The sequence below is a fragment of the Helicoverpa armigera genome, chromosome 6 (genome assembly GCF_030705265.1).
Source record: "Helicoverpa armigera isolate CAAS_96S chromosome 6, ASM3070526v1, whole genome shotgun sequence".
Lineage (NCBI taxonomy): Eukaryota > Metazoa > Arthropoda > Insecta > Lepidoptera > Noctuidae > Helicoverpa > Helicoverpa armigera.
The window spans coordinates 2,068,260-3,020,245 of NC_087125.1; the positions used below are offsets into that span (position 1 = coordinate 2,068,260).

The following is a 951,986-nucleotide window of genomic DNA, read 5'->3' on the forward strand; positions in this document are numbered from 1 at the left end:
CAGGCAATAAGTGGATATGTATTTGTGTAAATGGTGTTTTCATTTGTTATGAAATAAGTAGTTTGTCTGAATTTGTATCTAGTTTTTTAACAATATGTTATCTCTTCAGACCTATTCTGACCTTGGTGCAATTGTAAAAATTCTATAATGTTACTACCTAACGTAGGTACCTATACCAAAAATATGGCTTTGTTAAGAAACCAAACGTTGGATGTTCGCATTGTTTTCTCAATAAGCAGTAGGTATAATGAAATAACGCTAAGTGGCTATTGAGTGGTTCAGGTGAGACGACCGCTGTCATACGAATTTATTCTTGTTTCATACACCAACTCATCATAAACAAAAAGACGACGCATCAGAGTGAGACCGCGGCGCAGAACGCGCGCAACCAATTTGCATTGTACGCCCGGCTAGTAAACGTTTAAAATTCTTATTTCGAACTGTTGGTCTCGTTCTGCATAATAACATCCGTAAGGCAATGGTAGTTGCTTGGCCAATGGGGAGGCGCGGCGCGCACTCGTGGGCGTAGTGGAGCGCGCCCATTGGCCCGCGCGCTCGGGTTTATCACTCGATTTGTCGGTAGCGGCGTCACCGCAGTCGCGGCGCGCGATTGTCGATTGTCGCCATTGTGTCGAGCGAGCGACGGACGCGCGGAGCTCGCGCTCGTTTGATTTGCAACACGCGATACGATAACGCAAACCGAGTAAATCGATCGTGTAATAACAGTTACTTACACAATGACAACAGTTGTTCGTAATTATTGAGAATTTGTTTATTTTTGCGATTAAGATTTGTGTGTGCAGTGCCGGCGGGACTTTGTTTTTTACACGTGATTGAAAGGCTTCATCGTGGATCTGGAACTGCACCAACGTGCCAGCGGCCACTTCATGAGGTAAACACTACTCGTAATACCTTATTTAGTAAAAAACCTCTTTTGATTTTAATGATGGCGGCAGAGCACAGGTCGAAACACCGGCGATGGTCGATGAACTTGTGACAAATCGATTTGTTTTGCTGTTTGTTCCACGATTGTAGTTTCCTGTTTTTTTAGTTTAGCTAGTAGAAATAGCTTCAATGAGTTTTCTTGGTAAAGAATGTCAAGGGCAGCTAAGAGTTCACGAGGAGGGTAAGTAGTTACGTAGATAGTGACTAAAGTTCATTATAAGTGATTGTCTTTTTCTTGTAACTAACCTAAACGTTTCGTAGGTAGGTAGGTAAGTATTTATAGTCCATTGTCTTCTATTTTATGACTCGCTGTCTGTCATAATTTGTCTAGAGATGAATAAGCTCCTCGGTACCTATGTACTTACCTACCACCCCTCTACACCCCTACATATTGACATAATAGGGCGTGTCTTATCCTATGTCTTATCTTTTTAGGATTACCTACTTACTTTATTCTTATACCTAATTAAATATAAAACAAGTAAATACCTACCTACGTAAGTAGGTAAACATGTCAAACCATAGATTCACTGAAGTTAGAATCTACCTACAAGTAGAATAAAAATTACAAATGAGCAAGATAATTCATAACAAAAATAAACCATATCCCAGTACCTACCTATGATGGTAGTACCTACTTAACTATCTGTCTCCTGTTTATAAATAAGTAGGTACGTAACTACCTACTAGGTATTTTATCACGGTATAAAGAACATGTGATTTTATCATGTCAAAAAAGTTAATCATCCACTCAAACAATCCCGCAATCCCGTGAAGGGGTCAGGGATCACCAGCCTTTGCTTTTAAGGTGACCCTTTGCCCTGTAAGGTCATATCAAGTTGAGGGAGGCCCTATTATTATTGATCCTATACTTAGTCCACCTACTTAGACTAGTACAATGAGTAAACGTAACTATAACGTAATAGTTAACTGTTAGTTCTTATTAGAGAAGTAGCTAGGTCGACCTAATACAATTTTACTGGCTTCTGATATAGGTCTACCTACACCTGCAGTAAGACACATATTGCATAAGGACGGCAACTTTTAGCCGGCCAATAGTTTGTTTGAAGAAGATGAATGGTACCTAGTAGGTACCTACGCAGATTACAACTAAACTTGATGGAAACCAGATTTTGGTCAGTGAGCAGTCTTAGGTCTCTTAAAAGAAAAAAAAATGCTAACTGTCGACCGACTGTTAAGTCTACACTGCGCGGGTTCTACCTAGGTACCTTATCAGTGGATTAAGAGTGGTTAAAGAAGTCCTATAAGAATGTGCCTACTTAGTTTTAGGTACCTATCTAGTACGTAGTAGTAGTTACGATAGCTTTTACATGGGGCTGATGTGTATGTTTGAAGGGGGCTGCGGAATTGTTCGAAAGAGTTACCGTGGCCCTGTTAGGTACGTAAAGGGCTGAAGAAGGAACATTTTGGGTTTTAGTCAGTAAGAGTCTGACACTCTCTTACGCACCCACAGCGGGTGGAGGAGTCATTAGATAATTTCTTTTCCAAAATATAAAAATGAACCTTCACCGTATCATGCCTTGTGTCACCAACGTCGGATGCCGCGCCGGCCGTCGCTACTTCTTATAAGACGGGCTCCAAGGTAGAAATGTACCAATAATGTAGGTATCAATTTAGGTTGGTGGTTTCTTATAAGAAACCTTTCTAATTGACGTTTGCAACATTTCAAAAACGTTAGAAAGATTATACCTAAACAGAAACGATGAAGAAGATGTAATAGGTAGGTATAATACCTATCGGGCTCATACTCATAGGTTGCCTAGTACATAAGCCATTAAGAATAAGGTTAAAAGTAGGTCCATCATATCATGTACTTCTCATATTATGTTATGATGGAGTAGGTACCTACTAATAAATAGCCTTTGCATAAGAATACCTTTGCGTATGCGGTTCACCTACGAAGATCTACCTTGTAGGTAGATAGGTAGGTATATTCATTATTGTTCAATAACTTAGTTACAAGTAAAAACAATGGAGACAATAAAATAATACTATTGATGTCATTCTTCCATGAACATGTTATGGTATTTTTATTGATCATTGTGAACAAGTGTAGGTAACTTACCTAACTTTAGTTAAGTAGTACCTAATACGTAATATGTTGTTGTGGTTTGATAGGCGCATTAAAAAATAAAAATCCTATAGTTATCTATATAATAATGAACAATAGCTTATTACATAGGTACTTTAAATTACTTAACTACAAGATTTTTGTAATTTTTGACTACTTACATTCTCACAAACATTTTAAGTCTTACCTACCTACATATTTTTTTCTAATTAGTTTAAAAATATGTTCTACAATAAATTCTCGACCATCTGTATAAGATGGAATGGAATATAGAAGGTGAGATATTTTTGTGCAGAACTTTTGTAGGGCGTCCATCATTGAGTATTTTTCCTCAGGACATAGGTACGAAAGAACTGGATCGATCCAGAGCTTTGCAGTTCCATGTCTTTAATGATATTATGATACGGCAGAATTTACATTTAGTTCACTTAAAAAAATATATGAAAGTAGGTAATTTGAAAAAAAAACATTTCAATTCCGCAGACAAAAATACCCATGACACATTTAAGACCCTTTCGAATCGGCAATGTTTTATAAGACCAATTAGTGCTTGAGATTATGGTTCTAATGAGCCCACAATCGCTTCTCCTTTACAACAGGGCTCGTAAAACCTCCGTATTTACACGTTTACAATGGTGATTAGCCTTTGTAGTGAGCCGACAAGTCTTTTTATTCTGATATGAGTTATTCGGATTAATATGTTCGTTGTTCGTGTCTGCTGTGAAGAATGTGGAGTAGATGTTTTATTTGTTTTATAGTGAAGATGTCGGAGTAGTATTAATAATACTAGCTGTCGTGAGGCTTAAGACACTAGAACGACATTTCTAAAGAATCTCAATGGAGGCTTAAAAATCTGCGACGAGTTGAGTTCCGATAAACAATTGATTGTTCACATCATCACCACACCGGAAAACATCAAGCTTTTTATCTCTTATTAGCACCCAAAATTACTTAGAACCTTATTAGTGACACAAAGACCATCATTTGAATCAATAGCCAGTACCCACCAATTCTGATTACCACTTCATTACATTCAACCTCTTCGGAATCGGTTACATTTTAACACTGGCTTGTGTTCTCGCCGCCAGCAAACAGTAGATCATGCGTGCGTTTGCGCATCGAATTAGAACCTCTCAACGAGCGCCGATTTCACTTAGGTACCCACTGACAGACGGCTGTTTCTTTTTTGGGAGACAAAAGGTCGTTTTTCTTTTAAGGTTGCCTTTGTTATGGATGAACATCGCGGACCTTACATTTCATACGGCATCGAGGTATTCGTCAAAATCTGGCATTGTCCAAATTGTAATAGACGGAGTCGCTTCATGTGGACACAGATGTTTTCCGATCCTCAATTAATCGTCTCTAAGGATCGATAAAGTTTTTGCATATGTTATCTGCCTGGTTATAAACTTTCATGTATGGAAATATCCTCTTTTCTCTTTTAAAGTACACAATAATATGTGACTTTTCATCTTCAATATCAATCTTGAACACTGCCCAACAATAACTCACTCTCAGAACATTCCAAAAAACCGACGGAACCATCTCACAAGGAATGTAAGCGCATTTTTCGATACCTCAAGCGAAATCTCAAAGGTTCAACGTCAGGTCGTTAATTGTTAAGACAAATTCTCCCGTTGTTTGCATCGGCGATGTCTTACGAGTCGTAAGTAGTTTACAGTAGCTTATTTGTTCACTACCGTGGTTTAGTTTGGTCTCCGCAGACAGAAGTTCTGAATATTTGTTTAAAAACTATCGCATAACGAGCGTCTTTTCAATTCGAGCCTTCAATAATAACCTTTTCGATCTTCGACCGCATATACTAGGTGAAATAGTGGTCGAATCCAAGTCTATCACATCATAAAATACTAAGGACGCCTACATGTAGATGGAAGTCAAGCCCAGATGCTACTTATTCTAGGTTTTATTGCATGAAAAACATTTAATGACCCTTCTTAAGTTGTAAGACGTCAAAAAGAATCTCCTACGCTTGCTAATGAGCCGTAATGACAGGTTGGGTGTCAGAATCACACCTCATTTGGCCCTCAATTTGCATTCGAAAGCAAGCAAATGAAAAATAATAAACTTTTTTAAGCTGAAAATCATTTTATGGTAAAGAAGTCTTTTGGAGTGAAACCCTGAAGATGTTATAGATCTTATAATGTTTTTAACCGACGTGCCCCAGACACAAACAGTAGCAACCCATATCCATTGTCAATGTTTGGTGACAAATTCACGTGGACCTGTCAAATAGTCTACCTTGCTGGCAAGTAGAATAAAAATAGCGTTTTGTTTTGTTAAATGAACCATGGTGACCATGGAGCTTACGGCTCACTCCGTTGAAACATAAAATGTGAAACCAATAAGTATGTTAAGATAATTGAAAGTTGGGGATTTTCTGTAAGTATAAGTAAATCACTCAAACAGCAATACGTAACAGTTTTTACGTCTTCTGTGGTAATATGAAGTAATTGTTAGCTAATATTACTAAAGTGTCACAGGATTCATGGTTCACTGGCTGTACCTTTCTCAACTTGGTACAAGCTTTTGTCATTGACGATGATAAAACACTGTAAAGGTCAAGATTATTCATTGAGTTCTACTATTTAGGAAGTATATTTTATTGTTAAAAAATCTTTGCTGATCGGCCATTGAAATAAAGCGAAATATCTCACGATATACCTAGATCCTGAAAACATACTTGAAATCAACAATACTTTGATTGACACAATGCACCTTTAAAACTCGTAATCACCACAAGAAGCAGTTTTTAAACTAGAAAAACAATTCAGCTTACGTTAATTGCTGTTAAAACCTCATAAAGCCTTCTAACAGAGCGTCCGGATTTAAGAATAACATAAACCAAATAGCAGCAGCTAGCTCGGTTGCGGTGACAAATATTGACACATTCCGAGGACAAACACGCCCTTTTTGACCCAAATACGTCCTTCCAAGAACATGAACCTCCGTGTTTTAAAATAAAAACGTTCCATTTTTAAATATGTTCGATTTGTAATCCGTTTTAAAATAAAAACGTTCCATTTTTAAATATGTTCGATTTGTAATCCGTTTTAAAATAAAAACGTTCCATTTTTAAATGCGTTCGATTTGTAATCCGGGATTTAAATTTCATTAGGTCACCCTAGTTACGCACACACGTGTATTTACACACACATTAATTAGGGAGTTGTTAATAGTGTTTTCCTGAGTGTGACACTGTTTTGATACAGTGTCAATGTCTTACTAACGGAAACGTGTGTCAGTTTTGTGTCATATTTTTACTGCCTTCATTTTTAATGATGTTAGAAGTCGTACCGGTTAGGTTGAATGGTAAATACGGCAAATGCAGTTAGGCTGAATTCATTAATTTAAGAAAGTTTTGAAATTATTGTTTTATCACGTGGGTTTTTTTTCTTCAATATTTGTACCTAGATAAGATTAAATGTCAAAATTATTTCACTACTAGATATAGTATACTAGTAGATAGAGTATTGTCTATAAATACACCCCATACACTAGCCAGCTAAAACAACGACAACAAACATATCAATGTCCCCAACAACCCTACTAGGGTGACCATCAATAATGTCGGACATATGCTTCCAAACATTTTGTCTTGTACGCTCGTTATTATCAGAACACCACCCTCTCGTAGTTTGCGGTTCAAAGTTCTGCACAGTTCACTGATTTAATATCGTTTTGTTTTGTCTGTCATTGTTATTAAGCATGTTTTGCAGATGGTTGACTAATATTTAATATTTGGGGATATACCTACTGTTTTTCATATTATATTGATTAAAAGCAAGAAAGAATTTTGGAACACACTCATACGTGGTACATCAACTTCTTGACTATCACATTACTGTACTCAACGAACAAAAATGGATGTACCTACTACTTATACTAAAGACACTTGAATTAAAATCTGAAATGAAACCTTCAAATCCCTTTCTTCCCTCTAACGGCAGCTTTTCATTACTTCCACTGCGCATTTCACTTCTTACCGTCTTACTTAAGGAAACACCGCTCCGAGGGGAGAGCCAATCAGGATCGAGCTCTTTAAAACCATCCCCGCGTCATAAGCTATTATAGCACCCTCCATATTAATATTTTCCACATTTTTGGGCACGATAATTGTCATCCATATTAAAAGTTACAATCTGCACGTGGTTCGTGTATTGGGGTACTAATGCTCTTGTTACTGGATGCGTTTATTAATTTTTTAAGGGTGTCGCTTTTTAGGATATTAATAAATAGATGATTTTGCAGTTTTATTGATTGGTTGCTATAGAGTTAAGTGTCACTTTAAATTGATACACGCAAATTCTGGGAAGTAGGTAGTTAAGTTGATAACTAGTGTCTATGCGTTAGTTGAATTAGCATGCAAAGGTTAAAGCTGACGTAAAACTTTTAGTTCAAGAAAGAAACGTGTAATTAAAGAAATATGTTTTCCCATTTCCCACTACCACTGTTGTGTGTGGTGTGCTCCAGTACCACTTCGATCAGTGAAAGTCTTTAAATTCTGCGATAATTTCCACCAAACATGGAAATATTTAACAAATTAACCAACAATCTTTATCTTTCCAGTGCCGCTGGTGCGATGTGTGACCGGACCGGCTTCGGGAGCTCCATGGGGCACTTCCCAATGGGCCCCATGTCTGCCATGGGAGCCATCGGGACCATGGGCTCCATGTCCGCCATGAACGGGCCCCAACAGAAGAAAGTCCAGGAGGAACACATTAAAAGACCCATGAACGCCTTCATGGTGTGGTCCAGGCTACAGAGGCGGAAGATAGCCCAGGACAACCCTAAGATGCATAACTCTGAGATTTCTAAGAGATTAGGTAAGTTTTTTTATACCTATATTTGTTTTAATATCAAGCAGTTGGACAAGGTTACCTGAGAAACATAATAAGCAGGTGGAATTTTTAGATCTTTGATTAAGATAATCTTAATCAAAGATCTAAAAATTTGCCACAATTAACATTTATGCTACAAGAAGCTGTCAACAAGTCAAACATTACACTTAATTATACCTTGATTTGTACACTCAATTTGTAAGTTTCTGGTTTAAGCATCAAGTTGTGTTGTTATGACTGCTAGTCTGTCTACTTACTTCAAAAATCTTCCAAAAGTGCTATCACTTCTCAATTCTCATTGATGGAGAACGATTCAGTGCCTATTTCTTTGTTACATAGACTTACTAAGTAGGTATTTTTGCTAAACATTGTGTGATAAAATGGTAAATCAATATGGCCGTGTTTCAATGCGCGCGAAACAGTCATTGTGTACTAATCTGATTTGAATGTGGATCGTAATGGATGACGGTTATTTCAGAAGGCTTATTTAAATTATATGTACATATAAACACTTAAACAACGGTAGCTGAGGCAAAAGAAGGAACTTTTTATGTAGTCTGATGAATCTAAACATCTCTCCTTCATTTAGAACATCATCAGACATCTTTGTCTAAATCAACACTGTCAAGCTTTGTGCCGCTTACTGTAAAGTACAGGCCTCCCCTTTGTGGCAAGATTACCAGTCTAGTAGTCTCATCCTTTGTAACCTCACACCATCTATCTTCTAAATTGTATCATACTTGAAGAAAATTCAATCAAAGCAAACAAAACCGTACACTAAGTACTATTTACTGTTTCTAAATTAACGTTGTGAGTAACAAAACACCTTTGTGCTATAACTATAGTAATATACGATTACGTCACTACTCTAAGACGGCTTTGTTTCGCACAATCCATTGAATTCGGCACAAGTAAATTACTATTATGGTAAGCGATGGATCCCACTCTCCAGTTTCTAAAGGGCTCATTTTGATTGCAAATTGATCATTCGAATCTCGTCTGAATTATGATTTATTGAATCAATTTATATTAATTTATGAAGTGAGAAGCGGTTTTGTAGGTGGATTGTTTGACAGCATTGTCTAGATCATTTTCGCTATTGTGGGCTTTGAGCTATGTTAAGATGACAAGCGCTTGACGGCTGTTCAATGTAACCAACACCAAGGACTATAAAAAATGAACGTGCAAAACGCGCACCAATTTAAACCCACACTATCGCTGTAATGATAAAGTTCGGAGCACATAAAAAACATAAACAGCTCGAAAACAAGTTAATCCCAAAAACCACTCGCGAACAGTCCATCGCCCTTCCACAGAAATGAGCCCAAAACTCTGCGCAAATTAAAAATAAACCGCAACCTAAAGACGGAAGAAAAAAATCGCCGCAATCAGCCAACAGAAGCTAACACAGCGGGGGTATTCTCGAAAATAATCAACAGCTCAAATGTAAGCACAGTTTCGTATTCGAAATTTAAAAACGCCCAGAAATAGGGATGGGAGGACACGAGCGGAAGAGTATGGAAATACGAGCAAAACCGGCCACGGCCATTCTGGCGGTGACGGCGAGAGGAAACGACATTTTCTATTTTTTCCCCCCTCGGCTTTTTTCAACTCGGCCCGTGCGATGCGGTGTGTACTCGGTTTTAGACACCTATTTGTAAATATTGAAGATGGGGTTTTTATACGAAACGGTGTTCGGGTTTTCAATTGAATATATTTTTAATAGAAGAATGGAGTTTTCGTGTGATTAAGATGCAACAATACAATTTGTTGACAAAGAATCCACAGATTTCAATCAAATGAACGGTATTGAACTAGCAATTAAGAAGAAGCATCATCAAGGCTAAGTGTGACAATAAGTACCTAGTCAATTCAATAACTTTAGTACCAGACCGTGTAACTATGTATACTTAATCAGGTAAATATGCAAAACATTACAGAATAATAAACATGTACGGCACTATGTAATCTTACTGCAATTCACTCAGTAAACCAGCCATGACAAATGTAACATCTTCATTCGTAAATTAGTATTACCGTCGCCCCCACAAAATTCACCGAACAACCAACGCCATCTATTGTCGAAGGAAAACAACACGTTCAATATTAGTTTTTCCTTTTGCAAGTGAAGCGAGGGCGACAAGGCTTCACGTAAAACTGGTATTGTCCTGTTCAAATACAGGCCATGCATTATTCATAGTGGCACGTTTTCGTCTTGCATTTAGTCGTCTGTTTGGATTATTGGGGGAAAGTGGGGATTAAAAGTGTGCTTATATTTTCTTTATGCATATTTGGGATCCTTCCTAAGCCTGAGTGGAAAAAATGTAGCAAATATTTTTGAGGTTGCAATAATTTTTAATGAACAACGGAATATGTAATTAATTATTTATTTAATATTTCGTGCATTGATAAATTAAGTTTTAAATAATATAATAATTCCTATTCCACAATATGACATCCTTGAATTTTTTATTGATTAACAATATTAAAATAAATAATTAAGGCCAAATCGACATCCAATCAAAGATCCCTCTATTTAGACAAAAACAAGCAACCAGATATCATATTCCCTAAACATCTGCGCAACCTGTCGACAAACGCACAACCTGTCGACAAAACGCATTGTTTAACGATCGCACAAATAAATGCGCGTTTTGTGCGTCAAATCAATCGTAATGTCGATCGGCACAAAGGTATGGTGCACAATGGCGCGAAAGTTTTGCGTGATTCACTGGTCGAGAGGATGGCGAACTTGTGTGGGATAACTGATTGCTCTGTTGGATAGTTTGATTACCTGTAGCTGGAATTTGCTTTTGGTCAGTTTGTATCAGAACACTACAAGTGTTCAGTTGTACAGTGGGCTTTAATTGAAGCTATTTAAATATGTAATTCAATTTCTTGCTCGGTCGTGAAGGGATTGACATTAAAACAGTTCACTTCATGGCGATTTATATTCATCAAATTAATTTGCAACTACGATGCAGTCAAAGATGATACAACAAAACACAGATGTTTTTATTACATAAAAGCTACTGTAGTTGATAATCATGCTTGATGATTTAAGTAAGTTGAAACTACTTACCATGTGCAAGTGAACGACCGCTTTATGCTTCGGTGAACTTACTAAGATACTACTTTTTAGATAACAATCATCTCATGATGGACTTTGAACATCATCTTGCCTGCTATTTTAAGTACCTAGGTGTTTAAAAATATTGTTGATAGGTACCTTCTTTGTAGCGTCAAGAATAAAGGATGCAATAGATATCTAAGACATTAACGGAGTCTAAGAGATTATGACTGATGACAGACCTACCTGCCTTTGCAGTGACCGGTATTATTTTTTTAATTTTCATTGAACCTTACAACACCTTACAACATGTCCGATGAATAGATCACCATCCCACACCCCCGTACATCACATATGTTTGTTTTCATCAGTGTCTGATGCATACCCTTAATAGTTTACACGTAGGGGCGTTGCAACCCAGTTAATATTAATTAAGCTAGGGAGTGGGCCATTGTGTGATGTGTAATGGGGGACCAACTATCGTTGGGTGTCGTGTACAACCTGATGACTATGTAATGCATATTAATTGTAAGTTTAAGTCACTTGTGTTGGTTTGTTCGGTAGCGTGTTAAAAAGACAGCAGTAGAACTTGATTACCTACAGCATAGAGGTAGCCTGTAACGATCTTGCCTAGGTACGGTTTAAATGTATTACAGCTACGCTTATGAGTTAATGAAGTACCTAAATGAGGCTTAGGGAAAATGTCTAGATTCCATAATTAGGATAAAAATAAATAGGAGTGATAGCGTATAAAGCTGTCCATATCGAATTACTGTTTAATTAATTAATTTGGACTTCCAACGTCTCCTCAGAATCAGCGTATCAAAACAGCCGTTGCCTAAATTTTCTAATATCACTTCATCTGCTGCATGGCCACAAGCTCATGTCAAATTAAAAACCTTCCGTTACACCTCAAGATAATTAAAGAAACAATTTGCCACCCTATTCCCCCATCGTTTAAGAATTAATACAACGACAGATGTACCATTGTATTACATAACAACAACACATAGCTAATACCTAATTTACGTCGATTTTCCTCGCTTCAGCTATCGTAGGCGTATCGGCAGTTTTTTCCAAGCTTTTTTGTTTTCTAACCGTTTTTTGTTAGATGCAAGTAATTACTGGCGTACAAAACGCTATTGGATATTTTGGAGCGACTACAACGGGCCCGGCCAATAGTAGGACCGTGACCAATCTCCACAAAGAATTCTCTTCTCATATAAAACTTGGAGTTTTTTACCAACAAAATAGTGTATAGTCCGCACAAATAACCTATACTCTTTGTAAGGAATCTATTAAAGCGATACTATAGTAAATTTTGTGAGAATGACTCTTCCGTTTGTAGTCCGGGAGCTCGTCTATTATAAGTAACTGATACAAATTGCATAATACTTTTTTATTCTGTCCAAAAGGATGAGTTATTCATGTCTCGACTGGTTTTGTGTTTAAATTGATTTAAAAGGTTATTGTACTTTTGATGTCCGGTATTGATGCCGTCTTTACATCTGATAGGAGATGCCATGTTTTTTACTAATTAACTACGAGCTTTTTTGTTGGAATCGAGATTTGGATGTTAATCTAGCTTTATGACGTCTCGAGTGTATTGAGGATGCATTCGATTCTTTGACGTTTTGGTATAATATCACGATAAACGATGTATTTGGTAGTTCAATGAAGACTTTAAAATATCTTATTTATCGGAGCATGTATACTGTTCACACTAAGAGGAACTTAATTTAGGAAATAAGCTGGTTAGTTTTAAAGTTCTTTTTCGCTTTTTTCCTTAATAGTGCCAGCTAATAGTTCAGATTCAAGAAGCAATATCATTGCATTTAATGTAGAGGAAAACAGTTATCTTAACTAGTGTTTATTGATTTCTGTCAGCACTAGTCATGTAATAAGTGAAGTAATATACAAGCTAAAGTCGATTCCGCAATCAATATAGCAATAGGTTTTAAGACTTGTTTAGACAAAGGAAAATAACAACACTGCAACAATATTAATTAATTATATTGCTTAGACACAGTTGGAATAACTGCTTTAAGAAATTGTAAACCTTTAAGAAATCCCTTGTGAATCTACGAATGATGAAATAGACAGAAAAGCTGAGGTTTAAAAATACATATGTCGGTAACCAGAGATTGATGTTAGTTTAAAAACGCTGTCTAGTACACACGTAATACATAGTTATGTACTTGAAACGGGGCCCGCTTATCGCTCCGTCGCAGGCCCGACGCCCTACCGGGGGTGTTCGCAACAAAAATACTGTTGTTTCCTTATTGTTGCAGTCTGTTGTCGCTTGTTGCTGACTGTTGCCGTTGTTGCCGGCAAGGGCCCCCGTTGTTTGCCGTTGTTTAATTACTAGCGTTTTTGTGACGCTGTGTAAACGATGTCATATTTTTGTTGTCGAGCTCCCGGTCTAGTGGGTTATTCTTTTTGATGGCTTAATTTTATATGCAAAGCTTCAGTGTCTGGTTTTTAGAATCCTGTGTCTGATGATCCTATATATGAAGGACTCTTGAAACTCGTGTAACTTACCACGCTTGCTTCTATAAATACGATTTGTAAGGACCAAGTTACATGCAGGATCATGATGCAACCTTTGCCAACTGCATCAACTTGCGTCATTATATTCCACACAAAGCACTGAAACTAACAAGAACTAAAGCAATATCTTACACAGCTATCAGTTTCAACTGTAATCCCCCACAAAAGTACAACTATCAAACCAAGCCCAAAACGACACCCCTCGAAAAAAAAATCTATTAACATTTAATAAAATCATGACCTAAATAACGTTTCTTACCATTTCAATTTTACGGACGAAAGGGTGGTGGGTGCTCCTTCGCCATGCGTCTTTGTAAACCACCCCCTACTCCTGGGCCCTCGCCCCCCTCTCCCCTTTCCTCCCCGTTTCACCATTGTCGCATGGCACACAAGCTTTCAGAGTAATGAAGAGCATTTTCGTCCGATTCTGAACACAATAGCCTCTTTAATACTAGGTAGAGAGGAAACTTCTTTGTTGACGGGAGTATTGTACCTACCGTGTGTGTTTGGTGTATGCTTTGTTTTTTGTTATGTTTGTTCGCGTGATTGTTGCTGACAATGCTGTTATGTACGTCTAATGTAGGTGTTTGATGTTTTGTCAGTGGCCGAAATATAGCTGTTTTGTTATTGTATGTAGGATCTTGATAAGACTGTATCAATATGAGCTAAGGTTCTGAATAATTCAAGCAAAGCAATTTTTTCTCCTCCTGGAAAATCCTTGCCTTTATCTTACGTTACAGGATCAATATGAGAAAACAAACTATAACAATGGGTACGTATAATAACCCCAATGACAATACGAGCTACCTTGATGTCTTAATAGAATATTCTAGGAATATCCTTCACATACTTCGATTCGATTTCAGAAAAGCTCATATTTTCCGTACAATGAAGAGAGTCGCACACAATCGTGTTTCTTTCAATAGAAATGAAAATATCGGAAAGGAAATCAATATATCTGTCACATGATGAAATGACAATGTATTGTACATGGAATAAGAATAATTTTATTACAACAAAATAAGAAAGTACTACAATAATGTCTTATAAGAAAAAAATAAATTTTCTTTCTGAACAGTGTGTATAGTTTACACAGGCTTTTACTTCAAACTATTGTTCACATAACACTAAAACACACGTAACACAAAACATTAGAAATTGTTGATTTAAAACAAAATGAATGTGCACAATAAATAATTTTCAATTAAATTGCAAATCACTAGTGAAATCCTACATGCAAGTTTTCCGTTTGCTAAACTAATTATTGTCTAATGAGTTATGAATTGAATAACCATAAAGCTTTTTAATTAAACTCATTTTCAATTTCTCTATTCCAATTAAAGGCAACTAATAACCATTTATACCTAATTCCACAACTGAATACCGGACAATCATTGTTCAGTGTTGCCATCCCATTGCCATTGTCTCCCCGTAACGAACGAGCGCTGTAGGAAATAATTATTGTGTAGTGGCAACACTTTAGTAGTATCGACACGTGCGTATTGTGTTACAATTGTTAGTGTTGCCGTTAATTAAGAATAAATAAATACCTTTAGGGTTGGTAGAGCGAAAAATGTTGGGGATCGAATATCTGAGGATGTTGAAATTGACATAAAATGTTAACCGTTCTTTTGTGTAAATTTTTATTAAAATAGCTTATGTATATTTTCTGAAAATTACGAGTGCAAACATTATTCAACTAGTTTTATTCAAATGTCATTCGCCAACACTAAAATAACATTGTAAGCTCGTCAAGAAAACTTTCACGAATCCAGAATTACGTGTCGAACAACATAAACATGCACTAGCCATTTAAATTATAATTTGCATTGTCTCACAAACAATAACTGAGAAAAAAAATATCTTCACTTCTCAGCTTGAAACACAATAATGCACTGTGTTACACTTGTAAAGAAATTGTGACACTTGTGCGTTCAAAATGGCGGTGACAGCCGTGCACACTGGCTTGTTGGAAAGCTACTATATTCACAAAAGTATTTGTTCTACAGTGTTGAATGGTTTGTTTTTCGCTTTGTCGTATGTAAATGAATGATGCAGTTGTAATTAGCTAATATTGAATGTGTGGCTTGCGTTCAGTTTGTAGGCAATTGTATAAATATAACGTGGAATTTTAGTCGCTGTTCAAAGCTTGGTCGACCGAATTTGGGGTTACCTCAGTGAACAGTGGTTTCGTTATTATGCTTTTGGCCAAAAAAACGACTAATACAATGACTGAAATTGTAACTAAATTACACAAAAAAAAGTATTTTTATATTTACACGCTTCTGAAAGCATATCAATTTAAAACAACAAACAATACGCCATTCATAAACGAATGGTCAATTCATTAATTAATTAAATTACATAACAGGTCGCGTAATTACAAACGCCCACCAGACGAACTTTCCAACTATGTATTGAACTTGTGAAAACCTATTCGATTCGAACGTGAACAAAAGCTGCAATGCCCAGTCACAATCGAATAGTATCAATCATTGTTCTCGATGCTTTGTTTCAAAGCCAGTTAATCTACCTTTGCGAATTAAATTTATATTTAGATTAGCGATCTGAAATAGCATAGGCTGGTTGTATGAAGGTTATTTTGTTTCGTCCTACGGGTAATTTTAGTGGGCTGAAAACATTGTATTACGTCAAATAAGTCATATAACTTATTTAATGTAATGCATGTTACATTTAACATTATCAACATCTAAAACGTTTCATTTTCATTAAAGCTTGCCTCATCAAACTAATGTCTCTTCCTCCTTTTTTCCAAGAGAAAAAATAAAGCGGATTTTTCCCGAACAATCGCAAAACCGTCAACGTAATTTTAATAGAACATTAGTCTTTATAGCATTGTCGTTACTAAGCACACGATCCTATCATCCGCGCCGACAAAAGATACGAACCCACCCCAAAGTATCGACATAATAATGAGGAACCGGGAAAAACTTCTGTTGTGGAATGAAAAGCGCAAATTCGTCATTAGGCGGCGCTTTCCGCCATTGTTGTTCCTGTCTCTTTCCCTCTTAGAGACATTTACCAGTGTGCGAGCGAGACTACCGCTGGTCCTCGGAGCCGGATTGTTCCTTTCTATGTTAGCGACATTGTTTTCGCTTTTATACCCGCCTGAATTGGGATTGTCTTGTCTGTTTGAATGGACGATGGCGCCCCTCCACGGTGGATGAATACAACCTTCTATAAATGGGGGGAGACAAAGGGTTGGTCTCTTGAATCGCGCTGGGAGACAGGTCGTTGGTGCCTTCGATTATATTGTATCGATTCAATGCCATTGTTTCAGCAATGAAGGATGGTTAGGGCAAATTACTTTTCTGTTTTTGTTCTCTTTTTATAGTTTATGGCTGTTATTAGCGATTATAAAGATATAATAGATTCTATTAATAATACCAAGATAAGCAGCAGTTTCTTTGTTAATTAGATGTGGTCACGTTTTTAGATTTTGTAATACGCCAATTCTGAAATGCAGAGATAAACGATTGGGACTACGTTCGACACGGTTAAAATATTGGCATGAAACATCGATGTGACATGGCTGAAGCCTTTGACGTTTAATACAATATCAATACGATGTTAATTCACTCGATTTTATACCCATAAAATATAATAGACTTGTTAAAATGTCGTAAAATGTAAGTTTTGTGTCTTGTATTCAGAAATAATAGAAAATAAGTGCTAATAGCAATATTAAACATGGTGTTGTGAATTGGGCAATAAAAAATAAAACCAAGTTTCAGGCGTTTGGAGAGCTGTTAGCGTGTGTGTCAGTTATGTCAGTGCGAAAAGTTACAAAATTTCAAATTCAGAAGTTCACAATTTTTACGTGGGTGTGAAACTTTTTGTTAGCGCAGTGTGAATAGTTTCAGTTTAGCTGTAGGCTGAATAATGATGTTAGGTATTTCTTCTTTTGAATATTGCAATAGGATTTCGATATTTTTCTTTAGATTTTAAACCTGTTAAATACGTTTTCTTTCGGTTCTTTCCTTTGGGCTCCAGAAGGAACAGGTTTTAGTCAGTGGGGGTCCAATTTCCTTAACGCTGCTTCCACAGCGGGTCATTTAAAGATTTCGCACCAAAAGATTTGGGAATATTTTCATGTACCTAGGTATATTTTCAATTAACCTTATACCATTATAGAAATATCCCCTTGATTCCTTATTCTTTCGTTTCTCAGGTGCGGAATGGAAGCTCCTCTCAGAAGACGAAAAGCGTCCCTTCATAGACGAAGCGAAGCGCATCCGAGCGATGCACATGAAGGAGCACCCGGACTACAAGTACAGGCCTCGGAGGAAGCCCAAGACCTTGAGGAAGGAGGGGTACCCCTACTCCATACCGTATCCCAGCGTGCCTATGGATGCGTTGAGAGCTGGTGAGTTTTTGAAAATGATTTTTAGATACAGATAGTCTACATTCTCCTATGGGTTTGATAGTGTTATATGGGAACTTTATCAAACCCCTTCTAAGTAAGTCTTTTTCGATAAATGGGTTATGTATCACATTTTTTTAGATCGGTCCTGTCGTTTCTGATATTGGCAAGCAATGTCAGTTCAAGCAATCAAGGAATAAATTCTTACTAGATTTATAATACATCTTCAGACAATGAGCGTACCTGAAAATAATCGAATTCTGATGCATTTTTATAGTTATAGGGATGTTATAGTTTTATATCATCATGACTGATAATTACATATGTATATGGAAAATAACATTACTTACCTATAATTTGATGATAGCAAACAGATGCAAACTTTGACCCTTTAAATAAAAAATTCTTCGCTTTAAGAATCCACATCTCTTAAATTAAACTGTTATCCAAAGCTTAAGCTACAAAAACAAAAAAGTACAATTCAAAAAAGTTCTCCACAAACATTGTCGCTAATTACGCGTAATCATCATTGTGTTACAAAGAGTAATATATTGTTGTAAGCTGTCATTATGCGTTGTAAAACCATTGTTTATGTCTTTATAACCTGTGGTGTTGTAGCTGATGCACGGATAACGCGATTGTGGTGGCAATTCCAGGTTTTATTGAAAAAGGTTGTGCTTAAAATGTTTTAAAACTTTTTTAGTTCTGTTGTAATGAAAAGTAAAGATGTTTGAATGTTTGTGAAGGTAATTTTTGGTGACAGAAAAGATTTTCAAAAAATTTAGAATTTCTGTTTTTTTACATCACAAGATTCAGAAATTAGTCAAGTAGGTACAATGACGATGATGATGATGGCAAAATTTCTGAAAAACTGTCGATTTGAGAACCATCCAATTTGTGAAGTTTTTTTTTATCAAACTGAAAAACCAACTTCAACGTGCTATCATACCAGTTTTTAGGGTTCCGTAGCCAAAATGGCAAAAACGGAACCCTTATAGTTTCGTCATGTCCGTCTGTCCGTCTGTCCGTCTGTCACAGCCGATTTACTCGGAAACTATAAGTACTACAGTGATGAAATTTGATGGGAATATGTGTTGTATGAACCGCTACAAAAATATGACACTAAATAGTAAAAAAAAGAATTGGGGGTGGGGCCCCCCATACATGTAACAGAGGGATGAATTTTTTTTTTTCGATGTACATACCCGTCTGGGGTATCAATGGAAAGGTCTTTTAAAATGATATAAAGTTTTCTAAAAAACATTTTTCTTAAAGTGAACGGTTTTTGAGATATCAGCTCTCAAAGTCGTAAAAAGTATGTCCCCCCCCTCTATTTTTATAACTACGGGGTATAAAATTCTAAAAAAAATAGAGGTGATGCATGCTAATTAACTCTTTCAACGATTTTTGGTTTGATCAAAGTATCTCTTATAGTTTTTGAGATAGGTTGATTTAACTGTAATTTACGGAACCCTTCGTGCACGAGTCCGACTCGCACTTGGCCGGTTTTTCCTAATTACATCTCCAAAAGGCCTAAACACGACAACAAAACAAAATCAGTCAAAACAGTCGTTCCGCGCGACTCAACATTCCAATATCGTATTCCAATACATTTTTTCAAACCGAAACAATTCCGTTATGTATAGTGAATGTTATAAAACTTTCTGTACAAATAGCTACATAGAAGGCTGAACACAAAAGGGTCGGTTGTACTGACGTTATCAGCCTATTCAGTGGACGTCATCGAATCCGCTAGTCGAATTGGGATTACACAATTGCTGTGCCTCGTTTTGACGCACTCGACTAGATAGTAGATTGTGCTCGCTTTTTGTTGTAAATGGTTAGTGTAAAGATTGCTGGAACTATGTCTTATCTGTAACAGGTTTTTTTGTGTGATGAGGAAAATGATGGGTAGGTTTGATAGCCTTAATTATATTGCAAGTTTAAGATTGCCTTCCAGGCCTAGTATCGCGGTCTAGGTCAGAAATATGCTGTTAACAAATTATTGGATCATCAAAAAACCTAACTACCATAATAAACTTTACTATCTTCCAGTAGTCAGCAATCAACTGATTCCAGTAAAACTGCCTACTAAACGCAGCAAACGGGTCAGTCGCCTACTCCTAACAAAAAACTACGCCTACGGTCACGATCATATCTCGTGACTCCTAAAATAAAACGAATAGACGTAAAAATTTTACACGTATACTATATAAAAAGCTTTTTATATCAAAACCGTATATATTTGATGCGCTATTTACTGAAATAATGTCGATACCGACACATAAATATCGTTATTTATGATACTCGCGATAGTTTTTGATTCGACTTCGCTTCAAAGTTGTGTCGTTTAGAAAGTTTGGGGACGTCCTTTTAAAATACGTTTTGGGAGTTTATTTTGTTGTCATGAAAATGTCCACATATCAAATCTGTAAAGTTGTTACTGTATGTGAGGTTTGATTACTTTGAAGTTTCGCGGCTTATAGCCTTATATTATTTTTATATTTATATGACTAATAAATTGTATTGTAAATGTAAATTGATTTAAAAATGCATATCTCGTTCATTTGATACTAAAATTACGAATACTTACTTACTTAAAATAGTAAACCAAATTCTGCCCTCAATGCTTTTCCATTGAAGCGTTACCCTGAATCATTACAATAGACCGCAAGAAAAACTATTTCGCGACGCAAAACATTTAAATATACGCCACACTTAAATAAAGCTCAGTACACATAATCGAAAAAGCGCTTACATCGTCACATAAGAGCGCCCGCCGCGCGCCCAACAAAAGATTTCCAAATATGAAAAGCGAAAATGGAACGCATAGTTTAAACCGTCTTGGCTGCTTTTGACAGTTGACAGTTTTCACTGTCAATGTGAAAGTGACAATAGGGTTAGTTGGGGTGTGTCAAGCTTCGTCCGTTTGGGGTTACCCCATTGACATGCGATTAAAATTATTGAAAGATTTCGCTTTTTAAGCGATATGCGTGGGTTGTTATTGAATTTTAAAGGGTTGTTTGTGGCTTACTCTTAGAGAATTGTACGGTTTCTTGTGTTCAAAATTAGAAATGAAAACTCAAAAGTGTACGACTGTTACAGACGGATGCAGGTCACAAAAGGATTTTATTTTTGTTTGTTAAGCAAGTTGTAATAATGGTTAGTGGTATAAAATATTAAGCACTCAGAAGTTGGAAAAACTAAGTTTAAAAAGGTTGCTTTGTTAACTTACATTGCAAAGTTAAAAAGCTGAAAAACTAGTATTTTAATTGGCTAGCTGGTCGCAAAATGTTGCTCATTAGGTATATTACCAGCCATGTAGCCTGTCAACATATTAGCAGCTTATTAACGGCCTCACACGTACATACATTTTGACATAAACAAACAGCAGTTTTTTCAACCATTCGTAAATTATCCAATTCAAACAATTTTTCACTTGCCGGCAACGTTGCGGTCGCCGAACTAAACGTGGGCGGAGTCGGCACGTGTGTCGTGACCCTTATTTAAGGGTCGCGCCATACTTTGCACTAACATGGCTTTTAAGTTAATTGCAGCAGTGAATTTATGTTCAGAAATAAAACTGGGGATGAATAATTACTTCGCGAGTTCGAAATCATTTTTAATATGGCCGCGGATGTTTTAATTAGTAATATTTTTTGTTGTCGTATGAGTACTTACTACGGTGATATTTTTTTTCTTTTTGTTAGTTAAACTTATTAAATATTTAGTTTGATAAATTATATAATATGTCATAAGAGTATTAGTACAGGGCGGCGATTATTCAACTTTTGTTCAAAGAAATACAAACAAGTAAAAATTTTACAAATACGGTTTACACACGATAATGTGACAGTTACAAATTGGCACACATTCTTCACTAAATTAATACAATAGTGTTTGTGAAACTTATCAACGTCCCTTTACGTTAAAGAGGCCAAAGGTGTGTCTTACAATAAAAACTAATATTTATCTACAAGGTGTATAAAACAAAGCCTACTTTCCAAAAACCCCAGTGCACACTAGCTATAAACAAAAAAAAAAAGAAACAAAACAAAATCGATAAATCAATAAATAAAAATAAAAACTATTGGCAAACTAAAAGCCCTTAAACTTGTGCGCCACGTGGCCATCACGTGACGTCACAGCTACACTTCGTACTTAGGACTTACGCACGTGCCGGCCCGCCCATTACGGGTAATTTGACCAAAACTTGTTATGCCAATGTTGGTCACAAATTGTGGCAATTGGCCTAAACTTTGATTTGGTCAAATGCCGGATTAACAATCAATGTCATATTTGATAATTTCCACGAGTGGCAAAACATGGCCAGACCGATTTCTATTTAGCCAGCTTCCACCAGCTTAGATTTTCCTAACTATGTATGTTGGGGTAACAGTATTTTACATGGAGATACTGCCTATCTTACCTTCTCAACCCAGTTATCCGGGCAACCCTTTGATAAGACTGCTAACCAGATACCTTTCTAGGATCTCCAAGCATTATAGTGACAAGAAAATACTGAATATGATCGGGATCATAATCAAGCATTGTGTATTACCGAAGCACATGGAATGATTCCATCGGTCATTGTTGATCCAACAATGTTGAGCCGGCACTAATTATGTTCAACACAACAGCAGAATCTCTTCAAAAATACTGGCTGAATGTGTGTATTATAGATAGACTAGTTTTCTCTGCGGTTGTACCCCTTTTGGGGGATGTGAAGAAGGGTACAAAGACATAGGGTGCTAATTGTTTTGGGCATGGTAACTGCAACAGATTGTGAATGTGGTAGGCTTAAGAAAGTTGGCCTGCGTGCTAGGAGTGGGCAAAAAGAAACTGCTGGTTAGTCGGATCTTAGTAGGCAGATCATCGTCAAACGTTTTTGCTGTCCCACTTCAGGGCACAAGCCTCTTTTCACACAGAGAACTTTCAAAGAATCTGACACATTTCTGAAGGAATAAATGACGAATAAACTACAATCAGTTTAAAAACGTCTTAGCGTGGCTAATTGCTTCCAAGTGTATAAACTTACACATTATAATGCTTGGATTGACACAGTTGCATTTAATTACCCATATGGAATGGAATAATGTCTATTGACAATAGTGCTATTATATCCAGTTTGTTATTGCTGTAGGCATATGCAAAATAAAGATTAGTAGACATTATAGTAGCAGTAGTCGCCGTAATAATTATTAAAGTAACATAGGCCGTATCGTGCATAGTATTCAAAATAATATTCCATGTATGGATTTAAATAGCGTATTTCCATTATAATAAAAATATTTGTTTAAAAATAATAAAGAAACAGTTTTATTACCAGACAGGATTGATGGTATTTTTTTGTCTAACCGTTGCTAAATTAGGATCAAATAAAAATTCTGAACAAAATACTTGACCAAACAATTGAATGACGAAATAGAATAGAAAATAATTTGTGACAAGCATATCTTTATTTTAACAACTGTGTGTAATAAGCTTATTGTCACATACGTGTTTCATAAAATTAGCCTTTTATGTCGCAACGATTAGTAACGTTTTATGTAGTAACGTTTATATAATATGACGTTTATAATATCTGCAAACTAAACTAAATATATGTAGAACACACTGCACCCGTAACCCGATGGTTGGCAAAATTAGCAAGAAAATATTGATTACAATCGGAGTTTTCAGTCGGTCGGATACCGGCTAAATACCTCATCATCCTCCAAGACTTTTCCCAACTATGTTGGGGTCGGCTTCCAGTCTAACGGGATTCAGCTGAGTACGGGTGCTTTCAACTTATGCCTTACCAGTGTTTTACATGGAGCGACTGCCTATCTAACCTCCTCAACCCAGTTACCCGGGCAACCCAATACCCCTTGGTTAGACTGGTGTCAGACTTGACTTTGTAATGTGAGTACCATTAATTTAAGCCCGAACAAACTATCGGCCGACTAATAGTGTGCAGTGTGTGGGATATTATTGTATCTACAAGTTAAACTATATTTAATTGTAATGCAAATTACGATATACAATGCCACCTTTTCATACAATTTAGTTTACATGTTAGCTATATGTGTTTTCCATTTTATTGTATCAGGCAGATATTAATAATGCTAATAATAATTGACGCAGATATCCAATTGTCTTGTTATTTGTTTTAAATGTCTTTTGTTTTTCTTTGAGGTGAATAGTATTAATATAAAACGTAAGTAAACGTGTTTTTGCTTTAGTTAGTAGTAGTAAGTTAGTGTATGTTGAAGAAATCTGTATCTATAGGATTGGGTGATTTAATTTAAACTTAACCTCATCCTCAGTCGATGTAATTGCCCTTTATAAATATTTTTACATATAACCTAAAGACAAACTGGTAGAATTTATGTTAATCTTCAGAAGTAAAAAAGACTTACTACTACTGGCTCTTTTTGAAAGCATTAATTCAGAAAATATACAATCACAATAATAATGCAGACACTAAGTTTTCTTGGAAAATAGAAATAAAATGCTTTTGTTAAAACCTAGAATTTGAAACTTAGAAAAGAGTACGCTATCCTCAAATATCTTGTCTCTGGATTCTTTACCCAATGTTTCTAATTAAAAACCATGGCGAGTTTCCTTAACAAATGATGGGCTCCAATTTTTTGTTCACCGGTCTATTTTAGCAAACTTTGTTTATTCAGCTAATGATGTCGTATTTTCCTCAACTTTGTACCAAAGAATGTAATCGATTTGTCCCCTTTTTTGTCGCAAAAATGTCCACGCGATTTCTTAATCGACCGTTCAAAAACACCTTAAAAATCTGAAAGAAAAGAAACTGGCTTTAACTAGTTTGTTTGGAGTCCGTACTTAATTGCTATGGAACTGTCAAAGTGCAAAAAAATGCTATACTAGTGTTACGGTAAATTAATTACTTAAATGACAAAAGTTCTCAGAATAGATCACAAAAAAACTGGAACCAATATTTTTTTCTGTACATTTCTTAAAGTACCTATTATTACTACTCTAAGGTGTTTGCGGAACTTCCTCTTGTTAGATCATAGAAAAACTATTTTGTATAGTTACTTTACAGTTATAAAATACCACACAATGCATCATTATGATGTAATTAATATTTTTAATTGGATATTAGAGAGAAAGTAGAGAACAAAAAACACAAAGCGTGCGTAACATAATAGCAAGAAACTGTCAAATGTAATACACGAATGTTTTGGAACATTACTTTCGTGTATTGAACAAAAAATCCTTTTTATACCAGTCTAATCCTCACTTAAAGGCAGAACAGGCAACGCTAATCCATACAATAATCCAATAAATTGCTTATTCATGATTAGCATATTATATACCAGCAGTTTGTTACCGAACGGAAGTGTCCAATCGCGTGCGTCGCCGGAAGACCCTCCCCCCGCCAAACTGCTTCCGGTCACGTGACGTCATTTACATGACAGTTGAGCGCGGGACGTTGGGGAGAAAGGACGTGTGGAGCGAGAAATTTTTGTTTATGGCTCTAGGAAATGACTTAGCTTTTTGTTTATATTTTTGCTGTGATTTTTTTTGGGGTTTTCGACACATGGTCGTTAATGTGTGAGAATGTTGTTTTGTATTCTTTTACGAGTAAATTACAATTAAAGTATATGCAATCTAAACTTAGAGTAAGCGTTTTATTATTTGAAACGTACATTAATATTGCATTTGTAAACTTCATAACAAAATAGCTCTGAGATAGCCCTAGAAGTAAATCTAAAATGTAACAAACAGAATTTGCATAAAACCGATACCAAGCATTACAAAACTAACCAGTCTCAAAACGATTCTATCTAGATAATTGGTATCACTCAACCAAAATCCATATCACTTAATATCCAAGTACAAACAAGCAAAAACGATGATTTGCACAAATTGTGGCTAATCTATCAATTTAACCACGGTTTGTTAAGTACGTCTGCGGACAACCCTCCCCGTGCTATGAAACGGCGAAAATATACCCCTTGTCATTTGTTCCGATCGTTTTTGAACGATAAATGGAACTGGTAAAGGTTGTTTTAGGGTCCTATCGGATTATGTTGTGATCTGATTTGATCGTGGATTTTGTGTTTTAGACGTTACAGTGAAGCATTTTGTCGCAAATGTTTCTGTTACTCGATTATGATAGTTAATGATGGATGGATAGTTCGCATAACATTGAAAATATGTACAGTGTTCAATTCGGATATTATTTCAATTTCACCCCCGGCCCGGCCACTCGTCCCAAAAAATAGTCCCGAACAATTCGGCAACCCAAAACTCATTTCCAAACTGAAACTCTGAAATAAGCCACACATTCAACTATTGATACCATCTAAGGTCACTCTATAAATCACCTTACCCACCTGACGGGACAGAAAATAAGCATTTTTCCGAGAAATTTAACACATTCAAATATAAAGAGTGGAAAGAAAAAAACGGGGGCATTGAAAAGGAAACCCGTACGAAAATCCCATTAAGCCCGGTGTCCGACCTTTCTGTCGATCCTCACAATGCTGGGGCTATATTTACATATTCAGGGGCCGGTCGGAAGATGGTCATTATGAATGATATGGATTGTGATGGAGGTGGAGGTGAATCGTGTCTGAAATTACATCCATTGTGCCCGCGCTTTTAATTTATACAAGTCCAGCTATGACTGATGCGAAAGAATGGTTGAGAAAAGCTTGCTTATTTGCTCGGTTTTAATAGCAAAATGATTCATGAAAATCTCCCCCTTCTGCGATTTGCAACTTATAAGCTGATTGATGCATTCCTATGTTTTCCACGTGGAAGTTTTTTTGGAATGTCCCGAAAATTATTCAAAATGTTTTTTTTTCCCTCTCAAATGAAATTCGTAAACATTAATAACCAAGGTAGCTTGCTTTTCTTTTACTTTCCAAACTTCCACAAAGTAACAAAAATCGCCTATTTTAATAACCCTTTTGAACCCTTTCAAGGACTTTTTCAACTTCTAAACCAAGTTCTGAGTCGAAAAAGTCCCGCATAACGACTCTTAAGGAAATTTTCATTTGTTTTATTAATTAAAATTAGTCATTTACAGTTTTGATGTTGCATTTAAGCGGTTTCTGTGTAAACCGTTGGTAGTAATTAATTGGGTTTTTGTTGTCGGTCTGTTGGACCAACAGTGAGTTAATTTAGGGTTATGTGTGCAGCCTTTGATGAAGTCGTACGGGTTCGTTTCGAGAAAATCTCATGAAGTTGCCACGTGAGCTAAGAGATTAATGTATCCGAGCGTTGTAGTTTTTCTCCTTTTCATCTTACGAGGCAGGAGGGAATATACTGATGTTTTATTTCGTCATTCCAATTAATCAATTCTCCAGTTGATATTCCATGTTTCTTTGGCCATGTAGTCAACACAACACCACTAAACAATGGTTCGTTTTCTACGACCGACGCGTGCATCGTAATATATAGCTTTTGTTTCATACTCGGATAAGCGTGTAAATAGCAACTAAGCAATAATTTATAGGCAGGTGAATGCTGCAATCACTGCATAGCCACCTTGTATGTCAGTCAGACGTAACTAATAATTTCCTCTAGACGCACCGACATTTATACTTCAAAGCATCTGACATTTACGGAATAATAAATTAATGATAGCCGTTACGTCAATCCCTGTCTGTCGTTATAAGCAGTCTGAATTCATTCATATTTTATACGAATTAAATGAAAACTTGGGAAAAATTCCAAAAATAAAAATCCATCGGCGAACGCCAATACCAGGAGGCCAGATACCCAAAAGAGATGACAGGGAATTTAATTATAAATATAATAAAAAAATCTCGATCGTCCCTTTCTAAAAACCTTGACGTACCTATTTGCGTTCGTGAAAATCAACTCCCAAGCGATATCGCACCTTATTGCTTTGACGGAGAACTCATTGTCCTTTTAATAAACTGCTTTATAATTTTGCTGCGGTTTATAATATATTGTAGATTCGGCTGACGTCACAACAATAGGGGTGTCTCATATATTTTTATTTAAATTCTGTATTCGAATATTTCACGCGGGACATGAAGTGTATTTCGATTTTCACGTAATAGCATTACGAGTGGTTAGATTGTCGTGACATCCTAATTTGGTTGTATTATAAATATTTTTTGCCGCGAAATTTGACAGTTCTCTTTTACATTTCTGACGTGGATTGCCGTCGTAATTTATAGGTTTTAATTTAATCAAATATTATTTATGTTGATCCCTTTAACAATGCCAAAAATGATGAGATTAATATTCAAACAAAATTGAATTTTGTAATTATCTCTTACAACAATAATTAAACGATCTATAATTTTACAATAAACCAAATTTATGTCCATATATAGATCAGTAAGAAAAAATAGAATCTCAATAAAACCAGATTAAGAACTAATAAATCAGTCGTTCTAAATTAAATTCCTAATCCGAATTCATTAGTTATCAATAAGCGAGTAAACTAGCCCCGTTGAGGCGTATTTAATAAACACGTCTAAGGAACTGACCGTTAGTTAATAGCACTCGAGGGCGGGATTATTCGTGGCACAATGAAATAATTAATTGGTGCTCGAATCAGAGTTCCCGGAGCGCCATTATGAATGTGCGTCGGTCTATAGAGCACTGTCCATTACGGTGGCCACTTGCCGACTGGTGTGAACTGTGAATTAGACATTCCGCTCTAGCGTCTGGATGTTTTGAATTTAGAACTCTTGTGGAATTTGTTTTGAATGGCTAAGCTTGATTGGTTGTTTTGAACAGATGTTGGCTGTCATCTGGGTAACTGATATGCTTTGTTTGCAAATCTACCCTTTTTGTTAGGCTCAGTTCTCGGAAGTAGTTTACATAAATCATACATATGATTAGGCTTATGATTAGGAGCCTGCAAAGGTCTATTTGAAATAAAAACATTTGACTTTGAATTCAGAACACCAAATTGCGGTCTAAGACCCATATTTGAAGTAAAACAGAACACTTTAAGATCCTCATACTTTCCCAAAAAGTCGTTAATCAGTATCCACTATAAAACCACTATTTTTCCTCAGGTATGGCCGGCGGAGGCATGGGACAAGCCATGGGCGGGTACTACGGAGCTGCGTACGGGCCGCTCGGAGCCAGCATGGCGGCGGCGGCCGCTGCCGCTGCTCAGCAAAACGCTATCAATGCTGCGTTGACGCCTAATCCACAGGTGAGGAGTGTTCTACATTTCAATTTTGTGTAATGAATGGGTGGTACAAGGGGTATTGGGTTGCCCGGGTAACTGGGTTGAGGGGGTCAGATATGGCAGTTGCTCCTTGCAAAGCTAAGTACTCAGCTACATCTGGTTAGACTGGAAGCCGACCCCAACATAGTTGGGAAAAAGGCTCGGAGGATGAGGGTGGTTGGCTAGGAAGAGGGTTGTAGATAGGTACAGAAAGGTAAGGATGTCGTTAGGTAAAAACCATGTCCAGGTAAGAAATTTACATTTATATGTTTGTTGATGACGATGGATGCCGTTTATGTATCTAGAGTAGGTAAATTCATACACATGTTGTCATAGCTATTTATTTCGTAATGTTCACCAGTTTAAGTTACCTTATATTCTCAAGTGTCCGGCCTATCATAGGCATTGTCATGGTTCTGCAAAAAATGGATTCCGATTTGAACCAGAATTATGCAATAAATCAAACTTATGTAACAGCAAAAAATACAAAAAAAAATCCTTACAAGTTTCTAAAAAAGTACCGACGATGATTTGCGAAAATTGCCGAGAAATACCGAATCAGTAATTTGGGCGCTAATTATACTATCATCCAGTTAGTACCGAACCATGAAATCTTCAACGTTTTGGTTAAACCTATTAGCACCATGAAATAGGAATATCGTGCGGGAGAAATTCCCAAAAAAAAAAATCTCAAAAATATGCTGACACCACGTAATAAGGGAGCATCTTAATAATTTTATCTAATTTTCTTGAAAATTATCTTCGTACGTAAAAAGCGTGTAAAATCCTTGGGATTGATAAACCATATGTTATGGAGAAATTGATGGGTAATGGTGTGATGAAGTATGGAAAATTGAATTTGTGAGGGACGCATTTTTAACACGTTGCAATCAATTTCGTATCTAATTTTAACGCTATGTTAGTTAAGATCATAATTTTTTCTCAATCAATAGGGTATTTTAGTCTAGATGAGAAAAAAATTAAAAGTGTATTACAATGATTGTTTAGAGGAAAAGCAATCGGGAAATGTTAGTTTCACTTCGTAAGGTAAATAAATACCTATATTTTTTATTGCAGTTTAAAGTTTTTAGGTTTTTTTATCTGTCTTTGAACACTACGAAATGTCGCCGCCATGCTAATGACGTCATTACGGTAGTAAACAACTTTTAACCAAGTGTTTCTCATATTTATATCCACTGGTAGTTGAATCCATAATTTGTCTGGTGTTTTTACACTAGTGTTCTCACATTCAGAAACAACACACCAACGATACGGAGCATAATTACTCATTATTACAATTTTCAATACATATCAAAATATGTATTACTGACAGCTGTAGTTTGTTTACTAACGTAATGGCGTCATGACCAAAAAACAATCATGGCGTCCGTTGTGTGCCGCGTTTTCGCGAAATACGCGCGAAATTTGAAATTATGATAAAACAATTAATTTATTTATATTCGTACATAACGTGAGAAAAAAAAATATTTTTAATTTTTTAGAGATATATTAAGACTAAAGAATTTATTTAAGATATATTTCAAAAATGCATGTAATACCCTATTCATCTGCTACCTGGTTATATGCTTTGAGTGGTGAGTTTGTCATTTTTAAAAGGTTTTCAGTAGGTATGCAAGAAAACTTTGTTAACAGAAAAACTAATTTCGTGACAAAACATCACACGAATTTCAGACGCACTCCTCTCATAACTAATGTATCCAATCATCCTCCGAGCCTTTTTCCCAATCATGTTGGGGTCGGCTTCCAGTCTAACCGGATTCAGCTGAGTACCAGTGCTTTACAAGAAGCGACTGCCTATCTGACCTCCTCAACCCAGTTACCCGGGCAACCCGATACCCCTTGGTTAGACTGGTGTCAGACTTACTGGCTTCTGACTACCCGTAACGACTGCCAAGGATGTTCAATGACAGTCGGGACCTACAGTTTAACGTGCCATCCGAAACACAGCCAATGGTGTCTAAGATATACTTAGAAAGTACATACAAACTTAGAAAAGTTGCATTGGTACTTGCCTGACCTGGGATCGAACCCGCGCCCGCATACTCGAGAGGTTGGTCCTTTACCCACTAGGCCACCACGACTTCGTGCGACTAATGTATCCAATGCTAGCAATATATTCAAATATCAAAAAAACTCTGAAACAAACAGAGCTCAACTTAGGTGCAACATAACGGTTTTTTTAAGTTAAATTCTTGAAACTGAAATATTTATATGCATTTATGACATTACTAGAATACACTATATCTTAATATCCAAATTGTCTTACCAGAAACATAGATTAATATCTCACAATTGAATCAGATTCCTCGTGTCACCGTGGCAGGGGTGCGTAACTGCGGGTAGTCGCGAAATAATTAGCGGTCGAGGGGTTGTTTCTTGTTATGATGTTTTAATACATGCTGTATTTGTGATTTGTGGTCTTAATATGTTACAGGGAGCATTTGTGAATCTCTTAAAAGACAAGCAGTGAAGGTTATAATTTGAGTATAAGTAATTATAATTTGAAGGCTTCTCTTGTTATAAAAACTTCATTTCTGATACGAAATCTATTTCTAGTTTCACTACCATTATTTAGTGGTCGCATGGTAATTTGTTCTCCGTAAAGTTCTGTTTACGGAATAAAACTTAAGAAGTAACAGAACAGTGTAAGAAACAGAACTTTACGGATATAACCTACACTAGGTTTAATTTAATTCATCTCAATTATATCTCCTATCTGAATATCTGACATTTGTTGACACAACAACCACGTTACACATCATTATCTAACATATCCAGATGTTAAAAATCAATCTCAAACATCTCCATCTCTACCCAAACAACGAACCCTTTTTCAATCACACGTCAGGAAAATAAAAGATTATGTTCAAACGCCTACTTATTTAGCACATCTCATTGAATCCCGATCTCTTCCCCCAATCTTCACGGGATCCGGACCCCGGTTCATCCACTCACTAGAACAAATTCTGGCGAATTAATACAATACTTGACGTGTAAACACCCTTTGTAAGGATGAGGACACATTATGTTTTTAATAGGCGATTTAGAAAGCTATATTTATACCATTTATGTTTTTTTATATATATTATAGGCAGACATTAAAGCACTATCATCGGATGGTAATTGATAATTTAGTCACACTTATCCTGACTCCACAAGGTTTTGATTTAAAATAGAAGTATAAATCGCGCATTTTTTTAGGGACTAAAACAGTTACCTACATGCCCAGCTTAACTTAGTCTTTTAAATAAGTTCTTCTAAACACACTAAAAATATGGAGTTTTCCACTTACTACAATTGCTGTTATTTATTTTTTATTAATTTCACCAAAATACACGTCATAATCATTATCACGTTGTCCCGTACCAAAAAACAGCTATAACATCCACAATCTTTTTACAATATGGCAACACCCTAATAACACTTGCCCCTGGGACTTAGCCCTCCGATTTTAAAACCTCCTTCCCTCTATTTGACGTTTAATCTTGTGAAAGTGACGTCAGTACGGGGGCGGCCATTGTTTCGACTTTATTGCATAATGGTGGGATTAGAAAATTATTTGTTAAATAGTTAATAGAATAGTCCAAATATGGGAGGAGTGTAGGTGTAAGATTATTGTTTGATTAGAATGTTGATAATAGGTCCATTCAACAGTCTAAGTTCAAAACAACTCGAGCTTTTCGTACTATATGTGCTACATAAGATCAAAAGTATTTATGTAACCTCGTTCATAATTACAGACAGTGTCACTAATTAATTGTATGGTCAAGTTATAAAGTCCTGAAAACCTGAATGCCACGCTACGATTTTCAAATCTGCAATAAGAACACTAGCTAAAGCTCGCGTCCCATGGGGACTTCTTCGCGCACTAGGTAAATCGAGCAGCCTTCCTTCGTAAATGGATCATCTTTCACTGAAGTTTTCAAAATCGGATCAGTGTGTCCTCATATTAACTTTTATAAAAGTAACAAACAGCCTCAGCTCTCTTGTTTTATAATATTCTGCATTATTTTATAACCTACATCAACATTTTACTCTCGAACAATTATCTTCTTGCATACTACATTGAGAATCCATTCACAATAATGATCTTAATAATAGTATATTTTAATTGACCACTATATAGCACGGTCAAGTGAAAGTACAGATGGCTAAGATAACGAATTCAATTAGTTGATTACATTAACTGATAACCTGTGTTTGGGTAAATGCTTTTAACTGCAACTTTAACTTTCTCTGATTGATAGTACCTTATGTTCTGATAGTTCTTTTGTTTTTATAAGGTCAAGGTATTGGTTGCAAACAAATGATGTTCTATTTAAAGACTGAAGCGTCTCTTTTAATACTTCATATTTGGATCTTCACAAGTATTAATAAATAATAACTTATAGGTAGGTACACTAGTTTATTTATTCCTTTGAAGAGATGAAGATTCATGTGTATTTCTTGTACCACTTAGAATTAATTGAATTAAGTACAAGAATATAAAATGTATTATTTACATAAGAGTCCGCAAAGTATGGTGAAATTTTCCTTCAAATTCATACAAAAATAACAAATGAAATATTATTAACAAAGGTGTCATAAAAAAGATTGGCAGAGTGACTAGCTGTCATTGCAAAATGACAAGTTTCCGTAATAATGGAAGACAATAGAGAATCAGCACTGATTGTGAGCCGGCATTGACACGAATTCTTAACAAAAATAAATTAAATGAAGCATTCAATGTAATCAAAACAATTTTATTTGCAAACAATCTTTTGTTTGTTGATGCTTTTGTTATTTTTTTTGCCAACAAAATTATTTTGATAATCGAGGTTTTTTGTAATTTTACTTGGAATTACGCAAATTGTATATTTCTGAGCAAGGTTTTATGTCCCAATATAATGAAACATTAAAATCATGTATAGAAAAAATTATAATGTCAATCAATTTTAGGCAGACGAAATACTTCAAAGGTTTGTATCACCGATCAGCTTCTACATAAAATAATAACAAAAAATACTTATAAAAAAATCCAACATCATAACTCACTCCAAATAAAAAAGGCCCAACTTAAACTTTCGAGGTGTGACCAAAACATTTAATTATTAACCCTGCAACCGCCGGCATCGGTCTTTCGCACCCCCAACGCTAATAGACCGACTATTGGATGATACCGCGGTTTCCCGATTACCGTGACGAAAGCAGTACCGGTATACGGTAGGAAACAATATAATCAGTCACTATTCATATCAACAACTGCAAGTTTACCTGTGTTGTATTAAAAATAGTGATTGGGCGTTTTTGGGTTTGTAGGGTTGGCAGTTTTATTTCGACATGAACAGATTGGTAGCCTAACTTTTAGGTGATATTATTGCATTTATCTATAAGAGTGATAGCAAGCTTGGAATGAGTCGATTATGTCACGTAATATTGGAACTACTATTTTTGAACGGTGTCGGCTACCGATCTAGGATATAGGGTTATCAATAAATGAAAAGAACTCGCAAAAAACGATCTAAAAAGGGTGAGATTATCCTTTCTTTAATATTTATTAAAACATGATATAAATATTTATTTCTAACAAAATGAGGTAGTCCAAAAAAGCGGTTCGGTAGCAGCCCTACTTTTTACAATCTACCGCCAAATGTGTAGTTCTTTAACGAACCATTGTGATTCGGATATTCGATTATGTTGATAGATGATTTATCCACGGTTATCGGCGGGTGATATGGGTTACTTTCCCGGTTGCTGCCGGTTGCCCTTGGACTCATTAGCGATCTTTATTCGGTGTGAAATCGGTTTTGGTTATTTGGTAGATCGAAAGTTTTTTGGAAAAATATTCGTATAGAGTAGCTACGTAAGAATCTTTCTCGTAATGTTTCTGGATAAAAATATTTTGAGACTAAAACTCATCTGCCTAGCCTATTTCCAACTTTATTGAGGTTGACCGGTCTAACTGACTGCACTAAGTACTTGCGTCTTACATGAAGTGGGCAATCCAATACCCCGTGGTCACGTGGTCAGACTTTCTAGCTTTTGACTATGCGAAACGACTACCAAAGATGTTCAAATAAACATTCCTAAAAAAAAAGTATTTGTACCTTAAACGTTCCCTATGTAACAAAATATTGTTATCTATCCTCAAGCCATTCCGAACAAATTCCTTCAAGAACCACAAACACACCCACACAAAGACACCCTATTTGAACATTGATAAACGCCGAATAGTTTTCCAAAACAAAAAGTCTTTGCTCGTATATAACTGGCTTGCAATAAAATATCCGTAAGGGCGGGCAGTAAACTCGGTACATGATGCCTGGGCGTCGGACTAATCCTGATTTAGCGCTCTAGCTGTGACCGGCCGTCGTATGTTATGCGCAAACGCACGATACACACGGCCGTTGAGTTAGGCTAGCTGGGAATTTGAGAGGGATTCTTTTCCGTCTGTGTTTGGCGAAGGGTTCAATAGTTTTCGGTCAAATTACGTTTTTTATGGTCATTCAATTTTAACCTATTTTTAACCTACTACGTAAAAATAGTTTCAGTTCAGTCAAAAAAAGTATTTTCTTGGTTACTTTATTTAGTCACTGTATTAAAATGTTGAGCTTGACTTGCAGTCCTTTCCGGGTGTGCGTGCATGCCAATATATCAAAGCTTAATATATTTCAGCAATACGTTAAAGCTTCAAAAAGCATTAACACTACAAAATATATCACCATCCGTAAATTATAGTCCACGCAACTTCAACCTGCATACAGGCATTGTTCGCCGAACAAAGTGCTCGTATGTGTTATGTCCAAACGATATTTTCCTCACAATATTGTGTAGGGCTCACTTCATTAAAAAATTTAAAATTCGAAGCTTTATTCGATTCCATTGTTACACATGATTTGTGTGTCTGAGCGTGTAAAATACAGTACTACATTACCTTTAAATACATTTCTCAACAAATTCAAACCTTATCTTCTATACACAAAGTAGAATGTCGACTGTCAATAAATAACATGTAAATTGTTAACGAAAAATCGTATTTAATTTTCAGTTGAATTATGTTATATGTGAGTAATTCTTGTTAAGATAGATTATAGTTTTCTTACAAAGAGATTGTGTGAAATAATCTTTATGCCGTTGACTTGTAAATGTTGGGCAATGCGTCGATTTATGATTTGTTTGCAGCATCCATTCCGTATTCAGAAGTCACACAGTATTTATGATAAACTTATTGAAATGAAGACTTTATTCATTAAGATGCGTTTCCCTTGAATTCTTGACTCGTTGAAAGGTCACTGATTTACCTTATTTATTTTGTTAATGTTATTCGTTTATCGAATAAATAAGATTGATTTTTATTTAATTGGCAATGACAGTTGCAGTTGCCAATTATTTTCAATTTAAACATGACAACCTTTTTGTACATATTGAAACTTTAATATTGAACTTAAATATCAGTGTTAACAATTCTCTCTGTTTGTTCAAGGTCGGTTCTTCAATGGACATGTCAAAATACTCCATAGAGGCTGAGAAGTACCGCAGCTACGGTATGTACCCCGACCCATCGCGCGGCTACCTGGTGGACTCAGCAGCCCTCTCCAAGGCGTACATGTACATGGACCAGCAGCAACAGCGGTCCTACCCCGTCGACATCGGCAAGATGTACTCAGAAGCATCAGCAGCCGCCATGGCAGGCCTCAGCTCCGTCAACTCAGCCCCCTCTAGCCTGTCACCCCGCTCCCCGGCCGAGTCCCCAGACATGACCCCCAAAGCACAAGACAGGACTGAAGGCTCGTCATCCTCAGGCTCAAACCCCTCCCCGTCCCTTCCCTACTACCAAGGATCCTCAAGTATCCACATGCCGCAATACCCAGGGCAATATCCCCAGAGTACTCAAGGAGGACCAGAGTTCCGACGACCCCTCACCGTCATATTTTGACCTGAAACCTAGTTTGTTGTTGTTGAGTTTTATTTATTCGTTTATTTTTATAGTTTTTCGACTGCGAATTATTTGGAGGTTAGTTTTAGTTCCAGTTCTTGGAACGCAGATATTATTGTGGTGACGAAATTCGATATTATTATTCGATGAGAATTTAAAATTATAAATTGATTCTATTATTATATTAATAAAAAGACTATTATTCAATTCAAAAGATAAATGTTTTTATTTTTTATATTTCAATGCGAGTTTTCACGGACTATTGATTTCACTCGATTTTTTAGTCTTTTTAAACGAGTGTTAGACTATATTTTATTTTTATTTTGTGCTCCAAAGTTCCTTCTTGATTTCTTCGGAAATAAATTAAAGTTATTAGATATTATTATGTGTATAGGAATACGTACTTATCTGTACATTGTGAATATAGTTAGTTGTTAATAAATAGGAGCTGATTCTTTATCGATAAAGAAGTTTTGAACAAAATCTTCGCTGGCAAAAAGCTCATTATTTTTATTCTGTCAAACTGGTCCAAAATTAAAATTTATAGTCTCATGAATAGTCGGAAGGCTGTGCTGGTATTTGGCAGTTCTAAAAATAAACATACTAATGAATAGCAGTTGTCTCGTCTAAAATCACGTATTTCGTAGCCAGACGAGAAAACACGTCATCATCATCATCAGCCTATCGCAGTCCACTGCTGGACATAGGCCTCTCCAAGTGCACGCCACTGAGATCGATTTTCGGCTAAACACGTAGAATTGTCTAAATTGCACCAAAAACTTGTTTATCGATAAAAAATGTTTTTAACCAAAATTATTGCGATAATAATACAAGTTGCAATTCTATTATTATCACAATAATTTATTGGATTTAAAAGTCCGAAAATTAATTACAACGACTTTTGATATTATTTGTAAATATAGTTAAATAATTAATAATTGTTATATTTTTGTCTTTAGATTCGTACGTGTCATTTTTGTAAAATAAAAATGTTTAAATGTCAAAACTGCTTTAGAATATTGTGGATTTTAACTGTCATTTTTGAAAACGAGCTTTTTCTGCTTTTTATTATTCTCAATAATTATTGGATCTGATTGTTTGATTGGATATGATTGAATTGAAATATTATAATTTTTTGCTAATATTTTTATCCTTTTTTTAAAATAATAATTGTTGTTAAAAACTTAAACTTTAATAGATGTTGTTAACCCGTAGTTTTTAGGGCAGATTATTTTAAATGGTTCCTTGTTTAAATAATATTTATGTGTAACATTCCTTGATAATTATAATTTAAAATTAATCTGTCATTTGTAACCATGGGGTCCAAAGCTTAAATTTCAAAGTTTTTACTCCAATTATTGTTGAAGTTTGATTGACCATTATAATCCATTAATTACCTATATATTTTTGATTATTTCATTATGCTCGAATTAAAAAAGTAATGTATAATTTGATACAATTTCTTATTGAGAAAACTGTTGGCCATTTAACTTCAATTTGCATTTATAAGTTGCCATATAAAATATTAATTTTCATTTTGTATTATTGCAACCCAGTTTCGAATATATCCTGTAAGCTAAATACAAATTAACGTTTTAATCTTTATATTTAGGAATATAAATTGTAATTTATGGAAAAATAAGCGTATTTGTAAAAATATGTTGTAAATTATAGTCGATTGTAATGATGGGACTATTATCTCGAATAAAAAATATTATACGTAATTAAAATAATTAGAAATTTTATTATTGTTTTTAATTTTTTATTTCGTTAGTAACCCTTCTTATGAAGAAGCCACAGAAAATATTTTTTACAAGTGAGGTCCAAGTATCATTTTATGCCCCCTATTCTACTTTCACATACAAAACCAATGATGGTCACTATCATCAACTAATATTCATTGAAAAGTGCCTTCAACAAAAAAACTTTCGCACACAAAATCAACATATCCATTTTTATATCAAAACAGACTATTTATTCAGTCATTATCACCTCTCAGTGAACAATTAAGAAAAAATATTAAAATAATAAACCGACCCTCCGAGCTACGAAATTGGTTTACAATCACCAAATTATTATGAACCTTATTTCTTTTACATAAAGTATATTTTTGTTTGCATGAAAGCAGTTTCAAGTAGCAATGAAGTATGAAATTCGTTAAGGCGTACTTCCCCTCATCATCCTCCGAGCCTTTTCCCAATCACGTTGGGGTCGGCTTCCAGTCTAACCGGATTCAGCTGAGTACCAGTGCTTTACAAGAAGCGACTGCCTATCTGACCTCCTCAACCCAGTAACCCGGGCAACCCGATACCCCTTGGTTAGACTGGTGTCAGACTTTCTGGCTTCTGACTACCCGTAACGACTGCCAAGGATGTTCACTGACAGCCGGGACCTACAGTTTAACGTGCCATCCGAAACACAGTCAATGGTGTCTAAGATATACTTAGAAAGTACATACAAACTTAGAAAAGTTGCATTGGTACTTGCCTGACCTGGGATCGACCCCGCGCCCTCATACTTGAGGTTGGTCCTTTACCCCCCCCCTATGTTTAACTTCCCCCCTTTAACTTCCCCTATGTTTTTTAATAAAATATGCGCTCTTGATAGATATCATTGCAAGTAAGGGTAGTGATTTGGCATAAAATAAACAACTGCTGTCTTTTGTGCGCCAAATACGATGGAATAACATAAACAATGGGAACCCCCTTAATATGAAGGTAGGAAATATACAGGACGGTGTAAAACAGACGAGCTAAGAAAAATGCATTAAACGGTTCACTCGGCGACCAGTAAATATGTGGCAGAGTTAATCATACACACACATATAAAATTAATATATATTTATATACAATAACGGCGAACGTATCGCTTCCTTAGGCGTTCTCTACCAGTATACCCTAGGGTCGTCGAGATATCCTGCATACGAGACGCATACAAACAAACAATGGTGACCTGACGTCATCGGGTGCGTTTCTAATGCCCGTGAATCTGACACAGCACGAAAATCAGTGTTTTTACAGACTTCAAAATTTCAATCCAGTAAAAAGAATAGATACTAAAAGGCCTTGTAAATATATTTTCCGCTAATAAAATCTTTGAATAGTTGCAATGGAGTCATTACAGTAATGTCCTTATCGTTATGATATGTAAACTCTACGACCAGATTGCGAATATAGCTACATGTGTGGTACAGTCAGCAACACAAGTTGCTTAGTGCTTACCTATCTATAATATAAAAATGAATCGCAAAATGTGTTGGTAAGCGCATAACTCAACAACGCCTGAACCAATTTGGCTAATTCTTTTTTTGTTGTGTTTGTTATTGTCAGGAGAAGGTTCTTATGAAAAAAAAAATAGGGTAAAGTAGAGAAGTCAGTTGACGGGAGCAAAGCCGCGGGCAAAAGCTAGTTGTTTATAAAAAGCCATCTTGAAATACGTAAGTATTATATATAATTCGCAGTTTCTACAGTTTGTCATGAACATAGACTGGATATGCACCTAACCCTGTTTTACAAATACTGAGCATACTTATAATGTGGCGAAATTTTATCTTGTAGGTATATGGTAAAAAAATACAAAAATTTAACTACCAACATGCATTTTTAAAAGAGTTCTTAAAAAGGAGGAGGTTTAATTGAGTTCAATTTGCTTTCATGTGTTCAACGATCACGTAGAAAACTTTAATTATTTTACGCATTTTTTTTAAATTTCCATTGGTAGGTACCTAATATTCTTCTATCTATGTGAACGGTACTACTCCATTGCAGCAGAATAGTTGTGTAAGTATATTACCTCGCCCATTCCCCCGGGTGCTACGTGGGAAGTTGTCTATAAATGTGTTTTCTACTAGCTATGCCATTGGTAGACCTTACGTTATCATTTTTATATTATTTGTACTGTATTACGACTAGTTTTTATTAGTATATATGTAGAAAAGAATTTATTCGATTTAGTTTGCTTGGTAATTATTTTAATACCAATTACCAAGTGGAAAATTATACTATGCTCATACATACTATTATACCTATGTAAGCATGTTTTATTTGATAAATATTGATATTATATTATATTGCAAACTACTGATTTATAAGTACGTAGGTAATTATTGAACTAACTACTAACTAGAAAAATATTTTACTGGTATCAAATACTCTTAAAAACCTTTTAATTAAAATACTTTAATGACGCACCCTGTACACAAAAGCGTACACCCCTACCTACACAATTACGACAAAACGAACGAAAATAAACAATCAACGCGTCGGATGCAGTTCAACAATTGTTTTCAATATAAACAAAATCAGTTCTAATATAAATATAAATTATTATTTTGTCATAAGTATAAAATATAACCCTGTCTTTATTTAGTGCTGCTGTGCTACTTCAAATGTGTAAGAGAGGATGAAAAGGTAGCTTTAAAGTGTCCACAAAAACACTGTTTTGTCATATCAGCACAATGTTTATATTTCGAAATTCTGTCTTTAAATGTTTATATTCTATCTTTGTCCACATACGACCTATGCTTCGACAAAAATACCCATGTAATCGCAACTCGGGCTTCCAAGACACAGGCCTAGCCCAGTTTGTTGACCGCCGATCCAAGAAAACAATGTCTGCTACTAAATACCTACAATAGTTACCTACACCAATTCAATGTACCTAACTCCATATCAAGGCAAACAAGTATTATGTTACTGTGGATAAATAAAAAAATATTATATTTATTATTAATTGTAAAGTAAAGAATGTTACTTGTGAGATGACGGCAGATAGAAGAGTATGGATGGAAGGAGAAAACAGGCTGCGGCGACCACACAAATGTAATTGAGACAAGGCTAGGAGGATGTTGATGATGATCAAATGAACACATCGTTCTGTGAAACCCTGGTCGGTATTGAAAACTTATTTTCCAACTGTGATTTGAACAATAATATCTTCATAACGAGTTAATTGATTTCTCTATTAACAAGACTTTTCCATAAGACAATTAAATACCTAATTGATTTGCTGTGTCTTAATATTTCACGCTTACAGATTGAAAATAACTATTGGTGGGAATGGAAAATATAAAAGCTTTCAAATTGACTTGTCTTCTAAACTATAATAGATTCTTGATGCACGTCTTTAACCAGTTGTATGGAGCGCAGATTAACGCGAGACACGATTGATTTTCTATTGTTTTGTAATTAGCGACAAACAAACAGTTATGGTCTACACGATAGAGACTTTAAGTTTGTACAAATGTCTGAAGTCTAAGTGAAAATATGATGACAGGACGTTTGTGCAGACTTATTATTGGCTCCGACTTTTGTTTGCATTGATTGGTTGCTCAGACAAAATTCTATGAAAGTCCGTGTGAAGTCTGTATCGGACCCTCCACCGTGTGGCCTAGTAGAAACGCGCCTTTATAATTCCTTAGCAAACATACCTTTTCATAAATTCAATAATTTTCTGTAAACAATACCACACCTTCTCACATTTTCCATCAAGCAGTACAAAAGCACTATAATTTTCAGTTATTATGTTATTATACACTGCAATTAAAATGGTTACAACCATTGAAACGAAAACAGTTATTATTTCTAATAACCGTTATTGAGTAACCGTTACTTACATTCTTGAAACTGTTTTCTAATGCGTGGAAACTTACAGGTGGTAGAACACCCACGCATTTGTTTTGAAATTTTCTTGTCTTAGAAAAGCTTGTATATATTTCATTTGTTACTTATTTTATTTGACTTAGAAAATTCTATAAATAAATTGATGTTCGACAGATATGAAATTGATATTTAATTAATTTGTAACTATTAAATGAATGAATGAAGTCTAATATAATAGGTAAAGATGACAGATTTGAAAAATCCTTTCACTGTTGGAAAGCTACATGCTTCCCGTGTAAAATTGGCTATATTATATCCCGGTGAGGGCTTAGTGCCCACAGGAAGCGGGTGAAATCGCGGGAAATCGGCTAGTACCCATTTAAAAGAGAACCAGAAATAGTCCTTTAAACCTACGAATTATTAACGGGAAATAAAAGTCCCACCTCGGTATGAAAGTAACAATTTTCTTGTCACCACTAACCCCTGTGGTCAAAAGTCAATTTAAAGAACAATAACTTGACCGTTCGCGCGCTTTTATCCATTTTGACAGTTCCCGACATGTCAAATGTCAAAATGACACGTGCTGGCGCGTGCGCTTTAAACTTTTATCGGATTTTGACAGCATCCTGTCAAAGCGTGGTCGTATTTTGAATTGAAAATAATAGTAGGGGAGGCCTAGAAGGGATTTCGGGATTTACTCAAGCGCGGCAGATTAGTATATAGGGAGGTACCTATTACCCCATTTAACACCTCCACCAAATATAAGCCCTGTATATGCAGCCGCGCGTCTAGAATAAAGGATCAGATTAGTAAAAAAAAAATTATCATCTGACATTCTCCAGCGCGTCAGATTAAGATAGGGTAGGTTAGTTATATGCTAACAAGTGTATATTCCACTAATCTGACAATTTGCGATTGACGATAAGAAGTAGGAAGGTTACAAACATGTAAAAAAAAAACGTCATCTTGACTTTCTCGAGCGCGGCTATTTTTTTTTTTATTTTGAAGGGAGTAATTCAACGTTCACGAAAAATATAAAATCTGACGATTCCCGTAAGCCGAAGTAAGGAAAATTAATCGATAAAGTTTAAAGCGTGCAGCTACGTGATGCCGGTATTCTCCTCCCAAGTTTCTATTCCTCTCTCTCTTTTTTCAATTCAATTCATTTGCAATAAGTGTTAGTACATTCTGGGTCTTAAATAATCTACACTAATATTATAAAGCTGAAGAGTTTTTTTGTTTGAACTCGCTAATCTCAGGAAGTTACTGGTCATGGTATGCAGATATATTGTTTTTAACGAAGACGATTCATTTTATTGGATACTTTTGTTAAATACGTGTGCCTTCCAGTTGCATTGTTTGTCTATCGTGATACCGAGAAATGCCGTTTCGTATACTTCGCCTTTTTTATACAGGTCGTGGTGGCCTAGTCATCCGGTTAACATTGGCTCTACTCTGCATAACGTGGTTCACAAATTACGCGCGTAGTGTCGCTTCATCAACGAAAGCAACTGCTATCTCTTTCTATCTGTTCTGCAAGAGTGGCAACGCGCAACTCTACTGGATGGTTTTAAACTAATAAATTAAGTCAAATTTATACGTATTTTTTTTTGTATGAAATAGCTGGGAAAAAGGCTAGGCAGATTATTTAGATTTTAGATTTATCTATGTGTATTAAATTGAATAAAATTTGTTTTTGTAAGATTTACGCGTAGATTATTTCCGTCAAGCCATGTTATTATAGATTCTATTGTATTGTTTATGACACATGTATATTTATCAATGTCATTATAATTAAATGTAATTATTATAGAAATGTATGTAATGTATGAGCAGATTGGTACACTCCGCTAATAGCAATGTCATATATATCATTGTATGTGCCTTCTTATCGAGAACAACCTTTATTATAACAGCTTTTATGAAATGTTTGTCCGTTCTGAGATATAGATCAAAAAGTGTGTAAAAGTTGATAATACTTAGAAGACATACTCGTAGTAGCACTTAGATATTCCTTTAAAAACTTGAGATATCAATGGATTATTTAGTTTTAACTTTTACACACTTTTTGATCTATATCTCAGGACGGGCAAACGTCAACAAAGCTGTCATATTAAAGGTTGTTCTAGATAAAAAGGCCTATACAATGATATGTATGACATTGCTATTGGTGGAGTGTACGAGGTTCCGTATATTTGTGTCCATTGTCCTTTATGTTTTTCATACTTATTTGCTTATAAATAAAAGTTTTGTACTTCAAAGAATAGGTACATACTGGTTTATTTACTTGCAATTTTTTCAGTTCTTCAATTTGTTAAAAGGTTTGCAAAAAAACTTTCCATCGTCAGATTAAGCGAGTTCCTCCAGATAATCGTCAGATTATAAGATGATTACGTTAAGAGTACATAAATGAACCATATATATCTTAATCTGACGCGCTCGAGTATTTCAAAATGGCGATTTTTTTTTGCAATTTCAAGTAATGGCCACGAGTTTAGGTCACGTCTAAATCGTCAGATTATTGCATAAGAGCCTTCGTTTTGGTTCACTTAACACCCCTTTTGATAATCTGACGCGCTCGATAAAATTATTTTTTTTCCCATTTTTAACCCTTACCTACTGCCACCCCCACCATGGAAACAGTCAGATTAATATACGTATGTTTTCAAAATGACGTAGGACGTGCATGCTATTAATATCTGACGCGCTCGAGTATGTCCATGCAACTGTTTTTTTTTACATTTTTGAAAGTTTATAGCCGCTCCACCCACCGATGAAAGTGTGTGTATGTCAGGAAATTTTTTTCTTCTTATCATCTAAGCTTCGCAATCTAATAGGTCTCATTGACGCTCGAGTCACTCCCGATTTAGCACTCTCGCCTCCCCTACTATAAGGGAGTGCTATAATTATTTTGGTTTCTTATTGTAATGGTGTGAATTAGGATTTGTAGAGGAAGTGAAGCATATTTGGAATACCAGTTTGTTTTTTGAAAATAAATTGAAGGAGAAACGGGATAGCTCAATAAAAAATACATTAAATTGTTGTCAAAATATTAAACTTTAATAATGAGAACAATCAAATATAAAAAATGCCAGATATATTATCAAAATGCCTATCAAACTAAAAATACTCCAAAAACGTGATTTGACTTAGGGTGCAGATAATTTGGAATATAGTATTCCAAATTATATTCATTATTTTTTTCTTTGAAAATTGCTAACACTTTTTCTTAGAAACTAATAGAATTCAAATATTTTTATAGTCATTGGCTCTTAAAAAAAAAGAAACTTTTACAAAAAAATAAAACCGACTCCCAAAAAAACTGAAAAGTAAAAAAAACACGGTATTCCAAATTAACAACACACCAACCTAACTTAAAATTGCATGTCAAATTTTTATTTCTAGTGATATTCACAAAATCATAGTAATATCTTAAACTAACAAGGTCACTCCGCAATTAAAATAATTACAATAAAGATTTAGAGTATTACAGCAAATGATTACCACTGATTGCATTCTTACCGAAAAAGTTTTCAAATCAGGCGTTTCGTTCGCGGGGGGCTGGTAGCCGAAATGTCAAGATGGCGTCCTGTTTTTAATGCTGTATGGCTTTGTGTATCGTTTGACGTTATGTTTACGGCATAAAAACTCAGATGGCGTTTATATATATTTAGATATCGAAGTATTCCAAGTTACCTGCAGTATTCCAAATATGCTGCAGTTCCTCTATGCAAAAATATATCGTTCCTTTGGTGTCATTTGATAGGTTTTTATTAGAGGTGGCTTGTGTTTATCGTGTGACGCTAGACTAGAATAAGTAGTACCTATATTTCGTCAATAAGAAAATGTATCGGTTTGTTGCATGGTGGGTGTGTGTGTTAGTAAAATGTTCCAGTGACATAAATAACTACCCACAACCACCAAGAAACCTTTGCTTGACACGTGATCAAAAAAAATATTTTGGCTGGCTATATCTCTTCTAACCACATTGCATCAAAAACCACGTTATTCCGCGAACCATCCTTCCCGCATATTTTAAACAAGAAACACAATAAATCTATGAAGCCAGGACTTTTGTACAAGTTTTCGTACAAACACATAATTTAGGTGCTGTCTGACATGTATTGTGGACGCCCCTCTGTCACTCTGAAAAACATCTTTTGTACGTACCCTCTGAGGAGTTTAAAAAACCCTCGCATTGTACCTTAAAGATTGCCCCTCTAAGATCGTTATTGATTATGAGTGATATCAAGTATTGACGTGCGTCTATTGTTCTTTGTACTTTTTTTTTATTTCAATCTTCTCGGGGGAAATTGCGTTTTTCATTTTGGTGGAAAATCTTTTTTTTTTGTGAGTGGTATGTGACTTTTATTGACTGCTTGGTTGATAGATTGAGTTAAAATCATATTTGAATTGAAACTAGTGCTTTTTACCTAGCAATGGAGCGGTCGTGAGTTCTATTCCCACTTTTTGCTGGTTAGGTCAACCCTGTCAGTAGTGCGTTGACCTTATCTTGACCTAATGTATATTTAGCTCACTACTACCAGTGATGTGCATCCCACATTGGTACCTACTGATCCAAAATATTATGCAAAATACAAATTAAATTCGCTATCAACGCATCATCATCATTGTCGCCATAACACCCCCTTGATTTATTCCCACAGCACACAAAAGCCACACTTTTAAGTAGGCACATCCATGCTATCTCCCACAAACAGACAGACAGACATTATCTGTCCCACAAAAGTATTTTAATTATGACGCTTTTTATCATGCATCGCGCCTTCTGGGGTGGGTACAGAGCAAATATCGCGGTTTGTGAACGTACTTTTTGAATGGAGTAGCCTCCCGTTTGTGAATGCGAATGTGAGTATGGATGAGTATCAAATGTAATGCTTTCTGGGTAAAATGGCTGAAACGAAGGAAGCGACAATGTGGTGTAAGGATGGATGAAGATCTGGAGATACCTATGTGCTTACTTTTATACTCGAAAGTACGAATACCTACACCCCACTCTCCCCAAGGGAGGCATATCCATCCATTTTGAAAATTACCTCATTACCCAACCGCGATCAGACCACAAACCAAAAACAATTCAATTATACACGACGAACTAAAACAAAACAAAATTTAATTAAAAATCGAAATCTCTCGAACGAAGAAGCCGATCTCGTCGATTTTAATTATTGGCCTATTGAACCCTGGTCTGCCTCTGACGCCGGGTTCAGTATAGCACAATAAAACTTGGTAGCGTTGAATTGGTCTCTATGGAACATAATTGGACTGTACTGGTTCGAAGTGGAGCCAATCAAAGTTCTGCGGCGACAATTGTGCTGCCTCCATCTAATTGGCTGGCGGATTGATTAAAAATAATACTATATAGGTGGCCTGTATTCAGTGTTTTTCTTGCTGAAAATCGGGACGCTTGGGAGTTTAGGGTTCGATTTCAGAGACGACTAAAGCCATGCTAAGTAGGTATATGTGTAGGTACAGCCTGAAAACGTGGTAACCAGTTGTACAAAATGACCTTTCGTTTAGTGCCTTTTCTGAATTTGAATACGGAAAGTCAAGGCATTTATCCAGTTGGCAAAGCTACCAGTGGCGAAAATATGCATTTTGCTTATATGAGGGTGTGCATTTCCATTCAATTTCGTTGTTCTCTCGTTACGCACAAGTATGCTTGCTTTCAGGAAAAGAGTTGTGACTAGATTGTACAGTTTACATGAACTGATGTTAGTAACACTATTGTCCTGTGAGCTTTGAATATTTTACCACCGACACAAGATCACGTTCATTGATTCAATACTTACGTATAACTTTTGGGCTGACAGGCGTACCTAACCGTATACGGATGTAACCTTGGGGCTGACACGTGGAAAATGTAAGGCACCTACCTAATTCAGGAAAATTACACCATATTACAAAAGTTCTTGTTCAGTATTTTCAATTCCTTATTCCTTAACTTAGAAAACTCATAAGGAAAATGCTTTGTTGTACTACTTACTTTTTAAAGTTTTTTGACTAATCGATCTTACTAAAGATTCGGAAGGCAGAACTATGGCGGTTGTCAATAAAAAAAGGGTCATTGATAGGATGGTGGCAAGGAATTCCCGGCTCCCATGGAGTTTTTATGGTGTTCTAAGCCGTAACTAAATGTCCTTGTGCGTCTGTGACTCAGCAAAATAGGTGCTATGTATTTTTTTTTTCGATAATTAAGTACTTGTTGAAATATTGTGTCGTTAGGTCTAAAGAAAAAAAATTACTGTATTAGTCAACTTTTTACATTATTCGAAAATAAATAAATATTTCATGTTTTCTTTGACATTTTATAAATCACATCTCAGTATTTTTATCAGTTAAAATCTAGAAAGTAATTTCTCTCATAAAATTATTGCATAGGTAACTTTTGCACGACCAATCAAAATCTGCGCTTATGTTCCTAACCTACCAATAAAAAAAAACACAAACAACCTTCGTCCAGAATCCCAAATTCAAAATATCGAACGCGAATTCCAAACCGGCCAGAACTTTATGAATGAAAATTAAAAAAAAAATAAAGTCAAGTCCAAGGAGTTTTATAGTGTCAGTTTCAAAGGTTTTTTATCACTTCCTTTCTTTTGAAAAGAGGGTGTTTTTTCTTGATATTTATAGTGGGTATAAAGACGCAGGTGCTAAGTTATAAAGTTGCACCCTTACACCCAATGATTAGCCAAACGGTTGGCTGTTTGTCAATGCACCTCTTTAGGTTAGCCGCCATGTTTTTTTCTAACCTATAAACTAAGCCATTGATGTAAATGATCGGTTGTATTTTTTTATTTTTTATTCAAGATTGATTATAGAACTTTTGTGGGAGTCGTACAAGATTTGGTTTTTATTCTATTTATTCTAAAAGTATGTGTGTAGGTGAAGTGCGTGAATAATGGTAACTTTCGATTAATTTAATAAAAATATATATATTTTTGTATGCGAAACATGGCCAAGGGTCGTAGTTTAGACGCTTCAACAGTGACAAATTAAGTAGTATGTATGTAAATGAAAAATATCCGTGTGTAAAGGTGTGAATATTGTGTTTTGGGGTCACAAAGGTTCAATATGAAGACGTAAACTTACATACAACTTTTGAAAGTAAATAAGATGTAGAAGCACTTACTCAACATCATACAACCTCGTTGGTGTATTGATCCAAAGAACATTTGAGTGTTCGAGCGTTCTGAGACAATTCCAACCGAATAGATAACAACATAGTATCCTAATTCATGAGATTTAAATGTAACTGGACAATCCCTACTAATATTTTAAATGCGAAAGTAACTCTGTCTGTCTGTCTGTTATGCTTTCACGTTTTAACCACTGAACTGATTTTAATAAAATTTGGTACAGAGATAGAGTTGATCTTGAGAAAGAACATAGGATAGTTTTTATCACGCACTTTTGAAGAATTCTCTTGGAAACGCAATATAACCGAACTCTACGCGGGCGGAAGCTAAGTAGTATGAAATATGCCAATCTCCAATATCATGTCATGTCGCATTGCCATCTCATCGGGCTATGATAGTTAGAGAATAGACACTGCACTTGTGCAGCTGACTGATCTTCTTAGAGAGAACAGCCACCATGGCCTACAATAGGTCTAGTCAATTATAGTAATCCATTATAGTTTTAATAACAAAGCTCAATAAATAACAATATCTAGGTATAACAAAGCGAAATCCATTCATTATAACAAAACATAGATCACATTCTCACAAACAGCTAAGACTGGGTAAAGACGCTGAAACAGCGATGGCGTAGCAATGAAAATTTTAAATTTAATTAATGGCAAGTGGCGACAGACGATTATATTATTACGCGCAGCCATTGTGTGCCAGACGGGCCCGGTCTCCCCGATAGAGTGACAGTGGAACTGCAGTTTGGTAGGACAGTCTATGTACTTACTGGTGTGATGTGGGAGCGACGATAGAACAGAAAAGAACCTTTTAAACACCTTTGCGGTAGGTGAAGTAAAATGTTAGCGTCCACAGCTTGCTTGCAAGCATTGTGAATGTTAATATCAGCTAGGTTCATATTTACAGTAATAATATGTACAACGTTATATTAAACAAAACTACGACAATTAACAAAAAATAGGCCAGGTAAGTTTTTATGGCGTAGACGTACCACGAAAGGGTGAGACTTTTGCAGGTAATATGGAGTCAATCAACAAAGAGCAGGATTTCAATCTTTCAGACAGAAATTATACATGTAACAAGTCCGGGTGACACTCTAAAGAAGACTTAGGACTTAGGGTCTAACTGTGAACTAGAATTTTATAAACCGATGATGATAAACTGTTTATGCTTTACGGTTACCTGCTATTTTACTATAATTTGTTAGATTTAATTTTAAAAGGAAAATTCTCACGTTCCTACAAAATCATAGTTACATTACTCGCCCCCACCCGAGACGCGTTAGGCGTCGCATTGTTGAGCAAATCCGAGCCAAGCTTGTAGGTACCAGCTCGGCTAAATTAATACCGCTGATAAGTGATATCACGCAGTAATACTGCATCTGTATTAATGGAGAATATTCTAGATAATGTACATACGTAGCTATTTGCTTACTATATAGCTATACTAGTAATAATGAAGAGGAAACGTTATTGTCTAAGGGACCCCTAAGGCTCCGAAACTACTTGAACAATTTGAAAAATTATTGCACTGTTGGAAAGTTACACTAACCTCGAGTAACATACCGAGTAAACAAAACCTTATCCAGCACGTCTGGCCGTCTATACTACACGAATTAGTAGTTTGGGTAAATATATTAACCACGGGCTACCCGGGGGTGTTTGCTAGTACCAATATGTATGTTGTTCTTGATATAATGTCTTCAACCACAGCTTTTTTGGAGATAATGTAGTTATATAGTTACATAATGTACAGTACTGGGAGTGTTCAGATATTTTCAATCGACTTTTCAAAAAGGAGATGGTTTACAATTCGGATGTCTTTTTGTAAGGTTGTGTCTATGGACAGTAGTGGCCGACTCTACATGTTACTAAATACAGCATGTGAAGACTTGTAAAATTTAACTTCATAATTGATGGTAATGTTGACCCATGACTTTTCTCACGGTTAAATTCTACATAGTTGTGTTAACGCTCACCAAACAGCTCTGACTATCGATCAAGTTAGAGATTTTATTTACGTTCCTACTAACATGTTAAAGATTCAGGTACCCCTAGCATAGTATATAGCATGCATCATATCATCAACCACTGATTGCAAAAGTACCTAATTGGTTTAATTTGGAGAAAGGGCATTGGCTTCTCCTTTACCTAGTTTGGGCAAGTGTTTTCGGTGTCTATTATACTTTAGCCATCAGATTTTGATAGAAGCATACCTAAATACTCAAATGCATTCATCACAACCAATAGGTACAGCAGTTTTGCAGTGAGAAGTATACAAACTCTCTTACACAGTACCTACACTCATGTAACTCGCCGCACACAATATTGTTCATTAGTAGATACTTTTATAAAGTAGATCTGCAGCAACTCTTTTTTTTCAATTAAACATAATTTTCTCTTAGATCACAACCATTTTTTTTCTCGTATTTCACAAAAAGACAAGCTGAGCAGATATAATAACATGTGTATTGACATTGGAAAGTAATCCGGTCGCAGCCGGCCATTCAATGCTCCCGGGAGGCTGTGGATCACAACTGGACATTATAAGTAGATAGTGGGATAAGCAGGACTGTAGTCTGTAGGTTATGTTGACTTCAGGAAGAAATTAGGAATGATGTGGCTTTATTTTAAAGAGTTTTAGTAACTTGCTGCTCTTGATTTTTCGGTGTATTTATTTTAAAGAGCGTGTTAGTAAGTGTCCTTGAATTTTTATTGTCTTCTAAGGTGTAGATGTGTTAACTTGCGTGTGCAATTGTACAAGCACATTGTCTTTGTATGACTCGGCTAGTCGTCCATTACTGAGCGCTCTCGAGGTGACGCTACAAGATCGATCTTGAAAGGCATTTCAAAATTTTTGGAACTACATAACGTGAGAGGTCGTTAAACATGTTTGGTAAAACTCTGACACTACTGTCTTACTGCTTAGCTTACTGAGATATTATTATCTATCTAGCTATGATTGTCTCCGTAACATCAGTCGTTGAGTCAGTCAGTTGATATCTCAATAAGTACATATGTAGGTGGGTAAAAGAAAAATGAATAATCAACAAGCAAACAAGATTTCCAAAATTACAACACTTTTGCCACCAAAAACAGACCAACACCTTAACAGACAACGAAAAATTCAAAATAATCAATACGTACCCAACACAGGTGTAGTGTCGTGGGGTATTACCCATTGAACGTGTCACAATACCCCATAATGCCGTGGAGCCCCCATAGAGCCCCATAGAGCCCTATAGAGCCCCGTTACCCCATAAACGGCGAAGCGTGTGTGCATTATTAATATTTTGTACCTCTACACTTCAGTAAGTGTGAATACAGCGATTGATTTAAAAAGGATTAGTTCCTATAGAGGAAAGTTTTTGGGAAATGTTAGGCAAGATTTCGTCGTATCTCGTATTATAATTTTTGAATGGTGTCAGTAATATGTCCAACTGACTTTTTCAGGCCACAAGTGTTGTAACCAAAAGCAAAAGCACTTTAAGAACGTGGATTATTTTTAAACCATTAGGTACCTATCTAGCAAGTTTTTAGAATTCGGTACAATCCAATTTACCAAATTATCCAAATTGCCGAAGAGTCCTAGCATGGTTGTTCTAAAACAAAACCACATAGGTATTATCTACCTCTTCAGATTTATTTACGCCCATTTAAAGCACACAGTCTCTCAAACCTCCTGGGCTACTCATACAAAACTAGTCTCCCTCAGCTTCTTCGATAACTAAGCTATTTCAAAGTGGAAGAACTTTTCAAATGGTACCAGTATGTCCTGAGATTAGCGCGTTCAAGTAAACTAACTCATAGCACACACAAGAGTCGATGATGTAACCCCCGCACTCAGAGACATTTAATGATTACTTAAGTCACTCCTTAGTGACAGATTCTCATAGAAATTCTGCACTAAGGAACGGCTTAAGTAACCATTAAATGTCTCTGAGTGTTTCCATAAGTGTTGTAACCCATTGTATGTCGGAGCGCAGATATAGGTACGCGAGAGACAATTGATTTTCTTTTGTTTTATTCTTAGCTAGATAGAAGCAGTTAAACAAACTTATAGATGACACATACATCATTAAAATTACTTCCTATAACCACCCCTATTAATATATAAAACTTAAAACAAAAACAATTCAGCTTTGTAAGCTACTGAAGTACTGAAACGCGTACATGCGTGGGGTCTCGCGACTCGTTGTCGCGCGCGATCGATAACATTGTCTGGCTGACACCCCTACTGTTACGTCACTGTTTCTACTGCTAGCCTGAGGAGTGAGGAGTAGCCTGAGGAGTGAGGAGTAGCTTGAGGATACTGAATACAGGAATTATTGTTGTACTCACTTTAAGAAAAAAAAACTTGTCAGCCTGTATTTTAGGTTTTGAAATTGCAACATGTGAGCTAGCTGGTCGAATATTTTCATCTATTGGGGACTTAATTTCTAGAGTCGAGGAGTGATGAGTAAACAGAGTATCGTAGATAGTAAAATTCTTGAAGACTTTCAAAAAGGATACTATAAGTTGGTATTAGGGTTTGGAGTTGTGCCTGACAGTCTATGGTGCAGTCGATCATTTTAAACATTTGGGGACTTTAGATTGCTTTCTAGCTGTGAAGAGTGAGAGGAACCTAGATCGAAATAAGGCACATTTTTAATCCTATCTAATAGAGGTTTTTGTAACCAGCACCAGTCTATCATTGCTAGTTGCAATTGAGAGACCGTTCGTTTGACACATATCTTAAAGTTGGTGAATACTTGGGACAAAGGTGAAACACTGATTTCTCAAAGATAAATACAGCTGATGTAATGATGCAATGGCATACTCTATAATTTTATTGATAACAAGCAATTCTATACCGAGCTGTTTTACGTTCATCTGTAAACTAAACTGCAAAGCTAGAAGAGAAACCTATTTTTTTTTTGCCGACACCTCCCAAGATACCAAGACACTTTCACCACCAATCAAAACAATCGGCCTTTAGGTAAAAATGAAATTTCAGCACATACACGACTCGCCCCGCCCCCGACTTCGCCTGCCAACCACACAATAGGTTAACAATACCCCACACAATGAACACAAAGGGACTAACTGTCATCCCATTGTGGGGAACAAAGAAAGCCACGCCCACAACAAAGGCGGCTTTGTTTCATCTCAAATACAAAGATTCTGATTGGAGGAGAAATCTCCCGTGTGTAGGCCACCCGCGGTCAAGAATGTTTTGGAAAAAATATCATGCTACACACTTGGTAGCTCAAACTATTAATAGTCCACCTTATGGGTATAAAAATAGAGTTGATATCCGCGTGGGGTGAAAGAACAGATGCTTTTAATCGACCAGAATTTGATCCGAATTAAATTGACAGCTCTCTATAAATAGTGTTTTTTTAATGCATTATTCTTTTCGTTGGGGGAATTTCAACCTTAAGCTCCACAATACAGGGTGGTTTTTCGTTTGTAGAAGTGTGGCTTATTTTTTTCAGTTTACGACTTAGTGTATTGGTAGTTTGGAAGGCAGTTGTTAGATTTTGACGGCAGATACACGACGGTTATAATTTATTAACTTCTGAATAGTTTGGGCTTAATTAGTTCGTTGTATAATTAGGTCATTTATCAATTTTGTAAGTATATTATGTATATGTAGGTATGTGATATGTGGATAACGAACGTGTTTCTAAAACCGTACTATAAACCGCTGTTTTTACTCCAGGGAGGAAGCTAAGAAACTGATGCAACATAGGTACTTAAGGTTTAGTGATCCGTTAACGCGACCGAAGACTATGGTGTCTATTCTGAGTTCTGATGATAGGTTTTTAGGTATGGTATAGTAGTTAAGCTCACCAGACGGTGCTTACAATAAGTTTTTCAGTAGAGGAAGGTACTTATAAGTACACGTTTTAATTCCTCACACATGTTTTTTTCATTAAGTTGCTTAGAAATACTATTACGAATCTAACAATTAACAATCTAACAAACAATCTTATACAAGACTTTTAAAAACATCCTTCTCAAAATTCAAATCACTTTTTTGTAGGTGAATACTAATTAAATACCTACAGCATATAAAACACATTTAAATACTCCTAACGAAGTATCGCATTGTTGCCAATTTATTCCCAAAATAACCTCAATACGGTACACTTCAAGCCAAATAAACGGACGCCACTCGAGAATGGCAAAATTGCCAAGTTGTCGTTAAACGTCGAGGGCACGTACTAAGGGGCAAACACATTCGTCTAAGTGTTCCAGGGACTGGCAAATTGCCACTCAAGACGGACGATGGTGCCAAGTCAATGGCTCGAGCTGCCTAATGATTTTGGCCAGAAGTGTATTTAGGTTTATTTAAGACGTGTAGTAGTAGCTAAATGATACAGTCGTTTAATTCTATCAACAATTGTACGAATAGAGGGTCGTGTATTACCTACCTATCTATAGAGCTTTAGAAGGCCAGCAACTTACAAGTACCAAAAATTATATTGCCTACATAGCGACTGTAATGCCAAATCGTTACTGCAGAAATTATTCAAACTCACTTTTCCATAATAAACTATCTGTGGTGGAAGAATAATAAAGATTTCGACAACTCTGTCCCAATCACATAGCGCTACCTGGCGGAAAACATTAAGACTAATTTACAGCGCCATCTGTTTTCCAATGTTAGAACTTGCAGAGCTACATGACAACGCAAGTAGGATTCAAACCGACTGTTCACAGCGACGCATTGTGTTAAGTAGTTCGCAAAAAGTTTGTTAGATGGCGCTGAACTCAAATTTCTCACTTTTGCAGATTATGTGTTTGCTTCTTTCGCTTTTTTTCAATAAATTGATCGTTTCTGTTGTTCATAAGCATATATGAAGACTGGATCATTAATCAATTATATATCGATTATTGTTTATCGTCATATCACTCTGACCATGCTTCCAGCAGGGTCTTCCTAGTTTTCGACGACATTTTTGTCATAAACAAGGATAACAATGCGTTAATTTATTTGTAAACTATAAGTTTTAGCGATTGTTCGACCATGTACTTGTTCATGGTCATGGCTATCTATTTACGAAGTAACTATTATAGTAATCGGTGCTACTGGTTACGTCATTACCTACTTTAAGTATGCGCCGATAAAAAGTACAAAGATTAAACGAGTTACTTAGTAACAACGTTGACCAATAATGTTTATTAGGCGTATTTTCTAGTTCCTTTATTAATTAAACTTTAGGTTAGCACGATACACATAAACATTCTTGAGATTCGTCACGATCATAAATCACGATAAGTAGGTAAATTGATACATTACAAAAAGTAGTAAGTATCCACTAATCTAAACAAATTATACACTAACTAACAAAAAAAGACAATAATTGATATCAATTAGCATCACCTATTCAATTTGTACACAAAAGTGATAAAAAATATACGGATCGATTAAAACGCGAATGCTATGTATAATTTTGACCGAGATATGCAAGGACCGTGTGGCCTAATGGATAAGGCGTCGGACTTCGGATCCGAAGATTGCAGGTTCGAGTCCTGTCACGGTCGAAATCATGTTTTGTATTTTTAACTACACAATGCAAAGGAGAGTATTATTTTTATTGCTAGTTAAGTTTATAACGAAGATTAGAATGAGGGTTTTCTAAAATGGCGTCCACCAGGTGGCAGCACCGAGTCGTCAGGTCCAGATAACTGTCAAAGTGCTTATCTTTACTATGAATAGTGAACGATTTTAGTGTTTTTTTTATTTTATAATTAAAGCACTGCATTATTGTTTTACTATTGAGGTTGAGTAAATAAAAAAAACTAAATCATATTGTGTTAACAAATTTTTCAACAAGCTTTTCCTTAGTACCAGTGATTTTTGCACCCTCTCTCTTAGCTCAATTTTTAGTTCGGAAACCTTATTCTGACCGTAGTCCATAATAAAATCAATAACACTTCCAATATAACAGAATTTCAATAAACAATAAGTTCGGACCCTACAATTCCATACTATTTGACAGCTGTTTGGACCTGACGCATACGAAGCGCCGCCTGGCGGCAGAAAAAATATCAAAAACCCTCATTGTATATGCTTTCACTTTTACTGTAATAATGTATACTTACTGTATACAGTATGAGAGAATGATTAGGGGTATATTATAAAGACTACTTATTAATTACATAGGTACAATGCATTTGCAACAATACAATTACGAAAAATGTTATCTTAATAATTCAATATTTTAAAGGCTAATATTTAAGGTGAAAGGTCCAAACAGTCTTGGAAAAAGGAAATCAAAGAAATCTTAAGGGTATGATTTAAGCTGTCACCAATTTAATTCATTTTGTGTTTCTTAAATAATAGGGTTTGCCCTCAAAATAGTAGATTTGTCACCAAAATGTATCACCAAACAGTATAAAATCAATTCCACAATAAATTACCGAAAATCATGGAGATATGGGGTCAAGTACCAAATAAATGGTTTTGTATGTATTATAATAGGTTTGTCCTAATAGTATTTAAGCAAACTAATTTAAAGAGATCACCAATAAATCATATATTATTTCACTAGAAAATTTCATGAAGGTCTAAAAATGTAGGGTAGTCGTCTTCATCCTTTGAACCAAAAGAGCCTACTACTTAAGTGGCCATGTGCCTCCCCCAAGGGTCTTAATTTCCACAGGTAGTATAAATATATTTAAATTAAATTTCTAGCTGAATAGTAAATAAAACACTTAATTAAAGTCAAACCTGCTCGCGGGAGGACTTAATGAGCGCATCCGGCCGTGGTCTCGCTGTGGCGGCATATTGGGCTGACATAGTGTAGTCTCAACATATGACATGTCATCGACTCGAAAGAAGAAGAAGAAGAAGAAGAAGAAGAAGAAGAAGAAGAAGTCAAAATAATCAATATTTATTGTTAGAAATATCAATCACTGAATAATCAGCGCTGGTTTGGATTTTGAAGGGCGCCCCCTTTTTCTTTTCTGGCCGATAAGTAAATGTTTTGCTTCCGGTGGGGAGCTAATAAAATGCACCCACAACAATGAACGTAATCTTGCATCTCGCTGCCTCCTACAACCCATTCTTTGAGGCCCGAAACGCGCCAATTTGTCTCCCTTCCCTTGCTCTTCCCTTTGAACATATTTTCATTAAAATTATAAACTGATGTATTAAATTGGTAACGAATACATGATTTTCATAACTGAACGAAATAAAATGTAACTACTGTATTGGTGACAAAATAACAAATAAAAAGGAGTCGCAGTCAGGGATCGATTAATCGATTTATTTGGTGACAGATCTACCATTCTGAGCACCAAGCTATTATTTAAGTAATAAAACTATTATTATAAGAACGAAGTTTATATTCATGTAATGCACTTCAATTTTATTGGTAATCCATCTCATATTTTACACATTATATTAACAATAATTTGGTAATTCATACCTGGGAACACTCTTTGTTTATCTGAGAACGAAAATATTTCGTGGCGATAGATCTATTTATTAGGTGATACAACTTGATGACAAATATAAATTTTGGTGACAAAAAATGTAGTTCCCAAATCTTAACACGACCCTACTTAACTGCCATCTACCGAATAATTTGGGAACTAGTCAAAATGGATTGCCCGCCGCAAGCACCATTTGTATTCGTCGCTTCAGTTTTCTATTAGTTCCAATATTTCGCACTAGTTGGTGCATCTTTTTAGATGACTTAAAAAAAAAACTACTGTAAGAAAAATCTAATCGCATAATGTTCAAATCAAATTAAAAGTTTTAGTTTAAATGTTACTATTTAACATTATTAATTAATATCATTCCATTGTAATAAAACCTCAACTATTTTCAGTGATAGACGATAGTTGCATCATTGTGCCACAGATGGCGCTAATCAGTTAATCAGTTTTTAGGTCCGCAGAGAGAATGTTAAAGAAAAATTCAAATTCGATTGTATTGTGCAGAAATATTTTATTACAAAACAATAAGTTGAAGAAGATGTACTTACTGGCTAAAGTTGCAAGCAGTACTTAGTAGTTTAGTTAGCAGTATGTTTGGTTATATTCAGAAAAATAGGGAGATTTTTTCTTTTATAGAAAAGTAATATGAAAGTCACGAAAATATGACACAAAAAACTTGGAGACATGGTAACTACATAGGTATCAGACCAAAATAAACACAGCTCACTGCTTCGTGGGTAGTTGTACTTTTGTCAGGCAGGATATAAGTTGGCCGGTCAAAGGGCGACTCATATCCGGGTCTTTATATCCGCGCCAGACGGTAGGCAGGGCTGCATTCTACTTATGTTACTTTGCTTTATACTTACTGGGTTTTATCTTTTTTTAGATAGGATAGGCTTTATTCATGAAGAGATTTTTAAAAGTAAAAAAATACTGGGTAAATACTGCTGATTTCCTTAGGTTGCCTACTGTTGAGTATCCAAATACCAAATGTTTTCAACCCAGACGCTCGCTTTGGTATGTCAGGAAGCTAAAATTATAAGTTACAACACTTACAACTTGAAAATATACACACCAGGATAACGATTTTTCTTAGAAATGTAATCTATGTGCATTAAATGGAACACAATGTACTGATCTTTTTAAAAACTCATGGTTTGGTTAAATATCGGCTGCAGGCTCTACTATCAACACTGTTTAAAATTTCCTTCTAAACAACCCCATATTAAAATTTCCTCTTTATTCCTCTCAGTTTCTATTAAACAGACACTTTATAAACTTCTTAAGAAAATTCTATCACTTCACTTCGTATAAGAAAACTACATATAATCCATAAAAATGACGTCATATCATATAAAACGAAGGCACATTATGCAAACACTGAACTACCGAACGGGGCGGTGATACTAAAATTTTATCACCGAAAATATTCCTAACACAACCTAAGAAAGTCTCAGTGTGTCAATAAAAATGTATGAAACTATTCTATTCTGTGGTCCTAAAGCAATTTTTTTCACATCGACGTACAGTTGAGAAATGGGACGATTACAAAATTGATGGCCCCGTCTTCAAGACGTTTATTACTGAAACGATAACCGGGGAGCTTTTTAGAAATATATTGACATGATTTTTTACGTAAAATGTAGCGATTTAGGGAGTTTATAGGATAGCGCCATCTATTGGTGATGATGGGAACTGATTTTATTATTTATGAGATTTATTTGTTGCGCTATTATAACAACAAGTAAAAGAAACTTGTACCGATTTATCTATTCGTCAGATTTAATATTTAATTGACTTTCATTCGAATTTTTCCTTCAATTTGCAAATGTTCTACGTAAATTATGTAAAATCTGTACCTACATTACTGAAGTCCTAATACCTACCAGAATAAAAATAGATTAACATGCTAACAACTTAGCCCAACAACAGCGCAAACGCAAAATCCGAAACGCGACACTGAAAATTCAGAAAATTAGGATCGAAAGTTTTGCTACATAAAAATGAAGGTTTCACATTAGGCCGGTCCCTTAGGCGATCGCACCCTAATAATAAACTTTAAGGTACAAAGAATATTTACTGAAAAAATCCCCGGTATTATTTACCCAAAAAGGTTTGAAACATAAAGAAATTTCGCACCATTTGTAAACAAACGATGCTTGTGTACAACATTTTTGGGCGAAGCCGTAAAGTATATGAAATGTAGTTTCGCCCTTTTTCTTGTTGGTGAGGAAGAATTGAGATGTTATATTTAAATTTCCATTGTCTTGTATCTTAGGTAAAGAAAGGGCAGAGTTTTGAATAAGTTTCCTCATAGCAGCACAGCACCATCAGACATGCAGGCCCGCCGTAAGCGGGCGTGCAGCGCGTGCACCGCACGCGGGCGGCACGTCCTAGGGAGCGGCAAATCGAGCGACTTATCACGTTATATTAAAAAAAAAACAATATCTTTTTACCAATTATTTGATTTCAATATTTCCGAACACAGCAATAGCGCTAAGAATATTACTTACACTGCCGGTTTCAGTTACATCTGTTGATCATTTTCAAAATTAAAAATTATTACATACGATTTAAGATCAACAATTGGCGTAGCGTGGGGGGAGAGAGCAGGGGGGGCAAATACCCTGGGCGGCAATAGTGCACGGGGGCGGCAAAATTAACCCATACGGCAAAATTAAACCATAATTACGTAATAAAAATATTTTTACTAAAAATAGATGAGTAGATTAGCAATAAAATTTCAGAAAAACCGCCCTCGCTTTGGTCGTCCCCTATCAATTTTGATGGGTTCATCCTTTGCATCCCCAAAAAAATTCGCGCTAGCTGCGCTCGCGCCTTCATGTCAGATATCGCAGACAGTAGCGGTTTTGTAGGGCGCGGTTGGGTGACGGCCCAGGACGCCGGATATAAGGGGCGCCGCAGGCGCCCCCAACCAGGCCTTGATCAGAATGTTACTCCTATATTTGTTTTAAATTTCATCAAAGATTGCAACTTACAAGAACTGTATCCAAATGAATGGATAGCATCAGGGCCATCTTAACCTATGGCGCAGCGTGTGCGAATAACCCGGGCGCCGCGGGCTCAGGGGCGCCCAAGGCGAATTTGTGTTTAATTCGGCGTTAAATTTGAGAAATTCTCGAAGAAACACTACTTTTATGTCCCAAAACTCAAAAATTTTCGCGCTCGCTTTCCTCGCGGTTTCCTTACTTTACGCTTCAATTTTTTTATCACATATAGCTACTTTTCATGTCCCAATACTCAAAAAAATTCGCGCTCCCTTCGGTCGCGGCTTCTTCAGTTCACAGTCGCTTTTTACTATATATGTTTAGGACTTTTAGTGATCCAAAACTCAAAAATTTTCGGGCTTGCTTCACTTTACAGTTGTTTTTATTTTTCAAGATTTTTTTAGTCTACCCTAGCAAAAAGGGAGCGTCGTTTTTAAGTTCTTTTATTAATAAGAAAGTAACTTCTAGTTTCCATATGAACTTTCTTATTTACGGTACTACTTTAAAGGCTCGAGCAGACCGGATGCGTATGCGTAACCACGCGCGTAGTCACGCGCGTATTTACGGCGTAACCATGAGTTGTAATGTATGGAAATGTATGAGACAGGCCACACCGCTTGCGTAACGTAGACACGCGCGTCGTAACAAAAAATTTATAGCCAAAAATGTATTCTTAATTTTCAGTAGTTTTAGTATGGTATCATTATAATTTTTTATTTTATTCCACTTCCATTTAAGCACTTTATCTAAAACTAAGATGAGTAAGACACATTTGCATATAAACAACCCATATTTTTGCCCGATGGATGTACGAATCACTAACCAATTGAGGCGCCAGAAGTGCTTGAATATACTCAGCGGTTCCTGGTTCCAGCGGTAACTGGTGGTGTCTTCTCTTTAATAATGAACAATTCTATTTTGTCAGAAGTTACAGAAAGTACGAAAATCGAATATCACGAAAAGTAATTCGCTGTCCCCAACGAATAATATCGTAATCAAAAACTTAAAATTTTACAGGAAAAATAAAAAACCGTTTTTTGCTTATAACTTCATAACAGATTTACATAGTAACATCGTTGGTATATCAAAAAATGGCTTTTTTTTCTTAAATATTTATTTGTCATATAAATAAATATTGGATTTATTCTCATTGAGTTATAGCTAAAAATGTATATTACCAGAAATGGAACACAATTTTGAACCATAATGCACAATTCGATTTTATTCATGTAAATTGTTGACAATGACCTACACCACAGCAATAGTCCATTGCGATTGTCTTGACTGTAAAGTACCGATGTTCATTATAATGGTAACTTATTATTGCCATAGTATTCACTGCTCAAAACAATTTATTGTGGTAACAGTAAACGCGAATAATATGGTAACATACTTTACCGAAATCAGTTTTATTTTTTCTACTTGAATAAGTTTGTAATAACGGTTTACTGAAATATTTAAAGTATATATATACATTTGGACCGGAATCGCCCATTGTCCTTTCGCGCTCGCTTCGCTCGCGCTTCCTTACATATGAAATATGTCTCATGCGTTGATTTTTTCAACGGGAAACTCACCAAAAACCATTAGTAACATATTTTACTGAAATTAAACATTGCTGTAGATAATTTAAGTTCGTTAGTTTAAGTTACCCATAATCTGTTCTAAGCACTTTGATATACATTATGTTGGTACCTACCCATTAATCACAATCTTTCAATACATAGGGGCCACTTGATTGCACTGCATTGATGCCCTAAGCAATTGCTTAGTCTGCTTATGGGCTAACCCAGGACTTCTTAGGTTACTCTAAGACTTGAGCATTTCAAGTAAATAAAAAGTTATGTGTAATATATGTTATGTACCTATTGCAATATTTATGTATCCAAAAGGAAGTGCGTTTTCTGCAATCAGAGCGGTGCATGTACATATTTTTTTCTGTTGGACAAGTAAAATGGATATGAATGGGCGGGTGGGTCCGGACCCCCTAGACCCCCGCCCCCTTATACATTTTTTGACAAAACCCAGTATAATATGTAGTCGTAGGGCGGCATAATCGGTTTTGCACGCGGGCGAACAAACAGCTAGCGGCGGGCCTGCAGTCATGCATATTCATGCACATGGAAGCTTTCAGCATGACTTAAGATCAACGTCTTGTGAAAGATTATTGCCATCAATTTTTACTATGAAGTTCTAGTTTCGCTAGGTCTAGGAAATAAGCCCATGTTGAGAATATTTGGCCAAGATCAGAAGATAGGAACAAATTAAGCAAAAACTGACCTTATAGATGTTATAAATAATTACAGAGCAGCTTCGATCATTTATTTAAAAATCTCCTTATTAAACTTCCTAAAACATTTTAGAAAAAAAAGTTTTGAACTAAAAAACCTTATTTTAAAATAAGAAACTGGCCCAACATTTGATTTACGTAATATTTCCCGCGCCGCCATAATATGCTCGACCGGGCCGGGCCGGATATGAGAGCCTTTTGACCGGACCACGGATCACCGGGCAAGTTCGCGTTAACCGGCCGCCGATGATAAATACGGATAGATTACCTTATTTTAAATATTGACGTGGTTTTAATAGAAAGGAGGAACCTATTTAATTTTATAGGCATTTTAATACATTCATCATATCCCAACTAAGTATGTTAGGATCGGCTGCACTCCATCCAGATAAAGATGAGGTAGGTACCTGTTCCATTCGCGTCCCGTGGGAAATACTCTGCACACCTGGATAAAATGTAGCCTATAGGTAACATTCCTCGATAAATGGGCTATCAAACATTGAAAAGATTTTTCAATTCAGATGAGCAGTTCCTGAGATATACGCATTCAAACAATCTCTTGAGCATCCAACTCTCCTTATGAAGTCGTGAAGTTAGCTAGCTCCTCAGTGCGTACTTATAAAACATAGCCATACGTAGCCATTCGGTAACAGATTGACACTTGCCACCGGGTTATTAATTTCCCCATCAGGTTCCAGCTGGTAGGGAAATACGTTAGCACATGTAATTGATAAATTACTAACATTCGTTACGTCACATCAACATCCTGTTGACTGATGGGGTTTTTATTTGATTACCAGTTCATTTTGTTACGTTGGTAAAACTGTGGGAGGTCTTCGAGTATCTTTGTGACTACATTATTATGGACAAATCCTTTGCCAGTGCCATGTTAATTTGGGATAATCTCAAAAACCCACTTAGAAGTAGGCACACAAATAGATAAAGTGATATGACGAAAGTACAGCAAGTCACGAATTAAATATAAATAAGCCAGTTAGAGAATACAATAAATACAGGCCTACCTACACTGGCTCAATACAGTCCAATCATCAGCTCTTGAAAGAGAATCGAACCTGTAACGTTTGCGACGACAACTCTTGCAGGCTTACTTTGATGACAAGATTCCTGGATGACGATAAATAATAATCCAGGGATATCATCTCTTCCATGGTCAGGTCACCCATCTGTGTACTTACCTCGATGCCCACTTCTTAACCTAACCATTCTTCGAAGCATAACTTACAAGACCAACCCTCATTAAAACCAGCATTAACAACCATTCAGCACAAAAAAATACTCCGCCATCATCACAGCATGAAAATAGCATCAAAAATACTTGAAATGAGAGCAAGTGCTTGAATTCAGAAGCCAATACTTGAAACCCTACATAAAATCAGTTGATCCGTGATGCGGTTGGCATGATCAGGCCATTTGGACCGTGAGGAAATATCAGTGCTTCGAATAACCGTAGAAAGATTTGTATGTTTATTGAACGAGTGGGGAAAATATATTTTTTTATTGGATTCCTGATTGGGTGATGTTTTTTTTTTGGAATTCTGAGCTTAAAGCCTTGGTTTTGCGGTTACTAGAATGCGTGGTGGTAATGCGGGCTAAGGAGTTTTGTGTTTGATTCCCAGGTTAGGTAAAAAGCTTTGGTTAAAGATATTTATTTCTCCTGCAAAGAATGAAAGGCACTTAAATAAGTTGATTATAGTTATAATTAGAAAATGAGAATGAGGGCGAATTTTTTTTTCATTGAGTCTTTTTTTTATTCTATTATTTACTTTTTGCAAAATTTCACTTAGTAGGTAGAATATTAGGTAGATATGTAGTTGTTTTCGCTCTTGCAAACCTTCATCTCTACTCTCACCTGATTGAAACTGCACCCATATACCTCAAAATAATCGTTTCGCCATAAAACATTTATGTTATGAAGGGAGACAGATAATTTTATTCATAAGAAGCAGGGCTGTGTGGCTGGCTCCATGTTATTATAGAAATTTTGGCGATACACGACTTTACATCGCGGTGACTAGGTACTACTGGAATTAGTTCTTATAACTTCAAGTTGCATTAAAAAGAATCAAAAGTCAAAAAAAGATCAGAAGAGTTAATCTTTTCCAGAGAATCGTGTCATCTATCTGTTATTGGGTTATTAGATTCTGGTTATGTAAGGTATGATATCATTAGCAAAGGCAATTAGATACATTAGCTACGGACTTATATTTATAATCTATTATTTTGGTCTGCATGTTAAATGAGACGCTGGATGAGGTCTTGAGTTTCTAGGTCGCCCCCGTTTCCATGACTTTTTTTCATTGAAGTCGACTGCTAGATTCGTGTTTGCGTGGTACCTCCATACATCCAAGAGCCCCCTAGCGGCCATTGCGTGAACCTCGCGCTTCCACCATTATGACTTTATGTCACCTGCTATACGATTATCATGCGAGAACTAGAACATGCTTTCATGAGAGATTTCAGGATCATAGATTTTTTAACCCCCGACGCAAAAACGACGGGGTGTTATAAGTTTGACGTGTCTGTGTGTGTGTGTGTGTGTGTGTGTGTGTGTGTGTGTGTGTGTGTGTATGTGGCATCGTAGCTCCCAAACGGATGATCCGATTGTAATGCGGTTTTTTTTGTTTAAAAGGTATGTCAGTCGGGAGTGTTCTTAGCTATGTTTGGTGGAAATCGGTTCAGGTCTTCAAGGTCATCAGCTCGTTTGCTAGATGTGATAGGAATGTTACACGCTCAGTTTACTTGCAAGTATATGTGGGATCTGAAATTTGAAACACTAATGTCTTTTGGAACCACTGAGCTGGTCTGCTGTTAGGGCACGAAGGTAGGAGACGTAACCCTGAACTGCCTTTTAGTAAACCCATCGAGTTTGGGCTCGTTGAATTTGTCTTGACGAGTTCTCTTCATGTTTCTGATTGACGAGAACCTGATGCTGGAAATGGGATGTGACGGATGAAACCCTGGAATGCCGGAATGAAACGGATAAACCGATTTATATTTTTGCTGAAAATCTAGTGTCCAAAGGTTAATCTTTATTGTTTCAATCTGTGCAATTCTCCCAGAGCCAGTTTGTCATGAGGATTGTTAAACAGCTTCCTTTGGCCGAGATCGCATATAGCGACCCCATCTTAAGATAAAATAAATTAAATGAAAGAAGTAAAAATTAAAGAGCTCCTTTAAAAAGTATGAAATAAAATTAAATTATAAATTTAAAAAACCCCCGACCCAAAAAAAGTACGCAATAATTATGCCAAAAGGTTAAAAACGCAAAACCCTATAAAAAGCAAAAAAAAATAACTTTTAACACTACGTGAACTAAATTTTGACGTGTCGGGGGACCGCTTTTTACCTTCACAAATACTTACATAAATCAAATGTTACCTACCTAATTACAACATTCGTGTAAAAAAAAACACGTATCTAAAGTAATGAATTAGAGCGGTCCCCCGATACGACAAAATTTAGTTCACGTAGTGTTAAAAGTTATTTTTTTTTGCTTTTTATAGGGTTTTGCGTTTTTAACCTTTTGGCATAATTATTGCGTACTTTTTTTGGGTCGGGGGTTTTTTAAATTTTTAATTAAATTGGGCAAGTTTTTGGCAATTTTATGAGTATGCATGTTCTATTTCAAGCTGTTTTATAACTTAAACGTGGAGTACAAAGTATTACAAACAAACACACAATCTCTCAGTTATTTTTAAAATAAACAATTATTTTTCTAGACATATTTGAGAACGTGTACGACGTGGAAAATAACCAAAGCTCTATTATATTTTTATAAAAGACAATATAATTATTTGTCCTGTAATATCAAGTCATTTAATTCGGTCGCAAAATAAAAACAAGAAAACTAACGAATACATTGTATCGCTTTAAGCTATTTACTTTACAAGCTAAAAAGCCCACAAATAAATAGCCACAAGCAAACACAGAAAACTAAATTCTGAATCAAATAAATAAAAAAATATTTTCTACTATTTACTTCTAAAATCTGGTACACTCGAGTGCAAAAAACCTGACACGCACTTTCAGTAACGAATCCTAAATAAATAAAATCTGAAAACTTAGGGTTACAGGCATCGAGTCCATAGGCTGTAGAAACGCGTTTTACACAAAATATTTCAGAATTCGTTCACGTATCGGCGAAAAATTCGCCTTTCTTGGATCAACAAGAGATCTGGCTTGAAATCATCAGAGCGGAAAAACTCACAGGATTCTGTGGTTAGTGTATGGTGTAGGGCTTAAGCGGAGCGGGTAGCTGTTAAATCAAATTAATGCGGTGTGAATGCGAGCTTTAATATTATGCGTCTAGGAGAATATAGAAAAGATAACTATAGAGACCAATTTGTACTATATTTTCTATATTTTTGTTACGTATACAATAATGGAAAGTGAATTATCGCAGACAGATACAAGTTTGAAGACTCAGCTATACCCGGTTAGATTGGAAGTCGACCCCAACATAGTTGGGAAAAAGGCTCGGAGGATGAGATACAAGTTTGAATAAATGTTTGCAAATATAGCACTTTCAACGATCGATAGAAATGTAGTTATGAGCAATCTTTTAACTATTTATTCTACTATAATTTACTAAATCGCTTTTAACAACATACCGCCCACACAAATTTCCCAATACTGAGTTTCACAAATCATCGCTTGTCGCTTTCAACTTGGGTCACATTTCTATGATTCTTATCACGTCGGCAAAGGTATCCCTGTCAAAAAGTTAACTCGTGCGTTGTCGGCGCAGCCCCTGCAAACATTCCTTTGAGAAATCATGAGTCCTTTACTTACATACCTTCTGTTCACGAGTTGGGGAAAAAATACCTTTTTTTTCATGTTTACCCCCCTTGGATGGGGGTGAGGCGTGAATTTTAATAGGTAAAGGTTTTGATGGTGTAATTAAAAATGGTAAGGGTTTATCTAGGAGTAGAGGTATATTAGTTCTGGTTATGTTAAAGAGAAATAATGTAGACATGTTCAAACTATAGAAATGACTTAGATCTTTGGGAATTGGGATATCGAATAAGGCTGAAGATAAAGTAGATAAAAATTTTCTGTTAGATCTTAGCAAACTAATATTATTAATAGGAATGTTTGTGATACTGTGAGGATCTAGGGCTAATCACTGAGTAATCAGAACTTTTTTTGAAAGTTCTAAAGCAAAGTTAATTTTTCGATCCCTTAGGACGGCTTGGTTTTGCTTAAACCAACTAGGGAACAAACTAGTGCAAAAAAAAAGCAACAACCATGCACTCATAACATTAACGTTAAAGCATTTAAAAACACATTAAGAGCAAGCATATTTCACTTCACAGCACAAAAAGGAGAAATCTTGTAAAAGCCCAACCCGGATTGTACAGCAAATTCTTTTTATGCGCATTCCAATGCTGGGTTAGCTCCGAAGTATTTTGACGTTGATTAATGATCTCACAGCGATGGCGCAATGGACCGTTAAACGATATACCCAACTTGTGGGTCGGTATTTCGTAACTAGTTTTAGACTTAGTTTAGGAAATAAATGTGCTGAGGAACTTGGAGTGAATTGTTTTAGATGGCTGAAAGAGTTAGTAGAGCTAATATTTCAACAATTGTTAAGATCTTTGTAGCTCTTGGAGGTTGCTTTTTTTGTTCAAAATGTTTTTAACTCAGTCTATGTGATGTCACTATGCATAGCTTAAGTAGTGTAGCGAAAACATTTTTGGACAATCCTCTCAAACCACCAGTTCATCTCATTGTGTTCTAGAAACTATGATGATCAGAATCAGGAAAAGCCAGATATTGTTCCTATAATTTCCTTAAAATAAACAGAAGCACTTCTACCCTCCAATCTACTTAAACACTAAAAAGCAAAAACAATGACCCAAACAAGGTTAATACCTAACCTAACTCAGGTAAATTACCCCGAAGCACCCAAAAGCATAAAAGAAAACATCTTCTCGGACATCTAATTTAAAACGAGCAAGTCAACAAATGACGGTAGTCGGATAACTAAGCTGTGCGGTCACCCCCACCACCGAAAACCATCAGTCTCTCATCGACCCTCCGCGAGGTAAGACCTGTGGACTGTCGAATTAAAAATTAACTACCGTAAGGCGCTAGAATTTATCGGTCAGTCTACTTTGTTTATGGACGGACGGACCTTTTAGGTGATTAGTTTTAGCTTTAAAGTGATTTAGTGAGGGTATGTTAGTTTAAAATTTTGCGTTTATTTTGAGTTAGGTTGATTGAGAGTTATCGGCTTAGGTCGTATGCGAAATAATGTTAGGCATTACATAACCTTTGTTGATAAATGAACTTCCCTCTGCAGATATTCCTCTACTTTTATGATTGAATTGTAAATCATTATGCCTACAATAAAAAAATATAAAAAGTATTTCCTCAAATACTATTCCCGTTAGTTTATCTATCACATCAGACATCATCTAAATCTGTTATCAGAAGTCAAAGAACCCGTTTCGCCCCCTAATTTTAGTATATTCAATGTAGTGGCAAAGAAAATTGGAGCTAATCTGTAACGCGCCAATTTCACTTGAAATACGACCCTGAAGTATCGTAAGCGCGGCAATCGACGCCCGCCGTACTTTGTTATACTGTTTTTGGCCAAAGATTATATGGGAACAGATGGAACACTGCAGGCCTTTTTACCTACTTAAATCGTGACGGCCTTTGAAGAATACCTGGTTATTGGCTCAACAGATATTTAGAAGATAAAGATAAAAAGTCATTTATTCAAAGAAGGCTGAAAATCAGCGCGGTCAAATTTACAAAAGACAGCCCCCAAAACGCCCGCCCTTCGCACGCACACATTGAAGAAACCACATCAGTTTTGGTCATGGCCATAACTTTACTTAACGTGTCAACTTCTGAATCGTATTTTAAGAAACCGTACGCCCAATGGATGATAAAAAAGCATGCTTTTATTAAATACATTAAGAAGTTCTTAAAAATACAATAATAAATACACTCTTTTGCAAAAAAAACGGGCACCTATGCGAAATCTTAGTTTTAAGGACTTTACGTGTATTTCAAAGGGTTTTAATGATTGTAATATGTTTCTAGCATCAAAAGGGTTAGCCAAGCATGCGTGAGAGTGTATTCTAAATTTGAATTTTGTACAATTGCTAAGAAATTGGTTAAACCTTGTTTTGGACTAATTGCTGGCAGAAAGTTCGTCGGTGTTTTGAAAAGTTTTTGAAGTGATTTCCAGAAAACTGATAATGCAGTTTTAATTAATGATTAATGTACCTTTTTGTTAAATCAAAACATTTTTGAAAAACTATGCGTATTTGATAAAATTTTCACCTGCTCTAAATGGGCTATACTGATGATTGATGGCAATGTTAAAAGTTTCGGTATTTTAGTGTAAAGCGTTCTACTGTTTAGATATTGTACCCACGTGTTTTAAAATATCGCTTTTTCATAATTAAACACTATTTAGAGGAGTATCAGTAGATTGGGCTGCGACAAAACCAATTTAAAGTAAGCAGTGCCGATCACAACTCGTCTCCTTTCGGACTTTGACATTTAAAAAATAAAAATTTTGTGATAAATGTTAAAATTAATCACATGAAAAATGATGAAGAGGGTTTAAGCTATCTAAAAAGTCAAATTATTGCCGCGTTGAAGCTCTCGATAACTCCATAAGTATCGGATTACTAAACGATGAGTTAGCTGAAAGGGAGTCAAGAATTCAAAACTATTGACCAAACGTATGTTTCTTAAGAAATGAGCAGATAGCCAATTATTGGTTTGATTTAAGCAGGAAAGTGTTGTAGATGCTAGAAAATCTCGGTGCAGGCAAGTTTATTTAATAAAATGTCAGTGGAATGAAAACACGCTATTTGAACGCTCAGACTCATAGATCTTCGGAGGTCTACGGAGTTTCCCAAGAGACGAGATTGTTTGAAAATCAGTGATTACGAGACCTTAAGACGTCGTGCTCACAGTCTATGCGCTATTTTTTGTATTTTGTAGAATTTCAATACTTATTAAAATGTCAAAGTCCGAAAGGAGACGAGTTGTGATCGGCACTGCTTACTTTAAATTGGTTTTGTCGCAGCCCAATGTACTGATACTCCTCTAAATAGTGTTTAATTATAAAAAAGCGATATTTTAAAACACGTGGGTACAATATCTAAACAGTAGAACGCTTTACACTAAAATACCGAAACTCTTAACATTGCCATCAATCATCAGTATAGCCCATTTAGAGCAGGTGAAAATTTTATCAAATACGCATAGTTTTTCAAAAATGTTTTGATCTAACAAAAAGGTACATTAATCATTAATTAAAACTGCATTATCAGTTTTCTGGAAATCACTTCAAAAACTTTTCAAAACACCGACGAACTTTCTGCCAGCAATTAGTCCAAAACAAGGTTTAACCAATTTCTTAGCAATTGTACAAAATTCAAATTTAGAATACACTCTCACGCATGCTTGGCTAACCCTTTTGATGCTAAAAACATATTACAATCATTAAAACCCTTTGAAATACACGTAAAGTCCTTAAAACTAAGATTTCGCATAGGTGCCCGTTTTTTTTGCAAAAGAGTTTATATTGCAACAATACTAACTTATTGACTAAAGATGGGTGTTATCCTGAAGACAAGTTTTATCCGGATGCAGGACTCAGACGAAGCAGCAGTATAAATAAAATGATTCTATATAAAACCTTAGACTATCCTAACATAGGCATCTTAACTCTATGCCTACAGTGTCCTATCGTTTCTAAATATTCTAATCTACGGTAGATGGCGCAAAATGGTTAATATTCATGACAGTCTGCGGGCGGCGAGTGAAATTGCTTCACATTTTTTATGTCTGCTCTTGCTACAGTCAAACAAAAGTCTCGGGCTAAACTTTACGGGTTCCGTAGTGGTATTGTCCATTCCTGCAATAATTTTTGCGGGTACAATATCCTTACTTATAAAGATTTGTTGTTATTTATGCGAACCTTAATCTTCCCCATAATCGACTATGGTGATGTGTGCTACTATGACCTGAATGCAGATCTGCTCAACAAACTTGACCGGCTTCTCAATAATTGCATTCGATTCGTTTTTAATCTTCGCAAGTACGATCATGTGTCAGTGTATCGAACGCAGCTCAGATGGCTACCTATTAGGCAGCGTCGTGAGGTGAGGGCATTGACTACTCTTTTCTCTATTCTTCACACTCCTACTTCACCTTCTTATTTAACTTCTCATTTCAAATATCTTGGCTCACATCATGACAAAAATTTACGCTCTTTCAACAATCGCCTTCTACAATGTCCTACACATCGTTCTGATATCATACACTCTTCCTTCTTCGTAAAATCTATTCTTCTCTGGAATGAGTTACCTCTGGAGATCAGGATGGTAAATACCCGTCACACCTTCAAACTCAAAGTTCGTGACCACTATCTTGGGAAATTGGCAGAAACATAAATAGTCAGTTTCAAATTAACTTTCTTAATATGTTATTAGTATTGTTTGTAGTGTACATATTTATATAGTTATATATATACATATATATTATTATTAATTTATTTGTGTATTGTAATATATGTAGGTATATGTTTCACACTAGTTTTTCGGGTTTGTTTGCACCTACCAACGCTTTCTCTCCGCCACCCAAGGTAGACTGGTAGAGAACGCCTAAGGCGTTAAGTCCGCCATTGTACTATTTGTGCAAGAAGTATTTTAAATAAAATAAATAAATAAAAATATTTACAGTGGAAGTTTTAAGGAATCGATTTTGTATGGAGTTTCTGAAGTGTTATTTTTTAAATTCATGAGCTGGGATAGCAATATTTAAATCACATTATTCATTTACTCAAGGTCAACTACCACTAATCTACCAGTCTTGCTAATTGGTATCGGGTCGAGGTCAGAAAGGCAGTCAACAGCGTCTATCAGACTGGAAGTCGATTCCAACATACAAGTATTTGAGAAAATACTAGCCAGATGTTAGAGGCTGCTATGGTACAAACCTCAAATCCAGCCCAACACTCTAGCAAAGTTAGCGAAAGTCCACTTGCAATTTCATCAAAAAAACTCAAGTGAAAGTATACAAACATTAGTTCCCGATAACTTATCAATCGTATGACAGATTTGATGAAATTTCCGGAACGTTCTGGAAGCATCGCCGGATATTACGACTGCCGTCGAATGTGGGTCACAGACCATTCAAATACGACCAATGGACGCCCATCGATCTGTTGTGTTGGGAAAAAAAATTGGTATGGGAAAAAGTACTGGGAAATGTTGGCCGAATGATCCGCTGTTTGTGTTGTTGATGGGAAAAAGCTGGCGGAAAGTTTTTTTTTGTTATTTGGGTTATGTTTCTAATTCTGTTTGAATTTAGATGTCTCATGTAGGTATTTTGGGAAAATTATTTTTTTAAGCATGATCTTTATTTTTCTAATATCAATGTCACAAAATCGTATACTTACACAATATTTTTTGACCCATGGATCTTATCAGGGATCAATTCAAGAATACATCCTTATTTCTATAGTTTTTTTAATAGAACTTATTAGCTCTACGTCGAAAACCTAAATCTACCATTATTTTTAAGATTTGCAATTATAGAAAAAGGACTAATGCTGAACAGCATTTCTGCCATCAATGCGACATGAACTTAATATTACCTAATATATTTTTTTTTTATATTTCCTTTGCTTTATGCAGTTTTTTGATACATCAATAGGAATTCCCATCAACCATCAAATGTGACCGACGTGACTGACACAAAAACATAGATCACATCGGTGTCACGTCAAAAAATCACCTTTAGATAACATACAAACATAGTATGTATGTCAAGTATTGAAACGCAGGACATTTCAATCAATGAAATCGCACTAACGTCCGTTCAAACGTGTGGTGACCACGCTGTGTGAGTTTGAGAGACTTTTCAACTAATTGGGACTTTTTTGCACGCATAGCACCTGTCAATAGTGTTGATTGGTTTAGAATTTTAGGAATTCTGTGGTTGGAACTAGATAATTGCACGTGTTCAATTTTATTTTGTACATGATAAGATCAGCTTTATCAAAATCTATATTGGGGTAACGCAACAATTTCCCATTCCATTGTTTTAAAGGTCATCTTAGAAAATGCATAACTAACGATTATTTACTTAGATTTATTATTTAGAACTATACCTAAAATTAAAATGTTTCATATTTACATTTTGAATTGTAATGATATTTAACTCCAAAAGTCATTCTTCAGTTGAAAACGACATTATACCTATTATTTTCGCCCGTATTAGTATAGTCAAGTTCGCATTCAAAATACATAAATTCAAACCACACCAAATAAAATATGTTTTCCATAAATCTTAACCACCGATATATAATTTATTCTTATTTAAAGAATCCTCAAGTCAAAGTTCTAGACGACTTTTAGTGAGATTTTACGTGCATAGGGTTTAGAGATGGCAGTTTATTTTGCATTCCATTATAAAGTACAGATCTTGGATAAATAACAAGCTTGTAAATCGATAAATCACGTGGGTAGTTCAAAGATAGAATGGTAGAGGTAATTTTATAGATATTACTGCTGTTTCATATCATGCAAGGTTTATTTTTACATTTGGATGTAAGTATTAGATCTAGCTTTCTGCTGAATCCAGCACTGAATTTTGAGCAGCTGGTGTGAAACGTTTAGCAAACTGTACATTATAATTCCGGCACCTCGATTATAAGTAGCTTATATACTAATCTGATATATAAGCTATATTACTAACAAGTCTTTTCAAAATCCATCCAGTAGTTTTTTCATGACCAGAATCTAACTTACAAATGTTGCTTGTGAGATGACGGCAGATAGAAGAGTATGGAAGACGAAATCATGCTGCGCTGACCACAAATAAAATTGTTATAAGAGTAGGAGGATTATGATGAGGACCGAATCGAAACATCCATATAAACTTGTGCGTTTATCAAATTAGAAGATTTCTATAGCCTATCCGTTATCTAGATTTTTTACATTAGCTACGTACAAATGTGCAATCTTTAATCGCAAAACAAGAGATAGACAGGTTATAGAAGCCCGAAAGTCCGTCAAAGCAAGTCGGTAGCGGTGTCAGTACATTATAGCGATTCACGTATGCAAATTGTTCATCAGCTATTCAGTGTTTGGACATTCGTTATGCGCGTCCCACGTACGGCCTGTGTTACGCGCACGCTGCGTAACTGTGTGGTACAAGGTGTGGGATGTAGCGAGCTGTTTGGTTAATTAAATTATAGCATGATATTGAAAATTGTAGAAAATATTAATATAGGTAGGTATTTCTGAGTATAGAAGAAATTAGAAAGTTGGTAGCAGAATTGGTTAAAGAAAATTGTTACTAGTCAAAAAATTGGTGATTCGAAATTATGGCTAATAGACTCAACACATTTGAATGCCTATCGATTCGACAAAAAATATTTCAAAAAGTGCCAAAATACCTTCTTAGAAAATAAACAAGAGAAAATCTTTTGGAAAAATAGGCGTTTGCTGGTTCATTAGGCAGTCACTTATTTACTTATTTCAGGGTTTCCTTTTGAGATTTGGAACCCTTAAAACTATTCAAAACACAAAATTACAATCAATGCGTGAAACCTATTGCTTGTAAAGAGCTCAGCAAGTTACATAGCGGTGTTATCTCTTCTCTTTCGTCTAAAAACGTTTGAAAAATATTTCCAATCTTGTAACTCGCACCACACACTATCGGAACCACTCAAAACGGAATGTTTTATGTCGTGTACGTCCAAATCGCCTGCGGAACCGTTTGATTGACAGATTTTATTTAGGCTGCAGCCATGTCAAGCTGCAGTCACTTTTTGATAAAATAGCGCCAAAAAAAGCGCCCCGATTTAATGCTGGTCGGTTTTGTTTGCGGCATATATTTATTTATTTCTTTGTTTGTGTTCGAATTTTAAATGTTAGTGGTTGTTTTTTTTTTGTTTTTGGTGATCAAATGTTTAAGTTATGATTTGATGGTTGAACGCGAGGAATTTAAGTTTGATTGGGTGGAATCAGTATACCAAATAACATTCAACGATCTTCATTTGAAAAAAAAAAAAGAAATGATTCTTTTTATTTCAAGATATACATACATATAAGCCTAGATATTTAGGTGTCCAAGTTATAATTTGGCTTTCAGTCCTTACAACATTACCTACTGCGCGCATCTATGAAAGATCACTGAAAATTTTACCTAAATCAATTGATTTCACTCGCACAAAAATGTAGTAATTGGTGCTAATATAATCTCTAAACCTCATTTGAAATAACAAACTTGTATTATCCAAGAAACTATAGCTATTCAGTAGTCGTGTCATCAGCCACTCCCATTTCGTGTTCATAGAAACGATCCCATGAGAGCAGTTACTGCTCACTGCATGTTATTATGTAAGATTTGTATAATTATAATAATTATGAAGGATCCCTATGGTTATCAGGAATATTAATAATTTTGAAATCCGTTCTTGAAATATGCGACTGTTTTTTTGGAGACATATTCATCTTCATCATCATTATCAGGATTTTTTATTGTCCAAATGCAGGGCACAGGCCACTTCTCATACAGAAAAGGACAGCATTAATCACCACGTTTGCTCAAAGCTGAATGGTGATTTCAGACTTCATTTACTTAGTCATTGGTATCTAAGGTATATCGAAAAAAGCATACAGGCATACATACCTTTTTGTATACACCAGTGCAGACTTATTTACAAGATTATAAAAATAAAATTATTAACGGATGGTGTCTACATTATAACTTAGAAACGTTTTCCAAAAATGTTGTCCAGTTCCAATTCAAACTTGATGCAGACGAGTACCACTGTTTTTTCACGCACTACTCATCAGACCTGTAACATAAAAGTACCAACATAAACCACAAATACAACCCTATCACACTCACCCAAAATCCCATAAACCAACACTATCAAAAGCTTACAGCTAAATTTTCATATCACGTTAACATTCCCAGGGTCGGTAGACGGGAGTACAATAATCTTTTATCACCTCCCATTAAGCGCAATGGTTTCAGGTGATCCCAGGCTGTTATAAAGGTACAATTTGTGTGCCAGTAAATACATCAGCTCAGCATGTATTTATGGGGACGAGCATTAAAGTTGGGAGCGACTAATGTTGCTTCTAATACTGGGATCTTACGAAGGTAACTCGATTGGAAGTCACATGTAGGGTCCTTTTTTGTGGGATAGTGGACGTACCGATGACTGCGGTGCTTTCGGGTTCTAAAAAATACAAAAAAACTACCGAGAAAAAAAAATGGAATTGAAGTCAACAACCGCAGGTTGTAGTTGTTACAATAAATATGATGCACTTGCAAACGGTTTTATGAGATTCTTCACCTGTAGTTATTACCTTCCTTAAACTTTAATACCTTTTTATTTTATTTTTTTAATTTAAATCTTACCAATTTTCTCAGTCCAGTACCAATTTAATGTCCTAACTTAATACATAAGCAAAGGTCGTCATATAGCGTCATATATTGGCATTTTTCTAGAGTTTCTGAGATGACTCGCATGTCTTTTATTGAGTATATGAGTGCCGAATAGAAGACACAGAACGTAGGCTTTCCATTACCAGATAAAACTCTCTTGTTTATAACAACCGATGGTAGTGGTGAGTACCTTCGTGGTCAAATGCACATGCAGCACAACTATTCGGGAGAAGAGTTGGCTGTTTCGCTTAAATGCTTTTGTATATTGTTGCGCGGCCAGCGCTGCAGCGCTGCGGGATTGCGTCAACAAATGGCTGATTATTTGCGATTGCGAGTGCGCAGTGAGTTGGGTCGTGTTGAGAAGGGATTGGTTGGTCTTTATTTAGTTTCAAGTGGTAAGTGATCAAAACTATTGGTTATTAAATGTTGTAATTTAAATTATGGATTTGTAGAAATAAAAGTAAAATGGCAGCAATGGATTTTGTAAGATCTTTCTTTGGTCATCAGATATCATGCGTTTAGTTCTGAGTAATCTGAGTCATCCTAGGTATATGAAAAGTATGCAAAAATAGAAAGTCTATAATTTTATTATGGACCCTACTCCCATTTCACCTTGAAATTAAATAATTATCCAGAAAACAGATCTTATTCCACTAAAAACAATGCATAAAAAATATGCACAATTTTCTCGCAAGTCCTAAGAACATAAGGCTACGTCCACATTAGTCTCGCTCAGTCGCCGGCGTGTCGTCGTCGAGTCGTCACGTGTGCGTCTCGCTCCGTTGACTTCAGAGCATCTCACCAGGTGTGAGGGAAACAAATACTTTAAGCGTGACATTTTCTAGCTTGAGAAGAAGGTGTATTATAGAAGGGATATTTTGATGAAGTCATATTTAAATTATAGACTTAAGCTTTTTTTAAAACGAATAAGAAAATGACAATGTTTTCTATGTAATTACCCACAATGGTCTTCAATGGTTCATGGCAAGCCATCTCCTTTGGTTCGGCAGTTTTCCCTCTGAAATATGTATAACAACACACATTTTAATGGAACTGCAAAACAGGTGCCTGGCTGACTATAAATGTTATATCATTAATTCCATTACTAAATTACAAAACTTTGTCCACTATTAATAAAAGATTTAAAAAGGACCGTTAACACCAACGTACAATTAATAAAAACTCTTTCATCAACAACTACGAAGGTCTTATACCACAAGAAGAAAAGAGCGCCAAAGCATGTGTGTGGCCATAAAACCTTTGTTTTATACTCATCCCGGTACCAACACATTCATTCTCTCGACAGCGTAGTTCCTTCGTAAAAGCGAATTTTCCGTAACATTAAGCTGACCTCACGCTTGTTTTATGGCCCAACAGCTAAAGTATTGCAATACACAAATATAAAGAACGCCAGTTGTATATTTATGTAGAGAATGGAATTTAGTTTTGAGTTCAGGAAATTGAGGAAATATTGATTTTTGCTAGTTGCATTGCATAAGTATAAATTTTGATTGTACACTGCATCCATACAACGCGGATCCAGAAGAAAAACCAACCTGACCTCATTTTTTTTAATGTACAAGCATTGAAAAGTGAATTTCATAGTGCAGTAAGAATGTGTACCATTTATAATCTGCACTTACGACCCATCAGTCCTGATGATAACCGTATGTGACGATAATAAACGGATAAAGGAAAAAATAAATAACTTTAATAAATAAATACTTTGATGAATTACACTAAAACCCATTGGAAGCAAAATTCATTGCAAACCAAAATTCCTGACATCTCATCCACATACAAACATAATTCTTTGAAACCAACATATGAGCAATTCCATCCACCTTTTTTTCAATTTAAATATTCATAGTAATAAAGTTTCTACCAGATATTCGTAACTACCCCGTCTAGACGCTGCAAGTCAAATTATAAACAATAGGTTATGTTAGTCGTATGCAAATGTACTGTTTCTGTATCATCGCATTTCAAGTTTTTAACTTCACGCTAGAGAAATGCGGGGTTCACAATCAGGATTATACGTGGTAGATAATGATGGTTGCATACTAGGACACTTTTTAACCTACTTCCCAAAAATACTTTTTTATGTTTGGTTGCCCATATCTCGGCCGTTTGCGAACTGATTGGACCATTTTGTTGTTTTTGAATCTACATTCGTAGTAATGTGCATATAAAGAAAATCTTATAGGTACATTTAATTTACTGCTATTGTATTGCGTTTATCTTGTAATTATAGTAAGTAAATATATTTTGTTAACAGACATCAAAATAGGAGGAGGTTCTCAGTTCTGATATGGCTAGTTTTTTTACCACTCATGCACACTACTCTTACTATCTATTAGCATGAATGTGTAAACAAATACTAATATCGGTAAAAGACACGGATCGTCTTTGAGTTATTAACTTTCAACTACCTATATTTCCATGACTAATAACCACAGCCAAAACAAACGAAAAATTACAAAACCAAACTGAAAATCACTCCACACAATAGGTCCGCCGTACACGCCACTACAAGGCAGCTCACGTAATCCATATAATGTTGTTCGCAGTTGCACCGTGTGTAGCCGGCTTAATATCGTGATGTACGAAATATGGCCGCCGGTAACTGTGCAACTTTCCTACTCTCGTGTGCAGTGGTTATTTGCACAGTTTTAGAAATGGCATTGGGTTTTAGATATGGAGTTTTGGTGTTGAAAAATTCTGGTTAGAAGGGATTAGGTGAAAATTTTTGAAATAGCTCATGGAAAAATAACAGCCGTAGCGATCCATAGATCATAAGGTCATGTAATGCTTGGCGCATTTGGACTGTGGACCATCTTGACACGACGAATTCCAATAAATTGGTAGTAACTGTCACTCCAATATTATTGGCTGTTTTCAGGGATAGTTAAACGCTCGAAAGTACCAAGAGGAATTGGGATGCCCAGGCAAAGTTTAGGAGGTCAGATAGCCATTTTGCCGCAATGGATTCATCTCTATAGGAACTGACTAAACATAAAAAGTACAGAAGAGAACCTTGTTTTTTGTTCTCCACCATCCAAATAATGTAAAAAAAACAAAGCAACAGATTAATAGCCACAATATTTCCCAAAAAAAATCTCCAACTAAATTGTCTCACTCTGTATTACAAAGTGAAGTAACGGGGATTTTTTAAAACAACCCCCTTTGGGGAGCCTTCATTAGCTATTAATTAAGGGTAGCCGCGCGCGAGCGATCTGTTCATTAATTCAAAGCAACGTCTGCGGCCAGTCTTAACAATGATTTTGGGGGACACTCACATTGGGTACCCGGACGTTATTTATTGTTACAAAATAATTAAAACCCATGAAAAAGTACAAAAAAGTAAATTAGAGTGGTGAAAATGATGTAATATATCACCAGGAATTTCCTTCAAATGTAGTTGCAAACATACAATAGATACAGAAATGTGCTCATTACATATAACTTCAGAATGAAAACTTATCCTTGTTTAACACTATCAGACATTCACGTTAAAAGACGAAAAAAACTTGGACACGAATAACATAAAAAGTGCACAGCTTAGTTTACAACAGAAACTCTTGAATAACACATATTTTATTCTAAACTGATAAAAGTAAAGTCCAAAGGACTTCTAAAGTGCATCCTGACACAAACTTCCCACAATTTCTAAACTTAAGCTCCGACAAACTGGTGTGAACTGGTTGAATCCGGTAAAAACCGGTAAAATCCAGTGTCCGCTGCCCCTATAAGATAAAACGGAGCTCTCACTTAATCTTAAGATTTCATGACTTGTTCCTTCAGGCTTCTACGGCGACTTGTTCAGAGCCAAGCATTAAAACAGACTTTAAACCAAGGATTACGTAAATACCTCAGGGTTTTGATCTTGGGAAACAAGGGAGAACCTGTTCTTTTTCAGAAAAATAGTAAAAAATCAAAAGGATATTAGTAATTTTTTGCTGCCACGGTGGTTAATACATGAACCTAAAAATGGTGTAGAAGAGCTTTCATTCTGCAAAAACAATTAAGAAATCACAAGGAATCACTTAGGTGTATGTACATAAATATACATATTTACGACAGACAGAATGGTCTTAATGGTATACGTACCAGATTATTTTCCAAAAATCTGTGACACCATTAACTTGTCATTGAACATTAGACGATGGAGATGTGAATAATCCCATTAGAAATGGCTGAGGTGCTGTTTTTATGGGTAATTGAAGATTTTATAGCAGATTATGGGGTTATTTCACATTGGTGATATGAGGGAGAAGATAGATTTATGGCGTCATAAACTTGGAATATATTTCGGGATCATTTTAGATTTTAAAGAGGAAAATGGGCGAGTTATTAAAGACTAGCTGTTTTCCGCGGCTTCGCCTGTACCCCATGGAAATTACTTCCCGTACCCGACCCAAGTTTCCCTAAACGTGATATATTTTTTGAAATCGGTTTAGTAAATTGGCGTAGATGATCATCATATATTTTTGACTACAAAATAGTCATTAATTTCTAAGTTCACCAACACATTTTGAGAATGCGTTAATCAGTTTAATTTTCAAATGCAAATGGTAAATGTTTTAAGTTTAAATTGACATTTTGCAGTTTAATAACTGATGCTATTGAAAGTAGGTATTTTATCAAATAAAAAAAACACATGGCAGTTTTATTCAAGCCAGGATCGTGACAAATATATTTGATAGCGGCCATTCTAAGGCTAGAACTATTAATATCAGTCCTTTTCTATTCCTTAGAGTCTACAGCAATAGTAGATCGTTCTTCTGTGAGAATAATTCACCCAAACTCAGCTCTGAAAAGGGAATACCTTAGAAGTGACGTTTCGTGAATTTTAGTTCTGACTAAAAAGAGGTGGGTTTCACTGTTGCGATTTTTGTGGTTGCGTTGGGAGATTAATGGATTGCAACGCATAGATCATACTACGTATAATTCTAAAAATGAGTTTATGACTCTTAATGCATATAGGAAACCAACCCGTATTAAACAAACGTGGTGACACTCAATCCGTTTCTTTATGAGAGAAGGCATGTGCCAGTAGTGGGACGATAAAAAAGGGCAATGGTGATGATATAGGAAAAGGTGTTTTCTGTCTCCATGTAATTTAAGATTATTGTGACCAGTAAACATGACAACAAAACTAAACCTTTTCACTTTCATATACTGAAAACAGTTGAAAATTATTTCGAACTGTTTTAATATTTGGTATATTTTAATCAAAAACATCGCGCATCGCAGAAATTATCTGTGTTAATCGACAACGCAATAGTAAAACCCAACCTAAAATAAGGGTACTTTTGTATTCTCTCGCCGTTCTAGCCGCAAGTGGTTAATGGTGGCGGTCGTCACAAGTATGTGACCTTATCTTCACTCCTAGCCCCGAGAGGTCTTCCAGGGTGGACTGGTTCCGAATTCTGAAATGGAAAGACAAAAAAGTTTTAAATAGTGTTTAAAAAATTCAGTAAATTCATGTAAAATAAAATCCATATCAATAATATACTTAGATAATTTTTTTAATATACTTAATAAGACAAATTGTACCATGCTGAAATCGCACCAAAACCAGTTCAGCCAAAATTGAGATATGTCGTTTCAAATTGGAGTTTATGTTTTTCACAAGGTTGTGTGACTACGAATCTAAATCAGTTGAAATACATAGTAAACACAATTAATAAAAGGTCTACTTAGAAGACTAAATAACAATATACACAGATAATTAACATCGACCCATCAACGACTATACACCTAACAAAAAATAAGTTAGCGATCAAACCAATTCAAGTAATTAATTTATAACAACCAAAACCAACCAAAACAGTACAATGAAAGTTCCCAAATACTCTACCACACATATCAACAATTAGACTAGACAATGATTTAGCTCTAAATACAGGCCGGTAGAAAATGATTTTTGCTAAAAGCCTCTTGCTAAAAGCTAGCACAGTATATTAGCTTGTGGTAACACCGCCCTGGTAATAGGCAGATAGAAATACAGAAGATTCATACGGCACTTCAGAAAAATACAATAAGTACATTATATTCCAAGTTACTCATTATAATAAGCAGGTATGCTGGAAGAGATTTCTTAAGAAATAAGCATTACCTTTGTAAATTCTTTCTTTCCTGTCATCTTTCTCTATTATGTGTGTGTACAAAAATTTTTAAATAAATAAATAACTTTATCTGCAGTTATTTTTAAATTATGTCCAATAAAATGTGTCAAAGTACTAGGCTACTATAGCAACTTCACGAGAGAATTGCTACGCATGCACTTGGCGTCAATTAGCTGTCATCAGAGAGGCAAAGTTATTTGATAAGTATTGTAAGCATACGAGCTCATGACTAAACACCAGAAGAAATTGGTGGGTGAATGGGAAATAGTGACCATCGATCCCCGTAGAATAGATCTGATACCCGAAGAACCGTAGGTCCTGACCCTCGCGTTTTGTTTGTGTCAACTGGACCTTCTGTATTACTTTTCCTTGCGATATTAGAGCACTTACTTTTAGCTTAAAATGATGCTATAATTTTTAGTTTGGGATATTAAAATTTTTAGTAGATGATATTAAGAATTGTTTTTATTATTTACTGTGCATTAAGTACCTACGTATTTTTGTTGCATGATGCCTGAAAGAGACTGTTTGTGGGGTAAGCGATTTCAGAATCTTTTTTCTTAACTACGGAAACGTAGTTTATCATTCGTTATCTCTTTTATAACATCAATTTGCTAGAAGATGTAAAATCTTTCGAGTACTCATGGGCTATATTCGTTTTTTGAAGGATTACAAAAACCCGAAGTAAGTTCTTTATTGCTTAATTTATTGTTTACCCAACAAAACGCAGTTACATCAATCCCGTGGCCCAGAAGTTGAACAAAAAAGCGCTTGAGTCGCTTTCAAAGCGTAATGCAATGTGCATAATTGTAGTGTTGTACCAACACACGTCCGCTGTCACCGTAACCCATTTGCACCGTTCCATAAATCATAGCCCAACACTACGGATGTTGGGGACTTGGGGAAATATGGAAAGGGGGAATTGGGGAATATGTGAAAGGGGTGACTTGGCCTGAGATTGATATATTTGTGTGTGTGGGATGAGGTCTCGATGGGCAGTCCGTTCGTGTCTGGGCTGTTGTATTTTTCGATTCGAAATTCTGTTTGCGGTAGGTAGGTATGTATTTGTGTTTTTCGTATTTATTTTTAACTCCAGATAAATAATGTGGTTGAAATTGACGCGTGAATCCGTATGTATGTGGCATCGTAACGCAATAATAGATTGAATTAAGTTTGTTTCATGCAAATTATTCTGAACTGTTATATTAATTAAACTTAGAAGTAATGATAATTACTTACTTTGACTATATTTTTCTTTTCTTAAAATTGGTAAAGGTTCGCACACATCGCGGCCACATCAACTGGCGACAGATTTTAAAATGGATGACAACCATCGTTTTGCTTTGTCCCCTCAGTGAGTGACTATGCAATTTGGCGGCGCTCTCCTTCCCTGTCATTCATTTGTGGATCTGTGCCGGTCGTAGAGGAAGGAAATATATCGGAGATGCCGTAAGGAAGGTAGGTCAGGCGCCTTCTTGTAGGTCAAGCAACGAACGGGCGCAATGAGTTACTAGAACTAACGACATGGGTTCTTTGTCAAATCAAAACCAATTTCACCGATTGGGCTTGATTTAGGTAATATTCGATTATTTTGACAATAATGGGTGGATTCAGCTGTCATCGGACATCCTTGGCAGTCGTTACGAGTAGTCAGAAGACAATTAGTCTGACACTAGTTTGATTGTGTAAAAAAGACACCATGACCAAAAAAGGGTATTTGGTTGCCCGGGTAACTGGGTCGAGAAGGTCACATAGCAGTCGCTCCTTTTAAAAGTGGAGCTGGTAACGTCCCTTGTCCCTTCGTACTTTCTTAGGAGACTTTGCGTTATGACATCTCCGCTAGTTATTTCATTATCCATGGACGGCGCCCTCTTTCCCTGTCATTCATTTGTGGATCTGTGTCGTTACTTATGTGTCGGCGCATACGTAAGCGATCGCGATTTTTTTGGAGTTTTTGCACTTTGATGGCAAAAGAGTGAGTTGCGGGTCTATTTTTGATACTGCATTACGTTGTAGTTTTTTTTTATTGGATTGAAGTAAAGCTGTCAATACGAGAGGCTGTAAAGATTTGGCGATTTAGACACATGAAATTATGTTTATTTGTTTGTGGAAGCTGTTCCCAAAAAAAACGAAAAAAAGCGGCATAATATACCCACTCGACGAAGAAAAATCCTAGACCAAGAAATAATGACAATTTATAACCGACGAAAAACCACCTAGGTGTTGAAACTAAATAAATCAGAACAAGTATGTTTTAGTAGGTATATAAAATACAAAAAAAAATATTATTTAAGACATAGCACTAAAAAACAGTTCCCATAACACAAGTACAAACACTCAGTATAAACAGATTATCTAGACAAAGGGCTGCGCGATATAGCATGCATGGGCCGGCACTGCGCTCTATAGCTGTATACATACCCCGGGTGTGAATTGACTTGTGCATCATATAACAGCCTCGGCCACCAGTCTCACTGGGGAGGGTTAGACAACAGTTTTTTTATTGTTTTTGTATGTATTTTTGGAGATGTTGAAAGGGTGTTTTGAATTAACAGAACTGAATGTAAGTGGGGTGGGGCATTTTAGAAAGAAAATACATAAATTCAATATTAAAAAAATTACTCAGAAAGTATTTTTCTTTGACTAGCAGCTGCACTGTTTGAAAAAAAAAAAAATAAGAAAAATAAATCATGTCACCAAAAACGTATCCTGCATTTATCGACTGATTTCTAAGAAATGTCTTTACGCGAGACACAAATGATTTTCTACTGTTTTATAATTATTTTAGCGGCGCACGAGTAGTTGAAAGTCAACTTTTCGGATCATATTAAAAACGATTCAGCACTTTTTAACATAATGCAATAACAAACGTATAAAATACAGTTTCTTCCGCATTTAAACCGTCAGCCACAAATTCTCCAAGCTACCTCAAAAGATTAACACACCAGAATATTCTATCTTTCCTCTCTGGACAAGAAGCGTTTGTGCAAATAGACGAACATACAGAAAGTCACACAGACATACATACAGACAGACATACAGACGGTTTTATATTGAGACTCGCATGATATTACCGCTGCAGGCGAGCTTGTGGACTGACTCACGAATATTGAGTGGAGTTATTAAAATATGGTGGCTACGTTTTCAGGAAGAAAACTCGCTGGTTTCGTGGTGTTTGGAGGTATTTTTTTTGAGTGGCAAAGAAATGTGCTTGGTTTTATTTTTTTATTTCTGTTGAGTATTTTCTTTATTTTTGCATTTTGTACAAATTTGTTAAATATTAGATTAAACTCCTGAAAATAGTTCAGATAGATTTGTTCAATAAAAAGTCAGAACAAATCCCTTACGTAAGTAAACAATCCACAAACAGTTAGGTAAGTAATCAAATAGTTGTAATCGTTAATATCACACCCGAGTTGAGATTTGTTTCAATCCAATTTTTTTTCACATCCGACACATTTTCAAACTAAATATAATAATAAAAAATGCAATAAACGAAACTATATATAACTACTGTTTTACTATATAAACAACTTCTTAATCATTTCCCATTTTTTAAACCTATTAATAAATCAACCCACAAAACAAAAGCCGAACTAACCCAAAGGTTGCGCACCCCCGCACGTGGAAGTCACTTGACCATTCAAATTTATGGGTTGTCGCAACCATCGGCACGGCTTACAGGCCGCGGGAACCACCATTATTGATTAACATATTATTTGTTCATGAATATTCATGGGTCTACGGTTCGAGATTAATTCAATTTCAAGGTTTTTTGTAGTTGGTATTTTTAATAGATGTAGCGGAGTTTTGAGAGAACAGTTTTTTGTACATGGATAAAATGTAACGTAGCCATCGAAACTTTTATGTTTATAATTTATTTTAAATTACATTACGTTAGTATCCGTTCTTTTTGTATTTCATTGTAATAAGAAAGTAAAAATAAATCATATTCTCCCACAACTACATATTATGCTTTCTACTTTTTTTTATATATTTCCGTAAATATAACTATTCGCGATACGTAAATAAAGTGTAAAATATAATGTAGGTAACTAGTTAGGGTTGCCAGTCCCGAGGCATCGAACTTTTAATTAGCTCTACTTTCAGCTCTGTATTATTCAGGGTTGCCATAAAAAAATGGGCAAAGTTAGAATTTTTTTATCGATATAATTAAAGTGTGGCTAAGTTTTGTAAAGTGAGTTTGGAGATTTTTTCCGTGTGTTGTAATTTTGATGTGATATTTTGACTTTGGGGCCTGTATGCATATTCCATCAATTAATTCCTAATAAATAAAATGTTGAATGCAGAACTATAGAATGATAAAGTTCTATTTATGTATTTTTCAAACAAAACAATTCAAGTAATTCAATTTTTTACTTAAATAAGAAATACTGGGTTTTAATTTTATATTTTGTGCGCTACGCCAATTCCACACTCGTTTACGAGACTGACTACGCTGCTACGAGACCGCTACGAACCCATCTACGCCGACGCTACGAATGCTACAATTCTTTATGTTGCTCCTTTCTGCAGCAAAACACAACTAATAAAACTGAAATTTTACTAACCGACTTCCAAAAAAGATATATATATTTTTATTTATCATATTTTTTCCATCATCTCCAAAAAATATCTTGTACATTACTAGAAGTTTCTAATCCGGCGATGTTTTTGAATTAAAAATAACAGTAGCAGGAAAACGAAATTCCAGGTGAAAAAGAAAATACGTAGGCTTGAATCTAAAAACTAGCAAACAAAGTCTTAAGCTGAAAAAGCTAATGCATCCATTACGGAATCCAGTTGAGATAAGAACTCAAAAAATATTTCGAAATATGCAGCTTGAATTGCCAACAGGTTGTTTATGGTGGTATATTTTATTTTAGTAGAGAGTTTTTACTATTTAACCTAGTAGTAAAGAAATTATCTGTGATGTGGTATTTAAGTTAATTGTACAAAATATTATTGCACTACATTCAAAACAGAATTGAAGTCATCATTTCATACTTATTGCTGAACATAGGCTTTCTCCAGTGACATCGAAAAGGACCACTTGTATGTGGCCTGCATATCTCTCGACAAAATCAAATTGTGATCTTCAAAATCTATGAAACAAACCACACTATACAGAACCAAAGAATTTTACTCTATCACAGCAAAAGCCTACATTCCCATACCTTCTTTGCACCAACAAAAAAAACTTAAAAGCAGCCTCTTTATAAGCCAGTGTTGCATACAAAAATGTACATACACATATGTGCTCTAAACTCATGATATTAAAACCTGCATTCTGCTTTGCCGAAACATTGCATGGTAAATGCACTTAACTATATTAAAAATGTAATGTTAAGAGCAAAGTATTATGAACTTGTTTTGTTCTAGTGAGTTTTAGATAAAAGAGATTTTAAGGTTTTAAAAGGTTTTTATATTTTGTTGGTTTTTATGTTGTACTAGCTGTTGCCCGCAACTTCGTCTGCGTGGGCAATATAGAATAGTCAAAATACTACTTATCCCGTAGGTGCATTCTTTCACGTGACAGTATAATTAGGATTAGCACTTAGCAGTCACATAGATTCATTGATCAAGGTTTTGTTGTGGAAGTGACCATTTATCTAAACAAAAGAAGTAAAGTTTGTGACGTTGTGAATATCTCTGGATCTAGTCAGCCAATTTGGAAAATTATTACGTATGGTGCGTAAGTAATTTTCACAGGAAACAGCTATAATCTATGTCTATATGCGTTGAGTCTGACAAAGCTGTCATTTGTACATTTTCTGCAGCTGCTGCGATTCAGAAATGAGACGAAAATGCACAGCGCCATCTAATAGCGGTAGGCAGAACTTCTCAACATTTAGAACTAAACATTATTTTGTTCGTTCCATTACGTACTGATAGGTTCAAACTAATACATTTTACATCCTTCATCATCCCTTATTTTATCACCCGTGGGGGTTGAATGGGGGTTGAATTAATCAAAATCGTATTTAAGCGAACGTCATCATAAAATTCTGATTCGTCATCAGGACTTCTTCATAAAATCTAAGAAGATGTATACAAACTTTCATCCCCTATTTTATCCCCTTAGGGATGGAATTTATCAAAATCCTTTCTTAAGGGTTGCCTACGCCATAGTAGCTTTATGCATGCAAAGTCTCAGTCCGATCGGTTTAAAATTGACAAAGTTTCATACAAACTTTCATCCCCTATTTTATCCCCTTGGGGGTAGAATTGATCAAAATCCTTTCTTAGCGGATGCCTACGTCATAACATCTACCTGCATGCCAAATTTCAGCCCGATCCGTCCAGTGGTTTCAGTTGTGCGTTGATAGATCACTATGTCAGTCAGTCAGTCAGTCACCTTTGAGTTTTATATATTTAGATTTTATAATAAGGCTGGGTTTTTGTTAATGAATAGGTATTTGCTAGCTATCCACTATTTCTGCAAGGTTTTTACCCACCCTTTCCCCTATTCCGGGCACCTGGGTAAAAAGTAGTCTTCCTCGATAATGAATATTTCTAAACTGAAAGTTTTGAATTTATTTGATACAGATTAACATTTGATAAGTTTTACAAAACTAAATAAATCGAGTTAATATTATTTCCTAACTAAAGTAATAATCAAAGCAAATAATATTATTGTAACCTTATTTAACTTCCTACTATACAGTCTTCTAGTTGTAACTTCGCACATAATGTCATTGCCCTCAGACGCCGATGTAGCGTCGATGTCATTAGCAATTAGCGCAGTTCCCGATGTGCAGGAAATTAGTACCTTACTGATACACAGTGCTGTGAGGTGTGTTAAGTAAGTATATGGGGGTATAAGTAAGTATTAGGCTACGTCCACCGTGTCGGGGTTTGCCCGTCGACGCAGTGTCGCGCCAGTCACACGCTATCACTCTTTGGTAGTGTATTGCCATGGCCTCGGACTTGTGGAAGGCCACCTTCAGCCCCAGCAGCTGGATCCTCTCGATGACTGCCACAACCCCGCGCGTATCGGAGTTTCTAGTATTCTAGTTGGAATTCTCAGTATTCTAATTGGGGCTGTGTGAAAGCCTGAGAAACAGAATATGCTACATACTTTATGCCGAGAAAGTACATAGGTTACTTTATTATCGGGAAGTAATTATTAGTTATATACATACGTACAACATTTTACCTATATTTTATGAAGTAGCTTACATATAACTTGGCTTGGAAAACCCTTAACCAAGAGGGAACTACCTGTATAAAAAGTAGACCATTTGTCATTTGGATGTACAAGCTATGTTATTGCCATCTTTCATAGAATGCAGAACAAACAAATAATTGAAGTTCCTGGTCATTATATAAGTCATAGATATTTAGATAACCGTGCAAAACCGGGTCAGTTCCCTAGTTATACACAAACATACATCATCAAAACACCCTCGTATCGTAAACAAAATGTTTAACATTTGGTATCTGCTCAAATTTTCAGTTTAGTTCAGCAGTATATCATAGTAAGTGACATCGTGGTTTTGCCCCCAAAACTATAAGAGTACCTCCACACTGCAAACTTTAAGTCGTCCGATAGTTTGTTTGGACTTTAGCTCAATATGAAGATGACTGGTAGTACGCAAATTACAAAGATCAGGTATTTAGCCGTTATCAGGCCAACTGTAAACTTTGATTTGAATCAAGATTTTATTAAAAAAAAATGGCCAATTATCGGGTCAACTGTCGGCCGACTGTTTAGTCTTCAGTGTGCGGGTACTATAAAGGGTACTTCAGATTGGGGGAGAAATCGCTGCGACTGTTAACGTAAACAAGAATTGTGGGCGAGTGGGGTGAACTGGAAAGTTGTGATGGATAGTTTAGACCTTCGCAGTTACAATTATTTAAGATGTTCCGGGATTGAGTTGATATTGGGATCATTTGTGAATGTGTTTGACGTTTCTTGGAAGTAGCTTCTTATTAGGTATATGCACATGTATATTATCGGCGTAATAAATAGCTTTTCTCGCTGAATCTAAAACTTTATTTTTAAAAGAGTTATCTCTGACAATAAAAGTCAGCTTAGCTGATAAAATATTTCAGTACCTAGGTACTTAATCTCAATTAAAATGTAGGTCACGTATTATCTAAAATACACTTTAAAAACCAGTCTGTCCTACCAACTACACATAATATTTCAGAGATAATAATATCATTGCAAAACAAACTTCTAAACCGCCATTTATACACGAGTTCTAATTTCAAAAACGACTGTTTAGTTTTAAAACTACACCACAAAAGTTTTAGTGCATTAGTTTACGCGCACAAAAAGACCGCTGCGTTTTGTATGTTAATGTGGAGTCCCCTTTATAGTCTGTGTGTTAACAATACTTTAAGTACTAAATAAAGTTTTTTACCGTATGAAAATATGGAGGTTATGTTTTGTATAATATTTTCATGGAAGCTGAGTGGTTTTATATCACACGGGGTTTTCTAAAACCTTTTTCTAGATTAGGGTGTGTTTTAAGCCATTTATGTTCAAGCTACGAGTTTTGCAGTGTTTGCTAGTAAAATCTTCGTATCATTCGGAATTTTATTTCGTCTATTCTATCTTTGCGAATATATTTTTGTTATATTGGCATTTTAAATAGAGCATAGCCCGGGTAAATATGAACCTCATTTAGTGAAGTCAAGAAGAAATAGTTAAATACTTCTACGATATTTTTAGACATTGGAAATGTGACTAAAGTAGTTAAGAACCCAATAATTATTTTGATTCAATACTTACGATATAAGTTCGTTGAGAAAAGAGTTCTTTTACGCTTAGTACAATGTATTGTTCCATGCTTTGTTTTATTTGGATGCGAGTGAAACCAGCGGCTTTACTTAGTATAGAATAAGGTAACAATATTGCAGATCAGACAACAAAGTCGTTTACCAGTAGCAGGAATCGCGACGATTATTATGTAAAGGAGCCTATTTGTCTTTATATGTGACACAGGGGCGAAGAGTACCAACAACTTTTATGAGTGAGATTTTTTTAACATGAAATGCATCCAAATGGCAGATATCACAATGAAGTTAGGGGTAGCAATAAACCTCAAGGAAAAGTCAGTATAATAAGCCCTGCGGAGACCATTGGGGCCGAAGCCTATCAAGGCTGCAGGTTTGTTCGAAAGAGTTACCGTGTTCCTGGTGCTCAATGGGCTTCAAAAGGAACAAAGATTAGTTTAAGTCAGTAACATTCTGACACTACCTCCCGTTGCCCTCAGAAGGGATGTCATCTGACGAATTATCATTTTCTTCCTAAAACCACACTAGTTACTCAGCTACATCCAATTACACTGAAGGCGACTCCAAAATAGTTGTCAAAACACTACATACAAGTTCGCGAACATGCTTACCATCCTTCCATGCTGTATATCTTCCATACCTGTACCAAACCACTGGGATCCTACTTCTGGGAGGCTGCGCTTACAACGCCGTTCATTTGTTATCATTACCTCTGATGCTAAGGATTTAAGGGTACGTAATACCCGCTATTTCTCTCATGTATTTCTAAGCTTTGACAGAACATATAGTTGTGTTGGTTTTGTTCGGTTGTTTAGGTTGATGTGGACTTGGGTGGTTGGGTGCTGGGTGATTGGTTAAATGGTAGATTGTTGTAACAATCTAGAATAGGTTCGCGATGATAATAGGTACAGTCAACTTCAGGTCAGTGGTAACAGTTTTATAGGAACATCGTACTTATTACTATTAAGTTAAGCTGCATGACAGTTACCACTAATGTGCAGTTTACTGTACCTATATACCCACTAGCAAAATTGATTGGTTGATCTTACCTATGGGGATTTTAGAGCTTGATAAAGAAATTATTACCCTATAAAACTTTTCAGCGTAATAGATTTGTATGTTATTCCGAGGTTATCAATCAGTTTTTCGGTTCTGAAATTCCTTATTGCATTTGTGGCAGTATTAACCATAAATTTTGGAGTGCAGGCTATCATATTCGAAAGCTTCTTTTTCTAATATATATGTTTTTCTTCATATTTTTGCTGGGTCACAAAACCAGAAATGTTATAAAAGGGAACTATATTTTTTGTCACCAAAATTTATATTTGTCATCAAGTTGTATCACCTAATAAATAGATCTATCGCCACGAAATATTTTCGTTCTCAGATAAACAAAGAGTGTTCCCAGGTATGAATTACCAAATTATTGTTAATATAATGTGTAAAATATGAGATGGATTACCAATAAAACTGTAGTGCATTACATGAATATAAACTTCGTTCTTATAATAATAGTTTTATTACTGAAATAATAGCTTGGTGCTCAAAATGGTAGATCTGTCACCAAATAAATCGATTAATCGATCCCTGACTGCGACTCCTTTTTATTTGTTATTTTGTCACCAATACAGTAGTTACATTTTATTTCGTTCAGTTATTAAAATAATGTATTCGTTACCAATTTAATACATCAGTTTATAATTTTAATGAAAATATGTTCAAAGGGAAGAGGAAGGGAAGGGAGACAAATTGGCGCGCTTTCGGGCCTCAACGAATGGGTTTTAGGTTGGTTGTAGGTACGATCATACGATGCAAGCATATTATCGGATTAGCCATAGGCGTAAAGGTGGCCAACCCCCCACCAGAAGCAAAAAAATTACTTATCGGCCAGAAAAAAAAAGAGGGCGCCCTTGAAAATCCAAACCAGCGCTGATTATTCAGTGATTGTTATTTTTAACAATAAATATTGATTATTTTGACCTTAATTAAGTGTTTTATTTACTATTCAGCTAGAAATTTAATTTAAATATATTTATACTACCTGTGGAAATTAAGACCCTTGGGGGAGGCACATGACCAGTTAAGTAGTAGACTCTTTTGGTTGAAAGGATGATGACGACCACCCTACATTTTTAGACCTTCATGAAATTTTCTAGTGATATAATATATGATTTATTGGTGATCTCTTTACATTAGTTTGCTTAAAAACTATTAGGACAAACCTATTATAATACATACAAAACCATTTATTTGGTACTTGACCCCATATCTCCATGATTTTCGGTAATTTACTGTGGAATTGATTTTATATTGTTTGGTGACTACATTTGGTGACAAACCTACTATTTTGAGGGCAAACCCTATTATTTAAGAAACACAAAATGAATTAAATTGGTGACAGCTTAAATCATACCCGTTATAAAAACATTCAATTTCAATAAAGAATTCAATGCATTGCTGTGCCCGAATGAAGGGCGTCACAAACATTTTGTTTTATTATATTTGTAACATACAGGATTATTGTGCAAGGTGATTTAGACTGATTGATTTTTTTTATGTTATGGTGTTTTCTTTATTAGTTCTGGTTTGAATGGAAATGCTTATGGTATTTTTACTATAAAAACTGACTGATTCATTCATCGTTGTAAAGATACCAGTACAATTCGAGTTTCTAAGATTCTTTTTTGTTTCAGTTTTCGAATCGCAAAAGTGTGTACAAATCTTTAGATGTCTTTTTTTCATATTTACTTAGACCTATATATTTTTCTCCAATGAATGTGCCAACAATCAGAAGCCATTAAGTCTGAAAACCAGTCTTACCTAGGAGTATTGGATTGCCCGTGTAACAGGGTTGAGGAAGTCAGATTGGCAGTCGTTCTTTGTAAAACACTGGCACTCAGCTGTATCCGCGTAGACTGGAAGCCGACCCCAACATAGTTGGGAAAAAGGCTAGGTAGATGATGATGACTAATATTTTATGCAACCTATTTGCTAATCATTTCAGTTGAAAGCAACCAATTTACTTCTCTATGCTTACCATTATATGATCTATACCTATCACCAATTGGGTCGATAAGTATGCAGCTAACGAATTTGCATAGTCGTCTGTTTATGTATTCCGTCAGTGAATGTTTGTTATGCTATAGAATGGTAACGGTGTTTTGTGGGAGACATTATTGCTGAAATTGCTGTTCAAATTTGGTAGAAATATCTTACTTCTTTGAGGTACGCTACTCCCTGATTTTTTTTTACGTATTATTATCAATACCCTTTGTATTGATAAAAATACAAACATACAACATATGAATTCAGATCCTCCTCTTTGGAAAGTCGGTTATAAAATACATTTAGGAAAAGAAAAAATATTTGAATTTTCAGTTTTACTGTTGCACAGTACACAAATTTTTAAGATTGTCTTGTTATCGAAGTGAAATAACACTTTAGAAAGGTAACAATCTTCATAAGTGCAGTTTTCGCTGTCTTTTAAAAAGAATCCTACTAATATTATAAACGCGAAAGTTTGTATGTATGGATGTATGGATGTTTGTTACTCTTTCACGCAAAAACTACTGAATGGATTTTAATGAAACTTTACAATAATATAGCTTATACATCAGAATAACACATAGGCTACAATTTGTAAACATATTGTTCGAAATACTAAACCTGCGCAGACGAAGTCGCGGGCACCAGCTAGTATAGATATGTATATGTTAACTTTTATAACACTCTTCTTAACTCTCAAGTCATGAGATATCCACAAAGAAAATCCAGCTGACCATTGCACAACACACTTACAAACACAGCCCCTACAGACACACACATAAACAAACACACAGACGCATCCTGAGCCTCCAACACATTGTTTGCACGAAGTTCGTTAATCTATCCCGTTTGCACAGCAGCCTGATCATCTTCTAATTGTATGCGAATGCCTAATTCGAACTTATGCGAAATTATGCGAATTGGTGCGAAACTACACATTCAGCGCTTATATTAGACGCTGCCTACGTTTCATTGAACTGCAGTGTAAAGTCTGGCCTTAGACAGATGTAGAGTGGAGTATGAATTTTGAAGTCATCGTATGTCTAGCCTTTTCCCAACTATATATATTTCGGTGGACTTCCAGTGTTTTAAGTATAAATTTTGATGTATCTGGGAATAATTAAATGGTCATCAACACTGGTCTAGCCTTTTCAAAATTGTTTTGAGGTAAGCTTTTATAGACGCTATTTATTGTACAAAATGTGGTTACAAGGAACTAATGAGTATGTAACTCTTAATTCGTTTAATTTATAAAATTCTTTGTGTCCTAAAGCATGAAGGTTTTTGACTTCAAACTGTAAACATCTGTTAGACACATTATTGATAAAGCACTCACTTTATCGCCGTCTACAGACTAAAATAAAATGTCTAGATCAATGTCCAATAAAAGAGCTGTTAAATTCACAATAAAAATTATATCTAGTCCCGTACTCGTAAATGAAGGACCTTAAAAATTGCAAAAGCCCCCTAGACGTTACCCTATAATTTCGATTTCTTATCAAATACTTCTTTAATGTCGAAAATAAACTTTAATGTCTTTTTAATAAGGTGGAGTTTTCTTTAAAAATAGTGTAGAAGCTTGAAGCTAACTTTACACTGTGTTGCAATTGAAAGTGCCAAGTTTACGAGCTGGGTGTAATCGATCGGTGACGTGACGAGTGTACAAATGTTTGGCACTAAGTGTAAATTTGATGGGTGGTTTAAAATTTCATGAAGGGCTGTAAAATTTATTGTTGTAGTGATTAATGGGTAGGGTGTTACTTAGTACTAGGACTTACACTTTTCTATGTGCGGTTGAGTGATGGACACTCTATAAAGGTCATTGACCTCACGCAAAAAGGCCATGTTTTCTGTAAGACAGCCAAAATTTCTTCTGATATGATTATTTTCACATATCCCACATAATGTCAAAAGAAAATAATTTTGAATGTAAATAATTAAATCTGATTGTGATAGATTTCAATGTTAGTTAAGTAAATGTCGGTGATAGAAAGATATATAACCTCTCTGAATTGAATTTATATGTGCATTTTCTAGTCTGACAATTGATGATTCCCTAACTAAGCAAAGAACATAATTGACCAATCAAATTCCTCCATGAAACCAATAGTATCATCAAACCTAAATCAAGTCCTAATTAAAATCTCCGTAACACCGTTGATTTCTAAAACAAACACATCAACAGCAAACATCCGATTACATGAGAATTAAACAGCAAATTCTGACAAACGAGCCATCCAACTATGTTTGTCCGACACGTCAAAAGCATGACAGCCCTGTATATAGGTATTTACAACAACCTCTATATACGACTCGTAATTGTTACACGAAATTAGACTCTATTTTCTAAGAAATAAGGTGGGGTTTTGGATGTGTTGTGGACAGATTTATGTTGGCCCAAGTTAGCATATCTGTTGGAAGTTTGCAATGCAGATTGGCCAGTTGTGTGAGAATGCAAATAATATGCGCCAATTTCGTCATACAACGGGTCGAGTGAAGTGATATCAATTCAATTTCTGAATCGATTTTGGGATGCCTATTTCGTGTTTTCTGTTGTTTTTTTTTATAAGTAGTGTAGTGGATTTTTATCGCATTTTTTAATAATTGTTTTTTGTAAAGTAACTCTTTTATGTAAATACCTATGTGTGTCAAAGAGATATCACTTAAGAAAAATGAAATTGACAAACCTTACCGTGCACGCAAAAGTTAACTTCTGTCATAGATTCAAGTGAAAAAAAAAGTTCTTGGTGTGTAAGAAGTCAACGTCACGCGGTGTTCCCAGGCGGTCACCCATCCAAGTACTGACCGCGCCCGATGTTGCTTAACTTCGGTGATCGGACGAGAACCGGTGCTTTCAACGTGGTATGGACGTTGACGAATTCTACCGCACAATATGAGTACCAAAGATTCAGGCGCTTTGAATGCATTCTAGGTTTATTATTTTTAGTTTCAAAGATATATTTAAGTACAACAATCTGCTATTCATCTTTGCCAACTCAGAAAGCAGGAAGTCCTCAATTTGTATGCGTACATGTTTTCTCGCAAGGACTTCATTTCGCCCTAAGCAGACCCCATATTTTCCCAAAATCAGTATTTTACCAACAGACGGTTCTATATTTACTCGCCATAACATACAACCCCATCACAAATTCTATAACTCAAACACATTTTCCATGAATTCACTTAGTCATAACTTTACAATAATTAAGCTTACCCGCAGGGAGTCTGGCAGAGAGGGTGTGCCATGGAGAACAAAATGACTAGCGGAGATGTCATATCGCAAAATCTCCTAAGAAAGTAACGCGCCAATTATTTTCAAAATCAAATCACCAATCACCATAACCAATCTATACTAATATTATAAAGAGGAAAACTTTGTTTGTTTGTTTGGTTGTAATTAATAGGCTCAAAAACTACTGGACAGTTTTTAAAAAATCTTTCACCATTCGAAAGCTAAATTATTCACGACTAACATAGGCTATATTTTATCCCGGTACGGGCAGTAGTTACCACGGGACGCGGGTAAAACCGCGGGAAAACGGCTAGTTTTTGATAAAAAGAAATTTGGTTTTGACAAGAAACCCTAACCCCTCGTTAGTTCTAATAACTTATCTTTTTGTTCTAGTAACTTTTTACCGTACGTTACGTTGTTTTACAAGAGCCTTCTTGTAAACCAGCCATCTTAGTATTTAAGATAATTGATGAAGTGTTAAAGTCATCATAGTGTTAAGTAGCATTACTTGTGTTAAGTAAACATGGGTATTATTGTGCCCATAAATTAATGAAAGATAACAATAATAAAAAAAAAGGGGTCTGCCCTACCCTCCTTACGGCATATCCGCTATCTTTCGCTCCTCCGTGGGGTGTGCAAACAAAACTGTACCGGCCAATTATTTGCAATATTAATCATATTTGGCCTGAAAGGGTTATCATGGGATACCTTGCAGTTATTGCATACTTAATGTACTTATTTTTGATTTATGAGAAGTTTTCCTTCTTTAGATGAGTGGATGATCTTGTCTGTAAGATATGAGATGAGATTTCCTTACTAATGTTATAAATGCGAAAGTTACTAACTCTGTCTGTCCAGCTTTCATGCCAAAACTATTGAATCAGTTTTGATGAAATTGAATAATGATGATATCCAATGAAATAAAGTTGTAGGTGCACCAAAACAAATAAACAGCCTTTACCCTTATATCTATAAAACATGATAAGCGATCAAAGTAAAAAAATATTAGTTTTGTGATTGTATTTTTGATAGATAAACTACACTACTAACTGTAACTAACTTTTTACTTTCATTACAGCCATTTTCCCATGTAACAAAGCTAGATATTACACTGGCCACCAATTTAACAGAAACCATATTGTAAACCATTCATTATATAAGCCAGTTTGCATTGCAGATCCCCGTTAGTGCAATGCAAATACTAATAGATGCTGGCTTAGAGCATTCAACCAACTGCAACCGCCGTGAACATAAATTGTTCCTAGGAAGTTTCCTTCAACACTGTTTCTTCTTCACAGTTTCTCAGCCATAATACTAGTCAGCAGTAGAAGAAATGTTTTTGATTTGAAAAGATGTTAATCGTAATAGACTACTCTCAATAAATAGATTTAATATTGACTTGAATCTCAATGCGAAAAAGTTGGTTAATTCGTGGAAGGATGGCGTTGGCTCACCGATCACTTATGCATTTTCGATCACATATCGATACGCATTAAAAAATATCAATTCGGAAAATTGACAAACACAAATGTAAGCTTGACACTGAAAAATACATGGGGTTGTAATTATCATATGCGGTCTTGTACCATCGGTAGAGGATAACACACAGCTATGTCGTCTCCGGTTGGTTAAGTACTCTAAGAACACCGACCATTGTACACTAGGGGACAAAAACACGTCGTCCATGGAAAATTGAATTTCCATAGATACGCCTCTGAAAGTGAGCCGGGATGGGTTTACAATGGGTTCCTAATTGTCTTTGTGTTTACTAAATGATATTGTTGGTACATGGAACATCACTATGTTTGTGGTGCGTCGATTTTGGTGGTGTGTAGTGTAATCTGGTGGGTTTTCTTTTGTTTTTGAGTAGTGCTTGTGAGGTCTATTTTTAATCAAAATGGTATCACCAGTAACCATTACTTACTGATATTACTACTTTACTTTCCTTTTACTTTACTTTTGGATTAGCTACTTTCAAGTAGCTGTCTGTTGCGTTTTCACGCTCAAACTACTGAACCGATTTGTTTCATATAGGCATTTTGATCAGATGCGGGAAGTAGTCCCGTCTTTATGCGGGGAACGGCTTGTCTACACTTATATTATCAAAAGGAAAGATTTGATTGTTTGACATGAATAGGTTTCAAAACTACTTGACCGATTTGAAAAATCTTTTCACTGTTGGGAAGGTACACTATTCTCGGTGATTTAACATAGACTATATTTTACCCAGGTGTGATATACAGGAATCAGCTTGCTCATTGTACCTACCTCACTACTGTGTTTTCTAATTCATAAAACAAAGCTCTATTCTTACATAACAATTAAGTCCGTTTATAACAGTAATAAACAGTGGGTACGCACTGCGTTACGGTAACGCAGTCGCGCTGTAATGACATCGTTACCTTGCATGCGATGCGACGGTGTTAGACGCGGGTGAATAGTGACGCTAGTGAGTTTGTAGGCACATAATTAAATAGCACAAAATAGTTCTAATGTATAATCATCGGCAAGGATATTCAGCCCTGACCTTCACCTGCGCAGAAGTGATTTATTGGTTAATTGCCATAAGTGTATATTGCGCAAAGCGATCCCCAATCTTCCGCCGTGAGCTCATTATATACCTACCTAAAGGACAATGCCTAAAAACGTCCCCACTCACCAACAGACTTGAAAGTAGTGTCATTGGATGCGCCTCATTTAATAGATCATTTCTTACTATGGAGACATATTCCAAAAGTATGGGGTTTAGGAACTATAAGACAATTTAGTATCCTTAATAATCAATTAACTTCAAGTTTGTTAACCAATTACTCGGAATTGCGTGGACCGATTTTGAAATCTATTTTTTGTATATAGAGAAACTATCTCAAAGCTAGTCCGATTTAATTTTCATCAAGATCTTTTAAGCAGTTTTTGAGTTATCATCAGTTAAATTAATCGGTTTGACACTTAGTTGAACTCTGTTGGAGGTGGTTAAGGTGTGCTTACGAAGTACTACACTGTCTCTTCAAACCGATTATTTTAACCGATGATAACTAAAAAACTGCTTAAAAGATCTTGATGAAAATTACATTAGACTAACTTTGAGATAGATTCTTTAAAATAAAAATAAAAACATCAAAATCGGTCCACGCAACTCCGAGTAATTGGTTAACAAACTTGACGTTTATTGATTATTAAGGATATTAAAATGTCGTGTCTTTCCAAAACCCCATACATTTGGAGTAAATCGTTTTGATAATCATGATCTATCGAAGGATGCGCTTCCGATGACACTAGTTTCAAGTCTGTTGGTGGGTGGGGACAGGGTCCATACAAAATCCGGCATTGTCCTTTGAAAACTCAAAAACGTTTATTCAAATTAGGCTGATAAATCAGCACTTTTCGAACGTCGAAAACAAAAGACAGCCCCTAAAACGCCCGCCCGTCACCATTTCGTATGTGTTTGTACTGGGAAGAAGAAGTGGCGCAACAAACTCCCCTGCAACACATGTCTGTCTATTAGGTTGGAATAAGTAAAATCAAACCTACCTACATTAAGAAATCTATACTTATAATAAATCTGTAGAGAGGTCAATTCTGTACATTGAATATATTTCCAAAATAACTATTAGGGGGTGATTAGTGATCGATACTGATGCCAAAAATGCAATCAGAAAATTTTTTGTCTGTCTGTCTGTCTGTCTGTCTGTCTGTCAGTCTGTATGTTCGTTATGGAAACAAAAACTACTTGACGGATTTCAATGAAACTTGGTACAATGATTCTTCATACTCCTGGGCAGGTTATAGGATACTTTGCTTCACGCTACGATCAATAGGAGCAGAGCAGTGAAGGTAAATGTTGGGAAAACGGGAGAAGTTACTCCATTTTTTAAGATTCCGTCGCGTGTGCAACCCTAATGGTTACAGCTACACAGAAACCATGTATGACGGAAATGTTCTTCATAAAATTATGTAAAAAATATCCCATGACAGTATATATCTATCTTTTATGGTTGACTCACAATAACACGTAAAACTCTCTCGGTAGCTTAGCAGTTCGGAGTTTTCTGATTATATTTGTCTACTATTACGTTTATAACACTCTCACTCACACAAATTAAAAATAGTTAATAGTATTACCTATTCATTAAAAAAAGATTCATATAAATCGGTGAAGAAACACCAAAGTTATACACGAAAAACGGATAAGCCATCGCGCGTGAATACTGAATCACGCTATAAGGATCATTTTTGGGCATCTGTCGCCGCGCTCGACGCGGCTGCGGCGCGGTGGCTGCGCGAGTTTCATACAATATTTGGCTCTTGGTGCGATTGATGCGAATAGGCGTTCAGAGTGTTCAACCTTATTGCGCGACTTTTAGGTTTTAAATAATTTATTTTTAACTTTCTTTTGTTGTTATTTTATAAACCTGTACCTATTAGTTATTTTGGTAGTGTTTAAATATTCGTTCAAATTACAAATTATCAATAGTTTACATTTTATTTCTTAAAGTGGTAGTAGGTACGCATAGATTTAGATAATTGGAGGGGCTGGTGTTTATTATTTCTTTCTCTCTTTGCACGAAGTCCGACTCTAACGCGGACGAAGTCGCTGGCAGAAGCTAGTCTAGAATATTTGTCATATATTCAAGAGATGGGAAACGATAAGATTATTTTTTTTTATGATAGCAGGCTCTCGTTTGACCATTTCTCATTTGATGCAGGCCATGATGTAGTCTGAGATGGAGCACACTTGCCTATATGCAACTTTTATCGGTTTTTTGACTTGAAGACCCCTAGTTTAAGCCACCAGGAAACACAGTCTCTGTGTTGGTTTTAGGTCAATAATATTTCAGGCCAGTAAGTCTGACACCAGTCTAACCAAGGGGTATTGGGTTCTCTGGGTAACCGGGTTGAGGAGGTCAGATAGGGCAGTCACTCCTTGTAAAGCACTGGTACTCAGCTACATCCGGTTAGACGGGAAGCCGACCCCAACATAGTTGGGAAAAGGGCTCAGAGGATGATGATGAATATTTCAGGCAAGATGTTTGCTGTAAAGTCTTTATTTTTATAACTTTCTATTAGTGTATTATTGAGGAGTACCTAAATATTGATACATTTCCTATTTCCTTCAAAAAAGAAGTAGAAAATGTGCATATCCCCCACTATGAAGCTACCCCCCCACTAAAAGGGGTCTTGCGTTCCTAACTACGGAGCACCATCAGGCTCGTTGTGTTATTAACATGTAAATGTGACGTCACTGTATGTTTGTCTGTCACGCCGTGTGTTTACTGCTAAGTGTGTTTAGGCAGATGTTATGATGGTCCGTATGTATGGGAAATGAGGCAGCTAAAAGTATAAATTATTTTTTACATGTAAGGTAAATCCTGTAAGTATGAATTATTTTAATTTTTGGCACCTATGTCAAAAATACAAGTATTATGTTTATTTAAACCTTAAGTATAGTATTATTGAAAGCTAAATTAATAGTGTCGAGATACTACCGATTTGTCTGTATTCACCCAGTATATAGAGAACAAAATACAAATTTATGGTAGAACCAAATATTGCTCATGAAATTTTTTCAGTCACTAAAGTCTGTGTGTAATAACAATTGAAAACCGTTCAGTAGTTTAGGCGTGAAAGCGCGACTGCGAGACAGAGTTCACTTTTGCTTTATCGAAATATAAGTAAGAATTTTTCATTGCTGTCCTAAATTACACCATATCCCTAGCATAACACTTGAGAATACTTAAAGTCCAACATCCACCATAAGAGCATCATTACACCATATTCTACGGCAGCTATAAGCAGCTATGGGATTAGCCAGAAAGATGTCACCCATAGCCACCTGTGTTTACTAATAACCCTTCATTTAGTACTGTAAGCCTGTGTCACGTGTATGGGCAATTTGCACATAAGGCTATGGTTATGTTATGTTATGGGGATTTACGTTTATTATAAAGTGTAAGGATTATTGTTGTAATGTAGCTTTGACTATGTGTAGAAAATATAGCTTATAAAAAATGCATAATTAGTGTACCACTTCATCTTGGGAAGGCAGTTCAAAATTTCGGTTCGGTTGTTTCAAAAGTATGTTAAACTAGCTTCAACCCGCGGTTTTATCAGCGTCCAAAGGAGCTACTGTAAACTCGGATAAAAAGTAGCCAATATTTCGATAAATTGACAATCGACCACTGAAATGTTTTTTTTCATATGCGACTTGTAGATACCTAGTTCCTGAAAAAGCACGTGCAATCAAACAAGAACACTTTGTATACGATTTACAGAAATACTTAGTTTAGTGTTTAGTTATATTTCAAAGAGAAGCAAAGAAAATATTATATTCGGTTGTACGAACAATTTACATCTGTACTTACCTAAGCTATAATATAAAGAAGTCGTGGTGGCCTAGTGGGTAAAGGACCGACCTCTCAAGTGTGAGGGCGCGGGTTCGATCCCAGGTCAGGCAAGTACCAATGCAACTTTTCTAAGTTTGTATGTACTTTCTAAGTATATATTAGACATCATTGGCTGTGTTTCGGATGGCACGTTAAACTGTAGGTCCCGGCTGTCATTGAACATCCTTGGCAGTCGTTACGGGTAGTCAGAAGCCAGTAAATCTGACACCAGTCTAACCAAGGGTTATCGGGTTGCCCGGGTAACTGGGTTGAGGAGGTCAGATAGGCAGTCGCTTCTTGTAAAGCACTGGTACTCAGCTGAATCCGGTTAGACTGGAAGCCGACCCCAACATGATTGGGAAAAAGGCTCGGAAGATGATGATGACTTACCTAAGCTATAATAAGATCCTTGAAACAATCAAGGTCAAAATATAGCCACTAGGTAATTTATAACCTCAAGTTCTCAAGTTATGACCACTGTAATGACGTGTAATATTCGGCACGCGTCGGTAATACCCGGTAATAACCGGTAATACCGGGTAATATTTTAACGGGACACTTGCGGTTGGCCGGGCAATAAACTGATACCTAACAGATGCCTGCTTGAGGGTTGGCAAAGAGTATGTTTGTGAACAGAAGGGATCATTCTTTGGTGGTCATTGTTTTAGAAAAGCCTTTGCAGCTCGGTCTTCCCAGATAGGATCATCTTTAGTACCTTTCAAGATAAAACACTGTTTTCGGTCTATATTTTTTAGGTAGGTACGTTAAAAGTCACAGGATTTAGAAAACTGCTGGTAGGTGCTTATGATAACCTAACGATAAGTATGATTCAATTTTGAATTAAGAATACAGCTGCCATTACTAATACTTACTTCACTACTTCAATCGTATAAAATCGTAGAGAAAATACTACTAAAAATTAGCGTAAAGTTGCACTTTTAGGCATAAAACTCCAAACAAAAACATCGCATCTACGCCCCAACACTCTATGCCATAACCGATGTAGTCAAGAGCGTATGACGGATGGCAACGGCTGCGGTTGAGTTGCGTGACAAATGCGGCCGCAGTGCGACCACGCAGCGTGACCGTGGCGTGAGCCGAACGTGTAGAAGTATTGTGACGGCTATTGGATGGTTGAATCGATGGAAAATTGGTTTTTATTTTCCGGGTGGCCTAGGGTTAGGTTTGGTGTTTTGTTTTTAAAATGTTTTAGTTAATTTCGTTATGTGATCTTTGTGTCTAGGATTGAAATAATTAGGATTATTTGAACTTGAATGATGTCATTCGAACGAACGCAAAACTACAAGAGATACATGAATTTGTTATCATTATTATTTAATAAGTAATTTAATAGGTAGTTTAATAGGTTTTTACCTAGCTGAAAAGTTGCATGTAAAGCTACAGCTAATTGGATTATCTATTTCATGATGTTATCGGCGTCTTTACCTATTTAAGATTATGTTTTCATTCAGAGAGTCTACTTTGATGAAACTTGCCTGTCAAGATTATTTGAAAATACATATTTTAATTTATCCTTTTTGAAGGACATGACCATGAACCCTGAAAATAAGCATTTCAGAAACTTCAAAATAGTTTCTACTGTATATAAAATGGATAAACTTTTGCAAATAACTACTTATAAGATCTTAATGTTTGTGTGTATGCAAAGCCAAGTCATTTATTTGAATGAGACCATTTTATTGGCGTTTGAAAGTGAAAAGTAACATACAAAGAAAATTGCCTTTTCTGAAAATGTGAACTAAATATCTAAATGGGCAATTCTTATATTTAAGACCATTGTACTTTTGAAAGTCTGTTTTAACTTTCCGAAGCGGCTTTATAATAAATCGGCTTGTATTTAATTGGCAACACAACTATTAACTAAGAATTACTATTAAGCAATCGAGATCATTTTTTTCGTTTGTTTAAAACCTTAACTTTAACCTAATCAATCTCATTTTAAGAAATCTTTATTCTTACTATTCGGATACATTGAACTGAACCAACTTTGGGGTACTACAAGACTTTGCTAATATCATACCCAACAATTTTAGTCGGCTTTAGCAAACCTTCGACTTCTTACGTACCTACACCACACACCACCACTACACGACCCGTTCTCAAATCATCACAAAACCGTCCTTAAATACATTTTTCCAAACCCATTAATATCACATACACGCACCATTTATAAGAAAACTACAAGTACCACCACATTACGACACGTAATTACTTGGTCTCCCTTCTGGAACTGCCTGCGTCTCCCATAATTGAATGGGAAAGAAAATTTATGGTTTTTGCACAATTTTTATAGGCTCCTGTGTTTAACGTGTCTGCTGGCAACGATTATGAACGGTGGCTGTGTTGTCACCCTATGTAACGTGAGGGCATCTGGTAAGAGTATGTGTAAAGAGTTGGTGTAGGTGTGATTGGGTGTCGTTTTGGTGTGACTGTCTGGATGTCAAAAACCGCTTTTCACATCCAGACAGTCACACCAAATTATTTGATATTTACAGAAAAAAAAAAGGTAATAATGATTAACCGTCCTCCATGTACATATGGTAGAGGACAGAGGACACCTATTGACTCGTAGTATCGTTTACTTTGTTTTGACTACGACTTAAACAAGCAATGAAAAGAAATGAAAAGCTCTTTCGCTAAAATTTTTTGCACGGATACAGCTTGGCATTGAAAATTTAAAATTCATAAGAGCGCTATCATACTTAAGCCTATTTTTGTTTGTACAAGCAGATGAAGCAGAATGTAATTAATTTGTTTTAACGAAGTCTTACACTCTGAAATCTACATACGAAAGTAAACCTATCATAAAAATACACATAATTATCAAAACTATCACACTTAACAAAAGCAACAGCTCTATATAAATCGAAAAATAGCCGTCCACCCTCGTTGCATCGCATAGCGCACATTATAAAAATGGCGCGACAAACTCAACGTTATTTATATTAAATTATAAGGGGAAACGCCCTTACAGTGGTGAGTATGTTGGCATGTTTGGGGATGTCAATTATTTCTTTGATGATCAAATTCAAGGTGGAATTTTCAATTGGATTTTTTAAATGAGATTTTGCACGTAACTTTGTATGGTTGTGCCTACCTATTTGTAAAGTTAAATTAATAGAACTATCCATCAGTAACAATAGCTAAATTAATATACTTCATAGTTCGCAAAACGTACCTCGGTAGGGCCGAAATTAGTTGTTTGGCTGTACAGTCAACTAAAATAATAAGGACCACCACACCGGAGCATATCGTGATCTTCAGTCTATGTACTTTCTATTCTAAACTATCCGCGTACCTTTCATTTGCATTGATTCAACAGTTTTGACATAAAATTGCGACAGACACACAGAAAGATTTGCAAGCCAGACTTTCTTTCAAAAAACAATCAGTAAACATGAATTCAACTTGTTGTTTACACTTTCCCTTCTTACCATAGTGTCAGCCATCTTTATCACTCAACCCATGACCAAAAGGGCTATAAAGGGGCCCAGACATTGTAAAATTTCCATAGAACTTCCCATTACATTGTCACCATTTTCTGAAGACTAACAACTTAGGGATACGGGGCATGGAAGAGGCATATTGAATTTTGAATTGACCGACTAATGTCGATTAATAACTAAAAATGGTCGAACCGATTGTAAAGCCCGAGAAAGAACATAGGCTACTTCTTAATCCGGGTGCGGGATGTAGTTACCTCCGGATGCGGGTATAACCACGAGGCAGAGCTAGCAAAAGTATCATTGCACCTGTGCACTATCCCAAAGTTACAACTTCTACTATCAATACTTTCAGTACAAAAAGCGAAGCAAGCACTCAAAAAACAAAAAGCAACCAAACTTCAAAATACACGTTATCTGTCCCCGAAACAACAATTTAAACAGAACACGGAACGTCGAACAAAACATTCAACAATTTGAATAATAACATTACAAAATGCCAAACAGAAACTTCTGCTAACTTTATTACTACAAAAGTATGATTTTATCTCGATCGACGTCCCGAACGAATCGTCTCCTTAAGTGACCAAGTTTCGTTAAGTTTTCGCATAAATTATGCTAGATAAGCGAAAATATTGTCTTCGGCGGCATATTTTCGGTATCTGAGATAAGTTTCGCAAACAATTCGTAAGTTGTCAGTCTCAATATGTCATGACGGTTCAGTTGTTTTGTTCAGTGTGTTATAAATGCCTGTTTTTACTTCTCGTGTAGGTTCTTTTTCAAATGGATGCTTGCGATAGCTGTTACTGTAACTGCAAAGTACGAAACATACCTACCACGAAAATAAAATTTGGTCGTACGAATACTATCACTTTCTTCATATCAGTGCATTTCTTAAATCATCTTACCAATATGTTATGTGGATTTTTCTCTTATGATTTACTAATTCTAATCAAATACCTAATATGTAGGTATCAGCGAAATCCCTGGTTTGGCCGTGGCTGAGATTTACCGCTGGTATCCAAAATATAACTGTTTAAGTGGCTACTTCAACTATTTAAACCACTCTTTGTGACTTCACTCATAATAACACTATTTAAGCTACTTTCAATAACCCAAAATACACCTAACTAAACCCTCGCGTCACGCTTAAAAATAAAAATATTTCGACAACATAAATTGCATAGGGTTATGCATCTAACAGAGGCGCCATGACAGCCCGTCATCACGGCCCGTGCATAAATCCAGATGCGCTCAGACTATTTGCGCGTGAAATAGAAACTCCACGGAGCCTGTCACTTTCATAATATATTTTATTATTTACCGCTGCAGTTTTATTTTATAAAAGTTTTCAATAAACTATAATCCTGGATCGATTTTATGCCACACCATTTTAGTTGTTAAATCTCTTACTATTAAATTCTTGCAGCAGTCCCAAGTTATACGCAGCATGTGTATATGAAAAACAATAGAACAAAGTATTTGATTTTTGTGTTGACTGCTACCGTCTAGTACCGATTTCAGTGTATTTACTTTACAAGAAATGGTATTATTCGAATGAAAAACATCACAACTCCATACGAAAACGACATTCTCATCCCCGACCCAACTAAAAACGATCATCAATCTACAAAACACAAAATTACTTCATTCTCGCGAACCACAAAATCCACATTGAAAATAAAGCAGTCTCTAGTGCGAGACAAGTGAAAAACTACAACATTTCCCTTGTTAAAATACACTATAACTCCAACGGGTTGGGTCTGCATTTCCTAGTAAAGATGAGACCGCCGCGTCTAAGAGATTTATATGCCGCTTACGGAAATTGACTGGGAAGCTAATACTCGAGACGTCGTCATGTGTTTTACTGTTAATTCTTGTTTAAATTGTTTTATGTGCGCATTTTGTATATTACAGTACTTCCATTCTGTATCGAGATGATTTTGTATAAATCTGGTTTCTCACGCGTGAAATCAACTGTCAATCAATCATATGACTTTTATTTGCGCCAGTTAAGACGTTCAACGTCACTTCAAAATCTTGGACTTCGATAAAAGTATGTGTTAACACCACCAATTTGTTCTTGAAGAACCTATAATTTAACAGTTGAAAAAGGGAACAACTGTATGAACTTTATAGGTCAAAAGTCACTGACTTAATTCACCTCAATAGCAAGACGCACGTTCTCATTGAGCAGAAAAATTCCACACTTAATAATTCTTCAAAAGGCAGACACAGGTGTCAAGCAATCTCATCGATAAAGTTATCAGATTTCATGCAATGATTAGCTCAATAATAAATCAAGATAATATCAAACCAACTTAATAATCTACACCAAAACCGATCAGAATCTCATACAAAAAAAATTGACCTTATTAACCTGACAAATATACAGAATTACGTATTAAATCGCTTTAGGGTTCCGTACCAAAACGGGACCCTATTGTTTTCGCTCCTCTGTCCGTCCGTCCGTCTGTCACCAGGCTGTATTTCATTAACCGTGATAGTTAGAGAGCTGAAATTTTCACAGATAGCGTATTTCTCTTGCCGCTATAATAACAAATACTGAGAAATAGAATCAAATAAATATTTTGGGGGCTCCCATACAACAAACGTGATATAAGTAATTTTAAATTTTATAAATATTTATATTCTTTTTAAATAATGGTACGGAACCCTTCGTGCGCGAGTCCGACTCGCACTTGGCCGGTTTTTTTTTATATTGAAGGACGAAATCACCTTAGTGTGGTTCGAAGTTAAATTTATAGTCACCCGTCACCCCGAATTTTATCTTGGAAAAATACATCTTTTTCACCCTGAGCGGTTTGTCAACGTCTCACGGCGATTCAGTGGGAATGGGTGCCATTTTATATAAACTCTAACGTTTTAGTGGGTGAAGTTTTTTTTAGACTAAGTGCTTATTGTGAGGTTTCTGGGCTGGTGGATTTTTGGTTGTTGTGTGTGCTACTGTGGAAGGTAGGCTAGACTTTATCTCATGGGAAAAGGCCATCTGGCGTTAGGAACTTGCAACAAGCACAGCGTGTTAATAGATTAGTAATTAAAAATAGATGGATTCAGGACGATTGTGTGTTAAACTAAAACTGCAATAATTATCTTAATTAACATAAAATAAATATCGAAGGTTACCTAATACTCAAAAGTTAAAAATTCAGTTCAAACATTTTGAAATCAGTAGCCGAAAAAAATTCACAAATAAAAGTCAGAAACTAATTAAAAAGTTTGTAAATATAATTAGCGATGTAACTAAACACAATATAGGTAAATAATGTACACTACAATTAAAACCACACTACAACACCCGATCCCATAAGGGTGCAAACACACACAACAGCCGTTTCCCCTGAAGAAACTTAACGGGGAATTAAACCACCGTTTGGCGTCCAGGGTGAATAAATTTGTGCCAATATGCTGCGGTTCTAAGCTCTAAACGATATTAGTTTAAATTGTTTTTAAACACTAGTTCAGTTAACCGTATGTTGGGGAGATGTGGGGAGTTTTGGTACACGTGTCGTTGTGGACGGTTTTTATAATTATTGAATTGTTATCAATGTTAAATGATTACAGAGTATAATATAAATCTGGTATAACTTACAGTATGGAAACATTTTTTTTGCCAATTCTTCGTCCCAGGATTGCTTAGTGTATAATTAACAGTGTGCCGATATTATGATTTTTTCACAATAGCTTGCAAACCTTTTTTGTCTACATAAAAAAAAATCTTGATCATTGGGTTTATGTCTCATGTAGATAGGTTAAGGACTTGTGCGTGTCTGTAGTTACAATAATTATGGTAACAGTATCATGTCTTGATCAGATTTTTCCATACGACAAAAATATTGATATCTGTATGGTTAAGGCAATTGAAGTTAACTTAAATAATTTTCCTCCAGTTTTTCACTTCCTGCAGCTGACGGAAAACCTAGTTGAAGGTAACCATGCGTATTAATAAAACGACATGTGTGTAATGTCTCGAAGCAGGCGAATGTTCCCGTCACCTGCAAGCCCGACGCTACTCTGCGTGCCGTGACATTTTCATACTTACAGTTTTTTCGCTTGAATGAGAAACTTTCAATTTTATGCTAAAGTTGTGTTTTTTACAGCAATAAACATACAGTATTGACACAGTTTTTTTTGCAAATTCTTGTATCTAGGATTGCATTGCTCAGTACCTACCTACTTAATTGACATCGTGCAGATATTATGAATTTTTACAAAGCCTGCAAATTGGATTCTTGGATAGATTTTTCCTTACGCCAAAAATATTTGCTTCAGGTAACTTAAGCTAACTTAAAACATTCTCCTTCAGTTTTTCACACACTGCAGCTGACGGAAAACCTAGTTGAAGGTAACCATGCGTTCTTAATAAAACGACATGTGTGTAATGTCTCGAAGCAGGCGAATGTTCCCGTCACCTGCAAGCCCGACGCTACTCTGTGTGACGTGACATTTTCATACAGTTTTTTTCCGCTTGAACGAGAAACTTTCAATTTTAATGCTAAAATAGAAATAAACTGGGAACATAGATTTTGTAATAGTTGTTATTTTAATTGCAAACCTTACGAGGCTGGCATAACGCAGCAGCGTTTAAGCCTCTAAAAATAAAAGATTTAAAAAAAAAAAAAAAAACGAATACATAGTTTTTATCTAATGCTACATATATCTATGACAACCAGTCTTACTACGAGGTATTTGGTTGCCCGGGTAACTGGGTTGATTAGGTCAGATAGGCAGTCGCTTCTTGTAAAGCGCTGATACTCAGCTGTTACACTGGAAGCCGACCCCAACGTGGTTGGGAAAAGGCTAGGCAGATGTTTACTATAACTAAATCTATATTTATATCTGAAAGACACGATTTTGTCCTTGATGATACCAGGTGCATTCTACTCAGATTTTATAAAAAGATTTAGAAAAAAGATATACTATTTTTATCTTAAGATCTGTCTAATTTCAGACGATTTTTCAAAAAGAAAATTATAGTTAATACTCGACTTGCGTGAGTGTAAATTATATATAACAGAAGTGTTAAAACGGTACAAATAAATCGCATAGTTCTTTATTATATTTTGCTTTATAGCAATCAGCACGCGAATTTTATTTCGAGCAGTTATTTTTCATTTTTGGGTGTTCATCATAAACTTTTTTCCAAATTTTTGGACAGAGTAGGCTCAATTTTTAATAACTACTGCTTTTATTTATGACTTTCAATAATAAACAATCAATAGCCCAAAAAAATCCTAACAACTTAACACTCAGAACACAAACAACACGGAAGCCAAACGTACACTGCTGGCCGAAAAATTCGGGACACTACATCAGCAACAATGTCCGTACTGTCGAGAGAACGGGCCGCAATTTCAATTTACGAGTGGCGATGCTATAAAATTGGCACGTGATCGCGTCGAGACAAATAAGTGGATATCGCTTATATGTGTATTAGTAATATTGCCTGCAAGTGTAGGGCTGTGGGTGGGGAGAAGGGAATATTAGAAATGTGGTTGATTTATTTGACAATTAGTGTAATAGTTGTTATAAATTGGTGCACTGTTTTTGGCAATAGGTTTGTAATAATATGGTTTATCATGACTTTTCAAGAAAAATAAATAAATGACATTTGTATCACCAAAAAGCTTCATCAATAAAAAATATTATGAAAACACAGTTTATTTTAAGACTTTTGTAAATCATGAAATAATGAATTTTTCAGTGTTTGATAGCCCTAACATACAATGCAGTACGAAATTGGGTAACATATCCTAAAAATATATAACAATATATTGTATTGGTACATTTGGCCAAATTGTGTCCAATAATTTGTTATATAAATAAAAGAGTATGATAAAATAATAAAAGTCTTATATTTTCTGGTCATAGTGTATTTATAGAATATTATTTTCTTTTTCATTAAATTCAATTCAATGCTTTCATATTCAATTGAGTTGGTCCTCATATAATAATAATGGGGTATATATAATACTTGATTATTATCTCTCTGATTAAAGAGCAATAGGAGAACTCCATCTAATCAGTTTTTCGAATAAGGTAGGTTATAATGTATTTTCATTTATTGTTTTTTTTTCAGTATATATTTTAAGTACTGTTTTGCTTTACAAAGAGTATGTTATATACGGATTTGCATAAAATGAGAGTCGTAGAAAAAAAGAACATATTTTTGTCCCCATTTATCCGAATACATTTCGACAGTCTAGATAAATGACGTCAAAGTAGCCATTGCAATAATACAAACTACAATATATACTAACAGCACCATACAATACATTATAACAGCCATAAAATTGCATCTCAAACACATAACACTTGTGACCTCTACCGATACCGACACCCTTTAGTAAACGCACACTGCAAACTTTTAGTCGGCCGATAGTTTGTTTGGGCTCTTAAATTAGTATGAAGTTGAATGATAGTACGCACATTACAAAGATCAGGTATTTAGCCGAAGACCGACTGATTTTTATTGGAATCAAGATTTTCTTTAATGCCGCGGCCACACATTGGATTCAAAGCGTCCAATATTGGTTACTTATAATTTGAAATGATCAAACTACTGCTCTATAAATTGGCTTTAATCTCAAATTTGGGACCAAACAACGAAACAGACTAGCTCATTGGGCCATCCTCAGCTGCAGAGGCAGAGGAGCGAAGACGAGGCGAAAAAAAATTGCTAACCTAGGTCAGCTGCGGGATTGTTCGAAAGAGTTACCGCGGCCCTGGTAAATAAAAGGCCTACGACGGAACACGACAGCGGGAGGGGTCATATGATGATTTTTGAAGTCGTTAAAAAAAAAGTTCAGGTCAACTGTCGGCTGACTGTTTAGTACGTACGGTAGTCTGTAGTGTGCATCTACTCTTAGAACCAATAACTTTCGTGTCGTGGGGTTCAAGTAACCCTGTGGGGTTCACGCCCCCCACTTGAACAATACACAAATTGCAGTTCTAATGCTTTGCACAATTTACTGCGAGCTCCTTGTCTAATGCCATAGAGTAAGTAAGGTACAGAGGCGTAAGGAACCGGTTTAATGGTGCCCAAGAGACTACAGAATTGTTTTCGATTGATAATTGGATTGTTTTCTGATTATTTTTTTTGTGTTTCTTCTTTTTGGGAAAGGGGAAAAGTGGATGTTTAATGAATAGGGAAGAGCATTAGAAATTGTTACCCACGGTCATCAATATCGTAAGTGGGTAATCGCAATTGGATTCAGAGTACATAGGTACTTACATAATAAATTAATTGATTGGTAAGTTTACTTTTCAGTCAAAACTCAGTATAACTACCACTCAAAAAAAACTTGTAAAAAATACTTTGAGATGCAAAAACTATTTTTAGTTAGTTGATCAAATACTTTGCTAATCTGCCATTTTTTTCATCCTGAAATACTTGTTGCTTTGTGAGAACTTTTAAAAGACAGCATACATAATAACTTTAAAATTATGCAGTATTAATTTCATCAAAACAAACTACTCTATGCGACCTTGAGATAGGCCAAGAGCCGGGTGCGAAAAGTAGCAGATGCTGTTAACGCAATTTAGATAATCGTTTGCGTAAATAAATAGCTGTCGAAACTCAATTAGGGTTCTGTAGTGAATGGGCAAGCCACTCGTTCCGTGGGAAGGCGAGTTCTCTAAACATCTGTTGTAATTTATACGTAATTTTACACCAAGATTATGTCTTCTGTTTGCCTGATTGAAGTCTAAATGCGTCTCGGTTTTGTAGAAACATTGCAAAATTTTCTTATTTTATTTTTGTTTAAATGAACAGCTAAGCTACCACTACATCTATGTACTGTAATAAATAATGCTTGGTAAAATTATTGCTCAGCAAAATATTATCAATGGAAATGTGCTTTCACCAATCCGCATTGAGCAAGCGTGGTGATTAATTCTCAATCCTTCTCTGTGTGAGAGGAGGCCTGTGCCCAGCAGTGGAATAGTAAAAAGCCTGATGATGATGATAATTCATGACAAAACGGATGAAGTTAAGATACGTTTTTAATGGGGTTAGGTAGTTTTATGGTTATCTTTCTATCGGAGTGGGAGGAGTAGTATCACCTTGTAAGATGCAGTGTTTTTCATAAAATTAGCAAAAGAAAGACATATGATGTTGAGATCTTCGAGATTATTACATAATACATATACGATATCTCATACACAAACCAGCTGATATCATATACCGAACTTGGACACGTTTCGAATTAATTCCAAGTTGATTTATTAGAACATATCGTTTCATTGCCAGTGACCTTGACCTTGAATGTCGACGAGTAACACATGAAAAATGACATAATATGTTTACTCGAAAGACTGTTTATCAAGTTTTCAGAGTATTTGATTATATTATACTAGCTGTTTCCCCGCGGTTTTACCTGCGTCCTAAAGAACTCTTTCCCGTATTGGGAAAAATTGTACCCTATGCTACTAGGGAATAGAGAGCTTCCTAACAGTGAAAGAATTTTCGATTTTTTTCAGTAATTTTGGAACCTTTTAGGCTGCAAACAAACGAAACATGTTTCTTTTTAATTATGTCAGTACATATGGATGAGAAACAGGACATGTATGTATGATTGATATTACACAATGAGAGTTAGAACTTCATCAAGATATGATTTATTTGATTGTGATTTTTTTTGGCGAGCTCCCAGACTATATTTTATTTATTTGAGTAATTGCTGAAGTATGAGATGTTTCTCGAATAAACTATAAATATTGAAATGTGGTTTAGAATTATTTGAATACAATTTAGAAAACAGGCGAAAGATTAAACTTGGTAAATTATTGGCATAAAGTATTTTTTGGATCGCTGACTCAGTGTTCATTCCTTCTCTATATGAGAAGAGGCTGATGTTGATAATTAGACATTGTAGCAAGCATTTGATTGAGTCTAACGTATTCTCTTAGATTAGTTTAACAACAATAAACTTCCTTAAACATGTCATTTTAACACACAGCAGTAAATCAAATCATCGCTAAACCATTTAACATCTTATAAAACGTTCTCGAAATTTCTCGTTAAAACAAAGTCAACATACACGCGAAAAACTGGTAACAAGGACAAGTACTTATATGGAGTTGAATTCATTTATTTTTTCCAAACAGCAATCTATTAAGGGCACGATAAGCGGGGGCTGCGTTGAAATAAATTGATTTTATTCAAATTTCTATTAAGGCTCGCCCGCTATGTTTCTGGAGATTGCTACGGAGTCTTGTAAGTTCGGATGGGAGAATGTTTGTGGTGAGTGGATGCGGTATTTGGAAATGGAGTTTGCTCTGAACGGCGTTTATATGTCTTGTTTTATTTCTAATTATGGCACACAGAAAGCGTTACTTTTGAAGTAAGTAGTATACAATTTAAATTAAAAGTAATAGCGTTTACATGTTTTTCTTTATTGTATTCCAAAAAAGTACATAAGAAAATTAAAATTCTACTGCTCAAATTAGAAGACACTTTAGTTTATTAATTTATTTGTGAACCTACTCAAGCTGGCTCAGAACACTTTTCAGATCATCATCATCTGCCCATCTTTTTGGTCCAACTGTGTTGGTCCCACCAGTCTACTCAGACGCAGCCAAGTACCAGTGTTTTACAAAGAGCGACTGCCTCCACTTTTCAGACACTTGACATACTCAAAAATGCCGCATCTCCCCCCACTCACTTCCACGACAGATTCCCGCTCAAAGCTTGTAATTGAAAAGTTTGCAAGGAGAGATGTAACGTGATTTATAAGACAGACGAAGTGTCCGTCCAGCGACCTTTTTATTTAACGGAATCTTGTTACAATACTAATGTTATGTACTATGAATTTAGTGGATTAACATTTTTTTTCTTTGAATGTAAAAATCTCCATGTAATGGTAAAGATTTAAATATTTATTTCAAGGGCTTTTTTGGTTCAAGTACTTTATTTTACGTGCAAAGCGACTGTGCTTATTGTTACTTAGCTATCGTATCTAATACTTATCAAAATTGGTCCAGCAAAAATCAAGTGTTGAACTCGCAATACTCGCATTCATTCGTGTGAGTCTTGAAATCTTAAAACTATTATAAAAATATATATAATGTAATCAAATTAAATAAAAATTCCATAACAGTTTCCAAAACTTTCCCACATTTTCAATTCATCTCTTTCATACAATTAAACATATTTCGAACACCCTGAATATTTAAACATGAACTCATAAAGCATTTAAAATTCACTTTGCAGGTTTATATGAAAACAAGTTTATTTGAAGTATATTAAAATTTAAAAGTTGTGGTGTAAATCATTGCCATCGACTTTATTAAAATAATTTTCATCATAAATTGTGCTGAAAAGGGCAATTTTCGCCATTTCGGGACATCCATGGGGATATACAGGATGACCGTTCATTAAAATGGGGATTCATGGGAAAAACGTACCCAAGTGATTTGGGAAAGTTCACTTAATTTTGTGCGTCTCTGTGGAATTAAGATCAGAAACATCTTTGATAAAGTTTAATCAGATAATGGACACTAGTATCTTCCTGAAGTAATTATTGGTAGAAAAGAAAATCCTAGATGCTTGTTTAGCATTTTTCTTCATTTTGGAAAAAGCTTCGATTTATTCAAGGTCAAGGACAAATTTCAAGGTCAATATTAATTATTATTGCCTTCGTTTATACCCATCTTTTTCACTTTAAACAAAAAGTACCTATAGTATTAAATTGTGTATATTACTAAGTGTTTCTTTCTCCCAAAATTCATTGTACATCCAAAAACAGCCAACATCCGACCTGTTGCGTTCCATTAATTAATTCTTAGTTAAACTTGCTCAAGAGAGAACTGGAGACAAAACGCCGTGATGAAGAAATTACTTTTTTACGGGCCGCCGGGTCCGTAGGCTGGACCCGTAATGATTTATTGTGGACCCGGACCTCTGGGCTGGGAATGTAGCTATCCATCATCGGTTGTAGTGTGACCATGTGGTTGGGGTACTCAGAAATTGTAGTGGTGTTAGGTACCTTTTTTTAGTTTTAGACATCGGACCAGAGTTACCAGGGACTCGGCAAATCTTCGAACAATCCTGTGGTCCCAGTGTGGTGGAATCTAGGTTTTTGTTTAGGTATATAACATATTGTTAAATGTATTGGTTTCATTGAATGCATTTAGAATGGCGTTGGCTGATTCCTTATTAGGAAATATATATTGATATGTAAAAGACGATGCGATTTAACATCAGTTAATATTAGTAGTTGGTAAGTTGTTATTTGAGGTTAATCTAAATCGATACACTATCTTTTACTTATTTTTATGTCAAAGAATCACAACTTTAGTTCGTAGTAAATACAAGTAAGAAAACTTGTCTCAGGATAATCTCAATTATTCCCAAAACCATGGTACCCCTACTCACACTGTTTCCTTAATTAATATAAATTACATCATTGTGCAATGATTAATCGTATTAACAATTAATTTATTGTTATTGCAAACAATTGTTTCGTTACGCGATAATTAAGCCGTGAATAATGGAAGATAAGTCGAGTATAAAGAAACAAAAGGAATATTTGATCAAACAACATTTTTGCATAGTATAATAGTATATAATTAATATATGAACTGACTAACTGTGTTTAAAATATTGTGAAAAAATATACAATATGGATGTTCTCTTGTTTTTTTAAACCGGTTAAGTTTCAGGTAGCTGATTTTCATCAATGCATTTTTTATTCACATGGATAAAAGAAAAACAAAACAAAACTTTTTTTCGTCTTTTTATCTCGTTTGTGAATATTGCATAATAATAATTTAACGCTTATTTCTGGTTATTAAAAGCAATCCGAAGCTTTCTCAGAAATAGTTATTATTTATTGTGCCCAAACCATAGCAAAAGGTTTATTATCGTAAAGAAATTATTATTTTTACAAAAGCTTTTCAATATGTTTATACTAATATAATAAAGAGCATTTTCTTGTTTGTTTATTTGTACTCTGAAGGCTATGAACCTACCGAACCGATTTAAAAAAAATCTTTCACTGCTTGAAAGCTACACTCTTCCCGAGTAACATAGGCTACATTTTATCCCGGTACGGGCAGTAGTTACCATGGGACATGAGTGAAACCACGGGAAAACGCTAGTTAATAATAATTTTGTTTTTTCCTTTTCGAATGAGATAAACGTGACGAAATATTACCTACATAATTTATTTATTTTCCTCAAACGTTAATGTTTCTTTGTTCAAAGTGAAAATGTTATTGCGTGTCAGAAATAATTGCTTTGATGTACTAAAGAGTAACTAATTAATAAATTGGCACGCAATGCGCCTTCATGAAGATATTTGTGGAAATGGATTGAAAAATGTTGATGACTGTGTTTCGGATCCTTGGTAGTCGTTACGGGTAGTCAGAAGCCAGTAAGTCTGACACTAGTTTAACCACCCCTTGCTAAAACTAGTGTCTGGTTAGACTGGTAGCCGAACCCAACATAGTTGGGAAAAACGCTCAGAGGATTCTGGATTGAAAAATGTTGATTTGAACGTGTTGCTTTTAAAAGGAGATGCACGTTAAATCTGGGCCTTTACAAACTTAAAGGGGTTTTATCTCTACTGAAATATTTGTCATAATTTACGTACTCCACATGGTAAACTCTTTACGGAAATGCATGATAAATAAAGCACATACAAACAAACATACATCCAAACATATAAATATTAAGCAAATAACATAAATCCTTGCTATTTGTTCAGAATCGCGACTCCATCCCATGTCAAACAACAAAATACTTTAAACCATCATACGCATACCTTTTGCTTAGGCCCATGAACCTTACTCCACCGACATAAGGTTGAATTTCGCTTGATTTTTATGTATTTGTAAAGTGGTTGTTTAAATAAGAGACGTTTACAATTTGTCGTATCACGGTGCCTTGTTAGTGTGACATGGGTTGTGACGTCATCATCGTATGTAACAACAAACATATTGGTTGTATTCAAAATATTCAAATCCTGTGGGCTTATGTGTGAGACGGGAATCGCGACGGTTGCGCGATTGGTGTGTGAAGGTTGCAATGTCAGGAAAATCGGGTTTTATAAACATAAAGTGTATGGGATCGTTTATTTTGAAAAGATAATTTTCATCAGAATTTACGTATAAATTACCAGCTGTGCTTCACGGATTCACCCGTCCTGAAGAAACTACATATTTCCCGCATGCAGTTAAAAAGAAACTTATACTACGCGACGGATAGGCAGTCAGACATATCTACTTTTATATTATCAAAAGCATTAAACACATTTTGTAACATTATTCAAAATACAAAAAGAATAATAAATGTTACCTTCATTTTGAATAGGTAACCTAATTTTCCTCATGCAATTATCGCAAAAAATTTACATAGAGCAACCAGTAGCAATTTCTATTTACATGATAATGTCAAGCATAGGTAAGCTGCGTCGCATTTTGTGAGGTTTTCGGCTAATGATATATCATGATATATCGCGATATATCATGGCATGGTGTTTATAATAGGGTTGACTAACAAGAGGACGAGTGGCAGATACTCGGAAAATGTCAGATTTAACAGAGAAAATTATTATCGCGGTGAGCCGTGTCGGCTTAGCTAAATAGATGTTTCGGAGATAGTCTCGTGAGTTAGGTAAATAAATAAGGTAGGGAAATACAGATGTTACTTTTCGGAGAATTTTATTTTAGCAAGAATTTTAGTGGTATGATTTTCATATAATAATATAACAAGTCGCGTTACATTATTTATATAATATATAACGTATAATGTAACATTCCGTAAGGACTACCTACTGAGCACATAAATTGGCTATCTGTGAGAATTTTTGAAATCGGTCGGAAGTTCCTAAGATTATCGTGTTCAAGCAAACAAACTCTTCTGATTTATAACATTAGTATGATGATCTTTCTTCTAAATCATTCCCCCACTCTCATTTATTGTAATATCAAAGATCATTTCGAGAGACAACTAAAAATATTCAATTTTTGACTACGCTAGTAGTTTGAAACCAGAATTTATTTTTTAATTTTTTTCATTCAACTATGTGAAGTAGAAGTACTGTAGAAAATAAAAAGTTCTACATGAAACTCTTAACTATAAAGTAAGTCTCAGGTGAAGTTTGTTCTAACAATATACTTAGCGTACATTACTACTTTTCTTTAGAATCACCTGAGTAACGCATGATATATGGCCCTCTATGTGTAGTGTAGGTACAAGTATATCAACGAGTAGTTATGTGTACCTAGTAATTTTGATAAGAAAGAAGGTTAATTGGGACATCTTCCTTCTACTTATAACTAGAAAGAGAAAATGAATTGCTGTTCGTTAGTCTCTTTGATCTGGTTTGACTTATTTTGGTTCTAAGCTGTTTGTAGAGGTACAGTTTGCCGGGTCAGATAGTATTTTAGGAAGTTAACTTTTTTCTTTATATCATGGTCAATATAAAGGACATAGCAGATCAAGGCAGATAGTAATTCGTAAGTTAGAACAGCCTGTTTTCATAACCTCTATTTATTGTTTTGAATATAACAGAACCAAAAAAAAAACACTAACCCAAATTCTAAATTCAAAAAACACGAAATAGAGAAAACCTTTTCGAGCTGTAATGAAGATTCAATTAGAACGAGATTCTTTATATACTCCGAAGCGTGAATGGACCGCGTTGAAAGGACGAGGCTCGTGTAAAAATAACGTAAAACATAAATAAAAAAAAATCCTGCTAACAAACTTTAGTTTCGACAACGTCTTCAACGGCCTATACTCTTATAGCAGTAACTATAGAGTTGAAATTCGAATGCGTGGAGGTTCTAAAGGTGCATGAATAAGTTTGCAGATTTGCTAGGAAGGAGGGATATATACAAAGGCGTCCGAGTCCATATTCATGCAAGTCCGGATGAAAAAGTTGGTACAATACGGAGTCGCGTCATTAGGGAGTGCGCGCTTGAGTGTGGCTAAGTGGCAAGTTCGTGTGCCTACCGGGTACTTTCGCGTTCGAGTTTCGACAAGGAAGGCGAAACGGCTTGGAGTTTTCGAATGCAGGGAATGTAGGCTGCTTGTTGTTGAGTTTAAATGTTTAATTAAAAGAAACTTTTGGTAATAATGAGATAGGAATTACAGTAGGGTCAAAAACTTACGCTAACTACTGTTAATTTATAAATTCAGTTATTGAAAAAATAAAAGTAGGTAATTAAGTTTGTTTTCCAAAATAATCCACCACGGCATAGCACCCAGTAAAATTTATTTCTTATTACCAGGGCTATCAATTGACACCCTTTTCACGACCGGCCACCGCTCCGGTGTGCCCATACTCTTTAGAAAAAATAAGAATAAGTATCTAAAATCTTTTCAAATTCTCTCAAGCTAATACTAATTAAAAACTTTCTTGTATGCATGAATACCTATTGAATTAATCCACTATAGAAACTCAACAACCATAACAACGATGCTTCTAAACAAAAATATCCGAAAATATCCGCCCATACCTACTACAAAATGCAAAAATGTAAAAAAAAAACGCTCTTTTTTATTCCGTCTTCCGCGAAAATAATTTTCGCCAAGCACCTTTCGCGTGACAGTGAATCTAACAGGGGTACTAAGTACCATTGACAGGTCGTCTCGTTTTAAAAATGTGCTCGAACAGTTGAAGAGCGTCGATCTTGCCTGTTTCGCTTGGTCCTTGCGTTTCGAACGATTTTTGGGCTAGTGCTGGGATGTGATATCCGAAAATGTGCGGATACTTTTCTTGTGACGTGTGAGATTTCAGTTGTCAAATGTTGGAAAAATTGGCATGTAAAATATGAAGGAAAGTAAACATTAAACAACATTTGGTAAATGTTATTGCTGCTACTTTTATGTATATTACTGTAATCCTATGCTGAAACATTCAATTAAAAAGTTGCACAAAAATACTTTAGTTTAAACCTACATATTTCAATATCCAGCTTTTCAGAATGCATTTATTAATTTTGGTACATGTACCTATATTTCTATTTTTGGCATTACTCCAGTAAGCAACATCAACTTACTTTTATGTAAGTACACAATATCCACGGTAATTTGACATAATATCCGCCAATAAATTTCTCCGAGTCACATCACTAGCGCCATTTTTAACCGAAACACCTTTCCGAGAAGATCGTTTGATGTGTCGCCGGATCGATTTCTATTTGACTTGTGTCGATATCAAGTTTATTATAGAAATGCGGTTCAAAGATATTCCGCGGGTTTCAAGTGTACACGATGAAAAGATTTGTGCGAAATCTTGTAAATGAACAAGTATTTGGTTTTGTGTTTTTTTATGTTTGAATGTTAAATCCTCCGAGCCTTTTTCCCAAACTATGTTGAGGTCGGCTTATGTTTGAATGTATGTATAAATATTTCATCAGTGTCGAACTTTGCCCAGGTCGGATCATGGATGGGTGAAAAACTATGAAATTCTGTTGTTTTAGTCAAGAATCTGAAAGAAAACTATTGTGCCTGCAAAAAAAGCTGGTTGTTTAGGTACTTAATACCACTTAGTGAAAGTTTCTGAAATACCGCATACTTTGTGTTTTTGGCAACTTAGCCTTCCGCCTACTAAACCAAAGGACAGTTATCTAAATATATTGTTATGTCCATTTACTTCGCATTTGAAAATAAGTATTCTTTAGTATCGATAAAAAAAATAAACGAATTATTTGAGAATCAACCACAGCAATCAAAAACCATATTGTCGAAAAAAGAACAGGAAGACACAAAATTCAAACAAAAAATCCCCTCACGACTATACATATGTAGATATGACAAAACCGTCTTAAGCTTTTCAAGCATTTTCATCTCGGAAAAACTTTATATGGTCCCCTTGAGATGACGGCAGAAAATCTAAATTTTATGCAAGGGAACCCGCGGGCGTGTACTAGCGAAACTAATTTACAGGGGTTACCGAAAAATCATGGAGAGAATTTTTGATATTATTAGATTTTTTCGAATATAAAGGAGTTTTTTGGCTGTTGGAAAGTTAGAGCGAGTGTTCAATTTTGGTTTTCCATAAGAAGGTAATATAAGTACAATGTAAGATTTCCTTGTCGAGAAAAGAGAAAGGTCTTCCAAGGACACAATTGACTAAATTTACTGTAGGTAAGCATGTAAACAAACCGTGACTATAATTCGACTTTTTTATATAACCAATTAGGTAAAAAGGTGATATAAAGCCCAAGAATAAGGACATAAAATCAGTATTAGATCCACAATATCTTATTTAATATTCACAATACAACCATATCCAATTTAGCACTATCACAAAACAACTCACACAAACAGAATCATGCCACCGCAAAACATTCGTAACTAAACATCCACACGAAACCATTTGAAACAGAAATCGCACATCGGTCAGCGAAAATGGCGCCAAACCACAAACAAAATTAAGTTTCCCTTTAGACGGGGAAATTACGAAAACTCCAACATACTGGCGTACTGCAGCAAAATATCAAAACAGTGCAAACGTTCCGAAGTGACGTCACTCTTGTCCATGACGTCATGTGCCTGCCGGCCATATTATGACGCCGGATTTCAGCCAAATACTTATGAAGAACTGTTAACCACACAATCACTGCGAAATTCAACCCTATTCTTTACGTACACGGTTCATTTTCAATCAACAAGCGTCCACTGCACAAATTATATTCAAATAGGAAAAATCTAGGGTTGCCATCTGCGAAATTACTGAGAATATGAGTTTGAAGCTCTAATATTTTAATTTAAAATCGCACGGTTTTTTTCGACTTGGATGAGGGGTTTTCGTTGGATTTTCAAAGTTGATTACGCGTCACAAAGTAGTGAGATTTTATCAATCGTGCAAGCTTTAATCATAGTAATGACAATCTTTTGATTGAAGTATTCAGTACATTTTAGCTAGAATATTAAAAACACCTGAGAACCTATTCGTTATACAGACTTTATGGGATAATAATGTTATCTTGACGTTTTATATCCATACGCTTTTTACGGGTAAGAGGATTTTTAAGGATTTGAAATTAATGTGTTAGAAAGGTTATTGATACGCCGAAAGAGGATTGTAAAGCCTTGTCTTTTCACTGAATGTGGTAGTTAGGTTTTCCGAGTAAATTTGTTTTCAATGATTCGACACCGACCTCGCATCGGGCGATACTTATGCATAATCAACATGTGTATTACTAACTTTTACATTTCATTCTAAATTTTTTGACGTCTCAAGCTAATCAATTTTGATTCCATACATTTCACAAGTATTTATGAGTATCTCCAACCATTACTTATTTACTTAATATGAAAAAAAAACTATCCAAAACATTTAAAATAAAAGCTGTTAACCCTACTAACTCCAAAAGTAGGTTACCCCGACAGGTACCAACTATTTTCAGTTAATTAGTACGATTTGCAAAAAAAAAAAAATTTTGCTGCCACTCAAAAAAATCTAGCAGTCTTTGACGGGTAAAACACGGCTTATTTACTTTTAAATTCAGTATATTTACCAGTTTTTCAAGTAAGTTTTACGTTTCATGAAAACTGTTAAACATTTGGGGCGTAATGAGGACTATATGCGTTTGTAGTTCATACATTCTGGGTTTGTTTCAGTGGCTTGGAGTGTAAAGAGGTAATCGATGGAAACGTGGATTAAATGGCATTTTTCATTTTTCAATTCTCTGCAGACTGCAAACTTTGGAGTTAGTATGATCGTTCTCAGGCCTGGCGAGTGCTAGTTAGATCGGGGCCTTCATCAGTAGGTAGACTGATGTATGATAGTGTGCACATTACACCAATCAGGTATCGGCTGACTTTACGCCTTCAACATAAACTGTCTCGACTAACTATCTGCCAAACTACATACATATGTTGGGGTCAGCTACATGTCATTTTTTTTATTTTACCTTTGGCTGATATTTTCTTATGTCTTTTTATGTAAATACTATTTCCTACTGTTGTCAGTGATCTTTTAGAAAGAAAAATAAATCTTGCACTAGCATTAACTAATTAATTTACAAGAAACAGTCCTTTAGGATCTGAGTGTTATTCTAAGTAAAGAAAAACCCTTCCCCAGGGCAATAAGGAGGTCTAATGAATTAATGTAATGTACCAGGTAGTTACTCAGAGTAATATTATGTACGCAGAGAGATCATACGTAGGACCAACAGCTTATCATGGTCTTCTAGAAGCCACCGACTTGCAAACTACAGGCTACTTTATAAACATTTCTTAAAATGTACCCAAACACGCCAGTCAAGCTTATGGCCACTATACCAACGAAGGCAATCATGCATCCTCACTGCCTTATATAAACTAATTTCCACTTTATAGAATGCACTTTAAAACCCACTAGCGGCCATACTGGCCAGTTATAACAAAGTAGACTTAGTATAAAATCTAAATGAGCTGAAAACTTGCGGAATATTAAAAAGTAAGTGAAGAATAAGACCGCTGAGCAGCCGAGTTAAAGAACACTGTACTGCCTGGTCAAGAGTTAGGGCTACTAGAAGTGGCATAACTTAGGAGGTAGAAAGAAATCATGTTTGTTGGAGAAGTTTTGACAGACTTGAAACTGTATTATAGATAATATATGAGTCAATATTATGATAACAAAAAAATATAGTAACTTCATTCCCTATCACTCGCTTATCTATACTAATATTATAAAGCTGAAGAGTTTGTTTGTTTGAACGCGCTAATCTCAGGAACTACTGGTCCGATTGGAACAATTCTTTCGGTGTTAGATAGCCCATTTATCGAGGAAGGCTACTTTTTATCCGGGTTCGTGCAGAGGTTCCCACGGGATGCGGGTGAAACCGCTGGCAGAAGCTAGTTTAATAAATAAGTGTCATACATTTTAGATTGCATGTAAACAAAGTTTTTTATGTTCCTGATAGATTGTGTACAGGGCCATGTATAACAATTTGTTTTAGTGCCTACCTAACTAGTCGTATCGCTTTTCTCTACATCTATGTTCTCTCTCAAACTTTAAAGGGGAGTAGTTAAAAATTTTCTCAAAAAATAAAAAATACTTTTCCACCAACTCAAAACCCTCTAATGGAGGGAACCATTAAGCATTCATCGATTCCTAATTTATCTTACTTCTTTAATTGTTCTTTCTTTCCAAATCGATAAGTTACTCGAGAACTTTTTACTCGATTACAATCGATTCGGACCTCGCGAAATGTCGTAATTCTTTGCGATAATAACGTCTTTTGAAATTTTTCAAGTTAGATTATCGTATTGATGGTGTGCCCTAATGACTTTTTGGGGAAAACTTCGATTTATAATTTTCAAAGGCGCTTGAATTGCTAAGAATTTTTAAAGGGTTACGATTAATGAGAAGAAGAGAGCAACTTTTTGTTCCAAATCATTTTGTGAATTTTGTCGTCTTCATTTATAATGATTTTCCTACATTTTGAACATTTCAAAATCATTTAAAAGCAACACATAGCAGTGAATCCGTGACACATCGTGAACATTCCATCAAGAGTTTATTCAAAGAAGATCTAGTTCAACACAAAACAGGCCGCCATACTCCATTTACAAACAAAGAACACCAACCTCCAACAGGTACCATCACCCAAAAAGAAACAAAATTTGACAGTGACAGCGTCCAAATCAAAATTACTAATAAATTATTTGTGAATTTTTGTATTGCATGGTGTTGAGCTGTAGATGGAAGGCTATGGGTACCCATACCCCCCGCCGTTCCCGCCTATGCGACCCCCGGAGGGGGAATACCCTGATCATGGAGATGGTTTTGGCGAGTATTATGGACTCGGCAGTTTGACTGAGGATCGGGAAAGAGGAAGGTACGACGATAGGTCTTCTTTAAGAACTTAGTTCTTTGTAAGTGTAGATATGTGGTCTATTGGCACATTGAAGGTTGTAGTTACTGTAGGCTCAAAATCATGTGGTTCGATGATGACGGTGCTACTGACTTTTCACCTTGTTAGTACGTAATTGGTTTATGAGCAACGTCTTGCGATTTGTGGCAAGTAGGCGTAGATATCGGAATCGAAAGCTGGAGGCTGTTGGCAAGGCATCGAGGTGTCAGGTGGTGTGACATTTTCTTAGCATAAAACTGTATATAGATATCAGTCGCTGCAACGACGGATACAGAAGGAGGAGTGTAAATAAATTACAGAATGAGATATCTGCCCAGCAGCAGGATAGTAGTTGATTTAAAAAACAATGGCTACCATTAATGGATATTCGTTTCAGAAGGAGTAGATCAAAACAACGAAAGCGCAAAAGCAGAGATTCAAAACGTTCTCGAAGTCTCAATGTACGGACGAAATCGCGGTCGAGGTCAAACTCGCGTTCTAGGACGCGATCGAAGTCGCGGTCCAGATCCAGGTCCAGATCCAGATCGCGGACCAGAACACGGTCCCGATCTCGATCCCGTACAAGAACTAGAAGTCGAAGTCGAAGCCGAAGTCGCACGCACTCTGGAACAAGGACACGAGAACTGAACTATAAGGAACCTGGGTTTCTGGATGCTTTCAGAGTTTTGTATCTTTCTCGTGAGTTCTTTATTACCTTTTTTTTTTCATTCCTTAATTAATTATTGTTAAGAAGACTGGCTTGCGCGCGTCGATAGACATGTTTAGCTAACTTTCTATTCATTAGAATCTTATCGGTCAACCCTTCAGTAAGCTATGTATAAGTGCTAGTTTTTGTACTATTTCCCCAATAAAATTATAACGCCTTGGTTAAGTAAGTTTATCGGTATGTTGGCTATTCAACTTATTTCAAGACTCTTATAAAACCGAAGATTGATAGACCAATCCGTCGAGTTTTTCGAGATTCCATTCAAAAAGTTGTAGCAAAATATGAAAGCTGACCTTCATTTCACTATAATTGGATTTCTGTAAATAAAAAGTTTGAAGACGAAGCTTTTGTAAAACATCATTAAAAGGCTATCTAATCCATCAAACTGTCAGCTGGATACAACTATATTTTTTGATAAATTAAACAAAAAATATCCTTATTTACAAACATTTTTGTACAGCAAGCAAACACAAGAAGAACCCATCCAAATACTTGGCAACGAAAAAGCGACAGGACCGCATACAGGAGATCCTCAAGAGTGACGGTTTGGGGTCGAAAAGGTGGCTGTTCTACCCCCGGGTCAAAAATAGAAGCGAGGCCGCTGCTAGCACGGTAACTGGGACCAGGGATACTGTGGATCAGAGAGTCAAGGTGGGAATTGAATCTTACCTTGTGAACGGTTTTTTACTAGGCAGTAGATGTAGATACATTCTGTTAGAGTTTTGAATTTGCGATTGTTTTTTTGGATAGAGAGATACCAAATTGGTTCTTAATAAATTATAGCATGTCAATAGAAAGGGATGATAAAGAGAAAGATGGAACATAATTTAGCTGTGTGAGGCAAGGTGTGTGCATTTGTTTTTACATAGCTGTTGTCTCATTTCCCAAATAAAAATCGTTTATGTAAATGAGGCTGCTAAAACGCAGGTACGTTGTCTGATGACGACGACGACGATGATGATGATGATGATGATGACGATGATGATGATGATAATGATAATGGTGATGACGATGATGATAATGACAATGATGATGATGATTCTTGTTCACCAGGTCGATGCGGATTTCTTCAGGAAATACAAGAGGAGCAAGAAGGTTGACAGCGATGCGCCCATAGCGAAGCTGAAGCGATGGGAGCTGATATTCTATAAGAAGCTGGGCTTTATACAGGCCGCGTGACTTTGTTTTGTTAGTGCTTTTAGTTCAATATACTTACTTAGTTTTTGGTTTGTAGATTTTGTTTTATTTTACTTCATGCAATTCACTGCTGCATCGGTCTTCCTCATTGTAACACACGCATGAAAATAGTAACGAGTCTACTGGATCAGACTAAAGTTAAATAATACATGTAAAAGACAGAAAGAATTACCTACTAAACTGATATAGGCCCTTTAAAAAAAATCGCCGTCATGGTCCTAAAGGCCAGTATAGAAGAGTTTTAAGGCAACGCTTTAGCTTGCTACAGATACCTATATAAACATAACTACCTGTTCAAAACTAGCTACATTTCTTAAACCCCTCACAAATTCACCATCAAGAAACTACGTCTATAAACAGGGCGATTTTTTTCCGTGGGCACGTCAATTTTCCGCGCGATAAGGCCACGATTCGGTACTAATTTAAAACTTTGGCTGTGTTTTAGACGAGCCATTAGTCCCCCCACTCAGCTTGTATCCAGTCGGATTATGGATAAATTTATGGCTGCCTCCGATTCTTATTAATGTGGATTTTTCTTCTTAATTTAGTAGTGTTGAGGGAATGGGAATTGATTCTAAAGTGTCCATTTTAAGAGAGATATTTCGTTACACTCGTATTTTATTGTATTTTTATATAAATGAGACATATTGCCGGGTCCTATAGAATTCGAGCACCGAGAAAACTGTTTCCGATGGATTATTATTAAAATCATTTAATTAGCACCAAAGATATAATACCCCTTCAAACCACATGTAATCAAAATTCGCTTCTTTCGATAACTTTTAAGGTAAAGTCAAAACATAAAAGTTTATCTACGTTTTTATAAATTTGGGTACAAAATGTCTTATCAATTAAGATACCTAAAGTATGGATAGATGAGTCATCAGAGTAAACCTTTTTATTACGCATGATTAATCGACCAAAATTATATTGTCAGCATTTCAAACGTTATTTGCTTGTTGCTAAACCCCTCCTGTTTTATCAAAAATAATAGTTTCCGCTTAGAACGCCCTTTCCGGTTAATTCCCTATTAACTTTCAATACATTTGTGTCACGCGAACTTTTTATGTTTCCTCTATAAATGTTTGAAAAAAGGGAGTGTTGACAATTCCTGGTAATTTATAAATTTAATACGTACTAATTACGGCTATTTGTTTGTGTGAGCAAGTCCATTTCTGTAAAAAATAATAATAGACCGTGTCGTAGAAATAGGTTAAAAGAGCATCATACCGTTGGATTACATGATATTATGAACCTTAATTTTGAAGCGACAATTGTCAACGTCCATACCACGTTGAAAGCACCGGTTCTCGTCCGATCACCGAAGTTAAGCAACATCGGGCGCGGTCAGTACTTGGATGGGTGACCGCCTGGGAACACCGCGTGACGTTGACTTTTTATTAACTTTTTCTCAATATGAATATTAAATTTTCATTGTATGTAGATACGGAGCTTCTTATAGGTACATCTAATATTTTGCCTTGTCATAGTGTTCATATACTCAAAAATCGCATTCAATCAATCAATAAATCTACGAAAAATTCACAGATAAAAGTGTTACAAAACATTTTCCGAATCTCACCCCTTCACAAAAAATAGTGAGGGGAAATACGCGTTTACACATGTGTTTTTTTCCCACTCTCTTGGGACGACACATGCAAGATAGGCCTGCAAATATGGTACATGTCGATAAAATATGAATAGTTAATACACTGCTTTAAATTCTACCACAGTAATCTTTGGATGTCTTAGTAGATGGTTCTAGAAATTTACGCAATATGGTATATGCATCTTGAGTGTGGCGCGTTTTTGCGTGGAAAGAAAAAAAGGGAAATTGAAATAGAATTGTGGGGGCTGATGTCTCGTAGTACCTACCTATAAATAAATAAATAATAAACTAGGGATCGAAAAGATCGTAAGACAATAGGATATTTGGTCAAAATCAATTAGATTTTTAATTGCTCTAGATTTTGCAGGCAAGACTGATTATGATACTTAGATACATTCCGGTGAAATATAAAAAAAATAGTTATTTGTTATACAAGAGTGCAAAGTTGCTTTTTAACCGCGTGCTCCATTTTGATGACCGAGCAAGCAAAGGATTCTAAAATTGAAGCACGAGCGTAGCGAGTGTTTCAAAATTAGAATCCTGAGCGATAGCGAGGGAATCAAAAGAGCACAAGGTGAAAAGTACCTATTAAAGTTCATTTATTTGAAAACTCATTTTAAAAATGAAACGAGGTTAAAAATCTATGTAAAAACAATAATAAAAATTACTTAATTAATTGAATAATTACTTTAAGCAGTATTTTATTTGTTTAATATGTATTTGTTTGGAAAGTCTTATCAAGTTTGTCACAAATGGAGTATTGCACACGATGTTCTAAATTCAAATCACTTTGCCGCTCTAGAGGTTAAAAACGGTTTTTGCACTCAGATATCAAAGGGTAAAACAACACTTTCCGAGATGGTGGGATGAAAAAATCTATTAACTGTTTTTAAAATGCCAAGTATTTCTTGGAAGTCCCAATCCTCCAAAAAAGGTACCTAAGTCCTATATATATCCTATATAAGGTCTATACTTAACCCCGAAAAGCGCTGACTGCCCCATAATTTAAAATTCCGCTCCATCACTATATTTCATAAGAAACCAAATACTTTACATGCATAAATAAGTGGAGGTACTCGTTATAATTTTAATTCATCCCCGATGTTTACCCACGAGACGGGGGGTTCACGTGGGTTCACGGGGGTCCGCGGGTGCAAGAGGGCTCGGGGGCTCGGGGGTTCCTTTTTATATTTGCATTCAACTCCAGAGCCCGACTTTCGTTTTAATGTAATTGGTTGCATTTTATTTTGATATAAATACAGTACAGTCGGAGTTGAATCATTCTTATCTAATGTTAGCGTTTTCATCTGACATGTTTTTCTAGATGTTAAGGTTTATTTAATTATGGTAAGTGTGTGGATTTTGTTGGGTAAACGAGATGGAGTGTAATTAGTGAATTTTGTATTATAAGTTGGTTTTATATTAATATTTATTTATTTGCTCAATGATACACGAGAGATTATGGAGTCCCTTACTTAGGGCATTGAACGTGGGGCCGAAGCCAACACACTGATGCATTTTTGAGACAACTTTAATGAAATATAAAAACAGTGGTGTATGTCTTAAAGATTAAAGCGCCTACAGATTTTTCGATATGCGTACATTTTTAGGTGTCTTGAACATCAATTTCTTTGTAATTTATTAAATAGGTAGAAGCGTATATGCAAAATGATAGGTACCAAGCATCATTTGCATCTGTCCCTATTTACTTTGACTATAAACCATTCAAAGATCGCATACCATTTATCTTGTACCAATACGATTAAGTCAGACGGGTACCGCCTAAGCCATTAGCCAAACTGATCCAGTCATGATTTAGACAAAAAAATAAAAATAAAAAAGTGCAAATCTCGGTCCAATCAATTACGATGGCGATTTAAAGCTAACATCTGCCAAAATGTCGTGAAATGTCGCTCGATTTTGCCAAATTAATGCCGCCCAGCTTTAAAGCCCTGCTGTGAGCTTGGATTTGAAAATTTGGATACGGAACGAATAATTTCTACTTTGAAATTAAAGTCTATTTTACGGAGGCTTTGCTCTATATTAACCTTGATAGAAATCTGATAATACTGCACCGATAAGACACACAGATTTTCATTTTCAATAGCATGCGCTTTCTAAATAAAATGCCGCAGAATTAAAATACCAAAATGGTTTGTATTTTTCTGCTCGACATACGTCAACGTCCATACCACGTTGAAAGCACCGGTTCTCGTCCGATCACCGAAGTTAAACAACATCGGGCGCGGTCAGTACTTGGATGGGTGACCGCCTGGGAACACCGCGTGACGTTGACTTTTTGTCATTTATTAAAAATTATTTTACGTTTTTTAAATAATTGTTGAAGATATACTTAAATGTTCTTTTCCAGTGTTTTATATTCCATAATATGACCCTCCAAATGGCGCAAATAAAAACATTAGATATTTACACTTGATCAGTTGCGCCCTTTCGCCTAATGCGTTTAGTTTAATGACCCTCAAAATGGTTAAAAAGGTCCGCGGGCCAGACACAAAGTGTTCGGGATATTAATGTTACAATTGAAGGAAATGTTGCGTTAATTGAAAGAACCAAAAAAAATGCTGATTACTTACCTATCGAAATACAGTTTTTGAAAAAATTAAATGGGTTTGTAGAATTTGCAAAAGTCAACGTCACGCGGTGTTCCCAGGCGGTCACCCATATCCAAGTACTGACCGCGCCCGATGCTGCTTAACTTCGGTGATCGGACGAGAACCGGTACTTTCAACGTGGTATGGACGTTGACGACGGTAATATCAAAATTATGGAACATGCTAAATATACTACGCACAATATTGCACACTGAATCTTGCAGTTTTTTTGGCAACCTACTTTTAAAATTATGATCTTCGTAGATTAGAAATATTGATTAGGAAGACATTTTATACCGCTCTTAAGTTACATTAAAAATACGAACTTTATTCATTACAATACCTAACAAAATTGGGTAAACAAAAATAATCCACTTTGGAAGAAAGAGGTATGACAGCGCAACAGAACGCCTATCAATATACGCACAGCAATGCACTACTACTGGTATTGCTCCATACTTCCCTTGAGACGCTTAGGTACTACTGAAATTCTACATTATTTGGGGTTTCTCATTATTCATGATCAAAGAAATTAGTTTCATTTGAAACAATACTAAATTAGATAATGCTGTATGGGGCTTTTGTGTTCCTTTTAGAATTATGGTCACAGATATAAAGGAGACTGGAAGCGTTTCGTAGTTTTCATGGGTTCGAAATAAATGAGCCAAACTATTCATTTAGGTACAAAATTCATAACGAAATTGTGTTAATGTACTACTCTTTAGAATTTGTGATTGCTTTTTTTTAATAAGCCGTTGGTTTTTTTTTTGGTTTTTGCTCAGCTCGCTCGGCTCTTTGAATGACCACAGCCTACAATTTATAAGTAACGTTTAATCTTTCAAAATCAAAACGAAATCTAAACTATTACAAAGAAAAAGCCCGCGAATCTATGTAGCTCAGTTCATATTTGAACTTGAACATATTAAACTTCAGATACCATTACGTAGGTATTAGATACCTAGGTACCTAATTCTTTCGGCCAAAGCAGGCCACTTCCATCTCCTAACCATCTTGGACCGTAGCCTACTGGATATTCGGATATTCCCTCAGGTAATTCGAATGCAGAAACAAGAACAAGTTCGGTGCAAGCTAGGGGAACTATTTCAAATGTTTTGTACGCCACTTGTGTTTCCGAACGCATCGTGGGTGTACAACCTTTTTGGAACGTGCGTTTGAAAGGTTTAGACGGCCAGTAATCAAATATTAAAATGGTAACTCTTTGGTGGTGTGCATCGGAATTCAAACGAGGTTCTTTTTTCAATATATCTGGACGATTTGCCATTTCAATAACGCAGTCGCAAAAAATATTTTATCGTCTCCTTTTCCTCACTCTGCTATGGAAAAATTTGTTGCAAATGTTAAAAAAAAACCTTGGATTTGTTAGGATTTGTACTTGTTTCCAGTGTAAGATCTATTATATTCTCTCCTGTATTTTTATGAGACAGAAAATATCATTTATTAAGCTAACGATTTAAATTCACAATTTTCCTCACTTCTTGATTACCAGATTCTCGCAACATTTGTCCTTTTAAAATACTTACAGCATAATAGTTACCAAATTACGTCTGCTTAGGTTCAACCGTTTTTACTTGGACGCATAATAAACATAGTCATTTTTGCATTTATAATATTAGGTTTAATCCCTCAGGTTTACCTCCCCTGTCAATATGAGAGAAAGAGTAAATTCTAAACCGAGGGGTGAAACAGGAATTAAAGATTTACTCGAATTAGGGTTCCGTGGGGGTTGGATTTGAATTCAAAGACTTTGGATGTCTTTGTGTTTTAATTAACCGTGTTATTTATATTTCCTTTGATTACTTTGTTTTGGATCGAGAGGGTTGTTAAGTGAGGTACCTATGCAGAATTTACAACATAATGGTAATAATAACTTTATATTAAAGTTAGCTATACCTATGACTTTTTCTAGTTAAATACACCTGCATGTTTTGCACCTGTGTTGAAATATTGTGTAATCGTGTTAATGAAAACTATGGATAAACATGGAACTTCATCATAATTTATGCAATCATTTCTCAGATCTTAAAATACCTACATACCTACCTACCTAAATCTGCTAGATGCTTAATTACACCAGCAACTTATCCCCATGGAATAGATACTTTGAGCTTGTCTGGTGGAAACCAATTTTATCTAAAAACAATAACTAGGCAAAATAATAAATGCAGAAATAGAAGTTCTTGCCTGGCCTAGTGTTAAATCATGTAATTGGTCTTTCTACATAGAAAAATATGTAAAAAGAAACAGCATAAATAACACAAATTAATTCAGATAAAACGAATTTCATAGAATAAAATATTAGGCACCTGTTTGAGATTTAGAATTATCTCAGACTTTGTAGTGATCAAAGAATTTTTTAAGCTTTATCTTTGAGGACTTATTTTGCTTTAATGCAAAATAATCCGATTCATTTGAAAATCTTCAAAATCATCTTTTAAGATAATACCTGCGATTGCGCAAGTCATTTATAAGAATTAACTGCTTAATCTAATTTGGGTTCGATGTAAAACTATTTGTGAAAACTGATTAAAATGTGGGCTTTGGGCCAGGTGTTTAATTAGTGAGCATAAATACGTCTGATGATTTCAAAAATAATCACAAAAATAGTTCAATAAGAACGGAGAATATCATTAATTTCAAGAACATTTTTCTAGTTTTATTTCATTGCATAAGCTAAGGGATTGTTCAAAAGAGTTTTACCGTGGCCCTGGTACACAAAGGGCTCCAGAAGGAACTTGGTGGGTTTTAGTCAGTAAGAGTCTGACACACCCTCACCGCTGCTAACTCACAGCGGGAGGGGTCATTTGACGATTTCCTATAAAAAAAGATGTAGGTTTATAAAAATCCTAGTATCTATTCAAAGATAACCTAACTATACAAACTGTCGTATATATTTAATTAATTTTTAATTTGTCGTATTTGTGAATTTAATACCTATTAAACCTACACGAAAACACCCCTTACATACCTCTCACACACAAACATTCCAAAATGTCTGCTCACATTAACAATTTTAATTCCGAATACCGCAGAGCAGTATCAAAACGCGCCCTACCCATTTATCATCACGCAAACTTAGTATTATACGCATCACAACAATTTCGACCAATTTAGGGGTACCCATGTCTTGCAAGCCGAGGGTCCAAATTTTGCACCCATTATTAAGATATCAACTAAATATTTATGGGCATTTGCAAATCATGAATATTGATCATTTTCATCTTTTGGTTGGAATTAATTTTGGTGAAAATTGTGTTATTGGAGTATTGGTATACTGACTCACTATTTATGATATGTGCTTGTTGCTATATATTGTTGTCATTTCGTCACCCCTCATATTTTGAGAGTACATAGCATAGTTACCTTTGCCAATCTTTTATGGTATGCTGTATGCTTAAAAACTCCATTGTTATTTATTTTCTGGCAAAGCAGAGAAACATTATTATTATTTTTTATTCATTTATTGAAATTTTAATAATTACATCGATATGTATCTTAAGTCTAAACTCGCCAAACTTTTACGTTTGATGGCGATTTGAAAGACTGCTTGGAGAAATTAACAATTTAGTAAATAATTATTCTATCAGACAACTTGAACAGCCCTCACCCCATTAATGACCATGAAAATCTCACCCCAAACACGAGAACCCAACAACTACCAAGAAATAACAGAAAAAACGCCGACGCATTCAATCACAAAGTACTCAATTTACCCCATATTGGATTATATGGATAAAAAATCTATTTGTAAGCCTCTCAATTGGTCCTTAAAGTGACCAGTGCAACTTATAGGGGCCATTCTGGACAGATAACTCAATGGTAGAATGGTAGAATTAGATACAGAGATGTACTTGAGTGATGGGAAAAAAGTTCAGTTGATTCTACGAGCGTGAGTTTGGGGACGGGCGGGAGAAATGGTGAGGATACCGAAGTTTTTTTTTTGTGTGTGTTGTGGGTGTATTCTACACATTAGTTATTGTTGTTTATTTTTAAGATTTCGTAATGTATAATTAAACATGTTATAATCTCAGAAGAAGTGACATTTTTATATTACGTAAATACACAGGTTATTGATACCTTCATTGATTTTTGCAAGAAGTAAATTAGATAAAAGTTTTCAAAAATATTTTAGTGGGCATTTTTTGTGGTTTTAATTTGTCCAAAACAATTTTAGAAACTGTTTTCCATTTTCAAATCTAAGTGCTTGTTGTTATTTTATTTAAATATCAAAATAATTATAATTTTAAAGTCGCAGCTTGAGATCTCGCTGAATTTGAATGTAAGATTTAAGATGGCGGGATTAATTTGTTTTGAAATGTAATATTACAAGAATGTATTAATTTACATGACATTAAAATATTCCGATTTAATATAATAGGTATAGCAAATTGTTAGACGCAAATGAATAATGGATTTTTTGTATGCACCTCAGTGAGAGTAATATCTGAAATATTAAGGTAAAGTATTATTTAAAAGCAAATATTAAAATATTGTCAAAAAGTCAACGTCACGCGGTGTTCCCAGGCGGTCACCCATCCAAGTACTGACCGCGCCCGATGTTGCTTAACTTCGGTGATCGGACGAGAACCGGTGCTCTCAACGTGGTATGGACGTTGACGATAGCTAACGTAAAATTTACGGGAACATTTTAGTTATGGAACTGAATACACAAAGCCTGTATTTCGTATTTTTATTCAGTTTTTATTAATCTCTTAAGTTAGCTAAATTTTAATTAAAGTAAGTCTTTTCAGAAAATATTCAGTTTTACTTCAAAAACAAACACATGTTCCGTTTGAGTCCGGCCTCCTCTACAAAGGACTTATCATCGCTAAGTTTTAAGTAAACGATCAATAAACGCCCCTATTATGGATTGATCTCAATTGACAAAGGGACATTAATGTAGGTACTTAACCGTATAATCCATACGAATCAATTGGCTTACACTTTTCTTAGAAAAAACTTTTAACCAGCATTGCAGTTATTATAGGAGGTATGGGATTAAAAGAAATAATATACTAATTTGATATTGAAATATTTATTCTATACTTTAAATGGTACTTGGAAGCAATACGTCCGTCTAACAAGATCCCGTGACGCAGTGTGTGTAGAGTTAAATAAACAGTAGATTGTTCAGATAGAACAAAGAACAATGTTATCGAAAGTTAGGGTATTAGTTTTGCTTTATATAATCCAACACGCCCCTCAAAAATTAATCCCTAACTTTTAGTCATTCGTTAGTTTACTATACAGTATCTAGTCTACAATTCAACATTACAAAGTGAATACCAACTTATAAATACGACGTAACATATTATACTTCCAAGTAAGGTCTGGGACAACTGTACAATAATGGTCCAACATTTGCTGCACAGGATCAGGGAAACCCAGAAAACCTGATCAGACCATTTCATAATGAAATTGTACTTAAATTAAAACTTATTCTATACCCAATCCTTTTCTCAGTCTTATAAAAGACACGACTGGTAAAGGTTTTGTCAACAAGTCTGCCAACTGGTTACCTGTGGAAATATAATTTAATTTTATTACATTTTTCTCAACTTGTTCTCTAGAGAAATGATATTTTATATCTATGTGTTTGGACCTTTTATGACTTGTTGGATTATTAGCTATGCTAATACATCCGTTATTATCTTCATATAAAATAATGGGCTTATTAATTTTAAGTTTATGCTTTCTGCCAGAGACTTAAGCCATAATGCTTCTTTAACAGCTTCATATAAAGCCATATATTCGATTCAGTAGACGAGACCGCTACTGATGTTTGTCTCTTTGTACACCATGTAATTGTATTTTGATCAAATAATTTAAACACATATCCAGTAGTGCTTTTCCTATCATTACAATCGTGGCCACCCCAATCTGAGTCGACATATCCACTTAGGATGTTATTGTAATTATTTCTTGTATATGTTAACTTCAAATCAATTGTGCCTTTGATATATCTTAAAACTCGCTTTAAGCATAACCACAATTCTTTATTGTTCTTATTTGTGTACCGACTTAAAATATTTACGCATGTACTTAAGTCCGGACGCGTACAAAGCATAATGTACATTAAACAACCGATCAGGTGACGGCATGGTGCGTCACACTTCTTATCAGCGTTAAGAGCTTCATAGTTTAATTTAAGCTCCATCGGTGTGTTTATAGGATTGCAATCACTCATATTAAATTTATTCAAAACGGTTTTAATGTAAGCACTTTGGTCTAAAGTAATTTTATCATGGTGTCTCTCTATTTTAATGCCCAAAATAATTTGATATCGTGTAAGTCGGTCATTTCGAATTTAGTCATTAAATATGCTTTGAAATTATTCATTGTTTGCAAATCTGCACATGCTATAACTAAATCATCGACGTACAAGATTACGTAAATATTTTAGAAATGTCTCCTTTACCTTTCATATATATACACCTATCTACTGGGAGTTCTGAAAACCTATTTCTTTGAGACATTGTTCAAATGTTTCGTACCAACATCTAGCTGATTGTTTTAAGCCATAAAGAGCTTTGTTTAATTTGCATACGTAATTATCTTTACATTTTACACCTTCAGGAACTTTCATGTAGATTTCTTCCTTTAGTGTACCATTTAGAAATGCTGTTTTACATCCATATGATGAATCAGTAAATTATATTGATTTGCGTAGCTAATTAAGAATCTAAAGCTTGCTATTCTAGCAACTGGTGCAAATGTTTCATTATAATCACTAAGATATTCTTGACTGAAACCTCTAGCGACAAGACGTGCCTTATATCTTGAAGGTTGACCTGAAACGTCATTTTTAATAGTGAATATCCATTTACAGTCTACAATATTTTTATTTAATGGTTTTGGTACTAATGTCCATGTATTATTTTTCTTAAGAGAATTGAGTTCTTCTCTGACTGCTTTTTCCCACTGATTCCTATCGTTCAGAGATTTAATTTCATTTAATGATTTTGGTATATTACTTGTGATGGATAACGCACTATAGACATCATAGTCATTTTCATTATATGATTTACGCGAACATGTTTTCAGTCTTTCACTTCTTCGTAAATTTAAAAATTCATCAGGTTTATCCTGATTTTTGTGTTTCAAACTACTCTCAGATTCATTTTCAGGTTCATTCGGTATTTCATGACTACCGATTTTTCGAATTTTACTTGTACTGCATTCATCAGATTGAGAGCTATCTGATTTAGGGCCAGAACTATGAGACTTATAAGACACTGATTTTGTTACGGAGTCATTATCAGTTTCGTCTTGGGAATATGTATTATTACTCCGTTCAGGTCGTAATGAAGGCCTAGATTCGATAAAATTAGTCTCATCAATTACAACGTCCCTTACAGTTTCATATTTTTCGAATTCTGTATTCCAAACTTTATAACCATTGGGTTCATAACCTACCAGTATTCCTTTCCACGACCTATTGTCAAATTTGTTTTTACTGGTTTTATTATGAACATATACAGTTGAACCGAAAACTCTGAGATTTTTAACGCTTGGTTTCCTATCATGCCACATCTCGTATGGTGTCTTTGATTGACTTAAAGCTTTCGTAGGCGTAATATTTATTAAATAAACTGCAGTTAAAACTGCATTTCCCCAAAAACGTTTTGATGCTTTAGTGCCATTTAACATAGCACGAGCTTTTTCTGTTATTGTGCGAACCATACGTTCTGCAACACCATTTAACTGTGGGGTCCTAGGAACTGTTAAATGATAGCTTATGCCTCTTTCTCTACAGTAGTTTTTCATTTCGGTGGATAAGTATTCACCACCGTTATCACTATAAAGATTTACTACTTTGAAATTGAATTTAGCCTCACTTTTAGCGACATAGTCTTTAAAAGCTGTAAACACTTCTGATTTGTAAGTTAACATATACACCACACAATAATGTGTGTATTCATCAACAAATAAAACAAAATAATTTCTGTTATCTATTGTTGGAGGTGTTATAGGACCACAAACATCTGAATGCACAATAAACAGAGGGCGTTTAATGTAACTTTTGTCTTTAACTTTATTAAAAGGCAGGCGAGTCTGCTTCCCATTTATGCATGCTTCACACAACTTATCATTTGGAGTTACGGTATTTATTTCATCTAAGTCATCAATCATATTATGACATTTTAACTGCAGGAATTTAGTTTTACTTATATGTCCTAGGCGTTGATGCCATAATTCATATTTATTTTCATTAACATAACATGCTTGGGAAGCGGATTCCCTTTTATTACTGGTATTTTAAACTCTAGAACTATAAGATTATTCAATGTCTTACCTTTCATGATGATTTTACCTTCCTTTGTAATTTGTGTGCCTTTGTCATCAAATATTATGGTGAATCCTGCTTGCTGCATCTTTGATACCGATATTAAATTATATGGTACTTTGGCACAGAACAATACATTTGTAAGTATTCCTTGCACTCCTGTTTGACTGATAAGATTTATGTTTCCCCTTTTAGTTGCTGAAATAAATGTATTGTTTTTAGCTACTGAAATTTTTAAAGGAGGATTTAAACATTCAAACGATGTGAAGAGATCATCTCTATTTGTGATGTGATCAGACGCTCCTGAATCTAATAGGAATTTAATTGTCGTGGTCTTTTTCATAATGGTATGCGCTTGTCATGAACGCAAATCCTGAAAAAGAAGAATTCGAGGTCGTTCCCTCTTGCAGGGCAATAGTTTGGACTTGTCTTGTCCTTTCTGGGGCATTGTTTTGTATATTTGTCTGTCTTTTGAAATAGAAACAATCCTGTTTCTTGTGTCCTTTGCGTCCACAGTAATGACATTTCACAAATTTTTGTTTGTTTGTTTTCTTGAATGTTGTATTCTTCAAATAGTTTTGTTTTGTGCGATTGTATCTGTTTTATTATATTTTTCTTCAACATGGAGTATCTTTAAACTGGTATCACGACTCTCGTTTTTTAATTTTACTTCGTGATCTAATAGTCTAGTTTTTACAAAACCGAGAGTGATATTTTCTTCAGATAGTGTCTCAATTGCAGTGATAACGCCATCATATGTATTCGGGAGAGTAAGTAATAAATGAGCTACTTTGTCCGTTTCCTCTAATTTAGCTCCAGCAGCTGATAATTCTGTCAGCAGATCGTCAAATGTTGAGAAGTGTTTGATCAAGGGTATATCGGCTTTTAATTTTAATCCCAATAATTGTTTTCTCAGCGCTAATTGAGTTGCTACACTTTTCCTTTCATAGATCGCGTCAAAATGTTTAAAAACTGCTTGAGCAGTCCCATTTTCATTAATATAATTAAGATATGAGTCCGCCAAATATTCGACTATAATACTTTTGGCTGCCTTATTATTCTTTTCCCACTCAGCGGATCGCGTTCCAGGAATTTCTTCGTCAATAACACTGAGCAAGTTTAACTCTGAAAGCAGTGTACGAATTCTAAATTTCCATACACTGTACTTTTCTCCATTAAAAGGCTTAATGTTTCTTTTCACTTTTTCCATTGTCACAACTTTATTTTTATTTACAACTATGCACTTTACTGTCACTACGCACTACTGAATGTTCTCACTACTAAATGTCCTTTTTCGCACTGGGCCCATAACCTATAGGAGGTATGGGATTAAAAGAAATAATATACTAATTTGATATTGAAATATTTATTCTATACTTTAAATGGTACTTGGAAGCAATACGTCCGTCTAACAAGATCCCGTGACGCAGTGTGTGTAGAGTTAAATAAACAGTAGATTGTTCAGATAGAACAAAGAACAATGTTATCGAAAGTTAGGGGTATTAGTTTTTGCTTTATATAATCCAACAGTTATCTCCTTCAGATTTTATGAAAAACAGCTTAAAACTTTTTGGATAGGGAATTGATTTTGGACTAGCAGTTTTTTGCAGCAAGTAATTGAATTACTAAACGGTTTCAAGACTGCCGTACCGTACTACGTATTGATATTATTTATTTATTATTGTATTTATAAATCAAACTTATTTATATTTTGACATTCGTAAGTGCTTGTAAAGTCCTAAATTAAATTATTTAACTTGGGCTATTGACATTGACTTTGAAAGATACACAAGAAACACTGCACTAGTCTCCTTTACTGTACCTATCAATATCGCTTCTGTAGTCAATTGTAGATACACATTTAAGGCCCAAACAAAAACTTCCCCCTGTCGAAGACAAACACAGACGCTGCGAGACACAAGTTGCATACACCATGACTCCCATGGGACCACATAAAGAGCTTCCCTTCAGACAGAATTCGGGAGGAATTTCCTCACTGTACCAACTTACCCTACCATCCCCTCACAAGTATACACATGCAGTTTCTAAAGACTCTTATATAAGGTAGTAAGGTTGATTTTTATGTGTGCTAGGGAAGAGGTATGTTGGTTAAAAGAGTCCATGTTTTGTTCGTCACAATAGGGGTAAAGTAATTTAATTGATGACGCGTTCGATTTAGGAAAATGGATGGCGCGTCGTTTTTGAATTAAAATACGATGCCCCCTTTGCTAGTTGAAGTTTTTTGGCTAAATTATCAAGAGTGCTTCTTTTTGTTTGATAATAATGTCTTTACATTCAATCTCTGAAGAAATATACTTTGACAGAAGTCTAAATCTTAGTATATTTTATGGAACTGGTACTACCTTTTACGAAGGTGGGTAAGTGTATGGAGAAATTTATCAAAATAAACGCATTTACCATAGCGTTGTTCGTTTACCTACTGGTAAATTGGTTTATTTAATTTAATACATACGAGTACATCGCGGCTGCGATGTTGACGAACGCTCAATCCTTCTCCGTGAAAGAGGAAACCTGTGCCCAGCAGTGGGACGTTAAAAAGGCTGTATCGAACATTGCGGCTAATTTATACCAATGTTATTTTATTTTGTCTAGAGTCTAAGAAAGGACAGGGTAACAGGTCTTTAGGCAAATCCGCGGGAAATAGGTAGTTTAATATAAAGTAGGAATTTGTGGTAAATAGCCGCATATTAAAACCAGTTTAACCTTTGTAATTATAATGAAAATGATTGGGTAATTTAATAATTATCCTCGAAATAAACCGGTTCCGATTACAAGGTTATTCTATACCGTAATTGCAGTGAAAAGTGTGTAATTTAATTATAATTACATATTACAAATTGATAGTATTTTTAGCAGTGGCTTAAAATACTTCAAAGTGAAATCAATATAAATAATGTGATCTTTTTGAGTTCAAGGCTAGAATAACCATTGAAAACGAATAAAAAAGCCTATCAACTTATATTATTTTGAGATGATGATTTGTAAAGATTAAACTGTTGGTTGCTATTCTAAATTCACCTCTTTGTTTACGTTTTACGTGTTATGCGTTAATTTAACGTTTCAAACTATCACCTAATTTATGCAAAAAAATATATCACAAAACTTAAGAATACCTACTTAGTTACTAACCGATTTCCCAAAAAGGAGGAGTTTCTCAATTAGGATGTTTGTATTTTGTAATATTTCGTAATGGCAGATAATTCCATGTTCTTGTCCAAATATTTTTGGGCAGATATCTCCATTTAATTTTCTTCTTTAATATGAGTGATATTAAAAACAAAGAAATAATATATCAATAAAAGGTAATCAACGGGTCCCTAACATCATATAGCACGCACATTTGAAGCTGCAATAAACCTGCTCTATTTATCGGCCCCTCGGGCTTAAGGTCCCCTCAGACATCAGACACGCAACTGTTTTACTACTGCTAGTAAACTTATGAGTCATCGGGAATTTTAAACAGATTGGGTTATGTAAACGTTTTATATCTAATTTACTGATTGGTTCATTCAAGATATACATAGCTAGGTAAAGTTTTATTCTAGTCAATCATTTATCAACCCACTGTGGGGTACAGGCCTCTACTCACACTCAGAGTTAATCACCACGCTTGGTCAATGGTCGGTGATGTCAGACATAATAGTCTAGCTAGGATTCCTCAAAATGATTTTCCTTCACCTTTAAGTTATTTGTGTCCAAGATATACTTAAAAAGTAGGTACATGTATAATCTTAGTAAAGTTGTATTGGTATTTGCTTGATCTGGAATCGATTCTACAAACATGCTTGACCGGTTAGTATTTTACTCACTAGGCCACTATTACTGCCTCCTACAACACTACGGTTTGCAGCTGAACTTTCATGAACCAGATTTCCTACGTTTAAACTGTAACATTTTACCTACAGCCAAAAAATACGTATTTTAACGTCAATACCGAACAATCAATCATTACGAACAAATAGCAGAACCCGATAAAAACTGACGAAACACAAATTTAGGGTATTCGGTCCAAAATGCCATCCGTCATGCGACCCAACCCGTTAGCTTTCGCATTATAAAGGGTTAAAAATCACTTCGCATAAATCTGCGCTATCGGTCTAAATGACCCGCGGTGGTTCTGTGGGTTAAGCCATTTAGTAGATCAAACAGAAGGCTTAGTAAATATTTACTATGAATTACGATTTGTATGACTTTGCTCACCACGATCCATATCTTTCCTAGAGTCATTGATATCTAGGGCTGTCATAACTCTTACGAAAAATCCTGCAGCACCATAGATTTCCGTCAAAATTCCTGATGAAATCATAAAGGAGTCTCCTAAACACATTGCTATACATTCGTTGCATAATTCATGCTTCGTTTAGACAATCATGTGTGTCTCGACAAATAAGCTCTTCTATTAGTTACCCACCTGATGTCCCACTGATTGGTGTGTCGTCCCAACGGGGCATACAAGTATTGGGGAAAAGAACTGCCACCTGAGACTCGAGATATCGATACGTTCCTGCGATTGTCTGGGTAAAGATTGAGTGCCGCGACCGAAATCAGGGATCTGTAAATAATCCTTCTGGATTTACCTTCCACATGGCACAACCTTATCTCAACTGTCAACTCTAGTTTTTCATTGCCGCTAATAGATGGCGTTGTTTACAACTCAGTTGGTCTGAATTTTGGCGTTTAATCACATTTGACGGCCAATAGATGCGACGTTGTGGCTCGTTACGTTCGCCGATAGGAATTCCCGATAGATTACAACTTTGATCGATCGCAGATACCTGACAAGAGTGGAGGAACCTCACTAAATGATAAATGCACCGATTAATCCGGCGAGTGTTCGAATTTAGTATGAAATAGTTTATGCCTGGAGCGTCGCTTGCGTTCAATTGATGTTGTACTAAACGCTCAGGTGTTGGATTTCTTCATGGAGGTACTGTTACAGATGACTGGTAATAAATTGATAATTAAATCAATTGAGTAGCAAAAGTCATGATATTTTTTATCATGGCATATAAAAGGGAAGATGCGGCAATTAGGTTTATATTGCGAGGATTACCTCAAACATATAAGCTTTTAAAAAATCTTCCTAAATAGATTGTCTGGATAATAAAGTCATTAAAACAGTTTAGTATGTATGTAGTTGGTGTCAAAATAATCTTCAGTACCTAGTCTTGGGTCGCATTACTTACAGTTATAATTATATTTTATTTGCATTGTCGCTTCTATGTTACCACATATATATTTTATCTCTTTCAAAATCTGCATACCGGTATAATTGATTCAATTTGAAAGGTTCTATTTTAAAGATCACTAGTAAATGAAAACGTAAACGAACACCATCCAATATTTAATAGGCTTTTTACCCAATCTATTCAAACAAGACCTTTTACAGCAATCGAGAAAAGCCTTCTCCTTACGAAATGTCCAATTTAAAAAGACAAATGACTCAAATAGTTTTGCCTTTCAAGTGTAGTGATCCGCTTAGGACAGCGCCCTCTGTCGAGCAAATGAAAAAGTAATCTTCATTTGCATCTATTAAGTTTTCATTTAAAATCACAATGCTCCAATCTCAGCGGCCATCTTCGTTTTCTGAAACAAATCGAGCCTTTCTCCCGACGGAAGTCGGCGGCTTTAATTTCCGACTTCGACTTCATTTTTTGCAGCCGCTTTAAAGAGATTAGACTTTTGTTGTGTCTCGTTGAGATTTAATAGGAATTGAAAAAGGTTTGTTGCCAATACAGCAATTAGAAGTTTAAAGGCTTTGATTGTATTTGTTTTATAACAGAGAACAGTTTTTCAAAGGTTTTTTGTCGTAATTTAATGTATGACAAAAAATAATAAAAATGTTTCAGGTATAAACATGTTATTTAGTAAAATCAATTGATGTAGGTATCACAAGTAATCATAACCACTTTTAGGGCGCCCACACAAAACTGCGATGGGATGCATGGATGCAGTTTTGTGTGGGAGCCCTTATTATATGCAATTTTACTTGTACTTTGTGTAAATAAATAAAAATAAGTACACCTACATTAAATAATTTTTAACCTAACTATGCATAAACTAGGACGCACATTAAAAAAAAAAAACTACACTGACGTCATAAAAAAACTTGATAGTTAAAACAATCAGAAGCCGTGCCATTAAATCGGCCAAATAGTTAGACCCTTGCCTTCTCCTTACTTAGGGGAAAGTGGTATAAGATGGGGCCTTTAAGGAAAAGTTGCTGAAATACAGACAAAAAATTATTATACAACATAGAAACTTTAATTAAGAAACAATCAGTCTTAGTACTCTTATATTCTAATCAACAATAACTCAAAAATTTAGATCTTCTTATGAAAATATTTTTTTTTCAAAACTGTGTTTTGCCCCATCTTGCCCCCGTCAATGGGGCAAGATGGGGTATGATTGTGGGGTACATTAAATCAATCACTGTCGCCACAATTTGGACAAATATGTAACGTCATCTCTTCATCATCGTCTTCAGCTCCTGCACATGGACAATGCGCCCATCTTCCACACAACTGACAAGAGTGATCCATCCTTCAGTAGATTGAGAATACAAACCCTGACAGTGTTAATATTCAGTATCCTCAGTGTCACTCTCAGATTCATCATTTTTTTTGGCTGGCTTTTTATTTTTTTTATTTGGTTTCTTTTGTGTCTTCTTATTTTGTGTTTTCGGTTTCTTACGTCTTTGTCTTTCTTCTGGCTAAGCTTTATATGGAGATTCCGTAAGGATGGCAGTTTGTACCCCATCATGCTCCAAACGACAATTTACCAAAATTTATTTTTTTGAGATTAGAAAACCAAAGCTAATCGATTGAAAAATTGCTCATAAATTGGCAAAATATGTCAGTTTTACGAAAAAAATACTTCGTCTGTCTTATTGTCACATATTTCACACAGTACCGTAGATCACTTAATCGAAATATTAGATTAAAAGCGTCAAAATCAATAAATTACTTACGAAATCTCAATGCACGCACTTTCTGCCATGACACTTGCGGCACTGAATAAGTTACTCAAAAGGCCATTAGATGACGTTAGTAGTAATTTCAAAGCATGTTTGGAACATTCTTTTTTTCGCAATTCCCATCTTACCCCACGACCCCATCTTATACCACTTTCCCCTACCCCCTCTTACCCCTTATTCTGTAGCACAGAGGGGAGGGGAGAGAGGTCTTCTTAAAGTGGTAAGTTGACTATAACTTTCGTCGCTCGAAGCCATCAAGATAATTGATTAATTAAAAGCGCTGCAGCGTCCTCTAGCGGGTTTTTTTTTTCTTTACTGTAAAATGCCATTTTTATGGGAGACTCTTTAGAGGTTTGATGGTTGCTGCTAGTTTTGGTGTAGTTTGCTTGATAGGTGGTTGCAAAAGTCGGTAGTGTCATTTACAGTCCCTAAATCGTTTGCTTTACAAAACACTTACTGACTAGAGGTAGCTGCCAGCTGCGGGAGAACAGCTCGGAGAAAAAGTAGCCTATCTGAGACTTTAAATTGTAGTAGTGCCTATGTATATCGGTAGTGTAGTAGTAACAATAGTAGTAATATGATGTTAACAATTATGTAAAATCAACCTTTTTGCTTCGTTTTCACGGTTAAGCAGCTGAATTGTTAGAGTGGCCCTCAAGGCACGAGAAAACACGATAAAAAACTGGTACATTCATAACTTGTTTGCTGAAAGTTTTACAGCAATTGAACATCGAACCGGGAACTACTGGTAAGTCATAAGGAACCCAAATTTACTGAGTCATGTGTCACATACACTAGCATGGCAAAACCATAAAATTTTTGCCATGTCATTGGTTATTCCTAATTTCAGTTCAATGTTTGGCGCAAGTGAAAGGCGAAGAGTAATTTTTATTGACAAAAAATTGCTGATACGGGTGAAACCGGGGGACACAGCTATCATTGCGTACATAAATAAAAAGCAGCCTTAAACCTTCCTCGATAAATGGGTTAACCTAATAGGTACTGTAAGAATGTCAATTTCAAAGCAGTTTCTTAAATATGCGCATCTTTGAAGCATGAAAATATATTTTTTTCTGCCGTCAGAAACAGGCTAATTTACACCTTCCCGGATGCAGGACGTTCTTCCCTCGGGACGAGACTAAAATAGCAGGCAAAGTCTAGTCCAATAAATCGACTACAAAAATTAAATAGGTATCATATTACTGCACACAAGAACAGGACAAACAAATTGAGGAGAACGAGTTTTTAATGTCAGTTTTTCCGTTAATTTACTTTTCTCAACCCGCTACCGCTCACGCCTTATGCCTCAGCCGTCCTCACAAGCTCACACCGTCCATAACTCAGTGTTCCGAACGATTAACGAACTCAAATGTACTGCGAGAAGGTTAATGAAGTACGTGCGATCGCTCCCAGTACCAGCTCCTAGGTCCGACTTGATTGAACTATCAACAGTGATTTAGGGTTGAAGGATTTTTTAGGGAGTGATGAAAAGATGTGGTCTGTTTTGAAACTTGTAATTCGTTTGAAAAGTAAAAGTGAAAAATAATCGCAAATTCGCTCACTAATTCAATTCAACTCGATCCAATCCATTAACAATCTAAAATAGCGAAACAAATAGATATTATAATGAAACAATTAAAATCCTCATAATCCCTTGTATCGAATTAAAATCGCAAATGTAAGCGCGATGTCAATTAAAACAAAAGCAGTGCGGGACATCGCTTATTCGCCGAAAGCCGACTGCCGACGGCCGAAAGCCGGCGATCCGATTAGCTCGTCCAATAAACAGCGAGCACGGGCCATTATTAATTTTCGATTGGTGCAGACGTCGCGAACGTTCCGCGATTTAAATTTGAATTCGGAATCGGGGATTATGATTGTTTGGAAGCAGAGGTGTGAAGATTATCCGGCGCGGTTGTTTGTTAAAGGGGTGAAATAATGGTTTCGTATCTATACATATAATAAATCTGTAGAAAAGTAATTTTTGTACATTGAAGAAATTGACAAAAAAAATAGCCAGCATGTTAAAGGATAACTAACAGAACCCATTTCCATCATTTTTGTCATTTTTGTCTGTTTGTCTGTTTGTCTGTTTGTCTGTTTATCTGTTTATCTGTTTGTTCGTTCGGGATTCACGTAAAATCTGCGAATTCAATGCAGACAATGCTTATATACAAATATTCTACGTAACTTGGGGTATTACTTAGTTTTTGTTTCATCGAAATCGATTCACTCTATCCAAAGATATGATTAATTTTGTGAATTCAAGATGTAAAATATTACGACACGCAATCTGTTTGTCAAAACTGTACATTTGAATGTTGTACTTATATTAGTTGATCGGCCTATTATTAATCTTTACACAGAAAATCACACCTTTATAAGTAACTTCGGAAGAAAAAAAATATGAAAATTTTGTTTAGCCAAGGTTAAAGTAGCTCCATCTGTGGTAATCTGTGTTAAATAAAATACATAAAATTTGTCAAAGGAGCGAGGTGGTAAATGACAATAAATTACCATACATTCTTTATAGAGGATTATTATTTCAACAGATGGAGTTGTGTATTTTCCGTAATTCACCATATTTTAACACGTAGTGTAATTTTTTGATAGACATTTCAATAGTGTTTGTCAGTTTGCCGTGCCACATCAAAATCCAATTATAATTATTACCTTGATGAAAGGAAAATTAATAGTTCTCAGCCAAATTTAAAACGGTGCCATCTAAATTATTTTTGAACATTATGTCAAAAATGACGACTTTAGTATAACAATTAATTATCATTTAAAGTTACAGATGGAGTTCATATCAGGATTTTTTCATAAACATAGTTTAGCTTATCTTCCACTAATGTGGTGGCCTTAAAACAAATTACTTTGAGTGAGTAGTATTAAGTAGACCTTAATTATTTTTTCTGATGCAAAATATGTAAACTTAATCCTAGAAGAAAGGAGGATCTGTCTCGCAAGCGCTGCTAAGCGTGAGGTAGGTAGGTAATGTAGGATTCTGTAGCTTTAAGAACAAGCCCAGATACAAAGTGCAGATAAGAAATGGGAGCTTTCTCGATTTAATACCATACACACGTAAAATGCTTTATGCGTCTGAAAACGTACAAATTGCGCGTCGCATACCAGAGACATGCTTACTTTCAACTTCTGATCGCAAATACACTGGTCACGATTACGAACAGTCTCAGTAAGACCCGAGCCAAGTTTAAAAACACCTTTATATAAAACTACGTTTGATGTCATTCAATCACAAAGACAGAATTGTTTTCTGTTGCAAATCCTATCCACCTGTATCCTATCCTAATCCAGCATGCATTGCAGGTGTGCATTGCACAAAAACCAATGCTATCCTATTCGAGAAGTCAAAAGAGTCGACCTGCCAACGTCAGCTTCTGCGCTAAGCAAGTGTTCTTAATAGTACCATCAGAATTACATTCATCGTTGAATGAGGTGAATAAATTTTCAGAAACCACAATAACAGTAGGAGCCAAAGCATATGATCGCTTCATAGAGCTCTGATTGGCCCCAGGTGACCAAGTCAGGTCTGATTTGTTCGTTCATCAGATCTTTGAAAGTGTTTCGGTGGATACTTACTGTCGTCCTGTGTGACACAAAATATGGTATATAAACGTCCTCCGCAAGAGCGAAATTTTCCCGGTGTGCGGTAGTGACGCACAGTATACAACACAAGTATGTTTCTTTCGATTTGCTGGCTCCACCAAGAAATTACAAATTGCAAGCGTACATTTTGAAAATCTTGGCAAAACTGCAGGTTTCAAGTACGAACACATGAAGTGGACTCTCACAGATACGTACATTTTGCCTATTCGTGAACTAATGCAAACATTTCGGTGGAGTCCCGGCTTAGGCCTCCCCCACATTAGGCGTGCGCGATCTTCGGGCGAGTGAGTAGCACGGGCGCCGCGCGTGCGTCGCGAGCGCGCTGCGTGAGCGTCGCGTTTTGCTGCCCTGCGGCATTTACCTACAGCGTTTAACTGCTAAGGCGTTTAGCGGGCGGCGGGGATAGCGGGCGAAGGGGTAAGAACGCAACTCGAGCGCCGCGTGCTCGCCGCGAGCGCGTCGCTTGCACTCTTCACACATGCCGCAGGGCAGCAAAACGCGACGTTCATGCAGCGTGCTCGCGACGCCCGCGCTACTCACACGCCCGAGGATCGCGCACGCCTAATGTGGGGTCAGCCTTACCATAGTGAGTAAGTGCACAGAAAATTCCCGTCATACAAGTGTTTCTCCGCAGTAGTGAAACTATCCTACCCTATGCGCCTGCTGATGATGATGACTCATTTTATCATCCATCCAGCTATTCCCCAACTATGTTGGTGTTGCCTTCCAGTCACCGAATCTGTTTGAGTACCAATATTTTGCTTGGACGACTACCTATCTACCTATCTTCAATCCAGTCTCACTACACAAGACGATATCCATGGTGAAACTGACAGACTTTCTGGCTTCTGATTAGTCCCAGCAGCTGCAGAAAATGTACAAATGACAGCTTTGTCAGACTCAAAGCATATAGACATAGATTATAACTGTTTCCTGTGAAAATTACTTACGCACCATACGTAATAATTTTCCAATTTGGCTGACTAGATCCAGAGATATTCACAACGTCACAAACTTTACTTCTTTTGTTTAGATAAATGGTCACATCCACAACACAACCTTGATCAATGAATCTATGCGATTGCTAAGTGCTGATCCTAATTATACTGTCACGTGAAAGAATGCACCTACGGGATAAGTAGTATTTTGACTATTCTATATTGCCTACGCAGACGAAGTTGCGGGCAACAGCTAGTTGATAATAAGATAGGATCTTGATCGGCCGGTTTTTGTATTGAGGATGTTTATTCCAAACCCGGAGGAGTTGTGAAAACTTACTTGGGATATTGTTTTTAATTGTGACGTAAAAGACGTCTGGTTTACGAACTTTGTAATTAATTATGTGGTCATAAACTCTTTTGCAAAAAAAGCGGGCACCAATGCGAAATCTTAGTTTTATGGACTTTACGTGTATTTCAAAGGGTTTTAATGATTGTAGTATGTTTCTAGCATCAAAAGAGTTAGCCGAGCATGCGTGAGACTGTATTCTAAATTTGAATTTTGTACAATTGCTAAGAAATTGGTTGAACCTTGTTTTGTACTAATTGCTGGCAGAAAGTTCGTCGGTGTTTTGAAAAGTTTTTGAAGTGATTTTCAGGAAAATGATAATGCAGTTTTAATTAATGATTAATGTACTTTTTTGTTACAGCAAAACATTTTTGAAAAACTATGCGTATTTGATAAAATTTTCACCTGCTCTAAATGGGCTATACTGATGATTGATGGCAATGTTAAGAGGTTCGGTATTTTAGTGTAAAGCGTTCTATTGTTTAGATATTGTACCCACGTGTTTTAAAATATGGCTTTTTCACAAATAAACACTATTTAGAAGAGTATCAGTACCGTTGGCTGCGATAAAACCAATTTAAAGTAAGCAGTGCCCATCACAACTCGTCTCCTATAGGACTTTGACATTTTTAAAAGTCTTGAAATTCTTTAAAATACAGAAAATAGCGCATAGACTGTGAGCACGAGGTCTTAAGGTCTCGTAATTACTGATTTTTAAACAACCCCGTCTCTTGGGAAACTCCGTAGACCTCTGAAGATCTATGAGTCTGAGCGTTCAAATAGCGTGTTTTCATCCCACGGATATTTTATTAAATAAACTTGCCTACACCGAGATTTTCTGGCATCTGCAGCACTTTCCTGCTCAAATCATAACAATAATTGGCTAGCTGCTCATTTCTTAAGAAACATACGTTTGGCCAATAATTTTGAATTCTTGACTCCCTTTCAGCTAAATCGTTGTTTAGTAACCCGATACCTATGGAGTTATCGAGAGCTTCAAAGAGGCAATAATTTGACTTTTTAGATAGCTTTAACCCTCCTCATCATTTTTCATGTGGTTAATTTTAACATTTATCACAAAATTTGGTATTTTTTAAATGTCAAAGTCCGATAGGAGACGGGTTGTGATCGGCACTGCTTACTTAATTTTGTTTTGTCGCAGCCAAAGGTACTGATACTCTTCTAAATAGTGTTTATTTATGAAAAAGCCATATTTTAAAACACGTGGGTACAATATCTAAACAATAGAACGCTTTACACTAAAATACCGAAACTCTTTACATTGCCATCAATCATCAGTATAGCCCATTTAGAGCAGGTGAAAATTTTATCAAATACGCATAGTTTTTCAAAAATGTTTTGATCTAACAAAAAAGTACATTAATCATTAATTAAAACTGCATTATCATTTTCCTGAAAATCACTTCAAAAACTTTTCAAAACACCGACGAACTTTCTGCCAGCAATTAGTCCAAAACAAGGTTTAACCAATTTCTTAGCAATTGTACAAAATTCAAATTTAGAATACACTCTCATGCATGCTCGGCTAACTCTTTTGATGCTAGATACATACAACAATCATTAAAACCCTTTGAAATACACGTAAAGTCCTTAAAACTAAGATTTCGCATAGGTGCCCGTTTTTTTTGCAAAAGAGTGTATTAGCGTATTAAGTTTACAATTAAATCGTTATAGTTCCACTACATCCTACTTATCTGATCTGCGCTCATAGATAATTCTGAGGGGTGGTGCTTACCGCGATCTGCTTTCAGAAGGTCGAATACTTTTTTGGAGTAAGTAATAATTTTATACGTTTGTATCCACAAATGTAGGTGTTACAAAAAAGTACAAAAATATATAATTCTGTTTTACAGAACGGGTATATCTACATACCATTTTTTTCTTTGTTGTGTAAACAAAAAAAATAAATACATGGCTACATGTAGCTGTACAATATTTTCAGCATTTTCGACTATTTTTATTTTGTAAACCGCAGCGTTCCCCGATTCAAATTTTCTTTCTAGAAATAAAATTCTGTTTGAAAATTACAAAATTTAGCTTTAGCTAGGATACGTTGGTGACCAAGCTTCCTGGTGACCCCTATGACGTAATTTCGTCCTTTATGTTTCGGTGTCACGTTTCGTTCGTTTCACCTTTATAACCGGGACATACGGGGTTCAAATTTCTACACTCTACACAACCTTAGATAAGTTCATTACGTGTATCTAGAAGTTGGCTGTACTAATATTTTAAAGGATCACGTCAATTTTCAGTTACTTGATAAATTATGGTGTATTGTTAAGGAAACAAAATGACCCTGTTCAAATTAAAATTCGGAATAAGTAATTTTTAAAATAATCTGCATGCTATGTAAAATTGTACACCCAGCGTTCTTAAAGATGACCTTAAAACTAAACACTAAATAGAAAACAGTATCAAAATATGTAGTTTTGTGTGTTAGGTACTATTTATCTTTCTATTATTATTTTATCCTTGTCCATACCGCAACTATTTCCCATCACTATTTACCCAAATACCTTACCGTCAACATACTCACTCTCAACATACTCATAGGTACGTATATTTTATCAAAACACCAATGTCCCAGTAGACGGCACAACCAACATGATTCGCTTTATCTAACGAACGCCGGGGGCTGTTCCTCTTTCATAATTAAATAATATGACACAAGACAGAACATGCCTGAGGAAAGAAAAAGATTAGGAAAGAAAGAACGTTGTATGTAGAGGAAAAGTTGTTCGGGAGGCGCGTTTGAACTGTGTTTGTGGTCGAATATGAGTCGAGTGTGAACGGTAAACGAGTTATTTTGGTGTTAGTATGCATTTTGATTTTAAATCTTCGACTTCATGAATTTGTAGATAAATAAATATAGCGCACAAAGAAAAAAATATATAAAGGGTAAGAAATGCTGTTTATAGGGGTACAGCTGGCTGACTACAAAATTAATTTTTCCAAGTAAGGTCGGTTACATCAATTATGAGCAAGCAGAGGAGATGGATAGCGCGTCGCTTGTGGAAATTACTAATTTTGACTGTAATTACAATTTGCCACTAAAATACTTACTTAACAAGGACTTTTTCTTAATTTGTTTCCTTCAAAAAACATGTGTAAACGAACCATTCCATGTACATTTAGTTCTAAATACAGAAACAGTTTCTGCTCTCAATTAGAAAAATGTGTCAGCTGCAAGTCGCTGGCAGTTATAAAAATCAACAGACGAGGAAATGGGTTAATGCTGTTGCAAGCTGCCGTCGTTGTTACCGTTTACTCAGTAATTTTCAACGAACTACACACTTACTTGATGTATATATAGGTAGTTAGATAGTATTTTCAGCAAACGGTTTTACTCGCGTCACATGAGGACTATTTGCTATCCTTGGATAAACATTTCTTATAGCGCTCCTCGTAGAATTTTAATTGGCTATCTAATACTAAAAGATTTTTCAAATTAGTCCAGTTGCTCCTGAGGTTAGCAAGCTTTATACAAGCAGAGAGAGGATAGTTTTAGATACTGTGCTTAAAGTATCTACCTATCAAAATCTAATATCACCAGTTCAGCCGTTTTACATTGAAAGCGTGACAAAAGTCAAACAAGTTCGCGTTTGCATTTTAGAGTTAAGATAGGAATGTAACCTTCACACCAGATAAGTCGTATACACCTAACAACAGTATTTGCTTACAGAAGTAGGTGTTAAAGTAAAATTAATAATAATACAACAAAGTATGGCAACACTGGCATGTTGGTGCTCAGCGTTTCTGGCAACACTGTAGTTTTATTATCTGATGCAAGTTTATGTAGTCCGAATAAATTAAGTCATGTACATAGAAACATCATACTATATTATTTAACTTTGTAGATATTTCAAGTAGGTAGGAACTGTGTGTACTAAATATTATAGCATACATTCTAAGTCACGTACTTCAATCTTGTGTATTTTGAACTTCGAGATTCTGTAGTATACAGTAATTTTTGGGTAATTTATTTCGGTTCAGTAGTATTGTTCGCAAAAGCCCGACAGACAGAGTTACTTTTCCATTAATAGTAAAAAATAACATCCATTGAGAAACATCGAATTTCATCTGAAAAAGTGGATTCAAAACCTATAGACCGGCAAACGCAAAGACGCATCCACTCAACCACCCATAAATTGAATTTTCACAAACTGAAAACAAAGAACGAACTCACAAACTCCAAAAAGGATTCGTAATCAAATTCCTAGTTGGTATAATTGAAAATAGAGACGTCTCTCCGATGTGGTGGGGATGTTTTAAAGCCACTCAACAAATATATCAAAAGGCAAAGTCTTTAATAGTCTTACTTTCGACACCCTAGTGGTGACTTGCCTTGCTTTGGTTTGACCACATCAGAAGGGACAATCGTTCAAAGTCTTACTTTCAACGCTCTGTTTGTTATTTTGCCAAGCGTTAGCTTGACTGCATTAATGATTAAGAAAAGCTTGATAGACGGTTTAACTGAAGAATTGTTTCAAATAATTACAGTGCCCTTGTAAAAGAAGGAATCCGCAAAAAACATGGATAGAATTGAGTGGATGTGAAAGTGATGGGTAGTGACCCAAAAACGCTCCACGGTTTAAAATTATTCGTTCACAAAATTATTTACAGTCGCTTTCTGCAGTGGCCCCATCTTTTGCAGAAATATATGTAGGCAACACCTTATAGACAATTGTTTAGAATATTAAAGAATTCTTAATTCATATCCTATTGGATATCAACTGTTTCTAATGAAGCTCCACTTCTTAGCTTCGTTTAACCATTATTTATGTCATGTCATCTTACAATAAAATTCAAAGTGGGACTTCTCCATCCATTTTATTTTATTGCAAGGCTCTCACATGTCTAATGTTAGTATCGGAACTTAAAACGGAGTTTTAGAGATATGTACTCGTAGTGCAACTTCGTCGATAGGCTTGTGTTCACTGACGGATTACGTGTTGATAGCAATCGAGATTATTAGATCATGTGAACTGGTATCATCAGTTGTAAGATTTTAGTATTTAAAAGGAATTTTAAGTTATGTAGATATTATAAGAGTATGATATTGTTGGTAATAAACATAAAAGGCTGATTAGTGTCGCATGTGGTACCTATATTAAAAAGGTTGAGAATGGTGCTACCGATAGAAAAGATGAGAAGGTAGCCTTTGTCATGTTATAGATGTGTAATGAGGAGGGATAAAGTATACGCTTATATGCTACAAAGAGTATGTTAAGTATGAATGTGGATGGATAGTAAGGGAGAGGCAAACCGAAGGAAAAATAAATAGGTAAATTGCCTTTTTTTTTTTTTTTTTTTATCGACGTAAAATCATCAAATGACCCCTCCCGCTGTGGGTTAGCAGCGGTGAGGGAGTGTCAGACTCTTACTGACTAAAATCGTCGTGTTCCGTCATAGGCCTTTTATGTACCAGGGCCGCGGTATCTCTTTCGAACAACCCGCAGCCCCGGCAGGCCTTGGCCCTGCTGGGCCCCGCTGGGGGTTGCTGACGTCTCTTGTGTCGACGGCGCGCGTGGAACAACGCGCGCCGTCGACACGGGTCTGTCGTCTAGGAAGACAGAGGGACGATGAGCCACCCGAACTCACCGCCCACAGACCCACGCCTACGGTGGCCGGGAGTCATCTCGCGACACCCGGGGCCCATGGTGTCTACCTGGTCCAGCGCGGCGGCCGGGATGAGAGGTGCGGACTCTCTGGCGTTCCGCCTCCTCCTTCTCGAGCATGACCGCTTCGCAGAAGGAGGCGACGGCATCCCATTCCCTCGCCCCGGACCATGGCCTGAACCAGGGCCGGACGCGAGGTCGCCGCCGCCCAAAGCCTCGACGAGGACCCGGCGGTGCCTCCCATGCGGGGCACACCTGGACTGTGTGGTCCACCGTGTCCTCGGGGCTGTCCGCACAATGGTGACACCGGGCGCCTCCTCACGACCGATGCGGTGCAGGTACCTCCCGAAACAACCGTGTCCGGTGAGGACCTGCGTCATGCGGTACGTGAGGGCGCCGTGACTCCTCCCGAGCCACTCCTCAAAGAGGGGACTTACCGCCACGATGGTGGCGTGCCCTGCACTGGGTTGCGATAGTCGCCCCTCCAGGCCACCATGAGATCGCGCCGGAGCTCCGCCCGCTGCGCGACAACTTGCCGCGGCAACGGGTTTCTCCCCGGCGCTGAGCCTCCTCGCGCCATTCGTACAGGCGCAAGAAGACCCTCGCCTCCAGATCCCACGGTGGCAGTCCAGCGAGTAGGCCAGCTGCTTCGCGGGAGATCGTGCGGTACCCCCGGATTAGCCTAATGGCTATCACCCTTTGGGGCACGTTCAGGTAGTGCACAGCCCGCGGCCGTGCCGAACGTGCCCATACCGGGGCCCCGTAAAGGGCCATGGACCGCATGACCCCCGCGTAGAGTTTACGGCAGGGGCGTTTGGGCCTCCCAGGTTGGGCAGGAGCCGCTTGAATGCAGCACCTGCCTTCTCCAGTTTGGGGCCCAAACGTCGGAAGTGCTCGACGAAGCTCCACCGGCCGTCGAGGACGAGTCCCAGGTACTTCATCGCCCTCTCGACGCCGATGGTAGCCCCCACCGTGACTTGGGAGCCTGAAGGTGGCGCGTTCCGAAGCCCATGAAAGCACATGGCCTCGGATTTGTGCAAGGCCACCTCCAGTCCCAGCAGCTGGATCCTCTCGATGACTATCGCAACCCCGCGCGTCATTATGTCGGCCGCCTCCTGGTGCGACCTCCCTTGTGCCAGAACCAGCGTGTCGTCAGCGTAGCAGACCACGCTGACGCCGCTAGGGAGGTCGGCGCGCAGCACCCAGTCGTAGCCGATGTTCCACAAGAGCGGCCCCAGTACCGACCCCTGCGGAACACCGCACGACATCTCTCGCCGGTTCCATTCCCCGTTGTGACCAGGGTAAATGATGGACCTATCCGACAGATAGGCCTCGACCACGCGACGAAGGTAGGTCGGCACCCGGTGATACCGGAGTGCCTCCCTGATGCAACTCCAGGGAAGGGTGTTGAAGGCGTTGGCGATGTCAAGAGACACCGCCAAGACGACCCCCCCCCGGGACACAGCATCCCCCGTCGTGAGAGCTCTCACGCGCATGATGGCGTCCACCGTTGAGCGCCCCTTGCGGAAACCGAACTGGTGGTCCGCAAGGTCCGGCCCTATCCCCCCAAGGTGCGCGACGAGGCGGTGTGCGACAACTCGCTCAAAGAGCTTGCCCACCTCGTCGAGCAACACGATAGGCCGGTATGCGGACGGAGAGTCCGCAGGGCGCCCCGGCTTCCGTATGAGGACCAGTTTCCCTGTCTTCCAACGAAGTGGGAACTGGCCCCTTTCCAAACATGCGCTGAGAAGCCCCCTAAGTCGAGGCCCGAGAGCCTCAAGGGCCAGGACCCAGGCCTTGCCAGGCAGGCCGTCAGGCCCTGGGGCGGTGTTTTTGGCTTTCAGCCTAGCCACCGCCACTCTCAGGTCCACCCCAGTCACCTCGGGGACATCGTCGTCGTCGGAAGTGTGGTCCGTCGTTGACACCGCGGGTTGCAGAGCCATGGGCGGGGGAGAGTGTTCCCCGCGCGTAGGGAACAGAGCGCTCACCACCTCCTCCACCAGCTGAGGCCGGAGACTCTGGGTCAGCGGGGGGGCCCATGGGCGGAGCTTGCCCCGCACCATTTTGTACGGGCGCCCCCACGGGTCCCTGTCCAGAGACCCATAGGTAAATTGCCTGAAGAGGAGATTAATGAAAACAAAGTGAATATTAGTATGACGGCTGACAGAGAGGAAGGAAGCGTGAGCAAAAGCGAAAAAGAAAGTGCGCCAACCCCAAATAATATAGGTCTGGCCGAGAAGAAAAAGATCAGGCACTACGTTTATTCTACGTATCTGAAAAAGTTAAACCGATAACAGTCAACATCAAGGTACCAATTTTAAAATCTGTTTTCCCCAAATGATCCCCATCACAGCCATTATCAATCAGTACACCTAATACAGCCGCCGTACGTTCGTTAGTAAGACACGACTCGGGCAGGCTTTTAATTCAGTTAAACAGGAAGTTGTTCCGAACGCAACCGGATGTGACGCCTTCGTTATTTATTCGCCATTCGGTAGATACTGTGTCACTGTTACGTAAACGAGATTTGGAATTCCAAATTTGATTTTTGGGATTTATCTTGCGCTTTTGAGATTTTAAGAAGACATGGATGTTGGTGTGATGACTGACAGAGAAGAATGAAAATGGAAAACATATTGCGCTGATCCTAGTTAGAAGAGTCTGTTAGCTAGTTTTAACTGTTATTATCATAAGCTTCCCCAAATATGTGTCGTCTAGGTATATTAACCAGTCCTAATATGAAGCATCCAATTCCTTTCTTTCTTTTCGCAGATTTTGCCTACACTTTCTATAGTTTAGCAAAATAGTGGAGATTCTCCCATGGTTCACGGGTGCCAGTAGATGTAGACAGCAGGGATGATTACATTATTAAGGATTTCATTATCCATAGATCATGGCAATAATACTAACGAATTTGCCAAAGTGTGTAATACGAGTTACCAAGTTTTAGGTCCTGCAAAAGCTATTTCGGAAAATATGTCTTTGCGACCCCTACAATCAAGTACGCTCAAAGGGGTGATTTCCATAATTACTAGCTCTTTGTATGTGCATCGGCTACTGACATAATTGCGAAAGGAACACAGTTTAGTTCCCGGAATGCCAAAACCACTCTTAGCAATAATTTTGAAGGCAAATTGTGTGTACTCAATATCAATTATTGTAACTTCATCTGCTTGGAAAGTTTTATTTAGAACAAAAATAGGCATAATATAGACCTATTTACAAGAATATGAAGAAATATTTGGTATAGGTATTAACTACATATCAAAACTATGAAATACTATTTTATAAACATCAAAAAATTCCTCCCCATCGCTGTCAACTGGGACATACTCCCAGTTGGATAGCAGCATAGTAACACTGGGTGGCAATGCTAATCGTTTGTAAAAAGTAGTAGCCAGCTTTTTGGTCGCAAAGGTCTTTCAACTCATCTGATTTTGATGAATTTTATGCAGTTATAATATTTATACAAAGATCATGGAATTGTTAATAACCCTGAAGAATATTCATATTTCTTCTAATTGCAGAAATGTCTTCAAATAATGACCTAACGTGACAATCTACGAAGAACATTTCTATATTAAAACGTCATCCTTAATCTTAGCCAAATTCCTTCCCCACTATAGTTGTCATTTATCATAGCCCAAGTAGTGGGTATCTCGGATAGCCGACGTGTCGTCGGTGGCCTGTGAAAAATGACGTGTAAATATTAACAGTTCTCGTGGGTTATAGCTACGATATAGCTTAGTTTAACCTAGATATTATGTGAAGTCTAGTTTTCTTTAGCATTTTGTAGTTGAATGGAATGCATTTTGGTATAACTTTTGATCTAAAAATTATATTATATAGTATTTTGCATATCTAACTGAAACAATGATGAAGAAAGAAGAGTAAATTAGGGCCAAAGGTATTTGTCATTAATGTAGTTTCTCTTCATCACCGTGCTTTCCCAGGTGGTACATTTCAAAATCGCTCCCTGTCAAACACTGGTACTCAGCTGCATCCAGATCAGCTGGAAGCCGACCCGAACTTGGTTGGGAAAAGGCTCCGCAGATGATGTTGATGGTGCATTTTACAATATTGGAATTAACATCGATTCAGTCCTAAACTTTCCAAACCATCTTTACACCACTAGCTTTCTTTCCAAGAAACACCCACAATAATACAAGCAAATACACCACGAGCAACTTAACAATTTTAAAATGCCCATGTACACACGAGCGATTGTGAACGCTCTGTAATGTGATAAAGCCTGTCCGCGGTTGCATGCAATTGGCAATTTGCCACAATTTGCCACGATTCCGCCACCTGCACGCTCGCAGCTTGAGTGTGCAAACACCCTTATTTGAGACCTTTATGACCCATTTGCATTATGATGTCGGGATGTGATGATTGAATGGTTAGTGTTGATTTTTGGGATTGATTGGGGCAGATGAATTTGAAAGGTGGAAATTTTAAATATTTTTTAATTCACTTACATTGAAAAAAAAAAATATGATGCGCTAAATAAACCCCAAATAAAATTGGCAGAATTGGCAGGGCCTCATGCCCTGATAATGACGATGATGATGAAATAGTTTTATAAACTGTTAAAAACACCCTTGTGCTTTTGTACATGTCTTCTCTGTGTTGTGTGTGTCTTTTAAATGTTTTTGTGTACAATAAAGAATAATAATAAAAAACATAACTCTAAGACTGATTTTTGCGCTTAACTTTTGCGCGATGAAAAAAAATCCGATTGAAGTATTTGGTCATCGTCAATTTTTACCTATTTTATTTGTGAAATGTCTTAATGATTTACAACGTATGTACATACATAGTGCGTTTTTTCATGCGCCTAACTTTTAAACTAACTTTAGATTGACAATCAACATATGACCTACCAACAACCCCACTTAACCTACTTATATAAACACTAGTATACTTGTCAAGATAAGAAATAACTGCATACTTGGCATCAAGTGTTTCGGTATTACATTGGCAATTCGCCACACTACACCTGCATTTAATTTGAGTTACTGCGCTCTGATCGCGTGTAAACATCTTTATTTTTAAGTGTTGCCACAAAAGAATAAATAAAGGAATTGTATGAAAGTAGGTTTCATCTATTTACGGTTGTAGATCACGGTTATATTTGTAGATACCCTTAGTAATCATCATCTCCCCATCTCTCGAACCTTTTCCTAACTATGTTGGGGTCAGCTTCCAGTTTCACCGTATGCAGCTAAATAACAGTGTTTTTTCAAGGAGCGACTGCCTACCTGACCTGACCTCTTCAACCCAGTTGCCCAGGCAACTACCCTTTGACCAGACTGGTGTTTGTACCCTTAGTAATAATACTTATCATTATAATCTTACAAATACTAATAGGTAGCAGATTGTGAGTGACAGTCCAACGGCCGATGTTGATCAAACTTGTCAATACATAGCTTAGTAAATATTTTCATCCATATACGGGAAGTAGTTTCCAGCATACGCAGGTGAAACCGCTTTCGGAAGTTAGTTTGATAATATCCTAAGAGACATAGTATTTGTGATATACGCTGGCATCTGTCGCATCCGTCATTTAATTGCAATCATGTATTTAGTTGCATTATTGTCGTCTGGTTCCGTACGAAGATGCAACTGTTGCCAGTCGTTGATGCAACGTTGTTATTGTGTATTGCTGTAGTATTCAAGAATTTGTGGTAGAGTTGTTTTCACCATCTGGGTGAGATCTTGTAAATGGTTGTATGTGTGAAATAGAGATTCATTTTACTATGCATCTGAATCTACTTAGATAAAGTCACGTCAAACTATAGTTTCTATGAGAATTTAATCTCAGGCATTACATTCTTACTAATATTCTACATGTATATATATTTACTTCTTTAGACACGAACTACCCTATATTATGTAGACACAAAAGAAAACTCTGTCTGTCTACCTATAGGTATGTTACATCCATAACTGGTTTTCCTCCATGCCAAACCTTTCAGTGGTTCAGCGGCTTCGTCGTGAAAGCTTAAAAAACTAACTTATTTGACTTTTATTAAGATAAGTAAGGAATTTCAAGATTTCATACACTAACATATATCTTGTAGTTACGTACACGGCCAAACGAATCAACTTACTGAGTTAGTTAATAAAGATCGCGAAACAGTTGCCGTCACTTTAATTGCGAAAACTCCCGAACGGAGCTCGGCAAACTTCGCCCGTTTACCAATGCAGTTTATTTGTGTTTTACGTTTTACGTCGCAGGTTATTTAATTTCGTGATGTTAGTTTTTTATAGATAGTTTCTTATTTATGGTATACCTATTGTGCGTGAGAAATTAGTAGGTCCGGGCTGTCGTTTGAACATCTTTGGCAGCAAGGGTAGTCAGAAGCTAGAAAGACTGAAAATCAGTCCTAGCAATCGGGTTGCCCGGATTTCGGGATTAAGGAGGTCATATAGACCATAGCTCTACATAAAACACTGGCACTCCACTGCATCCATTGATTCATTGGAAGTCGACCATATAGTTGGGAATAGGCTAGGCAGACGATGATGCGAAGATAAGGAATGGTTCGAATTTTCCGAAGTCTATACTTCAGTCTTAAACGAAATACCTTCTCGTATGAAAAATTACCTCAAATTCATACAACTATTAAAAATCATAAAAATACTAAAATTTCATACAAAAACCATATCATAGTCGCACTTTACAACAAATATGACATATTACGAGCTATTATTTCAAACATTTTTATTGTTATGTTTCCGAATATACATAAAAGCTTAGGGTTGTATGAACGCCGTAAAACTCCAGTATTATTGTCTTATTCGTCCACGGAATTATAAACCACAGGAAGAGAAATATCGTCGCGGTCGCCTTTACAAATCTCATCGCATAATGCCGTCTATATTTGTTCTAGACCGTTTTGGCATGGAGCGGGGACCATGTTTAGATTAGAACAAGGCTTCAGACAGGTGGAGGGAGGACTATAATGAAATTTGGAACTGATTCGGAATTCGATACTTTACATTTTTTAAAATATTTTTTTTTTTAATCTAATGAATACGGTGGAAAAAGCCATAGCTGCATGATTATTCCACTAAAACTTCTCATTACGTCTCAATTTAGTCCTCGCTACGCCTATCGCCCAATGCGCTTAAGAAGTCAATGTTATAGAAGATTTCAAACAATATTCTGACGAGCCGTATCCTGTGATTTATAAATCTAAGTGTCGCATAAAATTATGTGATGGGTTACAATACCGTTTTAGTGATAGTAAATATTTTAAAGGGCTCGTTACAAAGACGTTATAGATTAATTTCGTAAATATGATTTGACAACTATCAGAAAAAATATACATAGGTCGACAAAAATAAATAAGTAGCAGCTATTTAATTATCACACCTCAAGCTTTAAGCTGAGTAATACCCATACAAAAATTAAAAACAATTGAAAACAGTTATAGAAAACAGCAAATGTGAGATGGTCATTATTAGGTCCCTAAAAAATTGTCACAATAATATTCCTAAACATTCAAATTAAAACAAAAAGTTACAAAGTAAACATAATAAAATTAATTTTATTCACAAAATTACGTTCAAAAACGACATAATGAAAACGTTAAAACATATTTTATCATTTAAGTTCTAATCCTATAATACGGTTATAATGCTTTTATTACTTAATTTAAATTCATTTCTCTGCGGCTTTTAATAAGTACAAGTTATTTCAATTTTATTTAATTAAGTGTTAATGTAAGAAATATTACGGGCGCACTGTGAAACATTAACTCTATGGAAAAAAATCCATAGGTTTTGTTTATTTGTTTGTGCCTTAAAGACTCAGAAACTTCTAAACCGATTTGAAACTTATTTTACTGATATAAAGCTACACTCTTCCCGAGTACCACAGGACGCGAGTGAAACCGCGGGAAAACTAGTAGTCAAAAGATATTGGCGCCCAACAAATATGCCAGTGCAAAAAAAAAAATCTACTACATTTTTCGACCATCAATTTGTAAACACAAAAACCAACAATTGAATGTAGTAGTGAAATAGTTTCATGTCCACATTTAGTTTGCGGTCGTATTTATAATGCAAAGCACAAAGTTTTTATCGCCGCTCCCGCTAGTTTCCTACTGAGGAAACAGGGATTGCGGAGATGTCCGAAGGTTGACGAAGATTGCCGAACGATCATCTGTCAATTTGTGGACGTTGAAATGTGTGTGTATATGGATTATGGTGAAATTCTAGTGTTTTTATGTTTTGATAATGTGGTGTTTTTGAAAAATAAAAACACCATATTAATGAGTTAATTAATGATAACACATTAATGATAAAAAATGAGTAGGAAATAATGATCTCTGTTTAGCTGCGAGTAGTTATGATGTATCAATTTGTAACCTTTGGACATACATTTTTACTATTTTATATTTACCTACATGAATCATTTTAAACAATTTCCCGGGTATAAAACCGAAACTTCACCGACAATAGTTCTTTAACTAAAGAAAAAACAAAAGACAATCTATCAAGTCGTTGAGATTTTCAAAAAAAGAACTCATCGTGACAATCCTCGGAAACGTAACCGCGTCATCACGGTTCCAAGTACAAACACAACTTTTATTTATTCCCAAACTTGTTTCATTTTTCTTTGCGCATTCGGAAGAATACGGCCAGATACACCGCAGAAACATAAATAACACCGCATAAAAAATGTATGAAGACAAGCCCACTTCTAGAATTATTTACAAGTGGCCGGCTGGCTAGAAACCTCCTTCGATTTTTTTTTCTACCTTTTTAAACAATTCCGTATGTCGTGCAGGATTAGGAAGCTAACTTTAAGCCTTTTAAAGGTTCCAGGAAAATTTACTTCGCCGAACTGAGTTGTTAAAAAGTTGTAGCTGCTCGTAAAATTTTAGAGCTGCTTATTTCCGTAGTTTGAGGAGTTTCAGTCCATATTTTGTGTAATTACTTCTTCTGTTATGATGCAATTTTCATGAAAATTTTCGACTAGAATTTACTTTCCTATAAGGATTTAAAAAATCGTTGACCTAATGTCGAATTATCGATTACCAGCTCCGATTTAAAGTAAGACGTTGATTTAATAAGATGGCCGCGGATTACGAAAGATTGATCAAGTTAACGCGAAATCCATTAATCTTTTTAGCACAAACTAAAGTTTCTAAGCCCGGCCAATAAAAAACAAATCTACATTGGAATTTAGAACAGTTACTTGAAAAGTTGTGAGAGAAAAAAAATCACACAAAAGTCCCAGAAATCTTTGTGCGAAAAATTCAACTATTTCAATTAAGAGTCTCGTAGCGTTCCATTTTCGAAACTTTGTTTTAAATTGCAACGCCAGAAGTCGAGTTCTGAAGTCATTCCGAACGGTCCCATTCGACGTTCCGCCGGTAATAAGGTTCCGACACGTCCCGACCTTTTACGATCTTTAACGAAGTAATCGCTCCTGATCGCCGATAGGAAAAAGTGTGCAATTATCTTATAATGCCTTCCGTGAAAAGAGTTTTTTTTAGATAGAAATTCATTTAAGATTAATCATTTCAGATTTTCAATTGGAAAGGAGTAACGTGAAATTCTATTGGCTGTGAAAAGAGCGCTCGAGAAATGTGGATAAATACTTCTCTAATATCTAAGTAGATAACGTCTAGATATCGGTATAATTCACTGTCAAAATGAATATTTTACAATAGTACGACTAAACATGGATTTCAACAGATTCGCCGGGTTCTGGAACACATGAAATAGTATATGTATGTGGCATAATTTCCTTCAGAGCTAAACTGCCCACGCGAAAAAGTAAAGTGCTGATCAATTCCGGGACTTTTAATAAGTTTTTTTTCTACCCACACATTTGCCACATATAACCCTAAGTTGGCTCACTTTATAATGATAGTAGCTACTTTTTCTGTACCGCAGAACTTTGAATAAGAAATATGAAATAAGTTTTTGCATAAAATATAAGTTGTGCGAAAGCTGTCGGCCGTCAAAAAGAATGGCTATTTAGATATGTATAGGGTTCTTATGGTTGTGTTGTCTGTTTGTTGTTGAAGAACAATCTTTTAGTTTAAGAAAGGTACTACCTATACTATGTTATTTAACTACTACAGTTAGAAAAGAGAAAGAATAGAACATAATCCTAATCATATTTGTATGTGTCCAAGTCTTTAATCAAATATTGGCTTACAAGTTAAAAATTTAACCAATTAATAGCCAATAGATGAGCTTCATAGACTTATATATCGTTAGATTTCAACAAAGGTTGTAAGCAAGTTTTTTTCTGACCTTATTCAGAGAAAACATCACTTAATTATCACTTTACTGGGATTAAAAAAAACTCGAAATGTCTGAAAAATTAGTATGCCATTTCCGTACGTATTTGTAACTTTAGAAGTTATCTATCGAGCTCACTCTTACTCGGAATCGAGCCAAAGTACTTTTGTACTTATTTTCCGTAACAAAGTATTGATATTTTTCCAATAGTTGCTTTTTTCTTCCCAAGCCTTTACTTAAAGTTCTGCTTACTTTACTAACTAAGAAATAAGAGGGGTTATGTCTGTTAATGTTTCGGATTTGACCTTGAGACTAAAGAGGTTCTAGGGTCAATGTATTTGGAAGTTTTTTCAACGTTTATATAATTAAGCAGACAGTCTCTTAGGGCGCTTTTGCGTAGTACTTAGTTAGAAAATTCAAAATACAGGTGGAAATAGCTTCTTTTTTCACTAGATGCTTTTCACCAGTAGCATCCATAAATACTACGTACCTAGGTAAAATAAATTCTTAAAACTGTTGCAGGCAGGTATCAATCTTCGTGACAGCCAGAGATGTATTTATTTTTATACAAAATAATAAGGATTCTCATCGTAATCAACGTATTCCACGGAATAGAGAAAATATACAAAATGGCGATCTTCGATTTTTAGGTCTTCTCCCGATTTTTTCCTTCGTCATTAGAATTATCAGTCACTGAAGCCTAGAAAATTTACATTATATTCGCAATATTGCGTAACTTGGAACGTAACTTGGAATCGAACTTATACACCCATACTTAACTGGGCTGTACTTAGCCATCACACCACAATTGTAAAAGGCTAGACGAGAGTTTTATTCTTCTATCGTAATCTCTTTTAATTTTTTCTCAGCTTACGAAACACTTCAGACTGCATTGCATTTGAACAAATATTTAATGTCGGTGACTAAACATACCGCGGCTTCGGAAGTATTGTCAATGAGATCGAATTACCTACTACCTATTTACCTTTTCTCATGTAACAAATATAACACCTGTTAGCATTCGTAGATAGGTTATCGACCTTTCATCTAATAAAAACTATTTTAATACCATTAATTCAATAGCATTCAAAAATATATAGGCATATTTGATTATGTTGTCTTCAGAATTTACTGAACTTACTTTCAACTGTAAAGATGTTGTAGTCTTAAGTTTTTCTTGTATTTTTGTTATCATTTATTGGGTACCTACAATTTGTCCTAAAAATTTTAGTTTGGCAGATACAAGAGGTGGGCGGAATTAAGTCTATATGTATAAAAAATACTTTTTGTAGTAAACATTGCTACTTAATAATTAATACGGATAAAGCCGGGTTAAATAGCTTGTATTAATAATGACACGTGGTCGTTGCATACCTCAAACAGGAAGTGCACCGGTGTACGAGTTTAAACTAAAGTAAACAAATGCTGTGTGTATGTGTGAGTACTATCGAAACTTTGATATCAAATATTTATGTAAGTCTCTTAAAGAGGGATCTGATTGATCTTATTAATTTTATAATCTTTCTGAAATTTATTCGAGAAAAAAAAAACATAATATTAAATGTACAATTAAATAGTCGCTTTAAACTATTTAAAACATCGCTATAATATGCACTGAAGACTGGTCGCATTGTCACGTTGTATTTCAATTCCCATTCTTGGGCCAAACAATTGGCCAAACCTCTGGTCAGCACCTATTTATTGGATTATAGATATGATGCTAGAATAGAATAGAAGCCTCTTATTTATATTACTACAAGTAAAAGGCACCAGGATTCTTCTTCCATTCTCCTCTGTCTGACATCATCACACAAGGAATACTACCCCCAAAACCAATACCAAATTACCCACACTAAAATCCACCGTAACCAAAAACATACCCCACCTTTAAAACTTCAAGCACACGAAACTACAACATGAATAGAAAATTCGACAGCATTATTAATATGTAGGTAGTTGTACCGCCTTCACATCCTCGAGTAGGGTGGCAAAGCAAGTGTCTAATTTAACTGAGACTCTCTAAGTTTGTTCATTAAGTTTAACAAGATTCTTGCGTCACCCTTTGAGACTGCGCACTACGGTGAAATATTAAGAGTAATTTTTTAAAGGTATATTTTTTTTGAAAGAGTAATTGCTTTTGTAGGGTATTTTTAAGGCGCATTTTGTGGTGGTTTTCGCTTTGTTGCTTGTTGTGTGTTGCATTTGTTTTTTGCTATGATGATAGGCTTTGATATTGTAGGGATTTAGTAAAAGTGTAATTTATTTTTTTTGAGTGGTTTTAGTAGCAAAAAAGTTGAATAATAATTTAAACCTTCCATTAGTAAACCTATTCTCGTTACTTGTTTGCGTATCTAATCTTAAAAAATAAAAAAGCAAAGTCATGCAAAACTTTGTTTAGATACAATTTAAAATTCAAAATCGTATCTCTCTTTTAATCAAAAGTTGAGCAAACAAGTTTTTTGTAAAAAAACAAAATCGCATCACTAATTTGTACGAAGCAAAAATGTTTAATCTATTTATAAAATTTACAAAAGGTGTAGATGCAAACTTTTTCTTAGTTGCAAAGAAATCTGACAAAGGAAACTCCAAACTATCGGCCGAACAATATCTTTGCGATGGAACTCTTAAAAAATATTGAGAGCGGAAATATTTAATTGCATTATTTTACTAGGAAACTTGCTCGGGAAATGTCCTGCAGCCGACGTTCTTTGTGGACGCCGTAACCGGTCGGAGTTTTGTGAAAAAAATAGTTTAAATTGTTAGAACTTTAAGAGTCACCGTAATTGGTGTTGTATTTATAATGAACACGGTTTAATGTTGTTCTACAAAGTGAAACTGTGGTGAAACTTTAAATACACATGAGATGCTAGGACCAATTTTCGAACATGTTATGAAAATTTTATACCAAAAGTAATACTTTAGCTACTGTGAATCTTTTTCATGGACTCTAAATTTAACCATTAGGAAACTATAAGGTAAGTAATTATTAAAACCGATGTGTAATGAGTGCATAGTTTTCCAATATAAAACAACTTCAAGGGTCAAGGTTAAAGGTTAAGATAACGAATAAAGGTCAAAAACTGCAATCCTCAGATCGCAATAAGGTTTGCATTCTCCCATTCAAACGCGATATATCTTGAACAGCTTAGGTTTGCATTGGTTCCGTCAAGCTGACGGTATAGTACTCCCCCGAGATACAGTACCTATATAGGTCAAGAACCCCACATTGGTAGTATGCTTAGTTTAAACCTAGAAGATTGTGTTTTTAAAGTGATCAGAGAGGCACATCAGTTTTGATGCGTACGTACAATAATGCATATGGTTTATCCGTACAAATATTATTGCCGTTGCCTGGGTAACTGGGTTGAGGAGACCAGATAGGCAGTCGCTCCTTGTGAAACACTGGTACTCAGCTGCATCTGGTAAGAATGGAAGTCGACGATATCCGTACCTACTAATATAGGAAATACGGAAGTAGGTGGTTTGGTTACATTTCGGAGACCACATTAGAAACACGTTTTATTTGATCACTTACAGGACGGTTTAACACTATAGTTATAACAAAACGCAAACATGATTTGAACTTATATTTAACTGCACACATATACATATAACTAACTACACATGTACAAAACTACAAACTATCAAAGATTAACTTGTGGGAAACTCAATTATCAAGTAAAGTTACATCTGAGGAGCTTTGCAATTAAATCTGTCAAAATATACTTACACTATAATTGCCATTTATATATAAACCTTCTCAATAGAGAGAAATAAACACTATAATTTCAATGTATGTTTATCGAAAATTAATTAAAAAAATTGATAAGAAAAATTGCTAGTCTTGAAACAAGACAGAAACGTAGGATTTATGATATTATGAAAAACGATGCACTTCAAAATATAAAATCTACTCGTCATGTTTCTTTGTATATGAAACTATTTATGAAAGATGTATTACAATACAGATGACAGGCCATTTCACTTGTCCACACTTTATCTTAGTCTCAGTATTGACGTGTGCAAAAAAACTAAAACAAAACAAAATATTGTTTATTTAAGAACGAAATTTTTATTTTATTTTAGTTGTCAAGTTGCAGAAACCAATGTTTTTTAGAGTTTTTAAAAATGAAACAATACTTATCTATGATCGTTAGCTAATGACCATTAACGTTGCGAACCAAAATTAAAGCTAAATTATAATAAAATAAATTGTAAAATCACCGATTCAAACATAGCGTTTCATCAAAACCACATAGATTATCGCATCTGTCGGATGCACAAAACCGCATTATGACCACTTCAAATCACAACGCATCATAATTTTACTGTTTACACCCCACTTTCATAACAAATAAAATTCAAAAAAGAATTCCGCAAGTGCATAACGCCAAAACGGTTTAAAAATCTCTTTATTGAAAATTCTATCCCATCTTATGATATTGGTTGATCAACCATGAAATATTGGTATATGGCATCCCTGTAATTATTCTCAACCATCCACATGTCTGGATTCTGAATGAAGGGCTGTGCTTTAAAATTTCCAGCTAAACAATTTTCAACTTTATAGCCTAAGAGTTAAGGTTTGATATGACTTGTTGGTGGGTTTCAACCAAAAATTGGTCTCGGTAAATGGACAATACATCGAGGCTGCGAATTGTTCGAATATTAAAAATCATTGGAGCATTATTGAATTGCTCTTTGCTATTAATTCGATGTTGGTTTGTGGTGTGAGCGGTTTGTGATAAGCGGAGCTGGCTAGCAGAATGGAGCCAGTAGTTGCAGTTACAGACACTTCATAATTACGTTCGGATCCAGTGTCACCCACAGCGGTTGTTCTCACTAAGTAGATCAGCCATCTGCGCAGAACATATAATAGTGCACAAGCAATTGCGCTGAAATTGGTGCACTATCTATTACCGACCATACAGCTGGATATACATTTACTTTTGCCCTCAAACTAAGTTGACATAGCGTTTCAAGGCCAAACTTTAACACTATGGCATTCAAGTATCTGCGCGCTTCACTTGAATGCGTTTTTTTTTTGCTTTAGGTTCTTAGTTACTACCTTATTCGAAATGTTTGATTTATATGAAAAGTTTTATTACCCTATATATACAGTTCTATCCAGGAACAACAAATAAAGTACCTGATATTATAATCTATTGAGGCAACTAGGTGTACCCGCTGTCACAACCACCCCACCTCATAGCATACCTCTAGTGTTTCTCCCAAAGTGGCTCCGTTTGAACGATAATGGTTTTTAAAAGGGACTGCCAGTTTGTTCTGGCAAAGTTTTGGCTCGCTTTGTTCCCTATAGAAATATAGGTTTTGTTCCCATCCACATCTGTTGGCTTGGTATTGATTGCGATATTGGCATTGAAAGAGAGTTATTGATTAGTTCGTGCCATGTTTTGAAGTGTGATAGCATTTGTTTTTTAACAGCCTTATGTTAGATCGGCGTGTTCGGCTGTTACTGAACATCTATGGCAGTCGTTACGGGTAGTCAGAAGCCAGTAAGTCTGACAACCAGTCTTACGTAAGGGTATTGGGTTGCCCGCGTAATTGGGTTGAGGAGATCAGATAGGCAGCTCCTTGTAAAACACTGATAGGTACTGAGCTGCATCTACGATGATCTATGAATACAGGGTTGACTACTATTATCATTTCAGCAGGTCAAGGGCCCCGAAATTACACCTTTCACATATTTTTCTAAAGATTTACTTAAGAGCCTAAAATAACTGTCGACATCCAAACTATGAATTATTCCACGCACAATTTTATACTCCGCTCAAAATTCAAAAACTTAATTTGCATACTAACCAAAGGCAATATAATTACAAGTATATTTACATAATTAAACGAACTTACCTGAAGTGAAGTTCTATTGTAATTATACGAAGAGCTTAGTCCGAGATATCTTCTATATTCACTGTGTAGTTCCACAATCCTCGCATTGTGTGTGCCGCGACATTTAGAGAAAGCGAAAAGCTTCGTATCCAAACCGAAAAGGCAGCCCGCTGTCAACACTATATCTGTAAGTCATTCTTTTCAGAGCATTAGTAGTATCATTATGATTTCCAACCTTCCAGGGGCATATAATCTATGATTATGAAAAAGGGTGGGTGGGAGCTTGATATCTCGGACTAAGCTCTTCGTATAATTACAATAGAACTTCACTTCAGGTAAGTTCGTTTAATTATGTAATTATACTCAAGCTTAGTCCGAGATATCTTCTATATTCACTGTGTAGATGTTTAGAGAATTGTTGGGAATCATAAGGTTGTTTATTACGCAATCAAAACACAGAGTTTAATCAGTCTTCTTAATTCAGTATTTAATAATCAGTCTTATGTAATATTAGGTATCACATCATTAATCAACATCAATTAAATGTTTCACTACTCAATTAAAATTAAACTTTAACGTTACATATAGCTTTAGAAAAATTATAATCATCCTTATCTATACATAACGGTCTATTATAGTGATTAGCAAAAACACTTGAACCTGCGGACCAACCAGCAGCCTTAAATATGCAGTCCAAAGTTACGCCTTCTCTACGCGCCAAAGACGTGGACGCGTGACGCGTGGAGTGAGGGGTAAACTTTTTTACATCAATCCCACACTCGGCCATAACTTGCCTGATCCAGCGACTTATGGTTTGATTGCTGGCACAGTTATGTGGTTTTCTATAAGAAATAAGTAGTTTGTCAGAGTCTCCTTCTCTAAGTGCACTAGTGTAGTCTATATAATATCGCAGTGTCGATACGGGGCAAATTTCTGGATTTGCTTCTAAGGAAGGAAGCTTTATTATGACTTGGTCCTTACACGGCGTCGTTGTTTTTAATAAGTCGGTTATTGCTATTTTGACACCGTTGTCCGTGAACTCAATGTTACTCAATCGAATAACGGACAATGTCTGAATACGTTGAGCCGTTGTAAGGGCTAATAACATAACTAATTTCTTGGTTATTTTTTCTAAGTTAAGGCTGCTGTTTGGTGACCAATTCTGGATATAATTCAACACAACGGATGGATCCCATGTATCGTTATACTTAGGTCTAGAGGGTTTTAGTTTGAAAACTCCCTTAAAAAATCTCTTAATTTGTATATCAGATCCTACTATTGTATCTATAATAAGCGAGAGCGCTGAACGGCATGTATTTAGAGTAGCGTACGAAGCGCCTTGCGATAACATTTCTGTGAAAAATTTTAAGATTTTAGGTATTGACAACTCGTATACGTTTTCTCCGTTACAAAATGACCACCATTTTTTAAGCGCTGTTGTGTATTGTTTTATAGTGTTTTTTGATAAGGACGCTACCATAACTTCTATTGTTTCGTCAGGAGTTAGTTTTCTCCGGAACGCTTCCCTGATAAGATGCAGGCTCCCAGGGAAAGACTGTTGTACAGGGGGTGTAGAGTTCTGAAAGGTGATAGTAACAAATCTTTTGATGGTTCAAATTTTAACACTTCTGAGGCTGCTAGATCAGCTATGAAGGGATACCAGGGTTGGGAGGTCCATAGAGGGAAAACCATGATACCTGTTGCCTTATCACAAATAATTTTTTGTACACATTTAGAAATTAAAGAGAATGGAGGAAAAGCATAAAATAGGTTAAATTTTGACCAGTCTACAGTAAAAGCATCAATATTCTCTGCATATGGATCTCTATGCCAAGATATGTATCTCTGGCATTTTGTATTTGCTCTGGTGGCAAACAAGTCTATATTGGGTTCTCCCAGCGACATAGTAATTTTTTGAAAAGAATTTTTGGCCAATTCCCATTCTGAGTCGATATTTTTTATTCTGGATTCTTGGTCAGCTTCTTTATTTTCTTTTGACTTTATATAAGAGGCAAATAACCATATTCTACGGACCTCACACCACTGCCATATGTCCCTAGCCAAAGAATTTAATTTTGGAAATTGTATACCTCCCATTCTATTTATGTATGAAATTGCTGTGGTATTATCTATTCTCAGCAATATTTGACAAGATTGTAAATCTTTTGCAAAACATTGTAAGCCCAAAAAAGCAGCTAATAGTTCCAAAAAATTAATATGGTTTTCCTTATCACTCAGAGTCCAAAACCCATTGGCAACCTGACCATTACAGTATGCTCCCCAGCCTGTTCTTGATGCATCAGAATTTATTTCTAGGGAAAAATTGTACTGTCTTATTGGATTTTTTGACATATTAATTTGATTATGCCACCATTTCAAATCCTTTCTACAATTATCATTAATGTTCATAATTGCATCAAAATTATTGTTATTTGCATTTAAGGCCTGATATTTTTGCTGTTCAATTATTTTAGTGTATAAAAAACCATAAGACACAGCTGGGCAACATGCTACTAAGGTGCCAATCAGTTTGGCAAATTCTCTTATGGGACATTGCTCCATCTTTATAAATTTCTTGATTAATAAGGAAATAGATTGTCTTTTCTTTGAAGTCACTGACAATGTCATATCCTTTGTGTTAACTATGAAACCTAAAAATTCTACAATCTTGGTTGGAACAATGACACTTTTTTCCTTATTTATGATAAAACCTAGACATTCTAATAAACTTATGGTCATCTGACAGTTCTCTAAGCACTCTTGGTAAGAATTACCAATACATATAATGTCATCAAGATAATTAACCGATTTATAGCCTTTACTTCGGAGAAAATTTATAACTGGCTTCAGTAACTTAGTGAATGTGAAAGGAGCAGTACTTAGACCGAATGGTAAACAGTTGAATTCATACATTCTATTTTGGAACCAAAACCGTAGATATTTTTTATCTGTACCCATTGGGACCAAGAAATATGATTCTTTTAGGTCAATGGTACACATAAAATTATTTTTTGAAATTAATTTACAAAGAGTTCTCATATCCTCAATTTTGAAATGTTCTGGTGCAATAAATCTATTTAAACATTTTAAATTTAAAATAAATCTAACTTCCCCATTTGACTTTGGTACGGTGAAAATCTTTGAGAAGTATTGACCTTCCACAGCTTTTTTACATTTTGAAAGTACACCAAGTTTTAAAAGTCTATTTATTTCTTTTAATATTATAGTATTTTCTTTAGCAGTAAAATTTGAATTTTTGGGAGCAAAATCTTGGTGAGGGACCTCTAAAAACGGTATTTTATAGCCATTTAGCCATGACAAGACAACTTTATCCTGAGTTATTTTTAACCAACATGAGTAGAAAAGCTTAAGTCTACCAGCAAAAGTATTTACCTCTAAGACTGTCGGACAGGAGCCTTGACTGGAGGACGTGGTGGGGGTCTCGGCTTGTAGCTCTGTGTCTGCTGGTATCTGCCGCCCCCTCCCTGTTTGAACTGTGTCATACTCGCTCGGGGACGGCCCTTGTAGTTTCCCTGCTTTTTAGGGAAACTCTTTTGGGACTGAGTCGGCCTGTAGTTGGTTTTCCGATTGGAGTTTTGTTTTAAAATGGTCCCAGCAGATTTTTTAATGGCTGTGGCCGACTTCACGTTCTCATTGAATTTTTCTCCAAAGAGAAATTCATCGCGTTCTTGGTTCTCCACCGTCTTCCCGACATTTTGGTCCAAACTAGGAATCACCAGCTTCTTCCTAGTGATTGTATCCTGGTAATGCAGATCTGTCAATAGTCGTGTTACATCACTGATTGTTGAGATCAGACTTATCTTGTCGACCTCCCCTTTAATTAATTTGTCTGTCGCACACAACAAAGCCGCTGTTGCAATGCCTATTTGTTGTTGGCGATCTTGAACCCGCTTGTCACGGGCCTTCATAGCGTCATTTAGTAGCCCTTCTAGCTCTTTATTAAGTTTTGGTGCATCTAAAAGCTTGAGGTTGGAAGGTACTAGGTACTTTTTCACAAGTTCATCCTTAGTTTCTTGTTTAAGGCCATTTATAATTATACCTTCGACCCTCTTTTTTAACTCCAAGTGAATATCAGGCCCATATTCTTTTTCACTGGATAAGGTCTGCCCTAAGGCTTTTATTATAGTGTCATCCAACACTTCTGTTGAAGGGTCTTTATCTTGTGTGTTGATCACACATTCAGCACCTAAAAATATACCAAACCCTGTTTGATTTTGTTAGTACTTAGCTACCAGCTGTACATAACCTAATCATAATGCCAAAAGCTACCAGCTGTGTGAAATTGGTTGCTATGAGTATGTTTAATGCCACCCCGTGGCTGTTTAGTAAAGAGAACTTTACTGAAAACTACTTGACACATAGCCACCGGCTAATGAGTCAAGAAATAATAACTTTATAGTGCTGTCCACGGTAGGATATCCACGTGTTGATCTCACTCCACCGGAGTGCCCGTATAACATGTACCACATGTCATAGAAAGCAGGGGCGATCGCTGGACATGCTATTTCTTGTAGAAAAAACGTACCTGCGGGGTCCGTGTCGAGTATTTCGACATCAGCGTCACTTTCTGCCTCGTCGCACGATGATACCGGTGATGGCGGCGAAGACTCGACTGGTGACGGTGATCGATTTTCGTTCGATCTGGCCTTATTTTTCTTCAATTTCCTTTTCAACCTCTTAATCTTCCTTTGGTACCTTTCTTCCTTACACTCACACTTTCTTTTCGGCATATTTGAACTTAAAAACTTCGAAAACAAAATAAAGTTTTTTATTTTAGCGAACACACGCGGCGCGAAAATAATGAATGACTTACAGATATAGTGTTGACAGCGGGCTGCCTTTTCGGTTTGGATACGAAGCTTTTCGCTTTCTCTAAATGTCGCGGCACACACAATGCGAGGATTGTGGAACTACACAGTGAATATAGAAGATATCTCGGACTAAGCTTGAGTATAATAACTTTGTAAAAGATTTACAACTTTATAAAGATATTTTTTTGAATATAATAATCTTTATGAAGTTCAGATGTCATGTTGTGAGCATTTTAATAAAACTGCTTGAATTATATTTAAGCCCTCAGGTGTGCGACGCGCTTTAATTGCAACGCGCATTATTAACTTTATGGCAGTGTGCGCTGCGCCTTTACGAGATTTAGTAAATTGCTTTACGGGGTGTAATGTGACTTTACGGGATGAGTAGACAGAAATGTTGTATTACAAGCTTCTATTTTTTTTCGTATTTTACATTTTATGTAAAAGCTTCGCATGTGTAAGTGTACTTACTTTAATAAAACGACTATACTTATGAAAAATCATTCTTAAAAAACGATTTACTTTTGGTGAAAACGGCACAAAAAAAATATATATTCATATATATTAAAATATATATATATATGGTGTTATGAGGCTTACTTACTGAGTGCATACTTACTTCTCTCATTTCTCAAGATTTTGAAACTCCAATTAAGTAAAAAAAAGATATGATAACATAGATCCCAAAACAATCCATCAAAATGTCCAAAAAACAGTTGAAAATAATTGAACAAATTAGTGCGTGGAGATAATTGAGAGGTATTATCGGTATACCCTCAAATTGATCCTGCCTCCAGGCTGCCACTCATTACACTGGCATTCGTTAAATATGACTCAAAACTATGGAATTTTGGAAATAGTATTTTTTGTGGTATCCTGTTTTTTGGCTATGGTTTTTAAAATGTACGATATGTTCGTTATTTTATAATATTTTCTGTAAATGGACTTTAAAAACAGAGGATTATTTTCAGTTACTTATAGTGTAAGTGCATTTGGTAAAATAAGTCATTAGAGCTCTCCAAAATTCGCACAAAGCGCTACTGTTCGAAAAAAAAATGGCGCGCCGCTGCGCCAGATGGCCGAGTTCACAAGATGTTTTTTTTTATGACTCATTGGTAACATAAGCAATCTCAAGTGTTGTTTTTGTTCAAGCTAATGAATGACTCTTTCAAGTGGTATCAGGTTTTTGTTAACATTGAGCTTCGAATGTTTATATTTTTAGATGTAAACAATGACTAGTCAAAAAAAAAACATTGTTTGACCTTGTACAAAAGAATGTTTTTAAAAGCTGAATTATTAAACCCTTAGGTTAAAACTCGCTTGCACACACAAAGACTATATTCTTATTGTATAATAACACCGTAATTAATACAATAATACGTACAAATAACCGAAATAATGATTAAATTACAAGGACAATCTTCCGCCTAACGCGCGAAAACCAACGAACGACTGACTTTGACATTATTTTTTCAATCCGAATGAACTATTGTGGAACTATTGTCGTATTCTTAGCATGAAGAAATGTATTAAGAATCGTGTAGAAAAGAGAAAAGGTATTAAAACACCGTGTAATAGAAAGAAACAAATATATTGTGATGTGTGTACTGGAACGCAAAAAGGGACAAAAGTCACTTGGGTGCGCTTTACTGTCAAAACGAAAAAGGGACAAAAGTCACTTGGTAGCGTTTGAGCGGGTAGTTGACATACACGGTAAACTAAGAGGTATTAACTAGTATTATACCTAGGTGTATAGCGCTCAGATATATTATGTTTTGTGAGAAGACTTCATTGGTACATGCTGCGGATTTTAATCTGCAAGACAGCTGTAAGGGTTTGGTACAAGTATCAAGAGTTTACAATTATACAGTAGGCATTCAACCAGTGTTATGTTTAGGCAGATTTGGAAACCTTTTCATTTTGGAAAACTTCGCTTGAAAAACAATGAAAGGTCAATGAGGGTAATTTTTGACATAAAAGATTACGGCGTACCTTATTTACTTCATAAACGTTAAACTTATGTTTCAAAGTTTGACTGAAACTTCTGTAGATAATTTCGTAGTTATTATCATCTTTACATAGAATCCTGTTTATAACTTACCTTTTAAAGTTAAGAGGACGAATTGGAATTTTTGGCGCCAAGGATGTCAATTTTTCTCAGTAAATACAAAACGGATCAAAATACAACTTGGTTACCTGAAAGTTCATGATATAAACCTTATTTTGTTAGTTGTAGAAACATGATTAGGTAACTTTTATAACAGAGAAAAATATATCAAACATACCTCTTTTTAAAAAGAGATTCACATATTATGGGCAAACGGGACCGATTAAAGCCTCTTAACTTTTTTAGTAGTTGAGTATATACATACTCTTTAAAATTGTAGTAGGATTTTTTATCAAATTATCATTTCTAAATAATAAAATTACAAAACCATTTTGTCGCTTACGACTTTTAGTTATAAGCTAGCGCGCGTATTGTTATCCTCGCCCCGCTCAGACGCTCCGACCCCTTTTGGCGCCTTAGATGCGCGTGCCGGTTATGGAATTATTGTTGACCACTTCCTCGCCTTAACATGAAACATTGACCAACCCCAAAAACACTATTTTCAAAATCCCGTATCCTATTCCCGCTACCTCCCCTCCCCCAACCCACATCCCCCGAGAACCTTCCATGGCGCAAGTAGACGATAAATCTCCGCATTGTCACCGGCAGATGGCGCTCCTGTCCAGGTTTTTACCGCTATAACTTGGTAACAAAGAGCGCTGGTTTTTGTACCACCTGTCTTTATGGTATGGCTGCTGATTTTAGATTTTAGTTTTAGTTTAGTGGTGTTGGGTTTTAGTTATACTATTGTGGTTGTTAGTGTTAATTTAACAGGCTGTTGAATTTTTGTGTTCTTTCCTTTTTACCTCAATCTCTTCAAAAGTGTGTTTCCTCATACATAATATTGTATGTATCATCATTGCCATTTTCTATATATTTCGGACATGCAGTTCTTAATTGTTAAATCAGTTTGTATTGATGGATGTTTGTTTCTCTTTCACGCAAAAAACTAGTTACAGTAATGTAGCTTATACATCAGAATAACATTATCAGTTAATTTTATTTGGGTTCGGAAGGTATTACTCAAAGAAGGCGGTTGAACAATGGTAACTAAAGAATCAGTTTAAATGCAAACAGAAAGATTACTATTTTAACTTCTTTCCCAAGGCATAAAAACTATTTCTCAAACAATCATTCAGATTTATGTACATTCATTTAAATTAATCAGTAAAATGTCTTATCCAGATTTCAAAATAAGATAGTAATTAAGTTCTGTACCAACGGGTGGTCCAATTAGTAACTCCATAAACTATTGCTATCCTTGTCTATTTAATAACAAAAGAAAGAGATAGACATATGGTCCTGGACTAAAATGCCGGTAGCTTAAGTAATTGGTATTCATTGTAAACGCCATATTGGTTTTAAGAGTGTAATAAATTAATTGCTTTATCTTTGTCAGATTGGAAAAGAAATTAAAAATGTGTGTTATCTTTAGTGCCACATTTTGTTACGAGTACCAACATAATTTCACATTTGAACGATTCCCCAAAATTATTTTATTAAGTTTTTTCCTTGATGTGGCTCTATTGATTCGAAATATTTAAAACTCTTGATATTGTATCAGATTTCCTTATTCTTCAACTGCTTTAAAAATAACCTGTTTTGTTTGTTTTTATTTTTATATGGTAATTTTTTTGGTACTATATTTGTTGTAATTATTTATCATATTATGTTCTATGTCATATTATTTTTGGTTCTTTTGACACCTTATTTATCTTCTACTATTCATGTGCGAAGCCGTCAAAGTTATGTAACAAAATAAATGTTCCATATTTATCAAACAAACCAACCTAAAAATAAAATAACCAAGAAAATACCTCACACAATATACCTCTGATCAAAAGGCTCCGAAATATTATTTCGAAAATCATTTCAAGCCTGAACTCTTGAAGGCAGTGGTGAGCAACATTTTTACAAAATGTACCAACATAAGGCCGGGACCTAGTTCCTGGGTAAGCTTTAATGAACCCATTCAAAAGGTTTGCGACCCCACCTAGTTCTGTCGTTTATATGAATGAAATAAGTATTTTGTCGTGGTTTTAATTCTGGAGTTAAAGGTTAGTGAAGATTTAGGTTACTGTAACTATTTTTATTATGATTTTTATTCGGAAGTGGTTATTCTGGTTCACATTTAACGTAAAAACTAACGGACTATGTCATATGTAAGACCTTAAGTTGATGATACTCCTAGATCTTCTAAATACAGCGTGGCATTTTATAATTTCAAAATTTTTTAGATAATTTTGTTGAGTCACACTTTTGGTGGAAACAGTTTTTCCTACAAAAGGTGATAAAAATATAATGACGTACCGAATGAGTGAAGTTTTAAAAAGAGACGGACATATACAACCTGTATAGCGCTATCTCTTTCACCCGTAGAACACTGGGTTACAATGTCAAAATGGAAACTTGACTGTGAGCCAGATTATACACGAGTATATAAGTAGGTATATTATATCTATTACTGGTTAAAACTTAACTTTACAAAGAAAAAGAATAAGTTTATATTTATCCCCTTAGAGACTGCCCCGATTTGCTTACACGTGTATTTTCTTGAACCTTTGGCCTTATTGAAAACAAGCAGTTATTTTTCCTTAATTCATTCAGCGATTTATATAAAGCTTTAATGAGAATAGCTTAATTAGGGACTTAAATAATATTGATTTTCACGAAATAAACTGTGAAAATTAGTTGGAAAAAAAATGTTTGGTTTCTTAGAATAGTACAAAAAGAAACGCCCCCGGGTGGGCTCGAACCACCAACCTTTCGGTTAACAGCCGAACGCGCTAGCCAATTGCGCCACGGAGGCGATGACTGAGCACCCGAAATAGTCGTGTGATATCTATAGCGAGCATAGATGATTAGTCATGATGACGTCATTGTCGCGAGTCGTGAGGTTATCAATAGAAATGTTTAATTTTTGATAAGAGTTTAAAATTTTGATACAAGGAGCGTACGAATGAAAATGTGTTAAAACAAACACTTGTCGAAATAAAACACTTTTTAATCAGTTTTAGTTATAACCTATTTCTTTAAACGCCATAGTTTTATCTAGGTGCGTAATATTCATATGTCACCCATTTAACAAGTCATTATTTTAGGACTAACTTTTGAAGATAATCGTTTGCGTATGCGCAGTTGAAAGTAAATGGAAAGAGCTATGTACCTATGTTACCCAGTTTTATTTATTAAAAACTCAGCTGCTCTCTGGACCGGGTCTAGAAAAGTCTAGGTAGATAATTACACATTTTGTAAGAGTTGTATTGTATTGGATTGGTCCGGAGAGCGAAGGAAATTATGGAATGCTTCTACTGTCGCAAAAAAGGATCATATTTATTACAAGCTTCCGCCCGACTTCGCCCGCTTAGTGTTCGGTTATATCGCGTTTCCAAGAGAATTCTTCAAAAGTCTGTTCTTTCTCAAGGTCAACCCTATCTCTGTACCAAATTTTATTAAAATCAGTTTAGTGGTTTAGACGTGAAAGCGCAACAGACAGACAGACAGAGTTACTTTCGCATTTATAATAATAGTAGGGATTTATCTAGTTATCATATGACACAACAGCTGGTAACTACATATAATTAATTACTATAATATTAGTGTCGTGGCAGCAGTTAATTATAAACTTTTAATGTGGGCAGTAAAATTTAATACCCGTGCAGTCATTATTCACATAATGTGCATTGTATTTAGATGTTTCATGATTAAAATTAATTTAATTAATTTTAGGTTAAAAATATCACGAAAAATATAGTAAAAAAAAAACATATTAAAATGTCTCGTATCCGGATAAATAGAAACCTATGTCATTTATCAGGCTGTAGATAAAATAAGTCATATACCCAACTATGTGTTAACAAACGTATCATGAATCGTTGCTGGGGAGTTTGTTGCGCCACTTCTTCCCAGCAAAAACACATAGGAAGTGGTGACGGGCGGACGTTTTGGGGGATGTCTTTTGTAAATTTCATACGTTCGAAAAGTGCTGTTTTGGAGCCTAATTTGAATAAATGACTTTTGATTTTAAAACACTGAAATCAGTTCAAGAGTTTTGTAGTATAAGCCGGACAGACAGACAGACTTACTTTCGCATTTAGACTGGAAGCCGACTTTGGCCGACTCTAACATGGTTGGGAAAAGGCTCGCAGGATGATCGACTATAAAAATACACTATTTTAAAAATACAGTCTAGAAAAATATTATGAAAATAAATAGGCCTTTAGAAATATGCCTAAAGCCAATATTTGGCTTTTCGTCCATAGTGGCTCTTGTCCTTCTGCGAAACAATAATGGTTTTATTGTGTTAATAAAATAGACCTAAAATATATTTTCTACTGGGTAACTATTGTAGATAGTTTGGCTTTTAAAGAGCATAAAGAATGAGCGTGCTTTGTAGGTACAACTCCGCGCACCAGGTTAAAAACCTAAAGTCTATCTAAAATATGTAGAGGCTAGCTGCAACTGAAATATTTTTTCAGATCGGTTCAGTAGTTCCTGACATTAGCGTGCTCAAACAAACAAAGAAAGTCTTTAGCTTAATATTAGTGCAGATCAAGGATAGTTTCCTATAAAATAATTATAGTGTGAATCATCTATAGCTATTTTCACATAGTCTATATTCGTAGAACTATAAACGGCCAATGACTGTCCAATTTATTTATTGCTCCGAGAATGAGTCCTAAATCATCTGTGAGTAAGCACCTTGTAAAATGTCTTGGATTTTTTGCACTGGACTGTCTGTAATTAAAATGCAATTTTTATTATAGGCTATTAATTAGAGTTATGTTAACTTCCGTTGGCGAATGGTTTGGTGATCACGTCAGTCTTAAATCTGGAACAAACTTGGGTAAATAATAACTGATAAAAAGGTACTTATTTCTTCGAGTCGATGTAGTTAACGCTATCTGAAAAAAAAACACAAAATTAGACTCAACAAATGAATCATCTTAGAAACCAAAAGCAAACCAATATATCTAGAAATTTCTTGCTGATAGTACCAGAAAACTAAAACTTTTCAAAGAAATGCAATCGTAACCTATAAATGTCCTTCTTCTGGCTCAGTTGGATAAACATAGTCACTTCTTTTGCTTGTCAAGTCGCTTAATTGAATTGAGTTAGTATTGTCCCGTATTTTTGCTTGTTTGTACCACATAAAAAATACGACGCAGAAATAATAATAACACTCCCTCACTTCCTTATCCACACCGCAAGGAATCTTAGTAGATCCTTACCTGTGATTTGCGCAAATCATGCTCACTTGATTTATCTGAGACACCCACGTTGATGGCTGATTCATATTTGTGTTTATTCAAGATCTTGGAGCTCTCTGACTAGACCGAAGAGTATTGCGTTCTTTCTTTCTTATGTGTATTAATTTTTAAAGAATAAGAAAGAAAGTGCTTGGTGTGATTGGTTGAATGAATTAAGTAGGTATATGGATAGTAATCGCCATTTATGTTAACCATGGACTTTTTTCAGTGATTTCAATAGATATGTACCTACAAAGAGCCCTGCAATTAAAGCTGATGTCATTTAAGTTAAAACCTTACCTTACTTACCTTAATTTCAGTAGGTAAACAAAAAAAAAATGAGTCTATCCATCCTAAGGTTGTCTGGAAGAGATCGCTCTTAGGGTCGGTTCATATCTAACGGAATATGCGTCGCGTATTATCGGTCGCGTAACGCCAGAACTGACAAATATACGGTAAAACATTCAATCATTCACACATAACCGATGATGCGTTAGTGCGTCGATCATACATTTACGATACGCTCGACGCATTTTCCGTCAGATATGAACCGACCCTTAGCGATAAGACCGCCCATTATGTCACCTACTTTAAATACCTAGTTTAAGATCAAAAATGTAACATTGGTGTACCTAATAAAGAATATCTATCTATCTATCTATGGAGTTTCATGCTGATTCTTCTCCCTCTTGTTTCAAAAGAGCTTTCATAGGCCTATTTGCAATAAAAAATTACTTCGAAACGTATTTTACTTCGACATTTCATACATTACGCACATTTCATATTCATATCACTGGGATACCTACAAAAATATTTGCTCCACATTCATAGGTATAATTGTGTTTTGTAAGCAAATAACTCACATTTCTATTCTCATTTATTTACTAAACATTTTAGAAACCTTCATTTCATCTCAGTTCTAATTCATTAATTTTCTCAATTAGAATCATATAATTTAAATCATGCCAGCAACATATCAAAACTTTTAAGCCGGTTCGACGATCACATTAAATCTCAATTTAGAGTTCTAGCTTTATCTTAAACTAAATCAAAATCAAATTATCGTATAACCCACCCGAGTCTACTTAACCCATTAGTTAAGGCTCATTACACTAACGCATTTTTAAAACCTCATAACTAAGTTGTGAGTTGGTTATTAAAACCTAAAAGCAAACGAGAGTTATCCATCAGCGACTTTAGGGTTAAATATAAAGCTGAAGAGTTAATAGTTTGAACGCGCTACTTTTAGGAACTATTGGACCGATTTGAAAAATTCAGTGTTAGATAGCCTATTTATCGAGGAAAACAATAGTCTACTTTTTATCCGGGTGTACGATGTAGTTTCGACGCAAGACGGGTGAAACTGCAGACGGAATCTAGTAAAAATACATGCTCAAACAAATATTGCAAATTGAGCAAGAAGGTTCGCAATCAAAACGGCTCCAAACTTGGATTGGACCCAACTTGTCTGAGTTATACCGGCTTCACTTGGTCCCCAATAAAGTAGTTGGAATCCCTCTGAAATCCGTTCACTCCAGACCTCTATGATTTTCTAGTTTTTGACGTTTCTATACAAGTTTATGGGGCTCTAACGTGGGTTATGCATGAGTTGGATTCCAATCCGACTTGCAGTTTGGTCCTAGTTAAACTTTACTAGACGGTTCAAAGTTCTGTTTTGATTACCATTTTAGATTTTGTGACACGAGTAGGGGTTAACCTGTAAATGCTCTGGTATTTTTGGAGAATTTAGGATAATAAGTCAACGGATCTGTGTCAAATTACAAACACCTCATTTTCTTGCACGTCACGAAACTTATGACGTTGCGTGAATAGATTTCAAAGACACATTCTAACTAAGCCTGTAGGCAACTAAATAAAATAAAAAATACTTTCTAACTATACTTTTAAAAAATAACCAAAGCATTCACGCTTTCATAATAATTTATAACTAGCATTTTATTTAGCAACTTTTTTTTTGTAAACCATTTATTACATTCTAAAAAGCACATATTCATTACTTTAGTATGTCAGATATTTTTCAGTATAACAATGTTTTCATGATACATTAAAATTTCCATCTGTCGCTTTAGGAATCATTTGTTATTTCTTTTTATTGCGTTACAAAAGAAAAACATCCATTTTACTTTAAATAAGGTTTGAATATTTACAACACATTTCGTTTGAGGCTTCGTGTCGTTTTTGTTATTTGATAAATTTCGTTCAGTAAACTCAGATGGTTTTGTTAGGAAAATATTCCAATTCATGCTTGATGTCTGGGAATAATACTGTTTTCAGGTATTTTATTATTAAATACCCAAAGCTAAATTGTGATATTTTTTATTTAAATATTTTATACAGTGAAGTCACACTTGACTTCACGTTTTTTTTTTAATCCAATCACAAATAAACGTACTATTCGATACATCACAGAGGTCCACTATAACAACAAAGTATCCTTCACTCGATTACGGCCATTCTTTCCTCAGACGTCCGATAAAATAAATATGAACAATAATAAAAAAGGGGAAATATATTACGGCCTCGTTTGAGGCCAATCGCGTTATGACAGGTGACGGGCTCCAAAGACGAGAAACGGCCAGTCATCGCCAAATGATTATCGGCCTCTTTGGATGTCAGATCACTTTTCGTTATTGGCCCCGATTGAAAAAAGAATTTCTTTTTAACTTTTTTTTTCTTGTATGTACATCTTTTTGGCCTGTATTTTTTTAGAATCAAATCTGCAAATCATTTGTGGTTTTGATGCAATTTGGCTGTCAACACAATACTTAACTATAATTTTATAATTATTGTGAAAGAGATATTATATTGATTTTTACGCATTTTAGGTGTAATAGGACTATAAATAGATTTGTGTATAAATAACACGAAGCTAATTATTGCACAATACCGTTTAGTCTTTTAGTTAGTACGTAATATCCGCTAAACAGCACAACTTCAAAGCAAAACAATTTATTTAATGATCATAACTGATTAAAACGTAATGATTAAGCTTAATTAAAATCCGGTAGCCTTTCAAAATTTTCCTTTGTACGTCCTTATTTACACCTTGAGAGAACGTTATTAAGGCACCTCGGCTGCGATAAACCTTTGTACAAACCCCCTATTGTACTGTCAACCCCCTAAATCTTTTAGGCGTAATAGAAAATATTGTTCGCAAAATTAAGTTATCCTCAGCTAAGGATAATTTTGAGAAACTTTTTGGCACGATATTAAAATTAATGATTTTTGTCGTCGTAAAATTAAAAATTTTTTGGCCCGTCGGAATTGATAGGGTTAAAATTTTTACTTTTTTTTTGTTAAAAGAACTTAATTATGTTATCAGTTTTATTTTAGAAATTTAATCTTTAGGTCAAAATGGTTTTATTTTTTTATGCAAATTTTATTCATTTTAGTTCTGTTTGAGTTTAACTTTGGTACTTTTAGCTGCTACATAGCTTTTCACTATTTATGACTTCAAATTACAAATACTTAAGTCTCATTTACATGCTGCAACTTTTTAATGTGCGATTTACAAAAATAACTTTTTTTATATAATCAGTACCTATTCTTTAAGGCCTAAACGAAATTACCTACAAAAAGAACTACGATTAAAAATTTTTGCCCATTTAAAAAATACTACTAAAATTTCAATAAAACCTCCTTAAAACTAAAATAATCAGAAGACAATGAAAGAACAAATAGCTAAAGGATTTTCTTCGATGTAAAGTCCAGAGTTACATTCGGAATTTTGAAGTATGCCACTGAACTTGGTTCGGACGTTTCCGAGCGATTCGGTCCGAAGTCGCAGGATGCTTATTGGAAAACTTTCCGCCTTCCGATGTTATCCGAACGAATCTGATATAATAGTAATCGTTTCTCTTGAACGTAGTTTGATTTCCATTCAATTTCGTCTCTTTAAAGTTGACTGTGCTCTGGTTTTGTTCTTAGTCCGAAGTTTTATGCAGATCTTTTAATAATTTTTTGAATGTTGGTCTATAGGTTACCGTAGCGAGGTTAAGCCACTTATTACCTAAGTATGATATGCAATTGTCGAGGTTCAGTCTGTAAAATTGAACACCAAACTCCATAACTTTATTTTGCACGAGAACTTGAACTCGCTGGACAATATAGCCAGCACTGGGGGCTCCTCGCAATCCTCGCTGACAGTCTTTAATTTTTTTTTATAATTATTTGTAAATAAAAATATTTTTTGTTAATGTTGTTATTTCTATATTAATTGAATAAATATTACTACAGATCAAATCAAAATCAAAAACTAAACACAGTTTTATCTACCTCTCGATCCAAAATCGGTCTTTTGTCTTCTATTTAATCGTGATTTCAATCCGATGCTCGATAGAACAGGTGCATTTAATGTAGGTACTCAGTCTGAAGCAAATTCAACATTATTTGATCAATAAGACAAAGGAATTATTATTCTGACCTCTACATTTTGAATTATTACATTTCGATGACGGAGCATTTTTGCAGGCAGCGGTTAAGTTGGACCTGTCAAATTATTTTGATGTTATAATAAAATATTGTTTTTATTTTTCTTTAAATTAACTCGACATGTTGGAGGTTTTGTTTTCATTTGTAATTAGATTGTAATTAGATTTTTTTTATATCAGATGTTAAGAATTGCTATTTTACACAAATTCCACAGTAAAGAACTGAAACTGAAACTTATTTATTGCAAACATTTGTAATAAGTAGGTACATAAGACATGATGAAGTATACATAATATAGGTCCGCTATGTTTCGCCTGTCGGCATGCAACTTATAAAAAATTAAAATAACATTCTGATCTATAAGAATAACGTTCTTCTCTACATGAGTAGAGTTAGGAGGGAGTAGGAGAGAGTTCCTTAAGTACCAACAAATAATATAATAATTTAAACAAATGACAAAACTTTTGCTTCACAATATTACAGAGAAAAATGTACTTTCACTGCTCAGTAAGGAGAAGAATGTACGTTCGTACAATTTCAGCCCGGTACGTAATCTGCCAACCCCCCAGTTAAGCAGGGTAATGATAAATTATATTAAAATGATGAAAGTCATTGTCGTTGCGCCGACATCTTGATGCTACGAGACGGCGAGGGGTGACAGTCCGTTTTAATAGGGTTCCGTATGATTAATTTATTCTGCACGCTTAGATAAATGATCGTGTGTTGCCACTTGATTATAATATTAGGTTATAGAGTGTATTTTGTTTGTGGATATAAGCAAGTTAAAGATTAAACTAAACCGTTCATTCGGAATAAAATGATTACATTGATACGATAACTGAAAATATCATTTAATTTGATAATGTTATGCAAATTCCATTCCATTTAACAAAATCTTTAGACAACTCAACCCTTCTAAAACCTAATTAAAAAATTCTAAAAAAAGTCATACAAAATGAGTTGTATTAGATCCCCTCCGAGATAGAAACTTGATACAGCTACTGATAAGCCTACATTCCCTACTGAACCCAGTTAATTTTACAACATTAAATGTAAAAAAAGCCAATCCTCTACGCAGTTCCTCCACCGTAAAAAGTTTTGAGATCGCATAGAAGCCAAGTCCTGTTCAACTTTAATTGTAATAATAAATCAACATTTTGTGACTATATCAATTAAATAGTTTTGTTCATATTACAATAATATTGTCTTGGCCATGAGCACAAGTTAAAAGTCGCTCCTTGTAATAATGTGTAAATACCATTGAATTGATAAATTCTATATGGACATGATTTTACGATTGGACTGATTATGCACTGAAGAACTTAGACAAGGACTTAAAAGACTTAGAATTTGAGATCACCATGGACTAAACATCCGCCATAGTACATGTGCAGTTCAGTGATGGATGATACTGACTGTCATTTAGTAACGATTGAATAAACTAAATGTATTTAATTCTGTGATATTAAACTCCATGTTTGACTTTCACCTCTCCAAGATATGCCGTATTATATTTATAGTTTATTGTGGTCATGGCCAAGTCAATATTATTGTAATGTGAACAAAACTATTTAATTGATATAGTCACAAAATGTTGATTTATTATTACAATTAAAGTTGAACAGGACTTGGCTTCTATGCGATCTCAAAACTTTTTACGGTGGAGGAACTGCGTAGAGGATTGGCTTTTTTTACATTTAATGTTTTTGATGGGATTAGAGCCTTACTTCCTAAGAAAGAGTAAACGAACTACGAAATGTTATTTGTAAATTGAGAAAATAAAATAAGTTTGAATATATTATTTACGAAACTGTAGGTACGTATCTGATATTTATGAAGGATTACGATGTACTTATAAAAAAGAGAAATCTTTCTAAATATTAGTAATAGCCTGAGTTGCTTTCCCGTATCATAGAAACATTGGAAAGAAATGACACGTGAGATTTTTGTTCAGGTGCACAAAGTAGTTTCTAACGCAAATTATAGTTCTTATAACTTTCAAAATAAATGCGACATCATCACTCAAATTGAGAACTGGGGCTTCACGGCACTGCCAGAAATGTAATACAAAAAAGGGTATTAGTTACAAAAAAGGGTTAAGAGCTTAATAAGTTGTGAAACTTGATTTTCAAAAAGCGACGAACCTCTGCTTAACAGTACTGTAAATTGCCAATGTTACAACAATAACAACACTTGAAAACCGCTTTACCCCCCTAACTACGCCTTAATCTTGCACCCTTCTGCAATAAATCACTATAAATTATTCCCAATATTAATGCCTGTTATAATCGCAGTTCCCAATGGCACGTGCTGAGCAAAACGTGTTTGTTTTGTTCAGTAAGTTAGTAGGTAAGCTTACTGTTACATGGGGTTTTATCATCTTTACCACGCTTTACCCCCTGGGGACTGCAAACTTTTAGTCGGTTGAGAGTTTTAGAGTCGGCTCTTTAATTAGTATGGAGATGTGCACATGATGATAACGTGCACGTGATAACAAACAGGTACAGTTTTTGCAAAATTGAATGCCCAAGGATTGCGTGTGTGGCTCATAGGTAAGTACTTTCCTGCATTTCTGTCACCCGCTAGAAGTCTCAAATGATTCGTGCCTAAAAAAACTCTCAAACAGAACCGTGTTATAAATAGAATTCTCTATTTTACTATTGATACTGTTTGCCTTGATTAATATAATATTTCAATTCAAAATTAGTCGATCGTATTACAATCAAAAATACGCTGACAGAATATCCCAGCTTTTACTCATAGGAGAACTCAATAACGCACTGCTAGATGCTTTAAACACTAAGGCTCAAGTGTGCCGGTAACATAAACGGCAGTTTTCCTCAGTAAATTTTCATACAAAACAGCTATGTTCAGAAAAACGCACGTTTATGTTTTCAGTGAACTCAATCCTTAACATATAAACATAAATGATTAATTACTAACAATGACTGCGGATCATCCTTCATTACTGCTCACCCCTAGACGAGGGGCGTGATGATTGGCGTCTATGAATATTAATATAAGGGATTATTTCAAACCTGATCGCAGATTCAATGAAAACAGGCGTGCCTTATCTGTGCTGTCTGGTTTGTTAATGCAGCTGAATAAGTGTGCTTATGTTTATGGAAAATGTGCTAGGTGTTTTCTTGTGATTTTTGTTTAAATGCGAGAAATATATACATAGTATTAAAGATTTCTATATACTTACATAAGCTTTTTCTGAAATCAATAACTATCAATTTATTTATCCTTAGCTACTTTTATACTAGCTTCGGCCAGCGATTTCACCCGTTACTCGAGGAACTACTTCCATTTATATGGATATAAATGATTAGTTACTCTGATATATTTATAAGCTATATTACCTACTGCTAAGTTTCCTCAAATTTTTTCTAGAGGAACAATCATCCATGCCTAAGTACTTTCGCGTTTATAGTATCACATTAGTATTACATATCACACAGCTTATTTTATATTTTGCCCTTCAACAAAATTACTCAATAAAAAAACTCAGACACAACAGCAATCAAAACTTACTAACAATACTAATCCATTCCGATAAATCGACCCCAAAACTAAAGGCCATAATTACCGCACTTGCAAAAGCCATAGATCAAAAAGCGGGTATTGTAGTACTATCAAATGATAGAGCAGCCATTGTGCCGAAATGTCCGCGCACTACACAGTTATTGCTCGTCAAAACCCACAATAGCGCTTGTGTAGTTACAGCCTTATTCTGATTGGTATAAGTACGGGACTTTTGTTTTATTCGCGTAGATTTTTTATTTCATAGTGATGGATAATTGAAGGAGAAGCAACTTTATACTTTAGGTGAATATCTTGTCCTGACTAGTTCCACTGTTTGGAAAGCATGTTAAATTGGTCCCGCCCACCTTCCTCCTGCCATTTATTTTACATCTTTGTCAGTCGTTATGTGTAAAATCCAAAAATTAAGACATTAGTCTGACCTAGGGGAATCGGGATGCCCGGGTTTCTGGGTTGAGGAGGTCAGATAGGCAGTCGATTAATGTAAACCGCTGGATCTGGTGGATAAAAATGGATGGACTGGAAACCGACTCTGATATAATAGGGAAAAGGCTGTACGGATGATTCACATTTGCACATTCCCTTGAAACAAAGACTTACTTGAGAGGCAGTTTCTTACTTCTTACTGAGCCAGACTTATAAGCAACCTACCAACCAAAAGTATTTTTATCGACTCCAAAATCATTCCAAGCCTTATCTCCCAGAATAGGGGTTTAGGTTTCTGTTTAGGATCAGGCCCATGTCCGCCGTGTTAGCCCGGGGCATCGCTTTTGCGGACAACACGCCTATGTCCCTAGCAGATAATACAATACAGCTTAAAGGAATTTGTGCCGTCGATAACGATCGATAAAACATGGGACATCACGTTGTTAGGATTTATAATATTTGATTTATTAGCTGTGGTGTGGTTCGTGCCTCTTTGGTTGGTGTTTATGGTGACAGTTTGACTTTTAAGGAGTCTGGAATCTGTAATGTTTCTGTGTAAGGTTCAATAGAAGCAATCTAACTCGATGCTATAGCTGTACATTGCGATAAATTAAATCAAATTATAAATAACAGCTATGGCAATTATTGTTCTTACTATGTCAGCTGCAAGATTTTCAAACTTCTTAATATGGTTTCCTGATTGCAAACTTAGGTAGCATATTGTTTGCTGTCTAACACTTTTGTTCTACATATTAATTACTCGACCTATTTAATCTCAGTATGAGCTTTTGTTTAACGAAAAAAGAATTATTCTGTTTTAACATTTCATTTCGTTCAAGTACATAATTATTTTTAACTTCACAAAACAGGGGAACCAATTCATCAAAAACAAAATCCGGTGAAGAGTGTTCCAAACTTGAAATTGGAGTTACCGTCAAGAAAAAAACGGGAACTCAATAATTCCCGCTAAATGACTTTGTACAACACTGGAAGATTTTTTGTTTGTCCGTTTGTGTGTAGCGGAAAATAGATTAAAATGGCCCGGAGCTGAAAGGAGCTGCGTTGTGAAGGCACGCAGATTAAAAACAGTGGAAAAACTTGTATTTTTTTAACAGAACAAAAGTATACAATCTGCTAGAGCGCCTTTTAGGTCTGAATCATAGGCTTCGTTTATCCTTTGAAACGTATAATGAGAATGCAGTTTTTGTTATTCAACCAAAAGAGGTTTTGTATGAACGTTAGAATGAGTAAAACAGGAGCTTTTTAAATAAAAAAACAACCTTTAAAATATTTAATACAAAAAATATTTTTGCTTTAGAAACTACTCGTTTTGTCAGAAAAGGCTCCTACTATGTCAAAACAGTTTTCTTTCTACACGGCCATAGCACATTTTTACTCCTTTAATCACGCTTTGAGTCACGATCGACATCACCATAAAAACCATTTAAAATTCTAACCCATTGAGCATCGTACCAAAGCTACCAAATTGTCCACTAAGGTCACATAGGCCATAGATTTCGCACCATCGTAGGGTTAACAGGAGGTTAACCGAATCGCTACGTGGGAAAAGGCGAACCGCTCTTATTCTCACGACACTAAGGCAAAGCATTCATTTGCATGAACAACAATAATATCGGCCGATCTTCGTGCACTGTTTTAAGAGAGCTATTCAAATTAAGCAACTGTTTTTGGTTTTACTCTAAAAGGATGGCCTGGATCTGAGGGTTTAATGAATTCGTGAGAGGACAATGCTCTTGGATCGCTCATGCAGTGTTACTGTATGACTCATAAGGGTATCTGAAAGAGGTGCAATGCTACCGTTCCGCACGTATATATTAAGTGCTAGTTTCTTTTTAATTCTTAACCTTTAACATTTTAAGCAAAATAAGCTTAGAAATTGGGCACTCTGCTTTGGAGTTGCAACGGCTTTATCAATATCGAGTGCAATCCTTGCATTGAACTAGTTTCTATTTAGCTCAATGTGAATGGCCTAGCTAGGTAATCCATCCTATTTGTGATAGTTTATCAATACATATTTATAAATCTAATCAATGCACAAAATAACTACCTACACAAAAAATAAGGTTAGTCAACATTTCAAAGCAACTTTTAAGTTTAACTTGAACCAAAAATAAGTACCTGCCTAATAAAAACTCACAAAACCTAGATCCCTTTCAAATAAAAGCATCCATTACTTTCCATTCTTAGCGTTAAAAAATCAAACGAAGCAACTTTTCACCATAATCCAAAAGGTCATAAGTGATCTTGACCGACGTAGACGATACGCCATTTTTATTACCAACAGCTCAACTGTCATCGGCTAGTAACCCAAGTCTGGGTGACATTAGGTATTCATCCCGCAGGCTCGGCTGTGTCACCTCGGCCAATGGGAAGGGACAAAGAAAAGATTTATTGAGTACTGCTGTAGATAGGACAGCGATATCATGTGGGACTTTTAATTGGCTTGGTAAAAATTATGTGAATTATTGTAGAGGAGATTAGAGAAGATTTGTTTTTGGGATGATGAATTGTGATTTCATTTTTTTTTTTAATAATTGGGTTAAGTATGTTTCTATGCAGTTTTGCTTTCTAACGTGGTGCTTTCTCGTTCTAACTTTATGTAGAATATTGTCTAAAGTTGTGTCTTAAGCTTCATTACATGACGGAACCCTCAAAATCTTGTTAATAAATATAAAAATCTAAATATTAAACAAGAAGCTATTTAAAGATTACAAAATAAAATTAGAACCTAAACTCAAAGGAAGTTTTTACCCAACGCCACATCTTTTCCTTGAAATCTGTTTTCATCGGGACACTCGATAAGTTTTCGCCCTCAGGGCGTCGAAAGCCCTTCCCCGAAGTTCTTACGAAATTATTTGAACAAGACTTCCTATCCGACCTCCTAAAGCGACCAAACTATAAGAGACCCGCACACAAAACTGGACCCTAGGGACGGAGAGTTAACATTTCCTCGTATGATGAATTACATATGACTGATAAGGTTGAGATTCGCGTGCACAAGACGGGTGTAAAAAATATACACAAAATTGGCACTGCTCACCGTGACAGTGAAAAAAGTGAGACGGGTGAAAAGTGGAGGTTGAAACTATTTATTTTAAGAAAGTAATGATAGAAGTGTGATTGTCGCTCAAGTTTAAGATTTTAGCATCAAATGTTTACTGCTTTAACGTATCAAAAATGTGAAAACACGTCTGCAAATGTCTTTTTAGAATTAGATTATATAGAATTTTAATCAGCCATATGCAATAACTTGGAAGATGTTAGAAAAATAATTGAACTTTTGCCATTCAATTCTGAAAATCTGTAAAAAAAATGAATTTGCAAAACTAGTTAAAAACATTATTACTATGCAGCAACCGAAAATTCCAAAAAACAAACCGAAAAACAGTCTTCAATTACGGCGAAAATTCAGAGAACGAAATTCTATCGTTTAACACCAAAAATATGAGTTAAATTTTAAATTATTTCACGTACACCTCGTTTATAAAATACATTTGATTCAAGATTAAACTGAAGTGAGGTACGACATGTACTTTTACCTCATATTATATTACGTGAAACGTGTTGCTGTGGAAGATTGTCAAAAGTAAGCTTTTTTGGGTGCCGACGGTATGAGAAATCTTGATTAACTAGAAGTTGTAGAATCGCTCCTACATGCATATGTTACGCGTGGGTGTTTTGTTATGCATTCAAAAAACGAAATTGTTGACTTGAGATTACCAGGACTTCATAAAAAATAAACGAACTGTTGACATTTGCATCTACACAAACACAACTCTCTGAGATAGGTATTTTAGGTACCTAATAATAATATGCAAGACAACTATCTAACATGAAACTGCACTAAATGTAAGTTTAATTTTATACTACACAAACTGCGTTTGTATTTGAATCAAAGACGTTTAATTTTCTCAAAGAACATTACAAATCACTTAAGCAGAAACTTAAAACTAAATTCTCAATAGGTATAAGTTTTGATGTCATTGATTTGCAGTTGATTGAACTATTAATGAAATTGTACTTAAATACTCAGGTTATATGTAAAAGCATGTATAACGTAACATAGTCATTGAAATGTTATCGATAAAAAGTATAAAATTACGTTACGTGTAATGGAGCCGCATTTGAAACAACATTCCAATTTACACCAACTTTTAATCCATACAATCTATGAATAATAAATACCGATATATTTAATAGTAAAGCGTAAACAACTCTCATTATTACGCATTTATACATTCAACGTAAACATTCAATAGTCATTGAGACAAAATTCCCAATTTACATGCCTCTATTACAAACTAAAAATATATCATAACACCAATTACAAACGCCCAAACATGCTTAACTAAATATCCGATTATCGCTTAGGCTTTCGATAACGTGGCGCATAAACAAAAAAGGACATACAAAAAACCTCAGTAACAAATTCATTACGACGCAACACGATACCAATTCCATTCACAGCTGGGCTATAACGAGGCTATTTACGTGCGTATATGTAAAAAGTCCCACACCGTACGGTCCGGTGTCCCGCAGGGCTCTCTTCTCGGTCCCCTCTTTTTTAATGTGAAAATATGGAGTAATGACACATAATAAAATTCCTTTTAGACCGGACACGGGCTGGAAGGTTTTATAAATTAGTCTAAAATTTTAAGCGTGCACTCCATTCTTTTTTATCGTATGTAATTTGTACGTTTTATTTAAGTAGGTTCTTGAATGAGTTGGAAATAAGTTTTTCTTTATTTGGAGAAATGAATGGTTGTAATTAATGTTTTGCGATTTTAAAGTCGTTCTTTTAAAAAGCATTGAAATATTACTTGGCCATCCTTTTTGACCTTTAATAAACGAGGTTTTTGTGAAGTTTAAAATGTAAATGTAAACAGTTAAGTGGCAATATATTGTGTTATATACGAATTAAGTAATAACTGGGTTTTATGACTCCATTACTATGAAATCTGAAATATTACATTGTTGAACTTGATATTTATTAAAATAGATATAACAATATACGTAGAACTAATCACGCAAATAGATAAAGAATTATGAATGATGTTCCCTCCTTTGTCGTGTATGTTCACATGTGGCGTTAATTAGGCGTTAGCCATAAAAACACCGGTAGTATGTGTGTGCATACGAATACTAGGAATGTTCATTTTTGTAGAAGCTAAATTGTTTTAACATGTTTTTGCATTTTCCAAAAGATCTTTATCAGTAACTGTTCATATCACTACTTATAGGTTTTTCGCTTTAAATGCATTTCACTTTACTTGAATGAAACCGTCAATCCTCCATATTTTAAACGCATACAATTTTATAAATGAAATGGTATTTCTTTGAGCAAAAAGATTTTTATTATTGGTTTTAATATTCGTGGGTATAACGTTCGGGACAAAGGAATGGATGTCCAAAAGATTTATCGTTTTTACAATAAATATAATGTACTGAAATAAATGTTTTATGAAAAGAAAATATTTTTAAGGCAATACAATTGTTTCAGGCAATTATTTATCTAAATAAATAAAATGGCTGACGTTTTCATGAATGCACAGGAAAGGTTGTTTATGAATAAAATAATTAATGTAATTCTGTTAAGTATGTGAAAGACAATATTTTGTGAAAACGCTGACCTATGTCTAGACTGTAAGCAAGTTTAAATTGTTAAGAATAAGTATCTATTAAACCTTCCGTTAGCGTGCTCACACGTAAACTGGAGGAACTACTTCGGCTAGAACTACAAGGCTAGATAATAGTAGTCTATCCTTCATCAAGAAATTGTCTATCCAATAATACATTGAAAATAATAATAATAAAAAAACAAATATCCAATTTCAATAATTTTCGAACCGTCTGGCAGTTCTTGAGATTAGCACGTCCAAGCAACAAGTGGACTCTTCAGCATTTAAAAAAATCTAAAGTAGATCAAATATAAAAAGCACACGACTACAATAGAAAAATAGCTAAGACATTAACAAAAATTGTCTCAACTCCCCACATTTACCAGCCACCCATAGTTGTCAACATCTCAAATTAGATACCGACAAATAGTCGAGATACCCCGTCTTACTAATTAGCGCTGCAGTGTTGATTAACACGAATAATATAATATTTAATGTACACACTGTAGTTTTTGACAAAGGATTTTCGTGTCTTTGTAATTTGTTAATACAAAATATTTCTCTTTTGGAAAATTCTGAATGAAGAGCGTGATTTATTTACGATCTTTCGATACAACATATTTTGAATGCCTCTCAAATATAAATGTGATTTTGTTTTGGTGTCAACTAATCTGAAAGCCAAATATGAATGAGATGACTTGGTGTATTTTACATGTTGCTTCATGTGTGTTTTATTTATTTAGCTTGAAATTATTATGAAGTTTAAGAGTTTGTTTGAGCGCGCTAATCTCAGTAACCAAACAGGAATGATTTGAAAAAATCTTTCATTACAAGAAAGAGTCACTATCCTCGGGTGACGTGCTATCACTGGTAGGTTCGAGAAGCAGCTATTTCTTTTAAACCAAGAAAATCAGCAAAAAATCCCTATTGTAAAATAATTTTACCAGTCAATAAGATTAGTCTAACTAGCAAAATCCCACACCTAGTTAATTTAGTTTCACATTTAACTCAATACATAACACCCACTTGGAATAAATCAGAGCTGTCACAGGAACTGGCTGTCAACCAAGATATCTGTACGAATGGTTTTAATTAGCTGCCAAAGGGTTTATGTGACGTTTCAAAAAGACTGGACTTGCGTCTGGTTTTAACTGTATGATTGATGAGGTGCTTGAAGTACATAGTTTAATTTTGGTGCTATGTTTTAGAAGTTTTACCCACGTTTTTGTTAGTGTCCATGCCTCTTCCGATTCCTGAATGGCGTGTTTTTTAATTGTTGCTCTCTACTTCACTTCAGTTCCTTCTTTCATCTCGCCTACCCAGCATTTGCCGGAAATATATTGCGTTCAGCTTCCAGTCCTTACGAGATGCAACTGAGTGCCAGTATTGTGTTTGGAGCGATTATCTATCTGACTTAGTCAACCCAGTTAACCGGGCAACCTGATATTTCCGAATATTATTTTTCCCTTCTGTTCTTCAGGCATTGTTGGATCTTAGAAATCAGTAAATTCAGGACATAAAATAGTCTAAATCCCTCAAAGTATGTTTCCATTATGACCAGACCGTTTAAAAATAATTAGTAAGCTTCCTAAAATTATTTTTAAAAAGTCACGTTACCGCCTATATGAGGAAAAGGAGTGACCAGTCTTACGATGACAGATTAACTGAGTAACGCCCATAATGACTTCCAGTTAATCTAAATATAATACGTTGAATTCATTGCCAGAAGTTCATTTTATTTTTAATTGAATCGTTCATTACAAGACGCAATACGGATCTACTTATTATGATTTTTTTGTTTTAACAATAGCACGTTATATATTTCATTTATTTGCAAAAGTTATATGAACTGTTGAAAGTCGAAATAAAACAGACAGGAATTTAGACATGATGATAACTTTTTTGATCGATGGTACAATAGCGTTGTGTTTAGTGTGAAATCTAAGGAATCCATATTATTCTCAATGTCTTAAGTAAACTGTATTGTATATTGAAGTCCAATTCCGAGTCTAAAGGTTTATTATTAAGCTAATTTACATTTCAGGACAGCTGATAGTAATTTTGGTAACAACAGTTTGTCAAAAGAGTTAAATATAAATGTACTTATCCTTGACCCTTAGCTTCACTATCAAAAATGTCCCTCAAATTCTCCCTTAAAACTCCCCCATTTTAAAATTCTGAAGGTCACATTACCCATAATATCCCCTCCTCCTTTTATCCCTTTCGAAAAATCCAACATTCCTAATTTTAGGAGGGGCACAGTCGGTCCTGGCGCCCCTGTTGTGCACCTAGCTTATTTACGGCGCATCACTCGACTACCAGATGTATATCTGTGAATAAATTAAGCGGCGGACACATCGGCGGGATGACTTTTTAATGTGGAACTGATTGGTGGAATTGGTAGAGGAGTTAGATACCTCTTTGATAACTAGTCATAAATAAACGTAGGGAAAGTTAGACTATGAATGGAAAGGTAAGACTAAAGAAATGTGAAGTGTGAAGGCAAAATTAAATGTTATCTAAGAATTTCAAAAAAATCGACATTGTCTGTATAGAGGATACAAATGGTCTTAGGTCCCACCGGACAAAAGCCTTTTTTTAAAGAGTAATAAGCTTAAGAGGGATATAAAATAATCCTGCTTATTTGATACTCATAACACAGAAATAAGACAGTAAATTTTAATTGTGTATTATCTTACGTCAGATTCTCAAATAACTTTTTAGAAAGTTCAACAGTATTTACCGTCTTAAATATGGTTTCAACAGCTCTATACAACTCTTAGTATCCTTCACCATAGTTAGTCATAGGCTATCAATATCAACTTATCCGAAGAGGTATGATAATACACCATGTATTAACAGACACCATCATTTGTAACCCATAATACTTAGTAACAAAAAAACAACGAAAGATATCGATGCAGGACTCGATTCAAAATCGAGTCGGATTAATTTTTTGTTGAACACCAAATTGATATGGGATACAAGGAGTACGGTAATGGAAAATAGTTATTTTTGTTTATTTGTTTATAGTGCTAACGATACATTGATTTATGTGAGATCAATCGATTAGGGGTTTTTAGGTCTTAAAAATAATGGTGTTTAAAAAAAATCGAAATCTTAACAAGGTGTCGATTGTGTATTTTTATTAAGATTTCTATGGATCCATCCATAATGTCTTATATTAATGTTACCATTTTACACGTCATCTTGAATACCGAATTGAAAGTAACACAACAATACACGGATAAGTTGCCAGACGTGGTGCATCAAATCTCCCCAGAATATTTATTTCATTTATGGGGAAATTAAATAACATAAATTAAATCCCCATGAATTACCTACATAAAATGTGTTTGATTTAATTTTGGCTCAATATAAAATGGTTATTTCTAGAATTAGACAAAGTTAAGAGTAATTATTTTCTCCATACACCTTGTTGTTTTTCTCCCTCATTTTCGAATAGGCACTTCTTTGGTGATTTTTTCTCAACATCTCTATAAAACCCAATATTTACCCCAAAACCGAGGAATAACCTCAACCAGGTAACTCTACATGCAACACACTTAGTCGTTAGGTTTTTATGACCCCCATAAAGCAGTGAGGACGGTTTCCAACACAACATAGACGGTAACACTGTACTTTGTAACATTGTTACTTGTTACCTCAGACCTTTCAATCAACTGGAAACGCCACAGTGCTTTCAATTCTGCTAATAATACAAGAGCATCGCTGTAAAGCCTAAATAACGTTGTACAATGTTATGAAATAAAAATTGTGCAATAAAATTTTGGTCGCTAAAATTATTGTGCAATCGTGCTCTTATTACATCCTGCAATTCGTAATATTGCGCAACTAAATTGACCATCTACGAAGCACCTTATTTGTAACTCTATGTTATAGTATGTGCGTCAAGTTCATGTTTGTATTTTTTAAATTTTCTTTGTATGCGTGTGTTGTAATGCGATCGAAAATTCCTGAATGAGCTACATATGTATGTGCTAAGAACTATTTGTTACGTTTCTTTGCCTTGCGAAACTTATGTTTTGACATAAGTTTCTTAAATAGATTTATGCTGACGGTAGTTCCAGTTGGTTTAACGCTCTAAGCTAACACATAAAGTTACATTGTGACCATGATAATGACTTTACGCTCCTTAAAGACGTTATGAAAAGATTGTTGTACAACATTTTATTAGGGATTATGGTTTGAAGATCTTTTCAGTGACTTTATGGTGCTCAGTCTCGGGTGCTTGTTATTTCGCTATACTTAAATTAGTTTTGATTTTATTTGAGTTTTATTGAGTATAGAGAGGAATTTGGAACATGTTCAAAATTAAATGATCATTATAAATGCTCTGAATTGGTATTTTTATTTCGGTTCGGAAGAAGAACACTGTTTTTTTTTGTTCTTCTTCTTTTGACTAACAGTTCTATTTAGAAAGAAATCTCTATGTTGTATGCACGTTCCTGCTGGAATGCAAATATAGCCATCACTCTATATTCCATGTTCCACACTGCTATCCATTAAACTAGTCCAAAAAGTTTCAACTACCCTCAAACCTGCACCATGTACACACATCGTATCGTTGCGATTCGTTACCGTTCGCCCAGCACACTTGATAGCAATTAAATTTTTACTCGATTCCCAGTTTCCAAAGGCTTTTTCACTAGTATCGAATGCGTGGACAAATATAAAGCAATTCGATAAAAAGCCAGTCCGATATAAAACAAGGCATGGGAAGAGTGTGCCGCATGGAGAACAAAATGACGACCGGAGATGTCATAACGCCAAATCTCATAAGAAAGTAGCGCGCCAAAATGGTGTTTGGAGGACGAGGAACGTTACTAGGTCCCTCTTAACATATGGCTATGAAACCCACCCATTATTTTCAAAATAAAATCACCAATCAATCATGACCAATTTTTGAAAGATTGGTTTTGATTTAACAAGGAACCCGACCGATTCGTTAGTTCTATTACCTGATTACGCTTACCGGACGTTACTTGACCTACAAGAAGGCGCCTGACCTACCTTCCATATAGCATCTCCACTATCTTTCCTTCCTCTATGTTGTTCCGAATCGCATAAAGCATTCGATTTTGCTCAGCAAATGTGATTTTTAGCAAAAATTGCATGCGCATTGTATAATGGTATTATTTTTAAATTGATTTTGTGTTGTTACGTTCTTTTTAATTGTGTGTGTTTCTCGTTTTGTTGATTGTAGCGGAATAAATTTTGGATGAGAGATGATGGCTTTATCACAATTTATACTGCTGTATTTTTAACGTTTGATTCGATTAGTTAGTGCTTTGCTTCATTAGGCTTTTAGTTGAATATTTTTTAGCTTTTACAATCGTATTTTAGAAGCATCATTTTATAAAATGATAGCGGTGAGGTCAATAATAACTAACTAAATAATTGTAAATTAGTAGATGAAATAGGCACCAAAAGAACAATTTGATGGACTTCAAGAACAGAAACATTGGTTAGAAAATAATAGTGAATACTGAATATATGGTTAACAGATGTGTCGATTAGGGCGATACTAAAATTGTAAAGATAAAAAAATATCATCATTACTTATGTGAGCACCGTAACAATAATAAGCGAGATACTTATGTATTATAAAGATTAATATTTAAAAATTCTTCTAAAACCCTACAAACTAAATTCAAACTACCAAAATTGAATACCAAAATCCACAAACATAATATATTCAAAACACAATATAAACTAAAGTCGTGGCGTACGACTCAATTAAACACAGTTGTCCCGTGCGCGCTCGCCCTAACCGCTGCCATTCGGTCGAAACGGATGGCTCCCTTGGGCCGGGATCTATTTGCGCAGTGTGCGCTGCCCTTGTCGTGAGACGTTCTGACGTAAACCCGTAAACCCGTAAGCCCGAAATATAGTTGTTATATTATATGTAGTAATATTTCGTTGTTGGGTATGCATGCGATGTGTTGTTTGTTTTTTTTTTTTTGGTGTAATTAATGGTAGTTTTGACATGCTTGTTTTGGGTATACACACCGTATTTGGTTATCAAATATTAGTTAAAATAAATTGGAGGAAGTGACTGTCCTCGCCATTTGCAAGTTTTCCGTTTCAATTTAGGGGTGTTCATTATGGATTGTAGGCATTATTTAGTAATATGGATTAGAATTGCGATCGGGCTTTAATGCTTTTGAAAAATCTAATTTACTTTACCCAAATAAGTTTCAGAAATTCATACCAGTTACCAGTCCATACATTTGTTTCTTTATCTCTCTTGATCAAATCTTTCATTTATCTTACACATAGACCTAAAAAATAACATACCTTTTACTCCTGCTGCGTCCTCTTACTTTCATAGGCGACCTCTAAAAAGTCACCAACACCAAAACTTTCAATTTGACTCCCCAAAGTAATAAAACAACATGAATCAGTAACAATCCCTTTATGCTATAACATCATAACCTGGTTTCGTTTAGGTCGCGAAGTATTGCTCCCTTGAGTACGAGTCTATTTACGCAGGGTCGCTTGGTCGCATGGTCGCTTGTAGCCGTGAGAAAACATGAGCTCAAATAGTTAGTTGTATTTAGTTGTGGATTAGAAGTTGTGTTTATTTTGGATTATTAAATGCGTTTGAGTATTTATAAATTGATAAATAAGATCTTGACTATAATATCATAACCTGGTTTCGTTTAGGTCGCGAAGTATTGCTCCCTGGAGTACGAGTCTATTTACGCAGGGTCGCTTGGTCGCATGGTCGCTTGTAGCCGTGAGAAAACATGAGCTCAAATAGTTAGTTGAATTTAGTTGTGGATGTAGAAGTTACGTTTGGTTTGGATTATTAAATGTGTTTTAGTCCTAATTGATTAATAGGTTGATGACAATTGATGTCTTGATACACTCTAACTTCTTGCTTGTCATTTACTTTAAAAAAAATGTGTGTCTTCCGTGCTACACAAAAGATTAAAAGATGTAATTGGGAAAAAAGCTGTTCAGAAATTAAGCAACAATTTCTTCTAAATGGTTTTGTATGTAGATATCTACAAGTACTTCACACAATACAGATGAAGCTTCGAAAAACATATGTGTAATTACGAAAATTACTTTTAATTAACAGACACGATTAAACATTAACTTAATTACAAACAAACCGCAAACAATCAGAAACCGAACTTATTCAATTAACTTACAAAACGTTATTACAAACACCTGAAATTCCTTCAGCACAAGTATTATTTTAACGAACAAAAACTATGTTAATACTGTTTGCAATTAATTATTATTACAAATTGCATTAATTTGGTAAATCCCCAATGTGAATTGGCTGGCCTGTGCAGCGATTGTCATTTCATTACCAACCAATTATAAGTATGAAAATGTATGAAAATTAATTAATTCCGAAATTCGTTGCCATTTTGGTTGGACAATTGATGGGTTTCAGTTTTGTGTCGTGAACGCTCTTAATCAGTGGGACCAATTCAATTCGTGTATTATAATTTATTGATGATTTGGTTGCCAGTCTTCAGTTGTCAAAGGATGGAAAAGCATTGATAATGTTTTCATGTAACTGGATAAATAATTATATTATCATCACCCATTTCTTCCACAGAGAATGAATGTGCATTAATCACCACACTTGCTCAAGGCAAGTTAGCATTTCGGAAAATAAATAGTAACATTCGAATTATAAATTTTCATAAAAATATAAATGCGTAAGAAAATGTGTCTATCAGTACGTTTTTTACGCCAACTTTTTAATGAAACGTGCATAGATATTCTACAGCCTAAGAAAGGGTAAAGGCTTCATTTTGAACAGTTATATTTGTTTAATAAACAATGGTAAGTCTTCACAAAAACCTTCAGCAGACGAACACTACAATAACGTACTAAAAACACGTAAAAACCGTCACAGAAAATAATTTGTAATTTTATAGCGACAATAATTTACAGTAAATTACTTCGTACAGCGGCACGTAAGTACAGTACTAGGAATATGAACGTACACTTATCTTCAAAGCGACTTCTGAATTTTAAATAGAACATTTTCACCTTCTTTCTAGAGTTTTCTGAGGTCGTAAAGTATGTGGTCGTGTCTCGGTTACCGTATAAAATCTGCAAGACACGGTTTCTTGGTGTATGGTTGACCTAGGTAGGAAATGTATGAGGATATAAAAGTTTTGGAGTGACTCGAAACTTTTATTGAGACCTATATCTGAGACTATTTTTGCTGGTATTTTTCAAGTAGGTATAAATACATGCAAACTGCGAACTGTATGTCTATTGCCCTTTTACGCCACTACTAATATTACTGGATCGATTTTTAAACGAAATGTACGCGGGGAGTCTAGGGCCTGAGAAAGGACATAGGCTACTTTATATCCAATTGTGCTAAGTTGTTGCTTTGGGACATAGACAGAACTACGGGGAACAGCTAGTTCTTAGGTAATACACACATAATAATTTATGTCTAAAATAAAACTGAATTTAAAGGACATTATCGCGACAGACACCACAATACACGTTTCAAAATTTCGGACCCTCCTCATTTCTTTGTATAACAGTCTGGCTAATAAAAATTTTATACTAATTTAAACATACACCCTTATGAACAATGACCAACCCTTTCAATGAACTTAGGGGTTGGTATCATGTAGGCAGCCGATTTAAATTTTATATCAACCCCTGATTAGATTTGCTTGGCAATGTGTTAGAATTAATTGTCAAGGGAAGGGTTTAGCGTTGATATTAATGCTTATTGATTGGGATGACTTTCAAATGCTTTTGAATTATGACAAGTTTATTTATTGACTTAACTTGGTTCCGAGATAAGTCATTGTTTTAAGATGGAAGTGCATTGAGAGAGAGTGTAAGAGTTTTCCTTGCCACCTTTGTTCGTTTTGTAGCCATTCATGTACCAGGACCGCAGTCATTCTGATCTGTTAAGACATAAGTCTGGTAAAAGTGAATTAAAACATACAGTGAATTAAACAAATAGTGATCGTAAAGTGAAACCTATTTTCTCTACCTGGACCAATGAATGATAAGATAAAAAGAACAGGAAGCCTCACGATGATGGCTCCACAAGAGTAATGATTGTGGAGGTTCTTGAGAGAGCTTTGTTTAAGAGTGCATATGAACGTTACATTTTAATTCTGTCTCAATTTCAATTGAAACGAACATGGTACAAGTAACATTTGAAGTGTGTATTTTACATAAGTGGACATACTTACCACAACCTAACATCACACTACCAATTACCACAACAATTCTTCTGTCCAAAAAGTCTAGAACACTCCTGTCTTCTAAATAGCAACTGAAACAAAGCGACCAATGAGCAAAAACCATGTAATCGTGTCGGCTCCTTGCAATTAAACTTTTTGCGTCCCCCGCAGCGACAATTGTCGCCCATCTTCACTTGAATGATTAAAAAAGTTTAAAACGAAAGAAAGTGTGGAACTGTGTTTATGTTCAGTGTTTTTAAAAGTGGGCTCTGGTGTTGCCAGTTGGGGAATTAACTGGTTTTTGTGGTAGGTTTGGTAAATGTAGAGTGCCTTATGGTTAAAGGTCCTATCGTCTTTATAGTCATAATGTAGGTTGGTACTCCTAATCCGAATCAAAACTTCCTAGCATAGAGTCTGCGTCCAAAGATTTAAAATTTCTTAACAAAAGCTGTTGTAAACTAGGTATACCTACCTATCTTAGACACCACTGGCCGGTAGAAGGTGAAGGAAACCATCTTGAAACCTGGTCTGTTAAGTCTGATATCACCAACCCGCATTGAGCAAGCGTTGCGATTAACGCTCAATTTTTCTCTGTGTGATAGGAGGCCTGTGCCCAGCAGTGAGACGATAAAAAGGCTAGACAAACAAATAACTTGTCTAAAAATAAGCTCCCAAGTTAGACAATCAAATAAATCCGACAATGGTAGGTTTTTTTTTTAACTTACTTTGAATGTTGGTCGTGAGCTAGTTATGACCTGGAGTTTTTGAATCTATTCATATAAAATGCGCAAAACGCCGAGAAGTCATATAATATTCTATTAATTTTGGCTTGTATATTATGCAAAGTGTATCTTATTCGTTACTTAAAATTGGTTATAGCACTGTGGAAAACTATTTAGCTACATTGATATTAAAATCATGACTTGTGCAATAACAGCCTTACTTATAAAAATCAACTAATCATCTTCTAATCATCGTTTTAACTAATTACTACTTAAAGCCCTAAGTAGTGATTAAATTATTTTGACCTATAAACGTTGCTTAAGCATGTCTTAAGTAATGAACAGATAATGACATAAAAACATACTAATTTCTCAACACTACCGGAATGTTGGTAGCTTAAAAAAATATTTGTCATGAAAACGTTGTGCAATGGCAACAATGGCATCCGTAAAATATAAAATTAAAAAGTTGAGCTGTCAATAAACCGGAAATGAAAAATCAGCTGGTAAGAATCCAGCCATTTTGCTAATTAGCGGGTTAAACAAGGGTGTGAGGCTACTTAATTTGACAGCTCATTTAAGACATTGCTAAGAAAATGATTTATTTCAGCCACGTATATAAGTAAGATTTTTTCTTAAACACCCCTTAAGTATAACTTATTAGTTTATAAGTAAGACTGTAAAAGTCTAGGGTTTTCAATTAAACTTTAATTTCACTCAAATATACGATATCCAGATAAAACTAATAATAAAATCGCCATTTGAACAAAAACCTACCATTATTTAAATGCTCTATGTTATCGTCCATTGAACTTTAACCCTAAACTGCGTCATTCTAAAATTTTTAAAAAAATGTTGAAGATAGGTAATTTTCTAAAAATAAAAATCCTATCTCTACTTATACACGTGGGGACTTGACGTAATTCAATTTTATCATAGTGATATTAAGTGTCACGACACCTCGACACTAGTTTCATTCACATCACGTCCTCCGTATCTAAAAGTTTTCTTTTTAACCATTTTTTTAAAGTTAAAAGTAGAGGTTTTTGATAAAAAAGTCGCTATTTTTAAACTTACACGTTTTAGAAACAATGTTGTATTATTAATGCAATACATATTGCCTGCACATTTTTTTGGTCCAGAAATAGATTTACTGACTGAATTATATACAGTTTGTTAGCCAAGCAACATTGATTGAAATACATAAAACAATAACATGTTATTTCTCTAAATGCGATTATTTTACTGTTATCTAAATGTGTGTAATAAGTGTAAGTTAAATATAAGTGTTTTATATTTAACTTTTTATATATAAAAAAAACAAAACGAATGAATATGAAACTTTTCCATAACACAGAAAAATAAACTCAATTTTTCTGTAACAGGATTTCAATATTTTAAAACCATTCACAGTCGAAATTCAACTTCCAAGAATTACTTTAAAATACAGCTTAAATAAAAACGGGCAAACATTAACCCTGCCGCTGCCGTCTCGCTTTTTAATTTGTACTACGAATGTTAAAACCTAGTTACGTTTCCCTCGCAAACGATACAAATAAAAGAGTACTGAGAAGAGCAATATACGACTACGAGTAATTAAATTAATTAAAGTCGACGCGACTGACGGACGCACCGTGTGTCCTTTTCTTGTTTTAAGATGTCATTTTATTTAATTGGTGGGGACTTTTTGACCCACGACCGCGGGGGAGGGTTTTATGTGTAATTGGTTGTCAGGAAGATTTTATCTCCTAATGTAATTAGATTCTATGTTTTGTACTATTTTCATCACGTGCTTGCTGGCAATGCAGTGTAATATTTTTAATTTACAAGAACATTATACAATTTCTTCTGTCTGTCTGTTTAAATCCTACTAATATTATAAATGTGAAAGTTTGCGAGAATGTTTGTTATCCTTTCACGCAAAAATGGCTGGCCGATTTGGTTTGTATGTAGATAGGTGATACCCTGGATTAACACATAGGCTTCTTTTTATCAACACATCACGCGGGCGAAGCCACGAGCGGAAGCTAGTAACACCATAAAACTGTCAGTCATATAAAGGTATTAATAATACTTACCACTTTAATTACCTTTAGAAAAAAACAACAAAACAGACATATAATTTAATCACACTGAACTACTTTAAATAAATCCCATTTTTCTTAAATCTGCGACACCACGGCAGATTGTCTCCCAAAACTTTTATAAAGCAATTTGCTAAAATAAAACACTTCGAACAAAATGTTGGTACAATGGCATATAATTTACCATTCTTGCTGTCCCTTTATAATATTTCACGCTTTTCAAATAGGGTACAATTTGCGGTTTTAAATCATTGGTAACTGAACAGATGCGCCTGCGCACCTGTTGTAGCGAGAGGGTTAAAGCGAATGGCAGATGACTTCGTTTATTGTACCAATGTACTTATTAGAGTGTTTGAATGAGGGTTGTGTATTTAGGTACTTATTAAATTGGTAAATTATAATAAAAGGGATAAAAGGAAAAAATATGTCAAAATAAGCAATATTTATAATTTTTCAGAGAGTATGTAACTAAGATAAATTATGGAATCAGGCGTTACTTTGCGGATATCAATGACATATTTTTTTTGAGAAAATATGTACTTTTAAATGAATATTCACGGAAAACGTAAAAATACTGGAGTAAAAAATCTGTCAATTAAATTTCCAAGCAAGCATGGTGAATAATTCTGAAGGTAACCTTCATTCCATGAAAAAGCCCGTGCCTTATCACTCCGATTGCTAGCAAGTCTACAAAACTAAAGCCTGCTAAATTGTTCGAATAAATTATCGGTGGCAGACAAATGTGGCACCACCCTAACGTTTATCGTACACCATCTGTCAGAAAAAAAGGTCACAAACTCTTTCGATTTGCACCATCTAATTTGCTGTCTCCTTTATAATCAGGCCTCCTTTTGAAGCTTATTTGCGATTTTATTGGTCCAAATTGTCACTTATGTGGTTTTTAAACTGTCAGTAATGTCATGTTTAAATGATTGGGAGCTATTTTCTTTGCAACTTTAAATGTTTTGACTTTATGTGTCCGTGCAAAAGAGTTGCAGGAAGTCTTGTAATAATAAGGCCGTCGTCTGCTGATGATGTTTTAAAATGAAGGAAAAACTACTTTGTGTAAATGTATGTAAAGAAAGGTTTTTGTATTCAAAGGTTTCTTTAAAAAGAGTTGATATTATGATTACTAACACGACTGTATCGAAGACCAAATGAGATTGAGGTGTATCGAATCATTCTGTGACTAGAAAGAAGTACCTATTTATCAATCTTGGTGAAACAAAAGTAAATTGTGGTACACACATACATATTACATGACTTATATATCGACAATACGAGTAAAGAAGCAAGGAAATAAATAAGTCAGCCATTGCATGTCTCCACCCTTTCAAACCGAGTCGTAAAACTAAGCAATAAAAATCGATTAGTGAGATATAACACCACGAAATCTGGCCAATATAAACATAAAACAATAAATAACGTTTAGTGCACACTAAACGTTTGAACTATAAAACTGCGCTTTGGGAAATTTTAGGGTATGAGAGACTGGTATTAATTGTAGGTAATTTGGACGAATGCTGGGGTTTGAGCTCCGTTGATAGTAACTTTCTATTTTTAATATTATTTATTTAACATAAACCAGCTGATTCACCCACGTGTAACTACTGGGAACTATTTCACTCACCCTCATAAAAAGTTACTTATATCCTTTCTCAGGCCCCGGACTATATACTTCTCATTTAAATTGGTTCAATCGTTTTCGCGTGATGGCGCAGCATTTTGTCCCCGCTTGTTAGTTCTTCTGAGGAGACTGAAATTTCGTCTTATGCTTAGCTTTTCCCACTATGTTGTGTTCGGCGTCCAATCTAACCAAATCCAGCTGATTACCAGTCTTTTACATGGAGCCACTACCTATCTGACCTACTGAAAATGATCGATGCTTGAATCCAGCACTGTAGGTACCAATTCCTTTCAAACTTGAACTGAGGTGAGTTTTACAAGCACAGCTAGATCCAGTTTATGCCAAAAACAGACATTTCCGAACACTACTTAAATCCACAGCTCCTAAAACACTACTGACACACTTTTTATCTCCACCACGCAATAAATAGCCAGCTTCAAATCCCAAAACCCACCAGTACTTTATGGTCATCCGAAGTCCTGGGAGACTCGTCCCAACCTTAGGTATCTTGGATAAGTTAACCAACTGGACACGCCGCCGCTGTTGCCGTGTCAATGCCACTCTCAGCCGAGTGTACGAGAGCTGTGTTCGTGCGTCAAGCTTAGACTTGTGTTTGTATTTTTTTTTGTGTAAGGACATATCGATGTAATCGAAAAGCATGAAGCATGTGGGCAGCCTGCCCACTTCCGATTATTGGTGACCAACATTTTGTAGGCGATAAATAGAACACTCTGATGTCAATAGTGCAACGCACACGTCCTACAGAAAATTCTATTCTGAACGTCCTACAAAAAATCGGCCCGACAATCTGACCTACACAAAGTCTGACGTGGGCGGGCAGCTCACTGAGTGAGCTAAACACCATTTTGTTGCATTGCCTCGTCTTTCGCATATAGATTGGTTCCCGTTAGTTGTATGCTCTAAGCTAGGCGTACATTATAGTGCCCTAGTGCACCGTTAGTGTAGTGAATAAAATGTGATTTCCCTGGATCTAAGGGTATTTCGTAAGTGGGGGGATTTCTGTCACGAGCTACTGAGGTACTGCTGTCGTATTTTTGAAGTGTGCTTAGAGACTTTTTTGTAGTATTTGATTTTGTATTATTTGTAATCGCATTAATTTATAAAATATAAGAGGCTATTTAGTTACTCTGAGAAGCACTTCTTTGAAAGACTTCTATTGTTGGGCAAAGGCCTCCCTCAATGTTCGCCACTTTGCTTGATCGTCAGCAACCCGCATCCATTGCTTCCAATGTGTCCTGCCCATAGCTACTACAGCTTTTCAGATCCCCTCATTTTTTTCCTCCAGATTCGATCTCGCATAAGCACTTAAAAAGTAAAAAAAAAGACATAGACATAATTTCTTAAAAGGCACAAAAAAACTAGACTAAAGGCACCAACCAGTTCTCACATGAGACTAATTTGTACTAAATTAACCAGTTCCCACTTTAGTACAGTTTGTACGACAAAATTTACACACTACTTCTAACCTAAACACACCCTTTCGCTACAAATCAATCGGTGTACAGAAATAGACTCAGGCGCAGTAGAACATCTATTTAAAAACGCAAACATTAATCAATGGCTAATAATAACTGGTTTGTACTGGTTAGTACTGGTTACTACGTTGTGTAGTGCAGTCAAGACGCCTAAGGGTATTTTGCCTTTAAGGACTGCCGCAGGGCTTAAGGGGGAGATAGTGCAAAAAAAATAATGAGGGTCATATCAAATTCATGATTATAATTTCAAGTTAAATATGTAAAGGTGTACATTAAACTAATATCATAACAGGCTTTCTTTCGGCAGTATCCAAACATTTTTATAATGTACTGAAAATAAAATGTGACTGAAAACACAATGAGTTCCTCATTCTACAGCTTTTATCAAGTTTTATTGTTTGAATCCTCATCATCAGCAGCAGATAAATACCTTGTTATTGAAAATTGTATTTTTCTAACATATTCCATATAGGTCGATCTTCAGTTTGACGTATTCAACTTCCACCATCAATTCGTCAAAAGGTTTTTCTCCACCTGAAACAATAAAAAAATATTTCAATAATTCTTCCTACCTTACCCTTAACCACCAACTTTGTTCCACAATCATCCTGTAACCATTTATTTACGGCACAAGAATTAGGGTAATTATACCTATAATTGTCCTCCAACCCAGTGGGAACAACCAACCGACCGCAGTTGACGGTTCTTTTGTTTTTTTGCAAATTTCTGATAATTGCACAGATACACTGTAATTGGTCAAATGATATGTTTGAAATATTGTTGCAATTTTTTTTTTATGTGATTACTTTTTGTTCGTGTTCTAGGAAGCGTGTAGGTAGTAACTAATCGTTGGTTGAACCTATTTGTTGAACCTGTTTTGCAATATCTTAATAACAGCAGCGTTTAACTGGCCATCTTTATCCGCGTATGTTTTCCCATTTTAAATTACTGTCCCAAAACTATTTATCAATAACACCTACTTAATAACGGATAAAAAGATAAAAATCAAAAAACAAAACACCATTTATCTCAAACTAGACCACACAACCCGCAATCGATCAAAAATTAAAAACTCCCGCTTATCGTCCATAATTCGAATTTCGAACGCCGATAAACAAAATGGCCGCTCGCAACGAGCATTTATTAACCCTACAGAGCCCGTGTCCACAGTGATAAATATAGGGTGCTTCCCTTAACTTTTACCCGTGACTCATTATGGCATTTAAATAATTCCAGAGTTCGTTTTGATTTATGATACGGCTCATGACACGGGTTTAATCTGTGCGTTCAACTTCTACGTCAGTTGTGGGTTTATCTTGATCGCAAATGCGCTTGAAGGGTTGGTTTTTGTTAAGGAGTATGTATAGGTATGGTGGATACTGTTTGTATTTGCTGTTGCTGGTTGGCAAAATAACGAAAGTATGAAGATATTTTTGATCATTCTAAAGTAATTTTTTTTGTAGACATTCTCGAAATTAATCTTCCCCTAATAGTTGAACATCTAATGCATACTTTAAAACAAAAAATACTGTAAAAAGATACAAAGAAGAACAAAAGAGCTCATAAGTAAAGTGAATGCACATAATTGTATGAAATTAAAGCTGATTAATTTTAAATACTTAAAGCGTTATTAATATTAATTACCTTAGATTAAAGATATCGCTGACACTTATCTAAATATTAGGCGATGACAAAGGCACAATAGCTTTTCAGACAGTTCACGAATTTACATACATTTCTAACCTCAAACCCTCGAACTTGCTCGAACGAAAGCAGTCTCAATTGAAAAAAAAAACAATTGACATCTATCGCTGCATACTCAATATCGAAGATCAGAAGCCTGAACTCCCTAAACCATTCACCAACCTCCTAAAACGTTCGTAAGCAAAGAGGTTCTGACCAAAGCACCTTTCTACCGAAGAATTACAGCCAACACCTGGTTCCATTGGAGTTGCTTAAGACCACGGAGTAAGGATAGAAAGATGAGTGGAGATGCCATAATGCAGGTAGGTCAGGTGTCTTCTTCTAGGTCAAATACATACGGTGAACTAAAGAGGAGTTCGGGTTCTTTGAGACATCTGTCAACGATTTTTGGTATTATAAAAAATGCTCTTGTCCTAAGCGAATTAGAGCGAAAACAGTAACGTTCCTCGTCCCCTTTTCACCCACATTTTGGCACGCTTCTTTCTTAGGCAATTTTCCGTTGTGGCACCTTTTTTCTGATGGTAAAAATCATCAAATGACCCCTTCCGCTGCGGGTTAGCACCAGTGAGTGTCAGCGGCTCTTACTGACAAAAAATCCATCGTGTTCTAGGCCTTTTATGTACCAGGGCCGCGGTAACTCTTTCGAACAGACCCTCCGTTGTGGCACCTCCTAGTGATTTTGTTCTCCATGCTTAAGACCCTGGTCACGTGCCTCTAGATGTGTGGTGTAGCACCTCACCCTAGCGACACTATTTTTACCTAACAGTCGGTATACACGGCGGTATGTCCTGAATCTATTCGCAACGGGGATGCGATCGTGCGCCTTGGGTAAGGAGTTGGGTGCAGTGGATGCGGTATATTATGTAGAAATAATTTGTTGTAGTTTGGTTCGAAATAAAATTGGTAAGAATATGCTTTTTGCAGGGAAATAAGCAGTTTTGAAGCGTATGTTATTATAAAATATAGCATGCACTAAATGAAATTACTATTGAGAATCATTTTTTTTTTTTGTTCAAGAAATGATTTCTGCCTAGACCTGTATACTATGCAATGAATGCTAAAAAGATATTGCTTGTTCATCATCGACCCTGTGATCTCGTCTATTGCACCCACACAACCTGTGTCAGATTTACATAAAATAAAATACACGCAAGGCCTTTCTGTAATTCTGGGACAGCTATAATTATTTCATACCATCCGTGTATTCACTACCTGTATCAGATTTTTACTAATTAAAACACTTGCAAGGTCCTTCTGTAATTCTGAGACACATATAATTATTTCAGTCCATCCTACAATCCAAAAAAGCCGTCCTCTTCATACCTCCTGCAACAACAACACATTGTCACCTCCACGGTTTCAGCGCACTCGGTTGCACTGCAAAGGACTGCGGCGGGACGTGACCGACATGTCTATTGCACTTATTTACTCGATACCTCTCGATTCCGGTTCTCGATTATCGATGTTCGGCGAAAGTGGGCGTGGTGCTGCACTAGGGTCAGGTTGCAAGATGGTTTTTGGGTGTTTATTGAAATAGGTGCGTACCTATGTGATATAATAGGAAAAGTGACACAAACTTAGATATATAGGTAATTAATAGAAAAAGTGAAATGCAATTTTAAAATTGAAGATTTTGTGCTGTTTTTATGTGGTTAGTACTTTACTAAAATTTCATAAAATTAACATAAAACAGAGTATTACTTTTTTATGTTAAGTCAATAAAATAGAAAACATAAAAATTGCGAGCAATTAATACCATTGCATTAATTAAGCCATTATCAAAAGTTACTAATGTAATGTGCAAAAATCACAGTTTTAATTGATCGTATAGTTTTAAGCTAATCGCACTTCTAAAAGTAATAATATCCAATAGATTTTATTGTCATAGTGCGTAATTCCCAAAGTTTTCCACATAAAAGCAAGGTGGCACAGGGATAATGCACAAAGTTTATGTGTTTAAAAAAAATTGTCCACAAGCTGTGAACAGATAAATTTGCCTGACACACACACAAAACTTTGGGGCATTTAAAAATTTTATTCTACCATAAACTTTAGACGTGGCCTAACCAAACAGGGTTCTAAATAAATTTATAAATCAAACAACCGACAATCGAACGGGTTAAAGAAAAAAAAGTAAAAAAAAAATATTCGTGGCTCCGACTGGTTTGTAACCCTCAAACGCTGGCCTTATTGAGATATCAAATAAAAAATCAGCGGTCTCGCGGCTAACAAGGCCCCCTTCAACAATGCTCCTTGATTTAGCTCAAGTTTATTGTGCAACTTTATTTATACGTCTGTGTTACCCACTAGACGGTATCCGATATTACCCTTCTTACACCAAAACATCGTATCTCCACACACGACTCATTAGAAACCCAACCTTATTGTGTACCTCATAAGGTTCAAATTCCTTTACAGTATTTTTCAAAGTTAAGTTAGAAAGTTACTTAACAAAAATTTACCAACGCATTTTATTAAGAATCGTATATGTAGGTTTGCCTGCGGTTTGATTGGAAATATGCTTATGGTTGTTTCGGCTCGGCCATTGGATTACGTTGCAGACTGATTGCAACTGAACATTTAAGGAGATGCTTTGAGGAATTGCAATCGTTTGAGGGAGTTACGATGTGGGTAGTTCCGCTGATTGTTTTGTTTATTTTATTAATATTTTTTGATCGGATTATTTGGGATTGAAAATTTTTATGCTGGTTTGTAGAATGAAGCTGGTGGAATTAGATTTCAAGTCGTTTAGATTTTTGATCGGAAGATAGCTTCACTAATTATATAGTTTTTTTGTTAACAATAAAAGGAAAGAATTCGTAACAATAGCAGAAAAGTTTAATATGTTATGACACATGTGAAATTATTTGGTGAAAAAATCATTAGGGTACTTAATTAATTAATTCTGTAAACATTTTATAACTACAAAAAATCTTTAAAAAATAAATATAAACCCCATTTGCTATTACTTCTTCACCACATATGGATAGACACACTCTTGAAAATCCGCCATATTTATGGTCCTCCTTAATTTATTTATAAAACATGTTTTTTCCTTTCGACGGTAGCTCAATTTCATCTCACCATTCATCAATGGTGTCCATCGATCAAAGTGAAACAGTGGACAGCAGAACGAAATCAAATTAACTACCTTTATGACGTTTAAAAGCAACGACGCGACAAGGGTTACCATTTCACAAATTTTCGCAGGACCTTTTTTACCGAATAAAATTAAAAGAAAATACTTACCCAATTTTGATAAGCTTCGGCTACGTTTTAATATATTCTAATTCCTAGAAATTCCAGAATAATATTTGGTTCCATTATTTCATACACATGTTGAAATCTTATGATGTCGTATTTTGAGAAATTCATACCGCATTTACCAAAACAAAAGAATCCAGTACCTACAAACATTCGATATTGTTTTAGGCAGACCATCCATTCCATTTGCACTAGGCGATTTTACGCTCAAATATTTTATTTAAAGCAATCGCACCCCTAAGCTCGTACAACTTTTTGGAAACAACTCTGTTCCTATCTGTACGTGTATTGTCACTAACAAAAGTGCTCACTGGCTCTGTGTCTATTATTAATTAAAAACCAAAAACGTTCCAGTTAAGCCCGCGAGTGTACCAAAATCGAATCAAAGGAGTAATTCGAATGGAATCGCTGAATGAATTGATCGAATCGGCGGTAGTGCAACTACCTGCACACAAACTATTTTAAACCTTATTACCTTAGTCTTAAAGTTTAATATTGATGTATAGGGCTACAACCTATATTTGGGACAGGTGACAAAGTATTTTGAGCTTTATGTTCAAGGTAAATAGTTTCGTTTATGTTTGTTTTGAAATGTTGTAAATTTTGATGTAGCAAACGCAGTTACGTGTGTAAAAGAGTCGTGTTCGCAGGATTGTCGTTCGATATAATTCGGTTAAGAGATGTTTTAGAGATGTCGATGTATTTTTTATTGGCGAATATCCGTTCACTTTTGTTTTGTTGTTCCATTTTGTTTTCATAGTGAATTGACGTAACTACAAACGTTATTCTTTGTCGACTGTTTCACAAATTGTATGTTAGCACAGTTAATTGGATGATTTAACAAAGTGATCAGAAAAATCGATTCTTGAAAGAGCTTTTTAAGGGTTATCAAATAAATAGCCGGAGATAAAATGGTTTGACATGTCTTACTTTCAAATTAGGGTTTACTACAAGAAAACTATAGATACAAACTAGTGCCTCAATCATAACAAATACTTTGTCCTTTTCCTTTGTTTCCCCAAACAAATGTTATCATGCTATATGCCGAGTTTCCGATTGGTATTCATGAACAGCAAATCTGTGAAGATACGTTCAGAATCTTATTTCGGCGTCGGATCTTTGTATAAAAATCCGAGAGACTAGAGAAAATATTATGCACATCTCTATAGTTTTGTCTTTTTATTGTTTTTTGGGGAGATTGGTGTTACCCACAAAGTGGATACACTCGCGTGTAAATGTGATAGAAAAAATTGCGACGAACAAATTGTGTTTTCCTCGTATGTGGGTGAGAATGAAGTTTTTTTGATGATCTCGTTACAAGAATATTGTTTCTAGAGTCTTAAAATAATATTGAAAGTGGAGAATGATACATAATCACTAGTAACGTTTCTTTACTTTTATCATTTGTCAACACAATATAAGAGAAGGCACTGGTTGTATAAGGTAGTCAACTAGGCTTTTCTGAATCAGTCAGACAATCATTTCAGACCTTGAAGCAATTTGTAAAAGTTTCCCAAAACCCACAAACTATTTTGCCACGCTCCGGGAATCGAACCCAAGACCCCCGCTCAACCATTGCCCTCGCGACCACAAGACCAACGGGGCAGTGAATTTCGAGCTTAACCTAAGTGATTACTCAAAGTTATGTTTGGTAGAAAATTCACGACACACTTGGTCCTGCGATAAACACGGATCGCATTTTGAAACTAAGTTGGTATCTGGCACAAGTTGGCACAAGTTGTCAGCAGCATCCCACTGGCAAGTTGTTTCGGTAACCACTTCGTACAATTAACGTTTAACAGATTAATTATATTGGATAGATGTTATATGAGAGGCTTAATAAAGTTCCAATTGATCAGTAGATTAGCATGAATAGCCCGTCTATGGCTTATTGGCCAATTTTTTTCTGAATATAGGTAATATGGCATCTCTTTGCCTCTAAAAATAGTTAAAACGCAGTTTTTGGTCTAATCCATCCAGTCATGTTAGATAAAACAGCTGTGAGAGAGTAAAAAGTAAATCCATGTTTTGAATGAATGCACTCACGCTTCATAATATGTCATACAAGTCTGGTAGACTCCCCGTACACGGCAAACTTTTGGTCGGTTGAATTTTTTTCAATGTTTAGTAGAGTCTGGAGAATATTTTTTATTAATTCACTTCAAAATACCATGTAAAGCTGGATATATACAGACATAATAGCAAAATATCTCAAAAAAAATGCACACATAACTTTTTCTTTCACCAATTTTCTTCTCAGTCAATTCACGACTGCCATACAAAAGTGTTTCTAAACATCGGTCTATAACCATAAAGCAGCTAAATCTGAGGGAGGTCCAAAGGTTTTTTCCTCAACATATTTAGGCTATAACATCGGTTAGACGTATAAATAGCGAAGATGTATTTCATGGTGCAGGAAACGAGCCATGTTCCTGCCATACCGAGCCGCCCACTGGATTTGGTGGGTTCCGTTTTGGACTTGAATACAATTTTAATTTGTTCTATATTTTCTGGGAAGACATGAGTGAGGTAGCTGCTATGTATGTTAGAAAACCAAAACAAGGATAAGATTTTTTTTATTTGTCTAGCTATTGTCTTCTGTTGACTTTCACTATTTAAAGAGGTGATCAAACTATCAGTCTGTTCAACCTATCAATCTGTAGATAAACCAAGACATCGTCGATAAATTATTTTACTATTTGTTAACTGCTGTAACTATATCCAATTATGCAGACAAATGACTTTACTCACTCTAGACGTGACATATATGTATAAGCAAATGTGTAAAATACATACACAATACTTTTTACAGTACATTTTAATTCTAAGCCCTTTTAAAAATCTAACCAACACCCAAACACTTTCACTACTATCAACAAAAATGCATCAGGACCAAATATCCAAGTCGTAAACGGACCCCACCTAAGAATCTTGGTGCGGCAAGCTTTTAAATATTTCCCCGTCCTTGATTTATCGCTCGCCTTATAAAAGCCTCCCGCAGGGCGCTATAGCCTTCCACGGCAAGCTTTTCGGCATTTTTTGCTTTAATAAAAATCGCGTCTTCAGTTTGCTACAGGGAAATTTTAATTTTTCCGTCTAATATTCTTGTTAGAACATTCTCATTCGGAAGATCGGCCAGTGTGAAATTAAGGCGGAGGAACGACTGTGATGGTTGTAAGTGGAATGTAACAGAATTTTTGCAATGATTTATTGAAAGTGTTCTTTTTAGAAAATATTTTCAATTTAGTTAGCAATTTTTAACTACCTATGTTCCTAAATTATTTGCAACAGCCAATATCATCATCATTATTATCCTGACCTTATCCCAATTTTATTTGAAGTCGGCGCATCATACTTTCTCCTTCCACACTCTTCTAACTGCCTTCATCTCAGAAATAACATAAATCCAAATACAAACACACACAAAAAAAAAACAGTACTAACCTACCTCACTACATTTTTACCTCCCAAAACTCAAAATATCTTCATTCACAATAATGAGTGCCATTAAAATAGAGTTAAAGAGACCAGAGACAAGCAGAGACAAAGAGTTGTCGCAATATAGCTGTCGCCCATGAACGACCCTCGTCTTATCCTACACTATTAATCACAGTCAGTATTAGGATTACTGGGAGGGAAGAAGTTTTGGATGTGGCTTAGTGTAAAATGGAGTACTTATTTAAAAAGCTACGCACCACATCTTTGCCAAGAAACTAAGTTAATTCAAATTCTATGATGGGTTCACTTGAGTGTGAAATGGTGCTAATTTTTATGCTCTAACGTCTATAAAAACAACATTTTTGTGTAACTTACAATAACATTAAATGTCATGCTGTTCTGGTACCTGTAGTTACGGATGTGGATGTGAGAGTTTTAAATTAATTATGTATTTAAATAATAATGTTGTCCAAATTCTCAGCGTTTTATGAGCTCTCTTTTCATATTATGAATAGCTTGGCAAGCCAGAAAAAAAGTTGTTGCATTTCAGCGCGTCTATCATGAAAAACAAACTAGCCCACTAATGCCGCCTCCAACCCATCGTACCTCCAAGTAAAACACAAACTTAAGGGCACTTAAACACTTATTTAACTTACTTAACACTCAGTGAATTACGATTCGACTACACATTTATAGGAATCGAGACGTTTGTGTCGAGCCTAATCCTATTTTGGTTTCCGAGTAAATAATCGTTTGAAGTTCGTATGTGTAAATTGTACGTATATTAATTTGTAGCTAGAAATGTTTGGGAGTTTAAATGGAGAATAGATAAATGTTGTTTATGATTCAAAGTGTTTTGTCAAATTGATGTAATTTATTATAAGCATAGATACCTATTTTGCATTCAGAAGTGAATGTTAGATAGCATATCTCTTTGCAAGGGAATAAAAACGATAGTTAATTTTAACGTGTTACCTATGTAATTACGGAGTGTATAATGTACATTATGGAATGCAATAAACGATTTGATATGAGTTTCATATCATCATCAGCCTTTTGTCATCCCACTGCTGGGCACTGCTGGCTCCTCTCACATAGAGAAAGATTCATCGTTAATCACCACACGCTTCCTCAATGCGGGCTATACCGCCAAATTGACGAAAAACTAATATGCTAATACTAGTTGCTTTATTAAAACAGTGACAAGCAAACAAGATCATCAAAATAAATAAACATATCACTATTTCTATTTGTCCTATCAGTCCAGCATTCACCAACAGAGCAATACCTACAGGTTCACTATACCAAATAACGTTGTCCTAAGCCTGTTTACGGCATTGTTAAGGCGAGCCATTCACGTGGCGACCGTGCCGTGTCTTGTGGTCTAAGATCGACCGCATAATGGCACCGCAAGACACCAGGTCTTGGCTTGCACAATTATGTATTATAATATGTGTTTGGTTTGGATTTGTGTAGGTAACAAGGCTTATGTACCTATTTTGTTATGGTTTGTAGGGGTAGGTGAATCAATAGGCAAGATAATTGTCACGCATTTTATATGAGCAAAAGTGTTGGCAGTCACAGGCAGTTGATAAATTAATTTAACACATGGTTTGAAACAAGACAAGCAAAGTCGTTTCAACTTCTATTAGAAAGTATTATCTGTGTAGATCACTAAGGTCTAAGTTTACCGGTAATAGAAACGTCAGTTTTCTTCATACAACTGTTAACTATGAATTTTCACAAACATTTTTAAAGTAAACCGTTCCGTGTTCCTATTAACGACTTACAGTCCTCTTAAACACAGTCGCATCACGCGTAGGCACACCAAACTGAATATTTCAGTACCTCCTGAATTTCTAAAAGGAAACTTTGATAGTTGCTTTGTATTTATGAAGGGTATTATTAGGCTTTCATTAAAATTTCGTCCACCATGGAACTTTGTGCGTAATTGAGACTTCGAGTGTAGCTAAGCCATAGAGGAAGGAAAAATTTGCGGAGATGCCGTAAGGCGGGTAGGTCTGGTGCCTTCTTGTAGGTCTAATACAAACGGTAGGCATGACCAAAACGATTAGTTACTAGTGAACTACCGAGGCGTTTGTGTTCCTTGTGATATCTGTCAAAAATTGGCATTGATTGATTGGTGATTTTGTTTTAAAAACATAAGCGCGTTACAAAGAAAGCATAGCTGGTAACCTTAATCTTCCCCTGAACAACCGCATTTTGGCGCGCTACTTTCATCAACATCTCCCGAGCCTTGTCCCAACTCTGTTAGAGTTAGCTTCCAGTCCGGTTTGGCGCGCTACTTCCTTAGCAGATTTAGCGTTATGACATCTCTGCTCGTCATTAGTTCTCCATGAGTCAGGCTACGTGCCTCTCTGTGCATAGTTAATGCTAATGCTCATGTTCACACTATGACTAGTTACCCTTTTGAGAGCGAAGCCAATTACACTGGTAATTAACATCTGCTGTATCGTGTTCAGCTTACATTTTGGACAATGTAGGCCGTGTTTGGGTGTTATGTGGATGATATTGATATTAGCTTTGGACTAAAAGATTCATCCACCTACCTCATCTCTCGAGAAAATTACTTCTGAAAGTATATAAGTATCTGAAAAATTATTACATACATATTATCCTTGTTTTTAGTATGTGAAAATAACTCTGTGTGTCGGTCACACTTTCTTGCTAAAACTATTGAACTGATTATAATTGTTTGGTACCCAGAGAGTCTACACCAGTCTGAGAGTATATAGCTTTATTCACAGGAGCATAGCAGTAAATATGTATATCAATGATGACAATACTTAAAAACAAACTTATCAAAAAAACTTCGAAACAATCAACGACCTTATTTTCCAATAACGATCTCATTCTAAACATTAATTAATCCAAATTACCTCTAAAACCACTAAACGAAGAAAAAGAAAAAAGAAAATTAATGGCGGCCATAAAACTCACAGACTATGACGTCATAACCGCCTTAACATTCGGAAGTCGCGCCCAAACAATTAAAACCGATATTGGATCATAAATAACTTCTTAAAGTCCATAATAATATCGTTTTTTTAGGGTGCATCTACACGGTGCAAGTCGCTTGCGCATGTTGAGGCATGCGAAGGTTATATGCATTTTGAAAACGTGTGGGTCCAGCGACTCGCGCATGTACCAAAGCAAAATACCCACCCACGTACTCTTGTCGCTTGCGTATGTTAACTTGCTCCAGCTACATGCACCGTGTAGACGTACCCTTACATCACAAAAATGTTTGAAGTCGTGAAAAATTAAAATTCTCGTCGAATTGAATGATCTATGAGTTAATTAGTGGGCGGAGTTTATTTATGGTCACCTTTGAAGATGCCGAAGATGGTAGTGGGGCAGATTGTCCTGGGACAAAAGAGAGATGTATAAACTATGACTGGGGTGCTCAAAGTTGTAAGAAGTCCTGATGGTCATGTCTGTATTGCGTTGTGAAGTCAACTTGAAACTCACTCCCGATTTTGTAAATGATCACCTTTTTATTAAACTGTTAATTGTTGATTTAATCATAAATAACGTAATTCATTAATATTTTAAACAGTATTGTTTTTATTCGTAAGTAGTTTGAATCGTTTTAAATGTAACCTTCCAATAAAAAAATCGTATCCTCTTTCAATTTTTAAAATCAAAAATATGTCGTTCCTTCTCAAAAACACTAACTTGAGAACCACAGCCTTCCTAGACAAGGATAAATTGACGTCAAACCACTATGATGGAAAGGGACAGATGATAGTGCTGTCCTACTGTTTATCGGCTCTGACACGTAGATTAGGCCTAAGGCAGACACGCGGAGGAAGGAAAGATAACGGAGATGCCATAAGGAAAGTAGGTCAGGCGCCTTCTTGTAGGTCAAGTAACTTACGACGGTTACTAGAACTAATGAGGCTTTCGGGTTCCTTGTCAAATCAAAATCAATATGTTAAAGGTTGGTCTTGATTGATTTGAAAATATTGGGCGTTTTGTAAAGAAGGCGTATGAGGGTGGCATTTTCAGGGCTTCGGGCTGTTTCAAAGAGTTACCGCAGCCATGGTACATACATAAAGGGCTTAAGAAAGAACATGATAGGTTTTAGTCGGTAAGAAGTCTGACATTCCCTTACTTGGCTAACATACAGAGGAATGGGTCATTTGATGATTTCCCAAAAAATAAAGTGGGAGGCCACATTTTGGCGACCCTGTCTTATGAGATTTTGCCTTATGACATCTCCGTCAGTTTGTTCTCCATGATCAGACAGGAGCATGGTTTAAATTACATCACGTTTTCAGCTATATGTAAACTGGGGTTAGTAACGATAAAATATTACATTATTTTTTGTTAGAAAAAAATATGTTATGAGATTCTGAAATGTTTACGTGTGGTATAAAGTGTTTATTTTTTTATGGTGTAAGATTTAAGGATTTTGGCTGGCTTTGCTGATGTTCGTAGGTGGATAAGCCTATGTGTTTTTTTAATATTGTTTATGAAAGATTTTTTTTTATTTGTTTGCATAGTTTCAGATGTTGGTTGAATTTGGCAATTCTTTGCATGGTGCTATAAATTAACTTTAACTGAGCCTAAAATTAATTCTTTATAATTAGCCGCTTGTATAGTGGGAAAGTAATTAGACTGATGATGAATAAATGACAATACTTAGTCACTTTTACTTACTTAAAAATATTTCTATGCTTTGCTTCTGATAGAAAATCTCAAAATCAAAAAGAAGTATTTTCGACACGATTAGTTATTTTCCTAACATAAAAATCTTCAATTAATTTCATAAAATCAACTCGGAGAAAGCTTCTGTTTTTCCCACAACAGGTTTCAAGACACACCGAGTTCTAAACTAAATGGCACTTTCTTCATAAATCCAAACACCGCAAAGGGAACTATTCTTCATCTTTCATGGGAACTGAGAGGTTTCCCCAATACTCGTGCATATCAATATTTTACTGGGACCTCACAAGTCAATATACGGAACCCAGTATCTAATAGTTAGATGGGCCGTTAGACTTTCCACTACCTGAACCCGTAAGCTATGGTATAGATATTCGTGTGGGTACCGTTGATTTAATATTCTATTGATTTAAGTTATGCTTGGGGTTGCGGATTTAAATGTTTATTATATAGGTTTATATAGTACCTACCTATGTAAGTCAGAGTTGTATATTTCTATAATATAAAAATGAATCGCAAAATGTGTTGCTAAGCGCATAACTCAACAACGCCTGGACCAATTTGGCTAATTTATTTTTGTTGTGTTTGTTATTGTCAGGAGAAGGTTCATATGAAAAAAAAATTGGGTAAAGTAGAGAAGTCAGTTGACGGGAGCGAAGCCGCGGGCAAAAGCTAGTTTTATATAAATCTGTGCCTCCAGTTTGGCTCGCATCCTTTCAAGACTATTTTATCAGCGAAAATATTCTATATTTTTCCTGAGTTGAATATGAATTTCTTAAGTTATACGTCAATTAGAGTTCCAACTCGATAAACCTTATTCATCTATCAAACTACCCAAAATACAATCTAGAGACAATAAATAACAGACAGTAATACTTCAGCAATTAAATTTAACAATCCAAAACTTTAGTCAAGGTTTAAAGGGACGAGGAAACCTAAGATATGATTTACCAACGACCATACAATTTACATAGACTTAGAACTTCCTAACTGAATAAAAGTAACTTTTGCCAACACCTACCTAACTAAATAACACAATATTGGTATCTGCCCACAAATGAATAACTTGATTAATACAATCATTTTCGCAATATATTGATATCAACCATGGAGGAAGGAAAGACGAACAGAGATAGATGCCATAGGGCAGACACGTAAACTGGACGTGGCCAAAACGATCCGTACCGAGAAAACTAACGAGACGTTTCTGATACACCGGTCAAAGATTTTTGATTTCTCAAAAAATAGGCAGGTTCCAAATAAGGCGTATAAGGGCCAGTAACGTTCTTCGTCCCCCGAATCTCCAATTACGGCGATCATACTTAAGAGAATTTCTATTATGTCATCTCCGATTGTCATTTGTTCTCCATGATATCAACTCACGTATGGGTTCGATTCTAGTATCGAGTACAAATTGACGAGACATTGCTCGGATTACAATCGAGTAAATAAACTTGTGTCTCCCCCTTGCTTTAAAGTTTCTCACTTCACCCTCTCTTGGTTTGGACGTGAGCAGAAGACTAAGTAGTGTTAACCTTAAGGGATATCTATAGACTTGTTTGAGATGATTTGTCTGGGGTATATTGAGTGTGACAATGCCCTTATGTCATTTGAAAAGATAGCAGTTTGTTTGAAAATTCAAAAGTAAAAAATATTAGACAGTTTTGGGGAGAGTGTGTTACCTGATAGCTGCTGAATTTAAAAGATTGTGCTGTGACAGACTCAGCTTTTTACGACTGTGCCAAAAGTGTATGGTGTTGATGGTTAATATCCAAGATACAATTAAACTATTGTCACTCATGCTCATGCGCTCTAAGACCAAGACATATCACGAATGTCACAAAAATTATCTAAAAAAAAAAAATGATAATTCTAGTCGTTGAAAATGCGTAGATACTTTGAACAGCTTTTTTTAGATATTAAAAGGCTTTCTCTCATCATTGCGTTTAAAAAGTAGCCTTTTTCACTACTAGGCTACCTTGATCTTCTTAGGTGAAGTCTAAATTATGAATCCTAAACGAATAAGCAAGATGCATACATTGCAGGTGCACTCGACGTTACTCCAATCTAAATAACAAAGGTAATCAGTCACACTAAATTAGCTTCAAGATGGCTACCGAGAAAAATAATATATAACATAAATTAAAGACGCTTTGTAGCTTAAATTCCCGACTTACCTTATCTCAGCAGCCTCTGGCAGTTTGTACTGTACTAAGTTATTATACTTAATATAATATTTTACGGTCTTCTGTTTTATAGTAAGTACTTGTACTTTAGTAGGTAGTTAGATAATATTGCTTTAGGACTACAGTTGATCTTGGGGAATCTTAATTTTTTGATCATAAACGTTTCGTCTGTACCTAGATGTGCATAAAGTTCGTCTTGAGAACAAGTTGTTAAGTATGGCATGCTGAAATCGGAGCTAAATAAAAACATTACATCGAATGAAGACACCAGTTACGTTCCGTATCACTAATGAATTGTTATTTCATCGTCATCACAGCCTAAAGACGTCCACTGCTAGACTGAGGCCTCCAAGCAAGCTGTGGTATTTGTCCATACTCACCGCGCTGGTCATACGTGTAATGTTGTAATGTGACCGCTGTGTGGGAATATTCTTATTTCGGCGATGCTGCTGCCCATGCCCATTTCTCCAAGCAAGGCATTTAATATATCTTCTACCAATTTCTACTTCAAAAGCTTCATATTAAGCACCTCTTGCATATTGCTAAAAGTCATAATATAATGACATGCAAATTAGTTATCCACACACATAAACATGCAAGTGATAAAGGTTAGGTACCTATTTATATTTTGGAATTTTATATTGTAAAAATTCTTTTATTAAGGAAAAACGATTATCAATTAGCCATCTCCGTAGTGCCCTTTTGCTAATTTATAAAACAAAGGAAAATCAATTGCATCTCGCCTATATCTACGCTCCGACGTTTATAACAGGTTAATATTAGCTCTCACAATTATTACGTCATAACACAACAATTATAATATTTTACAAGTCCAAATCAACGTAAAGTTCTTACATTTACGATAACACTTGGCACCACCGTGACAGATGACAGATTATTCAGACGAACCCTCTGGCTACTGTCGGCCGTCACTTGTTTTGCTGGCGTGAAGATAATGATATAGCTGTGATATTTTGTTTGTTTTGAGTTCAGACCTTATAATATTTAACAACGATAAATATGAAGATCAAGTTAAAGTAAATGTCAATTTATTGTTATTAACAAGTCAAATTGTGGATTAATATTTAACCAATCTATAAAAAGACGTGTTGAAATGTTTTGATATAACTACTAACGGAATCAAAAGATCATTATCAGTGCCGAGATTTTAGGAAGAGATCCAAATAAATTAGGAACAGGGTAGGAAAATGTGAAGAGCTTTTTTAAGCTCAAAGTAAGTTCTGAACTCCAGCAAAAAGCCCAAAAGACAAACACAAACAGAAAAAAGAAGGAAAATCATTACCAAAACAAAACACAACCTAATATTTGTACAAACCACTTCCACCATCAATTTCAGTTCTAAATAATACGTGAACCAATACACCGTCTCCTTATTTATTTCGTATCATTTTTCGTCACAAACGCAATAGACAGAAATGTAAGAAATATTGCTTGTACTTCATACAATATCTTATTCACATTCGAGTGTCATACAGGCTATTTCTCTATGTCCCAAACAGATTTATGTGTATTCTTACATGAAAACGTCTGTAATGCTTTCAGGGTATTTGTTTGTTGTATTTACTTGTAAATTGGTTTATGAGGTGGGGACTGAATTTGTGGTAGAATGGGTTAAATAGGTTTTTAGGAGTTGACTAGAAATTGCACCTAGAAATTGTGCCTTGTAACTTTCGCCTAGGTGGGTAAGCAACGCTTGATGCGGTCAATCCATGGATGGATGACATGTCTATGAACTTAAGCCAGCTCCATATAAAACACGGGTACTGAGATGCATTAAGTTAGACTAGCTTCCTTCATCATAGGAAAAGGCTAAGAAGATACTATGAAGCAAGAACGTTGATAGTAGAAAATTAACACAATTTTAATTGCAATTTGTAGGCCCTGACAATATTTTAAGTTTTTCAGTCATTCTTATTTTTCATCCTTAAAAATCACACAAGCAAAACCAGGATTTCTTTTCCTACCGTGTCTGTAGCAAGACCGAATGCAGGAGCCGAACGCTCGCTTATGAGCCCCGACGAAGACATATGAGACCCTGTCTACGAAGAATTTAATATCTAACGTTAGCCGTACATACCAGGTATCGATTCTATGTACACGTGAATTTTTGGACTTTCAACCAGGTTTTTGTGGGAAGACTTCAAGTAATTGCGATGTTGTACTTCGTTAGAAATTTTGGGAATTTATTATGTCTGTTGGAGATACTAATAGTGGAATAAGGCCTTTAAAAAATAAGAACAAATAATATTTTCGAACTCTCAAGATGTTACTTAGTATATGGTGTGGAGCTTACAGCTGACTTTGTTAAACATAATTATCAATGCAAGCGTGTGGGGGTCTTAGTCACCTGGTGGCGTTTGCCAGTTAGACAAACCTCTAAACATATTTGTCTGCTGTCCTTTGATCTATTATTAACCGATTTCAAAAAAGGAGGAGGTTTTCCAGTAGATTGTTTTTTTTAATAAAATAGGCTTTTATGACCATAAAGACTTTTATGGCTATTAACAAAAGTAAAAGCAGAAACCGAAAAAAGCACTTCCCCGAATCTCACGAGCTTCCAAATCACCACCCACTTTTTCCCCAACGATTATTTCGAAGATCTAAACACTGGCGACATGCAAATCCTCTGTACGTAATAAATCGTTGGTTGTATTTTATTCGAGAGGAAACCTCGTAAATCTGTAAGGCCCTGATTGGAGCCACGAGCCACGGGTGCATTAGGATAAAGATACCCGCACATTTGTTAGCCACTGACAACGACGACTGATTAGAATCACCTGTTTTGTGGGCCGCGGAAAAATGTATTGAAAGTGCGAAGGTTGTATCACGATTTATTTGTCGTAACAAACAACATATAAAATTACAACTTTTTTGTTTCCATTTGACACACTCACTTGTCCTTTCCTTGATCAGAATCAAGAATATAAGTATTGTACTAGCTTCTACAAAAAGTTCCACCTGTGTCCTAAAGAAATAACTTCGCGCACCCGGATATAAAGTAGCCTTTCTCAGTACATGGGCTATCTAACATTAAAAGGTTTTTTCAACTCTTCCAATCCATCAAACAAAGACATTCTTCACCTTTATAAAATTAGTAAGAATAACAGCCAACATATATACTTAACAGTTTATTTACGTCATCTCATCATCATCCTCCTGCCCTTATCCCAATTTTATTTGGGGTCGGCGCAGCATATTTTCTCCTTCCATACTCTTCTATCATCATCCAAGTCGTCATGTCACAAGTGACATTCTTTCTTACCATATCTACTTTCACACAATCCATCCATCGTTTATTTACGTCATCTATTTTACTCAAAAAATACCGCATAAATACTCCACAGTTTCTCACAAAATACCCATAAACTCGACCAATAATTTCCCATTAAAATACAATTCAAGCCCAAACGCCATTATCTAGTCTAAGAGCCAACCTGATATGTATCAGAGAACTTTTTTCGGCGCGATTCTTTCCGCAGTTCTTTCTTTCTTTCCTTCTTTCTTTCTTTCCTTTGAACGGCTGGTGACAGCCCGCTAATGGAACGATACAGTGGATCCGTACTTACGTTTCGAAATGAAATAGTGGGCGCTTTATTTAGTATTTTTTTGTACTGGTCCTTAAGTAGTTTTTGTTTATTGAGATACAATATTAGTCGGTTTTTATTGGGGAATAAAGGAAGTAATGGTTTGGCGTAAGTGTTTGTGTTGCTGTAAGTAGTGTTTTGTTTGTAAGTACTTAGGTATGTTTGTTCTGCAATTACGTGTTACAAATAATCGGAATTTGCCTTGTGGCCACAAGCTGACTGCTGTGGAAGAGGTTTCTCGTTCGATTCCAGGGTTAAAAATATAAGTATCCTCCGGTAAAATGCCAACCTTAAAAAAAATATCCCACAAAAAAAGGAACATATTTTAACAGAATAAAAAGATGGTACCGTAATATGTTAACTGTGAAATGTAGATTATTTCAATTTATTTAATTTGAAAATGAGATTAGTCAAGTGTACGTTTCGTTTTCAAAGATTTCATTACATTTAAATTCTCTTTGACGAGAGCACTTCTTACTCATGAAGTCAAGCTATTATTTTTTAATTCAAAATTAGATTTATTCCCTCAAATAGTGTTGAAGTGACTGCGGATTTCCATTACGTACACCAAAATGCTCACAAACAGATCTAAATATGCTACAGACATATATATAAAATCCAGCATTGTTGCCACATTATTAGCCGTGAACATAATACTTAAAGGCCCAACAACCAATACATAGCTTCTTCCCAAATCTTATCGAAGAGAACGCCAAATAATCACATTATTTTTATCAACAAAATAATCACTTATTCGAACTCACAAACAACACAACTAGTATAAAACCTCCTTACAACAACCAACAACCAAAAAAAAAACAAAAGCCAGCACTTTTCATTTCTGCAATTTGCAACTGCAAGTCCAGCCGTCAGTCGATGCCCGCCCGCCCTACAGTGCGCACGTTGGGCGGGAACGTAGTCTACGTAAATTGTAACGTAAACGTTTACGTATTACGTAGTTCGTATGTTTCAGTGTTGTGATGTGAATGGACTGTTTTTGGGGAGAAGTTGAATGTATGTACTGTAGTTTGTAGCTTATTTTTTTGAGTTTTAGGGTTTGCTGAAAATTTTGTTTATATGAATTGTTGATGTTAGCTGAAAGGTTGAGGTATAATAAAATGCTGCTACTAAAAGTAGTATATAAACGCCAATAGTAAAGATAGCATGTAAAGGAAATATACAATTTGGTGGGAAATTTCATTTCAGCAGTCATTTTCCGAGACTTTATAATACCTACCAAAAAATAATAATTCACAATATATAGAAGTAAACACTGATCATAAAATCGTAAATAACTTTGAGTAGTAAATTATTGGTTTTTGTTTTTTTCTATATGACTTTTTTTGAGACGATAAAAACAATATTTGAGACATTACAATTCATATTATAAATATGTCTTTGAAAATTTTTCACAGAATTTCGAGTATATTTTCAGGCTTCCAGTTTAAATGGTTACTCAGTAGTTATGACATTTTTTCACAAAAACAAATAGGATATAGTATCGTATGCTTAAAATATAGTACCTATGGAAGAAATATTTCTCATAAAGGAAATAACTTTCAAAGTAAAGTTATCGAGTTCGGAAGATAAATTAATATTCATCTCAGATTTCTTCCCACGCAGGTCAATGACCTTGGTAGTGGTGTGTAATATATTATGTACTAGAAACTGAAGGATTAAATCTTTTGATGAAGTTTTAGCTACTCATTATTCTTCCTTATATAGAAATATGTAAGCTAAGTCTGTATGTTGTGATGTCACTAGAAATTTTCTGAAAACATTAAGCTTAAGTACAAGTATAGAAATAACTCTATACTAATATATTATTATCTATATCTATACATATAATAAAATGATAGGAAAGTCAAAACTGTACATTGAATATTTTTTTAAAAGAATACTTGGGGGGTGATCCATAATCGATTCTGAACCCAAATATGTAGTTTTTAGAATTTTTGTCTGTTTGTCTGTATGTATGTTTGTCCAAATGATAAACTCAAAAAGTACTGCATGGATTTAAATCAAATTTTGCATGACTACACTGACTTTTACTGACTGACCTGGGGGCCGGTTCAACACATAGGCTATATATTATCACGCTATCACCTACAGGGGTTGAGCAATGAACGATTAAATAAACGAAAATTCTATATTGGCCACGCAGACGAAGTCGCGGGCAACAGCTAGTAAAATATACAAAAGTAGTTCTATCTGTAGCGCAACAGCGCTGCCAATATAACAATATTAACAGTATAACAATACAAAATTAATTTTAATGAAAAGTTACAGTCGTCTAGTACTAGTGATTGTCGTGAAGTGTGACCTGAAATCGCAATTTACAGACACAGAGTTTATTTCTCATTGATAATTTATAATTATAATTGTTAGTAAGGATTCTTTCTTCTTTGACTGTTATTGAAAATCTTACATATTATCAGAACAACAATTGAATTCTCTAGAATTTCATCATTTTGTTGTATTTGTATTTTTTACCTCAAAGGTTTGTGTTTTCACACTACAGGGCTTTTACACGAAATTATTCAAAAGTTTCTGAATAATTCAAAGATCAATACACTGTAAGTTTTGGATTCTCTTATGAATTATGAAAACAACTGATGTAATGTGGATGTGTAGACTTATAACATTGTTTTACATCAAAATTACCTTTATTTATTATTGTTTTGAGGATATCAAATCTCTCATCTAGACGTCAAATATTTAAGTAAACCTAGTTGGCACTAATAGGTCATAGGTCATGCCATTTTTCACCTTAAAGAATTCAGAGATTGTACCTTGAAATAAAGTTTTTACTGTCTGAAATAGGGGTGTTTTTGAGGGTGCTGTCCAACATAATGTTATGTGAAAAAGTGCTAATTTAATTTACCTAGTTTCAATAAAATACCTTAACATCGTGTTTTAGCTGCATATAAATGCGTTTTACCTAACATTTTATTGAAATAAGTTATATTATTATACCAAATCAAAATTCAAAGACAGAACCTATCAAAAACAATAAAGTAATAACACAACATCAAAATTGGCACTCCAATCAATATAACTCGTCAAAACTGTTTGATGTCTCTCAAACTGTGTGTACTAATCAAAACGTAATTATCGTTGATTAGCAATATTAATTGAGAGCGTTAACACAATTTGACGGCAGATGGCAGCACCGGTGGTATTTAATTAAAAATGTTTTAATATTTTGTTTACTTGTTTTTATTGTGGAAATGCATGGTTTGGTTTTTTCTGTTTGAATGGAACTATTTGTACAATGCATTTTCATACAAGATAATTTTTATTTTATTCTTGGTTTAATTTATTACATTTATATACCTAAATCCTAAGTATACACCTGAGTATATACCTAAGTCCTAAGCATGGTCATCAGACACGCAAACAAAGTATAGTCAGACTTTAGTATGGTGTCTACAAAGTATGCCAAGACCTTAATTGTTGTCTTCCATACTTACGTATATAGGCCCTCGCCTTGTGGAGATGCTCCAGCAACCCTTGTTGGTTTGGTTTGAACTCGCATGTAATGGCAGGTTATTATTTTAGAAATGTTCACATCTATACATATAATAAATCTGTAAAAAAACTGTGTCTGTACATTGAATATATTAAAAAAATAATAATTGGGTGGGGTTTAGAAACAGTAATGGAGCACAAATCCAAAAAAAAAAATCTGTCTGTATGTCTGTATGTCTGTATGTCTGTATGTCTGTATGTCTGTATGTCTGTATGTCTGTATGTCTGTTTGTTTGTACACGCTAATCTTCGGAACTACTGAACCGATTTCAATGATTTTTTCTTTGTTGTGTCAGTATTAATCCTGGTCAACATATAGGCTATAATTTATCTTCGAAACTTGAAGATCTGATGCAGAACACCAACAGACCAACAAAACTATAAGAGATACAAAAATGGTGCCATGGCAAAAATTGTTTCATATGATGAGCATTTTCAGCTGAGATAATAAATTTGAAGATCTGGAACACCTGATGTGGAACCCCAAGAGCCCAGCTTCTCTATACCATATACAGGTATGACGTTTTAGCAAAAGTTGTTCAATTTGATAAGCACTTTCTATTGACTTATACAAATTGAAGATCTAAAACACCTGATGTGGAACTCCAGGGCCCAGCTAGACTATAGCATATAGAGGTATGACGTTTTAGCAAAAGTTGTTCAATCTGATAAGCACTCTCTGTTGACGTATAAACATCGAAGATCTGGAACACCTGATGTGGAACTTCAAGAGCAATACTACACTTGAAATGTATAGAAATGAATGATATGAAATAGGTATGGTGAATCAAAAAGTAATTAGTCCGTCTTTAGATAACCCTAAAATAATGGACACGTATTTTGTCATTTCTCTCTCACACAAACAAGACAATAACGAAGATATAACACGCTTGAATTTTGTGTTAAGTCACTCCTTAGTACAAATTTTACATACCTAGACGTGGCGTCACGAGCCCCACTCCGAATTTGTTGCATTATATATATATCATTATTATTTTGTATGTCTCTTCCAGACCTCGGGACTACAGAATTCCGAATTTTCGGGAGGCAAACGTGACGCCGAAGCCAACATGCTGAAGCCCTTTCGAGACAACTTTAATGAAATGGTGACACAAAAGCGACGATTATCCCTTTATACACTATAGAAATGAACCCAAGGACAATCCCCGGTGGACGTCGTTAAAAAAAAAAGTCAATCCCCGGTTCTGTGCTATACCATTGCTAACTGTGGATGAATACTACTGGGGCTATTGTGATGGGATGCTAATGGACTAGGAATGGGAAACTACGGGAACTATGGCACCTGCCGATGACAATGTATTAGATACATGTAAAATGGCAGGTGGAGACTAGGAGGGCAACAGGGACATGAGCGGCTGAAGTGTGAGGATACCTCGGCGGATTTCAAACGCAGATTACGCGCTCCCTGTGGGTCACTTACCACGAGGCACCTATCCTCCGAGCAGGGCTACTAACCCTGCTCTAGCGATTCCACTCTGGACGGTCAAGCCAAGCCAGAGGCGTGAGACCTACCCCCGTCATGGTTCACTCCGACAGGCCAGAGATGGGGGACAGTATACTCTCCCTGGAGAATTCAGTATATATTCCTCGCGGGGTCGCTACTCCCCGTCATCAGCCTCAAATGCCCTGCGGTGCTTATATCTCATTATTATTGTCGTTATTATCTCAAGTGCCTTTGTCCCAATTATGTTAGGGTCGACTTCCAGTCACGATGCAACTGAGTACCAGTGTTTTACAAGGAGCGACTGCCTATCTGACCTCCACAAACCGGTTAACCGCTCAACCCTACGCCCCTTGGTAAAACTGGTCAGATTTACTGGCTTCTGACTACCCATAATGACTGCCAAGAATGTTCAATGACAGCCGGAACCTACAGTTTAACATCCCCTCCAAATAACGGTCATTGGTATCCAAAATATACATACATAGAAAGTACATACGAACTTAGAAAAGTTGCATTGGCAGGTACTTGCCAGACCTGGAATCAAAGACGCACGCTCATACTTGAGAGATTGGTTCTCTACCCACTAAACCACCACAACTTCCACTAAGTCATCACGACTTTGTCGTCTCAGTAACATTTAATGTTTTTTTACGTAATAATACGTGTAATATTTTTGCCACACACAACATAAATGCGGACTAATTAGAATCACTACTTTTATCCCTATGGTCACGCCTATTGCGCTTCAGTTCTCAGCGTTTTGTTTAGTCTGCTGTGCTTTTGCCGTTGAAGTACAAAAATTAAATATATGGAACGTTTCTAATGGCTATGCGTATTCCGTTGTTTACAAGTCACCGGCCCTTAAAATTCAATATCAGACGATTCAGATCTTTGATTTTGCTAACCCCGTCGCTGGCATAAGAGACAGGATCCGCGTACGAAGTCGCGGGCAGAAGCTAGTTAATAATACGTAAGTGAATAGACCATAAGAAACATTTATGTGAGACACAGTGCTTCACACCAGTAGAATATTTCCTTAAGACAACTATTTGACCCATATACTTGATATAAAGTTAATAGTGCGATAATCCTGCGCTGAGCCACTCTAACCTAATTAAGTGAAGCCTTTTAATTGCCTTAATTAAGGAAATTATGGCAACACTAGCCTTGATAGGAAGTCAGCGAAGGATTTAGTTACTATAGGTGTAAGAACTCTGTTTATTATTATCTGAGGGCACGGCAGTGCCCCAGCCAAGACTCGAGCAAAACGGGCACGGCCGTACTATCTTTTCTCGAAGCGTTTCGCGGCTATTTCAGCCCCCTGTATCTTCCATGTGAACAAAGCTAAGAGTTTAAGTTTTCGATGACCAAGAGTAAGTATTAGAACAAGCTCAGTCTCAAAATTACAAGACATTTGAATAAACAGTTTACGAGTTATGAGCGATCAAAGTTACACCATTTTGTCACTGACTCACTCACTGACCGATCATCAAAAGTCTAAGGTACTTCTAGCAAACTTAGAACCTTCAAATTTGGCACCAAGATAGGTTATTAGCTACATATAAAGGGAAAATTATAAAAACCTTAAAACTTAAAAAAAAATAGGAAACAAATTTATATTTGCGGTTTTTCAAGAACATTGTGTATGTATTTTGACTGCATTGATAACTTTGTTATTTATTTATGTACAAAATGTCACTATTTGTTTTATTGTTACGTAATAAAATATACCACTATTGTTATTATGTATTAAATATACATACATATGAATAAAAAAGCTAGGTTAAAATGAAATGAATAATCATAAAATCCAGATAAAATCTTTCATATTAATGCAGTGCAATAAATACTGCATGCTCGCTCGATAGATGGCGTTGTTCTGGTCTAAATCGCGCTATGGTTTCGTTACATAGCTTAGTATAAGTAGTACTAAAAAAAAACGAATAATTACAAAGTCCGGTTAAGCAGTACACGGCCTCCTAGGCTGAACTGCGAGATGCCATACCAAAAAAAAAAACGAATAATTTCATGTGATAGCGCCATTTACCTCTGAAATAGATCTCTTTTATTCTAAAAGATATTCGATTCAAGAATTCGAAATGTTTTAGTTAAAAAAAATGTTGTTTACGTGCTACGTTAGGTGTTAATATTTAGTTTGTTATATATTTAGTTACTTGCATGTAAGTTAATTTAATTTGTTATATACTTAGAGAAGAAAGAGACCTACAAAAAATAAATTAGATCCCACCAAAAACATTGAATGTAAAAAAAAAGCCAATCGTCTACGCAATTCCTCCACCGTAAAAAGTTTTGAGATCGCATAGAAGCCAAGTCCTGTTCAACATTATTTGTAATAATAAATCAATATTTTGTGACTATATCAATAGTTTTGTTCACATTACAATAATATTGTCTTGGCCATGAGCACAAGTTAAAAGTCGCTCCTTGAAATAATGTGTTGAATTGATAAATATATATTATGGACATGATTTTACGATTGGACTGATTGGAATTTGAGATCACCATGGACTAAACATGCGCCATAGTACATGTGCAGTTCATTGATGTTGGATGATACTGATTGTCGGTCATTTAGTAACAATCGAATAAACTAAAAGTATTTAATTATTTGATTTTAAACTTCATGTTTGACTTTCACCTCTCCAAGATATGCTGTATTATATTTGTAGTTTATTGTGCTCATGGCCAAGTCAATATTATTGTAAAGTGAACGAAACTATTGATATAGTCACAAAATATTGATTTATTATTACAAATAATGTTGAACAGGACTTGGCTTCTATGCGATCTCAAAACTTTTTACGGTGGAGGAATTGCGTAGAGGATTGGCTTTTTTTTTACATTCAATGTTTTTGGTGGGATTAATTATCTCTTGCGCTTTATCTAATTGGTTTAGCAGGTAGCTGAAGGATACGCCTTCATACTCAATTTTACATTAGATTTACCAAAGGGTAACTCTAACTGGGTTGAGGAGGCCAAATAGGAAGTCGCTTCATGTAAACCACTGGTACTCTGCAGCGTCTGGACTGGAAGCTGAACCCAAGTTGCAAGTTGTGCAAATAATGGCTTAGCAATAATAATTAGCCATGAAAGGAAATCATCATCCTCTTTCTGCCCTGACCCCAATTTAATTTGGTTCCAGCGCAGCAAGTCTTCTCCTTCCATACCCTTCAATCTCCCATCATCATATAAATCAACAAGTTCCCACATTTCACCTTCCTTTACGACCTCATAAATAACCCCTTGACACTCAAACCAAGTCAGATTGGCAGCAGAAGTTAACGCCAGGGTTTATGAGATAACCTGCTTGTCTGTCTGTCCCGTAACCCAATTACCATAGCCAATGTCCAACGCCAATGTCCAATGATTGGCCCCAAGAGTCTCGTTGGGTCTGGCCATCAGAATTTCCGACTCAAGCGAGTGTTATGAGAAATTCATGGAAATTTTTATTTACATGTGTTGAAATTATTTTTGCGGTTAAAAATGTGGTTGTTTGTGTTGCAGAGTTATTTTGGAAAAAATATGGGGATTTTTTTGTTGTTGAAGAATTTTGATTTGGTTTTTTTGAATGGGGTCAATTGTTTATTTCATAGTGTAAAATAAAATACAAGTAAGTTTTACAGCGCTTTCTCACGAGCAGATTTTCCAATCGATTTTATAACCGCAAAACATTTCGAGTGACAAAATACATAGGTACCTCTCGCTCATTTACCGGACATCGACAGTTTGATTCAAAGCACAGCAAAGACAGTAAAGAAAGCACAGTTAGGCCTAGTAAGAAATACCACAATTAAATTGTACGCAGATTTGATTCCCTTTTTTGACATTCGTTCATTTTATTTTCAGAGTGACATAAACGGCCAGAAAAGAAGCAGAAGACAAGTTGGTATGTATTGTTCAGCCATTTAGATATATACAAGCTAAATAATTACCTACATTCTTAAAAATTACGGAAAAGATTATGAAAAACAAACGTTTATAATGTTACAAAATGTACTCCCAAAATCAAAATAATAAATAATTTTAAACTGTTGTTATGAAAAACCAAATCCTCGGCCAGCTTATAGAGTTTCATCATTATTGATGTAAATAATATTCTTTGATTGACCTAAATAGAAGTTCCCTCTTATAGGATTGTTGTCCACTCTACAGCTATAAGATAGCTGCTAGTTGCTACTTTTTTGTAAATGGACATATTGGCTATTTGTTGTTCTCTGTGGTTCCAAGGGAATGACTTCCCGCAGTCGTGCAGAACATATGCATATTTTTTAGAGAAAATCCTAGGCAGATGGGTTACTTTAAAAAGCTTGCTAAAATAAAAAGTAGTCCGTGTCCGTAATATTCCATTTTTGTATTGTTTATCTTTTTTAAGCATTTGTTCATATGAATCTCGATAGTTGAATTTTAATCTTATACAGTTTATAGGAACACTGAAAGATACCTTCCTCTTTTGATGCTGATTACATATTTACATTATAGCTTTGGAAGTTTACAAGGTTTACTTAGATACTCGTACATAACTAAATGTAAGTACCTATTTATTTTCGTAGAAATTCTCCATGTACATAATTCGTATTATTTTGTACCCAAAAAAGATGTCCACAAAATGATTTTTCTGCCTAAACTTTCACTATAAAAAAATCCTTCACAATTATTTCCTGAAAATTTATTTTTGAAAATTCAAACCATTTGATTTCCCGAAAATGTCACACCATCGAAAAAAATATTGAAGGACTGACCACAGCGTATTGAGTACCATGTCACAGGGATAGGGTAAATGCACCAGTTGTTGCCTTGTACCGCCGAATTGGCAGACCGCGCCACCCGTCAAACGTGATGTACGAGCCGAATAAAATATACGCGGAGGCCGTGACGGAAAAGGTGACGTCATTCGTCAATGAACTGTCACTTTTTGCGGCCGATACCCTAGTTGTTCCATTTTCGAAATTGTTTTTTAAACTGAATTCTTTTTTTTCGTTTTATTTTATTTTCGTGTCGGTGGCGTGTTATTGGTTGGTGTGTTTTTCTTTTTTTTTATTTATTGTAATGTGACAAATTGGCACTTTGACATTGACGGTCAGGTGTTTTTTTTCTGAATTAAATAAATACGAGCAATAGTTAGTTATGTATGACAGTATACTGTTCGAAGGCCTTTTCTCATGCAGCAAAGACTATAAGTAATCATTAAGCACTGATCTCTACGCTTATGTTATGTATACAAAGCACTTGACAAAAGATTTGCGTCCAAAATAAACTTCCAAGCACCTGGCATTGCTTACATAGTTCACATTGATATTTTCAGATATCGGAATAACCCTCCTTTCTACAGAGCAAAATAAAATTCAAAAATTCATATCAACCATTTATCATACTAAAACCATATTGCAGATAAAATAGAAATCATACTAAAACTTTAATAGCTTCGTGTAATTAAATACACATAGGAAAAGAAAATTTTTGGCGCACACTGTCCATTAACCCGTCCATGCAGCATGGGGTATAAATAACCCCAACCATAATAAAACGCTAAGCCGCCGAGTTTAATCACGACGATAAAATTTTTACAGATATATTTACAGGCGTACTTTACGCGTTCCGTCGTCAAAACGGCCGTATGAAAAATTATTGTACCTCATTAATAAGGGGGGGAGCGTTTTTATTATATAATTTTAGCCTATTATAAATTAGCTCCCAGGTTAATTAAGTTTGGGTTATCGTATTCGTGAGTGAGTTTGGTATTTTTTTTTAATGTAATAGAAAAATCTTTGTCAAAAACTGGTTTTAATCACATATGTTTGAAATCAACTTTAGTTCCATGAAAGGATAAGTCAAGAAAGTTATCATTAAACAGTGAAACAATGGTGGAATACTAACATAATTACATTTTATTACACCCTCTGAAACAATAAAACACCTTATGGGCAACAATATTTATGAAACCCTTTAAATAAACACCATAAAGTTTCACAAGATACAGCTCATGAAATGACGGACTTACCCCATCTTCTCCAACGGAGAAGTACTACTGCATTGCAAGGGTTAATTTTATTACTTATCACATTTCCCTAACTATAACTCTGTTACCTTGTTAGTTAAACTTAATCCAATGTTTGTAATTGCTTTATCCTATATCTGAGGTTTGTTATTATGAGTATCGATTTCTTGATACAAACAATATTATGTTCCAGAATCTTACAAAATTTCTCGGGTAATAAACTAGGTAAAAAATCTGCACTTTTTGAACATCAAAAATACAAAGACAGCTTCTAAATCGACCGCCCTTCACCACAACCTATGTTTTTGCTGGAAAGAAGAAGTGGCGCAACGAATTCCCCAACAATAAACTTTTAGTTACCGGTGTTTCATTTCAAGGGTATTAATCTGCGTATCGTCTTAAGAGTAATAAAGTGTCATTTTGTAATAGATAAGTTCACGTACAAGATCACGCATGGCCCCAGTTTCTCCATTTTCCTAATTTTTCTGTTAAAGCATGTATGACGTAAATAATAAATTACACGTGTATCTTAAGAAAGTAAACAGGTACTGAACGAGGAAAATTACATTGATTTATTTGCAAAATAATTTTCCCACTCAAGAAATAACCAAAACATTACCTTATTGTTATGGGAAAACAATCGTTTCGGCGAACACGTGCGTAAATACTTAATTAATATTTTTACCGCGACCGTAGTAAAATTCATCCAAATTAGTACAGCTTAATCCGCAAAGTTAATCCAAACACAAGTTTACACAGGCACGTTAATCAAGTCGTCGGCTCTATGCGAAAAAATAATCTAAAAATAACTCTATTAAAACGTTATGAAAGCACGCTTCAATTACCGTTCTAGTATTCCATAGGGTTATCGGAAACACACTCGAAATTCAACTTAATGAAGTACAGATTAAGGTGCAATTTTCCACGGGTTTGAGCGCGTAAAAAGGGGTAAATAATGAGTCACTTTAGTTTCAAATTGACTCGGTGGGGAGCGCACTGCTAAAGTTCCCCATTTGTTATAAAAAATGAACGAAAATTTTGATTGGATTTTTTGATTAATTAGCGAATGGCGATGTTTTAATATGACGATGCAGCGGTTGCAGTGTTAATTCATAATTTATAATGCACTTCCATTTCTCAGGTGTACTTATTTGCAAATGCATTATTAATGGATCAATATTTTTGTGTGCATAACAGCGTGAGTTCTTGAGCAAAGTATCAGAAATGTAATTATTTATGTTAATATGTAGTAAAAGAGTAGGATCGTTACTATATAGCCTCATATCATATTTTTGTAAGATTACTGTTATGAACTAGACTACTATACTAAAAACTCAACCTAATTGTCTTATTACATATCTTCTCAGTAGTCTGCTTCATAAATAAAACATTCACCATATTATTATCTTAGCTTTCATCTCGCCAATTCCACTACACAAACAAAGTACTCCGACAACACCTGAAACAAATTAACACTTATTATTCATGAAACACACATAAACATAATTAGATTTTTCCCCGACCCCTCAATTACTTTCAAGTTACAAGCACCATGCACTCGACACAAAACGGGTCTAATTTCAAATTCAATCCATATATAACCCGACATATTTACAAAGAGCAACCAAAACAATAAAGGTCCACTTAAACAGACCTCAACTTGTCGATTTAAAGGGTCCAGAATAATTTTCGGAAATCTACATAAGATAAAACAAAGGCCGATGTGAATGATAACGGAAAATGTCTATTTCCTATTAGGGGGGAGTGGGCCGCAAAATTTTGAAACGGACCAATTTGCATGTTAACACGGGCCGACAATGCCATAATTGAATGTTGGGGGTACTCCTCTTTTCAATGTAATCTGTTCGTTTCGATCCTTGGTTTTAAATTTGTACTGGATCTGTATGAATATATGGATCCTTCACGTGCCCGAGGCGGAGGTCATGAGTATATAGCTGGTAATAGTTCCCATTCAGATTTTGAGGCAAGAAAAATATAGCGGCTATTTTACTTGTTCATTTTTATGTCTTGGATAAATATTGGCCTGTTTTAGTGTATTTTGTATAATGTCTGATTGGGTGATCGTGTTTTGTTTCATAGAATCGGTAGTTACACTTATTTATGTTTGAATGGAATATAGCAAAAAATAATACTGCTGAACGTTATTGGATTGCTCTGGTAGGCAACTGAGTTAAAGAGGTCACACAGTCAGTCGGTCCGTATAAAACACTGTTTCTCAGCTGTATCCGACCTACCAAAATGGTAAGTTGGAAAAGCTGGGCAAATGATGATGATGACATACAGGCATTTTCATTATAATGCACCATAATAATGATCTTAATTTAGATGACCACTTTAAATGCTAATAGAACAAATAATCATCGTTGATCGTATTACAGAAATGTAGCCTAAACCATACGCGAATAATTATTGTTGTGCCAATGGAATATTTTGGGCTAATGCAGGGTTTAGTACCGGTAATGCTAATCAGCTTTTATATTTGCCTATTGTTCAAGAATTATAACGGCTTTGCACCTGTAATGTGGCTCCTAACATCTGATTTTGTGTTTGCAAATTATAATCTGGCGTTGCTTTGTTTTTGAGAATTATTATCTGGCTTCTATATAGAGGTTGCAAGCTATCCTAATAAGTGCTCCACCTGCTTTTTGATTATCAGATCCTATCTATCTCATCAGACATCATTAATGTCTCAGATTTTCATAAATAATTTGGTCTTAGATCCTCCGAAATTCCAATGTATGTATATGACAGTATTTAAAGCTGATATAAAGACTGTTTTGTTCCACCGTCGTTTTAAGAACATGAAATTCAAGATTCTGTTGAGTAAAAATGTCGTATACCGCTTTAGGGGGTGAGATCCATTTACGATACTCATAGAGACACACTGGTCGTACACTTTCTAAGCTGGCTGTACATACATCAAATGGTAAACCTTTTTCTCCTTCAACCTTTTTGAAAATTCAAAAACCTGGATTTTGAAAATCCAAAACCCTTTAACACACGTTAATTCACTCCCAAAAATCAACACTCCCATCTCATATAATCTGCCATAATCAAAGTGAAAACACGTAAACTCAAAATATACTTCTCGAAGTTTCGACGTGTCGAGGAATGTTCACAAGCTGTGCTCTGATTTATTGGCGTTCGCAGACGTTGGGGTGAGCTGGTCGAAGTTGTAGGAGAAGTAGTGTAGCCGGAATTCATTATAAGAAAGTATTTCGGACTTGCGGATGTGTTTGAAGGAACTTCGATTGTTTTAAGACCAAGGTTAGGTTTTAGTTTTGATCCTTGGTCAAGAATTTACGTAAGTGTTGTAGAGGCTTACGGTGAAAACCATGAAATTATGGATTTGTTTGCGCAGGTTACTTACCTTAACCAAGCTTTATAGTTTTTGACAGCGTTTTCCACACTGTTATACACATATCTGACAACTTTTAAACAGGTACAAAATATAAAGCTAAAGGCAAGAAATGCCTACCAAACTGTCAAAATATAACTGTAGTTAGGTTAGACAATGGTAAAACCATATAATAACCAATACAAGTCTACTGTAGTAAGACATCACATAATAATAACGCGTCTGTCTTCAGGTCTTCAGACTAGTAAAAGGAATAATGGTTACAGATAACTCCAAAAGAAAATGTCTGCCTAACATGCTTGTTAAAACTTTACAAGACTTTTTGTAGTCGGTCGTTTGTATTAAATGTGATATTACTTATATGTAATGCCTATTATGTCAGTTTTTTTTTTAAGTTTAAATCTGACTATTTTTAATAGGTATCTATGTATATACTCTTCCACCAATTAACTACCTTAAGATCTGATGAATCTCTACAGTAATACAGCTTGTATATCAGCATCACACACAGGTTCTTTTTATCCTGGTGCAGGAAACAGATCCCTCAAGCCGCATGCAAAGTGCGATAAAGCTAATCTGGATAGCATTCGCCACTTATTAACTCAACTAGCTTCTGCCTGCGGCTTAGCCCGCGTAGAGTTCAGATAGATTAGAGTTAATATCGCGTTTCCAAGAGAATTCTTCAAAAGTCCGGGATAAAAACTATGCTATGTTTTTTCTCAAGGTCAACTCTATCTCTGTACCAAATTTTGTTCAATTCAGTTCAGTGGTTTACGTAACGAAAGCGTAACAGACAGACAGACAGAGTTACTTTCGCATTTATAATATTAGTAGGGATAACACACACATATAAAAGTCCCACTAACCCATTTACAGCAAACCGAGACAAACAAATAATAAATAAACATAGCGTCCACATTCATATCGACTTTACTTAGTAAAGTGTATTCAAATGTTTCTCAGCAAACAGAGTGTTTGTCTGTATATCTTCGCAAACCGAGGAAAAGTATACTAGAACTTACGTCTAGAAGATTTGTTTTGCTACCTTTTGTTTGCGACTGTACCTCTGTATTGTAGTTTAAATAGATTCAATGTTGATGAGAGCTTTTCTTTGTAATTGTACCTGACAGATTTTGCGTAATATATGTGCGCTTCGTGTTTTTGTTTTAGCTTGAATGTACTTGTTTGTACCTATGGTTAAAATGACTAACCACAAGAGGAATAACATAGACTTTGCAGATTACCTAGTTGCTAGTACTGCCAATTACCTATTAAACTTAGGTACCCTATTTATTCATCTTCAACATGGGCACAACCCTCAACAAAGTGGAACAATGATAAGAGAGAAGGAAAGTTGATTTTTTTTTCAAAATTACGATAATACTGTTGTATCACTTTAGTGTTACTCGTAAATAGACCATTTATCGAAGCATGGCTTATATTTCTTCCTTTTTCTCCTATCATAAAACACATGAAACCAATCGCTCAATCGTCTCACAAATCGCATAGCAATATCTCCCCATCCATAAACTAGAGGTAGATAGAGGTGAGAAATCCTGGCACGTACTCTACCTGCTCTATGGTACAGTATAAAAGTCACTACGTAGGGGTCGACGCGCATAATTCTCTTTGGAAGACAAACTACCCCCGTTTAAGGGGAAGCTGCTGTTGGTTATGGGAAAATTGTTTTAAGGTATTTTTTTTATTGTTTTGAAGTTGAGATAAGTTTTTTTTTATATTGTAGTGTCAATGTAGATAGTATTTATCAGCATTCCATATATTTATTTAGTTTATGTCTTATTTCTTCATGTTTAAAAAATTGACTGTCATTTTAGTTAGTCCTAAAGATAATAATAATTGTAATGCGTGGGATGATATTGTAAAAGCCATAGTTTGAGTGTAATTGTATATAATCGATGTGTTTTCCAAAAAAAACCTTGCACCACCTTGAAATTGTAACAAAAGGGTACTTAAATCATTCAAAATACGTTCCTCTTGTGATAATCCGGATTTACCTGGACAACCACACTTGGCCTTAACTTAAGAATTTCAGCACTTCTAAACTATCCATGATAAGGGCCTGTGTAGGTTAATTTCATTACACACACTCTAAGCCCGTCAACAAATAGCTCCGTACAAAATTAATCGAAATTCTCCAAGGTTCTCCACAGTTGCCCGGTTTTCTTCACCGTAGTCCAGATTTCTCCACGGTTCCTAAAAATGGTGTCAGAATTTTCTATGAAAAATTTAAGAACATTAATTTGCAAGTTTTTTTGTTAGATAATTAAAACATAAGTTTATAGGTAGTTCTTTGTGTAGACATTAATAAGTACACTGTCCAGTGCCTGATTTTACCATATTCGATAAAAAAACAGAAAATATTTCAGTGTAGATAGCCCATTTATGCAATAGTGCTAGTTATAGTTAATTCCTTAAAAATGTACACTAAAAACAAAGAAATACCAAGTCTTTAAAAAATAATATTTAAAAACCAGTAACACCAAATCTAAAACATTAACCTACGTCTTCATAATACAATGATTTCATTCGGCTTTCCTCGTCAGTATTCGGTAGACGTTGGCTCTCGTCCCGAGGGCACACTAGATCACTAGGAACCCTGCGGAACCCACTCATTAACATTTAAATTAATTTTATTTCATTTTAATATCTCCGTTGTTTGCAACTTTCATATTGCTTGTTAGAATTTTTAAGTTTTAATTAAGATTTCCTTGTATTTGTTATTTATTAGACGATTTTGATTTATATTTTTATTTTATGCTTTGCTTGTTTGACCTAATTAAACTATACATGAAACAGTAAAGTATACACATTTCTAAATCTGGACCTCTATTTTATGTATCCTTAAGACCTACTTCTATCTGAATTCAATTTACCATTAACTTGCAAATCTGACCTCATCTTAATAAAATAAAGATACGACTGACGCAAAAACCGCGCGATCCGTAAAATTATTGGCAAAAATAAGAAGTTTATCTCATACAATTTAAGGGCACATGCTAATTCCGAGGAAGATCCCCAAACTTTTGCGAATAAAATGTATGAAATAATATTTAAGCTTCATTCGACAGTAAAGTACGAAAGATAGGGCAATGGGACTTTGTTTTATTTCTTAAATTTTAATGGAAATTTTAAGGGTAATTTTGTAGATGGACTTAATCTCAAAGCTACCGTAGAGCGTAACAATGTTGTACAAGCTTTTAACCGTAATAACGGGACGCTAGATAATCCTTAACCAAATATTAATATAGAAGATGACGGTAACTGAAATATTGTGGACGACAGTGAAATATTAAAGGCTTAGGGAGTCGTGTATGACGAAATATTCGAGGAAGCAGTGTGTAAAGCTTCACGTAATTCCTTTGGACTAGTTGCCGATGGATTATGTCGGACGATTAGCGTTTCTTCGAAATATTAGTGAAGAAATTACGGATTAGTTCCATATTAAGATGTGGACATAACACTTCGAAGAATTCTCATAAAAAAATCTCGATTTCTTACAATACATTATGCAATACAGTGCAATACAGTCTTTAACATAAAAGTGAAATAACACTTTACATTTCAAAACATGCTAAAAATATATTAGCTACTCCACTCAGTTCATAAACGGTATTTCTTATTTCAGTAAAGTTGAACTTTAAAACACAATGCACTTTTCTAAAATAGACACAGCAAATACAGGACCAGTTAATTAGATCTCCCAACTTACTATTATAAAACGCACAGAAATCAGAAATGGGGATCTAATAATACTGGTGCCAACGAACTTTAAGATACCATCGCCTTTAGAATATGCAAACAATGAGTACTTGAGAGACCCGTTCGATAAACTGAAACCCGTCTTGTTTTGAATACATTGCTGATTAAACAGCATGGCTTGAAATATGTGCGTAATAAAACAGGCGATGTATTTAAAGTAGGTTGAATGAATAAAGGAGATAATGATCAGTGATTATGCATGGTAGAGGGCGCAATTGTAAATTTTAAATAATTGGACAATAGTGTGAAATGGCGTGTCGCAGCCACTAAAGGAAATCACGCGGTGATTTTATTATAGCTAAAGTGTTATTTGGTTCATCTACTAGTATTGTTAAATGGTTTGAATGGTTAGTTAAAGGGGCACGAGAGTTCTAGAATAAAGGTTTATTTTCTTGTTTTGAAGTTACTATCCTGAATTTATCCAAATTTTCGTCCTCTGAAGAATTTGTCGAATGTAACAAAATTACTGAAATTATTTGACAATAGACAAAATAATTCCGAGCTAATTGACTAAAATAGAGGTTTTTATTTGGTCCAAAAAAATATTTTAACTTAATTGGATTATGGTTTTGTCACACTATAACTCAAGGTTTTTTAGCTTTCAGCTTTTATTTGAATTCTTTACTTCAGACATAATCTGAATAGCAACCTCATTTCAGGATTTCAGTCTCATTTTTTGTCGGCATTATTTAAGATTTTAAGGTCAAAACCCTGTACTTTTTTGGGTTTTCTAACTTTTAATTAGATGAAAATCTTTGATAGTTGTTATCAACATTTTAACTTTGAACTAAACATAAGTACTTACTTAAAAAAATTCGCAAATTTGCGTTAATTTTATCCCAATACCTTGACATCTCATAACACTTTCAGTCTACCCATAGTTTGTTTAGGCTCATAAATCAGAAAGAAGATGAATGGTAGTACGCACATTACAATTATCATATATTAAGCCGATATCACACCGTCTGAAAACTTTAATTACAAACAAGATTTTCTTAAAAAAAAATTGTTTGCCAACCATCGGTCAACTGTCGGCCGACTATTTAGTCTACATCACTAATCTACGCGATGACATTAACGACCATCGAGCGTACCAACCGTGTCTTCTTATGCGACGTGTGACATGCATTGACATGCGAAACCGGCTCTTCAATAGCCTAGGGAGTTAGGACATAAGGTCGATAATTGCGTGAGGTGATCCGTCTTGTTAGTTGCTTGTTTTCACTTAGAGCGGTACTGCCTTTGTTAAGGATGTTAAAAACTGTAACTGCATAAAATAGGTAGCTATTGGAAAAAAAACTAGAAAATGTATTAAAAGAAAAGCACGAATTGTCTGACTTTGCATGGTAATAAGATACTAACATAGGAAAAGATTTTTTTTGCGATTTCACGGAAGTTTTAGAAACTTAAGTAAGCAATTTGTTACTGTTAGTCAAAGCGAGTATACCAGAAGAAACATTTGAATGTTCACTGCCGAACACCGGTACAATCCCGCCTTACCAATCTTACCTCCCACTTATCGACCGGCCCACAAAATCTTCGAACTAAGTATGTCACTGGCCACAATTTTCCCCGTTACCGCAATTTTCCCCTATAGACTATTTCTTAAACCACCATAGCCTATAGCTATTGTGAGGCTCGTAGTTCAAACAGACAAGGTGCAATCATGGCGGACCGTAAATTATGGGTGTGGGTTCGAAGCCGGAGCAATTTGTTTCAGAGGTCAGTCGTGGATTTTTTATGTTAACAAGATGTGTGGTATGGTGTTTTCATGGTGTTCGTGAATACTTAAGTGTTTTGGGTCTACTGTTGTTGGGAAAGTGTAAAATTGTTTGTTGATGTTACCGAATTAAATTAGATTGATTCGTGAGTCATCCTCCGAGCCTTTTACCAATCATGTTGGGGTCGGCTTCCACTCTAACCGTATTCGGCTGAGTACCAGTGCTTTACAAGAAGCGACTGCCTATCTGACCTCCTCAACCCAGTTACCCGGGAAACCCGATACCCCTTGGTTAGACTGGTGTCAGGCTTGATTGACAGATTGATTCGTGAGTCAGAAGTAAATAAGTCTGACAACCAGTCGTATCTAGGGTATTTGGTTGCCCAGGTAACTGGGTTGAGGAGATCATATAGGCATTCGCTCCTTGTAAAACGCTGGTACTTAGCTTAATCCGGTTAGACTGGAAGCCGACCCCAACATAGTAAGGAAAAGGCTAGGCAGATGATGGTTCGTGATAAAGTATATTTTTCACGGTGTACAAGAATATGTACTAGAATATAGTATTATAGACAAATAAATAGGTACGTGTTTTTAGGAAGCAGTTGAATAATGGCACCGTTTTTAGGGTTCCCTACCCAAACGGGTAAAACGGGACCTTATTGTTTTCGCTCCTCTGTCCGTCCGTCCGTCCGTTTGTCACCAGGATGTATCTCATGAACCGTGATAGTTAGAGAGTTGAGATTTTCACAGATGATGTATTTCTGTTGCCGCTTCAACAACAAATACTGAAAACTAGAATTAAATACATATTTTGGGGATCCCATACAACAAACGTGATTTTTTTGCTCATTTTTACTCTGGTACGGCCCTTCGGATTCGCACTTGGCCGGTTTTTTTTATGACAAGGGTCTAGACCTTTATCTAGATCAGACATTACCTCTTCTCTTTTCATTTAGATCTATTATTCCTCTGAAGCGTGATCGATTAACAAACATCCAAACTCATTAGCGAGATTAGTTTTAATCCCAACGTTCGTTAGAGCCTGTAGCTAGTAACTATCTCTTTAGGTACTAGCTGTTTCTCTCATTTTCACTCGCGTCCTGTGAGGACAACTTGCCGCACATGGACAAAAAAACAGATAACTGTAATTAGGGATAAGGCGGTGTATTTTTGATATCCGTTCTGCCATTTTACTTACAACGAATAACAACCACCTTATATTCCTATTCAGGATGCTTTTTAACTAAAGGAGTGAATACTTACTCATTTCCCCCACCACCACCACTTTTCGCCCCCCCCCAAACTATTATAGAACGAAAGTATGCATATTGCATTGAATAGGATATGGAAAGCAGCCTAAAACCGATATAACTTCTTATTCCTGCTGTAATTCTAAAATACGTAACATAAAAAGCTATTTCGCAAACAGACCAGTGATTTGATTAATACGCGAACACTGTCAAACTTAGGCTGCCTATCCACTACACGAGGTACCAACAATGTAAGAACATACGTCAGGCCACAAAAGCGATAAATCGTCACTGTATGAAATACGACACCGCCGGCGTAATCTCTCATGTTAGCGCCTGCTTCGCCATTCTTGTTATGTACAACATGCCTTAATGCCGTGACGTCACTGTGTGGCAAATATTGGTGTAACGTGAGGTATCTTGTGAGCGATTTTCTCTGGGACAACTTAAGAATACATAGTTTGATCATCTTCGTCATCATCATGGTGATGATGCCATTTGCACAATTACTTGAAAATGCTGCATTGGTGTTGAGATAAAGATATGAGAGTAAATAATCGAATCTAAAAGAAAGTTGAACTATACATATTCAAAAGTCTTTGGATTATTCTTCCCTTCGCTTCATTCATGTTATGTGATAAAAAGAGCCTTCCTCGATAACTATACTATCTAACATTGCAAAACCCGTATTCTCAGAACTTTATATAAATAAGCTGTATAAAATTACTACATACATATTAAAACCAGAGACAACAGTCCCAGAAACGACAGTCCAACCCACTCTCAAACACTATTATAATGCAATAAATCAACTTGTGTTCATCCTATATGGATAAACTTAACACAGATCTGCTCCAAAGCAAAGACAGGGAAACTACGAACTACCTAAGTTTAAATAACTAAATACAGGGGTTGTGCCCCCGCTTTCAAAAGCAGCCGACGATGTTAGGCCAAAGTCTTTGGACCTATATCTTGGCAGAACTGTAGTACGGAAACGGTTGTGAGATTTTGAATTTGCTGTGGTAGTTAGCGGGTGGAATAATGTAAGAGATGGACTGGTTTTAGAAGTTTTAGTTGTAGACTGAAAATATGTAAGGTTATTGGTGATTTTTTTTGTGTTAGTAATGGCGCCTTTTTTTAGTATCGATGTATGATCTGAATCTTGCATTTTGTGTGCTTGGTAAATAAGTGTATATGGCAAACATTATATTCAAAGTCGGTTTTCAAGACGGTTTTTTGGTATACTGTCCAAAATAAATGACGTGCAAAAGTCCTAATTTATTGACCTAATAAATGGGTTTGAATTTGACAAAGGTTTTTGGTTGATATATTATAACACCTAATAAATGTTCTTATAAAAGATCAGAAGCCAAGTTAAAAAAGAACAAGATACCTTTTCGAACATTGGTTCAATACACCAACTCCTAAGCAGTCTTGTCCATTTTATTTGATCAAAGCTTTATCTAACCACTCCGCACTTCACAGTTCAGGACTGAGTACGATAGGTGCTGGAAACTTCGATATATTCCTGTGGTTAGCCTAACTTGGAACATAGATCTCCAACAAACTCGCAATGATGCTGTCCATAAATTGTTTAGAGTCTAGAATGGATCGAAGAATCAATGTGTCTTAAAAATGCTGAATTTGGGATGAGAAGAATTAATTTTGAATTTGGAAGCAATGACAAATATCTTTCATATGTTTCTAGAAGCAAAATACCAGCCAAATAAAGTCGAGAGCAGAAAATACACACAACTTCATCATGTCATATAGTACTTAGTTTAAAACCAACTTTAATGAGTAAATAAATATTTTAAACAAACTGTTAAAATTACCAGTAAAACGGTTGTAACGGTCTTACGGCCAGTTTCTTCATTAAAAGTAAAAGTCAAAGTAATGTCTAAAGTAAAAGTAACGGTCAAATTCGTTTTTTCAAGGCTAAAGTGACAGCTCAATCCTTCTCCGTGTGAGAGGAGGCCTGTGCCCAGCAGTGGGACGATAAATAGGCTGTAACTAAAAAGTGATAGCAAAACTAATAGAAAAATTAAATTTGACCGTTACTTTTACTTTAGACATTACTTTGACTTTAACTTTTGATGAAGAAACTGGCTGTTAATCTTCCATATTTTTGGAACCCGAACACAAAACAGTTACTATGCTCTCTAGATTAGAATCCGCGTTACCACAATTGGTTGCAATACCCCATTATCGGCAACAAAAGCGAAAACATCACGAGTACTTGGCTAATAAATCGTTTTACGAACTAGAACAGTGAGCTTGTTCAGTACCAGTCGATGCAGGCTTTGTGAGCTGAGCAAGTTGGGGATAGTTCTCGACTTCCAGCCGAGCTATTGACTTCAATTGTGCCTGCGTTACGATGCCCTGTTTAGAATTATGTTCGGCTTTGCAAAGTTTCGTACTCGTTTGAATAGATGGGTTAACAGTTTTTTTATTGAATGATTTTGCTTGAGAACTTATAGAAGAAGCTAGACTAACGTCTATTTTTATACCGTTATTTTTTTATAAAAAGCCTGATCAATGACAATCTCACAATACAATAGTTCGGCCCGTTCGTTCGTCCGTTCGAATCGTTCGACGACCTCTATGGCGCAATGGTCACCAAGCCGGACTGCCGAATCTGAGGTCCCGGGTTCGATTCCCGGTTCGGTCGACATTTATGTGATGAGCATGCTTGTTGGCCGTGGTCTGGGTGTTACAATATGTATTTATAAATATTTATATGTGTAGCTATATGTAGTTTATCAGTTGTATTAGCACCCATAACACAAGTTAATTAATAACTTACCATGGGGCTAACCAACCGTGTGTGAAAAAGGTGTCCCGACATTATTTAATAGTTAACGCAGAATAATTAACAATGTTATTAAACAAACAATTTTGTACTAAAAAGTCCTCAGCCTCACTTCTGCTAAACAAAACGATATTTCAAAGAGAACCTTGTCTTAATTCATAATACGTTTCGCATTTCATTTTTTAAGCTTGAAGCATGCGCAAGCAGCTTTTACCCGGTTATTATTTTAGTGAGAAAACAATGGAGAGGCTAGAGGCGTAATAGGCAGGTTTGTTGCAACTGCTAAATGGTTATCTTGGCCTCCGGAGGCTACTTTAATGTTTGCTCCATGTGATAAGAGGCCAGTATTATTCACAATTTTCATTTTAATATTATATTATTATTATAACGAGATGCAATTACTTGAAGCAGCGAAGATAGTTGACATCAGTTAATGCTGTTTGCACTTTATTTGGAAACTCCACTGATTTATTTTCAATTTTTCCACATTACACGGAGTGTGTAGAATATAAAAATGTTTTTTCAAACATAATGAATAGAATAAAAATTGCGAGAATTAGAACACCATATAAGAGTCAGTCATTGCAAACAAAAGAAATTCTCCCTTGAAAACTGACAGTTGGTCAAAACATTCGATACTCCAACTTTATCTCTGCTTTACACATAATGTTGTAAATTATGAAAACGAAAAATGATTCCTGTGGCTAAACCACTGAATGGATTAGGCAATTTTTGTAAAATACGCCATAGAATATCATAAAGGGTTTGTGATAGGATTTAATGTGATTAGCTACGACACACCCGATATACATACATCAATATTTTATTTTGTACCGTGAAAGCTCCTAATCTACAGAATCGATCTGAAAAATTATTTCACTGTTGGAAAACGGCTCGTAAATTTTTTTGTTGTTAGTTTATTTTAAACTGCTTTAAGTTTGTAACTTAAACCACAACTGCATTCACCTCTGGTCGGCTACTTTCAGCTTCTATTGTCGATTTATGTCGAAGCCTTCCTATGTACGCTCTACGCTGTACTACATTGGTGTAACTTTGGTACGTACTTTTTACTTAAGAACACATTTTTTTACATACTCAATCAAAATTATTCAAAATCAATGGGATATTGTCTTTTTATGTGTGTCTATCTTTGCTATCGTAGCTTCACAACGGATGAACTAATTTTGTGCACCGATTGCTCTTATGTTTATGGTATTTTATTTATATTATTTTATCCTTCTCTTATGAGATTATCTCCTCTAAATAAAATATATGATCGAAAGCATCATTGCCGGGATACCCTGGTCAAAGGTAATAATCAATTTGGATGTCGTTGTTTGCTTGTAATTCGAGAAATACATCATATTAAGACGCTGAATGCCCAAATTGGCTTGTCTCAAACAATATTTTGGACAAATCTATACAGTTTTTGACGGCGAAAAAAATACCAAACTTGAACATATTTCTGAGAACCCTGTTAATTTCAAAACACGTTCTCGAAAAGTTTTCTCGATACAAAAATTTAAACTTACCTCTTATAATGATTTTCCAACAAAAATATCTGTATCACTTATTAACGTAAATTGATAAAATTTGTAACTTTAGCGAGTCCATATGTAAATACAGAAGAACATTTTGAAGCTTTTAATTTATGTATGTATGTTACGAACTTCGCGTCACTCCTTTCTACGTAAATACGTACAAGAGAGAAAGAGAGTGTTTTGGGTGCATTCAGCCTCATAAGTTCGTCTCCTAGCTCGTGAAGTAGTTCGCGACATGAACAATAGTAAAATTGTGTTTGTTTTTAAATAATGTAATCGGTCATTCTATATTTGTTTTCGCAGTCTCGTCTCGAACTACATTATGAACTATTTTTATACATTGCCTAATATATACACACAATTCAAAAATATAAATTTGACCAACAAATTATTTTAATTCATTAACCAGTGTTTTTTTTTCGAAAAGTTATGATCGCTCAAATATTATAACTTGTGCCGAAGACCGCGAATGGCCGGTGACTTTCTGCCTGCATTGTCGGCCGTACAATGTAGTCTGGCCGTTGGAGGAATACGCTAGCTAGGTACTTATACAAGAGTGGCTCATGGCTAAGTCAGCCCCACTGGCCGATCGATCGTAAGGTTAAGCAACGCTTGACAACATCGGTCCGTGGATGGATGACAAGAAGTAAGAAAAAGCTTTCTATGGTCTGACCGTTTCTTGGTCCCGTCAGCATGGCACCAAATATGCAATTTTCTCTTGACTTATTGCTGTCAACTGCACAAAAGATTTAGTACCCCTTTCATATATAAAATCAATTGTCAAAAATCAGACAGCCAACGTGATTGAAGTTTTTTCGATTAAAAATGATAAAGTTTTTAAAAATCTCGACAAAGCAAGTGTCGCGTTTATTAAGTACCTATGTAAACGTAAATTAAGATAGCGTTCCACTATTGACTCCAATTTCATTCATTTAATTTCGTACACACAAAGAATACAGATAAAGTATCTGCTTTATACTATTGCCAGCCAGACCATTTGTATCGGAATACTGGTGTTTCACATGACACGACTTCCAATAAGTCCTACTCAACTCATTGAACAACCAGGATATCACTTGCCGACTGTCAAAGATTTACTTGTCTTGATCCAAAAAGTGAGCCCCTAAAACGTGTAGGAATTCATAAAATAGATGGTTACCCATCCACGGACTGATCGCGCCAGGTGCTGATTAACTTTGATCGTTCATATCATGCTACTGTGAGGTTGCCATCAGCTTAACTGAGCTGGTAAAAATAAATCTAATTCAAATTACTTCAAAACAGTAGGATCTAGCACTGAAAACAAAAGCCGATGCCGATAAAGGGCAGTGATGTCATAGTGACAAAGGCTATGCTTACAAATACAGGGACCACTGCTGCCACTGTTACAACGAATTTACTCCGATAAAAACCTTCAGCCTATAGTATTTCCGTCATTACAACAAAATTATTTAGACAAAAATTAATGCCACTATTATTTGTAGTTTTATAACTCAAGAACGGTCTCGCCTATCCAAGCCGAATTAATGTTTAGGCTTAGCTTGGACTATTTAGGTGAAATTTGCACAAAATCGGTCGATTGGTTTTTTATTTAACACAGTTTTTGTAAAAAAATTATGGACTTTATACGCAGTGAAGCACGTACCGCGGGCCACTAGTAATGTTTAGTTTCCAAGAAATGTTTTTCCTAGGTTTTCTATAATAATTACATTTTTTTCAGTAAAGAATGTAGTCGAAAAAATGCAATTATAGAATTCTTTAAAATTCAAATGTCGGCGCGCTGAATAATAAATCCCACCAAAAACATTAAATGTAAAAAAAAGCCAATCCTCTACGCAATTCATCCACCGTAAAAAGTTTTGAGATCGCATAGAAGCCAAGTCCTGTTCAACTTTATTTGTAATAATAAATCAATATTTTGTGACAATATCAATAGTTTCGTTCACTTTACAATAATATTGACTTGGCCATGAGCACAATACACTACAAATATAAAACAGCATATCTTGGAGAGGTGAAAGTCAAACATGAAGTTTAATATCGCAGAATTAAATACTTTTAATTTATTCAATTGTTACTAAATGACCGACAGTCAGTATCATCCAACATCAATGAACTGCATGTGCTATGGCGCATGTTTAGTCTATAGTGATCTCAAATTCCAATCAGTCCATAATCAGTCCAATCGTAAAATTATGTCCAAATAGAATTTATCAATTCAATGGTATTTACACATTATTTCAAGGAGCGACTTTTAACTTGTGCTCATGACCAAGACAATATTATTGTAATGTGAACAAAACTATTGATATAGTCACAAAATATTGATTTATTATTACAAATAAAGTTGAACAGGACTTGGCTTCTATGCGATCTCAAAACTTTTTACGGTGGAGGAATTGCGTAGAGGATTGGCTTTTTTTTACATTTAATGTTTTTGGTGGGATCTAATTTATTTTTTGTAGGTCTCTTTCTTCTCTAAGTATATAACAAACTAAATATGTAGACCTAAAGTAGCACGTAAACAACATTTTTTTTAAAATAAATTAAACAATTTCGAAATTGTCGAATTTTTTAATCGAATATCTTTTAGAATAAAAGAGATTTATTTCAGAGGTAGATGGCGCTATCACATGAAATTATTTTTTATTTTTTTAAGTCCTACTTATACCAAGCTATTTAACGAAACCATAGCGCGATTTAGACCAGGACAACGCCATCTATCGAGCGAGCATGCAGTATTTATCGCACTGCATTAATATGAAAGATTTTATCATTTCATTTAAACCTAGCTTTTTTATTCATACGTATGTATATTTAATCTATACTAATATTATAAAGAGGAAAACTTTGTTTGTTTGTTTGTTTGTTTGGTTGTAATGAATAGGCTCAAAAACTACTGGACCGTTTTTAAAAATTCTTTCACCATTCGAAAGCTACATTATCCACGAGTAACATAGGCTATATTTTATCCCGGTACGGGCAGTAGTTACCACGGGATGCGGGTGAAACCGCGTGAAAACGGCTAGTACATAATAACAATACACCACACTACGTAACAATAAAACAAATAGTAACATTTTGTACATAAATAAATAACAAAGTTATCAATGCAGTCAAAATTCATACACAATGTTCTTGAAAAACCGCAAATATAAATTTGTTACCAATTTTTTTATTAAGTTTTAAGGTTTTTATAATTTTCCCTTTATATGTAGCTAATAACCTATCTTGGTGCCAAATTTGAAGGTTCTAAGTTTGCTAGAAGTACCTTAGACTTTTGATGATCGGTCAGTGAGTGAGTCAGTGACAAAATGGTGTAACTTTGATCGCTCATAACTCGTAAACTATTTATTCAAATGTCTTGTAATTTTGAGACTGAGCTTGTTCTAATACTTACTCTTGGTCGTCGAAAACTTAAACTCCTAGCTTTGTTCATATGGAAGATACAGAGGGCTGAAATAGCCGCGAAACGCTTCGAGAAAAGATGGTACGGCCGTGCCCGCTTTGCTCGAGTCTTGGCTGGGGCACTGCTGTGCCCTCAGAACTAACCAACAATCATCCTATAAAGCAAATTTTAATAGAAACGTATATTCGTTTTGAAGTCTGCGAAAAACGAAACCTATATTTGATCTATTTTTTGCATTGTCAAACCAGAATGTTATCCGTGCAATACCGGGTTCGTTTTATTTATGGGCGGGTTACACGTCAGTGACATGCTTATCTGTGTGAGACCGCAGCCCGAGTGTTTTTCTACATTTTATTATTATATTTCTTCTCTTAGCACAAAATCCAACGCGGACGAAGTTGCCGGCAGAAGTTTATTGTAAATAAATAGGCGGTGTTTTATTTTGTATTTTAAATCGCAGATACAAAGGAGCGCAGATATAAAACTGCTTTATGAAGCCGCTGCAGTAGTCTCGGCAGCACCCTCAGTACCGGCAGCAGTTTCGCCTGTTGTGTCATCCTCTTTTGCTACAGTGTCGTTCTGGCCACCTCCACCTTCTTCAACCTCCGTGTTGTTCAGTCCGTCTGTGCCATTGACAATGGTATCATTGCCCGTCTCAACCGTTACATTAAGATCCACCTCAGTAGTAGGCAGCTCGGTCTCAGGTTCTTCTTCCTCATTGATCATGTTGAAATGGTCGGCGTGAGCCCGCATGGAGAAGATGCATGTTGATACGCATTCGTACTCGTCTCTGAACATGTTGATGTTGGGAAGACAGCCTCGCCAGATACCAACTTCACATCTTGACCCTGGCTTCCAGTAGTACATGACCGGTTTAGGCTCTCGGCCGCAGTCATCCCATCTAAAATTGGCAAAGCATTGTTCTGGTGGTACTGTAATAGAAAAATACGACGATTAGAAAATAAGAATTATAATCTTTGGTTGCAGAGATCGTATCTACTGCTACCATGATACATACTCGACATTCTAACTAATATTATAAATGTGAAAGTAACTCTGTCTGTCTTTCTGTCTGTCTTTTCTTGACCCCTAAACCACTGAACCGATTTATGTGAAAGTTGGTACAAACATAGTTTGGAACTTGAGAAAGGACATAAATAAAAAATAAAATGTATTCCGGATTTAAAGCGCCATCTATTGGTCAAACCAAAAATCTGCCGGAAGTGACTATTCCACGCGAACGAAGTCGCGGGCAAAAGCTATTATATATATGTATAAACCAGCTATTGTTTTTTTTTTTATATTATTATATACTAGCTACCAGCGGTTTCACCCGCTTTCTAATAGAAGTAATTCCCGCACTCAGATAAAGAGTCGCCTATATTTTATTATGATGTAGGTATAAGCTGTATTACAGCCAAGTTCTATCAAAACCGTTAAGCCGTTTGAAGAATGAACAAACATATAAAGTTAGTGTGATTTATCATTCCATTTATTTATTTTATAATAACATAATTTTTAACATGAATAAATATTAAAAATTTATAAAAATCATGTAAAAATATTTTAAATAGGTGGCCAATAACGGGCTCAAGGTCCACCGTACCGGCCGTTAGGACCTTAGAAACAAGAAATACTAAGCCTTCTGAATCATTCCCTTAAATATTCCCACTTCTGAGCAGTCGGTTCAAAAAGGATTGTACTTACTTGAATCGGTTATTATAACATAAGATATTATACTTATGAACGCCAAATATGCTTCCATGGCCAAGCCTCGCAACAAAATGGCAAAATTAATGAAGAAACTACATTCTTATTGATTATGATTAACTGTTAATTATTTTGCGCTCGAGTGAAAAATAATTTGAATTTACTTCCGTTATTTTCTATTGCGTCATATTCGGTTAATCTATACCCTATACTTAATTTATTTCTAAAGATAAAGATAAAAAATTTCTTCTTGAGCAAGCATATATTTTCATTCCTGTCGATTTAAATATCCTTACTTTCTTCGTATCAATTTACACTTTTTAATATTTACGTGTTTTTATTGAAAACTATCCTCTTAACTAACTAAAATTAAAATATCAATACTTGCTAGCGTAATATGATATGAAAAAATTAAATAGCCGTTGATCCGATTTTTCGTGAAAGAGTAAAAAACATCTATATATATCATACAAACTTTCGTTCCTAGTAGAATTTTGAAATGTTAGTTTGCCATTTTTTGACAAAAAAAAATGCAAGTAGGTGACACCACGTAGAAACCACGGGATGTTGTTGGTATCTCGGTAGATTAAAATTTCCATGTACCTACTTTGTTTCTTGAGTAAGAGAACGCAACATCTGTGTTCTGACAAGGGTAAAGGGTCATAGCTGACGGATGACGGTTCCATTTTTGTAATATGTAAATAGTATAATATACCTTTGTATTGGATTCGCTTTTCCTTCTCTCTCACCTGTCGTGTTTTGTTCGGGTATGAAGTAGGTATTTAATAAAAGAAATGCAGCTGTTTTGATGGGACGTCTATTTCCGTCTAGTTCTCTCTTTTCCGCTTTATAATGATATTATGAAGCGGAAAAGTTCGTTTATTTGAATGTGTTTGCCTCAGGAACTAACCAGATCGATTAGACAGTTTTCACCGTTAGTTAACCCATTCATTGCGGAAGGCTTTATGCTACTTTTTATGCAATTTTATGATTTTTGACACAGTTTCAAAGCTTGCCATCTGATCCCACTCCATATTTTACGTTCCAAAAACCTGTATTTAGAAGGATGGGCTTCATAAAAACGCTTTTATATCTTTTTGTCGTTTCGGGCGCAAAGTTGCGAACGAGTTAACCCTTCTAACAGCTAATGGTTAGTGGCCAGCCCGAAGTGTTTCCGTCGTCCTTTTAGGGACGAAAAGTTGAGGGAATGCGAAGGGTTAGAAATTGTGACTCTTTTTGTCGCGTGACGTTTGAGCGTTTGGTATATACTTACCTAATTTGTGCGTAAGATTATTTTTGAGTAGCCCATTTATTTATATTTCCGGTATTTAACATAAAGATAAATTACAAGAAAAGAGTCTGAGAAACAGTACTTTTATTATTGGATAAAGTTAATTTGGATTTCACTTTTCCAGTTATCTTATAAATTACTTGTTATAAATCAAATATGTACAACATGAAGTCTGCAAGATTGATCCGCCACCGCCTGGTGACTTAAACGTTGGATTAATGCCATCATGGCGCCTGCCCATTGTAGGCTACAATACGCATGCATTCACCGGCGCGGACTTAGCTATGGCGGGAGTGTGTGACCCAAGATACGAGCTCGAGCTATAATAATTAACTTTATTGATATACAGCGGTCTTAGAGCACACTGCAAACTTTAAGTCGACCGACAGTTTGTTCGGGCTCATAACTCAGTAGGTATGGAAATGAACGGCAATAGGCTCATAACAAGGATTAGGTATTTGGCCGGTATAAGACGGGCTAAAAACTTTCATTGAATTTTTAATTTTCTTTAAAAAAAGTATAGAAAAAAAAGGTCAGGCAAGTGCCAATGCAACTTTTCTATGTTTGTATGTACTTTCTAAGTACCTATACCTTGAGTACCAATGACAGATTTAAGGGGAAAGAAAACTTTGAGAAAACCTGGACTTTAATATTTGAAATCATCAACCCACATTGAGTAAGCGTGGTGATTAACGCTAAATCCTTCTCTATGTGAGAGAGGGCTTGTGCCCAGCAGTGGACGATTAAAAATACGATGGTAATTTATATTTTATATGTTACCGGAAATGTATGAAGTCTATGAATTGTACAGCTCCTAGGAAATGTAAACATTTCAACCGTTTAAGCTGAAAATTAGACGTAAGATAGCTTAGACGCGGGAGAAGGACATAGGATTTTTGTCACCATCCGTCTACGGCAAGCAGTTATCTCGAGACGCGGGTGAAACCGCGGACGGAAAGCTAGTGAATAAATAAATGAAACTAATAAGTAACACGCTAATATCTCATGGCTTGCACCATGCCAAGCCTAATGGTCTAGTGTCCACACTTTCCAGTTTCCATGGTTCTCACTGTTCAATAAACACATTGAGATAAATCTTCGTTAGATAATATTATCAGTGGGTAGGTACTCTGCGTGGTTGCAAATTAATTGCATTTGCACACATTGCTTTTGTGCATGTGTTAGTGTTTATGTAATCGATATGTACGTATGTATTTAACGGTTCGGAAAATTATAATAGTTACGAGTATTTTTATAACTTCGCTTTTCCTATTTTTGTGAGTGATTGTATGGCAGGACTTATATATACTTTTACATTAAAAAGGATTTTTTTTGTTTATTTGTACCTTAAAGGCTGGGAAACGTCTGAATTATTACTATTGGAAAGCTATAGTTTTCCCGAGTCAGGCTATATATATTTTATCCAGGTACCGGGCAGATTGGTGTTAGGTGAAACCGCGGCAAAACGGCTAGCTTCTAATAAAAAATCGAAATACTTTTTTCACAAGCTGAAAAAATTATATTGAAACTAACCAGTTTTTACGAGAAGATTGTGCATTAAAAACCCCAAAATTCGAAGATTTATGAATAGGTAAACACGTGCTGTACCTTTTAGCCTAATTTGCATCACAATAGATAAGAAATAATTAATTGCATCTCACTAATATAGTCGCCTCCCCTTTTATTGCTTTTAACCCTAAAAATTAACGTTCATACATTGTTATGCTCTTGAGTATGCACTATAACAATATTTGCACTCCGTCCTATGACTTGAATACCTCTACGGGAGGTCCTCTATTTGAGTGGTTCTAATTTTCGAGGGTTATGGGTCATTCCGACCAACTGTACGGTATAAATAGTAATAAAAGTTATTTCAATTTACATATTTCGTAGTCTTAAGAATTCCTTAAAATGTGACTAGTCATAAAACCCCGATTAAACGATGAGGCATACCTGTATATATCAAATATCAATTATTCCGCCCCGATAAAAACTGCACTTTCCACCTCTAAGACTGCAAAGAAAAGGCCTTTCTCTAAGATCATAAACAAGGACTTGTCATAGAAATTATATGAAACTATATCCCCTAGCAAGGAAGAGGTCCCGCGGGCTCTGTACACAAAGTAACTAGTTTATCAATAAATAATGTTACACGATAGACAAGTACGAACATCGATGTCGATACGGCCGTTTAGACCACACGATTTTTTGTCGAATTTGAGTCGTGAGGTAAAAAAATATGGCCCAGTTTCTTAAGGTGTCTACACACCAAAGCTGCTGATGCCGGCGGCACAGCCCGGCGGCCCAACCCGCCGGCCGTATTTTGTACAATCATGCCGCCGGCTTTCATAGAGTATTTGACAATTACTAGAACACCACATGCCGCGGCAGTCGTGCCGCCGGGCTGTGCCGCCGGGTCAGCGGCTTTGGTGTGTAGACCCCTTTAGTCTGCCAAACATGACTTTTTTATGAAATCATTTGACTCTTTGCGCATTTGTTCATACAGATATTATCAAGAAGCTAAGTTGGTCTGAAAATTGCTAACATGATTTCACAACTGTCTAAAAAATACAAAATAATACTGCAGCGCATACGTGTTGCGTTCAATAGCTAACTTTAGAAGTGTAGTGTTATATGATGCGAGTTTGGACAGTTTTTTATACAAGATGTAAAAATTAATTGTCTATTGACCAAGTGGATGACGTGCATTTATGGTGACTGATAGCATAGCTAAATAACTATAGGATAGGAACAACCCCAGTTCCAATCCGTGGTAGTATGGATTTTATTGCCGGCTCTTCTCCATGAGACAAACTTTTTGGAACCATACAAATAGTGTGATGTTACTTAGAAGCCTGCAAAGGCCTATTTGAAATAAAAACATTTTGATTTTGATTGTGGTCAAAATTTAGATTTATTTATTCACTCGGTCACGATCTCTTAAAAATCGTCTCATATAAAAACGAGTTCCGCGTCCGTCCATACCCTTTATGCTAATTCTCATACATTTTATGTGTTCCCGATCGGTTTATTAGCATTACACCAATATATGTATATTATGTACCGACTAGTGTGATAACCGCATCCGTTTTAGCGAAATGCAGTAACAGGCCACATCTTGTTTATTAGAAAATTTTATGTTAGTACAATTTTGGATGGTGTAAATTTTGGTTATGAAAAGTTGGCATGATAATAATAACCATTTATTTCAAGTATCTCTAGACTCTAGACACATATCGGGTTAGTAGCAAACGTACTTACGAACTATGTTAATAATTCTAATGAAGGAGATGGTCTTGAAACCGTTTCAATACTAGGCATCTTGATTTTTTTACCAGAGTGTTTAAAGAGGAATTATACTAACTTCGCAACATCGTCATCTTCCTGACCTTACTTAAATTTTTATTTCATACTTCTCTGTCTGACGTCATCTCATAAATGAAATTACCCGCTATTAGTGGACTTCTATAACTTATCTATCCATGACTTGCGACCAGAGATTCAATTTGGACATTAGTCCCGTATGAAAATGTTCAGTCTTTAATCGCAAAATAACTATAACCTACTACTGATTTGCAGCATAACTATTCAAAAGTCGGTCTTAAGGAAAACGTGCAATATAAAGAAATAGAGGTGAAAGTCTATGAGATATACTACTAAACTCTATAGATAAGACTGCAAAGATGAATGTGGAATTAGTCATCCCTACACTATAATTCGTCGATATCGACATTCTTCGGCTTCTCAGCTCTTAAGACGATATTTATGGCTAAACCTGACCACATTTTACGGTATTAAATAAAAAGATTTATTGGATAATAATCAGTGGGTTTTAGCATAGGAATACTGGGAATTTACTTTTATAAACTGAGTTGGTTTGATAAATCATATCTTAGTTATTGTAACAGTAGTTAAATCCTGCACATTGCAGACCGACAGCTGAACCGATGAAAGACAATTATTTTAAAGAAAATCTTGATTCCAAATAAATACCTGGTCTTTGTAATGTCGTACTACTATTCATCTTTGTGCTTACTGCTTATAATGATCCCAAACTAACTATCGGCAACTCTTAGTCTCCTGGTTCCTCACTAAGTCTCTAAAAGAGCAATTGTAACCCAGAATTATAAGGTTACGAAAAACGTATAAATAACAAATAATCACTCGATCAATTCGAAAATAAAATGCCAGTATACGGGAAGTCAAACACGATGTTATTAAATTTTCATACACCGTCCATATTTCTACTGCACAGTGGGCCGAAGTTCGTCGAAATGGAAAAAGTAAAATAGAAAATTATAGTTTGTGAAATGGAAACGCCTCGGGCCCAATAATTATAGTTTGATGTCTGTTGTTGTGTGTCACAGTCTGAAATGTCCTGTTTTGTTTTAATGGTCTTACTTCCAGTTTTAAGGTATGGTCACAGTGCATCAACGAAGCTTTCTGTTATTTACTTTTTCAGACTTTCTAAGGAAAAAGATTATTGCGAAAAACTAAGAAAACAGTCTCCTTGCTCACCTCTTATACCATCTAGGTTTGGTACCTAAATTCAAAAAATCAATCAAAATCAAAAGTCATTTATTCAAAGTAGGCTGAAAATCAGCACTTTTTGAACGTCAAATTTACAAAAGACAGCCCCCAAAACGCCCGCCCACCACTTCCGATGTGTTTTTGCTGAGAAGAAGAAGTGGTGTAACAAACTCCCCAGAAATATTGCGATGATGAGTTCTATGCCATTGTGTAGTGTATTATTGTAAATTTTAAGATATCTCATTGCTTTAATGGCGGCAGGATGCAACAGAAAGTTGAATCATGACCACTAAAACCAAAAAGTGTTACGAAATGTTTTTCTAGAAATAAAAAATCAAAATAATTAAAACATGTGTCTAAAACCTTTCAGTGTGGACCAACCTTTTGTGATTCGAAGTTGACTTTGTGATTAAGTTGTCCTGTTCAATGTGTCAGTTAATCACAGGTACAGTCACTTCAAAAATATGTTGTCTTTCATGTAGTTTATTTTCTTGCTAAGCTCTAAACTAAGTTTAAAAATAGGTAACATTAGTATTGCGAAGCATTATTCTTTTACTCAAAGAGAGAAAGAACATTTACTAAATATACAATGTGTCCCGGGGATAAGTGACCGCCCGAAATTTTTTGAATATTTGTACAAAATTAAGGATAATTTCCTTTATATTTGGGACTTACCGCCTTTGGTTTTTTTTTAATGATTTTTAGTAAATACTGTGACGTGCTGCAGTTTTTTTAAGATATTTCCTAAGTTTTACATCTTTTAAATTCTTTTTCTTTATTGACTAGCCGACATCATAGTTTATCAATTAAAATTATCAAACATAACAAAAATGTAATAAAACATTTATTAGAAAAAAAAGAAAATAAAAATTCAAAGAAAATAACGCCTTTTTTTCAGTTTTTTCAAAATAAGTCCAATAAATGCCCCCTTAATATCACTTTCTTTTAATTTATTAATAAACTACATGATATTTCCTACAAAAACTCACAGCAATGTTTGCTGCTATTTCAAACAAATGCAAAAATACAGTCAGTTGAAATTTGAAAAAAAAAGAGCAAAGCCTGTTATTAACAGGCCTGACAATAAAAAATTTTTAATGATTTTTTTCAAAAATATAAATGAAATTATCCTTAACTTTGTACAAATATTCAAAAAAATTCGGGCGGTCACTTATCCCCGGGACACATTGTATAATTAAATATTTATTTGCGAAATGCTGTTATTATTTTGACAGTGAAAATAACACATTGATTACTTAATAAAAGTTTCAGTCAGTTTTAATATTCATTGTGAAACCGAAATTAGGGGGCAAACTTAAGTAAAGAAATAAAGTTAACTGCTTAACTTACACAAAAGATACCAAAGAAATTATCACTTACAAAACCGGGTATTGTTCCTTATATGTGAGTAGAAAGGTAGTGTCACTTTCTTTCGACCATTATTAGAATATACTACAGTTTCTAGAATATTCTCCAACTCAGATACAACAAAACAATGGCGCTAGAGATTGTCTGCCCCTTAGCTTCCGAGAGCAACACTTTTACAGGTATCTCCGTGGAGAACAAAATAACTAGCGGAGGTGCCATAACGGAAAATCGCTTAAGAAAGTAGCGCGCCAAAATGCGGGTGAGCTAGTGACGAGGAATGTTACTGTTTTAGCCCATGAACGCCTTCTTTGAACCATTTTTTGTATTACCTATTGATCGTCGACAGATTTCTCAAAGAACCCGAATGCCTCGTTATTTCACTCGTAAGGAATCGTTTTGGTCATGCCCACCGTACGAGTTTGACCCAGAAGAAGGCGCCTGACCTACCTGCATTATGACATCTCCACTCTTTCCTTACCCCGTGGGTATCTCTGAAAACTTGGGTTCCGTATCCTTTTGTTATATTTCGTGTAGTATTGCAATAGTTCGGATGTTTTAACAGTCATTGCTGGTGGAAGTTTCGCGGCATTCTTTTGTCCTAAGCTGGAGATATCTTGAACAAATAGGTTGCTATTTGCATTGGAGATTTGTACAGCAGCTATTTTGCGGGTATTTGTGTTTTTTTTTGTTATTTCATTTGTTTTTTGTTAACATTTGGTGTTTAGGTGAAACCTGTGTGTTTTTATGCGAATTTTCATGTAACAATTCGTTCGCTTTGTTTTTTATAGTATACTTAAGTTGTGCAGTTTGAGATAGGTGAGGTTGTAAAACATTTATTCCACTACTTTATGTTCTTCTATTATTTCATAAAAAATACAAATCGCTTAAATAAATAATAGCAACACTCTAAGTGTAACATCATTCCATTGCGAAACCTTAATGGATACGAAGCCTTTCTTCATATACTGAAAAGATTTGAAAACGAAAATAAAAAGAATTGTTGAACAAACAAAACGATTTTCGATAAAAGCATACTATTGCTTTTGACTAAACCGATTTGAAAACGGTTTATACCGTAACAGATTTGAGCGATATGCAAATGCTCTGTCGATGATATAACACATAAATGAAAAAAATACGATTATTTTTCCATTTATTCCGAGGTTATTTTATACAACAATTTAATTTAAAATAACACTGTGCAAAATTTTTTGTTTCAACATTTTGAATTTTTTAATCATGACTTAGCTTGTAATCTTTTACCTGTATTATACAATAATAACCTTCTGATAGCTAGAAGAAATTTTCAGTGAACCTTAACTGAAATAAAAAAATAATAAAAAAAATATTTTTACAATGATTCATAACCAAAACATTAACAAGCTAAACGGAATAAATCGAAACATTAAAAAACGCAATGACTAAAAAACGCCAAGTTTTTCTCTTTGAGATTCCGGTAATTGTCATTTAATTACCAACTGAGGGGTAGGGGATAAAAAAATAAAGCTTAGAGCCTCTTAATGGCCACCAATTTTCCGGTCTGTGATTCCGAAACCGTTTTAGCCTGAAACATTGTTTTAGCATCCGTATAAAAAGTGAAAATAAAAATATTTTTTTTTTTGACTACGCGAAAATTATTTCATTACCACTGTGCGGTGGAAAGTGTGATGTATTTTATGTTGTTTATTGAATTTTGTTAGCGAAATAGTTTTTTTTTCTTGCAAGTAATTTAGCAAACTGATGTATCCAACAAAATGTCTTAACTATTGATTTAATTGAAAATTTCAGTCTCAAAATATCTTATTATGTTCTTTTAAACCTCAGCAAGTAAATTTACATACTGCTGCAAATTACTCAATCTCCCAGTCCAGTCCATTACATTTAAATATAATAATTACTATACTATAACAATAAAAACGCTAATAAAACTAGGTATTGAAGCATTTAAAACTTAATTATTTCAATATAGTTTTATGGCTTATTTTAATGACTCTAAGCTTGAATTGAGCTATAAAATAAATCCTAGGTTTCTGAAAAACTAGCTGCTCTTGGAGGTTCCGTAGAGTATTTAATTAACTTTTTCAAAGGAATAAAAACGTTATAAATTATATATTCATTTCAATCAGTTTCTTCGCTCTTGAGTTAAGATAAAATGCATAATTTCGGTTTTTCATTTCTGAGGTGTCTAAAAAAATATATGAAAATTAGTTTTAAAATTAGTATCTATACTATACTAATATTAATAAAGCTGAAGAGTTTGTTTGTTTGAACGCGCTAATCTCATTAACTACTGGTCCCATTTGAACAATTCTTTCGGTGTTAGATAGCCTATTTATCGAAGAAGGCTATAGGCTACTATCTATCCGGGTTCGTGCAGAGGTTCCCACGGGATGCGGGTGAAACCGCTGGCAGAAGCTAGTTTAAAATAATTTAGGTGTCGGGCGCAGAATGAAAATCTATTTAGACAACTCCGCTGCTCAGTTTCACTGATTACCGATATGGTGTCAGTTAGTTATCTAACAGTTAATACTATCTATCAGATAAAGGCTGATTATAGTTTCTAATAAATATAGCTATCCGAGATCTGTCAAACCAAAAGTTATAGTTAAGGCGCTACCTCGGAATTCAACAATTTTTTTAAGTTAATTTTAATTTAAGAATACTTATTTGAATAATTAACTTTTTTTATATGTGTTTGTTGACTATATTACCTAGATTAATCCGAAGACAAAAACATAAAACAAGTAACTTTTCTCGATAGAAAAAAAATCAGAACTTACCTCTAAAAATAACATTTTATGAATTCTATGTCGTAGTCATGTACTTTCTGTCACATTAAAATAATAAAGAATGTAGATAATATCTTATTAAACATTAATTAGAAAACAGTTTTTAAAGAAACATAAAATTTAATTTTTAATAAATTTTTATTTAGTATGGCGCTTACGTTATTTTTTTTCGAGCAGGTTGCATGTTTCCTCTCTCTATCTATTTGCTATCGCATAGTTCTATCCCTCTCATCCATTTACCCAGTTCGCCCGTGAACATCGCAACGAGGTCTTAAGAGACTTCGCCAGTAACCGGTGCAACTGGCCTCGAAAATGTTAAAAAGAACCAAAGATAATACCTAGTTCTCTTATGGTCTCAATAACTTAACTAAAACCCAAAATTACTTCAAAGCTTAGTTCTTATTCACAATTCCTGTAGTTGAATACAAAAAAATATAAACCAGTAAGCCATACCTCCGATTTAACCCTACGACTGCAGATGATGGGTTGAAACGCGAATTAAATACGAAATAATAAGTTGGAAGTGTAAACCAGTGGACGGGTGTTTGTGGCAGTTGCCGGGTTGATTTTTAAGCTTTCTGCATTGAGAGAATTGTTTTATTTTTGTCAAGTAATTATGACCCTGTCTGTAGAATTGGGTTTTGAGAGTTGATGAATTTAGGCCAGTATTTTACAAGATCCTAGCAGTTTTTCCCGTACCGGGATAAAATGTAATCTATGTTACTCGTAAATAATGTAGCTTTCTAGTGGTGACAATTTGACATTAAAACATTTTACAAACAAACAAACAAACAAACAAAAATACTAATTATTCCTCTCTATAATATTAGTAAGATAAAAACTAATAATTGTGTAAAGTGTAAAAACTTTTTCGTTTATCATGCAACTCGCGTTTGAACACTATCTCACTTGGTTATCGATGACGAAGTCGAAGGTGGAACATATTTGCCAAAAAAATAATTTACATTAAAGAAATAACTTCTCAGTATTCTATATAGACTCATATTCTGTATTTACTCAGAATTTTAACACTGAAAACAATTTACTTCCCTCAGCAGAAATTACAAGCAAAAAAAAAACAGCAAAAACACGCAAGTCACAACGCATCCTTCAAGCACCAGCATCTACTTGCGAAACAATATGGCGGCGCTGTGACGTCACACTTCAGTTACACGAGCGCTTGAGCTAATGAGGAGTAAGCAGACAAAAGCGTAACATAAAACTCCGCGAATGTTTACATATAAGTCATTTTTAAAACTGTTTTTTTTTTAAACGTAAATTGAGGTACATTGAGGAAGCTAGTAAGTCTGACACCAGTCTAACCAAGTGGTATTGGGTTGCCCGGGTAACTGGTTCGAGGGGGTCAGATAGGGCAGTCGCTCCTTGTAAAGCACTGGTACTCAGCTGAATCCGGTTAGACTGGAAGCCGACCCCAACATAGTTTGGGAAAAAGGCTCGGAGCATGATGATGTAAATTGAGGTTTTTTCAGGTTCGATAACCTGACATTAGGTAACTTGTATGTAATGTGTGAAAATGTAAATATTTTACAAAACCTTAATGGTTGATTTCCATATTGAAATGGGTTTAAATGCATTAGCTTTTTGCTTCTAAATATCGTAGTTGCTTCTTAGAAGTGAGCAATTATTATTTAGATTTTGTTTTAAGGGTCCATTACCCTAAATTACGATAAACAATGTATGTTTGGTATTCAGTAATATATACTGAAACTCATAGAAGATTCGAAATTACTTATCTGCGTGTATAAAGTTTGTCTTAGCTGCAATTTAGCTAATCTATCATCATCATCATCATCATCATCATCAGCCTGTAGCAGGCCACTGCTAGACATAGGCCTCTCCAAGTGCACGCCTCTGAGATCGAGCTAATCTATCAAGCATAAAGTATTCTGGAGGCCACCAAATAACCGCTGACATTGAAGGTTTAACCATACGAGATGGTTAGATTTACTGTTAAAGAAATATAAGTGAGTTTTCATTAGTAAAATTCTGATTCCCATCTCCAAAGTACAAGGAAGCGAAGAGTCATTTGATGATTTCCCATCTAAAGCAGTTTTAGTTAGTTCCACAAGGAACTACCTACACGGTACTACAGGTAACTAGAAAAGTGATTTCCAATGACGTGCCCATCATAACATACATCAGGCTTCCTCATTACAAGAGGGTGGGCCAAGGAGCTATGAATTTGCACAGATCTGATATGCCAGCCCACAATGCTAGCTTAGGCGGCCGTGACCAACTCCAAACGATAGTATTAACAATATGCAATAAACTGTTCGAAGAATTGATTCAAATTATAGATTGTGGCATCTATTTTAACTCGGTGTACGTGGTAGGATTTATTTGGTATTCTGTTTTGAGTGTTTTGAGGCCTTTCGTATCTCAAATTGGTTAATGATTTTGACTTCTCTTCTTCATGTATTCATTCTTTAATCCATCAAACTGGCTTTTAAAGGCTTCAAACTGTTTAGACGGTTGATATCTAATCGTTGCAGTCAACAAACATCTCAAAGTGCACTACCATTTTGATTAAGAGCCGATCATACAATCGATCGAGCAAAACTTTGCAGCCCAAGCAAAGTCTTAGTCTAATCTATTAAATATTATATCAGTCTAGCACTCATTAACTACATTATCGTAGTTATTAACAGAAATCAACAGTAGAAACCTTTGGTGTATAAATGATCCTGACATTCTCATAGATTGACTACTTATGAGTTGTGAGACTATAAACATAGCATGGTTAGACTAAATTAGCAAAGACTTTTTCAAATATTTTTACCAACCATCAATACTTATGAAAACACTGGTACTCACTGTATCCGGTTACACTGGAAGCCGACCCCAACATAGTTGGAAAAAGTCTAGGCAGATGATGATCAAAATTTATGACTTACGCTATAATTTACGGGACACCACGAAGAAGAAGACCACTGATCAAGATGTATAATTATAGCAATATCCTTACACGTATTAAATACCAGTCAATTAGCTAGTAGGCACATTAGTAACCGTCTGATTCTAGACTAAGAAAAATTATGTATCTATTAACCAATCCATTCACGACATGATTGGAGTTAAACAATCTATCGTCGGCAATCAACTGAGATGCAAATGCGTCACCGTTACACCACGACATATTGTACACCTATCAAAATTGCATTACAACCTTAATCCTTCAAAAATAAGGTTGAAAATAGAATAATAGGCTCGTAAACAGATGCAATCATAATTTGGTTGTAGAATTATACAAAAACAAATGACACACACTCAAGCAAATGATGTTCTATTCCTATTTGAAATGAAATAGAGACTAAATTCGTTTGTTTTTCCATTTCACGAATGTTTTCATAAGTTGGTATGTTCGTTTGTCCCTAGGGAGAATTAGTAGTCGAGTGTTCATAGTGCATGCTTTGAAATAAGACTATCTGGATAGAAAATGTAAATTTCCGTAAGTTTATGCACCGCTGCGTAGGAACTGCCGCGGGCGAATGCTAGCTTGATTACGCTGTGAATTTTCTGAAGGCATCAAGTATTCTGTAAGAAATAAATTAACTTTATTACTTAGAATCCATTCATTTTAATGTAATAGCTTGTGGAATAGAGATATGATATAAATTTTATTATAATAACTAGCTTTCGCCCGCGGTTTCACCCGTGTCCCGTAGCCGGATGGTGACAAAAACTATCCTTAAACCTTCTCCCGGGTCTAAGTTACTTCTCCTCTAATTTCCAGCCAAATCGGTCAAGCCGTTTTCATGTTATGTCGTGATAACGGAAACCGGGTTTCATTTATATACTAAAAAAGATACTAGGATTTGCCTTCATTATGTTAAGAGCATAATAATAGTTTATGTAGGAGAAACACGGAAATTGAGCCTGATTTAAAACTGCATCTCGAACTTGACCTAAAAAACTGAAATAAACCTTAATGTTAATTTTTCACAATCCAAATCTAACGACCGATTTATTGACCCCTCATAAAACAGCTTTTCCAGATGCGGCAAGTAGTTCCCTGAGGACGTGCATAACAGCAAGCAATAATTATATATCATAGTAATATATCAATATTAACATAAAACATCTATATTATTGCACTGCGACTTGATAAACCAGTACCCGACCGCAGGAAAGTGCAGATCGATGCATATCCTCTACTTATAAGACAACTTGATACGTTTAAAGACTAGTTGTGTATTGCACTTGCATATCTACGCCTGAGGGCGAATATGACTGGTTATTAACCCTGGTTGGTCTTGGTAGTACAGCGGCCTGTAATTTTTATTCATTCCGAAAGAAAAGGTAAAAGAAAAAAGTTTTATAATGTTGTAGTTGTACTAAGTATTTTAATTTTTCGATGAACTGTTGTTTGTAATTATTGGATATGGGTGCAGGTGAGACAAAGAAAAGATGTGTATCCTTGACGACTGTTATATTTCGAATGATAAAATGTTCGATTGAAATGAACATTGAATGATTGAATGTTTAACGAATGATTGAAGTAGTTATGCTTTATATACTTAAACTTGCATATTTGTATAGGTAGGTATATACGTACATAATGCGTATATTCCAACAGTAATTGACAAACTATTGTAAACTAACTTTTCCTCGTGGTTTCAACTGCAATCTGAGGGTCTACTACAGGTGTGGGAACCTGGATAAAGAGTAGTCTGGATAAAGTGACCTCTCAAAACTGCATGTGTAACTTAGAGTGATGGGTACAGTTACTTTCGCATTTATATTATTTCTAAGGAATTAAGGATTTAAAGTACTTTCCTTCTTAAGCTTTAATTTGTAAAAAATCTCATTAAAATACAGCATGTATCCAAGTAAAACTACAGTGTTTATTTTTTTATACTACAGTATGTGTTCCTATGTATATTTTTTTAACAAAAAAAGCCTTTTGTTAACAATAAGCTCTCTTTTAATAAAAAAGTACCTTTTTTGTTAACAATAAGTTTCCTTCCCGTGACGTGACATTTTCCTTAACCCTTCCCGACTCATGTACGATACAAGTTTTATTTTAACTATAAAATTCACTGAGAGAACGCTGGCTCTTGCCTAAGGTATTAAAGCGTGACAGCCGAGAAACGGTGGAGCCCTACTATGGAAGAGGATTTTTGTACTAGTGAGAATTTTGTGAGAATGAAATGACTCAATAGAAAACGAATAACGAAAATACCTACAGATAAACTAACTTCGGTTTTATCGGTGTACCTACCATGTGCAGTATTTCACATACGCAAATGTAAAGTAACTTGTAGCTCCCTCAATAAATGGGCTATCTACCTAACACTATATCATGTTTTAAAATCGAAACCTTGAACCTCTTTATTAGTGTGTTCAAGCAAATCAAGTCTCCATATTTATAATGTTAAGTAAAAGTACTTATTTTAAAAATAATAACTCAAAAAGCAGGTTATAAAACCCACCTGCCAGAAACAAATTCCAACAATTGGCCACAAATTATGTATAGTAGTAGTAAGACACCAAGACGATCTTGAGAAAATGCAATGGTCACCAGAACACAACGACCCCAGATACTCCAACCAACACTTGAACTCCTCTCCAAAAACTCGATCTATTTAAAAGTGACTTTCAACCGAAATTTCATAGTAACACCAGCAATACGTTAGAAATATCATCATTTCGTCTCCAAACTAGCTGTTAAGAACTCCCCACGCCTGCAGTAGCGGCTCCTTCGAGAACACCGTTTGTACAACTAAATTTAACATCTACTGTACTTATATAAGTACATTTTATAACACGCCTTCGAAGTATATTTTGTACCGAAACATGCGGTAGTCTTTGTGGTGGCCTGGTATTGTGTTTCTTGTAGAAACTACCGATATGTTTGTTGAAGTTTACGTTTTGAAATTTCAGTTTTGATTAGGTTGGTCAGTGTGGGGATTTTCTAGGCTCGATAATAATATCACAAACCAATCATCTTTTGAATCTAGACCAAGAAAAAAATTGGTGTCGTCATCACAGTCTTCCAAGCTGGGGGGATTATACATACTTCCATATACACTTTGTACATAACTTATCTGTATTGATTGTATTTCAATATTTTTGTGTACAATGAAGAATTAGAATTATACTTCCATACTATCGGGAATATTTCATGCTTACCAGCTGGACATGCAACTGATCAACTAATCAAGTCTTATCAACGTCATCTTGAAACTCATAATCTCGTCGAAAAATCTTGATCGATAAATTGTATCTTTTAAAAAATAATTACAGAACGTTATTGTACTCAATTTCTATTATTTTCTTATTAATTTATTCATCGAAAATGCAACAACCAGAAACCTACATAAGCAATGAACCTGCATTCTACTGCATCCAACACAGGTCGTTCCAACCCTTCGCCGTCCTTTGATTGCATTGATTGCTCACTCCAGTAGCCAGGAGACCGCTCCACTGATTCCACCTGCCTCAGTCATCTCACCATGACATTTATTATAAAGGGATGGACAATGATATGCATGGCTGGTAACTTATTTAAGTATTGGTGACTAGGTTTTGAAGGCTAGATAAATTCAGTGTGTTTCTTTATGTATCTATCACGTCTAATGCAAAATTTTAGAGCTGCTGATTCAAATAAAATAATATTTTTGGCAAATAAAAAAACGGGTATTCTGTTCGACGAATAGATCAAATCAAAATCATTGCTTAGTCAATTGCGTCAGTTATAATATCTTAATAACTTCCCTGTCCCATTTTGTGTGCATTATGTCTGCATCGTGGACAGTGTAGTGCTTAAGAATAAAACTGAAACATAAATATATTACTTTTCAGTGTAAACCCTTTTCAATCCGTCAAACACACACGCTATTTCTACAACTCTATCTAAAATACTTGAGCACAACATCGACAATAACATACCAATCTAGAGTCGATGTACATTGTACATTGCCAACTTTCAAATGTACAAAAAGTGTAATTTGCGACCTGCCAAACCGCAGTAACCATTGCCACCAGCTGCCGCACGCCAATTCTTTTGTGGAGTGTACCAGTGTATTAAAGTTCTGTATCAACTTCTGTAGAACTTTCTAGAGTAATTGAGACGCGGGAAGTATGGATAAAGCCTATACAAGGAATTGGTAAGAGGTTTTTAAAGAATATGTGCGCGATATACCTGTTAGTAGGTGTACTGGTATTTTTCAGACTTTTTTAGTATTGTCTGTTTTATTTGTAGTTTTTTCTCTATAGATGAAGTACCTACCTACAACTTTTAGCACTTCTTCTTCTTCGCAAAATTACTTGGAATCGACGTTATCATCATCAGCTGATTTCCGTGCAAGGCGGAACGTAGGGCTCCCCCAATGAACGCCAACCAACCCGGTCATGGTCAGCCCGCTTCCATCCACTGCTCGCCACCTTCTTCAAATCATCGGTCCACCGTGCAGCAAGACATCTTACGCTACGTTTACCCAAACGCAGTCTCCTCTATAATGTGTTTTATGTTTTCCTTAAACTCGTACTTCTAAGAACGTAACCAATTAAAATGATAACTCAAAAGACAGTTTCAGAAACTATCGCTCAAAGTTCTTGTGACAATTAAATTCAGTTGATTTCTCTTTCTCAGTAATTTGTACAAGCTGTTTGCAAGAGTGAGATGGTGCAGAATACACAGGTAATGGTATTAAACCCAGGCTCTTGAAATCCGCTTAGCCAGGCATCTCTCCCGCGCCGGCCAGTCGTTAAACACTAAATTCCTTCCGAACTATTGTGGCCATCGTTTTGGGGAAATCGTGTTTTCATAGAAGTCCTGAAAATTATTTTAGTTAGTTATACTTCAGGGCAAACGCTAATTCTGTATAATCTTTAGTAATGTAAATAGATAAAATGTGACGAAGACTATGATAAGCAACACCACTTCAATGATATTTTTAATAGTTTTAATTTATGATGATAATCCAAAAGCAAAATCCCAAGAATTATTCATAAAAAAAAAATTAAAATACATTACCAACATTCTGAACTCACAGTAACATAGTTAACGTATTTTAATTTGAAACACTTTATACAGTTTCTAAACTTCAGCACTTGTCCCGCTTACCCATAACTTATAGTCCCCATACAAGGCCTTCGTACCTCAGAGAGGCCCTTTGAGCCGGTCTCTCAGATGCACTGAATACCCACTACCCACCTCGAGACTCCTTAAAACGCTCTCATAGCTCTAAGTAATAAACTTTAAGTAAAAGCATTTCTGTACTTCTGTTTTCTCAACGAAAACTTGGGGTTACTAAAATGTAGCTGCATTTAAACTGCGGATTTTTGAATATTTTATGAGAAACAATCGCTCGTTTGAGCGTTTGAGTGGCAAAGTTTGAGCGGCCATGTTTTTTTGGACGTCTGTTAATTTTACTTTGATTAGTTTAGCTCCCGTTTGTGATTCGTTTGAGCGAGTTCCTGCTTATTTTGAAGCTTTCGGTACAAGTGGTAAAGGTATGTTTGCATAACTTTGATGCTTGGTTTTAACAAAAACAAATGGGGAAACCTACATTGGTCCCTGAATTGGGACTCTTGAAGTCTTGAATAGATAGGATATTCTATGTAAGAGAGAAGGTTGCATCACCTTCGACATCTTCAACGCTTGAAGATGTGGTCATCATCAATTGAGATAGGGTTCAAAGAGTACCTATCGAAAAGATTATTTAAAAATTAAGTCCGCAAAATAACCAAATAACAATGCACACAGGTGACAATCATGTAATATTTTATGATAACCAGCTATATGATACAAAATACCTTCAAATACATCATTGGTTGCCCAATTCTGAAGTAACCGGTTTAAGAACAATAGACAATAACTCTGTGACATATCATATTCTTTGTCATGCATTCTGAAAATGGCTTGATAAGTAATTTAACGTTTTGATATTAGATACTTTGGAGATCCGCGGGAATTGTTAAAAACGATTTTGTAATTTATTGTTGGCTAAGTGGCTTTTGAGCGGTACGATTTTTATTTTATTATAAAAAAAAAAAACAGTCGTACACAAAATGTATTCTAATTCAAAGTATAAATATGATAGACTCAAACCAAATTCTATATGAAGACCTCATAAATGCAAGATTCATACTAAAAAAAAATAACATTTTTCAGTGATCAATATTAAAAACAAAGCAGAAAGTTTTAAGAAAGAGACCAAAGATCATTTAAATAATCACTATCTTACACTAAAACCAGTGCAGCTTAACTTCAATAATAATCTGTTCGTACAACAAAGTAAGTAATAAACTATTCACTTGAGGAAATTAACAAGGAATAGCCAAGAAACGGGCGGAAGCCTTGCCTTAAGTCTCACAAAAGCACCTGGACTTTGTCTTACTAAAGTACTGGAGAATTTTAAATAAGGAGACATGTTCCGAGTTCCAGCATAGGTACAGAATTTAGGACATCTTATTTTGAAAATTCGAAATAGAGAGATAGGTGACGTCATAATTTTAAGTATAGGTAATCAATTGACTTTATACTGATTGACTTTATGAATCATTGCGTGACTGACCAACATCGCACAATACCAAAATTACAAAATAATTTAGATCGGATCCTAACTCCATATAAGACCAATTTGAGGGAACAAAATCCTGGTACGAGGAAAAGGTGACGAAAGAATAAAACAAAAAATATAAGTATTTTTTAGATTGTTTAAAGCTTAAACTTAGACGTGTATACAATACAATACTTTTACTTAATTATTATTTTTTACATGACATGATAAAAACTATTGCCAATAAAAATAATTTCCCAAAAAAATCATCTAAATACAAAACAAAAGAAACATTAAAAAACTACACACACAAAACATACTGAACCCTCCACGAGGCTCAGCAAACAATATATATCTCAAGAAACACAATATAATTCATTGTCACAGCTTCGACATGACGTATCACCGCGATAAACAGAGTATAGGGAATTTTATGGTAACCGTTTCAACCCATAACACCGTTATATACTGTTCTTACAGTAGCTTAGAGCATTTGAATCACAGGAGAAGCCTTCGCCCTTTGCTAAAAGTACGAGACCACTAGCGACAATCATACTTTTGATCACGTTGCCGCAATGATCATCGTGCCGGACTACCGGACTGAGGGTCACGGGTTTCATTCCGGGTAGGTACAGTCAGTGTTTAGTTTTGTGTGATGAGCGTGTTTGTTGGCGGTGGTCTGTCTGGGTGTTATAATATGTGTGTAGCAGTTTATCACTTGTTTTAGCACCCACAACGCAAGTTAATAGCTTACAATAACCATGTGTGTAAAAAGGTGGCCTGATATTTATTCATAGTGCAATGTATATCTATATAATAATCAGTCAGTGATCTGTCACTTTTTCTTGCGTCAGGCTTTTTCGCATGAAGATTGGTGCTCTTATCGATTCCGGTTGGTACAATGCTCTAAGTACAGTAGCATTGACAAATGATTGAGTGGAGTAATTTTTTACTAGATTCTGCCACCGGGTTTGACTGCGGTTTCGAATGGCAACCGTTTTAAAACATTAACCTGACATTTTGGTCATCGGTCTTCTATATTTGGTAACACTACTGAATATAATAAAACAAAATTTTCATCCAGTCGGTCTTTCTACTCGTGACGAAACTGTACGCACTTTCATGTAGTTTTCTTGAAGTTTTCTTCTTCTTGGTGAGTCGATGGCAATCAGACTTATATCTTAGTAGCCCAGTGTTTCTCCACACACACGGCATTGTCAGTTAATATATTATACTAGCAGATCCCGCGAACTTAGTTCAAACCTTCCCTGGACCTCTACAAACATTTTAAAACCAAAATCAGCTCAATCGGCCCAGCCGTTCTCGAGTTTTAATCAGACTAATGAACAACAATTCATTTTTATTTATATAGATATAAACAACTGGAGATTCTCACTCAAACGAACTTATATGAATTTTGTTGTATAATAATTAATAAAGTATAATATGCCAGATAGAAATTAATTTACATTTATATCCAAAATAATCCATTGATGTAATCAAAACTCGAACTGAAAAAAAATTGTTGAGCTATTAAATATCGGTCATTCTGATACCTACTGTTTAAAATTATTAATAGAATCAAATATCAAAGCTCAAACATTAATTATTAAAAAGCAATGTTATTGCATTCAAAACAAAATTCATAGATATAAAACAGGAAAGCATTTCAACAACTGTCGTAAATAAATTAGCAGGCCCGTGAAACTTTTTGAAAATAAATGCAAACAGCACTACGCAGGTAGTGTGAGTATACTTTTTCTAGTTTATAAACAAGTCCTGGTAAACAAAAACGTTTTTTTTTAAATACAACATTATGTTCTGAAAAGTAATCAAATATTTTTGCGGCTTGCTCACTGAATAGTGTATTTAAATGTTACCAGATTTTTAAGTTTGAACTGGACTTATTATAGTGCATAGTGAGATAACGGTTATGAGTTAGGTGCTAGGTGAGATAATGGTTGCAACTTCTTACACATGAACTTGAACAAAAACACACCTAGACTCATTAAAGTATCTAGGTTCATTAGGTATCTAGGTTTTTTTTTCATATTTACTGATTTTTAAATATACTCGTGCAACTTACACAATTTTTAACCATCATTTTGCGCGTGTCAGTCAAAACGCATGTCTCATTTTAGTATCTCAGCATGGTCACCCTACCACAACCCCATCTTAAAGACAAAAAGGAGTAAGATAAACTTGCTAATTTATAGTCAAGAAACAAGTTGATGAAAAAAACTTGCCACAATGGACTGACGTTCCTTTTCTTTACAAAATTATTCATAACAATATCTAATAAAATATAGGACATTATTGTTGTCCGTTTAGTATGAAATCTAATTTTGTTTGTTATTTATGTTAATGGTTGAGACGGGGGTAAGTTTCATATTATTTTAAGCGCAATGTGAAGTGATCACGCGATGACAATTAATTGAACAACACTTTTTTGAGAGATAAGAAAGATTTTTTTTTTGGAAAATGTTGATGAGTTATACAGCATTTTGTTTAAGACTGAGTTCAAAATTATCTAGAAAAGGGGAGTCATTTCATGTACTCGTATTAATACATTATTATACTCCTACTAACATCTTACCTACACCGAAATTTTCAAATGTGACATATTAATTTTCATTCAAAAAGTTGCTGTAATCTTTATTTTAGTTCATAAGTTCAGTGTCTTTCTAATTATCACGTCAGTTATCAAGCTACTGTCTTTGGACTACTTCAACCAAAGTTACCATTTCTAAACAAAAATACAAAAGTCAGCAAGCAAAACCAATAAAATACACATGTTTATCTCCATATTTATCTAAGTCCGATAAAAAATGCTTGTTTTTGTAATTTTTTGGGTTAAAAAACACCGTGTTTTTTGTTCAGCCACCCTTACGCGGTGCTCAGGTAACGGTCGAGCCATTTTGAATTAAAGGCACGTTAATTTGCTTAACCATTTGTTTCGACCCGTGTTTAACTTAGAGTATTTAACTCGCTGGAGACGATATTTCCGTGCCTTCGCTTCTACCAAAACGGATGTGTGAGCTGTCAGTCATAGTAGCGTTGCCACCGTGTATAACAAAATGACCAGTGGATATATCATTACGTAATATCTTCTAGGAAACTAAAGTCGCCAAAATGCGGATGTTCGGGGAACGAGGAATGCTACAGGTTACGCCCTCTTATGCCTTCTTTGGAACCCGCATATTTTTTGTTAAACCAAAAATCGACGACAGATAGCAAAAAGGAACCCGAACGCCTCATTAGTTCACTCATAAATGAGCGTTTTGGTCACGCCCAACGTACGTATTTGACTTAAAAGAAAGCGCCGGACTTACCTGGCTTATGGCATCTAAACTCATCTTTATTTCCTCCGTGCTTTTTTTTAACGACGTCAAAAACATCAAATGACCCCTCCCGCTGTGGGTTAGCAGCGGTGAGGGAGTGTCAGACTCTTACTGACTAAAAACCGTCGTATTCCGTCGTAGGCCTTTTATTTACCAGGGCCGCGGAAACTCTTTTGAACAATCCTGCAGCCCCTTTCCTAATTGCTCGAGTCGCTGTCGACACAGAAATTGGCAGTTCCAGTTGGTTGACTGCTCTAAGATTGTTACCTACATATTGTTAAGGGTCGGTTAATATAAAGATCCTAATTGCTATGATTAGACGTGATTAATGTTTAAATCGTCTGTATTTTTATTTATGAGAGTTTTATTGATAGGTTTTTTATCAGTGTTGGTTCAGTAGCCTTTTTTGCGTTTTTAATTCGAAATTATACTTTTGCTTGGAAGTATTTGGTTAAATAAGTATAATATTTATTTTTACCTTTGGAAGAAATAAAATTTACTGTAACGAATATTATGTTTAACTTAGCATTTTCATCCGACCATTTGATTGAAAAGTCTTCAATTACTATAATGGTTACTTTCGCAGGTGTAGGTACTCCTTCCATCTTCGTACAAAATACCTGTACGGTTGGGCCACAAAAGTAGAGACTTTATGACAAGACGTGAATTTTAACATTTGTTAGGCCCAAATTCACTGATAACACAAGCGCCAGTTTTTTTAAATAGGTAATATTTTATGGAGAACAGTTTTTTATGTTGGTGTCACAAAATAAAAGAGAAATAACATCTGTTGGCTTTGAAACAATACTCTGTTCTGAGCAACAGATAAGTTGTAGGTACCCGATGAAACAAATTGGCACATACACAAGCTAAAAGTAGAAGAAATAAAAATACGGCAAATAAACATGCTTTAGTCTTGGCGATATAAATAAAATAAACTGCAGTGCATATTGTATAAAGAAGCAATGAATTACATTTAAAATCCAGACACTAATAAATGAGAGTGAAGAATGGTGGCGAAATCATACCTTTTTAACCGACTTCTCATACATTAGCTTCTCTATCTGACCCGTCTGTATGAATGTAATGTTTGTGCGCAATTATCTCATGATTGGCAGGACCGATTTTTATACTCTCTGAGTTCTTACTTAAAATAAATAAAAGTAATACATATTACAAATACACACTTGATACTTATCATTTTCAAAAGAACAAAACTCGTGCACCAAAAAACCCCCACATGTTTTTAAAGAGCCCAAATTGACCAATAAATTTTTAAGACAGATACGATAGCTGTTTTTATGGCCGCAACCGAAAAGTGTGTCACTCAGAGACGCAAAGCCTTTCTGCAAGATTACTTTCAGCGATATCTTGATACTGCGTACAAACAGCAACGCAGGGTTGCCAGGGCAACGCAATACATTAAAATAATGGCAAAGAAAAAAAAAACATTTTCTATGGAGTTTTACAGAGAAAACATGAGGTATTTTCTCTTGGAGAAAAAAAATGGTTGAGATGCAATGTATTTGAATCTTTACTGATCTGATATCTCTTTTCTGCTTGCATGGTCACTGATACTCACCAATAACAATCAACATTATAAGATTTAACAAATTGTAATGAAACTTTGTCGAAATCTAATGGGGTAAATGTCAATAAAAATAATTATTTACAAATAAAAATACGATTGAAGAAAATAAGGGTGTTAAAGTGGGTGCAAAAATAATTAATCTTCTTCTTCTTAATAATTGGCTACCATCTTACTTGATAACCCTACCTCCAAGGCATATGATGAGGAATAGCCTTTAAGCAACCTAAGGGAAAAATGTAAGCGACGTACCTCATAAAGGTTTTAGTGATAAAAGACAAAACGTGGGCGAACATTTTATACCTGATTGAATCCTATAGGCTGACAGGGACAAAAAAATACAGTCAATATTTCAGAATTTCCAAAAATCACTACCGAATTATAGGTAAAACGAATAAAGTATACATGTATAAGTAATTTTGACGATGCCAAGCGATGCAATTTTGCGCGTAATTTAAATATAGGTAGGTATTAATGGCAAAGGCTAAGAAGGAAGCCTGTTAGAGTTCATCTTTTTTAGTCAAAGGTATAAAAGACAGAAAGTTACTCACTATCACAAAAATCCTCATTTCGCAGACTTCAGTAGCCAGAAGCAAAAGTGTGTCCTCATGTCCTTATTCCACTATCTCTTCAAAATAACCATCGCTTAATCCCAGGGTTGCCATAAACACTAGTATAATCCTTCCCGATGAATAGTAGGGTTGCCACAAGCAAAAACATGTTGGGATATTGTTACTGCTAATAGAGACTCAAGGGCGCCTCGTTAGAGGAAAAGTGAAGGGTATGGCAACACCTGATCCCCTTAAGTGGATGTATTGAAAAAACAATGATCGGAGAGGTTTGGTTGGTAAAGGAAAAATTATAAGTGCACTGTTTTGTCGATGAAAGAAGATGAATTTTTTTTTTAGAAAACTGGGTATTTGGACTGCTTTACTCATGTCTATAAAGTGAATGGAGTTTTATTTACAAACTGGATTAGACAAGGTTCGAAGCATAAGTTAGATAGGTCGTATGGGTATATTTCACTATCTCCTACCATTTTCACCCACATCCCATGAAAACTGCTTCACGCAACCCGAAAAAAAATATCTGTCTTTAATTGGGCTATCTTACACTAAAAGAGTTGTCAAAATAGCTCAAATGCAAATTATCGCGTTTAGGCAAACATAAAAAACAAACGAACAAACTGTTCAGCTTTATAAACTTAGTATAGATGTCCTAGAACACAAACCTAATATAGCCATCTGAAGCAGAAACCAGGAGTAAAGGAAAGCAACCTGTTAAGACCAGTAACTGAAGACGGTCGATCAGGTAATCCGTTAGCCGTGCCAGTTTGATTGGTTTCAGGGTGACGCAGCCTGACGGGACATGTAACCACAAATCCAAGGTATGTCATCCGTAACTTGTACCTGAATAAATATTGTTACTGGTAGATGTAGCGATTTTCCTGAATCCTGAACATAGGTAGACGCGTAGGCGTGTAAGCTTGTTGAATTATTTTGGTTTAAGGGTCAATTTGAGGCCGAAATAGTTATTTGCACACTGCAAAATTTTATTGGGCCTATAGTTTGTTTTGACTCATAAGTTAGTATGAAGATGAATGGTAGTACGCACATTAAAAAGATCAGGCATTTAGCCGGCATCGGACTGAGTGAAAACTTTGATTGTTTTTTTTTTTATATATCAACCATCGGATCAACTGTCTGCCGACTGTTAAGTAGAAGGTCTGCATAGTGCGGAAACTCTCAGTGAAACAAACTCGCAAAATTGATATAGGTCTCCAAGATTTTTTTTTCAAAATTGCCTTCCAATAATTACGAAACAGCAGCTCATAAAAAATACTGCTGACTTACCTCTAGATTACATTCTAAGGCGAAAATTTAGAAGTTTAATGATGTCATTTTTCGTCACCCGGGAGCCTGGTTTATCGGCTTATTAAAGCAAAACGCGGCTATTAAATAAATATCGCGCGCCATCTTAGAACGGCCGCGAAGAGGTGTGGGTGCGCCTTAATATTGTACCTACAGTATGATTATCATGGGGATGGTATTGTTGGCAAAAATTCGCATTTTTATGGTGTTTTCTTTTAAGGTGTATGGTGTTATGAACAATGGTAAGGAGGGAGAACAGGGAAAGTAATTTTCCTATTAATTTGAAATTGGAAAGTAATGAAACTGGTGAACATAGCAAGCGATGGATGTGAAGAATGTGAGATAACTTCAGACACAGCAAAATATAAAGCTCCAACCCCCATAAGGATTACGATGAACTAAAACGAACAATTTGATGTCAAAAGCTACGTTAAAAAAAACAAATGACAATCTACAGACGCCATTTTTAAAATCAAATCAATTCCTGACACAACTCTCAACAAACAACCTCTTTACTACAACAGACAGTAAACAGCCAAACCACACACAGCAACACAAAACCACATACCCACTAATATAATATAATTGACGACACTTACAAAACTAAGTTAAATTAGCCAATTAAGCATTCAAGCGAGCGTTGACGGAGGTCGACTTACTTGCGCATGAGAGCGCGCCGATTGTAAGGAAATTACCTATAAATCATTGCCTGGATTCAGGACACGGCTAGATCGTGTCGCTGTTTCAAGTTAATGAAGTACATAAAGGTCTCTCTTTTTATCCCCTATTTTACGTACGAGAAAAAAGAAATAAGCGATTTTTTTTATGAATCCGACTATTTACTCTCCCTACATAGGTATTCCGTTACGTATTAGCATATCTACTCAGTATATACTCATATCCTCCTTAATGTCCTATGGTACCTGAATTTTATTTATTTATGCTTTAAGTACGTACAAAATGGTTCGAACTTAATGTCACAAAGCATTCTCTACCAGTCAACCATCTCGGGTTAAGGGTGAACAATAACATAAAAAAGTTAATGAAATAAAAAAATGAGAGTGTGAATCTGCTAAGTAACAATATTTTTTGTGGACTGGGTCCAACCCTGCATGCTGGCTTGGATATAATCATCATCATCAGCCTTTTTATCGTCCATCCACAGGCCTCCTCTCATACAGAAAGATTGAGCATGAGTCACAGTGCTTGCTCAATCCAGATTAGATATAATACTAATTTAAATATTAATTTAAATATTTATACACTACGATACTGTCTACATAAACATAGCTTATAAAGTCATTATATATTAACAATGTACCTCCCAGTCCAGGTCATAAGGTTAAAAGCATCGTTAGACCTCCCCGACCCCTTTATTACAAGCAAGTTATTTACATAATCATCAAGTAGTGGTTTAATTAGTAAAGCCTACATAGTTGGTAAATATTTTTAGTTTTTATTACTGAAAATATAATCTCACGCTCAATAATACTAATAAACAGTTTTGTTCAAAATATTTTCGCTAGCCTAATTATAAGTCTGAGTAATAACTATGAAGACGAGATTTTAGAACTATGTAATAAAAGGATTTATTTTTCACATTGGCAATTTAAGCATCACCTCTGTGTCACCTCTAAGCATACCTAATAGTCGTAATAACATATGCCATGAACGTAAATATGAGTTTGTTTCTTACAATTTTATTTCATTTACAAGGCCTGATGCCGCAAGGCCTTAGATGCTGCATACAATTTCTAGAACATAGCTTGGTAGCATAGGTTTTGAGACCTCATACCATGAAAACATTTTGTAGCGAAAGAGTTTGTTTGTACTTGCTAATCTTTGAAACTATTGGACAGATTTGGAAAAACTGTGTTAGTTTATCCGTTTATTGAGGAAGGCAAACTTTTCATCCAAGTACCACGGGGCGCATCCAAAACCGCGGGCGGAACCTAATTTATAATATCACCAACAATTTAACCCTACATAAACTATCACCATCACTATTCCGAATCGCCATTAACCAAATAGTAGTAACCCTAAAATGTGACGATGCATAATCAACGCTAGGTCGATCTGACCCCTATAACCGTAACATGGTTAATGACGGGTACAAATGTCCAGCCACGTATAAAACATTGAACTAATCTAAGGTCACTTCTGACCTTTCTATGGGGAATAACTTAGCTGGCAAAATGACTGCGTAGTTGTTCGGACGGGGGTTTCTAAAGTATTTTTTGAGATGTCGAATGCAATGCAGGAGTTTTCAGAGGATTTTAGCTCCTGTTAATAAGTTTAAGTACTAACTTCAAACTTCAAATATTTATTGCAATCATGAGTGTTACAAGGTGTTATAAAATGTAGAGGTACATACATGATACCCTGTTAGGGCGCAGCAATTTTAATATACAATTACTTACAAACTATTTAGTTAATCTTATATATTTAGGCACAACTTATATATTTACTTATATATATATTATATTCATATATACCTTTATTATTATATACTATCATTATATTTATACTACCTCTATTTACTCTAACATATTATATTTAAATTGTTTTATATTGCACACTATCTTACTGTTTAGTTCTGTCCTATGTACTATGTTAAATAACCCTCCAACAACAAACTTAACATGCTAAAAATCCAGAAAAGCAATCAAGTAATTAGTTTATCTAAGGAGATCAGCCAGCAACGCAGGACAAATTTAGTGCACAAGCATTTCCTCAGTAGCAGGTTCATTCACTTTTACTTCACTCTTATAGTTGCGACGGCAATCACACATGACCGGAGAGAGATCACTAAAGAGTCATCACCAACTTCCGGACTCCGAGCTGCTCATGAAAGTTTCTTAAACTACACAATTTATTCGAACTGGTAATCAAACCCTAGACGTCATGCGTAGCAGTCACCCTTTAACAACCACGGTACAGGCCCAAAGCTACAGATGTATAAAAACATAATTGTCTTAAGGCCCCTTGCCTATAGGTACACCACAGTTTTGCCCTTTCTTGTAATTTTTTACATCCAGCTACTTACAATACACCATACGTAGCATTGAGGAAGTTTGAGTCTCTAACCCAAAAAAATGAAGGTCACTCTATAATTTTGTATTCAGAGATTCCGATATCATTGAATGATGTCATACAGTCAAAATTAATGTCATTGTTCGATTTCCTTTGTCTACTAATTAGCATAATATTATAGATACGGCTAGATCGAATGATAGTTGCTATTAGACAGACAGACGAATAGATTTCTGTTAATAGATAAGTTTGCGGTTTTGTTATTTTTAAAACATTATTTATTGATGATTGCCGATTTGTTTTGTGTGTGTGGAATATTTAATTAAATAGCTGGTACTCGCTTCCGCCTGCTTCTCGGAGGAACTAAAAGTGGCCTGCAATTTCACCTGCATCTCAGAGGAACTAAAAGTAGCCGACTATAGTCTCCAGATTACTTACCTATTTCTTTGCTAGATTCCATCTCAATCAGCAAAGCAATTTTAGTGTAATTGTGTAACATTCTGACACAGATACTTTTGCATTTATAATATTAGTAAGGTTTATTTAAAAACTGTAGGTTATTCGTCATTACGATTGCGAAATTAATCTAAGTAGGTATGTGATTCTAAGGATTGGCCTTCAAGTACAAAAAAATAATAATTCCTTTTCAGCATAAAACAATGTTGAAGCAAACCATTCATAGTAATATCAGATTTCAATTTATACAATGCTAGTAAACAGCCCACTTGCACAATCAAAATAGAACCTTTTAACATTGCAATTAAGAATCAAAACTGAATCTAAGCCGCATTAAACGGACGTTGTTATACCAAAAATGTTAAAGCAGTTGGAAAAATGACATCAGATAAAATTAGGGTCTTATTACGCAAGTCATAGAGGATATTTTCGTGACGCCTTTTTGTTTTACATCAGAAAATGGGATTGGTAATTTACAACAGGTGCGTTCAGGACAATAAGTAATGCGATCTTTTTTTTCGCGCTAAGCAAAGGTATTTGTGAGGTCTTATTAACATCGAGAAAGTTCTGTGACGAAGTTTTGCTGCTATGCAAATAAAAATATAATCTTTTGGATTTTGCCTCTTAGATGTTGAGGAAAAGTAGAACAAAGATTTTTTCGAAGACTAAATAAAGGTAATTAAGTACCTACAATATTTATTTTATAACTACACAGCTGCGTCCTATTGGATTAGAAGCCAATCTGATGAAAGCTCTGAAGCAGATGATGATAATGAAAAATTGATATAGGTAACAACTAGCTAAAATTCTACTTACCAGTACATTATATATCTATAGATGTTAAAGAATCAGCTGCAATTAAGAATAGACTTCAACACCTGGTAAAATACGTCTAACATCCCTACCACAACTTATAACCCTTACATCATACACGAATGAGTCTACAGAGACCCGTGACGTATATACCTCAAACTAAAAACTGAACCTCGAAGCTGTACTCCCTCGAGGACGCCTGTACCCTATCAAAAGTGTACGTGTGCCCATACGAGGCCAGACAGCCCGTAACAAATAGCGACTGTGTGACTTGCCCGTTGTAAAATATTATGGCGGATGACGGCAAAAGTAATGCTGATCTGGGAGGAAACGTGATAACTGTAGGGTTATGTTTTCTATGTAGAAGTGTACTTATAAATTTGGTCTGTAGTGTTAATTGTTAGGTCTGTTTGATCGTGTTTAAGTTCAGGTTTAGGTAAGGATTATTTTGATAGATGATATTTTTTTTTACCTTGACTAAAAATGACCCCCACTTTCGCATTGACGGATTAAGTTCTTTGAAAAATTTAAAGTTGTCAATCGTCACCCAAAAGTAGCTTGTACCTAGAGATACCTAGAGAGACCTATGTCCAGTTTCAAGAATTTTGTCATAGGTAATACAACCTGGTTTAGTCTAGACATCTTTTTGTTTCATTCAGTAGAAGAACAAAAAAAACACACTGAGACAACAGAGCACCTTCATCCTACATATCTATGTGTTTTAGAATTAAAGTGAAAATAGAAAAACTAGGCGGGTTTTAACTGGTAGAGTACTTTAGAGCCTGCATTGTGGAGATCTGGCTAAGTCAGATTAGAAACCGAAGCTCGAATCCCCGAGCTTTCGAAAATCAAAGAGTTTGTCTTCAAGGAAACAGTTAAAAGGAGTAGTGTATGAGGAGATAATGATTGTTTCACTAACGTGTCTACATCGTAAATTACCTGTATATTTTTCCTCATAAAGGTAGTTATAATTATCTTGGAAAAGTAAGTGTGCATCGCATGCTGGGCATGCTATCCTATTAAATTATGAGTACTGGAACCCTCTTGGCATAAAATAACAATTTCATGTTATTTAAAAACCCAGTCAAATGACAGGCGGACGCATACGCAAGCCAAACATAGTAACCAATTTATCATTACACTTATACAATATATAGGCGTATCTCAAAGCAAATATGCATTTACCTTGTTAGGTTTAACAAGCAGCACATCAAAATTTAATGAAAAATGCTCTCTGCATTTCGCGCACCCATCTATCAGGCTGCATATTATCTAATTCCAATATGAAAGCATAGCACGCCATGCAACATAGCCGATGCAATATATTGGCAACGTAAACACGCTGCAAATTAAATTCCAAAATATATAACTTTCAATCAACGTCTCACGAGCAGCTCACACGAACTTTAAAAATTTTGAAATATTACTCAAATGTGAATGTGAAGCTGCCGCGAGGTGTAGAGGATCGCGAAAGAATGAGGTTTTAAGTGTTACTTCGTATTTTTACCCGACTGCCAAAGAAGGAGGGTAATGTTTTTCGAGTGTATGTAAGTATGTAAGTATGTATGTATGTCTGTTCCTTTGTGACCTCCTGTAGCCTAAACGGCTTGATGGATTTTGATGTATGAGGTATCGTTAGATTTGTCTTGATTACGGGAGTGTCATAGGATACATTTTATCCTAAAAGTCCCACGGGATATTTTTTCTAAATTTCCCTTTAAAAAAATATGTATGCGGTATCATTAGATTCATTTCAATCACGGGAGTAATTAATATAGGATACGTTTTTTCTCAAAATTCCCACGGGAACATGTTAATTCTGCGTCAACGCAAAGCAACTCATGCGTTAGCAAGCAAAAAGCGATTCTTTTGGCGATACAATCACGTCGTCTTGATCAAATGCATGAACGTCGTCTTGATCGTCTTGAACGTCGCATTGGCGGTAAATTTATGTTGCGGAGTAACATCACTCGTAATCTAAAGCCAAATGTCGTCGAAATAATTTAAAATGGTACTTACATATACATAGTCTTCTACATCTACAACATTTTCGTTAAATAAAACAGCTAAAAGTTATAAATAAAAGAATTATTATTAAAAACAAAATACCGACTGACTGAGTAAAACAAGCCCCACAATAATATTGATCAATACAACTTTACTGAATATAATTTATAAATATTGATGGAAAGCATCGCAGGCGGGGACCACCTTGACCGCCACCAACGAAAATTCTGCTAAATGGTGCACAACCGAAATGACTATAAATAAGCCTCTGTTGGTCCCCGCCTGCGATGCTTTCCATCAATATTTATAAATTATATTCAGTAAAGTTGTATTGATCAATATTATTGTGGGGCTTGTTTTACTCTTTTTTAGTGTGCAGTCGGGTATTTTGTTCTCCCCTGGTTTATCTCCAAAGAAACCATGCGCTGAACAGAATCCTGGGTTCTGTAACTCTTCCTCAGCTTATGCCAGTATAAGACCCTATCCTACTGTCTCCTACCTAGATAAGTAATTGGTCCATAGAACAGCTCTCTAACTGCGATTGTTCAGCTCGTTTCTGCCTGTCAGTTTTCTAATTGGGGTTTTTCATCCAAAGAGACTTTTTAATTAATACTTTTTACTACAGTTCTACAGTTTTACCCCTAACCCAAATACCTAACATCTATCCTAAAACAAGCGCAGATCTAATACTACGCTCTTTAGCCTACATCTTCCACCTTTAAAAAGCCGTTGCAGAATCTCAAATCGCAGCAAAGCATTGATGGACCGAGATCATCCCGCTTTTTACGAGCGGCCGCAGTGGGATATAGAACGAAAAACCCCGAAAAAAAAACGAAAATAGCCGAAGTAATATCTGGAAATACGAGGTATAACCGATGAATTAAGCTGGCGGTCGCAAAACTGTATGTTTTTATTTGGCACCGCTTGTTTGAGGTGAATCTGAAAATAAACGTGCTTTAACATAATATTTTGCTTAGTTCACGGAACGATTTATTTGTGTTGCGTAATGGGAATAATATTTATGGTTAGAGCTAGTATGGGAAAATGGGTTTGTAAGTTAGAGATCGGTCTTAAAATACCGTCGACCAAAATTCTGGTGAGAAGTTGGTATAAATTAAGCTAAATATAGGAAGATTCTTTTGGGATCGAAAATACTGCCAGCCGAAATCAAACTATTGTCAGCCAAAATCAAAATTCTTAAACAATTTCTGTAGGTATTATATGGGCAAATGAACACAAAAGTTATGATTCAAAATAATTTTTAAAGTCACATTGTCAATACAAACGTGACGAATATCTCTTTTCAACATCTTTTTGAAAGTACAGTCGCACTAAAAAGTTTTACTTCTTTTCCAGGTACAGTCGGCACAGTCATCCGTTCCACATTGAGGTAAGCAAAAAGATCAAAAATGCAAATTCTTGTCTTTCAAAAGGTTTAAGAATCATAAAGATTTTGCATACGATTTCGCTCAAGTTTATGTGTTCCATATAGCGTGAACTTAAATGTCACTGACAAAGTAATATCTCGGTAATTTGATACAGTGTCTGATTTTAAATTGCTTAAAAGTTAACATTTATTTTTGGGTTGCACTCTTGCTTAACCGACATTTTTGAGTGACGTTGATCAAAAAGTGATTTGAGTTATGAATTTTTATTTTCATGTGCGTTGAATAACTTTTGTTGCGAATATTTTTTTATTTAATTATTATTTAACAATAGTCGAAAAGTTTGAACATAGGTGAAGTTTGAACACATAAATAAAATAAATAAACTTGCTGTATTGATTTTCCCCAAAATCAATGCAGCATTAACCTCACACATCCTGTTTTCCTCAAAAATACTTTAACAACTTCCCAGAACTAGTCAAAACAAAAAAAAAACTATTCCCAATCCCAACACACAACATGTAGTTGAGATAAACAATTTCATTGTGAAATGTTCAGTTTTTCCAGTGGAGCCTCGTTTTTTCAGAGCCTACAATATTCGCTCTTTTTTCATACAATCGTAATGGCAATTCAATTCGGCTCGAAAAAACTTCGCTTTAAGTTGCATAAAAAACCAGTTTTGGCTTTTATGTCGGGCCTGTGTAATTGGGCCAATGTTGTGTTGTTTCGGTGTTTTTTTCGATATACGGAATCGATTAAATGTGTCTTTTTATGCTTGTGTGGTTTGTGTTAGGAAATATGGGAATTGTGGTGGTTTCTAGTTAGAATTCATCTTGGGTTCTGAGATAGTGTAGCTCATAAGATAAAATTATTCGTCCTGTATTTGCAAGATGCACTCAAGAAAGACATGTACATTTGTTTTTTCTAACATTAGTAACCCTGGAAGAATACTTACTTTGTCCTTCCTAACATCGGTAGAAATACATAGGTAAATCTCTCAGGAGACAATGGAATACTTACAAGAAACAGACTGACTTATATCTTTATTCATTGTATTTATTCTTGAATGAATAAATCTGTGGGTGTTTTAAACAATACCCAATCATTTTATAACGACCATGAGAAAATAAACAAATCTCCACAATAATATTTTGTTACCGAAGAATCCTCCAAATCTACGAGACTACGTCAAGATAATATTTGTCAACCTGTATTAAAAATAAGACAGACCACCCTTATTGCGTGTTAATAAGGTATAAATTACAATGAATTATCAAATAACAACACTGCAACTGTGTCGAGCAATTGACACCTCAAAAGCCCATGGGATTCGGCCATGCACGAGACCTGCTTAACTTTGCGGCCGGCAAACTGATCAATGACACTTATGTCAACGTAACAAGGTTGATTTCTCGGTGGGTTTCGAATTAGCGATGTCGTGTGTACGTTGGGTGGTATCTGCATGAATTTAACTTTGACAAGTTAAACCTCCTGAGTTGATACATGGAGTGGGTTCGTAAGTAGAAGCGTCTGACCCACTTTCCTTGGAATGCCGGTGGGAAATTTTAGTGTTTAAAGTAAATGCAAGATTTCAGTACTGTGACAACTGTTTGTACTGTTTTTGGTTTGTTAGTTAGCTAGGAAGACAACTCTCGGAAATTATGTAGCTCTATTTATCTCAGTCAAAATACCTTACATAAATTCATTGTGACTTCTCCATTTATATATTTCTCGTCATATTTCTGCAAGCGACAGTTTCACAAGGTTTTATTTTCAGCCCTACAAAACAAAGAAAGATTATTCATCCGGAATCATACACTACTACTACATAATTTTGTATCACTATTCAATTTAACAATCTTCAAAGAATATTAAAATAAATTAAAATAACACTACACCCATTTCAGACAAGCGGCTGACCTACAACGCGATCGGACGGTAGTTTGCTTGAAAAACTTAAATTGCCTGTTAGTTGGCTATCTTTGGAAGTTAAAGCTCTAAGCTCGTGATCAGCAATGCACTTGCTAAACTTATACGAAGGTATTATTTGCGAATTGGGTAAGCTTGTTTGTTACTATTGTGTCTATTCTTTGAATATAGTATTTTAATTTTAAAGATAATAATTAGTTTAAGTTTGTATATATAGTGTATAATACTTTTGATACAAGAGACTGCTATTGAATTGACCAATAGTCTTTTTTGGGCTATCAAAATGCAGTCGAACCTAATGTTAGAAACCTTTTTTTTTAAGTCTAGGCAGATGATGGATAGCTCTCCAGTCTAGATTTAAATGTAGGCTAGGTAGTAATTATTTTTGTAATATCTACATTACAACGCATCATAAAATAGAGTTCCCTGTCCCATCTGTCTTCCTTTTGGTTCGCGATAAGCTCAAAAACAACTGCGCGGATTTTAAGGAATCCAAAAATCAGTAGATGCCAGTGACTTACACATACTTTGTGTCTCGAAAAAAACTGTTTCGTTTTTGATGTAATGAGAGCATAATTAATCATTTTAATGCAAACTATTATGAATTTTATTAATAACCTGATCCAGACAATTGTTTTATTTATTTTATTGCTCAGAACATTTTATACTGAAGCTTCAGCCATATTCGATTTAATCTGAAACAGACATGAAAAATGTTGACGTAACGTATTGTAAAGTAACCGAATTTCGGACATGAATTTAATTTATACCATTGCAATCATACAATACCTCAAATTAAAACCATTTAAGAGATGCGTTTTAATTGTATACGGTTATAAAAGCACGTTTTTGTAATTCTATCGATAGGTATTTTATCGACTTTTTCACATCACTGATAGGTTTTAACATACTTGTTATGAGAAACAATTCATTTTTCTTACGGACGGTAACGTACTATGACGCTTATTCTATGAGCCCCATGACAAAAACCCCCATTCCTAGGCAAGCCTTTTATATTTTTAAGAACCGAGTATTTAAGGGAATTAACAAAAATTGCTTCTTTGCAAAAAATGCATGTAGGTTGCACTAGACACGTCAACAATATTTGTCTGTTAAGTCAACTCACAATACGCGTTTCTATATCCTATCTATTGATTCTAGAGCTCAGAATTTGATATAACTAATGAGGCTGATGTCAAAACTCAATCTCTAGTTAGCATATTAAGATCGGTCTTTAATCGATAAAGATAACAAGGGGCACCAGCATATTCAAATCGATTAATTCACAATATATCCCACAGAACCCGTTTTCATTAACGCACAAAACAATTAAAACATTACTATACGAGACAACACACAAAATTAATGAAATATGAATTCGGCGATTGCGGTCGAAACATATTTAAATCGATTCCCCATAATAATTCCCGTTGCTGATATAAATCCTCTTTGCCATTTAACTATAGACCGCACTTGTTTGAGATTGCAATTAATATTGTTTACCCGTGCTGTACGTACATAGAAATTGTGTGTTTATCCTTCTGTATATTTTCTACTTCTGTAGGTATAAACATGTTGTTTCATAAGGTTTTAATTGTGTCAAAACGGTGCTCTAGTGATGATTTCCAAAATGAGTATTAGCATTAACATGAAAGTAAGAATGTTTAATCCACGGTAGATTTTTCTCACACCACGCTGAACATCAAGAGCCTTACGTGTCACATAGTGGCGTAATTTACACATATTTATGCCAATATAATAAAGAGAAGCTTGCAAGAGTTGCAGGCTCAGAAACTACAGAACCGATTTGAAAAATCTTTCACAGCAGGGAAGCTACACTAGGTATTCCCAAGTAAAGAAGTTCCCCTGGATGACGGGTGATACCGCGGGGAATGATTATAATTTCAGTTTCCCATAACAAAATACAAATAGCAGAATCCTTCCGAACAATGACAATAAACATATACCCAACCAACTACCAGAGGTACACAGGTTCATTGCCTAAGTCGTACACGTACTAGCTCCGTATAACGCCAGTATATCTAGCGAAACTTGGCAGTGCTCGGTTATGACAACCGAATTTATATCCTCGACGATTTTATATGGACTTATTTCGAGTTTAAAATAGTCTTCAAGTTTGTTGAGATAGTGAATTATTGGTGCTACGTATTTTGGTAACAGGTTTTCGGGAAAATATTTATTTTTGAACTAGTTGGTTGTTATGGTTTGAAAGTAAACTTGTAATTACTTAGTGGTTCAAATAGGGATAAACGAGTCCTAGAGTGGAGACCACGCCTCGGCAAAGGTAGCGTAGGACGTCCTCAGGCACGGTGGAGTGATGACTTGCGCAAGAAGGCTGGCAGGAGCTGGATGCGAGAAGCCGAAAATCGATCTCAGTGGCGTGCACTTGGAGAGGCCTATGTCCAGCAGTGGACTGCGATAGGCTGATGATGATGATGATGAGTGGTTAAAATTATATCATCATCTGCCTAGCTATCCTTTACCCAACTATGTTGGGGTCGGCTTCCAGTCTAACCAGATGCAGCTGAGCACCAGTGTTTTACATAGAGCAACTGCCTGTCTGACCTCCTCAACCTAGTTACCCAGGCAACAAAAAAATTACATAATGTATCTATGAAATAATACTAAGCCTTTTTTGAATACTGAAATTGATAAAGCTTATCATAATTGCTCAAACAGTAATGTTACGCAACTTCCGTTACATTCAAAATAATATTTTTATTTCATATTTCCGTTAAACTGAAGATAATGAGAGATAATTTTTGGACATCAAACGGCAAAAATGGTTGTACGTTTTATTTTGAATGACAATCAAATTGAATTAGTTACACTATCGGCTTTTATTTTTTTCTCCTTTTAAATAAAACACAAATTGCGGGAGTTTATTCGGACATTTTCATAAAACGTTTAAATAATTCGATTTTTATTTTTGTTAGAAGTCAAAACGGTATTCAATATTTTTGGCACTTATTACAATTCATCATCATTATCTGCCTATTCTTTTCCAAACCTAGTTGGAGTCGGCTTGTGCTGATATTGATCCATCATCATTTGCATCCTTAGATCACTAAAGTTTTTGTAATGCCTTCTCCAATTCTTGTCTAAACAGATTTAACTAAAATCCCAAACTTCAAAACCCACATTTCGAACTCGCAACCGAATATCGCAAACGCACTCGATTCCCAATCGATTGAAAAAAGGTGAACCCACCTTCCAAGTATATAAATTCAATCGCACCCAAAGCCAGACGATCATACAAGGTGCTTCAGGAAATGAAAAGCAAACTGCGGTGCCTCCACAGCTCATTATCAGCACCTAATCCACCAGACGAGAGTGTAAAATATTCATTTATTCGAGGCACAGATAGCACAGAAATAGATACGTCAGAATTGAATTTGAGGTTGATCGATTTTGAAGTTTGCAATCGAATGGGAATCTTGGGTTATCGATTTGATGTGATGCTAATTGGGACGTATGAGTGAGCTCAAAAAATATCCAAAATTAGAGTTATCATTATATTCAGTTTTTTTTTTCTAGCCTGATCTGTCCCACTGTTGGGCAAACGCCTTCCCCATTTTGTCTCCACACCTCTCGGTCTTTCGTGTGTTCACATACCCAGTCTTATATTTTTAACTTTGCTTTATTTTCGATCTTATTAAAAAGCATTTCCTTTATTCAAGACCCGCAGTGCAAGTTCATAAAACTCCATCTATAATCCATTAAATAATGTAGCAAAAGAGAAACAGACTCGCAACTATAACAGTATCACTTTAGAATCCCCAACAAAGACTTGCAGACTGCAACGGTCGATAGCGCATAAAGTTTAATTACAATTTCACCGCAATTAATACCAGTACGATTCAATAATAGAAACTTCCCATGTTGCCTGCAAACTCCCTCTGCAATTTATAAATCTTTGGTGAATTCAACTTCTTGGGAATGGGAAATTCCCATTCGCCCCAACCCGATTGTATTGCTAATGAAGATGTGATTCCATCGACGTTTTATGCACAAATTGAAAATGTTCAGAATCGCTTACTCGGAACTCGATTAGTTAGATTAATTGAACTGGATTATTCGATTTGTCTGAACCTTTTTATTTAATTTTCAAGATTTTATGATTCGATTTTACTTTTGCTTTAATTATGATTTCTAGATTCTTTATAGACTTAATGTTAAGATTTGTGATAATGAGTACTTGAGTATTTATAGCTGAGTAGTAGTTCATTATTATTGCGCCTATTTAGGAAACAAAACATAAGGCCAAACATTACATTTTAATACAAAATGCACTTTCTAAAACCAGGAACACAATAACAATACCGTTTGCATAGACAATACGGAAAATATAAACAGTTTCATAACAGCACTATCAATCTATGTTTAAAACAAGAAATCTGCGCTCACGACTATCAAGTATTCCCCGAGGCGACCAACGGAATTAGTTTCGATGTTGCATAAATCTCATAGTTTTGTGTCTAGCAGTTTTCGAGATGTGGTGTCGTGATGAACGAATGCGCGACTTCAAGGGACGATGCAGGGCGTTATTGGGGCTACACGATCGCCTCCGGCTCGAACGAGAGATGGGAATCCGTTCCCATTGAATATCTATATAAAGTGCCGAGTGAAAATAGACGGTTCTTTCATGTTGCACTTTTTTATTTTACTTGTAAAAAATATTGAGGACTTGTAATGCATTGTTAACATAATCTTAATCTACCTATATTAATGTGAGAACTAGACTAGTTCTCAGGTTAGTAATGTAAAATCAACAGTACCTATTAACGTTGGTTGTTAGACGCTTTCTATTGCTATGGAAAAAAAGGTCTATGTCCATTTGTCAGACCTGCTTCTGGATTCAAACAATGACACAAAAAATATTTATTACTAATTTTGCTTTGATTATGACATCATCATTAAGAGTCTGCTTTTAGCGTAGAACTGTAGTGAAGCAGCAAGACATCTTATTAAAGAAGGAATAGGAAAAACACAAAACAAACTAACAACAAAATCTCGTCCGTCATTCGCCACAATGGACACAAACCCAGCCCATACCGGGTAGCGCCACATTGGACTGTCGCCGGCGGCATCCCGCGTCCCGGGCACGCCTGCCCTATGCAAATATGCGACCCCTAAATTGATGATAATCCGGCCCTGCTATATTGTGACCTTTACGCTCGCGTGTGGAAAAACCTATGTTTCAGTGGTGACTAGGTAATGATGACAAAAGATATGTGTCTCTTAGAAAATCATAGCATCAATCTTAAGAGTAGATGAGACTGGTGTATCCTATTTGAGTACCTTGAAAAATAGCATTGAAAGAATACAAAGATAAAAGTTTATTTGAAAGTTTAGAAGGAATTGTATAGTATGACAGAAAAATGAATCGAGTGTTTATTATAGTATGGACTGGACACTGAGCTGAAAAAGGATGATAAAATCATGATTAGAGACAGAGGCAGACTGAAGAAAAAATGTCAATGAATAACTATGCCGAATATCAAAATAATTCCTTATTGGAATGGCCCTAAAATAGGCATAAAAATAGCTTTTTCAGTACCTTGAAAAGGCTAGGAAAATATTCAAAAAGGAGTTATAATAAAAAGACGCCTATTCAACGTAATGAAAAATCCGTGAGCATAACTTTCTAAGAGCCTTTTCAATGCTGACAATGTAAATAAAATCTTAGACATATAGCCATAAAGTCTAAAATGTAGTTTATGTAGTCATAAGTCAACTATGTAAGTGTTGTAAAACTTGAGGCTTGAAATTCTTGACGACTTTGCTTTCATGGGAAAATGGGAGGTTGTAAATATGATTATTACATAGGCTATATAACGTTATTTTTAGTTTTCTACAAGCATGCCTTATTGTCGTCTGCGGTATTTTTAATTTCTGGCATAGGTTAACATAAATAACATATTTATAATTTATTATTGTTATTTAGTGGTGTCATTATATACATTTACAAATATATGTATGTAGTTTATCAGTTGTGTTACCACTCATAACACAAGCTAATAAATAGCTTACTATGGGGCTAACCGACCGTGTGTAAAAGTGAAAATATAAATTGCAAATATAATGCATATTTAAGTTTCTGTAGTTAAATATATTATTGTGTATTTTTAACAAAAAAAAACTAAACAGAAAAATATAAGAATAACTTAGTTTTATTCTCAAACAATAGTTTCTAAGTAGAAAAATAAAACCGGTTTCCCTGTAACTTGCGTTTGAAATTCCAGTGTAAGCTCACGTTAAAACGATTACTTCACGATTATAAGTTCAAATAATTTGCACTGAAGTGTACAAAGAAACTTCTGGAAACAGATTGATTAACAATGGCCTCTTCATTTCCCGGTGTTGGCTTTAAGTGTATTGGTTTAAGTCTCTCACTGTTATGTTCGAAGTTGTAAAACTCTCGTGTGTATGCTTTTCTTAGTTTCATTTATTGAATTGAGGTATTCAATTGATGGCATTTGGCTGATTTTGTGTGGAATTGCGTAGATTTCTTCTTCCGATAATGTGAGGGATAAGAAATATAGATGAAAGTTCATATGATTTTAAAAGCGTCCAAGAATGACAGACACAGCATTTGACGACCAAAGAAACGATGGATGTATTGTGTGAAAGATGATAATTATTTTTCTATTTAATTCCTATTCGAATGTTATCAGTCCATATGTTGTAATCCTTGATTATGGATGTATTTATGCATGTACTGCTGGATGCATTTTGGTGAAACTTGGCAATAATATGCTTATACATGAGAATAATACATAGGCTACTTTTTATCAGAGTGCGAGATGTCGTTTCCTTGAGAAACAGGTGATTTTAAAAAAGCCAACGCATTTCCTAACCTTTCATAGCTTACCCGAAGCCGTATAACTAATATAACAAGTAATGTAAATGTCCTCCCCTGCAATCTGTTCCAAGCTATACCGTTTTAGACCAGAAAGATGTTCAATGATTCATACAAAATGTATGAAGGGAATTCGCGCGATTTTTCCGTTTCAATCCGACCCGGTTACGAACCGTAGTGGCCAAGTGTGAAACTTGTATTAGGTCTCGGATTTTGGGTGCTGGTATTTTTTTTGAGTGATTTTGCAGTGGTTAAAATGAGGTGTAGAAAAAAAATAATTTGGTTAGGTCCATCCTGTCCCCATTTCATATTAATTAGAAATGATACTGTACTAGTCGTTATCCCGCGGTTTCACCCGCGTCCCATGGAAACTACTACTCGTATCCGGCTTGTTACTCATGAAGTATGCAGCTTTCCAAGAATTTTTAAAATCGGTCTGATAGTTTTTGAGTTTATTCATTACAAACTACTTAACAATCAAAACATGTTTTTTCCTCTTTATATCACTAGTATTGATAGAACTATAGGCTGATATACACTAGGTATGTATATATTATGCTCACCGACAGTAACTTTGACATTTATCCTTCGAACCTTATGTCAAAAAACTACCATCCGTTAGCATCTTATACAGCAACGAAGCATAAATCGGCAAACCAATAGCATACCATTCATTTTCTCAGGTAACCATTTTTTTGTTCGACTACAATTCTATCTTTTGTTGAACCATCTTACTTTAATAGCACGCTTTGAATTAGTTAAAAGAGTATCTGTAGATCTTATCTGGATGGGGTGGCTTTCACACCGTCCGTTTTAATGATAAGGAAGTAAAGTGTGAACGTCTATACAAGATTTTCTTTTGTTAGAGCTGAGAGTGATGATTTCAATTATATTTAGATTCGTCATTTGTATATAATTTTACAAGCTTCATCCAGCGGGTTTGTGATGGACCGAGGAAACTACGTCTTATAATTGGCCTTTTATCCTTTTTTGGGCTCTAAACGATCTGATCTGATGAGTACCAACAATTTAAATCGGCTGAGTAGTTTTGGCTTGAAAGCCGAACAGACAACTTCTTTTGCATTTATAATTTTAAGTATGGATAACATGCTGGGTGTGTTTATTTGTATAGTGTACTTATTATTAAAAACTAATACCATATATTTCAACATTTTAATCTCAAACTTTTGCCCACAGATACACGTGTTAATAGATAAGTGAAACTAATTAAACATGAGCGAGGTAACGTGTACAAACTTCCGTATACCACATCCTTATCGAAAGCCAAGTTTTGTTAAATTAAAGTGTAGATATATTGGTTGGGAAAAGACTAGATAATAATATAAACTTTGAATGGAGTAAAAATGTTTTAATTTGAGGAATATTTGATTGTCCGCGTGTCTGCTGTTTAGTAGCTCCTAAATTAATTATAATTTTTAAGTGTGGCGTCATATAACCGATAGAAAGTGTCATAGCAGTGTTTAAATGCCATTGCAAAATGAGATGTGTTATAAGTTTGACCGCTGAGTATCTGTCTGTTTGTGGTTTTCTAGCTCTTACATGCATTCTTCTTTATCCAAATCATTACAAAGTCAAAGATTATCTTAAAACAAAAAGTCGCCGATTTATTTTCAAATCAAACTTAAAAAACCGGTGTCGAACTAATTAAACATAAACGAGGTAACTCTACAAACTTCCTACACTACATCCTTATCGATAGGCAATCTTAAATTAAAGTGTATATTGTACACGTGCGCCTTTGTTCAGTCGGGCTAAAAGACGCCATTGTTTCCCTCAGGTAGACAGGTAACGTCTGTTTGTTCGTAGCTCTGTAGCTTTTTTGTTGTTCGGGATGGTGTTGGTAGAATTGGTCTATGGGAATTCCCGAGTTGTTGATTTTGATTTGGGAGATGATTGAATGAAAATAAACTAAAATTATTTAATGTTTATATTTTTAACAAACAGTGTCTTAAATGTTTTCGCAACCACTATTGTTTGGTAGATTGTTAAGGGAACCATTATAGGAAACTGTAGATGTTATTATTACTAGCTGTTGCCCGCGACTTCGTCTACGTGGGCAATGTAGAATTTCCAATTTTCCAATTTCGTTCATTTAATCGTTCATTGCTCGTCCCTCTTAGATGATAGCGTAATAATATATAGCCTATGTGTTGAACCGGCCCCCAGGTAATAGTCATGCAAAATTTTATTTAAATCCATGCAGAACTTTTTGAGTTTATCCGGGACAAACATACAGACAAACAGATAAACAGACATACAGACAAAAATTCTAAAAACTACATATTTGGGTTCAGAATCGATTATGGATCACCCCCCAAGTATTCTTAAAAAAAAATATTCCATGTACAGTTTTGACTTTCCTATCATTTTATTATATGTATGTATAGATTACTTACGTTACCTTGTTAAAGACTGGTACTCACCGGCATCTGGTTAGACTGAATGCCGACCCCAACATAGCTCGGAATAAGGCTGGGAAGATGATGATCAGTATAAAATGTCTTATCTCTAGTCTAGAAGATAGTTGTAGTAAGGATGTTAAAAATGGTATTAAAACATACCTCATTTTTACAAGTCATAAAACAATTCTATCTTTGCAGGTAACTGCATTTATTTTGGGCCAGATGACTGCAATACGTTTCTTCACAGATTTTGTAACTTCCTTATCTTAAAGAAATTATCGTGGTTTTTACTGTAAGTTGTAAATTTTTTTTTTCCCACAAACGTAAACTTTTTTTGTACCCATTCATTGTTTTAAGGTATGAGCAAGGATTAGCATTGTTTGGAAACACAGTTTTGAGATAGTCTCCTAGCTTATCGATATTGCAAAAACAAAAATCGTACTTAATATATGATGATATGCGCACTGTTTTCCGTGAATTGTCATCTATGATCTATTACATTAAAAGTTTTATGAAATAAACAGTGTCGTAATTCAGTAAATTAATTCGAAAAAAATATGTGTACTTACCTATATTTTGAACAAAATTATAAATATTTTGTATTTAACATTAATTTCTGTAAACGAAAACTAATACTTTTACTTCTTAAAATCATACGTCCAATTATTTATTTTATGGGAATATTCTGATGCTACCATAATTTCGTTGCTTCGGACTATGAGGGTGAAGGAATAGCGTATGCTCCTGTGCAAATGCTTGTACACTATAGTATATCCTGCGCAGCTGGCTGATCTTCTTTTTTCTTGAGAACAGCCGCCGTGACCGACAGTCAGCTTTGACTGGACACCATTATTTTTTCAGAAAACACAGTTCAGCATACGGCTGAGACTATTCAACTTTGTAGTGTTAAAAAGACAGTTTAATTAACCACGCATAATACTGCGTAACCATAAGAAATAGCTTGACATTACCCTCATATAAACTGAAGTGGGTATGACGTAATCTCGCAAGAAGGCGCCCTACATACGGATAATGAGACCATTCAAGTACCCACTACGTTAATGTCACTTGCTTTCAAAGAAAACTTTTTACTTATGCAGTTTTATTTCTTTCTATTGAGTAAGAGGATTTTAATGCTGATAATAGTGTATTTAATAAATGCTTTGGATGATACTTTGCACCCATTATTGTCATTTTAAAAGATTCTAAAACATTTGTACTAGCCGTTTCGCACAGTTTCACCCGTGTCCAATTGGAACTATTGCCCGCACCGGGATAAATACACCCGATGTTACTCGGTAAGAGTGTAGCTTTCCAACAGTCAACGAATTTTTCAAATCGGTTAAGTAGTTTTAGAGCCTTCAGGGTTCAAACAAAAAAATGATATGAATAATATAATATACATATGAATGATATAAATAATAAGACTACCTATTAGAATTTGGCCAATAATTTACCTTTTGACCAAAATAGCTATCAGTTTATAATTGCTAATTAACTATCAATAGCAGACGACGATTCACAGACTAAACTACAAGCGGATAAGACACATAAACATAGCAATCCCATCAACAGAAAGTCACATTATAACCTTTTTGGACAACATCAACTGTTAAATTATGTATGTTAAGATACCACAGCGCATGAATAACCTAAACATGTGTATTTGCATACTAATACATACATACATATGTACGTTTGTACACACGCTCATTACTCATACATAATTATTATCTCTGTGTCAGTTTGTGTATCTATGTGTGTAGGTATGTTAATGGCTATGTGGTCTATCAATTCCTGCTATTATAAATATCATCATCATCATTTACTTCACCTTTCCCCTAAGTATATTGTGATCATCTTGCGTGCTTCGAAAGGATGCAGCTGAGTACCAGTATTTTACAAGGAGCGACTGCCAATCTAACCTCCTTAATCCAGTTACCCGGGCAACAGAATGCCTCTAGGTAAGACTGATTGTCAGACGACCCGACTGACTACCCGTAACGACTGCATAAGATATTGACTGACCATAATAACAGGCATATTTTCTCAAATTGTAAGAGTATGTTAAAGCAGATGAAGATAGCTGTTGCATTTTGCTAAGTATAATATGCTATGGCTTTAGCCCGAAGTGCGTAGGTTTAACCGGCAAAAGATACCTATGTGTTTTGTTTTGTTATATTTTGTAGATAGTAAAGCGGAAGCTAGTTATTAACTAATGAGATACTGAATCTCATTAAAACTTATTTGTACCTAAAATAAAAGTCAAATTAAATCTTTCATACTAACCAAACATCACAAAACAAAATAGCTATGACACAATTTACACGGCGAAGTGACGGAATAATTGTTGCAATACTAAGCCCGGCTTACACAGCTATCTGCATATATGTGTGTGTGTGTATGTGCAACTAATATTTGTCCGGTCAACAAATGTTGGTTGCCATTCCAGGTATTTGTGTTTGAACGTGGAACATTTTGTTTCTGTAAACCCAGGGTAACGTGAGATAGCAAAATATTTTCGAAAGTAAAATTTTAATAGAGTTAAAATTTTGTGGAGCTAGAATTTAAAATGGTCATGTTGGATGAGTTCTGCAGTAACCATCAAAAGCTTAAATAACCTACATCTGAATTCAGAACCTCCTGTTTTGAAAGTACAATAGTTAGAAACCTTTAGTCGGCCGATAGTTCAAAAGAGGTCTATATCAGTCGCCTGTCTTAAAAGTGTGATGAGATTCCCGATTATCTTCAAACTCAACCATTGGCATAACCGGTAGTTAGGTTAGTTACAGTTACTTCTTAGTTCATCTTCATAGCTAATTCTGCAGTATAGGTACAGAAAAACTAAGTAGAGTTAAAACGAATACTACTAAAACAAAAATCAGACAAAGAGCAAAGGCTTAAGCTAGTAGCTTTTACTCTTTTGATTCTACAGTGCACTACTAGGTATTGATACAACTGTACCACCAGTATCACAGAGTTCATAAAAAATAAACAGCTACCATACCTGCCGAAACTCCGATCAAACTTCACCGTACCACAGTTTGCTGCAAAGAAAAACAATATAAATCATAGTCCGTAGTGCCACTACAAGTAGCTCAGACTGTGTAACCTACAGGATACGCGATCACCTTAACTTACCCTCTGCCAAAGGTAAAATGCCGGTGTTACTGGTTTGTGCGGTTAGGCACTACTTAATCATGTAATTTAGAGTGTCAATCAATATTGTCTCCTAAAACACAGGCTCCTAGGTTAGGAGGCAAAAGTTCGGCGTAAGTTTCTTTCTTTTTGTACAGATAGGTACATTGTTACTTAACAAATGTGTGCATCAAGTTTACAATTTGTGTTTGTCAATTTTGTCATGTGTGTTCATAACTAAAGATGTTATCTTACGATAATGCATGACTGTACTACCGTCACTATTTGTTACTTTGCCTCACCTTGTCATCTTTTTCGCATAGACATTGGTGTCCATGTTGTATCCAGCTGGTTAACTGCTCCAAGACAAGTACCGATAACTAGTTTAATGAACAATTCCGCATTGTTCTGTTAGTTTGTTTGTTTGTGCTTTGTGCTGTAACTCGATGCTTTATTATCAGATGATAGAATATCAACGTTTATGAACGTTTTCTTTGAGGTTGTGGCTTCTAACATGTTAACCGACACCGCTGTGTGTAGTATCGAAGCTATAAAAGTTTTTGATTGACCAAGAATATTCGCCTTAATAAGTATTTAGTGAGTTTTTATAACTTAAACACTAACTGAAGAATGTTGGTAAATGCAGTTTCTACCTAATAAGCTGACATGAGATGTCAAATATGTGTGTTTTCTGACACCCCAAAAAAATAAAACAAAAAGACCTCTCAATTTAATTTAACAATTTAGCGTATCACTTCAACATAAAAATACTCCGTAATTACTCCTACCGTTTTAGATGATTCCAATTCAAGGTGGTAGTAGTAGTAGTACCTAATTAAACTGCCGCAAATGAAGAAACACAGACGTCACTTACTTTTAATTTACTAGAAACTTTAGCAACAACACCTTGAAATGAAACAATATCAATACAAAATCTTGTCCTAACAGAACATTATTCACACAATTCCCATCAAATAAAACAGACAAGTAAACAACAACAGAAGGAGTTTCAGACATATAATCGCAGTAAGAGATCAACGAGCAATTCATCATTCCAGCATCCTTCATAATAAGAGAAACGAACCTTACTTCCTACCATAGCTCCTACACACTGGCAACTTTTAGCCGGCCGACAGTTTGTTTCGGCCCTTGATAAGTACGGAAATGTATGGGAGTCGCTGCGGGATTGTTCGAAAGGGATACCGCGACGCTGGTACGTAAAAGGCTTAAGAATTAACATGATGGGTTTTAGTCAGTAAGAGTCTGACACTACCTCACGCTTCTAACCCACAGCGGCAACCGGCAACATTTGATGATTTCCCTTCAAAAAGATATTGTAATAATGATGTTTGGGAGTGCGCAAACAGCAAAGATCATGTATTTGACCGGTATGATATACATGTACTGAAAACTGTAATTGAATACACGATTTCCTAAAAAATACTTTTTTTCTACCATCACCCCAACAGTCGGCCGACTGTTTAATCTCCAGTGTGCGGCTAAAGATACTTAAAAAAAATACACAAATAATAGACGCCAAAATTGCGGTTACCTAATGGATTCTGTTGGCGGATTTTTTGAGGTTCATTTTCGTTTTGGTAATCCGAAGTACAATGGGTTTCGTGTAGAAGATGGTGTTTTGGATATTTTTGGACGCAATCCGATGGTAAGCCTATTGCGAGATGCAGTGCGTTGTTTAGCTTTTTTTTAACCCCGAGGATTTTTGAGGTATACTTCATAACCATACCTTGGTTTGATAGGATCAAAATGTTCTAGCCGGACTTAAAATTCGTTCAGAACAAAAAGTCTTCTCAAGAGATATGTTTCAATTCTACAATCTTGAAAGAATATAATATACAGGTATTCTAATTACCCCGCAATCCTAGCTCTCGCTATGAGCAGAAATAAAATAAAAATAAGGAGCCTTAAGAATTAAAAATAAATTGAATTTAAACACAATCTGCGTTGAAGAAAGTGTAAGCATTTAAACCTGCAGCAATATGCAATAAATCTTGTATTTTTATAGCTTCCGCTTTTATCCACGTAATATTAACAGCTCTTTGCCACACAATATGGAAAACGAACGATAACGTATTAGCTTTCAAATTAATTGTTTATTCCAGAAACACTATTAGCTTTAAAATATTCATCCTACTTACTTAAAAATATCTGGAATTATTTTAGATACCGAAATAACGAAGGTAACAACTTAGTAACAAAATAAAACAAATCGAAATTCCACGATAAATCCATTTCGCACGCAAAAGAATTCGAGAGAGCTTTAAAATGTAAAAGAAGCTAACAACGTTCAGTCAGATCGAATAAAATGAAATCTATAAAACTTTAGGAAATCCTCTCAATGGTAATTGTCTTGAAGGCTTCTCGCTGGCGTCTCTGGCACGTCCTTGAAGTTGAGTGTCCTGTACAAAGGACAAATTAATAGCACGCTAAAGATGCACTGGAACTTACTCGAATCCTTTCTTAAACTCCGAATGAGCGAAATGTACTATTGAAATAAATTTTCGCAAGGGAACCAAGAACAGAATGAAATTGTGCGATCCTCTTTTTTGAGAATAAAACTGGTGTCTCGCTGTTCTTTTGTGGCTACACACGGGTTTTTTAGTATGGCGAGCATAAAGTGTTTAGTGGTCATTGAAAAGTTTATCGCTTGCCAAGATGTCTTTTTAGGGTAGTCGAAACATAAAACATGGATGGAAATGACATTTCAAATCGATAAGGTCATGTGATTTGACACGTTATGTCTTACATTTCCACTATCACTATCCTGCCTACCCTGGTCATCCATTTCCCTAGCCTATCAAATTACTCCAAGCTGTTAGCGATTCCTAAAATGGACGTAATAGCTGCAGCTACTCTGCCTGACAATTCACTAAACGTCTTCAAACGTTGTCTTTCAATATTGCCGATGCTTAGGAACTTGAGGTATTTGAACTAGAATCTTGAATGACCATTCCGCTAACAACCGAATTTTGAAGGAACTTCGATTGAAGAGCTCTTCAGACAAGTTATGATAACTTTGCATTTTGTGGTCTAATAATATAAGCTGTTCTTTATATAGTAATATTAATATAAAGCTGAAACTTTTGATTGTTTAAACGCGCTAATCTCAGGAAAAACTAAAAATATCTTTCATTGTTTGATAAATATCAAGCAAGGCTAAGGCTTCTTTTTATTTCGTTAGATGGAGTAGTTCATCAAACTCCAATCAAACACACTGACAAAACAAAGCATTGTTCAATGATCACATTTCCGGATTAACAGATACCGATGATGAATAGAACCACATTTATAGCTTACCGGTATAATATTTTGCCCACATTAGTCACACAGTTTATAAATACATTTTCTCGTTACGCGGCATACACTAACAATTGTAGCTGGAACACTGGCTCTGTGCCACGGAAATTATTGAGTAGTTTGTGTTTAAAATTAATTTATTGTATTCTCTCTACCTTCGCTTTAAATAGGAACAAGAAATATGAGGAGTGGACTTGACTATTTTGATTCTGAACTGAAAGTAATACCAGATTTAGATAAGGTTGGTTATGTGACATCATATCCTTGAATGGACAAGTATATTCTTGTTTTGATAGCACCTATCGATGAAGCTATTCCTGAAATCGATAAGACTATGAGTCCGATAAAAATTGATATCGAAATTCCGATCAGTTTCAAAGCACTATCAGTGTAGCTTATTCTTTTGGAATACATACATTTTAATGGATAGTACGCTCAGGAGATCGTTAAATGTTCATCTTTCTGGTTCACCGAACATTCGGCCGGTGTATCTCATGCATAATAGCGGTTTTCTCATCTCGATATTCATCTGCCTTTCCTTTTATATCAGCGTTCTGTTTCGATTTTACGAGTTCCGTCCGAGAGCCGCGGCGTCAATGAGCGGGATGTAAACCGTTCGCGTATCCCTAAAAAATTAGTGCCATACAATATTCAACCTTATTACGAAGCACTAAAGATTGTTATGAGAAGCCGGTGTGTAATCGTAAGTTGGTCGATCGACAATAAGTCTTGTTTTGGCATTAAACCGCGATTTTGACTCAAAAGGGTCGGTGAATGGCTGGTTCCCTTTGATTTTGACATCCGGTGCACGTGAACGATTATTTCTTCGTAGACTTCAAATAGCAATAAAAATATTGAATTTTCAAATGCAGGGAGCGAGATTAATATCGTCTGGCCCATTGTCTTGAGAGGCTTTTGATTTTATAGAACGTTTTTTCGATATGAATATGTTTTGTTTGCTTCAAAAAGATTAATCGTCTTCCGAATGAGGAAACTTGTTCGGTTTTCGAACTGTTCATTTACATCCCAAGTCTGTTTAAGCGAGGTATAAACCGTGTAATGGGAATGCAAATTGATTTACATATAAGTTCTCCTATTACAATATAGTGTGTGAATGTGAAGTTAACGATAATTTTCATACGGTAAATCAACGGTAAATGGCACAAAATTGATGCGTTGAATATCAATCATTTCACGAGCGGCCAATTATAAATACATAGTAATCAATGATTTATAATAGCAGAAAGAGTGGCCATTTACACATCAATAATGTAATACCAACGACAGTTTGATTGGTAAGTAACGCTGTTAAAGTAGATGTTTTCAATGGCGAACACATAAATAATAAAAACAAGGAATCCCATGATTTCAACTATCCAGTTGCTAAGGATAAACATTAGTTTACAAAATAAAATAGTTTTGCAAATATCAATAAGGAAAATTCATTTATAAGAACTAAGAGTTATCAACACGATTATTCCACGAAGTTCAGAAGCTTTTGGTATAGCTAATCAATTACAATTACTTCACGGAGTCAATGATTTAACTGCAATAAATAGACTTGTTGTTGCATTTCTATGAACAAAGCTTAAAAATACAAAGCAAATTGAGGTCCAAACGGTAATAATTTTCAGATATATAAACAATAAAATCACTCCTAAAATACCTGGACTCCTAAGAGTATGACGTATAGAGTTCTCACAGTTTGCCGGTAAAAATATAACGTTGGAAAATGATACAAGTATGCTACCATTTATCAGGTCCAGATCTACTTCTGGATCGAGAATTTCGAACTCAAATAAATCAAGCTTTTGACCTACTGCCATCGGTCGAATTTGGTGTGAAAAGACTCTTTCTATGTATGTGTAAATGTTTGGAAATAGAAATGGAAGCTGGCTATATCCAACATCATTTTTGTGGTTTTGCCCAAATTCTCGAAATTGCAAACTCATAATCCAAGAATGTATCCCTTTCACTTGATGAGTAAAACAACAAAATAATTAGCATAGCAAATCGATCACCGTTTCGTTTCAAGACATTTTTTGCTGCGTCAAAATGATTTAGGAGTAATCGAAAAAGTAAAAACAATACAAACTTCTTTAGCTCGGAGCAAAAGTAAAAGCAATCGAACTAGCCTCGAAAGAAATTGAAAGAGAAAGTACATTACACGAACGAACAGAAATTGTTCGCTTTGATTAAAATACTTTTGCAGTAACAGTGAACGAAGACTCCTTATCAATCGGAACGAGTATGTAAAAAAAGATGGCTGAAACCGGTCGAGTGCTATTGGATGTCGGTTCAAATGAAACTATTGCGTAAAAAGTGTGTACTGAAGTCGATTAGATGTTTAAGTTTTGGAAGAATATATAGATATTAAGGATATTCAAACGTGTAAAGTTGTACATGATAGATAGATGTTTAAAGTAATTACATCAAATTTTCCTGAGCACATTAATGTTTACCTTCTAAAATAACTCCAGTTTAAATCAAACATCCCGTTAACATAACTCGAACATACTCATTACCGTACATTAACTTTGCAAGGCTATAATTAGCAATCCGATATTTCGTAAGTAATTCATGCCACGAGATCAACCCACTTGTAATTTAAAGAGCAACATTAAAAGATTAATTTCCTTTAATTCGTACGAAATCAATCAAGTTGCATTAACCGATAAAGTTTAACAAGTAACACGGAGTAACGCTTAATGATAATCAAAACCACTGTCCTAGATACGTCACTGGCTCTCTGAATCAACTTATTTATTACAAACAGTCGCTTGGTCAATCGGCAAGTGGTTATTGTAAAAAATGTATGAGCAAATATCATTTTTATATTTTAAAGGTTAGAGTTCATATTCCGGTGAGTTTACGTTGACGACATCATGATCTGTGGGATACACAAAAGCATCTTTCAGATGTAGCATTATTATTGATCTTTATCTCGGTATACGGGGCCCAACAATTCGACATGCATTATTTATGCTCGAAGGGAGACCGTTTATTGAAATCATACGACACAAATGTAAGTATGACGCTTTCCTCGCTATCGCCACTGATCTAAACATTTCCGTAATGCCCCATTAAAATGTTATACGATGCGGGCCATGGATATGTAGGCAAATTGTTCTTTGTTTGGGAATTTTGTTTAAATCTCTTTTCGAGCTGCTCTGTGGTTTTTATAGGTTTGACGCAACTATTTAGTAATCTGAGGTTTGACAAGTCATTTTATTCTGTTGTTTGTTTTTCGCCTCATTAATGTTTTTACTTACTGAGTAATTCAGTATTAATTCCTTTATTGCCTAAATAAAAAGTAGGACCACGTCCAGGAAGGAAAAACTGCTTGGGGCACTCAAAAATAAATTCATTAATGTTACAAAAGTTTATCAAAAACATCTACATTAAAACCGATCAAATGGAATGGAACCATTGAGCCGTATTTTATCTATTCAACGTCGAGTTCTCTTTAGGGTAGGAAGCTGCTGAAAATTAAAGATCAAACCAGTAAGGAAAATATTATATCACGGAACGATGTAGATATGGCAAAGTCAGTGGTCAGTATTACGTTGGCACCATCCCAAAATATTATTGATGATACAATGTCTGTTGTTCGAGTATTTGATTGAAATACACATGTCATGTTACGACTTCTTCATTGAGATTCCTCAGTACGAGAAAATTGCGGAATGATCGATACATATATGACGGACTACATCAGTTGCATAACATCTTACATGAAATGTTAGGTCAGCTCAGAAAAATGGGTCAGCCTTGTCATCTTCACATGCGATAAACGAGCACTGGCAAATTTATATACCATCGCTCTCCTGGAATTTAATACCGTAACTTGATAAGACTTCTCATTGGTAATGCTAAGCTGTTAGTGAAATATGGGGAAGTTATGGCAAAGAGGTACTATGAGCAAAATTGTAAAAATTAAAACCACATTTTTGCATTCGCCAAATCTTGTGAAAGAGATCCAAAAATCAAACATTTCCCGCCAGAATTTCAAGCAGAAACTGTTGTAAAAGAACAAATCGCTCCAAGTTGTGTGTTTGGCATAATAATTCCATCGAATGATAACCTGGGGATTCGTAGTGCCGCGAAAAATGAACGTTTTTATGGTGAACAAGAATTAACTTGTTACGAATATAGGGCATGTGAGATCTGATATGGATTGTTATGATATATTTTTGATGGTACGTATAAAAGTTAACATAAACGCGTATGTTGATATCATTTGTTTTTATCGCGTCTTCTGTTTGATGACGTTGTTAGTTTGAATGTTTTGCCATTTACTGTTATTGTTTTGGTGAACAAGCTTTGTATCTGGTTCTTTTAAATTGATCTTCATCATTTTATTCATATCTTAATATAAATCAGATGGAAGAAGATAGCGGTTTGTATGTTTCGTTAATATGGTTTTTATACCCTGCAGTGGATTAGATTGCAGTCCATGAATTGGACGTCTTACTCATAGTTGAGAACTCAAAATATGCCAGCACTACCTTCATCTCGGCTTCACTGAATATTCATATCAAAATTACTAGTTCTATAGCTATTAAAGCTTGCACTCGCGCAGTTTCAGATTAACTCTAGATAGTGAACCGAAGTAGCAAAAACCTGATTCGGTCGTTATTATGTGAATCTTGTTCGTGTTCTTAGTGAAATCCGTTTTATACTGTAGTAAGTATGATGAAAATGTATGTAGGTTTTTGAAAATATTCAAGGAGGAAGCTCTCATTCTTTTGTAGTGCCAAATTGAATGCCAAAATCTTTTCTCAGAAACACTTTAATTCAGTTTTAATGGCAAATTGCACTAACAGAGCCCAAAAGTGTAAACTGTTTTTAAATTTTGAGTGATTCTGGAAATATTTTCGCGAAGCATTAGTGACTCACCACGCACATCAATTCCAAAAATGTTGAAAAAAGTGCATTAACAAATAATTGCAAAGCTCTTCCAAAAACTGGCAGTTCCCCTTTTCATAATTGTTTTTAAATTACCAAACAAAAAACAGCCGGGAGAAGGAACAGCGTTAATTTCAAAACGTTTCGACTTGATTATCGTCAATCTTTTTCATATAAGCAGGAGCGAGTTAGTTGAAATAATTTGTTTTTTCTTAAGCTTCCCCGAGCTGGTTTTTGTTGACACAGTCAGCAAATATAAATGTGTACACAGTCACAAAGCCGGAGTCGTATTTAATTTGTCCGAACGCCAATCCTCGATACAGGGATTTGTAGTGCGAACCGATTACTGACCAAACGATGCCTATCAACAAAAAAAATAACGAAAAGATTTCATCAAAAAATCCAGCCACAATTTCTGATATATCGAAAAGCAAATGTGTTGTGTTTGTAAATATAATATGACGTGAACAACAATGGACGCCAATAAATCACTCACGGTGCTGTGGACACAATCGCGATCGGAAGATGCCGGAACTACACTGATGAATTCCAAACCTCACCACCGCCATGCCTTTGTTGGGAGTTGGGGAAAATATAATAGTCTGAACACGAGGTGTCTGGTTCATACAAATTATACCCGAGCGTCTGGTGCTTATATTCGGCAGAACTTTAACAAGATAGATAGATGTATAACTATCAAGATTTATTGCAAAATTATGCAATACGGTACGTGCTAATAATATTTATTTCAAAATTAAATAAATGGATAGATAGATACTATTACTTTTAGGACGGTCCGAGAGTACATAAAGGAAGACGAATAAATGAGTTGACAGTTTTTTCAATATAATAAATGGAAGAATGCCACGATAAACAGACAAAAAAAATTCATTGAACAGGATCATCAGAACATTTGCATAATAAAGCTGCATTGAAAACAATGCACATAATGCGACTGAATACTGAACTGAAATCGCATATCGATGTCATTCAAACTATTATTTTAGTTTTGCGGTTCAATAACGATGAACCTGAAATCCATTTCACGGTCGACGACAAACAAAGCGATACCTAAGTTGACCTGACCTAACGTAATCTAAATGTAACTAACCTAACTAAATTTACACAAGTCATTTATGAATTTGAATTCGAGTCTGGCCGGTGTCAATAGCGGTAACGATATCAACTGAACTCTAATTGATGAAGCTGTAGATGCCTACCTATTGATTCTGAATTCATCTAAGTTAATTAGTGGGGTGATATTGATTGGGGTTTAATCTTCTATCTATCAAACTCAAGCCATCATCACATATTGCTTTGGCTTACAAATTGTTTTTGCGTTACTTTGGTTTGCTTTTCATATACTCAACAAAAGGATTCTAGGATCTCTAATGTTGACCGGACTAGCTGTGAAAACTCAAATTCAGATAAACCTACTTCCACATTTATTAGTACGGCTACGTAGTTTGTAATTCCAACGCTGTGGTCCAACAAAGATGAATCTGTAAGCCATTTCACGGTCGGTGACAAATTGCCAGTGTGCCTTTTATTGAAGCGTGCATAATAAAATTGGTTGAGTGCGCTCGCAATCTTGATGTGAACGTATCCGGTGAACAAAAAAGTTTTGAGGACAATAGAGGAAGGATGGAGATAATAAATTAATCATAAAATGGACAAAACTTTATTGATGGGGGCTATTGTTGAGGATTAAAATAGTGTTGATGATTGTAAATGCTTTGAATTTTATAATATTTGAAGGTTTAATTATAGAGCAATGTGTAAATGTAAACTAAGTAACTATTTACAAGTTGAAAACACGATTCAAAGCATTTCAAATAAAATCACATTTGAAATTGCCTCAAAAGTAACATAAAAGAATATCCAGAAAATAAAAGCCTGTATTCGATAGCTAAAAAAGGTGAGCAAGAATAACAGCGACCATTTCTCACACGTATCATGATACTACTTTATACGGCCATATATCAAAACGACGTACTTACAAATATTGATAAATGAATCGTGAAAAATAAATAACAGCTCACTTGGTCAAGTCAAGTCAAGACCACAGTTTCACTCATATTTTATTGACGTGTTTATGATGTCTGCTTGCTAATTGCTGTTAATGTATCCACATTTGTTTCTTTCAAGTGCAGCTTATTTATTCTTGCAAAGTCAAAGGTCTTCGGAAATCGCAAAAACATCAACCTTCATTATTTTAATATTTTCATCTTCATCAACTTCAATTCCTGATTATTCTGTTGCTAAGCCAAATCCCGTTATTCCATTCTTCCTTTGTCTTTTAACAGTTAGGTAATTGGAATTTTCGATTTATCCAAAGCTGTAGCAATGTTGGGGTTAAAAACTCATTGTGTCAGTTTAACTCGAAATAGTTCGGATATCCTAAATATTAATTGTGTTTGTTCTCGTGACTGTAATGTTTTTGATAGCATTGTTTATATTGTACTTATTTAAATTAGCATTTTCATATCAGGAAGTCACTAGATTCTCTTTGTCTTGTTTATGTTATCGCAAAATAACGTAGAATCGTTAGCGCCGATGCTTACCCCATAATCTTATGAAGCTTGTGATCATAAAGTCAGGCCGACCGTAAAATATAACTCCAGGCAAATATCGATTCCGAGCCTTTTGTTAAAAATTGCATCAGGACAAAATTCATTGACTGACTTTCAAATATTGTCAGCGTAGTAAATTACATCAAAGAGTAAGACTAATGATAAACTCTGTCGAATATATGTACATGCGTTAGGTTCATAATAATTGTGAACATAATGATTGTGAATAAGGTTTAAGGATATTGGTGTTCTCACTGTGGCGTCTCAATATATTTATGCCAATATAATATATGTAAGGCAAAACATAGAGTTATTTAGTAAAAAGAGTGACGTGCACAATTTCAACACCAGAAATAAACATAAATTAACCGCATCCAACTATCGATTGCATAAAGTGCACGGTTCGTTTGTGGGCCTTTGTATACGCATTTATAATAGAATCCCAGTTCATTTGCTAGAACTAACGGACAGTTCTTTTAAAATCAAAATTAAGGATATTCTGATTAAAAAGGCTTATTATAACATTAATGATTATTTCACAGATACACGCAGATGGCAGCTCTGAAGTGGACAACAAGTGTTTTTTATATATATTTTTTTGTGACTATAATTTGAAAAGATATTGAATTATATAATTGTAATTTAATTATATTTAATTGTAATAGACAGCTGTGTTGCTGGGAAGTTTGTTCTTCACCACTTCTTCTTCCCAGCCATAACACTAGGAAGTGGTGAAAGGGGGGCGTTTTGGGGGTGCTGTCCTTATGTATTACTTGACGTGAAAAAGTGCTAGAAACTAGCCTATTTTCAATAAACGTTTTTGACTTTGACTTTGACTTTGACTTTGAACACAGCCAAATATTCTTGAATGTCATCCGTCAGCTGTAGTTCCCAGTTAAACAATACTTTGATGTCACCCCGCTCTATAATACATAACAATACCCGGCCTGTCAAAGACCTTGCCGACAGCAGGTAGACACAAAAATCAACAAACCAATTCAATTTAAACCTTTCCAATGAAGCACCGTTGCCTCTACAAACTCTAAAGAAACAGGACCAATTTTAATGCGAAATAAAACCAAAAACAGCAGCAGTGTGATTAATAACACTTATTTCGGGCCACGAGAGGGTTTGCCAGGATCACGCCGGTCTGACTCGGATGCGCCCTATGGATGCGTTCGCTAGCTAGACGGCCATTCGTTCATCGTACGTCTCCCATTCCCTCAGTCGGTCGACCGCTTGCGTCGCGTGTGGACGTATTGCGCGCCGCGAATTCTTCTCCGCACGTAATCGTCGTAATAACCAACAAAAAATAAAATAAACTGTGACTGGTCTGTGTTCACGTAACGTTCTCTCGTAAAGGGAAATACGGCTTTAGCTAACTGGATACATGTCGGTTTTACAACGTTTATTGTTTTTAGTTGGCAAGTGCAAAATGTGATGTTATGTGTGCTCAACGAGCGTACCGTCCTGTGTAACGTTGCCTCAAAGTGAACTACATGGATGTAATGTGCTTTTAAAATTGGAAACACATAATCTCCCTACTTCGGAACCGGATTTTTTAATTGAGGTTGGTAAAAACAGTCTTGCTAAATTATTAGGTATACTTGCGTTCCGCTATACTCAGATAAGGTTAGTGTAGGTGTTTGTGCTAAGAGTGACTAATCAAGTCAAGGTGAGGTACACAAACACGAATTTATTCGAATATCTTATGTACATTTTGATAGACATTAGTGAATCAATGAAACCGTAGGTATACAGTGACAATAAAATTAGACCGGTTCCGAGAAACTTAAACTCAGAGCAAATAGCAATTGCTGGTAGAGCAGATTTCATGGAAATGGCTAAATATTCAAATTGCTTTGAGGATACTGAATGCAATGATGCCGAGAGACAACAAAGAAAAAAATATCGCCAAGAATTTCATATCGCTCCCTATTTCGCAAATGAAGGTCAATTGCATAGTGGACGTTTCATCGAAATGGTCAATAAGAATTGGAATACTAAATAAACAACGATACACATTCCCATTCCCAGTTGCTTGATTATTTTGGCACAAATCCAACCATTATTGGTGGTATTCGAAGTATACTTTGCTTACCGCTCGTTGTTGAAGGATCTGCTAATATTATGAGCATTTATAACACAGTCAAGAATTCAGAATTGTTTCAAGTTCCTCTCTTTTGTATACCCGTATTAATTACATTCTCTTTTATCTGAAGTAATTTAAATTGTTAGCCATTTCACTTTACGAAGGAAATAAGATTTTGGACTAAGATAAACTTTGTCGGAATTTATTTTTGTTGTCTCTTTTTCAAGAGCTATATCGTTAGCGTCGTGATTGCTTTCATCAATGCTTGGTAGAGTAGCATTTATATCTTCATTTTTATTGTTATATTCAACAAGCTTGGTTATGGCTTCATTTTCTGCTTATTTCATCTCTCAACAACTAGTGTTTATAAAACATTAAGTCAATCAAAGACTAATATTTCATTCGTCGTATTGATGCGTGGAGCGTATTTATAAAATAAACATTTAGCTGGAACCTACGTTTCTCTAAATGAGTTTATCTGTGGACGTTAGTAGAAAATATTGTGTAAACACAAATGTAATTGTACACGGTTGGTCTGTGTGTTTGTTTATCACAGTGTTTCTGAGAACACAGTGTCAATTAGGGCATGCAATACCGGTTAACCGGTTTTGTTTTTACCGGTAAATCGCCCATTTTTGCGAGTTTTAAATTACCGGTAAAAATAATATGAAACCGGTAATTTACCGGTTTTTACTTTTTTCTGATAAAATATAGCAATTGTTCATTTAACGTCAAATCTTTGTTATGTAGCCTGAATATAATGTAATGTTGCATACATTACGTATTGTAAGAGTGTTAAAGTTGCTGTTTTTTAGGAAAGTAAACTTGTGTGTCCTTAACTATCTCTAGGTTAGATACAAATCTTCTTTCTCATCTTAATTTATACAATCTAAATTAATCTGTTTTTCCTCTTAGCTTTGCCTCATAGCTGTCAGCTCATACTAGGTACAAATGTAGCTAATGCTTATTTTACCTACTCAATGACCTTACTGAGCAAGGGCTTTTACTTCACCACCATGCGGACAGCTCTGAGGACACGGTGGAGCACACAGTCCAGGTGTGCACTGCCTGGGAAGGGTACCGCCGTGTTGTCGTCGAGGCAATAGGCAGCGGCGACCTTCCGGAGCTAGAGGGAATGGGAAGCCGTCGCCTCCTTCTGCGAAGCAGTCATGCTCGAGAAGGAGACGGCGGAGCGACTGCGAGTAGCACCTCTTATCCCAGCCGCTTTAGTGGACTAGGAAGACACCACGGGCGCCAAGGGTCGAGAGACGACTCCCGGCCACCGTAGGCGTCGGTCTGTGGGCGGTGAGTTCGGGTGGCTCATCGTTCCACCGTCTGCATAGACAACAGACCCGTGTCAGCGGCGCGCGTTGTTGCACGGGCTCCTCAGGGAGATAGATGTCAGCAAACCCAGTGGGGCCCAGCAGGGCCAAGGCCTGCCGGGGCCGCGGGATTGTTCGAAAGAGTTACCGCGACCCTGGTCCATAAAACGCCTACTAAAAAACATGGGTTTTAGACAGAAAGAGTCCAGGCTGTCATTTGATAATTGACCATAAAAAAGGGCTTTCACTTTAATGAAAAATATATTTTTTTACGGTAATTCTTTACGTTTATCCCTTCTTGTGACGGGGTCGGCTTTCCGTATCTTCCTTCTTCCACTTCGCTCTATCCTCCTGAATAGACATCTTCCTCTTCGAGTTGCAGAGTTTCATGTCATTCATTACGACACTCAACCTCCACGGTTTCGGCCTGCCTTTGCGCCTTTGACCGAGTATATTGAGATTGAGTATCACATTCACACTGCCGATGTCCCCAGGTGTCACTCCTTTTTACATGTCCGTACCATCGCAGCCGTTTCTCTTGCATTTTGTCGGCGACATCGCGTACGGATGGTACTGACATGTTTTTTTTACGTCCCACGTCACAAAAAACGTTTACCACCTTATACTTTGCATATTTATTTAGTTTTTGCTTTAAGACTACCCAATCTTATTGTTATAATATCACATTAAAAAAAAAATACAAAAATTACCGTTTTACCGGTTTACCGGTAAAAATATTTTTATTACCGAATTTTTACCGGTAATTTTTGTTTTACCGAAATTGCATGCCCTAGTGTCAATGCGACCGGTCGGCGTATTTATGAAACGCGATAAATGTAAACAAACCACATTGCGTAATAACGATCCTAGGCTTTTTGAGACGGATTACAAATATGAACACTGAAGTAGGTACCTACATAGGTTTGATAATAATTTGTTAAGAGTGGAAACAAAAATATTCAACCATAGAAATACTTGCTTATTTAATGAATTACTAGTAGCAGTTGTTATTGTAAGTCTGGCGTAGCCCCTTCGTGGAATTAGAAATATAGCTGTATATTTTTCTCACTTGGCTTTTATTTTATTTTCTATCAAATATTAAGGCATACGTTTTTTGTTAGATTTTCGCTAAAAGTTGTGGGCTTCTTCTCAAAACAAGACGAATATTTCATTTGAATTTTGAAATTATAAATGTAAGTTATGCGTTCATAGGCAATAGGTTAAAAAATATTTAAGACTCATCTCTGCATTAACTACCTGTAAATACCTGCATACTAGGTATTTAACAGAGATTTTAATAAAAAAATGCTACCTACGTTCTTTAAAATTTTATTTAGAATTATAAAACCATTTTTTGATCCAAAAAACTTTTCATCTCTACAGGGATTAAAAGGGTTTGTGAATTAATAGAAAAATTCTTTGATATTTCTAAATCTCTTTGTGATTAACGTTAGAACTGATTTATTTAGTTAGGTACGTTTTTGTTTATTCATCACCATCGAAATTAACTTTTGACTTTGATTTAAAAAAAAGGTCCTTCATAATACTAGTCAAAATATTAAGAAGCATTACAAATAGAAGATCCCTTATGAATCTGCAAAGAAAATTAGACCTTATTATCTCCGTTGTAATTATCAATTTGTATGGCAATAAACGGGAACACAAAAGCAATATAGCTGGATGGTCTAGTCTAGATTCTCCCCTCAGTCTAGTCTACGGTGACCTAAATACAATTACACAATTACCTCGTTTGTGCATTTGCAGATTCCATTCAATTTCTAGTTGTTAGAAAACAAACGGATGATAAGTTTCTTGCAGTTAACATGTTCCATTTAAGTTTAATAAATAATTTAGTTCCTACTGGAACTAGAACTTAGGTATTGTGTGTGGTAAACATAAACTTGTCCATATCTATGTGTTTTTTTGTTTTTATAATACTTATGTATTAGCGTAGTCTCATACTTCTCCAAATATTTTATGCACTAAATATATATCGAGGATAAAGTAGGTAATAATATTTTTAAACATAATGTAGACTATCTCTATTTGATGAAAAACAAATCCTTATAAGAACGGACGTTGGTCTTATTTTTAGCTTTAAGCAAATGGCTGTCTGATTTATTATATTATTCCTAGAAAGGCAAAAAGCCATTAATGGTTTCGTGGTTTCATCTACATCTGTTAATGAATAACCAATTGGATTTATAACAGTAGTCATTCTATTTTAGGCAAATCCTTTCCTGTTTATAGACGAATGAGTCATCGATATAAAACAGTTCATAAAACCTATGTATCGAGAAGACGCCTTACAAAGAATCGAGTCTGCGCTACTTAGCACTATATTTTGGGCAAAAGTTCATTCAATGAGGTCGATTAACGCTAATTTGAGATTTCCTTAGAAATCATGATTCGATACGGTAATACAAAAATCGTTAATCTCGATGTGGTAGAATCCCCACTGGCTATCCGTTTTAGAAAAAAAAATTAAGTTTAGAATAAAATATAAGTTTGCGATAAAGAAAAACTATTTTAATTACCGATATTTTTCCTTTTCTTATGTTTAATTTAGATTTTTTAACGCGATTAAACCGATTTTTACCATGATTTAAATTTTGTTAATAAATCCTTGTTTCACCAAAAAAAAATTCTGATTCAAACGAAGTTAGTTAGTTAGTTAAAAATGTTAAAGTTTAAAATAAGTTAAAAGTTGGTGGTTATTCAAGGTTGTAAAATCTCATATAATATGCGAGACACGCACCCAGAGATACCTACTGATTACCCAACAGTTTCATTACTGTTATTACTGCTTATGCTTTTATTTTCTACTGAGAAACTGTTGACAGTCATGTCGTAATCGTGCAATGACATTTACCCAATCAACATTGTTATTTTCATCTGTCATTGTTTTATAAACAGACATATACCTATTTTCTTGTAGAATCTTTATACCGTATTCAAATAAAGATTAAGTACTAACTTATCTCATATTCTTCTCTATAGCCGATATAATATACCCTTTATTCTTAAAAATCTAAATAACTCAAAGTAGATATTGTAATCCTTGTACCACTAAATCTACCATTATCGAACGCTTTTCAAATACGTCTATAAAGTTCTTTGAATCCCAAGATTAGTTATTCAGTTGTTTTATATTTAGTTTTAAAATAAGCTAATCCTTATTCCTTAGTTTTACGTTCCACAGATATTAAACCTATTATCATAATATTAGAAATAATCCGGTATCTTCTAATCCGACTAAATATGCATGAGCTGTTTTATATTTAATAAGCCCATTTTTGCAAAAACTTTTAATCTGAAATAGTTAGCCGTCCAAACTGAATTTGTGATTCGAATATTAGGTATGTATTCACAAATTCTAGGAGCTTAACTAGATGATGCTGATTTTAGCAACAATTAGAGGTTGAAGAACTTTTGTCATGACAAAACCGGTGATTATTTTTATTCAAATGTTCGCCTATTTCAAATATTTACGGTTAAAACTAGTACAATTATTATAAAAGATAAGTTGCTTGATAAGATTATGGAATTGCCGCTCTCCTCATTACTAAGACAATGACTCAAGTCTTTGAGTGCACTTCACATTAATTTCAGTCGTATCAAACTTACTAAAATGTTTATGTTAGTTTTAAGTTTAAAGTTGACGTTTTAAACAGACGTTGACTTAATAAGATTTGAGAGAATCTCGAGTTTTTATTAGATACATTTACAGTTTTCGCTCATCTACTCTCTAAAGTTTTGCTTCTAACTAACCACATTTTTGACTTCAAACAAGATCAATTAAGTAGAAACTGTTGTTTAGTCTAACTTATCTAACTTAGTCAATTATTTGAAAAAATACTAAAATGTTGAAAAAACGTTGCGAGATGATAACCTATTGACCGATACGTCGAAACAGGTCATGATCTCAAGTAATCACTTGTTTTTTCATCAACCGACGGCACGGTGTCAAATCTTCATACAGGCGGTGAATTCTTTGAAATCCAAAAAAATGGGTAGGTACTAATTACTTCTACAAGACTCAATTTTATATTTGCTATGTGAAGGAGTTAGGATAGTTTTGTGTAAAATATTTAAGATTTTACTCATCTGTTTCGAAGTTAATTTTCAAATAAAGGTTTGTCCTAACTTTATCTAGATAAACTCAGCTAAATTCACAGTTTAAACATTCACGTATGAAGCCAAGGTTATGCCTAGTTAAGTTTTAATGTCGCAAGCCGTATAGGCCTTTCGTGTGGCTTAATTTGTATCTCAACGACTAAGCTTATATGTAGTATTCTTAATTAATGCGTAATTTTATTCAGTACTAAGTACTTTAGTAACAATATTCCTTCTTCTTCTCAGAAAAGTTGAGAAGCCATTTATTTTGCACGCGCGTGTAGCGCGAGGCCTTATTTTTTTAATCTAGATTTGAAAAAAAAATAGCTCCTAGAGGTCAAATCTAAGTTTATCCTTATAATGACTAAGTTATCTTAGCAGGCACCAATTAAAACGATGTTTACAAAAAACGAAGTTTCCAAAAATAAAGTCAAAGTGCTTTAGGCTATCTGAAACACGTGTTTCTTGATAGCCTAATACAGATTTTGCTCACGTGCTTAAAATGTACTTGTCATCATTTTTAATTAGTTCATATGTTCCAAAAATCTAAATAACTTTTGCTTTTGAAAATTAACAGAGAAAAAAACTTTGAGGCCTACCAACAACCGTTAAGAAGTACTAGGATAACAGTAACGGAAAGAGATGCGTTGTACAGTCAACTTCAGGTCAGTGGCAACAGTTTTAAATGAAAATCGTACTTATTACTATTGATTTAAGGTGCATGACAGTTACCACTAATGTGTAGTCTACCGTACACATGTAAATGTATCTTCCATAGATACAAAATAGATTATCAGATTAACCAAAAACGTTGATGTTGAACAGCAGTACCGTGAAAGGAGACGTAAGGGACTTCCCAAATCTTTCTCCTCTCTAGGGATGCTGGATGAATCAGCAGTTGAACGTAAGGGGCTCATGAAAACGATGGTGAGATACTGAATAATATGTTTGCACGAATCAGGTAATATTAGGTAAGATTTTGAAAATGTAGATCTAAATGGAAAATAAATGCTAGTGTTTAAGATGTAGGTATATTCAAATTAGATCCACGCACAACTACATTGCTAAGTAAAGATTAATTTTTAAATGAATCCAGCTATTCTTGAATACGAATTGCAATTGATTTTCTAACCGTTTAAGTTCAAACTTAAATACAAGATCTTAATAAAGCTGAAAATAATCTTGACCATTTGATTTCATACCTCCATGGATATCAATGATTTGTTTTCAAACAGTCTTGCCATCTATCTAATACTAGGCGTGGTTCCATTTAAAATTCCATTCGCCTAGTCAAATACGATGAACATACAGACAGAATACAAAGCGAATCACGAGCCATTAGTTCAAAGGTTAGTCTGGCAACTTTGACTGGAGATTTAAGTTTTAAATAAATTTTAAGTCTGTCAGAAAGAGTATTATCGTTGAAGCATCATTTGTTATTGGTACTATAGAATTTTGAATCATTGTTTAATGTAAGATTTATTTTGATTCAGTTGCGCATGTTTTGTTTTAACGAAACACCATAAAATCATCATTATAATCCGGCTGTTCACTGTTTCATTCATGGACAAATTAGATTAGAATGCTTACTCCATATAAGATTCTTCTATGTAATTACTAATTGATGTCCCAATATACTTTTACCGTATTTTCTTCATCAATAAAATCAATAGCATCTAAAATAAACTGTCCTACGTCACCAAGGCCAAGTTGCTTATCCATAATTTTTACGCCATTTCATTCTCATTGATTATTATTAAACTAAAGTGTAGGCTTACAGACCCATATTTATTCCCCCTACTTATTACAATGGTCGGTTTCTCTTGAAGCTATTATTAGCTTCATTACAGCAATAGCGAGGCTATAAAAAATTAACGAGTGAAATACGCGCATGTTTCTCACAGTGTGTTAGGTTAGGGCTCACACGGGTGACCTTTTTGATCGATATTTTATTTTATGATTACTAATTCAAATCATAAAAACGTTATTTTCAATTAAAACTGCTCCGGTTACAATGAAAAGAAGATATATTTTTTATTTTCTGACACAAGCCTTATAGCTTAAACGACAAAAGTTATCGTCGGTATGCAAAACGAATGAAGGAATTGAGCATTAATATTGACGTGAAAATTCCTTACAAGTAATGCGGTTGAATTACAAGGAAAACTGAATCAGTACTGGAAACACTCATAAACTCAGTCATCCATTTTGGATAGCTTATGAATCATGTCATTCATGAACTACTTACGGCCAATCCCAATATTTTATCCATCTCTTGTTTAGCATACCTGAGATAGAAAGCTGTCATTACTTGTATGGGGCTAATTCTATCTTTAGTAATCAAATAAATAGATAGATAGAATATGGGAGCGGCGATTATTAGATGAAGTACAAAGTACTTTGATATCAAATAAATATGACATTGATTATAAGTAGTTACTTTGTTAATATTGAGTTCATACTAAGGTCAGCTCTTGAGCAACCTCGAGGGAATTTATTTGTTCAAAACACATTAATTGAGATCTGTTATAGATTGCTATAATGACTTTTTAATCATATTTGTTTGAATTTGAATTATTGGTTATTCATAAGTTTTGTTTAACCGTTTTTTATTGATCTCACAAAACAATTTATCAATTTCAAGTGGAACATTAATTTATCTAGTAAAAATCTCATATTTTGTCAAAACAAATATCTTCAAGGCCAACTTAAGTGGCTTTCATTATCTGTTTCAAGTGGCTACCATAAGCTTTAGAAGAAAATACGAGATAGAAGCAGTAACTCGAAGTTCTTTTATACTATCCGGTGATAAAATTTACAGTAGGTATGCATTTTTAGGTAGAAAATCATAATGACCCCTTCGCTAATTATGCAGTAGGAGGGAGTGTTCGAATTTTTACTGACTAAAAATCATCTTTGTTCCTTTTGAAGCCGTTTGTGTACCAGGACCTCTCAGAACTATCCCAACAATCCCACAGCCACGGAATACAGCAAGCCTAGTAAATATATTTTGACGATATAGCTAACATGACTTCACCTATTTAATATTACATTTTATTTCAGTAGCCTAGAAAGTAATAAACACATTTTTTACATAATTGCTTCAATTAAATCTTAATAGCTTAATTCTCAACTCATAAAAGCAATTCAAAATTAAGCAACTATAATTACTCTACATAATGAAGTCGTGTTCATAGAATTTGACCGTCAAACGTGATCAATTAAATAGTAACAGTAAGTTATAAAATTTCCGTATGTTGGACATAATACAGAAGTAACATTATTTTTAGGGTTCCACATTTCATTACGTCCAGATAAAAGTGTAGTAAAAAACCTCACTGGATCCAAAACAAAATAAGAGAAAAAATTACTCTGATTTGCAAAAAGTAATCCATTATACTCAAATGTGAAAATAAAACCATAAAATTCAAATTATATCCGTGCTGAAGTGTGATGCAACACGATTGCCAAACCCCATGCTTTCATGATTGCAATCTCGAAACTTAATACTATGTTTGATAAGCAGAACCCTAAGTGCTATTAGCGCGTTGGGTGTCAATTTCAACTGTTTGCCCTGAGAATGGAAAACAGCGTGAACCATGTGCACGAAATATGTGACAGCGACGAAAAATGCGGAAAATAATAGACGGAATACTGTATTTGGAAAAGCACTTAATATGGAGGAAAAGCTTGCAGGATTCTTGTACTTGGAGTGAATGGAAAGAGAGATATTTTATGCTTTTCACTGTCGCTTTATAAAGTCCAAGCTATGTACTGTTAAGCAGATCTCGTCAGATAACTTTGCTACTCTGAATGTGGCTACAAGTGTATTGAATATAGGCGGGAGGCATCGAATTTTAATTTCAGAGCGGCCTACTTGTTGTAAATTTTATAGTGCCAGTCATTTAAATAAGCGACAAGTTACTCCATACTTTAAAAAATTTTAACGTCAATGCAAACAAAACAACTAACAAATGTTTTATACTCTATTGTACATCTGTAATCAATAAAAACATTGTACCCTCTATAAATTAAATACAGGAAACAGTTAAAAAACGACTTATGGGTACGGAACCGTTTACTAATGTTTTTATAATTGACTCTAACATAATATAGTGATGTACTAAAAAAATATTTTATTAGAATTTTTATCGATGTTAACTGTCTAACGGCAGGTGGTGAAAAAACTTTGGAAGCCACAACACAGACTTCAAATTGAGCATCACGAGATCATGACTTTTAAGTTTTAGGTTTTTTCCTTGGCTTTTTTATAGGTTTTTTGTATTAACACGTGCTAGTGAGGGTAAACACGGCGGCATGGAGTTTAAAAGGTGTTCCCAAACACAGCTGACGCTTACGGCACGTCTTGAAATATACGAGCGACTGTTTGAAATAATGTGAATGCTCTTAGCGTGTTTAACTTGCTTTAAGGGTTTTTGAACGAAAAATTAGACGGGAGTGGCGTTGGCGGCTTTGGTGAAAGAAAACCATTTCTGAAGACGAATGTGTTTGCTTAGAGTATCTGTTAAAATTTTCGGTTTATTTTACACTACATTAATGTCCACAAAATATATCAGATTTTCTTATTGTAACGTAGTTCTAATGCACGGTAAAGGATGAATTTATGAACAATTTCCAATCACGAAATGTCTCTTCGAACCCCGGCCCGGTGCTTACGTCATTCATTACCTCCGAACACACCCTAATCTATTTCATGCTCAATTTATTAGTTACCGATACACGACGGTAGTCTAACAAACAAATTAACAGTCCGTAACTAAACATACGTAACATAATTGTTATAAAAACACGATATTACATTGTAAAACATGGTTAAATTGTTATTCTCAACGCTTCATTTGCTGTTCCGCGCGCTTTTTCAACAGTAATGGCCGCCCGACAGCTGTCATGGCGGTGTCAGTTCTAAATTTAAAATAAACATTTCATTTTTTATTATAAGTTCTTATGAGTCGGTTGGGTTAGGTTAGTTTTATGGTTTAATTTTGGAAGTTCCCTCCGGATCCATTTTATATTTGAATCATAAAATACTTTATGGAGTCCCAGTAACATTTAAGACGCATCAAATGCTCTATTTATTTTCCTGGTATATTTATTCCTCAGTACGTAGGCGTTAGTTTTTGCTACTCCGTCAAAATTTTCGCAAATCCCTCTAGAGAATACGTCAAACTGTATCCTGCAAAAACTCAAATGATTTGCACGACAAAAGCTGTCGAAATTCCCTTAGCATTTAAGCGACATACTTTTTACACATCACTCAAACTAAAGTGCGTATTTTAGGTTGTACCTTCAAATTCTTTATCCCTTGGGCCGTTCGAAGCCTATCTCTGGATTTCAGAGCTTCAGCTGTCGACTTGCAGAGGATAAGTCTTTGGAAACCACGTAAGTCTAGACTAAGTAAGACTGATGTTTTATTTTTCAAATAATGGATAGCAATTGTATTGTGTTTTGGTTGGATTGCGTCTTTGTGAGTATTATTTTATCGTGGAGATTGCATTTAACTTAGAGCTTAATTACTTACTATTGTGAGAGAATATCAGTTATAAGTATGTTTTCACCTACTTATGATGTATAAGTTCTTTCATGATAAAGTTTCCAATGCCGACATCAGTATTCATCTTTGCATCATTGCTCAAAACAATTATAGTGTGTCTAACTAGACATCATTTAAGTTTTATAGCAGCCGATGACATCTCATCTTACTTTGATGTTAATATGTATATTGTGTACATAAGTATACAATCATCTCTAGCAACTTTCTAAATACATTTACCGACTTAACGATTCTCATCCTTGCTTCCAATCAATAGCACAAAGAGACCCGTTAAATGTCACACCTCAATCATGTCTTCATGCCAAACACACCTGCACGATATACCTATCCCTTTCATTACCGTAGTGTCAGACAGAGAGGTGTGAAGTGTAATGTCACAAGAACACGCTAATTCATAGAACTGATTGATGTAAACATTGGTTATGTAATGTAGTGTTAAATTCTAAATGCATTCTGTATTGATTCTCGATGATAAGTAGTTAAAGTAATAATGAATATTCAATGTCGATAGTTTGTAATCAATATCGATATGTTATGCTGTCATCACTATTTGATTCTGTTAACGTCATTTTTCAAACTATAGTTTTGATTTCAAAACCTCGAAACAGAATTTGCATAAAATACATTAATTTAAACTATGATTTAGTTAATACCTAGTTTCAGTATTCAAATAACAATTAAATAAAACAATGTATTTCTCTAGTCCCTAAACGATGAAAATATAGACTCAATTCAAGACAACTGAAAATTACTTTAAAACCAAAGTTCAGATTCCAATTTCAAACACAAGGCACACACTTACATAAAAAGGTTTTACCAAACTTATTCAAAAAAAGAACGTACCTACCTACACTTCAAGTCACAATACGCGCTTCACCCTTCATTCTCACGCTAAAATTCACAGACAAAAAAAAACTTGGAGCAAACTCTTGAACTCCATATATGAAACAAGGAGCCAAAGTAGGTTCTAATCGAAGTCGGGAACATGCAAATATCGGGAGCACGTTGCGACAACTTATCAATATGGTGCACGTGACCTGGATTGTGAAGAAAATGGCGGAAAAAATGGCGCGAAAACTGTGACCTTGTTTGAAATGAAAGGAGTTTCCGAACTAAATGGGTTTTGGTAAAAGACAATGGTATGCGAATGGAGCAGTGTTATGATAGTATTTTGCCAGTGTTTGGAGAATTCCTTTCAATATTAAAGCTCGATAACCAAAATACTACTAACAACATTCGTAGTTTTTTAAGTCAAAAATACATCCTTTTAGAGTAACCAATGCAGCATGATTAAAACTGATAAAACTTCAACAATAAAAACAATCTACAAGGCAATTCCACCACAATGATATCACGAGCTAAAATATGCAACGAAACAAATTAACTGTATTATTCATTGGCTAATAATCTTAGAATTAAAAGACGCCGAGTAGAATGAGGCCGATATTTGCATAAGGAACGCATGACATTAAAATTCATTACAATAAGTTCTCTTAAGTTCATTCACTAGGACGACCCGTAATTACATTCATGGAAGAAGTATTTCTTCCAGGGTTATTCTTCCATTGTTTTTCTAGCATTTTTTATGAACGAAAAGCTGAGAAAGTTGTTTCATCCATACAGTAGAGGATAAAGACAATAAAATGATGTTTTATGTAGAAGGATTTAGTGAGCCCCATCTTGGAAATTGTTTCTTTTTGTTGTACTGTTATTTTGGGATTTTTTGTTGAAACAAAATGTGGGCGGTAGGTATATCTAGCTTGTCAGGATTTTGGTTGATTTGTTACCTGCTATTTTATTGACGCGTCAGGTCTTAAAACCATCGTAAACCTGCTTTATAAAACGTCGAAAATACTTATTTTGGCACAGCACTTTTGCTATCATCAAAACGCCAAAATTTTTTAACTTGCCCTACCAATAAAAAAGGGAAAAATAAACACACAAATTCGATCATACATAAAATCTATATCACCCCAAATAGATATAACTTACGTAAGTCGTTGGCTTCGAATCCTCATATCTCGACAATGACGGATAAAAATATCTATTGGCCCGAGAGTGTCGAATCTCTCCCTTCACGAGCTTATAATTTCAATCGAGTATTGGGAAGAGATACGCTCGGCTCAGGGCGTATTTACTCGCCTATTTCTCGATATTCAAGTAATGTTGACAGTAAAAGGATTAAACGCCCCTTTTGTAATGGTGAAGTTACCTTTTTTATTGTAAATATTGAGCCTAGTTTTACTGCCTTTATAAGACAGTGAAATTAGCGTAAGAGATGGATGATATGATATGTGTGGCTGGAAAGACGAACTGAGATTATGTCGGAATCTTAATAAAAATTGGGATAGCGACGAAGATTTAGATACAATACCGGCGGTTGATGATAAACTCAATTAATTAAAAACCGTCATTGAAAAAGACAAGGAAAAGAACATAACAGATAAAACTCCGATCAAAGGCGAAGACCAAATAAATCTTGGACTTACAATTAACATATCTACACCAAAACGGTATCCACGGACGTCCGTCAGTATAATTAATAAGTGCGATAACTGTCGAATAATAATCAGTTTCCTAATTACTTTTAATAAAACAGCTCTTAATTAATATTCCATTTGTATAATTAGCTCGCATATAATCTATGGTAGAGAGAAATGTTAGTAGTGTCAAAAGCTTATCATTTCTCCTTTCTTTAGACTTGTTTGATAGATTTGGGTTGTGGTAGGTAGTTCTAATCTTTTAGTCATATTTCTAGTTGTAAATTAAGTTGGTTATTTGAAACGAAGTTCTGGAAGCAGGATTTTGGCTGTTTAATTTAAATGGATTAAAATTGTGGAAATCAATTTATTTTATGAACGTGCACGCTTGGGTGGTTCTTATTCTTTCGCGCAAAACTACTGAATAGATTCAATGAAAGTTGGCAGTAAAATTATTTATATTTTCGGTGTTTCTCGGTGAGGGAACTTCCTACAGGATAAATGCAAAATGTTAAACTTCGATTTTATCTGGTTTTAGTAAACAAACTGGTCCTAGTCTACACAACAGACACAACAAAAACTTCAGACACAATATGCATAAAAGGTAGTTTGACGGCTCATTTCTTTAGACATTTCCTCCTCAATAATTCAACTAACACTACCAACTAATAGAAATAAAAAATCAATTAATTACCACAGGTCTTCTTCAAAGATTTATTTAAACAAACCTCCATTTTGACTGTCATCCCGTACGGACACAAACTGACAGCATGATGAATGCATACGATAGCTCCCAAAACGTAATTAACATAATTATTTCTATAGTTTTATTACCTGCGCAGTTAAATTTTAATTATAACTGGTTTTATCTTAGAGTTGGGTAATAAGTAATAAGGCCCTTTCCGGTGGGAGATTACGACTGTTATATTTTGAGGTGTTATTTTAACTGAGTAACCTGTTCGGAGTTTAAGAATTTAGTTAAGAGTGAGTTGTAATTATTGGAACAAAAACTTTTTAATATGAGACATGCTCTTATAAAAAAATAATATTGAATAGAAGCTCAATTTTTTCCGCTATTTATGTGATATGAGTTTTTTCAAGAATTGTTTTATGTATTTTAAATATTTTTGTTCATAAAATATTCCCGAGAACTCTGACAATACGTACCTATTTCATTGGCACATACGTAAAAATGAAAAACAGATGACTACACCCGATTGTTTTATTAAAAGTCCCTCACTTATGAAACACATTCCCACATATACAGTACCCACCTATGAAATATAGGTGACTCCTTATTATAAGTAGGTAAAACTTACTGTTTTTAAACCGATAATCTAAGTATAATATATATAAGTCTCAATATGAGACATGTCATCGACTCGAAAGAAGAATCATAATATAATAGCTAGTTCCGTAATCTATCACACTTTAGTATTACCACAAGAACGGAACCCTACGAAAAATTAATTTGAAAGTATCCAACTATCTTTTAATCACAAAGTTGAAAGTCATTTCCAATAAAACGGCGGTTGTTATGAAGATTAATTACTAAAGAAAATTTTAGCATCGATTTTGGTAGCTTTAATTATTACGGATTTAATAAAATTAAGGATCTCGTGGACTTTAGCTCAGTCGAGATTTTGACGCGGATTTTGGTAATATTCCCTGTTCCCCGTAATCTTTGGCAATGTTTCATTTAGAAATAAGATTTTGAATAAATATTTTATGGCTTAATTTTGCTTATGATGTTCAATAAGACAATGGATCTGATTTGTGGAATTTTGAAATGGATAATATGGATTTTCTTAGCTAGACAAAATTACTTACCTAGATCAATTTGAGTCAGATTTTGAAAACTTACATTAATCATTGCTGTGTTTTCTACAAAAGCAAGTATAAAACAAATAAACCCTGTACATTTTTTTTTAATAAAACAGATAAGTCTATTAATTAAAAATCGTAGTCAAAAGTCATTCCCACCGGTTGAAATCTTAATCATCCACATTGACTGTTCCTGATTGTCCAATGATACAATTATAAAGCTGGTCGTCGCTACGGTAAAGGTTGATTATGATACACCGGCCGATAACTTTTAATCAAGTTTACACCCAGTACCCGAGTAATGTTTATTCATTAAAACAATTAATTATTACGTAACGTTGAAAGCTTTTAAGGCTTCTGTTGTAATATTAGTGTTAATTTTTGATAGCGAACGCTCTTTATCGTTTTTGATTTGAATTATTTTACAATTACAAGTTTATGCCTGTGAAAGAATTTAATTACTGTTAGATCTTATAACGTAAGTAATTTAACGTTTAGAAATGTAATAAGGTTTATATACAAGTTCTAATTAACATTAAAGTACTCGTATTCTCCTTAATTGCATTCCTTTTTAGGCAAAGTACAGATTTACCAAGTCGTATAAATTATATAGGGAAAGTGCGCGATCATCCAATCGTTCCATATTTGAATACGAATTTCACTTAACCAAATCCTAATCGGTAAAAAAACATGGCCGCCATAAGCGGTCGATTAAAAAAAACCTTCGAAATCCGTTAAGAAAACAAAACATTCCATTCGAATTTCAAAAAGAGATAACAAAGAGCTGTCACTCAAACGCAGAATGGTCACGCCCATGGAAGGTTCAATCAGAGGCCTCTTAGATCGTAATTACTCATGATTCTTGGTCAGTTCCGGCGTAATGACGGGGTACGATTTGATGATGCATTCTCTAAAGCCATAGAATAAAAAGAGATGACGTAAGTATATGATTAGGATGATAGTATTCATTACTTTTTAATTTAGTCCGGTCATCGTCGGCCGCCTCAATGACGTAAGAAAAGGCATTCCGAGCTTAATGCACTTTAGATAGTTTATTTATAATATTCTCTTTAAGCACGCTTTTCTCATAATGAAACTCGCTTCCTAGAAGCTAATTATTTTTTCAAAAACCTTCTTTAAGTATTAAATGAGTTACTTCAACTAACATTAAATCTCGAGAAATGCTGCCTTGTTTTCGCAGTAGCAAGTTCTTTTAGTATTTACTGTTGCCTTAATAGATTTCACAGATGTATCTAAACCAATAGTCAATGGCATAACAGTAATTGGATTACTCCAGTTAGACTACTACAACCGTTAGGCATAAATGGCCATGATTCAGTGCTAAAGGACAATGGGCACAAATATATGGGACCTGGTATACCCCACCAATAGGAATGTCATATATATCATTGGATAGGCCTTTTTATGTAGAACAATATTTACTATGACAGCTTTGCTGAAATGTTTGTCCGTTCTGAGATATAGATCAAAAACTGTGCAAAAGTTAGAACTAAGTAATCTATTGATACCTCAAGTTTTTAAAGGAAAATCTAAGCACTAATAACTTTAAGTCTTGTAAGTACTACTGTGCCCGTTAGGATCCATAATTGTTACTATTATGTAGCATTTCAACCTTTTATTGTACCAACTGGATATTGGGCGTAGTGAGAAACCGCACCAATAGGAAAGTCATACATATCATTGGACAGGTATTTTTAACTGGAACAACATTTACTATGACAGCTTTGTTCTATTGTTTGTCTGTTCTGAGATATAGATAACAAACAATCTTAAAACGGATGCTAATCAATACTGTAATCTGATTTTCTTTCATACAAGACTTACACTTAGTAGTTCTTAGATTTTCCTTTAAAAACTTGAGTTATCAATAGATTACTTAGTTCTAACTTTTGCACAGTTTTTGATCTATATCTCAGAACGGACAAACATTTCAGCAAAGCTGTCATAGTAAATATTGTTCTACATAAAAAGGCCTATCCAATGATATATATGACATTGCTATTGGTGGGGTATACCAATCTGCCCATTGTCCTTTAGCACCTCTGCGTTCCTTAATCTATGAGTCAACTGAGGAAGCGATAATTCGTAGGTAGTATGAATCTGTTCTAATCGCGTTGTTCGTAGTACAATGCTGGCCGCGGCGGGGAGTGCCGCGTTGCAATTGAATATTTAATTGAATGTAGAGCGCATATGGCGAGGTCAACGACCGGCTCACTTGACCGATGGTCGCTGATAAGATAGGTATTACTTTTGAAACACCCCCAATGGTGTTAACTTTAACGGTTCTCACAGCGTTGCAGATTAAACATTGATAACGGTTTTTTATTAAAAGTTATCACTAACCGCGTGGTTAAATTATACGATTGATAGATATACGTTTATTTAGGTCAATTAATTTCTCTCGTTGCGGTTTTATCTGCTAAATTACTTCATGGAACTGGCTGTATACAAATAAATATTGCAAATTATTTACCTTGATAATTACGTTCCTAATCACTCTGAATAAATTATTGTTCATCAGAAATTTTACAATAACTTTTAAACGAATAAAAATACCAAAAAAAAATATTTTTAGACATTATGAAATATTTTAAATTCTATAAACGTATTCACATTACAGTCCATTACCTGCGTATCAAGATCGTTATGTAAATTATCGTAATTTGTACGCCATTATTAACCCGTCGCGTGCGGACGGTCGGTCTCGGGGACCCATTGCAATATTCGACGGAGATTTTGACACAGTGAGATAGACGCGTCAGCTGCTTCGACACAACGCTGTGATCCAATTTTAACGTACATCTGCCGCAAATGTCAAGCTTATAGAATAATCGAAATTGCTGACTTGCTATTTGATTGTGTTTTGATTTTTAATAAAGGTTTCTGTAGTTGGTGTTGGGATTATTAAATTGCAAAGAGAAAACTGTTAGAGGTTGATAAAATGACAAATAAATGTAAATAAAGTTTTAGTTTTAGCAAAAAAAAGCAAAGAGACATGTTCTTTTTATTAATACTACAGTGAAAATTTAAAAAAATCCTTTTGTCCAATGTTCAATAACAAAAAATATAACAAGGTATTTCTGTATAACATTGGCAAAATAAAGGTACCGTTAATTGCGAGACCGTGTTTTTCTAAATAAACATGTAAGGCTTAGTGCGGAGGGTTGGCAAAACGGATTTTAATTTAGTCCAAATAAAAAGCGATGGAACAGTATCGAACGAAAATCTAAACGAGTTAAGGGTAGCACTTTGAATACACAGAGAGAAGAGAAAATTTAAATTCTGTGTCAAACAGAAAACGACACACTGCATTACTATTAATTTGATGCCATTAAGACGGTCTATATTAAAGCATTCTCACTTTAAATAGGTACAACCCCTTTTGAAAGCAAGAAACAGCACGAGAAAATCTTCTCATTAATATAAAAAAATCTTTCATCAATTATGGATTTCTATTATATTCCACACCACTATGGGTCCCCCTGGCTACGTCCTATCACGCCGGGTGTCCCAAAATGGCGACAAAATCTAACGCGCGTGAATAATTCTAGTGACACAAATGCAACCGTTGTTGACTTTACGCTCCCCATTATTACTTTTTACGGTTTAACAAGCTCGTATTTTTACTTATCTCGTTGTGTGAATTGTTATTATACATCTTTTTATAAAGGGTGACAACCCTAGTTCCCGATCGGTAGGGCTGATGCTATTGTGGTCGCTATATCTCTAACGCGACATACAGCCACTCCGACGCTTTTTAAAATGCGAAACTTTTTTATTAGATCTCTTTTTTACAACTTCGCGTAGTTTTTATGAGTTTGATGAGTGATGCCGCCCCGAATATTTAGAGGCGATCATCACGATTTTTATCTACGAGAAAGTTTTGACGGCCCCTGAAAAGATGTGCACAATTTGAATATTAATCACGAAGTTAATTAACGTTTTTATTTCCAGCTCGCAAAAAACACACTTCATTAAATAATTATTCCGATTCCGCACTATTTGAACTTGCTGCCAAACTAAATTACGAAATACAAATTAATTGCAACTACGCATTTTACAATCCATTACCGCCATAATGAAATATTTGCATTTAAAATTAGAACGACGCATATTTACTTAACCGTTGGAAGCTAAACATAACAAAATCCCATTATCGTATTAAAAATAAATCAACATTAATTATTGGGTTTGACCGATCGGTTATGTAGGAAAACAATTATATGAAAACACGATAGAGGCAGCTGACAACACAGCCGCGATGCGATCAACCCGTGCGGTGCAGCCTAAACAGAAAACAATACCCGACCTTTCAATAATAGAACATCGGATACGAACACGATACCAATTATGTTACATCGATACTACAAATTTCAAATTGATATCGAATTATATTAAAAGTTTATTAGCTCGTGTGTTCCGCGTTTGATTTCGATTTTTGTTTGAGCTTTGTCGAATAATTGGTATCGATTTATGTGTTATTGCCGACATTGAGGCAAATTAGATAAATGGCCATTTGTTGATACTATCGGAAACTATGATTGCAAGTAATTATTTGTTTACTTATAACAGTATTAGTAAAAACTCTACTGAAAAGGAAATTGAAATAAGTGTATGGGTGAAGGCTTTACCCTAATTATACTTAATTATTTGATTGGGTAACTAATTGAAGGTATACATTCAACCTTCAATTGATTTCAGTTTATACCATGTTACAAACTGTTACTGTATTATACATGTATTATTAATTAACAGGCGAAACCAGTGGGCGTAGCTTCAATATGTAATTATAGCAGTTTCAATATTTGAGAAAAGGCACTATTTCCTGTTACCAAATTCGAAAACGACGCCCCACTTTTCAATACAAGCGGTAGTCACGAAACGTTCGCCGTACGACGAAATGTCAGAATTTCTAACGAAAAAGCAATATTCGTTCAGTTTTTTTAAGCACTGTAACGGAACTATTAACCTGTGTCAAGCAGAACACAAAGCGTCGGTCCGAGTGACCACGTTTTAACAACAATTTCACCGTACAAAGACCAATTACGATACCTCGGGTCGATCAAACGGGTATCGTTGAAAAATGGGTATCGTTTCGGAGCGCAGCGGCGGAAGGGTTGGGGACCGTTTGAGAGAAATTTGCCGCGTGATCGATGTTTTCGCGGACATTTTCCGGATAAACCTGCGGATATAAATAGAGGATTATTGGCAATTCCCTTTGATATGGTCAACTGTGTTTAGTTATGAGATTTATGTTGCGATATGAAATGCCTTTGTTGGTTTTGTGTACTATAAATAAAATCATATTTTTTGTATAAAAAGTTTTCTAAGTACTAATTCATTCTTTTTTGCTTACAGGTACGTATCTACAATCCAATAAATTGCAGCTAGAATCAGCCATCAGACGTCTTTCCAGTAAGTCTTTCAGTAAAAATCATAATCCGATATAAAATTGAGGCCAAAAATCTGTGCTAACAAAATACGTAACCTGAAAAGCTGAAATCAAAGACATTTACCAGCTTCTTGAGAGTACTTCGAACTTATTATTAAACATACTTGCGAAATATTCCGATCACGAATCTGTTCTCTCCAGGAGAATAAATTTAATTTATGCTACTCCACCCGTTACCGTTTTTCATAACTTTATATACTTATGTGTATAGGTGAGGAATTCCAATTTTATCGTCGAAATTGTTATTTTCTACACATTAGCTGTGTTATTTTATCGTTTTTTTTCTCTGTATATTTAGTACTTGTAATAACACTTAGGTAGGTACTTGTGAAGTATCGAGTGCCAATATTGTTGTACCAAAAAATTTTGAATGCGGAAATCTGACTTTGCTCTAACATACTTAATATTTTTTTGGTAATTTGGTAGTTATGTAAGTATTCAAACATTTTCGTTATAATAAAAATATAAGGACAAATGTTATTTAACAAAAAAACAATAAATATTTAAAACTAGCGGTGGTCAGATACTGCTTGTTGGTTATCGATACCATTTACGTTTTATCATATCGATTTTCCATAATCAAACACAAAAAATCCGCACACACTTATTTAAAATCTTACTCTCTTACCTGCTGCTACTTTATCACAAGTAAAAAAAATACAAAAAAAGCAACAATTGAAGTGGAAATTCCATTCAGAGAGGAAATAAAACTAAAAGCAAAAGAAGCGACGCCTGTTTATCATCTGGCATAAGTTGCAACATTTTACGGAACGAGCGCTTTCTTCGAGATGTTTGCAATCTCTCACAACTTTTGCTGTGGTGCTATTTTTAAATCCAACGTGTTTGATGCTTTGTGTAGGTGCGAAATATTGTATTTTTGTCTTTTAGATACCTACGTTAAGTATTAAGTAAGTTTAATTTTATTCGTCTTGAAACACAAACGAAAATAGATTCGGTAAGGATAACCAAAATCATTAGTAAATAATAACTTCTTAACCTGTGATTTTATTTTTCCTCCTTGTATCAATTTTTAAAATTATACAAACTTAAGTACCTAAGTTACTGCAATTCTAAGAAGGATAGACACAAAGCACCAATTCATTATAAAATGAATCGATAAGTCAGACCAAGCAATTAAAATAAAACAGGAAAGATTCACAGCCCGCGATAACGTTTTGATATTTATAGGAGACACGCCACAATCTTGAACTTGCTGCCCTCAATTTCCTCTTACAATACAAATTAATGAAGTAATACATATTACATTATATATAAAACACTGATTGCAATTGACACATATTCCACGTCCTATATAATTTCTTATCATTTGTCACTCGACTCTCGATATGTCGTTAAATATAAGATTCACATCACTAATTGGTGCGGCCATCTGTCGATTGTTGAATGATCGATATTAAGGGTGCCGATTGTGAATTGTAATCGAGTTTAGTTTGATTAACGAGTGATTTTTGTGTAGTTCATTGTTGCGTGTGAAGGGTAAGCTGAGCGTTAAATGGGATTTTGGAGTGTATTGAGTATTTTTCATTCGCAATAAAAGTATTATACTAATTGAAAATTTTATTTTTTGCAGGTTACCAAGCCTATGACTTTCAAAATGAACCATTTCTGTAAAAACACCCATAAATTAACACAGACTACACCTCCAAAAATTCCCTGAGGACTAAGTAATATCAAAGCAAATTCCGAATAAAACTCGACAATAATCCAGATACGAGCGGATAACCACTTATAACCGGCTCTAACCAGTTATTGGCGGGAGTCGTAAATTTTACGTGTACCAATAACGTGTTGCGATGTGCATATGACATAAGCCATGTTCGCCTAAATTGAACACTATGGCGGCTTCCAGCTTCGTATTGGTGATAAAAATTATGGTTTATGTAGTTCCTTTATGCAATTTTTGGACCAAATGGCTTTATATTTACTTGGAGACATTATTTCTGGTAAAAAAGCAGTTTATATATCTTATATTTTGATTATTGTTTCTTCGTTCACTTTCGGTCATCCTGTATGTGTATTTCTGGCAAGCATAAATTGTCAATCGTCGATGAAAGTCTGTGAAAAAAACAAGCTTCCAAAAATAAGCTCTACCAACCGGTTTCAAAAGTATTGCACTTGCCCTGCACTTTCTTAAAATATTCATCAACCAAAATTGGCAGCGTAATAACAGGCCACTTGCAAAGGTTAACGTGATTGACCATACATGTTTAATATCTTCCAGTCAAAGCCTTTCAGCTTACATGTTTGATCTAACAAATTTCGCCAAACATGCAAACACATCTATGAAAAATGAAATAAACAGGTTCCCTTTAGAAAAGATTTATGCACAATACATTCTGCGCGCGTTGCATGCATGTGTGTACTTGCATACAAGGCTGCTTGCAAAGCTGTATTATCGGCATTTTATAGAGAATGCATTGCCTTTGAACGCGAATAGAAAGCAGGTTTTATTTAAAGTTACTTAGTTGTTAAAATTGTCGCTTTTTGACGCCAAAACTGGGGAGTTTTGTTCCGTTTTGTTAGCTTGTAATGGAGTTGTAGTAGGGTTATTTGATACGAGTTTGTACGTTGAGGAGTACACTTTTATTTTGTAGCCTTTGTTTTGAGATTTAAAGGCTACCTGTTTTGCTATACAAAGCGGTTTATAAAAAAGTTTGTGTAAAACAACCTGAGTATTCTACAAAAAGTTTATAGTGTCCGTAGCAGGAAAATCAAAAAAGCCTTAATTGTAATTAAAAAAAAATAGCTACATCGGTCTTCATCGTCCTTTTTTTGAAATCGGACAAAACAAAACAGTACTCAATGTATCCGAAATACGTTTATGTGTAACAGTATTTAGACTGTTACACATTACGTCATCAAACCGATATTCAAATAAAAACATTATTTATTAATGAAGACGCTATCGGACCATCGTGCAAGCATGTCGGACAATATTTAATGGTCGTATCTATGTGGCACAAATCGGAGACGTCGACGACCGATATGTTGCCGATAACAGCCGATAGCGGCCGATAGTGGCCGATAGTTGGACACACAATGAGTGTCAGTGTTGCGAAAGTTTACTTTATTTAGTACTGAGTGTATGTGTTGCTTGTTATGCTTGAAGAGGTACTAGGAATGGTTTAAATGAGTCATTGAATGGTTTGATCAAGGTTTTAGGTACACCTTATTTAAAAAATGCTGACTTACTGACCTAATGCTAACTACAATAAATGACCGTTATCTTGCGATTACAGATTTAATTTTATCTCATTTAGATTATCTAAATCAACGCCTAGATAGGGTATGGAAATCCAGTTAGTAACAGTAAGAGAAGTAGTGAATCAAACTTAGCCTTAATTGACTACTAGAAGTGATAAGTGTGATTAGTAAAGTTTGCCCTTGACCTATCAACTTCCTTAATTGATAATTTGAATGAGAAAATAACTCTACAATGAGAATAATTTTAGTTTTCATTAAAAAAACGTTTATAGGTTAAAAGCTTATGATAAAATGATTCTACACTACAATATATTGTGTATGAAGATCATCAAAAACCAAAACAAAGCAAGTACTATAAGACTTGTCTGTCTGTTTGTGCATCCGTTTCACACGGCTCTGTAACCGGAGTTACGCTAAGCTAGTGTAAACGCGACTTATCTCTTCTGTCAATAACATTGACATTACTTATGAATATAGTAAACACTGGATATGGAAATGAACTGAATCTAGCATAATAGTCGGCACTGGGTCTTCAAAAATTGAAATAAAAATGTTGTAAAGAATATAAAATTGACATGTGTAGATTGTGTATTTTTTCACATATCGAGTACTTTTTATAATACATACTTACGTATTCAAAATTCATACTTACAAAACACTATCAAGCCATTCATTACATATTAATAAGGAATGTAATGTTGTAACTAATACGTAGAAAGTGTAAAATATTCAATCCCATTAAACGCCTACAATTTTCAAACCATCATTATTATCAAATTATCATAGTTTATATGAAATAAACACCACAACGCATTACCCCCCTCGGTTAGCTTCGGCAATGTTCGGCTAAACTCGGCTATCTTCGTAATCAAAACCTGATACGTTTCATAAGATGGCCGTTAAATATGGCGTCAAATAAAAATGTGCGTTATTATAGATAATAAGTTGTAATTTATAACTTAAACGTGTGTATGGAGAAATTATAGAAAGGTATTAGTAGCTTCTATGCATATTGTATGTATGGTTGTCACATCAAACGTTTTTTTTTTTTAATTCTTACTTTAGAAGCAAATGCTTTTGTATTTTACCACTGAAAGCTTAACTATGACTATACAACATTTTTGAAGTGGAAAAGCTTTGAAGAGGGATGTCATAATAACATTATCAGCACTATAATACTGAATTTTTCCCATCGGTCCAGTATTTCCAGAGATTAGTGCATTCAAACAAACAAACAGACAAACTCTTCAGCATTATAATATCATAGGTATTGCATGAATTATAACGGACTATAGGTATTGTTATTTAACTTAATATACGAGTATAATGTGATGCGACACTATCACTTACTGACGTCACGTTCCTGAAAATTCAGTCATTTTAACAATAACACTGAAACACAATTCCTCTTAATACAGTAACAGTATTCACGTGTTTTCGTCGAAAATCTGTTCTCACCTGCAATTCCGCTGAAATTCTGTAAAAATATTTTCACTAAAATGCTGTTAACACATCGCGCATTTCATTTCACGATATCACTTTTTTTTCTGAAAATTGCTATGTTTAACTTATAAAATGGCATAAACATTATAAAAGATGGATTGCACCATTTAATTATGATGATTTGACAACTGAAAATGGTTCGGTAATATTATTCCTAGTTCAATGGTGCAACTCAACGTAAGAGTTAAAAAATGCGCCAGTTTCAATCATGTATTGAACTTACTTTTTACGTTTCTTATATACTTACTACTTCCCTTTATCAATCCCATACGCAGTGACAATATTTAAAAAAGTTTTTGTTAATATATTTTTTTCACAGAGTATTAAAAAATAAATTAAATTAATAAAACCTTTGTCAAATTCGGCAGCCCTAAAAATAGAGAGGTGACAGTTATAGTCTTAACGCAGTGTTTCTCCAATTAGTGAGTTTCCTATCAAACTAATAGCCCATAGACACAATGAATGTACGGTGTCCGGTTCCAAGCAATAAATTAGATTTTACCGCGAGTTGTTATATGGTCACTAATTCTACCTTTGTATGAGAAGATTTGTCAAGATAAGCTGAGCGTACTGTAGTGACATGGCGTGTGTGAAAGTGAAATTAATGTTGTGGTAAATATTTTAGTTTGGTAACGCAGAGGTCACTGTTTGAACTCTGCATTGGTAGGTTCTGTTTTCTGAAAATTATGAACCAAAAATTTGAGAATTTGAACTATCTTCATTAATAATTGTAATTGTAACTAATACGCAATACAATAAGTCCCATCCTATTAAAATAAAGTTAACCAGTTTTTCTACTTAAAAATAAAAACATTTAACGTCATATCATTCTAATATCACCTTAACCTATAAAGAAAGATAACACCCCACATTTATTCCGTATACATTACAATAAAAAAATCTGTATGTTAATCCTATCACAAAAGCAGATAACAACTCATTCATTTAAACATTTATAAACCTATACAGTTTAAATTGCATAAGCCTCTACTGACTTCCAAAAATGTTGTAATTTATATTCAAGTTTTACTTGATTGAGGGAAAAGCAGATATGTACGCACACAGCAAACTTTTAGTCGGCCGATAGTTTGTTCGGGCTCAAAAATCAGCATGAAAATGAATGGTACGCACGTAATTCAGATTCAGGTCAGATATTTAGCCGGTATCTGATCGACTGAAAACTTTGATTGGAATCAAGATTTTCTTAAAAAAAAAACAATTGCCAACCATCGGGTCAACTCTCGGCCGACTGTTTAGTCTGTAGTTTGAAGGTACTCTTAGCATTGATGTCAGGTATGTCAATAATATAGAGTCAATCATGATCAAATTGACGGCAAGATCAGGGATTATGTGTGATAAAAACGGCTCATCGTTACGGACTTTTGAGAGAGTTGGTAGCTTCGAAGTAAGGGCGTCAAAGTATAAGTTTTACTGCAACATAAATGTCAATGACACAAAAACTTTTTAATAAAACTTGCTGATAAAATAAGTTTCATGCATTAGATACCTTGTAAAAGATCTAACTCTATGGAATATGGTCGAAAGTCCGCAGCAATAAAAGGCGTTCGACACGTCTTTTTTCACGTCGTGTTAAAGCACTGTACCTAATTAAATTAACACCAGTTCAGCGGCTCAATCACAAAAAAGATAAGTCTCTCATTTAAAACATTTCTCAGGACACGACGTATGCAAAGACTGAACAAAAATCTGGATACGAAATCCCGTCTCAAGAACTCATTAAGACAAGCACACACTGGAGTCTTGAAAACCAATATACGGACAAACAGACGGGAATTCTACGAGCTTATGACGTAACAGTAAATAGTTGAAAGAAATAAGTTGAAAGCAGAATTGAAATTTCTTGGATGATGCTGGGGGAGCGGTTAAGTAACACATCACGAAATATTCATACAAGGAAGGAACATCTTAAGATTCCGAGTATGCAAATGTTACTTTGCCAACGTTTGTGGTGTGGTAGAAGAGGAAGGAGATAGCGATTTGAAGTCGAAAAAAACTGCATTTTCAGAACGTAACATTTTGATGTAGTAGGTAAACGAATACACAAATAATGTAGTAGTAGTAACTGACTAGTATGATTTCTATTTACTTATGATGTGAATTAAGTATGTAGTCCTAACTACCCTCTCACTAATCTTTGATTATGTTTTACTCTAGCAAAAAGTATTTACATTAATTGAAAAAAAAAAACTTATATATATATACAACTTAAAACTAATACAGTGCATCAAAAAATTGCTCGTCATCGCTGTCACTGGGTAATATACCCAAAAGACTGGCAGCATTGCCACGTTGGATGGCAATGCTCAACCTCTGTGCGAAATAAAAGCCATAGCAAAAAGTAATTTAAACAATTTGGCAAAAAATTACAAAAGCTATACCAATTAGAAGTGATTTTTTGTGAAATAATTTATTTAAGATAGAGATTAAGTATTTTTTTCGTTTATATAAATCGCTGACTCAACTGCCCCGCTCACGAATCTAGACTATAAAAGTTTTCAAACCTCTCCCGCTTCAGCTTATGTCACAGCCCCTACAAAGCGAGCCAGCCCAACCAGTATATCTGCAAGAACTCCTTCTGCGTTTAGTGCGGCGACAATGCCAAGTCGTTATAACGAATTATTGCACTTTTTACTTATGTTTCCATACGTTTTCATATTTTTAAGTTCACGATTTTCATTGCTTGGTAGAACGTGGGTATTTGCAGCTGTAGAATTTTCTTATATGTGGCGTTTTCTTACTTTTAGGTACTGGTTTAGGGTTCATACTTTTAATTTTTCGATTAGTTTTCTTAGTAGCATGTATTATATAAACATGTTAAGCTTGAAAATTAATTGACACCAAATCTTGCTGTTCAAGGTTTCATTAGAGCCAGAAATTATAAATTCAAGTCCCCGGTCCCGCAAAGCCCTTGAGAGCCTTTTCTCCAAAAAATCTCAGAAGGGACCCAGTTTTTTAACAAGATGAAAAATAAATAAACACAAACTAAGCATGTATACTATAAGACACCTTCTTTAATGAAATACTTGCGATCTCACTCCGTATAAGTACTCACAAAGTGTCCAAACCCGAACGTTAGAAGCGTCGACCGAAAATCAATAGGATGGGGTCTTGAGCTGAAACTCAACACGTTTGAACTGTACTGAACTCACTGACTTCTCGACGTATATTCAGCTGAGTTCAAGTGGATAACAAGAGTACCCATCTACCTCGGTTCACACAATACATAAACAAACCAGTCTTTGGTATAAAGTTGCCTTAAGGCATTTGAGGCGAATCAAAGTTAGCTTTCAGGTTATAGAAGTTTTGTAAGATTGTTTCCGCGTTTGCTGGAGGTTTTTTTCTTGATATTTCATTTTGGTTATATTTTTGCTTTGGATAAGCAATGAAAATTTAAACGTGAGATTTTGTTGTTTTTTTTTTGGCTACAATTACTTAAAATAACACTACGAGTAATGTCCAAAAAATACACAGAATCAATTTCCTTAATCAAAACATTACCACATTTACCGAAGAACGACCAGGCTTACCATACAAAAAAAACTCAAACAAACACCCTTCCTTACGAAACACGATAGATATTCAAAAAAATTACAAAAAGAAGCCCAACATCGAATTACCATAACGTTCGCTCGGATACAGTGCAAAAACAAAACGAATAGGTGTTTAATACTCCTTCCATAACCCATAGGGTATGGTGTGATGAAGCTATAAAGGACTTGGTAGCGAAACGGCAGATGCATGCGTTTTATGATGATTGCACGTCAGAAAACAATAGGCTCTTATTGTTTATAGAGGCGTTTGGGAGTTAGGAATACTGGATGTGGTTGTGTTTGATCTTAAATATAGTTGTGTCTGCTCTATGTATAATCTACACTAATATTATTTTTTTTTATTACAGATGCACTCTAAAACTAATGGACCGATTAAAAAAAATCTTTCATTGTTCGTTTGTTGGAAAGCTACACTCTGCAAGAGTAACAGACTACATTTTATATCCTTACGGGCAGTAGTTTCCATCGGACGGTAGTGAAACCGGGGAAAAACGACTAGTTATAGTTAAAATTATGCTCAGTTCCGCGGATTGCAAAATTTGCGTTTCAAAGAGCCAATCTTTTATGATCACTGTTTAAGAAATAAAAGCTAGATATCTCAGTCCCTAGACCACAAAAACGATTTAGCAAAAATTCTAGCATTATACCGACACATACATCAAGACCAATACAGTTTCACCATAATAGTAACTTGAGAGTAATCTCCGGCCATTATCTGAATCCCTTTTTGATAAAACGTGAAGATACATAGTCTTCGCCATTTAAGAAATGCTCCACAAATGCTAGTGAAAGTTTTATTTCTAAAGGATAAGATCTGCTGAGAAACGTTACGAATTGGACGCAGTTTTTTATTATTATGTTTTAGATAAGTGATCTTTTTGGTATATAGTTGTAGAAAGTGTACATATTAAGTTGAAATTTCGGTCGTTTTATTTAGATTATTAAAGAATAAAAATAGTTGGTAATACCTTTTTTATACGTAGAGGGTTTTCAGAGAAAAATCTCTATCGGGATTTTTTTTATCTTGTATTGGGTCTATAGGTACCTAAACTATTTCTCTATCTATCTTCATACAACTATAATATTTTAAATCAAAACTAACCAATACCTCTAAAATGAACAAAAGATATCGGTCCTTCGAACCAGGACCCACTTTTAAACCCTTCATTTATATCGTTCGTAATTTAATTTTCCCTTTCGGCCGCCATTTCCATTCTGCCTGTATCTCGGGCGATACTTTCTGTTATACTCGTGGAGAACAAAATGAAAAGCGGAGGTGACATAACGGAAATTCTCCTAGTAAAGAAGCACGCCAAAATAATAAAAAATTGAGGATGTTCGAGGGACGAGGAGCGTTACTGTCTCCGCCGTCCTCTTTGGAACTGCCCATTTTTTTAAATAACAAAAATCGTTGACAGATGAACCAGATTTCTTAGTTAATTCGCTCGTAACTGATCATTTCGGTCATGTCCACCGTACCTATTTGACCTATATGAAAGCGCCTGGCCTACCTGCATCATGTCATCTCCGCTCAGCTTTCATTACTCCGCGGTTATACTCGATATCATTGGGCCATCGGCATGTACGTCACGTCTTAACCCTCGCTCGCTAACGACGCAGGTTTATCAACTGCGCTGGACACAGTTGAAAGAGTTACTGGAGGGTTAATTTGGAGGTAAAATGTTTGGAACTGTTTTCTCGTTCTGTTTTTTTGGTATTGAGAGATATTTTGTTCGATGATAATTATTGTATGTTCTTTAATGAGTGTTTTGGTATTAGTTAGAACATATATTTTAAGTATTAAATAAGTTTCAAATAAATGACACAGCATAGCTAAAAACATATGCATTTATCTAAGCCAAAGCATCCCTCTTCCACCATAAACAGACTCTCGTAAAAAATCGCAAAATACTTGGCATTTTTTCATTCGCAACACGAACCTCGAAGGATCTTTTATTGACTAGTGACGTAACCCGACGCCGCACGTCTACGCGAATCTCCGCGGAGCGTATGAAATCTGCGGCGGGAATGTAATATAACACTTTGGCAATGATGTGAATTATGGAGACTCGAAACCCCAGCGGTGTCAATTCTGCCTACGTATAAAAATGACGCACAGAGGGGAGCTCGTTTATCTATCGCATTGCAAAATGAAATGTGGTTTATTGACGTTAGATAAAGCGCGACACAAATCTACTTTCTCCTTTGATGTTTATTTGCTTACAAAATATGTCTCAATATTTGACATTACATAATGTAAAGTACCAATGCAACTTTTCTAAGTTTGTATGTACTTTCTAAGTATATCTTAGACACCAATGGCTGATAAAAAGGTGAAGGAAAACATCTTGAGGAAACCTGGACTATATAGTCTGAAATCACCAACCCGCATTGAGCAAGCGTGGTGATTAATGCTCAATCCTTCTCCGTGTGAGAAGAGGCCTGTGCCCAGCAGTGGGACGATAAATAGGCTGTAACTAATGTAAAGTAAGCATTGCAAACAATGTATTTTAGCGGAATAGAAACAAGAACAGGTCATAGATAAACGTGTCATATCTAATCTTTGTTTGATTAACACGAAAATAGAAGTGTGTTAGAAGTTAGAAGTTAACAAAACCTAGATTCTTTATGCAACCGACATCTATTAAATTACTGCAATCATATCTGAATTTCCAAATCTTAAAGTAGCTATGATCTTTATAAAATTATTTAATGAACATCTTAAGAAACTGCAGAACTCATACCAGCATTGTCAACGAAGTTTTCATATGACCAATCATTTTAGCATAATTAAATTAGTTTCGTCGCGTCTGCTCTCAACTAATCTATGTGCAGTCAGGACCACATGAAAGCGGTCCGCGGTTCGCTTCTCTCGTCCCTTCTGACATTCTGAACTATCTCCGTATTATATACAACTAGGAAGTACAACTATTCCGTGTTATCCTAGCGACATCTTGCTTCTACTTAGTTAAAATAATACAGACGTGTCTTCAAGCCAAGATATTCGGAGATGTTATTATGTTCTACAAAGTAGTTTCGCAATATAGGGAAAATATCTTTAGTGAAATACCTGTTGTTTATTGGGAGCAAAAATATTTTGTTTAGGTTATATTATGAATATTTCATGGGCCTTTATTTTGCTTCTTTACAAAGGCAAGGTACCTATTTATGTAGGTTATTATGAAAACTAGTACCTAATGGATATAATGTACTTTCCAAGAAAACAGCGTTAGGTATTTGCTTAGTTCCTATTACATTTTATCATTTGATTACGTCTACTATTTATAGTACAAAGCACTTGACAGCAACTTCTTTAGAAATAAGCAATAAGTACCTTGTTACTCATTTGTACTCCATATGCTGTTTCTGATTATTTTGTACAGTGTAAGTATAAATTAAAAAATAATGTAATAAAAAACATACTAGGTACATATCGCTATAGCGATTTCGTCACCATTTCCGTTCCTTTTTGTCCACTAAACAAAATCAAAGTGCACTTCTGCAATACATACACAATATTCTATGCAAACAATGAAAGTGTAGTGTGACCGACTATTGGCGCCGGCATGTCCCCTGCCCCGTATCGCGTTACTAGAGGTGACGGCTACATCTGCGATGGTTGGTAAACCAATGTGTAACACGATATTTGGTTGCCGATAACAATTGGTTTAAACGTGGTTTAACTCTTGGTGTATGTGTGGAAGGACCGTTTGATCGGGGCTAGTAAATTGGTAGGAAATATTAACGACTTCCCTGTCCTATGAGTCATATGTGATATACACCGATTGTTTAAATGTTGTGTCTGCATCGTGGACAACGAAGTGTTTAAGTGAAGATTAAAACTGCAAATCCTCCTAAAATTGGACCGTATGATAAACACACCAAATCCGCGAACATTCCAATATTAATCCCAAAATTACAATTAAACAAAGCCGTGTCAACAAAACTGCATTGTACCAACAAATCATGAATTACACGATTCATTTCAATATATCAGAGTCCAAAAGCGATTCCAATTTCGCTACCAATCACCAGTAACAATTTACCTATCTCGTGTCGCGGGCCAAACGGTTCCCCAATAAAACATAGCCACATAGCCGGTACTAAATCTGCCACAAAGTACCACTGTTTATTCCCTCAAACTGAATAGAATACTGTACCATTTCAAAAGTTCAGTGGGGCTCTTCAAGTCTTGTAAATGGAGGCCTATTTTTAGTTGCAACCCACTTTGTGAGTGGTTCGTCTTATGATGCGGACCTTAAGGTCAAATGCGGATTTTAAGCTCTGGAAAAGTTCAGGGATTTGTCTTTTGGAAAAATATTGTTTTTTTGCAAAGGTGAAGGGGTTTCGTGGCCCAATAATAAAATACTTGTAACATAAAAAATTGACACTTTTTTGCTGTTTTATTTCATGTAGGCGTCTCTCTAGATATTACTAGAATCTAATATCAGTTTTGATGGATTGTATTTGTGCAGTACGTCTGCCTACCCCCTTGGGAGTCGCTGGCGAGACCGTCATGCGATGAATGAATTGTTATGACACAAGTTTTGAGCGTGTCTGTGCTGTGTCTCAAAACATAACTTTATGTAATTGCATAGATTTTTTGTGTTTTCGGTGAAAAATGGAATTTGGAAATCCAATGTAGAACATTATATTTTACACACGAAAAAATATACAAAAAAATGTTACTGACTTACAGATATCGGAAATATTTGTCTTTAATTTAACTGTCTATTGTCTGGAATGTATAGGTATGTAAAGGCCTTGTACTTACCTCATCATCATCATCATCATCAGCCTATCGCAGTCAACTGCTGGACATAGGCCTCTCCAAGTGCACGCCACTGAGATCGATTTTCGATTTTCGTACTGACCTACGTTTCCGGTATCCATCAGTATATAAATACATAAATGGAATCATCAGATCAGTATATAAATGGAATATAAGCTTTAAAAGTAAGAAATAAATATAAAAAAATACTTTCCGCTTCCTCCTAAGACTTATACCACCCAATATTCTGACCTCGCGTGCGGCAGTGACTGAAAGCCGCTCTCTACACGAACGAGGGCTTTACAACTTTTTTTATAAAGAAATGGGTTTGAATAGCAAACCCACTTATTTTGCCCTAAGCAAAGTCTGAATATTGACTAATGTATGTATGTCTGTCGTTTGCAGGTACGTCCCTTTCCTGAATTGTTGTGAGTGCGAGTTATTTTTAAAATTTGGTAAGTTTATATTTTTATAGTGGACTTTTTAAAGTGCGCTTCTTTATTGAAAAGCTTCGGTAACTATGGCGTCTATGAGCTAGAGTCCAGCTGCTCGAGACAATCCCTTCATAATGTATCTATTTGAACTTCATTAATATGATTGTGCGTACATATTGCCTAAACCAAGACAAAACTTTTTGGTCCTGCATTTTATCAGCTTCCTATGATACACAACTCTTAAGTACTTCATTTAAATCCATCCACATTTAAATAGACCATAACATACTGTATTTTACTTCCAAGAATATACAAATCCACCCAGTTTATTAACAAAATCCTAAATATTATTCTAAGTGCACGTATGCGGGCTACATACAATATTGCAACGGTTGGTTTTCTAATCAGTACCGTTAGATCGTTAGGCAGATACTGTACTTGTTGGTTACGTCTGTTTGTTTTGCTGTTACTACAGTCAACAGTATTAACGTCCTTTTGGGATTTATCTGACTGTAGAATATGGAACTTATAACAAGAAAAAAAATTGTATCATGTCATGATTTATGTCTGCGTTAATTCATTCCACGATATTTAAATATTAAAATATTTGACACAAAAACAAAACATAAAATTAGTCAAAATAATTTTGGTATTAACAGCGTACGAAAACATCTACCTCAGTCTATAGATGAAACACAGTCTTCATCATCCTGCTCTTATCTCAATTTGTGGGCGGCGCAGCATGTTTTCTCTTTCCATACTCTTATATGTGCCATCATTTCGCAATTAACATTATTTCTATATGAAACACAGCATCATGAAATAAAGATGTGATGATATATATTTTTGATGATCACTAACTTATAACACTGACTGTACTCGTCCCCCAGCCACCTGTTATAATCCCTTGATCCACTTGGCCCACAGAAAGGGACGGATACAGAAACTAGGCCTTTCTTAGCCAGGACTTACGTAAGTAATTGACTTTCCCAACTATTAAATTCGTAACTACTCGTATTTAACTTTTGAACCCAAACCAACTGAATTAATACAATTCAAATTAAACATAATCGCTTCGAAATCCAATTTCTCTGAACAACCAAAAAGGGATTAGTGTAAGGTTTGTTATAACACAATTTATTATAAAACTCCCTATTGTGTGCTAGAAATAATCTCTTACACGCGAGATTACATGAATTTACGATGGAGGGACCAAAATCTGGAACGTTCGTCCTTTGATCTTCCTTGAACTAAATATCATATTCTAGACAAATTCTTTTTGGAAAATAGCTCATATTCAGACCTTGTAAATTCAGTTCATTTCAAACTAAATTCATGTCATTAGGTAACAGTAGCAAGCCTGAAAGGACAGACAGGTGTCTTGTATTTCAAAGAAAGATAATTGTGGGATTAAACTATGTAGTATTATAGTTGTTCTAATTTAAACTATCTGAGTTAAAGCACGGAAGCGTCTTTGTATAAAGGATATAAGACGTTAGTTTGTGAACACGGACTGCTAACAGACATTCTCTAATTAGAATGTTCTGGAATACTGGACTAGATAGCATTCCTCCTTATACAAAATCTATAATATTATTTGTAAAAGTTTCGATGACCAATTCTTGAAGTACTTTTACTTCCGTGGACAAAAGGACCTCATGATATTTCCAAGTTTAATTTGTAAGTGTGTAAGTAAGAATATATATTCTCTAGAGAATCTATCGGACCCTTCAAGTAATGATCAAAAGACCAGGAAACTACTCCAAAACTCTTCAAAAAGTTACTTAACTTAACCATACATTCAAACACAAATCAAACTTGTTCCGATAAAGTACCGATTCCCAAAATCTGGATATTAGGATTATGGATCCTCCATTATAAAAAGTGACGTAGAACAGACTTTCATCACTGTCACCCTTGCGACGTAACCTCGCAAGTGCTGTCATCATTCACCATCCATCAATCTAAGGAAATTATACTGAAGATTAATAAGCCATTTAAGACGACCTCTCTAGTCGTGGCCGATTTAGGGAAAGCAGTCAGTGAAATATGGTGTTTTGATAGACGAGCTTATGGTGCCTTTTTTACTTACAGACGGGTCTTCTTCATTTTATGTATTAATGTCTAAAATGGTGATGCTTGACAGTAATTTGCCGATCGAACTGAAGCTGTGTACATTTTCTTTTTCTTAAGAAAAATCGATACCAATACTACCTTAAAACATTACCCAACCAGTTAAACCAGAATAAAACGAAACGTAATATAATTTCGAACCAAAAAAAAATCCACACACTAATTGCCGGATTTGCTTTTAAACTTTAAACAAATCCTACGCAACGTAAACCGAACTTTCACAATTCAACTTTGGCATTAAATATACAAAACTCCCGTTCGATTTGTGCACAGGAAATTGTACCTTAAAATAGGGGTGGTAAGATTGATTTGTGCTGTGAAAGGTAAGTTTGTTTAATGGAACCCTTGTTTTGACAACTCATTATTGGTATGTTCCTAATTGGGCAGTTCGTTTCGTTCTATAGGTTTGATACGACCGAATTCGGTACGCACTCCCGGCTTGATGTTTGCCGAAGATATTTTCGCGTTTGCACAGCTGATTGCGTGCGATGAGGTCACCCCGCGAATCCAAATTGGATGATGTTGAATTCGATTTTAAATCCAGCTTTATCGAACTTGAGGAGGAAGGAAAATAAAGTAAATTGTAAATGGTGAAACGTCTTATTCAAGAGGAAGTTTTACATTTTCAAATCATTTAACTGTAAACACTGAAATCGCTCATTGAATATCTTACGAAAATATCAACAGGCAAACCACGAGTTGCATAAATATGTAGCATTGGTAACAACACACAACATTAATGAATCCTTACCAAAAAGATGGAGTAAGCAAATACATTCCTGTTCTCAGAACACGTTCGTCCCAATCTCGAATTCCATCCGGGGTACCATTTATTTACTTGCGCGTTACGTGTATTAAAATTTTACCCAAAAACAACAATGGTTGGTAAAATAAATCGCGTACCCTTGACTGCGTTACGCTGGAGTCGCTTAATTTTGTCAAACAGACCTCTACATTTTGACGTATACGTTGGATACGCGAACAGAATAACGAATTGTGACGTTTACAGAATAACTGATTAGGAACAACCGCACCTGTTGGTACTTTTATTGTACGCAATGTTTTTTGTTCATTAAATGTTTGTTTTGAACATGTGCTGGGATTGTACGTGAGTTATGAGTTTATCAACAGGGATGATGGTAATTTGTGTTTTCTTTAAAGCTGTTTTTTAGTCAGTGAGTTTAATTAACTGGTAGAAAATAACAATACAATCTATTGAATAAAGAACTATGTAATGAAAGGCACACAGTAAGCCAACAAGGCAAAACGTCATTCAAACGAATACTGAAAAAGCTAACACAAAAATAACAATCAGCCAATTCCAAAACAAGCTCAACTTGCAGCCAAAACGACAAATGAATTGTAATCAAATAAAACTAGTATTTTTCACATCATCAAAACTGTATCAAGCATATCACAGGCCAAGCACGGATCGCACAAAAACAATGGGAAGCCATGCCAACCAAGTTTTGCAAACAATTTATTCCACACATTCCGAAAATTATGTAAATCTGCACGACTAACAAATGGATGTAAACATTGAAAATGTTGACGGCAATAATTGCGACACGATTATTCAATTTGACGTTTTGCAATCAGCGGGCACAAACGAGCAAACACTCGTAATCAAACATGCCCGAATCGATTATCAACTCGATTCAATTCCGCCGATAATGCGAATGTCCGTTTCGATACGAATTTATATCGTTCAGTCATGTAATGATTGAATTTTATGATCGATTCTGCATGTATCGATATGTGATGTTTAGGCCTGATGATGCCAATCTGTGGCTTAAATGAATTGATGGCAAGCAAACAACATATCAGCTATTTGATACTGAATCACAGAAGTCGTCAACATAACATTGAACAGACAATTTTACAATTTCAACTTCATCTAAACTTTCGGAAATTTGTTTATTCCGCGTAGATTAGCCATTTCCTTACCCAAAATACTTTCAACAGCCAACAAGAGAATCAAACTTCCAAAGCGAAATTAATGTCGAACATTATAGTAATAAATGCGACTCGTAGGATTTAGAGCAACGAAAAGCATATAATAGAACTATATAAAGCAGATAGTAAAACAAGTTCCACTATTAATCCCGGGAGTGTGGCTGTAGTGATGTGCAACGGAACGCGATATGCAAGACCAAGTTTTGAAGTGTTCCGAGATGTTCCAGCTTGAATATAGCCGTGAATAAGAATAATTGAGGCAACTGCTTTTAATGTTTGACAACTGTTTCTGGTAATGCTTTATTTAAAGCTTGTTAAATATCACTTGTTCCAAAGTGTACTAGTTGATGAAATAAGTTTGCCTTTATGTTTTATATAGTTTTTACTTCTTTTTCTAGCGTCCGTCTTAGCTGCGATTTGAATAAAACAATTTACTGCTCGACTTGAATTTTGCTGCGAATAAAAATTCTCGCGACGACATTCAAGAAAGAAATATATTCGAAGACATTTTAGTGATTGTAATATTAAGTATTCATATCGTAACATAGTTTAATATAGTCTAACGGCAGCTACATCACTAAAACAGAACTCTGTTCCCTTGAGCCTCGTAACTTACTCTCCTTTTATGACACTATAGAATATTTTAACTGCATTAAAGCGTCCGAAACGTAACGGGGGTTTAAAGGGAGGTACAAGTCACAAAATTGATGATATAGATTAAACGTTGACTGCTTTATACAATGCTGATTCTCTTAAAACAAGAAAATGGAAATTGAATCATATATTTGGTCTGTAATCGCTTGTAAACGGCAATTCTGACAGGCGAGTTTTATTTGATCTTTGCTTCGATTGATAGACATTGGTGAATTGTGCTTTGTATTTGATTAAAGTTATCAGATCGCTTTGTTGTCTCATTTCAAAGAGACTTCAGTTTCAGTAATTATTTGAGTATTAAATGTAGTATTAGATCATAATTCTCAGAAAAAAATACAAAAAGCAATGATTTGAGAAAGCAACACTTTAATAATTCGTAGCACCAGAAAATATGGTTGAGATATTTCACGCCAAAGAAACAGCTCCCTACACATTAAAATTCAAACGCTAACGCCAAACATTTAGCGTTCCACGTTATACCAAAATACATTTCTAAGGAAGCAAGGAGAACCTAAATGATCCCCCTATTGTGCGGAACACAAATCGACGATGCAGATTACAAAGGGCCCTAGGGAGTGAACAGTCGCTGCGAGGAAAGCCCTCCGATCCCATTGTGATGAGCTCTTTGTCTTATTGGATAAGGTTCAAGTGATGAATAACAGCGAAGGTATCACAGTAAACGATCCTTTTATTGAGGAAAAAGATACGTTAGAATTTGTTGATGACAAACATAAAGACGTTCAATTACTTTAAAAGGTTGAGGATAGATTAGCTGTCGGAGACGTACGAATTAAGCTACTCCTTCGTTTTTTGGACAAATGATACGAAATTGCTGTCGACTGTCTGGTTTCATCCCACTTGCATTACTTTTACTCGTCTCTTCATTCAGATCCTTTCTTATCCGTAGAACTTCACTATTTTTATTAACAAATATTTCAAATCGTAATCTGAAAATCTCGGATTAGAAGCGCAATTAACCCCGTCAAAATAGCAGTTTCAAAGTAAATCCAACTCAAAGTAAAGCTACTGGAAAATTTAGAAAAACTTCGTAATCTTCAGAATCCCGACACGAAAGTTTCGAGCTTAGGCTAACATTATCCTAAACCGCTTTATCTCATTGTTTGATTTATAGTTAGTAACTTTACAGAGCATTTCAGTTGCTGAACAAATTGAATCTGCGAGTTTTGAGAACATTAACTATTACCTCTACTGCATCCCTTTTTTCTGCTTTCAAGAATATTGGCTCCCGAGGGATCTCTTGTAACTGTGCAACTACTTTCTAAACAAAATGTTTATTTTCCACTGTATTTATGGGGGAAAGTTTTAGGTTTTTTTTATTACTTCGCTTTACGGCTTTAGCTGAAGTTGCCGTAATGCCGAAAAGCCATTTCATTCTGTTATTCTGCCAAATCTTTGTTTTGTACTGTGTAAATAAATCAGTCAAGTTAAGGGTCTATTTGCAGACCTTTAACGAGGCAAGAATGAAAGATTCACTAATTTGGGAAAAGATAAATCTTTACATTTTATTTAGGTACACGAATTATGCCATGTTAATGAAGAGCTATTTTTATTTTACAATACCAATTACGTGGGTACATAGTTGTCTTTTGCTACGTCAAATAGCTTGTATTCATATAAATAACGGTAATGGTTTGGATAAAAATAGGTCTTATTATTTGTAAGTAACTTTTCCTACACATTTTTATAGAACTGCCAATATCTTAGTTGTTTCTGTTTGGAAACTCCTCAAGTTTATGAAAATGGTCTGTGACCCAGAAAGGTAAGCTTTATGCAACTACTTCGATAATGTTCAGAGATGCAGATGACGTGATAATAATGTTGTGTAGAAGAAACTCTTTAAGAATGGTCTTAACGGAATATACTTAAGAAACACGATAATGAAGGAAAAATAAACGGAGATAGCCAAGATACAAGGACTAATCAGCGTGCCAATGAAGGTCCCTTCTAAAAGGAATCTAAACAGTATATTAATGATCGTAATGTAAAAGCATTTGGCTGGTATAAGGGTGACTAAAAACTTTGAGCGTTGTGACCATCGGGTCAACTGTCGTTCGACTGCTTAGTCTGCATGTTAGTACTCTAAACTGGACATGAATGCATTAAGTATTTCTCAGAAGACAAAATTGCAGTTACCTAGCAGTTTCCTTTGCAAGACGGATGGGGCTCATTCTCGGGAACAAATTAAATAACACGGCTGTTTTAATAGGATAATATCATGGTTCATACAGTTTCAGCTTTATTGAGTGACTGACCACTTAATTGCGGACTTGCTTTGTCACTCTTGTGTTAAGATCTTTATCGGGATACGGGGTATTTATGTATTTAAATAGTTAATTATATGGTGGTTTGGTGAGAACTTTGAAACAGGCGCGGGTGTCAAATATTTAAGTAGGATTTTTTAAGTAGGTTCTTTCTTCACGGAAGATATAAATGGATAGTCTAATTGATCTCAAAAGTTGGACTAAAAAACTATTAACATAAATTCGTAATATTATTTCTGAAATTATATCTATACAATAAGCATAAGCGTGTCACTACTAAAAATATACGCGATTACCTACCTAAGAACGAAATGAAACCTTACAGTTGAAAAATATGATTTTAATCCTTCACAATTTCCATGGTACTTAGGTCTAAATAAAACCGTATAAAGTACCGAAGACCAATTTATTTTCGCCAGACATAGGTACACTTCTGCGGGAAAGCTTTTCTGCTCAGAAAAATGTTGAAAAATTTCTCATCGTTGTATTCTTACTTTAGCCAGTCTTTGTAAATAATTCATAGGTATTGCTCAACCGACCACAATGGGCTATATTGTGGAATTAATAGTATGTATAGTATTTTCAGTTTGAATAGCTTGTTCCGTGTATTAATAAAACATTTTATATAAAGGTTGAATGACAATAACGTTTGTGTGAAAAAAGTGTGTTTGATTGATCAATGGGTTATCAAACAATTATGAATAGTGCATTAGGTACTGTAGACAAAAATATTACGATGAGGATATTTCTACCAATTCCAGAATTCGAGAAATAATTTTACACACTTCCTTACATGCAAGTAAAAGCAGGTACTTACCATTTCTCCTATCAATAAAATCAACATAAACCTGTCTATAAATCGACTCTCAACAGACGACTTGTTCAATTAAACAGATTTCATAAACATTTACAGCTCCATAAACAACTGCTTCGTTGAATATAAACCTACAAGATTAGCCGCGAGTAAAGCCGTAAAAGGCACTAGTGTTAAATGTAAGTTACTAATAAAACTTGACGTGTCTAACCGACTGAAAGATCATCACGTGTGCGACAAATGAGCGCCCATTTTTTATACACTTACAGAGCAATGAACTGGGAACAGAACTTAGAGTATTTAACCAACAGGAACCGCTACATAAGCACAAATCTCCAAGCGACAAAATCTGTTAGATTATTCCCAGAATAGAATATGACGAACTAGCCATAGCTTACTCATGAGATTTCGATGATATCGTTACACATGTTATCGACAAAAATTTCATAAATAAGAATAAACTTCACGCACAACATGTACAGATGCCAGCAGGTCAACCTACCCGAATCTGTCAAAGTTCTTCAATTGAACGTTATCCTTCCTCTATTATGAGAAGCTGTTCTATTGTAGAAGTTTGACAAATCGAGATAGGTTGATGAGCTGTCGTCTGTACTTACACACGAATATGAGAAGTGCTTTAGACCTCCAATGGCATCTCCAGTTAGTTAAACACTCTAAGCAACAGAAAGAAGATTGTTCCCCAATGAAAATGCTTGTCTTAGTTTTTTATTCTGAATAGGCAATCAATTAGAAGGCACTAGCATATGTATTAATTGGAGATATTAATCATTAGTGTTAACGCCTCATTGGTTAAGTGACCGCAATTTGTGATCCGATCTCTTCGGGTTTTTGTATGCAGATGATATTTTGAGAGTGTGGAAAATATAAAGACAACTACTAGGTATTAATTACTACTACTACCGCTATACTAGTCAATTACTGCTACTTAACTACACAATTACTACCACTATACTATCAATTACTACTATTACACCGTTTCAATAGGTTGTGTTCAATAAAGGCTAACTTTAGTAAAGTATGACGATCTATCAAATATTTCTGCTCAATCAATCTAGTTAGATTCTCATAACAAACTTCATAAAACATTATATCATAATTCTATCTTGTTACAAACGTAACACTTTAGAAAAATTCTCTCATTTCATTCTCTTGCGTAGTTCTCACCAGATTACCATCTCCTTGATCTCGAATGTCGTAATAAGGTAATTTCGAGATGTGACCGTTAAAAAAGGAATAAATGTCTAATGTGCTGTGAACACGATTTCGAGGTTTTCGAAATGACGATGTCACAATGACGAAATGTCAAAGATGACGGTTTTGTTCAATCTGAGGGCACGGCAGTGCCCCAGCCAAGACTCGAGCAAAGCGGGCACGGCCGTACCATCTTTTCTCGAAGCGTTTCGCGGCTATTTCAGCCCCCTGTATCTTCCATGTGAACAAAGCTAGGAGTTTAGGTTTTCGATGACCAAGAGTAAGTATTAGAACAAGCTCAGTCCCAAAATTACAAGAAATTTGAATAAATAGTTTACGAGTTATGAGCGATCAAAGTTACACCATTTTGTCACTGACTCACTCACTGACCGATCATCAAAAGTCTAAGGTACTTCTAGCAAACTTAGAACCTTCAAATTTGGCACCAAGATAGGTTATTGGCTACATATAAAGGGAAAATTATAAAAACCTTAAAACTTAATAAAAAAATAGGAAACAAATTTATATTTGCGGTTTTTCAAGAACATTGTGTATGAATTTTGACTGCATTGATAACTTTGTTATTTATTTATGTACAAAATGTTACTATTTGTTTTATTGTTACGTAGTGTGGTATATTGTTATTATGTATTAAATATACATACATATGAATAAAAAAGCTAGGTTAAAATAAAATTAATAATGATAAAATCTTTCATATTAATGTAGTGCGATAAATACTGCATGCTCGCTCGATAGATGGCGTTGTCCTGGTCTAAATCGCGCTACGGTTTTTAGTCAAAAAAAAAAAACAAATAATTTCATGTGATAGCGCCATCTACCTCTGAAATAAATCTCTTTTATTCTAAAAGATATTCGATTAAAAAATTCGTCAATTTCGAAATTGTTTAATTTATTTAAGAAAAATGTTGTTTACGTGCTAGTTTAGGTCTACATATTTAGTTTGTTATATATTTAGTTAGTTGCATGTAAGTTAATTTAATTTGTTATATACTTAGAGAAGAAGGAGACCTACAAAAAATAAATTAGATCCCACCAAAAACATTAAATGTAAAAAAAGCCAATCCTCTACGCAATTCCTCCACCGTAAAAAGTTTTGAGATCGCATAGAAGCCAAGTCCTGTTCAACTTTATTTGTAATAATAAATCATATTTTGTGACTATATCAATAGTTTTGTTCACATTACAATAATATTGTCTTGGCCATGAGCACAAGTTAATAGTCGCTCCCTGAAATAATGTGTAAATACCATTGAATTGATACATTCTATATGGACATGATTTTACGATTGGACTGATTGGAATTTGAGATCACCATGGACCAAACATGCGCCATAGTAAATGTGCAGTTCATGATTTTGGATGATACTGACTGTCGGTCATTTAGTAACAATTGAAAAAACTAAAAGTATTTAATTCTGTAATATTAAACTTCATGATTGACTTTCACCTCTCCAAGATATGCTGTATTATATTTGTAGTTTATTGTGCTCATGGCCAAGTCAATATTATTGTAAAGTGAACGAAACTATTGATATGGTCACAAAATATGATTTATTATTACAAATAAAGTTGAACAGGACTTGGCTTCTATGCGATCTCAAAACTTTTTACGGTGGAGGAATTGCGTAGAGGATTGGCTTTTTTTACATTTAATGTTTTTGGTGGGATTAGAAAGTTACCACAGCTTTTTATGTCTCTTAATGATATTAAGTTTTCTTTTTGTGATTGTCAATTGAACGTATGCTTTCATTATTGCGTTTAACTTACGTGTGTTACTTTAACTTTTCCCTAATTATGTGTCCTTAAAGCATCTTCAAGCATTGTCTTGTACATTTTCAAAATCAAATCTTGCTTTGTCTGTAGCTTCAATTAAGTTATATCTATCACCTATTCCATCACTCTTGGCATCAATAAAGTCATTCCCATCACTTCTTTCATAAGCCCCATTAGATTTATCATCTTTATCTAATTTTCTGTCTTCTACCACCACATCTCCACATTTCACCGGACCTAACTCAAATTTACTATCCACTAGAATACCAATCACCGTCGTTTCCTTTGTCTTCCTACCGTCAATTCAAACGTTTAGCTCCGTGAAGCATGTAAACGCCTTATAACGACGTGGCGAACAAAAGCGTTATTTAATGCCATTATAATACTATTTGTTAGGGATAGTGGGAGTAAGCCGATGATGGCATTACATGGTGATAAGTGGACGAATCGTCACACTCACGCCTTTCCTTGTTATAGTGGTGTCATTATCTGGACAGCTGGCTAAGGGGGCATTTAGGTTGTAGTCGCTTCGGAAAGTAATGCTGTTGATGCTGCTATTAGTATTTTTGGAAAACTTCAACAATGTGCTAAACCAAAACCGCGTTTCAAAATTTACTTCACTGTAAACTGGGTTTGGCACGTCAAATAATTTCATTAATATTATTCTGATTGACGGATAAGTTAAAGAGATTACTTATCTATAAAAGTCGCATTAACTGATTACTCACCAAACCGCGTTCCCCTTCAAATTAAATCTAAAACTCAATGCCTATAACAAATTCCCAGAATTAAATTTTATCCGACCGAAATACATCCGATTTTTCGGTCAAAAATCACGAGGTGGGCCGATAAACCCCTTTAAAGCATTCGGAAAGCGAAAATCGTAGTTGAAACCAAATATTCAGTGTAAAATCTTTAAAGGTTTTAATTATACTAAGTGGTCGGAGCGAGGGGAAACCGACATCAATCTAAACTACTCAAAACAAAATAGGGCCCACTACATGTTTAGGCTGTGGTTACAAAGTAGTCATACTTATTTGTTATTTTAGGATAGATGCGCTTTGGCTAGGTATAAATAAACTGTTTTAGCATAATCATTAATCAAAATTGTTTATTTTCTTAAAAAATACACACAAAAATCACTTTTTAGGGAAATTGCAATAAAATAATGAGCACAGTAAACTCAACCTAACATTTTTTTTTGCAAATAATGCTTGAGCAATGTTTTTGTTAGTAACGAGTAGGGCCTCCTCTACTCCGAATGCACTCTCTGAGCCTATCTGGTACACTTTCGATCAGGTGGGTAACATTTTGCTCTGGTATTCGTTCCCAACAGAGTTTCAGCGCGTTTATGAGCTCCTGTTGACTATTCAACTGGCTATGGTTCTCCTTGAGGCTTCTTTTCAGTTGATCCCATAAATGTTCAATGGGATTGAGGTCGGGGCTCATTGCAGGCCATGGCAAAACAGAAATGTTGGCTTCAGAAAGTGCTCTTTGTGTGATGCGAGCCGTATGGGGACGAGCATTATCCTGCATTAACACAAAACCAGCACCCACTCTTTGTGAAAATGGGATGACGTGAGGTTGGATGACTCGCTCAACGTACCTGGAGGCTGTTACAGAACCTTCCTCCAGAATTACAAGCTCTGTTTTGCCCATCATGCTAATCCCACCCCACACCATAACACTTGGACCCCCAAAACGATCTGTTCCATGGATGCAAGGTTCTGAAAATCGTTCGCCTTGTTTTCTCCACACGCGTATTCGTTTGTCGTCACTGTAAAACTTGACCTTACATTCGTCTGTAAAAAGAACCGAGCTCCAATTCTCCATGGTCCAGACCAAATGTTTCCGAGCGAACCTTAAACGTGCTGCACGATGAGCCCTAGTCAGTTTGAGTCAAACTGCTCGTACTCTGGAACGTTGACCATCTTCGTGGAGTCGATTTCGGATAGTTTGGTCACTGACTTGGGTACCTGTCGATTGCCGCAGTCGGGTTTGTACGGCCCGGGCGGTCAAAGTTCGCTCCCGACGTGCAGTTAACCGTATATACCGGTCTTCATGTGCAGTTGTGGCTCTAGTTCTTCCCGTTCCAGGTCTCCTAGCTACACTCCCGGTCTCCTGGTAGCGCTCCCACACGTTTCTGATGGCTCTTCGCGACACTCCGATATGTATTGCTACTGATCTCTGGGACTGTCCCTCCTGAAGCAGTGCAATTGCTCTTGCAGCAGTTTCCAGGTCCATATGACGTCGAGAACTAGCCATAGTGACCACGATTATGACAGAAATCAAACAAAACAGTTTAAGAAAGCAACGTCTAACCACAAAACTTAGAGTCACACTGAGAACATAAGTGACAAAATGAGTGCATTTTGTGTTTTTTCAAGCACTTCACTTTTTCTGCCTGACCACTTGAATCAAACGCATAAATTGTTGCTCGAATCATAAATAATGACTCGTAAACATGTCTACTTCACAAATCAATACTTAATTTTACTAATCATTGCCCATTGAGTAATTTTTAAACAAAAAAGTAACATAAATTAAGGTGGGCCCTATTTTGTTTTGAGTAGTTTATTTAATGCGAGAGATACTACCTGGTTGCAAAAACGATGTATCCGTCTACCGCGCCATTCATTACGGGGCTAACGAGAGTTTGGGAACGATATTTGGAGTTTGGTCGTCGATAAAATGCGAACTAGTTGCAATTGTCGGTTTGCACTTTGGCACCGTAATGAGTTCGCTGTTATGCCAGCGGTGAGCGTCAACAATTGCCATGCCGAGTTTTGATGCTTATAAACAGTTTTATTTGTGGTTGATAAAATATTTATGTTACAGGTTATAAACCTGCCAGTGAGTTTAGGTCGAGCATTTCTAATAGCGTTAAACTTGAGCCAAACTCACAAAATGCTTAATTAAACACCAATGATTGCATGAACAACGAACATCACAAACTTATTTCAGACAAAGAGCGAAAATTATGCAAAACGAAAATATGAACAAGCGCCAAAGCATTAAGTGCTTCATAATATTAATGAATTCGTTCGCGCAACTCTTACTTATGATTAGCATGTACTTGCATATTAATTGCATTGACCAGACCGCTGCGAGCTCGAGCAAGACAGACTTTCCCGACAGTTACGCTAATGACGTTACCCATTGCCGCTTTAATCATCACTTCGTCGAATTAAACATAACATGCACGGCAACGTAGTATAAATAAATTCAAAGAGGTAACCCCCTAAATAGGGCGGTCAATGCGCCCTCACGCGCTCTCAAGACGCTACCCGACAGATTTGAAAAGTGTCTCCTCCGGTCTCACCCGTCAAATTAAGTAGACTTTTTAAGTCGGCCGGATGAATTTTAAATTAGATTAAGCCCCAGGCCGATCGTGACGGCGCAAAGAGTATGAATGATGACTTAAAATATACGTACATTGTATGAAATGTATATCAAATACCGACCAAATTAGGTTGAGCTGTCAAGGCTTTGATTGTTATTGTAGCTTTGGTTTGGTTATTCTGGTGGTTAGATAGTTACACAATCATTATGGAATTGAAGCAATGTATATTTTCCGGTGATATAATTGTATGTTTGTGTGTGGGGTCCCGTTAGGCGCATCGCTGCAACGGTACGTCCATTACAAACGGATTTCCTGGGCTCAATTCTCAGGCAAGATAGGAATTTTTAGCGATGGTAGAATGGCGACCGCTTTTTGTTACGTAGATGGGAATTGAATTTGAGATAATATCGTATTGCAATGCCGAGCTATTTCTATTAATGTTTTGATTTCTTGTTGGTGAATGGGCGTCTCTTTGATGTTGGCTTAGTAACTTTTTCTTGTGAATGCTCTACGTGAGAACGTTGCTTTGTAAACACTTGCCGTCTGACATTTTATTTCTAGATAAGTTTCCGTGAAACTATACCAATCAGAGATAAAACAATTCTCTCAAAATAAAAAGTCCATTTAAATTTTATACTTATGTCCATAATAATAGCTACGCATATCCTTTATAACTTACTTTTAACCCCCACAAACTTCACCAATGAAATGGAATAGGAGCTAAAAATTCGCTCTAGTGGCTCCAGTTCAGTTTGGATAAGTTCCAAATTGTGTGACAATGATGCAGTTAGAACGCTGTCAAAAATGGCTCGACTTTAATAAAAATGTCGCCAAAAGCCAAAGCTCTGGGGTTAGTTATGACGAACATTGATGTTATTGTTTGAAATATCTATTGAGTTTTCAGTGGTTTCCGATAGTGCTTTTTTTAATCGTTCGTCGAAATTATTATTTTTTACATTGGGTACTTCTATGATATTGCCATCATTGATCCTGACTGCCATAAGACAAAAAACGAGATTGGTAGGTATACCTACTATCAATCCATTATTTACTTTAGTATACTCTACAAGGTTATAAGTTGACAAACTCTTAAACACTTTCGAAGGACCATTAAAATCCCATCGTCCCTAATTTAAATCAAACCAATTACTTAACACATGGCTCACAAGTACCCAGCACCGCGCCTAAACAAAGAATCGCTACATTTGGTACTCCTAGCCACGTGTTCCACAAAGTATTGGGGTCAAAATATGCACTAGCAGTAACAGGTTAGTGCCCTACAAATGCCAGGCTGACCCGTTTTACCCCTGTTGACATTTATACCGCGAAGGGACCCCGTCAGGTGCCAAGCTCTATAATTAAATGAGGGGTTAGCATGAATATTAATATTTTTACTATAGCTGCAGTCACATGGGACAAGAGTTTTTTTGTTTAATTTAACTTCATTGTTTTTTAACGGTATTTTAAGTAACTTATTCAACATGGATCTCAACAGTATCAGGAAAACCGGTGACTTTTCCTCAACCCCTTCACATGCAGACAGCCTTGTTTTGAAAAAAGGATTCACCTTTCTCTCCCCTGTCAGTCCAATTAAGCCAGATTTCAAAGAATCACCACCCCTAATTGTTTGCTACGTGATAATAATTGAATATTTTTTATTCTTTGAAGCGAATACTGTATGATCTTTTACCTCGTTTTAAAGGTTCAATTGTAACAGACAACAAAGGAAGCAAGCATAGCACAGATGAAACAAAAAAATAAAAGCTACCGCAAATCAAAGGAAACGATCCAAAATTACGTTTCAAAGACTTCCTACTACTGATGAGAATAATCATAGCTATGATAACATAATCGTCTCCAATGATACATGAAACAAACCACGATACTGCTCATATCGCTAATTCGCTCCATTTAAGCCCGTATCACACAGATTAAGAACATCCGCACCGATGTCTTTGTGAAGCGATTGCAGGAATACAGATGCTCATCGCTCATGGAAGGAAACAATTAACTGTTTTGTTGATAGCGAAGAAAATAACAATGATAGATGAAGATAAAAATGGGGGATGTAATGAAAAGTTCGTTCTAAGCTTTGTCTTAGAATAAAGTCTAAATGAGAAATTCTAAAACATCGTCAACAAAGAACAAATTAAACATGTTGAAAAAACACATTTTGGGAAAACTATTCCAAGTCAATTGAGCTTTTTAGCTGTCCCATCTTCCTAAAAGGCTAATGACAACACAAAGTAACGTGAAGGTGCATAGTTATGTATTAGATCATTAAAGCATAAGTCCAAACAAGTATTTCTAAGTACGACTTAAAGCATGAATTACCACCACAACTGTGCCTACATAATAAGCAAAGCATGAAGATGAACCGAGGCCTCACACATAAACTTCGTCCATTCAAAGTTCAGCCTGTAGTTGAATTAAAACATAACGGAACAAACTTGAGGATTAGTGCTGTAGTGTAATTAAAACTAGCTGGGTTAACGCATGAAGTTAAGGAAAAAAGTGGCCGATTTTGTCAAAATGAATGTAGATGTCATGCGTGGTGGATGAGGAGTTGAAACGGTTAAATGGGAAAATTTTATGCCAAAGATAAAAATCCATTTTGAAGTTACAGATAACCAAATATCAATCAAATATTTGATATACCTGCACACAACCTGCACATAGATAACAAGTATATTTTGTCCTTTCTAAGGCCCTAAATTATCTGTGGACTTTCATCTATAGTTATATATATTTAGACAGAGTATAATAACATGTAGTCATCATCCTCCGAGCCTTTTCCCAATCATGTTGGGGTCGGCTTCCAGCCTAACCGGATTCAGCTGAGTACCAGGGCTTTACAAGAAGCGACTGCCTATCTGACCTCCTCAACCCAGTAACCCGGGCAACCCGATACCCCTTGGTTAGACTGGTGTCAGACTTACTGGCTTCTGACTACCCGTAACGACTGCCAAGGATGTTCAATGACAGCCGGGACCTACAGTTTAACGTGCATATCTTGGATCATTAAAGCATAAGTCCAACCAAGTATTCCTAAGTACGACTTAAAGCATGAATTACCACCACAACTGTGCCTACATAATAAGCAAAGCATGAAGATGAACCGAGGCCTCACACATAAACTTCGTCCATTCAAAGTTCACCCTGTAGTTGAATTAAAACATAACTGAACTGACTTGTGGATTAGTGCTGTAGTGTAATTAAAACTAGTTGGGTTAACGCATGAAGTTATAGTAAAAATTGTGAGTTTTTTTGTTTAAATGAATGTAGATGTCAAGCCAGTTAGAAATGGGGAGTTGAAACAGTTAGATGGCAGGCTTTACACGAAAGACAAAAGTCCATTTTGATGTTAAAGATAACTCTTAGAAATACACAGTTTACCTGCACCTGGATAAAAAGTAGCCTATGTTATTTCTCAGGCCCTAGATTATCTGTGGACTTTAATTTTACATAATGTTAGTACTTTATGACAAATCAAAGTAGTTGACATACATATGAGTACAAAATCTGAACATGCATTTACTGCTTCATACAACCTTGGTACACAGATGGCAACCATTAAAAATAACTAAATAAAGAGAACAAAATCCCTAGTTCTTTAAAATGCGAATAAAAAATGTCTCGACTGGGATATCTAACATCACGCTCCAATTGTAACAAGGGTAAGCAGAGGAGATTAAACAAAATGGTTACGACAGCGTTAAGAACATTTTCAGCTCGTAAATAATTTAGACTAAGTCCTAGATTCTCTTAGAAAACACTCTGGAACAAATTGTTGATATCAATGAAGTTATTAATAGCCAAGAGTATGATTAACAGGATGACTAAATAAACATACTGTGTACATACAAAGAAATATAGATCTAAATGACCTGGAATAAGACTGAAAATTGATCAGCAATGTCTTGATCATTTCAATAAGGGAACTTCCACACCATATGTGATGTATGTTCTTATTTTCTACACGTGTCCACTACGCGTTGGTTCGACCTTGAGACTACCCAACTTTTGCAACTTATATTACATTTTTTATGAAGACTTATGGCCCGTTTCACCATCTCCTGATAAATACCGATGAAACTTTCTTGCTAGAGAATTTATTCCGATAGGTCTTGAATGTCTAACTTATACCAAAGTAATACCTATACAGGCCAAGAAAAAGAAGAGTATCAAGTGTCAGTGACATAAATGACCAAGAATAATGGAATTAACAGGATTATAATAAACTGCCTAAGATTTTCTCCAAATTAGGCTAAGCTTAGCCAAGGATAAAGATTAAAATTTAAAAGCTCAATTCCTCAGTCCTACTAAAAATCTTAAAATGTTAACTCCAAATTGCCAATCAAGCGTCCTGTACAAAATTTGTTCGGGATCCCGAATAAATACCCAAATCCCGGCGGCCCCGGGATTGGACACGGGACTAATGTCGCGGCCAGCCGGACAAATAGAGCGCTGGATTAGCAACGCCCTGATTAACTAAGCCTGATGTCAGCCTGTTTTGTTATGCACCCCTAGTACTTTCAAGAGATTGGACAATATTTTCCTACTGCGTGTGACCGCTTTTGTGTCATTACCACGTCACGTCAGCGTAATGGAACCCGCATGCAAGGTGAATAATGTAACTGTTTTAGTAGTACAAATCACAACTCGTCCGTTGACCTCTGTAAAATATTCCTGGGAATGTTAATCCCGCAAACCTCGTCACAACAAAGTTGGCGATCCCGGATGGATCCCGGATCCCGGGGGGCAAGCCGGACACGGGAGTAATGTCGCGGGCTGCCCGGACAAATACGATGTTGGATTAGCAACGCCTTGATTAACTAAGCTATGTCAGCCTGTTATGTTATGCACCCCTGGTATTTCGCGAGATTGCATGTTTTTCTATATCTCTATAATTGAGGCTCTTGTTGTCATCCATGAGGGCCAATAGACCACCCCTATGGGGGAGAAGAAGGGGAGAGATTCATTAAGGCAAAGGCTGATTGATATTTCTTTCTTCTATTGCCCTCATGTAGAGGGCAATAGCATTTTACCATGAGATGACTGACTCCTAAATAGTACCTTTGACGGACTCTAGATTAATGAGGACACTAAATAAGTACATAAAAGCTTGCTGCTCTTAACCTACAAGACCTAAACAACATAAACCAAAACAGAACCACGAACATTATCACTTTCATCAACAAAGTAGAATCTGGCTTGCTCACCTGGAGCTTTATTGCATAATATAAGTGGTGGCGCGCGACTCCGCATAATGCCGTCCGCGTTGCATTAACATTTGCGAAGCAAGTAATGACATGCGGTGCTTCTAATTAACGCGTGCTCGCTATGCGTGTGGTCTTAAGGTTTTGTTGGAAAATTCTGGAAAAATAAAGGAGAAAAATAGGATAAAAAAGGCCTGTAAACAATGTCTCGTTTTGGGTGTTGGTTGGTGGTGTTGTGTCGATCAATTTGCATTGTCTTCAGAAAGTTTGCGCAACTAAATATAGGTAAATACTTGGGTCCTACCACAGATCTTCTTCTTCTTCTTAACGTTTATCCCGTCTTGTGACGGGGTCCGCTTTCCGTATCTTCTTCTTTCACTTTGCTCTATCCAGGTTGGGCACTACCACAGATGTAAAGTTTAAAATGAGGCAAATTGGAGACCTGCAGTTTCAACTCATATTTTCCGTTGAAATATGAGATTTGAATCGTTGTGGTCCAACATCATACGTTCTATATTTTTAAACATCGTCTGTTGGACCAAAGTTACCTATACTGAGATTTATCTAAGCCACAAAGATGTATGTAGCTAATTACAAAATCGTGTGCAATATAAACTTCAAATCATGATACATACACAACTCCTCTATTAAACTAACTCAAATGATCTCATAATTATGATATCATTACTAGTCTTTGTCACCTTTTTAAGTATTGCAAAACGATCAATTTATACCTTTGTTGGTTAGTAATAAAACGCATTAAGTGATAATGCAAGCATTAAAATGTCGATGCACGCAATGAAAAACTTAATGCTTGTTGCATCGTGGATATATTGATGATAAATTATTAATAGCTTGTATTTACCTACATATTTTTATCGAATTAGGTATATGTGCTTTTTAATGATACTGAATTCATATTATATTTGGTTCATTGAAGTATGCGTGTGTATATTTTAATTTTGCACAATTTTTTGTATCAATACATTTTTTATGGCGGCAACGACTGATGAAAAATTAAATATACATATAAATATGGTTATAATTTTTTTTTCATTTATATGTATTATATACAAAAATACACTATTATTTTCCTAGAATATTTTATCTCAAATCTTTCTTGGCTGGTTTTCTCTCTACAAATCAAACCACCTTACCACTTAGTAATTCGATCGACATTTGTTTACCCAAACTCCTTTTTAGCTGGCTACCTACTTTTGTAAACGTAGAACACAATAAGGTGATTAATAGCAGTCTTTTGTCTTCGGAGCGTGGGTCTGTCTCACATACTTAGGAAACCCATTAAATAGGAACTACAGAAGTCCCACTACATAGCTACAAAGATTTTAAATGTACGGAAACAGATGAAACCGGGATGGTTACTCTCTTTAGGGGAAACCTAAGTTTTTATCATATTTATGTAGATCTCACATAGTTGCTGCCAGCGGTTTCACCCGCTCCCTATATGATTATATGATTGCTATGTTTCATAAATATCCATTATGTAGTTTGCGCGTAAAAAGTTACAGACATACAAACGTGCTTACAAACTTTTGTCTTTATAATATAATTTGTGTGATATGATGATGCGATTAGCTGTATTTATAAAAGTTGACCTGATGCAGAACAAATTAAAATCGAAATAATAGCGGGGTTGTCAGTTTAACCTGTTTGTTTGCATGTCTATGTACGATTACCTCACGTGTAGCTGAACCGATTTTGATGCGATTTTTAGCATGGTGTTTCTCGAACTTGGGAGAATGTTTCAGGTACTATTATTTTGTAAGAAGCTTTTTTTAACACTAGTCCTTCTGCAACAATATTTTGGTGCACTCTAAGCTTTAAAGACAGGCTGAACCTACGTAGGTACTGTATTGTTTACATCGAAGGTGGTGATGTCATCAAGTACATACTGACAATATTACACAATTATACCTATATACAAGTATACTTTAACTAAGATTTATGTGGTAATGGATGAATGCAATATTATCTAGTGAATTGCATATAAATGGTTTGATTTAAATTATAGAGTAGTGGAAAATTTCTTGCTTTGGCTAAGCGTGATGCATCTAACCACTATGACTAAACGTGAGATTTAAAGTGTACCTAAACTTATTCATTAAGTAATGAAAATAATACTTAAGTATTGTGTTGTCTTAATTGATTTATTTGAATTTTTATTAATGTTTTAATTTCTTTGTTACAGATTTAGCGGGGATGATCGTTGTTCTACTTAGAGAATTTTCCTGGTGAGTATTTTTTTCACTAGAAAAATATTTTTAATACACAATTATCCGTGAAAAGTTAGGGCCCTTAAATACAAACGTCAGACCAGCAAATTCATTAGTTTATCAAACCCTCTGAAATCGTTACAACACTTAGTTCCAACTTCAGAAGTTCCCTAACTAAACAAGCAAGTAGGTCGCACGATAAAGAACTCTATCGTAGAACGAAACGTTCCACTTTCAAAACAGCCCCTATTTAAAACTAGAACGCCTATAATAGGGTAATAGGGTGCATAATCTTTACAAAATCTCGTACGGTGCACATAAAGCGATAGTCGAGACATTTCTCGTTATCTCGCGTTCGTTCGGCGGGCGTTCGGCGCAAACGATTCGGAAAATCGAACGGAGCCGGCCCGTGTCGACTTCCATTACCGGTATTAGAGTGTCGAACGTTCGTCGCGATCGCTATCGACTTGCGCCCGATAGCCCCCGTTTCGATCGCGGTTCCCAGATATTTATGCGAAGATTGACGCGTCTCTGATGTGATTTGAATGTTCAAATCCTGTGGAGATATTTTTTATTATAATTTTTTGAATTATATTTTTACTAAACGATTTTTTTTTAGTAGGTAACTATTGCGCTCGCGTCATATTGTTAACCACATACAAATTACGCAGGTATTGCAATGAATCAGCATTTTCTATGTAGATGTTCTTGTTCATTACATGAAATAGGTACTACACTGAATTAATTAGTTGCCAATGTGACCTTCAATTGCATCATTATATGCAATACTTGTAAATGTAATGTGTAAGTACAATGACGACATTTTTTGACAAAATATAATACATATTAGTGATTAAATTTTAGCCATTAAATAAAAACACAACAGATAAACTTAATCATTTCCGAATATAATATAAATAAATAAAAAAACACCTACCCGGAAATATTTGCCCGATGCACAGCGAATCATCCCTCTAGGGTGACAATAGAAGAGATACAGGGTGTTTACCCTAAACTTGTTATACAGGGGGATGCATATCGAAGACAATAGGAAATACTGAATTTGATATAACTTCCTGTCCTGGGAATGGGAATAGAGATTCGATTTTGCAATGTCCAAAAAGTTTCCTCAATTATTTTGGTTGAGTAGCTCTGTTTTTTTAGGGGAGTTTTTTTTTTAATTTTATATAGAGAACATCAAAATTAAGTATCTGACTCACTTTTGGAAATTGATAAGCAATTTCAAAATTGCAAAATTTCAGGATAAAAGTTATGAATTTGCTGCCGAAGTTAAAAAAAATAAAAATTAAGAAAAACAAACATCATAATTTAAGACCTGCTTTTTGGGAAGCCCGCATTAAAAAAAATCATATTCTTCTACCTAAAAAAGATTCACAGCTCTCAAGCATTTAAACACTTGGATAATTCCACCAACTCCATTATATTACATTATATTACGCAGATGCATTGCATCTATTACCTACAGTTTGTATAACTAGGCAACGTAACGAGACATTATTAAGCCTGCACGCCGCAAATTCCTTAATATTGAGGTCGTTTGATAAATGCACGGAATAAAACAGACAAACACTCTATATGTATAAACAGTTCGTCTATTTGGAGAATCAGTCAGATGCATTCACTTGTTTTCAATTTATGTAACTGCAAGGAATGTTACTCTTAATGATGGAAACTCTCTCTATCTCTCTTCTTTTCTCTCTACTCTTTCTTTCAAAATAATGATAGTAAGTTACACTACACTATAACATGTCTAAGTTTTAAATCCTGCCCTTTGCCCCAGTTTTGGAACTATTGTTCTAAGGATTAAAATCAAGCTTCATCCCAAAACTCGACTTTAAACTAAAAAGTTTTGATAATCTTGTCACTGGCCGAATAAATGCATTGACTTGCTAGATACCCAATCTGCTTTTAACATTTGAATTTAGAACATCACAGCTTCATTTGTCTCTAATTTCTATCACCACATGCCATCGATAAATTGAAGACACAAAGGTTGACTATCCCTTTCAATCAAAACCAAACAATTCCAGGAGTAGTCAACCTTACCTCAGCTAGTTATAAAACAATAATGACATTGTATCAGAGCTGCTGCACATTTGAATTTAGAATATCGCAGCTTCATTTGTCTCTAATTTCTGTCACCACATTCCATCGATAAATTGACGACACAAAGGTTGGCTATCCCTCCAAACCAGGGGTACTCAACCATTCCAGGAGTAGTGAACCTTTCCTCAGCTAGTTATAAAACAATAGTGGCATTGTCTTGTCTATCCGATTCAATCATGGCGGCTTTGTTCAGGCACTCGATGACAAATTCGGCTGGCTAATGTTCGAGCTTTTTAATATTTATGGCCAAGGATTGTTTACCTGGTCGCTTTTGTTTTGGGCCTGATTTGGGACACTTTTGAACTGTTGGCTGTGTTGTTTAAATTGAGTTCACCTTGAAGTCTTATTTTGTTTAAACCTGTTTGATGAATCAAAATACGTAAAAAATTGAAAATACATCGCTTTTTGATCCGTAAAGATGTAAAGTGTGCGGTCAATTTTCAATATCAATAAAAACATTTTTGATTTTTGCGATCGCATATTTATTTTTCACGTGACAAAATATTTTTCATGTCAGTTCTTGTTCGCCAATTAAACTGTTGGTATAAATAAACCAATTTTGTTAAAATAAAAACGTTTTTATTCACTCAAGTCGGGGTTTATTCGAGTAAAAAACAAGACGGCTTAATAAGCTGGGTATGTTGCAATGGAACGCCATTTTTTTTATAAACGTCAACTTGACGTTTGACACTCCGAATCCAGAACTCGATTGTACAAAAACGAGACATCGAGTCTCGTTACGTGTTAAAGAGAATTTATTACGCAATCCCTGTCCATTGATCGCGAGTTCCTTCGCGCGATGTTTACATGAATTAAATGGCATTTCGCGTTGCGAAAAAAACATCGATCATTATTCGATTCTCGATTCACTCGCGGATGTTTTACGTTAAATGTGACAGCTGTCATTAAGAATCGAATGCGCCACTTGAGGGGTTTGTGTGTAATCGTTAATTATTTTGGGTAAGTACTGAACACGTTACGTTAATTGAATTAATATATGTTGTCGAAACGTATCACGCAATATGTCGTCATCGAGTAAAGTATGATGACAGAGTACCCACTGTTTCCCAGTAATATTGGCGAGGTTAATTGTTATGGAACCAAAATGTGCATATAATTCAAGCTGTCGTAGCAAGATAACCCCATAATTTCTCCTTCCGGGTGGGGTAAAATTAACGTAATAATAACAGGGTTGCCGAATGATTTTGTCTGTTAGTAACACTACACTTTAATTGTTTTGAAGTACCTATTACTCAGAGAAGTTTCATTAAATAGCATTTAATATAACTTCCTTGTTGAGGAGTAGAACAAAACAATAGCAGCCATCTTGGACATAAATTAAAGTAATCTGACAGTGGGCTGATCAGTCAAAGTGTCAGCTACGTCGCGAGTGCGCAGGCGCCTCGCGTGCGAACTATCGTCGGTCGCGATCAACGGCCTATCGCACGCAAACCTCCCCTGTGAAATGTTCCTTTTATATTTTATTTTATATCCTTACAAACAGGTCACGCGGCCTTTTTTTATATATCAAAGGAAACTATGGACTGTATTTTTTGGTACTTGGACAAAAATTTGTACTTGTGAGTGAGTAATCAAATTAGTCGGTTGTAAATATGGCGTGTATACCTAGTATACACGCAAACTAGGGTGAAAAATACTATGATTCATCGTTTTTCATGTCATAGTACAATCATAGTACTACGTTTTAGTTGTAGCCGTTTTCCCGCGTTTTCGCGGTGGGAACTACTGACCGTATCGTGATTAAATAAAGCTTATGTTACTCGGGAAGAGTGTAGCTTTCCAACTGTGAAATATTTTTTTAATCGGTTCAGTAGTTTAGAGGCCTTTAGGATACAAACAGCAAAGAAACATATTTCCTCATATATATTGGTAGAAAAATCTTGTATACAGCCTTATTTAGCGAAAGAACCTAAACTACTAAGAACAGAGCCCCATAAAGTGCTCCAACGAACATTTTACTGGAAATACTTTGAACTTTTTATTTCGCAAATTCCCTAGAAGTTCAAACAAGTGAATTACTTTAGTAAAATAGTACGTTTCAGTCACCCCACTTTACGCTTGCATTGTCGCGTACCCGCCAATTTTTGTTGGAGCCCCGTACTTTGGGAAGTCGAAGGATAAAACTTTTTTTTGTGAGGGTAATATAAATCGTGTGTGTAGAGGAAAACTGTTCAGAAGGAAACTTCAGATAAAATTAGTGGTAAATTCAATCAGTCTGTGAATAAGTATTGAGTATAATGTACGGATTGTCCAATTTAATTGATTAATTTATTAGCTTCCTATGTATATTATGGTTAATATACTCTCACCAGAATTTTCCAAAAAGTCTACAATTTGACTGATAATAATAAGAACCCTATTCATGATAAATAACAATACAAAATACAGATATTGAATATAACGCTATTATATCGACTATATATTGACACAACACATTCCTTTTTGCCTCATAAATAAAAAAAACGCCCCATTTTTTCCGCAATAAAACTCCAATACCCCAAAAAACCCATAGTAGGGGTGAATTAAGAAGTCAAGTCACGCGCTACCAACTTCTTTCGGTGTTCGTATCACCCTCGCCTAGTTACTTCTGAAGGGGCACTGTTGCTAACATCGATAAATGCCTAATACATTGTTGCTTGCAAGTGAAAACTTTTACCCATCGTGAAAAAAAAACGGTAACAGATATTGAAAATTGCGTTTCGGTTTCATGGTTGGGCTGGCTTAATCTACGTGTGGAGTGAAAATAGTATGTCAGTTGTTCGTCACCCTGTATAGTGGAAGTTTAGTGGGTCAAGTGAGTGAGTTGGGTTTGTTTGGGTTTCGCGGCTTGACACTATGTGGTTCAGTTGGGTTCAACCCATAAATAGTCGCGTTTGCGATTTTTTCCCAAGTACTGATAGGATGTATTTTAATATTTTCGGTAGGAAAAAATGTTTTTTTTAATTAAGTCTAAGTTAAGTTTCAACTTATTACTAAAAGAAAGTAATAACACCTCTATGTTTTCTTCCAACGAAACTTTGCGCTAAATTGCCATAAAATACTATAATGAAGCCAAAAAACTGAAAAAGAGTAATAAATAAAGCCTAAAAACTACGCCTAAGTTAGAATAAAAAGCCTAGAAAATACCTGTAATTTATTTGAACAGTATATTTCAAGCGTAATAATATTATTTTGGGTAGCATTTGGAAACCAATAACCGCAAAGCGACCCGCCCACCAATCAGGGACAAATACAATCCTTTATAGAAAGATATTTTATACCCGGTGATGATTTATCATACTTTTGGTTTCATACCTCAAAGTTAATTGAATAAGCCTTCCGAACAAAGGGAAGAAAGCTTTAAATCAACTGCTATCGATGACGTGAAATGAAATTATTCTATTTAAAAGAACTTACTGGGTTGTATATAATGTAGGACTAAGGTATTTATATTGTAGTTATGTCACACTTTAATGGAGAATTTTAGTAGCCTGGGAGTAGTAATTATAAATGGGCTTTGCTGTAATAAACGTCAGAATAGTAAGTGGAATCTGACAGCTATCTAGAACTTTTGTAGTCCAAAATCTAGTCGTTTTGATAACCTCTGTAGGTTTAATATATAATTAATATTTAATGGACCGACTACAAATAAATTCGTAACTATGAATCGCAAAATCATCATTCACACATATGTTATACGAAAAAATATTTCAATAAACAGCTAACTACCATAGAATAATCTTACAGAGCTTTTTCAATCGTTGATATTACGATAGTTCACAAAGTAAACCGAATATACTTTATTACAATATCTCAGATTAATGTCAATCGACTTTTCGAGGACTCATTACTGAACCAATGAGAAGAAAACGCCGAGAGTAATATGGCTGAAGACCTATTATGATTAATATGTTAGCGTCGGCTCTCGGCGAATCACTAATGAAGAATGCCCCCGCACGGCAATGTCGCTTGCTTAGGCCGTGTCTTCAGTAGGCAAAATGTTAGCGACCGACTGTTAGTCGCAAAGAAGTGGCAGACCATTAAGTAAAGAAAGATGATCACGTACGGTGAGCATGAGCACACTGATTGATTAAGGTTGAACTAAAGAGATGTTTAGGTTCTTTTAGACCCCTGTCAACGATTTTTGGTATTACAGAAAAAAGTCGGGTTCCAAAGAAGGCGTGTAGGGCGGAATCAGTAACGTACCGCGTCCCCCGAACAACCGCTTTTCAGCCCGCTACTTTTATTGTTCTCCATATGGAGCAAACTGTAATGAATTTGTGTCAGAATTGCACAAAGTGAGCGCAGAACTTTGGAACCTCCATTTCAAAGGGCGTACCAAAGCTACGCCGCAAACTTAGTCGGCTGCTAAAAGTTTGCCTACCGAGGACACAGCCTTATATCCTTCCCCCCCCCCTCCACCCGTGTGATTGATGACGTAGCCACAACGTCACAGCTATCCTACTAGCTGCACGAGTGATGTGGGTGCGATCATTTATTTAATAACAACATGCTGTGTAAATGTATAAAAGATGATCGTTTTTGGGTCAGCAAGGGAAATATTAATAAATCCCTTTTGTTTCCTTCTATATTTGTGATATTAAATGTAGCGTAACAGAAGTATTTATAGCTACAAATGAAAGAAAAACTTAATTAAAAATTGATAAGTTTTCCTTCCTTCATTTAGAGAATTATTTTTTCCTAATCCCCCTTACATCCGTTTTTCGGAAATGAGACTTCGGAGAGTCGAATGGGAAATGAAAAATAATTGTTTTTCTCCCCTTGTAAATTGCTTTAGACGCAAATCAGGTAATAGCTACCAATCAAACGTAAGGTAATTAAAAGCTAAAGAAGTTAATCTTGGAGAAATCCTATTTATTAGCGAAATAGGTAGATATGTCTATATTTAACTTTTTCGATGAGTTTATATGCAGTAAAATACCTGTTATTTCGCTATTTTTACCACCATTATTTATGTAGAGCCAACTATCTGTTAGAAATAAATAAACCTAACACGTAACAAACTCAATTCTGAAAACAGGTGTTGTAAACCAAGTCGCACTGCCAAAAACACTAGCCATTGAAAACCATGCCAATTTCCAAGGCATTCCAAATTCAAACAAAGCGGACCGTTCCATACATCACTACCAACCTAACAAACATGAAACTTCAACACTAAATTCAATGCTACCAACGTAAGCAACAAAAGGACGCGCCTAAACCGTCCGAACGACTGTCGTTTTGATTAATAAGTGCCGTTGACATTTTAATTAACCCTGCTAAAAGTCGAGCCATGCTTTGTTTCAGCTGAATGGGGACGAAATGCCCCGAGGATGTACTAGGTGTGTGAAAAGCCTTTTATGCTACGCAGTGCTCGATGACTTTGCTCGATAATTTAGAAGCGTTTCGGAAACGTCAAAGTAGGATAGAGATGCGACTGGCATCTAACATTTTTATCGATGATCGATATGATACAAATGGCGATAAAATTATTCGTTAATCTAAATCGATTGTCTATGCAGGATGTAGCATAATATCGCAAAGCCGCATACATTAGAAACGTGCGAAGTCTCGTTGCAATCTGTGGTCAGTTGGTCACCTCATTAGAATAGAAACTAGAAATCTTTTGATTTCTAGCCCTTTGTTCATTTACCATTCAAACCACTCCCAGTGTTTTACTACGCTATAATATTTATCTAGTTTTTATTACAAGAAAGAAAATGGTTTTGCATTTTGCGATCGTCGACTATTAAATGTTGCGTTATTTCACTTAAAAGCATTTTCACTTTGCCTTTACCAACACAGCTGAAGTTAGTTAAAACAGTATTTTTTACCTAACGAGCATTCTAGAAAAGTTAATTTAAACTCTTACTTCATAATAAAGCCACAATTGAAACAAAAAGGGTCTATTTTTAATAACGCACGACCAACAATGTAAGGAAAGAAGAAAGTTAATTTTGTGAGGAGAAAATATCGCGGGACAAACATGGCCGCGGTGCAGCGGCTGCATACTGCACACTGCAGCACGCACGATTTTACAGTAATTTACATTTTTACGAGCAAAGCACTTGTTTTTTCTTTTTTGTGTCGAAACAAAAGAATCGCTGACCACACTTCGCAGGGCAGACTTAACAGACTTTATTAAATAACGATTGAATACGGTTGTTTTTTTGAAGGTTGTGTTTTCCATTTCTGTGCCCGAATTTTTGGTTGTTTCTGCTCCCTTTCCTTAAAATAACTTTTTAAATATTTGATTTTATTTCCTATGGTATATTGCAGAAAAAGCTGAAAGATAACATTGCTTTTTTGTTCTGCGTAGTGGTAAAATACTGTTGAAAAAATAGAAGCCAGTATGTAGGTAAAAAATGTTGAAAACTATTACCTACTATTGGCCATTAAATATCCAGACGAAGGCACAAATTTAAAATAATATTTCCATAGTTTAAAGAATTTTCAATTTCAATTTTACTTTACGTAATACGAAACTATTTCAATCGCCATTTTTATCAAGGCTCTAATTCCCGTCTGATTTGTCACACTAACTAGCTTTATGATTTTGCAATGAGAATCAAACACGAAATTTGAACTTTATCGTTCTAAAAATAGAGTTGTAACTTCAATAGTAGCGGTTCTATAAATCTTGCCAGTCGCATTGCAATTTAATGACTAACGCAGATCGAGTCTGATGGCAAAAAATTGTCGCGTTCGCGTTGCAGTGATGTCATATTAGATTTATACGTCACATAGACGTTTAAAAATAGAATTGAAAACAAAGATATATTGCTAAATGCTTGAATTGATTCATTTTATCTGTCAATTAAATCATAATTATACGCTTAACCCATTAACGCCAAAAACATAATCTACCAAAAATATGATATCGTAAATATGACGCCTTTTTATTACAATAAAACAACACGAATGCCTATAAACAAAACTAAACGAGACAAAGTCACATAATTCAATATGAATTGTGGTCATTTAACACGCGAACGGGTCGCAAACTATTCGAATAAAGCAATAACGAATACCAAGATCGAATCGATGTTCAATTCGATCGCAATCACTGGGGACAGCACTAATCCAATGACATCATCGCCAGGTGGGCGGCTCTAGACAATTTAAATTTGAAAATGGAAGCGTTTGTTCGAATGATATTTTTTTAATTCGATTGTCTGGCTTCCTTTTTCGAATAGGCAATAAAAAGTTTATATTGTAAACGTTTCAAGAATGTTTAAATTGAATGTGATTATGTTAAAACGTTTTAATTTCGATACAGTTGTCCGAGTTATATTAAAATTCTTTAACATGGGAATGACAATAAAATTTTGAGCGTTACAATTAAGTACGAAATTGATGGCAATTACAAATTCAACTACTTTAATGTGAGATTTAACATTCATACATACCAATGTTCTTGAAGTTATGGATAACAATGTCGTTATTGTGCTTGACATTGCTCTTAATTTCTAGCGGGTGGGAAAATTCTGTTTAAGACCAAGTGCTTGTCCGCACACAAATAAATAATGATACAACCTCTTTCTAAAAAAAAAACACCGGCGCAAAATAAAACATTTGACATTCAAATCATTCTAAAATCGAACGAAACTCGCGCCAAAAATGCTTCCAACATGATTCACAGCTCACTCCAGCAGTCCAGTAAATCCCATTGCAATTGACTTAAAACTTACTACCAGTACATTAAAATTCCCAGTTTATGCGTTATATTTCTGAGAAGTACGTGTGCAGTTCGCGTAATGGCACAAACAAAGGTGCATTGCCTATCGGGTCACGTTGCATTGCACTCAGAGTAAACGCTAAGAGTATGACGTCACTATGCTCTATGGATTTATACATGTATGTAGGTATCTACAGTTGTTGAAGAATGTTGGTTTTTATTTGTGTTATGCAAGGGTTATTTTGTTGTTCCGCGTTCTGGAAGTTTATAAAAATGCAAATTGAAAGTTGCGTCTTTGTTCTTATAAATCGTCTTTAATTCGATACTAGATGTTCCACGCGGTTTCATCCGCATCACGGGAAAACTTATTCCCGTCTGCGGATAAAACATAGCCTACGTTGAGCACAGTTAGAGTGGCTTCCTAATAGTGAAAGAATGATTATAATCGGTTCAGTAGTTCTAGAGCATATTAGAATCAAACAATCAATCGAACGCACTATCTTACACTGAAGGAAATTATTCTATAGTTCCTGAGATTATCGCGTTTAAACAAACCAATTAATCCTTCGTGTGTGTAAAGTAAAAGTTCCTTTTAAGACCGCGATAATTCTCTTTAAATTTCACAAATTAAAAAAAACATCCGAATTGAGACAAGCCTCCTCCTTTTTGAGAAGTCGGATAAAAAGCCACCCCTCTAAAAACAAACAAAGTCCAATAGCCATCTCTTCATTAAATCCTTTATGTTTTATTCCGCGATCAGCATGTAAATTAAAACATGTATACCTTCTTAATCAGTTACATATTCATGAGTGTTCCGTATACATTTGTGTAGGCATGCCCGACATTTTTCCCTAACAAGGCAAAACTTTGAACAATGTTACAAGACTTGAAGAATGTTTACGTACAAAATCACAGCTAATGTACAATAAGCAACATCATCATCATCAGCCTTTGTATTGTCCCACTGCTGGGCACAGGCCTCCTCTCACACGGAGAAGGATTGAGCGTTAATCACCACGCTTGCTCAATGCGGATTAGTGATTTCAGACTTTATAGTCCAGATTTCCTAAGGGCATGGTGAATGAAAACACGTTAGTACGTCTTTTAGATGACCTTTATTTAATTGAGACGTATTTTTTCTTAGCTTTCACAAACAAATAATGACGAAGATTTGAACCAATTATGTGTGCCCACGATTTTTCCCTCACAAGGCAAAATTTCGAAGTTACTTGTACAATGTTTACGCTGTATTGAATAGTACAAAATTACACAATTATTTATACTGTTCGTGAACGAAAGTTATTTCTGTGTAATAAATAGCTATTCTGGTATGTCAAGAAAATTGAAAATACTTTCCTTTGTGTGGAACGTATTTTGGTTCTGATGGCAGCTGGATCATTCGTGAAGCCTAAATTATAATGATAGTCGTCTTTGTTAGACTTTGCGAATGAAGAACTGACAGACTAGGGAATATTACGAGAAGTTATATTTAGAACAGTCTCATCAAAATTCCCGAAGAATTCATTTTGGATTCTTGGATCTCAGTGTATCAACTACTTTATTTTCCTTCGCACAGGTATCGAGAGAATTGTATCCCTTCTTCTTTCTCCTGCCCTGTTCCCAAATTGAATTGTATCCCAAACCTAAATAAAAAAACATATCTCCGTTCCTAGTGATCACCTATCCTTGGCAAATATAATCTTAATTGGTTCAGCAGGTTTTTGGTAAAAAAGCGTAACAGACAAACATTCTGAAACAACAATATTGGTGAGAAAAGAAAGAGAAAACTTAAAATGACCATAAATGATTTCTATTACCCAAATACATTCCAATATTTCTCTCACAAAACGATAAATCTGAACCATTTTACTGGTCAGCCCCATTTTATTAGCCGCAATATAATGTTATATGAAATCAATAGTAAATTATCTATATTCAGTTTCCTCTGCAACTATCTTGTTGCGTCGTCTTTTGCTTGTTTCCTTCCTTCCATGGTCCATATAACCTGTGGTCTAAGTTATAAGCAGAAAGGTAAATTTCAAATTATCGTTCTACATGTGTGATTTTCGATCTTAGTGACTCGTGATAAGATTCATTTTCCTGTAACGTGATGTCTTGGTAAATATTCTAGTCACGTTGGACAATCTCAATTAGAACAAACTGAACTGTGCTAAACTTTGAAAGGAGACAGGTGCATCCTCGTAATCCCAGTCTGACTATCTGAGTCATCTGGTAAGACGTCAAAGTCAGAGCCGTTTCTGACGTGAGAGCCGATGAATCGCACGGCTATAAGAACATGATCTATTAACGAGATTAGCGAAGAAATATATATTTAATACGCATGATTTTAGTTGCTTAATCAATGTGTCTACTGTTTTAAACGCCATAAATATTTACAAGGCTTTATAAGTTTTCCATTTTCCAAAGAAATGATCAGAGCGATATGAATTATTCTCTAGAAACTCCGCCACACATTATATATTCATACTCCGCTTAAAGACACTCCATTCTCCGTGCAATTACTGCTATAATGTGCGCCATAAAACGTTTCATATACTCATTAAAACTATGTTCTCATCTTGGCATCATGGCCGACGCAGCACATGACCTTAATTCACAAATGTTTGCAAAAGAGGATACACAAAAATCCGGATTACGCCGCTACGGCGTCGACAGCCAAAATATCTGTCCACATTGCAACATAAACACAATAAAGGGTGGTATTATCAAAATAACAATGAGTAAAATTCCCCACATTTTTAATTATCCAGAACGCATAGCTGTATAAATCTCCGAAAGCGCCCGCTAACGCAACCGCTCGTAAATTAAACGCTCACAAAGATTGTTCTAGAAAAGTCCGAAATAACGCGATTAAGCGAATGAAAGGGCCGAAATGAACAAAGCAAATGTGATTACCGCGTTGCCAGCTAAAAGAAATAGGTAATATTTCTTTTGTGGATTTGCTGGTAGCTGTATTTTTTTTAATTCGCCCTCTGGCTATCCGTTTTCCTTTATCCTATTCCTTTATTCATTGATAGCCGCAGACAATGGCGGTTTTGATCAAAATGGCCGATGGTTTAGAAATACAGTTTTTGGTAACTAACATATCTGTTTCAATTTCATTTCGTTATTAGAATGTGAGATCTCTTTGAAACTTAATTGAAAAACCGAAGCGAGGATTTCATAGTTTCATTTAACACAACAGAGCATACTCAGCTTTATTACCCAGTTGCACTAATAGCATCATAAATTGACCAGCAATCTCCGTAACAAGATTATTACAAACGGTTGTATCCGCCAGACTATTGTAACAATACGAGTACTCTATAATAGTTCAACGTTCTATAATAGACACGACAAACAGACGAGAAAAGACACTAGACAAGAACTCACTTCGTACTAAAAACTTCGCAGCATTTAATGTTCTAGGTCCTAGCCGTATAAGAGAAAAAGCTTTTTCTAAAGAATGGCTGAAGTAATACGCACGTTGGGGCAATAAAACTTCTTTACTACTAAACAATTGACAATCCAACGAACCTCTGTAAAAGCTTCAATGAAAAAGGGTTCGAAACTAAGTTCACGAAAATTCAATTTTAGATTGCGTGGGAGATGAACGAAATAAAAATTCCCTTCGTGTTAAAAATTGTTCACTTCAATGATGGTTGATTACTTTAGAGTGATCCTGAGGGGCTTAGGAATCAGTTAGATTATATTTCATTGAAAAGTGAAAATTGTGATATTGAAAACGAATTCAAAACCGATGAAAGGGTTATCGTATTCTTTGACGAGCTATTGTTTTATATTCTTAAAGAGACGAGTAGTTCAGAATTTACGAGTACGTGGTCGTATTCTAGCGTTTAATTTTATTACTATAACTACCTCCTATCGCAAAAGTGCAGTTTAACGAGAAATCCATTACCAGCTTTTACAGTTATTCTACTTCCTATTATTCTAGCAGAATCATCATAACACAACTTAACGTTTTCTCCATTCAGTCAACCAATCTAAACCAACCATGAACTAATATGACAAAGCCTCAAACATAACTGCGTTTACAGTCGACGACACGACGACGCGACGGCGACGTGCCACGACGGGAACTGACAAATTGTCGTCTGCCAAGTTGACGGCCTGTGCGGATATTGCCGTAACTGAAGCAAACATGGGGGGAAAGTTTATATTTAATCTGAGACTTGGGAGTGTCACAAAAAGCGCAATCCAACTTCGGCTTGCCTCGTCGCTTTTGTTTTTAGAATGGCGCTTGTCTCGGATTGGCATCGGAAAAATAAGCGTTTGCTTTCGAAAAAGGGAGAGTTTTGTGGAACACGTATTTTCAATTTTGTTTCGGATGTATCGAAAAGTCTAACACTGCTGAGTCTAGAAGTCTGACACAACTTTTTAGTACTTTAATTCAGGTCAGGTATTATTATTTGTGCAATAAAGAGCAATTGGTCGAAATTACTAAATCTCATCCGAGGCTATCATTCCGCTTTGTGTTAAGTTTACCGTAGTCAGAATGAGGCGTGACCAATGTGACCATATTTACACATTGAAAATATTCCATGCTTCAGATAGTACGGTCAACAGTCGGTACCTATCATGTGCATACCCATGATGTTCTACGAGTAATAGTAATACCGTAGGTCTGACTACCACTTCATCCTAGTAATTGGAATTGAGGTCAGACGGCAGTCAGTCCATCTGAAATTCAACAACATCTAGTTCAACTAGATGAGGATACCAACCTAGTTGGGAACAGGCTATGCGAATGATGGCTCTCAATCCATTATTCATAACTAACGCCAGTGTAATTAACGCCCCTAACTTTCCAAGAGCGATACCCCGAACTGCAGAAGCAACTAAAATGAAGAACTGACTCGAGCCATGTCGAAGGCTTCCACGGGCAGGCTAATTATTTTTAATCGCTTCCAACTTTGCATATCTCCAGCGTTTTTGTCCCAGATAGGGTTGAACGTTAATCGCCGTACTAAGCCAGTGGCCCGAGCCTTATCGCAAAACTCCGAATTGTCTTCTAAGGGCCCAAACGACAGCAGAAGTGGGCATGACGTCAGATAGCACAGCCCTAGCTGACGAGATATCGAGATTTGCATAAAATGAGGAGTACGCGGTAGGTAGAAAATGTAAAGTAAATAAGACGAGTTTTATTAAGAGCTTCGGAGATGAGTTATTGTATGACAGCCTGCGAGGTTGTTAGCCGAACTTAGTTCAGGCATAAATTCTGAATTTTCCAGAATATATGGAATGTGTTACTTAAATGTCAATATTGAAAGTCTGGTGGTTACAAGCGCGTCTGCTATATTTTATTTTAAAGGATTTATGTTCTTCAAAATTCTGGGTATTTCGTTTTACAAAGCTAAAATAAAATAGTGTAACTATTTTAACATTACGCTACAATTTGATATCAGATTTATTAACCACTAAAATAAATATTGAAACCATCTAGAAATACAATAATAAGATAAAAAAATACTTCACGTTATTTTTCGAGATCTTCAAAAACAATCTCGTAATGTAATAAACGAGACTGGGAGCACGATAAATTCATTACAGCACTCTTCGCAAAAATATTATTCCCAGCCACATCTGGACACGCTAATGTTAATATAATTGTATGTATAACTATAATAATATGTGCCGTAATTGCATGTATAACTTAGGGAGATAAGGCCTTTCGGAGTTACGGCAGTCGTGAGTTATGTTAGTTGTTATAACTACTGCTAGCATGAAATGTTGCTACATTTTCCCTAATATTGTTATTGTCAGCCTGAGTTTCATTAGGTCTTTGATAGTCCTCCATAATTTGTTGTATCAAACTGCTATTTGTATAACTTCTAGATATTATTCGTATTATCCAAAATAACTATTTTGTTTACGTGTTTACGCTAGAAGCTATTTATGGATGTCAGCATTACATTGCGAAAACCGTTGGTGTAGCCCATTTCAGAACAGACAACTTTTGGTTCTTCAGAAGAAAAGCAAAAACAAAGATTCACCATCCACCCCAAAAAACAAGAATTCATCAGACGAAACTCGAGCAAAGAACGTGACTGACGTAACGCCGGCCAATCAGCATGCGAGTAATTAAAACTTCAGCCGAACTAGTGGAGGGGGACTAGCGCCACCTCCGAATGCATAAACTTATACTAATTAGTGAGGAATTCTTTCGCAGTAACGCCCCGCCAAGATTTGGAACTTTGTACCAACTTCCACGGCCCGAGTGTCTCAGCTTTTAATTGGGAATCTTCAGGAATTCGCTTTGTCAAGGAATTCTCTGAACAAACTGTGACTTTGTTGATAATTCGTAAGTTTTCCTTCTCGTTGAACAATGGTAAATACTTCTAATTCCTTATAACGGAAACTCGTAAAACGCTAAGTTAACGTTCGACTGCGGATACTCTCGGCCTAAGCTCCGCAAATAACATGACACGTGCCAAAAAAGTCTTCCACTTTACGACCTGGGCCCGGACCCACCAGCAAAATAACAGAAAATTGGCACATACACAATGTCTGTCTGTTTATTATACTCCCGAATATGGCGTAACGAACGTGTATTCGGAACTATGTGTTCAAGAAGAACCTATAATTGGGTACGGCAACGCGTTTACGTGGAAATAATACGCAAAGGAAAGGCACACAAGATGAAGTTATGGCACGGAACCGGCGCGAGCGGCAGGCGCGTTAATTAAGCAAGAATTTACTGTATTCAAACGCAAACTTTCAAAAGTCAAACCCACCGAACTTGGGCACCGAATTTGTTTTCGCGTCTACGTATCTTCATTAACTTTACGAGTTGAAACTTATTACGTATGTTTGACTGGGGACGCATTAGTGCTGCGGTGGCGGTACACACTCCTAATCCGGCCAATGTTCGAATTTCAACTAATTTCCAGACGCATAAGGCACCCGAATTCGACCCAATTATAAAGCCGGGTCGACTCAAATTTGGACCAATTAGATGAACCAACGAGCTGTGTCGCACTCGGGAGCAGTTTTGTCGGCAATATAATTTATTAGGGCGGCTCAAAGTCGAAGGCTTTAACCCTTAAAGACTCGAGTCAAATTTGATTACGTAACGTTTTAAACGTGTCCCCTCGGCCGCACTCGAAGTTTTAAACGAATAGTCTGAGTTACCGGCCCGGTGGACACAATGATTGAGATAAAATGCACGACGCCTGGACTGGGTACAAAAATGGTCCTTTTGGTACGGGTCCTCCCAGGGCACAATGCTGTTAATCTCGTATTGAGAGTGAGACAAATGAGTTCAATATAAACGGAGCGGGTGTTGATCTGAATTATCAAATCATTTGTAACAATCCCCTAACTTTTATTATTGTCATTTCCGTTTCCTGAAGGGTCACCAAAATAGTATCATCACTGGCTGTATTAAAATTAAAACTCGGGCTCGCAAATGAAGTTCAATGAATCAAAATCAAGGATCCTTCTTAAAGCCTAACGACTAGTAACGACCTCCTAAACGAATATTAAAAAAGTAAATCTTCTTAAAATAATATACTTTTACATTTACATTTTTATTTACGTTTGTAACGGATACGAAAAAAAGGTATTGCTTTAAAAACTCTCCCTAAAAGACATTCTTTGTTATCAATTAAATTCTTTGGCTGTACTTTTTGTCTTGATTATTTTCCTTGGGGCTCGTTGTAACAAGACAGTAACTTGAACAATGAAGCTTGATCGTTAATTCAAATTTAACTAGATTAAACATTTGTTTTTTAGAATTTAAACTGTTTTAAAACTTGTCCTAAATAGAGTTTTGATGTAGACTAAACATGAACATGGTAATGAGGTGCTTTTGCAAAAGTTTTTCCATAACGGTTAATTTAAAAGTCGAAAATTTCGCTACTATTTTCTGTTGGCTCGCTATACTTTTATGATTTTGAATGTAATACTCCTTTCATTTTCTCTGTGTATTTATTCTTTACTAACATCTACAAGTGCTCTTTCCCTATAGTGGTCATCGGTATTTTAAACGCACCACTAGTTTGCATAACCCTTAAAAGGTTGACTCATTAAATTCAAGATGCAACAACTAAGTCCACAACTTAAAGCACAAAATGGACTATGAACCCTAAACCTCAAAGATAGAAGGACATCAAAAAGGCCAAAAAAGCCTCAATAGTCTTACCTCCCCGAAGTTGCCGAGGGCCAATTAACCGTTTCGAAATTGATTCAACGAAACTCACGGGTCTTTGTAATCTTTCTATTGACATTAGGCATCGCTCAATCGCCGTTTGATGTCACGTCTTGAGTTCAGAGCGCCGTATTATTTTGGTGTTTTTCCTCGTGATTTTCGATCTTCGGAGTCATTATTAAAGGCAACAAACAAATGAGTGTATAAACAGTCGCTGTTAAATCAGTTGTTTTTATCTGGAGTCGGGTAAATTTTCTTTGGTATCGTGGTTTGAGGTTGAGAAAGATTTTAAAAATGTATACCTTTTAAATATTTATGAATGCTTATGTGGTGTTACATATGATAAATACTAAACTTACGTTAGATTTAATTTTATTCACATTGTAATAAGTAAGATAAAATCTGTACAGCCTGAAAAGGTATAATACCAACCTTACCTTCAATGAACATTTAATAACCTAAATCCACACAAACCTAAAAAGCTCTACTCTACTTTTCTGCCACATCACTTCTAAACTACGATTAATTAAAGAACTGTATGTAACACTGAAGTAATAAATCATTAAAATTACTCAGAAAGCGTCTGATTAATCAATTAATCACTTGGGATTGGTCGTTCGTAGACTCACCGATAGGGCCTGAAAGACCCGCCGTACGCAGCGGAAGGGTTGATTTATGAGAAAATAATGTTCCACTGGGAAATTTAAAGTGTTAACTAAAACTTAAATTGTTTCGCGAATTTCATATTAATTTGATTCGTAGCAGCCGTTAACTTCGAGTGGCTTGTATGAGTTAAGTTCCGACCAAGTTGGCGTTAGTTTACATAGCAATTAGGTAAGAGCTTCAAAAGAAATTTTAATAAGGTACGGAGTTTTGTTTGCATGTTTTGGAAAATAAACAAGACGAACTTGAGTGGATGGTGAAGTTTAAGCAATTAATGATGAGGTCAAAGATATTGGTAAATATGAAAAGCGCTCTATTGATCTTCTGAAGATTGTCAAAGAAGAATGTGGTTCAAGGACATATATATATTAACAAACATAAAAAGCCCCACCACAAAATACATAGGTACAGAAGTCAATCTCATGTATGTACTTCACTTTTCATGCCTAAACTCGGCGGTCGCGCTAGGGTTGTCAACTTTTTTATGCGCATAAAACTAACGTGGTAGTGGTACTCGTATCTAATTATTTGATGTATTGTTGAGAATAAAACAGGAAAAATGAAATATAAACCAATAATAATAAAAAAAATAATGTGGCATACAAGAGGTTAATAAACACTTTCAACGGAAATTCGTTTGAACGAGATACCGAACTTTTTCAGAAACCGCAATTTATAATTTTGTTATTCATACATATATAGTTACCCTACTCTTTACTTGTGAAAAAAATATTTTTCTATGTAATGGGCTGGTACAGTCCCCGATCTAAGCTTGCTTCTACCTACAGAAACCTTGATGTGCGAGTTTTATTTCGTCTACCTTACAACATACTCTCGCCATGATCACAAAAATTATCAACTCCTACTAGTAATCATCTTTGAGGATAGGTTGGGAGGTTCGCCTGGGTCGACACTAGCAAAACTTATTACGACATTGAGCCAGAGGCCGCCGGGGCGCTTACCTACCCACCTAACTGTACCTACCTACTGCGTTTATTAAACGAACCATCGAAATATGAGAAAATAAGTAGGTACATACTATAGGTAATACGGCAGGTTAAAAAAACGACAATTCACTGTTTATTGTTGTATAAAAACAACCGTCCACTGAACAATTATAATACGACTTTTTTGTTGCTCCATTATTACTTTTTCTTTTGTTATTAAAATTAAAAATATTACAGTCAAATTACAGTTAGGTAGGTATCACAACGCTTGCACATTTATCTACCTTGTGTGTGACGCGCTTATCTCAAGAAAGCGGCAGCCGCGCTCGCACTGTTTTGAGTTGTTTTGAGACAGCGCGTCTGTGAACACGCACACATAGACACCTATGTCTGCGAGACTCGAACGCGCTTTGTATGTAGATTGACTTCTGTACCTATGTATTTTGTGGCCCCACGAATACGATGTCTTGAAACTTTGACATTTATGAAACTTAGAATAACTTAAATATTTAAGACCATCATTATTTTGTCATTTTATTTTCTCATCCACTACTACCCCCAAACAATCACTCAGCTGTTATATTTCCTAGAAAATACATGACATCTAAAATTTCTACTTCAGCTGATCATAAAATAGCTCAAGGCCACATTTGATGTCTCGGCAGCCGTAACAGTTTCATTGCACATAAAGCTAATACACTGAACAACTATAAAGAAAGCTATCGTTAATCCTCTGGGAACGAATAATTCATAACTGCTGGGTACAAGGAAAATATTAATGTTCCGGACAGTATCAAGTTCAAGGATTTCATTACAAGCAAAAATATTAGGTACTTCAAAATCAAGATTGAGAAATTAGAGGCTTTTTTTATATTTTCAAGTTTAAATGCTCTTGCCAAATGGCAGATATAAAATAAAAGAAACATAGATGAACTACCTTCCGCACCAAAGACCACAGTGCACATTACCCAAAATAAACCATTAAGACCTGACACACATTTCTTTGGCATACATCAAAAGGCTTGTTCAAATGTAGGTCAGTATCATAAACTCGATGATCGTCTCTTACTCAACAGAACGAAGTTGGTCCATTCAAGAGACGCTGCACATAAAACAAGCAATGTTCTCGAAGAATTGCTACAAATCACAATAACTGCTGTACTATTGTTGATGCCTTTTATGAGTCGTGACACTATATGAAAGGGGTATTGTGGGGTATGTCCTAGTTCTGATGGGGTTTTTTGTTAAAGATATGGTTTTGCAGAATTGCAGTTGCTAAGTTGATGCTCATGTTAATTAAACTCGTATTTTATCCTATTGTCTTAGGCAGAAGATCTATGTTTAAAGATAATTTAATTGATGAGTCGTCGTCAAGTCAGCATCATGCTCTTGAGAGTTAGGTACTTACTCACTCATGTTTTTTTTGTCTATCATAGTCATAAGTAACTCAGTTTTTACAATCATCTTTATAATGGTAGTCGCATAGTTCCAAACAAACTCTAACTTGCAAATAACGTTGTGAACATTAGCATTTAAATTGAAATAGGACTTGAATACAATAGCATTAAGAACCCAATTTCAAAAGTTTACGAAATCTTAACAACAAGTTCTATAAATTTTAGCATTTGCAATATCCACCATGTTTACAAACAAGATACCAGAAGCGGTAACGCTAAATCGAGTAAAAGTTATTTCGAGAACACTCCATCACGACGCGGATATCCTGCAGAACCGTACGAGCACCATAAAGGTCCTGCCTCACAACGCAGCTTGTTTAATACCCATAATTTATCAATATTGCCTATTACCCCATACTTTCGCAGTGACTCGCAAAATATGGACAGTTAACCCCTTCGTGGAAGATATGGGTCAAAACACCGTCGCAAGATCCATAAGTCCATTGTTATCTCGTATTTTTCTTCCCTTTAAATTCGCTGAGACGTCCATTTAATTATTCCTAGCATGACTCGGATAGCGTCTAAATATTTGATGTTGAAGTATTTTCTTTTGTATCAATATTTGGTTCTCGTCCAAGAATTAAGATATTTTCCTTTCGCTGGAATATTTTTTTGGAATAACAATAAGGTTATAATGAGATTTCAGGCGGAAAAATTAATAAATACTGTACTGTTATTTTGCTAGCACTATGAGTCTTCAAATTGTTTTTTGAATAAAAATCTTTAGACATATTTTCAATAGATTCACGTTATCTACAATTCATAAGAGATCGTTCATTGAATTTCGCCATTATCTCTCTAAACAGGTCGTTCGCTGTTTCAGTTTTGAGAGCTAAAAAGGAAACCCGTGTACATCGTTATTGTCTTGTTGTTTCTGTTTCTGAAGTCTTACGCACTGTTATTGTTATAATATCTTCTATTTTAAAAGCAATTGGCTTTGAAAAAACTCTGAGAGCTTAGTAACACAAAGATATTTTGGTACTACGTCTATACCATAGGCAGGTATCTATCTAATACCTCGCTATAGTCTTGTATACTAAAATGGTTTTCCTAGACGAGTTTCGTCATAATTGGATGTCGGCAGAAACCGATCCCGTTTTCGACACGATTCCAAAACCTTCGTGCCTCTCAATATTTTTATGTTTTTTTGCTTCTTCGCCAATTGCTCCATATATAACGAGATAGTACGGAGCGACATGTTTTTTGCCAAAACTTTTTCCTTATATTCTTTATTTATGGGGGAATCTAATAATACAAGCGCTTTTGACGTTACACCTTAGATAAGATTATCGCCTTCTCAGCGTGCCTATTTGGTCCTATTTTCTTTAACTGCTCGGTACAAATTGGGTACGTGGTAGCTCCGACTAGATGTACTACAGTCCAATTACTCGATACACTAGGTTTCCTACAAAAGGTAACAGTTGTTTTACCTGTCTACCTCTGTAGATTCTATTGACGTAAGCACAATATTTTTCTTATCTTAAAATATCGATACTAATTTCGGGAACAAAGAACTTTGAAAGCACGTGTAAACAAAAGTTTAGCAACAGATACCGATACAAAGTTATTGTAACCCGTTAATAATAACGGCAATAAATAAACGTAAATATAGTATCTGTATCGAGCACGAGTTTATGGTTCTCGTAAACGAGCTAGGAACTTGTCCTTGCGATATTGTGTCTATCAACTCGATACATTGTTCATGTAATCGGTTCTATCGATTCTATCGCGTTGTGTCGTGTTTGCCGGCTATGTATCGATATAAGGCGTGTTGGAACAATAACTTTAGCGTTGCTACGAGTACCGGGATCGTTTCTAATACGTTTTTGCTGTTCTCTATTAAAGGTCTTCGTAATTCTTTGTTCTACTTGACTTGAATTGAAGTGCGTTTCATCAGACATATTTTGATAAAAATCATGAGTTATAATTTTTTTTTGTAATCATTATAAAATCTTTTTTTTAGGCTAATTAGAATTTGTTCATAAGCCGATGTCCCCTCATTTTTTCCTAATTGCATTTCCCAAAATCCTATAAATTCATCAATTATGGTGTAATACCCCATAATCCAGCATAATGCTCGCCAGCTTATCGCTGTTTAAACCTCAATAATTTGCATTAAAACCATTTCAAACATTTTTATCAAATTATATTTGGCCAAAATTATTTTACGGGCGGTGTTTGCAAGTGTCAAATCATATAAATTTATGTTGGATTTGTTCCCCGCAGCACCTGCGTGTAGGGTGTCCCGCTTAATCCTTATCATTGGGATAATTCCCTTTGTGAGCGCGATTATGGCACGTTGTGTAATTCACATAATTCATACGTCTAGCTTATTATAAAAGGAAAATTAGACTGTAGATAATGTTCTAAATTGGGCATATTATATTTCACGTTTGGTGTTAAATATTAAGTGTTGTGAGGAAATTGTAAAAGACACGGGAAATGGGTTGTAATGTCGATGTTATGCTTACAAGCCGCTACCGTTTGTGCAATATCGCATCTTTTATGTCGCCTGTCGTTATATTTGATGTCACTGTATCCTGCATGTATCAGTTTGGAAATTTATTTTGCGCTCCCTAACGTTTTTGCAAACATCGTTTGACATTTTGCAATGTGTTTTTGAGGAGATCAAAAGTGTCAATTCTATTACTACCTCCATTAGTATAGTCACCAATCCGACTTGGTATAGTAGTGCTGGACATAATCTAATTAGGTACAACGTCACTGATAGTACCTTTTCAGTTTCCTTCACTATCCTTCTTTCTATATAACTTTCTTAGTTAATATTTTTGTGCCTAAACATAATAACAGACTTAGTACGACCAATAACCGTAACCAGCAAACTAACTCACAACTCACACCAATATGAAAGTTAATCTTTTTATCTTTCCCCACCTATCTGTATCTAAACGCCAACTTATAAATATCAAGCGGTCCTCATATAGCCAGCGCAAGTGGCTCGAGACTATCAGTGGTAAGCAGGTCTCAATTATTGTTGCCCCTTCCAGCAACAAGCGCTGTAATCCGCTTACAGCGGCTGACGGGAACATTAAGCGTTAATTATTAATCGCCATGTTATAACTGGACGACCTTGTGAGGTTTTTTCGTGTGGTAAGATTGAGAAAACCTTTAATTATGAGCACGGTTACTGGGGTTGGGTAATCATGTTGTATGGCTATTTGGAAGACCTCTGATTTTTTCCCTAAATATTGCGAAAGAAGCTCTTAGAATATCCAAAAAAAAAAATAACAAAATGTCCAGAGTACCTATAGTTTTATTTATCACATCAAAAAATATTATTCATCTTTATCTTTGCAAGGTTTCTTCAACACCTTCACAAAGTATTTAAATCCAGGTATTCAATTATGATAAAAATTGTTAAAAAGAAAAAAAAAGAGTGTAAAAGTAATAAAATGGCCGCTTCTAGGTGCGTCGTTAACATTCACGAGCTAACGACATTATATTAACGAAGATAGAATATTTTGCTTTCGCAGTCCCCAGGTACTATTTTAAGGGATGATAAATTGAATAAAATCTCCTAGCTAATGAAATAACACAATTATGTCGACTTGGCAATAATACGCGAACATTTATCAAGGCTATTAAAGTACATAGTATTAGTTAAGTATTACTTACCTTCTTAATTAGTTTTTGCTGTAATTTTGGTGGGTTTATTTACTGACTATTGGTTTTAATTTATTTATTTATTTTGATTAATTTTTTATTACAAAAAGGTTAGTAATATTTTACCACATATTTATTCATGTATTTTATCTGCTCCCATATTTAGTTTATTAATTTTAAAAAATCCTTCTCTACCCAGGCAAATACATTCAAAGAATTTCCAATTTTAATACAAATAAAACAAAAATAGAATAGAAGCAATGTCTAAAAAATGTAGACTGTAATAAAAGCACCCTCTAATGAAATGAGGAGAAAAATCCCGCCAAAATTCCTTGTCACCCGTTGAGGCGTCAACATAGATTAGTTAGCGACAGGGCTCTGATGTTCACGTTTGCAGCCTTTTGTAATAAGATTTTATTTTTTTCTTAACTTGAGTATAAATTAATTATTGTTGTTATTAGATATCAATGTAGCAAATGTCAAGAAAATCAGTTTAATTGGAATGAAAATGATTTAAAAAGCTTGGTTTGAAAATTATTTTGGTTTTGACGATTTCGAAATTTTTTTTTGCATCAAATATTTTTGCTACGTTACACCATTTTTGTTTAGATTTCCCAGTACCTTCTATTGATCTGTAATAAAGTTATTTGAGTACCTAATTTACATAGTAACAATATAACTTATTTATCAATATTTAGCCAAACTTACCAACTCAAGCCTGGCCTATAAATAGTATCACCAACTGAGGTAACTATCAAAACTTTCTCAAGGTAGATACAATCCTCTTTAGTTGTTGTTTACTTAGTTACAAGTTTCGATTCGTTCCATGATCTATTTATGTTTTTTGTCAATATTCGGAGGGTCCAATTAAAATGTTCACGGCTCCTGGAAATTCTAAAACTGTTACGGGAATCAACGGGACTGTGGGAACTCCTGAACTGATCACATTTTTAGTGTTTCTTCTTTATAAAGCTTTGTATCCTTCTTTGAATTTTAATGGTTTAGGTGGCTTAGTTAATATTAATACGTGAGTCTGTCGTCGCAAAAACAGTACATATAAAAACATTACTGTTACAACATCTATAAATCAAATATTTATAACATTACGATTCACATTTCATATGCCAAAGCCTCTTGTATATCTGATTTATTTCTACAGCTATCGAATAAAGATCTAGACTACCTCCGATTGCTTCTGAATATTCCATAATAAAAGAGACGTCTATATTCTGTTTACGGCCACTCGGACTAGGCAAACAAATATTCGTCTGTATTAAGGCTCCCAATTCGCAAATCAGTTCCGTGACCGATTCGATTCGCACACAGCCTTAACATGCAAAACGAACGAGATCTTTACTGAATACTATATTTGCTGCCTTTGCTCGATTCCAACTTTTATTCCTGCCAACTTGTTTCCCGGGCTTGTTTTTAGATAAAATTCGAAATAGATGCAATCTCTCGCTTGTCTGGGACACAGAATCGAAAAATCTTTCAAATACCTGCGATACGAGGGAGAATGATTGCTATCTGTACACAGTTTTAGTGAGGGCTTATTTTCGATTGTCTCGCCAAACGGAGGAGTATTTTGAAATGTCGCTTTAAGAATGTCAATAAAGAATTGGAGTTTGCGTTGTTATGTTTATTGAAGATGTCTTGGATGTCGGGACGGTCGGAGGTGGGAGTTTTATTAATTTTATGATTCTCTGATTAGAGTCTCATTCAATATTCGTTGGAGGGCCGGAGCTGTGCTCTCTCCGAGGAAATTCTTAACGTTGTTACAGGTTGAGATCTTATAACCTTCGACATTTACCTACTTTTTGTGTTCAATGGCAATGAAATGGAGATCAATAAGCAGAACAATACCACCACAGTTATGTCGCTTTCTCATTCCGTGGCCTTTACCCTCAATTGCCATCAAACACCTAATCAAACGGTATTCAAGCAAACTGCAAGCCGTTATCACAAGTACTTTCCATAATCACAGCACACCATGCATTTCCATGGGTTATAATGAGCCTATCACTCGCTCATTACCACATCATAGAAAATAATTGCAGTGCTGCGTTCCCGTTAGGCGACCTGCGCGTGCGACGCGATCTAACGCTAATTATAGACCGAGGCTGTCACTGCGCCGGCGATAAATAGACAGGCCTTATTAGCGTGGAGACAGGAAGGTCGCAGATTTGTTGTCGAACCTGTGGCAAGTTATAAATCAGAAGGATTTATTTTGCAATGCTTTTTTCTGCAACGTTAATGGTGCTGACCAAATTGTTCGCCACAGTTGCAATGCCGATTACGAAACAGTAGACACAAATGTCACCGTTAAAAAGTAATAAAAATGTCACCTACAGAGAGGAGACTCCGCGCTATAACTGATTAACACTTGCATGTAGGTACTTGCCTTTCTCAATACAACAAAACAAAATAACCAATAATAACAACGTACAAAAAACTCAGAACTGTTCAGGTCAATCCAGTTTAACACCCATTCAACAGAATCCATTAATACAAATTAACATTTAATTTATTTTTAACTCTATTGATAACAAAATAATTTTAATTAGGTACGCTCAATCCAACATGGCGGCATCTGTCATCTGCATTCGATTTCTACGGAAATGTCAGTCGAAGCTCAGACGTGTTCGTCAATGGACGCGCTGGCTTTTATACGGAACGTTGTAGAATTCCGTTTTATGTGGACACCCTATTCTGTTGATTAGTTTGCGGAGCTAGCTCGAGGAAACGAATAAGGTTTCTGTAAAGTGATGTATTTTCTGTAGATTTTACGGATTGCAGACACGGAAAGGCTATTTTTATTTTGGATGTAGAAAACAGGAAAGTTGTGGAAAAGGCATAGTAATTCTGAATGGCCCATAATTTCGTAATGCTTTTTATTACGATACAAAAATCCGTACACCTGTTGCCGCACGTAAATAATTTTGTACAACGATAATGTCAATTAGTTCGTAAGCTTGATGACCATAAAAATTAACATCAACATGTTCATAATGAGAATACATCAATAAAACCTCTCAAGACAAAATTAAAATCAGTTTATTAAAATAAAATCTTGTAACTGGTTCCGTAGCATGCCAGTTCGCATGAATGGAGTTATATATAACCGTGCAATGTAGGAAAAAGAAAAAAATATGTAGAAACCAGTATGGCGGCATAATTTAGTGGTAATGCAATGAGTTGCCGCCAGGTGGCCGCGTCGGTGCGTCTGCGCATACAACCGGTTCACTGGTGAAACAAGTTGTGAAAAAACGGCGGCTGAGAGATTTTTTTGTTTTTCTCTTTTTTTGTTTCGCCAGTTTTTATTCTGCAAGTAAAATTCAGGCAAATCTTTGTCTCAGGCCTATATTTTAAAAGGCTTGTGTTTAAACACCACCCAAAAAAGTACCTATTTTACTACCAAAAAAATTCTAAACGGTTACCAAAATGGATAAATGGTCACCAAATAACGTTTCCAAAAATATTATTAGATAAAACCATTTTTTCGTATTATCGACTACTAAAAAAATATATGGACGCCTTTAAAATACACTTTAGACCAAATATTATATATTGTCACTACTTAGATGTTACCAATTATGTAATAGCATGACTCCTAATTTGGACATTTTTGTTAGACTAAAAAAGCTAACGATCGCTAGAATATTTTCCAAATACCAATTAATATACTGGGGTTCCCAAACGTACGTCGCTTATTCATTTTTATATGAATTTGTGTGTAACTCAGTACGTTTAAAATGTAAGCACGCAACATGCAGCAAGCATGGCTTCTGTCACGGCTCCGGCGCTGCGGGGCTCCGGCGGTCCCATGCGAGCTTATCGTCGCAGATGGTTTTCACGCTCACCACCGCAGCTTCGGCTTGATGGCCGGCCGAGCCGGCCAGCCTCAGCCGCAGCGGCGAGCATTAAAACTACCTGCGCCTCAGCTCGCAGGCCGCCTCGCCCCTCCGCGCCTACGCGGTTTTGAATTGCACTCTAGGGGTAGGGCAGACAAGACTACGTGGAGTCGGTTTTGCAGCGATTCGTTTTCGTCTCTAACTTTGTTTTTTGGTAGTAATATTAATCTTTTAGTTGGATAGAATTTGGTAAACATTAATCCATTTTGGGAACCAAAAATAATATTTGTGCGAGATTTGCGATTTTTCTGATGTTATTTTATTTTTTTTGGATCATAATATTATATACTTTAGTGCCCTTTTAATAAGGTCAATTTATTTTTTTTGGAGTTGTTTATTTTATTTGGTGCCTCAGCTTAGAGCCTAAAAAATATTTTTGGTGACCGCCTAAATTATACCCATTTTAAAATATCATGTAGTTCTAAATTATTTGAAGTTTGTCTCTAACGAGATGGTATTTGTAACTGAATACAATACGCTAACAAAGTTAAAATGTCAACAGAGTTAGTATTGAATTTGAACTAACCTTTCAACTTTAGTAAAGTTCCTGGATTTAATGATCGGAAACAAACACCTACACCTAGTATTAGGAGCCTTCCTGACCTTTAGGTGGTTTAATAAATGACTTCATAATGACTGTCAAAAGATTACAAACGATCAACTTAAGTGTAAATAGGGATATTTTAACTTAAAGCATAAAAAACATCTTGAATTTCTAAGAAGAGTACTTAATGAGAAAATATTGATAAAAAAATTAGATGATAGGTACTACACGGAATCGTATAATTATAAAGGAATACCCTTGCAGATATATCTTATGTCTCACTATGACTCACAGTCTTACAGGTATAGATAGAGGAAGGTGGTAGAATAGTTATAATTGCTCATCCTCCGTTTACCACCCACAGCTATCATTATCCATTTACTATCACGTTCCTAGTTCCCAGTTCCCAGTTCCCGCTTATAACTTGTACCACGCAGTATTGTCAACTTGTCAACGAGTAAAGATCGAGATAAAAGGAAATGATTTGTGGATCTTAGTCTAAGCTACGTGTATCTTTAGATTAACGCACACGGCGATCTGTTCAGCCATTCATATTTTAATTTTTAATATTTATTGTTTATTCAGCTACGATAATTAATGGTAATTTCGTTTTGTTTATGATTGTATTTTAAATTGTTATGTAAGCAGATGTGGAATTTGTTTGAGGTTTAAGCAAGGGTTAGAGGTTAAGGTTAAATGTTTTTACTTGATTGTAGATGCAACAGTTTTCTTCGCAGTCCTATCATGATTAATTATACTACCTTAGTATTTATGAATAGTCAGAGCGAGGGTTAAACTTAGACTTCTTGCAGCGCTTTCTAAATGGCTCATCTTTACTTTCATTTAACGGAAAATACACGCTGGTGTGGAAACGCTGTCATAGTATATCATTTATTTTCCCTATAAAAGAGCACTGAAAATGTGAGATACCTATCAATCCTAATATTCCTAAATGGCATGACTCAAAATAATTTTCCGCGAAATCTTGTTCGACACACACCTGGAATATGTGGAAAACGCCATAAATCTTTATTTACGGAGAACGTGCCTCTAAAAAGCATAAAGAATATTAAATCCAATAACTTTCTAAAGAAAATATGTGTACTTAAAGAACTGTGTAATATAAGGCTTCTGATCGCTCTACCGTTGGAAAATTACTTGTAAGGAATTTTCTTAACCTATTTGTGACTCAGTAGTTTTTTTCTATAGTTAATATTGCTTTAGATATTTTAAGAGTATCTTTGATTTTATGAATTTCGGAGAAAATTAAGAGGTTTATTCTCGGTCTTTCTTAATATGCATAGTTGTCTTGCAACACAGCTCCAAGCATTCTTTAATAACACGCTTCACCTTCAACTACTTAACACATAAAATATTAATATCTAAACCACATCCATTATTCATGTCCACCATAAAACTTAAATTCATTAAAAAGCCATAAAATAACTCAGTATTTTTAAGCCGTCAATATTCCGACTTAGCATCGTAAAATGATTCAATCAATTATATACAAAATGGCCGCCGCGTCAATAAATAAATACTTAGAGTACTCGCAAACTGCAAACTAAACAGTCGGCCGATAGTTGACCCGATGGTTGGCAATTTTTTTTTTTTAAATCGGGATTCTTATCTAAGTTTTCAGTCGGTCTGATTCAAGCTAAATACCTGATCTTTGTAATGTGCGTACTACCATTCATCTTCATACTGATTTTGGCACCGGAACAAACTATCGGCCGACAAAAAGTTGGGAGTTTGCGGGTATACTTGGTGATGCAACTTGTGTCAAAAACTGTGGAAAATCGTGTCGATGGCTTTCTCATGTTGTGAATCCCCTTTTAAGGTTACGTATTGTTTTTAATTTATGGTTATTTTATGCGGATTGTTTTTCATAGAGTCTATGGAAATAAAAACTTGCATCATTCATTAGATATGTTATTGTGAAAAATTGAGATTTCACTTCCTCTTGACAAAGAAGTTGATGTTCATAGGGTCTTCGGTTTCCAGGTCAAGTAAACCGATACTGGGTTTTCCCTTGTGGTCTTGCTCAGTACTACCTAGAAGGTTGGACATGTGCCCAGTGGAGGTTACAAACTTGCTTTTTAAACAAAACAAAAGACAACAGAAAACAAAGAATTTATCAAAAACCGTTAGGCACGACATGTCACCGATAAAGGGAAGGGTTCCTACCCAACATAACCGCAGCACTCTTAACCGCATTATCCTCAATTCCGGAATATTTCCTCAAACGAGAGCTCCTCGACTATTTTGTGCGTAAACTCACGCAACTTACTAATTACGGTCCATCATTTGTAGCCTAAACTCTTGGAGCACGACAAACTTCCACTAAATACAGCGAAAGGTTGGGTTGAGGGCGCACTGTGAAATGAGCGAGTCATAATGAGCGGATGAGGGGTTGCAAATGGCTTGTTTTGTGGGACTATGCATGGCCTAGTTTCATGTTTAACTGTCATTATATTTCTCACTGCAGGTCTCACAATAAACATGTCATCTATGAAGATAGAGTAACACTTTTTCTGGATAAGTAGACGTAAGCCTACATCCAAAAACACAATTAAGAATTAATGTATTTTTAAACGACTGGGTTTGCCAAATAATAGTCCTTGACAAGAGGGGAGATATTCCAATTTATCAGCCTATCAGCTTTTAATACTTTCCATTCACTGCACTAAATTCCACTCAGCATAACGATACATTAACTACCCCTTTTCAATTAAAACTAAGCGGAGCGAGAAATAAGTCCGCTCCGCTGACGGTGGGACCTCGGTCGGTGGCTGGCCCTTTGTTGCGTGAGAAACGAGACTTGGTACTCTTGGCAGTCACAAGAATGTGCGGTTCAACCGACACGGTAAATGTTCTGGGCCCTGGTTGGGACAGTTTTCGAGGAAGATCATTTTATGTACTTAGTACAGTACATTATATCGCGTGGTTGATGGTCATTGAGTATCTATTCTTCATGAGTACTGTTGACTGTGACATATATTCCCGATAGCAGTATTGGTTATTATTTGAAACACACTTATTTCATAAGCTTTTGATTCAATCAAAAACACAACCAATTTCATAAAATAATGGAAGTTCAAAAATTGCTCAATCGCATGTAAAATTGAACTACTGATCTAAGAAAACTGATTATTTTCGATTGTTTTCAAACGTGTTGAAGGTTGCCGATCACGATGGTGCTGTAACCCCATTGCTGAATCCATTGGTTCCGCACGTACGCAGTACTACGATACGGTGTCTGGGAGTGACCTTTAAATGTGCTATTTAATGGTACTAAGTGCAGTTTTTGAAATAATATCATTATGACCAGATTATTTTAATGAGGACCTAATGTGTATCATATCGACCGAGTTATGTTATCTTCTCCGGAAAACCTACTCCTTGAAAGCGTGTACCTAAGTTATGAGGTGTCATAAGAACCTGCAAAAGTTCTATTTGTGAAACGATTATACGATGAAGTTTGAATCATCAGCTTAATAAAGTAGCTCCATTGTCAACGACTTATTTAGTTTTCCACTACGAGAAAAGGCATGTTATGTTTCGTATGTCAGGTTTTCTCTGTTTGGGTAGATAGAGAGGACATAACTAGGTTATCAAAGTATTTTGATCTAAAACATATAGAGAAATTCTTGTAAAGGTTCTCTTCCTCAGAATTATGTTGTGCCAGTGAGATTCTCGGTAGCAGCCCAAAGTGCCTATAGATTCATGCCTTAAAGACAATAACATCATAAGACCAATACATGGAACTAACACACGGACGGAGAGAGACCTTTGGCAGCTTTCGAAGAAGACTAATATGATATTTAAATGTGCTGTGATTATTGAGGGTGGAACATGTAAGATAGGCTGAAGTATATGACGATTAGAGGTTTGAAGACCTAAAATAATTTCGTCATTAATGGTGGTAAACAGGTGATGATTTCAGGTACTTGGATACCATCATAACGTCAGTTTTATGTCATCTTACAAGCAAGGTTCTTTATAAAATGCTCCGACGCAGAATTTTAATTAATTTACTTAAAATTCGTAAATAAATATATAAATTCTTCTTTTACCATATTAGAACTTCTCATACATTATTATTATCCCCGTTTCGAAGTTAAGAGTCTAGAGTCTAACCAGAGGGAACCAAACCACAAAATATTTGCCAGAAAATTATACTTAGGGTACCGATTACTAATGAAACCGTAGTTGCATTCTAAATACCCCAAACCAAAACAATGTTCCAGAAGACTTATTCCTTATACAACTAGCTATATACAAGAATAATGAGATTAACGAATGCAATCCCCGGATTAAATTTATTATGCGTGAAAGAACGGGGGAAGAATACTAATCTCCCTGGCAGGGCTGGCAAACCTTATGGCACGCATAGAAATCTACACGGAATTGGCAGGGGTCGTAAATCACGCCTTTTGTGGTGTGCTGTGACGTAGGAATCTTATATCGCGGTTGCCTGTGGTTTGGAGTTGGCTGGTAGTGCGTGGTGCAGTTTTGACTCTCAATATGTGCGTGTTTATAATGGTTGTCCGAGTTTTGAAAAAATGCAACCTTACCATTTGCAAAATCTGACTCTTCTGAAAAAAGTCCAATAATATGATGAGCAATATGTACCCATGCACTCGTTTCAGTTATGTTATTAAAAAAACAATCAAACATCGATACTAAAATATGGAAGACAAACGAGCATCGCATCTAGATTCGAACCTCCAAAGTTTAGAATCTCGAACCTCTTGTCTTTTGTTTTCCTGCTCAAAAAATATTCATGTACTTATTAAACTTAGGTACCCTTTTATTTGAACAATAAAACATGCTTACAATGGTTTGGCATCCCTGTCTTAAGGCGACGAACCCAACGAAAGCTGGTAGCGGCTCTTTGTACAGAATTCCGCTTGAATAACGAGTACCCTCTTGAAAGTATTACTTACTGTTCACGCTATTTCTTGTTAGGGGGTGAGTTGGACATCAAACAGAAGATACAGCATCGATTCTTTCAAAGAAACAATCAAAATTACTTGCAGTTTTGACACTGTTCGGAATTTGTCATTTTCAAAGTGGACCCTTCAACAAAATTCGTTATTTTGATGTTCCTGCTTATACTATAAAACATTGTCTTCTGCGCTACTGCATTAATTTGTTCAAGATGAGCATAGTAGATTGAGTTTTAATCACTAATCATCAAATATGGGTCTAAGCTTTTAACACACTGAGCCTACATTAAAATATTTTCCCGAAACTGAATCCATCTACTACACCTGTATGAAGTAGCTATTAATTCAGGCGCTATTACCTACAAAACCTTCGAAACATCTACTAAAAATACAAACAGTCCTAACAACGTAACACTCGTTACACAGTCTGACCAAAACCATCTCCAAAATGACATGGCGCCGATACTAGACCAACTGACCGCATTTTAGTTCTCCTAGCCTACATTCCTTTGCGCTAAGTAACTACGGCCTTTCGTCGACCATTGCTTTTACTGATTGGCCTTCACACAATAGACTACTGACTTTTTGGCACTAAATCTTTGCTGGACTAAAAATTGCAAAAGTATTTCTGTGATATATTGAACTCTTTGAGTGCGATGGCGTCATCTCATGACACCAGTGACTACATCGTCTAGTTAAAGTGCTATAACTCCATTTTGAAAGCCTCCAATATTTTTGCACCGCGATTTAATCTGTGTAACTTAATCCTACAAGGGTACCCAAAAAACGCTTTATCCTTAATTAACCCAACAAAATGTACGCTCACCACCAGCACCCATGGTGCCGTGTCACACATAATTACATGACTTGCATCTCCCATTCACTTGTAACCGTTCATCCCAAAGGGTTGCCATTAACGGGGAGCTCATTAGCGAAAACCAAAAATAAAGCGTGCAATATAAAAGAATGAGTTGGCAACTTTGACAGGCCTATTCATCACGTTGAAATAGGCGGGGAAGCTTGGAAATATACGCAAATTGAACTTTTTGCACTTAACTAGGCCTGAATGGAATTTCGTCGATACTGGGAAAGTGGGGGTGGTTGGTAATAGGTGTTTGAGTGGCTGGTAGATATTGCTCTATTGTAGGTATTTGTAGGACGAAGGGTGAATATGTAATGCTCGTGGAGAAACAATCTATGCATGCAAATGATGGTGTTGTTTTTTGTTTATGATGCAAATTATTTTGAGTGGTCATTTTAATGACATAAAAATATACACCCGCGGTCGAATTGGAACCCTCCTTTTGGGAACCGGATTAAAAATAGTCTGAGATACAAAAGAGAGTATGATTGATTAATTAAAACAAAATCTAATGATTATTTTTCTTTATTTTCAGATCTTTGTGGATTGAAATGAGACGAAGAACAGACCAACGGATATGTGAGGTAAGATTCATTTTTATAGCATTGACTACGCATATGTTTATAAAATACATGTTAAATTCATCTCCACAATATTTACATTCATTTTAACTGACCCAGTGTCCATAAAGAAAAGTTCAATATCAAAAAACGTGCCTATATATGCCATATTCCATGAACAAAGAAATTCTTTTCTACATCTTCATGTAAAATAGTCCAATTCCACTACAACTCAAACCGTTGGACATAAATGTACGAACCATAGAGAAAAATACCCCAGAAACTATATCTATGAATAAAAACCTGTCGGCCAGTCCGTTCATTGATACAAAATCCTTTCTTAGAACACTTGGCATAATGTTATTCCTAATATATTCCGTGGCTTCGCCTTGCATTGAATAGAATCACCATTTTTATACTTCAAGGTGTATTTAAAGTGACCCTCTCGAAATAAAACGTTTCTTCTATAAAAATGTTGCCAACGTAAATATTCGTATGAATTATAGACTATAAATATAAATTGTTTTGTTTATGGATAGTTTTCTCTTTTTTTTTGTATATGTATTTACTTTTGAAGCCATATTTTTTCAATTGAAACATTCGATCGCGTTTTGTTTGGAAATTGCTTGTTCAAATGTAGTTTGTTTTATAAATGGTTGGTACCAATATTTTTTGATAGTTTGACTTTGTTCTCTTCTCTAGTAAATAATAATATTTTGATATTGAACACGTATATATTTTTATTTATCTTTCATAATCTCAACAAGAGTTTTACGAAATACGGTCACCCATCCATGAATTGGCCTCAACTAGCGTAGCTTAACTTTGCAGTTTGATCAATCATTAATCAGTATGAGCCACGAGCCACTTAAATCGTTGTATTACAAATAAAATCTAAACACGCACGACTTTTTCCAAAACCGATGGAGAATCTACATGCAAGTTGAAAGGTCGCTATGGAATACATTAGCAGTTACTCCCATTATAGAAAAGTCCAGAAGTTTCATTCAGATTTACTGCCATTCCCTATACTCTATCTGCTGTTTTGCTATTTAGCATGTGAAGGTTTATTGAATTTCAATATTCGGGTAAATACCTCATGGTGTCTTGCGCCATTTGGTATTTTTTTCAGAATTAGATATGTGCCTCAACGTATTAAACATTATTTAACTGCACGTGTAACTAATACGAAACGTAACAAATAAAAACGTAAAAAATACGAAAAAAATAAGTATGTTTAATCAAAAATTTCATTATGAATTGACCTTTTCAACTTTCTTCTCACAAAGTAAAGTATTAGCATAGAAGTTGGGGCTGCTTCGTGCGTGCGCGCAGCCGGGCGCATTGGACGCGGGCACGCGCGCTTAGGGGCTGCATGACGGCATAGATTTATAGGACACGCGTGGAAAATTGTGGTTTTATGTGTTGGTAGTTTATGGCGGGCAAATTTGTGTGTTTTGATTGGGTTTATGCATTTATATCATATATTTTGAGGTTAGTTTGTTTGTGATACGAAAATATATAGCAAGATTTGAAGATAAATAGCTGGTGTCGATACATAAAACATAAACGTAGCTGTACGTGAAAATCTTCAGCGCATGAATGAAAAAAAGTTTATCAAATCAATTTTAACCTCAAAAAGTATCAATCAAATACCAGATACTACCAAAACATATTTATTCTCTTAAACTGACTTCAAAAGAACGAGAGCTTCTCAATAAATATGCGGCTACCAGAATCAAAATACATAATATTTATATTAAACACAGACACACATATACATACTTTGTATATACCCATACACTTTTCATTACCAAATTCTCAGTTCTCAAAATTCCCTCACAACTGGTCACATGACACGCGGCGCTAATCTGCGCAGCGCTCGCGCAGTATGCAAGCCGCGTCTCGCAGCCGCACGGAATGCAAGATGACCGATTAAGTTTTTTGCACGCTACCTTTTATGCAGGAAGAATTGTTTAGTCGTATTGTTAATTTAATATTGACCTTATGTCAGAGTGGTTAGAGTATTAATTTGAATAGCGTAGCAGTAAATAGAGGTTTGGATGTGATTTTTGGGCGTTAATTTACTAATGGCATATGCATATATTTCATTGTTCAAAAATCAGCTTGTAAAGTATACATTTTAAAATAGCTCAGCTAAAAATATAAATCTAAATAGCAGAAAAACTGATTATTTGCAGTCTTACCCTGAGAATATTGAGACATACCTTCAAGCAATAAAATTTTTGGCATTATAGTATTTACCCATTCAAACTTTATAACGACAATAAAGAAATATTCTTTATATCTCTAAACTCCATTTCTAAAGAACATTTTTATATTAAAGGAATATAAGTAAAGCCACGAAATAAAATAAAATTTTATTTTCTTCACATAAATATAATACGTCTGAAACTTATTGCCTGTAAAGGTCAGAAAGAAAGGAGAAACTATTTTCTCTTAGTAAGCTAGAATTAATCGTAAGCTTCATAATCTTATTTTCTTAATGTTTTGTTATTTATTAGCTATTTTATTTATTGCGACTTGAGATTGTATGAAACCTTTTAATGAATTAGTTTCTGGCCTAAAATGAATGGAATTATCCAAAACATTAGACTTATATTATATCAACAAAGGCTTTAAAATATTTTTTATTTTTAATCTTTGCTGAGTTCAGTTTAAAGTTTTTCACCACATAATATTGTGAGACAGCCTCCTCCGTTCGCTTTAGTCTGTCTGTCACACTGTCCAAACGGAGTTTCACGTGATTTTCTCCAATATATTACGTATAGGTAGAGTTATTCTTAACCACTTCACTATCCAAGAAACAGACACAATAGTTGAACTATCAGTGTGTAGGTATCACATATGACTCATGGGACAGAGAAGTTATTATGTAAGGTTTAGGTTAATTATATACCTACCGACTAGCTTCTGCCAGCGGTTTCATCCGCATCCAGTGGAAACATCTGCACGAACCCGGATAAAAAGCCTATAGCCTTCCTCGATAAATGGGCTATCTAACACTGAAAGAATTTTTCAAATCGGACCAGTAGTTCCTGAGATTAGCGCGTTCAAACAAACAAACAAACAAACTCTTCAGCTTTATGATATTAGTATAGATTCTGACTACCCGTAACGACTGCTAAAGATGTTCAAATGACAGCTAGGCAAATAAGCTAGGTTCAAATGAGTCCTACCTTAATCGTGGCATCCGAAACACGGAAGTACGAAAGAATATTCATTCAAAGAATTCTAGCAGCCCTCTTAAGCAAGATAGCTTGAAGGTAAACAATAGTGGGCAAGCGCGAACCGCATACGAGTCGTGTACGGCACAGCGAACAGTCGATACACCTGTGTAAAGTTGCATTTATTTATGCGCCACGATGCGTCCATTCTTGTGGGGAGAGCTGTGGTCTAAGGGGAAGAGGTGAGCGATTTGCAGTGTTTAAAAAATAGAATGGGGAGTTACATACTGTTGATTTTTCTAGAATGTTGCTTGAGAATACATTATTTAATTAGTGTAATGCATCTTAGTGAATTTTGAGTAGATTTTTACATTTAAATAATTAGCTAATAACTAAAAAATAGTTCCGGAAAGTTGTTCAAAGATACACGTATTTAATTACATATTTTATAAGTTTTGCCAAATTATTATATTATAATTCTCAATTTTTTTGCTTCTATGATATTTTGGTTATTGAATCAAGGTTAGGTATAAATAAAACATAGGTTTTCCCATTATATCATTGGAAATTACCAAAGAAAAGTAAAATTCACATCAATACTTCAATATCGCTTATCTTTCATCACTCACGCAGTCGGCACTCCATCTACAGAGGAGTATCTCAGCATTGCTTAGCATAACACAGAGTGCACACTAGCGACCTTTCACGCGGTGGGAACCGGCGCAAGCGCATATTTGAATATTTGCGCACGACAGTGCGGACCCAGCTTTATTCCGGTGTTAATATTTCATGAACTGAAAATTTTAATTTAAAATTCAACAGTGTGTGGTCGCCGGTTCCTTTGTTCCCCATTGTATCTATGTTTGTTTATGGCGCAACACGATTCCTGAATTATCATACTCGACTAATGCGCGAACAGAAAGTACCAGCCATAAATCCTGCATAATTACTCTTAAACAAAGAAAATATCTAAAGTTCTAGTCACGCTCAATTTATTTTATCTCTAATCGGCAATTTAAAGTTTCAACTACATTAACAAAGGCAAACAAAGTCTCAATCAATCAGTTAGCTAAATGAAATTCGAATGCACGCCATTAATACTGACTAAACAGTCAAACAGCCGTGAGATTGGCGTCCATTTTTAATTTATTACCCGACACACGAACGCATATATCGAATAGTTTTCTATAATTGAGATCCAAATTGAGTTTCCCACGACTAGCGAGCGAATCGATCGACAAATATATCGAGAGGTTGATTAATCGAATCAATATTTAGGCAGCACTATGCGAGTTAGTGGTGTGCAATGCGCAACTTCGTGACTGTATCGAAGTGGAGTAATTATCAAATTAATTGAAAATAACTATGCTCTCTGAGGAGTGAAATTAAAAATAATATTTCATGTGCATAAACAACTGAATTGAATGTTATAGTTAATTAAGCATACATTTTCATTGATAATTTTGTAGCTTTAAAACAACTTCGGTGTATCTAGGCTTATGGAAAAAAGAACACTCTAAAAACAGTTATACTAAAAACTTTTGAAAACTACTCCGTGCAAAGTAGGTTGTTGATATTCTCACGACCTGTTTACGAATTAAAACAAACTTTTAATGAACCCTTGCTCTACAAAATTAAATAGATAATTCATAAAACAAGTTATCTCAAGAAAAAGTTTGATATTCGAACTAGTTTTAAAGTCACATTACTAATGATAGGTACCAATCTTCTTTGTCAAACGCTTTTCTTATTCATCACTAACTTATAAATTGCTAAAACTATCATCATTATTTATTGCAACTTAGTTAAACTAAACATAAAGAAACTTTGATTAACGTTCAAATAACAACTCTCAATTTAAAAACACAAAAGAAATCGAAAAAACAATTCTAAGCATAAATATAAAGAAAATAATTCAAACATTTACATCGATAGATTTGTACAACACAATTTAACATCGATAAGTCGAAGTTACAACACTAATGCTCAATAATGTGATAACACAAATAGTGCGGCGCCATTAATCTTGTGTGGCGTATAAGAATTTACTGTGTTGGCACTTAGGCAGATGTAGGCTACAATTTATAGCCTAGCTTCAAACTAGTTGGTTTAATCAAACACCGCTGCAGAAACTGCTAAATTAACTCTTGAATATGTAATTAGAAATTAATTAGGTATAAAGTAAACTGAGCGAAACTTTATCGCCTTAGTTAAGTTTTTGTTATTTATGAAGAAGATTTTGATTGGATGGAATTAATAAATACCTATGGTAACTTATGTAGATATTTGGCTAGGATTTATCATAATCAGCTTATTACCGTCCCACTGCTTGTCATCAGCTTATTACCGTCCCACTGCTTGTCACAGGCCTCCTCTTATACAGAGAAGGGTTGAGCGGTAATCAGTCTGCCCGTGACCATGGATGCTGTAAAGGATCCGAAACGTCGTGATTAAATAATATTAATATAACCGCGATAAAATCCGTAAAAGTAGTTTTATTTCAATGTCTAACATTCGCGTAAGTTTCAGAAATCAAAGCATAAAAAAGTCACAAGATTGCTCCAAAAATCCCATACCAAGAAAACCGAACTTCGGTACTCATATTTCCTTTTGCTTGTATTTACCATCGCATTAGAATAATTCTACATCATGCAAGCTGTCAGAAAATGCACCTCATTTACAGATGTTTATCAGATTATATGCCAAAACATCACCAGTTCGACCACCCATGCAATTTTGAACCCACTCAGAAATCCCACGCGAACAATCAAGAGCTCTCATTTAAAACTAATGTTATACAATGAAGCCAGTGTTTGAATTTATTTGCAACGAAATAGATCTTCATTCTTGCATAACTGTAAAGGTGCGCGTGTATTGTCGATAAGTTTGTTTATCGATATCGGTTTTATGTTTTCGATGTTGTCGGACGTCACTAGTATGTTTGATTTTGGTTAGATTTAGTTTGAATGTTATTGAAAACATATTGGAAATGTAGTTACATACCAAAAATACCACAACTATGTTGTTTAGCACCAAAATTTACTTTACAATCCTCTATGTATTTCAGTGCAATATTTTTTTATTTATTTTTCAAGATTTTTCACTGAATCAATTCTTAATAGGTTTATTTCTAATCTGAATTTTGACAAGTAATAGTTTCAATTGCAACTAATTTGCAAAATATACTTTCGCTAAACTTAAACATGTTATCACTCTTTAGTCATTCGTATACCTAAAAGCCACTCTCAAAGATAATTTCTTCCTTTAACATTTCCCTATAAATAGATACTGAAAACACGTGTCCAACCCCTTACACTGCATTGCACGAAACAATGCATCAATAGCGACAAATTGACACATACTGCAATGCATATTCACTCCGTAGGCGTTAAGGTCGCATCGACTCCCACGCATCTCTGTTCTACGGAACAGTGGAAATTACATTCCGAATGCATTAATATAGAACTTATATAGAACTGGTTTCAAACTATTGTTTGTAGGTTAAACTTTCGTTGTTTTATTGAGGTGAAAATATTTTTGGAGAATTTTTGTGGAGTGATAGTTTTATGAATTTTGTGTTAGTAGGAAAAATAACTTAATAAAAATATTGACAATTATATTTCGCGGCCGATTTAGTCCATATCCCATTATTAAAAAGCTCTGTGGATCGATTTTACCATAAGTTAAAATTTGAATCATAAACCTAAGACATCATAATCCTTTACATCAATCGGCTAACCTTTTTTTGCTTATACAATTTCACTGCTAACCTAACATTAACCCTGCATTCGGCACATCTGAACAGCAATTATTCAAAAACAATTGGTACTCAAGATATGCTTAGAAATCGCATACACACTTAGAAAAGTTGCATCGGTACTTGCCTAACCTGGAATCGAACACACACACTCATACTTGAGAGCTCAAAAGCTCAAGCTTGATTCTTTATCCACTCTTTGGAACCACGCAACTAGCTTGACGTTTCTTAAGTCTTTGGGCACCTGTCATCATCATCATCATCTCAGCCATAGGACGTCCACTGCTGAACATAGGCCTCCCCCTTAGATCTCCACAGATACCTGTTGGAGGCGACCTGCATCCAGCGTCTGTAATGTAAATGAAAACGACATTAAGCACCTGTAATAGATCTATATGAAATACAAACTTTTGACTTGAATAGGCCACATTTAAATAAGAACAATTCCAAAACCGATACACAAAACTTCAACCGTAGTGCATAATCGTGCTTTTAAAGTACATACCTCTTAATTAAAGACGGAATGTACGAATGTACGGTAACAATACTGTGCGCGAATGTACCCGCGACCTACTTTCAGCGAATCGATTGAGCACTCGATAACGCGCAGTTTAATCACAATGTGGAAAATTACTTGATAACTGTACATTGTAGGTATTTGTATGGGTACGACATAAGAGTTTTCTTTGTGACTGTACTGTTGAGCTTTTAATGTTGTGTGTATTTTTGGTAGAAGGTGTGGGTTGAAATAAAAATAGATCTAAGGTACGATTAAATATGGATTTCGAAAGTAACTAAGTATAATTGTTAAGGAAAAAAATATAAATTCAGCTAAACAATATACCTACTCGATTATGAGGTTGATAAATAGCAATAAGTAGCTTCATGCATTTATTTGTGTAACCGATTCATGGAACCCCAGCAAAACTGCCTTTCTTTATAATAATTGACGAAATAACCAATTTTAAAACACGAACCATAAAACAGATAACAAACATAAGCAAACAAATAAATTGCTATACATTGCTCCAAGTATATTTACGACGTAGGAAGTAAACATTGTTATTCCTTCGCTATTCACGTTAGAAATACATACATTAACTATATTAGTGCTACATCGAGGAAACGGGTAAAAATCACGTACACATACAGAGAATAATAGTACGTGCTTGCTCTGGTGGAACATGACCTTTATTTTACGTCACAAGTAGGTTGATTTAACATCGGTAAATATGTCGGTCTTTTGAGGTACGTTTGTAAATAAAAGTATATTTAATGATGTGCTCCTACCTGATTATCGATCACGGTGGCTGTTCTCGTGTAAGGATCAGCCAACTGCGCAGGACGTGTTATAGTGCACAAGCATTTGTGCAGACACAGGTGCACTCACTATTCCTTCACTCTCATAGCCCGATGGGATCAATCACCAACTTCCACAAAGCAACTTCTGCAATTCCCAGTAATCGAACCCGAGACCCCGACAGCTAGGCAGTTGTAAAAAGTTTATTTCTAAAACAAGCAAGGAGAATTTTGTTAACGTGCAAAATACAGGCCAATTACACCCCAAAGAAAAGTTTCAGCAACATCTTAAAATGTTATTCACACATTTAAAAACACGAGTTCCAATTTCAAAAACAAAGCCTGCGATTTCCGTACGACCGTTTACACAGCGAGTGCAACAGACAGCACTACACGAAAATAAGCGCTCCATGTAAAACGGAACGGCGAGCGTTGAGTCGCGCGGCAAAACGCTGCGCGGAACAGAACGCGATTACTGCAGCTCCAATGGCGCGATTAACCCTCCGCTAGCGTGCTTTTGTCGTCTAAAACGTAGTTTTTATACCAACTTAATAGCATCGACAACGTTCTCAACGCTCGTGCCCCACTTTACAACATTATAAAAGTCTTTATTTCAAAGTTTTTACAGAAAAACCCGGGTAATAGATATAAGTAAAAAGTCACCGAGCCACGGCTCGTTGCGGTTTCGTTCAACTGTTCCAAATCCAATTGCACCATTAACCCGTAACTGCCGCGGCAAAACACGGGCACCGCAATAAAATCAATGGGACACTTACACCGCCTATTTTCATTCAAATAAATTCCGTCTATGGGCTCAAGTTCGCGAATAAACTAGATATAACCGGTATGAATTGAGTTGGGGGACGGTCGATACTTACGAAGATAGATATATCGATAATTCCTAGATCTGTTTTAGTAAAAAAACTTACTGTTTGGTCTTATTGTCGATATTAAATTACTCGGGATAGTGCTTTAGAGAACTATAAAGACTTCGTCCCGTGTAATACATCGCGTCTTGTATCTAGTAAGGCTAGACCTTAACTGGCTTGCCGCCAATTTTTTCATGTTTAGTGGAGAATGTGGAGATCCATTGTGTGTTATCGAAAACCCTGTTGCTTTTATTGGCATGGAATACTAAAATTAATAAATTATTGTTTTTTTCTGTATATTGTTCATTATCTATTTAATTAACATTATTAAGACCACATATTAGGCATGGACAAAATATCTAATCATCAAACATCACATTATATTAACAAATGATTTCCTTCCATGATATTAATTGCTGTTATCTTAAAATAAACAGTTTATATGTACTGCAAACAATATAAATACTTTTCTCTCTACAAAAAAAGGCATATAAAATATCTACGGAACCTACGTCACACGCATTTACAAGAACATTCGAGACTCTCGAGCCAGGATACAACTACCCACTTTATTGGTACATGCTGTCTCAAGCACAGCTTGTTTATAGTAAGACTAGGCGCGCCCCGCGGCGTCGCCTGGATCCCTTTACAACTCATTGTAGAACTGCTAAGAGGAGATTTGTGTTTGTAGCTGGGGAATCAAATAAAATATACACTTGAGTCGGAATGTAGTTAAATGAGAGGAATTATTGTAGCTCAGGTTAAGTATTTAGTGGGAAAGGTATATAATGTAGAAAAGGTTAATTCTTAATGGGTTCTTTGTTTGAGTATAAGGAAGAAAAGATTTTATTCAATAAAGTGAGAAAGTTTGCAGTCATGAGAGGCTTGGTAGAATTTTCATGAGCGTCATCAATCAAAAACATGAAATGAACGATTCTGTCAAAAAAGTTAGTCTCAAACTCATTTTTTTTTTCAAGGTGTCCCAAAACCTAAGTATTTCTTTAAGTACCTAAATAAATTTCTACTATCCACTGCCTAAAATGCCAACATATCGACGGTAAACAAACAGACATAACCAGGAAAAGATTTCAAACGAAGATAACATTTTAATGGTTCATTAAACAGCTCCGTAGGGCTCTTAAACAGAGAAAGTCGATATTTGCCTATAGGTCATATTATTTATGGGGAATACTATGGAAGTAGGTATGTGTGATGGACACCTGCTGAGTTCTGAGAAAATATTTACCTACTTTATAGGTACAGGTAGGTGTATTGCGGATTGTGTTACTGTGTTCCGATAAACCATATATACCCAATATGGTTTATCGGAAACCTGTGCCAATATGCTGCAATCTATGAAATACAAGCTGTTTTTTGCAGTTTCACTCGTATCCCGGTCTCCTGAGGATAGTGTAAGTAGCTTCGTAACGCAAGAATTTTCCATGTCAGTTGAGTAGTTACAGAGACTTCAGAATACAAAAAAATCCTCTTTATAAAACTAGTGTAGTAATTAAACCATATAGGATTGTAAATACAGTCCTATATAACCCTAAAATGCATCTCCAACCAAACAAGCAATTACGTCGGCGACTCTTGCGCACTTTGCACGACACTACGTGCATTTACATAATCAGATGTTTTCATCGCAGCGGTAGGGTTAACTCAACTATTATGACTACTGCAAATGACATGTTCGCTTTTGTTCCGCGTTTGTATACTATTGTCTCGTGGGTCTGTCTGTTGAGTACTTAGGTATATGAAGTTGGGAGGTATTTTATTAAAACTAAAAAGATCTGTCTTTTATAAATGAAATCTCAACGGCTCATCTTCTATTTTAGGTGACGCTGAAAAAATGATTACGGCCTCCCAATATAATACTTACCTTACCTAAGCCCCAAAAAGCTACTACAATTCCCTTTAGTGCTTGTCAGCGGTTCTCCATTCGTCCGATAAATCCGATTATTTTCCTAATCAGGCCTCCGGGTGGCACCGAACAAAATCACGGGCCATCTACGTCGATGCAAATGTGGCCGTACCACGAATACTCCAAAGCGAATGGAACCATGCCAACTGTTATAAATATTTGATTTTATCTTACAGACTATTTGATTTCATTTGATTTGAGATTCAGTCAAAGACTACGAATTTTGCTAGTTAAGATTGTCTTTTGTGTTAGTGCCAAATTAGTTGGAAGCTGGACTTGACTGTCGCGTTACGCTTCATCGAGCAACTCTTATGCAATTTGTTTCACGTGCTGCAATATCAGTTCAGTTGTTCTACATTCAATATCTGTAAGATTGAAACAGGCATCGTTGTCGCTTTTATCGTCCATTTGCAATACAGTAAATACACTATTACTGTTAGGAATATTATACGAGTTATCGCTGGCTAGCCTGTCGCCTACGGTCTAGTAGCGATTTGTCTGGTTTCTACAACTAAATGTTGTTCAATAAGACTTGATTTACTAGTTAGTACTGATATTGGTCCGTTATCGTTAATCTCTTGAAAGTGGAGCTATCAAACATTTCTCAATTACAGTATACAATGAACAATCTTCATTTTGATTATGTTCTAAACTTAGAATAAATTACAAGAAAAAAGTATCGGATTAAAAAAAAGAAACACGATACTGGTGTTGTATAGAAACCACTTAATCGAGAACCATTACACTCGACGAACAACTATTTATGGAAAACGATGATGATGATTCCTTTCAATATATCGACGATAAAGTTCGGTGCGTTCTCGTTTGAGTCCAACACTCGTTGTCCCAACGACTGTCGCACGCCGTTTGGACCCAAATGAGTTTAGAAATCGGCCAAATTCTGCGGGTTGATTATTTCGGAACGGTATAAAATGACCCAAATAAAAATTTATGTTATTGCAAATATGGAAAGAGGTTGGGTTTGTGTTTGAAATGTTTTTGCTTCTGCCAATCGATTTTAGGTTAAGCGAATTCGGTTAGTTTATTCAACTGTGGGTTATCTGTAAAGTCTAGCAAATCGTCCTATTATATTAGATCTAAGTTTAGACAGTTATTAACACTTGCTCGTCAATGTTATTTTATATTAATAGCTTAACAATTATTTGAGTGGCTTACCAACGTTACAGTAGAACATTATGAACTGAAAATAATATTTCATGTAGCGTCTATATAACGATGTTACATAAATAACTGAAGGTACAACTACGAAAAAGGCAGAAAATTGAAAGGAAGAAATTCAAAGCACACTAACGATGCTAAATATCTAGACAACTTTTTAGCATATTCAGAGGGCTACATACATCATACGTTTTTTCTGCTGTCGTCTTTTTAGGCAACTGAAACGAAATATTGGTCCCAATTACGAAAACATGTCCAATAAAGATCGAATGATGAAAATAGTCGAAATCGTGCGCTTTTTCGTCACAAAAAGAATCGGAAACTTTTATCTACAAACACTCAGACTCGATAGTTTTATATCCAGTGTCGCGATGACATCTCGGCAGTTTGAAAAATTGCAAAATTCCTAACAATGTATTGGAAATAGGGAGGTGATACGATAAACAAAAACATCGATATGTCAGTTATGTTCTGACGCAAATTCTATTTTCGTCTGTAAAAAGGAATCCTTACATCGCTAAATAATATAAATCTGAAATTTCCTTCGAAGAAGATAGACCTTAAGGTATTTTACGACGGCTCGTATTATCTTTCTCAATTTTACTATGTCTGACGAGAATCCCAATAACTTTCTAAACGTAAAATGCGAGGGAGACGTTGCTTTAAGTCACAGGTTTCGCAAACGAACCGTGCAAGAATTGTGAATTTATCGACTAAGTTTATCGACTAGTTAGTACGTGGGCATCACTATCGGTGAAGGTCGCGTTGATTTATAGTGACGTGCAACATGAGTTATCGATACCGGTGTCTCGATTCGATCGGCTGACAGGTTTTGTTTGAATCTTTGAATATTTTATCGTTTTATTTACTGTCGTTTTAAATTCTGAATATAATTTTGCTATGTGGTCCTGCCACACGTGGTTTCGTTGAATATTTATAAATTATAAATATGTTTCGAAAAGGGAATTAGTATTGACTCGCAAAGATTTATGAGACGAAATAATTTTATTTCGAATATAAATTGAGTCTATAGCGTTAGGGTTTCCTTGTCAAACAACAGTATACTATTTCTGTCCATTCGCTGTTCTCGATCTTTGAACCACAATAGCAGTCACAACAAAACAAACAACTAAGACCGCCAAATAAAAAGCGTCTTAGCCACACCAACTAAGTGGCTACTATCCTCAAACGTCGGTACACCAAGTCAAGACGGGATTTATGGATTAGTTTGGTAACCAACCATTATACCCCACTTAGCCGGGGGCCGGCAGAGCAGGGGCTTATTCCACGTCTTGCACAATAGCTTCGAGAACCCAGCTTTTGAGATTAGTTGCGAAGCACAGACTTTATCATCAGTAGCCGTGTTTTGAGATGCCTTGGCTCCTGACTTTCGCTAGCCGTTATATTATGTTCTTAATTAAATTTTACTAAGCTAAGGATCGCTGTTTGTGCCGCGAGGGAGATACGGTTCAAGTGTCGTGGTTTGTTATAGTGGCGAATCTATCGATAGTTCTGTCTTAATATGGGACATCACTAGGCGCAATTTATACCGTAGCAAGTTGTACGTGAATCCCGCCATATATTGTGCACTATCAAACAGCTGTGCCCTTACAAACATGACGTATCACATAATACAAAGGTTGACTAAACACAGGTGTGAATTACTCGCATAACTCAGGGCTACGTGATCTTTGTAGTTTCTGCTTTAGAACACCCTGTAATGTTAGTAATAATTCGCCCTGTATAAATAGCAGTCGTACCATGTTATCTGTGGGACGTGTTTAGCTGAAAGAGTTGCACTATAATGTACGAGAAGGATGTTCTTGTCCCGGGGTGACATCGGGAAAAACGGAACGTAATTATTTAAACTTGTTTTTATGAGTCCGGGATTTTATGCGGGAATAGTGAGGTGAAATGTGTTTTAATGTAACTGAAAAATGTTTGTGCTGTATGAATTTTGCTTTTGAATATAAACTGTGATTTCAGAGTAGTTTTGTAAGCGCATTTATTAAAATATGGGATTGTACTTTTTTCATATAACGTACCCGTTATTGCGCTCGCTGTTATTAAATTCAAGAAGATTCTAGCATATAATAACACTTGAACAAGGCCTTTCATTTTGAGATATTACTAACTACATGACTTTTATAAGATAGAAAAAATCTTTTGGATACAAACTTAGAAAGGAGACTTAATTTAAGTAAAAATGGTTAATTCAGTTTTTATAAAAATCAAAAAAATTACACAGTTACATGATAAGTGAAGATTTTCAGAAAATGCCAACAACAAATACTGCAAATTGCCTCAGAATTTCATACAATCGTTCATTCCTCAGTGACATGTGAATGAATGACGTGAACGAACGAATGAACTTATCGACAGCTTATCTGCTCCCGAGAGTTGTGTAAATAATATACCGAAGTAATAGTTCAGTAAATAGTTCTACCAAAATAGCTTTTTAATACAAAGAGTATTAGAAATTTTCTTTTTCATTTACTTTTTCGTTTTGAGCTTTATTTTCTTGCAATATTTTAGACCGTTTTCTATTTAAAGACGCCTAAATCTAAGTGTTATTGGGGTTTAGTTTAACGAAATAGATTTTTCTGATGAAGTAAATAGCTTTAGTTTTAAGTAAAACATAACTGTTCTATTTTCGCACTCTTGTAATGGAAAAGGCTCTTGAAATAGCAAGAAAAAAGATAGCAAACAAACAACAACACAAAAGATTTTTCAACCTAGTCGATGATAATTTTTAGAAGCAATTCATTAACATACACAATTTCTAAATAGCCATTTAACATTTACACAAAGTTCAATTCTTATAAAAGAAATCGTGATGAATTATGAAGATTTTTCTAACGAATTAAAGTATTAAGTCTTCGTATGTCGGCGACATCTCGTCCGCCCACTATACTCATAAATGCCATTGCTATGCACGTTCAACAATCGTAATATATTCCTCAACTACGAATATATTATATCTTCATTAGGTTTTATTGTGTTACCGACTCATTAGTATAATTTATTGTGAACAACGTTTAGTCAACCACACGCTACTCTTGCTGTTAACTCATCATCTCTATACATTTATTATTTTATTCTCCCTAGCTTTATCTCCGCGTTATTACGACAATGTTTAGCGAATATATTAAAATAGCCTGCGATACAGGATTATGAAAATGAACAAGTAATATTTATGTCTGAGCTTGACCAAACAAACTGCTTTTCTGTTACGTTTTTCTAGCGTTAGTAAAACATTACTGTTTTCATTTCCAATTATATTAGGTCGACCGTGACATGAATTTATTGCTTTTTCGTTCACTATAAACTACTTAAAGCCGTGTTCTATTTAACATGCAATCACGGTGATACAGCAAGTCAACACACATATTAAGCTCACAGTGAAAGAATCATCGAAAACGGTCGAACGCTTTTCGAGATTTCCACAAACAAACTCTCGGCGCGTACATACGGAAATATTTGACTAAAAGGTTCTTGTCATCTATGAAAATAATCTGTGTATTTTCTTATAATAAAACAAGCTCAAGCGCGGGAGAACCGAAAAAACACATTAAGAACATTCTAGCGATTGAATAGATCAATAAAAAGAAAACGGAGAAAGGAAAATATTATGCAAAGGAAAAACTCGGTGAAATAAAGTGAAGTGAGGCGCGCGACTGAATACACCCGTACGAAACGTTCAGTTATTTTGATTTATATTTGGCGTGCACTTGCGATTAGGAACGCGGAATATATTTCGTGCTCGAATTAGGATCCCGATTTCCACGAAGCCAATATTACTATGAAATGCTCGCAAAATAAACACACCACGAGGATTATCTACCAACGTTATACGTATCCCAGAAAGTTATTATTACACGTGTTTCCTCTGATGATTTAATCTCGAACTAATCCCGTTATTACTTTATGAAACATGCAAATTTTTAACCATTAACGTAATAGCTTTATGTTTGAGAATGGTACAGCTGAGCGCTGAATATTTAACGAGTAAAAATTCTTGCGACTTAAAGTCGCGGTACATGCGAGTGTGCCTGGTATCAGATCGCCCGGTCCCGGGTGAGTTTTCACCTGCCTGACAATTTTAATATAATAATATTTTCCTTGCGCCATCTCACTCGCAATATTAAAGTGGAGCCCGCCATCCCGCGGCACGGTTTTTATTCAAATTACGATAATGCTTTGTGGCTTTTATAATGAGTTCCCTCTAGTTCGTTATTTTTATGAATTACAACGTCTTTCGGAGGTAAATTGTGGTTTGACATTTCCAGCTTAAACATATTTGTTGGTGAATGAGGCTTCTTTGATTTATAATGAATGTCTTTTTTAATATTGGGTTTCCTTTTAGTAAGTTTCGTTTGAATTTTCAACAAATACCAAGTAAATCCAATTTTGAAATCAAATTCTGATAGCACAACAAAGCCGGTACGTACATATTGCTCCAAAACACGATGTTTATTTTGCAGTGCAATTCGTATTATTACACTGTGCGCTAAAACTGAGCAAATAGGATGAGATAATACTGCTGCTTCCGTTTCCGGAATTTTTAATTTACGCGCCGATACGATGTACCAATATCCGGGTATCGTTCACCGAATCGATTGAACCTAGATTTTTATTACGCGAACAAAAAACATCGCAACACTTTTTACGATATTCATAAATTAAAGCGTTGGTTATTTTTCGCCCATTCTCCTTCACAAAATGGCGAACTCTTTGAGTAGCGATAAACATTAATGTACAATGAAAATTTAATTCCACCAAACCATTTAACGGTTTAAATAAAACCGCAATGTAGATATAATTATGAGTAGGAACCACTACAACCGAGGAAAATCACATTGTGTCATTCATTATTGTGTGTTTATTGCGATATTTCTGAATGAACTTAATGTTCAGGTCGTAAAACAGTTACTCACGAAAGTAGTAAAGTTCCTGGAGAAATCATGTACAATGTGGTGAGACGATGAAGTGTGGGCACGTCTTTAGAATAAACTATGTAACTACAACAAAGTTAAGTATTCTGAATGGGTCTTAAACGAGAAAATCTCTTCAACAAAGAGGTGAGGCGTTGACTAGGAAGGCTTGTTTTGTAGTAAATATTTCATATTTCTACAATGTAGAAAATGAAAGTACATACTTACTTAAGTATAAAGATTTTAAAATATCTAACAATGCTGTAAGGCGTGATGGTAACGCCTCAATCCTTCTCTTTGTGAGAAGAGGCCTGTTCTAGTTACCGCGGGTCTGGTACATAAAGGGCTTAAGAAGGAACATAGTGGATTTTAGTCAGTAAGAGTCTTACACTCCCTCACGCTGCACCCACAGTGGGATCATTTAATCATTTTCCATCAAAAAAAGAGGAGGCCTGTGTCTAGCAGTGGGACGTTAAAAAGGCTGATGATGATGATTATATATTGCTATCATCTAGTTACCTTTGCAGAAGAAAAAGTAACTAAATAATTCAATTCAGCATTTACTTTTCCTTAACCATACTTTATGAACAAGCGAAAAACCCTTCGTTTTGCAATAACAACTCCTGTAAGGCTTCAAAGGAGATCGCACTGTGATATCCTGATCTTATCATTACAATGGATGCTGCCCACAAGATCCTTTAGCCCTCGCAGACTGCAAACTTTTAGTCGGCCGATAGTTCGTTGGGCTTATTAATCAATCAGTATGAAGATGAATAGTAGTACGAATATTACAAAGATCAGGTGTTTAGTCAGTATCAGATCGACTGAGAACTTTGATAAGATGAATAGTTGTACGCACATTACAAAGATCAGGTATCTAGCCAGTATCAGATCGACTGAGAACTTTGATTGGTGTCAAGATTTTGTTTAAAAAAATCATCGGGCCAACTGTCGGCCAACTGTTTAGTCTGCAGTTTGCATACTCTTAAGATATCTACATCCATGTATAACTATATTTTATAGTAACATGCAATACTGATGACAGCTATCAAAGGTAGCCATTACTCGAGTAGGAGTAGGAAGAAAAAGAATGAACAATAGAGCTTGATGTAGTGGGCGCAGACACGGTACTGTTTTGAATTCTTCGTTGTTTTACTATAGAATACAATATTTAATAGTTTAAGATGAGCTCGGTAAATCTGTTTTTTGGACGTGTCCATTTTAATGATTATGTTAATCGTTATGTACTGATTACCTACACCTACAACTACCATCTTTAGCTGAGTAATTAAATGACCTATTACGAGTGACAGAATTTGGCCTTACAAATAATGTCAGATTACGATCTCTAGTAAGAAAATCTACGGATAGGTTATCGAAATCCACAGTTAGTTTACTATACTATTACACGCTACCTAAAAATACATTTCAACAACTTACCATACTGATTTTCGATCCACTATCACCCATAGAAACGGAACCAATAACGTTGTCGTTCGATGTTATGCATAGTACACATCAGCTGCGATGTCGAACGCAGATCGAACGCTCTCGAACATTCCCGAATATTCGCACTTGACGGGTTGTGTGCGAAATAGCATAATGGAGGAATCAGTCGGGATGACGTGCTAGGATAAACTGGAACAGGTAAGAGGAATATTCGTGGGCGAATGCATTTTCAAAAAGGAATGTAGAATGTAGAATTCGGTTGCAGGAGATGAGTGAAAGATTTACGTGGAAAAACAATAGCTTGTTTTGTGATGTTTCGAGAAAAGTCGGTTAGTGTGTTTACTAAACAAACTTTTTGCAGCAATAGGGTAGTTTCCTAAAAAATAATAATTAGTCCGTCTTGTAGATTGTCCAAAATTAAGCGATACATATTTTTTCTTTTTTAAATTGGATCAGAACTTGTTAAGATATAGCGTGTTAAAGTTGAGTGTGACGTCACAAGTTGCTACAATTTTCAGGACACTGTGACGTAAAAGGCCCCCACTCCTAATTTTTGAAGTGTATTATCTTTGTCATTTTATGTTTAATTAAAAAAAGAAAAAATACGTATCCAATATTTTTTGATTATCTAAAAAGCGGACTAAATATTATTTCATTATTTCGACCCTGGACACTACCCTAATTCACGGAAAACTTTCAGCCCGGTACGTGCTATTCTACGTGATAAATGAAAAACCACTCGACGGATGTTGTGTGAACTTCACATAAACCACTAAATAGTCCCAACAAAGAGTTATAAAATTACAACGAAATGTGACATAATTTTTTTTATACAATGTGTCCCGGGGATAAGTGACCGCCCGAAATTTTTTGAATATTTGTACAAAATTAAGGATAATTTCCTTTATATTTGGGACTTACCGCCTTTGGTTTTTTTTTAATGATTTTTAGTAAATACTGTGACGTGCTGCAGTTTTTTTAAGATATTTCCTAAGTTTTTACATCTTTTTAAATTCTTTTTTCTTTATTGACTAGCCGACATCATAGTTTATCAATAAAAATTATCAAACATAACAAAAATGTAATAAAACCTTGATTAGAAAAAAAAGAAAATAAAAATTCAAAGAAAATAACGCCTTTTTTTCAGTTTTTTCAAAATAAGTCCAATAAATGCCCCGATAATATCACTTTCTTTTAATCTATACTTATAATAAATCTGTAGAGAGGTCAATTCTGTACATTGAATATATTTCCAAAATAACTATTAGGTGATTAGTGATCGATACTGATGCCAAAAATGCAATCAGAAAATTTTTTGTCTGTCTGTCTGTCTGTCTGTCTGTCTGTCTGTCTGTCTGTCTGTCTGTCAGTCTGTATGTTCGTTATGGAAACAAAAACTACTTGACGGATTTCAATGAAACTTGGTACAATGATTCTTCATACTCCTGGGCAGGATATAGGATACTTTGCATCACGCTACGATCAATAGGAGCAGAGCAGTGAAGGTAAATGTTGGGAAAACGGGAGAAGTTACTCCATTTTTTAAGATTCCGTCGCGTGTGCAACCCTAATGGTTACAGCTACACAGAAACCATGTAAAAAATATAGTAAAAATTATGTAAAAAATATCCCATGACAGTATATATCTATCTTTTATGGTTGACTAACATAATAACACGTAAAACTCTCTCGGTAGCTTAGCAGTTCGGAGTTTTCTGATTATATTTGTCTACTATTACGTTTATAACACTCTCACTCACACGAATCAAAAATAGTTAATAGTATTACCTATTCATTAAAAAAAGATTCATATAAATCGGTGAAGAAACACCAAAGTTATACACGAAAAACGGATAAGCCATCGCGCGTGAATACTGAATCACGCTATAAGGATCATTTTTGGGCATCTGTCGCCGCGGTGGCTGCGCGAGTTTCATACAATATTTGGCTCTTGGTGCGATTGATGCGAATAGGCGTTCAGAGTGTTCAACCTTATTGCGCGACTTTTAGGTTTTAAATAATTTATTTTTAACTTTCTTTTGTTGTTATTTTATAAAATAGGTTGGTACCTATTAGTTATTTTGGTAGTGTTTAAATATTCGTTCAAATTACAAATTATTAATAGTTTACATTTTATTTCTTAACACTAGAAAGACCAGAGTGGTCAAATGACCCCAATGAAGTTTTTGATCAATCATATTTTCAAAACCAAAGCATTGAAATCACTGTGGTTTTATGACTTTTAATATTTCGTCATTCTTTACACTATTCTGATGTGTCGATACCGATAGCAAGATAAATACGAATGAAAAATTATCATCTACCTAGAAAGACCGCAGTGGTCATTTGACAGCACTACGTGCGTGCTTTGTAAATTCGTTGAATATACTCGTATTGTGGGTAGTTAAATTAAAATATTTGCATTGACAATAATTCAAAGTGCTTGTGTAATGGTTTCCCATATTTAGGACATTTTAGGAAGAGATGAAGGCCATCCACAAAATCAAAGTTTAGGCTAGTGCGTTGTATTGCGACTAATGAACTCATACTTGAATAGTGGTCGAAATATAACAACTGATTTTTTTTTACCAGTGTAAGTTTATCAAAAAGCTGATTGAAAAACGTACATCAATAGTTGGTACGGTAAACAAAACACGAAGAGATATTCTAGCTACTATAAAAAAATGCAACCCTCAGTTTATATGAAACACATATTCACAACTCTGAAACCTGCGCACTTACAGTTTATCAAGGGAAACCTTCAAAATCAGTTATGATTCTTAGTTTACTTCACTCTTATGTATTTGTTGATCCAGAAGAAGCAAAAAAGAAGCCGAACACGGTGAAGTTTTACAATGCTACGAAATTTGGAGTACCTGGACGTTATTGATCAAATGACCAAGAAATATAGTGTCAAAGCACCTTCTGCTCGTTGGCCCTTACAAGTGTTTCATGATATTATGAATTTGGCAGCAATTAATTCCTGGATTTTGTACAAAAATCAGAGAAAAAAGGTCATTCTTGACTTGGCAAGGGAGTTTATCTCCCGAGATACCCACTCCCTGATGACACCGTCTAGGTACTTCACAGCCCGATAATAGCATACTCCAGAGCCTGAAGAAGACCGTAGCAAAAACAGAAAACAGTGTCACGTCATTGTTACGTGCGGACGTGTGCGAGAGCAGGCTCTCCACAGTACCTGGCGTGTCCGCTGGAGGGCGCCACAGTGTCGTGCACAGTGCCGAGCACGGCGGCGAGTGCAGTCAGTAGCGCGGCGGCTACCGTCGGCGCCGGCGCTTGGTAACAACATCTCCCAAGCCTGATCGGAAATCCCCCGAAATTGTGTCTTGGCTAAATAGCAGACCACCACTGGTGGCAAGACACCGAGGCATCGCAGGAAGGCCTAGAGGCAGCGATAGGGATCGTGTTATCGTATGTCAAACTGCTGCATCTAACATCTCTCTGATCGTAGCGGTTCACCGTTCCATCGGATAAAGGGATGTTTGACGAGAGAGTGCTCTTGCGTTTGCGCGTATGTTTGAGCACTATAATATATCCTGCGCATCTAACTGCTTCCGTATAATGGACCCCGATTTGGCGAAGACTAGTGGCGATAGGTTGAGGTAGAGAGGTTCGGGCTGATGCAACCTGAGCTTTGTCTGAGACCTGCACACTAGCGGCTCTGGGGGTGTGAGTACATGCCGTGGTCGTTTTCTCTTTGAGCTGGGGGGACAGAGGGAATCCGGCAGCACCCAGAGAGACAAAGCAGCCCTTTTTAGGGGAGCACTGCTTTCCTTGCTCAGCCTGGGAGGGGGCTAGAAAAGGTGCCCTAAAAAAATGCTCACCCCAAACACTCTTTGGATAGCAGTAACCACGGCTGCTTCCGCATCTTTTTATTCGTGGTCGACGCAATAGTAATAAACGTAAAACACCTTTACTGACTTTTGGTGCATGGAATGTTCGCACCCTTCTCGACCGGGAGACAAACGCCTGCCCAGAACGAAAAACGGCCATAGTTGCTCGAGAACTCCGCCGCTACAACATTGATATAGCTGCTGTAAGCGAAACCCACCTTGCCGATGAGGGCGAGCTAGTCGAGCATGGCGGTGGCTACACTTTCTACTGGAAGGGCACTGCTGCAACAGAACCAAGAAGGTCGGGAGTTGGTTTTGTGATCAAGAATAATCTTGTGAAGACACTTCAAGAATGTCCAATCCACATCTCGGACCGTATAACCACATTGCGCCTTCACTTAGACGGTGACAATTTCCTTAATGTCATCAGTGTCTATGCACCGACGCTAGGTAGTTCTGACGACATCAAGGATAAATTTTATGAAGAACTTACACAATGTCTCCATAAAATACCGAACAGAAAAGATTCTCTTGTTAGGGGACTTCAATGCTAGAGTTGGTCGAGATTATGAAGCGTGGCCTAAAGTTTTGGGTAGACATGGGGTAGGCAACATCAACTCTAATGGCCAGTTGCTGCTTAGTTTATGTGCTCAATTCCAACTTGCAATCACAAACACCATGTTTCGCCTTGCTGCTAAGCACAAAACTACGTGGATGCATCCACGATCTAAGCACTGGCACCTCATTGACTATGCCATCACGAGGCAGCGAGACATCTCTCAGGTCCTAGTCACTCGTGTTATGCGCGGTGCTCATTGCTGGACGGACCATAGACTAATTGTCACCAAACTGCGTCTTTGCCTTCGGCGACCATTCAGGGCTAGCAGGAAAAAGCCTCAGAACATAAACATTGAGAAACTCAAACATCCGGGACCCCGAAGCAAATACGCTGAAACGCTGGCATGTGATATACACTCTTATCAAAGTACCGGTGATATTGATGCAGACTGGAACGCTTTATCGTCGTCCATTCTTGACGTAGCCATCAACACCATAGGTCTAAAAAGTAAACGCAAGCAAGACTGGTTTGATGAGAACGACGAAGTTCTTTCTAAAGCTATTGCCAAACACCGAGAACTTCTCAAGCGCAGTAATAACAGCGCACTTATAAGAGAGAGTGACCGTGAGTTGCGTAAACTCACGAGACACACTAAAGATAAATGGTGGCAAGACAAGGCTCAATACATCCAGTCGCTTGCTGATAGTAATCAGCTCGGTGATTTCTATAGCGAAATTCGCAATCTCCTGGGTACCACCAACTTCATAAAGGTACCACTGAAGTCGCTAGATGGTAAAAGTCTGCTGAAAAGCAAAAATGAAGTGTTAGATCGTTGGGCAGAACACTTCAATAAGCTACTTAATGTAGATCGAACAGCTGATCTACACTACATAGACAGTTTGCCTCAACTTCAAATAGCAGAAGAATTGGATGATGCCTTGTCTAAACATGAGGTGCTTTGTGCCATCAAACAACAGCAAAATCAGCGTGCGGTTGGCCTAGACCTTATACCAGGTGAACTTCTGAAGTACGGCGGCGAGGAACTGCATTCGCGCGTCTGGGAAATGTTTGTGCTTATGTGGGAGAAAGAACAAGTTCCTGAAACTTTTAAGTTATCACGCGTCAGGGCTCTCTATAAGAACAAAGGCGACCGGTCGGAATGTGGTTCTTACCGCGGTATTTCACTGCTCTCTGTCTCAGGAAAAGTCTTCGCCAGAGTACTTCTAAACCGCCTCAGGAACCTCTCTGAAAAGATTCTGCCGGAAACCCAATTTGGTTTCAGACCAGACAGAGGAACTTGTGAGGCAATATTCGCAGTCCGTCAACTCCAGGAAAAAAGTAGAGAGCAGGGACAGCACTTGTATCTCTGCTTTATTGATCTGGAAAAAGCCTTTGACTGCGTCCTCGCGAGGCCCTCTGGAAGGTACTGAGAAAGTTGGGGTGTACAGAGAAGTTCATAAGACTCCTGCGACTCCTGCACGATGACATGCAATGTTGTGTAGCGGTTGAAGATGACCAATCGAGCTTCTTCTCCGTCACCTGTGGAGTGAAGCAAGGTTGTGTCCTGGCTCCACATTGTTTGCATTATATTTCGCAGTTGTAGTCCGGGAAGTATTGACTTCTTCTCCTGAAGGAGTTCGTATTCGTTATCGGACTGACGGCAAACTTTTCAATCTGAATAGACTCAAGGCGACCACAAAGGTGTCCTATGCACATATACAGGACATTATGTATGCAGATGACCTCTGTTTCGTGGCTGAATCCCCTGAAGTCCTGCAACAGCTAGTCACGAACCTTCACAAGCAGTGCTGTACATTTGGTCTAAAATCAGCATCAAAAGACAGAAGTGATGTCTTTAGACAATCACGGACGCCAAGAACTGACCATAATGCTTGGTGAAGATGTGCTGAAGCAGGTCGATAAATTTCGATATTTGGGGAGCATTATAACATCAAAGTGCGACCTTGACGCCGAAATCAATAGCAGAATTGGTGCTGCAGCCGCTGCTTTCGGCAAATTCGACAAGAAGGTCTTCAGCTCCCATGACCTAAAGATATCCACAAAGGTCTCTGTGTATATGGCAGTTGTGTTGCCTTGTATACTCTACGCAGCGGAAACATGGACACCGTACCGACGCCACATCAAGCAACTAGACCGCTTCCACCTCAAATGTCTGCGCAAAATATTAAATATCCGTTGGTTTGATCGTGTGCGTAACACAGAAGTGTTGAGGAAAGCCAATGTAGGTGGCATTGAAGCATACCTCATGAGGAGACAGCTTCGTTGGTGCGGGCATGTACTGCGCATGCCGGATACTAGAGTGGCCAAGCGCATCCTCTACTCCGAGTTGCAGGAGGGCAAGCGGAAACGTGGCGGACAGCTGCTGCGATACAAGGATGTGCTGAAGCGCCACATGAAAAGCTGTTCCATTGAACCGTCTCAGTGGGAGAATCTGGCATCCAACCGCAGAGACTGGAGAAGCCGCGTTAAAGCCAGAGTCTTTGACTTTGAAGCACGCCGGCTTTCTGAGTTGGATGCCAAGCGAGATGAGCTGAAAGCTCGACCACCTGTAGCTATCAACTACAACTTTGTGGCTGGTACCCTGACATGTCCGCAGTGTGCGCGGACTTTCACGCACAAAATTGGATACTCCAGCCACATGAGAGCACACGCACGCCATTAGGGTCGAAGTGGTCGCCGTTGCCGAAATCGGCGTGGAAGATTATTATTATTACGTGCAAAAATGCAGACAAAACCAACAAATCTTGTATTAGTTGTAAAGAGCCTTTGTGTGGTTCTTGTAATGTAAACAAGGAGCTAAAACATCGAAAATGGGCCTAATTTTTTCATTTTTATATCACGTAATGGATGTTTAATTACTATTATGTTCTTTTATTTTCTATTAGATGTTAATCAATAAAAATTAAAACCATAATACACGAATAAAACATTACAACCCATGAATGAGTCATTTGACCCCACTTGGTCTTTGTAGGTAGTTCAAAATTTCGGTCTTTCTAGTGTTAAAGTAGTAGTAGGTACGCATAGATTTAGATAATTGGAGGGGCTGGTGTTTATTATTTCTTTCTCTCTTTGCACGAAGTCCGACTCTAACGCGGACGAAGTCGCTGGCAGAAGCTAGTTTATTAATAAACTACATGATATTTCCTACAATAGCTCACAACAATGTTTGCTGCTATTTCAAACGAATGCAAAAATACAGTCAGTTGAAATTTGAAAAAAAAGAGCAAAGCCTGTTATTAACAGGCCTGACAATAAAATTTTTTTAATGATTTTTTTCAAAAATATAAATGAAATTATCCTTAATTTTGTACAAATATTCAAAAAATTTCGGGCGGTCACTTATCCCCGGGACACATTGTATATTTAGAAGAGGAGACGAAGAATAGATGAGCAGGATACCTACTAAAATTAAACAAAAATAAACCACTTTTGCATAGTTCAAGAGAATTTAAATACAGACAAAACCAACTGTTTGTGAAGTCGTAAACACATGGAACTTGCAATACGTCTTAGAATATTATTCAAACAGTGCTGAAAGCCAGTCGTTTGGCTATTTAAAGTCTAAGGAGCATAAGTGCCGGTAATAAACTAAGACAACTGTAAATCAAGGAGCACTGTTCTTGTCACACAAGATTACGAGGAACAAACAAACGAACAAACAAACAAGTGAGGTGTTCAGAAATAGATGTGCAGAAGATGAATATGTGTTTATGTAAAGGATTTTGTTTTACTTCCTACTATTATATTTATTTCTAAAGTGGTAACTTAGTGGAGTTTATTACGTAATTTTGAGAAACAGACTTCAAGTTATGCTTTGTAAGAGGGTACCAAGGGTCGCAGGCAAATCCGCGGGAAACCACTAATTGAAGATACTTATGTGGAAATTTTTTGAATCACAGAATAAGACAAAAGTTCATCCACAACTTAAATGTCCGTTTTTCTTACAACAACGTTTTAAGTTGACATGAATGACAAATATGGTAAACAATTATTGTTTTAAGAAAACGACAATTAAATTGGGCCTTAGCACTTAGTTTAAAACCTCTAGTACGCCAAGAGTTATCAGACAATAGAAAATCAATTGTGTCTCGCGTATATCAGAATCTGTACGGCATACAAGGGTTCATCTCATAGATCACATACAGACCATAGGTACTAAGATTGAGGTCAAGTGCGGATGGGGCTGACCGCTTAATAACTACCCCTCTGAGTCTGCCTCACCACATAGGTACTCCTCATATTTACCGATTAAATTCATAACTCTATCATGCGAGAACTTCTACCACAAGTATATTTCCTTCAGTCATATCGGTAACAAGTAACAATCATTATAAAGCTAAAGGGTGTTTTTTTATCTCAGGAATTACTGAACCAACTTGAAAAAATATTTCAATATTAGGACGCCTGGTGGAAGCTAGTTATCATTACAAAATTAAAAAATAAATTCCCAAAAATCAGCCCCCATTTCACCCTTTCACGATAGCAAATCACCCCCTCCCGTTTTATCGCACCTCGCAATAGGTGTTCCCATTTGCACGCCAGTAATCTGAACTAGAAAACCCCCAAAATTGGGGTACGCTTGCAATCTTGCAACACAAACGTATGTTAGATCGTGTCAGTAGCATTAGTGGGGATATTTATAGCCGGGTATCGAACCTGTGCTAATCCGGAGCGCACCGGATTGCACCGGATTGCATACGCAGTGGGTGACATACTGCCGCGGCACGCTTGATTGCCTGATCGATTTTGTGACGATTCTAGAAAACGTTATAGAGGTGATATTTTTCGGGAGCACTTACAAGCTTTTTACATTTTCATTTTTTCAAAAATAATTAATTATCTACTGAAAATATTTAACGAAGATGGTTAGATGATAGCAGCTTACTTGTCAGGACCGGGACACCTTGCACCACGTACAGACCACTGCCAACAAACTGATCACACATAAGTTAACCGTATCGGGAATCAAACCCGGGACCTTTCTGCGGCAGTCTGGCTTGGTAACCATTGCGCCAACTAGGCCAACATTTAGGCAGAAACAGTACCAATGATTAAGTCTCTATTGTAGTAAAACAAACAGTTGAAATGAACATGTAGGCATAGACTAGCTCGGACAGTCCCTAAGGCACTCCTTTGCTGTCCCACCGCAGGGCATAGGCATTTAGTACAGAGACGAACAGGCTTTGATCACTACGCTTGCTTTAGTTTCTAGACGTTTCTTTAGGCGTTTCGGTTTCTTAGCAATGTCTTCCTTTGAGTTGTAGTATAATAATTTAGGATTAACTAGCTTTTTGAAATGGCGGTTAAATGACTCGAGATGTTGCCTAGAGGGCTCGAGAATAGTTAAATGAGTTTTAGGTTTTAATATTTTAAAACTGAAGAGCTTGTTTATTTGAAGTAATTACCACGGGACGCGGGTGAAACCGCTCGCATAGCCTACTTTGTTATAGGAGTCTGTTATTAAAACTTGCTAGGAATCATAGGGCAGTACTTTTACCCAAGAAACTCCAAGATCAGAAATCTGTCAATCGGTAGTCGGTACCCGCGTAAAGATGTCGGCTGGCCATTACCGCGCTTTGTGCGCTCTCCATTGTTCGCTGCCAATTAGACGCAAGTTCTCACCACCGCACCTTCAGCGCCCGCTCAAAGCGCTATTATCGCTTAATAGATTTTACCTCAGCGCTTAACGCTTTGTCTCCCGATGCCAACATAACCGGCAAGAGTTTCAACCCCACAAATAATTTTAGTTTCGCGGCAATCGCGACCGACGTGGCGGTGTTAGGGTTAAACTTTCAGCATTAAAGTTTACCTTTAAAGATTTAGATTCAGAACTAGCTTCAATAGAATTAGCATGAAATCTGTTGTTGATCTTAGTTAATTAAAACTTTATTTTAAGTTGCATAAACTTGCTAGTTTAAAGTACGAATCTTATGCTACTTAAAAGTTTTGATATTAATTAATCTTTAAAATCCGTAATTAAAACTTTGAAGTTTTAAGTTAGATCTTAGAATACAAATAGATTAGTACCGTTATAATAAAGGTAGCACACAAACAACACTACAATTCCAGCGCCACTAAAAAACCGAACATCACAAACAACAAAAGCAAGGTACAATTAAATTTCACCTCTGGCAACTCTAAAATGCGGGAGTGGAGGATGCCACAATAGCACATGGCAACACTGAGATCATTTTTCACCGTCGCGTCGGAAGGAATACGTGTTTGTGTGGACTGACGGCTCCAAAATATAAATCAGGCATAATGGTAACTGTACAAAGCGCTTTTGAATTCACACTTGCCAGTTTTTGGGGATCCGTGGGAAAAAACTCATTTGTTACTGTCAACATTATGAATATTGTTTACTGTAAACAATTTATACGTCTCTTTTTTGGCCACTTAACCTTTTAGGTCAATGGATCTTCAACTGAAATGTCTATCTATCGAAATGGAGAGACCTCGACGCTTTAAAATTAATAATTTAAACAAAAAACATCCTAATTACAGGTACCTCTACTCTAGTAGAAATATTTCTCTCACCAACATTTCTTCAAGTTCACTATAAAATTGCATAATATTCGTTCGTCTGCCATATTGGAGCAATTTCAAAGTCATCACACAAATTGTACAGCGCACCGATATTTTCTAACTGCATTCGATTCGTCAGATTTTTGCGATCGATTTCGCAATAACTTTGATGATATATCGATACCAATGTAGGTTTCACTTTTTTTGTCACTTTGGCTGTTAGTGCAAATTGGTCATTTTGAGGGCAAAATTCTAAGTTAACATTTTTGTGCAAACGACTTCAAGCAAATTGATATTTAAATGACAACTGATATTCGCTTGTTGTTTTATTTATCTGGCATTGACAGAATCAAATATTGTTTGCGATACATTTTGTATCGAAGCATAAGTTCAAATATCTTGAGCAGACAATCTTTGAGAAGAAAAACAAAGCTTAAATACTGCTGCTAAAGGCTTGAAAGGAGGTTTAAAGTGAAACAACAATATCGTCCGATTTCTTCAAGAATCTACGGAACCTTTTAGTAAAAGTCACTTCCGAAAGCCGTCATTCTATCTAACAACGAGTGCACTAATTACACGGTGGATATTTTTCTCAACCTTGTCTCTAATGAACGAACGAACAAATGAGCGAATGAATGGAATGTTTAGCCGTGTTTATTTAGAAACTCTTTGTTTAAATACTGAATGAATGAATGAATGGCAATGTCGTTCGTTCTCGTTTGAAATAAACGTGAAATATGAACTGTTTTTTTTATAATGTTTTGTTCAGTTTGTAATGTAGCGTTTTGGCGAGTTATAAAAGATTTTGATGGTATTGAATGACAGTATGAATAGGATAATGTGTACCTACTATTATACTGTGAATACTAGTGTCTTGGGTTTTATGTAGTTTAAACCGGGCTTGGCTATTGTAGTTCATCGAAAACTAAATTTGTTTAAACTGCTGGCTACTTGCAAGTCTCAAATAACAAATAACCAATTACACAATAATCAAGACATCTGCAAAATAAAACACACAAAAAAGCCATTAGTATTCATAAAAAAAAAAACTCACTCATATTCGAGTAGCAACAGGAATGAATTCAACGGACGGACGCAACAACAAACTTTTTCCTCAATTGACTTTTCCTGGCAGCGAAAAATATCAGATACACCAGTTTTCACCACTCACAAACCCGCACCGAATAATTGATAAAAAAGGCGAAAAAGCTGTGCAGCCATATCTGACGTAACAACGGAGTATCTATGTCGCTATTATTAAAATTCCCGTGTCCGTCAAAGTACAAAGCTATTTATCTATTAAAAACGGTATAAAAGCCACAGACACGTTCGCGCTCATGTGTCCGCACGCTGCGCAAAAAGTATCCCAAAAAAAGTGCAAAAAGGTGTCGACACGTTCGCGGGACAGGCCCAGCCGTGAAATATGGCCACCCCGGACACTCCCGAACGCGTGGATACCCCATAATTTATTTATAACCATGTACACTGTTAATGGATATATTTTTTTAATGATTTTAATACAGGGTTAGGGTGACATGATTATACGAGCAATAAAGGAACAATTTTATTCGTATGGGCTTTTGGACAAATTAGATTTCATTTATTTGGATCAGGGGATTAATTGTGACATTTTCTCAGACAAAGGATTTTTGTAACGGGTTTGTAAATATGATTAAATGATTAAACCTCTGTTTGTTCAAATCACATACAAACAAAATTTTACTTGACTGTCAGATTTTTTGTTTCTTTACGTTATTATGAATCGGTATAGGTTACAATTAAATACCGAGAGAGATAAAACCGAATCAAAACTATAAATAAATATTATGTACCTGTTTGCAATCAAAATGATACAAAAAAAATAAGCACACATCTGAAATAAATGTATCATTTCAGGTACTCACTCCAAACCATTATGTTTATTGACATATTCTTCCAATCTACATAAAATATAACACAAATAACTAAGAACACTTATTCCCCAAAAAATCCCTTTACTTCCACTGCCTTTAACTTATTTTAACGATAAAAGGCTCACGTTTTGTTTGCACACCCTGTAGGTACATTCGACCAAAAAAATTTGCTCTCTCAAATAAAAGAACACTCCTATTTTTTCCTTCGAATTTCTATATTGTACGTTTTTCCTTGCGAGACGTAAGTTAATAAATTACTTTCACATGTTACAGCGTCTCGACAAGCCCAGGTGTTACAGTTTCAGACCATTGGTCTGACAAAGCAGACCTTTGCCTTCCATTTCTTTCCATTGACAAATTCTACCCCTGATTGAGAAAGGGTTAATGGTGCTTGTTACGTTTTTGTGTTCTATTTTCTTTATATTTTAGTTTAAGAAGAAAATTGTCGCGATTGTAATGTGTTAGTTGGTTTCCTGTAAGATTAAGTAAATTTGTATTAAAATATAGCTTACTTGTCGTATTACCGCGATTTCACTCTCGTCAAGTGGGACTGTCAACTGCCCGTACCGAGATAAAGTCGAGAAGTACAGTGAAAGATTTTTCAAATCAGTTCAGTAATTTCGGAGCTTTTAGGGTACAAATAAACATGGAAACAAAAAAATGATTCTTCTTTACTAAATTATGTAGTTGTAGTTTAACTAATTCATCGTCACTGCGATATAGATAGAAATCTACAATGTTTCTATGATACACGTGTTCTCGCCTACACATGTGCAGTGTTTGCTTTTATGTAAATAATTTACATAAACTAACTTTAACCCAGTTTATCCTTGAACAGAATATTTTACACGCTTGAGGTGCAACTTGCAATCGATGTTTTTCAAATCAAACCATAGTTAATATTGTTTGATAGAATTGCAGACTATAGATTTCTGTACTTTATAATTATTATGATAAAATATTAAGGTACCATTAATTAATGATATTTTTTATTTTGTTACAGAGCACCGACTCAAGTACACACAATTGCAACGACTCATGTACCTACATGTCAACGGTAAGTTCTCTTTTATATGTTACCTTCATAAAAAATACTGCTTTGTTTTCTTTAAAGAAATTAACAGTTACTGTACTACAAGAAACGTATATCATTATTTAAGTTTGAGTGTAACACTTCCGACTTGGCTTGGATAGATGCCATGTTATGCTGGTAGTAAAAAATCTTCTAAATCGTTCCACCTCCGTAATCTCTTCAACTCAGCTCTGCTTGAGCGCATAGTTTTTGACAGATGGCTTTTTGTTTTACGACCTTTGCGAAAGGTTCCCATTTTCTACAAAGACCTTCGCATAAAACTAGAATGTCCAATATCGCGCCATCTGCCGTCCAATGATCCCCAAAATATCACTCAAAGAGCAGGAATTACGGGCTCTACTTTGCTTTATTCGCGTCAAGTGCGAAGGAGACAGTTTTCATAAAGCCCCGCCTAGAGGAATGCCTAAGAATAAAATTCCCAGTTTACGAGTGATGCGGAATGTATCGGATCCTCCCCCAGCGTACCTCGCGCTCCTAGCGAACTAATTACGCGAGACGACTCCGCTCGCACAGGACGCGAAAAACATTCAGCCTTTTATTTTTGTATTTGAAAAAATTTGTCAATTACTTTTGAAGAGGGTCTACTTCGCTTTGAAGACTAAAGAGAAATACATAAATTAGACTTCTCTTTTGTTTCAAAAGGACAAAAGTTTAAAATCTTGTTTAGATCATTTTTGTGCGGGTTTCTTTCCTTCGGTTGCGCTAAAATTGCCATTTGGCTTTTTGTTGTGTTTTAAATCGTAGGGGCTTATTTTTTAATCCCCCTCCCTAAGCGAGCATGCGCTGATTCACCTCGCTGGCCTCACCTCGGACCGCAAATAATAAAACGTCTAAAACAAAGGGAATAAAAGAAAGTCCCGAATAATATTTACGCGGGTGCCCCCGTCCGACGGAAACAGAATGTTGGACTTAAATTTTCGGGGTTTTTCCCGGTTTTTCGGACAAACTTTGGGGACTTTTCCTTCCTGACTTTGTAACGAGAGTTTCGGACCACGATTTTAAGTTCGCGCCGCGGTTTCCTCTTGTCTTTTGTTTGAATTTATGTATTATAATAACCCCGGTAGGATATTTTGAACAAGGTAAACTGATTTGGAAACATTCTCTTTTGTTGTTATTTTTGTAATGGCCGCCCAGAGTTCGCGCATTTCCATTTGGCGAAACGATCAAACTCGGCGGAATTAAAAAATATCGTTACCATTTCGTTTCAATTCGCTCGGGGAATTCTTTGAAAAACTCGGCATTGGAGTGAATTCGTGCTATTACTAATGTTACCCCACCTTCATTGTACAATACCCACTTAGTGGCATTGAATAATTCATAGTATCGGCAGCCAACAATAGGCAAAACAAACAAACAAGCAGAGAAAGCCTTCGGCACTGTGGCATGTTTGTTTCGGCACTCCCCCGCACCCAGCACCCAGCCGCTTCTCCTCCCCGCTCCCCGGTGCATGTTACCTCTTCCGCTTTTAGAGGGCGCATCTGGAATACGCTTTTAACGACAAATTCATGAGACCCCCCTGATATGTTGGCGCGATAATAAATATGAGCTTAGTGCTCCCATCCATAATTCAGTTTTCGAACATTCACGACTGCACAGCAATGTTATGTCGGCTTTAATTTTTAATTTATTTCAGTTTGTTAAAGTGAAAAGTGACAAAATTAAGTGCACCGACTTTGCCTTGGAACACTGTTTGAGAAGTTTTGTGAATAATGAATGAATGAATAGCATTATAAGACGAGCGTTTCAAAGTGTTAATAAAGAAAGACGGGACGCATTATGTAGCGCGTACTTTTAAATTGGGTCGTGTAATCAGTCAGGATGTTGGCAGGCACTTACTGGTTTGTATTGGCTGACCATTTTTCTGTTGAAATAGAGTAGTTTTAAAGCGTACAAAAGTGTAATGGAAGCGAGGGAAATACAAAAGCATGGAGTACAAACAAACGTACGAACCCTTCGATAGAATCGAGTCAGCCTGGTAATCCGAGAGTTGTGAGTACATAGCGGGGACACGAGTACACGACTGAGTCTCAGCTAAAAGCTGTTTGCAAATAAATAGCTGCTTTTAAAAGCTATAGTTTTTCTCTCGTTGTTGCAAGAATAGAGGTTTTAAGTGATCGATGTGTCTTCTGTTTTATAGTTGTGTGTTTGCTGTTAGTGCTTTCTGTTAGAAGTTTTATTTATTTTGAACGTAATATAGGACAGCTTGACCTATTCATGCCTATAAAAATTATATGGTTGTATAAAAATCAAATGCTTGTATAACAGCCCAAACGAAATCATTGATAATAATACTTACCTACCTTTTAACGTACAGTTCCCCAATTCCGTCGAAAAAATTCAGTAAAACAACACAGCTTACTTCCAAACAATTAAAGCCGTACATATCAATTACAATTCCCCGACATTTTTACCGAACAGTTTTAATCACCGAACACCATAACTGTCCCGTGAGATAACTTTCATTACAATCTGGTCATAAATTAAGTGAACAAATTGCTTTGCGATACCATCTCTTTATCTTAACATTTTTGTTAACCCGTCACAGAGGTTCATATATCAAGCAGATTACAACCCCTATTTGGGTAAACCATTTTGGGTTCTGTAGGTTTTAATTGAAAAACGGTTTGTAAAGATACGGACTGGACAGGGGTGACAATGTATGTAAATCATCGAATGGCGTATATGAAACTCCAAAAAGTAATAAGTTTTGCCAATGGTCGATAGGTATGCAAATGTACTAGAGCTATATCCAGTAGATTTACTTGTGTAAGACTTATTCCGAGACCGATCGAAAAAGTTGTGGCTGATAAACAAAAAAATACTTCAACCAAACTTTTATCTAAAGCACATTTTAAGCCAGTACAAAACGACGTTATTCAAGATAATCGAATGATTCCAAAGTCGGTTTTTGTAAACGTTACGGATCCCAAAGAAATTTGACCGAAATTCGTGCCTGCCTTAACTTACCCGGAGCCATATAACTCTGAAAAATCGTTAGTCATTCATTACGTTTATCACCCGGGCCTAAATTAAGTAGGGAGATAGGAGCCCCTAAGTCTAAAAGTCACGGATACTTTCCAAACAGGTATCGATCACCTAGGACAGTATCTAATTTACACTTTTGTTGGGCCGTGTGACTTTTTACCAAAGAAATCAGCAAGCAAATTCGAGTTGCAAGATTGCGAATCGAACGTTACATGGCTATAATGATATGCATGTGTGCAAACCATCCCTCAATATCAATAAGCATAAATCAGCAATAACACCTCACATTCTCAAAGCTCAGCAAAAATAGCGAAAAATACTTCCAAAATATAACTGAAGAACCGATTCGTCTGTCTCAAATTGTCCATAAAAGCGATATCGAGTCACCCTCGTGTTGTCCCCTTCGGAAGGTCGTAACTAACGAACGAATGGCTTTCAAATGAGGGCCGGGAGCTAAGACACGGTAGACCGAGAGGGGACCGCACATCTGTCAGACCCTCCCTTCAAACGGCTAGTTTAATAGAACTCTTCGGCCCTTCTGATCGCCTGGTAGCTAGCGGAGCGCACTAACAGTAACCTTTGACCCCTCGCTTTTTAAATCTTTACAGGATTTTTAAAGTGAGATACGGTGCAGTTAGCTGGAAAGGATGGCTTTATTTTATGAAATCCTGGTAGAAATATTTTATATTTAAGTATTTTGAACTTATAACTTGGATGGCTATTTTATTCCTCTTAAATTCAATATGGATAGTCAAATGAGGCGCTACTTTTTGATTTCATCAAAAGTTTTTATACATGCCAGCCCCCAAAACATACCTACTTATTAAAAAAGAAACAACAAGCATGATATTTTTTTCAAACCAAAGCCAAACTTAAAATGGCCGACCTTGGTTGTCTAGACTCCATCTTAGGCTAGACTTGCTAAATTCTAACATTACTAGATCCAGTAGTACATTACATTATTTATTCTGACTAATATCCCTTACATAACTAATACGTAATTATTAGTATTGCTTATACATACAAATTGGATTATTTCAGTGAAACTAGTGTATTGCTTATTAACATAAGCAATTTCATATAATTTGGCTCGTTTGTCAGGTTAAATGGCACTATTATTTTCAAGACTACACGCTAATGTCCCATTGCTTTATTTTATATTTTTTAGTTATTTTTCCCAAAGGAGCTTTTTTTCTCTCACGCCTTCGAAAGAATCTTATGACCTATCTTCTTTATTTAACATCATCTGCACACAGGATTTATTTCAAATACATTGGTTAAGATTTCTTTATCATGCAAGTCAACCCAACCCTTCTATCGTCTAAACCTATCTCAAAACTAAGATCATCGTATCGATAAAATCATTACGGTCCGAACACCCTTTTTGCGCAGTTTTTTTGAAAAAAAAACCTGGTCCCTACTCGCGTAAATTATATGTTTATAACATGCACATTATAGCGTACAAAGGGTCGAAATGGGGAGTCTCTCAGACTCCCCAGGCGTTAATTTTCGCCCGTATTTGTGCAGTCCCGTATTGGCTTAGATTCTTTGCTCTTCAGGGTGGGGCAAGTTGTTACTGTAGGCTGGATTTGTTTCTCTAAAATGTATACTTTTTAGTAGGTACAGTTTTATGTCTAAACTATGAAAAAGATGTGGCTTAAGACCCAGTCTGTACGAACATATTACTGTTTTAAAAAGAGTGATCATGGAGTTTCTTATCGGCTCTTCTTCATGAGACCAACAGTTTGAAACCGTGCAACTATTGTGATGTTTCATAAGAACCTGCAAAGACATATTTGAAATAAAAACATTTGACTTTGACTGGTATAACAATCCAGCTGATAATTAATTATATAAGCTCTATCTGTAATCTTAGAGGCATGTGTACAAGTAGGTACAAAACTATAAGACGAAAACTTTCACAATATGTACCAACATTATGTAACAATGTCTTAATCCCAGATAACGTTCATACAAAACTTTATAATAATGACAACTTTCTGTACAAGTTTTAATAACAATAATATCTAATACCAGAGTACACAAGTATAACGTGAAGAAAAAGTTGACAGAATGCATAGACAAGAACTTTTGTTCAAGAGCAGGGACACACAATTATTAAGGAAACGAAAAGGTTTTATTTGACACAGGCGTTTTACCGCGGTTTCACCCGCGTCCCGTGGAAACTACTGCCCGTACCGGGATAAAATATAGCCCTTGTAACTCGGGAAGAGTGTAGCTTTCCAACAGTGAAAGAATTTTTCAAATCGATTCAGTAGTTAAGGAGCCTTTACAGTACAAACAAACAAACAATGTTTATTATATTAGTATAGATACATAGACCAGCTGAACATTATAATCCATTCCAACCACCATATTCCATAGTTGAAAAAATATAACTAAAAAAAAAGAACACAGTTGTACCTTACCCTGCTTTGATGTTAACATAATTTAAACTAAATTAAATACAAAAAAAAGCGTGAAGCCACAACTAACAGACTGTCGGCTAATTATATTTTAATCGCCAGTTTACACAGTCGGGGTCTTTGATCGGGCTGTTATTGTAATACCACGTGCACGAACACACGTGCGCAGAGTAAACACCGGTTTCACGATAAATAATCGAGTGGCGTTGGGTAATCGAGTTATGAATCGAGTCGAACGGTTTTTTTGGCCCGATAGGGCTGTAATTGATGTTGCGAAAATAGAAGTGTGTGTATTTTTGGGGTAGGTTTATTGTTTTTGTTTTAAAATTAATGCTTGTTAAGATGTAAAATTTTATCTTAATTGTTATTTTATAATTACGTTATTTCCCATAGGCTCTTGTAACAGATACATGTTAAACACATGCGACATGTATGCTAACATTTTCCCCAAAATACTATGGGAATGCGTGCGTATCTGGTAGCACTGGCAGTTTAATCGAATATAGCATCCAAACTTTGCAACTGGCTGAATGACTGTCAAAGTATTGCCAGAAAAAAACAAACTAAAAAAAACGTTCGCACAGAAATGAAGCGAAAAATTCAAAAAACGCCAAGTTCCCGCCAGTTTTACACGAAGGTTTTTATCGATGGCATCGTTGATTGCTTTTGAATATTTTACTGATCAAACGCATTACGTATTCACGTCATAACCGAAGTAAATATTTGATGATTCTCTATCTTACCGAGTTATTAACAATATTGTTTGTTTGACGAGTCTTTAGCAAATACGAGTGGCTTGTATTGTGCCAGTGTTAATAACATGTGACCTGCTTTGTGAGGTCAAAATATTAGTAGCAAAAAGTCACCTTAACGGTTAATACGAACAATTCTGTATTTGCTACATACAACTAACTTTTATTGTCCTTTTAGTTAGTTACATAGGCTTAGCTTTTATCAGAATTTATGTTCGAATTTCGAAATGCGAATTCAGATTTGCAACGTTCGGATACACGCTAGACAGAAGCAGAATATGCTCATTAAAATTCCATTCAGTCTAATGTTGCAGTTGTATCCGAACGTACATGTGGTGTAGGAAGTTATCAAAATGTAATTAGAGAATATACAATAGATTTGCTAAGCTGAGATATCGTACAAATCTTATAGTATGTCTAATGGCGTATTGTGTAATGGAATTTGAACTAATGGTTCGTTGTTGCATAATGGTGCTTCATTTTCTTTCTATACTGTAGAATAAACTTCGAAGTTAGATCAATACAAATAACAATAATTTTACCAAATAACCTAGTATCGTGACAGCCATTAAAAATGTAAGATCTAGAACAAATCGTGTGTTACAAGTATAATGGATATCCATAAAAGGTTGAAGTATTCACGAAACTTCGTGAGTTGAACACAATCTTTTTGTAAATCGTATCGGGGTTATGCGGTTAATATAATGTTAATGAATTCCGTTTCCAATGTTAATTTTGGGCCGATCCGTAATAAAGTACCTTAAATTTTATAGCTAAAGCGGCCTGTTTAAATATGCATCAAAGCTTATTTGAAAATAGTTGGGTTAATTATTTTGGTACGTTACTATTATTTAGTTAGGAAATGAAGTACCTACTTATTTTTAAAAGGTTTGGGTAAGTTGATTTTTCCTTATTTTATTAAAAATCATATTATATTTATTTGACTCTTTCTTAACGTAAAAAAAATCTTGAATGACATACAAAACTTTATTTCTTTTATTCAATAATGCAAAGGCACAGGACACATACAGCCACTCGCAATTCCACAGATTAAACTGTCAATTTGAGTCTTGTATTTCTGTTATTTTTTTGTCATTTAAGGAACCCTTCGTTACGCGCAAACTGCCAGTAATTTAGGGATCCGCAGCTGCGTGTGTATGTTGATTGTGTTTCAAGAGCACTTGCAATGTTATCGAACAAGCCCTTTTTATATAGATTAGGAGAATAAACGAATTCTATTTACCGTAAAAAAAGGTATTTATTTGCTCTTTTACTTTTTAAAGCTTTTTGAGAACGCTTTCATTTTCGATCCAACTACTAATTTCAAACAATAAGAGCATCTAACAAGAACCACGCGACGTAACCTTAAACGAGCGTAACTCTTTACCATTTAAAACGCTAACGATACCTGCCACGATAAATTCCTTGAGGCGTCCCTTTATTTTTGTTTAGACAATCGGGAGTAGCAATTAGCACGGGACCTGCCGCGGGACTTTCATTACATTAATCCCGGACATAAATTGCGGCCGGAAATAAATTAAGTCGCGACTTAAACCGAGCACTTAGCACCGGAATTAACCGACGCTTAATTGAAACTAGACGAGTATAAAAAGCCTCACTGTTGCAGCTGATAAGCGAGCTGGTAATCCTCTTCTAAACAAAGGATTTAACTTTAGTTCCCGAACGGTTGTAGGCCGGTGTTAAAATATTCAACTGTGTTGTTTTTAACTTTGATTACAAGTTCTGACGTAATCTCCGGATTGTTTTTTAAGATGAAAATCTTTTGCAGTGAAAGTTGTAAAGATTTGTTGCTTTAATCTGACGATTAATGTTGATGAAATTATTAGGGTACTTTTTTCAAACCAATATTTAGCTTAATGTTTACCCACTATTGTCAATAAGTCAATATTCAGGTTAATACTTCGTCGACAATACAGACAATCAATACAGCCGTTCTGACGTTTCTTAATTGTAAGTGTGTCAAATGACAACTGTACCATGTAAATATTAAATGAGGTTAAATATTTGCACCATCCACATTTCCTGCTACTATTTTGGTTTAATTTAAACAGTGTTGATAATGTCAATATTTGTGAATCGGTCGATATCAAGCAAAATATTTGTCGACACATCTGCTAGGCTGGTCATGTTGCTTTCAATTCTAACCGTTTCGCACAATAATAGCATCAATTTCACACAAGTCCCCCACGGGACCCGAGGGACCCTAAACTAATATTCTATAGGATCAATACCGCCTGACAAAGTCACTGCGTGCGGACCTATTGTGAGTATTCCGCCATGTTGTTAGTTTTCACACGATGCGTCAACAACACTATTGTTAATATATTTTCGTAACAGGTAATAAAAGAAAATTAATGTTGGAAATAATATTCACGTAATTCCACATACATTATTAATGATCGCGCCTTCTATGAAAGGGATCTTGATAATCCTCCCTGAATCTGTATTACGGAGGCGGAATAAAGAAGTTAAATAAATATTCGTCATAATATATTTTGCTCGTAAAATACATATTTATGCTTAATACATTCATATTAATATTGTTGCTTTATACTATCAGTTTTCAGAGGGATTTCATTATAAAATGAGATTTCTGTTTAAACGTAAAAAAGGTAGGTATATGTCTGTTTATGATTGTACATTTTTTTAAAATAATAATTTGTAAATTAAATACACAATATTTTATTACATCTACCTTTTATTTGTGACATAACATTGTATAATCAAAATATATATTCATTTACGTCAACATTGGACCACTTTTCATTTCAAAATCACTACATCTAAAAGCAGACAATACCTCCTTTCGTACCTAAAAGTAAAACAATCGATCACTCTGATTATCCTCTCTATATACTTCCAAAGACCAGCCCCTTAGGACTGGCTTCAAGCAAGGGCGAGGGTCTTAAACAATACTAGTACTCCGCTCGAAGGTCATCTGTTCCGCCAGTGGGGGAAGGGAATTCCCCTGCGGTAGTTACATTACCCTTCAAGTGGACAAGAGGATAATGCTTGTAATTTAGGTATTTTAGTACTAGGAGGTGTGTTAGCTAATGTTAGTTGCCGTTGAAAGAAAAATAGGTACTTAAAACTGATGTTAAATGGTCTTGTGGACGAAAGATTGGTTGTCGAGCATAAAGTCTTGTGTTCAATACCTTTTTTTTCATCAAAAATCATCAAATGACCCCTCCCGGTGTGGGTCAGCAGCGGTGAGGGAGTGTCAGACTCTTGCTGACTAAAAACCGTCGTGTTCCGTCATAGGACTTTTATGTACCAGGGCCGCGGTATCTCTTTCGAACAACCCGCAGAACCGGCAGGCCTTGGCCCTGCTGGGCCCCGCTGGGTGTGTTCAATACCTGAATTGGGAAATATAGTATTATTTTTAGATATGTTATTCTTTGCAGAGTTGTCAATTACTTCGCTTTTGGCAATATAATGTAGTCATTCCACATTACATTTGACAGTAACATTCCAGTACTAAAACGTAGGTTTGTAAATACAATTTAGCCTAATTCCTGGCCAATGATTATTCTCGTTATCACATTTAATAGTGTTTGCAAACAGTATGTAGCTTTTCATCAGTAAATGCGTTTTCCTTTAAAAACGAAATAAACAGTTTCAGTACATACTTTCATCAAGTTTCTATACAATGGGTTTGCTATTGTTTTCAAACACAAATTGTAAAGACATTTTTAGAAATCTGAGAATGGTGGAACATAGTCTGCCATTTTCAAATTGAGTTGTCAGAACATTTTGTAGGAAAACTAACTTTGTTGACGTTTTCCTAGTAATTTTAATGTTTTATACGCCATTCCTATTAACAAGAAACGGTTCGTTCTAGTCATATTGTTTTGACATTTACAGCGCTTTCACTAGCGGTTTTATTGCATGGATCGTACGAAAGGAAAATTCGCTGGTATGAAAAAGAGCTCTTCAATAACAACGTAGAATACCGAGTTTCTACTTGTTGTAGTTTGTATGTAATTCTGTGGCTAAATACAACATCTAAAAGATCCTCAATACTTAAATATTCCGAAACAAATCTTCTACAACCAGATTCTGTTCACGATAACTTAAACTTCGTCCATTTGTCGGTTACATTATCCTATATTTCTCCTTCTCAACGTTTTCCACATGTCTACAACAAACACATACAACTATATAAAACAACAACAAACAACAGTAAACTCCTTTAATTCAATTCTAGGTAAGGCGCACTTTGCCCGGCCAGTTTCGCACAATACCCGGACAAAATGCGTTTTCGATGTCTGTCCGTACATCGGCTGTTTAACTTAATTGTCGCCTTGTATTATCTTATCGAAAATAACGGGTTTATTTATTTTTATATCTCAGTTTCGCGAAAGATCGGCCTTTTTCTCAGAAATTGGTGTTTTTATGGTAACTGTCCTTTTTAGGGTTCCGTAGCCAAAATGGCAAAAACGGAACCCTTATAGTTTCGTCATGTCCGTCTGTCCGTCTGTCCGTCTGTCCGTCTGTCACAGCCGATTTACTCGGAAACTATAAGTACTGCAGTGATGAAATTTGATGGGAATATGTGTTGTATGAACCGCTACAAAAATATGACACTAAATAGTAAAAAAAAGAATTGGGGGTGGGGCCCCCCATACATGTAACTGAGGGATGAAATTTTTTTTTTCGATGTACATACCCGTGTGGGGTATCAATGGAAAGGTCTTTTAAAATGATATAAAGTTTTCTAAAAAACATTTTTCTTAAAGTGAACGGTTTTTGAGATATCAGCTCTCAAAGTCGTAAAAAGTATGTCCCCCCCCTCTATTTTTATAACTACGGGGTATAAAATTCTAAAAAAAATAGAGGTGATGCATGCTAATTAACTCTTTCAACGATTTTTGGTTTGATCAAAGTATCTCTTATAGTTTTTGAGATAGGTTGATTTAACTGTAATTTACGGAACCCTTCGTGCACGAGTCCGACTCGCACTTGGCCGGTTTTTGTTATATACTTAATTTTTAATAATATTACGACGGCAATGTCAGTCTTACTGTATATTATACGAGTATTGTATGTGCTCAAAATGGGCTTTCTGGGTATTTTAAAGGTCAGGTAAAACATATAAGATATTTTTGCTGCAAAGGAATTTCGAGGAAAACATATAAACATTATGTACCTAGAAAAATTTCTTGTTAAAGGAAAAATGTGTCAAATGTAAATAACAAACAGTGATCTTGCATAAAATAAAGAAAGCGTGATTACTTTATAAGCTGTAATTAAAATAAATTACCAAAACAAAATAAAAACATCGCGTGACTCTCAAAACCAACATCAAAGCGTACATTAAACAAACAACTAAAAAACAAAAAAAAACACAAAATTAATTACAACAAAATTCCTCGGCTAATCCGAACAATTTCTAAAAGATAAATTGGTTAAAATGTGTAAAACAATTGTAAATTAAAATTACAACATGTTCCATAGTAAGTAGAGCTCAACATAGCCGACAGTGCGTGAAGCTTGCCGGCCGTACACTGCAAGCGAAGCGAATACTAACTGCCGCTATAAAATATGTCACACGGAATAGTCGGTGCAAATGAAATTTAGTAGGTTATGATGTCAGATTATTTAGGTTATGCTTTACACGGGTTTAATTAAATTGGGCTGTTTTGTAGACTAAGTTCAGTGTGCGGAAGTTAACAAGCTTTCGGGCTTCGTTTTGTGAGTTGCTTTATTTACATTTTGAGTATTGTTATACCTAACAATGTATCAAATATCAAAACCAGCAGCTTACAGCTTTAATTTCAATCTTAGCTATCTAGTACAGGTTTCTCAGTTACACTATGCTGAAAACAACAAACCAAACCAACAGTAGCTCAACTGCAACCCATTCCAATATTTAACCCAACGCTTGAATCCAAACACCTACTACAACCAACGAAAAACACATAAACATTCATAAAAACTCAAACTCGCAGAGGAAAACAAACTTTACAAAATAGGGTGAGCGTGGCCGTCGTCGGCGCCGCTATATTTATTATCCGATTATTACCACAAAACGCTTTCACATTACAGTGCCCCTCGGACGTGTTATTGCACAGGCCGGTGGCAGGGACGCTCACCCTATGTGACGTCACGTGAATAAATTCAATTAAAACCTAGTTGCCAGCTCGAATATTTTCGATGTGATTAAAAAAGCGCAGTTCTAAATTCGTTGTTCGATATCGTTTTTCAGTTTAATCGATATTGTGGTCCGGTTAATCGATGTTTTATTCGTTTTAACCGCTATTTGGGTGAATGGACGGATAGCGAATCTCAGAATGCCAATATTTAATGTTGATCGAATTCCTTCGTGGAATTATAATCGGTTCAATATTGATACATAATCATAACCTAAATTTTAGATCAAGTATAGCTATGGATTCAGAATAAAAAAACTCGATATAAAGTGTAAAAATTCCTGCCATTTTGTAAGCTACAAATAAATGGGATATTTTCGATATAAATCCAGTAAAAATTCAATCATTGAAGTTACGTTGATGAAACGTAACGCTCAATTCAATTCTGTAATGGCGGACAATTTGACTCCTCCGACCCGCATTTTACGTCAGAATCCCGCCAAAAATGACGTAACGAAATAACTACAAACGTCACGTCATGACGTTTGAATCGGATAACGTATTTTCGTTCCTCAAAGGAAGTCTGAATTAATATCAGTTATTTATGAAACGTCGACAAGAACAGACGTCTTACTGATCGGCGTTTGTGAGAATAATGGATTTTGGACGACAAAGTCGGTTTGTCATGGGTTGTTAATTAATAACTCGAGATCTAAGAAAATACAAAAGCTTCTCAAAATATTGTGGTTTTGACTTTGAGGAAGGAAAATACACTCGTCTCATTTTTCTTTTCTTTTACGGCTAATTAAGGCCCGTTGGAAAAATTCACAAAAAAATATACAATTTTCTGCGAATGTTAGGTGTTATAATTTTCATGTAAGCTGACCTCATTGGTCGTTTCCTAGTAGGAACTGTTTAATACTTAAGGCAAACTTTATGATTTTGATACGGGGAACTGACCAAGCAGTGTTTATGCATAAGTTAACTTTAAATCTAGGTTTGTGTGTTTATTTTGTTAAGCTTTATCGGTTAAACGACAGGTCTGATGTAAGGTGGTCAGTTTGAATCATTTAAGAGGTCCCTTGGAGGATGGTTCATATCACTTACTCAAATAATTCCCTTAGGATACGAACAAAATAATGAAAAATTACTATCACAGTCATATTCCTCTTCTTATCGAGTGAGCAGGTTTCTTCATCTAACAAGCCCTGGTGTCAGAGTTCTTCCAAATCCACCTGATGGCCTGTGGTAATGTGAATGTGGATATTGAAACTCTTTATGACAAGAATTTTGATCTAAATTCTTAACCTACTATGTTCCTATTCTCAACGTGTTGGTCATAAAATCGCGACTCATAGCGGACCATCGCGGAGTGTTTTACAATTAGCTAAGGATGAGCCCTGGTGCCGCCCGTCCCATCGATGTGCTCGGAATAGTGAACTGGGGTGCTATTCTGCAATTTATTTGTATAGTCACAGATAAAAGGTTGATTTTATTTATTTATTTTATAAATCTTACGTATAATGTACAATAGCAAACTTAACGACAGCGTTTTCTATCAGTCTACCTTTGATTTTTTGACTGAAACGATATGATACATAAGAATCTATCAAGATACCAGGCAGTAGTGGCTCGTGATTTTAACCGGGCTTGCTAATATAATACGTAAAATATTTACTTTAACAAAGTCAAAGATTAATATTATTCTTGTTTTCAATATAATCGTGATCTTTGTTTTAGGCATATCTTCGAAGATAGAACCACTTCTTTAAGGTCTTCTAAGAATTCAAACTTAGAACAATGCTTATTAAAAAAATAAGTTCTAGTTAAAGATACACACACATTTTACTATCTACGGATCTCAGAAATATAAAATTACTTACGATAGAAATCTAAGCACTCACTTACTCCACACATATTTTCTAATGTTAACAAGTTCATAATTACAGCACAAGTTTCACATTCATATAATTATCTCTTGTCTGAGAACTTACAAGTTTAATATATGGCCAATTAATGTTACACCAGTAGCAATCAGTAAGTTTTATTGCGACAATCCAAAATGGCCGCTGAGAAACATGTCTGACATATGTCATTTTTTATTGAGGCTTTGACAGCTGCATTAATAACTTAATTACAAGTAATATGTTCGTCTTTTATGTTAATTGGTTCATTAGTTGCCTTTTTAGTCACAAATTAATTGTTATAACGTAATTTTTAATAATGGAGTGACGAAATTTTAATCTTTTGTTAAATGGCGTGTTCGGTCTTTTGGTCATATGTTTTATTAATTGCTTTAATTCTGTCTTATAATTACCGAAATGAAAATTTCACCGAAACTTAATAAATGTCAGCTTGTTAAATGTCAAGTGAATGACATTTCAGTATATTTTTTTTATCTTTTATATAATGGCCACTGTTGTCTATGACACGCAACAACCAGCCAAAAAAGAGATCCTTATAAACTTTTTCTCCAATCACTGCACATAAAAAGCACAACTTTTTCCGAATCTTATTCAGCGTGAATCTTTTAGAAAATATTTGGGTTTCCAAAGTTCGGAATATCAGAATAGGGGCATTATCCGGCCGACTTGGCACCTTCGTTAAAAGACGAAGCCCGTCTTAAGGGGATACGGCCAGTCGGGTGAAAAATACAGATACCGATGAACTGTGCCCTGTAGTGTCTGGGATTATTTATTTTCTCGCTAAAGTCTTTATAGTTTTGCTGTTTTAAAAGAGCGAAGAATCTTAAGATTTTATTACGGGTTACTGTGATCTTATTCATTTTATTAAACGTATTCCAATTTTGAAATTGCACTTAACTTCGGAAAATCGAAGGAGTTTTATTTTAAGGTATATTATTCAAGTTTATAAATCATCCAGCCAGTATCTTCAAATTTCAAAAATCGAAATGAGCGTTCGAAAAGCGAATGCGTTCGGTCCTTACATCAAAAGTCCATTTTGGCGATACGTCTTGGCATCGACCAACTATTGAGATTCGAACGTCTCCACCTTTTGAAATTCAACGATATTTTAATGGCCACTATCGGGCTGGCTCGATTGATTTCTTTTTTTACCCTTTTTTTTAAGTTCCGCTCTTGAGCTTTGACAGAGCCCGATATTGCTTCGAAGCCTGACTTTTTATTTACGGTTCGAATGGTAAATAGACTTCAGTGTTTACACCAAAAGGTTTTGATTTTTAAATAAGAGTTTATTTGACTTATTGATTGGAGTTTTTAGTGGCGCTCGTAGCTCAAACTTTGATAAGGATTTGCGTGGAAGCTAATTAGCGAAGTTTATTTACCTGATTGCTGATCTATTGAAACAGCTGTGAATACTCAGGAAGTTACCTTGACCACGACTGTTTATAAATAATTCATGGACATAACTGTGTCCAATCCTTCGAGGCTTATCCTTTAGAATCGGTTTACTCCTGTCTTGTAATAACAAAATTGAATAACCAGCATCATCACTATCAAAGAGACATATCGACGAAGTAAGCCAAGCAATTCTGGTTCTTAAGCCGTTGCAGTTTGGATGAGTTTTGAATGAACAAAGGGCAGTGGTTAACAATGTCATTTCGAGTACGTTATGTTAGTAAACCACTCTAGGCCGCAATGAATTTCAGCTTCAAAATGATTTGTTATAGCAATACAAATATATTTACTGGCGACCAATTTAAATAGACCCTGTTATACAAGGACCGTTAGTTTTACGACGTGTCAATATCAATTGGTCGTGTGTGTGAATAATATTTGTTTAAGTTGGTTAGCGATTGCGAAGCGGCTTTTGTGAAACGTTTTTGTAACGTTTTACAGAACTTTTTAATAACGCTTTCTGCGTCTTTGAACACGTTTTGAGGAACTCATGCGAATAATTTCTAGGTACTTTAGGTTTGTAGTATTACGGAGAAATAAATGGATGTAGAAATAACTTAGCTTTATTTTGAATCTCTGAATTTATTATGTTTCTTGGAAATTTATTTAAAGATTTTAAGTTCCCTTCGAATAATTTTGGCAGCCTTTGGCCTCTAAAGTCTGTCATTTAATGCATCGCTTATGGACAAAACTGTCATACTCATTAGTAACCAACTTCAGTAAAGTTATTTGACCAGAACTGTACCTAACAACACGTCATATCTACCCAGTCTTTTCACTCTATTTAACGCTGCCATACCATGATAGCGTGCAATTCATACAATACTTAAGTACCAGTCTATACCCCATTTTCTTCACACCTACTGAATTTGATCAACACCAACCAATTTCACCATCAAATCATATCACATCACTAACACTACATACATCAAAACCTTATATTGATATCGCCAATTAAATACGACATTCAAAACGCGAAATGCTCTATTAGAATCGTGTCATGGCCGTTAATGTGGGCCCAACGGACTATTAGCTGTCATTAGCACTCGTACCTGCCAGTAATTTGTTAATTGAACTGACAATGCAAACAATACACTCGTACCTATTCCAAATTTGAATTGAACGCTGAGATTGGTTAGGATTTTTTGTGGTCGGATTCACGTATTAGGGTTCGTGTAAGAAATTGATTCTAGCTACGTAGTTACATAATGTTAATGATACTTAAATAAATAAATAAATAAAATTAATAATGTCGGGACACCTTTTCACACACGGTCGGTTAGCCCCATGGTAAGTTATTAATTAACTTGTGTTATGGGTGACACAACTTATAAACTACATATAGCTACATATATAAATATTTATAAATACATATTGTAACACCCAGACCACGGCCAACAGGCATGCTCATCACACAAATGTCGAACGAACCGGGAATCGAACCCGGGACCTCAGGTCCGGCAGTCCGGCATGGTGACCATTGCGCCATCGAGGTCGTCAACTTAAAGAGGCGTTGTAATTAATGTAAAAAATATTTGGTGATTTTAGCAAAGACTTCATTTTCTTATTCGACATAAAAATTCAAAACCTTGACCTTTCCTTTGTCTATGGGGACGCAATTCATTATCTTCATCTTCAATGCCGCCATTATTTGAACTCCAGTATTGCCAGAATATTAAAACAGCGTTATAATTTAAAATAACAGTGGGATACCGGTGTGTACACGTCTAAGCGATCCTCAATCGCACTACATCAATATTTGCGGTGGCAACACTAACATCATCCGCTATGCAAATGTTTTGAAGTCCTCCATAAACAGAGGTATTGTCGAGCCAGATTAACTTTGCGTTAATGACACCGTTACATGCACCCTACCCGAGTCTAGCCGGTTTGCTAACACATGGAGTGTGTATCCAGACTGTTTGGATTCCAGCCTGGATTCCTAAAGTTAGATAGATGTTAATTTTACGAAGATTTCAAAACTCAATATTTGCCTACTCTCTAACTCAAAGACAGTATTTACTCTGTGAACATTATTATAAGTTCCAGTCCTTTTGAAGCACCTACAGTTGCGATTAAAGCAAACAGGTTAAAAACGTATCCAAACAAACCATAATCAATTGGCCATTTAAAAAAAGGAACCACCAAAAATACATTTGAACTTCGAACAAAACAAAACTCAATAAGCAACCGACGCCATTGATCATTCGGCAACGCACGGAACAGTTTACGAAAGTTTCCAATTTTCGCTAACGACCCGCGAAGAGACTGGCCGGTTAGTTCATTATTTTCCAAATTTGTACGTGAGGGCCTTTTCTGTTTCGTTACTTGATATATGATTAAACTTTTTGTCTTTGCGCGCTCTTTTTTTCATCGCATTGTTTGCGCGCGAAATTAGATTCGAGCACAGATTAAAGGTTAACAACTTTTACTTTTTAATTTAGGAAGTTGCTGTTGATGTTACACTTTGTATAAAACTTAATTTATTTATCATAACAAGCCAACAGTAATTTTTGTTGCGCATTGGATTAATCATATCGTATAATTTTATCGCTAATTTAACGGTGAATGAGCATAATAGAGACAAATTGTCCCTCATTCATTACAGATTAATAATATGTTATTTATGACAGCACTTTAAATTGACGTAAGCATAAAACATGTTCGACAACCAAATTCAATAAATAAAAGTTGTTCAAAACTTATTTCAAAATGGTTAATTTTCTAAACAGAAGGAAAGCTCGGAGTAAAATTCGTCGCGTAATCAACTGTAACCCTCCGTTCAACGTTTACCTGTCTTTTCTCTTAATATCTTAATATTCCAGTACATTAATAACAATTAACGCTCTCTCGCCTTCAATAATTCAATCTTTGCCTTCGGAGTCGAGTTAAAGGGAATTAAAACATTTCCACCAATGCCCCGGGGAGGGAAATTTTGTAGGCGTTATGAAAATTGACGTTATCTATTTTTGTATTTACTTTGAATTAATTTTGCTTGGTAACTGGGTCGAAAGTTCGCTTTCACTGGAACATTACTTCCCTAAATATTGTGTTTTCTTTTACTATCTTAAGGTTTCATGTTTTTACTGAGATGTTTTCGGTACTAATCAATTCAACATGAAATCGAAGACGTTCGAATACCCGTCAAAGTAAAAATAACAGCACACATAGTTCTACATACATCGTAAAGGCTTGGTATTAAATTTGGTAGCACTTTAGTGCTCTTGGGTTGAGCTCTTGACGCCTATGCTCGTAAACTAATGTTATTCGGCGTATAACGCGTCTTGGGAGACCTCCAGGCTTCTGGCATCGGATATAAATTTTTCATGAACCGAGGACGGCAGAGTGATTGAAAAAGCCTTCCGCGATATTGGTACTCATTGGTAGGGCGTGGCGATTTCAGTCACGCCGATGGAATTGGTTTTTGATGTTGGCAAGACTTGAGATGCAATGCGCATTTTATTGGCAGATTAGTTTGGAATACTGTCGTTCCATTTTTGAAACATGGCATTGACGTGCAAGAAATATTTATTCATTTATTTGGCGGCTGTTGTTCGAAAATAGAACGTTTAAAAAATAGTTTTCCAAATTCGAAATGGGTTGCGTGCCGCGCGCTGCATTTCGCATTGTAAATTATTTCGTGATTGGAATTTAATCTGACCATAAAATCTAGAGCTATTAACCACTTCATTTTCGATTATAACAAGGAGATTTCACAACGATATTAATAATGGATAACAGCACTCTTCATAAGCAATTTTCTTGCCACTTTTACTACCAAACCTTGCAAGAGCACTCCTTTGACCACTATTCCTTATGCGTATTTTCAATTAAAATTCCTTCATCAAAACAGTGACGGTTCGCTCCAGGTATAATTCTGAGCATATTAAGGCAATCTGCGGGAGGAGGCGAACCTGCCGTATCGCCGCTAGCTATCAGCATAATTGATAGTTGAGGAATGGAAGATGAGAAGCTCCCGGGAAATGATAGGGCGATGATGGCGTGAATCTTAGCCGAGGCTGTGATGGCATATGGTAGTGTAATGCTGTTAGGATAAAATTATACTCTAGTGGTAGGCATTACACTCATACACGCACATTTTGCATACATATGCGCACATTACAATACCTTCAGCCATTTTGGATCTTTCTCTTTAAAGCGTCACAAACAGATTTACGAGCAAAAATGACTGAACTACTTTTACTATTCGATATTAGCGTGTTCTAGCCCTTCTTCTTTATTCATTTAGTCTAAAAACTACCTCTTCTTTACAAGATATTTCTGTACCACGAAGCAATGTATTAAAATGAGTCCTAGAGCAGAGTAGTCCCTCTCGGTGAAACATAAAAATATTAATTTCGTTACTGATTAACAATGCAGATGCCTTCGCAAAGTTTGATGTTTGTTTTAATTTTATTCCACCTCAGCACTGGTACAAAGTCTGTAATAATTCAATTTAAATTTTCCATGAACTGAACAACGTAGAAATGTTTTAATCTTTATTATTTTGCTGTAGAAAGGTATATTTATTGTAACTATTCAAAGGAAAAAACATCCTGTATTCATTTTTTATTTTTATTCCTCCAAAAAAGTTTTTAGTCTATATTTTGATCTTTCTACCATCAGCTTTTTAAAATCTGTCGATCTCGTAAATCCTGCACTCACAATATTTGGCATAACCACACCACGCTCCATTATACCAACTTACAGCCATTATATAAGCATTAATTGCATTTGTATCGTTTCCAACACGTTCAGCCAAAACCGATGGAACATCAAAAACAGGATCGCGAGCCACAACGATGTCTACATCATATCCATTAGCATTTAGTTATGAATCAATTCCAGCCCCGCTGGTCGGAGCGAAGTGTCCGGGGGTGTTAGCGTCCGGACTCCGACTGTCCGATTGAATAATCAATCAGTGGGATGCAAATGAGCCTGGCAACAGGCGTTGTCCGCGGTCCAGTTTTTGAGCCCATTCTTAGAGATATTGTTTTGTTTTTCCGCTTATCTTTTGTTACAGTTTGTGTTTTGTTTTTTGTTCTTTAAGGAGTTTGGGTTTGGCATAGTTTTCGAGTTGTTGGGACACAGTTTAACTTTTTGATGAATAATAAGAACGGTTGGTGATCTGCAAAATTAATAAAATTATTTATTTGTTTTAAGACCATTGTTAATATGAAAGGCAATCAACTGTCGAATAAGTGTCCGTTTTATTTTTTCACTTGATTGGATCTCGATTATTTCTCAACGTTTGTTGATGTTTATCGAAAAACTAAATTAGTTTATTGAATTGCTTTTTCATTTTCTAAGTCAAAAGATTCATAAAACAAAAACAGATAAACAAGATTCTTTAGACCCAATATTATTTTACGAAAAACTAATATCATTTTGCAAACGCATCACAAACGTAGCATCCATTTAGGAGAGCTATCCAATATAATTTTCTCGACAGCGAAAAAAAAAACAATAAAATAATTTCATTCCACTTGAGTTTCAGTTGGTAGAAAATTCAGGAGCTTATTACAAACTGTAATCTTATCAGGAGCAAAGCCATCCTACCATTTAGGATTTAAGCGAAGCCTATTTTGTGGGAAGGGAAAAATCTGACGCAATTACCGGTAGTCATGAGACAAGCATTTTGTAGGAGTAAACCTATTAGGCCGGGAACAAAGCGCCTGGATGTAAGACCTTACGCGCTGGGATGATTGAGATCGGCACAAAGGCGCCTTATTACCGAATTGTGAACTAGACTTCAATGAAAGTTTGATCAACTACGCCTTGTTTCGTGTTCTGTCTGAATTGGGTGCCGTTTGTCGTGGTGTGTTTGTAGAATAATAGCTTACATTTTGTCTGCATTACTCGTAAGTGCATCATTACCTATTGTAGAAAAACTAAGACTATTGTCTTTACAGCAGCTTAGTTTTTCTAACTTGGTATAAAGTCCTCGTTACTGCACATTGTTCAGAATACACTACCTGTGCAAAAAATTGACCCATTACTTTAACATTGAAAAAACACAATTTCTAAAATTAACCTCCATTATTTCGTTCCTAATACACGGAAACATTCCGAATAGCCCTAAAGAAGATTACCACGTTAACAAGTGTTAAACAGTCCATTGTTTCTGCCTTAAAACCGGTGAGTGTAAAGACAAGTATTGTTTAAAGTGAACTTTAAATCGTTCCCGTTTATAATATCTTGAGCTGACACCTTGGGATTTAATCGTACTGCCAGCCTTTGTGCTATTCTCAATTGTTTCTTTGTAAAGAGCTGTTCAGATCGGTGTCTTATTGAAATGGTTTTAAAACCTCTCGTAATATTTTATGGTGTTGCAACTGAATTCCATAAAAAACCTCTGATTTTTCTTAACAACGCTGTTCATGTAGAATCAACAGTATATTATGACATTATACATAGTTAATTTTCACTTGTCGCCATTATATTTCATTAAAATTCTCTCAGAGGGCTCTGCATGTTAGCTTAGTCCAAAGTTTGCTTCCCTCAGGCTAGGGAGTACGGGAGTCTGAATCTAGGCCGTCACTTTTACTATTGATGCCAAGGGACTCACTTCTTATACAATAAGGCCTTGAGTTTATTTTTTCAGTAAAAGCGTTACCTTATTCATTTTTAATACCAACACTTTTATCTAACTATGTCACTACACCATAATCTGGCCCTAAATCAGTTCACAGTACTTACCTAACCAATCGGGTTGGTGACCGCATGACCAATAATACGTCGACCAATCAATAATCCATTACCATGTAATAACATTCGCTGCTATCAAGACCAAGTATTACCCATGTAAGTCCACTGAAGCTAATCTAGTGTAAAACGTTTACCCACTGTCGTACGATGATGAATGGCTCTCGATATGGTAAGGTTCTGAGTGTGTTAAGTGTCGTGCATTGGTTGTTACCATTATAAAACGACAGCTCTTCGATGCGTTATTACAGTTATAAGTATCAAAAAGAAGCAATTCAATTATTTTTTCTTACTGAACTTAATTCCTTTATTTCAAGTGTAAATTGAAAATGATTTTGCCTAAATACACCGATCTGTTCCCAACTTTACACAACACCAAGAAATTAGATAGGGATCTTCACGGAACGTTTATTGAAATGTACGTATTAGTGATTTGATTCCGAAGGTTTAATTAACATTTGCTCCTCATTGAATGTTCTCTATACAATTTGAATCTCTCTATAGAACTTTGAATTTAATCAGAAGCATATATTGCTTCTACGCATATAGTGGAGGAGTAATTTTATTGAGTACGGTACGGGTTTTTATGTTCGGTAAATAGAAACTAATATGTGTGAAATGAGGGTTTTATATGCTGAATCAATTACTGATTTACGCACTCATTTACACAAAAATACCGAGATTTTTTTCCAAAATCATAGTGGTTTTCAAAAATCCGGTTTAGACTTGAAGTTTCAACTGAGTCAAATTACATTGTCCTCAAGTGTATACTTTACTGAATGAATTTTACACACAACTGCTTAAGTTTCACCACTAAACATTGCCATAAAACGAAATCTCAACGCCAGGGTTGCCAATAAATGCAGCCTTTGTCCCCAAAATTACATAAACACGTTTCAAAAAGCCATTACAAGTGTAAATCATAAATCTTGTATCCGACCTTATCGCCAATTGTCTCGAATGTGGGTCAAAGCTATGCATAGCGAAGTGAGTGAGTGTGAGTGCGAGTAACATGGGAGTGTGAGTAACATGTGAGTTATCGCGAGTCTCAGTAACGGCGTCGTTTGCGTGTTTTAATGCCCAACTTCCACCATAACATAAGAATATGATGGAAACTTCGAGAACGTTCCAAAATGATGGACAATATATTTGTGATATGTAGATTTGTGACGTCACTAGAGTTTGCTTGGCTGTTCCCTTGAATTGTTCCTTGGAGTGTATTTTGCTGTTTCCGCGGTGTATAATGTTTGGAGTTTGTTTATGAAATGCTGTTTTGATGATAGTCATGTTTGTCACTTTGAAGAGTAAGGCAGGTCGACTGCTTTAAAGAAAGCCAACTGAATGACTTCCGTGACTATAAGGTTAGCTTTTATTTTACTCAATACTCAATACGTTTATTGCACTCCATATGTTTAAAAGGTGTTACATAATAATATAGTACAGTATGGACCCTGTAGGGCACGGCAACGTAGAAGAGAGGAGGACGCTAATTTTATTTAGATTATGTATCACAGATTTTTTATTACTAGTTATAAGTAGTTTTTTTATTCAACTTATTTTGTAATGCTATTAGTATTATTTATTAAAATGTTTATAAATGTACTTATATATTCTATGTAGGTTTATATATTTATATATTAAACATTTATTTTAATAATAACTTTTCGTTATATATTTAAATATGTGTATTGTAATAGGTGATTTAATCATTAATATTATATATGTCGTACATATATTTAATTTTTAATTACAGTATTTATTTTAAATCTTTATCATTAATATATTCTTTAATATTATAGTATGCTTTATTTATGAGTATTTGTTTCAATTTATTAGTAAATTTTATATTTCTGGGTTCTTCCTTTAGGGCTTCTGGTAGCTTATTATATATTTTTATAGACATTACATACGGACTATTGGAATGTAGGCTCATATTAGAAGTAGGTAACATTAGTCGGTTTTTATGTCTTAGTGATCTGTTTGCATGTTTGTCTCCACGTTTTGTAAAGAAGGCAATATTGTTTCTCACAAATTTACATATTTCCAGAATGTAGATGCATGGTAAGGTAAGTATTTGATGTTTTTTAAAGTAGGGTTGACAACTATCAGTTTGGTCTATATTAGTTAGGATACGGATAAGTTTTTTTTGAAGAGTGAAAAGAGAAGGTGTGTCTGTGCTATTTCCCCACAAAATAATTCCGTAGCTAAGCCACGCATATGCGTAGGCATAGTAAGTGGATAATGTTGTCTGAAAGTCAGTGGTCTTCTTGATTTCCCGGAAAGCATAGGCGAATCTTGATATTTTTGCTCGGATATTTTTTACATGAGTCTTCCAGTTTAAATTTGTGTCTACGGTTATTCCTAATAGTGTGAAATCTTTAACGTTTTCTATTTTTATACCGTTGGTTGAAAAATCTATTTCTAATGAGGACTTTTGATATGGATGGAAGGTTATTAATTTGGTTTTTTGGTAGTTGATTTCAAGATTATGTTCTCTCATCCATTCTGCTAGTTTAACAAAAATGTTTTGGAGCCGTTCATTTAATCCGTTCATATTTTTGCATGAGGTGAGTAGTGATATGTCATCTGCAAACAGTACACACGGTTCCTTTGTAATCTTCGGGAGGTCATTGATGTAAATTAAGAAGAGTAAACATCCGATTACACTACCTTGCGGTATTGACGCATTTATGATTTTTTTGTCCGATCTAATGTTTATAATTTCTTTAAGTTCAAAGTTATAGTTATCTATTTCTACGCATTGCTCTCTATTTTTTAGATATGAAGTAAACCATTTGTGCGCTTTTCCTCTAATTCCTATTTTATATAATTTATCTAGTAGAATGTTAAATTGGACTTTGTCATATGCTTTAGTCATATCTAGGAGTACTCCGACTGCATATTGTTTGTTATTTATTATATTAATGGCTTCCTGAATATATTTATAGACAGCAAGGGTTGTTGAACGCTGTTTGCGGAATCCGTTTTGGCTTTCATCAAAAATTTCATATTTTTCGCAAAACTTGTATACGCGGTTGCACATAGCTTTTTCGAAAATTTTTGAAGCTGTTGGTAGTAGGGCTATGGGGCGGTAGTTATTCGGGTCGGTTTTAGAGTTTTTTTTATGTAAACCAACTTATGTGTTAACCAACGACTAAGCTATGAGCTTATTGCGAACACTGTCAAACAACTACAACGGAGAGGATTATAACGAAAATAAATAAATCTTTATTTCTATAGATTCATAATAATTCTTTCTACCATATTTGTGTTCAACTTACTTGCTTCTATTTCTGCCATATTTCTACGTCATCCTCCGAGCCTTTTCCCAATCACGTTGGGGTCGGCTTCCAGTCTAACCGGATTCAGCTGAGTACCAGTGCTTTACAAGAAGCGACTGCCTATCTGACCTCCTCAACCCAGTAACCCGGGCAACCCGATACCCCTTGGTTAGACTGGTGTCAGACTTTCTGGCTTCTGACTACCCGTAACGATTGCCAAGGATGTTCACTGACAGCCGGGACCTACAGTTTAACGTGCCATCCGAAACACAGTCAATGGTGTCTAAGATATACTTAGAAAGTACATACAAACTTATATTTCTACGTACTGAGAAAAAACAGCTTTCACCCAATCAACTTAACTGAATTCCCATAAATTACAAATCTCAAGGACAGACTCGAAACGCGGAAAGAAAAGGAAGAAATAATAAAAGCATAATAACAAAACATGTCGGATCAGGCTCTATAATTCAGTGGCGGGACGGCGGCCGGATGCCGTGTAACCGCCGGTTCCGGCTTTCTGCCGTTCCAACTTCTTAGGGTTCAATTGGCTATAGAACCTTCGTGGCTCATGTTGGGGTTGACAACGATCAAATACATTCCATATATTCCATCCATTTTAGGTTACAGAACTAGCTTAGAGTATTTGTGATGTACAGACAATTTAATGTTGTACAGTAACTCACATTTGTAGATAAAACATAAAGTTCCTAGTATGTATCAAAAATCATAAAGACTTTCTCTCAGTATGTATGTCTTTATATGGCATTTTTATATTACTATAGTTTATTCTATGCCTCCAGGGCAATCTCTGCACCAACACACGTCTTCATTTCTTATTTCATTCTCTGCAAAAACCTAACACCATAATAAAAATAAAAGAGCCATCAATCATCCGAACACATTTCACAATCACCAAGGTCCAATTTCTTATCCACATCTTCACAAGTGAAAATAAAAATAAATATACGGAACCCTGAATTATTTATGACAGTGCACGCTTCCGATACTTTTTTCCAAGATGGCCGCCGCCGGTTGTCCCCGTAGCATCGTTTCAAGGCGTTACGGCGACTATATAAATTACATGTTTCGATACATATGAGAATTCGGAAAGGTAAGAAAAATGGATTTTTTTGGGGATGAAAATATCAAGTGTTCGGATCGAGGGCTTTATAAGTTACTGTTTTCTTTTGTTTTATCCACGTAATCGTATAGCAATCGATTTTTTTTGTAATTTCTTTTAGTTGCGCGAAATGGTATCATATTTTAGCTAATAACCCTCTTGTACAAAATACAACAATAATTTCAAAAATCCAATTGAATATTCAAGGAATTAATGCTTTCAAACAAACACCTTTGAGTATTATAAGTCAAAAGCACTTATAGATGGAGAAATCTCAGAATTATTTCATTGGTGTGAACTTGAAAATGAGCCCTCGCTTTACGTAAAGTGTTTGCCCAAAATTAATCTAGGTTTTGGACGGCCTTTGTTAAATATATTTTGGCTTCAAACAATTTTCAAGTTGAATGAACACGAAATTGAAATGACGCTTTTAATTTTTTCTCACCAAAGTTAAGTAGATGTCAAATTAAAATATATTTTTTTCTGTAAAAGCGTGTTATGTACAGGTACCACAAACAAAAGAATGGCGTTGTCGAAACCATAAATCTCATTAAAAAAGTCTGGGTGAGAGACAATTTTGTTAATTGCGTCCGGCGTTATTTGAGCAGCCAGATCCGCTGGGAGCCGGAATTCCTGTCTACACTGACGTGGAAACCTGGGCCTCAATGATAGTTCCTCTTACGTAAAACGTAGAACATAAAATTATACGCAATGTATGAATACTATCCATTTATGTATGCTACATGCACGTCTCTGCTTAAAATCATATTTACTTTCTGGTTAAACTACTGAATAACTAGGTATTGAAGCTGGGTAGTTTATATTTTTAAGCAACATCATACTCAAAATAAAATGCCATATTTCCCGGACCGAAGCAAAACTTTCCCAAAGCTACGAACAATCCTTTATAACTCTGTACTTAACGCACATATACTGGAAAGCCTCGCATTAAATATCTAGGGGAACATTTTTCGCGACACCGCGGCAAGCCGGGCTCCCATTATTTATATGCCGCACCTGCGCACTACACTTCTTTCTGACACCTCTCGACACTGTCTAGAGCGCTCTAGCTGTCGCCGACACCGCGTTATTAACGGCCCTGGTGTCTGTGGCCGAATGTCTCTTGTTTTTATATTATGGGATTTAGTAGATATTACGTACCTATAGATTTTTTTATTATATTTGTATATGTGAATAGCCAGTTATTGCCAGTAAAACAGGTTTTCGTTTCCCGCATGACCGCACTTAGGCATTATATTTTAACGTGCTTTGTGAGAAAATAACAGAAATATTTGTGAATATTATTATTGTTTCTTCGTTGCGGTTATGCGGCGGACCGCAACATACATTGTTCTTTTGTTGCGTTTTGCTCAATAATAATACGTTATTACTTCAATTATTTTCTATTTAAATAATAATATGTGTTCTGTTTTGCACATGTTGCTAAAATAAAGCAAAAGACGTATTATTTACGAGCTTTTCTTTTACGATTTCTTCAACTTTCCCTGAGGAGCCGTAAATATTTCCGGGGTAGAAAAACTCTGTAAGTAGTATCAAGGATGATTTTGCTTTTAATATGTGGAAGTATTTTTGGAATCTGATTATATGACTTGCGGGCATCACCCTCTGTACGACAACCTTTTTGTTTTATTTTTGGAACAAACTATGCATTATAGCCACGTTCCGCACAGATAGAACGTTAGATACCAAGATATCGTCGAAATACAAAGGAGTCTGTAGTCCGCATTAAGTAATATCATCACGTTTCTCTAACTAATTTAGTAATAAATCAGGGGTTACGTAAACCGTTTCCAATAAGTGCGGTCCACCGGCTATTAGTCGTGCCAACAGGTGCAACACTTCATCATAATTAATTTGATTCCGTTTGTGAACCGCACCGCATACATATGCAGGGGCCGGCTCTTATAAGTTATTTAAGCAAATACTCGATTATTAATTAGGTTGTTTTAGCTTTTGTTTGTTGGAAAAATGCTGGTGTGAGAATGCTGTATCTATTGTAGGAACTCTTGAAAAAAAGTCGAAAGTCGTCGGTTTAGTGGTTACAGTACAGCATCTGCCTTTCAAGTAGGTACAAGAGTGCGGGTTTGATTACTGATGATGACCAGTGTTTCTTTCTTAGTTATGAATTATTTTTTGTATAGTTTTGACATCAATGGCAGACTAAAGCTTCTATGTCATTTAGTATACGGTTAATTAAGCCTAATTCGGTACAATGATGATGTTAGCTAATTCCACTTAATTTTTCACTACAACTAACAATGTGTCAGATAAATCCTACCTATATTAATATAATTACAAAACCACAATCGCTAAACCCATAATGGCAATTAAAAATTAATGCATGCATGAAAAATAATGTCAAAATAGGTTTTCAGTAAAACGCTGAACTTTTTGGAACACCAAACATATTTGATTACACGCTAATTAAATTAGCCAAATTCAAAGTTTGAAACGTTTCATAGTTTTAAAATTGTTCGAAACATTTACGTGAATATGGTTGACCGAAACACCGCGTTTGACTTTTATAATTCTGTTTTACACTTTTAATGTTATTACTTTTTCATAAGCGAGAGTTACATACCTCAATCGACAGGCAAAAAATATGAAGGGAAAATGTTCGAAAAGCAACCCTTTTCTTTTCCCAAAATTAACTACAACAAACCATAAAGAATGGGCGAACAAATACATTTCTCTTTCATGTGCGCATATTTTGTGTAACACGCGAAAACTTATTCGATACTCTACGAAAAATATTTACCCCGTAAAGTAGGAAAACACAAACATGCAGAGTAGTACATTTATGTGTTAGAAGTATGGGAAGCCATGGTTTCCACTAACCCAGTAAAGAGAAATGCTATTGATTGATGGCGACAGAACAAACGCTTTGAGAAATAAACATGGTGACAAGGTCAGGCATGGAAATCAAACGTAAGTTGTTTATTTCGCAATTTTCCAAGTTTTATCCTGCTAGTAAGAATAGTGTTTTAGGAGTTTTTGGTCTTGGATTAGTGAAGATATTCCAAGACTACAATATTGTTTTCATTCGAATTATTTGGTCAATTTGAAGAGTTTACTTAAAAAAACCAGTGTAGATTTTTAAATACAATAAAATATAATTAGTTCTAGATTCAAATCTCTTCTAAAACCGTCCATCAAACAAATAATTCAAACAAAACAGACTCTAAAATTTCTATCAAAAAGTTTTCACCAAAGCCTTCTAACCTAACTCCCGATAACACGCCTCTTATTTACGTTCACTAAATAAAAACATAACCGTACATACCCGGGTGTACCCTAAGACCCGGGTGTCCTATGACCCTTGACAAACATCTACCCGCACGCGACGGACAAATATTTGACCTCGTATTATTGACCCCACACCTTGTGTTCACCGCCTATATACATTATTGGGGTGCAAAACATAAGCTGAAGCGGGAAATGCCGAAACTGATTAAAAATAAAATAATACGGTATTTTATTCCTTGCTTTCCTTGCTTTATCCTTACTAATATTATAAATCGGAAAGTGAGTTTGTTTGTTTGTTTGTTCCGCTTTCACGCCGTAACTACTGAACCGATTGCTTTGAAATTTTGCAGACGTAAAGTTAAAAGTCCGGATTAAATAATAGGGTACTTTTTATCCCGAAAAAAATAGATATTCCCGAGGGAAAACAAAAATATTGTTTGCTTGATGGATGGATTGTAGATGGCGCTGTGTGTCGTTTAAAACAAGGTAATATATTGCAAACGAATATAAACATGTAAATTTAGAAGCTAAATGATACGATAATGAATCCCCGAAAATGAGGAATTCCCGAGGGATGATGTACAATTTGTTTAATCGTCTAAACTGTTTTTTTTTTTACATCTACTTATATATTGCAAACGAATATGAACATATAAATTTAGAAGCTAAATGATACGATAATGAATCCTCGAAAATGAGGAATTCCCGAGGGATGACGTACAATTTGTTTTATCGTCTTAACTGTTTTTTTTACATCTACTTATCCTGAAATAACTATAATTCAACGAATTACTAATTGGTATAAGTATTAGTTAAGTTATTTAGTTCTTGAGGTATGCGATAGATGGCGGTGGGTGTTTTTAAAACGTGGTAACGATGTGTTTTTAAAATACGTAAGAAGTGGAATGATAGCTTTTTAAAACGTGGTGACGTTGTTTTTTTTTAAGATACGTAAGAAGTGCAATGATATCTCGCGCTTTAACCTGTAGCTCATTGTTCAATCGCGAGCTTCCCGATAGCTCGATAGATGGCGATAAGGTTGATGGTGTTAAGGTTCGCCGCGAATTAGTCTTAACGTGTTTTGAAATCAGTGGGGCCCAGTAACGCCAGGGCCAGCCGCGGCTGCGGGTTGTTCGAAAGAGGTACCGCGGCCCTGGTATATAAAAGGCCTAGGACGGAACACGACGATTTTAGTCAGTAAGAGTCTGACACTCCCTCACCGCTGCTAACCCACAGCGGGAGGGGTGAACCGAATTCCACGCGGGCGAAGCCGCGGGCGGAAAGCTAGTGTAAAAATAAATTAGCAAACAAATCAAAATGCAGAGAAAACGCTCCAGTACGTTTTTGAAAGGTTTTATATGTATATGTAATCTATCCTGATGCGCTTACTTTTACGCCTGTCTGGTGCTACAATATCTTTACAAAGCATAGGTAAAATGGATTTCTTTTCTAAATTATTTGAATGATTTGAAAACAATTTATCAATCCTTTTGTGGCTCCAAAAGGATCTTTAGACAAGGATATAATATTATTTTCTGCGTTTATCTGCCTGACTATTTCTGAATAATTGAAATCCTAATTCCGCTTCCTCTTATCACTTGTGGGTTTCGCAAGAGTTTCAACCTCAGTTTGAAGTTGGTGTCAAACTTGTGAGGAACCGATAATTTTGTGTATGTTAGCCGATGCGAATCTATCATATTGGTTGTTAGCACGTGATTTGATTTAAATTATGTTTAAAGGTAAATTACAGAATTTGGGACCAAAATCAATGAAATCGGAAATAATTGAGACCAGTGACCATTGCCTTATTAAGAAACAGTAATATAATAGATACTTAATATTAGAAGTTTTTAAAGGTGCGTAGTTATTATAAGAAGCATACTTAAAATACAGGTAATACGTGTACTTAAGATTAGCCAGCATTTTTCAATTCAAATGAAGATTTGTTTACCTGAATAAATCTACCATTATCCACTAACCCAGACCAAAACTTTATTTAAAGAATAAGTAGGAATTAGGTTTGTAACAAAAACAACTTTTCAACTGGCCCGAATAAATGATTTCCTCTTAAAAACTTTTCTATTACAAGATCCCGCGAAAACTCCCCGGAGGAAAGAAAACTGGGAACAATTACAATTCATTTTCATTCACCCATTCGCGCCAAGTTCTAAGAAATCTAAGTAAATCTCAATTAAAATGCCTCGCATTAAGTTAAAAGCTTAACATTAGCAAGTACTAGTGCTGTACTTAACCCCAACTTAGTCACACGCTTTTAATGAAAATGAATTTTCGAACCACGTGGGCAGGGAGAAAGGTTTCTTAATTTATAATATAACCTTGCGTTATTGGATGGAATTGTGAATGTAAATACATATAGGTCTAGTTTCATTGATAATAATATAGTGTTTATTGAAGATTAAAATGTATTTTTCCATTCTAACGTTGGACAAAATTAAAGTTTGTGAAGTTGTTGAGAATGACGGGATCTCCTGAACTGATTTTGTAAATTTTTACTTATACAAAGTTACGTTATTTATGAGTGTCAAGGCCATATTTTATTCGAGTACGGGAAAGAAGTGTCTCTAATCGTAAGAAAAGAAGTCAAGAATGACATAAAAATCATTTGAAAGGTGTAATTATTAGAAACAAAAGAAACTTTTAACATGGTGTTTATTTCAGTAAATTAGTTTTTACACTCGTTTCCATTAAGTTACCATTACATAAACTTAACCCGTCCACACCGTAAAACTCCAAACTTAATACGTTCCGTTTTACGTTCACGAAAGGGTTTTTATGTGACTACGATTTTATTGGTTTAGAGTATTTTTCTTGTAAAAAAGGGATCTATTTATTTATTTACTTTGGACTGTTCTTGACCATTGTCAATGGAAAATACAAATAAAATACTCTCAATAGTCATGTTATTTTGAGCAAGATTATCACTAAGAATTTAGTATTTTTTCAGTTCTTTTTTTACGTATATTATAATATCAAGACCTGCATAATAGCCAATGAAAAACCATAGATTCTATAGTACACGGTGCATAAGAAAATCTTAATCCAATTTCACTTAATATTATCACGCTTAAAACCCATATTTCCTTCCATAAATTGTTATGACCACACTTACACAAAAGAGGAGAATAGACTAGGGAATCTAAATCAAAACTAGTTTTACTACCTAACAGTTAGTTTCAGATTAAATTATATCTACGTAGTAATATTTCTTCCTTTATATAACTGAATTTACGATACCTCCAGTCCACACAATAAAATCGATTATCGTTAGAATTATTGTCGAGTATTTATTAGCTATAATATCGGCATAGTGGTCAGTTTAATAATGACCATGAATTGTGTAATATTGGAGACTGTTTCTGACCTGATTATTAACCAACTTTTTAGCCATGTTTCACAGTCTATTTCTGGCTTACCATTCCTAATATACTTACATGGTTACGATTCGGGTTTTTTACTGCCGCAATGTTTCACAGTATATCTGTACCTTAAAGATCAATCCTAAAATATACTTGAAGTGTGGTGATCATATGGTCGTAGCAAGCTACGCCGTAGCATTTCGTAGCGTTATATATCGTAGCATGAAGATGACTCACAATGATTCACATTGTTGAAATATCCCATACTACAGAAATTGCAATTATATTAACACCTGATATATTTGGACAATATAGGCATATATCACAGACTACGTCATATTTTCTTTAAAAAATCCCTTACACCTACCTACAAAGAGATTTCAATCCAATCAGATTTTTCTAAAATCTAGAATAATCTACAAACTACCCAAAGATCTTAGTCTAAAAGCCATACCATCCGTTCAAGGTCGTCTCCCTGCCATTTCCCTCCACATATTCTTAATTTACGATCAGAGTTACCATAAGAAGTCACTGGAAAACCGTAAAAAGCGTCGGTATCAACAAAATACGCTACCGTCCATTAAACTGGGCTGTTTGTGCGATCGTCAATGTATGTGATGATGTATAAAAAAGTTAAGACTTTTTTGGGATGGGTGCTGTGTTTAACTCGCTTTTCTGATGAGATGAATAACAAGTTTATAAACATTACCACGTTTGTACTCTTACTAGGTTTTTTTAATCAACTAGATTTTATCTTGTTACTATATAAAAATAGGGAAAAGGATAGGAGTTTACTACCCGGATGACGAGGTCCGATCGTCACGCGATACCGACTAGGGCACACTGCCTTTAATGGAAACAAAACCTTCTTCAGAATCTGTAAATGCAGCTTTTTTATAGAAGTTCGAAACACTACCGCATATGATTAAAATTGTGCCTCGATTTTGAATAAAGCCCCATAATGGAAATTTTAACTCTTTGAACCGTCAATAAGTTACATTTTCATAGTTTTTTTGTCGCAATTTTGAAGATCTTATTGTTGCCGGATATAAGCCGCATAAGTGGAGATCTAAGGGGGAGGCCTATTTTCAGCAGTGGACGTCCTATGGCTGAGATGATGATGATGATGATGATAAGCCGCACTATGTTGAAGCTAACAACTGGTCAATTTCTGATCAAAATCATGAAAAACCACAAAGCGCAACACAGATACACAATCAATAACTTAATAACAAAGGTGGCGACTTAAATTGATACATAATACACACATATAATGTACACAGGTCAGGCACAAAGCTTCGAGAAAATTCCTACCATCCCTCGTGAGGAGGTCCTATTTACCCTCCCACCACGGAGGTACTCGATTATAGGGAGCATACATCGTGCTGATGTTTTGGAAATGAGCGCCTAGATAGGGTAAAAATATTTTGTATTATCTGCCTACTAAAGTATGGGTGTTTTGACATGGATTATGATTCTTTCTTCTTCTTTCCAATGTAACAGGCACCTACTGTGTTGCTGAAATAATTAAAATAAGAATATTGCAAATAGTTATAATTTCTTAATGATGATAAATGTCCCTATCATTTTAACTACCACCACTTCCTTACTATGTTCTCTATCTTCATATAAGTCGACTAAATAACTATATCCAGTCTATAAATAACCACCTACAAATATCTTGCAAAACGGAATCTTCCTCCACACAATAAAAAAAGAAAATCCACAAAAAATCCGAGCCTACGTCCAAAAAGTAAATAAAGGGTGTCCAAACTTTCAGCGGAATCCCATCAAGATTTATACGGCGTCTAGATCCCATATCTATCCCAGCGGATATCACTCGGATCGCTTAATGAAACTTAAGAGAATACTTTGCCAGTAATCCAATATGGCGAATGGCTGCGACGACGCCCCGGGATTTATTTCCCACTCGATACGAATCGCGATACGGGCCCGCCTCCTACCATACGTAATTTAAGTTCCCGAATGCGGACTTATTCCGGTATCAAAAAGAAATTATAAGGGAATCCCGGTGTGCGGACGCTGTCGTTGTCACCCTACTTCGTGTAATGGTCTTTTAACGTAATGCTTTGGTGGTAGACCAAATATAGCTTGGGGTTTATTATGAGGTTGAGTCTTTTATCCGGATTTTTTTTACCGACTTCACAAAAACCTGGAAGTTCTCAAGTTGACCGCGTTTACATTTTGTTATAACCCTAATACCTAAACTTTCTATATATCTTATCAAAATAGTACATCCATTTTTACTAACACACAACATTTGATTACAATGTCACTCTGTCTGAAATCTAAATAGAGATAAAGAATCGTACCTTATCTCAAAAGCAATTCACATAAAAGTATCCCTTATTTTGATGTACAAACGTACATTTATTTCTCGTTATATACGATCTATTGTGGTGCAGCCGACGGTTGTCCCACCAGAATGCAACGGACGAAGAAAAGATGACGGATTTTCTCGGAGCCGAGCAGTTCCGAAGTGTTCCGAAGAGCTCCGAACTTCGCTTCGATACAAAGAGCTCTTATCTTTCACTATTCGTATCGTTACATTTTAATGTGTATATTTTGCAAAGACTATAAAACCATATTTTGTGTTCAGGAATGTTTATTGCACAATTTTTAGTTTGATGAAAAACCTGCACGGTTTACAAAGAGACTTTAAATACTCTTTATAAGAGTATTTTTGACTTTTTACAATTAAACAAAATCTTCATAATATATACCTTCTAGCCGTTATCCTGTGGTTGCACCCGCGTCCCGTGGGAACTTTTTTCCAGTACCGGGATAAAATATTGGTACAGTGAAAATATTTTTCAAGTCGGTTCAGTAGTTTTGGAGCCTTTAAGTTCAGTAGCTACAAACAAACTCTCTTCCTCTTTATCAAATTATCATAGAAGTATCGATACATAGATGAGGGCATAAGAATGATTATGATATCTTCTAGATAACTTTACCACTCCTATCTTTTACCCCAAGATGTTCTCCATTCTACACTCGTATCCAATAACAATATTTAAACAAATGAAGCCGCATACCGTGGTGGTTTCCGCCAGCTATCCATTAATCTCAGTCGCCAGTGCACAGATGCTGCGTGCATCCGAGAGCAAAGACCTCGCGAACATTTGATATCTTTTATGCCACGTTATATTATGCTGTCCGATCTTATGAATGGGGTTGAATCGTAAAACTGTGTTTGTGAGGTTGCTCGATTTTCTTGTTTGAATACTATTTTTACTTTAATAATATTCATGTTTTACTCACACATTAACAATATGAATATTTTACAGCCTTTTCGCACTTTAACTGCTTGCCAGTGTGAAAAGACTCATATGTTATTAATTGCAAACTAATTTGATTTGATAATCGTCGTCTTAAAAAAAACACGCGAGCATATCCAAACTGTATATGTACCAAAACACATAAGAAAAGCAAAATCAAATCATATAACAAGAGAAACCCCCACAATCCTTATAACGTAAGCTATTCAACCGATTATGGAAGCAATTTTCTTTCACCAAGCCGAAATTATCGGCAATCAATCGGACAAAAAGAATGGCCAAAGTTATTCAGGGAACGTCCCACGATTTATCACTATCGATAAATTTGTTTTGCCCACTATTGTTTGGGTAGTGGGCAAACGTTGGGCTTGATGACTGTGGAGTGGACTTCCAGTTGCAATCAGTGTACCTTTGTTTGTTTTGCCCGATAAGGGGAGTTCGGAAGTTTGTTTTAGGGAGACAGTGTGTTGTTTTGATATTGTTGTATATTTGTTGCGAATACTTATTACAAGAAATACAAACTGTGTCGGCAAATAAGGTGGATAAGTCAGTTTTTAAACTAAAGTCATACAGTTTTATTTTTTCCATTTACTTAAAGCTGTTTCGTAACTAACGTATACGTAAAAAATAAGCAAACAGTAGCTGAAATCCCCTTATGATTTTCTATGATTACTTACCTGCTTACTACAGTATACAGGTATCAAAGACCTGCATTGCAGACCCAATTAATGAGTTGAATTAACAACAACACAGATTTAATGTGTGCCAATGTAACACAAACAAACCTACTTACATACTATTCAGGATAAACAAACAAACAAACAACATTGCCATACAATATGCAGGTTTGTTATAATGACATAATATTTAAAAGTCAATATTTTGCAAGTGGAGCTTAATTTTGAGATGGTGCAACTAACGAGCTAAGAGCGTTCAAATATTTTATTTGTACTAGCTTCTGCCAGCGGTTTCACCCGCATCCCGTGGGAACTACGGGTAGTACCGGGATAAAAAGCCTATAGCCTTCCTCGATAAACGGGCTATCTAACACTGAAAGAAATGTTCAAATCAGACCAGTGGTTCCTGGGATTAGTGCGTCCAAACAAACAAACAAACTCTTCAGCTTTATAATATTAGTAAAGAAGTATAGATAACCCCACTATACTTGAGGTTAAAGAAATAAGTTATGACAAAAATACAGGTATACTTTCAATTGTGAAATCAGTTTGTAACTACGTCGATATTACATACATACACGAGGAACAAAATGACTAGCATACATATAGTATATATGTAAATACGTTACCATCTAATATACCATTGTTATATACCACATACCCACATAATTACATAAATCATCTCCCAAATTAATTACCAAGACAATCCAATGAAGCATGACCGCACAAATCTCAAACATTTTGGAAAATGAGCGGGGTCCTTTTGGTCCTATGGGGTTAAAATTTTAAGCTTCTAAGCCGTTGTGGCGTGACCCAACATGGGATTCGCCATGACAGCATAATGAATGCAGATAACCACAATAGGAGTATAAATGTTAAAGGGGATGAAAACTAAGTTTAATTAGTAGGACAACCCTTAGAAAGAATCCTTAATTTAGAAAGCTTATTGGACACAAGCAGATATAGAATTCTTAATAAAATATTAACCAAAATAAACTAATGATAAATTTGAAAATTGCGCACAATTACTCACATAGCTATTACAGCATTAACTTCATTTTTATAGGTTTTATTTAAACATGCAGATATAATTCCATGTCTTGAAAAAAAGGAAACACACAATAAATCAATTGTTACCCCTTTTATATGCAAAACAAGTCACCGAGCACTCTCATAAATTTCAAACGGCTGTCGTTTTTAACTTAACCCCACACATGCAACCTGTGTTTGTTAGTAAAATTCATTCAGACCTACCATAGCTAATTGTGAGTATATTATTTGGCAGTCATTCGCAGCGGAAAATAATTTATTATATTGAAACGAGTTTCATTAGTCCACACAGGGTTTATGAAATATTAACAACTGAATAATTAAGCTTTTAGCTTTCCAATTGTACGCTGTTATGTCACAAATATTATTTAGATATGATTGATTTTGTTTCGTTTTATTGTTGGAGTTCATACAAAATGGCTGCCGTGGTGATACGTGGTCGTTTAGCTGTGTTTCATATTAATGGATTTGAATTGATATTTTTGATGAATTACTCCAATTAATAGTGGAATTTTGTATAGGACCTATTTTCACTGTTGGCCTATATTGAAAAAAACTGCTAGATTGTTTGGTTATTTCCTTGCTTGATTATGACAACATGGCGTACAGCCTGACAGATAGTGTTACTGAATTCTAAACTTAAGAGATAAAATTATATACCTTTATCTTCATTCCCCAAAACAGTACTCTCATTACCTATTTCCCTCCAGCGTTCAAATATATAATAAGGATTAATTAACTGGATGGCATCCACGTTGAAACAATCTCCCAGTAATTAGTTTCAGTAAAGTTAAGTAATAGTAATTCACCGTAACTACACGTGTGAGTGCTCCGAAACAAATGAGATTTGAACCAAGGATTAAGTTTAATCTGGGTTTAGATCCAATGTCGATCCTGTGATGGGACGGTGTATTCCCATTTGGTACCTACGTACGGACGGAATTTGGTTCAAAAATTAAATTATTTTGGTTTGCTATGCTGATTATTTTCAGCTTTATTTTGATTTTCCTTAATAAGGAACTTCCATTTTCGGACCCATCTTTGGATAAACCGCGCCAAACGTTGCTTAACTTCATTATCGACCGAGCCGTGCGGCTATTACTTAGAAGTCTCATTTTAATTACTTCTTTCAAGACAGAGCTGAGCCATGTTTAGCCTTTTTATTATAAAAACTTCTACTCACATAATTAAATAGTGAGACGCTTCTAAATAACGAATGTTTTTCTAAGTAAATGTAGGGAGTTATTCTCGTTGGCGTTAAACAAGCCAGCTAATTTAGATAAGTAAGTACATATCATTAATATTACTTAGAAACCAGTGAAACTGTTATGGTTACGTATTTATGGGAAACTATAAACAATACTATGTTACAAAATAATTGCATAAGGCATGTGTAACAAACATAAACGTTACAAGGATAGAGTCCCGCTTCCGGAAAAATGAATATTATTACAATTTCATTTCGCATAAACCGCCCCGCGAACACGAATGTTTATCCATAGCAAAATGATCTTATTACCGCCGCGTTAAAGTTTAAACTACAACAGTAACACAAGGAACATATAAACTACAACGTGTGCGTTTACAAAGGCCGATAGAGCAGTTTATACTTTTTGCTCGCGATCACGACACCGGTAACGACTTCCCTTGCAAACGCGAAGCGAAAATGCAACGATTCCGAAATACGCGCGAATACCGACGCCAACGCGTCGCTTAGCAAACCTTTGTACAGACACGAGCAAAAGGCACATCGATTGTTCCAATAAAAACGGAAATATTGCCGAGCGTGTGAAAAATGAATATTTTTCCAACTGAGCGTCCCCAGCGTTAGTTGTGAGAATTCTGACGCTCGAAATTTACCTCGCAATTTATAGACGTAAAACAATAGCGTTTCGAACAAAAACGTTCGAGCAGATTGTCGAAACGTTCGTAAACTCGTTTAAATCGGTGGTATGTCCGCCGAACGGTCGGACAGTTTTCCGTGAAAAATTACCGCCGAATGGCGGCTAAGCGGTGCTTTTAGCCTAGTTTCACAACGAGCGAAGTCACGGCACGACCTGGCGATTTCCTCGGACCACGCTGCCGTTCAATTTACCGGAACGCATCTGCCAACTAAATAGGTTGGCCCGCGCTCTCCCGGAACGTCTTAGCTCCTAATAAACGCTGCCGTAAACGGGTTCGCTATTCAAAAGTTGAACGCCGATTAAAACAGAATTAAGAATCGAACGCTAAACGAAATTCAATATTGGAATCGTCCAATGTAGTTGATCAAAGAGTACTAATTGTACAAAGAGGGCAGTGCAATTCAAGTGGTTTTATTGCCGGTGGGGCGAGTGGAAGGCGAGCAATTTGGCGGTCTGACCGCAAGAGCCGCGCATGTTTATTAGAGACAAAGAGCCGCCGCGTCGGCCCCCGATTTGCATAACGGTCTGTGTCGTAATTAGAAACCATCTCGGACGTCCCTCCTTTGTCCCGTCAAGTCTGGAGGGGACAACGTCAAACGCCTTCTATTTAGCCGCTCACAGGATAAGCTGTATAATCCTACTGAATTAAAATAAAATGTGCATCGTGTTTCTCAAGTACGCTGATATTAAACTCTCGAGAGGGTGTAATTGTCCTAATAAAACATTTATTTCTTAAGCTTGAAAAGTCCTTTTACTTATTAGACGGTTACTTTGTATAGCGAATTACGTACATAGCAAAAGCTAATATTAATAAAAGCAAGGTTTTAGGTCTACCACTCCGCAGGCACGTCACCCACAATTCATACCACTCAGGCTTGTTAAAGCAACAGACTAACAAAAGCATACTTCTATTTTAATTTAATCTAAAGCAGACAGGTAATGAAAATTTTAATATACGCGCCACAAATGTCGGCTACAATTTTCGGTTCAGACCTAACATGAAAAATAAGTCCCACGGAACACGCCACGCATGTTCTTAAGGAGGCGGTAATTTATTACTCACATGTTTCATTACTCAAACGTATACTTACCTATAAGATGAAAAATCGTTTAAAGAAATTGCTTACGTAGCGAGTACAATAAATCGTGGGTAAGAAGCGCACAGTGTAACACACAACAGAGGCGGGCAGGGCATAACTCATTAACTCGAGGCGCGTTTACGAGGTCCGCTATATCGCGAGCCGCGCCGGGATAATGACGCTAAACCGATATCCTTATTTACTGCAAATTGCGTCGGCTCTTACATCTAGGCTGATATGGTATTGGGGTTGTGCTACAAATATCTTGTTACGTTACTTGATTAGTTTTGTTTCATAGCTAAATTGAAAGTTGTAGGGCATAATGTCCATGTTTTATGGCAAACTAGTGTCTTTGGGAGCAAGAATACCGCGCAATAAAAGTCACAACGAAAATCGAACGCTAGGTCCGAACAACCCAAATATTTTTATTTGTAATATTTCTTTTCTAAAGACTTTCAATTCCTACATCCATGAATTCAATTAATTCGGTTTCTTTAGCAACAAAATATTAAAACATACCAAAACACAATTTTCGGTCCTACAGGCTTTAATCAAACGCGTAATTTGTAATTAAGCAGGCAGATTGAATAATAATTAATTGTAAACTGTTAAACACACACGGATTGTCGATAATATTCCTCGCAATACAACCGTGAAATTTCCGAAACTCCAAGTTGAATACGGACAAGCAAATCATCCGTGAAGTGAGTTTGCAAAGGGCACGCGTCCGGAACGCAGCGAGCTTCGTAAACGCGTTTAAACACGTCAAATGCACAATACGGCTATTGTGGCCGATTGATTCAAACAAAAATAGATGTTTTGAAATATCCGCTTTATTTTAAGTGGCAATTATTCGCAACTGTAGATATAATTATGGTGCAAGCAATAATAAAACGCAAAGCCCGGATCCCTTGCACTTGAAATGGAATTCTTAATTACGTTTAATTTTAATATCCGTTCAGTAATTGCTACATTTAAAAGTAATGAATTGCAGACTTACGCTTATTAAGCTGCGTTTTAGTATTAACGCTTTAAAAAAATAAGTAATACGTAGCCTTTGTAGGTAGATACGTATGAATTGATATCCTAACATACGACAATAGTTACATTATCTAACATGTTCAGTAATCCATGCAGATAATCGGAAATTGCCTGACATAATCAAAAGCGATTAGCTTTAGTACATCTAGTTAATTAAATTAAACATGTATATTTTTGATAATTTTTCATTGAATGTCGAAAAGTTTTGAACAAGACTATTTTTTTTCGGAAAACCTTATTATGCAAACACATATTTTACCTCTTGAGAGACTTATGATATTTTTTTATTTGTTACAGGTAAAAACAACGAATATGCGTTCACAGTCTACCCCCAAATTAACGGTAAGTCCCACTAGAACTTTCTAGAACAAAGTGCTCTTTGTAGATATCAATTTGGTAATTATTAACGCCAATGAGTCTCGCGATACAAGATAATTGAATTACGTTTGTTGGTATACACCTATTATGTTTGATTTGGTTCATTAGGGTTATTTTAGAACGAGAATTTGTATACATACATATACGTATAAACTAATACTAGCTTCCTCCCACCGCTGCACTCGCGTCCCAAGATAACTGCTTCCCGTAGCCGGATGGTGTTAAAAACTCAATGCTTCTCCCGGGTCTAAGCTAGGTCCCCTCTTATTTTCAGCTTAAACGGGTCAGTCATTCTTGAGTACACGACTTTCTTTTCAAAATGTTTAAAGATAAGTCTGCATAACTACAGAAACAACATACAGGAGTCTTGGCTACATAAAATTCGTAAAAAAGGGGATATAACTAAACAAGATTTTCAATATATTTGGAAGCTAACACTGCAAAAGTAGATCAAAAATATAAATAGATCCCAAAAATGAAATACAGCAAACCTGCCCAAAAAAAATACAATATTAATCTGACAATAATCAAGATGGCCGCTGTACGTAAGTCTCAGTAGATTCTGTCGCTTAATTACTTTACGTCTTATCGTATATTAAACCGCTTACTGTGACGTCGCGTTCTAATAATTAGATTTAGATAATATAATTCACTGAAACAGATACTGTTCAATTAATGTAATTATAATCGTTATTAGCTTTGAGTTATTGGGTATCGGGGTTTTGAATTTGCTTTGATATTTTCTTGTTATGATTTATGGAGATTGTGTGTATCTGTGTATCTGTTTTTGATTTAGTTCCCAAGTTTATATATAGCACTCGATTACACAGGTTCACTGGATTATATCACCCCCCTAAGTCAAAATTGTAAACAGCAGAAAGAGCCATTGAAACAAACCTCAATCGATGTTCGCTAACATTTTAAACGCAATTCTCTTTGACATTACAACAGGGTTACCACATCACAAAAACGAATAAAAATTGTCAAAAAGGTGAGTTCGAAAACGAGGTTGAGCTCCCTACAAAAGAGGAATGCGAATAAGTAGCAATATTCTCAAATCACACGTTCTCTAATTCAGTTGCGGCTGTGTTTCAGAATCGATTGCGCTTTGAAGAGCTACTCTGTACCTCTTTTGTTTTAATTGTGGAGCGGGGACACCGCTCTTACGAACTTTGATGCTTTTTTGTTCCGTGTCCTCATTTCGAATTAGAATGAAGTGTTTTAAAAGTGTTCGGATATCGGAATGTACTTTCCTTTGTCTATGATGGAAAGGTTCTAAATTTAAAAGGTTCCAATTTTGAAAAGAGTGTTTTGTTTGTTATAATGTGTGAAACCTCTTTACTGCACCCTTGGGTAGTGTTTTAATATTTATATGCATTTTATACCATTAGAGGTAGAACTCATGCACTCAAACTATGTAATTAAAATAAATTACTCATCGTGCACTCCGTAATTTCGAAACTTTTTGAGTGCAAAGTTACAGGGATTGTTCCTTACGACACGAACTTTGTTGGGCTTCAAAAAGGACCCTTGTGTATATTTTTCGAAGTAAATGAGTTATTCTCGTTGCCGATAGCAACATGCAACCTTCATGGCTCTTAAATTGTGATTTATCACATTTTATGGCTGACATTAACACACTCGAACATTAAAACCCGGAGATGCACCCTCGATACGCCATATTAAAGTTTTTGAGTGTTGCCATATCTCATAATTAGTCTGCATAATGTTTGTTGCACAAAACACACGCCCACCATTTCTGTTCGCTCTTTCACTTCGTTTTATTTATTAGTTATTCATCAAAATCATTCATACTTCATTTTAGATTTTTTGATAAGTTCACCACTAAGTTAAAAATATGGAAGAGGAAAAGGTAAATAACATCTTTTGTTGGGTTCCTTGGTTCCTTGCCACACCGCCGTGGCATTGATTGAGGTGCGTTCGCAAACATTCATCAACGGTGCGATAATTAGCAATGGCTGCGTCCCGAACACGTACACCCGAACGCCAGTAATAGGTACCTAATGCGACAACTAATTTCCCAAAAGAAGTGCTCCACCTTCCCAGGTTTTTATTGTGACCACTCGCGATTCTTGTCACGATCTTGTCTCTACTCAACCCCTCCCCGCCCCCGCGCCCCGCGCCCACGGTGTGCAGTCATCAAGCCCGAAAACTTGCGAATTAATACGTGCTTAGATTCCTTCCAAAGCCAACGCAGATAAGAAAGAGATTGTTATACAACTTGTCCGCGAGTTTCAAATGAAATCTGTTAATTTCCGAACGACTTTCCCGCCCTTTTTGCTTTCCCCTGAATGATGTTGGGAAGTTTCCGAATTCCAAGTTTAAACCGTTGATACAAAGGCTTGTAAGTTTTTCGGCTAATTACTTGAGTAACTTTGGTAATGGCACCTTCGCCTCCGTAGCATGTAAAGAAAAAGTTTTCTCGTTCATTTAATATGTATGATAGTTACTTAACTCTGTCTTCTGCGTAGTGTGAACATTTTCTCTACATTAGACAAGTTCACACTTTCATAATTAAGTTTGAAAAATTAACATTCTGTACTAAGAAGGTGTTCATTATAACATTGGTGTATCTCGTTTAATCAGAGCTCGTGTTCAGACCGCGTATGAATGCAGATAAAACTTTGCACATAACCATCGTTAGCCGTAATGTTGGACGCATAAGTAATACAGACGAATGGGACATTGTTCTAAACCTAATTCGGTCCAAACACGCTATCCCGACGCGAATTTCAGTAGTTTGTGAGTACTAACTAGTAAATTTGGAGCGAGGCAGCTATAACAGTGTGTGTATATCATCGTAGCCCGCACTAATCTCGGGGCACTCGAAACGCGAGCAATTTCGCGATCCTTGCGACTCCGGGGCCTCAAGCGACCTCGCCCCTTGCTAACTTAGTGCCACTTGTCTGCGCCTCTCTCGTGCCCTAGGGCTGCGCACCGATCCGAATCTAAGCCTTGATAGTGGGTCAAAAGTTTGACCGCAATTGGTTCTGAAATAAACAGAATGTTGTTATTTTAATACATTAAAATCTGCGAGAATCTCTAGCCCGGTTCGAGAGAGTTTTCCATTATGGAGACGTAAATAGAAATCATCCAATTTCATATTTAACCCAGCTATGGCACATAATAACTAATGGCAAAACATTTAGAGGGCGTCGTTATACTAAGTTACACACAGAACCCTTACTCTGACCCAAATGTCCGTCCACTTAGGCTACAAACACTAAACAGTCATTAAAATCTAGGTCTAGTGAAGCCTAAATCACGACCAACCCTATCTGAAGCGTCGGCAGTGTTCGGACCCTCTCGTCGGTGCTCGGGCGCACTCGGCATTATTCGGGAACTAAACAGAACCTATCAGAACTAATTGGCGGCGGAACGTAGCGAGCCCGCAGATTGGGACTTCATAAGATTAGCAATGCTCTTGGGAGTACTTCCAGCACAAAATTGAAGACCACTCTGATGTATTTTAAGGTTTCAATTGATAGATAAGAGAGGAAACGTTTTTGAAACTCGCACAACGAAATTTCTCGTTACACAGCAAAAGTTTTATAAAGAAATAACTACCAAACAAATAATAAGCATGCGAATGTGAAAGCAACGTTTATTTATCAAAGTCAAACAAGTCATATTTCTCGAACACGCTTTCAAACTGTTATCAAAGCTGAGTGAAAGTTACGCAAGCATACATGGTACTTATAAAAGAAATGGCGATACATCGACGTTTAACAAATGATACACGGCAACGCAGCCCTCCTCTACAAATCGGTTCACAATTGTCGATCCCGCCTCACGTTGCCTAATCCGATATCAGTAAAAGTAAATTCAACTCGCACATCAATAACCATTTTGACAGTTAAGCCGCCATTTTTCATTTGGCGCGCAACGTTCAAAAGTGGAATCCATGCGAAAATCGCGCAGTCAGAGGTCGCGTTCGAAACAAAAAAGCTTCCTTGTACCGAGGGCGCGCAAACATCGAAACTGCATCGAGAATCCCCTTTTAAACCCCTTATATTGCAGCTTTAATCTGAGTGTGGAAAGTTTTCCCGTAACTAAAGCAGCGATGGAATGGGAGGTGGAATTTTGCTGTTCTAACGTTGGAGCAGGGCGGTACGGTAGATCAACTTCCGAGCCATTTATTCACAAATCGAGTTATTGCACCTCTCGCAGATCGCTTTACATAGGTCATTTGTGGAAATTACACGTCGCCGCAACTTTTCGTATTCATTTCAAGATTAATGAATAAGCTGGTAGCTACCTTTTTAGAGATTAATGTAACATTTCCGTGAAAGAAGCTCACGTTTTCTTAATTTCCTCCTTCAAAGTGGTGCATAAGCCTTAATTTATGACATGGCGTGGCGAAGATAAATTTGTTCCTGTTTATCAAGGCGGTGCTTTAATAAACAAAGCTTGGCTATGCAGTTTCACGTTTATTCACATCAAAATGTCGTAATATATTTTGAATTTAAACCCTTGTCCCATTAGGGCGTCTGTTTGCAGAATTCCACAAAGGCAAATCTAGTTATAAGTGTAACGCCGCGCGTCCAAACACTGTTATCCGTTTATTTCGCTACGTACTGTTGCCGCATATCGCAAATTAAATAACGTGTTTCGACTATGAATAATAGCCGGGCCCGGCCTCAGAACGCGCCCCTTACAATGTTACCATTTGAAATTTAAAATAACAACAATTTTATTGTTTATGGTTGAGAACGCGCGAGTACTTTTAAATTTGGAACTTGAGCACATTTGTTATTTTACATTTTATGGCATCTCTGATGTGACCAGTGTTACGAAATTGTTTCAGTTCATTTTTCGATTTGACATTAAAGTTATTGTTTGACCTTTCCTTAATTTTTATTTTGAACTTATGCAACCTTAATGATGTTTATCGATAACTTACACTATAAATAAACATAAAGATCAATAATTGCCTTGACAATCCCTGATTTTATGATATTACTAACATTGTCACAACCGAATTTCTTCTTACTATTTAATATTCATAGACCTGAACCAAACCATTGCTTAAACAAGCTGAAATTACACTAAATAAACTTAACAGAAATTGGGCCACTACAAACAAGAGGCCTTTAAACCACTACAATTAACAAATAACTTGTTATCACACGAGAAACGGGTTATAAAAAGCATAAAGTTATTCACCGCTACATATAAGGCCGGCTACAAATTTCGCATATCATACCTGGCCGTAGTTTCATAAGCTTTATTAAAATTCCCGTCGCAGGGCGGGTCCGATTCTCGAATATCGTGCGCCAACCTTATTATATTCGATCTCGGAACGCACGCGAGCATTTTGACGTACTAATTGCAGGCGGGGTTGTTAGATACGAGTCAGCCGTCACGGCATACCGAGGGGTGTAAAAGAAGGCTTATTACGAATAGCGAGCCTCACAGAATAAGGATTTAAAGGGAAAATATTTTGAGACATTGTTTTGGAGGAATGTAAGAGTTGACGCCACGGAGGATAGAAATGTAGCGGAGATACCATGAGGAAGCTAAGTTAGACGCTTTCTTGTAGGTCAAATAACGGAGCCTTGTCAAAGCAAAACCAATCTGTCCAAGATTGGTCTTGATTGATAGGACATCAAGTGGGCGGGCCCCACGTCCCCCGAACACCCGCATTTTCGCGACGCTACTTTCTTAGGAGATTTTGCGTTATGACATCTCCGCTAGTATTTTGTCCTCTATGGTCGACATCAAGCGCAATATGTTAGTGTGACGCCGTTACGCACACATGCATAGTTTATTGTGTGACAGGTATGTGCGTGTGTTAGTTAAACAAAAGTGTTGGAGGTATGATATTATGTTTTGTTTGCCTTAACATTGTTTTACTTTTGTCGTGAATAATTTTAAGGGAGATTAATAGGTTGACATAGGTTAGCTGAAGCTTAGCGTCATGAGTTACTTTTGAAACTGTATTTTGTACGTATAAACAAAAAGGTTATCTACAATGCGGCCTCCTTCGTGTAGAAACCATAAACTAAAACAATATGCCTTATTAAACAAACATATTTTCCTTTGCATGAAAATCAGAACAAAATGAAAAGCTTACTCGGTTTAATTGCAAATATGAATCTAAATCGTGAATACATCGTACGTTAGCACTAATAAATGCGCTAGCTAGCACACGTAAGCGGCAATATACTCATTGACGTTATTTATTCGTATCCGTACTTCGTCGCCATGCTTATTCACTTCGTTTGCAACCGGTGCACGCGATTGGCGCGCATTTTTACGATTATTTTAAATTTCGAACGTAAAATCCGAACGGCCAGCGCTTGGAACGACTTCGCTTTAATAGGCCGTAAGAAATTGCACTGGATTTTACTAAATAGGTTTTATTAACCCTTTTTATACTTTTTTATTAAAATAAAAGTATAAGCAGATTTTTATGCCTTCCGATTAAGTGCATATTTATAGTCCAGAAGGAGCTCAAGGCAATATTACGACCGTCTGAATTAAACATTAAAATCCGGTTAAACAAACGAACTTTCTCATTTTAAATATTAATTCATAGTGGAAACTTTTAAACCCTCAAGTCACCGTAAAGTGTTTGAGTAGTAATCTTTCCCGTCGAGACCTAAAATTAATAAACTTTTGTTGACCTTTACAACTTGCGAGGGATGCCGACCAACGATAAATATGGAGCTATGGCATAACAGCATATCTTAACTTTTTTATTCATCGTAGAGCTGCGTAAATAACTTTCAACGTCTCATATTTCATTCTATATTTAAATGCTGTGACGTCATTTAATATCCGACTTGAAAAACTGTATATGGCAACACTTTGCTTATTATTTTTATTTACATAGGCACCCTTAGTGACGTAATATATAATTCATTTTCACTATAACCCACTTGGTCGCGTGACGTCTCAACTACTTTTTTTTAATGTTCGTAAATAAAAAAGGTCGGACCGCATTCGTCCTACTTGGACACGCAAGGGACGTAACGTTTCAATTTTTTTTTTACCCCGATACTATCTTCGTATACAAAATAAGTACCTATAATACATTTAAAACTATCACCGCTGTTAGATAGCAACTGCGTTATTAATTCTAAGGGCAAATTAACCTTTGTTAATTTTGAAAGCAGATGGTATCGGTTTTAATTTAATATTAATAATGAACTGCGGTTTTGTTGCCACTATGAAAAAATAATGGCTGCTCAAAGAATCGTTGTCTTTGAAGTTTTAATAATTAATACGTCGTTAGGTTTTGTTGTAATCTTCAATGAATATTTAATTTTCTATTTGTTACTTTGGATTAGGAGCTTGAAAATTCTACGAATGCAGCTGTTTGTTTCTTTGTTTATTTTACTGTGGTTATCCAGCCAGACTTTAAATGAAAGCTCTAAATAATTCTCCTAAGCTTTTAAAACTAAATAAATCATAAACAACTGTATCGTACGAAAACAGTGAACCGTATTTAACCCCCTAATTTCCCATTCAACTAAAAATAACCATTTATACTCATCAAATTATTGCGGAATAATTTATTCGCGCCATTACCCGAACACAAAATGGCAGCCATATTCATATGAGGCGTGATTTGCAACATTGCCTCTGATTATACCATCAACAGTGTGACAGCTGTTCTATCAATCATTTTCTATCAGCTCTCATGGAATCAATTACGGACAGCAACTGTTGCACAACCAATGTCCCACAAAATATAATTGGTTTAATGTGACTGACAAATCATGTCGCGTCGTTGCAATATACATGTCATAGAATGTTGTTGTTCGTAAGTTATTAGTTTACAGTCTTAACTCATTGCATAGCAGACAAATATGGCGGGCCTATGTATAATGGAGGTACCAAAATGTAAAAAAAATCTCAGCTTTAGTAGGTTTATAATTAAAAATGTTTATTAGTATAGGTGAATTTTACGCGTACCTAACGGTATTTTTTTAACTGCAAATAAGCAATTAACTGGCTAACTAAAGACCATTAAGGTGTCACTGCCAACACCGAAAATTTTAATTAACTTTTATAATGCATTTCAACCAACATTAACCTGCATAATAAACACTATCATTTTCTTGACGGAATATTCATTTCGACAAATATAATTTGACATCTCGCGATGGCGCCACCTCCAAACGTCAACTAGACGTCAAGTTCAGTATAATTTGAATTTAGTTCGGAATTCCGCCGCTGCCAAGAAATGTTGTTCCCTGCGTGTGACGTATAAAATCTAACACGGGACACGTATTCGTGTTTTATCGCGCACATACATCAAACTAATGACCCCTGGCTGCGGATGACCGCGTTCCTTATATTGCGACATTTCGACGCTCGCAACCGATGCCCGATGGCACACTGATAATAAATGCAAGTTTTATAAGGCTTTTTATCGCAACGGAACGGAATTTATGCGTTCACAGCGGTTTAACTGTTCCCACGGCGATGCTTTATCGCAGCGAATGCTTTTTTAATTTGCCCATAAAGTATTTGCTTTGATGATACTTTCAATTAATTTTTTAATGCGTTTTAAATATTTTGAGCGGTCATCATAAATTTTGTCTATGGAGCTTAAATATGAATTGTTAATTACTTAATTCCGTTATAACGAACTTTTAATATTTCAATATTTTTATATCAAAAACTCTCACACCTAATAAATATTTAATGCATGGCCACATAGCTAACCGAAATCTATATTCAAATCTAAACTAGAGGAGCACCGTAATCAATCGCGCCATCGATACTCAACTAAACTTATCCGATTACACATAGTGCATAAACCACGATCCCAAATACTGTTGGCAGTAAAACAGAGCTATGTCTGTGCAGTACGAGGTACGGAAGCGAGCAGTGCATTTGGCCGATTTTAGCGGAGTTATTCGGCGTACGCGAGTCGGCGGGCCGGTCACTCGCGTATTGTTCCCGACGCCGCCGTCCGCATCGCCTACTGAACTCTGTTCCGTTCCGAGCCACATAAAGAACCCCCTTTATTGCTCTCTGCTCGTGTGTGTGTAATCTATGCGTACTAAACCCTGAGCAAGAAAACTAATTCCAACATAAAGATCGTCGCGTTTTTGCTTGGAGTGCGCAGAAATTTTCATTTTGTTTCAGTACGTAATAGCGGTAATAAGCGCTAGTAATGTTTATGTTCAATGAAGTACCTGGATAAAGCTTTCTTTGTTTGAACGACGACGTGTTTAGAAATGCTAACATATTTCCACAGTAAATGTTAAAGCTAACTGCTAGTTTCTCTAACAGAGAGTTTCCCACAAAACAACGCTGACATTTAAGCTTGACGTCTGTTTTCAGGTGCGTTAACGGTAGTTAAAATAAGCATAAAGTTGTTTCCCCGGCTGCCGGAAGCGGCGACCATTCCGCGCGAATCTTGTTGAATTATTTGTACAAAATGGCCGCCAGTGACCGTCACTTACCCTTTGTCCTCCGTCCAGAGCACGGTGTGTGAACATTACGCCGATATAAAACCACTAATTGTTACCGTTAAATGCACGTTTATTCGCTATAAAATTCTCACATAACAGAGAAAATAAACCAGAACTAAAGCACAGCATTAAACTGTGGACGTAATTTAATTCGCAATAATTTCATTTGTTATAATTTCCCTCCATAATCGTATTTAGCACTTACACGGGCATTCAGTAATAACACGATTATTTGTTGCTATGCTCGGGGGGAATCGTAATTAGTTGATTACTAGCACGGCGTTAAATTCAAGCTTTAGTTAAACAATTAATGCGTATTATTAAGACTAGTTCTGGGAACCGATTTGAGTAAAATGTTCCGTTGTAACGCGACACCGCGGCTGTCAAGCTAGGGCCTAATTAAAAATCCAACAGCGGTGCCGTTCGGACAACATATTAATCGGTCGATGTAGAGGCGCGGTCGTAACAAATATAATAAATTAACTCCACGTATCGTAATCGATCGTGTGTAGCATCGAGATGTTGACTTTTCAATTAAGTCGACTGCCGATCTTGCGCCGACAACCGTACGATTAATCAATCGTGGTCGGACGAAGCGTCCGCCTCGTACCATGGGACGCGCCAAAATTATCAGGAATTAATGGACCCCCAGCCTGGACAACTGTGCTCACTCATGTTTTATTTACTCGTCTCGCACTAGAATAGAAACAGTCAGGGGACGATTCTCATTTACCTATTAGAGTATCGATTCGTCTACAATGTTGACGGTTCTTTGTTTTCAACAACTCGAATTCCAGGAAATGATATTTTATGTTTGAAAGAGAATTTTTGATGATGTCGCTCGCAAAAGCTTTTAATTGGACGAAGACGTAATCGACTAAGCTTACCTTTTGTACCGAGACACTACGTTTCTTAGAAAATTATTCGATTAAATCGATTTATTCGAGTGTATAATGAGATGTGTTCTCGTAGTTTGGCTCTATCTATCGCGTACATTTCGGTTCGATACCCAATAGTCTATGCACGATATAATTACTTTTAACATCAATCTTGCCCTCGTTTCGTTTGTGTAACGCTTAAAAGTACAATATGTATTGAAAGCTTTGTAATTGAACTTCAATGAAAATCGTTAATTCGTTCAAATATTTGAGTTGATTGTTCTGTTAAACAGAATTAAATAAGTTTATTATTAGATCACAAAGAGAACCGTTTGGTATCGAAATTAAGTTTTTATCCGTTCTATTTCATGAACCAATTTCAGATCTGTCACTACAAAGGTTTTATCTTCTACTAAATAAAAACTCTTTACTCATCGTCTTCCATAACGTAACCAACGCTTCCTAATTTGAAATTCGAAAACGGAACATCACTCGCTAACTTCTGCAACACAACTTCGAACTAGCAATAACCATAGACAATACGGAGTCTGGTCCCAACCTCATAAAGTCGTACCTATACTACCGGAGACATTATACATATGATTTGGGAGTACCAGTTTAATAGTTGCGGTCTGCGTCGGATTGTCGGTCGCATCGCACGACAGTTTGCGGCGTCGGGCCCCAATTAGATTAAATCTAGATGCATACAAACCTAGCCATTACAGTAACGGATCGGAACAATGACGGAGTTTCGACAAACTAATTGTTTCGACAGTTATTCGGAAGTAATAAACTTGCTTCCAATGTTCGGTGGTGACTGAGTTTCTATGTACTGATGTTGGTAGGTAGTGCCTTAGATGACAACATTTCGAGTAAATTGTGCCGTAGTTTTATGATAATTCCTTGGTAATACATAATTACATGAATTGCTAAAAGTCATTGTTGAAAACTTATCAATTTGCTATATCTAGCAGGTGCTTTCAGCAGAGTATTCTATCACTTATTTACCATATTTTTTCATAATCTCACTAAAATTATATTCCAAACGAAACATACCAAAAAACAGTCAATTCAGTAACACAAATGATGCGTAGTCAATCTTCTGCTACGATCTCGTAGCTGTCGTAGTCAATCATCATGTCAGCTACGGCGTAGCAATGCATTGGTATGAAAATTGCAATTTTGTTTTTATACCTCGTACCCATATGCCTTAAGGGAATGAACAAATGTTATGAAAGTACCCTAAATATAAATTAGCAAAGTGGGGTAGGCAGAAAGCACCTGCGAACTCATATAAGGTTTTACTGCGATCATCTATCACGTGGTTGAGAGAACCATAGAGGGTATAACCATAAATATGATCAAGGATGTATACTTGTAGTTAAAAGTATGGCCTGGCGTGAGGCCAAGTGTATGCGTACTGTGCTTTTTTTTATTAATATTGTTTTTATAACATTAACAAGTACTGTTAACAAATAAACATAAAGAAAAGAACAAACGGTTGTTGGTTTGTTTACGTAGTTTTGACTAGGTTTAACGCAGACAGGTAAAAATAGGTATTGATATCTTAGCCTTGGCAATTAAAAAGTAAGAAATAATATCAACTTTATAAAACTTCTAAGCAACTTGAATATTTGATAAACACGGTTTTTCCCCCTAAGACTTTAATAAAAGAAACAAAGCAGGAGTTTCAGTCATTGACCTCAAGAACAGCTGTTGTTTTTATTAGATACAATAACTAGCTTACAAATAGTTGTGAGACTTTATTTTGTTTTTTTTTTCGGCATGGTTAGAGTTTTCAAGCAAACGTGACGCGATTAAAGAATATATTAAATTCGTACTCCTAATATAATAGTTTTTTTTGTATCTTTATCTGTATCCTAATGGCTCTGAAACTTGAAACTTAAAATATTCCTTCACTGTTGGAAAGTACACTCTTCCCGAGTAACATAAGCTATATTTTACCCCGATGCGAGCAGTAGTTCCCGGGAGACGCGAGCGAAACCGAGGGAAAACGGCTAGTACATAACTTGTAACGTTGATGACGGGCATTGATGAGCCAAACAGTTTTTCTTTGCAATGATTCTCACATTACTCGACCTGGAAATCAAACTCAGTGAGTGCACTCTCAGGCAGTTCACTTTAAAAGATATTTATCTGATAATATCATATGTAAATTTTTTAGAATACGCTAAGAAAATTATAACTCGTATTTATTTTATAGTTTCATAAAAATCTAATGTTTGGTCAATAAAAACCCGTATGTGATCATTATGGCATATCGATGCAGATGAGTACTTATGCACTCTATGGTAGAAGTGATAAAAATATTTATTTTTATATTTTTCTTCCATTTCTACTGTGAATGCGAGAGTAAATAATAACGATGGCTTTATTGAAGGATATTTAGGTGTGCTATTAACTTTTAGATTTTATTTCAGTTGAGGAAGTGGGTAGGTTTTACGGTTTTAGAGTAGTGGTTTACGGTGTATTTCTAAAACATACCTATCCGTTGTTTTTCGGTTAGAGATGGAACAATTTTTTATTGAGCTTATCGCAAAAATCAATCTTATCGCAAAAAAACCTATTGCTTATAGACATATTGTAATAAGTAACGTAATGCAAATTCGATCACCGCACGAAACTTTTAAATATTGTGAAGACAAGCGACTATGATTGTAAGTTTACCATTATTAAAAGAATCGCTAAAATAACTTCTAATAACACAAACCACTACAGAACCTCGCTAATATATTCTAAACATAATTCAAAAGCATTAGAACCTTGGGAACTTTTACACGTTAAGATTTTTTTAATATTCTTAACCTACATTCTCTGCTAAAGGAAATTCAACCTTATTGATTAGACAATAAGGTTGAATGATTGCACATGCAAAGTGCAATACGTAAGTTCTTGTTAATGCAAATTAGACCTTATTGTGTACAAAATAAGGTTGAAAGGTTTTAGGTTAGAGAGGGCACATAATCGGATAGTGGCTATAAATCGCAGTGGACAGTAGTACTAATGTTCGGGTTGTTTAGAATTTGTTCACACGACGTTATTCATTATCAAACGTGAATCTAAACAATTATTGCATTTCCAACGTGTTTGTTGTGTGATTACTATCGTGGTATGTTTTATTTATGTGCTGTTGTGATTGGGAAAATAAATAATGCATTGCAGGTATTTGGGTATAGGTTTTAAAAACGATATTGCTATTTTATTGTTTCCGTTTTGCTCTCTAACTAAGCTTTTGTTTCTACTTAAAGTGATCTATTCGTGTACTTAAACCATAGAGAAAAGAGAGCTTAAAACCTTCCTGGCTACTTATAAGTCAGAAATATTAATCGTAATGACTTACAATATTGTTGTTTTCAATCACTTTTTATTAAAATTCACATGATTCACAAACAAAGGCTCAACAATTGGCACACTCCAATAAGTAGGTATACAAATAAAAGCAAACTACATAAAACTATGGCGTCTATTAATTTCAATTTCAATACAATACCAATAAACAGAAGTGAATAAATTTCCCTCGGCCCAAACCGTCGAGACAAATGGCCGTTTCGGACCATAGACTATACTGGCAATTGGCCTTAGCGGGGGTCAACAAATGCCAGATCCCGGGATCCATGAATCACGGACTGTGCCTCACGCTTTTTCTCTTATGGGGTAGGCTGAGATCTGGGTGGGTTTGTGAATTATTCAATTAACAAGTATTAAGAGCAAGAAAAATATTTTTGTGAAAACTAATCCCTTTCGGATTATGAAAATACGGAAGAGTTTTTTTCTGGGAAAAATGAAAGGTTTAGCAAAAACTAATTAGCTGAGAAAAACAGTGAAATATTAAGACGAACAAAAAACATAAAAATCAGTTAGCAACTAAACATTATAAACAGTTATTTACTTCGCCAAAATTCTAACCCGAACTACAGTAATAAATTCAAAACAGCCTTGTACAGTAAACAAAAAAACATCTAATAATACTACCTATATATCTAATACCTGTTCCCAAAAACAAGGCGAATTATTAATACCGGCTGTTTATCAGCCACAGCCAGGGAAAACACCGGGCCCTTATCGGGAAACGACAAATGATCCCTGCGAGGCGCCGTGAATTACACCCAACTACTGACATTTGTCACAGCATCACGTCATAACCGCTGTGACCTTCGCAGCCTTCGAAATGGGAAGTATTGGGACATTTACACTGGGGAAGTTCTTTTAAAATTTTGGGATGAGTGACTTTTGGAAAAGGGGTTTTGGTAAAAAAGGGATTTTTTTGTTCTAAATGAAGAGTCTAAACTTAGCTTTGTCACTATACATATTCTTCAAATTAGTTAGCCAGATTTGGACCTCATCTTAAATGCATTGATCCCACCCAAAAATATTGGATCCCTCGAATCGAAATCACCAAATCATCGACTATAAAGACCAAAATTTACACAGTTAAATTGCGTAGTGTCCACCATTGTACATGTGAGGTCCCCCAGTAAATCTCCGGCTATCCTATTAAGATAATAATCAGCAATTCGCAAACATCGACCGCAGAACCCAAGGCCCCCATAACTAATCCCAAAGGATTTAAATCGTACATTTTTGGTAGGATTAATTAGAATTCCTCTGGCACAGTTTGTGATATGGGATTATCCTGTACCGCTAAACGTTGTCATAACAGTTACGTAGGGTCCTTGTCCTCCTTTATGTGTAATTTCCAGACCCCATATCTAAGTCGGCCTAGGAAATTATGCCCCACTCACTGTAATATGGGATTAAACACTTCAGAATACGAATTTCGGACATTAAATAAAATAATATGTTGTGGCCTTGTATGGTACGGTTGCGGACTAATGGCGGGTCAGAATATAAGCATTAGATAGATAATAGTGTGAATAGCTTTAGTAGCTTCTATATTTTAGTTGTAATAGGTCCAAATTACTCTTTGATCATCATAATAAATAGCATTTGTTTTACAAAAACTTCATGATAACATTGACGAGTGGCCCGATACCAGGAGAGCAGCGTAAAATAGGAGTTTCGACAACATAAATGAATTTCGGTGGAATACTTTTCCCTGTATCGTAGGCTGGGTAACTGACCTCTGGCGTTTTTCGTACAGTTGTAGAACTCGTGGCTCGTGCCGTAGATACAGATAAACATTCGTCAAAAGCAACTTAAACTAGAAGCCTGTATAACATCAGTAAAATTGCAAATAAACTAAATGTAAATAACATAGTCACAGTCTGGAGCATGACGTAAATTAACAGGGTAGCCAACTAATAAAATAACTCCACCCTTTTAATATTCATGAGATCTACAATGATCGTTATCTCCCAGTGTGCACTTGACTCGACCGAGAGTTACAATCGAACCCGCGTGCGTAGAGATGTCCAATACGCTTGCATAAGCACATTACTCAAATGCGAAACGATTAACACGCAATTCATGAATGACTCAGGTTAACATCCACTTCGTGAATAACCAGAAAATTAAATAAACCATATAACTTAACGACTTGAATATGGAAAACGCACACTGCACTCGTAAAATAAAACAACAATAAATCCATCCGAGACCATTTTACTACTTAATAGTATTACTACCCGTTGAACTGACTCGGCTAAGTAATCAGCTTGTATATGGTCGAGTTCTCGGTAATCGAATACTGCGATAGGGTGAGTACATCACTACTAAGTCCTAGGGCGTTCTAAGTGCCTCGGGACAGCACTTGGAGCGTGATGAGAATCTAGCCACTGAGGGGTTTAGGGGATAATGTGGATGAAATACAATGGCATGATAAAGTTCGCGGGTTGTACGACATGATACATTCTGCCCCGCAGCCATAGTGCCGCCCGAAACCCGATTGTGTACTGAATTGATTCCCGAATTCTGAGAACAGTGAAGCAATTTATAACCAGTTACGTGATATTAATCTGAATTTGAACGTAATTACCGTGTTTGATTTACCGTTCATCGGAACCTGCTAATAGAAAACTTAATTAAGTAATAAAATTCGGAATGTAAACAGTCAGTTCAGAGCTTTATGCTGTGTTTGCTTTACACTTTTGGTGGCACAAAACAAATACGACTAAACCACATTGGACCTCATTCGTAAGTCTAGCGAACAAAGTTAGTGTAACAAGTAGGGAGACATGGCGACTATCAACGAAGTTATCCTCGTTAAAAATACTTGGTGACAACTAAGTCGGCCGTATGCTATCTGCTAACTAAGTTCAATGAGAATTACAGTTCCGATCGCCTGCGGAGTGCATCGAGGGATGCGCGTGTTATCGGCGTCGCCACGCGGCGGAATCCCCCTCCGAACTCCTTCCAACTCCTCCTAACTCCTCTTATTTATTCCTCATATTCCGCGAAGTGCGCTCGAGGATTATTGGCCTGTTATCGGAAGTGGATAAATTACTTTATTACTCGCTCGCGGGGAACCCTTTCGGCGCTGTAAAATGGGAGCATCGAAGCTATTTTCACGGCGGAATAACGCTCGTTCCGCTTATAAAAGGATTCATTTTTTAAATCGATAGGTATTATTTTGCGTGTGAATAATCGTCCGGCGTTATGGAAAAATGAATGTGTCGCACCAGTACCCTTCCCGCTCGGGCGCCTCGATATTTTCGGGCAAGTGTTTTTCTATCGCACCGGACTCGATATTGTGATAAAGAACTATCAGAGCACGCTGTTATTGCTTACGTGAACAGCCTTCATTGTTATGAGTGAATAATAAAACCGTATTACATAATAAGGTTGTAACATGGATCAACACTGTAAAATATCATTTGGTTGTAACATTTTCGCAGATCATTGTAATTCCGAATTTAATACCTACATTTATTTTAATAGATCAAACCCCAATCTTATCATCGGTCAGTGACATAGCCTCTAGCTACTAAAAACGGAATCATGCTAATTTCGAAAATGGACTACCCTTCAATTAATTATTAAGGAACTGAAAACCCTTTTAACCCCGTTTGGTACAAAACGTAACGGCGGAATGGGTGCGGTCATTTATCTTTATAAGTGTTCGGGGCATTAGTGGGGGTGCGAGTCGCATTCATTACGCGAGTTTCATTTACTAATATCATTAATCGCATGGAGTGGACATTTTTTTTCTATCAAATTACTGCAATGGTAACATTGATACTTGATATGTCACTTAGCTGTCAAAAGTCAAAATGTCATATTTGACATCAAAACTGGCGGGAATCAGGATACGTTTATTCGCTAGCCTCACAGAAATGGCTCGTTTTATTTGCAATGCTATCAAAACGTAACCACGCTAATACAAGTGGGTGCTCCAATATTCAACAAACAGGCTTGTCTGTTGTTGTGTTAATCCCGCCGGATTATCCCACTTACTTGGAGTTTGATCAATTTAAACACCGTCACTGAAGCCTTTTAATAATCTCTTTGTTTACGTTTAATTCCGAGCTTCGGATCTTAATTCTAATGTGAGTAATGTTGCCTGATTGAAATTATTATTCCTACTCAGGGCTATGTGTTTGGGAGTGTTAAATTGTGTCATAAATAAAGCTTCAGTTTTACGTTGTGTATTAACGCCGCTTTTGTAGACTTATTTAATATTTTTGCAACACAGTAACTTTTTCAGCACATACCTGCAAAATTGTAGAGCCTAAAATTTAAATTCACATACGACCCAAATAGATACTTTGTTTACAAAAGCACCTTCTGTTTATTAGCGAAACTATCCCAACAATTTAACAATTCTGGTAACAAGAAAAACTAATGGCTTCAGCATAATAACGTTCCAGTTTACACCCGAAACATTTTTAACGGCGGCCATTTTCTCTTACGGCCGTGGCTAGTACAAAATAAAGTCGTTAGCATAATGCTGTTTGTGACTCTTTGATTACGAAACTATGTGTTATGTAGAAATAGCGAACGTTACAGAGAATGCTTATAATAGCTTGGGAACCTTTCCAGTCGTAAACTGTTGGTTATTATGTTAAACCTCTTTTCTGTCAGCAATAGCAACAATGCTAGAGGAAATGTTGCTTTTTTAATGGCGGATTGTTTATGCTTTCCTCTCGTTCGTAAATGGAACGCAAACGGGATTTTTTTTTATATTAAATCAACACGTATTGCGCTTTTGTTTACAACCAGTATGAAAATACTACATATATGAAAGCTCGCTTTTCAATAAAAATCATTTAGCTTTTTTAACAAGAACCAGAAAAATCTTCGAGTCATATGAAAGCGGAGCCCATTTTCCATGGTCTGTCGATCGTCTAAATTTATAGTTTCATTATTAATTGAATCTTGCTGTAGTGAATAAATTCGAACTGGTAGTTTTAACTTAAATTCCATTGTGCATAAATAATGTCGTTCAATGGGCCGATGTCACAACTTGTCGGACAATAAATTACTGACAGATGAAATGCGCCGCCAGTCCTCTCCATTAATTATTGTATACAGGATTTTCAAAAATAATCTTTTAGATTTATAATTGAAACGGATTAAAGGTATTGCTTGTCCAATTATTTTGATTTTATTATTGGAACTTTTTTGTCAGCCTTTAAAAAAAAAATATCTATGCTGTATGTGGCTGTAAACTGTCATTTGTTTTTTAGTCGCAAGATGTTGAACGCTGCAAAATGGAACGCAACAAAAAATAGTGTTAAACCAATTCATTAAAAATCTAAAAAAGGCAGTCTATCTAGCCTTCAGGCCCGCCACTTCAGTCTGATAGATTACCTGTCAAAACTTGATGTATATCTTTAACAGGGGTTCAGCATTCTATTGATTAAGATATTTATCAATGACAGTCCCTGTTAATGGCAAATCCACTCGACTTAGCAACAGAACGATTGTAATTAATTAAAAAGTAATTAAGTTGGTGTCAGCAGCAATGAAGAGTTGTAACAACCAGCTGTAACATGAACTATCAAAGCATTTAGTTCACTTATAATATACAGGTTTATATTTATAAGTTCTATTTCTGTAACTACAATAGCTTTGGCCCCAGGACGAACTCAGTCTCAGTTCTAGTTCCACGCCAACTTTAAATGTAAACGGATAAGATCTCATTTCATTAACATAAACAGTGCTTCGTTTAATCTGCGCTCCAATGAATGTGAGACACCGATTTGTCTTTGTTTCTTTCTATTAATGGAAAACCACCCCGCCATTTTGTTTTTTACCATTTTAAAGCTGGCAACACCGCGCGACCGCCATTACCAAATGAAATATTGTGAAATCGCAATAAATGTTAACGTCATCTCATGTTTTTAAAAGAGTAAATATTTACCGTATTTTAATGTACACATCGAGTTTATTCTGCTTTATATGAAAGACAGGGGTTATTGTTAAATTAATTTTCCCTTATTTTCATTGTTGGTATCATATTTGATTTCATTCAACTTTTGTAATTCAAAACTACTATCTTATTACGTACGGCAATTACTATCAACTTCACTTTACGAAAATTCGACATTTGAAATCCAGAAAAATGAATGAAACAATTTCAAAATTCGAATTATAAAGATCAGTAACGTATTCGCAATAAAGTGAAGACAAAAGATGTATAGCCTAAACGCTAGCGTTTATTGGTATCTGAGCACATATTGCGTCTACGTAGGTATTACACGAAGCTACCCTTAATGGGCTTTAATCCATCTCAGTCATGTGCACTTCCATTTCCTCGGGACGCGGAGGAACGTTCGGTCATTCTGAACGAAGATATTTCATACTAGAGCAAAAAAATCTATCCCACAAATAAATGTGTTAGACCTAAACCATTTTCGCTCAAGTGACGGTAAAATGTTTTTCGTAGAAACTTCAATGTAATAAATTAAGGCTCGTATTGTTGGGACAAATGCTTTGTCGCACGTGCTACTAAAGATGTCTAGAATACGTATTGTAGTTCGTTTACGAAGAAAAATCATTCGCACTGTGAACTGAATTTTCGAACAATCAACACAAATGCTGTGAAGATGAAAAGCTCGCTTATTCAAACTTAGAATAGAGGAGTCAATGAGAATAATAAGTTTGGCAAAGGAAACAAAACATAATAGAATTCGGAATTGGAATGTTCCGCGTGATTACGTTTCGTTTAACACGAAGGCGCGTTAAGCCCGACTCATTCAAGATCACTCGACATAATTAACGCCTACATTGAGTTATTTACACGCCCGCATGTGGTGGCGGATACGACGGAACACGATTGACGTGCCTAATTCTTAAATTATTTACGGAATTCCAGAAATCCGATAAAGCCGATCGATACGGAAAACAAATACGACACAATCGATGAATTATTTATATGCAGTTGTCTTTTCAAATATCGTCAAAAGGGTATAAAAAAGCAGCAGTTTTATGCTTATGCGTCAACAGCGTAAAATTTATTGCATGGCCGGTCGGCTAGGCTAGCGCGCCGTGATTCAGAAATATTTATATTCTTATTTATAGCTTTTAATCAACTGACGTTTCCGTGACTGTAACACTTACCGCGGATGCACGGAACCTGCTTTACTTTATAATTTACGTTCCATTATAATTTCAACTTATTTGTTCTATGTTTTCATAATGCATTTTCCCATGTCAACTGTACAGAATAGTGAAATAATACAATTGTTACTGAGTATTGGATTCACATTATCGGAACAACAGTGATTTTACGTACGTTTTAATAATAAAAAGTTATTCCATTATCTGTCAACCCCCATTGGAACAAGTCAACAGAAGTAAACATACGAACTGACTCGCAAATGATTAGGGCAAAAGCTACACTTTCGTATGAAAAACAGCGATGGGCGTCACCCCATCGATCAGGTTTGCCGTCCACATCCAACTACTACTTAATGTACTCATTGCACGTGATCGATCACCCCAGACGACACCCGAATCCATTAAACCATGTCTAATTGATCGCCGGAGGAATTGAAAACGGCAAAAAGTAGACGGCAGACGGTCCCGGTCGGCCGGACCCGGAGTCCAAAGTATTCGGTGTGCAACTATGCAGGATGTCGGCGGGGGTGGACGAAATAGCTTCGGTGAAATTTACGAAATTCCATCTCCGAATTGTTTAAATACACGGCTATAGTACTAAGTGGTAGTCTCTTGTAGCACATCCGAAAGTGTGCGAAAGTTACTTGGAGAAATTGTCTTTGTGTCAAAATACAATACAGTACTGTAAACTGAATACGTCTTCATAATAAACATTGTAATTTTTATTGATATTACTGAACAATGGCTGATTGGCAGAACAGAGCGGGTACTGCCAACTTTTTAATAGCCCTTTCATTTTCCTCTTATCAAAGTGCTGTCGATGATTTACGACATATTATGCCAGTGCTCTGGATAAAGCTTCGTATTATGTACTTTAGTGTGGCTGTGCTTATAAAACTGGGGCGTTATATAATATCATCACGCTTGTTTCCTTTACAGCATCAGCAGAACTGTACTTAGATAGAACATGGCATGACTTCTTCTTCTTATAAATGCTGTTGATACGAGTAAGGCTACCGAGATAAGCTAAATGCTTGTTTTTATCCGGTTGCGTGGAGTATTTCACAGGAAGCTAGAAGCAAAATATATTTATTCCTACGTCCACTCACTAAAACTAGATTTTGTTTCATAAAAAAGAAAAAGACCAATTGGAGATATTCCTTGCCTCTTTGCTAACATTGCTCACAACTTCAATCAATAACACGTGGCGTAAACAGCAACATTATCTTACGCAGTCATGTTAAGGAGGTCCAGATCTATAAATCACTATATAACACGTAGGTATATATATAAAATGGTGGTATTATCTCTCATGGAGCACGCACGTGGTTCGCTGCTGCATACCTGGGATGTCGAGCTCGCCATATGTGCACATGAGATTATGTACCTGAGGTCTGTGTGTAGAAACATAGTAGGTATATGTACCTAGCTTATGTGTGTATGGAAGTTTGTATAGCAGTATTATGCAGAGAACGTATAAGTATCGCTATTTTTATGCTCCACGTTTCGTGGTTCCTTATGTTTAATACTTTAGCCAGGATGATTTACAAAAATGTGTAATAATAAGATTAGAAGAAGAAACATTTAGAAGAATTTTAATTACTAGGTACATTAAGTTAAAAGACAACCAAGCAACGGGATTCAACCTAAGAACTTTGTACATGTGTGTATTCATAGAAGTAGGATTTTATATTTCAAAATACTTATGATTTAAACCATTTATACTAGCTACTACTCTCTTAACTAAAGAAGTAATCTTATCCTTCAATAAGTCCCATAGTTCTCACAACCACAAAAGAACAGAAAAGCTATATGTTAAGCAACCTGCTCGTCAAGGTATCGGCAGTTCACAATAGCGAGTGATTGCGCCGGGAGCCTGCATAAGGCTCTTGCATATTGTGTGGGTTAAACCATAAGATAACTTATGGAGGAAAAAGGGAAAATTCCGACAAAAAGGAGCCGAAATCTTAATTGGCATGCCAATAAAATATAGTTAGATTATGCACTTCTAAAATGATGGTATAGTAAGAGAACTTGGTACTTCATAAAATCATTGGTACACTGAGAAAAAAACTGGTAAATGACCAGCAAAAATATTGGTACACTTTGACAAAACCTGGTAACTTTACGAGCAAAAACATAGGCACAATGAGAAAGAACCTGGTACCTTAAGATATTGTTTTTGGTACAAGTTACAAACAACCTGGTATATTTTACCAGCAAAAATATTGGTACAGTTAGGAAAAAACCTAGTATTTTACCAGCAAAAATGTTGATACAGCCGTAGAACTACGTAAAACAATTTCACACACACACTAGTAAAGTATGTAAGTATATCATAAACGTCTTAATGTTCAGGTAAGTGGTATGAACTGACAAGGGAAGGTATGTTTAAATTAGTTTCGTGAAATATGCGTGAACTTACATCACTTACATTATAAAAGGGAGCTTATGTAAACGCTTATAATGTTAAACAATATAGGAAGTTCAAGGCCAAAGTAAAGTATATAGAAGAATATTTTTCGTCTGTGAAAAGAGCCTGAAAAACTAGTAGTCCCAGCATACGCGATACGTACGTTACTATAGGATTTGACTGATCCAAAACCAACACGCAAATAAATTGACGTTTTTTTTTGTATCCTATAAAATACAACTTACACTTATTCAGGAAATTGTAACCTTACCTTTAATTTTCCTGCAACATACACACAAATATGAAGAAACAACAATTTGGTGATATTACGGGACCCAACTGATTACATACATACGTAAACCCATTCATATCTCCTTATCAAGTTCCAAACAGTCCACACAACAAACAAAATACCGATAAATGATCAAAAATATCCACTCACCCATAAACAATGTTAGCAGGCAACTGATAAACCATTCTTATCAATCTTCAGTATTCTCCCTCGCTTGTGTTTTACGTCAAAACATAATTCACCTCAGATTGCCTCTTAAGAAATCTTAGATAATGCGTTGCCAACATTGAGAATTCAAACAACTGGAACTGCCAGAAATATAAGGCTCTATGCGAAGAAGTCTGCCAATAATTTCCGCGGGTACGCAATGATAATAGTTCACTCGTGCTTACACATTTTTACAAATGCACATTACAAAATTTGCAAACACGAGTAAACAGTCTACGCTCTCTCAACCTCAAACTTAATTATTCAAACTTAGCTGCAAAACAGCACTTTTCGATTGCAAAAAATTACAAAAGACAACCCCGAAAACGCCCACTCTACATCACTTCCTATGTTGTATACTCTGCACAGACGAAAGCACAACAAGCTACTATGAAATCTGTCAAATAGATTTCCAACTTTTAAGGCAGTGTCTGTATATACCAGTATGAGCGGTGCTCTCGTATCTTTGACATAAGCCAAAGCAATGGCGTATCCGGCTAGTTAAGTGGTCTAGGGTCGCCAAGTTCGAGATCGTTTCAGTCATTTATTTTGCTGGCTCCTTGTTCGTTCGTAATTGTACCTCTATTATACATTGTTGCTATTCAAAAGGTACTCCATAGGTATTCGAGAAATAATAACTTAATATTAATATAAATTCGGCTAGTAACTGAATTTCAAGTTAAATGTCGGTGTTTTATTTTTACGCTACGATTTTCTGAAGAAAATATTATTTTTTCTCTGAGTGTAGCAAGCAGATTTTCTGGCATAAAAGACTCTTTTAAACTTAGATTTTTTGGTAACCTCCTTATTAATCCTATTTTCCAAAAAAAATATTCGTATCTGTAGATTACAAAAAATTTTATCTAACAATTGCAACAATACAAAAACCATAATTCAATCCAATCGCGATGTTGAAAGCTCAGTCAAACTTATCTATTGACTTAAAATCTAATAAAATACCGGCGATCTCGAGACAATAAAAACAAGCCTACGATCGAGCGGTACCCGAAAACACATCATTATACCGCAGTTGTATACCGCGACATGCCTCGAGGTATTGTCTCGAAAATATTATATCTTACATGCTAATGTCCACTTAATTTAGTTCACCAGACAACACTATACAAAAAAAACCACAGAAGAACTGCTCTCTAAAACTTCGTAGTACTATGGAAATTTTGAATTTCGAAGTCCAATAAAGTTGACGTATACCACTCTTGATGCCCTGTTGTTCTTAACCCCTTATTGCCCTAAGAACATGATGTTCCGTTATCGTCCTGTCGTGTACACTAGTGTACCTATTGTACGTATCTGCCATATGACCGCTAGACTCTTGCGCAAGTGCGCGGGTGGTCCGGCCACCCAGCCACATCACAGTTATCGATAACGCACCACACTAGCCCCACTAAAGTGCGTTACATGTCGATTTTATCGAGCGCTTTAATTATAATAGGTGGCCGCCGCCTCTATTTATCGATGACCAAGAAATATGAGATAGTGCGACAAGGAAGCTTAATGTACCACAGATAACCTCGGCGGCGATTTATTTTGACGTTTGCTTTTATTATCTGTGCTACGACGATTTTGATAGTCGATAGCGAGAGAGTTAAGTCGCAACGGTATTGATGCTCCATTCAATTTTATTTCATTCATTTTATGAGAGTCGCTTTGAGATTATTTTTAAGCTTCAAAATTCAAGAAGATCCTCTCAAGTGACAGTATACACAGTAGCCGGGAATGTCAATTCTTATCTTCATAAGTGGACGCTTCAAGTTGGGAATCACAAAGGCGAGGCCGCTACTTCACGGCTGCCGGAATTCAATATCCCTGCCATTGATGTCAAGTGAATATGCAAAAAACGTGGCACATTCCCGTAATTAATGAAAAATACCAACATACCCACTAATAAACAGGGGCGGCTGCTCGTCATATCATTTTCCAATTTGCCCCTCGTGTAATGTTGATTGGTGTGAGAACATTCAATATCAACGTAATCGGCTTTTAATTACCGCAGCCCCAAACAAATCCGCATCGCGAGCTGTCCGCAGCCCGCTGCCGCCGCGCCGCCCGGCCACGTCGGCATCCGACGTATCGACGATTTAGAAACGGTTCCCGTGATTCGATGCGCGAGAATCCCTCGCGGTATTTCCTTACGAAGTATCTTAATTGCGGCTAATTGCAAGAAAAGCCCTCCCATTAGAGCCCTCTTCGCAAAGAGTAAACGAATTAACAGACACGTAGCTCGCTAACAAAGAGGCGGTAAATTCGTTTTAAAACACCCCCGGTTCAGGTGCGAAAAAGCCAGCTCTAAGTAGAATAGATTAAAGTATGCTAAAGCAAACAAGGCGAGATTTCCCAACGATAAAATCGTAAAGTTTCATTTTGTGCTGTAGGTATTGTAATAAAAAAATGTTCCTATCATTTTAAAAAGTAAGCTTTATATTTGAATAAATTGGAACGCCGAATTACATTTAAATTTGGAACGGAGCTGCGTTTTGTTTCTTCGTCGCACGTATTACAAAGTGGTCCGTTAATGTGGCGGTTAATTGACCGACTCATTAGTAGCAGACAGTGGCGGAAGGCGGCATCTCTTCTGAACTATACTTAGCTTAACATTGGACCACCGTGACCTTTAACTCGAAGGCGCACGGTTGAATATTCTGTGAAAACATTTTCCTAATACTTGGAAGTGTTTAGAATCGTGCGAACTGCATTCGGTTTCCGCTCTCGCAAGTTCAATACCACTGCGACTGCACTTAGGGTTACCGTGCTTTTGAAGTTTCATTTTAGGAAGCATTTCTTCCGTAACTAAGTTGTTTATTTGTAATACTTTATTTATATTTCCAAAAAAAAAATTGTAAAACATAAAGCACCATCATAATGAACATTTATTTATGCGTTTTTACATACGTAAATATTTTTCCTTATATTCTACAAAGAGTCAACAGCCAACCCTAACGGGTGAGCAGGTGAGGCAACTAAACGCAGCGGATATAATCTGTGCGGACATTAACGGGCGTCTGCAGATATGATACAAGTGCACATAGCGTCCGCAAGCATTCACATTAAATCGAACGCACTCGACAATTAGCCCGTAATATAGACACGATATAGGCGGGATTGCTAATGCAATTTTGCTAATTAATCTATCGATAGACCGCGGTTTTCTGTGGACGCCAATGTCGGCTCAATGCGCATATTATGTCATGATAAACTGGAATGTAATAGTTTTTACTTAGGCTGTATAGCAAGTTATCTTTGCCTGCTTTTTATAGAGTTGTGTCGATAGTCACGTAATTTTCTATCGATGAAATTGAATGATGATTGAATGTGCGGTTTTTAGTTATTGTTGTAAGTGTTTACGATCGGAATTATGTGTATTAATAATAATTTATCTCTCTTTTCAGGTAAGTCTACATTTTGTTGTACGAGTGTATTTTTCATTTGGAGTTTCAGTGAGTATAGCAAAAAAAACTTAAAAACATTTAAACTTTTGTAAGTCTTAAAGTAATTAATAAATAATAAGCTTCTTGTCGTGTCTTATAAAAACAACAAAAAGAATAATCCTAATGCTACAGCTTTCTACTAAAATAACGGTAAGTAAACAGTAAACTTTGACCCTAAAATAAAAATCATTGTTAGCCTATCATCCACCATAATCCCCCAACTACATCTCTAAACACATAAAATAACAAAAACAAACAATAATCTTTTCCAAAAAATCCAAACAATGCCACTATATTCGTATAATAATAAAAACAAGAAAAACATTCCAAACTTTTTGTAAGATTTTCAAGCTGCTACAAAGGCTTTCTAAACCTTTTTCATTACCTTCGGCTTGACGGCGGCCATCTTTCATTTCTGTCGTGAGCCCAACTGTTGTCTCCTTCATATCATGACATTAAAACTTTTGGAAGCGGCTTGCGAAACTAAAAAGGATTTTCTTTGCATTTACATACTTTTTTTGTAGAGTTAGATGTTTGTTTATGGTGTGTGGGGATTTTAGTTTATGAAAGTGTTGCGTAATATCTCTATGACGTTTTGAAAAATGATATTGTGTTTTGTAGTTTTTGTACCATTCCGGATTTTCAAGGAAAATTGGGAAAACAATAATATTGTTTTTTTTCTGATGACTAGAGTTATCAAATAACGTGGAATATCAGTAACCAATTAACTTAAGGTTACCACTGCGCAATTTATACCCAACATCGCAAATAAATATAAAAAAATATTTTACCACATTTGACGACTAGCAACACAGTCCTCGCTGGTACTCACTACCTCTCGACTAGGCGCCTCATTAGTCAGAAACACAGCAATGGGCCGTAAAACAGACTAAGTACCAGGTCGACAAGCCTACCTACACGTATATTTAAGTACCCATCTCACACAGTCATTAAAGTCATCCCTACATCAATTAACACGTGCTTATGAAACTCATTCCCTTAGCATATCTAGTAAAATCCGGGACACGCTTAGAGTACTTTACCTACAGGAGAGGATATAACATCCCCTTGCCCTCTGCCAAAAAATACGAGAACTCTGGTCATACTAAAATTCCTACTTGTGTACGAAAATTCTGTCGTTTCTCACATTTTTTCCTGTGTTACCTCGCGCTCTGCAAGTAACTTGATATACTTTTCGTTTAGAGATTTGTGTCCATGGCAATTCCAGTTAGTTAAATGATCTAAGAGTACACGTCACGCCAGGGCGACGCAACTCATAAAACTGAATTAAAGGCGCGAAAACGCCAAAGTTGGCGATGGTTTGATGAATTGCCGGTAATGTGAGTTCGCGAACCTCTTGTGTGACTTACGACTCGTTATAACTTGTACAATGTATTTATGTTATTAAAATGTTGTTTGTAAATATAGCTGTGTTTGTAATAATGCTTCTTGAGAGTTTCGACTTCCTTATTCAAAAAGTCGTTTTGAATGAATGGCTCCGAAACTGTGTATGTGAGAAGTCGAACAATAAATTACCCTTTGAAGTAAATAGGTACACGGTGATATTCACGTACTGAAAAATAACTTCGTGTAGCATTACAGGCGTATATTGAAACTATATGAACTGCACTTAGCAGCACAATTATCGCCATTGATTAAATTACTATTTAAATTAGGTAAAGTTGGCTCCTACGGGACGGGTTCATGATCTATTCTTAGTCAATGAGAAGGCTATATTACCCATAAGCCATACGGCAACGTGAAGTCCTTAATTACCCAAAATGACAGCTCCACATTAACGTTCGAATGAATTTAAATTGGTAATTATTAATAACGAACTTTCTGTCTGCCGTTAAAATTATCTGAAATCCATTTAGCTCGCTCTGATTTAAAATAGAAGTGCGGTTTTTGTGAAAAGAAATAAATTCTCTTTGGGGAATACTATAAAAGCTTTTTACATGTAAATGTTGTCATAAAGTATTATTACGGCCATTGCTCACTATTTTATTATTTCAATTCATTAATTTCGACGTTAAGTGTAATTTTGTGTTTTAACCTAAATGCATTATACTGTGGTACATTATAAAATGTAATTCATAAAAGGCGAAATTATGAAATTTGCATACGACATAATTATTTATACATTCAGAGTTATAATCATGCAAAATGGCTGACTTTGTGGTGGTAAGATCAAAAGTGACCCAAAACATTGCTTAGTCCGGGGTGTATCACAGGTAGAGTTAATGAATGCATGGTATGCGCCTGCGTCGCGTGCATGAATATTAAACGTAGTAAGAGATAAAATGCTAATGTGTGCAATATGCATGTATAATAATGTATATTTATCGTGCGGTGAGTTAGAGGATAGATAACGACTCGATAGCAAATCGGATTAGCTCAGTTTATGCTGTGTTTGCATCTGCACTGGGGATTACTGAGGTTTTTTTATTATTAACTCGATGAATAAACTGAACTTATACGAGAAAAATGCTTTAAATAATATCTGTTATACATGTATGCGCTATTTTATTTCCATTCGCATTTTGGTAGCTTTTTATAATGTTTAGCTATAGGCATTTTGTTCAGAATCCAACATTAACGCCTGATATAAATCATACTCTTTTACGTCTTATCATGTTGGATTGCTTTAATATTACATCAGGCGCCTATTGTGCGGGTATCTTAGAATAAAATCACCCACATAGTTTTTAATTATTATTGTAACTTTGTCTTGGTTGGGAATACAGTCTCCTTTACTGATACGACCTAAGTTTTATTTTCCTGGCTAATCATTCACCGTTACATAAATTGATCCACACGAGCTGGATAAAGGAATCAGTTACAAGGAAAATACAGGAAAATAATTGGAAATAATTGAAAGATACTACCGTTTGGAAATATATGAGTAGCTGGCTATGGTCAAAGGGCATCCACGCAAGAAAAAGGATATTCAAGGAGTTTTTAAGGATATTTGGCCAGTGCAGCATCAGTATTTGCATTATTTATGAACCCATTACGATCATTCAGGTAGTATTTAGTGATTTTATGGAATTGTAAAGGTCAGTATCTATTGTATCAAAGTTCTTTGTTCTTTTGCACATGTGTGATTTCATTCAAATTGCCAAGACATTGTTATTAGTTTTGGTAAATCTATTATGTAAAGATAATTAAGCAGCAAACTAGGCTTTAATTATTGTTAGCCATTATTTTAAAGAGTTTCCTTTGTTATCTTGCATTAGATGTTATAGGAAATCATACATAATAAGTGCCAGCCAAATTAATATTTTCTTTGTATTCCTGTCATCATAATAATTTAATCTTGTAGTTGTTCAGTAATTTGCGGATAGTGATAGCGATCATTTATATTATCATTGTTAGAATCATTGATATTGTTGAATTGGTACTAACTTACTTTAGATAATTAACATATGTGTAATACCGGTATGCATAACTGGTTTTTGTGAGATTGTTTTTAGCGTTGATCGGTTTAAATTGTACTTGTAGTAAGGTTGAACCAAGTGAGTATAATAGTTTTAATGTAAACTTTGTAACGTTCCAGTTAGTTGCCTGCTTCCCAAACGATGACCGAGAAGGAAGAGAAGGAGCTCATTAAAAAACGTGCAAGTTACAAAGGCCGATTAACGGTATTTTCTAATTATGTAGAGGATTTAAGCGATACTTTAACGCAAACCCAGATCAACGAACTGCAGTTGCGCCTCGGTAAGATTGAACTTGTTTATTCGCAATATGACGAGATTCAGTTAAGGTTAGAGTGTATAGCTGAGGATATTAATTCACAAATATCCGAACGCAATGATTTTGAGTCGATTTATTACAAGCTTGTTGCCAGAGCGCAAAGCTTGATCGCTAAACAAGATGATAGCAATAGTGAAGATAAGTTGTCTCGTATTAGCAATAATAGACTGGTTAAGCTACCTACCATCCAATTGCCCAAATTTAATGGAACATATGACAAATGGTTAGAGTTTCGCGACACATTTTCAAGCTTAATACATTTGAATGATCAAATAGACAAAATTAACAAGTTCCATTACCTCCGTGCTTCCTTGGAGGGGACAGCAGCAGTAGTCATACAGTCGATTGAATTCTCTGCTGACAATTATTCAATTGCGTGGGATTTATTAAATGAAAGGTTCGATAATAAGCGGCTACTCATTCAGAACCATGTGTCAGCCCTATTTAACATTGAAACGGTTAGCAAAGAATCCTCGGATAGCATAAAACGTATCATTGATACTTTAAATAAAAATCTACGTGCGCTGGAGTCGTTGGGTGAACCAACAAAATTTTGGGATACCTTATTAATTTATATAGTCACTCATAAATTAGATACGAGAACATATCGTGAGTGGGAAGAAGAAAAAGGTCATTTAGATAAAAATAAATCAATTACTTTAGAAATGTTCCTTACATTCTTAAGAAATCGTGCCGATTTGCTTGAAACGTTGGATTTATCACGCAGTCAGTCTAAGATTAATAATAATACCTCTCAGTCTAAGCACAAAACAATGATATCTCTAAGCAGTGAAACACCTCCACAGAAAACTAAAACTAACAATAGTTCATCGCAGGTGTCATGCCCCCATTGTAGTGACAAGCACAATTTAATTACCTGTCCACAGTTTCTTGGTATGACCAACGAGAAACGACTTGAACTACTGCCACAATACAAGGTATGCTTTAATTGCTTTCGATCTGGTCACTATGCAAATCATTGCAAGTCTCATGGTTGCAAGGTATGTCGGCGTAAGCACAATACGCTGATTCATGTTGTTGGCGCTTCTCATAAACCTAACGCGTCTACTTCACAATCTGACAACACTATTACTGTAGACGACAAGTCAACAGACAGTAAAAATGATACAAATGTTACACTATCTGCACTAACTACAACTTACATTGGTAATAAAAGTAAAGGCCAAGTCCTGTTAGCGACTGCATTAGTGAAAATTTATGATAATAATAACCGTGAGCATATCGCTCGAGCCATATTGGACACGGGCAGTACTTCTTGTCTGATGACTAAGAAATTATGTAATTTGCTAAATTTATCCACGGTTCGAGTAAATGAGTCGATTCAGGGCATTAACAATTCAAAATCAAATATTAGTAAGATGTGCAGTGTTGTTATTAAATCACTAAGTGAGAATTTTTCCACTAATCTTTATTGTTTTCTATTACCGTCTATTACGGATGAAGTACCGTGTCATAAGGTACTAATTAACAATTTAAATATACCAAGTGATATTTGTTTAGCCGATCCCCATTTCCACACGCCATCAACGGTGGATTTAATAATAGGAGCAGACGTATTCTGGGACCTACTGGGGAGGCAAAAAATCTGTTTAGGTGAGGGTAAACCAATACTATTTGAATCTAGGTTAGGGTGGCTAGTTTCAGGTCCCTTGAGTAATAGCGGCCAAGTAGCGGTTTCACCAACAACTCATAAAGCGAACATAGCAAACATTCATGTCAGTTCTCTACACACTTCCACAAATGAAGATGACATTCAAAACCACTTAGCGCGTTTTTGGGATTTAGAAGAAGTTACCCATCAGTCGTCTTCTTATTCAGAGGAGGAAGCTAAGTGTGAAGAACATTTTGTTCTAAATACAACTCGACTTTCGGATGGTCGGTTTTGTGTGCGGATACCACTCAAACAATCACCTCATCTGCTGGGTGACTCATTGGCTAGAGCTAAACATTGTCTCTTATCTATTGAACGCAGGTTCAATAAGCAGCCAGCTTTAAAAGCGCTTTACTGTGATTTCATGAAAGAATACAGTTCATTAGGACACATGTCTGAATGTACAGTCGATCTAAAACAACTGTCATATTTTATTCCCCACCATGGTGTTCTCCGGGAATCTAGCATAACTACAAAACTAAGAGTAGTTTTCAATGCCAGCAGTCTCACAACGTCAGGGATTTCGTCTAACAATCTCCAAATGGTAGGTCCAGTTGTTCAGGATGACTTAATGTCTATCCTTCTGAGGTTTAGAAAACACCAATACGTCATTTCTGCTGACGTAGAAAAGATGTACCGTCAGTTAGCCGTACACCCTGATGATAGATATTTACAACGAATATTGTGGCGTGACAATCCCTCAGAGTCTATTAAAATTTACGAACTAAACACGGTAACATATGGCACGGCAAGTGCACCTTTTTTAGCCACTCGGTGTTTGAAGCAAGTCGGCTTAGAATGTAAGAATGAAAGGATTGCCAACATAATCATGCACGACTTCTACGTGGATGACTTGCTGACCGGCGGGGATACAATATCTGACGTCACAAGTATTCGCGAGAAAATCACTGCTGAATTGGGTTCAGCCAAAATGCCACTAAGAAAGTGGAAATCTAACTATAACGTTATTATGTCAGATCAAGACTCAAATTCATTTGTTAATTTAAATATCGGTTCTAATGAGCCAAGTAAAACATTGGGTTTGAACTGGCTAACAAGCTCCGATACGCTTCGTTATTCAATAAGTGCCATGTCGATAACAGAAAATGTCACAAAACGTGAAGTGTTATCGGTTATATCTCAAATATTCGACCCTTTAGGTCTATTAGCACCTTGTATCATACCTATGAAGGTAATGATGCAAAGACTGTGGTTGCACAAACTTTCATGGGATGATTTCTTACCACCAGATGTCGCTAAAACATGGTATAATATCATTGAACGGTTACCTATCTTAAATAACTTACGCATCCCACGTTTAGTTTTTTGTAACTCGTGGAAAGTGGTAGATTTACATATATTTTGTGATGCGTCACAAATTGGTTATGGTGCTTGCATATATGTAAGGAGTATTAATAATAATAATGAAGTTTCAGTGCGGTTGCTCACGGCGAAAAGTAGGGTTGCTCCTATCAAGCCAATCACAATTCCTCGACTCGAGCTCTGCGCCGCCTTGGTGGGTGTGCGGTTACATAGAAAAGTGATTGACTCACTTAATGCACCAATTAACAGCAGTGTATTTTGGAGTGATTCTACAATAGTACTGGGGTGGTTAAAAATGATTCCAGGCAAATTGCAAGCATTTGTACGTAATCGTGTATCAGAAATAGTTGAAAAAACTAATGCTGGCAATTGCGCCTGGAGACATGTTCCTACACATCTCAATCCCGCTGATCTTATATCTCGGGGTACTGATGTTAGTCAAATTCAAAATCTTGATTTATGGTGGTCAGGACCTAACTTTTTACTCAAAGATTCAAGTGATTGGCCTTCATTTCCGACTTCAGTAGAACCGCTTCCCGAAATTAAATCTGAGATTTCTTTGTTAACTGTTTCTGATACTCCACAGTCATTCATTGAATTTCATCGCTTTTCAAACTATTCGCGGCTTAATCGCACTGTAGCATATATGCTACGGTTTATTAATCATTGTAAAAAACAACCATCGACCACTTTACACCTTAATGAAGATGAGTTACAAAACGCTTTAAATATAATTGTAAGACAGTCTCAAATAGAATCATTTCCGGAATATCAGTTATTATTGAAAGGTGAAAACTTACCGAAAGGTAGTCCGCTAAATAAGTTAAATGTATTTTTAGATAAAAATAAATTAATGCGTGTAGGCGGTCGCTTACAAAATTCTACATTTTCATATGAGAAGAAACATCCGTTAGTTATACAGTCCACTCATCGATTTTCTAAAATATTATTTGAATTTACTCACAAAAATTTAATGCATGCAGGACCGCAATTATTATTGGCTTGTATTAGAGATACTTACTGGCCAATAGGTGGGCGCAACTTAGCTAAATCATGTTATCATCGTTGTATTGTTTGCAGTCGTGTCACAGCTAAACCATTTACTCCCATTATGGGACACTTACCTGAACGACGGCTGGTGTCTGGCGGTCATCCATTCGAATGTGTTGGGGTTGATTACGCTGGACCCATACTGTCAGCTTCGCGACAAGGTCGTGGATGTCGACTTGTAAAGGTTTACATTTTACTATTTGTTTGTTTCACGACAAAGGCAGTTCATATTGAGTTGGTTGGTGACTTAACCAGTCATAATTATTTGTCGGCACTTCGCCGGTTTATGTCACGCAGAGGTAAGCCTACGCGTATATATTCTGACAACGGGACCTCGTTTGTAGGCACCTCTAACGAACTAGGGAAGTTTTTGAGGGATAACAGCAGTTTGTTGTCGGGTGACATTGCCTCTGAAGGAATTACCTTCAATTTTATTCCTCCTTATGCTCCACATTTCGGTGGTCTTTGGGAGGCAGGTATAAAATCTGTGAAATATCATTTAAAGAGAGTAATGGGAAATTGTCACTTAACATACGAAGAATTATATACTGCACTGGTTCAAATTGAAGCCCTCCTTAATTCACGCCCGCTTACGCCGTTGTCATCGGACCCTAATGACCTTTTGCCGCTGACTCCAGGACATTTCCTGATAGGACGAACATTAACGTCTTTGCCTGCTCCGTCCTATGACGCTACTTCTATCACGCATTTGAAGAGATATGAGAGAATTGAGGCTTTACGTCAGCACTTCTGGACGAGGTGGAATAAAGAGTATATCTCGGAACTACAACAGCGAACCAAGTGGAGGTCTTCAAAGGCTACTGTAGGAATAAATCGCCTTGTTGTCATAAAGGAAGACAATCTACCACCACTTAAATGGCGACTCGGCCGCATCGCAGCAGTATATCCAGGACGTGATGGAATTAGTCGTGTGGCTGACATAAGAACTGCCAGTGGAACTATTCGGCGTGCATGCAGCAAGATATGCCCACTGCCAGTAGATGAAGATTCGTGTTGAAAGATGACCTTTCAACGCCCGCGGGCATGTTCAGAATCCAACATTAACGCCTGATATAAATCATACTCTTTTACGTCTTATCATGTTGGATTGCTTTAATATTACATCAGGCGCCTATTGTGCGGGTATCTTAGAATAAAATCACCCACATAGTTTTTAATTATTATTGTAACTTTGTCTTGGTTGGGAATACAGTCTCCTTTACTGATACGACCTAAGTTTTATTTTCCTGGCTAATCATTCACCGTTACACATTTCAAAAGGGATTTACTTACGGATTTATTTTCGCAAGCTCTTGCCTACTGTAAAACGTAAATAAGTACCGATATAAGTATGCATTTAGACTTATCTCAGCAATCTGCCAAAGAAATTAAATTAAATGGTTTGGCAACCACTGGCCGCAATCTGTTTAGTTGCTTATTGTTTTTATTTGGTTAGTTTTGTGCCAATATTTTTTTACTTAAATATGTACAAAAACTGCTTTTTTCTTCAGCGCAATTATACAACAGAGAAAAGCTTGCTAACCACTGTAAATCTTCTCTAAACTTCACCTAAACGAACTACATCAATTAATAGTATGCAAACAACCAAATGGATTTCAAATTATAATTCCATTTAAAACGTGTCCATCACAGATATGATCAAGGCAAACTTGGTGCTTCAGAATCCGATAGAAACATCTTGTAGTCCCTCTAATTTAACTAATGAAGTGTATCTGATCCTGTAAGACTTTAAGTGAATTACTTCGCACCCTCCTAATGAAGTGACCTAAGTGGAAATTCGAGAATTTTCGTAATTAGGTTTGCCTAGTCGCATTTGTGACTTGTGCCGGTTTGCCTTGCGACCTTTTGAACTGTAGCCTGTTTATACGCACCTATTTGGAAAATGCGTTTTGCGTACCTTACTACATTATGGATTCACTACAAAACAAATATTAATTTATTGATACCGTACTCATTTTCTACTTATGAGAAGGTCCAAAACTTCGAATAGACTACGTAGTAACAATAGTCGTATGCTTGGTTGATAAAAAAATATTTGAATTAAGGCGGATTTTCAAACAAATACAAAAACTGTAAAAATGTCAAACATATTCTTCAGATTCGTTAGATAGAAATTATCCGGCGATACAAAATTGGCGCTAAATAATATCCCTGAAATTATTCATTCAGCAATAACATTTATTTGCTATCCAGGTACCAGGATATAATAAGTTTAAAGAGCTATCCTTGCAATATTTTAGCTGATAATAATGTTAATCGCTATGTGAATATACGCGATCATTAAAACGGGTCAGATTAACAAATTAATCCGTTTTTACTCGTCGCTTGTTTGTACCTATGAACGGGGAAAGGATTTCAACCATTTTGAGAATGTATTGAAACAAAAAGGCGTTCTATTTATTTTAGTTGCTCTTTTAAATGTCCATTTGCACTGAAATGAGCATCATTGCCGTGTCGTTGTACTGTGAAATAACTTCCTATAAAAAAACGAACTTTGACAAAAATCATTAAAACAATTGTGACCCCTGCAATCACCTATATATTGGACTGTTTTTTTTTAACATTCCACATTTTTTTACCAGTATGAGCTGAGTATGCTTGCTTTCATAGATTGCTTTCTGATGGCGAGTTACTTCCTTAAAACTACAGTCTCCCGAACCAAACTACCTCTACATAAATATTTTAAAACCGCATCTCCCAGACGCAAAATATCGTTCTAAATTTAAGCGGCAAATACCGCTAACAATAGCCAGGCTTTGTCTTTGCGGTATTAACCCATTAATAACATTTACAATGCGGTATACCGGCCGGGTAATTGAACGCCGGTCCATCTGTTATCTTACCCTCTAATGAAATTGTCTGTGAACGCTAATTAATTATGCTAAGACTGGTTTCGGAGGCAAGTTTCGCCAAAAAACAACCCACAAAAAACATGAAATGCGATATTTTGACCAAAATTAAGTGGTTCCACCAATTTTTCTGATTAATTTTATACAATTATGAACGAATGTCGGCTTTAAATGAGTAAAGTGATTGCGATTGTAAAATCCAATATTTGATTTTATTGAAACGAATAAAGGATTTTCTGCATCCCACGATTTCGTGGAACTTGTAATCAATTGAAAATGACACCGAATATAATGCATTATTTAATTACATGCTTAAATTAAACGTAAAATCAATCAACGACATAAGGAAAAAACCACGAACATTTTCATTATATTCGCGATGCTAATCAAGGTTCACACGAACATATTATGTAACAAGATCGGCTCACAAATGCAGGAACTTTGACCTAATTGCGTAAGGCGACAAGGTCCCATCTCGGCCCATTTAATAAAGCCTCCCAAATAAAAAGTAGAGGAGGAATACACATGGCGACGTACGAAAATGTTATTTTGCACATTCCCCTCAAACGCCCAACGCTCAGCGTAATCCCGAGGATTGGGCTACACATTCGCAACAATACATTTTCCAAATTGTCTCCTTGAAGACGCAATAATTTAAAAAGGCGTAGCCTTGGGACTCCAACTTGTGATTTCACTGTCGCGTAACGCGGGAAACGCGGCCCGAGGTGCCTATTCGCGTTCTTATTTACGTTCCAACACAGTTCGGTAATGACGATGATGTATTGCGACAATTTCTTGCACAATCTCTACATTAAATTAAAAAGGTTCCCCACAGAGCTGTTTGGTGTTGTAGTGAATAAGTTTTGCTTGAGGATCGTGCTTCGTATTGTCGGTGGCGACTATCAGAGCGTATTATTGCAGGGGAACATGCAGGTACGAGTCCCCGCGGGAGGCCTCGCTTGCATAAAGCCGGCAGCCACGCTATGCAGGATGTATTAAATCAGCCAAAGTGGAAAAGATTCCATCGGAATGCTTTCTCAGTACGGAAGGACCGCTAAGGAAGCGATGGTTTAGCAACGTTGTAGTTATTCGTTCATGCAGCTCGCAATGTTGGTGGAAGTGCTTACATTACAAAGCTGTATCCACTTCGCTTTACGAAACTTTAGCATTCTGCAACGTTTGATATTTAAATAGTACATTGTATAAATTTCAATTAACCTTAAAAGAGCCACGCTGTTATTTGCAGTTATTACAGTGAGTGGTATAAACCCGTTAGTTTAATGAAAAATCCGAAATGTTTCATTCAAAGAGATATTCAAGTAAATTGCATATGAAGAGCAACACAAACTAATTGTTTGCTCAGACGTCTAAACGAAGTCGCAACGAGATTGCATTTGTGAAATGGGAACAAAGTTACAGCGAGTCCCCGAAACAACTACATCTACGCGGCCTTAATCCAATAAAAATAAAGAATATATTCGCTTGTCTTCTTATTTCCACCTTCACCAGTTGTTCCAACCACCTCTGATTTCCCAAAGGGCTTTATTTTTAAAAATCCACCTCAACGTTAAAAAGGTAAAAATATTGTACTTGTGAATTTTTTGAATTGAGTTTCCTTGTTTCTGTGTGGCGTTTTCTTGATTTTTCGTCGCCATAGGATCATTAATGCGCGCCCTCGGGGTTTGGGGCACTAGAAACTTGTGAGGAGCCGTGCAGGGTGGGCCTAATCAGCAAGGGTTGTGACGGAGGGTTGAGCAAACAACAGAAACTTAGGACGACTAGTTTTGTTACTACAAAAGCTTTGGAGGGCTGGAATTTTTCTTTGAGGGATTTAATGACTGTAGGCATCAGAATGCTTTGAATACTTGATGACGAGGGGTTAACTGCCTTACAACTTTTAGTCAGAATATACGATCTATCTAAAAATCTGAATAAAAACAGGTGCTCCATTAGGTTATGCAATTAAGGCCTCCCAAACGTGTAATATATCTTCCTTTATAGTTTGTTTTCATTTCTAAAACTGGGTTGTTGCATAAAATACGAGTGGTTCCCGTAGTTCATAGTACAGGCAATATGTAAGTATATGAAATTGAGCGTAAAACACACAAACATGTGGAACGGTATTGGCCTACTTTGCTGTTTTCCTACACTGTGTAAATCACAGGGTAATATCAGTGCATTAAGCTGGTGTTGCGATTTATTCGCGGATACACTTTCATAGTTAATACATACAATGTGATTGTATGGATATTGTTGATAAAAGCTTCGTGTTTACCGACTTATTATATTCTGAGCGATGCGCTATTCTGGGGTTTTAATTCGACTGATTGGAATCGAGATGCAAATACTCTTGACTGTCTAAATACTCAGTGGGACCCTTAAAAAGATCATCAAATTTTTTTGTTTCCAAAGATAGCACAGTGCAATGCGAATAATATTTGCATACTAGCTCCACAAATGTAACTAAAGTTAACATAGAATCCAGACACCTCCCTAACCAGTTACAACAAGGTGCGATATAAACAATTACCCAGGCCTCGCTTGTATTGAAATGAATTCACAAGGATTTAATTTACGAAAGTATTTCTCGCGAAACTTGATACCCACTAAACACGGGCTATAAAGGTGAGTTGCCGTGTCGTAAACTGTTACTGAGCAATGAAGGTGCACCGTGCAAGTCTGGGCACAATAAACACTGTGTTCGTAGATGGAAAACGGCGTACACAGCGCCCATAGTGCCGATATGGCCAACAATAACAGCCATCGTAAAATTTGATTAACCCGTTGCACGCCGCAGTAAAATATTGATGAATAATATTCAAGTTAATTCAGTTTCATAACACGTCTTTTTACCCAGTTTTGTGTTACCCAAATATATTTTAATAAAGTTGTAAAATAATACGTTTAATGTAGTTTGCATATGTAAAACTAATTTGAGTAACGTAAACACGCTATTATTAGTACGTAAAATTATTTCAGTTGATAATATAATTGGGATACCTAAATGCTGAGTAATTATTGTGTTTTTGGTGCGAGTTTATTTTATGTATGCATTTTATATGTAATTTTACACTATCGCAAATAAGTTTAATGAGGTAATTTAATGAATCATAATTTTAAGCATAGTTTAATTATTTTACACAAATACATTAAAATTTGATCAGTAGTAAAAGGTAACTAGAATTTTATGCCGCCTTGAAACCAATGACAAAATAAAGCTTTATTTAAAAGTATCGAGAACGATTTCCAAGTAAAGTTTCTATACAGATGCGATAGCAAAGAAAACAAAACCTAGATCAGCTGTGAATGTTCCCACAAACGTAAGAGTTGTACCTATGTTCTTAATGTAGTGTTTATTTTAAAGGGGAATTGTTCCTTAACAACTCTTTAAAGAAAACATGATGTACCTACTTTTTTAAATCGTTATTTATGAAAAAAAAAATCTTACCAAATTCATTGTCGATTTTTTTAAATATTTTTGTGTAGAGTAACGCATATTTTTATTAATTAAGGACTAACAATAAAATACGGTATAACTACTGAACTGTGATACTTTAAATGGGTGTCACACACTACACTAATGGTGCTTTTCCATTACTGCACCCAAAATCCTATATATTCAAATTAAATGTCAGCAAAAAAACTGCAATTTGTAAAAAAATATGAATGTATTGCTGTTACAACATTACCCTGCATTTAACGGTTGGACGTAGGGCATCACACTACCACGCACGTCATCAGTTGTGAAGCTTCCTACTAACGTTCGTAACAATGACACACACACATGTGCATCGACAAGCTTGTATGTTCTTCTCCCGGTGCTGTCAGAACTAGGTGCCTTACTGTCAGTTGCACACAGCTCCATTACAATTAAAGCTTCATTAAATCTATAATTGCTAGTACTTTTTATCTGGTTGACAAAAAAAGAGTCAGCAATAGGTTTAAAGAAGCATTAACTTTAATGGAGCTTTGTGCAACTGACGTCTAGTCCTATGACTCAATGGAGCTTACGTCATTATTTTGACAACTTGGCTTAGCTTCATTACTGGTACATCTTTATTCTGTATCAGTTAAGGGCTTATTACATTTGACTAAATTCAGTCGTCTAAATAGGTTTGTCTAATTAGGTTTCTAAATGATTTAATGAAAACTACCTTCCTAAATGCGATTACATTTGACTGAATTTAGTGACTGAATCATTTAGACGACTGAATTTAGTCAAGTGTAATAAGCCCTTTATTTCGGTTTTTAAATAAAAGCTTCAATACTTATTCTCGTTAGAGCTCGCAGTGTGTGATCCACCTACAGCACGCCCAGTATTAAAAGCTTTTAACATCAGCATGTTACTAACGAGTTATGGTCGGTGATTTAGATTCGAGCTTCGTGTTTTATGGCTAATATCGTTGTAGGAAACCTAGGTTTATGCACATCACTGTGTTAGGGGTATTAGATTAAATGTACCTAAGCTTAGATTAGATACTTAGCAGTCAGGACTGTGGAATGCAGTTGTGTCTGTGACTCTTAGATATTCAAGATGGTTTTCATATTAGGAGGTATCTTTGAAATGCAAAAATGTAGTGGAAAATATTTTGTACTTGTGACCAGTTTATACAAGATTTATGTACTGTAGCAAATAAAAACAGTACCGTGAGAACTAAGCACATTTGGCGGGTTAACCGACGCAAGTAAAAAAAGGATTACCCAAAGTACTTTTAACAACAAAGTCGGTCTGCGGGACCGACTTTTGAGCACAACACAAAAGCCCTTTCTAGAAGTTATTCGCTTGACTTTTGGACCCCAAAGCCGTTCTTTCCCCAAATGTGGGCCATTAGCTCAGAATGTTGAAAATCTGTGATTTATCATTATCACAATTGCTGGGATTTTGGATCTACTTGGGGTCAGTTGGTGTGACTGAATAGAGTAGCACAATACCTATTTCTATTACCATGTGTTCATTCTATAATCATTGTGTTATTTAGACGCCTTAAGAAAAATCCCTAAAAATGTGCAGATGTTTTTGTTTTCAGAGATACACAATTATCACAATTCAAAACCACCTTCAAAATTGAGGGAAGGTTCTCAGTTTCTTCGGAATTTTATTTATTTATTTATGTAGGTATGAATGATAGTGACGATTAAGTTACTTTTTGTCAAAATAAAAACTTAAAATTAATTACAAAAACTGTTGACCGCTCTCTCATGTGTATTAAACAAAAAATACTTGAACACTAAAAGCTAAATAAAACAAACAAACCCTAGGGATTTGCAGTAATTTGGAGACACACACAAAATGTTACGAGGTTTTACAAAATATTACATTAGACTAATGTTTCTTTATTAAAATATGTTTAAACAGAATTGTTATGCATTTATGAACAAAGACAAATAAACCACGTTTATTATCATACCAAAGAGTTCAAAACACTACATACCTTTTTACATTCACCACGGACTATTTCAGTTTTTTTTTTATCAAACGCGGTCAAAAGGGCGCGACCTACGCCCTTCGCAATCACTTAAGGGCCCATCCAGGGTTCAAAAGGGATTGTTATAGATAAACTTCTTACGTGTATGTTGTTGAAAATAACTTTAATATTATTATTTTTTGTACTCCAACCGAATATGAACATTGTGAGGTGAAATTGAGAAAGTTTTTCGTTATTATTTCTTAGTTTATTATTTACTTTCTGTTCTTAGAAGTTTTCAGCCAGTATTTTTTTTCTTGAGTATTATTAAAACTATAAACTTTCTTTGTTTTTTTTTGGCTAAAATACTAATTGCTAATTTCCATTAACTTAACAATATAATCAAGTCAACAAACTCTAAGATAAAAATCTTTTTTATGCAAATGGAATAATGGATAACTTCTTAAAGAAAGCTTTATACGTTGAATACTAGGTTCTATAGAATTCTAGGTACGTCACGATTTCTACCAATTAGTGCCCTTAAAAAGTTTCTAGAAAATTCATATTCCAGTCGGCTTTCTCTTCTAACTAAGACTTGAAAACGTGGCCTTCAAAAGAAGCCTATCAAATCAGAGTTGAAAACTTTCAGAATTAAGTTATGATAATCAACGCACTAGATTCTGGAGATAATTTAATCTCAGGTAAATCGTGAATCGCCAACTACATGTATTTGAATTAAAAGAATTTTCTCCTCTGTTCTACACTAAAATAATTCAATCGATATTGTTTTCAATTGATATTGCTGCCATCGTGAAATGAAATCGAATTACCCTGCTCTATGGGCCTTATTTACCTGTTATTATTTTTAAGGAGCAGAGTTCATTTAAACGAACAGGCATTTAACGACGGAATTGTATACTTATCTTAAAAACACCATTTCGAAATTATCCCCAAATGAAAACAATAAATGCAAGAAATACCCACACAAACCAAAAAGCTCCAAGTAACAAGTTCTTAATTTTGTTTTAATATCTTCATTTGGTATGACAACTAATTGAGTAATATTTCTTGAATTACGAAAACAATAGAAAAATTAAGATCTACGTAAACTGGGCTCTCGGTGGACTAGGCAACTAATAAATCATATTAAAACTTTGTTTATTAAAATAAACTTAACGAACTAATTATTTCTTCTTAACTAGATTAAACACGGCTGAATTGATTTCAATAAAAACTTTGTATCTGTATTGTCAAGAGTAAAATACTGATTTAATCAACAAAAATATTTAACTTCAGTCCAATTTTCTGCTTGTTGATATTGTTAATTAACTCCTTTCTCAGTTATCTACTTGGCCGGATTTTCGTTCCCCTTTAGCTGTTACTTATTCCAAATTGGTAAAAAACAACCTCATTAGAAGGAAAAATAAAACCTTTGTTCATTTAGTGAAATATCTGAAAGCTTTTCGCTTTTATGGTTGGGTACACATGAAACTCGTAACAACTACACAAATGACACTTGAGGAATTTCCCGCGCGTTTCGCTGTCAAGTTTCAAACAAGGAACAAGTCGGCCATATCGCGATATCGCGACGCGTTGCGTGCAAACTCCGCAAACAATAGTGTATCTGAGTTCACGCACCAACTTTCTACTATTCAGCCACTAAAAGCCTTTTGTTCTTAACAAAAAGCCTCTGTAACTCATGCAGCAACACTTCGCACTGTGTCATGGTACAAGTAGAATTAAGAACTTGATTCAATATTAATGTTGTCACTGAAAATTTAAAATAAAGGAAAAGCGAGTTTTTGCGAGCTATAGTCTGGCAACGAAGGAAAAGTAATATTGAGTTATTGAAAGGTCTACTAACGAAAGACATTTCCAGATTTATATTTCTTAGATCTCTATTCATATTTACAGCCAACGCAGATATACTGGGAACGGCTGAATACTGCAATTTACACACATCACGGCCCATTCACTTAAATGGAACATCAGAGCGCCTTCAAATTTCCAAGAAATAGTAACGTTGGTGGCGCTCGTGGCTTGGGACAACGTTTCAGCTGGGGGCAATTTCACCCCTTATCTTCTGGAACCTTAGCGCGTGACGCGAGGTTATTTACGCGCCCGGCGCCGCCCCTAATCCCCTATTTATTCCCGGAGATGTATCTGAAAATTAGGGATCACGTCTAGGGAGGGATCCCGGGGCTGGTTAATTTGCGGGATTCAAGGATCGCGGTGTTGCGACGAGACAACGCCACGTAATCATTATGATACTGATATGCTGTGAGACACTGATTGTGACTGCAGCTTTAGCTTTCCTACATTATTATTTGAGATTTACTTTGAACAAACAGAACGCAATTCTCATACGATATTCTTTTCGTTATTAAGCTCGCTGTCATTTACTTTTCTGCTAACACACGTTTAATTATTTTCACTCTGATTGAAAGAAGACTTATTAATGTATTTTCGGCAAAAGAATTAATAGTCGATTATTGGGTACGTGACTGAAATACTCTTTCGCAGAAAACTATATTTTGTGTGGCGAAAATGTATTGGGTCTGTGTTATAGAGCTGTTTCTACATCGATATAAGTCGATATAAAATTCGCAATTCGTCTGGCTGTGCGCAGTTAAACCCGCGTTAACCTCTTCAAATAGCTCCATTCGGGTCGACCTCCTTGGAATACAGTATAACACACACATTGCCTCGAATGGGCGTTTTAAAACACTTTTCCGTGTGTTTAGGTCTCTCCCGATCTCTTTAATGTCTACGGCCCTGGAATGAAACAAGGAAATAGAGAACTGATTGGAGATGAGGCAAAATCGCATAGGATCTTTTATCGATACTCGAATATTTTTTTATTTTGCTTTTCTTTATAGATGTGTTCTGTTCTGTGACTTAGCAGTCGATAAAATGTTTTTCTTTAAGTTTTTTGATATTCGTTTGTTTGTGATGCCATGTTGCAAATATCTGTAAATTAGAAGCTGAGTTGTAAACAATATGGCATTTATCAAACAGAGATTAAAGTGATTGTAGCCAACAATTAAATAATTAAATATTTTTTTTCGATTTTGAGTTACAACTGAGTTTCTATTTTGACCATTGGTAAATCAGAATCATATTGACATAATTATTCTAAACAAAAATCATATCAAAAAATCTAAAAAAAGTCAATGATCAAAATACAATATACATTTTTTTATATTTATTTATGTCAAGGAAGATATCCAAATCATTTCATTAAATCACCGAACAAATAACTCACGAAATTATTTAATTCATTTGTCAACACGTGTGGTTAGTTAATATTAATATGAATACGATCCCAACTTGTCTAAAACACAGTCCCATCAATATCGGATTTATAATTAAATTTCAACCTACCACAATCGAATAACTCGAATACTTCGCATAATCGGTTGGCACACCTCTATTCTACGTAGAAGACGTGACGAGAAACCCACTATACGCCCTTAACGAAACCTTTCAGGGTCTATGGAAGGATTTTCAATTTTGAATTCGAATCTCAAACGTCCTTGGGACGCGTTCAGAATTATCTAAGTTTGGTAACAAATACTCTTTGGATTAATGGAACTTTTTGGTTTTTACTTATCTGTGGTAATGCACTCTTTAAGAGTTGGGCTAATTTGTTATTCTATTGTCTTTTGTTTTATTGTTTGGTTTGAATAATATAGATTTAAAAGCGTGTAAATTGAAAGTCTAAAACATGGGCGTATTTATTAGTTATCATTGTCAATGACTAACTTCTGTCAGCCTTCAAACAAACAAACTTTACAATATTAGTATAGACAAACACGAAGCCTTGAAATGGCTAGAAATAGACACTACAATAATCAAAGAATAATAAACAGAAGCTAAACTATTAATTAATAACAACATCTCAACAGTTACTGTTGAGTTGTAACGGAACTAAGAAACTTCTAGACTTAAGTTATTTACAAGTTAATTGTTATAAAACTCGCGCGTCGGCATTACCGCTTTCTCGATATAACTTTGTATTAATTAATAATATTCTACAGTTCAGCCGATTGATGAAAACTATAGTTTTGAAAGAAATATCGGGAACTAATATCTGAATATTAATTAAAACTTTCAGGAGGAATAAGTTAGGATTCCATGTGTAAATGTTTATCTAATAAGTTAACATAGGTATGTATCTATTACTATATTTTGTGATCGTCTCTACAGCCTCTACATAGGAGCTATCTAATTTAAAAGATCTGACTATCCAATATATATCTACATACTTTTTTCAACCATTTGTTTAATTGTAGTTTCCATAGTTGTCACAATCAATAAATAATTATCGATAAGGCTTCAAACAACTAAATCGAACCGAAATTGATTCCTATCAAACTATTAATTGGTTCATTTACGTTCGACAGATACAAATACAATAAATAATAAAACAAACAGTTGGAATATGAAACAAATCGGATTATTATATGCAAACAAATGTTGCTAATCATATTAATTCGGTATAAACAGCAAACTGCAGACTGGGCGTCGCGCCAGCCACTGAACTCGTGATAATCAAATGAAATGTCATATTTCATTCCTGTTAAAAACGTCAAAATTTCTACGGAACAGAGTTTTTTTAATTAAGTTCACTGCATTTAATTTGTCGTTTAAAATTACTTCTGTTTTGCATGTCCAAAATATTTTGAAATTATTATAGGGTTGATGTGTTTCAAACACTTTGTGGTTTCATTTTTCTGTATTAAATGTTGCAAGTCTATTGGGTCCACTCCCGATTTACAGCGATTTGAAGTAAGTTTACCATTTAATGCAATTCTAAATATAGCCAGTATAAATAATTAGAATTTCGACATTAAATCCCAATTTATTTCAATACTTCAACAAATAGAACACAGTAAACCCTTTTATGAGGGAACTAAGAAAGTAGTCGAGGGTCGCAGGGCAATGGACACCCTCGGAAAGGCCCTCAGAGGTCGCATACCTCCTCTAAAAGGGTTTTTGTAAACACTATCTCCTCTCCGATAGAAAACGAGTTTACTTTATCTAACAATATCTCCTTAGAAAGGGGTAAACCACCCTTCTTTTGCAGAAATCACTACTTTAAATGTATACAATTGTGTCGTATGGTTTTATTTGCGAATCGAATCGAGACCCGTTTGAGAGCTAGTTTTTTTTCCGAAATATCTTTATCTGTGTTGTAAATTGTATGCTATTTACATTTATGAGCTGATATCGGAATGAAACTGAACAGATGTTGATCATTTCGGGGAATGACTTGGAAAAACGTTTGGGCTAAATACGGTGGATGGAATGAAGTTTTCAGTATGCTAGACTTGTTTTTGGGATTCAGTGCCCAAAGGGTAAAAAGGGACGTTATTACCGAGACGTCGCTCAGTGTCAGCCGTATCTGATGAACCATGATAGGAAGACAGTTGACAGATGATGTGTTTTTGTTGCCGCTAAAATAACAAATATACACTCTTTTGCAAAAAAAACGGGCACCTATGCGAAATCTTAGTTTTAAGGACTTTACGTGTATTTCAAAGAGTTTTAATGATTGTAGTATGTTTCTAGCATCAAAAGAGTTAGCCGAGCATGCGTGAGAGTGTATTCTAAATTTGAATTTTGTACAATTGCTAAGAAATTGGTTAAACCTTGTTTTGGACTAATTGCTGGCAGAAAGTTCGTCGGTGTTTTGAAAAGTTTTTGAAGTGATTTTCAGGAAAATGATAATGCAGTTTTAATTAATGATTAATGTACTTTTTTGTTAGATCAAAACATTTTTGAAAAACTATGCGTATTTGATAAAATTTTCACCCGCTCTAAATGGGCTATACTGATGGTTGATGGCAATGTTAAGAGTTTCGGTATTTTAGTGTAAAGCGTTCTATTGTTTAGATATTGTATCCACGTGTTTTAAAATATCCCTTTCTCGTAAATAAACACTATTTAGAGGAGTATCAGTACTTTGAGCTGCGACAAAACCATTTTAAAGTAAGCAGTGCCGATCACAACTCGTCTCCTATCGGACTTTGACATTTAAAAATACAAAATTTTGTGATAAATGTTAAAATTAACCACATGAAAAATAATGAGGAGGGTTGAAGCTATCTGAAAAGTCAAATTAATGCCGCGTTGAAGCTCTCGATAACTCCATAGGTATCGGTTTACTAAACGACGATTTAGCTGAAAGGGAGTCAAGAATTCAAAATTATTAGCCAAACGTATGTTTCTTAAGAAATGAGCAGATAGCCAACTATTGTTATGATTTAATCAGGAAAGTGCTGTAGATGCCAGAAAATCTCATTGTAGGCAAGTTTATTTAATAAAATGTCCATGGGATGAAAACACGCTATTTGAACGCTCAGACTCATAGATCTTCAGTGGTCTACGGAGTTTCCCAAGAGACGAGGTTGTTTAAAAACCAGTGATTACGAGACCTTAAGACCTCGTGCTCACAGTCTATGCGCTTTTTCTCTATTTTGTAGAATTTCAAGAATTTTAAAAATGTTAAAGTCCGATAGGAGACGAGTTGTGATCGGCACTGCTTACTTTAAATTGGTTTTGTCGCAGCCAAAGGTACTGATACTCTTCTAAATAGTGTTTAATTATGAAAAAGCGATATTTTAAACACGTGGGTACAATATCTAAACAATAGAACGCTTTACACTAAAATACCGAAACTCTTAACATTGCCATCAACCATCAGTATAGCCCATTTAGAGCGGGTGCAAATTTTATCAAATACGCATAGTTTTTCAAAAGTGTTTTGATCTAACAAAAAAGTACATTAATCATTAATTAAAACTGCATTATCATTTTCCTGAAAATCTCTTCAAAAACTTTTCAAAACACCGACGAACTTTCTGCCAGCAATTAGTCCAAAACAAGGTTTAACCAATTTCTTAGCAATTGTACAAAATTCAAATTTAGAATACACTCTCACGCATGCTCGGCTAACTCTTTTGATGCTAGAAACATACTACAATCATTAAAACCCTTTGAAATACACGTAAAGTCCTTAAAACTAAGATTTCGCATAGGTGCCCGCTTTTTTTGCAAAAGAGTTTAGAAAAATAGAATTTAGGGTATTTAGTTTTCTTTGCCTGCAATCTACAGTGAACTGTTACCGAATATCTTGGTTAGTTTCAGACGCTTGGAACATAGATATAGGTAGGTTTATCTGAATCGGCAGACAGGCTGAGGCAAGTAATCCTCTCCTGACTTCCGTGACGTACTGGGACGGTCATCGGACATGTCTGGGGTTGCAAGCCGAAATACTATTCGAAGTGTGTGTTGGGATCATTTTCTAGAACATTCTATGCTATGTTTTGAAAAGATGTGCCAAATATTTTTTGAATATTAATAAACACTGAGAATATTTTTTGTAGTGTTCTTCCAAACGCTACAATTTTCTACAATAATGGACATTTTGATTGTAATCCCTCTAACATCATGATCCTAGTACAATAGAAACCCCGTATAATTCCAAGCGCTTTTAAAAATATGGCCACCTAATTTCGTACCTACGTTCTGGCCATAACGCCTTTATCGCCACCGACCATAACTCAGCCGAAACAGCTTTAATAAAGCTCTCAGTGAAACGCTAACTCCGCCATTTCCTAAGGACCAACAAAAGTCTTCGCAAAAATCCCGCGCAGTCACGGCGGCCATTTTGTTTTGCATTTCGACAAATACGTTAGTTAAATTGAAGCCGCCAGTGACACAGCAAATTACTTTTTAGAGGAAATTTCGCGCACTCACTGTTGTAACGAGCGTTCGGTGGTGGTGGCCGCAAACAACCAAACCGCCGTCCAACTAAAAGTTTAACTTACGGACTTGTTCGTTGGCGAATTGCGTAATAGTTGGTCCGTGGCGACCTACGGCGCGTCATCCCTGCTCGTAATGAGCGCAATAACTGCATGCCGGAGTCGGCTGCTAATTATATAGCATTATCTGCACTACGGTGTCATGTGTACGTACATATGTGTGTGTAAGTGGGGTATAGATTTCCTGATTGCGGGTTGTGATAGGCAATGGTGTGGAAGAGCGGAATTGAGACGCTTCTAACTATGCACGATGCAAGTGCAAACGGTAATCGGATATGTCTACACTTAGGTAGGTACTTCACACCTATATTCCTGTAGGTATTGATTTGACATAATCATTGATGATACTTCAACAACACAGAATTGCGCAATCGTACTTAAAAACAAAACACAACTCCAACAAACGAACAAACAAATAAAAAACAAGACAAAATCAATTAAACAAACAACTCGCTGACTTCGTGGCCACTTGAAAAGCGCGCCTATTAATAACTACAGCATTAAATCGCTCACAATGCGAACGACATAAACACCGGAGCGATTCGCGGAATTACATGCACAGACTATAAAATTGCTATGAGAAATGACAGGTTAAAAAGGAAATAAAGCTTGGCGATCGTTTACCCGGCTTTGTGGGAACTGGTGAGTGCGTTTAATGAAATTGTTATAAACACGGGTGTATCATAATCGTGGGTAGTGGGAATCGCCATGTGGGCTGGCCGCTGGTTAATGTGATCCGCTGAAGAGTTGGGGCCAGTATTTTCTTGGAATATTGAATTGATTTAGCAGTAGAAAAAAATATAGGTACTAAAAGCAGTTGTCATAAAACATTGGAAAAGGTTTATCTTGGAAACTTTTTTCCAACATAAATAAAAAAAGAAGAGTATTTGGTTATCCACATTGAGGAAGAATTATATATTAGTATAATATTAGTATACGTATCCAGGTATTTTTTGGCGATTTGCTGGCTGAACTTAAATGTCATTCAAAACAAGTATAAGATAGACAACACAAAAAAGTGATACATACCTGTCTGGCTTCACCATCTCGCGCCCGCTACCGCTCAAGCAACCCGCTGACTTAGCAGCCACACACGCTCTCTATAATAAGCCCGTTCCGTTTTAACGTATCCAACATGGAAATTATAGAGAGCGACGAATCCCAGTATTTGCTCCTCAAACACGACGTAGGTAATTTGTGCGATTGAAATCGTCGCGTGCTACCCTTCAGCTAGGATTAGCAGACCACCCCTGGTGCCTACTGCCTACTGCCTAGCCTATGGGCCGCCAATAGCCTATAATTGAAAGCAGGCAATTGTTTTATTTGAATTTGAATTTAGAATGAAGAAATCGTTGAAGTAATTGGAATGTGTTATTTGAATTTAGAATGAAGGAATCGTTGGAAGAATTGAATTGTGTAGTTTGAATAAAAAAAAGAGGTTAGGTTGCTTACGTGTTGTTATATTTTGTACAGTAACTATGTAATGATAGGCTTTATATGTCCAGAGTCTGAGCTGCACTGAAACCTTATTTGTCCTAATATGTAAGAAGATGGTTATACCATAAAACGTGATGTCTTCTCTTGAAATATGTTTTAGTAATTCAGTTTGTGTCATTGTTCACAGATGTCGCCACTACGTGCCGGAAGACGGCTAGCTGCCTTCATCACGTCCAATGCTTTCCTGGTAAGTATCTATCTTTTGGTATTCAACATAGTACATCAGCGAGAAAACGTGGTATTTTGTCCTTTTTCCTCCTCAGTGAAAAGATAGAGACTGAAGCTACGTAGATCACAGTAGATAGTAACCGTGTTTCTAATTGAAGTTTCTAACAGAAATCTCCATTGAACTGTAACTGAAAGACGCTCAATAGAGATCCACAAACAAAGGCGACGGCTCCAGACAAATAGGAACTATTTCTTCACAAATACATTATGAATTTATTGTCTTAGAGCCTGTACTCGTAGCCATTGTAATTATAATTAATGGTCGCAATAGTAACTCAACTGATTTATGTATATACACCGTCTAGACACTGGATCTAGATTAACGCAACGCGTGACAATGACGGGATTAATTAACCGCTCCAAGTTTAAATCAAAGCCAGCCAATAATCGTAAGTAATTATTCAATAAAATGACAATTATTTATAGACACCAACACCGCCAAAATTCGGTGCAGACGAAACTATACGTAATCACGTACAAAAGCTTTACCAATTACGGCGTCGCGTAATAAATCTCGATGAAAATATTGATAACGCTGTGACGCATCGTGCAATGAATAACGCGCGTAAACAACCTCTATGTAATTTATCCGCACCGTTTATGTAATTAATTAAGTTATGGTGTGTTTGGCTGGGAGTGCGCTCGAGGAGTCCACCTCGGGCTCTGTGGCAATCGAATCACCGCCAGACGGACGATATTATCTAGCTTACAGATGTACCTATTATACAGCGACGGTGGCTTGAACACTGCAACCAATTTAACAAAGCTTAACTTGGACTGTTTGCATAAAACAACGTAACAAGTAACAACCCTCGGTTAATATTCAAAGGACGCGTGGATATGCCAATTGCGCTCCCCACCGTAACAGTCTAAACGTGAACATCTCCAGCAAATTATTATTTGCCTATTAGTGCGCGGACAATTAACATTCCGGCTGAAGCGAAGCGCGCCGGTCGCCGGCCGTCGCTCCAGTGCGTCGTTCCTGCAATCTGCATAATGCGCGACACTCATTTACCGACCGTTTGTGAGCGACAAATGAAGCGAGCGCAACTGAAAATGTTTAAAACGTCCAACATAAGCAGAGCTACGTCTTCCAAAACAGTTAGATGTGGCCAGATGTCAACCGCGGCTGGTTATATCTGCGCGGCCGAAACGCAAATATTCGCAAAACTGTGGCATGTCTAATAGCGCGTGAACCCAGTGATTGTTCGCTTGGGATGTTGTCCGTTTATTTATTTTACGTATCGATGCGTTCTTTGTGGAATGCTTGTTCGAATTTCATATAATGGAACTTTTGGAAATGCGAGCTTTACTGTGACATTTACTGAAATAACGGATTAATGTAGCAAGCTTTTACGCTACCGTGGATAAGTAATGCTAACTCAGCATGGTTTTAACTAGTATACGATAACAATGCTAAGTGGGTAGATACCGGTTGGACCACGTTTGAACATCAGTGCGTATTGGATTTAGGCATTACTGCACTCGATAGCATGTGACAGAACGCAATAGAAGCCACGGCAATACCGTTAAAAACAATTGCCGTTTACGCAGTTAAAGTAACAACAATTTTGGAAACGGCTACATACTGAAATTCAAAATAAAATCTGATTCCATGTATTGTACATAAATATTTATTACTTAAAATAAAAAACGAAATACGAGTCAAAATTCATGCATAACTAAACATAGAGACGACCTCTACCAAAGACCACGATGGCATAGACAATTCTAGTATTCACAAGAACCTCCAATTAATTACTGGAGTCGGAAGTAAAATTCAAATTAATATACCCACACAACACAGACCGTTCTAATTTCGAATTAACCAATGAATATTCGAGATATGATTAATAACAACACAGCAGAGATACTGATAGGTACAGCACCCGAAGAATTTCTACTCACTCGCAATAATACAATCAAATTGAATCCTATTACGGACGCTTATTGAGACAAAACAATTTGTAATAAAGCCTTCGTGCTGAAATAGATTCTGTTGGGTAACAAGCCGATCGGACGTAACAGTAGTTCCGACTCGATGAAGCTTTTATATAAGTAGGTAGTTATTGTATGTATGAACTTGCGGTCTTCCAACGTTCTTTGGAATAGTGGAGAAATTTCCTGAAAAATATATACCGTTTTTTTATAGCATATTATCAAGCATGGTTTGTCTAAAAGATGCATCATGAAATGTATGTCATTAACAGCAGCTCAGGATCACATAGGTAGATAGCTAAACTCAATTCTTATTCAAGTTTTACTCATAATACAGTAAACACAAAATTTGAAGCCTGTAGGTATAATTTATCCCGTCCTAGATTTGCAATCAGCAAAATTACTGTTGATTTATACTTCGTTACCATGGTAACACGAGGCATTTCAATATTATAACGTATAGAGGTACATTTATACAATATTAATGTGTTCCACAATATTACTGCGTGCATTACCAATAGAGTACAAGCCATATTAATTAATAGATGATTGGTTTAGTTATCTCACAGTCGGTGTATGGTAGACATAACTTATGTATGTGCGTATACAAGCTTTGTAGGCGCCGTAATTGAGTTTGACTCAAGTTTTTGCTAAAGGAGTAATAATAATTTAACTGTGTAAACTTGTAGGTTGATTAAACTAAGGTCCTACATTGGTCTCCAGTTCTACAAACTTCAATAAGATACTTGGTGTTAATTAATAAACAAAATAGCTTATAGCCAAGGAGGTTGATACACTTCGTGAATAGGGTTGTTTCCAATTTTCGGAAATCTATTTAGATAGCTTCTAAATAATTTTAAGATCACCCTCTCTTTCATTTTTCGTCTCAAATCTTTTTATTTTTTATGTATTACATTTTTTTCTATTTCTCTTAGAATATTGCTCGGAAAACGCTAGATCACGTGACTGTGACGTCAACGTTCTCTGTTCATTCCTTTACATTTTAAAGCACATCTAACGAGAAAAAAGTAACATACCAACTAATGGATTTCTTAATTTTTATAATGTATTTTTATAAAATAGCTACAAAAACTATAATATTTTATACATATAAATTATTTTTATACATTTGCACAAAAATAAAATACCTCAAATGTTTTGAGTTGTGTATGCGGAAAAATGAAACGGTGCAAAGAAACGTAAAGTTTGTGTTTATTTATATTGAGGTTATGTTTGTGTCCGCGTTCGAAAATATTTGATGCTTTTTCAAAAAACTTAAATTAAATGAATGTCTACAAGGTTTGTGTTGTGCGAGACTGGAAATACGACCATTAGTGCTCCAAATAAACCGTTCATCCACGTTCCGCTGAAAAATCTTGGTTATTGGCAAAGAATTGAGCGACCATAGAAGAGTCTACTCTTGGCAGATTGGAACTATAAGCTTTCATAAATCCTTTCTCCATAATTCTTTAGCAGTTGTATCACTTAAATGCAATTAACACACAGAACTTCACAGAAGCAAATAAATAAAACATTAATTCTGAGGTTATTTCGATATATCTGTCACAGAGAGAATGACGTCATCGGTCTCTTCTCGTCGTTTTTAATGGCGTGACGTCATAGGCTCTAAATTAAGATTTCATAAATTAATTAAAAAATATATGGTCAGTTATAAATAATATGATATAGCTTATCGTGTTTCTAGTTTTGTGAACTTTCGGTGCATTTATTTATTTTTAACTAAATGAATACTAGGAAACAACCCTATTCTCCTCGCATTCCTCAGAAGTAAATAAGAATTCTGCATTTTCAAATTTAGAACTCTTGGCACGTTGACATTTGAAGTTTAAATTTTTAATTCGACGCAGCTTGATGTTTCACAGACTTTTTTAATAAAACTTTTCTTTGATATAAAGATTAATTTGGCGTTGTATTTTTTTATGGTTGTCAAGTTATATTGCTTGGATTGTAAATTAAACTGTGTAAATTCTTGTACATGAAAATTAGGATAAAAACTATCGTAGATTCTAACAGCATTATCCTCTCAACGCTGGCTGAAAAGAAGAAAAAACAAATTATAATGTGAGATGATAGATTTTCACTCCCGTTCATTAGGGGAAAACTTTTTTAATACCTTTGGTTATTAACCTAGATTCATTTTGAAATATTTCATAAAAAAATCTAGATACGTAAAACCTCAGGGTTCGTTTCACCTCGATACTTATTTTTTCACAGATTGCCCTGATACCACAGACAACGTGCTTTATCTTAAAAAAAATGCTCTTTCCGTTTTCTCTGAAGTTCCCAAATCTCTTCGTTCATTAACGCCCTTAATTAATAAAGGATCGATCAATATTTAGTCTCTAAACATAGGATTTTGATATTCCTTGCATGAACCTAAATTCTATTTCTAGTATATTAAAGAGAGATACCGGTAGATGGTAGGTATATTAATTTTGTCACCTACTCGGTAACTTTTTAGATAAATTATTAATAAACGTAGCTTGGATACCTAGGTACCGCTGATTGGTCAAGTCTCTTGTTTAATTTACTTAAATAAAACTACTTTTACGGATTTTATCGCGGTTTTATTAATATTGTTTAATCCCGACGTTTCGGATCCTTTACAGCATCCATGGTCACAGAGTTAATTAAATGTCTAATATTCGCTTTATGAAGTGTCAGAAATCAATCTAATTTACTTATTTGCAAACATCTTAAGACTCTTGTTTTCTTTGACAATCGCTGTAAATAGCAGCATTGAACCAAGGCGTAAAATGCAACCATGACCCAATTCCTCAACTTTATATTCAGCTTTCCACAGTTACATCTTCATAAGTCGCATTTTTAATCAACAAACCCTTGGTACGCTAATTTGAATAACGGACAGCAAAAGGGTTGTTTTAGGGTACCGCACTAATAAACGTGAGAACGGTCGTAGTAATAGCCTGTATTAAGGATGGGCCAAGAATTGGGTCTCACTGTCGGTATCGATAACTGCTCCGGTCTAATTTAATTTTGGATACCGTTGTGTCAGATGTAATTAACTTCGTTCGGTGGATTTAATTTCCTTGTGTTTGATTTATTGTTAGGATATTCTATGTTATGTGAAGCTCGCATGAATGGTTTTTAAATATTATTTTAAGAGGTGTCCTTTATCGTCCATTTATTTCACAAACTACAGGTACATATAGGCAATATTTTCTGTGCCACATCATCTAATCGACACCAAAAAAATTCCGAACTGTGTTACCCTGATATTCCAAAACTAAATTTAGTTTCACATATCGATACCGCACCGCACCACTACAGTCCTCCAACTGGGGCATTAGCATTTTAAACGGCATGTGTTATTGGTCTCAAATTGTTGCGGATCTATTAGCGTCCTCTCGGATGCGCAGGATTAAGCTGTTTAGCTAATGGGTCGAGGGCCGCGGAATGTGCGCTTTAAAGCCTATTGCAGCCTACTTTTATTAAGTAATAGAATATTATGGTATGCTTACTAAACTGGGCTGTGATACAAGAGTGGCTCGATGCCAGTTGAGATAGCAGATTTGAAATATACAAAGTAATTTGAAAGGTAGTTTTGCAACCCCTTAATAAAAACTACCTGAAAAAAACTATCCAAAAGCACCTAATGTTGAACACAAAAGCGTACTACAAACACGCCCACAGTCAATTTACACGGGTCCATAATTAAAACCGTTAGCACAGGCTACGGGCCCACCGTTCCGCGCGGACGCACTCTTCGCCACAATTTTTCCATCAACGGTTGGGGACCACAATTATGCGATTTGCATACCTATCGCAGCCGGCACTCGGCGCGACGCGTTTTTGTACGCCTACCCGCTACGCCCTTTCTGTGTACACCGGCTGAAATAATTTGTAACTACATGAAGGGAAGTGCTGGCGTACCATACAAAGTGAGGCTTTTACGAGTATGTGTCGCCGTACCGGAAATTTACAGGCAGTTTTAGGTCCTACCTGCGAAACAGACCGCTCTGTGGCGACACTATTACGCTAGCTACCTACACCAAAGAAAAATACGACAACATTTTCATGCCAGTCGTTTTATTTGCAGTTAAATAGCGAAGGAAAGCGACAGAGCCAATTAGATGCCTATTTTGCAACGCTGGAAATGTAAGAGTCAATTCATGAAAGCAGGTCAAAGTATCGCGGAGATCTTACGCCGAGACACAGTTTCTGCAGCTAAGACTGTTAACTTTAATCCCCAAGCTAGCACCGTTCTAAAAATAACTATTGCAAAACTAGAACAAAACAGAAAAACAATATCAGACAAGGCTAAAACCATTAAAAGGTATCATTATACGTTTCTATCTGCAAAAAATTCAAATTTCCGGCGAGCATAGTGCAAAACGGTTCAAAACACAACACGTTGGAGCACGGGTTTATTGGATTTTAGCGGAAATTTCACTCGCACACGGGACGAAACGAGCAAAACAACAACGCTGTTTGCGAATCACCTCCGCATATCGAATTTTGATTCCTGATTTGTATCGGAACAACCACCGACCCTATAAATAGGCCAGCACGGGATGCGCAAATGGAATGCAAAACGCTGCGGAAGCTACCGGACACTGAAATCTGCGTTGCATGTATAAAACTTCCATACGTATGCAACGGAAGTTTTTCCAAACAAAAATACGGCAAACAATAGGCGTCGCATTTTAGTGCACATTTCATCCGAAAAAATAGTTTTCGCATCTAAACAACGTAAACAAACAGTATATAGCCGGACTAGACAAAGTTTCGCTAAAAAGTTAATCTTAGCGAAGTGAGCGCGGCCCTCATTGCAATAACCGACCCTCGGAGGAGCAACGCAAACACTCGAAACTTGCTCGATGCTATCTTGGATGTCCAATTGAGTTTTCATCCTGTGCCGCTCGTCCATAGAATGCTAATAAACCCACTTACCCGACAAACTACTGGTAGCTTTGTCTTTTAAAGTAAGGAGATTGTCGACGTTGCATCTATCAGCGATCTCGTTGTAACAAAATTAAACTCGACTTTGTAATTGTAAAGTCGAATCTCGACTACACTCAGATCTCCTCGCTAATTGTTGGAAAGAGGAAACGTAATAAAAGTGCTAGTCTTTGAAGCAAAGAAGCTGGCCCCGAGCGCCTCCAAGGAGCGTATTTTAATAAATTAAAACTGCGCAAAATTCCCATTTCAATATCATTTTATTTTCCTTTTGCGCCGGGTCCGGAGCTCGCTCGCCTTACATTGATTCCATTTCACTGAAAGACCATCAATCTACCTACGAACTTCCGCGTATTAAAAACACGCCGTATATTTTCAAAGAAACATACCTACCTGGTTCAGTAATCATTCGGATTCACTTACACGTTAGTGGGCAAACGGCCGGCCTAACGTTTGCGGTCCAGTTCACGCTTACTGAAATGTTGCCGCCGGAATTGAGATAGCATTCGTCCGTACGTTTAGACTGTATACACAGCTGTGATACAGCCATGCTTTTAACGAAATATATTCATTGAAATCCCACGTTCGGTTTCAAGATCGACTGTATATTCAGTTTCAGTATAGTGTCACGTCAATCAGTGATTGTATAAACATAGGAATTTCGATAGTTTCGTGTGCTCTATGTAGCTAATATTACGGTATGCTAATTGAGTTCCCTTTCTAAATTCCAGGTGCTGTTGATATCGCTGGAGCTTCTAGCGTCACGCAGCGGTGCGGCCGCGCTGGCCAACTGCCCGGGAGGCTGCAACTGCAATGACGAGACCCTCGTAGTGGTATGCGAGGAGAGCCGCCTGGACGTCCTGCCCATCGCCCTCAACCCCTCCATACAGCGGCTCATCATCCGCAACAATAAGATCAAGACCATCGACAGCTCCATGCAGTTCTATGCCGAGCTCCAACACTTAGACTTGTCCCAGAACCACCTAGTCAATATCCCGACGAAAAGTTTCGCATATCAACGCAAACTGCAAGAACTGCATCTGAACCACAATAAGTTGTCCTCAGTAACAAACACAACTTTCCAAGGACTCAATCAGTTGACCGTTTTGAATTTAAAACGAAACTTCTTGGAGGAATTAACGAATGGAGTTTTCACTACCTTGCCAAGATTAGAAGAACTAAACTTAGGTCAAAACAGGATATCAAGGATTGAGCCGAGAGCCTTCGCTGGCCTATCAGCTCTGAGGATCTTGTATTTGGATGATAACCAGCTAAGCTCAGTGCCAACTACTTCCTTCAGCCTTTTAGGCAGTCTGGCGGAGCTCCATGTAGGATTGAATGCGTTTTCTTTCCTACCAGACGATGCATTCGCTGGTCTCAATAGGCTGACAGTGTTAGATTTAAATGGAGCTGGTCTCTCTAACATTAGTGAATTTGCATTCAGAGGTCTTCCAGGATTAAGGAGTCTCAATCTATTTGGAAATAGACTAATCACAGTTCCGACACTCCAGCTGGCTGGTCTTACAAGATTAGAGGATTTGTTCATCGGACAGAACGAATTTATATCTTTGGAAAGCCATTCGTTTAAAGGCTTAAAAAATCTTAAGTTGCTGGATATCACTGGCGCTACCCAGCTGGAAAGAATTGAGAAAGGAGCTTTCGAAGACAATATCAACTTAGAAACCATCGTCTTGGCAAACAACAAAAAGCTGGCAATTATTGAGGACTGCACACTATTGGGCTTACCGAAACTGAAGCACGTTTCACTGAGAGATAACGCAATTGTCACTATAAGCGAATCTGTATTCATTGGCAAAGAGTTGAAGCAGTTGGATCTAACTGACAATCCCATCTTCTGTGATTGTCAACTGTTATGGCTCCAACAGTTGCTGTATGAAAAGAGTAACTTCACACAATTGCACTGCGCAAGTCCCGAACACTTGAAAGATAAACCTCTGAGGAACTTGAATGCCGATGACTTGGGTTGTGTGCTCCACGATACGCGACAACAGACCATTATATGTGTAGTGGTAGTTGCATGTGTAGCGGTAATTGCCACATTAGTGTTAATTTTGTATAGGTATCGCAAGAGCATGCAGGAGAAGTTGAAAGACTACAAGTGGAACAAGGGGCGCAAGAACCTCGAGTACCACAAGCCTATCTCGACGGAGGAGGACTGCATAGTGCGCGGCATCCACCCGTCGCAGTACCCCGCGCCGCCGCACACGCCCGGCCTCAGGCCTATTCCGGTGACGGAACTGTAGCTAGAGCTTTACGCCTCCCCGAGCGTTTTCTTCATGTCAGGCGGCCAGGGCTCCGCGCGGCGGCCGCAGCGCTCGGGGGGCGGCGGCACGCTGCCCGCCAACGGCTTCACGTACATTGGCGGCGACACGCGCCCGCACCAGCCGCTCACGCTCAACAATGGCGCACCGGCTCATCACCTCAACAATGGCTCCTTGCGCTCCCTGCCCGATAAAAAGAAGAACCGCAACGGCGTGGTGTGCCACCCGGAGAACTTCCAGCGCAACCTGGACACGCGCTACTCGCGGAAGCAGGAGAACGGCTACATGCGCAACTCGGAGACCATCATCGGGTTCGCGCGCAACGAGCGCGAGTACGAGCACGCGGAGTACAGCGAGCCCGAGTACTCCATCATCCCGGAGAGCTACGGCCGGCCGCTGGACGAGTTCTCGCGCGCCTGCGCCCACTCCAACACCTTCAACTGTTGAGTGCGCACGGACTCTCTCAATCGTTTGTGATCTTGTAATTCTAGCAATAAATCTTCATTCCATTAAGTTTTCTATGGACGGAGTCAGTCGTGACGGACGTAGTGCTCTAGAGCGGTTAGTGACATTAGTATTTCGGGTCCGGTGTACGTTCGACCAGTGAGGACTATCCTGTATCGTATTCGTTTTAAAAGAGTACCTTATTTGTAAATTATAAATTTAAGTAGTGATGGATCTATTTTTCAATGGAACGTTGGGGGCTCGGGCGTATGAAAGTGAGACTTTCACACGAGACACGGTACAATGTACAGACTAGTCGTGACGAGAGGGGCGGCGGGGAGCCTCCTCTATGATGTACATCATAAAACATTGTGATTTGTAATTTTTTCTACCAGTGCGGTGGATTTTGTATTTGATTTTGTACAAAAAACCATTCCATATGATATCTTTTTAATGTCTAATATTTTATTTATGAATAAAGTAAGTGTGCGTTAAATAAGACACCAATATGAAAAATATTAGAATTAATGAATGTAAATATATTTATACTATATTGAGATATTTATAAAATTTAATACAATCTTGTTCTTCTAAAAATTATCATAAAATTATTTCGGGATATTGTATTGTTTGCTATAATGACTGATATCCTAATTACGAGATTTCTTATGTCTGTCACTACCTACCTATAATTAAATACCTACTTACACTACATTTCTTATTGTGTAAGAACGAACGCACCCATTATTTGTAATATGAACACATCTTCGAACACTTATGCTCAATCCTAATATTGTATGTAATAATTTTATTAAGATTGACGTTAACGAAGTAAACGATGTCTTATTATTGTCATTGAAACGAACCTATGTTAATTATCGTTTTGTTACCTATTTTGTTATTGTCCATAGTATGAATGACGTGTGATCTATTCAGAAACGTTTTGCTAGCTGTCATTAAATGATAATAGGATCTCAATTACCGACGTGATGCATACAAATTAACTTGCCCCGTATCAATTAGTTTAATTGCAATCAGGTATAAGCATCGGGCCGTTATAATGTCCCGCCCAAATCATAAATGAGTGTCATCAAGAAACCAATTTCATATAATATGGAATCAGCTTTCATACACAATAAAACGCTTGAACTAATTAATAATTTTATATGGCAACACTAAACAACACTAAATAGATCACACTATTTGCAATAATGTGCCTCTAACGATTTACTCGTTGTCAATGTTAAACTTACAATTACTATTTTCTGTGAATTTTATCTTCTTTTTTCCTATAATTTTACTGAAATGTTCTTGCCATATTCCAAAAAGGCATAATGGTAATATAATATAGGTATTGGATAAGCATTTTTATTTTGTAGAAGACATTTTAATAATAAAGTTATGACGAATATTATAAAAGCGTCGGTTATATTGCGATTCATGCTGCAATTACAACATGATGTAAGGCTACGTTTAGACTGTGACACTACAGACTCAGAACTAGTACGAAATAAAGAAATCCAAATAGAATAAATATGCAAGGGAAGCGTCAGCGTGTCTGAGGGTGCGAGAGAGATCCTGGCACGTAGAAGCACATTTCTTTCTCGATTCCCAATCCCGCTTGCTTCATGGAACTATAAAAAGTAACTAACTAGAAAGTACCTATAAATATTAATCTGTAGGATGTTGTTTTAATGTGTGTCATAGTCTAAATCAAGCCTTTCAATAAAATTGTGATAAGAGCAAGCTTTTATAATAAACGATGTTAATTAAGTCGCTAGATACCTTCTTAGTGCCATTTTTGTGTCTTCTTGGATTATGGTCATTTTTTACTCCAGTTTTATATACCCACGCGACATTACCTGACGTATGGTGTTATTGAGTTATTGTAAATATATGGAGAATTTAAAGACTAAGCAATTAAGGCATGTGTTAGTGCCTAGTGAATGCCTAAAAAAGTATACAAGAAAAATGATTGAATACATATGAAAACATTGTGATTAGAGTACTCACGACATTGTAATAGAAATCATCGGTCATTTCTGTACTTTATTGTAGTTATTACCTACATACAAACTCGATAAATATAACATACCTCAAATTTAATTGTTTTTTATTTGTTAGCAAACCTTGCCATGAAATAAATTGAAAAAATTTAATAAGGGACTATAAATATGCAGGTGGAAACCAACTTTCAGTCTAGTAGTAGTTTCTGCAAACAGCGCCATCTGTATAAATGAAATAGAACTTCTGTTTTGGCTGTCTTCTTTCTAAAGTTGGTTCCTAAAACAATCCTTGTTCGCCACACCGATGCCCCACTTGGAAAGCTGATAAACATAACTCAAAAAGCTTTGACAATGCCTCTGCTGTAATACCACGTGGTGAAACAGCGTTAAATACCTATTCAAAAATGTGTCTACCAACCGTTGAGCTACTATAGCCTTAAGATTGTTAGACGCAAGTTGTACCTAATGTAACATAAAGCCGATCCCTTTTAACTATGAAACATATCTATTGTAGCACGTATCAAAAGACCTACTGGATGCCGCTTACAGCGTTTATGACGACTACGTACTTATGAAAACTAAAATGATTATTTTTATTACATACTAGTCTAGAGTAGACGCTGCAATGCCTCAATGTAGTGTAGTTGATTGCAGTTTACTTACCCATGCAAATTCAAACAAATGCACTTTGATGGTTTACAGTTCATAGAAATATTGATTTACGAGCTCATCAACTGTTCGACGAAGTAATAAATTAATACAGACCAAAGGTCAGCGAACTTGAAACGACCTCCATAATTCAGCAATGTGACTCATAGGTTAATGACCTCAATATTGCGGCAAAGCCTATCAGTACCGAACTTTTTTGATTGGAACTTTGCAAAGAAAACACTCACAAATTGTTCATTAATTTATTTATAGTATGCAACATTTTATGTATTAACATTACAAAATTGTTCAGCCTTGTGATGGGAGAAGCCGGTTTCAGCCGATGCGCAGATTTACATGATTTTGTAAATAAATAAAAAAGATACGAGTTTTAGGCGCCTGTGTTAGAAGTGGAATATTATGAGTAGTTTTCACTTAATTATGCTGTACACTTAGAACTTCTCCTCCTCAAGACCGTGTTTGAAGAACATCATGATGGGGATCTGTGTGCCGTCGACATCTCTGTACTCCATCATGGCGACCATGCCATCGCAGTCCATGGACTCTCCGGTGAAGAACTGGAGTTCCTTAAACCTGCCGAGGATGTCTTTCATGGCTTTGTTCATGTTGGTCTTGAATACATCTACCTGGTCAGGTGCCTTCTCTTCTAATTTTGCAATTAATCTGGAATTTGAGAAGTTTATGTATTAGAAATGATGAAATCATAATTTATGTACCCAAGATTCCCTTCAAAATGGTTTTATGGAAGACAAATGATTTGTCAGCTCCATTTCATGAACAGACATCACAGAATGAATGTTTTTTCACTAGAGTTATATGATCTTGCATCAATAGCTCCATAGGATAATATTGAGGATCATCCAGTGGTATTAGATGATGCACATAAAATGAAAGCATGCACATAGAACATAAAATAATGTGGTTTGATGGCAACTATCACCTTTTCCCATATAAACATTGAATTGTTTGCAAGAATAAACTGTATGCTGTGTCATTAAAGTGTTTTCAAAACATTTTATGAATTTGTCTGACTGGTCATGCCCTACATGACATAGGTCAGTGGGTTGTCTCAAATCAATAAACTATTCCTATAGTCAGACATATCAGCTACAACATTATGCTCCAATATACAGATTCAAATAGAAAGCGATATCAATGAAATGTAAGAATGTTTATAAATTGCACCTACAGTTTTATAGCAGTGTTTTGTTTTATAATACCATTGCACATTTGAGGGCTTGTTATGGTTTGGTTATCGTTATAATTGAATGATGCAGACTGCCCTACCACAGCCTTATGCTTAGTTGGATTAAAGCTAAGTAGGATTTATAATCTTCTAAAAGCTAATTAATATTAGCTCTTGGAAGATTATCTGATATCAGAATTAAAAAGATAAAAAAAAGAGAAAGAATTAAACTTGGATATAAATGTTTGTCTACATATTTCTTCAAGAATTAAGCCTAATTAAATGATCTTTGATTGCCTTTCACTGCATGTTATCTCAAAACAGCTGGCAAATCATGAACTTAACCTACACCACTGATAAATATGCCGTTATCTAAACAAGACATGCCAAAATAATGATAAGGAACTTGATTACATAAATATTAAACATGCTTTTTTGCTGATGACTTTTAAATGTGTCTTAAAAGTATGTTTCAAAGTCATGACCAACAATTTTAAGCATATTTTATAATTAAATAATGACTATCTGTGTGTATAGTTGCAAATAAGCATCAATGTGTTACAATGTGGTCTTTTTTTTTGTAGTGACTCACGCTGCACTTTCAAGAAAGATCTTTCTAGGTGCAAAAATAACACATGGCATGACTAACATGTCTTAGATAAACTGACCGGCCAATCAGAGCACAGTGCAGTATGCAAAAAATTAACATGATTCGCTGGAAATATGCATAAAGCAATTCATCAATTCTTGAATTTGAATAAAGAACCATGATGCTTTTTGATGCAATTTCTTGTCGCTATTTTAAATGACACAGCATATTTAAATTTTAAACACATTGCAGCTCACACCATTGTGGAAAATGCCATTCACCAACAAAGACTTGTCCTCAAACCTGCAGCACTGATCAATGTATGCACCATTGATATACTTAAACCACAATAGCAATAATCACGGAACACTCACTTTTTCATGTAGTCTTTGAGGTATAATGTGTAGGATTTCTTGTCACCGAAGGCGAATGTTTCCACCAGCCTGTGGTTCAACACTATGTCAACACCGCTTTCTACTGCAGCATCTGTGCCCTCGTCAGCCTCCTCAGCCGAGGGGTTGAAGCCTTCGATTTTAATATCGCCCTGTGCTCTCGTCACCAGTCTGCCGGTCACTTCGTAAATTACTTCATCGACCAGCTTAATTTTGTATGTGTCTGAGAACATCTCATCACCTGAAAGAAACAAAACATCACTTGAAATCCATGTTCACATCTGTTGCTATCCGCAATTTGTAGATGTGGCATTAAAATTCGCAAAGGTTGACGATGAGACATCATCACATCACTCCCGATGAAATGTCAAAATCACTGTTATCAAAGATGCACATTATAAATGAAATATACACATAAACTTTATGAGAGAAACACAAGAAACTTAATTACCAGTAATAATATCTTTATAGATCCTCATTTTGATGGATTAGAGGCGATTAAAAATAATAAAAACCGAAACAACGGCTTCTTGCCCCAAGAACTAAACCGGAAAGGGCTTTGAAAAGAAAAGAAGGAAGTGCCTAGTGTTGCCAAGTTATCGGTGGAAACGTAACGCAAAAACTTTACACGTCGCCTACAAATATTCTAAAATACCAAACAAAATAATAGTGTGAACGGTCAAATAAGTGAAATGCAATAAAGTTTAAAGATTTTTGTCATTTATTTATGTTTCAAATAATTAAAACAACTTTAATGGTTCATATGTAAAATGATTTTAACATGGTATGGTTTGAAGAAACTGAACGTTTATACAAATGTCAAATAATTTCATGTTGGAGAGGTGCAGGAAATAGGTGGCGCTTTCAGTGCGTAAAAAGATGGAAGTAGTTCTTTATAATTCTAATGTTTGTCGATTATGTGGCGAAGAAAATGATAATGGAACTTTATTATATTTGTGTGAAGAAAATAGTCAAGACTTAAGTGAAGTAATTAACACATATTTGCCAATCAAGGTATTCCAGATTATTTATTGTGATTTGTATTGACTTCAATCGATAAGAAAAGAAAATGGCTGACTTTATGTACAAAATAACATTTTCCAACTTATTTTTGTCTAGTATTACAATATGAAACAAAAGTAATAGGTAAAGACTTCTTTAAAAAATGTATTTATTATTATTAATCAAAATTTTAAGAAGCGACAATTTTATCTTTTATTTACTGTCAGAATATATAACTCCAGCCAGCAGAACAGTTGATATGGTTTGCAGATGAGAGTTCGCACTGTTATTTTCTGATTACTTTTTAGTAAACACCAATATTAACTGTTTATTGCTATCACAAGTAGTAAATTGTATCTTGTAGGTGACCGATGATGGCCAACTGCCTCGCACCATTTGTCCAGGATGCACCATACAATTGGAAGCCACCGTAGAGTTCCTAACTCTTATTATAAATGGACAAGTAAGTTTTCTAATGGTTTTATCGCTTAAATATGCTGTTGTAGAATAACCTTACTTTGGGGACCTCCCTAAGACCACCCACTGACCCCTATTGCTACTGACACAGTGAACTTATCTATTTCAGAAAATAATTCGTGAGCTTCATCTTAGAGAGAAGGAATACAAGAGAACTCTGCTCAATCCCACTAGTGAGCAGGATGTTGTTACTGATAAAATCATCTATGAAGGTAAACATCTACAGAATACTTACTAACTGTACTCTGGCTATGCTACAATTCGTTATAATGACCTTAGTTTAATTTAAATATCAAAACTTTAAATTCTTATATTTTTGCTAACATTTCTAGTAAATACCAGCAATGGAGTATACCAAGTTGAGCACCCAATTGCCTTACAAGTGGCTGGTCTTGACAAGCCAAAGCGCAAACGAGGCAGGCCTCCCAAAAAGCCCAAATCTCCTGAGGAGTTAGCCAAAGAGTTAGCTGCTAAGGAGCAAGAGGTCAAACATTCTAAGATAAAAGATAGAGATGAGGAACCTTCTGGAAAGCGCAGGAGGAAAACTCCTACTAGATTTAAAGAAGCTGTGCAGGTAAATTATTATTTATTTTGCAGAAACAAATAAAAATTAAAAATATATATTAGGATCATACACTAATCCTGGACCAGGTTGTCACATTCTTCAAAAGTAAAGATTGTCTATAACCACTTTAGTCATTAAAGTTTGGGACATATCATATGATTTCATATTTTCAATAAATCAGTTCTCCTATAATAAGTAACCCATCTATTAACTTCAGGGTAAAGAGCTTGAAAGGATATTCAAAGAGGAAGGGGTGACTGATGGTGAGGACAGTGAGCCTGAGATTAAGTTGGAACAGCCCCATGAGGTGAAGTCAACAGTGCCTAAAGAACCAGAAGTTATAGGACATCTTGAGGAGTCGGGAGAATTGGTAGTTGTGGTGAAAGGCAAGGGTCGGGGAAGGCCGAAAGGTATATTCACTTTTAGTAAAAGTAGACATCTAAATAATATCCTCAGAAATCTTATCATAGCTAGTTAAAGTTAAGAAACAAACAATCTCATGGTATTGGCAACCTCCTCCTTTATTTGTTAGTTGGTTAAATATAATGTTCATTAAGTTAGAAATCCACCTATCCTATTTGTAACAAACTAAAAAAAAATTCAAAACATGTTTTATTCAACTGTTTTCTAAAGCATAAAACAATCAATTATTTACATAAATATAATTAAGTTTATATAAAAACAAGTGAAACTCATTCCAGGACCAATGAGGCCAACTCGTAAAGAGTGTGCAATATGTGGTATGGAGTTCACTTGTACCGGCCGGTACATGTCCCACGTGGCTCAACATGGACCAGTGCTGTACCAATGTGGCCAGTGTTCAGAGACGTTCACTACCAGGTTACATTTCAACAACCATCAGAAGGAACAGGAACATACGGGACAGAATATTATACCGTGCAAGAAGAATTTGGATAGAATTAGGTCTAAGGTTGGTTGTAGTACTATAATATTTATATGGATGCTACTTTTTTAGCAAATTTTGTGATTTACATAACTTGTGAGATGACATCATCTTAAAAGAGTATGTAATAAGAAAACATGCTACACCAAACAAAAAAATTGCAAACATTCAAATTGAGAACCTCTTCCTTTTTTGGAAGTCTGTTAAAAAAAAAACAGGATACCTAAGGGCTAGTTTCTAAGGGGAGGTAGTAATTCTTTTTTTTATTTTTCAGAAAAACAAAGCAAACCCAGAAACAATAGTTATACAAGATGAACCATTACCAAACAAGACTGAATCCCCGCCGGTGCAAATAATAGAAAGTGTGATATTACCTATAGCTGACTCACTGCCAGACTTGAATCCGGAACCAATAGTTGTTGAAGATAATGTTAACACAGAGTTCCTCAAGACTGAGGGTGTTACTATAGATATTACTTCTAGTCCTAGTGTTGATTGTGAGGTCAAAACTGTTGGTGAGTATATTTTTTAATTTATCTGCATAAACATGTATTGGCTGGCAGTCTCAATTCATACATACTATGTTCACTTCTCCATTTAATTCTGAGTCTTCACACTCTTTTTATTTTCACAGACAGGTGACAGAAAGACTGTCACACGACTATTCACATAATTTTTTGTAGTTATTAGTGACAAATCTTGTGTGTATTTCAGAAACAACCCCTTCTGCCACTGTGATGGAGAAGTCAAATGGAGTGGAGGCAGTGGAAGCCAGTCCGTCTGGCAAGCCGCGGCTCAAGTGTAACCACTGTGAGAAAACTTTCAGCAGTAAGCAGAGCAAGTCTCTGCATATTAAGGTGAGTTGTAGGCCAATTTTATATTTACTTCTGTTTAATTTTTTTTTTTTTTTAACCAATTACTCCTATGTACTTCCCTGATATACCTACTCTATATATAACCGCTATTTACTCCGTTATGTCACTTCGCTTTGTTCAAATTCGTTTTTGGTGTGAATTCAAACAGTTAGAACTCCGCTAGCTGCGAGCATGCCATGTATGTTAGCGTGCCGTACACGCATCGCGCGTGCGGTTCTTTCTTTCTCTTCGGTCGCTCCAAGCCCCCCTCTGTCATTTAGGTATTAGTTACCGTCTCAGCATATTCCAACGTATTCATATGATGTCATATTCATGTTTCGTTGAAGGCATCTCACGTGGGCGAGCGTCCGTACGCGTGCGTGGTGTGCGGGTCGCGGTTCGCGTACCCGCGCTCGCTGGCGCTGCACGCCGTCACGCACCGCCGCCACCGCGCCGCCGCCGCCAAGGGGTACGCCTGCGACCTCTGCGGGAAGGTACTGTATCAGCTGCCTAGTCTTTATCCAACTATGTTGGGGTCCAGTGATTTACAAGGAGCGAATGCCTATCTGAACTCCTCAACTCAGTTACCTGGGCAACCCATTGTTTAAATAACTACTTTTACCAAACAACCTTTACAGCATCCATGTCAGTATGCCCGTGACTGTAAAGGATCCGAAACGTTGGCATTAAATACTATAAATATTAAAACGATAAAATCCGTAAAAGTAGTTTATTTTAATGTCTAATATTCGAATCAGTATGACAACCCAATATTCCTTAGTAAGACTGGTTGTCAGACTTTCTGGTCTATAACAACTTTCAAAGTTGTTCAAATGACAGCCGATTCATCATCATCATCAGCCTATCGCAGTCCACTGCTGGACATAGGCATCTCCAAGTGCACGCCACTGAGATCGATTTTCGGCTTCTCGCGACAGCCGATTGTTGTTACTGTAATTGAACTCTTATATCGTCACATTTCCAGGTGTTAAACCACCCATCGTCAGTGGTATATCACAAAGAAGCTGAGCACGCGGGACAGCGGTACGTGTGCAATAAATGCGGGAAATGCTTCAAGCACAAACAGTTACTGCAGCGGCATCAGCTGGTGCATTCGCAGGACAGGCCGTACAGTTGTAAGGTATTCTGGAATATGGGAATTCTCTACTACAAAATTCATTTTAATACTGTAGAAATGTTATGAGAAGGTTCTTCTTGAAAGTCCAACGTTCTCCAATCTAGCAGTCATATCGTTTTGCCATTTGAATTCATTTTTGGAATAACAGGTTATGTATATATAAATATGCTTTTGATAGCGAGATTCTGAGCACTTTGGAAACCCAAAAGAATTGAATGTCCTTAGCTTGAATAAATTCTCTTAATGCCAAATGAGAAATAACCTCAGCTTATTTAGAATTTTTGGAATATTTTCAGTTATGCAGCGCTTCGTTCAAGACGAAGGCGAACTTGCTGAACCACTCGCTCCTGCACACTGGTGTGAAGAAGTTCTCCTGTGAGATATGCAAACACAAGTTCGCGCACAAGACTAGCTTGACGCTGCACATGAGATGGCATACTGGTGAGCAACTTAAACTTGTTTTAGAGATTTCAAATTGACATTAAGAATAAATATCGATCATTGGATCGATGCAGCATCTTTCTGTCGTTGGTGAATAACATTAAATTCTCTTCAATGTTGTTTCAATTTATCCACTATAATTATGTTCGATATTATAAGCTTTATATTGATTATTCCTCAGGCCAAAAGCCCTACTCCTGCACGACTTGCGGCAAGAGCTTCAGTCAGAAAGGCAATTTATCGGAACATGAGCGTATCCACACGGGAGAGAAACCCTTCCAGTGCACGCTGTGTCCGCGACGCTTCACCACCTCCAGCCAACACCGGCTGCATGCTAGGAGACATAATGCTGATAAGCCCTTCACTTGTGCACATTGTGGGAAGAGGTATATACATTTATGCTTATTGTGGCAGTGCGCAGTAACTGTGCGTTTCGTGTTGCATACTCCATGCTCTTATGTTTTGCTTATTTTACTACCATGAAATCCTTTGACCCTTGCGCACATATGTCCATCCGACATCCATATGACCGTATGTCCGAGAGTCTATTCAAATAATTGGTCATTGTTTAGTCCTAAATTGATCTGCTGGACTGAAATGAATAGGCTAAATTTTGAACATTGTTATTGTTTATATTGATATTTGCTATTGCCATGAGTAGCATTGTCATGTGTTGAATTTTACATTCTGACTTATGTACTAACATGTGTCCCTACACTGGTATAATGGTCATGTATAACATTAATAACAATAACATTAATATTATCATCTATAGGTTTGTGTCTCGCGGCTCGTGGTCTGCGCACGTGCGTCGCGCGGCTCGCGCGTGGTGCCCGCGCTGGCCGCACGCGAGAGGCTCCCGCTGCGCGCACTGCCCCAAGCCTGAGTGTGCTACTGGGAATAAACATAAGAAGGTACCACTGGATTTTAGTTAAAAAAAAATGGCAAATAGAAAATTGTTCACTGAATAATTAAAAAACAAATACTTTATGTATGCTAATATAATGAAAAACAGTTTTTATTTCTTTGTTTGCATCCTGAAGACTCCCGAAACTATGGTTTAGTACATAGTTTCGGATTTGAAAATCTATTTGTCCAGGTACGAGAAGAGGTTCCCCCGAAACGCTAGTACTTTCAAAAATAACTTAACAAAATATTTAAAGAGGCGATAGCATCACTCAATAATTAAAATGTTGTACTTTTACATGTATAATTGTCTTAACCTGTAGTCTGTCACTGTACTTATTAAATAAACTAGCTGTTGCCCGCGACTTCGTCTGCGTGAGCAATATAGAATTTCCAGTTTCGTTTATTTAATCATTCATTGCTCAATCCCCGTAGGTGATAGCGTAATAATATATAGCCTATGTGTTGAACCGGCCCCCAGGTAATAGTCATGCAAAATTTGATTTAAATCCATGCAGTACTTTTTGAGTTTATCCGGGACAAACATACAGACAAACAGATAAACAGACATACAGACAAAAATTCTAAAAACTACATATTTGGGCTCAGAAGCGATTATGGATCACCCCCAAGTATTCTTAAAAAAAAAATATTCAATGTACAGTTTTGACTTTTCTATCATTTTATTATATGTATAGATAAATAATAACAACACTTCCCCAAACTAACCACCCATATTTTTATAACAGCAAGTGCACAAACAAGTCAGCTTACTTGCCACCACGAACCTACAAGGCGATCCTGTCAAGATTGAACAAGTAGACTCCCCACAAATAGAGTTTGAGTCGGAACAAACGATCTCTCTCCCTGAACCGCCGTCTCCCGTCAAACTGCTGGAGGAAACGCCTGATGATGAGCTGGAAGAGAGAGTCATATATGTGACGTATGATGTGGATGAGGCTGACTCTCCTGCGTTCCATATCTTGGATCCAGAACAGGTAACTTAAAGGAACTCTATCTTGCTTGGTTACCTTGTGACTATATTCACTATATGACTAGATTCATGATGATCCCTTTTTGTAATGCTCACCTTATTTCATTCATAATCATTCATTCATAAGCTCTCATTTGAGAAAACTTTATACGCGTATATTTCATCCAGATCAAATGGTGGAAACCATGTGCATAGTGCCTACTCAAATGGAGTATACTAGTCACCTGTGGAGTCCAGGTTGACCATTAATAAATCCTTCATGTAGTCACATATATTTCTATTTGCACCTCAGGCAGCAGGTCTCCAAGACGGTAAGATGCTGACGACCTGCGAGCTGTACTCAGGCCCCTCGCTGCTGGTGCCGCAGCCGGAGTACGAACACCTGGAGCTGGAGCAGGACCAGCTCGAGTTGGAGCAGGAACAGCTCCAACAGGAGGATATAGAGCAGCTGCCTGAAGACCTCGTCTTGGATCATGATCAGAATATACCCGTGAGTCGAACTTATAATTGATTTAATATTGGTTCTTGCCAGATTTTATAAATATTTTCCTGGGTTTGTTCATTTCATTGTTTTCAAAACATTTATCTCCATTGATGTATGGTTTTCAATGCACAATGACTATTCTATTGTTGAACCGTAATTCGTGATTTTTAATTCGGAATTTCATACAGGTAACGGACGAGCAGGGCAATCCACTTCACTTCACCATGCAAGACGGCACGCGACTTGCTATCACGTCTGCTGACGGAAAGTCTTTACAGGCAAGTACCTACATTAGATATTATTTCTTTTATCAATCACAACACAACCAAGCAATCACACACACACACACAGTGCACACAAAGCACACTATGCCTTGTGATGTGATTTCTACATCTATTTGAATGTGGTATAAGAAAAAGATTAAACTAAAACTTAAACGCGATAATGCGATATTGCTTTCAGGTGATAACGCAAGACGGTCAAACGATACCTGTCGAGATCAACGGATATGCTGATGAAGAGGTATTTATTTGTTAACGCAAATTTCTTTACTTTTTTAGAGTGAAAAGTAATTTCAAGGAACAAAAGTTTTTAGAGTTGCACAGAACAGAATTTTACCCAATTTTGATATGCCAAAAGAAGTTACTTATTTTATTTAGTTAGTTATTTATTTTATGTATTTAGTTAGTTATTGTTTAGTTTTCTTTCTTTTATAATTTTACTTGTTTCTTATTCCAGGAAGTGGATAATCCAGACACAATAGTTCATCAGCTGAACCTTCAAAAAACTATTGACTCCAACGTGTCTTCCCCCGTTACCCATTACTTTACTATTGTTTGATTCATTTGCTTGCGTTTATTTTATACGGGTTGTGTATATATAGATTTGTGTTATTGTCTGCACGTATATAGACGTTAAAAAACAATTATATATAATTTAATTTTAACACTGGCCATGGCGCCACATTTATATAACATTAAAAAGTGTCGCAAACTTATGAAAAGGTCTTCGGCATATTTCACGATAATCTTGAAAACTTGTCATTTTTTTATTACAAAGTTTAATCTTGCTAAAATGGTTACCATGTCTAATATTTTTTAAGCATTATTATTAATCGTAGATTTAATTTGGTGAAGAGCCAGGAACAGCTTTTGCATTGATTAAGTAAATTATTCTGATGTACGATTTTAATGTTGGTATGTACGGATCGTAGGTATGTTATTTTTATCCTGCAGTAATGGGAATAAAGCTTGTGAAAAGGTATAATTATTCATTTATTATGTATGTAGGATGTCTTGATTTTAAATCTTTTTGTTCGAACAATGTTTATTTTGTCTTGTTTGTTGAGTTTTAAGCATTGTTCGAATTATATTTAATTTATTCTTATCTGTTTTATATCTTCCTATATTGTCGCAATGTTGATTGATGGATCTCTTAATTAGATATTATTAATTTTAACTAAGATACGTAAATTATGTTTTTAATGATTAATAATGGAAATAACTGTTTTAATTTTATTTAGTTGTGAAAATGCCGTCGCCAATGTAACACTAGTACAATAAATAATTTAGTCACAATTAGTTGGGCAAGATTTTAGACAGTATTATTCTAATTCAATTAAAAATAATTGTTATGTAAATATGAATAAAGTTAATTTTTGATGATTAACTATTGTATTTTTTTTCCATGGTCCATACATTTTTGCGCATTGTCGAAAAAGTATCTTTATCTCAAATACAATATTTTAACAGCATCTTGTATTTAAAATCCCCCAAATAAGGTATTTAATGGCGCATCCACACATGCCCGGCGGCATGGCCGTGCCGCCGGCGTTTGCCGCATCTCAGCCGCGGCACGCGCGGCTTTTGGTTGCCGGCGGCAGTTTGCTTGCAGCTTCAATACGGAGTGGTATTGTTGTTGCTTTACCGCCGGTAAAGCCGGCGGCCTGCATTCAGCGGCAAGGCGGTCTGAAACCCGGCGGCATGTGTGGATGCGCCATTACCCACCTCTGCTCAATACGAGTGTTAGGGTGAATCCACATCTGGCGAACGTGCCACGAATGCGCATCTGGATATCTAAAATGTTTCGGTAATTGCGTAGGAAATAAAACAACAACTTAATATGAAATTCAATATTATTTCGTTATGGTTTTAAGTAATACAATATATTTGCATACCATATACTATCGGTAGTATATTATTGATGACCAATCATTAAACAATGAAAAATGATATTCATCAATTCTCCTTTAACATTCGTTTAATAAATAGCTGTATACAAAAAAACAATTATTTACAGGATAAGGCAGTACAATTACCACGTAAAATGTGCCTTGTCTTACTTTTAGCTATACAAGCAGTAAAAAAATGGGAATTGAATTAACATTGAATGGGGTCAGTTAAACAAATCTTAGCTCCAGTCAACTTGAACGTAATCACTAACGAGTTAAATATTATAACGAATAAGCGATATTATTAGTTTGTGAACTTGTTACTTATGTGTGAGGAGACAGTTCTACTAAAACAAAATTAATGTATCTAAATTATCGACCGTCAGACATTCAGGCTGTTCTATTTTTGAGACAATTTAATAAATTTGGAACGTATCGACCATCTCACTAATACATATGGCAAACATTGCGATTATACACTGAGTAACACATTGGAAGTAACGCAGCGGACACAAGCTCGGCGCGGAACCAAACACAACACAAACACGCGACGCTCGACACGTACCGGCGCAGACCCGGCAAACATAACAAACTCGATTCGAGCCGACTTCCCTCTAACTGTACAATATGACACAGGCACCGCGGCCCGGCCGCCCTCGCATTACCTACAATTGATTACTATGACTCGAGACTGATTACAGCTTACGGCGAGGGCGGCCGCTACAGAACACATCGGTCGACAACACACCTTTACACAAGCAAAAATTAACATAATTTTCATGTTCAATAAAACAGCTTCCGCCGAGGAAAACGCACTAACCGACTTTTTTAAAATATTGGACACTGGCACTATTGCCCTACATAGCGTTTAACTGAAGAGTAAAAAGGCTTGACTCGAGTGCCTTGGCGACTAGATAATGGTTGTTGAACGTGCGACGTCTATATGACGAGGGCCATGTCCTTCTTGCTGGGCAGCTGCACCTTCTTGCCCTGCCACAGCGAGTTGTGTATCGTGAACGCGTCGATCGTCACCGTCAGGTGCTTCGTGTGCACTTGCGAGAAGCATTTACTGCCCGAGTTGTATCTGGAAAAAAAATGACAAATGAATATTTTAGCTTGTAGACTAGTTCAGAATGCTAACCAAGAATAGGGCAATGGGCCTTACAATCTATAGACATTCATCTGAATACGTTTACGATTTATCTGTTAGAGGTGGAGGTAATGACCAACTTACTTAAAGAACTTGTCGAACATCCTATCATTAACGTGCTTAGGTCCCGTCCCGTACAGCTTGGCGACCTGCTCCGAGTCGGGACAGTACGAGTATAACGCCCGGAACTGGCAGCCGGCGTCGCGGAACAACACGAGGAAGTGCTTGCTCTCGGAGCGCGCGATCTCTTCCAGCACGCGACGTTTGGCCTCCGCGTTCACGGCGCCCGGGAATACGCAGTACTCCACTGCGTTCAGCATTATGCCACGATTGGATTTCGTCGTTGGCTGCTTATATAGGCGGGGACCTGTGGTAGAAAATACATTAATATTTGAGACATTAAAGTTCGTATCACAGAAACCATGATTGATCCGTTTCTGTAATACGATATGAATATTCAAAACATATCAGTGACGAAATTTAAAATCTACGTTACAAGCCAACTGTCTTGTAGGAATGTGTAATTCGCAAAATAAAAGGAAAATATCGACGCTGATATCGATCTAAATGTGTAAGTTTGTATTCGATACTAATTCAAATCTACTGTTATAGTGCTGGACAACTTCCAAAGTATAGGAATAGTAACAGATTTTATCGATTCTTATATTGCAGAAGATCGTATCAAAAACCCTAACAAATATTGTAATTATATAATTAAAAGCTTAGTAATAACGCTCACATCTGAAAGTTAGTCCTCTCAGCTATGTTTAATGTATGTTTATTTACAGCTAAATTAGTACAAAAACGATGTAAAAATGCACAGTGAATGCACAAAGTTAAGTGCCGTGATTATTATGTGTTAATCTCAAGTCTGGTGAGAAGCGAGTTCGAAGCGAGACACAATGCAAGTTGTTATATCGATGCTTTTCAAAACCATGCCTTATAGATACGATGATTTAGAGTTGGCATGACATCGCTGTATTACGGTGTTTCAACTTCCTCAGTGAGTACTGTGTCGGCAGTTCTAGTATACGTGTGTACTAGCTACCTAGGAATAGTATAAGGACCTTTGCGTCGGCTTCTATCGGAGCTGCCTAGACGGACAAATAATTCTGTAATAAGTGCTAAAGGGTTAAGTTGGGAATTTAGGTACTATTTGTAATAGTATGTGCATTTATTTAGTTTATTGTATTTTAGTTAGTGCTCTTTTATTTGTGCATTTATTTGGGTCATTTGTTGTTTAAAATATGTTTATCGATATCGATAAAATAATCCACTGTAATAATCTTAAAAAATAACGATACCAAAAATGCAAATGCTCTTCAAAATTCTCACATTGCATTTTTAGTTTATAGTCATTACAACCTTAAAATACTAGTCGATGACTTGCATTAATCAACTTTACCTAAAGTCAAATGAAGGCAAAGTTGAAGAACGCAAGACCACAAAAAAATTCAAGGGCAATTTAAATTTAAAGTACGTTACCTGAGTAGTCCATGATGGAGGAGTGCGTGGAGGAGACGTCGGAGGCGTCGTCGTGCGCGGCGCGGCGCTTGCCGATGGCGCCCGGCAGCGAGCCCGGCAGCGAGCCCGGCCCCGACGCCGGCGACCCCAGCGCGCGCAGCCCCGGCGACGCGGCGCGGCGCGGCGGCGTGGCGCGGCCCAGCCCCGAGTCTGTGCACCATCTCGCATTTATACTACAGGGAACGGGCTAATGCTACCTACCTATATGCTCCTATTATTTTTTTATGCTATTGCTGGTAAGTCAATTTTGATGTTATATATTTTTTAATTAATTGATATTTGAGTAAAACAGAAAATTACCATTGTTATGGTCTGTCACGTCTCATAATGGTGTAAGAATCTAATGAATAGACTACAGAGAAATCAAATTAAAAATGTTAGTTCCAATTACCCCAAAATAATTAAAAAAAATAGTAAACAAAAATCTACCTATAGAACTTTTATCATATTTCTCAAATTACTTTTAAAAACCCATTCAAACTAAACTATTTAAAGCATAATATATCACAGAACTGTTTACTTTGACACCTACAAATTACTGATCCTCCAGTTAGTAAATTAGGAGTTATTATTTTATCGACTAGCATAAAATTAAAATTAGTATAGAAAATTATTCTGTCAATACCTATTTCCTTAGCTATAAGTTGCCTACGTTATAGGATGTTGTTAAACGAAGCGTAAAATACTAAATGTGTGTCACAACTACATATAGGGTGTTCTCTACTGCCGCTAAGCGAAACTAAAAAGGCGAAACTCAACAAAAGAAGCGACATTTTGTATTTTACGCATACATATATTATTATAATAAACATATACATACGAATTATTCATGTAATATATCAATTTGGTCTAAAATGTAAACACTTACAACCATAGATGTTATGATGAGTTACTTGCTTTATACAGGGCGTATATTATTATTTATTTTAATATTTCTAAGCTTTGTTAAGGTGTTAATTTATATATATTTAAGTATAATTTCTATATTAATAATTCTTAGTGAATTTCAACATACACCCTGCACTGACTGCACTATTATTTTCAAATATTGCAGCGGTTTCCCAATCCTGATCAGCTTATCTATGTTCAACTATCTTTTTATAAGGATGAAATATAACTACATAATGTTTCTGTGACATTTACTTCATGGAGAAAAATATAAAAAAATATTTCATATTATTTCTTACCTTGTGAGAATACCCAACTTAAAAATAAATACTGAAAGTAACATTATTAGAAACACCTTTTATTACTTCTTAGTCACTTTGAAGAGACAAGATTCAGTTGTGAATAACATTAAAATAAAGTAAATTGTAGAGGTGAGATTCCTTAGGACAGATTTATTAGTCAATCAATATACGTAGAGTAGATCCCTCTAGCATTTTTATCGATATAAAATTATTGACGTCTGATAAAAAGAGGTTGTAAAGTGTTTAACCAACGGATAAAAGACGATGTCACACCAACACCAAAATATAAACATATAGATATAGAGCATGCGCTAACTCGGAACGAGTTACCCGACCATATAAAATATACCGTAACCAGATACCCTTTACACAATGGAAGATGATGGAAATTTAACAACCAATAGTGTTGCTATCACAAGTAAAAAGAGTTTAAATAAAGAAACAGAAGATGCTCCTTTTCTTGTGATAACAGAATTAATTTAAAAGTAATGTTGGGTATTGTCGATCACGGTCCATTTGTGTAAAGGTATAAAATATAATAATATGTTGTGTACTTATATATCACCGATGACCCAAATGAAATAAATGTGCACAAGACGAAAGAACGCGAGCCGACGCGCCGTCATGCGGAGTGGTAGTGTGTCTTATACTTTAATAAAATTGACGACTGATTGCATAATATGTTCTAGTACAATTCATTTTTATTACTCAACCTACAACCCAGAATGGAAGAGGTTCTCAAATACAGATAAACAGTATATTACCACATTTCTTTTTGAATGAATTACATTCAAACGCGTCAATTTGATGCGGTTTTGTGTTTTCTTAGTCTCAATTTTTATGAGTTTAAAACATTTGGTTTGTATCAGCAAGATAAACTTTTCTTTTCACCATAAAAACATATGTGTAATGTCAATTATTAAAGGACAATGGGCAGATTGGTATACCCCACCAATAGGAATGTCATATATATCATTGGATAGGTCTTTTTATGTAGAACAATATTTACTATGACAGCTTTGTTGAAATGTTTGTCCGTTCTGAGATATAGATCAAAAACTGTGCAAAAGTTAGAACCAAGTAATCTATTCATAACTCAAGTTTTTAAAGGAAAATCTAAGTACTATTATGGGCAACAACAAAAGACTGAAAGACTGGCAACCAATCTTACCAACGGGTATCGAGTTGCCAAGATTGCTGGAGTAAGGAGATCAGATGCAGAAGCAACTACCTCTGGTTAGACTGGATGCACGATAGGTGGGAGAAGGGTAGGCTCATATTGTATTATTTTAATGTACATCCAAAATAACGTCATTTAGAAATGTTAATATTGTTTTCATATTTATATCCTCTATTTCAATTATAAAGTGGAACTGCTAAATATAATAACAAATGTAGACTGGAGGGCACAGCAAGTAGGTACTTATTACTTCGAAGACGATACTACCTATGTATTTTGTGACGATACACGTAGTGGCACTTAGATTTTTCTTTAAACATTTAATCTGTATTCGTTTTAAGATTGTTTTTGATCTATATCTCAGAACGGACAAACAATAGAACAAAGCTGCCATAGTAAATGTTGTTCCAGTTAAAAAGACCTATCTAACGATATCTATGACTTTGCTATTGGTGCGGTTTTTCACTACGCCCAAAATCCAGTTGATACAATAAAAGGTTGAAATGATACATAATAGTAACAATTATGGACCCTAACGGGCACAGCAGGTAGCACTTACAAGACTTACACTTAGTAGTACTTAGATTTTCCTTTAAAAACTTGAGTTATCAAGAGATTACTTAGTTCTAACTTTTGCTCAGTTTTTTATCTATATCTCAGAACGGACAAACATTACAACAAAGCTGTCATAGTAAATATTGTTCTACATAAAAAGACCTATCCAATGATATATATGACATTCCTATTGGTGGGGTATACCAGGTCCCATATATTTGTGCCCATTGTCCTTTAGTTGCATGAACGTCACATGACACACAGCAGACACAGAATACCAATCCCACAGAGCTAGCGATGCCGGCCGCGGAGCAACAGAAAGTAACCCAACGCACCACAAGCGACGGCACCAATATATAACCGTCCGTACCAACGTGAGTCAAGCCTTTATCTCGTGTTCACAAATGCTCTTACCGCACAAATTCATAAGAGAGCTTGACTTCCGTCCCGCCTTAAAGTTACTCTGGTAACTGGTATATTTAGACCTTCCACGTGAAGACTGTGGTTCCTCATTCACGCGCTCTGAAATGTTTCCTATAGATGTCATCTGGCAAGTTCATGCAATGCGAACTCCATTCGGTTATGTATGCAGCATTCGTACCGCGGCCGTGCCGCAAGCATGCATCACACAAGCCAGCCTCGGCTCGACACAACATCGCAAACAAAATCAACGCTATGCCGCGATAATAAAAATTGTATCACATCACTTCTGTATTTACATATTCGGGAACCAATTTAGTAAATGCGCGGAAGGTCTAGGGCGTATCGAAAATTTGGAAAAAAAGCTTTCATGAAAATATTGTAAACCACTCAAATTCAAATTGCAACTACTTATAAAATGGCCAAAAAAAGGTATGAAGCATAAATTTTGCAGATTGGAGTGGTGTCTATAATCTATGCGATGCTGAAATCATACACATATAAAATAAATCGATTTATAAATATAAATAATTGAAACGAAGCGTTCTACTAAAACCAAAATCGTAAGAAGCGCCTTCATACACACTATGGAAATCTGGTCGAGTCGTCACCTCATAGTTGGGAGTTCATTGTAATTCAAGCGGAATAAAGGGGGTAGCTGTTTGTGATACAACTTAAAGGATTACAGAAACAGCTTGTAGCTAGCAGACATGAAAGTTTGATCCTCTTAATGCAAATAAACGCATTATTTTTAGGATAAATTCTCATGTCTCGAACACAACTAACATTGATGAAAAATTCATGATTCGCCGTGATATCGAGAGCATTGAATGTTCTTAAAATTTACTTCATTCAATATCACAACAGATCATGTAAAATACAAAATGTAGCAACATTTACGAATAACAACAAATAAATTAAAAATTAAAACATCGTTTCGGTCGTCATTCGGAAACGTTCGGGAGGCAGCGAAGCGTCCGCGCAGTGTTAGTGTAAGCGAGCTGGCTCGAGGCAGCACTCACCTCGCGACGTCTTGCACGAGCCGCGCCGCCCGAGGGGCCCGCTCGACGCGCTGCCCGGAGACATACCGCCACGCTCTTCCACTGGAGACTCTGGAAAACGAACCGTACGGCTTTACAATAAGGTACAATTTTGATCAATCCATGTTTGTAGTAAATAGGGCACGTTCTTCTACTGGAGACGCTGGAATATGAACCATATGACTATAGCATAAGGTATACTTTTGATTGACATGTGTTTGAAAATGACGACTCTGGAATATGAACTGTATGGCTACAGCTTAAGGTACAATTTTAATTGATTCATGTTTGTAGTAAATGGTGTGTGGTGAGAAATTAAAAGGTCACATTAATAGTCATGCATCAAAAATTAAAATAAAGCTTAGTAATAAAAGCGTTAAGCGCTCCAAAATAGCTTGTTGGGATAACCGAACAGTTAGATTTTACTAACGGAATTTGAGATTAATAATAATGTTACAATCAACTTCTGTTTCAAATTTACTCTGGTCGTTTTTAGCAAAATCGAGCTCAGTGACTAATCGTATCATTTTTTTTTTCTTGTTTTCTGTAAAGCCCATTTTTTAATAAATTCGGTTACCCCAGCAAGTCCCTACTACAGGTCTACATATCACATAGATCTCACCTCGATAGAGGCCAGCGCGTTCGGCGAGCGAGTCCTGCGAGCCGCGGTAGTAGTCACGTCGCATCGTGCCGCCCGCTACACACAACACAACGTCAAGCGACCACAAGCATGCTGAGTGTTTCGCACTTTAATTATTTATTTACAAAAAGAAAAACTGAATAATGAAGTATAATGCTGCACTGCTTATTTCTTTAGAATTTTTGTAGGAGGCCTGGTATGGCAAAGTAAGAATAAAAAGATATAAGATTCTACTAATGTTGTTTAATTTATATTGTCTACTGTCATTTGGTTCATGATTGCTTACAACCTTTTTGGTATATGTAATGTTACAAGGACATATCTAAGGCAACGTATTATAGTTAAGTCAACCCTATGGCTCTTTTGGCCCCATTAAAGCTATCCTCTGGATATTTTCTGGTTTATTAGTGTTAGTAAAAAGCCTTGTCACCTGTCATTGCTCTTAAATCTCTTCTCTTCTTTAAAATAATAAAGCAAATATCAAAACGTTTAACACGTTTGATTTACTATATTGAAAAAAAAAATCATGAGCTCGCAGTAAATACAACTTCCAAAGAATTTATATAATGGAAACATTCAGCATAACACATCTGGTATGTAAACATAAAAAGTGGCGGCATGCCGGTTGGCAAATTAATATTGGGAAAAAAGGTATAAAGCTGACATTTAGTGCGGCTTCAAAACGTTATGGAATTAGGCAAAAAGGAAAAACTTGTGTTCAGTTCAGTATTTTTTAAATTGGTAAGTAATTTTTGTATGAACTGGGAATCGAACCCAGACCAATAAGGCTCAGGCCTTTTCTTTCATGTATAGTGTAATTTGTAACACAAAAAAATCAAACGCATCGCGTGTTTGTTCAAGGCATTGTGAAAGCAGTGCAATTTTGCGCCGAATAAGGCCACATCTAGTTTCAAAAAGTTTTGTAAAACGTTATCTTCGTCGAATCATAAAAAAAAACAATATCGCCAATCAGCTTAGTAGAGCAAACTAGGTAAAATTCAGGCCTGTGTAGGAAGATGATTGTTGGAGGCACTGGCACCCATTGAAGGCATTTTAAAGCGACGAATAAAACTACGAATGTAAATAAATAAAGTCTACATTCTAGTGTACGAATTACAATGTTTGTACAACAATCAATTTTATTACCATACTAATAAATTCCAATTTTGTTCGTCACTTAAAAAACCTCACTGGCGACGCTTAGGAGGCAGAATTTAACCAACAAAAAAAACACCTATTCACACGTATCACATATACCTGTAAGATTAGTAACAGAAGGCTGTTTCGCCGGCAGCATGGCCTCAGCAGCATGTAACGCGCCACTATCAACGTGTATGGTCTTAGGCCTTGCCCGTGCCTGCGCGGGCTTGCTGCGCAGGCGGGCGGCGCCGGTGGGGGTGGGCGCGGGGGTGACGGTGCCGCCGCGGTTTAGGCTCTCCAGGAACTCCGTTTTGTCTAGATGTTTGCCCTGGAATGGTTTGGTTGATTTTTTAAGCAAGCTATAAAAACGAGCATCTGTTTTCATACCAGTATGATCATGCTGCATCTGTTTTTAGAACGAGCATCTGTTTGCAGAACTCGTCCAATAGAATAAATCGCTTTCATCCAACCCCATATAGGAAACCTTTTTTTGGTGGGAAAACATCAAATGACCCCTTCTTCTATGGGTTCAGCACGAAGGAGTGTCAGACTTTTAGTTTCTTCTTAAGTCTTTCATGTACCAGGGCCGCGGCAACTCTTTCTAACAATCCCACAGCCAAGGCAGGCTTTAACCCTGGTAGACTCCGCTGGGGATTGCTGACTGCCTCAGAGGAGCGCGTGAAACAATGCGCGCCGTATATGCATACATAAGCCTGCAATGAAACAGCCTACTACGTACCTCCCTCTCAGCCTCCTCAATGGCCTTCTTAAGCTTATACTGGTGGAGTATGATCTCTCTCCGTCGCGCCTGCTCCTCCTTCCGCGCGGCCTTCAGCTCCTGCGCCGCCTCCTCCCGCGCCTTCCGCGCGGCTGCGGCGGCGTCCGCCCGCGCCCGCGCCTCGTCCGCCCGCTGCCGCCGCTGGAGGGAGAGGAGCATTATCCGCTCCTTTTTGCGTTCCATTTCTTCGGCTGAGTTCTGGAAACAGAGTGAGGTCTTGTTAAGATATTTTCTTGTTGTAGTTGTTGTTGTTGTTCTTGTAGTATGAAAATACCATTTTACACTAGGTTTTTTTCTGTTAAAAGACGGTCCCCAAGAGTTCCATGAATACCTTCCTCATGTTGTCTAAGGATATAAAAAAGTGTACTCACCGGGTCAGGATTCAACTCGCCGATAAGCAAGGCGGCGGGTTCCGCGTTGCTGGGGCGCTGCGGCCGGTCTCTTGGCGGCGTTTCTCTTCGCTCGGAAACGTCCCCAGCCCGGGCCTGCTCCAGCGCCGAGCTCCTGTGCACCACGAACTCCTCCTCCCGCGGCTGGCCGAGCCGCTCGTTCCACGTGTTCTCGGGAGATCGTTCCGGACTAATCTCAGTCGACCGCTCCTTCTTCGGCGAACCCCGTTTCGCCCGCAAAGGAGGCTTCGGCCGCTTCGGCTGGTCGTTATCGAACGAAATGTAGAACCCTTTCTCGTTGTGTTCCGCCTCCTCCTGCTCCAGCTGCTGGAAGGAGTTCCTGCTGAGGGAGGGCCGAGTGGGGGAGGGGATGCGGTAGGTCCGCGTGCCTGAAGAAATGTTCAGTCTGTTGATGCCTTGCCGTAGAGCGTCGTCTTCAGCATTTCCGATGAATGAGATGTTCTGAGGCTCCATGTCGTCTGGTGGCTGGTTTTGTGAGGGCGTATGTGCAGGTGCCTGCAGCTGCTGCAAGCTGACAGGTTCAGGTCTCCGCGCCACCTCGGGTAAGGAGCCCTGCCTCTGCGGAGTCTTAGCGCGGCGCTGCGGGCTGGCAGCCAGCGGCGGCGACTGAGACACGTACTGGTTGGAGTTTATCACAGTGTAGCTTAAATGGTTTTGCGGTTCTCGAATGTTCTCGGTACCGTTCTGGTACCGGTCGTTGTTGTAATGCACCTGGAAGGGCTGCGGTTGTGTGTTGGTCCGGTCGTGTAGTACGAAGCCCTGAGGTTGCCAGTTCCGCTCGGGCGGCGGCTGTGGTGATGGGGACTTCCACGTCCGTTGCGCGGGCTCTGGCGTTGAGGGACCGAACTGTTGGTGCTGTTGGTGATTTTGTTGATGTTGTTGATGCAGCTGGAATTGTACAAGGGAATAGTGAGACGGCGAATAAAATAAATAAATTGGAGCTATTATTCGTATGCAACCCACACCTTGGTGCAGTGTGACGATTTGCTGTAAGCTTGCACCCTGACTCTCATCATTCAATAATTTACACAAAAACTACAATCTTTGATTTTTTATAAAATAACTGTTTAGTATCCAAATAATTAAGGGCTGTTAAAATCTTAGGACATTTATCTTCAATCACGTTTAGTTTATCTCTATCTACATGATATGTACGTGCAACCGACCTGCCACCCCCGCAACTCATTGTCGTGTTGTTGTTGATGCTGCTGCTGCTGTTGTTGCGCATGCTGCGCCCACGTGCGGCGCGGCGGTGGCGCGGCATCGTGGAGATAAAACTGTTGCCTGCCATACTCCTCAATATCCCTATACTGATTGTATTGATACTGCGGCTGTTGCTGTTGTTGTTGTTGGTCGTAGTTGTAAAACTGTTGCTGTTGTTGCTGCTGCAGTTGTTGGTGTTGGAATTCGCGCGGAATGTGCGGCGTGGAGCCGAAGCTGGCGAGCCCGGGCCGGGACACATTGTGCTGTGAGCTGAATTGGCTGTGCTGCAATGTTAGGCGCGAGTCAGCGATGTGTTGGATTGAGGTAGCATTCACAATTCTCACTAACATATCGTTATTATAAAAAAGTAGATTTAGGCGAATCCAAAAAAGTAAAAGTCAAAAATAAAAATATATTATTGTGTTTTGCTATTTTTGTCTGTAATAGGCATTTTTTGACTATCATAATTTTGACAAAACGTCTCTGTTGAAAATTTTGTTATTTTCTTGGTGTAGAGAATTGTGAAAAGTAACCTCAATAGTATGTATAATGCTTTGTGAGTGTGTGATTACATATAGTGGAAAGAAGCGCTGAAACTTTATCAATTAATTACAAATTAAAACTCAGTTTATTTCCACGCAGTTATTCATGTTAGCTGTGCTGTTCTTTTGGTTCTTGATTTTATTGTTTTATTATTTCAAACACGTTTCAAACATTTATCAATGATGTATTTGGCTGAGATTATTAACTCTTTAAGGGTACACACGAAGCTATGTGAATGAAAATCGAAGTTTGATATGAGAATATGTACCTATAAAATTGATGATATGACATATGAAACTCAGGTATTAGTCAAACTTCCCATTTCAAACACAAACCACACTCAAAAGGCAATACCGTAACATTAGTGCTAACAACTCACCAATTGTGGAATGTTTGGTTGATACTGTTGTTGTTGTTGGTAAGGCGACTGCGGTTGTTGGGGCTGCATCTGTTGTTGCATCGGCTGTTGTAGCTGTTGAAGTTGTTGTTGCAACTGTTGTTGAAGCTGGGGTTGTTGGAACAGTTGTTTAGCCTGCTGCTGTTGTTGTTGTTGGTGATGCTGCTGTTGTTGTTGTTGCTGCAGCTGTGTTTGTTGGCTGGCGAGCCGCGCGATGTCGCTCTGTATGTCCTGCAGGCTGGAGTTCATTCTGTAAGTGACGTGCGGTCACATCGTATTGGATTTTAAGCCAATATATGCTGATTATGAATGATGGTGTGAACAAAATGGCATTATAATGATGAGATGTTTCTATGTTACTCTTCGAAAATCGATTTTCAATTTTGAATCGATACCTACGGATCATTTTAAATGGCAGTTGAATTCTTAAAACGCGTGATGTAACATGCTGAAACATGCCTTCAATCTACATACTAAATGTCTTAATGACTGGACGTTGCAAAATGTGGATTCTTGTTTATTATTATGTACTTACTTGGCAATAGATTGCTGGTACTGTTCTAAGACGGCTGTGTCCACTGAATCCCGCTGACTCGGTGGCTCCACCACCATTTCCTATACACGATCAGTTTTTATGAATATACAGGAAGAATAATTCTCTATGGAATTTAATTAATTAAGCGGCTAATTATATTTGAAAAAAATTAATCTTCATTTCTTTAGCTTCTCCAGAGAATAGACAAAGTAAAACTTATTTTTTTTATATTTTGTCGAAGAATTTGCATGCAATTTAATCACAAACTTCATGCCAATTGATATTATTCATTTGTGAATTATTTTTGTTGCTTTCCCTTTACCAGTTAAATTGCAATCTTAAATCAATACTGACTGATGCAACGAGTTTTGATATTGCCTTAACTTCTTATAATATTATCTGAGTATATAATCTTATTTACTAAACAGTAAATACCCCTAGTGTAATCATTATAAGCAGATAACAATCACACAAACAAACATTACTGAACATAAGTCTATATCCCCACCATACCCAGACTAACAAACACAAAAGCTACATGTGTATTGTATACCAACAGGTGTTGTGAGAGTATTGCGAGATAATGTTGTCGATATATAAATAACAAGATTCAATTAGATATTCATATGCTGCGTAATGTATTCTTTTGGCTTATATTACACGCTATTTATGAGCAACTCCAACACAAACAAAAGCTAGAGTTTAGCGAATGGATGGTTAACTATTTTCTTGGCAAATAAAGAAATACTCGTTCTCGGAGAGAAAGCAAAGCTAACTAGCCTGATTTCTGCCACTTCTATCAGATAACATTCGCGCACACTTCAGCTAAACTTAGGCAATATGTAATATTGATTTTATCAAGTAAGTACATAGTAATAAAAATTTACAGGAGTATACTCTAATCTGCCCTTAATTTACATATCGACAACCCACCTCACAAGACACACACACACACAACCACTAATCGTTGCAGCAGCCTATCTCCCTTACCTGCGTTTGGGGCACGTCGGGCTTGGCGGCGTCGTGCGGCGGCGTCCGCGCGCCCTTGCCCTGCAACACGCGCGTGCATCCCACACCGTCATACTCACCCATGCCGCATGCGCGTGGTTGGGGTATATCGGGAGGTAGGGGAATATTCAAACTCCACGCGGTGTCGGAAATATTGTGAGAACACAGAACGAGAAGAGAAATAGTGGACCGCATAAGAAGGATCACGCCCAATTTCAGAATGTATGTACCTATGCTATTTAAAAACTTTCAACAGAAATTGATGGAAAGTACGTTTTGTATTATTTATTCTTGAATACTGTGTGACATTACACTGTGAAAGAAGTTGGGATAGATAAGAAGGGCATGGAAAAAGATGACATCATGCTGAGGCGCACGATCCGAAATTAATTGGAATAGGGGCAGAAGGAACCAGCGGCGCTTCAACGAGTATTGTAGAGGTATTTACGAACTTTTTGAAGAATATTGTAGTGGTGTTTGAATATTCCAATATTAAGCAGAGTTTTAGGTAAACATCATGGAATTTGGTTACATACACCAATGATTTGGAAAGGGATATACACCAACCAACGGAGACATGCTTACAAATAAGTGTAAATTATGGGTTTCTCCTACAAATTAATGTGCTAACACAACGTGAGTCAAATGTACCGTGAAGTGGACTGGGACTTCTGACATGATGAATAGGAATCTTTATATTACCTTCAAATAATTTCTGTAGTACGAAATATTATTAGAGAAATGTGATGGCGCAGCAAACTATTCATGATCTCGATATAATAATGATCTTAAAAAAAGCTGCCTCTATCATAGAAGTTTCTAGGCTTTGCGGAAGCTACCGTATTTAAAGCGTTTATTATAAAAATTACAAATTGATAATGCGATTTTTAAATGAATTAAAATTAAATTTATACACGAGAGTACTTTAATAAATTGAAAATTTAAATGGTTGAATATTATGTATCGAATAAGCCGTGTAAGCGTGTACCGAACTAAAATCTGTACAAAATAACGTCAAAGTAATATGGTAACGAAGTGATAATAAAATCAACGAAAAAAGTATTTATTAAAAAGGTCTAAACTAAATGGAAAGGGCTCAGTATTGAACCGGCCACTCACCAAGTTGGCCAACTGGTATTGCAATAATGTATCCTAATGAAATAGAAAGAAAAATATAATTTATATATCCGTCGGAAATATTAGAAAACAAATTGAGAGAGGAACATAATGTTAGTCAACATTGTGCTGTATCCGAACGCATTTTACAGAAATATTGTAAAAAAATACATTTTGTAAAATGTGTTCTTATAAAGTGTGTGTAGTCTGTTAAACAGAAACATTTAAATAACAAAAGTTGGAAGTTATCGAACTATATTATTCACTACTTTTATTAGTTATGTTGTTTAGTTAATCAACTAAATTATTGAACAATAAATGTCGAACTACTTAATTTATTTACTAGATAACTTTCACGTCAAACTGAATGGGCACTCTGATTCTGTTATATTGTTTTCTTTTATCGATACATCGACAGAATCAAATGCTTATCCATAACCAAGATATCCATTTCAGTTCTATCTACCAAATTACTCACACATTCACAACCCTTCTCAACTCAAATGACTTACAAATGGCGTAGACAGGACAAAAAATAACGTCACTCCGCCCATTTGCGACAAACAATATCAACCACACGAATATCGAATTCTCAACATAATATTTTCACAGCTTTAACTACCTTGTAAATTTTAACATTGTAAAATTGTGCAGCACAATTTTTGTATTTTGACAAAAATAATGATCATATCAGTTTTTTGTGACAAAACCAATATCGATATTAATCCATCGCAAATATCGACACCGTACACCACTATTGAGAATTCGACAACACCCCCCACCACTTAACACTCCCCTACTCACCCTAGTAACAGCCTGTAAGAAGGCCTGTTGTCCTAACTGTTGTCTCTGCCTATTAACGGCCATTTCCATGCGTCGTTTCTCTTGTTCTATGCGTCGGCGCTTCTCTTCCAGCTTGAGTCGTATATTGTTCAGTTGAGCAGCCATTTGGCCCCCGCTTTGCGTCGATGTTTCGTCGGTTATATCCTCGCCGTCTGAAATGTGGAAAGAAAAGGTGAGGAATCAGAAATATTTGGAGGGGAAACTTCGCTTGGGCACATTGTTCGGCTGATGATTATGATGATTTTGGGATGGTTATTATGATCATTTGACTCTTGACGTCTATACTAAGAACTGCTTCTGTACATAGGTACATCAAAAATACGTAAAGAGAACGGGTTCATTTTATCAGTCCCCGTGCGGGAACGTAATAAATTATTTGGATATAGTTTAGTCGTTTTCTATATGGTCGTCGGTTTTGTATAAGAGCGCTACTAACTGGGATGATTTTCTTGCTGCATGAACTGTTGTTGCCACGTGGTGGTGTTGGCGGGCGGCGTCGCGAACGACGTGCTCTTGCGCCGCTCCGGCTCCGACTGACCTGCGCAACAACCGACAACTGTGACGTACTTCATATTCTAACCAGCCTGTACCATTTCTACTACAGTCTACACAAATTTTGAATTTGGAATATGGGAATATGTGGTCCTTTAACGACAGACTGTAAACTAAATAAGTGCAAATTTATTGTTAGATGCCGAATACAGTGTGCCGTTAAACTCAAGCGCAATCAAAGGCGAACATACAAAGCGTTAAATGGCCGAAGTTTGGATAGTGCCGCGGAAGCGAAGTCAGGCTGAGATGGGAGAACAGACTTGTTAGCATGCGCGGGCGCGAAGCTTCTAAAATGCAGTAACAAGAATGTTCTCCCATAGGTTTTGCGCGGCGCAAACAACAAACCTGTCTGGTCACCGTTACTCCTGATTTTGTTGAGGTCTGCGAAGCTAGTTTTGGTGGCGTCACCATCTGTGGAGTCTCGGTCGTTGAGGAAGAACCCGCCGTCTCCTCCCCCTTTGCACTGAAAGCCGAAGCTCTCCTGTCTTTCTCTTAAAGTAATAGTATCACTGCTCAACTGCCGTCGAATTGGGAAATAAGGTTCGTTATCTGTGTTCTGTGGCTGTGAGTTTTGTCGTTCGACTTTTTGTCGGTCTTCCGTTTGGGAGCCGTTTTGGAAGTCGCCGTGGAAGAACTGTATTGAGCCTCGGATGTCTTGGCGGGAGGAACGAAGAGGCGGGTTGTAGTCCAGTGGACCTGTGTAATTAAAGACGACATTATATTAAATCATCTACCCGATATAATATAAAAGATGCCCAAATTCGATTCTAGCTTGTACCGATGTTCACAAAAGTAAATACTCATTTCATCTTGGACTATACTGAATAAAAAAAGGAAAAATCTATATATAGTTAAGATAAGCTTGAAAGTCTGAAATCACCTATTACCGCATCGAAAAACTAGTTGGTTTTCACTCTTGTGTTCACATTAAATTGATTGCCATAAAAATGTTCTTTATTTAAATTTCTGTTGAAAACTCCTGAGCCACGAAAACTTACCACTAGGCGCAGAAATCTTCCTAACATTAGCGACGGTGGCCAACTCCTTCTCAGGGTTTCGTCCAGCGAAGTGCAGCCTGTCCTGACTGCCGCCGAAGTTCTCCACCGTGAGCTGCGAGTCGTCCGTGATGGACGAGCGACGCGAGCGACGCCCCGCGAACGACGCGTCGCGCGACTCCGCCCAGTTCGACGGACGACCCGCCGCTGTCATGTTTATTTCTATCGCTGGAAGAGATTAAATTATTATTTTTTGTGAGAAAATGATGGTTATAGCTGACAAGGTGGTTTTGTCTGTAATGTTTCACAACTTTTCAATTTTGTTAAAGTTATTTTTTAAAAGCACCAATATACTTTCAGGAATGAGCGACACTAGGTATGATTACAGGAGCAATTTATTAATCTGGCAGCTTTTCTAACAAAATATATTTTCGACATTGGACTGGCTTTTACTCCTAGTTCTCCAAAATTTTTCTCGTAATATTTCCAAACACAAAAACTCCTTCATAGCTACACTCAGCGACGACGGGAAACGGGGCACTATGTTGATAACACTCACCATTATCCTCATCCCTGTGCACCATGGCGGCGAGCGTGGCGACGTGCTTCTGTCGATGCACCACGAAGTCGTCCCGCGCGGGGCTGGCGGAGCGGCGCTCGGGCGTGGAGCTGGCCGACCGCACCGCCCGCCCGCGCCCACTCAGCGACGACGGGGAACGCGGTACTAGGGGGGTGAAATGTTGTGTAAGCTTGGTGCTTTGGTTGAGGGGTCATTTGTTGATGCTGGTGGGGGAAATTGTGTCTATAGCCCGCGCGGAACTAGTTGGCCGCGCCTTAGGTATGTGAGCGGTGGGGCGGAGAGGCGAAGGCACTTGCTAATTACTTAGTTAGGCGCCGTACTTCGTGACGGCAACACGCGTTGATAGTTCCGGCTAGTTGACACAAAACGCACATAAGATTGCAATAGCGAGATGAGTCCGCCGATAAAAAGACAATCGAAGTTAGTAATTTTTAAAGTGCATACGTTTTTTTTTTTAACGGAAAGCCGATGCGAATCTTTTAGAATTTAGAACACAAACAAATTCATTTGTCATTAAAATATGTCATACTAAATGTATGAAATTATTTGTTTTTGGTTTATTAAAAACTTCCAAGAGTTTAATTGTTAATGAACGCGATATCTCGAGATTGGTCATCACTGTCTAATCTCAAGTGCGTTGCGAGCAGATGTCAACCCTTCCCTCACCCCTGTCGCCACCTAAGGCGCGGGCAACTACTTCAGCGCACCATAGATAAGTGTCCGACTCATATAGAAACTGTATCGATAAAATATAGCGAACATGATTGCCAATGATATCAAAAACTATTGAGTAGATAAAATTTTATTGAAATAAAACTGATTCGGAAATAAACATAAAATGGACGCTGCTGTTGTTTATGATATTATCGATAAAAGTTGCTATGCGATTTTCAATCTGCACATCACTGTGTGAAACATGAACTTTTATCCCACCAACATCAACAAATTCTTTTGTAGTCACAAAACGACACGAAAGGAACATTCAAATAGCATCAATGTACCTTTTAAAGGCCCCTTTTTAAAAAGTTGGTTAAAAACAAAACACATAAGTACAGCATTCGAAAAAAGAAAAACACTTCTAGAAAGAAACACAGCACTAGAAATCATAAAAAACAACTTACTCAATTTGCAAAAGAAAATCATTTCACCTACGACATTGCAAACACAGTTTACGAGGTTAATCAGTCGACAGCATTAAACTGATCAAGTTTTACCAAAATAATTATAGGGTACTATTTAGAAAAAAGTACAAAATTGTATCGACTATGAAGTGCTCACTAGGTGCAAATACTACTTATCCAATGTTAGGTAAAGTCGGATTCTATTATCGATAAGTACAGTAAAACTCGATAGCTTAAATCTACAGTGCTGGCATCACTACGTCATAGCTGGGAGCCGTGAGGACATAACGTCATTGACTCCAAAGTGCCTCAGAAAGCATTAGATTCCCATGCAAAGCGCTAGATCCGAAGCCCAAACCATAAAGTGTTATATTCCAGTTAATATAAAGCTCAAAATCGTGTGAAATATATATAACTTACATTTAGAGGTACACCCTATAACAAACACACATTCCAATGTAATATTCACATCACGACATTTGTATGACACTCACACACACGCAAACAAAAGAAAAAAACAAACGAAACACATTTGACGCTATGTTATTTTTTTCATGGGGAAGGCGAGTGCACACTAAGATCTAGATAGACAATAGTGAGAAGAGTATTGTTTAAGTTCACTAATAGAAACAAATGCAGGTATTTACATAAATATACACTAACATGTTTAAAGACTTGACTTGTGAAATAAACATAAGTTAGCTGTAGATAAACTTAATCGTTTCATTTTGAGAACCATCCTTCAAAAGAAAAAAATGGCGAAACGTCCGAACTCTTTATTCAAAAGTTAGAAGAGAAACATCTATATTTCAAAAATGGAACAGAATACAGCCCACAGCACCTTCAGAAGTTCAAGGAACAATTCTCTATAATAGACAAGTGGTGTGAGCTCGTGACATTCAAAAAAGGAATCCTGCTTGTTTCCCGCCTTCCCCTTGGGCTAAGAAGCGGTGTGGTGGTACCTGCGAAGGGCGGCAGCGTGGCGTCGTCGTGTCCGGCGCGCAGCTGCGGGATGGGCGCGGGCGCGGGCGGCGGCAGGCAGCGCCGGTGCCGCACGCCGTGCGCGTTGCCGCCCCCGCCCGCTGCGGACACACACGTCACATCGGCCGTCACCGCGCCGCCCTACCCGACCCTACTTCGCGCTCCGAGTACATCTGTGCGCTCGACACGACTCAAATGCTCCAAGCGTACAGGTTGCAAAGCGAGACAGGGTGACAAACATTAGGACTTCTTGTATCTCATTCAGCGAAGCGTTCCATTCGTTTTATTGTATTGTAATTCAAACTTACCTCACACACTCATTGCAACGTTTAATAAATAAAGTGTATTTTACACGCAATTTTAGATAGTAATAAATATAAAAAGTCAAATAAATGTATTGGTAATTTGGTCACTGTAATATAACCCCGAATGTGCCTAAAATTTAGTATTGCCAGTAAATAAAATTAAAGCATTATTCAACCATTTCCGTGGATAAATATTTATTTTATTTATTTCTAAAATTAGTAGGCAAGAATCTTTGATATTATGACCACATACTCCCATTACTATATAGCATGCAATACGGGGGAATTATTTGGATTATCGGGGTTGGATTATTTCTTGTAACTCACCGCTTCCGGGGTATTTAACAGATTTAACAGGATGAACTTCTAGCATATTGAAGAGATCGGCGAGCATTGCTACTAAATTTTGACGCATTGACCTGAAAACACAACATAGTTCATCAAAATCTGTACATAAATCAACCCTGTCCGAATCACATCCCCAGCTCAAAAAGACCCACATTAAAGACCGAACGCCTTCCCAAGCGCAAACAGACAAGCCAACACATACCCTCTCATATAAGTGACGTCTTCAGGCATCATATGGAAGACGTTGTGAGGCAGCGCCGTCCGACAGAAGTCGTGGACCAGCATGAGGTTGTGCAGGCAGTCTTGTATGGAGGCCATGCGGCCCACTCGCACGGCGGTGCGGGGCAGCGCGTCGGGACAGTAGAATGAGATCAACGCCGCGAGCGCAGTGCCGTCGCAGATTTCTTGGAGACTCTTCAGCATCGGTACGTGCGATGATGTGTCCTCCTGGCATGTGGAAAGTTTTTGGTCAGTTAAAGGTGAAAGAAAATATTGATCTTTATTTATTTGTAACTGATACTTGATCAACTTTATTAAGGTTCAGGTGTGGGGAACTCATGTCAATAACATATTTAAAAACCGTTCACAGTTAACCTGGATTTCGTGATCAGCTCTTAAATTGTAAGCATAAGAAAATGAGGAGCAATGGAAAAAGGCCCCAAGGAGCAATGGAAAAGGTCTTTTTATTATTCTTTTTCCTCAATCTATCATTTCTCAAAATCTGATTCACACCGTTTTTGGCCAATTAAGGCATCATACTCATATTAACTTTTGCTAGTTACACAATTACTTTACTCGTCCTACCTCGGCCTTATTAAGCGCGGCGCAAGCGGCGTTGATCCAGCACAGCAGGCCGTCCTCGTGCGTCGTGCCCGTGTTGCCGAGGGGCGGAGCGGCCGCGCCGAAGCGCTGCGCCGCCGCCGCCACCCGGTCCGGCGTCACCACCTCGCGCGCGTATAGCACCATCAGTGCTTCTATCACAGCCATGTGACCGCTCTGGAAAGGTGATAAAAAAAAAGTTAAGTTGCGTGTCAAACTTTATGTAGCTAGCTACACTGATACCATTTTTAGATTTTCAAAGGTTTGTGCTCGGAAGTTTGGCAAGAACTATTTTTAAATGAGAAGATCCTCACTTTTGAGAAAGATGGTTAAGTGAGGATCCGATTTTGTTGAATAGTTAATGTGGTGGATGCATAAATGCCAATTAAAAATTCCTATCGGTATCTATTACAGTATTCGAGTTATTCATAACAATGACCATGTTTACGGGGATATACATTTTTTATGCAATTGCAGGCCTTTATTTTGCTTAGAACAATGTCAAGCTCTATGAATCAGGTAGTCAAGTAGTAGGAACTGCAATGACATAATGAACAACCATGAGACATAATCACAGCCTTGTGACAGTGCACTTTATTAGCATAAACGCAGCATACATTTAATTAAAATTTCAATAAATGGATAATATTAATAACAACAGAGCTACTTCATACAATAAATACGACATCCTCATGGTCTTTGCATAATGTTTGCATTTCATTTGTTTATATCGCTTGACCAACATTCCCACCTGTATTCACGGACTAGAAAATAATGGATTATTGTGTCATTTGTGTTTTCGCTCCACTCGAACAAATACGAGAAAATGTCCCCAGAACAAATGGTATGACAACCGATGACGTAACGCGTTTAATTCTAGATATCTAGTGTTTATCATTCTCGACGATATCTGTCGAATTAGCATTCTCAGCTACAATGTTTATTTTTGTGATCCATATTAAACACCATGTGACAAGGTCCGATAGCATCAATTGCTTGGTGTTGTCTCCTTCACACCGAGAAAACCAAATTATATTTTATACACAATAAAAAAAATATATTTTGCTATTTGTTCAGCATATCATGTTGGATTTAACTGAATTATCAGTTCCAAAGTTAGCTAAATAAACATTGCATACCTACTTTTCAGTGATAGCCCAGAAATTGCGCTTGATATCTGTAAATATTTCCGTATTATTTGCATTGATAAGATTAAAGTTGAAGTTTATAGTCCGTCTTTTCAGCTGTGCACTAAAGTGAAAATTCACAAATGCACTCTGTTCAGTAGTTGAAGAATTACATATTTTAAACAACAACAGCAATTGTTTGCATTCCCAACAAATTGTTAGAGGTTTCTACACATTTCTAAAGAAGTGTTAACCAATGAAAACAACTTAATAATCTATGCAGCTTACAAGACAGGCATTACGTTCTTGCACGCGGAATAATGGGAGCTCATTGGCGATGCCCGGAGCAGACAGCTCAGCTATGCACTGTGCCGATGCAAAGTCCGCAATAATACATAAGTAATGACACAAGTACCAGGTACCAAGTAGCCGGTCCGTTATAGACAACACTTAGTAATCTGTTTACTGGACTGGACTGGCCCAGACTGTTACAAGTACGTGAGTGGAATTTCAATTACAACTGATATATTCTGTTTTCCTTTCGTTTTAAGCTTGTTTACGTTATCTTGGATAACAGTCTGTAGGTGTATATGAAATCATAATCCTGTATGTATGAAATAAGAAGTTGTTATGGAATTATACTCGAGAGGTTATGAGGGATCGTTATGGTTAACTCGCGAGCGCCTGATGCATTTATAAGACGGCTGCGAGCGGAAGAATGGATTCTTTATTCTGAGATCGCTAATGTTAGTTTGATGTAATAAGATTCAGCAGAACCCTTATAGTATGAAGTAGAATAACATGCTGCAGAACAAATAGCATTTTGTTTCCAATGTTATCCATTTAATTACCTTATGGATTAACTCGGATTAACTTGTAGTGTCGAGTTCTATTCCAATCATCGTAACGCCCGACCTCATTTTTGGACTCTAACTACTAGTCTTACAAAGAAGCATGTGCACCTAAAATGTGTTTCTATTCCCTGAAGAATATTCCAGTTAATAAAGCACTTACCATTTTGAGAGGATTGGTTTGTATGAGCACTGTTTCAGTGAGCGCGCAGTCAGGCGGGTCGGGAACGTGCACGCCCTTCCTCGCGAAGGTCTGGAGTATGTTCCAGTGGTTCAGACTGTGGTAGTTGGGGTCGGAGTACATGTTGGCAAGCGCTAAGCAGTAAAGCTCAGCGTTTGCCAAACCTCCCACTATAGGCGGCTTTAGGTGTTCTTGGTCCTGGAATTGAGAAATTCAACTGGTTAAATATCTTCAAAGCAAAAAAAGTAAGGAAAATAGCGAGTTCTACCGATGGACAGCTGCCGGCGTAATACAAGAAGTAAGTAGTAAACATGATGAATTGCTAGACAGAAGGCGCAGGATAAAAAAGCTTAACGGTGAAGCTAGCACGTATCTTGCGCAAATCGCCGAGATTTACAGTAAAGTTTGATGAAGATTTAAAGATAAAACTGACGCTTACATATACAATTTATGACCATAAAGATGCAGAACATGAAACATTAGACGTAATATTGCTATGAAAAAAATTTAAATACTGCAAGAACTTCTTTATCAAGATGAAATATAAATACAATTAGTTTTATAAACTTCATTAGAGCCGGAGTGAGGGGGTGGGACGCAATCCACCACTCGAGCCCAATGCGGTTTGGTGGACGTCACTCACGTCATGGAATTTGGGTCATGTTGGTTTCCACACGAACTTTTATTCATATTTTTATATAGTGCTGCAATAATAAAAAGTTTACTACGTATACTTGTCCAGGTACTGGACACGAACTATTTTTACTTCAGAATTCTGATCCAAACAGCTAAAAAAATGAATGATTGATAAGTTATATGAAGCACAACTTGATGAGCATTAAACCCACTTCACGATAGGCAGTCTAAACTAAGTTGGAAGTCTAGAAATACTGTCGTTCTAAAGTTCAGTTCTAAGCGAGAACTAGGGCTTGGCACAGAGATAGCTCCGTAACTTTAAAACTAACTTTCACTGCAGCTGAAGATAAATGCTTCTGGAAGTATGCGCTAATTGCAAGATTCTTCTCGCAAAGTATTTTTAGAAAAGAGTAAAATATCCGAAGATAATGATGACTTTAGAATTCCATATGTTCGCTGGTACATACTACAAATATTAATCAAAATGTAAAAGGAGCTTATTTCCAACGAACCAGCAATTTAGGTTTGGGACATTATGCCTGCCAAGGAATTCAAGTAATGTCGGAGGGTCCTCCAAATGTCTCGCTTATGACAGAGGTTGAATTCAAATTAAAACCTTCGCAATCCACACAATGTTGAGAGCGCTGATGAGCCCTGAATCTAGATCAATGTTAGGTCACGTCCTATTTCTTTTCGGAGCGAACTACTTAGAAGCTTTTAAGAATATTCTAGATGCGATAGAAGCTTCCGATAATGTGATAGAGTTTTTAAGACTATTAGAAGATGACGGGGATCGATTCAGAAAAATGGTTAAGTAAGAAAAATATTATTTCAAGATCCAAACCAATATTGTTGTTTTTGTTTGTGAGATAAAAAGAAGAATGCCAACGAACAATATTACATCTAATAAAGATGATTTGTTGCTACTTTAGTCGTAAACAAAAAGCCGGCCCAGCACGTGTTAAAACTGTTTAGAGTTCTATAATTTAAGTAAAACGGAATATAAATTTTAGAGTGTTGATTAATTTTGTGACTCGCAAAACGATTCATAATGCTTGCAAACTGGATATAAACTCAATATTTTACGAGGGTATGACAGTGAATATGAGGCAGAAAATTTATAGTAAACCTTTGCCCAGCGCCTAGTGATAAAAAAAGCTCAGTTAGAGAGAGAACTATCTATTTTTTTAACTATTAAAATTAAAATGATTTTCTATTCCTACTTGAATACATCTCATCACCAGCTACGAAAATCTGTGTGAAACAAATTAGTGCGTAATTGAAGGTGCGTTAACTACGTCACAAAATGGGGTGAACACATTAACCTTGGTAGGACAGGTGCGGCTAGACAGACGATGCCATTATGCCATCATTTGTAAATAAAACGCCTAGCACATAGGCCTTTTGATGAGCCTAATAACAGCTAGCTTTGAAAACACATCTTCAATTATTGGGATCTCGAGATTCGCCTAATGCAGATAACTTCTCGTCTTTTATTTATAAGAAATCCCGTTATGGTGTTGCTCATTTATATCAAGAATATTAATTTCACAGGTCAGTGACTTTCATCATCTAAATATCGATTGCTAAACCTGATAATTACATCAGGACAGAATAAGCTCCGACAGTGTCAACAATCCTAGATCCAACAGCGCGACTAAGTCAAACAGATTAGGCAAACGGTAAAAAAAAAACCGGTTTAATTGCAAAATCGAAATATTACAACATAAAATTACCATCTCATTGACCATGGAGCTCGGACAAACGAAACGTGTGAAATATGGTCGGCCCACTCTGGCCTCGATAGCTCTCACTTTTAATCTCGATTCTCGATAATCTCGTATCGATTCACACGCATTCGATACAATTTCATGCAGTAAATGGTTTCTTAATGACCACCACGGTCTTGGATTTTATGATACATATTTGACAGCATTGTTTGGCTACCAATATTGAGTAAACTTGCTTAAATGGGCAATTACTATTCAAACGGCAGCAGGTGGTACATAGCAATATTATTCGAGTAAGAATAATGATACAACGCAGAATGAACTCCAGACATTTGAAATAAATATACTTGAAATAAATATTGTACTAGACTGTTACGGCAGAATAAAGTCGCGCCTGCCACCTAATTCGGAGTCCATAAATAATTCAGATAAGAATAGATCCTTGACCCAACGGCTAGAATTTACGAATTCAGGAATGTAAATACCGCACCTTAATTCAAAAGCGATTTATCTACACAATGGGATTTAGAATTTATGGTGCAACAGGACCTGATGTTCCAAAATAACTATGTGGCTCAGTTGAGTCGTCCTGACATGAAACTATACCCAAGTTACGGAGGCTTTGTAACTTGACTAACAAGGAAAGTTCCACATAAGGACTATCTAATACAGTTTCTTAACAATCCCTTTGCGTCACTCAAAGCTATTTCACAAATATAGAATAGTATTCGGACAACAAAATTCCATTACAAGGTCCGTTCACCCTTTGCACGTATCGCCACGTTGGAAGAAAGCAATTCTACACAACGAATGCTAAATGATATTACTTTCGCCAATGTATTCAGACAGATATACGAACTTTTTACAATATTTTTGACAAAGGATGTAGTTCATGTTATTGACAAGTCGTGGCTCGTTATTGTAAATGCATTACACTAATAGCTGCGCTCGGAGACGTAAAGTGAAGCCGACAGCTGCCAGACGGCGACAATGTTCACACATTTGGACAAGAATTTGAGAAGTTTGTTGTTAGAGTTAAAATCTTCAGTAGAAACATTCAAATCTGAACCAATATCACAACGATAATTTCTAAGCCGTGACTCATAGCTTAGCACCAAACTTTCAATGAATATTCGATATCTTTTTGGCTCAGATCGTTTCATACCCTCAAGAATATTACTCGATACAAAGAACCCTGAAAACATCGAGTACATTACATGTATCGATTTATGTCGAATAGCTATTACGTAATAATAAATTGAAATAGATTTATTAAAGGCCTGTGTGGGCGACGTTCTCCGAAGAAACAACATTTAGTAAGGCGAGTTAACTGATTTATTACATAAGAGATTTATTACTTAAAATAGCTTTATTGAAGAAATATAGTAAACAAAACTTAAGACATCAATCAGCTTAGTTTTTCAGAAAAGTAAACACGCTGATGACGCAACTTATTTCTAAATTGACCTTATGAAAAGCTGTAACCTTCGTAATGGGGCGTAAGAAATCAATACCAGTAATCAAACTTTCCACCAAAGCAATCTACCGTCAATTCACACCTGGTAGGTTTCGGTTCATCTACGTCTTAGATGCTTGAATTCGTAGAACTGCAGTATATCGGTTACACTAGGCTATTTGAATCAAGTGCTCTCAACTAACTAACTAATTAACTTATCTTCGGATCGGATCATTCACACGCTCGTGAGAACAACGCCGGGCAACGTGCCATCGACCAAAAGAAACTTCACCGACTTTTTGCCTTTGTTAGATGTCGCGCTGTAGTTTCGAACGAATAGTAAAAGAGAACTCTTATTGAACTGTAAGACAGCATAAGATATATTACTCTGACATCAAATTGTTTCGTTAAAGTATACGTAGATTTTTTCGCAGAAAATTGCGTAAAAACAGCGTCAAGCATAATGTAGACTATAATTCATTTCCAGGGATGGTTTATCAGGCAGTACAATCAATTCGCGAGACACAGTCCAAAGGTTGAGGTACGATCTCACGATTTTAGCGTCGTCGAGCATTCGAGTAGGCCTTATTGGAATTGAATCTCTCTCTCGGACACTTATCATGGTTTTGCCTTTCACAGGCAAAATATATTTGCGATATACGCATGCCATATAACTTGATGACAGGTAAGATAGAAAAGAAACTTATAAAACGAAGAGAAAAGCAATTATGGCTCGTTCACAAGCCCTACTCGTATGAGAGCTGGAGGCAAAATGCCTAGTATAGGCAGCTATTAGCGCTCACTTTCGTAGATTAGCAGTAGCTAGCACCATTCACAGCATCTCAATTAGCACGAAACATGTGCTCATGAAACCCTTATTAACAATTCTGATGAGATTCTTGACGTGCACATAATTAAGCGACACGAACGGCACGACAAAAAGACGCATCGAGACGGCGACTAGTCGGCAGCGTCTGGCTGCAGGCGGGTCAAGGAGAAAGGCGATGCCGGCGACAAAATACCACTATTTATTCTGTAATTCACACATTTTCTTCAATGTACTCCTATATACGACTGTGTTGTGTAGGCGGAGTCTGAATAGCCTTTAGTGGCAGCCTTTAGTGGTGATAACTAGTACCAGCCAATAACTTTCCTAGCTATTCACGTTAAGATATTTGAACTTATTTTACTGTCAGTTACAACATGACTTCCCGCAGACCACGATTAAATGTTGTTACAGTTCAAAATAGGGCTATAAAAGAAGCCAAGTATGGCACTGGTCATTATTTAATTTAATCCCTCAGCTTTACAAGCTTAAATTATCTGAACGTCTTATTTTGGTATTGTATTGGCCATCGGCTTAATGGTATCATTACATTTATACCTGAGAATGAATCATAAACTTTGAGCATGCTGCCATAAGCCTGGGGCTCGGTACTTGTGACGTTGAATCAAACTGATTCAACTCTGTAATGTCGTTGACTCATTCATTCACCGAAAGCTAACATACCAGCTTTACAATAAAAACGTGCGAATTTTATAAGGACATATTGGTCAACTGGCACAGTATGAGTTATCTTATGATTGCATAATATTTATTTTTGTCGTAGGTATTTTGACACCAAACCAAGATGGAGATGAATGTTCATAGATAACATGTAATAAATAATCCGAAACGTTTCTCGTGAGTCTTTTCGTAATCCTCCGACCTAGAATCTATTCAACGTCTTCGGAATAGGTTTAGTACATTAACTACATTTATGGAGATCACTAATAACTTCGTTATTGAGGTTACATAAACTATTGAGAGCATACATATATTGAAAGTTTCTTTCGAACTAGGTTATTTATAATAAGGCTTCCACACAAAACCTATCCGTTCTACTTAGTAAACCTCTATGGAAACACTGAAGCGTGGCAAGTTCGCAACCTGGAAGTCGAAACCTCTACCGTTTAACAAACACACACTAACAATGAGGTCGTCGACACGAAAACAATAACTATTGAAACAAAATTTTGCATTCACAAACATTGGTGCGTATATTAGGAACGTAGATATTAAAGAATAAAAATAATTTTATTAAATGTTAAAATAAATCCGGAAAACATCAGCCATGTGTAATAAAGCCAGCTGAGTCACTAGTCACCGGCGAAAAGAACAAAAGATCACTAGTTTCCCGAAGGCGGAAACGACGTAGACTATTTTTAAAGCGACGCGACAATATTACCTTTTGCCTCTTTTGGAACAGATGCACATTCCATTTTCGACTTTATGTCCTTGACTATCGGAAATTTTCCTCGCCTGAAGATCACTCCCAAAAAAGTAAAAATATGTTGGTACTGTCGGGACGAATGTGCGTTCATTAGAGAATATTTTCGACGTGGAAATCGGTTTGAGACAATTTAGATGAGCCAGAACACCGCGACTTATAGCATTTCAAAGGGACATTACGTTTATTTTTATGGAATCAAATCCGTTTGTTGGAGTACAAAACAAGGAAATAAACCCTGTGGTTGTTCAAACCATGTAAAACTAGATAGTGATTTTATTGCACTGGCCGTTTTATGTCTTTAGGAAATAGATTTTATTGTTATAGTCATCTTTATTGTTCGATAGCCGATACTAAACGCAGGCCCCAGGAATTAATTGGTCACCACTTTTTGCCGATGTCTGGTTGTCGACCTCTAAAACAAAGCAATATCAACCGAGTAACCTTTGTTTGGGGTTCATCCAACTCCACAATGTCTACGAAAATTGAAAAGGAGCATCCGACAAAGTAACAATACGCATCAATCGCCGATTCACCCACGCATTCAATGAACAGTTATCTAACATAGATATTAGCAAACAATAGTTAATTCGGACGATAGAATTAAATTATTGCTATTACACATTACTCCAACGAAGCATGACTTTATTGACATCAAACGTTCATCAGAATTTATTATTCCTGTCCTGTGCAGATTGTATTCTACAAACTTTTCAAAGGCACTGAATTACTTAGAACCGGAACACAGCTTTTATAACTTTAAAACTTATAAATACTCGTGATTTTTCTTGAAATGAATCTCATTTCTAAAAATAGGTGCAAAACTTTGCGTTGCAGTATTCCTGCCCTAAGTACAAATATATCTGGCCCAAACATAATGCTCGTTGGACTGGTTTGCAATAACAATCGTTAATGGACATCCGCTGTGCCACCAATGATAAATGAACAGGCTTCTTAGAAATCATCGGAGAAAGGCTAACAAAACAAATCATGATCTCGACGGCTATACGATTCTCTTGTTTTAGAACACGTGGACAGCTAAACTAATTGCTTGTATCTTCAATAAACGTTCTTGCAAAAAAAGATGATACAAGTCACCGAGTTGGTAATACAGCTGTAGTAAATTAAATTTGAAAGAGATAACGCAACCATGATAGCTATGAAGACGTTTAATCCTAGATAATATCATCTTAATTTACGGTCGGGCTCAGACGGCCTTAATACTTCGAAGGTTACGGAAAACTAGAAAAGTATCGTTAACATGATTTGAAGAAAGGTTAGGTAACAGACTGAAAATTCACAATATCGTTTGGAAGTTTCAGGTTTCCTAAAGCATGATGAGGAAGAGTCTTACATGTTTATTGTTGTTGCGCTTGTTTCTAGTGACGGCCATAGTGTGACACAATCCACGCAGGGTCAAATAGACTCATAAGGACGCAATTACTAGGAACACTCCTATAAGCACATTTTGTTCACTGTTGAAAGCTCGCGTGACACTGGTTACCAAGCCAAAGCAACTGTGGCGGGATGGTTGCGATCAATAGTATACCATGTTTCATGCTGAACTTTTATTTCAAGGGCAAAAGCTAGCAGCTGATAAAATTGATTACGTATGAAAGGTTAAATCGAATTTCTCGATCGATTAGCCATAGCTTAAAATAGAAGTCATTTTGTAAGGGAATTACTTTCTTTACTTGTCACCATTCCGAAATGAAACTTAATCGTAGAATGATATATTTTAATTACCACAATAAAATATCAACAGTGGTTCGGATGTAGAAATAACGAAATTACAAAACTACCTCTATAGTGCACTCAATTGATAAAACCGGTCATGTCTTGACCAAAGTTAAAAACTTCAATTTGCACAACTTATCTTAATCTATAAATGGAAATCCAACCTTTAGTTCTGCTTTTAGGTCATAAATAGCAGAAAGCAGTTCTGTTCACTTTGGTTTGGTATTTAAAGTTAAAAAAAAACACTAAGAAGGAATAAATAACAAGACATGAATTTGTAAATAAAAAAGAATGTAATCATGTAGACCCAGAATGAAAAAAGGCAGAGACCGACATGAAAAGGTCAATCCTACAGTCGGTCTGTGGAAACCCACCGCAGCTCTGTAAGCAATTTCTTTTATATTAGCAGATAGAGCAGTCTGACCAGGGAAACTAATCTCTTTTATGTAACAGTTTCTATTTGCTGTGCGAACGAGAATGCACTTTTATTAAAAGCAATTCGATGTTAACTCGTAACGGAATATTCTAAAACACACTTTGTGACGTTACAGTGGCAGTTATTATGTAATGTGACACTGCATTAGCAATAAAAGTTTTGAAATATGAACCCGACTCCCATTTGGGACAATATCCGTGATATAATCGAATACAAGGCGTTAGTAGGTACCAGTATAAATAATTCCAACCATAAAATTGTATAAACATACAGACTTCGTATGTGTTTATTATCTTTAGTCAATGATGAGGCGAGGTATAAGCAAAAGGAATATTAACTGTTTACAACAGTGGAAGCATCTATTAAAACGGTCTATAGTGGTACATACAAACGGATACCAGTACAAATGCAGTGGAAATTCAACTTGAGAAACGTCTGAACATTGACCGTGTTTAGGGGTAACGTTCTTTTATCTGCATCAAAGAATCTAATGTTGTGGTTGAAGTAAATATATTTCAAGATAACGTTTCACGTTTACGTAAAACGGACTGGCTTTTTAATGCCTGTTAGAGCCCCCGCAGACCACAGACTTTTTATCGGCCGATAGTTTAGTCGGGTTGGCCTGCTAGTGCGCACACCGAGCCAACTAAACAGTTTAGTCGGTGATGAGTGCGCAAACTATCCAACAGTCTGCCGACTATTTGCTAGTTTCTAACTAACTGGTAAAAAGAGTGGTCGCACCGCACAATGAAAATTAATAAAACATTGCATAGAAATGTTATTATTGCTCTCATACACCGGAGAAGGAAAATTAAAAAGCTTATTCCAATCAGGAACAACAGCTTCACAAACTTCCTCCCACAGTTTTTTCTTCACATTTACGTCAGAGTACTCTTTTATGTTTTTCTTATAAAGTGCAGGGCGTTTTTCGACTTCCTCGATCAAAGTTACGGTCGAAGATTCCGAAATAAGTGACTGAGAATTGGGCGACGCCATTTTACAAAACACGCGCGACCGACCATTCCTGTCAAAGCTCGGAGCGAACTGAACTATCGGCTTAGTCGGCCGACTAAAAAATCGTCATGTGTGCGCGTGTGGTAGGGAGCCAATACTGATTATACGGTCGGCCGATAGTTTGCCGATAGTTTAGTTTGAATGGAATCGGGAAGCCCATCAAACTTGTTTATCGGCCGATACCAAATCGTCATAGTGTGCGCACTTGCTAACATCTGCGTACTGATTAAGAGCCCGACCAAACTATCGGCCGATAAAAAGTCTGTGGTCTGCGGGGGCTCTTACATTCATAGCGTTCATTGATTGGAACCCATAAACAAACCAGCAATTATGGTTCTGATAGCAATATTCTCTACGTTAATATGGCCTGGTTACGCGAAACAAAACATTGGGGGGTAAGAGGGCGACGCTCTGTTTTAACTATAACGTCAAGGAAACGAGCAGTAACTAACCAGCGTATAGCTGACCCAAAACTAGGTTCCGCATTTCAGCAAATATTTAATGGTGTAGAACGGTGACTGACAGTTTATTAGTTTGGAAGTACCTATAAGTTGAAATAGTGTTAAAGCTTCTAAAACGCAGACGAGGAAGATTCGCAAATTTGAAAATTGCAAATGCAAATAACGAGTTGTATCAGTGAAAGCCATAAAAAATCTGTCATACAAAAAGTTATATTTGGACTTTTTTATGCTTTCATTTTGCAAATCATAATAGAACTTGATTACCCTATGTGACATCTACCAACCGAATAGTGATGGACGATTGGAAACGATGGACTCCTTTCACATTTCCTTTTTGGGGTGTCGTAGGTATAACCCTAATGTATGCATTTGTAACTCGTAGTTACGTAAAGTTAGAAGTTAGTTTATGGCTACATTGCTACACGCTTCGCTATCGTAAATTGTTGACCCAACTATGATTACTGCCAAATTCAGGCCACCATTGGTCGCTGAATGTAAATGGAACATTTTTTACAAATAAAAAGAAGTTTCTTGCTAAATGCACGTGTTTGGTGGTAATTTGCGGTGGCCTATAGACACAGAATTTTTAAACTTTTGTAACATTCAAGAAAAATGGCACGAGACTAAGAGTTTGGTTGATACTGAAATAGGTGTCCTTAATAACAATTTGAAATCTAATCACAACGCTACGGCTGAGCCAAAATTTGACCGACAGGTGTGTGTTGTTGACATTTCGAACATCTGAGCGTGAGAAATCAAGGGGAAAATGTAATTGTCTCCAAATTCAGAAACAATGGACTATTACATGAAGTCAAGGACATAGTAAGGCTCTAACAAAGCCTTTTATGCATCTGTTACATTCTATTTAAGAGTTATGATAAAAGTACCAAAAAATATTACTCTAACTAAAGTGAAACTCACCTCATGATCTCTATAAAAGGGCTCCTGGAGGTTATCCGGGACCCTATTGTTGAACGCCTTCGTTAGCAGCCATTTAATTGACGCCCGTTGCTTCGACTGAAACAATACAAAACAAGATTACTAATTTAGTCACAAACATCCAACAATTTCATAACAAGAGCTCGACACTAAAACATTTTAGCGTTGAATAGTATTTTTTCGTCAATACGAATTTGTGAAGCGCGTTCATTAAAACTTGGGTCTCCTTAACTTTATTAGCCCCTTCAGAAATCCAAGGCTACGAGTGGCTTGACCTAAATCTAGTTTCTATTGATCATATCAAACGCTACACAGAATCGTAAAGTAGTGCAGTGATGACAACCTCGACTCTCATATCTTGGATCGTCATCTATCGGTTAACGAGGTAATAATTGCAAATAGCAGTTCCATTGAGCCAGTTGTCGGCTGTCGATTGCCACAATTATTGTCAACCGTCAACCACTGCCGCGTTATGGCAACGTCCGCTTATTGTGATCGCATTGATCAATAAGTGGAACCGAAGTGGTCCTTGTCCTAATTTGAGTACTGCACTATCATCACTCACTACTTGTTAATGTGATAACAGATTCATTGTAGAGAAGTTCAATTGAATTGAGTCTGGCGTAACCACAAAATTAATCGCCGTATGTAAGTGCAATTTTGTCCACTGCGAACAGAAAATTATAATTGACAGGTAATTGCTTTTCTCAATTACGTTAACTGCTAGCTGTAGTATTTACAGCTAACATTTATCTGCGTATATCTACTAGCAAAGTTTTATGTTGATCCGTTCATACATAATTCGTACGAATAACTTGCCAAACGCGCCTTAAGCACTTAAATGTCATTACTTCATATGCCTGATAATAAAACTTACATCATGAGATGGCATAAAAATGATGTCATAAAATATGACCGCGAAAAGTATAATCCATATGCGAATGAGTACAATGTCAAGGTGAGGTGGATAGAATCGAATAATCAACCAAAGCTGTTTGGCCGTGCATATAAATGTTGATAGCGCCATCGCATCTCTGCAACAATCGTCATGCAAGAAAGAAAGCAAGCACGCGAACAATCACTCTCTGTTATTAATTTACTGTAAACTAATAGTTAAAACATGCAAACGCATCACGATGCTTAGAAATCCGTTGTGATGCAGAATTTTAATAACACGTACTGTTAAGCTACACGGCACGGAGAAACGAAATTTCAGATGGTATCATAACAGAGATTGCAGCCATGCGACTGTAATACATATTTTGCAAATGAAAGGCAAGTTATCTATAGTCCATCGCGGGAATATCAGTAAACAACGTAGAATTTTACTATCGCGATCAAAGAGTTGCAGCAAACCGAATGAGGACGGAATAACAAACAAAAATAAAGCTGCGTCCAAAGCGGAAACATTATAACAAAAATGCGTCTAAAACATTGAAGAGAGACGAAGCAGAAAAGGAATAAGACGATGTTAGCTATCAATAACAGTATCAGAACGTCGACAAATCATAAAGCTGAAAGATCGGGCGCGTGCCGGCGCATGCGGCCACGGTTAAAAATAGTCCAGTGCACGGAGACACTCCCAAATAGGAAGCTACTTGGACGGGTTCGATCAAGAATGTCACAGTAAACAAATGTAACACTGAAGGATACTGGTGTTTCCACAAAATGCTCAAATTTTTGGCGATGTAGAACGATATCTACCACTTCGAATGCCCTAGATTTCTGTGCAGTGAATGAAATCAAAGTAATAAAATATTTGATTGATGGAAACTAATGTTCCTTTCAAAATTCAAACATGTCATAAATTATTTTATCGCCATTCATTCAAGTAGTTACATAAATTGGATTGGATTTGCAAGAAATATTAACAGACTGGATCTCATAAAAGCAAACAATATCAGTTGATTGAATATCGTGTAATACATATTGATGACAGATTGGAATTAATTGAATCCAATTGTGACTATTTTGCGTGGGTTCACATATTTCTTCTCCGAATAGGAGGCCTTTAAAACTAGCTGAACGAAATATAAATGTGATCCAAATAAAATCCTCCTAATGGTTTTGTGACAATTTCAATATGGTAATGCTTCAGAAAGATTTATATTGTTTCACTAATTAGTGGAGCTACATATTTGGGAGCCAAAACGACTTGCCTCTTTAGGTATGTCTTAGATATTTGATATTAAAATTGAAGCACGCCAATTACGAACTTGACATAGTATAAACCTGATTTTATTGGACCTGAAAGAGTATTGAAAAACGTTTTGCTCCAAAAAGGAGGTAAACAGGCCAACCGCACTTAGGCAAACAGTTATGGCCGCCTACACCTATACCTGATACCCCCGGAGACTGTCGACGGCTCGTTAATCTTGTTCCAATGTAATATTTAATTTAGGGTATATTCTAGCTGGTCTAAACAAAGGATTGGTACCGACACAAGTCTCAGGAGTCCTAGGCTTTGAATACGTTAAATAAGGACGTGCGATTTCAATTTATGTGTCACTTTTGGATTACTGAGTTGGGGACACATTTTCAGGTGATTATGAGAATTTTTCATCATTAGACTATTATCCGATCCACTGCAGGACACGTGCCTCTATCAAAAAGCTAAATTATAGGTTTTAAAAGACGAGCACTTACAAATTTTTTAACTATCAGTGATCATTAAATTGAAACCGTTGTTGCTACACAGCACCGACGGCATCGAACTCCACAGCTCATGAGCATTATACCATAAAGAAAATGTTTAATTGCATCGGTATGCGCCAACGAAATAACTATAAATTGCTATCTTTTGCTCGCGGCATCGGGTTCAAAAACACGCTTTTTTCACAGAATAGTGACTGCATTGACGGTTACACAATCCATCCATTTTTGAACTGGTTTAAAACAGGCGCCATTGTGGCCTCTACAGCTGATTGTAAGTACACGAACGTAGAGGAAAACTTTAAACTTGTCTGATGTAAATATTTTGATGCCAATTAGATATGAACTGGTCATTGAGATTATGTATGCAAATATAATTCGCTAACGTATTAATTAACATTGTTTATCATCAGTCTAGAATCCCGTCACCGATTAAGTATTTATGTTATACGTTGCTGGTAAGATCGGGAATGCGGCGTGCAGCACATGATGTTTCAATACAATACTTTCATATTTATTTCGACAGCTCCTGCTTGGCACTATACACTATGTACAACAGTTCATGCTACATTAAACTTTAACTGCTATGCCTTGAATATTTCAAGCAATTGCCAATTTGTTGGACATGGAAGCAGTGTATTCAACAAGTGAATTATTTTTACCCGGATAGGAAGAATAGCAAATTGAATTCAATCTGAATCCGGAGTTCACACATTTAAAAAACATAAACAGACTCGGATTAAACGCATTCAATTTGCAAACGTAGGAGCGTTTCGCTCGTAAAGAGCCGACTATTAAGTACTTTCATACACCACGCTATAACATATAGCAAGTGGAGCGGGCAGGCCACTCTCTACACTCAATTCGTGGTTAATTGCTGCGCAATTAGCGAAGTCGCTGCTGAACACACATTTCACTCTCTCCTGGTTCGGATGTTTGGTCGCAGGAACAGTATTGTCAGCGCTGGCTCATTAGTGCCATCGACTCCGCTAACGGAAGAATGCACTTCCTCCGTGGTCGTCAACTGTAACCATCACAGATTTGCATCGAAACAGCTCAGTCCAAGCGGGACTCTGTGACTAGACGGGTCGTCGCCACATCATCGATGCTTTCACGAACAGATGTCTTGCTTCATGAATTATTACGCGCGATCATTTGAAGTACAGACACGCAGTAGCAAATACTGATTTCAAAGGAAACCTGTTTTGAATGCATGCCCTCAATGCCTTTATCCTTCACTCGAATTAAATTATTTTGTCGGAGTAGGACCAACTGTACTCGAAGTTCACTCGCTTGACCTGCGGAACAAAGAGCAACGCAGCTCGTAGTAAGTGTGGCATAATGTCTATTCTTTTTGTAGAAAACACTATACGGAGACACGTAAAACACAGCTCATTTAAACTTAACAAGACTGAAACACGCAATTACTCATGGAATGCTTCTTTGGAAATAAATGTACTTACCAACTAACATGCGATGCATACAAAAAACTAGTGAATTTAAGGAAGTTGCTAAATGCACCAGGACTGATAAGAAAATGGGTAAATAACAAGATTCAATCTACGAATCGGGGTGAAGGATCGTTGCAAAACAATCGTGAACAGTTAACTGAGACGATTATCTTCGATTCGGATCGGAGGCTCGCAGGCCACAGCAGTCGATGCGTGGAAACTGGAAAGGTGCGTTGGCACCTGCAGCCCACGCGATCCACTGAGGTCGTGCGCCCACGCAGCCCCCACACAAACTCGCCAGCACTTTAACTTATGGCTTTGAAGCTTTTAGTTCTCCTCTCCACTGCGAGTGCAAGGGAGATGACAAAACAATTAACATTTTGACACTTATGTGATTGATCAAATTTAGCTTACACCAGATATTCGGGGTGTTTGCTTATTTACGGTGGCATCCTAATTGTTTTTGAAGTATATTATTATTTAAACTTAACAGTATTTACGGATAAGAATTGTTAGAAGGTAAAAACTCACTTCTGTAACCGGCAACCATAAGGTTCCGTACCATAATAGGTTTCGCGAATAGGAAATACATATAAGCTGGCGTTAAACAAGCTGAGACAAAAAAATATGCGTATTGAATAATGAACGAATAAATTTCTCGTTGCGTGCCAAGTCGTTGCATTAACTGGTATACCTCGGCATTGTATTCTGTAATCCACATGTTTTGGCGTTTTAATAGGTCAGCCTGTCTCGGCACACGACAGCGTACTCTATGCCTTGCATCTGCTGGCACCGGCTGCCGTTCAATCCCTTTTTTGTTAAACATTGCCAACTTTTCTAACTTTTTTTAACCAAACACCTGCTAAAGCCAGCTCTTTACTACAGCTGTACAGAAATAACAACAAGAGGTAAGTCAAATAAGGTGTGACTTTAAATTCAAGGCGAAAATTCAAGGAAGGAGCACTGCAACACAAACTCCAAGCTCCAAGTCGTGATTAAACACAAGAAATAAGTTTCATACAAAGTCTTAACAAGTTTGACAAGAAGTGATTCATGGGGTTGACCAAATATGGGAGACAACTCGGGTGAGCGGCGCTGAGAAAAAGAATTCTTGTTCTTAAGTACTTATACATGAATACATATGCATTGGCAGATACAAACATGGTCAAACGGTCGAGTTAATTCTAAGCACCTGAATGGAATTTTGCAAGGCTCCTATGCAGCACGATTAGATTACCGTAATTGGTATGTAGGAAACAAATTACTGGAATCACGAAGTCATGTCGAAAGAGATGAGCCTCCTCCATATAAAAGAACTTTAACATTCAACGAATACAATAGCCATCAGAAACGTGATCTGCATATTTGTACAGATACATAAAAACGCCAAAGTTTTAAAATTCATGATGTTACTCAGCCCTCAAGTAACAGGAAGCAGGAAGTCTCAAGAAATTGTACATAATTAATTTCATTTGTATGTGTGAAACTGTGAACGGTCTATGAGCTCTATGGCACTAACATGGTACTGTCATAATATTGTAGAGGCAATCGTAGCATTACTGAGCTTTACCAGCTAGCGGAACTAATGGTACACACAATTAGTTTAGCGATGCAGGAAATAAAAAAATATTTACCCTGCAATGAATCACTTCGATCCACCTGACCAATGGTTACTCAGACTATTTCTGCTTAAAATGGTGGTTTCGGCAAAAAACACGATAATTGCTGATGGTGGCCTCGATTCTGTGATGCATTTAACTGACTAGGTCTTTTTTAGATCCCCTTCATAATCTGTTTTCCGCAGGTTCGCAGAATTTCTAAAGAAAGCTATTGTAAAACGATGCATTCTATTTAAGTTTTTTGAATATCCAACTAACGTACTTCTTTCATCTTAGTGTAAGGAATACGCAACCGCTTATCCGAGGGCAAAGGTGAAAATTCAAGCAATAAAAATAATTTCTTTACTATTGTTGATTGAATTTATTTAGAAATCATCAAATCTAAACAGCGGAACACTGCCATTATGATCACGGAGCACAATGTCAACAGAGCAGTGATGCGATGAAGTCATAACCAGTAAGAACTATAAATATATCAAGCCCACACAGCCTCTATCAAACATTAACTTTATGGTACACCCAACTGCTGTAGGCTGTTAAATATGTGAACAGTAAAAACAGTTTTGGGAAAAATCATGACTCCAAAAAGAGTTCTTAAAGCATTATGGTAGAAAACCATTAAACAAACGTTAAGAGGCAAGGGCGTTTTTTACAGCCAGCTCAACATATTACATTCGGCAATTACACAGATGAATGTCTCTGGGACGGATGAAAATTTATATGATGTGTTGTGTGATCAGCCACACGCGAACGATGTTAATGAAAATTACAGTGGCCTCAGAGCCTACGCTGATATTAACGTAGCACTGTCAAGGCCCATTGTGAATGCTACTATAGAAGTGGGAGGAAGTTACCGTTCAAACCGATTTAAAATAAAATAAGCATCGCAAGTTCCTCTTGCGATTGAAATAAATTACAAAGAAGAGCTTATCGCGAGGTAAAATATTTGCGTGTCTATCGTCATTGCTGTGCACGATAACAAATGCTGTGTTTAAGGCGAAATCGTCATGTCCGATACGTTATCGCAATGCTTAATCCATCCTCTCATGATGTTCTTTCTCTCGATATCAGCGAAAATGCATATCTCTTTATTTTTACCAAAATTTTAACTAGGCGACAAATATAATATTTAATTTATGTATCATCGTATGACCCAGTTGGCTGGTGCAGTAGCGAGATATCTCGGTGAAAGTCGGAGATGCGGCGCCTATATTCAAAGGGAGCAACGACGACTAATATAAACATTTCATAACCGTTATTAGTACAAAACGGTCGGACGATCGATATGTTCGGATCAACCGGCTATTTATTAAATAGTCTATTACGTCACTACTTGGCCAAAATATTGATAAAATGATTACTTGTGTCGAAAGTAGTTTTATATTAACAGGAAGTATTGTGAAAGTTATACACGGTGACGCCTCTAATACATGAGGTGTTTGGATCAGGCTAGTTAATAACATTTAAGGTAAAGTAAGTTTGTAGATGGCATCAAAATTCCACGCACGAATTATTTGATCACATTGTTGGTAGAGTACACGAATATTAAATAAATATAGTAGATACTGAATAGTAGTGAACAATGGTGGGCGTTGGTATATGTGTAAAGTTGCCGACATCTGGTCCAACGACTTGGGGAAGTTTTTACCGCATTAAGGACTCAGTACACTTATTGAATTGGAATCAGCTTGAGCTCCGACTGAAAAGCACATTGCTTTTCAGTCCGGGCTCATCATTTACATCCTTATGTCGTAGACATAAAGGTTATAATAACCTCTATTCCTCGTCTGTCCGTGTGGGGAGACCCTAACTTTACCACACGCGACGTTACAAAATATGTGCGACCTACAAATGGTTTTACATGCGATTTTCGGGTGTGTAAAAATCCATAACGTAAAACTCAAACCATGTTATACTGTTAAAACATCATTACCTACATGATACATTTAATTAGTATAGTGTGACCACAGAAGAAAAAGTATCTTAAATATACACATCGATCAAAGCAAAAGAGGATTCAATACCACAATCATTGATAATTAAAATATTCAGAGTTTTGCAAAAAATAATTGTAGGCGTAGAAACCAGTAATAAAATCAACAAACAAAACGTTTAAGCGTTCAAGGCTTAAATTCCAAATAAAAAAAAGTTGACATCTTCTTTACAATGCATGAGGATATCTTTAAACTTGTAAAGGCATAAAGCGATCATCTAGCCAGTTCTACTTGCAAATTTAATGGGCTATGGATCAAGCCGTGTTTTCGATCAATGCAAATCTTTATGATAAAATATGTGATGAATGCAGAATAAGATCATTTTGAAACTGGTAGGAAATGGTTGTGTTTAGTCACACAAAATTGTATTGTAACAGAGATTTTTACCAGCATCTCTAGAGATTTCAAACAACCATAATTCGATTCGGTACTCATGACACCATAAAAACGTGTTTATTGCCAGTTTTTAGAGAGCTCTTGAGTATGCGTGAAAAAATATACACATCTTGGTTTTTCTTAGCTAATTGACGAATCGAATGGTTAACAGGTGATCAATTTGAAACAGCATACCTTTAACAACTGTACAGTAAACACATTAAATAACCTGAGAATCCTGTCTGTAACTTTCATAACAGCAACATAGTAAATGACGAAACTGCATCCCAGTCTGCCGGCCAGCTACTTATGCATGCAAGGCTCGTTTTAGAGATTTCCCACGGATGTTGCGGCGCACAATACTGGCAGTTTGCACGACATTACCACTTGCCATGGAATCCGGCCCACTGCGGGAATTGCACAAGAATCCCTCGCATCTTGAACTAAGATGCGTGAAATGCACTTTCTCGGAACACTATTGGGACTGGCACAGCTTGTGATCTTTAGAGAATTCTGGAAGCACTAAATGTTTTCCCACCACCCAACTCGGCTACTACTTCCTTTATCGTTTCCTTAGTGTTTTGCAAGCACGGTGTTCCGACTCCGAATTCATTTTCGATCTTGCAATTGGTTTACGGTCTATGAATGAAAATGTTAATTTGTAAGTAAACACGTGTTTCTGGTACAAAACTATTCAAACAAGAGAATATTACCAGGAAAAATGAGCTAATAAAAACAGGTTGACTTATCCAAAGCGTATAATATGTTACACTCCACTAGAGATGATTGCCACAAATCACTCATTGCTATGCTATTATAAAAACACTAGCTGTTGCCCGCAACTTCGTCTGCGTGGGCAATATAGAATTGTCAAAATACTATTCATCCCGTAGGTGTATTGTGTGTAGGTATATATGTATGTGTGGCCATTTATCATCATCATCATCCCCCTGCCTTTATCCCAATTTTGTTTGGGGTCGTTATTATGTTTTCTCCTTCCATACTCTTCTATCTGCCGTCGGTCTCATGTGTCACCATTTATATTTAAGTTAATGAAAGAAGTAAAGTTTGTGATGTTGTGATTACGTAAGTATGGGGCGTAATAATACAATAATTTTACATCCTTCATCATCCCTTATTTTATCACCCGTGGGGGTTGAATGGGGGTTGAATTAATCAAAATCGTATTTAAGCGAACGTCATCATAAAATTCTGATTCGTCATCAGGACTTCTTCATAAAATCTAAGAAGATGTATACAAACTTTCATCCCCTATTTTATCCCCTTAGGGATGGAATTTATCAAAATCCTTTCTTAAGGGTTGCCTACGCCATAGTAGCTTTATGCATGCAAAGTCTCAGTCCGATCGGTTTAAAATTGACAAAGTTTCATACAAACTTTCATCCCCTATTTTATCCCCTTGGGGGTAGAATTGATCAAAATCCTTTCTTAGCGGATGCCTACGTCATAACATCTACCTGCATGCCAAATTTCAGCCCGATCCGTCCAGTGGTTTCAGCTGTGCGTTGATAGATCACTATGTCAGTCAGTCAGTCAGTCAGTCAGTCACCTTTGAGTTTTATATATTTAGATATAAAAACATTAGAAACAGAAACGAACATCAGTCATGATGAAGAAGCATTAAAAGGCCTTGATCTTGAAATCTGAGAAAAAAGAGCGCCATTGTAAATTTTACAGAAACCGCAACATTTCCTACAGAGCAACAAGCAAAACTTATTTGGCAAAACGGTTACTCAATCTTTATAATACGAGAGGTTTATTTTTTATCAGACGAGTAGTGGAAAGAATAAAAAACGGAGGAATCATAGACGAAAAATGTGATCAGACATTAAAAAGAAGGAAAAGTGCATTGCTACAATAATTTAAAAAGAGTCGACAGTTGTCTACAACACTTTCGCAAATTGTACAAAAATGGTAAAAAGAATTACATTAGTCACGAATTTGTAAAGAACTGTTATTATTAAAAGAACATCTTTTGTTCAATCACAATTTTCACCAGGTTGGCACTGATTCTTTTTAATTATTCGTCTTACCAATGATGCTTTACAAATAATGAATTAAGCTAAAACACAAAATATTACAGAGACTAAAGAAGATGAAGCGGCTTCGAGTGAACTTGAGAAACTGCGAATCTCTCTGACAATTTATTCATCTCCCAAAAGTGCGTTTCAACTTTCGAGTAAATAAAATTAACTTCAATAAATATGTACATAACAAGTGCATGAATTTAGAATAACAAGTAAATTCTTATGCAAAATGCCTGATGTTCGCGATAACGAGATAAAGAGAGACAGTGAAATGCGATAACATCGTCATGAGAGCTGCTTAGTTTTGGTGAAAGTGATGTTGTAACCTTGAAGCATCCATTACATACACACTCTTCTCCTTGTTTAGATTTTACTTGTTAACTTGACTTGTTTTTCGATTGAACATCCGTCGTGCGGTCAAACAAGAGGAAAGTAGTTAAAGCAACATCACTCAAATTCATGCAAATTGTGTATGTTTAGGATGCGAATTTTGCTGTTAGTCACAGTTTTTAAATAGCAGTTTCACATTGCACTTAACGTTGAAAATTCTTTAAACAATGCTGAATGGTCAATTAGGCTGAGTGACACTTGTCCCATTTGGGTAAACAAAAATTCTAAGCAGCTGATGATCTATCAATTGAGTGAAACGTCCATTCTTTAGACAGGAGTTGTTACTCGGAGAACAGCTTCGTCAGTATTTTTTGTGCTGTAACTAGCATGTTTTGATTTGTGTGACCGGCTGAGTATTAAAGAGCTTTGTTCATGAATGGCGTCGGTCCCATTCAATAAACTTTGCTCTCAAACATTCAATTGTTAGCATGTGATTTGTTCAAACAAGCTGCCTTCCGGGAGTCAATTTCACTTTTCGCAATGACATCATTTTGTTACCAATATTTATTGGCCAATATCGACACAGCTGGTCAAATATTTGTTCCAAAAATAACATATGGTTCTAAATTAGTGTCGCAATCAATAGTTTTAATCCAAACTACATAATTGTTATCGATCATTTCATTCTAGAACAATACACCGTTCTATTAATTTCTATAGCGAGACAGTCTGAAGAAATAAGATGGTGCTGATTACTATCGGGAGCCATAAAGTATCTAGAGCTTATGATTAAAATAATGCACAGATAATGACAGGTTGCTCGCTCATCCTCCATCGTATCGCAGTAATTTACTTCCTTCCGCAGGCAGAGGGACAGGTAATTACATTTTATATTTTAGAAGAAAATACTATTATTAGATATGTACAATTAAATGGAAGCGAATCTGACAAAAACTACGTTATGCAAGAGTTATTTGGAAGAGCTGAGTTCTAGCAAGAACAGGAAACGAATTTAAATAACGATTGTTGAATCCATGATGCTGTTTATTTTTTTTTTTATCTCAAACATCAACATAACTTCTATTGGAAGGAATTGAAGTCCATTATCTACCTAAGACCCCATTTAGTCCCAAATGAAAAAAAAACAGTTATGGAATTCGATTCGAAGACGCTGCTAATGAATTTACAGTCAAGCAAAAACTAACATGTAGCATTAAGAAGCAACATAGTGCTAGACAAGTCAAACACACAAGTGCAATATTCCCCCAATAACGAACAACAAGCAACATCGCGAAACACATGTACGCGAAATTAAGTTCATGACAGATATGATTTGAAGAGGCAATTTCTTCGTCGGCATGTAATATTAAGCTCGGCCACATGAAAGTAACCGCGTGAAACATTCCTCTATAGCTTTCTCTAGTACGGACATCGAATGTGCCTCAATACCTGTGTTGATGTTGACACGTAACCGCATTCCGTGTTAAGTAATAACTAATAACATTTAGTACGTAATATGAAATTAATTTGAGAGCGCAACAATTTCTTTGAGTAGGTTTATTTTGTTCGCGAAAATTGTTACGTAAGGATGAGGAGAATTATGATTTATTGCTCACCAGCGGCAGATTTTAGTAGCTATTTATCCAATTTGAAGACTACAATTTATGTAACTTCTGTTTTTAGACATAAGTTGATATGTTAATATGAAAACAGGACAAAACAACAGATGGCACAAGTCAAGGATACGAAGCAGTCAGAGGCAAAAATAATATTTCCCCGACGATGTGTTTGGCACTGATGATTAATGTTTGCATTGCCTCAATATTGTAAAACTAACAATTATCGCTATTACGACATAAGCCATTACATAAAAGGACTCATTCAATTTGTCAGAGTTAAACATACATTGCGTTATGACCATGCTACGTTAAATAGAGCCATAACTAAACTCGGACAAATAAATCAGTAAAGCATACCTGATATAAAAGAAATGAGAGATTTCTCAACTAAATTAAAATTTCCCCTCAGATATAACACTTAAGTACCGAGTGTGACGAGTTTAATTAATATTTTCTTTGACACCGCGATTGTTAGACGTTGCATACATGCTATAATTATGAAGAAATTCTTAGGCAGACTAATCTGGGAACGAATCTTCACAGCGAACCGTACACTTGCTTTAAGAGCGTTTCTAATCTTTGATCGACGTCCGCCTTCGATTATGACTGCTTAAGATTTATTTCGTCCATTCATTTCACTTTGATCATTTTTGAAAGTATTCGATTCATTAAAGACATCGGGTAATAAGTTGGTTTTAGAGCTTCCATCTTGCGTAATTTTATACTAGTAGCCAGAGTTACTTCATCGGGCTACTTACTTAAATGGATAGATGATAACACAACAAAGGTGTTTTATGTGTGGCGAAAATAATGGTCGAACAAATAAGTGTCTCCAATTGCAGTGGTGCTCTCGCAAAATGGGGCAAATAGCAGCAAAAGATTATCAAGGACTATCCCAATCAAGATTGCATCAAGCAATTGCGATGAGAATGTGACACACATGGGATAAAGGTATTTAACAAATTACAACCTTCCGGACGAGGCGACACAAACATAATATTGCAAAATCCAGTTGTGTGGATGTGTCTACGTAAGGCAGTCGTAACAAGGTCCTCGCCATATAAGAGGGTCGTGGGCGGAAGCATGCACCAAGAGGTGCCACCACAATATCTTACCATGTCGCAACGTGTCCGGCTGCCTTCGTTAGAATTATCTGTGCCAAACTCTACGACTGTTTTCTTGCCTTAAGTATATAAAACTCAGGTGTGGAATGTTTTAAAAATAACTGGCATTTTATGGTATAACTTGTTTTCCCAAGAGTTTTGTTGTGGCTGTGAGAATTTTTTCGTCATCTCTCGATAATTTTAATTAGATTCTCAAGCCAAACTTGTAGGCCTCGTTTGGGTCAACATGAACATTCCAAGCCACTTCCACGATGTAGTCCAACTAGTTATGTGCAACAGATAATTCGAATCATTCTCATTGAGCGTGAAATAAATCTTTTTCATAATTCCTCGATGCGGCTCATTTGTGGATCAGTTTCATTGCAATTTTACGTTACGTTTCTCTCCAAATGTAACGCGAAAGTTCTAACATCAACATCAATAGCTTATTCAAATTTGTTTTATCGCATTTTAAAAAACTAGCGGGTGGGAACGAAATCTACGTCGAACAATCGCGGTGAATTACTAGGTACTCTCCATTTCCATTGACAGTGTATTATTATCATGGCGATCGTATTGGATTTGTGGCGGTTTCTCTACGCACCGATGTGGGTTAGTTCAAGAAAGTGCGAAGGAAGTGGGAAGGTCTGTACGCCTGAGATCAAGATTCTGTCCAGCTGCGGAACACCTACAACGTGAGCATACCTATTTCCAGTATTGTGACTTTAATTGAGTCTAGTGGAGTTAGAGCAAGTGGACCGTTTATTTATACCAATTTGCTTTATTAGGAGTGGACACGATTCATATTAATTCGGATGAGGTAAAAAGCGAGTAAGCGCTGCCTGATCTGGGTCGGTAACCACAGAGTGAGTGATGCGCTCCTTTCGCGGATGGCGAGCAACGAGCCGTGATCCGCTAGAGAAACAGCCACGGTCTGTTGGCCTAACCTTGGCCGTATCCATCCCGTACATACCCCAGCAGATCAGGGTGACATCATCGTCCAAAAGTATTGTTCCAATGGTCCGTGTGGGGCCAAGGCCGAATTTTCGATCGATGCTAATATTACACAGCAGAATAATAAAAAGGAAAGTTAGGTTGATGACCCCACCGTGGACGGCTAGTCAGTAGACTGATGGATTTGTCCGGATTCTTTTTTTAGATGCCATAATGCGGTGTGCCGAACCAGTTTCGAGATTTTGGTAACACTGCGCAGCGCCGAACTAAAGCAATACTGGTCAATGAGAAACGGTCTAGTAATAATACTGATTTCGTTATCCACTCACGAACACAAGAGTAGGTATTTTTTGCACTAGTCTGGTAATTTTAATACGCACGTATACATTCTAATGGAACTTGTAGAGCAAAACTTTCTAGCGTTTTTATTTCTTGTTAAAATTGCAGTCAATTTCATAAATTTTCTGCACATTGTAATATAATCCGTTACGAACTATTTGATAGAAAGCATCGATTAGTATAAATGTTTTGGAATTTTCTGGTATCGATGACAATCATGCTATCAGAGAAGACTTGTTATCGCCTACTGATTAAGTAATTGGTAATACATGAAAATGCATAAGTGATATCACAAACAAACTTATCAATGACATCGATTCATCGCGCGGATTGTGGTACATTAGAGTCACACCTCGATAAAGTACATATCGCATCAACAACTCATTAACATCTGCATTCCTAACGCATAACGCTATCATTCATCGTTATGTTGACTTATGCTTAACTGTTTCTAACAACTGATCTTACCGAGACGGCAACGGAATTGCTGGGGCCGACCCCTGCTTCAGCAACGGAGTGCTGTCCCTCAGGCACGCTAAGAAAACGGCGGAGGGTGCCATATCCAGACGCTGATGCCACCATGGCTACCATAGTTAATTCACAATCACAGCACAGTAACCACTGGTTCTCCTTGTGACATCACTCGCGCGGGCGTGTTCGATAAGTTCGCGGTATAACGCGCGCACGGCGACCTGCGCGCGCGACGCGTTTTCAATTCAACTGCGCGCCCAAGTCCGCGCGGAGCCCGCGCCCCCTACCACGGTGCCGATAGGCGACATTTGGACGAACTTACAACTTAGATAAGCGCGTTAGTTTTGTTTGCACTTCCGTCGCAACTTTTAACGTTTTATGAAAGACTTCCTTATGTTCGGACGTTTTTCTATTTCTGTTCAACAGATAGGAAATGATATGGAATCAAGTTGCATTCTATGAAAAGATTTTATTATTTTCATATCTTATCAGAGCAAGTGATTTATAAATTGTTATGAATAATTTCGTTATAATTTAGATTAAGTTATTAATGATTTCATTCAAGGGTTATTTTGCAGTTGGTTATGTGAGTCTCTCTTCAAAGTAATAAATATTTAAAAACAAAAAAGCTTTCAATTTTAAAAGTCATAATTTAAAATATACATTCAATACAGCAATAATGTTAAAAATAAATAAGTAATAAAATGTTACATTGAAAGTTTCTCAGCATCTTATCTTTATTATCAGGTAAAAAGTACTCTGTATCCTGTATCTACAGACAATGTCAGGTAACATTATTATCAGACTCACAGATAAATCTACTGCCAGGTACATGCATCCCTGCTTTCTATAGCCATTTGCATAAGATCACTTTTCTTTGACATTACTCAACTCATACTGTATAGAGAAGATGAAATTACATTAAACAATTAATAAGTGAGAGCCCAGAGTTTATTTCAACCAATATGAGATTATAAAAAATAATCTTTTTCATTTAAAACTTTTGTCTTTATAAAGAAGTACCCAAGTAATTAAGTAAACTCACATTTAACATTTAGTTACATTAAGTAAAAAAAAACTATTCTTAACTTTTTATTTAAGAAAAAACATATGTATTGCCTATTTTAAATATCCTTTACACAAGCATAAATGGCTAACAAAAGCCTATACAAACATGCAGAAGTATATTTCAAAAAGCACTGACCTCTCACAAATACTAATGAATCTTAGTGAATATTACATGATGTTGACTTAGCACACAATATGCGATGTGACACATTTTCTGTACATTGATTGGCAACGAAACACTGAGTCATACAACTGTCTAGAAGATTTTAATCAAGAAAAAAAAATTAATAGCTATTTCACCCGCACCAAATGGGAACTTCTGTCTATACTGGGATAATAGCCTATGTTACTCGCAGATAATGTAGCTGTCTAATGGTGAAAGATTTTTTTTTAATCAGTCCAGTACTTTTTGTTTATTCATAGAAAACAAATAATGTTTTAAAGAGGGCTTTACAACATTAGTATAGATCTACACTACACACCACCTTCATCATCTCAGCCATAACACAGTCTAAACATAGGCCATTGCGTTAAAAAAACTGGTTAAATCCAGATTGTGTCCAGTGCATACCCACACATTGGTCTCGGGTTAGACTAATATAACTGCATATTGTTTTCTAATAAAAACAATTGCCATTGTGTTGTAAATGTTTTATGAAAAAGCAAGATTTTTTTACATTTTCTTGCTATATAACAATTGCCAACCAACCTTAAAGGCACAGTCTTATGAGTCATCTAAAGTCGACTCAGTTTTTACAGTTAATTTTTTAATAAAAATAGATGACAGATCAAACCACCAAATTAAGTAAATTAATTGAGAAGTTATAATTAGTAAATAATACCACATTCTTTAAATATATTTTGTACAATAGAAATTAACAAATTCATACTTTTTGGTTAACTGAAATATTTTATGTTATGAAAGTAAAGCTTAGCTGGCTTTAAATAAAATATGTTGCTCGACAATATAACATTTCAATACCCAATAAATAGACTTTCTTCAGTTTTAACTGGCATCTAAGATTTTATGAGACAACTCGTTCAGTACAATAGCTAACTGTCAGTTCTATAGAATTCAGTTAACTTTCTATTAAATGCAATGTTTAAAATAAACTCTGAATATTCAAGAACATTCCAATGATAGTAAGACTATGGCTTATAAAAGGAGCAACACAAAGACTCACACACACTCAATTATGTGTGATATGACAAATAAGGCTCATAACAATGTTCTAATGCCAATAATTTATTCAGTTAGTGTGGGCAGCCACCTCCAGCGCCCACCACTTGCCTTGATATGTTTTTACATCAATGAAATCATGAAGTTTTATTATAATTGACCATTTGTAATCATTATCTACTGAAATCTACAAAACTATTACTTCAGAAAATTACTTCAACTGCAAAACATGCAAGCACAAAGTACATGTTTTACCATACAACTCACTGCAGTTGGAACATTCCAATGCAAATTTAACAAGCACCAAGGCGATATGAGTAAGCCAAAGGTGAAATTATTAAAAACCGGCAATTATCTGAGTAGGACTCACCTGTTTTGTGTCCACACAGTCAGTGGCCTCCATGTTGGCATGTGATCTCTCCTGCCGCTCCATGACTTAGGAAACATCAGAATCTCTTATACCATTTACAAGGCGTTATAAAAGCACACAATAGAATACTAAACATAACAATCGCGATGGGCTCAACAATTTTTAACGAAACAATGTCAGCGATTGCACTTAACACGTACTGCACTCTTGGTCCGTTACACCAATTCGATCTTAATTTTTCAATCGCAGTCACTGTTTTAAACACATTTTCATCGTTTCGACATAATCACAATGCTTCAGACTTGATTTTCTTTATTAATAAACGAAAAATACAGTTGATCACCATCTTAAAATTTTCACACATTCCGTCATCGAGGCCGACTGACGGTCGCTGCCCTGCGGGAATTTTCATTTCACGCATTTGCACTGTAAAATGTCAATGTAACATGGTGAAACGTTGAAAGCAACGTGCTAAAACCAGACCAAACATAGCTTATGAAAATTCTTGACATAAAAACAGTTAAATTTATTCTTAAACATGCACCATTGATTCTTTCAATAGGTTTCGACATAAGTGGAATTTTTATACGCTCTTCAAAATGTCCGTGAAATGGAATTTTTATTAAAGCATTTGCTCTGCCATCTACCGAATTCTATCTGAATTTATTGAATTTGAATTTTGATTTCAACATCACCACACCGGTCTGCTAGAGGTAACTAGCATCATAAGTTTTTATCTTATGTTGTTGAAGCCAACATATTTATTTAGCAATAGCTGTATTAGTTTTAGTTATATATTGTGCCTTAGTTGCACAGCACCTCAGCTCCACTTCTCTTAAATCTCGAAATATCCACTGCTCCCTAGGTACAATCATGATAATAAGCATTGCCGAGCTCCTTATTTGGCATAAAAGTAAACAATATGCTTATTTTGCTTCATTATAAAGACGTTACGGTATTACACAGTCTACATAGATTTTTATAGGGTCCTTCACTTGACTTCTTTACAGGGATAACTAAACGTCTTTTTTTAGTTTTTTTTATTTTATTGACGGCTAACGACTATTGTCAAATTGTCATTCAGTAGCTGTTTGAGGTTATTATGGCACATAAATAAATAAAACTATTATTTTCTCTATTTGTACTACTATGCCGCGGGACAAAAGTCGATATCGAGACAGGCGAAGTTCTTCATACAGTTCTGAGTCATCCTACGAGCGTAAAAGGTCAAAGAGCAAGCACAAACGTAGATCTCGTTCTAGAGACCGTTCGGAGTCAAGCAGTCACAAAAGAAAACGGTCTACTTCGCGAAGTAAACATAAAAGAAGGAGTTACACAAGGAGTTTATCTCGAGATAGATACGAGTCAAAGTCTAGAAGACGATCGTCTTCGAGAAGTCGGTCCAAGCGCGACAGATCACGGTCACTTTCAAGTTCGCGCAGTAAATCAAAATATAGTAAGAAGAAATCTAAGAGATCCCGCTCTTCTAGCAGCCGGAGTAGCTCCTTTGATATAGGTAAGCATATATGATAGATATTGTGGTTTTACCTAAGAGACTGTAAATTCAACTTTTTAGATTATTTTGGATTGCATACTTTTCAGGTTACCATACAAACTTCCTATTACCCTTTTTAGTTCTAACTATGCTTCTAACATTACAGAGCGTCCACCCCATACAAAGAAGGTGAACCTAGATGACACAGAAACCAAACTGGAGAAAGCAATCAAGGCAGCTGCTGCTGCAGGCTTGACTATGACCAAAATACCAACTTATGAGTACAAGGAGGTAGAAATCAAAGAGGATATGCCCACAATACATGACAGGAACCTCTTAGCTGAGTTGAACAGTGACTCATTTGTACCAAAAGCCTTCACATCTTCAAGGAATAAGAAGCAGTCACAGAGTATTGTAATAGACTTGAACTCTCAGACTGTGACAGTACCAGAAACTGATATAAAGGTTCCAAATGACGATTCTGTTATTAATTTTGATGTAAGTAGTATTAGTACTTTTCAGTATTTCTTGGGAATGTGTTTTCACTTATATGTATAAAATGCTTATTGGAAAACATTTCATGGGATAAATTATTTCTAAGGATTGAAGATTTGTTGTAAGTTTCACTTTACTGCAAGACTTTTTTTAGTTTTGTAGTATAGGTTTTAGTAATGAGTTTCCTATGGTATGGATAGAGAATGGAGTACTGTAATAAGACTTTTTGTTTTTGCAGGAAATACCAAGTGAAGAAGAATTGAAAGAGATGTGGATACAGAAGCTCTATCATTATAGAAAGAAAATGATTAGAGGAGAGTTGTAACAGATTGGGATAAGATTGGGTTTTTCAATTCTGGGTACATAAACAATAGTGTATAATTTAACTTTATAATTAATATAGTAATTAAGCAAAAACATCTTTTATTTTTTACATTATTTTATAGCAATTTGGATTTTGTGTGAAGAAGCAGCTCAACGTGAAAAGTTTCAACATATTTCATCAGATTTTCTGCAACTCATAACGGGTGAATTGGTTGTAGCATTTGAGTCCTGATTATGTTATGATTTATTTTACAATCCTAAGATCAGGCAAAGCTGACCCTTATGTAACAAGGTTCAGAGTTGGTTATTACAAACTATGTTTTATTCTAACACTTTATTAGGAATATTCTGATAAAACTTCACATTTCAATAACATGTTATAGGAGTGCTGCAGATCTGTCATACACCAACTACCCCAGTAGAATCAATAAAAACAAGTAACAACCTAAAGTACTTTTATTGAACACATTAACATAACCGGCAGCCGCAACTCACAATTTCAAATGCTTTGTAACTACTAAGTCGTCTATATTTACAGTGACGCGCTCGCACACGGCTCTCAGTCCCTGGTGGTCGCTTTCACATGTTGTTCCTCTCTCGCTGGATACGACTGCTGTACGTCCGCGACACCAGGTTCCACGCGTCCATATACCTGTCCATGCACATCGCAATGCACTTCTGTTCGGAATTGTCCAGCGCTGTGCCCGGTTTATTGATGCACTTTTTGAAACATTTCTCAGACATTTTCGTCAGTAACTCCTGAGCGTTCGCAATAGCAATTTGCTGTTTCACCTGATCCATCAACTCTTCTTTCTGTGCTCCGGAGAGCGAACCCGTAGATAGAGCATCCATTGTATTAATATCTAGTTTGAGATTTTAGTCAGATGATACGATTTACGGAATTGTGGGATAGTGACAGTATAACCTCAAATTTCTAATTCTAATCTAATTGACAGCAAGTGGACGAACGGCCGACTGAAGAGATAAAAGCTATGTTGCCATTTTATTAAAATAATACTCCTGGATTCGTCATATTACGTAACTGTTATAAGGCCTTAGTTCTCTCCCTACTCAAATAAAGAGGCGGGTAAAATATACAATAAACCTCGATTCTTCTTCTTCTTCTTAGCGTTTATCCCGTCTTGTGACTTGGTCCGCTTTCAGTATCTTCTTCTTCCACTTCGCTCTATCCAGGACATCTTCCTCTTCGAGTTCGCAGCTCATCATATTTTTCTTACAATAAAGTTTATTATTGAATAAACCTTGATTACGGCAGATTAATTTCAAATGGCAACTGAAAAAAATATAGGAAATCTATGATTTTAGAGACGTAACCTTATAGGCATTTAACGGTTTGTTACGGTTTTTATTTATGGAGGATATACTGTGCAAAATACATGACAGGGACAAACAAAAGTGCCTTTGCCATTTGCTGACTAGATGACAGAAAAAAATATGAAATTCACTTTGTTGTAAACAAACCAAACTAACCAAAACAAACATTCTAGAATGGCGAGTTCAGAAATTATTGAAACAACAGAACATGACGCAGACTTAGCAACTTCGTTATCACACGATGAGTTACTAGAAGTCACACAATCATCCCTAGCGACATTATTAAGCAATGATTCTCTTCTAAAAGATCTTCCAAGCGACATTTTAATTGAAGAAGTTTTATCGCAGGTAAATCTATGCAAAGCTTAATGTACGATTTGTGTGGAGTCCAAGTAGAAATAGTGATTAAACTCCTCCCCTAAGACGACCAACTGACCCTTCTACTGCTTTGTTATAGCCCCAAACTTTATCTTGTAACTGACTGTTATCGCACTGCTTATTTCGATTTTTTATTTACAGATTGCTGTTGAACATGGCCAGTCAATCACTATTTTTGTATCAAGAGAGACTGAACCAACCTTAAAAGTTATTGTGAGTTTTCATTATGTCTCTGTACATAAGTTCCATACTTTTGAAATATCTAGAATACTGAACTTCCGAGTACTTTAAATTGTTTTTAGAACAATAATTGAATAGCTCTAAATTATCATCAACTTATTGCAGATTCCACAGAATGCTTCAGTCAGAGGTCTCAAAAAAGCAATACAGAGGCATTTCGAATTGTATCAAAAGAGGGCTGGTATCAAGACTAAGATATCCTGGAAATATATCTGGAAGACTTACAACCTGACATTCGACAGCACGGTCTTAGATGACGACAATGCCCCCATACAAAGCTACGGTGTCACTAACAAAGTTACATTACAGTTCAAGAAAAGGAAAGGAAACAAAAAGAGATAATTTGTAAAAGCATTTATTTATATTCTGTAATTATAATTATAAGATATAATATTCAACTTAAATTCCTTCATTATACAAATAGCTACATTTTTATATTTAAATCAGATTACTTAAAACATAATTTGTTATATTTTACTTTAAAGTAACATAATGGAACTGAACATAAAATAAAAACATGTACTTTTTTAAAGAAATGTGGTTTCCTATATTATTTCAATAAAACAAGTACATAAAATGTACACAATCATAGTTATGCATTTAATACATAATCATAGACATTATTTGTTTACATAAGTATTGCAAAACAACCATGACTGCAAGCCTAAACATAATTTTCTATATAATCAAATAATAGTAAACTTTCTGCTGCCATAATATTTCACATGACCACTACATTTCTTTACTAGATAATGATAAGATCCATTTTACAGAACAATTCAACCATATTCAAGCGTATGTAGATATTAACTCAAGCTTTTGGTTTTCTTTAATATAAGTTTAACCAGCTATCAATTCATATTCTGAATAAAAGATCTAACATATTATACTCCATACACAATAATATGCTGAATTTAAGAGCTATAGTTTTATTCCTAAAGCTGTTCAAAGTCGGGCTGCGGCGGCGGTTCCTGCGGGAGCGGCTCGAAGTCACCGAGACTGTAGTGCGGCTCCTCGTGGCGCGGCGTGGCCAGCGGACGATCGTATGTGTCCTTGAGGAGCTCTTGATCATGCTGGGAAAATGATACAGGGGATCAGTAGGTGTGCACTATGACTGTGATGTAATTTGGTAATAAGTATATTATGTTGTCAATAAAACTGTATGAAACATAAATCATTTGTTAATCCTGACCTACACATTTTTAACCTTAATAACTGATAGCATGTTTTCTCCTTCCATACTCTATATGCATAGGAAATATAGGAATATAAAAATATATCAGTGTAAAAGGTTACAAGCATTGTTAACAAGGGGTATTGGATTGCCCGGGTACCTGGGTTGAAGAGGTCAGATAGGGAGTCGCCGTATACGCCCCATATGTGAGTCATACTCAGCTATACATACAACTCCAGTATAGTTAGGAAAAGCCTAGGGTAATTAACAAGTATATTTACGGAGTGTTAGTTTACCTGATCGGACTGCAGCACGGAAGGCGGCGCGAGGTCGTCGAGCGAGAGCTGCGTGTTGAGCACGGACGGCGGCGCGTAGTCCGACATGCCCACCACGCTGTCTACTGGCTGCTGCTGGGAATATATACAATACTATAAATATATTCGAAGACAAAAATGTGTTAAACGGTACAAAAAATTGCCTCTTTCAAAAGTGTTTACAACTATAATCTATTTTATCTTTTTCAAAAACGAGTAACTTTGAAGAAACTTTACTCTCGTGTACACTAGAATAAGACAAAGGATCCTACTTTTGACGTGACAACGTCTTATAAATTGGTTTGCCGGGTGACACTTCAAGAAACTGCGTTACGCTCCGCTCACGTTATGCGCTCACAATGAGAGCGAGTGAGAGGCACGCGTCCCTTCCACTCGGGCATGGTTAGCCCGCCTAAGAGCGAGAGAGACAGACATAAAAAGTGAAAGGCACGCGTCCCTTCCACTCGAGTACAGTTAGCCCGCCTAAGAGCGAGAGAGACAGAGCGAAAGAGACTCAAAGTCGTTGTCACGTAAAACTTTCGCCCGTATACCGACTTTACAGGCAACCAATTTTTTTTTTCTAGTTCCCTTAGAGGCAGGGAACAGCTGGATTACATTTTTTTCAGGGTAGTTTGCTAAACAAGTAAACCATCGTAATACTGTTACCAAAAGCCATTTTGAACGTTCCTAATAACTTTATAGGTAACTTACAGTATCAACAGGCGCCGACGTTTCCTCAACAGGTTTGGCGGCAGTAGCGTCGTCCCCGGCGCCGATGGTGTTGGCGCGGGCGTCCTCTTCCGACGCGTACGCAGACTTGTGGTCACACATCAGTAGGTGAGTCAGCATGTCGGTACCTGTAGGGTAACAAGAGTTGAAGATTAGCATCATCAGCTAAGGAAGAGGAAGTATGGAATTTAATCATTTTGTTATTATTTATTTATTTAACCATTTATGTAAACAGTAAACACATCTTATCCCAATTTTATTTGGGGTCGGCGCATGTTTTCTCCTTCCATACTTTTCTATTTATAAATTCGGACCCTAACATACTGCAATTTGTTTTGGCATAAGTTTTATAGCCGGCCGCCTGCCTGACGCTGACCCTCCTTGGGAATGATATTGAGGTGGTTTGTCCGCCACCTTGCGGGTAGCCCAAAGTGCTGGTGGTAAGCACTAGGCCTTAGCTCCCATAGTCGCCTCTTACGACCCCATGGGAGAGAGATGGAGGTAATACATAGACATTTTAAATGATAGCTGGCTTTCAAAAAGGTCGAAAGATCTTTTGATGATTAACAACAGTTTCTGTCTGATATTACTTATCTTGGTCCTAGATTTACATTATACTGGTATACATACCGACAGTGGTGTTGTACCCGCAGACGCAGTGCGAGCGGTAGGGCGCCGGGCGGGGCGCGTCCTCCAGCGAGTGCGGGCCGGCGCAGTAGCCGCTGTGACGCAGCATCGCGCGGTAACACGATGTCACGTACGAACACTTCGTGCAGCGGGTTGTGCCTCTGTAAGGACGAGAGAACACATGATAATATATAAAAGAGTGCCTCAAAGACTGGAGTAAAAGTGCCACAAACAAAAATAAAGTGTCACAAAGAGCTGAGAAAACGTCCTACAAAGAGTGGAGAAAACGGTCCAAAAAGAGTTACAATATTTGTCCCATAAAGAGTGAAGAAAACGTCTTACAAATAATCGAAAAAAAGTCCCGAAAAAAGTGAAATAAAAACCCTACCACAAAGAGTTGAGAAAACCTTTAACCATAAGTAGAAAAAAATTCTGGACAAAGAGTAGAGAAACAGTCTCAATAGGAGTAACGAAAAAGTCAAGAAAAAGTGTCATATTAGGTAAGTTCAGTTTTGCAGTTGCATTATTGACCGAATAGCTGCAAATTCAATCACTACAAAATCGAAACATTACAGGCACAGTGATCGTAACATATTTGAAAAAACGTTTTGTGAGCAATTGTGGTCTCGTCTCTTTACACAGAAATACATAAGGTTGTAAGTTTTTCTTTCTAACTTGTACTCACAAGAAATGCTTGTCCCTCTCTAGCGGCGTGTCGCACTCGCGGCACAGCATGCCGTCGGGCAGCAGCAGCGTCACGTCCTCGTACGTGTCCGACAGAGTGTGGCTCGCCGAGTCCTTCACCGGGGGACGGGCTTTGTTCTAAAATAAATTAAATGTCAATATAAGTATTACTTTGGTTTCTTTTTAACTTCACTAGGTTTTGCAAGCGTACGTATGGAACTGTTTTGAACAACCAGGTAAAAAGAAACATATAGAGCACCCCTCGATTATTTGGCTATCTATCACTGACAGATTGTTTCGGACAGGACCAGAGTTCTTGAATTTCATGAAAATAAACTCTTCAGTTTTATGGGCTGAAGGGCGCAGTTTTTGATTACAGATAATATGAACAAAGTATATAAAAGACACAGAACTTTGATGTGAACTCACCCTAGGTTTACTGATGAGATGTTCCTCAGAGCAGAGTGGTGTAGCACCTTCCACTGTGATGTGATCGCGCACTTGATGCTCTTTCAGTTGACCTACAATTACATCAGTGCTGAATACATGAGTTGATAAGACAAAACTGACCAAGTGCGAGTCGGACCAACGCAAGAAAAGTTTCGTACAATTCCGTAAAACAGCAGCAACAATATTGTTTGTTGTATAGGAACCCCTTAAAGGATGATGGGCAATTTTGTATGAACCCTGGCCTGATAACCAATAAAGTTCTAATGTATATTAGATTATTGCTTATACCCTACAGTTACTGAAATAAAACAGTTAATGTCAAGAATCGACCGGAAATAAGTACAGTCAGGCACAAAAGAGTTATACTTTTTGCACCCATTTTTTTTTGTTAAAATAAAATCTTTAATAGAAAAATTCATTGTATGATGTATTTTAGTCAACTTATCACTTATTTAAATAAGCCTAGGGTAGACTATCAATAAAAATCGGTCTTAACTAGGCATAATTGTTTTAATAGCAAAACAAAACTTAAACACTATTACTTCTACCACCGTATACTATTTACATTATTGGAGATAGCATTTCCTCGTTCTGCGGCACCAGGATAGTCGGTACTAGTGATACACAAATAGTACCAACCGGGTGGTCAAGTCCGCAAGGATACATGACGGGTTTTATCAGTAGAATAAAGTTATTTAAGTTGTTTGTCAGCTTTCACAGAGTTCTCATCATATGGCACATCAGGCTTGTTAGCCAGGACAGTCGACAGTCATTGGTGATGATAGATTGATGCCAGCACACCTCCAATTCCACAGGATTATATTTCGAAGCAAGATGTGTTATCCTGGCCATTAGATGATGTCTGTGCAAGTACTCACGACAAGTATTTGCATTAAATAGGCTACGATCTTGACTGAACTGATTTGAAAATCTTTCAGTGGTGGAAAAGCTGCGTTATTTATAATAAGAAGATTCTTTATATACCATACGTGCCAATGTGGTTTAATTCCATAGGCAGTCGTAGGCTTACAGGACTGATATCTTTTTTCCCCAGTGGTTAACAATGTTCCACCCATAACAAAAATTGAAGTTTAGGGTATAAGCTATCATTTGATGTGCAAATGGTTTTCATTGGTTATGCCGGTTAGACTCACTGGAACGGCGGAACACGTGCACCATACGTTGTGAATACTACCTGTTTTTTTATATTTTTTTTTTATATGGACACATGCACCTTTCGTGGCACGTCCTGACTGATATTGACAATAATATAATGCACTTAATCATCCCTCCCATACGCAATGAAATGGTTCAAGTCCATGGGCTATATACTATGCTATCAAGTGTCATAACTTCGTTCTCCGGTGGTTTACAATGTTTTGCCCATAATAAAAAATGAAGCTTAGGGTATAAGCTATCATTTAATATGCAAATAATTTTGATTGGTTATGCCGTTTAGACTCACCAGAACGGCGGAATACGTACACCATACGTTGTAAATACTACCTGCTAAATAATCTTTTTTTTTTCAATAAACTTTTAAAATATGGGCACAGACACCTGTGACTCGTCCTGACTAATATGGACAATAAAATGATGCACTTAAACATCTCTCCCATACAAAATGAATTGGTTCAAGTCCATAGGCTGTCCTATGCTATCAAGTGTTATATCTTCGTTCTCCGGTGGTTTACAATATTTTGCCCATAATAAAAAATGAAGCTTAGCGTATAAGCTATCATTTAATATGCAAATGATTTTCATTGGTTATGCCGTTTAGACTCACCAGAACGGCGGAATAGGTACACCATACGTTGTAAATACTTCCTGCTAAATAATCTTTTTTTTTTTCAATAAACTTGTAAAATATGGGCACAGACACCTTCTGTGACTCGTTCTGACAATTACTGACAATAATAATGCACTTAAACATCCCTCCCATACGCAATGAAGTGGTTCAAGTCCATGGGCTGTCCTATGCTATCAGGTGTCATATCTTCGTTCTCCGGTGGTTCACAATGTTTTGTCCATAATAAAAAATGAAGCTTAGGGTATAAGCTATCATTTGATATGCGAATCGTTTTTATTGGATATACCGGCCAATTTTACCCATCATCCTTTGCCCTAAAAAAATTGATTGTAGAATCTGTATCCTTTATGGAAACCCTTGAAATTAATATGTCATCAAAATTTTTAAATCTAGGTATGATTACTTGCATATTTTTTTCAATATTAGTATAAAGCTCACCAAGATGCACAAACTTGAGCACGCATCTGTTGCACCGCACCTCCATCTCTTTATCCTGGTGTTGCCGCAAATGCTCCAGGTATAGCGCCACGTTTGCCGTCAGCTCGTGACCGTCCGCATATACTTTTATCACCTGGAATGTACGAAAATATAAGGCTAGGTTCATATAGCTTCTGGCAGCGGTGGTAACACCAGGTTCCAGAGAGAATTTCTAAAGATACCCAAAGCTACTCTTCGTTACATTAGCTATATAGCTTGGCAGTAGTTACGGGTAGTCAGAAGCCAGTGAGTCTGACACCAGTCTTACCAAAGGGTATTGGATTGCCTGGGTTACTGGGTTGAGGAGGTCAGATAGGACAATCGCTCCTTGTAAAAACTGGCATTCAGCTGCATCCGGTTATATTGGAAGCTGACCTCAAGTATAGTTGGTAAAAGGCTCGGAGGATGATGATGTTTCTTCTTAAGCCTTTTATGTACTGGGCCGCAGTACCTCTTTTGAACAATCCCGTAGCCCCGGCAGGCCTTGGCCTCGCTAGGGTTTGATGATTCTCTCTGAGAAGCGAGTGGAACAACGTGCGCAGTCCACACGGACCTATGATGATGAGCAACCAGAAGACATAGTGTACCTTAAGACAATAAGGACACAGCACAGTATCACTGTTGGCATGCGCGGCGCGGTAGTGGTCGGCGGCGCCGCGCTGCGCCGACACGCGGTAGTCGCACGCGTCGCACGCGTACGGGAGCTCTAGTGGAGCGTGGGTCTTCTGCATGTGAGAAGCTAGCGTCAGGACTGCGGCGAAACGGACCTGCGGAGGATGGAAATGGGTTGTAAATTCTGCTCGTAAACATGTCGCACCGATGCAAAAATGAGCTAAATATCAAAAAAAATGTCCTAAAGCAAGCCCTTACTTGGTGCGATAACATGACTTTTATAATACGCAAAAGTTGTTATAGTACAAGCTGTTCATCTCATCTACCTATATATTCTTTATTAATTGTTTTTGAAATGTCAAAGTTTTGAATACTTCTCGTGAAAAAAATATTGGCCACATATTTTTATTATAAAAATTAATACCCAAAAACATTAAATATTTACTAAGATATAACATAACACATTAAAGATATGAGAGTGCTCGTGACGTCACGTCTATGTAAAATTTGTACCTAAAAGTGACGTAACACAAAATTCAATCGTGTTATATCTTCGTTGTTATTGGTTTTTGAGAGAATACTAATAAATAAATTTAAAAAAACCCCCGACCCAAAAAAGTATGCAATAATTATGACAAAAGGTTAAAAACGCTAAACCCTATAAAGAGCAAAAAATAACTTTTAACACTACGTAAACTAAATTTTGTCGTGTCGGGGGACCGCTCTAATTCATTACTTTAGATACGTGTTGTTTTTTTAAACTAATGTTGTAATTAGGTAGGTATCATTTGATTTATGTAAGTATTCATGAAGGTAAAAAGCGGTCCCCCGACACGTCAAAATTTAGTTTACGTAGTGTTAAAAGTTATTTTTTGCTCTTTATAGGGTTTAGCGTTTTTAACCTTTTGTCATAATTATTGCATACTTTTTTGGGTCGGGGGTTTTTTTAAATTTATAATTTAATTTTATTTCATGCTTTTTAAAGGAGCTCCTTAATTTTTCCTTCTTTTATTTAATTTATTTTATCTTAAGATGAGGTCGCTATATGCGATCTCAGCCAAAGAAAGCTGTTTAACAATCCTCATGACAAACTGGCTCTGGGAGAATTGAACAGATTGAGAAACAATAAAGATTAACCTTTGGACATTCTGGATTTTCAGCAAAAATATAAATCGGTTTATCCGTTTCATTCCGGCATTCCAGGGTTTCATCCGCCACATCCCATATGCAGCATTAGGTTCTCGTCAATCAGAAACATGAAGAGAACTCGTCAAGACAAATTCAACGAGCCCAAACTCGATGGGTTTACTAAAAGGCAGTTCAGGGTTACGTCTCCTACCTTCGTGCCCTAACAGCAGACCAGCTCAGTGGTTCCAAAAGACATTAGTGTTTCAAATTTCAGATCCCACATATACTTGCAAGTAAACTGAGCGTGTAACATTCCTATGACATCTAGCAAACGAGCTGATGACCTTGAAGACCTGAACCGATTTCCACCAAACATAGCTAAGAACACTCCCGACTGACATACCTTTTAAACAAAAAAAAACCGCATTACAATCGGATCATCCGTTTGGGAGCTACGATGCCACATACACACACACACACACACACACACACACACACACAGACACGTCAAACTTATAACACCCCGTCGTTTTTGCGTCGGGGGTTAAAAATACGTATCAATTAGTTTAGGGTAATTTAAAAGACAGACTAATTACTTTTCCATTAGGCACGCCTGTTAAAAATATGTATATAACACAAACAACTCACCTCACAAATCAAGCACGCATAAGTGAACAGCTCCGGCGACTTAGTATCAGCCGGATGGTTATGCTTCAGATGTGTATCCAGCTCCTCTTGCAGAAGGAACCGCGAGAGACAGTAGGTGCACTGGAACTGCGCCGCGGGGTCGGCGGCCGGCACCGCGTGACCGAACATGTGTGTCATTAGAGATATGTTGTCGTTGTATTCCTCGTGGCAGACGGGACACTGGAAATAACATTTTTGGTTAATAAACATCTTTTATCCGTGTTACGATTAGAGATTGTGTCGCGAATAAACAATAGATATCTTATAGAAACTCGCAGACAGTGATGTAGTGCAGAAAATATATTTTTGACTCACAGTGAATTAGTCTGAGATCTAATTACATTTACAATTTAGATAATACTAGCTTTTGCCCGCAACTTCGTTCGCGTGGAATAGTGACTACCAGCAGATTTTTGATTTGACCAATAGATGGCGCTATATGAAAGTACTAAAATTTAATTTTTTATTTTTATTTTTTGTAATAAAAACTATCCTATGTCCTTTCTCAAGTTTCAAACTATGTCTGTACCAAATTTCACACAAATCGGTTCAGTAGTTTAGGCGTGAAGAAAAGACAGACAGACAGACAGACAGACAGAGTTACTTTCGCATTTATAATATTAGTTTGGATTACAATAACCATACAATTTTTTTTTCAAAAGTAAGTACAAAATATGGCGATTAAGTCTCCTGCCCATACTTCTCCACTTTTTAAAGAGGCGATAACATTCAAAAATTTTTCATATTTAGCTTGATATCAGTATACGAACCTCAACAGCAATAGCAGTTTTGACAAACTCCCCGTTCCCGCCGATCTGTCCGAAGTAGAATCTCTCCATAGACACAGTTTCCTCAGGCCGCACCTCTTTCTTGATGTTCTTCAGAGGAATATCGTCCAAATCATCGTCGACATAAGACTTAGTTTTCTTCGTGCGTCGGCTGCGTTCCGCGGGCTCGCCGTCCTTCTTGTCTTTCGGTTTGTCTTTTTCTTCTTTTATTTTGGTTGATTTACGGCTGAGGGCTAGGGGGATCTGTAGGGAATAGTTTACAAATGGTTACAGCTTGCCGATTTTGTGAGTCTGTAAGCTGCAAGTAACGTGGACCAATGGACTTTTAAGAATAGTTGAAGTGTATTTCACAAAATACGCTTGAGAAATATGCTTTACATCTGGAGGAGAGAATTTACAACTGAATATGATTTTTATTTCCACAAACAAAATTTTAGAATTTACAAAGTCCGTGATTTACGTCAACTATCAACATTATGGCTAGGTAAACTAAGTCTTCAACTGTAGCAAATTAGGTCTAAATTCATTACACATAATCCAACCACGATTTAAATGGGACTCTACCTCCTCATCATCTTCTTCAATGTAAGTAGTCTTCTCCTTCTTCCTCTTCTTGGGCGGCGGCGACGGGGACGGTTCCTTCTTCTTACGGCCGCGCTTGCCGCGACCCGTCTCAGGCTCCGGCTCTTCTAGTTTATCACGTTTCTATACCAAATAAATGGTTAGATTTATTATTTACAACAGATGGACAGATTTAATTTAATGAATGAAATAATAAGATTTTGATGTGCTTTTTCTCAGCAATAACAGATGTGGAAAAGAACACATTCAATGGAGATCTTGCTTGTTACAAATTCGACAGTCTCCAAAATTCATCCTTCTTTGAATTTTTCTTTCACATAACTGATTTCTATATATGAAAGTAACAATAACAATGAAATATTTACTAGACTGAAACCTGAACTGGTTAGACTGGGAGCCGACCCCAACGTAGTTGGGAAAAAGGCTCGGAGGATGATGATGATGGAATAACAATGAAATATAAACGAGAAAGTCGATCAGTCCCTTACCTTGCCAGTAGGATACTTCCAGTTCTTGAAGGGATTAGCGGCGATCTTATTGAGACGTACTGTGATGGGATCCTTGGACTCCATCTTACTCTGTTCAGCTATGTGAATCACTATGTTGTCGAACGCTTGGCCGGGGGATATGCCGTACCTAGGAGGATGAAATAGTAAAATAAAACATTTTCTATCCAATAAATATGCACAAAAGTATATATGTATACTTATAATTTAGTATTCAAAGTAATTTGTATTTAGGGATTTTTATTTTATTTACCAAAATTTTCTTGTGCTCATGCAACGCGTTTCCGAAGGTACGGAAAACTTGTAACTAAAGCTTCTATAAAATATTGTCACCAGAACTCAGAGCGTGTGCAAAATTGCATCCTAATCGAAGACCGGGAAGTTGATCAAATTAAGATTCCAAGATTTTCTTATTTACATAGTTAGAAGTGAAGCTAAGTAGTTAGCTAGTTTAAGTTTGGAAAACTTTGAAGTTATTTTACCTTTCTCTCCAAACCAGTTCATCCAAGAACTGCTGTATAATCTGTCTCGACAGCAAAGAGAGAGTATTCTGGAACATTCGAGGCACGATCCTTCTCAAATACTCCATGATGTTAGCATTACTGTTCCTTGCAGCCGAAGCGTCGGAGTGGGCTGATGCCTGATGCACGTTCTTAAAGCCCATGGAGACCAGGGTACCCTTGTCCACGGTCAGGTCAGTCAGGATCACTGATGAAGGGTGAACCCAGGAGGATAAGGGTTCTAGGATCTTTTGGAACCGCTTCTTGTAGTTCTTTTCGTGTTCCGCTAGAGGTTCTACTGCGCGGAGACGGATCTAGAAGATAGTGAAATTGTGATAATTGAGGATAGAAAAGCATGAAACTGTGATAGTTACGAAGATGACCTTCAATGTTTTGAGACAATATAAAAGAATTGGACAGACTCATGATTCAGAGATCTATCACTTGCAAACCTCCTGAAAGTTACTTTTCTCAACTATTTTATATTTATGGTTTCAATGAAAATACTGATAATTGATTATATCACAAAAAAAAAATCCTACTCACCAATTTTTCCACAGGATCCAGCACACCCAAGACCTCAACTTTCACCTGTCTCTGCGTCCCATCATGGCTAGTTGTCCCCAAAGATATGACGCCAACCTCCACTTTTTTGCCCGAACCGCCTAATAATGCCATATGCTGATGAATGGCCGACGTGCAAACAGCCCTTAGCCAGGTAAACAGGCCTTTTACGTACAGATTGTCCACTTTGACCCATTGTACCACGTTTTGGACGTTAGTTTGACAAGCCCAGTGGTATATGAGCTTGAGGAGTACGCTTGGTGGGAAGGTGGCTCCTTCGAAGATAGAACTTGAGTAGACGGAGACGAAGCGAGTTGGACAACATTCGGAGATCCACACGTAGCCACCCGAGTAGGGGAATTTTGATACGTCGGAGTACATGCCTGCAAGTAAAGTAAGAATTAGCTTTAGATTCATTTGTTTAGAGATGACTTGCCAGTTTCAACGGCGCGGCGGTTTTGTATTCTACACGCGAACAAAGTCATGGATGTAAATAGTAATTGAGGATAAGTAATAGTGCTTTTGTTGGTTCGAAATATGATTCTTGCACTATTAAAATAATAAGAACAGGTTCTACATATTGGTATATGACAGCAGGTCCTAAGATATCGATGAAAAAAAAAAAAAAACTGAAACATGTCAAAATTGCAAGAGTTGCTCTGCACATTTTTTCCTCTGATTCTCCTACAGTAGGTAGTATGTAGTATGCCACTTACCCAGTTTAAGCTTATTCCCAGCATGTATAACGCACCACTGCTCGGACCGCACCAGGCCCTGCTGTATGAGCCACTCGGTGAACTTCATGGGTGTGTGCATCAGCACGGACTTCACCTTGCTGTCCAGAGTGGACCGGTCGGATGGTGCGGCCGCGTCCTTAGAGCGGAGGTATGGACGCGCCACTACTACTAGTGACGGGAATGTTTTGCCTGGAAGTAGGGAATTGGTGTGATTAACATGTCATGTACAAAAATACTTTGTTATTTTGTAAGTATATTGGTAGGACTCAGCATACAAAAATAATCTAGTTCAAATCTTATTTCAGCTTGTCCTTTCAAGACCTAGATTTGTTTAAAAAGATATAAAAAGGCATTTATTCAAAGGAGGCTAAAATCAGCAACTTTTAGGTCAAGTTTACAAAAGACAGCCCTAAAAACGAGCACCCTTCACAACTTCTTATATGTTTTAACTGGGAAGAAGAAGTGGTGGAACACACTCCCCAGCAACATAAGAAAAAGTTGCACTTTCAGTCTTTATACTGAAATGCATATAGAATTTTTTATAACATTAGCTAAACTATTTAAATCCTGACTCACCTTGCAACTTATTGAATGACACTTCTCGTGAATCAGCAACATTCTTATTACCATCATCTTTCGTCAGATCAACGATGGCAGTTGTCTTAGTAGCACTGCCGGTGAGCAAGCCTCCGATAGCTGTGGCCTCTGACGGACGGACATTTGTCACTACGCTGTGCACATCTGTAGGAGTTTGAAATATTATTTATAAGTGCTGTATAAACAAAGTGTGCAAAAAAGTTGATGTGAAAATGGATGGATATGGTTGTAAACTGGTTGAGGAATGTCCATGTATAAGAGTAGAAAATTAGTTGAGGAAAACCTCTTTTAATTATGACATTATAAAATTACTATAGAAATGGAAGATTTGATTCACCAGAAATATTATTATGTATTTTTTTTATTATAAGATATTTTTCAATCATCTGATTTCTAAAGCATGTGTTGTGTGTGCTGTATTTAATTATAAATTGCGATATACAAATACATGCTTTTGTTGTCAAACATAAAATAAAACTTACTAGAAGGTGCCAGAGTCTTGTCCTTAGTTTTGGTATCTTTATTATCTTTAGCCTTTTCCTTGTCCTTCTTTTTCTTCTTATGTTTGACTTCTGGAGACCTGTTCCTCTCAGGGGAAGGTGAATAGTCACGGTCTTCCTCTGTGCGGATTTTCTTTGGTCGCCCTGGTGAGACAAATTAGAATGAATTTATAATTCTATAGACTTCTGGTATATACTATATGAAAATGGGTGTCTGACTATGTTGAGTTCAGCTTCCAGGCTGAACTAAACTGGATGCCAAAATGCATTTGAAAAATGACTTATGGTAAGATACAGAATAAAGTTAATTGTTATGGAAATATTTATGGTATATAAAAAAAATTATGAGCTAAATATACCAATACAATACCTCTCTTTCCAGGCTTATTCTCCCTAGATATAGATAGGGAGCGGGATCTTGATCTAATTATCTCAGCACTTTGCCTCTCCAGATCCTTCAATACAGGTTGTCTGTAAAGTTAATCACAACATTATTAATTCTATATCAAATAGTACTCAGATATTTAGTTAGATGTTTAACACATTTACACAAAGATTAAGTACCTAGTACTCTTTCTGATGTTACACATTAGAAACACTGACATAGCTTACATAACACACACATAGGTGTAGTTGTATCCAAATATTATTTTACATACTGTCTTGTATATCAGCAGGAATGTAACAAGTATAATAATTTGTTTATACACTTCTTACTGGAAAATCAAATACCTTCAAGAAACATATCAAGAGATCTGTAACTTACTTTCCAAGCAGCTGATAAGCTGTAAACTGGTCTCCATTGTACACTATTTCTCCACCTGTATCCTTTACCATCTCATCCAAGCGGTTCTGAATGCTCTTGTACTCATCATCAGCATTCTTATAAGCCTGCAGTTGAGCCTCAGAGAGCTCCTCCTCCCAGCACTCTAGCTCCAAGGTTGGCACGTCAGGACCGAAGTACGAGCGCTTGTATAGATCTGCCTCTATGATCTCGGCTTGAGGAGGGACGACAGGCAATGCCTCCTAGAAAATATATTACGGTGGAAAATCGACGGAATTATGTTAGTGATCAAATTTTCGTTAGTTTTTAGTAGTGTATCAAAGATAAGTAAGGATATATGAGAACAAAATGTGAATGTTTTGCATGGCATAGCACGACCGGGGTCCGAGGACATGTAAACAAAGCATGTATGGTTAAGAAGTTTACCTCAGTATCGGTTTTAGGCTTTTTCAGCTTCATGGTAAAAGGTTTTTGATCGTTCACATGTAATGTTTTCCTAATTTATGATGTATTTTGTCAAAAAATAACAAAATGAAGCAGCAACAGCAAACACCCAGAAGGACGCTTGACAGCAGCAACAAATCATAGACAACGGAAGACTTTTTTGAAAGACCGCAGATAAGAAATTGATAAACTATTACGATTATTTTGGGTAAATAGCAACATATTTTTACAAGTTTGTGGCGTATTTCACAATACGAATTAATTTCTATGTAAATAACTAGAATTTTAATATAATTGAGAACAGAGTGTTTAAAAGCGAAGATCATAATATTGATGAAATCTGATTACCGGTTTTACATGACCGTAACTGAGACAAGAATAAGAACCCTCTAGCTAAATTAAAAAACACAAAAAAATGACAGTGGAACAAATAAGCTAATTTGTGATGAAATTGTTTTACCGAGTGAAAAATAGTTGAAACGGGTAAAAACAGCTTTGATAATCATGGAAGCCGTTCCAAAATTACCCATGTTAAGTTTTGAGCTGAAGGTGAGCCACGAGAACACGCATTTTGGACCAAAATTGAAACAGGTAAGTAGGTCTCAAGTAATCTCTGATAAAGTTACTTTCAACATTTCTTTGTGGTGTGTTTACGTTGTACTTTTTTTCTAGTACATTGCGGAAGCTTATAGGGAGGATCCAGACAGCTACAGCAATGAGATACATCAGTTGGAGGGTTTGCGGTCAGCGGCTGTTCGACCTACAATCGATTCTGTTGGGTTGAGCGCCCTAATCAGATATTTCTGTCAGCTGCGGTCGCTGCAAAGCCGATTCCCAATGGCTAAAGGTCAACCTGCTGCGTGTTCTTTCAACTGGTAAATCTAATTAACATTTACTTACATCATTCTTATTGATTTTTCTTTTGGACGTATGAATGAATCATGATAGTAGGTATAGAGTTGTTTACAATGTGTGTCGAAGGCATTGATAATATCATTGTCTGATAAAAAGTTTGAAATACTTTTGTTTGCAGTTTTCTTTATGTTTATAAACTGCGAGGATTACTTTGAAGTCTTTAAACAATTAATTTTGTTTACCTTAATAGGCATGTTTCTAGTAATGAATAATAAAGCATACTGTTAATATTGTAGATTGCACAATGTATTAATAAAAGTTTTAGAGAGCAAATGTTTTATTGTACAATTTTTTTTAATGCATATGTAGCTTGAATATAGTGCAATATTCTTAATTATGATAGGAAGATCTCCTCACTTAAAGATTTAAGAACTACACCATTTTTAAATAATTATTATTTTTAGAACAATCACACGATCATTAATAAATAAAATATTTCCCTCTTCAAGGAAGGACCTGTACGCAAATATGAACAGAACTCTAGCAGACATAAGGTTCGAAATGGCAAGCATTCTATACAACATAGGGGCACTCCTCACGCAGCTTGGTGCTGCTGAACCTCGTAACACAGCCGACAGCCTGAAGACGGCCTGCACACACTTTCAACATGCCGCGTGGGTGTTCCAGTACTTAAGAGAACAGTTACCACAGCCATCCGGGGTTGATGTGTGCTCTGAGATCATGAGAATGATGCAGGAGATATGTTTTGCTCTAGCACAGGAGTGCATTCTGGAGAAGAGTATTCAGGATACCAGGAAACCTAGTGTTGTTGGTAAGTCCTTTTATATTGAAAGTATTGTCAATGTCTTTTTTAACCACATTTATAAAACACACATAAGGGAAATAAAAGGAGTACATGAAGATGTACATAAGAGAGAACATAGGGATAGGACAAAGGGAAATACATAAGCAAGTTTATAAGGGAGTACATAAGAAACTTTATTAAAGAGTACCTACAAAAAGAAGTCAAGAATATAGGGAGAATACATAAAATGATTCTTCTTATATTCATTCAAGTTAATAAGTGTTGTGAGCTTGCCCACAGTGCCCACTATTTTAAATCCACCCTGATATATTTCTCTTTCAATCACAGGCGCTGTAGCAACACAAGTGATGTACTTCTACAAGAACTCGCTAGGTTACCTGGGCCCCACCTCCGGAGCAGACATAGTTCATGAGATAGTTGGCACAAAGCTGTATAACTACTGGCACAGATACCTGTCTTTCAAGCTCAACTACATCGGCTGTGTTGTTTGTCTGTATCAAGGTATGTCTTTGTTTTATTTTTATTGGTATTGAAAGAATTTTCCTTAAATGATAAGTAAATTTTTACTAAGGTAATAGGTAATTTCCTAGTGTAATCAGGTAGGTACGTCATTTCTCCTTGTAGATAATGGTATGGGACCTTTCGTGGGCGGGTTAGACTTACACTTGCCTGGTTCATATCAGCGTTCTTTTTATTCTGGTTTAAGGATGCATCTACATGGTGAGGCTAATTACAGGTTACATGCATTTTAAAAACGTGCGTGGCCAGCTACTGGCGCATTAATCACAGCATCCCCAATGCTCTTGTCACTTGCGCATATTAACTTACTCCAGCTAGATGCACTGTGTAGACGCATCCTAAATGATGAAGTTAATAAAGTTTTCTAATTGAAATGTGAAGCAATCAATATAATTTCTGAATTATCCAAAGCTTAAATACATCCATAGTGCATTTCTTGATATAATTTATTAAATTCATAATTTCAGTCGAACAAAAGGCGTATTAATTTAAAACGTACTTTAGCACATTCAATGAATGTCACTGTTGACGGTCATTGTTCTCGAGAAATGACACAACAAGTACTTGACTGTGCTCATTGACTGTAAACAAACAAATATATGAACTGCGATTGGCATTCACAAGGTTCAATAATGATCCTTTCTAGAACATTTTTTCGGTATAATTTCTTTCGTTCTATGACAAGAAAATATTTTGAATTTGCACCTGTAAAAGTAGCTTGAACTCTGCCTCGGTAAATTTCCTTAACCAACACTGAAAAAAGTTTTGACCTCTTCACTGTCCACGATGCAGACACAATAGACACAATCCGCGTGTATTCACATATGACTAATGATGGGACAGGGAAGTTATCATCAGTCCGGTCCTGAAATTAGCGCTTTCAGCTTAATAAAATTTAGGTAGTTGTAATGTAAGAAAGATTAGCTGTGTCAAGATTATGCCATAGCTACATTGGCCGAAATCCATCTATATTCATTGAGAGCATTGAAGCGTGGCTATTTACCAATTACTCGCAATCACTGTAACTTTTGCACTATCGGACCATTTTATTTTTATTATAGTAACATTTTATAAGCTCTCTGATAAAAGAAGTTGCCTGCTTTTAGGGCGCGCCAACAAATGCCCTTTTTTCGTAAAAAAATGTTCATAAGAGCGCACACGTTCTTACTTTTTCCGAACGGAAAAATCCTGACATCTATTTCGAAATTTTCGGAACGCGCTGGTGTCGCGGAATCCCGGATCGAAATTCCTGTTCCGGAAACTGAATGTGTGCGTCCAACCTGTTAGCAACATTTATGGTTTTTAAACAGGCATGCACGCAGAAGAGCAACAGAAAATGGGCGAGCGTGTAGCCTTCTACCAACACGCTGTCGAACGTTTAGCTGAAGCCAGGAAACTCACCAAGAACATAGAACCAGCTCAAGTAGTCCAAGAAGCTCTCACCTTCACCAACGACGTGGTGGAAGGGAAGAGGAAAGCCGCCAAGAATGAAAATGAGTTCATTTATCATGAAGAAGTCCCGGAAAAGGATGTGCTATCGGATATGAAGCCTGTATGCCTGGTGAAGGCGTTGCCGATTAACTTTAATGATCCTGAGGTAAGTTCATAACTTGAGAAATTCTTCTTGAATTTGAAAAGCACCATTTCGATACAGGCGTCTATCGCGAGCCGTTGGTAGACGCTCCCGTGCGATTTATGCCAATGTCGGAATGACAACTTAAGCTTGTTCAAAACAAATTGTTTTTGTCTCGTTTTGGTCCCTGAGTGTTAGAGGGCAGTGGCGGCCCTAGGGGTGTGCGAACTGTGCCATCGCACAGGGCCTCGCGCTTATGGGGGCCTCGCGCTACAACCCACATTTATAGGTATCTGGTCCCAGAAAAAAAAAAATGCATTTTTTCTTTATTTCTAATTCATTCTGCGTTTACTTTTTGAGTCCTCAATTTAAAAAAAGTTGGAACACCAAAGTAACAAAAACAACTGGCTCTCGATCCAGACACGGATTCTTTTTATTTGTGCTTAATTCCGAGTTTAATTTGAGAGTCCTTAAACAAACAATTAAAAAAAAAAATCGCGCTCGCTACGCTCGCGGCTGTTCACTTAACAGTGCCTTTCCTTCTAAATTGATTAGAGTACCTACTTCTATGTAACAAAACTCAAAAAATTTTGCGCTCGCTACGCTCGCGACTTCACCTTGCACTGTTGTTTGTTATACAAGTTTAGGTGCTTTAGTGACCCAAAGCTCAAAAAATTTTGCGCTCGCTACGCTCGCGGTTGCTTTTCTTTCCACTTCTTTTATTTTTTCCCTTTTTAGCCGAACCTAGAAGGTAGCGCCGCTTTTAAGTCCAAGTTTATTAACAAGAAAATAACTCCTACTTTCCGTACGAACTTTCTTATTTACGACATTCGAACTACTCAAGTCACAATCTTTCAATACATAGGGGGCGCTTGGGGCATGATTGCACCCGGGCGCAACATGAGCTAGAGACGGCTCTGAATCACTTATAGTTTAATACGAAGAGCTGAATATTATCTCGGTGCTGAAATATATATTAGAAAATAATTTAACTGAAATTTATCCCACTACCGAAATAGTCTTGAGAATTCGAATAATAAAATAATAATATCGTAAAACTGCTTTTTCGAGGCTTAAAATTATTAAACCATGTTTAAGGAATTCGATGACACAAGATCGCCTTTCAGCCCTTGCTATTCTTTCGATCGAAAATGACGTTTCTCATTCATTCGATTATTCTGCTTTAATTAAAGATTTTAGTCTTAAGAAAATTCGCAAGCTTCAGATCATTTTAAAATTTGTTAATTTGCGCGATTCTTTATTTTATTTATTTATTCATCTACATACATTTACCATTACAGGTTACCCCAATGCGATAAATGCGCCTTAATTACATATAAATTATTTATACTTAAAACTACAGTCTTTACTATCTATAACTAATAAAGATATAAACTGTAGTAAAAATAAAATTTTATTAATTTGTTTAACTTGAGCATTTCTCCTCAAACATGACGATTAGCTAAATCAAACCACCAGCTTACTCTCGCAATACATACTTTTCACGTAGGACAAAGGGCCTCGCATAGACCTGCCGCACGTAGCCTCGCAATGGCTAGGGCCGCCGCTGTTAAATAGAGGGTACTGAGAGTGGCTTTTGTAATAAGTTATTTTCATGCACACAACTCGTGCGACTCCTTGAGCAGTGGGTACTAGATTGTTAGGGCGACAAGGAAGTCAAAATGAATCTCAAACAATACCTATTAATGTCTAAAAATAAATCATGCATAAATTTTCCTATCATTATTTTTATGATTTTATGTTAGGGTTTTTTTTCCGCGCTCATTTTAGTTACCTAGTTCAATTATCTACCAACACCCGTGTAGGTGGTCAACCGCCAGGCCGCAATTTCGCATATTTCGTAATAAGTTTTAAAATATTATTCAAATACCTACTTTCAGTACCCGCACTTGACGTGGATTAACAAAAAAGAACCGCCAATAGCAAAAGCGTATTGGCATAGAACTGTACTGGCCCATTTTACCCTTCATCAGAAAAACCAGCCTTTCTATTATTTATAACTCCAAAACTATCCTCAGGTATCAGGGACCGACGTATTCTCCCGCCTTGTACCGATGATGGCTCACGAGGCTTCCTCCGTGTATTCGGAGGAGAAAGCCCAGATGTTACGTCACATCGTCGGCCTGGTGGAGGCCAAGAATACTGAGCTCACTGAGTTCATGTCCTCGCTGCAGCTGGACCAGCTGGATGTCATTGAGTCTGATCAGAAGTGAGTCGTATTGTATTTAATATAGGTGCTATAATGAGAATAACTTAGTTAACAGCAGTAAAGTTTAGGAAAAGTCGTAATTGTGAATTTCTTTCTGGTTCCACTTCATTAAGACCATACTTCTTGGTATGGTGAACGTAGCTTCGTATAAAAAATGTGTGTTTGAACTACCAAACAAATGAGACACGGCCCAAATATTTTTTTATCAAAATAATTCTGTATTCTATTCAGCACTATAAATATTTTTTTGGGTCCCGCTACTTATAAGCGTGGTTTAACATGTCATGTGGTTTTCAGGGTTCCTCAAGAGATTGTAGATAGATGTGCCGCAATGAATGCCAAAACCGAGATTATTCAGACGCTAGTTGACTCTATGAACAACCTCGCTGAAATCATCAGCGATGTCGAAGAGTCTTTGGCCGAAATCAAAGAAATTATACAGGTTTGTACCTTAATCATCGCATTATCGTACTCCTTTATGCAATGCCAGCCATACCCTGATTCGTAAGATACTCTAATAGTGTTGTTTTTTCAAAGAATAAATAAATAATGCCGATTTTTTACATTTCCGCTCACCAGGAAGAGACAACGAAAGAAAAGGAATACCAAAAAATCATGGGACCGCGTCCCCCATCCATAGTACAAACTGAACTATCCCGCGAGTTTCACAAGTACGAGGAAGCCCATGCTCGAACCAACGAGAGCAACCAGGTGCTACACAAGGCGATGACGCTACACATCGCCAACTTGCGTCTGCTGGCTCAGCCGCTAGACGTGCTGCAGTGCAAGATACCCAGCATCGATAATATTGGTGAGACATTACAACTGTTTACATACATTACATACACGAGAGCAGTGGCGGATTTACCAATAGGCCAAGTAGGCCAGTGCCTAGAGCGGCAGATTTAGAGGGGCGGCAAATTTAGCAATTTTTTTTACAGGTTTTTTTTTATAATTGAGTATATGAGTACACAATCCATATATAAATAAACGATTAATAAACGCAAAATTAATAAACTGTAATATATACTTAGGTACTTACGTGATCATGAATTTTAAAATATTCTAATAGCGTTTCAATAAAAATAAAATAAAAAATCCGCTCGCTTCGCTCGCGGTTTTTTCATCATTCCTGGTTTGTTCTGCGTTCTTTGAGTCCTCAATCTAACAAAAAGTTAAAGCACCAAAGTAGCAAAAACAACTGACGCTCTACACTGACGATTTCTAAGCTGTTTATGAGGTGGAGAACTTTTGGAGTATTTTTGTGTTCCAAGACTCAAAAAATTTCGCCTTTCGCTTGTCGCTGACTATTTTCTGATTTCTTTAGGTATTATTACGTCCCAAACATCAAAAATTTCGCGCTCGCTACGCTTGCGGCTTCTTCTATTTGCACTGCTTTTTTCCACTCTTGCTTGGGTAGGCATTTTTGTGTCCCAAAGCTAAAAAAAATCGCGCTCGCTTCGCTCGCGACTTTTTCACTTTACGGTGGTTTTTTTTTTACTTATTTTCGTACAAAATTTTTGAGTTTTTTACATTTGTCGTTTTTTTTGGGAGGTGCTCAATAGGTACTCCGCCCCGGGTGCCACCCGATGCTACGCCGCCACTGAATCATAGCACCCGAACAAATTTTTTTTGTACTACAGGTGTTTTACGAGCGAGTGTTCTTAGACATGTTTGATGAAAATCGATTGAGCCGTTTAAAAGTTACAGAGGTTTTACGCTTCAAAGTCGCTGACATATAAACTTGTTACTTAACATTAAACTCTTCGGTACATAGAGGCTTGCAAAAATAATCTAGTAACTGACAGAAATATCATTAAGTTCACAATCATTAGAGGCGGCAAAAATTGAATGGCCTACTAGCGGTAAGTTTGTAAATCCGCCACTGCACGAGAGCAACCAGGTGCTACACAAGATGAGAGAGAGAAAAAACTGCTGAAATAATTATGTACCAAGGTCCAAGTCTTGCAATGAGGGTTTTCTAAAATGGCGTCCACGAGGTGGCAGCACCGAGTCGTCAGGTCCAGGTACCCGTCAAAGTGCTTATGTTTACTATGAAAAGTGAACGATTTTAGTGATTTTTTTATTGTAATATTAAAGCAGTGCATTATTGGCGGTTGAGTAGATAAAAAACTAAATCATATTGTGTAAACGAATTCTAGTACATTACGTTATCTACCTTTCAACGAGCTTTTCCTTATTACTAGTGGCTTTTGCACCCCTCTTTCTGAGCTCAATTTTTAGTTCGGAAACCTTATTCTGACCGTAGTAGAATTTCAATAAACAATAAGTTCGGACCCTACAATTCCTTACTATTTGACAGCTCTTTGGACCAGACGCACACGTGGCGCCACCCGGTGGCAGAAAAAGGAGAGAAAACCCTCATTGAATATTTCGTCATTGGTCGTTTCTCACTCCTTTGACTAATGATAGCTCTTACAAACCACTTATCATAATAGTTTCCAAAAATTATGGAGCTCCCAAATTCGATTTTTTTCCTATTTTTTATCCTTATATCGTCCTCAATATTACCGACTTATTAGAAGTACTATTAAATCTTTGGCTAGTTTATTCTGCCTATTAGCTAAACTAGGAATATAACTCTAAATAATTTCCTTATCCCACAGTAGGTCTAGACCGTGAAACAATGACGGAAATGCGTCGCGTGGTCGGCAAGGTCCGCGAGATGCAAACACAACGCGACTCTCTTGTACAACAGTTGAGGGAAGCGGTGACCAACGACGATATCACCTCGCAGTTGTTGGCGAGGAATAATGAGCCTAAAGAGGAGATTTTTAAGCAGGAGTTGAAGAAACATAATCCTACGGTTAGTGGCTTTTTTATTTTGTACTTCTTTTATGATGGGATATTTTAAATGTTTTTTCTCTCTGTGTGCGGAAAGTTAAAATGCAACCTAACGGCGTTAGTCTGGTAACCTTCTATGGTACTTTGCATTGCAGGATCTGGAGTCTTAGAAATAATCCTGTAGGTAGTTTGATGTTTGTTTCCTAGCTTTATATTTTTGTCATACAGTTGATTGATTATGTCAAACGTTATTGTTATTTATAAATAAAGTAATATTTAAAAAAAAATAAAAAATCTAGATACCATCTGATCCATCTACATATTATTTCGTATTGTTTTTTAAATGGCCCAGTGCTTTACTTTTAAAAAAATCCCATATTTTTAAGGGGTCATTTTCTAGACTGTAATTTGTTACTAAGAAGGTTTTCTTTCTATGCCTTACTTGTCACAGATACAAATCATCGAAGCGAATCTAGCAGCTCAAGAGAACATAATAAACAAACTGACTTCAGTGTACGCGTCATACGGTGACTCCAGACGTTTGCTGTCAGACGTGCTGAGGAAACGAGAAGGGCTCATTAATGGTGAGGAATATGATAGGAAATTCAACCTTGTGTGCTATGTGTTAAGGTTCATGTTTACTGTTTGTGTATGTTATGGTGAAAGCCCGAAGTGCTGCTGCACCTAGATTTAAAGTTGAACTTCTATATACTGCCCATATATGCTCCCCTATGTACTTATTTATTTTATTTGTTATAAATAATTTCCATTAACAAATCTTTGTCATCCATATGTATAGGAAGTACACAAGGAAGAAAATAGTAGTACATAATCACGGACTTCCTCTCTTTACTACCCATATTATAATGTACTTGGAACATGATTGGGAAAAGGCTCGGAGGATGATTATAATGTACTTGCGTCGGGTTTATATACTCCTGTAGAAGTGTTTTTTTTTATTTAGTCTGTAACTTTCATTTGCACTAAAATAATGACGATTCTATTGTCATTCTAGTCTGTTGATTCATTCACAATTTTTTTCGTTTTGCACCCCTCTAAATTAGGTTTTACTTTCTCCCAGCTCTAATCACATCATACGACACATACGAAGAACTTCTGGGCAAGTCACAGAAAGGTTTGGAGTTCTACGCGAAGCTGTCCCACAACGTGTCGCAACTGCTGACGCGGCTGCGCAGCACGTGCCAGGTGCAGCGCGAGGAGAGGGCGCAGCTCCTCGCCAAGCAACAGGGGAAAGGTAAGTGCTACGCGTAGCTGTCACACGTGTCGCAACTGCTGACGCGGCTGCGCAGCACGTGCCAGGTGCAGCGCGAGGAGAGGGCGCAGCTCCTCGCCAAGCAACAGGGGAAAGGTAAGTGCTACGCGTAGCTGTCACACGTGTCGCAACTGCTGACGCGGCTGCGCAGCACGTGCCAGGTGCAGCGCGAGGAGAGGGCGCAGCTCCTCGCCAAGCAACAGGGGAAAGGTAAGTGCTACGCGTAGCTGTCACATCGTGTCGCAACTGCTGACGCGGCTGCGCAGCACGTGCCAGGTGCAGCGCGAGGAGAGGGCGCAGCTCCTCGCCAAGCAACAGGGGAAAGGTAAGTGCTACGCGTAGCTGTCACACGTGTCGCAACTGCTGACGCGGCTGCGCAGCACGTGCCAGGTGCAGCGCGAGGAGGGCGCAGCCCTCGCCAAGCAACAGGGGAAAGGTAAGTGCTACGCGTAGCTGTCACACGTGTCGCAACTGCTGACGCGGCTGCGCAGCACGTGCCAGGTGCAGCGCGAGGAGGGCGCAGCCCTCGCCAAGCAACAGGGGAAAGGTAAGTGCTACGCGTAGCTGTCACACGTGTCGCAACTGCTGACGCGGCTGCGCAGCACGTGCCAGGTGCAGCGCGAGGAGGGCGCAGCCCTCGCCAAGCAACAGGGAAAGGTAAGTGCTACGCGTAGCTGTCACACGTGTCGCAACTGCTGACGCGGCTGCGCAGCACGTGCCAGGTGCAGCGCGAGGAGAGGGCGCAGCCCTCGCCAAGCAACAGGGGAAAGGTAAGTGCTACGCGTAGCTGTCACACGTGTCGCAACTGCTGACGCGGCTGCGCAGCACGTGCCAGGTGCAGCGGAGAGGGCGCAGCTCCTCGCCAAGCAACAGGGGAAAGGTAAGTGCTACGCGTAGCTGTCACACGTGTCGCAACTGCTGACGCGGCTGCGCAGCACGTGCCAGGTGCAGCGCGAGGAGGGCGCAGCCCTCGCCAAGCAACAGGGAAAGGTAAGTGCTACGCGTAGCTGTCACACGTGTCGCAACTGCTGACGCGGCTGCGCAGCACGTGCCAGGTGCAGCGCGAGGAGAGGGCGCAGCTCCTCGCCAAGCAACAGGGGAAAGGTAAGTGCTACGCGTAGCTGTCACACGTGTCGCAACTGCTGACGCGGCTGCGCAGCACGTGCCAGGTGCAGCGCGAGGAGAGGGCGCAGCTCCTCGCCAAGCAACAGGGGAAAGGTAAGTGCTACGCGTAGCTGTCACACGTGTCGCAACTGCTGACGCGGCTGCGCAGCACGTGCCAGGTGCAGCGCGAGGAGGGCGCAGCTCCTCGCCAAGCAACAGGGGAAAGGTAAGTGCTACGCGTAGCTGTCACACGTGTCGCAACTGCTGACGCGGCTGCGCAGCACGTGCCAGGTGCAGCGCGAGGAGAGGGCGCAGCCCTCGCCAAGCAACAGGGAAAGGTAAGTGCTACGCGTAGCTGTCACACGTGTCGCAACTGCTGACGCGGCTGCGCAGCACGTGCCAGGTGCAGCGCGAGAGGGCGCAGCTCCTCGCCAAGCAACAGGGAAAGGTAAGTGCTACGCGTAGCTGTCACACGTGTCGCAACTGCTGACGCGGCTGCGCAGCACGTGCCAGGTGCAGCGCGAGGAGAGGGCGCAGCTCCCAAGCAACAGGGAAAGGTAAGTGCTACGCGTAGCTGTCACACGTGTCGCAACTGCTGACGCGGCTGCGCAGCACGTGCCAGGTGCAGCGCGAGGAGAGGGCGCAGCTCCTCGCCAAGCAACAGGGGAAAGGTAAGCGTACTAAATAAGTAAATAAAAGCTGTACCTCAAACAGCCAAACACAATTTCCCATATAAACTGTCGTGTACTGGCTCTGATGCATATAATAGGCCAGCATCGGCAAGTAATTTGAAGAGTAGGAAAGATTCTGGGAACTCTGATTTAGGTGACAGATGCGAGAGGAAGATTACAAGATCGCTGCTAGCGCCGGACCTCCGCTTTGCGTCTTCTTTGAAAAAGAAACTTTTTTTAAATGCTATGATTTGTGCCAAAGTGAACGTGCACGAACTATCCCCTCTTCGCAAATTATTTTTATTATTACAAAAACTGTATGTTGTACACATATTTGACTCAGCTTACAGACATACAGACAGTTATTTTTAAGTTTATCATGTAATTTAACATATAACTCCCCTTCACAGCGAGTACCCCGACCCCCACAGCGGCAGCCAGTCCCCCGCCCGCTAAACAAGCAGAGGCAAGTGCTATAGTGAGCCAGTTGCCCCCCTCACTGGCGGCTGGCGGAGGACCACGCAAGCTGAAGGACTACCTGCCGTATATGAAGAATAGGAACCGCGGTATGGCGCCGCAAGGTAATAAATAGTTTATAAGCGAGAGAAACTAGTGGAATTAATATATATAGCCAGAAGAGTTAAAGCTAAAATCAAATCATTTTAGGTTTGACAGTTCGGTACTTCGAACTACCCAGTTTTACGTCTTAGTGTAATATTGAACAGACTGATTGCCAATTGCCAGCCATTATAGGGCATAACAAGCATATATGAGCAGATGCTATACTCCCTTTTCCGTCACATTCAAAGTCCGATGAGGCAGCAATCTGTCATTACTATTTATACTAAAGTTCTTAGTAACATTATTTGCAAAGAAAAACATAAACTTCCAAATTGTGAACCTCCTACGTTTTGGTAAGTAACAAGTATGTGTTCTTATGTTGCAGCCCCCGTGGAACCAATTCCTCTGGACTCATATTATCCTGAAGGCATATACCCAACTTCAGTGCGCCCGACACCCGTTGGATCAGAAGGTAAGCCGATGTTATTATGACCTTTTTATTCCTAATACAAATAATTAACATTATATAATAATAATTAATATCGCTATAAAATGGGTAACATCTAAAGGCTTTATAAAACTCCAATAAAAATATTTGTTGCAGCAACGGATATAAATCAGATGCAGTTACCTGACGGCGTGGTAATGCCTCCGGTACAAGCCGTGCCCAGTCCGTACGACCGGTACCTATACGGCCCATCCGATTCCGAACCGTACGCCATCCCATCCAACTACCTATTCCCTAATACCAGCAAAACTTACGAAAAACCGTCCCACGAAGACTTGAGTTATGGTTACTCTACGTATACTCCGCAACAGTTTTCTGCGAATACTTCTGAACAACAAATATATTCTAATCCTTACTACGCCAATTCTTATGGCGCTCAAAACAATGCTACTGTAGTCACTGACTCACAGAACTTCTCTAATGTGGTTCCAAATCAGGTCAATGTGAATCCTAACCAAGGAAATGTGAATCCAAATCAGGGTGGAATGAATCCAAACCAAGTTAGTATGAATCCGAATCAAGTCAGTATGAATCCGAATCAAGTGAACATGAATCCCAATCAAGTAAACGTGAATCCAAACATTCCAAACCAAATTAATGTGAATCCGAACCAAATCAATGTGAATCCGAACCAAGTTAACGTAAATCCAAATCAAATAAATGTAAATCCTAATCAGAGCTACGAGCCATACATGAACCAGATGGGACCAATTCCCGAGTCGTCCATGTCGTCCGTATCTGCCTACAGTAGTGCGAATCAAACGGACATGATCGCAAATTTCGCACAAATGCATGTTTCGGGGCCTAAGCACGAAAATCCCCAAGATTTTGGAGCGGATTATTCGCAGACTTTCTATAGCGTTCAGTACCCAAATGTATCGACTCCTGGATCAGCCGCCTATACCAGCGCTCCTCAGAATTCTAACACGAGCTTAGCGCCTTCCCAGATGAATTCTGACTACAGTACGCTGAACTATCCGTACAGTAACGAGTCGACGCAGTACAGTCAGCAGGTGCCGACGTTCTCTGCTGCTGACCCTTCGTACAACTATGCCACTACCTTCGCCTCGACCTCCCAAGGGTACACGTACACTAATGCCAATACTTCTACAACCTCAAGCATAGCGAACTCCAACAGTCTCCCATACTCCTTCACGTCAGAAATGGACAACTATAACCCAGCTCTGTCCCAGTTAGACGCTATTGACAAACCGATAAAGTCCCACGCGAAGGGTGAAGCCCTATCCAGCCTGAGCTTCCAGCCATCCTACCAAAACTACGGCTCCAATGTTCCCGGGTACTCCAACCAACCCCAGACATATAACCCGACCAGCACGTACGGTTACACCGATCAAACAAACACGAACTTCTCACAGTCCTACCAAAACCACCCGGGTTATAACTTCAACTCGACCACGGGAACCTACGAGTATAATTTCGGTTCGCAAAACTCTTATACATATGATAATACCGTACAAGAGAATGTGAATTATCAGCCGGCGGAGAAAGAACAAAACTGGCAGCAGCCAGCGATATACACGAGCGCGGGGAATATGGGGACTTGTGAGACTGTGCAGTCGCCGACTGACAACTCACAGATAGTGCCGCAAATGCCTGCGGAACAAGGAGTTAATAACCAGATGTACTATAACAACACGTACGGCTACCAGAGCGTGACGTCACCAGTGAACGACGCGCAAGCAGCGCAGCAGACAGTTCCCAACAACTACGTAGTGAACGCGAACCAGCCGGGCTACGTGCCGACTGTTCCGACCCCACAGGACCATCACGTCACGTTCAATAGCGGTCCAGGTAAGATTTTATGAATAATTTGTACCAAAAATATTGTAATTATTTGTCAATAAACGCATTTAAAGTAAAATGGAATTTCATTCGCCATTGCAGTGTCGGCACCGAGTGACAATGTTGAGCCAAAATTTGAGACTTATCCTAATGTAGACAATCAAAGCACTTCAAATGTAGAGCAAAGTACTCCATATGTAGAACAGAGTACTCCAAGTGTAGAACAAAATACTCCGAGTGTAGAACAAAGTTCTTCCGTTGAGCAGAAAGTTCCAGAAACAGTTCCGACAGACACTAAGCCACAGGTCAAACCTGAGCTGACTGCATTCGATTTGCTATCGGAGATCGACTTTTCAGTAGAACAAACGCCACTAATGCCTGAAATTAAAGTGCCCCAAATATCTGAAAGTGCTATAAGAAAACCTGTGGCACCTAGAGTAGAACCCGTGAAAAAGGTACCAGTAAAGGAAGAAGTGATTGAACGCCCTGCAAAGAGAGATTTATTCTCCGATCCGAGTTTGTTGAATCAGTTCACTCAAGAAGTGAAAAATCTACAGAAATTGACAGATTCACTGACTAACAAAATGCCCAGTGGTTTGACGGTACTGGACTCCAAATGGAAGAATTTCCAAGATTTTCAGGTAAGTATTTAATGTTTATAATTTTTCATAAAGGTTTATTTTTTTGCTACATTTCTGTTCATAGAGAAAATCACCATTGTGAATGTTTTATTGCTTTTCTTTTTAAATAATTAGTCTTCTTACATTTTATTTAATATGGCACATAAAAAGTTTTATTAGTCCCTCTCATTTTGACATGAACCTTTATAGCATTCTGAAGTTTGAATCCTACATCCTCTGGAAGATATTTTTGATATCACTACGGTTTTAAACATAGCCGATATGTGATGATGAGTCTTACGAATTGATATACATGTTTTGTAGAAATAAAGGGAGTTATGCTTTTCCACACGTGTTTAAATCTAATTTATCGGCTTGGGAATACTTCTTCACCCTTCCAAGAATATAACACATTTGTATATTTTAGACGAAGCAGAATATGACTCGAAGCAAGACCATCGCCATGCAGCATACAAACGGCAACATAGTGACTGAAGTGGTGCCTTATGATGACTCGCGTCTGACTCTCAAGTCTGACCCTGACGCATTTATCAACGCTTCGTATTATAAGGTAAGATTATATTTAATCACGAATGCGTATGCCACCCACATGTACATTAGTACGGGATGGAACCGTAGTTAGCAGGGCAGATGGACTTGTGCCTCCTGACGCGTACCATCCTCCACTAAATGAGGAAATGCAGGTCGATTCAGCTCACGGATCAGATGTTATTGAACCCAGCAACATAAATTCAGACTGGAACTTTAACAAATGTGACCTTATGCCCAGCGCGATGAGTATGGGCAAATCCCCCCTGCTTGGGGGAGGCGGCAGTGGACGTTTGGGTGTGACTAGATTGATACTTCCATACAAACGAATAGGTACTTTGATTTTATATCGATGCCTGATGTTGATGAAAACTCAGATATATTCAGATTTGATTCAAAAGCAAAATTTATACATCATAACATGTAAAAAGTTAATGAAATATGTGTTCAAGTTAATGTTATGTTCTAATTATGTTAATACCCTAATTCCAATTAAACTTTGCAATAACAACAAGGCAAACTAGTTCTTCTTTATGAAAAGATATCGATCTCAATATAAACTGAATATATGTGATATATCATTAAATAAGAGGCCCATCTTAAAAACGGGTATAATCATGTTTTTAAGGCGTCATATTATGTAGTTTGTTCCAGTTTCCGCAAGTTTGTCTCTGTTTTTAAACTTTTGGTACAGTATCTCATTAATTTGTGGATATTCAAATGAGGTGACTCATCGTTACTTTTAATATTGACGATATGATAAATGCGTAAATATGGTTCACTCGGATAATTCATATCCGGGTTCGTGAAATTAGTATTTTCGAAAACTATACAAAATGTGAGAATATAGTGTAGGATCTACTATCAATATAAGGCTGACCAAAGGTAAAAGAGCACACAAGATACCTACATCCGGTGACAACCGACTTCCCTTTTTATCGGGGACTCTTAAGTTCGGTGCGTCTCTTTATCGATCCCAGGAGGAGAATAGTTCATGTCAATTTTACAATTTTTTACCCATGTGCGGGAAGCAGTTCGCAAGTGAAACTGCGGGCGAAAGCTAGTAATTAATATGTATTATGTTTGTTACAGCAACTAGCGTCATGGTGTATTCCTCTAGTGATCTCAAAGAACCCCAGCGAGTCTGAATATACGGTGTTCTGGAAAGCCGTGTTAGAAAACAAAATAACTTGCATTGTGTGTCTGCTGAGTGAAATTGAGGTAAGTTATAGTTATAATACGTTTAAAACGTATTTTGAGTTAAACATCATACTCTATAAATAAACATGTCATAATATTGACCATATTAATTTCTATGCTAATGAGTGCTTGATCAAAGTAGGATGCCAGTTTTAATGGGACAACAACAACTCAAGAGTGACTAAGAGAACTACATATAAACTAATTATATGTGCAATAGACAATTTCGTTTGTTAAACAAGGAAATATAGCTAAACATGCAGTTACCTAAAAGACATCCAGTAATATATTTCGAGTCTGTATAATTCACGCTAAACTTATTGGCGGCCCGCAACTAACTTACGAGTATTCAGTTTATAGGTAGATAATGTTTTCTTCCTACCAGATGCAAGGCAAAACCTACTGGCCGACTGCAAAAGGACAAAGCTTGGACCTGTCAGATGGGTTGAAAGTTCTCCTAGATGAAGTGACGTGTACCGTGCACTGGACAGAGAGAAAACTCACTGTTTCTACCGGGAAAACTGTGTTGAATGTCACACACTATCAGATTAACGTGTTTCCTGCTAAGTAAGTACACATAATTATGTATAAATTTATCTTTTGTATGTCTGTTTTATTAGGATTTATTCTGCATTTCAGACATAATTTAAATTATAAATATCTTTGTGAATTTCGATGACAAATTCTCTGTAAGTTATCGATATGTCACCCTCACCCTGTATGTAAGCTATGTTTATGGAAAGAAATACTTAAATAAATATGGCACTAAAAAGTCATAAGTGTAATCGTGTACAAAGATTTTGTCCAAATCTAGCTATAGATCTGTATCTCAGCCGTGGCTTTAAAACTAGTGTGCAATATTACATCTTATTTCTTTTACATAAAGTTTCAAATACATATCTCACGTAACTGATCAACGTAATATAAAGTTCTGTTCAATATTTTGAACCATGAGTCACCTTTAGTTTGCGTGTGTTCAGGGCTTTACCGTTATAAGGCGGTTATCGACTTGATTACTGTAATTACCCACCTAATGCTTTTAGTGTACCATAAGCCTTAATTACTAAATAAATCGAGTAGCTTCTGAGACAGTTATTTGATTTAATTAATGATTATTGCGGATTTTTTATTATTAATTGAAATTTAATTTCGCATAGCGTCCAATCGCTGGGGAGCCTGCCATCAAATTAACTGTTATATTTATCGATGTTATTTATTGTTTTATTTTCGTAATTAATAAGTAGTGCTATGCTTCTTTGGCACGCAATCACTCAATTGACTATTATGACGATTGATCAAATGTGAAACAGCAAGGGTATAGAATATTGAACAGAAAAGGCATACAATCTTTTTCACATTAGAAATAGTGAAGTGATAAACCTAATACCAAACAGCGGCTAATTGAACATTTGCAGGGGCAACCTTGACGTCCCTATTTCACAATCAGAGGCTTAAAAGACAGTGTCTGTGGGTGTTTGTCAACATGACAGCGTTTAGGACGTATGCCGTTGCCATTCCAGTGTGACTCGGGCCTTAGGCTATTTTATCTGTGAAGAAACTATAAAATAACAAATTCCTTCATTCGTACAGGATCGTCTGCTCCCCCCTAGTGCTCCTAGCAGACAAACTGCTCAGTCAGACGTACGACGGCAGACTGAGCAACCAGCTGTGCGGCGCGTGGGTGCAGGACGCGGCGGGGGCGGGCCGCAGCTGCGTGCTCGCTCTGCTGCTGATGCTCATGTGCCAAGTGCGAGCGGGGCAGATGCAGCTGTGTGGTGAGTAGCTAGTACTGCTGGCAGACAACTGCTCAGCCAGACGTACGACGGCAGACTGAGCAACCAGCTGTGCGGCGCGTGGGTGCAGGACGCGGCGGGGGCGGGCCGCAGCTGCGTGCTCGCTCTGCTGCTGATGCTCATGTGCCAAGTGCGAGCGGGGCAGATGCAGCTGTGTGGTGAGTAGCTAGTACTGCTGGCAGACAACTGCTCAGCCAGACGTACGACGGCAGACTGAGCAACCAGCTGTGCGGCGCGTGGGTGCAGGACGCGGCGGGGGCGGGCCGCAGCTGCGTGCTCGCTCTGCTGCTGATGCTCATGTGCCAAGTGCGAGCGGGCAGATGCAGCTGTGTGGTGAGTAGCTAGTACTGCTGGCAGACAACTGCTCAGCCAGACGTACGACGGCAGACTGAGCAACCAGCTGTGCGGCGCGTGGGTGCAGGACGCGGCGGGGGCGGGCCGCAGCTGCGTGCTCGCTCTGCTGCTGATGCTCATGTGCCAAGTGCGAGCGGGCAGATGCAGCTGTGTGGTGAGTAGCTAGTACTGCTGGCAGACAACTGCTCAGCCAGACGTACGACGGCAGACTGAGCAACCAGCTGTGCGGCGCGTGGGTGCAGGACGCGGCGGGGGCGGGCCGCAGCTGCGTGCTCGCTCTGCTGCTGATGCTCATGTGCCAAGTGCGAGCGGGCAGATGCAGCTGTGTGGTGAGTAGCTAGTACTGCTGGCAGACAACTGCTCAGCCAGACGTACGACGGCAGACTGAGCAACCAGCTGTGCGGCGCGTGGGTGCAGGACGCGGCGGGCGGGCCGCAGCTGCGTGCTCGCTCTGCTGCTGATGCTCATGTGCCAAGTGCGAGCGGGCAGATGCAGCTGTGTGGTGAGTAGCTAGTACTGCTGGCAGACAACTGCTCAGCCAGACGTACGACGGCAGACTGAGCAACCAGCTGTGCGGCGCGTGGGTGCAGGACGCGGGGGGCGGGCCGCAGCTGCGTGCTCGCTCTGCTGCTGATGCTCATGTGCCAAGTGCGAGCGGGGCAGATGCAGCTGTGTGGTGAGTAGCTAGTACTGCTGGCAGACAACTGCTCAGCCAGACGTACGACGGCAGACTGAGCAACCAGCTGTGCGGCGCGTGGGTGCAGGACGCGGCGGGGCGGGCCGCAGCTGCGTGCTCGCTCTGCTGCTGATGCTCATGTGCCAAGTGCGAGCGGGCAGATGCAGCTGTGGTGAGTAGCTAGTACTGCTGGCAGACAACTGCTCAGCCAGACGTACGACGGCAGACTGAGCAACCAGCTGTGCGGCGCGTGGGTGCAGGACGCGGCGGCGGGCCGCAGCTGCGTGCTCGCTCTGCTGCTGATGCTCATGTGCCAAGTGCGAGCGGGCAGATGCAGCTGTGTGGTGAGTAGCTAGTACTGCTGGCAGACAACTGCTCAGCCAGACGTACGACGGCAGACTGAGCAACCAGCTGTGCGGCGCGTGGGTGCAGGACGCGGCGGGCGGGCCGCAGCTGCGTGCTCGCTCTGCTGCTGATGCTCATGTGCCAAGTGCGAGCGGGGCAGATGCAGCTGTGTGGTGAGTAGCTAGTACTGCTGGCAGACAACTGCTCAGTCAGACGTACGACGGCAGACTGAGCAACCAGCTGTGCGGCGCGTGGGTGCAGGACGCGGCGGGGGCGGGCCGCAGCTGCGTGCTCGCTCTGCTGCTGATGCTCATGTGCCAAGTGCGAGCGGGGCAGATGCAGCTGTGTGGTGAGTAGCTAGTACTGCTGGCAGACAACTGCTCAGCCAGACGTACGACGGCAGACTGAGCAACCAGCTGTGCGGCGCGTGGGTGCAGGACGCGGCGGGGGCGGGCCGCAGCTGCGTGCTCGCTCTGCTGCTGATGCTCATGTGCCAAGTGCGAGCGGGGCAGATGCAGCTGTGTGGTGAGTAGCTAGTACTGCTGGCAGACAACTGCTCAGCCAGACGTACGACGGCAGACTGAGCAACCAGCTGTGCGGCGCGTGGGTGCAGGACGCGGGGCGGGCCGCAGCTGCGTGCTCGCTCTGCTGCTGATGCTCATGTGCCAAGTGCGAGCGGGGCAGATGCAGCTGTGTGGTGAGTAGCTAGTACTGCTGGCAGACAACTGCTCAGCCAGACGTACGACGGCAGACTGAGCAACCAGCTGTGCGGCGCGTGGGTGCAGGACGCGGCGGGGGCGGGCCGCAGCTGCGTGCTCGCTCTGCTGCTGATGCTCATGTGCCAAGTGCGAGCGGGGCAGATGCAGCTGTGTGGTGAGTAGCTAGTACTGCTGGCAGACAACTGCTCAGTCAGACGTACGACGGCAGACTGAGCAACCAGCTGTGCGGCGCGTGGGTGCAGGACGCGGCGGGGGCGGGCCGCAGCTGCGTGCTCGCTCTGCTGCTGATGCTCATGTGCCAAGTGCGAGCGGGGCAGATGCAGCTGTGTGGTGAGTAGCTAGTACTGCTGGCAGACAACTGCTCAGCCAGACGTACGACGGCAGACTGAGCAACCAGCTGTGCGGCGCGTGGGTGCAGGACGCGGCGGGCGGGCCGCAGCTGCGTGCTCGCTCTGCTGCTGATGCTCATGTGCCAAGTGCGAGCGGGGCAGATGCAGCTGTGTGGTGAGTAGCTAGTACTGCTGGCAGACAACTGCTCAGCCAGACGTACGACGGCAGACTGAGCAACCAGCTGTGCGGCGCGTGGGTGCAGGACGCGGCGGGGGCGGGCCGCAGCTGCGTGCTCGCTCTGCTGCTGATGCTCATGTGCCAAGTGCGAGCGGGGCAGATGCAGCTGTGTGGTGAGTAGCTAGTACTGCTGGCAGACAACTGCTCAGCCAGACGTACGACGGCAGACTGAGCAACCAGCTGTGCGGCGCGTGGGTGCAGGACGCGGCGGGGGCGGGCCGCAGCTGCGTGCTCGCTCTGCTGCTGATGCTCATGTGCCAAGTGCGAGCGGGGCAGATGCAGCTGTGTGGTGAGTAGCTAGTACTGCTGGCAGACAACTGCTCAGCCAGACGTACGACGGCAGACTGAGCAACCAGCTGTGCGGCGCGTGAAACTCTTTCTTTCCTATATACTTCCCGAGTTTTCTCCAAATGATGACTGTCACGTCTTACATTCATAAATTATATAGTCATAAATTTTGGATGCAAACGTTTTTTAAGGAATTCCCAAATAAGTAGCTGGCCGCAAAGAAACCAACACTCATTACTGACACAAGATAAAACTAAACGATTTCGACGGATGTTTGTATGTACTCGTTTTCCGGGGATGTATGACTGACGTAGTAGGTACATAATCAGGAATTGGGACTTTCCTTTGATACATTCTTATCTATGTAAAGACCCCATTCTATTCAATTTGTGTATGATCTAAGTTAAATAATTTTTTTTTTTTAATCATCTTCCTAATAAATCTGTATTGTTTATAGATATGCTTGACGCCGGGTGCATGAACTTGTACACACATAGGAGCAACGTGTTGGAAGACACCAAATATTTGGCGGACGCCTACAGAACTGCATTGTTTTATGTCCAAGGAGTTCTCTGTTCTGGTAAGTTAACTGTGAACTATGTTTAATACTCTAAAGTGAAACTGAACTCTAATATGGAATTTTGGGTGTGAAAGAAAAAATTGGTCAATATTTATTTATTAAATGTGTCTTAAAATTTTGCGATTCACTTTTGTATGAATCTGAGGACTTGAATTATCTCGATTTAAGTGCATGTCATAGTAAAAATACAAGATAAAAATCTCTTAATTGTCTGATATAAACGGTTAATCCACTATTTTGGGTTATTTTTGTATTTTAATGCCCAACCCTAATTATATCTTAATCTGCTTTCTACGTCCTTATTAAAACTCATTGACGTAAATGATATCATAATTAATAAATAATTATAAGTAACTAACTACAAAATATTTAATTAGATAATGTAATTTTTTGTACATAGAAATCCTAAGCTAAATAATATTTATAATAATCGTTATTGACAGTGAATTAATCTGCATAAGTCACTGTTATCTAAGCTTATTTAGATAAAGACAAACATGAACTTGACTTATCATTTTAGTACTTCCCCTGACCAAAAATAGGCGAGCTTATCATTTTAAGTCAAATGTCCACTTCTAAACATTAGTTGTACCTAATAATGTTAAATACCAAATAGGTACGGCTAATATTCTTGACATCATTCTTAACATTTTCTTTCTTCCCAAAGGTACAACGATGTTCAACGGAGAAGCGGTGTCTCTCCCATCAGGCGCCGCGGTACTTCCCCCCGTAACCCCCACTTCTAACCCTTCCACCGCCGGCCAGAAACCCACCAAGTTCTCCCGCGAATCCTTCGAGGAAATGAAGCAATCGCCAGGGTTAAAAAGCGGAGATATGAAGGACCCACTCAACTTCCTCGACCCTCTCTGGAGCTTGAAGAAAAAGTGAGCTCCCTTCTTCGTCAAATGGTTCGATGGACTATGTCGTCACTAGACGCAGCGATACTCAACCTTCGGCCCGCTGAGGTGTCAGTCTTGCAGATCTCACGTATAAAGAGTATTACTTAGCATATGGATAGGTGCGGCCGTATTGTTGCGGCCCCAGAAAATAGTAGGTTGAGTATCGCTGATGAAGCACCCGCTGGAGTAAATAAAATTATGTTCGTGATTCCTTTCGCCTGTCATACACGAAGTGCCGATTATTTCGATATTACTTGTTAATTACTTAAACAAAATTATTTTATCGTAAAAGTATTTTTATTAGCTATGTTTTCGTTTTCTTGACGTATTTAGTTTTATTAAAATTTTAGCTTCTTAATAAGATAGGTTAAATAAAAATTAAATATTATTCCACAAAAAATGAGTATTCTTATTATTTATTATCGTTACTAGATTTATGTTTTTTTAATTTAGTTGGCTTTAATTTTATCTACTTTTGGATTATTATGTATAATGATCGAATGCGTTTTAACAAATTTTCCATAATTAACGGTTTCATGTTAATTTCATTTAACAAAATATCTAGAAAGTACTATACGGATTAATGAGCAAGTTGGACGGTATCAGATTTTGTATTTTTGTTCAGTAAAATTTAGGAAAATATGCTATTAATCATGATTCGCCAAAAAAACTAAATTCAATTGTTGCATGCCGTCATACTGATATGAAAAGGTTTTTTTAACTTACAAGTATGGAATCTTTAATTCTTTTTTTACAAATCGATAATTTTATGTTATTATCGATAGAAAAAACATTATTCAGCGCAGCGAAAATATACATGTTCCCAAGCGCAGACTTTTCAGTGAAGAAAGCTTTTGTGTAGATTTTGGATAGTGATTTTTGATATTGTAAAAATCTTTTTATTTATGTTAAAGGAACAAAACAAGCAACCATGTTACTAATTATCACAAATACTTTAATTTCAAAGCACTATTAACTTTGATTTAGTTCAGATGTTAAGCGTTATTCTTTCTGTTCTATTATTATTTTGAATTAGTTGTCGATACCTACAAAACATAAATTGAACGATTTGCTCGAGCGCCGTTCATCTGAACTTAGCTTTATTGTAAGACATTGTATTATTCCAACACTGTTTTAATGTTACTACATTCCTTGTGTTTCGTTTTATTTTAGTTATAAATTATACTATTGAATACATGTTACGCACGCATTTCGGGATGCCAATGCCAATTTATAGGTTTATACAAAGTTGACGTGTTCAGTCGACACTGAACTGTATGAAAGCGCGGGCAGCGTGCTCACTGACCGGAATGTGTCAACATTGTCTAATACGTAGGTGCGATAGTTATTGTAAAGCAGCTAAATTGTTTCATGTTCCATAATTATACTCTAATGATAGTTATGTATTTGAATTTTCATACATTTTAATAAAAGTTGATTTTGTATTATTATCTATTGTAATAAAATGTAACGAATATTAATGAATTTAATACTGTAGTTAGGTACTGATATTCATAGCATACTCAAATAAAATAAATTGGACTGAGATATTCTTGTTTTATTACAGACAATCCATTCAGTTATCTTCGAATAGTGATATAATCGCTTAGCTAATATCTTATCTAGGATTCCGATTTGCGAAGTCGGATATCGGCTACCTAGTGAGTTGCTCCCGGGGTACACAGGCTGCAGGCCGGCTAGTGGGCTCCCGAAGGAAAAGCCGGGAAACTAGGAAGTGGTTCCGGGGCTGGGCGCACGTTATCGCGGAGGCTGGGGCCGCGCGCCGCCAGTCCGCGCCGAGCCGCCGCCGCCGCACCACGCGTCACGTGTCGCCCGGCCGCAGCGCGCACGCGCCAACGAGATCGCGACAACCCAAAACATTACGAAAAAAAATTCACGCCACCCACTTGCCAACGAAAAGTGACAGTGACGTTTCGGGGGGGAGCACGGTGACAATAACACGCATTTGTATTATGTAGTTTACAAAAATTATTTACATGATTCAGTGAAAATTTTCAGTGATACGATCAACTGGTGAATTGAGTGCGATCGATAGGTGTCGCAGTGGTTGTGTTGTTGGTTCCGAGGATGGATGGTGGTGGGCCGGCGGGCTAGGCGCGATGATGCGCAAGGAGAACGCCGGCGCTCCCGGCGGGACGGAGTTCTCGCTGGATGCGGCGGACTGCATCACGCTGCAGCAGATACTGCAAGCGTTCAACTCCACCATCAGCGAGGAGCACGCGTGGGCGCTGTTCTACCAGGCGGCGCGCTGCTTCCAGAAGTGCCTGACGGACGGGCCCGCCGGCTTCCTGGTGACCGAGCCGCGCCATGTGCTGCTGCACAAGGACGGCACCGTGCACCCCAGCACGCTGCTGCATCCAGGAGGTCAGTACACAAACATCTTACTACTTATATGTTTTATTACAAAATTTATGCATGGCCAAACTGTTTTATCGGACACGTCAATAAGAGTTTATCACCAAACTAAAACAGTGATAACAATAGTTACTTACCTACCCAATTTATTTCATAAATTAACATAACAATGACTATCATTGTGTAGCAGTCAATCTTATGTTATCATAGTTTATGAGTTCTTTAGATAGAAAATATTTTCGCAAATTAGCGACCTTCTGTTATCAGCAGAGCTCCATTAGTTAGCTGTATGGAGCACCTATTGTAGCTAATTAGTACTCACAATTATTTAAATCAGTCTGTATTGTGATTACACTTGACTTATCAAGTTCACTAACACACTCATTATGATAAAAATGCTGAACATAACATTACGTACCTACCTCATTATTTCGACAAATTGTTTCAGCTTTGATTCGCGTCACTGAATAAAAAATAAAACCGTCGTATAAAATTTGTTTCACATCGTGGGTGAGCATTCGCAGCAATTATATTTCATCCTCCTATCTCAAAACTTGCAAATTATTTCCTCAATCTTGCCGACGTATCTACCCGGAAAGATTGGCGTCCGATACCCAATAATGCAATAATGCTGCATGCTAATAATCATGCACCGCATAGTTTAGATAACCAAACCCCGCATAAAACCGCCATAGATGCTATCAGAACATTCTTAGACCGCATCAATGCATTCATCTATATTTTACGAAGACTTTAAGTCTGCCTGGAATTTCTATACGTGAAGAAACTCATTGATAGGATTAGCCTCACAGCAATTACTTTCAGCATAATGTTCGCTGGTTATCTTCATTATAACTTATGAATGGGAGAAATACAACATCAATGCTTTCTTGTAAGATAATTGCAAGCATGTCTTTGAAATACGAAAATATCGAGTAGACTTCACAAAGTACTAGAATTGTTGCGTCTTATTTAGAAGTTTGTCAAAATCCCCATCTTCCGTTCCAATTTCCTGCGGAATTAGGGGTTTCCCCTGATGATGTAGAAAATTGTAGTATAAATCTGCTCGTGTCTTAGTAGTTTGGCAAAAAAAAGTCGGTGTCAAAATAAATGGGAACAGAAAACTTCTTTCGGTTAATAGAATCCTACAAACCTATTAGCGTGGTAAAGCCACCCAATGCTCCAGTTATTATTGGCACGATACATGAATATGAGTCCAAATGAATAATTTTGCAAAACCATGTCGTATCGATTTAGGCTTACTAGCTCATAACATGTTCCTTTTACGAAAGCTCCCATGTTTACGCACATACGAGTCATGTTATTATTTCAGTTACGTTAAGGTATGCTTTGACTAGCCCGCAACCGGCATCGCAGGTAATATTTTAAAGACAGGTAAACTCAATTGAAAGACAAGACAGTTTGAAATAAAGGCCAGCTTTTTGCGATTGATCTGTAATTTTCGCAGAATTTGTGTGTTATGCGATACTTAACCATTGATTTAAATCCACCCGAAATCCGTTTAGTCTGTAGTTTATGTTTTAAAAAGTCTATGAAACAGTTATAAATTATTGGTATTGCTGTGAAAATTCCTAAGAACTAATTAAAACATGAAGCGAAGCTTTAAACGTAGCTTAAGATCGATATCCTGTGGGGTTCGGTTGCCTTGAAAGCTAGTAGCTGAGATGGCCTACATTTTCGAGCTAAAGATGTACTCCCAAAGTTTGCTTGTCTTTTAATACCGAGCGTTACAGAGTAGTCGACACGAACCTTTAGATCGAACATATTACGTCGGTTTTATATCTATATCCGCAGGTATGTTTGTTTACTCCCGAAGTTCGTCCTATTTACCTTGAACAGATATTTCCTTACTGCCTGCCAACATCGCCTAAACTTTCGATATAAATAGAAACATTGATTAACTTAGGAGTTTATAAAGTTGATGACAGAGATGTTCCACGCGAGTTTAGTTTATTTTTGTCAATTCAGTGATCAATGAAATGCATCAAACCGGAAGGTTGACTTCTAAGAACTGTTGAGACATTAAAGCTTCTAATTTACTTGAAAGATCTAACAGGATCATCGGTGCATCTTTCCGTACTTTAGTTACGGGTTTCTGATTTTTAATAGCACCTATCTTAGCAAGTTTAATTTGCAATAAAATATAATGACATGTAATACAACTTCTATATGTATAATGTAAATGTTTAAACTCTAATTGCCCAGTTGGAGATAAAAGTTCGTTTGATTGGAGGACCTCCCCAAGTTTATCAGGATGCGTACAGTAGCAGCCTTTACAACCCTATTTGTCTAGAAAATCAGCCGATGATTTATCAAATAGCCATTCTCAATTGACATACTTTCCTAAAGAAAATAATGTAAGTGTGTCTATGTAGTCATAGGCCAGAACAAGCTGTATCCAATAACAAATGCCTAATCAAAATTTATTGGAAACGAGTCCACATCTCGGCTAACATTTCAGTGTAACGCCTTCACACAAATAGCTTGTTCTAGTGATTGCTAGGTGTCGTATGACAATTTCTGTGTATCTAGAATTCTAGACCGCTCTGCAAATACGCAGGACATGTTATCTTACCACGTAGCTTGTAAATGGGAGGTCATCTGCCGCCCAAGTTGTCATATTGTCACATTGAACTCTCAGCGGAGATACAGCTTATTATAATGCAGTGAACGCAGACACCTTGTCCTCTTCTAATAAAGTTAGGTACTTTGACCTTTAAAGACACAAAAGGGAGAGCCTATTTAAAGCTACGAACGTGTCCGTCAAAAAGAAGAAAACCTTCGTTCATAGCGGACCTTGAAAACGAGATGAGAAACCTTTAGCTAACCGCGTAATATTTTCCACACGACCTTTTTGGAACAAAACATTTTCGTGGCGTATTATTCGCGTATTAATCATTCGCAGATGGGCATAACAGTCGTACCCTCTGCGCCGCACATAAAGCATCTCGCCGCAGGTTGAACAGTGAACCTGGCCGACAGTGCCCGACACTGGCCGAAGTGCCACACACCAATCATTGCTGACAGCGCTCATACATTGCCTTGCAATTTAAGCGATTTTGCATGCATGTTTCTATTAGGCTATTTACCGCTGACCCATATTCGCAGAACACTTGCTAACAAGACCGACGCTGTAAGTGACAAGTTTGCTATCTTCGAGATGTCATTCGATTTGTTTATGTAGTCTTACGATCGATTCTTGCACAATATTACGAATCGATTTTCCGATGTTAATTTAGATTTTAAATGCATTTTGTTTGTAGGTTAAGGAGTCAATTAATGCATTACCGTGAGTTTTCTCGAGAATGTTGCGACCTGATTATTTTTGTAAAAGTTTTACTGTCTTCAATATTAATGGTGGTCGTTACAGGAACATATTACCGATTGTTTCAGGTGCCCTTGAGACATCTTTAGACCTTGTCCATTTTTACTAAGTTTCAGATATAAATCAATTAACATTATTTTCGACTACTTAAAGAAAATGCGATCCGTTGCTTTGTTCGTTTTCTACTTTTACATGACATCATATAATTTCCTTGGGAAGCCATATCTTAAATTCGACATTAATTCACAATTTTACGGCCTTTATTTACTTCCCACTGTTATGTAATCGCAGTAGCATTAGACACCTGACCATTTGGACCGATTGTAAGCGACTGATCTAAGTTTTTGTCAACTATCTAATTTTGCGTGAAGCCTAAAAAATATACTGAATCACTAACCAGATTAGTCTGTGGTCTGTGATGTGAACAAAAACACGGAATACCGTACATTCAAGGTTAGGTTATGTTTGGCTAAATCTTAAGTGCTATGTGCTAACTAACAGATGACAGTACAGTATTGTTTCAATGTCTTCCGTTTAACTGAAACAAATTGTATTTATTTGCATATTTTTATATAGGACTGCGAGGCATACCATAAAATAAATAGCAGCAGAAAAGCAGCTCAATTTCCTACGTTATAAACTTGCTCGCTTCAAACTTTAAATAGCATGTACTTAGTGGTTTTCACACTGCGTTTTCTTTACACTTTCCTTCACTTTTTAACTAAGAATAAACTTAGATATCCATTCCGCAGTTATTGTTCCATGTTGATAATAAATCAATGATGTATTACAATGAATGGACAGGCACAGGTGATGCGCACGCGATTATGATAATCAGTTGGCATTTCATTGACACAATACTTAGGACAGTGACTCTCAAAGTTTTCCCGCAACGCGCCATTGCGGGTTTTCGTCGCAGCGAAGTTTTGACATAAACGATGGTTATGACTTGAATTCTTAAGTTTTATGTTTTTAGTACTTTGTTAAGGGTTCAGATTTTGGGATATTTGCCGCCAACTTCTGAAGATGGTATGAAGTTAAAGAGTTATTTGAAATACAAACTTAATGTTTTAGCATTATGATAATAGTTTACTCACGTAAACATGCCTACAAAAATATCCATTTAATACAGAAATGTAGATACTTTTTGATTTAAAAAAAACTTACCGCTTGATTACACACAGTTGATCACCACTGTACACCAGTACAGTCAAGTGCAGATCGCTTTTTGCTGAGTTATTCATACGGTGGTATTGTTCTGTCAGGCGATCTCACCCCGCGCGTGAGAAACGGGTCTCGGTCCCGGAAAGTCTAAAGACATGAGAATTTTCGTGAATGGGGGCGTGGATCGTCCGTGTTAATTGATGTGGAAATCAATTATGTTGTGATACAATAGTTAGTTGTATCTATTTGTATTTTAGACAGCTTAATGTAGTAACAGATTAGTCATTTGTCAAATGCACCAATATGTGTAGCGTGTCATTTAAGTATAGTTGTTTTCTTATAGCTGGCATAAAAGTCATTTACTTAAAATGTTCCTCGTTCTTCCCACAATAGACCTTAATCTGTCGCTTTTTATTATATTTTAAAGTTCATAGAAATGTCTCAATAAAATTAACCCTAAAACGCCACAGTGGGTCACAAAGTCCCATTGAATGGTGCATGTTATGACACTAAAATAAACCGGATTATTGTTTAATACCGGGATAATGTATTTTATGAGAACATAACTGTATTGAAACGATTTCTATTTTATTAGTAGCAGTTCGTACAGTGGACTACATTTTTCTGCTTAAAACCGGCTGTTTGTGTTATTTATTGGTAATAAGTAAAAATAACCTCAATCCATATGGAATGTTATAAAAGTTGCAATGATTAGTTATTTTTTTTACAAAAATCATTTTTTACATTGCTACATGATTAGCAAAGATTATTTTTTAATCACTAATAAGTAGGTATTATCTAGACACACGGCAGTGTGTCCGCCAAGTTCGAGCAAAAAAGGCGACACACCGGCCGTGGGTTATATTACACGAACCATTTCGGGCCAAATTCGACCCCCCTGTAACTCAAAATCTATTTTATTTACGCATATCAAATTTCTAGTATCTGTTGAGACCCCCTCACTTATCTAAAATACAAAATTTCATTAATATACCTATTGTAGGTCTTGAGATATTGACGTCAGAAAATCGCTATTTTTACTATACACTCACTGACTGATTCACTTATTCACTGATTCACTGATTCACTGACTCACTCATCAAAAACCTAGACCACTTCCAATGGTCGTATTGACTTGAAATTTGGCATGGAGGTAGGTCTTTATGTCAAGGTAAAGGGAAAAATCTGAAAATGGCCAAGTGTGAGTCGGTTTCAAAATAATGAAGGTGTTTTATACCCGGTGTAAATTTATACCCCTAAGGAACTAAAACGAACTAAATTTATCTATATTTATATAATATATCTTCGAATGGTACAAAGGTTTGTATTTAGTCAAAGTAAAGTAAAAATCTGAAAACGGCCAAGTGTGAATCACTTTCGAAAATAACGAATGTGTAACTTTGATCCACGAACATAATATATGATAACATGTCATGTCAGTCAGTTGGTAAATCTAGTCATAGTTAATCTAGTTCATTTCTTTGTAAGAAACATAGTACATATTAAAAAATCGAAAAGATAGTATAAATGAGACATTTCTTTAACTAACTTCATCATAAGAAAAAAATAAAATAAACAACCTTACAAAAATAAATGAAATCCCACCCAAAACAAAAATGTGAAAGACTGCCAAGTTCGATAATATGGGAATGCTTCGCCTATAAAAGAAGTGAGATCTGAATAAGTACCAAGTTCCATACACATACCTCAGTTAAAAATAGTTACTTTTTAATGATGATTACTTGGCAAGTTTTAATAGAAAATTAAATACTTGATTCATTGCGTTTAGTAGGTTTATAACAAGGTGTATGAAAACTTGCCAAGTAACATCATTAAAAAGTAACTATTTTTAACTGAGGTATGTGTATGGAACTTGGTACTTATTCAGATCTCACTTCTTTTATAGGCGAAGCATTCCCATATTATCGAACTTGGCAGTCTTTCACATTTTTGTTTTGGGTGGGATGCTAATTTATTCGGAGTGATTGGCGGTAAGCGTTCATTTCGGCCTGTTGTGACATTTTCAGGTTACGTATACCGGTGGCTCGTGCCATTTCCAAAATATTATCCAGTCTAGACGTATAGTTATCGTTTTAGTGCTTTCGAATAAAAGTGATGCATGGCATCTGGTTTTATTTTGTTTTCTGTTTAAAAAAAATGGAATTCTAAAGCTATTCGCAATTTATTTACCAATCATAAAATTAATTCGTTGTCGTCAATAAATTACAGGATTCTATTCGAGCAAAAACTGGCGGTTTCTTTGACTGGCCATTACAGAAACCGATCAACATTGGAATCCTTTTTGTGAGTTCAATAAATAGAGCCTTCCTCAGAACGGCTTCCGAAGAGAAAAAATAACAATAGACATAAAGTTAATGATTTTAAACCTTAATGCTTCGGAATACAGCCTACTGCCGTTTTCTATTTACCTGCCTATTTTCCTGGAATTGAAGAGGCTACAGGTAGGCGGGTTAAGGGAGTCAATGACATTCGAATTTACACGTTACCCATGTGATGTAATTTGACATGAGCCGAAAGTATATGAATGGCCTTATTTAATAACTGGACTGGACTTTTTTTTAAAAAAGAAGAATGTTCATTAAGGCGAGGAAGTGGTCAACAATAATTCCATAACCGGCACGCGCATCTAAGGCGCCAAAAGGGGTCGGAGCGTCTGAGCGGGGCGAGGATAACAATACGCGCGCTAGCTTATAACTAAAAGTCGTAAGCGACAAAATGGTTTTGTAATTTTAATATTTAGAAATGATAATTTAATAAAAATTCCTACTACCATTTTAAAGAGTATGTATATACTCAACTACTAAAAAAGTTAAGAGGCTTAAATCGGTCCCGTTTGCCCATAATATGTGAATCTCTTTTTAAAAAGAGGTATGTTTGATATATTTTTCTCTGTTATAAAAGTTACCTAATCATGTTTCTACAACTAACAAAATAAGGCTTATATCATGAACTTTCAGGTAACCAAGTTGTATTTTGATCCGTTTTGTATTTACTGAGAAAAATTGACATCCTTGGCGCCAAAAATTCCAATTCGTCCTCTTAAGCTTGGAGCGCCAACGCCGTTTCAAAAGCACTGAACGGCCAGATAGGCATTAAATCGAAAGTATTTTAATAATGATTGCCTGCCAATAAAGTTGGCGCAACATTGTTCAGCTACTTGGGTATCTACTTAATTTCCTTAGCGTTTTATTTATTCTTAGGACACTTACAAAGTTGCGGGTTAACTTTGAGGTACAGAGTAAATACGCGAACAAAATGCTCGAGTGTTGGCATTCGCTGAACGAACGATTGAATATGATGGCTCTGCAAATATTACAGAGGTGGAATTGAAAGGAATTGTATTAGGTAGGTCTGCTTTATTTGTATGATTAGGTACTATTGGTGCGTGTACTCTGCATACCTGCCGTCTTACAATCTATTCTTTCTCTAGGTCTTTGTGCTGAAAATCATGATGGGAATATCTATTTTTAACAGCATTACGTAGGTAGCCGACGAATAAATTAATTTTCCAAGTAGTCCATAATTTCTGCACTGCGATGAATACACGGAATTGCAAATATCGATTGTAGCAGCGCAAATTAACCCAGCAATGCTTCTATATTAGCTTTTCCACTATCGAATCAAGGCTAAACATCTGTTTGGCTTCTCAATGGAACATCGATCTTCATTTCTCGGAAGTTCTTCAATAAAGATTGATTAAAAAGCTCTCGATCATTACTTGTACGACTAGAAAGTCAACAGGGCACAGGCTATTGTAATAAAATTCATGTTTGCTGGTGTCCACTGGTTCAACAATGTGATCGTGGTCGCACGACTTCGTGACCCGACCACACCCGGCCTAGGACGAGTGCGCCATCTATTGTGCGAAGATGGACAATTTCTTGCCATTGAAAACTGAGGCCTCGTGAGAAGAGAGATTCTTGAAAAAGTTGCAGTTTTTTTTTATGTACGCTTTTTAGATTAGTGGCCTGCTGAGTTTGTTTTGAAGATGTTGGCCAGCTTGGTGTTACACGTGTTTCATGAAATCATGATGAAGGTGAATAATATCGATTTAGATACCATAGCTGTTATGATGCCTTATGTACATTGTCTGGTATAGAATGTAGAATATGTACTTTCAGGTCATCTTCATATCCTGATGCTACTTGGTTGCCTTTATGATATTATTCTTCAAAACATTGTAATATTACAACGTTAAAAAACAGCTGTGGAATTTCTTTCCGATATCCTGTTCTTTTATTTCCATCTGGAAGTGAAAAAACAAATACCGCTTTGTCGCTGCAAATAAACGAAATAGCAAAATATTGTTCTCGAGAAGTTAACATTCATTATTTCGCTAAGAGATGACGTTTAAATATTGTAGTTTGTACGCTAATGAAACAATGGCCGGTCGCCTAGGGGATCAATTGTGTGAGCAGCTTTTGTTTCATCTCAAATAATAGCTTACAGGTACTTTTGTATTACCATTTGTGAGCGCTCCACTTGGTGCGCAAAAGATATGAAACGTTGGAATACGTAAATGATTTAATGATTTATTTAAAGAAATGTTGACATGCATTCAATGGCAGAATACTTGATGTTGATATCACTTTATTACCACTTTATTATTTTTGATAGTTGAATTTTTTTTAAAGGACTGTTTTATTTGACTTCAATTTTCTTTAATGCTTATGTATTTGAAAAATTTTGTTACTTGAGAGAAATACTACAAAAATTGTCGTTTTTACTTACTGTTATGTAATTTTTATTCCAACCAAAAATAGTAAGTGAATAAAGCAAACAATTTTCCTCAAAATCATTCTTATTTCGCAGAAAAGATATTGTTATTTTCCGATTCATAGATAAAGCAAAGTAATCTAGTATATTGCTTTCTCATACACTTCATTAGCTTGTACCAATAAATTGGTTTCATAAACAATTGAGTAGAAGCGACAAACACTACCCACCAGTGCAAGTGGCGGCCCTAGGGGTGTGCGAACTGTGCCATCGCACAGGGCCTCGCGCTTGAGGGGGCCTCGCGCTACAACCCACACTAATATAAAAAAAATATAATTAGAAGATATATATCTGGTCCAAGAAATAAAATGTGCATTTTTTTCTTTATTTCTAATTCATTCTGCGTCAGTCCTCAATTTAACAAAAAGTTGGAACACCAAAGTAACAAAAACAACTGGCTCTCGATCCAGTCACGGATTCTTTTTATTTGTGCTTTGAGAGTCCTTAAACAAACAATTTTAAAAAATTCGCGCTCGCTACGCTCGCGGCTGTTCAGTTGTACCTTACCTTCTAACTTGATTAGAGTACTTTTTTGTCCCAAAACTCAAAAATTTTCGCGCTCGCTACGCTCGCGAATTCACCTTCCACTGTTATTTATTAAACAACTTTAGGTGCTTTAGTGACGCTCAAATTTTTTTGCGCTCGCTACGCTCGCGGGTGCTTTACTTTCCACTTATTTTATTTTATCATCCTTTTTTAGCCGAACCTAGAAGGTAGCGCCGCTTGTAAGTCCTTTTATTAACGAGAAAATAACTCCTAGTTTCCGTATGAACTTCCTTATTTACGACGTTCGAATTACTCAAGTTACAATCTTTCAATACATAGGGGGCGCTTGGGTCATGATTGCACCCGGGCGCTACATGAGCCAGAGACGGCCCTGAATCAGTTATACGAAGAGCTGAATATTATCTCGGTGATGAAATGTATATTAGAAAATAATTTAACTGAAATTAATTCCACTACTGAAATAGTCTTGAGAATTCGAATAATAAAAAATAATAATATCGAAAAAGCAGTTTTCGAGGTTTACAATTATTAAAACATGTTTAAGGAATTCGATGACACAAGATCGACTTTCAGTCCTTGCTAATCGAAAATGACGTTGCTCATTCATTCGATTATTCTGCTTTAATTAAAGATTTTAGTTTAATATTTGTTAATTTTGTGATTCTTTGAATATAAACTGTAGTAAAAATAAAATTTTATTATTAGTTTAACTTGAGCATTTCTTCTCAAACATGACGATTAGCTAAATCAAAACGCCAGCTTACTCTCGCAACACATATTTTTCACTTTGGATAAAAGGCCTCTCTTAGACCTGCCGCACGTAGCCTCGCAATGGCTAGGGCCGCCGCTGCTACCCACAAGTAATTAATTGTTTGTTGTTTATTTACATCAATATGAGTCTAAACACGTTTTTGTAATCAATGGCAATTTGACAAAAGGGTTTCGTCCTTTTAATCATTTTCAGCGTTAGTTATTTTGTGATGTGATTAGGATCTTTCGAAGCGTGGTTTACAAAGACTTGTCTTCAGAGGAATTAAATCCAATATAATCCTAACTTCAATTAAATCCATTTTTACGATTTGTCATCAATATTCTCCGTACATCAATTTCCAATTCGTCATAAGAGCGAAATAAATAATGAATTAAAGTTGCTGTTTCAAATTATTTCCCATGTTAAAAATTATAAATTGTAATTGCAACATGTAACTCAATTCTCAAAGCGTTGTATTGTGATACCAAACTGCATGTTGTATCTAAGATGGGGTGTCGACGTCCTTGCGGAGCCAAGGTCGATCGATACTCGGCCAGCTGGTGACGTCACGACCGCCATTTTGGTCCATGACGTCACACAGCTGTAAATACTCGCCTTTCAGGAATATCAAAATACTATTATAGTAAGCCTTTGTGTTTACGTTTAGAAGTTACGAATAAATAATTGAAGGTGTGCCTTCCTACTATATTTTTGGCTTCACGTCCTCTGGGACCGAGTTGGCGAGTTGCCACAAAGATGGGACCTGTTGGTGTGGTGCTAAAAGTTTATGATTCTTACCTTTACTTACAGAACCTTACTAAATTAGGATTATGAGACTACACGAAAGAATATTATGTACTACTGGGAACTGCAATTTTCTGTAATCCTGTGTGGTGATTCTGACAATTTAATAAAAATTTCCCAGAAAATACCTGTGGTAACATGTTTTATTACTTACCTCTGATATCCAGGAATTACGTGTGGCATCATATTGAAGATTTTGCAATAAGACGACAGGCGATAGAAACGTCTTTGTAAGCCCATGGATTTCATAAACGTGTGTGGCAGATATAACTTAGACAAACTATACTTAGAGCGGCGTAGGCGTCGCGTCGCGTGATCTCACACATTCCCTGCCAATTGGATTACTATTCACTTTAAGGGTTATGATACATTGCATATTTTCCGTCACCCTTCTTTTACTTTGGTAAGATGTACCTTGCATAAAATTTCTGCATTATTATATGCTAAAATCTTTACGACAAAGCACATTGTTCCAAGATGAGTCTAGTACGAAATTGTTAATGATTTGGAATATTTTCTACAATATCATCTTTTACGAAATCTTTCATTTCTGATTCTGCTTGCCATATACATCACTCAATACGTATAAAAGCATTGAAGTCTCATGACAAAGTCCAAAAATTTTGATATAGGCTTCCTATCCGCTATATCTTGCACATGTCGAATACAAAGTCCCTCTAGGACACTTATCGCTATCGATAGTTAAAACAGGTTTTCCTCAACGACTAATAATCTTCATAATGTGCATGATTCCTAAGTCGTCGGCACGCGCTTGACACTCGGGCGGACACTCGCCGCCGCCGTCCGCGTCGCGCGCAATTACGCGATCGATCAGAATCCTTCCTTATTTGCCGTACCTTGGAACGCAGCTATAGGCTCCATAAATACGGTGAAAGCCATTTGTACGGGATAATTAATTATCGTCCTACATGATTTGATGAGTTTTTGCTGTGGGAAAAACTTGATTAATGTTCGCCGTCTTTTACAGTTTGCAGATAAGATGTTTCTTCCTAGTTTGTTGCGGTTAATTGAATTGACAGTGGGTAGAAAAACTTGAATGTCACCAAAAAAGTTGAATTAAGCGATTCGGTACCGTACGCTCTAGTAGCACGCGCTTTTACCGCAAGCAAATTGCTATTATCGATCGTTTGATTAGCAAGGGTTTCCCACCTGGAATTTTTATCCATAACTTCTTGCGTGTTACTTGGATTTGTCGCGGGCCGATAGTTTCTGTCCTCCAGTAGAAACCGAAGATTCGGCTATAACATCAACGAGCCATTTACTTTCTTCTAATTTAATACATAATTATAGATAAGTAAATGCTTTCTTCCTTCTACATATAATTATGCTTCTATTCTTGTTACACAAGGCCACCAATTTTTCCTCAAGTCTTCAGTGCATCGCCCGCCAAATTATTATCAATTGTGAAGGATGATCTATCAACTTTCTAAAGTAATAGCTCCGTGTTTGTGTAGGTGCTATTATCTAGAGGTAGATAACAAGCGACCTTTGATTGAGATAAACGGGCTCAGATTATGTTTTATGCGTCACATTCATGTAACGCGTGTTTGTCCGATATAATGTACTGTCATTTCAATTGATAGTTATGTTTTTTGTTGTTGGTGAAAAAAGTCGTTTTGGTATTGTAAATGAAAGTTATTTAGAGTGGCTAAGTATTCACTTTAAAGGCTCGAGCAGACCGGATGCGTATGCGTAACCACGCGCGTAGTCACGCGCGTAGTTACGGCGTAACCATGAGTTGTAATGTATGGAAATGTATGAGACAGGCCACACCGCTTGCGTAACGACGCGCGTGTCTACGTTACGCAAGCGGTGTGGCCTGTCTCATACATTTCCATACATTACAACTCATGGTTACGCCGTAACTACGCGCGTGACTACGCGCGTGGTTACGCATACGCATCCGGTCTGCTCGAGCCTTAATTCGACAGATGATAACTTGCCCGATTCAGAGATTTCTTACTTGTATCTTTATAATTCCATGGCTTACCAAGTCATTGGTATTTACCCCACCATAAAGTTCTCTAAGGATAATATCAGATGCTATTCCTTTTCTTTTTGTTGTAAAATGAAAAAAAAAAAACTGTTGTTCACCAATGGCTATTAGGGATTATAAAATTCTGTCTGATTGCCTCCTATTTAAAAAGCCTCATTAGCTAAATAACTCTTCAATAAATTGAGATCCGTTTTTTGCAAAATGAATCTCAATTTCTAACATCTCTATCAATCAAATCATAATGCAATGCTAAATGAATTGGATCTTTGACATTTCCAAATGAGATAGAAGACCCTTTTTAAAAGGCTGAAAGAAATTCGATCAACGGTTAATTTATATTCATGATGTCAGAAAATCGTCATGCATAATTACGTACATTTTAAGGTCACGATAAACCTATCAATATCTACCTAATCATTAGTCGCTTGTATTGAAATTATTGTGAAATGCGCATGTCCATTAGCTATACCAGATGCGTCTTATCTACAGTACGTTGAATATTTTTGTTATCATTAATACTCTGTTCAGCTGGATTCCATAGGTCGTTTGTACTGACGGAATCCCCTTGAACTCTCCTGAACTTGTGTGACAACCATATGATTCAAGGTAGGTTAACGGATGGATAATATTGCAGATCGACCTTTATCTGCCAATCAATCATCTTCACCTACGTCTATTATAGGATAAATTCCATGTTAATCTTCTATATAGCCTATCTAGTGTTTGTTATAATTAAAATTATGAACAGTGACGACAATTTCGTCATCTTTATTGTTATCACTTTCTACAGGAATGTTGTTTTTAATATAATCTATTGCTTCATAATTGCCTGTGTTGAATTTGGTTAAGATTTCGTTAGATCCCTATACGTTTCATGTGCTTTATTTATTTTTTATTTACTATCAAAGTTTTGGTTAAACTCTCAACCATTTCATTTTATTTGAATCTCTATTAACATCAGCTGGTCAAGCTTATACGTAGACTTCGATATTTTTCTTCACATTTCAAGTTTCCATCTCCATACAGTTGTTCTGTTATTTTAATTGCTTGCAATCTTCCGGTTTGTGTTCGGCAGTGAAACAATAAAACTTAACGGTGGTTGTAATGAAGTTCAAGGACCGTCAACTGGTCGATTGTAACGTTGATGTAATACGTTACGTTTGCTGTAAGTCACTTTCGTTCGTTTTCAGTAAACGGTATTTTATTTTTGCTGTTCGTAATTTTAGATTATTTGGTAGCAGGATTTGTGTTTGTTTGTGAGATAATACCTGATTAGGTGTAATACTAATTTTTGATTCTTAAATTCCTCCTAGGGCTAGCGTGGTCTTTCAATTCATTTCATTAATCCTTATCTTCTAGTATTCAAGGCGGGAACCATACCAAAGTTATGTTACTTTTGCAGAGAAATATATAGTAAGACCTATCTAAGTTGACTTGTATACAATCTCTTACAATCTACAAATCATTGCTGCACTGGTGCGTTTGCTACACTTTCAATTTTGACAGCTAACAAATTGCGTGCACCTGTGATGCATTGGCAAAGATTAAGTTCTGTTTCATTAGGCATTCATTCCATACAATGAAAACTGTGTGTATGGTGATTAAAGTGTGATATGCTTTCTTCTAATTTGGATGGGAGCCAAGTTCCGTGAACTTTGGTAGGTACTAGTATACCTGCTATCAAAACTTAGGGTTTTTCTTAATAACTATCTATCACATGTGGTGGAGTAGTCCTTTCCCATAATAAAGAGTTATGCATATTTGCACATATGTTTCCTGGTATAAATACATTCTACAAGTTTGTGTTATGTTGGTAAAATGCCTATAAATAATTTTACACTGAGATTACTGTGTTTATATTCTAATTAGTTACATGGTTCTTAGGGATTCCACGGCGTGCCACAAAGCAGGCCTCCGCCGTTGATGCCGAGATAACATTCTCAGCTAAATAATGAATGAACAATAGATTCTCACACTTTAACAAGCCAATCCTTTTCTGGCGTACTCTAGGGAAATCCGTCGTAAGATAATGAATCTAACTAGACGATATCATTTTTTGAGACAAGTCGTTTTTTAAAAACTTTATGCGACATCAATTAACTACTCTATTCCTAAATTCTTTTTAATAGACATTTTGATGTCACGTCTATCCAAACAGCTTATCTGTTCTATGATCGATTCTCACACACGTACTAAAGCATTTACGGTCTTAGGCAATAGCCATTATTTTACCAAGCCCATCGATATATTAAGTAATCCTAAGATGCACTCCCATGCCATCAAATTAAGAATTATGCTGCACATTGAGAAATTCGGTCCGTCGAACCGGAACTTTATGTTACGCAAGTGCGTTTATACCATGTAATGATGCATTTATAAATTGATGAGCAGGCCTTTCTCGATCGTCGAATTAAAATGAGTGATGCTCGGAATGATAACAATGACATATTTATTGGCGGTCTTCTTTGGAAATCGTAATAAGACCCATGCTGATGACGACATTTTGAATTTCATTAATACGTCGATACAAACTGTCTATGGCAAGGATCCAAGTATAGAGTAGTCCAATCTCCGATTGAATTAGGCACTCGATAAACGGCCATCAATAATTCACCAACCAACTCCAATCTATCCACACTTCGAGAGACCCTTTTCCTAATCTTGGAGATAATTGAAAACTCGTTCAATATTTCAAGAACAGCTCCTTCCAGTAACTTTAGTAATTTATCCAGCCCATATTTATTGCCTTATTATTTGTTCAACGTTTTTTGATTGGGAAACTTCATTGTAGCCTCGGGTGTAGTCGGGTGGCAGGAACCTGTTTCAAATCTCTGTTGTAGATAATTTTAATGAAATTGTAAGTTTCGTAAGAGTTCTCCGTCTAGATACGCTCCCCGTCCTTTGTGTGGGAACCAACGGATGCTAGTGCGGGAAGTGATCTCAATGAGGAACGATAGTTCTTCAAAGCCACTTCCTTTCTTTTCTTCAATTGTGTAATCTTTGTACAGCTTTTTGAGCTAATTGGCGTACAGCATCTTGTTCTTGCTGGTTGCTTTCCGCATAGTTGCCATCTATTTCCAAGTCTATGTAGTTCAAGGCTTTCCTCATTTTAATCATCAGCTTTCATCTGCCGTCAAAAATTATCTTAACTTACTTATCTTGATTCCATAATCATGTTTTGGACGGGCACGTTTGTTTAAAGTTACCGTCATTAAAATATTTGTTTCCTCTCATGTTTCATCCTAAAGATTTCTTTAATTAATAAATGTTTGATTATTAATTACACACGTTGTTTGTTTAATAGCCGATGATATAACATACAGTAATTATTTAATTAAGAAAACTATTTTCGATTTTTCATTAGTTTGATCAGATCATTAGTTGGTAACTGCCCATCACTAGTAGTTAATAGTCAAGCGGTCTGTGGTCTTTACTGTCTAAGTATTTTCTTTCTTCACAAGCAACTTGATGTAACGAGCTTCTATCGTGGGAAACACGATGATAGGTGCAAATTTCTACCAGCGCAAATCGTACTGATGGCAGATAAGAAAAAAGTGCAATTTAACTATCCTAAACGGTTTTGCTTTTGTTTCTTTGAGATTCAAATCACTATACGTTATACGTTTCGTTTCCTTTTACGCAACGAAACCTTTTATTTATATTTTATATAATGCATGCAAATTCGGAGCTATCGATTTTGTGAATCAGATGTAATGAGAGTCATTGCGGTGGTTTAAACGGCTCTGTCTGTGGGAAGTGTTCGTAACAGCTTTTGTGTTGTTGTGTTTGGTCAGTTATTGTTATTGCTTTATTATTCAGCATTTAGTCAGCAATTCTGACCAGCATTTCTTTTCATCCAACATCTATGATTATCTCAATCTGTTAGATCGGCCCGTCTATATTAGATGCATCTCATATTTTACCGCTATTCAATTTATTTGATTCATTGATTAATTGCTCTTTTACTTTAACGGATTCGTTTTCTCTTTTATCTTAATTTCATGCAAATTCCTCAAAGCTTTGGATATCTAGATTCTATTTTCCCTCAGTTTAGCATTCAGACGCCAGCTGTCTGTCATTACGTCATTCGCTTTGCATATCCAAAATTTGACACAATCATGTGGGCGTCGGTTTTTGACCGTTTTATGGTTTTGCCGCCTTTATCGTCCTGCTCTATTGTTCCGTAGATAAAATCTGTACGACAAAAGAGTTTTAATTTACCTAATTCGGGGGGCTTGTCGGACGTTTGTTCGCTTTTATTATTAGAGGCTTTTAATGTTCTGTTAAATGTTTGAAAGTAAAGGCGTCCACCAACAAAAACATTTTGCTGTTTTAAATCTGCTATTTGTAAGTTTTTGTTGGTCTTGTAATTTTGACTTAGTTACTCTCAGTTCTAGCAACGAGCTTATTAACATGCATAAGCACTATGCCTATGCTTGGAAAAACAATATCAAAGTCAAGGTAAGCATACCTTGACTTTTTCTCATATTGTAGTATTATAGCTGGCTATAAAATTCTTTTATTGCTTTTTCCATTCACATCGTTTATTATCGCATTTAAACTATTTCTCCTTTTTATTTTCTTTGGTTCTTTTAGGATGTATTGATCGCAGAAGTTTTGGAGTATTTTTATTTCTTGCAGAAATTGTGACTGACAGTTTGTTTTCACAAAAACTTGGACTAGCAAAGAGTTGAGTCTTTAACGCGATTCAGTGACTTCTGTCACGGTTCATCGGATCCGAGCAAACAATTAGACACGCCAACTATATTTACGTTTTTTGCGGACAAAAGTAATGTAGTATCAAGTTTTGCTTTTGTTTTTTAAGAATTATTGATTGGAGCTTTGGTGTGTATTCTAGAGGACGATGTGCGAGACCTTGATTTCTAGGTGCATGTTTTCAAGGATAGATTAATGTAGTTAGATATTATGCGGAGTGAACCTAGATATTAAACATAAGAATTGTTTCGGTGGGAAAAATACTAAAGTCTATGAAAGGCATTAATCACACACTTGTACCTACATTTCATAAAACGTGCAATAACATGTAAAGTGTCTGTAATAACAACTTGCACGGATTTACATTGCTATCTGTGTATTCTATTTCCGTTACTTCATATGTATGATAAATAATATTATCGCGATTGATTTTCACGTTGCTTTTATCTTCGTGCGTCATCGCTCTCAGATTTAATAAAGCCCTTTCAATTGTCTGACAGTTTGTCGTGTGTTTTATCGGTTTTGGAGATTCAGGATATGAAGAATTTGTGAAAATGGACGGTACCAAGAGTATGTAAGTAAAATGAAATTTCTGGAAATACATTTGATGATGATGTCAAAACACACAGGAGAGTTATCAAAAATATTATACCAGTATAATGATCCAACAAACATGATCATACTAATCTTACACAATGTGTAATTGTTCTATTATAAGCAACACTTAATTCAAGATATTTTTATCTTCAGTACAAGGACAGTCATTCAAGATTGCCTTTTAAGTATAAATAAAGTTAACCCTTACACTTCAAGACGATAAAATTCGATAAGAAATGAATCACAAGGACATTTGAGACCGATGTTAATGGACAGGAAAACGAAGAAACGTACATTGACCTAATTGCAAATGATTGGAAAGAGGTATCCGATAACCAAACAATTGATGGAAAGATATTGATGAACATAAACCTTCATTTTGTTAGAAGCCGCTGCAAGGTTATCAAATAGTGTTAGGTGCTTACTGTTGAAATTGACATGATTTCAATCAATGATACTACTTTTCATATCAAGATGTTTGATTATCGTCAACATACTATAATCGAGTTTATTATCAAGGACATTTTCTGCCTTTCAAGGTTGTCTTTGTTTAAAAGAAAGCATAGCTTTGGCAGTACCAACCAATATTTCCGAAAATGACATGACAAAGCATAGATATATGTAATAGAAATACCATAACTAGATATGTCGCAATATCAACGCACGCGCTGCTACGAATCCAAGGCCACAGAGAGCTGTCAAACGTCATTGAATTATGATATAATGCATTCATGTCAAGGACAGATATTGTGTGCAACACCCACGGTTTTATGCAGCCATAATACCGGTGAGAAAGTACTAGTTTAAGTTGAGTCATCATAAAGTGTAGGATATGGGAATCAGAAACTATGTGCTAGGCAAAGATTTATTTGGTAATTGAACATGAAAATCAAGCATGTATGGAATCTATTTAAAAGCCAGTAATTCTTGATGCCAAAAAAGTTTATTTCATCATCTCTCATACAACTTCACAATGAAGCTCTCGCTCCAATTTCGCGGCAAACAATAAACAGACGCAACTTTGTCCTGTCACATGTTACTCAACAAAACCAGCCATGTTACGAGTTCAACATACCTAATCACGACAATAAGGCTGACAATGCAAATTGTATCTAATAATAGCGGCTAATCGCAGACACATGATTCAAATCGTCACAATAGGTCCTTTCTCCTAACTAGAGCGTAGGTGTACCGACGGCCTTGGAAACCTCGCTAAGTGGGCGGGTGGATGACATTTTGATGTGTTGCATGCTTGCGAATGTGTAGCGGGTCCATTAGACCCGTGTCGGTGTTTCCCGGGTTATTGCCCCGCCCACCACTAGTAATGGATCGCTATTTTTCACGTTGCCCAATCTTTTATTGTATGCATCGGTGTCTTCGAGATAGGCGTGTAACGTTAACGTGTCTTCTGTATGGGGTGGTGACTTGCGCAACTAGGTCAAAGTTTAAGCAACGTTTGTAGGACACAATGCTTGTCCTAATTAGATTGATGCAGTGGCTACATCGATGATATGACACGTTTTGATCTTCCGTGTTCTAGAGTTAGTTTCTTCAAAGCTGTGAGCTTTTCCTTGTAAGCCAACATACAAGAAAAGTGAATTAACTATTGCAATATAATCACAGGCTGAAAAATATGGCTGCAGCATTGCATAACTGCTGGCATGCAAATTAGCGGCACGTGAATGCAATTAAGTTACCATTTCCTTCCATTGGACTTACGAACCACTTTTTCCATCGTTTTCTTTCGCGTGGAAACATTTGGACTGAAGCCAGCGTAATTCTACGGTTAATCTTACTGTTCAACTTGCGTCCTTGACTTAATTCTGTGGAACCTAGTTTGTATATTAACTGAAATATGTTATACTTACTTACCGTTTCAAACGGAAACCAACAATTTGGTTTGCATTTTGTATTTTCCGAGGTTTTCATGATAATGTGTTCAGGAATCTTGGCTCCAATTTTAAATACTAACTTTGTTGCGAAATACTGACCTGCTTCCAAATGTTTTGCTAGTCTACCTTTCAAATCTTTATCTTAACATATATAATAAATAGTTTTCCTAAGCACTCGTGTGTCTACATGTGCTTGACTATCTCTAATTCCATAGAGACAGTATACACGTGATTCAGCTAGTTATTAATAAAATGAACACGATAATCCGTTGTATCACGCTGGGTGATAATGACTTCCGTCCACTGCAGATTAATGCGCCATCATTAGTTCCATTTTACTTAGTTTTCGTTTCCCGTGTATCTTCATTAAGATTATTGTCATGGTTATATTTCTCATGTTAATATGGGATTAAAAAATCATAACTGTCATCTTCGTTTGGCCATTCTAATATTTTCCTGTCTCTATTATCTTCGTTTTATATTATTGCTATTAATTCGCTTTCTTGTTTTTCAAGTTTAGTATCAAAGGTAAGCGTTAGGCCTAAGGAGTTATCGAGCACTTTTTCAAGTTTGTCATTACTGAAAATTGATGGGTTTGCCAAGCGTTTACAAAGATCAATAACACTGGTACGTGACCGTAGCGCTTCTGTAACCGAACACAACTATCAGAACCACTGGTAACTGGCGACGAAACGTAAACGTAACTCTATATTATAACCGCAATGGACGGGAAATGCGAATCTAGAAGGAATTTTACCCATTCGCTATAAATACTATTAGTGATATTACTTTTAAATGCAAATGTGATTCTTATGTAATGAAAATGAGAGTTAATTTTATACAAAAAAATTATAAAACGCATTATAAACATCCTGTCGTCTAGAGATATTAACACGTTGACCCGAGTGACCTGGGCAATTAAGTTAGACGCCACATACCACGTCGCATGTAATACAAAACGAAATATTACCAAGCTTCACGCAATGTAGTGGTCACTACACAAACTTTTTGTTTCATCATAGAAAACTTCAAAAACATCTTCCACTTTTCTCCCAATTTCCGCTTCATTTCAATTCAATTCATTTTAATTTCAGCTTGAATTAGTTGTTTGTTTTGCAATCAGCTCTACTTGCTAAAATCCTTATCTTGTCTTATCCCTTACTGACAGAATGGATCCATCATTCCTTTAGTCTATCACTAATCCATTCACTTTTGTACTCGGGACATCTCGCAAATTATTCCTCGTACATCATCCATGTATACAATTTTACCACAATCTTCGAAAATTCGCCACCCCCTTTGAGATGGGATGGGCAAAACAAAGATACAAAGCAAAGAATGCAAGAAGCGATTACACAGATGTTTGGTGTATCGGCGCGGGCGTCACAAGAAATCGTACACAACGAGCCGTACAGCCGCAGTCGACGAGTCGGTAACGCGATACCACTAACCGCAAGGACGGTGGAAAATGCGCATCTCTCGACCATTATAATTTAATAACGATAGAATTTACTTTGGCTATAATCTAATCTCTGCTTTTCTGGACTTGATTTGCAAGATTCTAGTTGTATAAATATAAAATTCATTCATTCGTGGTTGCGAATCTTATTGTATCGAAATGCAACTTATTGTGATCTTTAAAAAAATCCTAAATTATTATTATTATCTTTCACTCAACAATATCCTTTACTTGTGGCTATATTTATGAATTGCCTGTTAAATGGATGTCTAGTCTACTGCTATTCATCACACAGAAAGTGCCTTTTTATTCTATAACATATGATATCAATGGGTTTCAATTTCTATTCTTTTATAGAGTTTATTTTCTTTTCTACTTTCACCTTCCGTATAATTTCACTGATATTTACTTCATACAACATGTATCCATCATGCTGTTAAATTGTTTGGACTCCTGTCACCCAGAGCGGGGTCTAAAGAACGTCTAACAATGCCACATTGTACTGAACATTAATACTTCCAAAATCATTAATCATTAGAAAATGTACACTTGTCTAAACCGACATTGTTTAATTTATCAACACTTAATTCATTTAACCATAGCCACTTTTTCTTCTTACATCTGTATGGAAGATATCTTCATCTTATATTCGGCGCCATTAAAGATGAAACCGCAATTTGTGCAAGAATCACAATCGAATGTTTGAGAATATTATTCGCTGTGTCATCCATTATTTCAATGCCACAAGCTAAATTTTTGTCATTACAATCAGTAAGCAAAACCATTGTTTTGACTTGACGTGGTTATTACCTAATAATATTCAATGCCCGGCAACAATAAGTATCACTAATGCCTGACTTTTATGTTAGAAAGAATTCCAGATTAAATCAGGCATGAAGGAGAAATTTAAGTGGCCCTGAACCCCTAAGTTCGTTTGTTATTTAATTTAATGTTAGGAAATTATTTCACCTTGTCGAAGCATAATCGTTATTCTGCTACAAGCCTTAGGCCTTGAGGGGTTGGCACTGAACATTCCAGGCAGCCTCGCGTTGTGTAATGTTTTCGTAACACAGTTATCTAATTTGCACCTTGCAGTTGCTGTTTTAGACGGCGACGGTGTGAATATCTAACAAAGATAAAAATATATTTATTGATAAAGCGACAGTGTTTATAAAATAATGACGTTCTTGTCATATCATTAGTGTTGTGTACTTTTCCTTTAACTTATGTTTGTTTAGCTTCACCGGCATCTTCTGCATTTTTGTTTTCTTTTCCGTATGTTTAATAATGAAGGTTATTCATTTTCGTCATGTCAACAAAAATGCTTTCGTTTACATTCTTTTCTTCATAAAGGTTTTTTGCTTCTAGTTTTTTCTCAGACAAACATCCGTTTTAAAGTCTTCTGTTAACGAACTTAAGTGATTTCGATTTGTTAAACGGATAATTGTCAATTCCATGATCGCTCAGTTATCCAGCAGTTTAACGACCGTCTGGGTATTTATGAAGTGACACATCTTGAACAATTTCTCTGTAAGGTCGAAGTTTCTGGGCGATTTATCTACTGCCTCATCGGCGGTTAAGTAATCGACAAACAGCTGATCATTCTTCCGTAACATTTCAAGTTCAATATTCAAAATCAATGTCACGTGGATCATTTGTTTTTTTGTTTCGTCCGGCGACCGTTACGTCATTGAAGCCGCGAAGGTAATCCGCCGGACCGCCACCCGTGTCGCCCGCCCGACTTGTTCCCTCTTGCGTAACGTTTACTTTACTCCCCTACAAGTCTGAACTTAAATAGGTTCATTACAACGAATAGGGTCCCAAATATCACGACTCACTGATTCAACTTTACTTTATTTTTTACCAATTTTCTGTTCATTACGGTACTATTGACAAGTCATTAATTTATCTTTTTCTTTTATCTGAGAAATTCTGTCTTCAGAAAAAAACATTGGAGTGTTAATCAATGTTCTGTTATCTACATTATCTGGGAGTAAGTAGCGTTCATATCAGTTGCTGGGCGGCTTTTTGTCTCGTCCGAAATCGACCGTGAAAATTGATGGTGTCGTGTTTAAAAACAGAGAGAAGACTTTTTTAGAATACTCAAGAGGCTTTTGTCGGTCGAGACGTTTTAGGGTACATACGCACTATGCGGGTAGCCGCATTACGGCTAGCCGCGCGGCTGTCCGCAGGAGGCGGTTGCGAATGCGGCCAGCCGGATCGCGGGCAGCCGCATTCGCAACCGCAACGTGCGGTTGAAGAACCGTTGCGATTTGCGGTCATATCGATCCATTTCAAAGATGGACGTGGAAGAAGGTGCAGCCACTTACTACATTTACACACGTTACGTAAAGAAGAAAAACCAAAGAAAGAAGTACTGGGTGCACCCTTATTTGCAAACAAAAGATGAGAGCAAGCATTTTGCAATATTTTTCGAAGAACTAAAAAGCAGTCACTCAATGGCGGGCAGCCGCAGAGTGAACCGCACAGTGCGTATAGCAACCGTCCGGCTGGCCGTCACTCAGGCCGCAGCCCTCCGAACGACCGGAGCGGTCTGCGGGTAGCCGCATCGCAGTGCGCATAGAAATGTATATTACGTACATAATTCTGCTTGCGGTCAGCCGCGCGGCTAGCCGTAATGCGGCTACCCGCATAGTGCGTATGAGCCCTTAGGCTATTTGAATATCAATAGATCAAAGTGACTGCCACTTTGATTGATCAATATTCTGATAGAAGGGGTTTTTACGCCAAATTGACGCAAAAGCTGTTTTACCGAGTCATTTATCTCAAAAGAACTATTTTTATAAAATTTTCACTTACAATTTGCCAGAATGGCGTAGTAACAATATGGCAAGGACCATATAGCCATACCTTGTAGTCATAAGTGGCAAAAGTGATTCTCAAACTTCGTCGCAGGTTTATAATGGGTACCTAATTTAGGTCCAGTGGCGTTAATTAAAGCAGAAATAAATTCTCGTTCCAGTTGTGTTACTTTCTTCGAGGCATCGGCTAACGGTACTTGAGCTTTGTCTCAAGATTCAACACTGTGAGGTGGCCCTTAATGTAGCATCGGAAATACAGAAGGCTCATTAATAAAAAGTCGAGTGCAGATTTAACGCAAATACTTGCAGTATTTTTAAAACACATACGTGAATTGCAGACCCTCATTCATAAATCTTCGATTTTCTTCTATCCGTCAAACATGGCTTTTATCCAGGCATTCCAATTGGTTTCTTTTGGATATGGGTAATAATCAAACGATGGAACCTGATGGAGATCAAACATTCCTGTAAAAACGCATTCGTATTTATTACATGGTCTTTGCTTTTCGTCTTTAAAACAATTTTGTAGCATACGTTTGTTTATATTCTTTCCTACATAGTAAAATCATGTTGATGGGAATAGGCTTTCTGCCTACTACATTTTACCGAGCTGGTAACAAAGTGAATGGTTTGATTAGTTCGTAGATGAGTTCTTAATTCTTAATTCACTCTTTGAACGGTGTTATGGTCAGTGAGTTTCGGCTTTTATGCAAGATGCCAAGGTTGTGAAGAAAGTAGCAAAATTAATTTAAATATATTCAAAACCTGATAAAACACATTTAATTAAAATAATGGAATTGATAATCTAGCCATTCAAATACACAGTATAGACGAGATAGAACATAAACAGGTATCATAAGTACGTAGACATGAAAATGAAAATAAACAAACATCACAACAGTTATTGAGACACCATACAAACAGTTGTGCATTAGTCATCATTATCATCACCGCGATACCCATCAGACATTCTCTTTCACATTTACCTCGTCTCTATAAAGCTGTCAACGGAATGAGTCCAACTGATGACAGGTGGTAATTATAAAACACCCGTTGCTGTATAATATTCGACTTTTTTCAATGTCAATGTTGGTTTTACTGCTTCGTGACAGCTGATCGCGTGCGCAGACATTCTTGTTTCTCTGTTTATTTCAATCCATTTAAGATAAAGGAACTAGACTAAGCTAGTTTTAGAAATAAACTTTTGTGGATTCAGATAAGGTGTTTGTTTAAATATTTATCATCAGTATTCCAGTTTCACATATTGTATAACACCTTTCACTAAAATCTAAATTTTATATTGTTGTAGCCATAACATTATTGAAATTGATTCTGCTAACACCGTACGTCATCGCCTACTTTGCAAAACTTTCATGCGAATGACCGAAAAGAAATTGCAATTTCACTTATCACCTTACATTTTCACTTCAATTTAAATAAGTAACCTAGCATTATCTCTCTTATTAAGATGTTTTAGACACCCACACATATTGGGATTTGCCAATAAGGCTCTCACGTTCTCATCGTAAAACTTGTATCCGACAGACGATGTTAATCCACTAAGTTCAAAAGTACTTCTTTAGTCTCGAATGTATAGCTTATATTAATGTTTTTAAATGAGCCGCTTCACACTGCAGTTTTATCGAGCGGCTTGCGTGAGGTCCAACAGAAATGTTGTCCAGTTCAGTCTCCGCCGGTGTCCCAAATACCAATTATGAGGTATAATTTATAGCGTCGAACTGCACCGCGATTGTCATATATCACGAAAGTGCTGCGTTCAGGTTTAACTTTAGTAATTATCCGTCGCGTGCTTTCAGTTTTTGGAATTCCCATTTTTAGTGGGCCTATACGCAATTATGCCAACTGTTTTCAGCAGCAAAATTGTTTCGTGGAAAAAATTCAGGTGGTGCTTAATTATATGCTAGGTATGGGATTAATTCTACTTATGTTTTCATTACCAAAGTTTATGTTAGGTGTGACAGGCCCATAGTCATTTCCCTGAGGTATCTAACAATCAAATTACTGCTAATAGCTTTAGTGTTTTATATAGCTGTTGTGGGATAGGCTACTGTCAAGGTCTAGCGGCTAACGACCTTATTTATGGACTCGTGTATTTATTACATTTCTTGTTTACCGGACTGGAAGCAAAATGTTCTCTTTTATTGTTTTTTCAGTACTTCTGATTGCTGATCACTTTTTGTTACGTTAAGTTTTTTAAGCGGTGTTCGATCATACGTTTGTATTTGTTTTGAAAGTTTAGTCTTCATTTGTTCTTGTAGTTACACACATTTTTTCACTATCACTTACCTAATCTATAATAGGTTTTTCCTTCTCCCTTTCTATTCGTGAATATTCATTAACCTCAGCCCTCTTACCTTCACCTGTAACATACTAACCACATTCAACATTTTCCCTTTCGGATGTGTTCCGCGAAATCCCATCATTAAATGGTGTAACACAAGTAGAGTAACCCCATGGTACCACGGTGTCCCGCGGTGCGTGACGCCCATGTCCTGCGAATGTTCCCATGGGAGGCAGGTGCCTTTGTAATAAACTTCTTTTGAATAATTTATGGTATCATTGTTCGCCTTTTACGGTCAGATGATGTTGTAAATTGCTTTTAGGAGGTTTCTTGAACAGGAACTTGATGGCTTTTTATGTTCTTTTTGTTCGAAGTAGTTTTATTGAGAAGCAGTACAAGTTGGGTCTAAAAGCATCTAGTGTTGTGAAAAAGTAAGAATCGTAGAGAGCTCTGCAATGATATCGGTTCCCACGGAAATTGAGTTTGTTGTGCACTTTCTGGTTGTTATGCCAACTGGGAGTGGAGGAAGGAGGAAACGCTAATACGATTTTAGAACAATCAATATCAACTTCATATTTCCAACATCGATTAACACTGAATAACTCGGTATTTTCTGATATTCATTCACTTCTATCATTAGATTATCTTTGATCTTTTCCACGGTTTTGTATAATCTAGCAGTTACAAATGTGTCTCGTTTTCTGCAATTGGTACTTAGTTGGTCACTAACGCTACTAAACATTGGAAATCAGCAAAACATTTAATTGCATTCACTACTTTGAACATGTTTACGATTCTCGTGTATACGCCAAGTTCGTGTAACCGTATCTACAGTTCTGTTTAGCTCAACAAATTAGCGAAATTACTCTCTTCGGAGATAAACTTTACGCTTTAAACCTGCCAACTTGTCCTCCATCTGTTCTCCATAACAAACAAATAGTAAACTTTATGTTCTTAAGTTTAAAGCAGCTATTTCAGTGGTGTTTTTCTCGATGTTCGCAAATATATCTTGGTGTTGTTGGATACACGTTTCACGGATTACCATCTGTTTACTTTCATGCTCTTGCAATTGTTAGTGCAGGTCATGTCATAGCGTTGCAGGGATCCTACAGTAAGGCCTTCGGGTCATTCGCTTGCTCACTAATGAGTACTTTGGTAATTACCTACTAATTACTATGTCACTGAAAATGCGAGAAATGACCGGAACGTTTTATAGCATGTTTTACTATTTTTGTTTGCTTTCAAGGTCAAGCTAAGTTTGCAAGTGAAACAAAGGAGAGTAATGTTTCTAAGAAACATTATTGTGAATTGACTAGCAAAGTTGAAGCTAAAACAATTTCCTTCCGTGTTTTAAGTTCTGAGGAGATGTCTGTTTGTAGGTACATATTTAATTATTGTTATCCCATTGAATGTCACCTAAAAACAGAATTATAACTTACCTACATATAAGCACTCTCCGAAAATAATTCTCTTAACTTTTCAATCATACATTTTTGATTTTATAAAACACTCTTTATTAAGGAAGCATTAGCTATAAGATAAGAGTTATGAGTATTGAAGTTCTGTTATATTTATCAATAAAATGCTCTTGCATCTCAACAATCCTAGTTACAATGTAAACATCGTCAGCTGCGCTTGTAGTGTGGTTAAACATCATAAAGTTATTCTAAGTTCTCGCAGGAAAATTAGATTTTCTAATTTCTTCACACTTAAGTGTTGGTGTAATTTCTCCATGTTTAAGCATTTTCCCTTATTTCTCGCCTCCATCTAATGTGGTTTTAGTTAAATGGCCCTTTATGTAGGGCAAGACTCCATCTTAGATCTTTAAATTAACGATTTTCACTTTCATTAAAACTCATCTTACATTCTATGAAAACCAAAAATACTCCATGTTAATCTTAGGATTGGGTTTCCTAGATAAGATCCTTTACTTGAATGTTTATCTTTACGAGCACTGATATTCGATACCCATTTACGACTCAATAGTGTCCTCTCGATAGCATCATAGTTAAAAATACCTTCCTTTGGTCTCATTAAAGAATATTTAAACGTAGAATGAGACCCTTCCAAAAGCTCGTGTAATTGGCTCTGGCTAATTAAGACCGACTTGCACTCTGATTTTCACTGACACCCTTTCTATTTCAAGACGTTCTCCGTATCAAGCATTGTCTGATATTATTTCTATCTGATTTCATCTTCTCTCGATAACCGCTCATCTACACCGCGGTATGAAAGTAATGTTCATTGTAAGTGCCGCAAATGGCTCGGCCCGCGTAGTGAATTACCTGCTTCTTTTAACCATTCAAGACCATTGTTGCTAAGTACTGTTTGGACTCATCTCGTCTTAAATTATGACCTTCACTGGACCGTTCCGGTTTAATGGGTGAAATTTCTGCCTTCGTATGATTGAATACGTTATTGTTACTTTCTTCGCTGGTATGGTCTTCGGTTTTGTTTCATGCAAAGAGATGACAATCTGTTTTTTTACGTACATGATTTTCAAAAGTGAAACCGAGGGTGATTAATTTTGTATATGTAAGTTTCCTTTCTCCCTTTCTACTTGACAATGCAAAAATCGTGCAAAGATTCACACACAACCTTAATTAATCTAGGTCAAACGTACCAACCACAGAAGTGTTTGATGTTTTCTCACTAAGCACGTAGTTTTAGATCAATTTTGAGGCTGCTGTTTTGTTTTACTCAAAAACAGTGAATGTTAGGATCTAATCTAGCTTACAGTAAACCCGATATAACAGTTCTCTCGACGAGTTGCGTGTACGAAACAGTTTGTATTTCAATTAATGGTTGTCAAGCACGGAAGCGGCCGATCGTGGACCTTTAACCTCTCAGCAAATTATTGGTATAAATAATAAAATTACGACTTTCTAAACGGTTATTAGGAGTCATTTAGCACAGTTTTGGACAATGTAGTGTAAAGGTGGGTTAGTGGCATCTTGTTGTTTAGCGTCGTGACGCGAACTCGCGCGTTTTTGCGCATTCAATCTCACTTTCACGTCATGTCCTTATTAGTCGGATATTGTTCAAAATTTCGATTTCGTTCGGATGCCGCGGGCAGTCGGACTGCGATTATGTTCTAAAATCGGAACTGTTATAGTTTCTTTGTGCCTCGTTGCGGTTGAATGCTTGTAACGCATTCAAGTTGTAAAGCTTGCGTCTTTTGACACGCGATTGTCGCATCATCGTTTTGTTTGAATCGGTAGAAGCCTGAAATTATTTTAGTGCATTAACCTTTTGGTGCATGCTAGTTATGATAAAGTGTATTGAAAAGAGCCAATTGTGTTTGCATGTATCCTATACAATAGTCAATATAAACATACGTTAAGGAAATGACCATGTCCACTCATTAATTGTGAGGTGCAAAGACACAAACATGTTTGTTAAAACGGAGATGATAATCAAGAATATTATCTTGCTAAAATTACAAGGAAACCCTCTGACCCTGACGATAAAGGCGACAATTTACTGTAGTTTCATATTTTGAAATATTATGTAATATTCCGCAATATTGTACGTATCTACAACCAGATGAATAAAAGGCTAGTTCTTAACGTGAAGCTTTAGTGCATTTCTTCTATCTTTGGCTAGCTTTAATTCTTTAGCATTCGTAGCTCTGAACAATTTAGATAAGTTTGAAATAAAGCTTCTATGTGCTAGAAATATATCAAGTACTGTTCAAGCAATCAACACTTCTACTAAATCTTCGTAGAGTTGTGCCATCTAAGGCTTGGTTCAGACAACGCGACCGGCACCACCGTTTGTATCAAAGCCCCTTTTGCAATGAAATTGCGTAAATTATAAAATAAACTTTTCTGTGATCCTCCGGTTTATTTATGACGTCATAAAACTTATTGCGACGGTCAAGTTGAAAGATTTGTCGGCTTGTATGTCTGTCTGGTGTGAGTTCGCGAAGCATTACGTTTTTAGAGGCGATTCACAGCCTACGCACTCGCGCGGTTCTCTTTATTTGGTGTTCAAACGTCAAAACTTGAATGAGAAAAAGCCATGAAAGGGTCTTGAATCCCATTCTGCCTGTCATAATTGGATGTGTAGATTTTGTTTCGCCTAATCAAGCGTCTTTATTTCCATAAAATAAGTATTAAGATATAGACTTTAAACTGCTTGGCTTTGTTTCGGGAGGTGTTACTGTTACTGTGTGTTCGGGAGGTGACTCTTTACTAACTCTCTGCATGTGTGTGTGTGTGTGATGTGGTTGTTTCTCTTGGATAATCCGCCAAAACTTTTGGCGTCACTTTTTTAACAGGACGGTGTGTAAATAGCCTAACGATCGCTCGCCACATCGTCGGTCAGCCAGGAAGCGCGGGCGCACGATCACCCAGGGCGTTTGTTTTTCGTGACCCACTGCAGATCTTATTATTGCCTCACTAAATGAAATTACGTGCCGCTTAACCTTTAGCGTATCGAATGAACTGCTCTAATCAGCTCCACTGGTGTTGCAAAAGTTGGTCTTAGAACTTAACTATAGAAGGCTTTTTAATTGCTTTGCATTTATGGTGTTGACTTCAGAGTTTTAAAATGATTCAGGTGGATTAATGATCGTAAATATGCCAAATTGCCAACACATATAACTGTCTCCGGAGAAACTTGAATAAATACGTTTTACGGTGAAATATGCGAAACTTAATATGATTATTTATTTTTATATGAAACCACTTATCCAGGTAAGAGCTCTCGCGATCGAACATTACTTATATTAACTTTGAATTTAAAATGTGAATTACTCGTTTTACTTGCGGAACTTGGCGACAGCGTGGAAATTGCAAGCGCATTTTCTTTAAGCGCTATTTTAGCTGGTTTTCTAGAGATCGGGAGAAAGCATTTGCCTTGCGGCCTATTTCTATCCGTATCTCTGTCACATTACAAATTAACTTTCGAAGCTTCTGCCGCGACATGTGATCAGTCAGACGTTGATAACCACTCATTGACTGACGCTTAGAAAATGTGGAAAAAGTGGTCGCACAGCCTTGGCCTACTAAAAAATAGTTTATCTCGTATAGGGGAAATCTATGAAGTTTCATAGTTTTCTTGAAAGTTTGAACGCGAAAGTCGAGGCGAGAGTTTTAGATGTAAGCTTTCGCTCTATATTTTGCCGTGATAAATTATAACATACTACATCTAGATCCGGAACAAGTAGCAAATGTAGGCCATACAAATATTTCCTTCGATGTGGGATACGAACTGGCGAATGCACGCCGAGTTCTGCGAACGTGACTGTCGGTAGTTACGTACTTCGTCACCAACATTGACGATCCTGTTCATGTTTTTCTCAAATATTTGCGTGCGACAGACAGATAAGCGGACACTGACATATGTTGATAATATCTTCATGTTTCACAATGATGAGATGACATGCCTTCTGTATTTATCTTCATCATCTGTCCCGTTGTTGACCATGAACTGACTCACGGAAATTATGTTCACCAGTAACAGATTTGGTAAATGTAAGCATTGTAAGCAACGACTACGCACAACGCAAGAGGGTTTTGATTAGGGCGCACGTTTGAATTAGAGAACGAAATAAAGCTTAGTAGAAAATTATAAGTCAGGCAAGAAGGTAATAAATGAGGTAATAAATCTTATAAAAGTAATGACAAGGTCTTTCACAAGAAAGCAAATAAGTACTTGAGAGTAATTTTATGATCTAAATAAGCTACAACTGTTTAGCTTCAACACGATTCTGAAGTGAAAGAATTACATAAGTACATAGACTCAAGTGCAAGAACAGACGCAGTAGTTATTAAACAGTTATTAAATGATAAGAATCAGACGATATCTCGATAACTCGATAAGTCTCACCTTTCAAGTAAACACTATCGTCAATGATGGAAATAAACTTTACGATCGATTGTTCAAAGATAATCTATTGTTATCTGATCGTTTCCTTCATTTTGACGTTATAATCTAACTAGCTTTTGCCCGCAACTTCGTTCGCGTGGAATAGTGACTGCCAGCAGATTTTTGATTTGACCAATAGATGGCGCTATATGTCCGGAATAATTTATTTTTTATTTTTTTTGTAATATAAACTATCCTATGTCCTTTCTCAAGTTTCAAACTATGTCTGTACCAAATTTCACACAAATCGGTTCAGTAGTTTAGGCGTGAAGAAAAGACAGATAGACAGACAGAAAGACAGACAGACAGACAGACAGACAGACAGAGTTACTTTCGCATTTATAATATTAGTTTGGATTTGAACTTAGTAGTAAGTTTAATTGCTATAATGCTTTTATTGTAGCTTCTAGTTTTATAATACTTAACTACTTTATGGTTATTGCTTTTATCAACCTGTTTGACTGCTCCTAGTTTTCCGATGCTATTGTTTAGGCCACTTGTATGGATGGAGTCATTGTGCACTTGCTAATGAGCTCGCGATTTGTCATTCGTGGTGGATATATGACTAGACTGAGCCTGTCATATCTGTGGGATGGTTATGCGTCATCTAAAAGCTGTGGTGCGGATATTCCCACTAAATATTTCATTGTATTGTTTCATGCATGACTTAAGAGCGCTATTACAAAATCGAATCGCTCAGGTTTAGGTAAATTAGACGATAGCCGGCAGCACTTGCGCGCGTGTGCGTCTAGTGAAATACGCAACGCACACCTGCGGACCGCCACGCGGCACAAACAAACTTGAGACTTTGCCACTTTTATTTTCGAAATAGTTTATTGGTTTTATAGTTTATGAAATATTATTTGTACCGATGAATTTTATAACCTAGAATAGCTCGATTGAGTTACAATAAACAAATAATCGCTTACAATTTTTAAATTATTTAATCGACAACCAAACTTTTCACCATGTTTATCAATTAGGTATAAGTAATTGATTTATAAAAAAACTAAAATCTATAATTCGTCTTCCATGTATTGTATCTTCATTTTCCTGCAACAATAAAAACTAGGAATGTAAATAGTTTATTAAAACAAATATGTCTGTTGCGAGTGACAAAAAATACTTACCATATTATTTGTACTGATATCCGATTGAGTCTGATAATCTGAATTAAATATGCTTTCATTATCCTGCAAGAATCAAAGATATCCAATAATATTATTATGCAACAGCGAAACTAACGACGATGACATTTACGTACATATTTCTATATAACCAACATCAAACAGTCGGGTAAAAAAGAGAACCCAATCTATAACATTTTCGCATTAGAATATCATGGGTTAATACTTGTGTATATTACATTTCAACCAGATCATTATAACTAATAAATAAAATAAAAACTCACTAGTATCAAAACGAGTTCGTTGCGCAGGTTGCGCTATATTTTTCGAGCTCCGGCGAGTTTGCGCGGCGCAACAGCGAGCGATACGTCCTCCCTCGATAAGCGCTTGGCGCTGACTAAAGTTGAACACCGCGCGTCACAAGATTTATATTGATTTTTGCATTGCAAACAAAAATTATTTTAAAATATTGTTTTACTTTTAAATAGGCCAATTTTTTTTTTCAAGCTTTATAACAATACCACCTTAATTATTAAATATGTTTTATTTGAATTTGGATTATACTTTCATAGATAAAAAATATAGTTTTGTACGGAAAATTGTCAGTAACTCTCAGTTTTATAGAATTATTTTTGGTGTATTACTGTATGAATTGTAATAAATTGGTGTAAGCAAGCACAAGTACAAGATATAGTTGTATCTTGAACATTTTTATAAATGGTTAAATTGCTATATCCTCGTAGTACTGAAGCATCAAAAGATTCCCAAAAGCAACATTTTATGAAACATCCTTTGCAGAGACAAAGATTTTACTGATGTACGTGGACAAATTAAAATATTTATTGAAAACAGCCCCAAGATAAATGATCAAACTTTCTTAATCTTATTTTTGTTTTTTTTTTTGTGACTATATCCAAAGCATAATGACGCATCAAAACTCGTGTAAAACTCGAAAATTTGTGATAGCCCTCTTAATATTGTTTCATATAAAGGCGTTGTTTGATATTCAAGGTCATTTAGGTGACCAATATAATAACAAAATTGAAACCTATAAAGAAAAAAAATATATGCCATAATGATAACATTAGTGTTAGCACTAATCTCACGCACAAAGCTAAGTTCATATTTTGCATAACAATAGTTTCCGGCACGAACAGTAGCTACACGACACTCTTGTTGTAAGTGACCCTTGAACAAAAGCCTTTTCATAAACCTTTTCTAATGAAACATTTCTAAGAATTTATTGGTCTCAAACACTACGTAATTAATAAATTGAAAACGTCACCTATCCAAATGTTTTCATATTCAGGCGTTTTATCTGGAGAGTTTTCCATTTCCAGAATTTAGTTATCTTTCTCTTTTGGTGAAACAATAGGCTTTGCGTCGTTGGCCGGCCTTCGTACCTCCATTAGCATATTGACAATGATATCATGAAAGCGTTCAGATAGTGCTAAATGTTAGAAAAATCAATAAATCCCATTAGTGCAGGGTCGCGTGGACGACCTTGAGTCACGCCACTATCAAGCCAAACAAACTGTTCCACAATACTTATCTTATCACCATCAGCCGCACATTCAGGTCAAGTGATGAAACGCCCTGCTTCGTTTGTGTGTCTCCTGCGCCGATTAATTTCAGATTTACACAATTTTAGTACTCCTTTTGGAACTACTTCTGTGTCATTGTTGGCCCAAATAGTTTCCGAGAGAAATCTCTTAAGAATGCCCGAGCCAGGTTAATTAAACTCGTGAATATTCATGTTTTTACATTTAAGGGGTGAACGTAAAAGCTTTACTATCTAGACAGAATCTTAATCATTGAGTCTTGTAAACAATTTCATTTAATGGAAGTGGAAGTTTTAAGCTCTTTTAACAGTTCGTTGCTCAATTTTAAGGGAAATTAAGCCTGAATAAAAATCTCAAACTTCACAGAATTTTCAGACGGTACGGTGCCTCAATCTTAGCCTGTTATCGCAACTATTATGCAGTGACATAACTGTAGAGTAATCACGAGTATTTCTGGTATAACAGTACATTTCACGTGACGATAAATTCCCGTCAAACAATGCTCTGTTTGAATTCGCGACTTTGTTTTGGTAAACGCACACGCCGACATCTTAGCTGTGTTTACGTCTAGCCGAAATGGTACGAACGATCTCGTTCACTTATTATTGTTTGGACTGTGTTGGTGTTTAGCTAAATATTTTGAATGTTTGTTTGTTGGAGGAATATTAGATTTTAAAGTGTTTTGCAACATTGATTGTGTCTGAACCGCTTCCGAAATATAATGTTGCAGTGTTATTGTGTAACGTGTTGTCTAATTCTAATCTGGAAGTCTAATGAGTAGGTCACATGTTGACCAACTTAATTTTAGCCATTAATATAGTGGACATTCTAGGTTATTTATTGCATTAGTTTAACGCTGTCCATTTGAGTTGAATGCGTGACATTTACTTTACGAGACGTGATAACTTTCAGTTTCTCTCGACGACTTAGATGGAATATAATTACTTAGGCATTAGATCTTTATCTTTATTCCGATCAATATAGGAAATAACGAGACTGATTTGATACAATCTTAGTTGCCGATAGCTGTTAATTGTGAAAGAAATTGCTTGAATTAATTGACAGGTCCAATTACATAATTACATTCACCTATGAAAATATTATATAACATTCTGCAATTTAGAAAAAAATAATTACTCATAAGTTTCTATTTTAGATCCTATTTTAGTTCATAGCGTAGCTTTCCCATTTCTATTCGATTATTTTTGCATTTAAATTGCCAGAAACAGAGCATCTTGTATATTTTTGTCGATTGAATAAAAACTTTCAATATGTATGACATTCATTAATTCACATCGACATTTCAAAATATTAACAGACATTTATATCTCGCAGAGTTACACGTACAAATTGCAGCACTACAGCCAAATGCAAACATTAGTAAGACTCCGAGAAATGATAACTTATAAACAAATGAAATGCACAAGACAACTGCTTGATCTAGAACAACCATAGATAATGAAGAGCACGCCGACTGAGACTGAATACCCTGCACATGCAAAAAATTATGCCAATGATGTCACCAAAATATTTAATGTTTGAATAACATAGTTTGAGGTGTTTTAGCCACCTCAAGTCATTGTTTACCGTTCTCGATTTATAAGAGAGTAGGTATTGTAGGAAGTGGCACAGAAACTGGTGTGAATAAAATTTTATTTATTCACAAGAGACCGTCCGGAAATGTGGATTGTTAGAGACACAAGAGAAAGGACTCCCGGTTGCTTAGAAATTAAGATTTGCTGCTAATAGAAAATCGATACGTTAAATAATGAAAATTTGCGTACATAATGATTACTATTCCACTTTCTAGCTCTAGGGAAGTAAAGCATTAAGCCGTGCAAATTATATCGGTAATATGTTTCGAGCAACATTGTACTGGTGTTAGTGTTTAAGCTAGGGAAAGGTGTTAACAAGTTAATACGAAGCAAATATCTTGAAAACAGGAAACTGTTTGCAGAAAGTCAAAATGTAAGGAAATAAATCCAAATTATGTACTTCTATAAAATAAATCAAAAGAAACTCCAAAGGTGGTAGATATAAAATTGTGAAAAAGCAAATCCTGAAATGCGTTGATTCACCCAAATTCGTTGTCAATAGATGTTTAGCTGGCTCATCAATCAACAAAAAATACAGAATAGCAGGAAATGTGAAACAAATCACAAAAGTTTTTGTTCGATAAATACAATTTAGTGAAGGATTACAATTTGGCAAGGTGGTCTAGAATTTGGACATACTGTGGGCGAATAAAGCTTAGTAAATAAAAATCATATTGTGAAACAAACACCTACTTTGTTAGATAAAGCAATGTCGTCAGCATTCGATAACACGTGGGCTGAAAAATCAACAGTAAAACAGGCTATTCTGTGAACTGACTGGTTCGAGATAAAAGCTGAAATGTGATATATGGGTGGTGCAAATGATGTCATTATCATGTTAGTAATGACCAGACCCAAAGTGGATCGATCAGGGCCAGTTCGAATAAATTATCACGATTTGGTGTAGCCAACCTTAATCTTTTATTCTATTTTATAAAAGAACAAGATAGAGTTATCAGAGGTGTTATAACTTAAAAATTAAGTCATCGAGCAGTTGAGGAAGTAAACGAATTGCAATGTTTGTATTTGATGAGCGTGGGCGTGTATCATTTCACTTCCTAATAGCATTTACATAATATTGTCAACGAAGGTCAATGTCGTATATGTTATCTACCTACCTACTCGTTATAACAATTACTGCTCCTTCAAGGTCATACTTATGACCAAATAAGTGTTTGTTTACTTATGAAAAAGCCTGCTCCGCTTTTATTGCTTCATCATTAGCATTGAAATATGATACATTTGAATGTTGTTTGTACCATTATTTCGCTAATTTGGATATCATCTCCATTAGTTCTGTTCTATTTTTGATCTGTGCCATCATTTTTAAAATCGTCTTGTGTTTATTATTTTACCTATACAATAAATCCGAGTCTAGTGTTCCAACTCTTCAGTTTATAATTGCTTCCTCATTAATTACAATTTAATTTGGAACTGCAAACCCGAATTTGGTAAAAAAAGTTAATTGGAACTTAAACGTCCACGAAGTCATTACCGCTTACGTGTAGATATTCCCGTCTGTCGGTCTGTCAGTCCGTCAATCCTCGTTGGACCATAAATTGATTATATTCATCATTACCAGCGTTCCGTACGTGATAGCTAGGCTTCTTACGTGACACCATCTTGCTTTTTGCTTGCCGCCCTGTGTTTGACAGAGGATCAACAAAAAGTGAATTAGGAGATGACTTTTTTTGGAGTCTTTTTCATTTGGTTTACGTCAATGGTGTTGATTGTTTGGAAGTTATTTTTAGACTCTTGAATTTAAGGTGGTTTCGATAGCTTTGAAATGCATTGTTATAATCTAACACCTTGTTTCATTCGTAAGGCAAAATTAAACTCATAATGACCCGTTCGACTATTCGTACATACAACTCGATGAAACGGTAGTAGATATAACGCGAATATTTTTTTGCATAATCAAGGGAATCAGAATGTGGAACGAAGCCCATTTGGTAGAACCTCTTTAGCTTTGAATCTCTACATATTTGCCGACGCCATTTTAAGTTTACAGTTCGCAAATTGTCAATTCAGAGAAATGCTGTGTGTTTAGTTCAAGTTTAAACTTGTCCGACTGCATCGGCAAGTTGGTTATATAAAAGTGTAATGCGTTATAATGTTATGCCAGGATGGGTTTGTCACGAGCTCACGGGGGTGAATGCACTGCGCAAATATGTTCGCTCCGTTAAAATAAATCTTTGTACGTTTCATTATATTTCATTAGAGCGAGTAAATGCGCCGTTGATCCTACGATAACTGTATACGTTGTGTCTACTACGACGGCAATTATTTTTCTATTAGTAAGCCACCCAGGCGTTAAACTGGATTTAGGCTGCTATCGATCAGATGAACAGCGAATATGCATTAAATTCAGCGGAATAGTTTGCAAGAAGCTCCGACACGATCTGATACTAAGATGATTGATACGGGTACTGCAAATCTTCTCACCGCGATAATAATTTCAATATTACTTCAATGCACTTTGAAGTGTGAAAGGGGAGAGATAGAATATTATTAATGGACTTAGCACGTTATCTGTAGCACAGGCGGCGTCTTTACGTTCATCAAAGTTAATCCTAAGATAAGAGTGATCTTTATGAACTGTGAAGTCATTAATATAATATATTAAGATGATAGGTGAATATAGATAAGTGCTTATACATGTGTAAACAAGTGTAGCACTTCTTTAGATAGATCGATTGCAACCTAACATAACTGGAAGATATACATTGAAAAATCAAAGCCCACAAGATCTCTCAAATAAAATCCACAGCTACATTGACCAGTAGCAACCCTAGCTAAGCTTAGACTGTTCGCAAGTTATCTCATCAAACAATCCAGATAGCTCTAGGAATTGGGGTATCTGTTGACATTGGATAGTGCACTAACTAACGGGCCTGAGATAGCAATAGGTTCACCATCAAGTTCTGTTGGAGTACATATTTCAAGTCGCTACCGTTCGGAATTCTGCTCGTCATTGTAAGGGAAAGACTTCATCTTTGGCGCTTTCTGCGTACCAGTTCTCATAACCTAGATGCATTAGCGGTTCACTATCGATGTTTTTGAGATGGTTAAGATCTGAGGTATCGTGTAGTTTTTAGGAAACACGGGGTTCTAATTTAGGTTCTATAACACTTACATATTTGTATAAGTAAATTTTCATTAAACTTATTCCTTTATCCTGGATTACGTATAGAAATCATTTCGTATGTTTCTATTTCCAAATCTCATAATGTGAATTACGTAATTTAACCAAACCAACCAACATTAGAAGTAACTACGCACATAGTAATGTCTTGAATAATTTTCGCCCGTTACGAATTTAACTAAACGTTCGATGCGTGACCGGTCCTGACTGACTTTAGAATACTTACTGAACTTGCGAAACTGAAGTTTGCGTATATTTGAAACTGTTTTTGTAATATTTAATTCGGTATTTAAGGCCATTTCTTTGGTATATAAGTTGCTGCTATAGATGTTGAAAATGTTCTTCCGTGTTACCCGATTTTGCCTTTGCCCAGCAGTTACCCGATGTCAAAGAATAGACAATGTTAAAGTTTAAAACTGAAGGAAAGTTGGAACTGTTAAGAGTGCGTCCAGTGGACCTGCTAGATAGATATTTTAATCAGAAGGCTTGTATTCGGGTTGGTTAATGTGATGTGGGGTTTCACTATTCAAATTAGTTTTGTTAGGAAAACTGATTTGATCATGTGGTTTCAGGGCTTCGGCTCAATTAATTGAGAATTGTGTTTACGAGATTTTATTTACCCTCACCGACGATTTTTCAAAATATTTTCTGTACCCCAGGCATTGTTCGTAATGTAGTATTTTGCATTGTTACTTCGCATGAATCAGACGCACGTGTTTACTGAACAACAAAATGATTGTTTGTATTTACATCACTGAATGATCGTTACAAACATTATTCAAAGCCACTCCAGCTGTGATAATACAATGATTACCGTAGTTCACGAGCTTTTTGTATTGTGCTTCTTCCTTCATTTCTGTCTATATGCAGTTATTTGTTCCGTAGAGTGAGACACAGTTTTAGCAGCATCTGCTATTAAACTTCAACAGCAATTGTTTTTCTCCTCATCACCTCTAAAATATTAACGACTTCATCTTGGAGATTTAGCTTTAATACCATGACCTGAGTCATTCGAGTCATCACAATGAATCTTCGAATATTTTCGGTAAATTTTCTAAAGAATAAGAAATAATTCGCGCATTCACTGCTTACAAAGCCTGACGCGCCTCTCGTTAGTAATGGCTCGTAAAATGGAACGTACCGCAACGACTCTTGGATACGCCAATAGAAATGAAGTACGGTGATAAAACCAATCGTGTTTGTCTGTCTCGAGAGACCATCTTCAAAACTGCTGTGCCAGTTTTGTGGAAATACGGATTTGTTCTAATTTCTTAAGATATTTCTAATGTCATAGCTTTCGATGACAGCTTTCTCAGCTTGCCTTCCTAGCTTAGTTAGTATTACGAATTCTATCTCTTCTCTTCATTGTCTCCCTAGTTTTGAGTACATTGGGAAAATTGATACGTAATTTTCAGTGTCAAATGCTATTCTTACGTTGCGTTAAGAAATGCACATATTACACATATGCTTTTAAATTGTCTTTACTTTTTTGATTTGCCAGTTAACTGTGCAGGTACTGTACAAAGCCCAAAATTCGTTTCACACCCAATACGGTGAGCGTAAAAATTCAGTAAGATGGGCAGACAGGCAGGATGCGACGCGAAAATTGACTGAAACCGGGTCGAGCCGGGTCGTTTCGCTAGAGTTGCATGCATTGATTGTGTTATGTGTGCACCGTGAAATTGTCGCTAGGTCGCCGGGGTCGATGACCGCGAACGGTGATTCAGCTCAACTACTTTTGATTTTTAGTGAAGCTTTTTTGCTCTGGTCTGGTTGGCGTAACTTTTGTGCTACTTGTAAGTTCGCGACAGCTTGCGATTTTTGGGACATTTGAAGCCAAGCTGAATGATGGTTATACTATATCAAAATTATTATGTACCTACATATTATCTTTTGGAATGATAAATTTTAACTTTTTTATTTCATTAAAGGTTTATTTTTTAAAAAACATATATCAATAAAAAAGTATCGTGACGCATTGTCGGCTTTATATAGCACTAGCTGGTGCCCGCGACTTCGTCTGCGCAGGTTTAGTATTTCGAACAATATGTTTACAAATTGTAGCCTATGTGTTATTCTGACGTATAAGCTATATTATTGTAAAGTTTCATTAAAATCCATTCAGTAGTTTTTGCGTGAAAGAGTAACAAACATCCATACACCCATACATCCATACATACATACATACAAACTTTCGCGTTTATAATATTAGTAGGATCAATTGATGAATTGATCTTGGCATAAATATAATTAATTTCACCAGCCCAATTAAGTCTCAATTTTCTGAAGTATGAGAGTGAAGATATACTGCACACGTGGTCCTCATTAGATCATCTGCCATTGCGCAGGTTGTATTCGAAACTGTGTCAGTTAATAGAGTGTGACGAGTCTCATGGTGATAGCCATGTGGGAATGTAATGGAACTTGTCTTATTAGTTTTTAGGGCATAACGTTGAGCCAACTCAGGCAGTTTTAGTTTAAGTATGCTTTCGATTGGAACTAACTGAAATTAGAGCAATTTTTGAAGCATATGATTATTAGCATTACTACATCCATTTTTTATTGTAGCTGGTCTTTAAATAATGGCCTTGACCCAAGAGATTTAATTATGTAACGTTGGTCCCTTGAGAGTGGTGACATTACAAGATTTACCTCATAATTTTGTGCTGAACGACGTAAATTAAAGGTGATTATTTAATTGTTACAGATGACAGCAGCAGAGAAGAGGTGTCTTCAGAGCAACAGGTATGATTACTTTATAATTTACGTTTTAATTAGAGTTGGTATAATCTTCGCGGTCTTTTCTCACAGGTGACTAATTAGTTCGCACGATATTCGCACGTTCTTAGTCTGGTTGAACTTGAGTGACTGATTTTATTAATATGGAATTGGTTTTAATAAGGCTAAGTTGAAGGATTGACCGTATTTGAAAATTAACTAGGTTATTCTCTAAACTTTATTGTTTAACCTTCATAATGCTGTTAACGACTTTTTTGGTTTTCAATATTCCATTCAATGCTTATTTGGTCTACCTTTATCTTCTGTGAGTATATTTCAAATGCATTTTGATGTCTTATTTCGTTGAAAGACAGTTATTTTAACAGGGTGTAAGGGCAGTGAAGACCCTTTTACGCATTGTGGTAAATGTTGACACTTCACACCATCCTTATGTAACTTGCCGAAACCAATATTGTCATTCCCAAAGATAAATACAACACACTTTAATTAATCGAGTGTTCATAACTGCTAGATTAGATACGGTTAACTTAAATTTACTACCGACGAAGCAATCTTTAACCCAATTCCTGTACTATCGCTTGATAAGTTACTGCACTTTTAATTAGATTATATAAAAAAATATTATATGATACTTATGAATGAAAAATGTTTGTGTGCAAAGGTCGTGATGGCTCAGTGGTTAAATGTACCAGGATGTGGTTTTGAAAACCCACATCAATTATATATTTAAGTACTTTCTACGTTTAACTTAGACTTACTTACTGATGCTTAAGGAAAACCATCATGAGGAAACTGAAATTCGTACTGAAAGTAACTGTGATAGTTTCGATCCGTCCTGGTCAGTAAGGTCGGATGCACCTGCATTTATTTATTTCAGTTACACAAAAAGTTTTACAGTTTGATGTTGCATTTGATATTTTGTCTTGTCTTAACTGATTGACTTTCCATTCAATGACTTTATTAGTCGTACGTTTTAAACTTGCTATATGGACTTATGGAAAGTAACGTTGTAAACGATAAGATTATTTTTTTATTTTAGTTCTTTGCGCCATCCGAAGGAATTCTTTTTACTAAGGAAAAACATACGGTCTAAGTCATCTAAACTAAACTACTGGGAAACGTCTAGGTTTCTCAGGAGTATGTCCCGAGACAGAATGTATGGGCCATACATTTCGAAATAATTCATCTCGTTTCCCGCAATAATTCAAATGTAAGTTACCATACATTGGTCCGTTTCCCCCATTCATCGTCAAACAGTCAGGTAGAGGGACCACCCTGCGTAGAGGGTTACCTCACACGATGTTGTCCTATTCCCCATTTGTAAACTTGTCTGCAACGGTTAACCCTATTGTGTTTGAAAGTATCGATTTAGGGTTATCTGGGTGAATATCGAGATCTTTTCGATCATGAATTATGCATGTAGATATCTATTTCAATGTCAGTACGTCACTTTGTTTGGACATATAAAGATCCTGTTTAGGCGCAGGCCACCTTGATATCAGATTTTTGGGTCGAGCTATTTATTGTATAGTTGCATAAAGACGTCTTTGGTATACTTTGGAAAATACATGGATCATGTGAAGAGATAAACTATCATACCTATATTTTAGATCTTTCCATTGGTGGACAGTATACTCAGATAAGTCTGATATACAAGTATACAAGTGAGGTCTCAATCACGATAGCTTAAATTTTGAGGGAACTCCCAATTTTTAACTCCTTACTAAATTCGCATTTTATTAATTCACGACTTTTTTGCACTAAATTGTAAGTTGTAAAGATACTCAAGGACGCGTGTGGTACATAATTTTGCACATAATTGTAAAGCGCGTGCGCATCGTCAAATGTATGAATGAAATCGTTCCACGTTTGAGCAAACTCTCGCGCAGTTCCGAATTTGTTATTTTTGCTTTAGCATAATTATTTCTGGGCTGTTAATTTTGCACGCAAGTGTAAATGTAACTGTTTTCGATAATTTGAATCACATTACATATTTTTATAATTATAGTAAGTGTAGTCCCGTTTTATGTAGTTTTGGAGAACAATGGACTTTTACGGTTCACATAATCGTGTGTTTTATAATAAAATTGTAAACTTATGTAGGTATGTTTCAGCTAGTCATTTTGATAATTTCTTGCTGTTTTCTGTCTGATTTAGATTATATTTTGAACACAATTACAAAGCTCCTTCATGTGCCAGCTTACCATTGTATTTCCTGATTTCAATTCTAATAACATCCTAAAATGAGGTGAGACATTTAGTACATCCTAACACTTGTACAAAATTTTACACTCAGGTGCAAACTTAGGTGCACAAGAAAACTAACAGTAAATCTCTTTCGTTCATAAAACTGAGGCAGCTAACAAGTTCTAAGACGGCTGCTATGCAAGCACGTTGGTTGCATTTACCGCCATCTATCGCTAGTGTACATCAATCACAATGATCGATGCCTACAAACTAGGCCTGAGGATTTCTCAGGCCCCGTTCGCTCTATGAAAGGTTTATTTCGATACTAACTTTTATGCGTTGGTTTGCCCAGTTTTTGTGGCGCGAGGTGTATGGCTTGCATTATGGATGAGAACAGTTATCCTGCACGTTATTGCTCGCTGTATATGGGTCGGGTTGTTCCTACATTATGTATCACTGCGGGATTTGGACAGGTTTTTTAATGGAAATTATATGAAGGAATTTGTACTATGACCAGCTGCATAGTAAAGAGCAAAGTTCGTACTGTGATATAAAACTGACTTGCATAATAAAAGAAGCATATCCGTAGGTATAAACAGTCGTGGACGCTATTTAAGAGCAAAATACTGACATTACCGAACAATTTAAAAAAATCGCAGAAATTCAATTTGAAGCCACACAATGAAAATTCTCATCCGTGGGAATGCACTATTTATTGCACTGTATCTCAGTATACACAAACACAAGATCGAAAGAATCTTACGTTGCTTTATATAACACTATTGAATCGCGACCAGTTCTCAAGGATACTCGCGATCTGGGTTCAATCACTTCGCTCGCGGTGAATGAAATACAATCCGGCTGAAAGTAGCAGCACAATACTCCAAAACAACTACAACTTAGCTATAACACGTTTGAAATTAGTAAGGTTATACAGGAACCCAAGGAGCCGGCTAGTGCTGCCCAACTACTTTTTGCGATAAGAATCGATACCAGCGAAAGCGATCGTCGTTATCGATCTCGGGGAAGGCAATCTTTCGCTGTCGAACGTTTGTGGGAAAAGTATCGAGAAATATTTAACTCATTTGCGAGGCGGGTTAAGTCTTGTAATCATTATGAAGACATGGAAAGTAGCGTATGAAAGCTAAGTGATGTGGTGGTTGCGAACACTTTCTTGCTTCCGATTGCGAGTAAATATTGACGGGTTTTCGAAAAGCCGATAGACGGTAAAGGAGAGAAAGATAAAATGAAAATTAATTAGCCACCACAATAATGTAAGTCTTCTTCATAGATCAGAAAAAAGATAGTTTATCTCTAAACGCAACAATAGCTTTAATTAGCAAACTAGCGAGTGAAGTAAAAAGCGAATCTACGCAATGATCAGCGATGTTCAATTAACTACAGTTTGCGAACGAAACAAAATGCCACCACGTTCATGGGCTCCGTATTTCCGCTAATTACCTTTAATTAAAACATTGGCTAGATGCTTGTCGTTGTAAATCATGATTTTCGTGTCCATTGCCATTAACTCAATTATAGGTATTAAGTTGTTTGTAATGTTATACTTCCCCGGAGTAATTTAATTTGAGAGCTCAAACTTTTTTGTTAATATTCGTTGAATGATCATTTAGCTTTACAAAATCTTTTTTTTAAAGGTATAATTTAGAAAATGACGTTGTAACATACAAGTCCCATATAATAAAAAACATTTCGTTCAAAACATTTTTTGTACTAGTCTAGACATGAACATTTGCCCAATTAGTGTAAAGGTCTCGTATGTCAGCCTATTCCAAATTATGTTTAAAGCCCTCGTCAGGAGATGCCCATGGGAAGATAATTATGAAACAACATTTTAGGTCTTTCCAGTTTTCCACAGCCCACGTATTGTATGTAAGGCCTACCTTGCTAATGTGAAAATCTGTGTACAACTCAGTGCAATACATCGTCTTTCCATATCATATCCATATAATTACGGAACCTTCACATAAAGGTTTAATGCCATCTCCACATGTGTACCGTTATTATTTATCAGCTAAGCTCTTAGTGTGGAAATTATCGGACCCAAAGCCAATGAGTAAGTTCATAGATTACGGTAGGAACCTGTCCGCGACTGGTTTACGCATTAGCTTTGACATAGAAGCCTTATTAGCTGAATAAATACGTTGCATCTGTTACGAGTTATTACCAACACTTAAAATGTTATTATGCATATCTTATTAATGTACTGCAGCGTTGTCGTGATTGATTACTGTACATTGATTATTAGCGAGTAGGTGATTAATATTAGCTGAGACACCTTTTTCCTGGTTTCCTGTGTCCACCTCAGTAATTGTGGGTCTCACAATTTCTAATTCTTTATTGAGGAAGTGATTATGTTTAATCCGTGTGTGTAATGTGTCATTCATGTTTATATATTGCAAACTAATGATGATGTCTATAAAAACTTCCCTTACACTTGTCCGATCAATACAGTTGAGTTAGAAGTACTTCGTTTTCTTTTTCTAATTCTTCCTCGTTTCCTTTTCTGCAGCTTCAGTGATGAGACTCTAAGTTAGATGAGACCAAGTCAGAGTACTCTTATACGACAAGTTCTATCATATACCTTTTATAGTATTCTCAGATCTATTATACCAATCAGAATCATTTACCGTACCTTAACGTTGTTTTTGTGTAACAATTACGTCTGCGTTATGGTAATTTCTGTTTTTTATTTGACATTGCGATTAATGGGTCGCAGATGAGGTAACATCATGATCATTGTGTTTCCGCTGATGTTTGTGTTTCCTGGTAGCAATTGCTTCCTGTCCGATACCGTGTTTGTTAGTTTTGAAAATTTCATCATCACTTTTGCCAAAACTTCGGTTGTCAATTTCACTATTATCCTAAATATTTGCTAAATTGATTGGTGTCGAAATGAAGGGTACTATTTCAAAAACAGTAGTTATACTCATTATGGATGAGCTACATTTTGCAATAGTGAACGCAATTCTTGAATCAAATTGCTAAAACCGAAGATTGAAGTTCATTATTTTCACATCAAGGCTCCTATTTCTACTCATCTCTATTTGTAACAACCTTTAAAGTAAGTCAAGAAAAATTATAAGTTCAAAACAAACAGTACCTTTAGTTCTAAGCTCTTGAATTGACATACTTGTGTTGTAATTTTCTATGTTGTGTGCATAACACCTTTTTTACTCACTATATCATTAAAATGTTAACATCGTTGGGTATTATACTGACTTTTGCTCCCCACGTGTCAGTTAGCTGACCCCAATGGTTTCTAAACAGCTTGAAGTTATTTATTCGAGCTAATACGACACTCGCATGATATGTTCCATTAATTCTATCCCTGGTTAAGTAAATCTTGATTTGATGTTTATCATGTGTCTACAGATCTACGTTTGGAACTGTCGGATGTCCATTAGCGAAGCGGTTGCTAATTAGGTCATGGACTAATAATGCATTCAATATTTTCTGTTATGTTACCTTCTTGCGATGAAACTTTGTTTCATAATTAATGCCTGTAGCACACCTCCGCTGCGAAACCCAAAGGGCGAAACCGCCATAGTTTCGCTGTGAGTTGTGAGTTGTTGGGCGGCGAAACAATAGCGAAAAGCTCATTTGCTTAGGCGCCGTCTACATCTCCGCCCTGGCGGACAACGGGCGGAGATGTAGACGGATGTAGATGCAAATGAGCGAAATCATGTTAGAAAGAGACAACGTCATAGTCAGTTTTGTACGTTAGAGCAGGGAATTTCGCTATTGTTTCGCCGCCCAACAACTCACAACTCCCAGCGAAACTATGGCGGTTTCGCCCTTTGGGTTTCGCAGCGGAGGTGTGCTACAGGCATAACTCCTACTTATAATATGTATTGAAACTAATACGCAAAATATTACATCGGTACGATAATTAGTAAAGAATTAATACAAATTATAACACTTCAAGGTGAGTTAATTAAGATAAATCCACGTGGATAAATTATCTATATGACACAAGATTCTGAACTTCCAACAGTTATACTTGATACACTAAACCAGTTCAACCACTCAGCTTGTGGAAGTAAGCCAAACTGCCTATAAATGTTATCAAAACTTGAAACACCGAAATGTCTGATATTAATCAATCAATTATTGACGGAATTGAGAAGAACCTTGAGGCAATGAAGTCCAAAGAAAACAAGAGGTATAATCTAACTCCTTATATACGGAAACTTGCAATAAAACAACTCACTCATTAGTGACACTTCCTTCTGACTTCTTCTGAAGACTTGTCCTTAATCATTATTAAGGACAAGTCTTCAGAAGAAGTCAAGAAGTCCTCGTCCGGACCTGTTCAAAATATAAACAAAAGTCATTACCCATCTAATGCGTAAGATTAGGATTAATGTACACTGATAAACTTAGTTTGATATAATTTATATTCAACTAATAGGCAGTTTGTGAATAGCCCCAAGGTTTGCGCGAACTTGACACACTTTCAGAGCTTTTAACACAAACGCTATCGTAAATACGCTTGACGAGATTTTTTAATGAAAGCGCAGTAAATGGAAACGCGGAAACTTTTTACGGAAATTAAATCGTGTTTATTTTTGAGAGGTTTTTCTTTTCATGCAGGTATATGGCTCATTTACGTTTTATTTACATTATGAATGTGTCATTAAGTGACGTTTATTTTAAAACAAGCTTATTTTCTAATGTCATATCCATAGAATCTAAATCAGAGTTACCAAGTAACTCTATAGTTAAAACTTTCCCGGTCTATGAGCGCTTGCATCAACTTTTATCATCAATAATGTAGAGTGTAGAGGCCATGTAAATTGTTTCACAATATCTACAACTTTGTAGACCACACCACCAATAAACCATTCTCAATTGCATTTTAATCTGCTATTACCATAGTAAAAAGCCATTCATTTATTTACGGCCTTACCAGGAACCCTTAATCTTTCGCAATCTGTATGCAAGTAACAGATTATCAAGTCCCGATATCGTTTGATAAGCTTGCAGTAAACTTAGTGGTGTTCGAGTCACCGTTACCCGTTGATAGGAACTTCTAATGATTTGCAGGCTCCGTATGAACAGTTAGATTGTTCCCATCGCCACGGCGGGCTCGGATCACCTGCAGGCAATCAGCGGCTCTCGTAATGGCCTGATAACTTATTGCTTCTGTTCACGTAATTATGGGTTTTATACTCCAAAGTAATTGATGGCATGGGAGTTTCAGCGAAAAAAATTAGGTCCCGATATCAGGTTTCGATGCCCGTGAAATTGTGGAAAGAATTTGCGAGAAATTAATATTACCGGGGGTATGCCAATCGATTATTAAATGTACCAATAAATAACTCAGTAGGTAGGTACATCAACTCAAAAGCTCAAGCCTAAGTCCATCTTTATCTGTCTATATTACGTCCGATAGGTAATGCAGACTGGGGCTAATTCAATACATCATTGTCGCGATATTATTGATGTTATATATCTTTGATCCTCATTGTGATAATACTTGAATGAAAGTTGCAATTAAATTATATCTTCTTATTCATCGAGCAACATAAAGATATTATTGCTCCACAAATGATTAAATTAGATTTCCATTTGAACCTAGATATTACAATTGCTAACCCTAAGACGTGAGCGGGTATTGAGGCCTAGCAACGTGTTAATAGAACGCTTCCCAGCATGACCGCTTGTAATGAATATAATACATGAAACTTACAAAGACTTACAATCATTATCATTCCTGTCACGCCCTGTTATTCCAACTTAACTTTATTAGCTTGAGCACCGATTTCAGCATCGTAAAGTTTAACATCAACTTAGAATTTGCCTTTATCATGTTTTGCGGCGGTTGGATTTTGCGCCCTAAAATCATTCACTTTAAGGTTTCCTGACAGTTGTGTTTTATCATTAGAGTTATCGTGATTCGTAATATTAGTATTGTTAGAATTTGGTCTAATGTTCTCAAAGATCACTCCCACGGTAGGCGGTGCATTTATTATTGTCCGCTTGGTCCCCTGAGACAATTCTTGACCTTGTTCTAAATTTTCATGTGATACGATTTTGGATTGAGATCGTTTTTTATTTATAATTCTTATTATAACGTTATTTAATTAATTATTCACTGTCTCATTGTGGACTATAGGAATGCAGATTTGCATACTTATCAGTTTCTTCAAAAATTATTTCTGCTGTGTTCCGATATTTTATGGACATTTTTCTTTGATTTGAATGGCCCTTAAAGGGAACTTACTTCAAACAAACATTTCTCTATTCAACGTTTGGTCCCTCAATTACTTAAGTTCATTAATAAGATATCAGAGTTTAATAGCTTTACGGTTGGCTTCCGTTTGGTCATTATTGGCATATCTGATGCTCTATAAACATTTTACTGAGCCGGTGCATAACTTAATACTTGATTGCTCAGATTTAAGACGCAGATTAAAGCTAATGCCTCCACGCCGCGACGCTCGTGGCTTTCATATGCTAATTAAAATATCTGTTTTGTAACATCGGCTCTTGCAAGAGTATTTTTAAATTGCTCAGTTTTTAATGCATTTTTATTTGAATAAGGAAAGCTGTTATTAGATCTTGCATAAGATCTCAATATGATCAAACGTTTTATTGCTGAGACATTTAGAAATTATATGAATGAGTGTAATAATTATGCAGATGCTAACTTTTCCTCGCGTCATAAAATATGCAATTTACCAGCAAGTTTAAAAAGCGCAAGCGTCAAGCTGTAGTAAAGCACCGAGTGAGTGAATTCGCTGCTTGATCGAGAGCGCTGAACTTTCGCGGGTGATAAAAAGCGAACGGCTAGCCTTGACCGTGCGCGCGCGCTGCCCCATTCGTCCGCGACGTAGCAACGAACTTATTATGCTAATTAATTGATACGCATTAAGAACTTTGTCGGATTTTCACGTGTGTGGAATTAATTATAGAGCTTTGGTGTTTTGTAAAGATTACGGATAGAAGGAATGTTCTCTTCCCACGTGAATCCAGAAATGATGATTTTGAGTTATGAGACTATTATAAGCTATAATATTTAACTTCTTTATAATGTTTAAAAGATTGCGTCAAAATAATTTTTGAGGTGCTGACACTTATTTCTTCAAAAAATAAAACGAAAGTCATAGCTTCTGTATCGGTAAAGAGTGTAAAATATTCGACTAAAATATGCACAGCGGTGAATATTGACCTGCGTTTATTGGGTCATCACAAGCTTTAGTTGCAAAACGCGAACAATATTTTAAAACTAAATATTTTAGTGTAGAACACAAGAAATAAGAAAATGAGTTGTGACCTATTAAACTATGTTAGAATGTTACTGATGGTAGACAGATGAGTATGACAGAAAACATGCTGCGCCGACCTCAAATAAAAATTGGGATAAGGGGATGATGATGACCTATTAACCTATGGATCTATTTTTAAATCAAAAGAAAATGAAGTTGTGTAGTTAAATAAAATAACCATTGAAGAGTGAAAGGGCAAAGCGTAGGAGAGCGATGAAGTTCTCAGTAACTTGCAGTTAATTAATGGAACAGTTATTTTTAACTGCAAAGTTAGTGAAGTATAGCAAAGCCTTAACGTCCTTCATAAAAAAATAAAATTTATATATTGATACTATTTTTGTAAAATTCTGTGGGTGTTCTGTGGCCAATATTTATAGCAACTTTAATAAGTTTTTTGCCAAAATAAATATATTGGCAGTAGCTGTAATTTATTACGATCAAACACCGATGAAAATATTTTATCAATTTGGATATTTCCAGCATAAGCTTGATTATAATGTGGGAGGAATAATTACAATTTCTGGGTTCGGCCCGTTATAAAATTGATACTGGGAATTTACTGTGATTCAGAAATACACGATGTTAATTATGTTGAAATTAAATGGACAAATTATCATTGATTTCATTTGTTGGTATTTGCGGATGAAGTGGGATGTTTGTGCGTAAGATGTAGTGCATCTGATAATGGATTAAACGGGCGACGAAGCGCAGCCATTATGCTGTTTATTTCGATTAGAAGCTTGATATAATATCCTGCTTAGATTTGTAGAATGAATCAGCAATTGGTTAAGAGGGGATTAGAGGGGATCTTTTGAGGAAAGAATTGTTTTTAGCTTAGACAGCTATTAATATGGTTTTGTTAACTTTGTTCCTTTAGTGTTACTTCTAATGATACAAGGTTTTCCAGGTCTTCCTTATTTTGTCGTTCATTTAATTATTATTTCGACTAAATCAGGGATCATACAGTATTATTTATATACCTCTAAAACAATGTCCAATTTGAATGATGTTCTACGAGTCAATTTTGCATTATATTAAATGCTGACGCATAAACGTTTTCACTTTCGGTTTAGATTTAACCAACAACAAGTGAACGTACAAATAAGTGGGTTCTAGTAAAAGTATTGTGTATTATAGTATTTAAATTTCACCCGTCCTTGCCAACAATAAAGTTTCTAACGTTATGACTGCACTAGAAATTGCCTAGATTGTAGGTACTAAGATATCACTTTGTAAAAATACTGTCGTTGTTATAGAAAGAATGTTACATACATATGTGGATGGAATTGGCGACCTAGGACGAGTTTCTCGACCAAAGACGAAATTCTGCTGAATTAATTTGCTCTATTTAAATCTAAAAAAAAGTTAAAAAGTTGTAAAGCTTGATTTTCAAAGGAACAAAACCATTTTTAAAACTTCAGAATAAAATACCTCTCGCATCAGCCCATTATTATTCTTTAAAAAAAAATCTGTACCAACCTACTATAAAAACAAACAAACATCAACAATATAACGTGGGTACAGCCAGCAATATGTATCCTGAGCACTGATTACCGATTACATGGGAGCGGCGCGTGCGACCCTGCGGCTGAGCGGCGCGGGCGCAACGATTTGCACGCCGCGACCGTGCGAGCCAACGCGACCGTTGAATTTGAATGTTGTGTTGACAAGTTCGAATATAATCGAGTTGATTTTTTATTGCCCGCCATTTTTTATTGAGAATTATTTGTTTTTTCGTAAGACTGTTTGTTGTGTTGTCTATCGTTTGTGCTGTTGTTCTCTTTACGTTTGAAAAGAATGATAATTTAAGAAGCTTCCAAATTGGTCTCTGGGTCAGTCTATGGATTTACATATTTTTTGCGAATGATGTAGCTCTGAAACTTCATAAACTGTATTTATTGTTTACGTCAATGCAATAGACAAGATTAATTCTAAACACAATACCGACAAGTCCTCTAAAACTACTCTTGAAACAAGTCTATTGTATCAAACCTGAGGGCTTTTCAAATTAGATAACACGATATTATCAATTTATTCCCTTCGTGCACGATAATAATGCATGATATAACAATATTTTCAAACAAACTGTTTTCAAAAGCGTGACAGTTGCAGCCCACTGCAGTTCAACACAGTTTACGTTGTAACAGGACTGCGGAGCTGCAATCGAATGGAGTGATACGAGTATCGATTTCTAATAATTAATCGAGTCGATATAAATTTTGCAGTAATCGAGATGTTGTATTGTTTGATGTAGCCACGTCTAATTCTCTCGCGCCACTGACACGGTGAACTTGAGTGACCGCTTGCGATTCTGAGGTATGGCTTGATGATAAAAATATTGATACAGAAGATCCAACTCCAACATAATTGGATTCTTGAACATAAATAATACTGTAAACTTACATGATTGTTTTAACATGAATCATGATATCGGAGTATAGTTTTTTGTGCTTGGACATGGTATTGTAAACACGGAGAGCTTCCGATCAAACGTTCGAGTTAATGATCGTTGATGCAGAACGTATTCACTGGGATAGCTTTCATTGGTGAACGATAAATAAATGTTTTATATGAGTTAAACAATTCAATCCTTTCTTTCTCACTGACTTTTTTATTTCTTCTCACTAACAAAATCATTCCATCTACCTTAGTTTTGAAATTAGGAAAAAATGTGATCAGAATATTTCCAAACTTAGTTTGCAATAAGCCTTCGGCGTTTAACTATCGTATCGTTGTAACACAGGTTCCTTCCGGATGTATGGCTATTGTTTATAGTAACTGTCTCTGTATTTATTACAATATGAGTGTGTCTATTGTTGATAATGCTTACATTGAAATCTATTAGTTTGTTCCTCTATGTCTCAGTTAATATTTCTATTTTGATGCCAATGATTGCCGTAATATTAAGTGAATTCTTCTTCAATTTCGTTTTATTTAATATTATTTTTAAATGTTGTTTATTTTTTGTTACAGGTAAAAGCAGTTTCATTAGCTTCAACATCTAAACCGCTATCATTAAGATAAGTAATATTGAATAATCGATTACCTATCATAAAATGGCTTTTACTCAGCATAATATAACGAAAGCTAATTTTAGATTATAAAATATCTCATTTCAGTCTGCTAATTACATCCTTAGACGAGAATCAAATCTCCTTCTGATTATAAAATAAAATGGCGTAGCATTTAAATAGCAGTATTTCCTTTCATCACAATAAACATTGTGCCCACAAAATTCCGTGACGGGCATTTTCCATTTCTTCCAATCGTTCCTTTATCTCACGTTCTAGCCCCACCGTTAGGGTTCCACTATGTTCCCTCTAGTTCCTCAATCTTGGCGCGAACGGATCATCGACTGGTTTATCAATAAATTGGACGCCATCAAAAGCCTTCAATTAAGGTTTATTCATGTTTTACAGTTGCAATTACTTATTGCACATAAAACTTAATGAAAGATATTATAATGAAATGCCACTATGTCAAAGTTTTAATGGACTTGTTTAGAAAAAGATCTATCCGGTTAGCCCTGCAGCTTCAAACTTCAAATTAGAGCTTCTAGTTTTCCCGTCTTGTTTCTATAAAACGGGAAGTTATTTCAGGTGGTGTTTTCAAAGAAGCTACAATAACGATATTTTTTCACCTTTTGTACACTCCTACATTCTTGATTCTGTATATTTCACCCAGTGAATGCCATGGTAACGGGGCATTTTCTCCGTGCCAGCCCTCTTACATTATACCTTAACATTATTTTATCGTTCAAATGTTGCTAATTAAATGTCGAACGCGTCCTCATTTCACACCGTCACTGGAGAGGCTCGTGTCTTGTGTTATTGGTCGGATCGGGGCCGGCGAGATTACTTCGTTAACGGTGTGCGCCGCGCCCTGCCGTCGTATGTATGCCGCTTAACCTGCCCAACTAATTAACAACTTACATGAATATTTGATAATGCCTTTAAAAGCTTAATAATGTTCGCTAAATTAAACATTGAAGGGCATCGTGTATCCTAACTAACTTGCTGCGTAAGTTTCCGTTGAGTAAAATACGGCTCTTTAGTTACGAAAAAACTTTTTGGAATAATCAAGATTGATAGAATTCCGTAAAGACGCAGAAAAACGGTTTTGTTTCTATTGAAATCATTTTCCGGGTCTCATTTTAATGATAACATCTATGTACATACATCTATGAAGTCCTTGAAATGTGACATACCAAATATTTTGAGCATGAATTATTAAAAATTTCATGAATCTTCGATTAAAATAATTATATCATTAAAATTCTTTTCATAATATCGCATCGTCTCGTACAAGGTCCTTCATCTCTATTTCAGTTACATTTGTAAAATCTTATGATCATGCTTCATTTATTCAAACTTGATTTATTTGAATTCAAATGAGCCGTTTTATAACGATCATTTTACTGAAAGCAACCAACATATTGGACGTCAAATCAGTTGTAAATATGAAATAAATTAGCGTATGTTAATGATTTAATAATTTACATTTGTGCTAAGATGACTTTGGCTGATTACTGTACATTTTATTTATAGGATGTTTTTCAAGAGATTAATAGATTAGAAATTACAGTTGCTTCTTTCATTTATTATTAATTCAAAGCCACATTTCTCTCTTGATAATTATTTCTGCATTCCGCTTTGCAGTCTTCAAAATGGGTTTGAAATTGGTGATCGCAATTACGTAACAAGAATGTGTAGTAACATTTGCATGGATTTTGTCGAAATTTTCTAACCAAACACTTCACTATTCTTGAAGATATTGACATATGGGAACCTCACTTTTCCATCTGCACTTCGTACAATTTTCAACATGTCTTGAAAGGTTTGAGTCATCTTATAACATCAGCCCCTTCAGTTCAAGTACTATCTACTTTCTTAGTACTTACTTGAGAAACTATAAGTAGTTCCCCAAGGTAGCATCCTCGGTACACGTGATTTCGTGATCTCCGATGACTCGACGTTGCGTGGCTGGTCGCGTGGCTCCAAGCCTCTGACCACAATATTAACACCAGTGATACAGATCGGATGATGCCCTGACCGCAACGCTTCCTTGTTACTTCTCTTTATTGATATGTTAGTTTTCCGGGATCGAATGATTTATTACAATGTATTTTATACGAAAAGTAATCTCTTGTAGTTCGTATAAGAAAAGGTTTTCTTGCGATGATTTATCACGATCTAGAGATGTGAATCTCTCGAGAATCACACCAAAAAATGTTGTGTCGTACTTATGTTTTGTGAAGATTATTTGTGTTTTGTTTATATAGAGACTTTGACTTTTTATTCTAAGGCCTTAGACTACAGTAGTGGAGAATACTCTAAGCGATATTATAATTGCACCGAGATGCAAAAATTTCTCATCAAACGTACGCGAAACTTGAGCAAGTAATAAAACTGGTTGTATTTGCGCAAAGTAATTAGGATTGAGAACACTCTTGCTTTCATTACAGGCTGTAAGGTGTAAATAAAAATACTCGCATCTCGGTTTTATTCTTTTGTAATGCTGTATGAAACCAGGTGTAATTTCTTTGATGATGTGGTGTGGGAATTAGAAGAAATAATACACTGGGCAATTTTATTTCTTGCGGAGTTATTACGTTCAAAATTTTATTGCGCGAGGCTTGAAGTAGTTCGGAGCTAGCTACCGAAGAGCATGAATTATGTTTAATGGCCAATGTGTGGGTTCAATGCTTTCGACTATTGATCGGCGGTCGTGAGTAGAAAATTGGCCGTTGATTCGAACCTAGGATTAGCGAGCTTGCTCTGAATACAGCTTTGAACAACTCTCATTTGCCATGTTTTGTTTCGTTTACCCACTTTATGATCAAGTACATACAACAGTAAGCCTTTTCCAATACCACAGCGCCACTCGCTACCATATAAAACTCGGTTGTCACACTTATCTTGACCGCCGTCACCCAAATCGTTGGTTTAACACTATAACCGACTTTTTCTGTATCATCTTCATTTATAATTCCAACTTGTTCCACAAACAGCGGGAACAGGTTTTCCTATAGAGTATGGTTTACCGACTACGTTTCAACTATGATTTGCGCGCGCGCTGTTTTTTACTTGAAAAACGAATCAACGCGACCGGTTATAGCCATTGATATACCTGCGAGCTTAGATTATGTAAACGCAGGATATTCTCTGTTGGACACGATATATGGCTTTATTCATAGCTGGGAATTTTATGGACGGCTTTTTTCGTTATACTGAAGCTTACGTTAGCAACATAAACTTACCTATAAATACATATTATGTGTTACTAAAAATTAGACGGTATTTCAGCAGGAATTTGCTGTTGTCGAAAGATATTAACATTGTAATCAATTAAAGATTAACATTTATTAACATGTGGAGAACGACAGTAATGCGGAAATACTGGCTGATTTCTATTAACATTAATAGACGTATATTACAAGTAGCTGTATTCTAAACTCTATTTATATCAAATTAACCGAATCAAAATGTCTGATTCGATTAACTTGCGCGTCAACAGCTAATCCTCATCAGTATAATCTAAGATAACATTCAGATTATCGACGTTTGAACGAAAAACCAGTTTGGATGACCGTTAAACTTATCTGATCGGCTTTTAACGTATGCCTGATAAGTCTAACCGTTTGATACGATACCAGTTTTCGCGTGTACACGATAATAGATCAATATTTGCATTATTTCTACTTCACTTGTAGTACAAGTAGTTAGCAATTATTTGCTTTCGTTTGTCAATGGGAAAAGTAACTGATTCTATTTTTGAGTGTTTGTCAATCAATTAGCTTACCTATTCAACTCAATAGATAGTGAAGATAGTTTAAGAAATAATTAAATCTCACGGACAATTATTACTTCTGTTATTTCGTAGTTGACTCACAGTAGGTATCATTGCTTACGAACTAGGTAACACATAAATTCATCACTTTTAACTACGACCGAGAGTTCACGGAACTCAATGTCACACCAAAAGATGCTCAGAGATTTATTTAAAGAAAGTGCTTATTAAAGAACATCAAGTCATCAACAAACAATGGATCACCTTATAGAAATCTCCCTAAAGGCCACACTAATGTCACCTGTTAGCCACAAGGGGATGCGTCCTCGAGGTTAACAAAGTCCCATCCATCGATAGCTTTCCATTACTTTGCATTCTAAAGGTTGTTGCTTTCGAATGCGTTGTTTCGCGATGGTATCGCCTCGCTATCGCTTCAGACGACAATCTTCGCTCCTTTGTGCGTTTATCAGCTCATCAACGTGTGGGAAGTTCGTGTTACGTTAGATTTGTCTCGGTGGCTGTGATTGTTGTTTGTAAGGAGACAGCTGTTTTATCTTTGCCTTGTTCGTCACTTGTAGTGTCTAGTGTTTGTTTGATTATTGTTTTTGTTATTGGAGTTTGTTAGATCAGATACAGATTCTTTGACATTGCCTATGTTGTTTTCAGAAAAATGTGAAGCTCTACTGCCAGTTTGTTTTGCTTAATTACATCCACAATTAAGTTGCTTATGAAATATTGCTGAACATTAAACCAGGAGCTTGCATGAACATTACAGCGGCCAGGCTTGTTACACATCATTATCATAGGAAGCTTTACGACTGGCATCGGAATATTTATGGGGTAATACCTCGCTTCCTCTGTTATTACTTGCCTACGAACCCCGTACATTGATATTTGCTGATATAACTCATGTGTTCACCGTTAAACCAATAGCCAGGACATGGGAAAATTATCACGTTTGTAAGATAGAATTATGAGTAGCTGTAGATCTTTATTTGCTTGATCGCCTTTACGATGTGTAGTTCTTAAATGCTAATGGTCTTCAACGTTGAAAAATGTGCGGTCCAATTGAATTATGGGCAGTGACCTTTATGATTTTACCATTGGAAATACGGCCACGTCATGGAATTTCTAAGGTGTACTAAACGTGACTGAAGGATAGCTAACTGTGGCGGCGTTCACCTGTCAATTAGTAATGTTATACTGCCATCACAGATCGCACGCTTCGATGTTGTTCATATTTTATCCGGTTCAAAATCTCGCTCTACAGCTAATCGAAATTGGATTGCAGCATTGGAGTTTTATTTTCCTGCAAATAATTTTAAATAAATTATAACCGTTTTCGGATTACGTCCATGATTACCGTAACCGTAAACTCTTTTAACTTTTGACACGGAGGCAAGACCATCGAATCAATGATTTAAAGATTATATCATAAAATTAATATGCCGTTTTTTGTCAATTTCTTACAGGAAAATAAAAACAACTTATTTATATAAAATGTTTCAAAAACATGAGCCGTTTTGTCAGGTGTTAAATAAATAATCTACTTAAAATACATAAGTATGCAAATATCAAAAATATTGCCTTCTGAATTTGAGATTTATGAGAGTATAAATTAATTTGTTAAAAATAAAAATGCAAGTCAAAAGAAAATAACTGTTTTCGACTGAGGTTAATGCTACTTCTAAACTCAAATTAGCAAAAAAAAATCCGTTTAAAAAAATACTCCAAATAAAATAGCCAGTATCAACACCCCATCTACAGATAATAACAGAACGAATACAATAAAACCTCTATACTGTTTTATCAGACACAGAGACCATCAAGAAATTCTTGGTACACAGTTAAATAACACTGGCCACGTAATTCCTACAGGTTTGTTCTGTAACATGCCATAAAATTAAATATCGCATTCCTCGCAGTAATGACGATTACAGTTTTTGCGACAAACTGCAGGTGACGTCGAGGAATGACGATCGTCGTGCGTGGCCGGAGCACCTGCCTTGATAAAAATAGTTTTAACTTGGTCTATATTTAGAAGGCGGCTGTCTTCTGCCCTTTGTTTAAGTATTGTTTTTATCCATCATCCATCAGTTCATAAAAGTTTTTCAATGTCAGTATTCTTTCATCTGTTCTCATTCATTCGATCCGTTATGTTAATTCTGAAATTGCAATCAACACTAGCGGTTTGGTCTTCATTAGATAGCTATTAAGATACTGTAACATCTTCAGGTTCTATTATTAGAGAGTTCGGTACCACAGTATGAATCTCATTAAAATTCGCATTACTCATTTATAATGCCACCGGCTCTCGAATGCGACTGCGTCAATATTGTATTGTGTTAGGAATTCAATTAACAGACAAACTTATTTCATTGATTGTTCTCTCCAGGGTTCTATATTACTGATAAGACTAATGGGATTTATATTAAATGAAGATCTTGTACTTATCTGTTTTTATCTAATTCTGTAGTCAACTCTCGGTCGTTTATAAGACAATGTATGTTGTTGTGATGGTAAATAAACGGTTGGTACATAGACGCACAGGTATTTAGACTCTTCCAACAAATACTGAGCCCCTTTTGTTATTAAAACATATTTCGCTCAATAGAACAAAACATTCCATCATTCCCTGCTATGTCAGGCATGAAAGTAAATTCCTCTCAATCGGTTTGAGGCATGCGTCTATATTTAGCGTCTTCAGCAGAATTCCGATGCATCAACCCTATCTCGGTACTTTCCTTCCGTGCGGCACAAGAATGTCAATTAACAATTACAAACAGTCGCAGTGATCGGCGCGGGCGCACGCTTTAGCTATCATTACGGAGAATACCGTATGGCTGTCTGTTTGTTGCGCTATTATGTTTTTTCTTTTGTTTTGTGGGACTGGAGGCATTCTTAGATTAGGTATTTTAGGTTGTTGAAAACGATTCTTTAACTGTATTAAGGTGGTTCTTCTTATATTGGAGTTGTATTTTTTTTCCACACTCGTATGAATTTCCTAATTGTACGCAACTCTTAACTATTAAGAAAGTTGCTAGATCAACACATCCTGCGAAGTCAATGAAAATTCCGATTTATCTAATCGTGTCGTATTTCATCGAGGTTATAAACTAATCAATAACTAAATAAATAATATTAGTATCTCAATTCATGCGGACAAAGTCAGGCCACATTCACTGTAGCATAGATAATAAGGTTTCATGAATACTCATACGCAGTTTTGCATCAAGCATTTTGCTTGGACCGCGTCGTCTGACGTGTATAAATAGGAACTGATTAGTTCGTTTAATTGGAAAACGTAAACGCTTAATGCATGCAAGACTGATCATTATTAAGTATGTAAGCTTTTTGCGGACTTTGCTTGTTTTCAAAAGCTTTTATTTTACTTGCTTTGTTCATTTAGATTTTTAGACTTTTTTAGAACTTGTTTCTGCAGTCAAGAGAGTTTTCTAATGAGAGATCTCCTGGAAGGATAAGAGCAGAGATACGGAACTTTGTAATGTTATTCCGCTCTAGTGATAGTACAGTAACATGAAAGGAAAAGAGCTAAAAGCTGGTCTATATTTTTTTCTGAAAGTTTATCATTTCGAAGTTTCGCTACGTGAAAAGTGTTTCCTTTATTCTCAAGCTTTGGAAATGTCTCTGTTGAAAATGACAGTTTCTTTTGTACTTTTATTTAGTATTGTGGTTTTACTCACTGAAGCTTGTTGTGGTTTACAACTGTTCACCAAATTATTTATAGTACTTGACGAAAATCAGACTCAATATTATGTGATAAATCAGAAACTAAATGCCCAAGTTTTTTCCTTATTTTAAAATTATGGATGTAACTAGCTTTTGCCCGCAACTTCGTTCGCGTGGAATAGTGACTACCGGCAGATTTTTGATTTGACCAATAGATGGCGCTATATGTCCGGAATAATTTTATTTTTATTTTTTTTTGTAATAAAAACTATCCTATGTCCTTTCTCAAGTTTCAAACTATGTCTGTACCAAATTTCACACAAATCGGTTCAGTAGTTTAGGCGTGAAGAAAAGACAGACAGACAGACAGAAAGACAGACAGACAGAGTTACTTTCGCATTTATAATATTAGTTTGGATATTGAATCACTAGTTTTACAAGTGCCTTTTAAGGAGTTTGTTGCCAACTATGGCTTGCATTACATCATGCTAATGGCTACCAGTGCCAGCTTTAACCAGAAAAGTTATGGAGACAGTACTAAGTGATTTTAATAACGGTATTTAGTACAGTGGGCGCGTGCTAAGGAAAGTGTCGGTGGTTCCTATATACTCTCATTTAGTGTTCTAGTATGTTCGGTTTCATGATAAGTTATTTTAAGTTTTTTCAGATGAATGGAAAATTTTACATTATTGTTCTGTTGTAAGTAAAGCAAAACTGGAATCAAAAGTAATTCATCAATTTTTATTGGTGCTGACTTTGTAAGTGTCTTTAAACATGACGAGCTTACTTTTCATACCAACTTCATCGTACATTTTGCAAATCTATTCACAGTTTCTGGTTCTATCGTATTTACATCTAGACACAACACGGACATATTAATTTAGATTTGCCTGCACCAGTGCGACTAGAAATTGACTTCGTATCTCCAGCTCTTAATCCCAGCAATTGTGCTAATCGTTTAGAAACCCAGAGAGGCGTTAACTGATCGTAAATAACCAATAAACATTGCTTTTACATTGAAGCCGGTAACGGATAGTTATTATTGATATTAGTTGTTTCGTTTTAACTAATAGTTACTCGTAGCGCTCACCCACTTTCCTAGATTTTGTAAAATAAAAGGTGTTTAGTGGCAGAATAAGTTGTAATGGTTTGTGTAGATGGTTATTTGAATTAAACTGTTGGTTAGTTGGTCTTGTGGTTTGTAGGATGGCTGTTATTCGTGAGCTGTATCCTCTTTGCTGTGTTTGAGGTTTGAGACATCACTTTCTGATTTACAATCGGTTTTCTTTTACATGATTAGACATTATTTATGAAATAAAATAAATACTTCATACTTAGATGTATTTTTATGATTATTTTTGTGTTTTGTTTTGTTCTCTTTTCCTACTACAATAGACATATTTGTGATACCATCCATATTAATATCTGTCGGAACTTCTGACGTCTCAAAATGAAGATCCATGCGAGGCTTATGTTCGTATATTTTACCTCAGTGTTTTATTACAGGTAAAATATTCATGTTCGCATCGCTATCAATATTCGTCGGTAGGTCACCGACCGTTATTCGTCAGTAGCTTGGAACCACTACCGCGGGTTTTGTAACATTTCTCACATAAATGTCACCATTTCGATAAAATAATCGACACGGCATTAAAAACTCTCTCACACTAACGAACGAAAATATTTCGACATTTAAACGATAATCCGGATAATTGAAAATATTGTTTTTATATAAGATTCAATAAATTCCACGAAATAAATCCGATTCAAAAGAATCCGTTAGGTTTTATATGTATTTTTATTGAAACTGTAAAATTGAAACAGCTAATCTGGTTGATATCGGAATAAATTCAATTATGCAGTCTACGAAATGTTATTTTTCGATATTAGAAAAATACGGTAAGGTAAAAAATGCTTTTTAATTTTCTAGATTCAATACCAGGTTTGACTGCAAAAGCAATATCGTTTTAGAAAGGGAATTAAATAAAATTAATAAATCTCTTTTCTTTGTCTTTTTAGAATTGGATCAGATTGAATCCTAGCTATCTGTTAACTTAAATAACAAACATGTTCTGGAATTGCCTTAATATATATTTTATTTGATTCCAATTCGCTCCGGAATGCTGATTTCCCACGAGATCGGTTTTATTGTATTCGCCGAACATTGGGCCTATAAAATTATTCAAGCTTAAATAAAAATCAAAGTTGTATAATCAAATGAAGCTGCTGATTTTAATTCTATTAAGGCCTTGCGTCAGCCAATAACTGGGAAGCTTACTCTAATTTATGCAAGATTAAAATGAGGTTATCTTTATCGGTAAGTGCTAATTATTGCTAATAAAGAGGTGATGTGCAATCGTTACATGTTCACATTCTTGTTTCGTCGGTGGAAATGGTAGGGGTCGTGCAAGGCGCTCGCGCATGATACCAAATGAGAATTTATGGCATAATTTGGCCAATAATGTGTGTCACCCAGTCAACGGTGAGATGCATTGTACTTAAGAATTTTGAAGAAAGTTGTTGTTTTTTAAATAATCCTCTGAGAAGTTTGTCTATTATTATTCCTTTCTTTTTTTAAATTGAGAGCTTCTTCAGTAGCTAGAATCTAGTTTCTTTGAATATAAGTTTTTTTGTCGTATCTGGTTTTAAAATACATACTAGTGGTCACAATAATCCATTACTTGGAACCTGTCGTCCGCATCGTTTGCGGCGGCGGCATTTTTCTCCAACATTTGAATAAACGGCATGCAATAAACATAACCGATACGAGATCTAAAACAAGAAAACTAAAAGGAATGTACCAGCTGTTTGTATTCCTGGAACTTGTAAAAGTCAAGTGAAGTAATTGCGTTTTAATAATTGTATGCTGCATAGTTATTAATTAGCCGTTTTTGCAATATCTTCGCGCATGCGCCAGCTGATGCCATACAAATGTTCTTTTAAATAGACTTCTTAGTTAACATACTTGTTGCCGCTGAATTGATGACTTCAGTTTATATTCTTCTTTAATTGAAGGCTTCGGAAAAGGTCTTCTTGAAGGTTTTCTTGAAGACTATTTTTAGTTTCAGAATAAAAGGGGTGCCTTCTATCATAAGCACAATACATCACAAAAGACCAGATTTTGTGAAAAAGCGTCATGTCAAGTTTGAATGCCTACTCCTCAACAAAAGTTCAATATAGCAGCACTGAGTTGTTCTATTATCCTTGAATGAACTAAAAACAAAGTTTGAATGTAACAAAACAAAAAGATGAATGAAGCATGACCCATTAAGAATGCTCTTAAGAGAATCCAATGATTACCCTTAATGGTAAGGACTCCTAAAAAGTCCCAAAAACTTCCACAGCGGAACATCGAGCTTAATAATAACAAAAAATGTTTCAACTAAAATTCCTTCTAAACTACCCGTATCAAATTAAATTATACGTATTCCATACAAATTAAGGCGTGGGAATAGTTCTTTTTTTTGCGAGCAGCCGTGACCGCAATTAGAAAAAAAATGCACTAATTATGTGGCTTAGCACCTCAATTTTTTTAGTTCGTATATACTCGTAGTTTTGTGGCTTGAACCAGTTTCGCGTATGATGAGTGATTGATAGTTAAAACTGTATCAAAGTCCGTTCATCAAACTCTAACATAATTTGAACTAAACATATCTATATTTAAAACTGGATGTGCTATGTCCATCACTATGTTTTGGCCTGCTAAACAGAACTATGTGGTGTTTGCCATGGCTATAAAACCCTTGACCCACATAAGACTATAATGTACATGATAAAGGACCTGAAAACCTAATAACATAAGCTGGGACCTCACAATCCCGTTGACAGTGGCTTTCGCTGCAAAATTAATGGCAAGCGTAGAAATTAGTGCGCCTGCACAGATATGCTCGTTCGTTACGCTCCAAGAGATTCTTGATTGGCGTTTTTAGCATAATGCTATACAATTTTAAATATAGTTGTCAAACAAACTGGAACATGCGATTAACGTTCGTGGTGTACAATTATTGCCTCAAGATCTAGGCGCCGATGTTTTATAATCTTCATTAGTAAGAACTGTGTTTATATCTGCTACTTGCTGACTGGTTTTGTAATGTTTTTAAGCCCCGAAGTTATCCTGTTTCACAATAAGTTTGATCCATTTCGAAGTCCAAATTGACCCTAAAAAAACACAAAGGGAAAATTCAAAAAATATCGAAGTCATTCATTTATTATTGAGTAGGTGCCAACATCTTAAATTGAAGGTAAAAGTAAGATTGCGTTGAAAAAGACCAAAAACTTATGACCCCCAAAGTAGGCTTATGTGTTCGCCCCCGATTCTTGCAATTGTCACCTACAGTATCGGTTGTCATCGATGACCCGACGAACGGGTGCTCAATACCGAACGGGTGCCCAATACCGAACAGGTTAGGCCGGCAACCTGCTCAACCACTCACTGTGGTTGATTCACTAAACGCATCGTTTTGACTACCAGAAGATCCAAGAAGTGGTAGATGCGGCATTTTGGTTAGCTTCATAGTGTGAAGCTACGATATAGTAATTGAAAACAGTTACACAATAATTTGCTCGAATTATATGACAAATCTGGTCCGGGGCAGTCCTATGACTAAACAGCACTGTTGTGACTTTGATGTTGTTTGTGGGAAGTGACATATTTGAATTAGATAGTGGAATAAAATACGCATCTACATGAGAATATCCGGCGAAGCAAATATACCTACCTACCTAGTTTGTACTATAGAATATCCAATACATCGAATTATCTGTGACATGTCTACCTTTCTTTAATCTCAGAAGATCTTACTCTTGAATGAATGAACTTTGCTAACATCTAACGGTTAACAGATGACAATTGTGTTGACAATTGGGAACGTGTCGGAGTCATTTATCAAATCAATTGTTTTTCGTGTGTAACGAGGTTTTAGTCGCATGTATACATCATTCTTATGATCTCTAATGACAATGTTACAATACAATGAATGCTTAAGCTTCGATTGAAATCATTTTTAGCACTGATGAGCTTGAATGTTCTACAAGTTTTTTTATTTAGGTTATTGGTTCATCGCGTGCATTTATCATCTTTTAAAAGGACAAAGAAGACGGATACATGTATCATATTATTTATTAATGAAATAAATCTGTTTCTGGTCTTTTGGGATCACACGACTTAAGTAAGAGGACCAGTTCAGTCGTTTTTGGAAAGAAACATATTTAGTCATTCAGTTTTTTTCCAGAATTTTCCAAACTCCACCAACACATGCCCACTTAATCATGTTTAAGTGACCAATGTCATACCTACTCTGATATCATTTTTATCGGGCACCGACACATCAAGGCTGTTTCCGTCACAAACATTGCAGATAATTCGATAAACTTTTTCATTCATCTCTAATTATAACTTCAATGTTCATTGTATGTCACCGGTCACCGGTCTTTACATAACAGTGACTATAAGGAAACATAAAAGACCTTAAAATTTAAAGATTTTTTGATAAAAATTTCGTTGGAACTAATAAGGACGCGCCAATTGCCTGGTGAGCACCTCTTGCGATTACTTTCCATATTTATTGTGAGTTTGGTACTCTCACCGGTGGAATCTCCAATGTGGGTTATTATGTCGCGTTTCGCATACAATTTGCTAAAGATTTCAGTATGGTGGGGAAACAAATCAAATTGCCGATTTCCTATATGATGCAGTTCTGTAAAGATATTGCTGTAATCAAGTGACTGAATGAAGAGTTCATGCTGACTTTCTGTAGTGACAGCCGCTACATTTTTTGTTAATTCTGTGATAGACATCTTGTTACATATGTAGGACGTACTTTATTTACCTATATCAGTGTTGTTTTGGTTCATTATATATCTGAGGGGACATCAAGCTTAGAACCTAAAAAATAAGATAGCAGTTATCCATCCATGGAGTAAAGGTGATCTTGACATTGTAAAAGTATTGATATACTATGGGAAAAATTGCTTTGTAATTGCGATTTATTATAGAGTCATAGGTAGGTAGGTAAGCGTTTTTCTCAGTTATCGGTGTGAATATACTAATTGTGTGCAAAGAAAATGTGCCTTGTCGTTAATGATTGATTGATGGTGATTTACAAACGGTTATTCTAGTTGATGAAGTTTATTAACCTGCGTAAGAAGCTACTGTTTACTTATTGGAGAAATTTTCTAGACTAGATCGTGCTTGCGTTGTCACCTGCCTTTATAAGGCTTATCTTTTGGTAGGTACGTGTCAGAAAATCTTTCTCCTTAGAAAGAACCGAACTTTCATATAATTCAGATAAGATATAGGTACCTTATTATGTAAAATATCAAAGGTGATATCAAAAGATACTGCTGTCCATACCTGGAAGCCGTCAGTAAGCGATAAGGAAACTTTTGGAAAGCGGTACCTACAGAGATTGAACTGATAAGTTTACACTGTTAATTAGCTTTCGCCTTTTTCATTAGGACCTTTTTTAACGATGTAATTAACATCGATATGTTTTATCATCGATTAGGTAACGTTGCTTGTTCTGGTATCGATTAATCAATCTGTTTATCGATTAAAATAGCCGTAGTATGAGTTCCTTGCGTTTGTTCGTTCGTTCACCTGTATTATTTTTAAATTGAAATATTATGTAAGCAACTTAGGTGGACCTACGTAACACATTTAAAGGAGGGTATGTATAGCGGGCACAGCTTAACAGTTGGTGTTCCAAGCAATATTAAGGACCTTTATGAGGTGCCTAATTCGAGATATCGACGTTTTTTTAGCATAAAAATTGGGTTGGAATTTAACATTGATATTGTCACTTGAAAGATGTTGTAATTTAAGCATGACAAACAACCTCTGATCGAGGTTGGTTCCTCACAAAAGCACTTTAAAGACTTGGTTATTTACAAATAAATACTAAATACAACTACTACTAGCTACACAGTCAGGTCACAACATTAAACGTAAACACGGAAACCAGATGCCCCTATTGCTGTGACAATGCAGTATCCGCAAGTAATAAACAGTGATAATTAGCGCGTGCTATGATAGACTGATTGACATACTTATGACTCATGCTTCTATCTACTCCGTCGCGCTATCGGTGTCAATACACTTTGATGCGCCGGCGCATGGCTTCTAATGTATTTGCTTTTGAAGGTTCTATTCGGAAAAGTTTATATTTCGTTTCATTTCGAAAAATAAGAATAGGTGTAGGTAATGGTGGGCCTTCTGTATTGTTTTTGCAAAATAATAGATTTAAATGATTTGTTGAAAAATATTTTTTCCTTTTTTAAAAATAACTCAATTAACAAAGGCATTATAAAAAGGTAATAAAGTATACCCTAAGGATATTAGTACCTAGTAGTAACATCGTCAGTCACAATTCGGTGCGTACTGCGACCTTGCGCATTTCCTCTGCATTGTCGCGCGGTGCGTGCTGCCAATTGCAGTGTTTTGCATACGATGCACACCGATGCATATGGCTTCACGCCTCCATATGAATACTAGTTTTTTTTAGTTTGAACAAAAAAATACAAACTTAATGTATTCTCATTACTAGGTTATACTAATTCATGTAAGAATATATCTACACTTTCTTACCATTTTATCAGTTATTTTTATATATTGGTTTATCTGATTTATCGAGAAAGTTTGACAAAGTAACTTTCGCATTAACAATATCAGTAAGTTTTTCCCCGTGATCCCGGATGTAAACTTTAGTTAACTGACAAGGAAAGTATTTTAACATGACCAAAAACATTCACCGATTGTTTCTAATCAGAAAATGACTGAGCACAACAAAACATCTCGATGTTCTGACATTGAAACAAGTGAAATCCTAACCTCCTCACGATGTGTCAATAACTATTCGATACTGATACAAAACAGAACTACACAGAGTAAAGAAATGTAGAGGGTCAATACTGTTCACATAATTAATTTCATCATCAAAACTCAAAAGCTTTCGGGCATAAATCGGTTTCTATAAAAGACATGCTTAAATCACAATTGTTTCAGTTTCACATTTCAGCAACTTACTTCCAATTTTCTTACTAAACTTAAGTTCTTTAGAGTACGTATTCACAGTATTTAATAGTATTAATCAGAATACCTGCGTACATAACCTAAACAACCTAGATTTTTTACTTTCAAAACTATTTTTCAATTGGATCGTAAAAGCTCACAGTTGTATCTACGAGGTTGTTGACCGCAGAACGAATTGGCAATACCCGTGGGCCTTCTGTGTTATTTTACTCTGTGGTCTGTTCGTAGCACGAAAGCGAGCTCAATCACTTTCATATCAGCTTTTTGTGATCCACGTAATGAACGACACAAAAAGATATTTTGCATCTATGTGGTACATCTTTTTTTTTGCTGTCAAACAAATTTGGGCACCTTGAAAAAGATTTTAAGGCGTGTGGTGCATAGAAAGCTATGTTGAGTTAATGTTCCGCGAAGCTTTTAACAGCTCTGTTTTTTACATTCTTTGTATTTGTGATCTAGAAAGGTCATCCATATTTTGTAGGTTCCAATATTGGATATTAAAGGACTTACCTATTTAATATTGACAGTAGGTACAATTTAGGAACTTTCAAGTTGTAATCGTGATTAATTGACCGTAAGTACATAAATGTTTGTTTAATAGAAATGTTGGTATTTTTTTCTACAGTTATAAATGTCGTATCTATTTACCATCATCTGCAACAGTTTATTATCGCCTACCTATGTCATAGCTACTTCTGGTGAACCAACTTAACATATAACCAGTTTTCACTCGGACCTGTTGTCCATAGTCCATTAATCAGCGATGAACAAAAACACACGTTTTATTGAACATCATTATACTTACATCCATTTATTATCAAAATCGCTCTTACTTTGTTTTAAATTATATTAAAGCTCAATTTGCCGTGATTGTCCATTGTTATAATTATGTGATTATTCTTTTATGGTTTGAGAATCAAGTTGTTAATATGTGTTTCTTCCGGGTCATGTCATCTAATTTGTGTCTATTATGTCAGATTATAAATAGTCCTTTTTGTTAAGTGATGTAATGAAATTATAGTGATGTGATGATGAAAGTGAATATAATTTGTATGTTGATCTCATTAGTGTTCATTGTTAGGGTACAGCGAAAAATCTGTTGTCATTATTTAAGTTGATTGTTCATAAATATTGTGGAAGGCTGGAAAACGTTCCTCGTACCTGTAACTGATGATTTTGTCAACACTTTTAAAAATAGAACCCTGAATAGCTCATCTCAAAATTTTCACATTCATTGCAGTGAAATTCAGTTTTATGGCAATCCAGATCTACCCCAAAAAGTTCACATAAATCGTGTCATAAGAAAGTGACCAGCACATAATATTTTTAAATATTTATAAAAATAAAACCGAATCGTTTTGAAAGTTCAGGCATTTAGTAAAACGCTACAATTTCACCGGCACTTTACTTTCGATTGTTTTGTATTATATTGGTCAATTTTAACTTTACACACGCGATAATTTCGTGCCTTACACTACGCAGTTTAGAGCCGCCGTACACGGACTGCTTCAAGCAGTTGAGACCGACTGCTTAAAGCCGCGACCGCGCAGTGAACTATAGTCATTCATTCGCTGCCGTACACACGACTGCTCGAGCAGTCGCGACCGCTTCAAGCCGTCAACTGCATGATGAAATTCCATCGTGCCGTCGACCGCTCGCGAGCGGTTGCGAGGCATACACCGACTGCTCGAGCCGTTGACTGCGCTAGAGCAGTCGACAGCTCTCCGACTTCCCTCTCCCCCCCGCCCTTTGCGGCCTCGCGGCGTCTGTTTTCTCATTTGACTGCTCGAGCAGTTGGGTCGTAGCTCGAGCAGTCAACAACCGACAGCTCAAGCAGTCGACGCCGACCGCTCGAGCGGTCCGTGTATTTCACTCAGCCGCTAACTGCTCGAGCAGTCCGTGTACGGCGGCCCTTAGTGTTAAATTACTTACTACCTCTCTCTTTCACTAAAATTACTGTTTACTTTGGGAAATTTCTCGTTTTGTGAACTCGAAAATTACTTCATATAAGGCCAATTTATACAATTATCTGATAGTTCTTGGTAAACGGAAATAAACTTATCTACTTAACAAATTTTTCGAAATAAATGGGGGAAATCGATTTTTTGCCCGTCTCCAACCAAAATATGAATATCTAAGTAGGACTACTAATAAACATTACTTGACTGTTAAACTTATGAGTCCATTTACTTTCTCTTGTTGACTTTTAAAACATAAATTAACTATGTATTTTTAACTAACTAACAAGCAAACCTCACAAGGAAAACTTCACCAATAAAAGAAATTGATTTACTATTGCAATTGCTCGTTAAAAATAAACTCACAAAGAAAGTGACAACTCGAGTATCTTTGTCATTCTCCATCAGAGGTAGCCACCGCTTGATAGTGAGATAACTCATCATTGTGTCGACCGAATCTTATTACAGCACTCGAAAGTTTTTAATTATCACTGCCAATCCCATTTAATAAACTAAGACAAACTTAACTTTGCAGCCCAACAATTTTATATCCGTCACCGTCCTTAACAATGTTGTGTTCTGCGACCGCAAATAGATGTTTGTAATCAATGCCTTTATTAACGCCAATGAAAGCATAATACGTAACGTTACGAATTCGCGAGAGTAACTTTCTTCGTACTATTGTAGTTACGATAACAATTAACTCGGCTCAGCCTCCGGGCTTGTCTGGATACGAGTCGATACAATCTCACCTGCTTTTATCTTCTATTGTACTAATATTGGGCGTCTTTGTGTCTGGTTTCACTATCGTTCGAATAAGCCCTAAGGTATACAACGTTAATATCACCAGACAGTATTATGTTATTAGTATTGAATAGGTCACTTATAGGCTTCATTGTTAATTAAGGAAGTTCACAATATCGTTTGTTGGATGTAGATCTGAATGGATTGAATCCTAAACTGACAAGAATTGTATAGCATTGTCCATGGCTGTCACAAAAGTCTAGGACTATCCCGCTTTCTGAGATTAGTGTAAATAGTTGATTTATTTAGGCATCATTAGCTAAGTAAAGGGTGTGTATTTCGAAAAATATAAGAACAGTTATATCGAAAATATTAAATTCAGAATCATCACAATCGTTAATGATCATACAAGAAATAACGAAACGGAAAACGAAAAAATATTAGAAACTAAAACTTTTGTAAATGACAAGGAACAAATATGCTAGTATCCAAATATAGGAAGCAATTACAAAAATAAAATATCAGCTCAACTAAAGCTTATTCGCTGAACGCAGTCGTAAAAATGTCATACACAAATGGCGAGGAATCCATTAAAAAGTCGGAACAGACAAGTCTAATAGTGTCGATTATAATCGGACACAAAGCGAGCATTAGAACGAGACAATCCAATATGTTCGTGTCCACCTACGATCACTCTTACGCAAAATATGGCGGAAATTCCAACATATGGGACCATCAGTAATCCCTGATTTAGAAAATGCAATAAAGTATCAGATAACATGGTAACGTATCCAAATTCTGATCTAACTAATAGTCTGGACTCATAGATTTATTTACTTGAACATCTAATTGATAGACGTTGCCTGCAGTTTCCTTTTCCAAATTGGCTCCGAAACAAATTTGGCAAGCATGAGCTTAATTTCAACTATTTCTCACTACTAATGCGTCTATACTATGTTGCTTAGCTTTTACTTCCGTCATATTATTATCGCTGATTCAATATTCATATTACCCAACGTTGTGTGAAAACGGTGCAATTTTCGCGTAACTCACATTAAAGACAAGTAGAAAGGCGTCAGCACGCGATCGACTCATCTTTTTATTTAATTCATCAATTTGTCTTGTAACAGTATCATCATTTTGTGTTATTTTGGTTTCAAACTCGACGTGTATGATGATGAATTAACGGATCTCGGAACTTGTGGACTGAACTTTTGTTCTAGGAAATGGCTAATATGAAATTATGGATTACGTAGCTCTATTATAAGGGTTTTAAATTTCGTGCCGATAAGTGCCAGGATATTTATGTTATTATTACGGACTTTTTATCAGAAGTTCCTGTATCTCCATATCTTACATCAAAATCTTGTATGTAGTCATTCTCCTTTTAAGAATTGACCATATTAGAATAAAACCACTTTGGACCTCTAATGACTATGACATAACCACACCGATTATACAACAGACAAATTGTTCTAACTTATCACTGCCAATTATAAATTCTTACAAATTCATATGTGTGTGGGCACCATTATGTGTTTCCATATTGGACTTGCTTCCTCCCACTGTAAAACTATTTTCACTATTTACTGGGCAAGAAACCAAAAGTCCACTTTCACTATCGATTCTCTTTAATTAATACAAAATAAAGCAGTCTCCAGCCAATTGGACAATACAAATGTATAATGTTGAATTTTAATTTGGTTTGATGAGACGTTTCACAGGTTTGAAAGCGATTTCACGATTTGTTTATTCTGGTGTTTAGCTTTTACAATCCTTTACTGGCAAGTCTGTTGAATATTATCTTTGCATTAGTGGTGTACGTTTTTAGGTTATTAATTTGTTTTTATCACGTCCAGTCAATAATAATTTGTCCATTTATTGCGATTCTACTTTCGTTTTAATTTTATTTTAGCGCCTCATTTTTCACTGCTAATTAGTGCTATTTAGAGGTGTGAATGTACACATTGGATTAAAATCGATCGTTATATGGTTAATTTTAATTTCCGTATCAAATAATCATCATTACTTTCAGATTTATGTATAGACTTTCTTATGTTCATAGGAACTAATTAATTGAGTTAGTTTAACTGTGAAACTTTACCTGCAATTCAGGTTAGGTGTTAAGCTTTTACTTTTTAAGTCCAGGAAATCATTAATTGGTTAGACTCTGCCGGAAGAGCAATTAGTCAAATACATATCCTTATTTTTTTCTATAAGCTGACATTATCAGTAGGTAATCAAAAATTTTATGTGACGTGACGTATTTTATGTGAAATCCAAGATTTCTTAGGTGAAGTATTCTTAGGTGCATAGAAGTTAAAGTTCGTTCGTTCTGATATCTGATCTGAGCATCAAAACCCGACTGAAATAGCCGAAAAGAAGTCTGACCCAGTACAGATGCTAGAACAATATCTTTTATTGTCCACATATCGGTAAGTAGGTACCTCTTTCAAAATCGGCTCAGAAACTTGGAATGTCTTCAATTGACCTCTTACGTCATCAAAAGATTTGTTTACACAACAGCCGTATTATTTGCTGTTCTGTGTTGCAAGATGCAAATATATTTTTGTAGAGTGCAACACGGTTCCGTTGTTACCACATCGGAATTTGAGATGCCATCTTTAAATGCAGTTCTGTTGCGTTCTTATAGGTTTGCTCCAGATGGGTTTGGTGTTAATTTTATAATAACTAAGTCAGTTGGTCATTTTGAATTTTCGCAACTTACCCAAAAAGCTTCATTTGGGTCTCTTAACTATACCTTTCTATATTATGTAGATGAGTGAATATTATTGTCTTCCTCTTTTACAGCAAAGTTGGTTAAACTCTTTGAGGGAATCATATTCCATACTGGTTCCCTTGACCATATCTACTCTTCTTGTCACCACACATAAAGTGATTTCAACATGCTTCCTAAAGGTTTGTCACACATTAGGCTCCACTTTATTTTGACATGTGTACATTTAATAACATGTGAGGCAGCCATTACGTGGGCATTGTTTGTTTGCTGCCAGTCAGCTGTGACTGGCGCTTCCGACTTCGGAAGGGTGTAGCTGTGATTCAATTATGTTTGTCGTCCTATGTTGTGTTTACGAGTAGTGTGTGAGTAATGTGTGTGTGTGTGTGCTTTTGTGGGATGTAATACCATGTTTAGTCACTTTAATTACTACTGATGTATTAAGGTAGAAGTGATGAAGCAGTAACTTTGGCTGGATGTTCAAGTAACTTGATAAAATATTGGACTTTACCTATATGGCGAAGGTGTACATCAGTTTTGACTTCATTTTATAAATGTTTTAATTTTCTACGGTAAGTATGTAAGTATTAGGTAGACAATTTCTGGCAAAAAGAGAGCTGGAAATAAATGCGTCATGTTTTGTTTAGAAGATGATGCCAACCTCAACTAATTCATTCATAGATTACATAGTAAGTACAATTACTTTTATCTCACTTTTTGTAACGATTAACAAAACAGTGAGAAAGTACCGCGAAAGCGTACGCTATTTGCATTGCAATTATGACGTTGGTTAAATCAAAATCGAGGGAAAGAATAAAGATTTACGTTTCGATAAGCGTGTACTTTGAACGAATTAATATTATGATCTCACCTTTCCCTTACTAGCTGTTGCACAACTCTTGGCCGTGAGAAGTTAAATAATGACACATTGTAAATTTGTGACAGCGTTGTAAGATTTACACCGAGGAAGTTCTTTAGTATGCCGCTGATTGAGATCTAATCTGTGGTCGGTTTGTCCGACCTGCGATAAAATGCTATGGGGCTCTTAAAATTAACAGCGAAAAACAATTCTCAAAGCTTAGAAGATTTGCTATATTCAGTGGAAACAATGTTAATTTCTAAAAGTTTATCAAACGTTACGAAATGACTATTCAAAGAACAGGTGTATTTGTCATGAAAAATAAAAGAGCTCATCAAATTATAATGAAAAATTAACTCGCATTTAAATCACAGCGCGATGTTTTCGGCGCGAGCGCATTGTTTACAAACAAAAGATCTTTGAATAATAACGACACTTGCATTTTTACGTCATCGCGACGGTGGCGCCGGCGCGGGTGTTATTGGAACTATGTAAGCGAATTCTCTTGTTTTATTTAGGTAAATTGATGTTTTAGATTACGTTAGAATTGATGATGTTTGTAACTGAAAACTGATCAGCATTCGTTTAAGGAGTTATTTGCATTATAATTACTTTTAGTTCATTAATTTCCACGTATCGCTATAAATATACACCATTGAAGAATGTCACATGACCACAAGTTTGGAAACCAATAAATCCTTCTATTTTTTACGCTAGAGGAAAACTAGTCAGTTTTCATCAACATAACAATCGCTGAAAACTCTTTTTACAAACAAATTAGTTCCAAACACCAAATCTACATGAAAAAAACTAGGTACTACAAAAAGTACAAATTAATATCCGCACGCAAAACACAATTTTTGCAACCGCGAAATCCATTACAAACTGTGTTCGTGACTTTCACACGAGGCTAACAAAATGTACTCTCGTATCACACGTCATAGTTCATACAATGGTGTCATTCCCATACGCAATGGGAAGAGCATTTCAATTATTGGGGTGTCAGGGAAGAGAAGCCTTGGGGATAACATTGGACTCTCTAAGATTGAATAGGTGTTTGGCGTCCCTGAACTATTCTTAGATTAGTTGCGTAATGTTGGGTCAAGGGTATAAGACAATTTGGTGTGTATGTATTAGTAAGCTTGTGTTTTTTTGCTGAGAGTTGGTAATTATATGGGGCTTGTAGTTGTAGGACTTACCCCATAGTTTTAAGCAGCTTAAGTCAGACTAAAGGACCTTTATTCATTTCCATTGGTGCAATTAAAATATCAAATAAGCAAGTCACATATTTATGTTGAGTGAACGAGCCTTTATTTTCTCTAACTACATATAAATCAAAGTTGATAAAAAAAAAATTAAAAAAATACATAAATGTAAGTGTGAAATAAAAAACTGTGTTCCATTAACTGGCAGCTATTGTTTCTATATATTTTGTACGAACAGTTGTGATTGTGTGATTACTCGAGACCGTTAGATCGCCCGCGGCACGTGTCGCGCTTGACCAATTGAGATGTCTGTAACAAACCCGAGGGAACCAAGTCTATTTCAATTGTACCGGTTTCTACTGTTTGAGATCTGATTTGTAGTATTAGCCCGTAATAGCTGGTTGAGATTTTGTTTCTAACATCCATCCATCACAGCCCCTAGGTTGTCCGTCTTCGGACGTAGGCCAGAGGCCTGCTCCAAATCTTTCCATTTCTGCCTACTTCTTGCCACTTTCATCCAATTTGGTCCGGCTATTTTGGATATGTCATCGACCCACCCATGTTTCTAATATACCTGTCAAAAAAAAAAAACCAAGTGATTTTCTTCCGTAAAACTCATAAGCTCATAATGTTCATAATTTATTTAACTCAAAAATTGACACCTGAAAAATTGATCGTTTTAAAACAACAACGTCCCATATTTTTTTAAGTTTCTTTTTTTTAAGTTTTCCCCAAGTAGCCCTTTCTGTACCTTCAAGACTATCGTAACCATCAAAAATTTTTTAGCACCAAAAAACTTAAATTCTTGACCAAACGAGATTTGCTACCGTAATCTCAAACAAAAACAAAGAGTAACAAGGCCGTTGACCCTTTGTTTCAATATTAAAAACCCGTTGATAACAAAAACTGTGACTGCAGAGAAACAAAACAAACATTATAAACAACTCCCGGAGTTGATGGCGTTAAATTGTTTTTAACGGTAGCCGAAGATTCCGTGTACTTGCTTATTTACTTACCTACCATGTTCTGTCGCAGTGCTAAAGTGTGAAGTGGTACGCGCCATTTTTGGAAAATTTCTAATACTTGTGGGAAAAGTTCTTGTAGCATCCAGGAATATAATTTTGCTAAATTATCTGTGAATAGTTATGGTAATGACATAAATAAGTAGTGTACTTAATGACATACTTTCGGGAATTCAAAATGTATCTTAAATAATCTCTTTGGGATACAACCTTTTAGGAATTTTCGCATTTTCCGGACTTTAGTAGACCTTACAGAACAACAAAAAGAATATCTCAGACAGCCTAATTCAATACCCCTCCACCTAATTTATGTTCAGCCTTAACACAGCCTAATTTAATCTCACCGCACATATGTAGGTACTTAAGCCAACTGTATCAATAATCATAATTCATAAATAGCCAAACACATTCAAACAGCGATCGGATACAGCAACAGTGTTGCGCAACACAACAGTTCGCGTGTTGACAGCCGGTGACATTCCTGCGTTTGCGCATTGGCGTTACGTGCGCCATTACCAGTGTCAGCCGGTAACCTAGTCAATTGAGGCATTATGTTGCCGCCCAAGCTAGGGGAGCTAGCGATTTTTAAAGTAGCTAGTGTATTATGGTCAAGAAGAGAACGTTGAAAACACCGTGTCTCGATTTTGTATGTTGTCTGTCAGTGAGCCAAACGATCGGAAGTAAAAAGATGTCTCGGAGTCACCAAATAACACTCTACTGTAGTAAAAAATACATCATGCCCTAGTGCCCTCTTTATGCGTTTATTTTTGTGTCATATGTTATTCTGATGTGACTCAATTTTTCGGCAATGAGAGCAAGGGCGCCGTGGCTTAGTTGGTTAAAGCGCCTGTCTAGTAAACAGGAGATCGTGAGTTCGAATCTCGCCGGGGCCTACTGCTGTGTGAACTTTTTGGGTGTTACTAAACATTACAGGATGAGAAAATGGGAAAATGTTACAAATGAAAGAAAATTGTCCGTGAAAAAGAAAGTTCTGGAAAGCTTTTGAAGCAAGTTTATAACTTCCACCATTTGCAGACTTAAGTTTTACATCAGGAAGAATTGTTAGCGACACAGACGCAGATCTGCATCCATTCTGCCGTCATTTATTTGCATAGCACTTTCTATTTCCGCTAGATGGCGCTTTTCAGCCTGCCAGTTACGCAAGGAGGCTGTATGGCTAAGTTTACACGTTTTATCTATTATACTTTTTTGTAAACAATGCTACCGGTAATTTGGTTTGCTTCTGTGATTTGCATACTGAATTCTCTGTGAATTTTAGTTTATGTCAGATTGTTAGGCTAAATTATGTCTTGTTTAAAACTATTTGTAGTTTGACAACAATCAGAGTGAATTAAAACGAAATTAGTTATTAGACCCTTCGCAGAAAGTTCCGTTACATTGTCTGTTAAATCAACAATATAAAATTTATAGCCATACATCGGTACCGATACATTTCAATTCTGATTTACAATATTTCTCATTCAATAATCCATCTGTTGTATAAAACATTAGCTTTCTCAGGGTTGTCACCACTCAACGGGAGCTACTGACTGCTGTGATTTATGTTCTCTTGAATATTTATCAGCTGATATTGAGGTTTTGTGGCAGCCCTGCAAGAGTATGCAAATAAAAGTCGTAAGCTAGACACGAATTGGAATGCTGGCACACAATATTGTGATTTTTGTGGCAGACAAAGAAAATGGGAATTGAATTTCGAACTGTTTCTGTTTGTTTTCAGATTGGACAGAAAAAGGGAATCATTCTTATGGATTGAATCACATTTTCGTGACATCGATTTTAAATTTTCATTTTTTTTTTAATATCATGTGGCAGTATGGTCATTGCAAAAAATGTTTTTGTATACAGGAACAGTAGAAGAAAATTTTACCTTGCAATTTAATATATTGACATTAAGAGTGAGTTATTTATAATGAAAGTGAGTAATTTCCTTGAACAATAGAATGAAAGTGTACGCCTATAATGTTGGTGGATTGCTATGCATTTTAATTAAAATTCTCATCACGAACGCGCGTATTAGAGTTGAATTTATTTAATTACTTTGACCATGTTGTATTGTTCTATTTTAACCTCTGTTTTGACCGTTTTCACTATAGGATTTCCAGTCCGATTGAGATAAAATGAAAATGTTTAGCTTTCTTGCATGCAAAAACAACTAGAAATAAAGATTGACGCTATTATGCATCAGTCTTCGAACATTATGCAAAGCATCGAAATTATTCTTCGCCTTTCAAGTCTCCTTTAAAATATGCACATTGTACTTGTTTTCAAAAACCAAAACAAACACAAGACATTATGGATTTTCTTAGAAATTTTCCGTTTGCGTCAGACTTTTGTAATGCAAATGTTTCAGCCGATGTGTTGATGTGTTCGTAAGATGACAGTCGGAACGGAGCGTCGATACAACATACGCAGATGTACTAAAATAATGATGATGTATGGGAAGTTGTGTAATGCACACAGAAGCCATGCTTTTGTTTTGAAGTGAAGATGTACAATGAGCTCTTTTTGGAAGACCGTGACAAGGTTAAAGAAGGTTACATAGAATATACAGAACACTATTTGACTAAGAGAAAAATCAGACTGTGTTTCTTGCTATGAGACAAATTATAAGTTAAAGTTAACCGTAAGACAGTTACTTTTAATTGAATGAGTATGATAATGATAATGAGTAAGTAATGACTGTTTAGAAGCTTCATATATTTGTCTATTAAGGTTCTTTTTAATTAGAGGAATACCGCTTAGAAGTTTTATAACATGCTTTTGCTATGAAGTTCACTGCGGCTACGTTCCTTCAATCCTGCGTACAATTGAGAGCGTCACGCGTAAGTTCGTAATTCGGCTAATGCAATATAAACACAAGAGCCGCGGTCCGACGTTCATGTGGTTAATTAATTTGATTTGTCGCCTGTCTGTGCTCGGATTGTGCGCCCAAAACATTGCCTAAAGGGTGTGTGTAAATAAGCGCTTTTAAACGTCCTTGTCGGGCTAAAATAGCTTAATTTTGGGGACTCTGTGACATGTTTATAAATTCTGCCGTTTTACAGGCTAATTTTGGAAGAAATATTTTGTTGGACTTCTCCACAATTATAACCTAACCTACTCATATTAATGAGCATCAAAATATTATGGATGTTTTTGCTCTTATAGCAGAAAAGCAATTAAAACAGTTCGTGCATTTGAAAACTTCAAACACTTATTCATGAACTGCGACAATGAAATTCAAAAGTACGTCATTTAGTAAATGACGCCGTAACAACACAAGGATTGTAATTGAGCACCCTGTAGTTCATAACAAGCGTATATGCAACAATTGAATGTCACTCACGAGTAATTTAATCGAATTGCCCTACACCTAAGTACCAAATAACAGTGTAGGTGACATACTTACTGCGTATGTATTTATCTGTTCTATACAATGGATAATATTACACAATATGTAATTTTTTCAGTTCTGGTTGACCTTTTTCGCAAGAATATCCTTCGCCTATCGAACTTACCAGCTCATTTAACTCAAGAGGTTTCATTGTCTACTGGACATGTACATGGACATGGCCCAACTAAATAGTATTATTAGGGAATAGGGCGTGTCTAATAACATGCAGGAACTACTTATTACGCTAACCCGGATTAAATATGGCCTGTATGTAACTGCTGTAGCTTTCCAACATTGAAAGAATTTTTTAAACAAGTTCAGTAGTTTCGGAGCCTTTCATGTCGTAATTTTTCCTCTTCATTATATCGATAAAGATAAAACATCGCTTATCAGCATTTTCCCTACCTATATTTATAAACATACCAGTTCCTATATGACATAAAATCAATAAAGGCTTGTCTCTCAATCACCTTGTGTACGCGTCACACTATGTTATCGGTTGCGTTTGTTATGCACGTGACTTGAGGACTCATGGGGCTTCCTTCCGTATCCATGGGAAGTAGTACATAACCTTGTAAAAGGCCTTACTGTTGATAAATTTCTTAAATGCATGGTTATTTAGTCATAGACAGGTAATTTTAATATCTTAACAGAACAAAATTTCAATCTACTTTAATATGTCTAGTTCATTTTCATATTCCAAAACTATCTTCAAAATTTAATTATAAAATTAATTTACAAATTCGGAATTCGGAAAGTTAATGCCAGGAAACTACTAACTAGGATAATTGGATTCACCTTTTCAAATCCCTGTCATGTTCCCAAATCCGATTGTGCTTGTCCGAACGTATTCCCGTTGTTTGAAATGGGGCACAATCCAATTTTGATTGTTACGTCTGCTGTCTATACTAATTTTAAGGTTTGAACTTTTGGGGATTCATAGACAAATGGATTTGCAACTTTTTTCATCACTGGTAATTTATTTAGTTCTAAGATTCAGCTCAAAAGAATCAAACAATTCTACAATATAACCAGCGTCGGTCATAAAACAATTTTCACACATAAGCCTATAAATATCTAATAACTTAACCCTTACCGCGCTGACTTTCTCTCCGCACCGTATAAGGGTCACAAAGACCGCGTGTTTCCTTGTAAGACAGTGACCGAGTGAACTTCGGTTAACTAGACAGTGAAGGGTTATCTCGGGCTGGTCATCGATTGTGTTCGTTCACTATTAGAATACGAGATTGCCAGTGTTGGGACAGTAGTCATTCGATTTTTGAGGGTTAAAGGTCCCTTTGCGGTTTATTTAATGACTTGACAAACGGTCTGTCTGTGTATCTCTGCGGTCTTTTCTAGGGAATTAGGTATATCTGTATTCTGCAAGGTTATTGAGGTCACTTAGCGTTTCCGTGTAAAATACTGGAATTTTGCCGTATTTGGTTACTGGATGTGGGCTGCGAGATAAATGGCTAGAGGTAATGAGGATAGTTCGTAGAGTGCAAATTGATTTAAATGATTTGTATTTATATTTAGACTTAATGGTACCTAAATACAAACATAATATTGAGCTGGCCGACTTTGTACTTGTTGTAATGATCCAGCGGTAGGCTCCATAAGTAGGACAGTATAATTAGAGTTCCCACAAGGAAATCCCAACAAAACCATACACAGGACCATAGCCATCGCTAAAACACTAGACCACCATAATGACAGCAATACAGACATAAGAAACTATTACTATCACTCACGTAACATGTATTTCCCACAATGCGCGCAAATGATTGATGCGCTGTCAAACAGACCATGTTTACGTCTTATAAAAGTTATAAATAATGAGGATTATACAATATGGCATTTCTGTACGTAGACATTGTTTTTGCTGATATTATTGTGGTATTGGTTATGGGAAGACGGACTAGGAAGGCAGCGATTATAGAGATATGGACTGAAAGCTCTAAGAGCAAAAAGACCGAAAACCAAATGTTTGGTCAAGAACAACTTTTTCTCGATTTTACGTATTATAGAAAAAAGCCATTCCGCTAATTTCCTCCGCTTTTATTCTGACTATAAAGAGAATATTTAATAAAGATTCTACTACCTCTCTTTTTCGGCTTTTTTCCTGCTCCGATCCCAAATCAACAACTAAGTATTTATTCAGTCCCCTACTATATTCATTATCAGTTCTAACAACAGCAACTTCCCGATCACTAAGTGCCACAACAAAAAGGTGCACTCAGGTACAATAACATGGACTTCCATCTAAATATTCAGCATCCGGCCTCCTAATTGATTCTGCAGTTATTAGCCACGCTTCATCGAACATTTGAATCTCTTTGTTCATTATACTAAGTGCCCGTAAATCTGCTTCTTGCACACATTTTTGTTTTGCTACAGTATTATAATTGCAAATGAGCTTAGTTTCAGACTAAGTTTTCTCTTTAAGATTCAATTTTGCATTCTTCGTTTGTTTTTCTGCTAGCTTTGTTAACATCCGTGTTTTATCTTTTATTTCCTTTTCTCTGTTTCTCATCAATCTTCCATTTAAATGAATGAGTTGGTTCTAATTATCGTGTAAAGGAAATAAGTCGACGTGTTTTTTTGAAAAGCCTTTACCTCAATAGATTGAAATCTCTCCTTGCATAGAATTTTACTAATCGCCGTACTAAGGACTTTCATTGTTTACCGGTCATACATCGATCGTTACAGTTGCGTGCGTTTGCGCAACTTCGATCATATTGCACGCGATTTGCATACAATGGGTGCGATAAGCGATGTTCTGGATTTGGCTGATCCGAAATAGTTACGTATTGGAATAGGGGTTTATTTAAAATTAGGAGATAATCTGTAATTGGTTTTTTCGCGATAATGCCCAAACATGTGGTTTGGGCGATACCATCGGTTACGAAGCTACATTCCACAATCTTGTTACGCCCTATGCTTTCATGTTTTTCCTAATAATCTTAACAGAACTAAGCTTTTCCATCGGTATACATAAGCAAACAAAGCTGTAGAAGCTTTTGGTAGGTACATTTCTTCCATTCAAAGGTACAAAAATTTCTTCAGGCGTGGTCTTTCTGTACCAGCACAGTCCACCATTAATCTTGTTTCCAAACATCGGTTTAATGGAGTGTGTAGTTGCATGTACAGGAGCGGTTGCATTCAGATGAGTGGCGCAACTGGCCAACAATGGCCCGGGTGCTGGCGACACGGTCCGTGCGTGCGATAGTTACGGTGCCTGCTGGCTTTGTGGCGAAGCTCTTACTGATCAAGCGGATGATAGACCAAGGATTTCGTTTGTTGAAAGACAAAAAGCGAATGGGTTCTTTTGGGATGGATTGGATACCTTTCATTATATTGTTTATCCTAAAGCTAAACCTTGTAATTACTAAGTAGGCTTAATATATTTTTATCGGTGTATCCTGAGATCCAAAACACTTAACAAACTTGTCCCATTCTTTCTACAAATTCGTCTTCGTCATTGCTCCTTATTGTAATTTAATAGAAATCTTTATCATTGTTTCAGTTGGTGGTAAACTTGGCACTGGTGATTTACCACGCGCTCGACTACACACACTCGGAGGATGAGGAGCGGCTTATCTCGCCGGACCTTGAGGGTCTTATCACTGAGATGACGGCCTGCGATACTACAGGTAAGCCTGAACTATGTAAGAGATAATTCTAGAATGTTATAGAATAGTTGTCTGATTAACACAGTCTATGTATATGCAGCTTTACTTTAATAGACATTATTATATATATAGTGATTGTATGCCGCTAATTAGAGAACAATAGAAAATCAATTGTGTCTCGTGTGGATCCGCACCATGATGATCTCGTGTGGATACAAGAAGTTAATTCTACAACCCCTTAAAATTTGGATACAGTTTTGTCGTAATGAACGTGTTTATTACGACAAAACTGTAGTGACGTATCTTGTGTGCAATACACCAATTTCAAACAGGAAAGGTTTGTACATCGGCTTGTGTTACAAGCTTTTATATGAACAATTCCAGTAAATGACTTAGATCTTAATCAGAAGCGTTATTTGATCAGAGTATTTCGTCAGTTTCTTTTCAGACCCGGAAAACTATGACTCTTTGCAGCCTGTTAGCAATCCTCTGTTTCTCAAGAGCCCTATTACACCCAATTACTTGTCGATCATTTTCTGACCACACTCAATTGTATAACCACAACATTATCCATTTACTACCAATAAAAGTTCTCAATTTACGAATTTAGAATAGTGAGATTCTCAGTATTGCATTTACTAAATATTTCAATTTACTTACACTTATTATCTTTTTTGTATATTTGCTTTTAGGCTGTTTTCTCAGATCATCGTATTTTTGAGGTCAATTTCTAGTTAATTGCGGCAATGTCGGCTTCATAAGTGTTAGCTGCAAAAGTTAATTCATTTGCTTACTCTCCCGCTAATAGCAAATCATCTCACTTAATAACAGTATTGATACAATAAGTGTTCTCAGAACTTTCACCCTGTTGACCTTTATGCTTGTCGTGTGGAGTGCGCGACGATCGCTAACGATACTTGAACGACTCGATTTCGTCTTATTTGCATTATTTGTTTGTTTGATCTTCTTGGTTCTGACTAAAGTTTGGTTTAAGGACTTAGACCTCGATATATTGACAGGTAGTGAAATATAGGAGCCATCACTGTCTTGGTAATAATAAATAGGTACGATGTTGTGGATGCATGAATCTTGATCGCGAGGGAACAGAATTTGCCCTCACAATCAATTTATTTTAGTTCATAAGGGTTAAGTTAAATGTAGAATGTAGAAATATTCTCTCTAAAGGGTCGATGATCTTTAAATAAGCATCACTTTGATCCCGAGCGCCCTTTACTTCACCATGAATGTGCATCGATGCGAATGATTTCAAAATTCCGCAATGTCCCCCTTTCTATGGAAATATAATATTAAACGCATGATTCTTCATCATTTATAATTTGTTTTTTATTAAACGTCACAGTTTTCCTCTTAAACGATTGAAAAGTCCCCGCTGAGCTATTACGTACGTGCGTGCGACCGATGCTGGCTATAGTTCCGCGGTTCCGTTATGTTAGTCACACCAGTCACACGTTGGACGGCCAACATCGCCAATGTTTTGACAAATTGCATCCGCTGTTACCAGACATTAGTGATACTCCTCGACCTCCTTCGGTATAAGTATATTGGTCAAAATATTGGTATTTGAAGAGTGAGGCAAGGGTTTTTTAAATAAATGTTGGTGTATTTGTTTAATGATGGGAACTTGGTCAGTTATGATTGATGGCTGCGTTTTTGCCCTTCCATTTCTCTCGCGCTTTAATTCGCTTGGAATGTGACCTCCTTTATGCTACTTTTGTTTTGTATTTTTTGCATTTTCAATAAAAAAATAATTGTTAAGGTAGTATGGGAAAATATTCAAATTATCGTCGACAAAATTTTGAGAGACAGTGTTTGCCAGTGTCAACAATTTGCTAAATCTGTTTTCCGACGCTCATATTAATTTAGTTTACTACAAACACGACAAAGTTTTGTTTGTTATAAAACAAGTTTGTAACGAGTTTCAATCACGTAGTTAGTGGAGTAAATATTTAACCAATTTAGTTAAAAGTTTGATCGTAAAATCAAGACAATTTTGTGAACAGGAAATATTGTAGATCATTTATCGTTGCAACAATTGTACAAATTCAGAATTTTTAGACTTTAATAATCAGTTGATAGATAAATGAATTTTCAGTCCATTAATTGCAAATGTGACCTGTCTCTTCTCTTTAGCAAGACTTATACACAGTTATGGTTTCGAACGAGCTTTTTGCGCTCACGCGTTCCATCTGTATCGTTTCATTTGCTCCGATGTTTGTCACACCATAAACACCATTATCGTTTGCAGCACCATCATTTACCTACACACACTCGCAATTATCACTCAATAAAACGCTATTAACTGTTCCCCATTGAGGCGGAGTTGCTATGGGAATATCTTCAGCTATATCACCATTGTATGGGAATTTCTTCAGCGCCCCATGGGTATGAATATTGCCATGTTATTGTTCGCATCGAGGTCAGGTTTAATTAACTTTTTGTTTGTCTTTACGTTGTGCGTGTACCGTAGGAATGTTAATACTATATCGTAGCTCCGTTAGTTGTCTCTTCAAGGAATGTAGGATAGGTAGTAGGATACAGCAGAAACTTATGCTTTACTATTGTTTACCCACTCATTTCATTTACTATTAACAATTTATTTGCTAATAGAATGCTACGTTATTCGTAAGTCATAAGCTGCATTTTATACGGGTGCAGGTAGAAGTTAAACCGCGGATATCAGAAGTATAAACGTTATCAATTTGGTCCAATGACACAAAAGTACCGAATTTCTTTCATCGGTATATTCTCATTGCATTCCAGTCCACAACGGTGTTACTTCCGCCCATTCTGAATGTTGGTTTATCTGAATTGTACCCACCGAAATACTGACACTGTTCACAAGTAATTAGTTAAAACTCTGTTTAAATAATACCCTTTTACTTATTGTTTGTAAGCGGTGTAAAGTTTATGAGAGCACTCATTTGGAATGAGATAAAAACATTGAAGGATTAAGATCACTATCATTTCAGATTTGCTTGTAAACTTTGAAGAAAGGCAAAGAGTTCAAGATTCTTGAGAAAATAGCAATCTTCTTTTTTAACTAGAGCATCTTTTAATGGCAGATAAATATCAAGCTAGGTGTTCGACTTAATACAAGCATGTACACATCCATGTAGGTATCATGATATGCAATCAACTCATCGCAGTTCGCACGCCCCATTTCATTAACATACACAGATATAGTCGTGTTCAACAAGATTGGGTATTAATTTTCACTTTCTACGACGTCGCCGAGTCCACCTTATGCATGCTTCTATCTGAGGCAGACAGGCTGTCGGCGCGATGACATTCGGGCCGCACCACGCCGGTGTTATCAGGGACCTTTGCTCTCGCACCGGCTCCGTCGCCTCCCATCGCGTTTAGCTCACAATGCAATGATACAATTCGTTCCGGTTGTCTTTCACCTCCCTTTCCAACTCTCACGGACCCACTCAATCTAAATTAACTTGTCATATTTTCTGCTTTTCCCTCGCGAAGGCAGTTTTTGCACCAACATCGAGCCGACACAGTCTCGATTCATAATCGAGTTGTAATTTCTCCGAGTACGTATTTACAGCTTCCTGCAATGTTTCCTATACGTATAGGCAAAGATGAATTTATCGCCTTTTAATAGCTCACGCAGGAAAGTGTACCGTTTTGTATTGCCCATAATTTTATGCCAATCAAATTGTAAACACCTGGCTGGAGCTGCAATGTCAACAGTTTGTTGTTTATGAATAAGAAAATCGTGCTGTAAAACAACACTGCTGGATAATTTGTGAGCGGCTGGGAGGGAATGTACACACTTGTTCCGATCGTAATCGAGAGCCGATCGTGTTGTATCGACCGCTGGCTTGTCCGATACAACAGGGCCATCATAAATCTTACAAACGATTTTGATCATGAAGTTCATGGCCGTCTGTTATTGACGTGTAACTGTTTATTTGGTTACGAGTGGGCGATCGAATAGAATCGCATCGAAAGTATCGATCGGTCCGAGAGATGCGGGAGACGCGAGATGTTAATACTGGTCAGTGGGTCACATTGGACAGGTGAATAAGTTGAGAACACAATGGGTGATGTGACGCTGGGTATTGTTCGGAAACATCCGACTATTTTCGGCGTCGGAATGTTTGAACGACGACATTATCTTTATTGATCTGACGTGCTCGATACTGCCTGCACAAATTCGAGGTCATTGTTTAAATCACATTTTCTTATCAAAATGTTTCAAGACTTTATCATCGTCTGGACGGAAATAAGTAGCAACATCTTTTAAAATTCTTATACTGCTAGTATATTACGACAAGTCTAAAAAAATAGTTATAGCGGTGACTGAAACACTATGTAAATTATAATGAAGTCAGTGCGGTGATCACACGCAGCCCTAATTATACTGACAATACGTCACCGCACACCGCACTTCGCGCACCACAAGGCCGCCACAAAAACTCGACAAAGAAAGAAAGTTTGATTTATCTTTAACTTTTATACGCAGATCTAGGGAACAATGTTCACGATTTTCTCACGACTCCGGCGGTTTTTGTACGGTACGATTCTTTTATGGACGTAAAAGGTTAACGCTATCTTTTGTAATGATTTTACGGATTTGGAGATGTACATTGTGATTTTCGAATCATAACTGTATTGTTTTATGTAGATGATCTATTGTTGGGCTCACACAAAGTAGTTTTAGGTAGTTTTATTGCTTTGATTTGACAAAATAGTATTCACTAAGATAGCTAAGGTATGACTATCCGCTGCTAAGAGTTACCTAATAAAGATGTTTCTTTAAATTGCCAGCAATTTTAAACTCTTACACCAAGAAGGATCTCATATTCACTTATGTAGTCTAGTATCTTGTAACAGCACTCAACTGTTATCTCATCCAACTTTCTAGTAATAAGTGCAGTCAAACAATGAGATCGTGAAGCATTTTGTTCGGGCATACCTGTCTCATAGTGAATGAGAAAAGAATGAATGAAATTACGGTATTCCTAGACTATTGTGGCCATTATTCAAATCCGTAACTATTGGACAGGCATAAACAATAGCGTATCATATGTAATAGACAGTTGGCATCAGCAACGGTTAGGTAAATTACACACTGGAGAATGTTTCATGTTTATTTGGATGAGATCAAAATTTGACGATTTCGAGGTCTATTGTGCACGGTCAATTATTTCTGTTTACTTGAGATAGGTTGTAGCAGTCGTTTTTGAGTTTAAAGGTTTTAGAAATAAAGTTCTAAATTGCTAAGGATGATTGTCAGTTATTAGTTAAATAAAAGAAATGTGTAGTTCTGGTTAATTTAATTGCCGACCGTTTAAGAATCTGTTTTATGATATGATTTAGAAACGGGAATATTATTGGATAGCTTTGGAGTAATTATATTGCTGTGTAGGTACAGTTACTTTTTGCTGTTGATGCTTACTAGGTACAGTTATTAGATATAAACGATATACATACACTTATTAAAGTAATTAGAGATGTAACTGATGTAGTCTTCTTCCTATCGAGTGAGCTGCAGGTTTAATCACCTAACGAGTCCTAGTGTCGGGAGTTTTCTCAAATCCGCCTGATGGCCTCTCGTATGAATTTAATCTTAATGAGAAAGGCAGAGCTAACAGAGTAATTTGGAAAAACAAGATTTAATTCTTAATTATCCTTTCACGATGATCACCTATAAAATTGAATCTATCAATACCACCATATACCCCGGATAGTTACCTCTCACCACATTTCACCGCGTGTATGCTAATTAAGTAAAAGCATTACCCCCATTTGCGAGTACAAAGTAATATAAAATGGCGGTCGTAACTTACAAATTGATTGTACAATAAAGTGAGTATTGAACCATATTGTGAGTGCGACTTGCACGGCTATTGAAAACGTTTTATTGGAAAATAATGTTCCGCAGTTAACATTGAGGAGATTTTTGTTCTGAGACTAGGGCTCGTGCCGGGTTTTGCTCAGGAATTTCTGGAAGTATTCTGGGTTTTTGAGTTGACATTTTTAGATCTCATATTGAGTGACTTTTATCTATTCTAACTAGTTATCGCGGAGGAACGAAGATCCCTTACAGGGTTTTACTCATATTCTCTCCAAAGGGCAGTCATAATTACAAAATAAATAATAAGTAAAGCTCACTGGACAGACAATTAGGAAGACTTTGTATAATTAGGACTCAATATTCACGTCCAGAATTAATAGCTTAAGACTCCTCGGAAGATACCCAAAACCCGTTCTAACTAGAACGTCCACAGCAAGCTAATTAATTATAAGCCTATATAGAAACCCCATTCCCACATTAGCTTGTAGATAGCGTAACATTTAATCTATTTTCCCATAAATCACGGGTATTAGCACAATGGATGGTTCCGCGATGCAACACCATTGATCATTATGTTGTCGATGGCTGCTTGTTATGGATCTTCTACTATCTTGTATTGCTGTCTTTCTTAGGCCTATCTATGATCTTAGTTTTAAATTATTATGATTTTTTGGCGTACTTATAAGTTTCTTTATTATATTATATTGAAGCTAGTTCCTTATTCCTTAGTATCCTAAGAAAATATTGGTCCAATCTTTATGATCAAAATAACATTTCGCTTATTATGATCAGTGATAGTCCTAACGTTTATAATTTACGGTGTTTCTATTACTGAATTAATTTATTTGCTCTGTATTTTCTTTTACATTGCAAAATAGTTAAATATTAGTAATAAAATGAAAGCAATAGGCACTCAACCCATTTCTTTGATTGCCTGGTTTTATGATATAAGGACATGTATATTATTATATGCATATTTTATTGCGTTCTCGTTTCATTTTAATATCGAGCAATATTTTTCTCTCTTATTCCTAGAACAAATTTTCTAAAGCCTTGCCTTCAGAAACCGCAATTTCCACTCTTGTATTATTCTTTCCATATTTCTGTGGAACTGCGGAAATTGACAATAGTTGACAATGGAAAATGAAAATGCATTTTGTAATGAAAGTGCAAGGTAAATTGCTATCTTATTTCCTTTAAATCTTAAGACTTGGAAGCGAAGCTGAAACTTTTTTACTATTGTTGTCATTTATTTACATTCAGCAATGTGTGCTTTCAGTAGGAGGCTTAATAAAGCTAGAGTACAACTTTTAATTTTAGAAGCGTAAAATAACACCATAATTATTTATTTTTGTGATACCTCTAAAACATTAGGACAAACCCACAGATTTACTCATACATTCTACCTTTCAAAGCTTAGCCTGGTCCTTTGTGTCCAAGTGTCTATATTTCCCCGGACTATCAGATTCGCACTCGCAGATATAATGGTTCTATTTGTCCATTTCGAGCTGAGCTAGCCTGCTCAATGTTATCGCTTTACATGTATTATTTATAAGCAGGATTAGGAAGTGTTTAGGCTTTCTGAGCTACCGTGAAAGTTGTGCGTTTGTTTGTACGGCTGCAGTTTCGAGGGTGTTTATTTGTAGCTGTTTAACTGTTGGAAATTAGGTCAAGTTAGTGCTCTGTTGTTATTGAAATCAATTTGCAGGTCTTCGTAGGTATATTGTTTTGCTTTTGTAGGTCGAACTTTATTAGTGATAGTTTGACAATAAATTGATGTGGTGCATAGAAAAATGCAAATTAAATTACAAAACTCACACTAAAACGTATCGAGTCGTTTACTACTTAAATTGTTCAGTCGTGTTTTAAAACAGCTTGAGTAGAAAAGAGAGATCTATTTACAATTTATAGGTCCTAGGCAAGGTGTTTTATCACAGCTTCACGAAACTAACGCTTGACGTACTTTCTCCTTGGAACTTTGAACCCATTACATTTACATACTCGTAAATGCTTTATGGAATTGTCGTTTACTCGCTTTTCCTAACAGTGACTGACTAAATTGTACAATAAAACAATAGTATTAAATAACGCACGTCTGTGCTGTGCTTATCGTAAAGTTGAAGTGCGTCCCGTTTGTAATGTGCGAATTTATGGTCACCCTACCCGTGTACCGTTATTGTGTTTAGGATTAACACACTAATAATCCGATAATGTTCTGCATGCTGACACATTGAACTTCTTCTGCAGTTCTTAGAAAGTGCATTAAGTTTCGTATTTTTGAATAAGTTGGTACAATATTTTGAGTTCAAAAACGATAATAAATCTAAAAACTCTAAGAAGGTTGCTCCTGAAAATGAAAAAGTCAAAAATTCAGTTGCAACATTTAACTATAACGATAACGAAACTATAACCAGCCGTAGGTATACTCGCCGCTCATTGGTCAAATCGGGAATTTGACAACTGAAAATGGTTAAATGGAGCAAAACACCGAAAGAAAGTAAAATAGGCAAGTCATGTCTTGTAGGTGTAAGCGACACTTTACTAAACATAATATTATTATAAAGCAGTCGTAAATAACATTCCATTGACGACCTTGCACATTTTACTGCACACTTTCTTTTTATTGCCATTCCATTATTTATTTTAGGTTACGATGCGTACGACTCTGCTAGCATCCTGAATCTTAGTCGTAAACATGAATTCCTTGTAAATAGACATTCTAAAACTATTAATCTATGAAACTATAGAATTATTGACCAAAGTGTTCTGATAGGCGGAACATGGGCAGAATACGAGTATTGAAGTAGCAAAATGATAAACTACCAACAATAAAGCAAATGAACTTGAGAGATTAAACCCAAAGAATTTCTTTATATTTCTTCAATAGAGGCAAAATAAATAGGAACTCCGCAGGGAATCCAAAACAATTACCGACAACAATGACATTTGGGATTTCTTGAATGGCGGATTGTATTGGGATTAGCAAACAATTTGATCAGGACAAACAAGAAAATAAAGAAGCAATTTATCCTCGATTGTAATAGATTCCTTTCATTTGTGCTCAAACAAAACTGCTTTTGTAGTTGCATCTACTACAAGTTGTATTGCAAAATCCTTATTGTTGATCATAGAGATTCTTTATTTACTATCAGTTCACAATAAACGATTTACATGTAGCGAAAACTTTCAAAACTGATTTCCCAGATATCCCATCATAAGTTTGTCCAAAATCGTTATTCCGGGGAATAACAGTAACTTGACTAAAATCCAGGTTTCGACCAATTACAGTCCTTATATTGCTTCGAATTCTGCCGGTGACCCAAACTGCTGGCTTGATCCCATGTTCGGAGGAGAAAGTTGGTTGCAATATTATAAATTATTATTAATGGTGAGCCTCATGGTGAGCTAGGCTTTGTTTGGTCACTTCATAGAATATTATGGTGAGGGATTTTTGATCCATGAGAAGTTTGATCTTGAAGATGCATTGTATGGCTTATTTATCAAAATATACTTCTAGTAGGGAATGTAAATTAGTTTTTTTGATTAGCATCTTGTCTTTACTTATAGTGGAATTTCTCTCAGAACCTTTATTGTCAATGGAAAGTGTTCAGGTCTACTCTACCCACGTGGTCCATGGTTATCTAACCAACGGGAGCGCAAAAGGAAAATTGAATCGGCGCGGTTTCCTCCGCGACTGGTTTCAATACATCATGGTGGCAACTGCCGTGATATTTCCGTCTTCTAACTTTGCATAATGTACGTATTCAAAAGTTCAAGGATGTTATGTAAAAGGGTTTCTAAATGTACGAGTTGGTGCTCATCTTGAGTGTGCATATTGTTGTCAGTTAATGGGGCTGTTGTTTCGAAATGGCCGATCGAATTTCATTACAAAACGGAATTGTATTGCAGAAAGATGCATGAATTCCTAATGTAATTGATTTCTTAGCGCTGACTTATGTACGTTTAAGAAGCTCTGCAATATCAAGTGCAAATGATCACGACCATAACTTCACTTCCTGGCACAAAAGAAGCTGTATTCGAATATCCCAGCACCAGTGGTTACATCTTAAATCAAAAAGATACATACGTTTACCATACGCCAAGAAGAAAATAAACTGCGCCTACGTACAGAACATAGTGCCTTCAAGATAAGCCGCCACACGCAGCCCTGAGAACAAGCCTTATCTGCAACAAAACGCACAAACCGTTAACAGTCTGTATCTCCCACGATACACGCAAGTTTGTCGATTACAACCAACTATTACATGGAAACTATTACAGCCCCGATGTTTCCGACTGCTAACTGCTTTTTGTTTACAGTCTGCTTCATAGTTTCTTTCTGTTCACAGAAAGAAAACAGTTCCGACTCCATGTTAAAAGCTCATTTGAATTTACAAAGCCTTGCACTCGAAGCCGTCGCTAGCGACAATGAATGCACGCTTGATTGCAAACACTTCAATGAACCGGTAAACATCCTCAAATCAAGGAAATTCAATAAACTTCAATCTTCTAATTCAGTAGCTTATGAAATTGCGAATCATTCGCACATGTATTCATAACGCGGACGTACCAGGAATTCATAACACGAGACAGTAATAAGCTCGTGCTCACTATGTCGTCATAATTGGCGCCGAGCGCTCTCGAGCGAATAAATCTACGCATAGTTATCCGAGCTACTAGACGTCTGAAGCTTGCGTAACGAATTCGCGTCTATTTATTACTATTAGTTCACTCTGACTCATGACACCCTAGTATTAGCATGTCGTCTTTGTGAATTTGACTTAATAGTGTCATAATTTTGTACATGGTTTGACGTGCTGCTAGATAAAGATAAATTAGGCGGGTTCGGCTGTAGGTGGATCGTCGTACAGCTTTTTGCCAACTAGGTTGAGGCCGCCTTCCAGTGTTACTGGATCCTGCTAAGTATCACATTTACATGAATTCGTAACTGCTACCTGGACTCCGATACCTATAGATAGATTCCATTCTTACATAAAAGCTGCATCTGAATTCTATCTCACACTATCAGAATCACTTAAATGACTCGCAGTAAATCTCACTACAAAGCTTTAAGGAAATTCTAGATTTCTTCGGACTCGCAACACTTTGCTGCCTTTTATGAGCTCTCCCAACATGAAATATGAGCTATAAACAGAACTATGTGTAGTTACAGACAGGACAGCGATAACGTTTGTCATTGCTTACGTTAATTTGACTTTAAGCTGAAGTCCTGTCGTTTTATTTATACCTACCATTATTACATTGATCACTTTATTATGCCATAAATTAACTTTCAGTTACTTTGAATTTTGTTACATAAAATCAGTCGGCTTATTAGCATAGACCCAGCTTTTAGTGTTTGCTGAAATTATTGTAGCAATAAAGTATTTTGATGGTGTTTATTTAATGGTTAATAAGGAAGTGGACGAAGCTGTTTCTGTAGGGAATGTTGGAATATGTGAGGAAGTGGAAACTGTATTTATGTTGGTATTGAGTTGAGTGGAATATATTTAGATTTTTGGTGCTTTGGTGATAAGTGTCTTTGTGATGCTTCTTCAAATAAAGATATTTCGTATATCTCCAAAATCTCTCCAGATACTTTGATATGTTATGGTGTTGAAAGGTCTACTTGTCAATATTCATTCGTTCAAAGATTTACTCAATCATAATGATGGAACTATGGAGAGAAATACTATTAGAACTCGCGACATTTGTCAAAATACACCACTTAACCGCCATTACTTAGATGAACAGCACAAGCACACGGAACTTGTAATCCCATCAGTGACTTCATTACAAAATGTCCAAGTGCATACTTAGTGGTACATTTCCAAATCGTCAGGTTAATCTACGTCCTGCGATGTGCACATCTCTAATGAAGCCGAGCTACCAACTTGTATGCAATTTGGATCGCCAGTTTTTTCCCAACGTCCACGTAATCTCTCATGATGGATGGGCAGATGACAGACCAATCAGTTCAAATCTCTGTAGGCTTTGAACAACTCGTTTTATTTTTCTTCGAACGAAAGTAAAAAGTCCTGATGAATGATCCTGTTAAGTTTCACATCAATCACGTTATTTGGTAGGCTAGTATCGTGATTGCTACTAACAACTTCTATTGTTTTGTTTATTGTCTAAATAACAAAATTATAAAAAAAAATTGTAGCTCTACACAGTTCTCGTGTAAAGTATCTTCCACATTGGAGAAGCGTTTTTCTACAAAATTGGAGTGTTATATAATAATGATACGTAATAAAATACATAGATTAATGGAACGCGTGGAGTGGTTGAATATCTTAAATACAGCGCCTGATTGTCACAGTAAATTGTTAATAATGGTAATTAACTCAAAAGGAAGTGAATCTATAATGAGTTTCCCTACAGGTTTCTAGCTTATGCAGACATTATTTCCACGTAAAATTATAATAGGTACAGCCTAGGAAGTAGAAAGGTTCAATTGAAAACAAGCGCGGAAAACACTGTATTTGCATCAATTAAATGTTGAAAAGGGAAATAGTCATATTTTCTTCGCGTTCATTAAGAATGCCATTACTATAGACATCAGCAGTAAAAGAGATTATATTGTAATAGGTATCTGCTTCTTCAGTTACCTCCGACAGCACTCGACAGTGTGTAAACTCCTTTACAAAAAAAAAAAAAACATTAGTTATCCAAAGATATGTTTAGGAAATACGTAGTAAGCTGTTGGGAGCCATTGTCTGTCTGATGGATGGTTTCACATCAATTTCGTTCCGTCGGCTAAGTTAGCAAGTTTTTTTGTATTGTCATGAGATAATTACTCTAAGGGTGAAGGCTGCGGGCTGATCCAATTTCGTTGGTAGCTTGATTAAAATTGGTTATTAGTGTTTTCAACACATCATTTTTCAAAGCTCGTCAGGTTTTTTTTGCAAGAGTGTTGTTACACATTTTTTTAATAATTTTGTTTTAAATGATTTACGGCCAGTTTCTTCATCAAAAGTTAAAGTTATGGCTAAAGTAATGTCTAAAGTAAAAGTAACGGTTAAATTAAATTTTTCTATTAGTTTTGCTGTCACTTTAGCCTTGAAAAAACGAATTTGACCGTTACTTTTACTTTAGACATTACTTTAACTTTAACTTTTGATGAAGAAACTGGCCGTAAGTAATTATGTATTATGGTTATCACAAAATCTAATTGTTTCATATTCGCATTCGCAAATCATATGATGTAACAAACGAACAGAGCTTTTATGTGCATTTATTTATAATCCTTCATTAATCAAAAGCTTTGATCACAATACAAATATTATAAGACATAAAGGTTTCAATAAAAGTAGCCATGACCCGTTGAAACGTACCTAACACTTTAAACATATACCTACCTCTTTAACGAAAGCTTAAGTTACCCGCCCACGAGTCACTCAATTAAAATTATATTATCAATAAAAAGAATCGTGATATCTTTACTATAATAGCACTTACGGTTAGGGTTGTCACTTATTTTATCTATGATTAAAGAAAGTCAACATCTCTCGACCAATATTTTTCCGAGAGGTATCTATCACAAACCCTTATTCTCCATATGAAGTTTTAAGCAACCTAACTATTAATAGCTGCGCTAATCATAACCAGAATATTTAATGGTAGTCCCTAACTGGACACCTGATTAAAAGCCCACTATATCCCGGGTTTCAGTTTTAAGCAACATGGCTTTGATTTTGCATGCTTCCGAATAGCCTGCTTTTTATCATACCTGATATCAATTGAATTAACCTATGGAATAGTTAACAAAAAAAAAATCTCTTAATGACAACCCTACAACCAAGCTGACCATTGACACATAATCCGTGTTCAATGTCAAGAGTCAAGCGCCGCTGGCCGGTTGGTCAACATCAACAGTTCAAAAGCTCGCAAATATGCGTTTGCGCAACCGATCGGTTACGCTCTGACGCTGTCGATGCAACGATTATCGATACTCACTCGGTACTGACGGCTCGTGATTATTTACTGAGCAATGCGACCACACGTGGATAGTGGAGTGATTAGGTAGTTCTGCTTGAATGGTATTTAATTTGAGCAATAAATATGACAGTCGTATTAGGTCTTTGTGTCAGTATTATTTGAGCAATGAAATAGTCTGGAGGAAGTGTGCTTACAGCATTGTATGTAAAATCATATTATGTCTCTCTGATGACATTGACTGAATTTACCATCAGGGATTATAAAAATATGTATTTTCATAATCGATTCAGCCCCACCTCCCACAACAGCACCACTCAAATATTATCCTTACCTCAAAACCACATATAAGCAGTCTTCTTATTACCCCTTGTATGGAAAACAGAGTATTAATACATATGACAACTGCTATCACGCTTCACTCTGATGGAGTACCGCTTTCAGACTCTGACGCAGAAGTTCTCACAACGCTTACCACAAGTTACACTTACGAGTATCACTTCAAAGACTAAACATTACCTTCTATTCCAGATGATGACGAGGAATGCGGCGCCCTCTCCGAGGGTTCGGAGACGTCGGAGTGCGGGCGCGCGGACACTGACGACGAGGGCATCGAGCGAGACTCCGAGCCCGCGCCCCGCAGGCGGCGCCGGCGCAGGCGGTTCATGCTTAAGGATGTCGTTGAGGTAGGCATTGGCAGGACTTTTAAATAATGAAAAAATTGAGAAGTGGGTTTCTTTCACCTTGTTCAGAAGAGAAGGGGTTTAATGAGCTGGCAGAAGCAAGAAGCATGACACTCCAATCATATTCATGACATTGCTAGAAATAATGAACTTATATTATGAGGGATAGTAGATATTTGTTAATATTGGATAAATGTATCTCACATATTCGCAAGAATACACAAGAACGAGAACTCTTAACGAAACTAAATAATTACTAAACAATTACGGTGTTCCGTTTTGGTCCTAAGTGGTCTGTCCATACGTAACGACCTTAATTAGAAGAAAATTGAATTAATCGAATTAGTTAGCGTTGTTGAGTGTTATTTATTAGTTATCTCAACAAGACGGCATAGAAGCCAAAAGTCTATCATGTAAGTTCAACCTCGAATTTTTCCACGCTTACTTATTATGGCTAATTTATTCTGAACGTTTTCAAAGCACATTGCCACTACATTATTATCCTTCAAAGATATTCTTTTCAAGTAATTTTTCTCTCGCCTAAGTAAACATTTCTGTTCACTTATCGATAAAAGTAACCCGTCTCGAAGATCCCAATTCAGATAACTAAGAAAGTGCTCCAAAAATCTTGTCGTCCCATCCCATCCATATCTGATTGTGATTGAAAAAGGAACAGTGCACACTGACGACTTTCTCTTATAGATGTCTTTTGAAATAAAGCTGGGTGTTCAATTACTGAATGATGACAAAGCCTTGAATAACATGTTACCGGTATATTTGGATCGGATAAGGATTGGTACACAAGTGTGATGGGGATTAAGAGATAAATCATGCGTTAAAGAGATTTATCAAAGATAATGGGATCTTCTTTGGTGTTTATACGGAAGATAGATGTTGTGTTGATTAAACAGGTTATAACTCACTCTTAGATTAAAGTATCTCATAATTTTGTTAATGAAAAAAGAAAAAACAATAAACAAGCATGAACAACATTAACAATCATTCCTCAAGACTATCAAAAACAAATGACCAATATATCACACAAATATCAATAAATCACAAAAAATAATTTAGTTCTGACATTCACATAAGATATCCTCGTGTATCCTGATTACATTCCCTTATTACCGACTTTCAAAAAAACTAACTTCATAATCATAATAAGTTACCAGTTTTTATAACAATATAAGGGATAGGTACTCATTTCAAAATACCAAGTACCAATTTCCTTGTTCCCATGGTTCCCAATTCCCATGGTGGTGATGGCGTTGCGTCACATGGAGGTGGCATGTCATCTGCTTTCTCCGGCACGTATTAGGAAGTTATTAGTGGATAACCTGGCGTTATGCCCGCTGATGGACTTGTTAAGTGAATCCGATAAGGTTAGGTTGAGTGCATGCTGGTGTATAAGATAGGATGAAGTTTGGGCTATTGTTGTTTTTTTTTTTTTTTTGTAGGGAAGCTGTGAATTTTTTAACATTTATTGTACAATGGAACGAACTTTTACGAAGTTATAAATTTTAGATAAATCGAATTCATTATTATAGTTTTGCATTTTAAACCCAGTTAATGTTTTGGTAAGAATTAAATTAAGCTTTTTGAAAACTACAAGATATTTTTCTGTATTCATTGGCGAATAGGTAAAGTTTCTGTATATCGTAATTAGTCAAAATAGTTTGCCTTTTCATTGAATTACCAAAAGCTCTCAAAGTTTCAACTTAATATTACTTGACGTTGTTCACGTTACGCCAGTCAATCGCAGCCTTAGCTCTTATAATTTTTATGTCAGAAGATAAGTGTTGATCTCAAATTTCTATGCGTTTGTTTTACGACGGCACTTATTATATACTGTAGATATTTGTCATTAAGCAGGTAATTAGCTGGCATAATAGCCTTCTGACCGATATCGATGGCTTATTATGAAATCGTGTTATGATCATCCAATAAGTAACTAAGTAAAAAGTAAATTCTAATGGATGTTGCATCATAGTTAAGTTAATATTCATGTTTGATTTGAACTTTGGTTTCGAAGGTTTATGTTACTTAGTATATTTTTTTCGAAATTAGGGAGTAATATTTGAGTTTTGAAGTAAATCTGATATTACTTACATTCAAGTAACTGTTTGTGTATCTTATGTTAATTAAGACATCAAATATTCTAGAATCATGCTAATAATATAGCCGGCCACTTAATATTTACAAAGCTTGCTAAGGGTCGTTACATCCGAAAGTGCTCCTTTGGTTCTTTGAAATTTTAAAGCTCGTAAAATGTTCTCGAAAGCTGGATTAATATTTGCGAACTCACTTTCATAATTAGCACTAACTTAATTAATTATTAAGACTCTCTTTTATGTTACAAGAGTGATTCAATATATTAACATCTCGTGGATTCATTTAAAATTGAAAATATCTGTCAGAAAGTTTTATGGGTCCTGATTTAATGTTTATACATAAAGTAAACTAACAAGTACATAAGACAATATTTATATACATACTGAAGAAACAAATTTAATTAAGTATTCACTTTAAGAGAAAACCTTTACAACATGATAAGTGCAACAAATTCGTTGAAATTGTGATGGAAGCCGGTATCTGATGATTTTTATGTGAATTGAGTAAAATGGAAAGTTAAGCGCATCGTTACGGGTCGTAAATTACAAATTACAAGATGCAACCAAACGATGCATTTTGCATATTTCAGATGATTTTATGAATGTTTGCGAAAACTTGTGAAAATATTCGATGACACACATAAATAAATGTAGTAGGTAAAGTTGCAATATGTTTATTTATTGTGAAATGTTAAGTAGTCGTTATTTCTTATTGTCATAATGTTCTGTTGCTTGGAAGCTTGGAATGAGTTAGGTATTGCGATTTGCGTTTAGTTATTTTTATAGTTTAACGTTTTTTTATTACATAAAAATAATTTTATTGCATGATTGATGATCTGTCATCCATTAAGAAAAAGATTATACAGATTATTAACTAGCGTAGTTTCACAATCTTTCATAGATAACTATTTCCGGGACGCCCGGATAAAATGTAGCCTATGATATGTCAATCCATCCATTCGGCAGTTAGCGAGATAGTACATACAAACAAGGACGTTTATAATAAAGTTAAATATCCTCATGTATTTGTAAAAGTACCGTTGAATTGTAATTGTATTCCGAATGAGATCGGCTCCAATTAGTGTTGTAACATGTCGATAATCCAGTGTTGCGCTGCTAATTGAAGCTGTACGGTGATAATTGATGAATTTGTTAAGTAGCTGCATGTCGACTGTGCTAATTACTGTGTTTGATGTTAAATCACGCGATAAATAGGCCTGTGCTTGCTGTAATGCAGTTAAATGCATTCTTGTTTGTATTTACGTAATCCATCACTTAATTACTGATTGTGTTTTTTTAAATAAATAGGTTTTATGCAAATACATGACCTATATAATTTATCGTGTAGGAATTATAATTATGCTTACTGCCTTTTATGGTCCTTCGATTCACCGAGCTTCTTTGGTAGTTTCTAATGGCTTATAATGGTGACAACGATTTTTTGTAATATTTTAATATAGCTTTCATTTATAACAATAAATTATAATTGTCTTACCAAAAAAACTACAATAATAAAATAATAATAATTCCAAAATTAAAATTAAAAAACATATTTTAAGTTGTCAATTTCACTTCACAATAGGGGTCCTCATATCTTGAATGAATCCAATTGGTATTGAACCCGCGTCCGAGTATGTGCTTGATACTGATTTATTTATAATGGCGGAACCGTGTGGCGGGCTGCCAAATCGTGCCAGTATTTCCCTAGAGGTCAGCAGCTATAACCATCCTTTTTGGAAATGGAGAGAGGATATTTGTGGTCAGTGTTTTTTCTGATATCTCAACAGCTATGAGCATATAATTTTATTGTTTATTTATAACTTTTGTACTAATAAAATAAATGAACGGATTCGAAAAATTCTTGGTCTGTTGGAAAGCTACATTATCCCCGAGTAACTAAGGCTATATTTTATCCGGGCATGGGATGAAGTTATTCCGGGATGCTGGTGACACCGCCAGGAAACAGCTAGTGATTCATAAAAAAACTGATGTAGATGCCATCAAAATCAATGACTAACAGTCCCATGAATGAATAATAATAAGTAGCTAGGCTTTGCAAATAACGGAAAGCGCCGGTATAAATTACAAGTATGTAATTGCATTCCTCAAGGAATCAAATGAATATTCCCACTATTGTTCGTTTTATTCATGAAAATATTATAAAGTATTAAGTATATCGTGAGAAACTAACGATATACTTACTTCTGGAATGCAATGATATGTTATACCTTTACCTAACGATGCAATATATTTTATATATAATTGTTTTGATAAATATTTAAAAATATCTAAACATAGGTAACATTAAATCTGTACATATAATACGGTGGTTAAGCCATCACTCGGATTCGGGAATTTCAGCTTTTTTTTTTTTTTTTTTATCGACGTAAAATCATCAAATGACCCCTCCCGCTGTGGGTTAGCAGCGGTGAGGGAGTGTCAGACTCTTACTGACTAAAATCGTCGTGTTCCGTCATAGGCCTTTTATGTACCAGGGCCGCGGTATCTCTTTCGAACAACCCGCAGCCCCGGCAGGCCTTGGCCCTGCTGGGCCCCGCTGGGGTGACGTTCAGCTTCAGTTATATCGGGACGAGGGTGAAATCGCTCTTTGAGGCTTTAGCAATTCCATATAAATATTAACCTTTTTTTCTAACCAAAAGAACTCTTTCAAAGCCAATAAAATTACAAGGATAAAGGTCCTTTGCTATCAAAGTGGTGCGCACTTCAATGGTACGTAAAGACGGTGCAATTTCCCCATTTCTTTGGCGAGCTATCTCGTATCTTGGCGTGAAGTGGGTCAGGGGGCCGCTGCGGGACTCATCAATAATAAATGTCTGCACACTCACATTCGTTTACTGTTCTACTGAGTTAGTGCTCCCTGAAGTAGTAAAAGAGTTAGAGGTTTTTGGTGTTCCTTGGTTTTTGTTGTCGTTTTGTGCTGTGAGTTTGGAGCTGCGCAAAAAGATATATCTTGATGGAAATGGAAAATATTTCCAGCTAGAACAAGGCACTACATTTAAATTTTTCTAAAGTGGTCTCTCCATTTATTTGAAGGGAAAATAAATAGAAAAGTAGCTTATCTAACACTGAAAGAATTATTCAAATCAGTCAAATAGGTTCTGAGATTAGTGCAATCAAACAAACTCATCAGCTTTATAAAGTAAAGATTCTTCAAACAAATCAACTTCCCAAAACCGAACCTCCAAATAGCACCCAACATTGTATCAGATCATTCATATTCTGAACCATAAGTCACTGTTTATTCAAGATTTATAGATTAGAGGTGGCATTACGATAATGATAGCGATGTGGGTGTCTGTCCTGCTCGTTATTATGTTGTCGGCTCGGCGTGGACAAAGGTAAGTCTTGCGAAAGTGCTCGTGTGGCCCCTGCTCGCCCTTGACTTGTTGAATCATGAGCTGGCAGACAAAGGACGGTAGCCTTAGGTTTTGGGTGCCTCTGTTCTGTAGCTTGAACAGTTCTCCTTTTGGATTGAGCACGATTAATCGAATGTGGACAATAAAAAGATTAAAGAGTAAACAAACATTGGATGATATGTTATTTCTCCAAACTTTTAATTAAAAAATCAATGTTTATGGATTTCAAATGGATAACTACTGTTTATTTTACAAGTTAGGGTATGAGGACTCTCCCTGAGTTATCCCTCTAATTATACACGTATAGTGACTATAGTGATTAAGGTAGGTACGGTAGACCGCAAATCAGTGGTAACTGTCATGCACCTTAAGTCAATAGTAATAAGTACGATTTTCCTATAAAACTGTTACCACTGACCTGAAGTTGACTGTACTTGCTCTGGGGTGGTATAAATGTGATATGCTCTATTCACCGTAACATATAAACTGGTGTGAACACACCTCGATAGACTTGTGTTGCTTCGGTTTTTGCCCAAATACCCTATAATTGACATAGTCCAAGGCTGTTTTGTAACACTAAGAATTACATGCGCATATTTTATAGTGCGTATAATGTTGCCATGTGCAAATCCGAATTGCGACCGAGTCATTATGTTACCGTTTTAATTGACAAGCGGGCAACTATGAAACATATTGTAATTGACCGTCATTTGCCAACTTAATGGACTTTCAAATGTTCCGCATAATTGCAGCTTCGATACAATGTGTGTGAATTGTGTATTCGGATTTTTATTGTAATGAAACTTTTATGATTGATATGCTGTAGGTATACATAAAGTTATGTAAGTTAAAGATAATTCTCGGGAGATCAAAGCTCACGAAATATAAGCGAAGCGGCGATTATGATTATGCAGAGAAAACATGGGTACTTATTCTAGATAGTTATTTCGGATTGTAATGGAAAATTTTAAAAAAAAGTCTAGGCACTATCAAAGCTAATTTTAGTGCCCAACATCGACTGCACGTCTACTAGGCTCAAGCGCAGACCATACTAAAGGTATTTAACACTTCACCGTTCACACGATTCCATTAGCAAGCACAAACAGCTGCGCAGACGCCGACGTCCATTCAGAACAGCAGTGTGTGAATGTAAGTTCATTACTTATGTGCTGAGTTGCACAGTTATGCTAACTAATGAGTATTTGCGTGGGGTTCAGGCATTCCTGCTTGATGAAGCTGTTTAGGGTTATTTTGAAACAGCATTTGCAAGTTCCAGTGTTTGCTCAGAGCAGGTTTTGTGTAGATACTATTTCAAAGATCACCCACAACACAGTAAATATGTAGAAAAGCTTAATTCAATAACGAATTGGCAAAATAAATTACACGCGTAGATATCAGGCAAAATATGACCTTCAGCTGACATCGATTCCGTCGTCCGTAATAATACCACCATATAAAACTCACCATGACATAAGACAAGCTTTCAATTGGTTCTAACAGCGTATTCCTTTTTTGAAAGCAGTACTATATACTTGAAAAACCTCGTAAGATTAATGAAGCACCACCCTGGACCGAAACGTGCCATTCACTAACTTGAAGAACTTCAGAAGATGAATAAAACCAACCTGCAAATACTTACCCAACTATTTGTCCTCAGCGCTGTGTATGGCACTGCGGCGGTGGCGGTCGCTGCGCCCGCGAAGCCGCTGCAGCGCACTACCGCGCCGTGTGCCGCGCCCTCGTCGCCGAAGCCCTGGAACTGGCCTCCTTCCTCGCGAGGGTCCGAGTCGGAGGCGCCAGGGATATGGGAGCTGCCGAGGACTCCGCCGCGCATCTCGACACGCTACGGTTTTCAGACTGGGTGGGTATCTTGAAGGTAGGAAGAGAGAGACGCGTAAGATGATTTTTAGGAAGGTTGTGTGTGACAGATTTGTTGGTTGAAATGTTAGAGAATGTATGGTCATGGAAAACCTTATTAGGAAAGTATGTATAGGGGATAGGTAGGACTCTCATTCTGAAAGGTGGTGGCGATTTTAGTGTACATTTATTAGAATCTAATCCTATAAGGCCTGTTTAGGATTTTATTATGAATATTTTCAATGCATGCACTAACTTAAGGTTTGAAGGCTGGCTCATGTAAAAAAACATACATCAAGATTTATTCGTAGGTCGAAGGCCCCCGAAACTGACACTAATTTCGCTAAACCCTCATAACTCCGCGCCCAAGTTCCCAAAGCAACGCATGCAGATTGTTACGCGTTGCCTAATGTACTGTGATGCATTATTAATGTCCCCAGCTAGACTCGAGTAATTCGTGGTAGGCTAGGCTTATGGTATGAGCGGAGAAATTAGCCATTCCCTTGTCGATAAACCTAGGATATGATTCCAATCTGCTCTATTGTAAGGTTTTAATATCAGTTGCTATTGAATAGGTATGCTCAAAATATTTTCATCGATTCTATTCTAACTAGTTTACACCCCTTTGAACCTAAATCGCGCCGCTCAAAGATAAACCCGGCCTTAGCCTCCATGTAAATATGTATGGCACTCAGGTCTGGTAATGAGAATTCCTGTACATAATGTATGCAAGGTATTTATGCGGAGTTTTTAGAAGCCGTCCCGATAGGAGGAAGTATGAGGTATGAGGTGCGTGAGGAACTCGCGTTCCTCTGGTGGTGTGAGGAAAGTAATTTAAACCTGGTGTTGGTGGAATGAAGGGTAATGTTAAGTTCTATTTTGAGGAATCCTAAGTTATTTAATGCATGTTTATTCGGTAGAAAGACTAACAATTAAGGAGAGGTAGGTCTTTGAATAAAATCAAATGAACTCTTCCTCCTTTACTCTTCTTGTTTTTAATCGGTTTTTCATATACGGTTCTGTCGTGTAAATAAGGATTATTCTATTCAATGTTAATAAACATATGTTTTAAATGTTAAAGTTCTTCCAATGTAATAATTTCGTATAACTAACTACCTATTAGGAACTAACTCCGGTGTCATATCTATTAGTAACACGATGTTATTTTCAATTGTAGTCAAACCGAAGGATATGGAGAGCATTACAAGTACGTAGACATAAAATTGATGGTGTAGAGTTACCGCTTCTAGTTGTAAATATCCTAAATTATACCTACCTAAAGTTTAATTGGAGGTAGAATATTATTATTTGGAATGCATGCTTACTAGGTGTCACTAAGTTGAATATCCTCCTAGGAATGTAATTGTATTGTCATTAATTGATCATTAGTTACATTCAGATATTACCTACATACCGTAGGTTATATGTCAAGGCTTCCCACAAGCGGATATCAATCATGTAGGTTCATAAAACAAAAAATCTTGATTGATTTTCGAATACGTGAAGTTAGCGAGATAATTATCCGTGAACCCTAAATTTAGTTCCAGCCCTACCTTATTTGTAACGTTATCTTTTATTCCAAATAAACCTTTCCAAACATAAGAAAGTAACAGAGGTATTTCAATTGCTGCACAATTTAATTAACGCTTTCCTCTGCTGACTGCGAAGTCTTGACGTAAACGCCTGCATGAAATCTCGTAGCAAACTGCCGCGCAACTAATTGCTCTTAATACTATTTCAGGCGCGGTTTTGGATGCAAGTCATCGGTGAACTGAGGATGGGGGTTAAATTAAAGAAAGTTAACTATTCAAGGACACCAATAGAGTACGAGTTAACGCCGTACGAAATATTAATGGATGACATTAGATCCAGGAGGTACACGCTAAGGAAAGTTGATGGCGCGATACCTCCAAGGTAAGATAATTTCATTGTATTAAGTATAGTGCTAACTTCTATATTTCCCCACACAAAAGTTCGTCCATTTACAGTCAATAAAAGTATTGTTTAAAGATAGTTTTTTGCAAATTTCCCCGAGAAGCCACTATTGGCATTTATGTAGGAACCTAATATTATTTCTATAAGTTCCATGCTTAACATGTTTTTTTTTCATTTTCAGTGTAAAGAAAGACGCTCATGCAATGATTCTCGAATTTATTAGAAGTAGACCGCCTCTTAAAAAGGTAAGTTTATTGTTTAATAATTATGAAGGTTATTAAAACTGCTAAGCCATGTAATAATTAAAGTAATAGCAGATTCACGTTCATGTTTGTATTTTTTTTTCACTACATGCTTTTATGTTCCAAATCTCAAATTATCTGGTAGGTAATAAATACCTAAACGTTTTATCGTCTGTATATTTATGTATTTTGGTATGTAGAATTTAATCTTAATGTTTCCTTGTGTGTAGGCATCAGACCGCAAGTTGCCGCCTCCCCGTCGGGAGATAACGCCACGAGAAAAGCTTCTTGCATCTATCCAAGTTGGGAGACAACTACGACCCACTCCTTACTCCAGGCGATTATGTAAGTACCATTTAAAATCACTATTTTTGTTAAAAAAATCACATGTTTTATTTCCTAGGCCATGTCTTCCAGACAATAAGAAAGTAGGTTGCATTCCCCCTATCCAATTCCCGTTTCTCATCCTAATATATTTTTTCCAGATTCTCCCATGCCTACAAATCCTTTCTCCATTCTAGAAGATACGCTTCCAGACCGCTAAATCCTCTCACAAGTTATGAGCATGGTCACTGATAGACTTATCTGCATTTTTCAAAATAACAAAGTATTTTAGTGGATAAGTTTGAACGTTTTTGATATTTCTATACTGTTTTAAAACTTAAAAAGAAATGATTATAAAGCGCCTTACAAAAGTTTGCGAGCAACCCGTAATGATACTTGTTGCTATTGAAATTGCTAAGGTACAATAGTTTGCCTGCGTTAATAACTAAAGCAATAGATGAAGAGTCACCGTGCTTTCGTTGAGAACAAGACTTTCAATTTGTAGGATTTTTACAGGAGTGTATTTTCAGTGTTGAATAAACTAAGTTTAATACTGTCACCTTTGCGTACTTTATTGTTGATAGGAAAATCAAACCCACCTAACATTAGCCGATTAATATTTATTTTCAAAGTTCAGTTGTTAAAATGTTAATTGTATTTTATATTAGTGTCTAATCACAACGTATAAGATGAAAAAAGACAGTAAATATTCGTTGCCGGCTCATTGCATCATTGTATTGTATCCTAAAGACGTACTGTTGTTCTAGTTTCGTAAGAGATCGGTACACAATAGTGTGATTACATGTTTTATAGCGCTCTTGGTAGAACATGTTGCTTGTTATACGAAGTAATGATATATCGCCCTATAAAATATGGTAAGTTGGTTAGTTTGGCAATTTTTTAAGTGCAATCTTTTGATGCCGCTCGTTTTGATTTTAAACTGAAGCTTTGTTTCTTATTAAAGTATTGTCAGTTTTAGGCTGGAATTACGAATTACGAACTATTTACTTATTCATGATTGGGGTCGGCTCTGATGTAAATATATTATATATGTCGGAGCACCAGAAGTGGTTAGAATCTTTTGATACACTTGCATCTTGTCAGGATATGAAATAATACCACAGTAGTTGTTCACATCGTCTATTATCGTTCAGTACTTCAATAATCACATTGTTACAATAAATCGGATACATTTCCAAGATCACATAGTCTGAACTTGGTTTCTCTTCGAGATTCCATTTAAAATTATTTCAATTGACGTTGGCACCTCACGTCACCAAGACGACCACAAACAAGGAACCAGCCAGCAATATTGGGCCGCGCTGTGGGCCGCGCCGACACGGCCATCCTGCGCTTTACACGTCCTCGTGTAAGTAGCACTGTAACAGAAATAATACCAAGGAACATCTTTTCGTTCGGCCACACCTGACCATATCATGAAGCTCAGCTATTGTGAAACTTTATTAAAACATTTGTTAAGACTAGGATGCTCCCTTAACCAGGGACATTTCATAAATAGGGGGTTCCCTCAACCAGGTTCCCTTAACCAGGGTTCCTTTCACTAGGGACTTCTCTTTACCAGAGGCTTCCCTTAAACAGGGGCTTCCCTTAAACCAGGGGCTTCTCTAAACAGAGGCTTCTCTTAACCAGAGGCTTCCCTTAACCAGGGGCATCTCTTAACCAGAGGCTTCTCTTAACCAGAGGCTTCCCTTAACCAGGGGCATCTCTTAACCAGAGGCTTCCCTTAACCAGGGGCTTCCCTTAACCAGGGGTTTCTCTTAACCAGAGACTTCTCCTAACTGGAGGCTTCCCTTAACCAGGGGCTTCCCTTAACCAGGGGCTTCTCTTAACCAGAGACTTCTCCTAACTGGAGGCTTCCCTTAACCAGGGGCTTCCCTTAACCAGGGGCTTCTCTTAACCAGAGGCTTCTCCTAACCGGAGGCTTCCCTTAACCAGGGGCTTCTCTTAACCAGAGACTTCTCCTAACTGGAGGCTTCCCTTAACCAGGGGCTTCCCTTAACCAGGGGCTTCTCTTAACCAGAGGCTTCTCCTAACCGGAGGCTTCTCCTAATCGGAGGCTTCTCCTAACCGGAGACTTCCCTTAACCCAGGGGATACTTTTTTTTTTAAATCTCTTTTTTTTATTATCGTAGCCACTTAACCAGCGACACGATTTTGGTCACTTAACCAGTAACCATTTTTACACATTCCCAACGAATCTAAGTAATGTGGGAGAGCCAAGAAAGTACCGAGACTCTTTACAGACTGTTACTGCATGAGCTACGACTACAACGTAGAATGATACCAAGTGTAGTAGGACTAGACTACTTCCATTAATTCTTCTTTTTTTACTCAATAACTTAGTTCATTGATCAAAGCAAGCTTAGATCTGATTTTATCAAACAACCAATAGTGGTCTAATTACAACATACTTTCTATCTGATGTTCATCAGACAATTCATCAGGGATAGACTTCACTCGTTACAGCTTAGCGAATTCGATACAGTAACTATCAACAATTCAACTGCTAAAACTAAATGCTCACTATCGGTATCATTATCTTCAACTGTATCTGATAAATAATCAAGTTCAAATAGCACGTCGAAACTAAAAACTTCGTTTAAACGTACAAACGTACAACTGAATCTCAATAGTCTGCTAATTCAATCGATAAACGTCAAATGCAATGTTTTTAAATACACTACTGCTTCATATTTTAACGCGACGTTCATAATACATTAACAACAAAACAGATCACCTGATTAACTAGCATAGGAAAACTCGTAAAGTGTCGAATTGACAGTTCACTGTTGGTTCGCCTTTACCACCGCAGAATCGCACGGTATCCTGGCTTGCAACAGCGCGTGTCAGCAACCGCAGCTGCGAGCCATCAGCTCACACGGCGTTAGCGTACGTAGTTGATCACCTTCTCTCCTTCAGCCTCGGCCATCAACATCTGTAGTGATAAGACAAACATGCGCATCGGTAACCAAACATTAGACTTCAGACTTACCATCCGTTATTGTTAGAGATGAGAGTTTAAGTTAACTAACTACATCCAGCCCAGTCCTAGCCTTCTCTCAATAAGTTTGGATTGACTTTCATTCTAACCGAATGTAGCTGGGCATACGTGCCTTATAGGGAGCGATTTCTCAACACAATTACCTAGGCAACCAGTCACACTTCGGCAAGACTAGTTATCAGACTTTGTGGCTTCTGCTCTTTTTGGTAGTTAGACTTTCAACACGTTAATTACAGGAACCGTCACAACTACGGCTGTCGTTTAATTCACATCAAACCTTCTACTCAGGATTTTCACCGTCGGTGTGTCCCTTGACAGTGCCAACAGCCTATTCCGGCCTTGTAGGGTACACGATCACAACCACAGTGACATGACACCAACTGTACCACAGATTTTACTCAGGTCTGTTCCCGGCGACTCTTATGCCATCACACAGGCTTTACATGGGTTTATTCCGAATCAACCCGTATCCATCGTAGGTACATCTGAACACGATGAAATTACTAACTGGTTATTCGAGTAGATTAGGTACAGTCTACCAGCAAATGTAAAGTCTGACGCACAATGTAAAGCTGCGCAACTCAATGTAAGTAAATAGAGCAAGTAGATAAGCAAAAGCTTAAGCGTAAGCTCCAGGTCTTCGTCAATCGCTGCCTTCGTCGTATTCTCGGTATATACTGGCCCGAGAAAATCGACCAAGAGACACCGATCGACCAGCAGATCAAACAACGCAAGTGGAACTGGATCGGCCACACGCTCCGAAGGGACCCCGATCATATCCCGAGGCAAGCCCTAGACTGGAATCCCCAAGGGAAGCGGAAACGTGGCCGCCCTAAACAATCCTGGCGGCGGTCGATCATTGCAGAGGCGGCGACTATAGGCAGAACGTGGAGCGAAATAAAGCGCAAAGCTCAAGACCGAACACGATGGCGGAGCACTGTGGATGCCCTCTGCCCTATCTAGGGGACATAGGACTCTAAGTCAAAGTAAGTCAGATAAGCAAAAAGTAAGCGATAAATAACAACAGCGTGCTATTTTGAAGCTATTTTCCAAGGTAGGAAATTAATTGCTATGGCTACGCAATAAGGTAAGAAACAGACACCTAAAAAGCTAACATGTGATTGATATTATTCCTATTTACTAGCTAAGATGTCCTCTTAGCCGATTACCAGCTACGACGGCTTTTCTCATGTAAGGAGATTAGCCAACTGCGCAGGACATACTATAGTGAACAAGCATTCGCGCTGACACAGGTGCACTCATTATTCTTTCACTGTCGTAGTCCGATGGGACGGCAATGCGACACGACCGGAGAGAGATCACAAGCAGGACCTAACATACTAAAGGACCTTTACTTGCCTTTACTTTACGTGCCCTCCGATGCACGGGTGCATCAATTAGCAATTTCCAGGCTCCGGAATGCTTTGTGAAAGTTTCTAAGGCAACAAAGCAATTTCGGCCCGACTCGGGAATCGAACCCGAGACCTCGTGCTGAGCAGCCGCGCTTATGACAGCTAGACCTACGAGACTAACTATAGTCTTGCTATAATAGTTTCGTTATCGTACGGGGTAATAGTATCACCTGAACGGTGAAACGCTACATACAATGTTCTGCCTACGGCGAAACTAGCGTGTACGAATTGGAAGTCATTGAAAGCAATGAATGAGGTGCTAGGTCCATCAAGCAATATGACGCAGCCCGAGGATCAAACCCGAGTCCTTAGATATCACTACTAAACCAAGGAGATAGTCGACAATTATCAACGTTACGGATGTACGACTTTATAAAAGACGCAAAACAAAATTGGATTGATCTCACCAGGTTCATCATTCATGTTGCTCTTAGTATCTCTGTATGTAACAAACATCGCGTATCGTGTTTGATTACGCTGGAAGACACCGCGCGGTAGAAGCCATGCGTTGCGCTCGCGGACCCCGCAGTGAAGAGCGAGCAGAGACTTCTTCCACAGGAAGCAGGAGAGGCTCACGGGATCATCACATGCAAAAGATATCATAAATCGGTTAATTTTATCACAACATTTTGATAACAACTCTGATATTGTCACCATAGCAACCAATCTTGTTTCAGTAACCATGGTAACCAAGTCCTGTTATTTTCCGTTGAGACTATGAAAATATCCACTATTTCGTTTCCCCAACAATGCAATTTATGAAACATCGATGTGCGATGCATTCTTTTAGCTGTTCGAGCACTCAATGCCATAAAACGCATTCCTTCAACGGAACAAATCATTGAAATTCTTGCAACAATTGTTAAGATTAGGGTATCAATTTAGGATAGGATTCTGCTAGCATTATCAAAGGCACATCCCGGTGTTTCTTCCCCCAACCTTAGAATTAGCCTGTTCTACGACGTGACACATTCCAGGTATAATGTTCCTTTTACACACAATCATAAGAATCGTGTAAACCAGAGGAATATCATCTCGCTTGCTACGCCGAACATCTTCACTTCATTTTTCACCATTAATATTGCTCTCAAAGCTCTCAACACTGTCCATAACGAATACTTGGTCCGAACGCTCTCGCACCAAATAAACTTCGTAATGCGTGCGTACAGTTCAAATCATTGAACTCAGGCGGTTCCACCTGGAGGACTGTAATCAGTGCCTTCAGAATTCGATCACTTAATTTTAACAAACAAAGGAACGGCGGTTGTCAGTTTCCTTCTCGCAATTTCTTTCAACATGATATTCCGTATTGCATGACGATTCCATGGACAATCTTTTCTAAATCAATCCGCTTCGGTCGTCACACACTTCATTAAATGCTGCACTCCATCAGTAGTACTTGCGTTCAGCGATCCGTAACCATATCGATATCTTATAACGTGTTCTCATTAGCAACTGCATCTGCAGTACGAGTATTCGTCTTTTAGCGCTGCACCAACATCAGAAAGCCAATATGCGAACAAGGCAGCAATCAGTGGGCAAGGTCATCCATCCCACTTCTGATGTCGGAGCACCAGAAGTGGTTAGAATCTTTTGATACACTTGCATCTTGTCAGGATATGAAATAATACCACAGTAGTTGTTCACATCGTCTATTATCGTTCAGTACTTCAATAATCACATTGTTACAATAAATCGGATACATTTCCAAGATCACATAGTCTGAACTTGGTTTCTCTTCGAGATTCCATTTAAAATTATTTCAATTGACGTTGGCACCTCACGTCACCAAGACGACCACAAACAAGGAACCAGCCAGCAATATTGGGCCGCGCTGTGGGCCGCGCCGACATATAAATATATAATAATATATAGTATAAATAAAGTATATAGTAATAAATATATATATATACTTACGTTTTAATATCTGTGGGTCATCAAAATGTAATATGTGCTTTGATTCATAGATGGATGTATTCTATAGAATTGTGCACATTGTGGTATGAGGGATATTAACGTCCCGGGAACGTATTTGCTCTGAATACTTCTATATAGATGATTGATGTGATATTGATGAAGGTTGATGCCGTGGTAGGGGAACATGCTTACACTGCCAATCAGGAAAATAGGGTGCATAGAAAACTCTGGATTTTTGACAGAAAAATTATATGATGGTTTAACAGCATGTTAGGCGTATAGTTTATGTAGGAAATAATACATAGTAACGTTATTATTATAAGTTGAGGTTTAATCTGCCAAATTAATAACTTAGCCACGTAAACAATTCAAAATAGTTACTATACGTGATTGTCGTAATTTTACTGCATTATAAAATTTTATGCACGAGCCATAAAAGTTTCACGGTCCTCAATGTTTTATACGTACTCATACGAGTACACAAGTAAGAGTGAGATGGTATATCCTAAGCATTCATAAAAAAATTCGTCTCGTTCGACTGGCCTTGGCCTTTGAAATAAAAAATCTGCATTTTTCACAGCGAGAAGAAAAATGTGCTACGGAAAGAAATATCATATTTATAATTTAACTAAAAGAATACTAGAAACTGCAGATAAACCTAATAACTTACAACCAAACAGTAGTGGACTGTGGAATGGATGTGGAATTAATTAGGCTAAAAAGGGAGCAAAGTAAATGATATTTTAGTAATTTAATATAATAAGAGGAATACCAATGTAGGTAGCTCTGTCTTGCGGCCCAAGACGTGATGACATCTTAATCCTCCACATTTTTGAAGATAAGAATGGCCTTAACCCAAAAACCATTTCTTTTTGGTCAAAAACCCATTGCATTTTACGCAATCTGGAAAAAGAGCACTACGTTATGCTCAGAATTCATAATAAAACTGTAATAAATACATACTGTGAATACTTATGACGTTATGCAAGAAAATCTGCAATTCTGTCACATTTGCGAGTAAGTTTTGTCAAGTAGGAAGGAAAAGTGGTATATTAATTAAATGTAATTATGATAATAAGAGAAATATCTGTCAGTGATGTCAGGAATGTATGAGCGTGGTGTGTGGCTTGGCGACATGCCACGAATAATTGTGAAAGCAAAAAGAAAATTAAATTGAAAGTGTAACAATTTCAACCTGCTAATGTTGGTAAAATTTCGTTAAGTTTATTAAGGCTTACCAAATTCTATATATTCTAAATAGTAAATAGTATAGGTCTTCCTCCCTCTGGTATCGACATATTATTAAGGACCATCATTATAGAAAGGCACAGGACAGAATCTTTGAATGTAATGTAAGCACATAAATATGATAATTCCCCATAAAACAAATGGACCGAATATTTCCTTAAAGTCCCAACTAACCTACATAATCTATATGAACTAAAAGTACCAACATCCTTCATGTTACGATTCACAGAGCGAAAAAACCCAATAGTTTCGTAATCAGCCACCGAATATTCCTCTTCTGGCCCACTTCACAATTCCCGCAGAAGTTGGCCCATAAAAATAAACTACAGCATCTCTACTTGATTTTCAATCTAGCCGCTAAGAACATAAGGTTCATTTTTCATGTGAACGGGTTGGCGCCTCTCTGTCTCTGGCGTAAGATGATCTAGACGTCTAGGTCACTGGGAACTCGAATATCGACCTGGATACTGATAGTTATGTAATGGATACCCGGCCTTATGTAAGCTGGATTTCGTTTCAAATGTTATGATATTTCAGTACTTACGTACAGTCTTATTTTACTTTAGCATAGTGAATGACTAAGGGTATGTTTCAAAATATTATAGTGCACCTGAAAATGAAATTGCCATTGACAGAAGTATCGCCAAACAAACAATTTCCAAAAACAAAGGACGGACAATGTTTCTCAATGTTTTTCTTTTTTTGTCTTGTTATTTAAATGGTCTCTCTATTTAGCCGCAGGCAGCATTTAAAATGAAAAAGTATGCGGTGTTTCACGTTCACAATAGTTGTTTGCAACAAAATGAATAAGACTCAAGTTGCATAAAACTGGTCTATTGGTCTGAGGTTCGATAACTTCAGCACTTTGAATTTGCTTATGATACTCTTATAGCAAAAGTCACACGTATATCAATAACACATTTTATAAATAGTTTTTCTATTCAGATTATTTTTCTTTCAAAGGGACTGTTATTGAAAACGTTCAAATAACAACATATTTTCCAACGTAAACCTGAACTTTACAAACACAATTACCCAGAAACAATAGAAAATGGTATTTACATGTCAAACAATTACTAAACAAACGAGGTACTTCGTTTCAAAGAGACGGTTTTCCCGAAAGATTGAGAGCCGCTTGCTCAAAGCAAAGCATACAACCTACACAGCTTGCCGCAGTCTGCGCCGGATTTCAAACACGAGCGGACGTCTGTCCTCGATCTCATTAAACATGACATTCTAATGTCAAACATTACCGGTACATTTAAAAATCGAATGTTTAAATTCGAATAAGGAAGGGATGGACTTAATTCAGTTAGAGTTCCTGTGAGGCTTCAGTCAACCCTTAACGTGAGGTTACCTCACTAACAGGATTTTGTGTTATATCAGTGCGTTCGTATCAGTATTTACTGGGAATCAGTGGAGTGAAGTGTTGCGTTCGTTGTTTTTCACGCTGCATTGGTAGGGTTGAAAGTTTCTTCGGATTTTTGGGAATTTAAGTGTTAACCCTGAAGATGGGAGTGTGTATCACGAGTACCTTAGCTATGGATATTACCCGTAAGTATGATTCAGCCCCGGATCTTCAATTTTTTTTAGGCGGGGCAAAAACTTAAAAATGCCGCCCCGCCTACCTACCTACTTATGTTTTTCACCAACGAAAGTCACTTTTTGGGTAGGTAAAGGACTTAAAAAAATGTGTCTAAATCATTGTAGGCTCAAACAGTTGGCCAGGTTTAAGTATCAAAGTCGAGACACAAAAAGTTAATAAGTTTTAAAAAGCGCTGTAAAGTAACAAGCAGTCGGAAGCGCAAACTTTTTTGTTTTTGAGGACTCCATAAATTTTTTTTTTTGCTACATTTGACTTATAAAAGGTAAGACAGTGTGGATTTGACTGATGAAAACAACAAGGCAATGTCTGTGTAATAAGTGCGCGAGCGAAGCGAGCGCGAAAATTTTTGAGTCAACGACATAAAAGTACCAACAAGTAGCCGCGAGCGTAGCGAGCGCGAACTTTTTTAAGTTATTTGTTTGAAGACTCACAAATTAAACAGGGAATTATGTATAATTCCCTGTATGTATACATGTACAAATAAAAAGAAACCGTGATTAGAGCGAGTGCCATTCGTGTTCGTTGATTCGGTGCGTCAATAAAAATAATAAACCATCAGAAAAACAGCAAATAAATTGTCATTTAGCCGCGAGCGTAGCGGGCGAGAATTTTTTCACTTAGTTGGAGGATGTTAAAAGTGAAAAATAATCAAAATGATCAATTATACGAAGCGAAGGCGAATTTTTTAGAAACTTTGCTTGTCAGTATCATGATACAATGGAACTTTCTTATCAAACGGGTGTACTTTCATCGAAATTTCCTGGTGGTGGGGCGTCCCACGGCGCCCCTGAGACCGAGGCGGCCGGGTTATTCCCTGCACCACAGGTTAAGACGGCCCTGTAGGTAACTATTATGGTAATCTGTGATGTGTGATGTAGGATTTAAAATCAGGCAGCCGCCTGATTTTGCCGCCCCCTGAATTTGCCGCCCGGGGCATGGGCCCCGGCTTGCCCCCCCCTAGATCCGGGGCTGGTATGATTGTATAGTCTATTGTAGTTTTTATTATAACTATTACTTCTATTGGTTCATAAACTAGAAATCGGAAATTAAACTTGCATCATAAATACATTAAGTAAACCAATTACCATTAAAACCACTGTAAATCCGACTCTATCACTTCAAATTTAAACACGATTTCGCGTGCATATGCTAATCAATACAATTTTCGCTTAGGTGTTAATTTAAAATACTGTTTAAAGCGAAATTCGTCATCAAAAATTCTCGTGTTCGTCATCAAGACCCCATTTTGTGCGACATTGTTTATGCGTTTTAAGATTTCTTTTACGTAATTTCTTAATTCTGGTACGAGCAAAAAGTCATACACAATGTTACCTATACGAACCAGTTTCCTTTACGCTATACAACAGTGTAGTCTAGTATGAAACATCTTCGTTTAAAATTCCTAACATTCAGTACAACTCTATACGGGTAGACCGGGCCATTATTTCCTAGAACTTAGTCTAGGTTCCGCTTAAAACTTAGCTCCAGTCAAGTTCAAAGCGCTCGTGTATGCGAGTTAACGACCGGCACTTATTTACTTAATATTCTAGCTAGTACATATGTGCTGGTTCTTGAAGACTTTAATGAACGTAGATGAATGAAAATCTTTATTGAATGGGGTCGATATTGATCTGCATTAACACTGATATAATTTACACACAAAGGTATTATAATTTGTGTGTGTTATTGTATCGAATATTTACATAGTTGCCAGTCATAAGCCTTGTCCATGGTCCATACAATCATAGCTCAAGATGAAAGGGAATGGAATAATCGCTTTGGTCTCTTTACCATTAAGTATGGATCCCCAAGGGAAATAAGGTCCACAGTTGCATAACTGGACACGTATTTAACGGTTTTGTAGCCAACTATTGCTAATTAAAACTAATAAAAGCACAGTTAGTAAGTAAATAGTTTTATATATGTAGAGAGCAACTGTACATGAGTCGTGATATGTTACTGATAAGTCTACCCGACGGGATGAAGACTAGACAGTATGACTTTTTGGTCAGTAGGTCATAATATATTAGGAAGTGATTAAACTTTTATATAAATTGACGGATATTTGGACGAAATCAAATGATGGTAAGTGATGGAAGAAGAAAACATGCCTTTAGTGCAAGTGGAGCATGAAATATTTCAAGATGACGTAAGTTGTTGACACTGAATGTCCCAGATGCATCAATGACGTAACGATGCAGATGATGTAGGTACCTACTCTTTGCTAATTGTTATTAAAAACGGCTTGTCTAATCGTTATTTAATGGGTTACGTAATTACCTAGGTGATCGCGTGTTCTGATTGATAATGCTGTGGAAGTAGTTTTATGCTTCTCTTGATTAAATATTTGCATCTAATTTCCTGTGTAACTGATTTCCCGACTCTAATGAAGTCAAATATTGAAAGGCTATCGCCAATGATGGATTTTCTTTAAGTGTTTATGTTATGTCACTTCTGAAAGGCCCAAGATTAAGAGGATTTCACTTAACAAGAGTCATTGATTATACCTTCCTGATTCCTTAAGTAACACTATAGAACAAATATTGCAGTATCATAATTGAACTTAATTGACTACCTTAACTCATTCAGTGTTGTATTAGCTAGTAAAGTGCACTGTAGCTCTTGGTTAATATTCAAGATTATTTGCATACCTACTATCTTCCAGCTCTTGAGTAAACACGCGTCACCTTTATCTGTAAAAATCTTGGTTATCGATGTTAGATAAGTTATCTAATTCTATTGTTATGTGACTGAGTTTTATGTGTTTCTGTATTGTTGCCGACTCAGGTAGACCAGTAACTGAAGCAAATTTTGTTCGATACTGCTACATAACCGTCATGGTGATTTGTGGTGTCTTAGGTAATTAACATCGAAATTAACAGGTTCTAGTTAACATATTTACATACTTTTTGTTTCATTTGTAACCTTTACAATTTTTGTCTGGTCACGGTTTTATTTAGTCCATTATGTACGTATAAATATCCAAGATTATTTTTACACGCTTGGAAATCGACTGGTCTCGGGTCATTTTGCTCGGATAAATCTCAGTTTGCACAGAAAAGTGAGATTAAATCGTTTCGTCAAACTTTCTTTGGACTTTACTGTTTCACTTTGTTGCGCCTGCGGTTATCAACGACCACATTTTTCATTTATTCTGATTGCCGTATCGATGCCTACGAGGAATTAATAAAACTAATTGTTCAAGGGAAATCGTTGGGAAATTCAATTATAAGTAAATTGGTTTTCTTTTTAATAATTATTGCTTTTAAGAAGAATATAGATTTGAAATTGGGTTGGATTGAGAAGCGTAAAAACCAATCAAATATTGGAGTATCGTAAATTATAACTTCAAAACAACATAGGGCCTTTCCGTTAGGTACACAACCAAGTTAATTACAAATTCTAAGAGCCTGGGCCTGTAGCTAGTAAATCTTTTGACGGAAAATTAATATTTTAAATAGCAGTACTTCGTAGGTTTTAATGGGTCCATTAATCACAAAACAGGAGGCAACTTAAGAGGCAAATACTTAAACATTCTAGTGCAGTACTAAATAAACAGTCAGTAAAATATTATCTTGTTGAACTAAATGTGCTATTAAAAAGCTTATTATAAATTGTTAATAACGTTTTTCGTTCGTCATTTTGTTTAGAAAAAATTATGGGTCATTGGCACAGGACAATGGTAACAGCTAACGCTAATGACGTGTGAAGAGGGTTCGTTTGTCATTCAAACATTGAGTCTAAAATAAAAAGAATGACTGCGATCAGCATGTATTCAATGATAGCCAGACAGTTTCAAAAATAACAACATTTTGTTAAGAAAAGTGGTCACTTCTCAATTATCTACAGTGCCGTTCAACTTTGTTACAAACGGCAAAGGGTCATAAAAGTAATGGCTGCTTACTTAATGGTGTACCACAGCTATTGATTTATTCATTGTTCTGATGCAACTTCTGTCGATGTACAAAGCATAATATAGGGTTGTCACGCATATAAATGTGCCGTAAAATTGACCGCTGGATTGTAGCTGTAATGACGTATCAGTGGACGTTTGATTGCGTTGTTCTTCCATCTGTTTTACAAAAGTTTCAACACATTGAAAGGTATTTCATTAGTGCGATGAATCTTACATTGGCCAAGCATAGATCCGCATTGCCTAATATTTCTTCTAATAACTGACGTGATTTCATATAGAACTTGAACTGTGACGCATTGAATTCATTTGCACCTTACGAAAGTTTCACGTCAATGACCAAATGACATGCGATTACATCAGTGCCAAGTTCAACGAACATACGCTTTCGTTTGTTGACAACCCTAAAACAATTGTACAGACAGACACAACATATAATGTCGTGTGGCCAATTATGCGCATCGAGCAATAATCGTTATTATCTATAATTTATACCGAAACCGATTGGCTAATCGATTTTTTATATAAGTAATTGATAGTATAAAGTCCTACATTCACCGACTGACCGATATATGAGATGAGAAAAAAACCTGTATTTGGAACTTTCGCTCAAGTTACATAAGAGGTGGGACTTGCTTGTGATATGTTTGTCGTCTATTCCATTATGTATGTAATGTGCTTAGTAAATATGTATGAGAAAAATTGTGTTTATGTTACTAATATTGAGGTGGAATATTTCTTGTGTTAATGTTAGATGAGTTACCAGCAGACGCTGTTTTGATAGATGAGACAGTGTTATGAGACAGGGTGAAATGGAGTTCTAGTTTTCATGTAGCAATTTTAGAAGGACATGTTTGCATTATTGTATCTTAAACTTGTATCTTAATCTGAAACTATTTACAAAAAAGTTACGTGAGAAAATAACTCATTAAGGAGTTGCTAAAAAGTGTTTCGTATGTCAGTCTCTAGGGTTCTTTTGCAGAAAAAAAAATATGAATATGAATTCTAAGAATTAAACGCTGCGTGCACGCATGTGGCCGCCATCAATGCAATTATGAAAATAACTGGTTGTTCTGGGCCTTTTAAATTACTTTTTTTATATCTCATATACGCATTACTCAGCTTTTTGAGGAAGTTTATACGATGCAAGCAGCAATGACGGTGGGATTACCCAAATTCCAAAGGGTAATGTAAATACTGGCATAAGGTCCTGCCTGATTCATTTCTCTTTGTTATAAAATTATCGTGTAAGTACAACAAGATGGAAACTTCAAGTCCAAATAAAACGAGAATATATGACCCACTTTTATCAAGACTATACTCTACCTACAATGTTATTTATTTAGCATCAAAAATCGGGACCGACCAGCGATCAAAATAACCACTTATCTAAATTAGTTGACCTTGAAAGCACACACGAAGAGCTAACCAAGTCAGTTGGAAGAACGAGGCCAGTCGATACTTTTTGCAGCTTGGACCTACATGATAGCCGAGTTTTTTTTTCAATGGGTCGTGACCACAGACTGCCTTTCCCGCGTCTTCTTACGAAACAGACAGAATCAGATACACATTTTAACGGTGGTAGTGATGGATTGCGAACGTGAGATTCTAAGGAAACTAGTCACGCAGTGTGATGGAGATTTTGAAATCGTGGAAGGACCTTGCAATTTTGTAGCCGTTAATTGGTTCCTTGTTATTGTTTTTGTGTAGTTTAATATCTAGTAATTGCATATGTTGTAATATTAGATAGACCAAAACAAAAAACTAGCTAACGATAGGTAATTCACACTTTGATTGCGAAATATTTGCTGAAATGTACAGGATAGTAATTTATCAACTACTTAAAATAATATTCACATTACAGAGCTTTGAAAATGACAACTTGGTATTATTGCAAATAAAGTTGTGTAAATAAAATACACCGCTAAAATATAGGTAATACTTTTCGTCTCGCCTTGGCTTGACGAATTCGACAGAATTGTCATACAGATAGAAATGTAAGAATATAAAATAAACAGATATCTATATGCATCTAAAAGCCAGCTCACTTGATATTCCACGGACGTAAAGTCTGGACATTTTCGTGTAGCGGCAAAAATACAAGTAATAATAACGGTAAATGTAGTCAACGAGATGGAGACTAGATAATTTGAATTTTATGTTCATTTAAAAAAGCTAGCTTAGAATACTGTTGGTATGAAGTCTGTAGCATACTTACTTGACATGTCTGTGCCATACGTAAGTAAGTCTAACTAGAACACACTCAAACAACATCAGCAAAAAAACAAGTGGGTGCAAATGTTATGTCATAACATTTAGAGTTAGATTATCATCATAACAGTTATGATGATAATCTAACTCCGCAATAAAAAACAATTGAAGAAAAAAATGACGAGATTTATCAAATTCTCAAAGTGCACCGTAACAATGATTCCGTTAACTATTAACTTAATTATCGTAACTATGTTACACAATTTTGTTCTCTCGTTTTTTATTCAGGCTCGTTCTTTAACTTGTGTCGATTGATCTTCATTGATGCCTCAATAGTGATGAGTTATTTATTGCATGACGGCAATTCTTTGTCATTGTTATGATTTAATGCAAAATGTTCTTATAACTAGAATACTGCGTTATTTGCATTAATTGCATTGCAAAGAAAATTATTGATAAACATTTTTAAATAATTGTCTTTCGACATGTTATTCAGTCCTCATTTTGAAATCCACTTCCATACAGATAAAGCATATGCAGATGAAGCAAATGCGTCTATTGTACAATGTACGCTGCTGCCTGAAGCCGTAAGATGGTAATCCGATTACTGGCGCATAAAAGATAAACCTTGTTACTGCAACACAGAGTTAGCTGTGACAAACCCGCAAGAGTTGCCACAGATAGAGAACAAAATATTATTTCTTTTGAAAAGGTCCTTGAAATTAATGCGGCAGTAATAACTTATGACTAAGAAATAACTACTGCAAAAGTTTGAAAATCTAAGAAGGTCGATAACAATGCGTCGCGTTAACGAACTATCTTTGACAAGATTGATGATTCTTTGGCGTGATACCAACTTACTAATGATTTAAGAAACGCTCATAGATGGCCAAAGTTATGAAACTGGTCTATTATATTATCAGGGTCGTTACTGAGGTCTGAAAGAACAGAAAGCTTTGGGTCAAGGAGAGAAGGCTTGGAATTCTGCCAAGTGAACGGGAAGCAACGGTCTTAACTCGCAAAATTTTAAATAAGTTTATCTTTTGTAGATGTTCGGTTATTCTTCTCCATATTTTATAGTGATGAGAATTTATGACCGAAGCTGTCTGAGCTGTTCATGCATTTACAGTGGTTTATCATCATAATGGAAATTTATTAAACTCCGCAGTTTTTCATACCTTCAGCCTAATTAATCTTGATCAGATTCCGTTCGCCTAAGATCCCCCATATTTTCTGCTACGGTTAACTACGGTAACTTTGTTTACGTAAGATTTTTCTTCAAACTAAATTGTTTAGATGGCAAAGGCTCTTTGTTCGCTTAATTGAGTTGTTACCCAAGACTTAAGAACGTAATTTGCTCGAGATCCAAATTAAGTTTCGAGTTGCGCTGGGATTTTGTTCCTAAGTTGGTGCTAATTGTTGTTGTTAACTTTTATTTTAGTAGTGCTAAGTGCTCTGGTTCCTTTCCATTAGTCAAATGACTTTATTTTTATTTATATTACATGCCAGCAAACAATGTAAGTCTATCAGTATATACTGCCTAGAGAATTGGTGTCTAAACATTTGACTCACACTGGAGACACCTCGGTCAGTGTGTTTTCGGGAATTTTAGATAATAACATTTTCAATACCCGCAAAATACTATCCTTAGATATTTTATCATTTAGATAAGTAACCACAACAATAAGAGCATAATTAACCAGTTGCACAGTTTTAATGACCCGATGTAGTGCATTCCCTGACCAACCTGCCGTATTGTGTTATTGATTGCATTCGTTTACGTCAGAACCATTATCTACTGAAGAGTTCTAACCTATTTAGATAGCGCCAGCTTTATTAGTTTCGATTGAATCCGTTAATTGACAAGACTATTTGTTTTTGAGATTGCATCATATCGGAGTTGCATGATAACTGTTCTATGTTTGGTTTGGGAATTCTCAGTAAAATTCGACTACTTAGTACACCTGTATTTGCTGGATTTTTTACTATCAGCTTAAAGCAAAAGACCTACTGAGGAGCCCCACTGGGGTAGAATACATGTAAAAGTAAGTTTAGAAGATAAACAGGATAGTGTTCCCTAATTCGATAATAATGTTGCTCCAAATAGTCTTACGGAGTCAATGACATCGATAGTAGAAGTCATTTGTTTTGACGCTAGTTGTCTATTGTCTGTCTAAGAAATATTGTGTCATGATGTGACGGCATCTCAGTCAGTAGACAGAAAGATGCAATTACGTCTGCTAAATTATTGCGATCAAATTCCGATTAATACAATCCAAATAAATTGCATTTAACCTTGGTGTCTACACAATTCTTGGAATTTCCACGATCCCGAGTAAACTGAGAATCTAGTAGGAAAACATTGTCTACTTTAAAACCGCAAGTAATTTGATACTCACAAGAATTGAGAAGATGACTATGACTATGAAGATGACTATGACTAATGAAGACATTCCCGAGTTCCGCATTTAACGGAATAAAGTGTAACAGTAACCGTTTAGCACATTTTCGTGCGCTAGCGCATCTGACCGTTATACCTCGAACCGGGTGGCGTTGCGTCATCCTAACGTTACCTCTTTGTTGTCTCTGATCGGCTTTTTGGCATTTTCACGATCAATTGAAGAATGTATTGTGTTGGTTGATGTAAGAGCTTGTGCAATTTTGAAGTAATCTAAGTCTTACCGTTAGGAGGAACGAAATAGTGGATGATAAACACGTTTAGATTGAAGAAAAGTTTACTTAGGTGGTATTTTATTGAAACTATAGTGATAATTATAGTATGGCCATAACCGCTGTGCACTCCCTGAGGTATGCAAGGCGAGGTGGGAGGCGAGGAAAAAAGAGCATAAGTTCACATGAGGTCAATATACGTCAGACAAATCTAACGATATCAGTTTTCATTTCTAAGGCAGGACTTGTGGCGGAACGGTGGTCGGAATCTATATTATGCTCGATATTGTATTAAAGTACCTAGACAGTTGATGAATGAGAACTAAAGTTAAAATTCAAATCAGGATTTTTTTTATTGAAAATTTACTATAGTTACAAACAAATAGATATATGTAGATAGTATAAGAAGTTAAGTTATTCCAACATAGATTCTGTTTCAACTTCATCTTCCATTTCGTCATCATCTTCATCGTCCGTGTCGCCATTGGAACTTGAATCAGAGTCTTGCAAATTTGTTATGAATGAATCGATAATATTATCGAACCTAAAATCGCGATTCCAGTAATCATTTTCATTTTTCTGGACATGATATTTCATCATCGGAAAGCTTTCTCTGTCTACTTTTCTTTTCGTGAAATATTCAGCCACTTTAAAAATCACGGTTTTTACATCTCGAGATAACGCACGACCCATCTTTGAATTTTTATCTCATGTGCATCTGACATTGACGGTCCGATACAAATGACACTACCTGCCGCCACGAGCGTTGACGGCTGACTGACAGACCGCGTCACCCTCCCCCTCTCCGCGCGTACCTCAGGGAGTGCACAGCGGTTATGGCCATACTATAGTACAGATTGAACTGAATGACTTGTCAAATATGTACTAGTATGTAGACTGCTGTTTTGATGCCACCACTCTCTATTACCAACGTACGATGCCAAAAAGGATTGACGCAAAGAGGTTAGAAATATTAGGTTCCGTTTTGGGCCTGAGAACATATAGATGTGATCCTAGCTACCACAACTCTGTCACTCATTTCAAGTACATAAAATCTGAATCTGAAATCCCAGTAGTTACGAGTAGATCCATTGTTAGTTGTAGATTAGCGATTGCGATGAAATTAACTTGGTTATCACGTCATATCGCGTGTTTCTTCTGATAATAGTTAATAACTAACTGGTTTTCTTTTATATGATTATGAGGTTTCTAGTGAATAGTACTTAAATTGTTTTGATGCACCTACTTATGACCTTCTTCAAGCGGATAGTATATTGTGTGGTCAAACTCTAGCTGTGTCTTCGTTTGAAGTAGGTAACAATATCTTTGACCTTTCTAGAGGTATAAAACGTAGATAATATCTATGTATGTAAAGACTTGTCTGGCTGGGATAATCACTTGTTTCTAAGGTAAATCAGCTGCAAGTAGGTACTCTGTTTATAGTTTTTTTTTTTTTTTATAAAAATATATGTCATGTCTTATGTGGACACAGAGAATTGAAATTCTCTCCTCTTTGTGTTCTTGTAGTTGATCAATCAAAGAATTTCTTCGAGGAATGACATTGCATACATACCTATCGATTCCTATTGCACAACACAAATAGCGTAAAGTAAATGTATCAATGTGCAAATACACGCTGTTATCTGCAGATTTTTAACATGGTCACGACTTTGCTCCTCTACTCGTAAGCGTAATGTTTGTGTCGTGACGATAGGCTGGCAGACCTTTTGTCATTTCTATAACTTCTTGCTAACATTTTTTTGGAACACTATTGTATCTTTTTTATACTACTCCATATTTCTGGGAAATAAAGATAAATTGGGAATTTCCACTGAATCAAATATCGGGGTTTTACTCCGACCCTTAATGCAGCTCAAAGTAGAAAATATTCACATTATTGATTATACAATATTGTGCGGTGACAAAATGTAGTGGAATCCATATTTTCAGGACACAACGCTATCCCAAATATGCACAACAATTTTAATTTTAATTAATTTTAATGGTGTGTTTGTGACAGAGTGGCTTGAAATATTTGTAGAGATAGAACTATGCGTGTTAGTACTGTGTACTTATTTTTGAGCAACAACGCAGGCGACAAGTGACTTAGTTCCGCCGAAACTAAACATTTTAGCTCACTTTCTTCATAAAAAGTAGATTTAACTTGAACAATTTGAAATGGTAGAAAGTGTGGTAATTTCTACCAACTAGAACAAAACAAAAATAAAACGAGCCATTCATCAAAATAGTATTTTTGTTTGTATCTCGTTATGGTTGTGACAGGCAGGTAACACAACTTGATACTTGTCATTATGTTAATAATGTATGTAGGTGTCTGAACTACTTATGAACTGTTTAAGGTCAAAGTCAAAAATAACAATCTAAATAAAAATAACATTGCTGTTCTTAATATCATATCTTAACTGTGACACATAAAAGGCAGTATTATCTGCATCAACGTTGCAATATTGCAGCTTAAGCGCTCAAGAACGTGTATCCAAAAGCTATATTTAAACTTTGGTGGTAAGCTCCGTACAGAACGAATGCCATTCCTAGGCTAACGTGTTCAAAATTGTAATGACAAATTAACGGTCACGATTGCCCAGATTGGTCAGCAAATGCCAGCTTCGACAAGGCTAGCCACCGCTCTCACGGAAATAGCAATTATAAAATGCTACAGTAAAGCTGTTAAGTCAGACATATTGTGAAAGGGCCGACTCTAGCAATCTCGCCGTATGTCGTAGCAGAAGGTTAGGAAATTCTATTGTTAGAGAACATGGGTTATTTTCCGTTTCATTATGTCGTATTGATTATGTTTGAAATACTTTAAATGTTACTTTAATGAGTTCTTTGTTGTGTTTATTTTCGTAATTAATATAAAGGTCGTTGTGTCTTTTGCAGGGCAACATATTTTAAAATATATAGCTTAACATTTTATACACGTTAATTAAGTTATTTTCATTTAAATTAATCAGGCTTTTAAGGATTAACAAAATCCAGTCGTTTCGAAATCTCGCTTGTTAAGAAATAGAGCAGCTACATGATTTATAAAAATAATTGAAGACTGAAAAGGTCTTCAAGTGACATTATAATAATACCAAATGTAATAAAAAATATATTACACTGTCGAGCATTTTTCTGTTTGATCTTTGTCCATTACTTTTTCTATTTATATCAAGGACAAGAGACACTTGTATAAAGGTAGCAAATATCACAAGTTGTTGACACCTACATTATTGATACTAGATCTTATATAAAATAAATGATACTAGATCTTATATAAAATTACCGATATACTTTAATGGTGAAGGCCTGCTGATAAAAAGCAAAGTTATATTTCCTCGGGAGAAGGAACTATATACTTAGAAAATGAACAAAAGAATGTGGGTCTAACATTCTTCTCATTCTGTAAAATCAGAAACATAATAACGCATCATAATACCCCGACAATATATAAAGGAATCTGTAAATGACATACACACAAGACTGTCAACTTTCATCTTATTACCAAGACAAAGAGATTGCATAGCATTTTGCAATTAACCTGAACGTTACCTTTTTCTTGTGCAATCGAGTGTAAGTCGTTACCAAAGCAGCCTTCCGCATAGATATGAAGAGATTTTCCCATAAATTTCAGATAATTATTGAGAGCAGAACAATGCTCGTACTTATTTACATAAGCCAGTTAATTAAGCCATGGGTACATGTCGCTTTAATTTGAATGCATCGTTGATCTTTGCGGCTTTAAGTATAAAGTGCCATTATGCAATAATTACATACTTTCGATAGTTAATATTTAAGGCTTCCTACAGCTTCTTATTCCCGAATCGAATTTTTGTATTGTTTTATTGAATTTCAATTTGTGCACACATAAATAAGAATGTGGGGTGTAAGTACTTGCATATGTATACAGTCAAATAAGCATTTCCATTAAGTTACACCTCTGCTTAGCCCTTCAAAACACTTTTGCAATTATGATGGAAGTCTATGTAAATTACTCAAAATTATAATTTGTAACTTCGCCTTGCTAATATTTAAGCAATTTAGGTTTCTTGCTAATAGAGGCCCGTTAGTGTTGCAACGTTTATAATTTAAATTGTTTGCCATAGGTATAGCTATGCATGGAAATGTTCTTGCGTCAGCTTTTTAATTAAACATGAATATTGTGTAGATATTTTTGGAATATCTTTGTCTAAAAAGTTACGTAAAAACATTAGCAACCTTCAAACATGGAAAGTGCAAAAGTCCAGCCATCGATATTGCATTTGTGTGTTATGTTGAATATAGAATTTTATTCCTTCAAGACTCGTACAAGACAACGAAAATGCATACCTATGCTGCAAAGCTCTTCGCGAAAGTTTCAGCTTCAAAGTTGCTGTAGCCGAAAATACATTTCCATGTATTCTAAATATACATATGTTTCCAACTTTATACATAGAAAAATATTTTCACTTGTAGGTAATCTAGTCTATTTTTGGTGCTCATGGGAATAGCTGACCAGACTTTTTAATCAGCACTGTGTCCTTGCGGAGGTCACCGAAAATAATAACTGTAATGTCACACAGTGGTTTCATTTATGTAGACGGTCGTTAACATGTTGGTAATGGAAATTACCTATTGTTTTGTTTTAATACTCCCCCAAGCATATGTAGGTACTTTAGTTAGGTATGTATATGCCAAATAAAATGTGCATTTCTTTGGAGCATTATCTGTAATTAAATAAGACTTCTGTCGCCTGTCTAAGAAATAATGATGTCTAGATAAATCTATACACTCACTTCCTTTATTCCTAATTAAATAACTGTTCTTACAGTAAATTACAATAATATCCTAAATTATAACAAACCGAATTCCTGCTTCTTAGCCCCAGTTACCCTACACGATGTTCTCAAAATAATCTTAACATTAAAAAATACGAATAGTACAGGTTGGGATGGAATATCTACAAAAAATTTAAAACAGGTCGCATACCAAATAGCTCCAGTCATCACCCATATAATAAATCAGTGTCTTGAAGAAGGAGTATTTCCATCATATCTAAAAACAACTATAGTTACACCCATATTCAAAAAAGAAAACACAGAAGATGTACGTTGTTATAGACCAATCGCTCTCATTCCAATAATGGCTAAAATATTTGAAAAAGTACTCTACAATAACCTTAGTGAATATTTCGAAAAAAACAAAATTATCATTGACAATCAAGTTGGATTCAGAAAGGGGAGATCGATTAATACAGCAATGCATCAGTTTTTACATAAAATCTTAACTGAACTTGATAATAAAAAACAAGTCACAGCCCTATACATGGATATGACAAAGGCGTTTGATTATGTTGATCATCGGTTACTCCTACAGAAACTAGAGATATACGGAATTCGTGGTAAAGCACTAGAAATGATAAAATCATATCTCAGTAATAGAATCCAGTACACTGAAATAACCCAATTATGTCCACATACAAAAACAGAAATTAAATGCACATCGAGCCCGAGATTTATCAAATTTGGTGTACCTCAAGGGTCAATATTAGGACCTCTACTTTTTCTCATCTATATCAATCATTTACCTAATGCCATTCCGCACCCTATGGTTCTATTTGCTGACGACAGCACGGCTCTATTCACAAACAATAAAAATAAAAACCACGAATCAGAAATAAATGAATCCCTATCTAAATTAATAAATTGGCTTACAATTAATAATCTGAAAATAAATCTTTCTAAAACCCATTACATGAAATTCAAAAATAAAAACACAAAAGAAATGCCACTTTCTATTAAATATAATAATGAAGCTATATCTGAGGTCACCAGCACAAAATTTTTAGGCATACACATAGATTCGAATATGTCGTGGAAAACACACATAAATAACGTCTGTAACAAATTGAGCCAATTTTCATATGCCCTCTATATGCTCAAAAAAGTCTCAAACCAAACGGCACTGCTGAGTGCTTACCACGCATATGTAGGATCCACTCTAGCTTATGGAGTACTTTATTGGGGATACTCTACTGATAGAGAGACTGCTTTCAAGGCACAGAAAAGATGTATCAGGTCAATTTGTGGAATACACCAAACCGACTCCTGTAAACCCTATTTCATAAACCTTAAATTATTAACACTTCCTTCTCTCTACATATACGAGGCCTCCATTTTAGTAAAATCTAACATCAATTCATATGTCACATTAAAAAGTAGTAGACATCATAATACATTATCCAATAAGACACACCGCACTGCAGTATACGGTAACAGTATTTTTTGTATGAGTATTAAAATATACAATAAACTTCCCACAGAAATTAAGAAATCTGTTACCATATTTAAAAGGAAACTCAAAGATTTTCTCATTCAAAAAGCCTATTACTCTGTAAAAGAGTTTCTCGAAGAAAAATAATAATATAATGAGAAACGAATGTGATATAAATAATATGATATGTTCAACTAGATTATAAGACTAGAAATAAAGATATATATACATATATAGTATGATCTCACTAAATTTAATTCTGTAATAGTAATTAGTTTTATTTATAAGTAGTAACATAGGAACCTAATGTTAATGTATATAAATAAGTTAATAAATTGCAATGCCTTAACGGGCAACTAAGTCATAAGTACGTACCTAGTGATAAGATCCTTTTATACCACTTAGTTCGCAATAAAGACTTTGAATTTGAAAAAATTTGAATTCTATCAGTACAACAACATAATTATTTGGACTGGTTTATAAAGATTGGACACCTGCATGTAATATTATTAATTATGGACACAATTAGCATTGAGATCACTGAAGTGAGTTATTCCCAATTTGTCATTAGTACCGATTGGTCACCAACTATTTTTTCCATACACCAAGTCCCAATTGGTCATTCGAGCAAAATAAATAATTTAATATTTAAATTTTGAGTTCCGATTCGTCACCCGCATAAAATTTCACGTATCAGAGTACCGTCAGAAATAAAAGTGTTAGAAGAAATTTTAAATGAAAAACTTCGATGTAGGTAAAGGTATAGCTCTCATATAAATATAACATTAAAACACAGGTGAAGACAACTTGGGCATTTTATAAACCCGAAAATGTGACTCGATACTTTTTGTGCCGGTAACAAAAGTACCAGGGGCCCATAACTAGCAAAGAGATTGTATACATAAAAATGATGAATGATGGTGTAAATTGGTATGTTTATCTACAATTAGGAAAAAACGTAAAATCCTGACACTCTTGACTGCTATACTCCTGTAAGTTATGCGGTCCTAGTACACGGTGGGCAGTTCCATGGACACTCGTTGATTGGTATATTACTCATCTGATTTATGCGATCCTGGTATTTTGGTTTTGGCCGTGCGGTGTGTGACGCCGTTGAAATCGCGATTTTATTAATAGCGTCTTGCCATATTCGGAAAAAACATAACCAAAATAAATAAAAAAAAAACATATTACAATATTGAAAAGCATATCTTGTTGACAGTACTTTTTACAAAATAAAGTACGGATGACCAATTGGGACTAAGCAAAATAAAATATTTTATTGAATGACCAACTGGGACACGTTTTTTATGGATGCCAAATCACTAAAATGACGAATCGGGCATAACTCACTGAAGTATGTATCATATTTCGTGTACTAGATACATTCAATTATGATAATGTTTGTGTAGAATTTACATTGCAAATATTTACCTTTAGCGAAATCTGCGTTAATCCTGTTCTTTTTTGTATAAAATTTTGGTTCGTTAAGGTCAAAAGAGTGTCTTGACAAACCTCTCATCTTGCTCTTTCCAGTTTCGAAGAAAAGCTCGTTATCTGATGAAATGATGTTTTTCTTACAAGATGATTCTCTGTATAAGTAGTCCCTTACTTCATAGAATCTTTGTAAAAGAAATTGTACCCCTTTCATATAAATCCATTATAGAATTTACGTGGGTCGACCGCAGAGGCGGACTGAAGACAAGTTATAAATTAAAAAACTTTTATTTATTTTAAAATTATTCTTCGAACAAGAGTTGTTATTATAAGTTCAAAGAAAATACTTGAACAACATTGTGGGTGTTAATAAGTAGTACAGAACATCGACAGCTAGCAAAAAAACATGTATTATTTAATTAATAACCGTATTACATATTATCATAACGGCGTTTGCCGCGGCTCTTATCGACGCCATCTTTTTTAGATGGCGAACAAGTGACATTATAAATTATGTCTTGTTTATTTCTCAATAATCTCGTAACTATCCTTGGTTTTTGGAAATACGCGAAAATGTTTGCAGAAAACTAATCCGCTAACAGCAAATCTCTTATTGGATATGTTTTCCATACCTACAAGAAAATGCTGTCTCATAAGATAAGACCTTTCGAAAATAAGATAAAACAATAATAGGCTACCTATAGGTATTTACTCATAGGCGACCTTTACAGTACCATGTCTTAACCTTTCAATTATATTCTGATACTCCCACGGACATCTTACTTTAAACGCGGAAAACTTATTACGTGGGAGAAATTGCCTGAAGTCTGAAGTTACAAGAATTTTCCTGTTCCTCTTTGAGTAGGCACTGACAACGTATTTCATTACGCAGTGGTAATTTTCTTAGAAATATGTATTTTTAGCAGTCAGAACACTTAAATGTTCAACCAGACCCTTGAAACTTGAAGTAAAACTTTTTATATATTTTCGTAAAAAAGAGAAAATTTCATTTTAAGTTGAGTGGCCACTGGTAACACGGATTCCGTTGGAATTATACTCTTTTTATTCAAAGACTCTAGAAAAATGTAATTAACAAACTCATCAACATTTTTTACGTAAAAACAATTTAGTTTTGGAGAGAGAGAGACCCTAACAGATTGCAGTTTATACATCGACAGTTAGAATAATTGCCAATTAGGAGACGGCTTTCTATTAATTGCCTATAGTAAAAACCATTCAGTAATAAAAAATAAAAATTCAAAGCCAAGGCTTATACGATTTTCGGATTTCGGATTTCAAATTCTAAAAGGAGAATAAAATTTTGAATTTTAAAAATAGAATAGGTAATAGAACATTGAAAAGGCTGCAATGTTTGATACGGCTCTTTTTACAGCATTGAAAAGGCATGGAAGTATAAAGGCCGTATCATTGAATACAGACATTTTGAAAAGGACAAAGAATGCTTCAAATTGTTATTGATGATAACAATTTGAAGCGGGCGCTAAATCTTCTTGCTCATTTACTTACAAACCGTTTTAAAGTCATGCAACTTTCATAGAATAATTTTAAAGCTTTTGCCTTTAGCTTACGTGCCTTATCTCATAGTCTGCACGCTCAAAGCTACATTCATTACACTAAGTCCAGCTTCTGACTAAAGAACACACATTTGCATTGAAACAAAAAGAAGTCCCTTGCCTCATTGTTTGCAGTGTGCTCACTCGGACTTTATGTGAAGGGGCTACTTCCTATTGTCGAAATAATACAGTGAATGTAAAATGCAACAGTTAATGATTTGTTAACAACTAGGTATTTACAAACGAAATACATTTTCAAACTGCTGTACAAATGCTGCATTTTTTTCTTATACATTTATTTCCCCAGGACATGACAAGACCTGTCATTTCACAAATTGCATCCACATTTTACATATACAATTCCTTTCATGCAATTCCTAGCGGCACGCCTGTAGTTAGCCTTATTTAACTTTCGATAGATACTGAGGCAACATTCCTGCAAACGAACACCGCCTCCCAAGGCTCCCTTCACACGGGTCTCAAGGCCGACCATTGTCCTCATGATCACCTATCTCGAGATCTGCTCGACTTTGCACGATGCTGTTGTAGGTAATTCTTAACAGCTCATTTGTTACTAAAGCGATTTGTCTGCACGATTTGGTTACGGCATTTATTGAAATTATTGGCAAATTAGGGTTCGGTTTGTATTTCGAGTTTACTTTTCATACTGATAATAATAAATGATGTAAAGTTAACTAGAGAAGGTGTCACAAACCAATTAACAGAATTGTAAAATGAGTTGGGAAAAAAATATATGAATAAATAGAAAGAACGTCCTAAAAACCTGAAAGCTTATAGACGTAGGAAAAGTTCAATTCCAGAAAGGTCTTTTATTACAAAAGTTTCAACAGTCCTCATTCTTTCTATACTTCTACTATCAGCTTGTGAAAAACAATACGATACCATTATGCCAATCACTTGAACAAACGCAGATGTCATACGTTTATTTCACAATAGGTAGTACTGACAACATGAATGCAGTATTACCAACAATGGCTTGATATAGGTAAAATATGAGTTACGGTAATAAGCTTATGGCTCTATCAAGAGATTTAAGGCCGACCAAGTGAGGCCAATTTAAGCAATGGTCATAGAAGCTAATAAGACAATCAAGAGAAACAAAGAAGCTTTGTATGAGTTGATCACATTTGTAAAATAGCAAATAATAAATCATAAGCTAAAGCCTATGATTAGCCTTGTCCAATTTAACTTCAACATTAAGCGTGTTTATAATAAATCATCCGTTACCTAACAAATCCTCTTAAACAAGCCACATCGTTAGGGATACATTTAATTTTGAACTGAAATTCTAATATAAAGGTAAACATTTGACCTTTACCGCTATCAGTATGACGTCTTCAATTTGAATTTATTAAAAAAGTGGCCCTTCTTTCTACTTACTGGTCCGTCTCAAAAATAAACAAATCGCAACTCACGGACCGTGATCATTACTCAAAAAGTTACGACGAACATTTCTCTACGGTATTCATCTCCGCTTTTGTACGACACCGCTATTGTTTTCACTCAACACTCCGCGCAATAGTACTGGTGCAAATTATTCGCCTCGTACTAGCTGGAACGAGGTGGCATTTTAAATAAAGAACTCTGTAAGGGCTGCGACCACTACGCATGCGTTAACTGGAGCAACCCTCACGTTTCCAATATGGCGCCGACCGCCAGAAGTTAAGCACGCGTTCGCTATTTACATTACATTCCTATAAGATATTTTGTCTATGACTTAAAATTACAATTCTATTTACTATAAATCGTAGTTCGAATAATTTTTTAATCAAAAATGTTTTGGTGATATTTTACAATAGTGTTTTTGGTGACGCAGTGCGATCAGATGTGTTTGATCACGTTGGAAGTGTAGTAGATCGTTTATCGTAGTTCACCGCTGTTGTGTCGTGCCAATGCGTCAATTAATTTAGCCAATTTCCTTACATCTTAATTAGCTTTCAAGTTTAATGAACTTATAATTTCGCCGTTTTAAAAATCTTGTGTAAATTAAATTAAAATCAAGTGTTCATCACGTGGATCTATTAATAAAAATACAACATAATTTTAAAATAACATACTTAAATTAAACAAAAAAAAAAACACATTTGCCGCGCTCGAATCTCGCGTATTCTAAAACGTTCTAAATTCAAATAATTCGCGGGTTTTTCTCGAAGTGACCAACAACAGTCAAGCTGCGTCGCTCGAAGGTATCGCCCGCGGCTTTGCTGCTGGGTACAAGGCCAGTCTCTGGGCTGGTCGAGCCTGTCAGGAGTCCTGAAGAACCAGCGTTGGACGTCGCTCAAGATAAAGCTTACTGGGGCAGCGTCGCTACTGCTATGACGAGTAATTAACATTTTTGAACTTAGAGTTGTAGATGAAAAGTCAAAAGTCGGTGAGATAGCCATGCGTGATGGAAACCCAATTAACGACTGCATATTGCAGATGTACTTTACTACGATGACCTACATTCAGAAAACTTCACATCATTCATCATTCAGTACCCCTTTGTACCACAGACAACCTTTGACATTTTCCAGTTTACAACCAAACAGGATGCGTATATCGAACGTGTATTTTTGGCTCGCCAACATGTTAGAGAGTCCGTCAATTACAATTTGTTTGGAGTTCCACCCAACTTGGCTTTTATGTATTTTCACATCATATCAACGAAGGTTTTCTCAGCACACACGAAGAAAAAGCACATTTTTCTAAAATGCTCATTTATTTCCATGCAGCCATTAAAAGGAAATTGCATTTTATTCCACTTACCATGTGCATTTATTAGTTTTTATGTGATTCCGCGCTGTAGTGGCACTGAGTCATACAGTCATACGTTCCCTAGCAACTGCAGTGGTAACTTATTGCTTTGCGAACACATCTTCTTTGGAGGGGTTGTTCAACTTCTGAACGCATCCGAATAGGGGGAATGTTTGAAATTGGAATTTGACGCGATTGTGAAAAAAAATCATGGCATGGAACGTTTTTGTTGTGTGTTTACTATAGGAAAAATGTCTATGTAAGCTAATCTGTTATCATATGTACACATTTATTGTACTAAAAGATCTTAAAGTTTGTCACAAAGTTTGTGAAATAGAGCAGGTAAATTGTTCGCAACTATTTTCAACCAAGTGGTTACTTTGCTTATGGTTAATTTCTCAAGAGACTAAACAATTAACTGTACCACTAATCAAAAGCGTGAACCGCTAAATTCATAATGTAATTAAGTGTTCAACCAACAAATTAGGGCACAAACTAATGACGTAAGCGTGGCAAATGCTTCTACAACTTTAATACCTTCACTTATTTTTCCAACATCAACATTATCTTGTAAACTGATTGAAAATCTCGGAAAAGTCAATTTCCTACAAAACTTTTCCAATAACCTAAAAAAGGTTCTAATTGTTCTCTCGAAAATGGGAACCACAACCAATTTAACTTATTACGAGCACCGAACAACATTATTTACATCAAACATAATCCATTAAAATTCTTGTGTATTTAATAATCAAGGGCCCTAATATAACACGTGCCTAAAAGGGTCACCGGTTACTAAGGGGAAAATACAAAAAGGGTTAGGAAAAATAACAAATCAATAATTCAGTTCCCACGGCCAATTTTCCGGGTTCATAAGTAGGCAAATTAACGGCTGGTAAAGGGCAATCAATTTAGCGTGAATTTGTAACTAGAGCAGATGATACTTAAGAAGGGACATTTAGGTTGTACACGATTAAATAATTGGTACTTAGAAAACTTCTAAAGAACTAAGTAAGAAAGCCCTGGAAAAGGACTTTTTTTAATATGGTCCCGATCGTGTTCTTGAGAACATAATGTAAAAGATTTGGTTTCTACCAAAGACTATGACACTTTATGATAAAAACTAACTTAATATTTGAACAGATTATAAAAGCTTTATTAAGTTAACTGCGGCTAAAATTCTGAAATATAATTTCCGTTTTCGTGTCAACGTTTAAAGCCATAGCTATGTTACATTGTTAGCATACTTTTAAACCGGATATTGGCTCTCAAACTGCTAACAGTATGTGCTGGTACTCGGGCTGTTCCCTTTACGTCAAATGTCAAGGTTTCCCGCGCATTTACGTCATTTTCTCCGCCATTTTCTTTGACCATCTGACGCCTTGAATGAAATGCGTATTTCATTTTGCACTTGGTTTTATTTTACGACTGTAATAGGGTGAATTAAATCATAAAACAATAATTGATCGCCGCAGTGACCCACATACAACCAACAAGAAGTAGGTTTTAAACCATTTATTTTCATCGTAGTTAACTTGGTCAGCCGGTCCATCGTGTTAGTTGATAATTCAGCCTTTCAGAAAAAACCCTATATAGCTAGTACCTACACAAATATTTGTCGTCTCATAAAATTATATTAATCTTCAAAATGTAACTAATTAATATACGATATCTTTCTACGCAAAAAGAAATATTTTTATTTCAAGTAACAGTACTTCAACATTGTTCACGACAATTTGCAAAGTTTCAGTTTGAAATTATAACGACCAATTTATGAGGACAATCTTATTAAAACTGCTTTTACAATGCTTTTAACTTAATTCCCTTCATCATATTTCTTTACCTTTGACCTTCATTACCTTTAACCTTTTTGCTAAAAGTTTCGTTACAATGTTGGTTTATGACATGGGTAGGTATATAATTATTAATCATATTACAACATGGTACCTTTACAAAAAATGTTTGGCTACCGACCCTTGTAATTGAAAAGTCCTGAAAATATAATAGAGTCGTACATTCGCGAGCAAATAAATCCGGGTCGGTCAATAAAAAGTGAGCTCTTAATCCAATCCCGTACCTGTTGTGTTAGGTTTACCTCTGAGTGGATTTTCAAAGAATTTGACGTAGGTACAGCTAAAATAGGACCTGATTAAGAACAGTTCAAATTGGACGTTTATTTCAAAAAGTTTTAGGTGGTGGCTGACTCGGTTTTTTTTTGTATGAACTATCATTGATTCTACTGCTACTTATTTTTTTACACTTTTTAATCAAACACGGTTTTTTTTTGTTTTTGCGCCAAACAAACGGCCACTAACAAAAACTTAAAATACAGTAACAAATAACCGGTTAATAGGCTCCGGCGTTACCAGTTCCAGATTGCAGTTAACTTAACGCTTAGCGTCGCAATTAACTTTTAGTTAGCATCAATCAATGTTACCGCTGCAGCTTACGGTTAACTTTATCAGTTTACTATCTTGTATCTCTAAGCTTAGCTAAGTAAAGGTTAATAATAGTTTAGCTTAATTAATATTGGTTAGGAAATTGCTTAATTATCGGCGCGAGGGAAAAGGTTAATAGTTTGTAATTAGTTGAACAGATTCAAAGTAAATGTTATAATTTGTTTATCTAGGATATAATCCTAATATAAATTCCGAAATACATAAACTAGCGTGAGTTGTTCTAATGATTTGCTTCTTCAGAATTCTCTTTCTCTAGTAATATCTTTAAATATATACTTAGAGCTAGACTAAAAAAAGGGTAGCCAGAGCGGCTTTGGAAACAATCACTTCCGATTCTTGCAACGTAACATGTTATGTCACATAACAATACACTATTAAACCACTGGGAAGGTAAAATATACCTAACAATATCTGTGGCAGGTACACCTTTAATATTATTCATTCAAATGAAGGTGAAAGCCAGTAAGTATGACCAGTACATTAGATTGCCCGGGTAACTAGGTTGAGGACATATTTCAGCAGTCGCTCCTTTTAAAACACTGGTACTCAGCTGCATACGTCAAGCCCAACATAGTTGGAAAAAAGCTTAGGCAGATGATGATTCAAATGAAGGTGAAAGTCAAACACCGAATTAGTTAGTATGTAGATACATACACGTCACTCGTCAGGCAATAATAGGGTATTACATGCATTTTTGAAATATATCTTAAATAAATTCTTTAGTCTTAATATATCTCTAAAAAATTAAAAATATTTTTTTTTCTCACGTTATGTACGAATATAAATTAATTGTTTTATCATAATTTCAAATTTCGCGCGTATTTCGCGAAAACGCGGCACACAACGGACGCCATGATTGTTTTTTGGTCATGACGTCATTACGTTAGTAAACAAACTACAGCTGTCAGTAATACATATTTTGATATGTATTGAAAATTTTAATAATGAGTAATTATGCTCCGTATCGTTGGTGTGTTGTTTCTGAATGTGAGAACACTAGTGTAAAAACACCAGACAAATTATGGATTTAAGTACCAGTGGATATAAATATGAGAAACACTTGGTTAAAAGTTGCGAGACGAGATCCCGGACTGTTATCAGATAAATCTCGTTTATACTTTTGTGAAGATCACTTTGATGTAAGTAACTGTATTAACATTACCTATCTAATGAAATATACTCTTTAATGATAGGTTAACTACTTCAAGAATCAATACTTTGGGAAATGTGGATAATATTTAGAGGTTATAAAATCACTGACACTTTTGTTTACTACCGTAATGACGTCATTAGCATGGCGGCGACATTTCGTAGTGTTCAAAGACAGATAAAAAAACCTAAAAACTTTAAACTGCAATAAAAAATATATTTATGTACCTTAAGAAGTGAAACTAACATTTCCCGATTGCTTTTCCTCTAAACAATCATTGTAATACACTTTTAATTTTTTTCTCATCTAGACTAAAATACCCTATTGCTCTGTAGAAACAAATAAAGCAATGCCACAGGTCGTTAGTAGCGCAGTGGGGCGAAACTAACAATTTTAAATCTCTTTTGTTTTGCTACACTATACGCGGTTACGTAGGTTTAAAGTGTATCAAAAGTGAAGCAAAAAATCGAGTGTGGGAATATAAGATGAAATCTGTTATAGTTGTGTAGGATTTCCGTTATTGTAAGTAAGTAGGCGGGACTAGAGTTGGTTAAGTGACAATTACCTAAGGCTTGGCATAGGTGTCAATTTAGGTGTAAATAATTTTGCTGACGTTTGGTGTTCATAAATCTCATCTTTGTGAGCTTTTTGTTAATAATAGTAAATATATCCAAAGCCTTAAGAGATGGAAATGCAAAACAACAAAAAATGCATATTTCTAACCCATTGTCTGCACAGCCAACAATTTGCACATACATAAATATTTTATTTCAAAAACATTCGCCAAATAATTTATGAGGCTACCTACATAAAATTCGAAGCTTCCAAAAGATTCCGCCATTTTATTTTTCATCATTGGAAATTTATCGTCAAGCCGTGTTGCAGTGCGATCGTAGATATTGCTTCGGGCCTGAGAAGCAATTACGTCAGTACGTTTGTGAGGTGTGCTAATGGTCTGTGCCTGATAGAAACGAAAATATTCTACGGTAAAAGTCAATACCAGTCCTCTGGAGTTTTGCGATTGTGAAAAGCTTTTGACATTTCGTAAAATCAAGCTTTCAGACTTGTTTTTGTTGTTGTTGTGTACTACAGCCTCGGAGCCTTTGGGAACTATTCATCATGTTTAGTCTCCCATGTTGAAGTTGTAAGAAAACATTTCCAAGTTTTCTTTCATATTTTATACTGTTGACCTATTTTCACCAGAAACAAAGAACAACATTAATAAATAAATTCCACAATATTGCAGTACACAAACAAAATTAAACTCCTAACTCCAATCAGTAACGTAAACTGCGTCAAGTTACTGTTTACAACTTACAACAGTTTACAGAATGTGCTCAGCATTCTCACGGTTAGTTTTTATTGGGTGTAACACGCACACAGTAAATCACAGCTGCGTTCGTTGCGTAACCAACCCTTAAACGCGAGCGGCTCGTAAAGACCATGCGAAAATTATACTAAAATATTACGAAGAAAAACTCTTCTGAAATTGGAACAGGTTGGCGTTTCTTTTGTTTTATTCGAGAATTTATTGACACAGTGAAATGTGTAGGCCTGTGGCGTGTTGCCAACTTGAATGTGCGAAATGTGGACCAATTTTTCAATCACTTTACACCGGTAACCTGTTTTTCCGCTTTACTTAAAACAAAGTGGAGGACTGCATAATTTTAACATTAGTAAACTTATTTAAAATAACCTTGACGTATTTTGTAATATAATTATTCCGATATCAGCAGTTTTATATGGTGCGTATATCCATATTTCACAGTCATTGCGCGGTTATGGGCCATTTTTTCGAGTCGCCGATAAAGGGGCATTACTTAACTGGGTTATGTTACGTAAAGCGAGCGTTCGCGGGTTGATTAAACAAATTATTGTAAGATTTGTTGTGGGAGGTGTAATGAAGCGTGTTTGTGCACCTTTAATGGGTTTTTAGCTAAATACCCTTTGTTTGTAACAACGGACTATTAAAAATAGCGAAAGAAAAATAATAAAGCGGTCGCTTAATAATTGTTGACTTTGCAAGTTATTTAAAATCAAATGTTAGTCATATAAAAAGAGAATTATAGTAAGTTAACACCCTTTACAATTGCTAAAAATACTTGAAACAAATATCAACAACTGCTTACGTACTCATAAGGCCCAGATTTTTTTATAGGCGCAATAAAGGTCACATCAGATGCGACACTAAGCTTTCGAAATTACGTTTAGATCCCTCAGGATTATGCTCGATATGAAAATAATCCTGCCAGATTGTTTACTTTGTAAGGTTACAGACTTATTTTATATCTGAGCTATGAATTTATTTAGAAAGACTTGGAAAATATATCTGTCTAAGATTATTGCGTATATGATTGGGTTACCCAAAGAGTAGGTGGTGATACTTATAAGGATTATAGCTGACAATAATCCTCACCCAGAGGAAAACCATTGCCTACATTGACTTAAAAAAAGTATATCCAATTTCTTTTGGATAGCAATACATATAAGCTTCAAGCATCACTCAAATGACACGTTTGTCATCATTTGCGGTGAAATAGGTTCGGTAGGTACGCGACTAGTCATTTGATAGGTACATGCCATCCTGTCCTCGTTTACCATCATTAATCTTTTCGCGTAACACGGTTTTTGCGACGAGGTAAAAAATCACCCTTCACCCGTACATACATCTTCGCAATCTGTCTTTTCGGCTACTATTGGACCTTTTCAATTTAAATTCTATTTCAACTGATCTCATAAAAAAGGAGGTCATCAATTCCAGCAACAGTATTTGATGTTTGGTGTCGGTTTTATTGAAAAGTGGACAAAAAATGAACGCTACTATTAGACCTCAATTTGAATTCCATTTTGCCGGCGCAACTGGTCAGTCAAAGCAACAACAGCAATTTGACAATTGTTCTAGTCACAAAAAACTCAAATACAGTGCAATTTCTCTTCGTTTACAATTGTAACGCCATTCGTATAAAAATACCTGACGGAATAAGTTAACTGATACTTCTCGTAGGTGGTGAAACGGGGCATAAAAGTTTCAGAACGGTGCAACCTACATTCGTATGAAAATTCGCTTGGTTTTGAGCTGTCATAACGCTACATTTTCATTTTCCCATGTCGGCGAAAATCGCGTGTTTATCCGAATACAACTTCAGAATGGGTTTTCAGATACAACTAGTATTTTCTGTTTCATTCTGTTTATTGAAACCAGCTGACTGTGAATCTGTGAATAGTATTTGCAGTTTTGGCGGGCGAATCCAACATGGCGGATTTAATGGAATGGCCTTTTCATTGTGATGAGGGTTGTAAATTGTTTTGGGTTGAGTTCAGTCTGCGTTTTTATTTGCATTGTAAATTATGCAGTTAATTTATTTTGTATGATTACATAGTAAAATCTTTATTGCTGTTCAAAAAAAATGTTTATTATAAAGTTGAATGTACCGTACGCCTAATTCAAACAGATATATAGCTATAATTTAAATTGAACTTTTATACTGTTGGTCGACGGACTAAATGTTGATTCTCTAGTTTACCCATCTAATTTGTATTATCCGTAAAGTTTTTGCAGTTTATATCCGTATGCCACATTTCCCCCACATTCCCCCCCTACCTTTTATATTTAATTTTCTTATTTATATTTTTCCATGTTTTAATATAATTTTCTTTTGTTTTAGCTACTAGTGGTACCGGCAGCGGTCCTGGTGGGGGTGATACGAGGCGCGGCGGTGACGTCACGCCGCACGCGCAGCCCCAGAGGCGACTTATCAAAGTAGACTTTGATAATCTAGAGGTAAGGTCCAATTTCCTGTAATTAAGTTTCGTTTATTACATCAATCTACATGTCTAGGTGTCTGTCAAATGTTGGTAGCAGACGTGAAAGTAAATTGGGTTGGTACAGTCCGCGAGTAAAGTGGTAGTAGAGAATTGAGGAGTTAAATTATAGTCACTTGGCCAGTGGGTATAACAAATTATAATGAAAATACATGGCTATTTAGAAGAAAACGTATTACCAACGATTTGGAAAAAGATAACCGACCACATACTTAACATTATATGACCCTCATAATGTACCTGTATATGTACTTAAAACAGGAGCGTGCCCCACCCTGTACTTTCAGAACACAGCACGTGCTTCTGTACTCAGCTCTTGGCACGATGCCACACGGCCGCATAATTTCTGATATCTAGATTATGTTATGACTGCACAGTGGTTTGCCTCGGGGGCTAGATAAAGAAATACCGAGAAAAACTTCCCAGCACCTTTAGGCTATTTTCTTCTTTTACGGGTGTGAAAATTGTGGCAGAAATTGCAGTTTTTAGTTTAATTTTTATTTGTTAACATAAAATTCACTTTTATAGCTTCAGAATTCAATTGAAAACTGCATTCGGTTTGGTATTCTGAATAAATAATTTAAATTAATATTCTAGATCTAAGTATTTCAGTCCATTTCATCCAGTTGAATGCATAACTTAATACCTGTCTGACCTGATTTATTTCCGTATTGTTAAATAATTTTATTGGGTCATTTCAAGTCAATATAAATACCAAAGCTCGAATACTCGTATAAAGTAACCAGATCTCCGATTCTAATGTATTTCAAACGATACAAACAACCTATATTCTAATAAGCATGAAATTGAAGCAGATATTTTCGTATTTTTTGCAAAAACCACTGACAACTGGTCAATGACATGACATTTGTAAAAAATAAATGAGAAACGTAGCTGAATCTATTTTCTGCAGACCTGTTGTTATCTTTGATAGCATTTCGTACATTTGTAGTATATTCATATGTATACAAAATAAAAGCTTAAAAGTGTATAAGTAATCTGTTTGTTTATACAATGCCAGACACAAATCTACCAAACAAAAAATCTCTTAAGAAAAGGTGAAATCAAGTTTTTGAATTTAATCATTCCCTATAGGAACTCATCAAATAAGGTACTTGTTACAGACGATGCGACTAAGTAGGCAGAACCGCGGGGCACAGATAATATAATTTATTTATATGAATGAGTTGAAAACCGTTGGTGCGCGAAATGAGATGTCGTATGGTAGTTAGTTACAAGTTGACTCAAATAATATGGAAGGCAATTTAATTTCGTGTACACAAATTACGAACGTTACAAGCAACAAATGTTTGTAGAGAAATAATTACATTTCGTACGTTTGTGTTTTCATTTTGTGAACGCGCTTGTGCGCGAGTGTACTTTGTTAAGTTAATAGGCGATATGTTGTGTATTGAGACGTTAATTGTACTTAACAGTAAATTAATACCTACAGCTTGTTTATTAATAATTCGAACTACCTTTCGTATCATAAATACATTAGCAGAGAAGTAGGTTATTACGAGTATTATGGTCCCAATGTTAGGACTCAACCTAACTTTAGTTATATAAAGTCCCTTCAAGTTTTGATTATATTTCTGTCTAGATTCAAACAAAGTTTTGCGACTAATGTCAGGATATTACAGTACTAATAAATGCCTGTCTGAAATATTTATAACTCTTTGTCACAAACATGTTTTGTGCCAAGTATTTATATAAAGGAACTTTGACCTTTTAAACGCTAAATATCTAGAGTTGCCTATAGTCTGTTTTTTAATCTCGTAGACTAAATTGACACTTGCAAAATGTCAAACTTTCTAATAATTTTGCTAGCTCTGTGGTGCAGTGTTGTACTTACGATAACGGTTCGTTGAATCGTAACTTTTTATCTATAATAGACGAATTAAATATTCATTCAAAGTTTTATATTTAAAATTCACGTACGTACACATGGCTGTACGACGTGCTACAAACTGCCAGGGATATCTGACCACGCAAAGCCATGCGTAATCATCAAGGATAAGCCCATTATTTCAGGATGACTTATTGTAAAAAGTTACGATTCAACGAACCGGTATCGTAAATACAACACTGCACCACAGAGCTAGCAAAATTATTTGGACGTTTGACATTTTGCAAGTGTCAATTTAGTCTACGAGATTAAAAAACAGACTATAGAGTACTTAATTTTGGTAAAATTAATTTATAGACGATATTGAATTTTGTTTCTAAATAATATATGTGGGAAATACAATTATGGACCTCGCAGACTTGAGTGCCTGTATCAAAAGAACAAAGAAAATGAAATCAATAAAAAGCCCCGTGAGACTACTTAGGCTGAAATTGTAGATATTTGGGTCACGCGTGAAACCGTATATTGGCTTTTGAAACCCATAGACCACGTGATAAAATGGGGAGAAGTCCTTTTACACGTTTAATAGGTCGTCCCTAATCTTTATTCCTTTATTAAATCCGATTTTTGGGTAGGTTAGTGGCAATACGCTTGACGCCTTATGTATGACATGGGAGAATTAACAATTATTTGATAGATTATCTACATAACATGTACCATGCCAATTAACAGGTGCAGATAAATAGTCGTATGTATGCAAAGATATTCCATAGTATCTCAATATTCACCCACTTTCCATCCAGCCATAAGATCCCCACTTAGTTTCTTTTGTGCCTTCACGAACAACGATATCCTATTTCAAGAAAAATGTTCCTTTCGTCCACATTTCTCGATAACAAGTTGTTCGAACAATGCATGCTTAAGGCTTATGTAAGCTGAAGCTGTTGCAACTTCGATCTTACGACAATAGCCACTTTTACATGTCAACGATCGTGGTAAAGCCATACCTTTTTAACCTTCTTACGGACTTTGCCTAGAATTATATCAGCTTTTGTCATTAGAAATATACAAGACCACCAGTTTTTTGTCATTTCTATTACTTTTTATTTCAATTTGATTTGGGGAGAATTGATTTTCTATCTTTCTTTAAATCTACATCTGCCTCTTCATTTCTCACAATTACAAATAGATTCGTTTCTGTCAGCTATGGAATGATACTTTTATTTTACCCCATCAAGTATAGAAAGTAAGAAAGCTCAAATCATACGCTATAACATAAAGTACTAGGTTGCTTTCCTTTTCTATGAAACATAGCATCGCACTCATATATCTATTACTCTGAAAATACTACTCATTATGGTATCCGTTAGACACAGATATATACATCAGAAAGCGCTACTTAGTAACGCAATGACGATTTTTCTATGTATTAAGTTTTCACTTATTTACATCTTCGAATATAGCGCAAAAATACATTATCTTGCTATATTAAATTAAAGATCATTCAAACATTAAAAAAAATAAGTAATATAAATACGAAAGTTCAATATTCATTCGTAGGATAAGAAAATCTAATAATCCAAATTGCTCTCTTAAATAAATCAAATTGTATTTGTTTTACGTCAAACCTAGCTAAAAATCATTTTAGTACTGTAATTTAATTTAGACTCTATCTAATAAAATATAGGTGTTGTAATACCTGATATTTGGGTATTCGGGAGCCATAATTTTCCACACTACTCGTACACTAATTACCAAACTGTTCTAGAAATTGTATCCTTAAAACATGTCGGTACACTTGTGTAAACTAGTCCCACAAGGCTTCTGTGCCCTACTTTGTGAACCCACGGGACTTTCGACCATATTTTGTAAAGCCTTAGTACACTTTTAGCTTAGCACAGCAAACTGCTTTGAATAGTCTTAAAGTACCTACAGCTTTGAATTTTAGATAAGTTAATCATAAGTTTTGAATGACGTTTTATACTTATCGCGTCTGGAGAGCGAAACGCGATCAACGTTTAATTCAATAAGCTATCTTTCCGAAGGCTTAAGTGTCTATTGAGAAGTGAAGTTTCTCTGTTTTGCTCTGTAGTTTATTCCCAACTCATTTTCATAACAACATTAGTCGAGGCAGTGTGTTAACTTACCCTAGCTCGTCTTTCAAATGGCAAAGGGGACTTTATTTTAAAATAAGTTCTGCGCCTGTAGAAGTAGATACAATACCTACTGTGGATTCGAGCTCTACGAATTTCTGGAATATTCCTGAAAATAAAAGCCTTTTTACACGAAAGTGACTAGAATGTCCTATTTTAATCAAATCGCCGTCTGATAGCGGAGACAAGTTTGGCAAAGTTCCAATTCATTAGTTTCGCACTCAAATTGAATTTATGTTTGTTCGCAGGCTTCTGTGTTTATGTATGTTATGTACAGATTGCATCTACTATTTAGGGTCTAGTAATGAAGTAGATTCGGCTCTGTAATCGCCTGTAGTGTCGAAACCAAAATATTTCAGAGCCCACACCTTGTTACAACCACATAGTTACGTAAAAATTAAGTCAAAAATCAATTAAAGTTAAGTCAAAAATCTTATCACAAAGACAGGCGTAACTTTTTATAGAAAAAAGAAGTATACAAATCTATTACATAACATAACTTTACACCCCACTACCCCTTTCAGATAAACGAACATAATAAACCCCTACGTCATTAAAGGCTATGGTTTTGTATGTAGAGTGCGTAATGCCAGATTAATGCATCCATCTGTGCCCAATAATCAGCTTAACGATGTAGCTCTATTAGTAATCTACTCATAATACCTAAATGTCACAGGTAAAAGCTAAGCTACCGCTACATTGTGGCTGACATTTCATTAGCTTTTTTTAGACTGTGGCAGAAATAAAATAGTGAGAGAAAACTTTTTATAAAGAAGTTTTTTTACACTGTGTGGCAAAGATAAAGGGGCAGCTTATTTTAATACTGTGTGTAGCTTGTGTGGGGCGTGAAGGCTTTGTTCTTGCCGTGGCATTGAGAGCCTAGATTAAATGAGCTATTTATAGCATGTGTGTGTTCTCTCTGGTGGATTGTGTGAATGTTAGGTAAGACTTAGTACTTTATTGTGCGTTCAACTGTATTTAGTAACAGTAGCTTACGTTTCATAGACTTGAAATAAATAGGTCATTTGGGTAAGGAAATTTAGTCTTATTTTAGAATTTCAAAGGCTCTTTTGCTATTTAATAGGCAAGTCTTCTTGTTCGGTAAATAGAAACATGAAGCCGAATTTCAAAGGCTGACCTCTTTTGGAAATTCAAATGATCTGGTGCTTACTAATAAATAAGGTTCTGCAAGACACACCCAGGTAGCTATATAATCTGAACAACAATGAAATACAGACACAATATACCTACTACAAGTTATTAAAACTTGCTCATCACAGTTCCGAGTTCCGAGCGTAACTTTCCCTTCAATGGTTCCGAGTAATACCTGTTACACTGTCGCGTAGGTACCTGTATTATGCAACGCGACAGATGCATCGGTGCATGCTCTCTGACATTATTCACTTTCTCAATGAAAGGGATGCTGCCGTCCTCAGACGTTGAAGTTTACCTATTGTTCTTGCAGATGTTGGTCTGTAAAAGTTGTCATTGTACAATTAATATGGCATAGTGCCATACCACAGTGGAAAGCAGCTTATTACGGACAGTTGAGATTCAAGTTTTTTCGATATTTTTGTTGCTTTACAGTCTCTGTACTGAAGGCAAACATCATATCCGAATATTTGCAACACATTTAAAAACGAAAATACACATATTCTACCACAATACACATGAGAAGCTACAGTCGTTGTAAGAATAAAACTGTGTTGGGACTTTACCGTTCACTATGCATTAGATCTTCGCTAAACTTTCGTAGAAGAAAATCCTTATCCCATGGGTTCAAGTAGGAGGTAGCTTATACCAGTGGGCGGACAGCAGTATCATTTAGCTGTCGTTTACACTGTTGGCTGACGATAAATGACGATATTACCACCCTTGTGTCGTCGGATTAACGCTGTCTTTCGCCATGGTTAACCATTACTGAGAACACACCCTAGGGAACGCTTGATTTATCAGTAAAAGTATCCTTGAACGGAAAAGAAGTTCTAGAAAGATTTTTTTTTTGGATATCCACTCTACTTGCTTTGTTTATCTTTTGATTAAATACATATTTCAAATAATAACATTTCGTTGTACAAAGTGCCAAATTCTGGACGGATCTGTCCTATCTTACCTTTCTCATTTGTGTGATATTTTAACTTAAGCTCCGTATTTTCTTTAGTTTAACAAAACCTGGCTTCGAAATAGACAAGAACAAAGCTTCTGATACATTATTGAGCATTCAATCTGAGTACATGAATAACAAAACAAGCGAAAGAATTGCCACTAAAGCTTGTAAGACATTCCATAGGTCGGCGGAGGGTTAATACTATTCATAGATTTTCTTACAATATTCTGATCAGCTCTTTGTGAATAATAAATTGTGCCACTTCAAGCGTTTCTATGTTAGACGGCGATTTATCTGAAATAAATATAAGTTATGATTTAGATATGCTTTTCGTCATTTTCCAAGAATGTTTGAGGAAAATTCTAGGATTGTATTTGTTGTACCTATTTTCAAGTCAAAAACTGATAACAGTACCAAATCTTCTTCTCTGCGAGTCGTCGGAAAAAGACTTTCAATTTTGAATAACCAGTCTTTGGCCACGTGTGCTTATTACCTAACTAACTATTAATTAATAGGTATACATCTCGGGTGCGCGTTAAAACTTAACGGAAACACTTTTCGAGCTTTGTTAAAAAGATAGTTCCGTGTGGAATTTTTGAAATCTGCCTTTAACAACTTCGAGGAATTTTTTTTTGAATATTCAAAATTGAGGAAGAATTTATCGAGATGCCAATGCTATTAAATTCTCACTTTGCATAATGATTTGCGTACTAATTACTGAACGCTATAATAACCTGTTAATTCGTAACAAATTCATTTATTCACAGTTAATTGAAAACGTTGTGTTATCCATTCGATACGGAATCTAAAAACCTTATTTTTCTTATGAACTTTGGTATTTTGTTTTTGGAATTTCTCGTAAAATTTGTAACAAAATATCTTGTTATGATAATGACAAGGTCACTTTTTGACAAACCGGAATTACTATAGAGGTCGTAATAAAATCAGCACGAGTAAACAAAAACTTGAAAGATCCTGCTGACATCCATATTGATTAATTATACTAAGCTTTAGCTTTAGCTGTACAAATTCTGAAACAGCCAATTAGACATGTCTAATGATTTCATGATGCAATAAAAACCGTAACAATCAATAAATTGTAATAATATCTATGACAAAGGCAAGAAGATGAAATGTTGCGCAAATAAGTACAATCTTGAGCAATGCTCTGAAGATTCCATAGTTTAATCAATTGATTTTCGGCGTGCTCTGTACCGGAGATCAAATAAATTATTCACTAACTTCCAGGTATATTCTCACTAAAATATTATTAACAAATAATTCCATGATCATTTTGGTTTTAAATGATCTCAATTTAAATGCCTTTCCCAGGTTAGGTCCTATCACTCATTGGAATACGAACATTGCAAATCCTAGTAAGTAGGATAGATAGTTCCCATGGTTCAGCTGAAGTTATAATTAACCATACTCTTTCTTTCTAGGACGATGAAGATGAAGATGACACAGAAACGTGCACGAGTCCGGAAGTATGCGCGCCACAACCTTTCCCAAGGCATACGGCACCACAGCAACAAACAACTCCCAAACCTTGGAAAAGGACCGGTAAGGGAAATTCAACTTAAAACTTCTAAAAATAAGATCCATTTATGAAGTGTGTGTTATCCTTTCGAAATGAGAATGTATTTAAAATTCGGCAAGACCTTACAATTGTGTTTTGTAATGCACTCCTTGACTGATTGATTGGTGACGTCACACAGAGGAGACGCCCCCCCGAGCGCCGCCGCGCACGCGAATCTCCCACGACGAGTACCACCAGTTCTGCGATGAGACCCTCGAATGTATGACAGCATGAGTTGAGCATGTCGACGTTACCACGTTACCGCTTTTTCCTTTGCAAATTTTCGTTCGCTTCGCAAAATCACCTCTCATTGTCTTTTCAGTTCAGTGGTTCTGCGGACAATAACGAATTGAATACGAATTTTCGCGACGTCCCTTTTCGACTTTTGAAAAGTTTAAGTGCCATTTTGTTAATCAGATTTATTAGATCAGCGACGTTTGTTCTCATTGTTATTAACTTTGATGGTATTTTGTTTCATTAGAGGTATTTAGATATCGACATCGTTTAAAGTGATGTTAGTATCATTTAGGATATAGAACACGTAATATTATCATGTACCTCAACTAAAATTCACTGTTTGGAAAGTTTTCATTTTTATACACGTTTTCGACTAATTTTGTAACCACTTTCATCATTGTATTATTAATTTGATGTTAGATGTTGAAATCAATGTTCATCCTTTCCCGTTATTGAAATAGCTTTGTTCTTTCCACCTTCTAGAATTGCGTCTTGTTTGTAATTTAAAGCTGTAAAGTAGAATTTTGATTTATTCGTTTCTTCGGCAGAAGATATTCAAGTTTTCAGTAACTTTTTAAATGTTATCTCAAGTTCTTTAACACTTTTGGATTACCAGGATCCTTCGACCGTAGTTCTTTTGGTGATATCTGTTATCAATCCTTTTCTACGATGCTAACTGGTCCTTCCATCCGCAGCATACGATCTGGCCACGCAATGTCCGTCACGGCGCGCGTCCATGAGGCGTCACACCGTCACGCACGCTGTCTGCCCACCCACCGATGGAGCTCATTCATTGCCACATTCAAGGTAAGCATAACACTACCCTTATAACATAACAGTTACATATCGACCCTTAGAGTAATAATCTCCTGAGTATAACAACTTGTTAGGACGAAGAAATAACATGTGCTCTAGGACATTTTGTTTCTAAAAACTTAATTAACAACAAAAAAATTACCTACTGGGTTTTTCTTTCGAAGTAACGCTATGTAGTTTTCCTATGAGAGATGGAAAATGTTTCAATTAGGACTTTTGTATAAAAATTGGTAATGTGTTGACACGTCCAATAGGTCCAAGGCTAGTTAAGCTTTTACATTACATGGTACATTGTTTTTTTTTTCTTGACCGATAACTTCCTTTGTGCAATGCTAAGGTTGAGATTCAAAGACCTTGTTCTTTTATGCAACAAGGTCCTTTCGACATCATACTTTTGCCTTTTTCCTGCCTGCATTCCAATACATTTCAGTATTTATGTATAACCTTAACTATTTGAAATATTGTCTACTGTTCTTCTTGTATATTTGTTGCAATAAAAGGATTTAAATACCAAGGCGCGTCTTTTAACAATTGCTTTTTAATTGGGCATGGAAAATAAACCGTTCAGTTAGAAAGTTGCCTCTTGGGGTCTAATGTCAGGAGGTCAAGATTTATTATTTCTAGGTTTCGAATGTAAGGCCGTTGTTTTTAAGCTTTATCATTTTGATACACAAGATTCATAAGACTATCGATATGAATTTATATTTCACGCAACATATCCATTTAAAAACAAAGGTTCGGGTTTCGAAATCGATGATCTAATTATCTTGCGCACACATGTCTCACACAACTGACCCTTTAAAATGAATAGGAATTAAACAAACTTCTTTCTCCTCAGGCCGGGATCCCGTGCATCATGCGCCGGCGCAGCTTCCCTAGCAAGTAGCGACGCGGACGCTCAACTCGGAGAACTATCCTGGTCTCGGTCTAGTTTGCAGGACGAGCTCATCAAGTCGGTTAGTGGCAGCCCCAACCATGGCTCGCATGTGAGTAGAACTTAGAGTAGACGGTGGAGGATGGATTCGGAACTTAAGAAATGAAAGGGTACGACCAAAATGTGTCATTTAGTAGAAGTTTGGTCCTTTTCGGAAAGTAACTATTGATATGTAAGATATTGCATCTCTTTTTATTATAGTTTTGATGAGGTCATGTGAAATATATTTGATAGTTATTAGTGTGATGGCAAAAAACCTGTTTGTTTCAAGGATAAAATGGATGCCAATAAAAATTGATGCAATTTGTTTTCTATGGTAACTAATGGTAATTTTGATCAATGGACCATCGCTAGAAGTGTGCTTGAAACGAAATTATAGGATAGAAGTTATTCTATCGAAAGAGAGACTCCTTTTGAGTCACGATTGGCAAAATCACGCAGTAAATTGCTTGGTTTCTCCATAGTCAACTGTAAGATGTAGATTCTAATAGAAATGCTATTTTGCACATGCATGTAGAACTGTGTGACTAAAATGTTAGCGGTTTTCGAAATAGCACAAAATTTGCATGGATCTCCGTAGTTCTAGTTGTGAGGAGAATAGATGTAGCTTTGTGACTTTACAATACAATGGCTCTGAATTTGGAATTCTTTGGTCTTTTGTTTGGAAATCTAGTGATGCCAATTTTTGACGTGCGGAATTTTATACAGGCCAATTAAATAATTCGAAGCAAAATATTTCGTTTCTTCAAAATTCATCCAAGCCATTTCTTCGACTTCGAAACTCTTCTTTCAATTAAATACATGTCTAATGAAATTCTTCGCATTTCAGAAACAGTGGCAGGACGCCATAATGTCTGACGACCGGTTGTCTCTGACCCTGGAAGAGATTGTCCACATCAGGTCTGTGCTGACGAAGGCGGAGCTAGAAGTCCTGCCAGTTGAAGGCAGGGTCAAAGAAGACGTGGAAAAGAGAAGAGTGAGTAATCTTCGTTTCTTTTAAAGAAAAGCCGGAATTTTCTTTTTTGTTAAACTTTATTTTGTTGTTTGTATATCTTATTGCTTTCAATTTTGGCTAAGTTCAAATGATTAATTTTCTTGTATACTTGTTTCAGGTTTGCTTCTTGTGTTTGAAGACAAGATTCGGAATCTTTGGTCCGTGGGGCCAGAAGTGTAAATTGTGTAAAAAGACTGTCTGTCAAAAGTGTTGTTCAAAGGTAAGTTCTACACGTTTTTAAAACATCGTCCACTTATCCTTGTTATTCCTTGCTCAGGCTTATTCTTCTTTTACTTTACTAAATGTTTCTGGTCTTTGTTATTATAGATGCGTATCCCAACGGAGCACTTTGCGCATGTGCCGGTAGTGCTGCTGAGCCCCTCGCTGCTTCCTTCACCAGAGGACGAGGCGCACTCCTCCTTCCCCAGGAGTCTCATGTCCAGGCTCGTGTCTCCTGAGTACTCGGTGAGTGAAAGATTCCATAAATTATTTTCTTCAATTTATCCCGAAAGCTCTCGAAATTTCACTTAATATTTTAAGCTTTAAAACAACAACTCTAAAACTAGCTTCTAGAGATAGCTTGGCAAGAGCTTATTTCAACAAAACTCCGGAAAAACCACACCCATAATGTGATATATTCTGCACAAATTACATTTCCCGTAACATGATATGCGATGAGCGATAATGTGAGCGGTTGGCCGCAAACATCGCCCGCGGCTGTCAATGCCCAATTATTGTCATCATTGTCGATCATCTAGTTTATGTCATCATTTGGTCTTCCGTTATGTGCCGCAAATGTGTTGCCATTATCGTGATGATGCCGTTGTTTAGTGTCGTTGTCTTATAGATGGTATTTGTAATGATAAATGATGTTTCTGATGCGACAATGTTTGACTTATTGGGTATATCTTTCTGCTAGAAAGAAGAATTTCACTTCTTTTTAAGGTTGTCTTCACCTTATACTGGTACAGCTATCGTCTCCTGTATTCTGAGAAATTCATAGCTGTAGTAAGGTCTTCCAACTCCTGGATTTTAGGAATACTCCTTTAGTGGTTTGAAACCACGATTCAGACTTTGTTTTACCGTTGTCCACAGAGCATGGTGGAGAACAGCGTGGGCAGCGCACCCAGCAGCCCGGCAGCTACGCGGCGCGCGAGTGGCGCGGCGTGCGCGGGGCCGGTGTCGCTGGCCGCCGCACACAGCGCGCCCGGCTCGCGCGGCGGCTCGGCGCTCGGCTTCTCCGACCAGCTGTCAGTGCCGCCGCACTCCATGTCCCGCAGCGTGGAGGGCCCGCAGGCCATGTCGCTTGTCAATACGCCGCCTTCTACTTTAGATCGCAGGTATGTCAATGTGATTGGAGCTTAGATTTAGAGAAGGGGAGTTGAAAGCTGTCGGTCATATATTAAACCATGTTCTTCAATTCCAGAGCGCGATACGGACGCAGCACGACGGGCGTGACGGCGGCGGAGCGGCTGCGCGGCGTGCAGATGGCGGTGTGCCACGACTGCAAGGCGATGGTGCTGCAGATCATCAAGTCGTCGCGCGCGTCGCGCTCGGCGTCCCGCGACCGCGCGCTGCGCCACCTCACGCTGGACCTGGCGCCCGTCTACACCGCCGACTGTTAGTGCGCGCGCCACGCCGCCACCCGCCAGTGGTTCCTGTGACCTGCACGACACCCCACACCACTCACGAACTCAACCACACCAAGCGAGTGCCATCAAAAATGTTCGCGAACCCAAACGTGATCGGTCAAGTGATTCAGCTAACGACTTACAGTGATACAAAACAATTTCGGTTGAATGTTGACGTCACAGTGTTCCCGCGCTTGCTGGTGAAGCTGGTGCGTGCACCACACAGTCGGTCCAGTGGAGATACTAGAGTTGAGCTGTACGTATTTCTGCTGCGACGCAACATAGAACAAAATATTCGAAGGGCCGTCAATACCTTCGCCTTAAGAAGCTTACGAAATAATTGTACATTTTTATTTTTCCTTAAATCTATGTTTTGTAATATTCTATTTTTCATTACCTCACTAACATTGGAATCAATTATTATGATGTGTTATATTTTTAATAGAAGTATTATTATGAATCTTTCACACTGGTTGGTCAAATATTCTAGCCCTTAAATATCCTACTAACGCAATAATCTCTTTATTTAATTTTCATTTTGTAATTATTTCTTAGATCCAGATTGTTATTCCCATATCAACTTACCATTTATTCCATTCTGACTAGATCCTATTTATCATTAGTTTCCATTGTGTAAATACTCAATGACATTAAAATATTAATCTAATAGTAAAATATCAATAATATTTATCAGGAATTTGTCTATATCGACGTTCCGAATTGATTAGAAGTCACAGAACGTTCAAGAATCGAGCTTCCAAGGTTGTGTAGTGTCTATGTTGTGTTTCGTACGTGGACCATACATTTTGTTCACACAAAATGAACTTTGACAATACTCTATGACCTTTGACAGACGTTACTACCTACCACTATTTTTGTTTATCGCACAAAATCATAATTATTATAAAAGTCATTAAATTATACAAAAAATATTTATCCTACATTATCAGAGATACTCATTATTATAAAATAAATAAAAAATAATGTTATATTCCAGAAATTTACTAAATAATAATTTGTCACTTAATAATAGAATATATTTATATTTTTCTCCAAATGAATGTTTTAATATGTCTACAATGTCGATGTGAAATTAAAAAATGTGTGTTCAAAAATACAATGTACTATCAATGTTGTTATATAAAACGAAATTATATTGTATAAATGTTATGAAACTCTTGTAGAATCCGTGTTATAAAATCAAACATTTTAGAAGCATGAATGAAATCTTCGATGTCAAATTGTGGAAAAAATTCTTTATTCAATGTATTTTTCTGTCATAAATCATGCTCGATGTAAAATTCATGTTTTCATAAAATTTTCCACAAGTTGACATCCTTCCAAACTATCTTCTCAGTTACTGACCCCCTGACCAATTTCCAAGACTAACGTCGGATATACACGTTAGATTAATTATGCATTATTAATTTGACATTTATGTCCACAGAAAATTGTTTACAGTTTATTTTGATATTTTTGTAAACCGTTTGAATTAAATATTTTATAGACATTGATTTAAAATCTACGTGAATATCCGACATGAAATGAATTGCATTAAAATACTTAATTTGTGTGACATTCAGAGCAATTGTTTTCATTATGTTAAGTTTCCTGTGCCATACGAATCGAGATGAATATTTTTATCAGTGACTAAAATTGCATGTGCGTTTGTTCGCGAGCATGTCACGTGTGAAAATCCTACGTGCCTACCTATGAGTACAGATCAAGACCATATTTTGTTTTAAGTTTCTATTTTTTCACTTAAGTTTTTGGTTCAATATAAAAAAAATACAAAACCACAAAAAAATACAGAAATATTTAATTTTCTTTAAACCGGTTGCGTGCTTTTGATACAACTGTTTTTTATGAAGGATTTACGAGTATATTTTATTTTTTATAAAGAATTTATTTTGCCAGTTCTTCAGTTATTCGTGATATAAAAATTACGTTTGACAGTTCAGTCGACAGTATGCAACCAGCTTTATTAAGTCTGATTGTTTGTATGAGATGTATGATTGCGAAAACATTTACTCCATTCATATTCATACAAGTCGAGATCTCTAATGCGGCAGTAGTAATGCAGAAGAAATAAGAAACAACTTTTTCACTTTGGCCTTTGTGTATTGGAGAACCATTCCATTACAAACCCATTGTTCGTGAAAATGCACTGGTGAGAACTAAGCCTTAGCACGACATGTATTTATTACTGCCGCAATTACAGATTTGACTAAATTTATTTAGAATTAACTAAATTATTTGGCGAATTATACCCACTATCTAGTACTCCTTTGTAAATATAGATTTCTAGAGTAAAACTATAGTAGCGGTTCAAATAAAATGGTAGAACTATTTTCAATGTAATTAATCATCGTAATTAATTATTAAAACTGGGTTTTCCCTCAACTCTTACATTCCCTCCGTTAATTTAGTTATTTTTAAGTTAAATGATAGCAGCCGTCATATTTTTTAATAATGTACCTACTGGGTACTTACAAAATGGCCTAATTACCCATTGATTGTTCAGCATTGACATTTTCCTTTACGTCATTTCTTTTTAAATATTTTTGTCGTCAATATTTGTTAATTTATATCTTGTACATTTAAAAAGCCCAGTTATTACTTGTAAATGTGTAATTTAGTAGTCTGTTAGATGTTACTTAGATTGTAACTGTTTAAAGAACTTAAGTACTTATGTAAGTGGAAATAATCGATGATGAAAACAAAACCATACTTAAATAAACATGAATACAAATCGTTCATATATATTTTTATTACCTTGATATCCTAAAAAACTACACATCTAACTAGGTAAGTACTACTACATCTTTATCACATTTGAATACGGTATAAAGTAAAGATATACCTACCTAGCTTCTTATTTACTTACAATTAAATTCTGCCTGAGTTTGCAAACTATACAAAACACCCCTCAGAAAAATAAGGTTCAATTATAGGTAAATAACTCTAGGTACACCTATTTCATACATTTAATCCACATTTGATCAACATATTCTCCGCCACTCCATTTTAGATTATTTTAAGTCATTACCTTGCGGAGATGACATGTTGAACTGGCTGATACTTATTCTATTATGCATATATACCTACAATAAACGTCCTGGTGGTTGAGTCGATTGGTCGTGTTCAGTGGTAAATCTACCCTAATCTGCACGATGGGTTGGCACCACAACTTTAACCAACATGTGACGCTACGTGGTCTATTGAGATTTGAGATAAATGATCACATACCTACCTACATAGATTTAGAAATCCTGAAATTTTAAGAAATGTAATACTGAAAAATTATCCTACCTACTTACTTTCTCAAGACTGGCTACAAAGTAATTCTATGAGTCAATATATGAAATCTTTGACGCTAGTATTCCCAAGAAACTTCGGAAAACAACGCAGTCGGACGCTTTGCAATGTGACTAAAAAAAATAAATAAATGCAGGATACTAATTAAAAGAAACTTCTACGAGTTCTACGTAAGTTACCAACACGCTTTCTGAAGAAACAAATAAAATTGACATGATAAGCGCGGGTACATATGGAATTATAAATAAATTTTGGTCAGTGGGTCGTGGTTTTACTATTTTAGGTTTGCTGACTACGATTAGCTAACAACTATGTGGAAAACATGAAGAACGCTGAACTAATCCAATGGGAGGTTTTCTTTTTAAAATTAAAAATATATAGTTATCAAAAACAAATTATAGATGGCATTGTAAAGTGCGTGCTATGTGCGAGTAGGTTTTATACCTTTGCAAAGTTAAAAAACTATATTTCACCGGGCCAAACTGTTTTCAAAATTTCTCGCGACATTTGGATAATAATCTGAGTGCCTTTTTCTCCCTTTTATTTCAATTTTATTCCATTCATTGCATTCGCGTACTTAGGACAGCGCTATCTAGTCATTAGCTAGGAAAAGAATGAAAAATAAAATCCGTCATCCATGGTAAACTGAATTATAGCCGATGGAGGCATAAGCCACCTGGTCGGGTGTTCTTGATCTCGATTCATGCATTCAATGCACTCTTGGACGCAGCTAATAACCGCATGAAAAAAAAGTTATCACGTCAGGGGAAATTTGTTGCTTGTCTACAAGCTCTTGTAGAATGTAGTATATGTATCGTTTGCGTTTGTGTGAGTGCGCAGCGCGGTTGTAACGCGTGAAACTTAAATACTAACGCAGCCGTATTTAAGCTTGAAGTTTGAAAACTGACGGATTTCCGTAAATAAGAAAAAAAACCTACCCTTTTATTGTTGATTTGGCTCGAGAATCATTAGCACAATAAAATTACGTCCTTGAATTTGACACGGATGCAAATCAAAAGCTCGTAAAATTACGTGTCTGAAAATAAAACAATAACATAACAGCAATCACATTTATTGATTGTAAGATTAGATGACGCCTATTGATTCTGAATCGGTATACTTATATAAATAATATGTCTAATAAATAACGTCGTTTAGCCTACAACTAGGAGGCCCTCTTCGACGAAGCTGTAGGGGGGTACTTCGAGGTTGAGGGGGGCGGGGCCCTTGCGGATGCGACCGGAGGCGTCGTAGTGGGACCCGTGGCAGGGGCAGTAGTATCCGCCGAAGTCGCCGGCGTTGGCGACGGGCACGCAGCCCAAGTGGGTGCACACGCCGATGACCACGAGCCACTTGGGGTTCTGTGTGCGCTGGTTGTCGTGCTGCGGGTCGCGAAGAGTTTCCACGGGCACCGACTGCTCGGTGCTAATCTCGTTTGCGGTTCTGCGGATGCATAACAGGATAATTAGAAACAATATTTTTTAAATAGATGCAACTTTTCTAAGTTTGTATGTACTTTCTAAGTACCTATATCTTAGACACCAATGACTGTGTTTCGGATGGCACATTAAACTGTAGGTCCCGGCTGTCATTGAACATCCTTCCTTGGCAGTCGGCAGTCGTTACGGGTAGTCAGAAGCCAGTAAGTCTGAAACCAGTCTAACGAAGGGGTATCGGGTTGCCCGGGTACCTGGGTTGAGGAGGTCAGATAGGCAGTCGCTTCTTGTAAAGCAATGGTACTCAGCTGAATCCGGTTAGACCGGAAGCCGACCCCAACATAGTTGGAAAAAGGCTCCGAGGAAGATTTTCTAAAATAGATCATCCACCGAGTATTTCTATGTATGTTTAGCTACTTAACTACTGCAGATGTCAATAACTATTTATTTATTTACTTACACAACAATTTTATAAGCATTTTTTTTATTTCTCAATGATATAATATCAACTGTACTTAACCAGTGCTGATCGGTAAATTAACAAAACAGCGTTTCAGTATTTTGCATAGATTACATAGATTCTGATATAGATTCATGGGGTCCTGGCATAGTTGCTAGGTGAAAACCTTTTAGATTAGGCAAAATGGTCTTATGTGGCCTCAACATTAGATTCTCTCTAACCTTGAGAGGAAAGCAGTCATCATATTTTATTATAATGGAACATAAGTATAAGTTGTGCAATGAGTATTTTTAGAGGAAAACATTCCGTGACGCGTCATATTGATCGACTAAATGCGTAATACGAAGGGCAGTACTTGTAAATCATTTGGCAGAGAAATGATGTACCTATTCCTAAAGTACCTCTATGTTTTGCAGATAGTTAAGATGTAACTTTCACTCTTGTGCAAATTATTATTTAATTTAAAACAATATTTAGTACATGTAAATACATATTAGACTTATATATGTCTGCCTCCAGCCCGGTATACCCATGTATGATAATTAAGTTCAAAATTTTGCATTTCAATAACTAATTATTGCAGAAATATCTCCATTATATTCACAAATAGATCAATTTGCAGCAATAGTATAGGATAAGCCTTTTTTGTGTACTCAAATGTCAAAAAAATCATCATTATTTAGCATACATGACACTTCAGCACCTCAGAACAATGAGCTTAGTTTTAGACTGGTTCCAAAAATATCATATCAGAATAATTAACCAAGTTGTCCAACTCACCTGTGACGAATGAACAGTGGCTTACCACGCCACTTGAAGGTGACAGACTTGCCCTCCGGGATTTCAGACAGCTTGATCTCAATCTTGGCCAAGGCCAAGACGTCGGCTGCGGCTGCCATGGACGACACGAAGTGCGTCACCAAGGACTTGGCGGCGTACGCACCGGCCACACCACCGGCTGAAGATTGATAATTAAAATTTTAGATGTTGACTTTTTACTATTACACATATTAGTTTATGGTTACATATTTCCGTAAGAAACTAAATATATTAAAGAACATCTGATGAAGAGAACTAAATTCATCAAATGTGTAAAACTCTAATAGGTAGTTTTTTTTTTTTTGTTTCATTATTTTTTTTTTGTTTTCTGGTTAATGCTTGTAGTTGGATAAAGCTAGATAGGCAGTGAATAGGCTAGATTGGTGAGCAAAACTTAGTCATGATCTGCTCCCCATTGCATGCTATGATTCCATTCCTAGGTTACGTTTTTGACAATGGTGCAGCAGTGGATTCTTAGATCCAGACTGCAAATAAAATCCTGTCTGGACACTAAAGTAGGTCAAATCTGGGTAAACCTGGAAGGATGGCAACCCTATGTAAACATAAATGAAAGTTTCACAGAATTAGCCGTTACATCAATCCATAAAAAAAATATGAAATTAACTGGTACAATCTAGCAAATAATGGTATGATGTATTCATAGAAACCCTCCCAGGTTGAGTAAATTACCATTACACTGAATAAGTCAGATCCTACAGTATATTTAAAGATTTTCTTTTGCGAGACGACCCACTGACCAAACGTACTTGTTCTAGATCTCAGCAGCTTAAACCATTCTCTCATTTGATAAATAGTAAGTTAGATTCATGCAAACTTGTTAATACTTTAATAAGCAAATAGAAATATATTATACCTTTAAGCAAATATTTTAGTTATTAACAACCATTATTCATGGTTCCAATTGCATGGTTTTGTTTTTTAATTTTGCATTGCATAATATTATGAAAATATTGTGATCCATTGATATTATATCGAACATTAAATTTTGACTCCTCAACAGCAGCCGGGAGATTTTATTATGGCATTCATAATTTCAAAAGAACATAGAAAAATATAAATTCCTGAAACAGTAATTAGTTTAGTCACAGATATTAAGACTTGGATAGATAGTTCCCATATAAATGAAAGTGTTGCTCTGTTTACATGACATTTCAAGGTTAATGCCAAGTACTATTAATAAACACAACGTGTAACAATACACACATAACTTGAATACATGCGTACCTATAATTTTCTTGGTTTCATGAAATAATACAATTGTTTTGTGGTCCCACTGAACCATGATAACTTAAATCAATCAAGTCAGGATAAACAATTGCTCTATAAACACTAAATTAGATACCCAATGAAAATTTCAAGGACTAACCTCCAGCGATAAGATAAGTGAAGGACTGACGTCCATCGACGTTGTCGGTAGCCCTCGCGGTGGGATCCTGCGTCTCCTTGCGACGGTACGCCGAGAAGTCGGGGTAGCTGATGTCGGTATGCGCGAAACGTACATGGCTTGGCCCTAGAAGTGACAAGGTGTTATGTAACACGATTTTTCGTCGTAAATCCCCAGAAATATTTAACAAAACTACAAAATCATAGTGAAAATAACTCACCGCGACCGTTTACTCTGGCCTTCAAGCCCTGGATAGGCAGGGATCCATGCAGTGACTCCACAGTCGAGGTTTTTGGCAAGGGGTGCACCAACACCTTTTCAGCTGGTGTATGCGCGACAACCAGAGGCTTCAAGCCATTGGAAACCACCGATGAACTTGCCTTAAAGTAAGGAGCCAAATGCCCAGCCCGCGTGACCGAAGTCATTTTGTATCACAGCAGAAATACGCAACAAAATTGCTTTAATATTTTCGCTGAGCGAAGTGCTCGATTAAAGAAATGTCAGATTTGATGTTGCCACATGCAATTTTTTGCAATGATGTCACAAACATCGTTCCGATAAAAAATATTCAGGTACTTTAAGCATGAAGAAAAAACCCTATAAATTGTGTGAATCCTACAAAAGTCTCTCTTACAATGTTTATTGCTTATAAATATTACGGCACAAATTATATAAACAGATACGTAGTTTAAGCGATATGCCTAATATAAATTTTACTATAAATATTATGAAATCCGCTTTAATTAAATAAACCAATACTACATAATAAATATTTCTCGTTACCTATCCCAACTGTACCTATCCCAGAAAGGAGTTTCAGTGCTGGCTCACTATAATCCATCTTTGGACCTATTATTAGGGCAAGGCTGCAAATGCTGCAATGATTCTTTCTAATGGCCCCGCAGCACCTAGACGCGCTGGAAGAAGGGAACTAGTTTCTTACGCTAAAGATATGAGAGTAGTGTAGATACGGAACGAAACATTCGCTGCGTATTGATTTCAACGATTGATTTTGATTGGTTAATAATGACAGTGACACCTAATTTTAGGAACGGGCAACACAGAATTTAAACGCATTCATATTTACAACAATATTAATAAATCGAATGCGTTCATGATATATAGGTAAAAAAGCTATGCAAATAAATATATTTCTTTCTTATAAATTAAAAACTCACCAAAAAAAAAAATAGAAAATTATGTCATCATTCTAAAAAAATACTCAAACAGAATGGACAACCCAGGAGGAAAATCAAAATGTTTTTATGTCGGTACCTACTATAAAACTTATAACAAAAATATTATCAATCTGTCATTAGATAAATCTCAAAAAAGCAAGCAATTTTGATTTTTAAAGTTTTATTAGAATTTAGTGGTTAACTTGACCAGACTTGCTTATTGCGTGATTGCCAGATACCATTTAATCAATTACATTCCACGAAACTGCAAGTATTCTATGAAAGTCATGATTTATTTAAATCAATGTTCCACCAACTTTAGCCTTAGGCCTTGAGCAAATAAATATTCATTGATCACCGAATTTCGCATTATATTGGCATTCACTGCTAGAGTGCTAGCCCACAACCAGCGGCTATTGAATAAAATATTATTAGAAATAATGTGAATTTTAACACCTAGCGGCCTTGTAGGCCTAATTTTACGTTTAATTTTTTTTTTATCATTTAGATGATCTATTGTTCAAAATTGTTTGTTAAAAATTGTTCTCATGTATCAAAAAAGCGCAATGTCTTGGAAGGTGCATAGTTACTAAATTTTACGACGTCGACTTCCAGACTCCGGCCCGGTACGTGATAGTTTCTAACAACCCGCAAGCTATTTCTGCTCGACCCGGGAATCAAACTGGAGACCACTTTGCTACCACTAGACCAAGCGGCATTTTTGTATATCTCCACTACCAAGATATATTTACATTGAATGATAACTTTTCGTGGCTTGGTATTTATAGGTCCAGGTTAAACCATCCCTCCTTTTACGTTTGTGAATTCGCACGAAGAGATTCTTTTTACTATCCCTAAAAATCAAAATCCGGAGCGCGACAAAGCCCGGATGCGTCCGCACGTGATCGTATCGCGTCGACTTCGCCTCATTTGATACAATTTCTATTCAGTCAGCGATCGCTGCATGATTTGTTATCTGTACTAATACGGTGTTTATTATTTCCTTCTCGCTGTACTACAGGCGCCGGCGCCGCCACTGCCGAACAAATAGGTAGGCAGGGCAGCGGTGAAAATAGTAACAAGGAAGACAAAAAGCTTTTTTTTTTCCAAAAAAAGAAAAATTAACGACCCTCTTGTCCACGTAGCTAGATGTAATTGATTAGGTAGATATAATCTATCTATCTATCTATATAAATTGTTCGTTAGTCTGATTAAAACTCGAGAACGGCTGGGCCGATTGAGCTGATTTTGGTTTTAAAATGTTTGTCGTAGTCGGGTAGGTCGAAACGGTGAGCAAATAAGGAAAAATTGCGAAAATTAAAAAAGTATTGTGTCGTGTGTTTGTGACTTACTAAATATGCCTCCAATAATTAGGCGGTACGAAGTTCGCCTGGTCAGCTAGTTATTAAATAAAAACCAAATATCGTTATTATTAGGTTCCTCTTTATCATCTAGGGATCTATCGAGTGTTATTGGATTGGTAAAGTAAATGGTAAAATAAATTGGTAAAGGATAATTATGCCTCTCATTAATCAAACCAAAATTAGCGAACACAACCAAACTATGATGCTACCTAACTACTTATTTAGATAAAACAGCTGTTGTTTCATGGCTGTTTTCACTAAAATTATAAAGGAAAATAACTATTGTTGTATTGATAATTTTCTCGAAAAAGGGTATGTTGGTATTCTTTTAAAGAAAGAAGAAAGAAAATAAGAAAAATATAAATAATTAGCCACAAGACACAAGCTGCACTTAGTTTGTGGCTCAACTCAACGACAATGTAAGCCATGTAAAGTTACTTTTGTGAATAAACTTTTTTTTTAAATTACTGGCAACCACAGCTGGCAACATTGAAAATTCTTCTTTCAAAAAAAAAAAAAATGTTCGAATTTTCATTTCGCGCTCTTTTGTTTTGTATTGTTTCAATTGTTTATAATTTAATTTTGAATGAAAACTTATTTGATAAGTTTATGTGATAATCGTTATTATGACTGTTTTAAAAGTAAGTGAAAATGTCCTTCCATCTTCGTGTCGAATTACTTCTATAAGTATCGTAATTAATCGCACTGTTTTGGATGATACTGTAAATCTGTAAGTAATATTCTTATAATACGCGTGCTTTAGTAGTTTTATCCACAAACTGCTTTAATAAAGTTTGTTTGTTTTGCCATTAGGCGGTGATCTTCACGAAGACATATCAAGTTCCTAGGTACCTATTTAAGTATGGCCAGCAGAATGCGGAACCATCTACCAATACCAGTTCCTTCACCAGCTCGCGGCAGATCCTACGTAAGGTATGTAACCCTGTACTTACACTTTCACCAAAGCTATCTCTTACTTTAATAAGTTATTTTTGTGAAGATGCATTGATTGTGGTCATTCTTCATCTTGAGTACAGCTTATATCGAGACACAGTGGTTATAATATGGTTTAGGTACTTAGAATTGTTCCTAAATGTAGCTTATGCAATCTGTTCTGAATCCTTTGCATACCCTATGCTAGACTCTCTGACAAATTATATTACTTACTTTTTTTTGAACTTTTATACTGCATACCATAAATGGCTTTATGATGTTTTGTTTACATAAGGGTTTAGATGGTATTTTGCCTGTTTCTTAGTCTCTATGTGTGTGGTTTTTTAACTGGCTAATAATTCTTAGTTGATTGCTTGCAATAATTGAAAATTGCATAATGTGATCCGGTTTGTTATTAAGATAAATATTGCTACTGCCAGTATGTTGAGTTGCTATTGATAGCCATAACAACTTGCTATGATAATGGTGTAGTATGCTTTGAATGAGTGTAAACGCAGTTTTTGTTTTCAGTGAAGCTATCTGTTATATAGCATATCTATGTATTACATAGCAGCATATCTATTCTCTCTACCCTGGTCAATAATAGATCGGTCTAATGAAATATTCTCACTTTTTTCCACTTTCATAAGAAATGTTTTGACATGTGGGATTTACTTAGATTTCTACACCAAAGAACTATTATAATAACCACTAAAACTTAACATCTTATTTATTTACTGCCCAAATTGACTGACTAAATCTTAATTTTAAATATTAGTAACTCAATCTTTTCATGTATTTAAAATTCAGATCTTTGAAGTTGCTGAAAGAAAAATGAATACCTATATGACTAGAACTTTTTAACTGTCTTTGATATTTACAGCCTAAGCAGGAGTAATTTTTTATTTATTTCTCAAGAAGGTGTATAAGTATAGGTATTCTATACAAATAACAAATGGGTACCTCTATAGGTTCTTATCTCATTAATGATTATTAACTTAATGAAATGATAAAGGCGCCATAATAATAATTCTTAGTGGCCTTGAATTGACATAACCACTAGTGTGATTGTGGGGGTGAGGAATTGAACCCTTTTACAACAAAGCTTTGTTCTACTCAGTTTCTGCAGAGGTCCTTGAGAAGTAGGTACTTAGTTATTAATTCATTATTCAACCAATGGTCGAATTTCTCTTCAGCAAGTATAGGTTTTGAAGGTGTGTTTATGTGTAATTTACATTTTAGTTCTTTTTATTAACATTCTACTGCTTGATGGTCGATATTCAAACAGCTACCTAATATTTATACCCGCATTGAGTGCTACTATTGTTTCGCAATATTTCGCATAGCTAAACGACACTAGGTCTAACTGCCTATTGTGTTTAGGCCTATTGCAACTTCTCCATTTCAATCGAGACAGCCCTGCTACGTAGCGGTACTACAAACATTTTCATGGCCGTTGCTGCGCTTTGTTCGGCTATTCGTAGGCGCCGCAGCTACGCACACATGCACAAATCGCCTATGTGTATGTCTACTGTTACAGTAGGGCTACATCTGGAACTGTTGAATTTGAGCGTGGTTATTAGGCATTTATTAAATGTTTGTTTATAATGTGAAAAACGTACTTACATAAGCAGAGAAAATATTAATTAAAAGCTTTTTAATATAAAAATGTAGAATCAAAAAAGAAGGCCAGTCAGTTCAGTTAGGCTGATGGCAGATAAGCACTAGAATTATTTCTATGTTAATATTTTAACGTAATTTGTAGGTAACTAATGCTTTAACAATCCGAAAGATCAGTAGAACTCAAATATTCCAACAAAAGCGAATTACATCAAATTAAATTCAATACCTTATCCCGGAACATAATACCATTCCTCTGAAACGCGACACATTTCGCTGAAATGTGCACTAAAACATACAATGAGCCATTAAACCGCAGGTGGCAAGTGGCAGCCCCGACTCACACACACTGCTATCCTTAAGATGTCACACTCACACACACACTCGCAATAAACAACGCAAGTGTGAGAGTTGCGTGCGCCACGTAGATTACTCTACGTCCGTTTGCTTTGCATAGAAATATGTAGGTACTGGTGCTACCTTTTCTTTAAGGTACTAGAACTTGATTTTTATTACCTAATGCTTTTTACTGAAGTTCGTGAAGATTTCTGGAATTCTATGTTGATCCTATAGGTATCTGCCGAACTTGTCTTGCTGTTCTTATCTATGTTTTGTATGTTCACTTTCAAATAAGTAGGAAATGACCTTATAAAACAAAAGAGATGCTTCAACATTATGTTCTGTGTACCTTCCTGGATAACTGTAGAGGTCTGTTAAAATCTTCTCAGCCTTAACGAATAAAATACTTATGTAATTAAAAATTTGATACGCCGTACCATGGTACCTAGTTTGTAATTTTTTGATGATTTTACTACGACATAAGTACTAGGTAGGTATACAGCTAAACGAGCTAGAGCAAAGAAATTGTTTTATGATTGAAATCAATATCCTAGCTTATAGCCATCAGCCTTGAACTTAAAACTGTAGGCAGAAAATAGAGATATTAAACGTGTAATTTAAATAAACTACTTACGTGGAGTTTTAAAATAACCGCATGATTAGTCGACCTCATGGAAATTAACGATTATTGTACAGGAATAAAAAGTATCATTTTAACGGCTTAGATGACCTTACACATGCATTTGAACGTTTCCGGAGTGCCGACATTACTTTGTCACGCACATTTTTCCACACAAAACATTCAAGACTACGATTCTAATCGTTCACAACGTAGTTCTAAATTAAAATCAGAGATGGCGCTAAGTGTTTAAATGTAGAACTAATAGATTCGTAGATGCGTTTGGTGAATAGTAAAGTTGTATGACAGATACAGCGACGATGCGCGGGGCACTCTTGGGAGGGACGGCCCAATTCGATGCGCGCTCTACCCATTACACAATGAATTTATTGCCGCATACGGCTGACACATATAGCGTGCATGTCATGTGCGCCATACCGCTGGAATATTTGAGCAATTAGCGATCACAATCGTGTAACGCAGGCGCGTATACGTTATTGTATTAATGCCATGATTTTATAACAGGAAATCTCTGTGGTGAGCCTTTAGAGTGTAGTCCAACTTTGTGCAGCACTTCCCGTACCTACTTACTGGCGCAGAGATGCGTGGTATTTAACAAAAAAATGTACCAAGATCGTAATAAAATCCATATTTGTAAACTAAATTCAGGTTGGATAATAGCGATTAGCTTCAAATAAGAAACGGGCGCAAGAGTACGTCCCTACTTCCTAGATGGGAAGTTTCAGAATTCAATTAATCATGAGGAAATGTCTTAGAGCAATCACACCATAAATAGGGTCCCTTTGTATGGAACATTAAGAGAAAGCAGGTACGTACGTTACCTACAAGTAGGTACATTTTTGTAAAATTATCTGGGAAAGTGCACCAAAGAACCAATAAGTATGATGATCAAATAAGCACCTACTTCTCACGTTGTAATTGCCGTAACTATAAAACAATAAAAACATACTACAATACTCTTACGATCTTGCAATAAAGACGTCTCGAAAACATAATAAAATTAGTTCTGAATGAGTACATTTCGATTCCTGTATGATTATAACTTTTCCAGGCCGTTCCTTCAGTTCGGTTTAATTATTAATCTACACTAATATTATAAAGACGAAATAGTTGATTGTTTGTTTGTTTGACATAGAACCTATCACGGGATTTTATCCTTAGCGTGAGCTTCTTTTATATTATTTATTTGTATAATTGTAATAACTAGTAAGATTTGGAGGTTTTTTCTGAACTACATATCCATTTTTATGGTTAATGGAAATCATAGTTTTATTATCTAACTAACGAGCGTATAACCTTTTGCGTTAATTAAACTGAACAGGTTCTCATCAAAATAACTTTATCTATTTTCTGCAAAGTGTATTTATAATTCGCAGTTTTAAATTTAATTAAGTATTACTCATTTTCCTTTCAAAGATGCAATCAACTGCGCAGCCTACTACGCCAGCCTCGTTCTCGAGAAAGTCTAAAAGAAAATTATTAAGAAAGACAAATAAGTCAATACCAAAATGTTCTATCGCCAACTGCAGAACCCTTAACAAACCTTGTCAAACCAGATAGTTACCATTCTGCTTGGCAAGCATCCAAATTGGACGGTCATTTTATGTAATTTGGCAAGTTTTCTTTTTAACACGACACCTGTCGTCAGCAGTTGTCTATGAAGTTCAGACCTTTTAGTTTAACCTAATAGTCAAAACAATGGTCGCAAAAGCTTTACTAGATCCATACCAAATTATACATACATACTTACAAAGATAATTATATATTATGTAGTCGTGGTGGTCTAGTGGGCAAAGAACTAACCTCTTGAGTATGAGGGCGCTTGTTCGATTCCAGGTCAGGCAAGTACCAATGCAACTTCTCTACGTTTGTATGTACTTTCTTATATTTCTTAGACACCAATGACTGTGTTTCGGATGGCACGTTAAACTGTAGGTCCTGGCTGTCAATGAACATCCTTGGCAGCCGTTACGGGTAGTCAGAAACCAGTATAAACAGTTGGTATGGGGTTGCCCGGATAACTGGATCGAGGAGATCAGATAGGGCAGTCGCGCCTTGTAAACCACTGGCGCTCCATCTGGCTCTACATCTGGTTAGACTAGAAACCGACCCCAACATAGTTGGGAAAAATTTTCGGAGGATGATGACTTACAAAGAAAATTATAAGTATTTTGGGCGGAAAGCATAACTTAATGACAAACTGCTGAAAATTGCACTGACTTATGAGGCGGATTCTAATACGGGCACTGTTGTAAATAAATAACCCAAACTGAATAACCTAGGCAGTCGAACACACGTGACATTCACCATCTTCTGAATGAAATACCTTGAATGAGCTATTTTTCTTCAGAGACAATGACCAAACATAAAAAGCTTTTAGCCATAATACAGTTTAAAGTGACCATGGTAACATGTGATCATAGCGCCGCATAAAATTGACTGACGTTTCTGATTCGGGCAACTATTTAAACGTGGACAAGCCACGTGAGTCTCGCGCCGCCAACGCATTTGATATTGACATAGGCAGTAGTAGCCATGAACTGTTCTACTAAAAGGGATCCTTTGCAAATATGTCCATAAGCTGTGAGTTAACCAAGGAAGTAGGAGTACGTAACTAAACTTAATACTTTTGCAATTTCAGAATCGCGTGTGCAATCTTTTGTTCTAAGTAGGTATACCTATATATTTTTTAAATTTAAAGACTGTTGACTGTACCTAATAGTGTTGGAGTACCTATTTCTTTAATATAATGTACCTACATAATATGTGTAGTATAATATCTACATAACATGTACCGTTAGTATTCGGTCAGTGATTACCAATTCACGGTGGAGGGCAAGGGCGCGTTCAATGCTATTTCAATTCAATACTGCTATTATGTAACTAATCATTTCCGTGTACCTTTTTTGTTTTTAAGATTATTGTAATGTGCCTTAAGTACATATTACATACTAATTACAATATTAACAAATAACAAGTATAGTTTGAATGAATGTAACTCAGATCAAAGGAATGTAATGACTGATATTGGCTTGACATCTTTTTTTTAAATATCCGAAAATCTTCGAAAATTTAGAATAGGCTAAGGCGGTTGATTAGCCAACTGCAAAAGACACATATTGCACAAGCATTTGCGCAGACACAAGTGCACTCACTATTCCCTCACTCTCATAGCCCAATGGGACAGCAATTCGACACGAACGGAGAGAGATCAGGCGCAAGATCGACATTTACGTGCTCTCCGATGCACGGGTATTATCAATCACCAACTTCCAGGCCCCGAGCTACTTTGCGAAAGTTCAAAGCGATTTCGGCCCAACCCGGGAATCGAACCCGAGACAGCTGGACCAACGAGGCAGTATAACGGAAAAGTAATAAAATATCAAATAGCATTGACAGTTAAGTATGTACCTTTCTAATTTCGCAGAAGCAGCCCATGAATCATAATAGCTTATAAGCGTAGCGTATATAGCGTATATAAAAAATAAACTTTGAAGCTGTTCTGTAACAAAGTATTAATACATCTATAATATCAAAGCATAGGTATATTGATGTATATTTTAATGCTTAACATGTGATTATATGATAATTATGGTTTCTCCCCACAATATCGCAAACGTAAACCGAGAACTGCTAAAGCGCATTATGTTATCTTCTTTTCTAATCAAAACTGTTATCACATGGGCACAGTTATCAAGGGTTTCTAGTTGATACGCACTTGGTACGATACGTAATCTATTATCTAGGAATGCAATTAGGTACCTACCTATGATTTCTGGTAAAAAAATATTTAAGTAATTCAGTCCTATTCCATGAGCATATCGCATACCTACTTGTGTAATGGCCTAGCTTTGTTTGATTGCATAGATACTACATTAGTTTTATAAAACTACAAATGACAAGAAGAATATGTTAATTCATATTTTAGTTCTTTAGTGTCCCATTAGAGAGTCAATAAATCGAAGCAATACTATCCATTGCGGACTGTCCAAGTTCACTCAACGAGAGTGATATAAAAATTGCAACAAGCTTCTTAGTTTCCAAGGCTTAACATTAAATAAATAATACAATATATTAATACATATATAAATTTCCTTATAATCAATCACAATTTACACATCAGTATAATAACGACCGAAACTGGTTTGTATACAAAAGGAGGGTAGTACAATAAACGGACGGCCAAAATCTAAAGCCTGGACCTCTTTTGTGAGATGTCTTGTTGCGAAACAATCGAGAGTAGTATGAACCTTGGCTCGTCCAAGTGGGGTTTCGGAAAGGAACTTTGTACTGCCATTTTTGTTTTGATTTTATAAGCTACTAGCCCATTCTCCGCGGTTTCTTATAAAACTCCATCGGCTTAGTCGTTTAGGGAGTTACTACTTCACTTTCACACATGTAAGCAACCTGATGTGAAATAATTATCGTTAAATGTTGCGTTACCTAAATATTACTGCATCATCACCAACTTTTCGCTCAGTATATTGGACGCTGAAACAATATTGCAATCAATTTTATCACCTCCCAGTAACCAGTTAATTTTAGCGAAACAATCAAAATTTTCCTCTGAAATAATCAACCTGTTTCATACGTATTATTTGCTAAAATGCAATTGCGTTCTATATTATTTTAGTGCAAAACTGGCACGTGTAATGATTCATTGTTTTGCTCATAGTTCGGTTTAGTTGCATCGAGGTCATTGCCTCGACATTTTGTTGATTACATCCTCTGCAATTTGAGTAGGCATATAAGTGCTTGATGGTGATTCATTTTGAAACAGCATTCTGTTAAAATTGTACCAAGTATAGGTAACTAAGGTTTTTAGGACACGTAAGGCAAATCGGCAGTTAACATTTTTTGGTAGAAAGTAAATTTTAATTCATTTGAAAAGAAGGAAACGGCGATGCATGGTAGAAAGCTGTGAAGAATTTTAAAACCGGTAAGCTTGAATTAAGCAAAATCGTTGGAAGGCATCGCGTACTTTCATGGATTATTATTATAACGGAACAAACTCAACAAATAAGGATAGACAGGCAAATCATTATATATTTATAAATAGGTATAAGGAAAGTCCTCAAATCAATAGAGGTGCGTAACACAAATGCACATGGATAGAAGAACGCTTCTATATAATTTTCCTGAGGTTTTTTTTGTTGGTTGAACAAAGAAAAAAAGTCATTTTCACATCAAACGCCAAAGAAAAAATAAATTGAAATGCATTGTAAATTTTACCCTTTGCACGAAAACTTACAAGTACGAGCTTTGTAACCCTTTCAAAGTCGAGGAAAAATTCAATTGCAAAATGTATACGGGGGATGCTGAAAACCCTTTGCTGTATTACAACGGTGTTTGCAAAAATAATGACAAATTTTAATTTTACTTTGACTTAATTTCCTTAAACGTCTAATGTAGATATGTAAGATTTTATGAAATTGTTAGGTGAATATCAAGGTACTTAGCTCTTTAGGGGTTACACGGTCACGTATGCTCAACTGCGCACAGGTGTCTAAATACATTGCTGAATCCACTCAGTAAGATTTATCGTCATCATCGTCAAGTGTGTACTTGTGGTGGTCAAGGTGGCTTTTGCCTTTTTTTGTTAGATGCTTTGTTCCATCTCGTTGTCATGTAGCTGCCTAATATTTTTGTTACGAAATTTTAAGACTTTTTAGGGGAATTTTAAGATTTTTTACGTACTAGGTAGGGACGGTAACGATATGTGTGGTTGTCGTCAAATATGAAAATTAACAGGTGATTTGCGAATGTACAATATTAAGTCGTAAATACTGGTTCTCTAGCCAGACCTTCGGCTAAATATAACTATTTTATTTGCAAATCAAACGAATAGATTATTTGACAGCTCGTTTGAATATAGACGCATTCATGCATATTTATTGGTTTTGTTAAATATTTTGGCTGTGTAACTAAGTTAGTAAATTACCTGTAACCTCATAAAATAATACTTACTACACGTATTCAATTGCCATTCTATTATACAGAAGTTTTGTAGGCAATAAAGGTCAGAAAATATTGTAAATTTTTGTGATCCTGCAAAAGAAAATCCGCGCACTCTATTGGAACGCAGTTGGTCCCAAAATTTGGGGCCCTCATACCGGTCTCAGAACTGGTTGTATGGCCTTCGAATCGCGGAAGGTTTTCTACTTAAGTTACTGCGGCCCCGCGCAACTGATGCGTCGTGAATCAGTTCAAACTACATTTTTTATAACGAGTATGATATTGGCAAAATGGCGGTACCCATATAAATATTGATGTTTAGGCCGTTCTAGCTGTATGGAATGATTTGATAATTTTGTATGCAAGAATTCTTTATTGGGCGTGGCAACTGTTTAATATTTAAAATTGAATTGAATTTAAAGCATTTTTTATGTTTCAAAGGATTTATGCTACGTGGAATGTATGTACCTATATTGTATTTTTAAAAACTTTACTAATTACTTACCAAAATGAAATAGGTACCATCATACCGTCTTCTTTGTAGTTTGTGCAAATCTCTTGCCATAAACAGGGCAGATGAGATATATAAAGTTCTATTTGCTATAGAGCAGTCCTACAAAATTCAAGTTTATTGGTGTTATACCATGTAGAAATACTCGTTAATACATGTGAACGAAGATGTTAGAAGTAGTTTAATACACTTATTAATTAATGTCATTAGCATTGTAAACATCTGCTTTACACATTTGTAACTAAGTTTCCTGTTCAAAAATGTAGTCATGATTGATTACCGAATAAACTCATTAAGAATTTAAATACAATGCATGCAAGGTCAACTCGTTCATTTATAGTAATTGTTGAATTCTATTTAAATATGTTTTGTTTAAAAATATTTTTCCTCGGTTTACAAATTATCATAGATTCCTGCAAATCACATATGTGTTAAAAGTTCCGGAATTTGGTAGTCGTAAAATAAAGGTTGATTTTTTTTTACAACTACTATTAACTATATTTACGTAATTGCAGTAAACACGATTATTGCAAATATTTTTTGCAAGTATGCAATTTCGTAGCACTGCTACGCCGCGTAGTTAAATCGTAGCTGCATTGCTACGCGTTGCACTGCTGCACGTAGCGCATCTCGTAGTCGCCTACAGAATGCGCTTCGTAGCCAGGGATTGCTGTAATATGTATTTTGTAACAGACTTAAACTAGAATATAATAATAGTTTTACGGTTAATGTTCATTCTAATTTGAATACCTAATTTTTATTTTCATTTCCTATCTCCTACGTCAAAAATATGGAATGACGTCTTTGCAACAAAATGTAAACATTTTAAAATGCAGTTTAATTCAGTTCTATTTTATTATTATTTAGGACACTATTTTGTTATGTATGTAAACACACTTTTTGTTTACTTCACGTATCGTAGGTAACATGACTTCTTCAATGTATTAAAGTTTTACTGTCAATGGGCACCTAACATAGTCAAAGTAAATTACACCCAACATAAAATAATCATGTTTAAAAATAATTGCGTATAATGAAGCAGTTGTATGTGTTGTACGCATGCGCAAATGTCGTGACATAAGATGCGCGTGAGAACGTTCCCGGCTAACGAACTCGCGTCGCTGGTTTATTTTCATTCCTGTGTTTTGGCCAGTGCGCTAGCGCAGCTATGAGAGATAATACTAATGTGGATATGAATGTTTGGTCTGTCTAGACAACAAAAGTCTCAAAAAAGTACAAAGTTATAAGATTTTTTTAAATTAACAACTCCTGATCGACGAAATTCAATATTCAGTTACAATAAAAATTGAAGAAAAGTAAGTAAAGTAAGTAAGTATTTAAAAAGAAAAGTATCCATAAGTCATTGTTTTTTTATTAAAATAATATGAATGACTAGGAAGGTTTTGTGATCAAGATTATTTACCAAAGCAAATATGACAGTCAACTCAATGTATCTGCCGTGTCTTTGTAGAAAGCGAACCCAACTCGTTTTTGTTGTCATAATACCTATAATAACCGTGAGGTGCCTAAAATAATGAAGTCGATACCTAAATACTTACCTAAAGCACTAGGTATTACATAAGACAATCACACAAAGGCTGACTGAACGCCTCCATTAGACGCAAATCTCTCCTGACCGATCTGCCTACATCGAAGACAATGGTAAGACCTCGATCCCTATTAAAGTAAATAGGTACTGGTCGTAAACACATCTCAAGTCATGAAGGGCACCTCAGAAACCTGATATCATGATAACGAGATAGGTACAACACATCAACCTTGATACGCACCATTGTTTTAATAATAATTCTTATCCAACTCTTCTTTGTTCTAAGGCGCTGCTAAAATAGTACACATTCAGACATACACTCCATATGTACTGTACAGCCACAGGCTACAACTTTTTTGCCGCAATTCTTTGCCAAATGCAAGACCAATAGTTGTTGCCTTTGTTGTTTTTGTAGCATGTGCCAGTGTCATTTTAACGATGACTAGATCGATACGGACAAAGAAATAGACATGCAATTTGACAGTTGACTGAACTTCGGGTTTTTATGTTGAGTGTGAGTTATTATGTTGGATTTGTCTAATCTATCCTGACTATTTTGACCTACTTAGGTTTAAGAATTTTGTCAAAGTATATATATTCACGCATAAAATCGGAAAAATATCACAGTGTTGGTAAATCTAGACCTTTCAGAACAAAGAATCACATATATACTTGTCACATGTTATCGAGCTCGGTCTAATTTCAGCTGTTCCAGCTGAGCATGGAAAAATGCGATAGAGCAAAAATCATTCCACTAAACAATTATTTTCAAAATAAATTGCATCGTGATTCAAAACAGACAACATCCGTGAAATACTCGTGTCGGTAACTGTGATTCATGGCCTTTATATTTCAAGGCTTCCTCTGCGGTTTTCCTAAAACCTGAAACATTTGTTGCCTTATTAACTTTGTCTAATTTACTGCCTGTTTTTAATTCGAAATAAAACGGTGGATTCAAGGTGGATGCTGGATTGTTCCGGTTATTTTCACAATATGTGTTTTCATTTGTTAGTTTATGGGCCAAAATACTTTTTGATGCCTAAAAACTGGTCCCTCCGAAAGAATAATTAATTTTATGGGATATCAGTACAAAATTGCGCAAAAAGTATACTTATATCGAAATATAACATTATTTTCTAACGCAGAAAACAAGATTTGACCGGGAAAATATGTTATTTATCCTAAAATTGCAGTAACAACGTTGTAATTTTTGGTAACGCAGTCGTTCTTAGTACAAAATATTGCTGTCCTTGAGCACTGTGCCAAGATGTACTTAGCTATTTCTCAGAATATTTCCTAGGTGGCGTTGAATCTTAAATGTCCCTACGAAAATGTAACATTTGAACCTTATTACAACGCCAGTAGATATTTTTTACATTAAATATTTCATGGAATAAAAAAATATTTTGTCTGTGTCCCCAACAAAGAACAAAATCGTAACTACCTTGCGTTGCTATATAAAAATAAACCTTAAAGATGGTTTGTTACATTTTATTTCACTTCATTTGGTTCGACTTATTGTAACTATTAGAATGAATGATAGCAACTGCGCGGGGGGAGACCGCTAGTCGGATCAGTCGCGACGCAGTCGTTGAGAGAGGTGCGTGCGTTTATTGCGTGGCCGCTGAGTTACCGCTGTCGAAAGGTACGTACTGACAATATTTACATTATTGTTATTTTAATACGCAGCTAGTTATGTTTTGTTTCTGTCAGTGTTAGAATATTTGCATTTTGTTATTTTTTTTAGTGAATATTTACAACAAAGTCAAATATTTACAACTGCGTAACTGCTACACTGCGTTACTAGAAAAAGGTAACGCAGTTGTTGTAAAGGTAACGCAGTTGCGTTTTTTTATTATTTTTGATGTTAGAAATATGTTATTAAGATAGAAATGCAAAAATACTCTTTCGTTCTTCACAGAAAGAAGCTTCTGCACTAAATGGCGTTAACGAACGCAGAAAAGCAACACTTGTAAAAGATATGACAGAGCGTGAACACAGAAATATCAAGCGTAAATGGAAGACTGCGAACAAGAAACGACGAGAACGTCAAAAGTGTGCTCAACAAATTATGAACATTGCACCATCGTCCAGCCCACGGCCAGGAACTCCAGTTTCACCGAGATCTAGAGGCCGAAGACAATTACGAAGAGATCGCTCTGCAGTTTACAGAAAAAATCTGAAAATTCAGGAAGAACTCGAAAAGATGAAACGGCTGTGCGATAAATACAAAAAGAGATACCAACGAGCTAAATCCGCAATCAATGACAAGAAAAAAGTAAATAAGCTTAACCAAAACAAGTATTCAACGTTATCTAATGCAATCAAAGACCATTACAAAAGTTTGAAGTCATTGAGAGAGAAGAAAGCCTTAAAACGAATTTTCCAAGGAGAAGGCATAGGAATCATTAAGATTACTGCGTTACCAAAGTGTCATTTTAAAACATAAACTTTCCTATTAATAACAAAAAACAACTTATATTTAATACCACCTAATGGCATAACCTTCCACTTTTGATCAATAATACGTCCGTAAGAGGTTCAGGCATTTAAGATCACTAGAAGCCCATGTATTACTGAAATTACTACAATAATCAAAGGGACACAAAAGTAACGCAGTAGTAAGCTTAGTAACACAGTAGTATTTTCTTACATAGTAAACTATATTTTGTACTTACTATAGAGATCTGTTATAATGATAAAACAAAACAAAATTTTACTTCTTATTAAGTGATATAGTATCAAGTAACTCAAATAAATTCAAAAACAACAAACTTAGAAAATTAAATACAAATAATTCAGTCTTACTTTCGATATACGTTAATTGCTTCATCGTAATAAAAATATACCCTTTTACCTTTTGCGATAACTTTAGGGTTAGGGACAATTTCCAAGATGTTATCGTAAGGCTCGTAAGAAATATCAGTCTCCACTGCTATGAATCTTTTGCCAGTTTTATCTACCATCTTGTAAAACATAATTTTTACGTCTCCTTCTTCATCGACTTCACTTTTAGCAACGCCGAGGTAAGTGTAGTGTTTGTCTTTGACAGAAGATTATTTTTTTAATTTTAATTTTCTAAGTTTGTTGTTTTTGAATTTATTTGAGTTACTTGATACTATATCACTTAATAAGAAGTAAAATTTTGTTTTGTTTTATCATTATAACAGATCTCTATAGTAAGTACAAAGTATAGTTTACTATGTAAGAAAATACTACTGTGTTACTAAGCTTACTACTGCGTTACTTTTGTGTCCCTTTGATTATTGTAGTAATTTCAGTAATACATGGGCTTCTAGTGATCTTAAATGCCTGAACCTCTTACGGACGTATTATTGATCAAAAGTGGAAGGTTATGCCATTAGGTGGTATTAAATATAAGTTGTTTTTTGTTATTAATAGGAAAGTTTATGTTTTAAAATGGCACTTTGGTAACGCAGTAATCTTAATGATTAAGAATACTCCATGAAACTGATTATTTCTGTGATTTAACTTACTAAGAGCTAAATGTAAGCGTTACAGTTTAAAACTGGCATATTGAAAAGTCTGATTGTGCAATTTTAATTAAAAAAGTTAATTTTGTAAAAAAGTAACGCTGTTGTTTCATTTCTTGACACCTTGATATATTAGTTGCCAGAAATATGATAAACTCATTAAAACTATCGCTGCAGAGGTATGTATACTATAAATCGAACAATAACTAATCTATATTTACCTAAAAAAACAAAGAAATTTAATATTTTATTTTTTTTTTTTTTCGAAATTTGTATGCTCGGATTAGGCATAAAAAAGTATTTTGGCCCTTATACTTATTGTGACTGTTCGATTATGAAAGGTTGAAGATGATAAGTGATAGATATGCTTGTGTTTACAAGCTTCTTAAAAAAATGACTGTGTTTATATTACCATAAATTCAAAGCAAAAAAATAACAATTCATATGTCTTGTATGTAACATTAAAGGTTAACTATGTTTCGAGAGAAGTTCTGTGCCTTAGACAACATACGGGGACTTGTGCCTTCTCTCCCACTTAGAATAGATAACAAATTGTGAATTAATTGCGAGGTTTTTTGCTGACACATTTTTGACGAATTAATTATATGATATCTTTGAGAGCTCTTAAAGCCCATATTTATAAGTCGAAGTATTAACGATAACGCAGTACCTACACGGCTGTCACGAACCTTATAATTTCCTTTATCGATTTATCGAAAATAAACGTAATAATTTGTTACAAGCAACGAGGAGCTCTCGTAGTCAAATTAGTAGGTACGCCTGAATATACCGAGCGCTGTTTTTTGTGCACATCGCCCCCTAGCGGACAACGCCAACACGTGAACTAAAACATATGCAGAGGTCAATCAACCCCACATTATTATTGACAGCACTCGAAGTTGCAGGGGACATACCAACACACATTTAATTAATAATGAGGATTTTTCGATGTTAGAATTCTGTTTTAAAGCGACGTCCAACATAACTAAAACTCCCTCGTCTCTTTGACTTGTTTAGTTTTTGGGCCTTTATGGAGTGTTTTGTATAGTATGTAGGTATCCTGTTATGCTGGTCATGTAGTGAAGCAACGCACTCTGTTGCTAAGGGCTTCGTTCACGCATAATTGGCCCCCAGCCGGTCGTAGAATTACGTCATCGCAATGTGCTATCGAATGCTTCGAACGTACCGATGCGATGCTATAAGAAGGAAGTTTTTATTAAACAAACGTTTATTATGTAGTGGGTAAATAAAAACTTAGAAGTTACTCTGGTCTGAATAAAATACAATAGTGTTTTTCTTTATTAATTTTATTACTTAGCAGCTCTTTCACACTGGCGACTTTTCCACTCAGTTCGTTGTTATTTGATTTTACCCAAAAAACTTTTCAAGTACTTTACACCAAATTATTTTGACATAATGTTCAAGGTGAAGTGAAGCGCAAGGGAATATAATAGACGGAAGCGAGATGCTTTCTTCTGAAAGTTTAAACTGTAACGTCTACGGCGACTTTTCTCGAAGGAGATCAGCTAGCCGTGCAGGGTTTATTATAATGTAAAAGCGTACGCGCAAACAAAGGTAGGTACACTCTTTGTCTCCATTCCCTCATTTTCGTAGTCGCATCACCTAGACCCTACGGTACACTAATACTAGCTATTTTCCTGCTGTTTCACTCGCGTCCCGTAATTACTATTTCCCGCATCGGAATAAAATATAGCCTATGTTACTCTGGAAGAGTTAAGTTTTCCAATATTGTAAGAATTTCTCAAATTGGTTCAGTAGTTTCGGAGTATTTAATATGTTTTACAATAAAGAGTTTTTTTATTTGTTTGGAGGGTATAGACAAAAAAAAATGTTTCCTCTTATATTTAGTACAGACTAGTTTCCGCCCGAAGCTTCACTCGCGTAATGAGGGAAGTACCATCGGCTTATGTATAAAAATAAAGTTATTAAGTTACGTATATTTTATATCGATGTAAACTATGTATATTACCACCAAATTTCATTAGTTGTTTTTGCGTGAAAAACATAAACATAAGGGGCCTTACTACAAAAACTTTAAACCCTGTTTTACACTTGTCTAATAAAATTTTGGCTGCAAAATGAACCATATGTCAACGTCATAATGTGACATTTTTTTAGACAAGGCATAAACTGACGTTTAAAAGTTTTTGTGGTAAGACGGTATTACTTTAAACTTTGGCGTTTATAATAGGTATTATATAGACTAAGCGGCCATAGATATTATCTCATACTATACATAAGGGTGAAAGGTTCTGTAGTTCTTATAATTACAACCAATCCTTGAACTGAATGCAAGGTAAGCCTCCTGCCTCATTCCTCTAGTTACTCCCGTGTATTTCGTTAGCAAAACACAAACAAACTCCGTTCATAAATACGTAACTATCAATCTAGAAGGAACGCAGCAAAGTTTGCCTTTGTTCAATTTATTACCGACCTACAAAGCCATTCTAGGCTTTTAGTGGCCGCCTCGTCTGCAGCCCGTCCCTGACTCCGACAACGCCGACATTAAGTCCTTTATCTAAGAGGACACTGCATAAAGACGATCCCCAATTTGTCCCCCAAACTTCACTGGCGATAACGACTTTGAAGTCTGCGCTAATGATTTGAAGTCCAACTTTAATCACCCTACCTGGCTGGCTAGAACAAAGAGCACTTCAAAACTAACCCAAGCAAAGAATATTTTTAGGCAAAGTAACATTCGTCAGGCAGAATCGGGTAGAATTTAAAACCTTAATAAAGCTCAGTACCCACACTCAAAATGTTGGAGAGGCTTTCAATTTGCTTCATAATTGGCACCGTTCGGATAGGCAGATGATGTTTAAGTGCTTTTAATGTTTGGCGCTGGCAATATTATGTCGGGGATATCTAGCCGGTCCCGGCGGAGCACGAGCCGGATTAGGCCACCGGTGGGGTTGCACAGCTCCCGGCTCACCTTGGAGAGTAATTATAATGATCGGCGCCGGAACCCTAGTCTGGGACGGGAGTCTTCCTGGAGAGGCGTGCCGGGCGACGGGTGGCACAGCCGAGGTACGCCCACGCGTCGCGTCTCTCCGCACCCCGCGCGTCCGTGTCTCACTCCCCGCACGCCGCCGCCCGCTCGTGCGAGCGGCCCGTCCGCACCCCCATCCCCACGCACCGTAATAACCCAATTTGTAAGAACCCCCCATTTTCAAGGACGGCCGTCGGTCTTTATGGCGGCGGCGACGGCGGCGTTGATTCCCGACCTTGTTTATTTCAGTTTCTTTTTGTTTAGGAACTGGCTGAACTTATTTTCGTACGTCTGTACCCGGCCGGGTCTCGCTTGTTTTTGTAGTGTCCGATGGTGATTTGATATGTCGATCACAAAGGACGCCACGACTGCCTTTGTGTACCTGTCCGCGGTGCTCTATATCAATTATGTAGTTCGCTTCAAAGGCGAAATACAGAATTTCTATTCCTTTAGCCGCGACACGATAAGTAATTGGTTGTATTTTGTTTGAATGTCGATCACCAGCCCGTGAATTTGTTCGTTACGCTGGGTAAATACGAAGTTTTGGGGATGGTAGTAATGTGAACATTTCTGTAAAATTGACCTAGTTTAAATATTTCTGGACGTTGGTCCAGTAGTTTTCGAAGCGTTCGATATTGCTCCTTGATGCCAGGGTTACGTAAGATGTAAAAACCGGCGTTACATGCAGATATGTAAGGCGGGGGTAGCCTCATTTGTTTAAGCCGTTGGTTGTAAAGTTCAAGGTCGTCCAAGGCACCCTTATCAAAACCCGTCCTTTTGGTCCGTCTAGACGGTTTCACACCTCCAACCCTTTGGGGGACCAGTTCAATTACGGATTGTATTTTTTCTCGGACACTTAAACGCGATTATTGTTGCGACAATATTACCGTCTTTAGTAAAGTCGTTGACTTCGACAAGTTTCTAAAATTTCCTGCGTACAATATTGCTTGTTATACTTCGCAAACAATTTATTAGAAAACATAATGTTGTTAAACGGTCGAATGTATCTCAGTGAAATTTATTTTAACTAAACATCGGCGTTAATTAAAATGCCCTTTGCGATTTGATTGGATTTTATGAGGTCTCATTAGTTACTTAGTGTTCAGTAATATTAAAAGCCGTATTTTCATTTTTTTTAATAATTACTATTGGGAACATTAAGCGGAACCTACCAATGTCACATAATTCGTCATGCAAGAGCAGCATGAAGAACCAGCTATCGAAGGAAATGGGTTTTAAAGTTCAATATGGATGAATATCCCACAAAGTCTAACAAAAATCTCTGCGCAGGCGATTCCGTTAGCTAGCTTTTGATTAGTCGACTTCGAAACAGGAGGAGGTTCAATGTGGGGCTGGTATTTATGGTCACCGATATCTCTGACATTTTTGAAAGAGTGTGCTGCCGATATACATACCTAGTTCCATTGCATCGCGACCAACAACTCAAGATCTAATGATGGGAACTAAGAGCAATCAAAGGTAACTCGAAAATGGTGGGATGAATAATGTAGCAATTTGCATCTAGCATGACATCTACGATATAATATTACAATAAATAAAAGTAGTAGGACGATAGTACCAAATAATAGTATTCTAGAACTGATCGAATGTTGAAGCGGAAAGACAATGGCGAGAACTCCTCAACAGTTAACAGACTCAAACTCTGTTTGGACTTATTTCATGCGAATACAAGAACTTTATACTAAGCAGGTATGAATTTCGTGATTAAGACGAATCTAATGCCACTTTTCAAGCTTAAATGCAGCAAACTCTTACTGTAGAGGCTCTTAGAGTACAAAAGTAGAGTAAAAAATAATTAACACATACACATCTTCGTCAGCAGTAAAGCAAAAATAAAATTTAAGATCCCGCATGCCAAAATTCCGTTTTAATACAAAATTAAATTATTCCCAAAGTTTGCACAGTTTTAATTTGAATATAGGTACTATTGGGTACGTTACCGACACAAACGTTTGTTCACCATTAATATTCGAGAATCATGTCAAGTGAAATAGGTCTTGTTCGAATAAATGGTTTCTTAATCAGAACTGTTTCAAGCAATTACCTTTTCGATGAAACCGCCTTCACAAGGCCTTAGAACACTAGAAAACTTATCTTATATATATGAATATATATACATTACCTCTTCATTATGTTAGTAAAGATTAAAATGCAGTGAAAAGAAAAGTTTCTCAGTAATGTGGTCGAACCAGCTGTTTGGGTATGTCAAAATTTTAGGATCATTTATTTGTCGTAGGTAGTAGTCTCCTCCAAAGCCGCCTATGTTGATACTCTAGACATTAAGTAAGTCACAACTCTGCCTGACATAGTTGCGATTATTAAATTACTAGCTGTGTTTGATTTGGGTCTAGTCCGGGTTTGTGGTTTGAGCCTAGTGTAAGTAAGTTCATACCTATTGGGATAGAGCATACATAATAATCATACGTTTAGAACTACTTCAGTACCTACACTCCTATCAGGGGTTCTCGAGCTTAGAAGTCACCCTTATTATTGATCAATATTGTGTCAAGTTAAATAATTTAAAAAAATCTTCAAAAGCGCGAGATAATCGTGCACAAAAATACATCCTCCTTTGAAGTCGGTTAAAAATGGTACCTACCTTTGAAACCATACTAAATATAAACAGAATGTGTCGTACCTAATCACATAAAATTAAAAACGTTAATGTACTGGTTAATATACCTATGTATGTCCATTAGCACAAATGAAAAAATTCATATGTAAAAATAACAAAAAGATTTTTCAAACAAAGTAAATAGAATAAAAATGTGCGAGAATCAGAACAACATAATAAGAGTCAGTCATTACAAACAACGGAAATTCTCCCTTGAAAACTGACAGCTGTCAACTGGTCAAAACATTCGATACTCCTTACTTAATCTCTATAATTATGTGACAGGATTTAATGTGATTAGGTGCAAATAATAACAGTAGGTGGTGCGAAGATTGTAGGTCTACCGGCTCTTATATTTTACCTTAGCTTTCATGAAGCAATATCAGGTCGAGGCATTGCCTAAATATACCTTTGATTCGTGCATAAGCAAAAGTAATGCGTCATAAACCGCACTGTAATTAAAATATATTTCATTAATAAAGTTGTTATTAGAGGGGTGAACACAAAAGCCATATACAACAGCGTGCGTTACGATAACATCTGAAATAAAGGGTTGAATCACGAATGAAGTAAAACTATGGGACTACTTGCACAAATAACGATTCGCATGTAAGTTGCAAAACATGCCTGATTATGTTATTATTTTTAGAATGAGTAGTCAATTAAACAGCCTTAGTAACAAAATTTCACGCATGACCAACATTTAGGTATCCCAATCAGTAACTTGAAAGGAATCGCATAACACACGCAGTTTTTCATATTTTACACTATACTGTCTGCAAACTAAATACTTACATATGTAACTACAGAAATATGAAAAACTGCGTGTGCTATGCGAGCTAAGCTGAACAAAGGTAGTTTAACTTAGCTTTGCAACTCATGTAATGACTAGAACCTATTTACTACAACTAAGAGCTCAAATACAAATTATTATGAAGCTTGTACACACACGAGTCTGAAATCTAAATGAGATGCCTTTTTCTTTTTGTTTACACTCGGCTGCAATATCTGGCAATGTCAATGCCAAGATCAAGCACACATTTCGCTATCTTTTATTTATACTCGGATAAAATATGCATGAATTACCACGTATTGAGAAAAATGTTAATTCCACCAGAGCACGGGTGAGGTCATTATTATTCCGTCTTTGGTAAAATACAAGCACCCGCAAATTGCAGACTTAATTGTTAGCCGATAGCATAGTTGGCCGACAGTTTATTCCCATCAAGAGTTTTAGTAGACCAATACCGAATCGTGCGCATTAGCCATACATCCTCATACTATTTAATGAATGAGCTAGGTTAACTAAATAGTTACTAGTTATGAGAAACCTCTTTTTGCATCTGTACAAAAACTCTAGTATAATGGATGATGAAGAAGAAAAATTTAGCAACTAATTCCGTAATTTATTTTTATAACTTTTTCAGAAAGCAGCTTTTCTAGCCTATTTTTCTTAAATCTCGGAAATTAAATTAAACGCAGACATAAATTTAGGACGTCGAGAAAAATATCTTCGAAATGACTTTGTTCCTAGCTCTCGTCAGTTTGATAAATCATGCCATCTTTAGTCATCGCTTTGAAGCAAGCGAGAAAAATTAGTGCGGACATTTAGATTTTCAGATTCAAAGGTCAGAGGTACTAGTCATTCTGTTAGGCTCTGCGATTGTAACTTGAGTATTTTTTCAAATATAGCACCATCAGGCTTTAGGCTACTGGGATTGGGGTGGGTACTGGGTCGGTGTGGGGTGGGGTAGGCTTGTCGCGCCAGTTTCACCCCCAGAGCGGCGCATAGACTGAAATGTGCCGCCGATAAAGCAGCCGCCAAAAACATGAACTTTTTTCTGGTGCGTAGGGCTGGGGTTACATCGCATTTTATGTCGATGTTTGTCGTTCTAGATATTTAAGCGGTTCCGTAGTTTCTTGTGTAGTTAGTTGATGCTATCGTTGTTCTCAATTTGTGTTTTAATGTTCCGTACAACATTTTGGAACTTTGTTCCTTAAAAAAATATTAGGTCATATATGTATATGAAAGGATACGTCTTCAAAAGTATATTACACATTTGTATATACTTTTAAACGCAAAAATCCAATGTTACATAAAAGTTTTCAGATAAAGAAAATTCATATTCTTTGCTACCCTAAATGTTTGCCTCCCCGACATGATATCGCAAAAACGTCAAAAGATTTATTGCTCCAAAAAACTAGGTTTTAATAAAAGAAAATTTCAAAGGCCTACACATCGTATGCAGGGCGGAATAACTTATAGAGGCATAAGCGTTGAAAATTGAGGCCGCCTAGTCTGATATTGAGGGAAACTGACTCGAGACACGCACTGAAACTCACGCCAGTCCAGTTTTGTTCCTATTATGGTACTCAAACCGATCCCGCTCTAATCTACTCTATCGTCAGCAACAATATACATTGCGTATTTGGAAGCATAGAAAGTTATTCGCTTATAGCTTTAACTTTCAATGTATGCCCAACTTTTCATTGTATCCTACCAAGACAACTTTTTTGCGTACATGTACAATAATCTGATATTCCCTGCTTTTCATTTACGAACGATAATATATTCTATGATGAAGTAATAAGGGTGAAAATTGTGTGAATATAATATTCAAAGATTGTAATAGGGCTTCCTAGGAGCCGTTTTGGAGGTTTCATCGCAGCCTAGATGTAGGCTTTAAGGCACGTACGTAGGTATATGTTATGATAACATTTACAATAAAAAATGAGTTACTATTTGCTAGATTTGAAGTGGGAACACAGGCAGATGTTTAAAGAGCTTTTTTAAAGATTACTATTCAATGATACACTTCACTATGTGTTTTAAAACATATAATACCAATGTCCCGATAAATTTGATTCATTAGTGATGCAGTAGAAAATAATTTGAAATTAAATTTCACTGAGTTAATTCCGTGTACAGTGTAAATATACGTCTAACGTGCCATTAAAATTTGAACACTCGATAAATGAATCGTTGCGCTAAAATAACGCATAAAAACCAACAGACTCGCGAAAAGTTTGAACAAAAATGCACTGCAAGAAAAATACCCGGCGACCTTGAAAAAAGAAACAAAAAATAAACATCTAGTATACATTAGCGGAAAACGCGTTGTTTAGAACGTCGACAGAAATGCTGGCGAGCGCAAATTGATAGCGACAAGAGACACTAAATACGTTTCGGACAGAAGGACAGTTCGAACCAACTTGTGATATTAACTGTTTGGCCTCAAACCGAAAGTTTTCTATTGCCGTCAAGTAAAAATAAAATGACTACCTTGCAAAACTCGTTTAGTAATCAATTTAATTTTATATTATTCAATACAACTAGTATTACTATGACAAGCTAGTTAACTAATTCATTTTAAGTACACAGCCCGAAGAAGTAATAAACTTATAAACGTTCACCAACTGACTATAAAATGACAAGATATTGTTTTAAGGGGTCTACACACCAAAGCCGCTGACCCGGCGGCACAGCCCGGCGGCACGACTGCCGCGGCATGTGGTGTTCTAGTAATTGTCAAATACTCTATGAAAGCCGGCGGCATGATACAGAATACGGCCGGCGGGTTGGGCCGCCGGGCTGTGCCGCCGGCATCAGCGGCTTTGGTGTGTAGACACCTTTTCAGAAAAATATCGCTATCTTATCGCTATGGAGTCAGATTTCAATCGAAGTTATTTAATATGGAGTATGAACCTTCTGATTTATCATGTTCTGTGCTTGCAAGTAGACGGGGCTATTGCCCTCCCCATACCATTGCAAGGCTACCCAGGGCCGCACTCGACGCCGGGCTCGGTAGCCATGGCGATCGCTCGCACGAGCTCGTTGCGATAGTGACACCCCTACCACCCTCTACCCCGCGTCGCTTATTATGGGCTCTTTTCAATTCGCCTTCAATGGCGGCTAAATCTTTACCTGAAGGCCGCACGAATGATGTCAGGTACAGCCCTGGATCTGAGCTCTGATTCCGTGATATTTATAGGGTGTTTGTACAGTGTAGGGTGTGTTTTGTTTAATATGAGATGAATAAATGTTTGTACTAAAGTAGTCAGTGTAATTGACTGTTTATCTGTAATAACTATATATTGGAAAGAAGCCGATTATATCTATTTGGTTTATCTGGCCTCAAGCCTAAAACTAAACCTTATTCTTCTAGCAAAAAAAAATGTGTTCCCTTGAAAAAAAAAAATTGTTTTAAAAACTAAAAATACTAAAAAACACGTTAGTGATGCATTGTCATCAGAACTCAGAGCGTGTGCAATCCTAATCGGAGACCTAAGACCGGGAAGTGGTTCAAATTAAGATTCCGAGATTTTCTTACATAGGTATGAATTTAGTTACAGGTGAAGCTAAATAAGCGAAAGTAAAAAAAGTTAAATTCTGTATGCTGCATGCAATTAAAAGGAAAAGGTCAAAAAATAATGTGAAGAGAACACACGTAGCAGATTTTCTACTAGTTTCTAAGAAACAATTAAAATGAGTATTTTTCATAAACTTAGTTATCGTGATTATCTGTAAATTATCGACAAAGAAAAAACAAAATACTTATTTGTATTGCACTCGCTAAGCATTATTTGGGCAGCGGCTGAAGATGGATCGATATAGATAGCACGTAGATACGTATAGGCCGTATAGATAGTAGCAGCCGGAAGACTTCTAGCAAACAACTGTTATCAAGGTCGATAGATACTGTCAAATAGGGCTGTTACAATACTTCACAGAAATTTCATTGAAAAGAAGTTTTCATTTTTTTTAAACCTCTAATTTAATATGATGTCAGAGCGCATATTTAGGTAGGTACGGTGAATACTTTAGTTTCTTCATTAAGCAATTTAAGAATTTGTTCGTATTAAGCTGTGCGTAACTGACTACGCATGCCAATGTGCAAGTACGTACATGACGCTACAGTGCACTTGTAACCGACTTTGCGCAGCCCTATTCTGTAAGTGACCATACACCATTGAACATATTATAATCTAAAATAAGCAAATTAAATGTCAACCCAAAACTCGCTTTCAAGTTCTCAGTCACAATGTTGAGTATTCCGGGCCGTTTTCTCAGAAATGCCTTTTAAAACCTTGAGACCGTTCTGTGAATTTTACTAAAAGCAAAATTTCTGCTAGACAATCCTGTGACACACTTACACATAATAGCACTGATCAATATTAGCATTATAATAAATTGAAAAGTTTATTTTGATTATGATTTAGTTTTTTTTGCAATATTTTTGTTTTATCAAAATTTATAATGCAGATTTAATAATTTTCGATTATTCTGACAGTATTAGGTAGGTACTACATCATAAGAAAATCTCCTTAATTTCTTGAGTCCCTCCCTGTACTAGAAGTACAGTGTATGCCAAGTCGCAGCTTGCTATTTGTGCGCGCCGGGCCTCTGAACTATGTACCTACCGCCTCCGCCAGAGGGGGGCTCCTCTGCCCAGCCTATTACACTAATAGTGCAAGTATAGCGTGCCCAGTAATCTAGTCTATTGAATTTTTTATTAAGATTTGTGACACTTGGAAATTTGTGAAGCGTGTGGCATATAACGTTCGTAGGTACACGTAATAACGATTAATTACAGATATATTATTGTAGAATTTTGCAATTATTGGTTTTACTAGAGCAATGTGGAAACATTCAAACAAAAACTATTGTTTACCTGTTTTTAGATATTCCTTAACAATGTATACACACACTTATTAGGGGAATTCATCGCTGTATTTGCCACTGCAATCATACACGGAAAATATTAAGTGGGTTAATTGCATAATAATTAATATCTATACAAAACATGGATAATCTCTTTTAATAGGTACTTTGTGTTAAAAGTAAACTTACCTACGAGTATTTTGTATACAAGCTCATAATAATATATCTTCCGTTTATTTCTGAAATAAAGTTTTATTTTGATGTGAGTAGAGGTTTATGTAGAGTGAGAAACTCACTGATTGACTTACTTTGATTTATCCGCGACGTTTTTGATTTGTATGAAAAAAGAAGTTTTTTTAAGACTTAGGTACACATTATTTATATTATCATTTAGTAACTAATGCTTTGAAGCTATCGTACTAAAAGTCCCAACGCTAGTTAATGATAAATTCATTCAACTTTGATGTCGTCAATTAACTTTACTGTTGATCGGAAGATAATTGTGGCACCCTCGAATTTTGAATAGATTTTGTATGTAAATGTCGGATATTTGCATTTCATTGTGGGAACGCATCTTAGTTATTTAAATAGTACAGTTTATATTACTATCTAGACAGATTCAGTGTTCAGATCTCTTAATAGAGACTTTTAAAACAGCTTTTCAAAGGAACTACATTGGTAGATATAATTCAGTATTTCTGAAAATAAATGCAGCTGTTATCTTTCTACAATAACTTTTCTATTCACTTGGATTTCACGTTCTTTCCAATTAGGCCGTCCTTGCCTCGACTCCATTCATATCTAAATCTATAAACAGCTGAACATAACATCAATCCTTTTGTTTCTATTAACAAGCACGAGCATGACATTTAGAATATCCATTCATGAATGCTTATCATCAAAGGGAGAACACGCTTAGTATACGCTACACGACACACGTAATAATTGCTACCGCAGATTACGTGGTGCGTGCTTTTGTACAACTGTAATAGGTACTGGCTGGCTGAGGATTTTTTGGAAGGTCCAGGTTAAATTGAAATGAATTAACAACTATGTATGTAGGATGATAAATAAAATACGGCAAAGAATATGACGTGATACTCCTCGGAAATTAAGCAAAAGTACAGCTTACCACCAATTTATCAGAGATTTTCTCTTTTCATTCGTTTCGAAAATCATTTCAAATTCATACCGAAGTCCTATTATTATTTTCTTGGATACTTTTAAGGTTTGACCGACCTCTTTTTAACACTTTTTGCAACACTGAGTAGGTAACTGAAAAACGTGCGAATTTAGAATTAAATTTTGTACAATTTTAGAGTTCCAATCAAACTTAACTTACAAGGACTTTTAGAGTAGTAGAGTAAGTACATGAATACAGATTACTTATTCCGGTCAGTTAACCGAAATCAGAATACATAGCAGGTACTTACGTATTAATTTATATAAATCTCGTCTTTGTGTACGTCAATATATTAATACATGTGTATATTATCTGATTCCCAATTCCCTTTAAATTTAGGCGGCGGTGGGATGGCCCTGTGATTTTGGCAAAGGGATGGTTACTATAGAAACGGCAAGACTTGCCTGGTCTCGAATTTAACACGGAATTATTGATTACTCGAATCAAAATGTTCAAACTGAGAGTGTGGCACCCATTTTAGTAGTTATCACAGTGGCCTATATCATATGAAATAGATTTCGTATTTGACGATCTTATTGGATTTTTTAAAGGAATCTTGTAATAATTTATCCAAGGAATTATGTTCCTGATCGAATCCTATTGATTTAGTCGCTTGCCATCTGTTTAAACGACATTCGTGCACAAAAAATATTGGTTAATATTCAGTTGCCTAGTCTTGCTAACATTCTCATCATTTGTTAATTATGCTCTTATGATTTTATTACTCTTTATTTCGTTCCAGGGGGTTAGGATCGATAAAGTCAAGGAGGAGGATGGCCGTTTGTACAAATGTCATGATTTCAATCATGTTTCTTATTTTTAGCATGCCCAATTTTATTTTTATTACTCTTTATATATAGATCAAGCATCCAAATCTATGCTTATTCTGGACCTTTGGTTAAGGTACTTAGAAGTTTGAATTTCCACTTTGCTTTGCAAAAAAACCATAAATATCAAAAAATGACAAAAATGTCTCAAGACCAGATTAACTGCTCCGAGCCTCGTAAGATTATTTCCAATTTTGAATATAGGTAGGTACATTAGGTTTGTACTTTACATTCTAGCAAGGTTATAAAATACATTAAAAAAATAACTGAGCGGTTACTTCATAAAACAAAAAAAAAACTTTTGTATTCGGCCTATTGTTTCGAAGAATTCCTTAAAAAATAATATCAAACGCGTAAATTCCAAGATGGCTGCAAATGTAAATGATACAATCTTTGCTTTAGAAGTTAGATGTTGACCTTTTAAGCATACATAGCCGTGACCATGAATGCTGAATCGACTCCATTACGTAATCTATGCGCTCATCTTTCCTTAAAGTACAAAACAAGCGGATTTGGACTTTAGCTTCATTGCAAAAGGATGAAAATCGTCTGTTATTTTCGTGTACAAATTTGACGTACCAGTAACTTGTTGCATCGCAGTTTAGGGTTAACACTAGTTCCTCATTGATATTTTTAGTGTTATCATAACAATTTATTTTGACGCATTAAGCACTTTGTGTTTTGCATATGCGTGGACTTTGAAGGTTGGAAAATAATATTTTATAATGCTGAGAACTGAGAAAAAAATATAATGCTTGTAATATTTGAATAATATGCTGCTAATAATCTGTCCATGGAATAATTTACTTTATTTCATAGAATTTGAACAAATAGTGGACTAACAATGTAATATATATAATATTCATCATCATCATCATATATAATACAGAGTTACGGAGGGCAGCCTTCTTAAACCTCAATCTAGTGTCATAATATCGAAAAAAATACTGTTTGACTTGCCACAAACCTTGGTAGGTACGTGCATATGGAGGTGGGTGACTATACATTAGTGCCCAGCATATCCCCAGGACCGAAGACGAATCCTTGTTATTGATATGATCGTACTGATTATGTTACGGAAAGTATAAATTATGCTCGAATGCTACATTTCATGACATTGCATCACGTCTACGTCATCTGCAAGGTCAACTTATTTTTGTGATACTGCTTAGTTATTTATGTAGATATATAGTTCGATCTACCTACCATTAAATAATTAAATTGTTTAGAAATTTATTTCATTGCTAGGCTGTTTGCTTTGTGAATATACATCTTCATCATTCGTTTCGAAACTGTACCTACCAATACTAACCTAATCATTATTTTATTAATCGATTGTTTAAAGATCGCTAATGAGCATGGCATAGGTTTATGCGGCTGTTATATTTTAAGTACTAGTCAAAGCATTATGATTATGTCTTGAGTAGTAATTATTATAATATTAGGCAATTGTAGCATTTTCGTTCACAGGGCGTTAACATACAACAAAGTTTCGTGAACATAGTCTTCATCATAGTAATCATAATAAATTGATCGACTTTAAAAATGAATGCTAACCTTTATTAATAACTCATAATTTTCATTAAATACTTACTCAAAGACTGTCTCTTTGGTTTTAAATTTGCTGTAATAATAGAGGATCTAATGTAAAACTATGTATACACAACGATAAAATTACAGGAGTAATTTAAAAACATTACGACTGAAACCAGCAATTTACTATTACTGAACATAAAAAGAGGTTTGTTTATATTAGTTTGGATCTCGTCACTAATGGGTCAATTTTGACGCTCCAGTGGTCGCAAAGATAATTTGTAACAAGTTCTCTTAGATACGATCTAGAATTCCAGCCTGTTGTGAATATCAAAGGGAGTAAGTACGACAAAATGTATTCTAGAGTTTAGCACTTAAATTGTTTGTGCTAATGACCTAGATTTGATGTATCTACCTATGCTTTGTTGAAAGTAAGTTTAATTTCGAAATTGTTATTAGACATAGATAGAGTTTTTATTTAGATTCCAGGTCGCATTACGGTCCTGTTTTTTGGCAACCGTACCTAATATTGACGATTCTTTTTTTTTATGTATGAAATTGAGTACCTGCGTTTGAAAGCGGCATATCAAGACTTAGAACTAAGATTTGAAAGATATATCAAATCTGGTATAGACAAGAATAGGTAAAAAATATATCCTATGATATAATTTATCAAAGTACTTAAAGTAGAACCCCCTCAAAATGCGGATGAAACCGCAAAAACAGCACAAAATGGTAACTGTTTTAATAATATTTATACCGGGTCTTCATTTTTTGTTTTTTATTACTAAGTAAATACGCGTTTTATGAAATTGCGCTTTAAATAAAATATCTAGATATAGTCAATAACTAAATGCGTTATCAATGAATTCCAAACGAACAGCCTTCAAAACATATTTTATTAATTTAATATAGCTGACTATAAATACATATTTATATCCAAAAAACTTCAACAAAAAACGTTACAACATTAACGAAAAAAACGACGTGGTTTTTTTACTGACACCTGCTTCCATTTGCATAATTTTAAACTTGTTTCTAAGCCAAGATGAGCCTTCAACGCCCTTTAACATACGTTGAATATATGCGAGACAATAAAACTGCTTCATTATGAGAATCTTGTTGTTTGAAATGTATTACCTAGATCTTTAGCCTTTTACAATGGTCAAAACCACGAAATGCGCTGGTAAGCGTAGGATTGTTTCGCTTCATTCTGTTGGATATTTTTCACGTCAGCAACTTCAAGTACGATGGAAATTTTGGAAAAGTTTATAAATAGCCCTTTGTGGTGCCTAGACTACTGTAGCGTTCGCCTGGCAGTAGAGGGAGAACTCACAACGTGCCTGGGAAAATTTACCAGCTTACTGCAGAGGAAGAACGTCACAAATATAGCAGCCTTTTTGGAAACTATTGTTATTGAACTATTTGGGTTGGTTATTCTTTGTTTTAATTCCATTTTACTTTAAGTTTGGAATAAGTAAGTACGTTACCAAGTACTCTTATATTTTTATTAAGTTTGCCAGGTCAGGCAAGTACCAAGGCAACTTTTCTAGGTTTGTATGTGCTTTGTAAGTTCTTAGACACCAATGGCTGATAAAAAGGTGAAGATAAACATCTCGAGGAAACCTGGACTATAATGTCTGAAATCACCAACCCGCATTGAGCAAGCGTGGTGATAAACGCTCAATCCTTCTCCGTGTGAGACGAGGCCTGTGCCCAGCAGTGGGACGATAAAAAGGCTGTGTAACTAAATGGTACAGATTTCAAGCTTGCGCGAGAATAATTAAGGTAAATGAGTTTTTTTTAAGGTTTTGTTTTTGTAACAAGACTTCTCGGCAACAGCAATAATCTTTAAATAGGTAATAATTATTGGTACAACCAAACATTTAAATAAAACTACTTTTATGGATTTTATCGCGTTTATATTAATATTATTTAATCCCGACGTTTCGGATCCTTTACAGCATCCATGGTTACGGGCGGACTGCCACCATGGATGCATGGGCGATCAGGGATGCCTAAATTGTTTTGAAGGTGCATTTATGACTAAAAAAACATAAAGTTACCCACAGTTGCGCCATTCTGCTTCACACTCGATACACTTAATGTTATGCAATTTGTTCGTTGTTTTGTTTGTCGATGACGTCACACAACGTGCGAGCGGTTCATGGTCATGATCAAGTTCATACAATTTTTCATACACACGACTTGTATCAATTCTTAGTGCGTGGGTAGTTTTATTTTTTGTTTTATCGCTTGCACAACTACCGAGAAGTCAAGTTTAAAATGCATGAGTAACTAAGTTAGCCTAGCGATCAAAGTTCAAATGACTGATGATAATGTGTTGCTATACTGATTAAAACGTCAATGTTTAAACCAATTTTTGGAATTTAACCATTATTGATGTTCCACATTGTAGAGATTGCCAATGTAAAAACCGTCAATGCAACTGGAAATAATCTTCCACATCAGGGAGAAGGCTGAAAGAGATGATCAACGGTTCATCGTTCATAACGCTTACTGCTTAGCAAGGAGTTTCCAAAATCTACTATGACACCATGAGAATATGTCCTCATTTTCAAAAACATCGTACGCAATAAAAAACAAACAGTAAGTATTATGTACTTGTCTCTACGTACACCCACAAACGAACTAAATATTCCTAAAAACTACCATTCTGATCAATATTATGCTTAAACCCACTTCCTTTAATCTTATGATGCCATTAACTAATACACCATTAACATTCTGAACTAGAATAAAGATATAATCATTCGGTCTAAGCGTTTTTCATTCATACGTTTTTTATGCATTAACTTCGTCATGAGTAGCCATGATGTTATTTGCCTTATGTCATCTTACTTAACGATAATTGCTATGACAATAGAACAAATTTAGAGTTACCGACTAATTGTATTGTAATTATAATATGGAGATATGTTTACAAGTGAGAAAAAAGGGTTAATACTCGAAAGAATGAAATTTTATTTTGACAAATATTTTGTAATAAGATTTTAAGTACTCTAGACAGATTCCATTTAGAGGTTTCAGTCAATAGTATTGTAGTAGACGCCTTTAACAGAATCATAAACTAGCTTAGATGTGATAGTTGTATAATATAAATAGTTGGATCCCGTTGGAATTTATTCTAGTTTCTTGTTTCGTAGTCAATAGTTTCGGTCAATGTTAAGGTAAAAGGCTTATTTGCACAGTTTTTATTAAGACTGCATTGTTTTATTTTAAGACTGCGTTGTTTTACTTAATATTGAAGCAGTATTTTACCCTAAAATACACAAACACGGACTATATATCCATTATACCAACAGCAAAGACCACCGTACCGTGAGACTAGTTTGATTAGAAAATGACAGGAAGACGAAGCATTTTCAAGTAGCATCCAGCCACTTTATAACGCGCTGCATAGCAATTTTCCTATAAGGGTGTTTGTTGGCAAAGGAAAAATAACAGGCTCCTGTATTTAAGCAGCAAGTATCCAGAAATATTCTCATGGTATTGGTATAAAATTTCAAAGTTCTTGTGTTGAGCTTTCAGAAATGACGCGACTTTTCATCTTTGGAAGCAATCTTTGTCTTTGTCTGTCATGCATTTATATTATAAGAATAATTATTTTAAAACTAATAATAAAAAAAAAACTCAATCACAACGGTTATTAACATTAGTTCTATTAAAACTTCCTGAACTAATTTATAATAATATTCAAAAAAACCTTGTTTTGAGGCCTTGAAATGGATGTAACCTTATAAGAGTTTCGGTAAGGCCTTGGTTCGTAACGTTATAGTCATAAAATGCAGGGTCAGCTATATATATAATGATGAGAGCATCTGTGTGTATATGTATAAGTATGCTTCACAATGTACATCCATTGTACCTATCTGTATGACTTATAATGTAATTATTTACTTGCATAAGACTGAATCGCTGGGTAAATATTAAATTTGGTTTCCGCCTGCACATATAAGTACCTACGTAGTATGTTCGCTTTAAAATTAAGGATGATTTTAAAATTTTCATTCAGTACAATTGATGTGCTACAGTGCTACTAAATACTTATGACTTATTTGAACAAATTGTGTATAGGTATCTACTAACAATGCGCTTCCACACCGCAGTAATTATGTAACTTTTGTGGCTACTTGTTATTGTGTGTTGATAAATTAGGCACTCATCAAATGTATACGGCTAAAAACATAATTTTTCGAATGTTTTCTAGTAAGTTGAAGAAAAAAACAATCTACTAAGTAACAGTTATTGCTACAAAAGAGAAAAAATCATCGGGTTTATTATATCTTCACTGTCATTGCCGTTTTAAATATAATCTAACGATTCGATTTTCAAAAACTACAAGCTTTGGCCTCGGATTCTCGACGTGGCCTTAAACTCTACGGTATTCAAGGCCAGCATGACGTCACCGATTTTAATTTATCAACGCTGCGTTGACGTTGCGTTTACGTTAGGCTTCTGTCTCTATCAGTGCGTTAAAAACCTTGGCCTTACAATGTTGAGCCCAGTCCACTGCGGATATGAAAAAGTTGTAAAATGTTAAATAGCTCGTGTATTGACTGTTAAAATTTATAGCATAAGACGTAGTAGGTGATTTATTTTGTTTTATTACTCCTATTGCTTGCTCTTATAGTCAATTAAATTACGCACCGAAAATTAGGCGTAAATACAATTGGTTATTTGTTGCAGTTTATTCAATGTACCTAGGTATCAATGTTGTTATTTCATTAGAGTTTTGAATACAATGCTTTTCAGTATAATCGAAAATGACGTTACGTATGTGAATATTTGATTGTTTCAAAGATAATAAGAACTTAGTACATTTTTAGACCTACTTCCGGGATCACATAAAATATGATTGATTCTGTACATTCTGAATATTTTGTCCTGAAAGTGCATTATGACGCATTCATAGAATTATCTGCTCAATTTCACACACGGAAATCGAGAATTTTCCCCATTTTGTATGTGTGCTAAACTGCTGCATGTATGTATGTGTGCGTGAGAGAACCGCGTGCAACTACGACCGAGGTCGCCCACATTCGATCTGTGCAAATTTTCGTTCGGCGGGATCACTGGCCGCTCTCAGGGTCGCACCGCCGTATCTCTCAATTTTTGTTTGTTAATTATAAAAATAATGCGTTATATAACTAGCTAGTCACCTCTCTTTCGCACTCATGCCACTTTGCATAACCCCCTCTCAGCGCCACCGGCGTTGCGCCGCACACATCAAGCCGCCTAGAAAAATACATCCACAAAATTCGGCGGTGCGTTTCTGTGTGTGGGTGAATGACGTTAGCCTACAATGCGATTACAGGCCCGTACTGGAGCTGTTTATTTTATAAATACTACGCATCTAATATCGGTTCTTGATTATATGCCTTAAAAAAAATATATCGACATTGTGCTTGAGTTACTTTACTGCTTTGATCGATGTGATGTAAAACCAGCCTTTGTAAAGCCAGCATTGATTTCTCGCCAACAAAATCAAGAATAGATGGAAAGATACGTGCCAAGTTTCAAAGACGTTTGTTTGCCTTTAGAACCGGAATTTTGGATAATTTCTTAAAACGGGTATAAATTTAAATTTTGATGATGTTAATTGACTTTGTACTATCATGTACATTTGAAATGAGATTTGATGTGCTAATTATATAAACTGTACTTGCTTATTGCATTATTTAATTTACTGTAGATGTTAAAATATGTAGTTGTTAGGTTACTATCGAGTATGTACCTAACACCATGAGTATCTTAAGCGTATGGTAAAGTTACCCAAGCGTACTGGGAAATCGTAGCAAAGAAAGTCTGATATAGGTAGTAGGGATTTTTTCTTACAACATGAATTAGCAGTAATAAGTACATAGTAGTTAGCACTTGTGACTTCAACGAAGCAACAGAAACGAATACATTTGTGAAAGGTATCTTTATGGCATCCTCATTCTCTTAATTCTTTGAACAAGGAAAACAATCGATAAATAAACAAAATTGCAAGACATTTCAAATTCGGCACTGCACTTACACGTGCCGCGGTTTTTGTCCGGGATGCGATGTTTGGCAGTCATTGTATGCAGCGAGTATTTGCGCACCGGAGCCTTGGGCCCCTCCCCGCGCCCCCACACGCCTGATACATGCACGCAACGCATAGATAACGTTAGCTTTGTTCGGGTTATTTGAAACGTGAATATTATTTTGAATGAAGATACGTTTGGGGACTGGATCGAACTTGTTTTCTTATGTTTATTGGAGTAAATATAGTGACTTTCGCACATATATTATCTCGTTTTTAGTTTTCGCTTTCATTAGATAGGTATTATCATTACAATTTTAATATTCTATTTTGTTAGAAGAATTTAATTGCGTCGATATAAAAAAACAATTCCGACTTTCGAAATTCATCAACATGATAAATAATAAATTAATTGAGTCTTAAAATATATTTTATTCCTGTAGCCAAAGTTTTCGACAAATCTATGAACTCAATATCAACTTTCTAATTAAATAGCTAGTTATTTGAGTTACTTTCAGGAAGCTTCTTGATATTCCGCTGTTTTTGCATTACCTACGCTTCTAGAACGCCTAGAAAGTGTCCATGCACCTCACATGCGTACATTAACATGCGTGAAACGCTACACCTAACCGGCTTTGAATTTGAAAGTAGCTAGGTATTGTTCTTTTTCAGCGAGTCATTGGGCATAAAGTTTTAGGCCACAGCTCGTTAGCACTTATGCAGCGATTATTTGGGCACGCACATTGCCAAAATGGGGCAAATGCGCACCCATTTTGCGAAACTAGCTTTTGAGGATTGCCTTTCGCGCTCTATGAACCAATCATGTATGCATAACATGGATTTAAATACGCAATTGTAACCAATTAGGTATTTGTAAAGGTTAACTATTATAGTTATTAGGTATTATATTTGGTGTTCGAGTTACAGGAAGTTATTTTTACTACCTATGTCTATGAGGTAGAATTAGACAACGCTTTCCGAGTTTCTTAACTATCACAACTCTCTTTTTAGTTTGCCAATCAGGTAATTCTAGGTTTGATATTGTGGAAGTGCTAACCTGAAGGGTAAATATTTTACTGAAATCAGTGTAAGAATTATTTACGAAATAGTTTATTCTCGCAACACACTTTTGTTTGGTAGCTATTAAGAAGTTTTATTTATGCAAATCGATTTAAGAAATGGTTGAAAAAAAATATTAAGCCATAAATCGTAGCGTTGTTTGTTTCAATGTATAAATTGCATAACCTACAACTATAAACTTTATCAAAACTACTTATTAGAGCATCGAAAGTAAATTGTATATGAAATCTATTAATGAAGATATTTCTATAGAAACTTTGCTCTCTTTTTAGATCAAAATCCTTACGTCCCAAAGTTTCGAATGCTGCTTGCATAAAATAAACAAACATTGACGTTGGTGGCCTCTCAAAGTCTTCAAGTTCATCAGTTAGTGTGCATATGGATACGGTTGCAGTGTCAGTTAACATTAAGACAACAGTGTGGTCTCGTAGAAGGTCAATATAAATTTTCATGCCTAATTCATCTCTTCGCAGTACTCAGTTGATACCTGAACCTAATAAACTTAGTGAATGTGCATCTACCGATTTTTAAAATTTACTTGGTTGTGTTTAAAACACGACTACACTATTTTCAGTTATTATTTTATGAAAACACCGTTTTTCAACATCGTCGTTATCCTTTTGCCCTTAGGTATCTTAGGTCATCTCCACACACACCGATCTTAAAAGATTTGTTATCAAAATAAATAAGTACTTGCAAACCGTTTTGTAGCAAATAAGCGCATGGTATTCAGTTTTACGTCTGCTATTTAATTTAAAGTTGTCGTTTCCTTCACAACATGTTAGTTTAAAGTTCCAACCACCTTTGCCTCTAGAGTTCCGAAAACCTTTTCTACTAAAGTCTATTCTTAGCAGATTTCTATTCTCAACCCCGACACACCACTCTACAAACAAAACAAAGCATCCTATTACTAGGAAACTTAACAAAGCTATAAACCAGTTACACCCATATTCCCTAACCTTCGGCCGTGTCATAGGGTTCAAGGTACTGGAGAATAGTGCATCGGAATCGGAATAAATGCTTCGCTGATCGCCTAGTGCTTTTTTGCTAGGTTTTTTGTGGCTATATCTTCCGAATTAAATGGTTACGTTGTGAGCATGATGCAGACTTCGCAGGCTTAGATTTTGTTTGAGGAAATTCGTGGATTCATTCGTAGGTATTTATTATGTAGCATTTTTGAATATATCTTTAAAATCTTATGGTAGGCAGGTTTTATTGGTGATATCAAAATCTCTAAATTGAAATACTGAGACGCATACGAGATATTTTTTTAATGTTATACCGGTCTAGCTTCCGCCAGCGGTTTCATTTGGTTCCAGTGGAAACTACCTACTTCATACATCCAGCTCACAATTAGCCTTTTTCAATAAATGGAGAGCCCATTACCTTTTAAAACTAAAATATTGTTTCTTTAATCTTAGTTAACAGTCCCTAGATAAGGGTGTGCAAGCAAACAAATATAAACTCTACAGCTGTAATAATATCTCATGACGATATCGGTTTAATGGTTTAATACTGTAATGTAATACACCTATATTTAAAGTCAGATGTTACAGCGCCTCAATCATTTTTGTTTTTTTTCCTTTCCGTTATTGCGATGGATGTCTAGAAATTGTATGACATTTAAAAAAAAATGCTTATTTAATACAAACGCTATACTACTGATAGGAAATACTACTGTAGTAGCAAATAATTTCAATTCCGAGAAACGCCGACTGAATAAAAGTTCTAATCAAGATTTTTGTGACATATTTGATAGATTAGATTATAATAATGACTGTGTACATTAAAAGCGTAACGTATCTAGATTAATTGCTGCATTCTGCTTATTCGGTGTTATCGGATTGGGATACCCTTGAGTTGCCTTTAGTTACCCATCAATGTGATTTGATCTATAAAACCATCATACGCCCAGTCCAGTATGGCAGCGAAACATGGGCTGTAACCAAAAGGCACATGCATATGATACATATCATCATCATCATCTTCAAGTTGATTCCATCCGCAAATATATTTTCAAAGCCTTCAGCAACATGCCAACACAATTTGAATTATTTCGATAGATGGTAATTTAAATAAATGTGTTTCTATGTTTCATTTACACAAACTTTCCTTGCAACACGCAGTGGGTCAAACACCCATTTGTGTAACCTCATTCAGATTTCATTACATTTATACCAATCGAGTAAAGATTTTCTCTACAACGTATGCTCTAACGTGGTCGACTGGAAAATCCGTTAGTGTAAAAGATATGTTAAGGTCTTCAAATTAAGCTTGTAAGTCCGAAATACTAAATTGCGTCATTATAATCTTGCAGTTTCCAAACAAATCTATAAGAATGAATATCACCAATTGTTAACTAAAAAATATATAATTATTCCAAGTAGTGTTCGAAATGGGACCGATAAACATACATATTATATTTAAAACTAGGAATTAAATAATGATCTTTGCATCACTCAAGATTTGACCCACATACTACAAATACAGCAGCTGTGCACTATTTAGACCGCGGATGTCTTTAGAATGCATTTTTCGTTGAGAAATTTTTGTATTTTTATCTTGAAAAGAGTAGGTCACCCTGTTATTGCATTAGTGTCGCTGAACTGAATTTGAAAATTATCTGATTTCAAGGCGCAAATATGATACTTATTTAACATTATACAAATGGTCGATTTTCTTAATTCTGAAAAGTGTTTTGTATAAGAAACTAACTTCTAGTCCGCAACAGTTCAAACAACGGAAATTCTCCCTTGAAAACTGACAGCTGTCAGCTGGGCAAAACATTCGATACCCTATACTTTACCTCTGCTTTACACATGATGTTGTAAATTAGGAAAACGAAAAATGACTCCTGTGGCTTTGCCACCTTTGAATGGATTTATGGTTATTCTTTTTACAATTCGCCATGGAATATCATAAAATAGGTACTATATGTGATAAAATTTAATGCGATTAGGTATGAGACACCCGATATACAATTAATTTTATCGAATGCCGTATGCCTTCTACAAGAAAGATATCGTACAGACTTCTGCTTAATTCATACTTGATCACATTTTCACTCTTGTAAGTCCATGCAACATTCAAGTGCTTTTACCGCTTTTCGAGTCGCTAGTTGTCATATTAAAAACAAAATGTCAAATGACTGGTGTCTGACTTGCAAAAAGAGCTCATATGAATTCCCCTGAGTGGATATGAGCAGAAAATGTATATCATTATTTATGTACACTGCTAGCTTTACAAGTAGGTACATATTAGAAAAAAGCCAACAGTTTCCAGCCAGTCAAGTTTTGTTCAAATTCGTCCTTACGAATATGTGTAAAGATTTATTTATAACAACTGCAACTTCATTATTTACAATTTGAAACTGCGAATTGCACCCGGATGAATTTAATCTCGTGCTATAAAAATTGGTTATTAAATTTTATACGCCTACAGTGGTCAATTTCAAAAAGTATGCGTGATGAGAAAAATAACGAGAGAGAGTGAGGGAGAGGCATTTAAAAATGAATGAATCTCAGTGTAATGTCCACACTTTTTAACCTCATATATTTGTGAAACACAAAATCATTGCAATGAAAAAAAAAACTATTTTTAGTTTTGTAAAAAAAAGATTCATAGTATATTTTATCTAATTAGTAATTAAAGGGATCCATATATCTGTATGTAAATGTACTTATATTTTGTTGAGCAAAAAACAAAACTCAATTTACTTATAATTCGCATTAGAATACAGTGTAAAGCCCCTCGATTTCACACAGTGTTGCTGTCAAAACAAATATAGAAAAAAGTAATGTATCGAAACGTAGACGCATCGTTCGACCCAGTTATCGGAGCCGATTCTATTTCGGAAAAGAGCACAGTTGCTGCATTATTTTTTTGGCCAGCCATGGTGACCTCATTTCATTCGGTGACCGGGAGTAGGTCCTTTGTCTACGCGGAATAAAAATCAAGGTGTGGATTTGGCATGAACATTGACTGTTTACTTCTGGATTAGTCCCAGGTTTTCTTTAAACCTAATTTTGTCACGCAATGCTGCTGGAAATAATTTTTTGTAAGTATGAATAATTCTTTTTTTGGTTTAAAAAAGCAGAAACCTCTCGAAATTATCATCTAGACCGAGGTATCTATAAATATTCTGCTTTTCTGTATTTCTAAATTAACGGAATATATTGTAAGTTAAAACTTTTTTGAATCGTACGGACATTTAAATAATATCTTTACGCACATAATAGAATCTTTTCCGGCAAACTCCAAGGATTCATTTAAGTCAAGGGTAATGTGTTAGTTTGTTATGCACTTCGATAGAAACACACGTGTCTTGTTTTTATAGCGAATTGATCATATACATATATGTCTCTTTGTCAAGCATTATTTATAATTTTGTTGTTTCTTTACATCGGATGAAACTTGTATTATTTCCGTGAGAGGACTGAGAGGCAAGGGACGAGTTCATAGCTAATAGCTTAGTAACATAAGCACAGATCGGAGGATGACCTCCTCCGTGTTTCAAATGGCACGTTAAATTGGTGGGCTCTTTGGCATTATGGTGCTATCAATTGATATAATCCAGAAACCCTGACCACCAGACTTATCAAGGGTCGCTCAATGTAAAAACAACACTGGCACGTTCAAGCCGACCCTAACATTGTAGGAAAAAGGCTAGGCAGATTTTGTGTTAGTGCTGACAATCCAGTACAAGGTACCTTCGCTTCAGCTGGCATGTCCTAGTACTGATCGTTTCCGCCTGGATGTTACTCTGGCACAATGACGAATAGGTTTCAATATTTTATACGGAACGACCACTTGTAAATAAAACCCAATTACTGGACAGCTGTTTTAACATGTATCTTTGTAAGCAGCACATATGGGAATAAAATTAATCCTTGTGTGTTAAAATATGGAAACCTTCTGTGCATTTGAGTGAATTTATAAATGATAAAATAGACATGTCATGAGATCCAATTTCAATATTGTAATTAACTTAATCCTATCCTATGTTTTTATTTTTGCTCGCCTAAGTTAAGGTAGAATTTACAAGGATCTCCAATTGTTATAGTACCTACTTACATTCCATTGCAAATAAACTATTATTATATTCTATCAAAAAGCATTCTAGTTGGGATTCGTCTCTAGCTGATGTACTTATACTCCATAGGAGGCACGTAGTTAAGGGGAGGTAATCAATATTTTTACACAAATACATATTAAAAAAATAAATACTGGTTACAGTAATGATTCAACAGACTAACTGTTGTCACTTTAGACAGTTTTTTAGCAACATTTTTTTTTTATACTAAGTTTTAACTAAAAAGTCATATCAAGACTGTTTAAGTTTTTAAATGGAGTATAAAAGGGGCTGAAAATTTATATTTTGCATGACGATTAGCATTGACCTCCACTTACAACCGAAGAAAACAAATTCATCATTGTGTAACCGACTATTAAATCCAAATTAGGTACACATCAAAATTCAAAATATGCAGGGATAGTAACAAACTGATCTTACTGTACAATCTTTTGTAGACATTACCTAAACCAAATACCTCACAGATTTTTAGTTAGGGCAATGTGCTACATAGCATGTGCGCACCTAAACAATGACTCAGAACTTACAGACATTTTCGTCTGAAACGTTGAGGAGGTGATGTTTCACTTCACTGTTTTAGTGTTTGTAAAGGTGCCGACCGCTATGCAATAGTTCAGAAAGTTTGTTAATACAATTTCATTTGGTTTTATTATGTATTTTCAAAAATAAAGGGGCCACAAGAATTAAGTCGTGTGATGTTGACGATGATTCTGCTTGTGCTTTTAAAAAAATATTTATATCTTAGGGCATTTTCTTCCATAGAAAAAAAAACGCTTTGTTTTGGGATATGACTGATTTCTTTGCTTCTATCGGGGTATCTGAAGATGTAATTAATTATGAACCCAGATTGACTAGTATGTAGAACAAGAAAATTAAGGTAAGATAAGCAAACTAAAGGTAAAGTAAACATTCGTAGAAACTATATCTAGAATATTACTCATGTTGCTTGGATTAATTCGCTACACAAATGATGTGTTTACTCTAAACAACTGGTTCGCAAACTGATTTGCTGATATTTTGAAAGCATTATGATAATATTTCATGAAATTTGAAAGAGGACTTTCACCGACTTTGATTAACCGGTTTATGGTTATTTTGTAGAGATATTGTTCTGAATGTTTTGGAATGGGGAAATTGTTCTGTTAAGTCAACGTTTTATAGTTTGATTAGAACCACCTACGTGTTCGACTCTTATCTGAAGTTAAATTGTTGCTGTTCTTTTTGTCCTCAGTTTATACCACTATTGCTCATGAAGATTAATTTTTCGTCTTTTTACTGTTACTTGTCATAAAGGAAATTATGAAAAAAGAGCTCAGCAAAAAATATCTATATTAAAGTACTGTGAAGTTGTTACATACTTACACGTAGTTCATACAACATTGTTTTGAAGTTTTCTAATAACCCAGGAAATGAGAGAAAACGTTAGTAAAAAAACGAAATAATCATTTTTTTTAATAATAGACGAAGCAAATAAAATTGTTTGAGCTAGTTTAAAAATGTTTCAGTTTAAATATATGATCGGAGAGACCATTAGTGGGGGCATTGTGTCCTCGCCCGAAGCAGGTGGATAATTGATTGGGCAAACATTCACGGGAATTTATAAAACCGTTACGCAATGCATTTTTTAGGGTCGGCTCGGGTAGTCAGCGCTTTTCAGAAATTACACGGGGGGTGGGTGGTGCGAACGGTGTGCGGGATATGACGTTCGATTTAAAGGGTAGGCTGGTGGGGTGGGTTGCTCCCCGTTGGCTGCAGGGGCGGCTGTTGACGGGCGCGCGGCGCATGCGTGCTGGGCCTTCGGTGCCCGCCGCCGCCCGATTTCCGTGCCGTTGACAGTTCGCCGGGACTTACTTCCTCGATACCGCGCGTCCGCGGCGTCGCTGCATCCAGGCCGTCCGAGGCCAAACAGACCAGCTATCTATCTACCTCCACGTCGATGGCACTCTGAACACGTTGATCACACGTGAGTACAATTGCCGACTGCATTTGTGACGTCGTAGTGTTCTACGGTTTTGAAATTAGGTTACTCGGCACGTTTGTGCAGTTAGTATCGAAAGTTTTAATTTTATTGTTTTTCCTTGTTGATTCTTTTTTCAAAATCGTAGAGCAGGAATCGGACGTGTTGTTGAATTTGACGGCTCAGCTGTTTTGGTGTTTGGATTTATACGTGTTTGCTTTGATGTCGTCATTGTTATCTGCATTCAATTAAAGAAATTACGGTTTTATTATTTGGTTAGTCTTTTACCTATAAGTGTTCGTGTGGGATGATGCACTAAATATAATTTTATGACCAGGTAAGTCAATTTCTACCATACATGTTGCAACGGATCAGCTTTTTACCTAAATTAGGCGCCAAGAAGGATAAAATTATTGACAATTAATATATTTATGCGGATATTCAATTTCATTATTTTGTGTACGCTGTTATTATTGGTTTATACTTTGCATGCAATTTCTGTTCTTTTTATTCAAAATGACTTACTCATTAAGTATGGATGTCAATGGCAGTGTGTGTCAATTTATTTATAGAGGTAAATGTTTAAATAAAACCATAAAAGCAACTATGTAAACAGATTCAACCTTTGCTTACCTATATGTATTTACCCCCTAAATAGACGATAAACTACTAAGTAGCGCCCTCTATCGCGCATATCGGTGCATTAAACATAATAGTAACTTTTTTAACTTCTTAGCATTTTTGCTCAAAGAAAAACTGCTTTGAATATGTATATGATATTGATTTTAAGAAAGTCATGGTTTTTAGCCTCAGTTTAAACCATTTCTAAAACTCACGGCACTTCGATAACAATATCAATTTGAATAATCCTCTACCAATTACTTCAAAGCACATTACAATCAAAGCCACTAATATTATGGGAAATACTGTTTGGTTATACCACAAAACAACGTTGGAATGTGTACGTTCATAGACTTTATATTCAGTTTTTGTTTTCCCTGTAACTTCAGTTTGTTCAAATAGGACGCATTTAATAGTGTGTTATTTTTAGAAATATTGACATTACATGCCTTAAAATAATTGTTATATTGCACAAAATATCAAGATGAGCAGATTAGTGAGCGATTCATTATTTTTTTACGAATAAAGATTAAAAAGTAGAGTAATGATTTTAGGCTCAGTTTTCAAAATTGCCTATAAGTATAACAAGCAAGATGCAGAAGTTTGACATTGAACGCCGTATGTTCGTTTACGCATGCGCCAATATTTACCCAGATGTATAGAGGTAGATACCGGTAAAATACGAGCCTAGTTAATCTGAAACGCACTCCCAATGAGCATTATTTAACTTGGAAATTAAATTTAGTTTTTGAAAGTTAAAAAAAGAGACTTTGACCGAGTTTGGGATGAAGAGTCAATTTTAGTTTTGCTTGAGATGAATTTTAAATTCTGCCAGTTTGGTAGTATTGAACTTTTTTTTGCGTGCATAAATACAAACTCGTTTTGCTTTATGATATGTAACTCTATAATGCGTTTTTTGTGCGTTCAAAATGCGTTAATGTCACTTGGTGGCATTGGTATCTAATTTTATACGAGAGGCTCGCTAAGTCTCTAAAGGCTTCTTTTCAAACATGATGCCTGAAACTCACACTAGGATTCCCTGTGTTGTAAGTTCCAGGCTCATTCATTATTGACGTTTTGACTTTGGCTAATTGATATTTATTACCTAAGTAGGTAATATTATTTTTTTTTTAACATTTAGCGTACCTAATATAAAATGTTATAAATATTATCTTAAGGTAGTTATTTATTACACGAAGGCACACAAAGACTCAGAACGTATAATGTACAAAAGGTCCAAAGAGTACGATCACCTGTCAATTAGTCTCGTCAGCCAATCAGTGGCGGTTAGGGGTGGGGGGGCTTTTGGAAGTAGAAGCGGGGTAGGCATGATTCCACTGATTACATTTACAGCAGGTCAAACTAGAAGATCGAGGTGCTGAATCGATTTCCTTTCACTCAAATCAGACAATAAAATAATTTTCAAATATTTCCCCCTTTATTATTTTTGTACTTGTAAAAAATATGTATTTGTTGTGTTCAATGTTTTTTGCGGAAAATGGATACAGCAATAAAATATAACCTGTTCGCAATATTCAAATAGCATTCGAATTATATAGAATAATAAATATTAAAGCCACAACTTAATCGAGAAATTTCTCCTTCTTTTGGAGTTCGTTAAAAAATAATATTACATACTAAAATATAACTCAACATGAGGACACATGAAACCTGATAAAATACACTTTCATCCGTCAAAATTGCGCTAATGGCTACTCAGTGTTGGGGGATGTGTAATGCAGGAGTTATAGTTAGGTACAAGAATTAGATTTTCGTCCGCGAGATCATTATTATGCATCGAATTTAATGTGATATTTTGAATTATAAACAATTCGTTGGAAGCAATTAATACACAACAAACCTTTCATAATAAGAAGGGATATCAATTTGTAGTTTCAGTGCCACTAAAAATAGACTCGATTTGTAAGATTAATTACAAGTGATTTTAGATTTTTGCGTATACCTTTGGGAAAAACAATTTTGGCAAGGAACACCTTTACATATTTCATCTTTTTTTATTTCCAGTCAAAATTTGAATCTACGTTTTCTGTTGAATAAATGATGTATCTTTTTTCACATAGTCACCAGAGACATCAAAGATAGACATTTTTACGTATTTATTAGGTACGAACCCCTAAAAAAAGCCCTTAATCAAACAACTAACAATTAGTTATTGGAATTTAAAAGATAATAGTTACATAGGAAATTATTATACTAATTGCAAACATTTTTGATCGATAAGGGTCGGGGGAGGCTTTGGGATAGGGGGTAGGCACGTGTAAGCAATAACTAGGCAAAGCGTAGGTACCCGAAAAAAAAAACATGGACGGCCCAAATTTGAGCACGTGTATTATTCTGCTCTTGTAATAAGTAATTATAATATTCATGGTTATGTTTTTCGAGATTGAAAGTAATTATTTACTGGAATATTTTTTCTTATGTCCCATTTCACAAGATGATTACGTATAAAGTTTAGGAACATAATAAAATCTTCATAAACGTCAAAAGAGCATTTTGTAAAGAAGAAAAATATGAGTACGTAGTTTATATCTGATATTCTGTTAAACAATATATCTTCTAATTTTTGTATTTTTTGTAGCATTAGTCGAAATGATAAAGTGTATACGATGCAGCCATGTAATCAATGTGCGTACCTCACGCTGATAAGATAGCCATGCAAGAATGTCGTAAGCTTCGCGGTAATACAGGCTGTATAAAACATACGAAGTTTTATCACAGACAATTCTAATACATCACTATCTTAATTCAAAGAAACAGAAAATGATCATATATTTTAAGCATTGACCACTTCTGAAACATTTAATCAATATCTTTATTTGCTACTTTATTTAATTCAAGAAGTGTTTTGCTTCCAAAATGACTCGTGATAATAGCCACATTACGAAATAAAAGTTTGGACTGACCATGTATTTTATATGAAGTAAGAAAATATATGGCGTCCGTAGTCTGTACTTACCTACTAGTAGCAAAGTTTCTTAAATATGAAATTTCTTGGTCTATAATTTTCTATTAGTAGGAAACGTAGGAACGTGACGTCATATTCTTGGATGCACTTTTTTCCAGCGATGACGTGTTTTAGGAAATGTTTTTATAGATCGGTCGCGGTAGAGTTTTTGCTTTATTCAGTCACTGGAACACTGTTGCGCGCATTGTTACTTAGTTGGAACTTTTCTATTTGTATTTTTTTAAATTTTATAGTTTAAGGTAGTAAGTATTTAATAGATACTGTTAATTGCTTGTAAATATTAAATCACGTTTACTATTTATTTCTTTAAGAACACATTGAAAAGGTATCTCGTGAAACCAAATCAATTTCATGTTTAATATTTTATATTTGTGTATGTAAATGGTGTATGTAATAAAGAGTAACCGTAGGTATACAAAAATAAAATAAAGCCCTGCTTATCCTAATTCATAGTCCATACTATATTTTGGTATATCTCATACCAAAATATAGTGCGTGTTACGCACATCCCGTATCCTAATACTACACGATATCACAACTCACGTGTCCTTGTCAAACGACGCTGTGATAACGATACTAGTCGGCGCCCAATTTGTTTTTATTCTCTATGGCATTGCACATCATTAGATTAACATAACAATAGTTTTATTGGCTAAACAAAAAGGACTAAGTTATTCCCTTTCATTGCAAGCGAGTGAAGCTTATCTTCAGACTACTGTTCAAATTCGAGCACTTATTTTGCACTCTATTTCGGTGAAATTAAAACACGTAGGAAATGGTTACTTTCAAGTTTATTGTTTGGGTTTCAAGATAAACCAATTTACTGTATTTTTTTAGTTGTTATAAGTATTTACTCTTTCGCCGTAGAGTTCGGTTATATCGCGTTTCCGAGAGAATTCTTCAAAAGTCCGGGATAAAAACTATCTTATGTTCTTTTTCAAGGTCAACGGTTCAAAGGTTCCATCTCTGTACCAAATTTTATTAAAATCAGTTCAGTGGTTAAGACGTGAAAGCGTAATAGACAGACAGAGTTACTTTCGCACAAAGTCTTGTCAGATGCAAAAAAACCCTCAAGTATTATTATGTGTACATTATAATATAAGTTATGTAAACCAAATCCTTGCACTTATTTTTGATACACGTAATTAAAAAAATATATATAGGTTATGTTTCTCTACAAGACATCTGTCGAAGGGTTTCGGGAACAAGTAGTATAAAAATGCAGTGATTAGTTGCACAATGTTCCGATTATTTCCATTAGGTTTTGCTTATCTAATGCATGTGCATTATATGTTAAAAAAAGTTAGTGAACATTTCTTGTACGCATTTATGTTTCGTGCATGTCAATTGTGAAGAACAATTAATATAAACAAAAATATTTTGTTTCACATGTCCGAACCACAGGCTATTTAATAATGAAAAGGTAAGAATTTAATTAAGTGATAGAATATTGATGAAAAGATGAATGTAATGCAAAATGCATGATCCGATGGTCTGGACATGTGGCATTAATGTTATAGTGTGACCGTAGTTTATATAACGTAGACTAGAAATATGTAGATACTTTTCAATAACTGAAGTGCCTCCCTCAGTTACAAAATTTTATAAAATTTTGTGTCCAACCAATCCACCTTTAGATAAATCAAAACGCCGAGTTAAGACCTTTTGATTGATCCTTGAGATGACCATAAGATTGATGTGCAAACAAATTATTTGCTGTTGCTATAATCCAGTAGTGGTTCTGAGATATTTCTTTTCGAATAGACTTTGTATTCGTATGCCTTGAATAGTACGGCTTGTTGCATTTGATTACGAGTGGATGGACGCGGATATTCTTGGATAGTGGTTAGCTTGTTTTTTTATCTGTACTGCCGTAGGCTTCATGAAGGTGCGGTTACCTACGTTAGAAAAAAAACTGTGGCTGTCTGGAATATAGATGCGTAGAATTAGTAAATTAATCGTGGTCTGGAATATGTTTCTCGGGTTTAATTTCATCGTCATATTCAGAAAACAGAAAGTCCAACCAGGGTATCGGGTTGCTCAGGTAACAGGGTTGAGGAAGTTAGTTAGGCAAGTTTGCAGTCGCAAGTTCACCTCAACATAGCTAGGCTTATATCTATACCCGCCTACCAGAGTTTATAACGCACGAATGATAAACACATCACTGTATCCTTGGATCTTGGTAGCAGTGGCGCTTGCTGTCTTATCCGATTTCTACCGTTTGGCCCCGATTTTCCTAAGTTAATAATGTCAGAATATAATAGAAATCGAATCGCAATATGATCGCAATAGCAGTTTTAACCATATCGGGCATTCTGCTACTAATAAAAGACCAATCGTATTCCAACGTCATTGAATTGGTTTTCGATTGGTCTGCTATTTTGGTGATTTTGTTCTATACAGTAGTTTGTTCTACAATAATATTGCAATCGTAAATCATTTGCAGACCAAAGTGATTCATTATTGAATGACAGAAAAGGATAAAAACGTTTATTTAAAAGAAAAAAATAGCTGAATGCCACATACGCTTCAATCGTAATCGAGTCGGGATTGGATCTCAGTCGAATCGAATCGTATGTCGCTTAAGTAAAATTAGGAGAATCGGGCCCCTGTTCTTCCAACGACCACTCTACATAAAACAGAGTTTGATAAGGGCCTAAGTAAATGACTTTGGAAAGTGTTTTTAATGTGGAAACCGGCTATCATGGTACGGGCATGTGATGCGGAGGTAAGAGGACACAACAAAATGTCAGGAAGGTGACGAGCATTAAAATGGATGGATATAGTAGAAAGGGACGACCAAAGAAACCATGGATGGATTGTGTGGAAGTCGACATAGCTAGTATGTCACATTTGCACAATGCTATTAAACCAAAATGTATATATGTAGATAAAATATGTATTTTATTACCAACTGTTGACTGTTGAAATTTTACATTTTCCTACATTATTTTAAATACTTAATGAATTAAAGACCAAACTAGGCTCTTTAAATCGGCGACACAAGTTTGTCAATATTGAAAAAGGTTCGGCATGCATAATAATACTTAACAGATTCTTTGAACATGTATTAAGACAATATAAATCACTACACGTTCGCTTCTGTGTACGTAATGTCAATAGCCTGCAAAACATAATACATCGCCTAGATGTGCTCAAACTGGTCAATCTACGCGCCGCCTATTCTCACTCCACGCAGTGCGAGTGTGTGCGGTATGTGATCAAGAAAAATCTACGAATGCGGCAGTGAGGCGTCGCGTTTGCAGAATCGGCTGCATCACGAGGGCCCCGAGGGGCGCCGCTCTAGCCGTCTTTTTTCATTTTGCGTGCGTCTTTTTTTGGCAGCGCGCGTTAACCTTGGATTTTTTCATAGCGAAGCGCTGCACGTACGCGCGCAAGTTTCGGATAGTCGTAGAGCGTCCCCCACTCAGCGCGTCCGAATTTTCTGCATTCGGCCGGCGTGAAGAGTTTTCGGCGGTCGCATTCGCGAGCGAGGCTCCCCACGGCTAGGAGCGAAGCGCGCACCGACACATACGGGCTGCGAACGGAGCGGCGCGAGCGCAAACGCGCCATGCAATATGCGGAAGTAAGCGCGACTACGACCGAACGGTGCTAAACTAAACGAGTGTAACTCAAGTGTAGTGAACGCACATTCAGTGAAACAAACTATGGTATTTGTGCATAGCTCGATAGAGATCTAATGGTTTTCTAATTACGATACAAGGACTGTGGAATTTGCGACATGGAATCGAGGAAAGTATTGGCTTTATTTAGTAGGTATGTATGGTCTAGGATAACTACCTCCCGGCTCTTTTTAAGCAGGAGTTTGGGTGTAACCGGATCAGGAAGTAGCAATGGTGATACCGATAATATGCTGTTTACGTAGCTCAATTTGGGAGTCAACTGGCAGTTTTTAAAATAGGTATCACAATACGGAGTCATTGATAAATACGCGTTGACACCCCGCGGCATATGATAAATGTTAAGCGCGCGAGGAGGTACAGCAGTTTGCACCTTAAGTTGCTCGTGCATGAGAACGATTTTGCGCAGTTTCCAATCGTCACTGAATTTTGCATACACGTGCTGCCGTCTCGGGGCTATTGAACTTGATAATGAGACAACCGTATCTCCCACTTTTTGTTCGACGTTATTGCATCACTAATTCTTTCTGCGATCTCTGCTAACCGGTTCCCTTACATTTATCCGTAACTGAAGGTGGGTTATCTAAAATGATTCATGTGGTGCGTTAGGCCGCACATCATCCCAACTATCCGACTCGTTTCGGGGCTCTATCATGATTTTTAACGAGCCCGTCAAAATCCGGTTTTACTACATAAGTATAGGATTAATAATTAATGAGTGCGTATAAATCGCGCTCAAAAGTTGGCCCGGAACCGCTGTGAGGCGAAAACTGGTCGCGCAACGCATTAACATTTGCATAGAAACTGTCAAAGTGGCCTCGTGCGGCCGCCGTCCATGTACAAGCTATTAGCACCTAGACACCGGCCGCGGTCAACGTCAACTGATCGCCTTGTGTTTGCGCTTCTGCACATGTCTGTTCTTCTCGTCTATGCCATACCTTAAGTCAAACAACAAACCCTCTCAAAAATAAACCTTATGCCTTCAGGTATACAGCTTTGTTTTCCTATTCTTTACTATAGCAGTGGCGAATGATAAAAGTTGATGAGAGCCTCTCTGCTCCGTTGCTGAACTACGTTGCATTGATATTCTAAACACAAATTCTGGTTATCTTAGACTTTCATCTTCGTTAATGTTGCTACTATACCAACGTTTGCAGATCCAATTCCCATGTAAACATAACATTTTGTCCAGTTTTGTTCCGTTGTTCCTAGTTTGCAGTTATCTCTATCATCGCCATTGATTAAAAAATATTTTAATTGGATAATTATTTATTTTTCATTAGAAACTTAATTCAAACTTACAACTCCGAAACAATTTATCGTTTAGTACCTACCACCAAAAATAGATGCTTTCGTACAAAAATGTGAAAACATCTACCAGTGTTTTGTAAGGACCGACTATTTTATATCTGACCTACCTACTCTACCATGTACCTGTCTAGGCATCGCAATAATAACCCTTGATTAAAATACCTAGTTTTCTGCCTTTCTTGAGACTACCGGTAACTACTGTCTAACTTACTTTATGTGTCTTGTCGTCTCTCATTTGTTGATCCAATTGTTGTCACTTAATACTTTTTTTCCACATCACATCTGTTCAATACTCAGTTAATTTTTGGACCTCTAACCTGGTTTATCTTAATTCTTTCACCGCAATTCATCGCAGTTTCAGCTCAGAGTCTGTATAGAAGGATTGTATGTGTTAGATTAATAATAACTATTAAATCGTTGTGAAGGATCACTTGTTGTTTTTATAGCTTACATTAGGAATTCCAAAACAACATTTTACATTTAAAATACTATTGACTGTTGACAAGCGATGAAAAACACGATAAAGCTGCCATCTCAGTTATTCAGACTTTTTCTGTGCCTATGTAAATATTAGACATTCGCCTAGTTTAGTGTACAGCGTATTATGACACTCACAATTAACGTAACTTAATCTAATAAGCGTAATACAATTTTCAAATCGCTTCAGTAGTTTCAAAGATTACTTCCTAGATCCTCACAATCTTAACCCGGTGCTTATAATATTACTAAAGATTGAACTAGGTTTATTTTATTTTCTATAGTCTATTGATTTCTGACACTCGCGCGAATATTAGAAATTTAAGTAAAACTACTGGTTTACGCCATTACAGGTCAAAATCTAATCGTGATTAAATGACATCGATATTTCTTTAAGGTGTGTGTATGCATGCCACTCTTTGCAATGTTAGTTAAACTCACTTCTATTATATTAGGTATAAGTATAAATATCACTTCTGAGAACTACTTAACATACTTTTATTCTGAACGTCTTAAGAGTGAAGTTAGCAACATTATATGCCTAAATATGTGCCCGTGAAGGTCGCACAAATTTTATATTTGTCGCGGCACGACTAGGCACAACCAATAGGAAGAGTTTACTCATACAAACGCACTGAGAACACAGCTCGTGGTTCGATTATTCCTATTCATTGCTCAGGTACACTTCTGTCTTCTGTTTGTTTTGGATTAAACCATTCAAAAACAGAAACGTCGAGTGTTTTATTAATACGAGAAAAGAAGCTCGGTCAGAAGTAATGTATGAAACGGTCTGGAATTGTTATCTTGGCCAATTGTATTATACATAGTTGTTTGGTTATAAAATCCTTACTTATAGCTTCAATATAGTTAATTAGCTTGGTCACAAACTGATACCTACTACTTCTACTAGGTCATTCTAGCAGAAAAGCTTCGCTGAATTTAGAACTCTGTGTAAAGATTTGATTTAACTTTGCCGTTAGCCAAGATGTTTTTTTTGGTCTAGGTCTAGTAAGTTTGTAAACATTATTAGCATAAAATAACATATAGGTACCTCATTTTATGTCACTTATTTATCAATCTGGAAGCAATGCTTATAATACTGAATTTAAGGTTCCTAACTAAGTAGTTAATAACTTTCAGTGTCGTTACTGTTGTCGATTCGGGATTTTTGGCGATTGATTCGAAATGTATGCTATTTGTGAATTAGCTTTGTTATAACATGATTGAAGTCGAATACTTTATTATGAAGTATGAAGATTTAGGCACCAATTTATGTATTAGGGAATAGCTGATTAAGGATGACTGGGTAATTGCTTATGCAGTTAAATGGTTAGATAATCTCGTTTCTCGTGGAAAGACATAAAATATTAAGAAGTTGGAATGGTGCATGAGGTTTTACACCTTTGTAAACTGTGCAAGATCTTGGATCGCAACCTTCTATTTGCAATCCATAATAGCACAGCAATACACCTTGATAGTTAGGAGTTGTAATCCCTTCCTGTACATACAAAACTAAAGCTTTAGTTGATATGGTACGGATATATATAAAAATGGGATTCAAAGGTTATTTGTGACCCAAAAAGGTCCTAATAGTGACATAATCTCATTAAAAACAAAAAACATTTCAAGAACTCTTGATAAGCGCAACAGAAAAAATACATTATGAAATTAAAATTGAGTGTTAGTTCTACGCAACTGCTTAGAAACAATATCTGTAGACACGTGGTATCTTTGCAACGAAAGATAACCTCGAGCCCAACGCACAATGATAACAGTGATTAGTTAGAACTGAGTTACATTTTACAGTGCGTTGAAATTCAATATCAGTTCACGCACGATTTGTTGCTAAAAAAATTTTGCTCTAATAAAATTATCTCGAGCTCTCGAAATTTTCCTCTGATTGGTATTAAACTTTTGTTTATTTTTAATATAATAATTTCCAGTATTTGTCAGGTAAAGCAAGGATAGTTCTTCAAAACGCAAGCTCTTTTAACCCCGAAACGAAACTAGTCAAGCAGCTCCGAAGTGTTTACATGAGTAAACAATCATAAACCTCGAGATGCTTAATTGATTTTTGATTTGTTTGAAATCAGATCAACCGCACGACGACTTCATCATACTTGTTCATTTCATTTTTCAACTAGTTTGTTTTGCTTCCAGTTCTTATATGTATGTTTAGCTAAGAGTACTCGCACACTGCAAACTTTTAGTACGCCGATTGTTTGTTTGGGCTCACAAAACGCATTTCCAAATAGTACGCACATTACACAGATAGGGTATATAAAAGAAAATTGCCAACCATCGGTTCAACTGTCGACCAACTTTTAGTTTGCAGCGTGCAGGTATCTACTCTAATAGTTGGCAATGAATTTAAGTAGTCAGTACATATCAGGAATTATTAACATGGGAAATTGCTGCCGTTTGGAAATGGATGACCCGAGAAAGATTTGAATAAAATTGAAATCAATGACATAACAGCACCGGGGTAGAATATAGCTATGATAGAAAATTTGCGTTGGAACTTATAAACCCTTAATATCTTTACGTTAAAAAAATGGTAACCAAAATTTACTTAGGAACACGAAACACATATTTGATGTGATAGAATATTTAAACGCTTATTAAGGACCACCCACTGATTTTCTAATAATGTACCAAATATTATTTTCATTTCCGAACGGCCTTGTCTAGGTTAGGTCCCGGAGAGGTGGGAGGGTGTAAAGGGGGGGACCAAGGACACCCTTCGAGGTCCTTTGGGGCGCGACGCTTACGTAACGTAGCAACCAAGGCCGTTGCGTTAGTGCGCGTGCAATATGTACTATGAGTACGTGATGTCTGTGTGCGTGAATGAATTCCCAATATTTATAAACTAATCCAAATCCCTAAGCCTTAACTGACTTAAGAGTGTAATTTTTTCAACAAAGAACTCTTCAGAAACATTCCAATTTATTCTAGTGAATTGACCAAAGTGCGCGGAAGTGGGACTACAGTGTAATATTTTTAATTAGGTTTCACCCAAGATAGACATTAACCCTAATGTGTAAAATGTTATGAACACATACAAATTATGTTCGCGTTTTGGATAGGCACGATTACAGTTGATCATTTTGCTGATGCACTTGTAAAAAGATAGTATCCGTTGATTCATATAAAGGTTTTTCCAGATACGTAATTATGAATGGATACAATCTTTGTATTATGTCAACAGACTTATATTTAAACTGTACAGTGGGTTGCCAAATTATTAGGGACACTTACGTTTTTTGTCGATTTCTCACGTTGGATGCACTTGACTGCAGTTTTGAGTGGTGTAGGTGTTACAAAAATGTTTTATTTATGTTTGCCTGTTCTTTACTCTTTATATTATAAGTGGTTTTTGAGATTTCGATGGTTGGATTATTTTCTAAAATTTTTTAAATTAAGTGAGTGCTACAGTTTGCTGGAGACGTGTGCTAGTGAAAGACGAATTTACAATTTTAAACAAAAAATATTTCAGTATTAGTGCCTGAAAATTATTTTAAATGTAAGTATTACTATTTAATATTCATGAAATTTCATTTTACGTGCACATATTGCAATATTTTTATTTTTTTCATATTTTTTTTGCCTTTCAGCATGGGTAGAGGTTGTGATTTGACTCCAAAAAAGAAAAGCGAAATTAAAACGCTTCTGCAACACACCAAGCACTCTCAAAGACAGATAGCAGATATCGCTGGTGTTTCTAAGTCAGCAGTCAACAAAATAAAAATTTCTTTGGACCTGGATCAGCCAATAACACCCCAAAGAAAAGGTCATTGCGGAAGAAAACGCATTACAACTCCACGTACTGACCGGAAAATACGCGATATCTGTTTAGATAACAGGAAAAAAAGTGCTGGATTATTAACCCAGATGGTTCAGGAGTCTGGAATAATGATATCCAAGAGAACTGTGCAGCGTAGGTTAGCAGAGGAAGGCCTGACAGGACATCGTCCCGCTAAGAAACCCAGGCTGACAGAGGCCATGAAAAAGAAGCGTCTAGCCTGGGCTCGTGAGCACCGGCATAAGACAATCGAGGACTGGAGTAAGGTCAGATAGGGTCCATATTTATAGTTGACTAAATTAAGAACGCATAAACAAAAAATATAAACAACTTAAATTTTTTTTTCAGGTGTGTTTCTCAGATGAGTCATCCTTTGAGATTTTAGCCGACAAGAGCAGCTTTGTGCGACGACGCCCAGGTGAAAAATACCACCCTGACTGCATTGTTGAGAGGGTAAAACACCCAGTTAAGGTAATGGTGTGGTCTGTCATAAGTGCCAAAGGGGTTGGGCGCCTCTACATCGTCCAGGGAACCATGAAACAAGACCAGTACAAGCAAGTTTTACAAACTCGCCTGTTGCCCACACTTGAAGAATGGTTTCCAGACGGTGAAGAATTCATGTTTATGCACGATTCAGCACCATGCCATAAAGCCAGGAGCATAACCAAGTTCCTGGCAGACCACAACATCCCAGTACTGCCTTGGCCTGGAAATTCACCTGACATGAACCCCATAGAAAATCTATGGGAGATCACCAAGGCTGAAATAGCCAAGGAGACCATAACCACCAAGGTTAGACTGATCGAAAAGCTTATTAATGTGTGGCACCATAACCCAAAAATAAAAGAAAGTGCAAAAAACTGCATAGAAAGTATGCCCAGGCGTATAGCAGCAGTCATTGAGGCGAAAGGCAACGTCACAAAATATTAACAAATTTTTCTGCATGTACATTTATTTATTTATAAATTTTTATTTTTGTTATTTTATTCTTAAATATTTTTTATATCATTCTTAAATAGTTGTGTTATCATATTAAAGCTTTTACTATGTCAAAAAGTGTGTTTTTATAATTAATTTAAACCAAATACTTTACCAATACCGTGTATTTGTAACTGTCCCTAATAATTTGGCAACCCACTGTAGTTGCTGTAAGGTTTTTCCTTTTACTTTGCTCCAACGATAGAAAGTGCTGTAAGTATGTATGTATTGTTGTTAGGCTTATTTTTTTGAGAAAACTGGTACCTGTGTTATGGTTTAATACGATTTTAAAAGTCATAATAATATACTAGCTGACTATTCTGGATTGTTACCCTACACAAGATGGCGGCAAACTTTACCTTCAAATCGGGCAACCTATTAACTAGCCTTTAACACGATTTGCCTTAAACCAATTATCTAAATGTCTACCGATACTAGTGATATAATATCTTACGCACGATACATCACAAAGTAATTGATCATGAATTTAATATAAAGTTCACCATGATTGTTTCTGCTATTGTGTTCTCTCAGAAACAAGTGACAATCGACCCTAATTTTTAAATTGTTAGGACGAAAATTGACTCGAGTTTTGGTAGCCGTACAAATCTTTTGTTAATATAGTGAGGATTGAGTCATCAAATGAGTTTAAGCACTGAATACTTAATACGTAATTAATTATTTTACTAACGAATAATAACAATTGTTGTTAAAAATTCAGAAATATTGATTATTGTGTTTATAGATATCTTAAATCTAATCAAATTATAGATATCACGCAAAAAAAATCCCGAATGCTCCATGTATTAGAAAATTGTAGCTAGCAAAGAAAGTATTGAAGCTTTGACAAAAATAGATAAATTAAATAATAAAGTAATATCACTGAATTAGTTTGGAGTGAAGAAGGAAAAGGTAAGCCAAATATTGGTTCAGGAAAGTATTGATTTATTTTATAGTCATTGCTCTGAATTCAACTGTGGCCTTGCAAGTTTTTTGTAGACAACCGGTCTCGGTTCTAAATAAAAGTTAGCTCATTGACTATTTGAGTCAATAAAACACATAAGTATGAAATATCGGCGTGCTGCGTTTGCACATACACAACGGAATTAAATTTGATAAAATGGTTATTATATTGCTCTTCGACTTGACTGTGGTATGTCTTTAGTTTTTTATTGTGCAACCATGTACAGTATCGTTCATATGCCCTTTTGACCGAGAACATAAATTTGTCGTTATAAGTCATCAAATCTCTGTTGGAAGCTTTCAGATTTCCCTTCAAACAACAAAAGAGTATTAGACTTTGCCCGCTGCAATCCGAGATATATATATACTTAGACAATAAAGAAATACATTTATATAAAAGAATAGATATTCGGCTCTGCGGTCTTTTAGGCCTGTGTACCTAACTATACCTACATGTCCTTCATATCTATGATGAATACTAATATATTTTTTAACAAAGTCAAAAATAAAAAGAAAAAAAAAAAAAAAAACGCTACATTAACGTTACATTGCTATTTTCTTTCATTTTCACAACTTTAAATTTCTGACATTACACAGGTGTTTCAAAATGATCAATAAACTGCCTTTAGCAGATTGTTCACTTGGCCTTGCATGATTGCGCTGACGTCATCAATATACAAAACAATAAGATGTACTTATGTACATAATGTGTTTAAGAAATATTTGTTAAACTATGTTTTTGTGTTGCATTGGCCATGTTGAGTCATGAATAAATTAAAAGTCACACTGAAATTAGCTTTCAGTATTTTCAAGAACATGCAAAGACCTACGACATACAAACAAAAAGGAAACAATTAGTCTATCATTCTCAACTTCAATAATTGAAAGGAATGTAAAGATGTTTTAATTAAACATTTAGCGTTAATTTTATTTACATTTAATTAAGTGCCATAAAGTTGTGCCTCGGGCTTACGATGTAATAAGTTGATTAAGACTTGTGTCCAACTTACACAAGATGTAGATATGTTTCAAATTACTAAGCATCGCATCGTCATTAATAATAGTTGTTTTCTAGAGTTCCATTTAAATTGAAGCGAAATCAATTACTTTACAAGTAACAGATTTTAAAAATGCACCGAGAGACGCACATATATAACAAGCTTAATTAATTGCATTATTAAAAAAGATAAATAATTATATGGGCAAATGCATATTTATGAATAAACAAATGTTATCAACTCCAATATTTGCAGTGCTTGATAATCATCATTTCCTTTTTATCGTCCAAATGATATTTTACTATACATAGGTAATCTTTTACACGTGTAACCGTAATCAGGTTCTCATATTTATTAAGTATTTATATTAATTAGTCATACATATCAAACTGACTTAGGGACCTCAAGTTTTAGGTATTGTCTTTCACTTAGTAAAGTACATTTATAGTTTTGTAAACTTTTAAATTTATAGAACTATAAATATACCTATACCATTGTATAGTGTCGACGTTAAAAATCTAATAATAACACCGTTATACATTCTGTTGATCAACTATGAACAAGGAAAATCATAGATTTTGGCTCTAGCGGCGTGAGCGTTGTTGTACATGTTTTAAATGTAATACCTAATTAGTGGTGTACCTAAATAACCGTTACCGTTAAATTACGATAGTCATGTCACCTCAGTAGTTTATCAAAGTATAAAACATCCTTATATCTAATTATAGAAATTGTACACCAAAATGTTCATATTCCCATCGTGTGGATCATAATTAGCAGTATATAACTATAAATAATCAATGAAATACTGCTATTTTACGACATCAGCAATTAATAGGTTAATAACTTTTTTATGACAGTCTTACAGCTATAATTATCACATTATTACTTCATAACTTTGCCTACTAATAATCTCAATACATACCGAATCACCCTAAAGTAATCATGCCTATTTAAAAAAAAATACATGCATGAACACTTTTTCACGTTAATTTGACCTGGGATTGAATAGCCACATGAGTACAAAATGCACGTGCAATATTTGACCAACACAGGACCACAGATTGCTAAAGAAATCTTGATGCTCCTAAGCATAACCCTAATGTAGGTTCTAACCAATGTAAACGTATCTTTTTACACCTGCTTGAATAAAGCCCAAAATCGCATAACACAATTTAACAATTGCGTTGTCAACAAACTTTTGTCGGAACAAAAAATTGCCTTGCACATTCTAATTATCATTTTGTGGTAACAATAAGTAATTTAACCTGTGTGGGACAGTCTGAGGACTGGTTTTCCAGCTGGTTTCGGACATGAAATCGGGTCAAGGATTATATCCTTCACAAAAGGGACCGAGGTCCGGTTGTTGCATTAGTTTGGCCACCCTACACGGAACTTGATGGACTTCGTATTATTATTTAAAAAATAATTTTATGCGGAATTGTTGTGGGGTATACAGAGTGATCTGCTGAATTAGAAAATACAAGAAAGGAATATCATTCTCTGAAGGAACACTGTCAAAAGAATTGCTACCGGGGAGGGGTCAAGACTTAAAATCTTAACCCGTTAGCGAATCGCCGTGTATGTTTCTAAACTCGTTTTAATTGAAACATTGATTTTGTTATGACTTTACTATTATTTGGTTTTACTAATAAATTGATTTATTTCTATAAGTTAATAGCTGTGCAGAATTTCAATTACGATATTTCGAGTTAGCCAGAAGAATTTCCTAGATGTTCTCATTTATCACACTAAATAATAATTACCCTTTGTTCAATGCATATTAAATTAACAGATTTTTACATAGGCATAACGAGTTGGTTATTTTATAGTTACATCATAACAGTAATAAGACAAATATAATTAAGTTATAAGATATCTACAAATCAAATGATCTAATTCTAAAAATTATGCAATTCTACGAAAGTTGTCATCCATGAATGGCTGTAATAACTGAACAAGTTTAGCTACGTAATTTTTATAGCTTTCGGTACTTTTAATGGCTTATATTTGATTAATGACAAGACAATTTCCTTTAGTTTATCAGCGTTGGGCAACACGAAGGTACTTATTGCCATTTAATACTAAGACATAAATTTTGAGAAGTACTTGGTTGCGCGATGATTTATTGTCGCCCTTAACCGTTTCGACATTTGTGAGACTTGAATTACACCTGGAATTCGGTACGTGTCTCTGTAATTTCTAAAAAATCAAGCAGTACTGATTAAATCCGTAAAATTGACAAAATACTAACGAGAAAGACTAAAAGTGTTTCCTGAATAAAGACACTCAACACTTCTTGTGTTAAGTGATTTTATCAGTTAATAAATTAAGACGGATATTTATTAATTTTTAATTATTCAGTGATAATTTTTCTAAGAACAAGCTTTTAAACCATAGTTGGTGGTTCTTTGAGATTATGTTTGGAATTAGTTTGTGGTAGGCGTCTTACAAACTCTCAGGCGCTATGCCGATTTATGTTTAACAACGAGACGGCAAGCGATTGAATTTAGATCCGTTAATGTATATCGGTAGTTGGTAATTATGCAAACGGTCTGTAATTTTGTTTTGGTTGATAGATCTGAGTTAACGATGGTGTAGCTTGTATGTTTTATTAATTGCGTATTAAACTTAACAAGTTTCGAATAATTTGCAAAGAAACGCCGGCAACAAACGTCGTAACTTATTCGGAACTTTTCCAAAACCAGTTAGAACTTCCTTTTGTGATTCTACCCTCCGCTTTTCTGCTTGCATCTGATATGATAATTCGACACATACCCAGACAATGATATTTTTTTTATTGTTTTCAAAGATAACGTGCCGCATATAATTTTCATGCCAGTTTCCCTTTTTATTACCACAAGTTACTGCTCGAAGCATACTCGACGTATTTATACAATAACTCTTGGTAGAAAGAAACAGAGACCTTTGATTAATTTTATAATTATGCAATAAGTGACAACAACAAGTTAAACTTAAAAAACATTACCGTTTGAAACCGTGACGTAAATTACAACATCAAAGATTAATTGCAAACATGATAAAAGTGAAGATTATTCAAATAGTCACACTATCTTTTGCATATAATTACATTTTTCTGGGTATGTTTAAAGTTAATAATTACGCTTGTCAAATAAACTAATTAGCGATTACTATGATCCCGTGGTACCGTTATATAAGAGAAAGGCTCTGCTTTCGAACTGCAGTGAGTGAAAGGCTTATTTCATAATGCACGCACTGGTTCGTACGCATATGCAGGAAGAGCTGCGCACGAGTTGATGATTATCTTGCTTTGTACGAAATTTTGGTAATAGGTATTGTCTTACCCATTTTTTTAAAGAATTATTTTATTTTTATGTTCAATATGATGATGATGTCCTCCTAGCCGATTATCGGCTACGGCGGCTGTTCTCATTTAAGGAGATCAGCCAATTGCGCAGGACATATTATAGTGCACAAGCATTTGCGCAGACACAGGTGCACTCCCTATTCCTTCACTCTCATAACCCGATGGGACGGCAAATCCGACACGACCGGAGAGAGATCAGGCGCAGGACCGACATTTACGTGCTCTCCGATGCACGGGTGTATCAATCACCAAATTCCAGGCTCCGGGCTGCCTTGTGAAAGTCTTCTAAAACCCACAAAGCGATTTCGGCCCGACTCGGGAATCGAACCCGAGACCTCGTGCTCAGCAGCCGCACTTGCGACAGCTAGACCAACGAGGCAGTTTTAATGTTCAATATACTTGTAAAATGAGAAACTAATATTTTTATTGAAATAATAAAATTATTATGTATTTTTTTCTATATATTTTGTATTTTTTTGTCGCTGAACGGTGTTTAATTTTATTGTTATAAAAAACATAAATTAGAAAATAAAACTAGCTTTTTAGAAGGCATATATTGATGCTTAGTTGTGTAACTCCGCAAGATGAAGTTTTAAAGCGTCATAGGCGTGTCTGCTACGATTTTAGAGGCGCTGCGTTTCGCCTTGCGCGTACGCATTGCAACGCGTGTCATGCAACTTTCTATTTTGACGGGCCTCGCGACCCGCGGACAACGCGTTTTGTGCCGAAAAAAAAGTTGCATTAGAAAGTTTTTTTGTTTGCAATGCAAAGTGACTCGGGCTTTGTGTTGAATATTTTACTAATCGTATCCGTTATCGACGTTGTATTGATCATTAGCTAGTGAACGCATGCAGCGTTGAAATATTTTACATGCAGCCTCATTGGAAATGCCGTGGGCTTCATTTATAAAGGCGACAAAATATAAATTAACAGTTACCTCTAAAAAAGTTCTATTGCTCATGGGATGCGCAATAAGCATTTGGTCTAAGGAACAGAAAAAATAACTTCATCATCATCATCATCATCTCAGCTATAGGACGTCCACTGCTGAACATAGGCCTCACCCTTTGATCTCCACAGATACCTGTTGGAGGTGACCTGCATCCAGGTATATAAAAAATAACTTACGAACATAATTATATCGAGATTTACTTAGTTACGTTCAGATTTTATGGATATTAATTAGCACAGCATTACCATATTTCCAAAACCAATGAAAGCGTTAAAAAGTGACTTTTTTGCGAATACTATCGTACTTATACTTCGCTATCAATCAATTCCAAACATTAAAATGTGCTGACCTCCTTTTAATATCTTACAAACTGTTTCCATCACCTGCTTAAATTAAAATTAATTTGATACCCACCCAAAATAAACATTCAAACATGCAGTTCATCATTGCATCTAGTTGTCGTGTGGGAATTTAGAAAACCCGTTCTCATAGTGCGTCCGATTTCGACACCGGCTTGCGTAACACCGCCGTGCGTTAGGAATCCGAGGGCTGGGTCCACACGCGCGAAAGCCGCACCTTGCGATGCAAGCGCGCACCTTTCTTTGCTGCAAGTAGAATCGTACAATCGTCACTAACTATGCAATCTCAATATAAATTACGGAATCCGCGTCTCCGAATGTTACAATAGTACTATAAAATTCATTCCCTTCTTGTTTTGATGGCGCCGCCGCCGCTTGCAATACCAGCACGTGTTCAGTATAATTTTATTTAAATGGTGTTTTGGATTTCCGGGCCCCCCTTTTAGGGAAGCTATTACTCATTATCTGACCATTAGTCATGGATCGATTTATGTCGGAAGAAACTCATTGTTCTGCATTTGAATTTTCGCCTATTGATTTCCTAATTTGCATGTGCTGCAAATTTTTGGAAGAACTTTTTTTATTCGTGAAGTTTTTGATTACATAGAAACTTATATCAACAAGACATGAAACCATTCAGTCACAGAAATGACATAGTTCGTATACTCCTCTCCCAGGCAAAACTTGCCTGTACAAATTATAAACAAAAACAAATTTATAGTTAAGTTTTAGAATAATATATTTGAATAGTATTCAGGCTGTTGCGATCCTGTGTTCTTCGAAAGCATAAAGTCCCGTTCGTTCGGTCGCATAAAACGCATGCTGATTGTGGTGTCGACGTCGTGGTCCACCAGTGTGCCACAAGCTTTATAACTAAATGCATTTTCTACTGTCGTCGTTCAACTCGGTTGACCTAGAAAGCTGGGCGGTGTATGAGGAAGTTTTTAAGAGCCGTAATTGTATTTCTTGCTAGATATTCATGAGACTGTAAGGCAAAAAAGTTGGTAAAGAATAATAAATAAAAAGCCTGTAACATGTTGATAAAACTCCCCAAATATACATATTTATGTGTAATTCGGCGATTGATATGGGTAGTTCGATTTTTTATCGTTCTACCATAAGGTACAACGCACGTGCTTCATCTTGTGTAGTACATCTTTCACTATGAAACAGATATCTTCGAAAAGTAAATTAACTCCACAAACTCCACCTACTGCGTTTAGAAACATCTAGCCTTTAAGGAATAGCACCTAATTTATACTACACGACATTCGAATAATATCATTTCGTAGCAACTCGTAGCAAATTTCAGTACAGTTCTCAGCGATTATATGTGGCTATAGTTGTATAGGTGAGGGGGAAGGGCGAGAGACGAAGGGCGGTGGGAACACACTGCAATAGTTACGAGCTGTTCGATGCAGGCCTTTGTTTAAGCACCGTTAGGGGCCCGGGCATTGCACAGAGTAACAATACAGTTGTTCCAATTTTGATTTTAAAGTGATTACGTGAATCAATCCATCTACATAATATGCAGTCAAAGCTTCTTCTTCGAAAGTCTGACTTACAATTAAAGGGTTTGCCGCTTATATGAACCCCACATACCTATTAAACTAAGGCAGCTAACCTGCACCATATTAAAATAGCGTACCTATAATAAAATCGTGTGATCTTGATCGTAAATCATTATCTTATTGAGGTAGGTATATAAACTGTTTAAAAATAGGTCGAGTTACAGAGCTATAAATTAAAGTAGATCAATCCATTGTTAAGACACACTAAGGTATGATAGTTTTGTTTTAGATACATGTACTTGTTGCACGAAATGACTTATTAGTGACAAAATAGTCACCAAAACATTTAAAAAAGCTATTATGATACTGATGTGACTCGATTTCAATTACTCTGTGGCGCGGCTGCAGAGTGACCGCTGCGTCAGTTTGCGCAACTCGGTGCAGCCGCCCCCCGCGCACCTCTCTCGCCTCGCCGCTAGTACGCTTGCGCGTGTGCTGCATGCCGGAACCGGGTCGCAGCCGAAATTCCATTTGGCCAGCCTATCCAGGCCTACCCCTCGCCGCACGAACGCTACAAATTGCCCCTAAAAGGGGACGCTAATAGAGTCATCGTGGTTCAAAGTTAACTGGCTCAGCGTACTGCACGCATGCAAATATACAGTTAGGCTGTAACAGAGCTGATGGGAATCGAATCGATAACGTATTGACTGTCGGTGCAGTGTGCGTACCTTTGTTAGACGGTCGTTATAACCTGCTCCGGACTCTCCGGTAAAGAGTGCGGGAGTGCGTTATTCGCGAAGGTGACTGAATCGGACTTTGTTAAGTAAACGGATTACGGTTCGGTGACTACCTAATTATGCTAATGTAAAACACGGCATTGTTCATTCCGCTGAAGTAGGAAACGAAACTTATAAAGTCTCAACGACCATAGTGTGCGACGTTAATATCAGGTCACAGACTTCTAAAACTAGGAAATTAAAATCCATCAAGCTGGAACATTTACTCTTCTATCATAAAAAATACAAGAAGACGCCGAAGAAAGAGAAGATGAATAAAAAACCCAAGAAAACAAGGTACCTACCTGCTGAATGACAAATTAGTGTCAGATAGATTTGACGTAACATATCGTGTAGCTTACTTGTCAAAAGATTAAGTAGCAATGAACAGAATTTCGAGATTTCTATAACCTTCGTTGTGTGTTGCCAAAATGTGGGTAGTCTTTCTTTTTTTCACTATGTAATTTTTTACCGTGTTATGATTTCATTGTGCAATTTGTGATCTTAGTTCCTTGCACTTCCTCAGTCTTCTTAATGTATGCCCCGTAAACAAATAAATGTTTTCCTTCGTATCAATTGGCTTTTGTTTTTATTATTGGATATTTTAAATCGTCTTCTGGTACGGGACAATGGGAACACACTGGATAGATGACACTTTCATTTATTTATAATTAAATAAATTTAAGTAAGCATAAATATTTTAAGTACTTATATCTTTATTTTCAATCCTATGCTTTCCATGTATATGACGTGTTTATCCAGTTATTTTGCGAGGGTTATTTGGCAATTAACTTATCTCCATAAAATTATTAAATAAATCCTTATCGTCTGAAAGGGTAGTTTCGCCACGTTTTAATACATTTAAATATTCAATATTACATCTTTTGGGCTCGTATTAATAACTGTGTCGGAAGAACCCTTTAGGATGTTAGCCTCTTAGTAGTTAAATGAGCCACATTCTTAGTCGGTGGCAGTTTCATCTCTCAATATATTTTCAAATCTTTTTTTCATTTCTCTAACAACATTTTAGTTGTAAAATGGATTTGGTATTATAATTCCGGTATTATAATTTTATTTATTTATTTATTTATTCTATATTCAGTTATTGCTAAAAATAGGAAATTTAAAATGGCCAAATCATCAAAATATCTACATTGCATTACCTAGCTAGGTAATATATTTTATTTACTGTAAATATGCAAAGGTGAAACCAAAGCATATGTAAACTGCGTAGTTAATACAATCCTCAAGGGTAAAACTGAAAGCAGGAAAATACAGTAATTACTGACACGTGACAAGAAAACAAAAGTCTTGAATTATATAGCGCTATTATTAATTAATTGTGAGTTCGAAACCCAGCACTCGCGCGGAAACAGGTTAACGGGTCAATCGATAGTTGTTGAACTAGGTGCAGCACCTGTTACCTTACTTGCATTTCAGTGAATTACTTACATGATTTACTATAAAGTAATAATGTCGTTCAAGATGAACAGTTTCATATGACCATGATTTTTAGACATTATTTCATTACTTTTGTAAAAATAAACGTGTACAATATTAATATTAATACATAATAAATGACTAAATGTTGTTGGTACCGTTCTCATTTCGGTTTACATAGTTTGTCTTATAGATTAAGACTTACTTTTGGAATGTCATACCAGCACAACGGGAAATATGAAGTGATAAGGACAAAAATGTCATGGGATAGCTATAGGCACACTCCCACAATAGCCCTCAATAAATTCCCTCCTTTAACATTATCCGGGACCAAGCCGTGGGAATCCAGGGTATTACGTATTCAGCGGGCGGGTGGCATCGATCATGCATCGGTTGTTCACCCCACGACCTTCGGCCATCCCAACGGAGCCTCGAACAATGAAATTATAGAAATAACCCTTTATTTTACTAAAATATTTTAACGTTAGGTTTAGCTGATATACCCGACTTTGTTGTTTGTGAAAACATGGTTACATGAAAGTATTTCTGTTTAATCCTTTTATGTTCGATATCCGGATATCCTAAAACTACGTTTTTATGAAAGTGTATTTATTTGGGGTAAAATACGTATCCGTAGAAATTTTGTAAAATTGATTTCGTAATATTGTAGCTACATTTTCATTCTGTTAGACGTTTATTACAGGTTCTATTAGACGTTTTGTTATTTCGTACACTTTGATTCAAATACTGATGTTCTAATGTTGTTACAGGGCAGGTATACGAGGCGGCCCGGGTATGGACTCCCAGCAGCAGCAGTACTGCCTAAAATGGAACAGCTTCGGTTCAAATCTCGCCACTTCGTTTGCGAACCTGTGGAACTCGGAGAGTCTCGCCGACGTCACTCTATACTGCGAAGGTAGGTGACAATGCTTTGTTCTAATAAAAAGACTAGGTAACTAAGACACAAACTTTACACTTGAAGAAAGTTTCTTTCACAAGGTTTTAAAAAATCTGGATAATGGCAAACGGGATTCCACCTATTTCACCATAACCGTTTTTCGTTGTTGCTGAAACATACCAATTATTAGTACCCTTCATACAGGTTCAATTCGCATTTTCCACTCGTGTGTTGAGAAGCCGAGGCCATTGGCGCATAGATATCATTAACTGATGCTAACACAAAAATGTCGCTAGGCCGCTAATTGCCTCGGTCCACTCCACAACAAACCGATACTTCTACTTTTAAGTTTATGTCTAATTTGAATGCCGTTTTTCAATTTCAATGCGGATATTGATGAACGACAGTTTAAAGAAACGGTAACATAGTGTTAGAATTTTTTTTTGGACAGGAACGTAGATTCCGAAATGAAGCGACAGATAGCAAAATATTGGAAAGAGCAACTGAACGGGAAGCAAAGTTTCAGTAGCGCAGTAATTCGATGTTCAACAAATAATCGACAGACTATTCTACTTTTAAAGTATTCAAGTTATTATTATTCAATATCAACTTCTCGCCTCACCTACTTCATAAAATACAGCTAGAAATTCTTAGCTCGTGAATCAATTTAATCATCTACGTTTTGGCTTGAGGAAAAAATTATCCATATGTTTTCTCTGTTCAATTTGTTACTAAGCAAGAGTTCAAAACTACTAAGAACGGAAATATTAAACTTTTGAACTGTTACTTGTAAATGTTAAATGATTTACTCTAGTTATAATTATTTTCTAGGTAATCACTACTAGGCTGATGTTTTATGCAACCTTGACACTTCCGTTTTTAGTGCCTATTTATACTTAACCACAATTTTTTATCAGTTTTCATTTATACATGAATGATCATTTTTGGTTTACGAGTACAAAGATCATTTAGTCAAACTCTAGTTTTTAATTTGGCTTGGTTTGTTGTTATTACGTTTGAAAGGACCTCGACATCCAGACCAAGGTCTTTTGATTCATAGACTAACGTAGAGTCAATTTTTGCATGACAACCTTATCTACTGTTTATTTAGTTCGTCAACCTCCCTTAGGTATATAGTAGGTATGTTACTATGCGAGTAGGTTTGTCATTACTTCAATACTTTTTGAGATGATAATTTACACTTCCTCAGAATACGTTCAAGACAAAGGTAATTATTACAATTACAATGTTCAGTAAGTATACTAATACCAACAAGACGAATTGAATTGTTGTCTGGAGTATTGTTATCTGAAAATAATATGACAGCAATTTTTTTTACAAAATCTAGCAAGTTGACTAATAAAACTTTTGATTATGATTAACGAAATGCTATGCTACAGTATAGTTTAGAAACGTGTACTTAAAGTTATTTTAGTAGTGGTGCCACAAAATTCCCTCAGATTATTTTAATGTACATATTTCGTAACAGAAAATTTTATTATCACTATTTATCACTTAGAGCCTACCTACAATAATGTCGTACAGACATGCATGTCCGCGAAATCTTGCTAAAGCGATAAACAGGTCGTTGACGCCGTCGTGCGATAAATTGCCTCAATATATATTTTTTTGGCAATGTTTGCGATATACATTATTATCAATTTTTTCGGTCGCCAGTCTGATGCATATTGGCCTTTTTTGCGGGTTTGACCATGAATTTGTTTTCAGATAGTACATGACTGTCAGTTAATGCGTGATATTATATTTATATATTATACATCTTGAACTTTTTTTTGTGTTTGTGAAGAAATAATTATGATGTTTAGAATCGAAACTGAAATAAAATTACTCGCACATTTAAAAAATACCTAAAAATCGTTATTGTAATTTTCAAAGCCTGTTTACTATTTTGAATGAAACAAACAATCAAAAAACAAACCAAGGCAAAGTCTGTGCTGTGAGTATTTAATCAAGTCATTTAGTATTCCAAGAATTTGATATGCCTTAGTCATAATTCAATCTAATCTAATAGAAGGAAATAGGTGATTGTACATTTTCCATTATTTTATTTCCCCATGCTGTACATAAAATGGACACCGTAATTACGTATAACCCTGCGTAAGAGACGTAGTGTATACTAAAAAAAAGTCGCAAAACATATTACACAACAAGTGCATTTTATTTCAGTATTCAAAAATTTGGCCTTCAAACTTACACGTGTCGTTCCGAGATAATGAACCGGGGTTATCTAATTGTAGCCGGAATTTGAAAACAAAATGACGACTGCATTTCGTTTTATCTATATGAATTCAAAAAAACAATATGTTTGCACTGTAAATGCGTGTATTTCTGGTTTTCACGTAATGCGTTTGTGTGTAAGATAAGATACGTTGCTCTTTTAGTCAGACAGTCTGAAAATGCGACGCACTTTGTTATTAACTATATATTTTTCGGCACTTGTTTCCGCTTATAACGATGATTCATAAGTTTTTTTTCCTATAAGTAATTTTGCGTTGCACATTGATTCGTGAAAAAGTTTGTTGATCTGATTTGCAATTAAATATGCATAGGTATTGAATTGTCTACAGCTTGCATAAAGGCCTACTTTAAAATTATGCTTACCTATCTTAAGAGCTTGATTTATTTGATAATTAAACTGTATACAGTACAGAAATAAATCTAGCGTTTTTAAGATTAAGATGGAAAAATTCTAATTGAGGAAATGTAAAAAGAAAATATGTTATGATTTTACTAGATTCCCTTTAACTTTGCAAGTATTTTCACAGAGGCTTTTCTCTCTTTCTAGCAAAAGTAAAACAAGAAAGTTGAAAATGTTTCACCAATAAATAATTTATCACATAAAAGTCTGCATGTGACAGCAAAGGTTAGGTCATAATAAGCCGCTTACATGGACTTGGGGCTGGAGGGCTCTTAGGTCAAAGGTCTTGATGAAACCAACAGATGGCAAATATAAAATTAAGTTACAGGAAAAAAATGATTTGTTTAAAAACTTGCAATCATTTTTTTGTGATTCATATCAAATGGAGAAAGGCTGCTTTCCAGCTCGTAGTCACGCAAATACTAAGCCGATATTATTTAATTCAAGAAACTTCTGAGGTCATTAACATGACTACACTTTAGATATGCGTCACATCCAACGTGTAATTATTTAGCAAGTAAGTGCAACCCGTTCTTTCCCCTAATTATAATCCTGCAGTTGTCCCTTTGAAGGGAAAGGGAGTTGGGGGAACCTATCCTAATTAGAGGCTACCAACATAAGTCCCCTGACAATACAACTCATATTTTACGTTAATCTTTGCCAGCTTTTCTCTACTGTACCACATACGGATTACGTTAACATATGTATCTGTTGATTTTTCAGTCAAAGAGAAATCTGCCTAAACATAAATAAATATAATCACTTCATCATCACTACATAGTATAAAACAAAGTCGCTTTTTGTGTCCCTATATCCCTTTGTACGCTTAAATCTTCAACACTACGCAACCGATTTTCATGCGGTTTCTTTTAATAGATAGAGTGATTAAAGAGGAAGGTTTATATGTATAATTACATACATTAAATAGTGGGCAAATACTGTTATCCCGAGCGAAGCCGGAGCGGGTGGCTAGTATTAAATATATTGACAAGAAAGGTATGTAAATATCGGCTTTAATATTTATAATAACGCTTTCAGCTTCAGTTTCAACTCTGTAATTATACGTTCATAAATCGAAATGCTAGTCGTGCAAGCATGGCGTTGTTCAGGTACCTAATATATTTATTCAAATTTGGTTGTTAATATAACGCGCACGTCTTTCTTCCGCTACTCCGTCCAACTGCCAAAACTGTGAAGTTGTTTCACTTCGTACATTTTGATAATGATGGGTTGTTAACAAGCTGAACTATTATGAAAAAAATATATGCTTTTTTTTCACGGTGTTTTTATGAAGCCAATAACATCTACTATCTTTTAAATCGTTTATGCATTAGTTGATACTTTAGGAGACAAAACTGTAAATAAAAAGATTACGCCATAAATACAAAAAGTTTAAACATATTATTTGAATTGTTCAAAGCAAGTTAAGACTGATAACCCTAGTATGTATATCACAATACACATAGGTAGTCAACATTTCCAGATATTAAAGCAACCTTACGTATGTAAATATCACAGCAGTATTCACCTAAAATAACCTAAATCATAATATGACAGAAATTCTTCAGCATAATGAACCATTGTAGGACTAAGTAAAAAATTCAAATATGTATTCTGAAAAGATCGAATAAAAATTCATCAAGTTTAACAAAGAGACAGCTGGCCTTAAACTTAACAATGATGTTGTAATTGCAACACGTTTTTGTGGAATAACTCACGTTACTTTGCGCGGGGGTTAATACTTTGTTAGGCTTCGTTGGTAATTTTTATCAAGAATCCAGGTTTTCGAAACAATTTCAAGTTCGTAGATATGTACTTGGGCTTATGTAACATGACAAAATATTGTTTGGAGTTTTCAAGGTGATATTGTTTATAATGTCATATTAATGAAGCGTTTTATGAATGGTCTTTTGCGATAAATTCTAACTTTTATTTGATAAGTCCAACTTCAAAGGGGGGTAGGTAACAAAACCTAGGCTATACTTTTATCCTTTAAAATTCATTTTACCCTAAGGGATTGAACCACCCACACATGAAAAATAGAGGCTTCTATTTCTCCGTCACTAATATTACATACGCCAACTTTGGGCCTAAGTTTTCGAGGTCGTACCGAACAAGTGCTAGACGCAAGAGGGAGGGGCAAGAGAGGGGCGAGTCTCCCCGGTGCGTGAGAATTGGGAGGGGGGGGTAGGAAGTTTGCACTCATGGCATTGCCAAAATGGAAGGCTTGTAGTTTAAGCGTCTCCTCTCAGACATTGTAGTTTTAACGTACCAATTTGCAGTAACGTGAATTGCTCGTTTGCTTTCAATGTCGCAAGTCCTACTTTTTCAATGATTTTACTCTGTGCCGTCATTTCAGTAAAACGACGACAGTATATTCACATTCAAAAAATCCCACCGCTCTACTTCTAATTACACTTTAAAAAGAAAGGAACCTTGCAGTTCAAATATAAATAAAAGGCGTTTGTAAACAACAGGAAATTTTTGCCTCCCCTGCAACTCGAGAGAGTCGACTTAAGGAGAAGACTACACGAGATATTATGGAGCGTGGTAATTTGTCACTGAACAAGCAATTTAAGGACCCTTAACCCTGACAAATTACTCTACATACTTAGGCCAAACTTCAGCATGTAACCATTGAAGTTGAAGCTTATACAGTTTCAAATCATTTGAAATGTCTACAAGACAGATATAACCAAAATTATGCCTACAATAATGTCGACGAAAAAAGATGTAAACTTGTTTTATATAACCGGTTTAGTAATTCAGCACGTGAATGCCGAACCTTATAATAAATAAGTACCTACAAAAAATAGCGCGTCGAGTGACGAGTGTAAATTGTAGGTACTTGTCCCGATGTCAAAGTTGTAGGTAGATTTTAAAATCCTTATAAAAATCAGAAATAAACAAGGAGTAAATATAATAACACAAATGACGAAACAATACCATGTAAATATTGTCAGAATTGGTGAAGATGTGGATATATAAATAACAAAATCTCTGGAGATTCTCGTACAGCCAGGCCTCTGTCACTCGACGTACTAGCGCGCGATAAATGCCTACCGCTCGCTGGGTTACCGGTAGCCCCACGCGGCACAGGGCTTTCGACAGTCGCTCGCGACGCGCGCGATTTATGTTTATTATTTTTATTTGTGAACATGACGACCTCTGGCCAGTTATGTGCTGTGCTGAGTTGCAGATCAAGTAAAAGAAAAAATATAACGCTTTCGTTTTTCCGTTTACCTAGAGATGTAGACAGATCAGTTATTGTTTATTTTTTATTTGGTTTTTAAAATTATCTAATAAACTGAAGAACTATTTTGATTTGTGTAGGTGTATATGTGACTATTTTAGGAAAATATAAAGGTTTCCTATTATATATGTATAGGCATTTAGAAATATTTCATACCTATGTATGAATATACATAGGTTTCTATTTTTTAAGTAAAAATACTTATCTTCTTTGTCATTTTAAAAATAAGCGACTTACTTTAGATGGGTACTTAAATTATAGATACTTATACCTTATACTTAGTTATATATATATATGCACATGCAATGATTACCGAGTTTTGTAGCTAAAAACATTTCGAGTAAAAGTAGGTATAGTTTTCGTCCAACTAAATGGTGGCTTGGAACATTGCATATATCGCTGCGCAGAAACCAATTTTGGGTAAGTAGGTATGTATCAGCGGTCAGCGGTGTTGTGCCAGGGGTAATAGGTAGGTAAATATAGAATACTTGCGTGTTCTGTGCTCGAAAAGTAGTTGGGCACCTCCATTGATTCGGGAAGACAGTTACAAATAAGCGTAACTTTGTTCCCTATTTAATTGTAAGAGGCAACCCTACGCTCGCTGTCGGCACGGTCGCGGTCACTGAACTGTGCGCTATCGCATTGAAATAACAATCGAGCGCTGGAGTTTTTAAGGTTTATTTTCTAACGCAGCTATGAATTTGTAGGTAGTTTGGGAACTTGTAGGTGCTTATAACAGTAGGTATGGACTTTTTTGTATGGAGTGATTTATCTGTTACGTAGTAACTATTATATAATCTGTGGTACAGCCTGGATATCTTCTGCCACTTACCTTTCGAGTTAAGGGGGATGATTCTCGTTTTCTGCATGACTGGTCCGTGCCCTCGTTATTCTGGAAGTACTTCACACGGTCCTTGCAGTACTGTTTACGCTGCTATGGTGTCACTAATTAACACGTAACTAAGCAAACAATTTATATGACAACATATAATTTAAGAGCTTTATTTATCAAACGCCACACAATATTCTCAAAAAAAATAAAAACAAATTAGAAAATTGGTATTGGGTATTGAAAGAAAACCAAAAGTACAAGCAGAACGAAATATACGCTTTAGCATAGAAATGTTTTTTCATTTTCCGGCAGTTTTATTATTTCTTAAATTAAGCAGACAACAGTCCTGTACATGCATATTGTAAAAGAGAAAGCTAAGGAAAATTTCAAAGAACCTCACTCACTTAAATTCAAGCAAAAGCCCATCGAATTTTAACAGTCGAATTCACTGCGTTTTCAAAGCCTATGCGGAACGCATCGACTCGGCCCGCTTTCCTTATCGACCGAGCCGGTATATGTGTCGCGAGCCACCCAACCCCCCAGACAGCCCCCGGAATACCCACCCTCCTTCTGTCTCTGTTTTTCAGCTACGGGCACCGAAACTACTGTGTTCAGTGTTCCAACTGGACAAGTTTCCAATACTTACTAATTTTGATGTTGAAACTTCAATTTTCAGCTCTGAGTTGGGTTGAAATCGATTTTAGGTAAAATGTTGCTTTCGGACATTTTCAGTGCAGATGTACTGCTGAGGTCTAAACGGTGACTGTATTGATTAATGCTTTATTTATACATACACTTACCATTCATGAAGATTTGCGTCGTTTTCATTAGGAATTAAAATAGCGTAGCGTAGACTCTCAGTGCGTCACCGCGTGGGTGGACAGAGGGATCGGGGATTCTTTTTGCATCATTTTTATGGTTTCTCCCTCTGGTGTGAATTGAGCTTGCATTTATTCAAATTTACGCTCGAACTGTTTTATGTTGACTGCTGGCGGCAAAACCTTTGGTTTACGACCCAACCATCTGGTCTAAGTATTTGTAAGGATAACGTTGCTATACTACTCGTACCAGTATGAATATTATTACCTACATTGCCTCAGATAAATATCAAAAATAGTAATATTGTGTATTTTATAATAACAGAAATGCATTATAGATATCTGCGTTAGCGATTTATAAGTACAACGTTAGCAATATTGAAATTAATTTTATCATAGATAGGCATGTCTACCTATCATTTATCATAGAAACGTGATAAAGTATTGTGATATCGTTTTCGACAACAGCTGAACAAAAATATTCGAATGCAAGATATACGTATAGGTTGATAATGTATTGAAATAGAACGGCGTTATTCTACTTAGAGATACCTACTGATAAAGTATTCGATTTGATTATTATTACGTATAAAATAATAAAGCAACATCGCTATTAAGTGAAAGAAAAACCTGGCGGAACCACTCCGGAGATATCTGTATATTTTAAAAAACAATCACATATTGTTCAGATTTTATTCCGCAACTAAGGCAGTGAGGCCATTACTTAGTGATTTTATTGACATCCTTATATCACTGGCAACGGTAACAGTTAAGGTTACAGTTTTGGTTCTTGAATACTTGATAAGACCCGCCACTGTTCAGTTTTACGTGTTGTGGGAACGGTATTTATAGCGCTGTTCCAATAGTAGCATCGATTTTTTGTCTTCACATGGATTTTGTAATGATATTTATTAAAGCAGTACAGAACATGGTTGCACTGGCATTGTAATATTCCGATAGAGGCTATGGATGTTCAAATGGGTAAAATGGATCTCGTTGCTCATTATCCCTAAATAGTTACATGTTTAGGTGTGTACATTTTACATTGAAAACATACTTTCCGCAGCAGACATCGATTTATGATCATAAATCTGTCACAGAACTCGGAGCTCGTCACTACATTAAGCTCTCTATACGTACATTCTTCCAATTTACATATATTATAAGTAGAGAGAAAAGGTTAGCTTAGACAGCAGTACCTACATATTATTCTTTATGTTGTGTGATACACAAACACTATGATTTCATCTAAGTACCTAGATATTGGGAATGTATATTATTACTCGTTGAAGAATCTCCAGGAACAAAAACATAAAAATAGACGGAATTGTTTTATTGAATCTGTTTGAGCTTGGAACAACGAGCATGAATGATGATCTATTTAGATAAGTTACGATCTGCGTACGCGCCCACAACTTTAAACATTTTTACGCACGAAGAACTCAAAAGTAATTTCGTAATTTTTTTCTACTTCACTGTTATAAACATAAATAAAAATGGGCTAACTAGTGTGCGTAATAAAAACAAACCTATAAAAAAACTAACAAGGCATAACTCGCAAACCAGTATAAAATATATGTATAGGTAAAAAAACTTGATCACGCAGGTTTGGTCTAAAAATCAAGGTGTTGCTGCGGTCGGCCAAACATCAGGATGGGGGAGTAAGGTCTCCCCCCTCCCTAATACCGCAGCGAGCGCCCCGTCCCCCGCAGTCTATACTTGAGTGCATTATACACGTCAAGCCACCCTTAGTGGGCCCTGGAATCTCCTGTATAGTTGTGCATATTTAGTGTAGGCCTAATTTCTACCCCCGACGCATGTACCCCTATATTGATTTGTGAGGGATGCGGCGGAAGGGTTAAATTTACCTTTGCCAAAATTGTTCATTCATGATGATTGAGCGGTTTCGTTAATCAAAGAGATCGATCGTGTGCAGCAAGGGTCGGTATTCCGTAAATTTTCTGTTCAGCCACACATTTTCCATAGCTTTAGGTTTAGGCTTTAAACTTCTGTACTAATTAATATACGGTTCATAAGTTTATTTTACATACTTACGCATAAAACTATGGTAAAATGTATGAAAGATTTTAGTGTTCCTTAAATATTATAAGGTAATTTGAAAAAGATTTTCTTGTACTACTTGTACAGAAACGTCCACTTTCAGATATCATATGACAGACTTCTGTCTTTGTGTTCTGGGAAGTCTTCGTACGTTTTTGAAAGCCTATAATACCTCAAATGAGTGATAGATAGAGCGGTATTTTGTGCTACATAATTCTCAAAATCTAGGCCTTTAAACCACAGCCTTTTTATGACTGCTTTCAACATAACGGTCTTATAGTTATCTACGAACACAATGCTACTATCGATCCAAACACTAAACGACCTAAGCCTAAAACGTATCCCAAAATTGTAATTGCAGTGCTATTAACAATCAGCACACGCACAAAAACCGAACGTCCGAAGCGGTTCACCTAGTTTTCCAGCCGCCCCCACTCCGTGCAAGATTGATTTTCTCTCACGCATTCACTTGCACTTTCAGTGGGGGTGCGTGTCTCTGTCTCGCTCCCGCGACCCTGCGTGCCTCCCGCGCCGACCTTGAATTTGGGAGGCACACCCAGCGGGTGGGATGCGTTGTCATGTACACTGTGTATGTGTGCGTGCGAGTGGAATGGGGTTAGTCGTCCTCCCCCTGTGATGTCGTTTTCACTTGCATCCGGGCTTTGGAGCTTATATCTACGGGTGGGGAACTCAATTTTCAATTTGATTTCGCATTCGCTCCGAATTTTCGGCTTTCGCTCCCGGATGTTGGGGAAATCGCAGATGTTTGTGCTATTTTTGTCTTTTTTTTCGTCCTGCTTTTTAATATTAGTTCGATTATGAATTCTTACAAAATTTTCGTCATTTGTGGATAAATTAAGATTGACTTATCAACATTTATCATTCATTGAAGCAAAAAACGTTACTCTGATTTCTTGGATTTTAAACCTAAAAAACCGATAATTTGAATAACTACATCAGACCTGCACATATGTATAGACATAATTCCATTGTTTTGAAAAACTCCTATAATTTTAAAAATGCTACATTTGTAATTAGAATTAAGATCTGTGATTGACAAAATATGGATGTCACACTCGCTATGTATGATAGGATTTATGAACAAGTTATCATTTCCCATCACTCAAGTTGATAAGAATTTTAAGTTGTCTGAATCTTTAGGGACGTATCCGTATGGGAAAGTCCGAGTTCGCCAGTAGACATTTACGATCTATAAAAGGACATGACTTTATTGTTTCGTAAATGTCCAAATTTCTTTTTATCGGTTGTATAACATTATTGTTACGTCTTCAATCAATTGTTATCCCGTTTTGGCAGTTAAACGTGCTTCACGAAAAATAATATGTGTCAAACTCATAGAATTCATTCAAGACTAGTGTAGTCTACGAATAAACAAATATTCTAACTAGCTCATTGTAATGTCACAACACAAATACGTTACAATTAGATCAATAACGTGTGTCATTGAAAATTGTATGATATCATTGAATTTTTAAAGGTGTTCTACATAAAAGAACGACTCGTAACCATCCTTATAATCTATTCAGTCGCTGGTGACCTATTTACGCCACGCTCCGCGTTGCAATGTCGTATGGTCACAGGGGCCCTCAAATGATGAGAACAGCATGTTTGGGTTAACACTCGACGGAATTGGGACGCACCGGACTAGTATATAAGCTAGTGCGATAAAATTCAATGAGTTATTATTATAAACTAAGTGACACGTTTTCGGCCCGCTATTTCGTAGATTATTTAATTTTGCAACGGGCTATTTGAGGTTTTGATTACAAATAAACAGATTAATCATCTAATCAGTTCAGAAACGATAAGAAAAAAGGTACTATTCTACGCAACCTAACCTTTCACGAACATAGTTTTCAGAATTTAAAATTTTGTTCATTCAGGACCTCGTTTACAATGCGATAATTCTTTTCAATGAAATATTTATTCAAAGAACTGAAATATAAAAAAAAAAAAACAGACCCACAAATATAGTTCGAATTATCATAACGTAAAAATATAACGTCGGTAGCATGCACACATGCACGATAACGTTTGTAGGTCCCGAAATGGGGCCAATGTCAGTGGTGTTGCAAGTTGCGCGAGCGACCAATGTCGTTCGCTCATTTCCTCGTTAAAGCCGCGACGGCGCGGGCGCAGCGGTGGGCGCATGCGCGTTGTGAAACTGCAGTGGTTTATGCGTTGATGATGAGCTTTACGTTTCTTGAAAGCGTGAAATTAGATTGAGGAACAATTTTATTTATAGGTGCAGAACATGAAGAGACGCTTTGAAGGGATTTTTCAATTAATATTCAAAGATGTACAAAGGTACAAAGAGTTTAATACTTAAACTTATATCTCTCATATATTTGCTTTTAAACACTATGTACGATTGTCGATGTATTTTAATTTTGCATTTATGTATTACTATTAAAACAACATTTATAGTAAACAACTTTGTTCACAAATACCCATACAAAATCCTTCAAGGTTAAGCATTTTGTTGGTACTTACGGTGTTAACGACATGATCCGTCAATTTACATAAATTACATATTATTTATTATTTATGTTATCTTTTTGTAAACACTACATAGGTTGGTAATGAACATATGTATAATATTTCCTTGACTTTTCAGGTTGGGGTGTAGGATAGACATATAAATATAAATGCCTATAATAAATGGTAATGACCATTATTGATAATCTGTGCAAAATATACCTATATACATACTAGCCATAACATGGGCTTACTTACGTAGGAAACTATTGGTTTGTAATATTAAAAAGCAGTAGTTTCGTTTTCATTGTTAAACGGATGTTTCCGTGTAAACTTATATAACGTGGCTTCATATCAAATCATGCGCAGGGCTCGAAGGTACCTCTCTGATAACAGATTACAGCGCGTATTCGCAGATAGGATTAATGATAGATTGGTACCATACCTAGTTTTTTAACAAGTAATGCTTGCGTAACTTGAGTAGCCATGTATTCTATTTGTTAAGATTTTTGTAAATCTTTCTTTAACGGAAGTCAGAATGCTATGTCATTTTTAGCTCATGCAGAGAGTTATGATAAGAGTGTGGATTGGATTTATTGAAAATTATAAATGAGAGAGAAAATTACAAATAAATTTAAAAGAACTCGGGGTTTTGAGAAGTTAATTGACTTGAAAAGTGTAAGTTCTTTAGTACCATAATTAGCTTATTAAAGTATAGACGTAATGAATGGACTGTAAACCTTTTTTTTATTACGAATAAATTATAACATAATAAGTATCTAAAAAGACAATTATCAAAAAACAACACATTATGTGAGAAAAACATTTATTTTGTTTATCAATTCCAATATTAAAACTTGTAGTTACAAATCACAACTATAACGAATATGTTTCGCTGTGAGTGGGATAATAAAATAGTAGTCGATACGCATCTTTGTACGTTGTTGCCATCTTATTGCTAATACCATCATGCACCGTCGACATCATCAACGTAAATGTAAAAAATGAAAGTTGTGTAAATGTACAAAATTCCATTTAAACATTGTTACTAAGTAGTTATTCTAAAAAACTCATTCCGATTGATTATGTATATGAGGATTGATAAGTACGAAAATAATTTTACTTCATTCAACAAAATGTAGCAAAATGCTACGAAACTTTGTAGCAAAACTCGTAGCGCTCGTAGTACCTAGGTAGTCTAGATTTTCGTAGCACTGTTTTTCTTTAGAACAAAAGTTTAATTTTCTTTTCAATTGTTTTATTTATAAATTCTTTGTATTATAAAGTATATTTACGCTATAAAAAAATATTATTCTAAAAGTGTTTATTTGTTAAAACAAGTAGGTACTACCACTATAAAAATGTAACAAAATAGGTCGAAGAACGAGGAAGTATTTGAAATAAATCCGTGGGCGTGGTCTGTAGAAGCGAATCGGTCGTGCAACGCTGTGCCTCGGCCGTAGGCTGGTTGCAAGCTTGCGATTTTATCGAAAAAGACTGAATGAAATAAAATATTGTTGCTTTGAAATATTATTTTTCATAGATTTTGATGCTAATTGCTCCAAATAAAAAAATAATTAAATTGGTAAAAGTCTACAAAGCTATTAAAAGATTTTGCATTTTACATCGTCAAAGTAATGGTATATTTTATATTTCCTAAAAGGTTATGAGAATATTTATTTTTTAAAACGTACTGTGAAACCCATCGGAAATTCCTGATCATTATAGACTCTGAAACAAAAAAAAGTTGTGGTTTTATTGGGATCACACTACTCCAACATTACTATAGTGAATGCGTAATAACTCCTTTTACGGTAGGCATACACACGTGCGTTTCAGCACGTTATCACCCCACTCCGTTGAGGCAAATCATTAATTCACAGCAAACTATTGTTCCGTTACTGTTTCAGAGGAAAATGGAAAGACCCAGAATATTTAATGTTTGAATCATAAATTCACAAGGATCTTTTTGTAGCTGTTTTATTAAATGGATTATTGGATTTTAGTTCAATTTATAAGTCAAATAACTACAGAATGATCTACAAAAATACAGTTAAAAGTAGACATAATATAAACATTATTCTATTTTTATCAATTGAGTAACGTAAGCAGAATAATAGTTCCACTAATAGTGAGCAGAACTAACCCTAATCATTACTGGTTTCGTATGATAATAAAGGAAATGAATAACATACCTATACAATTTTCAACATTTAAGTAGACAAAACTATGTTGGAAATACGCATTTTATCTTAACGCCAATTAAATATAAATTGTTAAATTTGGAAAAAAATAAACAAAGGAATGTAAACGCCATTTAAAACCAGTGATTGAAGGTCGTGTATGCTAAAAAAAGCTTAGCGAATACCATTAAACCTACATTAGTTTATGAATATGCAAGCAGACGTTAATGTGCGTTCTTTGTATGCGAATTTTTACTATTTGTTGAATTAGCAACTATTTGGTTAGATAATATTAGTACCATTTAATCTAAGTGGGTAATTAGCCAGTGTTGAAGTAACGGATACGAATTCCAAGAAAATATTTGTAATAAGTCCTCTTTCATGCATTCATTGAATGTTATAACGTGATAGTCAGTTAAATATTACTTTAGTCGATTTTCCTCAAAACCCTACGTAAAAATAATAATCGTCATAAAAAATGCAAAGTTGTAACTACAAACGCTGGCTACTATCGATCGTCGGTTAATCAGAGTGCGTGTGGCCGGCCTTCCCCAGCGCATACGACCGCGGGTCCAAGGCTAACCGTATTTTGTTCCGCGCTCCGTGAGTAATGACGTAATGGTATAAGTACTCCGGCTATCTATAGTGCGCCCGGCGGATACGCGTGGCCTATATCGACACAATAGTAAAAACACTGATAAAAACTATAGCTAATAATCAATCCATGAATGTTCGGGATCCTAATATCGAGCCCTGTAGCATTCCAATAACACTTGAGTAAATATTATTACATCCAATTTAACCTTGAGAAACAATCGTTAAGCCCGAAAATACATAATTTACTAGATTTTCAAACGAAATCGTAAATTAGAAAGAAACCTATAAGAAAAGCGTTGAAAACAAACAACGTGTTCCGTTTGAAGAGTTAGTAAAAAATAGTTACGTTATAGTAACGCCATCTATGTTTATAACGGTGAAACAATTACTATGGTTATGAAGAGAGAATACCTACCTATGAAGTGTTTGTTGATTGTTACAGCAGTGCGTCTGCGCTCAATATTTTTTTATTCTTCTGGCCATGCTAAACAAGGAGACAAATCGCTGCAATTAACCATGTTATAAATCTATGAAAAATTAAAATAGTCCTCATCAAGATTCATTAATAATCTCAGATTAAAAATACATCATAATCGTACTCGACCTATTTTAACTTCAGTAGGCCAAGAGCAGATGCCACTATAAATACTTTGAAAACTTTCTTTAAACAAAGTATACACTTTGTCACAGCAATGTGAATTACTTTAAAAAAAGAACATAAATGTGAAAACGAAAGGGGCTGATAAGCTAGATTTAACACAAAAATAAATTGATCATTCGGTCTGTACAGTACACGGTGTAAAGATGTTCCCCTCGTACGCTTCTCAGAATTACTCTGGGACTAGCTACCTTGACTTTTGTTTATTGTTTATTGCATCGCGTGGGCTGGGACTTACGATGTTTAATATATTCAAATATATAAAAATAGACAATAGGGTCATCAGGATTAGTGAAGATTCATCAAATACCAGCTCTCCCGTTTTTGATTCTTTGAATTGGACTGTTTATTTTCTTTGATTGGTTTTTCAGATTTTAGTGAGTTATGTCTAGGCTGTGTAGCATGAACAATCCCGTTACGTTTTCTGATCTCCAATTTATTTATAAGTAAGACGAAAACATTCCTAACATATCTGGTTGATAAATTATGTGATTTCCTAAAACATCTCTGTCTTCTAAAAATGTAAAACTAACAGCAAACCCGACTTGTTCCAGGACGCCAATTCAAAGCTCACAAGGTGATCCTGGCAGCATGCAGTAAGCACTTCCAGGAGTTGTTCGACACGGCGCCGCCGAGCCATGCGGGCGCGTGTTACGTCATCCTGGAGGCCACCACGGCCGACAACATGCAGGCGCTGCTCGAGTTCATGTACAAAGGCGAGGTGCACGTCAGCCAGGACGCGCTCTCCAGCTTCCTCAAGAGTGGAGAGAACTTGCAGGTACGTTTCACATAACACTGCCCAAACTGTACACCACAAATAATTTATTATTAGAATAGGTACCCTAGGACTACTGTTTCATTTGGGTATGTCTTCTGAATTTCTTCGGGAATTCTACTGTTACAGGCAAATTATTTAGAAAATGCGAATCGGGAAAGTCCACTCAGTTGTTAGTACTGAAAAATAATTTAATATGCATCCATACTAAAGTTAATCTTTCATAATAATATGATATCAACAGAGTCATAGTGTAAATATTTTTAAGCCGAGGCACATTCGGTGCTTACGAATTGCACACAATGCGCTAAGGCCAAAGTTACACATCTGGACGTTGTTTACAATATACGTCAATGCTATTATCATATAAATACACGCAAATTGACACAAGTGTTTGATCAAAACCTGATTCTTATTTACAATGTTATGTTTCCAGGTCAAAGGCCTGTCGATGGAAATGTCTCAGGACGCTTGGGTGAAGCAGCAAACTCAGCAGAACTCTGGAGACCGCCATCAGGCACGCATCAAAACCAGTCCGGTGTCAGGGTCAGGAAATTGTGAGGTGCAGGAGTCAGCTGCGCCATCTTCGCACACAGCCACGTTCGCTCCGATCATGCCGCAGTACGGCATGCCGATGCACGGCAGCGGCAGCATGGGCCGCTACGCGCCGCCGGCGCACCTGCCCATGCACGCGGCCGGCCACCGCCGCCCCGCGCCGCCCAAGCCCTCGCCGTCTCAGAGCCCACACGCTAGGAATTACAGGTGAATACTAAGGGACACCCACCATTCAATATGATTACACTGAGTGTTCTGCCGTCTAAATTTATAATTTGTCGTGCTTACGAGGATTTTTTTCTGATGATGTACGTTAAACTTCTTCGCATTTATTATTGGAATAGGTCAATATGTTCCAGTTTGTATGGGTGATAAATGCAGTAATCAAACTCGACCTAGAAATGACACATCGCGAATAGTATACACTGCGTTCATTGCTATCAATGGACTTAATGTTTATCTAATTGCTTTTTCGTACGTTCCGACAGTGGCTGACAGTTTCCCACGTTGGTGCTGAACGAATACCACACATTCGTTTGTCAAAATGGTTCCGACATTTTAATTTGAAATTTTGGAATCGGCAAGAAAACCAAACATATCGTCATTAGCATACAAATGTGCTTACAACCGTTTTATTTAATTTGGCTAAGGTTAGAAGAACAACAAACAAGAGCCGATCCGTGAATAGGCATGTGAAGCTTAGCGCTGTTGCAGGCAAAGCTCGTCGTCGTCGCACTGCGGCAGCGTGGCGGACGAGCCGGACACGCGCTCGTCGCCCGGCGCCGCGCGCTACGAGGACGCCGACGCGCTGCCCGCGCCCGCGCCGCCCAAGAACAACGGCTACGAGCGCGCCAACGCCGACGACATGCCCGAACGACTCAACAATGACCAAGGTGCTGAAGGTATGTTTTACAACACTTAGTGTATTTGCGTGGTGATTTGGAAGACGGGAACGTTTTGTTTAAGACCTGGTCAAATACATTAGAACCGTTCGAATCAAACTAATAATTTCTAATGTACCTACTTAACTACGGCGAAATCAAAAAAATTCAATGGTTGAACATTTTTTGTCTCAAAGGTCCTTACGCCTCTACTGTTAACAGCTTTTCACTTTTCGTCAGATCATTAACATCAATTGCTGAATATTGACCTGGTTCCGATGATGGCATTGCTTATCACTCTAATTTCATTATCATTCATCATCATCTTCCATAATCAGCACGCCTGGCGAAGGCATTGGGGGACGTATAGTATTCATTAACTTGAGAAATGTTTTGATATCTTTTGTACATCCAAAGGATGTTATTAGGTGTCTTATAAGACCCCCTCCCCAAGATAATTCCTCGCCAGAAAATACATCGCTTTTGAATTCGCATGCCGCTGTAGTCTGTTTTCGATTTGTATTGTAGATAGCGTAGGACGATTAGTCGTGTACAAATAAACTCTTTTGCAAAAAAAGCAAGGGCACCTATGCGAAATCTTGGTTTTAACGAATTTATGTGTATTTTAAAAGGTTTTAATGACTGGAATATGTTGCTAGCATCAAAAGGCATGCGTAAGAGTGTATTCTAAATTTGAATTAAGGAGAATTGCTAAAAAAGTGGTTACACCCTGTTTGGGACTAATTCCTAGTAGAAAGTTCGTCGGCGTTTTGAAAAGTTTTCAATGTGATTTTCAGAAAATTGATAATGGAGTTTTAATAAGTGATTAATGTACTTTTCTGTAACAGCAAAACATTTTTAAAAACTGTGCACATTTAAAAAAATTGTCACCTTTTCCAAATGGTCTATTCTGATGTTCGATGGCAATGTGAAGATTTTGGTATTTTTGTGTGAACCGTCCTACTCTTTAGATACTGTAATCACGTGATTTAAAATATCCCTTTTGTCATTAATAAACACGATCTAGAGGATTATCGGTACCTTGGCCTGCGATAAAATCAACTTGAAGTTAGTAGTGCCGATGACAATTCGTCTTCTGTCAGATTTGATATTTTGAAAAATCTTGACTGAAGGCAAGAGAACTGTGAGCACGAGACCTTAAGGCGTCGTAATCATTGATTTTTAAATAACCTGGCCTCTTGGGAAACCCCGTAGACCTCTGAAGATCTGTGAGTTCTGAGCGTTCAAAAAGTGGCTCTTCAGCCCACGGAGATTTAATTAAATAAACCCTGACTGCACCGAGGTTTTCTGGTATCTACGATCAGTTTATGAGAAACATACGTTTAGTCAATAATTTTGAATTCATGACTTCCTTTCAGCCAAATCATTGTTTCGTAACCCAACACCTATTTTATTGAGTTATGAGTTATCGAGAGCTTCCACACGGCAATAATTTTACTTTTTAGATAGCTTTAACCCTGCTCATTATTTTCGATATAGTTATTTTTGCATTTATCCCTAAATTTGTATTTTTTTAATGTCAAAGACTGATAGAAGACGAATTGTGATCGGTACTACTAATTTTAAATTGGTATTGTCGCAACCCAAGGTACTGATACTCATCTAAATTGTGTTTATTTATGAGAAAGGGATATTTTAAACCTCGTGGGTATAATATCTAAACAATAGAACGCTTTACACAAAAATACCGAAACTCTTAACATTGCCATCAATAATTAGTATAGACCATTTAGAGCAGGTAAAAATTTTATCAAATACGCATAGTTCTTAAAAAATGTTTTGATGTAGCAGAAAGGTACATTAATCGTTAATTAAAACTGCATTATCAGTTGTCTGAAAATCACGTCAAAAATTTTTCAAAACGCCAACGAACTTTCTACCAAGAATTAGTAAAAAACAACGTGTAACCAGTTTCTTAGCAAATCCACAAAATTCAAATTTAGAATTCACTCACGCATGCTTGGCTAACCCTTTTTATACTAGTAACATATTACAGTCATTAAAACCCTTTGAAATTCACGTGAAGTCCTTAAAACCAAGATTTCGCTTAGGTGCCTACTTTTTTGCAAAATAGTGTATGTATGAAGGAAAGTACAAATAAAATAATAATTTTCAGATTTACGGATAAAGAGCGAGAACGACTACCAACCGCCCGGATACAACAACTCGCCGCCGCCGGCCACCTCGCTGCCCAACGCCAACTACCACGACAAGCCCATGGAGACGTCGCCCGTGCCGCCCAAGCCCAGTCCCGACATCTGGCCCACCAAGCTCATCACCAGCAAGTCCGGCGGCATCGCCACTGCCGACGGTGAGCATCGCCATACAGCTGGCTAGCCTCAGCGGCGGCCGAGCGGATACTGATGTTCCGTGTGTGTGCAGGCAAGAAGCTGAAGTGCCCGTACTGCGAGCGGCTGTACGGCTACGAGACCAACCTGCGCGCGCACATCCGGCAGCGGCACCAGGGCATCCGCGTGCCGTGCCCGCACTGCTCCCGCACCTTCACGCGCAACAACACCGTGCGGCGCCACATCGCGCGCGAGCACCGCGCGCACCTGCCGCCCGCCGCGCTGCACCACGCGCAGTAACCGCTGCGCCCGGCCCCTACACTATCTACCTCAGTAATTGATCTTAACGTTTTTAAGAATTGTGCGATAATTGTTACTTAATTTAAAGTGTGTGACTTTGAATGGTTGCTCAGTACGCGTCCGGTGTTTCTAAAATATCGTACCTCCTTCGCACCCTCGTTTCGCGAGTACCTCATTTTTTGCATTCGCCGGCGTCCGGTCGACTGCGATACGGAGTTACCTTTTTATAGACGATTTATTTTGTGCTCTCGGTCGAGTTGCGACGTAGCTTTTAAATACCTGAGCTAGGGAATCTTAGAAATGTTGTTGAGACTGATGGTCATAGGCTAAGTGTATGTAAATAATAGGAGAATGTTGTAAATCGCCTTGGCCTAGGTTGAAACACGCGTATCGACACTCTGTGGCAAAACTACCTCTTTTTACATTATTATTTTTTATTTTTATTAATTACCTAACATAATGACAATAGACTAGATATATACGATTTTAGTTACGCATTCGACATATCTGTGATACAATAGAAACAGGCTGTATAATTTATTATTTTCATATTTGCCACACTGTCGCTAACAAAACAGACGGAAAGAAGTGCGAACATATACGGAATAGTAAAGTTTCAGCAGTTTTTTACTGTACAGTGCAAGAAGAACGGTTTTAGTTTTGTACAAAGTACAATTTTGCCCTAGATACATAAGTAGTTAGGTAAACAAATCGTGTTATTAAAAAGAATTGCATATAAGGTTCGATTCATGAATGAGTAAACAAATCCATCATAGTCGCTGGTAACAGGCTCGCCTGGGCGGATGTTACTATTGAGACCAAATAATTATATGTTTCAATGGGATGGTGTCGATTTTAACATTCCGTTATATAAAGATTTTGTTTTTCGTCTTAGTGCATTTATATGAAGGCCACTTACTACTTTTATATTCCTAGTCATTTCAAGTGCAACCAGTTGAGATTTTTTAAAGAAAATAATTATTTAAATGATAAATGTAGGGGCGCTCGTCGATGTCATTGTATTATATTTTGTTGTGTTGGCATCGGCGGCGTCCACGTGTTAAACTACAAGTTTACATTCAGCTGCAATAAATAGTTTTTGTTACATAAAGGCCTATTCATATGTATACGCTGTGGGTAGCAAAACTCATTAATTCCATTCCTATGGTAATATGATGACAGAATATAATTACCTTAGTTGAATGGATGTTCTTTACATCTACAATTTATAACACCTTTTTGCTATCCTTAGCAGTAGGGAAATTAGCTAGATTAGTTAGATGTGACAATACCGCATGGCTAGTCGGCTTGGGACCCGCTGCAGCGAGCATCACAAATGTCTGAACAGGCCTTAAAGCAGATGGTACTGTGCCAAATATCCTCAATTTTAAGTTCACATCGTATTATTTTATTTATTTTTGTTAAGTGTGAATGTAGCTACTGTGTGTTTTATTCCTGATATTTAGGAATAGGTTGCATTCATATTTATTATTATATTTATATTTTAGGATACACGTTTTATTGAATATATTTATGACAAGAATGATTTATAAAGGCTCAGTGACTTTTTTAATATTTAGTTTCTGTTGTTTAGTACCATTTGTAAGACAGCGTTTTAGTTCTCTTGGAATGGTTACCTTGTTTTTGTTATGAAAAACAAATAAAATATAAAGTTCTATTCATATATTACATACAAACTTTACCGTTATACTTATACAACCAATAGATAGTTCAAATTGTTCAAGCGAAATAGTTTTAATAGAGACACCTGTTAGAAAAATATAAAAGTAGTAAATTTTATCGATTACAGTACATTGTCCGAATAATTTTGTATAATACATATATGAATAGAATAAAGTCGACTATTAGTATCAATAGACCGAGTAGAAGCTATATACAGTAAAATATCTGAATATTTTTAGAATCGAATAGACAGGCTATTTTAAAAATCTATTTGTACACTATACTTAAATTGATATTTTTATTGAAAATCTCTTTTTCTAAATAATAAAAAAAAACATAGCCAAAAACATTAAGAGTAAATCTGTATTGATTTCTGTATCATTTAAAGTTGGGTCATGGAAAGGTACATAGTGGCAGGAGTTCACAGGCTTTGCTTTTTACTACATATAACTAAAAAAAAAACAAAACAGTTAAAAAAGTTTCAAAATTTTAGATTTCTCAGCTCTACGTAATATTTCTCAGAAGGGCATTATGAATGAGCGAGTGAATAGTTGTTATGGTTCGCAAATAAAGGAAAAAATAAGAAAAAATGGACATAGCGGTTTGGGGGGAACGCCCGGGGGAAAATGTCGATTTTTGAGAATTATCGCACAGAAAAATCCTTTTTTTTAATTTTATTTGTCTGTGACCTCTCTTGGACTTGGTAGGGTGGTATTTAACCGATTAGTTTAGGTTGCGTTATTTGGCAACGATGCACGATGTGACACTGTGTCTTATACAAGACAATGATCGATAACGTTGTGCTCTGTCGCGTTCAACATCACAAACGCAGTGCCTTCAGTAACATCTAGGTGGAAACGGTCTGTAGAAGGATTGGAGGGAATTACATACTTATACTTTACGTTGACCGAATCCTTTGTAATTAATGTATAAAAATTATTATCTTTCATTTTACTATCGGCATTCTTTATTTAGTGTATTATTGTTAAGAAAATGTTTTTTTGCTACTTCAATTGCAAATTGTTGACATTTATGTTTAACATTATTGACGAGAAAGTTGTTCTATTTTTGTCTTTTCGTTTTTTTCTCTTATGAATTTAAAATTCATAGTTGTGATTTCTTTTGACATTTAATGTTTTTGTGATACGTAAAAGAGAATTGCATTAATGCATCATGTTTTTAGCTTTTTTTCGTTTAAGTAAAGATGGGATTATGAGTATGTCTATGGACGGTGGCTAATGTTAGCGGTGGGCACTTGGGGCTCGTTATTTTGAAATCAATAATTGGATTTGCTTCTTTCTAAATTTTATAAGGTACAAAACTTAGATTACAATAACATCACGTGTCAATTTTGATTATGCAACAAGTTTGTGTCGTCCCACACAATTGTTTGTGACTATAATTATAAAATTAATTTCAAGTGATTATAACTGTACAAAATTCAGTATACAATGTGGGATATTGGATAACACGTCTTAAAATTAAGTTGTCGCATTGTTAACGCTAATTAGTGGACAAGTTACTAGTGGTCCCTAATAGTTGTAATGTTATAATTGATGTGATAGGAAAATTCACACTTAGTCGGTGTTTTGCAATCCCTTTTTCATTGGACTTGGCCGATCTCCCTTGTACATGTGGCTGTTACTCTGGCTAGAAGGCAGCGGCTCAGCGCCGGCAGAACGATTGGATCCAACAATGCGCCATACAACAGCTTCAAGCGAGCGATCTAAACAATATCATTTCGAGTCAAATTTGAGTATAATCATTATTTTATCTTTAGTTGCTTGCTGAGGCATTATTGCTGGATCAAACTGCATTTAAGTTTAAGCACATCAATTGGTTCCGTTTTGAGTTTCGTATAATAAGATTATTGTATAAGTTAATTTTAGTTTCTTTATCTCTTTTTGTGTACATAAAATCGCGAGATGTCGTGATGGTAAAGCCAAAGATTGTTACGGGTATGGTGACCCTCTGCCGTCACATGGGCTGTGTAGTCAGCTTACATTCTAGCTCCGCGTCAGGAGGCACACAAGCTGAACCTTGTACGTAATGACGACCAAGTGTTAACTACGAATGTAATTTTCTACATAGCCTCTTAGTTATATGTACGTTTATCTACCTCGAGGATGTAATTTAGTTCGTAAGTAAGCTTTTAAGTAGATTTTTTATATGATGGAAAAATATAAAATGTTAGTGTTTAAGAGTAATGTGAAAAACTAAAAAAAAATATAATAAATTTAAAGTACAAATATACTACCTCAGGATTCAATTATAGTCATTTTTCATATTCTATAACTGTCCCTCAGATTGTATTTTATGATGTTAATGGTGAATGTTATAAATTACTCTTCAGAATTTTTCTAAATACTTATTCTTAGTAAATGCTGGTACATAACATTTTTGAAATTTATGCAAATAGTTTTAAAAATGTATGAATAAGGATGGAATTCAGTTGTAAAGTCGTCGGTAATAGGAAGCACGTTTATTTGAATCTCTGCAAGGTAGTGAGTGCTCTCAACTCAGTGTGATGCTCAAAGAGGACATACATCGACGTGAGCTCGGACCGGGCTGGGTGCGGTCTAACGTAGTGTAAGTGTTAAATAGGCTAGTTGTAATAATCTCATTGATGTACCTCATTGTAAGCACAACACTTGCGGGGGATCGGCCACAAGTCTCCAGCGACGTAATCTAATTGTACCTTCCTTCACTCTCCGGAGTATAAATTTTTATTCGTAATTTTTATTATTATTAATTTTTCCCAGTTACTTTTTTGTGTTTCATAGATGTTACTATGTTTTAAGGAGACGAAAGAAAAAATGGAGAAATTATTGTTTGTTAGGTTTCTGCGAATTAAAAAAATGTAACAAAATTATTTTTTTGGTTTTTATTATTTGTTTTTATTTCCTTTTCTCTTACTATATTTATTTTTGTATTTATTTGACTTCGACAAGTTACACCCGTCCATCGTGTTTAATGTTTATTAAAATAAATTTAAGTACATTATTTAAGGAATTGACATTTAAGTACCTAATATTCATAAAATAGTTGCACTTAACTGGACAGGAAATATTTAAGTAATCATTGGATGTTTTTATATTTTAAGGGTGCACTATTATTGAATTGATCGCGAGAGTACCTCGGGATCTCTACGAATTTGATAATGAAAAGAAAAAAAACTTAATGTTCTTTCGCATTAAATATTATGTAAGATGTTAAATTATGCTCACTCCCTCACTAGAGTAAAATCACAAGTTCTCGGACTGAACGGAAGGTGGTTGATAACTGACGCGACGGTGTGAAATGAGTTTGATCATTGAATAATTATATTCCATTTACTTCACTTTTCATGATAAAATACTGGCTCTAAAATATTTTTCATCTTACATTCTGAATAATTTCGATGTTTCAAAATCAAATGATTATAGTCATTCATGACTGTAAATAAACACATTTCATAAAAAATATTATACTTACGTGTTTATCCTTCTCATGTTGTTATGTTCGAATGAGGTAAGTCTCGGTGTCACTTAAAGCTATGTTCTTGTTGTCATCTTTGTGTAAGTGTACGAGATATTAACTTTTATTAATATGCAAAAATTAAAAAAAAAAAACTAAAAAAAAGCAACGAGCACTCTTGTCTGCAAAGAACTAAAGTACAAATTTCTGAAGTCTTAAAAAGTTACTGCCAGTACAAATTAATTAATGGGAAAAAATAAATAAATGGTATCCGTATTTTATGTAAACGTTGCCAAAATTTTGTGTTTTGGGCATCAGTAAAAATAATTTAGTGTAGGTTATTTGGTGGAAAGTACAAAACAAACGATGTACAATGTACAGCAGCCCGCAAGCGATGGTTGGGATGTGCGACGTTGATATCATTCGTATATTTTCATTCATTTTGTTGCATATTTATCATTCGAGTGCGAGGGTATACAATACGGCCAACATCTAAGTAAGTGGTCATAATAGAACGTTAAAAAACGGTGACTTATCGATTGTAAACCAGGATGGTTGTAAAACTAAGTAGGATTTTGTACGTAGCGATGTAATGCTTAAAGAAAAAAAAACGGTCGTCGGTTTGGTGGTCTATGTCTGTAAAGGAAAAGTGATTGTCTGTGATTTTTTTAAGCGACTTTTTTATATATATGGAAGAATATATAATTCTTTAACAGTAAGAATAGCACTACTTGTGATTTTTACATTAGAAATTTATTAGTTGACTTCATTTTTTTGTACTATATATTAATAGGGTAATGTAGCGATTGGTGTAGTGGAGAACGGTGCGGGTTGAGTGTACATAGACTTATCATAATGTATAAATATATCTATGGTATATGACAAAGCGTCCTCATAGTAGGGGATTGCAGGGTAGCTGGAACATGTTGGTTTGCGCGGGCTGGGGAGACAGAGCGCTGTGCAGATGGCGATCCCCTACTAGGAGTGCAGTCTCCGACATCGGGTATAACGTGCAAATGGTTAGACCACATGCGATGCTTGTTTGTTTTAGAGTGTCGCGTTCCTCAAAGGCCGTCTTAAAGGCCATATACGAATTAATTACTACAATAATGTGGGGCGCGTCACTCTTTCCGGTAATTAGTAAATTAATTTGTGCGTAAATGTAAAACGGTAATAACTTGCCGAGTTCTAGCGAATTTTTTTAGTGTGGTAAACATTTTGGCGTATTTTGTTATTTATGTGGTAAACGTAGTGATTAACTGTTATGTTTGCTTCGGGTAAATTGGTATTGCACTGGCTGAAGAATTTTTCCTGGTCTCATTCAATTTTAACCTAAATATCTTCATTTACCAGGCTTCATTCACACAAGTCTAATGTCATAACAAAGGACTATATTATTGTTTCAGTTTTGGAAACTTTATTCGACATGATGATATCACATTTAAAGAAATAGGTATATATTAATGATTTTAGTAGGTACAAAATTTCATTAAAATGATTTTTGCCAATAAACTTATTTGCCACTTACACAATGCGGTTTAGCTGTCAAAATCATAAGACAGGGTATTCTTCAGCCTTGCAATTTTCTTGTGAGCGTATTTTATTTTGCTCGGATACATGGTGCTGTATGTGAGAACGGTAACTGACAACTAAAATAATCCGTATTAAAATTAATATTATTGTAGACAATTTCCTGTCTGATTTGATGATGTTGTTAATATGCGGAAATATTGTTTAATTCATGAAAACCAGTTGTAGCACTGACAATTTACCAAAACTTTTAAAAATCTAATTTTAATGTGCGCAATCGAATATTGCTATAACCATAATCGTAGGCGTATTCGAAAGTTGCTCACAACCGCTAGCGCCTGTATCCGAACTTAATTAAATATCATCACATCTATGATTGTAAATCGTGTACTATGGGAAATAGGTTCAGATAAACAAAAAAGGTCTCTGCCTTAATAAATAAACTGCATGTACGAGTATGTACCTACGTGTATCTCGTTACATGCTTCTCTGTCTGAAGATTTCTCCTAGCTATTTCCCATTGTAAACTGAATGTACGAAGCGGGCTATAGAATTCTAATACAGGTATTATAATTGTCCATTTGTGCACTAAATATAAATTTTGCGTAAAATAGATTATAAATAAACGAGAATACAGTACCCACAACAATATCCTACTATCTGGCTTAGGTCTAGATATTGTATTGATGAAAAATTTGTTCCATTGTGGAATTCTTAAATTAATAAAAAAATGTTGCTAAAATTATTCTGGTGTGTTGTTTATTTTAGAATTAGTTCCCTGTAAGTCTTTCAGCTTCAGAAACAATTTAGGATAAGTCAAAGGAGTTACCTATGAAAATATTCGTATTTTGTTACTAGATCAAATTGGTAGTTCTACCAAAGGTACATTAATTATATCATACAATCAAGGAATATTCCAGTATGGATAAACAATGCCGTGTGCAACAATCAGAAAGTTGATACCTACTACCTATACTAAGCAAGCTACTCCATTTGTCATGTACCTACCTAACTTCTGACAGGAATAATCGATCATTAGTCGAAAAAGCATATAATGTCATGGCCATTAACAAACTTCGGTTAAAACAAACCAGTGCAAGGTTTAGGACAAAATCATACAAATAAGGTGGGCGCCATTTGCGAGGCGAAGTCCAAGACCAATCTTCCGGATACCCCATAACGGCTAACCGACTGTCCGTTTACATATTTTATGCTGATAAAACACCCATTGTATGCTAATCAGAACGTCAGTAAACACAATAATTATATAGCCACCTAAAAGTTTATTTAAGGCTGCTAAATGTCACAGTAGGTAACTAGACACTGACATTTCCCGCTTTTTTCGTAATTGAGATCCATTTAGATAAGCGCCATTTGAACCAGTTTTGAGACGTTTGGTTTAAGGGTAAAAGTTTTAAAAGCTTACATTGCATAATCAACTATGCTCTTCATTATCATTCAGCGAATGATAATGAGTGAATGTACGAAGTTAAAAATCTTCAAGTACAATGCAGAATGTCTTGAAAATGATGGAATGTAAGGAATATGACTTTATACTATTTTTGGTGGTATTTCTTTATTTGAGATTTTTTATTTCTTTTGTCTTAATTCGAAATAATTTTTACGGTAAGTTCTCAATACCTGCTTACAATAAAACTTAAGTAATTTGAATAGTTTTGTTTATGCACAAGTACATTTAAATTGTATATCAATTATTATAATTTTCAGTGACGGAAGTATCACTCGTAAATAATAAAGCCCCGGGCATTTAGCAAGAGCTCTAACTAGATGATCTTTAATCCGCACTGCGCATTAGATGATTGTGGAATTAATTCGAGGTCTGTCTTTTAATTCCGCTAAAATATGCTTTCAAGAAGATGGAAAACAAGCTTTCATACTGAATAAACTAATTCAATCCTCCATCCTCCGAGCCTTTTTCCCAAACTATGTTGGGGTCGGCTTCCAGTCTAACCGGATGTAGCTGAGTACCAGTGCTTTACAAGGAGCGACTGCCCTGCCTGACCTCCTCAACCCAGTTACCCAGGCAACCCAATACCCCTTGGTTAGACTGGTGTCAGACTTACTGGCTTAAATATAAACTATAAATAAACTAATTCAATAATACATTAATAGACTTAAAAACAATGCTGCCTGTGCCAATATTCTAGGTAGGTTTACTGACTAAATCCATTCTGAAGTTAATAATTTCCTCCAACGTAAACTCATACGGCAATTAACATTTACAAATACAAGACTTACCTACCATAAGAAAAAGTCGTCCGAAAAGGATGTCGTTAAAAAGTAAAACAAAACTTATGTAAAACAGTGTTTCCAAGGAGGTTGTTAAAGAAATGAACTGGTCGCATTCTTGTACGCTTGCACCTACACCAATAAACAATATATTCTCAAGGATTACAACAGTGAAATTAAACCGCGTAACGACACGGAAGCTAGCGAAATTAATACTCAGGAAACATCGAGACGGAAGATCATAGTTATGCGAATATGTCGAATATCAAATCAATGTACGTTTATGCACTTTAAATTATAATTTAAATTAAGGTGAGCATGGTGACAATTTATAAATTGTTAATTCTCCGCCAAAAAGTTGGCAAATGTCAAATGTTTCAAGAGACGCATTGAGGGTGTTCTCAATTTTTTCTGCCACAGGGTGGCGCCACGTATGCGTCTGGTCCAAACAGCTGTCAAATAGTATGGAATTGTAGGGTCCGAACTAATTGTTTATTGAAATTCTGTTATATTGGAAGTGTTATTGATTTTATTATGGACTACGGTCAGAATAAGGTTTCCGAACTAAAAATTGAGCTAAGAGAGAGGGTGCAAAAGTCACTGGTACTAAGGAAAAGCTTGTTGAAAAATTTGTTAACACAATATGATTTAGTTTTTTTTATTTACTCAACCGCAATAGTAAAACAATAATGCAGTGCTTTAATTATAAAATAAAAAAAGAACACTAAAATCGTTCACTATTCATAGTAAAGATAAGCACTTTGACAGTTATCTGGACCTGACGACTCGGTGCTGCCACCGCGTGGACGCCATTTTAGAAAACCCTCTGAATAAGTACAAGTTCTGAACGTTATTTAGCAAAATGGTTACTGTATGTATGGTGTGTATCAATGATCACATTGAGGAGTTTTGACATTAAGGTTTTTGAAATAAATATTGTAGCAGATTTTTATCAAAGCAGGATCGCCCCTTCCATTAATACTTAACACACTAGTAACATTAAGGATTAAATAGGTCATAAATATTCAGTAGATCTAAATTTTATTACGTACGAATTAGCGTGTTTATATTATGGGCGTAAATAGGGTTGACACTGTTTGACATGATTCTTGATGTTTGTTGAAATGTTTAATTAAAATGCTGTGGACTCTACTTTTTTCGTGCAAATAAAAAGTAGCAAGAACAGGATCCTAATATTGACCATACTCTTACTTGTTTATTTTAATCAGTCCAGCAGTTTTACCATATGAGAAAACAAATATCTAACTAATTGGATTTACATAATAAATGTTAACGACTTAAGTACCTAGACCACAATTCTCTTTATTTTTTCCTCTAAAATTTTTTAACTCATACTTTCGCCCACTTTGCCACAGTTCCAAATATGGCGACCCTATCTCATTCGTCATCAGAATCCGGCCTATATCTCAAGTTCGTCAAGTGACCGCGCGTCGGAGGCGGCAGGACGAGCGCTATATAAGCTCGCTCATGTAAGCAGTCTGCACTCATTCCACCAGAGACTTACCTCAGCATCAGCAATGGCAGCCAAGGTAGGTTGTCTTATGTCGTCTGCTATAGTGAATAAATTGTGCGCAGTGTTTGAAACGTTCACAGTTGATATCACATTTTTTGGGCTTTAGAACTATTGTGAAAATTATAATGAAAGCTGCAATAGATCGACCAATGTATACTTTGCGGTTCGTGACTCGCGATGTGATCAAGATGTTGGAAAAATTCAATATTTACCTAGTTGTGCCATTTAATAATGGGTAGAATAACATCTCATTACACATCAGACCTGTTGGTGTTTATAAGGTTCTAAACGATTACTTTGTTGTTTCAGTTCGTAGTTCTCGCCGCCCTAGTGGCCGTGGCCCACTGCTCAGTGGTGCCAGTGGCGCGAGTAGACGCCGACTACAGCAGCTTCGCGTACGACGTGGCCGACCCCAACACCGGCGACTACAAGAGCCAGGTGGAGACCCGCGTGGGCGGCGCCGTGTCCGGCCAGTACTCGCTGCTGGACGCGGACGGCACCAAGCGCACCGTCGACTACACCGCCGATGACGTCAACGGCTTCAACGCCGTCGTGCGCAAGGACGCTGCTGTCGTCTCCGCCCCCGTCGTAGCCGCGCCCGCCGTGGTAGCTGCCGCTCCTGCCGTGGTTGCTGCCCGCACCGTAGCCGCTCCTGCCGTGGTTGCTGCCCGCACCATCGCCGCTCCTGCCGTCTACGCGGCGCACGCTGCTCCTGCTGTGTACGCTGCTCACGCCGCTCCCGCCCTGTACGCGGCTCACTCCGCCCCCGCTGTGTACTCCGTGCCTTCTGCCTACTCGTACGGCGCTCACTCCGTGTACTCCGCTCCCCTCGCCTACGCCGGCTGGTAAACAGTGTCCCGTGACTACTGTAAATGGTGCTCTTCTGTAAATAATGTTTATTTTTAAGTAAAAAGTGAAACTACCTATTTTTTGTTTTTTTTTTTTCTGCCATCACCAGTAGTCATCTGAATTGTATTGATTACAAGATTATGTCATACATTTATTATATTAAGGTAGCAATTCAACAGGGCTTGGTATACAGCCGAAGTCCCCTTGGTTCTATATATCCGTAAACAATATTACAAACAATTCAAAAAAGGTTGTTAAAGCCGTCAAATATGACTAAGAAATGAATGATCTAGAAAGAAAGAACAACTACTCATAAGAGATACGGACCTACTATGGTATGTTATCAATTAAATGATTGTGTAAGTATCTAGTAACATAAAAATTAAATAAAGTTTACATGAAGACAAAACCCATCTACAGAAAGTTAGAAGTAACCTGTGAAACAGGAAAAACTAACAGGCTGCTTGTTTAAATTAAACTACGACTGGCAAATATTAACTTTTATCAATATTTTACAAAACCTGAGAAATCTATCATCTATCTATAGCCTACAACTTATACGAGTTTTCCATCTGTTTTTTAGGGTTCCGTACCCAAAGGGTAAAACGGGACCCTATTGTTTTCGCTCCTCTGTCCGTCCGTCCATCCGTCTGTCACCAGGCTGTATCTCATGAACCGTGATATTAAGAGAGCAAATATTTTTGTTGCCGCTATAACAACAAATAGGGTCAATTCCCACTGAAAGAGCAGCGGCCGACAGCGGCCGTAAGAGCACGGAAAATGTAAGCGGCGCGGCGCGGCGCGGCCCAGCGCGGCGCCGAACGGCCCGCCGCGCTCGCGCTCAATCCCTTGCAATTACGGCCGCTGCCGGCGGCCGCTGCCGGCCGCTGCTCTTTCAGTGGGAATTGACCCATACTGAAAACTAGAACTGAATAAATATTTTGGTGGGCTCCCATACAATAAACGTGATTTTTTTGTCTGTTTTATAAATAAACTAGCTTCCGCCCGTGGCTTCGCCCGCGTAGAGTTCGGTTATATCGCGTTTCCAAGAGAATTCTTCAAAAGTCCGGGATAAAGACGTGAAAGCGTAACAGACAGACAGAGTTAATTTCGCATTTCTAACATTAGTAGAGATGGTACGGAACCCTTCGTGCGCGAGTCCGACTCGAACTTGGCCGGTTTTTTAAAGAACACTGTGAAGTGCGATTAGTTATATGTATTAATAGTCAGATCATGGATTAGTTTTATTTATTTGTTTTAGTGACCTTGTCAGCAACTATATTTTTTAACCCCCGACGCAAAAACGACGGGGTGTTATAAGTTTGACGTGTCTGTGTGTGTGTGTGTGTGTGTGTGTGTGTGGCATCGTAGCTCCCAAACGGATGATCCGATTGTAATGCGGTTTTTTTTGTTTAAAAGGTATGTCAGTCGGGAGTGTTCTTAGCTATGTTTGGTGGAAATCGGTTCAGGTCTTCAAGGTCATCAGCTCGTTTGCTAGATGTGATAGGAATGTTACACGCTCAGTTTACTTGCAAGTATATGTGGGATCTGAAATTTGAAACACTAATGTCTTTTGGAACCACTGAGCTGGTCTGCTGTTAGGGCACGAAGGTAGGAGACGTAACCCTGAACTGCCTTTTAGTAAACCCATCGAGTTTGGGCTCGTTGAATTTGTCTTGACGAGTTCTCTTCATGTTTCTGATTGACGAGAACCTGATGCTGGAAATGGGATGTGGCGGATGAAACCCTGGAATGCCGGAATGAAACGGATAAACCGATTTATATTTTTGCTGAAAATCTAGAATGTCCAAAGGTTAATCTTTATTGTTTCTCGAAATCTCGATATCTCATATAGCGACTCCATCTTAAGATAAAATAAATTAAATGAAAGAAGGAAAAATTAAGGAGCTCCTTTAAAAAGCATGAAATAAAATTAAATTATAAATTTAAAAAAACCCCCGACCCAAAAAAAGTACGCAATAATTATGACATAAGGTTAAAAACGCTAAATCCTATAAAAAGCAAAAAATAACTTTTATCACTACGTAAACTAAATTTTGACGTGTCGGGGGACCGCTTTTTACCTTCATAAATACTTACATAAAGCAAATGATACCTACCTGATTACAACATTCGTTAAAAAAAAAACACGTATCTAAAGTAATGAATTAGAGCGGTCCCCCGACACGACAAAATTTAGTTTACGTAGTGATAAAAGTTATTTTTTGCTTTTTATAGGATTTAGCGTTTTTAACCTTATGTCATAATTATTGCGTACTTTTTTTGGGTCGGGGGTTTTTTTGAACCGTTCGATCGTGTGGTCCTAATGTCCACACCCTATTTAAAAATCTATCTAGGCCGCTGGTTGGTACTATTCGTGACTACAAGGCTTTCTATTATCTAGGGTAAAGGATTAGCATGGCAACCCAACGAGAGTTGTCAGCCTCTTGCACGCTCCCAGTCGACAGCGATGGGGACGAATTTTTGGATGCTTTTTAGTTTGTTTTTAATGGGATCGTTTTTTTTATTGTAAATAACGTCTAAAAGTAACGAAAGTTCTAATAAAAGCAGAAATTATATAAGTTACCTTTATAAAGGCATTGATTGTGGACAGGTTTTCAGAATGATACCTTAAAAATCGGTAAAAAAAAACTTTTAAGTTAAACGGTTTTATCTTATGTGCACTGAAAACTAGAAAATAAAAAAAACTGTTACTTACCTATAAACCTACATAGGTGGTCCCGGTCATATTAGACTAAAATAAAAACGTGGGGCCCATTACCTAACTATTGCTGTAATACTTTCTTCTAGAGGTATAATAGGTGTGGATTTCTATTTACTATAATCGTAACTGGAGATTTTGACAATCAATAATCAGCCGTAGCGGCTTCACCAGCGAACGCCGAGCTCACGATCTACCAAAGTATAAAGATATGCTTTACCATAGGTAGGATTTCAGAGGGCCCCCACGTTTTTATTTTATTCTAATATGACCGGGACCACCTATGTAGGTTTATAGGTAAGTAACAGTTTTTTTTATTTTCTAGTTTTCAGTGCACATAAGATAAAACCGTTTAACTTAAAAGTTTTTTTTTACCGATTTTTTATTTTCTAGTTTTTAGTATTTAATGAAAATGCCTACCGAATATTCCTCATTCTATATATCGACGGTAAAAAGGCAAAGTTTAATAACTATAACGTCGCTTACACCAATAGTAAAAATTGTCAACTAAACATAAATTGGCGCTTGGCCCCTTTCTTAAATAATTTTATTTTCATTACGTTGCATTTGATCCACTCCGCACGCACGACAGCGCCCTTGCAAATGGGTATATGTCTCGTGTAGGTACGTGAAAGCGAGTTCACGCGTGTTTGAAACGCGATCGCAGTTTTTAACAAAGATTAAAATTTTATATAAAACATGTCTGCAACTCCCGAAAACGTGAAATTGCGAAGTGTTTTAGGCCGAAAAAGACTTGCTAGTACCAAGAAGGTTAGGTATTTGATTATAATGATAGGGGTCGAAGAAATTTAAGATGCCGTGATTCACCTACTATCATCGGCAAATTCATCCTCATTTTATTTATTTTATAAAAATAAATTTAACGTTTCTTAGGATAGTTTTTAGGCTTCTGTACCCAAAGGGTAAAACGGGACCCTAATGTTTTCGCTCCTCTGTCCGTCCGTCCGTCCGTCTGTCACCAGGCTGTATCTCATGAGCCGTGATAGTTAGAGAGTTGAAATTTTCACAGATGATATACAATACATAATTTTCATAGATGCCGCTATAACAACAAATACCCTTAGACAGAGATAGAGAGATATCTTAACGATATTTATATTTAGGCTAGACCTTTTTTTTGACACCAATTTTTGTATAAAACCATTTTATCCGTTTAGGAAATCATTAAAAATTAGCAAAAATGTAAACAATCATAATTTTTACCAAGTTATTGTGGTTTATTTACTCAAATAATGTGATAACATGCTGTTGTATGTACTATCAGTTAGGTAACTGCTGTTTTTTGGATCTCAGTTTTGTTCCTTGTATTGTTTTAATTTAATACATAATCCATAGTTCTATTACCTACCTGCTGTGCCAAATATAAAATAATACTGTTAATTAAGATATTTTAACTTAAGCCAAAATCTGACTTAGTTCTATGATCTGTTGTGCCAAATAAAATAAAATACTTTACTACTTTATACACATGGAGCTTAGGCCAAAATCTAAATATTCCAACATTCAATATTGGTGCTTGACCCCCGCGCAAATGCGATAAACCTGGTAAATACCTGGGGTCAAGCGACATCTATCTTTGAAACTATTGATCTCAGGCTTATTTTGATGTAAAATTATTAAAGAACATTGTATTTAAGTAAACTTTTCTGAAGATTGTGATGTGATTCAATAAAGCAATAAAGAGATATTATTTTTTTAAACTTTCTTTTTACTCTCCTGAACAATTTGATCTGTGGTGCTTGACCCCTTTTGCCTTTTACCCGTCGATATGGGTCGGACTGGGAGTGCCAGACTCTTACTGACTAAAAACCGTTGTGTTTCGTCGTGGGCCTTTTATGTACCAGGACAATCCCGCAGCCCAGGCAGGCCTTGGCCCTGTTGGGCCCCGCTGGGGTTGCTGACAGTATTCTACTTGAGTAGCCCTTTCATTTGATACCCATATTGAGGGGGTTGTGGAAAAAATAATCCGCCATTTTGTACCGGCGGCCATCTTGGATTTACAATGTTATTGATATTAGTATATTGTATTGTCATCGGAATTAAAGGTGTGTACCAAATTTCAGATCAATCTGACAATAGCAAGGTACTTAAATTTGAATTACTAAATTTGACCCAAGAATAAATAAAACAAACAGGGTAAGCTAAATAAAACCGTTTAATAAAAATACGTTACTTTATTTTAACCAGCAGCTTCCCACAATGTCACCCACGTCCTGGTTGAACTTTTTATTCCGTATTCGGACCAAATAGCCCAGACCCAGCAATGAAAGAAAAAATCAAATCGGTTCAGTAGTTTCAGAGCCTTTACGGTACAAACAAACATACAAAAAATGTTTCCTCTTAATTTTTTTTACACTGCTGGAAATCTCGACAATACTTTCACAACCCGGCAGCCTGTTTTAGATATTTCTGCACATTTCAACACCCATGCTTTAATTTGCTGAGAAAATTAAAACATACGCAAAGAAGGCCAGTTCTAAATATTTTTTTTACTTCACTACTCGGAAAAATATGATATTGATACAATGACAGAGAGACTAGCAAGACGTCCGGAGGTCGGTCAATCACAGCAGTTGAAAGAGATCGCGAACCTGTTCTACCACTTGCACTGAATATCTGTATGATAACAGTTGTCGTCATAACTCGTTCATATCCGCCACTTGATCTTTGTTTTACTCGCAGAGAAATCAATTAATCACTGCCGCGGTAATAATTGCTATGAAACTACCTAAGTAGGATATTATAAGCCATTGAATTAATTTTATTCATCTAGACCGGTGTTGAGTCATAAAGGATCTGAGATACAATTTTTCTCAATTCATAAATTGACAATTTTGATTTGCATAATAATATTTTTAAATGTTTGTTACTAATTTCATATTCATAGTTATTGTCAATTACAAATCGCGGTAAGCAGTTTAATAGGTTTAATAGGTTCAAATATTGGCAAATAGCAATGTGACTATCCTACATTTTATATAAGTATGTAAGTACGTATTATACTCCAGAGCGTATCTTCACTGCTATTTCTAATAGTAAAACGCAACGTTATTGGGAAATCTTGGGCTTCACAAGTTCAAGTTCAAATAGGAGTGGTTATTTCAGTAGTCAAAACAACAAATATTGGTAGTTTCACTTTTTACTTAACTATAAACATTATTTACAGAAGAGCACCATTTACAGTAGTCACGGACACTGTTTACCAGCCGGCGTAGGTGAGGGGAGCGGAGTACACGGAGTGAGCGCCGTACGAGTAGGCAGAAGGCACGGAGTACACAGCGGGAGCGGAGTGAGCCGCGTACAGGGCGGGAGCGGCGTGAGCCGCGTACACAGCAGGAGCAGCGTGCGCTGCGTACACGGCAGGAGCGGCGATGGTGCGGGCAGCAACCACGGCAGGAGCGGCTACGGTGCGGGCAGCAACCACGGCAGGAGCGGCAGCTACCACGGCGGGCGCGGCTACGACGGGGGCGGAGACAACAGCAGCGTCCTTGCGCACGACGGCGTTGAAGCCGTTGACGTCATCGGCGGTGTAGTCGACGGTGCGCTTGGTGCCGTCCGCGTCCAGCAGCGAGTACTGGCCGGACACGGCGCCGCCCACGCGGGTCTCCACCTGGCTCTTGTAGTCGCCGGTGTTGGGGTCGGCCACGTCGTACGCGAAGCTGCTGTAGTCGGCGTCTACTCGCGCCACTGGCACCACTGAGCAGTGGGCCACGGCCACTAGGGCGGCGAGAACTACGAACTGAAACAACAAAGTCATCTTTTAAAACCTTATAATCGCCAACAGGTCTGATGTGTAATGAAATGTTATTCTTCCCATTATTAAATGGCACAACTTGGTAATTATTGAATTTTTCCAACATCTTAATCGAGCCACGAACCACAAAGTATACATTGATCGATCTATTGCAGCTTTCATTATAATTTTCACAATAGTTCTAAAGCCCAAAAAATGTGATATCGACTGTGAACGTTTCAAACACTGCGCACAATTTATTCACTATAGCACACGACATAAGACAACCTACCTTGGCTGCCATTGCTGATGCTGAGGTAAGTCTCTGGTGGAATGAGTGCAGACTGCTTACATGGGCGAGCTTATATAGCGTTCGTCCTGCCGCCTCCGACGCGCGGTCACTTGACGAACTTGAGATATAGGCCGGATCATGACGCGCCACACATTTAATTAAAACACGTTTCGGGTGTAGTAAATACAGGTACAAAGATGGCATTACAATTCGATAGGATAATAAATGTGTAATCGAGTTATGCTGAATCACATTACTGTTGCTGTCGTAAGTTGACTAGTTGTTCTTCGCGACTTCAACCGAATTCCAATCATCCTGCTAAAACTGTCCAATGTTTTGTTTCGACTTTTTACTATTGGTAAAGCTGAGTAGTTGAGTACTTAATACGCTTGCTATGAGTAAAAATGGTAACGTTGCTGTTCTAGTTTATTTTTGTGCTTTTTCTATTTTGAGACATTGCTGCGCTGGAGTCTGTAACAGGAAATCCAAGAAGTATGTCTAACCAGCGTTTAGGCCTTTTAAACAAGTGTTTGTTTTGCACGCAAGACATCTCATAGAAAATCGTTCCTTTCCTCATTGGCGTTGCGCCGAATAGTATGATTCAATGCAAGTATGCAAGCTTGCTTAATAATTTTTATTTTATGCAAATAAATAATTTGCTTAGTTAGACGCATTCGACTCCGGTAAATGTTCATGTCCATGTATTTTTGTGTCTACAAGTGCATTCTATGAGTAAGGCTTGACATTATTTTGCGATATAATACTTAATTAATAATTATTATACCTCTTGTTTACATAATTTAAGTATTTATATGATGTTGATGACAGTTTTTGTAAAATTATTTATTTTGTCAAAGTGCTCTGAAAGTATGATGAACAAGATCTTATCGTGTTTAAATAGTGAGGCTATTTAACAAAATAATCTTAAAAACTTCTAAATATCCTCTCTGCGTATACATAGGTCTACTAATATCGAGCCTAAAGCATCTAAATCAGTTTTTTTGTCTACCCTTTCTCTTATTCCCATCTACACTACATTCATAACTATTCTTGATAGAATATACAGGTTTTCCGGAAACGAAAAATAAAGCTTAAGTAGGCCATATAAAAGATTATGGGACACATAAAAGATAAAGCGCTCCCCATGAGCACGCCAGGTGACGAGGGACTAACAATGTGTCAGCCGGGTGTTTGCCAATTGATAAATGTACATGAGTGGAAGTTGCGTCGAAGTGCTGTGTCTTCAGTAGTGTCATATTCATATATTTATGTAAATAATATAAGTACGTACTATCTTACATTAAAGCCTTACTCTCATCTTCTTCTACTAGGAAGTGGTGAAAGGGTGGCGTTTTGGGGGTGCTGTCCTTTTGTAAATTTTACGTAAAAAAGTGCTAAAAACTAGCCTACTTTCAATAAACGTTTTTGACTTTGACTTTAACTATTTTGGTGTGCCCATCAGGATCCACAATTGTGATAATCATTTTATATTCTTCAACTAATGTACATTCTGGAATGCAGTTAATGATGTGATACTTATTTGCATTATAATAAATTTTGAAGAGATTATAGGTAGGTACAATTTTATTAATTTTGTTATGCTGCTGGTTTTCATTAATGTCCCATAGTCCTTTAGGGTAGAGACGCGCCCTAAAATCTTGCTAATTTTGCAACTACATATTTTTTCACAATTTTTACAGTTTTAATGGGAAGACACAACATGAAGACTAGAATTCATAATAAACACTTACAAATAAGTAGTTTCAGTAATAACAGTGATCAAAGTACAAGTTTAATACATAAATGGAAGTTTACGATTTTTGTACCTGTAGAAAGCAAAATATGCTTTTCAATTAAGACATTTAGAAGACAGACAGATAATCGAAACCAGTGTGTATGAGTATTAATACATACGTGATATATAAGTGTACATACATCTACTTCCTTATAGGTACATCGGGAAACTAGATAGACCTATAAGTGAGTCACACTCAGGTTTTTATGGAGCAATTTTATTATCAACTTGTGATCTTAATATTTCTTAAATTATTTATTTTATTTTAAGGGTTATTATAGGTACTTAAA

At 36.2% G+C, this 951,986-nt stretch overlaps 18 protein-coding genes, 1 long non-coding RNA gene and 8 other non-coding genes across 56 annotated transcripts; 15 read left to right on the top strand and 12 right to left on the bottom strand.

Moving 5' to 3' along the window:
* The first annotated feature begins 589 nt into the window (after positions 1 to 589).
* Positions 590 to 38,741, top strand: LOC110382265 (transcription factor SOX-21). The gene is made up of 5 exons (XM_049835729.2): positions 590 to 892; positions 7,625 to 7,881; positions 17,709 to 17,903; positions 28,931 to 29,073; positions 36,572 to 38,741. Exons 1-5 carry the CDS (start codon positions 888 to 890, stop codon positions 37,022 to 37,024), a joined length of 1,053 nt encoding a protein of 350 aa, XP_049691686.2. The 5' UTR covers positions 590 to 887; the 3' UTR covers positions 37,025 to 38,741.
* An 18,511-nt stretch (positions 38,742 to 57,252) lies between these two features.
* On the top strand, positions 57,253 to 57,325 carry Trnar-ucg (transfer RNA arginine (anticodon UCG)). Its single transcript has one exon. It is a non-coding gene; the product is annotated as a tRNA-Arg (tRNA).
* Positions 57,326 to 99,675: 42,350 nt separating this feature from the next.
* LOC135117037 (5S ribosomal RNA) lies at positions 99,676 to 99,794 on the bottom strand. The gene has a single exon (XR_010276604.1). It is a non-coding gene; the product is annotated as a 5S ribosomal RNA (ribosomal RNA).
* Positions 99,795 to 130,551: 30,757 nt separating this feature from the next.
* Positions 130,552 to 132,777, top strand: LOC110381768 (serine/arginine-rich splicing factor 4). Of its 2 annotated transcripts, none has more exons than XM_021342176.3 (4): positions 130,552 to 130,802; positions 131,218 to 131,516; positions 132,005 to 132,195; positions 132,598 to 132,777. In XM_021342176.3, the coding sequence occupies exons 1-4, from the start codon at positions 130,666 to 130,668 to the stop codon at positions 132,721 to 132,723; spliced, it is 753 nt and encodes a 250-aa protein (XP_021197851.2). In that variant the 5' UTR covers positions 130,552 to 130,665; the 3' UTR covers positions 132,724 to 132,777. The 2 variants fall into 2 exon arrangements, with proteins under 2 accessions (XP_021197851.2, XP_021197843.2); XM_021342168.3 differs by having other exon boundaries at positions 130,553 to 130,802; positions 131,215 to 131,516.
* Positions 132,778 to 134,017: 1,240 nt separating this feature from the next.
* LOC126053556 (5S ribosomal RNA) lies at positions 134,018 to 134,136 on the top strand. Its single transcript, XR_007510379.1, has one exon. It is a non-coding gene; the product is annotated as a 5S ribosomal RNA (ribosomal RNA).
* Positions 134,137 to 136,528: 2,392 nt separating this feature from the next.
* On the top strand, positions 136,529 to 136,647 carry LOC126053554 (5S ribosomal RNA). The gene has a single exon (XR_007510377.2). It is a non-coding gene; the product is annotated as a 5S ribosomal RNA (ribosomal RNA).
* A 349-nt stretch (positions 136,648 to 136,996) lies between these two features.
* On the bottom strand, positions 136,997 to 137,117 carry LOC126053555 (5S ribosomal RNA). Its single transcript, XR_007510378.2, has one exon. It is a non-coding gene; the product is annotated as a 5S ribosomal RNA (ribosomal RNA).
* A 4,362-nt stretch (positions 137,118 to 141,479) lies between these two features.
* LOC126053557 (5S ribosomal RNA) lies at positions 141,480 to 141,598 on the bottom strand. The gene has a single exon (XR_007510380.2). It is a non-coding gene; the product is annotated as a 5S ribosomal RNA (ribosomal RNA).
* Positions 141,599 to 179,400: 37,802 nt separating this feature from the next.
* LOC135117020 (uncharacterized) lies at positions 179,401 to 183,785 on the bottom strand. The gene is made up of 3 exons (XM_064035326.1): positions 183,486 to 183,785; positions 182,333 to 183,146; positions 179,401 to 180,518 (listed from the first exon to the last, which is right to left on the bottom strand). Exons 1-2 carry the CDS (start codon positions 183,688 to 183,690, stop codon positions 182,335 to 182,337), a joined length of 1,017 nt encoding a protein of 338 aa, XP_063891396.1. The 5' UTR covers positions 183,691 to 183,785; the 3' UTR covers positions 179,401 to 180,518; positions 182,333 to 182,334.
* A 4,828-nt stretch (positions 183,786 to 188,613) lies between these two features.
* On the bottom strand, positions 188,614 to 188,687 carry Trnan-guu (transfer RNA asparagine (anticodon GUU)). Its single transcript has one exon. It is a non-coding gene; the product is annotated as a tRNA-Asn (tRNA).
* A 51,452-nt stretch (positions 188,688 to 240,139) lies between these two features.
* Positions 240,140 to 562,445, top strand: LOC110381084 (leucine-rich repeat-containing protein let-4). Of its 2 annotated transcripts, XM_064035053.1 has the most exons (9): positions 240,140 to 240,237; positions 248,087 to 248,126; positions 303,807 to 303,840; positions 387,011 to 387,053; positions 422,506 to 422,554; positions 455,008 to 455,061; positions 497,851 to 497,895; positions 550,634 to 550,693; positions 558,345 to 560,023. In XM_064035053.1, the coding sequence occupies exons 5-9, from the start codon at positions 422,522 to 422,524 to the stop codon at positions 559,875 to 559,877; spliced, it is 1,725 nt and encodes a 574-aa protein (XP_063891123.1). In that variant the 5' UTR covers positions 240,140 to 240,237; positions 248,087 to 248,126; positions 303,807 to 303,840; positions 387,011 to 387,053; positions 422,506 to 422,521; the 3' UTR covers positions 559,878 to 560,023. The 2 variants fall into 2 exon arrangements, with proteins under 2 accessions (XP_063891123.1, XP_021196970.3); XM_021341295.3 differs by lacking the exons at positions 240,140 to 240,237; positions 248,087 to 248,126; positions 303,807 to 303,840 and adding an exon at positions 330,211 to 330,577 and having other exon boundaries at positions 558,345 to 559,796; positions 559,878 to 562,445.
* On the bottom strand, positions 268,378 to 269,936 carry LOC110381810 (uncharacterized). The gene is made up of 2 exons (XM_021342216.3): positions 269,834 to 269,936; positions 268,378 to 269,058 (listed from the first exon to the last, which is right to left on the bottom strand). The coding sequence occupies exons 1-2, from the start codon at positions 269,889 to 269,891 to the stop codon at positions 268,616 to 268,618; spliced, it is 501 nt and encodes a 166-aa protein (XP_021197891.1). The 5' UTR covers positions 269,892 to 269,936; the 3' UTR covers positions 268,378 to 268,615.
* Positions 562,446 to 563,242: 797 nt separating the features above from the next.
* On the bottom strand, positions 563,243 to 565,791 carry LOC110381267 (translationally-controlled tumor protein homolog). The gene is made up of 3 exons (XM_021341554.3): positions 565,633 to 565,791; positions 565,164 to 565,422; positions 563,243 to 563,677 (listed from the first exon to the last, which is right to left on the bottom strand). Exons 1-3 carry the CDS (start codon positions 565,658 to 565,660, stop codon positions 563,446 to 563,448), a joined length of 519 nt encoding a protein of 172 aa, XP_021197229.1. The 5' UTR covers positions 565,661 to 565,791; the 3' UTR covers positions 563,243 to 563,445.
* A 204-nt stretch (positions 565,792 to 565,995) lies between these two features.
* On the top strand, positions 565,996 to 574,614 carry LOC110381261 (zinc finger protein 354A). The gene is made up of 18 exons (XM_064035111.1): positions 565,996 to 566,195; positions 566,548 to 566,646; positions 566,770 to 566,872; positions 566,993 to 567,234; positions 567,443 to 567,635; positions 567,927 to 568,156; positions 568,404 to 568,644; positions 568,844 to 568,986; positions 569,331 to 569,477; positions 569,969 to 570,124; positions 570,418 to 570,562; positions 570,744 to 570,948; positions 571,338 to 571,476; positions 572,218 to 572,466; positions 572,755 to 572,952; positions 573,135 to 573,224; positions 573,409 to 573,468; positions 573,685 to 574,614. The coding sequence occupies exons 1-18, from the start codon at positions 566,061 to 566,063 to the stop codon at positions 573,784 to 573,786; spliced, it is 2,877 nt and encodes a 958-aa protein (XP_063891181.1). The 5' UTR covers positions 565,996 to 566,060; the 3' UTR covers positions 573,787 to 574,614.
* A 448-nt stretch (positions 574,615 to 575,062) lies between these two features.
* Positions 575,063 to 627,299, bottom strand: Patronin (patronin). Of its 18 annotated transcripts, none has more exons than XM_064035270.1 (25): positions 626,901 to 627,299; positions 609,310 to 609,405; positions 598,631 to 598,846; positions 596,475 to 596,666; positions 595,873 to 596,117; positions 595,650 to 595,741; positions 594,999 to 595,118; positions 592,895 to 593,059; positions 592,339 to 592,563; positions 591,686 to 592,036; positions 591,225 to 591,326; positions 590,750 to 590,940; positions 588,812 to 588,871; positions 587,822 to 587,901; positions 587,269 to 587,536; positions 586,310 to 586,630; positions 585,105 to 586,031; positions 584,695 to 584,931; positions 584,073 to 584,283; positions 582,798 to 582,872; positions 582,158 to 582,247; positions 581,130 to 581,249; positions 577,752 to 577,940; positions 576,351 to 576,633; positions 575,063 to 576,200 (listed from the first exon to the last, which is right to left on the bottom strand). In XM_064035270.1, exons 1-25 carry the CDS (start codon positions 626,961 to 626,963, stop codon positions 576,056 to 576,058), a joined length of 5,064 nt encoding a protein of 1,687 aa, XP_063891340.1. In that variant the 5' UTR covers positions 626,964 to 627,299; the 3' UTR covers positions 575,063 to 576,055. The 18 variants fall into 18 exon arrangements, with proteins under 18 accessions (XP_063891340.1, XP_063891339.1, XP_063891338.1 ...); XM_064035269.1 differs by lacking the exon at positions 626,901 to 627,299 and adding an exon at positions 624,280 to 624,553 and having other exon boundaries at positions 587,269 to 587,524; XM_064035268.1 differs by lacking the exon at positions 626,901 to 627,299 and adding an exon at positions 624,280 to 624,553 and having other exon boundaries at positions 581,130 to 581,237.
* Positions 627,300 to 627,950: 651 nt separating this feature from the next.
* On the top strand, positions 627,951 to 629,307 carry LOC110381703 (serine/arginine-rich splicing factor 4). The gene is made up of 3 exons (XM_021342090.3): positions 627,951 to 628,416; positions 628,562 to 628,893; positions 629,129 to 629,307. The coding sequence occupies exons 1-3, from the start codon at positions 628,050 to 628,052 to the stop codon at positions 629,213 to 629,215; spliced, it is 786 nt and encodes a 261-aa protein (XP_021197765.3). The 5' UTR covers positions 627,951 to 628,049; the 3' UTR covers positions 629,216 to 629,307.
* Positions 629,308 to 629,652: 345 nt separating this feature from the next.
* Positions 629,653 to 630,066, bottom strand: LOC110381711 (mitochondrial import inner membrane translocase subunit Tim13). Its single transcript, XM_021342100.3, has one exon. The coding sequence runs from the start codon at positions 630,064 to 630,066 to the stop codon at positions 629,794 to 629,796; it is 273 nt and encodes a 90-aa protein (XP_021197775.1). The 3' UTR covers positions 629,653 to 629,793.
* A 538-nt stretch (positions 630,067 to 630,604) lies between these two features.
* LOC110381477 (U11/U12 small nuclear ribonucleoprotein 25 kDa protein) lies at positions 630,605 to 631,650 on the top strand. Its single transcript, XM_021341825.3, has 3 exons — positions 630,605 to 630,897; positions 631,069 to 631,140; positions 631,273 to 631,650. Exons 1-3 carry the CDS (start codon positions 630,724 to 630,726, stop codon positions 631,507 to 631,509), a joined length of 483 nt encoding a protein of 160 aa, XP_021197500.3. The 5' UTR covers positions 630,605 to 630,723; the 3' UTR covers positions 631,510 to 631,650.
* Positions 631,651 to 631,704: 54 nt separating this feature from the next.
* On the bottom strand, positions 631,705 to 646,004 carry LOC110381463 (uncharacterized). Of its 2 annotated transcripts, none has more exons than XM_064035193.1 (20): positions 645,844 to 646,004; positions 645,400 to 645,659; positions 645,004 to 645,104; positions 644,616 to 644,777; positions 644,113 to 644,277; positions 643,516 to 643,725; positions 642,782 to 643,182; positions 642,218 to 642,549; positions 641,718 to 641,865; positions 641,212 to 641,352; positions 640,630 to 640,890; positions 639,821 to 640,039; positions 638,020 to 638,199; positions 637,394 to 637,526; positions 635,125 to 635,216; positions 634,697 to 634,833; positions 634,015 to 634,172; positions 633,367 to 633,512; positions 632,638 to 632,748; positions 631,705 to 632,240 (listed from the first exon to the last, which is right to left on the bottom strand). In XM_064035193.1, the coding sequence occupies exons 1-20, from the start codon at positions 645,874 to 645,876 to the stop codon at positions 632,103 to 632,105; spliced, it is 3,528 nt and encodes a 1,175-aa protein (XP_063891263.1). In that variant the 5' UTR covers positions 645,877 to 646,004; the 3' UTR covers positions 631,705 to 632,102. The 2 variants fall into 2 exon arrangements, with proteins under 2 accessions (XP_063891263.1, XP_063891262.1); XM_064035192.1 differs by having other exon boundaries at positions 632,638 to 632,751.
* Positions 646,005 to 646,203: 199 nt separating this feature from the next.
* Positions 646,204 to 670,727, top strand: LOC110381052 (tyrosine-protein phosphatase non-receptor type 23). Its single transcript, XM_064035071.1, has 25 exons — positions 646,204 to 646,452; positions 646,534 to 646,736; positions 647,226 to 647,548; positions 647,870 to 648,043; positions 649,372 to 649,658; positions 651,674 to 651,864; positions 652,162 to 652,306; positions 652,444 to 652,675; positions 654,492 to 654,691; positions 655,121 to 655,253; positions 655,751 to 655,935; positions 656,507 to 656,599; positions 656,840 to 656,932; positions 657,402 to 657,494; positions 657,621 to 657,717; positions 658,128 to 658,298; positions 658,664 to 658,750; positions 658,883 to 660,598; positions 660,692 to 661,230; positions 661,637 to 661,780; positions 662,851 to 662,979; positions 663,344 to 663,525; positions 664,549 to 664,733; positions 668,158 to 668,280; positions 668,948 to 670,727. The coding sequence occupies exons 1-25, from the start codon at positions 646,366 to 646,368 to the stop codon at positions 669,166 to 669,168; spliced, it is 6,033 nt and encodes a 2,010-aa protein (XP_063891141.1). The 5' UTR covers positions 646,204 to 646,365; the 3' UTR covers positions 669,169 to 670,727.
* Positions 670,728 to 670,834: 107 nt separating this feature from the next.
* Positions 670,835 to 835,115, top strand: LOC110381177 (protein spire). Of its 5 annotated transcripts, none has more exons than XM_021341423.3 (19): positions 670,835 to 671,564; positions 714,740 to 714,777; positions 758,204 to 758,330; positions 772,612 to 772,766; positions 779,909 to 780,112; positions 781,286 to 781,315; positions 781,850 to 782,022; positions 782,225 to 782,288; positions 782,516 to 782,630; positions 819,902 to 820,017; positions 827,610 to 827,730; positions 827,886 to 827,966; positions 828,679 to 828,790; positions 829,638 to 829,755; positions 830,563 to 830,709; positions 830,846 to 830,947; positions 831,055 to 831,192; positions 831,823 to 832,067; positions 832,154 to 835,115. In XM_021341423.3, exons 1-19 carry the CDS (start codon positions 671,300 to 671,302, stop codon positions 832,350 to 832,352), a joined length of 2,550 nt encoding a protein of 849 aa, XP_021197098.1. In that variant the 5' UTR covers positions 670,835 to 671,299; the 3' UTR covers positions 832,353 to 835,115. The 5 variants fall into 5 exon arrangements, with proteins under 5 accessions (XP_021197098.1, XP_021197082.1, XP_021197090.1 ...); XM_021341407.3 differs by having other exon boundaries at positions 670,836 to 671,564; positions 829,638 to 829,785; XM_021341415.3 differs by lacking the exon at positions 781,286 to 781,315 and having other exon boundaries at positions 670,837 to 671,564; positions 829,638 to 829,785.
* Positions 752,103 to 752,176, top strand: Trnat-agu (transfer RNA threonine (anticodon AGU)). The gene has a single exon. It is a non-coding gene; the product is annotated as a tRNA-Thr (tRNA).
* Positions 835,116 to 836,732: 1,617 nt separating the features above from the next.
* On the bottom strand, positions 836,733 to 840,310 carry LOC110381728 (cytochrome b-c1 complex subunit Rieske, mitochondrial). The gene is made up of 4 exons (XM_021342124.3): positions 840,017 to 840,310; positions 839,779 to 839,922; positions 838,353 to 838,530; positions 836,733 to 837,119 (listed from the first exon to the last, which is right to left on the bottom strand). Exons 1-4 carry the CDS (start codon positions 840,219 to 840,221, stop codon positions 836,831 to 836,833), a joined length of 816 nt encoding a protein of 271 aa, XP_021197799.3. The 5' UTR covers positions 840,222 to 840,310; the 3' UTR covers positions 836,733 to 836,830.
* Positions 840,311 to 843,185: 2,875 nt separating this feature from the next.
* Positions 843,186 to 936,386, top strand: Chinmo (Chronologically inappropriate morphogenesis). 6 transcript variants are annotated; one of them, XM_021341306.3, is made up of 7 exons: positions 843,186 to 843,271; positions 911,324 to 911,469; positions 927,566 to 927,789; positions 928,223 to 928,548; positions 929,056 to 929,243; positions 931,360 to 931,554; positions 931,626 to 936,386. In XM_021341306.3, the coding sequence occupies exons 1-7, from the start codon at positions 843,201 to 843,203 to the stop codon at positions 931,829 to 931,831; spliced, it is 1,356 nt and encodes a 451-aa protein (XP_021196981.3). In that variant the 5' UTR covers positions 843,186 to 843,200; the 3' UTR covers positions 931,832 to 936,386. The 6 variants fall into 6 exon arrangements, with proteins under 6 accessions (XP_021196981.3, XP_049691843.2, XP_063891081.1 ...); XM_049835886.2 differs by having other exon boundaries at positions 929,056 to 929,234; XM_064035011.1 differs by lacking the exon at positions 843,186 to 843,271 and adding an exon at positions 886,262 to 886,395.
* On the top strand, positions 854,899 to 857,478 carry LOC135117023 (uncharacterized). The gene is made up of 2 exons (XR_010276589.1): positions 854,899 to 855,530; positions 855,807 to 857,478. It is a non-coding gene; the product is annotated as an uncharacterized LOC135117023 (long non-coding RNA).
* A 5,763-nt stretch (positions 936,387 to 942,149) lies between the features above and the next one.
* On the top strand, positions 942,150 to 943,210 carry LOC110381235 (larval/pupal rigid cuticle protein 66). The gene is made up of 2 exons (XM_021341498.3): positions 942,150 to 942,300; positions 942,594 to 943,210. The coding sequence occupies exons 1-2, from the start codon at positions 942,289 to 942,291 to the stop codon at positions 943,131 to 943,133; spliced, it is 552 nt and encodes a 183-aa protein (XP_021197173.2). The 5' UTR covers positions 942,150 to 942,288; the 3' UTR covers positions 943,134 to 943,210.
* Positions 943,211 to 948,997: 5,787 nt separating this feature from the next.
* LOC110382266 (larval/pupal rigid cuticle protein 66) lies at positions 948,998 to 950,061 on the bottom strand. The gene is made up of 2 exons (XM_049835896.2): positions 949,902 to 950,061; positions 948,998 to 949,615 (listed from the first exon to the last, which is right to left on the bottom strand). The coding sequence occupies exons 1-2, from the start codon at positions 949,911 to 949,913 to the stop codon at positions 949,076 to 949,078; spliced, it is 552 nt and encodes a 183-aa protein (XP_049691853.2). The 5' UTR covers positions 949,914 to 950,061; the 3' UTR covers positions 948,998 to 949,075.
* Between the last annotated feature and the right edge of the window lie 1,925 nt (positions 950,062 to 951,986).

What these genes read in the sequence shown, in the direction of transcription:
- Chinmo (XM_021341306.3), top strand. Translation starts at nt 843,201, where the DNA reads ATGGCCAGCAGAATGCGGAACCATCTACCAATACCAGTTCCTTCACCA. An exon ending in CGCGGCAGATCCTACGTAAG is followed by an intron (nt 843,272 to 911,323) that starts GTATGTAACCCT and finishes ATGTTGTTACAG; the next exon opens with GGCAGGTATACGAGGCGGCC. An exon ending in CGGCATCGCCACTGCCGACG is followed by an intron (nt 931,555 to 931,625) that starts GTGAGCATCGCC and finishes GTGTGTGTGCAG; the next exon opens with GCAAGAAGCTGAAGTGCCCG.
- LOC135117020 (XM_064035326.1), bottom strand. Translation starts at nt 183,690, where the DNA reads ATGCCGAAAAGAAAGTGTGAGTGTAAGGAAGAAAGGTACCAAAGGAAG. An exon ending in ACTCGACACGGACCCCGCAG is followed by an intron (nt 183,147 to 183,485) that starts GTACGTTTTTTC and finishes GTATATTTTTAG; the next exon opens with GTGCTGAATGTGTGATCAAC.
- LOC110381728 (XM_021342124.3), bottom strand. Translation starts at nt 840,221, where the DNA reads ATGACTTCGGTCACGCGGGCTGGGCATTTGGCTCCTTACTTTAAGGCA. An exon ending in GGCCAGAGTAAACGGTCGCG is followed by an intron (nt 839,923 to 840,016) that starts GTGAGTTATTTT and finishes TGTCACTTCTAG; the next exon opens with GGCCAAGCCATGTACGTTTC. An exon ending in CACTTATCTTATCGCTGGAG is followed by an intron (nt 838,531 to 839,778) that starts GTTAGTCCTTGA and finishes ATCAATCTTCAG; the next exon opens with CCGGTGGTGTGGCCGGTGCG.
- LOC110381703 (XM_021342090.3), top strand. Translation starts at nt 628,050, where the DNA reads ATGCCGCGGGACAAAAGTCGATATCGAGACAGGCGAAGTTCTTCATAC. An exon ending in GAGTAGCTCCTTTGATATAG is followed by an intron (nt 628,417 to 628,561) that starts GTAAGCATATAT and finishes CTAACATTACAG; the next exon opens with AGCGTCCACCCCATACAAAG. An exon ending in ATTCTGTTATTAATTTTGAT is followed by an intron (nt 628,894 to 629,128) that starts GTAAGTAGTATT and finishes TTGTTTTTGCAG; the next exon opens with GAAATACCAAGTGAAGAAGA.
- LOC110381084 (XM_021341295.3), top strand. Translation starts at nt 422,522, where the DNA reads ATGAGACGAAGAACAGACCAACGGATATGTGAG. An exon ending in CAGACCAACGGATATGTGAG is followed by an intron (nt 422,555 to 455,007) that starts GTAAGATTCATT and finishes ATTTTGTTACAG; the next exon opens with AGCACCGACTCAAGTACACA. An exon ending in CGACGGAGGAGGACTGCATA is followed by an intron (nt 559,797 to 559,877) that starts GTGCGCGGCATC and finishes ACGGAACTGTAG; the next exon opens with CTAGAGCTTTACGCCTCCCC.
- LOC110381711 (XM_021342100.3), bottom strand. Translation starts at nt 630,066, where the DNA reads ATGGATGCTCTATCTACGGGTTCGCTCTCCGGAGCACAGAAAGAAGAG.
- LOC110381052 (XM_064035071.1), top strand. Translation starts at nt 646,366, where the DNA reads ATGGAAGCCGTTCCAAAATTACCCATGTTAAGTTTTGAGCTGAAGGTG. An exon ending in CAGGAAACCTAGTGTTGTTG is followed by an intron (nt 647,549 to 647,869) that starts GTAAGTCCTTTT and finishes TTTCAATCACAG; the next exon opens with GCGCTGTAGCAACACAAGTG. An exon ending in CCAAGGAGTTCTCTGTTCTG is followed by an intron (nt 668,281 to 668,947) that starts GTAAGTTAACTG and finishes TTCTTCCCAAAG; the next exon opens with GTACAACGATGTTCAACGGA.
- LOC110381463 (XM_064035192.1), bottom strand. Translation starts at nt 645,876, where the DNA reads ATGAAGCTGAAAAAGCCTAAAACCGATACTGAG. An exon ending in CAAGACTCTGGCACCTTCTA is followed by an intron (nt 644,278 to 644,615) that starts GTAAGTTTTATT and finishes AAACTCCTACAG; the next exon opens with ATGTGCACAGCGTAGTGACA. An exon ending in TTGAAGAAGATGATGAGGAG is followed by an intron (nt 640,891 to 641,211) that starts GTAGAGTCCCAT and finishes TATTCCCTACAG; the next exon opens with ATCCCCCTAGCCCTCAGCCG.
- LOC110381768 (XM_021342168.3), top strand. Translation starts at nt 130,666, where the DNA reads ATGGAAGGCTATGGGTACCCATACCCCCCGCCGTTCCCGCCTATGCGA. An exon ending in GAGGATCGGGAAAGAGGAAG is followed by an intron (nt 130,803 to 131,214) that starts GTACGACGATAG and finishes TATTCGTTTCAG; the next exon opens with AAGGAGTAGATCAAAACAAC. An exon ending in CTGTGGATCAGAGAGTCAAG is followed by an intron (nt 132,196 to 132,597) that starts GTGGGAATTGAA and finishes CTTGTTCACCAG; the next exon opens with GTCGATGCGGATTTCTTCAG.
- LOC110381267 (XM_021341554.3), bottom strand. Translation starts at nt 565,660, where the DNA reads ATGAGGATCTATAAAGATATTATTACTG. An exon ending in CTATAAAGATATTATTACTG is followed by an intron (nt 565,423 to 565,632) that starts GTAATTAAGTTT and finishes TGTTTCTTTCAG; the next exon opens with GTGATGAGATGTTCTCAGAC. An exon ending in CTCAAAGACTACATGAAAAA is followed by an intron (nt 563,678 to 565,163) that starts GTGAGTGTTCCG and finishes CTCAAATTCCAG; the next exon opens with ATTAATTGCAAAATTAGAAG.
- LOC110382265 (XM_049835729.2), top strand. An exon ending in TATGGATGCGTTGAGAGCTG is followed by an intron (nt 17,904 to 28,930) that starts GTGAGTTTTTGA and finishes ATTTTTCCTCAG; the next exon opens with GTATGGCCGGCGGAGGCATG. An exon ending in CGTTGACGCCTAATCCACAG is followed by an intron (nt 29,074 to 36,571) that starts GTGAGGAGTGTT and finishes TGTTTGTTCAAG; the next exon opens with GTCGGTTCTTCAATGGACAT.
- LOC110381261 (XM_064035111.1), top strand. Translation starts at nt 566,061, where the DNA reads ATGGAAGTAGTTCTTTATAATTCTAATGTTTGTCGATTATGTGGCGAA. An exon ending in GGGTCGGGGAAGGCCGAAAG is followed by an intron (nt 567,636 to 567,926) that starts GTATATTCACTT and finishes AACTCATTCCAG; the next exon opens with GACCAATGAGGCCAACTCGT. An exon ending in ATCATGATCAGAATATACCC is followed by an intron (nt 572,953 to 573,134) that starts GTGAGTCGAACT and finishes AATTTCATACAG; the next exon opens with GTAACGGACGAGCAGGGCAA.
- LOC110381177 (XM_021341407.3), top strand. Translation starts at nt 671,300, where the DNA reads ATGATGCGCAAGGAGAACGCCGGCGCTCCCGGCGGGACGGAGTTCTCG. An exon ending in CACGCTGCTGCATCCAGGAG is followed by an intron (nt 671,565 to 714,739) that starts GTCAGTACACAA and finishes TAATTGTTACAG; the next exon opens with ATGACAGCAGCAGAGAAGAG. An exon ending in GGATATGGAGAGCATTACAA is followed by an intron (nt 781,316 to 781,849) that starts GTACGTAGACAT and finishes ATACTATTTCAG; the next exon opens with GCGCGGTTTTGGATGCAAGT.
- LOC110381810 (XM_021342216.3), bottom strand. Translation starts at nt 269,891, where the DNA reads ATGGAAGCATATTTGGCGTTCATAAGTATAATATCTTATGTTATAATA. An exon ending in TGTTATAATAACCGATTCAA is followed by an intron (nt 269,059 to 269,833) that starts GTAAGTACAATC and finishes TTTCTATTACAG; the next exon opens with TACCACCAGAACAATGCTTT.
- LOC110381477 (XM_021341825.3), top strand. Translation starts at nt 630,724, where the DNA reads ATGGCGAGTTCAGAAATTATTGAAACAACAGAACATGACGCAGACTTA. An exon ending in TTGAAGAAGTTTTATCGCAG is followed by an intron (nt 630,898 to 631,068) that starts GTAAATCTATGC and finishes TTTTATTTACAG; the next exon opens with ATTGCTGTTGAACATGGCCA. An exon ending in AACCAACCTTAAAAGTTATT is followed by an intron (nt 631,141 to 631,272) that starts GTGAGTTTTCAT and finishes AACTTATTGCAG; the next exon opens with ATTCCACAGAATGCTTCAGT.
- Patronin (XM_064035267.1), bottom strand. Translation starts at nt 624,402, where the DNA reads ATGGTAGCCATGGTGGCATCAGCGTCTGGATATGGCACCCTCCGCCGT. An exon ending in AAACCAATCCTCTCAAAATG is followed by an intron (nt 596,667 to 598,630) that starts GTAAGTGCTTTA and finishes TCACCTTTCCAG; the next exon opens with AGCGGTCACATGGCTGTGAT. An exon ending in CTCCATCATGGACTACTCAG is followed by an intron (nt 576,634 to 577,751) that starts GTAACGTACTTT and finishes TTTCTACCACAG; the next exon opens with GTCCCCGCCTATATAAGCAG.